The sequence below is a fragment of the Pleurodeles waltl genome, chromosome 1_2 (assembly GCF_031143425.1).
Source record: "Pleurodeles waltl isolate 20211129_DDA chromosome 1_2, aPleWal1.hap1.20221129, whole genome shotgun sequence".
Lineage (NCBI taxonomy): Eukaryota > Metazoa > Chordata > Amphibia > Caudata > Salamandridae > Pleurodeles > Pleurodeles waltl.
The window spans coordinates 64,021,119-65,174,551 of record NC_090437.1 but is presented as its reverse complement, the minus strand read 5'-3'; the positions used below and the strand labels follow the sequence as shown (position 1 = coordinate 65,174,551).

At 45.3% G+C, this 1,153,433-nt stretch overlaps 4 protein-coding genes and 1 non-coding gene across 7 annotated transcripts; 2 read left to right on the top strand and 3 right to left on the bottom strand.

Moving 5' to 3' along the window:
- The first annotated feature begins 274,752 nt into the window (after positions 1 to 274,752).
- On the top strand, positions 274,753 to 281,998 carry TOMM5 (translocase of outer mitochondrial membrane 5). The gene is made up of 2 exons (XM_069236380.1): positions 274,753 to 275,032; positions 281,533 to 281,998. The coding sequence occupies exons 1-2, from the start codon at positions 274,909 to 274,911 to the stop codon at positions 281,565 to 281,567; spliced, it is 159 nt and encodes a 52-aa protein (XP_069092481.1). The 5' UTR covers positions 274,753 to 274,908; the 3' UTR covers positions 281,568 to 281,998.
- Positions 281,999 to 403,080: 121,082 nt separating this feature from the next.
- On the bottom strand, positions 403,081 to 852,956 carry HELQ (helicase, POLQ like). Of its 2 annotated transcripts, XM_069236329.1 has the most exons (18): positions 851,747 to 852,956; positions 823,758 to 824,508; positions 822,644 to 822,822; positions 804,323 to 804,523; positions 792,340 to 792,412; positions 790,277 to 790,374; positions 778,816 to 778,914; positions 739,974 to 740,119; positions 728,651 to 728,890; positions 673,749 to 673,890; positions 638,532 to 638,636; positions 625,518 to 625,737; positions 607,567 to 607,724; positions 555,698 to 555,796; positions 530,916 to 531,089; positions 489,181 to 489,294; positions 428,609 to 428,743; positions 403,081 to 403,283 (listed from the first exon to the last, which is right to left on the bottom strand). In XM_069236329.1, exons 1-18 carry the CDS (start codon positions 851,882 to 851,884, stop codon positions 403,152 to 403,154), a joined length of 3,204 nt encoding a protein of 1,067 aa, XP_069092430.1. In that variant the 5' UTR covers positions 851,885 to 852,956; the 3' UTR covers positions 403,081 to 403,151. The 2 variants fall into 2 exon arrangements, with proteins under 2 accessions (XP_069092430.1, XP_069092439.1); XM_069236338.1 differs by lacking the exon at positions 530,916 to 531,089.
- LOC138257502 (U5 spliceosomal RNA) lies at positions 546,064 to 546,179 on the bottom strand. The gene has a single exon (XR_011198376.1). It is a non-coding gene; the product is annotated as a U5 spliceosomal RNA (small nuclear RNA).
- Positions 852,957 to 853,569: 613 nt separating the features above from the next.
- Positions 853,570 to 937,945, top strand: MRPS18C (mitochondrial ribosomal protein S18C). Its single transcript, XM_069236369.1, has 6 exons — positions 853,570 to 853,781; positions 882,293 to 882,348; positions 883,077 to 883,160; positions 916,824 to 916,881; positions 937,652 to 937,711; positions 937,800 to 937,945. Exons 1-6 carry the CDS (start codon positions 853,694 to 853,696, stop codon positions 937,874 to 937,876), a joined length of 423 nt encoding a protein of 140 aa, XP_069092470.1. The 5' UTR covers positions 853,570 to 853,693; the 3' UTR covers positions 937,877 to 937,945.
- Positions 937,946 to 939,988: 2,043 nt separating this feature from the next.
- Positions 939,989 to 1,062,452, bottom strand: ABRAXAS1 (abraxas 1, BRCA1 A complex subunit). 2 transcript variants are annotated; one of them, XM_069236349.1, is made up of 9 exons: positions 1,062,217 to 1,062,452; positions 1,027,473 to 1,027,563; positions 1,018,961 to 1,018,997; positions 996,026 to 996,092; positions 993,719 to 993,912; positions 988,002 to 988,121; positions 984,217 to 984,301; positions 971,861 to 971,978; positions 939,989 to 940,490 (listed from the first exon to the last, which is right to left on the bottom strand). In XM_069236349.1, exons 1-9 carry the CDS (start codon positions 1,062,304 to 1,062,306, stop codon positions 940,066 to 940,068), a joined length of 1,227 nt encoding a protein of 408 aa, XP_069092450.1. In that variant the 5' UTR covers positions 1,062,307 to 1,062,452; the 3' UTR covers positions 939,989 to 940,065. The 2 variants fall into 2 exon arrangements, with proteins under 2 accessions (XP_069092450.1, XP_069092457.1); XM_069236356.1 differs by having other exon boundaries at positions 939,989 to 940,487.
- Between the last annotated feature and the right edge of the window lie 90,981 nt (positions 1,062,453 to 1,153,433).

Genomic DNA, 1,153,433 nt, shown 5'->3' with positions numbered 1-1,153,433 from the left:
GGTGTTTGAAATGTGATGTGTCCCAAGTAATGGGTTGTCTAGGATGATGTGCTATTAGCATGTGTCCTTTGCATGCCACAAGCTGTAAAGGATTAGCAGCAAAAGGAGTTTCAGTTTTCCATTTTCGTTTCTGCTTAACCAATGTCCAGTCTCCTTTGTCAAAGACTTACTCTTGGGCATGGTGGCGCTGATCTGTGTATATTTTCATTTTTCTTTTCCGAGGTGTGTCGGCATCTCAAACCTTGTCAGTATCCACTGACTGATCCAGAGTCCAGTCTAGAGGAAGTTTGTTCTGATATCGCTCCCAACTAGCACAATTGCTGGACTCTCATCCATTGTGGAGTGAGGCGTTGATCGATAGGCCTGGAAAGCCTAACACATGGCTTGAAAACAGTTGATTCCCTCTACGGACACTTGTTGAATGACTCTCTTGAGGGTGCCCATGGATCGTTCACATGCTATTGGCTTGGGGCCAGAGATGTGTACTCTTTTGGTGTTTGAGGTTGAGACAAACAAGGAATTATTTAAACTTGTTGCTGTTATAAGGTGGATCATTATCAGATTTGAGAATGTCGGGGACATCCCACGCTGCAAAAATGTAATCAAGCCATTCTATGACTTTGTCATGAATTATCAAGGATAGGTCTTCGCTAAAGGAAAAAGTGAATATTCATATATGATTACCATGAGATGGCGTCCAATCCTCAAAGGCCCAAAAAAAGTCAACTGCAACTCTCTTCCAGTCATGGACAGGAAGATCAGACATTATTACTGGATGTTGCATCACTTTAGGTGATCAACATTTGCAAGTGTGGCATGCCTTAAGCTCTTTCTCAACTCGCTCATCTAGCTGAGGGAACCACACTTGGGGGCATATTTATACTCTGTTTGCACCGAATTAGCGTCATTTTTTTTTATTCGGTGCAAAACTAACTCCATATTTATTCTTTGGTGCTAGACCCGTCTAGGACCAAATTTATGAGTTAACGTAATTTTTTTGGAAGTGGAAACCTACCTTGCCTTAATGAGATGCAAGGTAGGCGTTCCCGTGCAAAAAATGACTCTATGGCCTTAACGCCATATTTATACTCCCGTGCAAAAATGGTGCACGGGTGGGAGGAGGGGTAAAAAAATGGTGCAAAGCTTGCTTTGCCCCATTTTTTAACTCCTGGGTCAGGGGCGGCGTTAGGGGACCTGTGGGCCTATTTCCATGTTGGAACACTATGGACTAAGCCTGCAGGTGTCTTCCCCAGGCCCCAGGGGCACCCCCACCCACACCAGAGGAACTGCAGAGGATGGGGTATCCCATCCCAAGTAAGTACAGATAAGTACAGGTAAGTATTGCATTTTATTTTTTAAAGTGCCACGGGGGCACTGCAATTGGCCCCCATACATGGCACAGGGTGCAATGACCATGCCCAGGGGACTCTTATCCCCTGTGCTGGCCATTGGGGGGGTGGCATGACTCCTGCCTTTTCTAAGGCAGGAGTCATATGGCATGGTAGGTTTAGCACCATAAAATGCCGCTAATCTGGTTAGAGTATTTTTTTTGTTTTTACTCTAATCTGCCTAAAGTAATTTTTTGGTGCTAAACCCCCTTCTTCTATACCGCCAGCCCTTTGCTCTACCCTACCCTTTGCACCGGCTTGCACCATTCCATAAATATGGTGCCCGGCTGGTGCACAGAAATGGTGAAAGCCAGTGCTAAACGTTTTGATGCAAAACTGCTTTAGTGCATTTTTGCACCAAAAAGTATAAATAAGGGCCTTGATCTCTTAGTGCTCTTATAGTGTCCACAACATCACGGTGTCCTTCACAGGAAAGCTCAATGACCTGCTGTCTGAGGCTTCCAGGTATGGCAACTGTCGAGCTTCTTAGTATCACACCTTCTCCGGTGACTGCTAAATCGTTGTGTACATTCTTGAACTTTTGGAATTCTACATCTTCTGTCAGGGGCCGGGTCTTTCTCCTCCAGGATTGTGTGGTAATCAGTTCTTTGTTGATGTTCATGTCTTTGTCTGCATTGGTTGCAGATAGTGCCGCTGGTGTGATGGAGTTGAGATATGCTTAAGCTGTCCTGAATGTCAAAATGTGATGATGCAGCAACAGTAATGAAAAATAGTCTGTTGGGTTTTGATCCTTACCCAGTTTGTGTAGAATTTCGTAGTCATATTTTTGGAATCTTAACATCCACCTTAGTAAGCGAGGGGGTATCTCAGCTTTCGGGTTCCCAAAGATTGTAAACAACACCTGGTGGTCCATAATGATGGTGAATCGTTTTCTGTAGGGGAATACTTGAAAGTGTTTGCAGGCCCACACTACAGCTAGACTCTCCTTTTCTGATTGAGAGTAAGCACAGTCTGTATCAGACAAGCTGCAACTGGCATAGGCCACAATATGTCTCGGAGCATCTAGATGACCACTGTGTTGAGCAAGGATTGCCCCTAGTCTTACCACCCTCACATCAACTGTTATTTCAATGTGTAACTTGGGGGTCAAAGTAAGCTATTTCCATTCCATTCTCTATTGCATGTATAATGTCTTTATAACTCTAGTCTCATTTTGGAGACCATTAGAATAGTACATTTCACTTTGTCAAGTCTCTCAACGGGCCACTCACTGTAGCTAAGTTGGGATATATCTTGAGCAGTAACTGGCCATGCCTAGAGAGAATCCCAGCATGGTGAGATTTTGGTGCGGGGGGCAAGTTGATGATAATGCTTGCACCTTGTTTGGATCTGGAGTCATCCTTCCAACAGAGAATACATGCCCGAAAAATTTGAGTTTGATCTTGTAAAAGGCACATTTTGCAGCATTCAGAGTGAGGCCTGCATCTGTGAGTAGCTGACACACTTGGGTCAGGGCTTTGTCATGTTCCTTCGTGTTTGCCCAAAAACCAGTATGTCATCACTGTAATTGAAAGCATACATAACAGGTTGAATTACTTGGTGAATGATATCCTGAAATATTTTAGTAGCTTAAGACACACAAAGATTCAGGGGGGTCATTCCGACTATGGTGTTAACTGAACCTCCACGCCGGCGGAGGTCTTTTGACCATCGCTAGGGTGGCGGTGCAGACCACCATACAACGAGTGTGGCAGTTTGGCCTGTGCCAAACCGCCATTTCCCCGTTCCTACCACCAGGGTGGTTTGACCCACCGGGCCAGAGATGAGCATCTCCGACCCAACTGGCCTCCCAATACCGCCGCCGGTATTCCGAGTCCCCTTTCCGCAAGGGATTCCATGGCAGTAGCACCACCATGAAATCCCTGGAAAGGCTACCGGCAACATGAATTTGCATTCCTGTTGCCGGTAGATGACTCCCCCCACTCCCAGTAATGAACCCCCCCACTCCCAGTATTGACCCCACCCCACCCCCCAATCCCCGTACTGAACCCCACCCACTCTCATACACACACGCACCCACAGACACGCACACCCTGACACACACTCACTCACACTCACAACACCAATACACTCATGCGCACCCACACGCATCACCACAATTACACACAGACGCATGCACACACAAACACTCCCAGCCCTCCCCCATTCATGACACACATACACACACCCATTCACACACCCCACTCCCATCCCCTTGCAGAGCACACTTACCTCGTCCAACGAGATGCTTTTCCCTGAGGGGACGGGACCCGGCTCTCCCACCACCGGCCCCACCCCGCCAACAGGGCACCGCCAGGCCGTATTACTGGTTGTGAACGGCTGCCGCAGTCCTTTTGGCGGGGTGCGGCAGGCGGTTGAACCGCTTCTGCACCGCAGACCGCCTGCACGACTACTGGAGGATTTCTGCCCAAATTGAGGCAGAAATCCATCAGTACTCAGAATATGGCTGCCGGAGGACCGCCAGCACTGGTGGTCCTCTGGCGCCTGCAACTTCGGCAGTAATAGCAAAAGACCGCCAAAGTCAGAATGAGTCCCTCAGTCTCTTATACCTGAAGAAACAAACATGAGTTGAAAAGGTAGTATGTACCTGATATCTTCCTCTAGCTTGAGTTGATGGTATCCTTTAGTTATTACTTCTTTTCCTGCCTGGGCTATGATCGTCCATGGAAACAGTGGTTAGTCCTAATTTGCAGGCAGTTTGGCACTAAACAGTGTTATGCTGCATTCAGATTGCTGCACACTGAAACCAATGAGCCGACTGTCTGTGCTGTAGCCAAGTTTTTACACTGGAACTATGACTTACATGTAATATGATTTACCAGAGCCTTTTAAGTTGTTCTGTAGTGGTATAAAATGGGCTTCTTTGTAGCCTAGATTATCTTGTCTGTTTCCTTTGCTTTTATAAGTTGACCATCTCTGTGTATTAGACAGTTGATTGCATTTTACACTTTGCACTTTATAGCCATCTCTGGCTGTATACGTCCAGGTTTATAAGTGACGATTTGATCTGCAACAATCATTACCTTGTGTAATTTCCTGTTAATTTCATCACAATCCCATTATATAATGTTAACTGATTGTGCCATAGCCACATTTCTACACTGAAACTGGCCTTTAAGGGCCACTCTGGGTCTTAGACTAACTTGTATGGTATTATAACTCTAGCAGGCAATCTTCCAAATATTTTGGACAACTGCAATAATTTCATGGCTCTATGTGATTATTTTTGGCTCTAATGTTCTCAAGTGATGCCATGCTTTCTTAACAAATCGTTATTTATGTGTATTACAGTGATAACTTTATTTTGAGATAAGGTCATTTTGCCTGACCCTGAACTAAATGTTATTGTGTCATCAATATTGTAATGTTTTTTATGTTTGTGTGTATGCTTTTATGGTTTTTACCCAAAATAAAGTTATCATTGATTGGCATCCATTATTCAGCTCTAGGGAGAAAAAGATTTTGGATCTGTGCAATTGCATGATCATGTCGGCTTTGTGTGGACCAGAATGTCTCTCCTTTTCAATTGCTTTGTTTGCCTGGTGCATATCAATGCAAATGCACACCACTCCACCACTGTTATTTTTCTGGTACTACTACTATGGGTAAAGCCCATGGTTTGAGGCCTCTTGAGCATTCAATGATATTGTGTTTTAAAAGGGCTTTCATTTTTTTTCTCTACTGCTTCTTGTAGATGTAAAGCAACTTTGTGGTGTGGCTGAGCAACAGCAGTGAATGGCTTAATTTATGTGAAGCTGTACTTTCATTTTCCTGAGTTTTCCTAGGCCGTGGAACTACAACAGGAATTGGCATGTGATTTCTGATTGGAGACAGAGGTTGTAGTTAAGGGATACCAGTACCAAGTCAGCATCAATGGCAAAGCTGTGCAGGCAAGCACTCAACCTAGTCAGTGAATTGCTCTGCCTCCTGTAGCTCCACTGGCAAGTAGAGCCTTCGTTCCTCTGAACTCCTGGCTTTTGTCATGAGTTTGACGCCCTCCTCCACCCGCAGGCTTCTGCCTGCGGCTCATCCCTGGTGTCTTGTGGGAGAGCTCGGCTTTTCTACTAGGCTGCCCTCTTCCTCTCTTCTCCGTTTTTTCCTACTTTGTCTCTATTTCACTCTTTGTGTGCTTTTCCTTCCGTGTTCTGTCCCTTTTGTGTTCCTTTTGTCTTTTGCTTTCTGCGTTTCACTCTCTCCTCCCCGTTTCTTTTACTCCACTCTCTTTCTCTCACTCTTGCTCTCCCCCTCTCTTTCTTCCCCGCTGCCCCTGTGGCCCGCCCCCCTCTCTCGCGCTGCATTCCCGCCGCTGCTGCCCCCGCGGTCCCACCCCTTTTTTTGTGCCGTTTTCCACCCGCCCCTCACAGCTGTCTTACCCTCCCCCACTCCCTACTTAATGGCAGCCACTGCACGGTAGGACGAGCAATATCACTGACCTAGTCAGTGAACTGCTCTGCCTCCCGTAGCTCCACCGGCAAGTAGAGCCCTCGTTCCTCTGAACTCCTGACCACTGTCAGGAGTTCGAGGCCCTCCTCCAGCTGCAGGCTTATGCCTGCGCCTCATCCCTGCTTCTGCTCTTCTAATAGGCTGCCCTCTGCCCCTCTTCTCCTTTTTTTCCTACATTGCCTCTGTTTCACTCTGTGTGCTTTTCCTTCCGTGTTCTGTCCCTTTTGTGTTCCTTTTGTCTTTCGCTTTCTGCGTTTCACTGTCAGCTCCCCGTTTCTTTTACTCCGCTCTCTCTCTCTTTCTCTCTCTCTCTCACTCTCCCGCTTTCTCTGTCCCCCGCAGCGGCTGCCCCTGCAGCCCCATCCCTTCCTCTCTCTCGCACTGCATTCCCGCTGCTGCGGCCCCTTGGCCCGCCCCCTTTTTCGTGCTGTTTTTCGCGCCCCCGGTCCCGCCTCCCAGCTGTCCTGTCCTCCCCCCTCCCTACTTAATGGCGGCCGCCGTGCAGTAGGACGAGCAATATCACTGACCTTGTCAGTGAACTGCTCTGCCTCCCGTAGCTCCACCAGCAAGTAGAGCCCTCATTCCTCTGAACTCCTGACCTCTGTAGGAGTTTGAGGCCCTCCTCCACCCGCAGGCTTCTGCCTGCACCTCATTCCTGGTGCCTAGTGGGAGAGCTCTGCTCTTCTACCAGGCTGCCCTCTGCCTCTTTTCTCCTTTATTTCCTACTTTGCCTCTGTTTCACTCTTTGTGTGCTTTTTCTTCCGTGTTCTGTCCTTTTTGTGTTCCTTTTGTTTTCTGCATTTCACTCTCTCTTCCCTGTTTCTTTTACTACGCTCTCTCTCACTCTCGCTCTTCACCATCTCTCTCTCCCCCGCCACTGCTGCCCCTGTGGCCCGCCCCCCCTCCTCTCTCTCGTGCTACATTCCTGCTGCTGCGGCTCCTGCAGCCCGTCCCTTTTTCGCACAGTTTTCCACCACCGCTTCCACCTCCCAGCTGTCCTCTCCTCCCCCCTCCCTACTCAACGGCAGCCACTGTGAGGCCGCGCCGCTGGTGCGCCAATGGTGCACCTAAGGCAAGCCTGTCTGCGCCCGTCCATGCCTGGACGGCGCCTGGACCGTGCCCAGCGCCAGAACCCTTGGATCTCACTCCCCCCACCACCGCGACGCACAGCGCCGCTACGATGCCATCACCCTCCACGCGCTTAATGCCGGACCCTCATCCACATGCCACCAGGCCACCCCGTGGCTCACCCGCTGAACCTTTTCCTGTTGGAACTCCACTTTCACCAACCTCCATGCCAGCGACCCGTCTGGCAAGGCAGTACGCAACCATCTCAGATGCATCCTACTCAACACCCGCTCCATCCACAAACATGTAATTGAACTCTGGAACCTATTCAACTCAGCCTCCCCAGATGTCGCCTTCCACACCGAGACCTGGATGAGCACCTCCTCAGTGCCCAACATCGCAGTAGCCATCCCGGACAGCTAAAAGATCACCCATAGGGACCACAGCAACAGACCAGGAGGAGGCATCGCCATCGTCCACAGGAGTACCCCCAGAATCATGACCAGCACTAAAGACACCCTCAGTGCCGCCGAACAACTGCACTTCCAGATCCACACCGATCCAAACACCACCCTCAGAGGGACCCTCATCTACAGACCCCCCGGACCCTGACAGCAGGTCAACGACATGCCGCCACTGCAAGACCTCTGCGACTCCCTAGCCTCCTTCTTCTACCACAAGATTGCAGACATCCATGACAGCTTCAATACCCAGACCCCTGTCAACCACCGACACCGTAGACTCACCGCCCCCCCAGCTACACCAACCTCCTGCTCTCCTGGAGCCACATCAACTACGACGACACCATCAAAATCATAAACACTATCCACTCCGGCTCACCATCCGACCCCTGCCTTCACCACATCTTCAACAATGCGAGCTCCGTCATCGCACCCCAACTCCGGAAGATCATCAACAGCTCATTTGAGACCACCATCTTCCCGGAGAGCTGGAAACACGCCGAGATCAACGCCCTCCTCAAGAAACCCAAGGCGGACCCGAAGGACCTCAAGAAATTCCGGCCCATCTTCCTGCTTCCCTTCCCGGCAAAAGTCATTGAGAAGATTGTCAACAAATAAATGACCTGCTTCCTCGAGGAGAACAACACTCTGGATTCGTCCCGATCCAGATTCCGCAGCAACCATAGCACCGAAACTGCCCTCATCGCCGCCACTGACGACATCAGGACCCTACTTGACAATGGCGAATGCGTTGCCCTCATCCTCCTGGACCTCTCGGCTGCCCTGGACACCGTCTGCCAACACACGCCTCAACGACACAAGGATCTGTGACAGAGCCCTGGACTGGATCACCTCCTTCCTCACCGGCAGAACCCAGAGAGTCCACCTCCCTCCATTCTGCTCTGAAGCCACCAAGATCGTCTGCGGCATACCCCAGGGGTTGTCCCTCAACCCGACCCTCTTTAACATTTACATGGCTCCGCACGTAAACATTGCCCGAACACACAACCTCAACATCGTCTCCTACGCCGATGACACCCAGCTGAGCCTCTCTCTCACCAAGGATTCTACCACCGCCAAAACCAACCACCACGAAGGAATGAAGGCCATTGCTGAATGGATGAAGAACAGCTGCCTGAAACTGAACTCTGACAAGACTGAGGTCCTCATCCTCGGATCCACCCTTTCCACCTGGGGCAACTCCTGGTGGCCTGCCACACTGGGAACCGCACCGACACCCACCGACCACGGAGGCAAGCTGGGGTTCATCCTGGACTCAACACTATCAATGACCTGGCAAGTCAACGCCGTCTCTTCCCCCTGCTTCAACACCCTCCGCATGCTTCGAAAGTTCTACAAATGGATCCCCACTGGAACCAGATGGACGGTCACCCAAGCCCTCATAAGCAGCAGTCTGGACTAAGGCAACGCCCTCTACGCAGGACCCACAGCCAAGCTCCAGAAAAGACTGCATCGCATACAGAATGCCTCTGCATGCCTCATCCTGGACATCCACCGCCACAGCCACATCACAGCCCACCTGAGAGACCTGCACTGGCTCCCTGTCAACAAAAGAATCACGTTCAAGCTCCTCACACACACGCACAAAGCACTGCGACACACCGGACCAGAATATCTCAACAGACGACTTTCCTTCTACACCCTGACCTGCCAGCTTCGCTCCGCTGACCTTGCCCTCGCCACCGTTCCACGCATCCACAGAACGACTGCCGGTGGCAGATCGTTCTCCCACCTCGCCGCCAAGACATGGAACACTCTTCCTATCCACCTGCAACAGACACAAGACCTGCTAACCTTCAGTAGAAACCTCAAGACCTGGCTGTTCCAGCAGTAGCAGCACCCCCCAGCCCCTTGAGACCCTCACGGGTGAGTAGTGCGCTTTACAAATGCTATGATTGATTGATTGACAAAGCTCCTTGTAGAACATGAACGGTGGCTCCCACCAATGTCTTTTTGTATTGCATTATTGCTAACAACAACCCTTGGTTTTGCAATGGTTCAGAAGCAGCCCAAGTGTATACCTTCATGCTTGATGGGTTAAGGCAATGCAGAGGGATAAGCTGGTAAACTTTTCCATTGGCATGATGTTAATCGACGCATCACTGTCTATGATGAATTTTATTGGATGATCCTTCTCGTTCAACTTAGTTTTGGGACAGTGTCTAATTGATAATTGCCATTTTGTTTGGTGAACTTTTTTATAAATTACAATCCTCTTTATAGGTGGCTAACCCACATGTGCACACCATCTTTTGATGGATATCATCAGCACACATTCATCCTCTTTGCTGGTGCTCAATAGTGACGTTGAAGAACCTCTGCACAATGAGCTCGATTGATTATTGATTTTGTCTGTTTTTTATTTGTCATAGCTGATGTTGCTTTTCGATTGTGTGGGTGTTGTGCGAATGCTTCTGGAACTTTCTTGCGGCCCTTTTCTCTTGCCGTAATGAAGCATTCAAGATTTCTTTGGCCCAGCACAGAGCTATGGATTGGTTGTCGCTTACAAAGCCTTTGTAAACCTGTCCCATGGCGGACATTTACCTTCATAGGGAAATGAAAATCCACATCGGAAGTGTAGTTCTGTCTTCTTTAATGACTTCGACCTGCATATGTCTTATTTATGTTTGTGCCTGCTTCTCACAGTTAACACCAATTCATGGTGCGCTGTTCCTGCTTTCATGTCAGCAGCTTAATTATCTGCTTGTTCTATGGCTGTCGCAGCCATCAGCATTTTCTCTAAACTGTGTTTCTCTTGGCATGCATCTTCTAAACAAATCCATTAGGCAGCCTTCAATGACTCTGAGGCTTATGGCTTCTTCATCAGTGAAGTCTCAGAACTTGCAATGTTTGATGAATGCATACAGTCTTTCAGCAAACTCATTCATTCTTTCACCAATCTATTATTGTGCTTGGTTGAAGATATACCTTTCATACTCAACATTCGGCATTGGATCGAACTTGGCCTCTACGGCTTTTTTTACGTTTTGGTATGATTTTGCAGAGCCTGTGAGATTTTCTTTAGCACTTCTTTTACCCTGTTACCTGCAGGGTTTTTTAGATATTTGATGATTTTCTTGTCATATTCATCCTCTAGTGCATCTATGAAGTTGTTGAATGTTTGAATTCATGTGGTCTATCTGGCACCGAAGGTTTGCTTCTAAGAAGCGTCAAAAGGCGGTAGTGGCTTCAGGAACATGGCCACATTATATTTCGCATCCCCTTCTGCTGCCATTGAGAGCATGTGCTGTTTAGACAGCTTTCGACATGCAGGATAGCACTGTCAACTCCTGCAAACAGAGGCTACTTGAGGAGTGTACATCACCGGGTGCTTTAATCACCCTTGACGGTGAGTACATTTTGTCTTTCGTACCTTGCTATTTCAATTGTTATTTCTTGCCTTGTCTAAATAATCGTTCTGTATTTGATGCAGAGGGTAGCGTCTTATCAACCACCTTCTCTGCAGTTTTGGCAGGTATTTTGAAATGTGCTCTTTTGCAGGATCGTTTATTTCTTACATGGCTGTTTATGGACTGGAGCAGAGCCTTGACTCCACATATGCCAGTCGCAGACCTCTCTATATTGATTTCAAGCACATGTGGCACACACAAGACGTTCGCTGTATAGATGCAAGAGCAGTCTTTTCTTCTCGGGACATGTATACCCTACTCGTCACCAGTTGTAGCTTCTCCCCTAACCCTGGAGCATACACATGAACGATGCCACACAGGGGCTGCATTCAAATGTTACCTTATTCTTCAGCATACACGAACGCCCTGTGCATTACATCATACTTTCTGTTAAACACATTTTAACACACCTCATCCATTGCGTACTTCCTCTTCAGAGTCTCCCCAGAACCACAAGGGTTCTAGTGTGCATCCCTTCATGATGCTACATCAGTAACAGCTCAATTGTTTGCAACCAGATAGCAGTTGCAAATCATTACTGACTCACAGTTTGGAAGGAATGCCCAAAACAGACAACAGGGCGAAACCCCATTTTGTGATTCACAAAAAACGTTTTTCAATCATAAAATGAGATTAGTACATTGGAAAAAGAGTTTTTGCAGTAACATACCCTGTGGTTTTGCATATCGCAGATTTGGGACATCTGTACCATGGCACCCACAGCGGAGTTTCATGTCAACTGGATTCTTTCCCTGGCATTTAGGTGAGGCATAGGCTCATAGCAGGCATGTGCCTTTACCCCTCCCCCCCACACCCCTGCTTTTTGCTTTCAGCATGGAACTGCTAATATTATTATATCCTATGGAACTCGTAATACGGCTGGTGGTATATCCATCACTTTACCGTCACTTTTGGGACGGATTAACACCTCCTCCAAAGTTGTAATAACCCCCTTTAACATTGCATGCTTGGTGGCTCAGGTGGGTAGATCATTTTGCAGGGGAATTGCCCTGGCAGTGTCTGAGTGTCTACACCACAGGGTGAGGTTAAGTGAAGCTAAAAATGCAGTTTCAATATGATAGTTCTGGCAGGTGCAGGATGTTTTAATTTCTGTTGGCAAGAGAAACTGTGCCTGGAACAGTGGGAGAGAGATGGATGAGGCACGGATAAATCATAGCCTTTCTGGAATTTTCCCATTGATGATGGCTCTGTTGTTATAGGGTTCAGTGTTGGCAGACAAGAAAGTTAACTTGGAAAGCATGGCGGTGATGGAGATAGTAAACAGGGAGTCAGCCAGAGATGAGAGGGTCTTTACATTACTGTGGGTGTTTATGTTTGGGTCCTTGACCCACAACTCTGATTTTGGGATGAATCATCTGTCGGGTGTTAAAAATGAAATAGTGACTGCACTGTTTCATTTGCAGCAGCAGAGGTTCCAAGGGTTAGTGTTGAAGGCAAAGCAAAGACAAGGATGCCAGCAGAATTGTGGGAGTTAGGCAAGTGAGAGTACAACAGCTGAAATAAAGCTTAATAGCTGGGCATATGAGGTGTCAATCTATGTTTTGTAGAAATACATTTTTCTCTCCACTAATGATCACGGAGACAACATGAACCCTTAATTATTGTGACCATCCAACTACAGCTACTGCTCTGACTATGCAGCAGAAGAAGAAGGATGGCCCCAGGTGAAAGGGGTTGGAAACAACCAACAAAAGCTAAAACTGAGAAAAAGCAACCTGTTGCAAGGTCACCTACAAAAGTAGAAACCAAGATGAAATCACTGACTGCATTTCTCTTACAGGTATCTGGAGAAGCTGAAAGTAGATACCTTACCTACTAGGAGAACTCTCAGGTCATGACTTACAGATATGGTACGTCACTTCAGTATTGCAGGTGCACACCAGATGTTTTCAAACATTCTAGAATGCAAGCAGCTGTCACCAGTACAAATGAGACACTTTTGTACAATTGTCTCTTAATCACCAAGCCTTCCTCCCTAATGTCACTGTCTTAAACCAACATTGGTTGATGGGGAACCTGCTCCAGAAGACCACATGAAAATACAGGTCAGTTCTCTCTTGCACTTTCCAATTTCTGATCTTAACGGCAAATCTGTGTATGCACCTTGTCTTTAATCCAGACACTGTTAAAAGATAAAGTGCACCCAAAACACACTTCAAAAGGAACTTCAGCCTTGCAAACTTGTACAGTCAGCAAGCCTATTGTGACTTTTTATGGCGGGACATTTTCAAAGGGACTCGGTGTCCCAGGAGCCCATGGGAGAAGGGGGTGATGGCAGGAACCTGGTCCAGCAGTACCAACAGCACATAAAAGCGCTTCTGCCTTCCCGCAGCGGGGGACGTTTTCAAAGGGACTCGGTGTCCCATAAGCCCTTGGGAGAAGGGGGCGGTGTCAGGAACCTGCTCCAGCAGCACCAACAGCGCATAAAAGTGCTTCTGCCTTACCGCACGCAGGATGCGTGAGAGCTGTGCCCGGGCAAAGCCTGGGCCAAGGGCGGGCCCGTCCATGCCTGTCCGAGACCACCTAAAGCCGGTCCGGGCCATTCCTATTGGTCTTTATGGTAGGGATTGGTCACTAATTCTTCCAAACACTACTACCTTTTCAAATACAAGTTACATTATGGGGAAGCGTAAGGCAAAAGGGAGTCCTGCAGTGGATGCAAATTTTTACAAAATCCCCAAAATTCACAAAATTCCTCAAAATCTCTCTAATTATGTTAGAAATGAAATTGACTCATTAATTGAAGAAGCAGAGTCTATATTGAAGGGGACAGAGAAACAAACCTCTAAGGGGTTGGAAAGTGGCTCACTCTCACACTTTTTTAAACCTAAATTGCCAAACAAGTGAGATATTGCCTGCAAGAAAGACGTCTTGACAGGTTTGTTGTTAACAGGGGAATCTGGTGAATCTAATGCAGAGGCTTGTAAAAGTAGCCCCCCGCTTAGTAATGCTGATGGCGTCCCTACATGTAGTGCAATTGTCCACAAAATTCCTGGCAAAAATAGTTTTTTGCCACTAGATACTCTTGACCAATTGACAGGATCCAGTAAGCTTGACTCGACTGTGAAAATATTTAGCCACCAGCCTAATGGAGTGTTCACCCAGGAAGAAGTGGTTAATGTTATAAATGGCTTGCAAAAAGGGGTAACAGAGATTAAACAAATGATGATGGAGGTTCTCAATCTCCTCCGACCCATTGCAATGAAAAGGGATATTGAAAGTACTCAAAGAGAAGGCCAATCTCTACATAACATCGTAGAGCAGAGGAATACAACGAGCGAGGGCTCTCCTATGCCAGCTGCTAGGACGAGAGTACCCTTGGCAAGTTCCAAAAACCATCATAGGGCATCTGGTCAAAATAGTTCTTTGACATCGATTTACTTGTGTGGAGTACCCCCCTTACCTCCTAATGTACGGGAAAACAGCTTGTCGCTAAAGAATAAAGTCATGCATTGGATAAAACATGTTAGGCAATGTGGTTCTATTGTAAATTCAGATATAATTTCTGCCAAGCGTTATACAGAGAAATCAGGGTTTAGGGATACTATCAAAATAATGTTTGTTAGTCCCATGTTGGTAAAAGGTTTGATATCCTTGGAGATGCGTAACCCATTAAGAAATGGTTTAAATATTGTTTTCAAAAGTTCTTGGTCTGACTGAGGCACTGGGGGTAGCGGGGTCTCTACTACTATGAGTACAGAGCCATCCCATATGGGAACTGAGGATCCAAATCCATCTGCGGGGGTGTATTCTATGGCTGCTAGGAGGGAGTGTGTAAACTCTAATGGAGAAGATAATTTATTGAGAACAATGCAAGCAGATCATCTCTCAGACATAGACATAGACTGACTGCATTTATCATCCGCCCCTGCAAATAACAACTTACATGTTGATGTAAGTAATCTCCAAATAGAAACTAGGGTGCTCTTGGAATTGACTACTCCTAAGGGATTTGATCAAGCCGAAGAATCAAACAGGGTAGAAATCAACAGGAAAACAAACATAACCCCTAGCTGTGAGTTCCTAAAGAATGATCATGTGGGACATGGGTTCTCTAACCCTGCAGTAATTTCATGTAATATAGCTATTACAAAATAAGATTGATGATGCGGAGTGGGGGCAGTTTGTCGATAGCTTTAACATTTGGGGCCAGATGTATCAAAGGATTTTACCCATTCTGTGTCTATGGGAAAAAGCTTTCGCACATATGGCTCTTGCTTATTTCAGGAAACGAGGGCCACTTCAAATGTTTACAGGCAAGTGTTTACCTCATTTTGCAACAAGGCTACTCCATCTGCAGCTGGGAGAGCAGGTGGGGGCCTTATTACCTGGGTAAAAATCTCCCAGGTGGGTGAAATGAAAGAAATCCATCTTGACTCAGCTGATATATTGGTAGTTTCAATTAAGCTGCATCAGGGTCCCCTGCTTCCGTGTGTCAATATATATAATAGACTAGGTTCTCCAAGCCTAATTACTAATTCTATTCCCTCGCTCCTGGAAAGGTGCAATAATTGTCCCAATTTACAAAAAAGGGGATACGTCAGTCCGAGCAATTATAGACCAATAAGTTTGCTTGACAATTTGCAGAAAGTATTTTCTTACTAGGTTTTGGGTAGGCTTGAGGAATGGATAGAGGAAAATGACGACTTAAGCCACCTACAGGCAGGTTTCAGGTGAAAAACAAGCACAGTAGACCAGGTCTTCCGCTTTCTTACAATTAAATGGAAGACGGCGGACATGGATGCTGGGAGACTCTTTGTTGCCTTTGTGGACCGTAAGTTTGCTTTTTACTTGGCACCCCGACTCAAATTATGGGAGATTTTGGGTAGGGCTGGTGTCCCGGGTCCCTTTCTAAAACTGATCCAGGAATTATATTCTGAGAGTTTTGCTAGAGTAAAGTGGGGACAAAATGGGGAACATACTGGAGTTCCCACTACAGAAAGGGGTAAGACAGGGGTGTGTGTTGGCTCCCATGCTCTTTTTACTTTTTATAAACACTTGTATATACTATTTATATGACTGTGATGATGATGCTCCAAAGCTGGGCAGGGTAAAAACCCTGTGCCTATTGTTTGCAAATGATACTCTATTGTTATCACAAACTGCCTCTGGATTAGCTAGGCTCCTTGATATGTTTTCAGGATTTTGTAGGAAGAACGCCTTATAAATAAATGCTACCAAGACCAAATACATGGTTTTTGGTGATATAAAATATAGAACGAAGAAAACGATGTCCCTAGATTTAAAATTCTAGAAAGAGTCTCTAATTTTGATTATTTGGGAGTTAGGTTGGAGGATTCCCATAAATGGTCAGCCCAACTGTCAAAGTGTACCATGTCCCTGAAGCAAAAGGGTGGGGGGTATTTTAAGATTCGCTGGTAGATCTTCTAGTTTTTCTATTATTCCAGCGATGGAAATATATAAAAGTCAAGCCAGAGGGGGAGCCCTGAATGGTGCAGAGTTATGGGGTCTTGGCAGATTGCAGGATCTAAAGAGAGCGGAAAATGTCTTTTTTTTAAACTTGCTAAAGATCCCCTTGAGTTCTCCAACATTGCCTATTTGAATGGATCTGAATTTATATTCCATTGCAAATACAGCAGCTATGAGGCCATTGCAGTATTGGATTAGATTATGGTGCACAGAAACTTTAGATCTATATAGAGAATGGCTCCACAAATTGAAAACATCCCATGGTGTAGATACGTGAAAAACGCTTGTTTAAAACTTGGGTTGGGTTAGTACTGGTCTGATCCTCTTCACCTCCTAAAGAATGCTATACAGACTTTGAAGGATGTCTATTGGACTAATCTGCAAGTAGCAGAGTTGGCATTGGTTCTGGCTGACAGCATGACAGATAGTTTTTTATCAGCTAAGTCCCATTATGAATTTGAGCACTATTTGGATATAATTACATCTCCCATAGCACGAGCACTTTATATTAGTTTTAGAATTGATCTTTACCATTACGCGCCCTTACTTCTAGATGGAAGCAAACTGAAAGTAAACTATATTAATGCCCGATGGTTTGTAAGACCAAAGAGAACATTGCCCATGTTCTATTCTTCTGTCCAGCGTATAAAAAACAGAGGGCACGTTGGATAAGACCACTCTGCAAAATCCTGTGTATTAGGGATCGATATTCGGCCCTTAGGATTTGCAGATCAAGTACGAATGGGACTGTGGCCTGTGTGCTGCCAAAGTTCTTAGCGGCAATTTGGCATATTAGAAACAAATCTTTGAGTATTAATGTATAACTTTTAAAAGCTTATAACTGTGCCTTGATCATCAGCTTGTTATGTATGTTCAAAAGTCGAACTTTTGTGTTTTACATTTTTTATAATTCTTACTAATCTCATATTTTAGATTTTGTGTATGTTGTATATTATTATTGCGGATGAGTTCCACTTAACTGTCACTGAAGATCTATTACTGTGTATGAAGTGCTTTGTGAAGTTCTTAACTTATATGGGTTTTTTAACAAATTTTTAAAATTGAACATAGTGCATATCGATGATTTAGCTTTGGTTTGAATTTAATGGCTCTTTCAATGATTTCTGACGATTTATTATTGTGTATGTTATGCTTTTATGGTATTTGCCGAAATAAAGCTTGAATGAATGATTGTTTATTAATAGCACTGTCCACACTTGTAACATGCAACAATATTAATATGTAATACGTTTCAGACAAAAGCATGTACATACATTTGTACACAATGGCAAGCTTTGTTATTTTTTTAACATGTTGTCCCAAAGTATGACATACATCGACTTGTCCTTTATAACAAGTTTTTTTTTCTCACTCACATGTAGTCTCAGGATATATAAATACTATTTCAAAATGGTGCCATTAAACCATTATAACAATACAACACAGAAGAGCCGTCTAGTTCAGCATGCAGCTTTAGAGTCTGTAGCTACAGTGCAAAGTACGGGTGGTTGCACTTGATTGTGTGCTCAGTAAATAGCTGTAGGTGAGAGGTGCACAGGAGAAGAAGAAAGGAAAATTACATCAGTGTCACTGCCCCCTCCAGTGATTCTCAATAGGAATCTTCCAGAACCGGGAGGGCACTATTTAAATAGGCAACCAGATGTTAGGGAGGAAATGAAATGTGAAGAAGTTGCATCACAGACTTTAATAGAGAGTGTTACAGAGTTATACGTGGTGAAAGAACAGTATAGGCCTGAGTTCCACAATGATGCATGACAGATTAAGAGTTCACTGGAAAATAGAGTGTATGATCAGCAAGGCCGTAGTAAAAGGAAAACTTGTGTTTACAAGCTTAGAGGAATTATGGTCACAGCACACAAGTACATATTCTTTTTTCTCTATAAAATGAAAACATGACTGAAAGAATGCGAGCAGGAGATAGGGTTAGCCACCACATAGAATCTGATAAGAAGTCTTGGGAGCAGAGAAATAAAACACTTGTGCATACAAAAGAAGCAAATAACTAGTTTGTTAAGCATTTTTAGAATTACACAGAATGGGTAGAGAAAAGGATAGGAGTTCAAAGACACTGGTGATGTGATTTTCTTGTAACAAATATGTCATTGTTGAGTAACCTGTAATTTGACTTTTTGAAAAAAAACATTGTTCATATAACTATATAAAGGGCTGTTTGTGAACAGCCATTTGAGACCAGCTGTTTACCTCTGTGGGGGTAGCTACTCTCCCTGCTGTGACAGTAAACCTGTGTCTTGCCTTGCCAAGGGAAGTTCTTTTTTTATTTATTTCAGTTCCCATACAACACAGACAAGATGGCTGTCTGGACTTCATGCAGCGCCACTTTCCCTGCGCCTCTTAGCGCCCCCCTACCACCACCATGTGTGCACCGTATTTAAAATACAGGGCACCATGGTGCAGGGTAGGCAGCACTAACATCATTTTTCATGACGCTATTAAAAGTGCCATACAAAATGACTCAAAGAAATCTCTTAGATTTCCTTATTGTAGGAAAGTAGCATCTTGCCTGGCATGTTACCTCCATTTTTATTTGTGTGTCAGTTTGTTTTTGCCTGTCTCTCACTGGGATCCTGCTAGCCAGGACCCCAGTGCTCATAGTTTGTGGCCTGAATGTGTTCCCTGTGGGGTGCCTAACTGTGTCACAGAGGCTCTGCTAACCAGAACCTCAGTGCTTATGCTCTCTCTGTCTTTACGAATTGTCACTGCAGGCTAGTGACCATTTTTACCAATTCTAATTGGCACACTGGAACACCCTTATAATGCCCTAGTATATGATACCTAGGTACCCAGGGTATTGGGGTTCCAGGAGATCCATATGGGCTGCAGCATTTCTTTTGCCACCCATAGGGAGCTCAGACCATTCTTACACAGGACTGCCACTGCAGCCTGAGTGAATTAACGTCCACGTTATTTTACAGCCATTTTCCACTGCACTTAAGTAACTTATAAGTCACCTATATGTCTAACCCTCACCTAGTGAAGGTTAGGTGCAAAGTTACTAAGTGTGAGGGCACCCTGGCACGAGCCAAGGTGCTCCCACAGAGTTCAGGGCAATTTCCCCGGACTTTGTGAGTGCGGGGACACCATTACACGTGTGCACTACATATAGGTCAATACCTATATGTAGCTTCACAATGGTAATTCTGAATATGGCCATGTAACATGTCTAAGATCATGTAATTGTCCCCCCCCATGCCAAATCTGGTATTGGGGTGCCAATCCCATGCATCCCCGGGGCTCCAGCATGGTCCCCGGGTACTGCCAAACCAGTTCTCTGGGGTTTTCACTGCAGCTACTGCTGCTGTCAACCCACAGACAGGCTTCTGCCCTCCTGGGGTCGGGGCAGCCCAGTCCCAGGAAGGCAGAACAAAGGATTTCCTCCGAGAGAGGATGTTACACCCTCTCCCTTTGGAATTGGGTGTTAAGGGCCTGAGAGGAGTAGCCTCTCCTGGCCTCTGGAAATGCTTTGAAGGTCACAGATGGTACCCTCCTTGCATAAACCAGTCTACACCGGTTCAGGGATCCCCCAGCTCCTGCTCTGGAGCGAAAATGGACAAAGGAAAGGGGGGGCCCTCCTTTTTAGTGTTGAGACGACCGCCGTGCTCAGTTTTCTTGAACCGGTGTTTAAGTACTTCTGCGGGTGCTGCCTGCTTCTGCATGGGCTCTCTGTGTTGCTGAGAGCCCCCTCTGTCTCCTCCTCCAAGGGGCGACCTCCTAGTCCTTCCTCGGCCCGGGCAGCACCCATTTTCTTCAACCATGACCTTTGCAGCTAGCAAGGCTTTTTTGCAGACTTTCTGCGTGGAAACAACTCGGCATCCTCCAGCACGCCGTGGGACATCTCTTCTGTGCAAAGGAGAAGTTCCTGGCATCTTCCGTTGTTGCAGAATCTTCAGCTTCTTCCACCCAGAGGCAGTTATTTTGCACCTTCATCCGGGGTGTAGTGGGCTCCTGCCCCTCTGGACACTTTTGTGACTCTTGGACTTGGTCCCTTTCCTTTGCAGGTCCTCAGGTCCAGGAATCCATCTTCAGTGCTTTGCATCTGTTGTGGTCTTTGCAGAATCTCCTATCACGACATTAGTGTGATTCTGGGAAAGTAGGGTAACTTTACTCCTCCTTTTCAGGGTCTTGGAGTGGGGTATCTTGGATACCTTTAGTGTTTTCTTACACTCCTAGCGACCCTCTACACACTACACTAGGCCTGGGGTCCCTAAGTGGTTCGCATTCCACTTTCTTAGTATATGGTTTGTGTTGCCCCTAGGCCTTTTGCATCCTATTGTATTCTACAGTGTTTGCACTACTTTTCTAACTGTTTACTTACCAGATTTTGGTTTGTGTGTATATTTTGTGTATTTTACTTACCACCTAAGGGAGTATATCCTCTGAGATATTTTTGGCACATTGTCACTAAAATAAAGTATCTTTATTTTTAGTAACTCTGAGCATTGTGATTCTTATGTTATAGTGCTATATGATATAAGTGGTATAGTAGGGGCTTTGCATGTCTCCTAGTACAGCCTAAGCTGCTCTGCTATAGCTACCTCTATCAGCCTAAGCTGCTAGAACACTACTAATCTACTAATAAGGGATAACTGGACCTGGCACAAGGTGGAAGTACCACAAGGTACCCACTATAAGCCAGGCCAGCCTCCTACACTTGCTCCTTTTTTTCAGCCCCCCTTGCCCCCTACCTCAGGCATAATGTAGCGCAAAGAGTTACAAAGTTGCACAATGCATGCATTGCGCCACTTTGTAAATATGGTGCTAGGATTTGGGCCTTGTTGGGCCACATTAGCATAAAAATAATTACACTAACGTTGCGCAAAGTGGCACTAGGGGATTATAAATATGCCCCATAGTGACACAATTCATACCAACAACGAATAAGCATGCACAAAAAATGTTTCCCCACCTCAAACATCCACTACACTTAACGTGCCATAGGAATGTCCAGGAGGGTGTGGTGGTTGTTAGGACTACTGATTGTTCAAGCTTTCCAGGTCAATTACTGACACTTCACCCTCCCTACCATCTAAGCCCTACAAGAGAGCCTGGTTTATGTATAAATCAGAGATGGAAAATCCCAGGCAATCAGGGGCATAATCCCCAAGCTCCTAAGATCATTTGTGGGGCCCTTAGCATTTCCAGTTTTCAAGATATTGAATCTTTCTCCTATAAATAAAAGAATCAAGAATTGAGGGGGGTGATCGTATAACTCTTTTTAAGTGGTCCATCCAACCAAGTGATACCAGACTGGTGGTATCTCGTTTGCAGTCTTTGTACCTTCCTCTGTCATGTGTCCTGTCTTGAGTCCTCATCGGTTTTGCTCACTGCTGAATCCGATTGACACCTTTGGTCTCAAGAGCAGGGTTCAGTCCTCTTGGATATTCTCCCAGGTGGGAGGAAGATGGAAACTGTGTTAGAATGTGCAACAATTGAAAAAGAGATGCTTGAGCTGGAGGAGAGGGCTAAGACCACCGCCACAGCAGACTGTAGACATAGGCTGCAACTACGGCAGCAAGATTTCAAGGTGCTGGTGGAAAACCAAACACAAACATACTCGCTGGCAACTCAACGCCATTTATATGATGTGGGCGAGAAAGCCAGCAAACTCCTGGCATTGCTTGATAGACGGAATGGGGAACGCTCGTGGGTACTGGTAATACATGATGGATCTGGGACATTGCATATAGCAAATGCAGCTATTGCATAGGCCGTTACCTCTTATTATGAATGCCTATACACTCCAATGACGGTCATGACTGTAGAGGACTGCAACATTCTCCTGAAGGCTACCTTGTTACAGAAGCTTACAGGGGAGGAGCGGGAGACTTTGGAGGTAGACTTGACAGTCGAGGAGCTGGCGCAGGCATTGCGGGAGCTTCAATCCAAATAAGCGCCAGGCCCTCGTGGCCTGCCAGTTGTGCTCTATAAAGAAATAGTGGCCATACCCATGCTTGACATGTTTCAGGAGGCGTGCAGGGTAGGTTGCCTGCCTGAAGATCACAGAACGGCAGTCACTGTGTTGCTTTACAAGTGGGGAAGGCTGCCTGTGGAGTGCGACTTCTATAGGCCTATATCGCTACTAAATGTAGAAGCAAAAGTATTGTCAAAAGCCCAGGTGACCCAATTGTGGAGTCAATGCTTCAGTTGTACACCCAGATCAGTCAGGCATTATGCCCCATTGTAGTACTCTCCTCAATCTCAGATGCCCCTATGGAGTCCTTCATTTAATAGCAATGGAGTCGGCGGAGCCGGCAGCCTTACTGGCTTTAGATGCCAAGATGGCATTTAATTCAATTGAATGGGCCTACTTGTTTGTGGCTTTGGGGCATCTGGGCTTCGCACCACGGTTTTGTGCTTGGATAAGACTACTCAATCACTCCGCCAGAGTGAAGGTATACGGAGTGCTGTCCCATAGCTTCGCCCCACAAAGAGGACCCCGTCAGGATTGTCCTCTCTCCCCCATGAACTTTGCCCTGGCGCTGGAACCGTTAGCTGTAAGGATCCGTTAGGACCCATTGATATGTAATGTTAGGGCACCAGAAGGTTGGGAAGAGAAAATATCTCTCTATGCTGAATAGGTTCTCCTCTACGTCACACAGCCCTCCCTCTCTACTGATAGACTCCTACAGGTCTTTGGTATATTTCGAGATTACTCGGGTTATGAAATCAATTGGGCCAAGTAGGTGGTTTATCCCCTATCAGGAGGGATTCCCCAACTGTTTTGGGGATGTAAGGCGCTGGTGGTCCTTGAGGGCTGTAGATATTTGGGGATGTGTGTCACGTAGGATCCCAGAGAATTCATTCAGAGAAACATCCTACCTTAGGTAGAGAGGCTGAAGGGAGACGCGATCCACTGGAGCACTGTTCCTATTAACTCTGGCGGGATGACCAGCCCTCTATAAAACATAGATTTCTATGCACTATGCAAAATGCACCTTTTAAGATCTCTCAAGAAATATTCAAGAGGATAGACGGAGAGGTCCACAAATTGTTATGGAGTAGGGGGCTCTGGCAATAGCATTATCTAAATTGCAGAGAGAGGTATATGATGGGGGGCTTGCAATTCTGGATATCAGGCTGTACTACTGGGCCTCGTAGCTCCTCGTCGTGAATGAGTGAGTTTTTGCTGACAGGCAGAACTCAGCATATCAGGTTGATAGAGAGGCTATGGTGAGGTGCAGTCACAAAGAGGTCCTCTATAGGGTGGAAAGGTAAAAGGAACTAACCCATCACACTAAAACAGTAGTCCAAGTTTGGAGAGAGGCCACAACGTACTCAGGATGGCAAGGGAGACTTACTCCAATGACCCTGCTCTGGCACAGTACATTGCTTGCTTTTCTCAGTGGGCACAAATAGGCATAGACCACCTGGGCGGTTCAAAGACCTTCACCAACAATTCGCTATGGTGGAGTCAGAGCTCTTCCTCTATTTACAATTGGGATTTGCCCTCAGATGGCATATATGAGAGGGAGAGCAATTACCCGACTCCTCCCCCTTGAAGGACCGAGTTCTGACGGAACAGTTAACTAACAAAGGCATATACACTATTTACAAAAAACGGATTAATATTTCCCCCGACCTCCTGGGGCCTTTGTGGGCAGTCTGGGAGGGAGCTCTTGGCGACTTCGAGGATGAAGACTGGGAGGAGGCCCTACAACGCCTGCGAGAAATTGCTATAAGAGTGTGATTTCGTCTGGTTCAGCTCGAACTACTACATGGACATACTATTCACTGACGATCTTACACAAGATGGACTGGGTGGACATGCCATAATGTAGGCTGTACGCTGGAAGGCACATTCTACCATATCCTATGGGACTGCCTGCATATACAAAGACATTGGTCCAAGATAACAGAAATTATGGCCCGAGTCACATCCATGGAGGTTCCCTTGGATGCCAAATGGCTGATCCTGGGGAACTCTATTAACAATCATCGCCTACATACCAGGAGATCTGGCTGAAATTGGCAGCAGGGTTCGAAAAGCTCAACATAGAATGAAACTAGGGGGTGGCAGGGGCCCATGAGGTCGGGGACTGGGAGTCGGACTTGGATTGGTGCCGGAGGGCATAGCAAGTGGTCTGTATGAGTAGAGGCTGTCCCAAGAAATCGAGAAAAATATGGAGAAATTGGCGAGAATATGGGGAGTTCAATTAAAGAATGGGGGACAGTAATGGGTTTATGGTGAGGTTGCAGAAAAGACTGCAACTGCAAGCTGTGCGAAAATGTAATAAAAGCGTCAACCTAACTATGTTGTCTTGTACGAGCTCTGTAGTGCAATGTGATCCTGTACCATTGGACTGTGCCAAATATATGCATTGTTTTCTTTTCGATGGTACTGTATGGAGATTACTGGTTTAACAAAAAGATTTTTTAAAAGAGTATTCTTCCACTCCTTCTTGCTACATCTTGGCAGGAAAGACACAGCTAGTTCTTCCTCTTCAGCGGCATCAGCATCTAGACTGCTCTTAGGAATGCTCAGGGCCTGAGGTGTGATGGCTCCATCTGGGGAACCGTACTTTGCAATTGTCATTGCAAGTTGAAATGCACACATTATAAGCTCTTAAAGTCACAAGGGGAAAATGGCATAAAAGGGGCTGTACTCCCAACCTTGCAACTTACACAGGAATGCACAATTTATTTTCAACCTCTCCTGTAACTGAAGAGCATTGTATGGCTATCAACTGTCCAGTACAAGCTGTCAATTTCTGACAGCGTATACTCTAACACCCATACATACGAAGACATTTTGCATTTCCTAACAGTGCAATTCACAATTTCAGGCTGTTATGAAATGCAAAATGCCATTTCAGAGTGTACAAAAGGCATTTACGGTGGTGCAAAATGCATGTTCTATGTAGTAGAAATATTATTTTTGAAATCGCTAAATAGGAAATTGCAAATAGGGATTTTCAAATAGTGATTCGAAACACTATTTGGAAAGGATTTACTAATTGCGAATAGTTGCAACATGGCCATTTAGGAAATGCAATTACCATCAATATCAATTAGGTAGTAACTAGGTGCAAACTATAAAAAGGCACCCAATTTCATCAGGCTCTTTCAGAATGGCAGCTCTCTATGTCTTGGCGAGGAGGATAAGGAGTTTGGCTGGCAGGCAGAGAGGGAGGAGACAGGAGAGGATAATTAGGGTGAGAGTCACCCTCTTTGAATAGACTAAGGAGGAAATATATGAGAAGTACAGGCTCAGTAGTGAGGTAATCCTGGAATTAATTGCTGAATTACAACCTCAGCTTCAGACGCCAACACTCAAAAGCAATGCAATCCCACCACATGTGCAGATATTGTGTTGTCTACACCTTTTAGCTTCTGCCAGTTATCAGGGAGTCATAAGGTGCATGGGAAAGTATCAAAGGACCAAGGAGGACACCGGCTGCTCACCATGCGATACTCGGCTTGGTTAAGGGGTGGTCAGAGTGAAGCATCCACCCCTGGAGTTGGGTATCAGGAAGGGGGAAGCAAAGCGCTCTCCATGTAGATGGGAGCTAGGTAGTAGCAAATGACGCGCCCTTCATGAACTGGGATCCTGGAAGAACAAATGAGGGCACACAGGACAAGGCAGGCCAGCACATATGAGCAAGCAGTGGTGGTTCCTCCTGTCTGTCCAATGGTGTCTTAGGGGGATCATAGTCAGGGAGCAGCTGGCAACAGGGCAACAAGCAGAAATGCAATATCCAGATGAGTCCTTTGTGTCATCCAGCAGACACCAGGCAGCAGGGCAACAGTCATTTGTGCAGTCAAACAGTCCTCCAAAGCTTCTAGAAGTTGGGAAAAGCTTCAATCCAGATCTGACCTCCTTCTCTCCCAGCCCAGAAAGATCATCAGTATGTAGATGAATGCAGATTTAACCGTGTCACACCTAACCCTCCTTAATGGAAGCTGTCTAGAGAGTATGCACAAAGTGGAGCTGTCACTCTGCCCCAAACGTGGATTGGAGTCAGGCTGCAAAGCACTAGAGTTATAAGCACAGAAAAATGCCCACTTTCTAAAAGTGGCATTTCTAAAATAGTGATTTAAAATCCACCTACACCAGTAAGCAGGACTTCTCACTACCAATCCAAACATACCAAACATGTCCACACTACTCCTCACAGATCAGAAATTACAGCTTAGACATATGTAAGGGAATTCCCAATGCAAATCTATGAGAGGAGCAGCACTCACAGCAGTGAAAAACGAAATAGGCTGTCACTACTATGACATGTTACACATAAACTTATATGTCCTGCTGAGAGTCCTAAAGCCAAGAAAAAGAGAATCAGAAGAATAGGAGGAGAACGACAAAAGATTTGGGGATTGGTCTGCAGACAGAGCCAATTCCAACACCTTCTGTCTCAGGGTGACTTTGCTCACGGCTTTTTACTTGGTAAGAGAATTGCTGACGCACTGCCTACCGTGGCCAGAACTGTTTGTGTAATGTGACCTAATGGCTTATCCTTCTCATGCTCTTTAAGGAGATAGTGCATATGCCTTGGGTCCTTGGCTACTGATACTATACTTGATTCCAAGAATAGAAGTGAAAGGCAGTACAACAAGGCACATAAGACAACACGGTCCATCATAGAACAGACCTTTGGCATACTGAAGTCCATGTTCTGCTGCCTCCACAAAACTGATGGAGCTCTACTTTACAGGCCTGAGACGTGTTGTAAAATAATTGCCACATGTGCCATTCTATACAATATCGTCATGAGGAAGGGCCTGCACAGCATCACCATAGACCCCAAATCTGACTCAGTTGAGGAAATACCACCACTTCAGATGGAGCAGGATGTGGCACGTGCAGCAAAGGGTCATGCACAATGCACAGAGATCACCAAAAAGCATTTTTAAGATAAGAATGACTACGACATTTAAGAAATATACAACACACAAGATGGTAATGCATGGTGCATAATGAAAGATCACCTTTTATTCAGATTGTGACAATAATGTATCTCTCCTAAATCAACTGTATCCATTGTTTCAACAAAGTATGTAATACCGAACAAGACAAAGTAGACTCATGACAGAGTGTTCAGAGGATTTTCTTTTCCCAGCCTCTGGGGTTGGTTGCTTCCTTAGTAACAATGGCCTGTGGAAGACGAGACATGTCAGATCAGATCCAGAAGTGTTTCAGCATGGACACCTGATACAGCATCTCTCGTCCATAGATGTGGCACTGATGTTAGAGCCATCTTCAATTCTCAGGTGGCGATAGAATGTTGGGGAAAGACCGGCTATGTGTCTGTATGTTTCAAGGGCTGTGGTTACCTGTAATAGCCCACGTGCAGCATCCTGACAGCAGTCCCCTATGTCATTTTGTATGTTGACAGTCCTCCTTTAAAGAGTGGTTGTGGCTACTGCGAATCAATTAATTGAACGAGTGAAGGCATCAAAGCATGTCACGTACTGCCTGTGTCTGCTTCTTTGCAGACATTGCTTCTTCTCCATGGCAGCATTCCAATGGTCTTGTTCTTTCTACAATTGCAGCAGTGACCTTGACATGCTTTGCAGATGCCTAGTAACAGTCTTAATTTGTTTGGTTTTCTGGAGCTGTACTGAGATGATGGATTTATCCAGGCCACCAAACACAGGATAACTCTACCATGTAGTTTGACACATTGTCATTGTGGACTATTGCTGGTTGGAATCTACAGTGTCATTCTGTCCTGCCCACAGATTGTAGTTGTGTTCCTGCTTTGTGATTGTCCCTCATCCCCATCCACAAAGTCTGATAGTGGTGCAACGGTTGCTATCCCATAGTATTTGGAGTTGCGGTAATGGGCATAGGAGCGGCTGTTGTGCTAGCCTTCATTTCCACGTGTCAGTAGCTTCTTCAGTCTCAGTTGTTTCTGACACGTCCTCTGTGTGATCTGTGGAAATGCATGCATATAGTTAGTGTTAATAGATGGTTAATAGTTTTTTCAAAATATTGCTGTAACTGTGCTTCATGTGTTTGTGACATGTTAACAATGTATAAATATGTGTAGTGTAGTCATCAGCACATACTGCAGCATGCAACTTAGTTGTACTCCAACTTCCATGATACATTGGCAAGGTACAACAGGCATCGAAATTGAGTTTTATTTGCTGTGATGTTTTGCTTGAGGAATTACAGACATTATTTTATGTTAAATAAGTAAAGGGGAGTTGACTTACCCTGGCTGTTATCTGCAGGACTTGAGGTGTCAATGTCTGACATTCCCAACACACTCTCTGGTGCCAGGGTCACCTCGATCAGTGATTCCATGGGAGTGGGAGGGGAGTGTTTGGAAGGTCCACCACCTGTGCCACAAGCCTCGCCATTCTGCTGCCCACCTTCTTCTTTGTGCGAGATCCAGGTCATACCAGTGTTTTCTGATCTCTGGTATGGTCCTCTGGTTTACACCAAGGGAATTCACCTTCTCCAGGATGCTGTTCCAAATCTTGGTCTTCCAGCTCTCAGGAACAGGAAATGAAGCCTTACCAAAAAGCTGGTCCATATGTGCCACACATTCTCCGGTTAGAAGCTCAAACTTCTTTTCCGAGAACTTGACCTTGCCTTTCCTGCTCCCAGAATACTTGTCCCCATCTTCCTTGGACATGGTGTGGTTCAAGCACACGTAGTCTACTGTCAGTGGTGAGACAATGACAGTCCTTCCCTTCAACACCTTCCTAGGCTTCTGGGAAGACCTTATATTTTTTAACTTCCTAGTCAGGACATTATCATTCTCCATCTAGAATGCGAGTTTTCCTAATTAGCGATTTCCTATGAGAAAATCACAATTTTGCGTTTTCCTAAATTCCAATTTTCTAATTGAAATTGCAAATTTGTAGAAATCACTATTATTGGAATCCAATGTTACATACATCTCATTTTGAGATTACCTACTAGCGATTTCTACTTATTTGCTATTTGGAAATTGCAAATCCTTAACTTTGTACATTTGGCTCTAAGTGTGTAGGCTTCTTATATCACAAACAACCATCCTGTGGACTTCTGTATGCGTTCTGTGAACATGAAGAGCCTTTCATAAGGTGCTTCTCCTTGTAGTATTGTGACCCAACCCCTTTAAAGGGAAGGGACTGCAATGACAGCATTTTACAAGAGCGAATGTTTAAATGGAGGTATCCTGTCCTTGTTCCTGTTCCTTGCAGAGTCCTCTCCAAACATTATTTTTTACGTACAACAAAGTGCATAGCAGAATCTCCTCCGCATTAATACTAATGAGGTGGAGATGTGAGCCTAATTGTGTGCAGTTTCTTTGCTAGCACCCAAGTAGTACACTCAACGAGAGAGAAAATATCCAGCCTTCATAAGGCGCTGAGCTGCAAATCTGCCATAGCCATGTCAGAAGGCCTTTTCTTACATTTAACCCCAAGTGTTTTATAAATTCTTCCAACAATTGAGCTACGTACGCACGCGGGAAAAGGGTATCAGGAGGTAGCCAAAACAGCTCTCTACAAATGTCGGTTGAGTTCTAATAATTTTGCAGCAATAGCTAGAAATGCTATTAGCATCAGGAGCAGTATTGATTATTCTGATGGCAACAAAGGACCCATATAGTAAATGACAGCAGGGTGGAAGAGTCATCAAAAAGCTTAAATACTGGAGCTCCCTGTTCTCTCGTGAGATTAAGTGCAGTTTACCTTTCTTGCCTTTTAAATTTCAATAATGTCTGCCTGCTTCTAATCTATCGCGTAGATTTCCACGAAAGAGCAGCTTCAGTGATCTAGCGGGCAATCTGTATGTGTGAAGAGGCCTGTATTAAATGAATAAATAAATAATCCCACTTGTTTACACCGAAAGCAGTGCCTCCTTAGCTTCATTTTTTGTATGTAATCCATTCAGAATTAGAAATGAAGTAACAATAAACTGCGATCAAAGGATCCATTCGGTCAACAGGGGGAGCTACTGCTGCAACACAGCACTAGGTGAGTGGTATTTGTATTTGTAGGGGATTTACAGTGCACAGATTACAAAGGTATGGTGGCTTGAGCTGAGGAACACTTTGGAAATCTTACACAAGGTTGCCGTCTAACCGAGGATATGATGTGCACATGATTTACATAGCATTCTCAGTGTGGTGGAGGTGAAGGTCATTCCATCGTACTACCAGTGGGGAGATCCTTGCACAGGAAACTGGGATTCCCCCCTCCCTAACCTCACAGTGCAGAAGATGAATTGGTGTTGTTTCCTCTAAGTCTTCAGTACTGTTACTAATATTTGTGCATACAAAGCAGACACATATACTCAGATTAGCTCTTGATACCTACTTGAGCTCTTTGGATCTCCTAGGGCAAGAACCAGACATTTCTATGCCCACCTTTAAGTCATCTTGAACAACAGGAGAGGTGCAAATGGAAAAGGTGAACCCTTCACTCTCCTTCTGTGCCTCTGAGGAAGTGCGTTGGTGGGGACTGCTGCATCACCACAATCTGTATGCAGGAATGCACTTTTAGAACCCCTCCGCCCCATAAGAATGGCCTCTGCCCACCCGGAGTGCCATAACCAGGGTAGACTTTCAGTTCTCCCATGATGGTTTATTGTGCATCTCCCAGGGCGAAAAATAGGCAGCAGGCCTACTAGGGAAAACTCTATGAGTGGGCAGCTGTGAATCTGCGACTCCAGGTGAGGCTGGGGAGGGTACCTGGCATTTCATGGCACCAAGAAAGACATAATAATATACATCTCATATGATAGCTGGTGGATACCAGGGGGCCTTTTTCTTAGAGGCCTATGCTGCAGTTGTGTCACTTTTAGTGACACAACGGTGGCACAAACCTTTCAGTCATTTCTATGAGGCCTCACAATGCCACTCTGCATGGCTTTTTATGAGCTCATAGATATCGAAAAAGGCAAGGCAGCTCAAATCGCTCGGTTAACTCTACATTAGGGAGGGTGTTTTGGTGGGTGCTCCCACGCAACTCCCATGGATTTTGGCTCAACCCCAGATTTACAAGGCCATGTAAACCTGGGGGGCGGGTGGGTGTCAAAACCTTACACTTCCCCAGGGAAGGCTAAACGAGGAGAAATATTTTTGTGTGCTGCACATCAAGGACTTGTTTTTGTGCAGGGAGGCACCTCTTCCTGCACAAAAACAACCCTGCCTACAACACAGGCACCCTTTCACCATGGTGCAAGGGTGCCCACATTGCCGTTAGGCAGCCAAAACGGCGCCAGCGCAGTGGGAAAGGACAGGAATGCGCCGTATTGCATATATATAGGGTGCATTCCTTCCCTTTCCCTTTGACGCAGGGCAGCACAGCAGGGTGACTTGCTGCGCTAACCAGCATCAAAAAGCCCATAAATATGGGCCCAGATTGTTAAATTATGATAGATGGGGCCTCAGTTCTGATATGAGCTTGAACAGAGCTAACTCCTATAGTAAAAATAGGCTTTTTTTTTTACTAATGATTTTATTGGCGTTTCAAAGAATACACATAAAAAGGAATAAGATTCATACATTGTGATTTGCCATTTCCTTTTTGGGGAAATAATAATCATAAATAACAAATCCCAATCTTACCCTTGGCAGCTTTGCACGTTGTACATGAAGAGCAACACCAAGACAACATTGCAGTTAAAAATAATTTGGATGAAATTCCTAAGACAATGGGCCTGATTTTGACCCTGGCGGACGGCGGAAGCCGTCCGCCAAGGTACCGCCGCTGAATGACCGCACCGCGGTCAAAAGACCGCGGCGGCCATTTAGACATTTCCTCTGGGCCGGCGGGCGCTCTCCAAAAGAGCGCCCGCCGGCCCAGAGGAAATGCCCCTGCAACGAGGACGCCGGCTCAGAATTGAGCCGGCGTAGTTGCAGGGGTGCGACGGGTGCAGTTTGCACCCGTCGCGTATTTCAGTGTCTGCTTAGCAGACACTGAAATACTTTGCGGGGCCCTCTTACGGGGGCCCCTGCCGTGCCCATGCCATTGGCATGGGCACGGCAGGGGCCCCCAGGGGCTCCGCGGCACCCCCTACCGCCATCCTGTTCCTGGCGGGCGAACCGCCAGGAACAGGATGGCGGTAGGGGGTGTCAGAATCCCCCATGGCGGCGCAGCAAGCTGCGCCGCCATGGGGGATTCTAAGGGCAGCGGTAAACCGGCGGGAGACCGCCGGTTTGCCTCTTCTGACCGCGGCTGAACCGCTGCGGTCAGAATGCCCTGCGGGGCACCGCCGGCCTGTCGGCGGTGCTCCCGCCAACCCTGGCCCCAGCGGTCTTGTACCGCCGGGGTCAGAATCACCCCCAATGTATCTAAAGTGAAGAAACAACTGATGAAAACTACACAACATAAAATGAATCTGTCTTAGTGATGAGGCCAAAATAGGAATTTAGATACTTTCAAATCAGAAGTAGTCTTTGGAAGTAATAATATAAACATACCAAATGAGCTGGTTGTGATTCTTAGAAACAGCCCCCGTGGGGACAGCAGTGCATTAGTCTTTGGCACTGAAATAAAGCCGGAAATGGTTTTAAAAGAGAACAGTTTTGGGGGAAATCCTGTCTTGTACGCAGTTCTGTTTACTTGAAGCAACCGCTTTTGTTTTAAGAGTAACTATAAAAGAAATGTCGAGTTCTTCTGAAACATCCAGGCCCATATTTATACTTTTTGACGCAAAACTGCGCTAACGCAGTTTTGCGTCAAAAAAATTAGCGCCGGCTAACGCCATTCTGAAGCGCCATGCGGGCGCCGTATTTATTGAATGACGTTAGCCGGCGTTAGCCGCCGGCGCCGTCTGGTGTGCGTTAAAAAAACGACGTACACCAGGCAGCGCCGGCGTAGGGGGATATGGGGCTTGGGCGTCAAGAAATGGGGCAAGTCAGGTTGAGGCAATTTTTTCGCCTCAACCCGATTTGGGCCATTTTTCTTTCACTCCCAACCCCCATAGAAATTACTCCTGTCTTAGCAAAGACAGGAGTCATGCCCCCTTGCCCAATGGCCATGCCCAGGGGACTTCTGTCCCCTGGGCATGGTCATTGGGCATAGTGGCATGTAGGGGGGCACAAATCAGGCCCCCCTATGCCACAATTTTTTTTTTTTTTAAACTTACCTGAACTTACCTTAATGTCCCTGGGATGGGTCCCTCCAGCCTTGGGTGTCCTCCTGGGGTGGGCAAGGGTGACAGGGGGGGTCCCTGGGGGCATGGGAGGGTACCTCTGGGCTCCTTCAGAGCCCACAGGTCCCTTAACGCCTACCTTTTGCAGGCGCTAAAAAACGGCGCAAAAGCGGCCGTACGTCATTTTTTTTTACCCGCCCACTCCCGGGCGTGAATTTTGCCCGGGAGTATAAATCCAACGCACATGCCTCGGAGTCGATTTTTTAGACGGGAACGCCTACCTTGCATATAATTAACGCAAAGTAGGTGTCCACGCTAAAAAATGACGCAAACTCCATGGACTTTGGCGCTAGACGCGTCTAACGCCAAAGTATAAATATGGAGTTAGTTTTGCGTCGGAATTGCGTCAAAAAAAACAACGCAATTCCGGCGCAAACGGAGTATAAATATGCCCTCCAGCATTTTAGAACAACGCCTGGGGTGCGAAAGGCAAAAGGTCTTGTTTTCTCTTTCAGGCAGATGCAGCTGTGTTTTGCCCTGGATCTTCCTCCCTTCCGCCTCAGGGAAGAAGTTCTACAGCCAACAGGGCTCTCCTAGGAAAATCCTTTATCATTTATCAATTAGTTCAGCAAGATACCAGCTTCCCTGGCCCTCGGATACGCCTTTTAGGTCCATAGTTGCAGGGCAAAGATGGAGTCAATCACACCACCGTTCCTTCAGAAAGCAAATCTTAGTGCAAACAGTTGTCCATCTTCTTTGATCCTAAGCGGTTCTCTGCCTTGAGAACAACTGCTTAGGATGCATACAATCCACCATTTTAGCTCGTTTGCCACTCATGACAGCGATCAACCAAATGCAAATCAATCCTAACCCCAACTCACCGGGGGCAGTCCAGTCATAACAGCTGTATGATGATGGGCCTAGCAATGACAAGTCAGTTTTACAGCTGATGTGGAAATTGTTAAATCTAGCAATTTAATTGTAAAAATGGCTCTATCCTCTACTTTTAAAATCCAGACCTACGTTGGAGGCTTACTGTTGTATAATCCACTTTTGGCTTTAGTTTAGCTCTTGGACTGATGATCTGTTATTTTCCTTTAGAATGTTTTGGTAAAAAGGAATTAATTGTGAACTCAATTGTTGTGAGGCATTCTGGTCTGATAAATAAGATTCAAGTAATTGCCTCTCCACTACCATGCTTTGGAGCAGCAGGAGGTTCTTGTGGTGATACCAAAAATATTGTTGTGCATTACAGGTAAACAACTAGATTTTGGTCTCATCTGTCTATATGATGTTATTCCAGAGGTTTTGTGGTTCATTCAGAGATTTTTTACAAACCTATATCACATAACAATGTTCTTCTTAGAAAGAAGGGGATTTCTCCTAGATGCCTTTCCACAAGATCCTTACTTGTTCATTTGTCTCCTAATGGTTGAATTATGCACTCTAAGGTTTATCATACTGGCAAAGGCCAGTAGACCTTTTAATGTAGCTTTGGAGTTCTTCATGATCTCTAGGAGTATGACACAGCCTGATCTTGGGGTGAATTTGTTAATATGTCCAATTCTTGGTATATTGACATCCGTCTTTAACTTTATCCATTTGTATATAATAATATTTCTGTGTAAAGTTGACCTTCATATTGTTTGGAAATTGCTTCATAATCTTACCCAGAAAGATGAACAACACTTTTTTCTCTGTGACCATCACAGGCATCTTTTCACCTTGGCAAGATGTGTTACCACAAATATGAAAGCTCCAAAACAAACTGACAATTATTCTCATTTGATGGACAGATGGTAGCACTTCCTGATGATCAAGTAATTGTGTACTCTTATTTAGCAGATCCTGGCACTGATTTATACTTTTTGGTGCAAAACTGCACTAATGCAGTTTTGCACCAAAACGTTTAGCACCGGCTTGCACCATTTCTGTGCACCAGCCGGGCACCATATTTATGGAATGGTGCAAGCCGGTGCAAGGGGTAGGCTAGCATAAAAAAAATGATGTTAGTCGGGTGAGGCTGGCGGTATGGAAGAAGGGGATTTTGCACAAAAAAATTACGTTAGGCAGGTTATAGTAAAGAAAATTACTCTAACCTGCCTAGAGTCATTTTCTGACGCAAAATCATCCATACCACATGACTCCTGTCTTAAAAAAGACAGGAGTCATGCCCACAACCCCAATGGCCAGCACAAGGGACCAGGGTCCCTTGGGCATGGCCATTGCACCCAGTGCCATGTAGGGGTGCCCACTTCAGGGCCCCCAATGGCACTTAAAAAAAAACTTACCTGTACTTACCTATACTTACCTGGGATAGAGTCCCCCATCCTCTGCTGTCCCTCTGGTGTGGGTGGGTGTGTCCCTGGGGCCTGGGGAGGGCACCTGTGGGCTTATTCCATGGTGTTCCACCATGGAAATAGGCCCACAGGTCCCCTAACGCCTGCCCTGACCCAGGCGTTAAATAATGGTGCAAAGCAAGCTTTGCACCATTATTTGACCACTCCCCCCCCAGTGCATGATTTTAGCAGGGGAGGATAAATATGGCACTAAGGCCATAGAGTCATTTTTTGCACGGGAACGGCTACTTTGCATTTCATTGACACAAAGTAGAGCCCTGATTTATACTTTTTGGGACAAAACTGCACAAACGCAGTTTTGCACCAAAAAGTTTAGCACCGGCTTGCACCATTTCTGTGCACCAGCTGAGCACCATATTTATGGAATGGTTCAAGCCGGTGCAAAGGATAGGCTAGTGTAAAAAAAAAAATGGCGTTAGTCGGGTGGGGCTGGCGGTATAGAAGAAGGGTGTTTTGCACCAAAAAATGATGTTAAGCAGGTTAGAGTAAAAAACATGACTCTAACCTGTCTAGAGTAATTTTCTGACGCAAAACCACCCATACCACGTGACTCCTGTCTTAGAAAAGACAGGAGTCATGCCCACCAACCCAATGGCCAGCACAGGGGACCAGGATGCCCTGGACATGGCCAATGCACCCAGTGCCATGTATGGGGCCCAATAGAGGAGCCCCCTATGGCACTTTAAAAAATAAAATAAAATACTTAACTGTACTTACCTGTACTTACCTGGGATGGTGTCCCCCATCCTCCACTGTCCCTCTGGTGTCTGTGGGGTTGTTCCTGGGGCCTGGGGAGGGCACCCGTGGGCTTATTCCATGGTGTTCCACCATGGAAATAGGCCCACAGGTCCCCTAACGCCTGCCCTGACCTAGGCGTCAAAAAAATGGGGCAAAGCAAACTTTGCATCATTTTTTGACCCCTCCTCCCTCTCGTGCATCATTTTTGCACAGGAGTATAAATATGGCATTAAGGCCATAGAGTCATTTTTTTCACGGGAATGCCTACCTTGCATCTCATTAAGGCAAGGTAGGTTTCTACGTCTAAAAAATGACTTTAACTCCATAAATTTGGCGCTAGACGGGTCTAGCGCCAAAGTATAAATGTGGAGTTAGTTTTGCACCGAATTAGAGTGAAAGAAAATGACGCTAATTCAGTGCAAACAGAGTATAAATATGCCCCTAGGTTTCTATTTCCCAAAAATAACTTTAAATTTGGTGCTGAAGGGGTCTAGCGCCAAATTATTATAAATATGGAGTTCGTTTTGCACCAAATTTGCGTAAAAAAATGACGCTTATTCGGTGCAAAACAAGTATAAATATAGCCCCCTGTGTCTAATAACCTTCTTAGCTGAGATGTAAGCAGTGGCCCTACACTCAATTTTTCACACAAGGGTTCTGAATGTTGGTTGCTGTTTTTGTTTAATAAAATATGACAAAGTGAAGTGTGTGTGTTTAATTTATCACATAATCTTAGATTTGTCTACTGTTATAACTCAGTGAGGTCAAGGTGAAGACAGATATATGCTGATATTATTTATTAAATGTATTTTTACAGGAATGATCTTTCGTTAAAAGCATAACATTTTAAGAGGGTATAATTCCCATTTAACCTCACTGCACATAGCTGTTCCACAATCCACATAGATGGTTTGTCTCCATCATCTTCTAATCATCTGTCCCAAGCAGCTCTATCTGCTTTGAGAAAGGCTGCAGCAGTTTTTTCTGATAGGAGCAGTCTGGCTCACGGGGGTTACAAGGGGCAGGTAAGCATGCTCGCGGTGTGAAGGGAATTTTAATAATAATTTTAAAAAAAATGTTTTTTACTTTAGAAAGCGCACTTCACCGCCGGTCCTCTGTTTCCTCAACAGGCACAGGCTACCAGCCTTCTCTGCAGCTAACCCTGACGCTGCTCAGAGCAGCGTTAGGATTGACTGGGAGCACCCAGTCAGGGCACTCCCAGGCAGACTGGTAGCCTGTGCCTTCTCTCTCCAGCCCGGCAATACAGTGACGGGCTGGAGAGAGCACAGTGCGCATGTGTTTTTAGCTGGCCAAACACATATGCGCACTGAGGGGAGTGCACAGTGTACCCCCATCGTCCCCGTCATCCCCAATGCCCCACCCCTTTAACAACGAAAGGTAATAAATACAGTTTATTATCCTTTCCTTGTTAAAGGATTTGCAGCGGTTGCTGCTGGTGGGGGGGTGACGCTCATCCGCCATAGCGGAGGAGCAGCCACTGGATATGAGGTGAATCCAACTGTATAACTGGTAGATCTTCCTAACAGAATTAAGTTAGAATTCATGTAAGAAGGGTCACCAATTATTGTTGGGATTGGCTCAAAAATTATCCTGCTCCTGTCCCAGTTAAGAACTTTGGGGGTTATTCTAACTTTGGAGGAGGTGTTAATCCGTCCCAAAAGTGACGGAAAAGTGATGGATTTACCACCAGCCGTATTACGAGTCCATTATATCCTATGGAACTCGTAATACGGCTGGTGGTATATCCGTCACTTTACCGTCACTTTTGGGACGGATTAACACTCCTCCAAAATTAGAATAACCCCCTTTGTGTAAAAAGGAACCAGGGTCACATATGGAATTTGACATTCAGGCAGCATGGGCCATGTGAATGTTTGACAGACATAGGGTGCCCAGAGGTCAAAATGGCAGAAATCAAGTCCCAAAAATTCAAAAAGTTCAGGGGAACACAGCAAAACTAGGGATTTCCTTCCACTGCCAGTAACTGGCATGTGAGGCTTTGCTTGAACATTTGCCTGGCGATATTGTTGATGAGCACGATAATAAGGTATCTTTGTAAATGAAAGATACATTTTCATACTCAAATGAAATCACATTGCTGCTATTCAAGTCTCCCATTGTGAACTCTCTGTGGCCCCCAGCTCAAAGGTATTTGGTCAGACAGGCTCAGCAACCCAAACCTGAGGGCTAATGACTGAAAGGTCACAGGTGGGATAACAATTAGCCGACAGCCAAACATGCACACAGGACAACTTAGATTAAGATCCCACACATATGCACTACACTAGCCATGTTTGATTAAATAACCTGTTTACTGCTCTGTCAGAAACATTTGTCTTTTGTTTTTAAAGGTAACATTTCATTTCAAGCAACACTTTGGTGAGCCAGCCAGGAGAAATTGGCATCTCAGACCCAACTCTGGCCGAAGGAGGAGGACCCCGCCCAGACAGATTCACATTTGCGCAACAAGGAAAGTGAGCGGATGTCGCAATTGATTGAAAGACCTGCTGAATCCACAGGGCGGAGGTCCATCCTGAAACTGCTGACAAAAGGGTAATAGACCACATCTGATCCTCAGTCCTAGTATTTGACGTGTTGCATTTTAGGAAACCATAACCCCCAGAGAGTCAACTTTTCAATAGTCAGCATCAAGAAGCGTTAAAATTGTGTTATAATGTGTTGGTTGCTGACTGCCTGGACTGCTGGGCGTGAAGCAGTGGTACACATAGGCTCTGGGTGTGATATAGAGCTGACATCTATGTTTTAAGAGGTGTCTAATCAGTGGACTGCTGGGCGATACACAGTGGTACGCCTATCCCCTGAGTGTGTTAAACAGGGCCATCGCTTGGACCGCTGGGCGTCATACAGTCAGTACACATAGGCTCTGGGTGTAATATAGGGCCCACAACTCGATCTTAGGCTAAGGTGGTTATCCCAGCACTATTAATTTCTTAATACTGTTAGGCCCATATTTATACTTTTTTACACAAAACAGCGCAAATGTATTTTTGCATCAAAGAGTATAGCGCCGGCTTGTGTCATTCCAGAGCGCCAGCCTGGTGCCAAATTAATTGAATGCCGCAAGCGGGCACAGAGGGGGGGCTAACGTCTGGGGAAATGACCTTAGCCGGGTGGGGGCTGCAGTAAGGGAGAAGGGGGTTTTGCACCAAAAAATGACATTAGGCTGGTTAGAGGCAAAAATAATGCCTCTAACAAGCCTAGCGTCATTCCGCTGCGCAAAACCATCCATACCACATGACTCCTGTCTTGTAAAAGACAGGAGTCATGCCCACCACCCCAATGGTCAGCACAGGTGACAAGGGTCCCCTGGCCTGCCATGGCACCCAGTCCATGCAGGAGAGTCCATTTCAGGCCCCCCAATGGCACTTAAAAAAATGTTTTAAAATACTTACCTATACTTACCCTACTTACCTGGGATGGGGTTCCCCCTTCCTCTTGTGTGGATGGGGGTGTTCCTGGGGCTTGGGGTGGGCACCTGTGGGCTCTTTCCATGGTATTTGACCATGGAAATGGGTCCACAGGTCCCCTAACGCCTGCCCTGACCGAGGCATTAAATAATGGCACTAAGCAGGCTTAGCGCCATTATTTAGGCCCACCTCCCCCTCCCCCGTGCACCATTTTTGCACCGGAGGATAAATAAGGCGCTAAGGCCTTAGAGTCATTTTTTGGATGTGAACGCCTACCTTGCATCTCATTGACGCAAGGTGGTTTGACACATCCAAAAATGACTTTAACTCCAATATTTTGACGCTAGACAGGTCTAGTGTCAAAATATAAATATGGAGTAAAGTTTGCGCTAAATTAATGTAAAAATAATTACGCTAATTCAGCACAAAGGAATTATTTATATGCTCCTAAGTGTCTGAAAGAAGTGAGAGGTGTGTTCGCTTCAGTACCTGTAGACTCTGGGTGATTGAGGGCCCACATCTCAATCTTATTAGGCTAAAGAGGTTATTTCAGCACTATCAGTTTCTTAGCACTGCTGGTGTCTGAAAGAAGTGAGAGGTGTGTTCGCTTGGACTGCTGGGCATTACGCACACGGTACATAGGACCCTTGGGTGTGACATAGGGGGAATTCCGACATTAGGGAACTAGAACAATTGGAATCCCGGAGAGTAGGCATAGCTTATGTTTTTTATAAAGAAAAGGTATATAATCCTAGAAGTAAGTCCCTTCTCTCTCCATGCAAATTGTTATAATCCTTCCCCTCAGCTAGTATCGACTAGATTATCGGGATCCCCTAATTCCCACATAGCGCAGGGCTTCTTTTACTTACAGGGTAATGTGCATTATGAGTGGGCAGGGTGCAAAGCTTAGCAGACGGGCCGTTCCCTTGATTTCTTTTTTATGGGCCTAGTCTGCTAACACCTCTGCCAGTTAGAATAGTGTTTTTTTGCTACATTGTGATGCTGGTAGATCAATGTGACTGTGTTTGTCCTAAATATTGAATATTGTGTTTTATATGTAATGAAGAGAATTGGTAATTCACACAAAATTGTTATTTGATACTAATGCTCACTATTTTGTCAACAAATTTCTAACGTTGCCGTTAGTTAATGATTTAACTTTTTCTAGGGGTGTGAATCTTCATGAGTTGTTTGTTAAATGTTTATTTTGATGCATCTGTGAATAACATTGATAGTATTGAGCTCATTGAATGCCCATGTTGATCTATCCACCCCCACAAGATTAAAGTCTGTAAAACCCCGTGTAAATATTTCCCAATGCCGGAGTAGATCTAGTAATGCCTGTACATATTCCCTCCACAGGAGAAAAATGTATTCATTTTTTTAATTTAAAAAACCTATAGAAATAGAAAAGCCAACTGTTTAGAGAAAGAAATCTTATACACATTGAAAGATAGAACACATGCAACTAGATCCCCTAAAGATGTAAAAGTGAAAGAATAACAGGACACTTAAAGAAAAAGATATCACCCAACTCCCACCATGGAGACCCCTTTAGAACAAATGAAGAGTAAGTTCCCCACTCAGACATAGAAACGTAGTTCTGGCATGAGTTGTATATGCATACCAAGGCACATACGTACATGTGGCCTGAAGAGGGATCTTTCAATAGCAACATAATTGAGCACACTAAAACTTACATATAGACAAAATATACAGGACAGAAAATGATAAACGGGACGCATTATTGGAACTAAAGGCTGTCTTTGAGGAGGCCTAGGCTGATAATCTCAACCTACCTTCAGCAGACAAGGCATCCACACCTCCCCAGCCATATGTAAGCATGGAGGTGCTTTACCCGAATCCTGTGACCCCCAACATTGGGATATGCTAATCCGCCCATCGAGGAAATCAAAGGGGCCCCCACCGGACAAATGAGAGAGCAGTGGGGACAAGAAACAGAACAACCATGGACTAATACAGGGCCTCAGGTCGTCTTCTTCTATAATGTCCTCAAAAGGGGACTGCCCATCGATATACAAAGTGGTTTGGACAGCATAGTAGGGCTGGACACTAAGGCCTGGTGGGAGATACAAGCACACATACTACACTTCCACAAAAGAAGACAGAAAAGAAAAAGGGAAAAATAGGAGCAGGCCCAGAGGGACAGCAATCTGGTCCAACATAAGCTTAGAAAGACCTCAAAGGGGGCTACATTGGTCACAAGCGTACAAATGGCACCAGTCATGAAGGGGGCCCCACCACACAACCCCAGAGAGCTCCAAGGGAGCTACAATGACAGACACCAGGGTGCTTGGGAGGGTCCAAACTCCATATGATGCTATTATTGTAGGAAACTGGGCCACATGGCCAACATGTGTCGCCTAAGAGCACACCACGCACAAAAGTCAATGGGCCGAAGCCAGGCCCCACAAAATCCCCACCCACAAAATCAAGCTCAGGGAAATCTGAGTACACCTTATGTTTAGCTGCATGGAAAACAGCCCACTGCCTCACCACCACAGCAGAGGTCAGGTAGTTGGGCCAGTGCATGGCATCAGCAGCCAGTGATAAGGAACCCAGGCCAACAAAGACTGGGGCCGCATCCGCGACAGGGAGGGGTAGCCTTTTTGGGAGACAACATCTTCATGCAGACACAAATGTGCAGTAAACCTTAGTACTGCCTGATATACGCATGCGCTTCACACACACCTTACAACTCACTGAGGTAAGACTGCAAGAAAGAACAAGACAGTAGTAGGGATCCAAAACCTTCATTTGCAAACGGGTGTCCTCACTATAATTAGCCATTTAGGGTGATGTGTGGCTGTCGATTGCATATCCTTGATGAAGTTCGCCATTTCGGGTGCCCACCAGAGCCCAGGCCCACTCTGCTGTTGATCCCCTGGGGTGGGGCTAACTAACCACACCCCAGGGGGAGGGCAGTGTCATTGGGCAGGCCGGCACTACAGCCACCTAATAAAAGGAGGCACCCAAGGTCCTCGAGCCCACAGGCAAACGGGACGGGACTCATATAGGTCAAAAGGTCCCCATTCCCATACCCCCAGCCGGGACCAAGGGCGTTAACTCCCAAAGAAGCAATAGAGTCTTCGTAAACATCCAAACTAAGCGGGATCCCCATTCTAGTTCTAAAATAATAAACCCTTGAGTGTCGGGAGCCAAGCTTTTCTGTGCACTTGGGGGAGAGAAAAACACATAATGTATGTAGCGCACACATGGGTCCAACAGACATACTGCATATCATCATGTCAGTAGAGTGGGTGGTTTATCAAGCCATCCAGCTGCCCCGGTCCATTCCCATGACCTGGGTGATGTCCGATGAGCTCCCGACCTTTATCCAGACTTTCCATATCAGATCTCTTTCGCCTCATTCTTGACCTCAGGACTTCCCCATGGCAGCCGGAAAACTGTGGGCCCAAAAAAGATATGGTCTGAGGGAAAGGAGGGTGCCAGGGAAGGGAGTCCAAAAACACCCAATACAGACACAAAAAGAGTAGCATCCGGGAGTAAGCCTACCCCTGCGGTAAGTTTAATGATATGGTGATATGGAAGGCCTTGCACGGTTTTCAGGGAACAACAATCCCAAATTTGGACACTATCAAAGCACAGACACAGGGAACCTCGGAGCGCCTCTATGACCCCCTTCCTTGTAACAACAGTAGAGATCGAGAGGTATGGCAAAATGCCCAAGAGCCTAATGAAGGAGCTCAACACTAGCCTGAAGGAAACATTGAGAAATGGGCATAGTCAAAACACCTGGCGTCACTTGGGAGGATCATATGGTATGTCACATGCTGGGACCAGATGGGTGCGCATGTGACCTCAGGGTACATTTGACCACCAATCTACGCTCAGTACAACACGCCTCCCCTTTCACATCCCCCTCACACATGCAGGCCAGAGACACCGCCCCACTTCGATGACATCCCCATGCATACACAAGTGTGCCGAAGGGCTGGTAGTGCCAACAGAACACCAGTTAAGGTTAGAAACTACCCGATCACCCTGTAACCCCTCCAAACGTATATTGGTCAGGCACGGAGAAAAGGGAAAGGAAACCCAACAACATGTAGGAAAAAGAAAAGAAAAAAAGAGAATAACGTGTAAAATAAAATGTCTATTAAAACACTATTTTCCTCCAAAATAAGGTATCTCATTTGAGGCAACTTTCTTGTGCCTCACCAAGAGCACAGGAAATGCAGAAATGCTCACAGATTAATTTGGAAATGTGCAACATGCAATGTTCTCTTCTCTTATAACATATTGTCCAACAGGTTTGCAGTTGAATGGCTAAAAATGCACCACCTCTACAGTGGCCCAACGTCCTCTCAGCGGTCACACCAGCACTGCCAGCAGGATAGAGAAAAAATAATTTTGATCAAGAAAACTCTCACCTTAAGAGCTACAACACACTGCAAGGATTTTCCACATTCACACCTCTAACGGGATCCTGTACAACACCTTGCCCCAAAGACTTACTCAAACTTTCCCCAACCATTTTCACACTAAAAACCAGTTATCTCATCGCAATGAAGATCACGGCTGTCTCTTCATTAGAACCACTTTGAAACCCAAGATGTTTCCTAGGTTATGTACAATTACACATTTTTACTTTCTCTGTGTGATAGAGGTGCTACTGCATCCTTGTATCTCCAAAGAGCAGTCCTGCCTAATGGAGTCTATTCAGAAATTGTCACCATGTTTGCATAAGGACCTCTCACACATTACCTTTAATTACACCTCACCCAACACCACCATACCACACACACTGCACTGTGCACTTTTACACAACGTGTGTTATCAGCACATGAAGAGATATGCATCAACGGGGATATTTATACTTGTTTTGCCTAGAATTTGTGTCAGACCTGTCTAGCGCCAAATTTATGGAGTTAAAGTCATTTTTGGACGTTGCAACCTACTTTGTGTCAATGAGATGCAAAGTAGGCGTTCCCGTTCAAAAATGATTCTAAGGCACAAGCACCTCATTTATCCTCCTGTGCAAAAATCATGCACGAGGGAAGGAGGGGTCAAAAAATGGTGCAAAGCTTGCTTTGCACTATTTTTTAATGCCTGGGTCCAGGGCAGGCGTTAGGGGACCTGTGGGCCTATTTCCATGGTGGAACTCCATTGAATAAGCCCACAGGTGCCCTCCCCAGGCCCCAGGGACACCCACCAACTCCAGAGGGACAGCGGAGGATGGGGAACCCCATCCCAGGTAAGTATAGGAAAGTACAGGTAAGTATCTTTTTAAAGTGCTATTGGGGGCCCTGAAATGCCCCCCCCCCTCCATGGCACTGGGTGCAATGGCCATGCCCCGGGGACCCTGGTCCCCTGTGCTGGCCGTTGGGGTGGTGGGCATGACTCCTGTCTTTTCTAAGACAGGAGTCATGTGGTATGGATGGTTTTTGCATCAGAAAATGACTCTAGGCAGGTTAGAGTCATTTTTTTTACTTTAACCTGCCTAACGTCATTTGTTCCATACCACCAGTCCCACCAGACCAACGTCATTTTTTTTTACGCTTGCCTACCCTTTGCACCAGCTTGCACCATTCCATAAATATGTTGCCCGGCTGGTGCACAGAAGTGGTGCATGCCGGTGCTAAACATTTTGGTGCAAAACTGCATTAGTGCAGTTTTGCACCACAAAGTATACATCAGGGCCTTAGTGTTTGAACTGCACAAAGTGAAACCAGTACAGGTGGGGATCAGCCAAGCTTCTCCACTTGACCAAATTGTGTGATCCTAGACAAAAGTTCATTTCACTTTGTCACCCCTTCCCCCAGAATCACAAATGGTAAACCTTGGAATACAGGACTTCAGGATGTGTGCTGTACATAATCGTTTCCAGTGTCATGTAAAATAGACCATGATGTTGTGCATGTACATTGGGAACACAGGCCTGAAAAAGAATGCACAGCAGAAATGATTGACCTCCCAGTCCACAATGAGCAATGTTGTCCCCGGTTGGGGCAGTGGGGGCCTGGGGGAGGAGGGGTAGAAGGAATGTTACCTAAACCTTGCTTGATATTTGTGTATATCAAACTTGCACTCTGCAATGCACTGACAAAATCTGATGTGCAAAGATGAACCAGCTCTCCATGTTGTGGAAAACTCCTTTAGAAATTTAAAGCTACCACATCATTCTCATGATGCCCCTAAAAATGAAGGTGTGTCCAAAGCTAGGCAGTGTGGGACATCCTAGTTATTTCTATCCTATACCTCCCAGTAACCACCAAAAATATGTTTGCCTGTAAGTGTGATACCTGGTAATATGAGGACTGTGTTGAATTAACAGCTGACCAGCGTTGCTGTTGACCAGGGGGCCACAAGTAAGGGTCAAGAGGCATACTTGTGCCACCCACTTGTAACTTATAGATCACTGGTCCATGCCTATGACATGTAGAATCATCACCATCATCCTTTGCACACAGATATGGACATGAATGTTACATTACAGCTGCTGCCAGGACTACCTCAGTGATCCAGATGACACGATCCAGAGGTTTGAGAGACATCCTGGCTGCAGCAGTCAAACCCACTGCCATCCGTCCGTCAGGTAAGTGTGCCATATAGTGTTGTAGACAATTGATACCCTACCCATGAACAATAACCAAATCCTTGTGAAAGGGCATAAGCAGATATGGTCACTTTAACCTCACATCTGATGTCGGTGTGTAAAATAACCCCAGCATAAACAGTGATGTGTGTGTCAAGTGCGCATATTCACATATAAATCATGCAGAACATTAATTATGGTGTCACTTCTTTCACAGGCTGCTGGATCAAGGACCATACCTTCTGCTACACACTCAAGGAGCCTTGTTCAGCAGCTGACATCAAGGGTGATATCAATACCACACAGAGCTGTGGTTGGAACTGTTGAGTTTGCTTTTGCATTGTACATCTGCATTGAACACCTCAATGCCACAGTGTGACCTGTCACATGTAGGTGTACACAAACCAGGTCATATATATAACTTCTGTTGATGTGAAGATAATTTGACTCAAGTCTTGTGTTGCACAAGATATTGTAACTCAAATACATATCCTGTTGCAACCTCTGTCTTACAGGTGTTGAGGACAATTAGTTGAGTCAAGAGGAAGGACCATCCACCATTGGCAGGTGACAGGCAATTGTTATGCTATTAATTGTGTTTGACCAATGACTTTGTGTTTCACCACTGCGCATATTAGTTGCTCAATGTTCACCACTAGCACATTACATGTGGTATTTGGGTTAGCTGCCTATTGGCTTTAACATGGCATTAGCCATTACATTCTGTATTCAGTTTAGCTGCCTATTGGCTTTAACATGGCATTAGACATTACATTTGGTATTTAGGTTAGCTGCCTATTGGCTTTAACGTGGAGTTAGACATTGCAGTTGAGACATTGCAGATGAGCTGTGTTTTTCCAAGCTGTGTTTTTCCACATGATAGACCAAGCTGTGTTTTTCACATCAAAGTCTAGCTGATAAGAGAGCGTACATTTAATGTTTTCCTTTCTGCTCAGCCTTGGGAAGAGGAGGGTTCTAGGAGATCTGGCCAGTCTCCAAAGTCTTGCCTTCCTTTCCCGAGTCTGAGAGGAGGGGGCACGTTTTGGGAACAATGGCCCTGGGCAACAGCGAGGGGAGAAATATCTTGACTTCAGACAGGAACGGACGTCAGTTACCTATCCCCGTTCGGGTAGAAAATCTCTTTCTCGACGTTGAACTGGAGTCATCAACTTTCAGGCCCCAGAAAGATGAAGCGGAGTGATAGGCCCTACAGTGATGCAATTTTGACTTTTATGCTTTGCTTTGAAGTTATGCTACAATATAATCACATGTGTTTGCTGTGTGCATTGCAACTGAGAAGTACTTTGATATATTTTGCTTTCATTGCTGCGACTACTTTTGAACGTGTGCTTCCAACCTACTAATTTCATCTTTCAGGAACCTCGTGGTGAAGTAATAATAACAATAAATGTCTTCTTTAAACTAAGAAGTGCATTCCAGAGAGGTTTTGTAAGCTCGGTCATAAGATAAGAGAAGGAAAGCAGAACATTTTGGCGTGAATCGGCAGTCTGGGAGTCCGATTTAGAGATTGGAAGTGCACTATTTAAAAGTGTAATTGTTTTTAGTTGTTTAGAGAATTAAAGAAGCACGGCAGACCATGTTTGAAAATACATGTGAAGTTAAATTGCCTTATGGTGGTGTGAGAAACATGTTTTCTTGTTTATCAGGACTGTGTGAGTCTTGGGATGAGTGCTTGGAAGCATATTTAGAAAATGTGCCTTTTGAAAGAAATGATGTTCCTTTTGTTTTTGACAGAAGGTTTTGGATACTTTTGTCTGCTTACAGAAAAATGCAGGAGAGATGTAGGCAGTTAAAACATGAAAATAAGAATTTACGTGAGCAAATTAGCCAGAACACAGTATTGCAAGATAATGCTGAAATCTATAAAACTGCTGTTTTAGAAGAATCTGGCTTTTCCCATTCCAGTAATGAGAAGGTTAAAGAAAATGAGTCTATTGAGCAGAGCGTAGATGTGCAGAACAGCCACACAGTTTTTGGCAGTTGAAGTGCATTCCTTAATAGATAACACTGAGAACAGAGTTAGGAATGTTATTTTCAGACCGCTTTTGCAAAGTACGATGTTTAAAATTTATTCAGACAAGGCAGAAGTACTGTTGCAAAATGTGCAGTTTCTGGGAATTAAGTGGAACCCAGAAAATAGACAGATGTTGTCACAAGTAAAACAAAAGATTTTAGAGTTTCTTACTATTTGCACTAAGCAAGAGTCACGAGTTTCATGAGCTTGTTTGATTTTTGGAAACAGTATAGCCCTTATCTGAGTGAAATCTTAACACTTTGGTACAAAGTAACCAGGAAAAAACATGAGCAGCTGCGCGCTTCTGATTTGGCAAATGAAATAATTCAGACTTGAGGTTTCTGCGCAGTGCAAGATGAAACACTGATTTACATGTAAATCAGGATCAGGGGAGGACAAGAGTGCCCCAGGAACTTTGGAGTAAGCTTTTGACTTGTTATTGGGCTCTAGTGAATACTGAGCAAATGACATTAAATGATAATGTAATTCTGAAACCTGAAATATCAAGCTTGCAGTGGGTGATGAGTTCACCTGAATCCCACAGTATAGGACAGGCACAGGAGGCTAGTATCATACACTGGATCTGGTACATGCAAGACAGGGCTAGAGTCACTGCAGCCCTACATGAACAGGTGTCACAAGCCCCTTTTCAGGATGAGGAGAGGGTGCAGGGAGTACCACATGTAAAAGAGTCACTAGTGAAATTGAGTGCACCATTTGAATTCGTGTCCCCTGAGGATAAAAAGCATGTTTGTTTGACTAATGATTAATTGACTGAAAAGTTGTTGTCTACCACAGGAGAAGGAACAGAGTTGTACAATGTGTGTCAGACTTTAAAGCAAGAGCTGCTTGTGATGTGTCATTTTTACACTGATTCCTGGTTCACTGCCAATGTTTAGCTATTTGGTTTTCCACATGGCTTGCACATAACTGGTTCAATTCCCTTGCAGATGTTAAAGAGAAAAGTACAGAAGTGTCCACCCAGAATTCTGACTTAGTGGGGATGGCTAAGTGGGTGCACCAGAAATGTGGACATCTGGGAGAAAAAGCCACTTACAGGTGGGCAGAGATTAGAGAGATGCACATTCCCCTAGATTTGATAAAAACTGTGATTTTGCAATGTCCTATTTGTCAGCACACACAACAGCAATCTGTCCCACAAACAGTCAAAGATCAGTTGGGGACAGGAAAGTTAGCAGGACAGATATGGCAAATTGATCCGGTTTTAGGGGAAGTGATTGCTGCAGATTACCAAGGAGAAATCAAAATTATGCTGATAACTAGAAGAGAATCTGATTTATTCATACAAATTGGAGACAGAATTGCCCAACTTGTCAAAAGTGCAGTGAATGGAGGTTTGATAAAGAAGGAGTCTGCCCCAGCCCTTCTGACAGTGCAAGAAAAGGGAAGCTGTGGTGCAGCAGATAAAAACCTCTGTGCTAAGGTGTGGGTTGAATCCCCAAATGGCCCTCCAGAACCTGCAGGAATAATAACAAAGGGCCCCAAGATTATAAAACAAGGAAAGGAAGTGGAAGGGCACATTTCAGATGACAAATGTTATTTGCAAGAAAAGTCATACTTTTTTCTTTTGCAGATCCTACCACGACTCGCCACTGACCATGAGTGTGCTGTGTGGTCTCCCTTCGGGTGTTTGCGTGTGGGGTCGGGGGAGGGACCGAACCCCCAATCTGAACCTGATTGATTAAAGTACAAACCCCATGGATCCATTTTGCGCAACTGGCGCCTTCAGTTCAAGTTCTACATGGGATCAATATAAAAGTTTGTCAACTTGTTTGATTACATTCTTCCACTGGAACTAAGCAACCTTACCAGTTAACTATCTGTGTTTTTTTGTGTGGAACTCTGACTTTCGCTTACATTCCAGCAAACCTTTCAGCTGGACCGTGTACCTTTACATGAGTAGAACTCATGCTACATCAAGTTGCTGTTTTAGAGATACTGTTCAGTCAATTATTATCCCAATCAGAGTATATAAGCTTATCATTCAAATCTGATTTTCTTATAATGTTTTTTTGTTGTTGTTGATGCTTTTGTTTTTTGTTTTTGTTGGAAATAAGAGGTATGTAAACAAACATTCATTGGTCATAGGGTGGAGTGTTATGGTATTAATTGTGTTTGACCAATGACTTTGTGTTTCACCACTGCGCATATTAGTTGCTCAATGTTCACCAGTAGCACATTACATGTGGTATTTGGGTTAGCTGCCTATTGGCTTTAACATGGCATTAGCCATTACATTCTGTATTCAGTTTAGCTGCCTATTGGCTTTAACATGGCATTAGACATTACATTTGGTATTTAGGTTAGCTGCCTATTGGCTTTAACCGCTTCTGTGCCTTGGACGAGATGATCTCGTCCAATGCTACAGTTCCCCTGTGCCTTGGACGAGATCATCTCGTCCATGGCACAGGGGAACTTGGGGGCGCGCTAGCGCGCCCCCCGTGCACCCCCCTTACCCCCCCAAGTCGGGGATGGAAGGGGAAGACCTTCCCCTTCCCCCCCCGACCCCCCCCACTCCCCCCCTGTGACGTCAGCGCGCGCGCGCGCGCTGATGTGTCACAGGGGCCTCCCTCGTCGCGCTGGAAGCTCTGCTTCCAGCGCGATTGAAAAAGAAATGCAAAAGCATTTCTTTTTCAATCACTTGGGAGGCCCGGAGGGGCTTCAAAGGGAAGGAAAAGTATTTCCTTCCCTTTGAAGTCCCTCCGAGGGTTTCAAAAGCCGGATTGCTTGCAATCCGGCTTTTGAAACCCCACTAGACACCATGGATTTTTTTTTTTTAAATTGAAATTGACAAAAGGGAGCGACCCCTTGGGCAAGGGTCGCTCCCAGGGGGGGCATTTTTTTGAAAAGGCCTTTTCTGCCCCCAGGGGGGGCAGAAACCTCTAGGCACCAGGGACCATTTTTTTTTTTTTTTTTTTTTGTTGTTTCATTTGTTTTATTGAGGTGGGGAGCGACCCCTTAGGCAAGGGTCGCTCCCCTTGGGGGAAAATTATATTTTGGCCATTTCTGCCCCCCTTGGGGGCAGATTGGCCTATTTTGATGAGGCCAATCTGCCCCCAAGGGGGGTAGAAACCACTAGACACCAGGGATTTTTTTATTTTTTTATTGTTATTGACAAAAGGGAGCGACCCCTTGGGCAAGTGTCGCTCCCAGGGGGGGCATATTTTCGGGAAGGCCTTTTCTGCCCCCCCTGGGGGCAGATCGGCCTACTATTAGGCCGATCTGCCCCCAGGGGGGGGCAGAAACCTCTAGGCACCAGGGACCATTTTTTTTTTTTTTTGTTTCATTTTTTTTTTTTTTGGTGGGGAGCGACCCCTTAGACAAGGGTCGCTCCCCTTGGGGGAAAATTATATTTTGCCCATTTCTGCCCCCCTTGGGGGCAGATTGGCCTATTTTGATGAGGCCAATCTGCCCCCAAGGGGGGTAGAAACCACTAGACACCAGGGAGTTTTTTCTTTGCGTGAATTTCACGCAAAGGGAGCGACCCCTTAGGCAAGGGTCGCTCCCTGGGGGGGAGGGCAATTTATTTTAGGCCATTTCTGCCCCCCCTGGGGGCAGATTGGCCAATTTTAGGTCAATCTGCCCCCAAGGTGGCAGAAACCACTAGGCACCGGGGATTTGTTTTTTGGCGCCAATGTCACGCAGGGGGAGCGACCCCGTAGGCAAGGGTCGCTCCCGGGGGGGGGTGGGGGTTGAGGGGGGGCAAATTTATTTTAGGCCATTTCTGCCCCCCCGGGGGACAGATCGGCCTATTATTAGGCCGAACTGCCCCCGGGGGGGGGCAGAACACTCTAGGCGCCAGGGCAATTTTTTTTTTTTGTTTCTTTTTTTAGAGATGGGGAGCGACCCATCAGGCAAGGGTCGCTCCCCTGGGGGGGCAAATTGTATTTAGACCATTTCTGCCCCCCTGGGGGCAGATTGGCCAATTTTAGGTCAATCTGCCCCCAAGGGGGGAGAAACCACTAGGCACCGGGGATTTGTTTTTTGGCGCCAATGTCACGCAGGGGGAGCGACCCCGTAGGCAAGGGTCGCTCCCGGCGGGGGAGGGTGGGGGTTGGGGGGGCAAATTTATTTTAGGCCATTTCTGCCCCCCCCCCCCCGGGGCCGGCTGAGCTACAGGCCAAACACCACAGGTAGGCACCTTGCAAAAAACACCTCTGTTTTCTCTGAAAAAATATGTTGTGTCCACGTTGTGTTTTGGGCCATTTCCTTTTGTGGGCGCTAGGCCTACCCACAGAAGTGATGTACCATTTTTATCGAGAGGCTTAGGGGAACGCTGGGTGGAAGGAAATTTGTGGCTCCTCTCAGATTCCAGAACTTTCTGTCACCGAAATGAGAGGAAAAAGTGTTTTTTGGGCCAAATTTTGATGTTTGCAAAGGATTCTGGGTAACATAACCTGGTCAGAGCCCCGCAAGTCACCCCATCTTGGATTCCCCTGGGTTTCTAGTTTTCAAAAATGCACTGGTTTGCTAGGTTTCCTCAGGTGTCGGCTGAGCTACAGGCCAAAATCCACAGGTAGGCACTGCTTTTTATAAAAAAATGTGATGTGTCCACGTTGTGTTTTGGGCCCTTTCCTTTCGTGGGCGCTAGTCCTACCCACACAAGTGAGGTATCATTTTTATCGGGAGACTTGGGGGAACGCTGGGTAGAAGGAAATTTGTGGCTCCTCTCAGATTCCAGAACTTTCTGCCACAGAAATGTGAGTAACATGTGTATTTTTAGCCAAATTTTGAGGTTTGCAAAGGATTCTGGGTAACAGAACCTGGTCCGAGCCCCGCAAGTCACCCCTCCTTGGATTCCCCTAGGTCTCTAGTTTTCAGAAATGCACAGGTTTGGTAGGTTTCCCTAGGTGCCGGCTGAGCTAGAGGCCAAAATCTACAGGTGGGCACTTCACAAAAAACACCTCTGTTTTTTTCCAAAATTTAGGATGTGTCCACGTTGCGCTTTGGGGTGTTTCCTGTCGCCGGCGCTAGGCCTACCCACGCAAGTGAGGTATAATTTTTATCGGGAGACTTGGGGGAACGCTGGGTGGAAGGAAATTTGTAGCTCCTCTCAGATTCCAGAACTTTCTGCCACAGAAATGTGAGGGACATGTGTTTTTTTAGCCAAATTTGGAGGTTTGCAAAGGATTCTGGGTAACAGAACCTGGTCCGAGCCCCGCAAGTCACCCCTCCTTGGATTCCCCTAGGTCTCTAGTTTTCAGAAATGCACAGGTTTGGTAGGTTTCCCTAGGTGCCGGCTGAGCTAGAGGCCAAAATCTACAGGTAGGCACTTCGCAAAAAACACCTCTGTTTTTTTCCAAAATTTAGGATGTGTCCACGTTGCGCTTTGGGGTGTTTCCTGTCGCCGGCGCTAGGCCTACCCACGCAAGTGAGGTATCATTTTTATGGGGAGACTTGGGGGAACGCTGGGTGGAAGGAAATTTGTAGCTCCTCTCAGATTCCAGAACTTTCTGCCACAGAAATGTGAGGGACATGTGTTTTTTTAGCCAAATTTTGAGGTTTGCAAAGGATTCTGGGTAACAGAACCTGGTCCGAGCCCCGCAAGTCACCCCTCCTTGGATTCCCCTAGGTCTCTAGTTTTCAGAAATGCACAGGTTTGGTAGGTTTCCCTAGGTGGCGGCTGAGCTAGAGGCCAAAATCTACAGGTAGTCACTTTGCTAAAAACAGCTCTGTTTTCTGTGATATGTCCACGTTGTGTTTTGGGGCATATCCTGTCGCGGGCGCTAGGCCTACCCACACAAGTGAGGTATCATTTTTATCGGGAGACGTGGGGGAACGCTGGGTGGAAGGAAATTTGTGGCTCCTCTCAGATTCCAGAACTTTCTGCCACAGAAATGTGAGGAACATGTGTTTTTTTAGCCAAATTTTGAGGTTTGCAAAGGATTCTGGGTAACAGAACCTGGTCCGAGCCACACAAGTCACCCCTCCTTGGATTCCCCTAGGTCTCTAGTTTTCAGAAATGCATAGGTTTGGTAGGTTTCCCTAGGTGGCGGCTGAGCTAGAGGCCAAAATCTACAGGTAGTCACTTTGCTAAAAACAGCTCTGTTTTCTGTGATATGTCCACGTTGTGTTTTGGGGCATATCCTGTCGCGGGCGCTAGGCCTACCCACACAAGTGAGGTATCATTTTTATCGGGAGACGTGGGGGAACGCTGGGTGGAAGGAAATTTGTGGCTCCTCTCAGATTCCAGAACTTTCTGCCACAGAAATGTGAGGAACATGTGTTTTTTTAGCCAAATTTTGAGGTTTGCAAAGGATTCTGGGTAACAGAACCTGGTCCGAGCCCCGCAAGTCACCCCTCCTTGGATCCCCCTAGGTCTCTAGTTTTCAGAAATGCACAGGTGTGGTAGGTTTCCCTAGGTGGCGGCTGAGCTAGAGGCCAAAATCTACAGGTAGTCACTTTGCTAAAAACAGCTCTGTTTTCTGTGATATGTCCACGTTGTGTTTTGGGGCATATCCTGTCGCGGGCGCTAGGCCTACCCACACAAGTGAGGTATCATTTTTATCGGGAGACGTGGGGGAACGCTAGGTGGAAGGAAATTCGTGGCTCCTCTCAGATTCCAGAACTTTCTGCCACAGAAATGTGAGGAACATGTGTTTTTTTAGCCAAATTTTGAGGTTTGCAAAGGATTCTGGGTAACCGAACCTGGTCCGAGCCACACAAGTCACCCCTCCTTGGATTCCCCTAGGTCTCTAGTTTTCAGAAATGCACAGGTTTGGTAGGTTTCCCTAGGTGGCGGCTGAGCTAGAGGCCAAAATCTACAGGTAGTCACTTTGCTAAAAACAGCTCTGTTTTCTGTGATGTGTCCAGGTTGTGTTTTGGGGCATATCCTGTCGCGGGCGCTAGGCCTACCCACACAAGTGAGGTATCATTTTTATCGGGAGACGTGGGGGAATGCTGGGTGGAAGGAAATTTGTCGCTCCTCTCAGATTCCAGAACTTTCTGCCACAGAAATGTGAGGAACATGTGTTTTTTTAGCCAAATTTTGAGGTTTGCAAAGGATTCTGGGTAACAGAACCTGGTCCGAGCCACACAAGTCACCCCTCCTTGGATTCCCCTAGGTCTCTAGTTTTCAGAAATGCACAGGTTTGGTAGGTTTCCCTAGGTGGCGGCTGAGCTAGAGGCCAAAATCTACAGGTAGTCACTTTGCTAAAAACAGCTCTGTTTTCTGTGATGTGTCCACGTTGTGTTTTGGGGTATATCCTGTCGCGGGCGCTAGGCCTACCCAAACAAGTGAGGTATCATTTTTATCGGGAGACTTGGGGGAACATAGAATAGCAAAACAAGTGTTATTGCCCCTTGTCTTTCTCTACATTTATTCCTTCCAAATATAGGGGTGTGTGTAAAAAAACATCTATTTGAGAAATTCCATGTAATTCATGTGCTACTATGGTCACCCCGGAATTCAGAGATGTGCAAATAACCACTGCTCCTCAACACCTTATCTTGTGCCCTTTTTGGAAATGCAAAGGTTTTCTTGATAGCTATTTTTTACTCCTTATATTTCAGCAAATGAATTACTGTATACCCGGTATAGAATGAAAACGCACTGCAGGGTGCAGCTCATTTATTGGCTCTGGGTTCCTCGGGTTCTTGATGAACCTACAAACCCTATATATCCCCGCAACCAGAGGAGTCCAGCAGACGTAACGGTATATTGCTTTCGATAATCTGACATTGCAGGGAAAAGTTACAGAGTAAAAAGTAGAGAAAAATTGATGTTTTTTTCACCTCAATTTCAATATTTTTCTTTTTCAGCTGTTATTTTCTGTAGGAAACCCTTGTAGGATCTACACAAATGACCCCTTGCTGAATTCAGAATTTTGTCTACTTTTCAGAAATGTTTAGGTTTCTGGGATCCAGCATTGGTTTCATGACCATTCCGGTCACTGACTGGAAGGAGGCTGAAAGCACAAAAAATTGCACAAATGGGGTATGCCCCAGTAAAATGCCCAAATTGTGTTGAAAAATTGGGTTTTCGGATTCAAGTCTGCCTGTTCCTGAAAGCTGGGAAGCTGCTGAGTTTAGCACAGCAAACCCTTTGTTGATGCCATTTTCAGGGGAAAAACCACAAGCCTTCTTCTGCAGCCCCTTTTTCCAATTTTTTTTAAAAAAACGAAATTTTCACTGTATTTTGGCCAATTTCTTGGCCTCCTTCGGGGGAACCCACAAAGTCTGGGTACCTTTAGAATCCCTAGGATGTTGGAAAAAAAGGACGCAAATTTGGCTTGGTTAGCTTATGTGGACAAAAAGTTATGAGGGCCTAAGCGCGAACTGCCCCAAATAGGCAAAAAAAGGCCTGGCACAGGAGGGGGAAAAGGCCTGGCAGCGAAGGGGTTAAGGTGGAGTTAGACATTGCAGTTGAGACATTGCAGATGAGCTGTGTTTTTCCAAGCTGTGTTTTTCCACATGATAGACCAAGCTGTGTTTTTCACATCAAAGTCTAGCTGATAAGAGAGCGTACATTTGGTGTTTTCCTTTCTGCTCAGCCTTGGGAAGAGGAGGGGTCTAGGAGATCTGGCCAGTTTCCAAAGTCTTGCCTTCCGTTCCCGAGTCTGAGAGGAGGGGGCACGTTTTTGGAACGATGGCCCTGGGCAACAGCGAGGGGAGAAATATCTTGACTTCAGACAGGAACGGACGTCAGTTGCCTGTCGCCGTTTGGGTAGAAAATCTCTTTCTCGCAGTTGAACCGGAGTCATCAATTTGCAGGCCCCAGAAAGATGAAGCGAAGTGATAGGCCCTACGGTGATGCAATTTTGACTTTTATGCTTTGCTTTGAAGTTATGCTATAATATAATCACATGTATTTGCTGTGTGCATTGCAACTGAGAAGTACTTTGATATACTTTGCTTTCATGCTGCGACTACTTTTGAACGTGTGCTTCCAACCTACTAATTTCGTCTTTCAGGAACCTCGTGGTGAAGTAATAATAACAATAAATGTCTTCTTTAAACTAAGAAGTGCATTCCAGAGAGGTTTTGTAAGCTCGGTCATAAAATAAGAGAAGGAAAGCAGAACAGCAATCCGACTGCAGATCCCATTCCTCTTCCAAGCTGCCTTGTCAGCTGCCAGATATACACAGGAAGAGGAGGAGGAGGCAAAGGAGGAGGGATATCAGGCCCAGATTTCAATGGATGTAGAGGTCGATTCCCTGCCCACTATTGTTGACCCACGCAGCATAACATCTAAGCCCACATCTACGCTGGTCAGCATAGAGCCTCCTACCACACCCAGAAGGATTACCCATTCCTCACATACCCCAACACAACCATCACCTCCTCACAGCCCTCACATCCAGGTCAGACGTGGTGGTTCCCCTACACACTCCTACACTGTCAGTGTCCCACAGGCCTTCTCTTCAACATCTGATATACATGCCAGCCCTAGTGAGGAGCAGGTAGCCGCTAGGCACAAATCTCCTCCTTACAACCTCCCACCTGCCACCGTCCACCGCCCCCGCTGGTGGATTTGATGGTGGTATCCGAGCCCCTCCCAGGTGGAGAGGGCTGGCAGATGTTCGTGGAGGAGAGTGGGAGGAGGATTTCTTCCAACAGCAGTCAGATGTGAGGCAGGACATTTGTGCCATTGTGGCTACACTGTTTGGCATGTCTGACTCACTACAGGATATGCACCAACTCCCACAGTTGGTGCATAGAATGACCCAGATATTGGAGAGGGTGGGTAAGTCCTGGCTAAATGCCATCATGGCCATACAGAGGGAAGAGAGTGCAAGACACCATGCATTAGCTATGAAGATGATGGAGGGCATACTCAAAATGATACCAAATCAGCCTTCACAGTCAATGCATGGACAGGACCCAACATATCTACATGCACCATGTCACCCCAGCCCCTGGTTAGAAACCTGCACCGGGCCCCCATCAATCTACGACGGCAACATTCCCCTTGTACACACCCCCCCACTGCATAGTCACATCCTCCCCCTGTATATGCACCACCATCCCCTGTCCAGGAAGCACCCCCCATACAAGGACCACCACCCACTGTCCATGAAGCACCCACCGAGTACAGGTACCACCACCCCTTGTCCACAAAGCAACCCTCCCTCTAAAGGGACCATCACCCCCTATCCACTAAGCAACCTACCCTGTACAGGGGCCACCACTCCCTGTTAAGGAATACCCCTCCCTGTACAGGGACCACCACCTCCTGTCTAGAAAGCACCCCCATACAGGGATCACAACCCCCTGTCCAGGAAGCACCCTCCCATAGAGGGACCACCACCCCCTGTCCATGAAGCAATTCCCCTGTACAGGGACCACTGTCCACTGTCCAGGAAGCACCCCCACCACCACTGTACAGAAACCACCACCTCCGGTCCAAGAAGAACCCTTCCCTGTACAGGGACCACCATCCCCTGTCCAGGATGCACCCACCCACCATACACAGGCACCACACCCACCTGCACCTCAGAACCCCAGGAAACGCGCAACATAACAACTGTCCTCACCACCAAAATTGAGAAGACGTAAACAAGATCCCCCATGAGCACTGTAACATATCTTTGCACTTAACTAAGTAAATAAAAGACGAATTCCTCATTTAAATTGAGTTGAGTAATAGTTGATGATGTTCAATTGCTTAATGCGGCTGTAGGCCATATATGTTTTTTATAAATGTGGCTAAGACGTGTTCATTACTTGAGCTATCTGTGCACAAACTTATCATGTTGAAGGCATAGCTAAAACACTCTAGATGTATACTTCCATATTTTGATTAAAATGAACTACAAGACACTGTGGGGGTGATTCTGACATTGACGGGCGGCGGAGGCCGCCCGCCAATGTTCCCCCGTCAAAATACCGCTCCGCGGTCATAAGACCGCTGAGGGTATTTTGAGATTTGCCCTGGGCTGGCAGGCGGCCGCCAAAAGGCCGCCCGCCAGTCCAGGGCAAATCTACCTTCCCACGAGGACGCCGGCTCCGAATGGAGCCGGCGTAGTGGGAAGGTGCGACGGGTGCTGTTGCACCCGTCGCGTATTTCAGTGTCTGCAAAGCAGACACTGAAATACCTTGCGGGGCCCTCCTACGGGGGCCCCTGCGGCACCCTCTACCGCCATCCTGTTCCTGGCGGGAGACCCGCCAGGAACAGGATGGCGGTAGGGGGTGTCAGAATCCCCATGGCGGCGGAGCGCGCTCTGCCGCCATGGAGGATTCCCCCGAGCAGCGGAAAGTCTGCGGGGGACCGCCGACTTTCCGCTTCTGACCGCGGCTGAACCGCCGCGGTCAGAATGCTCGTGGGAGCACCGCCAGCCTGTTGGCGGTGCTCCCGTGGTCGGTGGCCATGGCGGCCACCGGCCGCCAGGGTCAGAATGACCCCCTGTGTTTTCTATTATATATACATAAATATGAAAAGTCCATTGGGAAAGAAGAAACAAAATTGAATAATGCTCTTCATACAGAATAGGCAGGGGAGTTGGAGGGGGTTGGACAAACAAAATAAAATATGCTAGGAAACATCAGGGGAATCAGTCTATATACAAGGGCTAAAACAAATGTCCAATGTCAGTGTTAGACCTGACAGCCTTAGGGTGGTCACACCTAACTTTTTGCCTGCCTCCCTCCACTTTGTAGACACTGTTTTTGCTGGATTTAAGACTTTGCGCACTTTACCACTGCTAACCAGAGCTAAAGTGCATATGCTCTCTCCCTTTAAACATGGTAACATTGGATCATACCCAATTGGACTATTTAATTTACTTATAAGTCCCTAGTAGAGTGCAGTATGTGTGCCCAGGGCCTGTAGATTAAATGCTACTAGTGGGCCTGCAGCACTGATTGTGCCACGCACTTAAGTAGCCCCTTAACCTTGACTCAGGCCTGCCATTGCAAGACCTGTGTGTGCAGTTTCACTGCCAGTTCGACTTGGCATTTAAAAGTACTTGCCAAGCCTAAAACTCCCCTTTTTCTACATAAAAGACACCCCTAAGGTATGCCCTAGGTAACCCATAGGAAAGGGTGCAGTGTAGGCAAAAGGCAGGACATGTACCTATATAGTTTACATGTCCTGGTAGTGTAAAACTCCTACATTCGTTTTTACACTGCTGTAAGTCCTGCTCCTTTCATAGGCTAACATTGGGGCTGCCGTCATACATTTTTTTAGTGTTAGCTGCTGATCTGGAAGGAGTAGGAAGGTCATATTTAGTATGGCCAGAATGGTGATATAAAATCCTGCTGACTGATGAAGTTGGAGTTAATATTACTATTTTAGAAATGCCACTTTTAGAAAGTGAGCATTTCTCTGCACTTAAATCTTCATGTGCTTTACAATCCACATCTGTCTGGGTTTAGTTGACAGCTCCTTGTGCATTCACTCAGACACACCCCAGTCACAGGATACTCAGCCTCACTTGCATACATTTGCATTTTGAATGGGTCTTCTTGGGCTCGGAGGGTGGAGGGCCTGCTCTCATACAAAGGACTGCCACACCCCCTACTGGGACCCTGGCAGACAGGATTGAACTGAAAGGGGACCTGGTGCACTTTTAAGCCTCTCTTTGAAGTCTCCCCCACTTCAAATGTACATTTGGGTATATAAACAGGGCCTCTGCCCCTAACAACTCAGACACTTCCTGGAGAAGAAACTTGTAACCAGAACCTGCATCCTGCTAAGAAGAACTGCCTGGCTGCCCAAAGGACTCACCTGACTGCTTTCTGTGAAGGACTGCTGCCTTGCTGTTGCTCTGCTGCCTTGCTGCTCTCTGGCTGAGGTGAAGAAGTGCTCTCCAAGGTCTTGAATAGAGGTTGCCTCCTGTTCCCTGAAGTCTCAGGACCAAAAAGACTTCATCTCTTCAATAAGGACTCCTTGTGTGGCGAAAGTCGATGCACAGCCTGCCAGAAACAACGCACAGCCTGCACCGCAGTGAAAATTTCACTGCACGCCGAACCAGAACGATGCAGCCCGACTTTGCAATGAGAAGATCGATGCAGAGCCAGGGTATCAACTGGAAATTCAACACACGGCCCACTGGATCGGTGCATAGCCGAGCCGGAACAAAGCAGCCCGACTTCCAGAGAGGAATCGACAAAGCGCCTGCCGTGCGGTAGAAAATTCAACGCAACGCCCACCGGATCGACGCTCCTGTGACTTTGTCTTGCCAGTGCAGGAAATCCATGCACCGTCTCCAGGGTGTCTGAAAACCCCGCAACCCAAAGAGGATCCACGACCGAGCACCGGAAATCGACGCACAGCCGTCCCTGCGTGGAAACTAAACGACGCATCGCCGTGTGCGGTCAGAGAAATCAACGCATACCCCTTTGTTTCCACACTTCTCCTCCTTCGTGGAAATTTTTCACGCCAACCAGGTACTTTGTGCTTGAAAGAGACTTTGGGGGTCATTCTGACCTCGGCGGTAAAAGGCCCTTACCGCCGGTCAGAAGTCCGCCATACTACCGCCGCGGCCGCGGTAGACCGCCACGGTCATTCTGACCACCAACTGTGAAACCGCCAAAAATCCGACATCCAAGGAAGGCCGCCACATCAGCGGGCCGCGGAAAACTGGAGATGACCAAACCTCCACCGTCACGCCAACACAAACACGCCCATGCCATTCTGACCCACGAATCCACGCGGCGGTCTTTCAACCGCGGTATTCCATTGGCGGTACACACCGCCGCGGTCAAAATACACACACAGCACCAAAACACTGCCACATTGGACATTTTGAAATACGCACACCTGAGACACATACAAACAACGCTCCCACATATCCAATCAACTATAAAACACACACCCACATCACCCACATCACCCACAAACCCCCACTAGTTGGAAATCGGAGCGAAGGCGAGAGCGAGAGAGATAGAGATAGCGAGCACAGCATTAGAAAACCCCAACACACACAGGAACACAACTTCATCACCCACACCACATCTACGCACACATCACCACATATCACCACGCACATCACCACAAACACCACCCCACACCTCATCCACACCACCCCATGGCACCCCAAAGACACCCACGGTTTTCGGACCAAGAACTCCGGGTCATGGTGGAGGAAATCATGAGGGTTGAGCCCCAGCTCTTCGGCACACAGGTGCAGCACACCACCATAGCAAGGAAGGCTGAGCTATGGCAAAGGATCGTAGACAGGGTTAACGCTGTGGGACAGCATCCCAGAAATCGGGAAGATATCAGAAAGCGATGGAACGACCTACGGGGGAAGGTGCGCTCGATGATCTCCAGGCACAACATCGCTGTGCAGAAGACTGGCGGCGGACCCCCACCCACCCCACCCCAATTCACAGCATGGGAGCAAGAGGTGGTAAACATCCTGCATCCTGATGGCCTCGCTGGAGTACACGGAGGAATGGACTCTGGTAAGTCGAATCTCAACTACTTCACCCCCCCCCCACCACCAGCATGCCAACCCCCCCCCCAATATCAACCCCCAGCACATAACCTCCCTGCCAATGTCTCACCAGCACAACCCACCCTAAACAACACCAACCCCTGAATGCCAACACAAACCATAGACAGCCACCACCAAAGCATGACCATTGCACATACCCATACACCCCCCCCAAACCCTCACAACACCTCCCACAAGGGAATGCCAGCACTGGGGACAAGGGCACCCAAAATGCACGCCATGGCACACACAGAAACAATAACCATACTCCTTCACCCCTGCAGGGCCCGAACGCCAACACACCGCCACGGAGGGTCCAGAGATGTCCATCCCACCCCCAGAACAGGCCCCCAGCGAGGACAGCAGCTCTGTCGACCTAGAACCTGACGACCAGCCCGGACCATCGGGGACCTCTGGACAGTCGGTTCCCCACACACAGACACAGGCCACAGCAGACCCAAACCCCTCTGGGAACACCAGCACAGCTCCCACCCAGCGGGCCCATGCCTCTGTCCCGCGGACGCGTCAATCAGCGGTGTGTCCGCCACTACAGGGCACCCAGGCTGACCCAACACCCCAACAACAACAGGGACCTGGGGGCAGTGGTAGTGGGCACACCGTCCAGGGGACAGAGGCCCGGGGAAACAGGGCAACTGGGAGGGCTGCTGTGCGACAGGGGGGGGAGGACAGGCCCAGGGAACCGACTCTCCAAGAGGCCCTCACCACCATCATGGGAGCATACCATCACTTCCAGGAGACGATGGCGACGGTACTGGCCAGGTTCACCGAGATCCAGGCACAGCAGGAGGAAAGGTACATGGGGTTCAGCAATGAACTCCGGGACATCGCTACCGCAATGGGGACCATAGTCCAGGCCCTCAACCGGATAGAAACCACATTGCGGGACCATGTGGCACCGCAAAGGGCCCCTGTCACTAGCCAGGAACAGCCTACCACCTCCGCCGGCGCTAGTGGTCAGGAGGCCCCCACAGAACGACGGGCCACCAGAAGCCCACCTCCTGCTGAAGAACAACCACCCCGCAAGAGGAACCTGAGATCTCAAAGGAAGACAGAGTAGGATGCCAAGACCTCCGCCAGTCTAATATCCCCCCGGATGTCATTCCACTGTCCCACAGTGTCACCCTGTCCAACCTTGAACTGCCCCTGCTCCATCCTTCCACAGCCATATGAACAATGCACCTGTGCGATCGAGAACTGGACTCTGCCATGGACATAACTCCACCCTCACCCTTCACCGTTTTAATATCATGTACCAAAATATAGCACTAAAAATAAATCACTCATTGCACATAAATCATTCTGGAGTCAGCCTGTATTATTTACAAATGTATAACACATTACTTATCAATAATGTTCTGTTATTTATGTGTGGACAACATACCGATGTCAATAAGCATTAGTCCATGGGCTAACCAAGCAGAAGTCACGCAGTGGCTCATACAGCACTGAAAAGGGAAGGGAAAAGTAAACTTCAGTTTAAAAGAACTGGGGGGAAATACACAAAGTAAAGATGCAGGGGGCATTCAGTAAATGGTAAATGGCGTGGGTGATTCCTACCTGTGTGCTACTGAAAATACTGATGGATAACTCTGTCCCTGTTGTCTGGGTCGTCCTCTTCGTCTTCCTCCTCTTCACTCTCCGCAGGCTCCACAGCTGCTTCAACACCACCATCTGAACCATGCTCCTGCAGGAAGGGCACCTGACGTCGCAATGCCAGATTGTGAAGCATGCAGCAGGCCACGATGATCTGGCACACCTTCTTTGGTGAGTACATCAGGGATCCCCCTGTCATATGTAGGCACCTAAACCTGGCCTTCAGGAGGCCAAAGGTTCTTTCAATGACCCTCCTAGTTCGCCCATGGGCCTCATTGTACCGTTCCTCTGCCCTGGTCCGGGGATTCCTCACTGGGGTCAATAGCCAAGGCAGGTTGGGGTAACCAGAGTCACCAATTAGCCACACACGTTGTCTCTGTAGCTGTTCCATCACATAAGGGATGCTGCTATTTCGCAACACATACGCGTCATGCACTGACCCAGGGAACATGGCATTCACATGGGAGATGTACTGGTCAGCCAAACAGACCACCTGAACGTTCATCGAATGGTAACTTTTCCTGTTTCTGTACACCTGCTCATCGTCTTTTGGGGGTACTAAAGCCACATGGGTCCCATCAATGGCACCAATTATGTTGGGAATATGTTCAAGGGCATAAAAATCACCCTTCACAGTGGCCAAATCGACCTCCTCAGGGAATACAATGTAGCGCCGCATGTGTTTCGTCAGGGCAGACAACACTCTAGACAAGATCTTTGAAAACATAGGCTGAGACATTCCAGATGACATGGCCACTGTTGTCTGGAATGAGCCACGTGCCAGAAAATGGAGGACTGACAGAACCTGCACTAGAGGGGGAATTCCTGTGGGTTGGCGGATGGGGGACATCAGGGCTGGCTCCAGCTGGGCACACAGTTCATGTATAGTGGCTCGGTCAAGTCGGTATCGTAGTATGATGTGGCGTTCTTCCATTGTCGACAGGTCCACTAGCGGGAGGTACACACGAGGATTCATCCTTCTCCTCGCAAGTCCCAGCGGACGGTGCCTAGGAAGGACAACATGGAGCACAGAGTCAAGCAAGTCACAGGTACGTTCACCACTGCATGCACAGTACACGAAAAGGTATGGATGGCTATGTTTGGATGTGTGGCAATGCAAGGCCTAGGCCTGTGTGACGCAGTTGAAATTAAGCCATGTGGGCCCTTGAAATGGCGGCTGCCTGACCGGTGAAGTGGGACAATGGGATGTGAGGTCAATGCGCTGGCGTGGCACACCGTGGCGGTAGGCGGTCGAAGACCGCTATACGAAGCCGCATTGGTTAACATTGAACCCTATGGGATTCAGGAGCCAATGACGATGTGCGCCGGCGGTCGCGGTACGCACCGCCGCGGTACGCACCGCCGCGGCCGTGACCGCCATTTTCTATCTGCCTAATCACTCGAGACCTGATCATCCACAGGAGAGGACCTATACTGCAAGTGCTGCTGTGACCTCGGTCTGGAAGTGACAATGGCTGCTGCGACTGGGGAAAGGGCCCCTGCCTTCACGTCTGAAGAGTTGCAGAAACTAGTGGATGGGGTCCTCCCCCAGTATGCGCTACTCTACGGTCCTCCAGACCAACAGGTGAGTACACTGAGTGCACATTGAATGGGTTATGCCTGTGTGGAGTGGGGTGGATGTAAGTTGTTGGGGTGGGGAGAAAATGAGGAGTGCAACGCACGACAGATGAGAGAATGGGCCACATGGCAAGGTTGGGGAGGGGGGGGCATGTACTCCAAACATGCCGAAATTTCACGTTTTCTCTTTCCCACCCTGTACATGTCTAACAGGTGAGCGCCCATCAGAAAATCGACATTTGGCGTGCCATCGCCAAGGAAGTCCGGGCCCTGGGGGTCTACACCAGACGGGGCACCCACTGCCGCAAGAGGTGGGAGGACATCCGCCGCGGAACCCGAAAGACCGCCGAGTCACTGCTGGGGATGGCCTCCCGACCTAGGAGGGGTGCCAGTCGTACCCTGACCCCCCTGATGTCCCGGATCCTGGCGGTGGCCTATCCTGATTTGGATGGGCGCTTGAGGACATCACAGCAGACACAAGGGGGTGAGTACCTGCACATTCTGCTATCCTTAAGCGCAGTTGAGGCGTCTGGGTGGGGGAGGAGGGCCGTGGGTGACACTAGGCCAGGGCGCTTTCTGTAGTGTAGTCCCCTCCCTTAGACATGGCCCTGTGCCCCCGCCCCCACCTCTGTAGGGTGCCAAGTACAGCTATCCATGGTCCTGCATCACCCATGTGCGCGTCTGTTGTCCCTAGACCTGTTGGCCTAGTCAGAAGTACTGAGTAGTGTACCCCAATTTCGCGGCCTAGTGCATGAGGCACCTGTGTCTGTCCTCTCCGCCAACGGTATTGACAAGGCATACACTCAACTTTGTTTTATTTCTCCCCCCACCCTTATTCTTTGTCTTCTTGTGCATTAGCATCATCAGGCGGAGGAGAATTGGCGTCGGAGCATGAGGGAGCTGCAAGTCACAAGGCCCCGGTGGGCACTGGAACAGACACCGAGGGCACCAGTGATCCGGAGGGCGAGGGGGGCACCACAACGGGGACCGGTGAAGACACCAGCGACACGGACACGTCCTCGTTTGGGAGCTCCCTATCGGTGGCGGCAACATCCGGGCCCCCCGCCTCCACAGGTACAGCCGCCACCCAGCGCTCCAGCTCCGCCCTCCCAGCAGCCCCTCAGCCTTCGCTCCGTGCCCGCTCGCCCAGGAAGGCGGGCGTCTCCTTCGCCCCAGGCACCTCAGCCCCTGCCCCAGTTACCCCTGCTGCCCTCAGTGCGGAGCTCATTGACCTCGTGAGGACGCTCATTGTTGGGCAGACTACCTTTTTGAATGCCATCCAGGGGGTGGAAAGGGAGGTGCATCGGAGCAATGCCTACCTGGAGGGCATTCATTCGGGTCAGGCTGCCCATCAACGATCGTTCACTGCTCTGGCCTCAGCACTGACGGCAGCCATTGTCCCTGTCTCCAGCCTCCCTCTTCTAACTGCCTCCACCCTTTCTCTGTCTCCTGTTCCTCAGCCTATCCCATCCACACCATCAGACCAGCCTGCACTCACCTCAACACCCAAGGCCAGATCATCCAGACACAAGCACCACAGGACACACAAGCATTCACCCCAGCAACACCCAGATGCAGACATTCCAACAGTCACTACCACCTCTGTGTCCCCCTCCTCCTCGTCTCCCTCCTCCCTCCCTGTGACGTCTACACTCACACCTGCATGCACACCACCATCAGCCAGTGCTTCCATCGCCAGCACACCCTCCACTACAGTCCTCACACGTGCAGTCACCACCCCCACTGCCATCTACACGTCCCCTGTGTCCTCTCCCACTGTGTCTGTCACCCCCTCTTCCAAGACACATAAACGCAGGCAGACACCCAAACAACAGCCAACCACCTCACGACAGCCTACGCCTCAGTCACCTGCACCCAAAGACAGCACACCTGACTCTCCTACAACCACATCCTCTTCCTCCACTTCCATCACCACTACTCCTACCCTTTACCTTGGTCCTAAGAAATATTACCTCTCTAATCTTAACCTCTTTCCCTCCCCTGACCCACCCCCTCCATCGGTTAAGAGTCCCAAGAGCACCTCAGCCACCACCAGCCCAGCTTCGAGTGTCCAAGTGGTGCATGGCTTCTGGAGTCCACCCTTTGGCGGCAGTGACACTTCACTGAGCAGCAAGGGGACATCCAGCCCACCCCCAGGCAAGAGGACACGTAAACTGAAGGGCCGCCGTGAGAGGACTGAGACGGCTGCCCCCAAGGAGCCAACAACGGCCACTTCACCTGCCACAACAGCCAGGGGAGGCAAGGGCCCGAGAGCCCCATCTAAGGAGCGAAAGGGCAGCAGGGCGGAGAGGTCATCCATCAGGAGCGCGGAGCTGGAGGGCCCCGCAAGCCCCATCCCGCCTGCAAGGGACGACAGCAAAGGGCCCAGGACTCCGTCCCCGAAGGGGCCTGCCACTGCACAGTCGGAGGGCGAGTGAGCAGGGTGTCCAGCCCAGGTCTGGCTCCCTAGACTTCCTGGAAGAGCACCGCTGAAGAGGGCCCCGCCGTGAAGACAGGCACCGCTGAACAGGGCCCCGCCGTGCAGAAGAGCACCGCTGAAGAGGGCCCCGCCGTGAAGACAGGCACCGCTGAACAGGGCCCCGCCGTGCAGAAGAGCACCGCTGAACAGGGCCCCACCGTGCAGAAGAGCACCGCTGAAGAGGACCCCGCCGTGAAGACAGGCACCGCTGAACAGGGCCCCGCCATGCAGAAGAGCACCGCTGAAGAGGGCCCCGCCATGAAGACAGGCACCGCTGAACAGGGCCCTGCCGTGCAGAAGAGCACCGCTGAACAGGGCCCCGCCGTGCAGAAGAGCACCGCTGAAGAGGGCCCCGCCGTGAAGACAGGAACCGCTGAACAGGGCCCCGCCGTGCAGAAGAGCACCGCTGAAGAGGGCCCCGCCGTGAAGACAGGCACCGCTGAACAGGGCCCCGCCGTGCAGAAGAGCACCGCTGAAGAGGGCCCCGCCGTGAAGACAGGCACCGCTGAACAGGGCCCCGCCGTGAAGACAGGCACCGCTGAAGAGGGCCCCGCCGTCTCAGGCACCGCTCCGCTGGGCCCTTCCTGTCAAGCACCGCTCCGCTGGGCCCCGCCGTCTCAAGTACCGCTCCGCTGGGCCCTTCCTGTCAAGCACCGCTCCGCTGGGCCCCGCCGTCTCAAGTACCGCTCCGCTGGGCCCGCCGTCTCAAGCACCGCTCCGCTGGGCCCTTCCTGTCAAGCACCGCTCCGCTGGGCCCCGCCGTCTCAAGCACTGCTCTGCTGGGCCCTTCCTGTCAAGCACCGCTCCGCTGGGCCCTTCCTGTCAAGCACCGCTCCGCTGGGCCCTTCCTGTCAAGCACCGCTCCGCTGGGCCCCGCCGTCTCAAGCACCGCTCCGCTGGGCCCTTCCTGTCAAGCACCGCTCCGCTGGGCCCTTCCTGTCAAGCACCGCTCCGCTGGGCCCCCCCGTCTCAAGCACCGCTCCGCTGGGCCCTTCCTGTCAAGCACCGCTCCGCTGGGCCCTTCCTGTCAAGCACCGCTCCGCTGGGCCCCGCCGTCTCAAGCACCGCTCCGCTGGGCCCTTCCTGTCAAGCACCGCTCCGCTGGGCCCTTCCTGTCAAGCACCGCTCCGCTGGGCCCCGCCGTCTCAAGCACCGCTCCACTGGGCCCTTCCTGCAAACACAGTTCACGGTTCACTGTGGCCATCATGCATCCTCCTTGACCCATCCTCCCCAGGATATGGCAGAGGGCATGGTGGCCCCTTCGTGGGTCTGGCGTCGTGGACTCATGTGGCTGAGGTGCCCCCCTTCCCTTCCCCCTGAGGTGCCTGTAGTTTTGTAGTTTTGTCATCAGATGCCCCTGCAGTGTTCTCTCCAAAGGACTCAGGTCTTGTGTGTGGGCTTTGCCCTTGTGTTGCTACACTTTGGCCCACGGACAAATCGTTAATACGTAAAATGTGCAGGACTGATTTCTTCAGTTGTCCACTGCTGTGTATATAGACTTTTTAAATGTAAATATTCTGGCTAGTTGACCAATACTTATCGGAGGCTATTTTGGACATAAATATTTATTGTCAATTTTGAAATGTCATTGCATTTTTTACGGGGGTTTGGTTGGTGTCACTGTGACTTGTTGCTCTGCATTGGTGTGTACATATTGGGGGGGGGGGGTTGCATATGTGTGTGCCCGTAACCTTTCGTCCTCCCCCCTCCCGTGTGTCGTAGGTGCTGTACTCACCGTTGACGTCTGCGCCGGAATTCGTACTCGTGGTAGATGAGCAGGTAGACGAGAGCAGGTATGATGTTCAATTCGGGTTCCATGCTGTCCTCCGTACTCGTGGAGTGCGTAGAGGTGAGCATTTTCACATTCGTAGTCTGTTTCCGCCGTGTTTTTAGCGGCGGGGCTCCCGCCCCGGAAAAGGTGGCGGATTGGTGGGTCGTGATGGTGTGGGCGGTACATTGTCTGCCGCCCGGCTGTTGGCGGTGACCGCCGCGCTGTTTGTTTGTCCCGCCGTGGCGGTCGGAGTGTTAATGTGGCGGGCTGTGTTGGCGGTTCCCGCCAGGGTCAGAATTCCATTTTTTGGACCGCCAGCCTGTTGGCGGGTTGGCCGCCGCTTTATCACCGACCACCAGGGTTAGAATCACCCCCTTTGTTTGGTTTAAAAAGACTTAAGACACTTTGGCCCATATTTATACTTTTTGACGCACAACTGCGCCAACGCAGTTGTGCGTCAAAGATTTTACCGCCGGCTAACGCCATTCCAACGCGCCATGCGGGCGCCTTATTTATGGAATGACGTTAGCCGGCGCTGCGGACTGGTGTGCGTAAAAAAAAATGACTCACACCTGGCAGCGCCGGCGTATGGGAAAATGGGGTTGTGCGTCAAAAAATGGGGCAAGTCAGGTCTGAGGCAAAATTCAGGCCTCAAACTGGATTTGCGCCATTTCTTTTGACGCCCAACCTCCATTGACATGACTCCTGTCTTAGCAAAGACAGGAGTCATGCCCCCTTGCCCAATGGCCATGCCCAGGGGACTTATGTCCCCTGGGCATGGTCATTGAGCATAGTGGCATGTAGGGGGGCCCAAATCTGGCCCCCCTATGACACTTAAAAAAAAGAAACAAAATACTTATCCCAACTTACCTCAACTTCCCTGGGATGGGTCCCTCCATCCTTGGGTGTCCTCCTGGGGTGGGCAAGGGTGTCAGGGGGTGTCCCTGGGGGCAGGGGAGGGCACCTCTGGGCTCCTTCCGAGCCCACAGGTCCCTTAACGCCTGCCCTGACCCAGGCGTTAAAAAACGGCGCCCATCAGGCTGTGTGCCGTTTTTTAAGGCCCACCCCCTCCTGTGCGTCAAAATGACATCAGAGTATAAATATGGGGCACAGGCCTTAAAGTCATTTTTTGGAAGGGAACGCCTACCTTGCATATAATTAACGCAAGGCTGGTTCCCCCTTCCGAAAAATTACGCACATGGTGGAATTTTGACGCCTGCGGGGTCGGACGTCAAAGTATAAATATGGGGCAGGGTTTGCGCCGATTGTGCGTCAAAATTTTTGGCGCACATTCAGCGCAAACAGAGTATAAATATGCCCCTTTATATCACTTTTCAGTGATATCTCTACATTTACTTATTGCATCTTTGATCGTTTTGACCAGCATTTAACCAGACAAATATTATATATTTTTCTAAACACTGTGTGGTGTATTTTTGTGGTGCTATATTGTGTTATTGTATGATTTATTGCACAAATACTTTACAAATTGCCTTCTAAATTAAGTCTTACTGCTCAATACCAAGCTACCAGAGGGTGGGCACAGGATAATTTGGATGGTGTGTGACTTACCCTGACTAGAGTGAGGGTCCTTGCTTGGACAGAGGGTAACCTGACTGCCAACCAAAGACCCCATTTCTAACAGTCAGGATAGAGTCCAGTCACTCGTCATTCTGGTCATCCTCTTTCTGCACCATAATCAGATCCTCTGCTTCAGTGGCCTCTTCCTGGCTGGCCAGTGGAGGACCTGACACCCAACAGGACTGGGACACACCGCTGGTACAAGGGGTACAAAGGGTACAGGGGGAAACAGTGTGGGAGGACAAACAGGGAGACACATGGAGGGTGGTATGGGAGGGACGCTCTGACAGGGCAAATATCATGGCTGCACCCAAGGAAGTGAGGGTGGCATTGAGGGTGGCCATGGCATAAGCATTTTCCTCTCCGGACCTACGCAGTTTCTCAGGGATCTGCAGTAGGATCTGAGAGGACCAACCATGCTCCCCCTCAACTGCCACCATGCCTTATCGGGATGCATCCACAAGGGTTACATAACAGGGAGGGGTTTGGGTTGCACGTGAGGGATGCGGGGTGTCGGGGATAGGGATGCTCCTCGGGTCAATGGGACAAGCAGCACTTGAGGGGGACTGGTGGCAGATGGTGCAGCTGGCTACCCCCATGGACTTGGGGCCTCAAGTGGTAGGGAGAGGTTCAGAGGCAGGCCCAGATGTTGAATCAGCCTGTACTGGAGACATCTCAGGCAGTTCCATATCTTGCATTTCAAGGGAAGAGTTCAATTCCTCCCCCCTTCCCAGAGGTGTCCATTTCAATGCCCCCTACAGTGTCTGCAGCTACCACCCAGTCTGTGGCTCATGTAGTGTCCATCTGTGTGGGTGCACTCCCCCTGCCTGAAGATGGTTTAGGTGCCTCTTTCATTGATGAAAGAGGCTGTGCTTGCCAATGTAGCGAGGACGCCCTTCTCTGTGTTTGGCCCGTTCCCTGCTCTTCCTGGCCAGCAGGGTCCACTGAATTAGAAATGAGAACATTATGTAGCTGGTGTACAATTCAGGGCAAGGCACATGAGTACATGAAGCAAGTGCTGACTTTGTTCTCCTTTGATCTCACTAACCAATTCTAGGTGACTTGAAGCCTAAATGTATGTGTACTATCGTGTGCTGTCCTGACATTACTTACACGTTGACATCTGTCACAATTGTGGGGAGTATACACTTCTATAGTGACGAATCCTCACCTTCACCATTCCTGCAATCATTAGGCCCAATTCACAAAGGTAAACAAAGATATTTGTTGTAAACTTAGACCAAAAGTCTGACTTTACCTTTGTATATTGGTCCCAGTGTTTCCTGTTTTTGCTACCTAGTCATCTTCCAAAGTCAGTCTACATGTGGAGATGGGACACAGCGTGGATGGATCTGGCCACACCTAAGCATGTACCTATGATCATCCTGCAATGTGCAGGCTTGATAGATTTCCACTGACTATTCCATGTCATCTGATATGTAGCATGGTCTGATTCCACACAAATGCTTGAATGGGTGTACATATACAAACCTGGCCTTGGTTATGACCTTTGTTAAGCTGTGAGTCTATGTATTGGAGAATCCCTGACAATTTCAGGCAATCTACATGGCAGGTGCCACATTTGGCATGTCAAGACTGCCTGTTAGTGCTTTACAGTAGTTGGCACATGTGCACAGTTGGTACAGCTAGCTAGACATTACATATGACATACGAGCCACTGTTGTGAAGACGTGTGCATTTGGTTTCCCTTCGAAATGTTGGTACCATTTTGTGTGAGAAGTATCCCAAAGACAGCCTTTATGCCAGGATACATGAAATACTTTACACTGATAAAACACCCAAAAACGTCTTGACCCCCACACTGGACATTGTCTTGCCCATCCCTTTGCTATTGCACTCAGCAGTGATAAGGCCATTGGTTCACCAGTCATGGTGCTAGCAATACATTTCTTCTTTCAAATGCAAGAGTGATGCCCATTTCCCCAGTAGTGACCACAACACTACAAGACCCAGGATGCTTCCTGGTCAGTGCATCCAATGTGCTCCAATGGGGCATTGACCTTATGAGTACTGCAGCAGTTGCTGGGATTACGTGAAAAGAGACATGAGACACACAGAAAACATGTATGATACTGCATCCAACAACCAAAAACATCCAGACCCCACACTGGACATTGTCTGACCAATCCCTTTGCCATTGCACCCTCAGTAATAAGTCCCTTGGTTCACCATTCATGGTGTTGGCATTGCATTTCTTTCTTCGAACGCACAAGTGAGGTCCATTTCCCCAGTAGTGTTCAGAACACTACAAGTCCCAGGATGCACCCTGGTCAGTGCATCCAGTGTGCTCCAATGGGGCATTGGCCTTATGAATACTGCAGCAATTGCTCAGATTGTGTACATGCATATACCAGGTCTCTGGTGTTCCATTTCCTACAGAAGGATAAGGAGGGACAGCCAGGCTGTCGTCAGGACCTTCATATACAGTGGTGTAAGGCGGGGATGATGCTCATTGGGCGGGGAGGACTGGCCCAGTAGTTCCTGGGCCCTCAGTGTGGCCCAGTGTTTCAGGCCCTCTCAGCTCTTGCGGCATGTCCTGGTCCACCGCTGGTATACGCCCACAGCACTGTAGCGATGCTCTCCCTGAGTCAGGCACATGCTGCATTGCTCAGCTGGTCCTTGGGCCCCCCCATAAGGCTGAGGGTAACTGTCTTGCACCACCCAGCTAAAATGTCCAATTCACGTTCACTGAAGGGGGTATCCTCTCATCAAGTTCCTCAGCCATGTTAAGGGCAGTTAGGGTAAACAGAGCAGGAGGATGGCAGAGGATCCCATCTGTAGGCGGGGATGACTTACAATGACAATAAAATGGCTGCCTACAACATCCTGTCATGAACTTCCTGCCTTGCATTTTCTCCATGACATTTCCTGAAGAAATACATTGGGTTCCGGCCTGTCTTCGGATTCTATGCCCCGAGTGTGGATCATCCGCACCTGGAGGGTACGCTCCGCACCCAGGGTGTAGAATCTGCACTCGGGGCATATAATACATACTTGGGGCAGTAAAGATGGTCTCCACATATACAAACATATGTAAGAAAGGCAAGAAGTCAAATGGAGAAAGGGAAGAGTTTAGATACACGCTACACTACATTACTTCCCAGCACAGTTTGGACCTTTGCATTATGGTACATGTGGTCAACATATGGCACTTACATCAAAGTAGACTGTAGTGTTTCACCAAAGTAGGTACAGGTAGTGATGTTTATCCTTGGACGCATACAGCCATATTCACAAAAGGCCAGAGGGCTAGAGCAGGAGTGGGAACCCATAGCAGCACTGGCAAGTATGCCAGATCAGCCCCCACCAGAGACAGGAAAGGCAAGTGTGTGGATCATGCAAGAATGCTGCTTTGTTACTGGGGGCACATATTGCAGGGTCAGTTCAGAACCAACACACTGTAACAAAACCAGCCCCCTGGGGAAACGCTCAATACCCCCCATGGCCAGACTGGTCCTGCAAACAGCCTACGCACTAATGGCAGAGGCCCCGCAGTCATTGCATTTGGGGCAGATTCTTCCCAATGAGACTTCAAGTCCGGAGGCCAATTGTGACTCAAGCTCATGTATGTGTTTTGGGATTTTGTCCAACATCAGTAATGACCAGCACTTCAAACCCCCTTCAATGTATGGATCGGCTGACATCCATTTCATGCTCATTCTGACTCAGCTTCCCCTCCCAGCAGGATCCTCTGCCATCCTGCTGCACTAGTGAACCAACTTCACCCAACACGGTTGAACGACCTGTGGACGAGGCACCCACACATTTAGTGATACTGATATGGACATACACAGTGAGGGGGTGTTAGCTAGGCAGTCCCAGCATTATGTGGGTCCAGTGAAACAGATCTATGCTGCTGTCCACATTGATAAATAGGGCAATATTACACATAGAACACACTTTCTCTGTACCATGACGGAGCTTTGAAAAGATGCAGAGTGGGAAAGTGTGCCCCATTGCATTGAATGCACTGCCACCAGGGCAGCCGCACACTTGTGCTGCCCTGGGAGCAGCGCAGTTAAGTGGAAAAAGGAGCTATCTTAAAGCAGCTACTCCATGTAGCACTGTGCAGACGTCAACTCGCATGCACATTTGAGGGGAACTATAGATGCCCTTGCAGGCAGGTACACTGAGTGACTACAACCACTTTCAAAGGTATGTCTGTAGGGTCTGTAGCACCACCTTTCTTCCCTACAGAGGAATCACATCAGGGGAAGCACTGACAGTGTCCCACCTCTTATGTGGCGCCCTGTAAGTGTACCTCCTGACAGCTTATTTGCCCCTGCACCCACATCTAATCTATGGAGTTGCCGCAGGGGCAAAGGGATTCCATCATTCGCACAGGTCTATGCACCGATGCTAATGAGTGGACACCTGCTGGTACTGGTGCAGGCACTATGGCCCTCATTATGACCCTTGCGGTGTTTTGACTGCCACCATTAAAGTGGCGGTAATACCGTCAACAGGCTGGCGGTAATTACCACCAAATTATGACCATGACGGTGATACCTCCCCTAGACAGCCAATGTACCACACCAACTGCCAGGGCGTTAACACCACCGACCACGGCGGTAGCCACCCACAGCCAGGCGGAAGACAGGGTACTGCCCCCCCCATTATGACATAGCATACTGCAAGGATTTCTGGGGCGTTAGCAATGCCACCAAAAGCCTGTCAGAAACACATAACAGAAAAGGAAAGACTTTCCTCCAGGGACACAGAGGACTCCGCGGCCGCCATGGAACCCGAACTCCAAGTCTTTCCGATGCTCTACCATGCCATGGCCATCCAGGAGCACCAACGCTGATGAAGACGACAACGGCGAGTACAGCCGCCTAGCACACAAGGGAGGGAGGGAGGGAGGAAGGGGAGAGTGACACACCCGCACAACACACACCATACACACACACCCAGAGCCAGCTGCAGAGTTAATCGACAGTAACAGAACCCATGAGGCAAAGAAAGCCAGGACACATACCTGTAGTACAAACACTGTAATTTTGTGGCAACAGCGACCTTAATAAAAAATAACTATATACACATCAATCTACAGAGTGGGCCAATGGCCAGTCCAAAGTAGCAAAGGGTCACAGGGCCATGGCGCATCATCCAAGGCCCAACTTGACTCCTGACATCATCCTGACTCCACTGTTCAGGGGCATCATGTTGGAAACGGCCAGGCACCTCGGGGGGGCACCTGAGCTGGAGGGGGCGTCATGCCCACTGGTTCTGGAGGGGGCTCCTTGCCCACAGTCTCTGGAGGGGGCTCCTTGTCCACAGTCTCTGGAGGGGGCTCCTTGTCCACAGTCTCTGGAGGGGATTCCTTGCTCACTGTCCCAGGAAGGGAGTCTTTGGCCACTGGTTCTGGAGGGGGCTCCTTGCCCACAGTGTCTGGAGGGGAGTGTTTGGCCATTGGTTCTGGAGGGGGCTCCTTGCCCAGAGTCTCTGGAGGGGGGCTCCTTGCCCACAGTCTCTGGAGGGGGCGCCTTGCTCACAGTCTCTGGAGGGGAGTCTTTGGCCACTGGTCCTGGAGGGGGGGCTACATGGCCTCTGGTGGTGGAGGGGGGTCCTTGCCCTCAGTTGGTGGATGGGGATCCTTGCCCTTTGGTGGTTGAGGGGGATCCTTGGCCTTTGGTGCTGGAGGGGCTCCCTTGGCCTTTGTCCTAGGACCTTTGTCCTTGCCTCCAGGTTTAGGAGGTGCCTGCAGTGACCCCGCCCTCTATCTGGGAGGTGCCAGCACCCTAGACCTCCGTTTTTGGGGCAGAGGTGTGTCCTTGGTGGGAGGGACTGTTGTTCCACTCAGGGGCCCTTTAGTACCAGCTGCAGATTTTTTGGGGGGAGCAGTAGCAGACTGTTTGGCTGAGGTACTGGGTGGGTGGGACCTTGCGTTGACAGGCAGGACGTGGGGGAGGAGAGAGGAAGAGTTCAAGATGGGAAAGAAAAAGCTTCTTAGGGGCATGGGGGCAGGATGTGGAGGAGGGATGGCAGTGGAGGTAGAGAGAGTGGTTGTAGGAGGAGTAGGTGTGCTGGACTTGGGTGCAGGTGCATGGACAGTGTGCGTGTGTGTGAGGTGGACGGCTGTTGGAGATCTGAATGTGAGCGTTTGTGTGTCTCTGGAGGGGGACACACAGGATGGAAGAGGGCAAACAGGACATGTGGATAGATGCTGTGGTGGTGTCTGCAAGTGAGGTGGGTGTGCTGCATGAGGTGGTGATGGTGACTGTGTATGTGGTGTGTGGGGTGCATGTCTGCGGGTCTGCTCTTGTGGTGTCTGTGGGCAAGGGTGTACAGGTGGCAGGGTCTGGGACTGTAGATGCGGATGTGATTGTGAGGGAGGAGAAGGAGGGGAAACAGTGGAGGCAGTGGATGTTGTTGTGTCTGCATTAGTCTGTTGTCTGTGTGAGTGCTTGTAGCTTGAGGTGTGGTGCCTGTGTTTGTCTGTGCCACTCTTGTGTGATGTCTTGTGTGCATGCTTGTCTGTATGTGTGCATGGGATGGGTTGGGGTTGAGGAGACTGGGACTGGGAAGTGATAGTTGGAGGGGGGATGGAAGAAACAAGGACACTGCCTGCCATCAGAGAGGAGGCTAGAGCCTCAAACCATCTCTGTAGGGCCGCCAAGCCACCGTGAATGCCCGCCAGGAAGTCATTGCATTGCTGCATCTGGGATGCCAGCCCCTGGATGGCATTCACTCTGATTGACTGCCCTACAGAGATTGATCTCAGGAAGTCAATAGCCTCCTCACTGAGGGCAGCAGGGCTCACTGGGGCAGGGCCTGAGGTGCCTAGGGCGAAGGAGGTGCCCACCCTCCTGGGTGAGCAGGCACAGGCAACTCGGTGGGAGGCTACTGGGAGGGCGATGCTGGTACGGGGTGGCGGTTGTACCTGTAGCTGGGGTGGTTCCAGAGGGGACCGCCACCACCAGGGAGCTTCCATCGGAGGAGGTTTCAGAGTCAGTGGTGTCACCTCCTGTCCCTGCCGTGGTGCTCCCCTCGCCCTCCATCCCACTGGTCCCCTCGACGTCGGTGGACTCGGCCTCCTGGGTCCCGTGGGCTGCAGCTCCCTCACTCGCCGGTGTCCCTGCTCCTTCGCCAGATGATGCTAATGCACACATGGACAGGATGACAGAAGAAAATGGGGGGGAGAATTAAAGGGATCACAGGGTCAATCACAGCACCAACAGCATAGATGGCATACACATCACTATCACACACAGGGACTAAGAATGAGCAGTATGGACCACACTGGCGTACCATTGGCTAGGTACCACAGCAGGTAAGAGCCAAACCCTGCCATCTGCACCTGGGACCAACTAAGCCCTGTCTGATATGGAAAGCCAGCTAGCTAGCTATCCAGATCTTGTAATTCACCCAATTATCCTAAGCTGGACCACGCAGCAATGTCTGAGCTGGCATAAAGGAGCATCCACTGACTAAGACCTTCCACCAAAATCCCATGCCAGGCAACAAAAATGGTTGTCACACACACTAGACTTACCCCTTGTGGCTGATGTGATGCCCTGAAGCGCCCACCAAGATCTGGATAGGCCACCGCCAGTATGCGAGCCATCAGGGGGGTCAGGTTCCGACGGGCACCTCTTCCTCGTTGGGAGGCCGTCCCCAGCTGGGCCTCTGTGGTCTTCCGGGCCCAGCGTCTCGGATCCTCCCACCGGTTCCTGCAGTGGGTGCTCCGTCGGCTATAAACCCCCAGGGTCCGTACGTCCTTGGCGATGGCACGCCACAAACCCTTCTTCTGATGGGCGCTGACCTGCAGGGGAAACACAAACAGAGGGACACCATGAATCCAACTATCCAGCCTGTCACCCATATGGCGTTCAAACATCATTTGTCCCTCAAATGGCACACATATCACAGGTGGCCAGTCTGTTTGTTGCACAGGTCCAGTGTCCAAGGGTCCATAGGAAGGGGAGCAATGGCAGTTGAAAGTGACCCAGTGAAACAAAAGGGGGACATCCTGGAGATGCTCATTTCCTGGCGGTGGTCTTGCCAAGTGTCTCTGTCTGGGTCGCCGGGAACGTTTGCGGGGTGATTCACCTTCTGCAGTGGGAGGGGTGCTGGTGGTCTGTGAGTCGTCTGGCAGGGTCTCCAGTCCGCTAGCTGCAGCTGATGTAGAGGGCTGGGCAGGAGTCTGGCTAGTGGAAGGGGCCTGCTAGTGGTTGGAGGATTCACGCATGACTGTAGCAATGTCTTTGAGCACCCATACAATGGAGGCCATGTTTGCATTTAGGGCCTGTAAGTGCTGCTTAACCTCCTAGTGGTGTGCCTCCTGCAGCCGCTGGTTCGCCTGCATGATGTCGATCCTGTTCTGGGATTGTTGGTAGGCTCCCAGGACGTTTGTGAGTGCCTCCTGGGCAGTCGGTTCTCTGGGCCTATCCTCCTCAGGCACATAGCTGTCCTCCAGATGTCCCTGCCCCCACATGCCTGTGTCCCCTGAATGGTGTGCCCACTCCCACTGACACCAGGACCCTCATTGTCTTGGCTGTGTGATGTCTACTCTGGTCCCTGTACAGCTGGGCACACTAGAGACTGACGTGTCCTGGGGACAGCAGTCTGGGGGTGTTGGCTGGCAGCTGTGGTGTTGGAATCGGAGGGGGGGCTCTGTGGTGGCCTGGCTGTGGGATGGGGTAGCCGACTGACCAGTGTTTCCAGATGGTCCAGGGAGTTGATCCAGAGCTTCAGAGTTGCTGTCATCACTGGGGGCATATTCAGGAGGGGGACTGGGTACATGTAGCACCTCCTCACCTCAGGCATTGGCTGGGGCACCTGTGGGGTTGTAAGTGAAGAATCATGCTACATGTCTGTGACATATTAGGCATTACTGACTTTCCCAATGTGAATGTTGTGGTCCTGCCACCTTAGGCTGTGTGTGGAGATGGATTGTGGGATTGGTAGTTCTCCATGCTGTGCATGCATTGGTGGTGAGTGTGCATACAGGGCTGTAAGGGATGTGCATGCAGAGGGTATGGCATGCAGGGGTTGCCATTTGGATGTGTCAATTGGGGTGGCACAGTGTGTGGGATGGTATGGAATGCTGGGGGTAAGGTTGAAGGGTGGTGGTGGCATGCAAGTATGAGTGGGTGATAAGTAGCAAAAGTTGACTCACCAGTGTCCAGTCCTCTGGTTACTCCAGTGAGGCCCTCAGGATGCAGTATAGCCAAGACCTGCTCTTCCCATGCTGTCAGCTATGGGGGAGGAGGTGAGGGTCCACCTCCAGTCCTGCTGATGGCGACCTGGTGCCTTGCTGCAATGGAACGCACCTTCCCCCGTAGGTTGTTCCACCTCTTTTGGATGATGTCCCTTGTGCGTGGATATTGTCCCATGGCGTTGAACCTGTCGATGATCCTCCTCCATAGCTCCATCTTCCTGGCAATGGATATCTGCTGTACCTGTGCACCAAACAGCTGTGGCTCTACCCTGAGGATTTCCTGCACCATAAACCACAACTCCTCATCGGTGAACCTGGTGTCCCTTTGTGGGGACATGGGTGTTGTGTAAGGTGTGCTGTTCAGAGGGTGATGTGTGAAGTGTTGGGTTGTGTGTGTTGTGTAATGCGTGAGGGATGTGTGGGTTGCTGTACTGTGTATGGGCTATACTGTGATGGATTGGCTTGGCAAAATGCAGCGGTATTGGTGTGTTTGCAAAGGATTGTGGGTGATGTGGGTGTGTGTTTTACTGTGTTGTTGGTGGGTGTGTGTGGTGTGTGTATTTGTGTCAAGTGTGGGTTTTTGGTTTTGGCCAATGTTGTGTTGTTTTGTATTTGGGTGGCCATTTCTGCTGTGGTGGTGTGCAATGCCAATGGTTTACCTCCATTGAATGTCCGCTGTGGTGATTCGTGGGTCGTAATGTGGAGGGTGTTGTTTTGTTGGCGTAACGGTATGGATGTTAGTTCTGACAGTTTATCACTTACCTTTGGTCTAGTGGATTTGTGTTTGTGGCAGTATTCTGTCAGTTTGGTATGTGTGCCATAATCTGGCGGACTGATGTTCTCCTCTGCGGCGGTATGTTGGCAGCCGCCACTACAGCGGTAAGCGGAATTTACTGCCAATGTCATAATGAGGGCCTATATGTCCACCAGCACTATCCGTATTGCAGAAAGGGCAGCATCAGCGTCTGCTGCCCTTTCTGTACTACAGAAGTGCCCTGGGGGTGCACAGAGTGGGTGCACATTCACAGTGCATGTCTAGCGCACTTTGTAGAATGCAGCCAATGGAGTTTATTCACTGCCTGCTGCAGGGTAGTGTGTCTTCTTACCTGTGATAGGCCTAGATGTACCTTTGGAGCAGGGTGTGTGTGTGTTAGAATAACATTACCTGCCTAGATAGTGGCAGCTACCCCATGTCATATGTCTCACAAGGTTCCTATTGAGTTGACAAGAAACAGTGACATGTCATCATAGGGGTACATGAGTCCAGCATGTGTGATGCATTCTCCATTACACACAATACCAAATGACTACACATAAGGAATGTGACCAGTAGGTCTTAGTCTGATTCATGAGCATGAGAAGCTGGCCTGGTTTGTAGTGGGTACCAGAGGTACTTACACCTTATACCAGGTCCAGTGATCCACCTTAGTGAAATGCAGGCAGTGGCTAGCAACTTAGGCTGTCTAGGGGTAGCTGTAGCAGAGCAGCCAAGGCTGAACTAGGAGACATGCAAAACTCTTCCAATACCACTAAAGTCACACAGTTCTTATACACAATATTTAATTTAGCGACACAAGGCCAAAAATATCTTAGAGGCAATGCTCCTACTGGAGGTAAGTATTATACACAATATATACACTAGTAACCAAAATCAGGTAAGTAAACAGTCATAGAATAGGGCAAATAGTGAAAAACACAATAGATTGCTATGGGCCTAGGGGCAACACAAACCATATACTAAAATAGTGGAATGCGAAAATCGGATTCCCCCCTAGGCAAGTGTAGTGTAAAGAGGGGCGCTGGGAGTGTAAGAAAACACCAAAGGTAAGTAAAGTACCTCACACCAGAGCCCAGGAAAACAGGAGTAAAGTACAGCAAGTTTCCTCAGAACAAAGTAGAAGTTATGGTAAGGGATTATGCAAGAACCAAGCAAGACTGCACAAAACCAATGATGGATTCCTGGACCTGAAGACCTGTGGAGACAGGAGACCAAGTCCAGAAGTAGATGAAGAGTCCAGGAAGAACAGGAGCCCCTGCCAACTTGGATCAAGGTGCAAAAGTGGATTCTCAGGTTGAAAGAAAAGTGCAGAAGTGCACCAAAGAAGATCGCTACGGGTTCCTGCTTGGTGCAAGAGATGTCCCATGTAGAGTCGTTGGATGTAGGCTGTTTGCGTTGCTGGATTCCAACAACATGCCTTGGTTCACGCAAGAACACATTTTGTGTGAAAGAGGAGCTCCCGGATCCAGGAGGGACCTGGGGGTCTCAACTCAGACTGAGGAGACAGAGGGGGGCTCGAAGCACTTCAGAGAGCCCTCAGAAGACCAGGCAGCACTCACAGGAGTCCCAGGAGTTGCAAAGTGCAGTCATCGCAGCACTACACAACGGGATCCCACGCCACCGGAGAACAACTCAGGGAGCTGAGCGTCAAAAGATAGATTTCTGGGGATGTGAGCTACGCTGTGCATGAAGAACTTTTGGAAGAAGTGCACCGAAGCCCAAGGAGCTGCAGAAGACTCGATGCACAGGGGTACTGTCTGGCATGGGGAGGCAATCCCTTACCTCCACCAAATTTGGAAAGCTGGACCTTTGGACAGTCAGGATCACTTCGGTCCACCACCTGTGTTCCAGGGATCACACTCGTCGACAGGAGAGAAGTCTCAGAGTACCAGCCGTCATTGCAGAAAGGTGCCCACTGAAGCAGGGAAGTGACTCTGTCACTCCACGGGAGATTCCTTCGGTTCTTCTGGTGCAGGGTGAAGACAGGCAGTCCTCAGAGCGTGCACAACCTGGAAACTGTTGCAGTTGCTAGCTGGAGCTGAAGCTGCAGGTCACAGTATCCTTCCTGCATACTTTGTTGCAGTTACAGCGGTTCCTGGAGCAGTCTTCAGTTGATCCGACGGTCAGAAGCTGAAGCAGAGGATGCAGAGGTGTCCTGGTGGAGTCTTGCAAACCGAATCTGAGGAAATACATAGAGGAGAGACCCTAAATAGCCCTGAGAGGGGGGTTGGCTACCAACCCAGGTATGCACCTATCAGGAGGGGTCTCTGACGTCACCTGCTGGCACTGGCCACTCAGATGCTCCCAGACGGTCCCCACACCTTGGAATCCAGGATGGCTAATGCCAGGGACACTCTGGAGGAGCTCTAGCAGAACTCCAGTGACACAGTCAAGCATACTGACAACACATATAGGCCACACACTATGAGCACTGGGGGCCTGACTAGCAGGATCACAGTGAGACAGTAAAAACACACTGACAAACAGGCAGAAATTGGGAGTAACATGCCAAGAAAGATGGTACTTTCCTACAGTGAGGAAGACTGTTTGCAATCACAGAGCCTGGCCAAATTTCCCTGGTCCATTCATGATGTGTTGATTAAGGCCAGATGATCATGGTGAATTCTGGGCCGTGTAGTCTCTGTCAATCCATGGTGAAACATAAACAAAATTCCCAGTCTCCACTATAATTAACCACAGGCCTGGAGTGGCACATCCCATGACCAGCTGCCAAACATGGCAGCTATGAGCATGGACTATCCATGCCTCTACACTTGCCCACTTGTTCCATGGTGTACATATGTCTGACTTATGGCCACATTGCCACATGATTTTCCACACACACACATATAAAGGGCCTGGTTCACAAAGGGCCTCTGTCCTTGTGGCAGAGGCCACACAGTTGTGGGTGAGTCATCGCACTTCGGTCAGGATCACTACACTGTGAAATCTCATAGCAGCAATTTACCCTTGGGTACAGGAACTCACCCTCTGATGTGGCACCTTCATTCAGCCCAAGGGCAGAGGCCTTTTGTGAAGCAGACCCCTCTTGTGACCCTGCCCAGAGAGGTCTCACACATGCTGACATTTGATCCCCAGAGTCAATAAAGCCCCAAGAGACATTGTCCATGATAATCCCTGACATGTGTACATAACATATTGCATGCCCAATCTTTTGACTTTTGGCAGCAGCTGTTGTTTACAAACATCATGTACAGCTTACAAAGTAGTCTCAGGATGGAATATGTGGAAAGAGTGTCAAAAGTCCACCTACCAACATTGACAACAGACTGCAAACCACATGAAGGCCATGACACAATATGTTCCTCATGTAAAAAAAGGTCAAACCAGCTGGTCAGGCACCTGCATACCCTGCCCTCTGTTTTGTACAATGGCACGGCTGCCCAAATTCAGACCTAGATGAGGGTTCAGAGGTATGTATAAGCCATGATTTAACACCATGCTGTGCAAAACACAAAAGGCTACTATAATCCTGCACACAACTTGAGGGGAGTACAGCAGCAACTCCACCCCCTCTGTACGGTCAAGACATCTGAATCTTGACTTCAGGAGACCAAAACGGCACTCAACGATGGCTCCTGTGCCCTATTGTACCTCTGCTGAGGTACAGTGGTTGCACGCCTGTATGGTGTGAGGAGATAAGGGGCGAGTTCATATGCAGCATCACCTGAGGAAGGAAATGGAGTAATATTTATAAATGTCCCTCTTGCATCTGTATAGTACATGATGTCTGAAATGGTACATAATGTGTCTGTTAGGGGCATGTATGTGGCATGAGGATTAGTGTTGTCTAATGGTTGTGCATATTAAAAAACAATAATACATCTCATACTTCTGTGGTGCTTGGTACTTACCCAGTAGCCACATGTTGTCAAATTCTCCTGCTGCCATTCGCCGCGCAAGAGGTGATCTGCGGAATACACAGCTGTCATGGGTACTGCCTGGGAACACCGTATTCAAATCAATGAAGCTACCACTTGCATCACAGATACTCTGCACGTTGATGGAGTGCCTGTGGTGTCTGTTGCAGAAGATTTGTGAATTGTGGAGAGGTGGCTGAAGAGCCATATGAGTGCAATCAAATGCACCTAGCACATGTGGCGAGGTGGCTGAAGAGCCACATGAGTGCATTCAATTTCACCCAGCACACGTGGGAAGCGGGACATGAGGTAGAAATCCCTAGCTACCCCTTGCCTTCTGACCAGTGTATGGGCGATTTGTATGTGGCCATGGGCTCTTCTATTGATGCAGCTCAGTACTTGATGCAGGCATCGGGACTGGGTTTCCAGGAAGATGCCCAAAAGCTCACCACAGACCCACTGCAACGACTCCATAGCAAAAATATGGAGGGCTGCTAGGTTCTTGACATAGGCTGGGTTGGCGTGGGAGTGGCAGGTCACAGAGTCAAGATCCTGCTCCCACTCATAAACCATCTCCAAGATTATATCAGGGGGAAAACAGTATTTGGCCATGACATCTTGGCTGGACATCCCAAAGAGGTTGATACTTTGTCTGAAGATACTATCTACTCTCCTCCTCCTTCTCCTCAAATCATCCTGTCACATAGCAAGGGCGAAACCAATAAACACATTCAGCAACATGTTGAAAGGTCTGAAAGGGTTTGTTTGTGAGAGCTCTGCTTTTATGTTTGCAGCAAGGCTGCAATTGGGTATGGGCTAAGGAGTTTCAGATGGAGCTGGGGGGTGAGGGATGGTAGGCACTGAAACGGGTGTGTCAGTATGAAAAATGACCTCCTTTGGCCGTAATTCAGATGATCTGCCCCGAGTGCGGATTATCCACCATGAGTGCAGATGATTCACCTTGAGTGCTGATTATCCGCCCTGAGTGAGGATCATCTGCCATGAGTACAGACATAGGATATTACTGGTAACTTAATTTTGTGAATACCAAATAGTCGTAAACTTAGACTTTTGGTCTAAACTGAGACCAAAAGCCTAAGTTTACCTTTTTGAATTGGGCCCAGGATGAGCAGGAGGGAAGCTATACAGGAGGACACTGTTGGACCCCGAGACTTTCACGAGAAGAGATTCTTGGAGGTAGCTATACCACCTAGTCAGGTATTTTCATCAATAACAAATAGACCCCAGATGCGGAGTTTCAGTGCAGGGCCATTCATCTCGATGAAATGAAGGAAAATGGGTCTCACAGGGAAAGGTTACCCAATAGCACAGATACACCATGGCATGAGTTCTGGGACACCGAGATAGACAGGTACACATGGATAGAAGGGAAGGGGCAACCCCTAATTATACAGAACCTCACAATGTATTCCTTATGTTTCAGAAGCAAGGCAACCATCCCGCTGGGTACGAACAAGAATTGTGGCACAATACTGTGCATCCCGAACCTGCAAAGGAGCATCTCAACGCTGATGGACACTTATTGGCAGTGCAGCGAGTTTGCTTACGACCAGCTCTTCCCTGGATGGCGCAGCCTCTGCTCCCTTGTCCCCAACCCTGGTTATCCCTGGAGAAGATCTGTCTGAACTGTATTCACACTCGGGCCTTATTTATACTTTTTGGTGCAAAACTGCACTAAGGCAGTTTTGCCCCAAAAATGTTTGCACCGACTTGCACCATTTTTTAGCACCAGCTGGGCACCATATTTATGGAATGGTGCAAACTGGTGCAAAGGGTAGGCTAGCTTAAAACAAAATGATGTTAGGCAGTTTTGAGTCAAAATAAATGATTCTGACCAGATTAGCATCATTTTTTGACGCTAAGGGGCATATTTATACTCTGTTTGCACTGCATTCATGTAATTTGTTTTTTACTCTAATTCAGTGCAAAACTAACTCCATATTTATACTTTGGTGCTAGACCCGTCTAGCACCACATTTATGGAGTTAAAGTCATTTTTTGGAAGTGGAAACCTACCTTGCCTTAATAAGATGCAAGGTAGGCGTTCCCGTGCAAAAAAATGACTCTATGGCCTTAACACCATGGCCCGTATTTATACTTTTTGACGCTAAACTGCGCTAACGCAGTTTAGCGTCAAAAATCTTTGCGCCGGCTAACGCCATTCTGAAGCGCCATGCGGGCGCCGTATTTATTGAATGGCGTTAGCCGGCGCAAGCAGACCGGCGCTGCCTGGTGTGCGTGGAAAAAAACCACGTACACCAGGCAGCGCCGGCGTAGGGAAAAATGGCGTTAGGGCGTCTTAAAAATGGCACAAGTCAGGTTGACGCTAAAAAATCTTCTTAACCCGATTTGCGCCATTTTTAACGACGCCCAGACGCCATTTACATGACTCCTGTCTTAGTAAAGACAGGAGTCATGCCCCCTTGCCCAATGGCCATGCCCAGGGGACTTCTGTCCCCTGGGCATGGTCATTGGGCATAGTGGCATGTAGGGGGGCACAAATAAGGCCCCCCTATGCCACCCAAAAAAAAAAAAAAAAAATGTATACTTACCTGAATGTCCCTGGGATGGGTCCCTCCATCCTTGGGTGTCCTCCTGGGGTGGGCAAGGGTGGCAGGGGGGGTCCCTGGGGGCATGGGAGGGCACCTGTGGGCTAATTTTGAGCCCACAGGCCCCTTAACGCCTACCCTGACCCAGGCGTTAAAAAGTGGTGCAAATGCGGGGTTTTTTGACCCGACCACTCCCGGGCGTGATTTTTGCCCGGGAGTATAAATACGACGCATTTGCGTCGCCGTCATTTTTTTAGACAGGAACGCCTTCCTTGCATCTCATTAACGCAAGGAAGGCGTTCACGCAAAAAAATGACGCTATTTGCCCATACTTTGGCGCTAGACGCGTCTAACGCCAAAGTATAAATATGGCGTTAGTTTTGCGCCGAATTTGCGTCGAAAAAAACGACGCTAATTCGGCGCAAACGGAGTATAAATATGCCCCCATATTTATACTCCCATGTAAAAATGGTGCAAGGGAGGGAGGAGCGGTCAAAAAATGGGGCAAAGCTTGCTTTGCCCCATTTTTTAAGACCTGGGTCAGGGCAGGCGTTAGGGGACCTGTGGCCCTATTTCCATGGTGGAACACCATGGAATAAGCCCAGAGGTGCCCTCCATAGGCCCTAGGGGCACCCCTACCCACACTAGAGGGACTGCGAGGATGGGGGACCCCATCCCAGGTAAGTACAGGTAAGTGCATTTTATTTTTTAAAGTGCCATAGGGGGCCCTGAAATGGGCCCCCATACATGGCACAGGGTGCAATGGCCATACCCAGGGGACCCCTGTCCTCTGTGCTGGCCACTGGGGTGGTGGGCATGACTCCTGCCTTTTCTAAGGCAGGAGTCATGTGGCATGGTAGGTTTAGCACCATAAAATGACGCTAATCTGGTTAGAGTCATTTTTTTACTCTAACCTGCCTAAAGCCATTTTTTGGTGCTAAACCCTCTTCTTCTATACTGCCAGCCCCACCCGACTAAAGTCATTTTTTAAACTCTAGCCTACCCTTTGCAGCGGCTTGCACCATTCCATAAATATGGTGCCCGGCTGGTGCACAGAAATGGTGCAAGCCGGTGCTAAACTTTTTGGTGCAAAACTGAGTTAGTGCAGTTTTGCAGCAAAAAGTATAAATAAGGGCCAATATTTTGTAAGTTTGCGCCACTTTTGCGTCATAAAATGACATTAATGCAGTGCAAAAAAAGTTTAAATCAGGGCCTTGGTGCTAGATGGGTCTAGCACCAAAGTATAAATATGGAGTTAGTTTTGCACCGAATTAGAGTAAAAAAAAATGACACTAATTCGGTGCAAACAGAGTATAAATATGCCGCAGAGTATAAATATGCCCCTAAATATGGCGTTAAGGCCATAGAGTCATTTTTTGCACGGGAACGCCTACCTTGCATCTCATTAAGGCAAAGTAGGTCTCCACTTCCAAAAAATGACTTTAACTCCATAAATTTGGTGCTAGAGGGGTCTAGCACCAAAGTATAAATATGGAGTTAGTTTTGCACCGAATTAGAGTTTTAAAAAATGACACTAATTCGGTGCAAACAGAGTATAAATATGCCCCCAGTGAGTAAGAAAACAACATTATTGCATCAGGCTCGAAGGAGAAGAGTTGCTGACTAATTTTGCTGCACTCAGTACAAGGACATTACAGAGAATTTCAGACTGTTCACCGATGTCCAAGTATGAGCAGGAGGCTCCTTGCCCTTCTTTACCTTGCAGACAGGAGGTAATGCCCACTGGTTGCAAATAACCCAGTGGGAAATGCTTAAAATACTGGGCTCAGCATTAATGCAATAAAGGAAGAACTTAGAGCCATCCGCCTCATGGAGATGCAATATCTGTACGTCTTGGACTTGATGACCGCAAAGGAGGGTGGGGTGTGCACCAAGATCGGAGCCTCTTGCTGCACTTTTGTGCCCAGCAATGACATGGACAATGGAGCTTTGACACTTGCCACTCAAGCACTGCACTTACTACAGAAGGATAAGCGCAAAGAGGGCAGTGCCCCTGAACAGGAGTGGCTCTCCAACTGGTACTCCTGGCTCCCCTTGAGGGGGGGGTAACCGGTTTGTGCACATCATTGTTGCCCTTTTTCATCATGTTACTGTTTTTATGTTGTTTCCTACACTTGAGGGTCTCCTGCTTAAAAACGCAGTCTCCAAATTGGGTAGAGTACAGGTAGCGAGGGAGGTGGGACAACAGGGAACAGACACTGTGACTGTCATATCAGGAGGATCCAAGAGTGTAGTTGAAGATTCAACTAAAGGGGGGAATGTTGATGTGCACGATAATAACGTATCTTTGTAAATCAACAATACATGTTCATACTCAAATGAAATTGCATCGTCTTTGTTCGATTCCCCCATCTTGAACCCTCCATCGACCTCAGCACAAAGGTATTTGGTCAGTTAGACTCTGCGACCAAGACCTGAAGGTTATTGACTGACAGGTCACAGGTGGGTTAACATTTAGCCGATAGCCAAACATGCACACAGGACAACTTAGATTACACTACAATAGTCGCAGGAAATAGGTTCCAATAAAGCACACATGAACAGAGAGACACAGGCATTCCAAAACACCATAAAGTTAGATGCCGTATGTAGTTAGGTACACCTAGCAAATCAGGACGCAACACCCACAGCACATGAGGTAACCCCACACCCCTCCTGGGCTTGTCTCCACGTATTTGAATATATGACACTGGGCATGGGTGTATGATGTCTGTTCCTGGCACATGATGGCAGCAGCTGTGACCCTCGCACATGAAAGCAGCACATTGTCATGTCTGAATCCTCCTGCCATAGAATGGCTATACCTAGCAATGTAATGCCCTGTCTGGCATACTGAGGCAGTTCCTCACAAGTGAGATTTTAACTGGGAATTTGAGTGTGTTGTTCAGTCCTTTTCTTTCTCATTTAGAGGCACAGCAACTACTGTCACCCCACTCAGGGCAGCTAGTCCTTATAACACATATTAGAAAGAAAAGCATTTTAATTACAAGCTCCAAAATGTATTTCTTAAAGTAGGCAACAGTGCATTTAAAGTTGGAACACACGTTTACTTTCTGATTGAAGTTCAGCTACAATAATGACTGTTCCAATATTATGTTAAAATCTATTTGACAAAGACGGATTTGCACATGGTTGCTCCGCTGTGGAGAGGTGCAGTGGGGAAAAACATTGTACTATACTGCAGCCAGAGTATTTCCCAGTAGCAGAGATGTTACCCTGCAAAGGGTACAACGGCATGTCCCATGTTTGCTGTGCCGTAGAAAGCATGCTTCTCATCTCTGATGAGAAACAATAAGGCCAAACATGGCCTGTGTTTTTGTGTTCCTATCCATATGGGTGGACTGTTTATGAAGGCGCAGAACCACGACTACTTTGTTAATGGCTGCTCTCCTTCTGCAGTGGAGCAGGGGGAGATAAACGGCAATGGACTGGAATGTGGCCCATGAGTGTGAGTGACTGACTTTTTGAAGACGTACACCCATCAACATTTGTTGTTTAATGTGAATCAGTAAGTTCAATGAGTATGCTCATCCCCGTGATTCATGATCTCTGTACCAGAGGATCCAATCTGCACCTCACTGTTAAAGACCAAAAAGGCTGGAAGTAGTCTGGAGTTGCTTGTGTTGCTATTCAGATGGGACATGGCCTGACAGTTTGGGCAGGCCTGTTTACTCGACACTCCCGAAATAATAGTCTCATTCGGATTCTTCAATATCAGTATCTTTATTGCTCACCATCACAGGATCCATTTAGGATACAATAACGTGATAGTTGGAGCTGTCAGAACACAGCTGTGAGGGATAAACCAACTGAGCAGTAAAAAAGGCTATGGACAGAACCAAGGGAAGGAAGGTATAACTACAACACGGATCAAGACTGATTTGCAAATGGCTGCTCCTCTTCTGGAATGGTAAAGTGAGCAAAGGATTGATGGGCTGGATTGCGGTCTGCCTGATTGTCAGTGGCTGAGATTTGTGAACATTCTCCCCATATCATTGTATCGTTTTATAACCACAACAATGAACCCTTTCAGGGCTTCTATCACAAGACCTCTGCATGAGGAATCTATGATGCTGGTATGCTACCGTCCAAATAGTTTGCTGATTAAGAAGTTCAACAAGAAAACAGGCATCAAGCAATGATGTCTCCCAGGACCTCTGGATTTTTTCTGTTTTTCTGAATGACCTACCTGAGGACGGAAAGTTTCTATAAAAGTGTTGTCGCAAACCAAGGGCCAGATTCATGTGAAAATGATGGTGCCCGTCGCTGAGCCAAATTTGGCAGCGTCGCACATTTTCAAAGTGCAGGGATGCGCCATATTTACAATAATACGAAGCACCCTTGTGTTTTCCCCTGCGCCGGCGCAAAATTTGCTGCTGCACACCAACGCAACCACCCTTGCACCATAGTGCAAGGATGGCTGCTTTGAGGGGGAGATTGTTTTTGTGCAGGAAGGGGCATCTTCCTCCACAAAAACAATCTTCAATGGTGATTTGCTGCTTCTATGTGCTTCTATCTGCAAAATATAGCACACATAGAAAGAGCAAAAAAGAAGGAGAAATTAAAGCATTTCTCCTGGTTGTGCCACTCCAATGCCACTCCCAGGGTGGTGTTAAATTTTGGCGCTGCCTCAGGTTAAGAAAACTCATAAATCTGGGGCAGCGTCAAAATGCATAGGGTGTTGCTGTGGCATGCCCACAGCAACACCCATTGCTCGCCCCTTCCACGCAAAGTCCTGCGTGTGAACGGGCCGTATTTACAAGATGGCGTTAAGCCATAAAAAGTGGTTTAACGCCACCTTGTAAATACAGTGCAGTGCATAGCGCAACCGGAACGTCACTAAAAGTCACTAAAAGTGATGCTCCGGTGGCACTAGGAGCTCTTAAATATGCCCCTAAATGTAAGAAAGAGCCACTGTGCTCAATTCAGTTATGCTGTTGGCGTCAAATGGCCTACAGAGTGTAATAAACGGACTAGCCTCTTTTAACTCAGAAAAGAAGATTCAATTGAGCCAAGCGAAATCAAAGGTTATGGGTTAGGACACCAGCACCCAAAGGGGTACAGAGAGCACTCACAATAAGCAGCAAACAATTGAAAGGATAAATATTTCTCAGATTTTCTGTGCAATTTGCATGCGATGTCCAAAGTAACAAAACCACAGCTAAAATAAAAATAGCTAAAAGGAGCAGGCCAGATTCGTAAAATGCAATGGCAGTGCACTAACCAAACACTTTCCTTCCACAGCTATAGAAGGTAAATGTGCACACTGGTGGGGCAACCCGGCAATCGCAGGTGTCTCCTGCACTTGAAGGTGATTCTACCTTGTAACATGGAATTAATTCGGAAATCCTCCATGAAAATTGATAATTGGTTGAATGAACAGAAATGTTTTCAGTACAAGAGTATGATTACAAAAAGAAATAATCAGTTGAGGTAATAAGCAACATGTGATACTTATAGCTGCGCAGTGGGAGAAAGATCATCGTTTGGCCTGTGCTTTGTTGTGCACCAGGGAGTGATGCAACAATTGTGTGGGCCCACCTCAATGGCCTATAGTCGGGGAGGGATGAATTAATACACGGACACAGATAGTTGATGCGTAAATGTCCCTAAAGGCGCCAAACCACCCTGGCCTTTTATTCACTCCAAGTCCCGATATCAGGACTCTACCATTCCAACCTTGTAACCAGGGGTTACCGCTATTGCAGTCATAGCGGCATTTGCCACACCCCTGAGGCATTGGTACTGCCCCGCTCTAAACATAACATTCCTCCTCAACTCAAATTAGAAACATAACATTTTTCTTGACACCTATGAATACAAACATTATTCCGACTGCAACTATTTCACCTGAAATATAGTTCTACCATGAACACTCATAGGCCCTCATTCTGACCTTGGCGGGCGGCGGAGGCCGCCCGCCAAAGTCCCGCCGTCAGGTTACCGTTCCGCGGTCGAAAGACCGCGGCGGTAATTCTGACTTTCCCGCTGGGCTGGCGGGCGGTCTCCTTCAGACCGCCAGCCAGCCCAGCGGTAAAGAGGCTTCCACGATGAAGCCGGCTCGGAATCGAGCCGGCGGAGTGGAAGCTGTGCGACGGGTGCAGTTGCACCCGTCGCGTATTTCACTGTCTGCACAGCAGACAGTGAAATACATGTAGGGGCCCTCTTACGGGGGCCCCTGCAATGCAGGGGCCCCCAGGGGCCCTGCGACCCCCCCTACCGCCATCCGGATCTCGGCGGTCCGACCGCCGGGATCTGGATGGCGGTAGGGGGGGTCAGAATCCCCGCGGCGGTGCAGCAAGCTGCGCCGCCGCGGAGGATTCAATGGGGCCGCGGTACACTGGCGGGACCCCGCCAGTGGTGCCGGTCCGACCGCGGCTTTACCGCCGCGGTCGGAATCCCCATTGGAGCACCGCCGGCTTGTCGGCGGTGCTCCCGCGGTCCTCCGCCCTGGCGGTCAAAGACCGCCAGGGTCAGAATGAGGGCCATAGTCTTTAAGTTTCAGGGGTGCATGTCTACGAGGTCTCAAATTGTATCGGGCCCCACCTCTTGGCAGGGTACCATCCGTCACCACGGCTTCAGGTAGCTTGTCGGACTCTCCTACGCCACCCTCGTGGCTCAACTCACCAGTTCCCACTGTTCCCGTACCTTCGCAATCCTCTGGTCTGCAGCGAGGACCCACTGGGGGACAGATCTCTCCGTGCGAGCCAGGCATCACAATTGTCTCCTGCTCACAAGACCTCTGCAACTCCCTCGCCACCTTCTTCCATCGTAAGATCACCGACCTACACGACAGCTTCGGACACCAGACCCAGCCAACCACCACAGAACCTACAACCCCAACCATCACCCTCAACGCCTGGACTCACATCAACACGGAAGAGACCAAAGCCACCATGAACTCCATCCACTCTGGTGCCCCCTCGGACCCCTGCCCACACTTCATCTTCAACAAAGCCGACGACATCATCGCCCCACACCTCCAGACCATCATCAACAGCTCGTTTTCGTCTGCTACCTTCCCCGAGAGCTGGAAACACGCTGAAGTCAACGCCCTACTGAAAAAAACCTACGGCGGACCAAAGCGACCTGAAGAACTTCCGCCCCATCTCGCTCCTCCCATTCCCCACCAAAGTCATAGAGAAGACCGTCAACAAGCAACTTACCAACTTCCTTGAAGACAACAGCCTACTGGACCCCTCTCAGTCCAGATTCCGAGCCAATCACAGCACAGAAACGGCCCTCATCTCAGTCACAGACGACATCAGAACCCTGATGGACAACGGAGAAACAGTCACCCTCATCCTCCTCGACCTCTCGGCTGCCTTCGACACCGTCTGCCACCGAACCCTAATATCCCGCCTCCGCTCCACCGGGATCCAAGGACAGGCCCTGAACTGGATCACCTCCTTCCTCTCCAACCGCTCTCAAAGAGTCTACCTCCCACCTTTTCGCTCAGACCCCACCGAGATCATCTGCGGCGTCCCACAAGGCTCCTCGCTCAGCCCGACACTCTTCAATGTCTACATGAGCCCCCTCGCCGACATCGTACGCAAACACAGCATCATCATCACCTCCTACGCCGACGACACTCAACTGATACTTTCCCTCACCAAGGACCCCACCAGCGCCAAGACCAACCTGCAAGATGGAATGAAAGACGTCGCAGATTGGATGAAACTCAGCCGTCTGAAACAGAACTCAGACAAAACAGAAGTCCTCATCCTCGGAAACACCCCGACCACCTGGGACGACTCCTGGTGGCCCACGGCCCTTGGCACCGCACCGACCCCCTCAGACCACGCACGCAACCTCGGTTTCATCTTGGACCCACTTCTCACCAAGACCAAACAAGTCAACGCCGTATCATCCTCCTGCTTCCTCACCCTCCGCATGCTCCGAAAGATCTTCTGTTGGATCCCTGCCCACACCAGAAAGACCGTGACCCACGCCCTCGTCACGAGCCGCCTGGACTACGGCAACACCCTATACGCAGGAACCACTGCTAAACTACAGAAACGTCTGCAACGAATTCAAAACGCCTCCGCCCGCCTCATCCTCAACATACCCCGCAACAGCCACATCTCCGCCCACCTGAGACACCTGCACTGGCTTCCCGTCAACAAAAGGATCACCTTCCGACTCCTCACCCACGCACACAAAGCCCTCCACAACAAGGGACCCGAACTCCTCAACCGCCGCCTCAGCTTCTACACTCCTACCCGTCCTCTTCGCTCCGCCAACCTCGCTCTCGCCGCCGTCCCTCGCATCCGCTGCACCACGGCGGGTGGGAGGTCCTTCTCCTACCTGGCGGCCAAGACATGGAACTCCCTCCCCACCATCCTCAGGACCACCCAGGACCACTCCGCTTTCCGGAGACTACTCAAGACCTGGCTCTTCGAGCAGCAGTAACCCCTTCCCCCTAGCGCCTTGAGACCCGCACGGGTGAGTAGCACGCTTTATAAATATTTATGATTTGATTTGATTCACAGGTATCCTCAGTCATGCCCACTACCTTAGGTCCCTCTTCAGCACAGTGATACTGCTTGAACCATGAAATGTTCCGAGTAACGATCTCCTCGTTTCTCTTGACCGTCACGAGAGTCCCTTTCACTCTGACAACTGCCCATGGGTGGGGCTCAAACGGAGTCTTGAACTTCCCTCCAGGATGTCAATTCTTTATCAGCACCAGGTCTCCGACTCGCATGTCCTTCACATGAGCCCGCCTTTTCTTTGACATCCGGTCGTTTTTCTCTTGTCTGTTCCTTAGCTTCCTTTCCACTTGATCATGGATCCTAGTTGGAACCCAGACCTGAGGGATGGTGTCTCTCACGTCTCTTCTCATGCAAACGGCGCTAGGTGCCATTCCAGTCGTGCTGTGTGGTGTCAAACGGTATTCTCTTAGAAATTCAAAGATTGCGCAGTCTAGGCTTCTTCCTTGGGCTACTGCTATTCGTATTACTTTATTGAGAGTTCGCAGAAATCTTTCTGCTTCACCATTGGCCTGCGGTCATCGAGGGGTGATTTTTCGGTGATGGATGGAGTGCGAATCCAGATATCGGGAAAAATCATGGCTTCAAAACGGGGGACCATTATCCGTCCTTAATTCTTGCATGATTACGTAGGTGGCCATTATATTCTCCAGGCACGGTATTACCTTTTCTATGGTCGTAGTTTCCAGTAACTCTACCTCAGGATATTTTGAAAAATCATCAATGACCACCATCATGTGCCGGCCATCCGGTAGACCACCTAAGTCTGCACTTGCCCTCTGCCACGGAGTGGATGGAATTGGTTCTGTAATGATAGGGGAGGGAGGATCCGCAGGCCCCACCATTTGGCATACATGACACCGCTGTATTGTTTGTTCCACTCGAGAGTCCATATCCGGAAACCACACTTTGCTCCGTAGTCTGGCTTTTGTCTTCACCATCCCTTGATGAGCAGCGTGCGCCAGGTCAACTGTTCGTTGTCGCAAACTCTCCGGGATAACAAGGCGACTGCCTCGCAACAGACAGTCTTCGGAGGATACTGCCAACTCGTGTCGAACACGGAATAGCGCCTGCAGTGCCATACCTGCATCAGCTGTCCGAAGTGCCAGGTTTGTTTCAAACAATGCCACTTCCCATCTTGAAGACATGATATGGCTACTTGCAAAACTTCGTCCTTTTGGGTAGCTTCCTGGATCTCTCTCACCGACATCGGGAGTGGTCTCAATCTCTCCACCACTAGCCGCACGTACTCCTCGATGTCCTCTATTTCGTCTCTTTCCTTTTCTGAGACAGGCCGGGAATGGCGTGATAAGTAATCAGCCGGATTCTGGGTGCCTGGCCGATATACCATCAAAAATTGATATCCTTGCAGTTGTAGGATCTATTTCTCTGTTCTTGGGGGAGGCTGTGATGTTGTCTTGTTGAATAATGGTATAAGAGGTTTGTGGTCTGTGTAAACTAGGAATGGATGACCGTAGAGATATAAGTGATAGTGATAACATCCCCAATTTACTGCTAGCGCTTCTTTTTCAATGTGGGAATATCTTTGTTCCGTTATGGTCAATGCTCTACTGGCATATGCCACTGGTGCCCACTCGCCATCCTTCCCTCGTTGTGCCAACACAGCCCCCAGACCCACTGGGCTTGCGTCTACGGACAGCTCCGTTTCTCTTCCGGGGTCAAAGTATACTAGTGTGGTCTCTGAGGAGAGTGCTTGTTTTGTTGTCTGAAATGCTGCCTCCTGTGTTTGACTCCATTCCCAGGGAGTGTTGGCCTTTGTGAGTTCTCTCAGCGGGGCTGTGAGTGATGTGAGATTTGGGATGAATCTCCCGCAGTAAGTTACCATTCCCAGGAAACTTCGAACACCAGTGACTGATGAAGGGGCGGGCGCCGACTGTACGTCTGCCACTTTTTCTGGGTCAGGTCGAACACCCCGTTCTGAAAAGTGGTACCCAAAGAATGCAATGTCCTGTCTTAGAAACTCACACTTTTCTCGGTGTAGAGTTAATCCATTCACGCGTAGTCGTTGGAAGACAGCCCTGAGTCTTTTCAAATGTGTCTCTATCATGGGGGCATGTACCAGAATGTCATCACTTACATTGATCACCCCTACTAGCCCAGCTAGTACTCCTCGTATTGTGTCTTGGAACACTTCTGCCGCACTAGCAATCCCGAAGCTCATTCGTTTGTATCGCCTCAGCCCTACATGGGTGGAGAATGTTGTTATTGCTCTCGATTCCGGGGCTAGCATTAGTTGATGATATCCTGCCCGCAAGTCCATTTTTGAGAACCATTTCGAACCACTGACCTCGGCTTCAATGTCATCCACTGTGGGTGTGAGGTGGCGTTCTCTCCTGATGGCCACATTGGGGAGGCGCATGTCCACGCATATTCGCACCTCTCCGGGCTGTTTTGGTTTTTTTGTAACCACAATGGGTGACACCCACGGTGTGGGCCCTTCCACCTTTTCGATAATGTCAGCTTCCTCTAACTTCCGTAATTCGGCCTCCACCTGTGGTCTGAGGTGAAACACTATCCGTCTGTGTTTAAGGGCCACTGGGTCTATGGACTTGTCGATGTGCAGTCTCACTTGACGGTCTTTCAGACAGCCAATCCCTCTGAACAGATCCGTATATTCTTCCTGCAGGGTGTCTAGTGTCCCTAGGTGTCTGCTGAACGCAAATGTCACCAGCTTTAGCTCTTCCACTGTGCGGCAGCTGAGTAGCATTCCTGTCCCTATTTTGACAACGTATACTTTAGCTTGCACTGTGGCCTCTTCGTGATTGATGTCTGTCGTAAACACTCCTGCCAAGGGGAGTGGCGTGGTTGAACCAAATGCAAATACCTGCACTGATGTGTGGCGAAGTGTGGGAGGTTGTTGCAGTTGATTAAATACTGATTGAGCTAGAATGTTTATTGAGGCTCCCGTGTCTATCAACGCAGTTACTTGGTGGCCTGCTATTTTTACTTTGCATTTGGGGATCTTTTTCCCTGCCTGACTGCCTGGTCCTGTGGCATGTATTACATACACTGTCCCATCCGGTTCATCATCATCATCCATGTCCGGAATTAAGTCCGGTTGTTGGATGGCTTTCGCAGTATGACTCACTCTCTGTCTCTCTGTCTTGGGCCTAGCTGTGGAACGACATACTTTCGCAAAGTGATTTAATTTTTGACAGTTCGTGCATTGTTTCCCTAGGGCAGGACATTTGCCTTGGTGTGGGAAAACCCCTCCGCACATCTAGCATTGTCGGTGATTGCTTGCTGACTTTGACTTGTCCTTTTTGTTTGTTGTGGCCACTGAGCGGATGGCATTTACCGGCTCTGTTTTGATTGCCTGCGTAAGTGCTGACTGCATGTGTGCCGCTCTCACTTTGGATAATTCTTTTGACCTGCCCATTGTTAGCATGTCGGCCATCGCCATCCCTGGGATTTGTTGAATGTGCTCCCTCAGTTTTGTAGAATGGCATCCTTGGATAAATTGAGCTCTTATTTCGTCCTCAGGATCTTGTAGTGTACATGTGCTGGCCAGTTCCCTTAGTCTTGCATAATAAGCATCCACCGATTCCTTGGGTTGTTGTCTTGGCCTGTCGGAGAAGGAAACGTTCGTAATCTGGGTTCGCCATTGGTTCAAAATATGCCGTAATTGCCCTTTTTAGAGTTCGGTAATTGAATGGAGGTCCCTCTTCTGTCACTGTTTTGCTGATCCTGTGTATCATTGCTCCCCCCATGTGTAGGAGCATCGGTCTCTGTCTCTCTGGTTCTAGCGCCATTGCCGCAAAGTAGTTCTCTAGGCGCTCCACCCATGATTTCCACTTCGCTGCTTGAGCTGATGGAGGCCCTTCCATTACAAAAGGTTCTAATGCTGGGAATGTGGCCATGATGCTGTATTTTCTGTTTATTATTTTTATTTCCTTGTACCTTTTGTTTTTTTTCTTTAGTGGCCTCTGTGACTATGGTGTGTTTTCAGATAACGTGGCAAATTCTTCCTTGCATGAGTCCCCTGGGCTTCCTTTTATTGCCAGCCACACCCCTCTGTATTCATTGTCTCGAGCGCGTCACGCTCGTGTTGCCGGTAGCTTCGTCTCTGTTTTTTTTTTCCGGAGTGCAGCCTCCTCCAGTCAGCCCGATGGAGCCGCTGCTGCCGTGTGGTCAGGTCCGCGGGGTCCTCTACGGGGCCGCACCCTCGCACGTGCCGATTTGCTCCTCGGCGGTAATCACGCGCTCATGAAGCACACCCTCACTGTGTCTGTTGTTATAGCGGCGCCACGTCCACAGCTCCGCAGCTCCGCTTTTCCATTCAGAGGCACAGAGAGTATGTTGTGGGTTCTCCGGCCTCGTCGCCAGTTTGTTGTGCACCAGGGAGTGATGCAACAATTGTGTAGGCCCACCTCAATGGCCTCTAGTGGGGGAGGGATGAATTAATACACGGACACAGATAGTTGATGCGTAAATCTCCCTAAAGGCGCCAAACGGCCCAGGCCTTTTATTCACTCTGAGTCCCGACGTCAGGACTCTACCATTCCAACCTTGTAACCAGGGGTTACCGCTATTGCAGTCATAGCGGCATTTGCCACACCCCTGAGGCATTGGTACTGCCCCGCTCTAAACATAACATGCTTCACAGTCCAGCATGTAGAGGTCAGAGGCTGAAGTGACCCTGCCTCGCTTGCACACTTCAGAGAGATTAATTGATGCTTAAATCTTGTGTCTGTTGGGTGTGGGATTAGCCTGTTTCAGTATTCTATGGGCATTCCAGAAAGTTAAGAAATTCTAAACATGGAGATAGACCTGGGGCAGTCCTGGTCATGGAAAACAAAGACGGACAGAACCCTAAACACAATCAATAAAATCTATAGCACAGAGCAGGGCGTGTACCCTGAAAGAGAAGGAGAGGTTACAGAACCATTTAGGCCCTCCTTTCATAGCCTATACAGAGAGGATATTAAGGTGGATTCTCAGCCAATAGAAAACTGGCTGAGAGAGATGCAACGAGATATTACAGATGCAGAAGTAAGTGAGTCAATAAAAGTCAAGCAAAGCAGCAGGAAATAAATAAACTGGTAATAGACCAAACAGCATTAAACGCAGCTCTTTATTTAAAGGTGCATGGGTAATTCGAATGCGTCCTAGGTTACGATCTAAAGCAATTATTGAACTGCAAAGTCAAAGAAAGATCAAACTTAATACAAAAAGAGTCATAGACCTATCTCAATTCTAAACGCAGAGCAAGCGTTTTTTTACAGGAAGTTTAGCTTAAAGGCTAGAGGATGGGGGGAGCGAACAAACTAAGGGCCAGATTTAATTGAAAATGACGGTGTGCGGAGCTGCACCGAATTTGGCAGCATCGCGCACTCCTTCTTAATGTAGGTGTGCGCTGTATTTACCAGAATAGGGTGCACCCCTGCGTTTCCCTCTAAACTGGTGCTAAATTTGCTGCTGTGCGCTAACGCAGCCTTCCTTGCATCATCGCGCACCATAGTGCAAGGATGGCTGCATTGAGGGCGAGATTGTTTTTGTGCAGCAAGGAACACCTTCCTGCACAAAAACAATCTTAAATGCCGTTTTCCTCTTTCTATGTGTGCTGCATAACGCAGCACACATAGAAAAAGCAAAAAACAAGGAGAAATACTTTCTTGCACCATGCTAACGCCACCCCTGCTGTGGTGTTAGATTATGGCGCTGCCTCAGGTTTACAAAAACTCATAAATCTGAGTCTGCGTCAAAATGCAATGGGTGTTGCTGTGGCACGCCTACCACCCCTTCCACGCAAAGTGCTGCACATGAAGGGGCCATATTCACAAGGTGGCATTAAGCCACAAAAAGGGCCTAACGCCATCTTGTATATATGGCACAAGGGCATTGCGCCACCGGATCGTCACAAAAAGTGACGCTCTGGTGGGATTAGGGGCTCTTAAATATGCCCAGTATTTCTTTAACACATGGAAACTTTGAAATTAATAAATCCATTATAGCTCTGCAGTGAGAATCACTTATTAAAAGTGATAGTTTTCAAACATGAACTTAGAACCATTCTGCCCGCCTCTGTAGTAATATTTGTGTTTTGACCACTGACTCCGTGTCGCACTACTGTGCACTTGGCTTAGCTGTCCACCGTCACATTAGTGGTCACCAGTTACAGACTCCATTTTGTAGTCAGCTTAGCCTTAGCTTCACCGCCACTTTAAAAGTGTGGGTATCTTTCTGTACAAAACATGTTATGCCACGTGTTTTCTATTCTACGTGTCTGCTTGTTCTTTTCTCACCAAAGGGCTAGGACATCATGTGGAGGAGTCAGTCAGTCAGCACAATAAGGATGTACTAGAATGATGTTTATGGTACAGCAGGGAACGGCTAAGGCTTGGGAGAGACACCTTGGGAAACTGGCCAGTTCCAACCTGTTTCTTTCAACCCTGACCTAAGATAGCCATCATTTTTTAATACTTCTTGCGGAGCGGGAGTTTTTTTTTCCAGAAATCTCCTTCCTCTTTTGTTTAAGAAATATAAGAGACTGAGGTCGACAGTTGGAGAATCAGAGACCTCAATCAGGATTGAGACGTTGAATGCCTGATATATTTCCCGTGAGGGTAGATCTCTCTCTTTCTTGTTGCAGTCGAACCGGGGTCAACGACTTGCTGGCAGGAGAAAGATGAAGCACCAGACAGGCCCTACGGTGATGCATTTTTATCAATTATTTGCTTTGCATTGTGTATGAATATAAATATATATCAGTATAGATATAGATGTTTGTATCTTTGCATGGATATATTTGCTGTTTATAAATTGAAGATTCTTTGTACATGTTCTTACTTCATTGTTGCACTTTTGGTTTTACTAACCTTCCGTCACAGCCCTTGCAAAAAGATATAATAAATGTCTTCTTCAAATTAAGAAGTGCATTGAATTTTTTCGACTCCTCTCAGTGTGTGTATTTTGGCTCGGTCAGCAGTAAAGCAAAACACCCCCAACCCTGGCGACAGTGCCATTAGTGAACTACGAGAAAGACTGTTGTCACATGAACCCTGTATGTGGAACAGATTCTTGTAGACAGGTCAACATTGTAGTCTATTAAGTCAAACCCAATATGTTTTTGTACATCTGGTATTTAGAACTGAGGCATACGTATATGCTTTCAATTAGGATAGTGAAGAAAAAGGAGAATGGGTAAAATAAAATATTTGCTTATGATCACACAATTTGGTTAAGAAGGAAGCCGCAGTTAAGGCAGAATTTCTGTTTTCACTTTGTACAAATTAGCCACTAACTAGGCAGCTATTTGTCTCTCTTATTTAATTCAAATGGTAATGCTTTGTTTCTACCTTTTTATGCATGAGCGTAGAGAGAAGGTGACAGGCAGAAGCCACATGAAAGCTCAGCTCATTATGGGCTCGAGGTTCCACCAAGAGTTCAAGCTGAGCCAGAGACAGGCTTCAGATACAAGCCTGGCTCAACCTTTCAGCAGCGCATCCACCTCTAGCCAAGGCCAAGCTCAGTGATGCATCAGGACCAAAAGATATTTATCCCACAGAGACGTTTGAGTACTGTGGTACAATTGGTGAAAGTCCCAATTGACATCACTACCACTAACAATACGTTTAGCAATGAGCCTGATTGATGCAGCCAAGGCCTTTGACCAGGTTACTTTAGACTTCCTACAGCATGCGATCCAATAATTTGGCCTTGGTGAAAAGCTCTTGGGCCCTTAAAGTATGTTATGCAAACATGACAGGGAGAGTCATAAGTAACTAAGGCCTTTCTTGATCTTTAAGACGAGAGGGAGGCACAACACAGGTTTGCCTATGATTTTCTCTGCTTTTTTTAAAAACATTTTCGAGCTACTAGCTGCAAATATTCAAGGAAACTTTGTACATAAAGCTTTTCATATATGGGGTAAAAAAAAATTGTTGCTACCAATGTGCCAATATTTACCCCAAGTCCAGAGAACAGGTTGCAAGAGCTGGATCATTTAATATGTGACTAATGTAAGGTCTCAGTATGTAGGACCAACAAACAAAGGATTTGGCTGTAACAAACGTAGCTAAAATAGAGAATATAACATCGGAAAATAATAGCATGCAGAAAAAGGAAGTAGAATCCCCCTCACATTGACTAGTGGAATGAATCCAGTCAAAATGACAATTCTTCTTGAATCATGTTTTTTGCCTGCCCTGAATTGCCTTGCCTTATCTTGACCTGCTGGTGTGGGGCTACCTCCCCCTGCAGGCCATACTGAGATCCAGGAGGAGGGGGCCAGTGATTAAGACTAGAAAAGTGCAACATTGTGACCACGGCGTGGAATGTGCTATTTGAATTGTGTTTTCTGCCTACCCTGATTTGCCTCGCCTTTCCTACCTGCTGGGGTGGGACTACGTCCCTCAGCAGGCCGTGCTATGATCCAGGAGGAGGGGGCAGAGTGAGTCATGCTCAGAAGTGCAACATTGTGACTGCCCAGGCCAAGACCGCAGCCAAACAAGGCAGGGCCCACCCTCTTTGACCCTCTCTATTGCTGGTCCCTGTGGGAGGTTTGCCCCTGCAGGTGAATGGCCTCTTTGTTTACTGTAACCAGGGGCAAAAGTAAAAAACGCAGGTACTGCTGCAGTCACTGCTACTGTCACCACATCCCAGCTCAAAACGACTATTGACAGTATGCTTGAGAGTGCAGTGGAATATTTTCTATCAAAACTGCCCTCGCTGAACGCAAACTCTCTTTGAGTAATGGTCCCTCTCCAGAAGGCATTGTGGATTGTTCCAACTTAACTGCTAGTTGTCCCGAAATCTTGGACACCAATTATAAGGGAGCAGGCAACATACACCTACGCTTCTCAAGCAGTGGGCCTGCTGTTATAACATCTACGAAGACAGGAACAGCACGCCCGAGCCACCCAACTTTTCTTTTATTCAATATTCTGCCCAGTTTTAAGGTGGGCCAGCGCAAAAAGGAAGAAAAACGCTGGTAAAAATCGCCCTTTCCTCAGTAAGAACAAACCATCTGCCAATTTAACCAACAGTCAACCACGCAGAGAATCAAAACCAACTCTGGTCGTGGGTTCGACCAGCAACTCAGGCTTTAACCCAGTCTCAACTAACTCAAACCCAGGACCTTTAACTGTAGGACACTACAGGTTGTGATGATATAGTGGCGCAATTCAGCTCCATTTTGGCAGAGAACCTGCAGCCATTAATCGACTTAGTAGATCATATCGAAAGCTGACTAGCTGGTCTATTAAGCAACCAACATGCCAGTATTGACAGTCGAAGCTCCCCCATAGAAAATCAAAATGCTTATAGCCAGCAAGGCCCCAGCACTAATTTGGTGAATGTTAATGGTGTTGTGGCTCATCCAAGGCAGATGTGCAGTTCCCCATCCTCCACTGACACCTGCTTGGGAGACCCTGCTTAAGGAACGGCTGGGAACTCCTCTGTTTCAACATCGGCTAGTGTAACACAGACAACTAGGCATCCCGCCATGATAAGTGCATCGACGGCAGACAGTAGTATCCCAAGCAAGGATATTTTGAACCTACTGCCAGCAGCCTGTCCATACGTTGTATTTTTGGCTGAAGTCCCCCCACTTAAGGCTGAATAAAGTGAAATTTGGGAACAGCTCCGAAATAAAACTGTGTTCTGGTTAAATAAGAACAAATGTTGTAATTTGAGGGACCATAATGTGGTTATTATAGTGTGAAGGATGAGCTAGGTGGGTCATTCAGAGAAGCTCAGCGAGGGAGATTGTATTGTGGTCAGTTTTTGTAATCCCCTTTTTGTTCATAAAATACTGGGCATGAAGGAACCCAGCTGTTTTTATGACTCAAGAATCTCTGTATTCCCTCTCGGCTACTTCTACAAACCAGCTCCCCCATACCCTCTGCACCCTCGCTCAAACACACTTGTAGGTCAGGCATCTTAGCTTTCCCGTGCCAACAGGTTTGAGCCTTTGAACAATCTAGGGGATGTAAATGACTACCTGGAGAGATTATATCTCAGAAAGGACCAGATCTAACCAACTCAGTCCCAGATTCTAATAGGTGTCATGCAGTGCAACACCCAAAAAAGCTGCTCTGCGCTTCGTGACAAGGAGAGAGCAGGAAAGCACCATATTCACATAGAAATGGCACTCTCCTCCCCTCTCCCAAGCGATGGCGCGATTTCTGTTGCTGTGCGCAACATACACACCTTTGCTCCACAGTGCTAGGGTGTGTGCGTGAGTCTAGCATAGGTTTTGCACAGCAAAGGTATCCTTCTTGTACAAAATACTATGCCTAGACAAGTGCAAATGCTTTTCCCACTTTGTATGTGTTCTGTACAGTGCAGCACACATGCAAAGTCGGAAAAGTAGGTAGAAATTAAAACATTTCTTTGTTTTGTGTCTGCTTTTAAAAGGCATTCATTTTTGTCGCTAAACCCTTTCTTCTGATCTTCCACAACGGGTTTAGTGTCAAATAGCATCGGTGGTAGCACTTGTACGCTTTTGTACCACCCATGTAATGTCCCTTTGATGGAAAGTAATGCAAAGCAGTGTTTCATGCTGCTTTGCGTTACTTTGCCACACAAACAAGCGCAAATACCTATTTGCATTGGTATGGGAATGCCCAAAAAAGTTTAACAGCAGTTGAATGTTAACAAAGCAACGCCAAACTAACGCTAAACCTTTGAGAACCTGGGCCTCAGTGTGTCCTTCCCCCTCAAATGCCTTTTTTAACCCCAACGTTACAAACACTTCTTGGATTCACACATTAGAAAATATTAGGCTGGAACATTTGAGGGCTTCTCTCTAAGCTCAATTTACCCGAATGGCTAATTTGTATTATGGGATATGATGTGATAATGTTCCAAAATCTTGGGATGTATCGCCCTCCCTGGTCAATGGTTTTCAGTGTTTTTCTGTCCCTGCTCCTCCGTCTCGCCCCAGCAGTGCCTCACGGGGTTGACCTGTGTGGTTTAATATATCAAAAGGGGGCTGTGTTTGTGCTCTTGACTCGCCTAGTAGCAACTTCCATACTGTTAAAGACCCATATAAATTTGTAGTTAGTAAATTGATATAACAATGATTTTATCCATGCCTCAAATACCAAATGTTCTGCATAATTTGGTTATATTAACACTCTAATAGAAGGAGTCACCATTTCTGGCCGCTCAACCTACTTATATTTGGCTAGAGATTTCAATGTTAAATGGCCATTCAAGAATAATACATCAAGCACTAGCTTCATGCAGCATGGATCCTAGGAGCCAGGATTTAGTATTTCATTTAGCGTTGTGCAACCTATTTACCATAATGGAAGTATCAGGTACAGCACGTGCTGCCCAATCTACTTATAGGGCAGGGATAATTCCTCTGTGATTGACTATATCTTCATTACACATAGTCATGAAGAAATATTGTTAATTGGCTCAATAATTGAGTCTAATTATGGTGATCATAATCCACTGGAAGTAGCTTTTTCTGTGGCCCCAAGGGAAACTTTTAGCATGGACATAGGAGCAAGGAGCCTCCAGCCCTCAGCAGATAGCCTCAGGGTAGTGTGGCGGCTGAATGAACCTTCCTAGTTCTTCTGTTTAATAATTAGCTCTAACAGAGAACTGGTGAATGTGTGCCTTGTGGGGGAGGACATGGCCCTTCATATCCAAGGCATTTATTGGACTTTGTGGAAACATTAGGGAAGCGCTGCTGAAGCCCTTTTGGCCAACTGTCAACTCCTCAATGTGATTTAATTATGATCGCTCCTTCACCAATTGCCAGCTATGACAGGCCCTTGCAGCCAAACCCAGAGACTGCTGCTGTGAATTTTGCAAGGAAGCATTACAAGGAGGTTACCTCGAAACACTGGAGTGAAGTATGCCCCCAGCATTGGGATTTGCTGGCACATTCAGCCACAGCAAAAGATAGTAAGGCCCAGATTTATACTTTTTGGTGCAAAACTGCACTAACGCAGTTTTACACCTAAAAGTTTAGCACCGGCTGACACCACTTCTGTGCACCAGCCGGGCACCATATTTGTGGAATGGTGCAAGCCGATGCAAAGGGTAGGCTAACATCAAAACAAATGACGTTCGTCGGATAGGCTGGCGGTATGGAAGAAGGGGGTTTTGCACCAAAAAATGACATTAGGCAGGTTAGAGTAAACTAAAAATGACTCTACCCTGCCTAGAGTAATTTTCTGGTGCAAAACCATCCATACCACGACTCCTGTCTTAGAAAAAGCAGGAGTCATGCCCACCACCCCAATGGCCAGCACAGGGGACCAGGGCTCCCTGGGAATGGCCATTGCACCCAGTGCCATGTAGGGTGGGGGGGGGGCATTTCAGGTCCCCCAATGGCACTTAAAAATAAATACTTACCTGTACTTACCTATACTTACCTGGGGTGGGGTCCCCCATCCTCCGCTGTCCCTCTGGTGTGGGTGTCTCTGGGGCCTGGGGAAGGCACCTGTGGGCTTATTCCATGGTGTTCCACCATGGAAGTAGGCCCACAGGTCTCCTAACGCCTGCACTGACCCAGTCGTTAAAAAATGTTGCAAAGCAAGCTTTGCACCATTTTTTGAACCCTCCTCCCTCCCATGCGTGATTTTAGCACGGGAGAGTAAATATGGCGCTAAGGCCATCGAGTCATTTTTTGCACAGGAACGCCCCCTTGCATCTCATTGATGCAAGGTAGGGTTAACATCCAAAAATTTACTTTCATTCCATAACTTTGGCACTAGACCAGTCTAGCTCCAAAGTATATATATATATGGAGTTAGTTTTGCACCAAATTTGCGTCAAAGAAATGATGCAAATTCGGCGCAGAGCAAATATAAATATGCCCCTTCATGCGCTAACCAGCTGTCAAGGGCTGCAAGTACAATGGGAGCATATGAATGTTCCAGCACAAGGGTTCCTGGATGGAACCACTAAGGTTGATGAATATTCTGTTATTTTCAGGGTACTAGATCAGGAGGTTGAAGTAAACAATTTTCAGCAGTGCATGTTTTTCAGTTTAAATTTCTTGGCTAAATCCAGGATCTGTAAATACTGTAAAGAAGCCTCACATCCATCTTATCAGAAATGGTTGGACATTGTATACGGTGGTGCTTTATTGTGTCATGAGCAGGAGTGAAATACTGCCACATCGACATAGTACACTTTTCTGGACTGGTGTACACAAAGCTTTGTATAAAATGTGTGCATTTCTGTGGAGCTCATTATTACCTAAGACTGTATTCTGGTGCTAAGCAGGTGTGATCCCAACCAAATCCAGGACAAAGGAGACTATTCTTAAAGCCTAGTCTTCAGCTTCTTGCGGAATTCAAGAAGTCATTAAGAGGCTCTTATGTGTAGTGGCAGGTCGTTCCACACTTTAGGTGTGATGTAGGAGGAGGCTCAACTGCCAGATCTGGTTTTCCGTATGCGTGAAATGCGTGCAAGAAGGAGTTCAGATGAGTGGAGGTGTCTGGAAGACTTATGAAAGCAGATGTGATTGTTGAGGTATGCTGGATCAGTGTTATCTAGTGCCTTGAAAGTGTGGGTAAGGATGTTGAATTGTGCTCATTTGTGTAAGAGGAGCCAGTGGAGCTCCTTCAGGTGTGGAGTGACATAAGTGCGGCCTAGGAGGTGGAGATTCTGAATGGCCTGCAGTCTTCTGGTGATTTTTTTGTTGATCCCAGCATAGAGGATGTTCCCGTAGTCCACCTTGCTTCTGATGAAAGCATGCATGACGGTTTTCCGGTTGTTGATTGTCAGGAAGGAGCAGATCCACTGGAGTGCATGTCCTTGGACTCTGATTTCGTTTAGGCATTGGATGAGGATGGAGTCGGAGGCAGAGTCAAATGCTGCAGAGAGGACCAGGAGGATGAGGGCTATTGTGTCTCCTTCATTCAGTCATGCAGATATTATCCATGGTGGTAATAAGGGCAGTTTCCATGTTGTGGTTGGCTCTAAAACCAGAGTGAGATAATGAATCTGCTGCGTAGCATTACAGCACCATTGTTGGCACGATATACAAGTCATAGAAAAGAGGGGTGGTACAGATAAGACTCATTAAAGTTCTTGTGAATAACAGGACTAAAATTAAACAAACATTGGAAAAACCAATAGATGCTGCCTACATAAGGTATTTGCTTTGTCAATATTTGAGCCATTATGTACAGCAACATAACAGAAGTGAAGGAGGGTGGGTTGTTGAGAGGTAAGAAGCACCAATAACAACAGAATTGCAGAGAACAAGGGTAGGTGTGTGGGAAGGGGCAACACACGAACAACAAAAGGGAAGGAGAGGGGAGGAAGTAGAAACACTACAAATAATGGAAGGGAAGAAGGGCAGATGGGTGGAAAGGAGGGCAAGTGGGACGGAGGGAGCAACACCATGAACAATAGAATGGATGGGAAGGAGGGTGGGAGGGAGCTACATCACATGAAAAGAAAGGGGAAGAGGGTGGGTGAGTGAGTGTGAGGATTTGACAGAGGGGGAGAACTACACAAGAGAGTCAGTTGACAAAGACGCACTTTAAGTAAAGTGCTTGAACACAAAGAAAAAGTTGTGCCTAAAAACTGACCATTGATGGGACACAAGTAATGCGTCTATGCAAGCAGAAAAGAGTGACAATGAAGCCAACCAAAGTAGGCATTGAGCAGGCTCTACACCCACTAATCGAGAATAATATGGGGCATATTTATACTCTGGGCCGAATTTGCGTCATTTCTTTTATGCAAATTCAGTGCAAACTTAACTCCATATTTATATTTTGGCGCTAGAAACATCTAGTGTCAAATATTGGAGTTTGCACTATTTTTTGGATGCATGAACGCACCTTGCGTCAATGAGATGCAAGGGATGCGTTTCCATCTAAAAAATTGTGCTATCCCAATAGCCCCATATTTATCTCCCCGTGCTAAAATGACGCACGGGTGGGAGTAGGGGCTAAACAAAGGTGCAAAGTTTGCTTTGCACCATTATTTAACGCCAGGGTCAGACCACCAGGCATTAGGGGACCTGTGGACCCATTTCCATGGTTAAACACCATGGATAGGGTCCAGAGGTGCCCTCCCCTAGTCTCAGGAACATCCCCACCCACACCAAAGGGACACAAGAGGATGGGGACCCCATCCCAGATAAGTAGGTAAATATTGGTAAGTATTTTTTAACTTTTATTTAAAGTGCCATCGAGTGCCCTAACTTGGGGCCCCCTGCATGGCACGGGGTGCAATGGCCATGCCCAGGGGACACTTGTCCCCTGTGCTGGCCATTGGGGTGGTGGGCATGACTTCTGTCTTTCCTACGACAGGAGTCATGTTTTTGGTGTTTGTGTGCCAGGTAATGGCGCTGGTCTGATTAGAGGCATTTTTTGCCTCTAACCAGGCTACTGTCATTTTTTGACGCACAACCCCCTCCTTCCCTAATGCAACCCCCACCCGGCCAGTGTCTTTTTTGAAGACGCTAGACCAAGTTAAGCGCCGGCTTGCGCCATTCCTTTAATATGGCGCCCGGCTGGCGCTATGGAGTTTCGCAAGCCAGCACTATACTTATTGCCAGAAAACTGTATAAATCAGGCCCTATGTCTCGTAGGAAACATCACATGTGCTGTCTTAGCCAAGACCTAAAAATGTAAAAGTAAATGCTGCTGTCCTCTACAGCACAAAGGTGTGGGACGTACAACCGAGGATGATTACATTTAAAATAAGTTAGAAACATTGCTGATATAATTTATTACATCTGCCAAGTAGAATGTGAATATACTAGCATAGCTATAGAAATCAATACATTTGTGATAAGATACACACTTCAAAGATATGATTTAGAAACTGAGAACTTTTTAGATGATTGTTAAACCCACATTGTAGAGGACATCATGCCCACGAGGAGTTAAAGTGATCAGAAGTGATGAAGCCATAAATTCAGAATCCGACGCTAAACTCATAAACTCGATAGGGTATATGTTTAAGCCTAAAAAAGAGTCCTTTGTTGCATATGCATGGAAGAGAGAACTAAAATGGACTACAAAGGAGATGCTGGTCAAGCAGGAAGTCTACAAGCATTACAATGGCGAGTGAGACTAGGCAAGCATCTGGAAATGTGAAGCTCTTCAAACCTAAATCAAAGTTAATGAATTTCCAGAAGAACTGGTAATACTAAACTTGAGAGTGAATTGTCTAAAAGGTGCAAAATTTGCAGTGTGAACAGTAAGACGCAGAGGCACTAGACAGTACTTTCAATGAAATGGTAAGGATTATCAAAGTATTTATAATATATATATATAATTATAATTGTTTTCAAACAAAAAAATACAGGCCGTGGTTTAAGAGGGCCTAGCGCCACTTTAGCGCCGCCTTAGCATAATTTTTTTAACACTAAGGCAGCGCTAATGTGGCCTTTTCCCCACGATATATTTACAAAGTGGTGCAACCTTGTAACCCTTTGCCCTACGTTATGCATGCACCATGTATAATGTATGCGAAAGGGGTGTTCCCCGACTAGGAGGGCCGAAAAAGTGGCCGAAGAAATCTAAAAGATACCTTTGCGTCATTTTTTTCAGCACTTTTGACGCCTGCTCAGAGCATGTGTGTGGGATCGGAGTAGATCGTGCGCGTGGAGTAGTTAATGCGCGCGGCGGTGTGGTGACGAGGGAGATGAAACGTGGGTGACGGTTGGAAGTAACGGGAGGTGTGAGGAGCGGTCTTGATCGCGGTTGCTGCCGCATATGAATTGCTTTGTACCTGTTTGCCAAATTAAAGAATTAAATTCTGGAATCCATCACCGCGTAACTTTTTCCACATTGGCGACGAGCGGGAAAAGTTCCTGAAGTTCTTTAAGCGGCAGCAATTGTTTTTTATACAACATTGGAGGGTTTTGTAACGACGCATCTTCTCTACCAGTGGATTGTTTCCTGCTGTGCGATGCATCTCCTCTACCAGTGGATTGTTTCCTGCTGCGCAAGTGAATTTCAATCTCTATGTTATTTTTTTAGATTATTTAAACGTCTAGTATGCAACCTTGATGACGCATGAGAGTGGCATTTTCGGCGGCCATTTTGGAAGTACTTTTAATCTTTTTGCTATTTTGTGAGATTCTTTAAACATCTAGTGCGTAACCCTGATAATGCACAATAGTGCGGTTTTCGGCGGCCATTTTGGAGGTATATGTATATTTTTTTCCTCCTTCAGTTAATGCTGGCAAAATGGGCAGTTATTTTTAAGGACACTGCATGAATTTTTGCGAAGTGTACATTATTGGCAACAGTATTTCTAGACTGTTCATGTTCATACTGCCTCTTTTCATTATTCCTAGTTGTTGAACTGTAATATAATGTCAAGCATCCAACCTCCACCATTTTTTCTTGTGGAGCCTGGTGAGCCTCCTATTCAATGGGAGTTATGGATCGACTTATTTGAAGCCTATGTGGATGTTTTAGAAGATCAAGAATGCACCCCTGACAGACATTTGGCCTTGTTGAAACATAGATTAGGTGCGGTTGGTTTAAGAGAATTTAAGAATTTACCTCCAATAGACAATGTGGGAAATGTGGATGTTTATCAACTTGCAAAGAAGAAACTTCATGAACGATATGGCAGGAAGATTAATGTAGTTCTGGAACGCTACAATTTTTACTCCAGAACACAGCATGATGATGAGACTATAGACCAATTTGTTGCTGCTCTCAGAGGTTTAGCTGTTACTTGCAATTTTGAACAAATTTCTTATGACCAGGTTTTGCGAGATCAAATCCTAATGAAAACAAAATCTCGTAAAATTCAGGAGAAATTATGGTCATGTGGCAGTGAATTGACGTTAAAAGGAGCCATTGATGTAGCACGTACGATGGAAGTGTCTGAAAAATGCATCCGAACTGTGAGGAAAAATACTTCTGACTTGGACTCTGAGGCTATTGCTGTCAGTGCTGTGACGAAAGAATCCAAAGGGATGGAAAACAAAAGTGAATGGAAAAAGAACAATACAAAAAATTGTTACAGTTGTGGGGTTGGAGATCACCTTGCTAATTCCAAAAGTGCCCTGCACTTAATAAGATTTGTAATTTGTGCAAAAAGATTGGCCATTTTGGCAAAGTGTGTAAGAGTGGTATGAATGTGAAGAGTGTGAGTTGTGTTGCAGCTCAAGAGGGTTTTGACGCCACCAATTTTCAGAATTTAGTCTTAAGTGTGTCATCTGAAGACGAGAATATTTTACCACTGCAATCCTCTGGGTTACCGACTTGCAAATTGAGCATTGATGGTATTGAAGTTACTGCAATGGTGGACTCGTGTGCAAGGTTCACCATTATGTGTGTGAGTATGTTTGAGGAATTGTGGCCGGACAGAAACCTATTACCCACAGATGTCAACCCTGGAAGTTATACTGGTCATAGAATTTCTATGGTTGGATATACAAATGTATGCATCAAGTTTGGGGGTAAGCAGTGTAAGGGAAGGTTGTACGTTGCTGAAAAGGATCAGACGATTTTAGGATGATCACATATTAAGGAGCTGGGTATCAAAACTGATTCTATGAAAATGTCTCCTGTGTATGGTGTAATGGATTATGATTTCCAAGGTGCTCTGCAATATGATGAGCTGGACGAGTGCTTCCCGACAGTCTTTTCAAAGACTTTGGGTAAACTGAAGAATTTCAAACATAGGATCATATTAAGAGAAAATGCTAGTCCAGTGAGGCACAAATTACGGAATGTTCCAGTGCATGATAGGTCTAAACTTAAAGATTTGCTGAAGGAATTGTGTCAAAAGAATATCATTGAACCAATTGAAAGCTCGACTGGATTTCTCCGGTGGTCTTGTCCCTTAAGAGCACTGGGGAGCTAAGATTGTGTGTTGATTTGAGATCTCTGAATGATGCTATTTGGGTGGATACTTTTCCCTTACCAAATTTGCAGGAATTAGTATCATCAGTATATCAGGATACTGTTTTTTCTACCATTGATTTATCTAGTGCTTACCACCAAATTGAATTAGATGACGGTTCAAAACATTTTACAGCATTTATAACGTCAGATGGTGCTTTTCAATACAAAAGGATGCCTTTCGGCCTGGCAAGCGCGTCTGCTGTTTTCCAAAGAGAAATGAACAAAATTTTTAGCAAGGTGCAAAATGCTAAAGTTTTTCAGGACGATATTTTGATATATGGGCGTGACAGATCGGAACATGATAGTGTGTTGATGGAGGTTTTGAAGTTACTAAATGAAAATGGATTGACTGTTCGGAAAGATAAATGCAAATTTGGTCAAATGCAAGTGGAGTATTTAGGCCACATTATTTCCCGTGAGGGTATTCGTCCCAAAGTAAGTCATGTGAAGGCTATTGTTGATGCACCTGAGCCGAAATGCAAAGAACAACTAATGTTATTTTTGGGACTTACTGAATTTTATTCGAGATTTATAGAAAACTACACGACTAAAGTTGAGATCTTAAGAAGATTATTGAAGAAGAATGTTCCGTTTATTTGGGGGCGGGAACAAGCCGAATGTTTCGATTCTATCAAGCATGAAATTGTTCAAGCTCCATGCCTTAAACCCTTTGAGACCAATACAGATTGCGTGATTGCAGTAGATGCTAGTAATTACGGGATTGGTGCAGTGTTATCACAAAGTAATAGACACGAGAAATGGATTGTAGCCTATGCTTCACATACACTAACGCAATCTGAGAGAAATTACTCTGTAATTGAAAAGGAATTGTTAGCAGCTTCATGGGCTGTTGAAAGGTTTTTAATGTATGTATGGGGGAAGAAATTCAAACTATGTACAGATCATAAACCCTTGGTCAATATTTTACAACCGGGGGTGGAAAGAATTTATCACCAAGATTAGCAAGGCTCGCTTCTAGGTTGCAAATGTATTTTTTTGAAACAATGTATGTTCCGGGTAGAAACAACAATATTGCTGATGGTTTATCCCGTTTGCCTATTGATCACGAATGTGTTGATATTGAGTGTGATGTTGCATACACATATGAGGATGTTTTGTCAGGTTTGGAATCGTATAATGCATCTGATCAATTTGTGTTATCTGAATGTAAATGGGAAGAGGAAATGATGAAGAATAAAGATTTGCAAATGGTAAGAAAATATATTATCGATGGTTGGCCTTGTGAGCGATTTTTGCGTGGTGAGAATGCATCTTTATGGAAACTAAAAGATGAATTGAGTTTAGAAGGCAATGTAGTTTTAAGGGGGGACAGAATAATTCCTCCGAAGGGTGTGCGTGAGATTATTGTATGTAGAAGTCATGTTGGTCATGGTGGAATGTCAAGAAACAAAAGGCAGGTGAAGGAATTTTTCTGGTGGCTGGGTGTGAATGCTATAGTTGACAGGTATGTGAGAAATTGTTCTATTTGTGCTCGAAGTGACAAGAGTGCGAAGCCGTGCTCTGCTCCCTTGTTACCAGTCGAATTACCTGATAGACCTTGGCGGAAACTAGGTATTGACTTTATGGGGCCATTTTCTACATTACCTATGGAAAAGGCATATGCTATTGTTTTGGTTGACTATTTTTCGAAATGGCCGGAGGTTGAATTTGTGAGCAAGATTACTACTGAAAGTGTGATTGAATTTTTGGAAAATATATTTGTTAGGGAAGGTGTTCCTGAAGCACTTGTGTCGGATAATGGTGTACAGTTTACATCTAAGAGAATGACTGCATTTCTGGAAAGGAAAGGTATTAAACACATCAGAGTAGCTCTATATAATCCTTCTTCTAATGGCCAAGTTGAAAGGTTTAATAGAGTGGTTAAGGAGACTATACAATTGGCTTGTAAATCAGGTATTCCTTGGAAACTGGCTATAGGACGTCGCCACATTCTGTGACTGGAAAGATACCTTTTGAGTTATTGAGAGGAAGGAAGCCGTCCACCGGGTTGGTTCCTTGGTGGTTAATGGAAAGGAATAGAGCGAAATTCGGTGTAGTCTGTGATAATGGGATGAGGGACAAGGTATTAGAGTATCAATTGCGTACCAAATTGGGCCATATTACCAGATCTAGTTCGGATGAATTGGTTGTGGGGCAAAGTGTCCGTGTCAAAACACCGGGAATTGTTGAGAAAGGTAAACCTCAGTGGTCCGAGCCTAGAAAAATTGTTAAGATTTTGAGAAATGCAGTGAAATTGGACGATGGGAAAGTGTGGAATGTAAGACGCATATCGATTTGTAGAGAGGAGAATACTGATGTTAAACATAGTAATTAAAGTTTAGATGAGTGTAGTGGGTATCTGCTTGGGAATGAATGTGCTGCCCCTGTTAAGGCCTTGAGTTCTCGTGAGACGCATGTAAATGTGGAGGAAGTTGTGCGAGAGATAGAAGAGCCCCAATATATCTTAATGACTATGTAACGGATTGAGATAGGTCTATATGTATATTTCTTTTATTTGTTGTGAGTTATTATTGTTAAGATTCTTATGCAGTTAGTTTTTGGTTATGCAAGTCATATGTCCCTGTTTTGCCATATTTTATATTGTTACTGTTTTTTTTTATTGGGGGGAAGGTGTGTGGGATCGGAGTAGATCGTGCGCGTGGAGTAGTTAATGCGCGTGGCGGTGTGGTGACGGGGAGATGGAACGTGGGTGGCGGTTTGGAGTAACGGGAGGTGTGAGGAGCGGTCGTGTTCGTGGTTGCTGCCGCATATGAATTGCTTTGTACCTGTTTGCCAAATTAAAGAATTAAATTCTGGAATCTATCACCGCGTAACTTTTTCCACAATGTGTTAAAAGTGGGCACCCCATTGTTTGCATTGGGCCTCTATGTACTGTTAAGTGTTAGAGCAAACATTTTGGCGCTAACCCCGAACAGTACAACAACAGCGTCAACATTTTTTACGCTATTGTCCCGTACTCTGCGCAGTGGTGCGCCGTATCTTATTTACAGCGCACACATAGTGGCGGTAGGGGGGCGCTAAGGGGCACAAGGAAAGTGAAGCTGCACTGGGTGCAGCACCACTTTCCTTAAATCTGCCCCATAGTATTTATACATGGTGTGTTATTATGAGATAATTGTAAGTCAATTATTTAATTTATATATGCATTTATTGGCTAAATAATTTATTTCTAAAGCACTCGTTCAAGCATAGGTTTCTCTTTCCATATATTGGATAGTTAGGGGGAGATGATTCGCAGCATAGGGCTCAAATATCGTAGTGAGCGGCTTCCCATTTAGACCAGTGTGATCGTGGTACCCACATTAGCAGTTGAAAGCTTATACATCAGGGCCAAGAGGTCTCGCATCAACCAAATATTTCTTTCAGGTAGGATTGTCCACTTCTTTAATAAGTCCTGTGCATAAGACGGGAGGCTTTAATAGCACTCTCATTTTAATCGAGGTGGGGACCATATAGTGATACTCTTGGCGACCTCTATGAGAACAGAATCTGGTTGTGTTCTAAAGAGCTTTGCGGACCCTTGATGTTTATTCTGTTGTAAAGAAAGAATGAAAGGATGACATCTCAGTGTAAGGAAACCAGGCTTTTAGTTGTGCAGGATGTGAGGCTTGCACAAGTTATAGTTCCTCAATCATCCCCTCACTAGGAATAATATTTATACTTTTAGACGCAAAACTGCGCAAATGTAGTCTTGCGTCAAAAAAGTATACCACTGGCTTGCGTCATTCCTGAGCACCAGCCGGGTGCCATATTTATGGAATGAGACAAGCCGGCACAAAGGATTGGCTAGCGGCAATAGAAAAGACGCTAGCCAGGAGGGGGTGGCGGTACGGGAATATGGCGTTGGGGCACCAGAAATTACGCTAGGCTGGTTAGCGCCAATACAAATGGTGTTAACCAGCCTAGCGTCATATCTTGATGCAATTGCACCCAAAATGACCCCTGTCTTTGTAAAGACAGGAGTCATGCCCACCACCCCAGTGGCCATGGCCAGGGGACCTTGGGCATGGCCATTAGACCCAGTGCCATGCAGGGGGGCCCATGTAAGGGGCCCCCAATTTCACAGAAAAATAATTCTAATACTTAACTATACGTACGCAGGATGGAGTCCCCCATCCTTTGTCGTCCCTCTGGTGTGGGTGGGGATGTTCCTGGGGCTTGGGGTGGGCACCTGTGGGCCCATTCCATGGTCAGACACAGGCATTAAATAATGGTGCTAAGTAGGCTTAGCACCATTATTTGGATCTGCCTACACCATGTGTGTCATTTTCATGCCAGAGTATAAATAAGGGGTTAGGGGGTTAGCATGATATTGTTAATGGGAACGCCTACCTTGCATCAAATTAGGGCAAGGTGGTTCACCACATGCACAATATGGCGCTAAGCCCTATATTTTGATGCAAGATGGGTCTAGCGCCAAAATATAAATATGGAGTTAACTTTGCATTGTTTTAGCTTCAAAATAAATGATGCTAAAACTGCGCAAGGCAAGTATAAATATGCCCCTAAGCACCCTATTTGTAGCGCTTGATTCTCTCAGGATAGCAAAGCAGAGCAGTCTAAAGCCTACTCAGGGGAAGTGGTGCGGGCCTAGTAATCACCCTTCAATGGCACACAATAAAAACACTCAATAACTGATTGTCCAGTCTGTGCTTTTTCATTAGAAAAGGAAAATTACATTTATTACACCCACTACTTAATACCACGCAGTTATTTACAAACATGCACAAGGCTAGTGGAAATATCTTTGATGATATTACTTTTGATGCATAAAGGGTCATGACCCCAAAAATCACAGTACACCCTGCGGCACTTACAACTTGCGATAATGCATCACTTGATATTTTGCTTCAGTAACCATAATCAATTTACAATTATTATAATCAAGTATTGAAATCTTACATGTAAATCATTACTGTGAGCACTAACAGCACACATAAAAAAATAATATATAACCAAATTACAAGTGTTAGATTTTCTTCAACTAATTTAGCTTTCAAAACCTGCTACTACAGAACACACCAAAAGAGAGCACTGTACTCACAAACTGTAGAACAAACATTCAAGGCTTGAAAGAGCACAAACACTGGCCAGAAAGCTAGAGGGGTCATAACTTCTTTGACCAGGTAAACTTGGGGTCCGTTTTTAAATTGTCCTAGGAGGAGAGATTCTGCATTCCCACAGCTCCTCCACAACCCTATTAGAACACTGGTGGTGCCCCTGCCATCCTGGTGCCACTACATGCAGTAAATCTTTTGGACTCCTTTAGCCCAGCAGGGCATTATGAGGGCATGAAAGAGCATGCATAAATTATAAGTGGTTCCAGCCGTGGCATTGCTTTGGTGCACAAGTCTCCTGCCCCACGTCTTCTTATGTTTCTTCCCTTTTTCATTTATTTGTTGAGAGTGCTCTGTCCCACCTGGGCACCTTGACTTGCCTTTAGGTAGTGGGCAGCTCGGGGAGGCCACCCCTGGTTGCCCCTGCCAGCTACCCGCCCAGCCTGTGCCCATCTCTGCCAACACAGGAGCTGTCATCTTGCTTCTCCCTTGCTTGCTCCATGTGGACAGGGTGATTTCCTGTGTGGTGGCTGCCCTGCTCCCATAGACACGGGGACAGGGATTGGAGATGAGCCCAAGACAGTTGGGGGCAGTGCAACAGTACTTTCCCAGTTTCTTTGCTTGCTGAGGGCCTAGAGATGGGCTACTGTGCCCCTGTTTTCTGCCTTGGGAGAGGGCTGTCACGCTCCTTCTACTCTACTTTCATTGGGGTTCCAGAGATGGGGTCCCTGGCCCCTTCCCTCTGTTTTGGGGGGCAAGACAGTGCTCCCCCATTTTCCTTTCTTGGCAGAGGCCTAGAGATGGGCGTCCCGGGTTTCCAGTTTCCCAGTGCATGAACCAGCCCAGGAGTTAGGTACCCTGGACCTCAAGAGCTCGGGACAGGTGGAGCAACACTTGCACGTCCCATACTCATAAATCATTGATGTACTTTGCATCAACACCCAAGGTCCTAGCCTATCCTTGGGGTGGGAGCATGGGGGAGGGTTCATCTGAAGTTGCAGCGGAGCTCCATTGTGCTCTGTATGCTTGGCTGGGGATCAAAGGTCAAATCCTTTTTCTGTACATATAACATGCCTCTTTGAGTCTATTTTAGCAACGCTGGTGGCGAGCCCTAGCCACTTGGCCCAGATTCAAGAGGGCCTAGCGCCATTCTAAGGACACATTAGAGTCATTTGTTTTATGCTAATGTGGCAGTAAATGGCCAAAAATGCTGAACCATATTTACAAAGTGGTGCAATGCATGCATTGAGCCACTTTTTAACCCTTTGCACTACATTATGGTGGTCATTACAACCCTGGCGGACGGTGTTAAAGCGGCGGTAAGACCGCAAACAGGCCGGCGGTAAATATTTTGGAATTATGACCGTGGCGGAAACCGCCAACAAAGACAGCCACTTTAACACTCCGACCGCCACGGCGGTACAGACAAGCAGTGCGGCGGTCACCGCCAACAGACAGGCGGGAGACAATGTACCGCCCATAGTATCACAACCCGCCAATCCGCCACCTTTTCCGGGGCGGATTCTCCGTGGATAAAAACACGGCGGAAACAGTTTCTGCAATGGGAAAACGCTCACCTGAACACATCCCACGAGTAAGGAGGAACCCATGGAGCCTGAACTCCAAATCCTACCGGCCCTTCTCTTCCTACTCATCTACGAAGACCAACGCCAGCGCCGGCGACGACAACGGTGAGTACTGCACCTATGACATAGGGGAGGGGGGAGGCAAAAGTTAGGGGGACACACACGCAACACCCCCACCCCCACCCCACCCTCGCATATTACAACACACACACCAAAGCATTCACAAAAATCACATCAACGACCCACAACCCCCCCCGGAAGAAAGCAAAGACAAAACGAAATCAGTCCAAACATTGTAATGTATCAATATACATGTCTCAAAAATATACAGATATATTAACTAACCATACAAAAGTATATACATTCCGAGAAGTAGTGCAGATATGCACATATAAATGTCCGTGCACCACTAGTCCAAAAATGCATGGGCGAGGCCCACAAAAGATACCTGTCCACACACGGAGAGAACACTGCCGGGGCATCAGATATAAATACTACAGGCACCTCAGGGGGAAGGGAAGGGAGGGCACCTCAGCCGGAGGAGTGCAAAGCCAGATCCACGACGGGGCTCCATGCCCACTGTACCATCCTGGGGAGTGCAAAGCCACAGTCTCTCAAGTCTCTACAGTGGGTGGCTTGCCCACTGTACCATCCTGGGGAGTGTAAAGCCACAGTCTCTACAGTGGGTGGGTTGCCCACTGTACCATCCTGGGGAGTGCAAAGCCACAGTCTCTCAAGTCTCTACAGTGGGTGGGTTGCCCACTATTCCATCCTGGGGAGTGCAAAGCCACAGTTTCCAAAGTAGATAACAGCCACCACTGGTTCTGGAGGGGGACTGGTGCCCAGACTGGATTAGTCTCCCCGTGGAAGTTCCTGTACCGTCCCTGTCCCACCCGCACATGGGATAACGATGCTTGATGTGGCGGACATTTCATTCTTCCCCGGTGCATGCCCTGTTCAGCGGTGCTTTGCCATGGCGGTGTCTGGACTGTTCTGCGGTGCCTTGCCATGGCGGTTCTGGACAGTTCAGTGGTGCTTTGCCATGGCGGTGTCTGGACTGTTCTGCGGTGCCTTGCCATGACGGTTCTGGACAGTTCAGCGGTGCTTTGCCATAGCGGTGTCTGGACTGTTCTGCGGTGCCTTGCCATGGCGGTTCTGGACAGTTCAGGGGTGCTTTGCCATGGCAGTGTATGGACTGTTCTGCGGAGCTGTGCCATGGCGGTCTCTGGGCTGGGCATTGGTGTGTGGCATGATGTTCCCTCATTGCCCAGCGGGGCGGTGGCAGCCGGGGCCCGCATGGGCACTGACTTCGGCGGTGGTCTCCTGACCAGTGACGATACTTGGGCCCTCCTGGGGACTGACTCTGGCAGTGGTCTCCTGACCAGTGACGATACTTGGGCCCTCCTGGGCACTGACTCTGGCGGTGGAGGTGGTCTCCTGACCAGTGACGATACTTGGGCCCTCCTGGGCACTGACTCTGGCGGTGGTCTCCTGACCAGTGACGATACTTGGGCCCTCCTGGGCACTGACTTCGGCGGTGGCGATGGTCTCCTGACCAGTGACGATACTTGGGCCCTCCTGGGCACTGACTCTGGTGGTGGTCTCCTGACCAGTGACGATACTTGGGCCCTCCTGGGCACTGACTCTGGCGGTGGCGGTGGTCTCCTGACAAGTGACGATACTTGGGCCCTCCTGGGCACTGACTCTGGCGGTGGTCTCATGACCAGTGACGACGGTGCTGGCGGTGGCGTCCTGACCGCCGGGAAGGATGCCGCCCTTCTCCGCCGTGCTGCTCACACTAGGCTGTGCAGACTTCCTTTGGCCCTTCCCCACCTTTGGAGGAGTCACAGCTGACCCTGCAATCCCCCTGGATCCCCTGTGAGTTGTTTTGCCACCAGGAGTCTTCACAGGGTCCCGTCGGCCACTTTCCAATTTCAGAGCCTTTACAGGGGGTGGGCTGCCAGTGCCTTGGCTCCGGGTCACACTGCCAGTCCTGGTGGCCGGTGCACTCCCCACACCTTTAACATGCCCCACTGGTATTGGAGGCTTTTTGGCTGAGGCACTACGACGGGACTGATGAATTGGAGGGGGGGCAAAAAGGTCAACTTTACACAGGGACAGTTTCTGACGAACACTGGGATGGGTAGTTGGAGGGGGTCTGGGAGTGGAGGAAGAGGAGGTGGTTGTAGGAGGTGTCACTTTAGGTGTTTTGGGTGCAGGTGCAGGTACTGGAGGCTGTCGTGAGGTGGATGGATGTTGGGTGTGTGGGTGCCCGCGTTTGTGCACTTTGGGAGGGGGCGTCACAGACACACTGGGAGAGGACACAGGGGACGTGTAAATGGGAGTGGAGGTGGTGAGTGCAGGTGAGCAGGGTGTGGTGCTGGGTGTTCTGGTGCGAGTCCTGGTGCCTGTAGATGTAGTGCATGCAGGTGTGAGTGTAGACGAGACTGGGAGGGAGGAGGGAGACGACGACGAGGGGGACACAGTGGAGGCAGTGGATGTTGCTGTGTCTACACGTGGGTGATGCTTGCGTGTGTGCCTGTGGGTTGTGTGGTGCCTATGTTTGCCTGAGCTACTTTTGTGTGTAGAGGTGTGTGCATGCTGGTCTGATGGTGTGCTTGGGATAGGCTGGGGTACTGGGGATTGGGTCTGGGTGGAGGCGGTTGGAGGGGGCCGGCTAGACACAGGGACAATGGCTGCCATCAGTGCTGAGGCCAGAGATTGCAGGGTTCGCTGAAGGGCAGCCTGACCAGAATGAATGCCCTCCAGGAATGCAGTACCGTGTTGCAACTCCCTTTCTACACCCTGGATGGCATTCACAATGGTAGACTGCCCAACTGTGAGGGAGCTGAGGAGGTCAATGGCCTCCTCACTGAGGGCAGCAGGGGTGACTGGGGCAGGGCCTGAGGTGCCTGGGGCGAAGGTGATGCCCACCCTCCTGGGTGAGCGGGCACGGGGCGAACGCTGAGGGGCTGCTGGGAGGGCGGTGCCGGTAGGGGAGGTGGTGGCTGTACCTGTAGAAGTGGGGCGCACAGATGGTGCCGCCACCACAAGGGAGCTCCCATCGTCCAACGAGTCCATGTAGCTGGTTGGTGATCCGGTGGCCGACGTGAAGCTCCCCTCGCCCTCCGTCCCACTGGTGCATTCAGAGTCCGTGGTGTGGCCCTCCAATGCCATGTGGGATGCAGCTCCCTCGTGCTCCGGTGCCACTGTACCTCCGCCTGATGATGCTGATGCACAAAAGAACATGGAGAGCACAAAAAGGGGGGGGGAGACAGAAGAAAGACAGGTTGAGTGCATGGCATACCGCGACCGTTGGCGGACACTACAGACAGACACAGCAGCCCCCTGCACTATGCCGTGCTCCTGGCCTCTACAGATGCAATTCCTGGGATCTGGCCTACATGGCTATGGTGGACCTCCGCACACATGGATGACACAGGGGCATCTATACCTGTACTTGGCACTCTACTGCGGCGGGGTAGGGAGCCACATGGCCTGCATTTCGGAGGGGCCTAGTCTACCTATGTCTGCCTGGCCTAGGTACACCCACAGGACTCCTACCCCACCCAGACCCCTCCACTGCGCGCAAAGTCCGCAGAATGATGTTGTACTCACCCCCTTGTGTCTGCTGTGATGCCCTCAAGCGCCCATCCAACTCAGGGTAGGCCACCGCCAGGATCCGGAACATCAGGGGGGTCATGGGGCGACGGGCATCCCTCCCACGTTGGGAGGCCATCCCAAGCTGAGCCTCCGCCGTCTTCTTGCTCCAGTGGCGAATGTCCTCCCATCGTTTACGGCAGTGGGTGCCCCGTCTCTGGTGGACCCCCAGGGTCCGGACGTCCTTGGCGATGGCACGCCAAATGTCCTTCTTCTGGTGGGCGCTGACCTACATGACATGCACAAGGGAAGAAGAGAAGTCATTAACAACCGCACCGTCAATGTGCGTGGCCCCCCTCCCTACCCTAGCCATGTGGCACATTCATTCACATGCATTAATGTTCCCTGAACTCTGCCCCCTTCCCTCTTCCAACCAGCCCTCTCCACCCAGGCCTAGCCCATACAACGTGCTCCCAGTGTACTTACCTGTTGGTCTGGAGGACCGTAGAGTAGCGTGTACTGGGGGAGGACCCCGTCTACCAGTTTCTCCAACTCCTGAGCAGTGAAGGCAGGGGCCCTTTCCCCAGACGCAGCAGCCATCGTCGCTTCCAGACCGAGGTCACAGCAGCACTTGCAGTGTAGGTCCTCTCCTGTCAAAGATCAGGTATCTAGTGATTGAACAGATAGAAAATGGCGGTGACGTCCGCGGCGGTGACGTCCGCGGCGGTGTGTATCATCACCGCCGGCGCACTTCCTCATTGGCTCCTGGGACCCATAGGGTCCAATGTTAACCAACGCAGCATTGCGCCGCGGTCTACGACCGCCTACCACGACGGTGTGCAACGCCAACGCAGTTACCCCACAATCCCATTGTCCCTGTTTAGAGGTCAGGCAGCCGCCATTTCAGGGGCCCACATGGCTCCATTTACTTCTGCGTCACACATAGCTCAGCCTACACTCAACACACATACAGGAAGGGTTTTGTGTTTGGTGTTGTGTTCTGTGTAACTGTGGGTACATACCTAGAAAAAAGTTGACTCGATCCTCGCTGTTGTCCTTCCTAGGCGCCGTCAGCTGGGACAATTGAGAAGATGGCGAAATCCTCCGGTGTACCAACCGCTGGTGGACCTGTTGACAATGGAGGAGCAACATTTAATCGTCACCTACAGGTTTGACCGTGCCACTATTCAGGAACTATGGCCCTCATTACAACTTTGACGGGCGGCGGAGGCCGCCCGCCAAAGTTGCGCCGCAGGAATACCGCACCGCGGTCTGAAGACCGCGGCCGGCATTCTGAGTTTCCCGCTGGGCGGGCGGGCGGCCGCCTTAAGGCCGCCCGCCAGCCCAGCGGGAAACAACCTTCCCACGAGGACGCCGGCTCGGAATCGAGCCGGCGGAGTGGGAAGGTGCGACGGGTGCTACTGCACCCGTCGCGTATTTCACTGTCTGCTATGCAGACAGTGAAATACAAGCGGGGCCCTCTTACGGGGGCCCCTGCAGTGCCCATGCCATTGGCATGGGCACTGCAGGGGCCCCCAGGGGCCCCGCGACACCCCCTACCGCCATCCTGTTCCTGGCGGGCGAACCGCCAGGAACAGGATGGCGGTAGGGGGTGTCAGAATCCCCAAGGCGGCGCAGCAAGCTGCGCCGCGTTGGAGGATTCCAACGGGCAGCAGAAAACCGGCGGGAGACCGCCGGTTTTCCTGCACTGACCGCGGCCAAAGCGCCGCGGTCAGAATGCCCTGCGGGGCACCGCCGGGCTGTCGGCGGTGCTCCCGCCAACCGCGAGCCTGGCGGTCACAGACCGCCAGGCTCGTAATGAGGGCCTATGTACCCAGTTGGAGCCAGACCTGATGTCACCAATCAGCCATCCCACTGGAATCCCCCCTGACGTGCAGGTGCTGTCAGTGCTCCATTTCCTTGCAAGTGGGTCTTTTCAGACAACAGTGGCCATGGCATCAGGGATGTCCCAGCCTATGTTTTCCAACGTGCTGTCCAGAGTGTTGTCTGCCCTGCTGAAACACGTAAGGAGATACATCATATTCCCTGAGGTGGAAGATTTGGCTACAGTGAAAGGTGACTTCTATGCCTTTGGACATATCCCCAACGTCATAGGTGCTATTGATGGGACCCATGTGGCTTTGGTCCCCCCCCACAGGAGTGAACAGGTGTACAGGAACCGGAAGAGTTATCATTCCATGAATGTACAGATGGTCTGTTTGGCAGACCAGTACATCTCGCAGGTAAATGCAATGTTCCCTGGCTCAGTGCATGACGCCTACATCCTGCGGAATAGCAGCATCCCTGATGTGATGGGTCAACTCCAGAGGCACCGTGTGTGGCTATTAGGGGACTCTGGTTACCCCAACCTTTCCTGGCTATTGACCCCAATGAGGAATCCCAGGGCAGAGGAACGCTACAATGAGGCCCATGGGCGGGCTAGGAGGGTGATCGAACGCACCTTCGGCCTCCTGAAGGCCAGGTTCAGGTGCCTCCATATGACAGGTGGTTCCCTATTCTACTCACCGAAGAAGGTGTGCCAGATCATCATCGCCTGCTCAATGCTTCACAATCTTACTTTGCGACGCCAGGTGCCTTTTCTGCAGGAGGATGGCCCAGATGACGGTGTTGTGCCAGCTGTGGAGCCTGTGGAGCCTGTGGACTGTGATGAGGAGGATGCTGAGGAAGAAGACAACGACAACAGGGAGTCAGTCATACAGCAATATTTCCAGTGACACGCAGGTGAGAACATTTTCTTTTTTAACATTACATTCACTGTCACACGTTTTACTCTATCCAGTGTGTAATTTAATGGGATTATTTGGTAACTGAGATGTTCCTTTCCATTACGGTTTCACAGGTGTGGTTACCAACGTGTGTCATCTGCATGCATCCTTCAAGGACTTGTGATGTGTGACATTGGTATGCTGCCTTAACAACTAAAAAAGATTTTTGACACTGTCATTGATCATACATTTTACAAAATCATAGACTGACTCCAGAATGTTTTGCGGTTCAAGGGTGTTTATTTAAGTGCTCAAAAATGGAGGGGGGTTGTAAAATGGTGATGGGTGATGGTGGAGGAATGTCCATGGCAGAGTCCAGTCTTTTAGTCTCACAGGTGCACTGCCCATCTGGGCATAGGAAGTGGAGCTGGGGCAGTTAAAGTATGGACAGGGTAACAAAGTGGGACGGTGGGGGGACAATTAGGGTGGTCTCATTTGCTGGCGGGTGTCTTGCCATCTTGCTCTGTCCTGTTCCTGGATCTCAGGGACCGCTTGCGTGGTGGTTGTCCGTCTGCAGGGAGTGGGGTGCTGGTGTGATGGTCCTGTGGTGGGGCGTCCTGTCCACTAGCGCCGGCGGAGGTGGTGGGCAGTTCATCGTCCTGGCTAGTGTCAGGGGCCCCTTGGAGTGCCACGGTGTCCCTCAAGGTCTGCTGTATGTCCTTCAGTACCCCTACGATGGTGCCCAAGGCGGAGCTGATGGTCCTGAGCTCCTCCCTGAAGCCCAAATACTGTTCCTCCTGCAGGCGCTGGGTCTCCTGAAACTTGACCAGGACCGCCGCCATCATCTCCTGGGAGTGGTGGTACGCTCCAATGATGGAGGATAGGGCCTCGTGGAGAGTGGGTTCCCTTGGCCTGTCCGCCCCCTGTCGCACAGCAGCCCTCCCAGTTCCCCTGTGTTCCTGTGCCTCCGTCCCCTGGACCGTGTGCCCACTACCACTGCCCCCAGGTCCTTGTTGTTTTTGGGGTGGTGGGTTATCCTGGGATCCCTGTAGTGGTGGACACACAGCTGATTGACCTGTCCTGGATACGGAGGTTTGGGCCCGCTGGGTGGGTGCTGTGCTGGTGTTACCAGAGGGTGGAAGGTCAGTGTTGGGCTGTGCCTGTGCAAGGGGAACCGACTGTCCCGAGGCCCACGATGGTCCGGGCTGGTCATCAGGCTCCAGTAGGGCAGAGCTGCTATCATCACTGTGGGCCTCTTCTGTGGGTGGAGTGGAGATGTCTGGACCCTCAGGTGTGGTGACGGTCCTTCGTGATCCTGCAGGGGCATAAGAGCATGATTATTGCATGTGTCTGTGTCATTGTGTGCAATGGGTGGGTGAGCGTGTACCCCAGTGCTAGCATTCCTGTGTGGGGGCTTGTGTGATGATGGTTAGGGGGTTGTTCTGGGTATGTGCAGTGAACATGCTTTGGTGAGGGGTGACCATGCTTAGTTGTGTCATGCAGGGCTTGTTGTTGGGATGTGTGGTTTGTGTTCTTAGTACATTAGTGTGGAGTTGGAGTGATAGGGGAGGGTGTGAGGGTGGGGGGGGTGATAGCATGCAGGTAGGGTGGGGGATCTGATAGTTAAGATTTGACTTACCAGTATCCATTCCTCCACGACTCCTCCGAGGCCCTCTGGATGCATGATGGTCAAGACTTGCTCCTCCCATGTTGTTAGTTGTGGGGTAGGAGGTGGGGGTCCGCCGCCAGTCCGCTGTACCGCGATGTTGTGCCTGGAGACCGCTGAACGCACCTTCCCCCGTAGGTCATTCCACCTCTTCCTGATGTCCTCCCGATTTCTTCGGTGTTGTCCCACTGCATTGACCCTGTCGACTATTCTGCGCCATAGCTCCATCTTCCTGGCTATGGATGTGTGCTGCACCTGTGAGCCAAATAGCTGTGGCTCTACCCATAGGATTTCCTCCACCATGACCCTGAGCTCCTCGTCGGAAAAGCGGGGGTGTCTTTGGCGTGCCATGGGGTGGTGTAGGTGATGTGTGAGGTGGTGTATGTGGTGATGAGTGTAGTGATGTGTAGTGGTGTGTGGTGTTTTGTGCGTGGATGTTGTGTGGTTGATGGTGTTGTGTGCCTCTGTGTGGTGGTATTGTCTATTCTGTGCTCTCTCTCTGGCCTTCTTTCTGTATTTTTGGTCGTAGGGGTTTGTGGATGATGTGGGTGTGTGTTTTATATTGTGTTGGGTGTGTGGGAGTGTTATGTGTATGTGTATCAGGTGTGTGTATTTGGAATTGTCCAATGTGGTGGTGTTTTGGAGATGTGTGTGTATTTTGAGAGCGGCGGTGTGTACCGCCAATGGAATACCGCGGTTGAAAGACCGCCGCGTGGATTCGTGTGTCGTAATAGCATGGGCGTGTTTCTGTTGGCCTGGAGGTGGAGGTTTTGTTTTCGCCAGTTTAACACTGACCTTTGGTGTGGCGGACTTGTGTGGGTGTCTGTATTTCGGCAGATTCCGAGATGTGTGTCATAATTGCTGTGGCGGAATTCCGCGGCCGCGGCGGTGTATTGGCGGTCTTCTGCACGGCGGTAAGCGGCTTTTACCGCCAATGTTGTAATGACCCCCTATGTCTGTGCCAGGCATAATGTATGCAAAGGTGGCATCCCCCATTAGGGGGGATTAAAAAAAAATGGCGCAAAGAAATATATGAGATTTCTTTGTGTCATTTTCTTTGGTACTTTTAACGCCTGCTCTGAGCAGGTGTTAAAAAGAGGCTCCCATTGGTTAAAGTGAGCCTCTGTGTGCTTTGCAGTATTACTGTCAAAATTGTTGACACTAATCCTGCAAAGCGCTGAACTAGTGTCAAAAATTCTAATGTTAGTATGTTAAATATGGAGCACACATGGTGGGATTAGGGGGCGTGCTAGGAGGAAAAAGAAAAGTGGCACTACACTAGGTGCAGCGCCACTTTTCATAAATATGCCCCTTAGAGCCTTCCCCACAGACCTCCTGGTCTTTAAGGTACCACACCTTGCAGGGAGCTGTTCCCACTGGCTACCTACACCAGCTTTTTTTGTTTGTCTTGTCCTCTGGTGCTCCTCTCTTTTTGTCCGGGCACAGAAGTCCAATTCTCCCCCCAACTGGTCCTTAGGGTTTATAAGGAGATCAACGTCCTTGGTCCTGGAGAGGCCCACTGGTCTTGGGGTCAACTGGAGTCCTTAGTCCATTAGAGCATGAAGGGGTTTGTCTTTCCAGTTGTCCATGATGTTGCATCCTCCAGGTTCCATTGTCCAATTCCAACAACTGCGTTTCTTTTTTGTGCAAGAGTTTTTAAATGGGGGTGGAATGTTTTCAAAGTCAGACACCCCTGGCCAATCTAGGGTGCTACATCACCTCACCACCAGTCACACCCATCCTGCAAAGCATGCTAGTACAATTCAAGATGACCCCGTCAAGAAGTTACTGTTCACATCTCTGTGAGCCTCAGCTCCACCCCTGGCTGGCATCACTGCCTGGGCCTTTCCCTCCAAAACTTCAAAGAGATGCCCCCTCCTGTGTTTTGCTCCAGATGGCTGGGTTTCCTAGTTTGTTCAGTGGGCCTGGGTGGCCTGTCCCAACCCTGGTGCAATGTGACAGCTAATCAACGGATGCAGATCTTCCCTACTCCTCAGGAGCTGAGTGAAGCACTGTTAATTGGTCCTTTTGTGTGGGGAAGCCTTTGTTTCCTCTGCTGAGGAGCAATGTAATTACCTTAGTCCAGAAGGGTGAAAAATGACTGAGCTCTGATTCCAAGCTGAGCCAAAGATCTATGAATATTCTGGATGACCCATAAAGGTGTGCATATATCTGCTTCAGCCTGGTGTAAGCAATCTTGGCACACGTTTCACCCCAGTTTGATATCTTGCTGCAATATGAAGGCCAAAGGGAATACACTCTAAGGCAGATTCTCCTCTAAATGCATAAGAAAGTGTCACTGCAGACAAAATAGTAAACCATACTTACTTTACCTATGAGTGCCCATTAATATTATGAGGCCTAACCCAGGTCAGTATTTAACTTTAGAGAGTCCCCTCTGCATCTGGCTACCTGTGAACAGGTACCGGGCTGCACACAATGGTAGTCTCACATGTGCACCCCTCACAAGGGTGCACCTGTGAGAATACTCATGCACACATGTTCACTTGTAACCAGCCAAATGCCCCTTAAACATGCTGCACCACAGTGGCCTTATCTTAAAAGGTGGATACTTAAGGTAAACATGTGCAGTCCATTTATCATGTGATTACTGTGGGTGAGACACCAGTTGTGAGGCACGCCAAAGTATAAAGTCTAAAAACAGGTGATCCAAAAGCGAAAAATCTTGGTGGATTAAATGGGAAGAACCCATTTTGCTACATTCAGCTATGGAAAAAGTCAGTCTGGTCAAAATTATGTCAGCACTATATGATGGTGCCCTCAGGTGACTGCCTCTAGAATCAGAACAGCGAAAGACATAAAGGGGCATTTATGGAAAAAAGGTTTGTGTTTTTGAGTGGATACGTTTTGGAAAGCACCTTTGAATTTATGGCAGGTCATTCATTCATCAAGGGAGCTGGCAACTTGCCCCTCAATGTCCTTGTTGTTTGACATGAATGTTCAATATTTCTTCAGTTTGGTGGACATCCCCAGGAAATGCAGACATGTCCGACTTTTTCAGTGGCGCAGTTCCTGCCAGTTTTTGCACTTCCCCATGATCTGTCATGCAATGTACCATTAGATCCACTATTTTGCATAGATGGCTTCCTGCCTGTCTGGTGGCCGATGATGTCTAGGGCAGTGCTTGATGGCTCTCTCAGACATTGTAGCTTTGTCTACTGAAGCGAATCTGTGGTCCCTGTCTGATCCACCCTGAGCCACTTTGACCCCAGACTAGGAGGCAGGGACAGCAGACATTGTTCAGAGTCCTTACTTGTAATGTGTTAGCCTTGCAATCAGGGTGTATGCTTTTCAGGAAAGATGCCTGTGGGTCAAATAATTTGCACTGTAAAAAATTCCACAGCAGACATTCCTTTTGTCAGTCAAGGAATCAGCCAATACTGGAACTCCAAAGTCAGAAACAGGAAGGATTTTGCATTGTCCAAGGTAGAAGAACCACTAAATCCTTCTACTATCTAAAGTATCAACAGATCAAAAAGCAGCTGACCATATTATAAATACTGTGTGGCATTGCTTGGTATTAGGAAGAATAGGCTGCAGTCTACAGCAGACCCACATTTGCAGCAGCCAGAGAAAGCAGTAGTCTGTCCCACCACTGTGCCCTGGTGGAATCCAGGCAGTAACACTGTCTAGGCTATGGCAACATGTGGCAGCGAATAGAAGTGCAAGGATACGCTTGACAGTAAACACAGCAAAAATTGTTCATTTACCAAAAGGGTGCAGAATTGAGATTGTACCACTCCTGCTGCCCAAACGTCTTCGGTGGGCTTCAGGACTCTTCTAAAATCGATCCAGTTACCCATTTGCCCCTTGAAAGACCTGTGGAGTATACAACTGCATTAATAGTGAGTTCAAGGCCATATAGCCAACATATATACGGGTTTCATGTCTACAGTGTTTTGAAGAGAGCCAGAGCATTCTTTAACCGCTCTGTGGCCTCTCCCAGAGCCTTCTCTTCACCAGAAGGAGCATAAGGTAGAGGCCATCTGCAGTGTGATGTAATGGGCACTTCCACTGGATGATACAGCATCCTTGATTTACCTGGAGCACTCTCCCATGCACATCAGGTAATACCCTCACAGCAAATAGCACACGTGCTGGACTACTTCACTTTTTGTAATCTCATCCCTTGGGCCACGCACGAGTTAGTTTTAGACATTTGCTTCATATCTTTGAAAGCAACCAAAATCATTTCAGCTAAAAACTGCTCGTGCACTTCATTAATAAGTTCCAGCTTTTACTTCATTACATGGACTTGCACCATGATGACAAGGTAAAGGCCAAAGGTTTGCCACTATTTCAAATGTGCAATAAAAATTGAACATTGTTGTTCTGTTAAGAGCTGGTCATTTGTGATTATTAATGTTTATAATTTTTTAGCGGCCGACAATGAAATTTCACTTTTTGCAATTGATATGAAAAACAGTGATTTTAAGTAGTCTGATGTGCCTTTACTTTGTCTGTGTTCTGTTTCTGTAATGAAAACAGGGTCCTCGAGACAGGCTCGTAGGCAGCCACAGCATTGCTTACGTCCCTATCAATGGCATATTTGTAGGCCCCTAGCGCCACGGGAGCGTCACTTTTAGTGACGCTCCGGTGGCGCTAAGCACAGCGCCATATTTACAAGGTGGCATTAAGCCACTTTTTGTGGCTTAACACTACCTTGTAAATACGGCCCCTTCCCACGCAGCACTGTGAGTGGAAGGGGCATGCAATGGGTGTTGCTGTGGGTGTGCAGCACACACAGAAGTGCCAAAGAGTTGTTTTCAAATGATTGTTTATGTGCAGGAAGGGATACCTTCCCATACATAAACAATAATTTCTGGCATTTTGCGTTTTCTATGCGTGCGGCAGAATGCAGCACCCATAGAAAAAGCAAAAAACGAGGAGGAATAAAAGTATTCCTCCTTGTTGCTCCTTGCTAACGCCACCCTTGGGGGTGGTTTTCGATTTTGGCGCTGCCTCAGGTTTACGAGATTTCATAAATCTGAGGCAGCGTCAAAATGCAATGGGTGTTGTTGTGGCACCACAGCAACACCCATTGCATGCCTCTTCTACGCACAGTGCTGTGTGGGAAGGGGCCATATTTACAAGGTGGCGTTAAGCCGCAAAAAGTGGCTTAATGCCACCTTGTAAATATGGCGATGTGCTTAGCGCCACTGGAGTGTCACTAAAAGTGATGCTCGGTGGCGCTAGGGGCCTATAAATACAGCCCCAAAATGCCAGAAATGATTGTTTATGTGCGGGAAGGTGTCCCTTCTTTGGCACTTCTGTGTGCACACACAGAAGGGCCAAAGCGCCTTTAGTGATTATTTGTGGGCTGGAAGCAACACCCTCCCGCACATGAACAATCACACCCCTCAACGTGGACTTTCTTGCATGATGGTGCAAGGATGCCTGCGTTGGCGCTGGCAGCTAAATTTAGCGCTAGCGCAGGGAGAAACACAAGGGTGCTCTGTATTTCCTTAAATACGGCGCCTCCCTGTGTTTCTAAAGTGGCGCAGTGCAGCGCCGCCAATTTTGGTGCAGCACTGCGCTGCGCCACTTTTCTTTAAATCTGGCCCATAGCTACTCGTAGACACACAAGAATAACCAGTTAGCACTAAATGGAAAATATAGCGCTTGGTTTTCACAACACGCTCCCCTGCTGCCTACCGGATTCTCTATAGTCAGGTGAAGTTCTCGGTTCTTTCTCTAGTTTGTCTTTCCTTTATGTACACGAACGATGCACTCTCCTGTAAAATTAATATTCCTGTTAAAATTACAGTCAGCCTTCCTAATGCTTCCTCGTTTTTTGTTTTCTAAGCAGAGAGCACTTTTCCTGCGGCTGGTATTTATCCCTTGGGACTTAGGTTGAGAACATCGCGCGCATGAGAAAATGAATGCAAGGTTGGGCGTGATCAGCCCAAACAACAAACACATTTATTTACAAACCCTTAAGGACAGTTAGTTGCCATTAGTATGAGGCAATTTACTGTCAGTACAAATCTGCTATGGAATCTGGATGTACAATTTTCGTCTCTTGCAAAGGCTCAAGAGAATTGAGAGAATATATTTGAAAAAGAAGGGAGCGTGGCACCATACGGTTCAACAATAATCTTTTAAGTGAACCCCATTGGCCCAAGTCCTACCCCAATTGAGATCACGTGCCAAAGAAAAGAATGGTCTTTGTAAGGAATTGGGTTTTTGATTGAGGGGGGTCAAAACCCCTCTCAAGTAACAACCACAATCCCTGTCAGGGTGAATCACAAAGGTCTCTAAATTAACCTGTGCTTAACCCTCTTGTAGCTTGGCACAAAAGCTTTGAGGCCTAACTTACAGGCACTATGGGGAATATTTAAGAGCTCCTAGCACCACCCTAGCGTCACTTTTCGTGACACTCTGGTGGCGCTATGCCCTGCGCAGTATTTACAAGGTGGTGTTAAGACACTTTTTGTAGCTTAACGCCACCTTGTAAATACGGCCCCTTCACACGCAAACATTTGCGTGGAAGGGGCATGCAATGGGTGTAGCTGTGGGCGTGCACAGCAACACCCATTGCATTTTGACGCTGCCTCGGATTTACGAGTTTTCGTACACCTGAGGCAGCGACAAAGTCTAACACCATCCCAGAGGTGGCGTTAGAGTGGCAAAACGAGGAGAAATGCTTTCATTTCTCCTCGTTTTTTGCTCTTTGTATGTGTGCTGCATTTTGCAGCACACATAGAAAGAGCAAATCGTCATTTAAGATTATTTTTGTGCAGGAAGATTTTCCTTTCTGCACAAAAAACAAACTCCCTCACAACGCAGCCATCCTTGCACTATGGTGCAAGGGTGGCTGCGTTGGCGCACGGCAGTAAATTTAGCGCTGGTGCAGGGAGAAAAAACGTATTCTAGTAAATACTGCGCATCCCTGCGTTTTGAAAATGACGGTGCACAACCCTGCCAAATTTGGCGCAGCGCTGTGAACTGTCATTTTCTATTAAATCTGGCCCTTAGTTAGCTAGTTCTGCAGCACACAAACAATAATGAAGCGAAAACATAACACAAAAGATATCCCACAGCAGTTTAGAAAAGTTGAATAATATGTAATAAATAAAATGAGACCAAAACAGTAAAAATCCAATCATTAGGAACCAGAGAGATACAAATGTAAACGTTTAAGTAAATATAGTGCCAAGATACAGAAAGTGCTGTGGGTATCTAGTCGCAGTATACTGGGATACGTCACACGCTCAGGGTGACCAAAATGGAGTTCAGACCAGATACAGGGACCAGGTTAGCCCTGGTTAAAAGGTTACTTTCTCTAAGTCTGGTGTGCAGAGTTGAAAACTTCAGTATTTCACAGGAGGAGCTCAACTGACACCAGCCAAGGGTCCAGGATCCAGGGAGGCATCTCTTTGGGATTTGGATCTCACTCTAAAAAAGGCCAATAGGGCACAGGCAAGACCAGGCAGGGTCAGTTTCAGCAGGTCAGTTGGGCAGTTGCAGGGAGGTATATTGAGCTTATTGTGTCCCTGTAGCTAAGAACAAGAGGTAGTCAACTGACCCTTGAGTCACTCTGGTAGTCCTGGGATCAAGCAGAAAGGCAGGCCTCAAGCAACAGAGCAGTCCTTTGAGGGCACAAGGCAGGCAATACAGTAAGCAGGAGAAAAACATGGTGGATGCTGGCTCCTGAAAATACTGCAGTTAGCAGTCGGAGTCTAAGTCCATGGGAAATGCTAAGCGCTGGGTAGGATCGTGGCACTCACCAACAAAAGGTTCAAACAAATGAAGGCCTTGCCACAGTAAAAAAAAAAAAAAAAGCTAATCTGCTAATAAAATATTCACTGCTCCACAAAGGAGTGCCCCATAATGCCCTTCGACGGCTGTATTTGCATATGATCTTCATGTTGCGGGGGCTTGTGGTGGTCCCAGGATGGTAGGGACACCACCAAAAACATTTGATGTGTTAATGCGGGGCTGCAGGAGGTGCAACAGCTCCTGAAAAACATTTTAAGAAAAACTGATCATAAGTCTTTTTGGGCCTTGTATCCATGTCCTCAGAAAATACTTTTATTTGTTTCAAGTTTTTTGTTTTTTTTGGTGTGTAGTATGGGCGTTCCTAGTTGTTGATTCTCTAACTACATTTTGTGGTCTGTACCTTGTTAACAAAAAGATTTGGATCCTCATAGTGATTTGAATTAAAATACTTTTTTAACAGTGTAGTGATTGAATAATGATATTGCTTTAACATGTTTTTGGTTATTGATTTAAAAGAAGATGGATGGGTGAACCACATGTGTTCATTGTTATTAATGTGGTGAGACCCAGTCAAACCAAGTAGGTCTGCCTTATATATATTAATGTGGTACTGTCGCCAGTAGGCCTGCTTTATGTGTAAGAATGTAGTTAGCTCTTGACCGAGCCTGTATGTCTGCCTTAATTAAAATGACACCCCCCTTGTAATGTGCGGTTGCATCTGGTATAAATGGGGGCAATGTGATTAGGGGGTTCAGAGTACACTAGGACTGAAATATTATATTGAGGAGTCACCAAATCTAGGGGCATATTGAAGAGACCCTAGCACCTCCTTGCGCCACATTGGCATCATTGTTTTCACACTAATGTGGGCCAACGAGGCTGAAATTGCTGAGCCATATTTACAAAGTGGCACAATGCATGCATTGCGCCACTTTGTAATCCTTTGCACTACATTATGCCTGCACCAGGATAATGTATGCAAAGGGGGCGTTCCCCCGTTACTGGGGCCAAAAAAGTGGCGCAAAGAAATCTAGTAGATTTCTTTGCATCATTTTTTCGGGATTTTTAATGCCTGCTCAGAGCACGCATTAAAAGGAGGCTCCCATTGGCTTCCATGGGCCTCTGGGCGCTTTGCAGGATTAGCGTCAACATTTTTTTACGCTAATCCTGCAAAGCACCAAAGTAGTGTAAAAAATACTGATGCTGGTTCCATAACTACCGCCATGGTGTGCCGTATATTAAATACGGCACACACATGGTGGCGTTAGGGAAGTGTTAAGGGGTGCAAGTAAAGTGGCGCTGCACTATGTGCAGCGCCACTTTTCATAAATATGCCCCTTACTTTCCATCTACCTGATGTATATAGTTGTAATGATCCGTTTACATTTCTATTCTCCTTTTATTGTCACCAAACGCGTTTCAGCTTTCTTCTTCATCAATACTGGCCCAGCAACTTAGGGGCATATTTATACTCCATTTGCGCCACATTTGTGTGATTTTTGTGATGCACAGCTGGAGCAAAACTAACTCCATATTTATATTTTGACTTTAGACCCGTCTAACGTCAAAATATTGGAGTTTGCACCATTTTTTAGATGCATGAACCTACCTTGCGTCAATGAGAGGCAAGGTAGGCGTTCCAATTAAAAAAATGGTGCTAACCCCATAGCCCCATATTTATCCCCGTGCTAAAATGACGTACAGGTGGGAGGAGGGGCTAAATAATAATGCAAAGCTTACTTTGCACCATTATTTAACGCCTCGGTCAGACTAGGCGTTAGGGGAGGGGACCATCCTTTTTTACGACTTTTTTTTTCCGAAAGTCGTGGTTAACGAAAGCGCAACAACACTTTTTTTAACCACAACTCCGGTTTTTTGTGCCTTAACTACGAATGTTCTGAACAACAAACATGCGTGGTTAAGGTACAAAGAAGTGAGTTGGCGAAGGTAAGTGGTGGGTTTAGGTTTTGGGGAGGGGGTGGGGGGGTCAGGGGGTTTTAGGTTTTGGGGTGGGGTTGGGGGGGTGGGGCGTTTTTGGTTTTGGGGAGTGGGTGGGGGGTCAGGGGGTTTTAGGTTTTAGGGTGGGGGGGTGGGGCCTTTTTGGTTTTGGGGAGTGGGTGGGGGGTCAGGGGGTTTTAGGTTTTAGGGTGGGGTTGGGGGGTGGGGCGCTTTTGGTTTTGGGGAGTGGGTGAGGGGTCAGGGGGTTTTAGGTTTTGGGGTGGGGTTGGGGGGGTGGGGCGTTTTTGGTTTTGGGGAGTGGGTGGGGGTCAGGGGGTTTTAGGTTTTAGGGTGGGGTTGGGGGGGTGGGGCGTTTTTGGTTTTGGGGAGTGGGTGGGGGGTCAGAGGGTTTTAGGTTGTGGGGTGAGGGATGTAGGGTGAATGGTGCCTATTGCTAATGATTTTATCAGGAATGCCTTTACAACGAAATATCGTTGTTAAGGCATTCGTGGTAAAATCATTAGTAGTAGCAACGAGGTCGCTGTTCCGACCTCGTTGTTAAGGCAGTAGTTGTTTTTGAAGTCGTTGTTTCGTCGTACAGTCGTTAGGGGACCTGTGGACCCATTTCCATGGTTGAGCACCATTGACTGGGTCCATAGGTGCCCTCCTCAAGCCCCAGGATCACCCCCACCCACACTAGAGGGACACCGGAGGATGGGGGACTCCATCCCAGGTAGGTAGGGTAAGTATAGGTAAGGATTTTTTTTATATTGAAGTGGCATTGGGGCCCAGTTTGGGGCCCCCTGCATGGCACAGGGTGCAATGGCCATGACCAGGGGACACTGGTCCCCTGTGCTGGCCATTAGGATAGTGGGCATGACTCCTGTCTTTTCTAAAACAGGATTCGTGTGGTATGGATGATTTTGCGTCAGAAAATGACGCTAGGCTTGTTAGAGGCATTTTTTTTGCCTCTAACCAGCCTAATGTCATTTTTGGGTGGAAAACCCCCTTCTCCCATACCGCCACCGCCACCCGGCTAATGTCATTTTATTTTACGGTAGCCCACCCTTTGCGGCGGCTTGCGCCATTCCATAAATATGGTGCCCGGATGGCGCTCAGGAATGGCGCAAGTCAGTGCTAAACTTTTTGATGCAAAACTGTGTAAATGTAGTTTTGCATCAAAAAATATAAATATGCCCCATAATCTCACTTATATGTTCTTAAATTCCACAGATGACTATAATGATATTTGATTGGTAATCCCACTCAAAAGAGCACTGCTGCCATCCTTACTGATGTTCAAAATCCCTGGCAGACGTTAATGTAGTTCTTTATCACTGTAATGTCTAATGATTGCAATTGCGCTGTGCCTTTCATGTCCTATACCAGTCAGAATTGACACAATAGCCCATCCCTCCTTATATAAATATACAGCACCACAAAGGCTTTTTTGATGAAAACCATTGGGGCATATTTATACTCTGTTTGCGCTGAAATAGCATCTTTTTTTTTACGCTATTTCAGCGCAAACTTAACTCCATAATTATATTGTGACGCTAGACCCGTCTAGTGGCAAAATATTGGAGTTAAAGTCATTTTTTGCCTGCGGAAAACTACCTTGTGTCAATGAGATGCAAAGTAGGCGTTCCCGGGCAAAAAATGACACTAAGGCGCCTTATTTATCCTTCTGTGCAAAAATGGTGCGCAGGAGGGAGGCAGACCTAAATAATGGCGCTAAGTTTGCTTTGCGTCATTATTTAACACCTGGGTCAGGGCAGGCATTAGGAGACCTGTGGGCCTATTTCCATGGTGGAACACCATGGAATAAGTCCACATGTGGCCTCTCCAGATCCCAAGGACACCCCCACCCACACCAGAGGCACAGCAGAGGATGAGGGACCCCATCCCAGGTAAGTATAGGTAAGTATTTTAGTTTATTTTTTAAGTACCATTGGGGGCCCTGAAACGGGCCCCCATACATGGCACTGGGTGCAGTAACCATGCCCAGGGGACCCTTGTCCCCTGTGCTGGCCATTGGGGTGATGGGCATGACTCCTGTCTTTTCTAAGACAGGAGTCATGTGGTATGGTAGGTTTAGCGTCAAGAAATTACGCTAGGCTGCTTAGAGTCATCTTTTTTTTACTCTAGCCAGCCTAACGTCATTTTTTGGTGCAAAACCCCCTTCTCCCATACTGCCAACCCCGTTCGGCTCACGTCATTCCCCATGACATTAGCACATCCTTTGCGCCAGATTGCGCCATTCCATAAATAAGACGCCCGGCCAACGTCTTGGAATGGCGCTAACCGATGGTATACTTTTTGATGCTAAACCGCGTTAGTGCAGTTTAGCATCAAAAAGTATAAATCAGGGCCTTTGTTTTTAAAGTTCACGCTGTCCTCTTAACACCATTAAAATTATCTCGCCAAACACCTTCCATAAAAACGAATGCTGCTTTCCTCACCTCAGCCGTAATATTCACTTTTCAGGTGCTGCACACGTTGGAGTCGGACCAATGTCCATTTTACCATCAATTTGCATAATTGCCGATTCTATCGACGAGGTTGCAGTTTCCAAAGTTGTACACGGTCGTGCAAGCTCTGTACTTATCCATCCATTTACAAAGTTTCACCAGTAACTGGCCTGCACTCAGGACGGGTGCCTCTGCTGCGTGGTGGTGAGCCCACGATGTATACATTTAAAAAAAAAAACACAGAGCACTCTTGGGATAGCTTTCTATTCCCCTTTCATTGCCAGTAATGATATGCATACTTTTTAATAGTGCCTGTGTAATAAAAGTACTTTTCATTTTAACCAGCTAAAAAACTGACTGGACAATATTTTGAGTGCTGTGTATTTTATTGACTAAGAGAGTCAAATGCTGAAATGGGGTACTAGATTCCCAGTAAAGAGAACATTGCAGATTTATTGTTTGTGAAGGATTTACCGACTTCAAGACTAATAACTCAATTTCTTACACCAGGACATTAACTCTAGGGAGCAGGAAGGATAGTAGGGAGTTATGTAAATTATAATCTGTTGACGGTAGAACCTAGAGACTACTGTTCGAATTCCTATTTGTTAGGTCGGTGTAAGGCAGATATACCAGATCCTGAATAGTCAATTGTGCTCATGAGTTTTGACCCTCTAGAAAACATCGAGGCAGATTTAAGAGCCCATAGCGCCACCGGAGCGTCACTTTTTGTTGCACTCCGGTGGCGCTAACCACTGCTCGATATTTACAAGGAGGTGTAATGCCACCTTTAGTGACGTTATGCCTCCTTGTAAATCTGGGCCCCTCCAATGCAGTTTTCCGCATCAGAGGGGCGTGCAATGGGTGTTGTAGTGGGCGTTCCACAGCAAAACCTATCGCTTTTGAGCTACCCCAGATTTACGAGCAATTGTAAACCTGTGGCAGCACCAAAAACGAATGCCAAATGATGCTCGGGTACTTCTACGTGTACTGAATTTTGCAGCACACATAGAAGTGCCAAATCACCATTATAGATTGTTTATGTGCAGGAAGGCCCACCTTCCTGCACATAAACAATCTATCCCCTCAACGCAGACACCCTTGCACTATGGTGCAAGGATACCTGCGTTGGCGCAGGCAGCATAATTAAACGCAGGGTAAATCGCAGGGGTGCACCGTACTCCTCTAAATACGGCATATCCCTGCGTTTCAAAAGTGGTGCATCGCTGCTATTTTTGGTGCAGCACCTCGCTGTGCCACTTTTGAATAAATCAGGGCAATGAAGTGAACAAGCAGTTGCCAAGCCAGTGGATCCAACTTTTTATTAGTGAAAGTCGGTAGTAACTGGTGGGTGTGTTTGTATGGACAGACGGCCCATACAATGTGGAGGTCAGATGCATATGTGAATGTAGTTGATTGAAAATGGATTAATGATTGAGTGACTAATCTTGTGGATGGATGCTTGGGCAAAGCCTACTGACACCAGCACATCAGTAGCCATCCATGTACTTGCTTATTGCCATAACCAATAATATTTTCATTAATTCATCCAACCAATTCTCCATGTGTTTACTCACCCATTCGCCATTCCATGCATTCAGCCATCTCAGCACCCACCCATCCATGCGTCCACTCTCATACCCATTTGCATATCCATGAACTCACTCATCCATACTTTTATTTCTCCTTTGACTAATTTATCAATAAAATGTCGCTATTGCCCTCTACCCTGCGCCATGGTGCGCCATATCTTAGATATGGCACACACATGGTGGCGGTAGGAGGGCACTAAGGGGTGCAAGGAAAGTGACGCTGCACTAGGTACAGCGCCACTTTTCTTAAATATGCTCCCTGGGGCATTTTTATCAATGTTATTGATGTACTCTGCAGGAGTAGTGCCAAAATATTGGTGCTACTGCTGCAGAGTACATAGGGGCCCATTATAAATAACAGAAGCCCCCTTATAACACCTGCTCTGAGCAGGCATTAAAGGTGTCGTGAAAAATAATGCAAGGAAATCTCTTATATTTCCTTGTGCCATTTTTTCAGTCCCCCTAGCGGGGGAACACCCTCTTTGCATACATTATGCCTGGTGTAGGCATAATGTAGCGCAAAGGGTTACAAAGTGGCGCAATGCATGCATTGCGCCACTTTGTAAATATGGCATGAGGATTTTGGCCTCGTTGGGCCACATTGCCATTAAAAAATGACACTAATGTGGCACAAGGTGGCGCTAGGGGCTTATAAATATACCCCCTAGTGCACCCGGCTGAGAGATCCGCATCATTCACCGAGGTACAGTGGGGAATGTATTAGTAACTGTATGTCATTCCCAAAAGCTAATGGTGTTTTTACCCAAACTCACTAGCTTAGGCTAGGCTGTCATGAGGGCAGAGATTATGATCCAGACTTGCAATTTTCATAGAGAAAGTCCACACTAAAGAACCCCTGAAAGGTCAACTGTACATGGGAATGGCACAAACGACCTGAAGTCAGGCACAGAGGGGCATAGTTATACTTGTTTTTCGACAAATTTGTGTAATTCTTTTTAAAGCTAACTCAGTGCAAAACTAACTCCATGTTTATACTTTGGTGTTAGACCTGTCTAGCGCCAAAATTATGGAGTTAAAGTGATTTTTTTGGACGTGGAAACCTACTTTGTGTCAATGAGATGGAAAGAAGGCATTCCCGTGCAAAAAATGAATCTATGGCCTTAGCGCCACATTTATCCCCTGTGCTAAAATCAGGCACAGGAGGGAGAAGGGGTCAAACATGGTGCAAAGCTTGCTTTGCAGCATTTTCTTTTAATGCCTGGGTCAACAGGGGGCCTGTGGGCCTATTTCCATGGTGGAACACCATGGAATAAGCCCACAGGTGCCCTCCCCAGGCCCCAGGCACACCCCACCCACACCAGAGGAACAGCAGAGGATAGGGGAACCACATCCCAGGTAAGTATAGGTAAGTACAGGTAAGTTTATTTTTTAAAGTGCCATTGGGGGCCCTGAAATGGGCCCCCCTACATGGCACTGGGTACAATGGCTATGCCCAGGGGACCCTGGTCCCCTGTTCTGGTCATGTGGTAGGGATGGTTTTGTGTGAGAAAATGACTCTAGCCAAGTTAGAGTCATTTTTGTTTACTCTAACCTGCCTAACGTCATTTTTTAGTGCAAAACCACCTTCTTCCATACTGCCTGACTAACATCATTTTTTTTTTTTTTTTTTTTTTTTTAACTAGCCTACCCTTTGTAACGGCTTGCACCATTCCTTAAATATGGTGCCCAGCTGGTGCACAGAAATGGTGCAAGCCGGTGATAAACTTTTTGATGCAAAACTGCGTTAGTGCAGTTTTGTACCAAAAAGTATCAATCAGGGCCAAAGTAACATACTTTACAAGAGCTCAACCTCATCCCAGGAGCTCTCTAGAAGTATACACAGAGTCCATGGGAGTAAGATAAGGGGGCTGATATAAAGCTTGAAAGAGAAGTTATTCCACCGCAATGGCTCTGTTGCCAACATACTCCTCTGACGGCCCTAATAGGAGTACGGGCATCTTCCCAATGTAGAGCCATGGTGTTTTTTTGCTGTCCTTTAGAGACAGTAACAATAAACAATTGCAATGCAATAGGTCCTGCATTAGCGAGAGTTAGAACTGTTGTTGTTGTAAATGATAATGACAACCTTGGATTTGAAGCCTTATAAATATTTAGCCATGCAGCACATTAAACATTTGGAAAAAGCATTGTCATGTAACCATATATTCAGACCCTAGAGGGCATATTCACATATAAAAGAATGATAAAGAACATTGCAGTGTGACCATATAATCAGCCCCATGAGGGCATAGTGTATTATACATTTTCAGGCCTAGCAGGCCTTTTAAATATCATTTAATTTTGGAGTCAGTGGCACAAGGGTGAAGTGCCGCAAGTTGTTACTAGATGTCCCTGTAGAGTCAACAGCAAAAGGTGCAGTACCACTGATTGTGCCTAGATGGCCCTGTGGAGTCAATAGCAGAAGTTGCAGTAGCACTGGTGGTGGCTAGATGTCCCTGGGGAGTCAACAGCAGATGGTGCGGTACCACTGATTGCGGCTAGATGTCCCTGTGGAGCCAAAAGTACAGTGTCACAGAACACTGCCAGATCTTCTTCTGACATCAGAAGCTCAGAATGTCCCCCAAACCTGGAAACGGCTGGAGAAGTACCAGGTCCTCAGAGAAATGGCTGAAATATTTAGCCATGCTGTACATTAAACATTTATCAGAAATAAACTGCGTGTGTGCATACATTAAACCCTTATCAGAAATAAACTGTGTTTGTGCATTAGAAGAAGGTGCAATATCACTGGTCATGACTATATTTCCATATGGAGCCAACTGAGTTAGTAGTGCTTTGGGGCAATTATCATCCTGTAGCCCTCAGAGAGCATAGTGCATTACACATTTGCAGGAGCAAGGCTGTCAGGACATTATTATAAACAAGCTCTTTAGACCACCAGCACATCTCAGCTATATACGATAAATAAAATAAAAATATTCCAGCTATAAGAGAGCTTAAATATCCATTGAATGGAGGAAGAGGTTATGATTTTGGGCCCCCTCTAACCTACTGTGATCCTCAAGATGGCATGGACAGAAAAGGAACATCGGTCTGAATGTTTTGCTGGAGGTCCCATTACCCGAGGACAACCACAGGCCGAGTTATGGCCAAAATGTGTTGTAAAAGGAATGCCTCCAAAGCATTATGGGGTGAGTTTCTGTGCATACCTTAAACCTTTATTAGAAATAAACTGTTTGTGCATTAGCAGAAAATGCAATACCACTGGTCACGGCTAGACATCCCTGTGGAGCCTACTGAGTTAATGATGCCTTGGGGCAATTTTCAGCCTCCAGCCCTTGGAGAGCAGACTGCATTACACATTTGCAAGCCAAACAAGAATGCCAAGACACTATTACAAACAAGGACCTTGTAACACAGACTCCTCTCAGCTGTAAAAACAAACATTCCCCCACCCCACAAAAAACAAAATTGCAGTGAATGGTGGAGTGATATTTGTGCCCCTTCTAACCTAGTGTGACCCTCAAGATGGCCTGAACAGAAAGAGAACATTGTTTTGAATGTTTTGGTGGTGGTCCCTTTGCCCTAGGACCACCACAAGCTGTGTTATGGCCTAAAATGTGTTGTAAAAGGAATGCCTTTATCAGACATAAACTGTTTGTGCATTAGCAGAAGGTGCAATACCACTGGTTGTGGCTAGATGCCCCTGTGGAGCCTACAGAGATAATAATCCTTCAACTCTTGGAGAACACAGCGCATTACACCTTTACAGACCAAGCAAGGCTGTCAGAATATTCCTAAAAACAAGGATCTTATAACAAACGCCTCTCACCAACAAAAATCAAAACTTCCAGCTATAAGGGAGTCTAAATATACATTGAATGGTGGAAGAGGTTTTGAATTTTGGGTCCCCTTTAACCTAGTGTGACCCACAAGATGGCCTGGACGGAAATAGCACATTGTTCTGAATGTTTTGGTGGTGGTCCCTTTGCCCTAGGACCACCATAGGCTGAGTTATGGGCAAAAATGTGTTGTAAAAAGAATACCTGCAAAGCATTATGGAGTGAGCTGCCCCGATTGCAGTGAATACTGTAGTATTGGCTCTCCCGCTGTGCAGGAGAGCCACTGCTGAGAATTCATTCCTGACTCGATTTCATGCTATATAAAGCCACAGGAAAAAAGTACAAAACACACGCATGACACAACTACTTGTAATTACTGATTATGTAACGTAAGGACCAAGTGAAGGGCAAACGAAGCGAACCGCACATGGGAACACAAGTGCTTACTAACAAACACAAGAGGCAGGAAACAAGAAAAAATAGTCCGTCCAAGAAACAGAGAAGCATTCCAGGTGTAATTAAACTGTACTTGGTGGGTGCTCCTCAGCCAAGTACAGGAAGTGACGGCTGCCAAACCAGTTAGGAGGCAGCAAAACAAGAGTGACACTGCCTTCAACCTATGGTAAGCGGAAGGTGGGAGCAAAGTCCTATACTCCATCTAACGGGTCTTGCAGACAGCACATGCGTGCTGTCTAGGCTCAACCTAAAAATGACCCTCTTCTCCATGGGAGAGAACTCCCATGATGTGGGTCACTAGTTTTAATTTTTTAGTTTTACTTTTTTCAACTCTTGCATTAGAAGTTGGTTTTTGAAAAAAGTAGAACTATTAAAAGTTTGACAAATGCCATCCTGTTCGAAGGAGCGGTCTGTTAAACTTTTACAACTCTGACAGAAACCGCAGTGACAGAATTTTCTGTTAATGTTAAAAGATGTCAGCGGAGCAGGTGACATGTCAAGATTTGGGAGATGGGAATTCCGTCAGGGTGATGGAATAATTTACTTTGTCTCCCTAATGGACATTAGTTCATCCTCCCTATTCTAAATTAGGCTCAATGTCTAAAATGTAAATCTGTCTTCGGAATGCGAAGGTCATTGCACCTTCTTTATAAAGGTTTCAAGAAAACTAGAAATGTAGTTGTAGTTCTGGTTTAATAGGTAAATGGAGCAGTGCATACCAAACTTTTGCATAGGCACTGCTCAGTGGGGCAACTGCATGACTGAAATATGAACCCTTAGGAAAGACTTTGCTGCAGTATCCTGTAGTAGTTCCTGTATGTCTCAGCTGGTGTTTGGAATGCTAAATGTGGATCATGTAAAAGACTGTTGGTGTGTGGGCCGGAGGGAAAGCTAGGAGAGAGTTACAGCTGGAGGGAGGACTGCTATTTGTTGTCCTTGTGTGTATGTGTGGATATTGAAGAGTTAAACAGGTTGTTATTGGGTGAATGTGTAAGCGGGACATACCGGAGATTAAATTATTGTGAGTGATTGCCCCTGTATTTTTGGAATGCTGGGAGTGAATGATGTACTAGAATGCCGGTGAGTGGTCTGGAGGGGACGCTAGGAGAGAATTACAGCTGGAGGGGGGGTGGAGCCCTGACAGGACCTACCTGATGTTGCTGTAACATAAAAGCTGAACATGGAATAAAAAAGTACCTCCTACCTTAGTGACTGTAGTCACTTGTAAGAAGACCCTGCCCTCCAACTTCAACATCTGCCCATTCCCAAAGATAACTTAAGTTAAGAGAAGATACTAAGAAATTACCTATAAATATAAAAAGAGAGCCACCAGGATGATCCATATGCAGGGAAGTGTGTCCTTGATATGAGTGACTCAATAATCAGTTACAATGATTCCTAGGAGCTAATATGTGCATACGAACTCATGAAGTTCACTGTCATTCAGATGAGAAAATAGATTGCTCTCCTCTTGTGTGTGTGGTTACAGAACCACACACACAAAATATCACCAATTAACCCTTAAAATGCTAATGTTGTGCTGTAACCACCCTCAGCATTTCCTATACAGTGCTAAGGATGCATCTAGTAGGTTCTAGAACCCACACACTTGGGAAGTCTTGGTGCTCCCATAATGTGCTTCTACCTAGAGCCTCGCCGTGGTTGGCAGGGGAATCACTTCCCCTACCAACCAGGACCCTTCCATCGGCAAGGTCAGGATTTCAGCATGCATACACAATGAAAATGAATATAGACAGGCTAGAAGCGATTTTTCGTCCATTGCATCTACAGGCTGTTCAGAGTTCTATTCATCAAGGGAATTAAGTACCAAATGGAGGAGATATAAGCGTTTATCTTCCACTAAGTAACTCTCTAATTTGGATTTGTGCTGGGGATCACAAGCAGGACCCAGCAGGGATGTTTTAGGGATAGCACAGATTATTTTTCTTAGTGCTTTGAGAGACATTGCCATGTTGGCCACAGTTGCCACTCTCCCCAAGGAGGATAGAATTGCCTCAAATTGTGGGCATTATACCACCAAGGGGGAATCCCCCAATAGCCTTCAGAGACTTGTAGAGAACAGTGAGGGAGCAGCCCCCTGTCAGATGGCTGCTTCCCATACTCCTGGTGGAGCATAAGCCTTTTGTTCTAGGTTTCCACCCACTCCGTTTCCCAGGGCATTATTGCTTATTTGTGTGAAGGACCTGCCTCTGGGGCAGGTAGAAATCCCCTACCAGAAAGTTGCAGAGTCAGCTTTGGAGTATGCAGGTGACACCTGGCACCCCGGATGGGGAGAAGGAAATCGCCCAGTTTTCTGGCTGATCTGACCCTGAAGGTAAAAATATCCACTAGAGATCAGAGATGCATTTTGTCAGTGGCAACACCATCTGTATATAATAGCAGCAATGTTTATCAACTGGGGGTGGTTTGCTCCCTGATATAGGTCCAGGTGACATGCAATGCAGTCACCGCCAAGTAATCAAATAGGACAGTGAGGAAGTGGCTTCCTAACTCGCCCTGCTACTGGGAGCCATAAAAATAGCTTCCAGGATTTCCGCAATCCCACTCCTTAAAGGCAGGATCAAGTTATTTAGCTTCCTGTCTATCCAATGGGAGAGTGTAAATTCCCTTAGTTGACACGTATTTGTTTTGATTTGCAGGTTACAATTACTGCGTTTCTACCTCAGCAGAACATGGCTATTTCTCCTTTTGCTCAGCAGCCCCCTAGTTCCCTATTCACCATTAAGCAAAGGGTATTGGATAATATGCTCAAGGGGTATTTTAATGCCTCTACAATGCCCTCCCTCTCTAGTTGTGGTAAGGCCTCACCTTTCTTGTGAGTGATTCGGTGCTAGAAACAAGGATGTTTCAGCAAAATTATGTTTCTAACATTTAAAAACCCATGCAAACAGTTTGGGGAATATTAAGGTAAGTAACCTTATGCTAGTTTAAACAAGTTGAACAAAAACATCTGGCTCACCTCAACCTCCAGTGGATTGTAAACCTGAAAACAATTTAATGAGTTAGAGCAGATGGTGTGAGCAAGTCTCACACCTAATGTCAGGATGTGAGCTACCCACAACTTATCTGTAGTCTCACAGTACTATAGTGTACATCTGTTGGAGTGTGACTTTAAAAATCAATATTAAAATGAAAAGCTTGCAATATAATGTGTAATGAAGCTGCATAGAAGACATGTTAACCTGGAAAATAATGTACACGTTTGAAATGTGCCCACTGGGAGTGGCCACCAATGTATATGATGATTAATGAAACTGGCTAATGATGAATTAATAATGTACTAATGGATGACTTTGTATTAGCATTAAGAATTATGTATTAGGTTTTGCTAAATTAATCACTAGGCCTTAGTTAGCGGAGGTCTGGGCCTAGCTGCCTGGTCTCATTTTAACTGTGTTTTTCTAACGTGCAATGTGCCGCTTTCCTGAAGGACATGAAGCTGTACTTTTCCAGAAGCTAGAGATGTGTGTGTGTAGCCGTAGTAAATTCTTTCTCATGGGACCCGACTTGCTCAAGGAGACATTCTTGCCAAATGCAGCAGTGTAATTTGCAACAGGTGCAAGGTCGCCTGGACTAGGAGAAGACAATGGAACTACTGACTGGAGTGTAAAGTGTAACTTTTCTTACCTCACATTCCACCCGATAAAGAAGTCAATCACAGGAGCCAATCAACGGCATGAGAACTGTGTTAGGTGAAAATTCTAGTAAGGTGTGTGAAGGATTATTGGACAGAGATAATGATGCACCAAATATTGCCCAATGAGAAATTAGAGGCTTGCTAGACAGTTTTGATATAACGGCGTGACCCAAGGAGAAATCAGCAATTCTTCGCCATTCTTCCTCACCACTGCATGTCTTCATGAGCCATTCTTAGCCACCTTTCTTCGCCATTCTTCCTTGCCGATCCTTTGTCATGTTGAGAGACTTTGTCTGAGATTCTGAACCATCCTCATCTAATTCCTTGCCTTATACTTACTTCTCCTCCTTATGATAGAAGAGCCTCATTCTTTAACTATGCCCTACTGAGACTTGCCTGTTCTATCCTGGCTGATGGCGAATCGACTAATGTCCTGAGGACGAAGACTGACGCTGTTTGCTGACTCATTCGAATGGGTAACTATCTGATGATAATTGTAATTGTCTGTTTGCCTTTTCTTTCTAGGTACCAACTGCTCTTTTGATAGAGGCCATAGTTAGATGGTTTTCCAAATTTGTGTTTGCTCAATTGTTTTGCATGAAGCCCAACATGCTGATGCTAATTCGAGGTTAGTTAAGGAGTTCACTAATATCGAATGGAAATAGACAAAGGACTGAATTCTTGCTTTGTTGAATAATATACTAATGATACTCTGCTAAAGTTGATTCATATTAATGTCGTGTTTCATTCCAAATTTTCATGATCTATGCTTTGATTAAGTTTTGCTTGGATTGCCAAGTTATAGTAGTCTTGACGTGTCTGCTGCTATTGAAACTAATAAATATGATTCTAGATTGTAACTAATAGGGAATAAATATCTTAACACTTACTAGATTGGTTGTGGTTATTCATGGCTGAAAATTCATGGGGTGCTCGTGGTATTGATCTATATTAAATGTTATTGATTAACTTTATTGATTAATTATTGTAAATATTGATAGGGTTATTGATTGTGATGCCAAAAGATATCTCGTTCTGGGAAGTCTCCAAACGTGGTCAAAAGGTTCATTGGCCTAGACGTGTCTCTTTCTAAGTTTACTTATCAAGGTTCTGACACGTTATCACATCCGAGACTCTACATTTATCTCAGAACTGGGAGCCTGGACTACCAATCAAACATAAAAGAGGAGGATGAAATCGAGTTCATATGGGAAATACACAGCAACTTACTCAAAGGTTTGTTGCTATGAACTGGATAAATAAGGAAGAGAAGAACAAGGTGAGGCAATTACTAAAATCAGACCAGATGGGTCCACCAAGAGTATCGGACAGGAGTTGTCGCAGCAGAGAGGAGAGAAACAGAAGAGGAGCTGTCAAGTGGTTGAACAAGGAACACCCACCCTCGTTGGCAAACAATTCTTCTAGTGCAATGGCCCGCTGTTTGTGCTTGTGAAGAGTGAGCAGGGGCCAGACCCCTTGCAATGATGTGAAGGCAATTGCCCACTCTGGCATGTCTTAAAATGGTTTTGTAACTGAGCCAAAGCCAAACCAGTGATATGACTTATCCCTAGGTGTCAAAGTACACGTAGAATCTTCAAAATATTTGGGATGTAAATTGCACAAACAAAATGTAAAAACATTTCTTTAACATACAGTAGTGTTATCCTCTTTATATACAATTAGACATCAGATTGAACTGGGAACTAGTTACATTTTGATACCTACAAATTAATATCCCCACAGATCTGCACAATGGAAATCTAGGCCGAGAGACACGGGCCTTCTGAGCCCAGTCTGCTATTTCATCTTCTTTTCCACTTTCAGTAATGGGCCACGTGCCACTGGTTAAGATGGTGTGCTACCCCTATTATTGTGTTATTTTGCAAACCTTCCTGTGTGAATCCCTCATTCCTTCTTCAGACATGCTCCACATCTGATTTGGTTGCTGGGGCACCATCAGGGAGCTCTCTCCACTCTAAAGTTACCCATGACTGTGGGTAGATTAGCCCTTCCAGACTTAGAATGCTATTATTTAGTTGCCTTGCTAGAACTCATAAACTCACCACCACAAAGAAACCCTATGCTACTGCACTCCCTTTGCTAGGCCTTCCCACTCGACCAGGACATCTGCTCTCAGGGCAACTCCATCAGTGGCATGCTGCAGGCATTGTAAAATTGGGGGATTTGGTTGTGGACGGCGATCTACTAGATTTCAAAACCCTTGTGGCAGACTACAATCTTCACCCGGGTCAACTCCTTACTTATGAACACCTTAAACAATCAATAAATGGCATATTTTGTGTCCGCCACCTAGCACTAACCCCACATGAGGTGTGCCAGAAGCCCCACACCATAAGGACTGTCTGTAAATTGATGAGATGGGTGTACAGACCTTTCCTGCAGCATGGAGACCATTCCAGGGCTTCTCTCCATACGACCTGGGAGACTGCCATGGTCAAACCTCTGCAAGATATGGACTGGGCTAAAATACTGGACTATCTCCACAAAGTAAGCTGCAGCTGTCACTTTAAGTACAATGAGAGAGCTTCCCTGGAAATGCATTCTGCCCGTTGCATTCCCTTGCTTTCGATTTGATGGCTTTATTTGTTTTAGGCTGTCCAGCTTGAGTTTGTCCCTTCCCTTGCCCAAACCTTATTTACGTTATCCTTCTGACTACTTTTTCCCTTCTATCCCTTTCTGTAACTAGGCCTGTAAATCTTGTTTGTTTCTCTTCACATTTGCTATGCATTCCAAGAACAATTTCAAGTCTCAGGCTCAGTCTTCGGTGGGAGCTTGGGGTTTACTTTTCTTTCTCTGACTTCAAAGTGAGAGGATTGATGTAACAATCTTGCTGAATACTGGAGGTCGGAAAGAGTTTTTGTTATGTAACATCACAACATTTAAATGAACTGTGCAAGTATTTCAGGATATATTGGGATTAGGAACACACATGAAGCACATTTTTGATCATTCTCAAGTGTGTTGGAAACAAATGCTTTAATATGATTAAAACAAATCATGACACTAGGTGATGCAATTTCCACACATCGTCTGTGCACTGTATAGTTTTATTAGTAAAACTGTATGTCTGTGCAAATGTAATGGTCATTTCAATCAACAACATGTTGTCTGTAATGGCAGTGTGCTACTAGACCATGCACACTCTACTCTACGCCACTCCACTCTACTTTGCACCACTCAATACCACTGCACTCTACTTTGCACCACTCTACTTTACACCAATCAATGCCACTGCACTCCACTCCGAACCATTCCAATCTATGCCACTGCACTCCACGCCACTTCACACTTTGCCTCTCTACAATGCTTTGTATCACACTATGCCAATGCACTGTACGCCAGTCTACTCTACAGCACTGTGCTCTGTGAATCTGCACACTACACCAATCCAATCTAGGCCACACCAATCTACTCTGCACAACTCCACTCTACACCACTCTGCACCACTGCATTGTATGCCACTGCACTCTATGCCAGTCCACTGTATGACACTTTAATCTACTCTGCACCACTGCATTCTATGCCACTGCACTCTACACCACTTTAATCTATGCTATTCCACTCTACGCCACTCTATTCAACTGCACTCTACATTGCAACTCTCCACTCTATGCCACTTCACTCTACTCTGAAACAGTCTACTCTACTTCACTGCACTTTGTGCCACTGCACTCTACAACGCTCTACTCCACTCTGCCCCAATTCACTCTATACCACTACATTCTAAACCACTGCACTCTAAACCTATGTACGCTACAGAAGTGCACTCTATGCCATTGCACTCTACTCTGCACCACTGCTCTCCATGTCACTCTACTCCACTCTACACCACTGCACTCTATGACACACTACTCTGCCACACTGCACGCTCTGGCACTGAACTCTAGACCACTCTGTACTACTGCATTCTATGCCAATACACACAACTCCACTGCACTCTACGCCACTCTACTCTGAGTCACTCCACTCCACTCCATGCCACTTCACTCTACAGTGCTATAGTCTACTCTGCACTGCACCACTCTATGCCACTGCACTCTGTGCCACTTGATTCTACTCTGCATTCTACAGCACTGCACTCTACACCACTTCACACACTGCATACTCTGCCACACTACTCTATGCCACTGCACTCTATGCCACTCTACTCTGCACTACTCGACTCTGCACCACTGCAATCTTCTATGCACCACTCTAATCTATGCTTCTACATTCTATGATGCTGCATTGTATGCTGCTGAATTATATGCCATTGCACTCAATGACACTGCACTCTACACCACTATATTCTGCAACACTCTAAGCCAATGCACTCTATACCAGTCCACTCTACTTTATGCCACTCCATTGTACCCCACTATACGCGACGCCACACGTCGCCACTCCTAATCACAACACTCTTTGCCATTCCACTCTACAACACTCCGCATCACCCTGTTCTATGCCACTAACATTTAGCCATGCTGCATAGCAGCCACTCCAGTGTACGATATGGCTAAAACACATTGGCAAAGCCAATAGCTCTTGCATAGATGCAACCTATTGACTTTGCCAATGACTGTTAGTACTATGAGGTCTCAAGGACACTGAAAGCACTGTGAATGTGTAAGTCATTATGTTAAACATGCATTATGCACCACATAATATGGGCTGCCACAAAATGATTAAAAGTGCTTCTAAAGTATAGATTTCAATAATGTACAGATTATACCTAGTGCAAACAATTGTTATAAATGTCCATTAAAGCACACACTCTACAGCTCAGCTTGGAAAACCCTTACAGGACCTCTCTAAAAGAAAATATATTTGCCATCAGAAAGCTTTAAGTGACTCCATCAATTAAAGCCAATACAGGTTTCCGAGCCCCTTTACTTTGGCAGATTTACCAGCTGCGCACATTTGCATTTCTTTTGGCAAGCAGGCACCCTGTCAAGAAGGCCTGTTTCTTATTGGTCTGTCCCTCTCTCGGGATCAGAGCACAGGAGGCTCCCTGCCTTCCACTCCAGGTGGGAAACTGAATTGTCCTAATTACCTTTTGTCCTTTAGCTGAAATACTAAAATTACAGACAAATGCAGTCCTTTACCTATGCATCACAGAAAACATATGGTAAAGCTAAATTACAAACAATTAGTGAAAATTACGGATAGGCGGACACTCTAGCACCACATTCCACCACCAGTTGGCAAGTAAGACAGCTAGCTCTGTCTTTTAGGGAATATTTTAGAGTCTATTTTGGTTAGTGGGAGCTTAGGGAGACTCCATTTCCGCAGCCAATAACTGGAGTTATCTTAGGCAGTCATGTATAGTTTGAGTGTTGTGTATCGTATAAACAGCAATTGTTAACCTTTTGACTTCTGTGGCCCCTCACATAATCACTACTATAGAAACAAGTATATATCGATCACCTACACAAATTATGAAATATTTTTTTTAACTGACTAACAAAAAATACACTAAAATCAACGTTTTTTTAAATGGAAGGTTGAAGCATTTCGAGATGTAGTTTTATTTCTAAATGATGAAGCAATAAGCTAGGTTCTAGCCTATTGCTTGTTCTTTTTTGCTCCTAATGCATGCTCTCTTTTTGTAAGCACATACAAGTGTTCAATCGTGGCCACTAATCGTCCATACAAACATTTGGCTGATGCACATGTACTGCTTCCAAGATTCAGTCTAAGGATATCAACTTAGTTTTTAGCTTCCAGTTTCAAATTCTTTCACAATTACATGAGTCTTTTTATGAAATATTTTGCATATTATTCTTTACATATACAGTATTAATCTGCTAATATTATTTAATTTTCTAAACAGTAGTAGAACCACCAATAAGGGCTTGTGGTCCCCAACTGGGTTCATGGGCAGCTTTAGAATTGCTGGTATACCTTTTATCCTGCGCACATTTAATTTAATACGTTTTTTTGCCTGTTTTTGGTATATTAAATAAATGTTTGTATGCAGCAGGAAAGGGTACTTACTCCAGATAACACTGTCTGTAGTATAGCCACGTGTTACTGCTGCTCAAGCCATGTATTTTGCTAGCCCTAGTTGTCATCATTCCTTTTTATAGCTTCCTAGAACTGCAACCCACTTGCCCTTTCCTCTCACTTTCAGTCCTACATCTTTCGTAAAGTGGGGATTACTGGTTACCCAAACACCCCTAGAAAAAACTTGTTACATGCAGCTTTACGGCCGCATAAATATATTTGGGACGCACAGTTCTACCGAAGTCAATCATAGTGAGTACCAGTCATAGTAAGAGGCTAAAGTTATCTTCTAGGTGACCCGACAGTGCCAACTATTTCCACATTGTTAATCCCATCTGCACATGCATCCCTGTCTTTCAAATAACACTTGGCAGGGACATTGCACATTTCTCCTTACTAGGACATCTTTGGTCATCTCCCACATTCCATGCTCATGAATACCTTGTTCATTTATTGCCTGAGCATCAATAAGAAGCAATCAGTTGAGAAAACCTGCTACTTTCTGCGATCACCTTGTGCACCTGTGCAACACACATGCCACTTCAGCACAAGCCAGCTGGACCAGCTGAATAAGGCTTGAAGAAGTGAAGGCAATAGGTCAAAAGGTAACACTAGAGATCTTTGTAGCAAGAACCACTATGGCTCTTCACCAAGAGCATGCGCTGTTGTTTGCCTTCATCTGTTACATCTGGAGCATATCCCTCTCCAACTCTCTCTTGCTCTGCCTCAGCCAGTTGACCTTCCAAACCTCCATTTACATTTGTGTCCAGAATTTTCTACGGCCAGAGCCCATTACTAGAGTCAAATCTCTCTATGCAAAGCCTGAAAAGCCAACAGTCTCCAACAAGGCACCTTCCGTCCTGTATGTTTTTGTCACCTGATTCTGCACTTCTCCTTCAATACTTCTACATCTAGCCTCCTCAGGACATCCATATCCAATGCCTACCCGGTATCAGAATCCAAGGACACACACTCCTATGGATCTGCTCCTTCCTGACTGGAAGGGTTCATTCAGTCAGCCTGGCACTGCACACCTTGAAAGCCTGCAATCTCACCTGTGGACTCCCACAAGGACCCTCCCTGAGCCCGAACCTCTTCAACACAAACATGATCTCTCTAGCCAGCATCATCCACTTTCACAACATCAGTGTCCTCTCTACACTGACAACACACAACTCATTCTGTCCCCCATGAACAAGACTCCTAATACACAGATCAAGTTAAATGCCTGCATGACTCAAATCGCCCATTGGATGAAGACCAACTGTCTGAAGCTCAACAGGAATTAAATCATGACCTTCGGGAACAGCACCTCACTGTTAAATGCCACCCGGTAGCCAACAGAACTAGGATTGACACCCACTCCCACCTCACATTCCAAGAACCTCTGGATCATCATTGACAGCAAACTCAACAGGACCACCCAAGTCAACACTGTATTTGCCCCAGGCTTCCATACCCTGAAGATGTGGCACAATAATTTTGAATGGCTCCCATATAGCACCAGAAAACTTTCACGCATGCCCTCATCACAAGCAAGCTGGATGACAGGAACACTGTCTGGGCCAGATCAGCAAAAAGTTCACCTGAAGGCTTCAGACCATTCAGAACATGGCAGCCAGAATCACTCTCAACCTCCCATGCCACACACATCATACTACACCTGAAGTGTACTACTAGCTCTTTATACGCAAATGAGCACAATTCAACCCCCTCACCCACACTTTCAAAGCAGTACATAACAGTGGCCCAGCATACTGCAACAATCACATCTGATTTCACAAACCTTCCAGACACCTTCACTTCCCGGGACTCTTACTTGCACACATCCCACACATATGAAAAACCAGATCCAGTAGTCAAGCCTTCTCCTAGATCACTCCTAAAACGAAACACCACTACACAAAGGAGCCTTCTCCTCACTTCTTGAATTTCCCCAAGAAGCTGAAGACCTAGGGGCATATTTATACTCTGTTTGTGCCGGAATTGCGTCGTTTTTTTTACGCAAATCTGACGCAAAGCTAACTCCATATTTATACTTTGGCGTTAGACCCGTCTAGCGCCAAAGATCTTGGAGTTTGCGTCATTTTTTAGCGTGGACACCTTCCTTGCGTTAATGATATGCAAGGTAGGCGTTCCCGTCTAAAAAATGACTCCAAGGCATGTGCGCCTTATTGAAACTCCCGTGCAAAAATGACGCACGGGAGTGGGCGGGTCAAAAAAAATGACGTCCAGCCGCTTTTGCGTCATTTTTTAACGCCTGGTCAGGGCAGGCGTTAAGGGACCTGTGGGCTCGGAAGGAGCCCAGAGGTGCCCTCCCATGCCCCCAGGGACACCCCCTGCCACCCTTGCCCACCCCAGGATGACGCCCAAGGATGGAGGGACCCATCCCAGGGAACTTAAGGTAAGTTCAGGTAAGTATATTTTTCGGGTTTTTTTTGTGGCATAGGGGGGCCTGATTTGTGCCCCCCTACATGCCACTATGCCCAATGACCATGCCCAGGGGACATAAGTCCCCTGGGCATGGCCATTGGGCAAGGGGGCATGACTCCTGTCTTTGCTAAGACAGGAGTCATGTCAATGGAGGGTGGAAGTCAAAAAAAATGGCGCAAATCAGGTTGAGGCAGATTTTTGTGCCTCAGATCCGACTTGCCCCATTTTCTGACGCCCAAGCTCCATTTTCCGCTACGCCAGCGCTGCCTGGTGTGGGTCATTTTTTTTGACGCACACCAGTCAGCTCCGCCGGCTAACGTCATTCCATAAATAAGGTGCCCGCATGGCGCTTTGGAATGGCGTTAGCCGGCGTTAACATTTTTGACGTACCACTGCGTTGGCGCAGTTGTCGTCATAAAGTATAAATATGGCCCATAGTGTAATATTTTTTGCCATGGGTCTGTTAGAACTTATTAGAGAGAATTGTTTTTAAAATAATTTTTATTGAAGTTTACAAATACAACATAAGCAAACAAGTACAATAAAGTACGATCACAAGATTTACAGTATAATGTGTCCAACAAATGACATCTGACTATAATGAACTGTCACTTACATTACTTGGTGAGGGAGTAAAAGAGAGGAGAGGGAAGAACCACTCAGCAAGGGGAAGCAACGTCAAGACTCTACAGAGGGATCACACAAGTGCACGCTATGATCAACAACAACAGTCAAACCACACCATCTAGAGAGCCTGAACCCCAGCGGCAGGTGGATCCGGTGGGTCAGTCACCCCATGTCCCATGGCAGCTGCAGGTTTGACCTCCCGAGCCCAAGCGCTGAGGTACATTTCTAAAGGGGACCCTATATACTTGGGGCTGGACCTCGCTGGAATCAACTGCCAGTAGGCAGTCAATTGTTCCTGACAGTATGCCGCATCCCTAAGCCATCCAGCTCTTCGTGGCATCAGACGCCAGCCCCAGTACATTGTCTCCTGGTGTTTTGCTAGTAAAAGGAGGAGAGCTATCAAGTTGCGCATGTCTTGGGGGACATCTTTCACATAACCTAAGAGCACTGTAAGAGGTGAGCACTCAGGTGAGTACCCAGTAATTTCTTCAAGCATGTCAAATACAGTGTTCCAGAAGTGCGGCACTCCTAGGCAGTTCCACACGCGATGCATGAAGTCAGCACAAGGCACAGCGCATCGTATGCAGCACGCATCTTCAATCAAACCCATTTTGTGCATCTTTTCCGAGGTACGGTATAATCTATGGAGATATTTGAAATGCACTAAGTGCCATCTACAATTAGGGGAGACCGAGCAGGAGTCAGTGCAGAACTACCTTCACTGGTCATCAGTGAGCAGGGTGGCCAGATCAGCATCCCACACCAGGCGGCTGACAGGAATACCCACCGATGCAGACTCCTGCATCCCAGCATACAGTCTTGTGACCAGCCAGCACGGGGAGGAGTTGTGAACATGTCAGGAAGAGTCACATCCTGTCCCTGCAGAACCCGCTTTGGGGCTACGAAGGTGCCATCCGGGTATAACATGGCCATAGATTATGTAGATTATGCAGTCTCCTACGGGTCCTAGCCTCAAGGCCAGGGTAATAGGAAGGGAGGGGTGTGCAATAAGTGGCAACGAAGGAGCAAACAGGCACTCCAGCCGTGCCCACTGTCGGAGTTTGCTCCATGCCCACACTGGGCAGGCCACAGTATCTATCTGCGCCCTCAGGTGCTTGGGAGCCAAGTACAGAGCCATCCAGAGAGGGCAAGGCGCGGTCACGTTCAGCGTCATTACCTGCCCATGCAAGGGATACAAGCTGCGAGCAAAGCTGTTGGCAGAAGTTCAATGGCAGGGTAAGTGGTAGGTTAATGAACAGATAAAGGAATTTGGGAAGATCACCATCTTAGCAATGGCCAGCGGAAGCTTCTGTCAGCTTTCAACTCGCTCATCCAGCCATGTCATTAAATGTCCATAGTTAGCTTTCCACCGTTCATCTAGGTCCCTGCTGAGCCCAACCCCTAAGTATCTTACTGACTCTCATGGTCACTGCAGCAGAACCTACACAGTCATAGATGTAAAGGGGAATGGGATCGATCTGTCCCAGTTTATAGTGATACCCTATACACCACCAAACCTCTCTAATCAGTGGTCCCAAATTATTTCTAGGGTCTCTAACATACAGGTTGACAATGTCTACATACAGGGAGACCAGAATTCTATGAGGCATGAACAGCAGGCTCGATGCAAATGGTGCTGGACACAGTCAAGCCACAAGCAGCTCCATGGCTATAGCAAATAGAATAGGTGACAGGGGGCACCCCTGTCAGGTACCCCTTGACCTTGGGAAGGACGGAGTAATCATCCCATTAACTCGCATGCGGGCCACAGGCTAAACATATAGTAAACCAATTAGTGTTACAAATTTAGGGCTCACTCCAAAACGTGATAACAGGCAAAGAGGTAGGTCCATTTGAGTAAAGCAAATGCCTTACTGGCATCCAGGAAAACCGCAGCTGCACTAAGGCTAGGATCAATAGTATGGAATGGGGCAAAGAAGGTGCGCAGGTTAAGAGTCGTTGACCTTCTGGGAACAAAGCCTAATTGATCCATGCATACAATAATTAGCAAAATCGGGAGTAGCCGTAAGGCTATAAATTTAGCTAGGAATTTATTGTTCGTGTTAATCTTAGATAAGGTTCGGTATGATTCACAGTGCCGAGAGTTCTTGTCTGTTTCGAGTATTGTCACGATCAGTGCCTCCTGCAGGGAGGGGGGACACTGCCAGCAGCAAGGGACACCTCATACATAGCAAGAAGGTGGGGGCCATGGTGCGGGCGTACTCTTCATAGAAGGCAGCAGGGAAGGCATCCAAACCAGGAGTCTTGTCGCCGGGCATTGCATTAATAACCTGAACAATCTCTTCCACCAAAAAGGGTTTGTCTAAGAATTGCCTATGGCCCTCCTCGAGCCACAGCAACTGCACTGAATCAAAATAGGAGGCAAAGTCCAGAGGTGGTGCGGGCTGCTTGGACAGGTACAGGGTGGAGAAAAAGGTGGTCATCTCTCTGAATGGCCTCAGTACCGACATGTTCATGGAGTTAGTCATCATGTAACTCAAATATGTAATCACTTGCCCAGGGTTTGCACAACAGATTGGCAAATGTTTTAACTGTCTTGTCACCCTCCTGGTAATGAAGAGCACAGGCCTCCTTTCCCAAATACTGAGCTTCCCTGTGTGTTGCATCTTCATAATTCACAAGCTTGCCACAGATAGCCACCAACGTGGACGCGCTGCAGTCTGTAAAGTACTGGAGTTCCAACACTTGGATATCCTCCTCTAAAAACTTAAGTTGAGTGTTTAGCATGTGCAGCACCCCAGCCTGCTTCGCTGTACACGCACCCCTTATCACAACTTTGAAAGCCTCCCATAGGGAAAACCACAACGACACAGAGCACTCATTGTACTCAAAGTATTGCTCAACAGCCAATCTAATCTTCGTCCTTAATCCCTGGTTCCTCAGCACTCCAGTGGGGAGATACCATTTAAATGCATGCACACCACAACCTGGGGGGGGCCATCTCCAGCAACACCAGCTCATGGCCAGATAATGTACACGGCAGGTGTGTGACTTTTAAGGTCCAAGTATAGATGTTGTGCGTTGCCAGTCAATAGTCAATGATAGACCATGTGGCGAATGTAGACTCTATGCATGTACCTTCAGCGCTGTCCAAGTGTCAGGAGCACCAAAGATCTGTGAGGTCTTTCTCATCCATTAGCAACCGTAATTGCACAGACGCTTTTGGATGTAGGCATCAGGAGTCGCTAGATTTATCAGCATCAGGTCTAAAACCATGTTAAAGTCCCCCTTCCCACAAAAGTGCACCAGGCCCTAGCATCCCTGCCAGCCTTCAAACCTCTGCGAAGAAGCGGGGATCAACTACATTTCGGCCATACATGGACAGGAGACTGATCGGGTGGCCCTGTAGTATACCAGATATTGGGACATGACATTGGACTCGGCCCTTGCAGAGTAGTATAGCCACCCCTTTGGCATAGTTGGAGTAATACACTGCATGACGTTTGCCTATGCATCCTGCCCGCAGGCATGCCTGAGTGCTCTCCGTGAGATGTAGCTCTTGCAACATACAAATGTCTACGTTGCGTCTCTGCAGGTATGCAAGAATATGTTGCTGTTTGCACCTGTCAATAGGCTCCATATATTCCAGGTGATGCATTTAATCAGCTACAGTGGGAACAAAAAGGTGGTGCAAATGTTCCTGAGGTGCCTATATCCATCGCCAGCCATGAGAACTTACACCCGAATGCTGAGTGGCAAGAAAAAGGGGAAAACAAAGAACATTTTGCAGCCATGAAGGTGCCACGAACAATATCTCAATACTCCACCCGCCTCCCACTTTGGCCACACCAATCGGGCCAAATTCCACCAACATAAATTCCACCAACCCACCCTTACAGTAAACCCAAACAAGGAACCAGGTTGAAAAGCCAGAGACTCATCCTGAGGTGGCGATCCAGTGCTCCGGCTCTCTGCCAGCCAAAAGTTAGCCAGGTAATCGGAGTAAAACAGAGTTGGGGGAGCCAAGGCCTGACCATGTGGGACAGCAGGTATAGCCTCAAATCCTTCACTGTCACCAGTCTTTCTGCAGGAGCACAAATTTATTGCCCACAGTCCATACATGACCAGCAAAAGGGCACCGCAGCCCACTGACTAATAGTCTCCCACTGACTGCCGCCTGGAGGGGTCCTGCCGTCCAGCTAGGCAACTGCCACTGTCAAAATGCCTTTATTACAATGCCGTGAATCTTGGTGCAGTGAGGAGAACGCGTTAAGACGACCAACAACTATCATATCACACAGTCACAATTGGCACATACAGAGGGTGTAGCGCCCTAATCTTTGTTACTCAGACGTCCTGCTTCACTGTCTCGTGCTGGTGATGGTGATCCCTCCATGATCCCTGGGATATTCTTGATTAATCTGGCAGCCGCCTTTGAATGAGTAAAGTACTGAGCCTTTCCCAAGTAGTGTACACACAGTTTGGCTGGGTAAATCAGAGAGTACTTGACATTTGTGCATTGCTGCAATTGTTTGACTGGCAGAAAGTCTCTTCTAGCTGCCTGCACAGCTACTGTGAAATCTGGGAAGAGGGAGATCTTATTACCCTGGTTATGGAGGGGCCACTGATCTCTAGCCAGTCGCAGGGCCGTACACCAGTCTCTATAGTTCAAGGGCAGGGCTATTTTTTGGGAGGCTGGCGCCCCCGGAAAAGGACGCTTCCCAAGAATACATCCATTATTCCTCCTTGAGCGAGTCTCCAGGTCTTTGTTCTAATTGTGGATAACTTCAAGCACCTTTTCATCCGGAATAGCTACCACCTGCCGTTAGACTTTTCATCCTTGGCGTGGTCTTCCTTAACTTTTTGCCTCTGTTTCCCAGGTTGTTGATGTGTGCTGGACTCTGATTTTGCTGTTTTTGTTACTCTGAGCACTTTACCACTGCTAACCAGTGCTAAAGTGCAAGTGCTCCCATACAAAATGTGTATGTAATTGGCTTATCAATCATTGGAATATTTGATTTACTATTAAGTCCCTAGTAAAGTGCACTAGAGGTGCCCAGGGCCTGTAAATCAAATGCTACTAGTGGGCCGGCAGCACTGGTTGTGACACCCACATACCCACATACGTAGCTCTGTAATCATGCCTCAGACCTGCCACTGCAGTGTCTGTGTGTGCAGTTTTAACTGTAAATTCGACTTGGCAAGTGCCAGGACTAGTGCCAGGCCTAGAACTTCTCTTTTCTTACATGTAAGACACCCCTAAGGTAGGCCCTAGGTAGCTCCAAGGGCAGTGTGCAGTGTATGGTTAAGGTAGGACATACAGTAATGTGTTTTATATGTCCGGACAGTGAAATATTGCTAAATTTGTTTTTCACTGTTGCAAGGCCTGTCCCTCTCATAGGTTAACATGGCGGCTACCTTTAAATATGATTAAAGTGTAGATTCCCTTTGGGAGCAGATAGACATGTGGAGTTTGGGGTCTCTGAGCTCACAATTTAATAATTCATATTTTAGTAAATTTGATTTTAAGATTATGGGGGTCATTCCTACCCTGGTGGTCTATGACCGCCAGGGTAGGTGACGGAGGAAGCACCGCCAGCTTGTTGGCGGTGCTTCCGGGGGCATTCTGACCGCGGCGGTAAAGCCGCGGTCATAAACGGGAAACCGGCGGGCTGCCCCAGGGAATCCTCCACGGCGGCGCTGCTTGCAACGCCGCCATGGGGATTCCGACCCCCTTACCGCCATCCTGTTCCTGGCGGTTTTCACCGCCAGGAACAGGATGGCAGTAACAGGTGTCGTGGGGCCCCCTAACAGGGCCCCATAAAGATTTTCAGTGTCTGCTTTGCAGACACTGTAAATCACGACGGGTGCCACTGCACCCGTCGCACCCCTTCGACTCCGCCGGCTCCATTCGGAGCCGGCGTCCTCGTGGAAGGGGGTTTCCCGCTGGGCGGGCGGGCGGCCTTCTGGCGGTCGGCCGCCAGCCCAGCGGGAAACTCAGAATGACCGCCGCGGTCTTTTGACCGCGGTACGGTCTTCTGGCGGTTCCCGCTTGGCGGGCGGCGACCGCCGCCCGCCAAACTAGGAATCACCCCCTATGTGTTTGAAAATGCCACTTTTAGAAAGTGAGCATTTTCTTGCTTAAACCATTTCTGTGACTCTGCCTTTTTGTGGATTCCCTGTCGGGGTCAGTTTGACAGTTGGGCTGGTTGCACCTCTCACTAGACAGTGACACAGAGGGAGCTGGGATGTAGCCTGCATATCCTGATGATCCATCTGTGCTAGGAGGGAGGGGAGGAGTGGTCACTTACACCTGAAATGGCTGTGCTTGCCCTCACACAGTGCGGTCTCCAACCCCCTGGTGAGTGTCTGGGGCCTGGTCTGGGTACGGCAGGATTTCACAATCAAAAGAGGCTTTGCTTTGAAGTAGGCCTACTTCAAAGGAGTAAGTAGGTATAAGAAGGGCAACCAAAACCACAGACTTTAGAACACTTCTGGAAACCAAGAGGAACCTCTGCCTGGAGAAGAGCTGAGGAGGAAGAGCTGCCCTGCCTGTGACTGCTTTGTGGAGGTATCCTGAAGGACAAAGACTGGACTTTTTTGTTTCCTTCCTTCTTGTGAAGATCTCCGAGGGCTTGATTTAGAGCTTGCCTACTGTTGTTTGAAGTCTCAGGTATAGCAAAGACTTCTCTCTGCCAGCACCTGGAGTCTCTGGAGAGACTCCTACCCTGTCAAGTGGTGCCCATCCAGTTCCTGGGACCCTGAAAGGAGAAGCTGTCAGCCCAAGAGTGAGAAATCCACACACAGACTTCCATGCGGGGAAAAGATCAACTCAACTCTGATCTGCGGCTGAAAAATTGACGTGCCACCGGCTTTGCGGCTGAAAATCAACGCCTGCCTGCAACGCGACCCAAAGACCGGCGCCCGGGGCTGGAGAAACGACGCACAGCATCGCTGGCGGAGACTGGTGAAATCGCAACCTGCGCTGCGTGGTTTTCGGATCATAGTGCGGCTGGATTTCCGACACAAAGACCGCTGGGCTTGTAAAAATGACGCAAGGCCTGCCCAGACCAGAGAGTGCTGACGCATCGCTCTCCTGCAGAGAGAAGAAACAACGCACGCCAACCCAACTAAAGGAGAAACAAAGAAAGGTCTCGCTCGTGAGTGATATTGACGCATCGCAAACCCTTTTTGACGCACACTCCCCCGTGCGGGGTTATTTTTGATGCACCCAAGGTACATTTTCATGCTAACAAGGTTAGTGTGATTTTAAAATTACATGAAGACTCTTTTTTGCATTTTTAGGGATAACTTGACTTGTGTGTTGTGGATTTTTGTCATTTTGGTCTTGTTTTGTTTAGACAAATATTTACTATTTTCCTAAACCTGTGTTGTGTCATTTTGTTGTGTTCTCATTAAGTTACTGTGTGTGTTGGTATAAATACTTTACACCTAGCACTCTGAAGTTAAGCCTACTGCTCATGCCAAGCTACCAAGGGGGTAAGCAGGGGTTAGCTGAGGGTGATTCTCTTTTACCCTGACTAGAGTGAGGGTTCTTGCTTGGACAGGAGGTAACCTGACTGCCAACCAAAGACCCCATTTCTAACACCGGTCAATGCATCCTTCGCGCTTGTCAACTTTTTCCTTCTCTGCTAAGAGGTCTATCTTAGTATCAATAGCGGTCACACTCTGCTTGTAGTCTAGGAAGATAGTATGGATGTCTGAATCCGGAATCAAACTCTCTCCATCGCCCAGACTCAGTTGATGTGCCTTTGGCGGTGAATCCATCATTCACGTCTGTCTCTGATTCTCAGGGGAGAGCTTGGACTGTCCTGAGTCAGTTTCCCCTTCGTGCACCAGGTGTAATGCAATGAATAACAGCATCAGGAGGTAAGTGCATGATGTTGTGTTCTTTGTAGCCAATTACAGCTGGGATCAGGGTCCTGTCTACCCCCCAGAGAGTTACAGTAGGGGGGCGAGAGGAGACCACTGATCTCCCAGTAGGGCAATAATGGAGATCAGGCGCCACCCTAATTACAAACCAGCAAGCACCACTGATAGGGCTATTGTGGACTACCGTGGCAGAGAAAGTCCTCTGCACCAGTCAGGCCTCACCACACCCCGTTTCTCCCACCACATGGGCACGAGCAGGCCAAAACGCAGCAATGGACCACAACAGTACAGCAGTTATAAGGCATACAATGTCAAAGCAGGGTCCAGGGGAACCGTAGCTAGTTTAATCTGCCCTGGCACTGGACCTCAGGGTCCAATCAGGGCCTCACAGCAGCAGTCCCATCACGAACACAAGGCACGCAAACTTGGCACAGCGACAGGCAGTTAGAGATATGGGTCTGGGAAGGGAAGGCCACCACACCCGAGATCAGGTAGAGCACTGCTTCTGCACATTCAGTGGGCCGTACGGTTGTTGGAGTGATTTATCATCATTAATCCATGCGGGCCACAGAGTATCATTGGTCCTCCTGCCTGTTTGTGCCAGCCCGGGAAGTAATACTCTCCTAGCACTGCGCAGCCTTCAGGGGCTCCTTTCACTGCAGCAGCTGTGGAATAAGGAGCAGGGAAGCTGCTGTGGCCCGGGCCAACCGCACCAGCAGAGTCTGCCCAGCCCAGGGATGACAGGCAAAGTGGTTGCAATCTCCCTCACGCCACCCCTCCAACATCAGACCCCATGTTTACCGGCAGAGCTCCAACCAGTTGAGCGTTCCTCTCCCCTGGCACCGGGCCTCAGTCCGTATCAGGCGGCCACCACACCTGTGGCCTCAAGCAAGGCCGGCTTTTGAGAGGTGCGAGCGGTGCGACCTCACCGGGTGCTGACCTCAGGGGGGGCTGTGTTTAGCAATTACTTACGAAACTTGCGATTTAAAAGCAACTGCTAAAAAGTTCCTTGTGCGTTTAGCCTTCAAGAAACAATTAAATTGTCAAGATACCTATTGTGATTAATGTTCCTGCTAAAGTGAAAGATCGGAATTTTGCCTAGTGGCAGCTTTGACTCAACATAAAGTAGCATAGAGGGTTAATATGACTGTTGCAAAGAACAGAACTATGGGCATATTTGAGAAAAGTGGTGCTGCATATAATGCAGCACCACTTTTCTTTCATCCCTTAACACCCCCTAACACCACCATGTGTGCGTCATATTTAAAATACGGCACACCATGGCAGTGGATATGGGACTAGCATCAGAAGTTTTCACTCTAGTCCGGCGCTTTGCAGGATTAGCGTAAAAAATGTTCATGCTAATCTTGTAAAGCACCCAGAGGCCCATTGTAACCAATGGAAACCTTCTTTTAATGCCTGCTGTGGAGTTAGAAGTGCTGGAAAAAAATGACGCAAAGAAACCTGACAGATTTCTTTGCGTCATTTCTTTGGCCCCCCTAACGGGGGGCTGCACTCTTTGCATACATTATGCCTGGCGCAGGCATAATATAGCGTAAAGGGTTACAAAGTGGCACAATGCATGCATTGCGCCTCCTTGTAAATATGGAACAGCGTTTTTGGCCTTCTAATGCCACATTAGTGTAAAAAAATTATAATAATGTGGCGTTAAATATGCCCCTATGGCAGTGCTTAATTTGCGCTTGTTGTTTCTGGTGCAGAGGATCAGAACTATTTTTGAGGGCCTGCGCTTATTTTTCTGCCTCAAGCATTTACTGCGAGAAAAAGACACATACAGGAAAGACGGAGGAAGCGAAAAACTAAAAAGCAGCACAATGGGAGAAAAAGCAGAAATCCCCAAGAGTGAGCTGAAGGGACAGGGAGTGTATGTAAATGGATTGGAGAGGCCCGAGATGGCTTCAGGATTACGCTGCCTCTGTATTAGGTGTTCCCACATTTAATTGCATATTTGAAAAAAGTGGTGCTGCACACAGTGCTCCGCCACTTTTCTTGCCCCCCTTAGCACCCCCCCAACATCACCATATGTGCATCATATTTAAAATACGGCGCACCATGGCGGTAGTTGGAGGACTAGCTTAAGAATTTTATATGCTAGTACGGCGCTTTGCAAGATTAGCATCAAAAATGTTGACGATAATCCTGCAAAGCACCCAGAGGCCCATTGTAACCAATGGAAGCTTAATTTTAATGCCTGCTCTGAGCAGGCATTAAAATTGCTGGCAAAAGATTATGCAAAGAAATCTGTCAGATTTCTTAGCACCATTTTTTGGGCCCCCCTAATGGGGGGATGCCCCCTTTGCATACATTATGCCTGGACAGGCATAATGTAGCGCAAAGGGATACAAAGTGGCACAGCACTTTTGGCCTTATAACGCCACATTAGTGTAAAAAAAATGATGCTCATGTAGCGTTAGAATGGCGCTAGGGGCTCTTAAATATGGCCCTATATTTTATGTGGCTAGCTGAGTGGATTAGTAAAGCCAGTCTTTACAAGTGCTTTAAAACACGTGAATGTATGTAAAAGGGGAGCGATGGAGAGATGAGGGGCACATTTGCCGGTGGTAGTGAGTGAAACCGAGCAGGTGGTCATGGGGTTGGGGGTTCCACAAAAAACTGTTGCACAGGGCGCCATCAGTCTTAAAGCCGGCCCTGGCCTCAAGCACATACCGGTGTCCCAGAACCCACCTGAGGACTCAGGCCTCAATCAGCTCCATCCAAAAGGCGGTCCTCCGCTCACCTCTAGGGCAAGATCCGCAGCAAATCGAGTGCAGCAGGGGTTCAGATGTATAGGTACCACTGGGTGAGTTTCGATGACTCCAAATATGCAGGATAAATGCCGGATTTCCATTTCAGCCGGCAGAGCCTCACAGAGCAGTGACTATCTTGTGGCTGGGCACTTTAGCGCCCTTCATGTAAGAGAATGTTGACAGCTTGGTGTGTGACACGTTCTGAAGAGTTCAGTTGCTGACTGGATGCTGAACTGGGACGACCTGTTGGTGATGCTGTACAGAGCAAATAAAGCGTGAAATTCAAGACACCTGCTTCATGTCGCTCCCCTTGAGAACAACAAAATATAGGCGGTCATTACAACGTTGGCGGTAAAGGCCGCTTACCACCATGCAGAAGACCGCCAACACACCGCTGCGGCCGCGGATTTCCATCACAGCTATTATGACACACATTTCGGAATCCGCCAAAATTCAGACACCCACACAAGTCCGCCACACCAAAGGTCAGTGATAAACTGGCGAAAACAAAACCTCCACCGTCACGCCAACTGAAATACGCCCACACTATCACGACACACGAAGCCACGTGGAGGTCTTTCAACCGTGGTATTCCATTGGCGGTACACACCGCCGCGCTCAAAATACACACACTCTTACAAAACACAGCCACATTGGACAATTCGAAATACACACACCTGACACACATACACACACCACTCCCACGCACCCATTACAATATAAAACACACACCCACATCACCCACAAACCCCCACGACCAAAAATTCCGAAAGAAGGCCAGAGAGAGACAGCACCAGCAAGAACAACAGCATCCACAGGCACACAACACCATCACCCACAGAACTTCCACACACCTCACAAAACACACCACTACATATCAGCACACTTATCACCACACACTCCACCCCACACATCACCTACACCACCCCATGGCACGGCAAAGACACCCCAGGTTCTCGGAGGAGGAGCTCAGGGTCATGGTGGAGGAAATCGTCCGGGTAGAGCCACAGCTATTCGGAGCACAGGTGCAGCACACCTCAACTGCAAGGAAGATGGAGCTGTGGCGAAGAATAGTGGACAGGGTCAACGCAGGCCACCACAGACCTTCCCCCTCTGGAAAGACCAGCACAGCACCCACCCAGCGGGCCCATACCTCCGTCCCCAGGACACGTCAATCAGCAGTGTGTCCACCACTACAGGGAACCCAGGATAACCCACCACCCCAACAACAACAGGGACCTGGGGGCAGTGGTAGTGGGCACACGGTCCAGGGGACTGAGGCCCAGGAACACAGGGGAACTGGGAGGGCTGCTGTGCGACAGGGGGCGGGCAGGTCAAGGGAACCCACTCTCCACGAGGCCCTCTTCTCCATCATGGGAGCCTACCACCACTCCCAAGAGACGATGGCAACGGTACTGGCCAAGTTTCAGGAGACCCAGCGCCTGCAGGAGGAACAGTATATGGGTTTCAGGGAGGAACTCAGAACCATCAGCTCCACCCTGGGCACCATCGTAGGGGTGCTGAAGGAAGTACTCAACACCAGAAGTGACACTGTGGCACTACAAGGGGCCCCTGACACTAGCATGGATGATGAACTGCCCACCACCTCCGCCGGCGCTAGTGGACAGGACGCCCCGCCACAGGACCACCACACCAGCACCCTACTTCCTGCAGAGGGAGAACCACCCCACAAACGGTCACTGAGATCCAGTACAAAGACAGAGCACGATGCCAAGACCGCCACCAAGAAATGAGACCACCCTGATTGTCATCCTGCTGTCCCACTTTGTCACCCTGTCCATCCTTAAACTGCCCCAGCTCCACTTCCTATGCCCATTTGGGCAATGCACCTGTGAGACTAATAGATTGGACTCTGCCATGGACATTCCTCCGCCATCACCCCTCACCATTTCACTACCCACTCCAATATTGAGCACTCAAATAAACACACTTAAAGCACAAAACAATCTGGAGTCTGTCCGTGATTTTGAAATAGTGTATTAGCAATTACAGTGACAAAATGCTCTTTCAATTGTAATGTCAACACACCTATGTCACACAGCTCTAGTCCATGAGGAATCTAAGCAGATGTCACACAGTGGGACCCACATCTGTGAAATCGTAAGGGAAAGTGACAACTCAGTGACCATACACTGGGTGAAAACGACAGACAGTAGAGAGGTGGTAGTGTTAAAGTACATGTAGTAGGCAGGTCTGTACTCTTACCTGTGTCTCACTGGAAATATTGCTGGATCACTGAGTCCCTGTTGTTCATGTCTTCTTCCTCTGCTTCCTCATATTCACTGTCCACAGGCTCCACAGCTGCAACAACACTGCCATCTGGACCATCCTCCTGCAGAAAAGGCACCTGTCGTCGCAATGCCAAGTTATGAAGCATACAGCAGGCCACGATGATCTGGCACACCTTCTTTGGTGAGTAGAATAGGGATCCACCTGTCATATGGAGGCACCGGAATCTGGCCTTCAGGAGGCCGAAGGTCCGCTCGATCACCCTCCTAGTTCACCCATGGGCCTCATTGTAGCGTTCCTCTGCACTTGTCCTGGGATTCCTCACTGGGGTCAGTAGCCATGACAGGTTGGGGTAACCAGAGTCACCTGCTCTGCATGTGTTTCAGAAGGGCAGACAACACTCTGGACAATACGTTGGAAAACATAAGCTGGGACATCCCTGATGCTATAGCCACTGTTGTTTGAAAAGACCCACTTGCAAGGAAATAGAGCACTGACAGCACCTGCACTTGAGGGGGGATTCCTGTGGGATGGCGGATTGCTGACATCAGGTCTGGCTCCAACTGGGTACACAGTTCCTGGATTGTGGCACGGCCAAGCCTGTATGTGCTAATCACATGTCGCTCCTCCATTGTCGACAGGTCCACCAATGGTCGGTACACCGGAGGATGCCACCATCTCCTAACATGTCCCAGCGGAGGGTGCCTATGAAGGACAACAGCGAGCACAGAGTCAAACAACTCAGAGGTACGTACCCACAGTTTACCCAGAACACCAATCATACACAAAAGGTGGCCTGTATGTGTATTGAGTCTAGGCCTAGCTATGTGTGACGCAGTTGGAAATGAAGCCATGTGGGCCCTTGAAATGGCGGCTGCCTGACCTCTAAAGTGGGACAATGGGATGTGAGGTAACTGCGCTGACGTTGTACACTGTCGCGGTCAAAGTCTGCGGCGCAATGCTGCATTGGTTAACATTGGACCTTATGGGTCCCAGGAGCCAATGACGATGTACGCCGGCGGTGACGGTACGCACCGCCGCGGACGTGACTGCCATTTTCTATCTGTTCAATCACTCAATACCTGATCTTTGACAGGAGAGGATCCACACTGCAAGTGCTGCTGTCACCTCGGTCTGGAAGAGACAATGGCTCGAGTGTCTGGGGAAAGGGCCCCTGCCTTCACATCGGAGGAGTTGGAGAAGCTCGTGGAAGGGGTCCTCCCCCAGTACACACTACTCTACGGTCCTCCAGACAAACAGGTAAGTACACAGGGAGCATGTTGTATGGGCTATGCCTGTGTGGAGAGGGCTAGATGTAAGAAGGAAGGGGGTAGAGTGCTGCGTGCATGAAAGACGGTGAATGCATGTGCCACATGGCAAGGGTAAGGATGGGGGCCAATCACTTTGACGGTGCAGTTGGTAATAACTTCTCTTTTTCCCTTGTACATTTCATGTAGGTCAGCGCCCACCAGAAAAAAGATATTTGGCGTGCCATCGCCAAGGACGTCCGGACCCTGGTGGTCTACCACAGACGGAGCACCCACTGACGTAAAAGATGGGAGGACATTCGCCGCTGGAGCAAGAAGACGGCGGAGGCTCAGCGGGGGATGGCCTCCCAACGTGGGAGGGGTGCCCGTCGCACCATGACCCCCCTGATGTTCAGGATCCTGGCGGTGGCCTAACCGGAGTTGGATGGGCGCTTGAGAGCATCACAGCAGCCCCAAGGGGGTGAGTACACTCTCATTCTGCTGACTTTGCGCGCAGTGGAGGGGTCTGGGTGGGGGAGGTGGGGTGTGGGTTTCCCTAGGCCAGGGCGAGTTCTGTAGGCAAGGCCCCTCCATAAGGCAGGCCATGTGGCACCCCAGCCCACCTCTGTAGAGTGCCAAGTACACCTAGTCATGCCCCTGTGTCATCTATGTGTTCAGATGTCGTCCATAGCCTTGTAGGCCATTTCCCAGGAATTGAACAGTGGAGCCCAAGAGCACGGCGTAGTGCAGGGGGCTTCTGTGTCTGTCGTGTCCGCCAACGGTAGCGGTAATGCATGCACTCAGCATGTCTTTCTTCTGTCTTCCCCCCCTTTTTGTAGTCTCCCTGTTCTTGTGTGCATTAGCATCATCAGGCGGAGGAGCAGTGGCACCGGAGCACGAGGGAGCTGCATCCCACATGGCCCTGGAGGACGACACTACGGAGTCTGAATTCACCAGTGGGACGGAGGGCGATGGGAGCTCCACGGATGGGACAGGAGCTGACACGATCGACACGGACTCGTCCTCTGATGGGAGCTCCCTTGTGGTGGCGGCAACATCTGTGCCCCCGCATCTACAGGTACAGCCGCCACCCCACCTACCAGCACCACCCTCCCAGCAGCCCCTCAGCCTTTGCCCCGTGCCCGCTCACCCAGGAGGGTTGGCATCACCTTCGCCCCAGGCACCTCAGGCCCTGCCCCAGTCACCCCTGCTGCCCTCAGTGAGGAGGCCATTAACCTCCTCAGGTCCCTCACTGTTGGGCAGTCTACCATTTTGAATGCCATCCAGGGTGTACAGAGCCAGTTGCAACAAACCAATGCATTCCTGGAGGGCATTCATTCTGGTCAGGCGGCCCTTCAGCGAGCTTTTCAGACTCTGGCCTCAGCACTGATGGCAGCCATTGTCCCCGTCTCTAGCCTCCCCCCTCCAACTTCCTCCACCCCGACCCAATCCCCTGTACCTCAGCCTATCCCAAGCACACCTACAGACCAACATGTACACACGTCAACACCCAAGGGAAGCTCAGGCAAACATAAGCACCACACATCCCACAAGCATTCACGCAAGCATCACACACATGCAGACACACCAACATCCACTGCCTCCACTGTGTCCCCCTCCTCCTCGTCTCCCTCCTCCCTCCCAGTCTCGTCTACACTTAACCTGCATGCACTACCTCTACAGCCACTACGTCCCTCTCCAGCACACCCACCACCACACCCCGCTCACGTGCAGTCACCACCCCCACTGCCATTCACACGTCCCCTGTGTCCTCTCCCAGTGTGTCTGTGACGCCCCCTCCCAAGATACACAAATGCAGGCACACACCCACCCAACAGCCATCCACCTCACGACAGCCTCCAGCGCATGCACCTTCACCCAAAGTCACCAAACGTACACCTCCTACAACCACCACCTCTTCCTCCACTCCCAAACCCCTCCAACTACCCGTCCCAGTGTGTCCAAAAAACTTTTCCTGTCCAACCTTGACCTCTTTCCCACACCTCCCCCACCCAGTCCATTCCATAGGTCCGGAACTAGCACCTCAGCCACAACATCTCCGGGACCAGTGGTGCCTGTAGTCACCGGAATCTGGAGTGCACCGGCCACCAGGGCAGCCAGTGTGGTACGGAGCCACAGCACAGACAGTCCCCCACCTGTGAAGAATCAGAAGTTGTCCAGTGCCCGGGGGGAGAGGGGGAAGACTCCAGCCACCAAAGCCGCTCCCAGGGGTACAGGTGGGAGTGTGGAGTCAGCTGTGACACCTTCCAAGGTGGGGAAGGGCCACAAGAAACCCGGCAAGTCTGGGAAGAGCAGCACGGTGGCGAAGACCGCCATCGTCCCCGATGCCCTGGAGGCCTCTGCCAGCACCAGCCCAGCTGCCCAGGAGGCCACCGCAAGCACCAGCCCAGCTGCCCAGGAGGCCACCGCCAGCACCATCCCAGCTGCCCAGGAGGCCACCGCCAGCACCAGTCCAGCTGCCCAGGAGGCCACCGCCAGCACCAGCCCACCTGGCTAGGAGGCCACTGCCAGCACCATCCCAGCTGCCCAGGAAGCCAACGCCATCACCAGCCCACCTGGCCAGGAGGCCACCGCCAGCACCAGCCCAGCTGCCCAGGGGGGCACCGCCAGCACCAGCCCAGCTGGCCAGGAGGCCACCGCCAGCACTAGCCCCGCTGGGCCATGAAGAACCGCCAGCACTAGTCCCGCTGGGCCATGAAGGACCGCCAGCAAAAGCCCCGCTGGGCCATGAAGGACCGCCAGCAGCTGAGACCCTGCAATGGAGACCGCTATCTCAAGCACCGCTGAACAGGGCACCGACATCTCAAGCACCGCTGAACAGGGCACCGTCATCTCAAGCACCGCTGAACAGGGCACCGCCATCTCAAGCACCGCTGGCCCATGAGCGGCAAGGGCACTGACGCAACTGAGTCCGTCACGGGGTGAATGATGCACTCTGGGCACCATGCCCCCTCCAGAAACAGTGGAGAAAGGCATCCACTCCCTCTGTCCTTAGCAGGATGAAGAACTCTGGGCACAAAGCCCCCTCCAGAACCAGTGGAGAAATACATCCACTACCTCACTCCTTGGCAGGATGAAGCACTCTGGGCACAAAGCCCCCTCCAGAACCAGTGGAGAAAGGCATCCACTCCCTCTGTCCTTAGCAGGATGAAGCACTCTGGGCACAAAGCTCCCTCCAGAACCAGTGGAGACTGTCATCCACTCCCTCTGTCCTTAGCCTTAGCAGGATGAAGCACTCTGGGCACAAAGCCCCCTCCAGAACCAGTGGAGAGATACATCCACTACCTCACTCCTTGGCAGGATGAAGCACTCTGGGCACAAAGCCCCCTCCAGAACCAGTGGAGACTGTCATCCACTACCTCGGTCCTTGGCAGGATGAAGCACTCTGGGCACAAAGCCCCCTCCAGAACCAGTGGAGACTATTATCCACTTGAGAGACTGTGGCTTTGCTCTCTCCAGGATTGAACAGTGGCCAAACCACCCACTGTAAAGACTATAGAGACTGTGGCTTTGCACTCCCCAGGATTGAACAGTGGGCAAACCACCCACTGTAGAGACTTGAGAGACTGTGGCTTTGCACTCCCCGGGATTGAACAGTGGGCAGCCCACCCACTGCAAAGACTTGAGAGACTGTGGCTTTGCACTCCCCAGGATTGAACAGTGGGCAAACCACCCAATGTAGAGACTTGAGAGACTGTGGCTTTGCACTCCCCAGGATTGAACAGTGGGCATGTGGCCCCCTCGTGGATTTGGCGTTGTGCACTCAAGCGGCTGAGGTCCCCCCCTTTCCCTCCCCCTGAGGTGCCTGTTTAGTTGCTGTCTGATGCCCCTGCAGTGTTCTCTCCGTCATGGTCGGGGATCTTGTGTGGGCCTCGCCCATACCGTGTGGCCCCAGTGTTCCACGGACTTTCTTAGAGCACTACCTGGTCTACTATGCTTGGTATATATTATGTACATGGTGTATATATATATATTTCTGCCTACTTGCTTTTAATATATTACAATGGTTACACTCATTTTCTATTGTCTTTGCATTCTTCTGGGGGTCTTGGGGGGTGTAACTGTGATATGCATTAGTGTGTGTGTTGTAGTGGGTGAGGGTGGGGGTGGGGGTGTTGCGTGTATGTGTTCCTGTTTTTTCCCTCCCCTGTGTCGTAGGTGCAGTACTCACTGTGGTCTTCGCCGCAGGCATTCGTGCTCCTGGTAGAGGAGCAGGAAGACTATTGCAGGGAGAATTTGGAGTTCCGGGTCCATGGCGTCCTAGTTCCTCGTGGAGTGTGTAGAGGTGAGCGTTTTCACTTCGGGATTCCTGTTTCTGCCGTGTTTTTATCCGCGGTGAATCCGCCCTGGAAAAGGTGGCAGATTGGCCTGTCATAATAGTGTGGCCTGTCTGTTGGCGGTGACCACCAAGCTGTTTGTTTGTACCGCCGGGGCGGTCGGAGTGTTAAAGTGGCTGTCTTTGTTGGCGGTTTCTGCCGCTTTAACACCGACCGCCAGGGTTGTAATGACCACCATAGTTTTTTTCAAAACAAAATGTTTCCTTAAAAACGTGCATCTTTAAAAAACAAGTCAGTACCTACAATGTATTTAAAACATACTTCCATCCGAAATAGATTTTGGATAGATACATACAATCATTTAAACAGTTCATAAAATACATTAAAACTACAGATTCGGCAACACTGACAAGTTTCCATCTCGAAATTTCCCGTCATAAGCCAAACAGACAGAAGGTACCTTGATATCCAATACACTACAAAGGTGTCCATGTCAGTGCTTGGGATCCTAAAAATCTAGACAGATCAGCTGATATCAACGCGCCTATATAGGTGCACTATTCATTTCTTCCACTGCGCAGTGTACACTCCGCAAAAGAACAGTAGATGCTCAACCGTTTCAGCTCCGTGCTTGTAGGCGAGAAAAATGTACAAGACAGCTGCCACCTTAGACCATTTTTGCAAAAAGATCTAGCGTTCAGGGTTCCATATCTGAATTACAAATAGAGAATATTGGAAAGGGTGGTGGAACAAACTCCCAAAGGCCTCATATCTGGGGGTGGATTTAAAATTCAAAAACTTTTCAGTCAAGCTCCCTCTCTTGCAGTTTCGTGTTATTTCCTCAAGGGCAAATTTCCCAACAGTTTCCTTATAATCTGCCCTCGAAGCAGACACCAGTTTCTGGGAGTGAAACCAAATCTTTCAAGACTCACTTTGAACAAAGTTGACTTTATAAGGCGTAGCCAAGGGACTTTGTAACCACATGGTGACTTTAGGAGGTCCATAATGCCTTTTCTATAGCAGATAGTTCATTTGAAATCCATAAATAACGGCAATATAACAAAGGTCAGCTTCAAATCTTTATTTTAATGTGTCTGAGTATCAGGTCCAGGCATACTACAATCATGGGAGTGATCTGCGGCAAAGCTAAAAATGATCTCAGAAATCTATTTTTAGTCACTTATAGTAAATTGCAGATAGCATACCCCCAAATTTCTACTCTATAAAGTGCTGTTCCTAGGGCTTTTGTGTTATATAACTCAAGGACAGGGAACAGTGTTCTCAAGGCCATACTTTTATACATTTTCAATATATTGGCAAAAAAATCTATATGATTCACTTGGTTTTTCTGTATTTGGGGCAACCAAGACAAACTCTGGAATAATCTTATTCCTAGATTCGAACTTTTGGAGCTGTTCGATCTCTGCATTCCCTACATTCAACCTGGTTTTTGGGACTCTTGCAGCATTAAAAGTCCTGAATGTTGTTTTGGCACTTTGAGCTCCATTCTACTTTTTACAGAAATTTGATAAAAGTAATTTAGCAGCTGCTATAAACTTTAAGGGGTCTTAGATAGCAAGAGCACGTGATCGGCAAACAGTAGGGCTGGGGCCCTCTGCCTTCATATTTAGGGACCATCACATCCATCCCTACCCCGCAAGTGTACTACTCTATTGACATAAGGGGGAAAAAGGGTAGTGACCAGGATGCACCCCTGCATGAGCCCCCTCTGGACATATATGGGCTCTGTTATTTGGGCAGCTTTCCTCTGTTTTACTTGGGAGAAGTTGTGTGATTGAAGTTGGACTATTATGGACCGCAAATTGACCTGACCCACTTCATACAGCCCGGTCCTGATCTAGGTATCGGATCAAAGGCAGAGCACAGATCAACAAAGGCCATGCACAGGCAGCCCTTGCTGTTCAAAATGGTCTTCCAGTATATATTACAAAACAGGAAGCCCATTTATGAGCTTTCCTATTGTTTGTCAGCATAGCTTAATCCAACGGTTTGTTAAGAGGATCGACACATAGTTTTTCAAGTTAAACCCATCAAGGTTAGGGCAAGGGCATTATGGTCACCGTCAATTCGGTCAACTATGATCATATTCACTATTACGGGCAATAGCTCTAGCTTGGCTAGGATATAGTTATGAAGCTGGTTATAAGTCAAGCACCCAACCCTGTCTTTTGCAGGCACAGAGATCCCGATTGAGGGTAAAGGAAAATACTTGGGCAGTCCTTTCAGACCACATAACTGATGGTAAATCCAGAGTGGGTATTGCCCATCTTCTGTCGAGTTCATCAGTTTGATCCCGAGGTGCTATTGACAGTGGCTCAAATGTGATGGTAAAATCGCCCCAATCACTACATGTCCTTTGGTAACACTGTGGGTTAATACACTTTCAAGTTGTTGAAGGGTGGTGATCTCTCTATTTCAATCTGTTACTCGATTAAAGACATTGAAGACCCTTAGTTTTATACCTTTGGCCAAAGTCCGCCGCAGGTGATATTCCAGATTCATTGCGGCCTCTTGTTGTCTCTACGGCTACACTCTTCAATCCAACTTCTCTACAACACTGTTCCTCTTGATTAATTCCTCCCTCTACACGTGGCTCCTCTATACACCCATTATACTCCTATAAGTCTCTCCTGGTAGGTGGGCTATGGCTGACAACTAGAATACCACCCTCTGCATTTCTCTGCCATTCTCTGTCGGCCATGTAGGACTTACGGTCCCCACTATGTGACCCAGTGTCACAATACACCCTTTCCAGGAGTGGATAATCCAACTAATCAGAGGCCAGCTCCCAGGAAAGATTGTCCACGTGGGTTGCAACACTCTTGCCTGATGTTGCGCCTTAAAAGAAAAAGGTTGCAGCACTAAGAACCGCTTTAAGACCCTGGGGTTAGAATCCTTGTATCTGACCGCCAGCCCAAAGGGCATGATCTGTAAGCAGGAGAAAAGTGTGACCCAACAAATAATATTGTAGGGCCTCCATGGTCCACTTGATGTCCAAACATGTCTCCTCAATAATGGCATAATGGAGCTGCCGGGGAAGGTGCTTCCTACTGGTATAAGCCACAGGATGTAAGTGACAATTGAGGTCTGGCTGTGACAAAACCACTCCCTGACCCCTATCGGAAGTGTCTGTTTGTAACACAAAAGTTTTATGGAAATCCAGGCAAGCCAAAACAGGATCCCCACGCAGTGTCTCTTTCAGACTGTTAAAACTCCTCTCTTGGGCTCGAGACCAAGTGGTTATCTTTGCAGGTTGGTTGTTTCTCATCAGGTCTCTGAGTGGGGATGCTAGCTGTGAGAAGTGGGGAATAAAATGCTTATAGTAATTCACCAGCCCTAGAAAGGATCATACAGCTTTTTTAAGAAGGTCTAAGCATGTCTTTAATTGATTTAACCTTATCCACCTGGGATCGTACCACTCCAGTCTGTAGGTAATACCCTAAATGTTGGACTGAATCATTAGCAAGTACACATTTTTTCAGAGCAGAAAAGACAGTGCTCAAATGTTGGAGATGTAAAGTCCAAGTGGAACAAAATACAACAATATCATCTAAATATGGATCCACATATTGGTGATGTGGGCGTAGGATTTTGTCCATGAGACGTAAAATGTTGCTGGGGCTCCATGTGGCCCAAAAGACAAAACTCTAAATGGATACAGTTCTGAGGGGTTAAAAAAGCAGTTCTTTTTCTTTGGCACTCTTACTTAGGGGAATCTGCCAATACCATTTTATAATTAGATCAAGTGTGGAGATATACACAGCTTTTCCTAGCTTTTCTATTAACTCGTCCACTCTGTGCATGGGGTAGGTAACAAATTTATCAATGTTATTGAGTTGTTGGAAGATTATACAAAACCTAAGAGAACCTTTAGGTTTGTGCACCAGTATGATTGGGGAACACCAATCACTGTTTGAGGGTTGTATAATTCCATCTTTCAACATATTGGTTACCTTACTTTCTACAGCATTTAGCTTCAGGTATTTGATAGGGCAGAGGTTGTATTACTTTCTTATTGTCTGTAACAAAGTAATGCTGAATCAAGGTTGTTTTCCCCAGTTTTCCTGAAAACACAGCCCCAAAGTGATGTAAGATCTCCCAGATCTGTTTTTTCTGTTAAGAGTTAATACAATATCCCATCTTTACATCATCTAGTCCCATATTCAGCCCTACAGGGGCAAATGCATTTTCTAGAGATTGTTTATTGGTGATAAAGAATGCTGGAATGACAGAGAGATCCTCTGACTCTGATTCTTCCCACCTCTTTAAGAGGTTAATATGGTATATCTGTCCCTCTCTTGCCTTGTGTGGTACCGCTATTTTATATACATCACCAGAGTTTAACAAAAGGGCCTTGCCACTTGGCCAGCAATTTATTGTTAGACAATGGTAATAATACTAGCACTTTATCCCAAGGGTTAGCTCATGTACTTTAGATTGCTTATCATATTCAGTTTTTTGTTTATTTTGAGTCTTTTTTAGATTTATTCATACTTCCTCCCACAGGGAATGAACACTATTTCTGAGATTGGCTGGAATTCCCAGCAATTCCCAACCCTCATCTTCCTGTTCTTCGCAGTGTTCAGCAGCCATATCCAGTAAGGTTCTGGGCTGTCTGCCAAAAACTATTTTGAATGGGGAGAATCCAGTAGAAATTTGTGCATGGCTAGGGACAACAAACAGAAACAAAGGTACATTTTTAGCCCAGTCACTCCCATTGGCTGACACCAGGTTTCTCAGTATAGTTTTAATAGTACAATTGTACCTCTCAACCAGGCCATTCTGGGGTGATGCACAGAGGTTGGAATTTGGAGTATACCCAATATTCTGCAAATCTGCAACATCAGTTGTGACATAAAAGGTGTGCCTTGGTCAGTTATGAGTTCTCTGGGAAATACCACCCTGGAAAAAACTCTAATATAGCATGTGCCACCAATAGAGCAGTCATGCTGGTCAGAGGTATTGCCTCAGGATATCTGGTTGCATAGTCCACAGAACCAGTATATACTGCTAGCCTTTTGAAGACGGAAGTAAAGGGACAACTAACTCAATCCCTGTTCTGGTAAAGGGGACATCAATGATCAAGAGTGGTATTAGTTGATTTATTTACCTCATTAGGTGGATTAACTAACTGACATTGCTTACAGAAAGCACAGAGCTTCCTGAAATCAGAATAATCTCCTGGCCAGTAAAACCTTCTTAATAAATTCTCTATCTTCTCTCGAGCATAATGCCCTCCTCCTACCGGGCAATGATCCAGATGTAATGCTTGATTTCAGAACCCGAAGGGGAAGAACTTGTTGCTACATATTCTTTCCATCTTTACTCCTACCTCTGTACAAGAGACTTTTCTTTATAAAAAAAGGTCCTACCTGACCCTGGTCATCCTTTACAGCGTGAGCCCAGGCCTGAGCTAAGTTGCTGTCCTCTCTTTTTATGGCCCTGAAACTGCAGTGGTGTTCCTACTTATCATCTGTCGGACAGAATACAGAATGTGGGTTAGCACTGTTCATGATCACAAACAACTTCTTATTTTTACGTTTTTTAGATCTAGATTGTTTTTGTTTGGGCTTACCCTATCTAAGTCTTCTCAGTGGAAGGGAGTATCACTCAACTATTTTTTCACATTATTTAATCTCTTGTTTCTGGTAACATCTGGTGAAACTCCCAATTATCCGACCCTATGATCACCTCTTTTATCAAATAGGGAACAACCCCTACATCTAAAGTTTTCCCATTACCCTGCCATTCTACTTTCACTTAGGCTATGGGTTAGCTCTTACTATCTACATGTACACATGTAATGGATACCTTATCACCAGTCACTATTTGTTGTGCCTCCACTAAGTCTTGTTGAACAACCAAATAATGATGAATCGATTAGAGCCCTTACTTGATATCCATTAAGTAATTCTGACGTTCTCTAGGCTCGTTGGGAACCCCTAATACAAACCACATACCCCTGCACATTGGAAACATTGGAGGTCCTTTTCCCAACTCTTTACTTCCTGCTTAAAGGAGTGAGGTATTTTACAGTAGTGGTCGAATAGTGGGTTTTGACTGAGCTTTTCACAAGGTGGAGACAGGGCTTTGGAGAAGATACTTTAAACTCAGGGGACCAATGATAGGCACACGCTAGTTCAATAGCCAAAGAAACCATTATGTTTGGATGATGTCTAATCAACACTCTTGTAAATCCTGGAAGGGCTTCCAAAAACTGTTCAAGGTGGACCTTTTCTGCTGTTTCTTCTACAGTGGTTGTGTTAAACCTTAGCAACCGATTTCCCAGGTCTTGTATGTGATAGAAAAGAGCCCTGGGATTCCGGTGCGCAAGTAGACCCAAGCTGTGGTGGGGGCTAGTACTTCAAGCCACAGTGGTGGGACTACCAGGTCATGCAATGTGGGTAGAAAAATTCTCAGCGTCAGTATGAGAGCACACATTGCATGTGTTAGCACCTTAAACCCAGACATATTGGCAAACAGCATTTCTGCATGTCTGTAATCTCAAGCATCTGCACATTACAGCCTGATCTATTGGCTTTGCCAATAATGTCCACTCAGACAATAAGCACTGCTGAAGCTGTGAGAGTATTAACCACATCTATAAGGGAGGGTGGATTCTGGATTTGGCTCTAATTATTACCCCATGGAGGAGAAATAATGCAGCGGTATACAGACAGCTGCAGATTGGGTGCTACATTTTGGCTGCCAATAGGTGCTTCTTTGACAATGCCTAGGGGTAATTTAGGAGAAGACCTGGTTACCCAGGTTTATTTTTCAAAAGTGTGCCAAGGGTATCCAATTTTGAGTTACTCTGGAATGGTTTAGTGTCTAACATACTGTTTTATCTAAGGGGGCTCCCCAAGTATGAGGGAGTGGTTGAGCTCACCTTGTTGAGTACTAAGTTGGGGGTCATAGTAGAAATTTGAGGGTACCAAATCACCTTTCCTTGGGGATGGTGCTTGAAGGACCAGCCCAGTGGGTAACAATGATTTCAAGAATTTTATTTTAGACAGAAAATGTTTATGTCTAGCCTTGTATTGATATGGATGTTCAATATACATTATATAAATATATTTTGAAGTGTGCCAATAAAAAAAGAAAACATATTTTTGTGTCTTTAGGACAATAAATATGGAACAAGAGTGTTTAATTCTCAAAACAAGGTGTAGCAGCCTCAGGCTACTTCATGGCTTTAATGGGGAATGGGGTTGGTTTAGTGTATTTGCCTAGATTTAATTCCCACTGAATTTCAGGGAGCCTCTCGCTTCTGTTAATGTGAACTTTTGTCTCTGGAACTCAGCTTGTGTTTTAAACTCCCCTCTTCGGGAGGACATAAAAAAATCAGAGATATCTGTACTGTGTCTCAGCAGAGGACTTGAGAGAGGCAGATTTAAGTTGTATAGGGTAGTAGAAGGCAGAGTGGGTGGGCACCAGCTGCTGCAGCAGAAACATTTGGTGGGCACAGTGCCAGGTGCTGTCCATGCACAGTGCCATGCAGATCCACTTGTCATCTATTACATGTTCAGATAAGAAATACCCAGGGCAAGAGGTGCCCACATCATTCTGTGATGTATACTGTGAAAGGTCAGCACACAGTAGCGTTTGATAAGTCACAGTGGGATACTGTGAATCATGTGTGCCCCCACTGTGGTGTGAATGTCCAGTCCTCCCAATGATGAGCTAGATAGCAATCATGAGGAATTGAAGCACAGTGACGGGCTCCTCTGCTGCCTTTGTACTGAGACTTAGAGTCACTCCGTGACTCTTAAACTAACTGTGTGACATAGCGTTATTTTCAAACCATCACCCTGACGCCAATACTGCATGAAAGGCTTACAGGCAACATCAATGCTTGGGCCATGGCTGGCTTCCTTCCGGGATAGAACAGGAAACCAAGAGACTGCCTGAGGAACCATCTTTTAAAAGTTCCTGCCCCACTAATAAGTGATGGTGCCACCTACCATTAACCACCAAAACATAGTATCTTCTGTCAAGACCCATATTTCCCAATAACCCTATGCATGTTCTGACTTTTTATCGAGTACTTGGAATTTTTAGAAGCAAATACACATGCATCCTTGAATGCAAGATGTTGGTAGTAAAAAAATCTGGCCTGCCTGATGGACACTGAATCGCTGCAATACCATATTAAAAAGAAAAAAATGTTCTCTCTTTTTTTGCCTTTATACAGCGCTTGCTATATAAATTGTATCTCCAAAATGCTTCAGTTTTTCTTCTGATCAGGTCCTGAAAGAAAGAGGGAATGTATGACCTCAGCACCTCATCCCTGACATGCTCACAAGTGCAGGCAAAACAGAAAAATCACAATCATGATAAACATATCAGAGATCCACCAACGTTAGCTCAACATCTTACCTCTCCCAATTGGTGGGCTAATCCGCACCTCCATGTCCTTAATAGAATCTAAAATTCTTGTTGCAATTGCTAGAACATTTTCTATTCTATGGCAGGACCGGAGGTTCCGATTATGCTGCTTCAAAGCTGACAAACCTCAACAGAAAAAGCAAGCACAATAGGCATGTAATAAATAGTTTTAAACACAGAATCAGAGGACCAATAGGCGGCACATCGAATGTCTTCCAATCTTGACCCAAGGACAAATGCTTTGGAGGCCATAGCGCCCAAGCAGAATGAACCCCATAAACAGATGCATCAATACCAGCCTCTGCCATGACCCAATGAACCCAATGGGCCAAGGTTGTCGCAGATACTGGTTTGAAGGGCTTCTGAAGTGCTAACAATAGACGGCCTAAGGCATCAGCCCTACAATTCAAGGTGCGTTCCCCAGATGCATTCAAATACTTGACTACACATAGTTTTGCATTATGAGGAAAAGGCAGGTAATCAATAGCCCTAAACATAGACTTCATCCATTTTTAAACGATGAACGAAACACCGTCAGGTGAAATCAACCTGCCACCTAAGTCAAGGGCCCTGACGTCCGACACCCTTCGACACAAAACCAAACAAGAAGCATGGTCAATTTAGCAGAAATCTGTTTCATGGACAAATCAGGATTATCTGGCCAAAAAACAAACAGGGGGAGAACACTTTTATAATCCCACAATTTGGAAATTGTAGGTTTCAGAAGGCTTTCCAGCACTTTACACACCAAAGGGTGCATACCCACCTGTTTACCATCAATGAGATTGTGTCCATCAGATAAAATTGATCTGAAATCATTTACTAACTATAACATATCTCAGATTCAGCACACTCAGAAAGAAAACTGAGAACATCTTTCAAGTCAGATCCCACAGGATCCACATCCCATTGAAGGCACCAACTTGCCCGTCTCTTCCATGCAGAATAGTATCGCTTGTGGGTGGAAAGAGTCCAAGCTTGTTGTATAAAATCAGCAGCTGCAGTTAAAATGCCTTTGACATGTCCATGTCTACCGATATTTCTAAGCCATGAGAAATAACTGGCTTTGGAGAAGAAGAGAATGGAAAAAGCCCACTGGATCTACGAGAAGATGCAGGAGTGCAGGAAGAAAAACAGGAAGAGACACCGACATCTCCAGAAGAGCAGGAAACCAAACAGGGTTACCAGAACTAATGAAGCCGACTGCCGACGGACTTGAGCTCTGCCCACGGAATTATGGGAAAAGGAGGGAATGCATAACGCATAACTCACCTGCCCCGACCAGTTCAGAAGAAAAACATCTGTGGCAAGATCCATAGGGTCCGGTCTCCAACTGTAAAATGCTTGGGCCGGATCTTACCAGTAGCCTCTGCGCTGGTAACCAAAACCTCAGTGAGGATCTTGCTGGTTGAAGCAGCGGGTGGGACACCTTCTGTCATGGCCAGCCCGGCCAAAAAAGGGGGGTGAATACCTTCTTCAGAGATGATTGGGCCTTGTCAAGAAAGGTGAAGGTGTTTACGTATTTGTCAAGATCTTTGACAAATCGATCCCCAAAAAAATTACCTTCCGTTAAGGGACTGGGTTCAGGGGTGGCCAGTTCCACCAACTGTGGGTCAATTCTCAGAAGCACTGATTTTTGTCATTCAAAGGCCAGGGCACAGTTGGCTTTGCCCATCAGACAAATCACACAATGGGTCCACCCCACCAGCACTTTGGGATTAATGGGGTTGCCTGTTTCTTGAGCGTGGAGGGCCAATCCACAAATATTTGCCAAGGGGCCAGAAATGTCAAGTAATTTATCCTGACAAGCTCTGAGGGCTCTGTCTATCCCCATATTGGGGTCTTAAGCAAATTTCTTTAGAAAGGTAAGCATATTGGAATCAATGTCGGGTGTTTGAGCAGTCATATGGGGAAGATCAGGCCTAGGACATTCCACTTTGAGTTTGGCTCTGACCTGCTTTTCTTAGCTCTTGCGGAGGTGGTGCTGCATATAGTCTGCTACAGCAGCGGCTGGAAGCCATTCCTAGGATCCGGGATGAATGCTGTTGGATGGTTCAAAATTGAAGGGGTTGGAGGGGAGGAAGCTGTGATGGGAAGAGGACAAATGCTTGCATTTCTTGGATAGCTATGGATAGATGGGAGGAAGAGGAAGAGTCAGTATCTGTATCTGTGCCAGAGGAAGCCAAGGTTGTCAGAGATTTTGAGCGTTTCTTGCTACTGTAGGTGTGTTTGCCTAAAACCCCTTTGGATAACTTGTTACAGGTCTCTGAATGCAGCCAAGAGGAAACTGCTGTGGGGTCAGGGGCTTCGTCGGAGCCCGCTAGAGGAGTAGATAAGGTAGCAGCAGAATGCGCGGAGAGTTCTTCAGGCGTTTTTTTAAATGGGTTGAAAAACTGAAGTGAGGGCTCTATCAAAAGAGCTTTGAACTGACTGGTCAATGACCTCCACAAATCCGTCATCATAATAATAATCTTCATCTTCATTAGGCCTATAAACTTCAAGGCCCTGGTCAAAGGGCTCATTATCAGACATGGCCACAAGAGGGGGAAGCCTCTTAATTTCTTTAGTCCCCAGAGGGATTCAAGGGTCAGTACAGTGAAGGAGGGAAAGAAAAAGGGCCCTAATAATAATTATTACAGACCTGGAATACTCAGGTGTACAGGGCGTCTATGAGAGCAATAGCTGGTAGCAGGTCTCAAAGCTATTAAAAAATATCAGTTCCAAAAATTATTGTAAGAGGGAGGAAACTCCTCGAATCAGTAACACCTCAGTATTTTCAATTGCAAATCGCCCCAAAGCCTCTTATCTGACTGCAGAACTTCACCTTGTTATTGCAGCCCAAGCAAGGCGGCATCAGCATGATTTGACTTGTGAAGTTGCAGAGCTGCCACCCAATCGGTGATGGCACAGAAGCGCAAACAGGGATATATTTCTTATTATAGATAGGTGACAATTACCGGGAAGTCTATTGGCGCAACACGCACCAAAAGAGTAAAGGAAAAAGACTGAGCAGCATTTGCACTGAACACAGAGCGAGTGAAGCGCTCTAAGCACCTGTGGAAACAATGCAAGTTTAACAGCAATACGGCGCTGGTAGTGCGGAGTACAAAAGACACATACATCACCAATCACCACATTATAAACCATTACATAAAGTATAAAACAGAGAGGCACTTATCTAGACTGCGGAGCAGCAAATAAAGTGGCAGGCAAGATGGTGCTTCACTGTTTTAAAGGTTATATTTACATACTATTGGTAGACCATGATGGAGGCGAGGTTCAAAGCTTCGTGGGAAATGTGGTTTGTTTATGTGTTTTACTGTTTTTAGATCGAGCTTCAACAGCACGCATTCGTGGTCTGGAAGACATGTAGTTAGGGATATGGGCATTTTTGTCCCACCTGCCGCTGCATGCCACTTCCAATAGGTTGAAGGCAGAGTTGCTCTTCTTGTGCTCCCTTCTAAGTGGTTTGGCAGCCGATACGTCACCTCCTGTACTTGGCCTAGGGGCACCAGCCAAGTATAGTTTACTTACGCTTCACATGTTTTTCTGTTGTTTAGACGGACTATTTTTCTTTGTTTCCTTCCTCTCGTGTTTGTGAGCACTCAAGTTCATGGGCGCAGTTAGTTTTCCGTGTTTGCCTATCACTGGGTCCCTACTTTACACAGTCAGTATAACAAGCAGTGTTGTACCTGTTTTGTACTTTTTTCTTGCTATATAAAACATGAAATCGACCTAGGAATGAATCCTCAAGGTCTCCCAGCACAGCGGGAGAGCCGATACTACAATATTCACAGCACTCGGGAAACCTCGACTCATAATGCTTTGCAAGCATTCGTTTTACAACACATTTGTGCCCATCACAGCGGGAGAGCCGATACTACAATATTCACAGCACTCGGGAAACCTCGACCCATAATGCTTTGCAAGCATTCGTTTTACAACACATTTGTGCCCGTAACTCAGCCTGTGGTGGTTCTATTGCAATGGGACCACCCCCAAAATATTTATAACGATGTGCACTTTCTCTACAAGCAATCTTGTGGGTCACACTAGGAGAGAGTGGGCCTAAATATCATAACCTCTTCCATCATGCAGTGGATATTTAAACATTTTTGTAGTTGAAGCTTTTGTTTCTGTGGCTGTGAGGAGTTTGTGTTATCAGTGGATACTTAGTATTCTGATAATTCTGCCTGATCTGGTCTACAGACATGTAATGCACTGTAATTTAATTAAATAATTGTTTCAAGATAGTGCTAATTTAATTGGTTTGACAGAAACAATTAGCTACCCCCCCCCCCAAGTACTGCACCTTTTGCTAAAGAACACAATTTATTTTCAATAAAGGTTTGATGTACTCATAGTAATATAGCCCACAATGCTTTGCAGGACATCTAGCTACTGCCAGTGGTACTGCACCTTCTGCTAATGAACAAACATACTTTATTTCTGATAAAGGTTTAATGTATTCACAGAAACTCAGCCCATAATGCTTTGCAGGCATTTGGGCCCATATTTATACTTTTTGACGCTAAACTGCGCTAACGCAGTTTAGCGTCAAAAAGTTTTGCGCCGTCTAACGCCATTCTGAAGCGCCATGCGGGCGCCGTATTTATGGAATGGCGTTAGACGGCGCAATCAGACCGGCGCTGCCTGGTTTGCGTGGGAAAAAACCACGTAGACCAGACAGCGCCGGCGTAGGGGGAAAATGGCGTATGGGCGTCTTAAAATGGGGCAAGTCAGGTTACGTCGAAAAAATCGTCTTAACCCGACTTGCGCCATTTATTTTCGACGCCCATCCCCCATAAACATGACTCCTATCATTGTAAAGATAGGAGTCATGCCCCCTTGCCCAATGGCCATGCCCAGGGGACTTCTGTCCCCTGGGCATGGTCATTGGGCATAGTGGCATGTAGGGGGGCACAAATCAGGCCCCCCTATGCCAAAAAAAATTATTAAAAAAAAAATAAAAAAATACTTACCTGAACTTACCTGAATGTCCCTGGGGTGGGTCCCTCCAGCCTTGGGTGTCCTCCTGGGGTGGGCAAGGGTGGCAGGGGGGGTCCCTGGGGGCAGGGGAGGGCACTGTGGGCTCATTTTGAGCCCACTTGTCCCTTAACGCCATGCCTGACCCAGGCGTTAAAAAGCGGCGCAAATGCGCCGTTTTTAGCCACGCCCACTCCCGGGCGTCTCTTTTGCCCGGGAGTATAAATACCACGTAAAGGCCTGGGAGTCATTTTTTAGACGGGAACGCCTCCCTTGCATATCATTAACGCAAGGAAGGGGTTCACGCTAAAAAATGACGCACATTCCGGGAACTTTGGCGCTATTCGCCTCTAACGCCATAGTATAAATATGGCGTTAGTTTGCGTTAGTTTTGCGTCGAAATTGCGTCAAAAAAAACGACGCAATTTCGGCGCAAACGGAGTATAAATATGCCCCTAGGTTTACAACACGTTTGTGCCCTTAACTCAGCCTGTATGGTCCTAGGGCAATGGACCCACCCCCGAAACATTTGGGCCCGTATTTATACTTTTTTTAGCACTGCATTTGCGTCATTTTTTTAAGTAAAAGCGGAGTAAACTTAGAAAGTACAATACAATCGTATTTTGTAAGTTTACACCGTTTTTACATAAAAAAATGACGCAAATGCAGCGCTAAGTAATTATAAATATGGGCCCTGGAATGCTGTGCTCTGTCTGTTCAGGCAATCTTGTTGGTCACACAGGTGAGAGGGGGCCCAAATATCATAACTTCTACTACTCAGTGCATATTTAAATTCTTTCATAGCTGAAACTTTTGTTTCTATGGTTGAGAGAAGTTTGTGTTATAAGGGGTTTGTTGGTATTAGTATTTTGGTAGTCATGTTTGGTTTGTAAATATGTAATGCACTATGGTTTACTCAAAAGGATAATGTATTCCAAGGCATTACTAATTCAGTTTGCTTAAGAGTGACATCTAACCATTACCAGTAGTACCACGCCTTCTGTTTTGATTCTACAGGGACATCTAGCCATGACCAGTAGTACTGCACCTTCTGCTCTTGACTTTGCAGGGACATCTAGTAATGATCTGCGCACGGCACCCTTGTGCCACTGACTCCACAGTTAAATGATATTTAAAAGGCCTGCTAGGCCTGAAAACGTGTAAAACACTATGCCCTCAAGGGGCTGATTATATGATTACACTGCAATAATCTTTATTATTATTGTTTTGTGATTATGCCCTCTAGGGCCTTAATATATGTTTATATGACCATGTTTTCTCAAAATGCTATTTTTACTGTGCTGCTCTGTAGGGGCTGTCCAGAACATTACAGTCTAATGTCAATTGTCTGAAGGAATGCACAAATGCAGTTATTTCTGATAAAGGCTTAATGTGCTGCATGGCTAAATATTTATAAGGTCCAAAATGTGAGGTTGTCATTATCATTTACAACGCCAACAGCTCTAACTCTTGCTAATGCGAGACCTAATGCATTGCAAATGCTTGTTTGATTGGCTGCTATTTTGGAGTAGTAAAGATGGAGAAAGCATAATCGGAGCTTCCGGTCCTGCCACTGGAGCAACCCTCTGTGCACAATACTGAAGTTCATGGACAAACCCACCACAGAAATACCTTGGGGCAGATTTAAGAACCCCTTGCACCATAATATTACCACATTAGCATCATATTTTTACGCTAATGTGGAGACATTAGGGCATAAGCTCAGCGCAAGATTCACAAACTGGTGCAATGCATGCATTGCGCCACTTTGTAACCCCTTGCACCACATTATGCCTGGACCAGGCATATTTTTTGCATGGGGGGGCGTTCTCCCGTTAGCGATTCCGAACAAATTATTTTCGGCACTTTTAACGCCTGCTCAGAGCAGTCCTTAAAAGAGGGCACACCATTGGTTAAATGGGTCCCTATGTACTGTTCAGTGTTAGTGCCAAAATTTGGTGCTAACCCTGTACAGTACATAAATAGCGTCAATAATTCTGACGCTATTGCTGCCTACCCTGCGCCAGGGTGGACTCTATTTGAAATACAGCACACACATGGTGGAGGAAGTGAGGGGCTAAGGGGCACAAGGAAAGTGGTGCTGCACTTTGTGCAGTGCTACTTTTCTTAAATCTGACACCTAGTCTGCCAGGAGGAGTTTGTTTCATACCTCTCTTCTGAAAGACACTACGGATTGTTTAATTTCTGGAAAATAAATTTAGAGTCAGGGCGTAGGCCAATAACAGGAATATATGATCCAAAGTGACAACAGGTATGGGGGCTAATGAAGTCAATGACATTCATTAAACGTTCTCAGAGAGTATTACTATGGGGGGAGATTGATGCTTTAAGAGCACTATTTCAAGAGACCAACGCCGCAAATAATGCTTCATCCACAGCTACAGTAAAGGTGAAATTAAATTGAAGAATAAGAAGTTCCCACTGTTTCCAAAGAAGATGAGAGTACCTTGGATCTGTTCAGCAACATTAGGAAGGTGGCCCAGACTCAGATGGACGCGGATGAGCCCATCCTCAGCTCGTCCTGCGCCACTGGTTTACTTTACAGCTGAAGTTTATGGCAACTCTTTTCCACTGCTCTCTCGCTGGTTGATGCACTGCGGGGGATGAAGTCCCCTACAGCTGTTGGTTTTGACTCCTCCACATTTCAACACTGGCAACGAGTTATGCCTGACTGGGGCACAGGCAGATCACATCGCCAATTCCCGTGGACCTACGAGTTCATTAAATTGGCGCTGTGGTGTTTACCGGCATCAATTTTACAGACTTGAACTGTTTAAAAACTGCCATCAGGTACATGGATTAACTTCTATACCTGTTTGGATGAAACGTAATCTTGATGATTGTCACTGTTTAGATGCAACGGCAGTACCTGTTTTTCCATAAATCCTCATCTGTGAATTCTCTGGAGTACACTGCAACCATCTGCTGACAGGTTCGTGCAGCACTCGACGTTACGGGTGTACACCTGCACTTTTATCTGTGAAAGATGGGACATCACCAACGTGCCACCATTTTGTGTTGGGAATCCACTGTACACTACATCTACATAGTCATTACTTACCTGACGAGTTGTGAGTGGCAGTTGATCCATAGCGAGCGTTTTGCTTGTCATACTGTGGACGTTTCCGACAGTGTTGATGACTCTATGAAGCTAAGACAAAGAATTGGCTAAACAGGAATACTTGTGATCTGAATAAATGTATCTGAGCAGACCGACAACCACTAGCACTAATATATCCGAAACATTCATCATGCTTTCAGGGGCTAACTTATTCAGTATGAGTGACTTACCACCAGCCTATCACCAAATTTTTCTTCATGAGGTTTCAAAGCACCTGTCATCATTTGCAACGTCATTGGGGTTCCTAGGGTCTTGTTCTTCCAAGACAACATCCTTGTGAATAGTATAAATGTTCATGAACATGATGCAATCTTGAGAATGGTGTTGGAAGGATTGTCTGAAAGTGGATTGGTGGTAAAAAGAGAGAAGTGTAAGTTCAAAGTTACATCGGTGATGTACTTGAGTCATGTGATCTCTGGGGAGGGTATCGATCCCAATTTTGAGCTGGCAGACAGCATTGTGAAAACTCCAACACATAGCAACCAAGTTTCCCAGGTCTATGTGTGAGGTGCTGCTCCAGTCCAGGTTTTTTCCTTTGAAATCTGGGACTTGTATTCCTATTTTATAATGCAAGAAATGTATAATGGAATAAATTAAACTGCAAGAATTCAAAGGAAAAACCTGGACTACCAGGGATGCCAATGCCTGTGGATAAAGACCAGGTTGGATCATTCCTGGGACTTACTGTATTCTATTCAAAGTTCATTAAGGGATTTGCCAGTGTGATTGAACCCCTTTAAGTATTATTGGAGAAGGGTGCCTCTTTTTCTTGCTCGATTGAGTGTGAATGGGCGTTCAGGGCACATGAAAGTGGAATTGGCAATATGAACACTCGAGGTCACTTTGAAGTGAAGAGAAAAAACATCTTGACAACAGATGCAAGCTTGAAGTGGTTAGATGCGGTTTTATCCCAAGTTGTGGATGGTGAAGAGAGGGTCTGCATCACATGCACTCCAAAAAGTCGAGGAGCATTACTATGTTTTTGAAAGGGAGCTATTGGCTGTAACTGGGGCAATTCTTTTTAACTTTTATTTGTGGGGTCTTCACTTTTGGGTTAGGACAGATTATCTCCCTTTGGCCCAAATCTTTTCATGCAAAGGCAATGTGAGTTTGACTACCAGATGAAGGTGGAGTAAAGAGTTTGAAGAATTCAATTTCCAAGTACAATATTTAGCATGGCTTAATAAACAAGACACTAGATTGTCTCTCCGGTCTACATATTGAGGATGCTGATACACATGTTGGACTTGATCAATGTAGTGTGAGTTGGGTGAGTGTGCTATTACCAAAGAGAAATCGGAAGAAAGTGTGAGGATGGACAAGCTTTTTTCAGTTGTCAGGGAAAGTGGGGTGCAAGGGTGGCCGGGTCATGGCAGAGCTACAGAAATGGGGTTGAACTCTTTCTGGAATGTGAGAGGTGAATTGACTATATGTGATGATGAGCTGATGAGAGGAATGAGGGCTGTACCCCCTGAATGTGTAAGGATCAAACTGATCAACTTGACTTATGAGGGACTCCTAGGAAGAAATCTCACCAAAGAAATATTGTGAGAGACATATTGGTGGCAGGGTATTGACTACCAGGTTGAAGATTGCTATGAATGTGCCACTAATTACATATCTTTTGTCACTTGTGCTCCTACATCTCCAGTCATTGTTCCAGGGTAGTCCTTGGTGAAACTGGACTGGGACATCATGAGTCCTTTTGAACTGTTGCAATCTACAGAGAGATATGTTTTGAAGCAGGTGGTTTATACATCTAAATGGGTTTCAGCCAGATGTGTGTCCAGAATGAGTACTAGAGTTGTTTGAATTTCCTTAAAGGTGAACTTGCCAGTGAGGGTGTGCAAAAATACCTTGTGATGAATAATGGTGTGCAATTTGTGTCTCAGGAGATGTAGGGTTTCTTAAAGGATTTGAGCATTATTTAACAGAAGACAGCTTTATACTCGCCGCAAGGTAATGGTTTGGATGAGCCAATGAATTGTGTGGTAAAATTGTGTGCACAGAGAGCAGTAGAGTTGAACATCTCTCTCAGCGATATCCTGAGAGAAGCATGGTGAGATCATCCTATAACTCCTGATTTGCATGACTTCTGAATCACCGTTTGAGGTTTTGAAAGGCAGGGTGGCTACTTCAAAACTGAATTCTACTTGGTTGGAACCCAACAAAGGAATGAGTGAAGGAAGTTAGTTTAATATGAAGAGCAGATATAGGTCTCTAAGGAAATACAAAGAAAGGTGTGAAGCTAAGCTTGTCACGGAGTATAGGAAGTGGAATGTTGGCGATTGAGTGTGGATGAAAAAAACTGAGATGGAAAAAAAGGGAGTAGCCTGGCTCCTGGTACCTTTCACTATTGTGTCTATCAGGAAAAATGTTTTTACTGTCAACTCTGACAGCACCTAGTTGGTGAAGTATACAGACTTGGGTGGCGGTGGCGGTGGGTACCCGTGCTTCAGGTACTAGCCAGGGTTTCGTATTTGAACCTGATGTTGACGTCTGGACAGGTAAAGCTCAGGATCTTCCTAGGTCAAGAAGACCAGGCTATGATTATGTCATGTACAATTAAGTTGTGTATGGGTTGTGTGGGATCAGATTTTAAGGTCAGGTTATAGCATATCTCTTGTATTTTTTATATTACAGGTGTTTTCTTGTTATCGTTTTCTCCTACAGATATTGCCTGTTCTGTTTTTTAGCGGTTCTTCATAATTATTTTATATCTATAGAGGGGATGTCTTATGGTTTAACCATGGGTTTGTTAGTCCTTCATCTGTGTTATTACAGAACCTATATGAGAGACTGCTGGCAACTTAGGCCCATATTTATACTTTTTTAGAGCCGCATTTGTGCCGCGTTTTGACGCAAAAGCAACGCAAACTTACAAAATACAATTCCATTTTGCAAGTTTGCTCCGCTTTTGCGTAAAAAAATGAGGCAAATGCGGCGCTAAAAAAGTATAAATATGGGCCTTAGATGCGACAGGTTCTCAAGAGTTGTTTACTGGAGTCTGAACTGGGACAACCTGTTGGTGATGCTGTACTGAGCCAATAAAGCTTGATATACAAGACATCTGTTTTGTGTAGCTCCTTTGCTTTTCAACACCTGAGTTTTTCGAGTAGTCGCACTAGGCGCTAGGGTTGGCTAGAGTCACACCTGCTCAGCACCAGGATACCCTTCCGGGTGATAGTGCGTGCTACAAATCTGCTTAACATAACATACCAGACTTTATATGTCCCTCACTGACCAGGATATTGAGTGCTGAAGCAAATGTGGGCCTCAAAAGCCTCCTTAATGCCGCAGGGTTGCTTGGCCAAGACACCTGCGTAAGAGAACCTCATATATTCGAATTCCAGTTGGTTAATCATTTTCCTCTATTTGTATTCTTCACTGTTTACAGAGTAGTATCTGAGCAATCAATACTCCCCTAAGCATCTCCAGGAGATGGTAGATGGCTGGGAACTAACATAGGCTGACACTATTAAGTGTCCTCAATAAGCTAACTGGGATCATACTTCTCACTGGCTGTGGTAAATTCTGCGTAATTATGAATTTGGTGTACTTGCCACATAATCAACCATCTTCTATATTATTTGTGGATTTCAACAAAGAAATTGTTTCTGTCTCAGACATCTAAAACGTTACTAAAAAATGCGTCATACATGGTGCCACGAGGCGCCAGACTCTTTTCAATAGTTAAATGGTCACATATTAGTTTCCCATTTTCAGGCATTAAACTGGTATTAATGAGGTAAAATCTTTGACCATACAGCATTAATGTGTGTAAAAATGATGTCCAAATAGTGACTTCCACAGAAATTCTCACATGCTGCTGTACAATTTGCTTTTCTTGTGCAGAATTTAATCAACTCAGCTTCGTAATTTGGTTTTCTCTAGCCAATAAATGCAGTCACCCTGGTAATAGCTTTTTAAAAATCAAATAATATTTCATTCGACATAATTCCATTAAACACATTCCAACAGAAAGACAAAATAGCAATAATAAAAAATCTGAAAAAGTCCAAAGGACGAAAAATGTAATTTACAGTTTCTTACATGTTTATGGTTTAAAAGTTTATACTAGGGGGCATATTTATACTCTGCGCCGGAATTGCGTCGTTTTTTTTACGCAAATCCGACGCAAAGCTAACTCCATATTTATACTTTGGCGTTAGACCCGTCTAGCGCCAAAGATCTTGGAGTTTGCGTAATTTTTTTGCGTGGACACCTACCTTGCGTTAATTATATGCAAGGTAGGCGTTCCCATCTAAAAAATTACTCCAAGGCATGTGCGCCTTATTTAAACTCCCGTGCAAAAATGACGCACGGGAGTGGGCGGGTAAAAAAAAATGACGTCCAGCCGCTTTTGTGTCATTTTTTAACGCCTGGTCAGGGCAGGCATTAAGGGACCTGTGGGCTCGGAAGGAGCCCAGAGGTGCCCTACCATGCCCCCAGGGACACCCCCTGCCACCCTTGGCCAACCCAGGAGGACGCCCAAGGATGGAGGTACACATCCCAGGGAACTCAAGGTAAGTTCAGGTAAGTATATTTTGTTAAATTTTTTTGTGGCTTAGGGGGGCCTGATTTGTGCCCCCCTACATGCCACTATGCCCAATGACCATGCCCAGGGGACATAAGTCCCCTGGGCATGGCCATTGGGCAAGGGGGCATGAGTCCTGTCTTTGCTAAGACAGGAGTCATGTCAATGGAGGGTGGGAGTCAAAAAAAATGGCGCAAATCGGGTTGAGGCACATTTTTTGCCTCAGACCGACTTGCCCCATTTTTTGACGCCCAAGCTCCATTTTCCCCTACGCCAGCGCTGCCTGGTGTGGGTCTTTTTTTTGCGTTGGCGCAGTTGTGCGGCAAAAAGTATAAATATGGCCCTAAATGTAATTGTTGCTCTTTAAAGTAAAACAAATTGTTGGGTTGGAATTTACGCGCCAATCTGTGCAAAATCATCATAGTGCGGGTAACTAGTTGTTAAGTATTCTTAACTACTAGTTGTGTACCTTAGACCAATTTTGTTTAAGTAAACTCCGTAGGGAGATATCAACATGCCAATTTTTTATTGCTTCACATTTTGAATCTTTAGGACACACAGACATATACCATTCTAGTTAACCTGGTTTAAATTAGCCTCTAAAGAGTCACAATTTCAAAAGTAGCTTGAAATACAAAACTGTATTTTGAAAATTCCAGTAGTTCTGGGCAACTAGAGTTTGTTTTTGCAATGGATTTTTATCCACCAGTACAACAGATTTCTCTTTCTTGCGCCCTTAAAATGTGCCAAAAGGAGGGTACATTTCCAACATGTCATAATTACCTTGCAGTGAAATAGCGCAACCATTTTTTGGGCTAGCTTCCAATGAGGCAACTCACCCAGACATGGTAGTGGTCAACAATTCTAGATTGAATGATTGAGCCACTGTCATCAATGGCAGGGCTCGGCTTTCCACAGGTCTAACATTCTCTATTCTAAATGGTTTGAATATGACAGCAGTGGCATGGGAGTTAATTCCAAAACTTTCTAGTGGATTTTACGTTAACATCATCAGCTTAATCACAAATAGTAAAGTAGGGCACTTATATTTATAAATAACAAAAAATACAGCTGCAGTACTCACACCATGCGACAGCTCAAACAAAATTTAGGGCCATTATTTTAAAACTAGCCAGTTCCTGTTTATTGTTTTGCAAGAGCACCCACAGGAGTACATGTGCTCACCACCTAGGACTGACCTTTAGAGTCTGGATAAAACCACAACTTCAAATACTTAAATCTATACAACTGTAAGAGCAAATTATTTTTAGGTAGAGCATAGGAGCGCGCAAGCAATGCTCTTCTCGACATGTTGTAATCTATTCTGTGGGCTTTAACCACGCCCATTTCACGCCCATCACTTTCAGTCATTCGTGGGCCTGCCTTTCAAAAATCCCTGAGGTCGTTGGTAAATGCTTTACATTTGTCCCGCCTTGAGGCTGTTTTGTTACAGCCTTGGAGAATGACCCTGTGATATGGATTATTGCACCATGTGTCTTAGTGTGGTGCACTATTTTTTTCTCTTGCCTTGCCGCTTCACGCTCATGGCGGTATGTTGTTTCTTCCTCTTCCTTGTTTTTGGGCATCTTGCTGTTTCTTTGTGTTGTCTGCGGGTTTTTTTAATTTATATATTTTTTGCAGTTTTATGTAGGGCAAACTTGAGACAAGGGTATTGGATAGCATTATTTATTAATTTCTTTTGGCAGTTTTGTATAGCTCGAACTCGATACAAAGGTATGACAGCCCTTTACATAAGCACCAGTTACATTGCACAAGAACACATACATTTTTGGTAACAAGGGGAGATTAAGTGATTTTCCCAGTATCACAGGATGTTGAGCCGGTGCCGAGACTCGTACCATGTTCCATAGCTCCAAAGTCAGCAGCTCTGGGCCTTAAACAACATCCTGTCCCCTACGGTTCTTTGTCTGGTGCGTGTTGGGGCAGTCTGGGTATAACTCGTTTTTTTATATAGCGCTTGGTAATATAGCTTCTGTCATTTCATAGCGCTGAAAAGCAGGTGCAATTCATTAAAAAATCGCTCTACTTCATTTGCATCAACCTTGCAGAGATGAAGTGGTGAAAAAGCTATGTCAGGATTGTAATCTGTAAGATTCTTGTTCTGTCAAGGCCTCTGCAGTGGGTGCATTAACAACTGACATGAGTCGAGCTTAATACTAAGCGATAGCACATGCTCTTGATTACCAGCAACCAAGCACATAGTTTAGTTCTAGGTAAGAAGATGGTGAAAGGTGATGTCTCCAAAATGGTGGAAAAGGAGTTGTGACTCCAGACCCAAGTACTTCATGGCCTCAAGTTTGATAGCAAAAAACATCTAGCCTTTGGTTGTAAATTAAGCCTCTTCAAATAGAGTTTAATTAGTAGAGGCAGCCATTTTCTTAACCCTGTAGTGCAAAGAAGGTAACACAAGGGTGCCACAGTGAGAGGAGCAATGTATCATAGGACACCAAAGTGGATCTAACTCCATCACTTCCTCCTCTCAGAATTTACTGGTATCATGACTTTGCTGACAGTCCCCTCACAGCTTCTGCGACCTTGCAGATGCCACTTCCATAAGTGCTGTCTAAAACAGCACTCAAACAGCACTGCTTCCTGTTTGAAGAGGCCCCACCTCGAATACCCCTCACAGTCGCTGTCACAGGCGCAAAGCGCATCCCCATCACCCTCTGGACTCCTGTGCTTAATCAACCGCGCATCGTCTGTTACAGTCCAGTAATGTTTAACCTGCTCTCCTCTCTTCCAACCCCAGGCTTCATGTAACCACTCCACTAAGAGCCCACGCATCATTTGATGGGAACTCTATGCATTATTTCTGATTGCCGTGGTTACTAAGTACATGGAAAATCAATGTCAAGAAAATATCTTTCTGACCCTATCAAGTGGACCTTTTCTCACTCCTGCTTCTACTGGTGTTCTTCTCAGTGCTTCATCGTGCCTCCCCGTGTCTATAGGAATATAGGTGTGTTTGTTTATATGGGTACACACCCCAAGGTCTGCATCTCAAAGTCAATGCTGGACAGCAACAGTAAAGACTCCCTGGGCAGGAGATGTTTAAAACAGGAGAACTGTTGTTCCACAAACTGTGGCCACCAGGAACAGCCACTGCTTGTACTTATGTAACCCAAATGTGCCATTGTGACTGAAGCCTTTTTTTGGAAAAGACAACAAACAGGCAGGATCAATACCAGGCTTGCAGGGTAACCACTGTGTAAATAAGTTTCATATAAATTATTTTTATGTAATTTGTCTTATGTGGGTATCAAGAAACATTGACATGGTTCTGGACCTAACTTGGATTCCCAAGAAAAATATACATTTGAATCCTTTTCATAGCCTGAAAAAATGCCAATGAACCAGCCCTTAGGAGCCTCTCTGGACACCACTGGTCTAGGTGAAAAAACACTCTATTGTCCAAACCCAGGCTTCCCACTCTACTCTGAGTGGTCCAGATGGGAAGGCCAAGACTTCAAATTTTGAGCAGCCACCCCAACAGAGATAACTCTCACTTCAAAGTCATCAGCCAGTGCACAAATGTGTTCACTGAAAAGGCACTGTCAAGGCTCAGGAGATTCAGATACATATTTCTGTTCTACAGATTTCAGTTCTGAGCCAAGGGCTGTCATGAGACTATTAACCCAAGGCAGTGCTTTAAATGAATTCAGAGCACCAGCCCCTTTTGTATTTCCATTTAAAACACTGACCCAAGGTCACAGATGTCACACCCCTGAAACCTATCATATCAGCCCATCTATCACTGAAGCTCTGTTTCACCAATCTGCACACATTTGAAGCCTTCTGTTCAGTTAAGCTGCCTCTTCGTTTCTCCTTGTCTACAATCAATGTTTTTAAAAGTTAGGCTGGTATTGCCAGTGTAGAAGAATAAATGTTTAACACAGAAATGTATGGCTGCCCCCTTTTATTTGCTCCTAACTCTTTTGACCCCCTCATTATCTGGGTTAAATGCCACACAGGTGTCTCTTTGTGGCTTGTTTGCTGCTATAAAAGCTTAAGTAAACACACTAGAAAAGGTTGCATCGCTAGTGTGTAAGAGGGTGGCCTGGTTTGTAGTGGGTACTTTGGGTACTTACACCTTATAGCAGGTCCAGTTATCCATTATAAGTGAAATGTAGTAGTGTTCTAGCAGCTTAGGCTGATAGAGGTAGCTGTACCAGAGCAGCTTAGGCTGAACTAGGAGACACGCACAGCTCCTGCAATACCACTATAGACACACAGTACTTATACACAAATAAAGACAATACTCAGTGTTACCAAAAATAAAGGTAGTTTATTTGGGTGACACAAGGACAAAAATATCTTGGAGGCAATTCTCCTTCTGGAGGTAAGTATTATACACAATATATATACACTAGACACAACAATAAGGTACGTAATTAGACATAGGATAGTGCAAACAATAGGAAATGCTGTAGAATGCAATAGGAGAAAATAGGTTTAGGGGCAACACAAACCATAATCTAAGAAAGTGGAATGCAAATCACGAATTCCCCCCTAGACAAGTGTAGTGTGTAGAGAATTGCTGGTAGAGTAAGAAAACCACAAAGGTGAGTAAAATACCCCACCCCAGAGCCCAGAAGAGTAGGAGTAAAGTACTGCAAGTTTCCTTAGGACACACTACAAGTCGTGATTAGAGTTATTGCAAGAACCAAGCAAGACTGCACGCAACAAATGGTGGATTCCTGGACCTGAAGACCTGTAAAGAGAGGAGACCAAGTCCAGAAGTCGCAGAATATTCCAAGGAGGACAGGAGCCCCTGCCAACCTAGAAGAGGGTGCAAAAAAAGAGTCTCCAGTTGGACGAAGACGGGAGAAATGCACCAAGGGAAGATGGCTGTGGGTTTCTGCATGATGCAATGGATATTCCCACGTGGAGATTTTGGATGCAGGCGAGTTTCGGCGGTGGATTTGTCCAACAAGCCTTGGTTCAAGCAATGTCATGGATTGCGTCAAAGAGGTGCTGCCTGGACCCAGAAGGGACCTGGGGGCCTCAACTCAGACTGAGGAGGCAGAGGGGGCTCCCAACACTAGAGGGAACCCACAGATGACCAGGCAGCACCCACAGAGGTCCCAGGACACGGGGACAAAGAAGGTGCAAATTGCAGTAATTGCAGCACCACAAAGAAGGTCCCACGCCGCGAGAACAATTCAGCGAGTTGAGCGTCACAGGATAGAGTGCTGGGGACCTGGGCCAGGCTGAGCACGAAGGATTCTTGAAAATATTGCAAAAACGCCTCAGGAGGTGAAGATAACGTGGTGCACAGGGGTACTGTCGCAAACGGGGAAGGCAAGCTCTTACCTCCTCCAAATATGGACAGCAGGACCTTAGGACAGTCTGTGTCGAAGGGGTCCACCACCTGTGTTCCAAGGAGCACTCTTTTCGCCAGGAGAGGAGTCCAAGAGAACCGGTTGTCGTCTTAGAAGGTGCCTGCTGGAGCAAGGAAGTGACTCCGTCCCTTCACAGGAGATTTCTTTGGTCCTTCTGGTGTAGGGTGAAGACAGGAAGTCCCCAGAGCATGCACATCGTGGAAACTGTTGCAGTTGCTGGCTGGAGCTGAAGTTGCAGAAGAAATGTAGCTCTTCTGGATACTTTGTTGAAGTTACAGCGGATCCTGGAGCAGTCTGCGGTCGATCCGAGGTCAGAGGATGAAGTAGTAGTTGCAGAGGATTCCTGCTGGAAACTTGCAAGTAGAATCAGAAGAGAAACCCACAGGAGAGACCCTAAATAGCCATGAGGGGGGGATTGGCTACCATATCAGGTATGGACATATCAGGTGGGGTCTCTGACGTCACCTGCTGGCACTGGACACTCAGAGGCCTCCAGAGTGTCCCCACACCTTGGAAACAAGATGGCTGAAGTATGGGACACACTGGAGGAGCTCTGGGCACCACCCCTGGGGTGGTGATGGACAGGGGAGTGGTCACTCCCCTTTCCTTTGTCCAGTTTCAGGACAGAGCAGGGACTGGGGGGCCCTGAACTGGTGTAGACTGGCTTATGCAAGGAGGGCACCATCTGTGCCTTTCAAAGCATTTCTAGATGCTGGGGGAGGCTACCCCTCCCTAGCCTGTAACACCTATTTCCAAAGGGAGAGGGTGTTACACCCTCCTCCCAAAGGAAATACTTTGTTCTGCCTTCCTGGGACTGAGCTGCTCAGACCCCAGGAGGGCAGAACCCTGTCTGTGAGGTGGCAGCAGCTGTAGCTGCAGTGCAAGCCTCAGAGAGCTGGTTTGGCAGTACTGGGGTTCCATGGTGAAGCCCCCAGGATGCATGGAATTGGCTCCCCAATAACAGATTTGGAAAGTGGGGACAATTCCATGATCTTATATACCTTACATGACCATATTTGGGGTTACCATTGTGAAGCTACACATAGGTATTGACCCATATGTAGTGCATGCGTGTAATGGCGTCCCCACAGTCGCAAAGTCCCGGGAATTGGCTCTGGACTGCGTGGGGGCATGTTTGCTAGTGCAAGGGTGCCCTCCCACTTAGTAACTTTGCACCTAGCCTTCAGTAAACGAAGGTTAGACATATAGGTGAAATATAAGTTACTTAAGTGCAGTGAAAATGGCTGTGAGATAGTGTGTGCACTATTTCACACAGGCTGCAGTGGCAGTCCTGTGAAAGGCTTTGTCTGAGCTCCTTATGGGTGGCAAAAGAAATTCTGCAGCCCATAAGGATCTCCTGGAATACCAATGCCCTGGGTACCTAGGGGGGGTCCAGTGTGCCAATTGAAATTGGCAAATGAAGTTACTAGCCTATAGTGACAAATTTAAAAGCAGAGAGAGCATAAGCACTGAGGTTCTGGTTAGCAGAGCCTCAGTGACACTGTTAAGCACTATCCACAACACACACATTAGGCCACAAACTATGAGCACTGGGGTCCTGACCAGCAGGATCCCAGTGAGACAGGCAAAAACATACTGACATACAGGTAAAAATGGGGGTAACATGCCAAGAAATTGGTACTTTCCTACATAGGGTATCACAGCCAGTATGTAGGAATGAGGTAAAAACACTCCCAAGACAGTGGCCTTGTTGTGTCCTCTTTCCTGCAGCGACAGGCCTGGGAGAGTTGCTGTGGCACCTGGCATATATCCACAGCACTCCAAACCAAAACACATAGGTAAAAGACATTGGGGGTAATTTTGACCCTGGCGGTCTGAGACCGCCAGGGCTAAAATGACAGAAAGCACCGCCAACAGGCTGGCGGTGCTTCCTGGCCTATTGCCGCGGTCGCACCGCCGGGGCCGGCAGTATTCCGCCACTTTTGCCCCGCCATTGATAATCCGCCTGTGCAGCGCTGCTTGCAGCGCTGCCCAGGGGATTACGAGTCCCCGACCGCCAGCCTTTTTCTGGCGGTATGAACTGCCAGGAAAAGGCTGGCGGTACGGGGAGTTGTGGGCCCCCTGGGGGCCCCATGCGGCTTTTCACTCTCTGCTATGCAGAGAGTGAAAAGCGCAACGGGTGCAACTGCACACGTCGCACGGCTGCAACACCGCCAGCTCCATTTGGAGCCGGCTCCCATGTTGCGGCCCACATCCCCGCTGGGCCGGCGGGCGGAAACTTGATCAGCAGGGATGTCCAAATGGGCACCGCGGGAGTGCGGCCACATTGGCGGCCGCCGGGCGGTTCAAAGTTGTAATGACCCCCATTGTCATTTACAACATCAATAGCTCTAACTCTCACAAATGCAAGACCTATTGCATTGCAAATGCTTGTTATAGCTTGTCCAAGATCAGGGCGACATGGTGCAGGCAACACCATACTCTCTTAAATTCTAGGATTAAGGGGGCGTGGTCAAGAGCTTAATGGCATAGATGCATTGCTGCAGAGCTCCAGGGCACACAGCCCTCTCTACCAGGCATCCTGTCAATTGCCCATTATTGCTGATGCAGTGGCAGGGGCATAGCATAGTCAGTTTGATTGGGGGGTTGATTTCAGGACAATCACACCGGTACATGATATTAAAATACATTATACAATAAGCAGAGTGCACAAGAGGTGCTTAAAGGGCAATGGAAAGGGAGAGGAATGTTTAATGGTAGGTGTACTAAGTCAGAGAAAGCGCATTATTTAGTAAAATAACCAAAAAAAAATGTAAGTCTTTCCAAACAGAGAGAGGGAGAGATTGTGTGTGCGTTTTTGTCTGTGTGTGTAAAAATTCCTAGTGAAATCCAACAAACACCTCACCATACCCGACTGGAAGCACCTGCACCCAACTATTTATCACAAAATACATTTATTAAGGGGGTGTAATACCCAACACCCCCACTGAAGCTACATCCCTGTGCAGAGGGGCTAAAGAACTGTGAGATGGGCAGCAGACAGCAAACTCCTGAATCACCATGGGGCACTAAGCCAAGATTGCATTGTAATCTGCCCAGTAAGGCACAGCCGTCTAGCCAAGATGGTAGCAGTGTCAGGCTGACATCATGCAGGGCCCCGAATGGAGAGCTATGCACTATACCTGTGCTTGCAGCTTTGCCACCCTCAATTGCTCGCACGATCAGAAGTTATTCTGTTTCCCCCCTAATGAGTTGAGGCTGTACCAACGGGACCGAGACCTGCTATGGCTTAATGACCACTAGGGAATGGGGAAAGATCTAGTCCTGAGGCCGGGCCCACCATGCTTCCATTATTGGGCACATCAGAAGGTGGGACCTGGTCTCCCCCTCTTTCCTTGAAGACTCATCACACCAAAGAAGACACAAATCTATGGGAGATGAACATGGGAATCCTGCTCTCCCTCTGAAAATATGCGTACTCGCTGGACGAGGTGGACTATATGAGCTGCGTGCCCTAGGCCCCCCAATCCTTGCAGACTCCCAAGGGACAGAACTGTGACAAAGGGAAATCCATGTACCTAGGATTTGAACTAAGAGTCTGCCACCCCCTTGGGAAAGTGCAAAGGCACAGTGGTGCCTCCATTCCCCACAGTTCCAGACCAAGGCATAAAGATGATTGCCCTCCCCTAGGACAGTTGGACAGCTGCTAGCATCTCACTTTAGGCACAGGGCCTACACCTCCCATCTAAGTCCTTATCGCAAACCTGTTTAACTGAACAGTGAAGCTAATATAGTGAGGCCCAAGCAGGGGAAGCTAGGCCTAGCCAAGATGCCAGATACTCCCACCACCCCGCTACTGGCCACAGACAAGATGTCCTTCTAGTAGCTAGAAGCCAAGCTGAACACACCATCCTCTCCATTCACAAAGATCCTACAAGCCATACTGTACACGAAAAGCACCCTAGAAACAAAGATACACACTGTAGCAATCAACATTGTTCTGCTCAGGGTCGGTCCAAGGACTTATAGGGCCCCAGGAAGAAAGGGAATGTGTAAGGACCCATTAATTGAATATTGTTTAGCGACTTTGGAAGAAGCAACTTTCTTGTTGCGGATATCAGTAAAATATGAATATTCATAAAATAAGTACATACATATTAAATTCCAATTAACTGGAAATATATTATGGGGGTCATCATAACCCCGGCGGGTGGCGATAATGTGGCGGTAGTACCGCCAACAGGCTGGCAGTACATACCACCACATTTGGTGGGTTGGCTGCAGCCAACCCGCCAATATACCACTCCAACCGCCATGGCAATAGCAGCCGCTGGGCCGGAGATAACAATGTCCAGCCCAGCGGCTTCTATTGTACTGCCGGCGGCCTTTTGACCCTGCCTACTGCCATGGTTTTCGTGGCATTTGTAACACCATGAAAACCATGGTGGTAGGCCCTACCAGTGAGGTAGGAGGTACACCCACCCCCCCAAACACACCCCAGACACCACCCAGCCCTCTTCCATCCACATTCCCCCCCTTCCAATCCCCCACCCAGTTCCATTCATACACACTGGCAGACACGCTTCACGCATACACACAGGCATACACGCATTCATTCATGCATGCATCCATTCATTCTTGCACACATCCATACACGCATTCAAACTGACACGCAGACACGCATTCACATTTCCATTTACACACGCATTCTCACACATGCATACACACATGCAAACAACACTACACAAATATTTTCATTCACGCACACATTCATGCAGACACACCTCCACCCACACACAGCACCCCCTTCCGCTGTTGGAAATCCCACCTTACCTGCATCCAGGGGGTCTTCTGGCAGGGGACGGGACGGGGCGCTGCTACTGCCAGCAGCGCCCGCCAGCAGAAAACCGCCAGGCCGTATTATTTGTCATAATACGGCTGGCGAGGGTCTACTGGCGTGCCGCTGCTGGTGGTAGCAGAGCCACCTTAACACCATCCACCAGTATGGCCACAGCCAGATTTCCGCCCTTCTTGACACCATCAAACTCACCACCAGCTCCCAAGACACTACTGACAACACAGAACACTTGCACTTCCTAATCCACATTAACAACAACTCCACCCTCAGAGGTACACTAATCTATAGACCACCAGGACCACGCCCGCCTTCTGCGACACCATCGCTGACACCATCAGCTTGCATGCCCTCACCTCCACATACTACATCCTCCTCGGTGATTTCAACTTTCACTTGGAAAACCTACAAGACTACAACTCATCATCCCCCATAGACAACCTCACCAACCTCAAGCTCAAACAACTAGTCACCGCACCCACCCACTCAGCAGGACACACGCTCGACGCAATTTTCACCTCAAGCCAACACATAGCCTACACCCACACCACCAAACTCCTCTGGACCGACCACCACTGCGTCCACTTCTCCTTCGCCAAACCCCCCACACACCACCATCAACACACCACACCCTACCGCATGTGGGACAAGATCCCCCCAGAACGCCTGAACTCCCAACTGGCTCATAATTCCCCCCTCCACAGCAACGACCCCAATGCAGGAGCCCACAACCGCTCAAAATGGATCACCAGCTGCGCAGACACACTAGCCCCCCTCAGAAAACACATCGCCACCCGCAACATCAAGAACGCCCCATGGTTCACCCCCAAACTCCAAGACTCCAAGCGCAAATGCCGCCAAGCAGAGAAAATATGGCGACAAGAACCCTCCACAACCAACTTCTCCACCCTCAAGGCCACCATTCGCACCCATCACCAACTCCTACACACCGCCAAAAGAGACGGTGACACGACACGCCTTGACAACAACTCTCAAAACAGCAAAAACTCTTCACCATCGTTAATGAACTAGCCAAACCCAAAGCCAGCAACATAGACCCTTCACACACACAGCCCCTATGTGATGCCCTCTCCAACCACTTCCACCACAAAATCCTGGACATCCCCCACAGCCTTATACCACACACACCCACCACACACACCCCTCACTCACCCAACTCAACCCCCACTCATGACCCTCCCCACCACACTCACCACCTGGGCCCCCACCACACACGAAGAAACCAAAAAAAGCATGAACTCCATCCGCTCCGGATCCCACTCCCACTCCTGCCCACATCGCATCTACAACAAAGCCAGCCCAACCATCGCCCCCATACTCCGTGACATAATCAGTTCCTCCTTCGACGCCGCCACCTACCCAGACCCCTGGAAGCACGTGGAAATCACTGCTCTCCTAAAAAAAAAAAAAGCCGACCAAGAGATCCTCTCCAACTATCGCCCCATCTCCCTCCTCCCCTTCCCCGCCAAGGTCGCAGAGAAACTAGTCAACACCCGCCTATCCCACTACCTCGAAGAAAACAACACTCTTGACCCCTCACAATACGGGTTCCGCAAGAACCACAGCACGGAAACCACCCTCATCGCATGCACTGACGACATTAGGACCAAAGTCGACAAAGGCGAGACCGTTGCACTCATCCTTCTAGACCTCTCCGCAGCCTTTGACACTGTCTGCCACCACACACTCCGCACACGCCTCCACAACATGGGAATTCGCCACAAAGCCTTTTCTGGCTCACCTCCTTCTTCACTGACTGGACCCAGAGAGTCCGCCTCCCACCTTTCCACTCCACCACCACCAAGATCATCTGTGGAGTCCCCCAAGGGTCCTCTCTCAGCCCCAAACTCTTCAACATTTACATGATCCCCCTAGCCAACATCCTCCGATCACACTGAATCACTATGCTCTCCTACGCAGATGACACCCAACTCATCCTCTTCCTCACCCGCAACCCCACCACTGCCAAAACCAACCTACACGCAGCTCTCCTCGACACCGCCAACTGGATGACAACTAACCACCTAAAGCTTAACTCCAACAAAACCGAGATCATCATCTTTGCGCCAACAAAACCATATGGGACGACTCCTGGTGGCCCACCGACCTAGGACCCGCACCCACCCCCGCAAACAACGCACGCAACCTCGGCATCATCCTGGACCCCTCCCTCTCCACGACACAGCAAATCAATGCTCTTACCTCCTCCTGCTTCCTCACACTCCGCATTCTAAAAAAATCCTTCAAATGGATTCCCCCAGAGACCAGGAAGACAGTCAACCATGCACTCATCAGCAGCAGACTAGACTACGGTAACGCCCTCTATGCCGGCACCACACTCAAACTCACACGCAAACTCCAGAGAATCCAGAACACAGCCGTGCGCCTCATCCTTGGCCTCCCCCGCCACAAAAGAATCTCACCACACCTCAAAACCCTTCACTGGCTCCACATAAACAAGAGAATCACATTCAAGATCCTCATCCACGCACACGAATCCCTCCACAACACCGGCCCAACATACCTTAACAAAAGAGTGAACTTTCACATACCCACCTGCAACCTCCGATCAGCCAACCTCTCCCTAGCCACAGTCCCCCGCCTCCAATGCACCACCACAGGAGGCAGGTCCTTCTCCTACCTCGCCCCCAAAACCTGGAACTCACTCCCCACCTACCTCCGCAAAACCAAAGACCTCCTGCTCTTCAGAAAAAACCTCAAAACATGGCTGTCCGAACAGTGACCCTCCTGCTCCCCCCCCCACCAAGCGCCTTGAGACCCTCACGGGTGAGTAGCGCGCTATATACATTTTTTTGATTGATTGATGCCTCACAACCAAGGTCTAGTGCTTCAAGACCAAATAAAGGGGACCCAGTGTAAGGGGGCCCTCTACAATTGGCCTCACAACAACAGCGTAGCACTGCAACCCAGTGGAAGGGTATTCCCTCCTATTGACCACCCTACCATGTTCGACAGCTGTGAGGCCCATGGGAGTGTTGTCTAATCCTATGGCCTCACAGCTATGATGCAAGGCCCATGGGATGTGGCCCCACTGCCCTCTGCTTCACATCCATTGTCTGGTGCTGCAAGACATAGGGAATGAGAATCCCCCTCCCTTGGCCTCACAGCCACGGTCCCCAGCCATTGCTGCAAGAGCCAAGTAGGGCGGCCAATTTTCCATTATCACTTCACAGGACAATTTATGCCTTTGGAGAAACAATGTATATGAGGAAACACAGTTTGTGTTCAGAGACTCCGGAAGATGTTTATTGGGGAGCAGGGGAGCTAAAGGTCACATAGCAGATTTTGGGGGTTTCATTCTAAATTCCCCTCTAAAACAGGTCATGTGAAAAGATAACCCTCCTGGAAACTGAGTTTATTGAGTGTGATTACTCTTAATACTATATTTGAGTTATTATCATTTTACCACATCATAAGTAAGAATTGACTGCTCGCAATTGCATATTTTGAGCGAGAAATTTAGAAAATAAACTCTTGGTATTCAAAAAGAATTAAATAGTCTTAAACTTGGAACACCAGTGGTAAATATCAGTATCCACCATGCATAATGTCCAGTAAATACCCACTGTCACAGGTCCTGGTCCAACTAGTACATTTTAACCATGGAACTAGGATATCTTACATCTAATCTTAGCTTACTGATGGAAATATTTACCAGGTTCTAAAGCTGAGCAGAAAACAAAGTGGCAGTTCCCTGGGAAGAGAGGACCCATCGCCTTGACATCAGAATCACTGACACCCCAGTTGTGGTCTAGTGGACTCTTTGGAGATATGGAACCAGGAGACAGGTCTTTCAATCCTGGCCTCCCATTTGGACAAATTGTGCGCTCTTGGGCAATCTCTTTTCTGAATTTATTGCCAGGGCCACTTGAATTATGTAATTGTGCGGCTTATGCATTTTTCGCATAATAATAGATTTGCCACATTTGCCACATAATCCATCATCTGCAGCATAATCTGCTGGTTTTAACAATAAAAAAATGTGTTTCTAGCTCAAATGGTTCAAAAATTCCTAATAACACACCATCACATGTTGCAGCACAGCTGAAGATCCTTTACAAACCTACACTGGTTACCTTTCTATTGCTTATTGCTACATTTGGATGTTAAACTGGTGCTAATTAAGTTAAACCAATGCCCACAAGTGCAAAAATGGCAATGTAATGATGTAATACTATCATAAAATGTGCCAAAATATTCTGCAAAATATGCTTTTTCTTGGTGCATAATTTACGCATCCCTTCTGCATGATTTTACCTGCCCCTCCCCCACCACATGATTCCAGTGGCTCCTCTTTTTGCTTTGCTACTCCCTTTTTGGCAAAACTGGGAGCATTTTCATTCAATATAAAATCTGCTAGCCACTGAGATTTTTAAAAATATATGAATGTTCCCTGAGAGAAAGAGGTGTAATAGTCACCAAAATGCAGTACAGTGGTAAATATATAGCCCTTGTAGTGCAGTGCGGGGTCTACTAATTTAACAAACTGTTTGATCCTGGGCAAATAATACTCTCCATGTGCCTTGTCCACTGATCTGACAATACAGCAGCACTTCCAAACAGGCTTAGTTTAAGAAATAGAAACTAAAGGTGTACTCCCTGGCTCTGGCTCAGCTCGAGGAACAGTTTAAACCATAAGTCCATAAAGAGTTGAGCTTTCATGTGTCTTTTGCCTGCCACACTCTGTCTAACCAGGATGTGGCTTTATCGCTAGAGCTGCTGACTTTGTAACTGGGCAGCCCGGTTCCAGTTTTGGTGTCAGCTCAAGATCCTGTGATTCTGGGCAAGTCACTTAGGGCCAGATGTAGCAAAGGTTTTTACCCATTCTGTGTCTATGGGAAAAAGTGTTCGTACATATGGCCCTTAATCTCCCTGTGCCTAGAAAACAGAATGTGTCTGTGTGTAATGCACCCGGTTCTCATGTAAAGCACTCCAATACCTTTGGGTTGAGTTTGTGCTATAGAAAACTGCACAAAATGGGTTTCTTTCCTCATTCAAGGCTGTTTGCAACTAGGGTTGCCACCCAGCTGGTTTTCTGTCCCGTTCTGTGTCATGTCCCGGCCAGTACAAAAATAAGCACAAAAAAAGCAATTCCCCTAAAGCCATTATTTTTAGCCCTTATCTGTACATAATCAAAACAGCAAATATGTAAACAGAAAACACATTTAAGTGTGTTCTAGAGCTGCATTTAATCCCAGTGTAATAGTTATGGTAAACAAAGGCAGAAAGTCTTGTTAGAAATTAATACATAGGTTTTCTTTAAGGTGCTATTTAGTATTGTGTCCCAGCCTTTGCAGATTCCTAAAACAGCAACAAATGGCCTGGATTTTTCTATTGGAAATGTGGCAAACTGGAAACCCCATTTGCATCCCAATGGTTGAAGATGATCCTGAATCTACATGACGCAGGACACCTCCTGTGCAGCAATGCTTCCTCCCAGACACTGACAAGCATCTCTTTAACAGCTCATCAGGGGCTGACAGAATAAGAGTTGCTTGTCGTTCTGAAGTGCCTTGCCCTATTGCTGGCAGCGCTACACATGCCTGCAGATCCCAGGAAGGAAGTGCAGTGCTGGAGCTTAGGTGCCAAGCCCATTTCATGGGCGACACTGGCCATGTTGGTCAGCTGAGCGCGGGGCTACCAATGCTGTCCATGCCTAGTGCCTGTCCTGGTCCTGCTATGAGAAGACCACAAGAAGCTAAAGGTGCAGGTTCAAGGCCAGGAACTGGTAATATGAGAGACCACCCCATTCGTTGAAGCTCTGAAACACACAGATGAGTAGCAGTATCTACACATTCTGAAGCTGCAGGCCTGAGCCGAGGACTCTTAAAGCAGGTCACAACGGAACATCATAAGAATAGTAGGACTGCCGAAGGGATCAGAGGGCCACAGCCCATAATTATATTCAGAGGGCTGGCTGATAAATGAGATGTATGGCAGCCGCCCCACGACACTGCTGTCTGTGGAGCAGGCCACAAAGTTCCAGGAAGAGTACCCCCACCCAGTGCACCACCACATGCGGTGGTGGTGAGGCTGCTAAATTACAGAGACAGAGACTGCATCCTGCAGTGCACACGGAAACATGGCCCGTGCCATACTGGAGGAGGCACAATGCAAATATTCCCAAACTACAAGAGAGATATTCAGAGACAGCGCAGATCTTTCCAATCGGTTAAGTGGAAGTTAAGTCAATTACAGCTCCTGTATGGTCTCCTTTTCCCTGCCAAGCTATGAATAATCCACAACAATGACCCACTTTTAAAAAAACTCCAGGACGTTTGGTGGGGAAGGAGGCCATGGGAGTGAATACCTTGGACACAACCAGGCCAAAACAGCACAGGAAAGACAGACACTGAGAATACTGTGCAAGCCACCAACAAGTGGTAACTAAGCTCACAAAAGAACAGGCTGCCACGGAAAGAGGCTTGATCTATGATCATCTGACCCATAGATGATCCCCCAAACCCTCTTCTGACTCAGACAACACAACCCAAGACAGTGCTGGTGATGAAAGAGGAGAGCATGAATGCAGAGGACTTGTGTGCGGCTGGTGGGTTCCCCAGGTACTGCCGACAAACTCATCTGAGGGGTGATGTATGCAAAAAGCTGTGTAGGCTATTTATATGTTGGGGGATAAGCTACGAGGATTATGATATGGCTTTGCAATGCTAGACAAATTCGTCCTTATACAAGCTAGTGGCCTGGGAATACCTAACTGACACAAAGCTCCCATGCCAATTAGCATAAGCTAAGAGCTGGCTGAGTACACTGTGTGGAAGTGATCTTGGGCAACCTGAGACAACAATGAAAACTTGGAATGGGGCACACTGGGTGAGGGCACAGATGACTCACAATCGCACCACACAGGATGCATGACATCGACATCAACCAAATAGACGGAGATCAAAGTCCCACCTACATGGGCAGGGTTTTGTGGCATTGTTCCTGTTATGGTGGCCAAGACTATTGTTATATCTTGGCCTGGGGAAGGAGTTCATTCAGGCCCACTAGCTTTACCTTATTCCTCACTTGAGGCATCATAACTGGGATGGCATGGGCGATGGTGGGAGGGTCCTGAGAGTACAACAATAAGTCAGGGTGTGGGGGGCAGAGGGGACCACTCTACCTGGCATTGGAGAGATACACCACACATACTACGCAACACACTGATGGCTACTCTCAAGTGTATCACCTGGAATGTAATAGGGCTGGGCTCACCGCGTAAGAGACACCAATACTTCATACTTTAAAAGACTCCAGGTTAAGATACTTCTACTGCATGAAACACATTTGAACTCCCGCAAGCTTGCAAGACTAAAGCAAAAGTGTCATGGACAGTTATATGGCACATACTAGTCCTCATTCTCTAGGGGCTTGGCAGTATGGATAGCACTGGGGTTCCCTATGTTATACTCACTACCCATATAGACCTCCAGGGCCGTGACACATTGTTAGAGGGTACACTGGAGAGCAGAGCACTGATCTTAGCTAGTTTTCATGCTCCAAACGTGCAACAAGTGCAATTCCTGGAGACAATGACCACTCTATGCCTCTGGCATGTTGCAACAGTGCGGTGTTGGCTAGGAGACTTAGGGCCAGATGTACAAACCGTTTTGCACATTCCCATTCTGCAAGTCGGTACCAGCTCGCAAAATGGGAATGCGACTCGCAAATAGGAAGGGGTGTTCCCTTCCTATTTGCGATTCACACCGTGATGCAGAATTGCTTTGTGACCGCAAACGCGGTCGCAAAGCAATTCGCAGTTAGCACCCAAGTCAAGTGGGTGATAACTCATTCGCAAAAGGGAAGGGGTCCCCATGGGACCCTTTCCCCTTTGTAAATGTCACCATAAATATTTTTTCAGAGCAGGCAGTGGTCCAATACACCACTGCCTGCTCTGAAAAAACGAAACCAAATGGTTTCATTTTTTCTTTTGTATTGCAACTCGTTTTTCTTTAAGGAAAACAGGCTGCAATACAAAAAAAACTGCTTTATTAAAAAAGCAGTCACAGATATGGAGGTCTGCTGTTTCCAGCAGGCCACCATCCCTGTGAATGCAGGGAATCGCAAGGGGATCGCAAATTGCGACCCACCTCATTAATATTAATGAGGTGGGTCTTTGCGACCTCCTTGCGATTCGCAGAAGGTGTCTGAGACTCACCGACTCGCAATTTCCGAGTTGCAAAATCAATTCTTCCTATATCTGGCCCTTAAATATGGTACATGCTTTGACAAGGATAGTTCTCACCACCCACCCCCAATGTGTGGGGCCCCAGCTGCTGGAATGGCACATAGGTTCACGTCCTGGGTGTACCAGTGGCAACTCACTGACATTTGGAGGGGTCTCTACCCAAAGGACAGGTAATTTTCCTTTTATTTCCCAGTGTACAAAGTCATCTGGAGGTGTTACTGGGGAGCGAAGGGGCGACAGCAGTGATTCAGAAGGCCCACTGCCTGGCGCAGATGATGTCAGATCACAATCCTCTGCTTATTGTCTTGCAGTGGATACAAGGTTCATCCTGGATTCCGACATGACGCTTGTTGGTGGAGGCGCTCCGCAACAACCCTTAGAAATTGGGCATCAAGTAGCAGAGTTGATGCGTTCCAGGTAGATGGAATGGGATGCGTTGAAGGTGGTACTGCAGGGACATGTGTACAAGTCAGATATGGTATCAAAAAAGGTCTCCAACAGGAACTCGAACAGGTGATACAGAAGCAGGGTTACAGGTTGCTACTGACCTGATGCACTTCCTAACTCTAGCAGCTGTGAGATGAAAATATGATGCAAGCATAACCGGCTTGCACAACGTGCATCACATAACAACACAGTTTGGGCAATAGGGCGGGACACTTATTCGCCTGGCTCCTTAAAACTTAACAAACTAAACAGTGGAACCCTAGGCCATGTGCTAGTTAATGCCCAGCAGTCTCTGGCCTTCTGAAGTGTGCTACCCTTGCCAATGTTAGCACTGTCCTTATTTGGTCTTTTAATTTTAATTACTCAGGGGACGCATTAGAGGTTGGATAGATCTTTTGACTATGCTTAGAGTGGTTCCACCATAAGTCCTTAGTTCAATGCAATTACAACTTCATAATCAATAAACATCATCAAATACTCTTTGGAATCAGTAATCTTCACACATCATGACCCATTTGTCCGCAAATAACCACACCTTTGTAAAAGTAAGAACGTTTATTTCCCTATATTAACAATGCTAATGTCACGTAAATTAGTCTCAAAACCAAATGGTAAACCTACATAAACAACACCAGTTGACCAAAACTTAAAGAATCTCAACCTAACCAAAACATTAACAATTAGGCATTGGAGAGTCACAGTACAAATTCATAGCAAGAATAACTATGGAATTTAAATAGCATACATCTAGACTCAACAGATGAATAGCATAAATTATTTGTTAGTAGCAAGTTAACATTTCAGGACTCCCTAACTAACCTTCTGATTAGAATAGCATATTTGGACTTCATGCAAAACAATTTAGTCAAAGTTAATTTGGAAAAGCATCTAACTATAGCTCTATCAAAATAGCAGATGGTACCTAGAAACAAAGAAAAAAACTATAACATTGGCAATAGCATTTTGTTATACCTCTCCTTGTATGGATCCGCAAGCTGCGATTTCTCTTCGTCAATTTGGCATCTGTTCAGTCAGCTTCAGCAACGGGCAGTGAAAGGGAAATGGTTCAGCCACGGGGACTTCTAACCTATCTGAACCATTTAAGGAACAATATCTAGGGGATCAGCACTCAGCATTAGAACTCATGCAATAAAGTTGAAGATAGAAAATAAAGTCATTAGGAACTGTTCAGCTCCTCAAACAAAGCCACAACGGGGAAAGGAATGAGCGCATCTCTCCTATGTGCCATCCGGCTAAGTTAAAAAGTCCTAAAGAACTCCCCATCTTGTCATTGATCAGAAAATCGTGTGTTTAAATTGAGTCCAATAAGAATAAAAAAAACAAATCTAAGATATAACTAAACTGTCTTTCACATGTCGATGATTGGCTTCTCTTCTCCTGTTCCCATTGTCAGACTCGTCAGGTATCTTTCTTGTTGCCATCCGTGCTTCAGTCAGCATCCATTGTTAGTTCCTGGTAACATCGCTGTCTCACGCTTCAAACCATACAAACTAACTCATGAGAAAGTTAAAGACATCTGCAAAATGTTTGGTCAGCACAATGTGAACATTAGAAACATCAAATCTCAAGTCATACATTTCCCACTATTAGTTTAAATGGTGCAGCCTAATATGAGGTTGGGCAGACTAGGCCCAAACCTCGCTAAGTCAAGGCCTATAAAGTTAAGCAAATACATAGCATATAACCATGACTGTGACATACTACTATAATTTTCTTTACACCTGCACTTCATCTATTAATAATATGCATTAAATAAAAGTATTATGTATTATGGGGGTCACTCAAGTGGGCACATTTTCTAAGTCGCACAATATTTTCTATATTAGTCAAATTCTATGCAACGTTTTAACCCATAATACAAATAAATAATTCGTAATAAATTCAGCTTTCACAACCCCTCCTCTGATGACTAAATATTTCATCACACTTTACATCATCCCATACAAATTTATGTTCACCTACAATTTGCTTTCCCTATAAATGTTGTTTCTTCTGTCCCTTTTCACATTTTCTCTAAAATACCTTTCCATTTTAATTTCTTCTCTCCTCTGATCATTTTTCGATTTCTTCATTTTAATCATATGATACAATTTATAAATTCCCCATGGTCCAATAATACAAATCACAATGATCAATATTACTTGTAACATCTTCAAAATTATCCTTTCCCCTAGGTTGCCCAGTCAATTTCCCACAGAAGTAAAACCTTTCCCTACCTTGTCTCAAACTCCTGGTTCTTCCACCTTTTTCAAATCAACTCTATCATTAGTCAGATTGTTAATAAGGCTTCTAATTTCTTTACTATTGTTAGGTATATATGTGCAACAATGTTGCAAATTCAGCATTTTACAAACTCCACCCTCCTTTGTTAAAAGGATGTCGAACGCAAGGTGGTTCTGAAGAGTCATAGATCTTACTGAAGCCATTTCTGTATCCATTATAATCATGGCTCCTGAATAATTTGTCAGCATGTTATCCACTATAGTAGACAACTTTCACATTTTAAAAGAATTCAGAATAACTCCTATTGAAGGAAGTATTGCTCTAAATACGTCTCCAACTATGTCAGAATATGATTCTCGCTGTTGTCTAACACAATGTAATTCAGTCATTTTAGATATCTTATTCAGGTTCTCAAGCTGATAAATCTTTGGGAAAACTATCCCTAAGTAACATGTGCCAAACCATCTTCTTGGAAGACGGTAATATGCATTTTTTCCACAGATGTAATAAACTCCTGGAATTGCTGGGTCTTGTCCATTTAACATGAACGTCCATTTACTCTGAAACAAAAATACATCTACATTCACATATTTCCACAAACGATGTGCCAGCTCTTGATTTAGGCCCATGTATACACAAAGCTTTCCTACGTGTTGTGCATCTAAAGCAAATTTCCCTTGTGTCTTTATTTCACTAAATGAAAAATCACTTCTAAATGTCCTTTTCTCTAAGCCTTTCCCCCTAATTTCTCCTTTAGTGCTTTCTTCCTGTCATCAGGGATCTGATCAAGGAAACTCTTGTCTATATGTGTAAGCAAGCATGCGAGATTATTTCGGTGTGCGTAAACTGTGCAAAAGGTTAATGTAGGTTCAAAGAAACCTCTCACTAATTCTATGGTATTTTCCTTAGCTACTCTACTCAGGTACTTAATTTTAGGGACAAACGAAAACACTACGTCGTGATTTGAGTAAAAGTACTGAATGTACTCCTGGTTATAGAATCTTGTTAGTAAAAGACTAAGGGCCAGATGAATTAAGATTTTGCTTTGCGAGTCTCAAATAGCGAATTTTAAGAAATCGCTATTTCCGGCACGCAAAATGTGATGTATTAAAATTGCGAGTCGGAAATAGCGATTTCTTAAAATTCGCTAATGCAATTTGCGAGGTCCAAATACCGAATCGCAAATAAAATTGCGATTCGGTATTTGAAAATCGCAGATTGCGAAAACGGCTACCCGGCACAGCCTGATGACATCACAAGCAGGAAGTCAGTCAGCCCATGCTGTTTCCAGGTACCACACCCACAGGAGCAGTCAGAGAGTCACAGACCAGCCCCAGGGAGGCGTTTGTGGGAGCAAGCCAGGACCTAACACCAACATGGCCAATGCTGGCAATGGGAAGGAGTAGGGAGACAGAAAGAGGAAGCTGAAATTCAGTGAGAAAGAATTGGAGGTGCTCACTGAGGAGGTGGTCAGGAGCTATGACTGACTCTTTGGGAAGAGCTCACTCCAGGTACCAGAGAGTGAGAAGCAGAAACTTTCGGCTGACATCCAGACCAAAATCTGCGCAGTGGTGGTTGCGCAGCGCTCGGTGGAAGAGATACCCAAGAAGTGGTACGACCTGCGTTCCCATGCCAAGGAGAGGGTGGCCAGCAGGCTAAAGGAGGCAAGGAGTACCGGAGGCAGACCATCCATCCAGACACCCCCATGGAAGCCCTGGTGGAGTCCACACTGCTCCCTGAAGCTGTCAGTGGGGTCACTGACATTGACACTTCCAGCACACCCAGCACCAGCAAAGGTAAGGCCAATAATGATGTGTATCCCCATATGTGCATGTACAAATGCCCCTTAGGAAATAGCAATTAGTGCAAAGCATTGTGATAAGTAGTCCAGTCCACATCTTACATGCGGCGTAACAATGCCTTATGGGAGTGGTAGTCCACAACCCTGAGCTGAAAATAGCACATAGATAGCAATTACGTCTACAGACACACAGAGGAACAACACACACAACTCACAGTGATACGATGTAAGTGTACATTTATTACCATTGTGCAACATTTGGTGATACATTCATGAATGACATGTTGCACATTGTCGTTGCAGATGTCTCGGGCCCAGCAGCAGCAGAATGTGCCAATGTGGGGGATGTTGAAACACAGCCTCTGTCCGACTCAAACACCAGTGAGTCATTGTGTATAGCACCAATCAGACGCAGGGCAAGGTTGTTACCTCTCCCCCAGTTGAACCTGGACTCCGGAGAAATGCCGGATGAAGGCCACACACCACCCCCAGAAGCTAGATCCACAGGAAGGCAGCTGTCCCTGTCCCAGCGTCACTCAACTCCCTGGAGGAGGCCTCACGAGGCAGGCACACAGCACACAGATGAAGGCGGGGGCCCATCAATATTTGGCGGCCTTGAAGCGTCCATGCTCAAAGTGCAGCGCCTGCAATGCAAACACCTGAGGTCAATGCACAGTCAGTTGGAGTCACACAATGACAATATGCACAAGCAGTTGGAGTCTCTGAATGCAAACATGTGCAATCTGCATGAGGGACAGCAAACAGCAGCAGATAACACAAAGGAGCTGACAAATGGCAGTAAGGAACTCTGTACTGAGATCAGGCATGAGCGTGTGAGCCACCGCAGGCGCCAACGGCAATTCATGGGAATGTTCAATGGCTTCTGCAGATCCGTCAATCAGCTCGCAACTTCAACTGCCCTGATATTACGGCGTGCTGTGGCCACACAAGTGGAGACAGCATATAGCAGTCGGGACGTTGCACAGGGATTGGTGCAAATAACCAACGTTCTGGATGCTATGCAGACAGCATGCAGTGCTACATCCAGCAAACTGGGTGTTGGGGATACTGAGGAATCCTCTAGCCACAGCAGTCTTTGAGTCCCTGTGATGGATCCTAGGCATCGCAGTGCCAGGCACAGTACTGTCTGTGAGCCTGATACTAGGGGTGCCGGCGAGGCCACTGCGCACTCAAGTGGAATGCATGGACGTAAGAAGTGACATTGAGGGCTACAGGGGACTACCTTCACATGTAGCAATACAGTAAAACTATGATGCTAATAGTGTGACACTGTTAATGAATCATGTCTGCCTATTGTGCATAGCTTTGTCCTAGTGACACACATGTTACCTGAAGTCAAGGTAACAAAGGTGCTAACTACAGGAATACATGTCATTGAGGTGGTGTTGTCATTACTTACATCAGAAATGGTTGTGCGTGATGGCAGCACGCCTTTGCCTGCCCTCTGCTGCACTGGTCCTGTCTGCTGGCTGTAGGGGTGGTATGGGATCATCATCCTCATCTGAGTCTGGCTCCGATATTTCCACAGGTATGCCCCTGGTGGTTGCTATATTGTGCAAGATCGCACATGTGGCCACTATTCTACAGGTCGTGTCCGGGCTGTACTGTAGTGCCCCTCCACTTTTGTGGATGCACCAGACGCGACTCTTCAGCAGGCCAAAGGTGTGCTCCACCACATTGCGAGTTGCCCTGTGTGCTGAATTGTATCTCCGCTCTGCTGGTGTTGTAGGATTTAGGTAGGGCGTCATCATGTAGGTGTGCACTGCGTAGGCACTGTCTCCTGGAAGGAACAGAGGGTATAATGAGTAGCTGTGTCATCTGATGTCACACTGACATCAATGCAACATTGTAAAGTTGCAAATTACCTAGTAGATATCCTTCACCAAATTCACCAGCTAGCAGTCTTGTGTGAATCCCGCTGTGGCGAAAGATGTACGAATCATGTGTGCTTCCTGGGTACCTGGCCACGAGATCAGTTATGATGTAGGAGGCATTGCATATCACCTGTATGTTAATTGAATGTTGTTTTTTACGGTTGCAGTACACATACTCTGTGGCCGATGGTGGATAGATTGCAACATGTGTCCCATCTATGGCACCTAGGACATGGGGGAACTGTGCTATCTGGTAGAAATCGATTTTTGTCTGCTGTATTTCCTGTGGGGTGTGGGGGAATCTGATGTACTGGTGTATCCTGCTCAGCATGGCATTGAGAAATGCATAGTAATATCTTGAGAGGGCACTCTGTGATACCCCTCCAGCTGCTGCTATGACCCCTTGATAGCTCCCTGAGGCTAGTAGGTGCAGGGAGCATAATACCTGCACATGTGTGGGTATGCTATTGGTCCTGTGTGTTGTGCGCTGCAGTATGGGTTGGAGCTCAGCTATCAGGTCAAGTATCATGGCTGAGCTCAACCTGTACTTCTCATAAATCTCCTCCTCGGTCTGGTCAAAAAGGGTTATGCGCACTCTGAAAATGCGCTCCTGTCTCCTCCTCCCTCTCCTCAAACCTGCCAAGATCCTCATTCTCCTCACCATCACGTAGAGTGCAACCATTGTGGAAAAGAGGCTGAGTCATTCTGGGCCTCTTCATATAGGTTGCACCTGGTTACCACCTGGTTTCAATTCATGGTAAATTGCATGTGCAAAAGGCCATTCTGCGAATATTCGCAATTTGCGTTTTTTTGATGCATCGCATTGTGACATGGTTTTGCGTGTCGGAATCTGAGTATCGGAATTTGCGACATGAAATACCGAATCTCTATTTGCGAGTCGCTATTCGAGCTTGCAATTTGCGATATGCAATTAGCAATTCGGTATTTCGGTGTCCCAAATTGCGATACACAGATTGTGACACGCAAAACCATGTTGCTTTGCTAAAAATCGCAATTTTTGCGATTCCTTGTTTTTGACCTGCGAATGCCTTTCATACATCGCAAAACACGTGTTTGCATTCGCAAACGGCTGATTTTTGCGATTCGCACAGTTTGCGAATGCAAAAACGCTTGATACATCTGGCCCTAAAACTTATTCCATAAACAAAAGGCAAACTATGATAAGTAGTTCCTTCCTCCACTGATGAAGGAATGTGTGTACAGATATAACATTCTCTCTCATTCATTGTCTCAACATACTCACGCAACAGGCAATAGAAAACATTAGAAGAAAGTTTTCCTTGGGTACTATCCACGTGCAAATACTTCTCATCTATCCTAAACCTGACGATGTCTGTAAGTGTAGTTGTTATCTCTAAAGCACAGGTATGGTTGGCCAAACTCTTGTCAAGAAGAGTCATAACTTCAATCAACACCAAACACAATATCATACACAAGATTGCCAAACCAATACCTATATATTTACAGCATCTATTCTTCCTAACATGTTGGTTGTGGTTACTCATGGTCTGTAAAGAATCAGAAAGTAGAAGAGAAAATTAGAACTATGCAGTCAAATAAAACAAAAATCTTCAATCTTCTTTAGAAGTTATTTACAGCTTTCTGTCTTTCTTCCAGGGCCTTTTGTAAAAAATAAGTAGCATGTCCAAAATCAGAAGTTTGTCAAACTCAGTTTAGCAGCTTGTCAATTCAGGTTATTTAAAAGTTTCTTCCAGTTACTTTCAATTGTCTCTTTTTGCCCTTTCTTTAGTTTCACAGTTTCATAAAGTTCAGTTCATTGATCTCGTCACATGCCAAAGTATTGACCTGGAATTTCTCGATCAAAACAAAAAGGCAAAAATTCACTGCCATTCAATTGTCGCATACGCCCATTCAGGACCTGAATACTTTCTCTTGCAATTCTCTTTCTTTTCAACCTTCGATCTCCATTCAACTCCCCATCGCTCAAATCTTCTCTTGTTGTTGTATCTACTTCCTCTTCGACTGTTGTCACTATAATTACCTCTTTCCTCTTGGATTGTGATTTCACACACTTATCACCTTTCAGTGGACCTTTTGTCAATGCTTTTTTAGTGCTGGACTTGTAACTTTTCATGGCTCTGCAGGATTTTCTCCTGATGTACCTGCAACTGGTTCAGGAAAAGTCAGATCAGCTTGGCTTTGATCCACCTCAACTCCTTCCACCACAAGTCTGTTGTTTGCTCTGTTTGTCTTTCAAGACCGTCTGTGTCTGGGAAAGCCCTCCTCTGACTAGACTCTCCTGCTACTTCAGTCAAGGCCATTTCACTGTCACTCTCCTGTATCTCTTCCACTTTGTCTCTCACAGGAGCGTTTGCACTGGTTGCGGTCTGCTCAGATTCAGTCTCCAGGGTCTGTCCTGAAGTTGTTGGTACTTTCAACAACTCATCATTGTCCAAAGGACAGGGTACTTTTCGAGTATGGCTGGCATGAATCCAGTTCGGAACTCCAGCGCACTTCACAGCTGTAGTAGTAACCAGTACTACCTGGTAGGGGCCTTGCCACCAAGGCTCCAAGTAAGTCTTTCTCATGTGCTTTCTTATCACAACCCAATTTCTCGCTCTAAGGTTGTGACTTTGATCTTGAGACAGTTGCAGTGTGGTGGCTTCCACCTGATGAAAGAGCAAATCACATCTGCCAGATCTTTGCAGTAATCCAACACCATATCACCTGTCATGTACGAAAGAGCATTTGCAGGAACCGCTGGCAACCTTATTGCTCTTCCCATGAGGATTTCATGCAGCGACAGTCCAGTTTTCTGTTGGGGGTGTTTCTCATACTCATCAGAACCAACGGCAATGCATCTGGCCATTTCAGATCCGTAGACACACCCATCTTTCCAAAACGAGGCACCAGTTCCCTGAGCAATAATTTAGCTACTGTAAGGCTGTTATTTCTTTGTTCGGGGTAAGCTTCAATTCAATGACTAAAGATACAATCAATCACCAACACATATCTCAATCCTCCACACACAGGCCTCTCAATGAAATCCATCGGCATTCTGCTAACTGGACCTCCCGCTCTTACAATGTGGCTCATGTTCACCACAGTTCCTTTTCCCACATTCATTTGTTGACTGATGACGCAACAATGGCAAATTGCTTCGACAACCTGTCTAAACTTTGGATTGAATCATGGCATCCCTTCCAGCATGTGCTTGACCATGATATTATCTAGCCATTTGAGTCAACAAACTGTTTGCTAGAACCACATGTCCCTCCCCGGACACCCATATGTCATCCTCATGCTGAACACATTTCAACTTTAGCCAATTTTTCTTTTTATCCTTGTCAACATTATCTTGAATCACTTTCAGTTCCTCCCAAGTGTCAATTACATGTAAAGCATAACTGGTACAATTTCTTCCTCCGTGAACAATTCCCATTTGTCTTTGAATGATATACAGTTCAATGAGCAAAATCTTGCGACTTGATCCGCATATCCATTTCCCTTTAGCACAAAATCTTATGACTTCAGGTGTGCACTGCATCTCACCACAGCAATCTTTTCAGGCATTTGTAAAGCTTGTAACAAATCATTAATTCTGTCACCATTTCTAACTGGTTAACCCAAGGAGGTCAGGAAACCTCTCTGGGACCATAGCTGGCCAAAGTCATGGACTATTCCAAATCCGTACTGGCTGTCTGTTTATATGGTAACTTTAAGCTGTGCAGAGACATGGCATGCTCTAGTAAGGGCTAGAAATTCAGCCACTTGTACAGAATATACTCCTCGGAGCCAGGGCGCTTTGAGGGCGCTTTGAGTATACCAGAAATTGTGCACACAGCATATCCTGCTCTCAGTGTTCATATGTTCTCTCTTAAACAGGAACCATCAACAAAAGTAATTTGGTCATTTTCTACCAATCAAGTATCTCAAATATCACGTCTTAGTTTTGTGCACAAATTAGTAACCTTCAGACAGTTCAAATACTTTCAATTTGTCAACCTCAATATTCTCCTTTGGAAGTAAAGTTGTTGGGTTAAGCACTCTACACCTTTTTAATGATACATTGGGTGAACCCATGATGACAGTCTCATAGCGCATCAACTTGGTCCTGGTAAGTAAAACTTCAATGGAGTGAGGGACCATAAAAGTTAAAGGATGTCCCATCACAATGCTCTCACTCTGAGTGAGGCTCAGTCCAACCACTGCAACTTCACGTAAACAGCCAGGTAAAGCTGCTGCAACTGAGTTCAAAGTAACTGCAAAATATGCTACTGGGCGGTTTACACCACCATGGACTTGTGTCAAAACAGACAATGAACATGCATCACGCTCATGACAAAACAGCATGAAGGGTTTTGTGTAGTCAGGCATACCTAAAGCCGGGGGTTTGCACAGACTCTCTCTCAACTCAGTAAAGGCTTTCCTACAGGCTTGGTCTAACACTAAGGGATCAGTAACTTCTTTGTGAGTCAGCTTCTGCAATGGCTTTGAAATAACTGAAAAGTTGGGAATCCACTGACAACAGTAGCTCACCATTTCTAGAAACATCCTGACAACTCACTGTGTCGCTGGGGGATATATCTGCAATATGGCTGCGACCCTTTCTCTGGAGATTTTCCTAGTTCCCGTCTCAATTAGGTAACCCAAATATTTTACCTCTTTCTGACGGTACTGTAACTTTTATGGGGACACTTTTGGGGTCATTACAACATTGTCGGTAAAAGCCGCTTACCGGCGTGCAGAAGACCGCCAACACACCGATGCGGCCGTGGAATTCCGCCACAGCTATTATGACCCACATCTCGAAATCCGACAAATTTCAGACACCCACACAAGTCCGCCACACCAAAGGTCAGTGGTAAACTGGCGAAAACAAAACCTCCACCGTCAAGCCAACAGAAATACTCCCACACTATCACGACACACGAATCCACGCGGCGGTCTTTCAACCACGATATTCCATTGGCGGTACACACCGCTGCGCTCAAAATACACACACTTCTACAAAACACCGCCACATTGGACAATTCAAAATACACACACCTGATACACATACACACACCACTCCCACACACCCAATACAATATAAAACACACACCCACATCACCCACAAACCCCTATGACCAAAAATCCAGAAAGAAGGCCAGAGAGAGACACCACCATCCACAAACTAGCATCCACAGGCACTCAACATCATCACCCACACAACTTCCACGCACAAAACACCACATAACACTACATATCACCACACTTATCACCACACACACCACCCACACATCACTTACACAACCCCATGCCACGGCAAAGACACCCCAGGTTCTCGGAGGAGGAGCTCAGGGTCATGGTGGAGGAAATCATCCGGGTAGAGCCACAGCTATTTGGAGCACAGGTGCAGCACACCTCCATTGCAAGGAAGATGGAGCTATGGCGAAGAATACTCGACAGGGTCAACGCAGTGGGACAACACCCAAGAAATCGGGACGACATCAGGAAGAGGTGGAACGACCTACGGGGGAAGGTGCGGTCCGTGGTCTCTAGACACCACCTGGTTTTTCAGTGGACTGGCGGCGGACACCCACCTCCTCCACCACAACTCACAACATGGGAGGAGCAGGTCTTGGTGATTCTGCATCCTGAGGGCCTCGCAGGAGTTGGTGGAGGAATGGACTTTGGTAAGCCAAACCTTTAACTACCATATCCCCCACCCTCCCTGCATGCTATCACATACCCCCACCCTTGCCCCCTCCCCTATCACTACAACTTCTCACAAATGTACCAATATCACAAACCACACATCCCAACACCAAGCCCTGCATGCAACACCAACGCATGGACACCCATCACTAAAGCATGCCCACTGCACATACCCATACACACCCCTAAACCATTGTCACACAAGCCCCCCCACAGGAATGCAAGCACTGGGGTACACGGTCACCCACCCATTGCACAGCTCTGTCCAACTGGATCTAGATGACCAGCCCGGACCATCGTGGGCCTCGGGACAGTCAGTTCCCCTCACACAGGTACAGGCCAGCACAGACCTTCCCCCCTCTGGAAACACCAGCACAGCACCCACCCTGCGGGCCCATACCTCCGTCCCCAGGACATGTCAATCAGCTGTGTGTGCACCACAACAGGGAACCCAGGATAAAACACCACCCCAATAACAACAGGGACCTGGGGGCAGTGGTAGTGGGCACACGGTCCAGGGGACGGAGGCCCAGGAACACAGGGGAACTGGGAGGGCTGCTGTGCGACAGGGGGCGGACAGGCCAAGGGAACCCACTCTCCACGAGGCCCTCTCCTCCATCATGGGAGCATACCACCACTCCCAGGAGACGATGGCAACGGTCCTGGCCAAGGTTCAGGAGACCCAGCGCATGCAGGAGGAACAGTATTTGGGGTTTAGGGAGGAACTCAGAACCATCAGCTCCACCCTGGGCACCATCGTAGGGGTGCTGAAGGAAATACTCAACACCAGGAGGGACACTGTGGCACTCCAAGGGGCCCCTGACACTAGCCTGGACGATGAACTGCCCACCACCTCCACCGGCGCTAGTGGACAGGAGGCACCGCCACAGGACCACCACACCAGCACCCCACCCCCAGCAGACGGAGAACCACCCCTCAAGCAGTCCCTGAGATCCAGGAACAAGACTGAGCACGATGCCATGACCCCCGCCAAGAAATGAGACCACCCTGATTGTCATCCCACTGTCCCACTTTGTCACCCTGTCCATACTTAAACTGCCCCAGCTCCACTTCCATACCCATATGGGCAATGCACCTGTGAGACTAATAAACTGGACTTTGCCATGGACATTCCTCCGCCATCACCCCTCACTATTTCACTACCCCCTCCAATATTTTGTACGTAAATAAACACACCTAAAGCACCAAAAGATCTGGAGTCTGTCTGTGATTTCGAAATAGTGTATTTGCTATTACATTGACAAAATTTCCAGGAAATAGTATTGTCAACATACCTATGTCACACAGCTCTAGTCCATGAGGAATCTAAGCATATGACAGACGTTGGAACCCGCACCTGTGAAACCGTAAGGGAAAGTGACAACTCAGTGACCATACACTGGGTGAAATCGACAGACAGGATAGAGGTAGAAGTGTAAAAGTACTTGTAGTAGGCAGGAATGGTTTCTCACCTGTGTTTCACTGGAAATATTGCTGGATGACTGAGTCCCTGTTGTCAATGTCTTCTTCCTCTGCTTCCTCCTCATCACTGTCTACAGGCTCCACAGCTGCCACAACACCGCCTTCTGGACCATCCTCCTGCAGAAAAGGCACCTGTCTCCACAAAGCCAAGTTATGAAGCATACAGCAGGCCACGATGATCTGGCACACCTTCGTTGGTGAGTAGAATAGGGATCCACCTGTCATATGGAGGCACCTAAACCTGGCCTTCAGGAGGCCGAAGGTGCGTTCGATCACCCTCCTAGTCCACCCATGGGCCTCATTGTATCGTTCCTCTGCCCTGGTCCTGGGATTCCTCACTGGGGTCAGTAGCCATGACAGGTTGGGGTAACCAGAGTCACCTAATAGCCACACAAGGTGCCTCTGTAGTTGGCCCATCACATAAGGGATGCTGCTATTCCACATGATGTAGGCGTCATGCACTGAGCCAGGGAACATGGCATTCACATGGGAGATGTACTGGTCTGCCAAACATACCATCTGGTCATTCATCGAATGATAACTCTTCCGGTTCCTGTACACCTGTTCACTCCTGTGGGGGGGGACCAAAGCCACATGGGTCCCATCAATGGCACCTATGATGTTGGGGATATGTCCAAGGGCATAGAAGTCACCTTTCACTGTAGGCAAGTCCTCCACCTGAGGAAAAACGATGTAGCTCCGCATGTGTTTCAGCAGGGCAAACAACACTCTGGTCAATACGTTGGAAAACATAGGCTGGGACATCCCTGATGCCATGGCCACAGTTGTTTGAAAAGACCCACTTGCAAGGAAATGGAGCACTGATAGCACCTGCACTTGAGGGGGGATTCCAGTGGGATGGCGGATTGCTGACATCAGGTCTGGCTCCAACTGGGTAGACAGTTCCTGGATTGTGGCATGGTCAAACCTGTAGGTGATGATCAAATTTCTTTCCTCCATTGTCGACAGGTCCACCAGCGGTCGGGACACCGGAGGATTCCGCCATCTCCTCACATGTCCCAGTGGACGGTGCTTATGAAGGACAACAGCGAGCACAGAGTCAAACAACTCAGAGGTATGTACCCACAGTCTACACAGAACACCAATCATATACAAAAGGTGGCCTGTATGTGTTTTGAGAGTAGGCCTAGGTATGTGTGACGTAGTTGTAATTAGGCCATGTCGGCCCCTGAAATGGCGGCTGCCTGACCTCTAAAGCGGCACAATGGGATGTGAGGTAACAGCGCTGGAGTTGTACACCATCGCAGTAGGCGGTCGAAGACCGCGGCGCAATGCTGCATTGGTTAGCATTGGACCCTATGGGTCCCAGGAGCCAATGACAATGTACGCCGGTGGTGATGGTACGCACTGCCGCAGACGTGACCACCGCGGACCTGACCGCCATTTTCTAGCTGTATAATCACTCGATACCTGATCTTCGACAGGAGAGGACCTACACTGCAAGTGCTGCTGTGACCTCAGTCTGGAAGAGACAATGGCTCGTGCATCTGGGAAAAGGGCCCCTGCCTTCACATCGGAGGAGTTGGAGAAGCTCGTCGTGGTCCTCCCCCAGTACACGCTACTCTACGGTCCTCCAAACCAACAGGTAAGTACACAGGGAGCATGTTGTATGGGCTATGCCTGTGTGGAGAGGGCTGGATGTAAGAAGAAAGGGTGCAGAGTTCTGCGTGCATGAATGACGGTGGGGGTATGTGCCACATGGCAAGGGTAGGGATGGGGCCACTCACTTTGACGGTGCAGTTGGTAATGACTTCTCTTCTACCCCTGTACATTTCATGTAGGTCAGCGCCCACCAGAAAAAGGATATTTGGCATGCCATCGCCAAGGACGTCCGGACCCTGGGGGTCCACCACAGACGGAGCTCCCACTGCCGGAAGAGACGGGAGGACATTCGCCGCTGGAGCACGAAGACGGCGGAGGCTCAGCTGGGGATGGCCTCCCAACGTGGGAGGGGTGCCCGTCGAACCATGACCCCCCTGATGTTCCGGATCCTGGCGGTGGCCTACCCGGAGTTGGATGGGCGCTTGAGAGCATCACAGCAGACACAAGGGGGTGAGTACACTCTCATTCTGCTGACTTTGCGTGCAGTGTAGGTGTATGGGTGGGGGAGGAGGGCTGTGGGTTTCCCTAGGCCAGGGCAACTTCCGTAGGCTAGGCCCCTTCGTAAGGCATGGCTCTGTGGTCCCCCACCCCACCTCTGTAGAGTGCCAAGTACAGCTATTCATGCCCCTGTGTCATCTATGTGTGCAGATGTCGTCCATAGCCTTATAGGCCATTTCCCAGGAATTGCACTGTAGAGCTCAACAGCGCGACGTAGTGCAGGGGGCTGCTGTGTCTGTCTTGTCCGCCAACAGTAGGGGTAAGCCATGCACTCAACCTGTCTTTCTTCTGTTTCCCCCCCCTTTTTTTTCTGGTCTCCCTGTTCTTGTGTGCATTAGCATCATCAGGCGGAGGTGCAGTGGCACCTGAGCACGAGGGAGCTGCATCCCACACGGGCATGGAGGCCCACACTGCGGACTCAGAATACACCAGTGGGACGGAGGGCGAGGGGAGCACCACAGCGGTCACAGGATCTGCAACCAGCGACACAGACTCATCCTCCGATGGGAGATCCCTTGTGGTGGCGGCAACATCTGTGTTCCCCACTTCAACAGGTACAGCCGCCACCCCCCCTACCAGCACCGCCCTCCCAGCAGCCCCTCAGCCTTCGCCCCGTGCCCGCTCACCCAGGAGGGTGGGCATCACCTTCACCCCAGGCACCTCAGCCCCTGCCCCTGTCACCTCTGCTGCCCTCAGTGAGGAGGCCATTGACCTCCTCAGGTTCCTCACTGTTGGGCAGTCTACCATTTTGAATGCCTTCCAGGGTGTAGAGGGAGTTGCAACACACAAATGCATTCCTGGAGGGCATTCATTCTGGTCAGGCTGCCCTTCATCGAACCGTTCAAACTCTGGCCTCAGCACTGATGGCAGCCATTGTCCCTGTGTCTAGCCTCCCCCCTCCAACTTCCTCCACCCAGACCCAATCCCCTGTACCTCTGCCTAACCCAAGCACACCATCAGACCAGCCTGCACAAACCTCACCACACAAGGGAAGCTCAGGCAAACATAAGCACCACACATCCCACAGGCACTCATGCAAGCATCACAAACATACAGACACACCAACATCCACAGCCTCCACTGTGTCCCCCTCCTCCTCGTCTCCCTCCACCCTCCCAGTCTCGTCTACACTCACACCTGCATGCACTACCTCTACAGCCACTACGACCCACCAGCACACCCCGCTCACGTGCGGTCACCACCCCCACTACCATTCACATGTCCCCTGTGTCCTCTCCCAGTGTGTCTGTGACGCCCCCTCCTAAGATACACAAACGCAGGCACACACACACCCAACAGCCATCCACCTCACGACAGCCTCCAGCGCATGCACGTGCACCCAAAACCACAAAACGTACACCTCCTACAACCAGCACCTCTTCCTCCACTCCCAAACCCCCTCCAGCTACCCGTCCCAGTGTCTCCAAACAACTTTTCCTGTCCAACCTTGACCTATTTCCCACCTCCCCCCGTCCAACTCATAGGTCCCGTACTAGCACCTCAGCCACAAAATCTCCGGGACCAGTAGTGCCTGTTTTCACAGGTATGTGGAGTGCACCGGCCACCAGGCCAGCCAGTCTGTCACGGAGCCAGAGCACAGCAATTCCCCCCCCCCCCTGTGAAGCACCAGAAGTTAGCCAGTGCCTGGCGGGAGCGGGGGAAGTCTCCAGCCAGCCAAGCCGCTCACAGGGGTCCCGGGGGGAGTGTGGACTCAGCTGTGACTCCTCCCAAGGTGGGGAAGTGGCAGAAGAAACCTGCAAAGTCTGGGAGGAGCAGCACAGAGAAGAATGCCATCATCCCCGCTGGCCAGGAGGCCCCCGCCAGCCCCATCGTCGCTGCCCAGGAGGCCACCGCCAGCCCCATCGTCGCTGCCCAGGAGGCCCCCGCCAGCCCCATCGTCGGTGCCCAGGAGGCCACCGCCAGCCCCATCGTCACTGCCCAGGAGGCCACCGCCAGCCCCATCGTCGCTGCCCAGGAGGCCACCGCCAGCCCCATTGTCGCTGCTCAGGAGGGCCCCGCAAGCCACAGCCCAGCTGCCCAGGAGGGCCCACAAGCCACAGCCCAGCTGCCCAGGAGGGCCCCGCAAGCCACAGCCCACCTGCCTAGGAAAGCCCCGCAAGCCACAGCCCATCTGACCCATGAAGGCCCCGCCAGCCACAGCCCATCTGACCCATGAAGGACCGCCAGCCACAGCCCATCTGACCTATGAAGGACCGCCAGCCACAGCCCAGCTGGGCAATGACGAACCGCCAACTCAAGCACCGCTGAACAGGGCAAGCACCGTTGAACAGGGCAGAGACCGCCATGGCAAGCACCGCTGAACAGGGCAAGCACCGCTGAACAGGGCAGAGACCGCCAACTCAAGCACTGCTGAACAGGGCAAGCACCGCTGAACAAGGCAGAGACTGCCAACTCAAGCAGCGCTGAACAGGGCAAGCACCGCTGAACAGGGCAGAGACCACCATGGCAAGCACCGCTGAACATGGCAAGCACCACTGAAAAGGGCAAAGACCGCCAAGGCGAGCACCGCTAGCCCATGAGTGGCAGGGGCAGTGACGCAACTGGGACCGTCACGGGGCGAGTCATGCACTCTGGGCACCAGTCCCCCTCCAGAACCAGTGGAGAACAGCATCCACTACCTCTGTCCTTGCCAGGATGAGACACTCTGGGCACCAGTCCCCCTCCAGAACCAGTGGAGAACAGCATCCACTACCTCTGTCCTTGCCAGGATGAAGCACTCTGGGCACCAGTCCCCCTCCAGAACCAGTGGAGACATGCATCCACTTGAGAGACTGTGGCTTTGCACTCCCCAGGATTGAACAGTGGGCAACCCACCCACTGTAGAGACTTGAGAGACTGTGGCTTTGCACTCCCCAGGATTGAACAGTGGGCAACCCACCCACTGTAGAGACTTGAGAGACTGTGGCTTTGCACTCCCCAGGATTGAACAGTGGGCAAACCACCCACTGTAGAGACTTGAGAGACTGTGGCTTTGCACTCCCCTGTATTGAACAGTGGGCAAACCACCCACTGTAGAGACTTGAGAGGCTGTGGCTTTGCACTCCCCAGGATACATCAATGGGCATGGTGCCCCCTCGTGGATCTGGCGTGGTGCACTCATCCGGCTGAGGTGCCCCCCCTTCCCTTCCCCCTGAGGTGCCTGTTGTATTTCTATCTGATGCCCCTGCAGTGTTCTCTCTGTCATGTTCGGATATCTTGAGTGGGCCTCGCCCATGCATTTTGGGCCCAGTGGTCCACGGACTATGAAGGTGCATTACCTGGACTACTAATCGTGGTGTATATTTTGTTTATAGTATATATATATATATATATATATATATATATATATACATACATATATATATATATATATTTTTGCTTACTGATTTTTTATATATTACAATAGTTACACTCATTTCCTTTTATCTTTGCATTCTTCCGGGGGGGTTGGGGGTGTTACTGTAATGTATAGATATGCATTGGTGTGTATGTGTGTTGTAGTGGGTGAGGGTGGGGGTGGGGGTGTTGCGTGTGTGTGTCCCTGCTTTTTGCCTCCCCTTCCCCTATGTCGTAGGTGCAGTAATCACCGTGGTCTTCGCCGCCGGCGCTGGTGCTCCTCGTAGAGGAGCAGGAAGACTATCGCAGGAAGAATATGAAGTTCCGGCTCCATGCTGTCCTCCTTCCTCGTGGAGTGTGTAGAGGTGAGCGTTTTCCCTTCGAAATGCCTGTTTCCGCAGTGTTTTTATCCGCGGTGAATCCGCCCCGGAAAAGGTGGCGGATTGGCCTGTCATAATAGTGTGGGCGGTACATTGTCTCCCGCCTGTCGGTGACTGCCGCGCTCTTTGTCTGTACCGCCGTGGCGGTCTGAGTGTTAAAGTGGCTGTCTTTGTTGGCGGTTTCCGCCACGGTCGTAATTCCAAAATGTTTACCGCCGGCCTGTTGGCGGTCTTACCGCCGCTTTAACACCGTCCGCAGGGTTGTAATGACCACCTTTATGTCCATTTTTTCACAAATGATTAAAAAAAGCAATGGTTTTGTATTTGCATGCTTCTTTGGTTTTTGACACAACCAACAGATCATCAATGTACTGTACCAAAATTGATTGTAAAGGCATTTTCCCATGACTCCAGCTTCTTTTTTAGGATTTGGTTGAAGATGGAAGGTGACTCTGAAAACCCTTGAGGAATTCTACACCAACACTAGACTCGATCTAAAAATTTAAGAAATTGGCTATCCTTATGAACAGGTATAGAGAAGAACACTTGTGACAGGTCCACTATGGGGAACCACTTAGCCTCGCATGGGATCTGAAACAAAATCACTGCTGGATTTGGCACAATGGGACAACATTTAATCACAATATCACTTACTTTCCTCAAATCCTGAACAATTCGAAACTTCCCACATGTCTTTCGCAATCCCATTTTGGTGAATTACATGAGCTGCTCAGCACTTCTCTTTAAACACCTTGGTTTACAAATTCTGTAATTATGGGTACAATCCCTTAAATTGTATCCTATGTCATGTGATATTGGGGAATCCGGGGAAAAATCACATTTGGCTTGACTGGGAACTTGACTGGCTCAACTCATTAATTAGACCAATGTCTTCCTGCACAATCCAACACTTTAATTTAAACTTTCCCCTTTTTCACTGTGTCACAATCTGTTTTGGCAGGCAAGTCATCCTCATCATCACTGTTTGTCTGAATGGCAATTCAATTCCATCATTTGAGCAAGTACTTGAACATCTTGTTTTGCATAGCAAGTCCCTTCCTAGTAAGGATAGCAGGATTGAGTCACAAACTACGAACTTGTTAATCCTTTAAAATTGCCAATTTTAACCTGAACTGGTTCTGTAATTAGGTTTGTCAAATATTGATTTGCAACTCCTACAATCTGTACTGTTTTCCCTGACAGGGGCACGTTTGGAATACCTGCTGTTCTCACTGTAGAGCATGTAGCTCCTGTGTCAACTAAAAATAAAATCTTGTGACCGATCATTTTTCCTTTCACGTAGGGACATTTCTGATCTACTTCTAATGAAGCTGCTAACACGCATTCTTCTTCAACCGAACTCTCACTCAGCCAATCATCGTTTATTTTATCCTCAGTGTGTAACGGGTATTGGTTACTGTTTTGATTAAAGCTTTGACCTGTGACCTCCTGAGGAAGTATCACCGGCTGCTGGTCCATTGGGGCTTGAGGTATTTGAATTTACTGCCTGGGTACCATTTGCACTTGAGGTTGTATTTGCTGTGATTGGGGCACCTGCAAGCATGGCATTTGCACTTGTTGCATGGGCTGTAAATTTTGCATCGGGTTCACATTACTTTGGAAATTTGAATGTTGACCTCTCATTCTCGGTCATCTCATATTTGGGAAACAATTGATTTTGTTTGTCTGCTGAACAACACCTTCCTATACTAACATCGGACACTCCCGTTTCCAATGTCCGAGGACTCCAAAAGAGTGACATGGTAACATTCTTTTCAATCATTGCACATCATTCTGAACAACCACAGTATTCAAATCAGGACCATGATTCACATTTCCAATTCCACCACAGACTCTACCTCTTGCTTGATTCTGAAATAGCACATTTCTCTGCTGTTGCTGTGGAAAACTTCCCTACATTCCTGTTTGAGCTGCTCATTACAGTATTTCGCATACTGAAATACTTCATCAATCGGCTTCGTTTGCCAACAAATCAAAGGACTCTTAATCATCTGGATAATTTCAGGTCTCAGTCCTTCTACAAATCTGAACACAAAATTAATCATGTCTTTCGGCTCATTTGTTTCTGTAATGTTTGAATGACTGCAACAATCTCTCATAGTACACATGTATTGACTCCTTCCCTTCCTGGGCTGTCCTGTCTATTCTCTGCCAATCAATATTCTTGGGCGAAATTCTTGTTTTAAAAAATTCAATCACCTTATAATAAAAGTTCATTACGTTAGGAGACAGTGCGCCTGTTCCTGGATCTCGCTGAGGTTCTTTTGTCGGCCAATCTACGCTTTTCTTGCACTCAACCCATAAGTCTGCTGGTACCACTATTTCTAACAGGGTGTTCAAATCTTCCCACAGACATTTTGCTAGTTTCTGTTTGCTGATACCATTGAACTGGCTTCTCCCTCAACCTAGGATAAAGATTTGTAAAGGACAAAATGTCACTTCTGCTCCAAGGGACATGGACAAAATTCCCTCTGGGAATCTCTCTCCCTGGCAGAATTTTCACTGGATCCTCAACCTGCTGCACATTTGCAGTAAGATTTGCAGAATCCCTTTTCTTCTTGTCTCTTTTCTTCACCCATTTGCCTTCTCACTTATCTAAGGCTCCCCATGTTTGAATGCTCTAAACTAATTCCCTAATGTGAATTTTCATTCCCGGTACTCTCATGTTCTCAAAGTCCTTTGAGTCGAACTCCAACCTGTAACTCCTCTTTAATGTGTTTGGTTTTCTCAATTTCTACGTCATCTTTTCCTGCCAGGTCTGCTCATTTCTGTTGTACTATTCTTGCTTTGTTAGTAATCAGCCTGCACAAATAACGTAACTCATCTTCTCGGAATGTGTCAATTCTGTCTAACCCCGTTGTTCCCTTGATTAGGTCTTCTGCCTCTAGTCTAAGCCTGGTCAAATTCAGTGCACTTCCTCCGCTGGAATCTCCTTGGTGCTACTCAGTTTCTCTAACCATTCAGTTAACTGCTGAGCTGTTATTCCTTGTAATGAAATGTTGCTATTACTCACGCCCTTGCTGTAACGTTAAACTCAGGGTCTTTGGTGTCATTGCAATTGAGTTACAACCTAGTTCCTGCCTTTCCAAATCATTTGGTGGGGTTCTAGATTAACTCAAATCAATTAATGGACATGTTTCATCAAACGTCGGTCTCATGGGAGTCATCATTCCTGCATTCTCAGTAAATCTCTACCTCTCTACGCTTGGATTCAGGATTTTCTGCTCACTGCTCTTATTGTTTCCCTGGGCAAACAAGGATATGACTGGCCCTATGGTAACTGGTACGGACACTGCATCTGGACTTGATCGGACATTTGGATCTCTTGGGTACATTATTCCTGTATTGTGACTTGTCAATGAAGACACCTCTGTCTGTGATCCTGTTATGGGGATGTATCTCGGGATCGTCTGTGTCTGTATCGGGGACATCAAATTTGGGGTAGACTTTGGGGGTCATTCTGACCTCGGCGGTAAAAGGCCCTTACCGCCGGTCAGAAGCCCGCCATAACACCGCCGCGGCCGCGGTTAACCGCCACGGTCATTCTGACCCACAACGGCCAAACCTCCAAAATTCCGTCCTCCACTGCAGGCCGCCACATCAGCGGGCAGCGATAAACTGGAGATGACCAAACCTCCACCGTCACGCCAACAGAAATACGCCCATGCCATTACGACCCACGAATCCACACGGTGGTCATTCAAACGCGGTATTCCATTGGCGGTACACACCGCCGCGGTCAGAATACACACACATCACCAAAACACAGCCACATTGGACAATTTGAAATACACACACCTGATACACATACACACACCACTCCCACACAATCAACCAACTATAAAACACACACCCACATCACCCACAAACCCCTGCGACCAGAATTACTGAGAGAAGGAGAGAGAGACACAGCAGACAATCCAAAGCAAGACACACTGAGGCACACTACACCATCACACACACCACATAGTAGCACAAAGCACCACTCACCAACATACTTATCATCACATACACCACCCCACACCACACCCACACCACCCCATGGCACCCCAAAGGCACCCACGCTTTTCGGACCAAGAACTCCGGGTCATGGTGGAGGAAATCCTAAGAGTGGAACCCCAGCTCTTCGGCTCGCAGGTGCAGCACACCAGTATAGCTAGGAAGGCGGAGCTATGGCAGCGGATCGTGGACAGGGTCAACGCGGTGGGACAGCATCCCAGGAATAGGGAGGACATACGCAAAAGATGGAACGACCTACGGGGGAAGGTCCGATCGATGGTCTCCAGGCACAACATCGCGGTCCAGAAGACTGGCGGCGGACCCCCACCCACCCCTCCCGAATTCACAGCGTGGGAGCAAGACGTCTTGAACATCCTGCATCCTCAGGGCCTCGCAGGAGTAGCCGGAGGAATGGACTCTGGTAAGTCCAATCTCAACTACTATATCCCCCCCACCCCACCAGCATGCCAACCCACACCCCCACCCTCACCCCCAACCCCCCAGCACACATCCTCCCTGACAATGTCTCACCAGCACAACCCACCCATCCCAACACCAACTCCTGCATGCCAACACAAATCATGGGCACCCATCACCTAAGCATGACCACTCCACTAACCCCCCCCCTAACTACCCTCACAACACCTCCCTCAAGGGAATGCCTGCACTGGGGGACAAGGGCACCCATAACACGCACGCTATTGCACACACAGAAACCATAACCAAACTCTCTTACCCCATGCAGGATCCGAACGACAACACACCAGCCAGGAGGGTCCAGAAGTGTCCATCCCACCCTCGGAACAGGCCCACACTGAGGATAGCAGCTCTGTCGACAGTGAACCTGATGACCAGCCCGGACCATCGGGGACCTCTGGGCAGTCGGTTCCCCTCAGGCAGCCACAGGCCACACCAGACCCGACCCCCTCTGCCAACACCAGCACAGCTCCCACCCAGCGGGCCCATGCCTCTGTCTCTAGGACAGCTCAATCAGCGGTGTGTCCGCCACTACAGGGCACCCAGGCTAACCCAACACCCCAACAACAACAGGGACCTGGGGGCAGTGGTAGCGGGCACACCGGCCAGGGGACAGAGGCCGGGAGAAACCGGGCAGCTCGGAGGGCTGCTGTGCGACAGGGGGGGGAGGAGAGGCCCAGGGAACCCACTCTCCAAGAGGCCCTCACCACCATCATGGGGGCATACCACCACTCCCAAGAAACGATGGCGACGGTACTGGCCAGGTTCACTGAGATCCAGGCACAGCAGGAAGAACGCTACATGGGGTTCAAGGAGGAGCTGAGAATCATCGGGACCGCAATGGGGACCATCGTCCTGGCCCTCCACAGGATAGAGGACGCGTTGCGGGACCATGGTGCACCACACAGGGCCCCTGTCACTAGGCCGGACCAGGAACAGCCTACCACCTCCGCCGGCGCTAGTGGACAGGAGGTCCCAACACCTCGACAGCCCTCCAGAACCCCACCTCCTGCTGAAGAACAACCACTCCGTAAGAGGAGCCTGAGACCAAAAAAAAAGACAGAGTAGGATGTCAAGACCCCCGCCAGCAGGACATACCCCCTCAAGTCTTCCCACTGTCCCACATTGCCACCCTGTCCAACCATGAACTGCCTATGCTCCATCCTTCCACAGGCAAAAGAACAATGCACCTGTGAGACTGAGAACTGGACTCTGCCATGGATATTCCTCCACCCCCACCCATCACCCTTAGAATCACATGTACCGATATCTAGCACTGTAAATAAATCACATTTTGCACACAAATCTGTTTTGAGTCATGCTGTATTATTAACAAATGTATTACATATTACTGTTCAATTTCTGTTCTGTCAATTAGTCATGACAACATACCAATGTCAATACGCTGTATTTCATGTGCGAACCAAGCAGAAGTCAGGTACTGAGTCAGACAGCACTGAGAAGGGAAGGGAAAGGCAAAAATTAATGAAAAACATCTGTGGGGAACTACAGAAAGTACAGATGCAGGAGGCTATAAGCAATTGTGAAATGGCGTGGGTGATTCTTACCTGGGTGTTACTGGAAATACTGTTGTATCACTCTGTCCCTATTGTCTGTGTCGTCCTCAGAGTCTTCCTCCTCTTCACTCTCCACAGGCTCCACGGCTTCTACAACACCACCATCTGGACCATCCTCCTGCAGGAAAGGCACCTGGCGTCGCAAAGCCAGGTTGTGGAGCATACAGCACGCCACGATGATATGGCACACCTTCTTTGGTGAGTACATTAGGGATCCACCTGTCATATGCAGGCACCTAAATCTGGCCTTCAGGAGCCCAAAGGTTCGCTCAATCACCCTCCTAGTACGCCCATGGGCCTCATTGTACCGTTCCTCTGCCCTGGTCCTGGGATTCCTCACTGGGGTCAATAGCCACGGCAGGTTGGGGTAACCAGAGTCACCTATTAGCCACACACGCTGTCTCTGTAGCTGGTCCATCACATAGGGGATGCTGCTATTTCGCATCACATACGCGTCATGCACTGACCCAGGGAACTTGGCATTCACATGGGAGATGTACTGGTCAGCCAAACAGACCACCTGGATATTCATTGAATGGTAATTCTTCCTGTTCCTGTACACCTGTTCATCGTCATTTGGGGAGACTAAAGCCACATGGGTCCCATCAATTGCACCAATGATGTTGGGGATGTGTCCAAGGGCATAGAAATCAGCTTTCACTGTAGGCAAATCACCCTCCTCTGGGAAAATGATGTAGCTCCACATGAGTTTCATCAGGGCAGACAACACTCTGGATAAGATCTTGGAAAACATAGGCTGAGACATCCCAGATGACATGGCCACTGTTGTCTGGAATGAGCCAGTTGCAAAGAAATGGAGGACTGACAGAACCTGCACCAGAGGGGGAATTCCTGTGGGTTGGCGGATGGGGGACATCAGGGCTGGCTCCAGCTGGGCACACAGTTCATGGATGGAGGCACGGTCAAGTCGGTATCGTAGTATTATATGGCGTTCTTCCATTGTCGACAGGTCCACCAGCGGCCGGTACACGCGAGGATTCCTCCTTCTCATCGCTAGTCCCAGCGGACGGTGCCTAGGAAGGAGAATATGGAGTACAGAGTCAATCCACTCACAGGTACGTACAACACAGCTTGCACAGTACAGGTAAATGTATGGTTTGATATGTTTGTATGTGTGCCATTGCAAGGCCTAGGCCTGTGTGACGCATTAGAAATTAAGCCATGTGGGCCCTTGAAATGGCCGATGCCTGACCTGTGAAGTGGGACAATGGGATGTGAGGTCACTGCGCTGGCGTGGCACACCGTGGCGGTAGGCGGTCGAAGACCGCTGTGCGAAGACGCATTGGTTAACATTGAAGCCTATGGGTTTCAGGAGCCAATGACGATGTGCGCCGGCGGTCGCGGGACGCACCGCCGCGGTACGCACCGCCGCGGGTGTGACCGCCATTTTCTATCAGCTCAATCATTCGAGACCTGATCATCCACAGGAGAGGACCTATACTGCAAGTGCTGCTGTGAACTCGGTCTGGAAGTGACAATGGCTGCTGCTACTGGTGAAAGGGCCCCCGCCTTCAGTTCAGAAGAGTTGGAGAAGCTCGTGGACGGGGTCCTCCCCCAGTATGCGCAACTCTACGGTCCTCCAGACCAACAGGTGAGTACACTCAGTGCACATTGAATGGGTTATGCCTGTGTGGAGGGGGGGGGATGTAAGTTGGTGGGGTGTGGAGGGAATGGGGAGTGCAACGCACGACAGATGAGAGAATGGGAACCATGACAAGGTTGGGGAGGGGGGGGCATGTACTCCAAACATGCAGATATGTGACGGTTTCTCTTTCCCACCCTGTACATGTCAAACAGGTGAGCGCCCACCAGAAAATCGATATTTGGCGTGCCATCGCCGAGGAAGTCCGGAACTTGGGGGTCCACAACAGACGGGGCACCCACTGCCGCAAGAGGTGGGAGGACATCCGCCGCGGAACGAGGAAGACCGCAGAAACACTGCTGGGGATGGCCTCCCGACCTAGGAGGGGTGCCAGTCGCACCATGACCCCCCTGATGTCCCGGATCCTGGCGGTGGCCTACCCTAATTTGGATGGGCGCTTGAGGACAGCACAGCAGACACAAGGGGGTGAGTATCCGCACATTCTCCCATCTGTATGTGCATTGGAGGCGTCTGGGGGGGGGAGGAGGGCTGTGGGTGACATTAGGCCCGGGCGCTCTCTGTAGTGTAGTCCGCTCCCTTAGGCATGGCCCTGTGCCCCCGCCCCCCACCTCTGTAGGGTGGCAAGTGCAACTACCCATGCTCCAGCATCACCCATGTGCGCGTGTGTTGTCCCTAGACCTGTTTGCCTAGTCAGAAGTACTGAGTAGTGTACCCCAAGTTCGCGACTTAGTGCACGAGGCACCTGTGTCTGTCCTCTCCGCAAAGGGTATTGCTAAGGCATGCACTCAACTTTGTTTAATTTCTCCCCCCACCCTAAATCTTTGTCTTCTTGTGTTTTAGCTTCATCCGGCGGAGGAGATTTGGCGTCGGAGCAGGAGGGAGCTGCAGGTCACCAGGCCCCGGTGGGCACTGACACAGACACCGAGGGCACCAGTGATCCGGAGGGCGAGGGGAGCACCACAACGGGGGCCGGTGGAGGCACCAGCGACACGGACACGTCCTCGTTTGGGAGCTCCCCAGCGGGGGCGGCACCATCTGTGCCCCCCGCAACAACAGGTACAGCCGCCACCCAGCGCACCAGCACCGCCCTCCCAGCAGCCCCTCAGTCTTCGCTCCGTGGCCGCTCGGCCAGGAAGGCGCGCGTCTCCTTCGCCCCAGGCACCTCAGCCCCTGCCTCTGTTACCCCTGCTGCCCTCAGTGCGGAGCTCATTGACCTGGTGAGGACGCTCATTGTTGGGCAGACTACCCTTCTGAATGCCATCCAGGGGGTGGAAAGGGAGGTGCATCGGAGCAATGCCTACCTGGAGGGCATTCATTCGGGTCAGGCTGCCCATCAACGAGCGTTCACTGCTCTGGCCTCAGCACTGACGGCAGCCATTGTCCCTGTCTCCAGTCTCCCTCTTCTATCTGCCTCCACCCTTTCTCTGTCTCCTGTACCTCAACCTATCCCATCCACACCATCAGACCAGCCTGCACACACCTCAACACCCAAGGCCAGCTCATCCAAACATAAGCACCACAGAAAACACAAGCATTCACCCAAGCAACACACAGATGCAGACATATCAACAGTCACTACCACCTCTGTGTCCCCGTCCTCGTCTCCCTCCTCCCTCCCTGTGACGTCTACACTCACACCTGCATGCACCCCAACATCAGCCAGTTCTTCCACCACCAGCAAACCCTCCACTACAGTCCGCACACCTGCAGTCACCACCACCACTGGCATTTACACGTCCCCTGTGTCCTCTCCCACTGTGTCTGTCACCCCCTCTTCCAAGACACATAAACGCAGGCAGACACCCAAACAACAGCCAACCACCTCACCACAGCCTACGTCCCAGTCACCTCCACCCAAGGACAGCACACCTGGCTCTCATACAACCACATCCTCTTCCTCCACTTCTCTCACCACGACTCCTACCCCTTACCTTGGTCCCAAGAAAAATTACCTCTCCAGTTTTGACCTCTTTCCCTCCCCCGACCCCCCCCCCTCCAACTGGGAAAAGTCCCAAGGGCACCTCAGCCACCACCAGCCCAACTTCTACAGTGCAAGTGGTGCATGGCATGTGGAGTCCACCCTTTGTCTGCAGTAACACTTCGGTGAGCAGCAAGGGGACAGCCAGCCCCCCCCCCAGGCAAGAGGACCCGGAAATTGAAGGGCCGCCGTGAGCGGACAGAGACGGCTGCCCCCAAGGAGGTGACTCCGGCAACTTCACCGGCCACAGCAGCCAGGGGAGGCAAGGGCCCGAGAGCCCCATCTAAGGAGCGGAAGGACAGCAGGGCGGAGAGGACAACCACCAGGAGCGCGGAGCAGGAGGGCCCCACAAGCCCCATCCCGGCTGCAAGGGTCGACACCAAAGGGCCCAGGACTCACTCCCCGAAGGGGCCTGACACAGCACGGTCGGAGGGCGACTGAGCAGGGTGTCCAGGCCAGGTATGACTCCCTTGACATACTGCAAGAGCACCGCAGAAGAGGGCCCCGCCGTGAAGACAGGTACCGCTGAAGAGGGCCCCGCCGTGAAGACAGGTACCGCTGAAGAGGGCCCCGCCGTGCAGAAGAGCACCGCTGAAGAGGGCCCCGCCGTGAAGACAGGTACCGCTGAACAGGGCCCCGCCGTGAAGAAAGGTACCGCTGAACAGGGCCCCGCCGTGCAGAAGAGCACCGCTGAAGAGGGCCCCGCCGTGAAGACAGGTACCGCTGAAGAGGGCCCCGCCGTGCAGAAGAGCACCGCTGAAGAGGGCCCCGCCGTGAAGACAGGTACCGCTGAACAGGTCCCCGCCGTGGAGACAGGTACCGCTGAACAGGGCCCCGCCGTCTCAAGCACCGCTCCGCTGGGCCCTTCCTGTCAAGCACCGCTCCGCTGGGCCCTTCCTGTCAAGCACCGCTCCGCTGGGCCCTTCCTGTCAAGCACCGCTCCGCTGGGCCCCGCCGTCTCAAGCACCGCTCCGCTGGACATCGCCGTGTCATGCACCGCTGCGCTGGGTCCCGCCGTCTCAGGCACTGTTTATGGTTCACTGTGCCCACCATGCCTCCTCCTTGACCAGTGGACTCTGTAATCCACCTGAGAGACTGTGGCTTTGCACTCCCCAGGATGGTACAGTGGGCAACCCACCCACTGCAGAGACTTGAGAGACTGTGGCTTTGCACTCCCCAGGATGGTACAGTGGGCAACCCACCCACTGTAGAGACATTGAGAGACTGTGGCTTTGCACTCCCCAGGATGGTCCAGTGGGCAACCCACCCACTGCAGAGACTTGAGAGACTGTGGCTTTGCACTCCCCAGGATGGTACAGTGGGCAACCCACCCACTGCAGAGACTTGAGAGACTGTGGCTTTGCACTCCCCAGGATGGTACAGTGGGCAACCCACCCACTGTAGAGACATTGAGAGACTGTGGCTTTGCACTCCCCAGGATGGTCCAGTAGGCAACCCACCCACTGTAGAGACTTGAGAGACTGTAGCTTTGCACTCCCCAGGATGGTCCAGTGGGCAACCCACCCACTGCAGAGACTTGAGAGACTGTGGCTTTGCACTCCCCAGGATGGTACAGTGGGCAACCCACCCACTGCAGAGACTTGAGAGACTGTGGCTTTGCACTCCCCAGGATGGTACAGTGGGCATGGTGGCTCCTCGTGGATTTGGCGTCGTGGACTCATGTGGCTGTGGTGGCCCCCCCTTCCCTTCCCCCTGAGGTGCCTGTAGTTTTGACATCGGATGCCCCTGCAGTGTTCTCTCCAAAGGACTCAGGTCTCGTGTGTGGGCTTTGCCCTTGTTTCGCAGAACCTTGGCCCACGGACATGTTAGATTCGTAGGATGTGCAGGACTTGTTACTTCAGTGATACACTGATGTGTATATCTTTTTGGTTTTTGTAAATATTTTTCACGGTTGCTCAATTATTTCCAGGTGCTTTTTTTGAACATGAAAATTTATTCCAAATTTGGTTGTGTCATTGTATTTTTAAAGGGTCTTTGTGTGGTGTCACTGTGACTTCCTGCTCTGCATTGGTGTGTACATATTGGGGGTGTGGGGGGTCGCATATGTGTATGCCCGTAACCTTTCTTCCTCCCCCCTTCCGTGTGTCGTAGGTGCAGTACTCACCGTTGACGTCTGCGCCGGAGTTCGTACTCGTGGTAGATGAGCAGGTAGACGAGAGCAGGTATGATGTTCAATTCGGGTTCCATGCTGTCCGGATTCCGCGTGGAGTGTCTCGAGGTGAGCGTTTTCCATTGGAAATGTCTGTTTCCGCCGTGTTTTTATCGGCGGTGCTCCCGCCCCGGAAAAGGTGGCGGATTGGTGGGTCATGATAGGGTGGGCGGTACATTGTCTGCCGCCTGGCTGTTGGCGGTGACCGCCGCGCTGTTTGTTTGTTCCGCCGTGGCAGTCAGAGTGTTAATGCGGCGGGCTGTGTTGGCGGTTCCCGCCAGGGTCAGAATTGCATTTTTTTGACCGCCGGCCTGTTGGCGGGTTGGCCGCCGCTTTATCACCGACCGCCAGGGTCAGAATGACCCCCTTTATCTGTATCAAAGTCGGCTTCTGATAAACTTGTCTCTTGTGGGTGGCTTGTCCTGTCGGCACTACTATGTTGGTTGCAGCATCTATAATAGGTACATCTGGATAAATTCTGCGTATCTCAATCCGCGGCATAGGCCTTTGAATCACAGAGATAGCTGGAACATTATGGCTGATCTGGCTCTGTGTGGGTTCAAGTGGTGTCGCAGCTGTAGGATCTACACTAATACTTGAATTTCTCTCATGTACTGTATATGGCGGAATGATTTCTCAGTAACTGCAAAATAAACTCATCATCATCTGAGTCTTCATCATAAGTTAAAGACTTCCTGGACTCTGTGGACTTCTGCTCTCTGTCATCTGAAGGATAGGAATCCCTCTTAGTATTCTTTTTAGCCCCATTCCCGCTCTTTTGTGTAATTGCTGGGAACAACTTAATTCCCTGTAAAGTCTCAGTTCTCCATAATGTTTGCTCACTATCCCATCTAGCCTCTGCTCTGTTTTCCTCATTCTTCTCTCAAATTTCAGTTGCTGTTGCTGTCTAACCACTAATGCCCAAATAGCTAACGCTTTGAACTGTGCCAGTCTCGGAGGAGGTTTCAAATCATACAATATTCTCCTCAAATTCTCTAAAATCCTCAAATTAAATGGTTCATGGGCAGGGAATGCTAAGCTCCCATCTCTCTCTGTTTTTCTGCACCATTGTTTCAGCCAAAGACATGGCGCAGCCCCTTGTTACTCAAATACGATATAGGTGGGTGTACCTTCTGGCAGGTGTAATTTCTCCCATTCTGGTTGGAAGAAATGTATCTCCCCTTAGAGCACCCTTTATAGCTTTTAAAACATTAATTTATGTAATTTACACTACTTTCAATCAAATCCAGAAATTACTTTTATTCCCAAAATCCTTTTCATCGACCTTCTCAACCAATTACGCTTCACGGTTGTCCACCAATCTGTTTGCGGCTTTTCACGCTAACCGACCTATCCTGGCACTGTTCCAATGATGTCGCACTCACATGTACACTGGCTGACAAAGCCTTTCAGCTTGCCTTCCTAAACTCAGATTCATACGTACTAAATGCAAATATTGCGAGCACTAAATAAAATCAACACCCAACTTGTCTGTTTACTACGGGGAACATCCTTTTTTACGACTTTTTTTTTCCGAAAGTCGTGGTTAACGAAAGCGCAACAACGCTTTTTTTAACCACGACTCCGTTTTTTTGTGCCTTAACCACGTATGTTCTGAACAACGAACATGCGTGGTTAAGGTACAAAGAAGTGAGTTGGCGAAGGTAAGTGGTGGGTTTAGGTTTTGGGGAGGGGGTGGGTGTGGGGGGTCAGGGGGTTTTAGGTTTTGGGGTGGGGTTGGGGGGGTGGGGCGTTTTTGGTTTTGGGGAGTGGGTGGGGGGTCAGGGGGTTTTAGGTTTTAGGGTGGGGTTGGGGGGGTGGGGCGTTTTTGGTTTGGGGGAGTGGGTGGGGGGTCAGAGGGTTTTAGGTTTTGGAGTAGGGTTGGGGGGGGGTGAGGGATGTAGGGTGAATGGTGCCTATTGCTAATGATTTTATCAGGAATGCCTTTACAACGAAATATTGTTGTTAAGGCATTCGTGGTAAAATCATTAGTAGTAGCAACGAGGTCGGTGTTCCGACCTCGTTGTTAAGGCAGTAGTTGTTTTTGAAGTCGTTGTTTCGTCGTACAGTCGTTTACTACAGGTAGGAAACAAAATCGCTTCAGAAACCTTATTGATTTTTCACTGCAGCATCGCTCTGACAGATACTCCTTCTATCTCAGTTTCCCTGGCTCGTAAGCAAAATTCGACGAGCAAATTTCACTCTCAACTGATCATTGGAACTTCCTGGTGCACATAGGACTCACCAAATCTCTGTAGTAAAACTATCACTCACTTTAATACGTACTCTTGAGTTTGTCAACCATGCCCGATTGACCTATTAAACAGACAAATTAAAACATAAAGGGCCTGATTACAACTTTGGAGGAGGTGTTAATCCGTCCCAAAAGTGACGGTAAAGTGACGGATATACCACCAGCAGTATTACGAGTCCATTATATCCTATGGAACTCGTAATACGGCTGGTGGTATATCCGTCACTTTACCGTCACTTTTGGGACGGATTAACACCTCCTCCAAAGTTGTAATCAGGCCCAAAGTGTCTTATACACTTTTCAATACTCCGGAGTCAACCACATGGACAATTTATGAGCACAAAGCGCCACACACATGTGAAGTTCGAGACTTTCCTACTCTCACACTTTGGAGTACGCAAACTCCCAAAACAACTTCATTTGGAATATGCAAACTCCCTAAACACTCCCAAACATCACAATTCACCTGTGATTTGCTTAAGCTGTGCAAGTGCAAAACCTATTTCATTCACACTGTCACCAGAGTGCAGAGAACATGCTCAAACAAGCATTGGCAAGCACAAAGTTTTGGGAAAGTCATGGTGGGTTCTTAGGGAGACAGAGGCCCTCATTTTGAACATGGCGGTAATGACCGCACCGCTGGCGGTGGCGGTCATTACCGCCTACGGCCTGGCAGTGCAGACCGCCATATAAGGATGACAAAGCAGCCAGCTCACTACTACCCACCACCAGGCCTGAATTGACCGCCGTGGCGACGGAAGCCACTTTTGACCCAGCGGTCGAGCCGAGAGCACCGGTGGGATAATGATCCCATTTCCACCAGGGATTTCCTGGCGGGTTATCCCTGGTGGAAAGCATACTGGTGACAGAAATACTCATTCCTGTCACCAGTATCTGACATGTTAGGCCCCCCAGCCACAACCCCCAAATACCCCCCCAAGCCCCTGGAAACCCCCCTAACCCTGGAACCCCAAAAACCTCCACCCTACTATTCCTCCCTCCAATCTCCCTGTAGGCCCTCCCCAACCCCCACCATCCCCCACCCCCCACCTCCGTTTAGGCCCCCCAGCCCCCACCCCCCAAATAGGCACGCACGTATACATAAACATACACACATGCATTCATACACGCACACATCCCCCCTTCACAAACACACATGCACACCCCTATGCACGCACTCACTCAACACAAATCCCCCCTCTTCCCTCTCAGGCAGCACTTACCTGTTCTGTAACGCTGCTCCGGGAGGGAACAGTCTCCCTGGATGCTGCTCCACCAGCAGCGCTTCGTCTCCTTACACCACCACGCCTCTTATTGTATCATAATAGGTGTGGCGGTGTCTGGACTGACATGGCGGTGAGGGTGGAGCAGCATCCACCCCCACCACCGACCATCAGTATGGCTGTCGGCAGAGCATCCTGCCAAATTCAAAATGACCACCATAATCTTTTCACTTTGTATCATCAAATCTGAAAATCTGCACCTTTACCAACTTCTATACCAAGTCTGTGAATTATATTGATCTCTTAAGGAGACTAACCATCCGACTCCTCTAGCACATTCTAAGGAGACAAAAGGAGATTAAGCATGAAACTCTTCTAGCACAAACTGGGAGAAAAAGGACCTTATGATGGCCTCTTAAGGAGACTAACCATCCTACTCTGCCGCCATTTCTGTTAGAGCGTCTGTTCTTATTTGGTCTTTTAATTTTAATTTATAAGGGGACGCGTTAGAGGTTCGAAAGACCTTTTGACTACGCTTAGAGTGGTTCCACCATAAGTCCTCAGTTCAATGCAATTACATCATAATCAATAAACATCATCAAATACTCTTTGGAATCAGTAATCTTCACACAGCATGACCCATTTGTCTGCAAATAACCACACCTTTGTAAAAGTTATAAAGTTCATTTCCCTATATTAACAATGCTAATGTCACATAAATTAGTCTTAAAACCCAATGGTAAAAATACATAAACAACACCGGTTGACCAACTCTTCTAAAGAATCTCAACTTAACCAAAACATTAACAATTAAGCAATCGAGAGTCACAGTACAAATTAAAAGCAAGAATAACTGTGCAATTGAAGTAGCATACATCTAGACTCAATAGATGAATAGTATCAATTCCTTGTTAGTAGCAAGTTATCATTTCATGGCTCCCTAACTAATCTTCTGATTAGAATAGCATATTTGGACTTCATGCAAAACAATTCAGTCGAAGTTAATTTGGAAAAACATCTAACTATGGCTCTATCAAAATTGCGGTTGGTACCTAGAAACAAAGAACAAAACTGTAACATGGGCAATAGCATTTTGTTATACTTCTCCTTGTCTGGATTAGCAAGCTACGATTTCTCTTCGTCAGTTGGGCATCTGTTCGGTCAGCTTCAGCAACAGGCAGTGAAAGGGAAATGGTTCAGCCATGGGGACTTCTAAACTATATGAACCATTTAAAGACCAATATCTAAGGGAAAAGCATTCAGCATTAGAACTTAAGCAATAAAGTTGAAGATAGAAAAAAGTCATAAGGAACTGTTCAGCTCAAGCAGAACCACTACTGGGAAAGTCAAAATAGAATGAGCGCATCTCTCTTCTGTGCCATCGGGCTAAATTAAAATGTCCTAAAGAACTCCCCATATTGTCATTGGTCAGAAAATCATACATTTACAGTTAGTCCAATAGAAAGCTAAATCTAACTAAACTGTCTTTCACATGTCAATGATTGGGTCCTCCTGTTTCCATTGTCAGACTCGTCAGGTATCTTTCTTGTTGCCATCCATGCTCAGTCAGTGCATCCATTGTTAGTTCCTGGGAACATTGCCCTCTCATGCATCAAATTACACAAAGTAATGACTCCGAATACAAGACATTCTAGCAAGCAGTTCTCATGAGAAAGTTAAAGACATCTGCAAAATGTGTGGTCAGCATGGTGTAAACATTAGAAACATCAAGGCCCATATTTATACTTTTTGACGCACAACTGCGCCAACGCTGTTGTGCGTCAAAACATTTAACGCCGGCTAACGCCATTCCTAAGCGCCATGCGGGCGCCTTATTTATTGGATGACGTTAGCCGGTGCTGCGGACTGGTGTGCGTTACAAAAAATGACTCACACCAGGCAGCACCGGCGTAGGGGAAAATGGAGCTTGGGGGTCAAAAAATGGGGCAAGTCAGGCTGAGGCAAAATTTTGGCCTCAACCCGATTTGCGCCATTTATTTTTACGCCCAACCCCCATTGAAATTACTCCTTTCTTAGCAAAGACAGGAGTCATGCCCCCTTGTCCAATGGCCATGCCCAGGGGACGTATGTCCCCTGGGCATGGTCATTGGGCATAGTGGCATGTAGGGGGGCACAAATCAGGCCCCCCTATGCCACAAAAAAAAATCGAAAAAATATACATACCTGTACTTACCTTAACTTCCCTGGGAGGGGTCCCTCCATCCTTGGGTGTCCTCCTGGGGTGGGCAAGGGTGGCAGGGGGTGTCCCTGGGGGCATGGGAGGGCACCTCTGGGCTCCTTCTGAGCCCACAGGTCCCTTAACGCCTGCCCTGACCCAGGCGTTAAAAAACGGCGCCCATCAGGCTGGGCGTCGTTTTTTAAGGCCTGCCCCTTCCTGTGCGTCAAAATGACATCACAGTATAAATATGGGGCACAGGCCTTAAAGTCATTTTTTAGAAGGGAACGCCTACCTTGCATATCATTAACGCAAGGCTGGTTCACCCTTCTAAAAAATGGCACACATGGTGGAACTTTGACGCCCGCTGCGTTGGACGTCAAAGTATAAATATGGGGCAGTGTTTGCGCCGAATGTGCGTCAAAAATTTTGACGCACATTCGGCGCAAACAGTGTATAAATATGCCCCGAAATCTTATGTCATACATTTCCCACTAGTTTATTAAACAATGCAGCTTAATATAAGGTTGTGCCGACTAGGCCCAAACCTTGCTAACTTAAGGCCTACAAAGTTAAGCAAATACATAGCATATAACCACTATTGTGACATACAAATATAATTTTCTTTACGCGTGCACTTCAACTAATAATAGTATGCATTTAATAAATGTATTACGTATTTATGACAGTCACTCAAGTGGGCACGTCTTCTAAGTTGCACACTATTTTCTATATTAGTCAAATTCTATGCAAATTCTTAACCCATAATACATATAAATCATTAGTATTAAATCCAGCTTTCACACCACCAATGGGCAGGATAGCCATAGCCAAGATGTTATTACTTCCTAAGGTCTTGTAGTACTTTGCATCATTGATAATTTTTTTGCAAATAAGATTTTTCCATGCTACGGATGCATTGGTCCACCAGAAATTCCCTTTGAAGTTGGGGTTGATATTTATTCTGCGTTAGAGTTCCCAGCTGGATGTCTGAGTTTGTCCAGTTTTCAACCACTGTTCCAAACAGGTGGTCGATGCAGTTTCCCCAGCCATCTCAGGACATTCATCTCTACATACAACAATTACAAAAAGCATTGATTCAGGAGCAACCTTTTCTATTACTGAGTGCCCATCCCACTGAAGACCACACACTCCTGTCACACCAACATCATCAGAGACAACTGGGCATTCTACTCCCTGAGCACCCCTAATCCTGCTGGCGTCTAGTGGGAAGATTCAGAGGGGATCAACTCCAATTGCCAGCCTTCATACAAAGGTGAGAAAATACTTCTAGTGATGTTGGATTTACCAAAATCTTAGCAAATACTTACAAAAATATATTTTGTCGATGAAGGGGGCCATGGTGGAGATCAGGGCATGCACCCCTCACCAAAACACAAACAGAGGTGGTGCTTTTTTAATGCAGTACCTGCAAAATAGAGGGCAGGAATAGGAGACAGGAGTACAGAGATGAGAGTGTTTTAAGACCGCGGTCGGCACAGTGCCCATTTGGAAAACAAAGTGGAATGCTTGCAAAGCAATGTAAGGGCCACCCACTTTAGAATTATATTGTGGCTTTTAGAAATGGGGTTTCTAGTTGGCAGGGGTATGCACCCTGTCAAAATGGGGACCACCACTTTAGTCAGGGTAAGTCAGATACACACTAAAAGATAAATTGTGCTCTTCTTCTGGCAGCTTGGCACAAAGCAGTCGGGTTTATCTCAAGAGGCCATGTGTAAAGTTCTTGTGCAACACACACAGTAACAGAATACAAACCCCACAAATAAGACTCCACACATGTCTAGAAAAGTAGCCAATAATGTTATAAATAAATCAAGACCACAACGACACAAATCCAATAAGTAGAAGTCTAGTTATGCATTTTTTGAAGAATAAAAGCGTTCTAGCGATTAGAAGCAAATAGCGCATTAGGGGTGACTTGAGCTAACGTTGGACCAGGGAAAAGTCAACAGTTCAAACCGAATGCGATGCAGCGCGGGCCGGGAACAGGAGTCATGCAGGCCCAGGGGACAGAGTACCTTGATCCTGGTCACAAACACGAGATGGGGTGTCAATGCTTCAGTGAATGGGTCGATGTCACTCCAGCAGCCGAGGGAGGTGTTGATTTTTCACACGTGTTGATGGCAATGCAGTGGTTTCAGTGCTGCGTTGATGCTAGTGCGGCGGGTGCTGCTTCCAGCAGGCAGGTGATATGTCAGTCAATGTAGCACTTCCGTAGGTGCTGCTTGGGCCACAAGTCTGATACACCAATTTTACTCCAGTAACAGAGTCGATGCATCGGTGGCCACTTCCAGCAGGCAGAAGAGGTGCCAATTTCACTGGAGTATCTGGGTCCACTTCCAGTGAACCAGGCACAGGAGCAGGGGTAGATACTTTGATATTCCTGTGTCTCTAGCAACAGGAGGAAACCAACACGCCCTTGGAGATTACTTGGGGTGCAAGCGCAGAGTCCAGCTCTTTCTCATCAAGGTCAGAGAGCAGCAGGGCAGCACAGCAGAAAAGTAGCCCTTCAAGGTCAGCAGTCCAGCAGTGACAGTCCTTGATGAAGCACAGCATTTCTTCTGACAGAGTCCAGAATGTCTGATTTGGTGGGGTCAGAGACCCTGTACTTATACCGAAATGTGCCTTTGAAGTGGGGGTGACTTCAAAGAAGGGTCTTTGAAGTACACAAGTATCTTTTCTTCTTCAGCCCTGACTCCAGACTATCAGTAGGGGGTAATCAGCCCTTTGTTTGGGGACAGGCACTGCCTATTTAGGTGTAAGTGTCAACCCCACCTGCCCTTCCTGCCCAGGAAGAGCCACCAGAATGCAGATGAATGCAGATGAGCACTCAGACACACCTAACCTACCTGTGTTTGTGGCTGTCTAAAGGCAATGCACAAAGTTTAGCTGTCACCCACTGCAGACGTGTATTGGAGTCAGGCTGCAGGCACACAGAGCTGTCAGAGCATAGAAATGCCCTCTTTCTAAAAGTGTAATTTCTAAAATAGTGATGTTTAATGTGACTTTACCATTAAAGAGGATGAATCATTACCATTCCAAAAAATATGAAACGTGACACAGCTGCTAATTTCTAATCAGGCACTACAGCTTAAAAGTGTATTAAGGAATTCCCAATGTTAAGCTATAAGAGGAGTAGGTCTCAATGTAGTAAAAAATGACTTTGGCAGTTTTTCCCTACCAGTACATGTAAAATTTAAAAGTACATGGACTACCTTTTACTTATATAGCACCTTGCCCAAAGGGCTAACTAAGCCCTAACTTAGGGGTGATATATGTAATACAATGGGAGTTTCAGGCTTGTCAAGTGGTTTTAAATGCCAAGTCAAAGTGCTAGTCACACTGCACACACAGGCTCTGCAGAGGCAGGCCTGAGACATGTCTAAAGGGCTACTTCAGTGGGAGGCACAATCAGGGCTGCCGGCCCACTAGTAGCATTTAATTCATAGGCCGTGGGTATATTGTATGCCGATTTACAAGGGACTTAAGGGTAAATTCAATATGGCAATTGTGTATACAGCAATGTTAAAAAAAATTAGGGAGAAGCACATGTACTTTAGCACTGGTCAGCAGTGGTAAAGTGCTCAGAGTTCTAAGGCCAGAAACAAAAAAAGATGTCAGAAAAAGAGAAGGAGGAAGGCAAAAAGGTTGGGTAGACCCTTCAGAGAGAGCCATTTTCCAGCAGTGGCACTATCCCCCTACCTCTTCACAATCAAAGAGTTTTTTTTAATACTGAGGCGATATAAAGACAGATTCATGCTCCTAATAGAGACAAAATTGATAGTGACCCTCAAGGCGTACCGAAATGGTCTCAAGTAAAGTTCATAGTAGTGGAGGGGGGAGAAGGTTCAGTGTGATCCTGAAAAAAATCGCAAACAAATAGTGTCTCATCCTCTGACCCTATGAAATTTTACTTCTAGAAGACTGCTTCTTGAGGTTATGAGGTCACACATTGAAGTAATCCCATTGTTTTCTAGGATTCAAAATGTCTGTAGTTTAATCTAAGAACAATATTTTAAAGTTTTGGCCAACACGTGTTCGGATACAGGTTGTCGCTTTTTCAGGGCCTACTAATTATTAACATTGTGATTCTATTTATTGCATGTATGAACATATAATGGACTAACAATTTAGCATCACTTAGACAAAGTGTGTAAAAAGGATAGAAAATGGATGAAAGAAATGTATAGAAAAAAGGCAAAACAACATGCTTATGAGAAAACTACCTCAACATATATAATCAAAGAAAATGTACTTGTTAAAATTATCAATTAACATTGATCGGTTTAACATGGTTTCAGCTTTGCCATCACTGATCCATACAACATGAAAGTTTCAAAAGAAATTTAATGTAACCACAAATGTAATACTCAAGCTAACATGGCATGAAACTATGGCTGACATGGAACTCATCACTGAAAAAGCAAACATAATTTGGATTACAAAGAGTGACTAATTATTTTCTAGGTTTAAAAAGTTCATCACAAATATTGTCTAGAGTCAATTTTTCCACAACCATGATGTGAGAGGAAAAACAAAACAAAACTTTTTGGTCAGGTTCATGTTTACACTTTCAATTTTTGTAACCAAAACATTATACCGCAATGGCAGACAATGTTTCAAAGAACAATATATTTGCTTCTTATTGGAGCTGAAAGTTAAAAAAGAATGCAAGTCACATAGCATCCCATAAAAGTATACGTTTGGGCAGGAGAGGAGTAGCAAGGCTCAAATTGGAAAAGCTAATTAATTAATTACAGTGTACCTATAAACGGCACGATTTGGATTCAGTATGGGCATGGTGGCATATGACTGCCCTAGACACTGAGGCCCTCATTACAACCCTGGCGGTCGGTGTTAAAACGGCGGTAACACCGCCAACAAGCCGGCGGTAAAAAAAATTGAAATTATGACCATGGTGGAAACCACCAACACTAACAGCCACTTTAACACTCTGACCGCCACGGCGGTAGCAACAAACACCGCTGCGGTAACCGCCAACAGCCAGGCGGAAGGCAATGTACCGCCCACTCCATTACAACCTGCCCATCCGCCAGCTTTTTCGGGGCAGTACCAATGCCATCAAAAGCACGGCGGAAACAGTACTCTGAAGGGAAACCACTCACCTCTCGACACTCAAGGAAGAACCAGGACACCATGGAGTCCGAGCTGCAGGTCTTCCCCATGCAGGTCTTCCCCATGCTGGTGTATCTGCTCATATACCAGGAGCACCAACGCCGGCAACGACGACCGCGGTGAGTACTGCACCTAGCACACAAGGGAGGTGGGGAGGAAAAAGAGAGTGACACACACACGCAACACCCCCACCCGCACCCTCAACCCCAACACCATACACACAAACACATACAACAACATAACATATACACCCCGTATAGGAATGGAGTCAAATGAGTGTAATATTACAAATACTTAGAAATACGTTTAGAAAGCAAAAACAGGCTTTACAATATATACAAAAGGCGGGACAATGTCCACACAAAAATTGTCCGTGGCCCACTGGGCCAAAACACATAGGCCAAGCCCACACTTGACTCCTTCCTCAATACAGAGAGAGCACTGCAGGGGCATCAGGTCGAAGACACACAGGCACCTCAGTGGGATAGGGAAGTGGGGGCACCTCAGCCGGAAGATGGGGCAACGCCACTGCTCCTGGAGGGTGCTCCATGCCCACAGCTTGGTCCTGTCACGACTTACGCGCTGCTTTAACCTGGAGTCCGCTGAACGAGTGGCGAGGTTCTTGTTCCTGAATGTTCAGACTTGGCCAAGGTAGGGGTGACTCTTTCTGGTAGCCACGGTGCTGCAGGCGATAGGAACGCCAAGGGCAGGCCGTGTCCTTCAGAATTAGTCAGAGAGGGAAAAAAAACCCTAATAAGGGGAAAAAAACCTCCAAACAGGAAATGTCCTGGAACAGGAGCAAAAGTCAAAAAGTAAATACAAGATCAAAAAAGAACAGGAAAAACACTGGAACTGACGTGAACCAGTATCTGACACAAGGAAGAGGAGCGCAGACACCATCCAAACAGAAAGTGTTGCAGCGCAAGGAGGGAAAGAATCACAGCCTTAAATACCCGAAAACAGGAAGCGACCAACAGGAAGTGCAAGAACACCATATTAGATAGGGAAAAACACATAGAAAGTAATGGAAAAGGAGCCATAGAAAGTAGGGAACCAAAGCATGCTGGGAAGAGAGGGGAATAATCGGAAAGAAGGAAAAACATAAAGGGAGGCACAAATGAGGGCGACAGAAAGAAAAGGACACAATAGCAGATGAGTGGGGGAGGGTTAAACATGCCCGAATGTGTGCAGCGCGATGAAGAAACGATGCCCCATGCCCAATTTGGGGCCTTGTATGTTGCACGAGAGGCTGGGGGCGAGGCGTGTCTCTGTGCCGCGCGCTGTGGCCCGAGCCGAATGTTCGGCTCGTGACGCAAGCCGCGGCGCAACAGGTCCTGGGGAGTGGAAGACCACAGTCTCTCAAGTGGGTGGTTTACCCACTGCTTGGTCCTGGGGAGTGCAAAGCCACAGTATCTCAAGTGGGTGGTTTGCCCACTGCTTGGTCCTGGGGAGTGCAAGGCCACAGTCTCTCAAGTGGGTGGTTTGCCCACTGCTTGGTCCTGGGGAGTGCAAAGCCACAGTCTCTCAAGTGTGTGGTTTGCGCACTGCTTGATCCTGGGGAGTGAAAGGCCACAGTCTCTCAAGTGGGTGGTTTGCCCACTGCTAGGTCCTGGGGAGTGCAAAGACACAGTCTCTCAAGTGGGTGGTTTGCCCACTGCTTGGTCCTGTGGAGTGCAAGGCCACAGTCTCTCAAGTAGGTACTTTGCCCACTGCTTGGTCTTTGTGACTGCAAAGCCACAATCTCTCAAGTGGGTGGTTTGCCACTGCTTGGTTCTGGGGACTGCAAAGCCACAGTCTCTCAAGTGAATGCCTTCTTCCACTGGTTCTGGAGGGGGCTTTGTGCCCAGTGTGCTTCATCCTGCCAAGGATAGGGTGGGTGCCTTCTTCCATTGATTCTGGAGGGGCTTTGTGCCCAATGTGCTTCATCCTGCAAAGGATAGGGTGAGTGGATGCCTTCTTCCACTGGTTCTTGAGGGGTCTTTGTGCCCTGTGATGCAGATCTTGGGGAATGCAAGATCACAGTCACTCACCTGGGTGTCAGACACACACGATTTTCTGTGGGCGGGATGCATGACACTCCATGGAGACAGGACTACAGTCCATCCGCCGGCGGGGACGGCTGTACAGTGGTGGCAGTGGCGGTGCTGATGCTGCCAGTGGTGGGGGGAGGCTCCAGCCCTTCGCCTGCAGCCTCGGATGGCTGCCCGCTGGGGCTGCTACTGCTGGCAGTGGTGCTACTTCCAGCAGTGCAGGTGGCGATGCAGGTGGCGGTGCTTGTGGTGGTGCTGGCCGTGGTGCAGGTGGCGGTGCTGCCAGTGGTGGGGGGAGGCTCCAGCCCTTCCCCTGCAGCCTCAGACGGCTGCCCACTGGGGCTGCTGCTGCTGGCAGTGGTGCTACTTGCGGCAGTGCAGGTGGCGGTACTTGCGGCGGTGCCGGTGGCGGTGCTGGCCGTGATGCAGGTGGCAGTGCTGGCAGTTGTGCTGGTAGCCACCAGGCCTTCACCTGCAGCCTAGGATGGCTGAAGTGCCCTGGCTGGTGTTCTGGGCCCCTTCCTGGCCTTGGCAGATGGTGGTGCCTCCTTGGTTCTGCCAGCTGGAGTCTTTGACTTGGCTTTGCTGAGTGGTTGTGGCTCCTTCTCCAGGCTGGATGCTGTCCCCTTCTTGCCCCTGACAGGTGTTGGTGGCACACTAGCTGGGCTGACAGGTGCCTTCTTAGAGCCTCTGACAGCTGCAGACACCACAGCGGACTTGGTGGCTGAGGTGCTGGGCTGGGTTTTGGCCCCCCGGCCCGAGATAAAGGACAGGGAGGGGTAGGGAAGAGGTCAATGTTGGGTAGGAAAAGATTCTTAGGGACATTGGGGTGGGAACAGGGTGAAGGTTTGGGAGTGGAGGAAGAGGGAGTGGTTGTAGGAGGTGTCAAGGTGTCAGTCTGCTGTGTTTGGGTGCAGGTGCATGAGCTGGATGCTGTTGTGAGGGGGATGGTTGTTGAGTGGGTGTGTGCTTGTGTTTGTGTATGTTGGGAGGAGGGGTCACAGACACAGTGGGAGAGGAAACAGGGGACGTGTCCATGGATGTGGGGGTGGTGACTGCCAGTGAGGGGCATGTGGTGATAGGCATGCTGGTGATGGAGGTAGTGGCTGAGGATGTAGTGCATGCAGGTGTGAGTGGAGACGCAAGTGGGAGGGAGGTGGACGACAAGGAGGAGGGGGACACAGTGGAGGCAGTGGATGTTGGTGTGTCTGAATGGGAATGGTGCTTGTGTGAGTGCCTGTGAGATGAAGTGTGGTGGGTGTGTTTGCCTGAGCCACTTCTGTGTGTTGATTTGGGTGAATGCTGGTCTGAAGGTGTGCTTGGGATAGGTTGAGGTTGAGGGGATTGGGACAGGGTAGAGGAAGTTGGAGGGGGAGGCTGGAGACAGGGACAATGGCTGCCATCAGTGCAGAGGCCAGAGCCTGAAATGCTCTCTGTTGGGCCGCCACGCCAGAGTGAATGCCCTCGAGGTATGCATTTGTTTGTTGCAAATGCCTTTCGACACCCTGGATGGCATTCAGTATGGTTGACTGCCCAACAGTGAGGGATCTCAGGAGGTCAATAGCCTCCTCACTGAGGGCAGCAGGGCTGACTGGGGCAGGGCCTGAGGTGCCTGGGGTGAAAGAGATGCCCACCCTCCTGGGAGAGCGGGCATGGGAAACACGCTGAAGGGCTGCTGGGAGGGCGGTGTTGGTACGGGGGTGGCGGCTGTACCTGTTGTTGGGGTGGGCACAGAGGTGTCTGCCACCCCATCGGAGGAGGAGTCGCTGTCTGTAGTGTCCCCTTCTGTCTCTGTCGTGGAGCTCCCCTCGCCCTCCGTCCCACTGGTGCCCTCACCGTCGGTGGATTCGCCCTCCAGGCCCATGTGGGATGCCGCACCCTCCGTCGCCGGTGCCTCTGCTCCTCCGTCAGATGATGCTAATGCACACAAGGACAGGGTGACAACACAAGAAGGGGTGGAGACAGAGGATACAGTTGGTCAATGCCAGCAACAACACTACCATTGGCGTTCACAACACACGGGGACCAGCCCTATGCACTAGGCCATGCACTACCAGTTACAAAGCTAGTCACCAGCCCATGGGGTACATTGCCTAATGCCATCAGCTGCACACCTGAAACCAACAGGACCGTGCCCAGTAGTAGATGTCCACTAACACCATTGGGGTTGGAGTGCTTCAGATCCTGCCCAACAAGGGACCTACATTGGGTTGTTCGCCCTGGCCTAGTGGCACCCACAGCCCACATCCCCCACCCAGGTAAAACCTTAACGCGCGCAAAGTCATGATTCTGAATCTGTACTTTCCCCTTTGTGGCTGCTGTGATGCCTTCAAGTGTCCATCCAACTACGGATAGGCCACCACCAGGATGCGGAACATCAGGGGGGTCAGGGTACGACGGGCACCCCTTCCTCGTTGGGAGGCCAGCCCCAGCTGGGCCTCTGCCATCTTCCTTGCCCAGCAGTGCAGGTCCTCCCACCGTTTGCGGCAGTGGGTGCTCCCCCTGTCAAAGACCCCGAGGGTCCACACCTCCTTGGCGATGGCACACCAAATACTCTTTTTTTGATGGGCGCTGACCTGCAGGAAAAAAATAGCAGAAATGGGATTAGTCATACCATCCGGACTGTCATACTCATGGCCCACCATATCCCTCCCATCCCCTTATGCACATACATTGACCACCGTACATGCAGCACTCTGCCCAGGACCGCTCAGCCCCTCCCCACATGAGGCTTACACACACAGCACTCCACACATTCATGGCCCACGCATCATGCTCACAGTGTACTCACCTGTTTGTCTGGAGGACCATAGAGTAAAGTGTACTGGGGTAGGAGCCCATCCACCAGTCTCTCCAACTCCTCCGAAGTGAAGGCAGGGGCCCATTCCCCAGACACTTGAGCCATTGTCCCTTCCAGACACAGGTCACAGCAGCAGTTGCAGTGTAGGTCCCCGTCGGTTGAAGGTCAGTTAGCAAGTGGGTGAACAGATAGAAAATGGCAGTCACGTCTGCGGTGGTGCATACCGTCACTGCCGGCGTACATTGCCATTGACTCCTGGTACCCATAGGGCCCAAGGTTAACCAATGCAAAGTTGCGTGGCAGTTATCTTACCGCTGACCGCTACAGCGCACAACGCCAGCAGAATTACCTAATTTCCACTTGTCTCTCCTCAGAGGTCAGGCAGCCACCATTTCAGAGGGGCACAGGCCAAGGCATCTAACTGCATCACAGCATACATTGGCACATCGACTGACTCTCAAATTCACATACTGTTTCTGTAAAGGAAGAAATGCATTTTTATTATAACATATGTGTGAATATGACCCTCTGCTCACCGTTCTTCTCCCTAGATTTCAACTGCTGAGGATGAATAGGAGATGGAGACACCCCCCGTGTACAGACCCCTGGAGGACCTGGCGACAATGGAGGTCAGACACATTATCCAGACCTACTGTTTTGATAGGGACACAATCCAAGAACTTTGTGCCCAATTGGAGCCAGACCTGATTTCAGCTATCCGCCAGCCCACAGGTATCCCCCCTCTTGTGCAGGTCCTGTCAGTGCTCCATTTCCTAGCAAGTGGTTCCTTCCAAGCGACAGTGGCCATGGAATTGTAAGAATTTCTAATTCATGTTTTTAGCGCATTATATGAGCCCCTCCCCCTGTCCCATAGCAGCGACCTGGTCTCCATGTCCACCACCTTAAAGAATTCCTTAGGAACTTTGTATAGTGTATTCTGGAGAAAGTAGAGGAATTTGGGCAGCACAATCATTTTATGCAATAGGGACTTACACATAAGGATATAGGGAGTGTACGCCAGTGGCTCGCGTTCTTTTTATACTCACACAGCACACGGCCCAGATCATTGCTGTGTAAGTCCCCAGGATTCCCATTCACTTGAACACCCAGATACCAAAATCCCTCAGGGGACCATTGTGGCGGCTTATTCAGTCCATCAGAGAACTCCAGTGGGTCAACGGATAGGCTTATGCCAATTAATATGGACCCCTGAGTACCTCCATAAAGTGTCTAGCATCTCAAGGGCTCTGGGAACAGAACGCAATGAGTTAGCTAAATACATCATGCGCGTAGAGAGACAATGGCCTCTCATTCTGGGCCCCACTGCAGTCCCCAGATCAGGGCCTCTAATTGCACTCAACAGGCCAAGGGTTCTAGGGCTAGGATGAACAATAAAGAAGAGAGTGGGCATCCCTGTCTCGTCTCCCTCCCCAGGGCAAACTCCCCAGACACTGGGTCGTACTCTGGTCACAGGATTGGTGTATGACAGGCGGACCCAAGAGATAAACACATTTCCAAACCCCATCTTGTCCAGCACCTCCCACAGATAACTCCATTCATCTGAGTCAAAGTCCTTTTGGGCATCTGAGGCTAATTGTACTGTGGGCTCCCCCAGAACCCATCTCCTTGCCAGACACCCAAAGAACCTCTGAAATTGTGAACGGGAGCTTACATGGCATAAATCCCAGCAGGTTGGGATCAATCACATGATCAAACACCTGGATTAGAAGATTTGCCAGTACTTCAGCCAGGAATTTGACTTTGGTATTTCATAGGGCAATTGGCCTGTATGAGGAACATTGGCCCAAGAGCGTGCCCTCTTTGTAAATGAGGACAATTGTGACAGTCCTAAGGTATTAGGGCAGGCAGCCCTACCTCTTGGCCTCCTAAAGAATATTACATAGTGGCTCACCCACTAGCCTCTCAATGCATCTAAAGAACTCAGGAGTGACCCGCTCTGCCATTGTGACCTTCCTACTCGCAGTTGATATATGGTGTCCTGTATTTCCTCAGTGCTAATTGTAATGTCTAATTGTTGTATTCGGTGCGTGCCTTTCTGATGTAAGGCACATGCATTCCAATTGTGAGGGTAATGGAATGGAGAATGTAGGAGTGGGTTGGTTCTAGTGGCTGGCAGTTACTGTCCCGGTGGATGCCCTGCTGGATATGTTGTATGATGCTTATATAAGTGGCGACGAGCTTTGAACCACCTGGAATTCTTGGATTCCAAAGGGTGCCGTTTTGGCGAAGACAGCGTGGTGCGCGGATTTGTTACGGCATCCGCAGTCCAGGAACATCACCAATTTTTGCCGGTGACGACTCAGCCCAACAATTTCACCCCATTATTTGAGGGGGGAGCGAGGAAGCGCGAGGAAGGGCCATGAAGACGGTTTCACCCCATTATTTGCGGGGGAGCAAGGAAGCGGCACAAAGGCGCGCAAAGGTGTTGCGCGCACAATGTGAGTCTGCGGAATGCGCCCGCCCCTGTTCAGCTATTGGTAGAGGGAGCACGTGTGACGTAAGGAGCCTTTGTTGTGAGGTTTCCTTGATAACGCTTGTGTGCGCGTCTTTATTGTGAATTACGGCTTGCTGCCTTGACGACAAGAGACGCGTTGGGGGCAGCATCCGTCAATTGTTTTCGGTGGCACTCTGTTGTGCATGAATCAGTTTCAGGAGGAACATGTTTTGTGTGTTTGTCGGTGGTTTATACTGGATTTTGGAAATACAACTGTGGGAAACACCCTTTTGTCAGACAGCAACAATTATTTTCCACCTGACTGTTGGGAACTGCTCAAGTTTGACATTTCTGTTGCTAATTTAAATTTCACTCACGTTTTTTTTTAATTCAATAACGATTTCTCAGTGCTAGTCATCTGTGGTTGGTGCATGTGTGTGGAGTGTAGGGTGTGACTCAGTTTGGAGTGTGTGTTTGTTGTATGTGGATGGCAGTGTTACAGTGAAAATCCATTTTGAAAGTTTAATTTACGTGCAATTCAATTTGGTACGATAAAAGAAGAAAAAAAGGGAAAAATATGCACCAAGCAATTCCGCTTTTGGCTTCTCCGGGTTTACCACCTGTGGACTGGGAACAATGGATATAAGGATTCGAGGCATATTTGGATACTATCGATGGGGACATTTCCACACAAAAGAAGAAACATTTTGAAACATTTACCAATTGTGCTTGTTGCAGGGAGGGAGACGAGATTGACGAATATGAGGCGGCTATAAAAGCTTTGGATGCTTGTTTCAAAAAGAAAAAGAATGTTATAATGGAGGGTCATAAATTTTACAGGAGGCAACAGATGCCAAACGAATCCATTGAAAGTTTTGTTGGAGATTTAAGAGTTTTAGCTGCAACGTGTGACTTTAAGACTTTTGAAGATGAAGTAATCCGTGACCAGATAGTAGAAAAGTCTAATAGCACAAAAGTCCAGGAGAAATTGTTGACAATTGAGAATCTTACTTTGGACAAAGCTATAGAGATTGCTAGCAGTATTGAGTCCACGACTAAGTACATGGAGCAAATGAACGTGAAGAGTGATGTGTAAAGTATTCAGATGCAGCACTGCGCCAAACAAAAAGAGAAATTTCAAGTGGGAGGTGGTGATAAAAGGAGGTCTTATGAATGTTATTGCTGTGGGAGTAAAAAGCATTTGGGTAATTCACAATCTTGTCCTGCTGTTGATAAAAGTTGTAACAAATGCAAAAAGAAAGGTCATTTTATGAAAGTGTGTAAAGGGGAGTGGGTGAACGACCCCAGGAGTATGAAATCAGTGAACGTTTGTAGAATCCTACTCAGTGGAAGACAATAATACTGATTCTAGTGAAGAGAATGTTGTACTCTTAGTTGAAGAAGATTCAGCAGTTGTTGAAGACACACAGGTTGTGTCACAAATACAATATAGGAAACCTGTGTGTTTGGTGAAAATTAATGGTAGTGAGTACAAGATGATGGCGGATTCTGGTTTGTTTTTTACTTTGATCAATATAGAAGATTATAACAAATTACAAAATGTCCAATTGAAGCAATCTAATGTTATGCCAGTGGCGTATGGAGGAAACCCCATTGATGTAGTAGGTGAGTTTGGGGCTACATTAGATTTCAAAGGTAACCAAACTCAAACAAAGGTTTATGTAGCACGGACAGGAGGAAATCTGTTGGGGTGGATGGATCAGGAAAAATTGGAGATTGTGTTGGATCCAAACAGTGAAGAACAGGTGATGGTACGCCAGGAAGTGATAAGCTCAATTTCAGAGGAAAACAGTAATTGGGCTAGGGAGTTCCCAGAGGTATTTAGTAACAAATTGGGGAGGATAAAGGGTTTTGTTCATCAGATACAATTGAAGACTGGAGTGGAACCTCTAGTTCACAAACCTAGGCACGTCCCCATTGCTATGAGGGAAGAATTAACTAAAGAATCGGAAAGGTTATGGGTTAATGATGTGATAGAGCCCATTGAGAGTTCCGAATGGCTGCCTCCCATTGTTTTAGCGAAGAAATCCAATGGAGCTCTAAGAATGTGTATTGATTTGAGGGATTTGAATGAGAGGATTTGGGTTGATCAGCATCCGTTACCCAACATCACGGAAATGTTAACCATGATCAAAGGTGCATGCGTGTTTGCAACCTTAGATTTGTCTGCAACTTATCATCAAGTTGTGTTGCACAAGAATTCTCAGCTTTTTACGTCTTTTGTCACCCCAAATGGAGCGTATTGTTTTAAAGGTATGCCGTTTGGTTTGGCATCTGCTTCATCAGTGTTCCAAAGAATAATGGAGGCAATGTTCAACGGTTTGGAGAAAATAAATGTGTTTCTCAGGATGATATTTTGATTTGGGGAGCAGACAGAGAAGATCTGTATGGAAAATTGAGAATGGTGTTGGGAATTTTGAGGGAGAAAGGAGTCACTTTGGAGATAAGTGCAAATTTGGAGTGAGTAGCATGGATTGTTTGGGGCATACCTTGTCTGAGAGGGGTGTTGAACCAAAGGGAAGTTTGGTGAAAGCCATGAGAGAATTCCCGGCACCTGTCGACAGGGACCAACGAAGGACGTTTTTTGGAATGGTGGAGTTTTATTTGCGATTTATTCCAATGTGTGCTGAACGAACTAAGGGAATGCATGAGCTGTTACAAAATAAATCTAAGTTTGAATTGACAGAGGATAAAGATCAGGAATTCAATAAGATTACAGAAAACTTGGCTTCTGTCATACTTTTGAAGCCATTTGACACAGATGATTGCAGCATTGTTGTGATGGATGCCAGCCAGTATGGTTTGAGGGTTGTGTTAATGCAAACCAGGAAGGGTAAGGATGAGGTTGTGGCATTTGGTTCCAGACCGTTGCGAGGAACTGAGTGTACTTGTTCGGTGATTGAGAAGGATGCTTTGGCGTGTTGGTGGGGAGTGAACCATTTCAGGAAGTATTTGTGGGGAACTGAATTCATTGTGAGAACAGATCATAAGCCTTTGGTTAATTTTTCTTCTACAAAAGGGGCATACCCAGGATTGCCAAGTGGCGTTATAGGTTGCAAGAGTTTCAATTTAAGTTGGAATATATTGCTGGTGTCAAAAATGTCTTCGCAGATTGTTTATCCCGTTTCCCGGTGGAGATGGGAGATGATGAGGAGATGAGTGATGATCTTCTGGTGGTAGCATGTACCATGTTGGATGAAAAGGGATGTATTGACGATCAGGAGTGGAAAGATGCTGTGAGACAAGATCAAGTACTACAAAAACTGATTAGGAATTTAGGTATTGGACAAGTTAGGCGTGAAATGAGTGAGGAGGTGAGAATGTATAAGGAGATATTTCAGGAGTTGAGTTATGCAGAGGGAATATTAAGAAGAGGAAATCTGTTGGTAGTGCCTCAAGGCATGCGAGGGAAAGTATTACATTTAGCGCATGAAGGTCATGTAGGAATGAGTGCAATGAAAAGGAGGATCAGGGAAACGTTTTGGTGGCCAGGAGTTGATAGACAAGTTGAACATTGGGTGAGGGAGTGTGTCTCGTGTGCTTTGAGTGAAAAGTCACAAGTAACAACGCCCAGTCCAATTGAAGCTGTGTTGTGTCCGGAGAAACCATGACATAAGTTGGGGATGGACATAATTGGGCCTAAGGATATGTTGGGGGAGAATCACAGATTTGGTATAGTGTTGGTGTATTATTATTCACAGTGGCAGCAAGTCAAGTGGGTTAGGATGCCGAACACTACAGAGGTGACTACGTTTTTGCGGAATTTGCTCATGAGGGAAGGTATTCCTGTGGATATTGTCACTGATAATGGTGTGCAATGTGCATCTAAAGAATTTGATGTATTCATGAAGAATTGAGAGTGAAGCATGTGACGATGTCTTTATATCATCCAAGAAGTAACAGTCTGGTGAGAAGGTGTAATCGAGTTGTAAAAGATTACATACAGTTGTCTTTAGTGAATGGGTTGGAATGGAGGAAAGAGTTGGAAGAATTGTAATGGGCTTTACGGACTACTCCAAATGCTACCACAGAGGTATCACCTTTTGCTTTACTCAAAGTCAGGGAGGCGACAAATAAACTGGTGCGACCATGGATGATTAATAGGGAGTTGTTGAATGAGAAAAAAAACAAGTGACGGAGAAACGAGAAGATGCTCAAAATAAATATGTGGATGAGAGGAAAAGAAGAGAGAGGAATGTTGAAGAAGGGGAGTGGGTCCGCATTAGATTATCGGGGATTATTGTCAAAGGGAGTCCCAAATTTTCGGTGCCTGAAAGGGTGGTGGGGGTGAAAAGGTGTGTGGTTAAATTGGAGGATGGTAAGTGGTGGAATAAGGAAAGGGTAGCTGTTCAAAAAAACGATAGTGGTTTTCCAACACTGGTGGATGGGAAGGAAGTAAAGGAAAAGAGAAATGTGGATGATCCTTTGGGGGTGCGTAGAAACTCCGGAAGGGAAAGAAGGAAACCTATGTGGTTGCAGGAGTATGATGAATAGTGGAATACAGTAGAGTTTGTAAAATTAGTTCAAAGGCATGCAATGATATGTTACGAGTTTTGTTGAACTTTGTTAATTTTGTTTTTTGTTTTACTGTAATCACCTTATGTTTAGCATGTTTCTTTTCCTCTTTCCTTGTTGATATTCTTGTTGTTTCAGTTTTTTATCAAATTTTCTGAAGGGGAAAGATGTGTTGTATTTGGCGTGTGCCTTTCTGATGTAAGGCACGTGCATTCCAATTGAGAGTAATGGAATGGAGAATGTAGGAGTGGGTTGGTTCTAGTGGCTAGCAGTTACTGTCCTGGTGGCTGCCCTGCTGGATGTGTTGTATGATGCTTGGTGAATAAACCGACCCCTGAACATCTTACCTGGTGTGGAGCTTCATTATATCACTAATGCTCTTGAGTGTTCCTTGTCCAGTGCTGGGATGGGTAAAATCTCTCAGAAATCTATGTAGATCACCCCTGTACATTCCTGTCCCAGGGTTATACAGTTATGCAAGGTGAGTTGCAAAAATACCAGAGATTTCCTTTACAGTGTGTACAGCCACTCCTTCTCTGTTCATTACCCGGTGTATCCAGCGCCTCCCTTAAGCAGGCCTCGTCAGGTATTCTAAAAATGTACTTGCGTTGTTCCCTTCCTCATATAGCTTTTGTTGCTTGGACCTAAATTAAGCCTTTACATTGTCCTCTACCAGATGCCAGTTCTGATCCCTGGTAAGGGCAATGCGAGGGAGGAGCTTGGGACAGGGGTCATTGAACATACTCCCCCTTCCATTCCATCAGCCTGGACTCCAGTTCAGCTACCTCTTTTAGGCCCAAATTTGAGGGTGCAGTGCCTCCTTATGCCTTATTAACTTAGTTTTTTATGATGCTAATGTGGCTCAACGAGGCCAAATTTTTATTGCGCCACTTTGAAACCCCTTGCGCCACATTATGCCTGCGCCAGGCATATTAATAATGGGCCCCTATGTACCTTGCAGGATTAGCACCAAATCCTGCAATGTACTACAATAGCATCACAAATGTTGACGCTAGGGCGTTAGGAGCGCACATGAAAAGTGGCGCTGCATATAATGCAGCACCACTTTTCTTCAATTTGGGCCTTATTTCTCCCTCAATTGTTATGTTTAATAAAGGATACCCACCTGGCACTCCACAACACAAAAGGATGATTGCTCACCATGCCACCCCAGTTTGGACCCAGCCACCAGCCATATGCAAATCAGTCTCGACGCTGACAATGCAAACACCCCCAGTCACAGCCATATGCAATTCAGTCTTGACGCCGAACTGCCAAGCCAGGTCCTCCCTGGACCAGAAACAAGCTTTCTGGGACCGGTTTCAGGGTATCACCCTTCTTCAGCCAGGCTAGCTTGATTCCAGGGACCCACGTCTGGGCATACCCTTCCCACTTGGGGCAACTTTAGCAACACAAAAGGATGATGGACGGAGTGCTGACAATGCAAACACTCACCCCCAGTCTGGGTTTAATCCATAGTTCTTTTGCTCACCATGCCACCCCAGTTTGGACCCAGCCATATGCAAATCAGTCTTGACCCTGTTAGGGTTAAAGGATAGCCCACCTGGCGCTCCACAGCAGTGGTATCTTTATGGTGTGCCCCACCTCGTCTGGACATGATGGTAAAGACCATGATGTAGGCGGGGTAGTTAATAAGGGGCCTGGGTAATTATCACCACGCAGCGCCGCACAAGTGTCAATCTGGGTCCACGCCCCACCTCCTAACCCTCCTCCAGGTTGTTGAGAGCTACATCCCGCAGGCGCCGCTAGCTAGTTGGCGTCACCGGAAGCTACGGACGAGTGGCACTCTGGTCCATGTTTCTTCACTCTATTGCATATGCTCTCATTTAGCCAGCCCCTTTGTACCAAGTACACCAATAGTAAGTTCGTCAAGGCTTCTGAACAGAGCGTAGGCTCAGAGCGCCTGTGACGTAAAGAGCGCGACTCTGGGGAAATCGCGCATGCGCGGTATCCAGCGTGACGGCAGGTCATAGAAGCTGTGTGTGCGTGAGGACCCGGACACCTTGAAAAGCTTATTAGTGCCACTTTTTAGTGCTCGCACAGAACCCTAAGGATGATGCGCTTGGAAGGTATGGGTGGCCCAAAGATGGACCCTGAGGAGACGAAGAGAAAAATGCGTGAAGACGTCCTTTCCTCTGTGCGGAATTTCCTGCTCTACGTGGTGGCACTGCGGATCAGTGAGTAAAGAGGGAAGGGATGTGTTGGGGATAGGCAGGCAGCACGTCATGTTCAGTGGTCGCTGTGTTTGGAGACAGCTGTCTTCAATATGAAAAAGTCGTGCCTGTTGATTTTTAATTAGTATTTTCCAAGCGGTGCCATTTTTGCCAGCAGTTTGTGACAAAAAAGGGGATCATTTTGCGAATTTCAGAAACCGTGATCTTAATTAGGACGTTATTGGAAACTGGGAGCACACGACCTTTAGCACGACAGTGTCGTATCAGCAAATGACCTCACATGACATGTAACCTAGCTCAGCTCCTACTCAATTGTTTTGCATGACCTGGGAATTGCCATAAGATAAAGAGCGCACTGTCGGCACTCATGCTTTTACAAACTAGCTTCTTTATTATCTCACCATAATCAAATGGCAGAATAGGGTGCGACTACTTGTATTAAGTGCTTCTAGAGCACCTGTCCTATTTGCAGTGTCGTGGTACGTGCCTCCACTCCTGTGCCGTACTCCCGCACTTTAAAAACAAAAATTATTTATTGTAGCTCTGTCAACTTATAATCGCTTTTCGCCGTGTGAGTGGAGGGTCGGTCTTGAGGGCCTTGTGCCAATCACTGCGTCCCCCGTCCCTCCCTGATCCCCCCCCCCCCCCCCCCCATCAACCAAAACATATGTTTTCAGTCTACCGCTCTTGTCATGGTGTGTTTTCACACTTTATCATTATGAATATCGGTGGTGCAGCGGCTCCACCTACGGTATGGAAGTGTAATAATGTGAATCCACACCAGATGAAGATATGTGGTAGGAGGTATTTATTACAGCCTCAACCAACAGCCAGCATATCAACTGTCATCTAGAGAACCCTGCATCACAGAACCTCAGAACAAGCTGGTTCCATGCCCAGTGTTCTGGCATGGAGCCATGTTACATCATTACACTTCTTCCTCTTTACATTAGAACAGAAGTAACATGAGAACAAAAACACATTTGAACAGAAAGAAAAAGAGAGTAGAAAGAACTACACAAAATCACGCAAATGTAAAGGAAACCTGCGTGTTCTGACACTCCTACGAGTATGATCAGACCTTAAATCAATGTCAGAGGGAAAACGATAAGAAGTATCATCTCTCCTGTCGGCCACACCACACCCCCCAAAATGTGCTACACAACTATGATTCCAGATGCGACCATCATCCGTCTTGACAGCATTTTTAAACAGCTTAATGATAGTTTTTGGAGAGGTATATTTTGACCAATTTTGACACCCAACAGGAGCTTTGACCTTTACTTTATCTCCAACCTCAAAATTTGTAACTTTCGCATTATTCCTTTTATCAACATAAATCTTCCTTTTGCTTTGCAGAGACACTTCTTTGTCTCTCCATTCCCCAATACCATTGTTTTTCAAACCCTTCCCAGCAACCATCCAGCCAGAACACAAACAAGTATTTGGAGACCTTCCCCTGAGCAGTTCCCCGTTGATGCATGAGGGGTGTACCTGTAAGCTGTTATACGACCCTGCAGTTCCTTTCTCCAATCTAAACAGTTTACCTTTGCTAATTGTATACTCTCTTTTAAAGTCCTGTTAAATCTCTCCAAAGCACCATTCGCCTCTGGATGATATAATGCAATTTTTTTATGTACAATTCTACATTTCACAAAATACTCCTCCATCTGAACAGAACTGCGGACCATTGTCAGAAAGAATAGAGTTAGGAAAACTCTCGCGTTTGAACACAGATTCTAAAAAACTGATCACAGACTGAGAAGTGATCTCTCTCACCAAACTCACCTCCACCCATCGTGAATACAAATCCAGCAACACCAACAGGTAAGGAGTCTGATGTTCTCCATGCAATGGCCCCACAATATCGATAGCTAATTCATCCCATGGACTTTTTGGTAAACTTCTAAAAACCATAGGTGAACATCTTGGTTTGAGCACCTTATCACTAGCTTGACAAGGTGTACACTCCCTAACAGTACGTTCCACCATCAAATCTAATCCAGGCCACCAGAAATCCTGACGGATGCGCTCTTTGGTTTTAGAAATGCCCATATGCCCTTCATGAGCCATGTTCAAGATGACTTCTCTCAAACTCAATGGGGGAATCATTCTTGTGCCCCTCATTAGAATACCATCAACAACGGCTAACTCATTCGCAACTAACGACCAAGGTTTAACCAGACTTCGAGACTTATGCTGTTCCAAAAGAGACATCACAGAACACAATTCACTATCCTTTTGCAACTCATCCCTCCATTCATCTTCCTTTACAGCCCCCAGCGTAAAATCACAAACTCTTATGCCACACTCGGCATCACATTGATCATTTTCATACTGAGATTTATCATTCCCTACCACCTCCACCAATCTCGACAGACAGTCTGCCGTTACATTTGTCTTTCCCGGAATGTATTCAAACATGAAGTTATACTCCTGTAAGGAAATGACCCATCTCCTGATCCTCGAGGAAATTGAGTCCAAACCCTTCTTCTCAAAAATTTCTTTCAGGGGTTTATGATCAGACCTGACTACGAAAGAAGATCCCCACACAAATTTTCTGAACTTGTTTATGGCCCAGAAAATTGCCAACGCTTCCTTCTCTATAACAGAATACCCTGTCTCTGCCCCTTTCAAGCATCTTGAAGCACAAGCTATTAGCACCTCTTGGCCCTTCCTGATCTGAAAAAGAAGAGCACCCAGCCCCTTTATACTCGCATCAGTAACAATGAAAGTGGGATTCCCAGGTACAAAAGCTTGTAAGTTTGGTGCATTCCTGAGATCATTTTTTACTTGTTTAAATTCTGTACCACACTCTTCCGTCCAAACAAACTCTGCATTCTTACACATCAACTTCCTTAGATTTACTGTCTTATCTGCAAAATTTCGTATAAATTTGTTATAAAATTCTGCCATACCTAAGAATGAAGAAACCTCATCTTTTGTACACGGTTCTTTTAACATTTCGATAGTGTCCACCAAATCCTTTTTAGGACTCACCCCCTGCCGTGAAATATGATGACCCAAATAGTCTAGTTCAGTGACTCCAAATTTACATTTGCTTCGCCTAAGAGATAACCCAGCATCAAGCATCCTTTTAAGCACAGCATGCAACCTCTCATCATGTTCTCTCACGTCTCTCCCACATATTAATACATCATCCTGGTAGCACTTTACGCCTGAAATGCCTTTAAAAAGATCTTCCATAATCCTCTGGAATACTGAGGCCGCAGAAACCAGCCCAAACGGCATACGCAAAAACTTGAAGGCCCCCATTGGCGTAATAAAAGCCGTTAATTCTTGACACTCTTTACTCAACGGAACCTGAAGGTATGCTGATGCCATATCCAGAGTGGTAAAATAACAAGCACCATCCAACGATGATACTAATTCCTCAATATTGGGAAGTGGGAACTTGTCAACCACCACTTCTTTATTTAAGGCACGAAGATCCACACATAGACGGATTTCATTATTTGGTTTACGTGCCACAACAATGGGAGCTAACCACTCCGTTGCCTCTACAGGCTGTATAACACCAGTGGACAACAATTTATCTATCTCTTTTTGTACAGCGTCTTGGACACAAATGGGAATGCGTCTAACTTTTGCCACAACTGGTACTGCGCCCTGTTTCAACTTAATATGGTGATTGTACCCCTTTAAACACCCCAAGGTGTCACTGAACAATTCCCCAAAAGCTCTCACAAACTTGTTTTCGTCACCCTCAATAGATTGTACCTGAACAGATGGATGTGCATTAGGATTGAGAATGACACCCAAACGTGCTTGATGACTCCAGCTCAACAAATTATCACCCCTCTCAGCAACATAAATCCTAGCATCAGTGAACCTACCATTGTACTCAATGCAGTCATAAAAATAACCTAATAACTTAATTGGCAACCCACCATAACCCGTAGGTTTAATATTAGGTTTGAACAGTTTCTTCCTTCCTTGAAAATTCTTCATAAAAAGATCCTTTGAGAGAAACGTGATGTGAGAGCACGAATCAAATTTCATTTTGACTCTAACATCCCCCACCAAAACCCATTCAGAGGGATGTTCCACCTCACTCTCACTAACTTGAAAACTGACTTCCTTTATTTCTGATCTAGAATTTCTCCTATTCCTCATCCTACAATTTTTCCCAAAATGTCCTCTTTTTCCGCAAACATTACAAGTAATCCTATTAGCAGGACACTCACTTGCATTAGCCATGTGTCCAAATCTTCCACATCTGTAGCAATTTCCTTGAAAAGGTGTTGCAAACCTCCTATTCCCCTGTGTCTTTTCTGCGCTATTTTCAATTACAACACCTTTCTCACGGACACCCTCATACTTTTTTTTCTTCTCATCTTTTTGTATGATTTGACACTCCACTTCTTGTGCTTTTACACTGACCTTGTCTTCTTTATGTGCTTTACTTAGTTCTCCAACACACTTTAACATATGCTCTACCCTTTTTGCAATACTAACAACCTCATCCAAAGGTGGCTCGTCCTTTAGCCAGAGTTCTTCCCTCACTTTATCACTGCAACACCTCAGCACAAACTGATCTCTAATCCTTTCTTCTACCAACGCCCCAAATTTACAACTTGAAGCCAACTTCCGTAACGCCGTAATATATTCTTCAACACTCTCCTCTTTCCCTTGCTCCCGCAAACCAAAATGGTACCTTTCCATAATAGTACTAATCTTTGGCAAGTAATGTAAATCTAGTTGTCTTACACATATTTCATACACATTCAACCCCCTCTGATCAGCTTGCGACAATGGAGGTAGATTTTCCAACACCTCCTGTCCTTCACCCCCTAAACAATGTAACAAAAGTGCCTGCTTCCTTTCACCACTCAAATTCGTACCGCACACCCTGGCATAATTCTCAAAAATCTTTTTCCATTTCTTCCACTTAATAACCGGTTCTCCTGGATCTGACAAGAAAAACGGCGGTGCCGTAACATTCTGCATACTCACAAGAGGTGTAAAACACTTCTTCCCCACAATATATTCCAAACCCTACTAGTTGCTAAAAGTACTTAAAGTCCAAAAGGTTTCCCAGTCACCGTATGTCCCAGCACAATGCCGCTATATCAAACACGGGTCTTCAGGTGTGTTTGTCACCGCAGAGACGACCTTTTCAGTTTACTTCATTTTACAACGCCCAATACTTGTATTCCACAAGTGCAATAAAGTTTCCAAAGAAATGTATATTCCCGTGACCACAAACCAATATAGTGATCCTTATCCAGTCTCCGTCTAAGTTTCAACTTCCAATAGACCGTCGATGTTCTTCTTCGATGTCCTCCAACAATTGCGCTGTAAAAAAAATTCCTTCTTCCTCATCTAAGATGGCCGCCACAAAACATTTAGTCCGTTTTCTTCAGGCAGTTGGGCTTGCTTTCTCTTTGAGCAATCTCTGATCGTTTTCCTCACTCAAAATGGCCGCAACCAAACATCCAGTCTATTTTCTTCAGTCAATCTGGCTTGTTTTTCTCCTTTCACCACACTCAAGATGGCCGCCAACAATTCCCACAGCTTACAGTCCTTTTTCAATTGCTCACTGACCTTCTGACGTCGTGAAGCATCCAGAGACCACTTTGATTCTTAGTAAATGCTCAAACAGCTTTCCACAAAGCCCCTACAACCGCAATTTCACACTTTTCTCCGCTAGAACATGCTGTAAGACGCTCGATCCTCTCCCAGCACGTCTCTGTAAGTTATCTCCGTTTTTCTCTTAAATAATCCAAGCTCTTCCTTCTTTGTTGTTGTTGAGGCTGTCCCTTCCTCTGGGTTCCTTTTTATCCCACCTTCGTCGCCAGTGTAATAATGTGAATCCACACCAGATGAAGATATGTGGTAGGATGTATTTATTACAGCCTCAACCAACAGCCAGCATATCAACTGTCATCTAGAGAACCCTGCATCACAGAACCTCAGAACAAGCTGGTTCCATGCCCAGTGTTCTGGCATGGAGCCATGTTACATCATTACAGGAAACCAATTCTACGCAAGGGTTTCCAGCTCTCTTTTTGATCCACAATGTTATTTTGGCTTACCAGGTGACACTGTCCCATGTAATTTATGTGAATAATGATTTAACTTGTTTAGCTTGAATTTTAAGTATTCAGACATTAACTGGTACTAACAGGATTAACTTTGTCGAGACAGTAATACGTTGTTTCAATGATCAAATGCCGCTACGGTATGTTACATTATGTCACAAAATTTGCCAATGACTTTAGTCACCCCTGCTTAATAAGTTAGTCTACATAAGCACATAACTATTAGGTAGGAATTAATGCCTTGCTTAAACAGTTTTCAGAGGGATTTCATGGTGGATTAATTGGCCATTGAATGGCAGTTGAACTGTCTATACTGTGTATGGTATTCAATAATATTTGTCGCCTTAAAGTTAAAATAGTATCTAACCCATGTTTAGTGTGTCCAAAGTGAACAGCCGTCATAACCCTAACAATGTTACGTTTTTTTCTTTTTAATAGCACCCTTCATTTTAAAGAAGTTGGATAGCATATGAAAAAGAGGGCAGTTGCAGAGACTATGGAATGAAAACGTCTCAACAAAACCAGCCAGGAGGCCTTCTGTGCAACAGACTCTTGCATCTTTTCAAAGACAAATTATTCCTAGGGACTACGTAAATGGCTTCTGTTGAGGTGTTCTGGTACCTTGAAACATGTTTTTGCCATATGCTTTCATTTTACAACTAGAAAATACATTTTTATTTTGCTGTGTGAACTTTCAATAACATTACGGCTTGGATGTTTAAGCCATGCTAATGTAAACTTGGCCGTTTCAACCAAAGGTTATGTTTTATTACATCAGTTTGCAAGAATATGTTTGATGGAAGTTAGATGATGATGATGGTATACTTTTTTCATTAAATGAATATGCCAATTGTCAGGATTGGTGGTGTAATTATGGTAATTAAAAACAAATCTTGAGTTACTATGTTTTTGTTCTAAATATTTTTATTACAACAGGTATTTCTTGGATACAGGGATACGGACATGAGGAGCAAACTGACCTATTGCACAGCATACTATAATTGCATCTCGCCTGAGTTTTCATTGAATGGTAAAACAACCAAAGAGCTGCAGGGAAGGGTCTGTAGTCCCCTGAACTTTTAAACAACAAACACAACGAATCCTACTGTTTCACAATCTAAAAGGGGTTCCTATTTAAATAAATGCTACTCTAAAAAAAAAAAAATGGGCTACGACGTATTGGTATCTGCCCCTGCCCTAATTTACTACCACATCTACTTCAGAGTACAGTTGGGTTCTAAGTGATAAGTCAGCCTTGTTAATGAGTTGAGTAGTGGCTCATGTTGGGAAGAACAGAAAATGTATTTTAAGTAGCTTTTAACCCGAAATACAGGAATTTTAAAAATATCATAGTGCCTCCAAGATCTGATTATTTATTTAAATCGTTAATTCAGCAGTGAGTGCCAACAAGGCAAAACAATTAGGCAACTTTAACCAAAATACCCTCTAGGAGGCATAGGGCCACCAATCTGGAGCCTGGTCGAGGAGGAAACACCTAAAATCATCACTTCAGTTTTTAGGGTCGAGCCCGCAGGCGCTCTGGCCCCTGTTGTAATCTGTCTGTGGGCTTTTAACCATGCCCATGTCACGCCCATCGGTTTCTTTGGTTCGTGGCCATTTAAAATTCACTTGATTTCATTAGTGAAAGGCATGCATACGTCATGCCTTTTCCAGTGTTTAGTCCTCTTCGAGAGCACTGGTAAACTACTGAAAACATACGAGGCTCCATGGCTTTTAACTACTTTCCCTCTTTATTTCCTATGCAGCACAATCTTGCTGGGCAGTAATCGAGTGCTTTGCATGACTACCAGTTTAATGTTAATGTTTATCCTAGCGCTTCTTGGTAAATTCAAGGTTTTACACAGCGCAATTGTTGTTGTTGTGGTTCTCCCCCCCTAAAGGTGAGTTAACTAGCTGATAGTCTGCTGAACTAACACTGGTGGCCATAGAGTGAAATATGCAAGCTGGGTGTGGATCATCAGAGGAGACTGATTTGAGATCATGTAAGATTGTTAAGCCCCTCTACACCCCACGGAGATTTGGGGTGAAATGCAGAGAGGGTCTGTACAGGTACCAGTGTCCCATTTGGGGTGGTGGGGATTCGATATCTTTTACTGGAAAGGAGTAATAAATAGGCTCAATGTTCTCACTATAGAAGGCGGAGAGTGATTTACAAAACTCCGAAAGATGGAGAAACTATTCTGAGCTGAATGAGGTTTAGTACATTCTTTAAGGATTGTGAACATTTCCCTAGGAGCATTATTACTATAGTAGATGGCTAGAATAGAAGTCCTATCGGGCTTATCAAAATTAGTGTCTAGAATTCTTTAGAACAGTCTTGTACTGGCTGCTTTCCTCTGCACACTTTTTTTTTTTCTGTCTGTTTCTTTCAAAGGATTTGCATGCGCACTTCGCATTGCCTAAAACAGAAGAGAACCAAGGTGTAGAAGGTAGGTTGCACTCTTGCTCCAATATATGACCACAGCTTGTGTGGGGGCAGTAGCATCAAGTGCTGACGTTGCTTACACAATAAACCTGTCTGTTTTTCTTAGCCTTGTCCTGAAGACAGTAAGTCACACTCACCCGAGCATTGCCAAGACTAGGAGTATTGATCACTGCTAACTTGTGTTTTGTTAAAGGCATGCAGGAAAGAAAGATGACTTGCAACCAATTTGATCATATTTTTAAAGAGAATAAGTGCTACATGGTCTAACCATGTCACTTGGAGGTTATTAAGATAGGATATAAACTCATGCAATGTAAGCGTGTGACTTTTAGAATGTGTTTACTCGGATTAATTTCTTCAGCCCAAGTTAAGCACATGGCAACAGCAGATTTATGGAGGCCTGAGAGGACAGCACACCAGCCAGAATATTCAAATCTCCCAAAATAGGAAACTCAGAATCATGAGGGATGTGTATAATTGGGAAAGGAGAATACAGAATCAATGGGATTACTCTGTCGCAAATAAACTGAAAAGCCAGATAGTGTAGAAGCATTAGGGAATAAGAAGGCCAGCGTCTTCGCAAGCAGAAACTACCATAGTGAAACAACATAAACATTAAGGACATCTGAGTAAATGATAAATAACAAGCTCACCCGATTCATACCTACGTGGTCAATATTTTAAAATTCTGTACAAAGTAGGTTTAACAAGACAGAACAATGGAAATTAATTTCGATGAATATTATAGCTTGCTTTTTTTTTCCCCACTATCTAATTTACAAAAAATATTTCTTTTATGCAACCGTTTCTGGTTTTCAGGTAAACTATTCAAAGCAAATTTAATTGATACATCAAACTTTTGGCATTGCAACTATATGCTGGGGTCTTTAAATCATATAATCTATGATTATTCTAGTCTTTCATTTTTTGACACCGGTATGGACAATTCTTGAGACGGTTTTTAATTTTAAAATACCTTTGTAAAGCCTATGATCTTATATATACACTTTCATGATGATTGTAAGATTTTTGATTTTTTTCTTAGCTCTACTGCTGTTAAATCTGTTACATCAAATTGGAAAGATGCTAGTTTATCTGTTCATGGTTGGTGTGACTGGATAACTTTTCTCTGACGTGGGTATTCTTCATCGCTATCCTCACATAACAATTCTTTCTATATGGATTTTTCGAGTACATTGAATGTATTCATTACAGTTACAGTACACCTTGTCTGTCCCTAATTTTCTGTTCACCTTATAATTAATAATTATGTTGAACAAAAAAAATAGCAGCTCTTGAATAAGTCACCGTAGACAGAGACAAACATTCTGTATTTCTGGCTAAGTCCAGGGCACTGTGTGCTTTTGGCGCCTTTAGCATGCTTGCTGCCCAGACTCACTGGCAAGCAGTTTAAGTAATCTGCCACTGTCCTGCACGCGATCTAGTCCCGAACAACTAAAGCATCAAGTTCATGCCCTCTGAAGATGGTCAGCACAAGCGGGGGTTGGCCAACCAATAACAAATGTGCAAAACACAACAAATATTCCGACCAAAAAGTATCCTACCATCTTAGTTTATTTAGCATCCAACAAATCCAAGATTTTACCGTAAACGCTTGGAATCTACAGCATTCATTTATGGCAACTTGGTGACTGAAAAGGTTTACAGTGAATAGAGTTAAATCTTTCTTGAATGCACTTTACATATTACAAGAATCCAGCCAATGCTTAGATCACAATATTGGCAATATTTGTTTGGCTTGTTGTGTTAGAAGAGAGAGTAAAGGTGTTACAGGATCCCTGAAAGTAACTTTTAACAGGCAGGAATTAACCAAAATGTCCCTTTCTGGTGTTTGTTCTCTTGATCAAGTTTAAAACTTAGGTTCTGCATGAGACAATGAGGGGTCTTGGACACAGCATAATGCAGTTCAAATTAGAATAAGTTTAAAACATTGTAATTGTATTCATATAGTGCTTCCTACCTCTGATGAGGTGTTAAATTGCTTTTCAGCGGGTAGCACAGTACTCTGGAACTCAAAAGGATTAGTAAAGGGGAAACAAGAGTGTAGTATTGTAGGAGGCTGGCCTGGCTTATAGTGGGTACCCTGTGGTACTCACACCGGGTGCCAGGTCCAGTTATCACTTATTAGTAGAATAGAGGTGTTTCTAGCAGCTTAGGCTGATAGAAGGTAGCTATGGCAAAGCAGCTTAGGCTGAATTAGGAGACATGCAAAGCTCCTACTATACCACTTATATCACAAGAAAACACAATACACAGAGTTACTAAAAATAAAGGTACTTTATTTTTATGACAATATGCCACAAGTATCTGAGGGAGTACCCTCAGTAAGAAGGTAAGTAATATACACGTTATGTGTACACAAACCTAAAACAGGTAAGTAAGAGTCAGAAAAGTAATGCAAACAGTGTAGAATTACAATAGGTTGCACTAGGTGAACATAGGTCTAGGGGCAACACAAACCATATACTCCAAAAGTGGAATGCGAATCACGAATGGAGCCCAGATCTATGGGAGCTTGTAGAAGGTTGCTGGGACTGTAAGAAAACAGTCAGGGTGTCCGAGATACCCCACCCCAAGACCCTGAAAAGTAGGAGTAAAGTACACCTACTACCCCAAAAGAGCACAATAGTCATGATAGGGGGATTCTGCAAGAATAACGAACACCAGCAGTGCACTGAAAACGGATTCCTGGACCTTAGGACCTACAAAGCAAGGGGACCAAGTCCAATAGTCGCGATAGTGTCCGGGGGGGACAGGAGCCCAGGAAACCCCGGATGAAGGTGCAAGGAAGCTGCCTCCGGATGGAAGAAGCTTGGAATTCTGCAAGAACGAAGAGGACTAGGAACTTCTCCTTTGGATGGAAGATGTCCCACGTCGCGATGAAGGTTGCAGAAGTGTTCCCATGCAGAAATACTGCAAACAAGCCTTGCTAGCTGCAAGGGTTGAGGTAGAGGTTTTAGGGTGCTGCTGAGGACCAGGATGTCACCCCTTGGAGGAGGAGACAGAGGGGGCGCTCAGCAACTCAGAGAGCCCTCACAGAAGCAGGCAGCACCCGCAGAAGTACCCGAACAGGCACTTAAAAGATTTGTGAACCGTAGTCCACGCAGAGTTACAAAGGTGGGTCCCACGACGTCGGAGGCCAATTCAAAGGGTTGAGAACTGCATGACGGAGTGCTGGGGACCCAGGCTAGGTTGTGCACGAAGAAAATTCTGGAAGAGTGCACAGGAGCCGGAGCAGCTGCAAATCATGCAGTACACAGGTTTGCAGTCTAGCGTGGGGAGGCAAGGACTTACCTCCACCAAACTTGGACTGAAGGATCACTGGACTGTGGGAGTCACTTGGATAGAGTTCCTGTGTTCCAGGGACCTCACTCGTCAGAATGAGAGGGGACCCAGAGGACCGGTGATGCAGTCTTTTGGTGCCTGCGTTAGGTGGAAGATTCCGTCGACCCACAGGAGATTTTTTCTTGGCTTCTGGTGCAGGGTGAAGGCAGGTGACCCCCAGAGCATGCACCACCAGGAAACAGTCGAGAAAGCCGGCAGGATGAGGCGCTACAATGTTGCTGGTAGTCGTCTTGCTACTTTGTTGTGGTTTTGCAGGCGTCCTGGAGCAGTCAGCGGTCGATCCTTGGTAGAAGTCGAACAGGGAGATGCAGAGGAACTCTGGTGAGCTCTTGCATTCGTTATCTGAAGAATTCCCCAAAGCAGAGACCCTAAATAGCGAGAAAAGGAGGTTTGGCTACTAAGAAAGGTAAGAGCCTATTAGAGGGGGTCTCTGGCGTCACCTGTTGGCACTGGCCACTCAGAGCAGTCCAGTGTGCAACAACACCTCTGTTTCCAAGATGGCAGAGGTCTGGGACACACTGGAGGAGCTCTGGGCACCTCCCCAGGGAGGTACTGGTCAGGGGAGTGGTCACTCCCCTTTCCTTTGTCCAGTTTCGCGCCAGAGCAGGGCTGGGGGATCCCTGAACCGGTGTAGACTGGCTTATGCAGAGATGGGCACCATCTGTGCCCATCAAAGCATTTCCAGAGGCTGGGGGAAGCTACTCCTTCCCAGCCCTTCACACTTATTTCTAAAGGGAGAGGAGGTAACACCCTCTCTCAGAGGAAATCCTTTGTTCTGCCTTCCTGGGCCAGGGCTGCCTAGACGCCAGGAGGGCAGAAACCTGTCTGATGGGTTGGCGGCGGCAGCAGCGGCAGCTGCAGTGGAAACCCCAGAAAGGCAGTTTGGCAGTACCCGGGTTCTGTGCTAGAGACGTGGGGATCATGGAATTGTCCCCCCAATACCAGAATGGTATCGGGGTGACAATTCCATGATCTTAGACATGTTACATGGCCATGTTCGGAGTTACCATTGTGACGCTATACATAGGTAGTGACCTATGTATAGTGCACACATGTAATGGTGTCCCCGCACTTGCAAAGTCTGGGGAATTTGCCCTGAACGTTGTGGGAGCACCTTGGCTAGTGCCAGGGTGCCCACACACTAAGGCCCGTATTTATACTTTTTTTAGCGCCGCATTTGCGCTGCTTTTTGACGCAAAACGGCGCAAACCTACAAAATACAATGGTATTTTGCAAGTTTGCGCCATTTTTGCGTCAAAAAAACGACACAAATGCGGCGCTAAAAAAGTATAAATACGGGCCTAAGTATTTTGGCACCCAACCTTCACCAGGTGAAGGTTAGACATATAGGTGACTTATAAGTTATTTATGTGCAGTGAAAAATGACCATGAAATAACGTGGATGTTACTTCACGCAGGCTGCAGCGGCAGGCCTGTGTAAGAATTGTCTGAGCTCCCTATGGGTGGCAAAAGAAATTCTGCAGCCCATAGGGATCTCCTGGAACCCCAAAACTCTGGGTACCTAAGTACCATATACAAGGGAATTATATGTGTGTACCAGTGTGCCAATGGGAATTGGTAAATTTAGTCAGTAGCCTGCAGTGACAAATTTTAAAAAAACAGAGAGAGCATAAACACTGAGGTTCTGGTTAGCAGAGCCTCAGTGATACAGTTAGGCACCACACAGGGAACACATACAGGGCACATACTATGAGTACTGGGGTCTTGCCTGGCAGGATCCCAGTGACCCCAACAAAGAGAGGGATAGGGAGGCTTAAAGGTCCAATGTACGTTCTCCCAATCAGATTAGTCAACAACAAAAAGTACACTGTTCCTGGAACTAGGGGGACAGTTTAAGTTTCAGGAGCAAGAGCCCTCACACACCCAGATGGGTGTCATGCTTCATCATCGGGAAGCTCCTCGTCAGACAGGCGGTGCAATATCTGACGGGCTCCCCTTTCGGGGGCTCTTTATCGGAGATCTTTTAATATGTCAGGGGTGGCTGCCGTAAAGATCATAAAGGTCAGACACTCCTTATGGCAGGAGAGTGGATATTAAAATTGATTAGGAACTCCTACGTAATCTACTTTTACTGGTTTATCTCAAGGAGTTACGATCAAGATTAAAAACAAACAAAAAGTGGAAAATGAGGATAATGATCAACCACTTTAAAAATGCCTGGAGATCTGGGAAATTGTCACCTGACCCCTAAGGTCTGGTCAACATGTTTCGCGTAGTGTGGTCATGAAAGATCCTTTAACGCTTCATCAGGACCTACAATCAACTGAGCTTCTCCTGACTGTATCGAAAACAAATAGGACACTATCTATTATATATGTGAAAAGAAGTAACAGTCACTTACATTTGTGTGTACTGTCTCGTCAAAAATCCGAATAAAAAAAAGTCGCCCTAAGAAATAAGTACAGTAAAATGTAACATACACGGTTAAATGACCACAACACCCAGAGTGAATCGGTGAGCTTGGTGATGTTGAATACATAAATAAAACATCTGCTTACCATCCCTTATCGTAAGGGGGGCCCCTTGGGGAATAGCACGGTCCAGCCAGTCGCTTCTGATGTGGGTTACACATCATAAAAAAAGTTAATGCAATATATGTTGTAGGTTATACAGTATGTAGTCCCATTTAACATTCCATACTGGTGGAAACAGATTAAAACACAACATTTCACCACTTCCAAAATCCCAACAATGTGCATCATATCATAATTGTATCTAGTAAACTCAGCGTGTATGGATAAACCATAACCAGTCCCATCTAACCTTACACGACTAGTAGACAATAGTAGCCCGATTATCACCTTCAACAGTTGAATGGTATATAGTGTGTCCAAGAAGCTGCCCCAGTAACGATCCCTAGATTTTAAAAATATATATGCTGTCGAGATCGATCCTACCGAGTGGGAAAAGGTCCCCCAGTCTGCATATAGAGGACGTAGTACAGCGCTTCATCACTTACTTGCGCCTCGGCATTTGCTATCGCGGTAACCTACCCGCGGCGTGCTGTCCCCGAAATACTGATACGGGGAAGAACTCGGCGGTATTTAAAACACGGCGCGGAAGCTACGTTCTTCCGCGTCATGTGGTTACAGCGTCGTCGAAATGAAAGACAGACTATGTAAAATGCATCATTTTCTGAATACCTCTTTGCCGCAATTTACGTGGCGGCCATCTTGGAGGGTAGTATTGTGTTGGTTAATATTGGTAAACCGGGATAGGGGGGGGGGGAAAAAGGGGGGCACGTAATGGGCCTAAAACCGGTGGGAAGCAACAATATTATCAACATCAAATAGTATGCTCAGAATGCAAAAGTAAGGTGATTGAGCGGAGAGGCCTAGGAATATACCCATTGATGATCGAATGTCAAATGTAGCTGATCAATATAAGAAAAAGCAAGGAGGAATCGTTGCAACCTCTTCTCAAGACTAAGTTTGACACTCCTTGAAGTATCTGGAATTGCTGAGTCAATAACACAAAAAGTGAAGTAATATTCAGTCATGATAAAAATGAGGGGGGTTGTCATGTAGAGGATTAACGTGACAGAGACACCCAAGGAATGTCATCATTCAAGCCATTGGTGTTGGTGTGAAGTTTAAATACCCATCGTTGTTCAAGTCTGAATAATGATTGTGAGGAATCGTTAATAAAGCTAGGGGACTCCAAAATGACCCAGCGTAAGTCATCAGGTCTATGTGGTATTTCCAAGAAATGGGCACATAATTTCGTGGTTACACGTCCACATCTGATATTACTTCTGTGCTCATTGATCCGTATCTTAACAGGTCTGGAGGTCATTCCGACGTACCGAAGACCACAGGGACATGTTATCATGTAAACACAATTCTTGGTATTGCAATTGGTGTGTTTAGTCAAGTTCCATAGACCGATTGGGGCCAGGTCAAGTGTCTTGGTCTGTCGAGTCAAGCAACACACATTACATTGTCCACAGGGATAATGCCCGGACACCGGAGGGAGATTCCATAGTGTTGGCTGTGTCTGGGTAGTATTTTTAGGGCGTGTGTGTATTAACAAGTCCTTGATGTTCTGCGATCGTTTGAATGCGAATAACGGTCTAGGAATTGTGCCGCCACCGCTGCCAAGTATTGACCATCTCTTCAAGATAAGACTTTTAATCTTGTTAGATAGAGGAGTGAAGGTGGTTACACATGTCAGTAGGTTATTGGTGTCCCTAGTGTTCTGTGCGAGTAGTGATTCACGATTATTATTCCTCGCTCTTTTCCGAGCTCGTTTGACAATGTCATGAGGGTAATTGCGTGCTAGCAATTTTGTTTGGAGCTCATTGGCTTGTGTGTTGTATCCGTGTGTTGAGCTTCAATTTCGTCTCAACCTCAAAAATTGACCAAATGGCAAGTTATCACGTAATGATTTAGGGTGATGGCTATCGTATGTCAAAAGGCTGTTCCGGTCAGTAGGTTTTTGGTATGTGCTAGTGGTTAATTTACCATTCTGAATGGTAATCAACAAATCCAAAAAACTAATCTCCTCGGTTGACACTATGGATGTAAATTTCAAAAAAGGATTGAGAGTATTCACCCAATCTGTGAAAGTTGAAGCAGTTGTGAGGGAACCATGCCATACTACCCAGATGTCGTCGATGTAACGACGCCATAGTTTGATGTTGGCAGAAAACGGGTTCGTGGGTGGTAAGATAAATTGTTTCTCGAAGTTATACATGTATAAACATGCCAAACTGGGGGCAAAAGTACTACCCATGCAAGTCCCCCTTATCTGGTGGTAAAATTGATCTTCGAACTGAAAAAAGTTCCCAGTCATTGCCAAATTAGCACACAGCATAATAAAGGAGACAGGTGACGTCAGGTTTTCACTATTATCTAGGAGTGTAGTCTCCACTACCTGTAGAGTCGCATCTTGTGGTATGTTTGTATATAATGCCTCAACGTCCAGAGTAATCAAACCATGGACGTCGACTGTGTCATTGATTAGTTCAATCAAGTTCAATACATCCTTGGTATCTTGTAAGTAAGTAGAGGATTTCTTAACCAAAGGTTGTAAAAAAATGGTCGCAGAAAACAGACAATGGTTCTAGTAAAGACCCAATGCCTGACACAATCGGCCGTCCCAGAGGTGGCAAGATATCTTTGTGGATCTTGGGGAGACAGTAAAAGTATGGGACTCTAGGATGAGGAGTGTCCAGAAAGGCTGCCTCTTTGGGAGAGATCCAAGCGTTAGTGGTTGCTTCAAGGATCATTGACTTAATTTGAGATTGTAATCTAGGGGTGGGGTCCCTAGTGATCTTCGCGTAGTAAGTGTTATCGCTCAACAACCGTAGACATTCCTGCCGGTAGTCCCCGGTATTCATTATCACTATAGCCCCTCCCTTATCAGCCTGTTTAATGACAATGGAGGTATCTTCATCCAGTGTCCTCAGAGCTTTCCTTTCGATTGTAGGAATATTAACAAAGGGACGTTTCGGATGTATCATTGCCAGGTCAGTTAAGACCGCTTTCTCGAAGGCTAGAACCTCGCATGGGATGGCTGTTGGAGGTGGGGTAAAAATCGATTTTAGTCTTAATCCAGAGTCTGTCTGGGTGCTATCAGATGGTATATCTGAAAAGTAGAATTGTAATCTGATTTTGCGGAAAAATTGTGAGAGTTCGCAATTAAGCCTAAAGAAATCCTCAGTCAGTGTGGGGACGAAACCCAGGCCTCGATTGAGCACCCTGGTTTCAGTCTCAGTAAGTTGTCTAGTAGACAGGTTGACTTCTAAGTTCTCGGAGGTTGATTTCTGCCCTGGCTCCTGGTGATCATCTGGGGTTCTTCCGTAGCCCATTGAACTCGTCTGCCTCTGCCTCTTCTTCTGCCTCTCCCTCTGCCTAAAAAAGGCATGTATGGTATGAAAGGGCGGGGTTGGTAGAAGGGATAGGGTGGCTGCCAGGGCATATGCTGGTTGATGGGAAAGGGGGGATAATTATAGAACGGTGGAGCAGGTGAATTTTCGTCTGTGCTCCATCCATCCAAGGATGAGCTATTGCTAATTTTCCGTGATTTTTTGAAGGAGGATTGAGACTCGTCTGATGAGCGAGACTGACCATCTGTCTCGAAATCTTCTTGAGTGTAGGGATAGACTTTCTCCCGACTAAACCTAGTAATATCTTTTTGAAGTTTTGAGATCTTCTGATTGGTCAGAAAATCCTTCGTTTCGTTTAGTTCTGTATTGATCTCAGCCAGCCGACTTTTGAATGCAGCCAGGGTCACAGTAGTTCTCAAAGTACCCTCTAAGGAGGTGATCTGGAATGGTATAGAGTCTGCCAGGCGTCTGGAAGTGTTGCTAATCAGGACTAGCCAGTCTCTGGTACATTTCCAGGCTATCTGGGCCCAGTCTTTCCTAAACGCTAGGTCTTGGAGGAAAATCCTGGGCATATTGGACACTAGAAGGCCATTGGGAGCGATGTTAGCTCTAAGGTATTCGGTCATTATGGTCCCGTGCATAACGGTTTTGATAAGGTCACGCTTTAAGGTGGACAACTTGTCCCAATCCTCTTTTAGACTGCCTGTTGGGGCTGACCCATCGTTGCTTAGAATTGATGGTGTTTGCAGAATTGCTGCAACCATAAGGTCGTCATAACTCAAACCCTGGAAAGAATCCATGGTGTCAATGACACTGGGCGAGTAGTTAGAAAAAGGAATAATCCCACAGCCAAGGCTGTACAAAGATACCAACAAAGAGAGGGATAGGGAGGCTTAAAGGTCCAGTGTACGTTCTCCCAATCAGATTAGTCAACAACAAAAAGTACACTGTTCCTGGAACTAGGGGGACAGTTTAAGTTTCAGGAGCAAGAGCCCTCACACACCCAGATGGGTGTCATGCTTCATCATCGGGAAGCTCCTCGTCAGACCGGCAGTGCAATATCTGACGGGCTCCCCTTTCGGGGGCTCTTTACCAGAGATCTTTTAATATGTCAGGGGTGGCTGCCGTAAAGATCATAAAGGTCAGACACTCCTTATGGCAGGAGAGTGGATATTAAAATTGATTAGGAACTCCTACGTAATCTACTTTTACTGGTTTATCTCAAGGAGTTACGATCAAGATTAAAAACAAACAAAAAGTGGAAAATGAGGATAATGATCAACCACTTTAAAAATGCCTGGAGATCTGGGAAATTGTCACCTGACCCCTAAGGTCTGGTCAACATGTTCGCGTAGTGTGGTCATGAAAGATCCTTTAACGCTTCATCAGGACCTACAATCAACTGAGCTTCTCCTGACTTTATCGAAAACAAATAGGACACTATCTATTATATATGTGAAAAGAAGTAACAGTCACTTACATTTGTGTGTACTGTCTCGTCAAAAATCCGAATAAAAAAAAGTCGCCCTAAGAAATAAGTACAGTAAAATATAGTATACACGGTTAAATGACCACAACACCCAGAGTGAATCGGTGAGCTTGGTGATGTTGAATACATAAATAAAACATCTGCTTACCATCCCTTATCGTAAGGGGGGCCCCTTGGGGAATAGCACGGTCCAGCCAGTCGCTTCTGATGTGGGTTACACATCATAAAAAAAGTTAATGCAATATATGTTGTAGGGTATACAGTATGTAGTCCCATTTAACATTCCATACTGGTGGAAACAGATTAAAACACAACATTTCACCACTTCCAAAATCCCAACAATGTGCATCATATCGTAATTGTATCTAGTAAACTCAGCGTGTATGGATAAACCATAACCAGTCCCATCTAACCTTACACGACTAGTAGACAATAGTAGCCCGATTATCACCTTCAACAGTTGAATGGTATATAGTGTGTCCAAGAAGCTGCCCCAGTAACGATCCCTAGATTTTTAAAATATATATGCTGTCGAGATCGATCCTACCGAGTGGGAAAAGGTCCCCCAGTCAGCATATAGAGGACGTAGTACAGCCCTTCATCACTTACTTGCGCCTCAGCGTTTGCTATCGCGGTAACCTACCCGCGGCGTGCTGTCCCCGAAATACTGATACGGGGAAGAACTCGGCGGTATTTAAAACACGGCGCGGAAGCTACGTTCTTCCGCGTCATGTGGTTACAGCGTCGTCGAAATGAAAGACAGACTATGTAAAATGCATCATTTTCTGAATACCTCTTTGCCGCAATTTACGTGGCGGCCATCTTGGAGGGTAGTATTGTGTTGGTTAATATTGGTAAACCGGGATAGGGGGGGGGGAAAAAGGGGGGCACGTAATGGGCCTAAAACCGGTGGGAAGCAACAATATTATCAACATCAAATAGTATGCTGAGAATGCAAAAGTAAGGTGATTGAGCGGAGAGGCCTAGGAATATACCCATTGATGATCGAATGTCAAATGTAGCTGATCAATATAAGAAAAAGCAAGTAGGAATCGTTGCAACCTCTTCTCAAGACTAAGTTTGACACTCCTTGAAGTATCTGGAATTGCTGAGTCAATAACACAAAAAGTGAAGTAATATTCAGTCATGATAAAAATGAGGGGGGTTGTCATGTAGAGGATTAACGTGACAGAGACACCCAAGGAATGTCATCATTCAAGCCATTGGTGTTGGTGTGAAGTTTAAATACCCATCGTTGTTCAAGTCTGAATAATGATTGTGAGGAATCGTTAATAAAGCTAGGGGACTCCAAAATGACCCAGCGTAAGTCATCAGGTCTATGTGGTATTTCCAAGAAATGGGCACATAATTTCACAGGTTGGGTGAATACTCTCAATCCTTTTTTGAAATTTACATCCATAGTGTCAACCGAGGAGATTAGTTTTTTTATCATGACTGAATATTACTTCACTTTTTCTGTTATTGACTCAGCAATTCCAGATACTTCAAGGAGTGTCAAACTTAGTCTTGAGAAGAGGTTGCAACGATTCCTCCTTGCTTTTTCTTATATTGATCAGCTACATTTGACATTCGATCATCAATGGGTATATTCCTAGGCCTCTCCGCTCAATCACCTTACTTTTGCATTCTCAGCATACTATTTGATGTTGATAATATTGTTGCTTCCCACCGATTTTAGGCCCATTACGTGCCCCCCTTTTTTCCCCCCCCCATCCCGGTTTACCAATATTAACCAACACAATACTACCCTCCAAGATGGCCGCCACGTAAATTGCGGCAAAGAGGTATTCCGAAAATGATGCATTTTACATAGTCTGTCTTTCATTTCGACAACGTTGTAACCACATGACGCGGAAGAACGTAGCTTCCGCGCCGTGTTTTAAATACCACCGAGTTCTTCCCAGTATCAGTATTTCGGGGACAGCACGCCGCGGGTAGGTTACCGCGATAGCAAACGCCGAGGCGCAAGTAAGTGATGAAGGGCTGTACTACGTCCTCTATATGCTGACTGGGGGACCTTTTCCCACTCGATAGGATCGATCTCGACAGCATATATATTTTTAAAATCTAGGGATCGTTACTGGGGCAGCTTCTTGGACACACTATATACCATTCAACTGTTGAAGGTGATAATCGGGCTACTATTGTCTACTAGTCGTGTAAGGTTAGATGGGACTGGTTATGGTTTATCCATACACGCTGAGTTTACTAGATACAATTATGATATGATGCACATTGTTGGGATTTTGGAAGTGGTGAAATGTTGTGTTTTAATCTGTTTCCACCAGTATGGAATGTTAAATGGGACTACATACTGTATACCCTACAACATATATTGCATTCACTTTTTTTATGATGTGTAACCCACATCAGAAGCGACTGGCTGGACCGTGCTATTCCCCAAGGGGCCCCCCTTACGATAAGGGATGGTAAGCAGATGTTTTATTTATGTATTCAACATCACCAAGCTCACCGATTCACTCTGGGTGTTGTGGTCATTTAACCATGTATATTATATTTTACTGTACTTATTTCTTAGGGTGACTTTTTTTTATTCGGATTTTTGACGAGACAGTACACACAAATGTAAGTGACTGTTACTTCTTTTCACATATATAATAGATAGTGTCCTATTTGTTTTCGATACAGTCAGGAGAAGCTCAGTTGATTGTAGGTCCTGATGAAGCGTTAAAAAATCTTTCATGAACACACTACGCGAAACATGTTGACCAGACCTTAGGGGTCAGGTGACAATTTCCCAGATCTCCAGGCATTTTTAAAGTGGTTGATCATTATCCTCATTTTCCACTTTTTGTTTGTTTTTAATCTTGATCGTAAATCCTTGAGATAAACCAGTAAAAGTAGATTACGTAGGAGTTCCTAATCAATTTTAATATCCACTCTCCTGCCATAAGGAGTGTCTGACCTTTATGATCTTTACGGCAGCCACCCCTGACATATTAAAAGATCTCCGGTAAAGAGCCCCCGAAAGGGGAGCCCGTCAGATATTGCACCGCCGGTCTGACGAGGAGCTTCCCGATGATGAAGCATGACACCCATCTGGGTGTGTGAGGGCTCTTGCTCCTGAAACTTAAACTGTCCCCCTAGTTCCAGGAACAGTGTACTTTTTGTTGTTGACTAATCTGATTGGGAGAACGGACACTGGACCTTTAAGCCTCCCTATCCCTCTCTTTGTTGGTATCTTTGTACAGCCTTGGCTGCGGGATTATTCCTTTTTCTAACTACTCGCCCAGTGTCATTGACACCATGGATTCTTTCCAGGGTTTGAGTTATGACGACGATATGGTTGCAGCAATTCTGCAAAGACCATCAATTCTAAGCAACAATGGGTCAGCCCCAACAGGCAGTCTAAAAGAGGATTGGGACAAGTTGTCCACCTTAAAGCGTGACCTTATCAAAACCGTTATGCACGGGACCATAATGACCGAATACCTTAGAGCTAACCGCTCCCAATGGCCTTCTAGTGTCCAATATGCCCAGGATTTTCCTCCAAGACCTAGCGTTTAGGAAAGACTGGGCCCAGATAGCCTGGAAATGTACCAGAGACTGGCTAGTCCTGATTATCAACACTTCCAGACGCCTGGCAGACTCTATATCCATCCAGATCACCTCCTTAGAGGGTACTTTGAGAACTACTGTGACCCTGGCTGCATTCAAAAGTCGGCTGGCTGAGATCAATACAGAACTAAACGAAACAAAGGATTTTCTGACCAATCAGAAGACCTCAAAACTTCAAAAAGATATTACTAGGTTTAGTCGGGAGAAAGTCTATCCCTACACTCAAGAAGATTTCGAGACAGATGGTCAGTCTCGCTCATCAGACGAGTCTCAATCCTCCTTCCAAAAATCACGGAAAATTAGCAATAGCTCATCCTCGGATGGATGGAGCACAGACGAAAATTCACCTGCTCCACCGTTCTATAATTATCCCCCCTTTCCCGTCAACCAGCATATGCCCTGGCAGCCACCCTATCCCTTCTACCAACCCCGCCCTTTCATACCATACATGCCTTTTTTAGGCAGAGGCGGGGGCAGAGGGAGAGGCAGAAGAAGAGGCAGAGGCAGACGAGTTCAATGGGCTACGGAAGAACCCCAGATGATCACCAGGAGCCAGGGCAGAAATCAACCTCCGAGAACTTAGTAGTCAACCTGTCTACTAGACAACTTACTGAGACTGAAACCAGGGTGCTCAATCGAGGCCTGGGTTTCGCCCCACACCGACTGAGGATTTCTATAGGCTTAATTGCGAACTCTCACAATTTTTCCGCAAAATCAGATTACAATTCTACTTTTCAGATATACCATCTGATAGCACCCAGACAGACTCTGGATTAAGACTAAAATCGATTTTTACCCCACCTCCAACAGCCATCCCATGCGAGGTTCTAGCCTTCAAGAAAGCGGTCTTAACTGACATGGCAATGATACATCCGAAACGTCCCTTTGTTAATATTCCTACAATCGAAAGGAAAGCTCTGAGGACACTGGATGAAGATACCTCCATTGTCATTAAACAGGCAGATAAGGGAGGGGCTATAGTGATAATGAATACCGGGGACTACCGGCAGGAATGTCTACGGTTGTTGAGCGATAACACTTACTACGCGAAGATCACTAGGGACCCCACCCCTAGATTACAATCTCAAATTAAGTCAATGATCCTTGAAGCAACCACTAACGCTTGGATCTCTCCCAAAGAGGCAGCCTTTCTGGACACTCCTCATCCTAGAGTCCCATACTTTTACTGCCTCCCCAAGATCCACAAAGATATCTTGCCACCTCCGGGACGGCCGATTGTGTCAGGCATTGGGTCTTTACTAGAACCATTGTCTGTTTTCTGCGACCATTTTTTACAACCTTTGGTTAAGAAATCCTCTATTTACTTACAAGATACCAAGGATGTATTGAACTTGATTGAACTAATCAATGACACAGTCGACGTCCATGGTTTGATTACTCTGGACGTTGAGGCATTATATACAAACATACCACAAGATGCGACTCTACAGGTAGTGGAGACTACACTCCTAGATAATAGTGAAAACCTGACGTCACCTGTCTCCTTTATTATGCAGTGTGCTAATTTGGCAATGACTGAGAACTTTTTTCAGTTCGAAGATCAATTTTACCACCAGATAAGGGGGACTTGCATGGGTAGTACTTTTGCCCCCAGTTTGGCATGTTTATACATGTATAACTTCGAGAAACAATTTATCTTACCTCCCACGAACCCGTTTTCTGCCAACATCAAACTATGGCGTCGTTACATCGACGACATCTTGGTAGTATGGCATGGTTCCCTCACAACTGCTTCAACTTTCACAGATTGGGTGAATACTCTCAATCTTTTTTTGAAATTTACATCCATAGTGTCAACTGAGGAGATTAGTTTTTTGGATTTGTTGATTACCATTCAGAATGGTAAATTAACCACTAGCACATACCAAAAACCTACTGACCGGAACAGCCTTTTGACATACGATAGCCATCACCCTAAATCATTACGTGATAACTTGCCATTTGGTCAATTTTTGAGGTTGAGACGAAATTGTAGCTCAACACACGGATACAACACACAAGCCAATGAGCTCCAAACAAAATTGCTAGCACGCAATTACCCTCATGACATTGTCAAACGAGCTCGGAAAAGAGCGAGGAATAATAATCGTGAATCATTACTCGCACAGAACACTAGGGACACCAATAACCTACTGACATGTGTAACCACCTTCACTCCTCTATCTAACAAGATTAAAAGTCTTATCTTGAAGAGATGGGCAATACTTGGCAGCGGTGGCGGCACAATTCCTAGACCGTTATTCGCATTCAAACGATCCCAGAACATCAAGGACTTGTTAATACACACACGCCCTAAAAATACTACCCAGACACAGCCAACACTATGGAATCTCCCTCCGGTGTCCGGGCATTATCCCTGTGGACAATGTAATGTGTGTTGCTTGACTCGACAGACCAAGACACTTGACCTGGCCCCAATCGGTCTATGGAACTTGACTAAACACACCAATTGCAATACCAAGAATTGTGTTTACATGATAACATGTCCCTGTGGTCTTCGGTACGTCAGAATGACCTCCAGACCCGTTAAGATACGGATCAATGAGCACAGAAGTAATATCAGATGTGGACGTGTAACCACGAAATTATGTGCCCATTTCTTGGAAATACCACATAGACCTGATGACTTACGCTGGGTCATTTTGGAGTCCCCTAGCTTTATTAACGATTCCTCACAATCATTATTCAGACTTGAACAACGATGGGTATTTAAACTTCACACCAACACCAATGGCTTGAATGATGACATTCCTTGGGTGTCTCTGTCACGTTAATCCTCTACATGACAACCCCCCTCATTTTTATTATGACTGAATATTACTTCACTTTTTGTGTTATTGACTCAGCAATTCCAGATACTTCAAGGAGTGTCAAACTTAGTCTTGAGAAGAGGTTGCAACGATTCCTCCTTGCTTTTTCTTATATTGATCAGCTACATTTGACATTCGATCATCAATGGGTATATTCCGAGGCCTCTCCGCTCAATCACCTTACTTTTGCATTCTCAGCATACTATTTGATGTTGATAATATTGTTGCTTCCCACCGATTTTAGGCCCATTACGTGCCCCCCTTTTTTTCCCCCCCCTATCCCGGTTTACCAATATTAACCAACACAATACTACCCTCCAAGATGGCCGCCACGTAAATTGCGGCAAAGAGGTATTCCGAAAATGATGCATTTTACATAGTCTGTCTTTCATTTCGACGACGCTGTAACCACATGACGCGGAAGAACGTAGCTTCCGTGCTGTGTTTTAAATACCGCCGAGTTCTTCCCCGTATCAGTATTTCGGGGACAGCACGCAGCGGGTAGGTTACCGCGATAGCAAACGCCGAGGCGCAAGTAAGTGATGAAGGGCTGTACTACGTCCTCTATATGCTGACTGGGGGACCTTTTCCCACTCGGTAGGATCGATCTCGACAGCATATATATTTTTAAAATCTAGGGATCGTTACTGGGGCAGCTTCTTGGACACACTATATACCATTCAACTGTTGAAGGTGATAATCGGGCTACTATTGTCTACTAGTCGTGTAAGGTTAGATGGGACTGGTTATGGTTTATCCATACACGCTGAGTTTACTAGATACAATTATGATATGATGCACATTGTTGGGATTTTGGAAGTGGTGAAATGTTGTGTTTTAATCTGTTTCCACCAGTATGGAATGTTAAATGGGACTACATACTGTATACCCTACAACATATATTGCATTAACTTTTTTTATGATGTGTAACCCACATCAGAAGCGACTGGCTGGACCGTGCTATTCCCCAAGGGGCCCCCCTTACGATAAGGGATGGTAAGCAGATGTTTTATTTATGTATTCAACATCACCAAGCTCACCGATTCACTCTGGGTGTTGTGGTCATTTAACCATGTATATTATATTTTACTGTACTTATTTCTTAGGGCGACTTTTTTTTTATTTGGATTTTTGACGAGGCAGTACACACAAATGTAAGTGACTGTTACTTCTTTTCACATATATAATAGATAGTGTCCTATTTGTTTTCGATACAGTCAGGAGAAGCTCAGTTGATTGTAGGTCCTGATGAAGCGTTAAAGGATCTTTCATGACCACACTACGCGAAACATGTTGACCAGACCTTAGGGGTCAGGTGACAATTTCCCAGATCTCCAGGCATTTTTAAAGTGGTTGATCATTATCCTCATTTTCCACTTTTTGTTTGTATTTAATCTTGATCGTAACTCCTTGAGATAAACCAGTAAAAGTAGATTATGTAGGAGTTCCTAATCAATTTTACTATCCACTCTCCTGCCATAAGGAGTGTCTGACCTTTATGATCTTTACGGCAGCCACCCCTGACATATTAAAAGATCTCCGGTAAAGAGCCCCCGAAAGGGGAGCCCGTCAGATATTGCGCCGCCGGTCTGACGAGGAGCTTCCCGATGATGAAGCATGACACCCATCTGGGTGTGTGAGGGCTCTTGCTCCTGAAACTTAAACTGTCCCCCTAGTTCCAGGAACAGTGTACTTTTTGTTGTTGAGGATCTCAGTGACACAAGGGCTAAAACAACATACATACAGTGAAATATGGGGGTAACATGCCAGGCAAGATGGTACTTTCCTACAAGTATTAGTATCAAGAAATATGAGTTCATTTGAGTGGTGGACATGTGAGTCTGTTAGTTGGATTGAATAAAATAATGGAGGGATAGAAGATGGAAGAATCCAGAAGTGTTAGCTGGGAGATCATAGTAGTAAGATGATTTTTGGGATGAGGAAAGGAAAGATGGAGGAGGGAATTAGTGTGTAGAAAAGGATTAGGGAGATCATAAGTAGTAAAATGAGTTTTGGGATGAGGCAAACGGGAGATACATGAGGAGTAATTTAGTAGGGTTGTTTGGGAGATCAAAGTAGTAACCTGAGGTTTGGAGTGAGCTGGTAAGGTGGTGTGGGGGAGAGTCTAGGAGGGGTAGTTTTGGAGTTCACCAGAGTAGAATGAGGTTTGGGATGAGTCAGAGAGAGTGATAGAGGATACATTGATGGAGGTACAGGCTGAGACACAGTAATGCGTTGGAGAGAGAGAGATTGTTTTTAATCTTTTTGTGTTCGTTTGTTTGAGGATTTAATCTTTTTTTGTTTGTTTGTTTGAGGGTTGTTTTTTTCCCAGCAGCACACAAAGAAGGAGAAATATGCCTCCCAGGATGGTTTTGTGCAGGAAGGTGAACCTTCCTGCACATAACAATCCTGCATGCAACACAGTCACCCTTGCACTGTGATAAAGGACTACTGTACATGGGAAAGAACAGGAACGCACTGTTTTAAAATAAATATGTTGCATTCCTGCCCCTTTTCTGTCACACACTGCAACGGAGTAAGGCGACTTGCTGCACTGCGTGACATGGCCATAAATATGGCCCTTGGAGTAGATGGAGGTGCAATGGGTAAAGTAAGTGGCTGACAGAGGTGCAATATCCTTGCTTGGCATCTAAATCCAGAGTATTTTTTATGGACTTAAAATGCATAGAAGCGTTTTGGCCAGGTAACTGTAAGTGTTTATTAGTTTTATGGGACAATTTACAATTATTCAGACGTGTGTTTACTTTTAGCAATGCAGTGGGTGAAGAATAATGCCCCTATCTACTTATAACCCAGTTGCTTGGATGTTGCTCAGACACCCAAATCAGGCATTATCTCAGAAACAATAACAAAGTCGAGAGCTTGATTTGCCATTGATCCAATTTCCTTCTCACTACTGCTGGTCTCGGAATTTCAAGTAAAAGCATTAAAGGGCTTCTAATGAGTTGACACCGTTTTTCTCAGAATACTTCAAAAGTGCAGGCCTTAATCAATTAAGAGGACAAACTGGGTAAAGGTCTCCAACAATATTGCAGGTACATTAGGCAAAGCATTTGTTGGCAAAGAGTTGAAGACGTTAAGAGAATTTACCCTATGTTCACACAGCCAGGCACATTTTCACCTAACCAGGACTACTGGATTGATGCTGTTTTCAGCCTGCTTGGTAACCTGCCAGTTTTGTCCCAGAAAAGGCCAGGCAAATTTGCAACGAAGAAAGTAACATATATTACTATTACTAATGGTTTCATTTTCCCATTTGTGGGATTGATTCATGTGCTCTAGAGAGATATATTTTATATACTGGTTAATGGGCCGGAATGAATTGCATGTAGTTTTAGCAATATCCCTAATTGCAGCGTCATTAGTTTGCCAGACTATAAAACTGTTGTCTTTTTGGTTGATTTCTTTTTGTGTGTGTGTAATTCTCCCTATTTAGTCCAAAACCACACATTTCTTTTTTGCCTGTAAGTATACGTATGCTTACTAGTGCAGCCCCACTAAATGAGCCACCTCCAGCAATCAGAGAGTTCTAGACCATTATCTCCCCAAATGCGTGACTCTTGGTTTTTTTTACGGGACTGCCTAAAAGCTCGAATTTCAGATGACACCATGTATGGCCTTGCGACATAGCAGCAACAGGATAACGTGAAATCTATAATCGGTAACATTTATTCCTACTCCATCACTTTACTTTTGTAAATACAGTACTTACACATTTGTATTATAAATTCCAACTTCCTCTTCTGCCAGTGTTTTTAATGTTTCTTTGAGAAATAAGATCTGATGAATAAGTTACTTATCTCTGGTCAAGCACTTTTTGGTCTATTCTTCTACCTGCAGATTCCTCTCCTGTGGATTCTTCTTAGCATCAGACCGGATCCATAAAGCTCTTGCAACAGCTCCTGTGTGCTAATAGGTGGTGTATTCGGTATCTGTCAACAGTGCTTTAAATGGGCCGGTACTCTCCGGTTCTGAGTACCAGCACTTTTATCTTTTGAGAGGGAAAGTACCTGCACTCCTCCAGAAAAACGTAATACATTTCATTGGAGAGCACTAGCACTTTTCAGAAACAAGCAGGTACTCCCATAGAGAGTACCTGCACTTCTATTTTTCCATGTCAAGCACTGATCATGACAACAAGGATCCACATATATGCAACACAGGAAAGGTGAAAGGAGGCTGCTCACAATAAGTCTAACCGCTGACAGTAGCTTGGGCTAGCACTCCAACCCATTATTATTTTGCTCACCACTCCACCTCAGTTTTGAGCTGACCAATTCTTGACCGTGTTCCTCAAGGGAACAGTCCAGCCTGAGCTACCAAACCAACTCCTCCCTGAACTGGAATACAGGCAACCAGGGACCTGTTTCGTCCTAGTTATGGGCGCATCACCCAGGTACAGCTTGTTTCCATTGACACAGTGAACACGGAACCCACATCCGGGCATTTCCATGCCACTTAGGGCGGAACATGAAACACACAAAAGGTGATGGGAAGCTGCTTGCAATAAGTCTAACCATTAGCAATAGCTCAGGGTGTCATTCCAACTCATTGTTCTTTTGCTCACCATGCCCCGTCATGTTTGACCCAGCCATATGCAAATCGGTCTTGACACTGCTCCTCATGGGAACAGTCTGGCCCGAACTGATAAGCCATGTCCTCCCTGTAGCATAAGAAACACAGATCTGGTTTCTCCCTAGTTATGGGTTCATCAGGCGGGTACAGCTTGCTTTCAGTGACACAGTGAGCACGGGACCCACATCCAGCCATACCTCTGGCACTTAGGGCAGTACATGACAGTCAAAATGTGATGGGAGGCTGCTTGCAATCAGTCTTAAAACTAGCAATAGATTTGGGTAGCAGTTCCAACCCATTATTCTTTGTTTACCACACCACCAGTTTGGACCCAGCCGTATGCAAATAAGTCTTGACCTTGCTTCTCAAAGGAACAGTCCAGACCAAACCCCAAAGAATGAAGAGGCAGGTGGGCTGTGAGGAAACAGCAGGCAGAGTATCAACTAAAGACTATCACCAAAGGTAACTTACTGCTTTGAACTGTACTTCCACCAGCAGAATCCTCAACTGTTGAATTAGCAGCAAAGCAGTGGCGACTCAAAGGGTGGGTAGTCTAAGGAGTAGACTTACACTAGGAAGTCGTGCAGACTGTCAAAATAGCCTTCCCTGCTGAGAATCACAGGAGTAGTGCCTGGTGAAATTATGGACAGACAGAAGCCTATGGTGAGGCTCAGCAGATGTCAAGATGGGAACAGCCACAGATAATGTCTGAGGGCCAGATGTTCCTGAAAAACATTTTGCGATTTCCCAATAGCAAATCCCTAGCGATTCGCTATTAGGAAATTCCAAACTGCCATGTATGACAGTGTGTTTGACACAAAACGCAGTGGGTCTCAAATGGACCTGTCTCACCAATATTCATGAGGCAGGTCGCAAATTGCAACCCATTGTGAATGGCTACAATCACTGGGATGGTGGCCTTCTGGGGATAGCAAACTGCCATGTCTGTGATTGCTTATTGCTTTTAAATAAAGCAATTTTTTTTTTTTTTTAATATAATGCAGCCTATTTTCCTTACAACAGAACGGGATGCGTTACACAAAGAAAAATTAAGTTTTTCTTTTTTAAAAGTAGGCAGTGGTCCGTGCACCCCCATTCCCAAAGGGGAAATACCCCTTCCGGTTTGTGAATGGCTTATCACAGACTAGAAGTTGGTGGTAACTGCAGTTGTTTTGCAAATGCACTCCCGGTCACAAAACAATCATACATAGCCCTACAAGTTGCTATTAGGAAGGAATGCCCTTGGCCTGCCCCTTCCTAATAGTGAGTCACAATCCCTATTTCGCAAATTGGTAACAGATTACCAACTCGCAGGATATGGATGGTACATGGTAAAAAGCCTTTTACCGGTCACAAACGGCCCAAGAGCTTCATATATCTTGCCCTTAGTTGTAGCATTCGTCTTAATGGAATGGGACTTAAGGCGGTTCCTTTTTGGACAAAATGAAACACACTTTAACACACAGAACAATGGAGTGGCATGAGGTTTGCTTCTGGACTGTTGTGGCTTTCTTCGCACCAGCAAACAGATCATCATCAGTTTAGTACTCCTTGGTCCTATCAATATAGAGCACACCATTGGTCAATTCAGTGTAGCCCGTTCTTCTCCACAGATGGATGTGGTGGAGAGAAGAATGTAGAAAATGTGAGGGATTGCCACACATGGAAAGGTGACAACACCTTCAGAAGAAACAGTGCATGCATCCTAAGTAATAGTTGACAGGAAAGAAAGCAGTATATAGAAGTAGAACTGACAAAGTCTGACACTCATCCCCAAAATGTCAGAAGTGATTCCAGTGAGAAACACATTTTTCAGTGTAAGAAGCCTCAAAGTAGAGCTTATGATAAACATGCCTGTCTGTGCGAACACAGGGTAAACCATCTTCAACTCTTGCAAACAGCTGCTTTGCCTATTTTACCTGAATCTTTGTTGGAGCCCTTTAGCCAGTACAGCTACGAAGCAGTTCAGAAGGCACACTGATCAAACATGTCAAAAGCAGATTTAGGTCCCAATGCAGCCTGATAAATGGAGCAGGAGAAAATATATGATATTTTTTTTAAATTTATTTTGTTTTATTTTTTTTATTTTTAGGAAACGTGAGTTTGATAACAAGTGCCTATCGGGCAACTGAACAAAAAAAGAGCTGCTAAGTAACCAATAAGAGTGATCTAAGTCTATCTAAAGGGACATTGTTGTTTACATAAGTACGTAACATATATTATTATACTTGTCCTGTTCCTGCTAATCAGAAGCAAGATGAAGGGCCACAGATCATGGTTAACAACAAGTGTTAGGCGGGGCCTACTAAATACTAACTGATAGATGATTAGGTGTTCAATGACTTCAGAAAACAATTACTAAGGGGCATTGTGCTGTTATTATTCTTTCTGCTATTCTCTAATGAGGATGCTGTGACATGCACAGAAGTATTTCCCTCACGAATATGTAACTTTGCTCTGTGGGATGTCGATTTAGCATTGATTGTTATGGGGTGCAATTTGTGATTTCAGACATGCTATGTGGTGTCATCAGCAATATGTGGAGGAAAACTGAGAACGCAAGACCGCCAGATAACTGCATACCATGGAAGCAGTAGAGTACAACATTTTCTAGTGTAGTGTTAAGAATTTTAGATTCTATTAAGGACCCGGAGGCGAGGATTATGCTTCTCAATTCTTTACTACTCAAAACAGCAGCCAATGAAAAAACAATAAACATTAAAGATGCTTTGAACCCCGCTTCACCTAACCACCAATAGCAGACCAACATAGTCTATAAACATGGGAGGCGCCAACTGACGTCCTCTTTCTTTGAAAAAATCTGAAAAAACAAAAAGTGATCAAGTCCAACAAAAATCTCTGGGACGAAGAACAATCCACCAAATATCCAGTTTGCTAAGAACGACCAAACGATGGCACGTCAAAACTTCCACCTTGTTTGGCATCCATGTCTGAAAGAAAAAATCCATTATAAGACTCGAGAATAATACAATCAAAATTTCCAGGGTGGGAAACAAAAGACTATAATATAAATCATTGAATAATATCATTCAATTCAAATTATATACTGGGTGGGATAATCCTTGCCTCTGTGTCCTTAATAGAATCTAAAATTCTTAACGCTACACTAGAAAACTTTGTATTCTATGTCAGGACGGAGGCTCCGATTATGCTGGTTCAAAGCTGATCCACCACCAAATTAGACACATGTACTATTGGTTTATAATAAAACATTTTAAACATAGAATACTTGACCAATCGGCCGCTCTATCCTCCAATCAGGAACCCAAAAGAAAAGCTTTTGATGCCATGGCCCCCCTGGTAAAATGGGCCCCATATAAAGACATAGTAATACCTGCCTCTGACATCACCCAACGAACCAAGGGTGCCAGAGTAGCTGCTGAAACTGGTTTGAAGAGTTTCAGGGTGGAAATAAGAAGAGGACCCATTGGATCCACTCTGTAACTTGCAATGCATTCTTCATATACCATTTGACTACACACAGATTTGCATTATGAGGGAAAGCTGGGTAATCCACAGAAGAAGACATGCATTTAGGCCCGTATTTATACTTTTTTAGCGACGCATTTGCGTCATGTTTTGACGCAAAAACGGCGCAAACTTGCAAAATACAATTGTATTTTGTAAGTTTGTGCCGTTTTGGCGTCAAAAAGCGGCGCAAACGCAGCGCTAAAAAAGTATAAATATGGGCCTTAGTACATTTAGAAATGATAAAGGAAACCCCCAAAGGAGAAAATAATCTCCCTCCTAAATCTAGGGCTTTCACATCTGCCGCCCTGCGACAAGAAATAAAACAAAGTAACATGGTTAACTTTGCCGTCAATTGTTTCATAGATAACAAATGATTCTCCAGCCAATTAGGCAAAAAAGATAAAACAACATTCACATCCCAAAGCTGTGAATAGTGTGGTCTCAGTGGATTAGCCACTCTGATACCTTTCAGCAATTTACAAACCAAAGGATGTTGCCCAGCCGGTTTATTATTAATCCAAGAATGTCCAGCTGAAATAGCCGATCTAAAATTATTTACCGACCTGTAACATAGACCAGAATCAGCACACTCAGACAGGAAATTTATAATGTCCCTGACTTCGGATCCCACGGGATCCACATCTCCTCGAATGCACTAACCCACCCACTTCTTCCATGCTAGGGAGTATCGTTTGTGGGTGGAAGGAGCCCAAGATTGTCATATAAACGAGGAAGCTGAAGCCGAAAGGCCCTGCACTTGTGAATGTCTCCCGATATCTTCCAGGCCATGAGACACCGTTGACCTGATAGAAGAAGAGGATGCGGGGCACCCACCGGATCCAGAAGGAGCTGCGGAAACACCGGGAGCCGAAGAGGAAGGGCAATCAAGAGTTCCAGAAGGGATGGAAACCAAGGTTGACTCTTCCAAAAAGGGGTTATGAGAACTGCAGACGCTGCTTGCCATCACAAGCACATTGCTACTCAAGGAATCATGGCAAACTGAGGAAACGCATAATTCGTCTGAGATGACCAATCCTGCAGAAACACATCCGCTGCCATGGCCAGAGGGTCTGGCCTCCAGCTGAAAAACTTCGGGATCTGAAAATTGAGGCGAGACGCAAACAGATCCACTTGACAAGGTCCCAACAATTCCATGACCTTCTGAAAGACTGAAGGTAGAAGTTTCCAATCGCTGGAATCCCTCAGGAAATGAGAATTCTAATCTGCCACTAAGTTGTCTTTGCCTGGAAGGAATTCCTCTATCACCATGATCTTCCGACCCAAACAAAGATGGCAGAATTCCCTGGCAATATTCGCCAGACCTCGTTTCCCCCAGACGGTTGATATACCGAACTGCGGACACATTAACCATTTTCGGAAGGATACAACAATTGCTCCTTAGTGGGGACAGAGATCTGATGTCAAAAGAACCCACTAAGAGTTCGAGACAATTGATGTGGAGATGCTATTCCTCTGAGGACCACCTCCCCCCTTTTGAAAAAGGACCGCATCTCGCTCCCCAGCCCCAACGTCTGGCATCCGATTCTATCACCACCTCAGGGATCCCCCCAAAAATAGCCCTGCCATTCCACACCTCCATGTGAGAGAGCCGCCACTGAAGCTCTTCTCGGGTTTCCAGAGAGAGTGGAACCAGGTGTTCATAAGAGAAACCCTGTTGAAGGAAATGGATCTTCAGTCTCTGCAAGGCTCCGTAATGGAGAGGACCTGGAAAAACTGCCAGAATCGAAGAGACCAAAAGGCCCACAATCCGTGCTAGGGACCTCAAAGAAATCATCTGTTTCGATAACGACATCCTCAACTCTCTCTTGATCGATTTCATTTTCTGAGGCAGAAGAAGCAACAGGGCTTGCACCGAATCTACATGAAATCCAAGAAACTCCAAGCGTTGGGATGGAATCATGCAGGATTTCTTGTGATTGATCACAAACCCCAAATCCTGAAGGAGAGAACCCACCCATAGCAGATAGGTCAACATTAGAGACTGATCTTGAGCCATGATAATCATGTCGTTGAGATAGATTATCAATTGAATGCCTCTCTCGCGAAGATTTTCTACTACTGGTTTTAAGAGTTTGGTGTACACCCAAGGAGCTGAAGACAGCCCGAAAGGGAGCGTCAGGTATTCGTATCAACTGTTTCTCCACTGAAATTGGAGGAACCGTTGGTGGGAAGGCGCAATGGGGACTGATAAGTAAGCCTCCTTCAGATTTAGACAAACCATCCAATCTCCCTTCTGGAGAAGATCTCTCAATAGATGGATGTCCTCCATCTTGAAGTGACGGTATACCACAAAAGGGTTGACGTTTCTTAAATTGTGCACCAGTCTCTGACCACATCCCTTCTTTTGCACCAAGAAAACATTGCTGCAGAAACCCCTTGGGTGATGGGAAGTGATAGAAATGGCCTTCTTTGTTAACAATTCCTGAATTTCGCCATCTATAAAGGATTTGTCTTGTTGGGAAAAAAGGATAGGATGAGGTAAGGCGTGCTGTTGTGGGGCTGATACCAGCTCTATGGAATACCCCTGAACAGCATCTAGGACCCATGCGTCTGAGGAAATGGAAGGCCATTTTTGACTGAAAAACTTTAGTCTGCCTCCTATGGGAATAGAAGGAAGAGGAAGATTTATTACCAGTGGGGGTGTTATCGATGGCTCTGTAACCTCTATGTGCACCTCGATTGTTGCGGTTGCGTGATCCTCAATATCTGGAGGGGTAGAAACCTGCTTGGGAAGGGTGCTGGGTGTAACCCCTGCATCTTGGATAAGTACCTCTGACAGGACCTTGCTCAAAGCCCCGACCGGTCAAGCGTCCTCAAAATCAACCAGCCAGTCCAAAAAGTGGGTTAAACATACTTTTAAGGGAAGATTGTGATTTATCCAAAGACGTGAAAGTGTTAACAAATTTTGCAATGTCTTATACAAACTTGGCCCCAAAAAGTTGTCCCTCTGCTAGAGGGCCTGCTTCAGCCGAAGCCAAATCTGCCACCTGGTGGTCAATATGCAGCAAGATGAACTTTCTACATTCTGACCCTAATGCACAATTTGCTTTCCCAAGAAAACATATGGCACGTTGAGTCTACCCAGCCAGCACCTCCAGATGGATGGCTGCCCGGTTTCCTGAGCCTTAAGAGCCAATTCGAGGATTTTTGCGAGGGGACCGGACACATCTAGCAATTTATCTTGACAAGCCTTGAGGGCCCTGTCTATTCCTTTCTCTTGATCCTTGTTTTATTTTTTAAGGAATATCACCATAGTGATGTCAATCTCAGGAGTGAGCGCTGTTTTATGTGGTAAATCTGGATGCGGATACTCCGATCTCAATCTGGATCTGACCTCCTTCTCAAATCCTTTATGAATATGCAGATGCATATAATCTGTTACAGCAGGGGCAGGAGCCCAATCTGATCATTTAGGATGAATAATATCAGATGGCTCGAAAGAAAAAGGAGAGTGAGAAAAAGAAGAGGAAAGTTTATGCTTCTTCGTGCGTTTCTTAGGTGGAGTGGAATCATGAGAAGAAACAGAATCAGAATCAGAAACAGTTGTAGGCAAAGTAATAGGCGTGGAAGGATCTGAAGCATAAGTGTGTTCAGAGGTAGAAGGAAAAGGGATATTGGCCAATTTGCTCTTGTGAGGCCTAAGTTGCTCAGTAGAAGGGACAGACGGAGATGAAGTATCCCCTGAAGGAAGGACGGAGAAGGGCCAGCCAGATCATCAATCTTTTTGGATAAGGGTACAAGGGGCGATGAAATTGCTTTATCCGAAGATTTCTGTATGGAAGAGTCAATAACCTGTTAAAAACAGGAGTCAAAATAGTAATCTTCGTCTTCATAAGGGCCATACATCTCCAGGCCCTGACCATAATACTCTTCATCAGACATGGTATTACCACTGTCAAAACTTCAAAGGTTGAAGGGCTCACAATTGCTTACAAAAAACAAGTTTTCATTTATTCTAACCCCAGCCAGCACAGGTCAGGCGCATCAGAAAATCCAAGGATCAAAATATAAATGAAACTATCCAACTTGTGGTGCACCAGGAGACAAGTGCCTGCACAGAAAAGGCAAAAGCAGCCATTATCAAAGAATAACGAGGCACAGTAATGGTAATATAATTGGAAATCACTGGATCAGGCCGGGGACGGCGTCCGTAGTCCGACGAGAGAGGGAAGTTGACACACGTCACTTCCCTCCCTTGTGGGATTTATTTCGCATGTGAATAGCCCAATTGGGCTATAAACATGTGTCTCTTGGTGTGGAAGGACAACCTCGCTACCCGGAAGTCAGTCAAGCCGTGTCTGACCTTCCGGTTTCTACCAGCTTAATGGTGCGTTTTAAATGAAAGAGCCGCGATGCGGTGAAGTCCTTGTTACCGCCGCAATGCGGCGAAGGACATAAAATCAATAAATAAATCCCAAGGGGCCATCCGCACCGAAACGGCAGCACTCGTGTGAGGCGCGTTCCTTCCGAAAGGCAGGAAAGAAAAAGCCGCCCAAGGAAAACTGCAACGCGCGCGAGTCACCAGAAAAGGCGTTGTCAGCAACGGGAATGAAATACGGGCACAGCACACACCCAAGTGTGCCTAGGAAAGCAGAGCATAAGAGAAATACATTAATAAAAATCACTATTTATATAACCATGACCACATTAGGCACAAATGGGAAAGGCACTTATCTGACTGCGGAGCAGCATAGAAAAAGGACGTCAGTTGGTGCCTTCCATATTTATAGACTATGTTTTTCTGCTATTGGGGGTTAGGGGAGGCGGGGTTCAAAGCCTCTTTAACGTTTATTGTTTTTTCATTGGCTGCTGTTTTGAGTAGTAAAGAATTGAGAATCATAATCGGAGCCTCCATTCCTGACAGAGAATAAAAAAAATTCAAGCTTACGCGTTAAGAATTTTCAATTCTATTAAGGACACGGAGGCGAGGATTATGCTTCTCTTTCTATGCTTTATTTTCCACAGCAGCCAATGAGAGAAGACAATATCAAAAACTACATATCCCATAAGTCAAAGTATACAAAATGACCATAGAGAACATAATATAAAACATCAAGAGGCCATAACACTTCCTCTTTCTTTGCAAGAATACAGTCAGTAAAAGTCACTAATTACAACTTAATCCAATCGAACAACACAATCCAAATCCAACGTAGGATCCCCGGAACTGGCTAGATGTAACCATCCTGCTCTGAACCTCCTTAGAGCGAAGAATTTCAACTCTGATCCACTCCTAAGAGGAAAAAACAGATAAACTAATAATAGTATGTGTTATAGAAACATTGTATACACCATTACAAGCATTCATAAAATTACAGGATGGGCAAACAATGAGACATCAAATAAAAAGAGAGTACTTAACTCGTAAGCAGAAGTCTTATTGTCCTGGGAGGGATAATCCTCGCCTCCGTGTCCTTAATAGAATTGAAAATTCTTAACGTGTAAGCTTGAAATTTTTTTGTTCTATGTCAGGACCGGAGGCTCAGATTATGCTCGTTCAAAGCTGATCTACCACAATCGATGCAATGTCCACAATGGGTTTATGATAGAAGGTCTTAAAAGTAGATTCAGACGACCAGTCTGCCGCCCTCATAATATCCTCCAACCTCATGCCTAAGCTAAAGGATTTTGACGCCATAGCTTCCCGAACTGAATGAGCTCCGAACATGGAGACATCAATTCCCGCTTCAGAAAGAAGCCACCTGATCCATCTGGCTAGAGTAGCGGACGACACTGGTTTAAAAGGTTTTTGAATAGCAATCAACAATTGACCTCCCCAGTCTATACGGAATTTCTCTGTAGCCGCTTCATAGGCTTTCAAACATTGCAACACGCACAATTTGGGGTTATGCGGGAAAGCCGGATAAGAAGCTGAACTGGTACCCGTCTTTGTCCGTTTGGAGATAGAGAAAGTGACTCCCGAAGGAGAAAAAATCCTGCCTTGCAGATCAAGGGAACGAACATCCGAAACTCTCTTGCATGAGATGAGACATAACAAAAGGGTCAATTTGGCTGAGAGTTGCTTACGAGAAAGCAATTCGTTATCTGGCCAAGAGGAAATGAACGTAAGAACCACATTGACGTCCCACAAAGAAGTATACCTGGGACGCGGAGGATTCGACAGACGAATGCCCCTCATGAGTTTGCAGACAATGCTGTGCTCACCAATCGGTTTGCCTTGAACAGGGGAATGTCCGGCGGAAATGGCAGATCTATAATTATTGATAGACCTGAAAGCTAGGCTTGAAGCCGCCAGAGAAGCCAGGAAATTGACGACTAGACTGACATCCGCACTAAAGGGATCGGAACTCCGTTCCGCACACCAATGACTCCATAGTTTCCAAGCCAAGGCATATCGCTTGAGGGTCCCAGGGGACCAGGCTTGGAGGATGAATTTAGCAGCTTGTTCTGAAATGCCTGGCAGGAACCAATGACGCCTGAGATTTTCCAAGCTACCAGACGAAGCTTGCCCTGCGCTATCAACGGATGCGGAGACCCCAGAGGGTCCCGGAGAAGGTCCTGAAGAGGAGGAATTAGGAGAGGGAAATCGCACAGAAGATCGAGCGCCAAAGGAAACCATGCCTGAGCCCTCCAAAGAGGAGCGATCAACACAATCTCTGTTCCCAGCCAACGCACCTGGGCAAGAACTCGAGGAATCATGCTGAACGGAGGGAACGCATATGCTCGATGGGGAGACCAGTCCTGGAGAAAGGCGTCGGTGGCCATCGCTTCCGGATCTGGTCTCCAACTGAAGAATAGAGGAAGCTGACGGTTCAATCTCGAGGCAAAGAGATCTATCGACAGAGGGCCCCATCTGAGGTTGAGAGAGGCAAACACTTTGGGGAGCAGCATCCCGTCGCTGGAATCCCGGAGAAATCTGGAATTCCAATCGGCCACAGTGTTGTGAGTTCCAGGAAGGTACTCAGCAATCACCGATATCCGATGCTGCAGGCAATACTGCCAGAAATCCTTGGCAATGCGGGCTAAGGTCGGAGATCTGGTACCTCCCAGCTTGTTTACATACCTGACCGCGGATATGTTGTCCATCCTCAAGAGAATGCAACAATCCGCTTTCAGAGGAGACACACTGCGTATTGCAAAGGAACCGGCCAGAAGCTCCAGGCAGTTGATGTGGAGGTGGAGTTCCTCCTCCGACCAACGGCCCCCGGTGGTCACATCCCCGCATCGGGCTCCCCAGCCCCATCTGCTGGCATCCGATTCCAGAATGACATCTGGTGCAGAACCGAAGATGGCTCGACCATTCCATGCCTCCATGTGCTCCAACCACCAGGTTATCTCTGAGCGGGCCTCCGGATTCAGGGGGACCAGATCTGTGTAAGACAAACCCTTCTGAAGATGAGAGATCTTGAGCCGTTGAAGGGCTCTGTAATGTAGGGGACCCGGGAAAATAGCCTGGATCGACGATGATAAAAGACCCACCATCCTGGCTAAGCTCCTCAAGGACACCATCTGTCTGGATAGAAGAAGGCGCAACTCCTTCTTGATATTGCGCACTTTCAGAGGAGGAAGGAATAACTGAGCTGACACAGAGTCTATCCTGAACCCGAGAAACTCGATCTGTTGGGATGGATGGAGACAAGATTTGGGTTGATTGATTATGAAACCCAGATCCTGGAGTAACTGGATCATCCAAGATAAGTGGACCTGCAGGCGAAGGGGATCTTGCGCCATAATTATCAGGTCGTCGAGGTATACTATCAGGCGCACACCTCTTGCCCGAAGGGATTCCACTACAGGCCTCATAACATTGGTGAAGCACCAAGGAGCGGAGGAAAGCCCAAAGGGGAGAACCTGAAACTCGAAGCACTGGCCCTGCCACAGAAACTGAAGGAAACGCCGATGAGGGGGAAAAATAGGGATACTTAGGTAAGCGTCCTTTAAATCTAGACGCACTAACCAATCCGCCTCCTGCAGGATGTCCCTGAGAAGATGGATCCCCTCCATCTTGAAGTGTCTGTAAACCAACCATGCGTTGAATTCCTTGAGGTTCAGGACTAAACGCGAACCTCCCCCTTTCTTGTCTACCAAGAAGATGGGACTCAGGAAACCCCTGGGATGGGGGACAGCTCTGCAAATAGCACCTTTTTTGAGGAGAGCTTGAACCTCGGAGTCTATGATGCCGATATCTTGATGGGAAAAACGGGGAAGAGGAGGGGGACTGTCTTGAACAGGGGACTGGTAAAATTCCAATCGGAACCCTTGCACGGTCTGCAACAGCCATGGGTCTCTGGATAACTTTTGCCATTCTGCCAAACAAGATTGAACCCTTCCCCCAAGAACCACCTCTGACGGTTGTATTAGTCTCACCTGAAGTGGCGTGATCCTGAGCGTCTCCCTGTTGAGCTCTGGATAAAGACTTGCGGAAGCGACCTCTACCTCCTCGGGGACGCGTGGGGTAGAAGGTAGAGCTTGCTTGCTGCTCCCTGTAGAAACCGCGCCCTCTGGAGAGGGCCTCGCGACGAGGGCCTTGATAGAAGGAACGGCCAGACGAACGCCCCCGCAGGCGTCCGGCCCTCCGAAAAAGAGTCTCTTTAAACACCTTTTGTAACGACAACTGCGCTTTGTCCATGGTGTTGAAAGTCGCCGCAAATTTGGCCAGATCCTTGATGAAAGGAGCCCCAAACAAAAGTCCCTGGGCCACCGGACCCGCCTCTGAGGATGCGAGCTCCGTAAGTTGAGGGTCAATTCGCATGAGGATGGAACGCCTCCTCTCTGTAGACAAAGCCACATTGGCATTGCCCAAGTGGCAGATGGCCCGTTGCGCCCATCCAACCAGGATGTCCGGATCAATCGGGGACTGTGACTCCTTGGCCACGTAAGCCATGTCCAAACTTTTGGCTAAAGGGCCCGAGAGGTCGAGAAGCTTGTCCTGACAAGCGCGCCAAGCTCGGTCGAGACCCTTTTTTGGATCTTTCGCCCATTTCTTCAAAAAGGTGACCATAGTTGGGTCCACCTCCGGCGTATCCGTAACCTTTCCCTCCAGATCAGGGCGAGGGCACTCCGACCGAAGCCGGGACCTTACCTCCTTGTCAAAACTAGCCCTGATATGTTTCTGGAGATATTCAGCCACCTCGGGCGGAGGAACCCAGCTGGAAGAGCGAGGGTGGACTATCTCTTCTGGGCTGAAGCGCCAAGCTCGGTCGAGACCCTTTTTTGGATCTTTCGCCCATTTCTTCAAAAAGGTGACCATAGTTGGGTCCACCTCCGGCGTATCCGTAACCTTTCCCTCCAGATCAGGGCGAGGGCACTCCGACCGAAGCCGGGACCTTACCTCCTTGTTAAAACTAGCCCTGATATGTTTCTGGAGATATTCAGCCACCTCGGGCGGAGGAACCCAGCTGGAAGAGCGAGGGTGGACTATCTCTTCTGGGCTGAAGGTCAGCACTTTAGGAGCTTTGGAAGGAGGGGCGCTGGAAGACTCCGACTTTTTGCGCTTACCCGCGCTTAACTTGGGACCAAGATCCTGCTCAGAGTCAGATCCTGAAGATTTTGCGGGAGACCGGTCGGAATCCGAACTGAAAGCTTCTTGAGCCTGGGAAAAACTGTACCCATGGTCTTCCTGAATGGACGATGCCAATTTTTTGAAAATATCAGAATGAGGCCAAGATTTTGCCTTCGCCTTACCCTTAGAGGTAGAAGGCTGGTCTGAGAGGGCCTCCTCAGATGAAGCAATAGGGGGCAACCAGCCCTTCTGGCGCGCAAAATTCTCAAAATGTACCGAGAGGGGGCCCAAAGCCCTCTCCAAAGCATTATTTATGGACATCTGGAACGTATTGCCCAAAGCGCCAGCCAGCGTCTCATCAAACAAGGGAAACTGATCCCCAAAATATTCTTCATCTTCATACGAATATGAATGGGCCATCTTTACACTGCCACGCAGGGAACGTGGATTCAGGCAAAATTCAATCACGTAACAAACGCGAAATAGGGGTAGCCAAAGACTACAGTAAGGGGGAGTGCGCACCCCAGCAGGCTGAAAGCAGTAGAAAATTCTCTTAAAAACTGCTGAAATTTAATTTTTTGAGTGTGGAGAGAGCCAGCCTGCAGCACTCTAGGCAGCACCTAATTTAATTGTACAGCCCTGGTCAGGAAGGGATCACAGGGCGTCAGGTAGTAAACATAGGGCGCTCCGGCAGGGCAATGCGGCAATAAAAAGGCAAGAGAAACCTGGAAAAACCAAGCGCAGGCGAGGTCCGACGAAACGAGATCGATCGCGTCTTTCCGTTGCACTGACAGCGCGTCTAAAGAGGACGGTTGTCAGGGCAACGAGAAAAAGCGCGGGCGCCTGAGGGAACGAACGCGCGCAACGGTGGGAGAGCGCGCTAAGCGCCTGCCGTCAAAACACCTCACCGGAGCCCCCAAAAGTCGGGCGAGCCGACACTCCCGCTCCACTAACACGAATAGAATGAGCGGCGCGCGCTGAGAAAAAACAATAAGCCACGAGAGCAAGAACCAAAGAAGAGTACTTAGCTGACTGCGGAAGCAGCAAAGAAAGAGGAAGTGTTATGGCCTCTTGATGTTTTATATTATGTTCTCTATGGTCATTTTGTATACTTTGACTTATGGGATATGTAGTTTTTGATATTGTCTTCTCTCATTGGCTGCTGTGGAAAATAAAGCATAGAAAGAGAAGCATAATCTGAGCCTCCGGTCCTGACATAGAATTACTATTTCCGTCCAGTGCTGCACTGAATGACAAGTAAAGCAATAAACAAATATCTGAAACCGTGTGCTTTACTGGGTAAATGAGCCAGAGAGGCATCCTGGCGCCTCAGAGTGGGTCTGTGATTTACGCTGTTAGATTTTTCACCTCAAGTCAAAGTGCACACATTGTGGGAGGCTCAGTTTGTGGAAAAAATATTTTTTAACCCAGTGATTTGCTTGAATTATCCTTTTTTAAACCTTTCTTTTCCATAGCCGAGGCCCCAGTTTGAAATCAGGAGGTCCGAGTTTGAATCCTCATAACTCTTTTCAGCATGAAGAAAACTCTTGAAAATCCAGCTTTCATTTCACAATTCACATTAGTATTATGCTTCGCTCTGCTATTGTATTTCTTTTTTTATAACAAATGTATTTATTGAATTTTGTGAAACACCAAACGTGCAATGACAATATGTAGGTCAATCCACAATAAGACAACAGGAGTAGGAACTCGGGCATGATGTGAAAAGCCATTTTATGATCGCAAACGTTGCAGTTTACAAAAACGTAAGAACTGCAACTGCAAAAGGGCGTTTTATAATGTCTAAAACCCCTTACCGGGTAGACAAGTCTTTCTGACTCTCTTTTTAAATTAATTGTATTGAATTTTCGAGGATTACGTTCAACATAAACATTCTCACCTTTCCACAATCAGCAAATGATGAAATCGTGTCTGTATACATGTCCCCCTCTCCTTACATCACCTGCATACATCCTTCTACAATTATCCATGCCTATAAAATATGCCGACTCTCCCCCTTCCCCTCAGTGGCCTAACATGTCCTCCCTTTAACAAATGTGCTATAATGTTTTGAATGGGGAAGTGGGTTAGCTCCATCTCAATATCCCTAATTGGTGTCCATACTTCTATCTATTGAGATCTGTGTTCGCTACTTAGTCTATAGACGTCCCTTTGCTGTTGGAGTCCAGGGGAAAGGTTTGAGGCGGGGTTAGTGTCTGATAGAGTCAAGTCATGTAGGTTCAGTGCCATAACCAGTGCTGCCCAGACCTCTGCACCATCTGTTGACTCCTGTCCTCCTTGAGCCTCATGCAGGTTAATAACTCCCCCTCATATCCTGTCCATTTCAGCATCTCTCGCTTCCAGCCCTCCTAAGTGGGTCCCCTGGTGTTCTTCCATAGTCTTGTGATTTCCCTTTTGGCTATGATGTATGCCAAGTCCTGAAACTGGCTCAATATTTTCGTTTTGGTGGTGTGGGGAAATCAGTGAAAAAGGCAATGACCCGGGGCACAGGAGATCTCATGTTCTGTGATCAAGGCCATTGTGTCGGTAATCCTTTCTCAATAATCTACTAGCCGGAGGCAGGTCCAAAACATATGCAGAAATTCCGCCTGTAACTCCGAGGGTATTTTGCCTCCAGGTCCCCAAAGTACCGACTGATTCTACCAGGTGTAAGATAGGCTCTGTGGAGTATATAAAGGTTAATTAACTTAAACGTCTCTGTCTCCTGTACAGACATGTAACCGCTTTGTATTTCCCAGACGCTATGACCAGATACTGGCATACCTCTGATGAGGGCGGTTCTCCTAATCCTTGTTTCTTATGGTGGTGTTTAGTAGATGTCACTGCTCGGTGTAGGAGAAAATGCCCTGGTTTCAAGGAGAAGTTTTCCTGAAAATCTGCAAATGGCAGAATGATGTATCCCACATGCAAAGCCCCCATTGTGGTTGCCCCAGCGGCAAACCCATTAATAAATCTTCCGCCAGTCTCCCTTGTGAGATAATGCCAACAGGAAAGTCATCAGGATGTCAGGAGATTATGGTGTTTTGATCTTGTTTGTACGAAGACACCTATCCCAGCATCTTTGTGCCACTAAAACCTCTTGTGTCTTTCCCTCTACCGGGGCTCCCAGCCAAAGAAGGATACCAGCTAACTCGCTCACGCTGGGGTATTCGCAGAAGCTTCTCTGTGGATAACCGCGCTGCTATCCATTGGGTCAGCCATTACAGTTACCCCGTCAAGTAATATGCTCCAAAATCCAGAATGGCTAGTCCCCCACCCCACCTCTTACCAGCCTTTGGAGTTTGGCGAGTGCAAGCCGTGTACGGTCTGCACCCCACAGGAATTGCATAATCATTGAGTTGAGTAGGGTGAACCAAAAATTGAGAATCCATTTAGGCAGTACCACAAAATAATGAGGTAAGTGTGGCAAAGCCACCATTTTTAAAAGCACCCCTGTACCGAAAGTGGGAGTGTGCCCCAATATTCCAAACTAGTTCAAAAGCCTTGTGTAGTTTTCCCCTAGGTTGCACTCTAACATATCTTCCAGTTGCTGGGCCTCCCATCATAAAGGTCCCAAATTCAGCAGCAGAGCCTGCAGGGATTTTGCGACGAATATGCAATTTTTTTTGCCAGTTTACTCATAAACCTGACAGGTCACCAAAGTGGTCCAAGAGGGAGCGAGCACCCGCGAGAGGTCCCTCTGCATCCCATAGAAAAAGGAGGAGGTCATCTGCATACAGCACAATACCCTGCTCCTGGCCTCCCACCTGTAGGCCACCATACGCCCCATCCTTGCAAGCGTGGCAGGCTAGGGGCTCCATCACATGCGCAAAGAGCAGGGGTGAGAGAGGCCATCCCTGTCTCGTCCCGAGTTTCACTCTATATTCCCTCGAGATTATCCTGCCCGTGCAGACCTATGCCTTTTTATAGAGGAGTCCTGTCCATTCCAGGAACCAGTCTCCCAGCCCGAAATGTCGTAAGATGTTTTGTAGGTATAGCCACTCAGGCTATCGGATGCCTTTTCTATGCTGACAGCCAATATAGCCACTGTTGCTGCATTGTCAGTCTCCGCCTCCACCACTGAGAATAGATGCCTAATATTAGACACCCTGCTCCAGGCCCAGCATGAAACCATTTTGATCTTTATGTATAAGAGCCCTCATATGTTTCATTAGCCCGGTGGCTAAAATTTTGCTATGTACTTCATAGTTTATATTTAACATCGACAAGGGCCATTATGCCGTTACATCTGTACCCTCTCTTCCTGGTTTCAATAGTGGAACAATGAGTGCTTCCCTAGGGGAGTGAGGGAGAGAACACTCATGTCTGGCTGCTTGATATTGCGCAAGAAGCTCAGGGGTGAGTGTTCCATGAAACAGGAGTAAAACGCCACAGGTAGGCTATCACTGCCTGGAGTTTCCCCCTCCACCCCTCTGTGCCACCTGCTTTATCGTGTTTCTGTCCTCTGGAAGAGTTATATCTTCCCCCAGGTCCTCAGGTGCTTGGAGGTGTAACAGTGGATGTCCTGCATCCAAAAAGTATGTTCGTATGGCATTTTTTTCACTAATGTCGGTGTGGCGATGAAACTTCTCATAGTATGCCCTAAACTCCTTGTTGATTTCAGCTTGACTATATAACCTAACCTCAGAAGAAGTCTCGACTCAACAATGAGTGAGCCATGCTTTGCTGGGTTCGCTAGCCATGCCAAGAGTGCCCCCATCCAGTTTCGCTATGCATGCACCCTGGTCATATAATTTTTTATAATAAATGCAGCAGAGGCATTCCACTTCCTCCGCCCACCTTCTCTTTAGCCTCCAAACGACCAGAGCGGAGCTCCAGACAGTTCGGTTGCTATCGTTGTAGGTCCCTAAGGTGTCCCTCTGTGGTCTCTGTCTCAGAGTAGCACCCTCCGCACTCCTGCAATCCCAGAAATGCAGCTGCCTCTTAGCACAGCCTTAAAAGCCTCCTATTCAGTGAGTCGAGATGAGGAGGTACCTGTGTTTTCAGTAAATTAGTAGCCTGTAGCGGTGCATGTGTCTTCCCTGAGCCCCAGGTCCTCAAGTGTTTCTGGGCGCAATCGCCACATTGGTATGGTCTACCCCAGTGTAGCCCCATCAGAAGGGCATTATGGTCTGATACCATCCTCACGAGGTATTCTATGAATGTCACTGTCTCATTAACATCTGGGGTGCACAGGACTGTGTCCAGTCTTACATGTAGGCCATGCAGGGGCAAGTAGTGTGAATAGTCCCTCCCCATTTCCCTTGCCAGGTTAAAAACACTGTGGCACTACCATTGATTGGTGAGTCCAAGTGGGGGTGGGAGCGGTCTCTGGTAGGACATGCCACACAGTTAAAGTCCCCCGCTAGTAAAACAGTGCCAGTCATGTAAGAGAGTGCCGAAAAGAACCTGGGCTGATCTACATTGGGTCCATATATGCTCCCTTTGGTGATATCCCAACCATCTAATTTCCCAGTGACAATTACCTATCTGCCTTGAGGATCTACAATCCGACTAGTACACTGAAATGGTATTCCCACAATGATCCAAATTAAAGCCCCCCAGGCATATGATGAATATGTATTAAAGTTGTACTCACTATCTGCGGCTCAGTGCTATTCCCCCTTTGGCTGTTATATGGGTCTCTTGAAGCAATACAATGTGTGTTCCCCATCTAATCATATGGGAGTATACCTTGTGTCTATTATGCATATAGTGCATACCGTGTATGATTCAGGACAGCACTTGTATCTCAAGGAAGGCACCATTACATGCTGTAGTGGATAGCCTGTTCAGTCCTAAACCTGCAGGATTGGGACCACAGTCCAAAAATAGCACCCCCCCCCAATCTCGATGAGAGTGCCCCAGGTAGCAGTGCATGCATTCCCTATTAATAACAAAATACCAATTGATCCAAGTCCCCCTTCCTGAGGACAAGTAGCCAACGTCCACTCATGTAAACAAACCATCCTGCAACATTCAACAGTGGGTGCGTGTCCCACGCCATCGTTGCACAGTAACATCAAGAGAGCCCCAATGCCAAGGCCATCCCACCCAGATAAGCACAAGTAAGTAAAATGCCTCAGGAGAACATCAGTTGGTTGCTGCCTGAAAGGCAGATTCAGTGTGATGGCCTTGGTCCACCCCCCAAACAGGGGACAAATTACTGCTCCCTTCCCTTCCCCTCCACCCCAACCCCTATTGACATGTGGTAGTTCGGGGTCCGAATCCTCTGTTCCATTATCTTGTGAAGCATTTATGTCATCCTCTGGCAATACAGTTGGCGACGATGGACACTGGTTCTCTCCTGCCCAATGCTGCTGCTTCCTCTACAGCCCTTCGTCGACCTCGCAGTATCTTTTTATCTGTGGGGGCACCAGTTCTGGAGTTACGCTGCTTCTTCCCACACAGGCATTGCCTTGCTCCTTGGATCTCGGCAGCCCAGCTAGGTCTATCCTCTGGATTCGCCTCTAGCCAGTCCCATAATTCATTTGGGAGGTGAAAAATTGCGCTACTTTAGGGGTAATAGCCTTCAGTCGTGCCGGGAAAAGCATCAGAGTTGCTTCTTGGCCTCCAAAAAAGGTGCGCAGCCGCTGCACCTCTCTGGTAAAGTCTGGGAAGAACATGATCATGCTATTATCCAGTTGCAGCGGGCCCTTAGAACTAGCTTGGGCAGGAATATGGTCTCGGCCGCCATAATGCAATAGTCGGGCTAATATTGGTCACGGTTAAGGGCAGTCGAGACGGAATTCTATGAGCTCTCTCCAGCTCAAAGAAACAGGACAACCCATGTCGGTGCAACCTCTACACGGAGCCAGCCTTCTAAGAAAATCACCATATCCTGTACCTCTGCTTTCTGTTGAACTCAACAGGTTATTCTGCCTCAACCTATTTTCTCCATTCTCAGCCCTAGCTTTGAGGGTACGAACTTTGGCCTTGAGCTCTGTGATGCTGGTGTGCATGCCAGTGACAAATTTGGGGAGCTCATCCACTATGCACTCCGTTGCTGTGACTCTCTCGGCGAGGCGCCAATGGTTATCCCTTAGGAGACAGATCTGTTCCAAGAGTATCTATTTTTGTCTCTGACATTATTGGGGTGGATGGTGCATCCTGTTGAGGCGATGTTATCTCCTCTTCCAATCCCCCCAGTGCCACCTCCTCCATCTGGCTGGCACCTGCATCAGTGTCCTTCTTTTTGGTAGCTTTCCTCATCTTGCCAATCAAAGTCTCATCGATGCCTCGACCTTCTGGTATGGAGTGTGTCTCAGCTGTTGCCGGTAAGCTGTACCAAGGGATAGGAGGAGCTCTGCAGGGTGCATTATCGGACTGCTATCAGGGATAATTACCAGTGTGGGTGGGTGGGTATGCCTCTCACCTCTAGTTTAGTTGTCAGGTGTACAGGATGTGGGCGGATGGGAGGACCTCCTGGCCATAGCTCACGGATCCACGACCACTGGCCTCAGCAGCCTGGCCACAACCCTTTCTGACTTATAATGGGAATTTTGTGAACCTTTTTTACAAGACACAAATAACGGGTGTATAAAAGAGGTATCACCAATTATTTTAAAGTTGCAAACTAACAATTGCAGTTGCAAACCATTGATCAGTTACTGAACCAGAGTTAAGGTGGATATTGATTTGTGAAGGGGAAGCTGTTCCTGTAGGACAAGGTTCACATTTGGGAACCTTGCCAGGTGACATTGTTGGGAGCAGAGAGTAGTCATCAGCTCCACTGTCCCCATGTCTTCCCACATGGGAATTATTCTTTTTGTTTGCAAGCAACACCTGTCCTTTTAATTGACCCAAGCTATTTTAAAGATAAAAAGCTTTACATCTGAGGTTCCAAACACAATGATGGGGGTCTGGTGTCCCTGGCAGGCCTCCATTTGCACCCAATCAAAGTGGGGGGGAGGGAGGATTGGGACTTGCCTAACATAATTCATTAAACAGGTTGGTTTGCGACCTCCATGGAAACGTTTGATTTGCAATGCCACCTATTAGTACACCCATTTGCAAACCACTCTTTGTGAAACTTGCACATGGTGGCTTTTAAGTGGGTTTCTTACACCAGGCCTGCAAAATTCCATCTATTACACACAACCTTCAGAGCTGGAAGGTGAGGAAAGAGAGGCCAGTGCCGAACACAGCATATGAAAAAGTAGCTAACTACAACAAAATATTAACTATCTCTACTCTGCAAGCTCATCCTTGAGACAAATATACCATGCATAGCAAATAAAATAACACTTCAGAATCTAAATGGCAGAGCAATTAAGCTGAAACACTCCCTCCTACTCATATAACCTGTCAAAAATGATTTTGTAGCATCTGCCTGACGAGAACATATCTCCTCTTATGATGAATCACTTCTGAACAGGCAGGGACACACAACTGAATCTTGAAGACCCCTTTGCTCAAATCTCTCTTAACCTCCACTCAATGCTTTTCTAGGTCTAACTTTACAATGCAACTGTTGTTTTACCTGATGTGATCAACAGAAAAAGAGCGTTATCAAGGACCACTGAAAGAGAGAGTTTGGCTTCACCTATTTGTTGACCTTCCTCTATAAAGGATATGATTGGGCAAACGGTTCATTCTGGGATTACACAGATTATGCTCCAGGGAGTAGGACAGATTTGGTTATGGTGACATGTCAATGATCGAGGCTGTTGGCCCGATTGGTTTGTTTGGAAAAGTTATGTCACAGGCTACGTTTGGGATACTTGTTATGAAAAGTTATAACAAAGGCAACAGGTCTGGACCATTCATTGTAAAAAGTATATGTTAAACTCAATATGCCTTTATGGGTGAAAAGTATTTTCTAACAGGGAATCCCACAGATTACCATGGTAGGTGCAGTTTCTTACAAACTATGTATTTTAATTTCTTTCGTTTTTAGGCTTGGTTTGGCAGGGTAGTTATCTGCCAGGACTGATGTGATCTCCAGAAAGCACTACTGAGAGAGAGTTTATGGCTACTCCCACATCTCCTCAAACATTTGATTAAAAATAGTTCTCTATATACACTTAAGAAAGCTCTGCTACTCATAACTGATAGGGATATTACTATCCCAGACCCAGGGCAATTACTGTAAGAAAGGGTATTGCATGGTGTTACCCTGCAACCAATACACTAACAAGCATTGGCAAAGCCAATAGGCCTCGCCTATGCAAGAGCTATTGGCTTTGCCAATATGTTTTATCCATGTAGTACACCAGCGTGGCTGTTGTTCAGCATTGCTAAAAGTTAGTGGGATGAAGGAATGTGGAGTTTTGTAAAGTGGAATAGAATGGAATGTGATGGAGTGGCATAGAGTAGAATAGAGTGGTGTAAGGTCGGGTGAAGATGAGTGGTATAGAGTACAGTGATGTAGACTGTTGTGGAGTGTCATGGGGAAAGTAGAATGTCAGAGTGGAAGGGTGTGAAGTAGAGTTGAGTAGTTTAGGGGGTAGTAGAGTGTCAGAATGGAGCAGAGTGGAGTGGCATAGACTGTTGTGGAGTGATATAGAGCATAGTGGAGTAGCGTAGAGGGTGGTGAGTAGAGTGTTGTAGAGTGACAGAGCAGAGTGGAATGGCACAGAAGGGAGTAGCATAGGAGAGTGGAATGTCAGAGTGGTGTACAGTATTGTAGAGTTGAGCAGTGTAGAGCAGACTGGCATAGAGTGCAGAAGTGGAGTGGGTAGAGTGGAGTAATGTGTTGTAGAATAGAGTGGAATATAGTGACATAGAAGGTGTGGAGTGGAGTAGTGTCAGAGTGGAGTAGAGTTTAATGGAGTAGAGCGTCGGAGTGGAGTTTCATGGGGTGTCATAAAGTGGAGTTTCATAGCTTGGACTAGAGTGAAGTGGCATAAAGTACAGTGGTGCAGAGTAGACTACTGTAGAGTGCCTTGGCTTTGAGTAAAGTGGTGTAGAGTGCAGTGGCATAGAGTTCAATGTCAGAGAGTGAACTCTTTCAGAGTAGTGTGTCAGAGTGCATTAGCATAGAGTAGAGTGGTGCAGTTGAAGAGTGGAGAGTTCCATAGTAGAGTAGAGTGGGATGCACTGGCATACAGTAGAGTGGTGTAGAGTAATGAGGCGTAGAGTGGAAATTACGTACAAGCAGAAACCATCAAAGGAACCTCTAATCATCAAAGATTTCACCACACCCATGGCTGCCACCAACACCATCACCCCCTCACAAGAACTCTGCAATGACCTATCTAACTTCTTCCACAGCAAAATCACGAACATCTATAGCAATTTCACGCACCAACCAGATCCCAACGAACACATCACCAATCTGCCTGTCTCCAATCAAGACAACCAATTGACTAGATGGAAGACACTCAGCAGTGAAGAAACGTCAATCATGCAGATCATACACTTTGGAGCCCCATTGGACACTTGCCCTCCTCACATCTTCAACCTTGGAGCATCCCCAATCAGCACAGCACTTACCTACATCCTGAACGACTCCAATACTTCTGCCATTTCCTGGAAGCATACATCAGTACTCAAGAAACCTTCAGCTGATCCAAGCCAACTGGCCAACTACCTGCTTATCTGTCTGCTTCCCTACCTAGCAAAAGTTATTAAAAATGGCAACAATCAGCTCACTGGTCACTTTGAGCTCTACCACCTACTGGACAACAGCCAACCAGAATTCAGAAAGAACCACAGCACAGAAACCACACTCATCCCAGCCATCAATGATATCCGGACCATCCTTGCCAGAGCAGAAAAAGCTGCCTTCATCCCATTCAACCTCTCCATAGCGTTTGACAATCTCCCACAATACACTCATCAGAAGACTCCACGAGCATGGTATCCAAGGACCAGCATACAGCTGGATCTGCTCCTTCCTCACAAGAATCCAAAATGTAAGACTGCCACCTATCACATCCAGCACCAGGAAACTTGTTTGCAACATTCCCTGGGGTTCTTCCCTCAGCCCTACCCTTTTAAAAATCTATATGGCTACGCAAGCCAACATCAGTTCTCAAGCCATGACTATCGTCTCCTATGCAGATGACCCTCAACCTATCCTCTCCCTGATGGACAACACGCCCATCAACAGGTCCAACAGCATGACCTTTGTGGTGGAATAGATGAGAACTAATCACTTGAAACTGAGCTCTGGCAAGAACAAAGTGGTGGTCTTTGGAAACAAGAGCCACCCCACCCCTTCCCACCTCATGGGACACCAACTGGTGGCTGGCAGAAATTGGACCCACCAACCACACCAGAAATCTGGGATCATCCTGGACGACAAGCTTAACATGAAAGCACATTTCAAAGCAATAAGCTACGCTTGCTTCCACTTCTTGCAAGCACTCATCACAAGCCCATTCAACTTCGAATAGTCACTTTATACCAGAATCTCCCATCAACGCCTGAACAGACTTCAGACCATCCAACATGCTGCAGCAAGACTCATACTCTACCTCCCTCACCACACCCACATCTCACCTCACCTCTGGGAGCTTCACTGGCTCCCCAACCCCCAACAGCCAATTGAATTCTCTCATATACACGTACCAAGCCCTACACAACACAGGACCTGCTTACCTTAACTGCCGCATACACTTAACCAACCCATTGAGATATCTACGCTCAGCCTCTCAGTCACTCACACACAACCCCTGCTTTCACAAATACAGAACAGGAGGTTGCTCCTTCTCTTACATAGCACCCAAAACATGGAACAACCTCCCACAACACATGAAAGCCTCCTCCTCGCTACTTGAGTTTCACAAGAAGCTAAAGACATTGGTCTTTGGATAAAGCGATGGAGTCCACGAATCTAATCCCCTACTCAACCCTTGTGGGTGATTATTGGGCTATAGCAATCACTATAACAGCTTTGCATGTTGCAAGGAAGTGGCACGTCTCTACACAAAAACAATCCTTAGAGGCACATTCCTCTACAGCACATTTCTCTACAGCACACATAGAAAGAGGAAGTAACGAGGAGAAATACAAATATTTCTCCACTTTATGCTGTCCTGGACAAACATATCTTTATTGCGCATTCTCAAGTTTACTAGGTTTGATAAATTTGGAAATGTGACAAAAACCATGGGAGTTCTGTGGTGGACACCCACACAATGTCCATGGAATGTCCCCCTGGCACATAGTTGGCAGGAATGCTCCCTTACTACAGCCAATGACAGTTTCAGGTAGTCATCTTCTCTCTTTTGCGCAACTACAAGCGCACTTTGGCCTCCCGGCTGGGCAGTTCCTCACCTGCCGTCAACTCCATAATACTTGTCATAGGCTATGGCTCACCAGGACCAAAGAGCCCACCACTCACACCATACTATAAGTGGTACTCACTATGGGGGAGGGATGCCATCTGATCACATGGCTTTGCAAGGCGATTCGCAGTCACACTGGCACCTCACTGGGCCCACTTGGCACCAGATGGGAGGGCAATATTGGGAGATTGTTGAACGACAAGAAACGGAGTCAGGCACTAGCATTTCCACACAGTGTCTAGAAATGCTAGGTTCAAAAACATACAATTCTACGTTCTACACCAAGCATATCTGACCCCCGCACAACTTAATCAACATGTCCCTACTGCAAATTTACTTTGTCCCCGCTGCAGGTCGGACGACACAGATCTCCGGCGCATGCTATGGTCCTGCCCTACCCTGCATACCTATTGGCAAGATATATGTACCACACTGCACAAGGTCACTGAACTCATTGATCTACACACCTGGGAAGCTTGCGCCCTTGGTATTTTTAAGTGCAGAAAAAGACACATCATCCACATATACTTTGCTACCCTAGCCCTTCTACTGGCCAAGAGAACACTTACACCACAATGGAAGGCCCCTAATACTCCATCCTTGGAGCCATGGCAGGGCACACTGCATAAATGGGGGGCTCTCGAACGTACAGCTATCCGATGTGAGGAGGCGTTCCACACCAACAGATGGCCCATCTCCCCAGAAACCCCTCCGTCAAGGTCGTAATAAGGCCCATAGATTTACCAATAGATGCAGACAGCACTTGTTTTGCAGTTACCTGATTAGTCAGTGTAGGAAAGTACCATCTTGCCTGGCATGTTACCCCCATTTTTCACTGTATATATGTTGTTTTAGTTGTATGTGTCACTGAGACCCTGGTATCCAGGGCCCCAGTGCTCATAAGTGTGCCTGAATGTGTTACCTGTGTAGTGACTAACTGTCTCACTGAGGCTCTGCTAATCAGAACCTCAGTGGTTATGCTCTCTCATTGCTTACAAATTGTCACTAACAGGCTAGTGACCAATTTTACCAATTTACATTGGCTTACTGGAACACCCTTATAATTCCCTAGTATATGGTACTAAGGTACCCAGGGTATTGGGGTTCCAGGAGATCCCTATGGGCTGCAGCAATTCTTTTGCCACCCATAGGGAGCTCTGACAATTCTTACACAGGCCTGCCACTGCAGCCTGAGTGAAATAACGTCCACGTTATTTCACAGCCATTTTACACTGCACTTAAGTAACTTATAAGTCACCTATATGTCTAACCTTTACCTGGTAAAGGTTAGGTGAAAAGTTACTTAGTGTGAGGGCACCCTGGCACTAGCCAAGGTGCCCCCACATTGTTCAGGGCCAATTCCCCGGACTTTGTGAGTGCGGGGACACCATTACACGCGTGCACTACATATAGGTCACAATGGTAACTCCGAATATGGCCATGTAACATGTCTATGATCATGGAATTGCCCCCTCTATGCCATCCTGGCATAGTTGGCACAATCCCATGATCCCAGTGGTCTGTAGCACAGACCCTGGTACTGCCAAACTGCCTTTCCTGGGGTTTCACTGCAGCTGCTGCCAACCCCTCAGACAGGTTTCTGCCCTCCTGGGGTCAAGCCAGGCTTGTCCCAGGATGGCAGAACAAAGGACTTCCTCTGAGAGAGGGTGTTACACCCTCTCCCTTTGGAAAATGATGTGAAGGCAGGGGAGGAGTAGCCTCCCCCAGCCTCTGGAAATGCTTTCTTGGGCACAGATGTGCCCAATTCTGCATAAGCCAGTCTACACTGGTTCAGGGGACCCCTTAGCCCTGCTCTGGCGCGAAACTGGACAAAGGAAAGGGGAGTGACCACTCCCCTGACCTGCACCTCCCCTGGGAGGTGTCCAGAGCTCCTCCAGTGTGCTCCAGACCTCTGCCATCTTGGAAACAGAGGTGCTGCTGGCACACTGGACTGCTCTGAGTGGCCAATGCCACCAGGTGACGTCAGAGACTCCTTCTGATAGGCTCCTTCAGGTGTTGCTAGCCTATCCTCTCTCCTAGGTAGCCAAACCCTCTTTTCTGGCTATTTAGGGTCTCTGTCTCTGGGGAAACTTTAGATAACGAATGCAAGAGCTCATCCGAGTTCCTCTGCATCTCTCTCTTCACCTTATGCCAAGGAATCGACTGCTGACCGCGCTGGAAGCCTGCAAAACTGCAACATAGTAACAAAGACGACTACTGCAACTCTGTAACGCTGATCCTGCCGCCTTCTCGACTGTTTTCCTGGTGGTGCATGCTGTGGGGGTAGTCTGCCTCCTCTCTGCACTAGAAGCTCTGAAGAAATCTCCCGTGGGTCGACAGAATCTTCCCCCTGCAACCGCAGGCACCAAAAAGCTGCATTACCGGTCCCTTGGGTCTCCTCTCAGCACGACAAGCGAGGTCCCTCGAATCCAGCAACTGTGTCCAAGTGACCCCCACAGTCCAGTGACTCTTCAGTCCAAGTTTGGTGGAGGTAAGTCCTTGCCTCCCCACGCCAGACTGCATTGCTAAAAACCGTGACTTTTGCAGCTACTCCGGCCCCTGTGCACTTCCGGCAGAAATCCTTTGTGCACAGCCAAGCCTGGGTCCACGGCACTCTAACCTGCATTGCACGACTTTCTAAGTTGGTCTCCGGCGACGTGGGACTCCTTTGTGTAACTTCGGGTGAGCACTGTTTCATGCATCCTTGTAGTGCCTGTTTCTGGCACTTCTCCGGGTGCTACCTGCTGCTGAGAGGGCTCTTTGTCTTGCTCGACGTCCCCTCTGTCTCCTGACGCAATTTGCGACATCCTGGTCCCTCCTGGGCCACAGCAGCATCCAAAAACGCTTACCGCACAATTTGCAGCTAGCAAGGCTTGTTGGCGGTCTTTCGGCGGGAAAACACTTCTGTACGACTCTCCACGGCGTGAGGGATCCGTCCTCCAAAGGAGAAGTCTCTAGCCCTTGTCGTTCCTGCAGAAACCTAAGCTTCTTCTGTGCAGTAGAAGCTTCTTTGCACCCACAGCTGGCATTTCCTGGGCATCTGCCCATCTCCGACTTGCTTGTGACTTTTGGACTTGGTCCCCTTGTTCCACAGGTACCCTCGACTGGAAATCCATCGTTGTTGCATTGCTGGTTTGTGTCTTTCCTGCAGTATTCCCCTATCACGACTTCTTTGTCCTTTGGGGAACTTCAGTGCACTTTGCACTCACTTTTCAGTGTCTTGGGGTGGGCTATTTTTCTAACCCTCACTATTTTCTAATAGTCCCAGCGACCCTCTACAAGGTCACATAGGTTTGGGGTCCATTCGTGGTTCGCATTCCACTTTTGGAGTATATGGTTTGTGTTGCCCCTATCCCTATGTGTCCCCATTGCATCCTATTGTAACTATACATTGTTTGCACTGTTTTCTAAGACTATACTGCATATTTTTGGTATTGTGTACATATATCTTGTGTATATTTCCTATCCTCTCACTGAGGGTACACTCTGAGATACTTTGGCATATTGTCATAAAAATAAAGTACCTTTATTTTTAGTATAACTGTGTATTGTGTTTTCTTATGATATTGTGCAAGTGACACTTGTGGTACTGTAGGAGCTTCACTCGTCTCCTCGTTCAGCCTGAGCTGCTCTGCTAAGCTACCATTATCTATCAGCCTATGCTGCTAGACACACTATACACTAATAATGGATAACTGGGCCTGGTGCAAAGTGCAAGTACCACTTGGTACTCACTACAAGCCAGTCCAGCCTCCTACATTGGTTGTGCAGCGGTGGGATCAGTGCTTTGAGACTACTTACCACTCTTGTCATTGTACTTTTCATAAGAGAAAAATATACAAAACAAGTTCAGTGTGTGTACACATAGCTAAAAAGTTTTGCATTTCCTCTTTTCACTCTTTTCTAAGTGCTGAAAAGTACTTCTAAACTTTCAAAAAGCTCTTAAAAGTTTAAAACGTTTTTTCTGTCTTTCTAAAAAGCTCTGACAAACTTTTTTCTCTTTTTCTATCACTTTATCTCTCTCTAAAAATGTCTGGCACAGGCCAAAATGTTGATCTGTCCAAAATTGCATATGATCACCTTAGCTGGAAAGGAGCAAGGAGTCTCTGCATAGAGAGAGGTTTGAGTGTAGGGAAGAATCCTTCCTTGGAATTGTTACTTAACATGCTTAGAGAACAAGATAAGGCTAAAAGTGCCCCATCTGTTGAAAAAGTAGCTAATGGTTCCCAATCTGATCCAGGGACTCCCCCAGGAAAAGATTCAGGAAAGAAACTTCTGAGCCTGCCCATTACTAGACAGTCTAGCATAGTTGTTACTGAGGTGGAGTCACATCATACAGATGATGTGCTCTCACATTACACTGTCAACCAAGCTGTTAGGGTGCCCTCTGTAAGGGACAGGTCTCCTTCTGTTCATTCCCATCATACCTCTGTGTCTAGGAATGTCCCTCCCACCAACCCTGATGACAGATTGTTAGAAAGGGAACTCAATAAGTTGAGAGTGGAACAAACCAGACTGAAGCTTAAAAAGCAACAGCTGGATTTGGATAGACAGTCTTTAGAACTAGAGAAGGAAAGACAGAAGTTGGGTTTAGAAACCCATGGTCGCAGCAGCAGTATTCCCCATAGTCATCCTGCAAAAGAGCATGATTCCAGGAATCTGCATAAGATAGTTCCCCCTTATAAGGAGGGGGATGACATTAACAAGTGGTTTGCTGCACTTGAGAGGGCCTGTGTTGTACAGGATGTCCCTCAAAGGCAGTGGGCTGCTATCCTATGGCTATCATTTAGTGGAAAAGGTAGGGATAGGCTCCTTACTGTGAAAGAAAGTGATGCCAATAATTTTACAGTTCTTAAGAATGCACTCCTGGATGGTTATGGCTTAACCACTGAACAATACAGGATAAAGTTCAGAGAGACCAAAAAGGAGTCTTCACAAGACTGGGTTGATTTCATTGACCATTCAGTGAAGGCCTTGGAGGGGTGGTTACATTGCAGTAAAGTTACTGATTTTGAAAGCCTGTATAACTTGATCCTGAGATAGCATATTCTTAATAATTGTGTGTCTGATTTGTTGCACCAGTACTTGGTGGACTCAGATCTGAACTCTCCCCTAGAATTGGGAAAGAAGGCAGACAAATGGGTCAGAACAAGGGTGAACAGAAAAGCTCATACAGGGGGTGACAAAGATGGCAACAAAAAGAAGGATGGTAAGTCTTCTGACAAGGGTGGGGACAAATCTAAAAATGAGTCTTCATCAGGCCCACAAAAACACTCTGGTGGGGATGGTGGGCCCAAATCCTCTTTTAATCAAAACAAAGAAAAGAAACCATGGTGCTATTTATGTAAAGTAAAAGGCCATTGGACAACAGATCCCAGTTGTCCAAAGAAAAGCACCAAGCCTCCTACCTCTACAACCCCTACTGCTACCCCTAGTGTCCCTACTAATAGCAGTGGTGGTGGGAGCAAACCTACTAATAGCCAATCCAAGGGAGTAGCTGGGCTCACTATTGGTAACTTAGTTGGGGTTGGTCTTGTTAGAGAGACCACAGAGGCTGTGTTAGTCTCTGAGGGGGCTATTGATTTAGCCACCTTAGTTGCTTGTCCCCTTAATATGGATAAGTACAAGCAGCTACCCCTAATAAATGGTGTTGAGGTTCAGGCCTACAGGGACACTGGTGCCAGTGTGACTATGGTCATAGAGAAACTGGTCCACCCTGAACAACACCTACTTGGTCACCAGTACCAAGTAACCGATGCTCACAACAACACACTTAGCCACCCCATGGCTGTTGTAAATCTCAACTGGGGGGGGGGGGGTTACTGGTCCAAAGAAAGTTGTGGTAGCCACAGATTTACCTGTAGAATGTCTACTAGGAAATGATTTGGAGACATCAGCTTGGTCAGATGTGGAGTTAAAGGCCCATGCAGCAATGCTGGGCATCCCAGGGCATATTTTTGCTTTAACCAGGGCTCAGGCCAAAAAGCAAAAAGGACAGGGAAGCTTGGATCCTGGAACAATGGACCAAGTGCTCCCTAAAGCTAGGGCTAGTAGAAGCAAACCACTTCCTACTATCCCTCCCTCTACAGTGGATTCTACTTCTGAGGAAGAAGAATTTCCACCTTGTGCAGAACCTACACCAGAGGAGCTGGCAGCAGACACTGCTGAGCTTTTGGGTGAAGGGGGGCCTGCCAGGGAGGAGCTGAGTGTGGCACAGCAAACCTGTCCCACACTAGAGGGTCTAAGACAGCAAGCTGTCAAACAGGCTAATGGGGATGTCAGTGACTCTCACAGAGTTTACTGGGAGAACAACCTCTTGTACACTGAAGCAAGGGATCCTAAACCTGGAACTGCCAGGAGGTTAGTGATTCCTCAGGAGTACAGAAAGTTCCTCCTAACTCTAGCACACGACATTCCCCTAAATGGACATCTGGGACAAATGATAACTTGGGACAGGCTTGTTCCCTTGTTTCATTGGCCTAGAATGTCTGAGGACACATAAGATTTTTGTAAGTCCTGTGAAACCTGTCAAACCTGTCAAGCCAGTGGCAAGACAGGTGGCACCCCAAAGGCACCCCTTATTCCACTGCCTGTGGTTGGGGTTCCCTTTGAAAGGGTAGGGGTTGACATAGTTGGCCCCCTTGACCCTTCTACTGCTTCAGGCAATAGGTTTATCTTGGTGGTAGTGGACCATGCCACAAGATATCCTGAAGCAATTCCTTTAAGGACCACTACAGCACCTGCAGTGGCAAAGGCCCTCCTGGGAATATTTTCCAGGGTGGGCTTCCCAAAGGAAGTAGTATCAGACAGGGGAAGCAATTTCATGTCTGCATACTTAAAGGCCATGTGGAAAGAGTGTGGTGTGACTTACAAGTTCACTACACCCTATCATCCACAAACAAATGGACTGGTGGAGAGATTTAACAAAACTCTCAAAGGCATGATTATGGGTCTCCCTGAAAAACTCCGCAGGAGATGGGATATCCTGTTACCATGCCTCCTTTTTGCCTACAGGGAGGTACCCCAGAAAGGAGTGGGCTTCAGCCCCTTTGAACTCCTCTTTGGTCACCCTGTTAGGGGTCGACTAACACTTGTCAAGGAGGGTTGGGAACAACCTATAAAAGCTCCAAAACAAGATATTGTGGATTATGTACTTGGCCTCAGATCAAGGATGGCTGAGTATATGAAAAAGGCCAGTAAAAACCTTCAGGCCAGCCAAGAGCTCCAAAAGCAATGGCATGACCAGAAGGCTGTTTTGGTTCAGTACAAACCAGGGCAGAAAGTGTGGGTCTTGGAGCCTGTGGCCCCAAGAGCACTCCAAGATAAATGGAGTGGACCCCACACAATTGTTGAGAAAAAGGGTGAAGTCACCTATTTAGTTGACTTAGGCACTGCCAGGAGACCCCTTAGGGTGCTCCATGTCAACCGCCTGAAACCCTACTATGACAGGGCTGATCTCACCCTGCTCATGGCAACTGATGAGGGACAGGAAGAAGACAGTGATCCTCTACCTGATCTCTTCTCTTCCACAGAACAAGATGCTCTTGTGGAAGGTGTAGTTTTGGCTGATTGTCTTACTGCTGAGCAGAAAGACCATTGCATAAATCTCCTGGGTCAGTTTTCTGAAATCTTCTCTACTGTGCCAGGTACCACTTTTTGGTGTGAGCACACTATAGACACTGGAGACAGCTTGCCTGTCAAAAGTAAGATCTATAGGCAGCCTGACCATGTCAGGGACTGCATAAAGCAAGAGGTGCAGAAAATGTTAGAACTGGGAGTGGTTGAGCACTCTGAAAGTCCATGGGCTTCTCCTGTGGTACTTGTACCAAAACCTCATTCCAAGGATGGAAAGAAGGAAATGCGGTTCTGGGTAGACTACAGAGGTCTCAACCAGGTAACCAAGACTGATGCTCACCCTATACACAGGGCAGATAAGCTCATAGATACACTGGCATCTGCCAAGTATCTAAGCACTTTTGATTTGACTGCAGGGTATTGGCAGATCAAATTATCAGAAGATGCTAAACCTAAAACTGCATTTTCAACCATTGGAGGACATTACCAGTTCACTGTAATGCCTTTTGGATTGAAAAATGCACCTGCCACTTTTCAGAGGTTGGTGAACACAGTCCTGCAAGGGCTGGGAGCTTTCAGTGCAGCATATTTGGACGATATAGCTGTCTTTAGCTCCAGCTGGGATGATCACCTGGTCCACCTATGGAAAGTTTTGGAGGCCCTGCAAAAGGCAGGCCTCACTATCAAGGCTTCAAAGTGCCAGATAGGGCAGGGTAAGGTGGTTTATCTGGGACACCTTGTTGGTGGGGAACAGATTGCACCACTACAGGGGAAAATCCAAACAATTATTGATTGGGTTCCCCCTACCACTCAGACTCAGGTGAGAGCCTTCCTAGGCCTCACTGGGTATTACAGGAGGTTCATTAAGAACCATGGCTCCATTGCAGCCCCTCTTAATGACCTCACATCCAAGAAAATGCCTAAAAAGGTATTATGGACAGCAAACTGTCAGAAAGCTTTTGAGGAGCTGAAGCAGGCCATGTGCTCTGCACCTGTCCTGAAAAGCCCTTGTTACTCTAAAAAATTCTATGTCCAAGCTGATGCATCTGAATTAGGAGTAGGGGCAGTTCTATCACAACTTAATTCTGAGGGCCAGGATCAACCTGTTGCTTTTATTAGTAGGAGGTTGACCCCTAGAGAAAAGCGTTGGTCTGCCATTGAGAGGGAGGCCTTTGCTGTGGTCTGGGCACTGAAGAAGTTGAGGCCATACCTGTTTGGCACTCACTTCATTGTTCAGACAGACCACAAACCTCTACTTTGGCTAAAACAAATGAAAGGTGAAAATCCTAAATTATTGAGGTGGTCCATATCCCTACAGGGAATGGACTATACAGTGGAACATAGACCTGGGAGTAGCCACTCCAATGCAGATGGACTCTCCAGATATTTCCACTTAGACAATGAAGTCTCATCAGGTCATGGCTAGTCTTATTGTCCTTCGTTTGGGGGGGGGGGGGGTTGTGTAGGAAAGTACCATCTTGCCTGGCATGTTACCCCCATTTTTCACTGCATATATGTTGTTTTAGTTGTATGTGTCACTGGGACCCTGGTATCCAGGGCCCCAGTGCTCATAAGTGTGCCTGAATGTGTTACCTATGTAGTGACTAACTGTCTCACTGAGGCTCTGCTAATCAGAACCTCAGTGGTTATGTTCTCTCATTGCTTTCAAATTGTCACTAACAGGCTAGTGACCAATTTTACCAATTTACATTGGCTTACTGGAACACCCTTATAATTCCCTAGTATATGGTACTAAGGTACCCAGGGTATTGGGGTTCCAGGAGATCCCTATGGGCTGCAGCAATTCTTTTGCCACCCATAGGGAGCTCTGACAATTCTTATACAGGCCTGCCACTGCAGCCTGAGTGAAATAACGTCCACGTTATTTCACAGCCATTTTACACTGCACTTAAGTAACTTATAAGTCACCTATATGTCTAACCTTTACCTGGTAAAGGTTAGGTGCAAAGTTACTTAGTGTGAGGGCACCCTGGCACTAGCCAAGGTGCCCCCACATTGTTCAGGGCCAATTCCCCAGACTTTGTGAGTGCGGGGACACCATTACACGCGTGCACTACATATAGGTCACTACCTATATGTAGCTTCACAATGATAACTCCGAATATGGCCATGTAACATGTCTATGATCATGGAATTGCCCTCTCTATGCCATCCTGGCATAGTTGGCACAATCCCATTATCCCAGTGGTCTGTAGCACAGACCCTGGTACTGCCAAACTGCCTTTCCTGGGGTTTCACTGCAGCTGCTGCTGCTGCCAACCCCTCAGACAGGTTTCTGCCCTCCTGGGGTCAAGCCAGGCTTGTCCCAGGATGGCAGAACAAAGGACTTCCTCTGAGAGAGGGTGTTACACCCTCTCCCTTTGGAAAATGGTGTGAAGGCAGGGGAGGAGTAGCCTCCCCCAGCCTCTGGAAATGCTTTCTTGGGCACAGATGTGCCCCATTCTGCATAAGCCAGTCTACACCGGTTCAGGGGACCCCTTAGCCCTGCTCTGGCGCGAAACTGGACAAAGGAAAGGGGAGTGACCACTCCCCTGACCTGCACCTCCCCTGGGAGATGTCCAGAGCTCCTCCTGTGAGCTCCAGACCTGACCTCTGTCATCTTGGAAACAGAGGTGCTGCTGGCACACTGGACTGCTCTGAGTGACCAATGCCACCAGGTGACGTCAGAGACTCCTTCTGATAGGCTCCTTCAGGTGTTGCTAACCTATCCTCTCTCCTAGGTAGCCAAACCCTCTTTTCTGGCTATTTAGGGTCTCTGTCTCTGGGGAAACTTTAGATAACGAATGCAAGAGCTCATCCGAGTTCCTCTGTATCTCTCTCTTCACCTTCTGCCAAGGAATCGACTGCTGACCGCGCTGGAAGCCTGCAAAACTGCAACATAGTAGCAAAGACGACTACTGCAACTCTGTAACGCTGATCCTGCCACCTTCTCGACTGTTTTCCTGGTGGTGCATGCTGTGGGGGTAGTCTGCCTCCTCTCTGCACTAGAAGCTCCGAAGAAATCTCCCGTGGGTCGACTGAATCTTCCCCCTGCAACCGCAGGCACCAAAAAGCTGCATTACCGGTCCCTTGGGTCTCCTGTCAGCACGACGAGCGAGGTCCCTCGAATCCAGCAACTGTGTCCAAGTGACCCCCACAGTCCAGTGACTCTTCAGTCCAAGTTTGGTGGAGGTAAGTCCTTGCCTCCCCACGCCAGACTGCATTGCTGGGAACCGTGACTTTTGCAGCTACTCCGGCCCCTGTGCACTTCCGGTGGAAATCCTTTGTGCACAGCCAAGCCTGGGTCCACGGCACTCTAACCTGCATTGCACGACTTTCTAAGTTGGTCTCCGGCGACGTGGGACTCCTTTGTGTAACTTCGGGTGAGCACTGTTTCACGCATCCTCGTAGTGCCTGTTTCTGGCACTTCTCCGGGTGCTACCTGCTGCTGAGAGGGCTCTTTGTCTTGCTCGACGTCCCCTCTGTCTCCTGACGCAATTTGCGACATCCTGGTCCCTCCTGGGCCACAGCAGCATCCAAAAACGCTTACCGCACAATTTGCAGCTAGCAAGGCTTGTTGGCGGTCTTTCGGCGGGAAAACACTTCTGTACGACTCTCCACGGCGTGAGGGATCCGTCCTCCAAAGGAGAAGTCTCTAGCCCTTGTCGTTCCTGCAGAAACCTAAGCTTCTTCTGTGCAGTAGAAGCTTCTTTGCACCCACAGCTGGCATTTCCTGGGCATCTGCCCATCTCCGACTTGCTTGTGACTTTTGGACTTGGTCCCCTTGTTCCACAGGTACCCTCGACTGGAAATCCATCGTTGTTGCATTGCTGGTTTGTGTCTTTCCTGCAGTATTCCCCTATCACGACTTCTTTGTCCTTTGGGGAACTTCAGTGCACTTTGCACTCACTTTTCAGTGTCTTGGGGTGGGCTATTTTTCTAACCCTCACTATTTTCTAATAGTCCCAGCGACCCTCTACAAGGTCACATAGGTTTGGGGTCCATTCGTGGTTCGCATTCCACTTTTGGAGTATATGGTTTGTGTTGCCCCTATCCCTATGTGTCCCCATTGCATCCTATTGTAACTATACATTGTTTGCACTGTTTTCTAAGACTATGCTGCATATTTTTGGTATTGTGTACATATATCTTGTGTATATTTCCTATCCTCTCACTGAGGGTACACTCTGAGATACTTTGGCATATTGTCATAAAAATAAAGTACCTTTATTTTTAGTATAACTGTGTATTGTGTTTTCTTATGATATTGTGCAAGTGACACTTGTGGTACTGTAGGAGCTTCACTCGTCTCCTCGTTCAGCCTGAGCTGCTCTGCTAAGCTACCATTATCTATCAGCCTATGCTGCTAGACACACTATACACTAATAATGGATAACTGGGCCTGGTGCAAAGTGCAAGTACCACTTGGTACTCACTACAAGCCAGTCCAGCCTCCTACATTGGTTGTGCAGCGGTGGGATCAGTGCTTTGAGACTACTTACCACTCTTGTCATTGTACTTTTCATAAGAGAAAAATATACAAAACAAGTTCAGTGTGTGTACACATAGCTAAAAAGTTTTGCATTTCCTCTTTTCACTCTTTTCTAAGTGCTGAAAAGTACTTCTAAACTTTCAAAAAGCTCTTAAAAGTTTAAAACGTTTTTTCTGTCTTTCTAAAAAGCTCTGACAAACTTTTTTCTCTTTTTCTATCACTTTATCTCTCTCTAAAAATGTCTGGCACAGGCCAAAATGTTGATCTGTCCAAAATTGCATATGATCACCTTAGCTGGAAAGGAGCAAGGAGTCTCTGCATAGAGAGAGGTTTGAGTGTAGGGAAGAATCCTTCCTTGGAATTGTTACTTAACATGCTTAGAGAACAAGATAAGGCTAAAAGTGCCCCATCTGTTGAAAAAGTAGCTAATGGTTCCCAATCTGATCCAGGGACTCCCCCAGGAAAAGATTCAGGAAAGAAACTTCTGAGCCTGCCCATTACTAGACAGTCTAGCATAGTTGTTACTGAGGTGGAGTCACATCATACAGATGATGTGCTCTCACATTACACTGTCAACCAAGCTGTTAGGGTGCCCTCTGTAAGGGACAGGTCTCCTTCTGTTCATTCCCATCATACCTCTGTGTCTAGGAATGTCCCTCCCACCAACCCTGATGACAGATTGTTAGAAAGGGAACTCAATAAGTTGAGAGTGGAACAAACCAGACTGAAGCTTAAAAAGCAACAGCTGGATTTGGATAGACAGTCTTTAGAACTAGAGAAGGAAAGACAGAAGTTGGGTTTAGAAACCCATGGTCGCAGCAGCAGTATTCCCCATAGTCATCCTGCAAAAGAGCATGATTCCAGGAATCTGCATAAGATAGTTCCCCCTTATAAGGAGGGGGATGACATTAACAAGTGGTTTGCTGCACTTGAGAGGGCCTGTGTTGTACAGGATGTCCCTCAAAGGCAGTGGGCTGCTATCCTATGGCTATCATTTAGTGGAAAAGGTAGGGATAGGCTCCTTACTGTGAAAGAAAGTGATGCCAATAATTTTACAGTTCTTAAGAATGCACTCCTGGATGGTTATGGCTTAACCACTGAACAATACAGGATAAAGTTCAGAGAGACCAAAAAGGAGTCTTCACAAGACTGGGTTGATTTCATTGACCATTCAGTGAAGGCCTTGGAGGGGTGGTTACATTGCAGTAAAGTTACTGATTTTGAAAGCCTGTATAACTTGATCCTGAGATAGCATATTCTTAATAATTGTGTGTCTGATTTGTTGCACCAGTACTTGGTGGACTCAGATCTGAACTCTCCCCTAGAATTGGGAAAGAAGGCAGACAAATGGGTCAGAACAAGGGTGAACAGAAAAGCTCATACAGGGGGTGACAAAGATGGCAACAAAAAGAAGGATGGTAAGTCTTCTGACAAGGGTGGGGACAAATCTAAAAATGAGTCTTCATCAGGCCCACAAAAACACTCTGGTGGGGATGGTGGGCCCAAATCCTCTTTTAATCAAAACAAAGAAAAGAAACCATGGTGCTATTTATGTAAAGTAAAAGGCCATTGGACAACAGATCCCAGTTGTCCAAAGAAAAGCACCAAGCCTCCTACCTCTACAACCCCTACTGCTACCCCTAGTGTCCCTACTAATAGCAGTGGTGGTGGGAGCAAACCTACTAATAGCCAATCCAAGGGAGTAGCTGGGCTCACTATTGGTAACTTAGTTGGGGTTGGTCTTGTTAGAGAGACCACAGAGGCTGTGTTAGTCTCTGAGGGGGCTATTGATTTAGCCACCTTAGTTGCTTGTCCCCTTAATATGGATAAGTACAAGCAGCTACCCCTAATAAATGGTGTTGAGGTTCAGGCCTACAGGGACACTGGTGCCAGTGTGACTATGGTCATAGAGAAACTGGTCCACCCTGAACAACACCTACTTGGTCACCAGTACCAAGTAACCGATGCTCACAACAACACACTTAGCCACCCCATGGCTGTTGTAAATCTCAACTGGGGGGGGGGGGGTTACTGGTCCAAAGAAAGTTGTGGTAGCCACAGATTTACCTGTAGAATGTCTACTAGGAAATGATTTGGAGACATCAGCTTGGTCAGATGTGGAGTTAAAGGCCCATGCAGCAATGCTGGGCATCCCAGGGCATATTTTTGCTTTAACCAGGGCTCAGGCCAAAAAGCAAAAAGGACAGGGAAGCTTGGATCCTGGAACAATGGACCAAGTGCTCCCTAAAGCTAGGGCTAGTAGAAGCAAACCACTTCCTACTATCCCTCCCTCTACAGTGGATTCTACTTCTGAGGAAGAAGAATTTCCACCTTGTGCAGAACCTACACCAGAGGAGCTGGCAGCAGACACTGCTGAGCTTTTGGGTGAAGGGGGGCCTGCCAGGGAGGAGCTGAGTGTGGCACAGCAAACCTGTCCCACACTAGAGGGTCTAAGACAGCAAGCTGTCAAACAGGCTAATGGGGATGTCAGTGACTCTCACAGAGTTTACTGGGAGAACAACCTCTTGTACACTGAAGCAAGGGATCCTAAACCTGGAACTGCCAGGAGGTTAGTGATTCCTCAGGAGTACAGAAAGTTCCTCCTAACTCTAGCACACGACATTCCCCTAAATGGACATCTGGGACAAATGATAACTTGGGACAGGCTTGTTCCCTTGTTTCATTGGCCTAGAATGTCTGAGGACACATAAGATTTTTGTAAGTCCTGTGAAACCTGTCAAACCTGTCAAGCCAGTGGCAAGACAGGTGGCACCCCAAAGGCATCCCTTATTCCACTGCCTGTGGTTGGGGTTCCCTTTGAAAGGGTAGGGGTTGACATAGTTGGCCCCCTTGACCCTTCTACTGCTTCAGGCAATAGGTTTATCTTGGTGGTAGTGGACCATGCCACAAGATATCCTGAAGCAATTCCTTTAAGGACCACTACAGCACCTGCAGTGGCAAAGGCCCTCCTGGGAATATTTTCCAGGGTGGGCTTCCCAAAGGAAGTAGTATCAGACAGGGGAAGCAATTTCATGTCTGCATACTTAAAGGCCATGTGGAAAGAGTGTGGTGTGACTTACAAGTTCACTACACCCTATCATCCACAAACAAATGGACTGGTGGAGAGATTTAACAAAACTCTCAAAGGCATGATTATGGGTCTCCCTGAAAAACTCCGCAGGAGATGGGATATCCTGTTACCATGCCTCCTTTTTGCCTACAGGGAGGTACCCCAGAAAGGAGTGGGCTTCAGCCCCTTTGAACTCCTCTTTGGTCACCCTGTTAGGGGTCGACTAACACTTGTCAAGGAGGGTTGGGAACAACCTATAAAAGCTCCAAAACAAGATATTGTGGATTATGTACTTGGCCTCAGATCAAGGATGGCTGAGTATATGAAAAAGGCCAGTAAAAACCTTCAGGCCAGCCAAGAGCTCCAAAAGCAATGGCATGACCAGAAGGCTGTTTTGGTTCAGTACAAACCAGGGCAGAAAGTGTGGGTCTTGGAGCCTGTGGCCCCAAGAGCACTCCAAGATAAATGGAGTGGACCCCACACAATTGTTGAGAAAAAGGGTGAAGTCACCTATTTAGTTGACTTAGGCACTGCCAGGAGTCCCCTTAGGGTGCTCCATGTCAACCGCCTGAAACCCTACTATGACAGGGCTGATCTCACCCTGCTCATGGCAACTGATGAGGGACAGGAAGAAGACAGTGATCCTCTACCTGATCTCTTCTCTTCCACAGAACAAGATGCTCTTGTGGAAGGTGTAGTTTTGGCTGATTGTCTTACTGCTGAGCAGAAAGACCATTGCATAAATCTCCTGGGTCAGTTTTCTGAAATCTTCTCTACTGTGCCAGGTACCACTTTTTGGTGTGAGCACACTATAGACACTGGAGACAGCTTGCCTGTCAAAAGTAAGATCTATAGGCAGCCTGACCATGTCAGGGACTGCATAAAGCAAGAGGTGCAGAAAATGTTAGAACTGGGAGTGGTTGAGCACTCTGAAAGTCCATGGGCTTCTCCTGTGGTACTTGTACCAAAACCTCATTCCAAGGATGGAAAGAAGGAAATGCGGTTCTGGGTAGACTACAGAGGTCTCAACCAGGTAACCAAGACTGATGCTCACCCTATACACAGGGCAGATGAGCTCATAGATACACTGGCATCTGCCAAGTATCTAAGCACTTTTGATTTGACTGCAGGGTATTGGCAGATCAAATTATCAGAAGATGCTAAACCTAAAACTGCATTTTCAACCATTGGAGGACATTACCAGTTCACTGTAATGCCTTTTGGATTGAAAAATGCACCTGCCACTTTTCAGAGGTTGGTGAACACAGTCCTGCAAGGGCTGGGAGCTTTCAGTGCAGCATATTTGGACGATATAGCTGTCTTTAGCTCCAGCTGGGATGATCACCTGGTCCACCTATGGAAAGTTTTGGAGGCCCTGCAAAAGGCAGGCCTCACTATCAAGGCTTCAAAGTGCCAGATAGGGCAGGGTAAGGTGGTTTATCTGGGACACCTTGTTGGTGGGGAACAGATTGCACCACTACAGGGGAAAATCCAAACAATTATTGATTGGGTTCCCCCTACCACTCAGACTCAGGTGAGAGCCTTCCTAGGCCTCACTGGGTATTACAGGAGGTTCATTAAGAACCATGGCTCCATTGCAGCCCCTCTTAATGACCTCACATCCAAGAAAATGCCTAAAAAGGTATTATGGACAGCAAACTGTCAGAAAGCTTTTGAGGAGCTGAAGCAGGCCATGTGCTCTGCACCTGTCCTGAAAAGCCCTTGTTACTCTAAAAAATTCTATGTCCAAGCTGATGCATCTGAATTAGGAGTAGGGGCAGTTCTATCACAACTTAATTCTGAGGGCCAGGATCAACCTGTTGCTTTTATTAGTAGGAGGTTGACCCCTAGAGAAAAGCGTTGGTCTGCCATTGAGAGGGAGGCCTTTGCTGTGGTCTGGGCACTGAAGAAGTTGAGGCCATACCTGTTTGGCACTCACTTCATTGTTCAGACAGACCACAAACCTCTACTTTGGCTAAAACAAATGAAAGGTGAAAATCCTAAATTATTGAGGTGGTCCATATCCCTACAGGGAATGGACTATACAGTGGAACATAGACCTGGGAGTAGCCACTCCAATGCAGATGGACTCTCCAGATATTTCCACTTAGACAATGAAGTCTCATCAGGTCATGGCTAGTCTTATTGTCCTTCGTTTGGGGGGGGGGGGGGGGGGGTTGTGTAGGGAAGTACCATCTTGCCTGGCATGTTACCCCCATTTTTCACTGCATATATGTTGTTTTAGTTGTATGTGTCACTGGGACCCTGGTATCCAGGGCCCCAGTGCTCATAAGTGTGCCTGAATGTGTTACCTATGTAGTGACTAACTGTCTCACTGAGGCTCTGCTAATCAGAACCTCAGTGGTTATGTTCTCTCATTGCTTTCAAATTGTCACTAACAGGCTAGTGACCAATTTTACCAATTTACATTGGCTTACTGGAACACCCTTATAATTCCCTAGTATATGGTACTAAGGTACCCAGGGTATTGGGGTTCCAGGAGATCCCTATGGGCTGCAGCAATTCTTTTGCCACCCATAGGGAGCTCTGACAATTCTTATACAGGCCTGCCACTGCAGCCTGAGTGAAATAACGTCCACGTTATTTCACAGCCATTTTACACTGCACTTAAGTAACTTATAAGTCACCTATATGTCTAACCTTTACCTGGTAAAGGTTAGGTGCAAAGTTACTTAGTGTGAGGGCACCCTGGCACTAGCCAAGGTGCCCCCACATTGTTCAGGGCCAATTCCCCAGACTTTGTGAGTGCGGGGACACCATTACACGCGTGCACTACATATAGGTCACTACCTATATGTAGCTTCACAATGATAACTCCGAATATGGCCATGTAACATGTCTATGATCATGGAATTGCCCTCTCTATGCCATCCTGGCATAGTTGGCACAATCCCATTATCCCAGTGGTCTGTAGCACAGACCCTGGTACTGCCAAACTGCCTTTCCTGGGGTTTCACTGCAGCTGCTGCTGCTGCCAACCCCTCAGACAGGTTTCTGCCCTCCTGGGGTCAAGCCAGGCTTGTCCCAGGATGGCAGAACAAAGGACTTCCTCTGAGAGAGGGTGTTACACCCTCTCCCTTTGGAAAATGGTGTGAAGGCAGGGGAGGAGTAGCCTCCCCCAGCCTCTGGAAATGCTTTCTTGGGCACAGATGTGCCCCATTCTGCATAAGCCAGTCTACACCGGTTCAGGGGACCCCTTAGCCCTGCTCTGGCGCGAAACTGGACAAAGGAAAGGGGAGTGACCACTCCCCTGACCTGCACCTCCCCTGGGAGATGTCCAGAGCTCCTCCTGTGAGCTCCAGACCTGACCTCTGTCATCTTGGAAACAGAGGTGCTGCTGGCACACTGGACTGCTCTGAGTGACCAATGCCACCAGGTGACGTCAGAGACTCCTTCTGATAGGCTCCTTCAGGTGTTGCTAACCTATCCTCTCTCCTAGGTAGCCAAACCCTCTTTTCTGGCTATTTAGGGTCTCTGTCTCTGGGGAAACTTTAGATAACGAATGCAAGAGCTCATCCGAGTTCCTCTGTATCTCTCTCTTCACCTTCTGCCAAGGAATCGACTGCTGACCGCGCTGGAAGCCTGCAAAACTGCAACATAGTAGCAAAGACGACTACTGCAACTCTGTAACGCTGATCCTGCCACCTTCTCGACTGTTTTCCTGGTGGTGCATGCTGTGGGGGTAGTCTGCCTCCTCTCTGCACTAGAAGCTCCGAAGAAATCTCCCGTGGGTCGACTGAATCTTCCCCCTGCAACCGCAGGCACCAAAAAGCTGCATTACCGGTCCCTTGGGTCTCCTGTCAGCACGACGAGCGAGGTCCCTCGAATCCAGCAACTGTGTCCAAGTGACCCCCACAGTCCAGTGACTCTTCAGTCCAAGTTTGGTGGAGGTAAGTCCTTGCCTCCCCACGCCAGACTGCATTGCTGGGAACCGTGACTTTTGCAGCTACTCCGGCCCCTGTGCACTTCCGGTGGAAATCCTTTGTGCACAGCCAAGCCTGGGTCCACGGCACTCTAACCTGCATTGCACGACTTTCTAAGTTGGTCTCCGGCGACGTGGGACTCCTTTGTGTAACTTCGGGTGAGCACTGTTTCACGCATCCTCGTAGTGCCTGTTTCTGGCACTTCTCCGGGTGCTACCTGCTGCTGAGAGGGCTCTTTGTCTTGCTCGACGTCCCCTCTGTCTCCTGACGCAATTTGCGACATCCTGGTCCCTCCTGGGCCACAGCAGCATCCAAAAATGCTTACCGCACGATTTGCAGCTAGCAAGGCTTGTTGGCGGTCTTTCGGCGGGAAAATACTTCTGTACAACTCTCCACGGCGTGAGGGACCGTCCTCCAAAGGGAAAGTCTCTAGCCCTTGTTGTTCCTGCAGAAACCTAAGCTTCTTCTGTGCAGTAGAAGCTTCTTTGCACCCACAGCTGGCATTTCTTGGGCATCTGCCCATCTCCGACTTGCTTGTGACTTTTGGACTTGGTCCCCTTGTTCCACAGGTACCCTCAACTGGAAATCCATCGTTGTTGTATTGCTGGTTTGTGTCTTTCCTACAGTATTCCCCTATCACGACTTCTTTGTCCTTTGGGGAACTTCAGTGCACTTTGCACTCACTTTTCAGGGTCTTAGGGTGGGCTATTTTTCTAACCCTCACTATTTTCTAATAGTCCCAGCGACCCTCTACAAGGCCACATAGGTTTGGGGTCCATTCGTGGTTCGCATTCCACTTTTGGAGTATATGGTTTGTGTTGCCCCTATCCCTATGTGTCCCCATTGCATCCTATTGTAACTATACATTGTTTGCACTGTTTTCTAAGACTATACTGCATATTTTTGGCATTGTGTACATATATCTTGTGTATATTTCCTATCCTCTCACTGAGGGTACACTCTGAGATACTTTGGCATATTGTCATAAAAATAAAGTACCTTTATTTTTAGTATAACTGTGTATTGTGTTTTCTTATGATATTGTGCAAGTGACACTTGTGGTACTGTAGGAGCTTCACCCGTCTCCTAGTTCAGCCTAAGCTGCTCTGCTAAGCTACCATTATCTATCAGCCTATGCTGCTAGATACCCTATACACTAATAAGGGATAACTGGGCCTGGTGCAAAGTGCAAGTACCCCTTGGTACTCACTACAAGCCAGTCCAGCCTCCTACAGTCAGGGCTTTAAAATGCTACATTACAATTGCCTTCTACTTTATCAGTGTCATATTGAACATGTCTTTTCTAACCTCAGTTTCAACGTGCGATCCTTTTCTTTACTGTGAAACTAGTGTCTCTATTCTTTAATATAAGAATCCACCTTTATAAGAAAATATCATTGTGTTTATTTCCCTAGAAAAGCACCCAGGTAATTTTTAAATAATCCCTTGGATATCAAAGCATAAATATTACAATTTATCACGGTGGTTTCTTTGAGAAACAAGTGCAAGGATATTTTTGATGAAAAATCGATTCTTAAATTGAAGACTAGAGAAGTTGAATGCAGATACAACAATTGTGGTAGTTCTATGGAGCCATCCTTAAACCTGGATCTCTGCTTGTAGGTCTGTCACTGACTTTCGGCTCACTCTCTGACCCTGCTACTATGACCAAAACGTTTTGTGTTACTGTCCACACTGACCCTAACTTCTTCCCTCATGTTAAAAAGATTGCTGGTACACACTTTTCCCTTTTGAAGAGCTTGAGGAAAATTCTTTATTTCCTCAGAGGTGAAAATAGAAAGTTGATGATCCAGACAGCTGTGTCATCATGTTTGGATTAGAGGAATGCAGTCTTGCTTGGCTTCCCTAAATGTCTTATCAGTCACTTTGAGATTGCACAAAATGCTGATGCCACATCTGTTACTTAGCTTAGCCCACTTCTTGTAAAACCCAGTTTGACTTCCTGCACAGGTTACATCTGAATAAATGGATCTTAAGACCGTTTGCATGGTGCACAAGGCACTTGCTGGCAGTTGTCATGAGTATTTCAGCTCTTGACTTCAACCCTATGGGTTCTCTCAGATTATTCGGTCCTTTTCTCATGAACACTTGGTCCACGCTACTTAGAACCAGAGCAGACTTACATGACCTTCTAGTTCTGTATCCTGTTCCCATTACTCTACAGGTAAAAAAATCAGACCATGTAAGTGCAGGGTTTGGTGACCTTGTGAGAATACAGTGTGCAGCACATTAAATGCCAGCCCTAATGGCATTGCCTGTGTTTGCTCTGGCCAGGGTTTTAGAATTCATGTCAGGAAAGGAAAAGGCTCTGAATGAAGCCTGAAAACGGCAAAATCTGACTCTTAACCCCTGCAACAACTAACACATTTTTGAGGGGAGAACATAGACATAGATGTTTTTGTACCTCTATTGATGCAAAACGTCACACCCAAGGGAAAAATGAACTATTTCCAACTTTCAGGACTATAAAAACATATACCCTATGATAAAACTAAAGATAACACTATTTTTAATTCAGCAGACGGTTGTTTAAGAGCGAAACTTTGGTTATCTGGCAAATTAAAGAAAATCTAAAGACTAACTTAACATCCTTCATAAAAGAGTATTGAGGATGAAGAACTACCTAAGCATCCCACATAAAAGAGTATTCAGGAGAAAGAGGATTTTTTAGGTAAATGGAATTTGAGCCCATACAAACAAAATACGTCCCAGTTGGTTCTTCTTTGACCAAAATGTAACGCATTGAGATTACCTGAAACGTTATTAGTTCTATACGCCTTGCCATTAGTAAGCAAATAAACTAAAAAAAATACCCACACCTACTGAGGAGGCAGACATGGGTTTCATTTGTTGTGCCACACAGCAGCCAATCAAGACTGACCATACATATCTGTAGCTAGACTGGATGGACAGAACCCAAGAATCCATGATGACAGACAATGCACCTTGCAGAATGCCAGGAACAGTCCATTATTCCCTGAAATCCTCCAAGCCATCAACAAAACATGCAACTCTAGCTCATGTGGGACTCCCACTAGATTGAGAAGCAGATGGGGAAAATACAATAACACACTCAGAAAATCTAGAGTGGTAATGACACTGCAGGTACTGCACTTGAGACGTCCAAAATGGAGTTACAAGACTAAACGTTTTTTTGTCCCTGCTGACATGGACAAGCGGTCTGCAGATCAGTGCAGTGGGTGAGTGGAATTCTAAAGAAACACATCTACCGAATCTGTTGTCCAACTGAAGAATATCAGCAAAAAGATCCACTTGAATCAAGCCTCAAAGAGAGCTTAGATTAAATAACATTTAATTCAACATGAAATTAATACTGTTCTGTGGAAAACTGGAACCTCAATCCACAAAAATGTTGTTTACCCCAATAATACTACAATTCACACCCAATAGACCCTCATAGCTCCAAAATGACGTACCAGGTTCGAACAAAAGAGTCAAATAAACCTGTAAAAAATATTTTATTTGTAAGTGCTGATAAAATAGAGCCCATCCTTGTACTCTGAGTAAGTATACACTCATAGAGGTTGATATTTTACTATTGTATGCTTATTTAGTTTGAAACGTTTACCTACAAATCATTTGTATCAGAATGATCATAATTATTATAATAAATAAATAATATGCAAATAAGAGAGAATGTTAGCTAGGCCCCAACCATATTTCTGCTCTTTTCCACACTCAAAGTGCCTAAATATCGGCAGCCATCTAACCTATATTTCTGCATCAGTTTATTAAGCCTAAAATATGCCAAGCCTTGTATAGTTTCCCCACATGCCTTATTCTGTGCTCGGATCAACAGTCAGAATTTAGTCATTCAGTGTCGTCTCACAGCAACCAGTCCTTGTCTAACCCCATCCCTAAATCAGTAACTTATTTATCTTTACCTCCAATGTTGTCTTCTGGAGCGAGTAGTCATCTTATGTATTCAGCTCCTGCTTTGCTACAGAAATGTTTAAGCAATGCCCATTTGCAAAAGGAAGCCAATGCTACTTATGTTCAATTCCTTCCAAGATGGATCGCTAAAAGGTCATCTTCCCTTGCATTCACGGTTAAAATGCATGCATCAGAGAAGTGGAAAGTTTCCCTTTTCCATCCTGTTAATTTGAACAGTAGCAAAATACAAGGTGTTTTTAAATAGAAAATATGACACTCGAGCAGTCATTTGTTAGAATCATCATTCAGTTCGGTGTCCAGCCCCTTAACCTGTTACACACGTTAAATTCAGTCATGTTTGTAAACAACTAGGCCTTGTGTGAGAAAGTAGCCTCTTTCTAGCATGATTACCCTCATTTTTGGCCTGTTTGGCAGAGTGTTTTTACTGTCTCACTGGGATCCTGCTAGCCAGGACCCCAGTGCTCATAGTTTGTGGCCTACATGTCAGTATGTTTTACTGTTTTGTCAGTATGCTTGACTGTGTCACTGGAGTCCTGCTAACCAGAACTCCGGTGCTTATGCTCTCTTTGATTTCAAATTTGTACTTACATACTGGTAACCCACTATTCCACTCCACATTTGCATACCTGAACCCCCTTGTAAGTCCTTAGTATATGGTACCTAGGTACCCAGGGCATTGGGGTTCCAGGAGATCATTAAAGGCTGCAGCATTTCTTTTGCTACCCATAAGGAGCTCATACAAACACTTCTTCAGGACTGCCAATGAAGCCTGAGTGAAATGGTGCAGGCACTATTTCACAGCCATTTTCACTGCACCAGGTAACTTATAAGTCACCTATATGTTTAACCTTCAGTTCCTGAAGGCTAGGTGCAAAGCTACTGTGTTTGAGGGCACCCCTGCACTAGCAGAGGTGCCCCCACGTTGCCCAGAACCAATTTCCCAGACTTCGTGAGTGGGGGGAAACCATTATAAGTGTGCACTACATATATGTGGATGCATATATGTAGCTTCACAATGGTAACTCCGAATATGGCCATGTGAGGTGTCTAAGAATGAGACATTGTACCCCCAATATGATTCTGGTATTGGGGGCCAATTCCATGCACCCTGGGGGCTCTACCATGGATCCCCAGTACTGCCATACTAGCCTTCTGAGGTTTTCACTGCAGCACCAGCTGCTGCCACCTCACAGACAGGCTTCTTCCCTCCTGGGGCTTGAGCAACTCAATCCCAGGAAGGCAGAACAATGCATCCCCTTTAGGAGAGGGGTGTTACAGCATCTCCCTTTGGAAATAGGTGTTACAGGCATGGGGGGGTTTCCTCCCAGAGCCTCTGGAAGTGCTTTGAAGGGCACAGATGGTGCCCTCCTTGCGTAATCCAGTCTACACCGGTTCAGGGACCCCCAGTCCCTGCTCTGGCACGAAACTGGACATAGGAAAGAGAAGTGACCACTCCCCTTTGCTTCACCACCCCAGAGGTGGTGCCCAGAGCTCCTCCAGAGTGTCCCTGGGTTTTGCCATCTTGGATTCCAAGGTGGTGGGGCACACTGGGAGCATCTGAGTGACCAGTGCAAGTAGGTGACGTCAGAGACCCCTCCTGATAGGTTCTTACCTGGTTAGGTGACCAATCCCCCTCTCAGGGCTATTTAGGGCCTCCCCTCTGGGTGTTTCTTCAGATTTGGATTGCAAGACTTCAGCAGGAATCCTCTGCACCTCTACTTCATCTTCTACTCACAGATCAACCGCTAACTGCTCCAGGAACTCTACAAAACTGCAACAAATAAGCTAGGACTACTTCTGCAACATTCTATCTTCAGCTCCTGCCAGCAACTGCAACAGTTTCCAGGTTGTGCATCCTCCGAGGACTGCCTGTCTTCACCCTGCACCAGAAAAACCAAAGGAATCTCCTGTGGAGTGACGGAGTCACTTCCCTGCTTCAGCAGGCACCTCCCTGCAGCAACGCCCTGTGGCTTGAGACCCCTCTCCAGATGACAAGCATGGATCCAGCAACACAGGAGATGGACTAAAGTGACTCCAGCAGTCCCAACGTCCAGCTGTCCAACTTTGGTGGAGGTAAGACCTTGCCTCTCCACGCAAAGACAGTACACCAGTGCATCGCATGACTTGCAGGTGCCAAGGATTGTGTATGATCTTCCAAGATGTTCTTCGTGTACAGCACAGCTTAGGCCCGCAGTACTCCATCCTGTGACGCACAGCTTTCTGAGTGGTTCTCCGGTGGCGTGGGAATCCTTTGTGTCATGCTGTGTGGGCCTCCATTTGCACCTTCTTTGTCCCCGTGTTGTGGGACTCCTGTGTGCACTGCATGGTCTTCTGAGAGCTCTGTGAGTTGCTGAGAGCCCTCTCTGTCTCCCCCTCCCAGGTAGAGGCCACCAGGACCCTCCTGGTCCCGGGCAGTGCCATTTGCTGCTATCCGCAAGCTTTGTGTGTGCCAAGGCTTGTTGGCAGAATCCAGCAACGAAAACCAGACTGCATTTATCCATCTGGCGTGGGACATTTTCTGCACCAATCAGGAACCCACATCTGTCTTCTCTGGTGCAATACTGACTTTGTCTTCTCACCAGTGGTTCTTCTTTTGCACCTTCTTCTGGGTTAGCAGGGGCTCCTGTTCTCCCTGGTCTCTTCAGTGTTTTACTCCTGCTTCCCTGGGCAGGGGTGGGGATTTTACTTACCTTTGGTGTTTTCTTACACTCCCAGTGCCCCTCTACACACTACACTTGCCTAGGTGGGAAACCGACCTTCGCATTCCACTATTTTAGTATATGGTTTGTGTCACCCCAGGCCCATTGCAACCTATTGTGATTTTCACTATTTGCACTATTTTCCTACTGTGTACTTACCTGTTTTTGGTTACTAGTGTATATATTATGTGATTTCCTTACCTCCTAAGGGAGTATAGTCTCCAAAGTATTTTTGGCCTTGTGTCACTAAAATAAAGTATCTTTATTTTTGCAGCACTGAGTATTGTCTTTTGCAAGAGCTTTGCATGTCGCCTAGTTCAGCCTTGGCTGCTCTGCTACAGCTACCCCTAGACAGTCTGGGTTCTACACACTGACTACATTTCACGAATAAGGGATAACTGGACCTGGTATAAGGTGTAAGTACCTTTGGTACCCACTACAAACCAGGCCAGGTGCAGCTGTAAAATGGGGCGCAGCAATTAACTCTTTTATTTCACATTTTTCTTTCAGTCTAGTTGCATACCAAGAGACTCGGGCAGCGAGAAAGCTGTTTTGAATGCCTTTTCTCTGACTGAAGACATTTTAAGAACCAAAACGTGGGCACTGAGCAGATCAGGGCCTATTCCAATCCGCCCCCAACTACCCTTCTGGAAAGTCCGTGTCAGTGTGAGACACGGTGGTACACCCACAGCAGGGTATTTTTTGTTCTCAATCGGGGTTTGAAGTAAGTCTCCAGAGGTACCATGCATTGCTACCCTACAATCACCATAAAACACCATGCAGTGTGGAAAAGATTGCACTGCCTCATATGCACTACGTCAAACCAGAAGAAAAGAAATTCTGCTCCATGCTTTGATCTAGGCTGTGCCACATGCCCAGCTCCCTGAAACAGGCAACACATCAAGCATAGCCATGTCCTGTAAAAATGGTGCAACACAGCATACACACTAAAACATGCCCTGTACACCAAATTGTGGCCAGCTTTGTGGCACATGCCATGCACACCATACAGTACACCGTGTCCTGCATCCTGAACCGTGCCATACGGGTTTCCATGCACCGAGAGCAGGTCCCCCGATTTCCACAGTTTGGTTGACTAAAGTATGCAAGAACTCAGCACGGTTTCTAACAAAGCCTTAGCAGAGCGAGAGTCGCGGCATGCAGGCAGCTGGGCAGACAGCGGTGCATGGCAGGTGGGCAGGGGATGAGGACACGCAGAGCAATGCAGGCCGCTGCTTCACACTATGGGTAGGCGGTCTTTAGCCTATTGCTACCGAATTCTGCTGGGGGCACACTTGTGTAAACTGTAAACATTACCCATAGACTGCGGCAAACCTGAGGCAAAATCTTCCCCGCAACGTCTCAGCAACCAGCCAGGCAGTACCCACCATTACAACTAGCACAGCGAATGGAATAGTCCGCTACGCTGAAAAACTCGGGATTCCAAGGGACTGTTGATTTGTCATGGGATATGTGTGTGTCAGGCACAACCCTCTAGAAAGGCGCCAGATTATGCTATACTCTCTTATAAAAAAAAACAGCCTCACTGCCAGACATCTCTTGATCAGGAAAAAAAAAAATATCTCGACAGTTGTTCTCCCCATTTAGTCCCGGGTGGTTTCACCCGTGCTTGAATTTGGAGCTCTTCTGGGAAAGATGTGCTAGAGCGTTTGTAAGAAAAACAAGTTAAACCTTTAATGCCCTTAATAATTAGAATATTTACCAAATGCACAGCACATTCAATAAGATAAAGGCATGCATGTAGCCACACTGGTGAGGTAAAAAGACAACAACCTGAAGATGGTGTCCCTGAATAATAAAATAAAAGCTGTGCTGCCTCCCAAATCATACAAATAAACAACGTTTGTGCAATTCAATTATGCCACACACGCTGCCTGCTGTTTAAGAGACTACATGAATTACGAGCGGGAAACACAGCGACGGGTGGGAGCTGGTGGACGGATGGCACCGCAAGCTGAGTCAAAACAAAAAAATCAGTGCACCAAACTTAACAATATGGTCAAAAGTGAACTGATCCATATAACAGAGTAAGTCTCCAGTGCGGAAAAAAGAGCCAAAAGAGGGACAAAGACACCAAAGGGACCACAGAAAAGCTTGCCGGTGCCCAAAGCCCTCCTTTTAAGCACACAGCTGCTGCATTTAAATGTGCGAACGCTGAATACTGAGGCAGCGTAATCCTGAGGCCATCTCGGGCCTCTTCAATCCATTTAAAGCCACTCCCTGCCCCCTCTGCACACTCTTGCTGCTTTCTGCTTTCTCCCATTGTGACGCTTTTCATTTCTCACTTCCTCCTTTTTTTCCAAATGTGTCTTTTGTTTGCAGTAAATGCTTGAGGTAGGAAAATAAGTTCTTGCCCTCAAAAATAAGTGCCGGTGCTTCCCACTGGAGATAACATGCACAAATTAAGCACTGGGAGGGGCACTACGAGAAACCAATTAAAAGCAAGAGGTGTGCCCAACGCCTACACAATGAGCACAGCACGTCTCAAAGATAGCGCATGAGTGCAGCCCAGGCTTGACCTAAAAAGGTTTGATTCTAGACTTCTGCCCACCCCCATCACAAATGATTTATTGTATTTTGTTATCGAATCAGGCCTACCCATAACCTCTGCAAATGAGTCCACTATCTTTTGCAGACCTACCGCCAATCTTGTTAAGAGAACAGAATCATTTGCATAAAGTAATGCAGGGAGTGGCGATTTGCCCACCATTGGAAAATTCTGACCATTATCAATAAGGCACTATTCCAAGCTATTAATATACAGAAAAACAGTATCAATATAATCTGCGTACCTCACTCGTAACTCTAAAAGGCGTGGTACATGCCATCTTTATTGTAATGTATCACAGCCGAAATGTTCATCTGCAGATCACACAGAAATATATCTGAAACTTCTCCCATAGATGGGCGCAAATTCCACAGTTTTCTTCTATTAACTTTATGAAATGCTTGAGTCAGGTCAATAAAAACCATGTATACTAAGCCAAATTTAGCTAACAGAAAAAATGCGAATTTTAAGATGTAAATTCAGGCATTGGTCGATAGTGCTAAAGCATGACGTAAACCCATATTGAAGATCTGACAAGATGTGGTTCTCCTCAGCCCATGTTGAAAGCCTATTAAGCAGCACTTGTCTCATGGCCTTAATTACTGTGTCAATTAAAGATATAGGACAGTAGCACGTTGGGTCATCCTTACATTCTTTTCTGAAGACTGGAATGATAACTAAGGTTAATCATAAGGAAGGAAGGCCTAAGTTAATCGCTGCATTAATAGTATAGGTGAATATGGCGGTCTATGTCTCTGGGTCACTGAGATGCGAATCTGCTGGGCTCCTGTCAGGGCCTGAGGCTTTCTTCTTTTTTAGCAGTCCTATAATTCCTATCTTATCTTCAAATACTGAACGTACTTGGAGAGAGTGTGACAGTATATCTCTGAAAAATATCTCACCCACTAGGCAGCTTTAATATGGGAACAAACCTCACCCCTTGAAATGAGGGAACAATGGGTGGAACAGAGGGTGGTTAACAGTCTCCCACAATTGACTACTTTGGCTTAACAACTAGCATCAGCTATTTGTTGAACCCAAGCAACCTCCCTCAAATACTTTTTATGCATTTTAGCTACTAGTAGGTTTACAGGATGTGCAACATGATGCTATCAGTATTGTATCTCTCCGTATGGTAGTAAGGGCGTGCTCTGGAGCATACACTATCAAATCATCCACATTTGTTTCTGCTGGAGGTATAATGTACAGGCTGTGTCTAGAGTTTGCATACCTCTTTAGCTTTTAAATGTCAGCACTTTCTGCTTCAATTGTTAAACACATAGTAAGATCACCTGCTAGACAATATAGCCATAAAATCCAGAGGGATGATTTTGACCCATTTTATTTTCCACTCCTGTTCAGTGTGGACCAACTCTCTGCCTACTGAGCGTTGATTGTGTCTAGTTGGGCAATCCCACCACAGGGATAGTCCTATCGGTTTATGGTCACTGAAGACGGTGTTTAAAACCTTTACGTTGGAAACAGGCCTGAACACAGTAGAGGAGACTAATATAAAATCAAACATGGAGGCACACCCATGTTCCATAATGGTAGGAGGTAAAAAGAAGCCCCTTTATTAAAGAAACACCCCATGGAAAAGACCAAATCAAACTGATGAATTTGAGTATTCAAAACGTCTCCTTACCTAGTATACTCCTTCTGCAAGCTACTAATATTCAGTGGACAGTTGCCCAAATTATTAGAATCACTCAAAACCCCCTAACATAAGTGGAAGTTAAAATCACGCAATAGAAAAAAGGAAAATGGACCCGTTCAACACATGAATCCATAAAGTCCCTTGATAGTTTCAAGTTCCCAATAGTGAATTAGTATTATAATAATAACTCACAATTTTTTGCAATTTTAGGAAAATTGGCCTGCACTACCTAGACGTTAGGTGAGCCTATATCAATCTCCAAAAGCTCAACCACAGATGAAAGTTCGACCAGTGTAATTAGTCCTCCTTTAGCTCGTCCCTTGTGAGATGGTGGGCCAGGACTGTAAAAAGACTTAAAGGCATCTAGGCAGAATGTAAAGCAAGTGTCCCACAGCTCCTGAAAACAGATTATATGAAAATAATTAAAAAGGTCTAGCCAAGTACCAGTGCTCCTCCCCAACAATGAGCCTCAGGAGGATTGTCCAATTTTGTTAACTACAAATTGTCAATCATAGTCAGAGAACTCAGGGTCTCAAACATCTTGCGTAAGGGGTATGTGTCAATCATATCTACCCAACCGGCACAATAACCTTGTTTGCACAGAAGGTGTGAATCAGATGGATAGTAGAACAGGGCTTATTGAAGTAGCTCAAAAGCAACACATTAATTACAGAGCAAAAGTACTTATGGGCCACTGCCTAGGCCAATACGTATGCAGGTACTTCTTGTGTATTACAATTTAGCAACACACAGTCCCCTCAAAGGATTTCGTACCAGGTCTAATCCAGCCCGCCCTCCTTTTCCATTAAGATGTATTGAGCTATCTGCATCCCAGTGTCGAGATGTTTGCTCAGCCAATGGCCCCTTCACTTTTAGCTGGCTAAAACCCTCCTGTGCCCCATGCAATATAAGAGGAACGTTAGACAACACCACAACATATGGGGTAGAACCAGGTGGAAGGTTGATGATCACTTTAGCTGGAGTTTTTATATTAGCATTACCCTTATGGGGTTTGGTTATGCCCTAGAGTGTCGACTAGGATTAGCCATTTAACAAGGGGGCTAACATGAGGATTGCTTTTGGAGAAAGGACCCCCCCAAAGGCTCAACCAAGACCTGTGGAACCCCTCCCCTGTGATTATGCTTGCTAACCCCCTATCAGGTGAACCTGCTGAAAAGGGGCTAGAAAGCATAATCGCAAGGAAGGAGGCTTCCTCAAACCACAGCTGCACTAGAGCGTTTTCTCCGACTATATATATATTTATATATATATATGCTTATGATTATCCAAAGTGCTTCTCCACCTGAGAAAGGACCTCCTGCAGGATTCTCCTGACAGCCCCTATTCTGGCAAAGCAATCGTTGAACGTCTTCTCAATTAAGTGCTCAGCTTTCTTCTAATAAAATGTCCAATGAAGGGTTGAGTGTCCATTGTCAGCCTCTTCTGTCTCCCCTTCAACAACTTCAAATTGCTAGGTAAGGGGTTGACTCCCAAAGTCAAAGGAGGTGCAAGTTATTATTTTTTCTTACTAGATGGAGGTGGAAGACCTAACAAGTGTTCCAGAGAATTCGAAATAAGTTCTGTAGGACTGCGGTGTCAGGTGGAGCTATTTAAGCTCTGCAGCTCCTCCTCCCCCGTCAAACCTGCCTTGGGCCACTTGGCCTCTGGGTCTTTGAGTCCAAGGGAAACAACCGGCAATCCAGCAGTGCAACAATTATTCAACCCATTTAACCTAAAAGAAACAGCTCCCAACACTGACAAACTAACGAAGAACCCCAAAGCCTAACAAAACAAAAGCACTTTAGAGAACCTTCTTGCAGCAGTATTGCTGAGCAGTCTTGTCAGTAGACTCTAATGGACCTGATGAAAAGGGGCTAGCAAGCAAGCAGAACGAACAGTGTTCCAACAGGAGATATTCTTCTCTGCACACATGCACCATTGATATTTGAACTGCGTCAAACTCACATGCAGACGAACCACTGGAAGAGGTATGCCTTTTTACAAGCGAAGCTGCAATATGCCACTCGCAAAGAGGAGCAGATGTAAAACATGAAGAGATGCCACCAATCTCTGAGAGGAATGGCTTACATAGTTGGTTCAGAGGACAGAGAAGCCCCATAGGTGCCACTGCGGTGAATACGAGACCAATATATAACTCTTGTTAGACAATGTGATAAGATCTTAAAATATAAAAATAAACTAACTAAACCAGCCAAAGACTGAGTGTACAATTCAATGAAATGCACACGTATGGGGGGAGGAGCCTGATGCCGTTGGAACTCTGCTGAGTCTCTGAGGGGGAATGCGAGGCCTAACCCTTTCCTCAAATCACCCAGCGTGCTTTGTCGAGCTGCAACATCTGAAGACTTTTCCAGATATTTCATAGAACCTGCACAAGCCTGGGAGCTCACCCACTGTAAAGTCAAGCATTTGCAATGCAACGGGTCTCGCGTTTGCTTGAGCTAGAGCGATTAGCATTGGAAACTCCTAACCAGACTTTTCTTGCCACATAAATTGAAAATGAAAATAAAACAGTTTCACTTAACTAACTGGACTTTTTTTGCCATATAAACTGAAAAGTAAAAGTTTCACATAAGCGAGCTGCCATCTGCCATCAGTGCAAAGCAGACACTCAAAGGGAATTAAAAGTTCACTCGTAGTGAAATTATCGGCAAAAGTGCAATTATCTAAGTAACCGGCAAAATTTCAATTAACTATGTAACAGGGGCGATGTCATGCAAAGCGCTCGACTTCTGTTCAGCGAGATCGCGCTGCGAAAAAAGGGAAAAAGTAGACCAGAAACCGGACAGAAAACGTGGAGTCTCTTATGTTTTCAGTACTTGGTTGCTGCGCTCGATGAGGGCTAAGCACCGGAAAAGGCATGACTTATGCATGCCTTTCACTAATGAAAGCAATCAGATTTTAAAAGGCAAGCTCACAAACCAATGAAAGAAACTGACGTGACATGGGTGTGGTTTGAAGCCCAAAGAGAGATTACAACACAGGACGAGCGCTTTACGCTCGCCCCTAAAAAATGAACATCCGTGTGCGGCATGCCCTGAGAACCGGGGAGAGCGGTGAGGAGAAACCTTGAGTGAGCGTGATCACTGGCAGAGAAGCTTTGAGAAGCATCAGCAGATGGCAGAGGAGCTCCAGGGCGGCATTGATTAAAGTACTGCCGGCGTGTATGGGCATCCTGAACAGAATGGGCCGGGCCTACCAAGGATATCCTCCATAAAGTACTGCCGCACACGCGCCCAACATGGAAGTACAGACGTGCTGAAGGAAGATCGCGCCTCCCCTTTGCTTGGCCCCCCAGGGCCTGACTGAACTCATATTTAATTTATCAAGACAACCCATGTTTTTCTAATGAAGCACTGAATAAGTTTTTGATCATAGCCTATTTTCTTAATTGTACCATTCTCACAAGGCCTGATTCAAACCAGCCCGATTGGAAAACATGGGATAGGCACAATTCTTGATACATATGAGTTCTTATCGTTAGGCCCCTCCTCAATAAACTAAATAAAGTGTGAAAAAGGAAAGGGAAGACGGGGGAGGGGTGGGGAAAGAGAAGAGTGAGGAACAGACAGAGAAAGGAAGGGTCCGAGTAGAAAGAAATATAAAAAACAAAGGAGGAGGAGAGAAAGATGATAAAAAAGAGGAAAAATAAAGGGAGACTAAGGACAGTGTCAAATAAATCTAAGGACTACAGCAGCAGCAGCTCCTCTATTAGAGCAGAGGAACGACGCCCCCCTGCTGCTAGCACCACAAAGGGGAAAAATAAAATACATTTATTACCATTTTATTTTTCCCTTTCCCCAGCCGTGTTTGGGGGCGGGGCCACTGCTGCTGACTGGCAGCAGGGGATTCTATGGCAGGACCAGAGGCTCCGGATTATGCTTCTCTTTCTTTACTGACGTATAAACACAGCAACCAATCACAATATATAAAACTTGAAACTACATATCCCAAGAGCCTAAGACCGTTAACTGTTCAATCACAAGGCGTCTCTGCATCAACATTGTCTTTCCTCTTTGTTTGCTGCTGCAGCCTGAGATAAGTACAATGTAAATTGTTGTTTGCCTAAGTAATGCGTTTCGAGTACAGCGCACTGCGTTCCGCGACTCACACAGTGCTGCTAATGTTATATGCATGTTTACTTTACTCTATTTTCTGTCATTATTTCTTGTGGAGTGGGACCGACTCAGTTCTCTTTCTCTTTTGGTGTTCGCTCATGTGCGTTGCAGCCAGATCAGCAAATCGTTCGAATTTCCGATCGGCTGCAAATGCGCACAAGATACTGACAAAGTCAGGTCACCAGAACGCCAGACGGGTCGCAATAATGTCTGAGGCTTGGCCTAGGGTGAAAGCTGGTGCTCCCTCCACCCCTAAAATAGTACTTTAATAACTTTTGTGTGTAACAGGCATTCCTGCCACACACAGGCTATTTTACTTGCTTGGAGTACACCCTGAACCTCTTTCTCTCCTCATTATACACAGTTATGGCACACTACCCTGATGAGGAGGATCCCCCGCTGGATCTACAAAACAATCAGGAAGAATACCAAATGGAAGAGCATCTTGTGGAAGCACTGGGTTATGACTCTGTAAACTGGGAATTAATCAAGGCCCTTAAGTCCTTTACACAGTCACTGGTAAGATTTTGCATTCGGGAGCTTAAGGGTGGCTCCAGTCAGAATGCTTTTTCCTCTCAAGCACCCTTTCAGACTCTGACTCTAGTTTGAAATCCTCAGCAGGGGGTTCCTCTCTGGCTGATATCCTGGTGCAAATAGCTGCCTCCGTGCTCAGTACAAAGAGATTGAAATCCAAGGCCCTTCGGGCATTAAATCCGTCTCTAGTTCAGAGGACACTTCATTTCAGTTCACACTACAGATTCTGACAAGTCCGAGGATGAACCTCGCAAATAGAAATACAAATCTCATCATTCCTCTATCCAGGTTGCAGAAACTGTTGTGCACAATGTAGATTTTCCTATTAATTTATGACGGAAAGTCTTAATTTTATTAAAGACACGGAGGCGAATATTATGCGTTCTTTTCATGCTTTAATTTTAGCAGCAGCAGTCAAGAAACTACAACTCCCAAGAAGGCTAGGCGTAGACTAACCAATGGGAGCAGAACAATAACTAAAACTAGACCAATAGGAACGGGCCATAAACCATAGAGAGCACCCTTGACTGCAAGCAGCCCTCTTTTCTTGAACGAGCAAGTCAAATAGAGTCATGAAACAAAGGGTAAATAAGACCAATTATTGCAAAAGCTAACGAAATGGAGCAAAAGTCTTGCAGCAAGGTGATGAGCCGAAAGGATGATGGATGAGGAAACTGAACCTGGACCGGTTGCGATGACGCCTCCGGCGGTCTCTTCATGAAGAAGGAACTGATTGAGCTGGCGGAGTTATCCGGAAGCTGGAGGCAACGCTGGAGTTGCTGGGAGGGAAAGAAAAAGTACAATTAATAGAAGTACTGTGGTGGGATAATATTCGCCTCCGTGTCTTTAATAAAATTAAGACTTTCCGTCATAAATTACTAGGAAAATCTACATTTTATGACAAGACCGGAGGCTCTATTATGCGCGTTTAAAGCTTGTCAATAACTAGGGAAGAAGCAGTTCTAACAGGTTTACAATAGAAAGTTTTGAAAACATTATAGTTTGACCAATCTACTGACCTGAGAATGTCCTCTAAACTGGACCCAAGGGCGAAAGCTTTGGATGCCATAGCCCCTCTGGAGGAGTGTGCTCCAAACACAGAAATATCAATCCCAGCCAGGGACATAATCATTTTAATCCAGCGGGCCAGAGTTGCCGAAGTCACTGGACCATGAGGTTTTCGAAAGGAGATCAATAATTGATTGGAAGAGGACTTTCTCAGGGCAGCAGTTCTATTTTCATATTCTTTTAAACAAAGACCCACGCATAACTTTGGTTTATCAGGAAAGAAAGGATAGAAAACGGAATGTAAATTAGTTTTGGTACGTTTGGAAATGTGAAATAGGACCCCAGAAGGTAAGAATTGCCGGGCAGAAACATCTAAGGACCTAACGTCCGAGGTCCTTTTAATAGAAATTAAACAAAGTAACATAGTAAGCTTGGCGGAGAGCATCTTAATAGAAAGACTTGGATTATCTGGCCAGGAAAGGAAAAGATTTAACACGAGGGAGACGTCCCAGATATGAGAGTACTTGGCAGAGGGGGGTTTGGAGAGTTGGACTCCTTTGAGAAGACGACAGATCAGAGGATGGGACCCAACCGGGTTGCCATCAATATTTGAGTGGTTCATGGATATAGCTGATCTGTAAAGGTTGATAGTGCGATAGGACTTACCTAGGCCCGCCTGTGCGGCTAGGAAATTAATAATTAGGTTCAGATCTGCTGAAAAGGGATTGGAACATTTTCCCAGACACTAGCTTGCCCAAACAGCCCAGGCTGATTTATAGGCTCGCCTGGTACCGGGTGCCCATGCGTTATTAATGAATTCTGAAGCTTCTGCCGAAATAGAATGGGTCTGCTGGGCAGACCGGAAATGAGCCAGGCTGAGATAGTTAGAGAATGGTCGAGGATCAGTCTGTGAGGGCGACCGAAAAGATCTTGAATAAGGGACGGAAAAGTCGGGAGTAAGATGGGAAAATCCACTGTGAGCTCGAGAAGGGGAGGGAACCAAACTTGAGATTGCCAAAAGGGGGCCAACAGGACGATGGAAGCCCATAGATTTGGACACCATGGACATAACAGAGTTTTCAATATTTTTTGACATTTTGTCCATAGAAGCCTTCATAGCGTGTTTGACAGAGGACTGGATAAACTTATTAAGATCCTGTGTAAAGGATCCCTCATCCTCCTCAGAGGCAGACCTTGAAGGGGAACTCCCCAAATCCATAATAAGAAAGGAGTTAATGGACAAACACCAAATAAACAAGCCGAAACGAGTGCTGTGAGCAAAAGCCCCAAAGAAAGGGTATTGAAGGGTTAAATGGAGCAACACGCTCCGAGAGCTGAAATATGGCTCCTCCCCTGGGCGGGGACTAGACGCATATGAGGAAACGAAGAGAAACGAAGAGCCGCTGAGGAGCGGTCGCGTGATACACCAAGCGCGTTGCTGGAGACGCGCAAGGGTGTAAGCAGGAGGCTGGCCACTGGTTTACGCGGCCGGAGACAAACCGAGGAGAGCTGCCCCCACCGGGAGTCGGTAAGATTCCCCAAGCGACGCGCGAAGAACGCGCTGAGTAAAAACGAGGAAAGAGTGCGATCAAAAGCTCGTTGCAGCGCGCGGCACCACGACGGTTGAAGCTCAGGGGGGGGCTAGAAAAAAAGGGTAAAGAACGGATAGAACGGCCGAGAAGCGGCAGGCAACTAGACCAATTACTCCCCAAGATGAAAACAACAAAATATATGCACGAGAAAGATAAATAACAACAAAACAATATGTGCAGACCATTAAGTATCGAGAAGACCAAAAGAGAGTACTTATCTTGACTGCGAGCAGCAAGAAAAGAGGACTGCTTGCAGTCAAGGGTGCTCTCTATGGTTTTATGGCCCGTTCCTATTGGTCTAGTTTTAGTTATTGTTCTGCTCCCATTGGTTAGTCTACGCCTAGCCTTCTTGGGAGTTGTAGTTTCTTGACTGCTGCTGTTAAAATTAAAGCATGAAAAGAACGCATAATAGAGCCTCCAGTCTTGTCATAAAATTTATTATTTGAACCAGAAAATATTATCCATCCCAGATCTACTGAGTGGGTTCCTTGTGCAGAAGTCGCTCACTATGTCCAGGAAAAATTGTACAAGAATTTTGAGTACGACGTTCGCAATACTCTGCGCTCGGAGAGCCCTCGATCGCCATTTTTTGGTAAGGTGGCCTACGTGCCAGAACTAGAACCCAATATGTCAATCTTTTTATGCAAATTTTCTAAAGATCCTAAAAAAGGGTTAGATGGTGCCTGGCGCAGGTGTCAGGATAAGTTGTTAGACCTATCCGGTCCCCTGACAAAAATCCTAGAGCTTGCAGTTCAGGCAAAAGAAAATAACACCCATTTGGATCCAGAAGACATCTTGCAATGGGCTCAGCAAGCTATATGCATGCTCGGAAACCCCAAGTGCGCCATTTCAGTAGAGCAGCGTGAATCCTTTGCTATGCACATTGACTCAAAAAAACGATTTAGCAGGGTCTATGGCTAATTGCCTTTTATTTAGTGACAAGTTTGTGAAATAACTCAGCAAGTATGTAACCAACTTTTCAGCCTTAGATAATGATCAAACGTCAATCAAAAAGGTATTCAATAATGCCCTTTTTGCCAGGGCCGGGCATTATAGAGGTCGAATGCCAGGCCGTGGCTTCCAACAGACCTCTAGAGGCGCCTACAGAACCTGAGGTTCTTCATCCTCAAACTTCTACCCCACAAGATACAGAGATGGGCGAGGCAGGTCCCACAGAGGAGGATATTGAGGCGGCTGTAACGCAGCGGATGCCAATTTTACAGTTAACACTGATTCTAGATTCCGAAGTCACTTTGGGGGGGGAGGATTCAACTGTTTGTGGCTTGAATTACACAGGATCCTTGGGTGCTGCAGATGGTTCAGGGCTTTCATCTAGAGTTTTATTCCTCCTGAGGCAGTCGATTCCTCTAGTCGATTCCTCCAAGACCATTCCTTTTTTCCGTAAGTGAAAGCAAGCTAATAACTGACGAAGTGGAGGCCCTGATTCAAAAAGGAACCATAGTAGAGACCGTCCCTTCTCCTCAGTGTTTTATCAGCTCAGTATTCTTGGTACAGAAAAAGGGCGTAGGTTCCCGCCTTGTATTGAATTTGAAAATATTAAATTCTTGGATATTTTTTCTCCATTTCAAGATGAGGGTATCCATTTGCTCAGAGACCTGTTACAAGAAAAGGAATGGATGGTGTGCCTCGACTTAAAATACGCCTACATGTCAGTTCAAATTTTGCCCCCCCATCAACGATTCCTTCAGTTTCAATGGGGTCAAACATATTACAAGATCACAGCCCTTCCTTTTGGTCTGTCCTTGGCTCCTTGGTGTTTCACCAAGTTACTTCGTCCCATTTTCCAGTACCTCAGGAAACGTGGGGGTAAGACTGATTATTTACTTCAATGATATTCCAATTTTGGGACAAAGCATAGACCTTGTCATGCTTCACCTCTCTTGGGCTATTCAATTGCTTCAATAGTTAGGTTTCGTCAACAACCACAAAAAGTAATGTCTGTGCCCCTCTCAAACAATCAAGTTCTTAGGTTTTCAGATAGACTCGATCAATGCACAACTGAGACTCCCGCTTCCCAAAAGAAATTCTATCAAGAAAGAGCTGAGGAGAGTCCTTGCCTCTCCGACTATATCATTAAAGATTTTGGCTGGCCTAGTGGGTCTCCTTGCGTCGTAAATTCAGGACTTTTTTCCAGGACCCCTTCATTATCGGGCACTGCAACGTCTGAAGATTTTACATCTTCAGAAGGGGTTGACATTATTAGAACAGATAATGCTCTCAGGAGAAGCCAGGACGGAGATTTCCTGGTGGCTGGATCACATGGATGCCTGGAATATCAAAGCCATTTTTGCATCACAACCGGAAGTGATCATAGAATTAGATGCCAGCCGTTGGGGAGCTCGGTGTGGTCTAGTGGAGTCGGGAGGTTGCTGGTCTACAGAGGAGCTCTGATATCACATCAATTGTCTAGAGCTATTAGCGGGGGTATTTTTGGCATTTTTGCCTGGATCGTCAGATCTTGGTAGTGGCGGTTTATATTTATGGGAAATTCGAATGTGAAAGCAGACTTGAACTCGAGATTCCTTTGCGACTCCAGCGAGTTAAAGCTGCATCCAAGAATTTTTTGGGCCATCAATCTACGATGGGGCCCATGTATGATAGACCTTTTTGCTTCCAGACTGACGGCTCAACTTCTGACTTTCTTCAGTTGGAGGCCAGATCCTCTGGTGGCGAGTTTGGATGCATTTCCACAATCCTGGTCACCGGAGATCCTTTATGAGTTCCCTCCATTTTGCATGATACCAAGATTCTTAGAACAGATCAGACACCACAAGGTGGAAGTAATTATGATGTTTCTCTGTTGGAAAGCCCAACCTTGGTTTCCGGAGGTGATGGCATTGTAATGCGACCTTCCGGCTCCTGTCCATTCGTTTTTTAACCTACTGTTGGACCCAGTGGGTCGATCTCATCTGATGATATTGCAGGGCCTTATGGTTTGCAGACTTTCAGGAGACGTTGTCAAATGCCTGGAGTTTCGGAAGACACAATCTTGGGCTCCGCAACTCACAGATGGTATGAATCACCCTGGCGCCGCTCGGTTAGTTGGTGCAGTGAGTGGAATGTGGCTCCCTTGGGGGTTGGAATTGAAGTAATTATGAATTTTCTATCAGAATTAGCCAATCCGGGTTTAGCTTATAGGATGGTGAATAATTTTAGATCGGCCATTTCAGCAGGCCATCCTCATTTTGATGGTAAACCTGTTGGCGAACACCTGATTGTAGACTTTTACAGGGTATTAGATTACTACGCCCTCCTCAACCTAAATACTCAGTGTTATCGGATGTTAATGCGATTTTAACTATTCTGAGAAATTGTCCTTCTAATGAAGATCTTTCTCGCAAGCAATTATCAGCAAAATTGACCATCCTGTTATGTTTGATATTCTGCAGATGGGTCTCGGATGTGAGAGCACTGGATATTGCAGGTAGAGTATTTACACCCTCGGGGTGTCTTTTACTATTTCTAAACATACAAAGACTGCTTCACGTTGTTTTTCTTACCCAGCATTTCTTCATAATCACAAATTGTGTGTAGTTAAATGTTTAAAAACATATGAGGATAGGTTCAGCAGATCAATTGCTTGTTTCGTTGCAGAAATCTTTCCGCCCGGACTCCTCTGCAACTTTGGCCCGTTGGGTTAAGTGGTTGCTGGAAGTGACTGGTATAGACATCAGTCTTTTTGGAGCTCAATCTGTATGAGAAGCTAAAGCCTCTAAGTCCCTTTCAGTGGGGACTCGACTGGAAGATATTATGGCCGCGGTGGTTTGGTCTTCTGATTCTACTTTTATTTTTTTTTACCATAAAACAAATTGTAGATGTTGCAACAAGAGTAGTAGAACAACCTTAAACTAGCATAATCTGAAGCCTCTGGTCCTGCCATAGAATAAAAAAAATTCTAGCTATTGCGCCAAGAATTGTAGATTCGATTAAGGACACGGAGGTGAGGATTATGCCACCCATAATTAGTCATATGAATTTCACATGATATGATTGTCTATATAATTGCATCAGTAGGTATAATTCTGAGTTGTAGGTTTTCCACCCTGCTTGCCATTTGTTAGTGGTTTGGTATTATTATTACAATTTCTGTTCCTTAGGTGCTGACAGCAAAGCTGCCTGAACAGGACGCACCTGAAGAGTGAAGTGTGATGTTTCGGTTACGTGGGGTTCTTCCTCCAGAGACATGGTTCATCTGCTGGAGGCCGTTTGAAGTTCTGGATCGTTTGGACTCTGTTCTGGTTGGCTTTATGGGAAAAGAAAGAGAAAAGACCATGGTGGAGCAGGAATACATATGGCAAGGACACCTTGTGATTGGACCGTTAAGGGGGCATAGGTTCTTGGGATATCTAGTTTAAGGCTTTATTTATTGTGATTGGCTGCTGTGTTTTATGTCAGTAAAGAAAGAGAAGCATAATCCTCGCCTCCGTGTCCTTAATAGAATCTAAAATTCTTGACACAATAACTAGAACATTTTTTATGTGATGCACACTCCACAGTTTACACTGCTCAAGTTGTTTTGGCCACGCTTCTTGCAACGACAAGTCTGATGTGTGCAGTGTAAACCTCTCCACCCAGCTGTCTAAGACAGCTAGGTGTAGAGCAGGCACAGGCCCCCAAGTGCCTGTAGGAGCGTTGAGGAAGCCCGCTCCAGCCAATCCTGGCACAGGTCTCATGCTGCTGAACATTATCAGCAGCATGAGAGCAGAGTGGATGGGCGTGGAGAATTCAACTGCAGCAGAGACCAGCACCAAGGGACTGCATTGCCGAAGACCAGAGAAGGAGAACCACGGAGTCAGCACGTGGGTAAGCACATTTTTGTTTTGCTTCTCATGTTTTATATTCCGTTGTGTTGGCTGCTCTTAAAGCACATGCACATTTCGGTTAAACTCCCAAACTTCTTCATTAATAAACACTGCTGATCACACGTTTAGGAAGTTGTGGCAAACATCAAGGGGCATATTTATAGTCTGTCTGCGCCGAATGTGCGTCAAAATTTTTGACACACATTCAGCGCAAACCTTGCCTCATATTTAAACTTTGACGCCCGAGCCAGCGGACCTTAAAATCCCACCATGTGCATCATTTTTTGGATGCGGCAACCCGCCTTGCGTTAATCATATGCAAGGTAGGCGTTCCCGTCCAAAAAATGACTTAAACGGCCGTGCATCGTATTTATGCTTCTGGGCAAAAATACAGCACGGCCGGGAGGCGGAGCCGGAAAATGATGCACAGCCCGATTTGCGTAAAAAATTAACGCCTGGGTCAGGGCAGGCTTTAAAATGGGGCAAACACACCTGTATTTAATCAGAACACACAGAAGCAACAGCAGAGCAGCAAAAGGGAGGTGCTTCTCATCCAGCGTGTACGCAGACGCAGAGCCCAGCAGCAAGAACAGCGGCTACCACAACACCAGCAGAGCCCCTAAAGGCAGCGCAGAAGGCAGGAGAGAATATTCCTCACCAGAACAACCCTTCATGGCCTCAGGGAACATGACATCATCCAGAGGTACAGGTTGAACTGGCAGGCCATTCAGCAGCTGCTGCGAAACATAGAGCCACAGTTGGCATCCACCTTGCTGACACCCCACACCATCCCAACAGAAACCAAGCTGCTAGCTGTACTTCACATGCTGGAAAGTGGCTGTTTTCAAACAACTGGTGCCCTGGTTGCCGGAATATCACAGCCATCATTTTCTGCCTTTTTGCCCAAAGTACTGGATGCCATCATTGGACTCACACCCTGCCACATCTGCTTCCCAAACACACTGCAAAAGCAGCAGGAGACAAAACATGGGTTTTACCTCATAAGTGGCTTCCCACACGTCCTTGGTGCAATCGACTGCACACATGTACACCTTGTGCCACCTGCTGCAACTGAACACCTCTACCGCAACAGGAAGCACACACATTCCATCAATGTGCAGGCCATTGTTGATCACCAAGGATTGATCACCAACATTGTGGCAAAATATCCTGGGAGTGTCCATGACTTATTCATCTTCCGTCACTCTACCATCAATCAGCACTTCCAGGATGGACGGTATGGAAATGGACTTCTTGTTGGTAAGTACAGAAACCTACTTATATACATACTGCACAGCAACCCTCTAGGACACACAAAACATACATCACGACAGCAACATGTGGACAGGAACACACTGAGGTCGTGACATCGCTCGCCATGTTTCATAGGTCTGCATTGAACATGTCACACATCTGAAATTAGTGTACAGTCTAATGTTAAGACGTCAATGATCACAAAGTTTGGAGTGGTTTGCCTAATTGTCACCTTGCAAAATGTAAGTGTCTCACTGAGGTTTAAATTAATCATTTGCATAAGTCTAAAGGTATGGGATGTCCAGGGTACATTGATGTGAACGTGTTAACAACACTGTCAAAATTAATCTGTGTATGGAACTATCATCTCACCCCCAGTGAAGACACCGGGACACCTGTATCACAAGTCACAAAGCTAGGGAGTGCACACTGTACTGCAAATCCCAAACCATACTGCTGACAACCGGTCAGCAGCCAAACACTCATTTAGCGAAGGAAACAACACAATCAGATGTTACATCCTACAAGCCTAGGAAGGAACACTATAATAAAAAAAGAGTCACAGACAACACAAGACAACTACTGCCATGCAAGGTGATTTAAATGGGGCAAGCTACATCATCATGATCCCATTCATTTTCTTTTTCAGCTGATCAGGGGTATGGGATCCAGCCATGGATAATGACACTATTTGGCAACCCAAGCACTGCAGCAGAGCGTGCCTACAATGACGCACATTGGAGAACAAGCAGCATAGTCGAGAGGACCTCCGGCATCCTCAAGTCGAGATTCAGGTGCCTCGACATCACTGGTGGTAGCCTCCTATATTCCCCTAAAATGGTCTGTAAGATCATTCTAACATGTGCCATCCTGCACAACATTTGCATAAGAAGGAACATTCCCCTCTTGGAAGCAGAGCCACACATGCCTGAAGAGGAGGAAGAGGAAGGTGGTGGCCTGCAACATGAGGGGGAACAACAAAACACGGCTGCTGGAGTGCGTAGGCGCCAACATATCGTGAACAATTTATTTTAAAACTAATCACCATCACCACTGTATTAACCAATGTAAATAAACACCGATAATAATCACCGTATCATGGTCTGGCTAATCATTTTTGCTCACCTTTATCTCTAACTATCAGAATAAGAGTGTAGCCTCATGGAGCATTGCTGATATACCGATCAGGACACAGAAAATCCCAGAGCAATTGTGATGCGTATCATACAACAGTCACATACACACACACTGTAGATGACATATATCCTGTACATTTCACCTGTGAAGGGCAATAGCAGAGGACCACACCTATTTCACACATACATGTTGGCAACATGGTTCATCGCAGCATATGGCACACAAGTAAGACACCATCACTCAATAAGGGGAAAACAAGCCTCATACATTAGGCAGTTGATGTGCTATTGCATTGGTAACAGGAATGTATGACCAGACCCTTGACAGCAGTAAGTCCAACTGCACCGATCTTTGCAAGGACTAACTGTGACTAGAGTTCCATATAAGCAGAACATAGACAGCATAAGTGCCACACCTATGACAAGCATTGCACACATGACATTCCATGTACATGTCAGCCCATTTCCTAACTCCTGACATACCCATGCTCCTGGTCACAAGCCACCTGTCTGAGGAGGTCCCTGGAATGGTAATATGTGTACCCCGATATTCCCTCCTCTACACACACAGATAAACAATACTAATCCTGTGTGCTACACCCTTTCCTATGTTATGCCATTGTCATAGTACATCTGACTGCATGGACGTCAGGTCAATTAATACACTGCCTTGTAGTTTCTAAGCCCTATTATCACCTGTAGATTGCTTCCCGTGTGAAAGGTACTGTTGGCCATTTGAATTCAAATCTCACATACAGGACTTGTGAGAAACTGATGCAACACACACCTGTGATCACCTCCATGCACACCACCCATTTGAACATGCACTGCCCCTGCTGATGCCTGGAACAGCATAGAAGTTTCCATTTTGTCAAATACACTGTTATGCATTGCTACTAATTAAGCTGTGTAACACAGCCCTTGGGTTTATGTGTCACCTTCAAATACACAGGACATACACAGTTTTCCATGTCAACTGTCTTGCTCTTCCTCCGACCAGTCTTAGCCAGACCACTGATTATGTACCTTGTTAAATTGCTGGATCCAGATTGACCCTGCATCCTGTCAGCCTGACTGGCACCTGTCTGTGCGTTACCCCAAAGGTTCCTTGTGGCTACATATGTACCACACTTGAGTTAGCAAACCTCTCATTCCTCAGAGGGTATTTTGTCATGTGCTTCATCAATGCATACCCAAATACATTGTATAGCATCATCTGCTTTTTAAACGTACCATATTTGTAAAATTGTCTTTGAATACCAAAATCCTGGCCCATCCCTTGTCTGGGTCTCATGTATGCATGAACGACAAAGTGTGACAGTGTACCAGGGCTGTCTGCAGGGATTGGGTATGGTGCCTCCAGCAGAACCAGCTACCTCTGATAATGTGCATAAAAAGTCCACACATATTAGGACCCTGACAGTTCACACGCTGAATCACGTTGCTCACAACATATTGATGGGCTGTGCATGCTGAATAGCTGCTACATTAATCAACACAGAGGCTATGATGTTCCCAGATGCAGTGGGAACTTCACAGGCCAGCCTGTGTACAAATGTTGTAATGACACCTGTAGGAACATGACTCCGGAGACATTATCTCACTCAGCACACCATGGTTGCCCCGTTGACAGTTTCATTACACGTCTTCAGTGACAGGGTGTGACCATCCCCATGTAGGTTCTCGTGTCCTCATCCACTTTACTCACATTGATCTCCGAAGGTTACTCAGTAGATACAGGAATAGCTGCCACTGACTCATGATGAGACCGGGACGTAACTGTGACAACACACCCCCCTAAAAATATACAGGATCAACACTGGACCACACACATGAACAAGACACCTCTGTGCAATTGATCACTGGAAATATGTGGACACGTGCTGCCTTGTCTGCTGGTCCACCACTGCCAACTGGAGAGTTGTGGCTCAGTCATATGACCACAGCTGTTGCGTCATATTACATTTGTGGTTCACCTATGGCTGCCTGTGCCAATAACATGGTACCCACTTCGTCTATGCATGTGCTTGACTCACTGTGGGTTCACCAACAAGTGCCTAGGAAGCAGTTACCAAAATTCTAGGACATGGGATGGCCAACTTGTGGACCATTGACATGAACAAGCGTCTGCCATCTATCTGGTGCATGCTTTGTCATTTGTGGTGTCTTTGTTACCCAAAATCTTGCAAGTGCACACAACAGATGTTGCTACATATATGACTAGCACATGCCCTCGCTCATTTCCACAATGACTTGCATCTAAGGTTTGGACACATTGACTTCACATTCATACAAGCATATTTGCAATAATGCATCTTGTGATGCACACACACTGGGTCGACAAATACATTTGTAGCCAATGCACAAACATTGAGCCATAGGCATTGAGGTATTGTACTCATGTGCATCACCTTGCTATCCTCTCCTGATGCCAAACATGCCCAAATTGTGCAATACATATATGTAGGCTACACATATGGCCATCTAGTGTGTCAGTTAAGCATGAAAATTCTGTTAAGGAAGTAGCGGGTCATGGTCCGCAGCAGTATGATGTCTCACATGTGAACATACAACATCAACACCAAAGTGGGTGCAATCAGCCTATCTCAGTTGTGTCACAAATGTAACATAACATTAAAATGGAAAAAATACCCAAAACCAATTCATGCCCTAAAATTTTGAAGCATACGGGTCCAAAAATGACGCTTATGCCCAAAAAACGACACATAATGCCCTGAAAATTGTTTAAGTGTTAAGACTATTTACAAATATATGGATGCGGCCTAATTTTTACTCCTGTGCATCAAAAAAAAATGACGCACATACTGTATGTGTGAAAAAATATGAAGCAGAACAAAAGAACGGCGGCCATTTTATGCAGGAAGTGATGTAATAGGATATCCTGTTTACATATTATGTTCAGTGGCTGTACTTTCACTTTCACCTTGCAGTCTGTGTTTCTTCTAGACTGTGTGGCTGTGTTCTGAGTTTTGTCCAGTGAATTTGTGCTTTTGTCTCCTGTGTGTTCCATTACTTGTTAGTTTGTGAAATAAATATTGTTGTTGTATACTGTCCGAGTGTGTTTTGTGTACAATTGTCCTGTATTGTATTGTATTTTGTTGTTTGTGGGAGTATGTTGTGGGTAGTGCTAGTTTGGGGATAGTTGGGCTCTTTTAGTTGTTAAGTTTACTTTTTCGTACTTCTACTTCCCCACTTTTCTCCTTTGTTCTTTTTTATCCCTTATTCCCCTTTTCGGTGCTAAGATGTTGGGTAGGCCACGTCTTGGCAGGATGGGTGAGGAGGAGCTTGGGGGGTTCATATGGCTGGTGTGCCATTTACTCCCACTGATGGTCGAGGCAGGGTGATACAGGGGTATCACACCGAGGCGCGACGAATCCGGTGGGGAAAGGTCCTGCATCACTTGCAGCACGTGTATGGGAGCCAGAGGAATGACCACCAGCTGAAGCACCGCTGGGCTGACCTCATCACCAGGGAGCAAAATCTGATGGACCACCTGGGAATAGTGATTGGTGGCCTTGTTGGTGAGCACAAATCATGTAAATGTGCACAATTAAAAGCTCTGTAGTGACATTAGATGATTTGTACAATATCTGCCGGCTAAGTTGCTGACTGTGTGGAATGCTTCGGAAACATACAGGGTCATTGATGGACTATGTGAAGGACCACAATTGCTAGCTGTCAGAAAGCACGTGCTCTGCAAACTTACAGAATACTTTTGCTTAATGTAATTTGGTGCTGCCTTTGTGTCAGACAGCAACACAAATTAGGAGCCAATCATGACTATATAAGTCACATTTGGCAGTGAAGTATAGATTTTAAAAAATATTGGCAACCTTTGTTGACCCAATAGCTAGACTGACTTCCTAAATACTACATGATGCAGAAATTGAGTGCTGGCTTCACGTCAATTGATGATAGCAATGTGGCCCAGACACATGTCTCATGTGTGTCTGGTGAGTGTGTAAGGAAAGGGTTTTTAGAAATTCTATGAATGTTAGGGATTATTGTGGTCCTTCATCATTTTGGATACATGTCAGATCTGGATTTGGAAACATAGGGAAAAGGTGTAAGGTGCCCTCAGCTAAAATCTTACACTGGTATTTGGTGTTTGGTGTTCCACCTTTCGTTTAGGGATGGCAGGCCAAAGGTATGCACATGGGTTCATAGCTCAATGGTTGGTGCAAATCACCATAGCTGGGCCACATCAAATGAAGAAACTGTAACAACATGAGGGCTTACAAAAGTCCCTGCCTCTCTGTACATTGTACCTATGTGTCCTAAATGTGTCATGGCCACATAGGTTGTTTGACTGGTAATGCAGTCCTCAAGTAACCAGGCTTTAGATGTCTCTCTTGGATGCACATGATGAGACGAATACACGCCATTATTATGTCTGCTCACTAATGACTGAGCATGTTTGCCACCACATGATAGTTAGGGCCACTGCATGTGTGAAGATATGTGTGTAATTGTCACAGGAGACCCATGCTATGTACATGTTAGCCATGCTATATCGGATGTAGTATCATCATGTCTGAGTGGCTTTACTTACTTATGTCATCTTACACATAGTTTTTGTCTTTGGAATTGTTGGTCAGTGCACAGATTTTGAGCACATTTCTTCCTTCCATGCCTTACAGGTGGACCGGCACCCTACACTATGGGCGAGGTGGCTTCATTTGAGGACCCCGACAACTCCAGTAAGTGTTGATATGTCTGTTATGTGTTGTGTTTGCTGGTGATGTGTGATGGACTCCTGTGTGTTGAACACATAGCAAGGTATGATGCGCTGGCCCATCATTTGTCTTGTTCCATGAGTGGGATTTAATTTTCTAAGCATTTTGGAGTTTGCCAATGCTTATCCTATTGTCTTATCTAGGGGTTCTAGGTCATTCCTGTAGGCCCGCAATGTGAACTGGGGTGAGTCATGTGGATAACACTTGTATCAACAAGAGTCGCACTAGAACTAATCTCAGATTTAGTCTGCCTGCCAGACCCACATTCTCCCAGAATGGGGCTGCAAAATGCTTACCCACAGGCTTCTGCTTCCCTATTCACCAAAGTACTTATGAAACTATAGGGTGAACTTCCTAGCAGTATGTAGCTCCACATGTAGTGCTACAAGCATGTGGCACTTGAGTGCAATGGCCTAGGTGTGCATGCAAATCATGGCCATGGGTGTTCTTGCAACTCTGTGTCTGTTGTAAGTCATGCCTTACTGGAAGTATATGATGTGGACAAAGGTCTGCATTTCCAGACATGTGTGGCGCTGGGATTGGTCAAGGGTTTGCTGTCTCCTATTTGTTGATACACCTTACTTGTAGTGTGTGTATAGAGCCAAACACATGTCCAGCTTTCTATAGCTTCCTGGGTGTCCATGTTGTTTGAAATTGTTAGTTGTTTATCCACCCCCCCACCCTCAAACACAGGCATGGGTTTGTGAATAGTGTACCTAGGATTGATGATACAAGTATGTTACAACAGACATGTAAATCAGTGAATGTTTGGTCGGAACCTAGTATACACACTCAGGTATAGCACATGAGTACTATACTATCAAGTCCATTTACAACTTGCAGATCATGTGGCCCTAGATTTCCATCCCATACACTGACATTTGTAGCCCTGGCATTGGTGCAGGATGTGCTGCATGATTGTTAGCTGACAACTGTCAGAACACTGATGCCAAATTAATGCCAGTTGTTACCCATCTTGTAGGGTTTGGATGTGCTATGTGTGATACGACCTTTGTAGGCTGGCCTGCCATGTACTTCCTCAGGGACATTCAATGATCTGTATGATGATAGGAGCTGTTACAAGTACAGTAGATGTACTGTCTGATTTACTTCTTGTGCCATTTCACACAATGCAGTTCCTAATGTAATTTTTTGCCTTTGTCTTCACAGCTGCTAACATGACACCCATCCAGGTCCGTGAGTTCCAAAGGCGGGCAATGCGCTACCAGTATATCCTGCTGGTAGAGTCGGGGTTCAGACGGTTGGCCCGAAGATACAGGAACGAACGGGCCTCCGGAGCATGGAGGGCTTTCCCACAGGGTGGCCCTACTTTGCCCACCACCAGCACAACCACCACTTCCACCCAGGTGGTACCAACCACAGCTGGGACTGATGTCCCAACAACGTCTGCAGTAGCTCCACGCCCTAGCAGTGGAACACCTTCAGGGCAGCCCACAGGCATAGACTATACACGCCCACACACACCCTCAGCTGGTACCCAGACCGCCCCAGCTGCTACAGTTGACCCTGCAGCTTTTCAGGACATGCAATGCAAAATGGACCGTGTCCTACGGAAAATTAGTCACCTGAGCCGGGATGTTTGCCATATGAACAGGCGTGTGCGGTCCATAAAGCGCACCCTCCGGAGGGCCAACCTCTAGACTTTTTAAATGGACATGATTCCCTCCCCTCCCTCCTCTTTCCTTGTTCTTATACTTAGTGGGCTTAGGGGGCTTAGTGTTAGGTTAGTATAGGCTGTTAGTTTAGTTAGTGTTGGGAGGTGGGGGGTCCTGATTATTTCTATTTTTTCTTTTTGAGTGTGTGGGTGGGGGCTATGTTGGGGTTCTTGTGTATTTACAAAAAAATAAATATATATATATATATATAAAAAAAAATACAAAAAAATATCTATATTTGTTTAGTATAGGATAGTATGTGTTTGGGTTAGTATCTGTTGTCCTCCATGTGTCCCGTCTCATAAGGGGGGCGGGGGGGCTGATGTTTAGAACGTTTCGTTACATGTGATAAGTAAGTTTAGCTTAGGTTAGTTAGGGACAGTTGTGGGTAAGGAGTAGTTAGGGTAGATTAGGGTAGGTAAGACTTTTCCCCGAGTTTCCTCTTCTGTTATTTCCTTTTAATAAATATATAGTGAACCCTTTACAGTATGTGTTAAATGCTTGTTGATCAGGGCCTTGGCATAAGTGTACATGAATTTTGTTCTAGTACATGTGTGTCCTATGCTACGAACAAATCCAAACTGAGCTGTAAGATTGGCAGCTACCCCAGAGCTACCTTGCAAAGATTCAACCATTCATTGCAACAACCAATCACAGTTAATATGGATCCCAACGTGTTTTTTTCAATAAGTATGTTTTCAAAGTCACAAACAGTGCTTCCAGATTTGGTATTGGGGGAACTGTTTTAGGTCTGACTGCAGTGTGATATTCAAGGAAACCCTTATAAGGTGAGTGGTCGGAAGCACTCTTGTAGTATCGTCTTCATGACTCACAGACATCATTTGTGACACTGTTAAGCATTATTACTTATTTGGATGGAAACTCAGACACCTTCATTCATGCAGTTTTTTGAGTGTTTGCTTAGATTTGTGGGCACTGTTATATGTGTTAGTATTGCATGGTGACAACATTTTGCTGCCACTATTTGATGACTTAGATATCCCTTGAGGAAGCATTATTCTGTCCAACACAGCATGATGGTGTATGTTTTCTCTTTTCATCAGATATTACCCTCAGGAAGGGCAGAGTATGATGCAATCCAGGCCACCGTGCAACGTTATCTGACTACATAATTTCAGGACCGTTGTATTGACAAGCTACGTTATTTGACAGGAGGCACATTTCAGTTATCTACTGCACAGTTGATGTGTCACATTACACAGAGACAAAGTGGTTGTGTAAGTGCTATTTATTGAAAAGTGCTGTAGTGCTATATGTACATTGTCCATGATTGTGAGTCCATTATAGTGACATCTTCCATTGTGATCCTACACAAGTGTCAAAGGAAAATGCATTTGACATGCTGGGGTGATGTGTCAGACAGTGCAGAGGGACAGGATTTGCCAATGAGTAAGTGAGAGACAATCACTGGTCAGGATGACAAGATAAACAGTGGTTTGCAGAATAGTCATTGAGTACAGTTCTTGTAAGACTGGCATGTTACAAAGCGCTGGACCTTGGTAATAGTTGGCCATGTGGCAGGGACTAGTGCTTCCAGGGAGTTTTCCGTGTGAAGGTGATCTGTTCTATGTCTTCTTCTTCTGATGTGTGTGTTGCCTCCTCTGTTCTTTGTGGTGGTGGTTGTGAAGGGGCAACACACACCTCAGTGTTAGAAGATGTGGAGTCAGACATCCCAGTCGCTGCTACCTGTGAAGGTCTTAAGGGCAGTACTGCTGCAAGGAGGATCTGCCGATTCTTAAGAATAGCAGCCACATCACGATGGTAGGCAGCCAGGTCGGCCTTCAGGGAGTCATGATTGCATTTGTGCGTGCAGTGGAAGGTTTGGAGTGCGAGGTGTTGTGGCAACTCCCTTACTGCAGTGGTGAATTGCTTGACAGTTTGTTGTAGTCCTTGCAGGATGGATGTTAGGGCTTGCATGGCTGCTGCCTGATCTGCAGATGACATAATGCACGAACGCACCCCCTCTAGGCTGGCTGCCATAGTTTGCATCCCCACCCGCACCTCCTTGGCCAGCTCCTGCTGTACTCCGACTACAGTTCTCTCAAAGCTGGTGCCTGTGTCATCCGAGTCCTCAGCTGTATTGGAGCTGGCAGGTCTTACAATTGGTGTTGTGGGTGGGTCCTCTGTGATGGCTGCTTGTTCTGAGCTCCTCCTTGTGACTGAAGGTGGGGTCTGGAGGGTTCCAAGGACATCTTGGATGGTCTGCTGGGTGATGTTTGTCAACTCGTCATCCATGTCATCAGGGTAGTCCTGGACAGGCATATCCGCAGGAGATCCATCATCCTCTGCAATGAAATAGGGTACAATTAGTGTGTCTGTGTTGTGGCATTGGTGATGTGACATGCCTGCCTTGTGATGAATTCACATTGTGATCTTATTTCCTGTTCATTGCTCCAGTCTTTCAGATGGGCATTCTCCCAGGCCTATGGCGCACCTGCATGTCACATGTATTGTATTAAGTTATTAGACTTGTCAGCATCATCTCCTCTAGTGTTGTTTTAGGCCAAATAGTGAATTGCCACCTTCTTGTCCTACTCAAGCCTCCGTCTACAACCATTCTCATGGTGAGGCCTTTCACTGGCTGTGGGTGCTCCAATGGCACTAACAGCACACTTAACAATCTGGACCTGCCCCAGTCTCTGACCTTTCACATCCACTTATATGTAGTTGACATGTAGCATATCCTATGCCTAGCATTGTTACGGCACGATATGGATGTTAGCATTGGTAATGTGTACAGCTGATGTTGGGGAATGTGTGGTGATTGGATTGCCCTGATAGTCATAGCAGTGTCCTATTTCCTCCTCTGACTGTGCAGGTGTGTGTCAGTGACCAGTTACATGTGTCCTCCCCCTCAATGCTGTTGTCTGAGCAGTATGACATTTGGGATGTTGCATTGTGACCCAGGCAGAGGATGGACCCTGGCATATGCAGCATGGGTGTGTCCTTAGTGCTGTGTAGCTCCTACTGTTGATGACATTGGCTGATGTTTGCGGCAACTATGGGCATTCACATTTGACAGGACTGGAGCCTTTGTCTTGTTTCAGGGGATTGTTGAAGTTGTCATCCTCAACCCACTAATTTAGGTGTGTATGATCCATGGGGACGTTACTGCCATTGGCTACTTGACCAGCACACACAGCGGAGGTGGTAGTGGCAACTGTTGTCACTGTTACAGTCCAGTTGTTGGTATGGCTAGAGGTTGTTAATTGGGCCCTAGTTAATGTAGGGGTATGGTGGCTGATATGTGACGGGATGTCAGTTTGGCGTTGTGCCCTTCCCTCCTGGCGTGGCTTTACCTTTGCTCCATCGTTGGAATGGCAGCATGCCCCCATGGGACTGTTGTTGGTGTACTGTAATGGTGTGCCCCAGCTTCTCTCTGTGCAGGCCATGCCCCCATGCCATACTCCTTTACCCATGCCACTCCATGTATATGATGACTTCCATGCATTTTGTGGTTCGTATCCCCACCAGCTTACAGTTGACATTAGTGCATTTTAATTCCCCATGCGACTTACCCTGCATGTGCGTTGTCTCCTGGTAGTCTGCGCTGTCCTGTCCTTGAATCCCTGTGACGATCTTCTCAGGGATGACGGCTGTGACCATCTCCTCCATGTGGTCCAGGGCCTCCTGGTGTGCTGGACTCCCACCTCCAGTCTGCAGTGCTGCCTTCCTGTTCCTGGCCATCTTTTCCTTTGTCCTGCGCTTGCAGTCATGCCAGCGTTTCTTGCACTCAATGACTGTTCTGCGTACTTCTGCCACACTGTTAATCTTGTCAACAATTTGTTGCCATATTGCCTCTCTCCTAATGATTGGCAACTTTGAGGGGACAAACAGTTGGTGCTGGTGTTCCGTCACCTCTTTAACCAGAATTTCCTGTTCCTCTGCACTGAAGCAACACTTTCTTTTCTTCTTAAAACTGTCTTGGGTCTTGTGTGGATCCTCCTGACTGGTTCCTGGTCTTTTGTCATCTTCCTGGGGTCTGTACAGGCATCTGGGATCCATTTTGGCTCTCCTCTGCTGAAATGGCTGTGTTTGTGGAGAATTTTGATGCTATTGCGTCAAAAAAAACGCCGCATATCCGGCGTGCGGTGACGTAAAACGACCCACAGTCATTTCCGCCGCATTAACGTAGTTTTGCTTTACAACGTGACGCTGTGGTGTGCGTAAAAAAAAATGACTTACACCTGTGGTTTGCGCCGCCAGGCGTCAAAGTATAAATTTGACGCCCGCACGGTGCACAGAAATGGCGTTAGCCGGCGGTAATATGTTTGACGCAAAACTTCCACATTTCTTGCGCCCCTTAGCGCCCCCCCCCACACCACCATGTGAGTGTCATATTTAAAATATGGCGCACCATGGCGGTAGTTAGAGGACTAGCTTCAGAATTTATATATGCTAGTAAGGCGCTTTGCAAGATTAGCATCAAAAATGTTGACGCTAATACTGCAATGCACCAAGCGGACCATTGTAACCAATGGAAGCTTCCTTTTAATGCCTGCTCTGAGCAGGCGTTAAAAGTGCCAGAAAAAATGATGCAAAGAAATCAGTCAGATTAATTTGCGCAATTTTTTTGCCCCCCCTCCTGGGGGGGTGCCCCCTTTGCATACATTATGCCTAGCGCAAAGGATTACAAAGTGGCGTAACGCATGCATTGCGCCACTTTGTAAATATGGTGCACCGCTTTTTGGCCTCCAATGTGGCATTAGAATGGCACTAGGGGCTTTTAAATATGCCTCTATGGGGCATATGTGAAAAAAGTGCTGCACCACTTTTCTTATACCCCATAGCGCTCCCCTAACGCCACCATGTGTGCGATGTATTTAAAATACGGTGCAACATGGAGATAGGGGACTAGTGTCCGATTTTTTTACACTAGTCCAGCGCTTTGCAGGATTTTGATAGTCCTGCAAAGCACCCAGAGGCCCATTGTAACTAACAGACGCCTCCTTTTAACACCTGCTCTGAGCAGGCGTTAAAAGTGTCAGAAAAAAATGACACAAAGAAATCTGTCAGATTTCTTTGCACCATTTTATTGGTCCCCCCTAACGGGGGAATGCCACCTTTGCATACATTATGCCTGGTGCAGGCATAATGTAGGGCAAAGGGATAAAAAGTGGCACAATGCATGCATCGCGCCACTTTGTAAAAATGGCACAGCGCTTTTGGCCTTACAACGCCACATTAGAGTAAAAAAATTATGCTCATGTAGCGTTAGAATGGCGCGAGGGGCTCTTAAATATGCTCCTATACTTTATGTGGCTAGCTGAGTGGATTAGTAAAGCCAGTCTTTACAAGTGCTTTAAAATACATGAATGTATGTAAAATGGGAGCGATGGAGAGATGACGAGCACATTTGCCAGTGGTAGTGAAACCGAGGAGGTGGTCATGAGGTTGGGGGCGCCACAAAAAACAGTTGCACAGGGTGCCACCAGTCCTAAAGCCGGCCCTGGCTCCAGCACTGCCACTGCAGCAGTCCTAGTGATTGCAGATTCAGAATTCCTTCTGCAACTTGCAAGCAATAATAGAACACATTCTAAAAATGGAATATGTATTCTATTTTTATAAGGCGCTCTATAATTGCTTACAAGTTGCAGAAGTAATGCTAAATGTGGTCGCAGAATGTTAGCTTAACTGGTGACCTCAGATCACATTTCCTGCCTTGAAGGTGCCCTGCATTCAACTTACATCCCCTGTGCTCAGCAGTACAAAGTGCCCAGACTGCTCAGAACGTTTTCAAAATGTGCTCCTCATTGAAGTGCATGATGCACTTCCTGCATACTGCAGCTGTGACAAAACTGGGACAATGAGAATTACTCTGCAGTGAAATACAATCCTCACACTTATGTGTGCAGCAGGTGAGCAGCTTCCTTTCTGGGCCTGAGGATGCTGTTAAAAAAGTGCAGCATTTAGCATCAGTATCTTCAGGGCCACAGTGGAAGTGCATCGGGTCAAGGTCTGTGGAGCCATACTTACACGTTGCTGTGGTGCTGGAATAATTTCCAGAGTGGGGTACTGCCATCGTTGTTGCAGTACTGAATTCATAGGGCTTGTGGAAAATGCAAAGGTAGCACAAAGCACAAGTGTCACAAATGAGAACATCCGTTCATCAGGAACTTGGTAAGGGTGTAGTATGTAAATGGTGGTGGTACATTTTGTGGTACACTGTCAAAATATATTACTAAAGGATGATGCAGGAGCGCACTGTCATTCATAGACAGCACATTTCCATTGAAATGGCCACCACATTTTCAAATCATGCAGTTCTTCCGAAATTATAAAGCGATGGTTTGCCCAATCTTTTTATTAAAAAAAGGTCCCGCAGATCCTGTCTTATGGTAGTTCGGCTCACTCAGGACTTTTAAGCTCCACCACTTTCAAATGTCACCAGCTGCCTCTGCTGGGCTGGGTTTAACGTAAGGAGGAGGAGCATTTCTATTTCCCAGCTATTTTTACCCACTCCCATGTTGAAATTTAAACACATTAGACATCTGTCATACAGTTAAGCTATAGTGACAAATTCAGCTAATAAAGACCCCTTACCTACTATGGCAAACTCTCAGGATATTCCACTAACAGCAATGGATACTTTACTTAAAGAACTGTTAGACATTAAGAGCTTAATTACCTCAGTAAATAATGCAGTAACTGTGACTACCCTGGAAGTACAGTCTCAAAGAGGAGAAGTTAATAAATTTCAGTCATGCGTGCAAACAATGGATGGTTGACTCACCGAGGTTGAAATAGGACTTGGCAAACTCCCCAATCACAGTCAAGATGTTTGGTACCTCTAACAAAAAACAAAAAACTTGGAAGATCACAGCAGAAGAGACAATATCAGAATTATTTGGCTTCTAGAACAACTGGAAAAGGACAATAGCTTACAATTCCGTACTAATCTAATCCCTACATTGAAAAAACATACTTTTTCTCCTCAAATCTAATTTCAACACGCCCATCAAGTACGATCAAGAAACCATACTCATACTACACAACCTCGCCACATCCTGCCTTGTTGCCTACATCACCAGAAGGTGCGATAAACCATCAAAGAAGCAAGAAACACAGCCCATACACTTAAGACAAAGCACAAACCATAATTACTGCAGATTTTTCTGCTCCCACTAACCTCAAGGAAGGATTTTTTAGCCCCCTCGTCCGAGATTATAGATAAGGTAAATCAAATATAAGCTCCTATAACTGGCAACTATTTTTAATAACATCAAGGAAGAACAAAGGAATACCTCGATCCACGCGATTGGGAAGCTTTTCTAAATTACTTGGATGAAACCAAATCAGAGACAGAACATAATGTTTCTTCTCCATCAGCTACATGTGATCTGAATAGTAATACTACTTCAGACTCAGATGAACGTGGCAGATGGGAAACTGTGACTCACAACTGGACCCATTGCTGCAAACCTAAAGCATAAAAGGGATTGATACCAAGAGATAAATCATGATCGCCATTGAAAAAATGAACATGTATAACTTCTTTGCCCAAGATATCGTGCCTCCCAAAAATTTGTAACGTTATGCTTTATATTTTCGTTCGACTTTTTTTTCTCTTTTCACTACCCCTTGCATCTCATATTTTAATGTTGTTAGACCATACTTTGCAACTATTGTATTTTACACACCTCCCTTTCTCTTTTTGTTTTCACTGAAACAATGTATATGTATATTGCTCACCACTATCTTATTTTTGCAATCATACTTCAAAATTCAGTTTATACATGGAGTATTGTTAGTTGACCTTCATAGGGCTGACAACTTAGTTCACCTCTACCTCACGTGGTCCTATACACCTCCCAGCTGCAAGTTTAAACAGCTTGTACATCGTTGTCTAAACACCTAGTGTTAGACATGCAATTAATCAATATTTATATATCTGTTAATTCCATAGCTACTAGAACATCTATTCTACAATATACCCGTTAGTGAAGTATCTTGGACTTACTGGCTACTCTCACCATCAACAATATACCCTGAACTATAAATGAGTACATTTTATACAGCTTTAAACACAATTAATACATACTATTCTTAATCTTCTTGTTTAATATGTACATACACTTCAACCCTAAAGACTTTAACCTACCTCATGCAGTCAACTTACAGAAGACCATTAAAGATTGTCTCCCTGAATGTACATGGCCTGACACCCTTTATCAAAAGGAAACAAAACACTTGCATTGGTCACAAAAAACACATATTGCATTACTGCAAGAAACCCACCTTAACTCAAAGGGAAATGAAAAATTATACCGACATTGGGTCAGCCAAGTCATGCATGGAAGCATCACTTCCAATAAGACTGCTAACAAATCCACACCACTGCCATTCTCTTTAACAAACATTTGTCCTACAAAATATTACAAAAATAGGAATATATAGAGAGAAGATACATCTTTCTTAAACTTCACATTCACAATACTTTAATAGTGGGATCAATATATGCTACTACCGACTCTACAGTTACATTTTTATCCCATTTTAGCAGATTACTGCCATCCTTTGGGTCCTCCCAAGTATTAATAGGGGTAGTAGATTGGAATGTCCCTATTTATCTATTTATTGACAGATCAGGCAAACCCGACACTCATCATAGTAAAGATAGACAGATGCTTCTGGATTTCATTAAAGATCACACACTACAAAAAGCCTGGAGATTGTTACACCCAAATGAGAGGGACAACACTTTCACTTCATGCCCATTCTCAATACGTACAGGAATCAATTATTTTCTAGTCTCCTCTGTTCTGCAATTGGTAACACACCCATAAACCATTCCCTGTAGAGTATCTGTTCATGATCTCACAGCTATCCACATAGAACTAGGACTATCCCAATTTCCAAAATCCCCGTGGAGGCTCCATCTTTCCTCATATAAGATTCCCCCCCCCCCCCCCAAGAAAAAAGCCAATTATGCCTATACCAGTTTTACAAGGACAACAAACACTTGGTCTCCAACACACATACATTATAGGAGCTGAAAAAACAGTACTGAAATGCTTCATAATCAGAGACACAGCACTTAATTAAAAAAAAAGTGAAAAATACTAGAATTAGTCTCGAAAAGGAAATATCAACTCTTACACCCACCTATTCACAAACACAAGCACCAGACATATTCAAGAAATTTCTCTGCAAAATTCGCCCTTATTAATCTTTATACATCTCATGCGTATTCGTCAGCAACACTATGAGTGTTTGGAAAAGGCTGGGAGACTGCTAGCTTACAACTACATCAGCAAGAATCATCTAGAGTGGTTGCTTTTATTAGAAACGATGAAGGTGAACTACTTACTCATCTTTCAGAGATCCTATCCCAATTTCAGAATTATTGCTAAACCCTCAACACATCCGTAAACTGCTTAGATCTGGCAGAAGATGCCTTTTTTCAAAACTCAATCTCCCTAAATTAACACAGGGGCAGAAAGAAGATTTAGAAGGAGAAATAACAATTGATGAAATAGTTAAAGTGATTGATTGCTTGGCCACTGGTAAAGCACATGGGGAAGACATGTTTGCCATCAAATTTAATAAGAGTACCAAAACCCACGCTATTCAGATTTTAAGATCTGTCTTCAAGAAGGCACTATGATTGGGATATCAGCCATCTGACTTCTTAAGGGCTCGTATCACGTTTATCCCCAAAAACGGTAAAGACCCTTTAAAATGTTCTAGTTATAGACCAATTTCACTAATAAATTGGAATGGTAAAACTCTAGCCAAAGTTTTAGCCATTCGCCATTATCTGGTTATTACCTCTTTAATACATCCATCCCAAGTTGGGTTTGTCCCAGGTTGATCCTCTACTAATCATCACCGTACTATTTCACATCCATTAAGGCTACTGCAAAAAAATATTGAAAAGAAAGTCCCCCTCTCTTTGGATGCGAAAAAAGCATTTGACAGAGTAGAAGGGGACTCTTTGGTCCGTACTATAGAAAGGATGGCATTCAGCAAAGACTTTATCACCTTAACTAGAGGCATATATCAATCACCCATGGCGACCGTTACTTGTGGTGACTTTACATCCCCCTCTTTCAATGTCCATCGTGGTATTAGACAAGGATGTCTACTATTGCCATTATTATTCCTGTTGGCCATAGAACCACTAGCTAATTTCTTCTTTGACCTCATTTTACATTTTCTCTGGCTATAAAATTAATTGAACTAGAGGTGAAGCCCTACCAATGACTCACAATACTACTAAAACTTCTCTTAACGGCCTCCCCTCTAAATGGCTACACTCATAACAAAAATATGTAGGGATATTTATTAATCAAAGTCTGAAAGATATGATTATGGATAACCTAAATCCCGTAGTTGGACCAAAAGAGACTTCCAACGATGGGCACTTCTGAATTTATCACTCTGGGGCAGAGTACAAATCATAAAAATGAATATGATCCCCAAATTCAACTATATTTTTGAAATGATACCACTTTCTGTCCCGCAAACCTTTTTTCAAAGCAATGACTTCCACTATTACTCGGTTCATAAGTGTGGTGATAGACCTCTCTTGAATGGCCCGAAATTGCATTCATCTTTGGTGAAAGGGGGCCTAGGTCATCCTTATTTAGAAAATTATTTGTTTGCACAACAACTAGCTCACTCTATTCATACGTTATCCACTCACAGGAACATTCCACTCTGGCTAAGTTCGAACAGTCATTACTCAAATTTGACAAAGAAGAGGCAATTTATTATACTAAACGTCTGCAATGTATAAATTCTACTAACCCCAAAATGTACTTTTCACAGATAGCGTGGCAAAAGGGACACACTCACAAACATACCAGTTACTTGCCTTCGGTAACAAAATATCTGGTAGAGACATATTCTAGTTGCAGATTCCTTACCTTAGAATTTTCTCCCAGGTGTTAGACTGGATCCTGAGAGTTTTTCTTCGAGCAACACCCTTGGCATTGGTCGACTCCGTGGGCATCGTTGGCGTCGTTGTTGTCATGATGACGTTGGGAGTAGTACATAGATGCCGCCTCAGCGCAGTGACATAAGTTTCATTTAACTACTTTCCACACCAAAGCATGAGATTGGTGCACCAGAGTAAGGACCTAAAGGGGGAATCCCTGTCCCTAGAAATCAATTCGCCAGCGGGGAGGATGGGTGAGTCGGTAAAGAATCAGCAACTAGAATATGTCTCTACCAGATATTTCGTTACTGAAAGTAAGTAACTTGTACATTTGATAGAGACATCTAGTTGCAGATTCCTTACCTTAGAATAGATACCCAAACAATGCCATCCTTGGAGATGGGCTGCGAAATAAGATCATAGTGACGCCTGGGGGAAAATTCTAAGGTAAGGAATCTGCAACTAGAAGTCTCTATCAGATACACATCTTTGCTTCCACTCTCAAGACCCACTATGGAATAATGCAGACATTACGTATAAGGGGGTTGAGCTCAAACCAACAAGTTACTTACTTTCGGTAATCAATTATCTGGCTGCAGATTCCTTACCTTTAGACTTTTCAGGTGTCAGCTTGAAATTTGGAACTTTTACTGAGCAATACCCTTGTTCACGCTGTCGTGTGGCATTTTTTGGATCTGCTTGGCATCATCAGCATCATTGGAGCTGTCTGTGACATCACAGTCGCCTATAAAGGCACCACTCAGGTGCGCACATGTCAGTACTTCTCCACAAACTCCCACGCAGGAAGCGCAGAGCCATGGAAAGAAGCAACAGTTTTGTCTGTACAAAAAACTAGGGCTCTGAAGGGGACAATTCTTAACCCTAGGAAATGAGTCCGTAGAGCAGGGAGGCACGGGTGGGTGTTATGAATCTGCAGCTAAATAGAGTCTCTACTAGATAATGGGTTACTGAAGGTAAGTAACTTGTTCATCTGATACAGACTTCTAGCTGCAGATTCTTCACCTTTAGAATATATACCCAAGCCATAACCTCCTGGTGGTGGGCAGCAGACAACTTGTTCTCAAACTAAAAAGTCCTGCATCCCAAATGGGCAAAGTGCCAGTTTCTGCACTTCGTCTATACTACTGTGTTTGGCAAAGGTGTGCAGGGATGCCCACATCGCAGCCTGACATGTCCAGGAATGGTACACCTCTTGCTAATGAGATGGTAGCAGCCTTGCCCCTGGTGGAATGAGCTTCTTGACCATAGGGTAGCAGATTTTTATGCAGAGAACGACCTAGCGTGGAATGGTTCATTTCTGCACTGCCTGACCTTTCTACGCTCGCACGTACCCCACAAAGAGTTGGTCATCTACCTGCTGCTGCAACTGAAGTTTTTCCCTAAGATCTGAGAATCGATGCTCATTTTCAGAAGTCCGGATACTAGACTCTCCGTGTCCAGTCTAGAGCCACCAGGATTACTTGGGCCCTGTAATTCCTGATCTTGAGAACTCTGGGTGGAAGTGGTATGTGCGGAAAGGCGTAGAGGAGGCCTGATCTCCACTCACGACGAAAAGTGTTGTTGAGCGAGTGCCCTCTTGGAAACTCCAACGCGCAATACTGCAGATATTGCTCTTTCTTTTTCAGAGGTGAACAGATCTAACCAAGGCTCTTCCCACTGCAGAAAGAGTCCTGGTGCCACCTCTGTATGGAGAATCCAGTCGTGATCTGCTAGGCATTGATGGCTGAGTTTGTCTGCCCTGGCGTTCAGAGACCCTGACAGCTGTTGAACCACCAGGGTTATGTCCTGCTCTTCCAGCCATGTCCAGAGGCGCAAGGCCTCTCGACAAAGGGTTGTAGTGCCACATTGCAATGGTGTGATCCGTGAACACCTGCACTATCGTCCCTCTGACAACAGGAAGAAATGTCTTCAATGGTAGCTGGATCACCCGGAGCTCCAATAAGTTGATAAGGAGTCCAGGTTCTGCCGAAATCCAGAGACCTCTGATCTCCACCTCTCCCAGATGACAACCCCATCCCAGAAGTGACAGATCTGTCACTACTGTGAAATCTGGTAGGGGAAGGAAGAGAAGTCTGCCTCTGACCCAATCGTGGTTCATTTACCACCACTGCAGATCTTTTGCAGTTCCGTCAGAGATCTGAAAAGTCAGAGAGATTTCCCTGATGCTGCGCCCACTGGAGCTTCAGGTCCCACTGCAGAGCCCTCATATGCCATCTGGCATGCTTTACTAACAGGATGAAGGAGGCCATGAGGCCCAGTAGCCTCAGTCTGTCTCACCGAAATCTAGGATGGAGGACGAAACATTGGAATCATAACCTGAATATCCTGGACTCGCACCTTGGGAGGATAGGCCCAAAACTGTGTCCAGAACTGTCTGAGAGGGAGTCAGATGTGACTCTGACATGTTTATAGTAAACCCCAGCGCAGGCAGGTAGTTTGCCGAAGTCTGAAGGTGCGTGACGATACAACAGCCTGGTGTGAGGGATCTTTCAATAGCCAGTTGTCAAGGTAGGGGAAGACAAACTCCTAACCGGCACTGATGAGCTGTGACCACCGCCATCACTTTGGTGAACACCTGAGGGGCGCTGGTGAGGCTGAAGGGGGGCACTGTAAACTGAAAGTGCTCGTGGCCCACCCTGAACCGCAGGTAACACCTGTGGGCAGGCAGGATGGGGATATGGAAATACGGATCCTGCAAGTCCAACGCTACCATCCAGTCTCCTTAGACTAGGGCAGACAAGACCTGAGCTAGAATAAACATTTTTTATTTCTTCTTTTTGACGAAGAGATTGAGGTGCTCTAAATCCAAAATAGGGCGAAGTAGCGGGAATAACACTCACTGCCTACTTCTGGTATCAAAACCCTTTCTATGGCTCTCTTGGCCAAGAGAGTCGCAACTTCCTTGAGAAGCAAAACTACGTGATCCTCCATCAGCTCTTCTTTTGAGGTAGCCACTGGGGGATGGGAAGGGGAGAGAATAGCCCGTCTCTATGATCTTCAAGACCCACTTGTCTGATGTTATGGACCGCCAGTGAGGGAGATTAAACTGAATTATCTCTATAACTGGACGTACATGGTTTTGCAGAGTCACACTAGTTGGGCTTAGATGCTGTAGAGGGAAGGTGCTGGGTGGTGGACGACTTCTGGCCAGACCCTCTGGGTCTGAAGGCAACACGACCATGTCCCCACAAATGCTGTTGGCCTGATGCAGGACGGTGGCTGGTTTGTGGATGGCCTGGTGCCACGCCCCTTCTGAAGCCATGACTGTTGGCGAGGGCTCTCCGCAAGGCCCAAGGACTTGGCCGCAGCCCGGGAGCCCTTAAAGCACTCCAGCAGCGAGACTGCCTTTTCACCAAATAGGCGGGACCCATCGAAGGGAGTGTCCACGAGGTTTGCCTGGACGTCCCCCGAAAAGCCAGATGTATGAAGCCAGGTGTGGACCTGAAGGGCCACTGTCAATGAAGTCACTCTACCCAGCACGTCAGTCATGTCCAAACCATACCTAATGGTAAACTTTGCCGCATCTTCCTGTCCTTAATTGCTTGGGAGAGAATGGCCTGTGCATCCTCCGGAACCCGAGGGAGCACCTGTGCCACTGTATCCCACAAAGCGTGGAAAAAACTGGCCAATAGGCATGAGGTGTTTACCGACCTCAATGCCAGGCTGTTGGAAGAAAACATTCTCTTTCCAAGCTGATCCTGCCTTTTGAATTCCCTATCCGGAGGTGCAAAGGGAAAGGTGCCATTGAAAGTAGATGCTTGGACTACCAAGCTCTCTGTGGTAGGGTGTTGTGTGAGGAAACTAGGGTCGACCGTTGCTGGGCGATAGCAGTGGCCAATTGTCCCCTTTACAGGAGCCCCTGTGTTGGGTTTGGACCACCTCCCCAGCAGGACATTAGTGAGGGCTTCCTTGAAGGGCAACATTGGTTCTGATGTGGAAGCCCTTGCCTGAAACACCTCTGGCAGGAGGTTAGACCTTACCGGCACCATTAGCAGTTCAAGGTCAAAGACCTCCGCTGCCCTAAGCACCACCATTGCATATGATGCACACTCCTCCATAGCCACCGTAGAAGGGGAGAGCAAGCCAGTATCTGGAGAGGTGTCCAGTCCACTGGCTTCTCCTAGATCCTCATACTAGTCCAATGGCTCCTTGTGGGTTTATAGAGGGTCCAAAGACCCCTCCCATTCCTCACCAGTGCCTGGCTGTTCAAATAATCTCTCAGACATAGATCTGGCACATGTGGGTGTCACAATCGGCATTATGCAACGCCGTTCCAGTTGTGGATTGTTGGTGACAAGAATGAGGCTTGCAACGTCAGTGGCGTCGACATCAGAAGCGGTGAAAGAGGTCAAATGGGTGAAGCTGGCGCCATTCCAGATCCAGAATTTGATCCACAAGGCCCATCGAAGTAGAGGCCGCCAGCGTAGAACCTGATGGGGCCTCTATCGACCCCATGTAGGTGCTCCGGCAGGGCCGGCCCGATCAAATGCAATGGGCATGGCCTCATAAAACTCCTTCAATTGAGTGTGGGTTGCTCCGGCTTCAAGAAAGGAAGGAAGACGCAGTCTCGGCCCTGGCATTGGTTCCGCAGAACCGTGCCTTGAACATCAACGTTCCTGAATTGCCTCATCAGCCGACAGGCAAGACAAAGTTCACTTGGACTTCTTCTTCTTCTTCTTATGCCTCTTCCCTGAGTTAGGGCTCCTGGAGTGGTCCCAAACCTTCTCCTCGACCGGGACTGTGTTCTCCAAGGAGTCACGCCAGTTGATGTCGACTGCCTGGCCGTCATTAGCTTCAGGGACCACTCCCTCAAAGCTTTCAGAGCCATGGCCTGACAGTCCTAGCATGACTTCACATTGTGGTCACGCTCGAGACACCATGGACATACCTGGTGTGGATCCGTCACTGACACAGTGCAATGCCAGGCACCACATGGTTTGAATCTAGTCTTTCTCAAGGTCATAATTGCACAGATGAAAAAAGTCGAAAATGGCCTGTCAAAAAAAGAGAGGGTAGCCCTGTTCCGGATCTGCACTTAACCAGCGCATGTATCAAACGCTGGGTAGAAGATTTGTTGGAATATCATTTTCATGTTGAATATTTGCCTGGGAAGGAAAACATTCTGGCTGATTTTCTTTCTAGATTACCTTTGGTGGATCACACTGCAGATGATCAGGTTCCGATTTTGTGGGTCAAAGAATCAGCTATTGATAAAGACGAATGGTATTCAGAGTGTGAGAAGGACACTGTTCGCAGGTTGGTTTCGTACTATGTAGTGGAAGGCTGGCCTAGTTTAAGCAATTGTTCAGAAGGTGCCAAGGCATTCTGGAAGGTCAAAGATAAATTATTGTTGAAGGTAATTTGTACAGGTGGGATAGATTGGTTTCGCCAGCTGGATTGTATGAAAGATTGGTCAACTTGGCTCATGAGGGACATTTAGGTAGGAATTTGACTAAAGCTAGTGTCAGAGAATATTACTGGTGGCCTAGTCTAGATAGACAAGTTGAGGCGATTGTAAAAAAAATTGCGTGCAATGTGCAAGCAATGATAAATCCAAATGTGTGAGGACTGCTCCTTTATCTCCTGTTCTGGTTCCTGATGAACCTTGGTGCAAACTAGGATTGGATCTGATGGGACCATTTGAAACCTTACCTTATAATGAAAGGTTTGTAATTGTGCTGGTTGATTATACTTCCAAGTGAGTCACTGCCAGTTGTGTGAGTTCTTTCATCACCAAGGTCGTTATAGAGTTTTTAACTGATGTTTTTGCCTGTGAAGGTATTCCTAAGGTGATAGTCACTGATAATCGTGTACAGTTCACTTCATTAGAGATGAAGAACTTCTTTGACAATTTAGCTATTTCTCATTTTCACACTGCATTATATTCTCCCCAGGCTAATGGCTTGGTTGAAAAAATGAACCAGTTAGTGAGAGCTAGTGTGCAGACTGCTATTGATAATAAACTTCCTTTAAAAACTGTTCTCGGGGAGAAATTGTGGGCCCACAGGAATGCTCCAAATGCTGTTACTGGTATATCTCCTTTTAGAATCTTAAGAGGTAGGTTGGCAGGATCTAAATTAAAATCCATTGTGGCTGTTGCCTGGTGTGGAATGTGGGGAGACGCCAGTTAATGGAGGTTCCATCCGACATAAAATGATTGCGAACCAAGCCAAATATAAGGAAGCATTTGATGACAGACATAGTGCACATCAAAGATTTTGGCATGCAGGTGAAATGGTGTATATAAAGAAACCTAAGGGTGTATACAAATGTATGGGACCGAAGAAGATTGTGCAGGTCAAAAAGAATGTTGTTAGTTTGGAAGGAGGTGATGTGTGGAGTATGTCATATTTGGCTAAGTATGTGGATAAGGGATCGTTGTGTGAGAATATGCAAAAAGCTAAATATTTGTGAGTCTGATCTTGGTGGAAAGATTAGGAGGAGTGTAAGGAAAAAGATATTTCCCAAATATTTGGAGAATAAGGAATCTGTGATAGTAGTATAATGTATAATTGTGAACTAACTATTAACTGTTTTAGCTTTAGAATCTTTAGGATTGCATTAATTCCATTTACATATAGTCAATGTTCTTTACTATTATTCGGTTATGCATTGTTGTTTTTTTTTTCCCCTTTTCTTGTTCCTTCATTTTATCTTGTTCTATGATATCATTGTAACATACGTTAAGCTAAAGTTATATTTGTTATTATCGTAGGAGGGGGAGATGTGTTGTGGTTTGGTTTAGCTCTCTGACATCATTAGACTAATGATGTCAGAGATTAGAAGGTGAGAAGTCAGGGATTCTAAGAGCGGCAGTTAGAGAGAGGGAAGGATCCTGTACACATTGTGGTGGATGCTATATTAATAAAGGTCTCCTGAGTAACCTTAACCAGACTGGTCTCACCTTAACACATTACTTGTTTCTTAAAAAAAAAATAATAATAATTGAGATACAAAAAAAAAAAAGGAAATGCACACTTATTTTTCTGCTAGATCCACAAAGAGGAGAGAGTGTGCAGCGTGAAGGGAGTAGTTAACGGGTGTGCTGCCAAAAGACTGGTAGGCATCATTGAGAGGTCTTAATGGTTGGGGATATAGCCAAAAAAAGTGTCCATATTCTATTGTAAAATTATACACCTATTTGCTGCAAAAGTTTATAAATTGAGCCATAATTGAGCCTTTGATGATGTAATAGAATATTGGTGTTTATCATTTATCTCATGCTCGACTTTACCTTTTTGCTCAGCAAGCTCTCAACTTTGTTTCATCACTTTCACTGCTACTTAAGTCAGAGTGCCACCTTCTCCACGCAGAGCTTTAATTTACCTCAAAGACATCCTTTCCTACTCAACTCTTCTGCTCTACTTCCTCAAGGAGGTCATACTCTGATTCCTTCTGTCTTCAAGAGGATCCCATTTTAAGACCTTGTCCCTCTTCCTTCTATTTATTTCTGTCATATTTGCCATAAAAGGAAGAACCAAGGGGCAATTTCAGACGATAAGAAGCAATCCTCAAGAACTAGTGCCCTTTAATAAATAGGTGATAGAGATAGGGACACCTCAGACAATTTGAACTGTTTTAGGATCCCGTTCACATACATCAATAAGCTCCCTTGTTTGACAAGGTAGAACCCTTGCAGAGACAATAGGTCACTGCATGAGAATTCCATAGTGGGTAAGAGTTATAATAAAACTACTTAGGGGGTTTCTGATATGTGATTTGTGGAGTTCGTACATATGTGACCAAGGGAGGGGGTCCTCGATATGTTAAATTTTCATCCACCCATTCACACCCTACGCTGACCACTGGTGTATAAAGGCATGACAGGGGTTCTGCTGCACTATTTAAAAAAATATTTTTATTGTTTTTTTCCTCAAACAACTCTGAACATACCATCTGTCACTGAGTAAAGATTGATTCACATGTGCATGATCTCCTTCTTGGACTACAGTAACTTTAATTCCCAAAAAGTACTAGGGGGGTTTGTTCCAATGACACAAATCCCTTCAACCCTCACCCCCTACTGAGCCTCGGGAGTCACCACTTTTGCCTCTGAAGTCTCCCCTTTTATCTGGTTGTCCCCTTCTCTCACTAGAGCCCCCGGAAGCCTTGTGCATCCCATTCTAGATTGTAGTATTCTCTCCAATGTCCCCAAACCCTCTGAAAATTCCCTGCATTATAGACTACATTTTCTGCCTCCATACAATGTGCCATGCCAATCACCCATTGTCCCCTGGTCAAGGAGGTGCTGCTCTGCCACCTTCTGGCTATGTCTCGCTTTGCTTAGATAAAGCTCAGTAAGCAGGAGAGGAGTTTTTTCCTTGGTAAGTCCATTTCACTTGGCACCCCTAATACAGGAAACTGCAGAGTGGTCGCGATCTGGGTCCCTAAGATGGCAGCAAGCTCTTGAGATCACCTTCTGCAGTATGCCGGTATTCGCAAGTGTTACCAGATCATATGAAAAAAGGTGCCCACAGCCTACCCAAATTGTAGACAATTGGGAGAATGTGCCCTCCCCATCATGAATAATTAAAGGCTTTTATAATAGACCCTGTGGAAGATTTTGAGTTGTATGAGCCTTGGGCTAGTTTTAATCACCAGTTCCCAGAGGTGCATCAGCACTATATCCCAGGCTATACCTTCCATCAGACCTATGTCAACCTGCCACCAGGACCTGAGGAAGAGGAAAGTGTCTGGTCTGTTGTCGATGGTAGGTTTGTGATACGGCCTTGCATGTCATCTTTTCTGTAAGTATCTTAATATCAATGGACCTACTTTCCTCTAGCTCCTTCAATACTATTCCATCTGCCTTTAGGGCATGTTGCACTTGTAAATATTTAAAAATCAGTGAGTCGATCAACTTATCTTCTTTGTGTAGAGCCTGTAATGACTTCACCCCTTCCAAGATGGCCAAGTGCTGATATCCCAATCAAGTCCCAGAGTCTCATCTCGGTCAGCTTCTGCAGCTCCCTTTGATGCACTATTTTACTTACAGCTATGTTAAATTATGATCATCCATTCATATGTAAATGAGCAGACATATATGCTAAATGCTAATAAGCAGCAACGGCAGTACAGAACTTTTCACATGCATAGTTTCTAGTGAATGCTAAGGCAACACATTCAGGCTAATACCTTAATATGAGAAATAAAAAAAAATTTATTAAATATTAACTTAAATATTATATATAAAATTCCTTTGCCTACAGTCTTATTCAGTAGATCTTTTAGAATGAATAACGTCTTTGTTTGGTGATAATCACTATATTCTAGTATGAGTGTGTGAATATCTAATATGTTTATTAATGATTTTTTATACTAGAATGTGTAATAAATTAACGTGCAAAACAAGTGACTTTTGAAAACGTTCGCTTTTCGGTTCTTAGCTGAGCAAAATTCTAACTAGAAGCTGTGGTTATTTTCCATGATTCAAAAGCTTAGATAAAAGTGTCTTCAAAGTTTGTGTAGATGTTCTCACAACTACCCCTAGTGGGTTTGCTGCGTTAAGTCTTACAATGTCATGTTTTAACCAAGCATTGCATAATTGTTTGAGAATGTTACTAATATCTGGTCTTTCTTCAAGGATGGAAGTGAGTTGAAACAGTAAATGTTTCTTCTTGAGACAAGATATTCGAGAGGCGGTGAAACAATGGAGCTACAGAAGAGGAAAAGTTATTCTTGAAAAAAATGTTATAGTTAGCGTAGATTTGTTGTGTTTTAGGTCATCAATTTTGTTGTTGATTGGCTACAATGAAACCACCCCGTAGATGGACCAATTATAAACTTATTAGGATTTAGTATAACAACTGGGGTAGAATTCTCTAGTGGGGAATTATTATTGTTAGTGATTTGGAGAGCAGACTACAGAAGAGAGCAGACTAGGGTAGATAGGGTTTGACTCTGATGGTTCGAGACTTATTGTCTGAGTGGGTTTAGCTGTCGCTAGGCCCAAAATTTCTGATGACGTAACTGATGGTATCCCCTGGCTGAAGCAAGCTATTTGCTGTTTCTACTTTATTATTGGTAATGTATGTCATTGTTATGTAATATGTGTCTCTTTTGCTTTGTAGGTACCAGCTGCAACTTATGACTTAATTGCTGCATATTAATAATATATATATATATATCTTTAACTGAGATAAAGAGATTTTTCCTAAATTTGTGTTATTAAATTCTTTTCACATGAAGCCCAACTTGTTGATGCTAATTCGCGGTTAGTGAGGGAACTAATTTTGAAATGCTCATGACTTATTTTGAAATCATTTGATGCTGAACTAATGTATACCTTGCTATCATTACCGGTTTTTGTATTATTAGTAAGTGTGATTCTTTTGAAGATAATTTTTTTTATTTGTCTTGATCAAATTGAGATATATAAGACGCTTTAATCAACCGCTATTGATCTTATATGCTTATCAATTGTGTTTGAGAGTTATTTTCTTGACATTAGCATTGTTAATAGAGGGAAATAAATCTATGAATGTTGCTTAATAAACTGGTGTGGTTATTGATTGGAGTTTAATATTCTGATTGTTATTAACCTTTGTTGATCCTCACGTCATTCATTGATGACATCCCCTCAAACCTATGTTGCTTCGATCCATCGTCCTCTAGCGTATTATCCACTATTCACTGTAGATAATACCTAGGATTCTGTGGCGCGTTAGCACTAGAAATGTTTACATCAGTACTTTATGCATTCTATTAATCTGCCCTGAAGAAAGTTCTATTGTGGTTCTGGGGCTTCATAGTTGGGAGCCAATGTAACATTATTAAATATCAAATACATAGACAAACGGGAAGCATGCTACAAGTTGTTTCCATGATTTATTACGATCATAAATTATTTCTGTAGTTATAAAAAAGAAAATCAAGTTTGCTTTAGATGCCCGGAATTTGTTCAGCAACTTTATTTTCCTCAGAAGGGACATTAAAGCCAGGGATATCAGTGGGTAGTTTTAGTAGTTCTTCAACTTCCTCTTGAAGTGCTTCTGCTTTTTCGCTCAGCAACATCTAATGGGAAAAAGAAAAAAAAGATTGTAATATAAACATCAATTATTTTACAGAATAACAATTATTAACATACTTAAGCCCAACTGCCTTTATGAGAACCCTTTAGGCACCAGCTTATGGATTTTAAATGTCCATCAACTCTGGTCTCTGAACTATGCCCTCTACGTACATATTTCAGGCTATTGTCCCCCAGTTTCATGCTTATTTTGATTGAGAAAAAGAAGCACATAGTACTCTCGACAAAGGGCCGCTGACATCAGCTGCCTCAGCAGAAAGTGGGATGGATGGGTAAATGACCATTTGAAGCCAAAAGCCTTTTACTTTGAGCTTTCTAGGTCTCAAGTGACAGCAGGGTTATATTACTGGATAATGGCCTAGTAATATATTCCCAAGTGATTCAGGCAAACATCATTGGTTCACTTGCTAAAAACCTGCCCAGAAGTGGGTATGGTGGAGGTGCATGTTGTTGTGTCCACAATGTTACAAGGGTTTCCTCCACTCATAATCGCAGCCATGCAATTTAGCTGCTAAGGCCAGAAAAGCCGCTAAAAGGCACTGGAACCTAATGAGCACAAAAAGGCAAGCAGTGGTTTACATGGATGAGTAGAATGAGATTCAATATATTCTTAGTTTCCAAAGTACTAACAAACTGGCAAACAATGTCAATACTTCATGCAGCTGTTTGCAGAGCTAATTCTGTCATTAATCAGATAAGAAAGAAACATTTCTGATGGAAAAGGTGATTTGGTTAAAACAAACACATCTATGCATTTTCAATAGAAAGAGTCTCAGGTAATACCGAAACAACACATTACAAAAAGTATCTCATATCTGACTGTTTTTTGTGAGGAAATTAGTATGTCCTCGGTTATCACCCTGCTGTGAAAGAAACCAAATAGTTTTCTTTGTTAGACCTCACCCACTCTACTGGGGGATGCTTCATCATCAGGTCTCAAAGAGGTCCCTAAAAACTAGGATAGATACAACCTTATTAAAGAGAGCACGTTGGATATTAGTTAAACTGGGGTCTTCAAAGAAGAATGAAGGTACCTTAAACAAGCCTTTATTCATGGTTGTTTGGGGATAAGGAAATAACGGCTCTATAACCCTATTAACTGGGTACAGGGCTTTCATGGGATATAAATGCTGCCCAGAGTTCTTCTCTAAAACAAAGCTTTTCTTTAGACAAGACATACAACACACTCAACTAGGGTGTACATTGGAAGAGAATTTCCATCATAATAATGGTAGCACAAGTGATGTTACAAACATATAGTCCATCAACAAGTAACACTCATTTGTGGCCCACTGGCTGCTCCCACTCAGTGCTGAAGCCACACAACTCAGGTGAAGGCATTGCATGCATTCATGCAGTCGAGGTTCACTATAGATAATATGGTAAAAAGATCAAGTGAGCTGTGAGTAGATTTCACTATAGATAACAAGGTAAAAAGACTATGTGCGCCATGAGTGAATGATGTGGTAAATCAATACACTGCTGACATGGGCAGTAAGACTCGTGCCCCATGAGCTGTTCTGCCAATTTACCTATAATAAAGACTTACCCAACTAGGGAATTATATAGTACCACGTGGAAGGGGTTGGGCGGGTCATTGTGGTCACACTAGAGTAATCACATCAAGCTGCGGAAACGCCGAGTTCGCAGGTTTTTCTTTTTTTTTTTTAAACACTGGCATAAAGCAAAATTAGTTACAGCAGTACAGGCTATGTTAGGTTTCATTATAACGAAAGGGCATAGCCCCAAATCAGCTACTTAGTTTGTCAAGGGTAACATGCAACAGCAGACATACTGTGAGTCCCACTCCTCACCAAACTGGTCCTGGCTTATGTATCGCTCACCTCATGTCTTTGAGGCCTGCGCTCATGCGTATTGACATTATAGCTGTGTGCGCTACTAGGGGCTCATGGGTAATGTAGTTCACGACACTCACATTTCCAAGCGTGTACATGATGGGAGCTAGGAATAGTTTTTGTGGTGAATAAAGCATACTGCAGAGAATTTGGTATTTCAAGGTATGCGCCCATGGGTCATGCTTATGGATATTGTAATCAAATTTACTGATAATGTTATCAATAAACCCAGTGCCCCTAGTAATGCCAGTTGTTGTTAAAAGTGGCATTAAAAGACAGGCGTGTCTATGACCATCCTTGCAGTGTGAAGTTAATCTCAAGGCACATAATAGTCTTGTCATGGGTAATGGGGGGAAAATCAAAAAGTGTTTCCCTGTTCTATGATATGATGCAGTACGTGGCCGTAAATAACAGAGCAAATACTAACTTGTAAACATGCTGAGAGCCAGACATCACTCGTGGTCATTCTACCATAAACAAATGGGCTGTAGACGCAGCCCAGAGTCTCCCTTGTGCCAAAAATTACTGAAACACAAGTCAATTCAATTATTTATTTCATGAATCGGAGCTCTGAGGAGATTCACATGCCTAAAAAAACATAATATATCATATGACAATAAAGAAAAGATTCCTCTAAAAGGCTGAATGAAAACATTGGTTATCTATAAAATGTAATACATTGCCAATCCTTCCCACCGAGCATATATTGCATAGTCAGTCTCAAACAATATTTTCAATATATAAAATGGAACGAACCAGAAGAATTAGCTTCTATGTAAAATAGTAATAAAACATAACGCCATAAACTCATTTCACATTGTACTTCCTATTAAGCGCATCTTACAGTACAATGGAAAGGGATCCTAAGAGGAACCAATCTTATTACTTTCCCCAAAGCTTGATAGTATTTCCCTCCATACAGAGCGGAGATGACGCACATATTTAAGATCCATAGTAATAGATGATCTGTAGAGTGCAAAACAACCAGCCCTCTTGCCCATCAACCAAAAATTCAAGCACATTATCTTAGTCTTCTACACTGTAAGGACCCCTCTTACCTATTTCACAATAGGAGTCATATAAAATGCCTCCAAAGTGCAAAAGAAGTTCGCTTAAAATAATTCATCCTACAACCACCAATGCATGGAAAACTCAATATAGGTTTAAAAAAGTCTTTTAAAAAACTTAAAAATCCTAAAACAGAATATTTCATTAGGTGGATTATACAATGATTCCAAGGCCTCTAAATCTGAGTGAATATTAAAATTCAAATAGAGGGGTTTCAGCCATTTTTTCCGCTGTGTAGCTAAAGCTGGACAGACAAATAATACATGTTTAAGATTCTGCACCCCCAGTTGACAAAGGTCACAGGTACTTGGAGGATAGGTCTCTAAGTGGCGTTCTATCTAATCTCAACAGAATGTAAAAGCGCCTCACCCCATGAGGGAGATTCCACGTTAAGTATGGTTGGGGGTGTTTAAAGATCACTGTTTTGTTTAATACGCTGAGTCTCTTTTTTTAAATGCCAGGATGCAAAATCCAGGCCAGGGAAAAAGCTTTATACCATGTTGCCTCTTTGAAAGTATTTTTTTAAATAGTGAATGGTAGCGATAGAACAGATTCAGAATCAAGCTCAAGCAACTGCACCGCAAGGTTATAGTTGCTAAACAATTTAGACTTTTCTCTTAGTATGCTTAAAATTTCTATGGATGCTAGATGTCTTAGGGTGGATTCTCGACTGTGTATTAGTCAGTGGGCCTTCCAGACCACCGCCGCAAGGCCCTGTACAAAGGCATTCTTAATACCAAATTCAAGCCTTAAGGCTGCCACTGATATCGCGTTGTTACAAGAAACCACACATCTTAGAATCTGCAACTTCTGTCTTATCAAGGAAATCCCATTTAGAGATATCTGTACATTCTATAGCATACAGGAGGGTAGCCAGAATCTCTGTTTGGTAAGCAGTGAGTAAGTGAAGGAAGTGACGCCTACCAACTGCATTATAGAAGGCCACTAAACCCTTGAGCCTGGGAAAGAGCCTTATTGACAATATTGCAGATATGATCTTGGTCGCTGAGTGAGCAGAATAAGATTTTCGCCAAAAAAACAATACAATACGTTTTTACCCACTACAACTTATGTTGACCCAGGGACCAAGATTTTTTTTTTTTTCCACTTGGGATTTTGATATATTAATTTTCAAATGGTGCAGCGTAGTACATTGAGATTTAGAGCGGCCAAACGCTGATTTAGGCATTTCGGAGTGAAGTCGATCACCACTATATCACCTGCATACAGACGAGAGGAGATCGAACGCCCTCCAATTTTGTGTGCAAAGCCATCAGTCTGAAGTACTTGTGTGAGAGCAGGGCACAGCCCACTGAAGTACAGGTGGGGCTGTGGACAGCTCCCCTTCCACACCCCATATTGCCTGAAATAACCCATGCAGGAACACCTAGTCCCTCTATTGTGTGATTGTCAAGTAGGAATACACAAAGGCCAACTACACCTAGTCATGTGTCCCAGGAACAGGCTACACGCCCCAGTAGTTAGGACAAGAAAATTCAAAGTTTCTAAAAATTGAATTTTCAGAATTGTGGCTTAAAAACAGACTATCATTAAAGAGGATTATAAATCACTCTTCCTCAGTCACCAAACATTACTTTTCTACTTGCTCTCAACCATAAGTTTGTACATATTAAATGTAATAAGGTGACCTAATGTTATCTTAAGGGAGAGGTGGGCCTCACAGCAGTGAAAAATGATTTTGGGGGGTTTATTATCAAGCCATTTAAAACTTAAAATTACAATGCACCCTGCTCTATGGGCTAGTTAGGGCCTACTTTAGGGTGGCTTATATGTATCATATAGGGAGTTTTAGACCTGGCAATTTGGTTATTTTGTCAGTTTGAATAAATTGCTTAAATTGCATACAGGCTACAAAACTGCGGGCCTGAGACATGTTCAGGGTGTAACTGGGCATAAACTCAAATGGGAAGGACCAACATGAAGGCCCACTGCAGCATATTAAAACGAAGCAGGAAAAAATATATATAAAAGCCCTTCTAGGAAACTGATTTAAAAGAGTGACTGTACAAAGAAAACTGATAACAAACGTAGCCCTACACCCAGAGTACATGAACTCGAGTGATAGACAGCAAGTAGCTACACTCCTATCCACCACTCTGGCAGAAGATGAAAGCCACTCACTTGATTACACTCAATCTTCACACATGGGAGGTGTATATTGTGGAGGTTTGGGTACAGAACTCTGCCCTCTGTTTGGGACAACAGGTCCTCCTCTAAGACGCAGTCTAAGCAGTGGGCAGAATTTCAGATCCGGCAGATCAGAGTACCACTCTCAGAGCTCTTCCTGGCTACCAAGATGAGCTTAGACTGGTCCCTCCAGACCTAGTTCAGGACCTGTGGACTCAGTAGCAGAGGTGAAAGCACATAAAGGAGGCTGGACTCCAACTGAAGGTGGAACATGTTTCCCAGAGAGCCTTGAGAAGTAAATTGCAGGATGCAAACATCCAGACATTGAGTGATCTTGGTGGTAGCCAAGTGATTTACTAAGGACATGACCCAGTGAGCACCTATGTCATGTGCCATGTACAGGAGCAGATGCCACTTTTGTTTGACAAGAAGAGACCTGGTGAGCTTGCCCACCTGACATTAAGGGAGCCAGCCAGATGACTGACTGTGGGGGTCCAGCCACCACGACACCACACTGTCCTGACTGTTGCAATAGCACAAGGCAGTCAGACTATCAGTTAGAATCTGGACAGACCAGCCCCGGACGGGAGGCAGAAAAGCCTTGACAGTCAGACAGATGGTGTGCATCTCTAAAATGCTGATTATAGTGATGCTGCTTCACCATAGAGTTGCGATTTACACCTCACCCGGGTGATCTCTCCACCAAGAGATGATGCGTCTCACTTTTGTGAGCTCTGGTTGGGACAAGCTGTACGGACAGATGCGTGTCACTGTGGCAAAGGTCAACCAGCAGTGAAGGTCCTGGGATGCCTCTTCGGATATGCAAAGTTGTCCGAGAAGCACTCCCCAGTGCTGGCCCTACTGGAATCTAAGTCTCAACTGCAGAGCCAGCATATGCCTATCAGCATGAGGCACCACCAGCACACACAAGACCAGGAGAACTAGAACCCTCAAAATCATCTGTTTCAGAACTGAAAAAAAAAACAAGCCTGAAAAAGACATCACAGCCTGAATGTCCCAGACTTGTTGCGTGAGAGTAATTGCTCTCAAAGTTATAGTGTCCCAGCTGGCCAATGAAGAGAATCCTCTGCACAGGCTGAATATGGGATTTTATGGCTAGTGAATGTAGGAAACAGAGGGTGCACAGCAACAACATTGTAGTTTCAAGTATTCTGAGATCAGATGAGGCAAGACCACCTTTTTCATCAAGTCATCAAGATGTCTGTGACCAAAGACATCACTTATGTGAACACACAGCTGTCAAAAGTACTGCCCAAGGACAGGTTTGTTAACTGGGGGTTCTCTGACCCCACTGCAAACAGAGGAAACACCTCAAGGATCAGCAAACTAAAGTATATATCCTGCAGTCCTACATCCACTTTCTGGGATCCAGGATCTCCAAGACGTCTGCCAATGTCAGTGTTATACCTAAGGAAGGTGTTCAGAAGACTGAGGCAAGCTTGGCTTCAGCACCACTGTTCTTTTTGAGGGTCAAGAAGTTTGAAGAGTAACACACTGTGCCCCTCTTATTGAACCACTTCAATCACACTCTTGGCAAGCAGTGTCTGAGCTTCTTTGGCCAGAATGGTGGTATGATCTGCTGATGTCTGGCCACAGACTGGAGGAACGTGGAGAGAGGTGGACAAACAGGGCAGAGCATAACCAAACTGAACAACCCTGAGGACCCACTGGTCAACAAAAAGTGCAAGCCAGTCGAGTAGGCAAAATGAAAATCTGGTGAATATAATGGTAAAGTAAGACAATGTGAGAAGAAACGAAAGCAACTTGGTGGCGGCTGCAGCTGTTAAGTTGGAGCACTACTGCACCTGCTGTTGGTTATGGCTTCAGCCATCACCTCCCCCTTTAGCCGAGAGCCATGAAAGGGCTAGACAGGCTGTGAGGATTTTTTTAGTCAGCAGAAAAGGCCCCTCAGGTAATACCAGAACTTGTGGCCCAACTGGTGTAACTAGCAGGCAGAGAGAGTAACATCAGGGAGCGAGCCGTAGTCTAGCTATCCTTAAACTGCTCCAGACGTGAATGTACCTTCATACCAAAAATCATGGCTCCATCAAACGTGTATATATTAATGATGCTCGGATATTCTTAGAGAACCCAGTAGCATGCATCAGTCATGCTGTCTGAGAGCACAGCCGTTGCCCATGGCACAACCAACAATGTCTTTAGTGTATACACCAGCCCTCAGAATGTACTTGGTGCATCTAGTCTGTCACGTATGGTCTGGACAAAGGACTACAAATAATCCAGAGAGAGAGAGTGGGCAAGATCTTGGAGAGAGAGAGAGAGAGAGAGAGAGAGAGTGGGCAAGATCTTGGAGAGAGAGAGAGAGAGAGAGAGAGAGAGTGGGCAAGATCTTGGAGAGAGAGAGAGAGAGAGAGAGAGAGAGAGAGAGAGAGAGAGAGAGAGAGAGAGAGAGAGAGAGAGAGAGAGAGAGAGAGAGAGAGAGAGAGAGAGAGAGAGAGAGAGAGAGAGAGAGAGAGAGAGAGAGAGAGAGAGAGAGAGAGAGAGAGAGAGAGAGAAAAAGAGAAAGAGAGAGAGACCGAGAAAGAGAGACCGAGAAAGAGAGGCAGAGAAAGAGACAGTGTGTGTGTGTGTGTGTGTATGTGTATGTAGCATTCCAAGTAGTGAATACAGCATTCATTAAAAGGCCAAGCATTAAGGAAAGCATTAGGATTGACCTTGCTCACCTAAGCTTTTATGACAAGACTCTCCAGTCAGGAATTATGGGCCCCCACATGCATCCCTGTGCTGTGGTGCTCAACAATCAGGTGACGCACAGTAGAAAAAGGTTTAGACCAGACTGCCACAAAAGCCTCAGTTAGTGCTTTGTCAAATGGCAGTAGGCCTCAGCCATCGATGGACAAGGTTGCAAAATTCCAGTGAGGAAATTTGCTTTAGACACCAATCAGGGCAACTGCAAATCTAAGACAATCATAGCCCTGTGTAAACCCACTACAAATGATGCACTCTGTTCAAAGAGGGCTCAAGGAAAATCCAGCTCGGTTTCAAGTGTAGGGTTTGAATCATTCACATTTTGAAGGCCGAGAAAGAGGAGATTATCAGCATAACGAAAGAGTAAATTGCCTGCTTCATTATGGCCATTCTAGATGTGGGGAACCTGTTTGACCTACTGGACCATATCGGAGTTATAATCAAAACTGAATTCCAACCTCAGATAGCACTGGTGTCAAAGCAATTGAACAGAAGGAAAATCCTCCCCAGACAAGCTCAACTTCAGTTATTTCATAGTGTGACATGGGCCAAGATCTGTAATCAGGACAGAGTCCAGATAATGCACCTCTCGGCTGGAGCAGAGCTAAGCATAAAAAGTGGTTCTGCAGCAAAGGTGTTGAGGCACATCCTAGTGCTGGCAAAAAGCAGGCTGAGGCTGAATGGGATCAGTCACCATCAGTGAAGGTCTTACCAGCAGGGGTCAAACTGGCCCACTCAATAGACCCAGGGGGGGCCATGGTTATGCCAGATGGACCAAGAATCTTATGAAATAACTACACTATTGCCTCCTCAATGTCTTAATCTTTTGTGGAGTTGACAATGGCCTCCAAAAAAATACAGGCAACCTCAACTTAAATCTTAGCATAATGAAACTCAGAATTGGGTATGAATCAGACATTACCACCAGATTTAGGTCTTTTTAAGTGCACACTTCTCAGTGGACTGGAGGAGGGGGGACATAGCTCAACCCTGTTTGACCTTCTTGCACTTGTTTCAAGACTTGTCTTTCAACTTCATCTTGGACTTACCTGAAGATAGCAACAGGGACTGGGAATGGCTTCAAGACTGAAGGTGATCAGCCTTGTTTCTTGTGCCTGGCCACGTAAAGCATAGAATAATGCTCTTCAATTGACTTCAGATGCGTCAGGGGCCATCTGTTGCAGAACGCCAAGTTGTGTTTGGAGTCAAGTCACCAAAAATAGACATTGTGTGCCTGATTACAACTTTGGAGGAGGTGTTAATCCGCCCCAAATGTGACGGATATACCACCAGCCGTATTACGAGTTCCATAGGATATAATGGACTCGTAATACGGCTGGTGGTATATCTGTCACTTTACCGTCACTTTTGGGACGGATTAACACCTCCTCCAAAGTTGTAATCAGGCCCAAAGTGTTTCTGTGACCGATACCTCCTTCCTACAGGTGAAGCACGGCTTAAACCTGTGGCCTTAGTGGAACACATCCGTGCACACCGTCATGAAAAAACGTGCATGGTGTGCAAAATAATGATGGATTGGGATGCTACCTGTTTGAAAACCAGTAGCTGAGATGAATTCCAGAATTCTATCCTTCATTTTCTTTTTTTTTATATGTCACCTTAACTGGGACGGGTATGCCCAGATGTGGGTCCTATGTACACTGTCACTTGCACCAAGCTATATCTACCAGATGAGCCCTAACTAGGGCCAAACTGGTACTTGGTTGCTTGTGTTCCGGATCAGGGAGGACCTGGCCAGGCAGTTCAGGCTCGACTGTTCCCACTGGAGCAGGGTCAAAACTGACTTGCATAAGGCTGGGTCCAAACTGAGGTGGTATGGTGTGGAAAGTAACAATGACTGGATTGCGGCCAACAGCGATTACTAGTGGCTGAGATCAATTCCCTCATTCCATCCTGCATTTTTTGTACACTTTAATCAAAAGCATTGGAGCAGAGCTCTAAATTCTTGTTTAAAAGGGTTATAAAATTATGAAAAAAGGAACCAACATTAATCTGCAAGAGTGACGCGTTAATGCTGATCTTTGCATTCACATTTGAGAAAGGATGGAGTCAGCATGAAGTCCGATGCACAGGTGCTATAGAAGAATATTTTCCATATCCAGTCTGGTGCAGAGCAGGAATTGAAATGTGAGTAAACTGCAGGTAGTAACATAGATCAGACATCCCTCCACAGATGGTTTGTTTCCTTACAGCTTTCCCTGTAGAGGGGCAATTGAAAACAATAGAAAAAGACTTATGATGCAAAACTGTACACTACCACATATTTAATGGCAGGGAGGCATTTTCGGGTCATCCTATAGAGCTTCTCTTATTAGAGGGATAAGGAGCTGGAAAGAAAGTGGGTAAAGAAATAATGTCCAAGAAGTAAAATTCAAAAAACAATTTAGGCAAGAAAGATTGCTCTCACTTGCAGTCATGTTATCATTTGGCAACATTGTAAAAGGAGGATAAGCCAAAATGATGTTCACCAGGAACACAGTTTTCCACTTCAGAACCTTAAGAGAACAAATATGTGAAAATTCATATTAAGACTTCCTAAAGAAAGTTAGAGCCCAATTCCGGTCCCCCCAAGCATATCGGGAAGGGAATCCATGAATCCTTATCCTGCAACCCATTGAGGAAATGTTCAACCAGTAGAAGTTTAAAAAATACCCCAGGTCAGAGGAGGAAAACATGAAGTGATATGGCTGTAAGTTATCCCTTGCAGATGCATACATTCAACTCTTTTATTGCCAGGGACACCACAAATTACAGGATGTCTAAAACTGAAATATAAACAGGGCCAAATGATTTTTACACCACCAACTGGTAAACAACTGAGCAGGATTTCTGGTTCCCAACAGGATATAAAGATTTACCTTTCACTATGTTCTAAGCAAGAAGGTGTAATTGTTTTCCATTCTAGTGCAATATTTTGCAAAATCATAGGTGAACATCCAAAAGAAAAATTGCCACCATTTTCTCTCAACTGTAGGTGAACTGAAAATCAAAGACAACTTGCCAGGTCTCATGTGATTAAAATGGCATGTGTCTTGAGGTGTTCTGTCTTCTGAACGACCCACTGATTGAGGTGTATCATTGGGAACACACAGCAAAGGTTAAGCGCCTTGTACAGAATGAACGAGTTTCCCATGGAGCCTGGAGCCTCTCTTTAGGGAGCAATATAGTTGAAATTTAAGCTGTCACAAAATGGTCTATGGATGGCACAGCTGACCTATGAAAGACCAACTCCACTACACGTTGCTGCAGCTCCATTTTGTGCTTAAAGATGTCAGCTCCCATTTTATGACTACCCACCGTATAAACAGTTGCGATCCCAGTTGAGATCTCAATTCCTTCTCTATGCACAAAAAACCAGAGGTGCACTGCTTTATAGCTCTAGACTCTTGCTTGTTCACATTTCACAGCACTGCTGTCTGCAAAAAAACACATTTGGTAACTGTATAGTCTTGGGTATAAGACATTCCTGTCCAACTGTGTGGCTCTCAGCTCAATTATGTTTCTATGCAGCCGTGTTGCTCTGGAGACCACAGGCATTGATCGCCATCTCCTCCACAGAGTAATCCACCCCAGAAGGGCATCCATTGTCACTGTGACTTAGTGCTATGTGGTTAAGAAAGCTTCTACCCCGGAATTACCTGAATCACAGCCGGAGGAAGGTAAGAAGGTGGAGAGTATCTTTTAGGCTGCCTGAGTATTGGTTCTACTGTTGTCCTAAAGCTCAATGAAGACGCTGCTTCCTGAGCCAAGCTTTATTCCCTAGAAAGATGCAACAGGCTACAAGACTCAGCAAACACAGACCTGATCTGGCTAATTGGATTTGGGATCGTGGTCAAATTTGCCACTATCTTTCAAATGTTCTGGAACCTTTCTTGAATCAGAAATGCTTTTGGGGGTCTAAACTAAATAGGAGTCTCCGGGTTGGTGTGGACTTCTCTTGATGGATAGAGAAGTACTACTGCTTCAAAGTCAAAGTCAAATCTTTATTGTTTCAGCTGAACCGGCCATAACAATTAAACAAATTTACATATATAAACGCCACATCGAAATACATAGAAATAACCTCAAGTTAATAATGGATCAATGTTGTCAGTAACCAGTAAAATATAGAATTTCTTTTTGGGCCAAATCATTCAGTTACATTGTTACATGAGGCTCGGATCAAACCATGACAGGTTTAATAATACTAGAATCGTTAGTAGTAATTTCCAGAATAATTATGTACAAGAAGATATGAATATAAAGTGACCTGCAATCTAGAAAGTGCAAAGCTTTAAGTGCACAATGTAATAACACTAAAACTGAGCAAGGGAGATGCAACTACGAAATCTCCTGGGACACTATCAACCTAATGTGCCTACCCCAACCAGTACAAGGTCAACCACAACTATCACTAAGTTGCTTCTTGGCAGGAAGCTCAGATAATGCCTTTACAGCTTTTAGTGATGCTGAAGCTGTTAATAATAATTTCTAGGGTAATTATATGTGGGTCATACCTATATTATAAAATAAACGGGCCTACGATCTAAAAAAAAGTCCAAGAATAAAGGGCATAACATAGTGAATCTTAAAAGGATAAAAAGCCAAAAGCGAAGGAGGAGCCCCAAAATATGCCAAGATGCTACCAATTTACAATCCTAGCACACTTCCCTCAACCGAAGCTAAGCTAGCAATGATTATCATTAGAAAAAGTAAAAATAATCATGATTGTTCCAGAAAATAAATAGTATGTAAATTCAATTAAAAAGCTCTGCCTTAGCAGTAAGAACACAGCAAGCACAATCCAATATACTTTCAGCAGACAAGTTACTAGTCACCCCAAGGAACTATTTAGAGTTACCATTGTCAAATGACAAACATTATGTAACCACAAAACTTGTTTGATGTACTTGTGTTCCTAGTATCCATGCAGCAATCATGTATGCAGAGACAGCCACTACAATGTCTGTCATCAGATCGCATCCCCTCTTTGCATTTTCTGAACCTATGTTTTTGGAAGAGTGGACGTAGATGCTGCTTACAAAGATACAGCATGAAATGGCATAACAGGAGAAAGTGGGATAATGTTTCTAGGCCACTCAGAGGACAAGGTCAGCAATCAGTCACCACCAAAGGTTTTAATGACCAACCTCTTGGTCACTGAGGCCAACAGGGTAATACCCATGCAAATTATTTTATAGAGAGATGTTTTATTAGCTGGATACATGCTATTAATGAAGACGGCTGGGTCATGCTCCTGATTAAAAGACAGAAAACGTAGCAAGGGGCCTGGTTGTTTGTAAATCATCAGATTTTTATGGTTCCTGTGTGCCTTCAAGACCAGATGCGCTGGCTTTTGTGATTTTTTCAGGATGGAGCCAGACTTCTTCCGGGCCAATAGTGACTAAGTTTGACACATGCAGGAACCATGGCAACTTATGATAATTTCATAACTTCATGAAGTCTACTTGTGTTCCTCTGCTTGTGGCCAGTTTCTCCTTTGACCAGTTTCGGAACCAGTATTTTATTGGTGCTACTGCAATGCAATCTTCAAGTTTTCCTACATGCATATCTATTATTATCTCATCCATCAGTGTTCCGTGGCCCAAGTGTAGCAGTTGTCTTATAAAGTTGTTTTCAGTGGTTTGTATTGCTGTTGTCTTCTTAAATACCCAAATCTCAGTGCCATATAGAGTTGCCACCCTTGCTTTCATTTTGCAAGCCAACAGTGCCGATCTCACTGAATGATTAAGCTGGATTTTGCAAATCTTAACATTGCACCATCTTGCTGGGCCAGAGAGGTGTTACTTTTATATAACTATGGAGACCAAGAACGTTTTCTATCCACATGACTGCCCAAATCGTTGAAGGTAGTTACCTGGTCCAAAGGCCTATTATTGACCTTGAAAGTGGCTCGCAGCTTCTGCTGCTAGTTAAGAATCATGAATTTTGTTTTCCCCAACATTGATTGTCAGCTCTCTGGTAGCACAAAAGGACTCAAAACCTTTCAGTAAGCGATGTATCAATAACTCTGTTCTGGCCAATAACACCAAAACATCTGCGAAGAGCAATATTGGTATACTCACAATGGATAGTTTCGGCACATCGAGGTTTAGGTTCTTCAAAATCTGAACAACTTCATTTATATAACAATTAAAGAGGGTTGGTGCAAGGACACAGCCTTGTTTAACACCTTGTTGGATTGGGATCTTCGATGTATATTTGCTCCTAGTGCTAAATCTGACCCTGGTGGTATTGCCAGAATGCAATGAGATTATTAGCTTGAAGATCTTTTCTGGAACTCTCATCTCCATCAGAATTTGACATAGTGCAGAGCGATCAACACTGTTGAAAGCTGTTTTGAGATCAACAAATACCAAATACAGTGGAGAATTTTTTAAGCAAACATATTTGGAACAGATTAAGTTGGTACTGAAAAGTTGATCTACAGTACTCTGGACCTTCCTGAAACCTGTATGGAACGATTACATTAAGTCTCTTTTTTCTATCCACTGATCTAGACACCATAGAATCAATTTACCAACAAATAGGAGCCTTCTGGTACAGAGTTTAGAGTTGTGCCATGGGTTTAAGCCGCTAGCCGTTACACCTTCTTTGACTGGTGAGGCTACTTCCTTTTGTCCTGCTTCTTTAACATTCTCCCTTTCTAATACCTTCAATGCCCCCTTAGCATTGTTGCTGGTGGTTGAAAACAAGGGATAAGTAGGTATCTCCTTATATAGCAAGCTTACGATATGTGCTGCAAGGGGGTATTGAGGATTTCCTCCTCGGCTAAGTGGGACATCCTATCTGATGCTGGAGGTTGTTCAAGCTTGAACTTTAAACGAAAACACCTATTTGGCGTGCCTTCTCTGAACAAATGTACCATCTGTTATGGCAAATCCGCAACAGGTAGCAATTGCAGTCAATATGAGACAGCCCCTGACTGCACACTTATTAGCAAACGGCCTAACGGCCTAGGGGGATCCAGTCACATTTGTGGTGGAAGCCCATGCAGCTTACAGAACAGAACTTTTCTATTCTTGGGTCACATTTACAGCAGTTGATGGGAATACAAACACATTTCACCACTATACACTTGAAAACGTACCTGGGCATTACAGGGCATATGCATACTTAGAAATACCTCTATCTTATAAAGAACATAATAATTTGCTTGATGACGCCCTACCCCACATGATCTTACCAGTTAGGTTAGGTCCTCTAAGTAATGATGGTCCTACCTGGCCTTTATTGGCCACTTATACACCTCACCCTGCAGTAACAAATTTAGCAGTAGCTGAGGGTCGTCGCTTATATACTGAACTGACAGCGATATACAGACGATTAGTACAGTTTGTAATGCAAACATTAAATACAAACCCAGCAAGTGCTGCTCCAGCGCAACCACATACCGGGACGCTACGTATTAACCCCGCGACTACGTTCAATTATGGCTAAAGTACCCGCCGAGAGGAAACTCCATTTTGGTTAGCTCAAAAAATAAATGCACTGAAAGCGGTATTTCCCCATACGGGACCCCAGCATAAACATAGAATTTTAACAATGTGCTTGCCATTTGGGATGGTCTCCACAGTAGATAACTGTAATACCTGGGACACGGTATTTGCCGCGCTCTATACTAATGCACACGGTACACCAACACTTGCCAAGTTACCAGAAGTGCTGAAGCAAATTCAAGATGAATACAGTGCTGCGGTGGCCCTGGACTTGGTGATGCAATTAATGTGCAATTTTGCCACAGTATCCTCAATTATTTTAAGTAATCTTAAAGGGGAAGCAATCGCACTAGCAGTGCGCATGCGGCTCCATGATGTTCCTCAACAGGATCAGGGACGCGAGCTGCCAAAGATTATCACAGAGACCTATTCTAGCATTGGTCGAGATAGTCTAGGGGCCAGACCAGCAAAACCACAATTTCAGGGCAAATCTAATTAAGATTTTCCAAGCAAGCTCCTGAGAGCAAACAAGAAACGCTGGGATAAAAAACAACAAACTCCTGAAAAAGAAAGGGGAGAATATCTGTGTACGGAGACCCCACATAATAGATATAATCTCCGAAATAGAGATAATATAAAAACGCTTGATAGATAGCAACACATACACGCCAATCTCATTCCTTTCAGGACTCATCGGAAAAACGCAGTGAAAGAGGTGGGTGAACAGAGTACGTGAAACGGAAAAAGGAATCACAACGCTCATCAGAGGTTTCTATTAAAAAGGAAGAGAAACCTCTGCAACTAAAACGCCAATTTAAGAAGAAAAAGGTGGCAGCAGTTGCAATACGACATGCCGCTCAAGAAGAGGGTCCTCTTGAAGAACAGGAAGTGGGCACTAGCGCTGCTAGACAGCGCGGCAGAGGTCACAATAGTTCGCCAGAGTCTTCTAGAGCATGTGGAGGTGAAAGCAACTGATGACTTTCTACAAGTAGAAACTGCGGACATGTGGGTCTCCACGCCTGGTAGGGTGTATAAATTAAGGCTACTGTTAGAAGGAAAAATAGAACGCACAATAGACGCAATCTTTTGGGATCGCATGGTAAATATATATGATATCTTGTTGGCCGAACAAGATTGGCCACCTGAATTTGTCCGTACCTGCCCATATGGGAAAGAGGTTATTAAACCTTCTTTCTCGCCCCTTGTTCCGGAGAAACTCGCAGTATCCTACGTCATCGATTGTGCATTGGTGCAGGCACCCTCGTTATATCGCAACCTTGTAGGATGGGATAAAGAATCCCCCTACCACGTAATACCTATTAAAGATTAACCTAAACCTCAAAATCCAATAAAACATGATGCAAAAGCACCCGTGAGAGAAATGCTCACACAGCTAGAGTACCAGGGCGTAATTGAACCCTGTGTCTCCCCAATGAATAATACTTTATTCCCAGTAGCTAAACATACAGAATAGTCTTAGACTACAGACTATTTAAACAGTCATACACGCCCATTTGCTATACAAAACTCACATAGCACAGCACTGATGAACAACAAAGTGCGCAAACAATACAAAACAACACTGGACATTTCCAGTGGTTTCTTATGCCAGAATATAGCGCCTGAGAGTAGAGACTTAAGTTTCAGCGCACTGGGCTCTCAGAAAAAAATCTGTTGTTTACCCCAGGGGTACAAGAACAGTCCAGGACTGTTCGCAACTCGTGTGACTGCAATTTTGCACGACATTGACCCTGAAGCATTGTCCTATGTAGATGATATCTATCTTACGGATAATGATTTGCTACAACATTTAAGATGGGTAGCCCACATTGTTGTGGGATTTGCTGAATTTGGCTACAAATTCAACTAAAATGTTTTTTTTTTAAAATAGCCTTCCTCAGCGTCCTGTTTCTGGGATATGAGCTATCGAGTGAAGGGAAGAGCCTAGCGCGACAATTCTTAGAAAAGTGTGCACAGTTACAACCTCCAAATACGACAAAAAAAACTCCAATCTCTATTGGGTTTCTTAAATTTTGGCAGAACTTACATTCCAGATTATGTGTCACGGATAAAACCCCTATATGACTTAATACGTGCTGACTTTTCAAGTAAATTTTGGACAGTCAAACACACACGCATTCTCAGAGACCTGCAGACAGACATGCTTGCAGCACACCATCTACACACAAGGGACAACAAAACACAGTTGGTCATCAGAGTTATTGCTGTTGCCATTGGTTTCACCTTTGTAACCTTTAATGAGGGTGAGACCGTCCCAATAGCATACAAATCACATTTATACTCAGCAGCATAACAACACTTTGCTCTCACTGAGAAAATTCTCACTGCTGTTCAGATGGCTGTCATTAAAGAACGACCTCTAGCCCAGGGCAAACACATTATCGTTGTTTCTCCAATCCCAGCCCTAGCGGCTGTCACAAAAGCCACATTCCTAACGCAAAAGCATTACATCCACATTGGATCCAATGGGCCACATCTTTGACAGCCACTGATGTAGATTACATTTTTAAACCAAAATTACAAACTCAAGAATTTTTGCAATACGAACTAGAATACCCAGTTCCAGCAAACACACTGCCTATTGAACAATATCATAGAGTCATTTACACCGATGGCTCTGCACAACCTGCAATTGGCACAAAGCACCAATACTCCGCTGCTTGCGCAGTCGTAAGTGGCCACATGGAGGATAATCAATTCTGTCCCCTACATACATTTATGCAAACCATAGGGGATTGCACAGCACAACTAGCAAAGCTGAAAGCTCTGGTGATGGCACTGGCACATACAGATCCTGCACAGCACACGCTGATTGTTTGTGATTCGTACTATTGTGTCCGGTCCTTCAATGAATACCTGCATTATTGGTGCCAAAATGGGTTCAGAGATTCTAAAGGCAAAACCATTAAACACAGATTACTGTTGGGAAAGTAGCGGATCTGAAGGAAACACTACCAAATGTCCATGTAGCACATACACTTGGACACCAGCACGTTGGAATACACATGGCTGGGAATACACTGGCTGATGAAGCCGCAAAGTCAGCAGTTACTACAGCCACTGTTGCTGCAGTAACCCGCTCAGGAGCGAAACCGGACGCAGACAAATGGGCTGCCGTGAAAGCAACAGCTGATGGTATGCCCTATCCAAAAGCATCTCCTGCTAAATATTCCTACCGAATGGGAGGCTGCCTAAACGCTGAAGTTAGCATACCAGGTGTAGGGGTTCAAGAAATTCCCAATAAAGATATAAGACCAGAGTTGATTAAAGCAGCGCATGAGGGGGCAGCACCTGCCCATGCTGGTGTATCGGCTACAATATCATTGCTACAATCCCGTTTTTGGTGGCCAGGCCTATACAAGGAGGCCAAGCAGTATGTCCTTTGTTGTGACATCTGTCAGCAAATCAAAGTTTCCACTACTAAGCGCCCACCGCGACACCCCTCCTAATTTCTAACAAGCCTTTACAATGTGTGTACTTGGACCAATGCGGTCCCCTAACAGAAGACAGTACATACAAAGACATCCTAGTCGCTGTTGACACCTGCTCCAGATTTCTATGGGTGTGGCCACAACGCTCGTCTGACGCTCGAACTGTTATTTGTGAGTCTTTATCGGTACATATGCAGTTGTGGCTTTCCATTCGGACCAGGGCCCTGGTTTCGCCCCAAGGGCTTTCAGGGACGCCATGGCTTCGTTGGGGGTCCAACTCCAGTACTTGTCTCCATTTCATCCCGAGGGAAATAGTGTTGTGGAGCGATTAAACCGTGATTTAAAGCAATCCTTAACAGCCAGAGTCTTAGGTACAGGTCGTAGTTGGCTTAATCACCTATATGGAGTCCAGAGAGCACTTAATCTGCCTAGAAGGTCCCTGGGGGGGTCGTACTTCATATGAGTGCCTGTTCAGAACTCAAATGTATGTTCCAGATGTTGATGGTCCTGCCGTGGAGGCGGCACAAACGTGTCACTGTCTTATAGGAATTACAACAGTTCTGTGACGACAACTCTTCTGCCAGTGCTGCCTCCCTAGGAATTAAGAATGTACCTGTAACTCTTACCAGTTGGATTCCTAGAGTGGGGGGGGATCTAGTACGTGAAAAAGTTGCTGTGAAAAAGGAATTTGGCCCTTTTTATCGTGCACCGGTCCCAGTTTTGGGAATACACGGTACCAGAACTGTAATTCTACCACTGTTGGCAGGTGCCAAAGAAAATAGTTTTGTCTCCATCGACAATGTCAAATTACGGCATGTGGTCGTCCTGCATAGCCGACCAAAAGGAACAGCCAGTAGTTCCCAAGTCCCTCTCACTACTGGTCAAGAAGTTCCTCTACAAGTTGTAAGTAGCAACAATGACACCTCTCCGAGCTTGGACAGGGTAGAAAATGATCTTGCATTGGTTCCACTGACATCACATAATATGGAAATTACTGATCGATTTGACACAACTTTGTCACAGACGGATGGTGCTACTTATTCTGTGCCACCGCGGGAAACACCAACTCCACCAACAAACACGGCTTCAGTTTTTGCAAAAACTGCTTCTGGATACTTTGCTGACATCAACAATGACTTTTCGAACTCATTCGCCTCTTCGACACCTGAACTGTCAAAATAACGTAAGCTGATCAACTGCCTTCAAGTAACTTACTTCATTCTTTCATGGAACTATCTGTGACTTTCCTTGACTGTACTAGCCTTACTGCTTTGGATTGGGTTTGTAATCACATTCTTTTTGTTAATAAATGGTCATTTTCTTGAGGAAAAATGAACAGTTGGACTGGTAGATGAGGTCCTAAAACCAAATGTTTCCTCTCACAAGGTCCGCAGAGACTTGTCTTTTGTGAACATTTCTGCGACAGCAATTCCTGCTGGGATTGTTTGGGGTAAAGTAACATTTGATATATACGGCCCAACGCAACCTAAAGAGAATTATTGTGATATGTTTTGTTATAATTCATATGGGCACCATTTCATCCACAGAGCAAGAAGCCCAAAGACTGTTTTTAATCATACACAATGGGAACATTGTCCGACTCCACCGCAAGGGAGTCCTTAAATTAATTCTGAAAAGTTTACATATTTTTCTGGGCACAATGTTAAAATGCTGAGACGTATTATTTTAACTTGCCACCTACAGAAAACATACTCATACTATTGACAAATATGACATTTATATATTCGGATTCTTTGTTTCCCGGTTGACTATAGAAGGCTATGAATATTGGCTGAAGTAGATTGACTTAAAAAGTGTGTGGGGAACTAGACATTGGCAAATACGGGGGAAGAAATGTTTTTTTAGAGCATGCCCGATACCTGTTCAAATTATATTTTTAAATGAAACTGTACAACAAAGAAGTTGTTTAGGCTTAGCAAAGACTAAGGAATTGAACATGCCCAGTATACCATCCCCTGCAAAATTTTATAAATGGCAAAAATATATAAAAGCAACTGAAGAACAGCTCGATAAATGGGTCCAGAATGGCACATTTAATGTTTCACTGACACGTCCTGGCGGGTGGTTATTGTGGCCAATTGATACCAATGGGTGTCATAAACATTTTATAAATTCCTCAGGGGGTTTTAGAACAAGTAGGCCAGACCCTCACTATATATCGTCCGAACATGCGGGTATAGTAACAACATCCAGTGTAGGGAAACTATGCCTGCAATGGTTAAAGACTTCCTCACTAGAAGCGTTTAGAGAACACCTCAGTCTCCTGTCTAATAACACCGTCTTACAGGATTTCCTGTTAGGCCCCAGAAAACAACGCAGAAACCGCTTCTCATATGAAGTATATAATGAAATTTGGAAGCTTTTTCAACAAGAAGCTGCTGCCTGGTCAAGGCAAATAGACCAGGAAAATTTAAAGAACGCATTAGCTGTTTTAGATAATGGGATTAATACCCTGTCCGACCAGATATACACCTTAAATAACCTTGCCTCTTCTGATATAGACATTATACAAACAGATATGTCTTCCTTATATCATGGACAGAGTCAGCTAAGGTCCATTATGCAGTTGGGTTGGACAGTTCAAACACTGATGGCGGGTCGTATTCCCTGGCAAAATGTCAGTGCTAGGGAAATATTTTCTTCTTTTTATTCAACGCGACAGCGACTAATTGCTAAGAAAGAAGAGACTTTCATCATGCTAAAAATCGAAAAATTAGAAAAGTTGACTTTTACTGTGGCTGAAATACCATCTGCTGAGTGGTTAATACGCAGGGTCATTAATCTGCCTACTTCCACACCACAATTCACATCCTGTTTAAAACACATTCAGTAGGCAGATACGAACAACTGGGAGATAGTTACATCCTTGAGGTGTGGGAGCTACCCTTCGCATGCAAATGTCTCAGTGGCATTAATATTAAAGAAGAATTTCTTAGCGGTAATGAATTCAAGACTTCTGTCAGCCATTCGATGGTTTGTAAACAGCTGTCCTTGCATGGGGCGTGTAACGCGTCTGCAGCGAACTTGGCTTATTATCTGAAGGGAGTTCCAGTCCCCTTGATTAGACCTACGTTCCAAGTGCTTTCAAACGGCAGCTATGTTCTCCCCAGTGGTGAAGACTGTTGTGGGATGCGAGCTGGAATAGTTTATGTTGTTTCGGTCTCTAAGACTGTTACATGCTGCGGGAACGTACTTTTTCCTTCCACTAAAATAAAAGAGGTAGCGGACATTTGGCCTCATATTGCAACTTCTAATGTCAATTTTGACAAGTTAAGCTGACTCAAGGCTTTATTGTTTCAAAAACATGTGGCTCTTACATCTGCACGTGAGACCTACGCACTTCAGGTGGCAAGGACGTCAGCAGAGATACAGTCCCTTTTAAGTACCAACTTTCCGAGACACTTTGGTGAACTCGTGGGACGGATATTTAATGCGTCCAGTACTACTGGAATCGCAAATTGTTTTAAGGCTGTTGGTTCTGGTTTCGTTCACACTTTTTCCTCTGTATTCGGTTTAATACCATCAGCCATCTACTCAATATTCTCCAGTATTTTCGGGGGATTTCCAATAACTTTGGCTAAATAGTTAGCTTTTTGCTGTTGCTATTTTTTATGCGCAATGGCTGTCCTGCCGCAACAAGGAGGAACAAAAGCACTCCCATCAGCACAGCTGTGTAGTCAACGCATGATGCAGTATTTTGGAGCAACACTCCTTGAGCAATTGGAGTGTGACTGGTCCTTGTCATTCAGACCGGTTTTACATTGTGTGCAGCCCGTGTTTCGGTGCCTCTGGTGCTCTTTGGAACATACACTGGAAGTTTGTCTTTCTACTCAGTGCTTGCTTTCTTTGGACGTTGATCTGTTGATGTTCTTGCTCAGAGCTCATTACCATGCGAATTGAGGGTATGTTTGCAATGGGAAGCTACTTATGAGTTGCCCTTCCTGGAGGATGTGGCTCTTCACTCATCATTAGGCGCACCACTGAATGCCACCTTGGCTGAGGCTCAGGCTATGGAACACGACTGCTCCTTGGTCCTTCTCAGCGATGCCTTACCAACTTTAAGTCCTGCCGAAGTGGAAGATTTCCTGTCCTCCATTGTCCCGGAATCGATTGGAAATTCTAAAAATATCTATGACTCTTGAAATATGGTCCCTTTTATGCCACATGTTAACAGTTTTAAATTATCTTTTTATACGCTCATCTGTCCTTTTAAATTGTCATTATTGACATTTTTACATATATATCTTAGGTTGAGCTTAGTAGCTTTTAAGTATATTTAGGCTTTGAACCACCTTCAACCGACAAGAGGAGGGTATTGTGTAGCCATTTTAGTTATAGCTTCATGCACTTTATTTTAACATACTAGGCCTGCCACTGTGCACTTTAACCTAGATATATTTTATTCAGCTTTGCTTTATTATTGTTACAGTAACCATTTTTATGGTCTTGTTTTATTTTCTCTCTATCTGACTGTTTTTGCCTAGTCCAGCACTCTGTTCTCAAACAAGACATTCTTGCTCACTCTGTGCTTCTTCCAAGGCTGCAGTAAGATAGGTTACCGGTGAACGTGGTATATGTTTAGTCTCTGACATTCATAGAAAATACACATCCTTACGTAGGGACATTTTCTCAGAACATCAGCTGTTTTATTATAAAAACACTTCCCTGTCCCTTACACGTTAGAGGGAGATTTCAGCCAGAGAACCATGACTGTATGCTGATTGTCGAATGCTTCACTACAGCTGTTTTGCAGACTTCAGGCTTTTGCTCAGGTAGGGAGGATGATGCCTTCCCAGGGGAACCTGAAGGGCAGAATTAGAGCTTAACACGCTGTGCTCTATCATAGCTTAGGTAGGAATTAGTCTGGTGACAATATGGTAGCATTATTTTTATGTTTTACTCTCCGTGTCACAATTGTAATCTTGTCATGCTGTTTCGTCCTGGTTATTGCAGTCCACGCTTTGCTATCTAAGATCCAGTCGCTTTATTAAAGCATTATTGAAATATATACTGCCTCTGTTTGTCATTGTGTATGTGAGACTAATGTAACTGAGAGAAACAGATGAGACCTGAGTGACCACGGCTTCCCTGAGAAACCAGTTATGTCATGTGCTCGGCTGGCCAATCATCCCTGCCCCTGGGTGGAGATGAGGCACTGCTAGTTAGCCAGAGCAGAACCTGGATTGGAGCAACAGGTGTCACCTGTAGTGGGTTAGACTCAGTCTCCCACACCGCACGCGATTCTGCCATTCGAAATCCAGTAGTCTCATTAGAATAATGAGAGCCTACACGACCGGAGCACGGCGTGACCCCGCTCACCACTGCCCGGGATTTTGCGCTCTCCTTGATACAAGGTAGTAAAATGATCAATCCATAGTTGTGGACTAATGCTCCATTCCAGATTTTTTTAGAGACCTTCACAGCCCCATCTGATAAGTTCCCATAATTTTTTGGGATTTCCAGACAAAATTGCATCTATGAAATTATCCCAAAGATTGTGCGGGTTGAGCTTTTTTTTTTGTACCTGAACAGTCCTTTATATTGCTGTCTGCATTCAGTGAATAGTTGCTCATTAGTGTTACTCAAATGCCTGTTCTTTAGGGACAGTGATAAGGCCTTTTCAACTTTAAATTCCTCGTCGAACCAACCTCAGTCATCAGATTGTAGATTTGTAAGAGAGTTACTAATGATATTGTTTCTGTTTACTGTTGTTTGTTTGAAACTTTTGCAACAGCTGAACCACCTCGTTTCCAGGTAGAGCTAAGGTTCTAGTATATAATGCCATCCAATTTTGACTGGAAGTATAGCTATTTGATTCAGCCATTACGATCCTTTTCCTGTTTGATTTTAATGCAATTTTTGAGCAATTTGTTTTGTTGGGGGAAGTGAATGCCATGGTATTTAGATGGACCATCTCCAATAGGAGTTGATCATGTTCGCTTTCTAACCTGTCGGGACTTTTATGTCTACAATATGATGCCATGCTTTGATGTTTATCACAATGTAATCTATTACGCTTTGCCTACTATAGACTCAAAAAGTTGATTTTAAAGACTTATCTCATTTAGTTCTTGCATTTAAAGTGCACATTCTGCCTTATATTAAGGCTACAAAGATCAGTTCCCCTATCTTTGAAATGTGGCAACATACCATGGGGGGGGGGGTGAAATATTCCAAACGCTATCTTCTTCAGTTATTGAGTCATCCCCCATTATGGGATGCAGTGCAGTATTAAAGCCACCATTTATCAGCAGGGAAGTACTCTACATTAGGAAAAAGATAATACATGTTTCAGGGTTTAAAAGAAAAAAAAAAGAAATCTTGTTGAATAGTTTTCCAGATGAACTTGCTCATGAATCCTAAATTAAGAATCATCCTCAAACGGTCTCCTTTTGTGAGGAACTCAGATAACCTCGTCCTGTCTTCCGGGCGACGAGCTCTCTGAATAGCACCTATCACCTAAGCTTGTCTTGATTTCTTTTTACTCAAAAGAGAAGAGATGGACTATTTTCAGTCAACTTCAGACTGAGAATGTATTTACTGACATTAATCACAGTTAATCACAGATGCTCACCTTGGCTGAGGATACAATTTGTTTGGCCTGACGCCGAGACATATGTTCTATCATCTTCACCATTGTTTCAGGATCTGCATTAGCTAAGTGTGCCAAAGTTTTATATCCAGAATTGTATAGCTGTTTTGCACGAGCCTGTAAAAACAAATCCAGAACAAAAGAAAACATTACCTTGAATGTATTACTTGAGAAAATGATATTTATCTAATATTTCCTTTACATTTTTATTCAAATGTTTGGCAGAAAAACACTGTACATTCATAACAGTCTTTCATTTGTTGAACCGAATCCTGATCCCTAATAAATAAAAGTACATTTGGCAGTAAGTGTTTGGTAAGATTTGGGCCCTCATTACGAGTGTGGCAGAGCCACCACGGTCCGACCGCCAGCACCAGCAGGTTGCAGCCAGTCGACAGCGAGCGGTCTCGTTGGTCGTAATCCGCCAGGGCAGTGCTGCAAGCTGCCCTGGTGGATTACGAGTCCCCTTTCTGTCAGCCTGTGCATGGCAGTCGGACCATGCAAAGGCTGGCGGAAAGGGGGCGTCGGGGGCCCCTGCACTACCCATGCACCTTAGCATGGGCAGTGCAGGGGCTCCCATGGACAGCCCCTTTGCACTTTTCACTGGGTACTGTCACACCCGACGCATCACAACATTGCCACCGGCTCGATTACAAGCTGGCGTCAATGTTGTGGTGAATTTCCCACTGGGCTGGCGGGCAGAAACAGGACCTGCGGGAAACTCGTAATAGGGCCTGTAGAGTGTCGGCCGCACAGGTGGTCATCCAAATGCAAGATTGCCGCCCGTCAAAGTCATTATGAGCCCCTTGGTGTTGATGAACTATAAAATAATAACTATTCTGTAATAGCGTGGGAAAAGTGAGGAAAATAAACGATAAACACAAAGAGGTATGATAATACTTGTTTTTGTCTCTTTAATAAAATTAAAACTTTACATTGTCTATTGCAAGACCAGAGCCTCTTATTATGCTAATTTACAACAGGTCCAAAATATCTGTAGAGATAGGAGTTACAGCTTTTGTAATAGAAAGTTTTAAATGTAGATGCAGTAGACCATTTTGGAGTTTTAAGAATGCTTTCAAGTCTGGACACAGACGAACAGACTTTAGATGCCACAACTGAATGAGCTTCAAAAAAGAAATGTCTATGCCGGCCAAATATATTACAAATTTAACCCATCTAGTCAAAGTAGGAGAATAAACTAAAGCATACGTTTTTTAATAAGAAATCAGTAATTGCAGAGCCATTCTTAAAGCATGCAATCTATTTTCATATTGATTTAAAAAAAAACGCATTGCATCCAGTTTCAGTTGAGAATAGAAACGGGTATTCTACGTACTTATAAATGTTTTATTTCTTCTAGAATTCCGGAAACATGTGGTATGGAATAATGTACTTGCCTGTTATACTGAGGGTGTGACATCAGAACCTCTTTTGAAAGAGATTACATAAAATAGTTACTTTAGAATAGAGAAGCTAAAGAGAAAGTGCACTGTTGTTACCCCCAGTAAGAATAACTACATTTATATCATACCATAAAGAATCATTTGCAGGTCTGGAGAATCTAACAAACTTGCAAAATCTGCAAACAGGGGTATGTTCTCATATACATTTGCAACTGACTAGATCATGGTTAAGAGTACTCACTAATCTGTGAACATTTTTTCTCAGAAATTGTTATGACTATTTTCAGAAAGAGAGGAGACATCAACCATAACAAAGCAATGCTAACAATTACATAATATTATTCATAAGTTTAAAGAAATCTGTGAAATATCAACACACTTAAATAGAAAGGTCTTCCGGCATTGCTTATCTTCATAAATCTAACAAGAAGGAGAACAGGAGAACAAAGAGTGAGGGGAAGGCAAGGGAGGAGGCTGATAAGGCCCTGTGATGACAGGAGTATTAATAGCAGTCTTATTTGTGCAGATAATGAAACTGAGATAAAGGGGTTCAGATCCATGTTTGATTTTGTTGAAAATGTTTATGTGGGTAGCTTTGTGAGTTGAAGCCATCGAGGTATTGTTTAAATTCATGTGCAAAGTTTCAGTCTATGTCATGTTATATTTACAAGATCACGGGGGTTTGATATTTGCATGTGCATTGTAGCTGTCCCCACAGTTTGTGCAAATCATGTGAGTTAAAGTTTTTGACCTTCATTTTAAGTCTGGCGGTCTTCGGACCGCCAGACTCACAGTGGCGGTCTCACCGCCAATTGGCGAGCAGTTTGGACCGCCAAATTGTGGTGTGGCAGTTTGGCCTGTGCCAAAGTGCCACATTCCTGTGCTTACCGCCAGGGCGGTCAGACCGGAGGGCCGGAGATATGCATCTCTGACCCGGAGGTCCACCCAATACTGCCAGCGATATCATGAGTCCCCTTTCCGCCACGGATTTCGTGGCGGTAGCACCACCACAAAATCCCTGGCGGAAGCTGCCGGTGACAGGAATTTGCATTCTTGTCACTGGTAGACGACTCCCCCACCCCATCTACCCAAGAGTTCCCCCACCCCCCTCCCTTACAACATTCCCACCCTCTACCTCCACAAACCCCATAGTAACCCCCCCCACCCCCACTCCCATTAGTGACCCACCCACCTCCTTTATACACATACTGACTCCCCACCCCGATCCCCGTACTTACTCCCCCCGCATACAAGCACGCACCCATAGACAAGCACAGCTTGACACTCACTCACATTCACAGCACCCTTACACTGACGGGCGCACCCACACACGCAAACCCCCCCAAATTAATACATACACGCACAACACCCCCACTCACTACATACACCCCTATTGACACGCATACACTCCATCCCCCACCCCTTCCTTTTCTCATCATACACACACAACCGTCACCCTTCTACATGCATGCACACATGCACCCCCACCCACCATTAACCCACACAAGCATCGCCATCACCACATTTACACACACAGACACACAAACACTCCCCCAATTCATGACACGCATACACACACACACACACACACACACACACACACACACACACACATCCATTCACACACTCCAAACCCAACCCATTCCCCTTGCGGAGGACACATACCTCATCCGAAGAGGTGCTCCTCCCTGAAGGGATGGGACCCGGCGCTCCCACTGCCGGCAGCGCCCCGCCATCAGGACACCGCCAGGCCGTATTACAGGTCATAATACGGCTGGTGGAGTCCTTTTGGCACGGGGGCGGCGGTAGAACCGCCTCTCCGCCTCCAAACGCCAGCATGACTACTGGAGGATTACTGCCCAAACTGTGGCAGAAATCCTTCATTACTCGCACTGGCAGTCTTCTGGCACCCATTGCTTCGGTGGTCTTAGGAAAAGACTACCCAAGTCATAATGAGGGGCTTTGTTACATATAGTACTGTCTGCACTTCTAGGTAAACAGACCCTTGCCCACCGTGTAGGATAATATATTTTTTGGATGAATTTACATTCCCAAAGTGTATTTTTTATTTCTATTGTCAGAAGAAAGTCCATCAGACAAAGGTCACGGTTATTTATATTAGCAGAGGGTGTAGAAGACCATGGGGCCAGGGATACATTGATATAATGTTGAAAAAGGTTTGTGTGAAAGGGTCTTTTGATGGTTTTCGCAATTTCCATCCAGAAAGGTTTTTACCATAGTACAATCGAAGAACACATGGTCAGTAGTTCCAGATGTGGTACTGCAGTTCAAGCATTTATCCGAGCCTGATAGACCAAATTTTGCAAATTTTTCTGGAGTCCAAAATTATCTGTAGCCTGTCCAAATTTTGCATTGAGCTATACTGGGATATATCTTATCTTTTGTAACATAACTCCATATTTCTGACCACACCTTTTCCATAGGTGGTTGAATATTGAGTGAAGAGCAAGATTCACTCCAACTACCTTGTGTTAAAATAATATGTATTTTTATTGCAATTACTGTTAATTAATAATTTGTATATCTTTGAAGCAGTGTGTGGCTGGGAGGAAAGTTTCATTAGTATTAATGCAAAATCCAAATTATGAGTTTTTTTAAACTTTAGTCAATGCTGCTTTGATTTTGAGAAAGCTATAGAAGTCTATGATTTCAAAGCTATGTACATTCTGTAATTTTGAAAATGACTTTGGGGATGGTGGATTTCCTAGGCCTTTAACATATTAGATTACTTTGCCTGCCAAGTTAGGCCATAGCGGGGATCTTCCTTCAATTCAGATTTTAATTTTACTCCAAAGAGCAGCATGGCCAGAGCCTCGAATTTTATTAGGTTTTTTGTCAAGACATTTCAAGGCTAGTATGGACCCATAATGATGTTATGGGGAGCGTTGAACTTTGAGTTTTTCATTGCTAGTAGTGTGAGCAATGAATGTAGTCTCACAAGATTTTCCTCAATTAAAAAAACCTCAGTGGGTTGTCCTGTCTTCTTGTTTGCATTCATCAATTATCAGGGTTTTGTTTACTTTTAATTTTAGGAGGAATAATCATGCTTTTTTATTGTTCCAGACAAAGTCATATATTAATTTGTATCAAGTCTTACAGAAATTGATAGTGAGTTGTAGTGGGAACATGAAAGTAGCTTGGGAGGCTATCATCATTTTGGTGGTTTCAACTCTACTTCACCATGCCATTAATTTGGGGGACCATGCACTAATAAGATTCTTATTTTTTAGGGGTAGTGTTTGTCCAAGATGTTGTTTGGTGTCTGACAGGTTTCTTTTGAATTGTAGACTTAAATACTCAATGTGTCTGGACTGCATGTGAAGTATGGAGTTGTTTCTTGGGGAGCAGGTGTTATTAAGTGATAACGTTTAGTTTTATCCAAGGATGGGTAGTATCCTGATACTTCTGCACAATACATTTTATATAGTATTGCTGTCTGAAGATCAGGACTTCTGCTTAAGTTGCAAATGTTTGTATGTTAGATAAGAATGGGATAACTTCTATATAATTATTAAGTCCTAGGGTGGGTGATAGCAGCTCGATCGCAAGTAAGAAGAGAAGGGGCGATAGTGGGCATCATTGTCTGGTGCCTTGACAGTGAGAAATTTTGTTTGATTTCGATTTTCTTTGATAGATGGCCATTTACTCTTATACGGGCCATGGGTTGGTTGTAAAGGGTAAATAATTATGCATTCAAATATCGTTCCAAGGTTGAATTTCCTTACAACTAATCTTAAGACGGTCTGTGAGAGTTTGGCAGAGGCTTTATCTGTGTCTAAAGCAATGGCTATCCCAGGGGATGACAGGATATTAGCTCTTTCAATCAAATGACAAAAAAGACTAATGTTACCTGAAAGAGGAGTAACCCTAGTCCAGGGAAATTGTTCCACAGAGTGGGGAAGCACAGGAGGGTCTGTAAGGAATCTGCCGCTAGATATTGTCTCGACCAGATAATGTGTTACCAAAGGTAATTAACTCATTCATCTGATAGAGACTTCAAGCTGCAGATTCCTTACTTTTGAACAGATACCCAAGCCATACCATCCTAGCGGTGGGCTGAAGACAAATTTACCTAGACTAAGATGTCCTTCGGTACTGAACGGGCAAAATGCCGGTCTCTGTGGACCGGACTGTCCAGGCAGTAACATTTAGCAAACGTGTGCAGTGACACCCACGTTGCTGCCCAGCAGATGTCCAGGGCTGGAACTCCACAGTGGAATGGGCACTCAAGCCCTCAGGAGGTTGCTTTTTAGCCGCAGCATAGCAGATCTTAATACGGAGAACGACAGCACAACATGTTCTGTTTCTGTACTGCCCAACCTTTCTTAGCTCCTACAGAGCCCACAAAGAGTCGGTCATCCAGCAAGAACTCTTTTGTGCGGCCAAGGTAGAATGACAATAACCTTTTTGGGTCCAGACAGCGGAGTCACTCCACTTCTTTAGGGGAATGTGGAAGAGGGTAAAAGGTGGGCAGGGTGACAGGCTGTCCCAAATAGAATGGGGTCACCACTTTAGGGAGGAAAGAGGCATGGGTGCAAAACATCACTTTGTCAGGAAAAACAGTAAGAAAGGGACGCTTGGATAATAAAGACTGCAGCTCACTCACCGTAGGGGCACAAGTTACTGCCCCTAAGAAGGCTGCCTTGATGATAAGCAACCAGAAGGGACAATTGTATAGTGGCTCGAAAGGAGCACACATGACGTAGATGAGAACCAGGTTCAGATACCACTGAGGCATGATAAAAGGTAGAGGTGGAAACATATGTACAAGCCCTATGAGAAACCTATTTACAATACAATAGGGGGCTTAAATGAAGAGGATTTGTCAGGCAGCTGCAGGAAGGTAGACAGAGCAGAGAGAAAAACCTTAAGAGTGCCTAGAGCAGAGCTCTTCTGGGCAAGGGTAAGAATGAAAAGAAGACTAAAAGAAGGAGGGTCAATAGACTTACCTGTACAATATTTTACACATTTTTAAAAACAGCAGTCGTATACCATTTTGGTAGAAGGCTGCATGACCGCCAAGAAAACTTTACAGATGTAGGGAGAAAGGCCAAAAGCTATTAACTGTCTGTAGGAAAATGCCACTTTTGCCATGGTCACCCCTATTTTCTGCCTATTGTTGATGCCAGCTTTAATTAGAAGTGTGCTGGGACCCTGCTAACCAGGCCCCAGTACCAGTGCTCTTTCCCTAAAACTGTAACTTCCACAATTGGCACAGCCCTGGCACACAGTTAAGTCCCTTGTAAAAGGTATCCCTGGTACCAAGGGCCCTGTGGCCAGGGAAGGTCCCTAAGGGCTGTAAGCATGTATTATGACACCACTCAGTGCATGCACACTGCATTGCAGCTTGTGTATGCTGGTAGGGAGAAAAGACAAAGTCAACATGGCACTCCCCACAGAGTGCCATGCCGACAACCCACTGCCTGTGGCATAGGTAAGTCACCCCTCTTACAGCCCGAAGGAAGGGTGCACTATACCACAGGTGAGGGCATAGTTGCATGAGCACTAGGCCCCTATAGTGTCAAAGTCAATTCTTAGACACTGTAAGGCCAGGGTAGCCATACTGAGTATATGGTCTGGGAGTTTGTCATTACGAACTCCACAGCACCATAATGGCTACACTGAATACTGAGAAGTTTGGTATCAAACTTCTCAGCACAATAAACCCACACTGATGCCAGTGTGGGATTTGAGAAATGCACACAGAGGGCATCTTAGAGATGCCCCCTGTATGTTAGTCCTACTGTTAGTGTGTGACTGACAGGTCTGTGCCAGCCTGCCACTTCCAGACGAGTTTCTGACCACATGGGGTGAGTGCCTTTGTGCACTCTGTGGTCAGAAACAAAGCCTGTCCTGGGTGGAGGTGCTTCACACCTCTCCCTGCAGGAACAGTAACACCTGGCGGTAAGCCTCAAAGGCTCAAGCCTAGTGTTACAATGCCCCAGGGCACTCTAGCTAGTGGAGATGGCTGCCCCCCGGACGCAGCCCCCACTTTTGGCGGCAAGTCAGGGGAAATAATGAGATAAACAAGGAGGAGTCACACCCTCAGAGATGTCCACCCCTAAGGTGACCAGAGCTGAAGTGACCCCCACCTAGGAAAATCCTCCATCTTGTTTGGGAGGATTTAGCCCAATAGGGATAGGGATGTGCTCTCCTCCCCAGAGGGAGGGAGCATAAGGAGGGTGTAGCTACCCTCAAGGACAGTAGCCATTGGCTACTGCCCTGTGACCCTAACACACCCCTAAATTCAGTATTTGGGGGCGACCCTGAACCCAGGTTTTTAGATTCCTGATGACCTACAAAGAAGAAGGACTGCTGACCTGAAAAAACCCTGCAGAGAAGAAGGAAGACACAACTGTTTTGTCCCCAGCCCTACCGGCCTGTCTCAGAGAACCTGCACCACAGCAACGCATCCTGCGGGCCAAGCAACCTATGCCGACTCAGAGGAATGCCCTGCACCCAAGAAGGATCAAGAACTCCCATGGACAGTGGACCTGTCCAACCAAGAAAGAAGAAACCATCTTTAAAGGGACTCCCACCTCACTCCAGAAGCGTGAGGCCCAAACACTCTGCACCTGATGCCCCCGGCCTGTGTCCAGAGAAAGCAACTATCCAGAGAGGACCCCCAGTCGACTCAGACGACGTGTCCACCCTGGGATGACCTCCCTGCACCCCCACAACGACGCCTGCAGAGGGAATCCCGAGGACCCCCTGACCACGACTGCCTGGGACGAAGATATCCAACACCTGGAAGAAGCACTGCACCCGCAGGCCCCAGGCCCGTGAGAAACCGACCAGTGGTGCAGCAACGACCAGCAGGCGGTCCTCACCTTTTCCCAGTAGGTGGCTTGCCTGAGAGGCCCCCCTGTGCCCTGCCTGCAGGGCCTAAGTGACCCCCGGGTCCCTCCATAGAGCTCTATTGAGAACCCGATACCCTGTTGGCACACTGCACCCGGCCGCCCAGTACCACTGAGGGTGTGATTTGTTGTGCCTACTGGGGGCCCCCCCAGTACTCCTCCAAACTCCCTTCGTCTGCCCTCCGAGAACACAGGGACTTACCTGCCAGCAGACTGGAACCGGATTACAACCTATCTCCATAGACTCTATTCAAAGTCTCAACTATTACTATGCAAAGTACCTTTCATTTAATGTACTTACCTGCTAAATGAATCTGTGGTTCTAAAAATAAATTAACAAAAGAATATTTTTTTATATAAAAACCTATTGGCCTGAAGTTAAGTCATTGAGTGTGTGTTTTCACTTATTGCTTGTGTGTGTACAACAAATGCTTAACACTACCCTCCGATAAGCCTAACTGCTCGACTTCACTACCACAAATAGAGCATTAGTATTATCTATTATTGCCTCTGTCAAGCCTCTTGGGGAACCCCCGGACTCTGTGCACACTATATCTCATTTTGATATATTATATACAGAGCCAGCTTTCTACACTGTCACTGCTCAATTTCCATGCAAAGAGGTGCAGAGTGACCGGTTCGGTAGAAACCTCCCTTTCTGCTGTGACAGTAGATCCTCCGGAAGGGGCAGCCTGATTGGAGAATTGATGCTCATTCTCAGAAGCTCAGGATACCAGACTCTGTGCCCAGTCCAGAGCCACCACAAGAATGATGTGGGCCCAGTCGTTGCTGACCTTCTTGAGAACTCTGGGCAGGAGTGGTAGAGCGGGAAAGGTGTACACAAGGCCTGAACTCCACTTGAGACGAAAATTGTCTCAGAGTGATAGCCACTTTGGAAACTCCAATGCGCGAAACTGCTGACTTTGCGGTTTCTCTTCGGAGGTGAACAGATCTAACCAAGGCTCTCTCCATTGCCGAAAGAGTCCTTTATCCACCTCCAAATGGAGACATCACTCGTGACCCACTAGGCATTGAGAGCGAAGTTTGTCTGCCCTGGCACTCAGAGAACCTGCCAGGTGTTGAACCACCAGGGTTATGCCATGCTGTTCCAGCCATGTCCAGAGTCGCAGGTCTCTTGACAAAGGCCCTCACTACAACCCTGGCAGTAAATGCCGCTTACTGCCGTGCAGAAGGCCGCCAACATACCACTGCGGCAGCGGAATTCCTGCTACAGGTATTACGACCCACAGCTCGGAATCCGCCATAATACAGATACCAACACAAGTCCGCCACACCAAAGGTCAGTTATAAACTGGCGATAACAAAACCTCCACCGTCACGCCAACAGGAATACGCCCACACTATCACGACCCACGAATCAACGTGGAGGTCTTTCAACCGCGGTAAACCAGTGGCGGTACACATCGCCGCGCTCAAAATACACACACATTTACAAAACACAACCACATTGGACAAATCGAAATACACACACCTGATACACATACACACACCACACCCACACACCCAATCCAATATAAAGCACACACCCACAAACCCTTACTACCAGAAATTTGAAACCACGCCAGAGAGAGAGACTACCTTAAACAACACCAGAATCCACAGACACACAACACCATCACTTACACAACATCCACACACCTCAAACACCACAAACCAACAACCCCTCACACATCACAACAGACACCACCCCACACATCTCCCACACCACATCATGGCACCTCAACGACACCCCAGGTTCTCTGAGGAGGAGCTCAGGGTCATGGTAGAGGAAATCATCTGGGTAGAGCTACAGCTATTCGGATCACAGGTGCAGCACACCTCTATTGCAAGGAAGATGGAGCTATGGCGCAGAATTGTCGACAGGGTCAACACAGTGGGACAGCATCCAAGAACTAGGGATGACATCAGAAAGAGGTGGAACGACCTACAGGAGAAGGTGTGTTCCGTGGTCTCCAGACACCAGATTGCTGTACAGAGGACTGGCGGTGGACCCCCACCTCCTTCCCCACAACTAACAACATGGGAGGAGCAGGTCTTGGCAATACTGCATCCTGAGGGCCTCGCAGGAGTAGCAGGAGGACTGGACTCTGGTAAGTCAAAGCTTCACTACTATATCCCCCACCATACCTACATGCCAAAATATACCCACACCGTCACCCTATCACTCCAACACCTCACATATGCCCCACTATCACAACCCACCCATCCCAATATCAAGCCCTGCATGGAACACCAAAGCATGGACACCCATCACCAAAGCATGTCCACTACAGATACCCACACAGACCCCAAACCAAATATCACACCAGGACCAAGCCAAGAATGCAAGCACTGGAGTACAGGGTCACTCACCCATTGCACACAATGGTACACACAGATGCAATAATCATGCTGTTACATTCCTGCAGGACCCCTACCCAACGTCACTGGACGGGAGGTACCAGACATATCCAGTCCCCCCACAGAAGAGACCCACAGTGATGACAGCAGCTCTGCACAACTGGATCAAGATGACCAGCCCGGCCCATCAGGGACCTCGGGACAGTTGGTTCCCCTGACACTGGCACAAGCCACCACAAAGCCTCACCCCTCAGGAAACACCACCACAGCACCCATCCAGCGGGCCCATACCTCTGTCCCCAGGACATGTCAATCAGCAGTGTGTCCACCTCTACAGGGAACCCAGGCAACCCCACTAACACAGGACAATCAGGGACCTGGGGGCAGTGGCAGTGGGCACACGGTTCAGGGGACAGAGGCTCAGGAAAACAGGGAAGCTGGGAGGACTGCTGTGCGACAGGGGGAGGATAGGCCCAGGGAACCCACTCTCCACGAGGCACTCTCCAACATCATGGGAGCTTACCACCATTCCCAGGAGACAATGGCAACGGTACTGGCCAAGTTTCAAGATACCCAGCGGCTGCAGAAGGAACACTATCTGAGGATCAAGGAGGACCTGAAGTCCATTAACAACACCCTGGTCACCATTGCAGGGGTGCTGCAAGACCTTGTCAACACCAGGAGGGATACAGTGGCACAACAAGGGGCCCCTGACACTAGCCTGGACAATGAACAGCCCTCCACCCCTGCCAGCGCTAGTGGACAGGAGGCACCGCCACAGGAACACAACACCAGCACCCCACCCCCTGCAGATGGAGAACCACCCTGCTAACGGTCCCTGAGATCCAGGAACAAGACAGAGAACATTGCCAAGACCCCGCCAGGAAATGAGACCCCCCTGAATGTCACCCTTCTGTCCCACTTTGTCACCCTGTCCATCCTTCAACTGCCATTGGTCCACTTCCTATCTCCCTTTGAACAATGCACCTATGAAACAAATAGACTGGACTCCGCCATGGACATTTCTCCACCATCCCCCCAGCCCATTTTACAACCCCCTCCACTTATTTGCACAGAAATAAACACACTTAAATCACAAAACAATCTGGAGTCAGTCTGTGCTTTCACAAACGTGTAATTGCAATAAACATGGAATATAGCAATGTCAATTTACTTGTGCACATACCGATGTAACACAGCTGTAGGCCTGGAGGAATTATAGCAGAGGGCACAAAGTGGGACCCACATCTGTGAAATGGAAAGCCAAAGTGACAAGGCAGGGTCCATACACTGAGTGAAAATGACAGACTAATGCAAGCTCCAATAATAGTATGAGATATGGGAGGCAGTGATATCTTCCTACCTGTGTCTCACTGGAAGTATTGCATGATTATGTTGTTTCTGTTGTCGATATCCTTCTCTTCTGCCTCCTCTTCTTCACTGTCCACAGGCTCCACAGCTGCCACAAGACCACCAGCTGGACCATCCTCCTGCAGAAAAGGCACCTGGCATCGCAAAGCCAGCTTGTGCAGCATACAGCAGGCCACGATGATCTGGCACACCTTCTTCGGTGAGTAGTAGAGAGTAGTAGAGAGAACCTGTCATATGGAGGCACCGGAATCTGGCCTTCAGGAGGCCGAAGGTTCGTTCAATCACCCTCCTAGTTCGCCCATGTGCCTCATTGTAGTGTTCCCTTGTCCTGGGATTCCACACTGGGGTCAGTAGCCGTGACAGGTTGGGGTAACCAGAGTCACCTGCAAATATCAAGGGACAACTGTTAGACACACACTAACCCTTAGGGACAACCCCATACCCAGACACCTATTCACACTGTATAGGGTCCTTGGCCTCACCTATTAGCCACACACAGTGCCTCTGGAGTTGCCCCATCACATAAGGGATGCTGCTATTCCTCAAAATGTAAGCGTCCTGCACTCAGCCAGGAAACTTGGCATTGACATGGGAGATGTACTGGTCTGCCAAACACACCCTCTGCACATTCATCGAATGGTAGCTCTTACGGTTTCTGTACACCTGTTCACTCCTGCGGGGGGAGGAGGTTGCCAATGCCACATGTGTCCCTTCAATGGCACCAATGATGTTGGGGATATGTCCCAGGGCATTGAAGTCACCTTTCACTGTGGGCAAATCCTCCACCTGCGGTGTAGCTGCGCATGAGTTTCAGCAGGACAGACAACACTCTGGCCAACACGTTAGAGAACATTGGCTGGGACATCCCTGATGCCATGGCCACTGTTGTTTGAAAGGAACCACCTGCCAGGAAATGGAGTACTGACAGGACCTGCACTAGATTGGGTATCCCTGGGGGATGGTGGATAGCTGACATCAGGTCTGGCTCCAAGTGGGCACACAGTTCCTGGATTGTTGCACGATCAAGTCTGTATGTGACTATGATGTGTCTCTCTTCCATTGTCTACAGGTCCACCAGCGGTCTGTAAACGGGAGGATGCCGCCATCTCATCACCTGCCCCAGCAGACGTGCCCTATGGAGGAGAACAGCGAGCAGAGAGTCAGCCAACACTGAGGTATCACAAAATGTCATTTGCACACATTTATTAATCCGCAATGTGCCTATAACTGTGTGTATTCCAGGCCTACATTGGTGTGACGCAGTTATTATTAATGCCATGTGGCCTCCTGAAATGGCGGCTACCCGACCTGTAAGGTGGGACAAGGGGATATGAGGTAACTGCGCTGGCGTTCTACACCGTAGCGGTGGGCGGTCGAAGACAGTGGCGCAATTCTGCATTGGTTAACATTGGGCCCTATGGGTCAGAGGAGCCAATGACGATGTACGCTGGTGGTGACGGTACGCCGAAGCGACGATGGCTACAGTGCCTTCACTTCGGAGGAGTTGGAGAAACTAGTGGATGGGGTCCTCCCCCAGTACACACAACTGTACGGTCCTCCAGACAAACAGGTGAGTACACTGTGAGCATGCTGCATGGGCAATGCCTGTTTGGAGTGGTGTGGATGGAAGATACATGGGGGGGCTGAGGCCTGCATGTGCGTCAGGGCAAGGGTGGGAACGGGGGCCAATGAGTATGACGGTCCGACGGGTAAAAAATGTCCTTTCCCCCTGTACTCTTCCTCTAGGTCAGCGCCCACCAGAAGAAGGCTATTTGGGGTGCCATCGCCAAGTACATCCGGACCCTGGGGGTCCGCCACAGACGGAGCACCCACTGCCGTAAAAGATGGGAGGACCCACTCCACTGGAGCAAGAAGATGGCGGAGGCCCAGCTGGGGATGGCCTCCCAACGTGGGAGGGGTGCCTGTTGCACAATGACCCCCCTGATGTTCCGGATCTTGGCGGTGGCGTATCCGGAGTTGAATGGGTGCTTGAGGATATCACAGCAGCCACAAGGGGGTGAGTACACTCTCATTCAGCTGACTGCGCGCATTACGAGGTGTCTGGGTGGGGGAGGTGGGCAGTGGGTTCCCCTAGGCCAGGGCGATCTTGGTAGGCAAGGTCCCTTGTGAGGCAGGCTATGTGGCACCCCAACCCCACTAGTGGTTAGAGCCATCTACACCTAGTCAGGCTCCTGTGACTTCCAGGTGTACAGCAATCGGGCTTAGGCCTTGTACCCCATGGGCATGTGATTAATCTAGGAACTATAAGTGCATGGCGTAGTGCAGAGGGCTGTTGTGTCTATTGCGTCCGCCAATGGTAGTGGTGTTGCATGCAATGAACATGTCTTTCTCCTGTCTTCCCCCCCCCCTTTTGTGGTCTCCCTGTTCTTGTGTGCAATAGCATCATCAGGCGGAGGAGCATTGGCACCGGAGCAGGAGGGAGCTGCATCCCACTTGGCCCTGGAGGGTGAAGCAACGGAGTCTGAAGTCACCACTGGGACGGAGGGCGAGGGGGGCTCCACGGCGGGGACAGGAGCAGAGACCAGCGACAGCGACTCCTCCTCTGATGGGAGCTCCCTTGCGGTGGACTAGCACCGCCCTCCCAGCAGCGCCTCGGCGTGTGTCCAGTGCCTGCTCACTCAGGAGGATGGGCATCTCCTTCGCCCCAGGCACCTCAGGCCCTGCCACAGTCAGCCCTGCTGCCCTCAGTGAGGAGGATATTGACCTCCTAATATCCCTCACTGTTGGGCAGTCTACCATTCTGAATGCCATCCAGGGAGTTGAGAGGCATTTGCAACAAACAAATGCATACCTGGAGGGCATTCATTCTGGCCAGGCAGCCCAACAGAGAGCATTTCAGGCTCTGGCCTCAGCACTGATGGCAGCCATTGTCCCTGTGTCCAGCCTACCCCTCCAACCTCCTCCAACCAGACCTAATCCCCTGTACTTCAGCCTATCCCAAGCACACCATCAGACCACCATGCACACACATCAACACACAAGAGTGCACATGGCAAACATAAGCACCAAACATCCCACAGGCACTCACACAAGCATCATACCCATGTACACACACCAACATCCACTTCCTCCACTGTGGCCCCCTCCTCCACGTCTCCCTCCTCCCACAACTACACGCACTACATCCTCATCCACTACATCCATCACCAGCACGCCCATCACCACGCACCGCTCATGTGCACTCACCACCCCCACTACCATTCACACATCCCAAGTGTTCTCTCCCAGTGTGTCAGTGAGCCCTCCTCCCAAAGTACACAAACACAGGCACACACCCACCCAACAGCCATCCACCTCACAGCAGCCTCCAGCCCATGCACCCTCACCCAAATTCAGCAGACGTACACCTCCTACAACCACTACCTCTTCCTCTACTCCCAAACCCCCTCCATCTACCTGTCCCAATGTGTCTAAAAAACTTTTCCTGTCAAACCTTGACCTCTTCCCTTCACCTCCCCCCCGTCCTTCCCCTAGGGCCAGGCTTTCCAGGTCCCAGCCCAGCACCTCAGCCACCACATCCCCAGGCACAGTGGTGCCAGCAACTGCGGGGTCATGGAGTGCACCAACCATCAGGGCTGCCAGAGTGCCACGGAGCGAGGGCAAGGACATTCCGCCACCTGCCAAGGTTAAAAAGGTGCCCACATTCCGGAGGGAGAAGCCGAAAACACCTGCCACCAAGGGGTCAGCGAAAACGAAAGGGGATAGTGGCAAGACAACTGCGCCACCATCAAAGGTGGGGAAGGGCAAAAAACTGAAGGGCAGGTCAGGAGAGGGCATGGTGGCACCTACTGAGGGACCAGTGTCACACCTTCTGTCCACGTCGATGCTAACCTGTACGGCGGCGAACACCGCCACCGGCACGTCTACAGCTGCTGCGACAGTCCCCAGCCTCTTCCCCGGTGGGCAGCCGTCCGAGGCTGCAGGAGACATCCTGCTTTCTCACTCAGCAGGTGCTGACACAGGCTCCGCTGAAACAGACCCCGCGCCAGAACCGCCGCCGCAGACCACAACGCCAGCACCGCCGCCGCAGACCCCGCAGCCAGCGCCGCCGCCACAGACCCCGCAGCCGCCACAGACCCCGCAGCCAGCGCTGCCGCCACAGACCCCTGCAACCAGCGCCGCCGCCACAGACCCCTGCAACCAGCGCCGCCGCCACAGACCCCTGCAACCAGCGCCGCCGCCACAGACCCCTGCAACCAGCACCGCCACGACTGACACCGCCAGCGGCCCTGCAACGTCCTCAGACAGTGGCACCACCGCAGACATGCCTACCATCCCCAGTGGTCAGTCGTCCGGGGCTGGTGGCGAGATCCAGGACCCTGGAAAGCTTCCATGAAGCATCACTGTCATCACAGTTGTCACCTGCATATGGAATGCGAAGCCGCCGCAGTGTGGGCTATGTCTCTGCCTCAATAGAGTATCATGTTACCTGTACCTCAGCAATCTCGTGGCACACACACCCAGGCGACTGTATTATACCGGCCACACTGCACGTGGAACACTCTTGGCACAAAGCCCCCTCCAGAACCAGTGGACAACTGCATCCACTTCCTCAGTCCTTGGCAGGAGGAAGCACTCTGGGCACAAAGCCCCCTCCAGAACCAGTGGAGAACTGCATCCACTTCCTCAGTCCTTGGCAGGATGAAGCACTCTGGGCACAAAGCCCCCTCCAGAACCAGTGGAGACTGACATCCACTTGAGAGACTGTGGCTGTGCACTCCCCAGCATAAAGCAGCGGGCAAACCACCCACTGGAGAGACTTAAGAGACTGTGGCTTTGCACTCCCCAGGATAAAGCAGTGGGCAAACCACCCACTGGAGAGACTTAAGAGACTGTGGCTTTGCACTCCCCAGGATAAAGCAGTGGGCAAACCACTCACTGGAAAGACTTGAGAGACTGTGGATTTGCACTCCCCAGGATAAAGCAGTGGGAAAACCACCCACTGGATAGACTTGAGAGACTGTGGCTTTGCACTCCCCAGGATACATCAATTGGCATGGAGCCCCCTCGTGCAGCAGTGGCATCGTGTGTTCATCTGGCTGAGGTGCCCCCCTCCCCCTGAGATGCCTGTATATTTTCGGTCTGATGCCCTAGCAGTTTTCTCTCTGTTTGGAGTCAGGTATCATGTGTGGGCTTGGCCCATGCATTTTGGGCCCAGTGGTCCACGGACAATGATTGGTGCACTATCCGGACTTGTGTAGTTGGTGTACATAATTGCGTTTACTGGATTTTGAACTTTGATAATGAGATTCCACATGATTACATTCGTTCAAATCAATTCCTTTTGTGCTCGCGTTCTTCCAGAGGGGGGAGGCGGGGGGAGGGAGGGAGGGTATATGTAATGTTGCTGCATGTATTTGTGTGTATGTTGTTGTGGGTGAGGGTGGGGGTGTTGCGTGTTGCATGTGTGTGTCATTCTCTTTTCCCTCCCCTGTGTTGTAGGTGCAGTACTCACCGTGTTCGTCGCCGCCGTTATTGGAGCTCCTGATAGAAGAGAAGGAAGACCATCATCGGCAGTATCTGCAATTCGGGCTGCATGGCGTTGTGGTTCCTCGTGGGGTGTGGAGAGGTGAGTGTTTTCCCTTCTGTGTACTGTTTCGGCTGTGTTTTTGTTCGCGTTGGTTCCGCCCCGGAAAAGGTGGCGGATAGGCCTGTTGTGATAGGGTGGGTGGTAAATTGTCTTCCGCCTGTCTGTTGGTGGTGTCCGCCGCGCTGTTTGTTTGTACCGCCTTGGTGGTCGGAGTGTTAAAGTGGCTCTCTATGTTGGCGGTTTCCGCCACGGTCGTAATTCCATTTTTTTCTCTGATGGCCTGTTTGCGGTATTACCGCCGCTTTAACACCGACCGCCAGGGTTGTAAGGAGGGCCAAAGTGTACATGACCCCACCCGCCCTGCTTATTGCAGTACCACATGGCGGTGATATTATCCGTGAACACCTGCAATAACTGCCCCTTGAGAGGGAAGAAACACTTTCAATGCTAGCCGTATCGCACGGAGTTCCAGCAAGTTGATGTGGAGTCTGGATTCCACCGGAGACCAGAGTCTTCTGATCTCCAGCTCTTCCAGATGGCTGCCCCATCCCATGAGTGACACATCTATCACTACTGTCAGGTCTGGTTGGGGAAGGGAGAGGAGAGAAGAGGAGTCTGCCTTTGACCCAATCATGGTTCGTAAGCCACCACTGCAGGTCTTTTGCAGTTCCTTCTGAGATCTGGACCATGTTGGAGAGATTCCCCAGATACTGCACCCACTGGAACTTCAGGTCCCAATGCAGAGCCCATATATGCCATCTGGCATGATTCACTAGCAGGATGCAGGAGGTCATGAGGCCCAGCAGTCTCAGAGTAATTCTCACCATAATCCAGGATAAAGGCTGAAACATCGGTTTCATAACCTGAATACCCTCAAATCGTTGCTCGGGAGGATAAGCCCGAAACTGCACTGTGTCCAAAACAGCTCCTTCAACAGGCAATCGTCAAGGTAGGGGAAGACCGAAACCCCGTACCCGTGCAGAAGAGCTGCGACCACTGCCATCAACTTGGTGAACAACCGAGGGGCGCTGATAGGATCAAAGGGGAGCACTGTGAACTGAAAGCGCTTGTAGCCTACCATGAACCGCAGGTAACGCCTGTGGGCAGGCAGGATGGGGATGTGGGAATACACATCTTGCAAGTCCAACGCTAATAGCCTGTCTCCTTGGTTTACGGCAGAAAAACATGAGCCAAAGTGAGCATGTTGAATTTCTACTTTTTGAGGAAGAGACGGTTCGCAGATCTAGAATAGGGTGAAGACCCTTGATCTTTTTGGTAATCAGAAAGTATCAGGAATAACAACTACTACCTACTTCTGATATCAGAAATGTTTCTATAGCCCCCCTTGGCCAAGAGAGCTGTAACTTCCTCTCAGAGCAGAGACGGATGATCCTCTGCCAGCCGTTCTTGTGTTGGCAGTATAGGGGGAGGGAAACATTGAAAAGGGAGGGAGTAGACCCTCCGAATGATCTGCAAGACCAATTTGTCTGATGTAATGGACTGCCAGTGGAGGAGATGATGTTGGATTCTCCCTCAATCTGGGCACCCATGATCTTGCAGAACCACACTGGGAGGGCTTAGAGGCTGCAGCTGACGGGGGTTGGTGGCAGATGACATCTGGCTACCAGGCTCATGGTGTTGGAATGCACTGTGTCCTTGCACAGCTTGGGAAGCCTGCACTGGATGGTGGCTGGCACACTAGCACATCCCTCCTGTAGCCACGGAAGGGGTGAAAGGCAGACTTGGGGCGAGGTGTCACTGAGAGGCCCCATGACTTGGCCGTGGCCCGAAGTCCTTGAAGCACTCCATCACCTAGTCTACCTTTTTTCTGAAGAGACGAGTCCCACTGAAGGGCATGACCATGAGGCTGGCCTGGACATCACCCGAAAAGCCAGATGTTCCCAGCCAGGTGTGGCGCCGTAAGGCCACGGTCGATGAAACTGATCTGCCCTGCAAGTCAGTTGTATCTAAACCACACCTAATGGTGAACTTTGTTTGGGCCTATGGCAGCACTTGCCAACCGTATCCCATAGGGTATGTGAATAACAGCCCAAAGGGCATGCGGTGTTCACCAACCGGATTGCTAAGCTGGCGGAAGAAAACATCTTTGTCCCCAAGTGTGTCCAGCTTTTTGGATTCCCAGTCTGACAACGTGGCAGGGAGCGCGCATGGGAAGTTGAAGCTTGGACTACCAAGCTCTCAGGGGTGGGGTGTGGGCTGACAAAACTAGGATTACCTACGACAGGGCAATGGCGGCAGGCAGTTGTCCTGTTCACAGGAGCCCCTGTGCTGGGTTTGGACCAAGTTCCCAGTAGGACATTAGTCAGTGCTTCATTAGAGGGCAATAGGGTTCGGAGGAGGAAACCCCAGGCTGAAGCACTTCAGTCAAGAGATTAGTCTTGACAGCCACTGAGGGAAGTTCAAGGTCAAGGACCTCCGCTGCCCTCTTCATCACTATTGTGTAAGATGCTACCTCCTCTATAGCCATGGTGGGTGGAGAGAGCAAGCCAGTATCTAGAGCTGTGTCCAATTCACTGGCATCTCCTAGCTCCTCATACCAGTTCAAATTCTCACTAGGGGTGTAGAACTGATCTTCTAAAGGGTCCAATGACCCCTCCCACTCTTCCCCCATATTTAGCTGCTCTACAAAATGCTCAGGCAACAACTTGGAGCCACTGGGCCTTGTTGGCGCCGGAATCGGCACTGACTGACACGGTTCTGAATCCAAGTCGTCAGGAATGAGAATGGGGCTGGCGCCAGGAGCATCGGTGTCAGGATCAGCGCCGGAGATGGTCTCGTTGACACAACCGGTGCTGATCCGGATCAGGGATCGGATCCATGAGACCCCATCGGGGCAGAAACTGATCGGGTCTAATCTGACCCTGGGGGGCGGGCTCGAAGGTGCTCCAGAGGGGTTGGCCAACTTGAATACATGGCACATGGCCTTGTAAAAATCTATGATTTGAGCAGGGGTTGCTTGGGCTCCCAGAAGGACAGGGAGGTGCGGAGTCTGACCTGGCAACGGCTTCGCAGAACCGTGCCTGGACCGCCGACGTTCCCTACTCATGTAGTCTTTGTCCATTTAGACTTCTCCTTCTTTGCCTCGTCACAGTGTCCAGAGGATCTTGAGTGTGATGAAGAGGACTTGGGGCTCCTGGAGCAGTCCTGCCACCTTGTTCTCAATTGTGCCGGAGACCTCCTAGGAGTCTCACTATGGGCATTGAATGCGTGGCAGCAAGCAGCTTTAGGGACCACTCCGTCAAAGCTTTTGGCGACCTGGCCCTACAGTTCAAGCAAGGCTTCGAGTCATGGTCAGGCTCGAGACACCACAAGCACACAAGGTGCAGGTCTGTAACTGAAATGGTGCAGTGACAGGCACCACACGGCCTCCATACCGCTGATCACCAATATCTCTTTCTTTTATTCTCATGGATCTTGGGTCTATTGCAAAGTGTGGTTCTTTTTCAAATGTAGATCTGAACCAAAAAGCCACTATTATGAACTACTAGACGCAGAATGTGGCGGTCATCTGAAGTGTGGGTCATGTGCAAAGGGCATATCAAGGAAAACATGGTGAGCAGAAAAGTGATATCACTGAGGGCAGAAAGTCCCAACCATAACTTACCCATCTCTAAACCCATCGAAGAGTCAATGAGCAGTTAGGGCGTCAAGGAGCTGGGATCTAGTTAACTTGGTAACATACAGAGAGGAACTCGCACAGATTTCTCAAATTTTGTTTAACTTGGGTGACAATGTTAAGCCATAGTCCGTGATATAAAAGTCATGCAGCAACACATAATAATGTGTAAAAGTCTATGACAGCAACAAATACTAGATGATTAGTATAATATTGTTATACGCCAAGCATAGAATATCCAGGTGAACAATAAGATTACTTTGATTTTTGGCTATACAGTTTCGATTTAAAATACAAATACAAGTTTATTTTTTGTGAAACAGTGTATTTCAGCTTGTAGAGTTTTGAAAGCTACTTAAAATTTGGCTAAGATTAAGAAAACATTGAAGATGTGAGGGTAATTTTGTTTAGATGAGTTAGTCCTGTGAAAAGCCATCTTATCTTTTAACTCCGTACAATAAATGCGAATTGCCCTTCCGGATAGCAGTATATTTGGTTCGCACTACTGTCCAATAGACTAGATGATTTTACAAGGTTATACCACTGTATCAGTTTATATTCAATCACCATGTCAGTGTTACGTTTGAACTTGAGTTACATGTTCTTAGTACTTCCAAGAGTGACTTGACATTAAGCTGAGGATGTAAAATCTCGCAGGTTAGTAGAATAATTTAGTCAATCAGGTCGAAACACTATCAGGATATTCAGTTTAATAAGTTGTAACCTACTTGGAGCATTACAAAGACAGAACAGATGTACAAGTTACTTACCTTCGGCAACCAAATATCTGGTAGAAACATATTTCAGCTGTTCATTCCTTACCTTAGAAATTTCCCCCAGGCATCAGGCTGGATCCGGAGATTTTTTTTCTTCGAGCCATACCCTTGCGCGTTAGTAGGTGGTGTTGGTCACCTCCGCGGGCGTCGCAGTCACTGTGCTGAAGTCTGGATTAGTAGATAGACGCCGCCTCAGTGCAGCAATGCCAGATTCTTTTAACGACTTTCCACCCCAAAGCGCAGAGCTGCTAAGAACACTGAGATTGGTGTGTCAGAGCTAAGGACCAGAAGGGGGAATCCCTAACTCTAGAAATCAGTTTACAAGCGGGGAGGATGGGTGGGTTGGTAAGTGTTAGACCTGACAGCCTTAGGGTGGTCACCCCTAACTTTTTGCCTGCCTCCCTCCACTTTTGAGACACTGTTTTTGCTGGTTTTTAGACTATGCGCACTTTCCCACTGCTAACCAGTGCTAAAGTGCATATGCTCTCTCCCTTTAAATATGGTAACATTGATTCACACCCAATTGGGCTATTTAATTTACTTATGAGTCCCTAGTAGAGTGCACTATATGTGCCCAGGGCCTGTAGATTAAAAGCTACTAGTGGGCCTGCAGCACTGTTTGTGCCACCCACTTCAGTAGCCCCTTAACCTTGTCTCAGGCCTGCCATTGCAAGGCCTCTGTGTGCAGTTTCACTGCCAATTCGACTTGGCATTTAAAAGTACTTACCAGCCTAAAACCCCCCTTTTTCTACATATAAGACATCCCTAAGGGGTGCCCTAGGTAACCTCTAGAGCAGGGTGCTGTGTAGGTAAAAGGCAGGACATGTACCTGTGTAGTTTACATGTCCTGGTAGTGTAAAACTCCTAAATTCTTTTTTACACTACTGTGAGGCCTGCTCCCTTCATAGGCTAACATTGGGGCTGCCCTCATACATTGTTTGAGTGGTAGCTGCTAATCTGAAAGGCGTAGGAAGGTCATATTTAGTATGGCCGGAACAGTAATACAAAATCCTGCTGACTAGTGAAGTTGGATTTAATATTACCCCAAACACAGGATACTCAGCCTCACTTGCATACATCTGCATTTTGAATGGGTCTTCCTGGGATGGGAGGGTGGAGGGCCTGCTCTCTCACAAAGGTCTGCCACACCCCCTACTGGGACTCTGGAAGACAGGATTGAACTGAAAGGGGACCTGGTGCACTTCTAAGCCACTCTTTGAAGTCTCCCCCACTTCAAAGGCACATTTGGGTATAAAAACATGGCCTCTGCCCTACCACTACAGACACTTCCTGTAGAAGAAACCTGAACCAGAACCTGTACCCTGACAAGAACTACTGCTGTCTGCCTAAAGGACTCAACTGACTGCTTTCTGAAGAGGACTGCTGCCTTGCTGTTGCCCTGCTGTCTTGCTGCTCTCTTGCCCTGCTGCACAAGTGCTCTCCATGGGCTTGGAGAGAGCTTGCCTCCTGTTCCCTAAAGTCTCAGGACCAAAAAGACTTATCTCCTGCAGCTGGAATCCCAGTGCGGTGAAAATTCAACACACCACCTGCCAAAAACGATGCACAGCATGCTCGCAGTGAAAATTTCACCGCACGCCGAGTCTGGAATGACGCAGCCCGACTTCGCAACAGAAGATCGACGTAGCGCCAGCGACGCGACTGGAACTTCAATGCACAGCCCTACTGGATCGACGCAAGCTGACTCCGAACGACACCGCCCAGCTTCCTGAGAAGAATCTATGCAGCACCTGCCGTGCGGAAGAAAATTCCACACATCGCCTGCCGGAATCAACGCAGCCGCTGTGACTTCGCTCCGCAAGCCCAGGATTCCACGCATTGTCCCCGGGGCGTCTGAAAACCCTGCAACCCAAAGAGGATCCAAGTCTGCGTCCCGGAAATCAACGCAACGTCTTCTACAAGTGGAAAATAACAACGCAAGTCAGTGTGCGAAGGAGCGAAACCGACGCACACTCATCGTTTTCCACGCATCTTCTCCTCTGCGGTCCCTTGCGAGGATTTTTCAACGCAAACCAGGTACTTTGCCATGCAAGAGACACTTGTTGTTTCTAGGAGAACTTAAGGCACGTTTTATTGCTTTTACAGTAATTTTCTAACTCTTAAGACACTAGATACTGCTTTCAGTGATATCCCTACATTTGCTTATTTCATCTTTAATTGTTTTGACCTGCATTCATTCAGATAAATATTATATATTTTTCTAAACACTGTGTGGTGCATTTTTGTGGTGTTGTATTGTGGTATTGTATGATTTATTGCACAAATACTTTGCCTTCTAAGTTAAGCCTGACTGCTCAGTGCCAAGCAACCAGAGGGTGGGCACAGGATAATTTGGATTGTGTGTGACTTACCCTGACTAGAGTAAGGGTCCTTGCTTGGACAGGGGGTAACCTGACTGCCAATCAAAGACCCCATTTCCAAAAGTAAGGATTCTGCAGCTAGAATATGTCTCTACCAGATGTTTTATTATTGAAGGTAAGTAACTTGTACATCCGATAGAGACTTCTAGTTGCAGATTCCCTACCTTAGAATAGATACCTAAGCAATGCCATCCTCGGAGGTAGGCTGCGAACCAAGATCATACTAGAAAGTCCTGCAGGACCGAACGAGCAAAGTAGCCGTCCCAACGGACCTCACTGTCCAGGCAGTAATGTTTAGCAAACGTCTGCAGGGATGCCCACGTAGCTGCCTGGCAGATATCCAGGACAGGAACTTAACGTGCTAACGCAGTGGAAGCAGCAGTTGCTCTTGTGGATGAGCACACAAGCCCTCAGGGGGTTGCTTCTTGGTCAAAGTGTAGCACAGCTTGATGCAAAGAAGTACCCATCGAGAGATGGTACGTTTTTGCACTGCCTTCCCTTTTTTCGCACCCACATACCCAACAAAGAGTTGATGGTCCACCTGGAAATCTTTAGTACGATTAAGATAGAACGCCAACGCTCTTTTTGGGTCCAGACAGTGGAGTATCTCCTCCTCATGGGAAGGATGTGGGGGTTCGTAGAAAGTAGGCAGGGTGATGGACTAGCCTACATGAAAAGGCGTAACCACCTTCGGAAGGAAGGAATCCTTAGTGAGCAACACCACTGTGTCAGGGTGCACAGACAAGTATGGAGGTTTTGACGAAAGGGCCTAAAGCTCACTCACCCTGCGAGGTGACGGCAACAAGAAAGACAGTTTTGAAGGTGAGGAGCCGCAAGGGACAATTGTGCATCAGCTCAAAGGGAGTACACATTAAATAAGTAACGTCAAGATTGAGGTCCCACTGAGACAAACAGGTGAGACCTTTTAGGAATCTACTCACAATAAAAGATTTAAAGAGTGATGGCTGATCAGGTAACCTAAGAAAGACCGAAGTGACAGATAAATACCCTTTAAGGGTGCCCAAAGCAGAGCCCTGCTGGGCCCAAGAAAGACTAAACAAAAGAATCTCAGATAAAGGGGCAGAGAAAGGATCAACAGATTTGTTGGTGCACCATGCTACAAATTTATGCCAACGACAGGCGTATACCGTTTTGGTGGAGGGGCGCCTGGCTGCCAAGATAATATCACAAACTTCGGGTGGAAGATCGAAAGTCGTCAACTGTCGCCGCTCAATCTCTATGCATGATTGCAGAGATTGGACAGGTTCGGGTGGAGAACGGTCCCCTTCTGCTGCGACAGAAGATCTGCCCGAAGAGGCAGTCTGAGTGGAGGATCGATAGCCATACTCAATAGCTCTGGATACCATACTCTCCGTGACCAGTCCAGAGCCACCAAGAGGACTTGGGCCCGTCATTCTTCGTCTTCTTGAGAACTCTGGGCAGAAGTGGTATAGGCGGAAAGGAGGCCGGAGTTCCACTCAAGATAAAAAGTGGCTCAGAGCTAGTGTCGCCTTGGAAACTCCAACGCGCAAAACGGCTGACATTGCGCATTCTCTGCGGAGGTAGAACAGATCTAACCAAGGCTCTCCCCACTGCTGAAAGAGACCTTGCGCCACCTCCGGGTGGAGATGCCATTTGTAATCGACCTGCCAGAAGTTGAACCAAAAGGGTAATGCCCTGATGGTCCAGCCATGCCCAGAGACGTAGTGCCTCTTGACAAAGGGTCCAGGACCCTGCTACGCCCTGTTTGTTGCAGTACCACATGGCAGGAGTATTGTCCGTGAACACCTGCACTACTTTCCCTTTGAGAGAGGGAAGAAATGCTTTCAACGCAAGCCTGATTGCCCGGAGCTCCAGAAGATTGATATGGAGCACAGACTCGACCGGAGGCCTCTGATCTCCGCCTCTCCCATGTGGCCGCCCCAACCCAGAAGTGACGCATCTGTCACTATAGATAGATATAGTTAGGGAAGGGAGAGGGATCTGCTGTGGACTCAATGCGTATTCGAAAGCCACCACTGCAGGTCTTTCGCCGTCCCCTCTGACATCTGGATCATGTCGGAGAGATTCCCCTGATGCTGCGTCCACTGGAACTTCAAGTCCCACTGCAGAGCTGGCATATGCCATCTGGCATATGTCACTAGCAGGATGCAGGAGGTCATGAAGCCCAGCAGCCTCAAAGTCAGTCTCACCGAAACCCAAGAGGCTGAAAGATTGGAATGATCGCTTGAATATCTTGGACTCGCTTTTTGGGAGGATAAGCCAGAAACTGCACTGTGTCCTGAACAGCTCCGATGAATAGACGCATCTGAGAGGGAGTCAGTTAGATTTCGGCACGTTTATAGTGAACCTCAGCGAGTACAAGAGGTTCGCCGTAGTCTGAAGGTGGGAGTCGACTTTCTGGAGCAAGTCCGCCTTCAATAGCCAGTCGTCGAGGTAGGGGAAGACAGACCTCTAACCTGCGCCGATGAGCTGCAACCACCGCCATCACTTTCGTGAACACCCGTGGAGGGCTGGTAAGACAGAAGGGGAGCACGGTAAACTGATAGTGCTTGTGATCTACCACGAATCGTAGGTAACGTTGTGGCCAGGCGAGATGGGGATGTGGAAATAAGTGTCCTGCAAGTCCAACGCTTCCATCCAGCCTCCTGGGTCTAAGGCAGACAGAACCTGAGCCAGGGTAAGCATTTTGAATTTCTCCTTCTTGAGGAAGTAGTTGAGGTCCCGAAGGTCTAGTGTAGGATATAAGCCCATGTCCCTTTTAGGCACCAGAAAGTAGCAGGAATAAAAACCACGACCTACTTCTGGCACAGGGACCTTCTCCATAGCGCCGTTGGCCGCACGACTTCCTGGCGGACAAGTGCCAAATGATCCTCCGGGAGTTGGCTGAGTGATGGAGGCATGGCTGGTGTGGCAGATTCAAAGGGAGGGATTAGCCCTTTCGAACGATCTGCAAAACCCACTTGTCCGCAGTGACGGATTTCCAGTGAGGCAGGTGATGGCAAATCCTGCCGCCAACTGGATGGGAGTGAGGGGACTGACTAGGAGGGTTTGGATGCTGCAGCGGGGGCAGAGGTGGACTGGGCAGACCTCTGGTTCCCTGTCCCACATCCACATGAGATTTTGCATCCTCGGCCACGCAGCGGTGGCTGGGTTGGGGATGAGACAGGGAGCCCCTTCCATGGCCAAGAAAGGGGCGAGAGGCAGACTGATGGGGGTGAGGGGCAGCGGAAAGGCCAAGGGACCGAGCCATGGCCTGGGAGTCCTTGAATCTCTCCAAGGCCAAGTCCACCTTGTCTCCAAAGAGACGGGAGCCATCAAAGGGCATATCCATAAGAGACTGTTGGACATCCCCCGAAAAAACAGAAGTACGCAACCAGGCGTGGCATCTCAAGGCTACTGTCGTAGCAACAATTCTGCCCAGAGAGTCAGTTGTGTCCAGCCCACATCAGATCGTGAACTTCGTTGCATCTCTCCCACCTTGACAGCTTGGGAGGCGATAGTACGTACTTCCTCCAGTATCCGAGGCAGAACTTGCGTGACCGTATCCCACAGAGAGTGGGTATAGCAGCCCAAAAGGCATGTGGTGTTCACAGTCTGCAGCACGAGACTGGGGGAACAAAATATCTTCTTTCCAAATTGTTTCAGCCTTTTTGATTCCCTATCTGGGGGTGCGGAAAGGAATGCGCCTGCGGAAGAGGAAGCCTGGATTACCAGACTCTCAGGCGTGGGGTGTTGGGACAGGAATTTAGGGTCGTTTGGGGTGGGTCCATGGCGGCATGCGATAGTCCTGTTCACAGGAGCCCCTGTGTTGGGTTTGGACCAAGTACCGAAAAGGACATCGGTGATGGCTTCATTGAACGGTAAAAAGGGCTCAGATGTGGAAGCCCCTGGCTGAAAGACCTCAGCAGGAGATTGGACCTGATCTGCACAGTAGGTAGCTCAAAGTCAAGGACCTCGGCCGCCCTACTGACTACCATAAGTTGCTCCCTCCGCTGTAGCCACAGTAGGAGGAGACCGCATGCCAGCATTTGGAGAAGTGTCTAGTCCACTGGTGTCGCCCAATTCCTGTGCCCAGTCTAAAGATGGGTCATCCTAGTATTCATAAGGGTCTAGGTACCCCTCCAATCCTTCCCAAAATTCGCGCCCATAGGAAAAAGGGTCCAAATCCGACCGGAGGTGAATGGGCCCCATCGAAGACAAAGGAGGCGGCGGCCAACGCCGCTCCAACTCAGAGTCGTTGGAGATAAGGATCGGCTCGACGTCGATAGTGGGCACTACCGACATCGGGAGCATTGACAATCGACCCAGCGCAGGGGAAGGTCTCAATTGTGTGACCGACGTTGGTGCGGATCTGTGAGCCGATCCGGAGGGGACCTCGGTGGCCGGAACTGAAGTTGCTGGTGCGGAGCCCAAAGGCCCCTCATCCAAACCCCTTGGGCCCGAAGGTGCCGTATCGGGGTGGGTCCGCCCAAAGATGAGGCGCATGGCCTCATAGAATTCCTTAAGTTGGGCAGGGGTTGCTCCGGCTCCCGGAAACTCGGGGAAGTGCAGAGCAGACCCAGACCCGGGCTCCGAGGACGTAGGCCTTGAGTATCGACACTTCTCCCGTGTCGCGTCAGGTGAGTGATGGGATGAAGTCGATGAGCGATGAGACCGCTACGACTTCTTCTTCTTCTTACCTGCACCCCAGGATTTTGAGAACGACAAGTGGTGATGGATCGGCAAATGGTCTTGAGACCTTTCTCTCGAGCGAGACCGGGACCAATGCAGAGTTGAGTGCCAGGCCACCATGAGCTTGAGAGACCACTCCCTCATGGCCTTCAGGTGCATGGCCCGTCACTCGGAGCATGACTTGGGGTCATGGTCGCACTCGAGACACCACAAACAAACACAATGTGGATCCGTCACCAACATCATGCAGTCATAATCCTCGCACGCCTTGAACCCTGTCTTTGGGGACATCCTCGACGCACCAAAAGCTCACTAGAAAACTCGACAAAACGATAGAAATCAGTCAGAAAGAGACCAGGGTAGCTCTCTCCGGATCAGCGCATGGTGGGGAAAGAAAAGAACTGACGTCACAGCGCCGAGGCGGCATCTATGTACTATTCCCGACGTCATCACAGCGACTACGATGCCAACAACGCCTGCGGAGTTGACCGACGCCACCTACCGACGCGCAAGGGTATTGCTCGAAGAAAAATTCCCAGATCCAGTCTGACACCTGGGGAAATTTTAAGGTAAGGAATCGCCAACTAGAAGTCTCTATCAGATATACAAATTAACATTGGATCTTTCCAATGGTTTCTTTTGCCAAAATATAGCGCCTGAGAGTAGGGACCTAACAAGTTTCAGTGCAATAGGCTCCCAGAAAAAATTCTGTGTACCACAGAGGTACAAGAACAGTCCAGGACTGTTTGCGGCTCGTATAACTTCAATACTGCACGACATTGACCTTGAAGCATTGTCCTATGTAGATGATATCTACCTTACAGACTATGAATTACTGCAACATCTAAGATGGGTAAGCCCACATGGTTGTAGGATTTGCCAAATTTGGCTATAAATTAAACTTTAAAAAAACAAAAATAGCCTTCCTTAGTGTCCTGTTTCTGGGATACAAATTATCAACTGAATGAAAGAGCCTAGCGCCACAATTCTTACAAAAATGTGCAGCTACAACCTCCAAATACCATTAAAAAACTCCAATCGCTATTGGGTTTTCTAAATTTTGGCAGAACACACATTCCAGATTATGTATCACGCATCAAACCCTTATATGACTTGATACGTCTTGACTTTTTAAGTAAATTCTGGACAGTCAAACACACACATCCTCAGAACATTGCAACAAGACATGCTTGCAGCACAACACTTACACACAAAGGACAATAAAAAACATATGGTCATCAGAGTAATTGCTGGTGCCACTGGATTCACCTATGTAACATTCAATGAGGGTGAGACAGTCCCGTCTGCATACAAATCACAATTGTATTCAACAGCAGAACAACGTTTTGTTCCCACTGGGAAAATTCTCACTGCTGTTCAGATGGCTGTCATTAAAGAAAGACCATTAGCTCAGGGGAAACGCATTATTGTCTTATCTCCAACACCAGCCCTTGAGGCTATTAGCAAAGCCAGCGTTCCAAAGGCTAAAGCATTTCATCCACGTTGGATCCAATGGACAACATCTCTGACAGCCACTGATGTTGATTATATTTTTGACCCAAAGTTACAAACTCAAAAATATTTGCAATATGAACTAGAATACCCAGTTTCGACAAATACATTGCCTATTGATCAATATAAGAGTCATGTACACCGATGGCTCAACACAACCTGCTACAGGCAGAAAGCATCAATACTCAGCTGCTTGCGCAGTCATAAGCAGTTATATGGAGGGTAGTAAATTATATCCCCTTCATACCTTTACACAAACCCTAGGGGATTGCACTGCCCAATTAGCAGAGCTAAAGGCTCTGGTGATGTCACTGGAACATACGGATCCTGACCAGCTAACGCTGATGGTCTGATTCGTACTATTGTGTCCAGTCCTTCAACGAATATCTGCATTACTGGTGCCAGAATGGGTTCAGAGATTCCAAAAGTAACACCATCAAACACAGACCTCTGTGGGGGAAAGTAGCGGATCTGAAGGAAACGCTACCAAATGTCCATGTTGTACATACACTTGGACACCAGCGCGTTGGAATACATGTTGCTGGGAATAAACTGGCTGATGAAGCAGCCAAATCAGCAGTAGCTATGGCTTCTGTTGCTGCAGTAACTCGTTCCAAGACGAAACCGGACGATGAAATAAGGGCTGCCGTGACAGCCACGGCTGAGGGCACGCCCTTGCCAAAAGCATATGCTGCTAAATATTCCTACCGGATGGCAGACTTGTTTTCCGCCATAGCTATAATACCAGGTGTGGGTAATTGTGAGATTCCCAACAAAGCTCAAAGACCACAGTTGATCAAAGCAGCACATTGTGTACCTGGACCATTGAAGTCCTTTGACACCTGACAGTGCATACAAATACATTCTAGTTGCTGTTGACTCCTGCTCTAGATTTCTATGGGTGTGGCCACAATGCTCGGCTGACACTCGGACTGTTGTTAAAGATTTGCAAGTCTTCATTGGCACATATGCAGTTGAGGTTTTTCACTCGGACCAGGGCCCTGCTTTCGCCTCAAGGGCATTCAGGGACGCCATGGCTTTGTTAGAGGTCCAACTCCATTACTCGTCTCCATTTCATCCAGAGCGAAATAGTGTAGTGGAGTAATGAAACAGAGTACTAGGTATGGGTAGTAGTTGGCTTAACCACCTGTATGGAGTCCAGAGAGCACTTAATCTGCCTAGAAGGCTCAAAACAAATTACTTTGTTCTCCCATGGAACTATCTGTGGCTTTCCTTAACTATATTAGCTTTCCTACTTTTAATTGCCTTTGTTATTGCTTTCTTTCTTCTGATACATGCCCATTACCTTCCTCAACGACCAACAGTGGAACTGGTGGATGAGGTCCAGAAACCCCATTTATCTACTCACAATGTCCGCAGAGACTTGTCTTACGTGAACATTTTCGCTAAGCCAATTCCTGATGGGATTGTTTGTGATAGTCACATTTGATATATACGGCCCGACGGAGGTCATTCAAATACCACAAGTGTTTAAACTTTCTATGAATAATGCAATAATACTCGGAGTTGTTTCTGATGTGAAAACAGTTGATTCTATGAGGACTGAGTTGCAGTATTTTACTGTATTTGAAAGGGATGTTTTTTATCAATCCAAAGAAAATTATTGAGATATGTTCTAGTATAATTATTATGGACACCATTTCATTCATAGAGCAAGTACCCTAAAGATTATTTTTAATTACACACAATGGGAGCATTACCTGACTCAACCACAAGGGAGTTCTAAAACATATTCTGAAAAATGTGCATGTTTTTCTGGGCACAATGTTAAAAATGAAGAGTCATATTATTTCATTCATTCGGATTACTTTGTTTCCCAGTTGGCTATAGAAGGCTATGAATACAGGGAGTGCAGAATTATTAGGCAAATGAGTATTTTGACCACATCATCCTCTTTATGCATGTTGTCTTACTCCAAGCTGTATAGGCTCGAAAGCCTACTACCAATTAAGCATATTAGGTGATGTGCATCTCTGTAATGAGAAGGGGTGTGGTCTAATTACATCAACACCCTATATCAGGTGTGCATAATTATTAGGCAACTTCCTTTCCTTTGGCAAAATGGGTCAAAAGAAGGACTTGACAGGCTCAGAAAAGTCAAAAATAGTGAGATATCTTGCAGAGGGATGCAGCACTCTTAAAATTGCAAAGCTTCTGAAGCGTGATCATCGAACAATCAAGCGTTTCATTCAAAATAGTCAACAGGGTCGCAAGAAGCGTGTGGAAAAACCAAGGCGCAAAATAACTGCCCATGAACTGAGAAAAGTCAAGCGTGCAGCTGCCACGATGCCACTTGCCACCAGTTTGGCCATATTTCAGAGCTGCAACATCACTGGAGTGCCCAAAAGCACAAGGTGTGCAATACTCAGAGACATGGCCAAGGTAAGAAAGGCTGAAAGACGACCACCACTGAACAAGACACACAAGCTGAAACGTCAAGACTGGGCCAAGAAATATCTCAAGACTGATTTTTCTAAGGTTTTATGGACTGATGAAATGAGAGTGAGTCTTGATGGGCCAGATGGATGGGCCCGTGGCTGGATTGGGAAAGGGCAGAGAGCTCCAGTCCGACTCAGACGCCAGCAAGGTGGAGGTGGAGTACTGGTTTGGGCTGGTATCATCAAAGATGAGCTTGTGGGGCCTTTTCGGGTTGAGGATGGAGTCAAGCTCAACTCCCAGTCCTACTGCCAGTTCCTGGAAGACACCTTCAAGCAGTGGTACAGGAAGAAGTCTGCATCCTTCAAGAAAAACATGATTTTCATGCAGGACAATGCTCCATCACACGCGTCCAAGTACTCCACAGCGTGGCTGGCAAGAAAGGGTATAAAAGAAGGAAATCTAATGACATGGCCTCCTTGTTCACCTGATCTGAACCCCATTGAGAACCTGTGGTCCATCATCAAATGTGAGATTTACAAGGAGGGAAAACAGTACACCTCTCTGAACAGTGTCTGGGAGGCTGTGGTTGCTGCTGCACGCAATGTTGATGGTGAACAGATCAAAACACTGACAGAATCCATGGATGGCAGGCTTTTGAGTGTCCTTGCAAAGAAAGGTGGCTATATTGGTCACTGATTTGTTTTTGTTTTGTTTTTGAATGTCAGAAATGTATATTTGTGAATGTTGAGATGTTATATTGGTTTCACTGGTAATAATAAATAATTGAAATTGGTATATATTTTTTTTTGTTAAGTTGCCTAATAATTATGCACAGTAATAGTCACCTGCACACACAGATATCCCCCTAACATAGCTAAAACTAAAAACAAACTAAAAACTACTTCCAAAAATATTCAGCTTTGATATTAATGAGTTTGTTGGGTTCATTGAGAACATGGTTGTTGTTCAATAATAAAATTAATCCTCAAAAATACAACTTGCCTAATAATTCTGCACTCCCTGTATTGGTTGAAGTCGATTAACTTAAAAATCATATGGGGAACAAAAAAATTGTCAAATAAGGGGAAAGGAAGCTTTATTGAGAGCAGGCCTGATACCTGTTCAGATTATATTTTTGAATGAAATTGTACAACAGACAAGTTGGGATTTGAATGCGGCAGTATTCCTGCCTCTGCAAAATTTTACAAATGGCAAAAGTATATAAATGCAACTGAAGATCAGCTCGATAAATGGGTCCAAAAAGGCACGTTTAATGCTTCACTTTCAAGTCCTGTTGGGTGGTCATTGTGGTCAACAGATACAAATGGGTGTCATAACCATTTTGTAAACTCCATGGGGGTTTTAGAACAAGCAGGGCTGACCCTCGCTATGTGTCATCTGAACACGCACGTATAGTGACAACATACAGTGTAGGGAAACTATGCCAGCAGTGGTTGAAGAGTTCCTCACTAGATTCTGTTAGAGAACACCTCAGTCTCCTGTCTAATGATACGGACTTACAGGATTTCCTGTTAGGGCCCCAGAAAACAACGCATTCTATGCAGTCTATAATGACATTTGGAAGCTCTCTCAACAAGAAGCTGCTGCCCGGATAAGGCAAATAGATCAGGAAAATTTACAGAAGGCATTAGCTGTTGTAGATAATGGGATTAATACCCTGTCCGACCAGATATACACCTTAAACAACATAGGTTCTTCTACAATAGACTTAGTACAAAGCGACATGTCCTCTTTACACCATGGACAGAGTCAACTAAGATCCATTATGCAGCAGGTTGAAACTACAAACACAGAAAGCAGGTCGCATTCCATGGCAACACAACAGCACGAGGGATATATTTTCCACATTTAATTTAACGCGACAACAACTACTAATGGCTAAGAAGGAAGAGACTTATGTCATGTTAAGTATTGAAAAATTAGAAAAGTCGTCTTTCACTGTGGCTGAAATACCATCTGCTGAGTGTTTAATACACGGGCTCATCAATCTGCCTATTTCAACACTTCAATTCACATCCTGCTTAAAACACATTCCAATGGGAAGATATCAAAGGCTAGGAGATAATTACATCCACGGGGTGTGGGAGCTGCCCTTCTCGTACAAATGTTTCAGTGGCATGAAAGAGGTCTTTTTTAGCGATAGTGAATTACAGACTTCTGTCAGCCATTCGATGGTTTGTAAACAGCTGTCCTTGTACGGGGCGTCCAACTCTTCGGCAGCGAGCTTGGATTGTTATCTGAAGGGAGTCCCAGTCCCCTTGATTTGACCGGTTTTCCTGGTGCTCTTGAATGGGCGCTATGTGCTCCTTAATAGTGAGAGCTGTTGTGGATGCGAGCCAGAATAGTTTGTTGTTTCAGTCTGTTACATGCTACAGGAATGTAATTTTTCCTCCTACACGACAGAGGGAAGTAGCTGAGATATGGCCCCAAATCGCTACTTCAAATGTGAATTTTGACAAGATGAGCAGACTCAAAGCTTTATTGTTTCAAAAACATGTGGCGCTTACATCTGCACGCGAGACCTATGAACTTCAGGTTGTGAGGTCATCTGCAGAGATACAGTCCCTTTTATGTACTAACTTTCCGAGACACTTTGGTGAACTCGTGGGACGGATATTTAATGCATCCAGTACTTCTGGAATTACACATTTTTTTTAAGGCTGTTGGTTCTGGTTTTGTTCACACCTTCTCCTCTATATTTGGTTTAATACTTTCAGCCATACATTCAATCTTTTCCAGTATTTTGGGAGGATTTCCGATAACTTTGGTTATAATAGGTGGCATTTTGCTATTGCTACTTTTTCTGCGCAATGGCTGTCATGTTACAACAAGGAGGACTGAACCCGCTTACACCAGCGCAGCAGTGTCGTGAACGCATGATGCAGTACTTTGGAGCACCACTCCTGGTACGATTGAAGTGTGACTGGTCTCTGTCATTCAGACCGGGTTTGCATTGTGTGCAGCCCGTGTTTCGGTGCCTGTGGTGCCCTTTTGAATGTGCACTGAAAGTTTGTCTTGCTACGCAGTGTTTGCTTTCAATGGACGCTGATCTGTTGATGTTCTCGCTGAGGGCTCATTACCAGACATGCGCATTGAGGGTGCGTTTGCTACAGGAAGCTGATTATGAGTTGCCCTTTGTAGATCATGCAGCTCTAAACTCACTGTTGGGCACACCATGGAATGCTGCTGCCTCGGCTGCAGCTCAGGCTTTGGAACACAAATGTTCCTGGGTTTTCCTTGGCAATGAACTTCCTACTTTACCACCTGCCTAAGTGGAAGATTTCTTATCTTCAATTATCCCAGATTCATTTGGCAAATTTAAAATTGACTTCTGAAATTCGATTTCCCGACGCCACAGTTAATGTTTTAAACTGTCCTTTTCATACATGCTTAAGTGTCTTTTAACTTGTCGTCATTGACATACCCATAAATATATGTTTTGAGATTAATTTTAGTAGTTTTTATATATTGAGTTAGGCTTTGCACCACCCTTGAACCGGCAAGGGGAAGGTTTGTGTAGCCATTTTTGGCTATAGTTTTATACATGTTATTTTAGCAAACTAGGCCTGCCGCTGTGCACTTTAATATAGATATATTTTATTCAGCTTTGTTTTGTTATTTTAACATTAGCCACATTTGCGGTCTTGTTTTATTTTCTCTATCTAGCTGTTCTTTGCCTAGGTCAGCACTGCGTTCTTAAACAAGTTCTGTGCTTTCCTCAGGGCTGCAGTAAGACAGGTTGCCGGCAAAAGTGGTACGCTTTGTCTGCAGTATTCAGAGAAACATACACACTCTTATGTGGGGGTCCCTTCTTGCAACATCAAATGTTTTCTTATAAACACACTACTTTGACCCATGTACGTTAGAGGGAGATTCCAGCCAGATTACCACAACTGTATGCTGATTGTTGATCGCTTCGCTACAGCTGCTTATGTAGACTACAGGCCTCTTGCTCAGGTATAAGGGATGATGTCTTCCCAGAGAGAACCGGTCAGGCAGAATTAGAGTTTAACATGCTGTGCTCTAACATAGCTTAGGTAGGAACTATCCCTACAAACCTTAGTGACAGTATGGTAGTGTTATTCTTGTGTTTTACTCTCCTTGTCACAATTTTAATCTTATTGTGCTTCATCGTCCTAGTTATTGCAAAACATGCTTTATCATCTGAGATGCAGTTACTTCAATAAAACCTCATTGAACTTTATTCTGCCTCTGATTGTCCTTGCATACGTGAGACTAATGTAACTGAGAGAAACAGATGAGATATGAGTGACAATGATTCCCCTAACAAGTCATGTATGTCTTGCACCCAGTTGCCCCAATCATCCCTGCTCTTGGGTGGAGATGAGGCACTGCTAGTTAGCCTGAACAAACCCGGATTAGGCCGATAGGCGTCACATGGTGCGGGATCAGACTCTGTCCCGCAGTACAAATGATTCTGCTGCTTGAATCTATTAGTCTCATTAGGATAATGAGAACCTACACGACAATATCATACATTTCAAGATACCTGCCCACCAAGCAACCCCCCAAAAAGCCACCCAAAGCACCATTAAGACACTGGGGCAAAATATCTGAAAATAAATGGACCAAGATTCAGCTGGTACATGAATGACCTCAGGGAGACCTGGAGCCACTGCAAACTTGAGAAAAAATGGAGACTCGACAAAAGCACCACCGCAAAATCCACATACAAGGCCACTCTCAAACTCTACTACCAACACTTATGAGGTGCAACGAAAAAGGCAATAACTCTCAGACTTTAAGTCAGCCCCAACAAGGGAAAAGAACTCTTCACCATCGTCAAGGAGTTTTCCAATCCCGCAGCTGCCAACTATGGCATCATTCGATCCCAAGCACTCTGCAATGACTTATCAAACTTCTTCAAACAGAAGATTGCCAAGATCTACAAGACACATGGGCCTGCGTGCGGATGCGTGCTGTGAGTGCTGTCGTGCTGTCGTGCTCCGGACGCCGGCTTTCTGCATCTTGCATGGGAATGTGTTGAGATTCATGCCTTTTGGGTGGAGGTTCTGCATATAATTGCTGAGATGACAGGATCGGAGATACCCATTTCCCCCAAAGTCGCGCTGCTTGGGTGTGTGAACGAGATCAGTGGGCCTCATAGAAGGTTGGTGGGTCTGCTTTTGTTGCTGGCTAACCACAGAGTTGCTATGTGCTGGGGCAGGGGACGTGCGCCACGTGGGTCTGAATGGTTGCAGGACGCTGCCTTTTGCCAGGATCAGCTGATGATTTTTTGGGAGCTTATGCCTGAAGGCTCTCGACCAAAGGATATTTGGGCTCCTTTGCGTGCTTACCTGGCGACCTTGAACGGGCAGGAAGAATGATACGGCGCTTGCTAGTGTTTTGATGTCCTTTCTCATTCCCCCTGATTGTGCTGTGGTACGTGCATGGCTGATGCTGGCTGGTGCACTTCTGCTTGCGAGCTCTGCCTGCCTTTTGTTTTGTTTATTTTCCTTTGTTACTTTCTTTTTGTTGTTATTCCTGGCCTCGACATCTGGTTAGGACATCCCTCCTGGACTTTATACGGGGACTATACTGATTTTGACGGCTGATGATCTGGGCCCGTGCTGATAATATAGAACTTGCCGCACATTGCGGCGGAACTTTGTGCCTGGTTGAACAGTAGCTACTTTGAGGCAGAGGAGGGCTGTATTCTGTTACAAATTGTTTCTATGAATGCGGGCCATTCTTGTTGCGCTCTGTTCTGTACTTATGCAATAATCAATAAATAAAATATATAAAAAAAAAAAAAAAAAACATAAAAAAAAGATCTACAACACATTCGATCCACAGCATACCAATAGAAACACCCAGCAGGACACCTCCCTCATCACCAAACAGCAGCTATGCAACTGGAAGCCCCTCAAAAATGAAGACACCACTGCCCTGATGAATAGCTTACACTCATGAGTACCCTCAGAACCAAGCCCCCACTTCATCTACAACCTTGGATGAACCATCATACCCCATGCACTCACCATCATTCAACACCTCCATAAACAACGGCATCTTCCCTTCTTGCTGGAAAACTGCAGTCAACTCCCTATTGAATAAACAACCAGCGGACCCCACCACCCTCAGTAACTACAGGCCAACTTGCTCCTCTCTTTTCCAGCTAAAGTCATGGAGAAAGCCATCAATACCCAACTCGCAGACCACCAAGAACTCCATCAACTCCTAGACAGCTCTAAATCTGGCTCTCATTGTGGCCAATGGCATCCGAAGCACGCTCAACTGAGAAACTGCTGCTCTTATACTCCTTGACCTTAGCAGCTTTTAAGGCAGTCTTCCACGACTCACTCATCAGAAAGCTTTGACACTTGGGTACCTGCAGAGCGGCCCTCAAGTGGATATCCTACCTCATGGACAGAACTCAACAAGTCAGATTTTCCCCCTACAACTCAAAACCCAAGAAACTCATCTGCAGAGTACCTCACAGATCGTCGCTCAGCCCAACACTCTTCAATGTCTACAAGATGCCTCTCACAGACATCATCAGAGCCCACGGAATCAACATAGTATCCTATGCTGACGACTCACAGCTCATCCGCTCCCTTACCGACTAAACCAGCACAACCAAAGCAAACTTTACCAATTGCATGAGTAACGTAGCTGCTTGTATGAAAAACAATTGCCTCCAGTTTAACATAGAAAAAACAGAAGTGCTCTTCTTCTGCAACAATCACTCCCTGGGATGCCTCTTGGTGGACCTACGCATATGGCCCCCCCATCCTTGTGCTTGAACCATGCCAAGAGCCTCTGGATCATCTTGGACACCAACTTCTCCCTCAGCAGACAGATCAACGCCATTGCCTCATCGTGCTTCCATAGCCTGCAAATGCTACGTAAAATTCTCAAGTGGATCCCACTTAACGTAAGACAGTCACCCAGGCTCTTGTCAGAAGTAGGCTTGACTACGTAAACACCCTCTACTTCAGAATCCCACCCCATGTTCTATGTTGACCCCAAACCACCCAGAACTCTGCCCTGCCAGACTCATCCTGACCATCCCGAGAAATAACCACATCTCTCAAAACCACAACAATTTCAGCTGGCTCCCAGTCCAGGAAAGATGTAAGTTCTAGTCACTCACCCATGCCTACAAAGTGCTCCACAAGACCAATCCAGGACATCTCAACTTCTACAAGCCCACCAGATACCTTTGATTTGCGTTCCAGGCAAGTGCACTCCTCCCTCATATCAAGAAGGCCAGAAGCGGAAGACTCTCCTCATACCTCGCATTCAAGACCTGTAACAACCTCCAGCAACACCTCAGAACCTTCCCCTCCTCAATAGACTTCCGAAGGAACCTCAAGACATAGCTCTTCCAGATCCAGATGAAACAAGCATGATCTCCTCCTCCCCACCACCCCCCACGAATGCCCTACTAAGCACCTTGATACCCTCATGGGTGATTAGCCCCTCTCTACAAATCCACATAACTTAACATCTTCAGGCACAATAAGTCCCTAAGTTTTGTCACTGTTAGATAACTGACAACTTTTTTTTAAACAGATTTTATTGTGGTTTTAGCATATTATGCAACAATCATACAGTACTTAATAACATTGCCCTTAACTCCCCCACTCCCTCCTCCCCCTCCCGTGCCACTCCCCCAGCTCAACCGCTTATCCTGTTGTGTATGATCTGTGTAAGCATGTGTGTTTATCTAGTCATATTAGACGAGTTCTCCAATGGGCTGGTCCTTACTCTGTTCTAAAAGGTGTCTGTCCCTGGTGGGTGGTAAGTGGTAAGAGCTCTCTATGTTCATTGAGGGATAGCCTGTTTGCATCTTTCAGGGCTTCAACCAGTTGCTCTCATGTTTGCGTTCGTTTCGGTGAACCCCTGCACTGCCTGGTCTCACGTTGTAAAACTAAACTCTCGTATTCCCCCATCACTCCAGTTCTTTCTTCCAACTAGCTAACCTGGGGCCTAATGGATGTTTCCAGTTCCTTGTTATTTCCCTTTCTGACAGTATGTATGCAAGGTCCTGCAACCTACTAGTGGCCTTATTCTTGGAAGTATGAGGGAACCAGTGAAGGAGACAGTGGCCCAGCGTGAAAGGGATATCTCGGTCCAGGACCTCCCCCCTATGAGTCGTTACCCCGCGCCAATATGCGGTTATCCTCGTACAAGCCCACATCATGTGTAAGAGGTCTGCAGCCGTTTCTCCGCAATGTGGACATTTAGCATCTATTACCCGAAGGTGTTTGCGGAGCCGCTTAGGAGTGAGATATGCCCTATGTATCACATAGAAGTGTATTCATTTAAACCAGGCATTTCAAGATACCTTTGCTGCCCTCGCTAATATCTGCCGCCAGGATTTTTTCGGTATTGGAATCTCCAATTCTGTTTCTCATTTTATTTGCAGGTCCTCCGGGTGATGCAATGCTCCAGTACGAATTGCCCCGTATAATCTGGTTATGGCCTTATGTGTACGTTCTGAGGTTATTATATAGTTGCTGACTTCATGGGGTCGTGGTTCTGTGCCTCTTGAGTGCCAATGTTTTTGGAAGGTGTGGGCAACCGCCCTGTGTAACAGAAATTGACCTTGTGGAAGATAAGACTCCTTCCTGAATTCCTCAAAGGGCAGTAGCCTCCCATCCCTGTACAGGTTGCCCAGCCGTGTAGCCCCCACGTCCACCCAGGATGCAATTCCTCCCCAATCTCCCCTGTGGGGCACCCATCCTAGCCAAGTCATTGGAAAGTCAGGTGAGTAAGCTGTGCCCGTGTTAGTTTTTTGGAGACATCTCTTCCAACATTTATGAATGACATGGACCTCTGGGGTATCCGATGGATCAGGCCCAGTGAATTGGAAGAGCATTCCTACCAATTGAGGGAGATGGGGGATCGTTGCGCCCAGTCCGCCCGTTCGGAATCGACAACCCGCAGTCCACTGGTCAGCCATTGTAGTTGGGCCGCCAGGTAGTATGATTCATAGTTCGGAACCACCAAACCCCCCTGCACCTGCAGTCTTTTCAGTGTAGTGAGGGCCACCCACCATCTCCTAGCCCCCCCATATGATCAAAGCTTTAGTGCCCTAAAAACCACTACAGGGATCAAGAGCGGCAAGGCCGCAAAACAGTATGAGATTCTTGGCAGCACCACCATCTTAAGGGGTGCTATTCTCCCACCACTGACAAGGGAAGCGTCTTCCAAAATTCCAGACTCGTTTTCAGTGCCCTAGTGGCGATACCTAGGTTACACTCTAGTAGATCAGCCCTGGTGTGGTAAACCTTGACTCCCAGCTAGGCCATACACAGAAGCTCCCAAGAAACGTGTCCCAACTTCCCCGGCGGGTCGTGGTCTGCTGATAGTGGGTAGAGGTGTGATTTTTGCCAATTCACTCGTTGCCCGGTTATCCTGCCAAATTGTTCTAAGAGAGCCTGGGCTCCCTCAAGATCCGGCCCTGTATCTCGTAGGAACATGAGCAGATCCTCTGCATATAGCGCTATTTGGTGAGAGGTGCCTCGGTGCTGTAGTCCCTGATACCAAAGAGCAGTCCGTGCTTGGGCAGCCAATGATTTCACTGCCAACACAAATAACAAGGGCGAGAGGAGCCCCCCCCCCTGCCTTGTGCCCCTCTCCACCCTATATAATTTGGATATGGTGGACTCTGTTCTAACGTGGGCTCTGGGATCCGTGTATAGCAACTGTGTCCATCTAATGAATCCCTCCCCCACTCCCATACGTTCTAGGACTGCGTATAGGTATTTCCATTCCAGACTCTCAAATGCCTTCTCTATGTCGACGGCAAAGACTTTGCTGGTATATCAGGGTCCAAAACATTAACGCAGCGGATGTTCTGGGCTGTGTTTCGAGTGGAGATAAATCCTGCTTGGCCGTATGGACCAGACGAGTCATAAGTGGGAGCAGTCTCGTCGCAAGGATCCGGCTAGGAATTTTATAGTCCGTATTAAGCATGGATAGGGGCCTATAGGCCCTGCTGTCATGTGCCGGTTTGCCTGGTTTCAGTAGTAGAACTATCAGTGCCTCCCTAGACGTGTCTGGAAGTCAATTCTGCACTCTTGCCGCTTTACATTACTGTGCAAGCTTAGGGGCCAGACATCAACCTACGTGGCATAAAATTCTATGTGGAGCCCGTCTGTGCCTGGGGTTTTCCCTCGTGCTAGGCCCTTGATGGCATCTCTGATTTCCATCTCTTCGATATCCCCTCCTATTGTTTCCTTCACTTCCCCAGTAAGGTGCTGGCATGGAAGAGGTTCCAGGAAAGCCCATATGTTGTCCTCCCTACTCTGCGTGACGCTAGTGTGAAAAAGGTGTATTACTCTAGAAAATGGTGGTTGATCTCTTCCTGTCTGAATAATCTCTGACCTGTGGGGGTAATAATGTCTATAATGGGTGTCCCCCTCTTTGAGGGATTGGCCAGCAACACCAGGAGTGTGCCCTCAGCATGGGCTCTTACCATATAATTTTTATAGTTAAAGCAGTGGAGTCTTTCAGTGTGCTCTGCTACTTTCTCCCTGACCTCGCTCACCGCTCTTTGCAGCTTAGGGTGGCCTGGTCTTTGTTTTTCCTAGTGTGCATAACTCATCCTCCGCTGTCATGACCTCCCTTAGTAGTGTCTCCTGGATTCCCATCGATTCAGCTATGCAATTCCCTCTTATCACTACTTTAAATGCATCCCACAGGATCTGGGAGAAGAAACAGTAGCATCATTTTCCACAAAATACCGTCTGTGTCCCCCCCACCTGTTCCTGAAAGACTGGGTCTTCTAAGGATTCCAGCTTGAGGCGCTAGGTTGGTATTCATGGCTTGGTTCCCTCCTAGGCCAGCTGGAGAAGGACAGGATTGTGGTCAGAGATTGTCCTCCCCAGATACTCCACTTCCCGAACCCGACTATGTACTTTCGGCATGCAGAGAAACGTGTATAGACGGCTACGTAAGTCATCCATATTGGAAAAGAAGGAGTAAGCTCGTGTATTTGGGTAAAGGTGTATCCACAAGTCTAGCAACCTCCACTCGGACTGCCACTCTCAGAACATTTCAACCACTCTACCCACCGGTGATCCCCCCCTCCCCCAAGTGGGGAATGCGATCTGTCCAGCTCAGGATTGGCCACCTAATTGAAATCCTCCCTATCAGTACTGCATGTAGTAGATAATACCCCTGAAAGGTGTTCCAAAAATGCATCCTGTTCAGTGTTTGGTGCCTATATGCTGATGAATGCTATGTCCCTTCCCTCTTGGTGGCTAGTAACCACCACATAGCCACCATTGGTGTCAATAAGTGTCCCTGTTTTTTTGAAAGGGGACTCCCGTCTTAATCCATATGAGAGCTCCCTGAGCATAAGCAGAGCAGGATGTATAGTACACCCGGCCCTCTCCATCTCTTCTGCCACACCACCCCATCTGCCGCAGTCAGGTAAGTTTCCTGCAGCATAGAAATGTGAGTCCCACTTCTTTGTAAATAGGAGAACTCTTCGTATTGCTTAGGTATATTGTACATACACCTAATATTCCAGAATACAATCTTATAGTTTTATGAGTCACCCATTGGGTTCACTTGTTATATAACTGTCACTATGCATTCCTTTTCCATGAACAGTTTGTGTCGGCGTAGTATCCCTCTCCAGGGTTACTCGTCGGGGGTACAGCGGCAGGGTTCCCTTAAAACATCAACCAAATAACTTCCCAACACCCCTACCCCAGGACAAGTGAAAAAACAACCCCCATCCAAACCAGTTTTAGTCAAGAAAACTCTCTTATGAGGTCCGTGTGACCAGGCCCGGAGTGGTGCAGGGCCCATGGCTCCAGATCTCACCCCGTCCCGTCTCATCTGTTCTCGGAGCTGCATGATTGGCCCACCCTTAAGCGCCGTACGGCGGTCTTTTCAGTTTTTGCCTCAGTCTCTCGTAGGGACTTCATATGATATCCTCAGAGGTCCCCGGTGTCACTATCGGTAGTTCCACACTAGGTGCTGTGGAGTCACCACATTCACCATCTGGCTCCGAGTGCTGTACATCTCTCTCTGTCACCGCAGATCAGGGGCTGGGGTCTCCCCCACTCTAGGATGACACGGCTGCAGTAGTACGCATTCTCTCCCTCCTCGCCTCCTCCAACGATGGTGCTGCCTTCCTGCAGTGGGGTCCCTCAGACGGTCTTCCCTGGCTCGAGGGTCGGTTCCTCCAGTGTGTTTGGGTGTTAGCTGCTCCTGATTGACCATCCAAGCCAGCTGATTTTTGAGCTGATTCACCTAAGAGAAAGCAGGTTCATTTAGGGCTTGGTGCCCACGGCTTTCTGATAAAGAAAAGTGGCTGATGAAATTCCTGGATAGATGATTAAGAACTAAAACGTTCCAAGCACGAAACCGGAGAATCATTTTCTGAAGCTGATCTAGTGGATGTGCTAAGAGGAACAGAAAATTGGTTAAAATAATTGGGTAGTCTACTGCAAACTGTGGAAGACCTGGGAGCCATACTGAGACTGCCAAAAGACAGCAATATGTCAGCTTCAGAAATGTAGTTGTCAAATTTAGTTAGGAGGCGTTAACAATTTTCATGAGGCATGACCACATTGGCATTGTCTATGAACCAGATTACCCTCTGTATCCAGCTGAAGAGCACCAGTATCAACATTTTTTACAGTTGGCTACACGGCATCCAAATGTTTATTGTGAGGGGGGCGCCCAGGTCCTTGCCATATTTAGAGAAAAATTGAATAGCATTGGGTCCATGGCAGGGATAGCAAGAACTGAATCTGGAACTGATGCTCTGGGGCACTCGGTTTCAGTTTATTATTAATTGTTTTTTCCAAAGGGCACCTGATATGACAATATGGTTTGATGGACCTCTAATTAGAAGGGGATGTTGCACAAGGTATGGGTCAAAAAAAGAGTTTGGTCAAAGAATTAGAATGTCAACATTAGAAAGAAACCTTTTTTATATAAGCAATGTACCATCTTAATCAGAAATCTATATCGAGCATCAGAGCAAATTTATATAAAGTTAATTTCTCTACCTCAGGATTTGGCACTCTAATAGTAGGCTAGAAGCCAGGATCATTTGGTGGCTTCCTGGCACCAATGAGAGAACCAACAAGGTTGGAAACCCAGAGCAGTAGAACTTGCATTTTCAAATACCTTAACAAGAATGTTTTCTTATAAGGCACTTTTGTTTTTAGAAAATGTCTAAAAATAAATACTTCTGAGAGAATGGGTCACCCCAAAGAGAGAAGATCTGAGTAAAATAAGCTTCTCTTAAAGTTTTTTAAAAACATTTTAGCACTATTTTGTATGGACGGTGACACTGCTCGTTGGACAGAATAACTAACAAAATGATCAATAAAGGTAATGTAGCTCATGTAGGGCGAAGTCTTCATGCCGTCGTAAAAAAATATGCAAAATTCATATGGCTGGGGATGCTTTTAACCATAAAGTGTAATGTAAACAGAACACATTTCAAGAAACTATTAATAAAATAATTCATAATTGAAAATCCTCAGCATAATATACTATGTCCTTGCCTATCTGAAACACTGTTGCAGACCCAGAATCAGCGCTATGTAAAGGATATGACACAATGGAGCTTCTGAAGGCAGGCAGAGCTTCCAAGGGAGAAACAGAATGGCAAGGGAGAAACAAAATGGCCAGGGAGACGGAATGGGCCCTTTAGGCGGCCATCTGGAAGTATGGCATTAAGTGGGACAAGGGAAACCTAAGGGATGCCGTAAGAGTTCAGAGCAGGCTCTTAGAATGAGAGGAGAAAGCCAGAAACCGGTACAGCAAATGTGGAATATAGACAACCAGAGAAGGGATGTGGAAAACATCGATGTATTGGAAAAAGCCAGCCAGGAAAGCGGGAAGAAGGGAATTGAAGCTTAAGGACGAGGGATGAAGGGCAATTCAAGACCTCGAGCAGATTAAGTGCTCTTGAAGGGTATAACACAAAAACGTTAAATGGTAATATTCTAGATTATAACTTTACACTGAATACATTTGTAAGATTAAACAGTACACAGTATTTATCTGGCTAGACAGCAACAAAAAGGACTTGTGCTGTTCGGTTAGGGGTTTACAGGAGAAGTGTGTGCTCTGTTACTGGTTACATTTTGTAGTTTGTTCTTCCGGATATGCTGGGACTAGTGGTTTTCATTCACGTTATCTGAATGCCCAAAAAAAATCACAAGGAGGAACCATAAAAGTAACTCGTAGTTCTGCAATAAAATTCATATTCAAATGTAATATACTTACTGTAATCGCCCCTTTGTGGGGAAACCAGTTTTAGACAGGAATCGTTTACTGAAACAAACAGTGCAATATATCTTCCTGTTGTGACCACATGCTTTAGAATAGAACTAAGTTAACAAGGTAATTCTTGAGAAAACCATTTTCATCTCTTTGACCCCCCCAGACTTCACCTGTGCTCAGTGCAAATCAAAGGTACTAATATCAATGTCCTCTATCTGAGCACCTTATTGGAAATGTTGAAGGAATCTGACAGGATGGACTAATAACCGGTTCAACGCTCATCCTCTATGAGCGTTTATCACGGTCATAAGGTCATGGCAAGGAAAGTAGTCTGTCTTTGGTGGAGGCAGCAGTTTGCTCTCAGTCTCTCTGGCAAATCCTGACTTCCTCCTGGAGGCTGCCGCTGGCGGTATTCTGGACACAGCACAAGGTTGTCCGTCATCATACGTTTTCATGAACCTAATGTTTGACTAAATGGTTTAATACATCCAGCAACCTCATGGGCTGCTGTGTGTAGATGCTAACTTTAACAATACTCAAAATGCACGTGGAATCACGAAATTGGCTGTCATTTAAGAATTCTGTCTATTCCCAGTCAGGTTCGGCTTGCTGGGCCTGTTAGAATCTTTTTGAGAAGGTCCATCGTTTACATCATCTCTGTCGGCAGAGACCATCTTGAACTTGTGAAAGTTCAAATGAAGACTAGCATGGGGTCCCTCAATTTCATGAATTACGGATGATCAAAATACAACATTCTCAACTTCAAAGCTCCGAAATAGTCATATTCTTAACCCTAGAGGCTTTTATTTTATCAGTGCAAGGCAGAGGGGTCTTAGTGGCAAAAGAAACTTGCAAGGCAATATTTTGTGTCAACATGTAGGGAAGGGACAGATACAACCCACAGCTTTGCCTAATGCTCTCTAATGTGGGAATGCTTTTTAGGACTCAACAAATCAGCTGCTAAATATCAAGTGCGGTTGACCTACACTTCTTACATCTAGGAGTTACTTCAATGATGGTCTCCCTTCTGTTCCGCAGCTAAGGGCTACACGAGATGTACACTTTTAGCCTCGGAACAAGACAGGAAATTCAGTCACTCTGCAGCAGTAACGGCCGGGTGTAAGTCCTTCTTAGGTGATACGTTCCTTCTTAATGGAAAAGACAAGTTTCTGCAAGTCCTAACCCCAATGCCCTTAGTTTTCACTGCACTGCTTTCAAACTGGATGCTGTCTAAATCTTAACTGAAGATTAGACAGACAGCAGCAGACAGGTTTTTCCCAAGAAGACATCAGCAGCACTTGAGCAGTGAAATTAATAGAGTTTCTGTCGACTATGTCCTGTAATTTGCTTTGCTCCTGGCTAGGTTTGACATCCATTTTAGGAACTTTGTGACAGTTACTGGAGAGCAGAAAATCTCTGCCAGGGAAACTTTATCCATGCAGCCTTCATGGTGAATTAGCATACTATGGTGCTACCGCATGTGCATTCTTCAGTTAGGAAGCTCATCCACTTTGGGATCTCTATTTCGCGATGGATTTAAACCTATGGTAGCACTGTCATGAACGCCCAAGCTAGCGCAGTGGTAGCAGCTTTGCCCCTGGTAGCATGAGCCTTCAAGCCTCAGGTGGCTGCTTCCTGGACAATGTGTAGCAGATCTTGATGTAGAGAATGACCCAGAGCGAAATGGTTCGCTTCTGCACTTCCTGACACTTCTTTGCTCCAACGTACCCCACAAAGAGTTGGTCATCCACCTTGTACTCTTTTGTGCAGTCAAATGTTTGGGTCCAGTCAGTGGAGTTGCTCTTCTTCCTTAGAGGAATGCAGTGGAGCATAGAAGGAGGGCAGGGTGATGTTCTGACCCAGATGGAATGGGGTCACCACCTTGGGGAGGAAAGAGGCACGAGTTCTACTTGTCTGGATAGTGAGATACTGTGGCTTTGATGACAGAGCTTGCATCTCAATCACCCTCCTGGCAGATCTTATTGCCACTAAGAAGGCTGTCTTGATGGTGAGCAGCCAGAGGGGACAGTTGTGCAAAGGCTCGAAGGGAGCACACATCAGAAATGTGAGGACCAGATTTAAGTCCCAATGGGGCATAACAAAGGGCACAATAATACACAAAACGTTTCCAACGGCAGGCGTATACCGTTTTTAGTGGAGGGACGCCTGGCAGCTACAATAACTTTACAGACTTCAGGAGGAAGGTCAAAAGCCATCACTGCTCAATCTCCACGCTTGAAGGCGCACAGTTGACAGGTTCGGGTGGAGAACCATCCCCCGCTGCTGCGGCAGAACATCCTCCCGAAGGGGCAGCCTGATCGGAGGATTGATGCTCATTTTGAGAAGCTCGGGATACCAGACTCTCCGTGCCCAATCCGGAGCCACTAGGATGACTTGGGCCAGGTAGTTGTTGATCTTCTTGAGAACTCTGGGCAGGAGTAGTACGGGTGGAAAAGCGGACAGGAGGCCTGAGCTCCACTCGCAATGAAGTGTTACTGAGCGATTGCCGCCTTGGAAACTCCAACGTGCAATACTGCTGACCTTGCGCATTCTCTGCGGGGGCAAACAGATCTAACCAAGGTCTCCCCATTGGTGAAAGAGTCCTAGCGCCACCTCTGGATGGAGATACCATTTGTGATCCGCTAGGCATCGATGGCTGAGTTTGTCCGCCCTGGCATTCAGAGAACCTGCCAGGTGTTGAACCACCAGGGATATGCTTTGCTGTTCCAGCCATGTCCAGAGTCCATGACCACACACTGCCCTGCTTGTTGCAGTACCACATCGCAGTGGTGTTGTCCGTGAACACCTGCACTATCTTCCTTTTTACAACAAGAAGAAATGCTTTCAATGTCAGTTGGATCGCCCAAAGCTCCAGCAAGTTGATATGAAGTCTGGATTCCGCCGGAGACCAGAGGCCTCTGACCTCCGCCTCTCCCAGATGGCCGCCCCATCCCAGAAGTGACACATCTGTAACTACTGTGAGATTTGGCTGGGAAGGGAGAGGAGTCTGCCTCTGACACAATCGCAGTTTACTAACCACCACTGTAGGTCTTTTGCAGTTCCTTCCAAGATCTGAACCGTGTCGGTAAGATTTCCCTGATGCTGTGCCCACTGGAACTTCAGGTCCCATTGCAAAGCCCTCATATGCCATCTGGCATATTTGGCTAACAGGATGCAGAAGTCATGAGTCTGTCTCACCGAAACCCAGGAGAGAGACAGAAAGATCAGTATCATAACATGAATATCCTGGATTCGCTGCTCGGAGGGATAAACCCAAAACTGCACTGTGTCCAGAACAGCTCAGATGAAAGGGAGCTTCTGAGAGGGAGTCAGGTGTGACTTTGGCATGTGTATAGTGAACCGTTGCTAATGAAGGAGGTCCCCCATAGTCTGAAGGTGGGTGACAAGAGCCTGGGGTGTAGGAGCCTTCAGCAGCCAGTCGTTGAGGTAGAGGAAGACTGAAATCCCTAACCTGCGCAGATGAGCTGCTACCACCGCCATCCCCTTGGTGAACACCCGATGGGCACTGGTGAGTCCAAAGGGGAGCAGAGTAAACTGAATGGGCCGAGCTCTGGCTAGACCCTTTGGGTCTGAATGTACCACAACCTTGTCCTCGCACTGGATGCTGTGAAGCTGGAAGACGGTGGCTGACCTGCAGGTGGCGTGGTACCCCCCCCCCTCCCGAAGCCTTAAAAGGGGCGAAAGGCAGACTGCTGGTGAGCGGGCACCAAGAGGCTCAAGGATCTGGCCGTAGCTTGAGAGTCCTTGAACCGCTCAAGCGCCGAGTCTGCCTTTTGTCTAAAAAGGCGTGAGACATCAAATGGCATATCCATCTGATTTGCCTGACCATCCCCCGAAAAGCCAGTTGTACGAAGACAGGCGTGGCGAAGAAGGGCCACTGTTGATGAAATCGTCCTGCCCTGCGAAATAAATTGCTCAATGGGCATGAGGAGTTTACGGACCTCAATGCCAGGCTGGAGGAAGAAAACATTTTCTTCCCAAGCTGGTCCAGCCTCTTGGATTCCCTATCCAGGGAAGTGAAAGGGAAGGCACTATGGGAAGTGGAGGCTTGGTTCACCAAGCTCTCCGGGGTGGGGTGTTGGTTAAGGAAACTATGGTCGGTAGGAGCTGGTCGATGGCGACGGACAATTGTCCTATTTACAGGTGCCCCTCTGCTGGGTTTGGACCACATCCCCAGCAGAACATCAGTAAAGGCCTCATTGAAGGATAACATCATCTCCGATGTAGCAACCCCAAACTGAAGCACCTCTGTCAGGATGTTAGTGCTGGCCGGCTCCATAGGCAAGTCTAGGTCCAAGACCTCAGCTGCTCTATGCATCTTCGCTCCACCATGGCATAAGACGCTCCCTCCTCTTCAGCCACAGAAGGAGTAGAGTGCATACCAGCATCTGGAGAAGTATCCAGTCCACTGGCTTCCCCTAGATACTCATACCAGTCCTGCTCCTCTAATCCATACTCTAAAGGGTCCTCAGACCCGACTCATTCCTCACCTGTGCCTGGCTGTTGAAAATAAGCCTCAGGCACTGATCTGGGCCGTGTTGGCGTTGTATGTCATCGTTTCGGCTACAGATCATCCGGAATGAGGATGGGGTTTGCACCACTGGTGGGTGCCGGCAGTGGAGAGAGCATTGACGTTGGGACAAGTACCGGAGGAGACTGACTGTGTGGAACCGCTGCCAGTCCGGATCCGATATCGGATCCCTGGGTACCCAACAGTGTCAAGGCCAAAGCCTCTGGCGTCTGACACGATAGGGCCCCTTCTAACCCCACGTGGTCTGAAGACCCACCCACAGGGGCAGCCTGCTCAAAAACGAGGCACATGGCTTCGTAGAAGTATTTAATTTGAGCGGAGGTCGCTCTGGCTTCCGGGTAAAGGGTGAGACGCGAAGTCGGGCCTGGCAATGGCTCTGTGGAACCGTGCTCGGAACGTCAACGTTCTTGTGATGCCTCGTCTGCCGACGGGCATGGCAAACTCGAAGCCCGATTGGGCTTCTTATTCTTCTTGTGCCTCTTCCCTGAGTGCCCAGAGGACCTTGAGTGTGAAGAAGAGGTCTTGGGGCTCCTGGAGCAGTCTTGCAACCTCCTCCTCGAGTGAAACCGTGACCTGCTAGAAGTCGCGCCATCCAAAGTCTACTTCCAGCCCGCAATGAGCTGTAAAGACTACTCTCTCAAAGCCTTTGGGGCCATGGCCCGGCAGTCAGAGCACGACTTCGAGTTGTGGTCTCTGTCGGGGCACAAGAGACATACCTGGTGGGGTTCGTCACCGATATGGCACGATGGCAGACGCCACACGGCTTAAACCCCTTCTTCCTAGATGACATTCCTCACACAGACACAGAAAAGTCTTTGACAAAACAGTTACTAAAAGCATTGCCAAAAAAGCAAAGGGTAGCTCGATCCCGGACCTGTGCTTAACCGGTGCGGAAGGAAAAGAACTGACTAACACGTGCTGGAGTGGTGCCTTTATAGGCGACCGTGATGTACAGACGGCTCCAACAACGCTGACGAAGCCATGTGAAGCCACCCGACAGCACACGCACGGTATTGCTCAGCAAAATATTCTGGATTCGAAGCTGACACCAGGAAATTCAAAGGTAAGGAACCTGCAGCTAGAAGTCTCTATCAGATCTAGGATTTCTAGGATTAACATGCACATCAACTGAATTTAATAAAATACTTTTTTAACCCTTTACCCCCAGATTTTGTCAGAAGGACAGGATTTAGAGTGGCAGGGTCATTCTTTGCCCATGGTCAATGACATCCCAACATTTAATTTTCCTGTAGGGCTATATGGTTTTGGAATGGCACTGATGTCAGCCAGGAAGCAATAGAGAAATGTACACCCAACTGGGACAAGAATATTAAGTGCTATAATTGGGTAGACAGCACTGTAAAGTCCCCAGACTGTCATAAAACAGACTTTGGTTTCCTTATGTTTCAGGGGAAAGTGTACCATTTACGGACACCAAAATATTGGTTGCAATGTCACAGCCTTCCACGCCGACATGCAGGGGGGCAACCTCCTGCCTTATGGATTTCTTCTGGCAGTGTGGAGAACTGCTGTGTGCACAGTTACTACACAAATAGGGAGGGATCTGTTCCATAGTGGCTTTGCACACTCCAGTTTAGGTGATCCCTGAAATAAACATATCTGCTTTGCACAAACTCCCCATGAGCCATCCCATGATCTTGGTACATGACAGCAGAAGGAAGGGAACTGCAGAGTATTATGGTGCAAGCACCTGCAATGAAGTTTCACAAGGGAATCACCTGTTCAACTATGCTGAACTTTTCTTTGGAAGCATCTTGCCATTGGTCCATGCTAAAGCAACAGCTTGTTGGCTTCAAATCACAAGGTGGGCACTTCTCAAGGTTATTAACACCTCCAATGATGACTTCAATGCCATAAAAGAGGAACTGCATGCCCTAAGAATGATGGTGCTGCAACACAGTTATGTACTGGACTTTATCATGGCCATGCAAGTCAGAGTTTTCAGGAAGACAGGATCTGTGTGCTACACGTTCATCCTAGCAAATGATAAATGTAGGAAGCTGGCCTGGTGTGTGGGAAGCTAGCTGTGGATGAGTAGCCAAGGCTTATCTATGAGACATGCAAAGCTTATGCAATACCACTGGAGTCACGCAGCACTCACAAACATGAAAGAACCACAAAAATAAAGGTACTTTATTATGGTAACACAATTACTAAATTACTGTATAGGCAATTCTCCATTAGTAGGTGAGTAAACACATGATTATATTCACATTAGAAGTCAGAGATCGGCATAGAAAGCAATAGAAAAGAGTGAAATAACAGAAAATAATGGAGACCAAACCATATACTAAGTATGTGGAAGGCAAAAGTCAATCCCCCACCAAAAAGTGCAATCTGTAGAGGGGTGCTGGAGAAACTAGGAACCCCAAAAGTTAAGTACCAGACTGACCCCAGCAACCAGGAGAGATGAGGTAAGTACCTGGTCTTTCCCCAAATCTACAGGTAAACTTTGGAAAAGGACCGTGCAAGACCCAAGCAAGACTGGAAGAAACCAAAGGTGGATCCTGACAAAAGAGGACCTGCAAATGAAGGGGACCAAGTCCAGTTCGAGTTGGAGTGTCCGGTCTGGGCAGGAGCCACTTCCCACCCTTCTTGAGATGCAGGCCCAGGTAGAGGGTGAAGACAAGGAGTAAGCTATGCAGCACAGGAGCAGGAGAAGACTTCCAGAAGTGATGCAGACAATGTCCCACTTCGCAAGAAGAGTTGCAGTCAGTCAGTGGTGTGGAACAACCACCAACAAGCCTTGGCAAAGGCAAGAGTCACAGATGAAGAGTTGCAGAGCTGCTGGAGACAAGGAAGGTCCAGGGGGACTCAACCGAAGGAGAGTCCCCGGTGACCCTCAGCAGTGAGGAGAGTTGGAAAACTAAGATGCAGCAGACACAGACAACTCACAACCTGCAGGCACAGGAGTCGCAGTGAGGCTGACTCAGCACGCCTGAAGAGGAGTCCCGCGTCAGTGGAGCAGCAGACTGGAGACTGTGCTTTGCAAGGAAGAAGGCTGGAGCCCGGGGCTACACAGAGCCTGAAGATCCCTTGGAAGAAGGCCAACAAGCTTTGGTAGCTTCAAGAGTCGGGGTGCACAGGGGCCCTGTCCTGCAGGGAGAGGCACAGGCTTACCATCTCCCAAGTTGGATAGCTGGTAGAGAGGACGACTCCAGACCATCACCTGTGTTGCAGGATCCACACAGTTTTGCAGGAGAAAAGATCCACACAGCCAGACGTTGCTGTAGTTGGTGCCTGCAGATGCAAGAGAATGACTCCTTCACTCCAAGGGAGATTGCTTCTTGCTTCTTGTGCAGACTGAAGACTCGTTACCCTCAGAGGATGCACAGTCAGGGAAATGTTGCAGTTGCTGGAAGAAGCCAGAGAACCAATGTCGCTGGAGTTGAAGACTGTCAGTTCCAGGAGGGTCCAGTTGCAGTCCTGGTGGCCAGAAGATGAAGTAAACAATGCAGAGGAGTCCTGCTGGAATCTTGCACGTCAAATCTGAAGACCCACCGTGAATGGAGACCCTAAATAGCCCAGGAAGGGGGATTGGTCACCTAGCAGGGTGACCACCTATCAGGAGGGGGCTCTGATGTCACCTCCCTGACCTGGCCACTCATTTGCTGCCAGGGACCTCTGCCCACCTTGGATTCAAGATGGCAGAATCAAGCGGCAACCTGGAGGAGCTCTGGGCACCACCCCTGGGGTGGTGATGAACAGGAGGTGGTCACTCCTCATTCCACTGTCCAGTTTCGCTCTAGAGCAGGGACCATGGGTCCCTGGACTGGTGCAAACCAGTTTATGCAAGCAGGGCACCAAATGTGCCCTTCAAGGAATACCAGTAGCTTGGAGAGGCTTCCCCCCTCCCAAGCCATGTTACACCTATTTCCAAAGGGAATGGATGATGCCTCCCTTTCCAAAAGGAAATCATTTGTTCTGCTTTCCTCTGCCTGAGCTAGTCAAGCAACAGGAGGGCAGAAACCCGTCTGTGGGGTGGCAGCAACGCACGCTGCCCGGAAAACCCCAGAAGACTGGTAGGGAGCAATGCTGGGGTTCTTCTAACGAGCCCCCAAAGTGCATGGAATCATACAATACATACTGGCAACAGTATTGGGGTATGATTCCTATATGTTTGATATCAAACATGCCTAGGTTTGGGTAACCATTACATAGCTGGACACAGTTAGTGACCTGTGTCCAGTACTCGGGTAAAATAGCTTCCCTGCACTTACGAATTCCAGGAAAATGGAGCTGGAGTTTGTAGGGGCACCTCTGCTCATGCAGGGGAGCCTTGACACACAGGTACTTGCACCGTGCCCTCTGGGCTAGGAGGGCCTGCCATAGGGGTGACTTACAGTGCCCTGTAATGAAAGGCAAGCCTGCAGACACATTTTACATGGGTTCTCATGGGTGGCATAATTCATGCTGCAGCCCATGGGGATCCCCTGGGTACCTAGGTACCATATACTAGACACTTATATGGAGGCACCAGTATGCGAACTGTGGGGTGTGCTAACTCCTGAGTAACCAAATTGAGAGGGTGAGAGCACACAGTCACTGGGGTCCTGGTTAGCAGGAAACCAGTGAACACAGTCAAAACACACTTACAGCAGGCAAACAGTGGGGGTAACCATGCCAAAAATAGGGTACTTTCCTACAATGCGGAAAATAGAACTTTGTCAGAAGCAGTACAGACTCTGCACGCATAATCTACAAACTAAAATGATAGATGAATAGGATGCCCCAGATAGTTGGGTCAGTGGTTGGTTTGTGTCACTACCATCCTGGATTTCGTGACTATTGGGGGCTTTGTTACCAACAACAGTGATCTTGTTACTGATATACTTTATGATACAAGCAATTTTAGCATGGCTAAGGAGAATAGGTGCTTTAGTTAGTTAGGAAACCAACACAGTTAGTAGATTCCCAGTATTACCTGGTGCCAAGGACAAACCAAGATCTAAATAAAGCAGTTGAAGTATCAACTAGAAGGAGGAATTTTGAAGGAAATATAAAAAAAAAAGAAACATGTAGAAAATATATACCCAAAAAACACAGAAACCACACAGCTGTTCACAGTTAAAACACAGTTTAGGCCCAACTTCCACACTGACATAAACAAGGTAAAAAGTTCACTTAAGAATGTAGAGGAATAGGAAACTTGAAAGGTTTTTTTTAGTTAAAGGCCAACTCATGTCTAACTGACCCAAAACAAGACATCAGCCCACAATTACCCCCGGCAGACACTCCGTGCCTTCAAATAGACTGTGGCCTGATTAAACAATAGATTCATTATCTAATTAGCTCAGAGCACACAGGTGCTTGCCTACACAATGAGAGCAGGGAGGAAACTAGGCCTCAGGCACACAATGCTGCCAGCATACACTCCAAGGAGTTTACATCTACTATGAAACACCCACACATTCTTAGAAGAAAGAATGTCCTGCCATAAAGCATTGTCGAAAGTACAATGAAGAATGTGTAGTGGTTTGATTCAGGAATTCAGGGTTATGGGGTCACATGTCCTAGTGTTTTCCATCTTGAATCTGTACCTTGCAAATGACTTATTATTTACTATGTGTAACAAAGCGCAGTACTGAATTGTATAAAACGGCCTACCTGAGAACAGGCATTGGAGAAAAAGTGCTGAGGTAGCTTGAGCAGGGCTAAAGTGCAGTCCGTATTACTTTTCTCCCCGTCTTTGGATTGCCAAGGAGAGTGTGTGTAGTTGAGTTGGGAGCATTTTGTCTACCCCATAACATAAGAAAGCTACAGCCAGGTTGGCCCGACTAACAATCAGGTTGCTGGAGTTCCCTTTCTATGTCGTTCACATCATAGGAGGCAAAAATGTGAGAGCAGGTTTTTTTTGTCTTGCTTACCTGTGAATGATGGCCCTAGTGAATTTGACATACAGGAAGAAATTAAAGAATGCATTAGAGCCAAGGTTGAAGATATTGTTGTGTGCTCAGACAAGAAGCTATGGTGCAAACAGTTGGAAGAGGATGCTATATTGAGTTAGGTTATGAAATTCGTGCAAATTGGATGGCCAAGAGAAACATTTATGGAGGTGTCTTTACAGAACTTTAGTAAAGTGCAATGAGTTAATTTTGGAAGGAGAGCTACTGGTGAAGGGAGGTAAGTTGGTACCTCCAGAGTGCTTCTGTCAAATAATTTTAGAAATGGCACATGTAAGTCATCTAGGCATAAGTGCCACTAAACATAGGGTTAGGAATGATTTTTGGTGGTATGAAGTTTACGGTGATATGGAAAAATTAGTGGAGGAATGTGTTCAGTGTTGTTGTAGTGACCAACATTTATTTATTGCTGTGTCGGACATGGCTCCAGTAATTTCTACAGAAAAGGTATGGTAAAGATTTTCTGTAGACTTCTTAGAACCATTTCATGTGTTGCCTCAAAATTTGAAGTACTTCATTGTAATGACTGACCATCTTTCTAAATGGGTGGAGGTACATGAGGTGCCAGAACTTAATACAAATCCAGTCATTGGTTTTTTTATGAAGCTTTTGCAAAAGAAGGTAATTCCTGAAGGAATACTCATTGATAATTTACATTGTTAACTATGACAGAACTTTTAGTTAAGTGTGGTGTAAAACATCTACGTGCTCCACTTTATAACCCTCAGAAGAATGGTAAAGTGGAGAGATTCAACAGGGTCTTGCAGTGCATTCAGAGTGCCAACAAATCCAAGATTGATAGTGAAACAGCCATCAGGGATCTAAGGTGGGCCTATAGAGCTCCTCTTCATTCAATAACTGGCAAGGCACCACTGGAACTTAATATGGGTAGGAAAGTAGTTTCTTCATTGTGCCCCTGGATAATGGAAATTAAAGGTCTAGAATGTGATGTAGCTGCATACAGTGGTAAAGCTAAGATGAGTGATGAGTCCAGTTCTGGTCAATGTCAAAGGAAATTTCAACGAGAGAATTAAGTTTGAAGTAGGTCACTGGGTACGTTTCAAAGAACCCATTGCACAGAAGAAAGGCTCTGCAAAGTGTAGAGACCCTGTCAATATCATCAAGGTGAAGGGCAATGCTTTGTTTGTGCCAGATGGTCAATGGTGGGGAGAATAACTAAAGTAAATAAAGAAGATGTTGCAGGTGGAAAGTTAATTTCTGTCAAATACAACAAAGATATATCTATTAAGAACAATCAAATGGCTGTGCTAAGAATGTTCAAAATGCTGTAGTGAGGTACATGGAAGCTCTGTCTGCTGATCTTCAATAAATACTGCAAACACATAGATAGTACCTGTGAACACTACAGCTCTCTTAGTCTTTGCAAAATCCTGTCAATTGTTTTTATTTTCTGATATCAATCTCATCGTTGAAAGGAATATGAACTTGATTGGTGTTAGAAAGGATCAGAGGATTCCTCAGAGGATGATATTTACGCAACCCAGTCACACAATTACCAGGTCAGAAGGTGCTTTTTTAGTTGATCTGGAGACAGCAGGTGTGTTATTTTGTTTAGCAAATGTTTAAGAAGTTTGGTATTGAGCCACTTTGTAATAGATAATATTAGTGATAGGAATTTCTGAACAGAGCCCTCATCATAAGGAGGGAAAAAAGTCATCCACTGTGAATTTTTCAATCACAGGAAGGTTACAATTTTCTTTGGATTTTGGAGAGATGTAGATGTATGCAGTTTTTTATAGGTTCTAAATTAAGATTGCTTAAGAATGAACTAGAAGAGCAAGAGGGTATTTAAACATAGCGTTTTTAGCAGAAAAGCAAGATAAGGGTATGAGGGAATCTAAAAGGGCAAAACAGACTACAATCTTCATTGGATGGCACTTCCACAATCTATTTGCAAGGTTACTATAGCAGGAGGTGCTGTTTTAATTGTTTTAGAGGAAATATGAGAAATTTGCTGATTGAGCCACTTTGTTACATGCAGTATTAGTGATAGGTATGTCCAGATTGAGTCCTGATAAGGAGGGAAATAACCATCCACCATGAATTCATCTATCAGTGGAGGCTTAATTTCTCCTTTGGATTTGAGAGACATGAGAATGTACGCAGTATTTCATGGCTTCAGGGTTATGACTGCTTTCATGAAATCGAAGAGCTAGAGTGTACATAAACATAGCTTTTAGCGGAAAAACAAGATGAGGTATGAGGGAATCAAACAGGGCAAACAAGACTACCAAAGACATTATGAGTGCTAGAGGAGCAAGGGCTAGGATGTCCAAGGAGAAAAGGGTGCAGCAGGAGTGTTAAATCTGGAAATTCAGCTTTCAGTAAGGCACGTTAATTACTTACTTAAGGAAAGGTGAAAACCGGAGAAACAGTAGATTGTTGTGACGTCATCTAGAAATTCTAAAGATCATAACCAGTGAAATAAGGGAAAGCGAACAAGGCTATGATGCAAATTAGGTTGCCAGCACTGTAGCATGAAAAGGATAATGCCACTGAAAAGTGAGATTCAGTAAGGACCAGCACGATATGTAAGGGTAAGTGCATAATGCAAGTCAAATGCAGCCAGTGAGAGATAAATATATCCAACCTCAAGTCTATTGTTGAGTACAACACTGAAAGTGAATGCAACACAAGAGGAAAAGGAGAACACAAGGTGAGCTAAGGAAACATGTCCTTTGACTAGGCTGTAATTCTGTGATTTCGTCAATGTACTAATGAAAAGTGCTGTACAGGACATCAGCAATGTATCTCCATAATTTAATATCTGCAGATTTGCACTAAAATACCTTCAGTGTCTCACTTTGAAACTACTTACCACCTTGTCTACCAAGAGCTGAATGAACTGGTTGCTACTAACCTCCAAAACACCTGCCACCTCCATGAGAGGGATGAGTTCAGCCTTTACACAGTAAGTCAGCTTTTTCGTAACTTCCAATAATAGTGCTTTATAACACCAAAATTCTTCCAATTCCTAGCAAATAAAAAACATTGGATGTTAACACACTAATTACCTTCATTTGCATATGTGCATTACTGAGTGAGGACAACAATTATACAGCAGTGCTCAAATTTGTAAACATGACTAACTTTGTACAAATTCTTAAAACATAACTATTTGAAAATATGTTGCAGAGCAGATGTGCTGGTTGTATGACAATACCACACAATCCCTTTATCATGCATCTCTTTATAATGCAAGGTAAGTTACATCCGTATATATGTATGTATACATGAACAAGTTACTTACCTACGGTAACGCATTATCTGGTAGAGACTATCTACCTGCATATTCCTTACCTTTGAATTCCTTGCAGTCAGCTTTGAATCCGGAATCTTTTGCTGAGCAATACCATGTGTGCGCCGTCGTTCGGATCATCCAGCTCCACGTGGCTTCGCCAGCATCATTGGAGCCGTCTGTGACGTCATGGTCACCTATAAAGACACCACCCTGGCCCACGTACGTCAGTTCTTTTATCCACAAAACCTACATGCCAGAAGCGCAGAATCATGGAAAGAACCAATATTTTGTCTGTGTAGTACTAGGGCCCTGATAAGGGATAAACCCTAACCCTACTAGACATATCCGCAGAGCATGGATGGGTGTAAAGAATCTGCAGCTAGATAGAGTCTCTACCAGATAATGTGTTATCGAAGGTACCTTTGAATAGATACCCAAGCCAAAACCTCCTGGTGGTGCGCTGCTGATACCTCTCCTTACACTAAGAAGTGCTGTACGACTGTCTGTCTCTCCCTACCCGACTGTCCAGGCAGTAATGCTTTGCAAATGTGTGTAAAGATGCCCATGTTGCCGCCTGACAAATCTCCAGGACTGAAACTCCCCGAGCTAGCGCAGTGGTAGCAGTTTTGCCCATGGCAGAATGAGCCCTCAAGAGGCTACTTCCTGGCCAATGCGTAGCGGATCTTGATGCAGAGAACAACCCAGTGTGAAATGGTTCGCTTCTGCACTGCCCGACACTTCTTTGCTCCAATGTACCCCACAAAGAGTTGGTCATCCACCCGGAACTCTTTTGTGCGGTCACGGTAGAATGACAATGCTCTTTTTGGGTGCAGTCTGTGGAGTTGCTCCTCTTCCTTAGAGAGATGTGGTGGAGCAAAAAGGTAGGCAGCGTGATGTTCTGACCCAGATGAAGTGGGGTCACCACCTTGGGGAGGAAAGAGACAAGTTCTGAGTACCATCTTGTCTGGATAGATAGTGAGATTGCTTTCATGACAAAGCTTGCATCTCACTCACCTGCCCGGCAGATGTTATCGCCACTAAGAAGGTTGTCTTGATGGTGAGCAGCTGGAGAGAACAGTTGTGTAAAGGCTCAAAGGGAGCACACATCAGAAATGTGAGAACCAGATTTAAGTCCCATTGGGGCATAACAAAGGGCGTAGGAGGAAACATTTCTACAAGCCCTTTTAGGAATCTATGTACAATGGGGCATATAAACAGAGAAGGCTGATCAGGCAGCCGAAGAAATGTCAAACACAAAAGGGTATGGGGTTCACTAATGATAAGGAGCTATAACCACAGGAGAATATCCAGGGGCTCCTAGACCTCACTGGGTGTAAAAAAACAAAATGGAGTGTGAGTACTGTGGGATGGTGATGGATAGGGGGAGGGGGTATTTCCTTTACGGATTAGGTGGTCTCACACACTATATAGTGTCATGCTTCATCATTTGACCACCTAGCCCCACCCAGGTAGGACAGTGCCACCTGGGCGAACTCAACCTCACCGTTAAAGGAACGGGAGGAAGTGCGTAAATTATTATTTATCTGGAGTTAGTGGGATCCAGCTAAGCTAGGGGAAGATATAAAAACACCTAAGCAGTTACTGGTGTGTAATCTACACTTTTAATAGTGGTGTCTGCTGGTGTATTAAAAACAAGGGTGGGACACCAAAGTGAGAGTGAGGACTCACTGGGTCAACTATCTAAAAAATGGCCGACATGTTTCTGCCCTCTACAATGAGCCAAGGAAGGTCTGGGGGCATTCTTCAGGGCCTAGGATCCCTAAACCTCATTCAATGCACAAACAAACATCCACACTCAATAAGAGAGTGGGAAGGAAATATAACAATTGAAGGGGCCTACCTATTGCAAGGAACTACCTAGCGGAGGACCCAACATCTAAGGCTACTGGCCCCAGATTCCAGGAGGGGAAGTGTCCCCTTATAGTCACACTTACGTCAAAGGAGGCGCTCGCTGTGCGCCTAGCCCGACCCCTCGCTGGACCGCTTGAGACCAAAGAAATGTCGACAAGGCAGAAAGATAGCCCTTGAGAGTCCCCAAGGAAAAACCCTGCTGGGCAAGGGAAAGAATGAAGAGAACAATATCAGAAAGAGGATCAATAGACCTTTCTGTACAATAATATACAAAACATTTCCAACTGCAGGCATATACCATTTTAGTGGAGGGACGTCTGCCTGCCAAAATAACTTTACAGACTTCGGGAAGAAGGTCAAAAGCCATCAACTGCCGCTGCTCAATCTCCACGCATAAAGGAGCGAAGAGTTGACAGGCTTGGGCGGGAAACCCTCACTGCTGCTGTGACAGAAGATCCTCCCGAAGGGGCAGCCTGATCAGAGGACTGATGCTCATTTTGAGAAGCTCGGGATACCAGACTCTTCATGCCTAATCCGGAGCCACTAAGATGTCTTGGGTCCGGTCGTTCTTGATATTCTTGAGAACTCTAGGCAGAAGTGGTATGGGCGGAAAAGCATACAGGAGGCCTGAATTCCACTTGCGGCGAAATGCGTGGCAGAGGGATTGCCACCTTGGAAACTCCAATGTGCAATACTGCTGACATTACGCGTTCTCTTCGGAGACAAACAGATCTAACCAAGACTCTCCCCACTGCTGAAAGGGTGCTTGTGCCACCTCCGGATGGAGGCACCACTCATGATCTTCTAGGCATAAGCGGCAGAGTTCGTCTGTTCTGGTGTTTAGAGAACCTGCCCGGTGTTGAACAACCAGGTGTATGCCCTGCTGTTCCACCCATGTCCACAGACACAAGACCACTTGACAAAGGGTCCACGACCCCACACTGCCCTGTTTCTTGCAGTACCACACTGCGGTAGTGTTGTCCGTGAACACCTGCACCATTTTCCCTTTGACGACAGGAAGAAATTACTTTAATGTCATGTCAGATTGCCCGGAGCTCCAGTAAATTGATTTGGAGTCCAGATTCTGCCAGAGGCCTCGGATCTCTACCTCTCCCAGATAGCTACCCCATCCCAGAAGCAATGCATCTGTCACTACTGTAAAATCTGTTTGGGGAAGGGAGAGGAGTCTGCCTCAGACCCAATCGCGGTTCATTAATCACCACTGCAGATCTTTTGTAGTTCCTTCTGAGATCTGAACTGTGTCGGTAAGATTTCCCTGATGTTGTGCCCACTGGAACTTCCGGTCCCGCTGCAGAGCAGCATGTTTTACTAACTGGATGCAGGAGGCCTTGAGGCCCAGCCACCTCTGAGTCTGTCTCACTGAATTCCAGGATAGAAGTCAAAACATCGCAATCATAACCTGAATATCCTGGACTCGCTGCTTCAGAGAATGGGCTCGAAACTGCACTGTGATCAGAACAGCTCAGATGAAAGGGAGCTTCTAAGAGGGAGTCAGGTGTGACTTTGGCATGTTTGCAGTGAACCCCAGCGAATGCAGGTTTGACGTAGTCTGAAGGTGAGTGACAACAGCCTGGGGCAAAGGAGCCTTCAACAGCCAGTCATCGAGGTAAGGGAAGACAAACACCTAGCCTGCTTAGATAAGCTGCACAACTGCCATCAGCTTGGTGAATACCCGAGGGGCGCTGGTGAGGCCAAAGGGGAGCACAGTAAAATAAAAGTGCTTGTGGCCCACCTTGAACCGCAGTTAATGCCTGTGGGTAGGCAGGATGGAGATATGGAAATGTGCATCCTGAAATTCCAACGCTACCATCCAGTCTCCTTGGTCCAGGGCAGACAGAACCTGAGCCAGAGTGAGCATTTTGAATTTCTCCTTTTTGAGGAAGAGATTGACGTCCTGCAAATCCAGAACAGAGCGAAGACCCTTGTTCTTTTTGGGGATTAGAAAGTAGTGGGAATAAAAACCACTGCCTACTTCTGATATTAGGACCCCTTCTATAGCTCCCTTGGCCAAGAGAGCTGCAACTTCCTCGCGGAGCAAACCAAGTGATCCTCCATCAGACGTTCTTTCGAGGGAGGCACTGGGGGAGGGAAAGACTGGAAAGGTAGGGAATAGTCCTTCTGTATGATCTGCAAGACCCATCCTCCCCTCTTTGACTGCCTTTGAGAGAGTGGACCGCACATCCTCTGGGACCTGAGGCAGCACCTGCACCACCGTATCCTATAAAGTATGTGAAAAACAGCCCAATAGGCATTAGGTGTTTACCAACTTCAATCCCAGGCTGGAGGAAGAAAGCATAGAACTTTGTAGAACCCCATAATAGAGATATTTTAGTCAGGTTTTCGCCCCTTACTAAGAATAAGGTAATTTTTCTGCTATTGCAAACATGTTCGGCTTCACCTGATGACCCGTGTCCACCCAGGGTGCTGCAGAAGGCCCCTGAGGTTGTTGCAGAAGCATGGGAGAGAGTTTATTCTCAGGTGCTTCCCACTGGTATATACCCGCAGTGCTGGAAAGAAACTATCATCATTCCTTTGAAGAAAAACCCTACTGGAGAGGCCAATGATTTGAAATATCTCTGGCCTATTTCACGGTTGCCTGCGCGAGCCAAAATACTGGAAAAACATCTTAATCAAGAACTTTGCTCGCTTCATACATGAAAATGACTGCCTGGACGCCTTCCAACATGGTTTCAGGAGCCATCACAGCACTGAATCTGTGCTGCTCATCACAGAGGATTTTATCCGGCATCAGGTGGACCAAGGTGGGATGGCTATATTGGTGATGTTGGACCTGTTGGCAGACTTCAAAATCCATTTGTCCATCTATTTTGGTGGATAGGCTCCAACAGGTTGGGCTGAGGGATTCTGTGGTTGCTCCCGGTCTTTACTTGGTCTAGAACTTTGATGCCTTCGGGTTTAATATGCACTACAAATCGAAATACAAGTACAAAATGGAGGGTGAGGCAGGCAGCAAGCATGCACAAAATCAGGCTGAGAGCAAGCAGAAAGCAGAGAGAAGGAGGTAGAGGGAGGCAGCAGGCATGCACAAAGCTGGCCTGAGTGCAAGCAGAAAGCAGTGAGAAGGAAGGGGAGGAGGCAGCAGGCACCCACAAAGCCGATCTGAGTGCAAGGTGAAAGCAGTGAGAATGAGGTAAAGGAGGGCAGCAGGCACACACAAAATCAGAATGAAAGCAAGGAGAAAGCACTGAGCAGTAAGGGGAGGCACACAGCAGGCATGCACAAAACCGGGCTCAGCGCAAGGAAAAAAGCAATGAGAAGAAGGGAAAGACAGGCAGCAGGCACAGATAAAACATGACTGAGAGCAAGGAGAAAGCAGTAAGGAGGGAAAGGCAGGCATGGACAAAACCGGACTTACTGCAGGGATGAAGCAATAAGAAGGAGGGGAAGGCAGGCAGCAGACACGGTGACAAATGACAAAGCAGTGAGAAGTAAGAAAAGGAGGACAGAAGGCACGCACAGTACCGGGCTGAGCGCAAGGATAAAGCAGTGAGAAGGAGAGAAAAGAGGACAGCAGGCATGCATAAAACCAGGTTGTGCACAAGCAGAAAGCAGTGAGAAGGAGGGGGAGGCAGAAAGCAGGCACCCACAAAATCGTCAGTGCAAGGAGAAAGCAGTGAGAGGGAGGACAGCACACACAGAACCAGGCAGAGAGCAAGGGTAAAGCAGTGAGAATGAGGGAAGGAGGACAGCAGGCTCGCACAAAAATGGGTTGAGAGCAAGGAAAAAGCAGTGGGAAGGAGGGAGGGGCAGGCAGCAAGCATGGACAAAACCGGGCTGAGAGCAAGGAGGAAGCGGTGATAAGGAAGGAAAAGGAGGACAGCAGGCTGGGACAAAACCAGGCTAAGCATAAGGAAAAAGCAATGAGACGGGTGGAAAGGCAGGCAAGAACAAAACTGGGCTGAGCGCAAGGAGAAAGCAGTGAGGAGGGAAAGGAGAACGGTTGGCATTAACAAAACCTGTTTGAGAGCAAGAATAAAGCAGTGAGGAGGGAGTGGCAGGCAGCAGGCAAGCATAAAACTAAGCTGAGTACAAGCAGAAAGCAGTGAGTAGGAGAAAAAGACAAGCAGAAGTCACACACAAAATGGGGCTGAGAGCATGGAGAAAGCAGTGAGAAGGAGGGAAAGTCAAGAAGGAGCAGGCAAGGAAAAAGCAGCGAGAATGAGCCAAATGCATGCACCAGGCATGCACCCCTGTTTTTTGTGTGCCTTCTCTTTGCTTTTCCCTTGAAGGCTGTGCATGGCGTGTGGTTGACTGCACGCATAAGGGTTGGAAGCATGTGGAGGGTTGGCAACGAGCCTGGCCACAGGCCAGTCCCTGTGGTCAATGCCCTTGCTGCAGTAAAAAGAAAAAAAACTCAGAAATTCACACAAAAAAACAAAGGTTACAGGGAACTTATAGTTAAGAAATAGAATTTAAAAAACAGAAATTCACTGAAAAAAAAAAAACAAAGGTTACAGTGACGTTATATGTAAGTACTGAATTTACTCACACAAAACCATTGAAATTCATCAGTTATAGTTACCAACCCTAAATATAACTTGCACTATACCTCTCATATTATAATCACTCATCACAGTCTGTGACATCAGTGATGACATCATCCAGTCTGTGTCACTGTGTAAAAAAACGTTTACGTGAGTTATAGATACCTACTAAGGTCTTGCATAAGATACATTAGTATTCTTACCGAGCTATTGATCAGTGATAGTATTTTTAATGTAAGTCATCTGACTCGAAATATGTGTGTCTCCATTTGCATGTGAGGGTGGTTGTTGACACGGCCTGTGACAAACCCCTTCACAAGTGGCAAAATTGGCCGTGCAGAGCAGGGGATTACCAACAGGGCCTAATCCTGGGCCAGGCCATGTGGCCAACCCTGGAGCCAGCACCATTACGTCCTACTAATGTGAAAGGGGTGATGCTAAACAGGCAGAATTTTTAGGTGGTTTGCCATATTTGCATACTTGGCAGCAATAAAAGGGAGAACCATGAACTCCGCTCTCAGACAGAGAGATGACAAAAAAGAATCCACTCATCTTGGAGTACAGTAACTACAGAAGATATTGCACTTCAATAAATCAATGATGTATTCACCTCCATCCTGGATTTCAGATCATTTTTCAAAGTGCAATTTTAAAGAAAACACACTGTCCATCAGCCTGGAAAATGGCAGAAAAAATATTGCATACTAACTAGAAGGGGTGGAGCCAAATGGGCAGAGCTTATAGGTGAATTGGTGTATTTGAGTACTCAGCAGCATTTAAAAGGGGGAGCATCATGCCATGGGGACCCCATCCCCCACCAACCTACCTACCCTTGCCTATTATGGTGCCAGTGATCCCATCCCCTCTGGCCTGCATTATTTGAAGGTGGGTGCCCTGGTATATCCACCATGCACAACAATGGGGGCCGCAGAGGGAGCCCCAGCGTCCCTACAGCTCCAGCCAGCTCCCAGAAACCTGTAAGGGGCAGCATTGGTCCTGCCCACAGGAAGCAGCTATTTATGCTGCTCCCTCTGGTTAGGAGCAGTCTGTTGACCTGTTTCCTTGCCCATATCAATGCAGACAGGGAAATAGATCCCATGTCTGCTAGAAGCCGGCGGGACCATTTTTAAAGCTCCTACCGAAAGGGAGCAGACTTAGTGTTTGCACCTGTTTGGCGCATATCAAAAATACTTCCGCCAGGCAAGACCAAACACTGCGCTGGTGCCGGCAGGGAAACTACTGTCTCTCGGGATGGGCTCCGTGGGACAGAGCAAGTGAGCCAGACCCAGCGGATGGAGTCCCTGGAGCCAATATATGCTTCAGGAGGTGGGCAACATGGCCCCTCCTCCATTTTTCAACAAGTAGCAGCCCTGTGGGATAGGGCTCCCAGGGCCAATAATAGCTCAGAGAGGGGGACCATCTCTCCTTTAGAAATACTGTGGGGCCCAGTGGATGGGTTAAATGTGGCTTGGGAGTGAGACTGAGCGCCCCTCCCCTAATTATTTTAATAGGACCCAAGGCGATAGTTCCCCAGGGGCAAAAACATGGCCCCCCACCCTCCCCTTATTAAATAAATTGGGGACCAGGTGATGGAGACCTGCGATGTCGTGGCAAAAATTGCAGTTTTTCGCCAATTTTGGCCACAGTGGAGCTACCTCTTAGTCCCCCATGGGGTCGGTGTGGGAGGAGGGTGTCCTGACCCCTTATATTAATTTTCTTTTTTGTAACCTCAGGACAGAGGACTAAGTCCTCAAGTCCTGTAATGGCTGCAAGCAACATTTTTCACATGTTGCTGGCAGCCAATCAGAGCGCTCGCTTCACTAGGAGTCTGACTCCCGCAGGAGCAGGATGGCCCAAAGGAAAAAAAAAGCTTCCTGGCCCAATCAGAATGGTCTATTTATTAAAACTGAGTTTGAGGGACTCTCATGAGAGGTAGGTAGTTCGAATTAGGACCATATTTTAATAGAAAAAACATTTTTTGACTCATCTGTATCTATGGCACTATTTGAGGAATCTTCACGGAATTTTCCAAAAAAAAGTTGCCCATTGATTCTTGGCGCACATGGAAAGTTTCGGGGAGGCCTGTAAAGCAGATGCTGAAATGAAAAGGGGCTAAAAAAATGCTGCGTTTCGCATGTTAATTCCCATAGGATCTGTCAACACGTCTACAGCCCGAACAGCTGGACAGAAGTACACCAAATTTAGCAGAAAGCTAGCTGTCAGTACACAGATTGTGCTTTTTTTTAATAGGTGTAAATCCATTCAGTAGTTTTGAGATTAGGGAAATTGAAATTTGTAAATCTCGGGTCACTAAGTATTTGCGAACAAAAACAAACTTGTGCAGGGAAATGCACAGCTCTGATTGGCTGCCAACACTTCAAACCAGGAAGTGTTGGCAGTCATCTTTTTTGAAAAAAAAAAAAAAGGGGGCCGGGGTAGAGACACCCTGACCCTGTAGCACTGGTGGGGCAGACAGAGTCCCAGAGGGAACCCCCAGAACAAAAAAAAAAAAATGTAAAATAATTTTTCTGCCGTGAAATGGCACCATTTGCGGCAAAAAAAAAGAACAAGCGTGAATGAAGCATGGCAAAGGCATTGTGTGGTAATGCCCGTGTGGTAAAGGCTGTCTCCCCTATGTGCTAGGTAACCAAATCAATAGCAGCATTAAACAAAAGAAGGATCTAGAGTCTCAACATGAACTGATGCAATTCAGCAGACTGAGTAAGACTGGAGGCCTGAATAGTCAGTAAAGTGATGGAGCAGAATTTGGTATAGCCAACACCCCTGTGCAGCAACATCAGTGTCTTAATCTTACTCTATTCAGGCCTCCAGGAGCTTCAGGTAGGGAAAAAGTAATTTTCTAAAAGTGGCTTTTTCTTAACATTTATAAAAAAAAAAAAGAAAATCGGACTTTACCGTTACATTGGTCTTTTAATAAATATTTTAAAAAATCGTCATTTATTGACTTTTCTAACTAGTTTATGACCTGAAATAGCAGAATTAATGTTTGTCTATGGGCCAGCCAGCCTTCCTACAGTGGAAATAGCTTTTGGGTAACAGTCACTGTAAGGATGTGCTGTTTTTAAATACCGTGCACCTGCCTTGTGCATTCTAAAGCCTACATAGAGGTGAACTAATGCCATTTAAAAGGGAGATTTTCTCCTGTGAAAAAGGGTAATTCGACTGGTTGGGCTGCAGTTTAAAAAAACAAAAAGTGATAGGACTGAATTCAGACTGGCATTGTCACGCTAGTGGATGACACAGTGGTGCTTTAGTCCATAGGTCACATTTAACTTTCCATGCTATTAAATATTAAATATGCCAAACTGGGATTAGCCAATGTCAATGTTTTAGCGTTTGGCACACATACACTGGGCAGCAGAGTATAAAAGCATTTTCTCACAGGGTGGATTTCCAGCCAAGGTGAAAATGTTGGATACCGCCGTCTGACCCTGTGTTTGCAAGAGCAAATCCAAGGGGCTCGGGTGCAGCTGCAACAGGAAAGGAAGAAGTAGATGAATGTGGCCCCTGCTGGTGCCAACAGAGTCAACCACCTCTACGTTCTCTCCCTCAAAAAAGCTGGGACAGCTGCTGGACAGACTGAGCAAGTTGATCTTACCGGTAAACTAGGCCTCTGCCATAATGCCTAAAGTTTCTGTACTTTTGGTGGAATTGGCAGGATGACGCCAACCTAATAGTACCCCTAAATTGCACAAATGATGTTACCCTTTTCTAAAAAGGCTAGATTCTTCAAAGGGCACATCCTTGAGGGCCGTCAGGATGTTCTGAGAAAAACCTGCATCCAAATGTGTTGTTAATCACTATGACAGAGCCTACAGCAATGCCTAAGCAATCAATGGTGTTCAGGACAGCATGAATTACATATTTTGCTGCATCCTGTCCATCTTCAGTAGTCTGGGCAAATGACACCCTGATGTCAGGAAGCAGTTTTAAAAATGGAGCAGCCAGGCTACAGTGGTAGGACTATATTCAGGTTTACTTTATCACAATACTGGATGGCATATAAATGTTTTAGACCATAGGTGACATTTAACTTTCAGTTTATAAAGTCTGCCAATCATGGATTAGTCAATTTCAATATGTTTTAGGAGTCAGAGGACATACGTTGAGTATTGGACAGATCAAGTTGTCTTACTGAGTGTGGGTGTACCTGTCCAGAAGGCACAACTTATTCAAATAACTAAGGCCAGGCTGGCTCCCAAAAACATTTATTTGTATACATCACTACACTGATTCACTATCTGGGAACGGGAGGGGGTAGAGGGGAAAGCATATGGATTCACCTTACTCAACAATATCTCCCTCACAAGGCTTTCAGGCTTAGTGTGGTTTTTTTTAAGAGAATCAGAGTCACCCAGAGCCAGTCTATGACAAGTGGCCAAAGGTTGACTAATCGGAGGAGCTGAGCATGGCTTTGACAAAGCGACAATAAGGATGTCTGAGTGCCTCATATGGCAACAGAAACTCTAAGCACCATGACCCTGGTTGGAGGAGTCCAATCAGCAAATTGACACTGGTTCAACCATACGTAGTTGTAAATCTTACGTATTTGCCGCTCTGTGCACTATTACTAAAAAGAAGTAGTTTTCTTATATTTGTGGACCTCTCAGTTTCAAGGGAGATACCTAGCCTACTTGCATTCTGTAGCTTTAGGTGAAGTCCATCAATTTAATGGTAGGGAAAAACGGAGAAGCAGATTGTCCACATCTTTATTAATAGTGCCATGAGGAGCGTTTTTTATACCCAGGATTGTCTCAGAATTAGTGCCAAAGAAGGCCTCCAGCTACTTGTAATAATGGCACCGTGAAGAAGACTGAGGCTCAGGTTGATCGTTAACTATCCCTTGATAACGTCATAGAGCAACAGAGGCCTGGTGAGGGCAGATGTTGGGTTGGTCACCGGATTATATCAGGTATCTGCAAGGAAGGGATGAGCGTAGACCCTGTAGCTGATCGGTACACGTCAACTGGAGGCCCTTGCAGCACTGTGGGCCCCAAAGGTACACTAGAGGGAGCCAGCAGCATATGAAAGCTCTGCCGCATGGCTTCTTCAAAGGCTGTGATTTACTACTGGGTCGGCGATTGGTCAGGGAATTTGGGATACACCAAGACCAACAATGGCACCGAACTGGAAGATGCTGGAGGTGAGGAGCCATTTTAGTGTTGCTTCTGTGACTTCTCAACTGATTTCAAATGGTAGGATGTAATCAAGTCCTGCTTAGTGTTCTTTTGCTTATGAGGCTTTTTCAACTTTGACTTAACCTGAAATTCGAGTGAGAACTAGACTTTGCATGTGAGTGCAGTGACTAAGAGTGGGGTGAAGACTGATGTTTCAAATACAACCTCTTCTTAAGCTCAGCAATGGAGTTGGCTTCCTGCCCTCTATTTGTTTTCGGCAAATGAGGGTACATTTCGCACAAGACTGAAGCATTATCAAACCCCAGGCACAAATGGAACACACTGTAAGCATCCATAGTTGACATCTGCTCACTGCAATCACGGCACGGTTTGAATTTTGTCATCTTCAGGGAGCACAGTGTCTGAAAATGTTGAACTTTTTTGGAGCTGTCGGAAAGCAGACAAACTTGGGAACAGAGCTCCTGATTATCGCCAAAGGGTGCACAAAGGAACAAACATCAGGAAGCTGGGTGACTCCTCTATGCAGGCCCACTCTATAACATCAAGGGTGGTATGAAATCACCTCAAAGCCATAAAGAGCGAACTTTTGGCAAGCAGGAGTCGTTGCTTGGAGAATTTTTCAAATCCAGTCTGGCGCCTGAGATATTCTCAACAAGAGGAATCTGCGGCTAGAGGTATCCAACTGAAAGAGGGAGACACGGTCTGTATATAAAATTTCTAAAAGGCACAGTAGCAGAAAGGTTTGCTGCTTTCCCATGCGGGGAGACACTCTAGTATGATTGAAACAGTAAGGAAAAGAAAAGTAGTAGTCATTGTTGCAGAAGCAATTAGTGAATGGTAAATTTCAATAAAAGAGTGGATGGCCAACCATAGAACGACAGCTCTAGGAAGCCAAGTTCCATTATTATTTGTGGAGACCATGAACAATTATTTGTGGAGACCATGAACAATTATTTGTGGAATTGGTCAGTTAAAACAGCAGTGATTTTTTTCTTATACCACAATAGGCCATGTTCTAGTTCAGAGGCTGAAGTTGCTAAATCCAAAGGGGTGCAATGGATTAGGAGCAGCTACAAGTGAAACAGCTTGCCCGTGGCTCTGCATGAATTGTGTATTTCTAATTTGTCAATGCCTAACTAAAGGGCTGAGTGGGAGAGCGAGCCCTCACATGAGCTTAAAAACCTTGGATTACTGAGGAAGGCAGCCTACCCAAGTTGATTTATATGACTTGGAGTTTCTGTAGCTATATAATTTCCTCTTCCATGCTGCAACATTCAGATGTTTGATGTGGCATCCACTACAATTTTATATAAGCAGGACATGACATCAAGTCATATTTTCCCCTCAGACATCTTGCAGGTCTTGGAAAAAGCAATGTGAGCCTGAGAGCTCTCCAACAGTGAGTAGGACTGAATGAGCAGTAATATTTCCACCAGCAGTCACACTCCTATCGACTTGGAAGCACAGAGAGCAGAGGCGGATAGGAGAGTGGAAAGGAAAGTAACTTTGTCCATGGGAGAAAGTAAAACAGCTTTGGCCATGAAGTAAAGCAAGGCAGCTTTGGTGCCAGGAAAACAGGAAAGGAGCATACATGTCATGAAAGTTATGAACTGCATGGAGATTGTAGCCCAGAAGGTCCCAGTCCCCGGTGCATTAAGGATTAGCAAATCTGAGAACACCCAAACCCTACATTCCAAATGGAGTCTTATGTAGCTATGCTATTGGCAATGATGTACTTGATTGCACAGGACTTTGAACTGAGTTTTTCAATTAATCTAATAAACGATGATCATTGGGAAGAAGTGGCTTTGAAGAGATGACCTTCTGTGACCCAAAGTGCCGAAATCGCCTTGGAATCTCAACATGGTACCAAGGAAGTTCTGATCAGAAAGTTTAGGTTCACCACTTAAATATACCTGAGGAATTTCAGGAAGAGTCAGACCTACCAGAGTGGGAGGATTACGAATTAAGATCAACGCACACCTGGATTAAAGTAATTTTGCTTCAATCTGATCACAGATCACCTCGTTATTCAAAATTGCACCAGTATTTGCTAGAATCTAAGCTCAGTGATCCTACAAAGCTTGGTAGGGAACCTGACCAGGCAGTTAGCATGCCGGTGTCCAGAAAGATACAAGTATGCTATCATAAAAAAGAAGAATCAAGATACACAGAGTCCTAACAATGTGAAGGGTGGAACAAGGAAAATAAAAGAAAGATTTTTAAAACATTCCCACCATTTGAGTTGGAGTGGGAGGTCCCAAAATACATCACTCCAGGAAAGGAGAACGGCCTCAAGGAAGGAATTATTTGAGGAGCCCCAGCTAAGACAGTAATCAGCAGAGATCCCAAGAGAAGAAACATAACATGCAAAGAAGCCTCCCCCTAGTAAGGAATCCTTTAGAATACCTAGTGTGGGATTGGGAATAAAGAGTGCTACAGTAGGGATCAGCCAGCACTGTTGGATACCTCTAGAAAGTTTGTACTGACAGCAATCCAGTGACTGCATTGAGAGAAACTGGTGCTCTCACAATCACTGTAGACATGCTGGCATTGCTACAACTGCAGACGCAGAATGAGGTTCACCAAATGCCAGAGGTTCACAGTGAGGGCCAATAAGAACATTCTGCAGTGGTACTATGGTGAGGAGGCAGTTGTTAGTGGGTGATTGGGGTGTTAAAGCCCAGAAACAGTGGATGTCAGTCCAGCCCTACCAATAACCTGCGAGGGAATGACCTGCAGAATATTCAGAATGAAAAAGTCAAAAGACAAACAGATGCTCTGCTACTTGTTGATGGACCAGTGCTCTGACAAGTTCTCCCCAACACTTTGACTAACCATCTTGTGTGTTCACTACATTCTGACAGTGGCAGAATGCATGACAAGAAATCATCTAAGGCGTATCCCTATCAGACAAGTGGTGGGCCAGCATCAAGTGTTCAAAATGAAGATCCTGCAAGTAATGGAATTCTCCAGCACTCCTTGGCCCAGTCTGAGGGTTCTGGTTCTAAAGGCAAGCCCCAAAGGGAACATTCAGAGCACAGGTTCTGAATGGTGTATACAATGACTGAACTTAAGTACTGAGAGTGATGAGCCACATACCTGGGCTGCCATGTTTTTTCATAACCTTTCCATTGATGTCTGAACACTGACAGATTATCCTAGCTGAGGGCAAAAGGGAAAGATAAATGGTTAACAATTTTCAGTTTAAGGCGATACTCTGTGGATTGAAAAATGACAAAGCAACCATCCAGAGTCTTGTTACCCAGTTTGCAGCTAGGCTAGCACAACAAAAAGTTTAGTTTTTCTTCTGGACACTGCAGTCTACTGCTCCCGCTCTTTATAAGGGAGAAATCTAAGAAAAACTACAGGTCCTGCGACAGGCCAACATGGCTATCAAGGTGAGTTGTGCGTTCACTGGTCAATAACTGGATGATAGGAAGAGCAAGTTGGTATGATGATTAACCCCAGGAGCATTTTTCTGACACAGTTATGAAGGCCGTGTATAATAAATGACCATGAAGAGATGGATGTAGTGTGTACGAATAGCAGAGACATCTGTGGTGTATATGAGGACAAAAGAAAAAAAAGAAAGAAAAAGAAGAATTGTGCTAAGCAGGGCAAGGTTTGGGGTGTACTCCGGCCATCATGTTGGCAGTGGTTACGTGCACCCTCTCCAAACAAAGAGCCAAGCTATAACAGACTGAAAGAAGCCAAAAAAATTGGTTCGGATGTACACCTTCCTCAGCCACACCCTACTAGTGTACACAATCACATTACATTTCTGAGGGTGTACGGGAGCACTGAAGCATCTTTGACTGAACTTTCATTCCGGAAACAAAGTGTGCTTGTCAACTTACTGTGAAATGTTAGAAGACCTTTGAATTACTCACATATTGTGCTCCACCACAATGCTGAGTGCACAAGACAACAGCAAGGAATTCAAAGTATGAGTTGGCACTTCAGAACATGGCACAGAGGCAGTTCTGTCACAACTAAATGAGGAGGAGCTGTACTAATCTGGGGCATTCCCCAGCAGACATTTGCTACCCAGAGAACAGCATGGGCAATGTGGACCTGAAAGGAAGGTATATAGTTGCGCTGGCAATGAAAAACTGAGCACATACCTAGGAGAATCCCTGTGGCCCTCTTCTTTATAGGGGATAGATTTTATGGCAGACATCCAATCTGATACCCACTACAGCAACGCAGATGGACTACTCAGACTTTTCAGTCTCGCCAGTAACAACTCCTGAGGGGTTGCATGTATCCCACATGGCCATCACTCAAGGACAAGTAAGGGGAGGGAGGGTGACTGAACAGATCTTTCTACACATTTGAGGCGGAATCCTACCGAAGAGGGATACATACATGTGCTCAGTTTAAAGGGAAAGTGTTATATTTACTTGGTTGCCATAACTGTCTTTCTTGCAAGAAAACGGTTTCAGTGGAACTTCTCAGTGCAGCTACCATGAGTACAAATATCAGAGGCAGTACTGCAGGGTGGGTTTGTCACAACTGATCTACGTATATAAAGGTTAGACCTGTATTTACCTGGCACCTCATGTTTCAAGACCTTATTACCTGCTATGCACAATTTAAAGTAAATTTGATTTACAACTTGAAAAATGCACATATGGGTAACATAGGCAAAAAGACCTGGGGTGAAGTTTGATCCAATTATCCTGTATGCGTATAGCTCTTATTAATTAAGAGAAACATTCTACCGAAATCCCACCTGCAGTGCATTTGGGCAGCATATGCACGTCACAATTCAGGATTGATCTAGACCTGAAAGGGACACATCTGTGAGTAAACATATTCAGTGACTTCATTCTCGTTTTACAGGAGAGGTACAGGGAGACATTTCATTACATGATGTAAAGCCAAGACTTAGGCCCTCCTTACAACCCTGGCGGTCGGTGATAAAGTGGCGGTAATACTGCCAACAGGCTGGCGGTAATTACCGCCAAATTATGACCACGGCGGAAACAGCTCAGACAGACAGCCACTTTAACACACCGACCACCAGGGCGGAAACAACAGGCACCATGGAGGTAGCCGCCTACAGCCAGGGTGAAGACAATGTTCCGGCCACTGTATGAAGACATACCAATCAGCCATCTTTTCGGGGGCGGTACCAACGACATCAAAAGCCTGTTAGAAACACTGCACAGAATGGAAACGACTCACCTGTGGAGACTAGGGGAAGAACCACGCCGCCATGGAGCCCAAGTTGCATGTCTTCCCCATGCTCTTCTACGTGCTGCTCCTCTATCAACACCAAGACTACCTCGGTGAGTACAGCCACCTAGCACACAGGGGAGGGGGGAGAAAAAAGAGAGTGATACACGCAACACCCCCAACACCATACACACAAGCAGATGCAGTAACATAACAAATTGACCCTGTACCCTTCAGGAATAATGCAAGGACAACACCAAGAGATTAAAGTGAGTGAAATAAGATAAATATAGTAGGAATACGTGCATCCAAATAAAAAAAGTATATACATATTTACAAATCAAGAGACACTGCCCAGTCCTCAACGTTCGTGGGCCTCAGGGCCACATCACAAAATCCAAGGTCCCACCTCACTCCTGCAACAACATGGAGAGAACACTGCAGGGGCATCAGGTCGAACATAGGCAGGCACCTCAGGGGGATGGGGAACGGGCGGACACCTCAACAGGAATATGGTAGAACGCCATTGGTCCTGGAGGGGGCAACATGCACATTGCTCTGTCCTGGGGAGTGCAAGGCCACAGTCTCTCAAGTGGATGGCTTCTCCACTGGTTCTGGAGGGGGCATTGTGCCCAGTGATACAGATCTTGGGGATGCAAGGTCACAGTCTCTCAGCTGGGTGTCATACCCACAGAATTTGCAGAGGCCAGGCCGCACAATAGCCCATGGACGCAGGACTACACAGTGTCTGCCCGTGGAGACAGCTGTTCAGTGGTGGCAGTGGTGGTGGTGCTGCTGCTGCTGGTGGGGGGAGGCTCCAGGCCATCCCCTGCCGCCTTGGACGGCTGTCCACTGGGACTGCTGGTGGTGGTGCTGGTGGCGATGCTGGTAGCGGTGGTGGGGGGAGGCTCCAGCCCATCCCCTGCAGCCTCGGACGGCTGCCCACTGGGGCTGGTGGTGCTGGTGGTGGTGCTGCTGGTGGTGGTGAGAGGTTCCAGCCCATCTCTTGCAGCCTCAGATGGCTGCACAACCATGGTTGGTCCGACTGAGTCCCAGCACCACACCCCTTGTCCTAATTGGCTGCTGGAGAAGGCCACTGGCCCTTCCTGCCAGCAGCTAGGGGATGGCTCCTTGCCCCTTTTGGAAGCACCTCGGGCTGGCTCCTTGCCCTTCCTTGAAGCACTTGGGGCAGGCACCCTTTCTGTCTTGCTGGCTGGTAGCCGGGATCATTTCCCACCTGAAGATGCTAGGGACACTACTGTGCCCATGGACTGGGTGGCTGAGGTGCTAGCCTGGGTTTTGACCACCCTGACCTGACGTGTGGGCCGGGGGGGAGGGGTAGGGAAGAGGTCAATGGTGGAGAGGAAAAGCTTCTTAAGGACATTGGGGGGGACGAGGAAGATGGTTTGGGAGTGGAGGAAGAGGGAGTGGTTGTAGGAGGTGTCAGTCTGCTGTGTTTGGGTGCAGGTGCATGGGCTGGATGCTGTTGTGAGGTGGATGGCTGTTGGGTGTCTGAGTGTTTGCGTTTGTGTATCTTGGGAGGAGGGGGCACAGACACATTGGGAGAGGACACAAGGGACGTGTGCATGGATGTGGGGGTGGTGACTGCCAGTGAGGGGTGTGTACTGATAGGTGTGCTGGTGGTAATGGATGAGGATGTAGTGCATGCAGGTGTGAGTGGAGACGCTACTGGGAGGGAGGTGGACGACGACGAGGAGGGGGCCACAGTGGAGGCAATGGATGTTCTTATGTGTGAGTGCCTGTGGGATGAAGTGTGGTGCTTGTGTTTGCCATGTCCACTCTTGTGTTTTGCCCTGGGTGCCTACTTGTCTGACCGTGTGCTTGGGATAGGTTGGGGTTGAGGGGAATGGGATTGGGAAGAGGAAGTTGGAGGGTGTAAACAGGGACAATGGCTGTCATCAGGGAGGAGGCCAGAGCCAGGATTGATCTCTGTTAGGCCGCCAAGAAATGCCCTCCAGAAATGCATTGGTCTGTTGCATTTGGACTGCAAGCCCCTGGATGGCATTCACAATAGTTGACTGCCCAACAGAGATGGATCGCAAGAGGTCAATAGCCTCCTCACTCAGGGCAGCAGGGCTAACTGGGGCAGGGCCTGAGGTGCCTGGGGCGAAGGAGATGCCCACCCTCCTGGGTGAGCGGGCACGGGCAACTCACTGAGGGGCTGCTGGGAGGGTGGTGCTGGTACAGGTGTGGCGGCTGTACCTGAAGCTGGGGTGGGCACAGAGGTGTCCGCCACCACCAGGGAGCTTCCATCGGTGGAGGTATCCGTGTCCAAACTGTCTCCTCCAGTCTCCGCCGTGGTGCTCCACTCGCCCTCCATCCCACTAGTGCCCTCACCGTCGGTGGATTTGGCCTCCTGGGTCCTGTGGGATGCAGCTCCCTCCGTCGCCGGTGCCTCTGCTCCTCCGCCAGATGATGCTAATGCACATAAGGGCAGGGTGACAAAACAAAAAGGGGGGGGGGGGGGAAGAGACAAAGGATACACTTGGTCAATGGCAGCACCAACACCACAGTTGGCATACACAACAAACACAGGGAACAGCCCTACGCACTAGGCAATGCACTACCAGTTACAATGCTAGTCACCAGCCCATAGATAGGGACACCAAACGCCAAATGTAGCATCCCTGAGACCCACAGACCCCTGCCAAGTAGTGGATGCCTACTAGCTTGGTTGGAGGACCTTCACATCAGAACCCTGTCCAACATGGGACCTACTCTGCAATGTCAGGCCTGGCCTAGGGGCACCCACAAGGCCCACCCTCCCCCACCCGGATACCACCCCACCAGGCGTAAGCTGTAATGAAGGGCACTGTACTCACCTCTTTGTGGCTGCTGTGAATCCCTCAAGTGTTCATCTTGCGGGCCATCAGGGGAGTCCGGGTTCGACGGGCATCCCTTCCTCATTGGGAGGCCATCCCCAGCTGGGCCTCCGCCGTTTTCTGTGCCCAGCGTCTCAGGTCCTCCCACTGTTTCCGACAGTGGGTGCTCCGCCTGCCGGAGACCCCCAGGATCCACACATCCTTGGCGATGGCACGCCATATACCCTTCTTTTGATGGGCGCTGACCTGCAGGAAAAAAAACACAGGAAAAGGTATTAGTCCAACAGTCCTGGCTGTTACACTTATGGCCCACCATGCCCCTTCCAATCCCCATTAGCACATACATGGCCCAGCATACATGCTGCACGCTGCCCATGGCCCATCCACAAACCTCCCCCACACAGCACTCCATGCAATCATGACCCATGCATCATACTCACGGTGTACTCACCTGTTGGTCTGGAGGTCCTTACAGCAGTCGGTACTGGGGTAGGACCCCAACTCGGCTGAGGTGAAGGCAGGGGCCCTTTCCCCAGTCACACGAGCCATGGTCGGTTCCAGACACAGGTCAAAGCAGCACATGCAGTGTAGGTCCTCTCCTGTTGAATGTCAGGTAGTAAGTGAGTGAACGGATGGAAAATGGCGGTCACGTCCGCGGCGGTGCATACAGTCACCGCCAGCGTACATCACCATTGGCCACTGTACCCCATAGGGCCCAATGACAACCAATGAGGAGTTGCACGACGGTTCTCGACCGCCTCCCGCAACGGCGCACGTCAGTGGAATTACCTCACTTCCACCTGTCCCTCCATACTGGACAGGCAGACGCCATTTCGGGGGGGGGGGAGTGCAGGCCATGGATCTTAACTGTGTCACAGTACGCAAATTCACATTTTGGACCTATCACACCTAATTAATGTAACAATCACAATATGCATAGAACTGTAGTGGTTGCAATGTACAGATAATGACCAGCTGCTCACTGTTTTGCCACATAGATTGCAACCGCTGCGGATGAATGGGAGATGGAGACATCCCCCTGTTTACAGACCCCTGGTGGACTTAGCAACAATGGAGGAAAGGCACATTATCCTCATCTATAGACTTGACAGGGCCATAATCACGGAGCTGTGTGTCCAATTGGAGCCAACTGGAATATCTGCTATCCGTCACCCCACCGTGATCCCCCCTCTTGTGCAAGTGCTATCTGTGCTCCATTTCCTGGCAATTGGTTCTTTCCAAGTGACAGTGGGCTTGGCAGCAGGAATGTCACAGCCAATGTTCTCAATAGTGCTGACCAGAGTGTTGGCTGCCCTTATTAAACACATGTGCAGCTACATCGTTTTCCCCCAGGTAGAGGATTTGGCCACAGTGAAAGCTGACGTCTATGCAATGGGACATATCCCCAACATCATTGGGGCAACTGATGGAACACATATTGCATTTGTCCCTCCTCCCCCACCCCGGGCAGAATGAACAGGTATTCAGAAATCAAGAGAGTTTTCACTCCATGAATGTCAAGATGGTATGCCTGGTGGACCAGTACATCTCCCACATCAGTGAAAAGTATCCTGGGCCTGTGCATGATGCCTTTATCCTGAGGAATAGCAGCATCCCAAATGTGATGGCTTAACTCCAGAGGCACAGATTGTGCCTAATAGGTGAGCCCTGGTTCCCACCCAGTGGATGTTGGTATATGGGTATGTTGTGGGCCCTAAGGGTGAGTGTGTGGCTAACAGTTGTTCCTCGATATTTGCAAGTGATTCTGGTTACCCCAACCTCTCATGGCTACTGACCCCTGTGAGGAATCCCAAGACAAGGGCAATGAGGCACATGGGTGAACAAGAAGGATAATAGAAAGTCATTCAGCCTCCTGAAGGCCAGGTTTTGTTGCCTCCATCTGACTGGTGGATCCTTGTGCTACTCCCCTACGAAGGTCTGACAGATCATCGTGGCAAGCTGTATGTTGCACAACCTTGCCTGCAGGAGGAGGAGGCTGGAGATGGCCGTGTGGCAGCATTGGACCCTGTGGACAGTGAAGATGAGGAGGCAGAGGATGAGGACAATAGAAGTGCAGTCATTCGTCAATACTTCCAATGACACACAGGTAAGACAGTGTTATTTCACATTTCATTTACAGTTTGATGTGTGACATTGTTACTGGCAGGCTGTGAATTCCTACTTCTATGCCCACTCACTGTACCCTTTGGCATCTCTTTGTGCAGATGTTGGTGCCCCACTATTGCTCCTGGTGTGTTCAGTGCAGCTAACTACAGGTCTTTCCTATGTAAACATTACTGAGCAGTTGAATTGCAATGTTTGAACCTATAAATACATTTTGAAATCATTTGACATACACCATGCTTGTATTTTTTCTAAGTGTGTTTATTGCAGTGCTCTGAAGGAGAGGGGGTAGTGCAATGGGCTGGGCTGATGATTTGCGGAAAGTCTAGGGTAGAGTCCAGTCTATTTGTATCACAGGTGCAGTGTCCAAGGTGGCATAGGAAGGGGATCAATGGCAGTTCAAGGTGGACAGGGTGACAAGGTGATAATCAGGAGAGTCTCATTTCCTGGTGGGGGTATTGGCAATAGTCTCTGGCTTCTGCCTGGATCGCAGGGAACGTTTGTGGGGTGGTCCTCCTTCTGCAGGGGGAGGGGTGGCCTGTTGGTCCTGTGGTGGGGCCTCCTGTCCACTAGCAGCAGCGGAGGTGGAGGGCTGTTCAGGAGTCAGGCTAGTGTCAGGGGCCCGGTGGTGTGCCACTGCCTCCCTCATACTGTTGGCCATGTCTGCCAGCACCCCTGCAATGAGACCAGGGTGGTGTTAATGGACGTCAGGTCCTTCCTGATCCACAGGTACTGTCCCTCTTGCAGCCGCATGTTCTCCTTCATCTTGTCCAGAATCTGGCCCAGCGTATCCTGGGAATGTCGGTATGCTTCCAGGATCGCGGTGAGTGCCTCCTGGATGGTCGGTTCCCTGGGCCAGTCCTCCCCCTGACGCACATCAGTCCTCTCAGCTTCCCTGTTGTCCTGTGCCTCTGTCCCCTGAACCGTGTGCCCACTGACCCCAGGTCCCTGGTTGTCCTGGGTTTGTGGTGTGCCCTGGGGTCCCTGCAGTGGTGGACACACTGCTGACTGACGTGTCCTAGGGACAGAGGTATGGGTCTGCTGGGCGGGTTCTGTGCTGGTGTTTCCTGAGGGGGGAGGCTCTGTGGTGGTGTGAGACTGTGCCAGGGTAACCGACTGTCCGGAGGTCCCTGACGGGCCAGGTTGGTCATCCAGATCGAGGCGAGCAGGGCTGCTGTCATCACTGAGGACCTCTTCTGTGGGGGGATCGGATGTTGCTGGCACCTCCTCTCCGGTGACACTGCGGACACTGGCTGGGATACCCCTGTGGGGATGCAAATGCAGTGTTTTTGTTTCTGTGTGTGACATTGTGCGCATGGGTGGGATGCCCTCTATGGTTGTCATTGTCTCTGCCAGCTTTGCCTTGTGTGAGTTGTTATTTGGTGGGCTAGCTGATTCTCTCTGGTGTGCATGCTGTAGTGATAGGTGTTCATGCATTGGTAGTGCATGCAGGGCTTGGCATTGGGATGTGTGGGAGGTGGAGAAGTGATGGGAGTGAAGGTGGGGTGGGGGTATGTGATGGCATGCAGGTAGGGGTGATAGTAGTAAAGAGTTGACTTACCAGAGTTCAGTCCTCCTGCTACTCCTGCCAGGCCCTCAGGATGCATGATTGCCAAGACTTGCTCCTGCAATGTTGTTAGTTGTGGGGAAGGAGGTGGGGGTCCACCGCCACTCCTCTGTACAGCGAGTTGGTGTCTTGCTGCAATGGAACGTACCTCCCCCCCATAGGTCATTCCACCTCTTCCTGATATCATCCCTTGTTGTAGGGTGCTGTCCCACAGCATTGACCCTGTCCACGATTCTCCGCCATAGCTCCATCTTCCTAGCAATCCCATCTGCTGCACCTATGATCCAGACAGCTGTGGCTCTATCCGGATGATTTCCTCCACCATGACCTTTAGCTCCTCCTCAGAGAATCTGGGGTGTCGTTGTGGTGCCATGAGTGTAGTGTGAGTGGTGTGTGTGAGGGTGTGTAGGGTGATGTTGGGGTGTGTGCTGTAAGGTGCGTGGGTGGTGTATAGGTGACGGTGGTGTGTGAGTCTGGCCTTGTCTGTAGTGATGTCAGTCTATTGGCAATGGTTTGTAGTCGTAAAGGTTTGCAGGTAATGTGGGTGTGTGTTTTATAGTGGTGTGGGTGTGGTATGTGTATGGATGTCAGGTGTGTGTAGTTTGAATTGTCCAATGTGGTGCTGTTTTGTTTGTGTGTGTGTATTTTGAGCACGGTGGTATGTACTGCCATTGAATGTCCGCTGTGTTGATTCGTGGGTCATAATGTGACGGTCGTGTTCTGTTGGCGTATCGGTGTGGCTTTTGCTACCGCCAATTTATCACTGACCTTTGGGCTGGCAGATTTGTGTGTGTCTGAACAGTGACGGATTGGTGTGTGTGTGATAATATGATTAGCGGATATTCGCCGCCGACGCGGTATGTTGGTGGCAGTTGGCATGGTGGTAAGTGGAATTTACCACCAATGTCATAATAAGCGTTTGTTAATCTATAGCTGGGGTCTGACGCTGAAGGGGTGGGGTGAATTATGCACAGATTAGACAGGGTTTCAGCATACTGAGTTTTTGGTTAACAGAACTTTGGGATAGATTTGATGCCATCAAGCATATTCTTACAATAAAAAGTGCATCACTTTGCTTAAAATACGGGAGTGGGATGCATGTGAATTGTTATAGATATATTTAGGGAACATCAACCCTAGTAAACTAGTTATCCCATCCACAAGTAGCCTCAAGGGCAGAATTTTTTGGAACTAAAGACCTGAAGACTTTATATGCCTCCCCATTCCTGGTTGCTTATCAGTGAATTGCAGAGAACTCTTGCTGCTCCGAGAGGCTGCTGAAAAAAACGTACAACTTAGAATTACAATTTTGAATCTTCTAGGAGGGGACAGTTTCTATGTCAAGTTTGCATTTCAGTCAAGCCTAACCAATTGATTCCACAGCAGCTAAAAGCTGTCCCTACATCTGAAGAGAGACTTACGCAAAGCGTCATGTGGAAATCAAAGTCTGGAACTCCACCTGCACAAGGGATCAATGCGCCATGACCAGCTGCTGCTCATAGATGAACTCATTGTTACACACCACCTTGCTGCAGTTTCATTGCATTCAAAGGCTCAGCAACCGAAGTCCCCCTTTGTTCACATTCCCTTAAAACGACAACTATTTTCAAATAACAAGCTCAGCCATCTTGAGCTACAGCTGTACTGTAAACTGAACACTGCTTGAATGAGTGAACAATCATACTTATTCGAAGTGTACTTTTGTGAAGCATTCACCCTTCAACCCTTCACCCTTAATCTTATCACCCTTCGCATCTAAATCTTCACTCAAACCATTCAACATTCAACACATCACCAATCACTCCGATCCTTTCACCCTTTCATTAAAACGTTCACACTGTAACCTTTCATATTTAAAGCAGGCACCGTTAACCTTAAAACCCTTGGCCCTTCAACCTGATATCCTGGTATTGATTATTGTATTTTCGTTTTGCAAGTGTTGTTGGGGCAAGTATATTGCATCATAGCCTGTAGTAGGAATATCGGATTACAGTGGTACAGGCTACAATGGTGCAAGTACGTTGAATAGTGAGTCAAGTAGCCAAATAGAGAAAGAGATGGTTAGTGACAATTTGGGTAGGCAAGCAGTGACTAAGGTGTCCGAGGAGTAGGCACCAGTTATTTGGTCAATGATGCATGGCCAGTTTACTAGCTGGTGGGTAGTGGCATCCATAAGACCACACAGGTAGTGGCACTATAAAATGAAGCACATCAGTCAATTATATCACACTTATAAGTACTCTTACAAAGTTTTCCTTTATATTTTTTCTAGCTCTTTTCATGTTTTTCCTTAATGCCTTGAGGACGATTAGCAAATAAGGAGTCATTTCACCACTGAATGAGAAATAAGATATCTATCCGAGAGATAATGACATTCTTTGTGGCATCTAAAGTGAGCTTACTAATAATGATAACATTTGCAACAAATAATGAACCAAAATAAGGATAAAAAAGGAAGTTAAAACGTGTTAAAAAGAAACCTTCATGCATCACAGAAAAACAAACTCTTCAACAATTGCAAAAGAAGGAGGTAAAGGAAAAGTACGAAAGATAAAAGAACTAAAGTTTGAACATAGTGACCAATTTGAAAGGCTAAAGTCTGACAAAACAGAATATATGTTTGAAGATTACAGTATTCATCCTTTGCATACAGGTAATGCTAAGGGTGATGCCTTTGAACTGTACCACACGTAACAAGCGAAGGGTGAACTAATCACCATATTGAAAATAAAGCTTGGAAGCCTGATTTCCTATACTGTATATCCCAGAGGTGAAGGAGGTGACTAAGACACCAATACTCCAACCATCCAATACTTTTTCCATCTTGTGTTTGAAAGCGGGCTGGCCTTTGTGTGCTATGCGGTATCACACATACTTTAAATAGGAGTCATTTGACTGGAAGAGAGTATCTAAGGAAAGTGTTGGCAAAGATGAAATATTAAAAATCGTCAGCAGGAATGTCATGGAAAGCCAACGTGTGAAAAAATAGGATTGCACAGGAAAATTGATCGATCTAGGAAAGGTTTGTAGGCGTTTTACCCAGTGATTTCAGGCCAATCTTCGATTTATTTGCAACAAAAAAAATCCTAAACTTGTTGAAGTTGAAAAATACTCCTCGAAGAAGAAGTGCAAAGCCATATGAGCTCCTAACATTCACGTGCTATTGTCTGTGAAAGGAACACCTTAATTTAGATCAGACTAATCAAACAGCCTTGTTTTTCACTGAACAACATGTGCCTTGAAAATGTTCAAATTAGACTCAGCATGAAACTGTGAGACAAAAAGTAACAGATACACAGTAGTGGAAACTATTGTCACCATAGGTATAGATACAGAGGGAAGTACTACACAAGAGGCAGTCGTAGAGTGTTCCTGCCACTGCCACCAAACCATGCTTCCTTTAAAAGGTTTGAGGCTATACTGAGTATTAAACTCTACAATCCTGTCATTTTATCCAGGTGGAATGCTAACATGGTCATTCTGAATGTATCCTCAATCCCTTGTTTTGTGATTTCCTATATTACAAAGTCTCAGAAAACTGATAGGAACTATGCTTGGCAAGAGATTTCACTAGAGACATCTTGATTTCAGAAACTGTACAGCTTTGGAAGTCAGCATCCACTAGGTGAACCCCACATTGAAACTGAAGCAGTCAAGGTAATTAATAAGACAGAAAATGCTATTTAACAAGTCAAGTGATACCATCGATGTAGGTGCTCGCATAGCTCAACTAAATGAGAGAAACATTATTTTCCAAAACATCACTGAGTCCGTGGATCATGGTAATCTTCATGACACTTGTAAATGTTAACGTACAAGTATCAAGCCTACACTGCTATACATTTGTGGGCAAGCAGGTAGTGGGAGGATTTTTCTCACGTAAGTACACACAGACTGAAAGCATACGAAAAAGAGACTGTAATCTTTCATTTGTTGTTCCTGCACCCACTGGGCTAGATGTTCGCAAAACTCATAACTTTACATTGTTTTATGATGTTGCCAGTGGAACATGGAAACAAATTAAAGTATCACAAATTGGCTGGTCATGCTTCTCAAGGCCTCTGAGTTCTTAAAAAATGAAAGTGATCGTCACTGATGAGATTAGCATGGTCACAAGCCTCAGGCTATCTTTCATTCATCTGAGAAAGTAAGAGATTCTCAGGTCAGATTATGATGTACTTTTGAAGGCAAACATGATAAGGTATTTGGTGTCCACCTCTAGTTAACTGCAATGAAAGTTACACACAAAGAGACTTGTAACTCTTTTGGCAGCATTGGAAATGAGAGCGATTGGTTACATTTATAATATGCTGAACATGCAGAAAACATGATAGGTTGCAAATGTGAATTATGGAGAAATGCTACAAGACATTTGTGTTGGCAGTCTCACAGAAGATGGCAAGAGAGCTCTAAACAGTCACATATTTCTTGATTTGTTTTGTAGATCTTGTACAGATTCAAAGCATAATGGCACAGCAACTGAAAGAGAAAAATGTGTGCCTCATGCCAATACTGGATGGGTGTGCAAAGTTTCAATGAGTAATGTTGCTACTACAGAAACAGGAAATTAGTGAATGACAGATGGAGCATGAAAGATTCAATTTAGCGCTGAGCCAAAATGTTATAAATAAAATGGATGAATCAGAAAAGGCAGTTTCTTGCACTGCTACTTCAGAAAAACTGTATAAATTCGAGAGTCATTTAACAACAAAATGTAAGCGTTTAACATGGTCTTGGGAAGGGTGCACCGGAAAATGGAGTCAAGGTCAATAAATATCTAAGCAGAGAACTTCGAAACCGTTTTGGTTTAACTTCACAAACTTCTGGACCAAATAAACTTCACACAGCAACACTAAATGCAAGATTCATTTTAGTAAAATAGCTTTATGTAAGCAGGAAACCGCTTCCTCCCGTTCTTGCACATGCACTCACCATCCACAATTCTCCAAATCAAGGATGTAGATGAGGCCCTGGTGAATATCTGTGTTACTGTAATTTAATAGTACATGCTCTCTTGAAGTTAACTCCTGCGACGGGGTAGATTCAGCAGAACTCGGACAAGTATATGTGCCAGGATCTGTGTACCTTTGTTAGACCTGTCAGTCTCAGGGTGTTCTTTCCCCAAACGTTTTGTCTGCTTGCCTCATATTTTTGCTGATTCTTGTTTCACTGCCACTTCAACTTGGCATTTAAAACCCTTTGCCAAGCCCTCGCCCTTTATTACACATATGTCACCCCTAATGGATGTCCTAAGTATCCCATAGGGCAGGATGCTGTGGAAGTAAAAGGTAGGGCATGTACTTTTAAGTCTTTCATGTCCTAGTAGTGAAAAACACCCAAATTCATTTTTCACTACTGTGAGGCCTGCTCCTCTCATAGGTTAACATTGAGAATTCCTTTATACACTTTTAAGCTGTAATTTGCAATCAGAAAGGAGTGGCTTTGTCATGTTTCATATCTTTAGAATGGTAATAATAAATCCTCTTTACCGGTAAAGTGAGATTTAACATTACTATCTAAGAAATGCCATTTTTAGTAAGTGGACATTTCTATGCTATTACAGCTCAGTGTGCATGCAGTCTGTCTCCAATACACATCTGGGGTGGGTGACAGTTACAGTGTGTGCATTCCCTCTAGACAGACACAAACACAGGAAGGTTAGGTGTGTGTCTAGGTGCTCCTGCATTCATATGCATTCTGATGGCTCTTCCTGGGCAGGAAAGGTGGGAGGGGCCGACACTTACACCTGAATAGGCACTGCCTGTCCCCACACAAAGGGCTGATTATCCCCTACTGACAGTCACAGGCCTGAGGAAAAAAGGATACCTGTGTACTTCAAAAACCTTTCTTTGAAGTCACCCACACTTCACAGACACAACTAGGTGTTTCTGACCCCACCAAATCATACACTTCTTCTGACAGAGTCCAGCTGTAAGTCCAGAACTGCTGTGCTGCCCTGCTGCTCCCTGACCTTGCTGACTGAGAACTGGACTCTGACCTGCACCCCAGGGAGATCTCCAAGGGTTTGTTCGCTAGCGACTCAGAGACATCAATTTCTATACTTCTGTTCCTGTGCCTGGTTCATTGGAACAGGACCTAGCTACTTGCACCAGCGAAATCGACACATCTCCTGCCTGCTGGAAGCAGCAACAGACGTATCAACCTTGTTGCAGGAGTAAAACTGGCGCATCACACTTGGGACCTGAGCAGCACCTCTGGAACCACCACATCCACCAACGTATCCCTTGCCTGCTGGAAGCGGCACCCCGTGCATCAGCATCCAATCAGCACTGAAACCACTGCATAGCCGCCATCGCTGAAGGAAGACAGACGCATCTCTTCAACAGCATGGAGAAATCTAGTGCATCAGCTTCAAAATCATCGCACTGCACCTTCGATGCATGTCTTCGGAAACCAGAGCATCACCATTAAGGTGTAGGAAAAATTAACGAATCCTTCTACTATGGAAGTGACACTGACTTACTTACCAACACCTCACCCCCGCATCTCATGCTTGCAATGAGGACCAAGGTACTCTGTTCCCCAGGCCACATTGGCTCCTGTCCTGTACCCTGCCCGCACATCATCACGGTCAGCTTTAACTGTTTGTCCCAATCAAGCACGGCCTCAAGTAACCCGTAAAGTGCTATTTACATCTAAGCACTAAAACTCTTATTCTTCTAAAATTGATATCTCGACTTCTACTCATTGGATTGTTCTCATTTTGATCCGGATTTACTTAAATAAATATTGTCCATTTTACTAACCTGGTGTGGAATCCTTTTGTGGTGTTTCCAATGTGCTATGCTGTGTGTGTGTGTGTGTTGCACAAACTCTTTACACATTGCCTCTTTAGATAAGCCTAAATGCTCTGTGCCAAGCTACCAGAGGATGAGCACAGGTTATCCGGTGTGTATCTGACTGACTGACTAGAGTGGGGGTCCCTGCTTGAACTGGGTGCATACCCCTGCCAACTACAGATCCAATTTCTAACAACCTTACACACAAAGTTCCAGAAAAATAGGAATGAACCATGTAGTGAGCTGCATTCTAATCGCAGTACCCCCCTACTAACATTTTGCCTGGTTTTCAGATGAACTTTGACTGAAGTGCACAGGCATGGATACTGAAGAGGGCCCCTCAAAGCTGCAGCACAGCCTATGCCTCTCTGAGGCATGCAGCATCAACCTTATGCAGGCTGGGTGACAAGGTGCTTCCAAAATTGAAATCACAACATGGCACGCAGCCTGTGTGCCATGTTCCCTTAACACTGCACGCAATATATGGAAGTCACCCGTCTAGCAGGCCTTACAGCCCTAAGGCAGGGTGCATTATATTACATGTGAGGGCATATCTCTATGAGCAGATATGCCACTGATAAGTGTTGATTCTCAGACATAGTTAGTGTACAGGGAAGGCCTGTAAATCAGGATAAAGACAACTCAAGTGAGGAGGAAGAAATGGTTCCTCCACCACTTGAAGGAGAGGAATCTGTACCCCAAGTGTCTAGAGCACCTCCCTCTAGTGAGATTGGCTTAGGTTCCTTAATGTTCAGAGATAGCATCTCTGAAGAAGATACTGTCTTAGAGAGACTAGCTAAGAGACCGGACCTGGAAAACAGAAATAGAAATGGGTTTAGCACCCATGAATGGTGGCAGCAATTTAATAACTAGGGACAGGAGCACTGTGACCCTAAAATACCCAAAGCGATGGTCCCCAAATATGAGGAAGGTGGTGATATCACTAATAGGTTCACAGCCTATTAGAGAACCTTTATTTTCCAAAAGACTAGGCAAACAGCACTGGGGAACTCTCCTTTAGGAACTGTTTCCAGGAAAGTGCAGAGATAGACTCCTGACACAGAATGAGGCAGATGATGGGTCCTACGACCGCATGAAGGACACCCTGATTGAGGGCTTTGGACTTACCACTGAAGAATATAGAATCAGGTTCAGGTAGACTCATAAAATGTTGAGTCAATCCTGAGTTGATTTTGTGGACTTTTCAGTGAAAACACTAGGTGGCCGGTTAAAAGGAAGTCAGGTGCAAGATTATGATGGGCTTTATAATTTGATTATAAATAACACCTATTAAGTAACTATATTTCTGAAAAGTTGCATTGATACCTAGTGGACCTGGGACCAGTATCTCCCCAAGAGTTGGAAAGGAAGGCTGGTCATTGGGTTAGCACTAAGGTGTCCAAAACAAGACATGGTGGGGGTGACCAAAAGAATGAGTCAGGAAAACACCCCCCAAGAGAAGAAGGTGGACAACCATAAAAATATAGAAAAGGAGCCCTCTATAGGACCCTAAAAATCTGTTCAGGAGGGTGGGTCTGAAGACACCCCACAAAACAAAAGAGGGTACCAGGGTAATAACTGGGATGCCACTAAGACAGGGCACTGAACAAAGGACACTGCCTGTCCTACAAACAAACCCCAGGGGTTGCCAGTGTAGCCGCAGGGAATGATTCTTTAGACGAGGAGGTTCTCTTAGCCTTTAACTGGAAAGTGGGGTCAAAGGGTGAGTTGGAGACTCCAGAGGGGAGTAAACACTTCCACCATCTACTGGTGAATGGAATCCCAGCAACAGCCCTAAGAGATACCAATGCCAGTCATGCTATTGTACATGACAGGCTGGTACTCTCAAACTAGTATATACCAGGGGGAATTGCTAGGGTGGGGGTTATCCCAGGAGAGGTCACTGTCAAGCCTGTGGCTTTAGTGCCCCTAGAAACTGTGGTGTCCTGTAGCTGGAGAAAGGTGGTATACAGACCTCCCCCTAAAAAAAAAAAAAAAAAAAAAGGACTTTATTAGAAGTCATAGCGAAACGATCAGAAACAAACAAGCAGACCCCACAATTCAGCAGCAATCCCATTACAGATTAAATTCACAGTAACATATGATCAGCCCAACAGCCACATATTACAGTGAGTAGGTTATTCATACAATTATTGAAGCATGGGTGCATGCTTTTCACAGGCATGAGAGCCTCCCCTGAGAGTTGTCACCGGCTGAAACTAAGTTAGTTAACCTTCCCTCCCCTACCCCCCAACTAGGTTTAACCTGCTCTCTGTATTCCAGTGTCGCAATATGTACTGGATTGCGGCGGGGAGGGGACCCCATCGACCCAACCCTGCCCCGCTCCTCTGGACTCAAATTGACATAATGTAGAGGAAAGGAAGAGGTTAGCAAACTGTGTAAGTTGGCATCCCGGCTCAGCCCACCTCAGTCACTCCGTGCACTCCAAAGTTTTCTAGCTTTCATATGTCCCTTGTTGTCAGAGGTGCTCTAACAATATCTCCCATATCCCCAAAGGGTGTTTCCGTAGCCCCCTATATTCTTCCCTAAGTAAGGTGGCACCCTCTGCCTCCCCCCAACGGAGCAGATCCGCCTTCCATGTTAGAACCAATGGAGGAGTCAGAGATTTCCAGCGGATTGTGATTAGTCTCTTGAGAAGTACGAGTGCCAGGTCAACAAATCTAGAAACCACTACAGATTTACTAGGTCTTGGGTCAGGTCCAGTATGCAATGATATGCCAAATCCCAGTATGAGGACTTAGTGATCGCACAAAGTGTGTCACAGATTTTTCCCCAGTAGGGTCTCAGGGACGGACAAGCCCACAACATATGGAGGTGATAGGCCTCCTCCACAATGCATAGGGGGCTTTTGAGGAGTCCAGTAGGCTCTATGAAAGATTGCAAATTGGATGAATATCAATTGTGAATTGCGTGGTTTATGGGATGCGTGTTCCATAACGAATATCCATTCCTTATCATGTAAAGGACGTGCCAGCTCTGTTTCCCATTTTTCCCAAAGTGGGGTTAGTGAAGTGCGGTTGTGCGGGGGCTTTATACAGCCACTTAACTAAGTGCCTCCCTGATCCCAAGTCATAAAGAGCCTGCACCAGTGCGTGCGTTTGGAGCTCTTCCACCATTGGAGTCCACTTCTGGAGTATGTAGTGCAATATATTGTTGTGCATTAGGAATAGAGTACTTGGTAGCTGGGTCTGGGCTATAAACTCACGATGAGGTATAAGGTGACCCTCTTCAAAGAGATCCCCCAGGGTGGATACTCCATTCTCCTCCCAGTGACTTAGCCGGGATGTGAATAAAATGCCAGATGGGGTGGGAATGCCGTATTCGGGGTGCTAGGAGCATATGGTGTTGTGGGCCTGGTTAGTCGGAGTACCATGTGCCAATACCACAACACGTTGTGTAATAACAGAGGTAGCCGATGTGTGTGTGTGTGTGTGCGGGTCTCCCAGGTAGTAACAGCGACTGTAATTCCCCACTTTTCAAGCGCTCCTGTGTGTAATTTATCTCCTGTAGGTGGCTTCCCACGAGTCAATAAGCTAGCCACTGCAGTTGTGCTGCGAGGCAATATATTTGGAAATCAGGGGCCCCCAACCCCCCTCTGTCCATTGTTAACTGTAGTTTTTGGAGACTAATGCAACAACATCCTCTGGCCCATAATAATTCCATTGAGAGGGTATTGAGTGCTTTGAAGATCAACTGCGGTATACAGATTGGAAGGTTTACAAAGTAATAAAGTAATCTGGGGAGCTCAATCAACTTGGCCAATGCCAAGTGTCCGGCTGCCCAGAGGGGTAAAGAGGTCCAGAATTTAATCTGTGCTCATGAGGATGTTACAGCCTTATGTAGATTGCCCTCTAGCAAATCAGTGTGGGTGCAAAATATCTGATACCTAAATGTTTGTTGGGCCACAGGGATCTCGAGTGTGCCTAAGGAGACTGTATTGGTGGAGGTTAATCCTTTTCTAAATGAAAACGCTTGTGATTTTGAGTGGTTTACTTTCAGGCCAGAGATTGCACCAAATTGCCCGAGAGTGTTGCCTATTTGCCCTTGGTCCCTGATCATGTCATGCACTTATAGTAGCATATCGTCCGCGTAAAGGAACACTATGTGCATTCGGCACCCTTCGTGTATACCACAGCCGCTCCCCTCTTGTCTTAGCTTTTGTGTGAGAGGTTCCATTGCCGGGGCAAATAGCAAAGAGGACAGCGGGCAGTCTGGCACGTGCCCGGGATATCGGGTAAGGTGGTGATTTATGTTCACCTGTTTTTGATCTGGCCGTGGGGCAAATGTATGGTACCTTAACCTATCTGATGTAGACAGCAGGTAAGTCAAACTTCCTGAGTACCGTGAAAAGATATTCCCACTCTAATTAATCAAAAGCCTGCTGGAAGTCCAGGGAATAGCATCTTGCTCTCGGATAAGCAGATTGTGCTGCTTACTTCACCTGGTACAGCCAGGGGATGTTCAAAGAAGCACTACTAGGGGGTATAAATTCACATTGATCTACATTTATCAATTGAGGGAGGAGTGGTAATAGCTTCTGTGCAAGAATCTTGCTGAGTATTTTGTAATCTGTGGTTAATATCGACAGTGGTCTGAAAGAGGAAAGCTTGTTTGGTGTGCAACCTGGCTTTAATAAGGAGGTGACTAGGGCTTGGCTTGTTGGTGCGGGGAGCTCCTTACGTTCTAGTGCAGTTTCAGACATTTTCACCAGTTCTGGTGTGAACTGCGTGGCAAATGTTGAGTAAAACTCAGTGGGCAGCCCATCTATCCCCGGAGTCGTATTACCTGCCATTTCTTTTATGGCCAGCCGTACCTCCTCTTCCGATATAGGCGCCACCAGTTGTGCGCAGGCTTCACCATTCAGGCTAGGAAGTCAGAGGTCCCGGAGAAAATCTGTGCAGTGATCATGGAGCAGGATTTGCTCTGTACAGGGACCTGGAGTATTCCTGAAATGCCTGATTCACCTCCAGTTGTGTGGCGCATTGCAGGCTAATGTGCGATAGCACTTGGAGGACCGAAGTTGGGGGCCTAGGAGGCTATATCATGCGCCCCAGCAAAGCACCAGCTCTGTCCCAGTCAGTGTGTGTCTGGTGCGTGTATGTTTTGTAGTCATAGACAAGCAATTGCTCTAGGGGTTCTGCATGTCACTCCTTAATTTCTTGTAATGCCGGTAAACAGTTGTAGTCACTGATCGTCGCCTGCTCTAAGCTGCTCATTTGATCCTCAACTCTGGCCAACTCCTGTAGGATACGACATCTGGCCCCCACAGAGGTTTTAATGGCCACTCCCTCTGACAACCACTTTAAACGCCTCCCATTCCACCAGCCTCGACGAGGCAGTACCCTCACTCATGGCAAAATTATCTTCAACAGCTTTGTTCTTAGAGCCTCAGAATGCTGCATCCTCTAACAGAGCTGGCTGCATGCGCCAAGTGAGGATTGGCACGGGAACGCAACCCCACTGGAGTGTCACTTCCAGTGGGTTGTGGTCTGAAAAGGTCTTCGCCAAATAAGTTGTATCTGTAAATCAACCCTCCGTATGGGTTGGGCAGAGGATGCAATCTAACCAAGTGTGTAAACAGCGCGGTGGGGAAAAGAAGGAATGCTCCCACATCCCCTCATGGTGTGTTCTCCACTCATCCACTAGATCCCAGTGAGTAATCCTAGCTGTGAGGGCCTGCGCTTGCATAACTGAGTTAGCGGTGGACAGAGGGGGGGTACAAGTGGTTCAGTGTGATATCTAACACAGAGTTAAAATCCCCTCCTATTAGCCAGGGTATGTGTGCCCATTCTGCTAGTGTTGTGGACAGGTGCTGCAAAAAAACATCTTGTTCAATGTTGAGAGAATAGACGCGCCCCAAAACTACTTGTACCCCATTTAAGTGTCCCAAGGCAAAGGAATAGAAACCATAGCCTTTCAAGTTTTACAAAGTTCCCGCCAGGTGCCACTGACGTCTTCTGCTGCAGCCGGATTCTTGGGCCTCACCTGGCCGATCAGGGAAGACGCTGCCGTTTTCACCCAGGGCAAGAACTCCCCCACCGCAGACTAGAACTCCTTTGGTTGCCTGAAGGGGAGAAAAAGGAGTCTGATGTCTCCAGTCGCAGCCCAGCTGCTCAGAAAGGCAGCCAGGTGCTGCAACTGTCAGCCGCTGCAGGCCTCTTCTCCTGCTGCGCTGCCCCAGGCTGGGCCAGCACAGATCTTGTTGCAGGAGCCCATCCGTCCAAGCATCCGTTGCCCCACAGGCCCCATGCGCAGCTCCGCAAACCTCAGCCAGCACCTGCCGGCACAAGAGAGTGCCCTCTAGGTGGACCAAGCAGGGCCGCCAGCTAGGCCCAACAGGCCTCGCATTTCTCTACGTCCATCTAATGGCAAGCTGCTGAAGTCTTTTTTTGGGGGGGGGGGGGGGGGGGGCAGTGAGCTAGCGCAGGTCCCCCTGAGTTCCCTTCTTCAATTTTAGGTGTGGCTCAGGGTTTAATCTTTAGGATGCAGCTGGACTCCCGGGCGGGCTACAGGCGCTCTATGTGGTCGTGTCTGGCATTCTTGGTGCCTAGCCAAGCCCACCACCAGACCTTCCACTTGATTGCCTCTTTGGAAATGACCTCCTAGAGATTGGTCAGAGCCCAAAAGAGGAGCTGGTCCGGTGCTAGCCCTTTTCCAAGGATTCTGGAGGTGCTGTCCCTGCAGTGAGTGCAGGTAGGCCCCAGAAGAAAAATAAGAGCAGGAAGTGTAGGAAAGGTGGGCACTTTAGCCAAAGTTCCAGTAAGGCAAGGATATTCTACTCCAGTGAGGAAGAACTCCAAAGTTGGCACTGGTGAAGCCAAGCCTGAACCACAAGAAGTCCTGACTAGTCAGGCGCCTGCTAAGCTTGAGTTGGTGGCTTGCAGCTAATAGAAAAGAGTGTGAAAGAAGGGTGTTTGCTACAGGATGTGGTAACCCCCCACTCTAAAACAGCAAACATGCACTCTGAACCCAAAGAAGCCTGTAACGTAGCCCCTTCACCTGTCAGTGAAGAGCTAAAGGTGTGGTTCTGGGCACTGATAGATATCAGTGGCATCTGCTGGGTCTTAGCCTTTACGGCTGCACTATGCTTGTCATGGTGGTCCAACCCCATATCAAATTTCAAGCTAGGTCCCCTGTTCCTGTTGGTCATGATGAGGTTACTTCATTTGTGGGTAACCAATGGGTAAGCTGGGGGTTGCCCTGGCTAAGATAGGGTTAGCAGAGGTGAACACCTCTCATCCCAAGAAGAGGGAAAAAGCAAATAAAGAGCATTCTAAATGGGGTCCTAAACAATAGGATGTGAGGCAGAGTAGGGCCTGCAACCACGCAGCTCCTTTATTCTTCCTCACATGATTGACTAGGAAGACTCTTCCAGGTTTGGCTGAGTATCCAGGCCTGTTGGCTGGGGTGGGGGGGGTTGTGCAGGCAGCTGGGTTCTGGTTGCAGTAACCACCCCATACAAACTTTTTGCCTGACTTTTAGATTCAACTTTGACTGAAGTGCACTGGGTTCCAGCTAACTAGGTCCTTTGAGGCCCAGAGCCAAAAGCCTGCACTGGGCAAATAATTACCTCCTCTCCTAGGCACGATGGCCTAGCTGCCTTTGTAATGTGATCCAGGTCTCTCCAGATGGTGGAGATGACCAACCTCCCTGTCCTGACCCCACTTTTAGTGGCAGCACAGGCAGGAAAATTAGTTAAACTAGGAGGAGTGCCCACTTCATGTCAGTCCCACCCCTAAGGTGGAACAGCAGAAATGGACACTGCTTTTTAAATTCTTCCATATTGCTTCAAAGGAATTAAGCCACTGGGGTTAGAGGTATGCCCACTTCAGAGAAAGTGGTCATAAAAAGGGTGTAGTCACCCTCAAGATGGTGAATCCATTGCCTACCGTCTGGTACTCCCCGTAACATCCCTAAATTGAGGATTTAGGTGGCACATCTGAACCCTAGAACTCAGATTCCTTATGACCTAAGAAGAGCAGGACACTACAGAGTGTCACCAGCAGATAAGACAGCAGACACCAACTTACTTGGCCCCAGCCCTACAGCCCTGTCTGCAGCCTTCCACAATCCTGCGCAAAAACACGACCTGTCATGCAGCCCATCGACCTCCAAAGCTTTGGGAATACTGCCTGCCTTCGACAAAGATCAAGATCGCCCGAGAACAGCAAACCTGTTCAAGAAGAAACCAACAATAAAAGTAAATAGCTCTGCCAGAGCAACCGCAAAACCGCCTCCGGGCACACCTCTGCACCCAACCCCCATGGCCCCAGTCTAAGTGGCACACCAGTCTTGTGAAGTTCCCGAGCGATTCTGAGTCCGAGTCCACCGTGGGCTAACCTTGCTATACTCTGCCTCAAAGCCTGCAGCCTCAAATCAAAGACTCCCCCCTTACCACAACCTGCCTGGAAGCTGTTTGCGAGGCCAAAAGACACGTCTGCACCTGTAGCCCCTGGGTCTTGGGGAGCTGGACCGCCAGTGTCCCTACGTCCCAAAGCACCAGAACTTACCTGGGCAGCTGTGGGTTTTCTTTGTTCAGCCACCTGACCGGAGCCTGCACCCTCTTTCCAAAACTGATCTCCCCCCAATTACTAACATTGGGTGCCTGACACTGTGTTGGCACTCAGCGGCACAGGAGCGGCTGGGTGCAGAGGGTTTAAGTTTGGTGCTGCCTTGTGTCCCCCACCCCCGTGCATACCTCAAACCCAGCAGACAACCACTCGCACCACTTTGGTCACCTGTGAGATGCACATCTTCAGTAACCCCCAGTCTCCAACGGATAACACTGGGCGCCCAACGCTGTATTGGAATTCTGCACCCGGCCACCCCCGTGCGGCTGAGGGTGTGAGTTTGGTGCTGTATTGTGGCCCCGCTTGTGATTGCCTCAGCCCCAGGAGATCGACACCCGAACCTATCTTCATTCACCCTCAGTCCCCATTGGTTAACATTGGGCACCCGACTCAGATATCAACCCCGGCACATGGTCGCACCTGTAGGGGCACTCTTGGTACTGATTTGAACATTGCCTGGTGTTGACCTAAAATCCCGAAGACTGGATTTATAAGTCATGTACTTAACTGCAAAACTGCAATATTGTTTTCCTCTCATAGGGTAACATTGCTGTACTAAATATTTGCACTAAGTGTTGATTTTGAAACTGTAAAGTATTTATCTTTTAAAAATTGCTTACCTTATAACTAAGTTCTTTGGTTCAAAGCAGATATAAAAGCAAATGTTATTTTTCTAAATTAGTCTTGGATTTATTCACTTGAGTGCGTGTCTCATTTATTGTTTCTGTGAGAACAACTAATGCCTAACACGACTCCTTGATAAGCCTAACTTCTCATCCACACTACCACAAATAAAGCATTAGTCCTGTCTACTTTTGCCTTTGCAATACCAATTGAGGCTTCACTGGATTCTCTGCACAGTGTACTTCACTTTAGTGCACTATATAGAGAGCCAGCTTCCTACAAACCACAATGTTCAAATTGTATTACGGATGCCATAGATTTCTCTATTGGGATAGTCCAGTTCACTATAAATTCACCAGTACTCTTAATAGGTTTTATTGATCATACCAAAACCTTGAGAAAATGAATCTGTTTCCTTTCAACACCTCTTTAAAGCCATTTATAACTGGGAACACGAATGTCAACGGTGAGTTTTTGATCAGTACAGTGATTCTTTCCAAACAATGATAACATACCAGATTCGAAGACTGTCCAATTTTATGAGCTAAGAAAAAAAGGTATTCAGCCACGCAAGATAAAAGCAAATATAAGCTTCTAAAAACTTTTAGTAACAACATGTTGTTCAGTTTAATTAGTGATGTACAAATTATTTATGTGAAAGGTTGATGTTTCATCCATATTTGAAAAGACACTGCTGTTGACGGTAGACATTTACTGCCGTACATTTTTTCAGAGGTTTGCTTTGTATATTGGGGATTTTTACACATGGTGCTAGGAGTGAGAAAGACTTGTCCACCATGCCGGACCAAGCCTTATTTATATTCCTGAATTCTTGGATTCAACATGCATGAATGCTTTACAACAGGGGATCACAAACATTGATGCATGGGTGAAGAAGTAGACATGCAGAACATATCGGTTGCTTAGATGGCCCCCCCCTCATCCCTCCTGATTGACGGCAGTGGCTTAACTATCTTCAACTTAAGCACGAGACGGGCTCTTTCTTCCACTTACTTGTGGATAAGGTTCAAAGGACGTGCATTATGACAGCGAGATCACAATGGGCATCAGTAATGAAATAGAAATATAGCCAGGAATCGGGTAAACAGTTCAGAAAAAGAAAGACCCTGTCCTACACCATCAAGAGTCAGACATTCATGAAGTAAGGACAGAATAAGCTTTGGGGGACATATATGCGAGCCACAGAAAATCTAGAACTGAAATCACATATTGGTGTTTTAAGTTAGCTGTCCGGATGCAGACACCAGGATCTCCTGTACAAAGTAACAAATGTAGTGATGACACAGGATGCAGACTTCTTAAAAGCTGTTCAGCATGTGATGGAACAGCCTTAAATTCAAAGACCAACACAATGTTTGTGCACTGTAAGCGAGATAGCAATCATCTTCTATGCCAGCATTACAATGTTCTTATTACAGGCATGTTCTGAAGGCAGGAGGGCACTGTTAATAACAGAAATACCACTAAGTGTTTGAAATATTTTTTCAAAGCGTGTACTCACATCACAACACATATAAGTATGGGCCAGATGTATCAAAGGGTTTTGCCCATTCTGTGTCTATGGGAAAATGTGTTCGTACATATGGCCCTATGTGTCTGACAGTATGACAGACCCCTTCTGCACCATATCATGGGCTGTGCATAGGAGCCCACCAGCTGCCTCCCAAATCCCAGAGCCAGGGACACTACTGATAATATGCAATCACGTATGCAAACCGGACTACGTTACAAAAATATTTCAAGTGATCTCTGACTTCCATGTCCTTAAAAATACGCTTGGCCTTCAGCCTTGTTCCTCTAGAAGGTCAAGACACCCATATACTCTTCTGTGACTAGCCAAAAGATTGTAATGTATTGTTGGGGAGTGATTAGTCATATGCTGTACAACAAGGCACATTTTATGGTACTAGCAATATATACTCACATTTCTTAACCAAGCTGTATGTAAAATACTTTAAAGATTTTTTTTATCAAAATAACTTAGTACATTCCAGTTTGTGATTCAGTTTTCAAAATACATTCGTGAAAGAAAATCTTAATTACCTCGCAGAAATGAAAAACAGAAGAGGAGAAAGAAGCAGCAGATGCAAGCAGATTTTGTATAAATCCTCGAGGCATGTTAAACTTCTGTGACACGTGCCATATGTTTGTTTCTTTCAGTAGACAATATAGAACAAACGACAAATATAATCTGTTTACGATTTCCATTTCCACGGCCTAGAAACACATCAAAGAACAGTAGGTAACATATTTTGTTTTTTCCCCACACGTTATTAAAAGCAGTACATTGATACTAAGATTCAGGGTTCTGAAGCAAATACCCCAACTTAAAGCATATTGATTCAATTTAGATGGTATTTACAAGAAAAAAAAAATCAAAATCTGCAACAGCTCTCTGGCCAGAGAAGCCTTCCGTAATCACATATTTCATAAAATATTCATGACAAATAAAGAACTGTATAGAACTGTATTTCACTTACAGTTTTCAAGAAACACTCCCAAATTTGAAAGAAAAAAAACTTTTTGCAATCTAACTGCCACAAAAAATTGTAATATAAAAGAATACATAACTTGTAATGTGTGATATGTTCCTACATTTTTATCGCGTGTTTTGTCAGTTACTAGAACCCTTGACTGCAAAAATGTACCATCTAATGGGAAGGTTGACTGATATGGGGAAACCCATTTCTCTCTTACACTGTCCCTCTGTTGGGAAAACCAGGAAAAGTCATAACCTAGGCTACTAAAAACGTTTTAGGACGGACACCAGAAGTCCATCCTACAGAGGGCCTCCACCTAGAGGAGAGAAAGACCAAGCTCTACACCGGCCGCCACTGCATGAATAAAGCCTAAAAACAGAAACAAGGGGAAGCCATCCAGCAAGTGGAAAGCAGACTAAGAGCACCAGCAGATGATGGACTGAAAAAGCCCTGAATAATTGTTAATGAATTTTCTTTGTCATAATTCTTAAGCCTAAATGGTATAGCCAACCCATGCCACAGACTGCATTTAGTCCGACCGAGAAAACCTCTGGTGACAAAACCCCAATAGGCCACCTCAGTAGGAATCACAGAATCCGTCAGGAGAGCAAGCCACAAGGTCCCTGAGAAGCCGCAAGTCTATCATACACAGGAGTCCAGATCTCTTAGAGTAGACATCCTCATCCAATTGTACATACACACTATAACCTGGTGATATGAGCCTGGCTCTCAGTTACTCAATACTCCCCAAGACAAGAAGGGGTAAATGTGGAAGACCCTCACTGCCAGGTGATTCTTCAAGCAAGACTTTTGAGAGCATGTACCCTCCAAAGTTTGAGGGAAGAAAGCAGAAAGAGTTTAGTCATAGTAGATCAGCACGTCTCTGGGGACCAGCTCTGTGGGAGCAGCAGAGGAGGACCTAGGAAGATAACCACAGAAGGGAAAACCAAGAAGGTGATACCATGCGGAGAGGGACTTTGTATGATAATGCATGTTACAGGAAAGAAAGGCCTGACTGTATGTAAATATTACTGCATTTAACCAGATGGATACTATTAACATGACCTCCCAAGTCATGTGAAATCACCCAACATTGGCAATACCTTTGGCAGTGGCACCAGAGGTTTTCCTTCTAAGGACTTCATCTCAGGTTAGAACGAAAAAGATTTCTCTGCGGCATGAAGATTTTTCTTTTTTTTTTTATAAAGATCAGTGCATCATGCTCACCAACGGACATCAACCGTTAAATTGAAAACATATGGAACTTTCAGGTCAGCCTGCTTTCAGTTTGGTGCTTGGGGATCACAACTCTGCCCTGCTCCCTCCTCTCCCCCGTCCTCCCCCCCCACAAGCACGGTTTTAAGTAGGAGAGATACTGTTAGAAAGGGATTATTCTCCCCTTTTCAACAGTGCCTCTCCACAGTCAATTCCTGCTCAGGGATTGGTGCAGGACTGATGTAGGAGGGCGACCTGTGAGCCGGATTCATCCTTACTAGATCACCCGAACAGTTTTCAAGAGAGCAGCACCCCAAACCTCCAGGTATGGTTTAGGCTCCTCTCAAGTCACATACTGTCTTTAAACCCATGAGAGGGCCAATTAGGGTGAACAATATCAGTTGGCCTGACCCAGGCAGGAGAAAGCACACAAGAGGAAAATAAAAAATAAAAAATGGACGGGGTTGATTGGGGGGCAGCTTATCTGGCATTTGGCTATCCACAGACCCACCAGACAGTCTTTGTGCCCTCCCCTCCAGACTGTGGAATCTGCCCACCTCAGTGTAGGCAGACTGTGGAATCTGCCTTTAATCTGCCCACCTGAGTGGATAGAAAGCTCACTAGAACCAGTCAAAAATATAATTCCAAAAAAAGGAATGGGTGGGAGGACAAGCTATCTACTACCAGGCTGCCTCTCGGGGCCCAGACAGTCTTTAAACAGAAAGTGTACTGGGATGTTTATCACCCATCTGTCCACGCAGAAAGACAAAAGGCATCACTAGACACAGATGATTACTTTTTTCTTTTATTATGTATGGGGTAACTGTCTCGCGCATCATCCCATGGGCCCTTACAATATTCCGGCCTCTCCTGGGAAGCCGATGAGTAGTTTATCTGCAATCTGCCAACCCGCAGATTGTTTGTCTTTATAAACCTTTAGTAGTGGGCCAACTGGTCCTGACATTAGGTCACACCCAACAGCCTTGGACCCAAGATTGTCTCCCCACAAAAATGAAAATGGGACTAATAATGCCCACTATACCACCATGGTAAAGGGTGTGAAGCTTGCCTGTTGTGGCATTAGGCTACTCCAACACCTCTAGGATCTACAGACAGTCTTTCTGCTCGTCCAACCCCAGGGAAAGGCAGCATGGGGGACTTACTACTTCTCTGCCAGCTCAGATGTAATATAGCGCCCAAAGTAATCACAATTCACTCTTACATGCCACAGGGATCACTGCAATGGATGGGTTCTGAGCCGGCTGCAACTTAGGGAAGCCTACTAACCTTGCCATTTTTGCTGTTTGCACTTGTAGGGCCTTTTGTGTCCTGGCCAATAGGTCCACCTACGCAAATGGGGTACCAATTTGATCAGAAGACTTGTGGGAATAGTTGGGAGGACTTCCTTGGGTCCCAAGCTGGTTCCACAAATTTCCCACACAGAAATGTGCAGAAATTCAGTGGTGTTGGTGAAAGTCTGAAATGCATTCTGGGTTATAGAAAGTAGTGATATCTATGCAAGCCACACCACCCGGTACTCTCACGTGTCTACTTTTAAAAAATGTCTGTGGTTACCCTGGATGCCTGCCGACTCCACGACAAAATACCACAATTCCAATAATCAGTGTAATTCAAATTTAAAATCCTGACATTGTCATGATATGTTTCATGGCCTTTCCTGTTCTGTGCAATAGGCCCATTCACAGAAGAGGGGTACGGATTTCACTGGAAGCAGCTTGAAAAAGCAGAGTATCAGAAATGTCATTATTATCTATTGAATGCCTCTACACCTATTGGCTTCCAGATGTAAATCAGTGTGCAAAAATCACATTTTGTCAAACACCCTCTGAATCACGATACTATTTGTAACCCAAATTCAGAATGGTATAAATTATCCTTATTCCTAAATTCATATGAATGGTAACATTTAAAAAATAGACTGCTTTAATGCATACTGTTTTTTTCTTTCATTAGTTTCAGCTTGGTGGATGGCTTTGGGTAACGCATATTTTTGGACATCTGGTAAACATTATATACCTCTGCAACTGGAAGAATCTGACTGACATAACTGTACATTACTTTCATAGATCAGTCATCAATGCAAAAAATACAAATGGAAGCTTTGCCACATATTTTGATTTTTTCCTATTTACTTTTATTATATATTGATTTCACAGATTCCTTATTGAGGAATTCCATGAGTGAGCTACACAAATATTCCCTGGCAGAATCCGGATTTTTATAATCCCAAACATGTGGGAACGAGGATGCAAATTTGATATGGATATCGTTTATGGAAAAAACTATTATGACGGTTTAAGCAAGACTTACTTCAAATACCAAAAAAGGGCTAAGCACTGGAGCTGAGGAGGAGATCCCCAGCAGTCACAATACTAGAAAATGCATGTGATAGACAAAGCCTAGAAAGCAGACTGTTAGTATGGTTAACACACGTGTGCTCAATCGCAATGTTTTTGTTTAGAGACTTGTTGTTTCCTAACACTGCTCAAACTAACAAGGTACAGAACAAAATTTTGCACTTCTCTAGTGCAAGTGTTAAAACCTCAACTGCAAGGAAAAACACATTTGTACAAATCTATTGCGGAAGAAAACAGGAAAAACTGGCATTAGCTCTCGAAGCTTCCTTATGTCTCTGTAAAGGGGCATTATTTGCAATTTTTGTAGTAAAGCAGAAGCTGACCGTCTATGTCCTGGTCGTACAAGAGATTACCATGAACTGGAAAGTACAGAGAGGTCCCAGCATCACAAAATGGCACAGGGGATTAGAAAAATGGGCGAGCTATGAAAGGGACTCCTTACTTAGAGAATCTAAAAGAGGCCAGAGACCGCTGGAAAAAGTTAGGGCATGGGAGGCCCTAATAGACCGTCTAGGAGGCTCCGGTAGAGGCTCTCAAGGATCTTCACCAGCACTACCATACATGCATACGCCGTAAAACAAATGTAGAACTGACTGTCCACACACGTCAGATCATGGCTGCATCGAGATTGATTCCCCCAGGTCAAAGAGGACCCCCTGCCCCCACGCCAAATGGAGAACATCCAGAATGCCATTGCCACACCTAATAGAGAAAGCAACTACACCATGATGGGAATTCCATGTAAATACACAGAAATTTACTCAGAAACGAGAAAGGGAGGGATAAAGGTGAAGGAAGGGAATAATGAATGTTGGAATTTCAGGGGTAGATTTGACTTACACCTGTTACAAGTCAATTATGCTAAAGATGCCATTTAATGGTGAACTTGCAACGCAGATTGTAATGAAGATGCAAACTCACTAATAAAATGTTGTTTACAAAAATAAAAAATAAAAGCAGACTTCAACCGTGAGTGACCCCCTCTCCTTGATCCTTAGGACATCATTGAGGATAAAGTTATATCTGGTACTGGTGCTAGGGATGAGTTTTACCTATGGCCCAGTTACAGAGGGGATATTCTGAATGACCGAGATCTAACTGCACAAGACAACAAACTACTTTGGGAAATGATACATGGGCTTAAATAGTTTAAGTTTAGTAAACTAATCCAGCCATATAAATTGGATGATACAATTTTAGACATTTTGGATAGGGAACAGACTAACAGTTAAAGAATGTGAGATAAAAAATCTTTGGGGGTCTATTTAACATTTGCCCTGATTTACATATTATCTGCTGGGTTGTTTGAAATAGCCTAAGTAATTTTCATACTCCTCATTTGTAGGTTAATATTACAAAAAATAGTAATTTGACTTTAAATTGCCAATCACTGTATGTGTGTAGGCATTTGGTGGTACAAGGGCAGGGTTTCATATTATCACCACCCGCAGGACAATGATTCCCTGGCAGGACTGCCTGCCTCCCAGCACAGCATTCCTTGTATAACAGAGCATAACTCGCTAGAAAAGGAGTGCAGGAAACCTACCACTTCTCATTTCTCAGAAAAAGGTACGTATCCTTGTTTGGCTTAGGGGATCTACAGAGTGTGATCTCAAAAATATGACAGTGAGCATCACATGTCGCCCATTTGGCCAGGGCCCTGAGGGCCAGAACCCCCCAACATAGATTGCACTTAAAGGTCTACGATGCACTTGTAGATACTTTTTGAACACCAACAAATGCAAAGGAAGCTATCAAGTATAATTTGGGAAAATGCTTCAGGGAAGAATCTTAGAAACAAACCTTGAAGGCATTGTTGACTTTGGTACTAAGCAGAGATATGAGGCATACATCTCAGATCAGTGTAAATCACTTCTACATGAAGGTTAGTCCCGACAAAGTCTACACCTCCATCACCAAGGTTACCACAGAGCCCCCCCAGAAGGAAGACACAAACCAAGAGAAATTCTATGCTAAGTGCTAAAATGTCCAGTCAATCCTATCATGGAACAATAACGATGGATTAACCTGAGGTCATTCAGGCCTGACACGGCACCATCCAGAGGATGATATAAACACCTACAGTATCGTGATAAATCTTTCTGGAAAAGGGTCCTGAATGGTCACTGAATACTAGGACAATGTCTGCCCTCTTTTGCCTTCAAAGAGCAGCTGGATCTTAGTTTCGCAAGCAGTGGTACATAGGTACTATTCTTTTTCATAGCAAATACTCAGAAAAATGTCATTGTATAAACAAGAAACTCTTTGCGTCATATGCAACGCAGTGGCAATAAAACATATCACAATAATAATCAACAGCATATAAAATGTACTTTAGCTTGCAGTGGAATAAAGGGTTTACAAGCAGCACATACATTGACATTCAGGATTAAAAAAACACAAATCATAGTACTGTGTATAGTGGACAATGACTAGATCACCACTGTACGCACTTTTCTTAGAGAAAGACTGTTTTTTGCCAAATGGAACTGTGCATTCCCAATCAGCTGGGTTATGACTGGTTGAAAGGTTGTTCACATCGTACAGAACTACACTAAGCTATAGTGGTGGGACTGGAGGGTTCTTTCCCTAATTTTGTTGGACTTGATGGAAACAAACATGAAAAGATAACTTTCAAAACAAACCAATCAGTGTATGGTAGAATGTTTAAGAGGAGTCCTGTAAAACTGTTCTTGATAGTGGTAAGAGATATGTCACAACAGAGTTTATGTGGTTGTTTGCAACAATAATGGAGGTGGCAGACTCTCACAGATTGAAGGCTATATGTTTATAGATTATACAAACATTGTGGAGACAAATTCAATTTTTCACATTATAGGGGCTAAGCTAATAAATTCAGGAAAGACAGGTTAAAATGAAAACATGTGTCTGTGTTCTCAGAGAATTTGGAGTGAAAGGTGTCACTGAATGTAGTGCAACAAAGATGCAAAAGATCTGGATGGCAAATCTGTTCTTGTTTAGATTTAATTAGGATAAATGACAAACTGCTACCACAGATTAGCTGATTATGAACATGAGAACATATCTCAATCCAAATGAGAACACTTCGAAACAACAGTTCTTTATATCAACCACACATGACAAGAAGCATGTGTGTGTGCACCTAATTGTAATGTTGAAGTGGATATTTTGCAGCTCTAATTCAGTCACCTGGTTCGATATGTCCGATTTGGTGCTACTAATTGCATAAACTTCTTCACAAACCCTAAAATAGGAGCTTTATACATTCTGTTACAAATGGAATTAGAGTTTCTATGAAAGGACACCCATATAGAGAATCTATGTGTAGACTAAAAGCATCCAGTATGCCTCAAAATGCCCAAACCTTCCACCCAAATAGATAGGAAAAACAAACCTAGCTTGTCACTGGGGTGCTGTCAAGTGACCAGGCGTTATAAGCAGAGTCAACTTAACCTGAGGCTATTTAGAAGCAGAGGGGGTGGCTAATAAGACTATGGACCTGATTTAGACTTTGGCAGAGGAGTAACTCCAGAGTAACAGTGACAGATATCCTGGGTGCCGAAATCTAAATCCCACTGTTTCCTAGGGGGATTCGATTTTGCGAGGCAGGATTTCCGTCACCGTTGTGACAGTTACCTCTCTGTTGTAGGGTTATTTTAGCATTTACACAGGCCCATTATTTAGCTTTTGGCCTGAGGCCTGTGCTCTCTTACCTAGTTACATTTCGCTTTTATTCTTTTTATTATTTTTGCAAAGCTTCATTTTAGTGGAGGTGTTTTTAATTATTTTTATCAGTTGCCCTTCAACACAGAATTTGTTCATTTTTTTATGCAACATTTGTATCCTGTGCTTACCCCAAGGTTGTACATATTTACTGGGTACTGCCGGTCCAAGAGTACATTGTCTACTCTAACAGAAAATATGTGCTGTCAAGGAACAACAGTTATGTTTTTATAAAACATCACAATGCCCACACTATCTTAGAGGGGACATTCCAGCCAGTTTGCCATCTCATGCTGCACTTCGTCGCAGTTTCTGGTGAAACTCTTTGGCTCCTCTTCGTCTACGTGGTAGGACTCCCAGCAGACTAACAAACCTCTTGTTCACCTCTGAACGCAGGTATGAGTCTTCTTTCCCGGGACCAGAAGAGCGGATTAGGGCTACCATTGCCACTGGCTCTCATGTAGAAAATTAGTAGTGTAGGTAGGGAAGTTAGACACACTGTTGTGACAATATGGTGGTACTCTTCTTATGTTTCACTTTACTAGTCACTGCTGTAATAACTCTGTGTTTCATTATCCTAATAATTGCAATTGATGCCTTTTTACATATAACTCAGTTGCTTCAATAAATCCAGTTGAACCAAGATCCTGCTTCTGTTTTGTCTTTCCATGTATGAGACTTGTATCACTGAGAGAAAGGGGTACAATCTGTTCCACCACAACTTCCCGGAGGAGTCTGAGTGTCATGTGATAGGCTGCCAGATATCACTCCTACCTTTGGTATTGGGTGAGGTGCTGCCAGTTAGCCAGAAGGGTTAGGCCGACAACTATCACACTGTGTGGGATCAGACTCAGTATCCCATACTGAGCAGTTCCGCTCCAGGCAAAGTTGTGGAGGGCCTATATAGGCACCACTTCTATGTGCTTACATCAGTTGTTTGAGACTGTCTGCGCCCCCAGACACATGGCCTCAACAACAAAACTATAGGCTTAATACAAATTCCTAGACTTGGGATCTTAATGTATATATTTCAATCACAGAACAGGGAGGACGGGAAGATATGGGAGTGATCTGCGGCTAAACAGTCTTCACCACAAAGGGGGTTAAAGAACTTTATTAACTTATTCTTCCAACAGGTACCGCTAGCTACAGATTGCTCACATTTTCACCAGATACCAAAGCAGTACCTATTTGGAGGTGGGTCTATGAGTAGACTCAAACCAGGAAGTCCTGCAGGAGTAAGGGGGTAATACGGCCTGCCTGGCAAATCTGATTTTCTAGACAGTAGTTTCTCATCAACATATGAAAGGACACTCACATGGCTGCCTGGCATATGTCCAGGACATGGACTCTGCATGCTATATTGCTAGCAGTTTTGGCCCTGGTAAGAATGAGCATCCAGTCCTTCTGGAGGCTGCTTTTTGGCCATTGATGCAGAGCATGAATCAGTGGGGGATTGGTTTCTTTTGCACTGCCTTGGCTTTTTTTGCTCCACAGGATCCTCACAAAGAGCTGATCGTCCACCTGGTGGTCTTAAGTACGATCTATTAGAAGCTCAGCACTCTCTCTGAGTCCAAATGATGGAGTCTCTCCCCCTCAAAGGCAGAGCACAGAACGCCGGCAGAGCGGTGGTTTGACTGATGTGGAAGGATGTCACAAATTTCAGCAGGAAGGATGACCAAGTCAGCAGAACCAGTTTGTATGGGAAGAAGGTAGTGTATGGTAAATTACCACAAAAGCTTAAAGCTCACTCACTCGCTGTGCCAAGGTGATGGCAAAGAGGAACACAGTTTTGACGGTGAGGAGCCGTAAGGGACAGCTGTGAAGCAAGCTGAATGTAGTGTACATCAGATAAGTCATGCTCGACTTGGCATTCTTGGTGACTGTGTGCTGGACTTAGATTTTGCTGTTTTTGGTACTCTGTGCACTTTACCACTGCTGACCAGTGCTAAAGTGGAAGTACTCCTGTGTGAACTGTATGTGTAATTGGCTTTTCCATGATTGCCATATTTGGTTTACTAGTAAGTCGCTCGTAAAGTGCACTAGAGGTGCCCAGGGCCTGTAAACCAAATGCTACCAGTGGACCTGCAGCACTGGTTGTGCCACCCTCATTAGTAGCCCTGTAAGCACGGCTGAGACCTGTCACTGCAGTGTCTGTATGTGCAGTTTTAAACTGCCAATTCGACCTGGCAAGTGCACTCACTCGCGAGGCCCAAACCTTCCCATTTTATACATGCGAGGCAGCCTTAAGGTAGACCCTAGGTAGCCCCACAGGCAGGGTGCAGTGCATGTTAAAGGTGGCACATGTACGGATATGTTTTACATGTCCTAACAGTGAAATACTTCCAAATTCGGTGTTAACTGTTGCCAGGCCTATCTCTCTCATAGATTAACATGGGGGCTGCGTTTAAATAACATTAAAGTGGAGTTTCCCTTTGAGAGCAGACAGAGATTTGGAGTTCGGGGTCTCTCAACTCACATTTAAAAATTTATATTTTGGTAAAGTTGGTCTTTAAATTGTCTGTTTGAAAGTGCCACTTTTAGAAAGTGGGCATTTTCTTCTTTAAACCATTCTGTGACTCTGCCTGCTTGTGTATGCCCCATCAGGGTCAGACTGACGGTTGGGCTGTTTGTGAATCTCCACTAGACAGTGACACAAAGGGAGCTGGGGTGTAGCCGGCATATCCTGATGAGCCATCTGGGCAACAGTGGGGGGGGGGAGGGGGAGGAGAGTGGTCACTTACACCTGAATGGGCTGTGCCTGCCCTCACACAATGCAGTCTCCAATCCCCCTGGTGTGTGTCTGCAGCCAGGTCTGGGAAAGGCAGGATCTTGTGAACAATAGAGACTTTCCTTTGAAGTCTGCCTACTTCAATGGAAAAAGGGGTATAAGTAGAGGATCCAATGCCCCACATTTTTAGATTTACTTCTGGAACCAAGAGGAACCTCTGCCAAGGAGAAGAGCTGAAGAGCTAAGGAGAAGAGCTGAAGAGCTGAGGAGAAGTGCTGACCCTGCCTATGACTGTGCTTTGTTGGGCTCTCCTGCAGTTGCTGCTTCTGCCTGAGGAAAGGGACAAAGACTGGACTTTGTGGTATATTCCTGCTTGTGAAGAATCTCCAAGAGCCTGGACTGAGCTTGCCTCCTGTTTTGAAGTCTCAAGACCATCAAAGACATCCTCTGCCAGCATTTGGACTCTCCACTGAGACTCCTGCCCTACCAATTGGAGCCCTATTCAGTTCCTGGGCTCTTGAAAAGTGAAACTGTTTGAACAAGGACGGAAATCCACGCACAGGGAGCCATGCAGGGAATAATTTGATGCACAACCTGCAACGCGGCTGTAAAAATGACGCGCCACCCGCCTTGCAGCTGATTTCAACGCATTACCTGCATCGCGGCTGGAGAAACAACTCAACACCCACTTGTGGCTGCTGAAAACGAAGCTAAACCCACGAAGTGCATTTGTCCATCATCGTGCGGCCGGATTTCTCAAGCATCGTCGCTGGGCGTCAAAGTCATAATGAACCTGTGCGGATTCGAGGTGCCGTGTGCAGAAATCAATGCACCGCACTCTTGAAGGACAGAAAAATGATGCATCGCCTACCCGACTGGAAAAGAAACGATGTACGGCCTCACTTGGGAGTAAGGGATGGACGCATCACTGACTTTTCTGATGCACGCTTGCCCGTGCAGATTTATTTATTTTAGACACAAACCAGGTACTTTGTGTAAAAACAACGTTTCCATTGTTTCCGATAGAGTAAGTCTCTTATTTTGTAAATTCATAACTTTATTTGTGTACGTTGTATTTTTGTCGGTCTCGTCTTGTTTGCTTTAGATAAATATTGCCTAATTTTCTAAACTGGTGAGGTGCCCATTTTGTAGTGTTTTCACTGTATTACTGGATGCGTTAGTACAGATACTATACATATTGCCTTTGAGATAAGCCTGACTGCTTGTGCCAAGCTACCATGAGGGTGAGCAGGGGTTGTCTTAGGAGCGTAACTCCCATACCCTGACTAGAGCGAGGCTCCCTGCTTGGACAGAGTGCCAACTGACTGCCACTCAGAGACCCCATTTCAAACAAGTCAGGACCAAATTAATGTCCTGTTAGGGCATGACAAAAGGAGAAGGGGGACTCATATGTGGAATACCTTTCTTAAGTTGCATCATAACAGGTGACTTAAACTATGATGGCTGATTGAGGCAAAAGTAAGAGGGTGAAAGATAATTCTTAACTGTGCCCAAAGCCTTGGCAGGCAGGGGACAAAGCAAATAACCGAACACTAGAGAATTTGGCCTGGAGGGGGTCAACCTGGCATGGGCTGCACCATGCCACAAATTTTCCCCAACAACAGGAGTATATAGTTTTCGTTGAGGGACCCCTGACTGCAAAGATTACATCAATCACCTTCGGAGGAAGGTCGAAGATCTTCAACTGTCTGATTGGAGGATGTATGCTCAAGCGCAAGAGTCCTGGATACCATACTTTCCATGCCCAAGCTGGAGTCACTAGGACGACTTGGATGTAGGTCTATCTTGGCCTTCTCGAGACTTCGGGATAGGAGTGGTATCGGTGGCAAGGCATACAGGAGCACCGAGTTCCACTCAAGGGGGAACAAGTCTCTGAGTGAGAGACCTCTTGGAAACACAAATGAGCAGAAGTGCTGACACTGCAATTTCTCGGCAGTGGTGAACAGATCGAGCCAAGGTTCTTCCCAGTGACAGAAGAGACCGCACGCCACCTCCAGGTCTAGCTGCCATTCGTCATCTGCTAGGCATCGACAGCTGAGCTCATCTGCCCTGGCATTCAAAGATTCTGCCAGGTGGTTCTCCGCCAGGAAAATGTCTTGATGGTACAGCCATGTCCAGAGGTGCAAAGCCTCCTGACAGTGTCCCTGATCCCCCCCCCCACAATGTTTGATGGAGTAGCACATGGCAGTGGTGTTGCCCATGAGCACCTGCAACATCCTCCTTTTGATGGATGGCAGTAAGGCTGTTCGCGCCAAGCTAACGGTCATCATCTTCATAAGGTTGATATGAAGCTGGAACCCCACTGGAGACCAGAGGCCTCTGATCTCCAATTCTCCCAGATAGCTACCTGTTAGAAATGGGATCTCTGGTTGGCAGTCAGGTTACCCCCTGTCCAAGCAAGGACCCTCACTCTAGTCAGGGTAAAAGAGAATCACCCTCAGCTAAACCCTACTTACCCCCTTGGTAGCTTAGCATGAGCAGTAGGCTTAACTTCAGAGTGCTAGGTGTAAAGTATTTGTACCAACACACACAGTAACGTAATGAAAACACTACAAAATGACAACACAGGTTTAGAAAAAAAGGGAATATTCATCTAAACAAAACAAGACCAAAACAACATAAATCCCCAGTTCACAAGTCAAGTTATCACTAAAAATGCAAAGAGTCTTCATGTAATTCTTAACACACACTAACACTGTTAGCGTGAAACTGTACCTTGGGTGCGTCAAAAATAACCCCGCACGGGCGAGTGTGCGTCAGAATGGGCTTGCGATGTATTGATTTAATTCACGAATGAGACCTTGCGTCGTTTCTCCTTTTGGCAGGTCGGGCGTGTTGTCTCCTCTCTCCGCAGGACAGCGACGCGTCGATCTGGTCAGCACTCTGGGGTCCTGGCAGGCCTCGCATTATTTTTACACGCCCAGCGGTACTTGCGTCGGAAATCCAGCCACACGAGGATCCGAAAACCACGCAGTGCGGATTGCGATCTCACCAGCCTCTGTCAGCGATGCTGTGCGTCGTTTCTCCAGCCCGGGCAGCAATCTTCGGTTCGCGTGCAGGAGAGCATCGATTTTCAGCCACGAAGCCGGCGGCGCGTCAATTTTCCAGCCGCAGATCGGAGTTGCGCCGATTTTTTCCCTGCACAGCGTTCTGTGCGTGGATTTCTTCCTCTTAGGCTGCCAGCTTCTCCTTTCAGAGTCCCAGGAACTGTATGGGCACCACTTGACAGAGTAGGAGTCTGTACAAAGGCTCCAGGTGCTGGCAGAGAGAAGTCTTTGCTGTCCCTGAGACTTCAAACAACAGAAGGCAAGCTCTAAATCATGCCCTTGGAGATCTTCACAAGATGGAAGGCACACAAAGACCAGTCACTGCCCTCTTACTCTGGCAGAAGCAGCAACTGCAGGATAGCTCCACAAAGCACAGGCAGGGCAGCTCTTCTTCCTCAGCTCTTCTCCAGGCAAAGGGAATCTACACTTTAGTCAGATTTAAAGGTAGCCCCCGTGTTAACCTATGACAGGGACAGGCCTTGCAACAGTGAAAAAAGAATTTAGCAACATTTCATTGTCAGGACATATAAAACACATTACTATAAGTCCTACCTTAGCCATACACTGTGCCCTGCCCTTGGGGCTACTTAGGGGTGCCTTACATGTAAGAAAAGGGAAGGTTTAGGCCTGGCAAGTGGGTACACTTGCCAAGTCGAATTTACAGTTGTAAATTCCAAACTTGACTTTTCTTGCCACATAAATTGAAAATGAAAAGTAAAACAATTGACAAAAGCGAGCCGATTCAAAGTGCCACAGCCACCATGAGCAGGATCCCAAAGGGGAGACAAAAGGAAAAAGAAGTTTGCTCGCATTCGAACGTATCGGCAAACATGCAATTATCCATGTAACAGGGTCGGTGTCCAAGGAAGTAACAAAACAGGAGGGACAAACATAAAGCATTTACCAAAGGCAAGCTCATGCACAGGTGATAGCGATGGGTGTGCGGTGGCCGTGGTAAAAGTCCACAGATAGATTACAACATGTTAAAGCGCTTGTACGCTCGACCTAATGAATAAATTAGACATGTCCAAAGCATTGATAAAGCAAATAGGTCTAACCCATGTGAGATCTATTGGCTTCGTCAATCTTTTATGCCATATTGTACAGCTGCGCTGCTGTTTTGCAACATGGTTCAAAATAAAATAAAGCGCTATAATGGAGCGAGAGCTAACCACACCATAGCACTTTGTTTTTCCCTTTGAGCCCTGTCGCATTGCAGCCACACTGCTGTACATGGCTAAGAAATAGCATAGACAAAGCCAATAGATCTTGCATAAGTAAGACCTATTGGCTTTGCTATTGATTGTGGCTTTAGGCAAGGGTTGATTAAGAAATTTTCCCAGGAGGTTAATTGTGCTGGAGTTGAACCTGGCATGATATAAATATACTTTTTATATGTATATATATATATATATATATATACATATATATATATATATATATATATATATATAAATTTGTAAATGTATACTTTAAAACAACTTGACAATTAAGTCACAGAGGAGATTTTAATAAAATCTCAATAATCAATGACAAAGGAGAAAAATTATGTACTGGTACCTGAGAAACTAGCAAATAATCAATATTTCTACTATATAGTTGCTACACAAGGGTAACCCTGCACTTGGCAGGGCTTTCAAAAATTGAGTGAAGCTCTTAAATGTTCCTCTTCATGGAAATCTTTAGTAAAAGGCGAAAGATTTATTTGGTTTGAAGAGAAGCCAGAGTATACATTTCACTGCCACCTTCTGTGGCGCCAGGTAACACCATTCCAGATTGTCAGGGTGATTTAGTTTACTAAGTTCATCTTAGAAAACCCTTTAAAATATAACTAGTTTATAATAATTGTTGTAATCTGGTGCATTGATAAAACACTTGTTGCCACAAAAAGAAATAACAGGAAGACTCAGAAATGACACGGAATTATGGATAAATAAATAGTGGGTCATGTGCCAAGAAAGGCTGCACCGCAATAGTTTCCCTGCTCAAGTCGTAATGTTGGCTCCTTTAACTCTGCACATTTTTAATGGTGCCTCACACGGGCTTTGTGAGGACCAGTGGCAGTCAAAAAAGAGGATTTTCATATGCCCACATCAAAGCATACTCACTGGCTCGTTGCTATTCTTTCCGAGACAATGAATGAGCCATTGTGTTTTGTACTTGAAGCCTATAAGGCTGCATTAGCTGCTGTAACAAAACAAGTATTGGCAAAGAGGATTGAGTTAGAGCTATTAGAGTTGTAAATTCCTAACTGGACTTTTCTTGCCACATAAATTGAAAAAGAAAAGGAAAACAGTTGACATAAGCGAGCAGATTCAAAGCGACACGGCCACCATGAGCTTATGCAAGAAGTAGAGACACAAAATGAAAAAGAAGTTTGCTCGGCGTCAAACATATCGGCAGAAGTGCAATTTTCCATGTAACAGGATCAATGGCCAAGTCAGTAGCAAAACTGCCCCAAGGAGGGACAAACGTAAAGCATTTACCAATGATTTAAAAAAAAAAAAAAAGGATTTTTGAAAGGCAAGCCCACGAACGAGTAAACGTGGTGGACGTACAGTGGGCATGGTCAAAAGCCCACAGATAAATTACAACAGGCCAGTGCGCGCTCGACTTAATAAAGCGCCATGAGGTGGAACAGGACTAAAATAAAATTAACAAAACCCATAAATCTCCCATATGTGAGAGTTACTGACTTTGCGAATGCTTGCTATTGCACAGCTGCAGAGTTCCTAGCCCTCCACTAAAGCTATAAATAGTTCAGGTTAGTTTTCTATATTAGCGGCTGCCTTCCTCACACCATCACAAAGGGAGAAACGGGCACTAGACAACGAGCTATTAAAAAACAAATGATTTGCATTAATCCATGTTTTGTCATACTTTACATTAAATTAGCAAGTGACAACAGCCTCAGAACGTTCCTGGCAGACTGCCTGCGTACTAGGTACACAAAATCCCAGATTATTCGAAAAGCCTCTATAACATGTCCTTTTGAGTACAGAGAACAACACTCAAAATATGGCCTTTTGGGAAGGCTGCAATTTTCACTCTCGGTGCACACCTTCACAAAGCTCTGATGTATATTGGTTACAGAAATGAAATAAACACGTTTGAAATGTTAAACCAGTGGCACAGATGATATAGGCCTTACAAAAGCCAGGTATTAAATCAAATGGCTGCAGCACGAACAGATGTTTCAAACACGTACATTAATGGCTTGTTGCACAATGGAATAGATAAAACATTAATTTAACAATTGGAGTCAGACGCACAAGGCCAATGGCACAACTTACTAACAGCAGAACATTTCATAGTCTCCGCAGTGTTTATAGCCAAATTAATCAATTCGGGCATGTGATTTTCCTAACCTACACGATGAGGTTTAAAATCTCGACCGTTTCACAGCTTGAACTGGGAGAGGGAATAACCAACAATGGGCAAGCAACAACGTGGGTGGGTGCGGAGTACAAGCAACAGCAGTGCAGTAGAGGGCTGAGGGAAAGTACCTCAAATCCCAGCACCAACAACAGCGGAAGGACACCTATCAAGATCTCAAGCAAGCAGTACCTGGTCCGTACTCCACGGAGGGAACAATCAAACGCAGCGAATCTAAAACCAGCTTTTGCTTACCAATCAGAAGCCAGCAAATAAGAGATGATGAACCCAATCAATTGGTGGGCTGCAAGCCTTTAGTTTTTTCAGTAGCAAAAAAATCTCACAAGTGACAGCGGATGTGCTGTATCAGGCAAGACCTAACAAAGAGATACCTCAGCAGATTAATGAGCCCTCTAAAATGATATGTGTAGCTAAGGTTCATAGGTATGCCTAAAAAATTTGAACAAAAAGCGTCTGTACAGCCACGTTCAAAGAGTTATTTTAATGGTTTTCCTGTTGAGTTTGAAACCAGAAAATGTAGATTTGGAATTTTGGCTTTACTATGTGGAACATGGCAAATCATTGTCTACATGTTCCTCAGTTTTCTAATCTGAATATCTATAAAATCAGGATCTACATGAGGCTACATAAGTCACAATGTACGAAATACAGAAATATTTATTTACAATCGCTGAGTGAAAGACGGCACCAGGTATCTTATATTAAATTAAATAATTACTTCCTTTTCTGCCTTACAGAAGTACAGATATGAAGTACACATTAACAGCTCTGTACTGAAGGGGGCACAACATAAGGCCCCAGATCACCCACAAAAGCAGCAATGGAGACAGCACTATGGCACTTCCCTGCAGAGCTCTTACAAGTCCTTATAATTGCCAAGGCACTTCATCCATTTCTTAAGGAGTTAATTAAAGAAGAGGGAGAGTGGGATGGGAAAGATGTCCAATCCTAAAATGGTTTATGTGGCAATATGTAAAATCAGTGTCAATTCTGGAGTATTCATAATCGAACTGAGGAAATATGATTGCATTTAGAAATTTCCAGTGAACTGAAAAGGAGATAAAGGGGAAAACCAAGATTACCAGAGAGTTTGGAAGGAGGAGGCAAAGTGAAACAACCTATCTCCAAGTCAACTGATGGAATTCACCACCCTTCTTGTTTTTAAGAAGTTGTCAAATAGCTATAAGTTGAGCAGAAAAGATCCTAAATCGAAAGAGCAGGATATCACATTTATTCCTGTGGACTGTGCCTTTTGTCATCCAAGTAAAACGTATTTGTGCAAATATTTTTGTAGAATTCCATATTTATCTAACAAAGGGCCTGACGTATTAAAGACATTTGCACAAAGAATTCACAAAATACAGGGTTTGAGGAAGCAAAGTGTTATGTATAATGTACAAACCTATTGTGAGTCAGAACTGTCCATCTAGCAAAATGGGTTTTGCAATTGATTCCAAAATACATTTAGAAATGGGCATGAAAGGGGCTATGGAATCACAAACCATTGATCAATTGATCAGTTAGTTAGAGACACCTCAAAGGCGGTAGTAACTCATTCACAAAGTGGAAAGTGTCCCCCTAGGACACCTTCTCCTTTGTGAATCTTGATTGGCAACCTGAACCTCAGGATGGAGTGCGGAGGTATGGGGGCGGAGGGGGATAAGTAAGCAGTGGGGTATTCACAAATGGAAAACTGTTGTGTAGCACTTATGTATTTATAGTTCAAAAGAATGTTAGGGAATGGAATGTGTTTAGGGGGAGATCAGGAAGCAGTTGGAGTCGGAGGCGTAAGAGTGAGGCTGTGTGAATTGTGCCCAAAACTCATGGGCTTATATATTAATACTAAATAAACGAAAGATACTGACAACTGCTTCCACATTATGGAGAATTCCGGTGCACTGGCCACTATTTTGTCAGAAGTGACTTTTAAGAATACGTGGGAAAATGCTGTATTTAACATAACGTACATTAATACCAAAACCTTTGGAAAGTTTGACATAGAAGTATTAGGGAATTGAAGATAGGTTAGAATTTCAAAGTTGTTTCGGACTAACAAGAATCTATGTTGCCATTGGCAGCAACAATATATTTGGGTGATATGATTTAGGAAAGATGGGTGTGATGTTGTGTTTTGGTACGGATCTTCCCATTAGATTAAGGGACAGATCATTGAAAACTGTTGAGGTACAATAAGAGGTGATCAACAAGCATGGTGCTGTTTTTACATCAAAAGTTGCCCATGTGAAAGAGTTTGAGCACAAAATCAAACTTAAGGAGGATGCTTCCCCTGTTCAAAATAAGGTGCACATTGTACCACTAGGAATTTGTTGTCAACTAAAAACACACCTAAACAGGTAGCATAAAGAGGGTGTTATTGAACCGACTGACAGTTCAGAATTGATTTCGGCAGTAGTTATAGCTTTAAAAGAAATCCAGAGATTTTTGTCTGTGTGGATTTCAGATCTTTGAACAAAAATAATGAGTTATTTGCAGCGGTCAGCGGAGCCCAATATTTTTCAATTCTGGATCTCAAATCAGCATACCATCAAGTTGCGCTGGCAGAAGGGTCAAGAGACCTTAATAGATTTTTCACTCCTTTTGGTGCCTTTAGATATTTAAGTGTGCCAACTGGTCTGGCCTCTGGAGCAAGCGTCTTTCCAAAGTTAATGGACATATTACGTCCAAGGCATGGGTGGCGTTCAAGCCTTTCAAGAAGAAATTTAGATTTTTGCTAAGACGATCAATGAGCATTATGAATTGTTGGACAAAGTGGTACAAGCTCTGGAGGATAAAGGAATGACTGTGTGCATAAATGAAAGTAAGTTTTTAGTACAAGAAATTGATTATCTGGGGCACAAAATCACAACTGATGGCATCCAACCCAAGACAGACTTGTTGGATGCTATAGCTAAGGCCGCCAAACATTATGAAAAATGTCCCAGAGATCCTTTTTAGGGCTAGGGGAGTATTATGCCAGATTTGTTCAAGGTTAAGCTATTTTGCAGAGCCCTTGGGTAAACTGTTGAAGAAAGGTGAGCAGTTTGTTTGGACTGAACAAGAGGATGAGGTTTTGAGAAGATTAAGGGACTGCTTTAGAATTTGGTGGATGCGGTTATTCAGTCACAAACGTGACGGGTATCCTGTCTGCTATATTACGATCATATTATATCCTATGGGACTCGTGATACAACAGATGGTATATCCGTCACATTTGTGACAGAGTAACCTGTCCGCCACACTTTAAATCAGGCTCTAGGTCTTTAATAATTCAGGCTCCCGCACTCAAACCGTTCAATCCCTCTGATAAAACGGTATGTCACAGTTGATGCTAGTTCACTTGGATTGGGTGCAGTTTTCACTCAAATTCTAGATGGCAAAAAACTCTGTCTTATTTCAGGGCTTTGAGGGGAGCAGAGTTGAAGTATAGTACCACAGAAAGGGAAGCTCTAGCGTGCGTGTGGATCGTGGAAAAATTAAACATGTTTTTTGTGAGGCAAAGGATTTATTCTTTTGGCAGATCATAAACCCCTTATATATATGATGAATGGGAGCAAATCTAATAAGGATCCATCATGATTGGCGAGATTAATTTCCAGACTGCAGCAGTTTAATTTTTAGATAAAGCATATTGCAGGTGGGAAGAATTTGACAGCTGATTGCTTATGTAGGTTACCCCAGAACTCGGTTGTAGGGGATGAAGAGTTAGATCAACATCAGTGTGCTGTTTCAATTGTGGAAGCAGTTGATAACTGTGGTAGTGCCATCTCAGAATCTGAATAGCATAAGTAGAGTGAAGAAGACAATCAAATTCCAGTAATTAAACAATATACTCTAAAAAGGTGGCCTGCAACTAGGGGTTTGGAATCTGAAATATTTGTTCCTCCACTTGGTCTTAGACAGAGGTTGGTTAATTTCGCTCATCAGGGTTTCCCGGGATTAACTTCACAAGGAGTTATAAAATCAACCAGGCTAAAATCGAAACCCTGTTGTTTCACTGCTTACCTGAAATATTGCCTAGAGAGATGCAAGAACATAATTCAGACACTCATCCCATAAGGTATTTATGAATCTTTATAACACATGATTTCTTGGATCTTTATAAACTGAACTTTATGGCCACTCTGAAAAAGGCATACTTCATCTTGACTAACTGTCATAATTTACCATTGTCTATGGTAGGAAGGGTCCTGGTAATCAAAATGTCTATTTTACCTTTATTTAGTTTCATTTTCTCACATATCATGAACGCGGTCAAGCAAATGTGTATTGGTTAGAGTGAGTTGCTGCAGAAAGTGTTGCATCAAGATGTTTTCACCTCCAGAAAATGCTTGCCGAGGTGGGGTCGCAGCTATTAGTATTTTCGAAAATACCGAAGTGACCCAAAAGACCATGAGATACGTTCTACAATGCACATGTTAAAAATGTTCACAAATTCAAGAGGGCTATCAGTTTCCCTTTGAAGGAAGCTAGAAAAATGGGTCAGAGTGGGATATCACAGAATTGAACATTTTGTATTAGCCGATCTAGTTAAAACATGGCGACAGATAGTAACAGACCAAGCTAACATTCCAATTGACCTAGTATTCTCTTACCTTCAGATTTATCAACATCTTCGGGCCTATATAGTGTCATCAAGTGGGGTAAAAGAGCACATTAACAAGGAGCTTTTTGTAAAAAAAAAAAAAAAAAGTACAGATTTGGGAAACTGGTATAGTACATTGTACTTTTATTCACACTATACTATTGCTTGATCAGTGTTTGACTCCATCTCACAATATATTGAGGGGAAGCTTGATTTCACAGACTGGATTAGGTTAAAACGTATGTTTTATAAAGCCCTGCTTGGAGCTACTTTCAAACACATGACGTTCTATTCCAAATAGGCTTTATTTTACACTCTGTATCACCTACAGCAAATGTTTCCACCTAGGTGCTTTAGATGTAATCATCCTCGAGGTGACAGGGCCATTATAGGCCTACTCTGTCCCAGATTGTTTGATTTTTGTAATAAGATCTTCTGCTTTATGAGCGACAAATTACAGGTACATTTTAAACCAGACGTGCGGGTAGCCTTGCTTGGAATCACCCCTATCCATTGTCTAGTGGGTCTGTGAAAACAACAATTTTATTTCATTGGCTCACTAGTAGCGCAGTCTTACAAAAATGGAAATCCTCGAGTCCTCCCATATTTGAGACTTGGATTATTAAAATAGATCAGGTTAGGTGGCTAGAAGATGCATATGCTCAGAGAGTGGGAGGATGGAAAAAAGCGAAAGGTATTTGAAGTCTCAATGGGGAAACTGGTCAGGATAAAGCGGTCAAGTAAGAGGAGGCACTTTATTATTGCGTAATATTTTTTATTTTACATCCACGAATGAATGAAGCTTCAATATCACACTTTTTATCTTTGATATGATGCAAGCTTGAAATATTGCATTTGTATACCTATCTAATAAATGAACAAAAAAAGATAATCAAGTTCCACTCATAAAACAATATATTATAAAGTGACAGCCGGCATGTAGGAGTTTGGAATCTAAATTGCAAAGCCTTTCTCAGGTGTCAGGTGAGCTTAGTGTTGAAAAGGGTATACTGTTGAGGCATGATTTATGTGTTCTCCCACTTGGTCTTAGACAGAGGTTGCTTAATTTAGCTCACCAGGGTCATCCGGGAGTAACTGTCATGAAGAAAACTCTCAATCAACATTACTGGCAGCCAGGAATGAATTCTGTGGCTGAAAAGTTTATTGATTCTCGTGAATTCTGTGTTAGTAAAAATAAACATTGGAAGGTGCCTAGTGAACCTTCCAATCTATCAGAAATTCAAAATATATGCTGGGAAAAGGTTTACCACTGATTTTTCAGGTCCGAAGAATGTACTAGGACAGAGAAAAAGGTTCTTTATTATACTTAGACAATTTTTCAAAATGGATATATCATGCATTTGTTGGTATACCTACCACAGAAGAAGTGATAACTGTCTTGGATGGTGTTTCCCAACTGAGGGATACCCCAAAGTACTGATGTCAGATAATGGTGTGCAATTTGTTTCTGCTGAAATTTCATCATTTTTTTTTTATTACCTGCCATTATTACTGACGGTGCACTGCTTAATTGTCCTAGTGCCAATGGCCAGGTCAAGAGGGCTAATACATTTCTAAAAGAGGGCATTCAATCTGCCTTACCTAACAATGTAAAAGTGGAAGAATTTTTGAAGGCTAAACTCTGGAGTTATCATAATACTCCACATTCCGTTACGGGATTTTCACATATTATTTAATGAGGGAAATGGAAGCTTGTTCTATCATGACTACAGGGATTAGTAAATCTAATGTGTTAAAGACTGAATAGCAAAGTCTTGAAAGAGGCTAAGAGTAACATGCATTCTAAACAGATTAGTAGTAAAGTCTATTTTGACAAAGTGAATAGGACAAATCTGAAACCTGTTAAAGTACGAGATTGGGTACTAATTTCAAAACTTGTTCTTGCTCGTGAGGGTGAATTCAAATTCATGAATCATCTGCAAGTGCTGAAAGTAACTGGCAGTGCTGTGTTAGTGCACAAGAAAGGGTGGTGAAACAAGAGTGCTGTTGTTGGTCCAGAGCAAAGTCAAGAGAGAGTTTGGCAAGATTAGAGAAAGTTGAGGTTATATGGTAACAAGGTGTTTTTTGATGATAGTGCATTGCTTACATTCCGTATAGAACAAGGTCAGGATGAACAGAATCAAGCTGACAAAGGTTGTTAAAAAAAAAAAACACGTCATTCAAACCTCCATCAATGAACACGATGAGGAGGTTGCGGTGCAAGGGGCTTTGTGGGCTCCTGTGTCTAACATGAGTTATACTGTGAGTCCAGTGGAGGAAACTTTGCAATGTGGTTCAAGTCATGATCAAGATTCCAATGAAACTGAAAGATTTTATTTTGTATTGATCTACAATGTTACCATGACAGAAATGTCCACTGTCTATATTTCTTGTGTGCATTGTGTTGTTTTTTGTGTAATTTCATAGACATATATATGGAAACATGTTGAGTAGCACTTGCGTAGTTATAGTTCTGAAGAATGCTGGAGAGTAAAATGGGATGGGGGAGTTCAGGAGGCAGTTGGATCTGGAGGCATAAGAGCGAGGTTGTGCAAATTGTGCTTGAAACTCATTGGCTAAATAAACCAAATACACTGACAACTGCTTTGTGTGAGTGCCATCATCTTTATAACATAAACTTAATCAATAAATACATAAAAAATAAATCAGCATTTGATTCTTTAAAGAACAAACACACAGAAGGTGGTCTGCTGTTCCTGCCAAAGAGCAATCCCTGTTTTTGGAGTGATCGAATGAGGTCACCAATAACAACTTGCCTAATTAATATTTATTAGGCTGAATGTTCTGTGACCACTAGAGACTGAAGCTTTTGGGAAGCGACTTATCAGTACATGAGTGATGCTGTAGACCCAAGGGTCCAGGAGAAATTAAAGATAAAAAAGAGATTTGATTATTGAGTACATTTGTCACAACAAAAGTCCGAAAACATCCTACCTAAATCAACTGCTGACATTCTAAGAGTGCCTACCCCTATCTCCTGTTCAAGGGGAAGGGACAAGACACTACAAGCTTACGTTGCAAAATCCTAGATAGTGACGCCCCTTTTGAAACCTGCCTTTCATCAGGCTCCAAATTACGTATTTTAAAATGTAGCTAAAATAAAGGTTTATTCTAGCACATGTCAGAACAATTAATTTTTCCCACATGCCTTAACAACGTTAAAGGTAATGAACACTTTCAAATTTTAAGCTAAACAAAGCGGAGTCAAACATAACGGATATAGTTTGCAAAGTCGTTGCCCCCTCTTACCTTTTTAACAGGCTGACCTGAAATCTTTCGTGCAAGAAAGCTTTCTGGAACCCCCACAGATGCCGCCATTTTCTGTTCCGTTGCAGTAAGTTGGTTAAACTAAAACAGAAAAAAACTAAATGACCCTCAAAAAAAGAAACAGAACCCATAGAAAACAGTTTCTCCGTTATTCACAGCACAACAACGAATTTGTCCCTTAGCTGTTTCACTCTTTCAAAAAGATAACACCTAATTTCACCTGCCCGTCTGAACACAGCAATAATATTTATTCATCCTTTGCACAGAATTGGACAGTGGACTTCTTCCACAGTCAGACTCTTATCTACCAAAAGAAATCCGAACAAACTCATCTGTTTTAGGTGACCCACAATGGCTACCATTACTAAATGAAAGCCAGAATCAAATTCTGATTGTGCTGCCTTGCGTAATTCACCAAATTAAACCACCCTATCTTGACAATTTTCTCACTATAATATGGGGCCAACAATAAATCAAGAGCAAAGACTTCTTTTACCAGTAAGCACTGAGATTCTAAAACTCAAACACACAAGTTCTGCATCTGCCTTTTGGAACTCTCTAGCCATCAAACTCAGAACTCGAGCCAGTAGCCACATTACTTGTCTTCTGGATAAAAAGTTCAAAACTTATCTTGTCAGCCTCTTTAACTTTAGGTACTGGTGTTTCTGGACTGTTTTTATGCTCTATAAGAGACAATGTGTTTGCTAGTTAAAACGTCATATGCTTATTTGCCACTGTTAAAAAAAAAAAAAGACAACTCCAAGCCAGAAGCAGATTTTTCTGATCTCATGGAGTAGCATCAAATGTTAAATTACAATGACCTGTTTGAAAAATGCATGACCTGTGCTTTTGATCTATTACTTTGTGCACTAGTGCTAACACTCTGTCTGCTGTGCCCTCAGTTCATGTAAGACTGACTGCTACTACTCCAAGATGCTTTGCTTTCTACAAGGTATGCGCATCCCCTCTGTTTCTCCCCCTCTTTCTCCTGTTTGCTGTCTGAAAATCAATAAAATATAATTTTTAAAAAGCGTTTGTAAATAAATTCAGTCAATTTTTTAATTTCACAGATAAGCCTATTAAGCAGAGAGGTATTGTACATTAGAATAATCAGGTTTTCAATAAATACCAATAAAAATGAAAATTCTTGTGAAATAACAGCATATGCATTCTCAACTTGTTGAACTGCCCAGCAGCACCAGGAAAATAGTTCTGTATGTAGGATTGTTAGCTTTAAAAAAATCAACATATAGTTTCTTTAATAGATTTTCAACACTACAGTGCAAAGGGCCAGAGAACACCACAGATCACAATCAAGGAATGTTGTTGTTAACATGCATGATTAACATGCAGGATTATGTTAACATACACGATTCCATAGGAAACACTGGTGGTTTCAAGATATAAAACTACTACTCATCAATACCAACTACTGAGGTTCATGGAACATTTCCTTAGTAGTGCTCTATAAATAAAGAATGGAGTGGCTCAATGAATCCAGAATAAAATGTAAATTGAAAGGACTAAGCAAGACTTTATTATCAAATGCTAGATTTGATAAACAACCTACAGATTAGACCCTTACTACAGTGTATGGCCTAAATGTGCATGGAAAACAATGTAACTGTAGTTAATATCTAATGGATTGGCTCTCCTTAAAGCAAAGTTCTAAAGCCAACATAACATATAATGGTCTCAGACATAATGTCTGTCAGTATCAGTTAGCTAAACCGTAATACAAAGTGATATAAAAATAAAATCAACTATTACTATTATTCTACTGAATCCATTGTGTTTGCCATTCAGATGGTTTAACTAAATGGCATTCAGTCCATGCTTAGCAGTAACCCAAACATAAATCATACGTCTTCCCTTTTCAAAGACAGAAGTACCTTTTGTTTAAAAACAATGAATGGACACTCTTGTGAGGAAACTCTTATTTGATCCACATAGCTTGCCCTGATTTGGATCATACCAAACCTCCATCTCTTTTAAGCAATGTACATAGACCTATGCCTGACAAGAAGAATATATCCAGAGTGTTGAAAACAGTAGTTATGATAATATGATTTGCTGCTTCTGAGATGCAAAACTAATAACTCTAGCCCAAGTGTAATTCACATGTATACTACAATTGATATATTATGAGAATAATTTTTGAAAATTGACTGGAATACTATCCTAAATTCCATTAGAACATACAACTCACTTACATTTAGCAATGCTTCTTCATTTAATTACCACACTACCTTTTAGATGTAGTGGCTAGTTACCTATATGGTGGTCATATTTTGCTATTTAACTGAAAAGCTACCAGAAATGTATGCTTCAAGACTGGGTTTACGTTTGTCAGCTTTAGCCCTTTGGAGAGTTACCTTATGTCTGTGGCACTTACAAGGTGTACACTAGAATATCATGTATAAACGTGTTTTGACTAACAAAATACATATATTATGGCAATATCTTTAATGCTTACAGCTTTGACACGTAGGACCCTTAACACCTTCAATGTGTCTGGCGGCCATTGGCTGTCACCAGGAAGGTCTTGAAAGAATTCTCCAGTGTAAAGCACCAGAGGATTTGTTCCCCTTCTTCCCCCCTTGCGAGAGGAGCTGCAGAATCACTTCCACATCTCTCCCTAGCCCCCTCCAGGTCCTCCCACCAGAGCCGCTTGGAGGAAGCAGGTAAGGTCTGCTCCCGTGTCTGGTGGTTTTAGATGCTTCCATGTTTGTGGGGGGAAATCTCAGGAAAGAGGAGAGTTTCCCCTTTCCAGTAATGCCTTTCATAAACAGATTCCTGACTGTACAGCGATCCACAATCTGGAATCCCGCTAAGCCCCACTAGGCCACCAGGGATGAGACAAGGGAGGTCTGCCCACATAGTAACAGGCTGGCCACCCCCACAATTTTATTTTCCCCTTCCCCCACCCCTGAGTTTACTATATTTAATTGACAAACATGTAATATAAAAAAATTGGAAATTGAAAGGGGTTGGCCCTTCTTAACACGTGCCAAACCCATGTGGGGGCTAACTTTTTTTTTTTTTTTTATAGATGTGTGTTTTCCCTGGGGGTATATATATTACCTACTGGCAGCCGCCATTAGATAGTTATAGTTAGGACCTAGTTGCCAAAGAAAAAGCCATTTTTTACTTGCCTATATCTTTGGCGCTGTTTGAACAATCTTCACAAAATGCTCCAAACAAAGTTTGCCCAAGGGTCTTGTTGTGCACTGTGAGAGTATGGATGATTCATCAAGCAGGGTTGATAAAAAGAGGAGAGGGGAGGGAGGGGCAAAAATAAAAAGTGCTTTTGCCATGTTAATTCCAGTGGATTCTTTAGACACACCTGCAGCCAGAACCGCTGGCCGGAATTAAACCAACTTTGGCAGAAATGTATCTTTTAATCCTTAGAACACCCTTTTTTTTATTTGGTAAAAATCAGTTCCTTAGTTTGAGATATTAAAGGTAATCCAAATTTGCATACTTGGGTGAAGGCTAAGCACAGATCTCATGGTGAGATCTGATTGGCTGTGAGCACTTCAACCAGAAAGTGATGGCAGCCATCTTGAGATCAATATACATGATAGCACCCATTGAAATGCATTGTAGTGAATGGCAGGTTTTGAGGGACACAAAAATGAGAACACCAAGGGTGATAACAGATTATAGGTACAATAAAAATCATTTGCTGCTAAGATGATTTTACCCAGTGAACAAGTCTTCTGCTGAGATTTAATGAATCATGTTTGACAGAAAACCATAGAGGTTATGGAAGGTGCTCTAGAAGCTAAAATGAGAGCATATTTTCTGTAAATTCACAATATCTTTCTCAGCCATACGTGAATGAAGTCCGACATTCTCAGTAAAACATGTACTTCCAACAGGAGTTGCCTGCAGTGTTGCCAGATTTTGATATCCATGCCAAGCCCAAAGCTGTCCAATTAAAATCCCAAGTTCTGCCCAACACATACCAATGTCAGCCCAAATTGATAACTCTCAAATAAGGAAAAAAATAGCCTTAAGGAAACAGTTTAAGCATACTCTAATTACTATTCAGCAGGCATCCAGTGATAGGATATTCAGCGCGCACCTGTGAACCTCGATGATCCATTTTGAAGATCAGTCCTACAGTAACCTTTTAACTGGCACTTCTGTCACAGAAATCCAAACCCAAATCTTGCACTAATAAAGGAACTCTATGAGAGTACATTATAATCCACCTTAATGAAGTCTAACTGCCTGAATGTTAGTGCCCTTTCAGCAGTGTGGCTTCATGAACTTTACATTCAAAATCTTGACTCTTTTTTACTAATTTTGGGGCAACTTATCCCATACTGTGCAGAATATACATTTTTACATTTTGGAAGCCTATTTTACATTGGGTGCAATAACTTTTTTACTCTGATTATTTACATATCCATAGTGCTTTCTGTCGCAGGCTAGGACCTCATATCACTATAAATACATGTCAACCAACCAAGATTCAATTCAATGACCCTCCTGTTGCACACAGAGATAGCTGAATCACGTTAACAAACTAAGCTTTCCTACCAGAACAACACATTACCCTTATATTAATTTAACTTTATATATTTTTTTCAGTTTTTGTGTGTGGATTGTATCTTAAATGCAGGCTAAACTAGGCGAGGGGGCAAAATAATTCACAGTATTTTATTCTTCAACGTGTTTGACCTCACCCACATTCACTGATCCTGTCCCAATTGTACTCTAGATCATAGCTTCTACAATGTTTTATACATTTACTGCAGCAAGGCCACCCACCATTACTCATTAACCTTTCACCCTTGAACTTCCTACAGCCTTGATCTCAACTCACCCATATAGGCATGCAGAACTGACTGTGCACCATGCCTGACTGCACATGTGCAGTGCTGCTTACGTGTTTCGGATGCATGAGAAGAGGCAGGAGAAGTTCCTCAAAGCTACATCCTAATTAAACACAGAGGGAAAGGGAAGGGCTGATCCAAGTTATGGAGTGGTGACCATGGCCCTCACACATGAATTCGGCTTCGTCATAATAGTGAAGGTCATGTTTGTTTCAGAGGGATGGAGCTAAAGTATGCAACCACTCAAAAAACATCCAAGTCAGCTTACCACAAGGTTAGTGAGTGGAGGGAAACTGCAAGGTAAGGTCTACATGCACCATATGGGTACTGCCACGTGGGCTGCTGTAGGTGGGCAAAAGGGTTAAGGGCACAGCATGAGGCAAACAGTATGTTTTCAATATGGGACAAAGAGCAGGGTCACTGCTGAGGGTATTAAGAGCGATGCAGTGTTCGGGAGGAGAAAGACAGTGATCAGTTATTCAGTATCTTAGTGATGGACTGGATTGTCTAGTTCCTGTGACTGTAGAGTCGAAGCAATACCTCAAGTGAGGCTTGACCCTATCATCCACTTTATCTCTGCTGGATTTACACCTGCACCTCTTTGTTCCTCCCATACTGCCACGGTCACCACAAGACCACAAGGAAGGAGGGTGCAAGGGGAAAAAAGAAACGGAGGGTGCAAGGGGAAATAAGAGACAAAGGGGTTGCCTAGGTGAAAGAGCACCAAAGACAATATGGAAAAGCAGACCGAGGTCTGAAAAGGGAGGGGAAATTGACATCCAGAGAACCAAAGAGAAAGTAGTGTTTGTGGCAGAAGTGGCTAATGTGAATAAGGTTGAGTATTGTGCTGGTCTACACATGCCTCGGGCCTGTACCTCTAGAACCTGTTTGCAGGTTCGCAGTCTCCCTCGAAATGCAGCCAATACACCTGCCAGCTCCTGACTGCAAAAGTTCACAAAGTTGCTGAGCTCCTTCGTTAGCTGAACTTCCTGGCATTGGTGGCTGCACAAATGGCTGAAAAACTCCTCGAGTGTCATAGCTCAGAGGCTTACAATACCCCCAATATTTACCAAGTCTCCGTGCCAGATGAAGGAGCACAGGCTGGAGGAAGCAAGGCATGCGGACACAAGGAGGAGAGCAGCGACTGAGCAATGAGACGAGAGAGGTGTACAGAACAAAGCCTTCATGGCAGGAGTATTTTGTGAAGCTGATCATGAGGTTCAGGAGACGAACAGGGACAGGTGGCGTGAGCACAGGCTAAAGGCTGCCAAAAGGGTGCAGCTAGTTAACTATGCAGTGAGCTGTGAAGGGTCCTTGCAGAGACTGGCTCATTACGGGGCCGGTAACAGGTTACAGAACTGACCACGGTTAGAGAAGACGTATGAGCTGCTCTCCTTGCCCTTCTGTGCTCCGTCTAGAGCTCCTTTCCAGAGATCAATGTCTTTCTTAAGGGGCCAAGCATTGCCTACAACTCCAATAACTTTCCATTGGACGCATCCATTGTGCCTATGAAGTACTTTAAGCTGCACTGTCACGGACACAAAAAATGCATTTTCTTTTCCTTCCCACGCTTTCCCATTTGACCATCCATCTGCTAGCTCTGCAAAGAGTTCAAAAAATGAATCAGCACGTTGTTTGAAAACATTTACAGAGACAGCCTTTAGTTTTTGCAGTAAATACTCTACAAGAATGGCATGGTGCATGAAAAACAAAACTACGGAAACATCTAGAGAAACTATAATTGGCACTTAAACATCCATTGCACTGCGTGTGTTCTACAGATGAGGCATTTTGAAAAATGCATGTAGTTTTCAGCCTCAACTTCGACAGTCAATTATGTACCATCACAAAAATCTATCCACTCTGAACTCACCCACTCATTTAGAAGTTTGCTGTAGGTCATACAAGAGTGGCATGTTGCATGAAAAAAAACACAGGAAACCACATCTGGGAAATTAAAATTGGCACTTAAATAACTGTCCCTACAATGAGTTAAGAGTGTGTATCTGAACAGCTACATGACAGTGACAAAGAAACTCGTACTACTTTCAGTTTCAGATTCAAATCTAGAGCTTTTAATCGTGTCCTACAATAAAGTTCTACAAGACTTCCGTGTTGCATGCAAATCAAAGCTACAGCTACATTTGGAGAAATTAAATATTCCTGGGAATTACCAACACATATTTTTGAGGATTTATTTTTTTAAATACAGGGTGAACTAAAAGTTACTTTAAGTGCTTTGCCCAGCATCATAGGATGTTAAGCCAACGCCGTGAACTGGAAGGTGCTCCCCATTAGTTAATAAGTCAGCAGCACCGACCGCGTTAGGCCACATCGCCACCATGTCAAAAATGCTGCATGAAATGAAACATGAAAACAATGTAACAGTCTGCGTAACGATTTTTCCCACAGAGCACAAACCCTTAGCCCAGCCCCTCTAACCCCCTCCCCCCCACCCCTTACATCCCCCCCACCCCCCGACCGCCGTTCACAAACCCAAAAGACAGTCTAGAACGCAGGACAAACCACTGGCATAAACCATTTCGAACCCAATTTAATACAGCAACATTAGTTCCGAACAAGCGTTTTATGGAGGCTCAACTGTGCATCTTGAGGTAATAGTTGCATCAGGCAGGCCTACTGCCTAGGGAGTCTAAGGGTGGGGGCGGGGCCATTTACAGTGGCACACACCGTTTGCTTTGACTGTGGAACTGGACCCGAGTCCCACAAAATTATTGCACGATTTAGTGCACAGCTGACTTAAAGCAGCAAGTCAATATTAGTTTTGTTGGTATAACTGTGCTGGCCAAGCTTTAAAAAAAGCGCACAAGGTGCTAATACAAGTCCAAAAAAAAAGCACAGCGCTAAGTGAGTTTTTCCCTGCACAAATGGGAAAAGTATCACCCATTTGTGTGGGAAATAGCACAAGCTGGCAACACTGGCTGGTTGTCAGTTAAGTCCCTTGTGTTCTACTGAGCCTCCCAGAGTGTTCCAAAGAACAACTAGAGCACTAACAGTCTTACTTATGACAAAAGTGTTGCACACCTGAAGCCATCCTGATTAAATCAAACTGGTAAAACACATTTAATTTATAAAGGGACAAAATGAGGTGTTTCATTTTGTCCTGGAAATTATGGTCTGTGAGGTAGAATGAAAAATTAGGACACATTTTAATTGAGTTCCCAAATATCTTCCTGCTGTACTTCAACAGGAGCAGCCTGTCAGTCAATTCCCTTGCATTCTACTGCAGCCTTTCGGAGTGTTCTAAAGAACAACTGGTGTGCTACAAACAAGTTACTTACCTTTGGTAATGATGTATCTGGTAGAGACAGGATCTAGCTGCAGATTTCTTAACTTAGAATCTTCCCCAAGTGCCAACCTTGATCCGGAATCTTTTTTCCCCTGGGCGTTGGCAGAGAGTGTTGTGTGACTCTGTAATGACGCTGTCCACCGGATGTGACATCAACGGTCTATGTAACTCCCCTGCCGATGCGCTAACCAGAGTTTCTTCTGTGACTGGTTTCCACGCTCAGAACGTGGAGCCACAACAGAAACTGGCAATGGAAACAGTGTGCTTGAAATATGAGACACCTTTATGTTGATTATCATCTAAGTCTTAAGCCCAGGTGTAGATAACCAAAATAAAATCTTTGGAGACCACAGACTAACTCAGCTCACAGAGCGAGGAGGAAGGGAGTGGCTTTAAGGAATCTGCAGCTAGATCCTGTCTCTACCAGATACGTCATTCCCAAAGGTAAGCAACTTGTTCATTTGATAGAGACATCTAGCTGCAGATTCCTTAACTTAGAATCATATATTAAAGCATAGAAAACCTGGGGGGGATGGGCAGAGCTGAGAACCTCGAAAGAGTCCAAGTGTCATTAAACCTGCCGAGAACAGAGTAAAAGAAAGGAGAGGAAATAAAATGAGGGAGAATAAAAACATGTTCTATGACATCTCAACCTGTAGAAGTAACCACAGAAAAAAGCTCATCCACGTTAAAACATAGAATAAACTCATTCATGTTAGCATGACAATCGTGTCAGAAGCGACAACCACAGTGGAAGCCTTTTATCCAGAAGGAAAGCTGCATTTAGTACTGGAGAGAAAGCCTAAGCACTGGAAAAAATTCCTTATGAGGAAGAACGTCCTCATTAGGAAAATAATTGGTGAAAAGACAACTGTAAGAAAAGGGATACAAAAACGGGAAGAACATAGTAAAAACCCACCCATAACCGCACAGTAAAAAGTATGTTCGATACCCTGAAAATTATGTTCTAAGAACAGGAGCAGTTTGGAAAAATGAGAAAAGACCAACCCATGGAAGAAGGTATGTGAGCCTTAATACTGCACTATCAAGGACTCCATAGAGGAACCACTGAATAGGAGTCAGAAACCATGGAATGAAAAAGCTATGTAAACATAAGCAATCAGTGGAAAGGCGAACAGAAGTACTGAAGAGAAGCAACGCTAGCCTTAAAGGGAATGAAACCCCCTTTAGGAACAGTTCAGCAAGACTGAGGAATGATAACAGCATAGATAATATAAACACAAGAAAACATGGATTAGAGAGATTACCCGTGACCGCATGATAGTAGCAGAAAAAGAGTTGAGGATATATATATATATTCATTCCTAGACGCAGACTGTATGTGAAGGTCGAAGCTGTTGCAACACAAGCAGCTTCACCGGCCAAGGAGCAGAGCCAAGCACCATGGAAATGATGACCCAATCAAATGTATATCAAAAGGCAAGATAATAGAGTAGCTCGTGCAGAGAAGACAGACAGTTGCCCCCAATGAAGAGAACAAGACTAATCATTGGCATATGAAACACATAACCTACAGGAGGTAGCAAACATAATGAAGGATCATCAAGATGCGTAAAATACACAGCTACTGACAAAGAAAGGAAGAACCAACTATGTAGTACCAAGTACATATGCATGTACGTAAACATGTGCACACACACACACACACACATATATATATATATATATATACATATATATATATATATATATTGAAAATGTCACTTACCCAGTGTACATCTGTTCGTGGCATGAGACGCTGCAGATTCACATGCTGTGCATTATACTGCCATCTAGTGTTGGGCTCGGATTGTTACAAGTTGTTTTTCTTCGAAGAAGTATTTTCGAGTCACGAGACCAAGGGACTCCTCCCTTTCGGCTCCATTGCGCATGGGCGATGACTCCATCTTAGATGGTTTTCCCCGCTGAGGGTGAGGTAGGAGTTGAGAGTATATTAGATGTGCCCATGCAATGGAGTAGCTGTGTATGTACATAATGTGTATTAAAATAATATTTATTTACAAATTTACAAATCGTATTCAACTAACAACGACTACAGGCTCCTGGGGAGGTGGGAGGGCGCATGTGAATCTGCAGCGTCTCATGCCACGAACAGATGTACACCGGGTAAGTGACATTTTCCGTTCGGTGGCATGTGTAGCTGCAGATACACATGCTGTGCATAGACTACTAAGCAGTAACCTCCCCTAAAAAGCGGTGGCTTAGCCTGTAGGAGTTGAAGTTGTTTGAAATAATGTCCTTAATACAGCCTGTCCTACTGTGGCTTGTTGTGTTGTTAACACATCTACACAGTAATGTTTTGTGAATGTATAAGGCATAGACCAGGTGGCTGCCTTACAAATTTCAGTCATAGATATATTCCCCAGAAAGGCCATTGTGGCGCCTTTTTTCCTAGTGGAATGCGCTTTTGGTATAATAGGTAGATCTCTTTTTGCTTTGATATAACAAGTTTGAATACATTTAACTATCCATCTGGCAATGCCTTGTTTGGATATAGGATTACCGGCATGAGGTTTTTGGAAGGCTACAAACAATTGTTTTGTTTTACGAAAATGTTTTGTCCTGTCAATGTAATACATTAGTGCTCTCTTTATGTCTAATGTATGTAAGGCTCTTTCGGCTACTGAGTCTGGTTGTGGAAAGAAGACTAGGAGTTCCACTGTTTGGTTTAGGTGGAACGGCGATATGACTTTTGGTAAGAATTTGGGATTTGTATGTAGAACCACTTTATATTTATGTATTTGTATAAAGGCTTCTTGTATAGTAAATGCTTGTATCTTACTTACTCTTCTAAGTGATGTGATAACTATTAGATAGGCTACCTTCCAAGTTAAGTATTGCATCTCACAAGAGTGCATGAGTTCGAATGGTGGTCCCATGAGTCGTGTTAATACAACATTAAGGTTCCACAAAGGTACTGGTGGTGTTCTTCGGGGTATGATTCTTTTTAGTCCCTTCATAAATGCTTTGATGACTGGGATTCTAAAAAGTGATGTTGAATGTGTAATCTGCAGATAGGCAGATATTGCAGTGAGATGTATTTTAATTGAAGAGAATGCTAGCTTAGACTTTTGTAAGTGTAATAAGTAGCCTACAATGTCTTTTGCGGAAGCATGCAGTGGTTGAATTTGATGAGTGTGGCAGTAGTAAACCACTCTTTTCCATTTGTTTGCGTAGCAATGTCTTGTAGTGGGTTTTCTAGCTTGTTTGATGAACTCCATACATTCTTGTGTAAGGTCTAAATGTCCAAATTTTAAGATCTCAGGAGCCAGATTGCTAGATTGAGCGATGCTGGATTTGGGTGTCTGATCTGTTGTTTGTGTTGCGTTAACAGATCTGGCCTGTTCGGTAATTTGATGTGAGGTACTACTGATAAATCTAGCAGTGTTGTGTACCACGGTTGGCGAGCCCAGGTTGGTGCTATAAGTATTAGTTTGAGTTTGTTTTGACTTAGTTTGTTTACCAGATAAGGAATGAGTGGGAGAGGGGGAAAAGCGTAAGCAAATATCCCTGACCAACTGATCCATAACGCATTGCCCTTGGACTGAGGGTGTGGGTACCTGGACGCGAAGTTTTGGCATTTTGCGTTTTCTTTTGTTGCGAATAGGTCTATTTTGGAGTTCCCCAGCGTAGAAAGTAATCTTGTAGGATCTGGGGATGAATTTCCCATTCGTGTGTTTGTTGGTGATCTCAACTGAGATTGTCAGCCAACTGGTTCTGAATGCCTGGGTTGTATTGTGCTATTAGGCAAATGTGATTGTGAATTGCCCAATGCCAAATTTTCTGTGCTAAGAGCCACAGTTGTGACGAGTGTGTTCCCCCCCTTGTTTCTTGAGGTAATACATTGTCGTCATGTTGTCGGTTTTGACAAGAATGTGTTTGTGGGCTATCAGTGGTTGAAATGCTTTTAATGCTAGAAACACTACCAACAGTTCTAAATGATTTATGTGCAGTTGTTTTTGTTGATTGTCCCATTGTCCCTGTATGCTGTGCTGGTTGAGGTGTGCTCCCCACCCCATCATGGAAGCATCTGTTGTGATCACGTCTGGAGGCACTGGGTCTTGGAATGGCTGCTCTTGGTTTAAATTTATAGGGTTCCACCATTGAAGCGAGAAGTGTGTCTGGCGGTCTACCAACACTAGATCTTGGAGTTGACCCTGTGCTTGTGCCCATTGTTTTGCTAGGCTCCGTTGTAAGGGCCGCATGTGTAATCTTGCGTTTGGGACAATGGCTATGCATGAAGACATCATGCCTAGAAGTTTCATTACAAACCTCACTTGGTAGTGTTGGTTTGGCTGTATGTTTAATGCTATATTTTGGAACGCTTGTACCCTTTGTGGACTTGGAGTGGCAATCGCTTTTTGTGTGTTGAGTGTTGCTCCAAAGTATTGTTGTATTTGGGATGGCTGCAGATGTGATTTTTGGTAATTTATAGAAAACCCTAGTTTGTGTAGTTTCTATAACGTATTGCGTGTGAAGAAGACACTGTTGTTGAGTGCTGGTTTTTATTAGCCAGTGGTCTAAGTACGGGAATACATGCATCTGCTGTCTCCTTATATGAGCGGCTACTACTGCAAGGCATTTTGTGAATACCCTTGGGGTTGTTGTTATCCTGAACGGTAACACTTTGAATTGATAGTGTACGCCGCGTATTACAAACCTTAAGTATTTTCTGTGGGAAGGATGTATGGGTATGTGAAAGTAGGCATCCTTGAGATCTAATGTTGACACGTAGTCCTCGTTTTGAGTAAGGGAACCACGTCTTGAAGTGTTACCATGTGTAAGTGATCCGATTTGATGAAGAGATTCAGCGTTCTGAGGTCTAATATGGGTCTTAACGTTTTGTCTTTCTTTGGAATTAGGAAATATAGTGAGTAGACACCTTTTTGATTGTTGGGTACTAACTCTAATGCTTGTTTTTGTAACAATGCTTGGACTTCTAGTTGTAACAGGTGTAAGTGTTGTTTGGATATACTGTGTGCTCTTGGGGGCACATCTGGTGGGAAATTTATGAATTCTATGCAATAACCATTTTGGATAATGGCTAGGCCCTATGCGTCCGTAGTTATGTTTGTCCAGTTTTTGTAGTATGCAGTGAGTCTCCCCCCCCCACTGGTGTTAAGTGTTGGGGTTTTGTGACATTGAAGTCACTGTTTGGTTTGACTTGTTTTAGGGGTTTGGAATTTTCCCCTTGCTCTTGGGAATTGTCCACCACTATATGAGCCTCAAAACCCCCCTCTCTGGTATTGTCCCAGATAGGTGGGTCTGGTGTGTGAGGTGGAAGGTTCTGGTGTTTGCATACGAAACCTCCCTCTAAATTGTGGCTTTCTAAATGTGCCTCTGCTTTGTGGGGAGTATTTCACGCCCATGGCTTTGGCCGTGTCTGTGTCCTTTCTTAATTTTTCAATTGCTGTGTCCACCTCCGGCCCAAACAATTGTTCCTGGTTGAAAGGCATGTTTAACACAGCTTGCTGGATTTCTGGCTAGAATCCTGAGCTTCGTAACCATGCATGCCTGCGAATGGTTACCACAGTGTTGACTGTTCGTGCTGCTGTGTCTGCTGAGTCTAATGCGGACCTTATTTGGTTGTTGGATATTGCTTGTCCTTCCTCAACAACCTGTTGGCCACGTTTCTGGTGTTCTTTGGGCAAGTGCTGTATAATGTGTTGCATTTCGTCCCAGTGTGCCCTGTCGTAGCGAGCCAGTAGGGCTTGCGAGTTTGCGATCCACCATTGATTGGCTGCCTGTGCTGCCACCCGCTTGCCCGCTGCATCAAACTTCCTACTCTCCTTGTCAGGCGATGGAGCGTCTCCTAATGATTGAGTTTGCCCTCTTTCTTGCTGCCCCTACAACTACTGAGTCTGGCGTAAGTTGCTGTGTTATAAACACAGGGTCCGTTGGGGGAGGTTTGTATTTTTTCTCCACCCTAGGTGTGATAGCCTTTCCTTTCACTGGCTCCTGGAAGACCTGTTTTGCGTGCTTGAGCATGCCTGGGAGCATTGGCACACTCTGGTAGGAAGTGTGGATGGACGCCAAGGTGTTGAATAGGAAATCATCCTCTATTGGCTCGGAATGCATTGCTATATTGTGGATTGTAGCTGCCCTTGATAGTACCTGCGTATATGCAGTACTGTCCTCTGGAGGGGACGGCCTTATTGGGTAACAATCTGGGCTGTTGTCTGATACCGGAGCATCATATAAGTCCCAAGCATCCGGATCCTCCTGTGTCATCCCTGTATGGGTCGGTGACTGCATTGGGGGTATTGTTACCAGGGACAGCTGTGGTGAATGAAATGGAGAAGGTTGTGGCGAAAACCTTGGTGGTGGTGTTTTGTCTCTTGCCACCTTTGCCTTCGGCTGCATTTCTGACTCATGAAATGCCAGCTTTCTTTTGGTTTTAATTGGAGGAAGAGTTTGTATTTTACCAGTCTCTTTCTGGATATGTAACCTCCATTGGGTATGGTCTGGTTCCCCCATACCTATCTCCTGCTCAAATCTGTGTGTTTGCATTTGGCCGGAAAGTCCTTGCTCTTCCGTGTAAGAGCTTCTTTTCGGCTCCGAAGCCGCTTTTTTCGGTACCGAAGCTTCTGTGAAAGTCTTTTTCGGTTCCGAGGTAACTTTTCTCACCTTGGGTGAGTCGAACTCTCGGTGTCGAGATCGTTCGGAGCCTGAATCTCGACCGGAGTCGGATGTCTTCGGTGGTTCTTTGGCCCTTTTCGGTGCCGATGTTTGGTTACCGTCTTTTCGATGGGTTAAGCCATGGCCTGCTGGCGGTGGCATCCCCTTGGCCTTTACGATCTTTGTGTGAGTCTTGGACGGGGCAGTTTTACTCACTGTTTTCTGCGTTGTCGCGGGTCGCTCACTTTTGGAATCATATGAGTCCGTTCCCAGGATGGAAATTCTTTCCTCCTCTTCAACGTCGAGTTGTTCCCTCGGTGTCGACGCCATTTGTAGTCTTCTGGCTCTTCGATCGCGTAGGGTCTTTTTCGATCGAAATGCCCAACAGGCCTCACAAGTATCCTCCCTGTGTTCTGGTGATAGACACAGATTACAAACCAAGTTTTGGTCTGTATAAGGATACTTCGAGTGGCACTTTGGACAGAAGCGGAAGGGGGTCCGGTCCATTAGTTTCGCCGATGGACGCGACCAGGCCCTGCTGAAGAGCGGAAGCCCCGAAGGGCCGCCGGAGCGCTTCTACTATCGGTGTCGATACGCTAACACTAAACCGGTACCAAGCGCAAACAATACCGTCGAATTTTCGATACTTGGCTAACTTTCCCGATTCAAAATACGGAGCGAAGAGGAACACGTCCGAACCCGATGGCGGAAAGAAAACAATCTAAGATGGAGTCGATGCCCATGCGCAATGAAGCCGAAAGGGAGGAGTCCCTCGGTCTCGTGACTCGAAAAGACTTCTTCGAAGAAAAACAACTTGTAACACTCCGAGCCCAACACTAGATGGCAGGATAATACACAGCACGTGTATCTGCAGCTACACATGCCACCGAACATATATATATATGAGAGAGAGAGAGAGAGAGAGCGAGAGAGGGAGAGAGACCCCTAGTGTACCAAGGGTCATCACTTAAAGTGAGAAAAATGTGTTTTTTTGTTTGTTTTTTAATATAGAAAGACCTAATGGGTTGAAATTATACACTAACTAGAATCATAGGAAATAATCAGTTCAAATCCAAAGAATACATCCATCTCCAAGTGAGTAATTGTATTCATATGAATATCATATAATAGACCTTATTTTCAATTAGACAGAAATAACATCCTCATAGAGAAAAAGCAGTACCCCTGAAAAGGGGGCAAATGTATTCAAAAGGAAGGAAGTATTGCATGCCAATGCAACAAATGTAAAAGAACTCCAAAATAAGAAGTCTATACAGTAGATTAAGCAGAATTGACCAGCGATACATCACTATGAAAATGTATGACCAAGGTAAGGGAAAAAATAAAAATGTGCAAAAAACAGCTCAACACTATAGAAAAGTCAATACCAATTAAAGTTTATCATCCCCGTCGGGGAACTGAAATCTCGTCTCCCGCGTGACAGGCGGGGATACTGACCAGTATACTAATTATGATGAGGTTTAGCAAGTAAGACCAGAACAAGGAAGGTCTCAAAATGCTGAAGAAAAGAGTGATAGCATGTGAAAAAGAGAAATGTACTCATCAAAAGGTACCACCACAGCGAACCTATTTGACAGTACAAGGGGACGTAGTAATCAAGACTCGTAGTGTTAAAGAAAACGAGGAGGTTGTAATGTCTCCAGTTCTCTAAATGGAATACTAGTAACATGCTATACAGGCAATGGTTAGAAAAGCTAAATCTATGCCCTAGTAGAAATGGGAGAAAAAAAAAAAAACACTGAGGGAAAAAAAACACAGGTAGAATTCATCTGAAGCATACCAGAGTAGGACGTGAATACTTCACTTAGAGCAGAATATTTACCAAACGGTTACAACTCTTAAGCATAAGCTTGTCCTCATAGTGAAGCAAATGATACCACCTTATATCAGGTGTGTTATAAATGATAACCTATAATTGAGCAATATTAAACATGAAGCAGAAACATTACTTTACAACAAGTAAAAAGGATAAGAAAAAAGACTTAACATCAGGCATGAAGTGACAGGGAGACCTGGCAGTGAGGAACACCGAACGGTCTCCCAATGTAGTATAACGGTATAACTGAAAACCTCACAGCAATGATGAAAAAGCCAAAGGGGGGGGGGAGGAGAGAGAGAGAGGAGAGAGAGGAGAGAGGAGAGAGGAGAGAGGAGAGAGAGGAGAGAGAGGGAGAGAGAGGGAGAGAGAGGGAGAGAGAGGGAGAGAGAGGGGGAGAGAGGGGGAGAGAGAGAGAGAGAGAGAGAGAGAGAGAGAGAGAGAGAGAGAGAGAGAGAGAGAGAGAGAGAGAGAGAGAGAGAGAGACACACACACACAGACACACGAGGTTAACTCATAACTCCACCCCAACTATCCCAAAAATATCTCAAGGCCGAGTCAGCCTGTGCACCAAACAAATGGGTACCCATCAAATGGCATGTCCAGTAATGTAGATTGTACTGGCAGTGAAAACCCTGAGAAATTTAACCAGGCACAGCAACGGAGAGGAACAGAGGAAGCCATAGCTCGACCCACAGCGTCAGGGGACTCCATGCCACAGCGAATGCTCAATTAGGCTGCATTCTGCCCATCCTGCATTATAGGAGAAAGAATACTCCTAACCTCGTCTGAAAATGAGGGCAAGATGTTCACTATAGAATCCCATAAGAAATGTGGGAAACGTCCAAGAACACAAGACGTGTTCACAGAATGTAGAGCAGAACATGTGGAGTTCAAAAATATGCCTGCAACAGATACCTAGGGATCTAGACTTCCTATCAGGAGGAGCACAGGAAGGGAACTCCATATCAGGAAAATGTAAAGCAGCCTGTGCCACAAAACTGTGAGGAGTGGGATGTCTGATCAAACAAGGTGGGTCACGGGGGGCAGGACGGTGCCTGTGGGATATATCCCGGTCAACCAGAGACCCAGAAGCAAGTTCAGCCCAAGCACCCAAGAAGACTTCATTTAATGCCCGTTAAAGGTAAGCACCGGCTCAACCCTGGTCTGGCCATGGTGGAGTATATCACTTAGAACACCTGAAGCCAACTCCATTAAGGGAAGGGTGAGACCTAGCACCTCTGCAATCCTCTTTAGCATATCCACAAGAAAGGAACTTGTTTGCGTAGCATCTCCAGGAGAGGACAGAAGGCCCGATGCTGGAGAAGAATGCAGGCCACTAGCAGAAGCCAGATCAGATAACCAGCTGCCCTCTCTAAGAGGCCCCAACTCCAAACCTACCATCCCCTGCAGCAGGAGCAGCAAGAATGGAGCCTTGCAGAGAAAGGACTGGCGCTGTTCCCGATGTCGACTGGTGTTGAGAAGGCGAAGCCACGACATCGCCATTGATGTCAGACGGAGAGGGGAAAATCAACTTTGATCGGTGACACCAGCAAAGTCGCTGAAGTTGGCTGGTCCGATGTCGGCACCAATGGTGGGGACCCCGAAGGGCTGTGCACTGGTGCTGCAGTAGGCACGTCAGAGGACATTGCAGGACTAACTGGAACTGAGGGCAAACCCGCTGGCGTGGCCACAGTCAAGACAACGCACTCCTTCTTGGGGCCAACAGGTGCTCCAGAGGAAGGTGGGTGACCAAAGATAGCGTGCAAAGATAGCGTGCAGAGAAGAAGAATATGCACTCATCTGGTCTGGAGTCGCCCCTTCTACCGGAAAGGGAGGAAGGAGCAAGGAAGACCCTGACCTCGTCTCCTCAGCTGAGGAATGACGGGAGATCAAGTGCGGTGAGGTTGATAAATGCCGAGACCTCAGCGTCCACAAGAGCGACCTCTGGAAAGACTCTGGGACAGAACATCAGACCGAGAGGAAGATCTCCTGTGAAGGAAAGGCCTAGACTCCGCCATCCGTAATGCCACAAGCTTCATCCTTCACTCGAGAAGAGCCTTTAGACAAAGTTGCTGACAGGAACCGCAGTACTCATCCATGATGCTCACCCAGGCACCACATGCACACCGAATGGGGATCTGTAGCCAACATTTGCTGTGCAAAGGACCCACAGGGTTTAAATAGCGACAACATAGCACACTGTTTCCAAAGGCAACTAAAACACTGCAGGAGGCCAAAAACTGCCAGAATAACTTTCTCCGAATCCATGGGGCAAGTGCAGAAAAGAAGGACCTGGCATCAGCGCGTCCATTAGATAGACTCTTTTGACGTCACATCCGGTGGACAACGACATTGTGGAGTCACGCAACACCCTCTGCTAACACCCAGACATATTGAGGGAAAAACATTTTCTAGATCCAGGCTGGCACCTGGGTAACATTCTAAGTTAAGGAATCTGCAGTTAGATGTCTTTATCAGATAGTCTTATGGCAAAAGTGTGGCACACCTGAAGCCATCTTGAATGACTCAAACTGGTACAACTTAAAACATTTAATTTAGAAAGCAACAAAATGAGGGGTTTCATGTTGTCATAAAAGGTTATGGTTAGTGCTGTAGAAAGGAAAATTAGGACAGGTTTTAAGTGAGTTCTCAAATATCTTCCGCTTCTATTTCATTAAAACATTCGGATAGGTAGACAGACACATGCACATTCTGAATTTAAGCCAAAAGTGTGGCAAATCTGACCCCCATCTTGATGGAATTGAAGTGGAAAATTAGGAGATTAGGGAGCTTCATAACAAAGGAGTCTCCTGAGATGGCCACCTGCGGGGGAAAAAAAAAAAAAAAGAGTCCAAATGTAGGACAGATCACCAAACTGTAGCCCAAGTATAGCACAGTGACAGAAGTGTGCAAAACACTTATTTTTTTGTTCTTTTGCAGTTTTATATAGTGTAGACTTGACCCAATGGTATTTAAGTGCTTTACATGGGCGTCAGTTACATTACACAAGAACGCATTCCTTTTGGGCTTTAGGCATGGGGAGATTAAGTGATTTGCCCAGAATCACAAGATGTTGGGCTGACACAAACTCAAACCTAGTTCTCTAGTTGAAACGTCTGCAGCTCTGACCATACCACCACAATCTCTCCCTTAAGTGAAACATATAATCAAGTGATCAACTGAAACATCAAGATAACAAATAAATTAAAAGTGCTTTGTCGCTATTTGAGAACTCAGAAAATATGTCCTCATTTTAGTTTTTTAGAGAACTAACCATGGAAATAAGATCCTCTCATTTTTTATAACTTATAAAGGAACTACTTTAGGTATTACAGTTTTTATCACATCAAGATGATGTTGGGCATGTCATCCTTTTGTAATAAACACAGAATGCTAGCAATCTAGTTGTTTCTTATTAGAATACTGTGGAGAGATAGATGTCAGGGGCCCATACTTGGATAATTGAGGGTAGGGAGGAGGGTGCAGTGGTAAAAAGTTGACCATGCTGGGCAGACGGGAGGGGCAGTGGCAGCACAAGGGGCCAAGGAGGGCAAGGAAACAGGGGGTAGGGGAAGCAAGACAGGCAAGAGACGCTGTGGCAATTTAACAAACCATTGAGGGCAGAAGGAAGATGCAGTGTCAGTACAACCATACATGCCAATAGACCCAATTCAGGTAGGAGACGCCTGATGTTTTTAAACCCAAAAGGGCTTTATTTTATTTGTCTCCAGCCTAAAACCTCCTCTTTTTCAATGCAGGTCAATGGGGAAAATCTATTCTCTGGGTGTTTTTATCAAAATCTCCCTCGTACCAAATAAAAAAAGATGGCGAGTATGGTACATTGGATCACCGAGGGCAGCAGGAGGAAGGGGGTAGGGACATGCACTCATAACAGAGGGCAGGAGGGAGATGGGCAGGGGCAAAAAACGGACCATACATGGCAGGTGTCAGGGGTTGCAACAGCACAATACACCACACAGGATAAGCAAGATGACAGTGCACCACATGGAAAGCAACAGGGAGGGGACAAAGCCATGCACATGGACAACAGACAGCAGAGGGGAAGAGGCAAGGACAGGAAGCTGACCATACTGGACAGACCGGAGGGACAGTTGCAGCATAATGGACCATGAAGGGCAGGAGGGAGGGGGGTAGGGACACAACAACAGACAGAGAAGGTCAGAGGGAGGGGACAGGGGCCTGCACATGGAAAACAGAGGGCAGCGGGCAAAGGGGTAGCACTGAAGAATCAAACTGACCATGGAGGGCAGGTGGGATAGGCTCTGGAAGCACAACACACCATGGAGGACAACAGAGAGACTATAATGGCATACACACAGGCAACAGAGGGAAGGTGGGAAGGGCTGTGGCAGCCCAGAAGGCCATGCATAGCAAGCAGGAGGGTTAGTGGCAGCACAACGGCCATGGTGGGCAAGAGGAAGGGGACGGGGCATGCACACAGGACCATGGAGGACAGAAGTGATGTGTATGGGCTGGACATAGGCAAGAGAAGGCAGGGAAGAAGCTTCACAATAGACCACGTAGGGTAGGCAGAAGGAGCAGTTGCAGCACAACACAGCATGGACAGCAGAAAGGAGTAGCAGCAAACTAGACCATGGATGTCACGATGGAGGGGATAAAGGCATGGAACTCAGAGAGGGGCAGGCAGCAGTCATCTGACCATGCAAGGCAGGTGGGAGGGGAAGTGGCAGCTCAACAGAACACTCTAAGTACATAGGAGGGACAGTGGCAGGTCCATGGAACATGGCAAGAAAAAAGGAGGGAGCAAGGGCAAGCACACATACATTAGAAGGCAGGGGGAAGGAGGATGGGGGCAGCAAGCTAAGCAGAGAAGCTGAGCAGGAGGACAATGATGGAGCACAGAAACGGGCAACAAAGGGCAGGAGAAATGGGAAGGGACATTGTTTTGCTATCCTTATCTTATGCTCTAGCTGACAAAACTTCTCTTGAATGCACTTCTAAGTTTAAAGAAGACATTTATTATTATTACTTCACCACGAGGTTCCTGAGAGACGAGATTAGTAGGTTGAAAGCACACGTTTAAAAGTAGTCACAGCAATAAAAGCTAAATATATCCAAGTGATTCTCAATTGCAAGGTACACAGCAAATACAAGTGATTATATTATAGCATAACTTCAAAGCAAAGAATAAAAGTCAAAATTCATCACTGTAGGGCCTATCACTGCTCGTCATCTTTCTCATGCCTGCAAGTTGATGACTCCTGTTCAACTGCGAGAAAGAGATTTTCCACCCAAACGGGAGGTCAGGCAGCTGATGTCCACTCCTGACTGAAGTCCTGGAAAATTCCCCCTTGCTGCTGCCCAGGGACACCGTCTTATAATGAAAAAGCCTGCTAACAGGCCCCTAAGTCAAAACATGTTGGCTACTGTACATCCGAGTGGGTACAGAACAAGAGTTGGAGAGTGGCCAAGTCTCCAAACCTCGCTTGTTCCCAGGGCTGAGTAGAGAGGAGAACAGAAAATATACGCTCTCTTATCACGCTAGTGTTCGGTGTGAACACAATACGAAAAGCACAGCGTGGTCTACCACGTGGAAAAACACAGCTCATCTGCAATGTCTCAACTGCAATGTCTAACCCCACGATAAAGCCCATAGGCAGCTAAACTGAATACAGAATGTAATGTCTAATGCCACGTTAAAGCCAATAGGCAGCTAACCTAAATACCAAATGTTAAAGCCAATAGGCAGCTTACCTGAATACAGAAAGTAATGTCTAATGCCATGTTAAAGCCAATAAGCAGCTAAACTGAATGTGCTACTGATGAACATTGAACATCTAATATGCGCAGTGGTGAAACTCAAAATCATTGGTCAAACACAATTAATTGCATAACATCTCCACCCTATAACCAACGACTTTTGTTTACATTCCTCTTATTTCAAACAAAAACAAAAAAACAAAAACATTATAAGCAAATCAGATTAGAATGATAAAAACAATCACTGTGAAGCAATGGAAGTCGATTAACATTGATCTCAACCTTTCAAATCAGATACACCTACAATGAAAAGACTGAAGCTTAAATACTCTGATTGAGATAATAACTGATTGAATAATGTCTCTAAAATAGCAAATTGATGTAGCATCAGTTCTACTCATGTAAAAGGTACACGGTCCACCTGAAAGGTTTGCTGGAATTTAAGTGAAAGTCAGGTTTCCACACGAAAAACAGACAGTTAACTGGCAATGTTGCTTAGTTCCAGTGGAAGAACGTAAGCAAACAAGTTGACAAACTTTATACTGATCCCATGTAGAACTTGAACTTAAGGTGCCAGTTGCGCAAAATGGTTCCATGGGGTTTGTACTTTAATCAATAAGGTTCAGGTTGGGGGTGCGGTCCCTCCCCCGACGCCACACGCAAACACCCGAAGGGAGACCACACAGCACACTCCTGGTCAGTGGTGAGTTGTAGTAAGATCTGCAAAAGAAAAAAGTATGACTTTTCATGCAAATAACATTTGTCATCTGGAATATGTTCCCATTTTTCCTGTCCTGGTTTTATGATCAACATAACATTGTTGGGACCGTTTGTTATGATTTCTGAAGGTTCTGGAGGTTCATTTGGGGATTCAACCCACACCTTAGCACTGAGGTTTTTATCTGCTGCACCACAGCTTCCCTTTCCTTGCACTGTCAGAAGGGCTGGGGCAGACTCCTTCCTTACCAAACCTCCATTCACTGCACTTATGACAAGTTGAGCAATTCTGTCTCCAAACTGTATGAATGAATCAGATTCTCTTCTAGTTATCAGCATAATTTTGAATTCTCCTTGGTAATCTGCAGCAATCACTCCCCCTAAAACCTGATCAATTTGCCATATCTGTCCTGGTAACTTTCCTCTCCCCAACTGATTTTTGACTGTTTGTGGGACAGATCTCCGTTGTGTGTGCTGACAAATAGGACATTGCAAAATCACAGTTTTTATCAAATCTAAGGGAATGTGCATCTCTCTAATCTCTGCCCACCTGTAAGTGGTTTTTTTCCCAGATGTCCACATTTCTGGTGCACCCACTTAGCCATCCCCACCAAGTCAGAATTCTGGGTTGACACTTCTGTCTTTGCACTTTTCTCTTTAACATCTGCAAGGGAATTGAACCAGTTATGTACAAGCCATGTGGAAAGCCAAACGGCTAATCCATTGGCAGTGAACCAAGACTCAGTGTAAAAATGACACGTCTCGAGCAGCTCTTGCTTTAAAGTCTGACACACATTGTACAACTCTGCATATTGGTTACTTTTTCCTTCTCCTGTGGTAGACAACAACTTTTCAGTAACTGGATTGGCTTTCCATTATCTTTTAGTATTCATGCATTTCAATGAATCATTAGTCAAACAAACACGCTTTCTATCCTCGGGGGACAAGAATTCAAATGGTGCACTCAATTTCACTGGTGACTCTTTTACCTGTGGTATTCCCTGCACCCTCTCCTCATCCTGTAAAGGGGCTTGTGACACCTGTTCATGTAGGGCTGCAGTGACTAGAGCCCTGTTTTGTATGTACCAGATACAGTGTATGATACTAGCCTCCTGTGCCTGTCCTATACTGTGAGATTTAGGTGAACTCATCACCCACTGGATGATTGATATTTCAGGTTTCAGAATTACATTATCATTTAATGTAATTTGCTCAGTATTCACTAGAGCCCAATAACAAGTCAAAAACTGTTTTTCAAAAGGAGTACAGAGCTCCACAAAGTCAGATAGTTTTCTAATCCAAAGTTCCAGGGGCACGCTTGTCCTCCCCTGTTTGTGCCACATACTCCAGGTGGCAAATTGTTCCTGGTTTACATGTAAATCAGTGTTTCCCTCTTGCACTGCGCACAAATCTAAAGTCTGTTGAATTATTTAATTTGCCAAATCAAAAGCACGCAGCTGCTTCTCACTCCATTCAAACTCAGGTTTTTTCCTAGTTACTTTGTACCAAAGTGTTAAGATTTTACTCAGATGAGGGCTATACTGTTTCCAAAAATTAAACAAGCTTGTGAAACTCGGTGTCTCTTGCTTAGTGCAAATAGTAAGAAACTCTAAAATCTTCTGTTTTATCTGTGACAACATCTGTCTATTTTCTGGATTCCACTGAATTCCCAGAAACTGCACATTTTGCGACAGTACCCCTGTCTTGTCTGAATTAATTTTACACATCGTACTTTGCAAAAGCTGTCTGAATATAACATTCTCAACTTCATGCTCAGTGTAATCTTTTAAGGAATGCACTTGAACTACTGCCAAAAACTGTGGGCTGCTCAGCACATGGAGATCTACACTCTGCTCGTGAGGCTCACACAGGCCTCCACCTTTTTTAACCTCCTCATTACTGGAATGGGAAAAGCCAGATTCTGCTGCAACAGCTTTATACATTTCAGTTTTATCTTGCAACAATTTGTTCTGGCTAATTTGCTCACGTAAATTCTTATTTTTATGTTCTAACTGCTTACATCTCTCATCCATTTTTCTGTAAGCAGACAAAAAGTATCCAAACCCTTCTGTCAAGAACAAAAGGGACATCATTTCTTTCAAAAAGCACATTTTCTAAATATGAAAACACTTTTGCTTTATCCAAGCACTCATTCTAAGACTCACAAAGTTCTGATAAACAAGAAAACATGTTTCTCACAGCACCATAAGGCAGTTTAACTTCACATGCATTTTCAAACATGGTCTGCTGTGCTTCTTTAATTCTCTAAACAACAAAAACAATTACACTTTTAAATCGTGCACCTCCAATCTCTAATTCGACTACCAGACTGACGACGCATGCCAAAATGTTTTGCTTTCCTTATCTTATCCTCTAGCTGACAAAACTTCTCTGGAATGCACTTCTTAGTTTAAAGAAGACATTTATTATTATTACTTAACCACAAAGGTTCCTGAGAGACGAGAATAGTAGGTTGGAAGCACACGTTTAAAAGTAGTCACAGCAATGAAAGCAAAATATAACAGAGTAATGCTCAATTGCAAGGTACACAGCAAATACATGTGATTATATTAAAGCATAACTTCAAAGCAAAGAATAAAAGTCAAAATTCATCACTGTAGGGCTATCACTGCTCGTCATCTTTCTCATGCCTGCAAGTTGATGACTCCTGTTCAACTGCGAGAGAGAGATTTTCCACCCAAACGGGAGGTCAGGCAGCTGACGTCTACTCCTGACTGAAGTCCTGGAAAATTCCCCCTTGCTGCTGCCCAGGGACACCGTCTTATAATGAAAAAGCCTGCTAACAGGCCCTTTAGTCAAAACATGCTGGCTACTGTACATCAGAGTGGGAACAGAACAAGAGTTGGAGAGTGGCCAAGTCTCCAAACCTCGCTTGTTCCCAGGGCTGAGTAGAGAGGAAAACAGAAAATATACGCTCTCTTATCACGCTAGGGTTCGGTGTGAACACAATACGAAAAACAGCGTGGTCTACCACGTGGAAAAACACAGCTCATCTGCAGTGTCTCAACTGCAATGTCTAACTCCACGATAAAACCCATAGTCAGCTAAACTGAATACAGAATGTAATGTCTAATGCCACGTTAAAGCCAATAGGCAACTAACCTAAATACCAAATGTTAAAGCCAGTAGGCAGCTTACCTGAATACAGAATGTAATTTCTAATGCCATGTTAAAGCCAATAAGCAGCTAAACTGAATGTGCTACTGATGAACACTGAACAACTAATATGCGCAGGGGTGAAACACAAAGTCATTGGTCAAACACAATTAATGGCATAACAGACATCAAACTAAATGGAGAGTAGCGGCAGCACATCAGACAATGAAGGGCAGGAGGGAGGAGGCTGTTGCATGTACTCGGAGAACAGAGGGTAGGGAGGAGGTGGATTCGGCAAGCAAGGTAACTTAACGGCATGCGGGAAGAATAGTGCGAGAACAACAGTCACACAGGGATATAATGAGGGAGCAGGGTCATGGACTTGGATAATGGTTTTTGGGGGAGGGGGAAGCAGCAAGCTTGGGAGAAGGGCAGGTCTATACCAGGCCAGGCCCTGCATCCAACCCCCCCCCAACATGCATTGTAATAGGCAGTTTACTTAATGTTAAAAAAGACATCGAAATTCACTTAAATAAAATCAAAGGTTACAGGGACGTTATAATTAGACTTACATTTCAAACATACAAAACCATAGAAATTCAGCCGTTATTGAGTTATTTAAAATTACTATAACTTGTGCCCTAAGGTAACTATAATTTGCACCCTTGCCATTCACTAATTATCCCAGTTATAACAGCACTCACATCATCTTTTATAATTTCATTGATATCACTGTAATATTTGCAGTAACATTATTGATGAGAAAACTGTGCATGGTGGGGGCACGAGTTATACTTACTTGAAATAACTAACTAGAACTGCTGAATTTCTATGGTTTCATTCGTCTGAAATGTGAGCCTAACTATAACGTCCCTGTAATCTTTGTTTATTTTTGTGTGAATATATATATACAGGGAGTGCAGAATTATTAGGCAAATGAGTATTTTGACCACATCATCCTCTTTATGCATGTTGTCTTACTCCAAGCTGTATAGGCTCGAAAGCCTACTACCAATTAAGCATATTAGGTGATGTGCATCTCTGTAATGAGAAGGGGTGTGGTCTAATGACATCAACACCCTATATCAGGTGTGCATAATTATTAGGCAACTTCCTTTCCTTTGGCAAAATGGGTCAAAAGAAGGACTTGACAGGCTCAGAAAAGTCAAAAATAGTGAGATATCTTGCAGAGGGATGCAGCACTCTTAAAATTGCAAAGCTTCTGAAGCGTGATCATCGAACAATCAAGCGTTTAATTCAAAATAGTCAACAGGGTCGCAAGAAGCGTGTGGAAAAACCAAGGCGCAAAATAACTGCCCATGAACTGAGAAAAGTCAAGCGTGCAGCTGCCACGATGCCACTTGCCACCAGTTTGGCCATATTTCAGAGCTGCAACATCACTGGAGTGCCCAAAAGCACAAGGTGTGCAATACTCAGAGACATGGCCAAGGTAAGAAAGGCTGAAAGACGACCACCACTGAACAAGACACACAAGCTGAAACGTCAAGACTGGGCCAAGAAATATCTCAAGACTGATTTTTCTAAGGTTTTATGGACTGATGAAATGAGAGTGAGTCTTGATGGGCCAGATGGATGGGCCCGTGGCTGGATTGGTAAAGGGCAGAGAGCTCCAGTCCGACTCAGACGCCAGCAAGGTGGAGGTGGAGTACTGGTTTGGGCTGGTATCATCAAAGATGAGCTTGTGGGGCCTTTTCGGGTTGAGGATGGAGTCAAGCTCAACTCCCAGTCCTACTGCCAGTTCCTGGAAGACACCTTCTTCAAGCAGTGGTACAGGAAGAAGTCTGCATCCTTCAAGAAAAACATGGTTTTCATGCAGGACAATGCTCCATCACACGCGTCCAAGTACTCCACAGCGTGGCTGGCAAGAAAGGGTATAAAAGAAGGAAATCTAATGACATGGCCTCCTTGTTCACCTGATCTGAACCCCATTGAGAACCTGTGGTCCATCATCAAATGTGAGATTTACAAGGAGGGAAAACAGTACACCTCTCTGAACAGTGTCTGGGAGGCTGTGTTTGCTGCTGCACGCAATGTTGATGGTGAACAGATCAAAACACTGACAGAATCCATGGATGGCAGGCTTTTGAGTGTCCTTTCAAAGAAAGGTGGCTATATTGGTCACTGATTTGTTTTTGTTTTGTTTTTGAATGTCAGAAATGTATATTTGTGAATGTTGAGATGTTATATTGGTTTCACTGGTAATAATAAATAATTGAAATGGGTATATTTTTTTTTTAGTTAAGTTGCCTAATAATTATGCACAGTAATAGTCACCTGCACACACAGATATCCCCCTAACATAGCTAAAACTAAAAACAAACTAAAAACTACTTCCAAAAATATTCAGCTTTGATATTAATGAGTTTTTTGGGTTCATTGAGAACATGGTTGTTGTTCAATAATAAAATTAATCCTCAAAAATACAACTTGCCTAATAATTCTGCACTCCCTGTATATATATATACATACATATATATATATATATATATATAGAGAGAGCGAGCGAGCAAGAGAAAAAGATAGAGTCTCTCTCTCAGATAGATAGATCTATATAAAAACATAAATAACTTTCAGGAAACAACAAAAATGTCAAGTTAACTTGTGATTATGTGAGAGAGAGAGAGAGAGAGAGAGAGAGAGAGAGAGATCGGCAATTTGTTTAGTGGCAGTTTTGCATAAAATTGCGCAGTTGATAGGTGGTAGTGCAGAATCCAAAGAGGCGGTCATGGGATTGGCGGGGTCAAAAAAAGGGCTTTCACACTGGGTGCCACCAGTGCTAAAGGCTGTGGCGATGGGATATGTGGCAAAGTGAAGTAAAACTGTGTTTTTTTTATTATTTAAAAAAAAAATGTTTCTTTGGAGAACTTGCTGACGGGAAGAAGACAAGATAAGGAGGACCAGCATTATTCACTGTTACACACACACACACACACACACACACACACACACACACACACACACACACACACACACACACACACACACACACACACACACACACACACACACACACACACACACACACACACACACACACACACACACACACACACACACACACACACACACACACACACACACACACACACACACACACACACACACACACACACACCCCCCCCCCCCCCCCCCCCCCCCCCCCCCCCCCCCCTCAACAGTTTCAGAAAACGTAACTGCCTTTTATGTGGGCTAGTGTTTTAGAAGCAAGGTTTAAACCAGTAGCAGAGATGGCATCTTGTTGGATGACTAACTCGGGTTAATGAGGACATCTCTGAGGCAGGATCAGAGACTGAGACTGCAGACACTGAAACAACATCTGGGGGAGAAGACAATAGTCAGAATCTGGAAGTGATTTTTCAGTCAGCAGAGTCCCATCCGACGACTCTTCAAGCGATTCTCAGGGACACGATGATGACAGTTGTGCTGTCCCTTCATAAGCACAGTCTGTGCAGCAGGACAAGAGTAGCAGGTTAGACCAACCCAGAGAACAGGCATGTGTGATGGCAAGCACAGATGGAGTGCTCTTTCATCAGACAGTTGATGTAACTTCAATACAGCCAACGTTTTGCCAACTAACTATGTCCATCTCTTTTTGGATGTTGAGTTCCTTGAACAAACTGTGCAGCAAACAAATTTGCATGCTGAACAATTTCTAAGGGAGCATAGAGGCATTCTCGGGTCTCTTTTTAGGGCACACCAGTGGACCTCCACTTCACTGGGGCAGTTGAAAATATTTTTGGGCTTTACACTCAAAACTGGGTTAGTGCAGAAAACAACCTTGCAGTCCTACCAATCTACTTGCATGGTCTGGGTAATACCCAACTTTGCACCGTACATGAGCAGAGATTGTTTTTTTGCTATTGTAACGCATGCTGCGTTTCAATGACAACTCTATTGCATTGCCCCAGGGCCACCCAGACCATGACAGGTTGTTCAAAATTTGGCCTGTCGTGGAACATTTGTATGCTAGGTTTCCAGAGATTTATACTCCTGGAAAGGATACAGCCATTAATGAGTCCTTGAACCTGTAACAAAGGGTGGCTGCTTTCCAAGCAAGACATTGCAAGCAAAAGAGCTTGCTATGGCATCCAGCTGTAGATGTTGTATGAGAGCTCTACTGGCCATGTGCTCACAGTCAAGTTCTCGGATAAGCGTAATGTGTACGTGCTCACTACAATTAATGATGAGAACACTTTCCCCATCATGATTTGGGGTCAAATCGCCGAAGTTCACAAGCCCACCTGTATACTTTATTACAACAAGTACATGGGCAGAGTGGACAAGAATGACCAAGATCTTTAGTCATACAATGCAAGTCGTAAAACTTGCACTTGGTACAAGAAACTGCTGACCCACTTGATCCAGATAGCAACATACAATGCACGTAGTTTATAGTCAGACAACCACCGGTAAACTTGCGTCTTTCCTTGACTTTCATTTGTCTGTCACTGCAGTATCCCTGCTACAGAAGCAGCAGCCTCCACTTCATATGTTCTGGAGGATGTGGCAAGGCTGCAGGAGCGACACTTTGCTGATCTCATTAAGAAAAGACCTAAAAAACATCGACCATGTTGTCACTGTAAAGTCTAGTTGAAGCAGGGAAAGACACAGGAGAGTCGCGTTTACTGTTCCAGTGCACATCTCAGTCAGCCATGTTTACCTACTTGCTTTATGTTGTATCATACTAAAGTGAACTACTGGGAAATTGACTGAGGTGGAGCTGCCTTTGGGCAACCCTGACAAGGGCTGTGCATAGATATCTACTGTCCGTGGGCAACTACTTGGCTAGAAAAGCAGCCCAAACCTTTAGTTCTTTTACTTCAGGAAATCATGGACTTTCTTATGGCCTGCTCAACGCCTCTATCCGCTGTCAGAACGTGATAGGTGTTCTGTTGTCAATTGAGAAGTGTATTATAGTTCCCACACTTCATGTACTGGTGGACAGAACATATGCCATGTTGTCACAGAGTACCCTGTGTGGCAAATTGTTTAAGGATTGACTGAATTTTTAAATGCTTGTCTGGGAACATATGCACACTACACAAGGACCACCCAGTTTGCCCACGAGAACCAGAGTAAGTGTAATAAGTCAAAGAAATGTCCCGTGGGACTTACTCACCAACATTTCTACTTGTTTTGAAAGACTGCAAACTCTATCAGTAACTTGTTTCATAACCACTGCTATTGAAAAGGAATACAGGACACTATCTTGTATGATGACTAATTTAATTTTTTTAGTATAAGATGTGAAAACAACAATCATACAAGATATTATGGGCCTGATTACAACTTTGGAGGAAGGTGTTAATCTGTCCCAAATGTGACGGATATACCACCAGCCGTATTACGAGTCCATTATATCCTATGGAACGCGTAACATGGCTGGTGGTATATCCATCACATTTGGGACGGATTAACACCTCCTCCAAAGTTGTAATCAGGCCCTATGTCCTGTGCCATTCTTTAATAACATTTGGTATGATGCAAGCTAGTAACTAAATTTTCACACTGTCAAAGTAAAAGTAGAAGTGTTGGTAAATGAGTACCACAGGACAAATGTTTGACGTATTGCTTTAGGGAACATAGAAAGAATTTCCCAGCATGCTTGCCTTAGTTTCAATGGTAGATATTCTCACTCAGTATGATAAATAAGCCTCAGATGGCATAATCAGACACCCCCAACTTGCATCCACAAACAGGATGGAGTTGTATTTAGCACACTAAGGCCCTCATTACAACCCTGGTGGTAAATCCCGCTTGCCGCCGTGCAGAAGACCGCCAACATACCACTGCGCGTGGAATTCCACTACAGGTATTACGACCCACAGATCGGAATCCGCCACAATACAGACACCCACACAAGTCCGCCACACCAAAGGTCAGTGATAAACTGTCGATACCAAAACCGACACTGTCACGCCAACAAGAATACACCCACACTATCACGACCCACGAATCAACGTGGCGGTCTTTCAACCGCGGTAAACCATTGGCGGTACACACCGCTGCGCTCAAAATACACACACATTTACAAAACACAACCACATTGGACAAATCGAAATACACAAACCTGATACACATACACACACCACACCCACACACCCAATCCAATATAAAACACACACCCACATCACTCACAAACCCTTACAACCAGAATTGTGAAAGAAGGCCAGAGAGAGACACCACCAGAAACAACAGCAGCATCCACAGACACAACACAATCACTTACACAACACCCACACACCTCAAACAACACACACAAACACATCCCCTCACACATCACAACATACACAACGTCACACTTCACCCACACCACATCATGGCACCTCAACGACACCCCAGGTTTTCTGAGAAGATGCTCAGGGTCATGGTGGAGGAAATCGTCTGGGTAGAGCCACAGCTATTCGGATCACAGGTGCAGCACACCTCCATTGCAAGGAAGATGGAGCTATGGCGCCCAATTGTTGACAGGGTCAACGCAGTGGGACAGCATCCAAGAACTAGGGATGACATCAGGAAGAGGTGGAACGACCTACGGGGAAGGTGCGTTCCGTGGTCTCCAGATACCAGATTGCTGTACAGAGGACTGGCGGTGGACCACCACCTCCTCCCCCACAACTAACAACATGGGAGGAGCAAGTCTTGGCAATACTACATCCTGAGGGCCTCGCAGGAGTAGCGGGAGGGCTGGACTCTTGGTAAGGCAAATACTTACTACTTTATCCCCCACCCTACCTGCATGCCATCACATACCCCACTCTTACCCTCACACCCATCACCTCAACAACCGACAGATACCCCACCAACACAACCCACACATCCCAAAAACAAGCCCTGCATGCAACACCAATGCATGGACACCCATCACCAAAGCATGTCCACTACAGATACCAACACAGACCCCAAACCAACTATCACACAAGGACCACGGCAAGAATGCAAGCACTGGAGTAGAGGGTCACTCACCCACTGCACAAGATGGCACACGCAGATGCAATAATTATGCCTTTACACCCCTAAAGGACCCCTACCCAACGTCACCGGACAGGAGGTGCCAGACATATCCAGTCCCCCCCCCCCCCACAGAAGAGGCCCACAGTGATGACAGCAGCTCTGCACAACTGGATCAAGATGACCAGCCCGGCCCATCTTTGACCTCAGGACAGTTGGTTCCCAAGACACTGTCACAAGCCACCACAGAGCCACCCTCCCTCAGGAAACACCAGCACAGCACCAACCCAGCGGGCTCATCCCTCTGTCCCCAGGACACTTCAATCAGCAGTGTGTCCACCACTACAGGGAACCCAGGCAACCCCACTAACACAGGACGATCAGGGACCTGGGGGCAGTGGCAGTGGGCACACGGTTCAGGGGACAGAGGCACAGGATAACAGGGAAGCTGGGAGGACTGCTGTGCGACGGGGGAGGACAGGCCCAGGGGAACCCATTCTCCAACATCATGGGAGCTTACCATAATTCCCAGGAGACAATGGCAACGGTACTGTCCAAGTTTCAGGAGACCCAGCAGCTGCAGGAGGAACACTACCTTAGGATCAGGGAGGATTTGAAGTCCATTAACACCCTGGTCACAATTGCAGGGGTGCTGCAAGAACTTGTCAACACCAGGAGGGTCACAGTGGCACAACAAGGGGCCCCTGACACACTAGCCTGGACAATGAACAGCCCTCCACCTCCGCCAGCGCTAGGGGACAGGAGGCACCGCCACAGGAACATGACACCAGCACCCCACCCCCTGCAGATGGAGAACCACCCCGCAAACGGTCCCTGAGATCCAGGAACAAGACAGAGAACATTGCCAAGACCCCCGCCAGCAAATGAGACCCCCCTGAATGTCACCACTTTGTCACCCTGTGCATCCTTAAACTACCATTGCTCCACTTCCTATGCCCCCTTGGACAATGCACCTGTGAAACAAATAGACTGGACTCTGCCTTGGACATTCCTCCACCATCCCCCAAGCCCATTTTACAACACCCTCCACTTATTAGCACAGAAATAAACACACTTCAATCACAAAACAATCTGGAGTCAGTCTGTGCTTTCACAAATGTGTAATTGCAATAACCATGGAATATAGCAATGTCAATTTACTTGTGCACATACCAATGTAACACAGCTGTAGGCCAGGAGGAAACACAGCAGATGGCACAAAGTGGGACCCACATCTGTGAAATGAAAAGGCAAAGTGACAAGTCAGGTGACCGCTATTTTCTGTCGGTTCCCTCACTTGATACCTGACCTTCAACAGGAGAGGACCTACACTGCAAGTGCTGCTGTGACCTGTGTCTGGAAGCGACGATGGCTACAGTGTCTGGAGAAAGGGCCCCTGCGTTCACTTCAGAGGAGTTGGAGAAACTAGTGGATGGGGTCCTCCCCCAGTACACGCAATTGTACGGTCCTCCAGACAAATAGGTGAGTACACTGTGAGCATGCTGAATAGCAATGTCTGCTTTGAGTGGTATGGCTGGAAGAAACAGGAGTGGGGGGCTGAGGCCTACATGTGCAGATGGTGAGTGTATGTACGTCATGGCATGGGTGGGAACTGGTGGGCAATGCTTATGACGGTCCGGCCGGGTGAGTAATGTCCTTTACCCCTGTACCATTCCTCTAGGTCAGCGCCCAACAGAAGAAGGGCATTTGGCGTTCCATCGCCAAGGACGTCTGGACCCTGGGGGTCTACCACAGACCGAGCACCCACTGCCGTAAAAGATGGAAGGACCTGCGCCGCAGGAGCAACAAGACGGCGGAGGCCCAGCTGGGGATGGCCTCCCAACGTGGAAAGGGTGCCCTTCGCACCATTAACCCCCTGATGTTCCGGATCCTGGCGGTGGCCGATCCGGAGTTGGATGGGTGCTTGAGGGCATCACAGCAGCCACAAGGGGGTGAGTACACTCTCATTCAGCTAACTCTGCGCACATTACAAGGTGTCTGGGTGGGGGGAGGTGGGCAGTGGGTTCCCCTAGGCCAGGGCGATCTTGGTAGGCAAGGCCCCTTGTAAGGCAGGCTATGTGGCACCTCAACTCCACTAGTGGTAAGAGCCATCTACACCTAGTCAGGTTCCTGTGACTTCCAGGTGTACAGCAATTGGTCTTAGGCCTCCTACCCCATGGGCATGTCAAAAATCTAGCAACTATAAGTGCATGGAATAGTACAGAAGGCTGCTCCCTGTGTGTTGTGTCCGTCAACGGTAGTGGTGTTGCATGCACTGAACATGTCTTTCTTCTGTCTTCCCCCCCCCTTTTTGTGGTCTCCCTGTTCTTGTGTGCAATAGCATCATCAGGCGGAGGAGCATTGGCACCGGAGAAGGCGGGAGCTGCAACCCACTCGGCCCTGGAGAGTGAAGCTACGGAGTCTGAAGCCACCAGGGGGACGGAGGGCAAGGGGAGCTCCATGGCGGGGACAGGAGCAAAGGCCAGCGACGCCGACTCCTCCTCTGATGGGTGCTCCCTTGCGGTGGCTGGCCCCTCTGTGCCCACCGCATCAACAGAACAGCCGCCACCCCACCACAAAGCACTGCCCTCCCAGCAGCCCCTCAGCATGTGTCCCGTGCCCGCTCACCCAGGAGGGTGGGCATCTCCTTCGCCCCAGGCACCTCAGGCCCTGCCCCAGTCAGCCCTGCTGCCCTTAGTGAGGAGGCTATTGACCTCCCGAGATCCCTCACTGTTGGGCAGTCTACCATTCGGAATGCCATCCAGGGAGTTGAGAGGCATTTGCAACAAACAAATGCATACCTAGAGGGTATTCATTCTGGCCAGACAGCCCAACAGAGAGCATTTCAGGCTCTGGCCTCAGCACTGATGGCAGCCATTGTCCCTGTGTCCAGCCTCCCCCTCCAACCTCCTCCATCCAGACCCAATCCCCTGTACCTCTGCCTATCCCAAGCACACCATCAGACCAGCATGCACACATGTCAACACACAAGAGTGGCACAGGCAAACATAAGCACCACACGTCCCACAGGCACTCACACAAGCACCATACCCATGCACACATACCAACATCCACTTCCTCCACTGTATCCCCCTCCTCCACGTCTCCCTCCCAGTCTCGTCTCCACTCACACCTGCATGCACTACATCCTCAGCCAGTACGTCCATCACCAGCACGCCCATCACCACACACCGCTCACATGCGCTCACCACCCCCCACTACCATTCACACATCCCCAGTGTCCTCTCCCAGTGTGTCTGTGAGCCCTCCCCCCAAAGTACACAAACGCAGGCACACATCCAGCCAACAGACATCCACCTCACAACAGCCTCCAACCCATGCACCTTTACCCAAATTCAGCAGACGTACATCTCCTACAACCACTACCCCTTCCTCCACTCCCAAACCCCCTCCATCTACCCGTCCCAGTGTGTCTAAAACAACTTTTCCTGGCTAACATTGACCTCTTCCCTACACCTCCCCCCCCATCCTTCCCCTAGGGCCAGGCTTTCCAGGTCCCAGCCCAGCACCTCAGCCACCACATCCCCAGGCACAGTGGTGCCAGCAACTGCGGGGTCATGGAGTGCGCCACCCATCAGGACTGCCAGTGTGCCCGTAACGAGGGCAAGGACATTCCGCCACCTGCCAAGGTGAAAAAGGAGCCCACATCCCGGAGGGAGAAGCGGAAACCACCAGCCACCAAGAGCTCAGCGAAAACGAAAGAGGATAGTGGCAAGACAAATGCGCCACCATCAAAGGTGGGGAAGGGCCAAAAACAGAAGGGCAGGTCAGGAGAGGGCATGGTGGCACCAACTGAGGGACCAGTGTCACACCTTCTGTCCACGTCCACGCCAACCTCTACGGCGGTGAACACCGCCACCTGCACCTCCTCCGGCACGTCTACAGCCGCTGCAGCAGTCCCCAACCTCTTCCCCGGTGAGCAGCCGTCCGAGGCTGCAGGAGACATCCTGCTTTCTCCCTCAGCAGGTGCTGACACAGACCCCACCACCAGCACCGCCACCACAGACACCGCCACCAGCACCGCCGCCACAGACCCCACCGCCAGAACCGCCGCCACAGACACCGCCGCAAGCATCGCCAGCGGTCAGGCGACGTCCTCATGCAGTGGCACCACTGTTGACATGCCTACCATCCCCACTGGTCAGTCGTCTGAGGCTGGAGGAGTGTTCCAGGACCCTGGGCAGCTTCCATGAAGCATTACTGTCATCACTGTTGGCACCTGCAGGTGGAAGGCGAAGCCGCCGCAGCAGTGTGGGGTATGTCGTTGCCTCCATGCTACCTGTACCTCGCCAATGTCGTGCCACGCACACCCAGGTGAGTGAATTGTACCGGCCACACTGCACGTGGAGCACTCTGGGCACAAAGCCCCCTCCAGAACCAGTGGAGAAAAGCATCCACTACCCCAGTCCTTGGCAGGATGAAGCACTCTGGGCACAAAGCCCCTCCAGAATCAGTGGAGATATACATCCACTACCTCTGGCCTTGGCAGGATAAAGCACTCTGGGCACAAAGCCCCGCCAGAACCAGTGGAGACTGTTATCCACTTCAGAGACCGTGGCTTTGCACTCCCCAGGATAACGCAGTGGGCAAACCACTCACTTGAGAGACTGTGGCTTTGCACTCCCCAGGATAAAGCAGTGGGCAAACCACCCACTGGAGAGACTTGAGAGACTGTGGATTTGCACTCCCCAGGATGCAGCAGTGGGCAACCCACCCACGAGAGTCTGTGGCTTTGCACTCCCCAGGATACCTCAATGGGCATGGAGCCCCCTCATGCAGCAGTGGCGTCCTGCGTTCATCAGGCTGAGGTGCCCCCCTCCCCCTGAGATGCCTGTTTAATTTCGATCTGATGCCCCAACAGTGTTCTCTCCGTTTCCAGTCAGGTATTGTGTGGGCCTCGCCCATGCATTTTGGGCCCAGTGGTCCACGGACAATGATTAGTACACTATCCGGACTTGTGTAGTTGGTGTACATATTTCTATTTACTGGATTTTGAACTTTGATAATGAGATTTCACATGATTACATTGCTGCCGTCTTTGGTGCTCCTGATAGAAGAGAAGGAAAACCAGCATCAACAGTATCTGCAATTCGGCCTCCATGGCCTCCTGGTTCCTCGTGGGGTGTTTTGAGGCGAGTGTTTTCCCTTCTGTGTACTGTTTCCGCCGTGCTTTTGATAGCGTTGGTTCAGCCCCGGAAAAGGTGGTGGATTGGTGTGTCATAATAGTGTGGGCGGTACACTGTCTTTCGCCTGTCTGTTGCCGGTTACCGTTGCGGTGTTTGTTTCTCCTCAGGGGCATTCTTAGACATCCCCAACTTACACCCACAAACTGGAAGGAGTTGGATTTAGCACTGTGAGTGTGCTAAAGGTGCATGAAAGACGTTGTGTGGCTGTCATGGGAGCCATTAGCAAATGTTCACTAGGCATGTGTTTGGTAATGTTCAGAAAGGAGGTGGTTACTTGACAGGTGGTAATATGCAGTCAAACGTACTGCGTCCTGTGGTATAAGAATATGATGGGCCCTTCCATTGCAGTGGTAAGTTGATGTAAGTGGAGTGATCGGTTGGACTGGGCCTGTGGCCAGCAGTATGAAAGTCTTGAGTGTGGTGCGTGAATGGACTATAAGGCGGTTGGTGTCTTGACGTGGCTTTACGGCTCACCTTCAAAAGTCTTGGTTTCAATATTCAGATATTCTGATATGTATTTGTGCTTTGAAGCCATCGTTTCTGGAGGTGCTAAAACCAATCATTTTTAAGTGGTGGATTAACTTTAACAAATGAATACCAGATTTATATCTGTGGCAGTAAGATGGCCCTTACTAAGAACTCCTTTTGCAAAAAGTTTGTCATTATGGGCAGCTTTGGATTACAGGCCTTAGCTTGGTCGGGACCTAGGCAAACGTGCACAATAAGCCAAACCTCCCTGGACTCCCCACAGTTTTCAAAGTGTCTGGGTTTGGTAGGTTTCCTTAGATAGCCACTGAGTCCCGGACAAAAAAACACAGGTGCCACGATAGCAAAACCAGGTTGTTTTGTGATAGATACTTTTGATGTCTCCACTATATGTTTTGGGCCATTTCCTGTTGCGGGCACTAGGTCTACTCACACAAGTGAGGTACTATTCTTTTCGGGAGATCTGGGGTAGTGCGGAGTGGAAGGAAGGTTGTGGCTCACTGCGGATTCCAGAACTTTCCATCACCACATTGGAAAAAAAGGTTCAGTTTTCGGTAAGAAAAAGGGAATACCAGGTGAAAGGAAGTTTATGGCACCCCACAGATTGCAGAACTTTCCATCACAGAAATGAGAGGAAAATGTGTTTTTAATGTCAAAGTTTGAGGTTTGCAAAGGATTCTGGATAAAAACACTTGGTGTGAGTCACGCAAGTCAGTCCACCCTGGATACTCCTAGGTGTCTCGTTTTCAAAAATGTACATGTTGACTAGGTTTCCCTACATGCTGACTGAGCTAGGGCCAAAATCTAGAGCTATCAACAGTGGCTTAGTTCTTGGTGAAAAAATGCGATGTCCATTTGGGCAGTTTTCTATCGGGCACTAGGCCTACACACGCAAGTGAGGTACCATTTTTTATCAGGAGACTTGTGGGAGCATAGAATAGTAGAATATTTGTTATTACCCAATGTAATTTGCTGTAATTTTGCCTTTCAAATGTAAGCCATTGTGTAAGAAAGATGACATTTGTTTGAAAAATACCCTCCAAATCATACACTAGTACGGGTACCCTCAAACTCAGATGTGAAAATAACCACTGCTCCTAAACTCTTTATCTTGTGCCCATTTCAGAAATACTAGGTTTTATTGAAAACCATTTTTCACTTTGCCTATTTCGCTATAAGAATTGGTCTATAGTATATACTCAATGAAAAACCATTGTACGGTGCAGCTCAGTTGTTGCCTCTGGGTACACCTTGGTTTCTCGGAGAACCTATAAACCTTATATGTCCTCGCAACCAAAAGGGTCTAACGAATGTAATGGTATATTGCTTTTGTCAAGCGACCACTGTCACAAAAGGTTACAGATGGAAATGTTGGCACAAATGCCTGTTCTTCCTAATCTTTGTCAATATTTCTTTATTTCAACAGTTATTTTCTTTGGGAAAACCTTGTGGGATCTACACATATGACCCCTTACCCAATTTGCAATTTTAGCTACTTTTCAGAAATCTTTTCTGGATCACCCATGGGTTTCACACTTATTTCCACCACAAACTGGAAGTAAGTTGAGAGCACAAGAAATGGGGAAAATAGGCTACTTCTTACAAAAATGGCAAAACTGTGGGACAAAAGTAGGTTTTTGGATTCAGCTCTGCATGTTCCTGAAAGCTGGGAAGATGGTGACTTTAGTACTGCAAACCGTTGGTGGATACCATTTTTAGGGAAAAATCAGACCCTTAACTGGAGCTTTTTTTCCCTATTTTTCAGAAAAATTAAAAAAGTTTTGCTATATTTGTCCTATTTTCATGGTCCCTTCCAGGGGAATCCACAAATCCCGGGGAACCTTTTCAATTACTAGATGCTGGGGGGGGGGGGGAAAGGACGCACATTTGGAGTGGATACTTTGTGGAAAAAATAATGATAGAGCTCTAAGCGCAAACTCCCCCAAATAGCCTAAAAAGCATTGGCAAAGCCAATAGGTCTTGCTTATGGGCAAGCTATTGCCTTTGGCAATTGGGTGATGAACGGGAGGGCGGTGAATGGGAAGGTGGGTTGTTGGTGAATGGGAGGGCTGTAATATCATAAGAGACATTAAAATTAAATAAAAGTGTGTGAGAAGCAATGGAAAGAGGCAAAGGTTTAACAAGTGTTGCTTGTGGAGGGTGTGTAGTAACAGCTAGTACGCCGGACTTTAAAGCTGGGGAACCAGGTCTGAGTCTAGGGCAGATGCACTACATTCTGCTATATAAAATTACAAAAAATAAAAAGGAAAGGAAAGAGAAGTGCTCGCCGGTTTGTGAGGTGTGGGGAGGGAAAAGATGCATTCTGTAGAATGTTTAAATAAAGCATATTTGGATGTGAGGGCGATCTGGCTGAGGTTGACTAGGGGGGGAGAGGCGACACAGGGAGTGAAAATGAAAACATGAGCACTCTGTGGAATGCTCAAAGCAACAAGATTCACAGTCACGTTCCAGTGTAAATCCAGGGAGTAGTTTTACCCCTGTGTAAATCTGGTACTACGTCTGCCCAATTCAATTACTCAAACCTGGGAGTTTGTAGAAAAAGGTTGAAATCTCGATTTAAGGACCTACAAACACTTTTTTGTAAATTTAGTACAAGGACTGTAGTACTTATGGGAAAAAAATTCAATTTATAGTGAAAAAACAAAAATACATGCTTTACATAAACTGTCTACACTACATCACCATCAAATATACAAAATACCAGTAAAGCCATGAGCAGGATCCAGAAATTATGTTAAACCCCCAGCATTCAGAGGTCTTCAGTGCAGAGTAATACAGCAATACATTAAATGCATTAAACATTTGCATTTTTAATGTATAATGTATAGACCGAGGGAAGGCAGGGAGGAAGGTACATCCTTTGGGTCAGAGGGAAGGGCGCACGGAGGGTGCACTCAGAGATACTGAGTGAAGAGAAGAGAGGGGAGACTAAAGAATAGCAGGAAAGATGGAGCACACTGAGTCACAAAGGGGTGGGACAAAAATGGGTGCACTGAGGAGAAGCGAGGGAAAGGAGGGAGGAAGCTACAGTCATAGGCATGTTGCAGGCGTTGCATCGATTTTATAGCGCTGTCAATTTCCTTCCTTAGATGAAGTCTTTGATGGCCTGAGACTTCTTAATAAGAGGCATACTCAGTTCAAGCCCTTGTGGATCATTGGTGGAGGAAAGGCCAAGACCTTTCAGCAGAGTCAGGGGGGCAGCAGACATCAGGGAAACAAGAAGGCGCACAGTCCTTCCAGAAAAGCAGGTCAGATGAGACCTTTGGGCAGCATGGGAGTCCCTCTGACACAGTCCAGTTGTAGGTCCAGAAGTGACTGATTTGAGGGTGGTTACAGACCCAGTATCTATACCCAAATGTGCATTTGAAGTGGGGGAAACTTCAAAGAGTGGTTTTAAAGTACCCCAGTACCCAGGACACTGTGTGATGCCGGAATTAACTAACCAGGCAGCAGGAGACTGGGTAGTGCATACCGTTACAACTTTGATGGAGCAGGCAAGCTAGGACGTGAATCAGTCCATCCCCCACCCGCTATCCTGGTAGCCCAAGGTAAGAGGGCATGTGCCAGGAGTTGTCGTGGCAGTGGGTCTGACCCGGGGCTGTCAGTGATAGTGGTGGGGGTCTAGAGAGAATGAAGAAGCAAAACCATAAACAATCTGCTGCCAGTCAGAGTCTCTCATGGGCAATAAAAGTGAAGCGGAAGCAGGGACACTTGGTAGCAACAATTCATAGAAGAATTGGCCCAGTGGCAGCCAGGATGTACTAGGGAAACCTCTAACATCTAGCCAAAGCATCCATTTCCCTCCCACTGGGCTAGGTATCTTTTCCTCAAGGTCTTCAACCACTGGGACTGCTACAAGTGCCCAAGAAATGCAGACAGTGCAGATAAGCCCACCAAATGGAGTCTAGGATGCCCTAACGAGGTCTGCGCAGGCAGGGGGAGAGTTAGTGATGTGAACACCCCTGGGGTTGACACAGCCAACACTAAAGAGCATTCGCTATTTCAGAGAGTGGTCAGTGGCCTGGGAGATAAGAAGCCAAAGCAGCAGCTTTCACAAATTAAAGAGGTAGTAAAAATGGGTAATGCCATCCATAAAAGACTAAGAGGCAGTTCTGTAGTTGTTGACGCTGTGGATAATGTCTCGCAAACAGCAGCTGATCGAGAAGAATTGGGACTGACCAATCTACCTTCTAAAGATCAGGTACATTTATATCACGGAGTGCTGATAGAAAATAATGGAAGTTCTAATCTGCCCTCGGTACTGCAAGTAGAATCGGTAAAAGTGTTGATTGAGACTATACTTGCGGAGCTCAGTGAGTTAAGACAGTTAAGAGAGCAGCAGGCCCAGGAGATGGAGAGGCTACAAGAAAGGTTGACCTAGACTGAATGGCAGATTGGGGAGGTGCCAAAAAGACCTCAAGACGCCAAGCAATGGATCTCAGATATGGAGGACAAAAGCAGCTCATTGGATAAAGTGATAGTGGTGGAGCAAAAGAAAATTCGAAACTTCGAGGACAAAGTTGAGGAAATGGAAAATCATACAAGACGTTAAAATCTCTGATTTGCAGGAATCCAAGAAGGGATGGCGTCACAGGGCTCGAGCCAGAACAACATTCAGCTGGTAGATTTCCTTATCAAGAAACATATTTTAGTTGATTTACCAGCAGATCTCACAATTATGAAGGCATACCCGAGAATTGCTTCGGTCAACTTTTCCTATTATTGCATTAAGGAGAAGATTTTGAGAGTAGCAATCAGCAACAAGTAATTTGTGCTATCAGATAATGACCATCTGAGGGTGTTCTCTGATTTATCTATTACTACAGCCTGATGGCAAAGAGTTTTTTCAGGTTTGGTCAAAGAATTTAATCTTGCAGGGGCGCAAGCCACGATATTCCAACAATCTAAGCTAAAAGTTCTATTTAGTGGGCAGCTGCATGTCTTTTCAAGTGTTGAGGAAGTGCAAGCTCTATCTAAAATCTATAAGTCCTGAACGTCATGACATTTATTTAACAATTTAAAATCAGTACTTGAGACCTGGATTTTTGCTCCATTTGGTTTTTTTTTGCTTCACGTTTATTTCTTTGGGCGAGTGTACAATGAACGAATGCTAGGTGCAGTATCAGGGCACCAACCATTAAAAGGGATCTTGAGGAGGAAGGTGGGGAATCCCCAGATCCAAGGATGGGGTGGAATGGCATTAGGAAAGCAGGGGGGAGAAATGAAAAAGAGCATGGTAACAAGGTGTTTAGAAATGTCAAAGTTTAAAAAGAAGTCAAAGGCATCTCTGATTGCTGGGGTATGGGCAAGGGTAATTGCATAGGTTTGAACTATGTATGACAAGAGTGTGATGGGACCAAAATGAAGAAAATGGTGTTCTGGGATATGCAAAAATTATTACATGTAATAATAATGGATTAGGAAACAGACACAAATGTGGGGTTCTGATGAAATGGCTTTTTTCATTTAGTCCAGATGTGATATACTTACAGGAGAATGATTTTAAAAGTGACACTCCAATATTACCCTTCCTAGCTAGAGGCACCCAGGCTTACTATGCCTCAGCAGGGGCAGCAGTGAGGAGTGCTGAAGTAGTTTTCACAGGCCCTGTCGAATGGTAAATTAAAGAGGTATTGAGAGACAAAAATGGTAGATGGATTTAGGTCACCGCTCTGGTGAGGGGTCGGATGGTCAATTCTTTTAATTATTATGGGCCAGTGACAGATGACCCGCAGCCACTGCAGAAAATATATGATAAAGCCATTGAAGCAGAGGGTGTATTAGCCATGGGGTAGGAATTTTAATTGTATTCAAGATATTTTAAGGGATATCTCTAACAGGGCAAAATAAACACTCAAAACCCACAACTTCTAGGGTTTTCAAAATAATTAAACAGGACTTGGCTTTAGTGGGTTCCTAGCAGGCAAATTATACACATGGTTCAAAATATACAAGTTATTCAAGTAGATTTAATTCCCCCTCTTTCATTGATTTTTTCCTTGTCACACGTTCATTGAAGAGGGGTAAGGTCAAAATTTGTGCTAATTCATTCTCTGACCATTCAGTAGCCCTTATGCATTTACAATTGAGTCCAATTTCAAAAACATGACTAAGATGGTATTTCAATAGGAAGCTTCTTACAGATACTGGGTGGGTGGAAGATGTGGGGTTTCATAAAGGAATTTTTCGGGCTTAACTACAATATTGCATCCGACTTTAAGGTCTGGGAGGTGTTCAAAGCCACATCTAGGTGCGAGGTAATTGCATAGAAAGTAGGGTGCAAGAAGCTTCGAGACATGAAAATCCAGAAGCTTCAGGCACAGATAGATGCTGCATTGAAAGATTTTCTGGCAATTAAGAGTAAATGAATTGCCATGGGGAAAAAAAGGGTATACTCAAAAAAGCTAAACAAGAGCTGAAGGAAATGTTTATATTAGAGGACATTTCGGGGGAAGGTCTATCTACAAAAGTTATATGAAAAGTCTCAACATATTGGCAAATTTCTGGCATGATCTACCGGGGTAAAGAAAATAGTCAAACGATAAGTAAAATAAAAAAACAAAAAAATACTGCTAGGTAGAAGGTTGAAGAGGCAGCATTTAGAGGTGTTCATACAACATTATAAGTCTATGTATGAGAAGGTGGAGGATGTCCCTTGAGAGAAACTGGAACAGTATTTCAAGATAACTGGGTTGCCCTAACTATTTAATTCACAAATTGCAGCTTTGAATGAAAAGATTCAGTTTAAGGAGGTAGTTAATGCTCTTAAGAAAATGACAAATGTGAAAGCTACAAGGTCAGATGGGATTCCTATAGAAGTATATAAGGTATTTTTAAAAGACCTCCCCCTTTTTTAAATAGATTGTTTAATCAAATTAGTGTAGGAACTCAGATACCTAACTCGTTCAATGAATCTAATATAATCAGCTTCCTCAAAAAAGATAAAACCGGAAAAGATCCTAATTCATATCGCCCAATTAGTTTACTAAATGTAGATTACAAGCTTTTCATGAAAACCTGGGCAGACAGAATTGCGTTAGGTCCCCAAAGGTAATCCACAGAGAACAGAATGGTTTCTTATCTAATAGATCAAATGCGGCAAATAAACACTTGTTAATAAAGGCTATAGATTACTTCTCAGTCAATGATCAGAAAGTGGCAATCTTAATGATGGATGCAGAGAAATTAATTTGACATATGAAACTGGCAGTTTTTTTTTTTTAAATATAACGGAGAAGTTTGTGATTCCATCTCAGGTAGTGGCGATGATGAAGAACCTATATGAGGGGGGCGGAAGCTAAGCTTATTGTCAATGGTAAAGAGGCAGGGAGTATCAAGATTAATCCTGGCACCCGACAGGGGTGCCCTCTATCTCCAATTTTATTTATATTTTTTATTGAACCGTTGCCAATTAAGATCAGGAATAAAGAAAGGATTCTCCCCCTGTTACATGGAATGCCTAAGATAAAATTGTTCGCCAACTATATTATACTTTACCTAAAGGTGGATACTGGGGGCATACAGCGGCTGATCGATGAGATTAAGGGTTTTACCAGTATAGGTGGGTACAAGAAAAATGAGTCCAAAACTGAATGTTTATTTTTTAAAGCATCACAAATGGATCTCCCCTGTATCCTAAGGGTTCAACTGCAGCACCCAATACGTTATTTGGGAATTTTCGTGACTTATAATTGTACCAAACTATTTTAACTAAATTACAGGGTAACTCTTAATTAGAATAAATTGCTATTAGAAAGGTGGACTTTGTTACCCCTTACATTGATAGGGAGGGTTTCTTTAATCAAAATGTCAGTATTGCCACTATTAGTTTTTCTTTTTATAAATCTCCCACTCTGGATCCCCAATACAAGTTTTAATGACCTTGATGGCATTTTTCTGAAATTTATTTGGAACAACAAAAAATCCAGGGTTTAGAAAGCGGTTTTGGAACTGGAGGTTAAGCAGGATGAGCAGGGACTACCACATGTTGGGACTTATTATCAGGCAGCCCTTTTAGATGATTTGATCCGGTTGGCAGAGTAGACTATTGCGAAATAACTCTAGTCAAATAGTGATATAAAATTTTCTACCCAAATTATTTATGGTTCAAATCTCTTTATTTCGTTTCAAACAGAGAAACAAATTACAGCTGTACCATGAGCAAACAGCTCATCCTTTGTAACATAAAGCTAAAGAGGCTAAACTTCCCCAAACCCCTCCCTACCCCCTTGGACCTACAGAGTGTGAGAGTATTGTGTCTCGGTGTAGCTCCTTGTCTCTGGGTTGACCATTTAATCAGTGTCTCTCTGGTTGGCTGTTTCCGAAGCCTCTGTTAAATGAAGGATCCAGAGAAATCTGGGGCATAAGCGTTCTTGAAATTTGTGGAAGGTATCTTTATAAAGTGGCAAAATAGCTCTAAATATGAGGAGCCTGGTGCGGAGAGAGTGAGGGTCAATCTTTCCATACCCAGTATATACCAGAGACTATGCAACCATCCCCCTGGAAGGTAGGGTGCAGTCCTGTGCCACAGTGAGTCAGAATATTTTGCACAGCAGGCCCTAGCACTATAACTATCTGGCATCCTCTGCAGGATTTAAGCAGGAAGGTGATTGCGCCTCGTAACCTCAGGATAGTGTATGCAGGGAAGCAGGAGAGCTGCATGTCTAGGTGGGCATTGATCGTGTCCAGCAGTTGCGTCCAATAGGAAGTGAGTTTTGGGCATTCCCACAACAGGTGGAGCAACGCAGCATGGGAGCCACAGTAAGAGGACTGGAGTATCATGGTAGCCATCTCAATACTGGCTGTGTAACGGGCTGTATGTTGTGCCCTATAGATGTTACCCCATTCTTTCTGGGTTTGAGTGGGACCTACCTCAGACTCTCAGCGTCTCTGACCTCTTGACTTCTCCTGTGCTGGGGCAGGACAAAGGAGGCCATCAAGTTCAGTAAGGAGACATCCGGCTGATGCTTTGGAAATCAGCCATTTATCCAAACCAGTATGAACGAGCCCCCGGGCGGATCGAGAGGTGCAATACCCAGTGCAAGATCTGCAGAGAACGCATCCACTCTGCTTCAGGTTTTGCATAGCTCAATCTGAGTTGCTCGAAAGGGATCGAGCCCTCGTCATTGAACAGATGACCTACAGATGGGCACCCGGAAGTTGGTGGCATTAAGACCGAGGGTAAAGCTCGGATTACTGACTTTGGGAGTCAGTGGGGACGGGAAGTCAAGCCAGCTCCCTCAGCCACCCAGTCCCACATCTCCAAGGTGGCCTAGGTGATGGGGGAGAGGTAAAGGTTATGTGGACAAGCTTCCTTATGTAAAAAGGGTATCCTCCAGGGTTGTTGCCCTGCCACAGCTCTGTCCATGAAAAGCCAGTGCTTTTCTGATTCCTCTCGGGAACACTCGAGGAAGAATCTCAGTTGGGCCGCTTGAGAGTACTGCAGCAAGTTTGGGATGCCCGGTCAAACGTCATGCAGGGGCCTATAGTTTAACTACTTCGGCAAACGCGGATGGCATCCAGCCCACACAAAGCAATTCGAATCCTGTTGTAGGGCCCTGAGTGTTCCAGGGAGGTACCCAGATTATTTAGAGAGACAGGATGTAAGGTTTCTATGGCTGAATGACAGGATATCTGGGAGTTAGGACAAAGCCATTGCGGGCCGCTAATTATAAGAGGATGTTTTTTTCTTTCCAGGTGGCTTGCTTACTTTACGCAGTCTGGACTACATAAAATGTATCAGACCCATCCGAATCAGAGTTTTTGCTGTGATGCAATAGGAAGAGGCAACTGGAGTCACATTTTCTTTACATGTCCTAAGCTACACCAGTTCTGGGTTAAGGTCTTCCACAAAATTTCTATAAGCATACAGAAACATGTGGCCCCTAAACATATTCTGGCCTTATTTTGCTATTTCTCGGCTGTGAGAGGTATTGGTAAGAATTCCCAGAGATATGTTTCAATTGGTATATCAGTTGCACGGTCTTTAATATTGCACAACTGAAGATAAAGTAATGTTCCTATTTTTGAGATTATGGCAGGAGAAAATGCTGAGGAATAAAATCTAGGAGAAAGCCTAAGCTACACGTGTAGGGGCTCTTTCAAGCTTTATGGCAACACAGGGATTAGTTACTAGATACTATCTGTCGTTCTCTTTTCAGCAGGCTATCTAATACAGCAGCAGTATGTGTATGTTGACTTGTTTTCTTTTCATAGATCAAGCTACAAAGGGAACTTTGTTCAAAGCATTTTATTGGCATGTTATTTGTACAGGCACTTTGAATTATGTGATGCTCTAAGTAGATAGGATGCTTTCATATTTAGTTATTGTAAAGAAAGCACCTTTTTTAGTGCTTTATCATCACAGGCCCTTTAGAACTACAAATTTCGATACTTAATTAGGAGTAAAAGAAAACAAAAATATCCACTTTCTTAAGCACTTTATAAGTCAGGGGACTAGTTGAAAATCTTTGGTATATATATTATATTATGTAACTACTTGACTTGACTGCCAGCAGTAGAACACGTCTTCTTTTGCTTATATATCTATCTATATGGAATTTATATGAAATTTTATTTTCGTTGCTGTTTATCCTGCTTAATAAAAAAGAAATACATGCCCTGCCTTTACTTACATATCACCCTGCACTATCGGCTACCTAGGCCTACCTTACGGGTGACTTATATGTAATAAAAGGGAAGTTTAGGGCTTGGTAAGTAGTTTACTAGGGACTCATAGGTAAATTAAATATGCCTCTTGAATCAGAGACAATGTTACCATGTTTAGGGGAGAGAGCACAAGCACTTTAGCACTAGTCAGCAGTGGTATAGTGTGCAGCTTCCTAAAACTAGCAAAAACAAGATCAGAAAAATGGAGGGAGGGAAGCAGGCAAAATGTTGGGGAAGACCACCTTCTAAGACAGTCAGGTCTAACAATAACCCTGTTCACTTCTCAGCTCTTAGGAGAATGCCAGTTTTCTTGACTGTTTGCCAGTTGTGAATTTACACATACTGAAGGAGCTTTGAACAGAGCAATGTGGGGACTGTTTGTCAGCGCACTGCTTGCTGCAGAATACGGGGGTGCAACCCAGAGGACAAAGGGAAAGAAAGGGTTCACAGGAGCGAGAATATGAGAAAGGAAAGGACGGTTTAAGAAAGAAATGAAGCAAGGGAGTGAAAAAAGTAAATGAGAACAAGGGAGATGAAATCGTCAGGATGGAAGAAGAAGGAAAGGAGATGTGACAGGAAGGGGGCATCAAGGTGAAACAGAGGGATGAAAGAGGGATGAATAAAGGAGCACTAGAAGATCAGAGGGGAGGAAGGAACAATGGAGTAAAAGGCACAGCAGGAAGAGTGAGAGCAGGGTGAAAGGAAGGAAGTAAGCAAAGGATGGAGAGAGGAGAAGGGAATGAATGAAAGAGGAAAGGACTTGGATCAAGACAGAAATGCATGAATATTGTAAGAGCCAAAAATAGAAACCCAGCCAGAGCCTGACAATCCAGTGAATAGGTGGGCAGGAGAAGGGGGGGGGGGGGGCTGATGAACGTACAAATGAAATTAATGAATTTCTGAAATGATTTATATTGTGCAGTGAACTAAAAGCAGTCAGGTTCCCAGTAAGACAGCAGAACGTTGTGGTGAAGGAGGCTGTCATGTCACAAAGCTGGAGCACTGAAGTCAGAATTTAAAGGCACAGGCACCAGGCAATTGGAGGAATGGGCCAGGAGGACACCATGAACAGTTAGAGATGGTGAGCTGGGGACGATCAGAAACACAGGCGCTTACAGGGGAGGAGGGAATCAGCACAGGGAGATTAAGTACCTCTGGAGGCACATGGGGAAGTAGGGCGCAGCAGATGCGAGGAGCTAACAAGAATTACAGCCCTGTTTAAATAAATGGAAGTCTGAGCTCAGTGCAATTGAAAACATCCAGCGCTCTGGTCAAATGCTCTTAGAGAAAGGGAAAAGTAGTTCCTAAACAAATGCTACATTGAGACAAGTGGAAGGGTACAAGTACTGGGGTACTGCTCCCTGGATTGAAAAAGAGGGACAAATAAGAACGATTGACCACTAGCAATCAAGGATTTTTAAAGGACACTGAAACAAACCAAAGAAAAGAAGTAAGCCCTCAAAGAAGCATGTCACTTGCATCACATTAGTAATATTTAGAGTATCTTAAATGCTGATGATGCGGAAAAATTAGTTTCAGGGTGTAATTAACTATTTCAAGAATCACAGGGCAACTTTATGTTTAAATGGTACGGTTTCCATAATCATCCATGGGTTTTTATATGACTGACAAACATTCTGAATGCAAAGAGGCAATTCTGGTGCTCAGATGTATTGTTCAAGTTGCAATACAGCAAAGCCTTACTCGAGGCCCAACGGCTCCGAAAGACTTTCACAAAATTGAAGTGCTCAGGGCATTACTAAATGTTCCTCTCAACTCGAATGCAACTGCTTGAAAAGTCCTTCACAAAACTACAGTACCGAAAGGTATTAGTTAATATCCCTCGAGTAAGAAACAAGTCCTTTAAAAGACTTGAAACAGCTGCAGCACTGCAGGATTTTACTTGATGCCCCTTGAGTCAAAGCTTAAAGGCAATTTAATGAAAGTCACATTTAAAAGGTTTAGAGGAAAATTCAAGAATCAGAGGGATATGCAATTAAATTTTTGATATTGTTGAAGTCTGGGATTATTTTGTACACCTATAGTTTAGGACCCAATATAGAGGGAACTATAAAAATGCTGGTGTGCACTGTTCACCAATATGGTCCACTGCACACATTTTACAAACACGCGTCACAGTACTGTGTAGAACTTTAAGCAAATTATAATACATGCAGAACGCGTTTCTACATTAAGATAATCAACAACAAAAAAACACATTACTAGAATAGTTTGATAAACACATCATATCAAAAATGCCACTGTGACTACAAGTCTTGCCATACCTGCCCAAAATATATCATCCAGTTGGGAGTACACTGAGAAATCATGTCGTACGGAGTCACTAGATAGATCAGATGAAGAAAGCTCTCCAGCACCAGCCCTTCCAACCCTTCCTTCAAGTCTCTGTATAAAACGTCACAGTATGACAAATCTACACCCCCTAGAATCAAAAATACAATTTATTTTGAAGCTTTCAGGAGACATAAAGGACATAATGCATCAAAACACGGTAGTAGTGAGATTAGCAGGTACCTATTAAGGTAAGTTCATATGAAAACAGCAAATATACTTTCAACAAAAAGTTTTTAAAAAAAAGATATTTTATCTTTTCAGACGTTTCTAAATAATCCAAGTACATTTTTAGTTGAGCTAAAATGAACGCTGTACATGCCATGGTCTATATATCACAACATTAGATCATAGCTTGACTTGTCTATGGTTATCAAAGGATACACCACTGGTAACAAACAACCCCTTCCAAACGCATCACAACTTTAGAGTGACTTACATAGTACTTTGAAACCATTACTCTATAGACTTTTTCACATTATCAACTTTGGTGAGGACAATTATGATGATTTGGCAGAAATCCAGGACAAATCATTGGAGAGAATAAGCGAGGGAAACTGAGCAACTGCAGTAATCTTGAATGACTTCAGTCATTCATCCGACTGTCGTAAGCAAGAAACAAGGCTTTCTGTTCCCTTTACAGTTTGGGGTCAGCTGGGTTTTAAAAACTAGAATAGAAGCTAGATAAGGGATGGAGAGGTGGCGTCGGTGTGCAACGGCAAATTGCATAAATATGGATAATTAGTAAACGTGTGTAACTGCACATTATGATAAGTGGAGGGGGAAAGGCACAGATATATATGTCTTCTAGAAAAGGATGGCAGTGGTAGAAATGGCAAGGTAGCTTTACATGCTCACCTGTGATGTAAAACGCTCAAATCAGGCTTGGGGTACTGCGTAAAAACATGTTTTAATCCTGTTTGTATGATGTTTATGTACACACAAAGAGAAATGCTGACAATCAAATACATATTCACAAATATATCCACTATTAATCAAATATAACTTTTGACTTCTAATTGTATGAAGCTTTCAATGGCATTACATTAATTGAAAAACTTTCACGGCCTTAGCCATAATACTTCATGTTGCACACTGCACAGTTTCTCCCATTTTTGTGACTATAATGGGGGTTGTATTTGTGTATATGAATATAATCTCCTCTTCAGGGTCGTCAAGCGCTTCTTTGATGGGGAAGACACAGACACCTACACATTACATAAGTGCTCCTTGGAATTAATAAGTTTCTGTCACGTGGTCATGGCACTGTAAATTGTATTGGGAGAAACTGTACATATATGCTAGGTCGATAGTAAATGTTTTTTAGCTCTTGGCTCCATATGACAGTTTTCTAGCGAGAGCCCCAGTCAGCTGAAATTACAATTGTCTTATGATGTTTTGCTTTGCTGGCTGCTATTTTGCATTATACGCTAACTAAACTTTCGGCTGTCAGGTGTGTGTTTAATTTATTTTTTTAACAGATGGCGCATTGTAGCAACAGTAACTGCCTTTACAACAAAAGAAGCAAGTGAGCACTGGATCAGACTTAACAAAAGGACCTCAGGGACCAGAGGGAGAGTAGAAATTTCTCCAGGTAACCTGGGGTGAAAAATGCTCAAGAGACAAATCTGATAATTGGCTGAAATATGAGAGTAGATTGAACGAAAACTGTTGACACATCTTTTTCTCAAGTGGAGGCTTGACACGCCTTTTTTCAAATTGAGGCGTTTTTACCTATGGGTTGGCAGTAATTCTCCCACAAAGGTCAGCGCTTCCAATGTTGTTGCACCCTAAGAGTTCACACAGCCAAGACGAGGAGCTGTGAGTTACGACATTTATTGTGATTAATTGAGAGTCACAGGTAATCTATCTATATTAGGTCCCGACGAAAGCCCTGTACCCATGGATGTCCATTTAAGGCTCAAACATGCTGACCGTATTGTTACATGTGTAGGATCCATCACTTGTCCTCACATCATCACTTTATTAATCTTATCACTATTTATTTTATGTGCCCTAATAAATATTTTGGAGAATAGGAGGTAATTTTAATTCACTTCTTCACTATTGTTCTTACAGACAACCACCCTCTGGGCGGGAGGAGATATTAACTTGGAGAATGAGACACTTGAGTAAATAGGGACCCCGTGATGATACTATGCATGATATCACCCCGCAGTGATAACACACACTGTTGAGGGTTGAATACATGGTTAAGGGTCTTGAGAAATATTTTTAAGGGCCCTTAATAAGCACACATCAGAGGTTCACTTTTTGTTGATAATTCTTGTTTTGCATGTGCTCAGATTGGGCACTGGAAGCAAGATTATCGTAACACAACTGCTAGTGCACCAGGATTTCTGAATCAACCTGGTTACCACCAAACTGTTCAGAACCCCCAATGTGAGATAAATTCCTCAATAACTGTAGATCAAAAGGGACCTTATACAGATTATTAGGTCGCTAATACTAAATGAACCACTTGCTTTATTGACACTGGGAAAAGTCGCTTTGCTCTTGAAACCTCTGAATTCCCTTCTTTGCCTCTCAGGCTTGTCCACAGACACATTCGGCGTTTCCAATCAACAAATTTCCCACCACAATATCGAGGGCGTCTCCATTTCTGTAAGAACTATTAGTGCTAAACATTTTTCTTGATCAGTCCCACTTCTCAGACTAGCCTACTTGGCAGAAATATTCACTGCAAACTTAAATGTATTGTTTTCTGCACTTCAAATAGAGTTTCTGAATATACTTCAGAGGCAAGGGAATAAGTGACTTTCCCTAATATGCAAAAGTTTAAATAGATCAGAGGAAGCGGGCCATCGTTTCATTTTCCTGACTTAACCAAATTGCATTCACCACCATCTTGTGGTTTATAGGGGCCAACGACATAGGGTTAATCTCCTCAATGGAGCCCGTAAAGATGAAAGCTCCCCACAGAAGAGGTTACCCAGAATACCTCAGTACCTGTTAATACCTTTGTCAGCAGGTCCGTGAGGCGCACCTTGCTGACAGTGGGCAGTTCAGACAGTAAATTTAGATTCTTATGAATGGTGAGTGTTTTCCTGGGGGTGGGGGGGTGGGGGGGCTTGGACTACTTTAATCTTATCAACAAAGAATGAATTAAGTGTTTCACAAAAGGGTTAGGAAGGAAGAATCACTGCAGTCACTGTCGGGATTGGCTCGCTCAGACAGGCTTCCAAAGATATCCTTTGACGTGCTGGTTGAATTTATAACTTTTCCAGAGAAAAAGCAGATTTAGCTTGGATAATGTATTTTTTTATATTGTCTAAGCAGAGACACATAGAATTCCATTTTACCAGGTGAATAGTTCCTTCGCCAATTTCCTTCGGTCCATTGAAGTTCAACTTTAGCAAGATTTAAATCTTCAGAAAATCATTTAGGGGGCGACATGGCGCCTAGCCAACCTGACTTTCTGAAAGGGAGCATTATATTACCGGTTTTTGTTAGCCAGGCTGTAAAGTTTTCTTCTTGTTGATTAATAATGACATGTTTATTAGGCAGAGTCATTGCCAATGAATTGCATAAAGAGTTAAAATTGGTGTGGGCCCAGTTTCTAGCTAGTGTCCCTGTACTAAGCCGGGGTTTAGGAACAGCCAAATCAGCAAGGATGAATTTGATTAAAAAGTGATCAGAGGCATGACCATAAGGTTAGCCCCTGAAAGATTGGTAGTCTATACCTGGTCTAATGCATGTGTAGGAGAGGTCACATGCTGTTCAAAATTCAGACTACTTAGCAAATCAGTTAATTCCAAGGATACTTGACCATCCGTTTCCTCAATATCCCAGTAACCGAAAGCCAAAATTACCAGAATTTTTGCATAATCAATTTCTAGGGGAAAGATGTGTTCTGCCAAAGAACGTGGAAAATAAGGCATACGTCCTGCAAGTATATATATTAGCACACAAGTGAAGGGTGTAGATATATTCAAGTTTGATCAAAAGACTGTCAACTGCTGTAATATCGAAGTTAGCCAGACTAGCAAACTTCAAATTGTTATGGATTATAGTTGCCACGCCTCCTTCTATTTTGCCTGTAGAACGACTGGCCGGAAGTAGATGATTTTCTGGGAGGGCAGCAAAGTTGTCACAGGATGATTCAGACAATAACAAAGTTTCAGTCAGCAGTAATGTGTCTGGCTTTTCACAGTCTTGCAACTGGAATATTTCTATTCGGTGTTTAACCATTGATCAAAAGTTCAAATAGATGACAGTGAGTAGATTGGCCAAGCTATCATTTTTCACAGAGGCTCGGACTGGGGGTTAACTGACATACTTAGTTCAGTAGTGGAGCTGTTTTTATTTAATAGCCCCATGTTAGAAAGTTGAGACATGATAATAGGCTTCAAATGATATCCTGCTGAGTATAAATGTTTACGTTCGTAGGGAGTGCAAGTCAAATTCTGGGCATAGTAACTAGCTCCTGCTGCCCACTGTGATGAGCACTCCCTACAGGTGTGGTAGCTCTCCCCACTTTCAGCTAGGGCGGGAGGGAGCACACGTCAGACCTGAAAACCTGAGGGTGGACTTCCCCCAATCTTTTTGCCTGCTTGCATCACATTTTTGTTGAATCTTATTGCTGGTATTAGGGCCCTGAGCACTTTACCACTGTGGCGTATACACAATTAGCATATTTACTTTACTTGCGAATCTCTTGTAAAGTGGTATACAATATACCCAGAGACTGTAAATTAACTGCTACTAATGGGCCTGCAGCACTGATTATGACAGCCACACCAGTAGCCTTTCAAACATGTCTCAGACCTGCCACTGGAGCACCTGTGTGAGCAGTTCACTTCCACTTCAACTTGCCATTTAAAACCTATTGCCAAGCCTTAAAGTCCCCTTTTATTCGATATAAGTCACCCCTAAGGTAGGCCCTAGGTAGCCCATAGGGCAGGGTGCTAGCTATGTAAGTAAAAGGCAGGACATGTAGTGGTAGCAAAAACTCCCAAAGTCGTTTTTCAGTACTGTGAGGCCTACTCCTCTCACAGGCCAGCGTTGGGAATTCCTTAATATACTTTTAAGCTGTAATTGCTGTTCATCAGAAAGGGGTAGCTACATCATGTTTCATATCACGGGAATTGTAATGATAAATCCACTTTACTGATAAAGTCAGCTTTACCATTACTGTTTTAGAAATGCCACTTTTAGAAAGTGGACGTTTCTCTGCTCCTCTGTGTGCCTTGCAGCCTGTCTGTAATACACATTTGGGGTAGATGATAGCTACACTGAGGATTCCTGCTAGAAAGCCATAAACACAGGAAGGGTGGGGGTACGACAAATAACTCATCTACATTCATGTGCATTCTGATCATCCTTCCTGAGCAAGGATCTGACATTTCAATAGGGAAGTGCCTATTCCCACACAAAGGGCCAATTACCCCTTATTGGGTGACTGGAACCAGGGCTAGGAAGAAAGGGTCTCAGTTCACTTCAAAGACCCTTGTTTGAAGTCCTCTCCACTTCAAAGGCACATTTGTGTACAAGTACTTTGTCTCTGACTCTGACACATCACACTAATGTCAATGGAGTTTGATGCCATGGTGGGACCCATCTGCGAGGCTCACAATGATGCAGTGACCTGACTGAGTCGAAAATATTTAAACATCGCCCTTCCATTGGCTCCGCGACGTTGACGCTAGCTCCATCCAAGGTGCTTTTTCAGCAGACACTGCGTGGGTTTGGTAGCTGACCTACCCTCTATCGTGGTCAGCCTGAACTTTGGATTTACACCGGTCCCTGGCTAACTAAAGTAACCTTTTTTTAGATTAATGTTTAAAATGAATAACCGGACTTCTACTGATTGGAATTGTTTTATTTTGGTCTCGGTTTGGAGGAGGAGGAGAAGGAGGAGGTGGTGGTGGTGGTGGTGGTGGCGGCAGTGGCAGTGTATTTTACACATTGCCTCTTTAGATAAGCTTCCCTGCTCTGTGCCAAGCCACCAGAGGGTGAGCACAGGTTATCTCCAAGTGTGTATCTAGAATACTCTGACTACAAGTGGTGGTTCCTGCTTGTACAGAAAATGGTTACATGTTGTTGTTGTTGTTTCCCATTATAAATGGTGTAATCATGGCCTGATATCTTGCATCCAGCATCCTGCTTTCACACCTGTTTACCATTCTACCCTCAATCTGGTCTTGGTTTATATTTCATGCAACTCCCTTTAACAATCATGTTTCTGTAAACTACATAACTTAACACTTTATCAGCATGTAAAACGAAACTTTTTAAGTTCTCATGGACCTGGAAAAACTTAATGCCAGTATAAAATCACTACACAAAGGGCCTGATTACAACTTTGGAGGAGGTGTTAATCCGTCCCAAAAGTGACGGTTAAGTGACGGATTTACCACCAGCCGTATTACGAGTCCATTATATCCTATGGAACTCGTAATACGGCTGGTGGTATATCCGTCACATTTGGGATGGATTAACACCTCCTCCAAAGTTGTAATCAGGCCCAGTGACTGCAGGCCTATTTGCTTCTTTCCTTGATTTATTATTTAATTGCTAATGACATGGTATAAGAGGTACAGAGTAAATTAAAGCATATGCTAACAGAATGTAAAACACTAAAAAACAATGAACGCTTAAAAAAATGAATACAAATTAATTTGTAAACACTTTTGAATTTCTTCTCCATAGGGCCCATCCAACCCACTCACTGAGCTAAAATGATATAATTAAACACCAATACCCTGCGCTTTGTTCACATGTAACCTCGCAAATTCAGTGGACCTGTAGTTTCCACTGCCTGTTAAGCTTGTTTGGGCACGTTGGCCAGAAATAGAACATAGAGACAGGCATCTGGGGTCAAATGACATATTGGGATACTATCAAGCAGACACTCCTTGGAGCTTAGTCATAAGTACCTGACAGTGCTTTTTCTGTCTCAAAATTTCTTATAAGTACTGCCTGGTCACTCTCCACTCTTCTGTGATTAGAATTGTTGTCGGGAGCAGCCTCTATAAGGCTCCCTTTTTATCTACCCATAATTCCAACGTGAGGAGGGAATGGTAGTCAACTGTCACTCCTTTTGCATTCCACAAGCTTGCAATGCCTGCTGTTGATTGACTCCATCATCTCCATGCTGTAATTGTTAACTTACAATGGTAAATGGAAAGCCCAAAATGCTATGCTGGCTGAAGGTGTCCCACCGGCCACTTTCAGTGTTTATACTAATTGCATCATAGGTCCTCCACAGGTTGGGAACCACTGCCCTAGGACACCTCTGCATCCGTCCATCCCGGACCCAGAAGAGGAGAATCAAGGGTGTCCCCACATCTCCCACCTCGTGGGACATGAGCCCACTTGTTGGCTAGCTCGGGCTGGACCCCAGTATACGCCTGCAGAGTGTTTTTGCGGGCCCCCTGCAACAACAAGGAACTCCAGTGCTGGACCCGGCACCAGAAGACATCCGTGCAGCTGGACCCGGCACCAGAAGACATCCCTGCACCTGCTCCCTAAAGCCCGATAAAGAGTGGACTGACGTGTCCCCAAGTGTCAGAGGACCTCTAGGGTAGAGTCCCCTTGTAGGTTCCCCTGGACTGCCCTTCCAGTCCATCCCTGCAGTGACTTTGTGACCGGACCAATCCCCATAGACTTGAATGGGACACCTGACCCCATAACATACCTCTGCACCTGGACACACCTGAGCTCCCCGATTTGACCTGTTTGTGTGGCCTTGGACCTTGCCCCAAAACCTCCATAAGTCCAGGAAATTGGTCCTGTAAGTAGTTGTACTCTACCTGGATTGCCGTTTTTGTTTTCCTCCATAGGAATGCATTGTAGCTGTCTGAAAAATGCACTGTCTACTTTTGAAAACTACAAAAATTCATAACTTGAAAAGTGCTATCCTGATCTGGATGACCTTGGTATGAAAATGTGCATAAAAGTATGTGTCATTTTTATAAATTAGTTTTGGCTTTCTTTATTGAGTGTGTGTCTCACTTACTGCATGAGTGTGTGCCTTACATGCTTAGCACTACCCTCTGATATGCCTTAACTACTCTACCACACTCAGGGCCGTGGAATTTAATAAAATATCTACTTTCCATGACACAGTTTGCTTCATAAATCTACTTGTCCTGTAACAAAATCCCCTTGTCTCTTTGGTGTCATGTAGTTCAGTGACAAATCATGGCAGCAGTCTCATTATATAAGGGCTCCGATAATAGCGCCTCTGATTATGCCATGCTGGGGATCATACTACAGTAGGGTTTGAAAACTAGCAAATCCCTTATTTTGCCACTTTTCCATGTACATACTGAGGCCTATAGGTAGCAGTACGCAATAGTTTCCGGTTCCGAATGCTCTTGAGTCTGTGCAAACATACGAAATTGCATGTTTTAGGAGTGTTTACCAGCTCTTCTCTAATTGTTTTCCATAATGAGAAAACTTAACATTTATTCCTGATAGTTGGGATGGGGTGGGGGGACAAATTGGAGGGAAAGCTAACTTGTAAATGCTCACCAGATTTTGCATGCGCTAATCTAGACAAACATTTTTGCTTGAGCTAAAATGTAGTTCACAAATATATTTTAGAAGTACCATTCCCTAGCCTACGTCTGTAAATTCTTGGTAATTCATGAGTCATAAACCTGCACTAATACAAAGGCATATACACCATGGGTGCACTTTTGTGACTTCCTTTAAGAATTGGGCCCCTAATTAGATCTGGTGTTAACCAACACCTTTTGCTTTTATTACAATTTTGTCTCTCTGTCCATTGGCTGGCTTCACTGTGAGTGACTGCATTGTGCTCTTTCACAAGAAGCATATCAGCACACAAAGTAGTTTTGTTTAATGCCAGGAACTACAGTGGCAATGTGTGCTTTTTGAGACCAAAAAATATTTTTGCTTTTGCCAATGTTTGTTATAATAGTGTAGGCCCAGCAGCGCCCACAACAATAACGTTTTACAAAACCCATGTCAAAACAAGACACGCACTGACAAAACCAAAAGGCTGACAACCAATGTTGAACCTACTGACTTTGACCATGCTTGTTTATTTTCATGTTTCCCATAATCTTATTGAAACTGGTTACACTGATTTTTCCATTATGGATATATTTGTTTTTAGAAATACTAGCATGCATCAACACATTTTGCAGCAGCTTAGCCAAACATTTTTTTCCTCATTGCATTTTTTAATTAACTTTTTGAATTTGAAATCAATGAATTGCTTTCAAGCGTCAGCAGATATCTGAATCTAATCAGAGAGCATTTGGGAGCATTGTACCTAGCCTCATATTGCTCAACTTTGCATACATGAATACACATTTTGATACTAAAACTATCATCAATAGTTCTGTCCGAGCATACAACATTTCCTTAGCTCACCCTAATAATAAAGGATTTACATTAATGAACCATGAGTACAAGTTCAAACTGCAATAACATATTGACACAAATGTTACCTTTACTGTACACAATGTCCTGATCAATTATGTGGTAGGGTAAACTGGCAGCTAAAGGGTTGTGCAGCTGTGGTTGGGCATACTTGTCCCAAGGACAAAAGAACATGAAAACGTGTTGTCATTGACGCCGAAAAATATGTACTGGGCATCGTACTATAGGAATTCAACACCCCTGCACTCTACCCAACAAGAGAGCATTTGCAATGTCATTTCTGCCTCTGAGATACCTGTGGGGATTGCTGGGACTCTTTGCACAGTGTACCTCATTTTGGTCCACTATATAAAGAGCCAGCTTCCTACAGTCTGTGATTTCAAAAGGGAACCAGAAGAATCCTAGTTGCTATTGACCCATGCCTCTTTTAGACTCCATGGTGAAGGTCATAGGCAGGGTTATTCTGGAAAGACTAACCTTATGGGGTTCTGATACTGGCATTCTTTCCAAGGTCCAATATGGATTTAGGGCTGGGCTAAATGGAATAGTGCCTTAGCTTGCATCTTTTGATGACCAAATATTCAGTTGCTAAACAAACTCTACCTAGCCTTTGTGGACCTCCCTTGTGCTTTCGACAGCGTGGTTCGGTAAAAGCTCTGGCCTATATTGGAGTCCATGAGGGTTGAGAAGAGTTTAGTGGTCTTCCTGCATGCCTTACACTATGTACTTACAGCCTTAGTTAGGTTTGGTCTGAATGGAGGATTACCAGAGTAGTTCGGTTTGGTCAAAGGGAATATATTGACCAAGCTCAACCTCTCTGCTAATCCTCCATTCAGACCAAATCTAACTAACTAAATAAAAAAAAAAAAATATATATATATATATATATATATATATATATATATATATATATATATATATATATATATGGAAAATGTCACTTACCCAGTGTACATCTGTTCGTGGCATTAGTCGCTGCAGATTCACATGCTGTGCACATCCCGCCATCTGGTGTTGGGCTCGGAGTGTTACAAGTTGTTTTTCTTCGAAGAAGTCTTTTCGAGTCACGAGACCGAGGGACTCCTCCCATTTCGACTCCATTGCGCATGGGCGTCGACTCCATCTTAGATTGTTTTCCCCGCAGAGGGTGAGGTAGGAGTTGTGTATACTAGTAATAGTGCCCATGCAATGGAGTGAATACGTATGTACATAATGAAGTTTAAAGTAATATATTTACAAATGTTCAAGATCAACTTCTAAACGGCTACAGGCTGCTGGGGAGGCGGGTGGGCGCATGTGAATCTGCAGCGACTAATGCCACGAACAGATGTACACTGGGTAAGTGACATTTTCCGTTCGATGGCATGTGTAGCTGCAGATACACATGCTGTGCATAGACTAGTAAGCAGTTATCTCCCCAAAAGCGGTGGTTCAGCCTGTAGGAGTTGAAGTTGTTTGAAACAATGTTCGTAGTACAGCCACTTGACCTACTGTGGCTTGTTGTGCAGTTAACACATCTACACAGTAGTGTTTGGTAAATGTATGAGGCTTAGACCATGTTGCTGCCTTACATATTTCAGTCATTTAAATATTTCCTAGAAAGGCCATGGTAGCACCTTTCTTTCTGGTTGAGTGTGCCTTTGTTGTAATAGGCAGTTCTCTCTTTGCTTTAAGATAGCAGGTTTGAATACACTTAACTATCCATCTAGCAATGCCTTGTTTAGAAATTGGATTTCCTTTATGAGGTTTTTGGAAAGCAATAAATAATTGTTTTGTTTTTTGAATTAGTTTTGTTCTGTCAATGTAGTACATTAGCGCTCTTTTAATGTCTAATGTATGTAGTGCTCTTTCAGCTACAGAATCTGGCTGTGGGAAGAACACTGGTAATTCTACTGTTTGATTCAAGTGGAACGGTGATATAACCTTTGGTAAAAAATTTGGATTTGTCCGTAGAACTACTTTATGCTTGTGTATTTGAATAAATGGTTCTTGTATGGTAAATGCTTGAATTTCACTCACTCTTCTTAGAGATGTGATGGCAATCAAAAATGCAGCTTTCCATGTTAAGTATTGCATTTCACAAGAGTGCATGGGCTCAAAAGGTGGACCCATGAGTCGTGTTAAGACAATGTTGAGGTTCCATGAAGGAACTGGTGGTGTTCTTGGTGGTATAATTCTCTTTAGGCCTTCCATAAACGCTTTTATGACCGGTATCCTAAATAATGAAGTTGAGTGCGTAATTTGTAGGTAAGCTGAAATTGGGGTAAGATGTACCTTTATGGAAGAGAAAGCTAGCTTTGACTTTTGCAAATGTAGTAAGCATCCTACTATATCTTTGGCAGAAGCGTGCAAGGGTTGAATTTGATTATTATGGCAGTAATAAACAAATCTTTTCCACTTATTTGCATAGCAGTGTCTAGTGGTAGGTTTTCTAGCTTGCCTTATGACCTCCATACATTCTTGTGTGAGGTCTAAGTGTCAGAATTCTAGGATTTCAGGAGCCAAATTGCTAGATTCAGCGATGCTGGATTTGGATGTCTGATCTGTTGTTTGTGTTGCATTAACAGATCTGGTCTGTTTGGTAGTTTGACATGAGGCACTACTGAGAGGTCTAGTAGTGTTGTGTACCAAGGTTGTCTTGCTCATGTTGGTGCTATTAGTATGAGTTTGAGTTTGTTTTGACTCAATTTGTTTACTAGATATGGAAGGAGTGTGAGAGGGGGGAAAAGCGTAAGCAAATATCCCTGACCAGCTCATCCATAACGCATTGCCCTGAGACTGATCTTGTGGGTACCTGGATGCGAAGTATCGGCATTTTGCGTTTTCTTTTGTTGCAAATAGATCTATTTGTGGTGTTCCCCAAATCTGGAAGTAAGAGTTTAGTATTTGGGGGTGAATCTCCCATTCGTGGATCTGTTGGTGATCCCGAGTGAGATTGTCTGCTAACTGGTTCTGAATTCCTGGACTAAATTGTGCTATTAGGCGAATGTGGTTGTGAATCGCCCAATGCCATATTTTCTGTGTCAGGAGACACAACTGTGTTGAGTGTGTCCCTCCTTGTTTGTTTAGGTAATACATTGTTGTCATGTTGTCTGTTTTGACAAAAATGTGTTTGTGGCTTATTATGGGTTGAAATGCTTTTAGCGCTAGAAATACTGCTAACAGTTCTAAGTGATTTATGTGAAACTGTTTTTGCTGTATGTCCCATTGTCCTTGGATGCTGTGTTGATTGAGGTGTGCTCCCCACCCGATCATGGAGGCATCTGTTGTTATCACGTATTGTGGCACTGGGTCTTGGAAAGGCCGCCCTTGGTTTAAATTTATACTGTTCCACCATTGAAGCAAGATGTATGTTTGGCGGTCTATCAACACCAGATCTAGAAGTTGACCCTGTGCTTGTGACCATCGTGATGCTAGGCACTGCTGTAAGGGCCGCATGTGCAACCTTGCGTTTGGGACAATGGCTATGCATGAAGACATCATGCCTAGTAGTTTCATCACCATTTTTACTTGTATCTGTTGTTTTGGATACATGGCCTGTATTACATTGTGAAATGTTTGAACTCTTTGTGGACTTGGAGTGGCAATCCCTTTTTCTGTATTGATTGTCGCCCCTAAGTATTGCTGTGTTTGACACGGCAGAAGGTGTGACTCTGTGTAGTTGATTGAGAAACCTAGTTAATGGAGGATTTCTATGACATATTTTGTGTGTTGTGAACACCGTTTTAGCGTGTTGGTTTTGATTAACCAATCGTCTAGGTACGGGAACACATGTATTTGCTGCCTTCTGATATGTGCAGCTACTACTGCTAGCCATTTTGTAAAAACTCTTGGCGCAGTTGTTATTCCGAATAGCAACACTTTGAATTGGTAATGTTCCCTTTGGAATACAAACCTTAGGTACTTTCTGTGTGAAGGATGTATTGGTATATGGAAATATGCATCCTTTAGGTCTAGTGTTGTCATGTAGTCTTGTTGTTTGAGCAGTGGGATTATGTCTTGTAATGTGACCATGTGAAAGTGATCTGATTTGATGTAGGTATTTAATGTTCTGAGATCTAGTATAGGTCTTAGACTCTTGTCTTTTTTGGGTATCAGAAAGTACAGGGAGTAAACTCCTGTGTTTTTCTGTTGCTTTGGCACTAATTCTATTGCTTCTTTGTGTAGCAATTCCTAAACTTCTAGTCCTAGAAGATCTATATGTTGTTTTGACATATTGTGTGTTTTCGGTGGGACGTTTGGAGGGAATTTGAGAAATTCTATGCAATAACCATGCTGGATAATTGCTAAGACCCAAGTGTCTGTTGTAATTTCTTTCCAATGTTTGTAGAACTTGGTTAGTCTCCCCCCCCCCCCACAGGTGTTATGTGTTGGGGATTTGTGACCTTGAAGTCACTGTTTGTTTGGAGGAGTTTTTGGGACTTTGGAACTTTCCTCTATTCTTTTGGAATTGTCCCCCTCTATACTGTCCCCAAAAACCTCCTCGCTGATACTGGCTCTGGTAAGTGGGCCTTGTTTGTGAGGTTGTGGCTTCTGTGCTTTGCCCTCTAAACCCCCCTCGAAATTGTGTCTTTCGAAATGTGCCTCTGCTCTGTGGGGAGTAGAGTGCGCCCATGGCTTTGGCTGTGTCAGTGTCCTTTTTAAGTTTTTCGATCGCAGTGTCCACCTCCGGCCCAAACAACTGCTGTCCGTTGAATGGCATATTCAGCACAGCTTGCTGTATCTCTGGTTTAAATCCTGATGTACGCAGCCATGCATGCCTCCTTATTGTTACTGCTGTGTTGACAGTTCTAGCAGCTGTGTCTGCAGCATCCATTGCTGACCGTATCTGATTATTGGAGATACTCTGTCCTTCTTCTACTACTTGCTGTGCTCTTTTTTGGAACTCCTTGGGTAAATGTTCAATAAAGTGTTGCATTTCATCCCAATGGGCCCTATCATATCTGGCTAACAAAGCTTGTGAATTTGCGATACGCTCCTGGTTTGCTGCCTGTGCGGCCACCCTTTTGCCTGCAGCATCGAATTTGCGACTTTCTTTATCTGGAGGTGGTGCATCTCCTGAAGTATGCGAGTTGGCTCTTTTGCGCGCTGCTCCTACTACAACAGAGTCTGGTGTTAGCTGTTGTGTAATGTACACTGGCTCTGTTGGTGGCGGTTTATATTTTTTATCTACTCTTGGAGTAATGGCTCTTCCTTTAACAGGCTCCTCAAACACTTGTTTGGAGTGTTTTAGCATTCCGGGTAGCATAGGAAGACTCTGATACTGGCTGTGTGTGGACGACAGTGTATTAAAAAGAAAGTCGTCTTCAATAGGCTCTGCATGAAGGCTGACATTATGAAATGCCGCTGCTCTCGACACCACTTGTGCGTAGCCTGTATTATCCTCTGGTGGCGACGGTCTAGCTGGATAGCACTCAGGACTATTATCTGACACTGGTGCGTCACAAAGGTCCCATGCGTCAGGGTCATCTTGACTCATCCCTGTATGAGTTGGAGATTGCATCATTGGTGGAGTGGCTACTGGTGATGGTTGTGGAGAGTGATGTGGGGATGGTGGCGGTGTTACTTGTTTAGCCACTTTTGCCTGTGGCTGTTTGTCCTTTTCTTGAAAGGCAAGTTTGCGTTTCATTTTGATTGGAGGAAGAGTGCTGATCTTTCCTGTATCTTTTTGAATATGGAGCCGTCTTTGTGTGTAATCTGGCTCCATTGTCTCTAATTCCTGTCCAAATCTCTGTGTCTTCATTTGTGAGGCCAGTCCTTGTTCCTCTGAATAGGAACTTGTTTTAGGTTCCGAGGCCGGATGTTTCGGTACCAAAACCTTTTCGGCTGCTTTTTTCGGTTCCGACGAAACCTTTTTTACTTTCGGCGTCGTTCTTTCTCGGTGCCGACCCATTTCGGTGCTGCTGTCTCAGTGCTGAACCTGCTCGGAGCCACTATCTCGGGCCCGAGATTGCTGTGTGCCGGTATCTCGACCGGAGTCGGATGACTTCGACACCAGCGTGCCCTTTTTCGGTGCCGATGATCGGTCACCTATCTTTCGGGTTAAGCCATGGCCTGTTGGCGGTGGCATCCCCTGGGCTTTAGCGGTCTTCTCGTGAGTTTTTTCTTTTGATTTTTTACTCACGGTTTTCGGCGTTTCCTCGGGCTCGATCTCCTCTGAGTCCGAATCGTGGGTGGAGAATGTTTCTTCATCCTCCTCGAAACGCCCTTGTCCTGTCGGCGCCGACGCCATTTGCAGTCTTCTTGCTCTTCGGTCCCTGAGTGTCTTTCTGGACCGAAACGCTCGACAGGCCTCACAAGTATCTTCCTTGTGTTCTGGCGATAAACACAAGTTACAGACCAGATGTTGATCCGTATATGGATACTTGTTATGGCATTTTAGGCAGAAGCGGAATGGGGTCCGTTCCATCAGCCTTGAAGAGACACGTGGCCGGGCCGACCAGGCCCCGACGGGGGATCCAAAAAAACCCCGAAGGGCCACCGGAGCTCTTCGAAAATCGGTGTCAATCTGTTGTAACTAACCCGATACCGAACGCAAACAATACCGACGATTTTTCAGAGATTCTAACTAACTTTCCGACCCGAAACACGGAGCGAAAAGGAACACGTCCGAACCCGATGGCGGAAAAAAAAAACAATCTAAGATGGAGTCGACGCCCATGCGCAATGGAGTCTAAATGGGAGGAGTCCCTCGGTCTCGTGACTCGAAAAGACTTCTTCGAAGAAAAACAACTTGTAACACTCTGAGCCCAACACCAGATGGCGGGATGTGCAGAGCATGTATATCTGCAGCTACACATGCCATCGAATATATATATATATATATATATATATATATATATATATCCACGCACACACACCCACACAGGACTGAGATGTGCCAGTTATTAAAGAAAGGACTGTCCCCATGTTATTGTATAGGGAGGATGCCATTTCATAGTCCAGAACATCCAACAGGCTTAAAAACCTGATGGAAGTGTTCGTGGAACATATTGAACCTGTAAACAAACCTAGCTAAAACTTTCATCACCTTGTTTGATCATCAAGGGCAAACCAATTGCAAGAAATCATGCATTCTCATATCTTGGAGTTATCTTTGCTTTCCGGGTCAACTGGCCTCCATGCATTGAAAGAAAAAGACATAGCTTTATGAACTCAGTTGGGCTCATCTTTAACTTGGCTTTGACAATTGGTATGACGCTGACTGCTCACCTTCTGGAAATCTACAGAAGAAAATGTATACCAGTTTCAACTTGTGATTCAGGATTTTGGGTGAATAAACAATTCAGTTGTTTACAGTCTGAGGAAAAGAGCTTGCAGGTATCTTTTAGGTCTTTCACCTAGCTGTCTTACTTATGCTATCCATCAAGAGCTTGGACTTGAGTATGTGTGGCATTCAAGATTGACCCGGCTCACTTGTTATCATGGTTTTCAGTCTGGTATAATTTTAATGCCATGCTCAACAGAGATCATTGATGACTGTTTGTCCTGTGATCCAGGCAATTAGATTCAATGGTTTGGTCCCATTAAACAGATATGTAAGATATCAGCCAGACCAACCATATTTTCTAAGGCACAAAAGCTAACTAAAATGGACAAATCTTGGATTAGAAAGTCTTCTATGGATTTTAGCAGAGAAAGGGAGACTGTGGAAATAAATACCAAAACTGTGAATAATGCTTGATCCAAAATTCAGTAGGTCTAGAGTTGTTTCTTGACATGATGACAAAATACATAAGACAGGATGCTCCTGACTAGATACAGACAGGGGACTATTAGATCTCACCTTTGTATCCCTCTGGGACAGTACGGCTGTTCTACTGTCCTCGTTTGTCTATGTGAAGAGAGATCCGCCCAGGGTCCGCTCTATTTTATATTTTTCAGTAAATGTTATTGCCTACTTATAAGAACAGGCTCGGTCTATGAAGGTGTCATAGCGTGGACCCACTTTGTTATATCTTTAACTGCTTAACTCTCCTAAGGTCTGTTTGAGTGTCTGAACCTTGCTTGAATTTGCTCTGAGCCACAGGAAATCGTTGTTTCACCACAGGATGAGAGGCTGAGAGCAAATCTTATTTTAGTAATGTTTTTATCCTTTTTTTAATTCATTGTCATACGATGGAGAACACTTGGTAATACTTTATTTGTAATCATGTTTTATGGATTACATTTGTTGTTCGATTATTATATGATTGAATAAAGCTATTGGGTGACTGAAGTGGATTAACTGCAGTGGCACTGGAAAACGACAGTGAAAGAAAAACATAGCTGAAGCTGAATAATGAACAACCAATCTTAAAGTCAAAGGTATTACAACAGAAAGGTGTACATTCTAACAATGAAAATAATTAGCCAACCCCTCTGAAGATCGTTGACTCAAATGAGATGATCATATTATTGTGAATTTAAGATCAATACTTTTAGAGTACAATTACAGAAAATCAAGACAATGTTTGCAAGGTATAAAACAATAAGAGCAATTTGTTATAAGAAGAACAATATTTACCTTTGTAAGTGGCCTGCCCTAACTTCGAGACCTCTAGAACATGTTGGGGTCGGTCATTATCATGAGCCGGCTTGTTTATTATCAACCCTTTTTTCGTCAAACAATTCAGTGATTCGTGAGTAATATCCCAAATACTTTTTTCGGGAGACAGGAGCTCTTGCTGTACGCTAAACAACGTGCTGCACATGAAACCATATATTTCCTCCGGAGTCCTTGCAATCTGATTTTGAAAACAAATGTATTTTAGTTATGCATAATTATAGGTGGATTTTAGTATAAAAAGCAACATTATTTTTTTTCAAGTATTATGTGCTAGTGGCATGCACTGACCAAATATATACACACAAAGATCATATCTTGCAGGCTGTATGTCTCCTCTCTCATCTCCAAGCTCAAACTATGGCTTGTTATTGCAATAGCATGTGTGAGTAAAATGGTTATTTTTTAATTAGAGAACATACACCAAATGTCCTGTACATCTTGGTTGATGGCACATGTGTACTTAACATAACATCTGCATTCTAAGGTTCAGAAATTATTAGATCAACAAGTTATACAAAGGTGACATTCCCATTAGCCAATCTTTTCTCCTTGTTTACTTCTCAAGACAGTGAATGCTCATGTGGCGGGGGTTAGGGGATGTTTGGCTATAATCTGAGTGGTCCCTTAGAGTAGATCATCTACTTATATTTCGGATATGGGAATACAAGGACTGTGGACACTGTTCCTATGTAATTGAAGGAGCACAGTTCAGTTCACATGAGATCTGAACACAAAGACCACACAGCTTACAGGTTTACATTTATGGCTTGCTATGCTGAGCATTCTAACGGAGGGTCAACACATATTAACTAGTGGCACGTAGCAGGAATCAACTGTTCAGGGGCAACAATGGTTTGCAATGGTGCATGCCCCATTTCTCTGCTCAAATGTTTACAGTCATCATTTCTTTACCCTTGTTTCAAGAATATTTAGCTCCACCTTTGCTGGTTGCTATCTCTCTGGGGGCTCACATGATTTATTTATAACCATCACTGGGGATAAGGCAGACTATGAAATCTGCACTTACGTGGGAACTTCAGTTACCAGGCCAAGACCATCTTTAAAAAAAATCGAGCCACACCAAGTAAAGGGCAGGTGAGCCTGCTGGGGCTTTCCATGCACTGTGGAACATGCACAACAAATATCAAAATAACTTTCTACATCACTAACCAATGTCATGGGTCTTTGGAAAGACCATGAGCTGATCACCTAGAAGCGTCCTTTCAACAGATTTCTATGAAGTACAAAATTGGGTTGATGTCTGAAAGGGTGCAGACACACCCACAATAAAATTAGGCTGGCCAGCATACCTGCTAGGAACAATGCTGGAAAAGTTAATTGACCAATCTTATGGTGAACTGTAGCAATAATACTCTACACCAGTGGTGCAAAACCTACTCAGGTGGTCCGCTACTGCTTAGAAAATGAAAATGATTATTAACAGATTAATAAAGTGTATATAAATAAAGAAACTTAAGGTAAAATTAGAATTCTTAAACTTTCTATAAATGTGGAGTAATTTGAAACTGGATACTAAAAATTAAGTTAGTATCTTCAGACTGATTTGTGGAAGCAGTGCAAGTGCATCAACCAGATTATGGTATGAACAATGAGTGGCCTCAATTGAGTTTAGAAAAGCACCAACTTTCCAATTACAATTGTGTTTTTAAATATTTTGTGTGAATTAAATCAATTATTTCATAATTTGTGATTTTGTTTCTGTATTTTTTGTGTATTATTTTGCTGTTCAGATCAAAAATGCTCAGGACAGGATTCCCGAATTCCTGTAGTGGCCCATGGGGGATCCCGGATTCCATTAATGAATCAGGATAGGGGTGAGGGGGTGGGGGCGCTCCTCCTGTTCCAATAGTAATTAAGTAGAGATACAAGTCAACAATTAACAACAACTATTCTACACTATACCACAGGACTGAAAGTGGCGTACACCAAGACAAGCGAGGGTAGTGATCAAAACCCCAAGGATCTGAGCTTGTACAAATTGCTGAGTGGGTAAATGTAACCTTATGAATATATTCATGTATAGTCTCTATACAGAATATTTCCACATATCTTGATGTAAAGCTCACAGCGCACACCTTTACAATTTGCATTTTCCAGGAATCGTTTTTAGGTGATTGCACAGTTTTGTCCATAGGTAAGCATTTTATCTTTGTTTTTGGTTGTACGTGAATATGTTATGAGGAAGGTGCACTGCACTGGTGACAGCCCGATATGGAAACGCCTATGCTTTCACAACAGAATGTTTAATAACGAGTGCCTGTGTGATGTACATTTTTGTCTGTTAGAACGCAACTGGGAATTGAGCAGCTAGTGCAGGATTTTGTCCTCTCATCAGGTTTTCTGAAAAGACACCAAACAGAAGAATCCAGATTAGTGTTGGTTGAAAACAGGAGCCCTTTTCATGGAACCCATGAGGAAGTCCACAGTCTTCCATATTCATGGCTTAAAGTGGTTGAGCCTGCCTGTGCTATTTGAAGAATGACCTCTGTTAGAATTGGGTTGCTGGTTGACTGTGGTGGTAACCTTAGTCAAGCAGCAACCACAATCCTAGTCAGGGTAAGTGTTAGGCAAACTTTAAACTAACCTTTGCTCACCCTCTGGTTGCTTGACAGAGCAGTCAGGCTTAACTTAAAGATAGTGTGTTAAGTATTTGTGCAACTCTACAAACAGTAAAGCAGTGAAAACATCACACAAAGATTCCACACCAGGTTATAAAAATAAAGAAAATTTAATAAATAAAACAAGACAAAAAAATCCAGTAAGTTGAACTTAAAATAGGCATTTTTAAAGAATAAACTGTAAAAAAGTGCTTAGAAAAAGAAACTCCAAACTGGGATATCTGGTTGCACCGTACTGTGACAAAGTCAAAAGTTCAGGCTGACCGCGATGGAGCACTAGCGGGCTACATGGACCCCGTTGGGCCCAATGAACCAAAGTACCTTAAAATCCTGGTTCAGGAGTGTTGTACTGGTTTTGAACCACGCCGTCAGGGAGATGCATCAATTTCCCCCACGCTGCCGTGGACACGCATCAGTTCCAAGATGCAATGGCTTTTGGGTGTTCATGTCGGCTACATCAAAGTTGAGGTGCTAAGCGGATTCTGAGGAATGCCAAAGAAAATGCTGCAGAGCTGGTTCCAAAGGCCATGCGCTGGTTTTGACAATGCAGCAGTGGAGGTATTCCGGTTCTGTCCATGCAGCGGCATAGATGAGGTGGTTCTGCTGAAGCAAGCACCTTAGGTCATCTCCAAGGGTCCAAGCCTGAAGTGGCACCACTTAGCTAGGCAGACTCACAGGTGGCAGAGTCCAGGTGCAGCAGTAGGTTAGTTGAAGTCTTTTAGGTCCCTGAGACTTGAGATCAGGAGACCAGTTGGCTGGTCCTTGGAGTCACTCTAGAGTTCAGATGACGCAGGTCTAGTCCTTCTCACCCAGGCAGGAGTTCAGCAAAGCAGAAGTCCAGCAGACTGGAAGTCTATCGGCAGCATAGCAGTCCTTCTTCCTGACAGAGTAGTCACAGATTGAGACGTGTAATGAGTTGGTGAGATCAGAGGTCCACTACTTAAACCTAGTTTCGCCTCTGAAGTGGGGGAGATTTCAAAGACGGGCCTTTGAAGTGCATAGAGGTCCTACCCTTCCTGCCTTGGCTCCTGACTCACTACAGGGGTTAAGCAGCACTTAGTGTAGGGACATGAAAGAGCCTATTCAGGTGTAACTGGGAGACTGACTGTCAGGATGGCACATCAAGTCAACCTCCTTCCTGAGCGTTACACTTGCCAACCCAGGTGGCTGCCCACAGGGGCTTCAGCCTCGAGGCATATTTGGAGTCGCACTTGGAGTGTCAATACTTGTAGCTCTCAGTACACTAGGGCACAATCCTCCCCGTCTGCTTATCAAAGAATCCCTTCTTCTTAGACTCAGACTGGGACTTATGACCACTATTACCTTGGGAACTATTTTGGGGGCCTTTGGAGAACTCCTCAAGTTTTTCTCCCCCCTCTTTCTTCAGATGGGAACCCTGGCCACCTTTGTGGGAGTCTGCCCCAGACACATTTCTGGACACTCTGGTACTGGCCAACTTCCTGGGGTCACTAGGCTAGCGGTCAAATAGATGCTGGCACAGGTCTGGAAAACAAATACTAAGCATTTGCTCTGTCATGATAAGATTGTAATCAGTAACTTTGCTGCCCTGCACCCAATCTTTGAATGCCTTCCTGGAGTAATCCCCAAAATCCACCCAGGATTGGTTGGGAAGCTTAAGGCTTAACCTTTGGTGATACATTTCAGGAGTCAGCCCAAACTTAGTAATCCATATGGCCGCCATGGGAGAGCACCTGGTTTGGTCCCCAACCTCTAAAGTGAAGTGTGCCTCTCCTCAGTGTGGACAAGTGTTTCCACAATCCTACAAACCACTGTGTCCCACCCCTATCAGTCCGTAAAACCCACCAGAGTCCGCTTCTGGGATCTTATGACCCCTCAGGGCAACCTCAAAGGCAGAAAACCATTAGTCAATGTCATCTCCCACCTCATAATTTGGCACCAAATTCTTGGTATACATATCTTTTTGTCTCAGTCAGGCAATGTAGAATTGCTGCCACCACAGCTAGAACCTGTTTGTTTTACCCGCAGTTCCAGCTCTTTAAGGCTCCTCTTATGAGCTAACCGTTCCAAAGAAAATCTCTTGAGGGCCAATTCTTTCTCCCTGTTTAATTTGTCGATTTGCAGCTCAAACTCCTTCTCTCCCTTCCTGTCCTCCAGTCCCCCTGGAAATGGCATGCTGCGTCTTGGTATGGCAGGAGGTCCTTTGGGGATGGGAGTGAGGGTGTGGGGGGCAGAGAGGGTTGTGGGGGTGTCCTACTCCCCTGAAGATTGCATTCCAGGACTACTGTCCTAATTTTGATCCTGCTACTCCATATCATCCTCCTCCTTCTCTGTGGATGCCACCAACTGGTGGAACTCTGTCCAGGCCCGCTGAGCTTTCTGAAGATCCAATTTTCTTTCATTTTTAGTCTCCTTTCCTGGCAGAACTGTTTAAACTCAACCACTGTATAACTTTCCAGATGGCCAACTCAAACTCAATTCCTGCAAATATGGTCTCAGGCAGCTCATTAGAAGGAATAAGGCTAGGTTTTGAAAAATGAAAAGGAGCCAATCAAGGAGAATTGATGAAAACAAATTGGTCTTAAATTATTTATGTGCAATGGTACTGTACACCAAATTACTGTATGGCACTACACAAACAAGTTATTATCTCACCGCTGAACAGCAACGTTAGAAAATGGGTTGTTGGTTGAATGGGGTGTTCACCACAGACAAGCAGCAACCATAATCCTAGTCAGGGTTAGTGGCAGGCAAACCCTAAATTACCCTTTGTTCACTCTCTGGTAGCTTGGCATAGAGCAGTCAGGCTTAACTTGGAAGCAGTGTGTTAAGGATTTGTGCAAACTACAACCAGTAAAACAGTGAAAACACCACACAAAAGGATTCCACACCAGGTTAGAAAAATAGAGCATAATTAAATAAATAAAACAAGACCAAAACAACACAAATCTAATAAACATAACTTAAGATATGATTTTTGAAAGGATAAACTGTAAAATAGCGCATAGAAGCATGAAGCGCCAACATGGGCTATCTGGATGCAACGTACCAGGACAAAGTCAATAGTTCAGGCTGACCTCAATAGAGCACGGGCTGGCTAGCAGGTACTCAGTTTGCCCCGGTAAACCAAAGTACCTTAAAACTCTGGTGCAGGAGCGTTGCATTGATTCTGAACCACATCGTTGAGGAGATGCATCTATTTCCCCCCACGCAGTCGGCAGAGATGCATTGAAGTTCACCACACAGCAGTGGTGATGCATCAGTTCCAAGATGCGACAGAGTTTGGGTGTCAGCAACGTCGAAGTCCAGGCGATGCGTTGATTCCAATAAGCGCAGTGGCTGCGATGTGGAGTTTGGCTGTTGTCGATAATGATGCAGGGACCTTGTATCAAAGAAAATACCCCAGTTCTGGTTCCGAAGGCGATGCACCGGTTTTGTTCATGCAGCAGTGGAGGTGCGCTGGTTCTGCCCACACAAAGGCGAGGGTGCAGTGGTTCTTCTGAAGCAAGCACCTCAGGCCTCACTTCCAAGGGTCCTTAGGCGTGATATATTTAAAAAGGGAAGGATTGGATCTGGCAGAAGGGTTATTTTGCTGCCAGGTTGATATGTCAGTGTAATACTGCACAAATAGGCTCTGTAATGGCAGGCCTGAGACCTGGTTAAAGGGCTTAATTCTAAGTGGGTGGCACACACTTAGCATTTAATTTACAGGCCCTGGGCACAAGTAGTGAGCTTCACTTGGGACATACAAATAAATGAAATATGCAAATTGGGTATACGCCTGCATTACTATGTTGTAAGGAGAGAGCAACAGCAAATTAGTGCTGGTTAGCAGTAGTAAACAGCACAGAGACCCAAAGCCAGCAGAAATGAGGCCAGAAAAGGGGAGGAGGTAGGCAAAATGTTGGGGGGGGAAACCAATCTAAGGCTGTCAGGTCTAACAGATTCAGAATCTCAGATAAACCAGCAGAAGTTATCAGCACAGGGAAATTTGAATGGCTTGGATATCTGCGCTCTCTGAACTGTACTATGGTCTGAAAGCAAGACTGCTAGGTTCTCATTCTGAGGGACTTGTAATCCCCAGTTCGGTTAGTGAATGAGTTACTGCCAAATTAGGACTTACAAGAAATGCAGCAATATCAATATTCCCATGTATATTTCTAAAATCAGGCAAAGAGTACAATTGAAAACAGGCTCAGTAAAGGGGAAAAGTGTGCTGAAATAGTGCAGAAACACAGACTCCTTTGATTCCCTATTTAACAAGGGTCAATCCGTAAAGGGCAAGTATTTCAGAATCCTGGAAGCATACATGAATGTATTGATTATTCTGACACATGAATACCATTGCTGGCCTACTGCTTATTGTACTGTGGAGAAGGTTGCCAACAGCTTTCTCAGCAATCTTCCTCAGAACTAGTGGTGCAATGAAAATGTAAAAGAGACGCATCAGTCCTTTGCTGAAGTTTTTTCACTGTAATAGTGAGTTGATAACATCACCTTTGTGGAAGGGGAGTCTCTGGAGATTGTAGGATTCTTGCTAGATTGTCTGTAAACAGAGACCTTAAGGGTGATCCACTTGGGTGTGCTGTGGCATGGTGTGTGTGTGAATATATTGTCGATGTGGTGTCTCATTTGGCCAAGCTCATCTTTGAAGTGGTTACTAATTGGTGCGCACTTATAACAACTGAATTGGAAAATCCAGCTTGAGATTTAGTGTTTTATTTTCACACTTCAGCTGAAAGCCTTGCTTTTGGGAGTCTTGTGGCAGGCAGCCTTGGCCAGTGTGACAAGTTCAACTAGTTCTCTAGCATCTGAGTTCACTGTCTTCTTCTGCTGTCTGATGGTTTGGTTGCTATTAACTCGTTATTTGCTGTCTGAGGAGCAAATGGCTTGGTCTTGACAAAGTAGGGTATGAGTATCTGCTAATTGGAGAGCATTACTGGAGTAATATGGTAAAGTCTAAATTTTGGTGTTAGAGATTGAAGTGGCTGCCAAAGAAGTCAAGCTATTATTAAGTGAGTCATTAATGGTTTTGGCTAGCTAAAATGGGTACAGAGGTGTTTCAGCAGATCAAAGGCAATGGCAACACACTTTGTCCTTCAAACATGCTGCAGTATGTGGAAGGTGAGGATTGTCACAGAGAAGCATACCAAATTAACAAGGTTATCCTTCATGCGGGTCTATAAGCTTGGCGAAGTAGGTGTTGGCCAGCAAATAAATCAGAACATCCTTAATGATCCTGGCTAACGTACCACCAGTTATACTGAAGCCAGAGAAATTGTTGTTTACATAGATGGTTGAAATTACAGTGACATGGGCAGATCTAGCTGAAGTGAAGGCTGGAATAGCTCCAGAATGGTGATGTGGACTGTGATGGCCTGGATGGCTGATGGTGAAAAGTGGCAGGACTGAACCTGGAAGGAGTTGTTGGTTTATTACAGTGTAAGCCTGTATGACCACAATGCTCAAGGGACAGCTGTGATGAACTCTTATTCTATTTTAATACAGACACTGCTTAATTTGTTTTATAACTTTACGAAGTGGATGCAAGTGTTGTCTGGGTCATTCTTTTGCTAACTGCCTAGAGGCCACTGCATCCTGGATGACCATCAATCTTTTAAACCTCAATATCGATAAAAAAGAGCTGTGTATTGTTTGGGATACAGTCTCTCTTGTGGCAGTTGCTATTGCTCTCACCAATGAGAGATCTTCCCTCTTCTACCACCAAAGCGAGAAACATAGGTGTCTTGCTGGACAGAAAGATAATCTTCTCAACCTCAGATTACCAAAGTAGGCTACTCTTGCTTCCTTGCATGTTGAGGCAACGGCTTCCTTCCTTTCCTTCTTTCTGTAAGAAAATGATTGCGTTAGCCTCCTCTAGACTTGACTTTGCAAGGGCAATTTACTTATGTCTTAATCCAAAGCCTTTAGAGTGATAGAAAATCCAGCTGCTCAACTTATGTTAGGGCTGTCCTTCACAGAGTTTTCATGTCATTTTGCTGTCCTCCACTGGCAGTCCATTCACAAAAGCTTCATCTTCAAGGTTCCTTGGGCAACAGAGCAAAACTAGTCACTGGACCAGCTTCCCTACAGTCTCAGCTGATATCTTACTCTCCAGTGTGGGCTATCCATTCTGGTAAACCAACTCCCCCAGTAATAGTACATATCTTTAAAATGAGAACTGGTGCTCTCACATTTTCCTACTTAGCTGCTAAATTGTGAACAGACTTGCCCATCTATTATTGAATACCAGTCTAAAACATAGCTTTTCTCTTTGGTGGTTACGTTTTTCAATGTTTGTTGAGCTCTATAAATATATATTCATTTATTTCTCCAATTTGAGTTGGCCTATCAATGTTCTGCGTATTACGATCTTATTGTAGCAAAATATCAAGACAACAACTTTTTTATAACATGAACCAGGGCCATATGAAACATGGAATGAAGGTTGTTTTTGGTAAGGATGTTGTCCATGTTCACTACATGCAGTCATAATATAATCATCAATCTATTACCAAAAACTACTTCATGGTATTATTTCAGAGGTGCCACTACTACAGAACCAGGACAATAAGGAAAACAGTTGTGTTTTTCAGTTTTTTGTTAATGAAAGTAGTTTTACGTTTGTTTTCAGTATAGTGAAATTTGTGCTGCGCTGCCATGGTTAGCATGACTGAGAACCAACAGTATTCTGACCTCTTGCTTCTAGTAGTTGTGATGCGAAGAGTAAAACCACACAGTATTCTTCATTATCATGCTGCAGAACTACTTTAGTATTTCTCACAGAAAAATTCTGGTGCAGTGCTACAGCTGGCCAGGTGTACACTACACAGTAACTTTGAATTCAATAGATTTAACACCTGGAAGCCAGTATAGGATTCTAAGTCTGGAGTGAAATGTTCTCACCATCTGAACACAAACAGCAGAATTGATGGCAAGTCTTTACAAGCTACTGATCAAATGTATATGAAGCACCAGATAATTACTAGTAGGGTAATACCTGACAAACATACTAGGGTGATAATTTACATTAGTGTTAAAGGGAGTCAAATATACTCGTAATGATTTACACTGAAAGAATCCCTTCAAAAAAACATCCACAATTTGTGGACTCAATGATATATCATTAAAAAGAACTCTTATTCTTGAAATGCTAAATAGGCTTGTGACAGGGAGTAAGTACAGAGGGAAAGAGTATCATAGGTTATGTGTCCAGAGAGGCACCTGCCAACTCTGTTTGCAGATCAATAATTTGCTCAGTATGAAATGCAATGTATGATAAATGAGTATGCTATACGAGGATGTGAGTGGGATAAAACCAATGAAGGTGCATGGTAATCGTGCAAGGTTGTGTTTCTTGCACTGTGATCATTGAAAGAATGCACATAATGTTTGTTGACAAGAGAACAGGTTATGCATGGTCTGCAGTGCAATATAGAGAGGATGGTCTTTACCAGTCCAAGCAAGAGATACCCATTACTCCACCCCTCTTTCAAGGACGTTCGTGAGAGGGGTATCCTGGTAAAGTGATTGGCAAGTAAACATGCTTCTGATTAACTGCCAGTATGAAGGCTAGCAAACCAACAGGCAGATGGGTGTGGATGGCTAGATTGCCTTGACCTACGGAGAACTGTGTGCGACACTGAGTGTCAGACTAGTTTTTCTGCATTGGAAACATATCTTTCAAATCATTCTTTTAGAGGAGAAACATGATAAAAGCTGCCTGACCTCATTCATACTTAACCATTTTTAAATGGTTAGGATATGAAATGCACAACCAAGCCCGACCTGATGCCTATTCTATTTAGCCTTCACAGGGAACTGCTGGGGAATAAAGCTAATGCGACTGGGACCTTCACACCTACTTTTTTGTGCAAGAGTCCCAACAAAGAGAAGCATGGTGTACTTGAAGGTCTGCATTGCAATGTAAAGAAATGGATGTCCAGCCATTTTTCTTTTTTAAAGTTGACCATCAGATCATTGCTTTATACACATCTTGGCAAGAGAAACAGCCCTATAGTAGGTGTACCAAACAAACAAATCTGCAACTCGACTGTACTCACTTCTTAACTCTGTGAGAACACACATGAAAAACACATATTTAAAACCACTAGACGCAAAATCAAACCAATCTATACCTCCAACAATTTGTGGACAGTGGTTCAGTAATCAGTCTTGTTGATGCTACATGTAGGGAATTTTATCTTTCTATATTCCCTAGCCTCTAGTATCACATCCCAAACGTTTGATTCCGAGCAACATGATGAGGTAGAGATTTGACATGAGATGTCACAATCATATTAATTTGCGCCCAGTATCAGCCATTGGATTACCTTATAGACTAGAATTAAGTTTCCTTGTATTGCTCACAGCATAAAATGTTTGCAAGTTCCACTATTTGTAGTGGATACGGTCAAAAATACAACGGAGAGGTCAAGGCACTTACAGACTAAAGACACAAAAACTGATAATGCATCAACTCTACTAGTCATTTCATTGGCTTTGAGCTGCCCATCTGAGGAGCTGAGGGCAACACAATCTTAACATTTAGAAGAAAAAGGCAGTGGTATGTCCGATTAAATGCATGTGTTTAGCAATGAGAGGTTAAGAAAGCATGCAGGTCAGTTGTATTTTAAACTGAATTATATGAATTGTTTTTAATACTAGGTTCCCATTCATGCTAAGTTAAACAAGCAAATGAAGTAATATGCTTAAGTCTTGGGATGCATAGCCTCCATTAAACACAGTTCTGGCTGAGGTTTCAAGGTCTTCAGTCAGGAGCTTCTGCTCTGTTCTTTCCTGGTCTTCACCTTTCATGAATCAATGCTTGTATAGATGCCTATTCTGAGATCTACATATCTTTTAATCTATTCCCATAAAAGACAAATGCAGGCAAACACAAATGTGTAGTCTCACATTGGACAAGACTCCCAAACTGGTATTGCAGCGCACCTTAATATGTATTTGCAAAGAACATGTTAACTTGTTGGTTTTCTTGCCTTGAAAAAACAGATGTTATTGTATCCCAACTTAATGGCACTCATTTTTTCACTTTAGGGTGATGAAACATTCAGCTGACTCATCAGGATTCAAACTTCTGACAATGAGGTCAATCAAAGATTTAAGCAACTGATGGGACAGATCATGGACATCTCACGTCTGTGAATATCGTAAATAGCACTTCAGAAGGCTGACACTTCCCTTACTCAGTTGTGAAATCACTAATTCTCAAACTATTTTCCTTTCCCTACCACAAAAAAGACACCTTTTCTGAGAACTGTGTCTGTTGTCTATGGCTTTTGTGGGAAATTCCTGAAAGGTTTTACAAGGTCCTTTTGTGACCAACTGATTTCTGTAAATAAAAAAAGAATAGGAGGAAATCATCCAGAGTACCACCCCCCGCCAAAGGACAAACTCCACCCACAAAGGTACTGTAGGAAGCAATGATAATTTAGGACCCTGAGCCCAAAACCTTGTTTAGGAAGGTCTAATGACAATTAAGGGCCTGCATTAGGGGCAAAATTTATATGAAACAGGCACCATTGACAAAGATGTATTCTCTAAGAGGGCAACGACCATTCACCCACCCAGAGACAATGTGCTTCATCTCAAGGCCTGTTCTTCACAGGTCAGTGGGCTCCGCAGTCTCAATTTTACTATTGAGGGAGTACTTACAGAGTTGTGGTTTATGGAATGATTATCTTTAACCAATTCCTGTAAGGAGATAGAGGAATGTGGTTTAAAAGCATCTCAAGGTATTCTAATAACTTTATTAGAGCACTATTGTGGTCAGACTAGACCGCATGTTTCGTGACTTTATGGAAGGACCCAATTTAAGTCAGGCACTTTCATCAAGATCAAAAACAATCCCTCTTTCATTCGCCTGAGGGATAATGGCTATCATCCCTCCAATTAACTAATGAAAACCTGCTGGTAATGTGAAAAACGTGATATACAAAGCCAAAAGGTCATTTGTAGTTAGGTGTTTTTCCAATCCTGAATGACCCCATATGCTGAGAGATCTGTTTTCTCCTAGGTAGGAGGAGCGGAAGACAATGAAACCTTAATGAGCCACCAAAATTCAGATCCCCCTCTTGAGAACCTAGTTTGTCTGCTGGCTTGCACTTCTCTTACCATAAGCGTACTCTAATATTTCTTTTGCTGCAAACCTTTAACTGATATCCTTCAATTTCTGTACCTCAAAAGATAGTGGCGCAAAATGTAACCAACTTATCCTATTATAAACATATGTTGCATCGTTTAACAAAAATGAATTCAAATACCCATAAAAATATTAATCACAAAAAATGAACATGCTAAAATTCTCTTGATACAAATAACTATATTTATTTACCTTTAAGCCAATCAGAGAAAGACACAGACTCTGAACTCCCTTGGAAGAATCATTCAAGAGGTTGCTGTAGCAATTCTCCAAAGGACTGCTTACTAGTTCTTGAACCTGCACAATAAAAACAGTAGACTGTGTAAGAAAACATAACTAAATAAAAGTGTATAATCTGTGACTTAGAAGCTTACAGACGGGCATTCCCACAGTTTTGGTGTCAACATTGATATGTTTCTTTATGAATATAAAATTACTAATTCACCAAAAGAGTAATTTTTCTAGATTACCGGGCATGAATTTCAAATCCATTTGAGTTTCTTTTGCTAAAAATTCAAGTCGCAAGCAAATATTTTGAGAACAATGGTTACAAAGATTAATTGACGGTCATAAAAGGAAACATTTAAGCAAAGTTTATCTTTGCTTAAGTATACCAAATTCTGGAGCACCTGGTAAATTGGGACTGCATAACTGGAGAAGCACTGCAAAGGATCTCAATCATTCAGTGTAACATTTGCAAGAACTCCTTTTTGATCTGTGCACTTCATCAACAAAACCGCTAGTGTGGTATACAGGAGGGCTCATTGCTTTCCCCTCTAGTCTAACAAATGCAAGCCCCTGGTCGAGGCGTTCTCCCCCTACACCAGGAGTTCTTAACTTTCTGCAGATCCCACTTAATCGTTAGTGGAATCTGGGGACCCAAACCTAAGACATTGTGATGAATGAAACCACAAAACAATACACAATTACAGAAATGTTTTATTTAATTCACAAACACACATATATATATATATATATAATACCAATTTTAATGGAAAGGTTGGAGCTTTTTCTAAATTCAATTAAGGCAACCTATCGCCCATACTATATTCTGCTTGCTGCACTTGGACTGCCCCACAAATCAATCTGAGGATACCATCTTAATTTGTAGGCCGAATTTCAAATCCCTTCACATTGACATGAACATTTTAAAATTGAAAATTTTACATGTTGTGTCTATTTAATTTTCTAAGCAGTCACAGACCCCTGAATAGGTTTTGCAGATCCCCAGAAGTCTCCGGACCACAGGTTAAGATTTGTTGCTCTACATCATTCATATATAATTCATCTTCAGATCCAAATTGACAAGAACTCAAACTAAGCAATGTACAAAATGCTCAAGACATCTCTGTAGGAAGCTGGCTCTCTATATACTATACCAAAGTAAGGTATAGTGTGCACACAGGCCAGTGGATCCCCAGTTGATTTACAGAGGCTAAAGTAGATAATACGAATGCTCTCTTTTGTGGTAGTGTGGTTGAGCAGTTGGCTTATCAGAGGGTAGTGCTAAGCATTTGTTGTACACACCCAGTCAAATGAGGCACACACTCAATAACTAACTCCAGGCCAATGTTTATGTATTAAAAATATACGTTGTTACTTTATTTCTAGAACCAACATGATCTTTGTTGCAGGTAAGTACATATTTAAAAATGTATCACTTTCCAGTCTCAAATGCACTTTGTTTGAAATTCACAGATAAAACAGTTTTCAGGTAAGTAATACTTTCAAGTTTCAAAAGTAGACAGTGCAATTTTCATAGAAGGCAATGCAGTCCTAGGGGAGGAAAGGTATCAACACAGATTGCAGATAAGTACTCAATTTACGGTTCTAGTGTTCTGGGATTAATGTGTCTGCAGGGCAAAGTTTAGGAAGACACCAGCAACAAGGGGCCGGCCGGATGCAGAGGTTAAAGTTGGTGTTGGGTGCCCAGTGGAATCCTATGGAGACTGGGGGCACTTTGAAAGAAACAGCTTGAAGGTATGTACCCCCAACTTCAGGGCACGGACCTGGGGGGTTTATATCAGCACTGGCGAAGGAGTCACAGGTCAGCACCAAAGATCACGTAACTAAAAAAGCAAGAGAGCAGGGCTCCATGTGCTTTTGATGTATCAAGTTCAGATTTATTATGTGGTTTTGCAAAGTAGGTTAGCCTGATGATTGGTGTTTCCAAGCAGTTGCCAGTAAGCTACAGAGAACAAATATTATATACAGGTGTCTGTTTCTAAGTATGTTTTGATCTGGTGCAGTGGGTTACTCTCTCATACAAATAGGACATCCACTAAGGGAAGACTGGTGCTCGATAGTCCAAATGTTTAAAAGAGCATAGTCACAGCTTGTAGAAGTGATGTTATACCTTTCGTTGAGCTGACTGAAAATCTCTCCCTCTTTTCTGGTGAGAAGATTGAAATGATCTATATAGCTTTCAACATTAGCACAGTATGTCTACCTGATTCTGATCCTTTTCTGCTGATTGGAAGGTGTTTAGGACCCATTTAACTGCCATTGAAAGCATTTCATTTGAGGCTTCAGCTCAGGCCATTTTAGAATGTTGAACCAGGTTGCCACTGGATCTCTGTTCGCCAGGCTCTTTATATTTTAAATCACTCACTGCAATAGGTTTTTGTTCCCAAAGCCAGGAAACTTGGTCAGTTGGCCCAATTATTGAAAAACTGTTGACGTACCTCAGGGTCTTAGCAAATTTTAGTTAATGTTCAGATCAATCAGTATCATGAGGCTAATAATCTTCTGCAAAGTATGCAATCTGATTTCCAGCCTTCTAACAGCACAGAAACAGCTTTGCTTGAAGTCACTGAGTTTATTAGGTCAAACTTAGTCCCGGGCCAAGAAGTGGCAGTGATACTAAGATCTCTCTGCTGCCTTTGACACAGTGTCTTAGCAGATTCTAATAGAACATTTAGCAAGCAGTGGTATACGTGGTTCTTTCTTACTTTGGCTTAAGTCCACCTATCTGACTGCTATTAATCCATCTATTTTCCACCATATATGCCCTCTGCTAAGTTTGTTAAGCAATGTGTCAAGCAAGGTTAAACCCTCATTCCCACTCTGTTTAATGTTTATGTGGCCCCATTGCTAGGCATTATCCAACCTTTTGTCTTAAAGGTGGTGTCATATGCCAATGACACCCAGCTCCTGCTTTTTTTTTGGGGGGGGGGGGGGAGGTTAACAGTGAACTACAGAATTCTTTTCAATCATGCCTGTTGAAAGTAGCCAAATGGATAAAGAGCAGCTGTTTAAAACTCAATTCAGCTAAAACCAAAATGTTGCTCTTCAAATTGTCTCCTTCTATCTGTTTAGGCACCTGGCGGCCATCTGAGTATGGACCCACTTCAGTGAATGAGCTAAAAAACATGGGAGTTTAGTTTGACAAGAATCTTTCCCTTCTTCCCCAGGTGAGGACAGTTACAGTACCTTGTCCAAAAAAGATTCTTATCATAGTTTATGAATTTACTAGGCAAAACATGATACATTCTTTTATCCCCCTCCCGTCCAGTCTCTGCTAATGTTCTATGCTTGGGCCTTTCTGGACTACTTACTTTGTAACCTGCAAATATTACAGATTGCAGCCACGAGGGTTCTACTGAACCTCCCCACACATGAATCCACTTCTCCACACTTGAGCAATCTCCACTGGCTTTCAGTGCATCACCACATTCAGTTTAAACGCCTGCTGATAACTTTTAGGACATTTCATAGTAGAGGTCCAGTGTATCTGAGGGACAGAATAAGTGCATTTTGTCCCTCTAAATATCTATGATAGACTTATAAGCTGTTGCTGCAAGTTTCTATAGTATGTCGCACCTGTCTGGGTGGTCTATCTTTTCCTTACCTGGTCCCCAAACTGTGGAATGCTCTTCCATATAATAGCTAAGCCTCCCCTAACAAATAGACTTTTCAAACACAACTAAAAATGTTATTGTATTCTTTAGCGTCTGGACACATTTTTTGACAGCTGTGCACTATATAAATGTCTTATTCATCTGGTCCTCTGTGGAGATGAAATGCGGTTCCCAGGGAGCTTCCTAGTGGCAATTCCAGCACTCAGTAATCATGACACTGCACATTTTTGAAAACATGTTGAGTCACCTCTGGATGAAGATGCCATTCATGGTCCACCAGCGGACATCTGCTGAGCTTGTCCACTGTGGCATTCAATGAGCCCACCAAATTATTTGCTACTAGGAAGATGGACTCTAGGTTCAGCCATTTCCTGAGGTGTAGTGCTTACTGACACAGGGCCCACAACCCCACACCAACCTGCTTGCAAGTACAACACGGGGGTAGTAACGTCTGTCAAGACCTAAGATATGAACTGGCTCCCTCTTGATAAACGGAAGGAATGCCTTCAGAGCCAACCAGATGTTACAGAGCTTCAGAATATTATTAAAGAATGCATCCATCACTTCTGTGAGTTCTATGTGAGGTAGAACTACCTGCAGCAGAGCAGGCCAGCAGCCACCTGACATCACTGAAGGACCCAGGCTGTCTATTTCGATGTGCAGACACTGTTTGAAATACAATCCGGTGTTGAGTCAACTAAAGGGTGAGGCTTCCCTGAAAGGCTCACATATACCAGCTGGCACACAGGGCCAGGAGGATGTAAAAGGTGAAGAGTCTAAGGAGCTTAAGTGCAGTACGCACCACAACTTATTAAGCCACAAACCTTGTGATCATAATTTCCGTGTCCTAGGCTCGGTATGCAGATGGGAAACCCTTGAAAGCCATTGTGTCTACCATGTCCACCTTGAAATGCATCCTCTGTACAGGCATGGTGTGAGAATCTGGCTCACTGATGGAGAAACCCATGGATAAAAGGTGTCATGCTTCAGAAGTAGTCCATGGTGGACTGCAGCAAGCCCTACTTCAGCAGTCAGTCATTGAGGTATGGGAATGCATGCATTCCTGACCCCTAAACATACAATGATTCAGAGGGGAGACCAAACGGCAGAACAGCAGATTAAAAATGATCATACCCCTTTATGAGCTGGAGGTAGTGCCTGCGGGACTGGCGGTAGAGCAAATTAAATTCAGGGTTCTTTAAGTCCAGGGACACAGTGTAATCCACTGGGATTCACAGAAAAGAGGATCTGGGCAAAAGCCAACATCTTGAATGTGTCCTTGTGCAAGAAGGTATTTAGAGGCCTGAGCCCTTCATCATTTTTATGGACTAAAAAATAATGAATGACATTCCTCATCTTTTCTTATCTTAGGACCCCCGCTATAGCACCTTTGACTGAAAGAGATTTTACCTCCTGCAGAAGGTTCGTAGCATGATCTTCGTAAGTGTGAACGAAAAGAGGTTGAATATGGGGGGGGAGGAAGATTGGAAGGGCAGGACATAACCTTTTTAACACTAAGTAACACTCAGAGATCTGCTCTGATGGTGCTCCAAGCAGGTTGGAAAAAAACAAAAACTATCCTGGCTCCTTTCGGCTGAATAGGACTAGGAGTGCAGAAATCAACACGGCTTAACTGCAGTTGCAGGAGGAGATTTGGAACATTCTTTTCCCTGATGGTGTGCACATCCTTTGCACCAATGTACCCACTTGAGCCATGTTAGCACTGAGTTGGCTGGTGCACAGATTGAGAAGGCTGTCTTTTGCGATAGGCGAGACCTCTGAAGTATCCTCTGGTGCACAGCTGTCTTTGAAACCTTCTAATGTGGAATCAGCCATTTTGCTGAATGCATTGAGACATCAAAAGGCATTCATGTGTGGTGCTGTAGCACCACACTAGTGATCAAGCGCAGGATTGAATACATCTCAGGGCAGGTTACACACACACTGCAGAGTCTTTCTGCAGGAGTTACAAGTTTCTTCAGCCAGAGGGGCTCTAAAGAATGTCTTGGGAGAAATGAGGAGGAATGTCACTCACTATTTCTTGGTCCAAAAATATGATGAAGGGCTCAGGACTCTTGAAGCCTTCTTGCGGAAGGAAAAATATAAGATGCTGACAAAATGCATTATGAGTAGACAGCTCTTGAGATGTATTTGGCTGCATCTTGTTTGTGCTCTGAACAAAGGTGTTTCAAAATGCATCAGGGGTAGTGGCCAGAATGTTTTTTCTGTCAATAAACCAGGGGGCATGTGTGTGCTGTCCTAATAGACAGACAGCATTCAGGGACCCTAAGGCCAAAATGACCAAACAAAAAGACTTTATAAAAAGCACTGATGTGTGCTGATTGCCTATCTAGGGGTCCACTAAGGAATGTGTTGGTATTCATCTTACTAGCAGATGACTGAACTACTGGCCCTGGGTTGAGAAGACCAGACAGCCCACAGTGGGCCTCCCAAGCTACAGGCAGTACTTAATGCGTCTCAGACTAGGTTGGTATTAACATTTCCATCCAAGCCTTGTTGAATGGCAGTGAGGGCTCTCATGTTGCATGCCTAGACTGTGAAATATCATTGATTAAATTTCTCTTTGTTTCCATTTTGGGTAGTTGTAAGTCCAGCACTTCTGCTGCTCAGAAGGCTAATTTGGGAAAGGAGGCACTCTCTTCAGTGCAGGACCCCAGTGAGAAGTCCAGCTGTACCTTAGGAGACGTGACAAATCTACTAGCATTTTGCAGATCTCGGCAAAGTCGACCATTAGTGCAGAGAGGGGGAGCAAGTTATCTGTCTCCTCATTGGCTTAATTATTTGAGATATTATGAAGCCTTTCATTGGTGTCAAAGTCCAATCTGAACAAGTCACAGAGACTTGTTTAGTACTGCGACTGAGGAAGAAAGTTGGTGTTGCATCTGGGTGATCTCAGGATATAGGCTTGGTGCTGGCAGTTGTCTGTGCAGGATTCCAGATGAGTGTTGGGCCGAATCATGTGCAGGCTTTCCTGGAAATGGAGATGACATCAGGTTAATTGACATTGACAAGGCCTCCGGTGTGGAGTAAAGGCCGTCAGCAGAGAGCCAGGCAAAGGCACCACAGGTTGAGTTGGTCCTAGACCAGAAACTAACAGCATTCCAAATGGAGACCACTATGGGCTATCTGGGGCCCGAAGGCACTCCAAGAGGAAATAAGCCATCCTTAACAGTTGTAGCATGGCCTCTCTGAAGACCTATCTGATGCGGGTTTGATGATGTCCCTTGAAACTTGGGCATGCAGGGATCACTTTTGCAACATGATCAGATTTGTACAATGGCACCGGAGTCAGGTCCTTAGAGTTTTAAATGCTTGGTGTGTCCAGAGCGTGGAAAGGGCACGATGGAGACAGCCTCACTTGGACTTCTTGCGCTTGTGGCACGATTTGTCCTCGTACTTAGTCCTACACTTGCCCAAATACAGAGACTTGAAGCATTTTGAACAGGAACATACCGGCAACTTGGAGTGAATCAGACTATTGGATTGAGACCTACGTTGTTTTTTGTGCTTCATAAGAGAAGGATTTGCCTCTCACTTTCTGATGGCTTCCGGCTGCAGTAAAAAGCATGTTCCATGACTTAAAGACATGGCTAGACCCTGGACACCATAGGCAAACCATGTGGCTCCATGACTGATAACTTCTTCCTGCAGACACAGTACATTTTGATGCCTGTCAATTTCAGGAGGAGACATTTTCCCTGGTACACTCTGACTGCAGAAAGGAAATTTTGGCATTAGTAAAGCTAAAAAAAGAGTGGAAGACGCAAAGGGTGTGGAAAGAAAAGAAATGATGTCAGCACATAGGCATTGTGATTATATGCAGCTATGTATCATTACTTTCAGAGGCGGTGGGAGGGCACTGCGGAGTCCAATAACACCACCTGCCAGCATGTGGGATCAACTTTTGTGAAAAATTCCAGATATAAACTGGCGCTTGAGGATATTCAGGAGTTGAGGAATCTAATATGAGAAAAATGTTATCCTTCTATAATTGATATTATGCATACCCCTGAGCTGGATAGCAATAAATATCTGTTTTTCAGCCCTGAGGTAGCCTATGCATTTTAAGTATACTTGTGGTACATGCATCTCACACAGGAAGGTAATCTGCTGAACAGAAAGGGGCACTGCTGAGTAGCCCATCTGTGACCGGTGTGAGGAGCTAGATTTTAAGTTTCCTCCTGAATTCTAGGACTGAGCTTGTGGCCCTAATGGGAAGAACTAGTTTGCTCCAGGCTTTAGGAATCAGGTGTGAGAATGTGCGGCTGCCAACCAATGCTTTTTGGTTGCAAGGGGCATGGGCCTCTAATGTGTGCAGTGCCTTGTATATTTGGGTGAGGAATTTGAAGTGTGCATATTTATGTATATTTAGCCAGGTGAGATTACTGAGGTGGTAGGAGATGTGGATGAGCGAAGGAGGTTGAGAGAGAGTCTTGCTCCTGTATTCTAAATGGTCTGGAACCGCTTGGTGAGATGGGTGGAGTTCCAACATAGAATGTGTTCCTGTAGTCTAATAAACTGGAGATGAGTGCTTGGGCAATTTTTCATATGCTGTTGGGAGGAAGCCAGCTAAGATTGCTTGAGTAGCATGAGGGAATGTAAGCAGGAGAAAGAGGATGAGTTGACTTGGCTTGCCATTTATAGTTTGTTGTCAACTATCATTCTCAGTTTTCTAGCTTGGATTTAAGACTAGGCTAAGTTTGATTGGCCACCAGGCTGAGGATGCAAGCATAATGTCTTATCCAAATAATTAGTATCTCGATCTTGTCAGAGTTGAGTGTGGAGCAGTTGGACGTCATCCAGCAGGCAACTTGACTTGCACTCTGAGAACTTGGTTTGAAAGTAAGCTGTCTCTCTGGAGATTGAGAGGATGGGTTGAGTGTCATCTTTATAATAGATGATGTTGATTCCAAAGGTTTTCACAATGTTAGTGAGTGGTGCCATGTAGATGTTGAAGGGCATGAGGCTGAGTGATGAACTCTGTAGAGCAACTTGGTGAGTTCTGAGGTGTTTTGAGAAAGGCAAACTTTATGTGTATGCCCTGTGAAGAATGAGCTGAACCGCTGGAGGACTGTTTTGCGGATGCATGTAGGGTGGAGGCATTGGATGAGGTTGTGATGAAAGACCATTTTGAATGCTGCATAGAGGCTGATAAAGGCCATTTTGGTACATGATGATCTGAATGTTGTGGCGATGAGGGCTGTTTTGTGTTCTGGTCCTCTCTGAAGCCAGACTGGGATGATATGAGGAGGTGTTTGTCATCCAGGGGGTTAATTAATCAGGCGAGAAGTTTTTCCAGGACATCTGCTGGGTAAGTAAGCAAGGAGATTGGCCTGTAGTTGGCTGGCGAGGATGGGTTTGTTGTAGGTTTTTTCATTAGATGCAGGAATGGTGAATGTTTCAAGGGGTTCGAGAAGGTACCGATGTTAAAGTAGTTGTTGCGAAGCGGGGTCAGTGTGGTGCAAATGGGCTCAAGTCCTCTAGTGAGGCAAGGGTCCAAGAGGTCACCCGAGTGGATCGATTTCATGCCAGTGACCTCGAGGGTGACTGCAGGCCACAATGTCAGGGTAGTTCCTGGGAAGCAGTCATTAATCCTGAAAAGAAGGGGAAATTTTTTTAGATTTTGGTTCCAAGTGGTTGTACATGGCATTGACTTTGTTGTGGAAGAAACGTATGAGCAGGGAGCAGAGTTCTTAAAAGGAAGTGATAGTGATGGATCTAGCTGCTGATGTAGTAAATTCTTTTATGATGGAGAAGCGCTTCTTTGAACTAATGGTGCTGTTATCTTACCGTTCTTTTAGAGCTGTGCCCTTGGTTGCTTTCAGTTGATGTTGGTAATGTTGGAGGGCTGATTTGTAGGTCTGTTTGTCGCAATTGTCATGGGTGAGTCTCCACTGACTGTCAAGCTAATTGCAATGGCACTTGAAGCATTGGAGGTTGTCACTGTCCTGGGATGTGGGCTGGTTCTGGCAAAGGTCTTGGTTTGAACGTGGCCCAAACATTTGAGCAGGTGGCGATCCATTGGTTGTCAACCGAGTAGTTCTGTGTTCCCGGTTTTTTCGAAGTGGTGTTCCAGTGTGGCGGGAGGCATTTGGGGTGGGAGGAGAGAAAGGGGGTGGCAGTTCTTAGCTGGTGAATGAAGAAGTTGAAACACACGAGTAAGTGGCCAGTTTAGGTGAGGGAGGTGAGTTTGACTGAGATGCTACTGAATATTGAAAATATTCAAGACAAGGTCCAGCATATGGGTCAGCAAAGTCAGTGGGGTCTTTTACTCGTTGACAGAGTCAAAGTGTTTGTAGGCTGTTAAGGAGGTTGGGTCTGTTAGGGTTGGTGAGGTCTTCAAGGGTGTAAATTAGGGAAGCTAAGCAGGATGAAAGAGTGCGAGTTGAGTACAAAGGGGGAAATGATTTCTTCCATGGAGTTTCTGGAGAAAAGCATGAAAAAAGGATACATAAGCACTGAAAAGTCACAAGGAAGGTTGCAAGAGAGAGGCAAAAGGCACTGCATGGGAATAATAATTTCAAGGAACTGCTTGTGGTGCAATGACCCACATGGGGACATGCCTCCCATGTTCTAGTATTTCCCCACACTCTCACACTTTCGGAACCGGGTCCTAGGATGCTTGGGTGGGAGTGCTGGACTGGAATGTACCCAGGGATCCCAAACCTATCCTCTTGCACATCATAGATGACCTAGGAAGCAACAAATATCAGAATGAATTGTTGTGGTTGGGACTAATCATCGCTAAAAGAGACGTGGCGAGAGCATGGAAAGAAACTGAAGCTTCCTCGCTCGGGCCTTAGGAGATGGAAATCTGTGACAATGCCTCCCAAGTCTATCTCGTCAAAAGGAGAACAAGGGGTCTTGATCTTTAATCCCTGTCATTTTTGCTTATTTTTGTTTGTACTTGCTCTTGAAGCAACTAAGTACTTTTGTCTAGTGATTCCAGTGAGATTCCAGTAACTTCAAACACTGAGACAGCCATACGTGGTCTGATTAAGGAGGACCACCTTATGATTCATGATTAAACATGATTAGTAAAGGGTGCTGCCGTATTTTTAAGTTGCACCCCTGGATGTTCACCAATTCAAAATTTTATCAAAAAAGAGAAAACGTCCTCTCTCAAAGAGGTCCACAGCTACCATCCAGTCACCAGGATCAAGGGCAGATTGAATCTGGGTCAACATGGGAATCTTGAATTTGTCCATTCTCAAAAAGGCATTCAGAGGGCAAAGATCTTAAATAAGATGAAGGCCTCCGTACTCCATCACACAGAAATAGTAGGAGTAACAGCCAGTCCCCATTTCCGGGGCCGGAACCCTCTGCATGGCTCCTTTGGCCAAAGGAGCCTGCGTCTCTTGGAGCAAGATAGAGAGGTGCTCCCTTGAAAGCCACTCTAATATGGCACAAGATGCAGCAGGTCAATGAGGAATGGTGGGGCATTGCCCCATTGTACAATCTGAAGAACCCATCTGTCTGATGGCCACCGATGGAGGAAATGGCTGATGTTCCTTTCAAAAGGGTGTGCCTCAAAGGCCAAATTAAAGTGGCTTTGAGGCTGGTGCTACAGTGGTGGGGGACTCTGAAGTTGACCATCCTTGATGTCTGCATACTGTTTGCTTGATCCCCGACCCTGAAAGGCCTGGAGTGCCTGTTGCCAGGGCAGTGGGCCTTGAGGTTGCCAGTATGCCAATCCTCTGGAGTAGCTTTGAAAGGGCACAGTTGCTGAAAGTAATGTCTAACAAGAGCAGAAAGGCATATGAAACACACTGTTGCCTAGCTTTCTTTAAAGCATTCGAGTGCTGAATTAACCTTCTTGCCCAACTGGCAATATCCATTCAATGGAATAGCCATCAGTGAGGCGTTTATGTCACAGAAGAAGCCTATTGCTCTTACCAAAGCATGATGCTGAAGCTGCACTCTAGTGACAAGTGCTCTGTTCAAGAAATCTGTAGTGTCCAGTACAGATAATGTATTTTTCCGCATCCTGACCATCCAGGATGGTTTGAGCCAGTTTGGCCCGACATTTATCGGGACTGTCAGCATCATCTCACTTAATCATGTCCCAAAAATCGTGAGAATATCACTTCATCTAACAGCTGACATTGACTGACTAGAGAGCCAGGCTGGCGGATGAAAGAGTGTTTCAAAAAAGCTTCACTTTTCTTGACATTGTGCCTCTGTGTGCATTGAGCTGGGGGTGTGGGGGGTGAGGGGGCAGGGAGTCGCAGAGAATAGGTTGGGGTTTACCCTCCAGGAGAAAGGCTGAACCATCTGACTTTCTTGTATAAAATGCTGTGTCAAGACGTCAGGGTCACTGGGCATCAGCCTGTGGTACCTGGCTAACTGACTGTTCACTGGTGGACAGGAACAAGGCTTAGATCACGTGCACATTAAGGTGTCATTCAGGACTTCACAGAATGGCAGTAAAGTCTGAGGAAGCCTGCCCAGGCTGCAAAATGTCCATTGACACATTAGTCTTAACCTACATAGATGGCAGCTGCAAGTCTAATTGGTCTTGGAGTTGGTCATAATATTCTGACCAATGCATAAACATCTGTTTACCCCTGAGTTGGAATTACGAGTTTGGTTTTATTTAACTCACCCTATAATTATCAGCTGTGTTAAATAACCCAGCATTCGCAAAATTTCTGCAGGTCCAACCTGTTGGAATTTAACAGTGGAAAACATACAGCAATTAACCATATCCTGCAGATTTTGTCATGTTAAACACCAAAATCTGCATATTATTCCCATTGAACTCTTGATAGGTGGTATGAATCACACCCAATGAATAATGACCATGTGGTATCATTATTTATCATGGGCAATGAATAACTCCTTAACTTGCAGTAAGGCCCTCAGACCTGCTCAGCTAAATGACTATTATTTGTCACCAAATAAGGTTTCTTTGAATGCAAGAAATCTATAGCATTACCTTTCCTTAAGAAGATGATCAGGAAATGAATTAATACACTGTAGTGTTCACAACAGAGATGTCTGTACTTTACCCATGCTTATCTTTTCTTTTGTTTTTTTCTAGGAATCAAATTTCATGTGGAAAAGGTTGCATTGCAGCTGCCAAACAGGATCCACAAATGTTGAAGTGAAGGCTTCTTAGATATGGAATCAGGTCAGTGGATGCCTCCAGTCATTGCTCTCTCTCTCTCTCTCTCTCTCTCGCTCTTCCAGGGCTGTAGCCAAGCAACCTCCTAGCTCTCATGTGTGGTTTACATAGTACTGTGTCCCAGACTGGCACAGAGATCATGAGGAACAAGATATGCATGACTCAAAGCAGGATGTTTATTCTAGTGGAAATCTCATGAGAATTTGCTGCCTACCAAACAGTCCAAATTAGGTAGCACCCCAAAGGTTTCCAATCCAAATCTGGGGTACACAGGAGTTAAATGGGGTGCTCTTGCAAAGAAAATACTGGCACTGGATTGGACTGCATCATAGGGAGAGGAAAAATTAGAAAATACGTATGAATGCTACTCTTTCCAAACACGGTGAACACAGAGTTATTTGTGAAATAAAGAAATATAAGTGCTCGTAAGATCTGCATGAATTCACAAATTGGGTGACTGCTCGTGTTTGCGGGGTGCGGCAGCTTGAAACATCAGACTGAGCGTTTGAGTACTCATACACCCTGCAGAGGTTGATGGATTTCTGAGTACTTGTGGAATCCGAGGAACCTGCATATCTAGATGCTCTAACAGTCTTCCTTTCTATTGGTTGTTTAGAGGGAGATCACAACTCAGTGTTGAGGGAACTGTCCAACCCACTAGCCTCCTGTAAAACCACAAAGAGATTGCCATCATTACAGCGTGCGTTGAAATAATCTCCATCATCTTTGTTGTTATCTCTGAAAGTTGGTTGGATCCAAAAACCTGTTGGGCCACTAGGATACTGCTTAGAGGTATCAGCATGGTTCTGTGTGGGTCGGACTGAACTAGGACTGGTTGCATAAGTATGGCTATGTTTTTCAATTTTGGTTGTGGTTAAGATTAATTTAGATTCAGCTTGATGCCCCGAGATAATCTGAAGGTAAGGAATTTGCAGTTAGAAGTATCCATCAGAACCTCGAAGGGATTTTTCAGAGCTTGTGCTGCCATGTTTCTTTATACAGAACATGGTGACCATGAGGACAGTAAAAATGTGCACTACATTTCCATTACCAACGTCAGAAACAACTGATAAATTGGCATTGCTGTCAATTCATAGTATGGTGTCTGTTTGGGGTTTTTCTATTGATTTACTTAAAGTGCTCCCATTGTGAACGGAGGCATTCACTACCACAAGCAGGTGAGATGGTTAAAAAAAGGAGACTAGAAAATATGTTAGTTTTCCTCGTACATCAGTGCACACTGCCAAAAGAGGGGAAGAAAGCGCAGAATAGGTTGCCTTTTGGTGGATATTATATCTCAATGCAGATTCCTCGCCTTTAGAATATTTCTCAGGAGCAAGAATGGATCTGGAAATTTTAACAGCATTGCTACTGTGTTGCTAGCTGATGCCATGTGGCTCGAGGTTGACCTCATTCCACCCCAGAAGTGACAGAGCAAAGATGCATATAAACTCCAACCAAGTGCATCAACATCAGTTTCTTGCTAGACTCCTCCAGTGCCCTTGGATGCAGATCAAAAACAATTGGAGGTACCAGTGTGCAGATCTCTAATTTGAGATCCTTTCAGATGTTAAAAAGATACCACTTCACAGAACATGGAGGGTGGCGAGTGCAGTTAGGAATCTGCGGTCAGGTACACTATCCATCAGAAAGAGTGTCCGCGAAGTTAAATAACTTGATGTTCTGATGGATACTTTAACAGTAGACTATAAGAATACATGTCAAAGCAGTATCCCAAAAGTGGCGGGTCTGAAGAGGCCTCAAATCCTGCAGGGTGAAATGGGCAAAATGTCCTTCCTGTACATTTGTCAAGACAGTAGTGCTTTGTAAACTTGTGTACTGATGTCAAAATCATAGCCTCATAGTTATTAAAAACAGGCACGCTGCATGCCAGGGAAGTGGTAGCAGCCTTGGCTCTGGTGGAATAAGCCTTAAGGTCTTCTGATGCCTGCTTTTTGGCCACAGGGTAGCAAGTCTTATTGTAGAGGTCTATCTACCTTGCCAATGTACTTTTCTGCCCCACCTTACTCTTATTTGCCCCAGAGAACCCCACATAAAGCAGTCTGTCCTCCTGATGGTCTTTAATGTTATTATCTAAAAGCTTAAGGTTCTTCTGGGGTCCAACCAATGGAGCCTCTCCTCCTCTTTCAAGGGATGACGCAGGACTAAGAACGTAGAGAGGATGAGGGATTTTGCAAAGTGAAATGAAGTCATGACAAAAAGGCAGCTGTGGTCTCAACACCAGTTTTTATCAGAAAAAAAAGTGGACCCACTGGGGTATCACAAAGTGTTTGTGAAAGAACCCACCTATCAAACCTTCAATAAAATACATCACAAAAGATGATTTGAACAAGGACGACTTGTGTGGCAAATGCAAAAGAGGTCCAGAGCACAGCCAAAAAAAAACCACAAAAAAAACCTTTAACCGTATCCACTGCAAGACCTTGCTGGACCAAAGACAAAGTAAACAGTAAGGCATCTGAATGTTTGGCTTGTAAAGAGTGTGTGTTCCGAACTTGTCCACAAACTTGTCCCATGGCTAGCAAAAATTGACTTTATAGAGGAACGCTGCGAGGATGACATACACAACCTCAGGTGGCAGAGCAAACGCAGTCAACTGTCACCACTCAATTTCCATGCATGAAGGTAAAGATTACAGATTTTCAGGTGTAGGACCCTGCCCCACTGCAACAGAAGATACTTACCAAGAAGGAACCTGATCAGCAGACAGATGCTCATGCCCAAAAATTCCACGTACCGCACCTTATGGCCAAATCTAAAGCCACTAAGGTGAATTGGGCCTCATAATTCTTGATCATCTCCAGAACCTGAGGCATGAGCGGAAAGGTATACAGGAGTCGTGAGCTCCAGTCTAGCCTGAATGCATCTCCCAGAGAGAGCGTTATTGGGAATTCCACAATACAGAAGTCTGGACACTGTGCATTCACATTGGTGGTGAAGAGATCAATCCAGGTTACCCCCCACTGTCAGAAGATACCCTAGGCAACCGCCATTTATGATCTGCCAGGCATTGCCAGATGAGCGTGTCCATGTTGGCGTTTAAAAACCCAGCAGGCAGCTCTCGATTAGGGAGATGCCCTGATGCTCAAGCTAACCCCAGAGGCATAATGCCTCTTTGCACAGGACTCAGGGCCTCAAGTCTTCCCTACTTGTTGCAGTACCACATGGCAGTGGTGTTGCCAGCAAGAACCTCCACCAGCCTTCCCCAGATGCAGAGCAAGAAAGCCTTCAATGGTAGGCAGATGGCCTGCAACACTAAATGATTTATGTGGAGCTTAGAGTCCCTCTCATCTCCACTTCCCCCCAGATGTCTTCCCCAGCCCAGCATGGAGACATCAGTCACTATCGTCAGCTCTGGATGAAGAAGGGAGAGGTGTCTGCTGCTGCTCAGGTGGAGTCCAGCAGCCCCCCTGCAGATCTTGTGCAGTCTTGCCCAAAATCTGGATTTGACAGTGCGGGGCCAACTGGGACTTCATATGCCACTTCAGAGCCTGCATATGCCATCTGATAAAGTAGACAAGCAGGATACCAAGAAGGCTCAGAGTTACTTTCGCCAAGATGTAGGACTAAGCCTGAAATATCTGGATCATAGTCCAAATAGCCTGGACTTGCTGCGAAAGAGCAAAAGCCCTTAACTGCGCTATGTTCACGACAGCTTCAACAAAAGGAAGCTTCTGGAAAGGAATCAGATGTGACTTTGGCTTGTTGATCGAGAACAGTAACAATGAGGTTCACCGTTGTCTGGAGGGGGTCTATGACTGATTGTGGCTAGCCTGCCTTCAACACCCACTTCTCGAAGTAGGGGAAGACTGGAATGTCATCTCTGGAGATGGACAGTGACTACCACCATCACTTTTGTCAACACCAGAGTGAGGCTGAAGGGGAACATGCCAAACAGAACTTGGGCCAATGTGGCATTGTTAATTTGTCCTTCTGTAGGAAGGCATTCTGAGGGAAAGCATTTAAAATAGGAGTCACAACACGTCCCTACTTCCAACCCTCTTGATGGCCCCTCTAGCCATTAAAGCCTACACCTCTTGCAGAAAGATTGATAGGTGCTTGTTTGAAAGCTGCTCTGATGTAAGGAGGAAGCAGTGGTAGGTCAAAAAGAAATGGAAGGGCATAACCCTGCTGGATGATCTGGAGCAAGTGGACTGCCACTGTAGGAAAGATTTCTGATCCTGCCTCCCCAGTATGGTTGTGCGTCACTAGGGGGAAATAAAACAGCTTGGGGCTTATGACGCAGAGGGAGGGAAGAAGCAGAATGGTTTCCCCAGTAATCTGTGAAATGTCTGCTTGATCCCACGTCATGGAACACCTGGAGTGATTGTTGTGCTAGTGGCAGGCCTGGCATTCTCTATATGCTAACCCACTTCAGTAGGGTTTGGGAATGCCCAGGGAACATGGCATGGCTGTGCTTTTCCTAAAGCATTAAGGGGCAGAATCACCCTCTTTCCCAAATAGGTAGGAGCCACATGTAAAGACATAAAGCACAAGGGATCAGCCTCTTCCCCATATAGGCAGGACCCACATGTAAAGGCATAAAGCACAAGGGATGCCTGCAGATCTCCAGTAAAGCCAGTGATGGCATCCATGCTTGATGATGGAACACCACACTAGTGCCCAAAGCTTGCCCCAAGCAATCAGTAGTATCCACGTGAGCCCTAATTATATATTTAGCATCATGCTGGTGGCCCTTAATGATTTGAGTCAAAGAGGTTTGAAACTCCTCTGAGAGGACTTTATTTTCCTTCAACTGTTTCCTTCAACAGTTTTTTTTTTTTCTTCTTTTTTTTCAAGATATTACTGGCCATATCCCAGAGGGTGGGAGTAAATCAGCCGAATAAGCAGACTGCACTGCTTGACCTAATTGCGAAGCTAAGACGACATTAGCTAACCCAATGACTACATCCTTTTTGAACACCCTATCTGAAGGAGTCATGCTGGATGAATTTGGATTTATTTTGCTGGTGGAATCCTGGACCACCAAACTCTCAGGAGTAGGATGCTGCGTAAGAAAATCTGGGTCGCTAGGCACCAGTCTTTGGCATATGGCCACCGGTCTGTTGATCGGTGGGCAAGAGCAAGGCTTGGACCAAGTGCCCCTAAGGGTAGTAGTCAGGGCTTCACTGAAGGAAGTAAGGCTTTAGATGAGGCTGGGCTAGGCTGCAAAACATTAGTAAGTACATTTGTCTTGACCTCAAAAAAGGCAACTATAGGTCCAGGACCTCAGCTGCATGTCTACTTACTACAGCAAATTAAGCAGTCTCCTCTGCTAGGGGATCCAGGGACAAAATCAGTCATGTATCAGTGAAAGTACCAGGCTTAATGGTCTTGCGCAAGTTCATGTGTGTAATGTTATCATTGTAATGTGGGGTAAACTATCCTGATCATCACCATTATCTGTATTATGTGGTGGCAAACTTTGAGTGTTTTGACTTATTCAGATCATACAGAAGTTCAGAGTGGAGTCAAGGCATGACCTTGGTAGGGGTAAAAAAAGATTCAGTTTGGGGTTGAACACAACAGTCAGCAGGGACTTGACCTCTAGAAAGGGCGGCACTGATGAAGGGACCAGTGCATATCTTGAAGCCAGAATGAAAGTCAGCATCAGAGTTCATGTGAAACCTAAAGTGAGTCCTGGGGCACAGACAGTGCCTAGGATGGATCTGCCAGCAGTAACCCAACTTGAGGTCTCTCTGGATCATTGAAGCCCAAATGGAGAGGGAGCCAGAAGTGTGCCAAAAATACAGTGCATGGCCTACTTAAAGGCCTCTACCTGCTGCAGCATCGCCAATGACCTGAGAAATGTGGGTACAATGGGGCCACTTGTGAATTGGCTCCTGGATTGGGTGTAAATAGAGTGGCACCTTGATGTCTCCACTCCAGACTTCTTTTTTGACAGAGGGGTCAAACCCCCTTCAAATTCTTTTAAAAAAAAAAATATGTCCAAACAAAAATATTCACTGCACTCCAAAGAATCCCAATGTTGCTTTTTTATTAGAAACAATCAGCAACCACCAACGCGTTTCAACTCCACTCGAGAGGAGTTGAAACGCATTGGTGGTTGCTGATTGTTTCTAATAAAAACGGAACATTAAGATTCTTTAGAATGCGGTGAATATTTTTGGTTGGACAACCAAAATTACCACCCTTGAAATGATTCCAAGGGTGGTCTCCTCTGCCACTGGCAGCTGAGTGCGCCGCCGAGACTTTTGTGTGGACCTTTTTATACACATATATATGGAAAATGTCACTTACCCAGTGTACATCTGTTCGTGGCATGACACGCTGCAGATTCACATGCTGTGCACTGTTCCTGCCATCTAGTGTTGGGCTCGGAGTGTTACAAGTTGTTTTTCTTCGAAGAAGTCTTTTCGAGTCACGGGACTGAGTGACTCCTCCTTTTCGGCTCCATTGTGCATGGGCGTCGACTCCATCTTAGATTGTTTTCCCAGCAAAGGGTGAGGTAGGAGTTGGTAAAGAGAGGATACTAGAGGTGCCCATGCAATGGAGTAGGAATGTATGTACATAGTGTGTATTAAAAGAATATATATTTACATATTTACAATTTTCATGCAACTAAAATCGGCTACAGGCTCCCGGGGAGGTGGGAGGGCGCATGTGAATCTGCAGCGTCTCATGCCACAAACAGATGTACACTGGGTAAGTGACATTTTCTGTTCGATGGCATGTGTAGCTGCAGATACACATGCTGTGCAAAGACTATAAAGCAGTAATCTCCACAAAAGCGGTGGTCAGTTTGTAGGAGTTGAAGTTGTCTGAAATAATGTTCTTAATACAGCCTGTCCTACTATGGCTTGTTGTGTTGCTAACACATCTACACAGTAATGCTTAGTAAATGTATGAGGTGTAGACCAGGTGGCTGCCTTACAAATTTCTATCATTGGTATATTCCCAAGAAAAGCCATTGTGGCGCCTTTCTTTCTAGTGGAATGTGCCCTTGGTGTAATGGGTAATTCTCTTTTAGCTTTAAGATAACAGGTCTGAATGCATTTAACTATCCAACTGGCAATGCCTTGTTTGGATATGGGGTTACCTGCATGAGGTTTTTGGAAAGCTACTAACAATTGTTTTGTTTTACGAAATTGTTTTGTTCTGTCATTGTAATACATTAGTGCTCTTTTTATGTCTAATGTATGCAAGGCCCTTTCAGCTACTGAGTTTGGTTGTGGAAAGAAGAGTTCCACGGTTTGGTTTAGATGGAAGGGTGATATGACTTTTGGTAAGAATGTTGGATTTGTACGGATAACCACTTTATGTTTATGTATTTGTATAAAGGGTTCTTGAATAGTAAATGCTTGTATTTCACTCACTCTTCAAAGTGATGTGATGGCTATTAGAAACGCTACTTTCCAAGTTAGAAATTGGATTTGACAAGAATGCATGGGTTTGAATGGTGGGCCCATGACTCGTGTTAATACAGTATTAAGGTTCCACAAAGGTACTGGTGGTGTCCTTGGGGGTATGATTCCTTTTAGTCCTTCCATAAAGGCCTTAACTGTGATTCTAAAAAGCGATGTTTTATGTTTAATCTGCTGATAAGCAGATATTGCAGTGAGATCGATTTCAATGGAAGAGAAAGCCAGATTAGACTTTTGTAAGTGTAGTAAATAACTTACAATGTTTTGTGTGGAGGCTTCTAGTGGCATAATTTGATTAGCCTGACAGTAGCAAACAAATCTTTTCCATTTGTTAGCCTAACAATGTCTTGTTGTGGGTTTTCTCGCTTGTTTAATGACCTCCATACATTCTTGTGAAAGGTTTAAATATCCGAATTCTAAGACTTCAGGAGCCAGATTGCTAGGTTGAGCGATGCTGGATTCGGGTGTCTGATCTGTTGTTTGTGTTGTGTCAACAGATCTGGTCTGTTTGGTAGTTTGATGTGGGGTACTACTGATAAGTCCAACAGTGTTGTGTACCACAGTTGGCGAGCCCACATTTGTGCTATATGTATTAGTTTGAGTTTGGTTTGACTCAGTTTGTTGACCAGATAAGGAATGACCGGGAGAGGGGGAAAAGCGTAAGCAAATATCCCTGACCAGCTGATCCATAGAGCATTGCCCTTGGACTGAGGGTGTGGATACCTGGACGCGTAGTTTTGTAATTTTGCGTTTTCTTTTGTTGCAAATAGATCTATGTTTGGTGTCCCCCAGCGGTAGAAGTGATCCTGTAGGATCTGGGGATGTATTTCCCATTTGTGAGTTTGCTGTTGATCTCGACTGAGATTGTCGGCTAACTGATTTTGAATGCCTGGTATGTATTGTGCTATCAGGCAAATGTTGTTGTGAATTGCCCAATGCCAAATTCTTTGTGCTAAGAGACACAGCTGTGACGAGTGTCCCCCCCGTTTGTTTAGATAATACATTATTGTCATATTGTCCGTCTTGACAAGAATGTATTTGTGGGCTATCAGTGGTTGAAATGCTTTTGATTCTAGAAATACCGCTAGCAGTTCCAAGTGATTTATGTGAAGTATTCTTTGTTGATTGTCCCATTGACCTTGTATGCTGTGATAGTTGAGGTGTGCTCCCCACCCAACCATGGAAGCATCTTTTGTGATAATGGCGTGAGGCACTGGGTCTTGAAAAGGCCACCCTTTGTTTAAATTTATAGGGTTCCACCACTGAAGTGGAGATTGTGTTAGGCAGTCTATCAACACTAGATCTTGTAGTTGACCCTGTGCTTCCGTCCATTGTTTTGCTAGGCACTGTTGTAAGGGCCGCATGTGTAGTCTTGCTGTTGGGACAATAGCTATGCATGAGGACATCATGCCTAGTAGTTTCATTACAAACCTTACCGTGTAGTGTTGGTTTGGTTGTATGCTTGATCTTTCATTTTGGAACGATTGAACTCTTTGTGGGCTTGGAGTGGCAATTGTTCTTTGTGTGTTGAGTGTTGCTCCCAAGTATTGTTGTATTTGGGATGGTTGCAGCTGTGATTTTTGGTAATTTATAGAAAACCCTAGTTTGTGTAGAGTTTCTATGACATATTGCGTGTGAAATTGACATTGTTGTTGAGTGTTGGCTTTTATTAGCCAATCGTCCAAATATGGGAATATGTGCATGTGCTGTCTCCTTATGTGAGCTGCTACTATGGCTAGGCATTTTGCAAATACTCTGGGGGCTGTTGTTATCTCGAACGGTAGCACTTTGAATTGATAATGTTTGCCTTGAATTAAACCTTAGGTATTTCCTGTGAGATGGATGGATGGGTATGTGGAAATACGCATCCTTGATATCCAGTGTTGTCATATATTCCCCCTTTTTTAGTAAGGGAACTACGTCTTGAAGTGTTACCATGTGGAAATGATTTGATTTGATGAAGAGCTTCAGTGTTCTGAGATCTAAGATAGGCCTTAATGTTTTGTCCTTTTTTGGAATAAGGAAATACAGTGAGTAAACGCCTGTTCCTTTTTGGTGATTGGGTACTAGCTCTATTACTTGTTTTTGTAGCAGTGCTTGGACCTCTATATGTAATAGGTCTAAGTGTTGTGGAGACAGTCTGAGCGGTTTTGGTGGCACATCTGGAGGGAATGTTGTGAATTCTATGCAAAAACCATGTTGGAAAATTGATAGGACCCATGTGTCTGTGGTAATATGTGTCCAATTTTGGTAGTATTTGGTTAGCCTCCCCCCCACTGGTGACAAGTGGTGGGGTGTTGTGACATTGAAGTCACTGCTTGCTAGGGCTTGGTTTAGCGGGCTGGAATTTCCCTCTTCCTCTTGGGAACTGACCTCTATAGGAACCACGAAACCCTCCTCTTTGGTATTGTGACTGATAGATGGGTTTTGTTTGGGAGGTGGATGGTTCAGATGTTTGTTGCCGAAACCCCCCTCTAAATTGTGGTTTCCTAAAAGTGCCTCTGAATTGTGGGGAGTAGAGCGCGCCCATGGCTTTGGCCGTGTCTGTGTCTTTTTTCATCTTTTCGATGGCAGTATCGACTTCCGGCCAAAACAACTGTTGTTGGTTAAACGGCATGTTTAGTACCGCTTGTTGTATTTCTGGCTTGAATCCAGAACTCCGCAGCCATGCATGCCTTCGAATCGTTACAGCCGATGCTAATGCAGACCTTATCTGATTGTTTGATATGGCCTGTCCCTCTTCAACTACTTGCTGGGCACATTTTTGGTGTTCCTTGGGCAAGTGCTGGATGATGTCTTGCATCTCGTCCCAGTGTGCCCTGTCGTAGCGTGCAAGTAGTGCTTGCAAATTTGCAATTCGCCATTGATTGGCTGCTTGTGATGCCACTCTCTTGCCCGCCGCGTCAAATTTTCGACTCTCTCTGTCAGGTGGAGGGGCATCCCCTGACGATTGTGAGTTCGCCCTTTTTCTTGCCGCCCCTACAACCACTGAGTCCGGTGTGAGCTGTTGCGTTATAAACACTGGGTCTGTTGGTGGAGGTTTATATTTCTTTTCAACCCTAGGCGTTATAGCTCTTCCCTTTACAGGTTCTTGGAAGACCTGTTGTGGGTGCTTAAGCATGCCCGGTAGCATTGGTAGGCTTTGATATGATGTGTGGGTGGATGCCAGAGTGTTGAAAAGGAAGTCATCCTCCACTGGTTCAGAGTGCATTGTTACATTGGGGAACGTAGCTACCCTGGCTAGTACTTGCGTATATGCTGTACTGTCTTCTGGTGGTGACGGCTTGGTTGGATAACACTCTGGGCTGTTATCCGATATTGGTGGATCATATAATTCACATGCATCAGCATCATCTTGGGTCATCCCAGTATGTGTGGATGACTGCATTAACGGTGTTCCCACTGGTGACAAGTGTGTTGAGTGCAGAGGAGATGGTTGTGGTGAGACCTGTGGTGACTTGTCTCTAACCACTTTGGCTTTTATTTGCATCTCTGATTCTTGAAAAGCTAGTTTTCTTTTAGATTTGAGTGGATGGATGGTCTAACTCTTGCCTGTATCCTTTTGGATTTGTGACCTTTGTTGCCTTTGGTCAGGTTCTTCCATATCCAAATCTTGCTCAAATCTATGCTTTTCTTTGAGTTGCATTGAAAGCCCTTGCTCCTCAGTGTACGAGGGTCGTTTCGGCTCCAAGTCCGGTTTCTTCGATACCGAAATTCCTAGTGTAATAGTCTTTTTCGGTTCCGAGGAGCTTTTTCGAGGCTTGCTTGATTCGACCACTTGATATCGAAATTTTTTGGTGCCGGAATCTCGACCAGAGTCGGAAGTCTTCGGCAACTCTTTGACCTTTTTCGGAGCCGATGTTTGGTCACCTTCCCTTCTGTGGGTTGAGCCATGGCCTACTGGCGGTGGCTTCCCCATGGCCTTGAGTTTCTTGGTGTGACCCTGGGTTTGGGACAGGGCAGGTTTACTCACGGTTTGTTGCACCGTCGAGGGTCGTTCACTTTCGGATTCATCCGAGTCCATTTCTTGGATGGAGATTCTTTCTTCCTCCTTGACGTCGAGCTGTTCTTTCGGCTTCGACGCCATTTGTAGTCTTCTTGCATGTTGATCTCTCAAGGTTTTCTTCGATCGAAACACTCGGCAAGCTTCACAAGTATCCTCTCTGTGTTCGGCCGACAAACACAGGTTACAGACCCGGTGCTGGTCTGTATAAGGATACTTTGCGTGACACTTAGGACAGAAATGGAAGGGGGTCCGGTCCATTAGTCTTGCACGACGGGTGTGGTCAGGCCGACCAGGCCTCGATGAAGAGTGGAAGCCCCGAAGGGCTGCCGAAGTGGTCTTGAGGTCGATGCTGATACACTAACACTAAACCGGTACCGAACGAGAACAATACAGTCGAATTTTCGATACTTAGCTAACTTTCCTGATTCGAAATACGGAGCGAAGAGGAACACGTCCGAACCCGATGGCGAAAAGAAAACAATCTAAGATGGAGTCGACGCCCATGCGCAATGGAGCCGAAAAGGAGGAGTCACTCGGTCCCGTGACTCGAAAAGACTTCTTCAAAGAAAAACAACTTGTAACACTCCGAGCCCAACACTAGATGGCAGGAACAGTGCACAGCATGTGTATCTGCAGCTACACATGCCATTGAACATATATATATGCACACACACACACACACTGCAGTTTTACAACGTACAAGTAAAACAACTCTACTTGTTGTCGATGATTTATTACACACTGATCCATCACAATGATATATTCCCAAATCCATATCATCACACCTTGTACCCCAAACACAATGTTCTATACCTCAGCTCTGTCAAACCCTCCAGACCATGATAGTCCCACCATTTCTTCCCAACTGTATTATATTTATGGGGACAGGCCCTTGCTTCATAACTTGCTTCTCCTAGCTTGCCACACAAGTGCATGCCTCTCATCTATGCCCACTTAAACTTCTCACGCTTCTGCTTCGTTTTGAAATTCAACTTACTGGACAACTTTAACCATGAAGAAGACCTGTCACAAGAATGGCCTGGAAAGCACTTGACTTGGAGCAGGACTTACGTAATGTAAATGATTTCTTTCTGTGTTCACCAACATACAGCTTTGCATCACGGTCCCGGTTACCATGTGGGTGCTGTAGGTTGGTCATTTGTATCTGGCAGTCACAGCACAGTTTTCAGTGGGGACCTTGTTCCCTTGCACACTGTACAAAGAATTTGAAAGAATTTCTCAACTGATGAAAAGGGAGGGGAGCTTTGGATACACATTTGAAGGCACTGTAAGAAAGTAACGGAAGCTCATGTGGAGGGTCGGGCACGTGTTTCCAATCTGTCAAGTGCTGGGTGGAATGAGGCAAAGATGGAGGTTTGGAGGTGCACTGTTATTAAAGTTTATAGATTCGGTCTAGCACCTGGAAAATATTCTAAAGGTGAGAAATTTGCAGCTACAAATATCTGAACTATATATCTTCCCAAACCCCTAACATTTGTTTCTATTGTTTAAAAAGGATATCTTGTGTTGCCTCTATGTGCTGCTTGTGTTTTGGATTTGAATTCTGACAAAGAACACTGTTTGAAAAAAAGAGCCTTGAACGATTGAACTAGTTATTTATTGAAAAAAAGACCCTTGCACTATCGAACAAGATATTTAACTTTAGTAATGCATTATCTAGTTTAGCTGCAGATTCCTTAACTTAGAAGTTCCTATGTGTCAGACTGGATCTGGAAATTTTTGCGTGAGCAGTATCTCTGTGTGCCATCGGGCGGCTTCGTTCGGTTCCATGTGACGTCACAGTCACCTATATAGGCGCCGCACAGGTGCATAGGTGTCAGTTACTGTTCACGAATTTCCACAGCAGAAATGCAAAGCCATGAAGTGAACTGACGAATGTGTGCCAAAACTAGGGCCATGAAAGGGGAACAACCCTAACCCTAGAAATCTGTCCGCAGAGCAGGGAGGCATGGGTGGGTCTGTAAGGAATCTGCGGCTAGGTATTGTCTCTACCAGATAATGTGTTATGGAAGGTAAGTAACTTGTTCATGTGATAGAGACTTCTAGTTGCAGATTCCTTACCTTTGAATAAATACCTAAGCCATATCCTCCCGACGGTGGGCTGTGGACAAATGTTTCTAAACTAGAAAGTCCTGCAGGACCGCATGGGTGTAATGCCCGTCCCTGTGGACCCAACTGTCCAGGCAGTAGTGTTTGGCAAACGTGTGCAGATGTCCAGGACTGGGACTCCACAAGCTAACAACGTGGGTGCAGCTTTATCTCTGGTGGAATGGACCCTCAAGCACTCAGGAGGATGCTTTTAGCTAGGGGGTAGCAGAGAATGACTCAGAGTTAAATGGTTAGTTTCTGTACTGCCCAACCTTTTTTAGCTCCTACATAGCCCACGAAGAGTTGGCCGCCCAGCTGGAACTCTTTTGTATGGTCAAGGTAGAATGACCAAGCTCTTTTTGGGTCGAGACAAGGAGTCTCTCCTCTTCTTCAGAGGGATGTGGAGGAGCATAAAAGGTGGCCAGGGTGACAGACTGTCCCAAATGGAACAGGGTCACCACTTTCAGGAGGAAAGATGCCCGGGTGCCAAGCACCACCTTATCAGGAAACACAGTAAGGTAAGGTGACTTGGATGATAAAGCCTGCAGTTCACTCACCCCCGGGAAGATGTTATTACCACTGAGAAGGCTGTCTGGGTGATAAGTAGCCAGAGAAGACAATAGTGTAGTGGTCGAAAGGAGCATACCTGAAGGACGAGATAATCAGGTTCAGGTCCCACTGAGTTATGATGAAAGGCGAAGTGGGAAACCTATGCACAAGCCATTTCAGAAACATATTTACAGTAGGGGACTTTAATAGAGAGGGGTTGGTCACACAGCCGCAGGAAGGCGGACAAATAACAGAGATAACCCTTAAGAGTGCCCACAGCAGAACCCTGCTGGGTCAGGTTAAGAATAAAGAGAATAGCAGAAAGAGAAGCAGAAAGAGAGTCGACAGACTTTTTTGTGCAATATTTTACAAATCTTTGCCAATGGCAGGCATATATTGTTTTGGTGGAGGGACGCCTGGCTGTCAAAATAACATTACAAACTTTGGGAGGAAGGTCCAAAGCTATCAACTCCCGACGCTCAACCTCCACATAAGGAGGCAGAGAGTTGACAGGTTCAGGTGGAGAACCTTTCACTGCTACTGCAACAAAAGATCCTCCCGGAGGGGCAGCCCGATCGGAGGATAGATGCTAATTTTTAGAAGATCAGGATCCCACACTCTCCGTACTTAGTCCGGAGCCCGGTCATTCCTGAACTTCTTGAGAACTCTGGAAAGAAGTGGTTTGGGCGGAAAGGCATACAGGAGGCCTGAACTTCAATTGAGACAAAAAGCATCTCTGAGCAATAGCTGCCTTGGAAACTCCAACATGCAATACTGCTGAAGTTGAGCGTTCACTGCAGAGGTGAACAGATCTAACCAAGGCTCTATCAACTGCTGAAAGAGTCCTTGTGCTACCTCTGAGGTTAGACACCACTTGTGATCCGCTAGGCGTTGACGGCTGAGTTTATCTGCCCTAGCGTTCAGAGAACCTGGCACGTGTTGCACCACCAGGGTTATGCTCTGCTGTTCCAGCCATGCCCAGGGTCTCTTGACAAAGGGTCCACAAGCCCACCATGACCTGCGTGCTGCAGTACCACATAGCAGTGGTGTTGTCTGTTAACACTAGCATTAACTTCCCATTGAAAGAGGGGAGAAGTGCTTTTAATGCTAGCTGAATTGCCCAGAGTTGCAGCAAGTTTATGTGGAGTCCGGATTCCACCGGAGACCAGGGTCCTCTAATCGCCACCTCTCCCAGATGTCCGACCCATCCCAGTAGTGACACCTCTGTCTCTACTGTCAGATCTAGATGGGGAAGTAAAAGGAGTGTGCCTTTGACCCAATAGCGATTTGTAAGCCACCACTGCAAGTCTTTTGCAGTTCTCTCTGAGATCTCGACCTTGTTGGAAAGAATCCTCCGATACTGCGCCCACTGGAACTTCAGGTCCCACTGCAGAGCCCACATATGCCATTTGGGATGACTCACCAGTAGGATGCAGGAGGCCATGAGGCCCAGCAGACTCAGATTCATTCTCACCAAAGTCTGAGACAGAGGATGAAACATCTGTATCTAAGCCTGAATATCCTGGACTCCCTGCTCCCTCTGCACTATGTCCAGAACAGTTCCAATGAAAGGGAGCATCCGATAAGGAGTTAGATGCGACTTCGGAACGTTTTTGTAGCAAATCCTAGTGAATGCAGGATGTCCTCCTTAGTCTGAAGGTGGGAGACAACAGCCTGGGGTGAGCCCGCCTTCAACAGCCGGTCATTGAGATGGGGGAAGACTAACACCCCTAAGCTCTGTAGATGAGCTGCAACCACCAGCGTCATCTTGGTGAACACCCAAGGGGCACTGGAAAGGCCAAAGGGGACTATGGTGGACTGAAAACGCTGGTGGCATACTATGAACCACAGGTAAAGTGTGTGGGCAGGCAGGATGAGAATGTGAAAATACACATCCTGCAAGTCCAACACTGCCAGCCAGTCTCCTTTGACTAGAGCAGACAAGACCTGAGCCAAAGTGAAGATCTTGAATTTCTCCTTTTTGCAGAATAGATTGATAGTTCACAGGTCTAGAATATGGCGAAAACCCTTGTTCTTTTTGAGAATCAGTATGTAGCGGGAATAACAACCACTGCCTACTTCTGATATAAAAACGCTTTCTATAGCTCTATTGGTCAAGAAAGCCTTCACTTCCTCTCGGAGCAGAGACAGATGATCCTTCGCCAGCCGTGCTTGTGTTGGTGGTACATCGGGAGGGAAAGACTGAAAAAGGAGTAGCTCCTCCGATTGATCTGCAAGACCCATTTGTCAAATGTAATTGACTGCAAGTGGAGGAGATGATGTCAGATTATCCCTCCACCTGGGCACTCATGATTTTGCCGAACAAGACTAGGAAGACTTAGAGGATGCACCTTTTCTTTCTCCAACTTCAAAGTGAGAGGATGTATATGACAATTTTGCTGGCTGCTGGGAGGTAGGAAACTTTTTTCTAGAACCCAGCATTTAAATGATTTGTGTAAGTATTTCAGAAAATATCAGAGTGATGAATGCATAAATTAAGCATATTTCTTGTCATTTCTGAAGTGTGTTCGAAACAAATAATTTAATTTGATCAAAACGAATCACAAAACCAGGTGATGCAATTTCCACACATTTTTGCCTGTGCATTGTATAGTTTTATTAGTAAAACTGTATGTCTGTGCAAATACAATGCTCATTTCAATTGAAAATGTGCTGTCTGCAATGGCAGTGTGCTAAAACACCATGAATACTCCACACCACCGCACTCTACTTTGCACCACTCCACATCACTGCATTCTGCACCACAGCACTCTAGGCCACTTCACACTATGCCTCTCTACTCTACCCTGTACCATGCTACGCTATTTCAATGCACTCTTCGTCACTCTACTCTACACCACACCACTCTTCTCCACTGCACTCTAAGCCACTCCTGTCTAGGCCACTCTATGCCAACACTCAAGGCCAATGCATTTTACTTGAACACTCAACTCTAGGTCCCTGCACTCTACACCAACCTACTGAATGCCACTCTAATCCACTCTGCACCACTGCACTCTAGGCAACTGCACTCTACCCTGCAACACTCCACTTCACTCTACTGTGAAACAATCTACTCTACATCATTGTACTCCACCAGTGCACTCTACACAACTGCACTGTCACTGCACTCTACATCACTGTATCTACTCATCACTGCACTCTACTCTGCACTACTCCATTATACGGTGCTGCGCTCCATGGAACTATACTCGACACCACTTTATGCCACTACATTCTATGGCCAGATGTATCATTAATTCCAATAGCGATTACCTAATTGCAATTTTTTGTGAATCGCAATTAAGTAATCGCTATTGGAATGCATGAAACTCTAGGAGTTTCATATAGCAATTCCCAAGGGCTCACAAATGGACCTACCTCATTAATATTCATGAGGTAGGTAGCAATTTGCGACCCATTGTGAATGGCGACAATCACTGGGCTCAGCAGACCACCATGTCTGTGATTGCTTTTTAAATAAAGCAATCTTTGTTTTTTTTCTTTACATGCAGCCCGTTTCCCTTAAAAGAAAACTGTATGCGTTTAAAAAAGAAAACCATTTCTTTTCATTTTTTAAAAGTAGGCAGTGGTCCTTGGGACCACTGCCTGCTCTTAAAAAAATGTTTTTGCATGTATTCACAAAGGGGAAGGGGTCCCCTTCCCCTGTGTGAATGGTTGCACCAATTTGAAATTGGTGTTAACTGCGATTGTTTTGCAACCGCATTCAGGGTCACAAAACAATCATACATACCTCTGCGATTCGGTATTCGGAAGGGACGCCCTGGACACTCCCCTTCCTAATACCGAATCTGTATGTAGTCGCAAATCCAATTTGCAATTCAGTAACAAGTTACCGAAACGCAAATTGGACCCGATACATCCCAAAATGCATTTTTGTGATCCGAAACAGCCCATGGCGAGCGCAATTTTTTTTTATACACCTGGCCCTATGCCACTTGACGACTCCACTTTGTGCCACTCCACTCTACTATGCAACATTCCACTCTGCACCATTGAACTCTACACCAATGCAATCCATGATGCTGCATTGTACACCACTGAATTCAATGCCACTGCACTCTACATCACTATACTCTGCAACACACTAAGCCAATGCACTCTACGCCACTACGTAATTCCACACTATGCTTCTCCAAGATACACACCCTCTTTGCCACTCCACTCTAACACTCTACTCTTCACCATTCCACTCTATGGCACTCCAAGCCACTCTCCTTTATGCCACCAACTTTTAGCCATGCTTAACAGGAGCCATGCTGGTGAACAACATGGCTATAACACACTCGCAAAGCCAATAGTTCTTGCACAGGCAAGACCTACTGGATTTGCCAATGCTTGTTATACTTTGTTTTCTGTTACATTGGTGCACCACAGACGGTCTTGATTATGTCTGCTTGCACTACATAAAGGGGGCCCAGTGAAACAAGCGTTTGGGGAAATAATTCAGATACTGTGGGAGTTTCTATTTTAGGAATTCGATGCAATCACTTTCATTATATGTCTATTTTCTTCGTCAACCTTTTATCACTTATTGTTTTAAGTAACTTCAAATTTTTACAGACGTTTCACTTGCTCACTTGAAAGGACATATTAATATGTACAGAACACGTGGGTTCATTTCTATTAGACTAATTACATTTTCGTTCCTGTTGGCTCATACAGCAGCATCAAACCGTCTTCTTGTGCTACACAATGTTTATGGATGTGGACACAGAACACATTTTAGTGCACACCTTTAAGTGCGTGTCAAGTATTTACATATTTTTTATGTATCGCTCTTCAACTTCGCTATGTGCTTTAGGAGATTTTACTCTTATAGGAGTTTTTGTTGGTTTCAAACATTGCCAGCACTGATGAAATTTCCTACTTATACTATGCCCTTCAGTTTTCCATGCTCACTTGATACGTGTATATCTGTTTGTGATAACGTTTGTTACTGAAAATGTGCCCATCAGCATAGCAAGGGTGTCATATTGCCTAATGCAAGCAAGAACAATTGTTACCCCATGTCGAAATTAAAAGATAGCCATAACTTTGGAACCCAACACTCCCCCTCACACCTTCCAACCCGTGACCCAGTTGCACTAATAGCAGCTAAACGTTTACCTACGAGTCCTCATTCTATATGGTCTTCTTTCCCAATATTTGGTTCTCTCCCTCACGCATCTCCTTACTCCCAACCCTTTCCACTCTCACGCCTCTCTCACTCATCCTTAATTCCTTCATACCAGTCCTCTTTTCTTTCATCTTTTCCTCTATCTCCCACCTTCTTTATCATCCGATATCTTCTTTATTTTATGTCCTACTCGTCTTAATCTAGTCTCCATATACTTTCTACCCCTTCAACCTTTTCTCTTTCACTTCCATATTGTCTTTGCTTCTCTTTCATACCCTTCCTCAACTTCCTAATTTCTGCTTCTTCTTGTTCAGTTTGCTTGCTCTTATATCCTTTCTCAACATCATTGTTCTGTTATGTGAATATGTACAGCACAGCTAATCACCCGTGATGGTATCACATGCTGAGTAGGGTAGGCCTGAGAGGGGGCCTGCTCATTGACTTCTGTCTGTGAGGAAGGAGGATATCCATTTGAGTGCCAGTCTGCAGATACCAAAGTCCTGAAGCTTTTGGATGAGTGAGCTATGGGAGACTGTAGCGAATACGGCAGAGAGTTCAAGGAGGATGAGTGCGACTGTTTCTTCTCGATCAAGCATGCTTCTGATGCATCAGTGGCTGCAATGAGGGCTGTTTTTGGTGCGGTGGTTGAAACGAAAGTCAGATTGAGAGCTGTCTAGGGATTGATCGAGTTCTAGGTGGTCTAAGAGTTGGGTACTGATGACCTTAGCTGGAAGAGACAGAAGCGAGATGGGTCTGTAGCTGCTCAGGGTGTTGGGGTTCTTTGTTGGTTTCTTTAATATGGCGTTGACTTCTGCATTTTTCAAGCAAGTCAGGAAGATGGTGATGGTTATGGAGGTGTTGTTGATAGTGTCGAGAACGAGGGAGATGATGGTTCTTCCAAAGTTTTATATGAAGTGGGGGCATAGGTCTCGGGGAGGGAGGTTCCTGAGTGGATGGTATTCATTAGAGTAGTGGTGTCCTCATTTGAGAGAGGCTTCCAGTTGCTAAGCTGCTGTTTGGTGATGAGGGGGGTGTCCTGCTGGGTGTTCATATCGGTATGCTGTGGATCAAATGTGTTGTAGATCGTGATAATCTTCTGCTCAAAGATGTTTGAGAGGTCATTGCAAAGTGCTTGGGATGAGATGATATTGTTGGCAGCTTTCGATCTCATTTTGCATTCTTGCTAATTTTAGCACTCTCCTATTTTCCCATTAACTTTCCTTAATTGATCAAAATACATCACCTCCTCTTTTCTTCTTCCTACTTTCCACTTCAGACCTTGTCCTTCATATCCGATTTGTTCTTCAAATTTCACATTTTAAATTCTTTTCGTCCTTCCTAGCTTTTATCCTTCTTCCTTCTGTTCCTTCTTTTAGTTGCCATACTTATCTTCCTTATCCCTTTCTCTCACCCCTTCGTTCACTCTATTATGTATTATCTAAATGCACAAATCACAATCAAAACCTATTATCTCCTAAATCTCTGTACTACATCTATGTACTCCGTACAACTAAAAAACGTATTAGCACTATAAAAATGTAGAAAACATTTTTTCTTATGAAATTATTAAACTACCTTATCCAAAGAATTCAATATAATTTAAACGAAAACACACTGCCTAGGACAATTCTTGTTTGGTTTATCCGCATTACCTTCAAAAGTGTCAGCAATAAGAAGGGTTTAGTGGATGTCATCTCTGAAAATATGGTTGATGACGATATTGAGTAATATTTTATGGTATTTGATGGAGGTCTTGTAGTATACAATTTAATCTCTGTGATTGATGACAAGAGGTTGTAGCATTATGAGTTTTTTTGCCATGAATGAATTGGAGACCACTAACATTGTAGTAGTTTTTGCACATCAAGAGATTCCGAACCACTGCATCTGTGGTGTTTGTAACTTTCCCAAATATACTCTCTGTAATTGCTGTATTTATCAGATTTGTAAATTAAAAACGTTACAAAGATTATAAAGTGTCTCAATTTCAAAATATACAGTATTATAGTACAGTACATTTATAATTTTCAGTATAGGCAAAAATCAAGTAGACAATGTACATTCTACTTGAGCTGAATAAGACCAAACAGCAGTAAATCTCTACCTTCCAGGAGTAACTTATGGTCTTCCTTTGTTCATTTTTGTTTCCCACTCCATATCCACCCGTATTAGCTTAAAATAAGTATTCCATTGCAACATTTTGGTAATTTTCAACACTTTAGTTCAATTACCTGGGCACTCTAGCACCACACCAACTGCAAATTAATGAAGGTAGTGTCCTGTACATTTAGCTCCCTGGGTTAAACCACACTAGAGAAATGCAGAAGACAGGATAAACAATGTTTGGTCAGACACAGGGAGTACTGGGCTGCCAACTTGAAGAAAAAAAAATCAGGTCACAGTAAAAAAAACATCTAGATTGGCTTGTGATTGTTAGCATAATAATTAACAGAAAATGAGGTAACCTAGAGAACCCTTCTGCCTAAACGGGTAAATTTGCATTATTAATTTATCGCTCGCTATTAATGGAATGAATGACAGGCCTAACTGAGAGATTCTTCATATCTTAAGTTGACTGGTATGGCCATGGTCGGACAACTGAAATAAATTTTCCATGGTCAAGGCAGAGAGAAAACAAAACACTGATAAAATAATAATTCATATTTTCACTTTTCAAAAAAAGAGGGATTTTGATTACACACCTATTTGTCCCCCTCACAAACAAAATTAACTAGAATATATATATGCATACAACATACTTGCAAATCAAGGAGACTTTTTTGTGTTAAAGCTAAAGCAGTAAATGGAATTATCACACACACAGTAAAAGAACATTAACAATGAAGATTTGTCCGGTGTGGGCGGATCATCACTGCATCTTGTTCAAGTAACCAACTTCTGAAAAGTCTGTCAAATATAGAGCAGTGGGAAATGAGGCCACTATTTGGCAATCACTCTAATATAAAAGCGAAACGGGCATCTATGTGCCATCGGATGTAAAGTCACTTTCAGGACTGACCTATTTAAACATTATGCTGTAGTAACTGCAATTAGTGCATTTCAACTGGAACAAAATCTATTGACCAGTAGTAGGTTTTCTAACATACATAAACTAGGTCTGTCATCGACAGACTAGACATAAAAATACAGACAGCATGATATTAATGTACGGGTAATTAACTGAGCATTACCAGTTTCTTGTCTTTTTCTTGTATAATAAGGATACTCTCGCCAGACGTGTCAATTCCAGCTCGACCAGCTCTGCCAATCATCTGCTTATACTGGGCTCTCTTCAAGAAATCACGAGCCACATACGGTGCTCGCAAGATAACTCTAATGACAACAGAAATTAACTATCATTATTGATCACAGCACATAGAAAGCAGAAAAAACATACAATAAAAATAATGTTACACTGTAAACATGTTCTCTCACATTAATTTGTAATACAAGTTAAAACCCTCAAACCCGGAGGTATATGTAGCTGTGGTACTTTCACAACCTCCTCTGGTACTTTACATAAACCTCAGCCTTGGGCGAATAGATTAGCTGGAAATATATGGAGCACTTTAGTGTAAGAGAATCCCTTAAGAGCTAAGATGGAGGATAATGGTAAGGCTGAGTCAAAGAGTGTTGACGTGCTACTTTTTCAATATTCCTAGTTACTTCCCCAGTAAGAAATTATTTAATTAAAAACAGTACAGGGCGTGGTAATTCTGTCATGTTCACAGGCCTCATTATGAACATGTCTCCACGACTGGGCTTGTCTAGAAAAGTGAGCCTTCTAGTTGAAGGAATAGAAAAGATTGCATTGCCAACTGATGGTTTAACTTTAAAAAAAAAGAAATTAATGGATTTAGCCTCACAAGGTTCTTCAGCACTGTGCATCATAATTAGTATAAGGCATACAAAACAGTGGTGTCAAAGCAGCTGACTCAATGCCAACAACACAATTTTGAAAGAAAAATTCAACTTGTAAAATATTTGGACAATCCTCAAATGTTTGGTCTTTTAAGTTTTATTTGATAACCTGTGCTTGGGGCATTCCAACTCGTGTCAATTCTTTTAAAGAACACGGAATAAGGGACTAAAGAGTGCCATTTAAAACGTCTTCTGTGAATGAGTGAGAAACATATGCAAGTTTCATGCTTTGTCAATGGGGTTTATGTGTAGCTTTGTAATTATGTGTCCATCAAAAATAAGTGCTGCATTTACAGACAATATTTTGAAGAATGGGGGTGTCCCAATAGCCTGTGTGAATACACATGATTGTGTTGACTTGTAACAAGCCATGAGTGCTAACGTGACTCTGCATCATTCATATTGCCAAGATGTATTGCCTCTGAAAAGTAATGAAATGTAAACACAAGCTAATGAAAATGTTTTATAGTCCACCATAGTAAAATATTTCAAAAGAATGTTTAACAGTTACTTTTTCATCCATTATGGTCAAGTGATAAAACATTTAATTTTTTGTCCAGAAAACTAAACTTGGAAGACATCAGCACAATGCAGTGCAAGTAGGGTTGCAAGATCGATATATGTCGGCAGGGAACCATGCTTTTGGTTCTGAGGTTTCATATTACATATACTACACATTACCATTCAAGGGGCTTTAAATTACAAGTGTTGCTAATATCGAACATAGTGGTATTCAGTTTGCCAACCTCTGAAAGATGGAAGGCTGGATTGGCATTGCAGCAGTTAAAAATCAATATCTGCAGATCTCAAAAGATTTACATTTTAAGCTAAAGAGTGTGATTTCTGCCTAGACCCTTAGCAGGTAAGATCTTGATTGGCACTTTCACGGTCTCCTTCCTAAACTGTGTGGGCAAATTATCTATAGACAACCCTATTTTATTTGCTTCCTCTATAAGCATGGAGCCAATCATATTTTCTGATAGTATTTGTCAAAAAGCCATTTTCCAAGCTGAAGAGTAGGTAAGATTCAACTATTCATAAGCAGCATTTAACTGGGTAGCTTATCCTATTTAACAGCATATATTTAGTAAATAGCTTGGGTCTTAGCATGCTTGAAAACAACATTTGCCCAGTATAGCGGTGATGAAAGGAAATGCATACCAACTCTGCAAAGGGGGCAAGCAAGAAGTCACCAACCTTTTCTTCTTGCAAATACTATTCACAAGCGCAAGACTGAAATAGATGTGAATTAGTATATTGGTTCACCATAAGAAGCTATTTTTTTATTTTAATTACTTGTTGAATTGAAGACTGTAGGAGGCTGGGCTGGCTTGTGGTGAGTACTAAGGGGTACTTACACCTTGCACCAGGCCCAGGTATCCCTTATTAGTGTATAGGGTGTCTAGCAGCTTAGGCTGATAGATAATGGTAGCTTAGCAGAGCAGCTTAGGCTGAACTAGGAGACGAGTGAAGCTCCTACAGTACCACTAGTGTCACTTGCACAATATCTTAAGAAAACACAATACACAGATATACTAAAAATAAAGGTACTTTATTTTTATGACAATATGCCAAAGTATCTCAGTGAGTACCCTCAGTATGAGGATAGCAAATATACACAAGATATATGTACACAATACCAAAATATGCAGTAATAGTATTAGAAAACAGTGCAAACAATGTATAGTTACAATAGGATGGAATGGGGACACATAGGGATAGGGGCAACACAAACCATATACTCCAAAAGTGGAATGCGAACCACGAATGGACCCCAAACCTATGTGACCTTGTAGAGGGTCGCTGGGACTGTAAGAAAACAGTTAGGGTTAGAAAAATAGCCCACCCCAAGACCCTGAAAAGTGAGTGCAAAGTGCACTAAAGTTCCCCAAAGGACATAGAAGTCGTGATAGGGGAATTCTGCAGGAAAGACACAAACCAGCAATGCAACAACAATGGATTTCCAGTCGAGGGTACCTGTGGAACAAGGGGACCAAGTCCAAAAGTCACAAGTAAGTCGGAGATGGGCAGATGCCCAGGAAATGCCAGCTGTGGGTGCAAAGAAGCTGCTACTGGACCGTAGAAGCTGAGGATTCTGCAGGAACGACAAGGGCTAGAGACTTCCCCTTTGGAGGATGGATCCCCCACGCTGTGGAGAGTCGTGCAGAAGTGTTTTCCCGCCAAAAGACCGCCAACAAGCCTTGCTAGCTGCAAATCGTGCGGTTAGGGTTTTTGGATGCTGCTGTGGCCCAGGAGGGACCAGGATGTCGCCAATTGCGTCTGGGGACAGAGGGGGCGTTGAGCAAGACAAGGAGCCCTCTCAGAAGCAGGCAGCACCCGCAGAAGTGCCAGAACAGGCACTACGAAGAGGAGTGAAACGGTGCTCACCCGAAGTTGCACAAAGGAGTCCCACGCTGCCGGAGGACAACTTAGAAAGTCGTGCAATGCTGGTTAGAGTGCCGTGGACCCAGGCTTGGCTGTGCACAAAGGATTGCCGCCGGAAGTGCACAGAGGCCGGAGTAGCTGCAAAAGTCGCGGTTCCCAGCAATGCAGTCTGGCGTGGGGAGCCAAGGACTTACCTCCACCAAACTTGGACTGAAGAGTCACTGGACTGTGGGAGTCACTTGGACAGAGTTGCTGGATTCAAGGGACCTCGCTCGTCGTGCTGAGAGGAGACCCAGGGTACCGGTAATGCAGTTCTTTGGTGCCTGCGGTTGCAGGGGGACGATTCCGTCGGCCCACGGGAGATTTCTTCGGAGCTTCTAGTGCAGAGAGGAGGCAGACTACCCCCACAGCATGCACCACCAGGAAAACAGTCGAGAAGGCGGCAGGATCAGCGTTACAGAGTTGCAGTAGTCGTCTTAGCTACTTTGTTACAGTTTTGCAGGCTTCCAGCGCGGTCAGCAGTCGATTCCTTGGCAGAAGGCGAAGAGAGAGATGCAGAGGAACTCTGATGAGCTCGTGCATTCGTTATCTAAGGAAATCCCCAAAGCAGAGACCCTAAATAGCCAGAAAACAGGGTTTGGCTACTTAAGAGAGAAGATAGGCTAGCAACACCTGAAGGAGCCTATCAGAAGGAGTCTCTGACGTCACCTGCTGGCCCTGGCCACTCAGAGCAGTCCAGTGTGCCAGCAGCACCTCTGTTTCCAAGATGGCAGAGGTCTGGAGCACACTGGAGGAGCTCTGGGCACCTCCCAGGGGAGGTGCAGGTCAGGGGAGTGGTCACCCCCCTTTCCTTTGTCCAGTTTCACGCCAGAGCAGGGCTGAGGGGTCCCTGAACCGGTGTAGACTGGCTTATGCAGAAATGGGCACCATCTGTGCCCATGAAAGCATTTCCAGAGGCTGGGGGAGGCTACTCCTCCCCTGCCTTCACACCATTTTCTAAAGGGAGAGGGTGTAACACCCTCTCTCTGAGGAAGTCCTTTGTTCTGCCATCCTGGGCCAAGCCTGGCTGGACCCCAGGAGGGCAGAAACCTGTCTGAGGGGTTGGCAGCAGCTGTAGTGAAACCCCTGAAAAGGCAGTTTGGCAGTACCAGGGTCTGTGCTACAGACCACTGGGATCATGGGATTGTGCCAACTATGCCAGGATGGCATAGAGGGGGCAATTCCATGATCATAGACATGTTACATGGCCATATTCGGAGTTACCATTGTGAAGCTACACATAGGTAGTGACCTATGTGTAGTGCACGCGTGTAATGGTGTCCCCGCACTCACAAAGTCCGGGGAATTTGCCCTGAACAATGTGGGGGCACCTTGGCTAGTGCCAAGGTGCCCTCACACTAAGTAACTTTGCACCTAAACTTTACCAGGTAAAGGTTAGACATATAGGTGACTTATAAGTTACTTAAGTGCAGTGGTAAATGGCTGTGAAATAACGTGGACGTTATTTCACTCAGGCTGCAGTGGCAGGCTGTGTAAGAATTGTCAGAGCTCCCTATGGGTGGCAAAAGAAATGCTGCAGCCCATAGGGATCTCCTGGAACCCCAATACCCTGGGTACCTTAGTACCATATACTAGGGAATTATAAGGGTGTTCCAGTATGCCAATGTAAATTGGTAAAATTGGTCACTAGCCTGTTAGTGACAATTTGAAAGAAATGAGAGAGCATAACCACTGAGGTTCTGGATAGCAGAGCCTCAGTGAGACAGTTAGTCATAACACAGGTAACACATTCAGGCACACTTATGAGCACTGGGGCCCTGGCTGGCAGGGTCCCAGTGACACATACAACTAAAACAACATATATACAGTGAAAAATGGGGGTAACATGCCAGGGAAGATGGTACTTTCCTACAAAGACTAAATTCAATTTAGTGAGTAACAAGAGGGGTTAAAAGGAGGCAAGTTGTGCCTAATGCTTGTTGAAAGAGAACTGCTTTTATTTAAAAAAAAAAAAAAAAAAAAAAAAAAAAAACTATAAATCAATACATGTCAAAAGCAGGTGAAGAATTTGGTTTATTTCATTGATTTAGTCAGCCCAAAATGTCATTTTCTAAGAAGACAACAGATCTTGGTGCGCACCTGTGTCTTGAAGAATAGCATCCTCAAAAGGGAAGAGGCCCAAAAGGGGATGAGGCAGTACAGTACACAGGTAAGTTTTAAACAAACAATCCACTGTTTCCAGCGGATAATGAGTTTGGGATATCTGTGGAGCAAATAAAGAAATCATAGCTGATTAAAGTACTTCACAAAAGAGCTAAATGTCTCACTTGAGGATTTAGGCAGAGCACCCTGGTATCTGCTTGCTGAAGTGGAGCAGTCCTAGACATAGTCCCACGTGGTGAAAGCGATTCTGAAATGACTGACAATATTGTATCAGAACACCTAGAGGTTCTAGGCGGTTTTACGTGGTTTTCATGTGCCAGCACAGGGATAACCAGGGGTTCTGACGTCTTATAGGTGTCTTAACTTGACTTTCATTTGAATGGCGATTAGGACACTAAGGGGATACCCTTGAATACTGGACAGCGAGGAACATAGAGGTTACTCTGAAAGAAGCTGACAGTAGAGGAAGAGTTCTGAGGAATATATGTAACTACTAGTATACAGCATCTAAAGATGGATCCATTTTGAGTTACTCAACTGAGAAGGAAGGACCTACAAAATATTGGTTAAAGATGAATGGGCTTGGAAGTTCAAGGATCGGTAGAACAAGCAGGAAAGTCAAATGCGTAATGACAATAAGCAAATTATTACATAACTAGTCATCAAAAACAGATTCAATCAATCAAATAATCTTTATTCAGATGATACTGTATCCATAAAAGCACTGTAAAACATTTAAGAAATAAACACACAAAGCGATTCAAATACACTTAATAAATATAATTCTAAACCTCAGATAAAATCCTGAAAAAGACAACCCCCAATATACATTGGTTAAAAAACCCTGAAACAGAGAAGTCAAACTTGGAATCCCTTACTCTCATTACAGAATTAGGAAGCAATACACTTTAAGAAATAATATGGTCATCAGATAACTGAAGAAGTATCAAAGCCGGTTGGACTCGCCTAAAGTTCAGGGACTTCAATAAAAGTATAATAAACGCTTTCCTGGGACCACCAAAGTAACTGCAGAACATCATAAAGTGGAGCATGTCCTGTGGAAACAGACTGTCACAGCCACATGGTCCTAAAGAACCAGGATGGCTTTCAGCCGCTTGGTGTGGCCAGAAGATGATATAACATGTTAAATCAAAATATTGTCAATGACAAAATTTGTCCCTGCCACCCTTCACAATGGTTAATTAAGGCTCCATTGTCCAAAATTAGTTTACCAGCTCATGCCCCGTACCATGGGTTTCAACAGTTCTGTCTGCTCTCTAAGTAATGACTTGCAATCTAAAAATTTGACCCTTACTCATTTTACCTCTGCAGTACTCAAGGAATGATTGAATAGGTCTTCCCTACCCAGGCTACTAAAAGTGCCCTTAACATATGCCATCCATGGGATTTTAGTGGCATGATCCATGGATAAACAGCCCTTAAGGATCAGCCCATTCAGCTGGGATTCCTCTCTTTCCCACACCTTAATCCAACTAGCAGTGGCCTAAAAGCGATCTCACCTATAAACTGAACTCCCAATTCAACATGCAGAGAGTGCCCATGTGCTTTGGGGAACCTGCAACACTTGCCTTAGAAACACATTTTAAGCAGACTTAAATGCTGTCCACATTCATATATCTCCACACCTCATTGCCATGTAGTACCTTGGAGGCACACTTGGCCTGATGAACCTTGGGTAAAGTTCTAGGCAGATGAGATCCCAGTCTCTGGACGAAGCTAAAAACAGCAGTTTTTAACTTGACATGCTCCAATTTCTTGTTTTCAACCAAGGGCTTCCAATTTCTATTACAATCAAACGAAACCAAAAGGTAAGAAATAACAGGGATTTTAGCCAGGGTGTGCGAGTCCACCTTAAATGTTTTAGATATAGTGCATCTTGGGCCCAAGACCATTACATAAGATTTTGTGAAATTAACCCCAAGGTCCAAGCTAGCCATAAGATCATCAATCTTGTCCAGTAACAGTAGGCCCACAGCTGTCCTCCCCATGAGGTCTGCATTTTCAACGTACAGTAAACCAGTAGGGATCTCGACCCTGCCTTTGGGCTGTCAGCCCTCGCAGATAGGAGGGCTTGCTCCAAACCGAGAAAAAAGTGTGCACCCCTAACGCACCCCTCTGCTGGTGCTAAAGAGCTGAGTGCAAGCTGAACCCTGAGAGTATCCAAATTATGCTGTTATATGGACATGTAGATCACTGAACACATGGACAATATTAGGGCAGCCACAAGCATTAATAGCATTTGAAAGAAATAGGTCTGTTTGCTCTTTGTCATTGCTCACATAAGTGCATTCTGATTACGCATGGTGTAAAGAAATGGCTCCCTGTTGCAGTTACCCCCCACTTTTTGCCTGATACTGATGCTGACTTGACTGAGAAGAGTGCTGGGACCCTGCTAACCAGGCCCCAGCACCAGTGTCCCTTCACCTAAAATGTACCATTGTATCCACAATTGGCACACCCTGGCATTCAGATAAGTCCCTTGTAACTGGTACTTCTAGTACCAAGGGCCCTGATGCCAAGGAAGGTCTCTAAGGGCTGCAGCATGTCTTATGCCACCCTAGAGACCCCTCACTCAGCACAGACACACTGCTTACAAGCCTGTGTGTGCTAGTGAGAACAAAATGAGTAAGTCGACATGGCACTCCCCTCAGGGTGCCATGCCAGCCTCTCACTGCCTATGCAGTATAGGTAAGACACCCCTCTAGCATGCCTTACAGCCCTAAGGCAGGGTGCACTATACCATAGGTGAGGGTACCAGTGCATGAGCATGGTACCCCTACAGTGTCTAAACAAAACCTTAGACATTGTAAGTGCAGGGTAGCCATAAGAGTATATGGTCTGGGAGTCTGTCAAACACGAACTCCACAGCACCATAATGGCTACACTGAAAACTGGGAAGTTTGGTATCAAACTTCTCAGCACAATAAATGCACACTGATGCCAGTGTACATTTTATTGTAAAATACACCCCAGAGGGCACCTTAGAGGTGCCCCCTGAAACTTAACCGACTATCTGTGTAGGCTGACTAGTTTTAGCAGCCTGCCACAAACCGAGACATGTTGCTGGCCCCATGGGGAGAGTGCCTTTGTCACTCTGAGGCCAGTAACAAAGCCTGCACTGGGTGGAGATGCTAACACCTCCCCCAGGCAGGAATTGTCACACCTGGCGGTGAGCCTCAAAGGCTCACCTCCTTTGTGCCAACCCAGCAGGACACTCCAGCTAGTGGAGTTGCCCGCCCCCTCCGGCCAGGCCCCACTTTTGGCGGCAAGGCCGGAGAAAATAATGAGAAAAACAAGGAGGAGTCACTGGCCAGTCAGGACAGCCCCTAAGGTGTCCTGAGCTGAGGTGACTGACTTTTAGAAATCCTCCATCTTGCAGATGGAGGATTCCCCCAATAGGGTTAGGATTGTGACCCCCTCCCCTTGGGAGGAGGCACAAAGAGGGTGTACCCACCCTCAGGGCTAGTAGCCATTGGCTACTAACCCCCCAGACCTAAACACGCCCTTAAATTTAGTATTTAAGGGCTACCCTGAACCCTAGAAAATTAGATTCCTACAACTACAAGAAGAAGGACTGCCCAGCTGAAAACCCCTGCAGCGGAAGACCAGAAGACGACAACTGCCTTGGCTCCAGAAACTCACCGGCCTGTCTCCTGCCTTCCAAAGATCCTGCTCCAGCGACGCCTTCCAAAGGGACCAGCGACCTCGACATCCTCTGAGGACTGCCCCTGCTTCGAAAAGACAAGAAACTCCCGAGGACAGCGGACCTGCTCCAAGAAAAGCTGCAACTTTGTTTCCAGCAACTTTAAAGAACCCTGCAAGCTCCCCGCAAGAAGCGTGAGACTTGCAACACTGCACCCGGCGACCCCGACTCGGCTGGTGGCGATCCAACACCTCAGGAGGGACCCCAGGACTACTCTGATACTGTGAGTACCAAAACCTGTCCCCCCTGAGCCCCCACAGCGCCGCCTGCAGAGGGAATCCCGAGGCTTCCCCTGACCGCGACTCTTTGAACCTAAAGTCCCGACGCCTGGGAGAGACCCTGCACCCGCAGCCCCCAGGACCTGAAGGACCGGACTTTCACTGGAGAAGTGACCCCCAGGAGTCCCTCTCCCTTGTCCAAGTGGAGGTTTCCCCGAGGAATCCCCCCCTTGCCTGCCTGCAGCGCTGAAGAGATCCCGAGATCTCTCATAGACTAACATAGCGAACCCGACGCCTGTTCCTACACTGCACCCGGCCGCCCCCGCGCTGCTGAGGGTGAAATTTCTGTGTGGACTTGTGTCCCCCCCGGTGCCCTACAAAACCCCCCTGGTCTGCCCTCCGAAGACGCGGGTACTTACCTGCAAGCAGACCGGAACCGGGGCACCCCCTTCTCTCCATTCTAGCCTATGTGTTTTGGGCACCACTTTGAACTCTGCACCTGACCGGCCCTGAGCTGCTGGTGTGGTGACTTTGGGGTTGCTCTGAACCCCCAACGGTGGGCTACCTTGGACCAAGAACTAAGCCCTGTAAGTGTCTTACTTACCTGGTTAACCTAACAAATACTTACCTCCCCTAGGAACTGTGAAAATTGCACTAAGTGTCCACTTTTAAAACAGCTATTTGCGAATAACTTGAAAAGTATACATGCAATTTTGATGATTTGAAGTTCCTAAAGTACTTACCTGCAATACCTTTCGAATGAGATATTACATGTAGAATTTGAACCTGTGGTTCCTAAAATAAACTAAGAAAATATATTTTTCTATATAAAAACCTATTGGCTGGATTTGTCTCTGAGTGTGTGTACCTCATTTATTGTCTATGTGTATGTACAACAAATGCTTAACACTACTCCTTGGATAAGCCTACTGCTCGACCACACTACCACAAAATAGAGCATTAGTATTATCTCTTTTTGCCACTATCTTACCTCTAAGGGGAACCCTTGGACTCTGTGCATGCTATTCCTTACTTTGAAATAGCACATACAGAGCCAACTTCCTACACATGGTTACCCTGGGTTTCCGGGCCCTGTGGTCTTTGAAGTGCTGCAGGAAAATGCACCACTAAGGGTACTGTGGCATGCACCTCTGAAAGCCCCAGCCCCAATTTTGATTTTGCATGCTGTTAGAGAGGTTCCAACTGTTATAAAAACAGAGTGGCACCAAAACAAAAGCTGTGCGCTCTTTTCTTTTGCTTGCTTGTGTGTGCTTTGTGGTTACAGCCTGCACTGCCACAGACTTGCCGTGTTCTATGTTGTTATGCTGCAGAAGGGTGCATGACAAAGATGGCTATAGTCTACACCTCACAAAGGACCAGCCCAGATTACTACTACTTCTATCAAGGAGGTCTGCCTACTGTAAGCGATATGTTTGCTGCTCGACAGATCAGTGATGACGTGGTGAAAACTGAAAAGTGCACTGCTATTGTGTTGCTTAGCTAGCAATGGGACATGCTGCAAAAATGTAATGCAATTAACATTGTCCCCAAAGAGATGGTGAACAAAGGCCGTAGTTCCTCACAAGGCACTAAGCCCTTGATTATTTTAGTTTCAGACTTAATGAACAAACTCAATGTTTTAGCTATATTATAGGAGAGAGAGAGAGAGAGAGAGAGAGAGAGAGAGAGAGAGAGAGAGAGAGAGAGTAGCAGAATGTATAACATTTTTCAGAGGTCTGTCTAAACACCATCTGTACCTAATCATGCCAGTAATGGCAGACCCATATGTGTAAGCCATGTGCCTACTGTTACTTAGAGTGCAGACTTTAATTTATTGCCAGTTTTTCAAAATCAAAGCTGCCTAAAAGCTCATGCTGAAGTTTATGCTTTAACCTCTTTAAAATCTCCTAGCTTACCTTTTTATACAGCCACAGTGTATGCAGCAGAGCTGAATGGTCATGATTTACCAACCAACACCATTATTAAAAGGTGTGATCCACACTGGTGATTTGATAGGTAATTTTATTTGTACAACTGGATAACTATATTATCCAAAAAAACATTATTACAGCACTCCCTCGAAGTTCATTTAACCACAAGGTTGAGTCCGCCAAGGTGGCATTGTCCCACCTGGGTGGGGATAGGTGGCCAAATTATGAAGCATGACACTATAATGTGTGTGAGACCACCTATTCCATAAGGAGGAAACCCTGAGATAGGTCCCTAATAAACGGGTATCACAATCATGTTTTATTTTGACTGGATCACGGAAAGAGTGGTCCTATCACAGGTTGAACAGATCCTGCAGGTGTGTTTTTCTATCCCCCCCATCCTTTTTGTTTATATGGTCATGATTCCACAAATTTTCAACACTCACCATCCTCAAAGCTCCAACGCTTGTTGACAGCTATGTAAAATGAGCAATTACTGTGTTCTCTTCCCATACAAGAAATCGTTAATGTGCTTAAGTGAGGGAGATAATCAACGGAGCTCGCATTGGTTAATTTTGACCACCCCATATTTTCTCAATTGAAACCAGGTTAAGTGTCCTCCAACGCAGCTGCTCTTGAATACTGGGACAACGCAGATATGGATCTAACCAATGTCTTAGCCACAACAGAAACAGTGATCCTGAATTCAATGCCTCAAGTAATTTCTACTTGGGTGGCGATAAACCTAGAATAAATCACTTACCCTAAAGTGAGCTAAAGAGCTGGAGAGCCTGTCTGGCTACCATGTGCTCTCTGGATGCATTGGAAATGCATGAATCCTGTGACACTTTAGAACTGTGTTTATTGAATTTTGTCATGACAGGAAAACAAACAAAAGCAGTATACTGTATTCTTCAGGAGAGAGATAAAAAAAAACAATGATACAGTCAATGGTAACATTTGCAGTTAGGACAGATAACAGTCTGCGTCTCGCCAAATCAGAACAACAAAGAACAATAGCACTGGGGGGAGAAACAGACGGGCTAGGGAGAAGGGGTGGAGACGGAGGCACATACTTCGGAAAGCTAATAAGTGACGTGTAGGAGGGTGCATAAGGATTGCATTATGCCACAAAGTTGCATGGCAGATATATAATGGATTGAATTTAGACAGCGGGTATGGAGTGTGTGCGTTTCATAAATAAAGAAAAGGAAGGGGTGTAATATCTCCTCAGCTGTGGGAAAGGTGAAATGGTGTGGGGTAGCGTGTACAGCGGGGCGTCAAGCAGAGAGTGTCAGAGTGATAGAGTCTTGGGAGGGCGGGTGGACACCTGAGGTGATGAGATGGACAAACTGCAACATTAAGGTGTACTATTCTGGAGAGATGGGGTGTCGGTGGATGTGAAATGCTCTGCATAACAAAGAGCTTTGCCCTCTGTGGTTCCCCAATTCCTCATTGCGCCCACCTATGCTCCCAAAGGTGGAGCCAGTGCATATTGAGTGTCCTTTTAGTGAATAACCAGCGCAGTCTGGCAAAAAGTGTGTGAACAATGTGATGTGTCCTGCGTTGAAAAACGACAAGGCAGTTGGCCTCCAAAAAAATGAAGTCTGTGAGCTTGGTGACATCCTGCAGGTGTGGTATGTAAGCCCTGCAGTCAGTATGGACAGCCGGGCAAGACCACAACATATATTGGAGGTACCGGATAAATTGCATGGGAGTGAGGTATGCCTGATGTAAGACAAGAAACATTATGCTTTTAAATCTTGTGTTCCGTGAAACTGTGAGCAGGACACACAGTGCTTGCGTCCATTCTCTAGCATTCAAAACCCTCCCAATGTCGTCTTTCCATTCGGTGCGAAGGGGAGACAGTGAAGTACCAGTATGGGATCCGAGAGCCTTATATAACCATGTAACTAGTCGTCATCCCTCCTCCATCGTATCCCTGAACGGAGTAGAGGTTCTTCATCTCTAGTGTGCCACAACTGGAGACAGGTAGTATGAAGCTGGAAACAAGTGAGGATCTGCCGTGCTGGGAGGCCAAATTCTTCCTGGAGCTGCTTGAATGTAAGAAGATGACTGTCAGAGAATAACTATCCAATTGTATTAATAGAGCAATTGTGCCAGATTTGCAAAGCTGAAGTCGAATAACAGCCTGGATACTTTGGAACTCCCACAAAGGGGAACCCTGAGGCGTATGGAAGGACCTGATGCATAAGAGCTCAAGTTCTGTTAAAACATTTGAATGCAACACTGACTTGGAGAAAATGAGGAGGGTCATGTGTCTTCTGCGGGAGTAAGAGATTTCTGACTGTAGTAGGGTTCAGGGGTGGAGAAATCGGGGCAGGTTTTGCCTACATTCCGGTGGGCAGTCCATTTGGTCACCCATTGAAGTTGGGCTGCCACAAAGTACGCATCAAAAGAAGGGGTGCTCAATCCTCCCTACCCCTTGAGTAGTTGAAGTTTCCATAGAGCAACTAGACAGCAGCCGTTTCCCCAAGTAAGTTCAGTAAGTAAGGAATCGAGATCCTGAAAGAAGCTGTGGGGTGGGATCACTGAGATGGTTGCAAAATAATACAAAAGACAGGGCAGGGTGACCATCTTCAACAGTGCAATTCTTCCCGCAGTGGCCAGTGATAATTTTGCCCAAAAAAATACTAATGATCTAAATGATGCCAGCACAGGGGGTAGGTTGCTTTCGAAAATATTGGATGGGGAGTGGTATAGGTGGATTCCTAAGTATCGCACTGCTGTGCACTGCCAAATAAGAGAGACACCATCTATTTTAACATCTAGAGGGGACACATTTTCAGGTAATGGGTAGATGGAGGACTTACCCAGTTGACATTCAAACCAGATATTTTGGCAAATGTTTATAGCACAGTTTGAATAGGGTCTGTCCGAGTGTCAAGAAGATAAAGGAGTGTGTCATCAATGTGGAACGATACTACGCGTTTCATATCTGCAAAGAGAATACCTCAGTGAGCATTGTCCCGGCAGAGCCTAATAGCTAGTGGCTCCATGGCCATTGGAAAAAGCAGGGGGAAGAGTGGGCAGCACTGACGTGTACCGCACTCCACTGGGAAGGATAAAATCACTTTCGTGTACAAGAGTCTAGTGTAGGCCAAAAGAAGGGTGTCAAAGCCCATACGTGTCAGCACGCAGAAGAGATAAATTGAGGCTGGAGTTCAACGTCTTCTCCAGGTCCAACACCAGGAAGGCCATATGTGGATAATGTTCCCATACCTGGTCCTGAACAGAGAAAAGACACTGGAGGTTACGTGAATTGTTGAACCCAGGGACAAACCCATTTTGATCTGTGTGGATGAGTTCTGGCATGATCTGGGCATTGCGAGCATACAGTATCTTACCTAGAATTTTATAATCTATCCCCAGAATTGCAATGGGGGGGTAAGAAGCTGCGTAAGTCGGCTCACAGTGTGGCTTGGGGGTGGCTATTAAGAGATTCTCCTAGAGAAAGTGGTAGCTTGCCTGTCCTCAGGGCTTCATTATACATGTCCGCTAGACAGGGTGCAAGAGTTTCGGCAAAAGTGCAATAATACTCTACAGGAAGACCATCAGGGCTGGGAGTTTTATTCCTGGTTAAATCCTGGATCTCTTGTTTTACATCTGCTGGTGTTATGACTTCGTCTAGGGTGTCCCATGTGGCGGTGTTGATACTTGGTATGGGTAGGCTATCAAGAAAAGGCTCAATATCGCCTCTCCGGTCTGTACAAGGTGCTCTATATATGGTTGAATAATAGTTGCGGAACTCTGCTAGGATATCACTTTGTGTGTGAAGATACATTCCAGAAGAGGAGCGCAATTCAAGAATGGGGGTTCTTCTTTGCTCTTGGCTTATCAGCCAAGTGAGGAGTCAGCTAATTTATTACCCTGCATAAGTGTTCTGGCTTTGTATGCAGTAAAATCGAAGCAGCAAAGGTGTTTAATGAGGGAGGCATGGTTACACCAAGGGTGATGTGAAGCTTCTTGCTCGACCTGGCACTCTAGCAAGGGCAGGCATTGTTCTGCCTCAGTAATTTCCTTGTCTAGTGTGTGGGGCACTCCAACCACTTCCTGAAGGCAGACACTCAGAGTGACAACCTTAAGGTGTTCAATTCGAAGAGCCTGTTAAAGGCAGTGTTGGTGTTCTCAGTGAAGTAGTTGTGGATATGGGCTCATTGGGAGTCTCAGAATAGTGGGGCCTCCATGCAGTCACAAGGTAGACGCCAGGTGGGAATGGGGGGAAGAGGAGTCCCCCCCCGTTTAAGTTCATGATATGAGCATCATAATCCAACATCACTGGGCCTAAATAGCCTGCAGTTTGAAGGGACGGAGCAAGTGTCTGGGCACACATTATGAAGTCTAGGCATACAAGTAAGTTGTGGGATTTGGGATGGAAAGAATCTACTTGGGATGTAGGGTTAAGTGTCCTCCAGGCTTCCAGTAAAGTTCAGTGTTGTGCCCAACTCGTAAAGCGTTCTGTCTGAAGATGGCGGGGGGCATGGGAGCGGAGGATGGGACTGATCTAAGTGTAGGTCTAGGGCACAGTTGTAATTGCCCCCAAGTATCCATGGCAGATGTATCCTGTGTGCTACATGGCTCGGGAGTGTTGCCCAGAAGGAGTCCTGATCACATTGGGGAAGCAGATGCTTCCAGGCAAGAGGGAGAAGTCATTAAGGTGACCCTCGAGCAGGACAAAGTGTCCCTCTTTATCAATTGAAGTAGTATTAGTCTGAAAGGGGATCCCTGGTGTGATCCACATAAATGCACCCTTACAGTATGCTGAAAATCTGGTAGCACATATTGAACCATGCCATCGTTTTTAAAGTCTGGGCAATTCTGGGCTGGTGGTGTGCGTCTCCTGGAGAACTACTATTTGTGGATGATGTTGTTTAAGGTAGAAGTAGATTGAGTATCGCTATTGCACAGTATGCACGCCTTTGACTTCGAGAGTGAGGAATCTAGTGGAGGTCAGAGGTCCCATTAAGTAATAATTGGGAATATTGTATGAATCCTGTGAAACTTGAAGCATTAAATCTGGTTTTGACCTCCCTCATCAGATTGTATGAGATGCAGTAGGTTTACATTAACACGTTAATCGCCACAGACGTAATGGTTACGTCCGTGGCTGTGCCTCTCAGGGGCCACGAACGTAACCATTACGTCCGTGTACCGGCCCTCAGGGGAAGGGCTAGTGCTCCCCGAAGGGCCGCCTCCCCAACCCCTAGGTCAGGGCTGAAAGGGGAATCACTTCCCCTTTCAACCCGACCCCTGCCAGTGACGTCTGATGAGGTCACCTCCCATCCAGCGCGATGCGGAAGAGAAATGCAAAAGCATTTCTCTTACGCTCGAGAGGAGGGGGCCAGCAGAGGCAAGAAAGGAAAGGAAAGTTCTTTCCTTTCATGTCTCTGCAAGCAGAAACGGCCACTAGATACCAGGGAATTTTTATTTTTGGTGAAATGGACATAAGGGGAGCGGGCATTTGGGCAAGGGCCACTCCCCAGGGGGACAAATAATTTATAGGCCATTTCTGCCCCCCACCCTCCCCCCGGGGGCAGAAAACCCCTAGACACCAGGGATCATTTTTTGTGGTTTTCTTTTTCTTTTATGTGTAGGGAGCGGCCCATTTGGCAAGGGTCGCTCCCTGGGGGGCTAAATTGTTGTTAGGCCATTTCTGCCCCCCCCCCCCGGCAGATCAGCCCAATATAATCAGGCTGGTCTGCCCCTGGTGGGGGCCAGATAACCGATAACCCCTAGACACCAGGGATCTTTTTTTTCTTTTATGTGTAGGGAGCGACCCATTCGGCAATGGTCGCTCCCTGGGGGGCCAAATTGTTTGTAGGCCATTTCTGTCCCCGGGGGGGCAGAAACAACTTAACACCAGGAAGTTTTTTTTTTTTTTTTTTCATCCTTACGCATAAGGGAAGCGGCCCTTTGGGCAAGGGCCGCTCCCCGGGTGGGCAAACATATTTTAGGCCTTTTCTGCCACCGCCCCCCGGAGGCAGAACAGCCTAATATAATTAGGGTGATCTGCCTCCAGGGGGGGCAGATGCCTCTAGACACCAGGGATATATATATATATATATATATATATATATATATATATATATATATTTTTTTTTTAATTTACTTTATGTTTTTATGTATGGGGAGCGAACCCCTAGGCAAGGGTCGCTCCCCTGGGGGGGCAAATTGTATTTAGGTCATTTCTGCTCCCCCCTTGGGGGCAGATCAGCCTATTTTTCTTAGGCCAATCTGCCCCCAAGGGGGACAGAAACCACTAGACACCAGGGATTGGTGTGTGTGTGTGTATGTGTCGCTCCCCATGGGGGAACATTACTGTTGGCCATGTCTGCCCCCCTTGGGGGCAGATCGGCCTATTTTTCGAAGGCCCATCTGCAGAAAGCCCACCAGAGACCAGGGAAATGTTTTTTTTTCAAAATAGGAGGGTGGGGTATGGCCATACTCCTACCCCAAATAAATGGGGCCAAAGTTGTTCTGCCCACCAGTGGGCAGACGGGGCAATTACCCCCAATCCACACCGCGAAGGGACAGAAAGTCTACTAGATGGCATGGAATTAAAAACAAAAAAATGGGGTGGTGGCTACCAACAAGTATGGGCCTAGTTATACCCCAACTGAAGGGGTAATAGTCTTTCAGATCTCCCCACACAAACTAAAACATCTTATCCCACAGCAAACAAGAAGACATTTGATTATTTTGAGTTTTGGTTTTACATTTGGGCCATGAGCGCTTGGTAACTCTCAAAATCGTCCCACTTGGAATGGTGAGGGCTGCACTTTTTTGACTTTGGGACGCTGCCATGTAGAAAAATCCACAAGACCCAGACAGATCTGAAAACTAAACATCTGGTTGATTCCAGGGTGGTGTGCTTCACATGCACCCGCACCATTTTCTTATCCACAATGCCCTGCAAACCTCGAACTTTGCTGGAAATCTCATAATTTTCCCACATTTTTGTGATGGAACCTTCCAGAATCTGCAAGGTATCCACAAAATTCCTACCACCCAACATTGTCTCATCTATACCGATAAAAATTCTGCTGCACTTGTCAGCCTAAAAATTTATTTTTTCAAACTGCCCTTTTGGACTCGCTTTGGTTCCCCCTCAATTTCAACATGTTTTTGGCTCTTCCCTTTCACAGGCACTTGGCCCACTTACACAAGTGAGGTATCATTTTTACCGGGAGACTGAGGGGAACATTGGGTGGTAGGAAATTTGTCCCGGTGTGGTGATCCCACACAGAAATGTGGGAAAAAAGTGTTTTTTAAGCTAAATGTGAGGTTTGCTGAGGATTCTGGGTAAGAAATCATTGGGGGATCCAAGCAAGTCACACCTCCCTGGACTCCCTTGGGTGTCTAGTTTTCAGAAATGTCTGGGTTTGGTAGGTTTTCTTAGATGGCTGCTGAGCCCAAGAACAAAAACGCAGGTGACTCCCCTCCCCCCAAAAAAACAGGTAGTTTTGTGTTTGATAATTGTGATGTGTCCAGATAGTGCTTTGGGGCATTTCCTGTTGCGGGTGCTAGGCCTACCCACACAAGTGAGGTACCATTTTTATCGGGAGACTTGGGGAAATGCTGGGTGGAAGGAAATGTATGGCTCCTCTCAGATTCCAGAACTTTCTGTCACCGAAATGAGAGGACAAAGTGTTTTTGGGCCAAATTTTGAGGTTTGCAAAGGATTCTGGGTAACAGAACCTAGTCAGAGCCCCACAAGTCACCCCATCTTGGATTCCTCTATGTGTCTAGTTTTAAAAAATGCGCAGGTTTAGTAGATTTCCCTAGGTGCCAGCTGAGCTAGAGGCCAAAATCCACAGCTAGGCCTTTGCAAAGAACATGTCAGATTTCAATGTAAAAATGTGATGTGTCCATTTTGTGTTTCCTATCGCGAGCAGTGGGCCTAACCACGCAAGTGAGGTACCATTTTTATCGGGAGACTTCGGGGAACACAGAATAGCAAAACAAGTGATATTGCTCCTTGTCTTTCTCTACATTTTCTCCTTCCAAATGTAAAACAGTGTGTAAAAAAGACGTCTATTTGAGAAATTCCCTGTAATTCACATGGTAGCATGGGCACCCCGGAAATCAGAGATGTGCAAATAACCACTGCTTCTCAATACCTTATCTTGTGCACATTTTGGCAATACAAAGGTTTTCTTGATACCTATTTTTCAATTTTTATATTTCAGCAAATTAATTGCTGTGTACCCGGTATAGAATGAAAACCCACTGCAAGGTGCAGCTCATTTATTGGCTATGAGTATCTAGGGTTCTTGATGAATCTACAAGCCCTATATATCCCAGCAACCAGAAGAGTCTAGCAGACGTAACAGTATATTGCTTTTGAAAATGTGACATTGCAGGAAATAGTTACAGAGTAAAACGTGGAATAAAATGGTTGTTTTATTCACCTCCATTTCAATATTTTTTTATTTCAGCTGTTATTTTCTGTAGGAAACCCTTGTAGGATCTACACAAATTACCCCTTACTGAATTCAGAATTGTGTCTACTTTTCAGAAATGTTTCGCCTTCTGGGATCCTGCATTGGTATCATACCCATTTCTGTCACTAAGTGGAAGGAGGCTGAAAGCACAAAAAATACTAAAAACGGGGTATGTCCCAGTAAAATGCCCAAATTGTGTTGAAAAATTGGGTTTTCTGATTCAAGTCTGCCTGTTCCTGAAAGCTGGGAAGATGGTGATTTTAGCACTGCAAACTCTTTGTTGATGCCATTTTCAGGGGAAAAAACACAAGCCTTCTTCTGCAGCCCTTTTTCCCATTTTGTTTTAAAAAAACGATTTTTTCGCTGTATCTTGGCTAATTTCTTGGTCAGGGAAACTCACAAAGTCTGGGTACTTCTACAATCCCTAGGATGTTGGCAAATTTGGTCTGGGTAGCTTATGTGGACAAAACGTTATGAGGGCCTAAGCGCAAACTTCCCCAAATAGCCAAAAAAAGGCTTGGCACCTGAGGGGGAAAAGGCCTGGCAGCGAAGGGGTTAATATACAGGCTTTCATTTAGAGAAACAAAAGCAAAATTGTTTCTATTGAGTTTAATTTATTATTGTCACTGATCTCAATTAACAAATCTATGCTTAAGGAGTGTGAAGGAAAAGTAACAAAGCAAAAAATAATTTTAACTCTAGAGAGATGGTTAGCAACGGAGAAAAATTAAAACAAAATAAAAAATATATTGACCCAGCAAATGACGATTTTACAAAATTTTCTGACAAGGAGCTTCCTCGAAGGGAGGGTGTACAGCTGCAAGAGGTTTGCACTTCTTAAAACACTGAAAAGCAACACAACAGGCTCTATACCCTTTCATAAAGTTAGATCAGAAAAAGAGGAAGTAAAGAGTCCAAGACAGTCACCTGACACCATAAAGAAATTGGATCTCAATTCTTAGGTAACTGTTACTGATTTGGTAATGGCTCTTTTCTTTCTGCTGATAAACACTGGTCTACTGCCAGAGCTGAGTTTTTCAACTATCGCATGCAGTTCCTCAAATTCAAGTTACGGTCTGTGGTGATATTATCAGTCAATTTATTTCAACAAAGCTCAACCAAATTGGAGTCACTAATCAGCAAACAAACAAAATATAATGGTGTCAGCTTCAGCAGAAACTGTTCCTGCACTTATGCTTACAAATTTAAACTCAACAAATAATGTTGTTCCATTGCAAGAGGATAGCTGGTAGAGACTGCGAGCTTGAGTATTAGAATGACTGCCGAGAAGAAATACCGACTGATTGTAAATGCGAACAAATTAGTCCATTATCAGCAATCAACAGATCATAGCTTCCTGAAGCATGTCTGAACAAGGACATCAAGTATATCTAGCGGCAGCAAAGAGTATTTATCACATCTACTCTGAACTACAGCAGCCTAAATTGATGCTTAGGCTCCTAAGTTATCAGACATGATTACAAACATGTAACTGCCTGCTCTTTATGAAACTTGGTTGACTGTAGACAGCTCAATATTTACATATTTTAATCATTAACACTTCAATACTCCTCTAAATTATTGATCTGTTCTCTCCAGCAGTGAAAACTTGTGTTTGCCTTTCCTATCCATGTTTCTCTGTAGTCTGAATGTTATTTCCATGAAGGATATGTTTTTTAAAGGTTTTAAGTAGAAACAGAGCCAAGAAGTACCAAGCGCCAATGATAGTCAATGATCGCTGTAGACTGGAACCTAGGTACAATTTGACTCTGACTGCGATGGAGTGTGGCCCTGATACACCACCAAGGTTCGTCCTGGTGTAAGATTTTGAAATTCTGACTTAGTCCTTTAAGTCTCAATCTACCGCAGGGGTACACTTCTAAAGCCTCCCAGGATCTCAAGGGAGACATTTAGAGACTCACAGGGTGTCAATTGAAGTCCAATTAACACTGGTTAACTGGAGTAAAGAGCAAAAATTTAAATTTTGGAGATAAATCAGAACCTTGGCATTCCTTATCATTTATCATTGTCCTTTCAAACGTTATAGGATTGACACTAGCTTAAACATTTAAGTTACTGCCCAACCTAAAAAAAGGTACATACTGTATTTTCCAGGTACTTCTCATATATTACTTTCACATATACATTAAGCATATATAAATTATACATTAAGAAAATTACACTGAAAAATTACAACATATATATATTCTGTCCTTGTACCTTAATGCATGTTTTGAAGGGTATGTGTGTTTGTTCATTTACACAGTTCATAATCCATTCAGAGACAGTACAGCGCAGCAGGGAGTGATAGCGCGCAAAGGCTGATGAGCGTATCCCCACTGGCTTAGAGCCTGCAGCTGAAAAAGAAAAGAATATTTTGTTTTCTTTTTCAGCTGCTAGTTCAGCTTAGCCATCGTGTGAAGGGAGGGGTGGGGGTTGGACCACAGGAGAGGGGGGAGGGGGAAGGACTGCTGGACACCATCAGAAGAGGGGCCAGCAGCATTGGGACAGGTACATTTATTTATTTATTCCCCCCTGTCCTCCTCCATTCCCCCTTGAGGTTTGTGGCAGCCGACACTGATGAACGCTCTGTTTATTTTCTTGTTCCTTTCGTTCAAGCGTTTATCAATCCATAGTCTATTTTAACCACACAGACACCTTCGATTTACAAAGTTTGCTGAGTTTCGTCCATAATTAATTTAGGCCTCCTCAGGACCAATGAAGGACAAGGTCACCTTTCCCTGTGTTGCTTTAAAAATGCCCTTGTAGATGAGATTGGATTGGTTCTGCCCGAATCCTGGCTCTCAAACTAACCTCTTGCCATTTGTATACAGTTCCAGGGCTACCTGCAATGCCCCATCTACTTCAGAAAGGGTAAACTAACAATTATCTCCTGCCTTTTTTCCTTCTAGTACATGCAGAGTAGATTGAGGTGTGCCCAAGGCTTCACTCACTCAGCCTTTGTATATAATATTCCATACTACAAACTGTGTCCTGTGCCCTCATGGTGTCTACTGTACTGGCCTAGTCTATTCTTTGAAAACTCCTGTCCCCATGGAATCCTCCTAGAGGTGAATCCTCACACGTTATGCACAATGGAACCTCGAGCTTAGCAAGATGCACAACACTTGTATATAAATAGCTCAACTCATGTTTGTTAACCTGATTGGTACCATCCAACAAACATCATAAAACTAATAGAACTGCACAATATGGACTCATCAGTGGTACGGAGAACAAGACTGCATTTATTGTGCTAAATCAGTCTATCCTGCATTTATTTGAATGCAACCTTTCACTGTATGACAGTACTCACAGGAATCTGCAACTAGGAAAGCTAGGACCAGACATACTAATCTACTTTGTAGTTGCAAACACTCAGATTTAAAAAAAATGTAAGGTTTGTAACCTCAAAATACGTTTTTCCTATGTGTTAATCCCATTTTACCTGATGGTAATCTTTTACACATTTCTGAAATGGGATTCTGAATGGTTCCCGAATTGCAATTTGCGTTGGGGGGATTGCGGGCTTCCCCGACCTCTGAGATTCTTTAACACAAGCCAATGGTTTGCAATTGGTTGGTAAACTGAATTCCAGTAGTAAACCATTTGTAGTAGTTACCTATTCTCAAAAGAAAAAAGTTCCCTTTGGATGCTTTCCCCTTTGTGAATGGGGTTGCAAGTTTCAGGGGGTGGGGGGGGTGGGGGGGGCAGGGGGTTAATCAATGGTCCAGGTATCACTGGCAACACTCACTGAAGGTTTAAAAAAAAAAAGAGAACAAAAATCAGCCCTGTTTCCTTTATGGAACTAGGGCTACTTTTTTAAGATTCTTTATTTAAAAGCAATCACAGGCATAGTAGTCTGCTGACCCTTGCATGCCACCATTTCTGTGATTGCGAGCCTAACTAATGAATACTAATTGGATAGCTGGGATTGAAACCCACTCTGATTCAACATTTTGTGAAGTGACATAAATGAAATAGGGCGGTTTACAAATTAAGTTTCTGGTTTCAAACTGCAGCAGCTTTTTGCAACCACAAAAACTGTGCATTCAGCCTTTAGTTACGTGAACTACCAAATTCAATTAAGAATCCAAATTGCTCTCATTACCCTTCTTGGCAGTAGTCTGATACAGACTTCATTTGTCACTTTTTTATTATTTGATAATACACCAAAATGTGCTGAACAAGTTTGATTACATGTGTGAAATGGATTGTTGTTAACAAGACCTGTTTGCTCGTAATAAATACTAAAAACATTACAATATCGGAAAAGAAGAATGCTCCAAAACAAAGCATGAGGAGATATGTGAAGTGTATGATATACCATTACAAATTTGTGTATGTCTATGAATGCAAGTACTCAAGATATTTTAAATTTGGAAGAGAACAAAGACACTCAACAACAACGGTAGGCGGTACCCTTTCTTCAGTGGATAAGCAATAGGGGCAGCCTCACCAATTACCGAAAATATTCCTCAAAGATGGCAGCCCCACTTGATAATCTACCCTGGAGTCTGAATCTAGACAACAATGTCTAGTAAAAGTGTGGCTAGACCTACAGGTCGGAGCTTTACAAATCCCTGAAATTGGGACATTCCTAAGAAGGCTATCATAGCTATTTTACCTTAAGTAAAGTGAGCTTTAGGCCTACCAGGGAAGGGTATCTTTGCCAACAGGTATGCAAAGACTATACAAGAAACTATCCATCATGAAATGGACTGTTTTGTAGAAGGAAAATCTGTTATTGTTGGCCCATAATTTATGAAGAGTCTATCACATTGCCTGTTGCCTCTGGTTTTACATAATAAGAATTTCAGAACTCTTAATACATCAAGGGAATGCAAAGATTTCTCAGATGGAGTACCTGGATTAGGAATAAAAGTACACAAGGCAATTGTTTGATTGACATGAAAGACAGATACTTCCTTAGGAAGGAAACCAGGGTTTTGTGGTAAGTTTAGACAAACATATTGCAGGAATGCAGGTACCAAGTGGTCAAACGCAAGACTAAGGTGCAGAATCTGGCTTCTGAGATTAGAAAGAAGGATCTGCGTGCATGGCTGCCTGTTGTGTGGTCATTCAGAGATGTGAAAAAGATAGTGCTATCAGTACCATTCTGGTCTTGGATTTGTACAGTTTGATCAAGATTGCTGAAGTAAGTGGGATTAGAGAAAAAGTGTACAGAAACATCTTTGACCAAAAGACCATTCCCTTTCCAGGGGTGTGGAATTCTTGTAGCCCGACACCCAGGACATATTATTTGGGGTCAAGGACAAGTTTTCATGTTTATTTTGTCCTTGGGACAAGTAGGTCCAACCCCCTGAAGCGCAAACCCTTTGGCTGCCAGTTTACAGGAAAGGGAACTGTCTGCAGGTGAGGTAATATTTGTGTCCATATGTTAATGCTGAATGATAAGGTCTGCAGCTCACCCACTATGTGGGCAGATGTAACTGCCACAAGAAAGGCTGTTTTAAATGTAAAAAAACCTGAGAGGACAGTTGTGAAGAGGCTCGAAAGGAGCACACATCAAAAAAGTCAGAACCAAATTAAGATCCTACTGTTGCATAATGAACGGGGGATGAAGGAAAGAGATGTGTAAGAAATTTGAGGACCTATCTACAATGAACAAGGAAGGCAACTGCAAAAGAGCAGAAATAACAGTTAAATAGCCTGCAAGTGTGCCCTAAGTAAAGCCCTGCTGGGCAAGAGAAAAACAAACAGTAGGACCTCAGAAAGAGGGGCAGAAAGGGAATCAGACTTGTCTGAGCATCCTTCCCACAAATTTTTCCCACCAACAGAAGTATATCGTTTTAGTGGAGGGACGCCTGGCTGGCAAGATGACGTTACAAAGTTTGGGAGAAAGACCAAAAGCAGTCAAAAGCCAACTGCTCAATCTCCACGCATGAAGGTACAGAGTACATAGGTTCAGGGTAAAGAACTCTCCCCTGCTGCTGCAACAAAATATCCTCACGAAGTGGCAGTGTGATCAGAGGATCGATAGGTGTGCTCAACAACTCAGGATACCAGACTCCCTGTGTCCAGTCCGGAGTCACAAGAATTATTTGGGCCTGGTCACTCCTGATCTTCTTGAGAACTCTGGATAGAAGTGGTATGGGCAGAAATGAGTACAGGAGGCCTAAATTCCACTCAAGATAAAAAGCATCTCCGAGCGATTGCCACCTTGGAAAATCAAGCATGCAAAACTGCTGACTTTGCGCTTTCTCAGCAAAGGCAAACAGATCTAATCAAGGCTCTCCCTACTTCTGGAACCGACCTTGCCCCACGTCCGGATGAAGACACCATTCTGGATCCGCTACACTGAGTTTGTCTTTTCTGACGTTCAGATGTAGAAGAACTACAGATATACCCTGCTGTTCCAATCAGAGCCTCTTAACAAAGGATCCACAGCCTCACCTTGCCCTGCTTATTGCAGTACCTCATGGAGGTGGTGTTGTCCGTGAACATCTGCACTATCTTTTGCTTCATAAAGGGAAGAAAGACTTTCAGTGCCAGTCGGATCGCACAAAGCTCCTTCATGTTGATGTGGAGTCCTGCTTCCGCTGGAGACCAGATTCCTCTGATCTTCACCTTGTCCTGATGGCTGCTCCACCCCAGGAGTGATGCATCTATCAGTACTGTCAGATCTGTTTGGGAAAGGGAGAGGGATCTGCCTCTGGTCCAATCACAGTGCGTTAGCACCACTGCAGATCTTTCTCAGTTCCTTCTGAGATCTAGAAGATGCATGAGAAATTCCACCTGGTGCTGCACTCACTGGAACTTCAGGTCCCACTGCAGAGCCCCCATATGCCATCTGGCATCATTCACAAGCTGGATACAGGCGGCCCATGAGGCCCGGCAGACTCAGGGTCATTCTCACCAAAATCCAGGATAAAAGCTGAAACATATATCTGTATCTTAGCCTGAATATTCTGGACTCACTACTCTGGAAATGAAGCCCAAAACTGCACTGTGTCCAGAATAGCTTTGATGAAAGGGAGCATCGGAGAGGAAGTCAGGTATAACTTAGGCATGTTCATACACTCACTATGTCTCCCTTGGCCAAAAGAATTGCAACCTGCTTGCAGAGAAGGGATAAATGATCCTCCACGATTTGGTCGTACGATGGTGGCATTGACAGAGGGGGTCTCGAAGGGGAGAATAGCCCCTTAGGACTATCTGCAAAACCCACCTGTCTGAAGTAATGTATTGGAAGAGGGCAGGTGATGGGGAATCCTGCTGTCAACTGGATGTCCTTAGTGGTGGAGAGGCAGACTAGGTGGGTTTAGAGGCTGCTGTAGGGGTGTGGGGGGGTTCGGGTGGCAGGGATGACAGACTTACCAGACTGTTGGCCACCTGACCCACAAGGTTGGCGAGGCAGCACCTAGGGCAGCATGCATAGCACATTGGCTGGAAGGGAACTAGCATGGTTGGTAGCCCTTTTTGTCGCCATTGAAGGAGCAAAAAGTAGATTGAGGGGACGAGGGGCCCAAAGACCTGGCCGCAGCACGAGAATCACTGAAGTGCTCAAGAGTCCAATCTGCCTTGTCTCCAAAGAAACAGGCTCCATCAAAGGGCGTGTCCATCAGAGAAGCTTGGACACTCCTGAAAAGCCAGACATCCTCAGCAAGGCATGGCACCTCAGGGCCACTGTCATAGAAACCGCTCTACCTAGCGAGTCAGTCAGGTCCAATCCGCAACAGATCATGAACTGCGCTGCATATCTCCCGTCGGCAACAGCCTGAGAGAGTACAGCCCAGGTCTCCTCCTGGACCTGTGGAAGCACTTGCACAACTGTATAGCCCAGCATGTGGGAATAACTGCCCAAAAGCCATGCAGTGTTCACAAACGGCAATGCAAGGCTGGCAGAAGAAAACCTCATCTTCCCAAATTAATCCAACCTCTTGGATTCCCTATCCGGGGAGCAGTAGGGAACGCGTCACAGGAAGTAGAGGCTTGAACCGTAAAGCTCTCAGGGGTGGGGTGGTGAGTCTGGAAATTTGGGTCCCCAGGTGCAGGGCGATAGAAGTGGGCAATCACCCTATGCACAGGAGCACCTGTGCTGGGTTTGGACCGGGTACCCAGAAGGAAGTCCGTGAGTGCATCATTGATAGGGAGCAGGGGTTCAGAGGTGGAAGCTCCCCATTGCAGCACCTCCGTCTAGAGATTAGTCTTGACGGCCACTGAAGGTAGCTCAAAGTCTGGGTCCACAGCCACTGTCCTCAACACCATTGCATAAAGGGCTCCCTCCTCTGTAGCCACAGTAGGGGGAGAAAGCATATTAATATCTGGAGATGGGTCCAGTCCACTGGCCTCACCCAAGTCCTCAATCCAGTCCATTTCTTCTTCGTATGACTGGTATTCTAAAGTGTCCACTGACCCATCCCACTCTTCCCCAAGGCCTAAACGAGAAAAACAGGGCTCAGGATCCAAACTAGGAGGTAAAGCGCCTGCCGGCTTTGGAGTCGGGTGAACCCCATCAGGCTCTGAGTTAGAGTCGGGGATGACAATGGGGTGGCACCACTGCCACCACTGGGAGCGTTGACATCAGGACCAGTGCCAGGGAAGGTCAAAATGGTACGACTGGCGCCGGTCTGGATTCAGGACTGGATCCCTGAGAGCCCATCGGCTCAAAGCCTGAAGCTGCCAGCATGGAACCCGTTGGGGCCCACTCAGACCCCAAGGGGCTTGAAAGCAGTCCGCCAGGGTCGAACTGCCCAAAAATGAGGCGCATGGCCTCAAAATTCTTTCAGTTGGGCAGGGGTCATTCCAGCTCCTGGAAATTCAGCAAGGCGCAGAGTCAGCCCAAGGGCAGGTTCAGAAGAACGAGGCCTAGAATGACAACGCTCCTTTGTCAATGTCAGATGCCGAACATGGAGAAGTCCAAGAGTACTTTGACTTCTTACTTTTTTTTTTATTGTGCCTCGACTTAACCGATCGCCCGAGAACTTTGAGTGGAACAATGATTCTGGACTCCACGACTGGTCCCGCTACCTTCTACTCGACCGGGATCTCTATCTGCACGAAATCACATGGCCCAGAACTCAGAGCATGACTTTGGGTTGTGGTTGCGCTCTGGACACCATAAGCACACATGGTGTGGATCCATCACGGACATTGCTCAATGACATGAACCGCAGGGCTTGAAATCAGTCTTCCTAGCCAACTTCCTTCGACACACCAGGAGTGATACAAAAAAAAAAACATTGACAAGACCAGTGAAAAAGCGACTGAGGGGTAGCTCTTTTCGGATCATTGCTGGCTGGCATGGAAAGAAAAGAACCAACGTCCGCGCACGCGGCTGGTGCCCATATAGGAACGGCAATGCTATTTCCTACACAGACGGTGCAGAAGACTGATGCTGAGCCTATCAACACCACTCATGAAAAATCTCCACGATCCAGTCAGATGCCTATGGGGGAATTCAAAGGTAAGGAATCTGCAGCTAGAAATCTTATCAGATAAGAATGACAACTCTCCCTGTGACGACTTTTCTCATTGGATGTGCCTCTAGGGCAGTACCTGGAGCAGGAGGAGAGCACCTTGGTGGAAGAATGTCCTTTCCTATGGCCTCTGGTAGGTCCAGCAGCTTTCTCGTGTTGCTTTCCCTGAAGTCTGTGTAGTCTTATCTGCTCTCTGTTCCTTAATGTTCTACTGGAGAGTCTGTGACAGTGTCAGCATGAGTCAGGGGGTTGATTTTCAGGAAGACTGTGAATACAAACCCTATGTGGATCTTTTTGTGCCATCTTCTTACCACAGGAAGGGCACTTCACAAAGTGAAGGCATTCTGACAGAAATAAGAACTACTTTTGCTAGAAAATATGAAGAAAAACTCTAATCCAATATGTATGTCGAGTAAAAGTCTTAAACAAGGTTTTAGGAAAGATTTCTACAGTTTTTAGCTCAAAAGGCTGAGCTCAGTGATCCAGGATCCTATTTCTAGTAGCTGGAAAAATAAATTCATCTAACTGTCGCCTGTGGGGCATGATGGGATTCTGGATGTGCTATGCGATTCTTAAAATCGAGTGCCAGCTTTGTTAGCTAAGCTTTTCCTTCTTGATTACTGGCCAAGTCTGTACTTCATTCCTTTTTCATTTTCTTTTTTTTTTTAAAAAGGTTTGTGAAAGATTTCCTATGGTCATTTTTTTTATAGTGAGATTTTCTAAAATGAAAATAAAATGAAACTGGACCTTCTTCACCTTTTACAGGCTGCAAATATTTACTTATGACCGTAAAAAAATTGGTTTATATGTGTATTATTTACAAACACATACATATATATTCACTATAAAAAACTAAGGTTACAGAGACATTATAGTAAGGTTCAGAATGTACACGCACAAAACCACAGAAATTCAGCAATTATAGTTCTACTTATCTCAAAAATTATAACGTGTGCCCTAGGGGCATGGCTAGGAGCCAACCAAGGTGACCGCACATTGAAACAGCTCTCTAATCACCACTAAACTATCCCAAATATCAGTCTACTTATCCAGCTTTTACCCGCATCAGGTGCCTGTTGGGGACCCTGACCCCACTGGCCGTGTACCAGTGGTGCAGTGGGCTATTTTGCTGCCCTAAAGAGCAAGCATGCAGTGACTCCACCTGTGAGGAGTGGAGGCGAGAACAAGCCGGAAAGCATTCCAAGGACGCAATGATCAAGCGGTGGAACTCGGAGCTGCTCCCTTGGAATAACAAACTGGTGAGAGCGGTGACGGCAGTGGGACGGGCGGGAGAGTGTGCCATTGAGACGCAGTGCGAGGATTCAGTTGCGGGGACTTCTTTGCGGTGACACTGTTCCCAATGCCATGGAAGCATCCAGCCTGTTCCTGGCACGGTGGGCCCCAGTCCAGGCGAGCATATGGACAGGCTGTGACAACAGTGTGCACAGTGCTGGCCCCGGGGGAATATGAGGCAGGAATTCTGCGCACTTTCAGCAGCACACTCTCAAAAGACTGAAGACCTGCTGCGGCCCACCAGTGAAATGTGCTTCTCTCTCCCCCGGCATGAGACACTAAGGAGCCAGGAGCGGAGAAGGGAACAGAAGAAATTGAAGCTGAGGTACTGGGCCGCTTGGTGGTGACTCCCTGGGGGGCCCCACTTCGTGAAGGAAGAAGTGTGGCGAAAACACTCAATTTGACGCTATGCAGCAACCCTAAATGGGGCGGGCACGGGAAGAGCCTGGATACCACTGTGACTCCGACAGCCCTGAGGGAATAACAGCCGGCGACTTGGCACAATACCGCCCGTGAACGCTGTGGTGCAGAACTATACATCATGCCCAATCAAATAATGAGCACATCCTTCAACTAGGGCCTGTCAAGGCCCAAAATTGCAGGCTACAGTAAAACCCTCTTCTCTCCTCCCCCCACGACCATCCCCTCATTGCAAGACGGAACAATAGAAAGAACGAGCTTGTGGGAGAGGCAGAACGAAGGTTGACCTATTGGGCCTTTGTGTTCAGGTCCCCCATTCCCCCGGCTGGTGCTTCATCTGTGATACTGGTGTGCTGGGCCCCGAGGAGACAACTGGCCTGGCCCTACTGCAGCAGCTGTAGTCTGGGCAGATGCAGGGAAAGGCCACAAGACTGACATTGGTGGCCCCGGTTGGGGCTGGAGATTGGGGGGGACTGGACTTAGTGGAACGCCGCGGTATCACTGGCAAATATTTTCTTCACCTGCAAGCTGGCCGCAACCTTTTCAAATATACAGAGACCAAAACTGCCTCCTCTCCTCCCCAGAGTAAATTGGTACCTGCATGTGACAAGCAGCTCTCTGACTCCGAGGCACTGACTGGGAATCTCCTTTTCAGAACATACTGGGGAAGCATGGACTGAAGTTTTCTCCTCCCGAGGCCTTAACCGGGCCCTGGTGAACAACCTGGCGATGTATTCTAGGTGCACTGAATAGCTTGGCTCCTCAAACTCACACTGCTAATTAATACAGATTAGCTAGATAGATAGCTGCCACCCCAGACTCGCTCTTGGAGAAAGCTGCTCTGACAAAAGGCATTCAGGGGCAACAGTGTGCTGGATGTCACTTAGGAGTGTCGACAAGCAATGGATCTAGGGATATGGTCAGAAATCGAGGCCCTAAACCTAGGCAGGCTAATAAACCAGACAAGTACACAGTGATGATGACGACCTCTGGCCAAGTGGCGGGAGAGGTCGTCGCTGGTGACACCAGCCTGGAGACACAACATGCAAACGAACACTCAGTGCATGAAATAATGGCCCACTTTCAAGATCTGAGCGGCACTATTGAGCCTAAGCTGGATACTGTCACAGTGAAAGTGAATCTTGTGAGCTGACTTTAGGAAAATTACAGAAAAGTCATGGTGGCAGAGTCACAAATCCTGCAGTCAGTGACCAAAAGACTCAAGGAGCGGGTACAGAGCTTAATGGAACAAATCGCCACCACTGCAGCTAAGATGGAAGAACAAGAAGGGGGAGCTAGGCTTAATAACATTAGTGTGGTAAGATCCCCCAGGGGGCGGTGGGACCCAGCGCAGATTTCTTCTTACAGGACCTCATACTACACACTCTGCATCCAAACAGACTATCCAAATTCTTCTCCACAGAAAGGGCACACAGAGCGGGTGCCCCTGCTGCAAATGGGTGTCCAGCCATGGACAATTATCGGCAGGGTGTTTAACTACAGGGACCGAGATGCGATCCCAGAGGTGGCTCGTTCCCATGGAGACCTTAAATTTGAAAATGCCACTAACCGTTTTTTTTCCTGGAATGCATGCTGCAGGTCCAAAAGCACAGGCGGAACTTAGAGGAGGTAAAGAAAGACCTTAAATATATGATGCTATACCCAGCCAAACTGTGTGTGGTAGCTGAAGGCAAGTTATGGCATTTTACCTTGCTGGAAGATGCATTGGGCTAGATCGAGGGATGGCAGGTAGCCGGACAGAAAGTAGAAAGAGGCCGTCCGCATGATGACATAGGGACACAGCACTCTACATCCCCAGAAGTGCAGCAGAGAAATTACACCCACACGAACACATGAGCAGCAGACCCATACAAGGTGTGGGTTGGTGAACTATTAAGAGGCTATTTCGGGGCCTGCATTGTATTCCAGGAGTGATGCAGTTGCAAATTGAATGGGTTCCAGTGGGAGCCATCATGACTGGAAAGATGCACTCCTTTTCTCGGAGAGAAGACAATGGGGGGGGTTTTGGGTGAGGAGGATTGTGGGGGAAGGAGTAGAGGGGGAAGAAACTGGGGAGGGAACTGAGCTGGGGCACAAGTACTCTAAACATGCCATGAGGGATATCAGGGTTTGTTCAAGCATTCTGGCATACCTTGGTAAAGAGTTTCTAGCCTACCCACTGTAGTTGATGGTTTATATGAAGGAACAGGGCACTCTGCAGGTTGGGGTGGTGAGCAGTTGCAGGCTTGTAGTGCAGGGTAGCAGCATGCAGTGGGGGGTGAAGTTCATTGAGATGGGACAACTGTTTTCTATTCTTAGAAAGTTGTTTTGTTACCACGATTGCTCACATACACGTGTCCTGAATAGAGTGGAGTGGAAACATAAAAACAAAGGGGTGCAGACAAAGGGACCCTGAGACTACAGGGGCAGATGCAAGCAACACTATCATCCTTATGGAAACACAGTCACCATGAGCCTTAAACATATGGCCCTGGAATGTGAACGGGTTGAGAAGTAGAATTAAACACACAGTTGTGCTTCAGTACCTGTGCCACCAAGCTCCGGATCTAGTGTTGATGCAGGAAATGCACCTTTGGGATAACCACGATAAGACCCTAGTCAGAATTGGCTATATTTTACTGGCACATGCCATTTACACAGCTAACTTCAGAGGAGCGGGCATTCTATTTAAGAAATAAATCAGTGCCATTTATCCTTACCCACATACGGTCGGGAGTGCTTGGCCACTATGTGGCTCTATCAGGGCACTGGGAATGTCTTACATTAAACACTTGTTCATTGTACATACCACCAAAGCTTCATGGGGCAACCTTTCCAGACATTACCATTAGAGCTGCGCCTGAGATCCTTGTACTATGAGGTAATATGACCAATGTAATTGACCTTCGGATGAATAGAATGAGCAGGGCTGTCTAGCAACCTGAGACAGGACCACTATGGTATTTAATAGAAGCAATGGGGCTGATAGACCTGTGGCTCGTACACAACCCACAGCGAAGGCAATATACATATTTTCGGTGGCACAGTGTAGTCACTCCCAGCATGATCACATCTTTACCTACCAAGGAAATGCAGGCCAATTCATAGATGCATTGCATATGGCGCAAGGGATCTCCGATCATTCGCAAGTAGGGGTGGTGCTGCACGGACCGGCCCAGGACTTCACACTGGCCCCTAAACTTGATCCATGGTAACTGTGCAACAGAAACATTAAAGAGAAACTCGGGGAGGGGCAGATATTTACTTCACAGCAAATAAAGGGACTGCATATTCCGCATGTGTCCTGTGGGAAGCATTTAAAACTGTCATTCGTGGCCAGGCTCAGGCCCTGTAGCGGGAAAGAGAAAGAGACTAAATGCAAATACGAAGATATCAAACCGGATATTAAGTCCTTAGAGGCCAGGACATTGAAAGAGAGAACTGGAGACCTTCACCATCAGCTTCAATTCTGACTGTTCGACCTGTGTATACTGGCAGAAGACAGGGTGCAAGCCCATGCACTGGCGAAGCAACGCCGGCTGTATGATATAGGGAACTAAGTCAACAAATTGTTGGCATGGCTGGACAGAAGGGACAAGAGCGCAGCTGGGTGCTTGAAGCCCTCGAGTAGTGGTTCCATAGCCGATGCTTTTTCCACCTATTAAGAAGGTGTATACTCCTCTATGACTACCATGACTGATGCAGACTGTGCTGACTTTCTAAAGAACATTGACCTCCAGATGCTTTCAGATGAGGCTCAAGGGGCCTTGGAAGAAGAGTGACAAAGGCAGAATTGGTGTTAGCATTGCGCTACCTCGAATTGGGACAGGCAATGGGGCCTAACCGTCTCCCAACTGAATTATATAGGGGAATGGCTAACAAAGTTGCAGAACATGTTCTATGTGGCTCAAGAGGAAGGGAGTCTACCTGAAGATCAGAGGATCGCCACAATAGTGGTTTTCCACAAAAAGGGCAAGCCGCCGGATTGTGGATTGTATAGGTCCATGTCTTTACTAAATGCGGAAGCCAAGATACTGGCAAAGGTCTTAGCAACCAGTCTGTACAAGATGATCGCCTCAGTGAGCCACCCTGACCAATCAGGCTTCATGCCCCATATCAGCACAAGTCGCAACCTGCAACACCTCTATGGGGTGGTGCATGTGACTGGGCTGTTGCACCCCAAACTGGCAGCACTCTTGGCCTTAGATGCAAGGATGGCATTTGACAGCATTGAGTGGAACTACATCTTTGCAGCTCTGGCAAAAATGGGCTTTGTGCCAATATTTTGAGGATTGTTAAAGTAAGACTCTCATATCAGGGTCTCCTTGCTAGGGTAAAGGTTGATGGTACATTCATCGGTTAATTTCTCAAATCAGTGGTGTCCCCTATCCACAATGATATTCGCACTGGCGCTCGTGCTGCTGGCAGTGTGGGTCCAGCAAGATCAACCTATACGGGGAATAGGTGACGACGAGGGATTGGCAGAACACATCCCAGCCAACACTCTCTATAGCTAGAATATTGAAAATCTTCAACATGGATATTGGAATAATTGGTCAAAGTTGCTGATCTTTCCCCTGGCGGGAGGTACTCCTAGGCTCCCCTTTCGTACACGCCCTTAGCGATGGATTAGTTCCAGTATCTTGGGATCTACATTACTCATGATCCCAATGAATTCCTGTGTAGGAATCTGTTCCTGCAGCTCGACAGACTCATTAGGGACGTTAAACATTGGAGGGCTCTGCCACTATCATAACTGGGAAGAGCTGTCATATACAAAATACTGATCCTCCCATGCCTCCTGTATGTGCTTCAAAATTCACCCTTTAAGATGCCCTCAGAGTTATTCCGTAAAATTGATCATGAAGCCCGCCTTCTGTTATGGAATGGAAGTGGCCCACAAAGTCTTCTGAGCAAGCTCCAAAGAGGAGTATGACCGTGGCAAGGCAGTCCCAGACGTACTTAAATATTACTGGGCTGCTTAATTGGTGACATCAACGACTGGGTGTTTACTGATCGTAGCGTACCAGTCTACCGAGTAGATCAAGGGGCTATGGTTTGCAGGGGTCATGTTGCCATCCTCAACTTACATAAAAGGGAACAAAACTATCAGTTGCATACCCAGATGTTGGTCTGCGTACGGAGTGAGGCCACCAAATACTTGAGATAGGGAATTCAGCTCACTAATCAAACCCCACTATGGGACAGCGACTTGCTGCAAGAGGTGGGCCACCTAAAACGTTTTTCAAAGTAGGATTCAATTGGGATAGACAGTTTAGGGGATATCTGGAAGGGAAAGGCCCTGACTGGCTTTGAGGTCTCCCAGCAGGACAATGAACTAGCAGAAAGGGAGTGGTATTGATACCCAGAACTTGGGCATGCCGTTAAGAAACATAATGGAAAGGGAACAACTGCCAGAGACTACGCCGCTTGAAGTACGCCTTCTCATGGAGCCTTTAACTGAAAGCCCTATAGTCTACAAAAAGTTGATCAATAATTCCCCCAACCCTATGGTGGCCTAGAGAGCGGTCTGGGTAAAAGACCTGGGTGACCACGACTGGACAGAGGCCCACCAAAGCTCATGAGAGATAACGAAGCGTTCATTTTCGAGAGTACAACTGAGAATCCTACACAGATGATACTACTCTAGATCCCTACTTCAGAAGATAGGAAGGGGAGACTCTGCACCTTGTTTGCAAGGGTGTGGACAAGAAGGTACATTTTACCACATCCATTGGGAATGCCCGATCATACAACTCTTTTGAGGGGAAGTGGTTTGGAGAAAGTTGTGATGAGGAGCCCTGGAGGTTCCCACAGACACAAAATGGCTTCTTTTGACTATAACAGAGGAGGTGGCCTGGCCAAAATATCAAAAGATCTGGCTGGCAGTTGCAGCGGGGATTGCCAAACGTAATAATGTGTGGGCATGGGGTGCAGTGACTCCCCCCTCAGATAGAAGGCTGAGAGTTCAATTTAAACTGGTGTTAGCGTGAGGGGCAAGTACTATCAAAGCAAGAACTGCCCGAAAAAGTGGGAAATAGTGTGGAGTAGTTGGCGCAACTATCCAGGGGATGGAGTATGGGGGGTGGAGCTGGGGAGGTAAGGATGTGCACAGTCACTTGGATGTCTGCTATTCTATGACCTACAAATTTTCATTTACCATAAAGACGCCATTTCAGGTGCATAACCAAGATTTACTTTTATGTGCTGCTTTAACAGAAATGTATAGTGAATGTTTGCTTCCATATCATTTCTGTACTTACTGTATGCTGAGCGATGTTTCAATTAAAAGAATAAAAAAAAAAAAAAAGTAACTTGTGCCCTAACGTAACTATAACTCGCTCCCCAACCATGAACAATCTTAATTTTATTTGAAATGTTGTAGTGATATTATCAATGATGTCATAGAAGATGTCATGACTGATGTAATATGTGGGATAATTAGCAGTGCATGGTGATGGCACGAGTCATAGTTCCCTTAGGACACGAGTTATAGTTTTTTAAAATAAGTATAACTATAACTGCTTAATTTCTATGGTTTTGTGTGTGTAGAATCTGAATTTAATTATAACGTCCCTGTAACCTTTGTTTTTTTCAGTGAAGTTCTTGTTGTTTTAAATTTTTTACATAAAGTAATATGTAGTTAACATATATTATTCCAACCTCCGTCGCGCAGAATCACATGCAGCCAAACCCCAGCATGCAGATGACCCCCATGCTAACGATCTGTGAGTGGGTGGCTGTATGGGTTTGTGACTGGGTGTATGTGGTTGTGGTTGTGTGGGTAAATGGATGTGTGAGTGACTCGGTGAGTGGTTTTGTGGGTCTGAACGTGGGTGTGAGTGACTGTATGGGTGCATGAGTGGGTCTGTGAGCAGGGCAGTCTTCAGCACTGGTGGCGCACTGCGCGGCAGTCTTTTTTGGTCCCCCCGACCCCATGACCACCTCCTCTGATTCACTCACTACCACCCAACAAATGTGCCCCTCATCTCTCCATAGCCCCTCTTCTTCATTTGTTTTAAAGCGCTGGTAAAGGGTGGCTTTACTAATCCACTCAGCTGTCCACATAAAATATAGTTATGTTCTTTACATCAGGCGTATTAACCCTCTGCTCTACTTTATATCGAGTCAAAACTGCCACTGGACAAAACTTTGACCTCTCTCCCTAGCAGGAACATTAATCACAAGAGGTATCTTGACATTTTAATTGTTTCCTGATGGCTGGACGCACAAGGAACTTTTCAGCAGGTGCTTGTAAATTTTAAGTTTCGTAATTCATTACTAAACACAGAGCCCCCCCTCCCCCCGAGGTCAGACCTGCCCAGTCCTGGTCAGCACCCGGTGTGGCCGCACTGTGCTAAAGCCGGCCTTGTCTGCGAGTGTGCAAATGGTTTTGTGGGTCTGTGAGTGGGTGTACGAGTGCTGTACTGATGTGTGTGTGGATGTGAAAGTGGTTGACTACTGAATTTCTATGGTTATGTGTGTGTAAAATCTGAACCTAACGTCCTTGCAACCCCTGCTTTTTTTAGTGTAAATATATATATGTATATATACATATATGAAGCATGTTATAGTTATGTGAATTTCTCAATGACAACGGTAAAAAAATACAGAAATTCAGCCCACGCCATGCACTGCTGATGAACTAACAAACAGAATCATTCATGACATGTTCTGATATCTCAAATGACATCATTGATGACATCGCTGATGACATCACTGATGAAGTCACTGAGTGTGCAAGTTTGTTTTACAGTTTACATAGTGGAGAGTAACTAACATTTTACTTTTTCAGGTAATTTTGTGTAGCTTGGGCGCATATAATCAACGTAAATGTTTACAAAATGCATGAGCTTCTAATGCACAATAGCTGTGTAGAGATATTGAACCTTTTTTATAAATGTCTGCATTCAAAACTAACTGTGTGCAAGCAACAGTTGACTCGTATTCTTTATGCTCTACACAACTTTTTGGTCGTAGGCACTAACTTTTGTAATTAGCCTTGAGTTATTAGAGAGAATTGTGTCAGCGTGATAATTTATACTTAACATGGAAAAATATGTGCACCAGGTACTAACCTATGTACATGTGCTTGTTATCCTTTAGAAGAAGGACTATCTGTAAAGTTTTCACCACAGTATGAAGAGTGTAGATAGCATTACCTTTAGCACCTTAAGATCTTGTTTATCTTTAGCAAATCGTGACTTTATCAACAGCTATGGCATAGAATATACACTGTTTTAAGTAGCTTATTTTGAATACACTTTGGTGTACGTATGAGAGTTCCACTGTTTGCAAACGATGTGGTATCAAATGAACTCTCTTCATAGACTAAACACTGTTTACAGTACTCAGTTCTCTACTGATATCAACTTAGGCACTCATTTTGAACATGGCGGTTCGGCCCTCCATATAATGAACATGGTGACGGCCGCCATCGGCAGCCGTCAACCACTGCCAGGCTCCCGCCGTCAGGCAGCCTGGCGGCGGGATGAAACACCATCTGCCAGGGTAGGAGCGCTACCCTGCGGATAATGTTTCATTTCCCGCCAGCCTTTTCCTGGTGGGATACCCCGCCAGGAAAATGCTGGTGGAGGGGGTGCCCCGGGGCACCCTGCACTGCCCATGCACTTTGCATGGGCAGTGCAGGGGACCCGGTGCAGAGCCCCGTCGCAGAGGTCACTGCTCGATTTTCGGCCAGTGATCTGCGCAACGGGTGCAACTCCACTTGCGGCACAGAGGCATTGACGGCGGCTCCATGTGGAGCCGCCGTCAATGTCCCGGCGGAGCCTTTCTGTGAGCCAGCGGGCGGAAACAATAATTAGAATTAGGCAGAAACCTCTAGGTGGCAGGGCAAATTTGTTTGTATGTTTTAAAAAAAAATTTTTTTAGAGGTGGGGAGCGACCCATTAGGCAAGGGTCGCTCCCCTGGGGGGCGAATTGTATTTAGACCATTTCTGCCCCCCTTTGGCCGATTTTAGGTCAATCTGCCCCCAAGGGGGCAGAAACCACTAGGCACGGAGGATTTGTTTTTTGGCGCCAATGTCACGCAGGGGGAGCAACCCCGTAGGCAAGGGTCGCTCCCGGGGGAGGGGGTGAGGAAAATTTATTTTAGGGCATTTCTGCCCCCCCTGGGGCCGGCTGAGCTAGAGGCCAAAATCCAAAGGTAGGGACTTTGTAAAAAACACCTCTGTTTTCTTAGAAAAAATATGTTGTATCCACGTTGTGTTTTGGGCCATTTCCTTTCGTGGGCGCTAGGCCTACCCACAGAAGTGAGGTACCATTTTTATCAAGAGACTTAGGGGAACGCTGGGTGGAAGGAAATTTGTGGCTCCTCTCAGATTCTAGAACTTTCTGTCACCGAAATGAGAGGGAAAAGTGTTTTTTTGGCCAAATTTTGATGTTTGCAAAGGATTGTGGGTAACATAACCTGGTCAGAGCCCCGCAAGTCACCCCATCTTGGATTCCCCTGGGTTTCTAGTTTTCAAAAATGCGCTGGTTTGCTAGGTTTCCCCAGGTGCCGGCTGAGCTACATGCCACAATCCAAAGGTAGGCACTGTTTTCTATGAAAAAATGTGATGTGTCCACGTTGTGTTTTGGGCCATTTCATTTCGTGGGCGCTAGTCCTACCCACACAAGTGTGGTATCATTTTTATCGGGAGACTTGGGGGAATGCTGGGTGGAAGGAGATTTATGCCTCCTCTCAGATTCCAGAACTTTCTGCCACAGAAATATGAGGAACATGTGTTTTTTTTAGCCAAATTTTAAGGTTTGCAAAGGATTCTGGGTAACAGAACTTGGTCAGAGCCCCACAAGTCACCCCATCTTGGATTCCCCTAAGTCTCTAGTTTTAAAAAATACACAGGTTTGGTAGGTTTCCCTAGCTGCCGGCTGACCTAGAGGCCAAAATCTACAGGTAGGCACTTTGCAAAAAACACCTCTGTTTTCTTTCAAAAAATGGGATGTGTCCACATTGCGTTTTGGGGCATTTCCTGTCGTGGGCGCTAGGCCTACCCACACAAGTGAGGTATCATTGTTATCGGGAGACTTGGGGGAACGCTGGGTGGAAGGAAATTTGTGCCTCCTCTCAGATTCCAGAACTTTCTGCCACAGAAATGTGAGGAACATGTGTTTTTTTAGGCAAATTTTGAGGTTTGCAAAGGATTCTGGGTAACAGAACCTGGTCAGAGCCCCACAAGTCACCCCATCTTGGATTCCCCTAAGTCTCTAGTTTTACAAAATGCACAGGTTTGGTAGGTTTCCCTAGGTGCCGGCTGAGCTAGAGGCCAAAATCTACAGGTAAGCACTTTGCAAAAAACACCTCTGTTTTCTTTAAAATAAAATGGGATGTGTCCACGTTGCGTTTTGGGGCGCTTCCTGTCGCGGGCGCTAGGCCTACCCACACAAGTGAGGTATCATTGTTATCGGGAGACTTGGGGGAACGCTGGGTGGAAGGAAATTTGTGCCTCCTCTCAGATTCCAGAACTTTCTGCCACAGAAATGTGAGGAACATGTGTTTTTTTAGGCAAATTTTGAGGTTTGCAAAGGATTCTGGGTAACAGAACCTGGTCAGAGCCCCACAAGTCACCCCATCTTGGATTCCCCTAAGTCTCTAGTTTTACAAAATGCACAGGTTTGGTAGGTTTCCCTAGGTGCCGGCTGAGCTAGAGGCCAAAATCTACAGGTAAGCACTTTGCAAAAAACACCTCTGTTTTCTTTAAAATAAAATGGGATGTGTCCACGTTGCGTTTTGGGGCGTTTCCTGTCGCGGGCGCTAGGCCTACCCACACAAGTGAGGTATCATTTTTATCAGGAGACTTGGGGGAACATAGATTTGCAAAACCAGTGTTATTGCCCCTTGTCTTTCTCTACATTTTTGGTATGGTCATCCCCGAATTCAGAGATGTGCAAATAACCACTGCTCCTCAACACCTTATCTTGTGCCCTTTTTGGAAATACAAAGGTTTTCTTTATAGCTATTTTTTACTCTTTATATTTCAGCAAATTAATTGCTGTATACCCGGTATAGAATGAAAACGCACTGCAGGGTGCAGCTCATTTATTGGCTCTGGGTACCTAGGGTTCTTGATGAACCTACAAGCCCTATATATCCCCGCAACCAGGAGTCCAGCAGACGTAACGGTATATTGCTTTCGATAATCTGACATTGCAGGAAAAAGTTACAGAGTAAAACGTAGAGAAAAATTGATTTTTTTTCACCTCAATTTCAATATTTATCTTTTTCAGTTGTTATTTTCTGTAGGAAACCCTTGTAGGATCTACACAAATGACCCCTTGCTGAATTCAGAATTGTGTCTACTTTTCAGAAATGTTTAGGTTTCTGGGATCCAGCATTGGTTTCATGCCCATTTCTGTCACTGACTGGAAGGAGGCTGAAAGCACAAAAAAATTGTAAAAATGGGGTATGTCCCAGTAAAATGCCAAATTTGTGTTAAAAAATTGGGTTTTCTGATTCAAGTCTGCCTGTTCCTGAAAGCTGGGAAGCTGGTAAGTTTAGCACTGCAAACCCTTTGTTGATGCCATTTTCAGGGGAAAAAATCACAAGCCTTCTTCTGCAGCCACTTTTTCCCATTTTTTTGAAAAAAACTAAATTTTCACTGTATTTTAGCAAATTTCTTGGCCTCGTTCAGGGGAACCCGCAAAGTCTAGGTACCTATAGAATCCCTAGGATGTTGGAAAAAAAGGACACAAATTTGGCTTGGTTAGCCTATGTGGACAAAACGTTATGAGGGCCTAAGCGCGAACTGCCCCAAATAGGCAAAAAAAACGCCTGGCACAGGAGGGGGAAAAGGCCTGGCAGCGAAGGGGTTAAGTAATACATTGTTGTCATGTTGTCGGTTTTGACAAGAATGTGTTTGTGGGCTATTAGTGGTTGAAATGCTTTCAACGCTAGAAACACTGCTAGTAGTTCTAGTTGATTTATATGAAGTTGTTTCTGCTGAGTGTCCCATTGTCCCTGGATGCTGTGTTGGTTGAGGTGTGCTCCCCACCCTACCATGGAAGCATCTGTTGTGATCCCGTATTGAGGAACTGGGTCCTGGAAAGGCCGCCCTTGGTTTAAATCTACAGGATTCCACCATTGAAGCGAGGTGTGTGTTTGGCGGTCTATCAACACTAGATCTTGAAGTTGACCCTGTGCTTGTGTCCATTGTGTTGCTAGGCACTGGTGTAAGGGCCGCATGTGTAATCTTGCGTTTGGGACAATGGCTATTCATGAGGACATCATGCCTAGTAGCTTCATCACTAATTTTACCTGATACTTTTGGTTTGGGTGCATGCTTTGTATTACGTTTTGGAATGCTTGTACCCTTTGTGGACCTGGAGTGGCAATCCCTTTTTTTGTTTTGATTGTTGCTCCTAAGTATTGTTGTATTTGACACGGCTGTAAGTGTGATTTTTGGTAGTTTAGTGAGAACCCAAGTTTGTGAAGGGTTTCTATGACATATTTTGTGTGTTGAAGACACTGTTCCTGAGTGTTGGTTTTGATTAACCAATCGTCTAGATACGTGAATATGTGTATGTGCTGTCTTCTGATATGTGCAGCTACTACTGCAAGGCACTTTGTGAATACCCTTGGTGCTGTTGTTATCCCGAATGGTAACACTTTGAATTGGTAATGTACTCCTTGGATTACAAACCTTAAGTATTTCCTGTGGGAAGGATGTATAGGTATATGGAAGTAAGCATCCTTGAGGTCTAATGTTGACATGTAGTTTTGTTGTTTGAGCAATGGAATTACTTCTTGAAGTGTCACCATGTGAAAGTGATCTGATTTGATGTAAAGATTTAGTGTTCTGAGATCTAATATGGGCCTCGGAGTTTTGTCCTTTTTTGGTATTAGAAAATACAGGGAGTAGACACCTGTTCCTTTCTGATGTTTGGGTACTAGTTCTATTGCCTCTTTTTGTAATAACGCTTGGACTTCCAGTTGTAATAGATCCAAGTGTTGTTTGGACATGTTGTGTGTCCTTGGAGGCACATTTGGTGGTAATTGTATGAATTCTATGCAATAACCAGGCTGGATAATGGCTAGGACCCACGAGTCTGTTGTTATTTCTTCCCAATTTTTGTAATAATCTGTGAGTCTCCCCCCCCACTGGTGTTATGTGTTGGGGATTTGTGACACTGAAGTCACTGTTTAGTTTGAGGGGTCCTTGGGCTTTGGAACTTTCCTCTGGTTTTAGGGAACTGTCCACCTCTGTATTGTCCCCGAAAGCCTCCTCTTTGATACTGGCCCTGGTATGTGGGTATGGCTTGTGAGGTTGAGGGTTCTGTGCTTTGGGCCCGAAACCCCCCTCTAAATTGTGGCTTCCTAAATGTGCCTCTGCTCTGTGGGGAGTAGAGCGCGCCCATGGCCTTGGCCGTATCAGTGTCCTTCTTAAGCTTCTCTATAGCTGTATCCACCTCCGGCCCAAACAACTGCTGTCCATTAAAAGGCATATTAAGCACAGCCTGTTGGATCTCTGGCTTAAATCCTGAGGTGCGTAGCCATGCGTGTCTACGAATAGTGACCGCTGTATTCACAGTTCTTGCGGCTGTGTCCGCTGCTTCCATTGCCGATCGTATCTGGTTGTTGGAGATACTTTGGCCCTCCTCCACCACATGTTGAGCACGCTTTTGAAACTCCTTGGGAAGATGTTCTATAAAGTGCTGCATTTCATCCCAATGAGCTCTGTCATATCTTGACAATAAAACCTGTGAATTGGCAATGCGCCATTGATTGGCTGCCTGAGCTGCAACTCTTTTCCCCACTGCTTCAAACTTTCGACTTTCTTTGTCGGGTGGTGGTGCGTCTCCAGAGGTGTGTGAATTAGCCCTTTTACGTCCTGCGCCTACTACTACTGAGTCAGGTGTTAGCTGTTGCGTGATGTACACAGGGTCCGTAGGGGGAGGCTTGTACTTTTTCTCCACCCTAGGTGTGATGGCTCTGCCTTTGACGGGCTCTTGAACTACTTGTTTCGCATGTTTCAACATCCCTGGTAACATTGGTAGACTTTGGCAGACTTTGGTACTGACTGTGTGTTGACGACAAAGTATTCAATAAAAAGTCATCCTCAATCGGTTCAGCATGCAGTGCCACATTGTGAAAAGCAGCTGCTCTGGACACCACCTGCATGTAAGTAGTACTGTCTTCAGGTGGTGATGGCCTTGCTGGGTAGCAATCTGGACTATTGTCAGATACTGGTGCATCATATAGATCCCATGCATCTGGGTCATCCTGGCTCATCCCTGTGTGCGTTGGAGATTGAATCATAGGGTGGGTTGCAATTGGTGACAGTTGCGGTGAGTGGTGTGGCGATGGTTGTGGCGAAGAACGAAGTGGAGTTACTTCTTTTGCCACCATTGTTTTTGGTTGTTTTTCTGCGTCTTGGAAAGCAAGTTTCCTTTTCATCTTAATAGGAGGGAGAGTTCTTATTTTCCCTGTTTCTTTTTGAATATGGAGCCTTCTTTGCGTATAATCTGGCTCCCCCATCTCTAACTCTTGTCCAAATTTATGGCCTTGTAGTTGTGCTGAAAGGCCTTGTTCTTCGGAATAAGAGCTTGTTTTCGGCTCCGATGCTGGGTGTTTCGGCATCAAAACTTTTTCCACAGTCTTTTTCAGCTCCGAAGCCACTTTTTTCAGTTTCGGGGTGCCGATCTCTCGGTGCCGACTTTGCTCGGAGCCGGTATCTCGATGTCGAGTTTGGTCTGAGCCAGTTTCTCGGTGTCGAGTATACTCTGTGCCGGTATCTCGACCAGAGTCGGATGACTTCGACACGTGTGTGCCCTTTTTCGGTGCCGATGGTTGGTCACCGATTTTACGGGTTAAGCCATGGCCTGCTGGCAGTGGCGTCCCCTGGGCCTTGATGATTTTGGCATGAGTTTTGGCCGGGGCTGGTTTACTCACGGCTTTCGGGCTCATCCGAGTCGGCAATGGAGAAAGTTTCCTCTTCTTCGACGTCGTGGTGTCCTGACGGCGCCGATGCCATTTGAAGCCTTCGTGCTCTCCGGTCCCGTAGCGTTTTCTTCAACTGAAATGCCTGACAGGCCTCGCAAGTATCCTCTTTGTGTTCGGGGGACAAACACAAATTACAGACCAGATGCTGATCTGTGTAAGGATACTTATTGTGGCATTCGGGGGAGAAGCGGAATGGGGTCCGTTCCATGAGCCTTGAAGACGCACGCGGTCGGGCCGACCAGGCCCCACTGGGGGATAGAAGCCCCGAAGGGCTACCGGAGCTTTTCTTTAATTCAGTGTCGATCTGCGTTAACTAACCCGATACCGAACACAAACAATACCGTAGAATTTTCCGAGATTTAACTAACTTTCCGAACCGAAACACGGAGCGAAGAGGAACACGTCCGAACCCGATGGCGGAAAGAAAACAATCTAAGATGGAGTCGACGCCCATGCGCAATGGAGCCGAAATGGGAGGAGTCCCTCGATCTCGTGACTCGAAAAGACTTCTTAGAAGTAAAACAACTTGGGTCACTCCGAGCCCAACAGCAGTTTGTTTGCCCTTCGGGGAGTGCGTGCCCAACTCGAGCCTATTCGGGCCGACCGCATGGAGAGCCTCATGGATCGGACTCCATTCCGATTCTGCCCTCGGTGCCACGCTAAGTACCCATACACATACCAACATCTGGTTTGCAACCTCTGCCTTTCTCCAGACCATCAGGAGGAAGACTGCAAGGCCTGTTGATCGTTCCGATCGAAAAAGTCTCTGAGGGACCGAAGAGCAAGAAGGCTGGAAATGGTGTCGAAGAGTGGAGAACATTTTGACGTTACAGAAGAGGAACAAATGCAGACAGCAGTCTCTATCCGAGACACAGAGTCGGAGCAGGACTCCGAGGAAGACAGACCCGTCACAGCCGGCCAGCATGTAAGTATATCTGCCCCTGCACCCCCCACATAAGAAACAGAAGGCTTTGGGTATGCCACTGCCGGAAGGCCATGGCTCGGCCTGAAAAAAGACTGTCAGTGACCGCCCCTCGTGTTCAGCACCGAAAAAGGCCATGCCTACGACGACTTTGGAGTCGACAATGACTACTAAAAGCTCAATTTGAGACTCCAGTAGACAACAACAATTTTCGGAGTCGATAATTAGAAAAACTGTTTGGAGCCGAGACCTTCCACATCATTTTCGATCGTGAAAAAACATCACACTTCGGAATTGAAAAAGGCAGGTTACAGAGGAACAAGAACTTTCCAAAAGACTAAGAGAAAGCCATAAAACCTCTGAGGAAGAGACTGAGATTGAACCAAACCTTCAAATTATGGATGAGAGAGACAGTCCAGGTTACACATCCATAAAGAAACAGGGAGAATCATCACAGCACCACCTTTTAAAAAAAAAAAAAAAAAGAGAGAAAGCTGGCATTTCAGAAGGAATTGGACACTGTGCAGCCCCCAGTGCCAAAACAAAAAGAGAAGCCAGCACCTCTTTAGTCTTCTCCTCTTCATTCTCCCCCTCATTCTCCACACCTACCAACCTCTCCTCAGAAAATTCCTACACCAATGCATTCTCCAACGTATTCTTCTGACTCACAACAAGACGCTGTTGATCCATGGGACCTTTACGACCCTGATCCCATCCCAAGCAACGACCCAGACACCTACCCCTCTAAAACATCTCCACCTGAAGATACTACAGTATATAATCAGGTGATAGCCAGGGCTGCAGCCTATCATGGGGTTACAATGGACACGGAACCACTAGACTTTTTGTTCAGTACATTATCCTCAACCCATTCTAGGTACCAATGCCTCCCAATGCTACCAGGCATGGTAAAGCACGCAGACCAAATTTTTAATGAGCCTGTGAAAGCAAGAATAATAACACCTAGAACAGAAAAAAAAAGTATAAACCCGCACCTTCTGACCCTGATTACATCATCCATCAGGTGCCATCTGATTCGGTATTGGTTAGTGCTGCAAGAAAAAGAGCGAATAGTCAATCCTCAGGAGATGCACCCCCTCCTGATAAGGAAAGCAGAAAATCTGATGCTGCAGGAAAGAGTTGCGTCCCAAGCAGCAAACCAATGGAGGATAGCTAATTCCCAGGCATTGCTAGCTCGTTACGATAGAGCCCATTGGGATGAGACTCAGGATATCATACAGCATCTCCAAAAAGGGTGCAACAGGTAGTAGAGGAAGGGCAAGCTATTAGTAATAACCAAATAAGATCTGCCCTTGATGCAGCTGATAGCGCTTCAAGGAGTGTGAACACAGCAGTCACTATTTGTAGACATGCATGGCTGCACTCCTCTGGTTTTAAACCAGTAATACAACAGGCTGGGTTAAACATGCCCTTTGATACGAACCATCTTTTTGGGCCAGAGGTAGGCACAGCAATAAGGTTAAACATGCCCTTTGATAAGAACCATCTTTTTGGGCCAGAGGTAGGCACAGCAATAAGGTTAAACATGCCCTTTGATAAGAACCATCTTTTTGGGCCAGAGGTAGGCACAGCAATATAAAAACTACAAAAAGAGTCAGACACAGCCAAGGCAATGGGTGCACTCAATTTTACACCATATAGAGGGTCATTTTGTAAACCTCAGTTTTGAGGAGGTTTCAGACCACAACCTTCAGAGGCATCAACTTCCCAAACAAAACCAACTTACCAAACCCAGTACCAGCGAGGTGGGTTTAGAGGCACATATAGAGGACAATACTCTAGAAATAGAGGTAAATTCCAAACCTCTAAACAGCCTGCACCACAGCTAAAACAGTGACTTCCCTCACTCCCTTTTACTCTACAAGTCTCCTGTGGGGGGAAGCCTTATTAAGCCAAATTATTTATTTGTAACCACATAAAAGTCACATCTTCTGGATGGTCCCAATATCTTAAAAGTAACTTCCTCGCTTGAAAGCAGCAGTATAGTGCATTTACGTTTCAGATGTAGAATATGCAGTTTTCAAACTTCTTGCGCCAAGTTTAATTTGGGTCAGCAAAAAATCACAGCACTACAAATATACCATTTGAAAGAGTCGAATAGCATGTTGTTCCGGGATGTATCCTAGTAGGTTTGGGGAATAAATCCAGGATTAAGTAATATACGAACTGCACAAATTCTCCATCACAGAACATGCTGCAAACAAAAGTTATTCACCTAATGTTATGAAAATATGAGACATCAGAATTAATCAATATCATTATGTCAAAGAAAAAGGTCACATGTTGACGTAAGTTGAAGAGTGTTTATCGCAAATATTAGTGTTCTGTAAGTCCTAGAAAATAATGACAAGGTGGTCCTCCACATCAGCAATGGAAACAAGCTCCCCAAAGGTAGACAGGATAGAAATACAGTATGAAAAACACAGTTTCTAGTATCAATCAAATAAGGCCAGGTGCCAAGATAAGCTCATAAGATAAATAGCCTCCACAAGTGACAAAAATGTAAAAGGAGGAAGCAGTTTTGTAAATTTCATGCCTCAGGAGTCATGGTGCAAGACGTCTGACCTTCGAGGAGGCACGTCATTTAATCAAAGTTAGCATAAGTAGAAAACATAAAATAGGTTATAATTACGACTGGCAATATCAAGAAATAAATGTTTTAATTTCAGCATCATGTGGTCTGAAATAGACCAAATAGACCAAATACCCATTATGATGCCTAAAAACTGAAAGTCAGTTAAAAGACCCTAAAAGAGTTGAACCCAGAACATTGCATATATTGATAAATATACACCTCCGGTTTAAGGCAAAATTCTCTCTTATCGAGAAGATCTGATGAAACCATGAACTAGATAATTATGATTGCCCGTTTTCAGTTTTTATTTACAAACACAGGCAAAACACCACCAAAAAAATAGTTTCTCCTCACTGCAAATGGATAAACAATTGTGTAGAAATCTGGGTCTGGATGCAGTAGCCCACGGCCCACTTTTTTCCTGGTTTTGAATACAACTGTGACTGACGTGTACAGGGTTCCTGCAAACCAGGTCCTCATTGCCAGTGTTCTTTCTCCAAAAACAGGACCCCCTGGTCACTTGATCCCCTGGTGGTCAAACCTTTACCACCTCCAATATTAGACCTCAGGCCCCTCAATTTTTATATCCTATCAGAACATTTTCACATGGTAACTCTGCAGGATGTTATCCCACTGCTACAAAAATAAGATTCTATGACAGCCTTGGACCTCAAGGATGCGTATTTCCACATACCCATCCATCCAGCTCACAGAAAATACCTCAGATGTCATTCAAGGAAAGCACTACCATTTCAAAGTGTTACCTTTTGGCATAACAACCGCTCCAAGGGTATTCACAAAGTACTTAGCAGTAGTAGCAGCCTACCTAAGAAGACAACATATCCATGTCTTTCCATATCTAGACGATTGGCTAATAAAGCAGTCGTACACAATGCCAAAATCATACATGTTATGTAATAGAAACTCTGCACACCCTAGGATTTTCTTTAAACTACCAAAAGTCACACCGTCAACCAGCACAAGTACAACCGTATTTAGGTGCTATACTAAATACTCAACTAGCTCTAGCATATCCAAACACACAAAAGATACAGGCTTTCCAAAATCTAATTCCACTTATACAACCAAATCAACAATACACTGTACGATTTGTCATGAAAATCCTAGGAATTATGGCATCTTGCACTGCAATAGTTCCACACGCAAGATTAAACATGAGGCCCTTACAACAGTGCCTTGCACAATAATGGTCACAGGCACACGGATCTAGTGTTGATAGACCGCCAAACACATATGTCCCTTCAGTGGTGGAATTGCAACAATTTAATCAAAGGACGTTTCAAGACCCTGTGCCTCAAACCATAATTACAACAGATGCATCAATGATTGCAAGACCCTGTGCCTCAAACCATAATTACAACAGATGCATCAATGATTGTTTAGGTGAGCTCCCCAACCAATCACAATATTCAAGGACGATGGGATGTCAAACAGAAACAGCTACACATAAACCACTTAGAGATATTAGCTGTGTTTCTAGCCCTCAAAGCCTTTCAACCTCTTCTCACACAGAAAAATGTTCTTATAAAGACAGACAACATGACAACCATGTATTATCTCAACAAGCAGGGAGGGACACATTCATCCCAACTGTCCCTTCTAGCCCAAAAAATGTGGATATGGGCAATTCACAATCAAATTAATCTATTAGCGCAGTACATTCCAGGGATACACAATCAGTTGGCAGATATCCTCAGCAGAAATCACCAACAAACACATGAATGGGAGATTCATCCTCAAGTACTTCAAAAGTACTTTCAAAAGTGGGGAGCACCAAACAGATCTATTCGCAACAAGCGAAAACACAAAATGCCAAAACTTTGCACCCAGACACCAACACCCCCTATACTAGGGTAATGCTCTGTGGATCTATTGGTCGGGATATTTGCTTACGCTTTTCCCCCTCTCCCACTCCTTCCATTTCTGGTCAACAAGTTGCATCAAACTTCACTCAACATGATACTCATAGCACCAACATGGGCACGCCAGCCATGGTACGCAGCACTACTAGATCTATCTGTAGTACCACACTCCAAACTCCCATGCAGACCGGATCTGTTAACACAAAACAAAGGTCAAATCAGACATCCAAACCCCAATGTTCTCAATCTAGCAATTTGGCTCATGAAGCCATAGAATTTGGATATTTACAACTCCCATCAGAATGTATGGAAGTTATTAAACAGGCAAAAAAAAACAATACTGGACAGTGTTATGCAAACAAATGGAAAAGATTTGTCTATTGCTGTCAATCTAAAAATATAGATTCCTTTACAGCATCAATACAACATATTGTATGCCATTTACTTCATTTGCAAAAATCAAATTTAGCATTTTCCTCAATAAAAATACACCTTACTGCAATATCTGCATATTTACAAAATATTCAACATACATCTTTATTTAGAGTTCCTGTCATTAAAGCTTTTATGGAAGGCTTAAAACGCATCATTCTACCAAGAACACCACCAGTTCCATCTTGGAATCCAAGTATAGTGCTTACAAGACTTATGGGACCACCTTTTGAACCTATGCACTCATGCCAAATTCAGTTTCTAACATGGAAGGTTGCCTTCCTAGTAGCAATTACTTCTTTAAGAAGAGTAAGTGAAATACAAGCTTTTACTCTTGAGGAACCTTTCTTCCAAGTACACAAACACAAAGTTGTACTAAGAACAAATCCAAAATTTATACCAAAAGTAGTCTCACCATTTCACATCAAACAAACAGTGGAACTAGCAGTCTTCTTCCCACAGCCAGATTCTGTGGCAGAAAGAGCTCTACATACATTACACCTCAAAAGAGCTCTAATGTACTATATAGACAGAACTATTAGAAACAATTTAGAAAGACAAAATTGTTTGTGGCTTTCCAACAACCACATACAGGCAATCCTGTATCAAAACAAGGTTTAGCACGATGGATTGTAAGGTGCATACAAACATGCTATAGCAAAGCAAAAAGACAACTTGTAATCACCCCAAAAGCACATTCTACAAGAAAGAAAGGTGCAACAATGGCTTTTTTTAGGAAATATACCAATGGCTGAAATATGGTAAGCAGCTACATGGTCAACACCTCATACATTTACTAAACACTACTGTGTGGACTTAGTATCACAACAACAAGCCACAGTAGGACAAGCTGTTCTAAGAACATTATTTCAAACAACTTCAACTCCTACAGGCCAGCCACTGCTATTTTGGGAGGTCAAACTGCTTTGTAGTCTATGCATAGCATGTGTATCTACAGCCACACGTGCCATTGAACGGAAAATGTCACTTACCCAGTGTACATCTGTTCGTGGCATGTTCTGCTGCAGATTTGCATGCACCCTCCCTCCTCCCCGGAAGCATGTAGTCATTTAAGTTAACACATTTGTACATATGTATATATATATTTGCATGGACATCTCCTTTTTTCACTTATATACTCTATCACTCCTTTTACCCTCTGCGGGAAAACAATCTAACAATGGAGTTGATGCCCATGTACAATGGAACCAAAGAGGAGGAGTCACTTGATCCCGTGACTCTAAAAGACTTCTTCGAAGAAAAACAACTTGTAACACTCCGAGCCCAACACAATATGTTGGAATCGATACGCATAGCATGTGAATCTGCAGCAGAACAAGGCACTAACAGATGTACACTGAATAAGTGACATTTTCCATATATATTAATGTGTGTGTATATTACCTACTGGTGGTTGGCAGTTGGTGGTTATAGATAGGAACATGTTTGATTAGAAAAAGCGTTTTTTGACTTGGCTATATCTTTGCCAATGTTTGACAAATATTCACAACATTTTGTAAAAAACAAACAAACAAATGGTGCAGTTGATTCTTGTTGCACATGGGAAGTTTTGGGATAATCTGTCAAGCGGGGACTGAGAAAGTGAAGGGGGGGTCAAACATGCTTTTCCCTTGTTAATACCCATATGAGTTTTGAACACAACTACAGATTGAACCGCAGGTGAAATTACACCAAATTTGGGTAATTTAGGTAGCTTTCGGTATGCAGATCACTCTTTATTTGATGTAAATCTGCTCAGTGGTTTTCGAGAAATAAATGTGTATATCTAGGGCCGCAGATCCATCACAACGTTTTCACAGCGTATTCGTAAATGCTCTGGCAACAGGAATGTGTAACATTGCAACGAATTTGTGAATATCAGCAAACAAAATAAACATTAATTCATTCCCTCATAGATGCACTCGGAAACTCATGCGCCCACTAACACACCTACAGAGACACTCATACACCCACTAAAAGATCCACTCAGATACTCACGCACCCACTCAGACACTGACTCACCCACACAGGCGCACTCAGACACTATTCCACACATTCACAGACCCACTCAGACCCTCATGCAACCACTGACAGACCCACTCAGACCCTCACGTACTCTTACCTACTCAGACCCTCACGCACTCACTCAGGCCCTCGCACTCACTGAAAGACACACTAAAACACTCACCCACTAACAGACCTATTCAGACCCTCACACACACCCAAAGACCCACTCAGACCCTCATGCACCCACTCACAAACCCACTCAGACACAGATGCACTCAGAGACACACTCAGATCCTCATGCACCTACTCACAGATCCACTAAGACACTTATGTACCCACTCACAGACTTATTCAGACACTCATGCACCTATTCATAGTCTCACCCATATAGTGATGCGCCCACTCACAGACACTCTCTAACTTTTATAAACGCATTTACAGACGCACTCAGAGATTCATAGAATTGTTTATAGAGTTATTTAGAAAGTGATGTCCATAGCCTGATGTTGAAAATGGCATATATATATAGTTATGAATTTTGAATGGGCTGTTGTCTATTGAATGCCTGCTTTTGTTTTGCGTACTCACGGTTGTCACGAAGATCACAACGTTGTCATGAATACTTTAAAAAAAAATTAAAAAGTTATTCTATAAAAGAAAATGAACAACAATTTGGGGAAATAGGGTGGCCCTGAGAAGAGCCATTGTGTGTATTGTGAGAATGTGACTGCTACATATGAGACCGGATGTAGAGTTTTAGGTTGCTAAGAAACACTCTGTTGCCTTCGTCTGAAGTGCAAACCGTCACTTCTATAGATTACATCCATGTCAAAATGCAGATTGTTGTTATAGCAAGAGCCCATGTTATGGTCTCTGAGAAATGCAGATTCAGTTTTATTAACATGTTTTCTGGCTTTGTCAATCTGTGGACAGAAAGGATTTGACCACTTCCATTTCTGCCTTTGGCATATGTTGGAGTACACGAAGACAGTGTGAGGGAAAAGTGGCATTATTTCTAGAAAGGTATCCTTCATGAGGATTTCTAGCCCTATCTCAATCAGTGTGCCTATGTCATTTCCACCAGAGTGCACAATCATGAGGTCAGGGGGCCGGCAATCCTTATTGCTATGAACCAAAGGTAGCAATTGATCCCACTTTAACCCTCTCTGGCCAGACCATTAAAAAAAAAAACTTAGAAATTCACTGAAAATACCATGACTCTTTAGGGAAGATTGACCAAGAGTGTGCAGACTTCCTTCTAGCCTGAAGTAGCTTCCACTTTACATAAATTAGAATTATTTTAATTCACAGAATATTCATCACAGACTCACCTCCGAGCAGGAAGATTAACTCCAGCAGCTAGAGTGGATGTACAAGCAAGCAAGCAGAGTACACCAGCGGAATAGGCTTCCTCAACAAGCTTCCTTTCATCACTAGTAAGTCCGCTGTGATGGTAGGCAAGCCCAAAGGGTATAGTGTGTTTCAATATGGGGCAAAGGATCCCATCGCCAGTACTCCTCAGGTCTTTAAGAAGAGTTTCTTTTTCATTTTGCTTGTGACTTAAATAGGCCCTGTAGAGCAACAATATGCCTTTGTTAATTAACCATCTCTTTGCCAAATATAGTCAAATAAAACAAAACACATATTCGGAGAGGACATTCTTTCAAATTATGGTATAGCTTCTTCAATGAACACAAAAATACAGGTTTGAGCTTCACCGAAGTCTTAACACCATGGAGGGACGTTGTAGAAAAAACTGTGTATGCGTAGTGTTTTTTTTTACCTGCTCCTTTTACATTTTTCATGCCCTTTATTTTCATAACTGTTTTAGAGTTGTCAAATATAGGTTGTCATTCTGTGACATGCTAGTGTTCTGCTCTTCTGAAGTACTCATTTTATTCTCTCCACATTTGAATCATTGGCTTCGTTATTAAGCCAAAGTATTTATTTGTAACCACGTAAAAGTCACACATCTTCTGGATGGTCCCAATATCTTAAAAGTAACTTCCTAGCTTGAAAGCAGCAGTATAGTGCATTTACGTTTCAGATGTAGAATGTGCAGTTTTCAAACTTCTTGCGCCAAGTTTAATTTGGGTCAGCAAAAAACCACAGCACTACAAATATACCATTTGAAAGAGTCGAATAGCATGTTGTTCCGGGATGTATCCTAGTAGGTTTGGGGAATAAATCCAGGATTAAGTAATATACGAACTGCACAAATTCTCCATCACAGAACATGCTGCGAACAAAAGTTATTCACCTAATTTTATGAAAATATGAGACATCAGAATTAATCAATATCATTATGTCAAAGAAAAAGGTCACATGTTGAGGTAAGTTGAAGAGTGTTTATCGCAAATATTAGTATTCTGTAAGTCCTAGAAAATAATGACAAGGTGGTCCTCCACATCAGCAATGGAGACAAGCTCCCCAAAGGTAGACAGGATAGAAATACAGTATGAAAAACACAGTTTCTAATATCAATCAAATAAGGCCAGGTGCCAAGATAAGCTCATAAGATAAATAGCCTCCACAAGTGACAAAAATGTAAAAGGAGGAAGCAGTTTTGTAAATTTCATGCCTTAGGAGTCAGGGTGCAAGACGTCTGACCTTCGAGGAGGCACGTCATTTAATCAAAGTTAGCATAAGTAGAAAACATGAAATAGGTTATAATTATGACTGGCAATATCAAGAAATAAATGTTTTAATTTCAGCATCATGTGGTCTGAAATAGATCAAATACCCATTATGATGCCTAAAAACTGAAAGTCAGTTAAAAGACCCTAAAAGAGTTGAACCCAGAACATTGCATATATTGATAAATATATACCTCCGGTTTAAGGCAAAATTCTCTCTTATCGAGAAGATCTGATGAAACCATGAACTAGATAATTATGATTGCCCGTTTTCAGTTTTTATTTACAAACACAGGCAAAACACCACCAAAACAATAGTTTCTCCTCACTGCAAATGGATAAACAATTGTGTAGAAATCTGGGTTCTGGATGCAGTAGCCCCACGGCCCACTTTTTTCCTGGTTTTGAATACAACTGTGACTGACGTGTACAGGGTTCCTGCAAACCAGGTCCTCATTGCCAGTGTTCTTTCTCCAAAAACAGGACCCCCTGGTCACTTGATCCCCTGGTGGTCAAACCTTTACCACCTCTGTAAACCCCTAGTAAGTGGTACCCCTGGTACCTAGGGTATAGGTACTAAAGACTGGAGCATAACTTGTGCCAAACTAAGGAACCCAGCACCAAGCTCATGCAGACTGCCATTGCAGGCTACGTGACAAGACGCGTCAAAGTGAAAACACGACAGGACACACACACCATGTGTGCCATTTCCCCTAAGAAAAGCATGTAATATGTGCAAGTCACTCCTACAGCAGGCCTGGCATCCCTAAGGCATGGTGCATTATATTACATGTGGGGACATATCTGCAAGAGCAGATATGCCCCTGTTATATCTGTCAATTTTCAGACATAGCAAGTAAACGGGGATGCCATTTTAGGTACACATGATTGACACTGGTCAAAATGAGTTCCCCAGCTATGTGATGGCTTCACTGAAACCAGAGATGTTTAGTATCAAACATGTCATATTATCAAGTCATCACTGATTCCAGTGGTGGGTTTAATAATACATGCACCCAGGAGGGCACCTTAGAGGTGCTCCCTGAAAACCTACCAACTGCTGGTGTGCTGACTGACTAGTCCTAGCCAGCCTGTCACCAACAAATGGGCTTACGACCTCCAAGGGTGGGAGCCTTTGCTCTCGGGAGGTCAGAAACAAAGCCTGCTCTGGCAGGAATGTTACACACCCCTCCCAACAGGATGACCTGCAAATCTGCATTCCAAGGCAGGAGTCTTCCAAGAAGCCCACTGTCTTTGGTATGCAGATCTGGTTTACCTCAAATGGGAGATGCCGACCCCCCCACCTTCACCCCATTTGTCACCTGGATGGGAGGGAAAATTAGCAATGCAGGAGGCGTGTTGCACTGCTAAGATGGGCACACCTCAAGGGTGACGAACCTGACGTGAACACAACAGTAGGAATTCCACCATCTTGTGTGTGGTAGAATGAGATATCCTGGAGAGAGTGATGCCCACTCGCCGAAAGAAGTTAGCATCTAGAGAGCATAGTGACCCCATGGGTAAGTAGCCTATTGACTACTACCCCTCACTCCCCTTAACGCCCCCAAAATTAAATAGTTAGTGGACCGTCTGATACCAGGAAACTGACGTAGTGACCCCAGGGGTAAGTAACCCATTAGCTACTACCCCTCACTCCCCTTAACACCCCCTAGATTTAGTACAGAGGGGACCCCCTAAGACCAGGGAACTAGATCCTCACTGGACACAAAAGAAGGAGTGGACAAAAAAGCCTGCTGAGAACTAAGAAGCACAACTGACTTGGTGCCAATCCTGCCAGCTGCACCCAACACTTGAGAAGCAACTGACCTGTCCGGCCCCTATACAGTCTGTAAGAAACCGGGAGAGCTGCCAGTTCTTCACAAAATGCCAAGAGCAACTCCCTTAAAACAGAGGAGTTGCTTCCCTAAATCTGCAGGCAACCAAAATAGAACTGTGACGACCCAGAACTGCAAAAACCCGATGACGGACAGCACCATTGTACCTGAATCTCCCAGCCTGCGCTGTAGTGGGCCAACAGTGTCAGCATGGTCCTCAGCCCCTCCAGAGATGAAGTACACCTTGAGTTTGTGCACTGTGGACTTCCCGACCGTGTCTGCAGTTTCTTTTTGCAGACCCCACTTTACAACAACCGCCTTCGGTGACGGAGACCTGATGGTCCACTGCACTTCTGCACCCGGACCGAGGAGAAGATGGACCACTGGTATCCCTACATTTCTGAGACTCGTGAGACCTGAGCCCACATGTTGGTTCAGTCGGACTGGACCTCCAGTCAATGCCTGCAGCCTCGTTCTGCAGGCCCCCTCTACTGTGACCAACACTTGTGACGGAAACCCGAAGGTCCAAGACACCTCTGCACCCACCCCCCCAACCCAGTCTGAGGAGAACAAGACCCCCTGGTGTCCCTATGTCTCTGAGCAACCCAAGACTTGAACTCGCTTGGTAGTTCACCCGGAGTGGACTCTCAGTCAACACCTGCAGCATCTTTATAACCAGACCATTCGCCATTGACTGCACCTGGCCGCCCGGTGCCACCCAAGGTGACCTGTTGGTGTGGCCTAGGACCCTGCCCTGTACTACCCTTAAGTCCAAAAGATTGGTCCTGTAAGGTTCTGTAAAGTACCCGTTTGCCGTGTAAATTTTCTCTCCCATAGAGTAACACTGCAACTACAGAAAAATGCACTGTCAACTTTTGCAAACTTTGAAAATCTATATCACAAGAAGTACTCACCTGATACGGGTCATCGTGGTATCTACATTTATATAAAAGTACCTGTTATTTTTATAAATTGTTGTGAGATTTATTTATTGAGTGGGTGTCTCACTTACTGCCTATATATGTGCATTACATGCTTAGCTCTACCCTCTGATATGCCTAACTATTCACCCGCACTACCAGAAAAGAGCATTTGCAGTGTCATTTGTGCCTCTGTAACTCTTTTTGGGTTTGCCTGGACTCTCTGAACAGTGCACCTCTTTCTGTCTACTATATCAAGAGCCATCTTCCTACAAATGGGAAATGTAAATAATATAGGTATACATATTATGTATATACAGTAACGTAAGCCTGTGCTTGTTGGGAGTCTTAATGGCTCTCTTCTTCTCCAACGAGGATGCACCCTCTTTCTAGAATCTTTCTGAGGATAGCACACACAAATGCATATTTAGTTCCCTCTAGTTCTCGTTCAAACTGCCAGCACCTGCAAAAAAAAAAAAGTGGCCACGTACCACCTTTAGTTCTGTGCTTGTTACTAATGAATCTAAAACTGGGCAATATGGTCCAGGCCGAAGTGAGCCGATTGATTCAAGTTACATGGTGATTGGACTACGTAAATGAGTTATTGCACACCATTTGACCACTAGAAGGGAGTCAACGTACTCTCCAGTGGCGCATAGTATTCATGAGTTCAATATATACTAATGACGGGGTTCCAGGGGCCTAGTGACTAATCATGGATAAGAATAAATACTGGTATGAGTAATGGGAAGAAGGGAGCCATTAAATTGCTCAACAAGCAAAGGATTATGTTACTGTATAAACATAATGTGCATACCTTTAGTATTTGGCCAGTGCACTCGCCTATCCTATGGTTTTACTTAAGGCATCAAAAATTACAAATTTGGAATTAATAACTTCATAACCAACCATCTGTGTATGGGCATGGAAAAAGGGTTAAACCATATCCCATTTTACGATAGTATGGTCTAACGTGATATGATTTGATTGACATATGTATTTTATCCTGGGCTATAAGAGCAATTTTTTTTTTTTAACACCTTCCTATCACTTCTTGATTCTAGGGTTTACCATACATTTTTGGTCCCCAGTGTGTTACTACAGGTGAGGTTTCCTTCATACACTGATGAGGCTCCCCCCTGATGATTGGTGAGTTCTACACAATACAGATTTGCATGACAGGCACAGTGAGTTGGACTGTGTGCTGTTTTTTATGTTTTTTACACGGCATGATTTTTTCAGTGTTTTCTTTTTCCACTACATGCTTTGATGTGTGATTCAGGATGGTCTTTTTCTATTTCCACTAGATATTATGGCCACTCAGTTTTATGCTATTTTTATTATCAAGGTGGACCTAGAAGGACTAGGTGAGAATTAGTCTTGCCTTTATGCATGACATTTTTGACATGTCAGACAGACTTGCCCTGACGAAGGGTGAGAACCCTGTCCCTAGAAGTAAGAAAGACTTTAACTAAAGGCAGGGATTCTTTGGGGAAGGGTCAAAATATGTTGGCATTATAAGTAACGGGTGTAGTGCATCCTTAGAAGTTCCTGACCACCCCCTGAGGTTTGCTTCTGTTTGTGGAGCAAGGATTTTAATTCTACCCCGTGCCCTCCAATAAATAAAGGAGATATCCAGGAGATGCACAGAGACAGTTTTGCTTTGTTAATTACTAGTTCCCTCCACTAGCCATAGCATATCTTATTCTTAACTTCCTTTCCCAATGTTTATTATCGGTTTAAGGTTGAGACCATCGGGTTAATATCATCTTAACCCAACGGGGTAGACTGGCCAAGGATAAAGCATGTCACAATTATGTGGGTGAGGCCTTTCCGTCCAGAAATAAGGGAGAAGGATAGTGATTTGGCAACTAGACTACCTTTATGGAAACGTGAGGCTGCATTTCAGAAGCCCTATTTAGTTTGTCATCAAAACTAAATATGTGTATAAATATCCTTTAGATTCCAGCAGAGATCTGTGGGGAACAGATTAAGTTTGTTCAAGTTAGATGAGGGTCAAGTAATGTTTATTTAAAACAGTTAAAAAAATAACATCGGTTTTGAGCTGAATTAGAAGTGGTATTGGCTAAAAATGGTGAATTACAAATAATTAGCCATTTCATCTGTGGGAACGAGAGTTGAGTATGTGCACACCATTCCGCTTCTCTTTTCTCCTGAAGTTTGAGACCAAGGGAAAAGGAATTTTGGGAGTTATTTACCTAATTTGGAGATGGCCTCTTTTAGTTGTAGGAAACTGCAAAAATCCATGTGCTTGAATCTACATTTGTCCTGTATGTTAGCATGTGACATTGGGGCTTCTCTTGCAACTATGCAGTACATTGAGACAGCACCACATTTTAGGCCATTTGTTCCTAGTAGCTTATTTTACAAGCTATTCTGATATTGTAATATTACATTCCATAGAGAGGCTATATTAAATGTACTCACTTTATTCTCATTTTGTTTGTCCAGTTGGAGGGCTAATCTACATGAACCCAAGACCGCTCCTTTTGAATACCATGCAGATTCAAGGTACTGTGTACATTATCATCAAAGATAGGTCACTTAGGAGGGAGCACTCAATTTTATTCTACTATGAGGTGGCTCTACATATTCTGCCACATGGATCCTGTCTGATGAAGGATGTCTGGTATAGAGAGAGTTTAGCACACATCAAGATTTTTGTGTATTCACAATTTTCATTCTTTTTCCTTTCCATAAGAAATCTGTAAACAATTAGTAAAGCCTATTTAAAAAAAAGTCATCCAAAAGTCTTAAAGTTGATATCATTAAATTGTTTACTAGAGGATTTATCACCTTCATCTTCTTAACTATCCACCCCCATAAGAACAATGTTGGAGACCACTTTTCTGAATGCTTTAGGACTTTAAACATTAACACATTTTGTTTAATCTCAGCAGTTAACCTAAATCAATGTGAAACTAAATGGGCAATTAATTTAGAAATTTCAGTTGCCAAGCTGGACCAGATGGACTCACTATCTTAGAGATGCAAAATATGGTGAGAGGTAAATTGTTTGATTAATCTTAATTTAATGTGCATCTTGAAGCAAGTGCATACTCCTCTACTGTATGCATCAGATCTGGGACTGATATAGTTTGCTAAAGTATCAAATGTCATGAGCATAAGCAGCTGCTCTGCATATTTGTGAAACAAATGGGAAGCACACCATCTTGTCATTACTTTGTATACATTCTAATAATGGTTCAATTGATAGTAAAACTAACAAGGTGGATAGCGGGCAATCCTTCAATGTACCATGGCAAAGAGGGAAAGGCTGCTTTAGTATGCCATAAGTATGATCTTGTGCTCATGAGTTACAATAAAGGGCCAATACTATTTGGATAAGCTAATTACCAAAACACATTTGCTAGTCACAAAACCTTGTCAAATTGTTTCTCTGCATTGAGTTCTGTAACTGCCAAAATACGAAGGAAAGAATCTTTTTCGACATCATGGGCAAAGATTGTACTATTGTCATTAGACTATTTGTTTCTAAAGAATCTTGTCTGCAACGGATGGCTAAGAATCAAAACAAAATTCTAGTCTGCTTGGTTCTATTGTTACATACATTTTGCTATCTAGGTTTATGAGGAATACTGACCCGCAAATGTTCATCAGCAATGGGGCGTATCTTCCTTCTGAAAGACAATTGATCTTTACCTTCTTACCTGTGCAAAATGGTCAATTAGAGATTAGAAAGGAGTCAGCAGAAATTCCTTCTAATATACTCTGGTGTCGTCATCATCATGTCCAGGAGCTCTGACACTTTTGTAAGGAGTGCCTCACTTGTATAATTTCAGTATTCTTTAAACGACTGTCTAACTTTGCCTTGTCAGATTGTGAAAATGAGGGAAGTTGTTCATCAACCAAGTATTTGCCAGATATACCTTATGTGAATGACATTTTAGAAGCATATGAGGCTAAAATCTTCCCTACTTTCTAGGATTCACATAGATTGACTGGCTACCAAGTTTGCAGATTGTAGAGCCTCATCTTTTATATATAACACCTGTTACTTAGTAGCATTGAACTTACAGAAGAATCCTCAAACATTATCTATACTGTAACATCAGCAATCTGTAGACAACATATCTACTTGATGTGGAAACACTGAATGCCACTGAAAACAAACACATCACATGATGGAACAATCTTATGAAATGTAATTTTATTAGTTAAGCTGAGCAGTACAAAACGTGCACGGAGCTACAAAATGAAGCCATGAAGAAACTGATGCATTGTGCATCAGCTATCTGCCTACTTGTTCTCTTCTATTTCGATCTCCGTTTCTAAATTGGCTACCAGGAATTTATCAGAGTCTCCTCAATGTTGGACAATGTGGGTCTTTCCCTTGTGTAGTATTTTAAATCTAGCAGGGCCTGCAAAAGTAAAAGAAAGATTCTTATCCTTGATGCGTGTCTCAATCTCAGGAAACAATTACGGATCTGTGCTTTCCCCTTCAGGCAAATTTTGTGAGATGGTGATCTTGGCAGCTTTCAATTTGATTTAAAATTCTTTAAATTATGATCATGTGAGCACATTGTAGCTCAGATTCTCTTAAAAAGCCTAGATCCAGAGTATGCATTATCCGGTCCTCTAGAAATTCTGAGAAGATTTGCACAGTCTGGTACACTCTTTAACATGCCAAAGAAGCAAAGGTTCTATCTTCAATCAAGTTTCTAATTCCAGTACTTCTGCCTTACTGATTTCAGAAGATTCTGTTTGCTTCCTCATCAGAATCTTCAAGTGTGCTAATTATGCATCTGCTCTGTTTCAATCATGCTGCTCTCTAGTGACTTAGTCTTGACAAATTCTAGACATTTTAAATTGCATTAAATCTGTATTCATCTCCTTGCTCTGGGTCAAGTCATGCACCACTGCTAGCCTTTACTCGTTTTGTTTACTTAAGACCAGGCTCCTACTATTTATCTTTCTCTTCTGCCAATGTATTACCCTAGTAAAACCAGCTGCCCTAGCTCTACTGCACTGCTGGGCGTATTTGTAATGATCTTTCGATCGATTTTCTGCTCACATTACTTCCTTAAAATTAATATATATCCCATAACAAACACCTAATTAATGACGAAGGGATGAAAGTTTAATTTCCGAACCTTTGCAAGGTCATAAGGCCTATCCCGATAAGAAGCTAATGTTAGACAAATTGCTAAGAGAGAACTACATGCTGAAAGATGACTGTGCAACTCTTGAAAAACACTAGCATTATTTTAAACTATTAAAAACTCAAGGGTTGTCAACAAGGGCACAACACACAATTCAATGGGCTGAAAAGTTGGCTATCTGTAACAATGTTTAGTAGTAGATAGATGCCCCTTATAGTTAGTTGCAGTGTCTTATATTATAGTCAGAATGCAGAAGCCCTTTCATTTGCCTTTTTGTCAGTTTCCTTACTGACATCTGCTCTCAGCTGTGGGGACAGAGCAACTCTTTGGTAACAAGCTTGAAGTCACAGATGCCTAAAATCCAGTACACAACTGCTCCGAAGACAACCACAGTTTGAACAATGTTGTGAAGAGACAGTGGGACCCCAGCAAACTGGCATGCTGTGGTCCCTGGCCTTTCATCCCTAACCTCCATTGTTTAATTTTTTGGCAACAATCATCAACAAAGGAAGCCTTATTTCTCTATTAGGAAAACCAATTGAGAACCCCTTTTATTTTTGGAGTGGGCCTGCAGGGAACAATCAAGAGGCATTTTCTGCACATCCACCAATCATCCCAACTGTATTCCTCGGTGGTCTTCCATCATATTACTGATTATGTGACTGTCTTGGGGCAAACTATTTTTGTGGGCAGAATTTCTTTTTATATACCAATGTTCCTTTCTCAGCCATATAGCAAACAGTCTTTCTTCAGAGATACAAGAACCTTTAGACCGGTTTTTGATTTTTTTTTTTTAATTCGTTTTTGGATTAATAAACACAAAGACAAGAATCTTTGTCACATAGTTTAAGTTTCATTGTACTCTATAGTAAAACAGTTTGGCCACACAGGTTAAGCCCTCTTTCAAATATTATTGACCACAGGCTTAATGCATGTGGAGGGACATCATCCGATTATTCTTGTTATAGTTCCATGTTCCACTCTCGGTATATTGACCATGTCCGGTTTAAGAAATAGTGCAACCAGACTTTAAAACATCTAAATATCCATCCTGGTTATCTTCCCATTTTTGGAATGGTGCTTGGTCTATCATTTAGAGGTACAGAGTACAGGCAGGTTGGGGGCCTAAAATAGAAATAGTGGTTCCTCAACTAGACACCTGCTTGAAGCATCCATAGAACCTAAAGCTGCCATAAGTACCCCCCTGACTTGCATAATCATCTTAAGAACACTGCAACAAGCAACTCTTTCAGCAAAAAATTGAGCTTTCAAATCCATTGCAGTGAAGCTTCAGGTAAGAGTTGTAGCACAAGTTAATGACTATGGATGAATGCCCCCAGGAAGCACAATGTTGGTCCTTGCCCTGGATGCCCTTATTCTGCAATATCATACAAAAGCATCTACTGAAGCCAAGGTAAAAAAATAAGATGCACTGAAAAAGGTAGCTACAGTAATTTAACTTGAAAACAAAATACTTACATCTAAAGTTAAACAAACACTTGTACTTTTGTATACATAAGATGATAACATATGCCCACCTGTTTGGAATTACAAAATTGAAAACAAAACATTTAAAACTTTGGAATACAGTAGTAGCATGCAAAAAGTAAGTCAATCTAAAATAATCCAGGAGTATGAGTGAGAAAATACCATGTTTATTACTTTTTACATCCCTCTTTAACCCTCCTAACCCTTCACGGCCCCACCCATCCCACTTGACAGACTGAGGGGTAACTGTACTTTACTTTGTAGTCTTATCAAGTGTGATACTGGAAAGCAGACAAAGACCATCTTTTGTCATCATTTCTACCTATGTATATAGCAGGGGCTTTTGCTAAAACATTCACCTTGAACTACATTTGGTTAACATTGCTGATAGGATCGCAGGTCTCTAACTAATCAACATATTTTCCGGGCTGTGCAATCAAAGACACTAATACGGTTCTTACCACAACACAACTAGTAATGGTTAGTACTTTGTATGGCCTGGAAAAGAAGCGGGTATGAAAATGTCGGCTCATTTAAGTAAAAACACAACTTCAAGCATTACAACTAGGGGAATGAGATATAGTGATTAGGCATAGCAAGCTTAAAAAATAATGATATCAGGGAAACTTACTTGCTTAGGTACTTGCATATCATCTCAGCAACATTCTCACAGTTCTTTTTAGTTGGGCAGAAGACCAGGCAGGAATTATTTGGAATAACCTCTGTCACCAATGCTATCAGATGGTCAGGGTCAATTTTTTGCATATTGTTGGAATACTAAAGAAGCAAACATTGTTTACATTTTAATATATTACCTTTAGTTCAAACAAATAATTATCATCCATTTGGTCATGCTGGTTTGTTTACAGTCTAACCATTTCTCCAAGTATTGCTTAAACCGCCAATATCAATGAAATGAGGAGAAGTGATATCATGTATTTATAGCTGATATGTGGATGATCAATGCAACATGTTATTTATTGATTGGGCACGTCTCCCTCTATGTAAAACATTTGGCTTAGGATCTCCGTTGCAAGCCAAATAAACTGCAGAAGAAAAAATAAAAGATTTTATTTTCAGTGCTGGAGCACTTTGTCCAAAAAGAGGGGAATTTTGGAACTTTAAGTACACAGTGTTAAAAGTGAATAGTGCTAAATATGTGCAAAACAGCATGTGCAGCTGAAAAAAAACAATGCCGGACTTTGCTGCCAATCACAATCAACCTTGCAAATTTGGGACCAATGATTGCTTCTTAATTGGACTACAGGCCACAGAAGATCATAGCAGTATTGCCACTGAAACAAAAAATTTAACAATCGCATCGTTAGAATGAATCATACAAATGTAGAATGGTACTAACAAATTTGAAAAATGTATTTTAGTCCAAAACAGGTAGAGGCTGTGTAAATGAGACAACTTGTAGATTTTTTTTTTGGGGGGAATTGTGCAGTTTCTCAGCAATGTCATAAAAAGAACGGTTTTCCTAAACCTTAGGAGATGCAACAAACATGTAAGCATGTCTACAAGAAACACACTTTACAAAGCAGAGAGTGAAATGATACCTAAAATGTGAAAAGGCTGCTTCTAATATACAAATAACAGGTGGTACTTCAGGGCTGCGGGTATGGCTTGCCTCTGGTAAACTATTTGCATAAAATTAGGCAAAGGAGGATCATGGTTGATACAATATTTGGGGAGATCATTAAATGGAATACTTATGACCTCCAATGTGGAGAATCTGGTTTTAGGTTGGGCCTGGCTTATGTAGACACATTCTTATTGTGGGCATGTGCTGTTAAATGTAGTACAGACGTTCAGTAGAAGTTACTAAAAAAAAGGGTGATACATGATTTGGGTTTGGTCGATATTTGTCTAAAATAAAATGCCATGTCAACACCACCTTGTACTTGTGCTGATTGCAAACATAAATCAAAATGTAAAAATCAATTTTTATCTTCAACCAAGAGGCTAGAATATTGTATACATCCAGACAGAAATACAGGAGGCTATTTGGATGTGTGAGGTATATATGTAAACAATGGATTTAAGCCTTTGAAAAGGTGAGAAAGCTTTACCAAGTGGGACCAGGTCAATTTTCACAATACAGAAGATTGATTAAAGAGATACACAGATAACATATACTCCAAGAGTAGTGATAGTGAATCTCAAGGGGAAATGTAATGACACTCCAGAAGTCACTTAAGGAATATGACCCAGAAAAGAATACTGGTGAAACTCCAATCGGAACAATACTATGGAGAGTAAAGCATGATCAAGGACTGTGAATCACTGAAGAATATCACTAAGATGTGGACTAATATAAGTTTTCACCAAGTGTATTCGGTACAAAATTCTTAGACATGACCTAGTCATGTACTAAGCTGCAGCTGTAGTGGGTAGTGGTTGCGATCAGATTTCATAGAGGAGCGAGAGTCACCAATAACACTGGCTCCTGAGGCATGACTCTGGCATACTCCCCTTTCAAACTAAGGTTAAATGTGTAAATGTGCTGCATAACTTGCATTTATATTAGCTAAGTATTGCTGCAAATTAGATTAGGGTAGATGCCCATCTGGGGGACAACTGGATTAAAGATGTTAAAGGATGGGCAAGACCAGAAGAGATTCAAATTAATTTGTCAAGCACAGATAATAGGATGGGGATCGATCAGATTGTGTAGGTAAATGTAAGATTTGCTGAATACTCCTAATATAAGCCCTTGTGAATTACATTATTTATCTGTAACTCCAGTTCTGTAGCGTTTGTATGTTTCATATAGTCACATGTTTTAAGCATTCTGTACATCACTGTAACCATAAATAGCTTTACTAAAACAGATTGCAGAGGAATGACTGCCCCACTGCTGAACTGACTGCAGTGCTCACATCGAGGCAGGTGAACTTGGTGCACAGAAGATGTCAGGCAAAGGCACACAAGCAGTGAGTGCAGCAGACATCACCATACTCCTGGTGGAATTCTCCTTCATTATGCCCTGAAGTGGACGATTTGCTTTGCAGAAGGTGATGCAGGCTGATGTGCTATTCCCTGTTTAACAGTGATCTATTTTCTTCTCCATGTAAACTTTAATGCACGTGCGCGCGCACACACAGTGAGTGTAAAGATTTTTCTCCTTAAGTTGTGGGATATGGGAAAAACGAATGTAAAGTGACAGGTTAATTCAGATAAAAGTTAGTAGAGGCCCTAACCATGAGTTTGGGAATGGTCATACAACCTTGTCCTGTGGAAATCGAGAAAAGGTTCCTTTACAGTAAATGCTTGCAACTCTCTAAGCCAATGTAATTGGTAGTAGAAGTGCTGTCTTCCAAGAGAACAACTTTAGCTGTACTTTGTGGATTGGTTTAAAAGGCAGCAGCATGAGTTGGCTTTAAACAGTATTCATCTCTTAAGGTACTGTAGTGTGCCATATTCAAGGAAACACCCTACAAAAATCCTTCATGGGCTTTGATGCTCCTGTGTGAAATATTGAGGCGTCTCTCCTTCTCCTAATTTTCGAGATTGCAGCCAGGTGGGCTCTCAGAATACTTAAGGTCACTCTTGGCCAGTTACAGCAAGTATGTAATATTTGATGATGCACAGCACACAATGGATGGAAAACTTGGTCTTCTTAACATACATAGAAACACTTCAGGAGAGGGGCCTAGAACACATCCTCAGTGGCACTGCTGGAAATTTGGAGAGTCTTAGGAGTTAACCTTACCAGTACTGCCATGGCTAAGACAGGGCAATTGGGATCAAGTTACAGTGATTCCCATTCACCTTTTGCATTACCCTGGGGATAAGGGAACACAAAGGAAAGGAATATGCAAAGATGGTCCATCACTTATTTGAAAAGAGACTGTCCTGGGTTCCTGGTTGTCCAAACCTGCTGCAGGTGTATCAGCATTTCTTGTTATCCAATGTGGTGAACAGATCTAGCCATTGCCCTTCCTCATTATGTGGAAGATGTAGTCCACTTGGTCTTGGTGGAGCTCCCACTCGTTGCACTGTGATAGTGCTCAAATGAGTGCAATGGATTGATAGTTTTAGCGCACCGGCAGGTGGTCCACTGCGAAATCCACCTGGTTCTAGTTGGCCCAGTCCCGTAATAGTGGAGCCTCTTCCAACAGAAGCCAGCATCGTGTTACTTATTGTTAGGCAATGTAAAACATCAAAGTTATGTTGTCTCTCTTGATGAGGACCACTTGACCTGTTAATCTCAGGATCAAAAATATTTTAGTACTAGTCTTAGGGCTCCTAGCTCCACGATTTTGTTGTGGGGTTCGACAGCAACCAAGTTATACCTTGCTGAAGATCCCCAAACAGTGTGAAACCGGTCATAGGTTGCTTGTATTCCCATTTGGAAGGACCTGGCCTGGCAGTTTGGGCTGGACTGTTCTCATGAGGAACAGGGCCAAGACTGATTTGCATATGGCTGGGACCAACCTGAGGTTGCATAGTGGGTGAAAATGTTGGATTGGGATGTGGCCCTGTGCAATTGCCAGTGGCTGATATTAATGTAAGTATTCAATACATCATCTTGTTGTTGTTGCTGTTGACAGAGAAGGTCTTTTTCATGGCTCAGACAAAGAAAGAAAGGCATTTCCAAGTTGGGTATCCAGGAATACTCCCAAGACCAGATGTTTGTTGCTGATTCCATTGAGAAATTGTTGTGTTCAGTGTCAAGCCTCATCCGTAAAACAGATGGATGCAGGCAGTCATAGAAGTCTTTGCCTCTCCCATTGATGGAACCTTGATGAGCCAGATGTCCATGGACAGGTATTCTGGGTGATCTGGTCATCCCAGGAACTTCGGCAAAAACAAGGGTGCAAACTTTAGACTGAAGGGGGACACCTTCAATTGATTGTGCAACTTATTGCTGTAAAGTGAAGGTACGTTCTGGAGTTTTGTTGAATGAGGCTTTGAAAATAAGCATCCTGGGAGTCTGATTTCTGAAGCATAACGTCTTTTTGGAGCATTAACATACAACACAACTATTTCTCCATGAACTTGTTAAGTTCTCTGACATCTAGAACAGGCCTCTAACGTCACATTTTCTTTCTTATAAAACAAAAAAAAAATGGAATTGAATCCCTGTTTTCTCTAGAATGTATCAGAGGAGGACAAGAGTTTCCTGTTGTAGCTCCTTCAAGTGAGGATGATGTTCCATGCTTGGGCAGAAATGTGGTTTCTATACAAACTCTCTAGGGTATGTCCAAAACAAAAATTCTCCCCCTGACCTAATGTAGTGCGCTTGAGCTGTGCAGAGTCAGCTCTTTTTTGGTCATCATGGGTGCACGTCTAGTTGGTTCTCTTGCTCTAGTCGCAAGATCTGCCATCTTCGACTTAGGTTCCTCTTGGATATTTAACCTGGTCATAGGCATCTGAAAGTATCTATATACATTTTTAGGGTTTGTCTGGCGTCTTTGTGCTTCCCAAATAAAGTACACACCTAAAAAAGAAAGATCTTGGCTTGTACATTTAGGCAAAAGGCTGCAGACTTTCCACCCATATAACATGGAAGATATGTGTAGGAAGCTGGCTCTCTATATGGTGCACTAAAATGTACACCATGCAGAAAGTCCAGATCCCCAATTGGTTTGCAGAGGCAAAAGTAGATAGTACTAACGCTCTACTTTGTGGTAGTGGGGTGAGCAGTTAGGCTTATAAGAGGGTAGTGCTAAGAGTTTGTTGTACTCACAGAGGAAATAAATGAGACACAGACTCAAACAAAAAATCTGAGACCAATTTAGAGAGATAACACTTCTTTTTATATATACTTTGAAACAAATTAAACACATTTTTAAGCATATAGTTCCCTTGCAAAAATGGACACTGCAATTTTTTGAGTTCTTCAATGTTAACCTAGGGGAGGAAAACAAAGTCAGCAAGCAGATAGAGTACAGCGAATTACAAGACCAATCTCCTGGGTTTAAGGTGAGTAGTGGGCAAGGTCTAAGGCAGCACCCACAGCACACCCTCAGCTGCATGGGGGTGGCCGGGTGCAGGGTGCAACACAGCGTTGGGTGCTCAATGCGCTACTATGGTGATCGGTCCCTGTGAAAGGAGACTTCAGACTTGGGGGTCCTGTTTGGGTGATCACCAAGTGGACTCAGATCTTGCGATGCTTTGGGACGTAGGAACACCAGTGGCCCTCTCCGTGGTCCAGAGGGCATCCGGGTGCAGAGGGTTCTTGGACCATCAGGTGGCGGTCACTGTGGAAGGGGGGGGGGGGGGGGGGAACGGAACACAGAACAAGGCTGAAGACGTGGACTGGTCTACCAGTCTGGGTGTACCAACAAGTGGGCTCAAGTCTCAAGAGCCTGGGGGACATGGAGATACCAGTGGTCTTCTTTGGCTCGGTCCAGGGTGCAGAGGTAGAGTGGCCCATTTTGGTTGCCATCACTGGAGGAGGTCATGGTTGAGGGGGACCTGCATCTTTGGGTACCTGTATGGCTAAGCCTTTGAAGCTTCCCACCCTGAAATGTCCATCTTGCCTTGAAGAGATGTCACCATCCCCCACCCAGTGCAAGGCTTTTGTCTCTGGCCTCCAAGAGCACTGGCTCTCACCTTAGGGGGTCAGACACGTGGCTGTACTGGTAGGGCCAGTCAGTCAACACACTAATAGCTGGTAGGTTTTCAGGGGGCACCTCTAAGGTGCCCTCTTGGTGCATGTGTTGGTACATCCAACACTCGCATCAGTGTGGGTTCACCAATACAAGATGTTTGATACCAAACAACCCTATCTTCAGTGAAGCCATTGTGCAGCTAGCAGCATATGTAATTCCTAGCACTACTACTTAATTTTCACCTGTTTCAGCCCACCTCCCCCACACCCCAAATCAAAAAAGTCTAGTAGGGGATGTGACCTAATTTCCTTGCATGACTACTCCTTGAGAGTAAATATCAGCTGCTCTTTCCATCACAGCATTAGAATCGGGCTATGTTATCCTATAGAGATTCTGGCTGAAAAGGGGATTTGTCTTCTTCCTTGGCTAATATGCCATTCGTCACTGCATTTGAGAGACCTCACCTTCTTCCAAGTCTGAGTACTATTAGAAATCTGACAACTCAAGCTCTTTTAGATGCTGGCAGAACTCACAGCAGGAAAATAGTCCTGGGAGGTGTCTCTACCAGAACTAGAGTCAAAGGAAGTGGAGGTGGGGTGGCCCTCGAGTTGGTAGAGGCATGGATGGAGCAGACAGTGGGGTACTGGCTAGTTGCCCAGATGAATGATGAAGTAAGCTTTGAACATTCTCTACCATATGCTGCTATGATGCATAAATACAACATGCACATTTATGACTTCAGGTTCTATATAGTACTGACGCAGTCCATATGATGGAAAGGGAGCGTTTGCTACAGCGGTCCATGGGTGATAATCATATTCTTTGTAGTCTACTTCTTCAAGCACTTCTTCCTCGAATTCAGGCATGTAATAAACATGTACCTGTACAGGGATGCATGCTGTATTTGAGGCAACATCCTGGTTAGTGACTTCCGCTTTCAGCTCAGATTCCAGACTACAGAATGTGGGTGGGCAAATTTGCTGTCATCTTCATTGGTGTATTGAGATGAGAGCAGAAAATGTTCTTGCTGACAAGGCTATTGTCAATGGGGTCATCAGGATCAGCTCTGGACTGTCGATACTGAAGGGAGACTTACCCTAGATATGATCATTGGCGATGTTCGAAGGAGTGACCTTGGTATGGTTGTCAACTATATGGATGTTCTCAATGTCTGCTCTCTGAGTGCAAAAAAACTCAGCCAGTAAACAATAAAAAAGAGAGAGAGAGAGAGAGAGAGAGAGAGAGAGAGAGAGAGAGAGAGAGAGAGAGAGAGAGAGAGAGAGAGAGAGAGAGAGAGAGAGAGAGAGAGAGAGAGAGAGAGAGAGAGAGAGAGAGAGTGTGTGTGTGTGTGTGTGTGTGAGAGAGAGAGAGAGAGTGTGTGTGTAGGGGGGGTGGGGAGGGGGCACAGGAGGATGGGGGGGGAATAGAGGAAGGGAGAAACCGAGACCCAGCTGGCATCAGGTTACCCTCACACCCAAGACCTAAAGGTCTTTATGCCTCTTTGGGAGACAGATTGTGGAGTGTGCCCCGATTCTTTCCACCCCCCCCACCCCACCCCCAAAAGGGGCAGAAAGCACAACTGAACAAACATAATAAATTTTTTGAAATAATGCAGCAGGTGGGCTTGGGAGGTGCATCCCCTTCTGGCAGCAGGCTGACCATACATCCTCAGGCCGAAGACAGTCTTTCTGTCACCCTACAGAGTAGAATTGAGATTTACTACCTCTATGCCAGCCCGTATGACAATAATATGATAGAAAAAAAACAATTTCAATTTTTTATTTCAATGGGGGATAAATGAAACAACTGAGCTTGGTTTGGTAGACACTCAGACTCCAACCAACACTGACCAATTATAAGGACTAGAGGCCCAGGATAAACCAGTGTGGTGTTGCAGGCACAGATCCTGAAGGTTTTCTTACCCAGAATGCTGTGTGAACATCAGGAATATGGCAAAAAAAATCTCAATTTCCTCTCATCAAGGAAAGCCTACAAACCATAGTCGTTAGAGAGGCAGAGACATTTAGGATGGTGTGGTTACATAGTTCATGTAATTATTTCTAACCCAGAATGCCTTATGAATGTCAAAGCAGTGAACATAAAATGTGTGTGTAGGTATTAGTTGGAGGGCGACCCTTAAAGTCATTAAATGAACCTGAGCTAAACCCCTGGTATTTATCGCATGGAGCAGACAAGCATAACGTAGAGGCAACGCACTAAGTATTTATGTAATTTCAAAACTGTAATAATGCCAAAACACCACATAAGGAAAAACCTCATCCAATTTAGAGTTAATTTTAATAATTAGAATGACAACTATTTAATAAGGGAAACAGGAGTTATGAATTTTTAAAGTTTAAATATAAAAAGAGTGCCAAAAAGAGTGCCAACTAGCATTCATCTGGTTGCACTTGAATGGGCCCTAGGCATAAATTAAGACTGCTGAGATGGAGCATGGGCTAGGCACAAAAAACGGGTTCGGCCCAGTCAGAAACGGGAGTCAATATTACTCAGCTGGACAAGGCACCAGACAGTGGCCAAAGAGGGCTCCACGTCATTAGATAGCTACTGCACAAGGTGATGGTGAAACTGTTGACTTTTGGTGGGAAATCTCCAGATAGAAGAAATTTAATTTTGTGCCCAGGAAAGCTCCCTCACCAGCTGAATTTTGTTTTGCACCTTCGCCCAGTGAAAATTTACACCTTCAGATTTAGACACTTTTTTGGAGCTCTGATTCTTGGAGAGGGCAAGGCTGTAGGCCATAGCCAAAGAAGGTTCTATAAGGCCAGATACCTTCTCTGCGAGGTCCTGCTGAATCAGATTTGCTGCTGTGGAAAAGTTCTGAGTAGAGGCAACCTGAATTATTGGCCCAGCAGCAAAGCACCTTCTATGGATCGGCTTGGGAGGATGGTCCCACTCCTCCAGTGGTCTTTGCAGCCAAAAGGTTCAAGGTTTCAGGATGCTTTAGGAGGAGTACACTTTAACACCAGCTAAGGGTACAGGACCTGGGTGCTAGGGGGCAGCACTTGGGTGTCAAGACTGACTCCAGCAGAGGCCAGTAGCAGGGGAGCCTAGTTGGAACTGCTCAGCAGAGCAGTTGCAGGAGAAAGGCCTCTTGTTGCCTCCCTGGAGATTGAACAGGTCCTACCCTTATAAACTTTGGAGACACCTCTTTGTCCTATTTATTTGCCAGCAAGAGGTAAAGCAGGTTCAATCATCTATGCTCATCTCTCATCACAGATCTGACTCTTGTCCCCTCCGTAACAAGGGTGTGACGATTCCCAGGGCAAACCTTACAAACATTTGCTGCACTTTCTGTGTGCCCTACTACAAGTAATCTTGCAGTAGACCTTTCTCCCTAAAAAAACCTTCTCTGCGGAACCAGTTCTGGGGGAAGCTCCTCGCATATTTGGGATTGATGCCTACCCGGCTAAGGGAACAAAGGAGGGCCCTTCCCAAGTGTCAGCTAACATTTGCCTATGATGAGGTAGGACTCTTGGAACCGAATAAAGTTTCTGGGCACAGCTCAGATGGTCATCCTGTCTGAGGAAGAGACTCCTCCCCAAAACCAGGGCCTTTGTCCTAATACAAGAGCAGTTTTCACACATCAATGGGGTTATTCAACAGCCAGGTGAGAGATGCAACACATAATGGGCGTCCAGAGGCCTTAGGCAGGAAAAAGGTCATTTACTTAAACTACCTATTCTAAAATATTTATTATGAATTCAATTTCAGTTATTTGGGCTTGTAATAAATATTAAAAAAATTCAAAGAATGAACTTTGCAGCTGATCTCAGCCGGAGATAGTAGCCATTAAATGTATTATTCTATTCCAATGCTTTCCAATGAAAGAGTCGACAAAGCTACAGTGAAAATAGCTTTTGGGGCCTTTTCACTAATTTGGGGCCGTTACATTAATTTGTAACATTCAACTTTTACATGACCTACTTTCAAATACCAAGCACACTGCATTACTGGCAGTACTTAGGTGTGACTTATTAATATTTAAAAGGAAGGTTTAGGCCTATCAAAGGGGATTAGTTTGACATGCTGAATTTGGCACACACCAATTGGCATGTAGCCTGGGTGCGCAGTATTAAAACTTCAACTTCAATATGTTGAAAGGGTGGGGCACACAGGCCTTTTACCAGGGATAAAGTGTACCGAACAACAAAAACAGTAAAGGGAAAAGTCTAGTTGGACACCATGCAAAAGATGACCCCAACCTCATCACCCACCAGCTGAAGGTGGGGAGAACCACCTACCCTCATGGAAGTTGACAGTGCTAATGCAGTAAAAACTTACAAAGACCATTAGTATTTGCATGGTCAGTCCAAGGGCAATGTTCCACTGTAAAGTCCATACCCCGTACAAAGATAGCTCACCGCAACAGTTTAGGATTCTCACCACAGAATTTGCATAAGCCATCTGAGAGGTCAGTGGTCTGTCTTAACCCAGAAATGTGTCCCAACCCGCAAGGGTCGAAGGTTCTTCAGTGCCCAGACCACTGAAAATGTTTCCCTCTCAATTGCACTCCTCTTTTGTCCGCTAGGCAGTAGCTGCCGGCTGGTAAAGGCTGCTGGTTAGTCTAGGCCCTACTCATTTAGCTAGAAATTAATTTAGAAGGAATTATTTGCTGTGGTCAAATGTCATAAGTACTAGTTCTTAACACATGGCTTCCTTCAGGGTGCCAAATGCATTCTGGCGCACCTCTACCAGATCACCTTTTTTGCCTGCTTCTTGGAAGTCAGCTCAGGGGGGGCAACAACAGTGCTATCTCCCTTGACAAATATACTGGAATGCCCTCTAAGGTCTAACAAGGCTTTCACCTGGGTCTGGATCTTGGGAGGCTCCCAGGCCATAAAGGTCTGAATCTTCGGAAGGAGAAGTTGTAAATAGCCTCCACCAACTTGGTGGTCCAAGTGAACCACAGGTCTCTGCCCTGTCACTTACTGGCCTTAAAAGTAAGGCCTGCCAGTTGCAGAGCCTGGAGCACTTCCCTGAGGTGGTGCAGGTAGTCACATTAGTAGGCTCCAAAGACAGCAATGTCAATGAGGTGGCTGCACTGAAGTTTTCTAGACCCACTAGGACTTGGTTGACCAAATTCTGGAAGGTGGCAGGGACAGTTTATGTTTAAAAAACCAACTTTTAATGATATAGCAGTTTAGGACAACAAACAGTGCAGTGTAAACAAAAATATGCATTTTGACTGACAGGCAGACAATACAGAACATTCTAATATTTACTCCATCCAATAATATTTCCACCATTCGCCCCAGATCTTATTGTGCTTTTGGGGGCACCTGCAAGCCACATAAATAAGTTCCTCCAGGGAGGGACATTCTTCCCTACAAAGGCCACAACCTTAAACTGAAAGTGCCCTTCCAGGGTAGAGAATGACGACCTCTCCTAGGACCCCTCAATTACGACAATCTTTCAATACACTGACATCAAGTCAAAAGTGCTAAGGAACTTGGCAGTCCCTATCCAGTAAATTATCTCATCATCTCTGGGAATGGGGTTTTCATCAGTTTTGATGACTGAACTGAGTCCTCTATAGTCAACATAGAATTTCAGTTCTGTGGTGGTGCCCTTAGAGCAGCCTTTGGCACCAAACCCACTGAGATACACACCAGCTCCAGCATCTTAGAAACCGCATCTTTGATACTGGCTCTCACATTATCAGACAGCTTATACATTTGGTTATTGACAAGCAAGCTGCCCCTGTATCAATGTCATGGGAACTCCAGTTAGTGAGTCCAGGGGTAATGGAGAAAGCCACTTATTAAGGTCACTCCCTACCATGCAACTAGGCACCAGGTTTTTCGATATATGGACTCAATCACCTCTATTGGGCACTTCACTATCAATCCTCACAGGACTTGGAGGTCCTGCTGGCTTGCAGGTCCAGTTCTTGCAGCCCCCTCAAGTAATTATTAGGGAAAATGTCTTTCACAGCACTTTTTTCCACACTTTTGAAAAAATATAAAAATATGCCACATTATATTCATTTTCGTGTTTTCTTCCAGGGTAAACCACAAACTGGGACACTTCAGTATCCACAACATGTGGGAAATAAGCATGAGCAAAACCATTAGCCAATGTATTTAACATAGGCATTCACATATGCTGTATAGAGCCCGTATGTGCTATTCATCTAATTTATTACATTAAAGTCTGCCCTATTGGCTTTGCCATTGCTGGGAAAACAAGTATCAAAAAGAGACTGTTTTCTTCATAGAATGGATATAGAAATTAAATAACAAGGATGGTCTGCTGATGCTTTGGGGGACTTCAAGACCCACATACCAATTTCCTCAGGAGGGGTCAAAGTAGGGAGTTTCTCCTACCCGACTTGCACTCCTATGAGCCTATGTATGCCTGCAGTGAGCGTTGTGTCTGTCTTTGCCTGTCATCAAAGCATTTCATCTGTCCAGCTATTGGGCCAAACTAAATTGGGTAGCAAAGCAAACCCCAAGGGAGATGGATTTATAAATGTGTTGTTCTGGAATGTTGCAGGCTTACGAAAGAAATCACATGACCCACAATGGCAGTCTTTTATAGGCGACTACCATATGCTTGCTACAGGAAACCTGGCTACCAGAGGCAGTCCACTGATTGGACATTTGACCTTTTTCATTCCAACTGTTTCCTCTAAGGGCAGACAGGAGCCTACCGGACTTCTGAGTAGGGTTAAAACTTCAGTGAACTCTTCGTTAATCTTCATGTTGACTCTTCCAAGCCATAATGGGAACATTGTAAAAGTATACAAATGTATATCCACCTTGTACCTCCAGGTAAAGTGTCCCATACTGCCATTCTTCTGGGGGAGCATCTGTCAAGCCTTTCAGCCGGACCAGCTATAACATGAGGAGGTGATTTTAATACAACATTTGAACCGTTAGATTTTGTACTTCGTGTCAGAGAAGATGAGGATGAGGTTTTGGGTATCCCGTGTACTGACACAGACCGCATTAAAAACTAATCAACGGAAGCTGTACAACTAGCTTCTCTTACCATCTCCTTTGATCTCCATGGCTCTAAAGGTCCATCTAAGTCTGATACAGCCGAAGTGCACATATTTTGAGTGAGGGGAATAAAGGAACAGGATTGAATAATGTTCAATATGGTCAATTGGAACAAAATGGCAGATTTTTTATTTGTTCCAAGATCTGATTAGAATCATAAATGCATCTATTTATGTGACTCTCCATTGTCTGACTCCGAGGGAATTACTAGTCATTTACCAGAGGAATCTCTGGTAACCAATAACCAAAGGGCCATCAAATGGCCCTAAATACTGGGCCATGAAGGGCATTTGTACTTGGTTTTATACTTCTGTCGCTCCCTGTGCTAGTTTTCATAGCAGCGCAACATCCAATTTCTGAACTGCACTCATATTTATTTGGGTAGCTAAAAAATACTTTTTTTCTTGGTCCCCAAAGATGATAATGCTAGTAAACTTAAGAAAGACCTTTAGTATACAAATTTTGGTGACTAGCGAAATCTGAGCTGATTTCATCTATAAATGCCCATCAACCCACTTTCATTCGTCTAGCTAAGTTCCATTATTATTGAACTCCTGGTTTAAGCAACCATGATTGGGATGAGGCAAAGAGACATGATTAGATGTCTCTAGAAAGGATGATTTCACCATCATTCGGCGTATAAATGTACATGGAAGTCGCAATGGCCAAACAGTTACAGATCATTATATTCAACCGCAATTCTAGGTCTACCACTTTACAAATTTGTAATCTTAATTCAATCACGTCATGCGCATGCAGTGCAATGATACCAATGCAGATTTAGTCATACATAACTTGTTAAGCTGCTTGAATACTCCATATTTTGCTCTCAGTCATACCATAAATGCTATTGGGCACTGAAAAGTAGGCAAAGCCCCTGGACCTGATGGAATATCAAGTGATCTATACTGATCTAATGTTCGAGGCTCCCTACATTAAAACTTTGTCTTATGCTATTATGAATGGAGTTCATAATAATTAAATTGTTAAATTTGATAAAGAAACAAGCAAGATGAGGTGGTAGACTTTTTTTATCCAGTCACTTGCTCTCTACAATTGCCAATTCTCCAAACTTCCAAGATTCTAAATCGAGCTCTGCAATTAAGAGTCCATAGGTGAGATGAGGTGAGGGTGGGGGACGTTCCAAAGGGAGGGGCACAAGTGAATAACAAGGTTACACTCTTTCCATTAATATTTAACTATATTCTATAAACAACACATCTACCTCCTTATTTAAAGGGGATCATAAATATACAACTAGAAAGTAAAGGAAAATTAATTGAAGACCAATAAGAGACAAGGATACATCAGTTATTTAGGATAGTGTCTTGGGAGCTCATCTGTACTCCAAATTTGACCACTGCTCAATTTTACTACATTAGGATATATTTCATCTATTTGGTGAGGAGGATAGTATTTGCTTAAATATAGATGTTCCATGTATTCCTCCTTACTTGTACCTATGTACTTTTGCCTGGAGGTTGTCTGGGTAAATGTTGATATATGTTTTCCCCACCTAACCAATTAGGAATCATTTTAGTGCTAGGCTCTCTACATTTAAGTGAGACAAAATGAGAAATTCCTGTAACAAGATTAGGTGAAGTATGGTATGGTATGACCAGAAGGCAAACTTGTAAGGAATCTTCCACATCTTGAACATTTACTATGGCTAGTTGCAATTGACTCCTTTTCATGCGATTTGCCTTTTCTACAAGGCCATTGGCCCTAGGACAGTACAATGCTGTTTTTTCATGTTTAATATCAAGTCTCTTTAGAAAATCCTTCGTTCCTTGGGACACAAAGTGAACTTCATTGTCTGTAATTATTGTTTTTGGTATTCTTTCCTTGCTGAAAGTGTCTTTGAGGACTTCAATTAAACTGGAGGTAGTTATCTGGTGTACTTATTTGCTAAGTATCCAATGTGAAGTATAGTCAGTTAAGATTAGCATAAACTTTCTGTATGCTCCCACCCATTCCATGGGTCTTTTTATGTCAACAGCCAGTTTGTTCCAGGACTCACAAGGTACCTCAGTAGGTGACCGAGGTGCTTTGTGAATGCTTCTGTCACTTTTCGCACAGATAATACAGTCTTTTTACTTTTTGTTCAATTATCAAATCAATCCTCGGAAAACAGAATGTATTCTTTATTTTTTGTAAGGCTTCTGACTAAATGGCCCTCATGAGCCAGGTAACTATAGTTACAATCAATGCCTCAGGAGGTATGATTTTTTAATTCCTGAATGTTTAATTAATGTCTAACCTCCCAGAAGTCCTTTAATTTGTCTTTAAGTTCACTACATCTGATTGGTCTCCATTTAAGAGTAAAATAGTCTTTCTCCACACATTCCTTCCACTCTTCTTCAGACACGGCAAGTAGGGTTATGGTACAAATGGGACTGTTCATGGATTCTTCTTGCACTTGCTGTTCTAAGGAAGATAGTCTATATTTTTATTCTCTTCTCCTGGTGCATATTCTAGTTCAAAACAAACGTTTTCAAGGCCAAATATCCACCTAGGAGTAGTACTGTGTTCAGCCCCTTTTTTTTAAAACATATGTAAGTATGTATAGTAATATTTATGCCCTACAAATAAGAATTAAAATGCTTAACAGCCCAATAGCAGGCTAGGGCTGCTGTCACGATCACGGAATAATTAGTTTCATATTTTGTCAAGCACCTAGAGAAAAAAGCAATTATTTTTCTTCCATTCTTTCCTGTCGAAAGAATTGTTCTCTTCTTGGGATCAAATGTACTCAGAGCTGATGAATTAATTATTTCTTCTCGGATTTTGTCAACTATTTCTTTGTGCTTTTTTTAACACACAATTTTCCTTTAAAAAAAAAAAAAAAAAAAAAAAAAAAAAATAAAGTGCACATAGGTCATCACATTTATCAGAAAAACTGTTTTACGTACTTTGCCATATAGTCAATGAGACCCATGAAGGACTTTAAATCATCTTTGTATCTATCTGAGATAGGGAGCATCATTTAGTGCCTGAAATAAACTGGTTTTTAGTCTAAAACCTTCTTTTGAAATAGCATGGCCCAAGTAATCTACTGAACTAACCTTAATTTGCAATTTTTCTTCACAGTCATACCTGCATTCATTAACCTATTTAAAACTTCATGCAATGTATTATCAGGTTCCTCAATTGTAGAGCCATACATTAAAATGTCATCCTGGAAACATAAGGTGTGCTGAACCCCTTTTAACATTGTGGTAATTACCCATGGTAATTAACATCTCATTTATGTGGGGTAAGGAGTGTCTTTCAACCCAGATGTTTTCATTTAGGCTGCCTAAATTTACACAAAAACAAATTTCATCTCCATTAGCTTTAGATGCAGTTACAGCAGGAGCTAACCACTCTGATGAATCTATAGGTTGTATAACACCTAACTGCCATAGTTTATTAAGTTCCTTTTCTAAAGGATCTCTTATGTTAGGAACAGGATATGGTTCACGTACTACTGGTTTAGCACCACTCTTTATTTTGATTTTGTGTTGATAACCTCGTAATTGGCCAAGTTTATCTGACAATAACTCTGGGAACTCACTACAAATGTCCAGCCCATTTATAGAGCAATCTATGAGAAAACCTTGTACTTTATTTTGGGGTCTAGAGTAATGTCTAGCTCTTTTTGTTGTGTGCCACCCCAACAGATTGGTGCCCTTTTTTACAATATAAATCTTTCTTATTTGGGACTTTAGATACATCTCATGCCTTCTCTCCCTGAATGTTAGCTATTATTTCACTTGGCATTGCCATCTCTTTAATACAATTTGCTATATGTTCTACAGATTGCACAATATCTATTGCTTCTTTTAATGTAGGCTTTTTGCCTCCAACTTCTCTTGGGTAGGAGAATTATTCGTACATCCAACCAATTGGGGGGGTCATTACAACCCTGGCGGACGGTGTTAAAGGTGCGGTAATACCGCAAACAGGCGGGCGGACAAAAAACTGAATTATGACCATGGCGGAAACCGCCAACATAGACAGCCACTTTAACACACCGCCTGCCACGGCAGTACAGAAAAGCAGCGCGGCGGTCACCGCCAACAGATAGGCGGAAGACAATGTATCTCCCACAGTATCACAACCCGCCAATCCGCCACCTTTTCCGGGGCGGATTCACCGTGGATAAAAACACGGAGGAAACAGCTTTTGCAATGGGAAAACGCTCACCTCAACATAATCCACGAGAAAGGAGGACACCATGGAGCCGAAATTACAAATACTCCCTGCCCTTGTCTTCCTGCTCATCTACGAACAACAACAACGGTGAGTACTGCACCTACGCCATAGGGGAGGGGGAGACAAAAGTCAGGGACACACACGCAACACCCCCACCCCCGCACATTACAACACACACACCAATGCATTTCCAAACATCACAGTAACAACCCACAACCCCCCCGGAAGAATGCAAAGACAAAAGGAAATCAGTTCAAACATTGTAATGTATCAAAATACAGTTCCAAATATATATATATACACACATTCAAAATTATATACATTAAGAGAAGTAGTGCAGGTATACACATCAATGTCCGTGCACCACTAGTCCAAAAAGGCATGGGCGAGGCCCACACTAGATACCTGTCCACAGAGAGAACACTGCAGGGGCATCAGATAGAAATACAACAGGCACCTCAGGGGGAAGGGAAGCGGGGGGGGCACCTCAGCCGGATTACAGCACCACGCCAGATCCACAACGGGGATCCATGTCCATTGATGTATCCTGGGGAGTGCAAAGCCACAGTCTCTCAAGTGGATAACAGTCTCCACTGGTTCTGGAGGGGGACTGGTGCCCAGAGTGCTTCATCCTGTTCAGAACCAGTGGAGACATGCATCCACTCCATCTGTCCTTGAGGGGGCAATGGTGCCCAGAGTGCTTCATCCTGTTAAGGACAGACGGAGTGGATGCATGTCTCCACTGGTTCTGGAGGGGGAATGGTGCCCAGACTGCATCAGGATCCCTGTGACGGTTCCTGTTCCGTCACTGTCCCAGCTGCACATGGGATAATGATGCTTGATGTGGCGGTGTTTTCCTTGTTCAGCAGTGCTTTACCCTGTTCAGCGGTGCTTTGCCATGGCGGTCTCTGACCTGTTCAGCGGTGCTTTGCCATGGCGGTCTCTGACCTGTTCAGCGGTGCTTTGCCCTGTTCAGCGGTGCTTTGCCATGGCTGTCTCTGACCAGTCCAGCGGTGCTTTGCCATGGTGGTCTCTGACCTGTCCAGCGGTGCTTTGCCCTGTGCAGCGGTGCTTTGCCATGGTGGTCTCTGACCTGTTCAGCAGTGCTTTGCCATGGCGGTGTTTTCCTTGTGCAGCGGTGCTTTGCCATGGCGGTCTCTGACCTGTGCATTGGTGTGTGGCATGACGGTCCCTCATTGCCCAGCGGGGCTGTCGCTGCCAGGGCCCTCCTGGGCACTGACTCTGGCGGTGGCCTCCTGACCAGTGACGATACTGCTGCCCTCCTGGGCACTGACTCTGGCAGTGGTCTCCTGACCAGTGAGTCTCCTGACCAGTGATGATACTGCTACCCTCCTGGGCACTGACTCTGGCGGTGGTCTCCTGACCAGTGACGATACTGCTGCCCTCCTGGCCGCCGGGGAGGATGACGCCCTTCTCCGCCGTGCTGTTCTTACCAGACTGTGCAGACTTCTTCTGGCCCCTCACCACCTTTGGAGGAGTCACAGCTGAATCTGCAATCCCCCTGGGACCCTTGTGAGCAGTTCTGCCGCCAGGAGTCTTCACCCTGTCCCATCGGCCACTTTCCAACTTCAGGTTCTTTACAGGGGGTGGACTGGCAGTGCTTTGGCTCTGTGTCACACTGGCTGCCCTGGTGGCCGGTGCACTCCACACACCTTGAACACGCACCACAGTTCCTGGAGTTTTTTTGGCTGAGGTGCTACTACGGGACTTATGAATTGGAGGGGTGGGGGCAAAGAGGTCAACGTTGCTGAGGAAGAGTTGCTGATGAAGACTGGGATGGGTAGCTGAAGGGGGTCTGGGAGTGGAGGAAGAGGAGGTGGTTGTAGGAGGTGTAACTTTAGGTGTTTTGGGTGCAGGTGCAGATACTGGAGGCTGTCGTGCGGTGGATGGATTTTGGGTGTGTGGGTGCCCGCGTTTGTGTACTTTGGGAGGGGGTGTCACAGACACACTGGGAGAGGACACAGGGCACGTGTAAATGGTAGTGGGGGTGGTGAGTGCAGGTGAGCGGGGTGTGGTGCTGGGTTTTCTGGTGCGAGTCCTAGTGCCTGTAGATGTAGTGCATGCAGGTGAGAGTGTAGACACCTCTGGGAGGGAGGAGGGAGATGACGAGGAGGGGGGACACAGTGGAGGCAGTGGATGTGGCTGTGTCTGTATGTGGGTGATGCTTGCGTGAGTGCCTGTGGGTTGTGTGGTGCCTATGTTTGCCTGAGCTACTTGTGTGTGTTGAGGTGTATGCATGCTTGTTTGATGGTGTGCTTGGGATAGGCTGGGGTACAGGGGATTGGGTCTGGGTGGAGGAAGTTGGAGGGGGGAAGGCTAGACACAGGGACAATGGCTGCCATCAGTGCTGAGGCCAGAGATTGCAGGGTTCGATGATGGGCAGCCTGACCAGAATGAATGCCCTCCAAGAATGTATTAGTGTGTTGCAACTCCCTTTCTACACCCTGGATGGCATTCACTATGGTAGACTGGCCAACAGTGAGTGACCTCCTCACTGAGGGCAGCAGGCGTGACAGGGGCAGGGGCTGAGGTGTCTGGGGCGAAGGTGATGCCCACCCTCCTGGGTGAGCGGGCGCGGGCGAACGCTGAGGGGCTGCTGGGAGGGCGGTGCTGGTAGGGGAGGTGGCGGCTGTACTTGTAGAAGTGGGGGGCACAGATGGTGCCGCCACCACAAGGGAGCTCCCATTGGCGGACGAGTCTGTGTCGCTGGTTGGTGATCTGGTGACCGACGTGAAGCTCCCCTCGCCCTCCGTCCCACTGGTGTATTCAGAGTCCGTGGTGTGGCCCTCCATGGCCATGTGGGATGCAGCTCCCTCGTGCTCCGGTGCCACTGTACCTCCGCCTGATGATGCTGATGCACAAAAGAACAGGGAGAGCAGAAAAAGGGGGGGGGGGAGGAACGACAGAAGAAAGACAGGTTGAGTGCATGGCTTACCGCTACCATTGGCGGACAATACAGACACAGCAGCCCCCTGCACTACGCCGTGCTCTTGGCCACTACAGATGCAATTCCTGGGATCTGGCCTACATGGCTATGGTGGACATCTGCACACATGGATGCCACAGGGGCATGTATACCTGTACTTGGCCCTCTACTGAGGTGGGGTGGAGTGGCACATGGCCTGCATTACGGAGGGGCCTAGCCTACGTAAGTCGCCCTGGCCTAGGGAAACTCACATCCCTCCTCCCCCACCCAGACCCCTCCGCTGCGTAAAAAGTCACCAGAATGAGAGTGTACTCACCCTCTTGTGTCTGCTGTGATGCCCTCAAGCGCCCATCCAACTCCTGGTAGGCCACCGCCAGGATCCTGAAAATCAGGGGGGTCATGGTGCGACAGGCACCCCTCCCACGTTGGGAGGCCATCCTCAGCTGAGCCTCCGCCGTCTTCTTGCTCCAGCGGCGAATGTCCTCCCATCTTTTCCGGCAGTGGGTGCCCCGTCTCTGGTGGACCCCCAGGGTCCGGACGTCCTTGGCGATGGCATGCCAAATGTCCTTCTTCTGGTGGGCGCTGACCTACATGACATGCACAGGGGAAGAAGTAAAGTCATTACCAACTGCACCGTCGATGTGAGTGGCCCCCATCCCTACCCTTGCCATGTAGCACATGCATTCACAGTCCTTCATGTTCCCTGAACTCTGCCCCCTTCCTTCTTACAACCAGCCCTCTCCACCCAGGCATAGCCCATACAACGTACTCCCTTGGTACTTACCTGTTGGTCTGGAGGACCGTAGAGTAGCGTGTACTGGGGGAATACCCCGTCCACGAGCTTCTCCAACTCCTGAGCAGTGAAGGCAGGGGCCCTTTCCCCAGACGCAGCAGCCATTGTCTCTTCCAGACCGAGGTCACAGCAGCACTTGGTAGGTCCTCTCCTGTCGAAGATCAGGTATCGAGTGATTGAACAGATAAAAAATGTCGGTAACGTCCGCGGCGGTGATGTCCGCGGCGGTGCATATCCTCACCGCCGGCGCACTTCATCATTGGCTCCTGGGACCCATAGGGTCCAAAGTTAACCAATGCAACATTGCGCCGCGGTCTACGACCGCCTACCGCGACAGGGTACAACGCCAGCGCAGATACCTCACATCCCATTGTCCCAGTTTAGAGGTCAGGCAGCTGCCATTTCAGGGGCCCACATGGCTTCGTTTACTACTGCGTCACACATACCTAGGCCTACACTCAACACACATACAGGAAGAGTTGTGTTTGGTGTTGTGTTCTGTGTATCTGTGGGTACATATCTGGAAATTTGTTGACTCTGTGGTCGCTGTTGTCCTTCCTAGGCACCGTCAGCTTGGACATTTAAGAAGATGGCGGAATCCTCCGGTGTACCGACCGCTGGTGGACCTGTTGACAATGGAGGAGCGACATTTAATCATCACCTACAGGTTTGACCGTGCCACTATCCAGGAACTATGTACCCAGTAGGAGCCAGACCGGATGTCACCAATCCGCCATCCCACTGGAATCCCCCCGGACGTGCAGGTGCTGTCAGTGCTCCATTTCCTTGCAAGTGGGTCTGTTCAGACAACAGTGGCCATGGCATCAGGGATGTCAAAGCCTATGTTTTCCAATGTTGTCCAGAGTGTTGTCTGCCCTGCTGAAACACGTAAAGAGCTACATCGTTTTCTCTCAGGTGGAGGATTTGGCTACAGTTAAAGGTGACTTCTATGCCCTTGGACATATCCCCAACATCCTAGGTGCAATTGATGGCACCCATGTAGCTCTGGTTCCCCCCCCCACAGGAGTGAACAGGTGTACAGGAACCAGAAGAGTTATCATTCGATAAATGTACAGATGGTATGTTTGGCAGACCAGTACATCTCCCAGGTAAATGCTATGTTCCCTGGCTCTGTGCAGGACGCCTACATCCTGCGGAATAGCAGTATCCCGTATGTGATGGGTCAACTCCAGAGGCACCGTGTGTGGCTATTAGGGGACTCTGGTTACCCCAACCTGTCCTGGCTATTGACCCCAGTGAGGAATCCCAGGACCAGGGCAGAGGAACGCTACAATGAGGCCCATGGGCAGACTAGGAGGGTGAGCGAACGCACCTTCGGCCTCCTGAAGGCCAGGTTCAGGTGCCTCCATATGACAGGTGGTTCCCTATTCTACTCACTGAAGAAGGTGTGCCAGATCATCATCGCCTGCTCGATGCTTAACAATCTTGCTTTGCGACGACAGGTGCCTTTTCTGCAGGAGGATGGTCCAGATGGCGATGTTGTGGCAGCTGTGGAGCCTGTGGACAGTGATGAGGATGAAGCTGAGGAAGAAGACAGACAACAGGGAGTCAGTCATACAGCAATATTTCCAGTGACACACAGGTGAGAACATTTCTTTTTTACCATTACATTCACTTTCACACTTCTACCTCGATCATGTCTGTCATTCAATAGCACTATTTGGTCACTGAGTTGTACCTTTCCATTACGGTTTCACAGGTGTGGTTACCAACGTGTGTCATCTGCTTGCATCCTTCAAGGACTTGTGATGTGTGACATAGGTATGTTGGCTTTACAATTGAAAACGCATTTTGACACGGTCATTGATAATACAAATTTACCAAATCACAGACTGACTCCAGATTTTGTGGTTCAAGGGTGTTTATTTAAGTGCTAAAAAATGGAGGGTTGTTGTAAAATGGTGATGGGGGACGGTGGAGGAATGTCCATGGCAGAGTCCAGTCTATTGGTCACACAGGTGCACTGCCCATATGGGCATAGGAAGTGGAGCTGGGGCAGTTAAAGTATGGACAGGGTAACAAAGTGGGAGGACAATCAGGGTGGTCTCATTTCCTGGCGGGGGTCTTGCCATCTTGCTCTGTCCTGTTCCTGGATCTCAGGGACCGCTTGCCTGGTGGTTGTCCGTCTTCAGGGGGTGGGGTGCTGGTGTGGTGGTCCTGTGGCGGGGCGTCCTGTCCACTAGCACCGGCGGAGGTGGTGGGCAGTTCATCGTCCATGCTAGTGTCAGGGGCCCCTTGGAGTGCCACGGTGTCCATCATGGTCTTTTGTATGTCCTTCAGCACCCCTACAATGGTGTCCAGGGCGGAGCTGATGGTTCTGAGCTCCTCCCTGAACCCCAAAATACTGCTCCTCCTGCAGGCGCTGGGTCTCCTGAAACTTGGCCAGGACCGTCGCCGTCGTCTCCTGGGAGTGGTGGTATGCTCCGCCCCCTGTCGCACAGCAGCCCTCCCAGTTTCCCTGTGCCTCCGTCCCCTGGACCATGTGCCCACTACCACTGCCCCCAGGTCCCTGTTGTTGTTGGGGTGGTGGGTTATGCTGGGTTCCCTGTAGTGGTGGACACACCGCTAATTGACGTGTCTTGGGTACGGAGGTATGGGCCCGCTGGGTGGGTGCTGTGCTGGTGTTACCAGAGGGTGGAAGGTCAGTGTTGGGCTGTGCCTGTGCAAGGGGAACCGACTGTGCCGAGGCCCACGATGGTCCGGGCTGGTCATCAGGATCCAGTAGGGCAGAGCTGCTGTCGTCACTGTGGGCCTCTTCTGTGGGTGGAGTGGAGATGTCTGGACCCTCAGGTGTGGTGACGTTCCGTAGTGGTCCTGCAGGGATATAAGAGCATGATTATTGCATGTGTGTGTGTAATGGTACCCCAGTGCAAGCATTCCTGTGTGTGGGTTTGTGTGATGATGGTTAGGGGGTTGTTCTGGGTATGTGCAGTGAGCATGCTTTGGTGAGGGGTGACCATGCTTAGTTGTGTCATGCAGGGCTTGGTGTTGGGATGAGTGGTTTGTGTTATTAGTACATTAGTGAGGATTTGGGGTGATAGGGGAGGGGGTGAGGGTGGGGGTGTGTGATAGCATGCAGGTAGGGTGGGGGATATGATAGTTAAGATTTGACTTACCAGTGTCCATTCCTCCACCGACTCCTCCGACGCCCTCTGGATGCATGATGGTCAAGACTTGCTCCTCCCATGTTGTTAGTTGTGGGGGAGGAGGTGGGGGTCCGCCGCCAGTCCGCTGTACCGCGATGTTGTGCCTGGAGACCACAGAACGCACCTTTCCCCGTAGGTCGTTCCACCTCTTCCTGATGTCCTCCCGATTTCTTGGATGCTGTCCCACAGCGTTGACCCTGTCCACGATTCTGCGCTATAGCTCCATATTCCTGGCTATGGAGGTGTGCTGCACCTGTGAGCCAAATAGCTGTGGCTCTACCCGTAGGATTTCCTCCACCATGACCCTGAGCTCCTCCTCGGAAAACCGGGGGTGTCTTTGGTGTGACATGGGGTGGTGTGGGTGATGTGTGGGGTCGTGTAAGTGTTGATGTGTGTGGTGATGTGTAGTGGTGTGTGGTGTTTTGTGCGTGGAATGTTGTATGGGTGATGGTGTTGTGTGCCTCTGTGTGGTGGGGTTCTCAATTGCTGGGTTCTCAATTGCTGGGTTCTCAATTGCTGTGCTCTCTGTCTCTCTGGCCTTCATTCGTGAATTATGGTCATAGGGGGTTGTGGGTGATGTGGGTGTGTGTTTTATATTGAATTGGGTGTGTGGGAGTGGTGTTTGTATGTGTGTCAGGTGTGTGTATTTGGAATTGTCCAATGTGGCGGTCTTTTGGAGATGTGTGTGTATTTTGAGCACGGCGGTGTGTACCGCCAATGGAATACCGCAGTTGAAAGACCGCCGTGTGGATTCGTGGGTCATAATAGCATGGGCGTGTTTCTGTTGGCGTGACAGTGGAGGAATTGTTTTCGCCAGTTTAACACTGACCTTTGGTGTGGCGTAGTTGTGTGGGTGTCTGAATTTCGGCGGATTCCGAGATGTGTGTCATAATAGCTGTGGCGGAATTCCGCGGCCGCGGCAGTGTTTTGGCGGTCTTCTGCACGGCGGTAAGCGGCTTTTACCGCCAACGTTGTAATGACCCCCTTGGTCTCTTATAATAGAGTCAGTCAGATTACCCAACTAGTATAACTTAGTCAACCCTCCTAATGCTGCAACATAATTTGTAATACTTTCCTTTTTCCCTTGTACTCTATTGAAAGTTTTATGTGGCTCCAACACTACATTAATTTTGTCTCCGAAATGAACTCCAAGTTTTCTAAATGTAGTTTGATAGACATCTTAATCTTCATATATACCTTCTCCTTCACCTTTGGGGTCTAGTAACGTTTCATAGCTTTTGCACCCATGGCCACCTATATTATGCAACAGTATGTGTTACTTCCATACTGCACTGAATGTTTCCCCACCAATGGCAATAACATATGAGTCACATAACTTTACCCAATTCTTCCAATGAATTTCTGGTTCTCCAATATCATTTAAAAAGGAAAGTGGTTGATTCATGCTTGCAACAGCCATAAAGCCGGTCTTAGAGTTTAATACAGCAATGAATGATAATAAACAAAAAGGTCAATAGGAAATAAGTATACAAATATGCAGAATCATGCGCAGTGTCAAACAAACCAATAAATATAACTATTCAACACTATGTAACTTTTCTCCAAAGTTCAATATCAATGGCACTAAGATAATGAAAACATTATCCAGAGTTCTGTTGTATTTTTAAGATGTATGTGTCATCAATAATTTTGTAGAGGTATGGGTTCATTACATGGAATCCAAGGGCTTACAACATTAAAGTCTACTTTTCAAATGGTGATATTGGGAAGTGAGACACTGCGTATACAGACGATCCTTTGGAAATGTTTATTTTAAAATTAACACATTTTATCAAAAGCTACTGTACTTTGTCAATTCTTCTGAACGTGCCTTTCTTATGCCCTGTAATAATGCGGACTCAACAGTAGAGATCAGTTAAAAGTGCTGAACAATAATGAAGTTTGCCGGCTCGCAGAGTTTCCAGAGGGCTACTACTGAGTTCTAAATTCCCCAGTAGTAACAGAAGATTTGTCCGGAAACTCCTGTCAGGCTATATATGGGCGAGACACAAAGTAGAGTTGCACCAGCCTTGAAGTTGTTGGTTCATAGAAAGAAGAAGGAACTCCTCCTCTTCTTCCCCACCACACCGGTCCAAAGGTTGCCGGATCATGGTAGCAATGGGAAAATACCACCTATTCTTCCTCGTCAACAATCTTCACAAATCGCTTAAACCCCTCAGGATAGGAGGGATGCTCCATGGCAGTGCAGTGGCTGGTGATTTGTGATATAGGGTTGAGGTGACACCGAAAGAATTCCGTCTAGAGGATTCTTCATCACAACTTAAGAGACGTAAAATGCACTAAATTGTCTGTACTGCGCTATGATTTGGAGAGAGTAGACAAAGGGGTTGAGAATGGAAATACCCCCTACACAGTTGGGCACTCACCTCCAGTGTTAAATTTGATAAAGAAACCAGCAAGGCAAGATGAGCTGGTATAGGCCTTTATTCAGGCACTTGGTCCACACAACTGCCAATTCTCCAATATTCCAAATCGAGCTCCCCAAGGAAGATTCCATTGAAGAGGTAAGGGGGGGAGGAACATTCCAAAGGGAGGAGAACAAGTGAATAAAAAGGCACACTCATTATATTAATATTTAACTATATATAATTACTACACCTACCTACTTCCAAAAAGGGTGAGAGGAGTGGTCCAGGAAATTACAGACCAATAAGCTTTCTGGACAATCGGCAGAAGGTCTTCAGACAAGCTAGAACTGTACATGAATGACAGGCAGGTACTTTCCTCTTTCCAGGCTGGCTTTAAGCCTTGTGTGAATAGATCAAGCATTTAGGATGTCTTTACTTACTTGGAAGTAAATAAATGTAAACAAGGATAACCAGTTACGTTGCCTCCCTGGACTTGAAAGCCGCTTTTGATTTGTACTAAGACAATTTGTGTGAGAATCCCTCAAATTCATGAGCATTCCAGTTGAACTGCTGTCCATTACTGTGAGATTACACAACAACAACTATGCACACGTCCACTGGGGTAGAAGGGCGGAGTGACAAACCACATTCCAGTTCGCAGAAGTGTGCAACAGAACTGCGTGCTAGCACCAACCTTGTTTTCCCTCTACATCAATGAAATTACTCAGGTACTTCTAGACTGCATGTACGACTCATCCAAGCTCGATGGCATGCATATCCTGACTTTTTGCCAATGTCTCGGTGATCCTCTCAAGAACACCTAAAGGGTTGCAGAACCTTTTGGACACAGTTAAGGTGTTTTGTGACACAAAGGGACTTGAAATGAATGATCAAAAAACATATGGCATTCTACCTTCATAGATCACTCAAAGGAAGACTGAGGTTAGGTGACTGGTTGCTCTAAAGGGTTGCTCAATATGACTACTTGGGTATACAAATTGATAATAGGTCATCTTGGATCTGCAATTTGAAAAGAGCAGCACCACTATACTTCATCGTTCTGGAGCAACTCTCAAATTCCATATGGCCTCTATATCTAAATTAGTGTCCCCAACTCTATAAGAGTATATAGGAAAGGTGCAACCCTGTTTCCCTGTAAGGGGCTGAAATCTGGAGTATAGTGATTGTTATGCCAACGACTAAGCTAAAATGCATTTATATGATGTTTAGTTAATTTCCCTCAAAGCAGCTCGATGATGCCTGTACTTTTTGATGTGTTTTGATTATTTAGCAGCATTACGTCCACTGCGTACTTGGAACGAGTGTGAACAACTGCTTAGCTTGACGCTTATCAGGCAGGTTTACAACCAATTTTGTCCATTCATAAAAGCTCTTCTTCGCCATGGCTTTGACATGCAAAAAACTGGTTTAGTGCTATAGACCTCGAAAGTATGTGGCCTAAACCATGATCCCCAAATAGGAAATCAATGAGTTCACTATTATCTGTTTATTGGAGCTACTTCATTTCACAATGTATTCCGAACAACAAAAAAACGGCAGTTACATTTTTGAGTAATAAAACAGTCTCCAGCATCATCTGCTCAAATAAATCAAAAACCTTATGACTTTCAAATTTGGCACGTTCTGCATAAAAATGCCTATACCTCCAAATTGAAAGCTTGTCTCACCAACAAGCTGAGGTGCAATTTGTGCCACTCCCAGATTAGTGAAAACAGGGCATGCTCTGTTTTTTGCAAGGCATACACAAAAGCAAGGAGCAGATAGATCTGCCCTTTATACCAAACATTGGGGTTTAAGAAACTATTTGCCTGATCTACATGTTATACAAACCAAAACCTCATCCCCTAATATTTTTATAAGCACGTTTTTATATAATGTTTAGAGGCAGCTTTCTAAACCTTCAAGATTACTGTAAATAATGTATATAGTGTGGAAAGTTGTGTTTAACTTTTTAATTTTGTATATTTTTATGTTATTATGACGTCAAATAATTCTTGCATATTTAATTTTTTTTCATTTGTTGTATATTTTAATTATTAAGAGTTTTATGGGGCTGGTATTCCGAAATAAGCTGAATAAACTGAACTAAAATAATTAATGTAACAAACAGAGTTATGATTGGGAGTATTCTTCAGAAGCAACTTTGGTCCTTGAGCATTCATATTGAAGCATTTCCTACGATGTGGAATGATACAAGAAACAGCATGAGGTAAAAGAATACTCCCCTGGACGAAGCCAAAGTCCACTATATGTATGTTTTCAGCAATTGGTATTTGCATATGCCACTGCTTTTGAGCCAGACAAAAAAAATAATACAAATGTGACCGGGGTATTTTTTTGGAGAAACGTTATGAAAAGTTAAGCACTATCTGCCTGAAATGTCCAACAAAAGAAGCTTGGTGCAAACAGGGAAGGATCCATCAGTCAAGTAGATAATAATAAATGAAGTATACAAAAATGTACTACTAATGGAGGTTCATAGGTATAAAACACACAAAAGAGAATACACAATCAATGGTAATACACAATTCAGAGACAACAGGTACCTGGGTATAAGCAATGTATACATTTTGCTAAATGATTGCCTACACTGGAACTTCCTGCCAACAAGAATAACTTAGTCTCTGGACAGATTGGATGTTCACGTCAATATTAACAAATATCTACTTCACAAACTCGACACAGAAGAATAGAGAAGTGTAATTCTCTTGCCAACACTGAGCTACGTGGTTTATCATTCACAGTCTTACAGACGCAAAGAAAAACAAAGTGGCAGCCATAATACAGAGAAAGAGTTTACCCGCGAATGGGAAGAAAAGAGTCTCATAGCTCAGGAAGCCCATCTTCTAGTTCAAGGTTGGGTGCGGTCTGCCCTTAAAACAGGGGTATACTGAATTTGAGGATCATACTTAGGGACTCCTTACTCAGAGAAGCCACAGATAAGTGTTGTGTGAGGGATAATCTGGCAGCCCCTTCTACATCAATTATCATTGAGGTCACATGGTGCTGGACCTTTGTACTAAGAGTAAAAGAATAGAGTCAGTGAAGAAAAAAAACCCAATAAAGGCTGGTGAAGGGAAGAGATTTTTTTACTCAACAAACTTACACTAGCTCCCTCTCCTTGCAGCTTTGGCTATTGAGATAGCTCTCTTTATCCCTCATCTAAGTGTGGAAGAGGGCTAAGTGATGTGCTGCCATTTTTGGACATTTTGGACTGACAGGAAGCACTCACAAGGGCAAGTCAACAGCACTGCTAACCAGAAAAGCTTCAGCAGGGTATTTCGAAAATGGACATCATTCAGCTCTGCCATACAAAAGCGCCAATGGCAGGTGGGTCATGCAAGTCTGTGTCCAAGACATTCAGTAGATTTGATGGACGCGTTGGCACCTATTAAAAAAATAATTTTTGTTATGACCTACCCCCTAGTCAGGACATCTTTTACAGACTGAAGGCAACCAGGCTTTGACAGAAATTCCCTGCTCAAACTGGGTTTTGGGAAGCGCTCCCTGGTCCTATTTTAAGAATGTTTTGTAGTAGCCACTGCCAAAAAGCAGCAGGACATGGACAACCTCAAGGGGGCTGCAGTGGCAAGAAACCTTGTGCATTTCCCTTCTGTAAGGCCCTGCTGACAAAAGAACACAGTGGAATCGGAAGTGTAATGTACGGTGGTTTTGCAGAGTGCTGCTTGTCACCTGCAAGGGTATCTAGGTGCTGAGTGGGTGAATGTAGGCGTGTGGTGAGGCTGGGTCTGAATTCAGGATGTCTTGATGGTCCAGCAAGAAGTCTATCTGAATAAAAAGGTTTTGGGATTTTTGCAGAATTCAAGGAGAGGATGAGGCCCAGATGTGTTGGGGGAGGTATTTCCAGGATTTAGCGGCTTGGTAGGAGAATGATTGACTTTCCATTCTACTTCTGTGTGAGTGCGAGTGATCCTGAGCGAAGTTGTCTGGTAGTTTGGTGGAAGAAAAGCTGGTGATTGAGGTATGAGGGTCCCATGTTGTGTAGAGACTTGAATGCATGTGTGAGAAGTGGTCTGTCATCCATTTGGCCACTCTGGTCCTGCACGGTTTGAAGTTTGTCTTGCTGCATGTCATCTGAGAGGGAAATAATGAGATGGGTATTGTCGGCATAGGAGATGGTGTGGATTTTGTGGGATCTGATGATGTTTGCCAGAGGACTCATGTATATGTTGAAAAGTGTGGGGTTGAGTGATGATCCCCATGGTCCTCTAGTTCAGACGTGAATGGCGCGAGATGGATTCGTTGTGTTCTTCCAGAAAGGGAGAAAGCTAACCATTTGAGTGCTGGTCATTGTATTCCTGCTATGTGTAGTCTGGTGGGAGATGGTGTTGAAAGCAGCGGAGGTCAAGGAGGATGAGGGCAGTGGTCTGTGCACAGTCAAGGATGGTACGTATGCAGTCTGTGGCACCGATGAGGGCCGTTTCAGTGCTGTGGTTGTTTCGGAAACCTGATTGCGAATCATCCAGAAGTTTGTGGCATTCTAGGTGGTCAGAGAGTTGTCTGTTGATGGTCTTCTCAATGACTTTAGCTGGGAAGGGGAGCCCCAGCGAGATAGGTCGGTAGTTGCTGTGTACTTTTGGTCGGCTGAGAGTTTTTTTTTTTTTAGTTTTTTTTTTTTTAGAAGGGTGGTGATTTTGTCATGTTTCCATCTATCTGGGAAGGTGGCTGTTTTGAATGATGTGTTGATGATGGAAGTGAGTGCAGAACTGAACATGGCTCTTCCCAGGTTGTACATATGGTGGGGGCAGAGGTCTGTGGGAGCTCCTGAGTGGACTGTCTTCATTACTGCTGCAGTGCCCTCGATGGATAGGGGGTTCCATGCTGTCAGTTGTTAGTCTTTTGTTGATAAGGTTATCAGACTGGGAAGGTCGATTGGTGGTGGGAGTTGCTGGGGTTCGAAGTTGCTGTAGATTTTAGTGATTTTTTTGTGTGGAAGAAATCGCCAAGGTTGTTGCAGAGTCCGTGTATGAGGCGATGATCTGGGTTACGAGGTTGGATTTTGGCAAACGTTCCTTGCAGTTGTTAGAGCTAGATTCGATTCTCAGGGACTTTACTTTTAGTTTCTTTTACTTGATGATGATAGTGTCTAAGTGCAGCCTTGTAGGTATTTCGTACAATGGCTTTTCGGGTGGTTCTCCATTTCCTTTTGAGTTGTTTGCAAACTCTGTTGGATTCTTTGAGGTCAGCGTTGTACCAGCTAACTTGTTTGTTGGATCTTTTGGGTTTGGTGTTTTTTAGGGGCACAAGGGTATTGACGCAGATGGTGATCCAGCTGTTGATGTTGTTTGTGTCACTGAGGTTGTTGATGGGGTACGAGTAGTTTATTTTGAGGGCTTTGAGCCATTCTGTTTCTGTAACTTTCTTCCAACAGCAGTTTTGCATGGTGCAAGACTCCTTAAGGGTGGTTATTGGCCCTGTTATGTAGAAGTGGACGATGGAGTGATCCTCCTGTGTGAGTGAAGGGTATATGGCTGGCTTTAGCCTTGCAACTGGAGGAGACTATGGGGCCCATGGTGTGTCCAGTGCTGTGGCAGAAGCTTGTATGAACTGGGTGACGCCGATGTTCTGTAGGGCTTTCAAGCAAGTCTGTGGAGGGAGTTAGAGTCCACGGGGCAGTCAAAATGAAAGTTGAGACTGCCTAGGAGTATGATGTCTTTGGTGGCCATGGCGAGGTCAAAGTAAAGGTTGCTGAAGTGAGTGGAAGGTCCCGTGGGCCGGTAGGTGAGGGTGCCTTTGATAGTGGTTTTACTGACAGTCTGAAGCTTGCAGTGCATGTGTTCAATAAAGTGGCTTTTGGATCAGTGTAAGAGGTGTCTCTGTGGATGATGGCGAGTCCTCCTCCTGGTTTAAGGGGTCCATCCTGGTGCAATATTTTGTATCCAGTAGGGATGGCTGCAACAATGCCCGGCGCCAATACGGGGTTGAGCCAGATTTCGGTGAGAAAGAGAAGGTCCAGTGTGTTAGAGTCAATGAAGTTCCTAATCTCAGTGGAGTGCTTGCCGAGTGTGCATGTGCTGAGGAACATGCATGCATATACGTGTGGTTGTACAGTGTGTGTGTGTAGTGCTGTGTAAGTGTGGGTCTTGAGTTCTGACTTGGTGAGGGGGTGCGGTGTGTGTGTGTAGTGCTGTGTGAGCGCGGGTCTTGAGGGGTGTGTGTGTAGTGCTGTCTGAACGTGTGTGTGTGTGTATGCATGTGTATGCGTGTATAAACTATAGATGTCCGCAATCTGGTAATGATTACTTTAAGGACAGATATTGATTGTGAACCATCACACCTGACCAATTTAAATGATTTTCGTAAAAACAATTTCCATCATATACATCTTTTAAATATAAAAAATAAAAACACACACAAAAAATAAACATTGAACACCCGATCATCAACCTTCCCTAACCTACCCCAAGCCACTGTACTTGATGCACACGGAAAGATGAAAAGTTATTCCCCCTGGGTCCATCTGTTGCACCCAAAAACCTATAAACCTATAAATGCTGTGCACTGTGATCTAGTAAGGGGCTATAACTATGTGATGACAGAATGAGAACGTCAAGGGGTCTCCAAGTCTTCGGCACCCAAATGATTTTCAAAAAGAGCACTAGATCTGCAGCTTGAGAAGTCCCATTAAGTGTTACCAAAAAGTACAAGGCCAAGGGAACTTGCAAGGGCAAGAGAAGAAACGTACCATGGTACAGAAGCAAAGATGATCGGAGACTTTGTCATCGAAAATTGCACACAAAAAACAAGTTACACTGTGGATAACTTCTAAACAAACCTTTAAGGAGTTCTTTGATCAGCCTATCAGATCACAGTGATTTTTTATTCCTAGAGCGTCTGAATCTTGAAATTGCAGCCAAATGTAAACTATGGCATAGCCCAGATTGAGCAAAAGGCAGTAAGTATGGCGGAACCTACATAGGTTCTGAAGCAACAGTGTGACACTAATTTGAGGCACACCAATTACAAAATCTCATTGGTTTTGCATTGTATGGACTTGTTCGTTGACGTCGCTCTAGCTTTCGCTAAATTGTCTCTGTATTGTTGAGGAACATTCAACCAGTGGAATTCATTGTATACAGGATCCAGGGGGCTAAGCTCATGGATTCCAGGACTGGATGTTCCACCCGCCCAAAATTTCTGTGTACCAATCCTGGGACTGGTTTGAGTGGAATATGTTGCTGTTCTGACATTAGAAGAAGCTCAGTGTACCAGTATTGTCACTGCCACACTGGAGTTATTGGAATAATCCTGCATGGTTCCCACTTCATCTTGTTCAGTGTTTGCGGTATTACAGGTATCCATGGAAAAGCTTAAGCAAATATTTTTATCCAAGACATCTGTGGCACATTTCCCCTATGATCCCATTTGCAGAAATCTGCTCATGTAGTGTCGATATTTCTTGTTTGTTGGGGTAGCGAATAGATCCAGAGACAGTGTTTCCATATCTGTGAAATATTTGGTTGTGTTGATTTTCTCTCTCACTCACACCTGGCAGTCTTTCAAGAACCTCTTTGACTTGGTTACCCAGCTGTTCCTCTTGCCATGTAGGTGTTCTGCTTTTACAGAGATTCTGTGTTGGAGACACCAGTTTAACATGACCTGTGCCTCCTTGGACAGTGGGCGTCATCGTGTTCCTCCTGGTTTGTTTAAGTGGAACATTGTGGGCGTGTTGACTGTTTGGATCAAGACCTCTGACCCTTTTACTCTTGGCAGAAAAGCTCTGAAACCCAATTCTAATGCCTTCAGTTTGAGGAAATTGATTGGTTCTTCTTTTCCTCATTTTAACACTTCACACTTATTTCTAAATCCTGTAGATGGGCCCCCCAGTCTTCCACTGATGCATCCGTTGTCATGACGTAACCTGGTACCTTGACTAGGAATGTTGAACCCACTGCAATGTTGATTTCCTTCATCCACCACTGCATAGAATTCACCATTTCTGCAGTTATGCAGATAACGTCTTTGAATGATTCCTGTGTCCATTGCTTGTTGAATTGTTCCTGCAGTGGTTTAATGTGCAGACAGCGATTGGAGATGAGAGGAATGCAGGATACAAAAAGGATTGGAACTGTGTTACTGAAGTGGACTTTTTTCTTGACATTTTGGACACCATTGTTATTATCTTTCTGACTGTCTTTTAGAAGGTACACCTCACAACTTTTCGTGTTCAGAACGGCCCTCAGAAATGTAATTGTTATGTGAAGAGTTATGTAAGATTTTTCACTGTTTATCTGGCTGGCCATGGGCTTGAAGAGCTGCAAATATGCACATGTAGAATCCATCACGGGCTTGTGGGAATTCACCTTTATTAGCCATCATCAAATTAAGGAAATACCCGATTACTGTTCCTTCTAAGGTCTGCTGCTACTGGTGCCACACATTTGGTAAAGAGTTTTCAGAAGACTTTAGCCCAAAAGGGTAGCACCCTGAATTGGTAGTGACCTCCGGCCATCTTGAATCTAAGCTATCGTCTGTGCTTTATATGAATGGGGATATGGAAAGAGGTATCCAGGAGTTCCAATGACGTCATGTAGTCTCATGAATTGAATGATATAATGCAAATGAATCATTTTGGAAGCTTGTTTTTCGAGGTAATGGTTGAACTGTCTCAAGTGAACACCTTACTGCATTTTTTGTTTTTCTTTTTGAAGAGAAAGAAGTTGGAGTAGAACCTGTGTGTCCGCAACTTTTTGTGACTCCTTCTATTGCTCCCTGCATCCTTTTAACAGCCGAACATCTTGGAATGATCTCCTGACAGGTGGATGATATGAAGGTTTCTGGATAAATTTCAGGGTGTATCCATACAGAATTATGTTGAATACCCATTTGTTGGAAGAGATAGCCTTCCAGTGTTCTTATCCATTGCAATGAGTGTCTCTGAAATTCAAAGTATGTGAAATTGAGGAGGCAACCATTCTCACGAACATGTCAGTTTTTTCCGATAGACTCCTGTCCTTTGCCTGTGGATGCAGCTCTTCTTGTCTACCTGATTGCCTGGAGAAAGCAGTTGTTCTTGCAGGTCTAAATTGTTGAGAGAACTGTTGTTGATATCTCTGTGACTGTTGGATATATGGCTGATATCAATAATGCTGGTATCCCCCCAGTAAAGGAATACTGTTCTCTACTCTTACCACCTTGAAAGGATTGAAACCTTCTCTGCTGCAATACTCCCAAAGACCCTGCTATCTACTTTTCTGTTATGATCAATTGTTTTCCAAACAAAAAGCCTCACTGTAGTAGGGCATGTCCAAAATCCTTGACTGCTCTTCGGGTCTGAATGAAGAGACTTTTAGCCAAACCTGCCTTTAAGATTGCTGCTCCAGTCATTTGTCTGAAGCCAGTGAGGGCTACATCCACTACTGTATCTATTATTTTTACAAATGTCTTTACACCTTCCTGGAGGAAAGCCCTGGCTTACTGTTTTTTTATGTTCTGGAACAGATTTTAGGACTTGATTTAGATCCAACTACATTTGACAATCATTCCTACCAATCATGGGCAGGCCATTGGACACCCTTATGGTGATTGCCGCCATGGCGGAGAAATGCTTTCCTAGGTTGTCCAATGCCCTACCCTCTTTATCCAGTGGAGCTGAACCGGGCGTTGTCGGATTTTTTTGTTCTTCACTGCACTACCTGCATGACAACGGAATCAGGCTTAAGGTGGCCAACCAAACAGGCTATAGAATTCTCAGGGGCATTGCTTATTTTTTTTCTTAATAAGTCTTGGTATTACAGTTGCTACTGTAGCAAGGTTCATCATCACCTCAAGTCCCTTGGCCCAATCATAGTCAATGATTGGTATGGATGTCACAGATTTTATTTATTTGCCTCTTCAATATGGTTTAAGAAACATTCTGTTGGTTGCACCAAAACCACAAGATCAAATGGCTTGGCAGCTCTCTCAAACAGTGCCTCGAATCCCTCTATATCATCCAGCAGGGAACTTGCTGGTGGGGTTTGGTGGAGCAGAAATGGGGACTATATATTATTCCCATTACCAGTAAGAGTCATCTGATCTTGCAGTATCTCACCCACTTCTGTCTCATAGTCATTGTCTCGTTGGCCAACATAGTCATCATGAACAGTGACAGTCTCTGGCTGTTGTGGTTACAAAATGTCTTTTCGCTGCACAGTGTGGCCTGTTGTGACAAACTCTGTACCAGTGGCATCCCAGGTTTAACTTGGTTTGAAGGTGCAGCATCTTTTTCGGGAAATCACTTACAATAGTCCTGCAACAATGTGCGCAGATCTTGTACTTGGGTCAGAGGGACTTGCATCACAGTTTCATGTTCTGATTGTTCAGGTATACTTTCCTTATAAGGTCCCAATTCCATGGATTCTTCATATGTTTTCTCTCTCTGCCGTCTGCCCTTAAATGAAAAGTCACCCTAAAAATATTTAGGGTCCCCTTCGTCCTCGGACTCTTGACATTTGGCATGCAATTGTGATGGATCTGTGGCATCACTGAAAGGTCCTCCATCATCCTCTTCCTCCATTGGTTCTATTTTCAAATGGCAGACTGGTGGTAACGGTGTGACTTTGCTAGGCAAAATAAATTCCGGAGTGGGATTGGCTCAGCAATGCCGGTCAATGGGCCCATCGATTAAGTCATCTTTGAGAATACAATCTGCAGCTTGGAAGATCTGATCTTCATTGCAGTAGTTGGAACCAGTGTAGACAGCGGGGCAGATGAAAAATCCATCGAAAGTGTTGATGCCAGCACAGCAGTGTTCTGTGTCGGCCAGGAGATGGACGTCGACAATCCTGCAGTCAGTGAGGATATTGTCACCACGATATTTGCAGTCAATGAAGCCATAGGCACGTAGATGTAGTTGACACAGCCATAGTCAACGACAACGTAGAAGGTCTCAATGACAGTTTAACAAACAACTTGCCTGATTTCTGTCAGGCAGACTTTCTGGCGTCAGCAGAAGCTAAAGCCCTCTCAAAAGTTGTTGATGGCCCAGACACGGTTTCCTTTATCTTTGTCGATCCTTGGGATGCTTACTAAGCCAGCTTTTACATGTCTGACTTTTTTGTACCAAGTTAATAGAGCCTTTTTAGGTGGTTCACACTTGTCCTTAGCGGATCTTTCCCTCTTCATAGTTTTCTTTAGAAGAGGGTCCCTCATTTCCAGAGAGATCACGTGGCCTGTAATATTTGCACATCATGGGTTTGTGGTATGTGTGTAGACAGTACATGCACTCCTTATGAAGTTCTTCAGAGAAAATACTAATTTTCCCACAAGCTCTGAGTGGGCAAAATTAACCCTTTTTAAGCCCTCTGACATGTTCACAGTACCAAACTGGGCTGCAAGAATAGTAATGAGAAAATAAAATTAATGAGGAGATCACAGTTGAGGCAAGTTCTAATTCTTAAGAGAAAAAACTGAACAGAGATCAGAGAGATTCCTTCTCACACGACTTGTGGTAAGAAATCGGAGTTGTGAAGCTACTGGATAGGAGGAATGGAACACAAGCTTCTATTTGGTTGGTTGAGCTTGTCCTGTGGCCAAAACGATGAGGGTGATTACACAAGAATATGGTATACATGGCTACAGATCAGGTCTATGGAAATCTACTACCAATTGTAATTACTGTGGTGCTCCCACCTCAACAACGAAGAAGATTCAAGCATGGGAATCTATGAAACATTCACTACTGGATAATCTGAATAGCACCAACACATCTTCACATACTCACAGATGTGCGTGCGCACACACACACACACACAAAAAAGCAACTATACGGTCAGGGATTTTTGCAATGTTGTTTTCTGTGCCTTTGTGAGAGAAGCTTGATCTACTGTACCTAATCAGTGGTTGAGAGCAATTGTGGTTTGTTGCTGCCTAGTAAAATGTTTTAGGATACTAGATCATAAAGGGTTTAGAGGCCCATGGTGACTACAAGTCATAGTGGATTGTCCCCAGTGTAGAGATGGCTCATGAAAACCTGGTCTCAAAACAAATGGGGGTGGAAATTTAAGGGTGCTTGTGAGGGTCTAGGTGCGCTTAAGTGTGTCCTTGTCCACTGTCTTAGGAATGTGATTAAGCCCTTCCATGTCTGAGAGACAAGCATGCACTTTTGCAGTACCTGTGATGTACAGTAATGAAACTAGGCTAAAAAAAACAATCGTATAAAAGACTCAACAATTTTCTTTGTCATTGCTTGTTCCATTGAGAGCTTGATTATCAGTCTCAAATTAAAACAGTGACAAAGACTTTGAGGAGTTTTACCATCTAGTACTGCATTTTATCTCTCATGTTGCAGTTAGATACAGACATGTTGACAGTGTAAAAAAAAGGGAAGATTCTTTAACCTAATTCCTTTGCCATGTAAGTGTGTATTACTCATAAATATTACCTTATAACTCAGAAGTCGAGAAAATGTCAAGCCATCCTCTGATTTTTTGTCCACTTCATAGATGCCATCTCGCACTTTCACATATTCCTTTAATTCAACCTAAAAGAGACATTCTTCGTGAATCAAATAATCAAAGATGGCGCAAATCACAATTGCATTGTGGGATTTACAAAATTTTGATGTGGAGTACAATATTAAACAGAAATTGCTAGAGCCACCACTCTACTAGAAATTTTAAACTAGATAGACAAAATGGAAAATGAAAACTAGAGAATCCAAGCTAAAAAATAATTTTTCAATGGCCAACAGCCTACGTATGCCTGAAGTTCAGGCTACATCAATGCAGCAGCACTATAGTATGATAAACACAGTGAAAACAATACAAAGAAGTGGAACAGTAGATTTAACACAGATTTACAATTTGAAGCAATAGATCAAACAAGCAAACTAACCGTTAGAATTATGGGCTTTCCCCCTCACTGACTATGGGTGTGACAGGATAAATGTTCAAATAAGAAGACAATTTTCATCGCTCCTTTACCAAGTGCTCTCTGAGAGTCTTCGCAATATCTGGCTCAATCCACCACCTATCACTGAGCTATAAATACACCAAAAACATACAGTGAGGGAGGAGAGTGCATATGCTACACAAATAGGATTATTCTGTCATCAATACACTAACAGCTCCTCTTGCAGTCAAACATGAAAGGACCTTAGAACAAAGAATGCTCCTGGCACACTGGTTATTGAGGAAGGGCAACATTGTAGCTTCAATAACTTTTTTTAAAAAACCTCAGAATTAATTTCTGTGAATAATGCTTCATGCAGGAGTTGTAACTAATTTTGTTGGCTCACATAGTCACTGGTAAAAAATTGGAGCCAACACTCCATCCTTTGCAGAAATTAAGGAATAAGCATGCACATTGAACAGTCTTATCCGACTGACTGGGTTTAATTCTCCCAGATAGGTGGAATAAGTAGCTAGATTAATTTGAAGACCACCTGCATCCAGTGTTTTCAATAAAGGTCCTCTCTCTTGCACCAAAACTGTTAGAAATGGGGTTACTGGTTGGCTAGGGTACGCACCTAAGCCAGGCAGAACCCACCCAGTCTAGTCAGGGCAAGGGAGTTACGTACCCAAGATAGCCCAAGCTCATCCCCTTGGTGGCTTGGCACAAGCAGTCGAGCCTATCCAAGAGGCAATGTGTAAAGCGTTTGCACAACATACACAACACACGTGTCGCAATATCCCCACCACAAAGGAAACAACACAAAGTTATATAAAAATAAACTGTATTGTACACAACATCATTAGACAAAACACAACATGTCAGTAATAAATACCCTGCTACCCAAGCAGTTGTCAGAACATTATAAAGTACTATTACTCTGCGAAAGTCAGCAGTAGTCTCAAAGAACATATAGGTTACTGGTTATTCTGCAACATAAGCAGTACAGTAGTCAGGTAAACATTCCCAAGATCCACATATCAATGCAAAAGCACATATTACCAGAAAGGAATAAGGTCATAGTAAACGTCACTAAAAATGCACTTGCCCTAGTAAACATACCATAAATGTCCATAACAGGAACATCAGAAAATACATGGCAAGTCATCAAAACAGATCATCATAAATGCACATGGCGGAGTAGACACATCACCAGAGATATCTTTCCCATAAATGCACAGGTCAGACTAACCATACTATCATGGATGCATACGGAACATTATGAATGCACACGAGGGGAAACATCCAGCAACAGACATATGTCAGAAGGAGCATAATATCATAATTGCCAAGACTGGATCATAAAGGCACCTGCACTTACGTCATACGCAGGCCAGTAATCTTCGGTTCATGTGCGGTACACAGGAACTCCTATGCTCCTAGTGCTTGAAGGCACCGACTTGCCCTCTGTTGAGGCCTCCGCCCGTCCGGCAATAGGATGCCCCCAACAATCAAGAGGGACGGGTAAATAAACCAATAAAGCAAGCCTGCACCTCTCTGCTGCAAGGTGTGACCTCTCAGGGTCTCTTCCCACAGTGAGAGCCTCACCAGCAGCTGCCCATTTCCTCACGTGCGACTGCTGACTCCAGGGGCCCTTCCGGTGGGTCATGCGCCGGAAGCCCTCCAGGTCCTCCTACGTTTCCACCTGCCTCTTTGATGGGGTGTCCCGGTCCAGGCAGATCTCCTGCCTCGACACGGGAAGCCGGCTTCCTTCTTCTCTGCGGCTTAGCCGCAGTAAACCCAGGCTCCAGAAGGAAAATGTCACTTACCCAGTGTACATCTGTTCGTGGCATTAGTCGCTGCAGATTCACATGCTGTGCATAGTCTGCCGTCTGGTGTTGGGTCGGAGTGTTACAAGTTGTTTTTCTTCGAAGAAGTCTTTTCGAGTCACGAGACCGAGGGACTCCTCCTACTTTGGTTCCATTGCGCATGGGCGTCGACTCCATGTTAGATTGTTTTCCCCGCAGAGGGTGAGGTAGGAGTTGTGTATGTTAGTAATAGTGCCCATGCAATGGAATGAATAAGTATGTACAAAACGAATGTTAAAGTAATATATTTACAAATGTACAAATGTTGAAGATTACTTCCAAACGGCTACAGGCTCCCGGGGAGGCGGGTGGGCGCATGTGAATCTGCAGCGACTAATGCCACGAACAGATGTACACTGGGTAAGTGACATTTTCCGTTCGGTGGCATGTGTAGCTGCAGATACACATGCTGTGCATCGACTAGTAAGCAGTTATCTCCCCAAAAGCGGTGGTTTAGCCTGTAGGAGTGGAAGTAGTTTGAAATAGAGTTCTTAGTACAGCTTGACCTACTGTGGCTTGTTGTGCAGATAACACGTCTACACAGTAGTGTTTAGTAAATGTGTGAGGCGTAGACCATGTTGCTGCCTTACATATTTTGTTCATTGAAATATTTCCTAGAAAGGCCATGGTAGCACCTTTCTTTCTGGTTGAGTGTGCCTTTGGTGTAATAGGCAGCTCTCTTTTTGCTTTAAGATAGCAGGTTTGGATGCACCTAACTATCCATCTGGCTATACCTTGTTTTGATATTGGATTTCCTGTATGAGGTTTTTGAAATGCAATAAATAGTTGTTTTGTTTTCCTAATTAGTTTTGTTCTGTCAATGTAGTACATTAGTGCTCGTTTGATGTCTAATGTATGTAGTGCTCTTTCAGCTATTGAGTCTGGCTGTGGGAAGAACACTGGTAATTCTACTGTTTGATTTAAGTGGAACGGTGAGATAACCTTTGGTAAGAATTTTGGGTTGGTTCTTAGAACTACCTTATTCTTGTGTATTTGAATAAATGGTTCTTGTATAGTAAACGCCTGAATTTCACTTACTCTTCTTAGAGATGTAATGGCAACGAGAAATGCAACTTTCCACGTTAAGTATTGCATTTCGCAAGAATGCATGGGTTCGAAAGGTGGGCCCATGAGTCTTGTTAAGACAATATTGAGGTTCCATGAAGGAACAGGTGGTGTCCTTGGTGGTATAATTCTCTTTAGTCCTTCCATAAACGCTTTTATGACAGGTATTTTAAATAGGGAAGTTGAATGAGTAATTTGCAGGTATGCAGATATTGCTGCAAGATGTATCTTTATGGAAGAGAAAGCTAGATTTGACTTTTGCAAATGTAGTAAATACCCTACTACATCTTTTGGAGATGCATTCAATGGTTGAACTTGATTATTATGGCAGTACCAAACAAATCTTTTCCATTTACTTGCATAGCAGTGTCTAGTGGGTGGTCTTCTAGCCTGTTTTATGACCTCCATACATTCTTGTGTGAGGTTTAAGTGTCCAAATTCTAGGATTTCAGGAGCCAAATTGCTAGATTCAGCGATGCTGGGTTTGGATGCCTGATTTGTTGCTTGTGTTGTGTTAACAGATCTGGCCTGTTGGGTAGTTTGACATGAGGTACTACTGACAGGTCTAGTAGTGTTGTATACCAAGGTTGTCTTGCCCATGTTGGTGCTATTAGAATGAGTTTGAGTTTGTTTTGACTCAATCTGTTTACTAGATATGGAAGGAGAGGGAGAGGGGGAAAAGCGTATGCAAATATCCCTGACCAATTCATCCATAGAGCATTGCCTTGAGATTGCCGGTGTGGGTACCTGGATGCGAAGTTTTGGCATTTTGCGTTTTCTTTTGGTAAAAATAGATCTATTTGAGGTGTTCCCCAAATTCGGAAGTAAGTGTTCAGGATTTGGGGGTGAATCTCCCATTCGTGGACCTGTTGGTGATCCCGAGAGAGACTGTCTGCTAGCTGGTTCTGGATCCCTGGAATAAACTGTGCTATTAGGCGAATGTGGTTGTGAATTGCCCAATGCCATAATTTTTGTGTTAGTAGACACAACTGTGTTGAGTGTCCCCCCCCCGTTTGTTTGAATAATACATTGTTGTCATGTTGTCTGCTTTGACAAGAATGTATTTGTGAGTTATTATGGGTTGGAATGCTTTCAACGCTAGAAATACTGCTAACAATTCGAGGTGATTTATATGAAACTTTCTTTGATGTACGTCCCATTGTCCTTGTATGCTTCGTTGATTGAGGTGTGCCCCCCACCCTGTCATGGAAGCGTCTGTTATCACGTATTGTGGCACTGGGTCTTGGAAAGGCCGCCCTTTGTTTAAATTTGTACTGTTCCACCATAGAAGCGAGATATATGTTTGGCGGTCTATCAACACCAGATCTAAAAGTTGACCCTGTGCGTGTGACCATTGTGATGCTAGGCACTGTTGTAAGGGCCTCATGTGCAATCTTGCGTTTGGGACAATGGCTATGCATGAGGACATCATGCCTAGGAGTTTTAATACCATCTTTGCATGTACTTTTTGTGTTGGATACATAGCTTGTATCACCTTGTGAAAATTGTGAACCCTTTGTGGACTTGGAGTGGCTATCCCCTTTGTTGTGTTGATTGTCGCTCCTAAGTATTGCTGTGTTTGACACGGCAGAATGTGTGACTTTGCATAGTTGATGGAGAAACCCAGTTTGCAAAGGGTTTGTATAACATAATCTGTGTGGTGTGAACACTTTGTTAGCGAGTTGGTTTTTATTAACCAATCGTCTAGGTACGGGAACACGTGTATTTGCTGCCTTCTGATATGTGCAGCTACTACTGCTAGACATTTCGTAAAGACTCTTGGCGCGGTCGTTATTCCCAATGGCAACACCTTGAATTGGTAGTGTATTCCTTTGAATACGAACCGTAGGTATTTCCTGTGCGAGGGATGTATCGGTATATGGAAATACGCGTCTTTTAGATCTAAGGTTGTCATGTAGTCCTGCTGTTTCAGTAGTGGTATTACGTCTTGTAACGTGACCATGTGAAAGTGTTCTGATTTGATGAAGGTGTTTAATGTTCTGAGATCTAATATTGGTCTCAGAGTTTTGTCCTTTTTTGGTATTAGAAAGTACAGTGAGTAAACTCCTGTGTTCTTTTGTGGACCTGGTACTAATTCTATTGCGTCTTTTTGCAGTAATGCTTGAACTTCTAGTTGTAGAAGGTCTAAATGCTGTTTTGACATATTTTGTGTTTTTGGTGGGACGTTTGGAGGGAGTTGGAGAAATTCTATGCAATAACCATGTTGGATAATTGCTAAGACCCAAGTGTCTGTTGTTATCTCCTCTCAAGATTTGTAGAACTGGCTTAGTCTTCCCCCCACTGGTGTTGTGTGAAGGGGTTGAGTGACTTGTGAGTCACTGCTTGTTTTGAGGGGTTTTGGGCCCTTGAAATTTTCCCCTGTTTCTTGGGAATTGGCCCCCTCTGTATTGGCCCCGAAAGCCTCCCCTTTGATACTGTCCCTGGTAGGTAGACGGTGTTGTTTGTGAGGTGCTGGCTTGTGTGGCTTGACCTCGAAACCCTCCTCTGAAAGTAGTTTTGCGAAATGTGCCAAATGTGCCTCTGCCCTGCGGGGAATAGAGTGCGCCCATGACTTTAGCTGTGTCAGTGTCTTTCTTTAATTTTTCAATTGCAGTGTCCACTTCTGGTCCAAACAATTGTTGTTCATTGAACGGCATATTGAGCACTGCCTGTTGTATCTCAGGTTTGAAGCCGGATGTGCGCAGCCATGCGTGCCTCCTTATCGTTACAGCAGTATTTATAGTTCTTGCAGCTGTATCTGCTGCATCCATAGAAGAACGGATTTGGTTGTTGGATATGTTTTGTCCCTCTTCAACCACTTGTTTTGCCCGTTTTTGGAATTCTTTGGGGAGGTGCTCGATGAGATGCTGCATCTCGTCCCAATAGGCTCTGTCATATCGCGCTAGGAGTGCCTGCGAGTTGGCGATGCGCCACTGATATGCAGCTTGTACTGCAACCCTTTTCCCAGCTGCATCAAACTTTCGGCTCTCCTTGTCTGGAGGTGGTGCTTCGCCTGATGTGTGCGAGTTGGCTCTTTTACGAGCTGCTCCTACGACAACTGAATCTGGTGTCAGTTGTGATGTAATAAAAGCAGGGTCTGTGGGTGGTGCCTTGTATTTCTTCTCCACCCTTGGGGTTATTGCTCTGCTTTTAACTGGCTCCTTAAAGATTTGTTTAGCGTGCCTTAGCATTCCCGGGAGCATAGGAAGGCTTTGATAATTGCTATGGGTGGAGGACAGGGTGTTAAAAAGGAAGTCATCCTCGATAGGCTCTGAATGTAGCGATACGTTATGAAACTCTGCTGCCCTAGCTACCACCTGAGCATATGCTGTACTGTCCTCAGGTGGTGAGGGCTTAGTGGGGTACGACTCCGGACTTTTGTCCGATACTTGGGCGTCATAGAGATCCCATGCGTCCTGGTCATCTTGGCTAATGGTGGTATGAGCTGGTGATTGTGACGGAGTCTGTGCCGGTGATATATGAGTTGCCGGTGGTGGAGTTACCTTCTTTACCACTTTTGCTTGTGGTGTTTTTTCTTGTTGTTGGAAATCTAGTTTCCTTTTTCTTCTGATTGGGGGAAGGGTGCTGATCTTCCCTGTACCACTTTGTATAAAGATCCGCTTTTGCGGGTGATCTACAGCTGTTGTTTGTAATTCCTCCTCAAATCTGTGTTTTTGAAGTTGGGAGGACAGTGATTGTTCCTCTGGGTAGGAACTGGCTTTCGGTTCGGTTGCTGGGCGTTTTGGCACCGAAACCGTGTCTTTTGTTGTTTTCGACTCCGAAGAGATTTTTCTCTTTTTCGGTGTCGTACCTTCTTGGCGTCGACCATCTTCGGTGCCGCTATCTCTGTGCCGAGCAGCTTCAGTGCCGCTGTCTCGGTGTCGACCCTTTTCTGCAGCACTTTCTCGGTCCCGAAATTGCTGCGTGCCTGTGTCTCGACCTGAGTCGGACGACCTCGGCACCAGTTCGCCGTTTATCGGTGCCGATGGACGGTCACCTAATTTATGGGTTGAGCCATGGCCTGTTGGCAGTGGCGTTCCCTGGGCTTTGTCAGTTTTTCCGTGTGATGTTTGTTTCGATGTCTTACTCACGGTTTGTTCGACGTCGAATTCTTCAGAGTCCGATTCACGGATGGAGAAAGTTTCTTCTTCTTCTCCCTCTTCCTCAAACCGTTGTTGTCCTGTCGGCGTGGACGCCATCTGTAACCTTCTGGCTCTTCGGTCTCGGAGCGTTTTTCTCGACCGAAACGCTCGACAGGCCTCACATGTCTCTTCTTTGTGCTCGAGTGACAAGCACAAGTTACAGACCAGATGTTGGTCTGTATAAGATATTTACTGTGGCATTTAGGACAGAATCGGAACGGGGTCCGTTCCATCAGTCTCGATGTTGCACGCGGTCGGGCCGGCCAGGCCCCGACGGGGGATCGAAATTACCCCGAAGGGCTACCGGAGCTCTTCAAGATTCGGTGTCGACTCTAATCTAACCCGATACCGAACGAAACAATACCGACGAATTTTCCGTTGATTCTGACTAACTGTCCGACCCGAAACACGGAGCGAAAAGGAACACGTCTGAACCCGATGGCGGAAAAAAAACAATCTAACATGGAGTCGACGCCCATGCGCAATGGAACCAAAGTAGGAGGAGTCCCTCGGTCTCGTGACTCGAAAAGACTTCTTCGAAGAAAAACAACTTGTAACACTCCGACCCAACACCAGACGGCGGACTATGCACAGCATGTGTATCTGCAGCTACACATGCCACCGAACATGGATGCCTGCTTGCGCCCCACGGTCGCATCTTGAAGGGCTCCCATGCCCCGGGAGTATCAAAAAGGAGTGTGCGGACTCCTGACTCTCCTTTCTCGTGCCCCGTGGTACCAAGAACAGCACGTTCTGAAACGCTTCGATAATGCAGCCTGCCCAGGTCGCGGTGGTGATTATTTCCCGCAGCAGGAACAAGGAAAGCGCACTCCTGGTGCTTTAGTAAATAAAATCAAGGTGCTCTCAAGGCGGTAGGTAAATAAAGAAAAGCGCTCACCAGGCGCTTAGATCCAACACAGGGACTTTAAACACAGAGCTGTCCTTGTGCTAGATAGCCAATGATTGCATAGTGCAGGGGCTACAGTATCCAGCCTCTGGGGACACAAGTGAAGCACAGGGCGGCAGGGCCCAACAACAGGCCAGCACAAGGGGGACAATGTCAGTGGCAGTTCCTCTTAGTGACCCAGCAGGCTACAGGTTGGCACAGCAGCAGCAGTCCAAGGCGCTGCCTGGGGAGTGCCTCAGCACCATTCTGTGTCCATTTCTTCAAGATGTTTCTTGTGTGTCTTGTGGGGAAAATCCTGTATTTATACTCAGTTTTGTATAACACTTTCAAAAGAGGGGAATGGGAGGTTCCAACAAGCTACAACTGGTTCCAAGGGTGTACCCTCTCCTCCAGCACAGGCTCCAGATATCAGTTGGGAGTAAACAAGCCCTTTGTGTAATGCCAGGGCACAGCCTTTACAAATGCACGTGTACCCCGGCTACCCTTCTCTCAGCCCAGGAACACCATTCAATATGCAGATGCACCTTGATGATACCTCCACCCTCCCTGTGTACAGGCTGTCAGGAAAAGTATGCACAAAGCCCAGCTATCACTCTGCCCACACGTGGATTGAAGTCGAGCTGCAAAACACCAGAGTCATAAGCACAGAGAAATGCTCACTTTCTAGAAGTGGCATTATTATAATGGCATTTCTCACTACCATTACAACCATACCAAACATGCCTGCGCTACCCCTCATAAATCAGACAATACCCCCTACACCTAAGGCAAGGCATTTCCAATGCGTTCCTATTAGTAAGGCAGCACTCACAGCAGTGAGAAACAAAATAGGCTGTTTGTCACTACCAGGACAGGCCACGCGACCAGGCACATGCCCTGCCTTCTACATACATAGCTGTCTGCCCATAGGGATAGCTAAGGCCTACCTTAGGGGGGGACTTCCATGAAGTAAAAGGGGAGTTCTGGGCTTGGCAAGTACATTTAGAAGCCAGTTCACTGTGGCAGTAAAATGCGCACACGGGCCCTGCACTAGCAGGCCTGAGATAGGTTTGAAAGGCTACTTCTCTGGGTGGTGCAAGCAGCGCTGCAGGCCCACTAGTAGCATTTAATTTACAGGCCTTGGGTATAGAGTTACCACTGTCCAAGGGACTTGTACAGGTAAATTAAATGTGCCACTTAGGTGTAAGCCAATCATACCAACTTTAGAAAGGAGAGCACCTGCACTTTAGCACTGATCAGCAGTGATAAAGTGCTCAGAGACTTAGAGCTAACAGCAAGAGGTAAACAAAAAAATAGGAGGGAGGCAAAACGTTTTGGAATGACCTTGCAAAAAAAGGCCAGGTCGAACAAAAACCATATGCTAAATTGCCCAAGACAACTAATTAATTTTGCAAGGAACACTATTCAATACCACCTAAATTATGAAGTGGTCAATTTCAACACATGTAGAATTCCAAATAGCACATTCAATGTGAGGGGTTATTTTCTGGAATTGTGGAAAGGATATACTCAAAGGGTTACCGTCATTCCCCCAAATAAATCTGTCACTAAACAGTGTTCCAGATTCCAAATTCAGTTTCACCATCCCAGGTACACCTAGAATTAGGATTAAAAAACTACAAATTTCAGGGCAAAAATGCATATTTAAAACTCTGTTGGAGACTGCGAGCAGCTGAGACAGGAACTATAAGCAGTCTATTCTGGAGTGAAATCGAGGAGCAACAGCGCAGCAATGCTAAAGGCTCATGGGGAAACCATCTAAATAACTCTATAAAGGAACTGGGCTTGCAAAATATCTGGGGCATGAGCTTGAGCAAAGCAGAGTTTTACCGGATGACAAACGCTGCAGACCGGTTACAGTCGCTTACAGCAGACAAAAAACACTTGCCAAAAGATGACATGCCTGGACCATATTATCATCATACGAAACACTTCGAGCACAGGAATATCTATCAGTGTTTTTCACGCAATCGCTGAATCAATTTATGCTCCTGCGCTTTGGTATGATTGAAACTAAAGATATAGCCCCTTCTTGGAAGCAGCAGGTTAGGACTCAATGTGGTTGCTTCTGTGGGTATAAACAAGAGTCACTTGTTCATGTTTTTGTGCATGCCCGGCGTTGGCTGAACAAAGAAAAGCATACTTGAAATACATTCTTATGGCCCTGGGCACACGCTCATGTAGGTCAGCCGTTGTTAGTTGGTTAAGTAGCTCCTCAATTCCTTTGGTCTGCAGGGGGACAAAGTTTATGGTACAGACTTTTTAAAAAAACTGTCGAAAATTACAGAGAAGGTAGCGCAAAGCTAGGATGGATTGGGATGTCGCTGTTACAAATGCATAGGGTCTATGTTGATGGGTAGACATTCGGTATATCATAGGAAACTGGGGGGGTGGTGAAATGTCAAAGTCTAGTAGTGGGGTTAACGGCAACTAATTGGTGTATTTATGTATTTTAGATTGAGGTACCAGGAAATTACGCTCCCAACCATTCTGACATTGTTGGCACTTTAGGATTAGCTAATTAGGTTGTGCTGTCATGGTACATACATGGTTACAAGCGAGGTTTTGGCTTTAAGACCCCACTCTTGGACTATTCTTAAGAAAAGTTTTTAGTGTTATGACTACCAGGCGGGGTCAATTCACCAGAATAATGTTCAATCAATAGGCACATTAATTTACACTACCGGAGACTGTTTTTACTGCTTTTTTAAATGTTTTAAATCACTAACTGGATGGCATGCGAGTGTTTATTAGCTCAACATTGTGATGAGTTTTAAAATTGGCATTGGTTTTAATTAACTATGCTAATAAAAATTTACTTACTTACCGTCACCAAATGCAGTGGAAATTGCCAACAAATTTCTGGAACAGAGTCGTACCGGGGTGACAAATTCAGGGTTTTACAAACACACACAGCAATTTTCCACAGTTTTGACAAACAAATGTAAAAATATACATTTTACATTGAATTACTGTACTATATAAGTAAAATTCCTCATCTAAAAACAGTTAAAGAGGACACAGACGTACAGGTCGAAAATTATTTGTGTAATACTCAGCTTGCATGAACTTCTGCAGATCTCCAACATTGTTTAGCGTTGCACTCATCCCAATTATTTGTGTTGTTTCTGCAAAAAAATTGATAGGGTATGGAAAATTGTAGTAAAACTTACAATGTAAACAAAAAATTCTAAAGGTTAAAAATAATTTCCACTTCACACAGTATATCAAGCATTACCAGCATTCACTTTAAAATGAGCTATGAAGACATATCTGACCTTAGTTTATCTTCACCAACTCCTATCAACAGATAAATCTAACCGCATGCTCCAATATTAAGTAGCCTTGTGCGATAAAGAAAGAGCAGCCTTTGATTCAGTTATGTTTGGAACCCCTGTAAGCAGCAAACTGTTGAATTATACAATTGATGTATAAGTATATCAGTTTATCACATCACAAGGGAAGCAACGTGACCTACTGCTACTTCTAAAACTGCCCAATTTCAATTATGTTTGAGGGTATTCAGGTATGTACACACCTCCATTTAGTTCCCACCAGAGCATCTCAAACAGATTCAGGTCTGGACTTATTCCAGATTCTTAGCTTTTTCACCTTTATATGTACTGCTGTATTTTGGATTATTGTGCTTTGTAAGATCCACCACTTTTGGCTTAGCTTTAGCTGTTTGACAGCCGATCTCACATGATTCCTTAGAATGTCCAGATATAAAGATGTATGCACCTTGATTTCTAAGATTATGAGTTGTGCAGGCCCTACAACTGTAAAGCAGACTCAAATCTTTATTTACCAAGTTAAGCCCTTTGCAGCACCCACGGACCTTATTTGTCATAATTGGTGGTTGATAGCCAGGGTTTTGACCCCACAGGAGTTTCAGTGCTCTGCAACAATCCTTCCAGAGCCAACTCCCACAAGAATAATGGCATCAGCACCCTCACAGTATGCAGTCTTATAAACGTAGTGGCAACACACAAAGAGATGGTGGATGGAGTGCTGAAACTGGGGTGACGTAGCAAGCAAAAGCACAATGGATTAAACCCAGATCTGTGACTGGCGGTGAGTGTTTCAGAAGTTTCAACACTCCGTCCATCATTATATTTTGTGGTAATGCTATGTGTGCCCTAAGGGTATGCCAGAGGTGAGTCCCTTGCCCAATGCAGCACTTGGATTCGAGCTAGCCTGATTGATGAGGGGTGATACCCCGAAACCGGTTCCAGGATGCTTGGTTCCGGTCCAGGGAGTAAACTGGCTTGGCGTTTCGGGATGGACGTTTCCCATGTGGAGCAGAGTGAAGACTGATTATCATATGGCTGAGTCCAAACTGGGGTGATCTGGCGAGCAAAATAACAATGGATTAAACCCAGATGTGTGACTGAGGGTGAGTGTTTCTAAAGTATCAACACTTTGTCCATCATTTTATTCTGTGGTGTTTTTGTCACGAAGACGACCTTTTAGGAAGGATCAGTTTTTCCATGAATGCAGAAGCTATAACAGATACTGCACAGATTCTCAGGGCAGTAACACTGCCTCTAGGAACCGCTTTGGAACTGTACTATCTTTCAAGCTTTGCTATTTCAGTTGCTTCTCCTTGTTGCAGAAGTATCCAACTCATCTTGTACAGCGACACTTCCTGTTTCTCCTGCTTCTCTTCAGCCTTTTGCCTTATGGTCCCTCACTCTACTTCTCTTTCACCTTCAAGGAACTTACGGCTACATTTTCACCTCAAGCTTTATGGTTTTTTTATTTCTGTAAAATAAAAAACTAATAGTTTCTATCATCGCCCCTCACAAGCTATTACTGATGTTCTATTCTGTTATCATATCTGTTTTTGTGATCATGACAAAGTGACATTTGTGAGTAGTATTTGTCACAAGAGATTAATTAATTTGTCCTTAGGACTAAGCGAGGTTTAGAAGTCTTAATATGCAAATCACTAGGATGTTAAGAGGGTGTACTTTCTTTTTCCACATCACTGGATGCATGCAAAGAAGCAATCATAATAGAACAATCACATTTTTGTTAAAAATTAGGAAATAAATAAATAAATAAATAAATAAGAGTGACTCGTCACTTACTACTCATGTAGAGAATTTTAGCTAGTGTCATTTCCAGAATCGCCCCACGAGAACCTTCACCAAGCATATGGAGCTGAAAAAATAATGTAAGAAAAGACAGAAAGCATACATTCTAGTCAAATTCTACAGCACAAAAACAAATTACAGAGAACAGGGATGAATGACTAACAAACTGATTACAGCAAAATTAAATGTTAGTTTTATGAAACACTCTTACCAGTCTGATCATGTGTCAGTCAGATCACTGGTGTAATGTTCAACACTATAAAACTAAATCAGACAAAAAGACACTGCTTTGCCCAGCAGAAGGCCTTGGGTTTTATGATGATTTTGGATACCCTTCTACCACCAATAACTTGCACTCCAAGAAACACGTTCACTTGACAATCACAGATTCTAAATGGATAGACCTTATTACTCTTGGCTACATCAGGAAGTCATTAAGATCTACTTGACATAGTAATCAGGTGAGGCCATAAAAACTATGTTAAGATATACATCCATTGTACAGTCATGTACAAATCAGTTTTACATTCAGCTCCTGCATTTCTAAAAATATTGATTTCGAACTTTTAAAGGATTAATTGAAAAATATTACAGTAAAAACCCACAGTATAAGCTAAAGAATACACACAAACAGCTCACAGTGGATGCTCAGTTGCAGCTTCCTAGCCACACAGCCCGGTCTTCTCCAAGGCTTTACTGCTAATGGCAGAGAAGCCATTGTGATGCAATTGGGGGCCTTCTGGAAGTGGTTACAGATTCAAACAAAACCTAATGCCCAAACAAGATGAGAGCCCGCTCATGGAATCTTCGAATGCTGGTATGGTGGAAGTCTGTTCGGGAACAAGAGATGGGCTTCACCATGAGCAGAAACCGCTGATTGCAGATTAGTCAATTGGGAGTGAAGCACCTTCAGAAGCTATTTGGTTTGTTGGGGAGTATGGAAAGGTATCCACAGCAGAGGAACTGCCCCTCAAGTACAGGGTCATACTAATTTATCAGTCCTATCTCTGGGCAGGGCCTTCACCAGGCAGCTATCGCTGGGCTCTCCTCTGGGTAGTCGTCTGTGCTGCACACCTCAGGAGCTTCTTTCTCAATAGAAAAGTAGGCTCCTCCTCCAAGAGAGGTCATCAGCGCTCCCACAAAAATCCCTAAGCCCCAAGATGGTGTTATCATCTAGCTGTGAAGCTGGCCGTCAAAGACACCATCGCTGGATCACAGAAGTTTCTCTGACAAAGTACTGGGTAGCAGTTAGACAGCAGTCACTGCAATTCTTAAACACTCACTTAGGTTTTAGTCCCCTTCTTATACCATAGATGTAGCCTGTCATGACTACTTACCCTCGTCTTCGTAATGCTGGCAGTCATAGTAGGGGCTACCAGGCTGTGAATCCCGGTTAAAAACTTGTGAGCTCACCTAGACCTCTCTACTCTAAACATTTTGGCTCTACAGCCACATAAGTACCAAAAATGAAGCTTGTGAATTCCACTGGCCATCTCAGACACAGGACAGAGGAAATTCCGCAAGAACTTGCAGCTAAAAGAGAACTACCCTGGATCCCTACAACCTACAGATTTCTCCTGGAAGCTGCAAGATGGGTTTACTATATCTACTGACCTTGAAACTGGAGATGAATGTTTGGAGAAACCCTTGGATTGAGTAGTGTGTGAGCACAGGTGTGTAACTACTGGTAATGTCTGAATGCAAACCTTAGGAAAGCAAGAGTGGCAAGGCTGTTTCTGGGAGGGAGAGAGAAGTTGCTGTTTGGTGACAGTGACAATATTCTGAGAACTTGCACTCTGATTGCAGTACATATGCTCTTCGGTATCAGAAAGTTGCCTGGATATATATTTTTTTTTAACACTTTGCAGCTCCACATTTTAATACTGTGTCACACTTAATTTCAATGTGTGCGTTCATGCCTATGTAGAACAGAGAGGATTTGGCAAAGTGAATGAGCAGATATATTTTGAGTGAACTCAACAAAAGGAAATACATTGCTTCAAGTATGATTGTCTTCTCGTAAATCTGAAGAAGATCATCTTGGGAGTGCTTTCTTGAACACCAAGCGACGGAAGACTTGAGATAGCATCAGTTTGTGAAAGCCTGAATCTCCAAAGAGACTAGTAAACTACAAAGTACAACAAAGTAAGCACACTGTGGGTAATCAGCAGCAAGATGTTTAATGTTAATAAATGCTTGCAGTAACTTACTGAGTAACCTTGTCTTTCTAGAAAATACAGATCTTCCTCCCTAATTCCCCACGTGCCGCACTGGATGATAAGATGAGTTATGAGTTGAGTTATAATTCGGAGTTGCAAAACAGATTCTGCTGAAAGTTAAGAACCACAAAAAAGAGTAGACCGAACTCTCTTCAATTCCATTTTCTTGTTATTGAACGCATGACCATCCAAACATCAGTGGAGTGTACGAACAGCACTGACTAAATTAGTGCTCTTGCCACATTACTTGGAAATATTGTTGGATGTATTTGTTGGGTCCTCATCCACAGGTACCCCCTGTGGCCTACTTCATCATTGGAACCACACCCAACTCACCTTGTGTGTGTGGGTGGGCTCAACGTGTTTTTAAGCAGAGCACTTCGGAAAGGCAAGGGATTTGTGTGGGTAAAGATAAAAATGCCTCATAGATCTTACAGTTATTATTTGATGAGCGAGGTTTTGGGCAAGATTAAAAAAAGTGGGGTGTCATAAGGATAGAATGGTCCCGGATATCAAAAAGGTTGACATTTTCAGCTGTGTCACTGCTCCAAAGGGTTAAACTGCTTTCTTCAGGATCAAAATAATAACTTAAACCCCTGTGTAGTGTGTTTGAGATTATCAATCTACACTAATGCTCACTTAATAGATAGATAGATAGATAGATAGATAGATAGATAGATAGATAGATAGATAGATAGATAGATAGATAGATAGATATAGGAGGCATGCACACAATATACAGACCTTAATAGGGCATTCTTCTCAAAGATTACTGAAAATAGGAGAATATATATCATAATCAAGTGAACTTGGGACACACTATGTTCTCTACCTAAGACACAGTAACCTTAATAAAGTGTGTAGAAAACAGGCAATCACTTGTGAGTCTCTCCTCAAAACATCAACTGTTATCCCTAAAAGTAACAATTATATACATTTATATACACCTAAAAGGCACAATAGACATGAATTAACTTTAAAGCATGTAGGTAGACTATTACTACTATCACTTTGTATGTGCATGTTTTTGCCAAAATATGGGCATAGGTCAACTCTGCACTTCTAGAGGAACCACTTTCTCCTGTAGATCCACACCTTTATGTCTGGCTACTAATAAAGGCTTCAGATTTGTAATGAAGGAGCCCTCCAATAAAAATTGCCTGTCTGCCAGGTTACCTCCACCTTTCATTTCTTCACAGTGAAAATTCAAAATGGACTCAACTGTGCCCACAGTAAGCCATGACTCTCACACTTCTATGATCCTGCCATACTTAACTGGTTGCAGCCAAGGACCAAGTTGTAGAAGAGTGACAGTCACTCTTCTGCAACTTGGTCCTTGACAGATGGCGTGAAAAGTACAGTGGGAAGATCTCTCTGTACAGATCACAGGTAAAAAGGTCTGTTCTGTTAAACCCCTTGCTGTACCACTGGTAGTGCCTTGCATAATATTGCCTAAAAGTGAGATTGCAGTAATCACACATGTCCAAAGAAAGGGTAATTTGGTCTGTTTTACCACACAGCCCGACTTTGGGTCACAAACTGTTTAACAGATGCTATTGGTGTACAGACGTTGGTCATATATGTGGAGGCAAATAAAAAAGGTCAAAAAACATTAAAGAACCACTCTTTTAGCAACACGGGGGACACACTCTCAAAACCATGGTATATTTTGTTTCCAACACTTGGCATAACATGTTAAATTGGAGATCCAGTTGTCAACTAAATAACTAAATTTTCAAACACTTAAAATGTGTTGTTTTTATGATGCTAAAGAAAAATAGAGCTATGTCACATTTCCAATGCTTTAAAGAACGAAAATCTTTCAACCAGGGTTTTCATGTAAAGTATGTTTTAATGTTACCTTAATCTTAGTCTCTCTTCCCATAAAACAGTTCCTAAATAATTTGCAAAACAACTAAATATGTTTTCCCAAAATAAAATTGTAAAGCACTCAACAAAAACAGGTTTGGGTTTCCCTGTCATTTTTCATGCACACATGAAGTCAAAGTTAGCAATTCCCACCTCTTACAATTTAAGTGCATCTGTGTTGATTCCAGCAAAGTGTTAGAATACATTAGAAGTGGAAAATGTCTTTGTATTCTAAAGGCCCTGCTAATTAAATCCCATCTTTTGCCCATCTCAATTTCCATTTTGCAAATCAAATTTTAGAAGAACATGATGTGATTGGTATTCCATCCGTCTTCTTCCAGTTGATTTTCCACCCAAATTACCAAAGTTTCATGAAAGCAAACAATGTATCTCAAGCTTGAAATAATTAATAGATCATCGGCACACCACAGATACTCTATAAGAAATACGTTTGATAATTGGATCTTGTCAAATGGTCATGACAAAAGGTTTTATTACAATAATAAATAACAATGATGAAACAAGCCCTACCTGCATAGTTCCTCGCAATGCCATATGTTCTTCAGCTTTGTTACTATTCATATATACTACCAACATTGCATTATTATACAGTGTTTTGAATAACTTTTACAAACTCTTTCCCAAAACCAATCAACTGCTTTCTCTGCATCTACTCATACAAGTAGAAAATTGTTTCTCTGGACTCGCGCTACTCATCTGTGAGTGTCTCAAGGTGCGGGTGGGGGAAATGGAAGTCAGGGGGGGGCAGGGAGGGTCACTGATCGAACAACCATGTTTTGAGGTTCTTTCTGAAGACCAGGAGGTCTTTGGTTTTGCGAAGGTCGGTGGGGAGGGAGTCCCAGGTTTTGGGGGCGGGGTAGGAGAAAGACCTGCCTTCTGTGGTGGTGCGTTGGATGCGGGGGACTGTGTCTAGGGCGAGATCGGCTAATCGGAGGTTGCGTGTGGAAGTTAACTCTTTCGTTGAGGTAGGTTGGGCCGGTGTTGTGGAGGGATTTGTGTGCGTGGACGAGGATCTTGAACGTGATTCTCTTGTCCATGGGGAGCCAGTGAAGGGATTTGAGGTGTGGTGAGATTCGTTCGTGGCGGGGGAGGCCAAGGACGAGGTGTGCGGCTGTGTTCTGGATTCTCTGGAGTTTGCGTTTGAGTTTGAGTGTGGTGCCGGCGTAGAGGGCATTACCGTAGTCCAGTCTGCTGCTGATGAGTGCGTGGGTGACTCTTTTTCTGGTTTCTGGGGGAATCAATTTGAAGGATTTTTTTTTTAGAGTGCAGAGTGTGTGGAAGCAGGAGGAGGTTAGAGCATTGATTTGCTCTGTCATGGAGAGGGAGGGGTCAAGGATGATGCCGAGGTTGCGTGCGTGGTTTGCGGGGTGGGTGCGGGCCTAGGGTGGTGGGCCACCAGGAGTCGTCCCATGTGGTTTTGTTGGGGCCGAAGAGGATGATCTTGGTTTTGTTTGAGTTGAGCTTGAGGTGGTTAGTGGTCATCCAGTTGGCGGTGTTGAGGAGAGCGGCGTGTAGGTTGGTTTTGGCGGTGGTGGGGTTGCGGGTGAGGGAGAGGATGAGTTGGGTGTCATCTGCATAGGAGAGGATAGTGATTACGTGTGCTCGGAGGATGTTGGCTAGGGGGATCATGTAGATGTTGAAGAGTGTGGGGCTGAGAGAGGACCCTTGGGGGACTCCGCAGGTGATCTTGGTAGTGTTGGAGTGGAAGGCGAACTCTCTGGGTCCGGTCGGTGAGGAAGGAGCTGAGCCACTCAGATGAAGCATTTACCTAGAAGGAAAGGCTGGATAAATGCAGGAAGTTCAGACTATATTTACTGGTTTACACTAGCTTGTTCCATGTGCTTGGCCTTTCCTGTTCTTCCTCCCATCTCTTGTATGTGATACCTACCTAGTGAGCTCTATATTGGGCATCAAGATTCATATCCGCAGGCACAATAGTGAAATACTAAGCTGCTCGCATTTACAACTAGGGGCATGTGGACAAATGTAAGATCTGTCGCCCTACAACCTAGGCAAGAAGAAATTAGTGAAAGATAGTCTTCAAATGCAATTATCCTACAAGCCATTTAAACCACCCGTGTACCCTCTGAAACGAAGATCGGTGAGGTGGGCATGGATGTTGCACTCTTAAAACAGGACCTTCACAATGCTGTGCACTGTGGCAGTGACTCAGCATTTTGAACTAGAGGGCTCATTAAAAGAACTCAAACTGTCAGCTTTGCACTGGTACTTGGGGTTGAGGGTACTGCAGGGGTAGTCTTGCACTGGTACTTGGAGCTTAGGTTACTGTAGGGGTGGGCAGACACAATATCCAGAGGGACAGGCCAAGAGGAACAATTTCCTCTGTGTTGGATATTTCTTTGGTAGGGTTGTGGTGTGGGGGACCCGTCCAGAAAAACTCCTTGAAGAGTGGACAAATGACAGTTGTTGCTGACAGACACATTCTCCCCTTGGATCATCATATAACAGACTCATTGTGCCCTGAGCAGAAGCCTTTACCTCCTCCTGAACTACAGCGTCTGAGACAAAAGTCTCAAGACCACCTGTATTCCACATAAGGTGCTTTGTGATTCTTTTCACAGCCTGACATTTCCTGACTATACCCATCTGGTCCACTGACAAAAAAGCCGGTATTGTATTCAACTCCAAGCCTCCTCCTTTGAAATGCCAAAAGAGGCTGGGATCTGGGTAACAGAAAGTAAAGACCTTACTCAGAGTTCATTTCAGCAGCATCGGAAAGAGATGGGATTAGGCAAAACAGGACCAAGGAGAAGGGGTGATCTGGTAGTGTCCTGGCAAGTACAGAAGAGGAGAGTGACTAATCCAAGAAGCCAGATCTGTGCAGAGAGAATACTCAACTTCATCACTAAGATGATACAGTGGAGGTGTGGAGTTTGAGTAGAGTGACCAGATTATTTTCACATTTCTTGGAGGAATCACTCCTTCCCTGAAATATTCTTCTTACTGAGTGGGATAATGTGGTTGTGTGAGGATTCTAATCACACTTTACCTGATATGTGGTAAGGAAACACAAGCTATCTTTAATGACTTACCTTTGAATATTGTAGGATGACATTCAGGGGTGTGCAATTCCTATAGCCCGATGTCTAGGACATATTGTTTGGGGTCGGGGACAACAAGACTATGTTTATTTTGTCCTTAGAACAAGTAGGCCAACCCCCCTGCAGCATAAACTCTTTGGCTGCCACTTACATAATAATATCACATTATGGAGCAGGGAAGGGAAATGTCCATAGTTGAGGTAATATTTATGTCCATATGGTAATACCGTTCAAGCTTGTATTTATGGTTCATTAATGCAAAGTCTTTATTATTAAGGGTGAGCACTGTAAATACATGTTGTAAGCTTGGACTGCAGCACTGACAGCATGTTCCAGTAAAAGAAAAAAGAAAAAAAAATACGTGTACACACGTTTGCAAAGTTTAACAATATGAGGCTACATGTAATGCTTCCAGAATGCTCTCTGATTAGATGCACTGTGTGACAATTCTTTGCTTTCAAAATAAAATGTTCACAAAAAAATGCAACTAGGAAAAAAATGTTTTGCTAAATTATTGTGAAATGTTAGGTACCATTTCTTTGAAGCATTGTTCAGTCAAATGTTTTGAGGCATGCTAGTCTTTCCAAAAACATTCATAATAGAAATTCAGTGAAACCAATTTCAACAAGATTATGAGAAACATGAAAATAAACAAGCACTGGCAAAGACACCGATGGTCAGTCTTTTGGTTATGTGAATGTGTATCTTATTTTGACCTAGCTTTTGTAAAACGTTATTGTTGTGGGAGGTGCTGAGCCCTCACCATTGTAACAAACATTGGCAAAAAAGCAAAAATATCCTTTGGTCACAAAAAGTACACATTACCTCTGAAGTTTCTGGCACCAAGCAAAACTACTTTGTGTGCCATTACGCTCCTTGTGAAAGAGCAGATTGTCATCACTCACAGTGAAGCCAGCTGATAGATGGAAAGAATAAATTTTAATAAAAACAAACGGTCTTTGTTAACACCAAACCTAATTAAGGGGCCAATTGTTAAGGAAAGTCACAAAAGTGCACCCATGCTATATGTCTTTGCATTAGTGGAGATTTGCATATTCCATGAATTCACATCAATTTACAGAAATAGACCAGAAAATTGAACTCCTAGGAAATATCCGTGAACTGCATTCCAGCACCATCAAAAATGCATGTGTAGATTTGCTCATGGGAAAATATGAGTGCTTACAATTTTACTTGCCCTTTAACCATGTTTCCCAAACCTGGAAGAAGTTTTACTTCTGCCCTTGCTAGGAGTAAATTTCCAACCTTTCCCAGAATGGAAAAAATATTAAGAAAGAGCTTATGAAAAGCCATAAAACAGGCAAGCTAGTAGGATTGCACAGACTTACAAGGGTATTCCAACCCTGGAACGTTTTCTTGCCGCTGCCTCCAGCCCAGTATGTGGATCTGCAGAAAGTTGGCAAATTAAGGAAACTGCTAGTATTCAAGCATTACTATAGTATTAGCCATGGCATAATCAGAGAGGCTATTATCAGAGTTCTTAAATGATGAGATTGCTGCCATAATATGTCACCACTCTACATGGCAACAAAAGGGACAAGTAGATTTTTTTTACAGGACAAGTAGACTTATGAAGGAACATGTCCTATGGATTAGTAGGTATTTTATTAAATTCCACACCCTGTGACATTCTACAGAGTTGGCTGCCTTAACTGTCTTTACTGGACGCAGTTAAAAGCTCCTTGGGTTCTGTTGCTATATAATTGGGACAAGTGGTGCTTCTTGGTGGAAAAACAGGGTTTGGTGGGTGGGCTTTAGATGTTACAATGCAATGCTTATATTCCCTTATATTTATTGGCTTACAGGTCAAAGTGAAACGTGACAATTTTACCCTTGTTAAATCAATCCATGGCATCCCTGATGTCTCCAGGTGATATGGCTGGGTATCGAATTCTATCCTGAAATGTAAATTGGCTCAGTGATAGGATTAAACATATAGCTATGCTTCAGTTTGTTAAGCTACACTCCTCAATGTCCTTCTGCTGCAAGAAAGTAATTATTTGGGAAATAACTGCAGTTTCTAAGGGTGGTAGTGATCCAATAGGGTTTATCATTCTTGGGTCACTAAGGAGTCCGGGCGTTGCAATCTTGCTCAGTAAAAACATCCCAATGGTAGTCACCTAGACAAAGAAAGACCAATGTAGGTGCTCTGTCTCCCTGACTGGTAGTCTGGAGGGCCACTCCTGGTCACTCATTAGTGTGAATGCCCCTACACCCTTGATGTGTTAAATCCGTCATGATCTTAGAGTCCTGGTGGCTCAGTTTCTCCGAGTAATTAGGGCAACTCTAACCTATTTACTGGGAAAGAGAAGGCGTTCTCCTACTCTGCAGTTTCTTCTTGGTCCATAAAGTAGAACAAATGGTCCCCCTTCTAGAGGAAGAAAATACCTTTTGTGCTTGTATTAGAAGGAATTTATTTTTACAAGAAACAAAACCCCTTCACAACACAAGGGAATGGGAGGAAGAGAGGGGGAGAGGGAGAGAGGGAGAGAGAGTGTGTGCGCACAATCAATGTGCTAACATCTCACAATTAAAGCAGAAAGTGGTTGGTGCCATTTCATCAATGGTTAGGGGCATAATGCTGCCCCCTAAGCACTGATCAGTGCAAGAGAGGTAGTTCACCCAAGTGAATCCCTGATTTGGTATCGCTTCAGAAAGTATCCACCCATGAGATACACAGGAATGGTTTGGGGTGGTGGCATAGCAGCCTTGCTGACCATTGGCAAGTGTTGTCTAAAATAAATAAAAATCCAGTTTTTCTACTCATTTGGGTAGAGGTATAAGAGGGTACAAAAACCTATTGTCCCCCCGCTCCTCCCCCACCCCACAAACTCAGAGAGTTCATTTATCTTTTTTAAAAAGGGGAAAAAAGGGAAAGAGATATGACAGGTACTGCCCAGGCAACAGGCAATGTCCCCACCCAAAATTTGAGTTTCGGTCCCCCACCACTGGACAGACTGAAGGACTTCTCCCCAATATACTAACCAGCTTTCCCAAACTTCTCCTGATAAAAATAGTACCTCAATTGTATGGCTGAGACTATTATCACAGGCAGAACTAACCCACGGACACCAATGCAGTACACTGACATCCTACAGGCACAGTTTTCATCTGTTCCCTGTTGCAGGAGATAAACAGTTTCCCAGCATCCAATGCTCCAGACCTGTTCACTGAGTTGAGGTCATACTGGGAGGAGAATCTATGTTCATTAGAGGAAGAGGACTGGAGACATGTTGGATAGCCCCTCTAGAATTGGTCCGCTCGACTAAACAATGCTGATCCAACATAATTACTTACACAGAGACTACTACACACATTACCAACTTTGGAAGATGGGTAAGATCCCTCTCTTTAGTTTAGTAGGTGCCATTCGGAGAAGGGAGACTTTCCACATGATGTGTGGTTGTCATGTAACTCAAGAGTACTGCTGCACTATAATCAAAACACTATCCAAGGCGTTGGGCTTGACCACTGATTCCTAACCCAAACAGACGCTCCTAAATTTAACGGAGGACACAGGAGGTACCCGGGAATAAAGAGCCTTAGCAGAATGGGCACTCTTCAAGTAAAAAAATACATTTCTAACTACTGTGGAGAAAAAGAAACTACAGGGATAGAAGTTTGGTTAAGATACATGAACACATGTTCACAAACAGAGGAGTCGACCCATCATCCAGAGGATGATTTTTACTGATTAACCTCTTTGCATACATATCAGAGACCCCAAAGGGATCTCTTTATTAATGTGCTGGAAAGAATTCTGTTTTTCATTCACTTTTTGGGTACCTGTTGTAAATAATAAATAGCCTGCCACATGTTGAAAATTCAATCAAACAAAAAAAGAAATAGAGTTTAAAATGTCATGTCACAAAACTGTAAACCATACTGAAAGCAGCAAGTGCAAACAAATATTTTCTACTGAAGTGAGTGGTAATATAAACATTAAGGATACTGTCATATTAGAAATCATGTCTGTATCAGCTGCAATGAGCTTGCTTACAGGAACCACATTTAACACTACAAGGGATCCATCTGAAAACTACAGAACCAAAAGATTGGAGCAATCATGTCTGAATTTACTCCACAAGACACATCTAATACACCAAAAATGAACAGACATGCAGAGTCTTTCATATGCTAGTGGAAAGTTTTTTGGCAAATAACTTCTGTGATGGTATACTGTTCTTTTAAAGCAAGTACAAACAAAATGTTAGTGAAAAATGGCTTACAACACCTTTCAATTGTTTGCAAAGGGCATCAGCGGGGCTATCTAAGGTGTTGCTGCTAAATTGGGTGATGGTTCAGACTGACACAAATCAAAGGTAAAAAGGTCCTCCACCTTCTCTGGAAATTAACAGGCCATTGGATCTTTGACAAAGCAATAAACTAGCTGAGAGGTCAACATAAAACTTCTTAGCAGGAGGACATATAATACATCACTGAGCGATCCTGGATGACTCATTCCCATTATCAAAGATTAAATAATGTCAGATGTTGAAAGTTCTAGAATACATAAGGACACTGATATCCCATAGGCAGCCTACTTTCATCCAGTACCTTACCATCATTCATCCTCTTTAACTTTTCTCTTACTATCCACTCACCCCACAAGTGGCGGCTGAGTACTTTTGCGACATGGCCCAGTCAGTGAACTTAAAGATGTGAACTGTTCCACTGTATCCACATAAGTTAAGTTTCTCTTTTAACATGCACCACATAATTCCAAAATAATGGGGTACATCTAATTGTTTTTTAAATTAACAGATTATAAAACAGCGTGCATACCTCATCAATAACAACAAGACCCAAATCACTGATTCGCCCTGCTTCAATCAATGAGTTTGTCAAACTGTGTCCCTTTTCTATTGTAGCAATATACAAAGTATTTTTCGATCTTCGTTTGGTGGGAGGGAATCTTCCTTTACTTCCTGCATATTCTTCAACAAAGAAATCCAGTTCCACTCCAAAACTTGACAGACCCCGAACCTACAAATCAAGAGAAACTGAATTAGGAGAGAATTGCAAACACACCGAGTTGACCTCATGTAACACAAGGGCATTTTATGAATAGATTATGCATGGCAAATCCTAGAATACCAATTTTTTCTATTCACCAATGCGGACTTTCTTGAGATATATTGCCTGGCTATGTCGTGATGTGTAATAAGGAAAAAATAGCCTACTGTAATAAATCTAGTACACTTTGCTCAGAGACCCCTTTAACATTACTACCGAATGGAAAACCTTAAGGCGAACTGGAACCAAACTGTTTGTACAGTTTCAGAAAATCTAATCCAAAGGACTAATGCCTATGCATCCTGCATGACAGCCCAATCTTCACACTCTGGACATGTTCTGCACAGTTCTACTCCAGCTCCACAAATACAATTTGCAGGTCAAAAGAATCAGAGGCAGTAGTCACCACTTACCAACTCAGTTCCAAATTCTTTCATGTTCACAAATTCGAAACATACACTGTATCTTCTGTGTATATAGTACTGGAAACTGTACCAAAGTAATTATGCAGTGATGCTAATGTGAAGGAATATGGATGGGTTATCTTCCCAGCCATCTACAAATGAACCCTTTATAGTTGCTCCACTGATTAAGAATCACTCATTAGCACAAGTATTTCACACAGGATAGCGCTCTGTGTCTGTAACAGAGATACGACGAACAGTGGAGGAGTTACTATATAAGGAGATTTACTTAATTTTACATTTATATCTGGCTCCCTCCATACCCATAGTATGAAAAGAATAAATAACAAGAAACAAAAACATTGCAGTAGACACTACCAGCATGGACTAGACATATTTTCCAGCTCTTTCTGTTCTAACACTTTATGTTAATGAAGAAAGCACTAAAAATACCATTGATGAAACAGTGCTAAAATAAACTGAACAAAGCTACATTAGCCAAAATGCTGATGTATCGTCTTTCGACAAACAGTACCATAATAAAAAGTCAAATCTTTATGCCTTTCAGAGATTATTTATTAGGTACAGACACCTAGAAATACTGCCTGCCTGGGACATTTCCATTACAGGTGGCAAAGAGGGTTGGAGAATTCCTATCGACCTTTGGTCATGATTACCAATAGACTTCTGCTAGTGGTTTGTTGGTTCTGTAAGAGGTAGAAGAAACATATCACCTTATATGGAAGCATAGTACATTGCAAATAATCATAAGCATAGCCCGCAACACGGAGATGTACATGCTGAATAATGCACTACATTACTGAACCAGAAAAAAAATTAAATTCACTTTTCTTGCAAAGATCAAAGTAATCAAGGGTACAGTTTATTTATTAAGGGGTGACCATCATCTGATGTCCTTGGACTGGACAGAGGTTAGCAAACATGGTTAAAAAATTGTCAGTATTTGAACTACCACAAAAGTAATAGCTGCAATGGGTAATCAAAATGGGGCATAGCCACTTGCTTGGACAACATATGACTTCAAACTGACTGATAGAAGGCTCAAATGTAAATGTGCAACTTCTACAGGAATCATCAAGAGACCTGACAAATACATGAATCATTTTCAGTTCCTAATCAGAATAGCATATTGCCAGACCTTGTTTCGATGGGCCAATGAGCAGATCAGGGCTACTATGCCATACCCACAGCAGCTAAGGCTGTTTGCCTCTGGTGTCAAGAAGCCAACCCGTATGATGGCTTTATGCAAACATGACCAAGCACACCTAAGCCAGCACTTCACTTGGGGTAGTGAGAACAAGCTTACATAGGGTTCTCAGGGAGGTAGTGTAGGAGGCAAGAACGCAGAACTCAACAGTCAACTAACAGACACTGTAACATGCTGTCCAGATCAGTGATTTTCTTGTATAAATAAAAGTACTTTATTAACACAGAAAAATGCAATACTACACACATGAATGGGTTTGAGCTGCAAGGTTCTCCAAATGCTATTGGTTACAATTAATCGTAAAGCTTTCACACCCACTAAACCAGGGGTACTAATTTGAATGTTGGGATGGGAATATCCCCGGCCCAGAGTGCTAGACCTTATAGGAAGCAGGAATCCTGATGTTTTTATTAGGCAAGACGTCACACTAATCCAGCATGCATGCAGAGGCAAAGACTTGTCCTTGGTAATGGGAGGCCCAGAACCTGTTCAGTGGCCTAGATGTCTGCAGCAAGCATGGTGGCTGTGGAAGGGAATAGAACTGGACGGCCACTGAAAAAGAATGTTTTGTGATAGTGTGGCACTGAGAAGCTTCCAGTCTCACTTGCCTTGTATGTAGCCCGCGATCCAATTAGATCAAAACCACCAGTGTTTGACAGCAAGAAAGAGTGAGAATACCAAGTTACTACAAGGCCTAGTTTTCACAGTGGAGCACAAAGTCAGAATGACTCATGAGACTGAAGGTGGACTTTCCTGTCAGTTTTACCAATCTGACGACCAGACTCCTCCAAGACTAGAGTGCAGTCATGGGAGTCTGAACAGGGATGAGGTGTTGGGTGTGGGGCAAAAGATCTCCTGTGTGGCAAAGATATGTGTACCCTTGCCCCAAGTGTCTCACTACATGTAAAATGGATATCATGACTTTTTGACAGCCTGGCTGTCACACTAAACTAGCATGGGCGCAGAGGCCCAGGCATCTCCCTGGTAATGATGGGCCCAGTACCTGTTCTGTGACATGGAGGGACACACCAATCAAGCTGCTATAGTGGGCTGTGGGAATACCTTTAAACAGAGGGAAAAACAAAACACAAAAGCGAGTGTCTCAAGAGTCCAGCAATTGTATTACAGAGTATGGTTTCTTTGTTTCTTCTCTCCTCCTTTCACGAAGTACACATAGTTTAATGGTGCCAATATCAATGTACTCTTCACCCATATCACAATAACAAGGGAGCCTTGCTATGAAGTCTCAAAACAATTCTCTTTATTTTCCTTCAATACATCAAAGAAACAGCCCAGGCAGTGTGTTTTGTTCTCCGAAAGGACTTCGTCAGTGTTAATGTATTTCTTTACAGCAATATCACATCAAAGTCCAAGTGTTAAATGGATCAGTTCTACCAGAAATTCTTGAAAAACTCATACTGCTCCTATATTGTTGCAAGAAAATAACAGGGGGCCATACATAAATATCACAGCTTAATATCCAAACCCCACTGAGTTCTGTAAACTCAGACTGAATAATACGATGTGCCATCACTGTCACTGACCTTCATCTCTGAGATATTAAGCTGGCCAAAACGACAACTGCTCACTTCCTTTATATAGCGTGGGGACTCCAGGCCTGTTTGGTCTGCACCACTCTTTAGTGTGCTGTCCTCCGTCTCTCCTCCACCCACAGGTCTAATGCTCTCTCTCCCCCTACGAATAGGGTACTTAATCTCCCCCAGTGGGCAACTGCATCTCACCCATGTGGGCTAGCATGCAGCGGATGGGCACCATTTTAAACACATCCTTATGGGGAACTGCAGGGCCCAGACCTCCTCGCTCGCCAAGGCAGATGTAGTACTTTGTCATACTTATTTGTCGGATGCCTCTCTTCGAGTGTCTGCTCTGCTTATTTTCAGTGAATTATGGGAAGCCTCATCAGAGCTTAAACACAGTGCAGCCATCTTGATCTGCTTTGTGGCCATGTCCTCCTGAGTAAGCTTTAACTGCTTGCAGGCAAAGGCATTGAAAGCGCCATGTAAATTAAATTATAGTACAATGGTGCTTCAACACTTTGCCTGGCTAGTAAGTGCTATATAAATGCAAATACAGTACAATAGCACTCAATGCCTTAGAGATAGTAGGAGCTATATGAACAAGTTACTTACCTTCGGGTAATGGCTTATCTGGTAGAGATTCTATGTAACCGCAGATTCCTTAGCTTAGAATCCCTGCGTGCCGGTAGGCGGCATTTGGCTCCACCTGGTGATGTTGGAGCCAAAAGTGACACATGCGGTGCCTATAAAGGTGCCACTCCAGTGCATCAATATCAGGAGCACTAAGGACAATGACCGCTGGTTTTGAAAAAAAGGGCCCTGAAAGGGAACACTCGTGTTCCTAGAAATCCACTCACAGAGAGGGCAGAATGGGTGAGTCGGTAAGGAATCTGCAGCTAGATAGCCTCGGTACCAGATAAGGTGTTACCAAAGGTAAATAACTAGTTCATTTGGATAGAGACTTCTAGCCACAGGTCCCTTACTTTTGAACAGATACCTAAGCAATACCTCCCCAGAGGAGAGTCTGAGGGCCTATTTCATACAAGAAAACCCTGCCAGACTGATAGGCGAAGTGCCTATCCCAATGGATCGGAGTGTTCAGTCAGTCGTGCTTTGTGAACATGTGCAAAGAGACCCACGCCTCTGACTAGCAGATGTCGAGGACAGGAACTGCGTGTGCTAACGCAATGGTTACAGCTTTATCTCTGGTGGAATGAGAGTGCAAATTCTTAGGAGATTGCTTTTAGCCAATGCGTAGCAGATTTTGATACAGATCACAACCCATCAGGAGATGGTCCGCTTCTGCACAACCCGTCCTTTCTTCATTCCAACATACTCCCTAAAGAGTTGGTCATCCATCTGGAACTATCGTGTATGGTCAAGGTAGAACGTCAACGCTCTTTTTGGGTCCAGATGGTGAAGTTGTTCCTCTTCCTTCGAGGGATGTGGAGAAGGGTAAAAAGAAGGCAGAGTGATGGACTGGCTACATGAAAGGGAGTGACCACTTTTGGCAGGTAAAGAAAGATGTTGTTCAGAGCACCAGTTGTCTGTGTAGATATTCTAGTATGGAGGCTTAGATGACAAAAGCCCACAGCTTACAGATCCTGGCAGATATTGTATTAAGGAGCCTGAAAGGACAACTGTGCAAAGGCTCAAATGGAGCACACATATAAAAGGTGAGGACAAGATTGTGGTCCCACCGAGGCACATTTAAAGGAGAAGGGGGAAACAAATGCTGCAAACTGTTCACAAACCTATTTACAATAGGGGATTTCAAGACTGATGGCTGGTTAGGCAACTGCAGAGATGCTGCAATAGCAGGAAGATAGCCCTTGAGAGTGCCCAGAGAAAGAATGAAGAGAAGAACCTGAGAAAGGGGGACAGAAAAGAGACTGATCTGTCTTTCTGTACACCGTGCCACACATTTCCCCCAACAGCAGACATATACTGTCTTGGTGGAGAGATGCCTGGCTGCCAAGAAAACATTGCAAACTTCACAAGGAAGGTCGAAAGCTGTGAACTGCTGTGGTCAATCTTTACGCAAAATAGCAAAGTGTTGACTTGGTAGGTGGAAGACTTTCCCCTGCTACCTAGACAGAAGATCCTCCCGGAGGAATGATGGCTGTAAGGAAATGCCTCCTTGGCATGGTTACCCCCTAACTTTTTGCCTTTGCTGATGCTAAGTTATGAATTGAAAGAGTAGTGGGACCCTGCTAACCGGGCCCCAGCACCAGTGTTCTTTCCCTAAACTGTACCTTTGTCTCCACAACTGGCACAACCCTGGCACTCAGGTAAGTCCCTTGTAACTGGTACCCCTGGTAACAGAGCCCTGATGTCAGGGTAGGTCTCTAAGGGCTGCAGCATGCCTTATGCCACCCTGGGGACCCCTCACCCAGCACATGCACACTGCCTCACAGCTTGTGTGTGCTGGAGGGGAGAAAAGGACTAAGTCGACATGGCACTCCCCTCAGAGTGCCATGCCAACCTCACACTGCCTGTGGCATAGGCAAGTCACCCCTCTAGCAGGCCTTACAGCCCTAAGTCAGGGTGAACTATACCACAGGTGAGGACATATGTGCATGAGCACTATGCCCCTACAGTGTCTAAGCAAAACCTTAGACATTGTAAGTGCAGGGTAGCCATAAGAGACAATGGTCTCACACAAACACAAACTCCACAGTTCCATAATGGCTACACTGAAAACTGGGAAGTTTGGTATCAAACTTCTCAGCACAATAAATGCACACTGATGCCAGTGTGCAATTTATTGTAACATACACCCAGAGGGCATCTAAGAGATGCCCCCCGAATACCTACCGGACATCTAATGTAGGCTGACCAGTTCCTGCCAGCCTGCCACACACCAGACATGTTGCTGGCCACATGGGGAGAGTGCCTTTGTCACTCTGTGGCCAGAAACAAATCCTGTACTGGGTGGAGGGTCTTCTCACCTCCCCCTGAAGGAACTGTAACACCTGGCGGTGAACCTCAAAGGCTCACCCCTTACAGAGCCCCGGGGCACCTCAGCTAGTGGAGATGCCCGCCCCTCCAGCCACTGTCCCCACTTTCGGCGGCAAGGCTGGAGGAGATAATGAGAAAAACAAGGAGGAGTTATCCACCAGTCAGGACAGCCCCTCAGATGTCCTGAGCTGAGGTGACCCCTGCCTTGAGAAATCCTCCATCTTGAGTTTGGAGGATTCCCCCAATAGGATTAGGGATGTGCCCCCTTCCCCACGGGGAGGAGGCACAAAGAGGGTGTAACCACCCTCAAGGACAGTAACCATTGGCTACTGCCCTCCCAGACCTAAACACACCTCTAAATTCAGTATTTAGGTGCTCCCCAGATCCCGGGAAATCAGATTCCTGCATCCTGAAGAAACAAGAAGGACTGCTGACCTACAAGCCTGCAGAGAAGGAGGAAGACAACTGCTTTGGCGCCAGCCCTACCGGCCTGTCTCCAACTTTGAAAACCTGCTCCAGCGACGCATCTGACAGGGACCAGTGACCTCTGAAGCCTCAGAGGACTGCCCTGGACTAAAGGTCCAAGAAACTCCGGTGAACAGCGGCCCTGTTCAAAACCATCTACTTCTTTGCAACAAAGAAGCAACTTTCAAGGACTGCACGTTTCACGCCAGAAGGATGAGACTTCACACACTGCACCAGACGCCCCCGGCTCCAGATTCAGAAAACCAACACCTCAGAGAGGACTCCCCGGTGACTGCGAGCCCATGAGTAACCAGAGACAACCCCCCTAAGCTCCCACAGCGACGCCTGCAGAGAGAATCCAGAGGTTTCCTTGATCGCGACTGCCTGTAACAAGGGACCCGACCCCTGGAACTAACACTGCACCCACAGCCCCCAGGACCTGAAGGAACTGAACCTCAGTGCAGGAGTGACCCCCAGGGGACCTTCTACCTTGCCCAGGTGGTGGCTGTCCCGAGAAGCCCCCCTGTGCCTGCCTGCAGCGTTAGAGTGACCCCCGAGTCCCTTCATTGCTTTCTAACTAAAACCCGACGCCGGCTTTGCACACTGCACCCGGCCGCCCCGGTGCCGCTGAGGGTGTGTTTTGTGTGCCTACTTGTGTCCCCCCCCACTGCTCTACAAAACCCCTCTGGTCTGCCCCCCCCCCCCCCAGGATGCAGGTACTTACCTGCTGGCAGACTGGAACCAGAGCACCCCTGTTCTCCATAGGCACCTGTAGGAAAGTACCATCTTGCCTGGCATGTTACCCCCATATTTCACTGTATATATGTTGTTTTAGTTGTATGTGTCACTGGGACCCTGCTAGCCAGGGCCCCAGTGCTCATAAGTGTGCCCTGTATGTGTTCCCTGTGTGATGACTAACTGGCTCACTGAGGCTCTGCTAATCAGAACCTCAGTGGTTATGCTCTCTAATTTCTTTCCAAATTGTCACTAACAGGCTAGTGACCAATTTCACCAATTTACATTGGCATACTGGAACACCCTTATAATTCCCTAGTATATGGTACTGAGGTACCCAGGGTATTGGGGTTCCAGGAGATCCCTATGGGCTGCAGCATTTCTTTTGCCACCCATAGGGAGCTCTGACAATTCTTACACAGGCCTGCCACTGCAGCCTGAGTGAAATAACGTCCACGTTATTTCACAGCCATTTACCACTGCACTTAAGTAACTTATAAGTCACCTATATGTCTAACCTTTACCTGGTAAAGGTTGGGTGCTAAGTTACTTAGTGTGTGGGCACCCTGGCACTAGCCAAGTTGCCCCCACATGGTTAAGGGCAAATTCCCCGGACTTTGTGAGTGTGGGGACACCATTACACGCGTGCACTATACATAGGTCACTACCTATGTATAGCTTCACAATGGTAACTCCGAAAATGGCCATGTAACACGTCTAAGATAATGGAATTGCCCCCCCAATGCCATCCTGGCATTGGTGAGACAATCCCATAATCCCACGGGTCTCTAGCACAGACCCGGGTACGGCCAAACTACCTTTCCCAGGCTTTCACTGCAGCTGCTGCCAACCCCTCAGACAGGTTTCTGCCCTCCTGGGGTCCAGCCAGGCTTGGCCCAGGAAGGCAGAACAAAGGACTTCCTCAGAGAGAGGGTGTTACACCCTCTCCCTTTGGAAAAAGGTGTCAGGGCTGGGGAGGAGTAGCCTCCCCCAGCCTCTGGAAATACTTTGATGGGCACAGATGGTGCCCATCTCTGCATAAGCCAGTATACACCGGTTCAGGGATCACCCAGCCCTGCTCTGGCACGAAACTGGACAAAGGAAAGGGAAGTGACCACTCCCCTGACCTGCACCTCCCCTGGGAGGTGCCCAGAGCTCCTCCAGTGTGCTCCAGACCTCTGCCATCTTGGAAACAGAGGTACTGCTGGCACACTGGACTGCTCTGAGTGGCCAGGGCCAGCAGGTGACATCAGAGACTCCTTCTGATAGGCTCTTACCTGTGTTGCTAGCCTATCCTCCTTCCTAAGTAGCCAAACCTCCTTTTCTGGCTATTTAGGGTCTCTGCTTTGGGGAATTCCTTAGATAACGAATGCAAGAGCTCATCAGAGTTCCTCTGCATCTCTCTCTTCACCTTCTGCTAAGGAATCGACTGCTGACCGCGCTGGAAGCCTGCAAAACCACAACAAAGTAGCAAAGACGACTACTGCAACCTTGTATAGCTGATCCTGCCGCCTTCTCGACTGCTTTCCTGGTGGTGCATGCTGTGGGGGTAGTCTGCCTCCTCTGCACTAGAAGCTCCGAAGAAATCTCCCGTGGGTCGATGGAATCTTCCCCCTGCAACCGCAGGCACCAAAAGACTGCATCACCGGTCTTCTGGGTCCCCTCTCAGCACGACGAGCGTGGTCCCTGGAACTCAGCAACTCTGTCCAAGTGACTCCCACAGTCCAGTGACTCTTCAGTCCAAGTTTGGTGGAGTTAAGTCGCTGCCTCCCCACGCTAGACTGCATTGCTGGGTACCGCGTGATTTGCAGCTGCTCCGGCTCCTGTGCACTCTTCCAGGATTTCCTTTGTGCACAGCCAAGCCTGGGTCCCCGACACTCTAACCTGCAGTGCACAACCTCCTGAGTTGTCCTCCAGCGTCATGGGACCTTCCTTTGTGACTTCGGGTGAGCTCCGGTTCACTCTTGTTCGTAGTGCCTGTTCCGGCACTTCTGCAGGTGCTACCTGCTTTTGAGTGGGCTCCTTGTCTTGCTGGGCGCCCCCTCTGTCTCCTCCCGCAATTGGCGACATCCTGGTCCCTCCTGGGCCACAGCAGCATCCAAAAACCCTAACTGCGACCCTTGCAGCTAGCAAGGCTTGTTTGCAGTCTTTCTGCATGGAAACACCTCTGCAAGCTTCTTCACGACGTGGGACATCCATCCTCCAAAGGGGAAGTTCCTAGTCCTCTTCGTACTTGCAGAATCCACAGCTTCTACCATCCGGTGGCAGCTTCTTTGCACCCACAGCTGGCATTTCCTGGGCATCTGCCCACTCCCGACTTGATCGTGACTTTTGGACTTGGTCCCCTTGTTCCACAGGTACTCTCGTCTGGAAATCCATTGTTGTTGCATTGCTGGTGTTGGTCTTCCTTGCACAATTCCCCTATCACGACTTCTGTGCTCTCTGGGGAACTTATGTGCACTTTGCACCCATTTTTCAGGGTCTTGGGGTGGGCTATTTTTCTAACTCTCACTGTTTTCTTACAGTCCCAGCGACCCTCTACAAGGTCACATAGGTTTGGGGTCCATTCGTGATTCACATTCCACTTTTGGAGTATATGGTTTGTGTTGCCCCTATACCTATGTGCTCTCATTGCAATCTATTGTGACTGTACATTGCTTCCATTGCTTTCTATTGCTATTACTGCATATTTTTGGTATTGTGTACATAACTCTTGTGTATATTTGCTATCCTCATACTGAGGGTACTCACTGAGATACTTTTGGCATATTGTCATAAAAATAAAGTACCTTTATTTTTAGTATATCTGTGTATTGTGTTTTCTTATGATATTGTGCATATGACACCAGTGGTATAGTAGGAGCTTCACACGTCTCCTAGTTCAGCCTAAGCTTCTCTGCTAAGCTACCTTTTCTATCAGCCTAAGCTGCTAGACACCCCTCTACACTAATGAGGGATACCTGGACCTGGTGCAAGGTGTAAGTACCCCTTGGTACCCATTACAAGCCAGGCCAGCCTCCTACAGCACCTATGTGTTTTGGGCACCTCTTTGACCTCTGCACCTGACCGGCCCGAGCTGCTGGTGTGATAACTTTGGGGTTGCCTTGAACCCCAAACGGTGGGCTGCCTATGCCCCAGAACTGAGAGTTGTATGTGTTTTAATTACCTCCTAATCTAACCTTCACTTACCTCTCCCAGGAACTGTTGATTTTTGCACTGTGTCCACTTTGAAAATAGCTTATTGCCATTTTTACAAAGACTGTACATGATATTGTTTTCATTCAAAGTTCATAAAGTATCTAAGTGAAGTACCTTACATTTAAAGTGTTTACTGCAAATCTTGAACCTTTGGTTCTTAAAATAAACTAAGAAAATATATTTTTCTATATAAAAACCCACTGGCCTGGAATAAGTCTTTGAGTGTGTGTTCCTCATTTATTGCCTGTGTGTGTACAACAAATGCTTAACACTACCCTCTGATAAGCCTACTGCTCGACCACACTACCACAAAAGAGAGCATTAGAATTATCTAATTTTGCCACTATCTTACCTCTGAGGGGAACCCTTGGACTCTGTGTACACTATTTCTTACTTTGAAATAGTATATACACAGAGCCAACTTCCTACAATGGCCATGCACAACAGCTTGAGATATCAGACCCCCTGTGTCCAGTAAGGAGCCACAAGAATGACTTAGGCCCAGTCATCCCGGATCGTCATGAGAACTCTGGGCAGGAGTGGTATGGGCGGAATAGCGTACAGGCGGCTGAGCTCCACTCAAGAGGAAGTGTCCGCATATTGAAAACTTCAGTGCACAGAAGTGATGGCATTGCGTGTTCTCGTTGGTGGCAAACAGATCTAACCAAGGGTCTCTCCACTGCTGAAAGAGTGGAGATGCCATTTGTGATCCGCTAGGCATTTTCGGCTGAGTTCATCTGCCCTGGCATTCAGAGAGCCTGCCACATGTTGAACCACAAGGGACATGCCTGGAGATGTGGGCCTCTTGACAAAAGGTCCATGACCCCACCCTGCCTGTTTGTTGCAGTACCATATGGCGGTTGTGTTGTCCATTAACACCTGTAGTAGCCTTCCCTTGATGCAAGGTAGAAAGGCTTTCAAAGCCAGCCAGATTGCACAGAGTTCCAACATGTTGATTTGGATCCCAGATTCTGCATTAGACCAGAGTCCTCTGATCTCTACCTCTCCCAGATGGCACCATATCCCAGGAGTGATGCATCTGTCATCACTATCAGATCCTGCTGGGGAAAGGAGCATAAGTCACCACTGCAGGTCCTTTCCAGTTCCCTCCGAGATCTGGGCCATGTTGGAGAGATTCCCCTGATGCTGTGCCCACTGAAATTTTAGGCCCAACTGCAGAGCCTGCATATGACAGATGCAAGAAGCCGTAAGCCCCAGCAGCCTCAGTCAGTCTCACTGAAATTCGTGATGGAGACTGAAAGATCTGAATCATAGCTCGGACATTCTGGATTCATTGCTTGGGAGGATAAGCCTAAAGCTGCATTGTGTCCAGACAACCCTGTTGAAATGTAGCATCTGCGAGGGACACAGGTGTGACCTCAGCAAGTTGTTAGTGAACCCCAGTGAGTGGAGGAGGTCCACCATAGTCTGGAAGTGGGAGACAATAGCCTGGGGTGAACCCGCCTTCAATAGCCAGTCGTCGAGATAAGGGAAGACTGGCACCCCGGATCTTGGCAGTTGAACTGTAACAATCACCATCACCCAGGTGAACACTCGAGGGGGAACTGGTAAGGCCAAAAGGAAGGAATCACAGTGAATTGAAAGTGCTCATGACTTACTGTGAACCACACAATGCCTGTGGGCAGGCAGGACGGGAATGTGATAGTATGCGTCCTGCAAGTCCAACGCTACCATCCAGTCTCCAAGGTCCATGTCAGACAGGACCTGATCCAGCATAAGCATTCTGAATTTCTCCTTCATGAGCAAGAAATGGAGAGGATGCCTGCCTAGAATAGGATGAAGGCCTCCATCCTTTTTTGGCACCAAGAAGTGGCAGGACTAACAACCACAACCTACTTCTGGCATCTGCACCCTCTCTATGGTCTCCTTGGCCAAGAGATCCATCACTTCATAGAGGAAAAGGGATCACTGATACTCTGTCATCCTGCCATAAGGGAGAGGCAGTCAAGAAGTGAAGCCCCCCTCGGAAATCTGCAAAACCCACCAGTCAGGTGATGGAAGATCCTGCTCCCTACTAGGTGCTTATGATTGTAAGAGGGCAGACTATAAGTGTTTGGAGGCTGCGGCTGCAAGGGGTGGGTGGTGGACTCGCCCAGTTTTATTTGCCAGATCCACGGTGTCTGCGAGTACTGCATCCTCGGGCAAACAGAGTCTGGGAAACTTGCAAGCCCTGTGGCTGAGGGAGTACAGGCGCATCTGGAAGCTCCTTAAATGGCTGCAAAAGGCAGATAAGGGATGATGGGGTGGAGGGAAATTGAAAGGCCCAAGAACCTGGCTGAAGCCCTGCTGCCCTTAAGCAGTCCAGTGGGGAATTTACCTCATCTCTGAAGAGACGAGTGCCATCACAGAGCATGTCCATAAGCGATGCTTGGACATCCCCAGAAAAGCCTCAACCAGTTGAGGTGCCGTAAGGCCACAGTCGATGAAACTGTTCTACCCAGTGAGTCAGTGGTGTCCAGTCCCCAGCTTACTGTGAACTGGGCTGCATTGCTCCTGTTGGCAACAGCATGGTAAAGTACAGCCCGGGTCTCCTCCGGAGCCACTGGCAGCAGCTGTGCAACCATATCCTACAGATCATGGGAATAATGGCCCAAAAGGCATGCTGTGTTCACAGACCATAGAGCTAGGCTGATGAAAGAAAACATCTTCTTTCAAAAGTTGTCTTGGATTCCCAATCCGGTGGTGTGGTGGGAATATGCCAGGATTTACGTGGGAGGTGGACTTCCAAGCATTCTAAGGTAGGGAGCGTGCTGTGTGAGGAAGTTGGGGTCCCCTGGGGTGAGGCACTGGCAGCAGGCATTTGTCCTTTGCACAGGAGCCCCCATGTTGGGCTTGGACCAGGTCCCAAGCAGGACATCATTAAAAGCCCCATTAAACGGGAGAAGCTGTTCTGAAGGCGGATTGGGGGGACACTCCCAGTTGAAGCACTTCTGTCAAGACATTCGTCTTGACTGCCAGAGAGAGCAAGGTAAGGTCCAGGACCTCAGCGGTCCTCCTCAACACCACTGCAAACAATGCTCCCTCCACCACAGCCACGGTAAGGGGGAGAAAGCATTCCAGTATCTGGAGAGGCGCCTAGTCTGCTGGCGTCTGCCAAATCCTCACACCAATCCATGTTGGTATCATAAGTCTGGTATTCTTCAGGGTCCCGTGACCCCTCTCAATACTCCCAGAGTCCTAGCCCAAAGGAACAGGGCTTAGGCTTCAGGCGGTGCCTTTGTTGGCGTCAGACAATGCCCCTCTGGCTTGGTTTGGAGCCGGAGAACAGAATGGGGATGGCACCACCGGTGGGCATTGGCATAGGCGCCAGGAAAGGTTGAGGTGACACAACCAGGGCTGGTCTCGATCAATTTGTGGATCCAAGGGGCCCGACTGGTGCCAGAGCCGCCAGCATTGTTCCAAAAGGGGCCCTTCCCAAAGCTGTGTTGCCCAAAGGCACACCAGAGGGAACTGGCCCCCAAATATGAAGTGCTTGGCCTCATAAAATTATTTTAATTGGGCCATGGTCGTTCCAGCACCCAGACACTAGGGGAGGTGCAGAGACGGCCCAGGTGCTGGCTCAACCGTGGAATCAGAATTCGAAAGCCAACACTCCCTTGTCTCATCAGCCGACAGATGAGGTGAAGTCGAAGACCTCTTCAACTTCTTTTTATTGTTGTGGGACTTACCTGAGTGACCCAACGGTTTGGGGCTAGACAATGGTATCGAAATACATGGCCGCTCCCAGGACCTCTCTCTCGCCCGGAACCTTGATTGTCACAACAATGCTCATTGAGCCACCAGAATCTTGAGGGATCACTCCCTCAAGGCCTTCAGGATAATGGTGCGACAATTGGAGCAAGCGTTCGGATTGTGGTCACCAGCAGCATACAAGATGCAGGTCTGACAGTGGTATAGTGGTGACTGGCACCACAGGGCTTGAAGCTGTTATTCCCAGATAACATTCCTACCACACCAAGAGGAAAACCTCAAAAAGACTTAGACAAAACATTGAAGAAAGTTAGTAAAAAATTGACTAAGGTGTAGCTCTTCTCCGGATCTGCACTGACTGGCATGGTAACAAAAGAAATTACATCAGCATACTGGGGTGGCGCCTTTATAGGCACTGTGCATGTTGCTTCCGGCTTGGATGACTCACACAAAGCCAAATAATGCCACCAACCGGCATGCAGGGTTACTGCTCCCGAAATATTTCCGGATCCAGTCTGACACCTGGGGATAATTCTAAGAAAAGGAATCTGCAGCTAGAAGTCTCTATCAGATAAATGCAATTACAATGCTTGCCCACTTTGCAAAGTCATAGTAGGGCAGACCTCAAGACACCAATGACAAACAACTTCAACCACCACGGTTGGGGCCTAGTATCCCATGTTGGTCCTCAGCTTTCCAAAAGTGATTTGACAGCAAACCTGTCCCACATTTTACATCAGGGTTGGTTCAGATGAACCGAACCAAATTGAAGGCAGAACCATTGCTTTAGTACATTTGTGGAGAAACGTCCAAAAATGTTCAATACAAACAAGCGGTAATATGCTGGAAGATGTAAAGAGTAGAAGAATTAAAAAAAGAAAAAGAAAAAAAAAAAAAAAAACACAATCTCATCATTTCTAGAGGGTCCCCTCTGATAAATATATTTCAAACATTTCATAGACTCCAGACGAACTATACACTTCCTTGTGAACTTCATCAGCAACCTGCCATCTACTGTCACTCAAATTCACCCCATTTAAGGCAGTGCAATTAGTGCTTTTGAGATCATAACTACATATAATTGCATCAATATGGAGCGCCAACACCCAGAAAAGCCAGATATGGCTCCTCTTACCAGAGCTGAAGGTCTTTGCCTAACGTAAGTTAGTTACGGATTCACTCTTACTTGCCCTATCACAGGTGTTTGGGCCTAGGAGGTAATTAACTTTGCCATGCAGGCTAAAGAAATTACTAGTCACTCCTCAGATGTGCCTATGTACCAAATACATCGACCTGTCAGAAGTGGAGGTTAAAAGACTAATGCTGTTGAAAGAGAATAACACATTAATATAGATTATTAGGGGGCATGAAGCATTCACTAACAGAATGTGCTTCATCTGGAAAAGACAAACTAAAATTCAGAAGGCTGTGAAATGAAGAATGAGAGTAAAAACGTACCAAAGTGTTCTGAATGCATCAATCTCTCTCCTACAGTGGTAAGAGTGTACTTTTCAGGAGAGCAGATAGAAAACAGTGCACATCAGACTTATCCTGCTCATCCCAGAATCAACACACACTGCAGGACACACAGCAACAAGTGCCAGCATCAAATACAACTCCACCAACCCGCTCATATGGACCTACCATTCCATCATCCACTTCCAAAACAACACACCTTAAGTCAACACTCCTACCAGATTCAGCATTCCAAGCTGCAGCTGGGGCAACATCACAGAAGTAGTCTGGCTTGACTATCTGCTATTTACAGGATGCTCGGGCTCTCCCTCCAATCTTCCTGCAACACTCCCGTAATCATGGCCCAGTCCACCTACTGGCCAACTCAGCAAGTGCCACCCCTACCACTCACGCTGGCACCAGTATTACTGGTGAATACTTGCACCTGATCTCTTCCCATGTTTAGCTGTTTTTCAAACAATTATGATGTTGGCTCCATTGTCATGCTTGCACCATATTTTCATGCCATGCATGGTTGGGATTAGAACTACATAATGTTTGTAATCTTTTTTATATTCTGTTTTTATCTGGAAAATCATAATAAAGCATAAAAAAACAAAGCCCCACAGACAACATCAAGGACATCAGCAACTTCAACAACTGGATCAAGAACTGCGCAGACTCTCTCACCCCATCAAACCCAATAACCATAGTAGATCATACAAGCAGGCCAGTCTGTAGACAGGAAACCGTTGAGACACCAAATGACTCAGTAAACAGAAAAGAAAAAAAAGAGCCAGCCACAACACCAGCTGCAGAATTGCCTACAAGGATGCACTCATACGTTATCACCAACAAGTAAGAGACACTAAGAAAAAAGCACTCGTTCACCGCATCGAAGAAAGCTCACACAGCTGCAAGTAGATCTTCTTGATTGTTAAGGATTTCACCTCACCTTCAGGTAGTGTCACCAACATCGCTGCCTCCCAGCAACTCTGCAACAACTTATCCAACTTCTTCCACTGCAAAATTGCAAACATCTACAGAAACTTTGCATATCAACCCAAGACTAGAGATCGTGTTGCTAACCTACCTAAAACCAAGCAAGAAGGCCCACTGGCTGAAAAAAAAAAAAAAAAAAAAAAAAACCTCACCGAAATGGCACAGCAGCAGTCATGCAGACCATCCACTTAGGGGCCCCAAAGGAATTATGCCCCCACCACATCTACAACCTGGGAACATAACCACTCAGCACCACCCTGACCCACATCATCAACACCTTCATTATGTCTGCCACTTTCCTGGATGAATGTCATTTTGCAGGAATCAGCAGCCTCCTCAAGAAGCCCACAGCCGACCAAAATCAACTAAGCAACTTTGGGTCCATTCCTGCTTCCCTCTCCAGTCAAAGCGATAGAGAATTCCATCACCAAGCAGTTCACAAACCACCATGAAATTCATCTGCTAGCCAACACTCAATCAGGATTCAGAAAGGACCACAGCAGTGAAACAACACTCATCACGGCCACCAATGACTTTTGAATTATCCTGGACTGAGCAGAAACAGCAGGCCTCATCCTGCTTGACCACTCGCCAGCCTTCGGCACAGTCTCTCATCACACCCTCATCAGAAGACTACACGAGATTGGCATACAAGAACTCACTATCAAATTAAACCATTCCTTCCTCACAAGAAGAACTAAAGAGTCAGGCTGCCACCCTTCAGATCAGAGACCAAGAAACTGATATGTGGATTCCCACAAGCATTATCCCTCAGCCCCACCCATTTCAAAATATGATCCTGCTCGCCAACATCATCCTATCACAAGACATCACTGTCATCTCCTACTCCAGTGACACCCAACTCATCCTCTCCCTGATAGACAAAAACAATCACCACCTGTGAAGTGATACAGCTGAAGGACAAGTAAGTGGAGTGCATCAAAGGTCTAGGTAAAGACAACCCCATGAGCTGGTAACATACCAAAAGGACAATCACCAAAACGGTCCTCACTGCAGTAGTATACATTAAAGAGCCTCCCTACATTCTTAGCAGTACAATTTCTAGATTAAAAACCCTGAGAGCAAGAAACACCATAACAGAATTGCAAAAGAGCAGGGCATAAGGGCAGGAAGTGGGACTTATGGGCGCCATCAGGTATATGCTGTGCTATTACTTGAGAACAAAAGGTTGACTGCAAGGGGGGGGGGGGGGGGGGACAGCATGAGGTATGTTTTAACGCTAGAGAATAAAGGTGGTTGCCACTGCATTACACAAGCAGAAATGTGAAACATTCTAGAAAACACATTATTTAAATGTTCAAATTGGCCATTGTTTCATAGTTGACAGCAATGGGGTTTATACAGCAATCACAGCCCAAACCATGTTCCATACCTTTTCCTGGACAATGGCAACATATGGAAGTATCATCAAAACATTTCTCTGCCTACAGAGTAACTCTTGGAGTATTAAAATTTCAGCAACAAGCGTTTTCCCTCCACTGGTTGGCAGAGAATAGATAAGGTTTTTTCTTTGCTGCAGTGATTCCAACGTTAAACAATTATGCTGCCAATCTGAAAATAAGATGAAAAAGATAGTTGTTGACACATAAATCTCTCTTAGTTTAACCACAAAACAAAGTTTTTCAAATTCAAATTGCACAACAGTAATTCAGGCAAAACTTGGGAACTGTGGCAGAATTCACCACGTATCAATCAACATGCTACCCCACCAAACCCCCAAGGAGATGCAAGATGCAGGCTACCACCTAACTCCTTCTCACTATTACTCATTAATACATGTAAGTGTGCTGTCTAAATACCATTGCAAAACTAGTAGGGTCTGAATGTGAACCACTAGAAGCCAAGTATAATCCTGGTGTTATGTATTAAAAAAAAAAAAACAATTTTTTAAAATTAAAAAAAAAAAAAAAAAAAAGAAATCGGTAAACCACCCAAACGAACAGCCAATGAATGCATTCATTTACAAATAAACACAGTATAAATTGCTAAGGATGCTTTATCTCTTAGTAGACTAAATCAGATTTATAACCCCATATGTAGGCATTTTAAATATCTAGTGAGAAGAACAAAAAACTGCAATGCAATACCACTGCCTGTTCCCTATACATAAGGCGTCACTTATGCCTTGAACTGATGTAACTCTTAAAAATGGAACGGCTCAGAGCCGCAATCCTTTATTTGCCCCTTATTACCAATCCAATGAGCTTCTACCAAAAAGGTTGTTTTTGAGCTCAGAAACATGAAAACATTCTGCCACTGAAAACATGAGCAAACCAATGTTTAGACTGCAAAACGAAACATCCCAAATGTATTGCATTTGAGGCAAGCACATTCACGTTTCTTGTTCTGGTATCGATCTGTTTTAAGGCAAGGTAGAGCTGGCAATTAAGAAAAGCTACCATTAAACTGTATTACACTGAAACCCCTAGACCCTACGGAATATATCAGTAATCAACAAAGTAATCCTCATGCAGTTTTTGAATTACCATAAAGTTTCTCTATTCCTCGCTGCTGGGCAATGAGATCTCTTACTTTGCTGGGCAACCCATAAAAGGGACCAAGGTCGACATCAGAGGAATGCTCGATAGTTTTGTTTGCGACGTCAATCTCTTCTGACAATATAGCATCCTTGAGCAGCCTAGCTCTGGAAACCTTTGGCGTCTGCACTTTGGCATTTCCTGCAAGAGTGTTTTTCAGGTGGTCTTTTAAACTCCTTCTTCTGTTGCACCCATCGTCTGTATTTGTTGCTAAAAGATCGCGAGGCTTGTTGGGAGGTGCCACACTTGGAAGACAGGGCTCCAATTCAACTTTTGCATCACGCACCAGCATCTGCAAATTTGCCTCTGTAACATCCACCACTTCTTTACAACCCCTAACAAATGCGCAACTTGTGTCTTCACAGTAAAAAATCTGTGAACCCTGCAATTCGTCTGTAAAGTCACCCCCAACTTCTCTGAAGGCATCCTTCAAGCTGTCTGTGCACTTCTGGAGGTCAGTACTGTCATTTTTCAAAGTACATTGATTTCCTTCCACACCAAGACTGTCCCTACAGTCATCTGTCTTCGGAGGGTCCCCAAACACTAGATTTGCCTGGGCTTTCGACTCCAGGGTGCACATGTGATTGGTAGAGGACTCGATCCATCTATCTTCCATGTCGTCCACCTGTGCCAACAAAGAATCATTGGCAAAGCTGTCATAATCACCAAAAAGGTCCTCATCAGTGCCACTGTCTTCGTTCTACAAAACAAAAGAAATGGAAGAAAAGCTTTGTTACTCTGAATTAACAATTGTAATAGTTTTATTGTATAGTTAACATAACTCTACATATAACTCGTATTTACGCACAAGACATAATTTATCAATAATGCACGCATTCAATATCACCGCTAAAACACGTAAAAAAGCAAGCCTTGCCAAAACCAATAGGTCTCGGATATGCAAGAGCTATTGGCTTTGCTGATGTCTTTTAGACAGCGTGGCTAGAATTTTGTGGCAGAGAGGAGAGTGGTGTGGAGTGTCACAGAGTGGAACGGTGAAGAGTGGAATAGAGTGGCAGAGTGTACCACATTGGAGTGGCATAGTTTGGAGTAGCATAATGTGGCATACACTGGAGTGGCAGAGTAGAGTGGACTGGTGTACAGTGCATTATTTGAAAGAGTGTTACAGAGAATAGTGGCATAGAGTGCAGTACCACTGGCACTGAGTGCAGTGGCATTGAATTAATCAGCGGACAATGCTCCGCAGAATGCAGTGATGTAAATTAGAGTGGCGCATAGTAGACTGGAGTGGTGCAGAGCAGAGTGATGTCATGGGCAGAGGCGCAGAGTAGAGTGAAGTAGCACAGAGCGCAGTGGTGTAGAGTGGCGAGGAGTAGAGCAGCATAGGGTGGTATAGAGCACAGTGTAGTGCCATAGAGTGCAGTGGGGTAGAGTGAGGCAGTGCCAAGTAGAGTTGTGTAAAGTTCAGTGGCAGACAGTGCAGTGTTGCAGAGTAGAATGCAGTGGCTTCAAATGCAGTGGCATACAGTAGATTAGAGGTGTGTACAGTGGATTGGAGTAGAGTGTACTGGCATGGAGTGCAGTGGCATAGAGTGCAGAATGGAGTTGTGCAGAATAGATTGGTGTGGCCTACACTAGAATGGTGTAGAGTGCAGTCACAAAGAGGGCGGTGGTGTACAGTAGAGTGGTGAAGACTGCATTGGAATAGAGTGGAGTGGTACAAGGTAGAGTAGAGAGGTGTAGCGTGAAGTGGCATGTAGTGGAGTGGTGCAGAGTGGAGTGGTGCAGAGTGGAGTGGTGCAGAGCAGAGAGCAGGGGTGTGGAGTGCTGCTGAGTAGAGTGGAGTGGCGTAGAGTAGAGTGGAGTATTTATGGTGTGGTAGCACATTGCCATTACAGACAACACATTTTCAAGTGAAATAACAACTATGTTTGCACACACATACAGTTTTACCAAAATAAAAAACATACAGTGCACAGATGAAAATGTAAGGAATTACATCACAGTTTAATGATTTGTATTGATCATATTAAACTCTTTGTTTCCAACACACATCACAAATATCAAAAAATGTGCTTCATTTGTGCGTTGATAATTCTGATATATTCTGAAATACTTACACAGTTCATTTAAACGTCGCTGTGTGCTAAGAAAAAAAATCCTTTCCTACCTCCAGTAGCCAGCAAGATTGTCACATAAATCCTCTCACTTTGAAGTCAAAGAAAGAAAAGTAAACAAGCGCCCTGGAAAGACAGTGCCTGACATTTGAGTTTTTGAAAACACAGCAAATGTGATGAGATAAGTTGAAAATGTAAAGGTATGTTAACGGAAAGTAAGTTTGTAGAATGATAGAGAAAACATGGTTTAAGTAAATAGACGGATTAACTGATCCTAGAGAGCCTAAAACAAATAAAACAATCAAATGGAAAGCCAGAAAGAGCGAGTTCAAAACCACAAAGCCAATGGTAACCAACGAACGGAACGCATTCCGAGGTCAACTTTCTGAAAGTCCCCGAGAGGTCTTTAGTGACCCAGACACGTGCGCTGTGACCTATTATTTTGTGGATCTGTCAGTTAAAGGGCATTTACACGCATCCATCTGTACATTAGGAATTTGGAACCAAAAAAATGTAAGTATTTCAGTCTCAGTTGAAAACCTAAGGCATGAGATTTGGTTTGAGTTTCATCATTACCACTTACAGATTCTCAGGTAAGGCTTCGACAAAAGAGGACGTTTTACTCAAACATGCTGCCTGCCCTTCACTAAGCACCAGAACATTTCTCAACATGCTGCCAATAAGGTGAAATTAGCACAATGCTGTTATATGGCCTAAAGCAGTTGCATAAAAAGTATTTCACTGAACAAGGAAGCACTATGTATAAATATATTTTAAGGGCTGTTATCGAATCATGAGAATTAGCTGTACAGTGCCTTTTAACTGAAGGCGAGTTTATTTGTATTTGAAATGTACAAAGCACATTGAACCAGAAAGGCAAAGCCCTAGGAGGAAACTACCTCAAGTAAACTAGGGCACCTAAACCTAGATCAGCAAACAGAGTAACTTTGACAACTACTCTAACACAAAAGGCCATGTTTTGACCTTCTTGCGAAACAGCAAGTGTGAACTCAAGCATCTAATATAAATAGGAAGGGAGTTTCATAGCCTAGATGCCGCAACCATAAAGGCCTGTGTGCCCCATCTAGCTTTCCTGCACCATGGCACTACCCCCTTGAACTATCCCGTAGATCTCAACATTTTTATGGGTACGTCCAGTTTAGGGTGGTCCTCAGATAGTGCGATCCCTGACCATAGAGAGCTTTAAAAACCACCCCCTTCTTTACAGACAACCAATGCAAGGATCTTAACCCATCTCTAAGAGAGCAATATCTGGGTAGATCCAGTACCAAGCAGGAGGACATGTTCTGGATGATTTGGAGCTTGTGTAATGAAAGCAGGTTCAAATTAAATTACAGGGCATCGCAGTAATCTAAGAGTGAGGTGATTATGATCACTGCCGCCCTGAGATCTTTAGGAAGAACAAACAATATTTTCTTCAAAATATCAATCAGCCAGAAACATGCACTCGCAGTTCTGTTGACCAGAGTATCAAAAGGCAGGTTGTTAACACACGTTTTTGGCTGCCCTGACCGGGAAAGGTGACGCGCTACAATTATCTGGCCACCAGCGTTATTCTAAATGGAGCTGTCCCCACCGTTTTCTCGTCATTCATTTTCATCATAATCTCCGTCTGCCACCTCCTCCAAGTCATTGGAGAAGGACCCAAAGATCCGGGTATCATTCACTTAGGATGAGACCTAGAAGCCAAACGAGCTCACCAATTTTGTCAAAGGGGCTACATACAAATTGAGTATGCTGGTGCTCAAGGTGGACCCCTGTGGGATCCCACATGGCAGCTGAAAGGGTGTTGCTCTAAAGTGGCAGCAGCTAACTGTAATTGTCCTAGTAATTAAAATGTCTCCAACAGCTTAAGGGCAGTGTCCTTCAGCCCGACTCGCTGTAGTCTTCGCAGCAACAGGGAAGGAGAAATGGTGCTGAAGGTTGCCGACAGGTGTAACAGGACCAGTTTAGCTGCCTCCATCCTCCTTATCAACTTGCCTATAAATAAGATCAGAGGTGGAAATAGGGCAGATTCTGTGCTATGCTGCTTTCAAAATCCATTCTGTGATGGATCCAGAGCATTAGTATCGTAGACAGTTCCTTATTAGTATATTTCTCCAAACTCTTAGCCGACAGTGGCAATAGGGAGATGGGGCGCAGATTATTCAGATCGGGATGATCTGTATCAGGTTTCCTCTTCAAAGGAATGATGAAATTAGGAACCTAAGAATTAGAAGTACTGTGCAGCAGTAAAGAGAGGGAATGTTGTTCAATGAGTTTGGTGGTGAATACTACTCTTCATCAAATCTCCTCCCAACCCTGTAGTCTCTGCTCAAAACATTTGAAACGTGTGAAACCTAGAATCTGACCAGCATACAGCCAACCACATGCAGAACCCCGCCACCCCTCCGAGGATGCTGCAGCATGAATAAGTAAATTTAGCAGCATCAAAAACGGAAGATCTGCACCACACAATTGCTGCATTTTAATGCCATTTTATTTTGTCCTGACTTTCTCCTGCTCCCCAAAAATTTATATTGAGAACTGATGCCTTATACTACAGCGTCTGCAGTTAAAGCACTATATCAACATCCCAGTCTGGAATACCAATTGTAACTGGTGAACCAACAGTATGTGCATGATCAGTGCATGGACCATTTTGTCTAGCCTAAACAGAGCTCAACTGTGTTGGTCTTGTTATGGGGATATAACAAACATTAGAAAGCCCCATTTATTGGAGAAAACTTAGTCAGAGATCATCACTGAGAACTTGGCACAGTGATCTGCATGACATGAGTTTCAGTCCTGGTGAGCCAGCATAAGCTTTTAGCCTTCTGAGGTTGATAAATACCTACTCTTCATTTGCATACACATAACTGCAGATGTGGACGCAACAGTTTCAAAGCACACGACTAGGGTGGTGGGGAGAAATTCATTTTTCAGATATTTCTTGAAATTTTTTAGGTATCCTTTGGTATTCTAGATTTCTGACCTGGGCTTAAATAGTAGGCAGATATGTTGTTAAGAGCCACATTGCAATGACTTTTTAAAATTCTACACTGTGCACTTAGTATGTAGCCTGCCGGGACTGGAGGCTTCAAAGCGTGCAGTCTCCTATCCACTGTTTATTCTCAGCAGCTATAAAACACAAAAACATAACAGTATGTATTCATGCAAAAAGCTGCAATACCCATGAATACAGCAAAACTACAATTCCGAAAGTTTGAAAGTATAATGGCCATTCAGCATTCAGGAGATCATATAAACCATAATGTCCAACAGAAATTTCCCTCTTCTTTGCTGCTCAGTGGTCAGATAAATATTGTTTGTGTTTTTACTTTACTACATTCCTTCTTATATATCCACTTACTGCCTTTTTTTTTTAATATTGTTTTTTAAGGTTGTCTGGACTGCTAGCAATTCCGATCAATTTGTTTTGCCCTTTTTAGTCTGGTTGAATGAGTCCCACAGTCATGAGCGACCGGCACTGTTATAGGTGCGCATTTGTTCCCTGGCGCCCAGATGCAGGTATCCTTCCACAGCTTTTCCTCACCTTACAACTTATAATAATAATAATTTTCCTCACCTCAAAAGCATTTATTCTTCGAGATTCTTCAGCATCTTGTTTGTGGGCAGTGTTTATGTACATCTGCTGCCAATTTTTGTTTCTTCATTCGGCTCCTCCACAGCACCTGAGCATCGACTCTCTTGTCAGCCTCTCCTTCATCTCCTCCCTAAGCCTGCCTACGGCTCTAATCTCCTCTCACTTCATGCCTACCAGGCGTTTTAACCTTTGATCCCTATTTTACTTTAAGTTCACATGACGCCGTAAAACACATGAAAGTTTCAATGTTGTAAAGAGAAATGATGTACAAATTCACGATTAATCATAAAAAACTATGACCTGTATTTTCAACCAAGACCGTTTTATTCTCACATTATTGGAATTTATGGATTTTAGGTGTGGCAGTTGAGATACCCTTTATATTTACAGGGTGTGACTTCATTTCAAGAGGCTTAAATTGAATACTGGCAAATAATAGTATGTATGCATGTATCTTAAAGATGTCAAAAACAAGTCCTATTCCTTGATAAACCCTTTTCAGATTATGTACATAGGTCTATTTCTAAGACTTTAGGTCCAGTGACATGAAATAAAATCTTTGTTGTCCTATGTACAAGACACAGTTAAAGAATTTGTCATTTCTGTTGCTAAATCGAAAAAAAAACCGTTTCAAAATTGGATGCTCAGAAAATATGAAAAAAGACACCAATACTGAAATTTCCAGATACTCCTGCACACGAAAAAGGTTATGATTTTTTTGATATTTTTTTCTTCAGGAGATAATTTTGATGATTATGGTGAGACAGATTTATGGGATGACGTGAATGAACGGTATTGGAGACCTAAAACAAAAATGAGAAAATATGAATAGAATGATGCTGGTGAAGGCACTTCCATTTCTCAATCTTGATATCTTTCTTTGAGATACTTTTGATCCAGAAGACATTATGCATTCTCTTTCATTTGAAAGGACACCAACACTGAAACTGCAACTTATATTAAGAACAGACTTAGAAAACCTTTCCCTAAGAAAGTTTGAAATAAACTTCGATGAATGACCACAGTCATGTTGCTCAAACACCAGATATAGATCCTAAATTGGCAGTATTCTTAAGTTCATTTATTAAAGATCCCCAAAAAAAGATACTGGAAAAGCTGCTAATATAAACTATTAGATTTAGCAGGTCATTTACCAAGAATTCTAGACCTTGCCTTCATGTCCAAAGATCAAGTTGGCTGGACTCAGACAGCTACTTGTCTTCTGGTGCATGCAAAATTGAGCTTTAGCTACTGCAAGGAGATGATCAATATTTCCAAGTATTGACCCCAAATTATGCTATTTAGCATCTAATTAAGTAGGTCCATCAGCTGAAGATCTTTCATTTGCAGAAACATTTGTTAGAAGTCTCCAAATTTGTTAATACTTTACTTCCTTGGGTAAGGCACAATCTGCCGTTTTCTGACCTCACCTTTCGTCAGGACCAGCAGAGGAAGGCGCTGTTCTGCCAGCCGTTACTCACATCAAGTTCCAGACAAAGGATTCCCTCAAAGGAGAGGTTCTTGGAATAAAAACTAGAGAAACATTACCAGAGGAAAAAGTTACAAAGAACAATTTTCACGGGGCTACTACAGTGGAAAAGCACTGCACAATTCCTTTCAACGTAACACACCAAATTCCTTCCCCTCAAAAAATAGGGGGCGGGGGGAACAATTCATTCATTCATTGGACAGAAATAACGAGATGTATGGGTTCTTCATATGTGTTAGGTTATCATTTAGAATTCTATTCCACTCCTAATCACACAAAGCTTCCCGAAAAGATATTCTTCACAGAACTCAACCACAATTTAGTAGACCAGGAAATACAATCTCTTACTCAAAAAGGATCCATCCTCCCAAAGGCTTCCTACACAACATTTTTCTTGCAGACAGAAACAGAAAGAGGATTTTGTTTAGTGATAAACTCCGAGACCTCAATTCTTGGATTTTATCCAGACATTTTAAGTTGAAGGTATCAATATTCCAAGAGATATTTTAAGAGAACAAGACTGTATGGTCAGATTGGATCTCAAAGAGGCATATTTAGCAATTCCTATTCATGGTCCCCTCTGATATTTTCTCCATTTTCAATGGAAAAATCAAGTTCTTAGCCCTTCCATTCGGCACCATGATGCATCACCAAATTAGCTTTTAGATACATTACATCTGGTTTTAACAGAGGACTTCAACTAATTATTTATCGAGACAATATTTTCATAGTGTCTCATGATTCCATCATCTTTCAACAACACCTGAATCTGGCTGTAATCCTTCTTCAGAATCTAGGATTTGTAATAAACAAAACCCATATCTTAATCGCAGAAAAGCAAATGAGTTTTTCTTGGTTTTGCCACAGACTCCATTTCAACTTCTTTATTCTTACCATTTCAGAAGATTCGAGCTATGAAAACTGAGATTCACAAAGTTGTGTCAAAGAATTGGATTGCTCTTTGTTGATCTGCATAATAGTAGCTCTTCTAGCTTCAATCCAGACTATTTTTCCAAGTCCTTTACACTATTAGGCTCTCACAAAAATCTACTTTTAAGAAAGGGACTTTCTCTTTCATGTCAGATTCAGCTCACTTTAGACATTTGCCAAGAGTTACTATGGCGGCAGGATCACATAAATGCATGGAATTTCACAGCCCTTTTTGGCCTCGTTCCAGACATAGTGATAGAGTCAGCTGTTTAGGTTGGGGTGCAGGATGCGGAGATTTAACAACAGGTCAAATGGTCTCTGGAAGAGATCTCTCTTCATAGAAACTGCTTACAACTCACAGGTTATTTTGCAATTTAATCTTTTTCCAACCAAAAACCTCACAGTTGTATTCTTTTAAAAATGGACAATGTATCAGCAGTACAATGAGTCAACCATCTTGGAGGAACAAAATCTCACCTTTTTAGCAGAGATAGCCAAACATCTATTAGCATGCTTGCCTTTCACATAATGTTTCAGTTATAGCAATGGATCTTGCAGGGGAACAAAACAAGCTTGTATATTGGAATTCAAGAGCTCTCAAAGATTCCAGCAAATGGAAAGTGAATCCTTTAATATTTACAAGGTCTTGGAGAAGAGGGGTCCTTGTCAAAGAGATGTCTTTGCCTCCTATCTAACTTATAAACTACCAAAATGTTATAGTTGGAGACCAGATTCATTAGCTCTTGCAACTGATGCATTTCTTCAGGAATTGAAAGAACTGAATTATGCTTTTGCTCAATTCTCCATGGTACTAAGAGTAGGTCTTAAAATTCAGAAACTGATTCCAGAAGTAATGTGTATTAAGCCTCTCTGGCAAACCAGAGTCGCTTTCTAACCCTCTTAGAACTATCTTGCCTAGTTACTACTTTTCTGTCAATTCTTCTGGCCAGGACCCTCTAGGTCAAGTTTATTCTTTAGTCTCCCAAACATTACTTCATCTAGCAGTTTGGAGACATTCAAGAGACGCTGGCAAGTGACAGGACTTTCTAAATAAACTTGTGCTCTCAGTGACAAAATATATTTTTCATCATGTAACAGATGGTCTAGCTGGTGATTAGAATGGGATCTTTCTAGTGAATTTGTTAGCATCTTTGGCTTTTGAAAGCTTTTCCTATAGAACAATAAATTCTTACTGTACAGACATTTATGCAGGTCACTTACTGATAGCTATCATCCGGTCAGTGAACATTCTTTAGTGTCTAAACTTTCAAAAGGTATCAGTTTTTCTGTTGGCTCCTGTCCTAAATATTCAACTTCATGGGATGCTTCCATTTTTTAAAACTTCTTCAACAATAGCCAGAAAATAAACATTTATCTAGAAAGCAATTATCAGCCAAATATCTATTTTGCTTTGCCTAACTTTTTGTAAAAGAGTATCACATGTTTGTGCTTAGGAACTTGCTAACAGGTTTTTTTTATTCTGGAAGAAGTTACTTTTCATATATCCAAAACAACTAAATCTGCCACCAGGCAAATATCTTATTAGACTTTCCTAGGAGATAAGAAATTATGTGTAGTTAATTGCTTAAAACCTTTTCAATGTGTTACTGAAGAATTCAGATCATCTCAGTCTGGACAGTTACTTATGTCTTTCATAAATGTTTATGCTCCCGGTGTGCTCTATGTTAGCTAGATGGATCAAATAGATTTTATCTGAAGCAGGCATCAATATCCCTATAGTTAGAGCTCATTCTGTCACTGGAGCAATGGCCTCAAAATCTTCTGATGCTTGTCTTACAAAATTATCCGTCTGCCAGATTGGACTTCAGCATCAATGTTCAGGGAATTCTATTATAAACCTGTAAGTAATCTGTTTTCTTTGTTTGCTGATAAACTTTAAACTTACATAATCTGACGTCTCTGGTCTGACATAGAAATGAAAACCTTACAGCATTCGTGAAAAATAATTTTAAATTTCTATTAAGGACAAAGAGGCAATAATTATCCCAACCTTTAAATATAATTATTAACTGATATATTTGTTCTTAATACTTTGACTCATTGTTTTCCCTCCCTTATTTTCACTATTTTACCAGTATACATTTCCTTTTTGTTCAGTTCCAGATAAGTCACAAGAATAGACTTTACGGTTACAATATCCTGATGACTTTGGATCCTCGCACCAAGAGGAAGGAGACTTTTACAGGACAATATGGTTTATGTGGTCACCTGAATGCTGATTGTCACCAATGTTCCAGAGTAAAAATGGTGCTGTTGCTTCAGACCAGTTTGTAGTTGGTTCAGGCCAGCCCAATGCAATAGAAGGATATTGTGAAAGATTCATGGCTTTCTATTGCTCATTTAATTAAGTGAGCCTCTACAATAAAGAGGGTAAGGAGGATAATGTAATTTATTCAACATACATAAAAATGTCAATGCTGGTATAACAGGCTACTTAGGGCCAGATGTAGCAAGGCATTAGCGCCTCGCAAACGGCGAAAAACGCCGTTTGCGAGGCGCTAATGCCTGTGCGCGATGCAGAAACACATTTTGCGAGTCGGAACCGACTCGCAAAATGTGTTTCCGACTTGCAAATAGGAAGGGGTGTTCCCTTCCTATTTGCAACTCGCACCGCGATGTAAGTTGATTTGTGACCGCAAAAGCGGTCACAAATCAACTCGCAGTTACCATCCACTTGAAGTGGATGGTAACTCATTCGCAAACGGGAAGGGGTCCCCATGGGACCCCTTCCCCTTTGTGAATGATCACAAAAATAATTTTTCAGAGCAGGCAGTGGTCCAATGGACCACTACCTGCCCTGAAAAATACCGAAACAAAAGGTTTCGGTTTATTTTTCAAAGTGCAGCTCGTTTTCCTTTAAGGAAAACGGGTTGCACTTTGAAAAAAAAAACCTGCTTTATTGAAAAGCAGTCGGAAACATGGAGGTCTGCTGACGACAGCAGGCCTCCATGTTTGCGAGTGCCCATAGTCGGTATGGGGCCGCAATTTGCGACCCACCTCATTAATATTAATGAGGTGGGTCATTGCGACCCCATACCGACTCGCAGAAGGTGTCTGAGACACCTTTCTGCATGTGGTTTTGCGAGTTGCAATTTGCGAGTCTCTATGACTCGCAAATTGCAACTCGCAAAACCATACTTACCTACATCTGGCCCTTAGTCTCTAAAAGCATGGCTTAGTGGAAGCATGGTTGCTTTTGACTCCAGCTACAGATTAATGAGCAGGAGGAGATGACAGATGTTGCTTCAATTCAAAACATGCTTTAAAACTGTACAATGGGTGTTATGGTGCTTGCACTGAATTATGGCTTGATGTGCTGCATCACAAAAGGGTGTGAGATAATGTTACATTAAATGTGATGTACTTTAGAAAATAGATGGGTTTTATTTTTTAATAAAGGCTCGTCCACCAGACTCTATGTTCATTTATTGTCTGAGGTCTGCAGTGCAAAATGTTTAAAATTCTCAATGCTCAATGTAGTAATGGCATTGATTGAGCATCTTTAGGAGCAAACCTTTAGGGCTGTGTATTGATATCACCAAGAGTTTTGGAAATGCATTTCTTCTATAAATGCTGTAGGAAGCTGGCTCTCTATAAGGTGCACTAAAAAGAAATGCACTGTGCAGAACGTCCAGGGGATCTTCAGTTGGTTTGCAGAGGCAAAAGTAGATAGTACCAGCACTCTATTTTTGTGGTAGTGTGGGTGAGCAGTTACTCACAGAGGCAATAAATGAAACACACACTTAAACAAACAATAAATCAGAGAACAATTCAGAAAAATAATACTTATTATATATATTTTGAAACCAAGAACTTTGTTAGAAGGTAAGCACGTTTTAAGCATAAATACTTTTCACTGGAAAAAAATAGACAGTGAAGTTTTTGAGGAAAATCAAATTCTGCCAACCAGGAGAGTACAGCGACTTACAAGACCAATCTCCCGGGGTTAAGGCGAGTAATAGGCAAGGTCCAAGGCAGTACCCACAGTACACCTTTAGCAGTATGGGACGGCCAGATGCAGGGTGAAAAACAGCACTGGGTGCACAATGCATTCCTATGGAGATCGGTCACTGTGAAGGGAGGCTGCAGATCAGGACTGGGTGTCCTGTTTGGGTGACCCGCTGAGTAGGCTCAGGTCTTGAGATGCTCGGTGATATCAGTGGTCCTCTTCTCCTTGGTCTGGGGCGTCTGGGTGCAGAGGGATCTTGGACCGTCAGTTGTTCCTCACAGGTCACGGTGGACAGAGAGCCACAGACCCGGCTGCAGGTGTGGACTGGGAAACCAGCTCACGTGTACCAACAAGTGGGCTTAAGTCTCACAAGGCTGGGGGATGCAGAGATAACTGTGGTCCTCTTCTCCACAGTCCAGGGCGACTGGGTGCAGAGGACCGTCAGGGTTGCCGTCACTGGAGGCGGTCGCCGTTGGGGGAGGTCCTGCACCAAAAGACTGCAGGCACTGGAATGAAGGTCATAGTGGGGAAATCCACAATGGGCTTTGTTTCTGGAGAGGCAGAGGACCAGATTGACACAGTTGGTCCACTTCAACATGGGCTGGGAGGCTCGGGTGCAGTGGCACTGTCCGGCGGTGGTTTTGGCTGTCCAAAGTCCTCTTCAGCGATTCTTGGGTGCCTGCAAGGATGCAGGGGAGCAGCTCTGCTACTCCACGCACGTTTCTTGTGCTGGGGTAAAGGCTGGCAGTCTTACTGGACTTTTGGAAGTTTCAGCAGCTGGAGGACAAGGCATCCTTCTCACAACTGTCGAAGTCCACAGGCAGGCTGGGAGGGTTGGCACGAGTCCATCATTGATCTTAATTTCTTCCTTCTTCAGATCAGCAGGGATCCAAATTCTTGTGTTCAAGGTGCCACCTAAATACTCAATTTAGGGGCATTACAGCTAGTGCCAGGTGGCAGCCAATGGGTTGCAAACCTTGAGGATGTCTACACCATCTTTTTGACCACTTCTGTTGGGGAGTGGGCATAACCCTGGACCTAGTAGTCTAATCCAACCCAAAACAAGATGGGGGTCTCGAGAAAGTAGTGTCCACTTCAGCTCGTCCACCTTAGGGGTGGGACTAGCATGAAGTGGGCACACCACCTAATGTGACAAATTTTCCCACCTGTCCTGACGTCAAGAAAAGGGGTCAGGACAGGGAGGTTTGGTCACCTCAACCATTTCGAGAGACCTGGGTCACATTACAAAGGAAGCTAGGTCTTTGAAGCTTCTCGCTCAACATTGTCCATCCTTCCTGAAGGAGATGTCAACATCCCAGCCCAGTGCAGGCTTTTGTCATCGGAACCACCCCCTCAGAAGTTTTCACAATTATTTGGTTAAGATGGTAATATTTAAATATGTCTAGACTTATTTAGACATTGCAGTGAAGTTCTGTTACCTTTTTAAAAATGCAGTAACATGCTTCTGCTTAAAACAAAGCACTGTTATCTGTATAATGCTTCTTTTGGCCAGAGCCCTTCTTTAGTACCCCAGAACCTATGTATCAGGGGTGACATTTACTAGGGACTTACAGAGGGTGCTAAAGGTTTTGCCAACTGGGAAAACGACTGTGCAGTTTTGGGGAAAGAGATCTGGCACTGGGGACCTGGTTAGCAGGAACCCAGTGCACTTTCAGTCAGAATTACACCAGATACCAGGCACAAGGTCTGGGATGACCATGCCAAAAAGGGTGCTTTCATACAAATACTTGACATTATAAAGGGTAAACGAGAGTACAGCAGCAAGTGGAGCAATCCAAAAGTAGTAAGTAACAAGCCTGGAAAAGTATCATGTAAAACGTTTTCAAAATCCCCCACATTTAATTGCTTTCTACCTTCGCCTCTGCTACAGTCTGAATGGCCTAAAAGAGTATGTTTCTGACATCAGTCAGCTGAATGCAAATCGTGTGACTGTATTTACTCTGCCCTCTTTGTCTCACACCCAAAGAAGGGTAAATTAATAGGCCTAGTAGCATTCTCCTTGTTCTTTCCCGCTGAGATACAACATCAATTTATGTCCTTCACATACCTGTAATTTTAAGACGGTCCTCTACACTGCTGTATTAACCACGTGAACAGATGAGGTTGAGCTGAACGTCAGCAACTGGCATTCACAATGGACCCTTTTCCCTCAAACGAACATGTAAAGTGCAGATAACACTGGCTGCCTCACTGCACTTTTGAATAGCAAAAGGTCAGCGAGCAAATGTCCTAAATAATTAACTTGAAAACACCTCCTTCAAAGGTTGCGCAAAACATTTCTGCCTACTAGATGGCATCTCAAATGCTTTTGTAATAAGATGGGCTGCTGTGGAACATATATATTGGCTTCCGACAAGGTATTTTCGCGAGGACTTTTGTAAAATGCGAGGACATTTATTTTTATTTTATTTTTTATTTTTATTTTTTAAACAAAAGTGGTTATTTTGTGATTTTTTTGTAAAATCGCCAAATCCTAGAGGGTCTGACTGTTGTCGTCGTACTTGACTTTATTAATTTTACAAAACAGTTCTAGCAGAAGTACTTAACCCAGAACCTGACAGGGCAAACTGGACAAGCAGATTCAAAAAGTGTCTTGCAATTCACAACTAGGATCCTTGGAAACAATTCAGTGACATGTGTGCCTGATACAAACACCTTCAAGTGGCCTCCTGAGCTGATCTAGGCTTTCACTGTTAGAACAGTGATAACATGGATACCACTGAAAGGTATAATGTTGTTTTTAAGTGCCAAAATCATTTTATTTTGTGCTAAGTAAATGACTATATTTAAGGCTAGGAAAAACAAACATTCATTATACACAGGGCTTTCTGGTAGCTTTCACAGGCATTTGAGAGGACATAGTATAAATGGGACAAGCACTGGCAAGGCCAATAGTTTTCACTTATATGACATTTATTGGGCTTGTCAATGCTTTTTTTAGACATTTTGCATACCAGTGTGGGCTCCTGTCAACATGACAAAGTGTAGAAAAAGAAAACGCCACTATGATGCGGCCAGTTTTGACTGCATCAAATTTATTTTTTCCTTTAAGGCATGTCGCACAGCAGCCTGCGCTGCTTTGCAACATGTTTAAAAATACATGGACAAACTCAATAGATGTCGCATAGGCAAAACCTATTGGCTTTGCCAATGCTTGACTTTTTTTAAAAACACATTTTATTCATTTTGCAATGTAAGCATAAAACATTGACCAAACAGCCAATACGCATCAGAAAATGACAAAATTACAGAGACAAATTCAAATGCCTGCATGTACATATCCCCCCGCCACAACTCGACATCAATCAATAAAGCATAATGGAAATCCACATGTTATAGTATCTCACGTTCATCCTGGCTGCCTTCAAACACTGTATGGCTGCATTTCATCATTAATCGACTGACACATTGGATGAGAAGGTTCCAATTCTATGCCCCGGTAGTACACCCACACCTGTCAGATCTTGGGGGGCAAACTTTGCTTTACATGCTGCCACATCAAAACCAATACAACAGTCCATACCTTTTTTCCTCACAACCAAGGATGAGGGAGTCACAGCCTTCCACTCCCGTGCTATGTCTCGCTTTGTTAAGATCAGGCCTAAACACAAGAAAGATAATCAGTATCTATTATCACCCAAATCGTTGGTGACATCTAGAAGGGTAAGATTTGGGTCCATTTGGATCGACCAAGTGAAAACTCGGCCCAGACAGGCTGTCACCCCATGCCAAAAACTCTGTAGATTGGGACAGCTCCATACCATATGAATAAATGTGCCTTCCCCAGTGCCATATCAAAGCCAGGCCGGAAAGGCTATCACACCAATGCGCCAGAGTCTTTGTCATGTAAAATACATTCTGTGGAGATACTTAAGCTGGATCAGCCTGAGCCGGGTTGCTACTGCAGCCATATCAGGTGTCTCTACTGCTTCCATCCAATCCTCGTTCTTAAGAACCCCAACATCTGCCTCCCACACAGCCCTGACAGCAGGGCACGAAACATATCAGGGTGACTGAAGATGAGTGTTGACTGGAGAGAGCTGTGCTACTCTGGGATCCCCCAGGGCGCCCATAAGACGTTTGCCCTCAAACTGAATTCAGGGAGGTCAGCCAGGACAGCAAGGTAGCGGGTCAGTGCATGGTGGAGTTGGAGATACCTATGAAACTGGCTAATTTGAAGTTGATGTTCCATTTGTAGAATCTGGATGTACTTTAAGACTGTCCCATGCATGACATCCCCCAGGGTAGAGCTCCAAATGAGGTCCCAGCTATGGAAACCATCCATTGTAGTGAGAGCGGACTACCACTCCATAGAGGAGTCCAGCCCGTCAGTTTTCCCCACCACCCCATCTTTCTCTGTGCCACAGGTGCGGATCTCCATCTGTTGGAGAGAGGTGCGCCATAAATTAAAGACCATCCTTGTTGCAGAGGGAAGACTCCTCCTATCTCCGCCACTATGCAAATAAGAATGAATATGGGTGTCCCTCATCGCTCACCTTTCAGATGCATAAGGGGGTCACCCTAAACATCATACCACCAGTCGTTGATAATCAAAAGATGGGATGCCAATAATATGATTTGATATCTGCCACAGTGATTCGCCCACACTATGTGGGCTAGAAACAATTACTCAGAGCAATACGAGGTGTCCCCTCATCCCAGAGAAAGCAGTCAGGATGAAGTTCAATTTACAGATTCATTGTCGTGGAATGTCATATGGGAAGTTCTGCAGTTGATACAGGAACTGGGGCAAGGACACCATTTTAAGAATGTCAGAGCGGCATGTCAGTGACAGTGGCAAGACAGACCATATCTCAACATCCTCCCGCAGGTAAGCTAGAACCAGCTCCAGATTACTTGACCATGCTAGGGTAACGTCAGGGGATATGACTACGCCAAGATATTTAAACCAGCTAACGGCCACCTGCAGGCCGGAAGCCTAGTTGAGATCTTAGACATGCCCCACCACTGGGAACACCATGCATTTAGATATGTTAACGTGGATGCCCCAGGTTTCCCCAAAGATATGCAGGATCTGCAGCGCATGGGCCCCTCTTCAGGGAGAAGAGGAAGAAAGGGGCATCATCTGAGAATAATGCTATTCTATGCAACAGTCCCTCTCCCCCTTCGATTGCCAATGCTTGTTAAACAGACCAGCAATACCAAAAAAATGCCGAGTGTATGCAAGTAGCCAGAGCCTCTTTCCTATCCGAAAACTGAGCTGGAAAATAAAACGTCTTGGTGTATGAAGGCTTATGCAGACATGCGAGTATTGATGTTACAGCTTGTGCTTAAATACCAAAGTGGTGCAAATCACTTTATTGACGTGAGCAATGGCCTGCCCTGGTTTTCTGGCATTCCCCATCTCTGAGATCTGTAGTGGCTGTGGCTGTAGGGGAGGAGAGAAGAACAAGAGTGCAGTTGGGGGAGGGAGACATTACATCTGAAATTACATGCACATATAATTATGGCAGGCCCATCTCCCAGGTTAGTGGACTGCCTGATCACTGTTGTAGTAAAAGATTGCCTTCCCTTGTGTTTTGAGTAAACACTTCGCATTTACAGCTGCTTAATGGTTACATTCCACAGTTGCAGAAATCCACTTTCCATTTTAATGCCAGGAGTCATGTTGCTTTTAATTTTATGTGCGGTAATACTTTTTTTTTTTTTTAGATACGAACTGCTATTTAGCATTATTAGACATATCATATTACCAAATATTTAGTAGCATACACATTTAAAGCACACGGGACCCAATGTTACATCATGTTCATATCATATTTGCAAGTTTGATTCTTGTGTGCAAGCACTGTGTTGCCCTCATTCTATTCTCAGGCTACATTGGAATAGGTTCCACTCCTGAGGTACCGAGAAAGTAAACTACTATCAATCAACCGGTTACAATCACTTATAGGAAAAATATATAAATAACAGGAGCATAAACTCGTTTTTCACTGAATACAACTAAACATTTCAATAAAAAGTGGTGCTGCATTAGTCAAACGTCTATCCCCGTACACTCATTGCCTGGAATTTCTGATTTTATTTTCAGCAACCAACCACAACTGGCTTATCTTTTTAGGAATGTTTATATGCAATGAAAAATATAGCGGCTTTAAAGTCATGCAGCAGAAAAACTATATTTGTTGTGCCAAAATGAAGACACATTAACATTAGCCCACACTGTGTAAACTGAGAGTCTGATTTAGAGGACATTAAGTTTGTAGCATATGGAAGATCGCCTAAATTAACAAGTGATTTGCTGAAATATCTATATATTTTGGGGACATTCCTTTCTCTCTACAAATGTCTAATTAGAAAAAGTTATATGGTTGTTTTCCCATTACTTTGAGCTCTAACAAATTCATTTTAACTGGCAAAATCTTTGAGCATTCTCAGACCTGACCGATTCACAAGGCTGTGACAAGAGAGGGGTAGGGGGCCTAGCGAGGCTTGAGTTATCACATCTGCCTAGCCAAAAATAAAGAGCACGATTAGAAAAATAAAGTTCTTAATACGGAGTGTAAAATGTACTGTGGTGATAAGAATGTTGGATAGCTACAATGGGAGTAGAATGTGGGGGTGGAATGGTTGGGTAAGGAGAATGTTGTGGGCGGCAGTTGCTGCAGGATGTCGAGTTGGTGTTGCTCCCTTACGACAAACCTTGTTTTTATTAAATTGAGTTGGAAACTAATTAGTCTAAGTGGCACGTTCTATTCTCCATAATAGCGACGAGCGGAAGAGAAGCAACGCTACTTTAAAGTCACATAACTCTGTGTCTACTTTGCGTTTGGATTCTGCCAGCAAACTTCATGAACAAAAACATTTCCTGGAAGGAGAGCAAGGATCGGAGGAGCCGGTTTGCCACGGTAGTAATCATACTTTTTGAAGGAGTACGTTTTGGAAGTGCAGGTACGATAAACTCATGCTTGGGGCTGTGCGAGAGCATTTATTGATGCGTGCCGTGAAGTGCACTTAGCACATGGAGCTGTGCATGAGGCCTTATTGACGCGTACAATGAAGTGCGTGCTGGGTAAAAACAAAGCCTAATGCCTACGGACAAAACTTAAGATTACGTCTTGGCGGCAATCTTTGTTGTTTGGGAGGATTCCTTTTTACAGCTTTAGTTGTATGGCAAAGCGATAAGGATATTCACTCTGAATTTCTCTTCTATCCTGCGCATTCAGTGATGCGCACACCTTTAGTTACTTAAGGACCAGCAATCGTCAGTTTGGTTGTATGGCAATCAGTACAACCATTTACTTTGCCTCTGTGCGTTCGGTGACGCGCACACCCAAAAAAATGGAAGATAATTATTTTATGGGGTGACACGCACTGGCCACACTCACATACTTGGAGCAGTGGAAATTGTGGCTACACGTGGAGTTTTATTTATTTACTTCTTATGGTGAGATAGATATATTTAGAATTTATCCACCACCTACTTTTTAGCTGAGCATGGAGACCCACCTACTCCATGGGAATTGTGGTTGGATTTGTTTGAGGCATATGTGGAAGTATAAGAGGATGGGGAGTGTACACCAGAAAGACATTTGTTCTTAAAAAAGCACAGACTAGGTGCAATAGGTCTTAGAAAAATTTTAAATCTGCAGAGGTTGGACAACGTTGATGAGGAAGATGTGTATAAATGTGCTCTCAAACATGAACAAGAAAAGGTATGGTAGGAACATTAACGTAGTCATGGAAAGATATGAGTTTTACTCAAAAGGGCAAAAAGAAGATGACTCAATTGACCCGTAAATGGCAGTGTTGAGGAGGCTTGCTGTAACTTGTACGTTCGAAAACATGACATATGACCAAGTATTAAGGGACCAGCTATTGATGAGAACTAAATCAAAAACAATTCAAGAGAAACTATGGTCTTCTGGTGAATTATCTTTTAAAAATTCGATAGCAGTGGAAGGAGGTATTGAGATTACTGAGAGATGTATACAGGCAGTGAGGATTGAAAATAAAGACAAAGGTACTGTATGTGCTGTAGGGAGTCAGAAGAGTGGTGAGGAAAAAAAAGAATCTTGTGGTTGGTAAAACTAGAGGGCTACTGTGTTTTTGATGCAAAGCTAATAAACATTTAACTAACTTTAAATTGTGCCCTGCCATTGGAAAGACTTGCAATGTGTGTAAGAAGAGAGGATATTTTTCACGTGTGTGTAAAAGTATGGAAAAAAAAAAGTAAATTGTGTCGTGGAGGATCCTAATGAGGAGGAGCTCGAGTATGGAATGCGTGATGTGGTATTAAGTGTCCAGAGCGAGAACAGCAAAGTGAAGAATGTCCAATTGCCTAAGTGTACATTAAGCATAAATGGAATGCAGGTTGAAGCTATGGTGGACTCTTGTGAATGGTGTGATTGCAGAGGCCCCCTAACTTTTTGCCCCCATTTCCCACTTTCTGCTGGTGTTTTCCTGACTCTGATGGTGCCCTGGGTACTGCTAACCAGTCCCAGGGCCTGTGCAAAATCAATATGCAAATTAGGCTAATTATAACTGGCTAAGTCAACCTACCTATAAGTCCCTAGTATATGGTAGGGCATGTAGGTTTAGGGACCACAGCATAGGTAGTGCACCCATAGGTGCACCGTTGAGGTGCCCAGTGTCGTTTTAAAGGCAGGCCTGCCTTGCTGGCTGCTTTTAAATTAAAGTTATATGCAAAATCGACTTTGGAATTAAAAGTAGTTCCAAAGTCTTAAACTACCTTATTTTTACATTTAAGTCACCCCTAAGGTGTGCCCCATGTGCCCCTAGGGCTAGGTGCCATGTAACTATAAGCAGGGACCTTATAAAAAATAGTTTTATAAGCCCTGGTGAGGTAAAAACAGCCAAATTCGTTTTCCTTCACTGTAGTGAATGGCCTTCATAGGCTAGAATGGGGAGACATTATTTTAATTTTAAAAGTCCCCTTAAGTGAAAGATACAAAGAGTTTGGTATCCAATTAATTGTTATAATAAATCCCACAACTTCCAGTTGTGGGATTTAATATAACTTGTTCAGGTAAAGAGTTTTAAACTTTACCTGAAAAGTTGCCAACTTCAGCCCTGCAGTGTTTTTGCTGCTGTGCTATGATTGGCCAGCCTCTAGCAGCCTGGCCAGGCTGCCTTGATGGGGTGTGAAGTGGCCTGGCTTCCAACAAAGAGATGTGCCTGTGGGAGGGGATCTCCCCTCAGCAGATGGTGAGGCAGGAAGGGGGAGGGCTGCCAAACTGGTCTTCAAAGGCAGAGAAGGACATTTGGAGCAACCCAGCAACAACCCCACATCTTGCAACCCCAGACAACTAGGTGCCCTCTTGATTAGATTAGGAGAGGCGTGTGTTTTTTAGCCACACCAGTGGGTGGGCTCAGCCAGATGTAACCTCCAAAAATCACTTTCAGCCATGATGGATTTTTGAGGAATGTTGCCTCCTGGGATTGATTTTTGCCACACTTCCCAGGAAGTGGTCATCGCAGGAAGAAGGACCCTAAACCTGATTGGAGAATCAGGACCCCTCTGTTTTTCACCCAGGAGCAAGGATAAAACTGGCAGACCTGCACCCACACCTCAGTTCCCTACCAGATCCCTATCAGATTCCAACATGGAAGAACTACATGAGAAGAAGGACTGCCCTGCTGGACCCCTGACCTGCACCTGGACACTGCACTCTGGAGGACTGCACCAGCTGCACACTTGGGCTTCACCACTAAAAGGACTTTACCTGTCTTCTACTGCTTCAAGAAGGGATTCCCCGTTTGCTACAGGTACAAAGTAGCTGCCCAGAGTCCCCTGCATCAAGTCCTGCAAGCAGAGCCCAGCTGACGAGCGTCCAGTGGCCATTTGAGGATTCTGACCAGGTGCATTCTGGGAATTGTAGTCCCAACTCCCAAGGAGCAACTCGGAGCTTCTGGAACCTTGGATCAAGTTGTGGACACTTCAAGGACACAAAAAGGACCTCTGGAAGAAGATCCAGAAGTTTGGAGATGTTTGGAGCAACTCCTTAAGTTGAAGAGGTGCACTGGGGAAGTTGTAGTCCCAGACCCCAAGAGGCACACCAGAGCCTCTGAACCCTTGGCTGGTGCTGTTGACCACTTTCCTGATTAAAACACATCTGAAAGTAAGTGTGACAGTGTTACCTCATGGGTGGCCTGAACTCTGGATTTTGTGCCTTTCCAGTGTGACCGTTTTTAACCCTTTGAGCGCTAGTTGCTTCTATGCGCTAGAAAGCATTAATTCTTTATAAATTCATATCTCCGGTACCCCTTATCCGATTTTATTCATTTTGGTGTCATTTTAAAGATAAAAATATAATCTATTTTATAAATTGATTTTGGAATTTTAGACTGTTTCCTGTGTTTTATTTAATTACTGTTTGTGATATTTGAATGCTTTACGCTTTGTCTCCTAAGTTAAGCCTGGTCGCTCGTTGCCAAGCTACCAAGGGTTGAGCTAGGTTTAATTTACTGAGACCTAACTGGACCTAAGGTGAGGTTAGTGGCCTATTGCTAAGTGTAGGTGCTTGCCTGCCCTTACTAATGACCCATTTTCCAACAAGTGGTAAATGGGGAGAAGGTTGGTTGACAAACTATGGCCTGATAGATTGTTAGAGAATATTAATTCAAGCCCATGTAGTTATTCTGTTCATACCTTTTTTATTGTGGGGTCTGTGCAAGCTGAAAATGGATTTGCCGGAAAAATATGTTTAGGAAATGTGCTGATAGCAGAAATAGGAGCTATGAATTTAGGTTGGCCACACATGACTGAACTCGGAGTGAGAGCTGACCCTAAAGATGAACCACCCGTGTACACAGTGGGTAAGGGTAATATTAAAAATACAAATGATACATATTCTGTCTTAAGGGAGGAATTTCTGAATGTTTTAGCAGCGAGTTAGGAACTATGAAATATTTTAAACATAACATAATCTTAAAAGAGAATGCTATACCTGCGAGGCAAAAGTTAAGAAATGCTCCATTAAATTACAGAGGGAAACTAAAAGACATTTTGCGTGATTTATGTGAAAGAGACATTATAGAACCAATTTAAAGTTCTGTTTGGGTATCTCCAATTGTAATTTCCTTGAAATCCAATGGCGATCTAAGACTTTGTGTGGACTTACATTCTTTAAACAATGCTATTTTATTGGATGCCTTTCCGTTACCAAATTTGCAAGAATTAATGTTGTCCATTGGTGATGCTAAAATGTTCTCGACAATTGATTTAGTTAGCACTTATCAAATTCCGCTGGATCCGACCTCTAAGCAATGCACAGCCTTCATAACACCTGAAGGTTTGTTCAGGTACAAAAGGATGCCATTTGGTTTAGCCAGTGAATCTGCTGTGTTCTAAAGAGAATTATCTAGAGCACTATCAAATATAACTGGTGCAAAAGTTTTTCAGAATGACATATTGATATCTGGGAAGGATAAAAAAGGAACACAATTGCATATTGAGGGACGTTCTACAAGCACTTATGGACAATGGATTAACTGTGAAAGAGGAAAAATGCTAATTTGGGAAACAACTTGTGGAATATTTGGGTCACGTAATTTCAGAGGATGGCATTCGTCTGAGATAAAGCCATTTGCGATGCTCCAGAACTGAAGAGCAAGGAACAGTTGGTATCCTTCTTAAGGTCGACAGAATTTTATGCACGTTTCGTAGAAAAGTACGCATCCAAGGTCAAGAATCTTAGAGCGCTATTAAGGAAAAATGCAACGTTTTGCCTGGGACAGAGACATACTGAAGAATTTGCAGCACTTAAAAAAGAAATTGTGGTTGCATCATACCTAAGATGATTTGATGAAGATGAAAATGTTATCATTTCTGGAGCTGCTAGTGGGTATGGCATTGGCAAAAATGGAATGGGAATGATTGGGTGGTTGCATATGCATCCCGTACTCTAACACAAGCAGAGAGGAACTACTCTGTTATTAAAAGGGAATTACTAGCTGTGACTTGGGCTGTGCAATGTTTTAGGATGTATGTGTGGGGTTGCAAATTTAAGATATGTACAACCACAAACCCTTGGTAAATATCTTGAGTCCTGGAGGTGGGAGAAATATTACCTCCCCCCCCCCCCACAGCAAGAATCGCCTCAAAACTACAAATGTATCATTATGAGAGTATGCATTTGCCATGGAAAGATAATCAGGTGGCGAATGGATTATAATGGTTGCCTTTGACGAATGAGAATTGTGAGGAAGTGGATGATAATAAGTGTAACTCATGAGTGGATTCCTGAGACTCTAGTAATGGATAATGGTGTGCAGCTCACATCTAGTAAAATGAAATTGTTCTTGAAAAATTAGGGTGTGAAATACCTAAAGGTGTCATATCATCCAGGGGGAAATGGTCAAGTCGAAAGGTTCAATAGGGTAGTTAGGGAAGCTATACAGTTGGCTCTGAAATCTGACCTGTCATTGAAGAAGGCTCTTCCGAGTATGTTACTATCTTATAGAATTACGCCCCATTTGGCGACAGGGAAAACCCCATTTGAGTTATTAAGGGGAAGGTTCATGGTGGTTAAAGAATTTTAAAAAGGAGCAGGGGTTGACCAACTGTGCTGATCTAATTAGGGAACATGTGCTAAAACACCAAGGTCATGTGCTGAGTAGAGTCAATGGAAGAAGAACCATGCCTAAACTTGTTGCAGGGCAGTAGATATATGTGAGGATCCCTGAGTTCATAGAAAAAGAGGCAGCCTGTTCGTCAAGTCCTATTAAAATAGTGACGGTATTGGATGGAGCTGTCAAGCTTGAGGATGGTAAGATACGTAATATGTGGCATGTGAGTCTGTGTGAAGGAGTCAACATGCGTAAAAACGATGATGAAATCGAGGGGTATTTGCTGGGAAGTGATTCCGAGTTGCAACTAGTTGTGGGTCCTGATATTCATTTTGATATATGTGCTGACTCCGGTCATAATGCAAACAAGTGTGTTTCGACCACCGATTGTATACCTCCTCGACAAAGTCAAAGAGAAAAGAGATTACCTGGGCATCTCTAATAATTTTCCATGTGACGTTGAGCAATAGTAATGTAATGTGAATATTATTAATCTGGTTAGGTGAAGAAATGTAGCTCCTGCAAAGTGCAAACTGGTATATGTCTATGTAAGGTAACATTAGTAATTTTGTGTTAGAGTTTTTTATTTATTTCTTTTTTGTTTTTGGGGGGGAGGGGAGATTTGTGGTGATTGGAATGTTGAATACCTACAATGGGAGTAGAATGTGGGGATGGAATGATCAGGCAAGGAGAATGTTGTGGGCGGCAGTTGCTGCAGGATGTTGAGTTGGCGTTGCTCCCTTACGACGAATCTTGTTTTTATTAAATTGAGTTGAAAACCAATTCGTCTTGGTGGTACGTTCTTTTCTCCACATGTACTCACTTTCGGATGGACCCTGCTACATTGGAATGTATAAGGCGAATCATTGTGGTAATAAGGACAGGCGCTGAGGTGAGTTGTTCACTATTTACTGCACCCTGCGATTTTGCGACACGTGAGGTAGCCTCTGGTAGATGAATCCATGGTATAGCAGAGGGATTTTCATTTTGTTGAGATTAAAGGCTGTAGTATATGAGAGTATGTATGCACCTGTTTTTGCCTGTATACATGGGGTGAATAACAGTCTGTGCGGATTGAAGAGAGTGTGCCCAGATATGCTATGCAGGTGGCAGTCTTCTCTGTTGATCCTTTGTTAAGAAAGGGCTGAAACCAGAGCTGTTTACACCTTGATTGTAAGTGGTAGACATGTAAAGCACTACAACACCTTCGGGTCAAATATGTGCTATATAAATTAACCCAAAAAAATAACCCAAAACACACAGCTACAAAATAAAATATGTAGTCACCAATGAACTTGATTACAAAGAAAAAACACAAATACTTAAATCAGTTAGCATGGGAAGGAAAACATAATTAAGTTTGCATGCAATGAAACACCAAGGATTTGTTCTGACAACAGCACATCTACAAAAAATACATGCAGTTGCCAAATGAGCCTGATCACAAAAACACAAGTAGTTCCAGTACAAAAAAAAAAAAAGCGAATTACTACTTCAAAAGGAAGGAGTACTTGGTGCAGATGCACAGAAAAGATAAAGACATGAAAATAAACCTGAAACTGACAGGAAATGACATGCTAAAACCAATAACAAAAAGCAAGAAAATCAGAGTGACCAGCAGACCAACAAATGCTAAGTAATGGGCGTACTGGACTGCAAGTCCCTTTTAAGATTTTTGAGGTTGAAACCTAGCAGACAAAAGACATCTTGGAGACATTCAAAAAGCTGACCTTGGAATGTATTCCACCTGTAGCTTACCATTGGTTTTGTGGTTTGTAACTCACATTTTCTAGCTATTCCCTAGCTTTATTTGCTTTAGGCTATTCAGCTTGAGTTTGTCCATTCCATTGCCCAAATTGTCTTTACTGTATTTGTCCACGTACTCACTTTCTGTAAACAGGCCTTTACATTTTGTTCTTATCTTGTCACACTTGTTTTGCATTCAAAGACTGGTACTTTCCTTTCTTGGACTACAAAGTAAGAGAATTTATGTGACAATTCTGCTCAGAATCCATGTAAGAGGAAATGGAGAGTGATGTCTCGGAACGAATCATAATTAGTATAAATGAAGCACTTTTTTGTAATTCTGAAGTGTGGTGAAAACAAATATTTGAGTACAATCAAAACCCATTATATATGAGGTGATAACAATTGCACACACTGTTTGCATGCAGTAAAATCATATCCTGTGCAAATCTAATGGCCAATTCAATTGAAAATATGTTGTCTGTAATGGCAGTGCATACTCCACACTATGCCATGCCACTCCATTCTATGTCCCTCCACTCTAAAATATGCTACGACACACCACTCATCCAATGACAACATGCCACTCAACTCAACACCCCTCTATGTCAACCACTTACCCCACCCCAATCTACATCACTTCAGTCTACCCCACTCTAACCCAAACTACTGCAATTTACCCACCCTTCACTATCCCACTATAACCTAATCTATCCCACGCCACCCTAATCCAATATACCTCAACACACTCCATCCTACCCCACTACAATCTACCCAGTCTACCCCACTCCAATCTACACCATTCCCATCTGCCACGCTAACCTACCCACCTCCCACACTCCAATGTGTCCCTCTCCCCCACTCTACCCCCAATCCATCCCACTTCATTCTACCCCACTCCATGCCAAACTACCTCATTACACTCGACCCCACTCCATACCACTAACTTTTAGCCATGCTGAAAAGCAGCCACACTGGTGTACATAATAGTTAAAACACACTGCCAGAGTCGATGGCTCTCGCAAATGTAAGATGTACTGGCTCTCAATTGTTTTTTTTGTTTTTTTTAATTCCAAGAAATTTCAAAAGCACAAGCACTGTGCAGGCGGAACCTAAAAATGGGGAATGTCATGATTTCTTGAAAACAGAATGCATGAAAGAGTTGGGGGTTACAGATAAAAAAGGAAATATTAAAGGGAAGCACAGAATAGAATCATAAAGATCGCGGAAGGAAGAAAAGCCAGAGACAATATAATTCACACTAGAAAGGTACAACAGAAACTGTGATTCGGAGATACACGAAACATATCAGAATAAAGTCGGATGAGGAGTAGGTAACGATGAAGAAAGAAAAAGTGGGAAGAGCTAGAAGAAATATGAATGAACTTTGTCAAAAATGGAACAAAAGAAGCAGCAGAGTCAGATGAGGTTAATGAAGAGGGCATGACAGAATGAGGTGAGAGGTGTAACAATATGACAGTACACATGAACCACCTCTTAAGCTCCTCCCAGCCTTTATTAACCACTACCCCACTGCCCGTTTACCTGGTCCGGGGAATCATCTTCTGCACGAGGACTTCTCTTCTTATTGTTAGGAGTAAGGTAACTATGACCCGGAGGGAGGCTTCTCTTGCGCACTGACGTCACCCGACGCTGCACTCTTGGGAGACCACCACCATCCATGGACTAAACACAGGTACAACTAGAAGGTGAAGGCTGTCCAAGAGAGGTGAACACTGTGCTTTCGAGTTAACAGCGTTTGCTTCTTGGACAAAGCCTTTTGTCTTCTAGGCAAATTGAGAGGGCAGGATCCAGGGCACAGGTGATCTGCCCCTCTGAAACTACAACCCGAGACATATCAGTAAGCAATTCCTGGGCGCATATTCATGGGAAAGGCAAGCAGCATTCCATAAGCCCTCGGACACCACGATCGAGGATCATGACCAGCACCAACCGCAGCGCACCGACTGCTCAAGCGACATGGGTCAGCTCCGAGGTTCTTCTCTGGCGAGTGGTGAAGCTTTTGAGGGGTGTGATGCACACCCAGGGCTGCTGTTTGCTAAAAGATTGGAAGCTGCTGTTTGATGGGTGAGGTTCTTTTCATTGAGCTGAGGCTGTTTCTTAAAAGCGATGGCTGCTCTGTATTTGCTGGTTAGTGAGAAATGTTTCCCATTTAGAGGCTACGCCTCTCATGAGACCGTTTCCACGTTTAAAGGCTTGAACTGCATCATCGAATTTGACTAGCTGCTTAGGGTGGGTTCACTTGGGTTTGCCCATAAGTTGTGATGCCTTTACTATGGAGGGTTCGGGTTGTTTTTCAAAGGGTTTACCTGTTCCTAAAGTTTCTTTACAGTTTTCTAAACGAGATATACTGTTTAGTACGTCCGTTGATTACCTAGGATGTCGGAGCAGGTATCGGTGCTAAATTCGTAATTGAGTGAGGCGGCTATTACCTAAATTGCCTCAGTATGGCAGTTGGACAAGAGGAGCATTACTGTCGGTGCTTGGCACGCTTAGCCAACTTTCACCACTTCCTATACGCACCCCAAGAAAGCCGACTGCGCCTTCCGTTCGGTTTCAAATGTATTCTATATACTTCAAAGTGAGGAAAGCCATGCTCTGGATGGAGATAATAAGGTACATCCGCTGCCAAGGTCTGCACCCACTGGAGTCTGCGATTGCGAAGCGAAAGTACCAAACAAACTCGCACAGCTGCAAGTGGCAACACACATTTAAATGAAATACAAACCCACACAGGGAAGAGTAACGACACAGAAGACGGACTGCGTGAACGGCTCTTGGAGAACCGGTTGAAATAGTGGCGCCCATCATGGATTATGTGGAATTATTTTCCATTGAGGCAATTCAGTAATGTAATTTCAGATTTCGTGGGCAAAAACAGAGGAAACTCAGGCTTCACTGAAAGATACTAATTGAAATGCTTTGTATGAGGGTCCCAGCACGAAAATTATTCGTATCTAATTGTTGCCATTGAGAGGCGCGTGCAACAAAACAACATATCAATTGCATGACCAAAACTTCAGCCAGAAATTCGGTAACGGAAACTACAATAGGTGCCGACCACGAGTGTCAGGAAAAACTAAAGCAAAGCATTGCCTGATTCTAACATGTCTGTCATTGTACTACCGACCTATGTGCCTATAGTTCGCAATTGACAGCCTGCACTAGCGCCAGCAAGCACAGTGAGAACCTAGGGTGGCGCTATGTGAGGCTGCAACTAGAACAATCTACTCCAATCTACAGTTTTATTAATGTAAGACCAAGGATTACAGAATGCCAATACTTGACGGTCCTTAATATGGCCGCTACAGAGGACACGGCTCCTCCTCGCTGTCAGGCGCACTAGAGGAACTGTGGGTTGGTGTTCAGTGTTCTATCTGCCTTCCTCTTTGGAGGCTGCCAATGCGTGTTGTGGACTAATTGTGAAGGACATCGGTTCTGAGTGTTTCCCTTGCTGGAGAGCGCAGCGGGATGCTGATGATGGCTTCGGTGACCGGACTGAGAAGCCGGCTTGGTTTCTGTGTGAGTAGCATGACCGCTGCTCCCCTGGCCACAGCAGGTATGAAATTTGTTAAAGAGGTGCAGAGCTTTGTTAATGAGCCCGTCTCAGTTCTGCAGAGCAAAAGTGTGGGCGGAGCCCGTGCAATGTATTTATTTCTTCTTTTAGGTCCATTTATAGATAGCTTTAGTTGATTTTGTTTGCCTCATGTTCTGAACTATTCCAAAGTGTAATGAGTAGTAGAGCGAAAGTGGGGTCGAGTCAGCCTACTACTGTTATTAGTTGTAAAGTATTTTTCTTGGTTTGCCATTTTCTGTAAAAAAAAAAAATACAAATAAAAAAAAGCCTACCTGTAATAACTTGGGTTCAGGCAATTCGAGTTGTCATACATTCACTGATAAATAGTATTTGGTATACAATACAGTAAATAACATAGTTCTCAAAGTGGAAGTTTTCTTGATTTAAAAAAAAGAGTTTATGTGTACATTTCATCCAGTGGTGAGTACTGTTAATGTTCCCCTATGCATGTGCTTCCCCTTATCCTGTCCGCACATACTTCGTGAGGGCAGATCTTCTCTCAGCCAGCAAGTGACGTTCGTGTCAGACGGAAATCAATACATTACATCCTCCCTCAACACAAACAAGCCTTTGCAAATCCAGTCTATGCGAGATCTATTGGGTTTGTCAGGGTTTTGTTTTTTCATGTTGCATAGCTGTTGAGGTGCTATACAACATAGCTTAAAGTAAAAAGGCCTGAGTTGGGTAAACAACAGCAGTGGAAGAAATCATTAGAAATGCCAGCATAACTGTGATACCCATTTCAGTGATACAGCTGAGGCAGGAAACGTGGCCTTGCTATATCAGTTTGGAGCCGAAGCGTGAGTGGTTCACATACTTGGGATGCAAATTGCTAGATAGCTTTTGTCAGACCATTTACGCACCGGGACTCTGAAGGGCTTCTGCTTGAGCCATTCCATTAAAACGTCCAGCACTTGAAATAAAAACATATTTACTTCCTAAATTAGTATTAAGAGAGAGACGCCTGACAGCACTGACAGGACAAAAGCAGGCTGTGTAATTTTACTCTCAGCCACCAACTTTCGGCACTAAATTTAAAAACGATTTTATAATGGTGGGCGTTTCAGAAATAACTAAAACTTACTGCTGTTATCAAAACCATGCTCACAACCCCCCTGTATTTAGCGTCCACAAACGTGACAGGTGAGTTTCAACTAAACACTGTCTGCACAGCGGAATCCGCCATGTGCTGTCTACCGCTGCTCTTGTTAATAGAAACACAATTGAGCCAGGCTGAAAGAAACACGCCTTAAAATAAACTTTAGCCATATTATGGGAAACGTGTGAAACAAAGCACGCATGCTAACCGTACTTGTACAAACGGTTCCTTGTCTGCGTCTGCACAGTAGATAATTTTAAGATTGAGAGCCACTGTGCGACTCCTTATAGCTGCAGTGTGAGGATTGCTCTCTGCATTACGTTCTTGGTTGTCTGCTGTTTGCCGTGCACGCAATTTCCCTTTCTGAAAGCATTTCATATATCTGCAAACACTGTGAAAAGACAATGCTGCCACTACGCAATAAGTCTTAATTACCTGGGAACTAGGAATAACTTTCACACAAGGATCGGAGAAACAGCCGAAATCGGTGGATGGTGGGAGGTTAGAAGACCACGGGTGGAGCTTGGTTGGGCAAAACACAAAAGAGTGGACGGAGGGCGGGGGTGCATGCCTAGAAGAAAAAACACAACTCAAGAGTAGGAAGGGGGAGGGAGTGACAATGGAGTGCTCAAGATTATCTTTTGGGGTGGTAGCTGGAGTTAAAAAGAAACACAGAGGATCGGAAAGCTAAACATGTTTGGCTAGCACTTCCAGGCGTTTGGAGTGGGTTCAGCTTTCGGCTAAAAGGTCAGCCTAAACAGGGGGGCCGGTATGTTTCTGTATTACAGGAGGCTGGCGCTCTGCGGTCGACAGTGAAAACATTGCCCAAGCTAAGAGGAGTTTGGTCAGTGTTGCCTTTTTCTTGCAGTAATATTTTACAAAAGATGAATGATAATAAAACATCTCAAGCTGCTGAAACAGGCCTGCGATCTTGTACGTGTTGCCCCAGAAGCAACAACAGGAGGAAAGAGCACTTAGTATCGTGTGTCGTCTTGTGGGAGAGTGAGAGGAGGGCGGGAGTGCAGACGGAGTGCTTGTGTACCTTCACAAAAGTACCTTCACAGTGAAGTAGCCAGTGGAAGAAGACTGTTCATTAGCGAATGGCAGTGACTGGAAGGAGTACCTGGTGTAGAATCCACCCAACAGCATGGACGGCAAAGCAGTAGAAATCAGTAAGTGAAAGCAGATGACGTGCAGTCCAATCAGAAGCACGTAAATTAGAGCAACATTGGACTAAGCCAATGTTAAGTTCAGGTAAGTAAGGGGAGGGTCCTAAGCCCCTTTTAGGATTTTTAAAAAAAAACAATTATTCACAAAGGATTTCGCAAGCACAGCATTCAAGAATGTGCCATGCAGGCAAAACCTAATACAAATTTGTCGAGCCAACAAATTAACAGAGGCGTGGAAGCCAAGCCAAGGGACTGGCTTGGCTCTAGCAGGCTGGACACAAGCCGAGCCTTGAAAATATTCTGCTTGTAAATCAAGCAACACATACTGCGTAAAAATATGATATAGTGTTATGAAATTTTCTTTAAAAAAATGTATTTCCTTAACACACAGACATATTTCACATTAGTACATCAGGTTATGTCACTGCATTGAGTCATTAATGACAATGATAGTTTGTAAACATATATTAGAAACATTCAAGCCCCCCCTCCCCGTGACAACAGTGCTATTAGTGAACTAACAGGCAAGTCAGTTGTCAGGCGTCTCTTTATGTGGCATAGATTCCTTATTATGTCAGAATTAACAGTGTAGTTCAAAATCCATGAGGTGTTAGTACAGTGCACATCCTGAACTGCTATATTTGAAGGTGCTCTCATATGTAACAGTGAAGAAGGAGGAAGCTTGGTGAGATCATATATTTGCCTAGTGTCATACAATGTGGTCAAGCGGGGAAGCTGAGATTGAGCCTAGGTTTACTAATTTTTCGCTTCTTTTTTTACTTCAAATGTCACTGCTTTATTTATAATTCTTCAGGTTCATTAGTGTTAACAGTGCTACCGTTCCTCTAAGAATACTTATCAGCAAACGGTGTCTTGCAGAAGTCATCAGAAATGTGAAGAGTTTTGGGTGATAATATGTGTAGGAAGCTGACTCTGTATATACTATCTCAAAATGAGAAAGAGTCTGCACAGAGTCCAGGGGTTCCCCAAGAGGTTTGACAGAGGCAATAATAGGTAATACTAATGGTCTATTTGTGGTTGAGTAGTTAGGCTTATCAGAAGGTAGTGTTAAGCACTTGTTGTACACACACAAGCAATACGTGAGAACACACACTCAATGCCTTAACTCCAGGCCAATAGGTTTTTACGTAGAAAAATATTATTTTCTTAATTTATTTTAGAACCACAAGATTCAAATTGTCGGTAAGTACATTAAATGTAGGGCACTTTGCATAGGTATAGTTAGGACTTTGAACCAAAAAAGTAATGTACACAGTTTTTCATAAAATGGCAATTAGCTATTTTAAAAGTGGACACTGTGCAAAATTCAACAGTTCCTGGGAGAGGTAAGTACAGTTAGATTAATGTGGTAAGTAAAGAACTTACAGGTTCAGTCTCCGGGGCATAGGTAGCCCACCGTTGGGGGTTCAAGTCAACCCCAAACACCCAGCACCAGCAACACAGGGCCAGTCAGGTGCAGAGGTCAAAGAGGAGCCCAAATAACAAGGGTGCCTATGCTCCGGTTCCGGTCTGCTGGCAGGAAAGAACCTGCATCCTCAGAGAGCAGACCAGTGGGGTTTAGTAGAGCACTGGGGGTCCCAGGTAGGCACTCCCTCAGTGGCACAGGGGCGGCTGGATGCAGAGGGCAAACAGGGCGTCGGGTTTGCAATAGATTTCAATGGAGGGACCCGGGGTCACTCAGACATTGCAGGCAGGGCACAGGGGGGGGCTTCTCGGGCGAGCCACAGACTGGGCAAGGGTGAGGGCCACCTGCTGGTCACTGCTGCACCGGTGGTCGGTTCTTCACAGACCTGGGGGCTGCAGGTGCAGTGCTTCTTCCAGGTGTCGGATTTCTTCGTCCCGGGCAGTCGTGGTCAGGGGGGTCCTCGGGATTCCCTCTGCAGGTGTCGTCGTGGGGGTGCAGAGAGGTCAGCCAAGGGTGGACACATCGTCAGAGTCACCTGGGGATCCTCTCTGGGGTGTTGGTTTCTCTGGACAAGGGCCAGGGGTGTCGGGCACAGAGTTGTGGGGACTTGCGCTTCTGGTGTGAGGTGAGAGTCCCTTTAAAGCCGGTTTCTTCTTGTTTGGTTGGACAGGTCCGCGGTCTTCAGGAGTTCTTGATCCTTTGTAGTTGCAGGGCAGTCCTTTGAGTCAGCAGAGGTTGCTGGGCCCGTAGGATGCATCGCTGGTGCAGGTTCTTTAAAGTTGGAGAAAGACCGGTAGGGCTGGGGCCAAAGCAGTTGTCGCCTTCCTCATTTTCTGCCTTGCTTTTCAGCTAAGCAGTCCTTCTTCTTTGTAGGACGTCAGGAATCTGATATTCTTGGTTCAGGGTCGCCCCTCAATACTAAATTTAGGGGTGTGTTTTATGGCTACTGTCCCTGAGGGTGTCCTCGTGCCCCCTCCCTTTGGGGAGGGGGGCACATCCCTATTCCTATTGGGCTACATACTCCAAAACAAGATGGAGGATTTTCTAAGGAGTGGGGTCACTTCAGCTCTTCAGCTCTGGTCACCTTAGGGGTGGACCTGGCTGAGGGGGTAACTCCTCCTTGTTTTTCTCATTATCTCCCCGGACTTGCTGCCAAAGTGGGGGCTGTGTCCAGGGGGCGGGCATCTCCACTAGCTGGAGTGCCCTGGGGCACTGTAACAGCAGGCTTGAGCCTTTGAGGATCACCACCAGGTGTTACAGTTACTGCAGGGGGAGCTGTGAAGCACCTCCACCCAGGACAGGCTTTGTTCCTGGTCACAAAGTGCACAAAAGCACTCACCCCATGAGGCCAGAAACTTGTCTGGAAGTGGCAGGCTGGCAGAGACCGGTCAGCCTAGCACTAGCATTCGAGCTGGCATGTAGGGGGCATCTCTAAGATGCCCTCTGTGTGCATTTATCCATAAATCCCACACTGGCATCAGTGTGGATTTATTGTGCTGAGACGTTTGATACCAAACTTCCCAGTTTTCAGTGTAGCCATTATGAAACTGTGGAGTTCGTGTTTGACAAACTCCCAGACCATATACTCAGTATGGCTACCCTGCACTTACAATGTCTAAGAATTGACTTAGAAACTGTAGGGGCATGGTGCTCATGCAGCTTTGCCCTCATCTGTAGTATAGTGCACCCTGCCTTAGGGCTGTAAGGCCTGTGAGAGGGGTGACTTACATATGCCACAGGCAGTGGGTTGTGGACATGGCACTCTGAGAGAAGTGCCATGTCAACTTACTCTTTTTCTCCCCACCAGCACACACAAGCTGTGAGATAGTGTGCATGTGCTGAGTGAGGGTCCCCAGGGTGGCATAATACATGCTGTAGCCCTTAGTACCTTTGTACCAGGAGTACCTTTTACAAGGGACTTAACTGTGTGCCAGGGCTGTGCCAATTGTGGAGACAAAGGTACAGTTTAAGGGAAAGAACACTGGTGCTGGGGCCTGGTTAGCAGGGTCCCAGCACACTTTCAATCAAAGCTAGCATCAACAAAAGGCAAAATGTTAGGGGATAACCATGCCAGTAGTGGCAGTTTCCTACAGTATGTCCTTCCTATAATGCAGTGACTACATTGAGTACTTGATATCTGTGATGTATGGTTAAGGATAATAGTTTGGGGTCATCTGTGAGCATTCTAAGTGACCTTACCTATACAAGCTGTCCCTGGTACAGATCAGAAAGGAAAGCTCTTTGTTGCTTGTTGGCGTCACCTTAATCTTCTCTTTGTGCACAATTCCTAAGCTCTCACTTTATGGTGTAGTATCGAAACAGGCTTGGTGGGAGGCTGTGGGGTTCTTGTCTTTTAGTTTTCTCTCAAACATTTCTGCAGCTCACACATCTGTGATGCTATGTGGTTTTCCTTAATCCTGCAAGGTCTGGCAGAGGAAATTGGATATTAACAAACAAGTTGTCTTTGTTACCTGTAGAGCCTTCTTGAGTGTCCTCAAAGCCTAAGTACGCAATACATTCCTTGAATTATCTCCAGCCCAGTCGGGGTCCATTGTCAGACTTGCACAACCAAGGCGATCAACCAAGGGATACCTCCTGTGGTAATCACCTTGTTAAGGGCTAAAAAAACAAATAAGTGATGGTCTGTTGTGGGAAACCGGAGCATTCGTCCATCAATACTAATAAAAGTGGGAGAAATGTTGATTGGGTGCAATCGGTGATGCACTTTGTTCCGACATCTCTTTAATTAAGCCTTTCTTCATCAGAGTGCATAAGACCTTCGGTCAAAAGTGCCTGGTGGTTGCAGTTTGTGGTGAAAACTGTAGCAGGTGTCATTGGAGAAATCAGGTACCTCCTCTTCGCTAGTGTTATGACTTGGATGCAGTCTATTCCAGTTGTCACACCTTCATGGAGTATGAGTATTCAGTACAGTAGATAACTTAGTCCATGTAGTGGTGATTCTCGTTTATAATTATGGCGATTGCATCTCATTGCAGGAAGAATGCTCAACTTAGTATCCTTGTTCCTCCTACTTGCATGCTTTTCGAATGGCTGGTCTTCAGTCACATCGCTAAGTGACACTTGGGACATTTAGAAATCAGGACATAACACTAGGTGTCAATGCTGTATCATTCCATGGATGGTTAGATTGTCCCATTTGTGTTCCCATTAGTCTTCAGTAATGGCACATCAATGTCATTTTGTCAAACTACAGAAGTGTTGCATGTGATTGAGAACCACCGTGCAAGTGTTTACCTTCTTGACACAATAATATCTTAAGTGCTGATTTATGGTTTTGATTATTTTTTGGCCCTTTTCATAAGGACACAGTTCTAGTCAAAACGGCTCTCGCGTGGGAATTTGTTTTATATTGCTGTCATACTAGCATATTTTGGGATTCACAGCTTTATTTGTTCAGGGTAACACAAACTCACGCATAGGCTTTCTTAAGTCTGGAATGTAAATACTGGCCCTTAGTCTCAAAAATCTACTATGCAATATTTCGCTTTATATGCATTTTTAAGTACAGCACTTGCAGTGCAAACTTTAACTTTTGACTCGTTTTCGTAACACTTTTGTTTTAGGGTACATCTTTAGTCTGATAATGCAGTCTGTGTAATAAAAAAAAAAAAAGTGACTTTTTTACTATTAAGGAAAAACGAATTGTAGCAACTAGCATAAATAGTTTACAGCATCCAATCTAATACTCCACTCTTCTGTAAGCAAACCAGTATTGTTTATCATTAACAGTGCATGCTTGTGCTTCTCAACAATGCTTAGATGTGCAAAAAAAGTAAAGTAGAACAATCTTTAACACTGCAAACCTTTAAACATCAAACACCAAATGTTTTTCTATGTCGTGTCCTAATGCTGCACACAGTAAATATTACCACCACTATGGATGTATGTAGGTATATGGTATTTCTATAGCACGAACCCAGACAAAAGGCAATAGATCAGCTTGTTTCTCCATTCGCGGGGAGCAGGACAGGGAGATAATGCAGGGGGAAAGCTGCAAACCTGAGAAACAACCACCAAGTGGGTCGAGACCCACCCTGTTTAACAAGGCATCCTCGTGGTCAGGAACGCTCACTCTCTTAAACCCTTCTCTCTAAATGTGAAGGGCGTGAACTTGCCACATATTGAGCTATCTTCTTATTGGAGACCCCAACATTATATTTTTACAAGAAACCCATCTTCTTAAAAGGTATCAAATATGTATGCAGCACACTCCAGTTTTGGGCTTCAGCCAGGGCACAACTGCTGACTTGGCCATACTGTGCATGGCTCACATATAAACGGGCACCGTGGGACTAAACAGAGAAAAAGAAGGGAGCTAAATCAAAGTTCAGCTACAGTCATTATTACATTCATAAATAACAACGCACCATACACCGTGCAAGACTCTTTCATATGTAAAACACTAAAAGAGCAGCTGTGTGACATTGGGTGGCATAATAAAAGGAGACATTAACCTGGCCTTAGTCCCTGACAAGGAAAGAAGTAAGAATGCTTTTCGAGCACATGAGCGACCTTACCACTCCTGGAAAAAGTGGACTGCAGAGCAGGGATTAGTAGGTGTGTGCTTCTACCTGATCATGATACGAGGCACTAAGCCTTCTTCTCCCAAACACACTGCATATACTGTGTGTTCTTTATACACTCCTTATTACTCTCAATACAGTCTGCACTTATATCACACACATCTATCTTAGACCGCACCCACTTAGAACTCGCACACAGTGAATGTCATAACCATCCTAGGACGACTACAGGCGACGAATGAAACTAGATACTCTTAAGAGAAACAGTGAACAGTTGGCCTATATAAGCTTTGTGGCAGGTAGAACAGATGCAAAATGTGACAGGAGGGCGAGTTCACAAAGAGAGGTTTATTAATAACACCCCAGCCGCAGCACAGGCGAGCCTCCTCCTGGAGCAGCTCACAGAACACCGCTGATCAAATGTCAGATGGGAGCGCTATTATGCTAAGGACAAAAGGGCAGAGTGGTTTGGGGGGCGGTGAACACTGCCGTCATGTAGGATACCCCCCCCCCCCTTTATTCATCAGTCAAAAGTGAAGGTTAAAGGGAAAAGGAGGGTGGGAAGGTGGAGATGGGATGTGCTACATTTACCACAGGAGATAACAGAGCAGGGATAGTTATATGTGGTAGGTCACAGTACTACAAGTGAATACAGAAAATTGCAGTGCAAACTGTTCAGAACAATTTTGAATAGAATAGTTTATATATTACAAAGCAAAAAATGTAAACTAATTTTCAATCCCGTACATAATCTTTGAAGTATTTAGGTAGTCTAGTGGGATGTTTCGTACTCTAGATGGGGAATTTTTAATTAGATATCTGCCTTGAGTTGTATCTAACAATCCATTCCCTGTGCTTGGATGCTTGTCATAGCATTTCTCTTACAGTCAGGTGGTGGCTGGAATCGTACTTGATTTTAGGCTGATTGAGTTTCGCCACTTTTCCCAGATTCCATGTTCTGTTATCTGTCTTTACAGCATTGCGAAACAGTGTTATCACTTTCATGGGTCTTGTAAATTTGGTGTCGTTGTCAGACTGCTTGGAGGCTTCATCTTTACCCAGTCTCAAACATCCGTGCTGGATGTTTTGGTGTGTTTGTCTTGGTCGTAGCTTTCTTGTCTGAATTCTTTCTGTTTTATTTTTCGCTATCTCAATGGTTGTCATGTGTTCACATTTATCCATCCATTTCCCATTTCATTTATGGAGGAAGTATCTGAGAAGTGGGCTTTCTCCGGTTCAACAGCTCAGATGGGGTTTTCAGGCTGCCTCAATGTGGGATGAGAGGAAACCCCCTAGTTCTCTTGAAGATTTCAGTCTTTCAATTAAGGTTATTGACGTTTGCTAATTGTGTTCCTTCTTTCACAGTTTTGTTTAAATGTTCAACAGCACCATTGGTTTCAGGGTGGTACAGTGCCGAACATAGGTGGGTGATGCCATTCTCTTCCAAGAATGTTTGCATTTCTTTAGAGTACAACTGTACCCTGTTTTCAATTAGGATAGTTGAGAGTAGCCCTTCGGGAGAAAAGATGTCCTTCAAAAATCCTATGATACTCTTAGAGCTGAAGTCGGATGTAGATCTGATTTCAGGCTAGCTGGATTACAGATCTAATAAGACTATAATGTATGGTGTTGCATTTTCCCTGGCTAAGGGACCATTTATGGACAATGCCAAAACATTCTATGGGTTCTTAGGAAGTCTGCATATGTGGATGGGGGGTCTCTTTGTGACTAATATTTTGTCACGCTCATTGCATGGTACACAATTTCTTATAGATCTTTCTGTTTGAATGTCCATGTCAGGCCACCAGAAGTCCATTCTGAGTCTTTCTTTGGTCTTGGAGGCCCTAACGTGCCCTTCATGTACACGCACACTCTCAGGGGGAGTTCGTTTGGTGCCCCTAAACAGACATTCATCAAGCTCTGCTAGTTTTTTTGACACACCGGTTTGCTTTAAATACCTCTTTGACAATTGATGAATGGGGCGCCAAATCTAGTAAGCTACTACACTAGCTTACCACGCACCAGTCTGAAACCAGGGTTATACCCTGTATCATGGGGAGCTTGGGGTTGGGTGGAAGACTCTCAAGGGATCACCGCTACATTAGACAAGTACTATAGAGAGCATTACGCTTGCCAGATATGTCTGGATACTGAAACGACGTGCCCCCTTGGTGGGGGGGGAACTCCCCTTGCCCAGATTGTCACCCCTGGAAAGAGGTATCCTGGAAAGCGATATTACCGAAAAAGAAATAGGAGAAGCTCTGGCGGATCTTAATCTGGGTAAAACACCAGGACCCGACGGATACCCCTCAGAGTTCTATTGCAAACTTTGCCCCAACATTGTCCTTCCCCTGCTTAAATTATATATACATTGAAGCAATTGTCAAGGGGTACATTTCCTCTGAAATTGACCAAGCCACAAATGTGGTCCTTCCCAAACCCGGCCACACACAATCAACTCCTGCTCCTTTCCAACCCATATCCCTTTTCAATAGCGAGGTTAAACTTTATGCGAAACTTCTGGTGAACTAACTAATGACAGTCATTCACATACTGGTCAACCTTGACTAGTGTGGGTTTATCCCTTCGGCGTAGCAACCGGCACTGCATCCCCAGAGTACACATAGCTTTGTACCATATTAGAGCTCTAGGAGGCCCAGTGGCCCTCCTGTTAATTGATTTTTAAAAGGCGTTTGACACAGTTGACTGGTCCTATCTTGATGAGGTGCTTAGTTGCATGAGGTTCGGACCTCGGTTCCAGGCATATGTTATGGTCCTTGATGTGGGCACATGGCTACAGGTTAGTGGAGTACTGCCAGACACCTTCCCGGTGAGGAGGGCCACCAGACAGGGGTGCCCACTGTCCCTGCTCCTGTTTGCGCTCGCTATTGAACTGCTGGGGATGTGATTCCGATGAGACGCCCAGGTTTGGGGCTTTGACTGGGGCTTGGCATTTGAGGGCACATAGCGCTATATGCAGATGACATCATCTTATTCATGTCCAGACGAGCTGTCACAGGGCCCAGGCTTCTTTAAATCCTGGGTATTTTTGAGGAGGCTTTGGGTCAACTTGGGCAAATCTCTACTAGTTCCATTGAGGCGAGACTGCCGGGATGAGGCCTGGCAATCCTAGGTTCCGGTGCACCAGGTTAGTTTTCAGTACCTCGGTATGCCTATATCCTAGGAGCCGGACCTGACATGGAGCTTGAACCTTGCTCCCGTGACGAGCGGGGCCAAGGAAGACCTTTAGCTTTGGAGTAACCTTCCCCCTCAATACCATGGGTAGAATCGCATTGTATAAGATGATAATCCTTCCAAAATTATTCTGTCTTACAAAACTACCCTCTACACTTACCACAATCCTGGTTTGACTCCATTCTGGCTCTGGGACGTAAATTTATTTCGGCTGGTGGTACTCCCAAAGAAGCCTTTGGAAAATGCACCTAGCTGGTGTACGACGGGGGTCCTTGACATGGCAGATATGCGCCTATACTAGTGGGCAACACAGTTTCTCCCTGTCAGTGACAGGCTGCATGGAGGGTTGGATGACCCTGCATACAGATGAAAATTAGCCACATTGGGACTGGACTATGTATTCTACATCTTTTGCGGTGACCAAATTCCCTCCAACATCCCAGAGGTAACCCAAGTGCAGTTTAGACCTTGGAGGGCTGCTGTCCAGTGGTTGTGATGAATCCGCAAACTGAAAAAGGAAACCCCGCTGTGGGAGGGCAGGTGGCTGGATCAGGTGTCCACTTTAGAAGGGTTTAAGAAATGAGACTCTGTCTGAATATCGAGACTGGGGGCCGTTTGGGGTGGAAGCCACAATAAATCATTCATTCCAAGAGCATCAGGCAGAATTCCAAATGCCCACCTCCCAATTCTGCCTCTATTTACAACTTCGGCATGCATTACATACATACAAAGACTCGCTACAGAACATTTCTGAGTATAGCTCTTTGAAATCAAGGTTCTTATAGGCCATTTAGGTAAGGGAGGGCCTCTCTTAATCTTCAGCATGTCACTGGTGTAGAGACCATGTGGGGGGCTTCTTGCACGTTGTATAGCAGTGCTCAGTGATACAGGTTTATTGGACTGTCATCCTTGCTGTTCTTTCTGCAGTGGTGGGTGCGACTGTTGACACTGACCCAAGGATTGCTCTGCTTGATATTCTAGATGATATGGGATGACCCACTGGGGATAGGACACTGGTGGATCTGAGCATGTTAATGGCCAAAAGGTACGTAGCCGGCAACTGGACCTCTCTAGTAGCCCCTACAGTCGAGGAGGCTTGGACTCTGGGTACGGACTAATGCGGCAAACTGGAGGATCTGATTTCCAAAGTCAGGAGATGCCCCCGCAAATATGACAAAAACTTGGGGAAAAATGGTGGGACTATAATGGACTGACAGCTTGGATGAAACCCAGGGAGCTACTTGTAACACTGAAAGGGACACTGTGCCAGATTTGCTCCGGCAACATGGGATGACAGTGAAGCAATGTGTATTAATATCCATATTAAGCAAGGCAGTTATTTTGTTGTTAACATATAAAATGGTAATAAAGTGTTACTATAAAAAAAAATCCTCTTTGATTGAGTTCTTGTGCGGCCAACCATTGTTCCCATACTGTCTAACTGTACTCAGAATTTCATCCTCTAGAGGCTTGTTTTCCACTCTGACTCAGTTATCAGGCCATCCGATATTAAACACATCTGATAAGGCTACCTCTTCTTCGTCATTTTGTGTTCTCTCATCATTTTGGCTGTTTGTGTCGGGAGGTAGCCTGGATAGACAATCTTCCTCTTTATTCTTTATCACAGGGATGTATTTGACTGTGAATGTATATTCTTATAGATTGACTGTCCATTTCTAGATACGGCTGGAAACATGAATTCAGTTTTTGATTTGATTAGGGACCTCATGTGGAATGTTCTGTTGGGGAAGTTCTTTATGAACTTATTGCAAAACTCCAGCATGCCCAGGACTGATTAGAGTTCATCTTTGTCGCTTGGAGAGGCCAGGTTTATGATGGAGCCTTTTCTGGGGATCTTGTGTCCCAGGTAAGTTATTTCATCACATGAAAATTAGCATTTGCCAGCTTTCACAGTGAGACCAAAGTCTCAAAACTTCTCTAGTACTTTTTCAACCCTCTCATCATGTTCTGCAATGGTCGGCCCACAAACCGATACATTATCCTCGTAATAGGTCACTTCAGGAATGCCCTTGAGCATAGATGACATGGCTGTCTGGAATACTGAGGCTGCTGATACTATCCCCGAAGGGCATACTTTTGAATCTGTATGCACCGAGGAGTGTGATGAAGGCGGTGAGGTCTTGTGAGTCAGGGTGTAATCTTATTTGGTAATATGCTGAGGCCAGATCGAGAGTTAAAAAAAAAAAAACTTTGGCTACCTTTAAAGCTGTAAACATTTCAGAGATATTGGATAGAGGAAATCTTTTGACCACTACTTCTTTGTTAAGTGCTCTCCGGTCAACACAAAACCTCACCTTGTTGTCAGCTTTGCATGCCACCACAATGGGAGCTAGCCTCTCTGGCTTCAACTGGCTCAATGATATTTTGTTCACACAGTTTCTCCAGTTCAATTTTCACAGCCTTCTGTACACTCAGTTGTAGTCTACGAACGTTGGATACCACAGGGGTTACATTAGAGTTTCATGTTATTTGTGGATGTAGGATTTGAGGCACCCTAATTTACTACTAAAGACTTAAGGAAACTTGTGTACAAAACAGTTTTCTTGGATCGCTTGCACTTGGATTTGTGGTGAATTATTAGGATCAAGAATTACTCCTAAGATTTTCTGGACTGGCCATCCTAATATGTTGTCACCCTTTTCAGACACATACATTTTGGTCAGGGTGGTCTTCCCACCATATTGAATTTTGCCCAGGAAATAGCCCTTCGGGTCGATGAATTGACCCCCTATATCCACCAGTCTGTATGACCATGTTGTTCAGTTGGACTTTGTGTACGAAGTTGTCTCTAAATACCTGAGCAGAAATAATGGTTAGCCTAGAGCATGAAATGAACAATGCGTCCACATTTACTTAATCAATTTTTATGACATCCTTGGAATTACCATCGCCTGAATCATTCTATTTGTAATACTCCCATAGTTCAGATACTTTAGGGCTTTCATATCTTTTCTCATTTTTCTTGTACCTACAATATGCCACAAGGTGCTTTTTCTTGCCACAGTCTTTGCACACCGCCTTCCATTTTGGACATTCCCTCCATTTTGCCATGTTGCCTATCAGACCACACCTGAAACATTGACCTTTGAAACTCTGATAAATTTCTTTCTTCTTGTCTTTCACAACATTTACTTCCCCTTTATTTTCATGAGAATATCTTTTGTTCTCAACCTTCAGTTCTTTCACACAAGACAACACGTGTTCTATATATTTTGAAACTATTTACACTTCCTTTGGGAGGGGGTCATCCTTGTGCCATAGTTCTTCTCGTATTCTGTCTGTGTTACACGTTAATAAGAACTGTTCACGGATACATTCTTCTATTGAAGCACCAAACATACACATCGCTACCAGTCTTCTTAGATCAGACACAAATTCCTCAGTACTCTTTCCGACTCCTCTTGCCAAAGTGGTACCATTCTAAGATGGTGCCTATTCCCTGTTTAAAAATAAATAATAATAATAAAAATATTTCGTAAGCATTTAGATCTCTTGACTCATCATCCGATAAATCTGACAGATGTTCTAGAACGTCCTCCACTTCCGCTCCCAGACAATGTGCTAATTATGCTACTTTTCTTTCACTATTCACGTTCGAACCACACACTATGAGACAATTATTAAAACCCTTTTTTCCACTTGCTCCATAACTTCGAAGGTTCACCTGGCATGTTCTTGAAGAATGGGGGTTGTGTGATGTTTTGCATTGTGAAAGGATATACCAGGGAATAGTTACCTAAAACAATACACCACTGTACTAGTAGCACATTAAATTATTACAGGTTATAATAAGCACACTGTTAATCTACTGTTCTATTTTTTTTTTAAATATATTTTTATTAACATTTTGTTATTGTACATTTGTATTTCTATTCAAAGTAAACACTTGCACTCGTTATACATGATCGTTTAGACTAGCCACACTTGTGGTATACATTACTCGTGCTTCATTGTATATTCCTGCGGCGCACATGTTAGCATTTATACGTTTGTCGAGTCCTGACTCTAGTGCTCCAAACCCATTGACCATCTGTGCAGTGCTCACCATTGATCTCTAGCATTGATTCGTGTCATACTTATGAGTAACAAGTTTAAGAAGAAAAAGCCCGTTCCTATTTACAACTGGGGGAAGAAACCTTAAGTAAAGGAGGAACGAAAATATGGGGAGCAAAAGGAAGAAGAAGGAAGAAAAAGGAAATTAGGGGGGTAGGAAGGGTAAATAAACTAAACAGAAGGTCAACTTTACAGCATTGCGTGGGTTAGATTTGTGGTTAATAATCTTTAAGGAGCTAGGGCACAGTAACATAAATGTAAAGGCCATGCCCGGGGCGCACCAGTGTGTGAATGGGGCAGGAGTCCACTCTTTCCACCCCCCCGGCTTTTGTGGCATTGTGGCTGGTGGCGACTCGAACGTCTCTTTTTCCTGTTTCTCCATGCGGACCGGGTGTCAATACGGGGATCTCAAGGCACCACTTGGGTAATTTCCTGCTCGGGACCAGTCCCTAAGGTATGCTAACCCTCTTCTACTCCTACTTCGGCATTTGTTGTTCTCTTGGATAGCCCATCCCATGTCGTCACCAGGTCTTCCCAGGTCGGGGCGATAAGAACCTGTCAGATGCCCTTGGCCTCCTCGGCCTTCAGGACCTGCAGTTCGGCCCTGGACCATTTCATAACATACCTTTTCCAGTCAGCTAGCAAGGGGTGGACCGAGGCCTTCCAGCCCTTTGAGATCAGCCTTCTATAAAGGGCCAGCGTTAGGTCCAGGAAACGCCCTCTTACTTTCCCCTTTAACTCAGTCGGCTGAGACCCAACAGGCACAGGTCCGGGGTGGGGCGTAGCTCCACTCCAAATAGCTGAGAGAACAGCCAGTGCCTCCTTCCAACCAACTTGAAGCACTGAGCACTCCCACACCATATGGTCAAAATCCGCTTCACCCCCCCGGCATCTTGGGCATGTCCTGGGGGTCCCTCCGTATATTCGGAATAGTCGGTGTGGTGTGAGGTACGTTCTGTGTAGATAATTATATTGGATGTATCTTAATCGCATGTTACGAGAGATCACCCGGGGGTATGCCAGTGTTTTGTTCCATTCTAAGTCAGTCAATTCCCGCCCAATAGTGCCTCCCCAACGCTCCCTCAGGGATTGCAAGGGGTCTGATGCAGCCAGGGCCTGGGTCTGGTAAATTTTGGCTATCAGATGGGGTTCCTCCCCAGATGTCAACAGGAGGTGTAGCACCCCATGGACTGCGGGCTCTGCATTTATTGTGCACCAGTGGAGTTAATCTACTGTTCTAATTTGAAGTTCACTCAGTCACTCATAAAAGTGTGTGAATCCCTTGTCCTTGCTGTATGATCCACTATGCCAGACGAGGGAAGATGCTGTATGAATAAGTGTAATTAGCATTAGTGAAATACTAATTCTGAATAAGTGTAATTAGAATTAGTGAAATACTAATTCTGAAAATTGTTTTTAATATAGTGTGAAGATCCCTGATTTCCTGGTGTATGATCCACTGTATTCCGGGAGAATATAAGCAGTCTGTGGACCACTAAATTAAATGTCTGCAGATTGGGTCGTAATTGCACGGACACAGTAGGTGGCGCTGTTAGGATTTTTAATTGAATCTGAACTCTTAACTCTTTATGATGGGGCTCCAGGGATGACAGGAAGAGTAAATGGTAAGGCAGAGACTGGTTACAGGAGCGTGGTTGGAGCGTCAGGACAATACTTCTCTGAACCCAAGAACCCATTAAAGTGGGGCAAGCTAGTTCAGAATTCCCCAAAAACGGCCCAGACAGTACTTTTCAATGGTGCGAGCGACTCTTGTGTGCAGTTAGTCAGAGCTGACAGGAATAGTAGAGCTCTTACGAACATTCTATTTGCCAACCCCGCCTAGGGGACATAAACCCGAGCACTGAGTCAGTCAGAGCTGATGGGAATAGTAGAGCGCCCACAAACATTCTATTTGCCAGCCCTGCCTAAGAGCTATCAACGTGGAGAGCGCCGAGCGTGGCAACACAGTTCATACGTTTGGACAAGTGAGGTAATTTGAAGCCTACATCCCCACAAGCTCTAAGATGGCGAGCAAACAACATTAGTGGGCATAAGATATGGCGTGTAGAGAACGTTGCAACCTAACAGCCACAGAACATATAGATCAGTTCAGGGTACCTAAAGACTCTGGCAACAGAGCACATGGAGAGGTTTACTATACATAAAGGAGAGGGCAATGATTATGCTGTAAGCCATCAGTACAGTACACGCTTGACAAGACCCATCAAAAACTACTTTAAAAACACACGTACAGCCGCCCGTTGGATAATATGGAAAATACTCAGGTCAAAACGGGGAAAGCAGATCAGACACTTGGAGGTAATTACAGTTGGAGTGACATTTGTATGTCACTATAGAAGAGAAATTCCCGCGTCACCAGGATAGTAGCCTTGAATGGCCTCTTGCCTCCTCCAGGTAACCTTTCAGGGTATGTCAAGGCTGGAACTGGAGACATCAAACACTCGCATAGATGTCTGTACCTGTGAGTTGGGGTGTATAACAGCACCATCCCATCCTCATTGCTAGTTAGTGTGGCAAGTAGAACAGTTGCAAAATGACAGGAGGATGAATTCAGGAAGTGAGGTTTATTAGTAGCACCCCAGCCACAGCACAGGTCAGCCCTCTCCTGAAGCAGCTCCCAGAACACTGCTGATCGAATGTAAAATGGGAACATTCTATTATGCTAAGAACAATGGGAGGGGGGGGGGGGGGCACTGGCAGTGGGGATTAGCCATCATGTAAAATACCACAAGCTTCAATTAGGGAATACTTTACCCTGAGTCACTCCCTGACCTATCTCTGCATACGATTTGAGATTAATTTAAAGCAACAATTTGTGGTATAATCAGATGCAAAGAGTTTGTCCCCACCGGGGAAGCCAGGCTGCTTAACAACAAACTCTTAGCAGTGATTAAGTTCCTTGTGCGACAGGATAAACAAAACCTATCTAGAAAACCCCCAAAACAGCTGGCTACCCATAAGGGGCAGTTGAATGCGCACATGGTTAACTGGGCAGAGAGGAATCTGCTTAAAGCAGGGCATCACTCTTCAACAAATGGGATAATGTGGGATCCCGATTAGCTAGGAAAAGCTGCCTCCAGAGCAAAAACCTATATTGATAAAATTTTAAATAGTGAGTGCTCCTGGTCAGCAATATAACAATAGAAAAAGAGCCCCTCAGGAACTTTTCCAATTATTATATAGCCAGGGAGAAGACCACCTATCAGACATAAATTAGCTACCTACACAGTTGTGCCTGGATAGCCTTCTCCCTGACCAGAGGGAAGCTCTTGAGGCCCATAAATATCACAGAATAAAGGCAAGCACTAAAACCCATGCCACTGGAGTAAATGCCTAGGCCTGGTGGGTTCCCATTGGAGTTTTAAAAGTCACTTCTCACCCTACTGGGCAAACATATACTTACACTATTCCGTTTATTCATGGAAACCACAGGTCTGACTCCCACAATATGCAACACTGAAATCGTGCTAATCCCCAAAGCGGGCAAGGACCCGCTCCATGTGCATCTTGTTGGCACATCACCCTCCTAAATGTGGATGCAAAGCTCAGTATGAAAATCCTGGCAAAACTCCTTGAACCCCTCCTACCCAGACTGATCTACACGACTAAGTTGGGTTTATCCATAGCGGGGAGGAAACGGATAACATAAGTAGACTTCCCATTTAGTGAAAAAGAACATTCCAGCTATTATCCTCTCACTCAGTGCTGAAAAAGAATTTGAGTGTGTCAGCTGGGATTTCCTGTACACCGTGCTGGACAAGCTTTAACTTGGACCAAGGATGAAGGGTTGGTTCCTGGCAGGATATAAAGCCCTACAACATAAGTTAGGATTAACAGCGCGTCCCTGCCCCTTCCCATTATTCAGGGAACCAGGCTGGCCCTGTCAATTTCCTTTCTCCTCTTTGCACTTAATGTTGAACCCCTGCCTATACAGATCAAGGTCTTGCACACAGTATCCCTCTCTTAATATATCTCTACCAGCAACACACACTCTCTCAAACAAAAAGTCTAATTGCATTTGTTTGGGGGGGTAAAAAGCCTTGCATTTTGGCCCACTTTTGATGGGTCTTAGGAGAAGGTGTTTTTGGTGTTCCCTGATCTTGTGCAATATTAAAGGATGGGACGATAGATATCAGAATGGGTGCTGAGGGAAAGTGAAAAGAAATGTGTCCATATGGACCAAGCTGTCATGTGCTGACTGCTCTGGGAATTTCTCTGCCTTGCGCGTCAAGACAGACCCAGAAGCAAATATCTTGCTACCCATGTGAGAACTGTCTTTTGAGATTTGGGACCAAGTGATGTCCACAAGGGAGCTTACAAAGTTCCACTCCTCTTAGGCTCAGTTGGAAATGGCCTTTCTGCAGGATCATCCCAGACTTTTTTTGCTGTTCTACTCCTATTGTTCCGACCCTCTTGTTGGTGGCTTTAGGATTCTGTGCACTTTACCACTGGTAATCAGTGCTAAAATGCATGTACTTTCTCCCCTGGAACTTGTTATGGTTGGCTTACACCTGTTTGACATATTTAATTTATGTATAGGTTCCTTGTAAAGTGTTAATCCATATACCCAGGGTCTGTAAATTGAATGCTACTAGTGGGCCTGCAGCTCTGATTGCTCCACCCACAGAAGTAGCCTTTCAAACTTGTCTTGAGACTGCCACTGCAGCCCTCGTGTGCAATTCACTGCCACATTGACTTGGCAAGTCAAACTACTTGCCAAAGCCTAAACTCCCTTTTTATTACACCTAAGTCACCCCTAAGGTAGGCCCTGGATAGCCCTGTGGGCAGGGTGCTGTGTATGTAAAGGTAGGACATACACTTATGTTTTTCATGACCTTGTAGTGACAAACAGCCTATTTCATTTTCACTGCTGTGAGAGCTGCTCCGCTCGTAGGTTAGCATTGGGAATTCCCTTATATGTATCCTAAGTGGTAATTTCTGATCTGAGAGTAGTAGTGTGGGCATGTTTGGAATGGTAGTGAGAAATCCTGCTTACTGATGTAGATAGATTTTACATTACTCTTTTAGAAATGCCATTTTTAGAAAGTGTGCATTTCTCTGTGCTTATAAATCTGGTGATTTGCAGCCTGACTGCAATCCACATCTAGGGCAGAGTAACAGTTACACTTGGTGCATACTTTACAGACAAGCATAACACAGGACGGGCTGGGTATGACAGAAGAGGTATCTGCATACCGATAGTCATCATGGGCTGATGAGAGGGAGGATCGTTCACACCTTACATGTCAAAAGGCTGTGTCCTGCCATCACACAAGGGAATGATTACCCCCTGCTGATATCTGGAGAGAGGGCTGGGTTGAAAGGGGGCCATGTTTCACTTGAGTGGTTCCTTTGAAGTCACCCCCTGAACAAATACATTTTTGAGTTCTGACCCCATGACTATAGAGCACTTTTGGAACTGGGACCAAACCTCTGTTAGAAGGACTGCTGAGTTGCACAAAGGACTTGTCTGGACTGCTGTTCTGCCCTGCTGCCAGCTGCTCTCTGACTCTGGTTCAACTAGACTCTCCAGGCTGCACAGTTACCAGAGCACTGCTGAGTTTCCAGGAGGAACCGCCATTTGCAGCACTTTCTCTCATGTGCTGGCCTGTGTGGTGCTCTGTGCTCTGTGCCCAGTGTTCTCAAGAGTATGTTGACTCCCTACCCCAATCTCACAATCTCATGGCCACAAAAGATTGCACCACAGCACCTCTGCCATGCAACTCTGGTTCCAGTGAATCCGGCAGCCATGTGCTGAATGAGAAACCATTAAAGGAATCCTGCAGCCATGTGCTGAATGAGAAACCATGAGATCCTCCCTGCACTCCATGTTGCTGTCAAGGGAATTTCCCTGGGAGGCCCTCTTGCAGAGATGTTGCTGCTGATGAGAGGAACCGCCCCGTAGGCCTGGACAGCCATTCTCTCCTCAGTGGCAGCACCTGCCTGTCAAGAAAGAGGTAGGGGCTTGTTTCTGCAGTGCTGCGCGCTCGTTGGCAGCTGCCTCAGATTCCCCTATACCAAGAGACCCAATGAGGTATCCTGCTCAGTCTTACCGTGTGCATGCCCTTCCACCCCCATGGAAGCATACATGGCGGCACTTTCTCTGTGAAACCTTATGGGGGAAACCCTCGATGGAGGTTTCCTGCTCCGGAACGGACCACAAGGGGTATTATTACTGTAACTCCTGGAGTAGGCTCGCAGGTGGTCCTGCAGCCTATAATTTAAGCCTAACTACCGTATAACGGCTAATAGGAGCACAGGTTTGCTGTGCCCTATGGGTTTGTGACGTGGTGCAGGTTTTTATGAGTTACGTCATTACAACTCTAGTATTTTATATACTGATGCCCACAACTGTTGCATTCTCTTGTAGTGCTGGAATGTTGTATAGCTGTTTTTCTTCCCAATATTAGGATCCTGAGTTCCATTGCTATAAGAGTTGCACCTGTACAGTACCTATGATCTATGATGTTTCTGGTCTAGCATAAATATTCATAATAGAATCATATTTTTGTATACTCTTCTACTGCATGATCTGATGCTGTGACGTATGTCGTTTTAGGACATGTCTGTCATTGCGCCATATGCACAGTGTTTATGTTCTATGACGCATTTGGTCTGAGCGCTATATATACAATACAAACCATATTTTTTATATAATTGTGTGAGGAGTCTCTTTCGTGGTGTATTTATTGTATTACTGAACACACACACAACATTCATACACATCTTGTGGTGCTGTCTAGTTATCCATACCTTCCGGATGTAATTCCTGGAGCACATGAAACACACTCTTGGATATCCAATCCCATCCGATCCTGGATTCCTAGTATTGTGACTGAGGCCAGACTCTATAGAGGATATGACCTAAGCAGACTAGGCCCTAATCAGAAATATGGCAGTTGCTGCCAAATAGTGTATTGCATTACACTGGAAAAGGAGAATGCCACCTCCCACTGCCCTTTGTTCAATTGACTGGCATATTCTCGCCATGGAACAAATAACTCACAGTATATCCTACTCGGAAAAGGTGTTCATAGGCAGATGGAAGCCACTGATCGACTACCTCTATAGACTGAAATTCACATGCTTTGCACCTCCTAGACTGCTGGTACAGCATCTATTTGATTAACTACATAATGTTACATATGGTGGCATAAGCAATCCTCCAAGCTGTACAGCTGGCACATCACTGTTCTGGGTCCCTCCACAACCCTTCTCATGGAGTTGGACTGAAGGTATTGACACACACATGGCACCCTTTAAAGCATAGATTACGCCCCCTGCCACCTTCCTCACAATGGTTGGACTTGAGTGGAGTGGTTTATTTCAGGATGGAGAGTGAAGAAATTTTTAAGTATTTGTCACATGAACAGAACAAACCACTCTGACTTTTGTAATGGTGGGTTTCATTGAAGACTTGCGTTTTGTGGTTGCCTGACTATTCAGGATAAAGGAGATTTTTGTCTCACTTTACAGGAAAATCTGGGAGTGAGTTATGATGTTGTAAGAAAACAGTCTCCTTATTTGCAGCATTGACAGATTTGGCTGTTAGCTAATGGGAGTTTGTAGCTTTACCATATACACTTAGTCTCTGGATTAGACCAAAAGAACCTGCCAGCGTTTTTCCATGACTGTTTTGATCACAGGGAACAATATCAAAGTGGATATTGAAGGTGTTCTCTTTTAACAAATTACTCTGGGCATCGGAGTGTAGTGCAAGTTGCCTTTCCAAGCACCATGACTTGCCATGTGGCACTATCAATCAGGCAAGTTCTGACTCAAATACGATGTTGTGACAGTTCAGATCAGACACACTACAGGACAAAGTTACTTCAATGACCGGCTAGACTTGTTATATTGCTTAAAAAGAACCATACTTCAATAAAATGGGAATTATATAAATAGGTGTATACTAAAACAGGAAATAAACATTGATTAGTAGTCCTGCATCAATAAAGCAACAAAATATCACAAAAGAAAAACAGTACCAACACTTGACACCCGTATTGCATACAGTATATAGTATCTGTGATCCGTAGCAGATGAGAATGTCTTGCTGTTCATAATTATTTGAGAACACAGAGGATTACGATCCTACAACAAAATGCTTCCTACAATTTATATTACAATCAGTAGCTGATCATGAGGTGATTTATCCATTACACAAAATATACATGATTTTAGCAAGTAAAGAAAGAAAACAGCATTCTAGCACAATAAACATAATTGTCTGGGTAAGTTCCTCCGTGCTCAACCTAAAGAGTTGTCTACTCAACAAACGTGCCTTTTTTCTTGTGTTTACCTTAAAAGTTGAGCAGTAGCTTAAAAAGTTTGATATGTTACAAGACAAAGGTGCTAGTTAAATTAATTGTTCCATGGGGTGTAAGACCCTGATCCGGGGGATCCTTGGGCCAAATTGGAATTGAGGCCCCTTGCACAAAAGGCATACCCAATCCATAAGATCTGTTTGAGCGTTGCAAAATAGCAGTTGCACAGGCCATTAAGGTGCTGGACTCCCGGTCTACAAGGCAAATTCTTTTTCTGCCTCCCAATCCGTAGAGGTTGGTGATGGGCTTGGGTTCATGCCACTCTGGAGGTAAGATAGTGGGTACTCTGAGAGGACAAGGTAGGCTGGGTTCCACATTGATCAAGCTAACAAAACATTGACAGAGGGAAGGATTAAACACCATGTAAAACTATGCCTTATCTCACCTTTACATAGAGATGGTTCTTGTCAGCCCTCACCTGGGCTCTGGTGAGGATATGGAGGGTTTATTGTCTCTGTGTCTCTGGACTCTTTGGACAGCTGGTAGCATCCACATTGGTAAGGTCAGCAACAGGGCAGGCCAGGAGAGTTTCAGCACGGCATCAGGCTTAAGCATATCCTTGGTATCTGTGCAATACACACAGATCTGGGTTCAAGCAGCACACAAGCAAAGCTCAGGAGATCTGAACTGATGGAGATCTTCCCTTTTAGGAACTCCAGTGTACATGCTCAGTCCATGACAGATGGCACCAGTCCACTGACCATCACATGCATTTAAAATGTTGCAAACTGTAATCATTCTCATCCGGACAGCTATTCATTCCTCGGAGAGGATTACCAGTAGAGCATGCCTTGCCCTGCTTCCAGAATACATTTTGAGAACTGGTATGTGATACAAGACAAACGCAATCTGTGGTGAGGAGGGGTCTACTTTAGCAGGAAACTTTGTGTACTTCCTAAAGCACACCCAAGGGACGAAGGAGGGACAGGGAGGCAGAAGAGGGGTTTGAGATACCCTATTTTTCTTGTTAGGATCATTATTAGAAACATAATCTAAATCATGTTTATGTGTATTGATAGCCATTTAAAAACACAAAAGGTCCCCATTGAGAAGCGGTCAGTGGATTTAATTGACATGGGTAATCAGTAGGTAGTAAGTATCAACAATGGATGCAGCCACTGCACTCCAAAAGAATGCAAAAGCTGCCACCAGCCTGACCTTAGTAACCAGGTTAATGGTAATACCCCTTCAAGACTACGAAGTGGGAGACACATTTAGAAATTCCCTTGTGCTATGGTACACAGAGGATATCCCTACTTGAGACGGTTTGTTTACAGTGTGGAGGCTCTCTGGGAATTAGAAACTCTTCAGGTTGAGCCAGAAAAAAGATGTAGGAGGAGTAAACCGGCTGGAATAGGATACCTAGCACAGGCAGTTGTGGACTTTAGTGCTTAAAATACTGAAGGCATATCAGGGAAACTGTTTAAACTGAGGATATGTGCAATGCATTAAATCAACATGATCATATCCAGGCTATTCTACAAAATGATATATGAAAGGCTTGACTCTTGTGAGTTTTACATGAGAGACCGGTCTGGTGCCAATGTTCACGTTGCAGCAGTTTGACGCAGTGTAGGCTCTAAAACTCTCTGGCATATTCTGTAATATAGAGGATCATATGGAATACAAGCCATTTATTATCTTTTTTAGGAACCTTATATGAGCTTAGAAGGGCGGGCAAAACTCGGCTGTACAAAGCATACAGACTGTGATGAAAGAATTATGTTGTATCAGTGCATTCCAGTCTTGACTTCGTGATCTCCAACAGTCTGTATGGCCCAAGCCTGCACAGGTTTGTAATAGATAAAGGACCAATGTGAGTAACCATGTGTTATTTCAAGTAGTTTGTTTTGCTTGGGTATTAGCCCTCATTAAATGTAATTCCATAATCTTTCATTGAACTGTGATTCCATGTAGGGTACATAGGGTCTCTACTTAGCTCGTCTCACGCAAGAACAGCTGGTTGGGTATGAGATGCTTAGCTGTTATTGTAACAATAAATAGACAGGAAAAATTGCCTATATTGTGGGGTTTTGTTATAGGATCACCAGTTTGGTTAGAAAGGGCTGCAGATGCACTGTGAAATTGCTTGAGGTTGTGGGAGCAAAACCATACCCCACAGTTTAGACAACCCTAAATTTTGTTTCATTTGGTTCTCCCACAGATTACTGGATCGGAGACAAGGTTAACCTCAGTTTATTTAGGCAGTTGTCCCTGCGCTAAGGCATCTCCCCGCACATCAATTTAGCAGGATAAAACCATTAAAAAAATAATGTGGACCACTAGACTAATTTTGTTCTAGATCAATGAAAAGTTATTGGGTTTTCTTACAAATTTCAAAAAAGGCTATAGAGCAGATGCAAAGAAACGACTAAAATGCAGTTATACAGGCTTGTAAAATCAATCCTAAATTAGCAGCAATGTCAGTAAATAGTCTGGCAGCACCGCCAAAGTTCTTGCTCACCCCTAAATCAAGAGTTTTTTTTATACACAATTCTTGAAATAGAATATGATCACGTTTAGCAATTTTTATCATGGTGTGAGCAAAAGTATACGTTCTTTAGCAAATCAGAACACAAGAACAATAAACACATAAGCACCATACCATTTCTGTTAAGTATTATTCAACACCTTCTATGCTAATGTCATCCAGAGATGTTAGAATATGAAAGGTTTAACAGTAAGACATTCTGAATGAATGCCATCAGTGAAGGAATGGATAACATGGATTACTTGCTGCAGTTTTTACATCTGCATTTTTGAAAGATTCAACACTAACCGAATTGCTACAGCAATAGAAATAAACCATTATGTTATCAGCTTGGCTGTGCTCTGCAAAGTCTGTGGGAAGATATGTGCTTTTGTGGGTTGGGGGAGGTGGGTGTTCAAGCAGGAGTTAGTGACAGAGGTGGCAACCATCTAGTTCAAATTTTGCTTTTACACAGACATCTGATCTAACTAACATACATTAATAACTTCACTTCTATACATCTTAAAAATGTGTTTCAATTGTAGTTATGTTAAATCAGTTTGTGTCTAAATATGCAGAATCTCGTGTGAAAATGCTTAGTACGTATTATTATTGATGCACAAAAATATAAGCTCGAAAAACTTTTCTACAAGGTTAAATGTTTTATTGTGTATCCAAGGGAACAACAGATAATTCCTGTATTCAATAAAGAGTTGGATGATTCTGCTACTGTATTCCTTATCTGATGTCAGTAAGATTAGTAGTCCTAACCAATCGAGAAAATATGCACCTGGATCCACATTGCCTGCATATCCTGTATTTGTTAGATGACGATTTGTTAAAGCTGTCTGTGGCAATAAATTCCCAGTATCACAATATAGGAAGTCATCAAAGCATGGATTGGAAATATAAATCCAATCTACTATGGATTTGGAGCTATATATTATCTATAAATGACTGTTTGAGCAAGTAATTTTATTAATGCATTACATATCACGTGAGGAACTTTAAGCAAAGTTCTTTATGCAGAGGCAGAATTTAACATGGCTCATCCCATCAATTAAATTAAAGGAAAATAATATGATACATACAAGTAGATAGGTCCTGCTACATCAGTTCTCGTAATCTTTGATTATGGGCAAATCACTCAATCTCCCTGTGCGTAAAAAAAAAAGAATACAAAGGTGTCCTTGTACACTGCAACTGGAGCTCATGTAAAGCGGTTCAATATCTTCGGATCAAGTTTGCACTTTATCAAATTGAGATCGTAATACGGCAGACGGGACATCCGTAAACCGTCCGCCAAACTCTTAATCAAGCCCTAACTTTATTGTCCTTAACTCTCTTCATAACACCAACGTAAACCACAGGCAGAAGGACTATACGTAGCATGTTTTTCCCAGTGATCACAGTCCTATTTTGGACGCTGTAATTCAACTGCAATGGCTTTTAAATGGTCATTAATTGCACAAAGAAAGGGTCTGAGAGCTGAAACTGTACAAATATTACACATTTAGCGGGAGCAGTGAAGGAAAGCACCCATTAGGTCACAGTATTCAGCAAGTGGAGGTGAACAACATTGGGATCTTGGAAAATTCCAGGAAAATAACATTTTCATCAGGTGCATTTAGAATTTTTTTTATCGATCATTTTATTGACATTTTATAGTGAAGGCTTTAAAGAGAAAACCAAACAATCACCAAGCATAGTGTTTAAGATACAAAGATAACAAACAAGCACATTTGAGGTTTCTACCACACATATTAAAGAAGAAAAATAACCATGATGCAAGGCTCGTCCATAAGGGCTATCGCGCCACTCATTATGTCTTTCCAAGTGAAAGTGATTGTGCCCCAGACCCTCCTTTGTTTCTGAGGACAACCCTATGCTTCACAGACCGTTTTTACAAGAATCATACATTTATTTATTCCTACTAACAGCCCACCTTGCCTCATGGAGCTCAGAATGCTAGAAGCCCTCCATTGTGGGGCAATGTTATGTTGAGCCAACACTGGCCTAAATGCAGAATTGCTTTCATGTAACAGCATGCATTCATTTCCTCCAATATATGGAACAGAGCTAAATTTGACGACGGTGGATTGACCAATCATAATTAATGAGAATTTAATTGATATAACTCTTTTTTTTTTTTTTTCTTTTTTTTCTAGTGGTCACGAAAAAAGATTACAGTGTACACCAGGAAAATGTTTTTTATAAAGATATGGTAAGAGAAATCGTAGCAGCAAAGAATATGGTATGCACTATGGTTGTAGGCATTGGTGGTTAAGAAATGTATCTTTCTACACCTCTTTGTGTGAACCACATGCCACAGCTCACTATTGTAAGCTGAAATATTGTAATTAACAAGTTTTGGACCGAACAGAATTATGTAAAGGGTGAATGTAGAAGTTTGTTTGTCTAAATCATGTTTGTTATGACTTGGCACAACCATTTATGCTGATGTGCAGGATGAAATATGGTATGTAATACCATTGTTGAGGGAGTAGAGAGGCAATATGATACACTCAGGATGTGCTTCTCGCGAGTCATGGACTCTCCGCAGACTTAATGATGGCAATAAGTATTTTATTACACTCTGCAGATCTGCATAGTACTATAATTTATTTGAAAATGTTTTTATCTGTACAACTATATGTTGTTGTGAGTCCTGCCATTGACTGCCTGGGGAATATTCATCCTTATTGTGGGTAGTGTAAACTGCATCCTGGTTCACCTACCAGTGGATCCTACCTCCCACAGAAGATGTAGTGTCTTATTTGTTTGCAGAATTTCCCAGGCACATGCACAGCGAACCCCCAAGATCTAGTGCTCCACAAATGATTCATGTCTTTTATAACTTTGTAAAACTAACACTATGTTAAAAAAATATTTTTTCCAACATACATGCTAGATGATGGCGAATGCTAATGAGTATCTTGCTCATGTTTTCAGCCTATAAACCTGGAAAATCCATACAAGGAACCCCCTAAGAGATGTACCCTATGTCAGATCTCTGTGGACTACAAAAATACACAGGTAAGTGAGACTGTGATTTCTGATCCAAATATGTTTATCTTTGCTGTATATAAAAAAAAAATAACCTTTCTAAGTATCAGTGTGTGCTTGAGGATGAGTGTGAGGGTTTTAAAATTTCTCTAGTATTGAAATAAAAAAATCTTATTACTGTAGAAATCTAGGCCTACGAAACCCTGCTTCATGGCATTAATTAAATGTTTTCTTCAGACTTCACCTAGAAAAGCCATCATTAACAGTTGTTGATAGCCATGTGGTTGTAGTGAATGTTTCTCATCTTTTTGATGTAACTTTGATGTAACTTTGTTACCTTCTAGTTGACGGCCATGGTTAATGCTGTTTTTGCTATTCTGTGCCTTGCAATGGACACACAGATTGAATGAATGTGGAGGGTATTCTTCATTCATTCATTCACTCATTTGCAGTGCTTGCCAAACTGACATTCCCATCTAAGACCTTAAAACCGGCCTTATGATATGGTGACATCTGAATGTTTCATACTTGATATAAAGTCTTTTCCAACATGGGGCTCAGCATTATTATTTGAATCCCTTCTAATGTGTTTGATACCAGTACGCTCCCCCTTAAGTTAACTCCTTATCTGCAAGTATTTATAACCACCCCTGTGCAAAGAGATGCCAGAACTCACTTGAAGACCCGTGAATGACTTCAGCAGCCAGAAGGCTAAAATGTCTTCTAATAAATTAATGACATTAATTTCTCATAGTGATGTGCTCTATAGTTGTTTCTGCCATATCTGGGCTTTTCCATTAGACATTTTAAATGTCTTGAAATATCTCGGCACACTCTGCGATTACTTGTACAATTTTAAAGTGTACCTTAAAACAAAAAGTTTGGATTCTTAACCTTGAAGTGGGATCCTTGCATACAACAGGCCTGACAATAAGCCTCAGATGTTCTTTGATGGCATTGTCATATCTAGAATCTACATATATTTAGTTCTGTAAGGTATGCAATTCCTGGGAGACACTTGTAAGTGGTGTACATATGCTACTATGGGTAAAAGAATACTGCCTTGCCTCTTGGCGAAGAACACATAATATAAAAGCATCTACATTGGGTACTAGTGTGCCAAGACGAGGAAGCAGGGAGAAACTCCTACAGGAAAAAAAGGAAGGACAGGAGACCTAACAAACTGAGGGCACGAGACACAAGTAATCCCAAACTCTTAATCCCTTCTGTTTGTCTGTGTCCTGCATATCCGCTTACACAAGAAAGATGGAAGGTGTAAAGGATCTCATGTCATTTGTCTATGTTAAATCAAATATATGCAGCCTGGATATCCTGTCAGAAGATAAATAAATTCAGTTTGTGAAATGAATTTCAGAAATCTTTCAATAATATCCACAAAAAGTAAAAATGACAAAAATTCGATATCTTAAAAAATACAGCTGTTAATTAAAATACAATTACATAAAATAGTTATAGATTAAAACATTGCAAGTTTATCAACTTTGGACCATCAAATCTTCATATACAATATACGGCAATCTTTCTACAGCACCAGTCTCTCCATATATGATCAGCAGTGCAGTATTACATATACTCCTCCCTTCTTTACAGATGTATAGCCCTTAAGATCTAGGAGCATCTTCTAGAAATGCCTCCTGTTTTTTCCTTAAAGACTGTAAGAATAGCTGTGTAACCTGTGAAATTACACAGCTTTTAACAGCGTTTACTAGTTTGGTCTTTGCATCCTGTGTACTTTTTAAACCAGTTATGACTGACTTGTTTTGACTGCTTTTTCATCGGGGGAGAGGGTTAAAGCTACTTTTTCTGATAGCTATCTCTACATGGCCAGTAAAGTAATAAGAAAGACCATCACAACAGTCCTTGCGCAGGTTTAAGACAATCCAGTTTTCATCAACAACATTTGGATAATTGACTTCTATGTTAGAGTTGTCCCAGAGTATTCTCATTCTATTGTTATTTAATGGAGACCCTTTAAATAATGATAGGGGGGTGCATGTAGAAGATGAAGCTAATTTCTTTCTTTAAAAAAAAAAAAAAACAACAATTGTATCATGATTGCTGTACTCCTTTGTCCTGATTAAGGGACCATGGGGGTTATTTAAGTTTGGGCAGATGGTCTGCTTGCCTGCCATAAACTCTTGTGGAGGACTCTCTGCCCTATTGAGAAATCTCTTTCTGCCACAGGTGTTTCTATGCTGGGAAAAGAGTGCTGTAGGGGCAATGAATGTTTGAAGTGTCTGCTCAATAACAAGGGAGCTGCTACAGTGCACACAGAACCATCAATCAGACCAATTGATATGTTCTTTAGAACTCCAGCAAATCCATGGTGCCTCATAACTTATTCATGGCATGTCCCAATTGGTGTTGATTTAGTTTTAGTTAAAGATTTTTTTGTGCAAATCAAAATGCTCTGGTCTTCTATGCTTGTGTTTTGGGAGACAGCTAGTTTGCATAGATAAACTGACAATGTCTTGAGTGCTTGTCTTATCTTTAGGCTCCATCATCTGCGGTGTGCCTTGCCACATCCTTTCCAGGTGGGCTTCTCATATGCAAGGGAGACGTGCCCTAAGAGTGGCAATAGTTTGAATCCTGCATTATAAACGTTAACTTTTGGCGGCAATCTGCATCTGTGGCTCAGGGTTCCTTTTGCTCATTAAGGGATTTGTAATTGCCCCCACTGGAGCTCTGGGGTGCTGAGGCTTGACTTAATGATTTCAGAGAGAGGCTGCGCAAGTGTGAGAGGGCACCCTCTCCCAGGGGGCACTTGTAACACAGTGGCTAGCAAACTATTAGAGAACTGAAGATGCCCAGGAAGGGAGGGAAAACCGGATCCGCTGTGGCATGCTCTCCCTATAGATTCCCTGGAACAGGTGGAAAATAGCTGCACATCCGGATTTCACATCTGAGGTACAGTGCCTCAGGGGCTCCTACATGAAGGTGAAACAGCCCCTTTGGGAGGTGCAGCTTTACTACGCACTACTGTTCGCTGCAAAACTTAAGGGTATGGACCGAGTCTTCCTACATCTTCGCTACACCTGAGGATGTTTGGACCTGGCTTCATGCAAAAGGCCTAACACGCACAAACAAAAACAGTCAGGTGGAGGGGGGTACTGGGTGATTCTGCGACCTAAACGCAGGAGGGCAGAGTGGCGTGTGCGCAGCCTACTCAGGACCAAGTGACTGCAGAGCAGGCCCAGGCGGTGGGGGTGGTCTCTCTGCACAGCACAAACCCTTTCATGGCCCTGCACTTTGAGCCAGTCTTGGACTTTGGATCAGACACAGGTACCTCTGAGACTTGTACGCCTTTACAGCACACCTGATTCTAAAACCATGCCGAGTATGACCTTCCTTTCAGTACTGAGTCCTTCACCTCCATCCACAGGAGGCGCTATCCAGTTCCCGGCATTGTTGGTATTCATGTTAGCATTTTTGGGTCGGATGCTGGGACCTATGAGACGGGCCCAGGAGACACAGAACAAGTCCCTCAGTTAACCAGACCCCACCAGTGCTCCAAGATGACTTGTTTGTTTTCTTTTTTGCTTTGTTTTTATTTACGGGTTGGGGGAACTTTGTACAGGGACATGCATGTCTGCTGTCTTGGGGGGGATGCAGCCATTTAGGCTCACTGCTGTTCAGGTTCTTGTTGTTTTGTCTGTTACTGGGTCTTTCGATTTCACGTGTGCTCTCAGGGCAAACTGCATGGCTGAGTGTGGCCTTTTCGGTAGTGGATCGCTGTCAACAGGGCAGACTGCAGATCACCATATCCTTCCCTGCACTCCCACTGCCAGTTCACATGATGCGGACAACAGCGTATAGTCACTCCCCACAATACCACATTCTCATGTGGAATGTTTGCAGTATGGCCACTCCTTCTAAATGGTGGTGCATTTAGGCATATCATAAATGCTGTCATGTGCACATTGCCACTCTCCAAGATACTCTTCTCACATTAGGGGAACTGAAAAAAGTCTTCACAAAGTGGAAAGGGCAGGTGTACGGCACATCCATGTCGGCTTACGCCCATGGGGTCCTCATCTGGATTGACCCAAGAGTCCCATTTGTTCTGGACGCTCACAGGGTGAACACAAAAGGGCGCTTTGTGATATTAGAAGCTCACCTTGATGGTGGCCTGCTTACACTGGTGGCACTTTATGCCCCTAACACTAACAAGGCAGGATTTCTGGATATACTTACACCAGCATTTTTTCGGGACCCACTACACCTGGGGCTTTTGGGGGGGGGTGATTATAACTGTGTGCCTGATGTTGGTTTGACTGCTCCACCCCTGTCTTGCATGCTGTCACATGTGCTTGCGCCACAAAAGACTTTCGCAACTGGGTCACACACTGATGCTTACATAATGCATGGTGACTTGGACACCCGCTAGAACCAGAATAGTCCTTTTATTCCCCGGTTCACGAGATGCAGACTATCTTCATCAGTGGCACAACACTGGGATATTCAAGGGCTGGGTGTACATTGTCATTTCGCTGTATGCGAATGATGCCCTGGTTTACCTTTGTGGTGTAGAGGCTGCTCTACCAGGCCTCATGCGCTTGTGGGATGATTTTGGGGACGTATCGGAGCTCCGGGTTAATTAGCCTACATTCCATTTGTTCCCTCTGATGCCGCGCCCTGCTCTGCATAGGACTACTCCATTTGGGACTCGTCTCTAGTGGTGCTATGATACTTTCAAGTATCTGGGTGTTCAGATCTGTGTTATGTTTTGTTCTGTTAAAAGGGCAACATTATAATGTAGGTGGGTTCTAGGGTGGAATGTGGAGGGAGGAGAAGGAGAGATAGCAGGCTGTGAGGACGTGGAGACGTGGTTCTTCTGATGATAGATATTGGCCAGTAATAAACGTTAAACTTACACTCACACCTGAACTCAGATGTTTTGTGGCGTTAATGAAGTTACATTACGTAGTGACCTGGACTGGGGCAGGTTATCCTTCATCACCCCAGAGCATTCCGAGAGTTGTGCAGAACTAAAAGTATGCGCAATATCGCAGACATCGTTAACAGCATAAGTGGTAACAAAAGGCGAGACTTAATTTAAATTATTTGGATCTGTAAAAAGTGAATGGAAACTCGTTGTGAAGTGATATTTACATATGTTACTGTTAAATCGTTGGTTGTTTACGAGCCTGGCATCTTTCACGAGACCGCTGGCATGTATAATCACATACAGCCAGTGATGTGGAAATGCGGCACCAGTATGAGGAGAGGACGCAAGAGCATGCTTGTGCACGCACAGTGTAGAAAAGCTTGGAATGTAGTGCCAACATGACAGCAGAACGTCACGTGCAGCCATTTTGACTCCAAGTCACATTGCTGTGTTTGGCGAAGGGCATGATTGATATCTGTGTCTAGCGATCAAAATAACACGTTAACAGGAATCAGAATTTGTTACAGCTGCTTTCTAACACTCCAGGAGAGGTAGTCTGTAATTTTTTTGAAACCGCTTGCCTGAAGAAAAAGGTAAGACAGAAAGAGAAATTACTGCATGTGGTAAAAAAGGGAAGGTATCCTACAGAAGTCAGAGAAGAAGTATTTTTTCTTAGTTTAAAATGTTAGTTATTTATGTTAATTTATTTTATTTGTTTGAAAATTGATTACAATGTAGGACCAACTAGCCAGGTAGCAGTTAAAACCAAGGAATATTAATCATTCGTCATGACCCACTATTTCACACAACTATGGCTGCAACAGGCATGTCGTGATCTCCGGCCTTCTTATCTGAAGCAGAAGAACCTTAATTGAGCTGGCAAAGAAGGAAAAAAACTGTTGGACTCTTATTTGATTACAAACGGGGGAAACATTCTCTTCTGCCAGGATATGCTTTTTCACAGTTTAGGAATTGAGGAAAGGAACGTTTCTGAGAGCCTTGACGAAATTCTTATAGGTCAAGGAGAATGTTAGCCAGGTAATGTGTATGAGATGTCTGTAATGATACTTGCATAACATTTTGGTGCACAGGTTAATATAGTAATGGAAGGCACAAGTTTTATTCGAGGAATCATGGGAAGATGGTGAAAATATCAAATTTTGTGGCTGCTTGTTCTGCTTTGCTTGAGACCAAGAGGGAGCAAAGTGAAAGGAATGCAAAGAATGCAGCACTCTGAGTAATGAATTTATTAAGGCACTTCCCAAGTTACACGAAGATAATAACATGAGCACTTAATGTGAATGCAGCAACACATGTGCAACTCTTAAAATAAGTACAGCAGTGGAATAATAATAATCAAAGGAAATACAATACATCAACAATGAATAAATTATATATATTTAGTGACTACGTATTTATGCATGCACACAGCAAATCTAGATATAAGAATTAACAATGCATCACCATGGGGCTTGAATCCAACATCATCCTTTGTCTGCCAACTTCAAGTTGTGGAACCTTTGACAACCGAAAAAAAAAAAAAAAAGAGAACAACCCCAATGGGATTACTCTCTGGGCAGTGCGTCCATCCCCAGAGATGAGTTTCTTCTATCCCAATTGTCAAGTTTCCCCACTTTATATATTTTAAACAAAATTAAGAGGAAGGTTCTAGAAACCCACCTCCCTTTGAGTAAGGTGTGCAATTCAAGTGCTGGCCATACCAGGTCAGTGATCCAAAAAACACAATAGAAACTGGTCAGATCTCACAGTGTATTTCTAAGACCGAGCTGTACCCTGCTCTACCATAAACATTCTCAGCCTGGTACATCGTTATCTGTATTCCTCCCCCATATTATGTTCCCTCCCCTAGTGAGAAAAAAACGAAAACACATTAACAAGCTGTGTGCAGGAAAAATACCAGCGCCACCAATGTGATGGTGTTTGAAGCTAAGCACAAAATGGAGTCAGTGGTCAAGATGGAGCAGGTGGTTAAATACAGATAGCATAACACTGCTTTACAGAACCCCGCAAGACCATGTGAGTTTGGGGAGCTTACATATTGTCTGATTAGAGACCAACTGGTACTGGGTACAAACAATCCAAAAGTGCAGGAAATATTGTTGGCTAAGAATCCTAACTTAAAAGAAGCTATTTCCATCATTGAAAGTACTGAGCATACCCCAGGATGGATAAAAGAAATGAGAAACGACAAACTGAAAGAAGCAGAAATAGCCAAAGTGAGTGATAAGTTGTGTGAAGACTCACTGAAAGAAAAGAAGACATGTGGAAGTGCAGAAACAAGCATCTGGAAAATGTAAGTGTTATCGCTGTGGCAGCCTGTGTCATAGTTCTAACAGTCCTAATTGTTATATGAAGATGGCCACTTGTAGGAAATGTGGTACCAAAGGCCACAATGCTTGTGTGTGTAAGAGTCGGGTGATAGTTGAAGCTGGTAGCACAGATACTATCCAACAAGTACAGAAGTTGCAAGAAGGTCTTAATCAGATCATTTTAGGAGTAACATGCTCAAGTTATGGGAACAGAGTGTGATGAAGGGTAATAAAAATGCCAGAATGTCAAGTTACAATTGGAGGGAAAGTAGAGAGTTTAAAGGCAGATTCGGGTTCTCCTTTACATTGATAGGCGTTAAGAACTGGAACACCATCTTTGGGAAGGATGTATCACACTGCTTGAACCAGACATTCATATACAGGTATTCAGTATGTTAGATCCATCATCAGCTTATCATCAGGTATTGCTGCATGAAGACTCAAGACATCTAACTTCTTTTGTTACTATCTTAGGAGCTTTCCGTTTCATATAGATGGCTTTTGGACTGGCGTCAGCCACTGCTTGTTCTGAAACTGAAAGGGTGATGAGGAAAGTGCTTGAAGGAGTAAGACAGATTTTATTTTTCCAGGATGACATTGATTTGCGGCAAGAATAGGATGGATCAAGACAGGATATTGTAGCAAGTGTTGTTGAAGTTGCAAGTTGCTGGAATTGCAGTAGACCGAGAGAGAAATGTCAGTTCAGGGTAGGTATGGTTACATACCTTGGCCATACTATTTTGGGTGAAGGGATACGTCCCAAGCCGGATCTGGTGAAATCCGTGGTCGGATCACTGGTACCTAAAAACAAGGAGCAATTGAGATCATTCCTTGGTCTTGTGGAGTACTGCTCTAAATTTATGGCAAATTTTGCTTCACTGGTAAATCCCTTGAGGGTACATGTCAGAAAAAGGGAAATGTTCAGTTGGAACAAGGAATATATGGCAACTTTTAAAGCGGCGAAACAACAATTATGTAAGATGCCTACATTAGAACATTTTGATGTGTGCAGGAAGACAATCCTGACTGTGAATGTCAGTTTATATGGGCTAGGTGCTGCGCTAACTCGGGTGAGTGAAGTGGTGGCATTTGCCTGTTGAACTCTAAGGGGTCCTGCGAGTCATTATTCTGTAATAGACAAAGAGGCACTGGCATGCACATGGGCAAGTCAACATTTCAAGTTGTACCATTTGTAGTAATGAGTGACCATAAGCCTTTGGTCTATGTGTTTTCCTGTAAGGATAGTGAATGTGTAACCCCCAGAATAAACAGGTGGATGGAAGGACTGGATATGTTTAATTTGTGGGTCAGATACGTTGAAGGAATCAAGAACAACCTTGCTAACTGTCTCTCAAGGCTGCCAATTCAGAGTGAAGATGGAGGAAAAACTTCTAGAGCAGAAATTGGTGTCTTGAGTTGGCCAGGAAGCTATGAAGAAGGGTGAGTGGGGCTTGGTGAGGTAGGATGATGAGCTGTATAGCAAGATTAGTGAGTTTGTGATCAAAAGCTGGCCGGATAAAAACAAAACCTAAGTTATGATGAGAAACGTTTTCAGGTTATCAAGGAAGAGTTGTACTTAGAAGAGAATGTATTATGTTTGTGCAATAAAGAAATCCTCCTGAGGGTCTAAGAGTAAGTTGGTGTGCCTGGCCCATGAGGGTCTTCTCAGTAGAAATTTGATAAAAAGCAAGATTGCGAGAAATATATTGGTGGCCAGGCATGGACAGAATGGCAGAGGATGTTGTAAAAGATTGTATTATGTGTGCGATGTAGGAAAGTACCATCTTGCCTGGCATGTTACCCCCATATTTCACTGTATATATGTTGTTTTAGTGTATGTGTCACTGGGACCCTGCCAGCCAGGGCCCCAGTGCTCATAAATGTGCCCTGTATGTGTTCCCTGTGTGATGACTAACTCTCTCACTGAGGCTCTGCTAACCAGAACCTCAGTGGTTATGCTCTCCCTGCTTTCTAAATTGTCACTAACAGGCTAGTGACCAATTTCACCAATTCACATTGGCATACTGGAACACCCTATAAATCCCTAGTATATGGGACTGAGGTACCCAGGGTATTGGGGTTCCAGGAGATCTCTATGGGCTGCAGCATTTCTTTTGCCACCCATAGGGAGCTCTGACAATTCTTACACAGGCCTGCCACTGCAGCCTGAGTGAAATAACATCCACGTTATTTCACAGCCATTTACCACTGCACTTAAGTAACTTATAAGTCACCTATATGTCTAACCTTTACCTGGTAAAGGTTGGGTGCTAAGTTACTTAGTGTGTGGGCACCCTGGCACTAGCCAAGGTGCCCCCACATCGTTCATGGCAAATTCCCCGGACTTTGTGAGTGCGGGGACACCATTACACGCGTGCACTATACATAGGTCACTACCTATGTATAGCGTCACAATGGTAACTCCGAACATGGCCATGTAACATGTCTAAGATCATGGAATTGTCACCCCAATGCCATTCTGGCATTGGGGAGACAATTCCATGATCCCCCGAGTCTCTAGCACAGACCCGGGTACTGCCAAACTACCTTTCCCGGGGTTTCACTGCAGCTGCTGCTGCTGCCAACCCCTCAGACAGGTTTCTGCCCTCCTGGGGTCCAGCCAGGCTTGGCCCAGGAAGGCAGAACAAAGGACTTCCTCAGAGAGAGGGTGTTACACCCTCTCCCTTTGGAAAAAGGTGTCAGGGCTGGGGAGGAGTAGCCTCCCCCAGCCTCTGGAAATATTTTGATGGGCACACATGGTGCCCATCTCTGCATAAGCCAGTCTACACCGGTTCAGGGATCCCCCAGCCCTGCTCTGGCACGAAACTGGACAAAGGAAAGGGGAGTGACTACTCCCCTGACCTGCACCTCCCAGGGGAGGTGCCCAGAGCTCCTCCAGTGTGCTCCAGACCTCTGCCATCTTGGAAACAGAGGTACTGCTGGCACACTGGACTGCTCTGAGTGGCCAGTGCCAGCAGGTGATGTCAGAGACTCCTCCTGATAGGCTCTTACCTGTGTTGCTAGCCTATCCTCCTTCCTAGGTAGCCAAACCTCCTTTTCTGGCTATTTAGGGTCTCTGCTTTGGGGAATTCTTTAGATAACGAATGCAAGAGCTCATCAGAGTTCCTCTGCATCTCTCTCTTCACCTTCTGCCAAGGGATCGACTGCTGACTGCTCAGGACGCCTGCAAAACCGCAACAAAGTAGCAAAGAAGACTACTGCAACCTTGTATCGCTGATCCTGCCGCCTTCTCGACTGTTTTCCTGGTGGTGCATGCTGTGAGGGTAGTCTGCCTCCTCTCTGCACTAGAAGCCCCGAAGGAATCTCCTGTGGGACGACGGAATCCTCCCCCTGCAACCGCAGGCACCAAAAGAACTGCATCACCGATCCTCTGGGTCCCCTCTCAGCACGACAAGCGTGGTCCCTGGAACTCAGCAACTCTGTCCAAGTGACTCTTCAGTCCAAGTTTGGTGGAGGTAAGTCCTTGCCTCCCCACGCTAGACTGCATTGCTGGGTACCGCGTGATTTGCAGCTGCGCCGGCTCCTGTGCACTCTTCCAGGATTTCTTTTGTGCACAGCCAAGCCTGGGTCCCCAACACTCTAACCTGCAGTGCACAACCTCCTGAGTTGTACTCCGGCGTCGTGGGAACTCCTTTTGTGTCTTCGGGTGAGCTCCGGTTCACTCCTCTTCGTAGTGCCTGTTCCGGCACTTCTGCGGGTGCTGCCTGCTTCTGTGAGGGCTCCCTGTCTTGCTGGGCGCCCCCTCTGTCTCCTCACGCAAGTGGCGACATCCTGGTCCCTCCTGGGCCACAGCAGCATCCAAAAACCCTAACCGCGACCCTTGCAGCTAGCAAGGCTTGTTAGCGGTCTTTCTGCGTGGGAACACCTCTGCAAGCTTCTTCACGACGTGGGACATCCATCCTCCAAAGGGGAAGTTTCTAGCCCTCTTCGTTCTTGCAGAATCCTCAGCTTCTACCATCCGGTGGCAGCTTCTTTGCACCCTCAGCTGGCATTTCCTGGGCATCTGCCCAATCTCGACTGTGTCGCGACTCTTGGACTTGGTCCCCTAGTTCCCCAGGTACTCTCGGCCAGAAATCCACTTTGGTTGCATTGCTGGTGTTGGTCTTCCTTGCAGAATTCCCCTATCACGACTTCAGTGCTCTCTGGGGAATATAGGTGCACTTTACACCTACTTTTCATGGTCTTGGGGTGGGCTATTTTTCTAACCCTCACTGTTTTCTTACAGTTCCAGCGACCCTCTACAAGCTCACATAGGTTTGGGGTCCATTCGTGGTTCGCATTCCACTTTTGGAATGTATGGTTTGTGCTGCCCCTATACCTATGTGCTCCTATTTCAATCTACTGTAACTTTACATTGCTTGCATTACTTCCTTTTGCTATTACTGCATATTTTTGGTATTGTGTACATATATCTTGTGCATATTTGCTATCCTCATACTGAGGGTACTCACTGAGATAATTTTGGCATATTGTCATAAAAATAAAGTACCTTTAATTTTTAGTATATCTGTGTATTGTGTTTTCTTATGATATTGTACATAAGACACCAGTGGTATAGTAGGAGCTTTGCATGTCTCCTAGTTCAGCCGAAGCTGCTCTGCTATAGCTACCTTCTACCAGCCTAAGCTGCTAGAAACACCTCTTCTACACTAATAAGGGATAACTGGACCTGGTACAGAGTGTAAGTACCCCTTGGTACCCACTACAAGCCAGGCCAGACTCCTACATTGGTTGTGCAGCCGTGGGATAAGTACTTGCAACTACTTACCACTTTGTCATTTTGTACTTGTCATCAGAGAAAAATATACAAAACAAGTTCAGTGTATGTACACCTAACCTAAAAGTTTTGCTTTTCTTCTCTTACTCTATTGCTAAGTGCTGAAAAGTACCTCTAAACGTTCAAAAAGTTTTTAAAAAGTTGAAAAAGTTTTTTTTCTGTTTCCTTAAAAAGTCCTGAAACTTTTTCTTTCTTTTATCTGTCCCTAAACCTTTTTCTGTCATGTCTGGTACAAGTCCTACTCTTGATCTGGCCAGCACTGCTTATGATAACCTTAGCTGGAAAGGGTTGAGGAGTCTCTGCATTGGTAGAGGTTTAGGGGTAGGGAAGAATCCCTCTAGAGTATTGTTGAATAACATGCTCATTGAAAATGATAAGGCCTTAGCTGGCACATCTGTTGAGAAGTTAGGAGATGGTTCACACTCTGATTCTGGGGCACCCCCACTAAGAATGTTAGATGGTATCCTTCCCAACTTGCCCCTTAGCAGACCACCTAGCATAACTTGTACTAATATGAGCTCTCATCACAGTAGGGATGTCATTCCTGCAGGCCAAGTTGTTAGAGTGCCAACTGTTAGGGAAAATTCTCCCTCTGTTCATTCACACCATTCTTCTGTGTCAAAGCATGCCTAACCCACCCACCCTGATGACAGAATGTTAGTAAGGGAGCTCAATAGATTGAGCGTGGAAGAGTCCAGACTGAAGCTTAAACAGCAACAGCTGGCTGTAGACAGGGAATCTTTAGACTTAAAAAAAGAAAGACAGAGGTTGGGGTTAGGACCCCATGGTGGCAGCAGCAGTATTCCAGATAGTAATCCTGTGAAAGAGCATGATTCTAGGAATCTGCATAAGATAGTTCCCCCTTACAAGGAGGGGGATGACATTAACAAGTGGTTTGCTGCACTTGAGAGGGCCTGTGTTGTACAGGGGGTCCCTCAAAGGCAGTGGGCTGCTATCCTATGGCTATCTTTCAGTGGAAAGGGTAGGGATAGGCTCCTTACTGTGAAGGAAAGTGATGCCAATAATTTTACAGTTTTGAAGAATGCACTCTTGAATGGATTTGGCTTAACCACTGAACAATACAGGATTAAGTTCAGAGAAACCAGAAAAGAGTCCTCACAAGACTGGGTAGACTTTGTTGACTATTCAGTGAAGGCTTTGGAGGGGTGGTTACATGGCAGTAAAGTTTCTGACTATGAAAGCCTGTATAATCTGATCCTGAGAGACCATATTCTGAATAACTGTGTGTCTGATTTGTTACACCAATATCTAGTGGACTCAGATCTGACCTCTCCCCAAGAATTGGGAAAGAAGGCAGACAAATGGGTCAGAACAAGAGTGAACAGAAAAGTTCATACAGGGGGTGACAAGGATGGCAAGAAGAAGGATGGTAAATCTTCAGACAAAGGTGGGGACAAATTTAAAAATGAGTCTTCATCAGGCCCACAAAAACACTCTGGTGGGGGTGGTGGGTCCAAATCCTCTTCTAATCAAGTAAAGAAACCATGGTGCTATTTATGTAAAGTAAAAGGCCATTGGACAACTGATGCCAGTTGTCCAAAGAAAAGCACCATGCCTCCCACTACCACAACCCCTACTGCTACACCTAGTGCCCCTAGTAATAGCAGTGGTGGTGGGAGCAAACCTACTAATAGCCAATCCAAGGGAGTAGCTGGGCTCACTTTTGGTAATTTAGTTGGGGTTGGTCTTTTTAGGGAGACCACAGAGGCTGTGTTAGTCTCTGAAGGTGCCATTGATTTGGCCACCTTAGTTGCTTGTCCCCTTAATATGGATAAGTACAAGCAACTTCCCCTAATAAATGGTGTTGAGGTTCAGGCCTACAGGGACACAGGTGCCAGTGTTACCATGGTAATAGAGAAACTGGTACGCCCTGAACAACACCTACTTGGTCACCAGTACCAAGTGACTGATGCTCATAACAACACTCTTAGCCACCCCATGGCTGTTGTGAATCTCAACTGGGGGGGGTTACTGGTCCTAAGAAAGTTGTGGTTGATTCAGATTTACCTGTAGACTGTCTACTAGGGAACGATTTAGAGACATCAGCTTGGGCAGAAGTGGAGTTGGAGGCTCATGCAGCAATGCTGGGCATTCCTGGGCATATTTTTGCTTTAACCAGGGCTCAGGCCAAAAAGCAAAAAGGACAGGGTGACTTGGATCCTGGAACAATGGACCAAGTGCTCCCTAAAGCTAGGGTTAGTAAGAGTAAATCCCTACCCACTATCCCTTCCTCTACAGATGATTCAACTTCTGAGGAAGAAGAATTTCCCCCCTGGCAGAACCTTCACCAGAGGAGCTGGAAGCAGACACTGCTGAGCTTTTGGGTGGAGGGGGGCCTGCCAGGGAGGAGCTGAGTGTGGCACAGCAAACCTGTCCCACATTAGAGGGTCTAAGACAGCAAGCTGTCAAACAGCAAAATGGGGATGTCAGTGACTCCCATAGAGTTTACTGGGAGGACAACCTCTTGTATACAGAGGCAAGGGACCCTAAACCTGGGGCAGCCAGGAGATTGGTCATTCCCCTGCAATACAGAGAGTTCCTCCTAACTCTAGCCCACGACATTCCCTTGACTTGACATTTAGGGCAAATTAAAACATGGGAAAGGCTTGTCCCCCTGTTTCATTGGCTTAGAATGTTAGAGGACACAAAAGATTTTTATAAGTCCTGTGTCACCTGTCAAGCCAGTGGCAAAACTGGTGGCACCCCAAAGGCTCCCCTTATTCCACTGCCTGTGGTTGTGGTTCCCTTTGAAAGGGTAGGGGTTGACATAGTTGGCCCCCTTGACCCTCATACTGCTTCAGGCAATAGGTTCATCTTGGTGGTAGTGGACCATGCCACAAGATATCCTGAAGCAATTCCTCTAAAGACCACTACAGCACCTGCAGTGGCAAAAGCCCTCCTGGGAATCTTTTCCAGGGTGGGTTTCCCAAAAGAGGTGGTATCAGACAGGGGTAGCAACTTTATGTCTGCATACTTTGAAGGCCATGTGGAAGGAATGTGGTGTAACATACAAATTCACCACACCTTATCAACCACAAACAAATGGACTGGTAGAGAGATTTAACAAAACTCTCAAAGGAATGATAATGGGACTCCCTGAAAAACTCAAGAGGAGATTGGATGTCCTGTTACCTTGCCTCCTTTTTGCTTACAGGGAGGTACCCCAGAAAGGAGTGGGCTTCAGCCCCCTTGAACTCCTATTTGGGCACGCTGTAAGAGGTCCTCTAACACTTGTAAAGGAGGGTTGGGGACAACCTTTAAAAGCTCCTAAGCAAGACATAGTGGACTATGTACTTGGCCTAAGATCCAGAATGGCTGAGTACATGAAAAAGGCCAATGAAAACCTTCAGGCCAGCCAAGAGCTCCAAAAGCAATGGCATGACCAGAAGGCTGTTCTGATTCAGTACCAACCAGGACAGAAAGTGTGGGTTTTGGAGCCGGTGGCCCCAAGAGCACTCCAAGACAAATGGAGTGGACCCCACATCATTGTTGAAAAGAAGGGAGAAGTCACCTACTTGGTTGACTTGGGCACTGCCAGGAGTCCCCTTAGGGTGCTCCATGTCAATCGCCTAAAACCCTACTATGACAGGGCTGATCTCACCCTGCTCCTGGCAACAGATGAAGGACAGGAAGAAGAGACTGACCCTCTCCCTGATCTCTTCTCTTCCACAGAACAAGATGCTCTAGTGGAAGGTGTAGTTTTGGCAGACTGTCTTACTGCTGAGCAGAAAGACCAATGCATAAATCTCCTGGGTCAGTTTTCTGAACTCTTTTCTACTGTGGCAGGCACCACTTCTTGGTGTGAACACACTATAGATACTGGAGACAGCATGCCTGTCAAAAGTAAGATCTATAGGCAGCCTGACCATGTCAGGGACTGCATAAAACAAGAAGTTCAGAAAATGCTTGAACTGGGAGTGGTTGAACACTCTGAAAGCCCATGGGCCTCTCCTGTGGTGCTTGTACCAAAGCCTCACTCCAAAGATGGGGAAAAAAAATGAGGTTTTGTGTAGATTACAGAGGTCTCAACCAGGTAACTAAAACTGATGCTCACCCTATACCCTGGGCAGATGAGCTAATAGATACACTGGCATCTGCCAAGTATCTAAGCACCTTTGATTTGACTGCAGGGTATTGGCAGATCAAGTTATCAGAGGATGCTAAAGCAAAAACTGCATTTTCGACTATTGGAGGGCACTACCAATTCACAGTAATGCCCTTTGGTCTGAAAAATGCACCTGCCACTTTTCAGAGGTTGGTGAATACAGTCCTGCAAGGGTTGGAGGCTTTTAGTGCAGCATATCTAGATGATATAGCTGTCTTTAGCTCTACCTGGTATGATCACCTGGTCCACCTGTGGAAAGTTTTGGAGGCCCTGCAAAAGGCAGGCCTCACTATCAAGGCTTCAAAGTGCCAGATAGGGCAGGGGAAAGTGGTTTATCTGGGACACCTTGTAGGTAGAGAACAGCTTGCACCACTTCAGGGAAAAATCCAAACTATCATAGATTGGGTTTCCCCTACAACTCAAACCCAGGTGAGAGCCTTCTTAGGCCTCACTGGGTATTACAGGAGATTCATAAAGAACTATGGCTCCATAGCAGCCCCTCTTAATGACCTCACTTCTAAGAAAATGCCTAAAAAGTTATTGTGGACAGCTAGCTGTCGGAAAGCTTTTGAGGAGCTGAAACAGGCCATGTGCACTGCACCTGTCCTAAATAGGCCATGTTACTCCAAGAAATGTATTGTCCAAACTGATGCATCTGAATTAGGGGTAGGGGCAGTCTTATCACAACTCAATTCTGAGGACCAGGATCAACCTGTTGCTTTTATCAGCAGGAGGTTGACCCCTAGAGAAAAGCGTTGGTCTGCCATAGAGAGGGAGGCCTTTGCTGTGGTCTGGGCACTGAAGAAGTTGAGGCCATACCTGTTTGGCACTCACTTCATTGTTCAGACAGACCACAAACCTCTACTTTGGCTAAAACAAATGAAAGGTGAAAACCCTAAATTGTTGAGGTGGTCCATATCTCTACAGGGAATGGACTATACAGTGGAACATAGACCTGGGAGTACCCACTCCAATGCAGATGGACTCTCCAGATATTTCCACTTAGACAATGAAGACTCATCAGGTCATGGCTAGTCTTATTGTCCTTCGTTTGGGGGGTGGGGGTTGTGTAGGAAACTACCATCTTGCCTGGCATGTTACCCCCATATTTCACTGTATATATTGTATTGTAATAGTATTTATATAGCGCTTACTGCCCCTGACGAGGTGTCAAAGCGCTTTTCGGCAAGTAGCACGCTACTCTGGAACCCAACAAGAATTAGCAGTGGATTAGTATAGGGAAATATGAGTACAGTTTTAGTATTATTATGAGTGCATTTGAGCCGTGGATATGAGAGTGTTAGTTAGATTGACTGGAGTAATGGGGGGGTGGAGGAGGAAAGAATTCAGAAGTGTTAATTGGGAGTTTATGGTAAAAGGATTTAGGCTTGGGATGAGTAAAGGTAGGATGGAGGAGGGAAGAGTCTGTGGAATGGGTTAGGGAGATCATAGTAGCAGGGTGAGAATCATGAGGTAGAATATAGTAGGGTTGTTTGGGAGATCATGGTAGTAAAGTGAGGTTTGGTGGGTTAGATGTGGAAGCGGAGGGAATAGCTTAGGCAGAGTTATTTAGGAGATGAAAGTAGTAGAATGGATTTGGGATGAGTCAGAGTGGGAATGGAGGATAGATGGATGGAGACATGACATATGGTGATGGGTAGATAAGTGTGATATAAGATGAGAGCAGGTGATTGAAATTTGTAAGCTTTTCAGTGATCAAGGATTTTGGAAGCCCACAGATCTCAGTACTGGCTTTTAATAGAAATTAGGTAATTTTCAACCCTTGCTGAATGCTCCTTTAGTAGCAATCACTATGTGGGTTCTTATAAGATTTTTTTTAGAACTAAGTTAGAGAACTAGGGGACCAGATGCACAAAACCATTTTGAGGTTGCAAACGCTGCAATTTACAAAAACACAGGGGTAAATGACACAGAATGGCGTATGACCACGTACAAAAGTCCTTTTATGACTTGGAAAACACTTTCTATATCATGGAAGGGCTTTTGAAAGTGTACGTAGCACTGCCTGACCTACATTAACGTGTTGGTGTGCTAGAACACCCACACAGTAATGTTTTGTGAAAGTAAGTTGTGTAGACCATGTAGCCACTTTGTATATGTCAGCTATTGGAATGTTTCCTAGGGAAGCCAAGGACGCTCATTTCTTTCTAGTACAGTGTGCTCTAGGAGCTGCAGGTAAGAGTTAATTTGGCTTCAGCAAAACATGTTTGAATGCACTTAGCTATCCATCTGGCAACACCTGATTTGGATATAGGCTTTCCTTTGAGGTGGTGAAAAAGCAACAAATAGTTGTTTAATGTCTCTAAAAAAAATTGTTTTGTGGAACATAAGGGCTCTTTTGACACCTAATGTGTGGCGAGCACTCTCCACAATCAATTCTGGTTGAGAGAAAAAACTGTAACTCAACTGATTGAGGTGAAAGTCAGAAACAACTTTTGGTAGAAATGTAGGTTTGGTGCATTGGACTACCCTGTCTCATAGGAGATGTAAGAAAGTTTGTTCCAAGGTATATGCCTAAAGCTTGCTAACGCGTTTAAGTGAGGTAATAACAATTAGAAATGACACTTTCCAATAAAGATATTGAAGGAGACTGGTATGCAGGGGCTCGAATGGAGAGCCCATGAGTTGGGTAAAAACAATGATAAGATTCCATGAAGGTGCAGCCGGAACCCGTGGTCAAACTACTCTTAGGCCCCTCCATGAAGGCTTTAATGACTGGTATTTTGAATAGAGACATGTGTTGCTTATTTTGATGATAGACAGCTTATGCAGTGAGATGTACCATATGGAGGTGAATGCTAGCCCAGAGAGTTGTAAATGAAGCAGGTAAAAGGCAGTGTTTTGTACAGTGGCATTAAAAGGATCAATTTCTTTTGAATTACCATAACAAACAAACCTCTTCCATTTAGCTGTGTGGCAGGACTACAAGCTTCCCTGAGAATAGCCATAAATTCAGGTGGTAGATTCAGGTAACCAAATTGTATGACCTCAGGAGTCAAATCGCCAGGTTGAGAGCCTTGGGATTTGGGTGCCTCATTTCTCCATGGTTCTGAGTGCCAAGGTCCGGCCTGTTGGGAATCTCCTTGTGGGGGACTACAGAAAGGTCCAGTAATATTGGGCCCGTCAGCCCTGGTTTACATGTCGGAGCCACTAGTACTAGAGTGAGCAATGTCTGCCTGAGCTTTCGAGCTAGAAATGGAAGAAGAGTGGGAAAAGCATAGGCAAATATTCCTGACAAATTAATCTACACTGTGTTGCACTTAGATGGTGGGTGTGGGAACCTGGCTGCGAAATTTGGGCATTTGGTGTTTTCTACGGTTGCGAAGAGATCTACTCGAGGGAACCCCCCCATTTAAGAAATTATAGAAGGACGACTTAGGGGTGGAGTTCTTACTTGTGGACATGTTGCTGCATCCTGCTGAGGACATCTGCAAAGTCATCTGTTACTGGAAGGTACTGCCCTAACAGGTGAATGATGTGATGCAAAGCACATCTCCAAATTATCTGAGATAAGTGAGATAATTGTAGAGAATGTGTCCACCCTTTTTTTTTGTAGATAATGCATGGTTGTCATTGTTTGTCCGGACTAGGACAACCTTGCCAATTAGGTGAGGTAGGAATGCTTTCAATGCTAGGTGAATAGCTTGAAGCTCTAGATAGCCGATGTGGGGACCCTGGTGTTTGGTGCCCTTGAGACCCTGTAATGTGAGATCCTGCAAGTGTGCACCCCATCCCATGAATGATGCTTCCTTTGTGACAGTGAGGTGGGGAACAGGGCTGAGGAAAAGCTGCCCTCGTAATAAGTTGTTAGTATTCCACCACTGCAGGGAGTTATGTGTGGCGGTCTATCATCACTAGATCTTCTAACTGACCCTGTAGCTGAGACCACTGTCCTACTAGGCTTTGGAGTAACCGATGCAAGGGGTACTATGGCAACACAGGAGGCCATCATCCCTGGGAGATGCATGAGTCTCCTCACTGCGAGTTGTTGATTTGTCTGAAACAACGTTTGGAAACTCTTGATTCTTGCACAATTGGGATAGGCTAATCCTATTTGTCTGTTTAGAAAAGGCCCAAGGTCTGGCTGAAACCGCAGAGGTTGAAGGTGAGATTTTGTGATATTGATGGAGAACCCTAAGCATTGGAACAGATCTATTGTAACCGGAGTGTGTTGTTGAAACTGTTCATGAGTGCTGGCTTTGATAAGCCTGAACATGCACTTTTTGTCTGCGTAGATGGGCTGCTACCACCACTAGGCATTTGGTGAATACCCGAGGTGCAGTAGTTGCCCCGAAAGGTATATGTTGTTTTAGTGTATGTGTCACTGGGACCCTGCCAGCCAGGGCCCCAGTGCTCATAAGTGTGCCCTGTAAGTGTTCCCTGTGTGATGACTAACTGTCTCACTGAGGCACTGCTAACCATAACCTCAGTGGTTATGCTCTCTCTGCTTTCTAAATTGTCACTAACAGGCTAGTGACCAATTTCACCAATTCACATTGGCATACTGGAACACCCTTATAAATCCCTAGTATATGGTACTGAGGTACCCAGGGTATTGGGGTTCCAGGAGATCCCTATGGGCTGCAGCATTTCTTTTGCCACCCATAGGGAGCTCTGACAATTCTTACACAGGCCTGCCACTGCAGCCTGAGTGAAATAACGTCCACGTTATTTCACAGCCATTTACCACTGCACTTAAGTAACTTATAAGTCACCTATATGTCTAACCTTTACCTGGTAAAGGTTGGGTGCTAAGTTACTTAGTGTGTGGGCACCCTGGCACTAGCCAAGGTGCCCCCACATCGTTCAGGGCAAATTCCCCAGACTTTGTGAGTGCGGGGACACCATTACACGCGTGCACTATACATAGGTCACTACCTATGTATAGCGTCACAATGGTAACTCCGAACATGGCCATGTAACATGTCTATGATCATGGAATTGTCACCCCAATGCCATTCTGGCATTGGGGAGACAATTCCACGACCCCCCGATGCCCTAGCACAGACCCGGGTACTGCCAAACTACCTTTCCCGGGGTTTCACTGCAGCTGCTGCTGCTGCCAACCCCTCAGACAGGTTTCTGCCCTCCTGGGGTCCGGCCAGGCTTGGCCCAGGAAGGCAGAACAAAGGACTTCCTCAGAGAGAGGGTGTTACACCCTCTCCCTTTGGAAAAAGGTGTCAGGGCTTGGGAGGAGTAGCCTCCCCCAGCCTCAGGAAATGCTTTGATGGGCACAGATGGTGCCCATCTCTGCATAAGCCAGTCTACACCGGTTCAGGGATCCCCCAGCCCTGCTCTGGCGCGAAACTGGACAAAGAAAAGGGGAATGACCACTCCCCTGACCTGCACCTCCCAGGGGAGGTGCCCAGAGCTCCTCCAGTGTGCTCCAGACCTCTGCCATCTTGGAAACAGAGGTGCTGCTGGCACACTGGACTGCTCTGAGTGGCCAGTACCAGCAGGTGACGTCAGAGACTCCTCCTGATAGGCTCTTACCTGTGTTGCTAGCCTATCCTCCTTCTTAGGTAGCCAAACCTCCTTTTCTGGCTATTTAGGGTCTCTGCTTTGGGGAATTCTTTAGATAACGAATGCAAGAGCTCATCAGAGTTCCTCTGCATCTCTCTCGTCACCTTCTGCCAAGGGATCGACCGCTGACTGCTCAGGACGCCTGCAAAACCGCAACAAAGTAGCAAAGACGACTACTGCAACCTTGTAACGCCGATCCTGCCGCCTTCTCGACTGTTTTCCTGGTGGTGCATGCTGTGGGGGTAGTCTGCCTCCTCTCTGCACTAGAAGCTCCAAAGAAATCTCCTGTGGGATGACGGAATCCTCCCCCTGCAACCGCAGGCACCAAAAGAACTGCATCACCGGTCCTCTGGGTCCCCTCTCAGCACAACAGCGTGGTCCCTGGAACTCAGCAACTCTGTCCAGGTGACTCCCTCAGTCCAGTGACTCTTCAGTCCAAGTTTGGTGGAGGTAAGTCCTTGCCTCCCCACGCTAGACTGCATTGCTGGGTACCACGTGATTTGCAGCTGCTACGGCTCCTGTGCACTCTTCCAGGATTTCCTTTGTGCACAGCCAAGCCTGGGTCCCCGACACTCTAACCTGCAGTGCACAACCTCCTGAGTTCTCCTCCGGCGTCGTGGGATCTCCTTTTGTGACTTCGGGTGAGCTCCGGTTCACTCCTCTTCATAGTGCCTGTTCCGGCACTTCTGCGGGTGCTGCCTGCTTCTGTGAGGGCTCCTTGTCTTGCTGGGCGCCCTTCTCTGTCTCCTCACGCAAGTGGCGACATCCTGGTCCCTCCTGGGCCACAGCAGCATTCAAAAACCCTATCCGCGACCCTTGCAGCTAGCAAGGCTTGTTTGGGGTCTTTCTGCGTGGGAACACCTCTGCAAGCTTCTTCACGATATGGGACATCCATCCTCCAAAGGGGAAGTTTCTAGCCCTCTTCGTTCTTGCAGAATCCACAGCTTCTACCATCTGGTGGCAGCTTCTTTGCACCCTCAGCTGGCATTTCCTGGGCATCTGCCCAATCTCGACTGTGTCACGACTCTTGGACTTGGTCCCCTTGTTCCACAGGTACTCTCGTCCGGAAATCCACTTTGGTTGCATTGCTGGTGTTGGTCTTCCTTGCAGAATTCACCTATCACGACTTCTGTGCTCTCTGGGGCATATAGGTGCACTTTACACCTACTTTTCAGGGTCTTGGGGTGGGCTATTTTTCTAACCCTCACTGTTTTCTTACAGTCCCAGCGACCCTCTACAAGCTCACATAGGTTTGGGGTCCATTCGTGGTTCGCATTCCACTTTTGGAGTATATGGTTTGTGCTGCCCCTATACCTATGTGCTCCTATTGCAATCTACTGTAACTTTACATTGCTTGCATTACTTCCTTTTGCTATTACTGCATATTTTTGGTATTGTGTACATATATCTTGTGTATATTTGCTATCCTCATACTGAGGGTACTCACTGAGATACTTTTGGCATATTGTCATAAAAATAAAGTACCTTTATTTTTAGTATATCTGTGTATTGTGTTTTCTTATGATATTGTGCATATGACACCAGTGGTATAGCAGGAGCTTTGCATGTCTCCTAGTTCAGCCTAAGCTGCTCTGCTATAGCTACCTTCTATCAGCCTAAGCTGCTAGAGTACAGAGTGTAGGTACCCCTTGGTACCCACTACAAGCCAGGCCAGCCTCCTACATGAATAACTGACAAAACTAAAATTATGAGACATTCCCATTAGAACCTGTAAAAGTACCTACTGAGCCATGGGAAAAGCTTGGTATAGATATTGTGAGACCATTGTATTGTTTTGGAGCATTTGAAAGCTTTGTCCTTGTTTTGGTTGATTATACCACTAAATGGATTGTTCCTAAGTGCTGTGGCTCACTTACTTCAAGGGATATTGTTACGTTCTTGAGAGTAGAATTTGCTATGAAAGGGTTACTCAGGTACATGCTGACTGACAACGGAGCTCAGTTTGTGTTGCATGAGTTTGGGTAGTTTCTGAATGCTAGGGGGTGGAACATCAGCATACGGCACTTTATCACCCTCAAGCAAATGGTTTAACTGAAGTCATGAACAAAATGGTAAAGAGCTGTGTGCAGAAGACTTTGCAGAATGGTTCAGCTCTAACAAACACACTCAGAGAAACACTGTGGGCTCACAGAACTACTCCGAATAAGATAACTAGGGTTTCTCCTTTTGAGGGGTTGATAGGAGGGTTGCAAGAACCAAACTCTCTCCTAACATTGGAAGTGCAAAAGTGCATGGAAATAGTGTGATAAGAGAACATTAACTGGAATACAAAACACTGTGATGAATTGCATGGTGCAAAGAAAGGAAGATGGTGTATGGGTGACTGGGTGTGTATCAAGAAAGTTTGGTTTGTGAAGAAAAGGAAATCCAATTTTACGGGTCTCTCAAAATCAGAGGTTAAAAGGAATGTACTAGTTCTAGAATCTGGTAAAGTATGGCAAAAACAGTCGAGATGGTTTGAAGTGCACTTGAAAAGTCCAGTGATAACCTCACTAGTTCTGGAGGTCTTTTCTCTGCTGGGGAAAAAAAGTCCCATAACTAATCTTGGGAGTCATCAGAAAAAGAGACCGGGAAGGAGACAAAGATGGTTAAAGGATTGTTTGAATAACATGATCATTGTTTTATTATTCCCTAAAACCTTATTTTACAGTAAATTTCTTACTGACGTATACATACGTGCTTTACCTATATTGTAGTTATGTTGATTTTGTGAATTTTCACTTGATATTGGTTCATGTCAACATACATTTGGCAATCAATTGGGTTATACTATATTATGGTGTTACATTTTTGTTCTTGTATGCACTATATGTATAAATGTATACTTCTGTTAAAGTTCTTTTCCGTTTTCTTTTAATTGGTAGTAGAGGGGATGTGTTATGTTTGTTCTATGGGTGGGCAACATTATGATGTAGGTAGGTTCTAGGATGGAATGTGGAGAGAGGAGGAGAGATAACAGGACGACATGGAGACGTGGGGTTCCTGATGATGGATATTAACCAGTAATAAACCTTTAACTTTTACTCTCACCTGGGTTTTGAAGTGTTGTGGCATGAATGAAAGTAGATTACTGTATCACTCGGAAAGGGAAATCAAGAAGGACAATGTATTCAAGGCAGTCTGTTCTATCTACCGGTCTTTTCCCTTCTGGCGATCGCTGCCCCTGTCTCTGCTGGGTCGAGTGGTGATCTTGAAGATGCTGGTGCTGCTACTCTTTTGTTTTTCTGCTCTCCGATAGTGCTCCCTAGAAGTTTGTTCGGGGGCTGCATGGCCTATTACTTTAACTGATACAGAGCAATGGTCGTCAGCATGTTGCACTTGCCACTCTACAATGCCCTTTGACTGACTGCGGATTTAGTGTGCCCAACTTTGAGCTATACTATGCAGCGGCACAGCTACTGTGGCCAATGGCCTGGCTGCGCATACCCACATGCCCGAGGTGGCGCCCATCCGTTAGGTCTTAGATAAAGTGAGCATCTACACATGGTTATCGGATCCAACTTTCCGCCCTTGACAGGAGACGTGGCAGATGACGGTAGACTGAACATGCTATTTGTGCATGGACTTCACATCCCATATTCTCTGTCTGTTCTGATTTGGGACTTACCACGACTCACCAAAACAATGATATGACACCGGTCCTTGAAAGAAAGCAAGAGTTGACCAACTGGGGAAGCTCTGCCACAAGTGTGCCCTCGTGTCTTTTCAAGATGTCATGAGCATTTATGGTATAGGTGAGTTTTAAACTTTTCATACCCTAAAACATGGATCACAGGCCAAGTGGAATGCTGGGAAAGGGGAACCTCCCTCTTTTGCCATGTTACACGTGTTCCTGAGTTGCATTAATATGCATCACACTATTACTACCCTCGCCACTTCCTTCAATTCCGCTCCTCTGGATTACGCAACGGGAGCGCGCACCAGATGGGACCGAGTGTTGCCGCAACCACAGTCAGATGGGGCCTCCTCTTGAGCGCAACCCTAGATTGAATTTCACACAATTTAATTATGTGCATCAAGCTTACCTTTCCCCTCACCCCATTAAGAGCATGTTCCAGGCATTGACCCCTGAGTGCCATTGATGTAAACTGCTGGGCGCTGGGTTTTACCACATGGAATGGGATTTCCTGATTCTGTACCTGGTCTGGCAAGCGGTTACTGCCACAGTGGCTGAAGTTGCAGAAAACACTCTTGCACCCACACTTGAATCTTGCTTGTTGGGGCTATGCCCCAAAGAGAAAGGTGACCCACACCTCCACCTGTTTATTGGCCTTGCGTTTGTTTTGTGTAAAAGGCAGGTAGCAATGGCATGGAGGCTATCAGTCCACCCCCCCACCTAAATCTTCAGCGTAGGTTGGCCACACTTCTGACATGGACACGGAGCAGAAGCAAACCTCCTCAAGTTGCTTCGTATGAGGGGGGGGACTCATGGACAGGTGGGGAGTGTTGGGAGACGCATTTAATTAATTTTTAAGCTAAAAACGATGCACACCCACGCTGAGGCACATTATTACACCACCAAGGTAGGTTCGCACGACTGATGGAGCTCACTGCCCCAGGGGAGGGAGGGGTGTGAGAGAGAGTATAAAAGAGACTGGAAGCACCACAATAGAGGACTCCACACCCTGTCAGGGTCACTATTGGGCATGAGCCCTATCATTCTGCAGAACAGCCACTAATTATCCTACATGGGTCCCCTCCCTCCCACTGAGTAGCTGCCCGTTCTGCTGATGCAGCACCCTCATTGAATAGCCCACATTGGAGATTGTTCCTCCCCGGCCACCTTGAATTGTAGGACACAATTCCTACATCATGTAGACTCCACGGTTTCGGTTGTTACAAATAACTGTTAATATCGTTGCTCATAATGTTTTGTTTCATGGTGAATGACAGTAGCTGCACTCAGCCCAGCTGACACCCCGTTTATGACATGCTGGTTTGCATTGCTACGCCTCAATTTGTCAAATCATGCCTAAAAATGTCATAAAACACATTAAAAAACATACTGCTTTGCTTGTTCCATACTTGAAAATCAAATAAAGGCAAACTGGGAAAAAATAAAGGGGAAGTGCAAGGGCAAGCTCGATGCCATGAGGTGAACTGCAACAAATGCTGTCAGTGGAGGAATTTACACAAGCCCCCTCAATCAGGAAGGCCATGGTGAATATAGTTATTGGCACCACACTCCTATCCGACTATGAGTGGGACTCCCACTATTCTGATAAATGTTGGAGAGGCTGTTGGGGGTAATTGGAACCTTGCTAAACTTATTGAGGGACTGCCCAAAACTGCCAAATATCTTGTGAGGGGTTTGACATCATCCACAGCATATTTCACAGACATACCTAGACTACATGATATTAGGGTTCCTGAAGAGATTTATATTGCCATTATGCTCCCTGAGGGGCAGGCAAGTGTCCATGGCCTTGTTGGCTTTAAAGTAGATCTTCCCAGCATTGTGGAGGCAATTCAAGACTACCTAACACAACAGGAGTATCGACCTTGGGATATCCAGAGGATGGAAAATATTGGATGAGTCTAAATCAGGACGCCCTGAAAACTGGCTGTGAGCCACATTCCTAGAATTACTAGATTTCCTTTCTAAAGTGTTTCAGGACTATGGTATTCGTGCATTTTGTGGGAGTTGAGAATAATCCCTGCAGAGTGCTACCACATGGCTACAGCAGAATCCTAGAGGAAGACAGTGCATGACCTGCTATCTTGGTGCACCAGTCTTAGTAGGAGAGCGTGAAGGAGCAGCGTGGTTAGACTTATGAACACCAAAGGCAATGTGAAGAGTGGAGATGAAAATTTGTTTGGAGATTTGCTTCTGTCTGTTTCCTTCTTTTCTCATGCCGGTCTCAGGCTTGCAAGCTTGTGGCTGCAATGTGGATAAACGTAGTCACATGAAGAATAGCTTCTGGTCTTCTCAAAGCACCAGAATTAAAAATGATGAGTGGCATTGGTGTATGCCATGTTATTGAGGTATTATTCAAATTGAGGTAGCCATTCAGGATAGATTAAAGATGGAGCTCCCAGCAGACAGCATGAATGTCTCTTACCTAATAGAACTAGATTAAGGTTTCAATTGCAAGTACCATTGGGTACACACCTTTGCTTACTAAATCTAACCATTGGAAACCTTCCTAATTGAATTGATGTAAGAACTGATCACGTTTCCGTGATCCCATGTTTAATAAACCAATTGCCAAATCACGATGAGCCAATTCAATTCTTTTTATGTCGCCCTTACAATGATGTAGACGCTTAGAGTGGGAAGTAATATAGTAAAATGGTGTGCAGAAACTTAGAGCAGAAAGTAATGCTCTAAAATGATGCATTGTCGTCCCTAATTAATGAGCTAGTCTCGTGCTGCCTGAAACCAGCGAGTGACTATTGAAATGTGTCACCACGTTCTTTAAATCCTACCAATGGATGGAGAAAAAATTCAAGATCTACAACTTTGTCTTGTTCTTCATATATGTGCTCATTCTGCTTCTCCAAGAGGAGAAGTTCCATCTCAGAGAGGTAGACCCACACTGAAAAGCTGGCACTGGCTTAGGATTGCTAAAACAAAAACTGTGGCACCAGCTGGCCATAGAGGTAATATTAATGGAACCAGGTAGGCCAAAACAAATGTTTCATACACTGGCCATCCACACATGTTATGAAACATTAGTCTGGCAGAGGAAACACATTAGTTCAAGGTGCAGGCATGCAATTTGCAACTGCAACTGCACTGTGGTGAAAGTGTAGGTTTCATACTGTTAAGACTCAACTTCTGATCACAATTTATCAATGTGCCTCTCAGGATTGTGCTAATGTTACTTTTAGGATTCACATATTGTCCATTAACATCCCATACCTCCTACAAGAAGAAGCATCTCAACATATCAGTCTGTACTCAGCTCCCATACACTTAACCCTTTCCCAGTAGCATGAATGGACGAAGTAGCCACATTGCAGTAAAAACGATTACAACATCATACTAAATGTTCCACAGAATTATTATTATCAACCATTGCAAAGGCCAATGTTCCAGATATGCCCTCACACATACTTCTCTATTCAGCTTAGAATACATTTGATTTGCTGCCAGTAGGACTCAATTTCTTACAAGTAGCATTAGGCTTCACTGTAGGCTGCAACAGTTGAGATGTCAGGCTTTTTTTCTCTGCATTATTATCCTTGTGAGGGACCAAAAGCATTTTGCATCATTTGACCCAAGAGAAATTCACGTTGCTGATGAGAACTAAGTGTTTGACTTTGTAGCCGTGGAAAGGTTGGAGGGCACCACATGTTTTCCCTAAAAGCAATAAAAAATATTTGTTTTAAACTACAAAACACTCAAAACGGTGAAAGTTAGTCTACCTAGCATGCCAGTACTGTACCCAGCCTGAATTCGACATTAGGCCTTGCCACTAGCTGTAGCACAGTTGGGTCAGTGCGATTATTGTCGGACTCAGGTGGCTTCTTGCAGGAGACATCACCTTCCTCTAAAACCAGCACCTGTATTACTCACGGTATCTGATAAAATGGAAGGCAAGTGGAGAGGAGAAGCCTCTCCGGCACCCTACGGAGCAGACAGACTGGAGCCATGGGCAACATAAAAGGGCAAAAGAAATAAGAATAATCCTCCTAAAATGGTCTAAACCATAGTCAGTAAGGTCCTGAATTTGAAGCAGTCCCCAAACGATTGCAGCAAACTTAGCATAACTTATTCTAACAAGAACATGTGTACTTACCAGAAATGCACAAAGTGGTTAAACCACAGACGTGAGTGACATTGCAAAACGTTCCAAAATAGCTTACCAAGTCACAGACTGCATGCCCTCATACACTGTAAGCCTCGTCCAGAAAAGGTCCCCTATCCCCAGGAAGGTCGCCACTCAACATAACCATGAGTAGCAGTACACAATTCATTTTTGTCTCTTACTCCCCAATAGCACTTAACCTGATTAATTCTTTTATTCTGTTTGCTTTCCTCCCTATACCACTTAGATACTGGTTTTGAGCTGTTGTCATCATATTTTCCTTGTCATTTTGCCCTCTTGGTATCTTTTCAGTTCTCTTTGAGGGGGTCACCCAACCACAGTTGTTGTTCAGTTGTACAGCACGCTGACACTTCGGTTGAACTGAGCTTTAAGATAACGAAATAAAAAGTTAAATGAAAAGTTTGGCTAAACCCCTTTTGTAATCGGTGACAGCTGGCACCTGAACTCCCAAGATTTCTCACCAATAGTGACTGAGAAACTCTTTGCACGTAGGCTTGGGGTACCTGCTGCCAACTCTCCTTACCAGGATTCTGCTCAGAAACATGGAGACTTGGACCAAGATTGTCAGAATAGGCTGCTTGGACCCTTCTTTGAGGGGGAGAGCTGACCGACGTACTCAGGAAGGGCACTGGAGGTGATCTGCAAGAAGGAGGCACTCGTCTCTTCTACCCTCACTGTAAGGCTGAGGGCCTTGATTAGTCTGGGGGTAACTGTAGCCAACTCATACTATCTGGCTGGATTTTGTTAATCTATATCAGGTATACACTATTTATTCTATTTCTGTTGCTTGTTTTTGTTCATGCCATGCACTTTACACTGGCTATACTGTGTAATGGCACTAAAGTATGATATATTGATTGCTGTATCTGATGAACTTTAAGCTTATCTGTTTTCTTATTGCTCTTACTTTATCAGAAATATTCATGCCTGCCCTTTTATGCTGTTCTTTAATGCCTGGATGCTTGGCACCTTCTACATGGCTCTATCCGGATTGCTATCTGTATGTGAGCTGATGGGGTTTCTGCACTTTATATTTTGTTCACTTACTACAGATGTGCTGTGATTTGTAAAATACTTTTTTATCATATTTGATTTGCCTGATTAAATGTATTATGCATTTAGGGACAGAAGTATCAAAGTACCGTTTTACATTTCCTAAATAGCGAATTTTAAGAAATCGCTATTTGACAAAAGCAAAATGGTGTGTAAGAAAATAGCGAATGCCTAATAGCAGTGCTTAATTAGGTCTTGTTGTTTCCGGCGCTTATTCTTCTGCCCCAAGCATTTGCTGTGAGCAAAAGACAGATATGGGAAAGACGGAGGAAGACAAAAACGAAAAAGCGTCCCAATGGGAGAAAGGAGAAAGCTGTAGGAGTTAGCTGCAGGGACAAGGAGTGGCTTTAAATGGATTGAAGAGGCCCGAGATGGCTTTAGGATTACGCTGCCTCAGTATTCCGTGTTCCCACATTTAATTGCAGCAGCCCCGTGTTTAGGAGAAGGACTTAGAGCACCGGCACGTTTTAATTTACAAATTAAGCACTGCCTAAAAGCGATTTCCTAAAATTCACAATCGCTATTAAGGAATGGAACTCCATTCATCCCTATGGGAAGGCCCATAGGTGCGAATGGTTTTGCAGTTCCTAATTTGCGAATTCCTTTTAGGAATTCACAGCTTGGGTAATGCAAATTCAAGGGTGACGTGGCCCTTTGATGCACCCCCTCAAAATAAATTGTACACAAGTAAAGCACACACACCCCCTAGGGGCATGTGTGCACTACATGGCACTTTTAAAAATGCATTAAAAAAATTGCACACGGTTACCACCAACTTGGAGTTGGTGGTAATTGCATTTCCTAAATGCCCAGTTCATATTTAGGAAATGCATGATACATGTGCATAGTTAATCGCAAATAGGTATTTCTTATTTGCGATTTCCTATTTAAGGAATTGCTATTTTAGCAATTCCTTAAAATTTCACTGCAAATGCCTTTCATAAATTGTAAAAGGCTGTTTTTGCATTCCCAAATGGAGGAATTTTGCGCTTCACACCATTTGCAAATGCAAAATAGTTTTGATACATCTGGCCCATATACATATATATACATATATATATATATATGTATGTATGTATATATATATATATATATATATATATATATATATCATCTGAAATTGGCAAAGTTCTGATCATGCATTTGCATTTTCTATGATTTCCACTTTTGTCAGACAATGCAACCCGAATTTTCCTTGATCATCATAGTATTTGTTATTATGGGAAACTGCCCTACAGTCCTGCCTATCGTTGATTCTGCAGTTGACACTTTATGCCATGTTTGAGGTGTAATGATTAGATATTTGGGGGGGTTGAATACTGTAATGTATTTGCTCATATGATTTGTGAATATGCAATGCCTGCTAGAATCAATTAATACAATTTGTTTTAAAGAGGGGCCTAGGCCGGTTGAACTGATTTCTTATGCTGCAACTTGAGGGAACCTGTGCTGCTCTGTAAGCCTTAAGTGCCACGTACAGTGTCAACTGATTTGGGCTCCCTCTGATCAGAGGGAGATGTAAAGCTTAACTGTACATGAGGATTACTGACAAAAGAGAGCACCAAGAAGCATAAGGTCAGGGATACCAACCTGTGGTCTCCCTGCAAGAAGAACCTGATTGTAGGAGGAAATCCTAGATTGATGGAGAGGCGTGTGCCCACTTTTAAGTGTTCACTACTATGGTCAGCAGTAAGCACCTAGATTGTTTAGGTAGTAATTTTTCTGACTTGGCCTGAGAAAGAACCCAGGCTGCAAGACCTTCTGGACCGTGAACACCACAATCTTCAAAGCAGCCTGTCCAACTGTGCGGCGCTGTCTGTTTTCCTGGATCAGTGAGCGCTGGTCCTATAGACACTGATGTCGAAATGAATAATAAGGTACTGTCTAACCAGGGAAGGAAAGGAGAGGTAGTATTCACTAGTGTTAGCCCTGATCAAGATTGCCTTTCCAAGGATACATAGTGACCTGGGAAGAACCCCTGTAGACCGCTTTAAAGTTTTTGCATTAAACATAACACTGAAGGTTGCGCCACGGCATCAGCCTAAGATGCATCCCCTGTAAATAGTGAGTATACATGAATTCCAAGTATTAATTGTTGCCTGCTGATAAGCTAGGTCGCAGGCTAATTTTTTGTTGGGTTGTGGAAATCGGAGCAATAAATAGGGATGCCTTTATACTCTGTGTTTAACTTGTTACATGTGCTCGTGATTCACAGACAGAAGTCAAATGTCACACTATTATTCTTTCAACATAGGAATCGGTGTTTGCATTCCTTTCTCTAACTGCAAACCGAGAAGAGTTTTTAAAGTGAGTTATATGACAATGTAGGATGTTGTTATTGGCAAAACACAACAAAATGTAAATACCTGTATGCATCCAGCAGTAAGGAATGCAAAAATGAAGCACTTTTGTCATTCTGAAGTATGCTTAATAGGGTCAAAACAAATCATGACACTTACTTGGTGAGGCACAAATTCTCATTTGTGTGCTGTATAGTTTTATCAATAAAAATATGTCTGCGCAAATTTAGTGGCCATTTCAGTGGAAAGTGTGCTGACTGTAGATGACAATGCACTACTACATGATGTTTTAGTTATATTGAAACATTTAGCCTTCGTCATGCCCGGTAAAAGTAGGTGAGTTGCCAAAGTTTGTTGCTCGAAAAAGTGAGTTGTGGTTCTAAAATGTTTGGGAACCACTGAAAAGAGTATTGTGTTGTGTGTGAATTAGTAAAGCATTTTCTCTTTTAAAAGACTACACATTGGCTTGAGATTGGATTATTGTCATTTGATGTATTTTTGTGTTCTCAGTCTCCAATCTCATATCAGCACCCTAAGTAAGCCTTGGATTGCTTGATTTTGCTTCCCTGAAGGACAACAGCCTAAGGCGGGCAATTGGTGCTTAGTTTTGGGCTCAGCAGTAAGGTTCAGCCCTAAGATACCAGTAATGAAAAGCTCAGATTGTCACAGTTTTAGCGCAGTAACCAGTCTCTCAGCCTGGTATGTTCAAAAGGTACCCATATCGTTTGCAGGACTTTACTTAAGAAAAGACATACTACTAGCAGCAGTAAACAAGAGAATAGACAGGTAACTTTGATGTCACTCACAACTAATGTTGGTCATGTTTTTCTCCAACAGCTGCTGTCCCAGTTTGTTTCTCCGTACACTGGTCGCATTTATGGCAGGCATATAACAGGTATGTATATAATATATTCCAAAATCAAAAAGGGGGGAGGGACCGGGAGATTACTGGTCCAGTGTATGGTCTCCCAAATGAATCAAAATACAAAGGGTACACTGTTCCAAAAAAGTTTAGGCCAGCCAGAGGACCAGACATTAATAGAGCGTAGAACCCTCATGCATCTCAAATGATGACTGGCTTCATCATCGGGAACACTCTTCGCCAGGCTGGTGCTGCAATGCGATGCCTGGGGGGCTCCCCTAAGGGGGGGGGCTCTTAACCGTAATGCTCTCTAGGTAGCAAGTGGAACCAAATTAGATGGAAGGGTACCTCATTATAGGTCCCAGCGCAAACCGGAGAGAACAGAGATAAAATTGGTTATCCATCTCAAAGGAACATCATAAATTTAATCAGTATAAATGAGGTGGAGACCAAGGTTAAAAACAAGGTGAAAGTAAACCAAATGAGCAACAATGCTCAAGTACTTTCAACAAAAACCTTAAGAACTCCAAGACTCAAGGAGCTCTAGACTTGGGTCAATATAATATACTCCAGACTTGTTTATTTTCCCTCTTACAAGTAGCTTTCCAAAATCCATGGACAACAGTCATCCTTACTCAGGATCCCAACTTAATGTTGGAATGCAGTATTATTTGGCACCTCATCCTAAATACTCTTCATGGGGGTTGTGTGTTATATGCTGCATAGAGTTTTTAGTTGATGTTGAGTGTTCTTGTGGAGTGGATTCCAGGATACTCAGTAGTGTTATATGCTAGGCATTTAGTCTTCTGCTTATACAGTGATGAACTTATTTTAGCTGGAAATGTTGGCATTTATCCAAAAAGCTTGTAGAATTGTGATACAATGTGGGCTGCGCTAGCATATGAGTACCGAAAAAGTACAGAGATACACCTTCGCAGCTGTGTATGCACAACATTTAGCTCAGTTCTTCTAATAGAGCACATGCTGAGCAGGAGTGGGTGGACAGCCATTAACCTTCAACATCAGTAATCTAACTTACGCAACAAAACTTAGAACATCATATGGTAGCTCGCCCTCACAGATTTCAGAAATGCACTTAGAAATGGGGTCTTTGCTTGGCAGTCAGGTTACCCCCTGTCCAAGCACGGACCCTCACTCTAGTCAGGGTAAAGGAGACTCACCCTCAATTAACACCCTCTCACCCCTTTGGTAGCTTGGCACAATCAGGCAGGCTTAACTTCAGAGTCTAGGTGTAAAGTATTTGTACCAACACACACAGTAACTCAGTACAAATGCTACAAAATGACAACGCAGGTTTAGAAAATTGGGAAATATTTATCTTAACAAAACAAGACCAAGGCTACAAAAATCCAACATACACAAATGAAATTATGAATTTTAAAAGCAAAAGAGTCTTAAATCCTTTTATAAACAGTAAAAACACTGTTAGCGTTGAAAAGTACCTGGTAGCGTCAAAATAACACACACGGGCAAGTGAGCGTCGAAAAAAAGGTTAGCGATGTGCGATTTCTCACCCGCAAGTGAGACCGTGCGTCGTTTCTCCTCATCTGGTCGCATCGGCGTGTTCGCCGTTTCATCTCTCCGTAGGAGAAGGATGCATCGATTTTCCTCGCCCAGCGATGTTGCGTTGAAAATCCGGCCGCACGGTATCCGAAAAACCGTGCTGAGTGCGATGTTATCAGCCTCAATTACCGGTCTTGCGTGTTGTTTCTCCAGCCGCGTGCGTTGATCTTCCAGCCGCACTGTAGACGAAGCATTGATTTCAGCTGCAAAGCTGGCGGTGCTTTGTTTTTTCAGCCGCTTCTCAGAGGTTGCATCAAAAATTTCCCCGCATGACGGTCTGTGCATGAATTTTCAGTCTTGGTCTGCCAGCTTCACCTTTCAAGGCCCCAGGAACTTGATAGGGCACCACTTGGCAGGGCAGGAGTTTCAGCAGAGAGTCCAGGTGCTTGCAGCTGAAGTCTTTTATGGTCCTGAGACTTCAACAACGGGAGGCTAGCTCAGGACAAGCCCTCAGAGATTTCTTCACAAGCAGGAATGCACATCAAAGTCCAGTCTTTGTCCCCTTACAATGGCAGCAGCAGCAACTGCAGCATAGCTCCTCAAAGCACAGTCACAGGCAGGGCAGCACTTCTCTACAGCTCTTCTCCAGGCAGAAGTTCCTCTTGATTTCCAGAAGTGATCTAATTTGTAGGGGCTTGGGTGTCCTTCTTATACCCAGTTCTGCCTTTGAAGTAGGCATACTTCAAAAGAAAGTCTCTCTTGTTTGTGAAATCCTGCCTTGCTCAGGCCAGGCCACAGACACACACCAGGGGGCTGGAGACAGCATTGTGTGTACAGACACAGCCCTTTCCAGTGTAAGTGACCACTCCTCCCCTCCCCCCTAGCATAGATGGCTCCTCAGAATATGCAGGCTACCCCCCCAGCTCCCTTTGTGTCAATGTCTACAGAGAGGTGCAAAGCGCCCAACTGTGAAACTGACCCAGACAGGGAATCCACAAACAGGCAGGGTCACAGAAAGGTTTAAGCAAGAAAATGCCCACTTTCTAAAAGTGGCATTTTCAAACAAACAATCTCAAAACCAACTGCACTAAAAGATGTATTTTTAAATTGTGAGTTCAGAGATCCAAAACTCCACATGTCTATCTGCTCCCAAAGGGAATCTACGCTTCAAACATATTTAAAGCCAGCCTCCATGTTAACCTATGAGAGGGGCAGGCCTTGCAACAGTGAAAAACGAATTTGGCAGTGTTTCACTGTCAGGACATATAAAACACATTAGGATATGTCCTACCTTAAACATACACTGCACCCTGTCCATGGGGCTACCTAGGGCCTACCTTAGGGTTGTCTTACAAGTAAGAAAAGGGAAGGTTTACAGTTTAAAACTGCACACACATACACTGCAGTGGCAGGTCTGAGCCATGTTTACAGGGCTAGTAATGTGGGTGGCACAATCAGTGCTGCAGGCCCACTAGTAGCATTTGATTTACAGGCCCTGGGCACCTCTAGTGCACTGTACTAGGGACTTACCAGTAAATCAAATATGCCAATCATGGAAAGCCAATTACATACACATTTTATATAGTAGCACTTGCACTTAAGCACTGGATAGCAGTTGTAAAATGCCCAGAGTAGCAAAAACAGAGTTCAGCACACATCAACAACCTGGGAAACAGAGGCAAAAAGTTAGGGGAGACCACGCCAAGGATGCCCAATCTAACACACTTAAAATTCAAATCCTCTACAGACTGGAAGATGGAAATGCCAGTTATGCCACCTTCCCGAATTTTCCCTACCCAACCCCAAAACCATGCTTTATGTAAGGTCCAAGGTCCTTATAGGAATAATACTTTTATTATAATTTGAACCCCACTCTGATAATGTTTTCTGCATCCCCTTAGATGCTAATATTCATTTAGATAGATCGGCCTTTGCTAGCAGGGAATATACGTAAGTTAAACAGAAATAGGCACATTCTGTGCATCCACATTGTTCCACACATTTTTTGGAAATAAGAACCCCCCTCCCCCCCCCCTTCCTGTGTTGCCCAACCTTTATTTTTGCCACAAATGTACAATATATAGAATTGTAGATTGGTAGTTTTTATGTTCTAAATAGCTTCCCCTAGACTCGTGGTAAGAATGTTGGAGCGAGTCAGGCATTTTTTTAGACTATCTTTTTATTAGTTGTTTTCATGAATAATCCAATGTCCACGTTCACATATAGTAATGAAGCATTACAACTCAAATACAAAACAAAAACAGACAATATAATTGCTCAGTTTTCACTTAACTGCCAATTCAGTCAGCCGTACTGGATTGGATCCTGCACACTCCCCTTTACCTCCCCCCAATTCCACCCCTTTTGCCTCCCCTCCCTGCAAGTACATCACATTTGACAGCATTAGTCCACTGGCATGTATACATCCGGTTCATATATGATTATTTCAAAGTGTTCCAGAGTGTGCACACCGTGGAAACTGTTGCAGTTGCTGACTTGGAGCTGAGGTTGCTGAAGAAAAGTTTCTCTTGTAGACACTTTGTTGCAGTTACAGCGTTTTCTTGGAGCAGGCTGCGGTTGATCCGAGGTCAGAAAAGTTTGAAGTTGTTGCAAAGGATTCCTGAAGGAAACTTGCAAGCAGAATCTGAAGAGAACGCACAGACCCTAAATAGCCCTGAGAGGGGGATTGGCTACCTTATCAGGTATGGACCTATCAGGAGGGGTCTCTGATGTCACCTACTTACACTGGCCACTCAGAGCCCTCCAGAGTGCACACATATCTTGCAAATCAAGATGGCTGAAGTCTGGGACACACTGGAGGAGCTCTGGGCACCACCCCTGGGGTGGTGAGGGACAGGGGAGTGGTCACTCCCCTTTCCTTTGTCCAGTTTCCCGCCAGAGCAGGGGAGAAAGTGTCCCAGAACCTGTGTAGACTGGTTTATGCAAGGAGGGCACCCTCTGTGCCCTTTCAAAGCATTTCCAGAGGCTGGGGGAGGCTACCCCTCTCCAGCCTGTAACACCTATTTCCAAACCAAAGGGAGAGGGTGTAACACCCTGCTCTCAGAGGAAATGCTTTGTTCTGCCTTCCTGGGTCTGGGCTGCCCAGACTCCAGGAGGGCAGAACCCTGTCTGTGAGGTGGCAGCAGCCGTAGCTGCAGTGCAGGCCCCAGAGAGCTGTTTTGGCAGTACTGGGGGTCCATGGTGGAGCCCCCAGGATGCATGGAATTGGCTCCACAATACCAGATTTGTAATGGGGGACAATTCCATTATCTTAGACATGTTACATAGCCATATTCGGAGTTACCATTGTGAAGCTACATATAGGTATTGACCTATATGTAGGGCATGCGTGTAATGGCGTCCCCGCACTCACAAAGTCTGGGGAAATGGCCCTGAACTATGTGGGGGCACCTTTGCTAGTACAGTGGTGCCCTCACACTTAGTACCTTTGCACCTAACCTTCAGCAAGTGAAGGTTAGGCATATAGGTGACTTATATGTTACTTAAGTACAGTGAAAATGGCTTTGGAATAACGTGCGTTATTTCGCGCAGGCTGCAATGGCAGGCCTGTGCAAGGGTTTGTCTGCACTCCCTATGGGTGGTAAAAGAAATGCTGCAGCCCATATGGATCTCCTGGAACCCCAACACCCTGGGAACCTAGTTACCATATACTAGGGACTTCTAAACGGGGTCCAGTGTGCCAATTGAAATTGGTAAATTAAGTCACTGGCCTACAGTGACAAATTTAAAAGCAGAGAGAGCATAAGCACTGAGGTTCTGATTAGCAGAGCCTCAGTGACACAGTTAGGCACTACACAGGCATACACATAAGGCCCCAAACTATGAGCACTGGGGTCCTGACCAGCAGGGTCCCAGTGAGACAGGAAAAACATACTGACACACTCACAAACAGGCCAAAAGTGGGGGTAGCCATGCTAGAAAGAGGCTACTTTCCTACAATGGGCAATCGTCAATATGCCTTCTCCACTGGTTAGTTTGTAAAGTGGCTTACCCCATAGCCGCAGGTATGTTGAAGGAGTAGCTCTGCCCTACAACTCCCCAAAATTATTGAAGGGAGCCCTCTTGGTTCTTACGTGAGTCCACGTGGATGCATCATACAGTGCATCAGGACCAGTTTATTATGCAGGGTAGCAAACAAATGTCTTCAAATGTTCAAGTGCACCTGTCCCTCGTGTTATCTGAGTTACTACAGTGTTCCAGTCCTTCTAGGAAATCTCTGAGTGAGTCTGCCAATTCTCTCATGGGCACTAGTAGAGCACTATGAAAAATCCCTCCGCCATGCTCTGTTTACCTGGCAGTTTCAATGCCCTCATGTTCGCTCCAGCGTTTCTTGGAATCTGGCATCACATTCCTAAACAGGGGCCCCCAGTCATCTCGCAGGTCACGCGTTGTGTGCGTGGGAGCTATGAGCTACCGCTGCCAAAAGCGGTATACAGTGCATCGCGTTCTGGAGCTGCATTTTTCAAAGGGGGTGCCAACGGGCATGCACTAACCTTCCCAGGGGGGACACCGTGCATGCTCCTCTGCTCATGCCGCCTGCAGCACCTCCAGTGTTCCAGCTCAAGTAGTTGGGTCCGCTGCACCGCGCCTCGCTGTACAGCCCAGCTACTCACCTGGACTGACTTAGGGGGCCTGCTGACTTTCACAGCGGGCTGGGCCTTCCTTTTGGAGCCGATGGCGCCCCTTTCTTGTCACCCGCGGACTCCTCCAATCCTCGTAGCACTGACGGGCCGCTCTGATTCAGCGAGCCCCATTTCACTATTGCGGGCTCTGTGGAGGCTCTCCGAGCGCTGTCGGAGTTTCTGCAAATGTAGCGGCTCTTCGTGGTGCAGTTATGGGACCTGACGCCAGTCTTGTAACAGGATATCTGCTGGGCCCAGCGTGGAGCTCTTTAATGACGCGGTCGCCATGTTGGCCAGGCCCCCAATTATGCCTTTTCTGTATGTGTTATATTGGTCCTGGCTATTGTCTACTGGACCCAGAGTTTGTACCAGGCAAGTCACCACCTGCACTTTTCGTTTTTTATCACTATGCACCCTTTGTAAATATTTACCTGAACTGTGACCCTTGTTAACTTGTTATAGTCCAGTACACTCAGACCCCATCTTTTCCCCCCACTAACCGTATAAAGTCAAAAATCTTCCATTGTAACACTTGCAATGCATGACAACTTTATGCCTCTGTGCCTAGAAACAATTATGTTTTATAGTGTGGATCATATAGGCAAACTAAACATATAAGCTCCTATGTGCTAAGTGACATAAAGGCCCACCATACATCCATAATGCCACCCTGTTTTATAGATTTCACATAAAATACTAAAGCAATTTCAGTAATGTCATTTATAGATGTGCATGGTCTCCATAGGACTCATACAAGGTACACCTACCTTCCCTTAAAAGACAACTGTTTTAGAAGTCTGGTGTATTTGCCCACTAAAGGAGGTTTTTTCAATCCTCTACTCCTGTTGTCCTCATTGATTTGGAGTGGACCCTGCTTTACTGTATGTGAACTGCATACTTTTCAAGAAATATATGCCACTCATTAACATCCTAGGTTACTTTGTATGCTTTTTCTTTATGTAGTAAGTGTCAGTGTTTTCTGGTAGTTTGGAAGAGTATATTAGACGCCTGGGCACAGCCATTTTTTGCTTTGGACAGTCTGCAAGTCTTTATAAACTCATGGTCAGTGCCATCAAAGCTGTAGACATTTCAATAGCAGTATCTACTGATTCCACAAGATTATGTCCAGGTTGGTTGCTTTCAGTGGGTGTTCTAGTGGTACCAACAAAGTACAATGACACTTTCTTTTCTTTCTAAAACTATTTTATTGAATTTTTCAACCTTAAGCAATCATGCCCTGCATTGTAACAACAATATGCCCAGTACAGGACAGATACTTTGATGATTCTAGTACATTGATACAGAAATTTGAATACAGTTAAAACCAACATTGGAAGGATGAAAACCAGTCTGGTCGGCAGGAGGTATAAGTTATTAACATGTCCCCTTCTGCAACCTCACGAAGGGGGAATGCGACAGGACATCTCTGCAGGGTATGGCTGAGTATGACCTGTGTGGCCACTGTGGTCTTGAGGGCTCGCTGGACTTGTGTTTTCCAGAGTCAGCAGGTAAGCACACAGTGACTGCCATATGTCTTTCGGACGAGAACTGGGTGGCTGTAAAGAGGCATATATCTTGCTAGTGGTATCACAATATATAAGACTATTAAGCCATGTGTTTGTTGTAGGAAAGGTTTTAGAGCCCCAGTGCATGGCTATTTCATGCTTAGCTAGTAACAGAGCCATTACTGTGAAGCAACCTAGGGGTGTGGCAACATTCCATACCAGTTTTTCTTGCGTAAGTGGGAGCCATGGGTTGTCTTTCAGAGGAAGGGCCAGTGAGTAGTCGCCGCCATGCCCAGTAGGTTGTGGCCAGGGGTTGTATGTTGGTAGTGTCTAGCAGAACGCCGGACGGAAGCAGAGTTGACAGGCAGGTGGGGAACACCAGGTCCCTCTCTGGAATGAGGTATGGCAGGCGGGCATCCGGATGATACCAAAAATATGTGTAATGGCAATGTGTAATTAGATAAGTTGAAAGTGGGGAACCCCAAACCCCCCTGCTCATATGGGAGGGTCAGTATCTCCCAGCGAATGCGGGGGCATCTCCTGGCCCATATCAGTCTTGTCAAGGAGCTTTGGAGAGTAGCGAAGAATGAATTAATAAGGGGATTTGGGATGTTGATGAATAGATTAAAAAAATCATGGAAGTATCTTCATTTTTATCATGGCATTGCTACCAGTAATGGATAGTGGGAAGCAAATCCATTGTTCAGTTTGTGATTTCAGTTTGTCCATTGTGGGACCGTAATTAAGACAGGTTATTTGTTCCCAATCTCTGTGTTTGGGGATGCCCATATATTGAACCTGATCATCACACCAGTTGAATGGGAACTCCCTGTCTCTGACCTCTAGGGATATGAAAAGGCGGTGTGAGTGTACCATTGATATGAAGGCTCGCAATTGGGTTGGAATGTAGCAACATGATTAGAGTAAAACCGCGCTGCACCCCAAATCTGTGAAGAGTAGCTTCCAGAAACGCCATTCCAAGGAATTAAATGCTTTCTCTGCATCCAGTAGTGCTACGACTGCAGGGACCTTGGGGGATACTCTCTGAGGTGTTGTGAATACAGTACGAAGGTTGATGGATGTGGATCTGTGGGACATGAATCCCAAATGGGTCGGTATAATGATCTGGTCCAACAACAAAAGACAATCGTCTGGCCACTAGTTTTGCTAAGATTTTATCATCAATGTTTAATAATGACAGGGGTCTGTATGATCCATACCAAGTGTGTTCTTTGCCAGGTTTCAATAAAAGGGTAATCACTGCTTCCCTGAGTGTGGGGAGTACCCCAAGATCCAGTGCTTCCTGATACATGTTGAGCAAATGAGGAGTAAAGAGACTTTTATAAGTCTTGTAAAAAAACAAAAAAATGCCTGTGAAGTCATCTGAGCAGGGTCTTTAGATCCGTTGATCGCATCAATGGCAAGTCAGATCTCCTCTTCAGTAAGGAGCTTGCTAAGGTACTTTTGTGCGGAACTTAGCCACACCATAGCCACTTCTTCCAGATATTGTAATAGCTAGGAAGAGTCGCCTGCGACCCGGGTGGTATATAGCTGTTTGTAATAGTCAAGGGATTGTGCCTGGACGTCTGAGGTAGTCGAGGACATAGTGCTATCAGATCGCGTCACTTCTGGGCTGTAGGAGGTTGACCGGGGGTGCGGCCTGGCCTCTCGCCTTCTACGTAGCAGCAGGCTTTGGCATATTTGCCCATGAATTTGGTTCCACATTCCGCCAGCTCACAAAATTCATCCATGAAATCTAGTCTGCAGTAGTGCCCTAGGAGTGCATGCGGCACTGTCGCTGTCCAGTTTGGTTAATGCCACCTCTACCCAGGCTATGTCCCTGCAGATGGGATACAAAACACCAGACTGCTTGGATATGATGATGCCCCATATGTTGGCCTCAAAGGCCTCCCAAAGCACCGTCGTAGATGACGCTGTGGATATGTTGGTGTCAAAGTATTTTGTAATAGCTGAGCGGAGCTCAGCGCTAAATGTGTCATCGTGTATGGCCAACGCTGGGAAGCACCATGGCCGCTCCGTATAATCCAGGTAGGGGATATGTTCTTCAAGGCAAGCAGGAGAGTGGTCACAGTGTACTCAGCAGATGGACTGTGCTGTCCTGCCAGAAAAGCACCATAGGTAAGAGGGGCCAACAAATGATCCATGCCCATTATTTTGTGGAGCAGAATAGAAAGTATAGGGCAACGTGCTGCCGGTAGACCGCTGTCAGGAGTCACATAGTGAGTGAGTTATGTATATATCCTGGAGGACATGCAGCGACTGCGGTTTGGTGGAAGGGTGAGAAAATATCGAGCTGAACATCTTGTAGTAGATTAAAGCCACCACCTATTATCAAGTGTTCATCCGGCTCGCTGTATAAATGGGATTGTAGTCTACAAAAGAATTCTGGAGATTTGATGTTTGGGGCATAAACATTTAATAATCACGGCCTGCCAGGATACCCCTCACCTAGAGGAACCTACCGTCTTCGTCCAAGATAGTATGTTGGCAGTAACATGGCAGATATTTATGGATCAGGATGCAGACCTCTGGAGAATAGGGGCTGTAATTTAAATAGTATTGGTGTGGGCCCCATTGTATGGCAAATGAGCAGGTACTGATAAATGGCAGATGAGTCTCTTGTAAGAAGACAATCTGCATGCTGTCTATTCACGTACTGCAAAACCTGTGTCCCTTTACGGGGGTTTTGAGTCCCCTAATGTTCCATGACAAAAGCATTATATTGAGTATCGGCCTAAACGCCGTCTGTGTGTCAGTCGTCTAGTCGGGTAAGGGAGGTGTATGGCGGTCGGGTGTCTACGTAATGATTAACAATATAATAGCAAACAGAAAATGCAGAAACAGAATGTGTATAAGCAGTCCCATACCCCCCTCCCATTCCTGCTGTGAACATGCCAGGTAATACCCAAAACTTAAGTAACCAAAACAATCCCAAGAAATCAAATAACGTGGTGTCAACCAAGGAGGGGTGACCAGGCTGTCATGGATGGACCCCATGGCTCAGATACTTGTAGAAGTGACGTAAGTTTTTTGAGGAGCCCTGATTTAGTTCCGCCTTTTCAAAGTGGCAAGGCGGGCGCCCGGAGGCAGGCGGCCCTGAGGTGTTGTCAATAAGTTTGGGGCCATCTCCCGGCAACATGAGAGGGTGCAAATATCACCAGTTCCATTGGTCTCGCCCATGCTCAGTTTGATGCAAAACTTTCCTGGCTGGTAGCGTTGTGGGGATGCAATGGGGAGGACATCGACTACTGGTGTCTCTGGCGTGGTGACACCCTCAAGAGCTTTCTGCAGCAGTGTAGCACATCTGCAGGTTTGTCAGAAATATGCATCTTCCTCTCCGGGAGATCAACACGAAGCCGGGCTCAGTACAGCATGTCATAACAAATGCCATGTTTCCGAAGGACGACTTTAACTTCCTGAAATTTCCATCTGGCATCCTGTACCGCCACAGTGTAGTCGGGGTGGATAGAGATTGTGGCGCCCTGATGCTGGAGGGGGGCCGGCTCTCGAGCCATGCTTAATATCGTGTTGCAACCCCTGAAGTTAAGAAGGCGGGCAATAATTGGGTGCGGTGGGGCACCATGAGCGATCTGTGGGCTTGTTCCACCACAAATGTAGAAGTGAAGCTGGAGCATTTGAACAGTTCAGTGAGCAAGCGCTCGACAAACATGTCCATACGGCCTGAATTTGTGGTTTCTGCCACCCTTATGATGCGTATGTTAATACATCCGCTTCTTGCCTCAAGATCTTTGTTTTAGATTGTAACTGTGTGCAAGCAGGACGCCAGCACCTCCAGTCTTCTAGTAGCGTTGGCGGCATTGTCCTCTGCCTTGGCTATCCGATCCTCCGCATGCTCTATCACGTGTCCTGTCGGTTGAGAAGTTCGCCCATTCGGTCAAGGCAGCCCGCTATGGTCAAACCGGATGTAAAACGCCTTAAGGCCCACACGGAGCTCCATCATTATCACAGTGGCATTGACAGTCATGTCTGGCCCCTTACTCTGAGATTGTGGGGTGCCTCTTGTTGCAGTGCTATTTAGGGTCTCCTTTTGCCATTGTCTTTTAGGCAGTGATCTATAGGGGAGTATATGGATCGTTCAATCTGCTCAAGCTTGGAAGTCTAGCTATCAGTGCATGCCCCCGTGTGTGCCTTAGGGGTGTGTTTAGTGACTATCAACTGTAAGTCATGGGACTGTTATGTCTTGTCTTACGGGGTGTTGCAGCGTTGTAGTTAATCGATTCCAGGCTACCAAAGATTAGGTCATAGCCTTCTGTTCAACCTCGCACTGTGTAGTTGTGTGCTGGTGATTAAGCAGAGATTATTCTCCCCCTCCCGAGAACAGCATCTGATGTAGGAGAAATGCACCACCAAACACTCTTAGTACGTGGCGTCAGCACAGCTGAAGAATCATGAAGAAGTTGTGTGCATTAGTAGGTACACATTCTCTTGTCCTTTGTCTATACTTGGCAGGATGTGCAGGTTCCACGCCTCGGCTCAGATGTTCATCTGCACCCAGCCTGTCGGTGCAGCTATCTCCACGCCCGGGCCGCATCCGCCTCCAGGAGCACTTCGAGCTTACCCCCACCTCGCCAGTCAAGTGCATCAGTGAAGTGCCATTTTATGGCTCAGGTCACGGGGGGCCTCCGCTCGTTGTGGGTTCCGATCCATCAAAAGCTCTAATGCTTTGCAGCCATCTTGGTCACCGGCATAGGCACGCCCCTTAAGTACAACTATATTTATCCCAGAATACCCTTCTTCCCTCCTTTATTTACACAAACTACTCGTGGGAAACCTGGAATGTATGATCAGTGACCAAACCATCTGTTTTTACCTTGTTTTGCAGGGTGCTTCCCAAATGTACACCATTAGCTTCCCCTTGTGTTGACTGATAACAAACAGACACAGTTCTGTTGGCAATACAATATAGGTTTTATCATTAACAGCCAGGATGTCTGTCCGCCCTGCAGAACTGAAACTAATCTTAAAGTACTGCTTGCAGCAGCTCCTTTTTATACTCAAAAATTAAAATGACTTAATGCATGTTACTTTAAAAAAGAAATAAACAAGACAGAATAAGACAAGTTTTTAATATATTTCCACCTGCATTCTTGAACTCGTGTCCTTCTCTCGGTTCCCCTTGTCTCACATGATAGAACTTTCAAACTAACCGTGCTTGTGAGTGCTCTGTTTTCAGGATTTCGTAACTGACTTCCTACACTGCAGACTAAAACTGCTTTTGACCAAATATTTTCCAAACACCATCTCTGCTAACAGTGGGAGTAGGGGTACATGCTTGTGTGCTGTGACCGTAAATTCTTCAAGGTTTTGTTAGTCATGTGTTCCTGTTTACCTAAACTTGCTGATTTTGTGTTCTGCTTTCCTGTGAACTCTCACCTGCTCTGTGTCCTTGGGAAACCTAGGCTTGTACAGTTCTCAAATGCTTTCTTTTGATGTCTGTGGTGGTGAGATGTCCTCACATTTTATATTTTACTTAACTCTTGATAGCATATCAGGTCTTCATTTCCAGCTTTCTAGCTGGAAAGATGTGGGCTCATGCATGTGTCTGTGTCACAAGCTGGGTTTTTTATTGTTAAAGCCAAGACTTTTGCCCCAACTAAACATGGGATTCAATTCACAGAAGATGTATTCAGTACCAAAAAGCTTGTTATAGAAAGCTCAGTTAAGATGTCATAAAAGTATTACAACCTTCAGTAAATGCAGTGAACTTTTCTCAAATGTTAACAACCAAGCCACAATCAACATCCTACTTTACTCCCAAGTCTGACCATGCCCCAAAGGTCCATAATCCAGAACAACACCAGACAAACACTACACCCTTGTATCAACACAAATCCAACATTTGAGAACTTTGACAGTAATGAAAAAACATCAAGCAAAAAATAAGAACTATAAACTTATTGTAGGAAGTTGGCTCTGTATGTGCTATTTCAAAGTAAGGAATAGCATGCACAGAGTCCAAGGGTTCCCCTTAGAGGTAATATAGTGGCAAAAAGAAATAATACTAATGCTCTATTTTGTGGTAGTGTGGTCAAGCAGTAGGCTTATCAGAGGAGTAGTGTTAAGCATTTGTTGTACATACACACAGGCAATAAATGAGGAACACACACTCCGAGACAAATCCAGCCAATAGGTCTTGTTATAGAAAAATATATTTTCTTAGTTTATTTTAAGAACCACAGGTTCAAATTCTACATGTAATATCTCATTTGAAAGGTATTGCAGGTAAGTACTTTAGGAGCTTTGAATAATTACAGTAGCATATATACTTTTCACATAAAACGCAAATAGCTGTTTTAAAAGTGGACACAGTGCAAATTTCACAGTTCCTGGGGGAGGTAAAGTAATGTTAGTTTTAGCAGGTAAGTAAATCACCTACAGGTCTCAGTTTTGGGTCCAAGGTAGCCCACCGTTGGGGGTTCAGAGCAACCCCAAAGTTACCACACCAGCAGCTCAGGGCCGGTCAGGTGCAGAGGTCAAAGAGGTGCCCAAAACACATAGGCTTCAATGGAGAGAGGGGGGTGCCCCGGTTCCAGTCTGCCAGAAGGTAAGTACCCGCGTCTTCGGAGGGCAGACCAGGGGGGTTTTGTTGGGCACCGGGGGGGACACAAGTCCACACAAAAAGTACACCCTCAGCAGCGCGGGGGTGGCCGGGTGCAGTGTGTAAACTCGCGTCTGGTTTCCAATGGGAGTCAATGGGAGACCAAGGGGTCTCTTCAGCGGTGCAGGCAGGCAAGGGGGGGGGCTCCTCGGGGTAGCCACCACCTGGGCAAGGGAGAGGGCCTCCTGGGGGTCACTCCTGCACTGGAGTTCCGTTCCTTCAGGTGCTGGGGGCTGCGGGTGCAGGGTCTTTTCCAGCCGTCGGGATTTTAGAGTCAGGCAGTCGCGGTCAGGCGGAGCCTCGGGATTCCCTCTTCAGGCGTCGCTGTGGGGACAACTTTGGTTACTCACGGTCTCTGAGTCGCCGGAGGGTCCTCCCTGAGGTGTTGGTTCTCCACCAGTCGAGTCGGGGTCGCCGGGTGCATTGTTGCAAGTCTCACGCTTCTTGCAGGGATTTGCAGGGGTCTTTAAATCTGCTCCTCTGTAACAAAGTTGCAGTCTTTTTGGAGCAGGGCCGCTGTCATCTGGAGTTTCTTGTCTTTCTTGAAGCAGGGCAGTCCTCTGAGGATTCAGAGGTCACTGGTCCTTGGGAAAGCGTCGCTGGAGCAGGTTTCCTTAGAAGGCAGGAGACAGGCCGGTAGGACTGGGGCCAAAGCAGTTGGTGTCTTCTTTTCTTCTTCTGCAGGGGTCTTTCAGCTCAGCAGTCCTCTTCTTCTTGTAGTTGCAGGAATCTCAATTCTTAGGTTCAGGGAAGCCCTTAAATACTAAATTTAAGGGCATGTTTAGGTCTGGGGGGTTAGTAGCCAATGGCTACTAGCCCTGAGGGTGGGTACACCCTCTTTGTGCCTCCTCCCAAGGGGAGGGGGTCACAATCCTATCCCTATTGGGGGAATCCTCCATCTGCAAGATGGAGGATTTCTAAAAGTTAGAGTCACTTCAGCTCAGGACACCTTAGGGGCTGTCCTGACTGGCCAGTGACTCCTCCTTGTTATTCTCATTATTTCCTCCGGCCTTGCCGCCAAAAGTGGGGCCGTGGCCGGAGGGGGCGGGCAACTCCACTAGCTGGAGTGCCCTGTGGTGCTGGAACAAAGGGGGTGAGCCTTTGAGGCTCACCGCCAGGTGTTACAGCTCCTGGCTGGGGGAGGTGTTAGCATCTCCACCCAGTGCAGGCTTTGTTACTGGTCTCAGTGTGACAAAGGCACTCTCCCCATGGGGCCAGCAACATGTCTCGGTTGTGGCAGGCTGCTGGAACCAGTCAGCCTACACAGATAGTCGGTTAAGGTTTCAGGGGGCACCTCTAAGGTGCCCTCTGGGGTGTGTTTCACAATAAAATGTACACTGGCATCAGTGTGCATTTATTGTGCTGAGAAGTTTGATACCAAACTTCCCAGTTTTCAGTGTAGCCATTATGGTGCTGTGGAGTTCGTTTGACAAACTCCCAGACCATATACTCTTATGGCTACCCTGCACTTACAATGTCTAAGGTTTTGCTTAGACACTGTAGGGGCACAGTGTTCATGCACTGTGCCCTCACCTATGGTATAGTGCACCCTGCCTTAGGGCTGTAAGGCCTGCTAGAGGGGTGACTTATCTATACTTGCATAGGCAGTGAGAGGCTGGCATGGCTCCCTGAGGGGAGTGCCATGTCGACTTACTCGTTTTGTTCTCACCAGCACACACAAGCTGGCAAGCAGTGTGTCTGTGCTGAGTGAGGGGTCTCCAGGGTGGCATAAGACATGCTGCAGCCCTTAGAGACCTTCCCTGGCATCAGGGCCCTTGGTACCAGAGGTACCAGTTACAAGGGACTTACCTGGGTGCCAGGGTGTGCCAATTGTGGATACAAAAGTACAGGTTAGGGAAAGAACACTGGTGTTGGGGCCTGGTTAGCAGGCCTCCGCACACTTTCAATTCAAAACATAGCATCAGCAAAGGCAAAAAGTCAGGGGGTAACCATGCCAAGGAGGCATCTCCTTACACTTATATTTTATATAAAGTCATATTGAATTATAGATTGTGGAAAGCTCAAACCTGAAAACGTTCAACATATCTCATAGCGAATTAACCTTGCAGGTCTTTTCTTTATTTCTCTTTCTGTTGATCATCAAAAAATAATAATTCCTTACTTGTAGGTGTAGTTTTGCAGCTTGAAGAATTTTCTGGATTCACCTGCTTTCTCCATTTTCTTGGTCAAGGTTGGCGAGACACTTCTGAATCCAGAACATTCATCACACTCGAAAAAAACTACACCTACAGGTAATAAACTATTTGTTTTGTTGTGTGAATCTTTTCTGGATTCACATGCTGTCATCAATTTTGTAGCGGTTTGTTATTCTTGCAGTGGTTGAGTTGAAGATGGATTAAAAATTTTAAACAGATGTTTTAGCACTTTTTGTTCTACCTGGGCTTCTTTGGTCATGTGAATGTCGATACAGTAGTATTTCATGAACGTGTGCAAAGAAGACCATGTTGCTGCCATACATATATCTTGTAACGGTGTGTTTGCTAGAAAGGCAATAGTTGCTAATTTTTTCCTTGTTGAGTGAGCGTTTGGGGTTGAATTTAGTTTCACCCCCCTCACACCTGTGTGGCCTAGTTGAATGGTTTGTGCGATCCATTAGGCAAAATACCCTTTTGTCACAGCCTTCCCTATGTTATTGTCTGTTAAAGACACAACTAGCTGATTTGGCTTTCTAATGTAGTATATTATCATTCGCTTTTGTCCAGCTCTCTGCTTGATTCGTTGGAACTTGGAAGAAACTTGGTATTTGTATAGTTTGATTTATGTTGAACTGTGACATTATCTTGGGTAGGAACTGTGGATCTGTCCTCATGACTACTCTGTCCTTGTGAATTTGTAAGTATGTTTCTTGGATAATGAGTGCTTGTATTCCTCTCAATCTGCGTTCTTCAGTGTGAGCATCTTTAGTGTGGCTTTTTCCCATGAGGTTCATCCTTTTACTCTCCTTATCTGGAGGCGACCCTGATGTTGAAGGGATGTTGGCTGTTTTATGTGCTGTTGCAGTAATGATGGAATCCGCCGGCACTGAACACTTGATGTAAGCTGGGTCCTTGGTTGAGAACTTATATTTTTTCTCCACCCTTGGAGTCACAGCTGTACAAGAGGCGGGCTCTTTGAATGTTTCTGTACCCTGATCTAGTAGACAAGGAAGCATTGGCAGGAATTTGTTCCTGGCTTGTGATGGTATTAGTGTCTTTAAGAAGAAACAGGATTGGGGTTTTTCCTCCTCTAGTTGGTCCCCATATTTACGGCAGCCTTCTTGATTACCTGGTTATAGATTCCAAAGTCATGGGGAGGTGACTCCCTTGATGGATAGGTGGTGATAGCATCTTCTGGGGGGTCTGTTTGTAGGTTTTGCCGGTGGCACTCAGAATACTCCGACTCTGCTGATCCTCGATGCAAAGTCTCCACTTGTCCATCTTCTTCCTTGTAGAAGGGTTCCTCCTTTTCATCTTGAGGGGTCAAAGGGACCTAGAGCTTTTTGAAGTTTTTTCTCCTTGATGATTCAGCGCTGAGGTCTTGAGCTGGATTTTGAAAAGCCTTTAAGGATTAGTTAAAGTCCTTATGATTCTGGAGTAAGGCAGCCACTTCAGCCTCAAGGCATCTCCTTTTTCTTTCAGTTTCTACTGATTTGTCTTCAGCATTGACACTTAATAGGGTTTTTCTCTTCAATGTCAACGAATCCTTTGACAACGTGTTGGTCAACGAGCTTCTGTGTTCCTCCACCCGAGCCCTCCCCTTTTTTGCAGTTGAAGCATTTTTCCCTCGACCGTCCTTCAAAGACTGGGTTTTTTTTAGGAGTTTTTCCTCCAGCAGTGTCCCTTTCGAGGGATCCATGGGTCTTCTCTCCCTCAGAGCCTGCTTTCAGTCGGCGAGTGTTTTGATGCAAAGGCTCCCTTTGACTGTTTAGAGTCAGATTTTTGTGGCACAGATACTTTGTTTCAGTGTCTCTTACCTTCTGCTTGTTCTTGCTTGCATGGGGGTTGACAATTCTGAAGTCGGCGTCCGATGTGTTTCCCTTTGCACCTTCGGCAACATTTTCCTCATTGCTTGACAATCCCAGGTGTCTCAGGGATGGATTGGTACCTTGGTACCCTCGAGGGAATTCCGCTTCTCGACTTTCTCTGTACTTCTTCTCTGGTGTTCTTAAAATTCGGTAATTTTTTCGGCGAACTGCAACAAACTTCTTGAAAGTTTTCCTTCTTCGTGTTGGAGAACAAACACTACCACCCTAACAAGAAAATGGGTAAGGCCGTTCTTTCCTATTGGAATAAATGAGCAAGTCTACACAAGAAGTGAATCCATAATGCTTTAGCCATATTAAATTAGCACTTGGCCTTGACTAGCTTCATGGACTTTCCATCATATTAAAAGTTGCTTGTGGTATGGTAAGATACACATTGAGCAAAGATTTGTGCAGTTTCTTGGAATGCACGTTCTGGTAAGTTGTGTTTCGCTGCCTCCTGCTCTTGTTTAATGTACAAGATGAAAGTGCTGAGTGGGTATGTTACCTAGTATGGGATTGATGCCAGGTACTAGATATGTATTAAAAACATATTAGTTTCACTCCTTTCATACTGTATTACAAGCATTATTATTTGTACTCCTGTTTTATGTTACAGTGGAAAAATAGTTTTAACAAAAAAACAAGATTAATATCTCTTTGAACTCGGTAACATAAATGACCTCTGCTCTAAGGAACTCTTGTAAACTGACCAAACTGCCACCCTCAATATTCTTCATCCCAAAACCATGTCAATGAGTGGCATGCTTGTAAAGTCGTTTTGGAAATATTTCCAACTATTTATAAGGTTTGCACAGATCGATGCCGTTTGTTACTCGCTAACCAGCTCAACTATTGGGTACAGTGCACCACAAATATATTTTTGAAAGCTGAATTTACAGTTCAGTTGGACCCCACACAGGTATATAGCGATATAAAACAAGTGAAACTGGGCAAAGTACAGTTAATCTGCAACAAACAAGTTTGAAACTGAAAGAATGAAGAGTGACTGAGAAGAGTAGTGATAGTTGTAAAGGTATCCTAAAAGAATGTTTTGAGACACGTCCACATTGTGATCTCAGTAATTTATGATGTACTACACGTTTGTAGGGAAATAAAATCTCAGCTCCTTGATGGGCACATAGAAAACCATAAGGTTCTGGTCGGTGCAGGAGGCAACTTGGCAAAGTGGGAGCAATCGCTGAAAATCCCTAGTGTGACAGACATTTTACATCTGTCTGTTGACGGGCCACTGCCAACTTAGTTTGCCAGCTGCTAACAGATGAACGTTACCTTCCAAAGGTAATTTTTTTAATTCTTCTCCCCAAATAGAGCTTGCAGAGTGTTGCAGTGTTTACTTTTATAAGAATACGTTTTAGCAATAAAATGTTGCAAAGGTAATCATTTTGTACTCTCTTGGTTGGTCTTCTGACATGCTCCTCTAATGAACTTGGCTGCCCAGTACTAGCAAGGAGTGAGGCAGCAGTTGGCTTACCAAGAAGACTCCATCTCACAGTGTTTGTAAAGTGCAGGAAAGCTGGTATTTACCGTGGTCCCATTGGTGACACGAGATCTCTTTCCCAGTCTACTCGTTATCAATTGACCTTACCAGGAACCCAACTCCTTCCGGGAATTGTGTGGGTTTAGACTTCTGGTCACTTCCTTCGCCTTCCTAACCTTGGCACTGTGACGTTGAGAATGTGTGAGAGAAAGAGACTAGCGAGGTTGTACCACTGGGGTAACCCACCACTTCACTCCAAACTATGCCCACCCAGTTTTAATTAATAACTTTAACGTTATTTCCTGGCTTTGTTAAACTTGCAGAAAACGAACGAGTGTAAGACTATCCAGAACAGTGGCAGTAGTTTTGGTTACTTGATGCCATCCATCAAATTGTTATTTTCCTTTGCAAAACTTAAAACTCCATGACTCTGAAAGATCACCAGTCAGACACTCTGTAAACTGCTTCCTCCGCTGAGCCTCTCACAAGCACACCTCTAGAAGCAGAAAATAAACATAGGAGTAAAGCTACATGCCCGTGAGATATTCTCAGGCCAGACGAAAACCATGCCATGCCCTAAAAAGGCCATCATTTGTATAATAAAAAAAATAAATAAAAATCTTGCAGTTGAGGATTATCGGATGTAGTAGATAGGGGGAAGATTACTTTTTTGTAACAATCTTGAAGTTTGTGTGGTAGATTTATGTGCTGTGCATCAAGGGTTTCAGGGAAGGTGTTCACCAATCATTCGACGCTCACCTGAAACAAATTAATAACTTCCTAAAGAAAAAATAAAATCTGTAATGTTCCATATCCAACATTAGATGGCTGGAGAGTGCATTACGTGTGGATTTACTTCATCAGACATTTAGTAAACACGTTAGCCATAATCCAAAATACAATGAATAATGTAAATACACAAATATTTACTGTTAGATGGCCTAATATATACTTATTTTTACCTTATAGGCTTATGTGCAAAGAAACAGAAGGAGATTTCAAAAGCCATTAAAAGAGCTCACATAATGGGTAAGCAACATCATGAAGAGTTTACTGCAACAGGGCAATCATTATCAAATGGTTCATTAAACTAATATAAATCTTCTTCTTCTTGCAGGATTTATGCCAGTTACCTACAAAGACCCAGCGTTTCTCAATGACCCAAAAATATGCGACATCAAGAATCCTGAATAAAGTATGCTTTTAATGTAATGCCTCACTGTGTACAGCAACAATTATGAATAAACGTTTTGTGCAAAAACATATGATCTCTTTGTTTAGCCCAATGTACGTCTTAAACTCCTGTGGACAGATAGACAAAAGAATGGCAAAATGCCGTTAATAAGCTTTCACTGTGCACAAAGCTAAGGGGTAGGCTTGTTTTCTTTCCACAAAGCTGCTGTGTAACCGTGTTTTTTTGAGTTGAGCGATCTCCTCTATGAAAACATTGTAACTCTTGTAGCAAAAGCAACAAGCAGGCAGGTTGTACTAGTACGGAGAGAAGGAAGCTTTAGGAAGGCATACAGGAGGATATACACTGTCCACAATTCTAGTTTGTATCCATTTTAAATTCCTCCTGGCTGCTTGCTGAAGTAGGGAGAAAGGATAGTGGTGTAACAGAAAGATTAACACAGCCTTCTGAAAGCTGTGAATCAACAAACGTTTGCAGGACCTTGATTGTATTTGTTTTCATCTTCGATGATCTAAGATAAGGCCATGATGACGAGGTGACAGTAGGTTACCAGCTGTGCACAGACATTGGAATTCTAAGTGATACAGTAACTACCACATCTCCTGCAATTTTCCTCTAGCAAATTGTGTGTAACAAATTTACCTGGACAAATGTGTGATACATTCTTATACATGCATAATTCGGTAGAGCACACAACAATTTCACCTGTAATTCCTTATTTTCTTTGTAGGAAAATTTGAAACCTGAGACATTTAGCATGCCCCTGGGTGTTAATATTTACTGGGTAGCAAGTACTACACCTTCTACCGCCCCCTTGAAATCCTTGGCCTAAGTAGAGAAAATGCCAGTTAGTACCTGCCATTGTGGTTTTCTTTTGTTTGTTTTAATGACATCACCTTTGAATAAGACACAGTGGGCCAAAAATAAGAAATGTTTCCATCCTGCTGGTTCTCTTCGAATCCTGGTAAAGAAACAAAATTATTAATGGCTTCTTGGGAGAAGGTGACCCAGTATATCCTGCATGTATTCTGTTGTTTTGCATGTGTCTTACACAACAGGAAGTGGCATGCTGCTTTCAATAGGACCAATACGAATTAACCAAAACACGGGGCATATTTATACTCTGTTTGCGCCGGAATTGCGTCGGTTTTTTTGCCGCAAATCCGACGCAAAGCGAACTCCATATTTATACTTTGGCGTTAGACCCGTCTAGCGGCAAAGATCTTGGAGTTTGCGTCATTTTTTAGCGTGGACACCTACCTTGCGTTAATGATATGCAAGGTAGGCGTTCCCTTCTAAAAAATGACTCCGAGGCATGTGCGCCGTATTTACACTCCCGTGCAAAAATGACGCACGGGAGTGGGCGGGTCAAAAAAAAAACGTCCAGCCGCGTTTGCGTCATTTTTCCTGTGGGCTCGGAAGGAGCCCAGAGGTGCCCTCCCATGCCCCCAGGGACACCCCCTGCCACCCTTGCCCACCCCAGGAGGACGCCCAAGGATGGAGGGACCCATCCCAGGGAACTTAAGGTAAGTTCAGGTAAGTATATATATTGTTTTTTTTTGTGGCATAGGGGGGCCTGATTTGTGCCCCCCTACATGCCACTATGCCCAATGACCATGCCCAGGGGACATAAGTCCCCTGGGCATGGCCATTGGGCAAGGGGGCATGACTCCTGTCGGTGCTAAGACAGGAGTCATTTCAATGGAGGGTGGGAGTAAAAAAAAATGGCGCAAATCGGGTTGAGGCAGATTTTTTGCCTCAGACCGACTTGCCCCATTTTTTGACGCCCAAGCTCCATTTTCCCTTACGCCGGCGCTGCCTGGTGTGGGTCATTTTTTTTTTACGCACACCAGTCAGCTCCACCGGCTAACGTCATTCCATAAATATGGCACCCGCATGTCGCTTTGGAATGGCGTTAAAATTTTTGACGCACAACTGCATTGGCGCAGTTGTGCGTCAAAAAGTATAAATATGGCCCACAGTTTTTACTGAGTCATTAAGAAGTTGGAGCCTGAGGTTTGTGTCCTGCTAAACATATCAAGCACTCAATTCCTCTGCAAGAACACAATGATAGTGGATAAAGCCCAAATTGCAGCTGGAATGTTCAAAAGACATGTTATAGTATTATTTATTTCAATTCATGAATTAGCCCTTAAATAGAATCATATAAGAATGTAGGAGATAGACTACATTAGAAAGTAGGCGATTGCGGAAATGCTTGACTGTCTGCAAGTGGTTCTGAAAGATCTTCTTCAGTCTCTGGTCCACTTAATGCCAGTATTTGCTCTTTGTCAGTTTTTCTCTTGGACTTTCTCTGAAGCTGCCAAAGCCTTGACTTCTTGAATGCTTTTCGCTCTTCCTGGATTGCACTGACCTTGCGTTTGCTGCTCTGTCGCACATCAATTTCTGGATAGTCGCTGTCTTCCAACATCAATGTGAGTTTGTCCACTAGATTGTGGTTTTGGTCTGTGCGGTGGCAGTGGTGCGGAATCTGCCTTCCAAATAGTGAGAGAGCACATGTGTGAAGACGTTTGGAGTTTGGGAAAAATGCCCGCAATGCTTGACACAGGAAGACATTCTCCTTTTCCTCCTCTGGGCTAGCTGGCTGGTTCCCTGCTAGAAAAGCACAATTGAAATTAGTAATTTATAGGTTAAAACTGTTCCTATTTATACTATGTTACAGCTATGTATTTGCCCATAATATTCACTTGTAAAACATTACACAACGTTCACATTTCTCTAGGCTTGATGGTTGTGAACACATTTATAAGTTTTGTTCCTTTGTCTCTATACTGTCTGGTTAACATGAGGCATATGTCAGGAGGTGTAAACTGCTTGTTTAAAAAAACCTGTATTCTGTTTTGGGGCTAGTTTTCTCAGGTTGAATCCACCATAATTCTGTGGTCATTTGTTTGCACATGCCAATCGCACACAAACTTTCAGCACAACGCCCCCCATCAGTAAACCATACAAGAGATTATTGTACTGCTTAATCCAAGAGAGTTTATCCTCCACAGCCCTCCACAATTAACACAGTGAAACAACATAAGAGAAATGGGATGAGAGGAAGGGAGGAGGCAGGCCGGGCCTGGCATATGTCTGTTTCAATAGCTGCTCTGGAGATAAATAATTTACTTAATTGTAACTGAGTCTTAGATTTCTGGCATACGCAGGTCACAGTTTAACCCCAACTTCTAAGGTAAGGCTCAAGGATATATTTAATTTCTCTTTATGCTACTCACCAAGTGCAGTGTCTCCTCCTTAACAGTAAATGACCTATCTGATTTTGCTCACCAACAAAGGCAAGAGACAATCTGGTATGTAACAAAGGTTAATTAAAGAGAGGATACAGTGGGCACCAAAGCACTATACCTTCTTATCTGTTCATCATCTTTACCATGAGACTTCTGTAAATTAGCTCCCATTATATTTTGAAGTTGATAAAAACAGCGGACCTGTTTTAGCCAGAGAACCAGTGTCTGTTTCTCGCCCTCCCTGTCTGTATTTCTTTCAGTTCCATGATTTTCTTTTCTTATTTAAAAGGATTTTCGATGTACAGTTCACATTTTCAGTCCAGGATAATCACCAATTACAAAATGAAATAGTGACAAACATAGATATCTAAATATTCTAAACTTAGGTGACAAACTATGATACATGCATAAATACATGTGATTGAACTCATGTATGTAAACTAATCAAAGTTCAAAATGCGCTGATGCACAGCAGACAGGAGATTGCCAGTCTTGTCAGAGTACAGAATTCTTCCTGAAATTGGCCTAGTGAGAAGTGCTGAGTGAAGGCACTATGCAGTGTCTGTTATTATACTGATGCCGTTATCTACTGCCTCACCTGCGCCCTGTAGCTGTAGACTTGTCGAAATGCTGACCATACTCCCCACATCCCTATATGTTGTCATCTTCGGTACTGAAGTACTGTTACACTGAGGTGCACTGAAGCAAGGACAGAAGAGTGAAGGACGACTATTCGTCCTTTTAACACCGGCACAGAACCAAGGATATGTCCTGTGTTGAAGCAGATATGCTAATTAGAAATATTAATAAATGCTTATATGTTATGATTTATAAAAGTTCATAGAGAAATTAATCGTAGAGAAAAATGTATGTGCACGTTTGAAAATGTGACCATGGGATATGTCAGTCACTTATATGAACTTGTACTAAAAGGATTAAAAATTTGTGAAATAATGAAAAATGTATAATAATAATGTAGTAATATGTCATATTAATATGTATAACCTATGTTTTGCATTATATTGTAGAATTAACTTAGCCGAAGTTGTGGCCTAGTTTTGTCAGGCCTCATGCAGAAGCTGAATTATTAGAGCATGCTGGAGAGAAGTTGAGATGCCAAACTGACCTTGAACCACCCGATGTTAGTTTGCTTAGCTAGAATTTTCTGCAATGTACCGACGGACAGGAGATGATGGAATAAAATTTAAACAATTATGTGTAGAGTAGACGAGATGTACTTTCCCAGGACACGAACAACAGAAGCACTGACTGGAGAGGAAGATGCAACATTTTCGATACCTGATGAGCCGGATGATAAGGACATCATACAGCGGACCAATCAACCAATTGGGGATGGGGAAATATTAGAACTCATAGATTGGTAAAATTAATATTATAGGTTAGAGTCACATCTGCCGATTGACTGACCAATTAGGAATTAGGGGGATGGACTGAAAAATTCCAATAAAAACTCATGACAAGGGGCTAAAACTTCAGATGCGAGGAGAGATGCAAGGGGTGAAATACTGATGCTAGAAGACGCGATTCGAGATTCTGTCATTGGGCTCATGCTCTTTAGAGCATGAAGCATTACTGATCGACTGATGACCTGAAGACGGAGACTGACTTAGTTGCTGAACCATTTCGTGGATAGGCAGCTACGACAAAGTGATTGATGAACGTTTGTGCCTTTCTTTCTAGGTACCAACTACTGCACTGTTTAATAGTTATTCTCTTAGATGCTTTTCCAAATTCGTGTTCCTACACTTTTTTCACATGAAGTCCCACATGCTAAATGCTAATTTGGGTTAGGTAGGGTTTTTCCTTTGGGGTGACTCGGACAGTGGCAAATGATTGGCGGACTGATTGCTGAACTCTGCTATTAATGCTGTTATATTCATCTTTGTTGGCTTATGCTGAAGCATTAGAGCATATGTTTTCTCAAGTTCTGATTAGATTATGTTATTGGTGGTCATTAATTAACTAATTCTGAGTTGATTGAATAAAGTTTAATCTAACCTGATGACTTAGTATTGTAACTAGTAGGGAAATAAAATTGATAAAACGTATAATTGAGCTGTGGTTATTCATGAATTGTTGATATATTGTCTCATGCTTAATGATTCTCTTAGTGGTTGTTGATTAATTACACTGATAATTGATGTTCATTGATTACTACATAGCTAGGATACTCCATGTGATCCAAAAGTTTCATTGGCCTATATGCGTCCCCTTATAAGTTTACTTGCTAAGGACCAGGCGCGGTAACACCTGTTTCTTTGAAAAGTGTGTAGCACAATCCAGGACTTCCATAAAGAGCATCTGTTTTTATTTCTCTTTTCTGCTTCACCTGGGCGGTGCTGCACTCAGCTACCACAGGGCGGAGCAAAGGTTATTTAAGTTTCAATTACACTTTAAGAAATTCACCAACTCACCTGACACATATACTGTGGTCAATGAAGATGCTGAATTGAGGAACTCAGACCACGAGAGAACCATTGATGTCAAATCTGCTCTTAGATACGCAAAAAAATCCTCCACATTTAAAAATTGACACACACGGGTCCAAGAAAAAGGGATAACCAGTAATGCTAAGTGACTAATTTCGGATACGTGATCATGATTCCATCAATGAGAAACTGACTGTGGTAAAGGTCCCAATATGCTGTTAAGGCAAAAAAAAAAAGACTCCAGCACAATCGCATTAAAATAACTTTTACATACTCTGAATTCCGTAATCTACAAATAGGGATAGAATGTAGGTGCTGATGGACATTTTTGGCAGATGATTTTCTCTGAGATGGTTTTCATTTCAAGTGCATACTGAGCGTGGGCACAGATGCCTGCTCGTGGGATCCCACTAAAACCTAATATAGCAAAACTCTTGAAGTGTGCAGTCGTGGGCTCTTCAATAAGGTCATCCAGAGGGAAGAGGGAGATGTGTTAGAAGGGTGTGAATGTTTGAGTCTAAACTTATTTCAGTGTTGGTTTAGGAGACAAGAAACGTAATAGCGAATCCCTACCCATATCTGATTTTTGATAATCTTAAAACCAACTTCCTGTATGTAAAGGAAGCTATGTCGCCAATTCAAGCTGCTTGTTGGCAAAGAAAAGTGCATCCGGTTGGTGAGATCAAGAGGCGTCTTCATCCATTAGTGACATAAATAATGGTGCTTTAACCGAGGACCAGAAGTTCCATAGCAATGTGATGTTTCTGTTCTGATATGGTCTTAGACGTGGCAGAGTATTTTAGAAATATCTATATTGTCACTTGTGTGGTTAGAGCTGCCACACCTCTTAAGTAAACAACAATTATGTTGGTGAAAGCCTGGCCCATACTGGTTTTGTCCTCCTAGCCAACTACAGAGTGACTAGTATGGCTAGGTGAGACTTTCTGCCACATTAGGGAGGTGGGCTTCTTCTTTTAACAGATTAGCAATATTGGGATCAATGTTATTATTTCAGATAATATGCTCATGCTGCTTATAACAGTTGCTACTAGTTTGATCTGACAATTCATTATCTGTTGTGAGGGTAGATGTATAAATATACACACCTTTACAGCAGTTCAGCAGGCCTGGCATTGTCAGATAAAGAGTTAATTATTGCATAGTCTCCTATACATCAAATAGGGTGACCTGGGTCTACAGTCTTCGGTAGCCCCAAGTGTGGAACACAGTTGTCTTACTGCTGTATGGAAAAGTAATGAATTAAGTGTTCATAGTATAGCATGTGTGGCAGTAGATACACATACTCTGAATATTCCTGCCATCTAGAGTTGGGCTTAGACATCACAAGTTTTTTTTCTGCAAAGAACCTTTGAGTCACAGGATGTTGTATGACTACTTGTTTCTGACATGTTTAGTCCGAGAATGACACATTTCTTGCCCTGATTTCGGGCCCAGCTACAACTCTTCTTCTCGGGCAATAATCACAGCACCCATTCCTCATAACACTACAAACTTATTTCTACCCTGGACCGTGACCAGATAACTTGTCACCGGTTGGACAGCGCTCTGTCTTTGGTGGCACCAGCCCTCTTCAACTACAGAGGACTTTGCCTCAGAGAATGCTGACAAATGGGACACACCTTTCCAATTCAGCGCACAGTGTAATGCCAAACATCCCTCAGCTGACTACCATGATGAGTTCTACAACCTCTATCTCTCCCTGGATCACAAAGAGTCAGTGTGCCTCGCCTTCTGGTACAAGAAAATGGGGAGATACCAGAGGGGAAGGTACTGGGCATATCTAAAAATACAGAGCAGGTTGTTATCTGACACACGGACATCTTTGGCGAGCAAGACTCACTTGACTTCCAAGAGGAATAGGTGGTCCCCTCTGGAAGCACAACTCATAACCAGCCCCAAAATATTAACTTTGAGCTCCTCTGAAGGAGAAAAGGTAAACCCTTTGTTGTTGGTGATGGCGGGACCATGCAACAAGAAGACCCCAACGGCCCGAGTTTCGGGGCAAAGCCCTGTATAGTCAAATGACCCTACACTGAGGCAGTGCACTGCCCCTGCAGGAGTCTGGCATCAAGCCTACAGGCAGCCAAGTTAAAAGCCTCAGCCTCCTCGCTCCAGCTGCCTTTGGACTCCAGTCAGCATTGTCACAAGAATTCGTAGCTGAACCACCATCTGCCTAAGTGCATTGAGCCATGCCCCTCATTTCCTTGATGCCCTCTTGCCAGAACAGTGCCGGGCTTCTGGCCACAGACTTTAAATCAGCAGCTGGAGCGCCTTCAAATCATAACCCCCAGTCGAAGTCCAGGACCCCTTTGACTTAACCTTTGAGGCTTCAATCCTGGAGAGACTTGCCAAATATCAAGATGCCAGCGAAAACATCTCTTTATTCACCCCCGAAACAGGCAGGATTTGAGCCAAACCACTTCAGCTGAAGCTATCCAGCGCATGGCTTTCGAGTCCAAAGAACGGAGGTTACATTTTGAGATGAGTTTGTCTTCGAGGCCCCTCGACACAGTACTAAAAAAGCACACGTGCCAGGTAACAATTTCTCCTTCACAACCTCCTATACTCGGGCGCACACACCTCCACCACAGTCAGTCTCACCATTGCCTCCACCTAACCACCCAGATGGAACTGTACATTCTTCTTCAGACTCGGGCAGCCTGCCCTCATGACCAAGACTGAAAGTCCTAACCATCACTGCCAGATGATACTACGGTATACAATACAATGCTATCGTTCAAAGAGTGGCTCACCACCATAAAGTCGCCATGCATGTCATTGAGGACAAAGACGACTTTCAGGAGGGGACCCTCTCTAAAACGGAAGTCAGTGTGCAAATCATACCAACCCTCAAGTCTGACTGACAATTCTAAATATCCAGTTAGGGCTAGAGTCATCACACCACGTGTGGAGAAGTAAGGCTTCTTCAATTAATCTTTTTACATCAGAGTTGAGGTTCCCATGGATTCACATACTGCCAGAAAGAAGGCCTCAGCATATGCAACTGGAGGCTGAAATAAAGAAAGTTAACGCCACCGGTAAGCAGGTAGTGGTAGCAAAACCTCCCAGTGGTGCATTGCTAATTCAGTGGGGTTGCTGTTGAGGTACAGTAGGTTTCACTGGAAGGAGATGGAGGCACTTGCACAACACCTTCCTCATGCTTATATGAAAAAGGGTGAATAGCTGGTTGCAGAGGTGAAAATTATCTTCAATGTAACAGCTATTGTAATCCGGATGCAGCAGCATTGGTACCAACAGGTATTTAAGCTGTCTGTAATGGAGTTTGTCCAAAAACAATGGGTATTATAATTGGCAACATCAGGGACGACCATATCAATTGGGCTTCCTTAAAAATAAATGCCAGAATGCTAATATGTACAAATTTAGGAGCACTCTAAGACTTTCTGACTATTTCTAAATTGACCTTCAGCATTTTCTATATTAATGACCAAATAACGCACATGGCACATATACGTACCCTCACTCTAGAGTTCATTGAGTGAAAAAAATCTATTGTGAAGTCGTGTCCTTGCGCATTGTGGACTAAGGAAGGAGTTGCACAAAATCCTGTGACAAGAAGCTTCTTGGAAGAAATACAAACACTAGATGGCAGGAGTATGCAAAGCATGTAAATTGACAGCACTACACACATATACTTTAAAGGGTAATTAACATTTTCCTTTTAAAAAATTGCACTGAATGTTGTAGATTTCAATGTTGTCGGGGCTATGGGCTAATATTCAAAGTTGTTTTTGGACGAGAGGTGGCGTGTTAACTGTGAGCTAGCTGTGCAGTGCCTGGTGATGACAGCAGGGTATGTGATACATAATGGGCTGCTCTATTGGTACCAATGATTAGGGCAAAACGTATTTAGAATGAGGTGGCAGGCATGCACACTGGGCCCAAAAAGGTTCAGCTACTCAGGTGGAATGTTACAGGCCTCAACATAACGTGAAAGAACCTAGTCCCAATCATATATTACCATGAAAGATAGATTCCTGGTAGTGCAGAGATATTTCCTGGATAAGCAGATAACACTGTTTAAATGCCTATCACCTCAAAGTCCACTTCCCCCAAAACTTTATGACTGTTCTCTCCAAATGCCAGGAGATGAATACTTAAGATGGGGGTGTTATTTGAGTAGGGTCCTCAAAAGCATATTAGACCGCTCCTGCCCCCCTGTCAATCCATTGTCTGCATCAGCGATTTTGTAACTGAATTGTGACAAAAGTGCTTTCTGGATAGGACTCAGTGTATGAGTCCATGTTGTGTGTGGTTTAAGGGCGAATATGTGAGGGTCTCTCATAATAGGTTTCCAGAACTCTGATCAATCACTCTCCCTTCACATTACATACGAACATCCCCTTGCAAAGCCCCGTTGTCACCTATGGCGATTACTGGCTTGATCTGGTCTTCCAGACAGAAGGTCTGGACAAGCCATTTCGGAGTTAATTTAATTCAACAAGATCAGTCCCTTAGTTTGGGAGACCTTCAAAGTGTGCATATGTGATATCTGTTAAAGCAAATTAATCTGCATTTAAGACCACTGCATACACAACTTGACAAGCTGACAAGCAAGGCTAGCAGGCCAAGAGAAGGTATATGTGAAATCACGTGAGAAGAGCTACTTGCAGAATTATGTTGGATTGATCGGTTTTAGAGACATGGCAAGAGCTAATAAGTTTCTGTGCATTTATACCAGAGCCTGGAAGGATGGTTGCTGGACTCTAGCCTGACTTGGATAGCAATCCAAAGATCATAGGTGTGCTGTCTTTTGAGGACACCACAGGTTGTTTGCAGTATGACAACTCAAGCTTAATGAAAACATTTTCAGACTTCTGACTTGTATAGCTGAAGACACACTGTGGTGACAACTCCGATTGTGCAGCACCTGGGTATCATAACAGTTGCCTGGATAGACAATACATGTGGTCAACTGACAAGTGTGCTGGAGGCCATAAAATCAGGGGCGGGGGCTGGCTCCAGGACCAACTGAGATGCTGATGAATTTTCCATCAGATATGCAGACCTAGTGGCTCAACAACTGCTGGCTATATGTGCCTATCCTCTTTCAGTGGATGATCCACTGTCACCCTGAATGAGAGAAGTGGTCATAATCACTCTCTCGAAGCCAAGAAAGACAATAACCTATGCTTCTCAAACCTACTGTTATCACATAATAATGGGGACTCCGACACACTTGCTCAGATAATTAGCAGTAGGCTGTATCCCCTTTCAACATGCTGCGTTTAATCTCATCAGGCTGGATGTATTCTATGGAGAGCAATCACAATCTAAGCACTACCTTGGCATTAAGTCAATCAACTTTACCTAGAGATACCAACAGCAACCAGATTTCTGATATAGAAAAGGCCTCCAATGTGCTCTCGAATGAGACTTCCTTTTTTTTTTTTCTTCATAAATCTGTTTATTATTGGTTTTTTTGTTTCACTTACATTTCACATCTTGCCTTGAATGATGATTGTTACATTACAGTTTGTTTTAGCGCATGATGTTCACATTGTTACATAATGTTTAATACAGTGGCGTCACAGTTATACGACATTCGCTATGTTATGTTACTGCAATTGTTCATCACAGTTGCGGTTCTTGTTAAGGTAACATTATTTTGTCACAAGTGTCAGATTGTTATGCTTGGTTGAGAAAAGTAGGGAGAGCAGATAATATGATTTTTATATAGATTAACCTTAAAGTGAAGAAGAGTAAAAAAAAAAAGAGGAACATCTATAACAATAACATTGGCCGAGGTCCACACCTATGTGATTATTTAAAATGTCACTGTTTTCATGCCGGGTTGGGGATCAATTGTGACGAATCAGTTTGCAGGCCGGAGGAGGGGGGGGATGGGAGGGGGGTCTTTTGTGGAAGTTGTTGCGTATGTTCTTCTCGGTTCTCAATGTCGTAGTTTGCTCAATTGTGCTGTGCGTTCTACTTCCCTATGTGATGTGGTCTTCTCATTTGTGGATGTCAGTTCGTTTTAGTCTAGTCCCTCCCCTGTTGGGTGTTCCGTGTTATATAGTTGGAGTAAGAACCCCTCCCAGCCGATGGAGATCGGGAATTGTCATAGCCCTAGGGCTTCTTCACGCTTGAGTCCTCGTTCTCTGCTCCCGCCCATACCCTGAGCGAGCGTCTCCAGGCCTGTATCGGCGGAGGGTCTGGAGACTTCCACCTTTGGGTCACCAGCCGTTTCGCGACAATTAGTCCTAGGTCTGTGAAACACGCCTCTGCTCTGTGTTGCTTGCTTCTTGGGAACAGTCCTAGGATGCATGCCTCCCATGTGAAGGGTATTTGTTGTGTTATGCAAGTAGTTATGTTGTCAATCACCGCCCTCCAATAGGCGCCTAGGCTAGGGCAGGACCACATCATGTGCAGCATGTCCACTCCAATCTCACGGCATCTGGGGCAGGCCGCATCCTGACGGTTAAAGTACTTGTTTACACGTGCAGGTGTAAGGTAGGCTCTGTTCACTATATAATACTGGATTAGTCTAAATCGCGAGTTACGTGGTATGTTGAGGTGGCCTGAGAGGGCAGATCTCCATTTTGTTATTGCGATGGGCTCACCCGCGTCTGTTTCCCATGCCATATGTAATGTGTCATTCTCGGGGGCAGTTTGGATTCTCAGGGCGTCCGCCAGCCAGCTGACCTGGTGTTGGCCGCAGCCCACCACCTGGAGGTACTGGACCAGCAGGTGGGTGGGCGGAGCCATTGTGATGTCTCCCCACATGGAGCTCAAAGGCCTCACCAACGAGCAGTATAGGAGGAATTGGCCAGACAGAAGCCCTATTTCTTGGAGCTTGGCAAACGGTAATAGTCGGTTTTCATCATATATGTCACCAAGTGTGTGCAATTCTAGCTCGTGCCATGAGCGCAGTTCTGTGTCTGATGTGATCCTAGAGCCCCTCGGTGTGCCCATCAGTGCTACAGCGGGTGCAAATGGGATCGTCGGTCCCGTAAGGCGGAGTGATCTATGATAGCATTTATGAGCTGTTTTAAGGAACATTTGTCGTGGGGTTCGCGCGTGTGTGAGAGGGTGAAATAAATGCTGTATTTGTTGGAGCGAGTATGGTCCTGCCTCTCTTGCTGTATCTGCCAGTTGTTTACCAGCCAGCCATCTGTATATCCACTGAAGTTGGGCTGCCAGATAATAGTGCTCCAGGTTGGGAACCGCAAGTCCACCCTTATCGGTCGGTAGGTACAGTTTTTTCAGGGCTGCCCTGCAGCGGCCGCTGTTCCATATAAATTCTTTCAGCCCTATTTCCAGTGCTTTAAAGAAGCTGGGGGAGACATAATGTGGTAGGTTAGAGAAGAAGTATAGGAGTCGCGGAAGTACCACCATTTTTAGGAGTGCTATCCTACCTGCCACCGATAGTGGCAACGTTCTCCAGAAAGCCATTTGGGATCTGACTGAGGATGTTGCTTTTACTAGATTACCCTCAAATATGCCTTCTTCACTATGGTAGACTTGAATGCCCAGGTATCTGAAAGTGCTTGGTTGCCATGGGACTGGACTTTCAGCTAAGGTAAGTCTCGGGTCTGGTAGGTCTTGGTCGAATGGGAAGAGGCCTGACCTAAGTTGACCTTAAGACCGGACACCTGCGCGAAGTGCTGCAAGAGCGAACCAGCCCTTTGCGGAATCTGCGTGATGTCTCTGAAATATAGCAAGAGGTCGTCAGCGTAGAGCAACACTATGTGTAAGTCGCCTCCTAGAGGTATTCCCCAGTTGGGTCCCTCCTTGCGTAGGGCGGCCGCTAGGGGCTCCATTGCGAGTGAGAATAGTAACGGTGAGAGGGGGCAGCCCTGTCTCGTGCCTCTACCTACCCAGATTGGTTCTGATATCTCGGAGCCCAGACCCACCCTTATCGTTGCTCTGGTGTATAGTAGTTTAATTAGGCGAGTGAAAAATGGTCCCATGCCGTATTTTTGCAGCACTTTGAATAAGTAGGGCCATTCCAAAGAATCAAAAGCTTTCTCCAGATCGAGGACAAGGCAGCCCGCCCTCGGCCAGGCCCGTCTAGAATATTCCATAACCCAGAATAGTCTTCTAATATTTTTGGAGGTGTCTCTGGCTGGTACAAATCCATTTTGGTTGGGGTGTATTAATTCTGGCACGCTTGGTGCCAGTCTTGTCGCTAATATCTTGGCTAGTATTTTATAATCAGTGTTTAGCATTGCCAGAGTCCTGTATGAGCCCATATCTATTGGGTCTCTTCCAGGTTTGGGAAGAGAGACCAGTAATGCCTCCCTTTGTGTATCCCATAAGTGGCCCTCCTGTTCGGCTGCCTCGTATACCTGGAGTAGCTTGGGCGCTAGTTGCACCGTGAATGCTTTGTAGAAGTCGACTGGTAGCCCGTCTGGGCCTGGTGTCTTACCGGAATTGAGGTCTTTGATGCTGGTTTTGATCTCCTCGAGGTCAAGAGGTGCCTCAAGAGTTTCAGTCTGGTCATTTTCTAGGTTTGGGAGTTTCACTTTGGTAAGAAATTCCACACTTGGGTCTTCCCCAGGGGTTGTCTTTGAGGTGTAGAGCGTTGTATAGTGTCTTATAAATTCAGTTTGTATCTCTGCGGGTGTGTATACTATCTCCCCTGTTTGTGAGCGAATTTCCATTATCGGTTTCCTCTCAGAATCCCGTCGTATCAGCCAGGCCAGTAATTTACCTGCTTTATCCGCTGATGCATGAGTTCTCGTGGAGTGTGCAGTGTAGTTTAGGCATCTCAGACGCTCTAGTAGTGTCTGGTGTTCTGTGTGTAGTGCTGCTAGTCTCGCCTTTTCAGCTTGGTTATTAGTGATTTCTTCTTCTGACTGCAGTAGGATCCGCTCTATTCGGGCCAAGTCGCACTCAATAGTTTTGCGCATGTTACACTGAGCTCCCAGGCAGTGTCCTCGGATAAAGACTATGAATGCATCCCATTCAATTAGTCCTGAGGTAGCTGTGCCTTCATTTTGTTCAAAATACTCTAGAATTGCAGCGCTTAATGATGCTCTAAAATCAGCATCTTCTAGGAGTTCTGGCCTCAGCTTCCATGTGGGGATAGGTGAGCGGGGAGATCTCCAGCACAACCACGCTATCAAAGGGTTATGATCTGAGTGTGTGCGTCCCATGTATACCGGGTTCTCCACCACTGAGGCAAGGTTCGCAGTGCAAAATATGTGATCTAGGCGTTCATGAAGGGAATGTGGGCGGAGTAGAAAGAGTAGGTTCTGTCCTCTCTATGCCTCTGCCGCCATACATCTATTAGTTGCCATTGCTGAGTCCAGTTTACCAGACCTCGTGAGGCAGCCACCACTGGGGATGTTGGCAGTGGAGGGAAGGAGCGATCTAGTTCTATGTCTTGCACGCTGTTGAAGTCTCCCCCTAGTATCCACTGGAGTGTACTCCAGTGTGCCAGGTGGTGTGATAGGGTGTGTAGAAAGGTAGTTTGGTCTGTGTTTGGGGCATACATGGAGCCCAATATAACTGTGCGCCCTGCCAGTTTCCCTTTGACGAGTACATATCTACCCTGCGGGTATATAATCTGTTCTTCCGCCGCAAAGGGGGTGCCTGGCCTAATCCAGATAAGCGTGCCCCTGGCATAAGCAGAATAGCCTGTCGCATATAATTGTCCTCTCCAGCGCTGGCGCAGTCGGGGGATTTCCTGGTCTATTAGGTGTGTCTCTTGTAGGAAAGCCAGTTGAACTGAGTGTCTTTTAAGGTAGGAGTAGATGGCATATCGCCCCTTGGGGGTATGTATACCTCTTACATTCCAGGTAATTGTTGTGTATGTAGCCATGTCTTGAGTGTTAGGTCTTTTTTCCGCTTCGCCCACCTAGGTCCCCTACGTTGCGCTATTTCGTTAGTTTTCCGTTCCCGGCTGGAATTTAAAAAGATTGTGTGTGGCCATCGGCAAAAATAGGACTTAATTAATACTATCAGAGCAGTTAAACAATGGGTCACCGCCCAAACATTGCAACAAAGACAAGAACATGCAGATGCGTGTCTATACATTTTGTGACTCCACTGATAGGAGTATGGGGGTAGGCCAAATGTGCCGGGAGATGATGTAGTCTTAGGCCTTGTAGTCCGGCTGCGACAGATAACTAAGATGATAGGTGGGAGCGCAGGGGGATCCCCAGTGTATTTGTTCATAAGAAAAAAAAAAACAACAGCAATTTAACAGGGGGGGAGAAGAAGAGGGGCAGATCAACAGGCAGCGCCGGCTCCTGCCCCCGTCTGCGCGCTTATAGCTCCTCATGGATTGGCACAAGTATTTCTTAGTTGTGTTGGCTGCTTGCTCGTCCACTAGAGCGATTCGTGTGGGTGTCTCTAATTGGATGTTTCTTGCGGAGTGGTATGACTTTACATTGTACAAGAGTTTTTTTAGAAGATTTCATCTGCAGTGGCCGGTGTCACAGGGGGTCCTTCGATAGGGCCCGATTCTGATAAGCGGTCCGGTGTAGGGGGCCGGTCGCCGGTCTTTTGTGGGAGTTCAGTGTCTGATCCAGAGCTCGGGAGGATGTGCCCATCGCTGTCACGGCGTGTATCGCCTCCCTTCTCTCCCGAATTAGTTGTTCCAGGTCTGGAGCACATTTGGTTGGCCCTGTATGAGTTGTGTTTCTTTTCCGGTCTCGTTTGTTTCAGCTGCGCTTGGCCCGGGGTGCTCGTTCAGTTCGCTCCGGCGTGTCACCAGTGGAGAGTCCTGTCGATTCAAGGCATTCCCAAGCTGCCTCAGGGGTGGGGAAGAAGTGTGTTTTGTCTTTAGTCACTAGCGAATAGATTAGGCCCAGTGATCGTAGCTTACGTTTCACAGGACGGTAAGAGGCCCGATCTCTTTGCACTGCTAAGGTGTAGTCTGGGAACAATAATATTTGCATGTCATCTATTCTGGGTGGTGGCGCAGCTCTTACCGTTCACAGTATGATGTCTCTATCCGCGTAATGGAGGAGGCGTATTATGAATGGGCGTGGAGCGCTCCCCGGCGGCCTCGCCCGGGCTGGGATCCAGTGAGCACGTTCCACAGAGAAAAAAGGGGTGAGAGTTCCATCTGGTACCAGCCCTCGCAGCCAAGTCTCCGAGTAAGCCGTCGGATCTCGACCCTCCGGTAGGTTTACCACTCGTATATTATTCCTTCTGGATCAGCCCTCCGTGTCCTCTGCCCGTCGCTCCAGTTCTGCCACTCTGGCTTGTATGTCTTCCATTCCTGTTTTCAGCTGGGTGGTCGCAGGCGTTAGCTCCTGTACTGTGGCTTCAATCTCCTTGGTTCTGTCTGATAGTTTGCGGTGGTTGCGTGTAGGAGGGTGAGGTCGCTCGCCACTCTATCTTGGCTTCTAAAGATGTGCAGGCACGCTCCAGCGAGTCCCCAATGCGTTCCACCGCAGCAAGTACCGCATCCAACTTTTGGTTATCTTGAGTGGGGAGGTCTTGTGTTTTCCCAGATCCAGCTCCAGATCGGAGTCGCTCGGTTCCAGCCATGGTTTAATTTGTTGGGAGGTTAGTTTAGTTTCTGGTCATCACTCTGCACTCAGCTTGTTTTCGCACACATTACATACTCTGGAATGTCCATTGGCGAGCTGGTGAGGGGTTATGCTGTGTGTTGCCAGTTCCCGGCTATTTGGTGAAGGGTTTCCCTACTATCAATCTTTCCTGGATCTTCAGCGTGGGTTCCCTATCGTGACTAGTCTTACAAGAAATCACATTTGGCGGAGGCGTCTCAGTAGTGTTTCATTTGTCTTTAGTCTTCAGCGGGTTGCGTGGCTTCAGTGCTGTGTCCCCCCTGTTGAGCTCCTGTGTTTGATCAGGGGAGGGTCGGGCCCGCTTGTCGGGGGTGGGGAGATTGTGTCCCCGCAACAGCATGTGCAGCCCGGTCGGTTAATGCCTCCCTCCGAGTCCTGCGCCACTCACCTCCGCTCCCGCAGCACCCCACGCGCCCCAAAGGGTCCCGGCCGGCCCAGGGGTCCCAGCGTCGCTGTAGGTCTGCTTTAGCGATTTTAGCAGCTTTGATATGTGTCGGGGGGGATCTCTGACTGTGTCTTTCCAGGCGTTTCCCACTTGGCTCCAGTGGCCAGGAGAGGGTCACTCCCTTCTTCCGAACGCTTCCACCAGTGTCGAGGGACGTGATCTCTTGGTCTCCCCCAGCCCGTTCCGGCGTTCGTGCGTGCTGTTCGGATTTACCTCAATGTACGGCACGGGAATTGGTTAGGCCGCACCCGCATTCTGCTTACTCGCCGTCGCCAGTGGGCTTGCTCTCGCCCCAAGGGTTCAGTCACATCTCGGGCAGGAGGGCCACAGTGTAAAGGGAAAGGCGCGCCAGCCCCGGTGTTTAGTCCTGGCTGCAGCAGTCATCTCTGTTCCCGTGATTAGGCCTCTCTGTGAATGGCCAGTAAGTTCAGCTTTCTGGGCCTGATCGCCTCCTCCCCGTTGAGAATGAAGTAAGTGGGGAAGAAAGAGGGTCGGGGTATCCTCTGGTGTCTCACACAGTAGCTCCCCTGTAAGGCCTGTGCACTTTTCCTTTTATTTTATTTCCTTCTCCCTCCTTCTTCCCTTTTTTCCTTTAAAAAAAGTTGGTGGCCAAAGGGGGCTCCCAGTTTCTGTGCGTCGCTCCAGTGGGGCCTCCCCGCCCCCTTCCGCCAGTCAATCCCGGCATCTAGGGCCCCGTGGGCACCTCTAGGGCACAGTCGCAGTGAAGCAGAGGGGGAAGAAAGGGTCACGGGCACCGCCCACAGCTTCGATGCTGCCCCGGTGGGGCGCTTCGCTATTTGTTTTTTTTTGTGCAAGGGGGGGGAAGGAGGTGCCCTTTCTTACCGGTTGTTCAAGACGTCTCCGGTTGGGGGGGGGGGGGGGGGGGCAGTAGCACTCCGACCCCCCCCCCCGCGCAGCTCCGGCCGCGCCCGCCGTCTCTCTCCGCCTGCGTTCTCCGTCCCGCAGCTCCGCCTCACGACGCGGCCCACATGACCGCTGTATCGTCCGAGAGCCAAGGCCACCGAAGGAGCGGCCCCAGCCCAAGGAGCTCCGATGTGCCGTCCGCGTCCAGGCGGTCAGCGCGGAGCGTCGTGCCCCCCCCACGCTCCCACCCAGGTGCTATTTAAGCCGGTTGCGGCACGGAGCTCTAACAGCTCGCGCCCGCCTTGTTTGGAGGCTTAGCCACGCCCCCCCTCGAATGAGACTTCCTTGTAGAGGTGCTGAACCAGTCTGGTGTTATTGACTGTTTGATCTCTCTCATAATTCTGTTATACACCGACCTCATTGCAAAAGTGATAATAAACAGGTTTATGTGTGAGCCACTGAAAGCAGCCGGAGAGATGACCCAACATAGCCGCTGGCAATTGCTTTTTAGCTACTGCAGCAGAGCCACTTAAACGTGCATGCTACACAAACACCAGTCCCGTAGAAGTATTGTGCTGAGAATAAACTAACATCTTTTGACATTCAGCTATTTGTTAGATGGGCAAAGGAAAATCTTGTCTGCATTATTTAGGCTAAAACCTACTTTGGAAGATATTCCCCATATGTTAGCTGAAGAAATCCTAAACTTCTGCGCTTATGCCAGTTGCTAAGACATGAGAATTAGAATACCCATACAATTAAATAAGGTGCTCGAGCATTAAGGTATACAGAAGGGAATCTTACTGCTTTCAGTGGCAGGTACAATTGTCCTAACGAAGATGATTGTGTTCCCTATATTTTTGTATCTTGTTCACAACATCGCCCATCCCACTAAATAAAGCGCTTTTCTCCAGCTTTGCCTCCCTCCTGACCAGACTTTTTTGAGCTGCCAATCACTTACGCGTTTGGACACACTATGGGGCATATTTATAATCTCTTAGCGCCAGATTTGCATCATTTTTTGCATCATTTTTTTAATGCAAATCTGGCGCAAACTGAACTCCATATTTGTATTTTGACGCTAGACATGTCTAGCGCCAAAATATTGGAGTTAAAGTCATTTTTTGCCTGCAGAAAACTACCTTGCGTCAATGAGATGCAGGGTAGGCGTTCCCAGGCAAAAAATGACTCAAATCCCTAGCGCCTTATTTATCCTCCTGTGCAAAAATCACACACGGGAGGAGGAGGGCCTTAAATAATGGCGCTAAGCTTGCTTAGCACCATTATTTAACGCCTGGGTCAGGGCAGGTGTTACGGGACCTGTGGACCTTTTCCCATGGTCAGAGACAGGTGCCCTTCCCTGCCCCCAGGGACACCCCCATCCACTCACACCTGGAGGACACCCAAGGATGGGGGACCCATCCCAGGTAAGTATTTTTATTTTGTTTGCAAAGTGCCATGGGGGGCCTAACTTGGGCCCCCCCTACATGGCACTGTGCCCAGTGGTCATGCCCAGGGGACTAAAGTCTTTACTTAGACAGGAGTCATGTCTATGGTGGTTGTGCATGGAAATAATGATGCTAATCAGGGTAGAGTCATTTTATTTTACTCTAACCTGATACCTCCATTCTTTCACGCACAACCTCCAGTTTTCCCTACGCCTCCCCCACCCAGTTAGCGTCAATAATTTTGATGCTAACTGGACCTTACTGCCAGCTGGCGTCATAGCTTAAATATGACGCCCGGCTGGCATCCGGGAATGGCACTAGCCGGAGGTATACTTTTTTACACAAACGCAGGTTTGAGTCACAAAGTATACATCAGGACCTATATGCGAGAGGGTGTCTGGCAGTGTTTGACCTGGATTGTACTACATTGCTATTCCGGCTTATTTCAAGGGCGGTTTCATCCACATCAACATCTGTCACTTTTACTAGTGCAGTGAGCGGCGTGAGACGATTCTCTCTTCTTCATTTAATAAATACTGTGGCATGTACAACCTGGCTCCCTGCCAACTATGTGAGCTTTCTGGCCAAATGCAACGACACTAAGCTGTATTTCCTTCAAAAGGCAGTACCTGTATTCAGTTAACGATGGAACTTGATAGCCAAGGCTGCTCTGAGTATACTGGGGTCGTATCACCTTGGTGACCTTTAAAAAAGTGGGAGTTTCATGTCTTTCTATTGATATAATGACAGAGGCGGAAGTCTGGAACAGTTTTATCATGAGACATTAGGAACTGGAGATGAAGACATGCACAGATGTGTTGCTCGATTGCTGCCACGCAAGATAGTCCTGTGCAGTTGTAGGGGACTGCAGAACTCTGATATGGACATCAAGCACATGGATGAGTAAAGGAGTTTTTTTTTTTCTGTGCTCAGACAGTACAGACATACAAAAACTGTAGGCCCACGCTAGTGAATTATAAACTCCTACATTTTGTATGTCGGTCTTATCAAGCTGTCTCTTGTTAGTACAGATTGCCACAGATAAAGCCAACTACCAGGGGACTTCATAACATATCACAACATGTAATGTATAATGCGCACATCCGCTCCATTGGGCATTTCAGCACTGGATAACCGATGTTTATACATTCATGCTTAGTACGATAGGGACATAAAAATACTTCCGAATGCAGGTGATTAGACATAGGTGGTCATTACAACCCCCGGCGGTCTTTTAACAAGACCGCCGAGGGACCGCCGTGCGGAAGACCGCCAATAGTGGTGGTTTGCCGCTCGCGTATTATGACCGTTGGCTGCCCTCTGTCGTTTTTCCGACGGAGAGCCGCCAACAGCCATACTTGCGGGCAGCGGGGAAGTGGAGGTTGCTCCACCTCCACGCCAACAGAACACCGCCCAGCTAATCACGTCCTGTGATTCTGCGCGGCGGTGTTCTGTTGGCGGTGTGGTGTCGGCGAAGCTGCCCCCATGGCTCCCGTCCACTCCCGGCGGATCGACGGAACAGGTGAGTCGATCGTCCGTTAGGGGAGGGGGGTGGGGGTGTGTTGTGTGGGTGCATGGGGGTGTGCGTCTGTGTATGTAGGGGGGTGTGTGAGTGCGTGTATGCTTGCGGGGGTGTTGCGTGTTTTGGGAATGAGTGCGTGTATGTCTGTAGGTATGTCTGTGTGGGTGTGTGCGTGAATGTGTGAATGTGGGTGTACATGTCTGAATGTGTGTGTGGATGTTGGCAAGTGTGTCGTGGGTGTGTGCGTGTATGTGTGTTGGTGGTGTCTGCGTGTGTGTCGGGTGTGTGTGTGTAAGGTAATGTCGGGGGTCGGGGTGGGGTCCTGCCACCTTTGGGGGGTGGCAGGGGTGGTGGGGGTGTAGGGGAGGGAGTCGGGGTGGGGGAGACCCCTATCAGTGCCAGGGAAGGAATTCCCTGGCACTGATAGTGCTTACCGCCATGGATTTCATGGCGGTTCTTACCGCTGGAAATCCACGGCGGTAAGCCGGGACAAAATACCGGCAGCGGTATTGTCACGGCCGCCGGGCTGGAGACCCAGGTCTCCAGCCCAGCGGTCATCTCCGCCCCGGCGGGCGGAACGGAGAAGCGGCGGATGACCATGGCGGTAACCGCCATGGTCATAATTCCCAAAATAAGACCGCCAGCCTAACACCGTCCGCCAGGGTTGTAATGACCCCCATGGTATCAAAAATTATAAAGACAAAGAAGAGCCACAAACACCATTAATGATTTTTTTTTTAGAAAAGCCACGAGTATCCAAAGGGCTACCAGGAAAGTGACTGCTGTGCGAACGCTGTGGGGTAAGAGTGGTAGCCATGACTATGATGAGGGTGTGGTTACGTGCGAACGCTTAAGGGTAGGAGTGGTAGCCATGACTTTGATGAGGGTGTGGCTATGTGCAAACGCTTAAGGGTAAGAGTGGTAGCCATGACTTTGATGAGGATGTGGTTACAGAACATGGCCTGTAGAAGTGAGGATCCAGAGAGCTCTACTGATCTGTTGCTCTTCACCCACAAAACAAATGGGAACCTCTCCAGCTTTCCGATAGCTCAAGAAGATGATACATGATTTAGGAGAGCCAGGCACATGAATACGTAGTGGTTAAACACTAGAACCGCTGCAGGTATATGTTAGAACTACGTATGTAGATGTCATTGTGGGAATATACAAATTATGATATGGTATCTGTAGTAGCTACTTTGGGGTGGTGTGATGCATACATGTTATATTTGTAGGACAAGAAACGCTCACACCTTAATTCAGCAGTTGCATGTTTTTGTTTTATTTTAGCGTTTTAATTTGACATGAGTGCATTGTGCTTTATTTTAATTCACTTTTAATTTGGCTGCTGCTTTTAGCAGCAGCTGACTCTGGGCTCCAATTATTTTACTTTGACCTTTCTTATTCTACTTCTTTTATGCCTCCGCGGCTGGGCGCGAGAGTCTTGTCGATAGGACAGGTGCTCTACCAAGTGACACAGCCTTCAAGGGGGCATTAAAAGACAATGTCAGAATGCATAAAGCAAGCCAGTCTACACTCCAGCCGTGTGTTGGATCCTAGCTCTACAGTCCCTGACCTTACTATTGCACTGCCAGATGGCAATACAATCTCCTGGGCCAATCTGAGGTAGAGGCTTGGCTAATGTTGCCAAAAATAATATATTTTATCCTTTCTTAATTTTCCACTTTTTGATCAACAGCTATCATTTTCTTTTTGGCCACATTCTCTGTAGCTTGGCGTCTAATGTATCGTCCTCCTGAATTTGCCACAGACTTTAGCAGTAAATATGCAGACTTCTGTGCACATTAAGCCCTCCAAGTTTAGAAATGCTTGTCATTACTGGTCCTCAGTTTGTGAGCATCCTGCCTAGAAATCTCCTGTTTTCTCAAGGATCCACAACAATAGGACTCGGTCAACTGGTCTTAGAGGCTTCCAGTCAACCTACCCACACACTGTATTTAATTTTTTCTTCATTCACGAGGATCAGGGTGAAGGACAGTAGAACGTCATTCCAGTTCCATTCACTTTACCTAGAACTGCACCCTCAGTTACTGATTCTCAGTCTTCTCTGAAGATCGGCCATGCCTGGGCTTAAGTCACTGTCCCTACACCTTTAGTGTAGTCCTCAAAGGCATGTCTGTTGCATTCTAATATAACGACTAATTTTTACATTACTAGTTCATGAAGCAGTAGTAAAAAAAAACTGGGACAACAATCTTTGTGCTGTAAAAACAAGACTGAAAAAAAGGCAGAATGCGACTAGCGTTCTAAGGCCCATATTTATACTTTTTTAGCGCTGCATCTGCATCGTTTTTGATACAAAATCGGCGCAAACCAACAAAATACAACTGTATTTTGTAAGTTTGTGCTGCTTTTGTGTCACAAAATGGCGCAAATGCGGCACTAAAAAGGTATAAATATGGGCCTAAGTTTTGTGCAACAGCTAAAGGAGCTATATCAAAACACCTAAAAGATTCTTATAAAAACTACTTAAGCACAACTGTTGACTAATAGGTCTGTTCGGGATGTGCTCAACCAATTCTTCCATCCACTCAATTTAAAACTTAGAAAATATATCTATAGACTTCTGTACTCAAGACAACAGTTGTTCAAATTACTTTATTTTCTTCCTGCATGATCTTCTTGTTTTGTCTAACAAGAACTGACCATCAAAAGGCATAATTAGATCTGATGCTTAAAGCAGAAAATGTGTGCCATAACTCTTATTAAAACTGGCCTCACACATTTTTTTTTTGGTAGACGTTTCAGACACATTCAAAGATTTCATACATGTCCTTATTAGCCCCCTGGCTGTGACCTTTAGGGGTACTGCAATTATACAGTACTTATATCACAGTGGCCACAGCTTAGCATAAAATCAGCTGTTCATAGTATAAATGATCTGGCATTGCCCGATGTACTTGTTCCATACTTTCTATGTATGGCTAAGGGTCACTTGTGGCTTTTTTGTGGCTGCAGTATTTTCTTGCTGTAGTTAGAGAGATCAAGTCTGGCTAAGGAACTCCTCTCATAAAGTGACATCTTGTGGTGCAAGTCTGTAATGACAGGCACATCTAGCAGTGAATGACATTGCAGAGATGGGATATATTAAAACACAACTCCTGGATTATCTCCCCAATTCTTCAAGCACAGAAACAAATATGCGAACTGAACATGGTCCCAGTGCTTCTAGTAAAAGATGAAGTAAACCATATTTTTCCCATAAACATCAGATGAGCAATGTATAAGTATGGTAGGTGCTGTTAAATTGCCTGCAGGTCATATTTTCAAGTGATATATATCGCCTTGAAATAGTTATTGCATCAAATTGAGTGCTTGTGGAATCGAGGTTCATCACCAAACGTGTACTCTGTATTTTTCCCCTGTTGTTAATATACAGCCAAGAATATCTTTGTGGATTTTATTACAAAACACAGAGGCTCCTATTATGCTATCTTCTCTTGCTTTAATTTAAACAGCAGCCAAGAATAAACTACAACTCCCAGCATTCCTAGCTGGGAAACTACAGAAAATATGTCACAAAGTACCAACCAATCAGGACATCAGGTAAGTATAAACGTCATGACTGAGAGCAACAAGTCCTCTTTTCTTGCTGCTCGCAGTCAAGATAAGTAATACTGTTGTCATATTCGATGTACATATTTATTCTGCTTGTCTGTCTCATTTATATACATTTCGTTTTATTGTTATATGCTTACTAGCACCAGGGGCTAATTTAAGGTTTCTGCATTCGCTCTCCAACGTTCTATTTCGCGCGCGCATAACGGTCATTTCTAAGACTGTAACGCTCTTACTGGCAGTTATTTTCTTAAACGCCGACCAACGCTTCGTTTTCTCAGCATATTTCCGCCTCCTCCCCTGAGGGAATATCCAGTTTGTCTGCACTTCAAGCCGGAAAGTCTCCGTTTGTTCCAGAGAGCCGGGCCACGCCTCCCTTCCTCTGACTGGCATTTGCTCTATGAAGCTTTACTTCCTGATTCCTCCTCTGAGAAAGTTAACCCCTTCTTGTCAGGTTTAGTGTTTTTTTTCTGTGTGGGTCACTGGAGAGGCTTATTTTATAACCCTAATTAATTATTTTTACCCTTAAATTTTTTTTTCTTCCTGCATATTTTTATTTTTAAGTTATTTATGATGGAAAATTATTCTGAAGATGAAGAGGCTCAAAAATGTTAAGAACAATTTAAATTCCTTTACTAAGAAGTCAGTCCAAAAAGCGGTCTCTAGTTTTATTTCGGATTTTTCTAAGTCCTTTGAGACCTCGGTCAAGAAATTATTGACCTTCGATACTTCTTCTTCAGGTTCCAAAAAGCCCAAAAAACAAAAGGCAGACATTTTGGCCTCTAATACAGACTCTCCTTCAAAAACTTCCTTTTCTGAACCAAGTACGTCCACTAATCTTTCCTTTCCCATTCATATTTCTCACTTGGGAGACATAGATGATGACAAGGGTGACTCAGATATGGATAAGGATGATCCAGACTAATGATCTGGTCAGGGCCTGTGGAGAAGACGCGTAAAACGTCTCTTAACGAACTGGGAGAGTCATCAATAATGCTAATGAATCTATTTTAGATTTCTCAGGTCAACCGATGTTTGATCCTGCACTTATCCGTCACCCAAATGTTGTTACATATGTCTCCAATAAATTACGCCAACCATTGGACAAATTGGTGCGTAATAGGTTAAAATCTGAATGTCCTAGACCTTCCCTTTCCAATAATATTGCAGCCAGTCCAGTAATTGACCCTAACATGTTAATGTTCTTCACTAAATTTGGCAAGGATCCAAAAAAAGGTGTGAACAGGGTTTGGACTAATTGTCAGGACAGATTGTTGGATCTTTCTGGTCCATTAACAAGAATTTTGGATTTGGCGGAAGAAGCCAGAATGGAGGGTACCAAAGTCGACCCGGTTCTCTTATCAAATCGTACCCAAAAGGCAATTTGTCTTCTAGGTAACCCTAACGCTGCCATGGCACAAGAGAGATGTCAGAGTCTCCTGTTAAAAATTGACCCGCAATTGAGTAATCTCACTGCCAAACAAATGGGACAGAAAGCTAATGGTGTGCTTTTTGGGGACTCCTTCATTAAGAAGCTCAGTAAATATGTGGCCACCTTCACGTCCATAGACAAGGCACAATCGTCCATGCAAAAGATTTTCCATTCTCAGATTTTTGGCAGGGCGGGCAAAGGCAGGAGTCGCTTTGCTGGCCGATTTGCCCACAGAGGTGCAGTCAGTCAAACCAGAGGCTCCGCTGCATATCAACAAGAGTTTAAACCACAGTTTTATCCCCAAAGGAATCGCTCATTCAGACGTGGTTACAGATCTAGAGGCTTCCAAAATTCAGGTAAGAGATCAGCCTTCTGGTTCATTGCTGGTGGGAGGACGGACAGGTTTGTTTTCTAACAAATTGGCAGAAGTTAACAGCAGGTCCGTGGGTGTTGCAAACTGTGTCAGGTTATTGCATAGAGCTTTATTCCACTCCGGTCCAACATTGTCGGCCAAAACCATTGTTTTTTCCAAAGATCAAGAAGAACTTCTCTCTCAAGAGATTCACTCCCTTACACTCAAACAAGCTATAGAAGTTTGCTCCCCTCATCCTTTAGGTTTTTGTCAGTACTTTATTTCTAATCCAAAAAAGAACAATATCGACCAGTGATAAATTTGAAACTTTTCAACAGGTTCGTAGTATACCATCATTTCAAGATGGAAACTATTCTCCATCTTCAAGACTTGTTATTGGAAAATGATTGTATGATTCATCTAGATCTCCAAGATGCATATCTTTCCATCCCAATTCATCAATCTTTCAGGAAATGTCTTCAATTTCAATGGAAGGATCAATTCTTCCAATTCAAATGCCTCTCCTTCGGTCTTTCTTCAGCTACATGGTGTTTTACCAAGGTGTTGAAGCCACTGGTGACACACATGAGAGCTCAAGGTGCCAGGCCTATGGTTTTCTCGTTTTACACCAGGACAGGTCCATTCTCACAGAGCAATTAGAGAATTTTGCTTTGCGCCTCCAAAGCCTAGGTTTTCCCATAAACAAAGAGAAGTCCAATCTCATTCCTTCTCGTCAGATGGAGTTTTTAGGTTTTCTTATAGACTCTGTCAAAGCCACCCTTCAGCTTCCAATCCAGAAGATTTCTCACATAAAAAAGGAAATCCTGTTGGTTTTGAACAAAGCACAACTTACAATCAAATGTCTAGCTCGCGTAATCGGTCATCTAGCCTCGTCTATTCAAGCTATATTTCCAGGTCCCCTTCATTACCTTGCGCTCCAAAGGTTACAAATTCTACATCTTCACAAAAGTTTCGGGTACGAGGACTTGGTCTCTCTGGATCACGATTCTCGTGTCGGACTTCAATGGTGGCTTGATCATCTAGACGCCTGGAACGGCAGAGCAATTTTCTCCACAGCACCAGATCTTGTCTTAGAATCCGATGCAAGTCAGACTGGTTGGGGCGCAAGATGTGGTCAGTTCGCGGCTGGAGGTCTATGGTCAAAAGAGGAGTTGTCGTTGCATATAAACTGTTATAAACTGTTTAAAGATTCTTGCAGGTTACTTTGCGATCCAAACGTTTGCCAAAGACAAGGTAAGTTGTTCTATTGTCCTCCGGATCGACGATCTCTCGGCGGTCCGATATATAAATCATCTAGGAGGCACACGGTCAAAACCTCTGGCCGAGTTAGCAAAGAGTCTATGGGACTTTTGTCTCCAGAATCAGATTTCACCTTCAAGCAGAATACCTTCCGGTAAACATGAATACGATCGCAGATTGGTGTTCCAGATATCTCCGGGACTGCAGCGATTGGCATCTTCACCCTTCTGTATTAAGAAATCTTTCTTCCAGATTCGGTCCTTTCTCTGTCGACCTTTTTGCCTCTCGTTTGAATTCTCAGCTCCCTCAGATTTACAGATGCAGACCGGACCCTCAGGCGTTAGCTAATAATGCTTTTCAACAGGACTGGTCCAATCAAACAAATTACGCATTTCCTCCTTTCATTATGATTTCCAGAGTCTTGGTGCACATCTGAAGCCAATCCACGAAGATTTTGTGAATCACTCCTTTTTGGCAGGGTCAACCATGGTTCCCCTCCGCTCTAGAGTTGTTAATAGACTTCCCAATTCCCCTTCCTCATTTTCCCTCCCTCCTATTGAATCCGCTGGGAATGCCTCACAATCTAATAATCAATCATTCTCTTCAACTAGTGGCATGGATGTTTTCGGGTCTTCCTTGAGAACCCAGGAATTTCGTAGGAGGCTGCAAGCTTCATCCGTCAGGCCTGGGCTCCCGGAACAACCAGGGCCTACAAGTCAGCCTGGTCAGCATGGCATAATTGGTGTTTGGTCAGGGGTGCCGATCCCTTTTCAGCGGATGTAGTTCTTATTGTCAATTTTTTTAGCCTCTCTGGCAGCTCAGGGTAGAGCATATACAACTGTTAATATGTATAGGTCTGCAATTTCTGCTGAACATGTTTGAGTTAACAATAAACCGGTCGGAGAACATCCTTTAATATGTAGCCTTTTAAAGGGAGTACAGTTTTCTAAGCCTCCTTTACCTAAGTATAATGCTATGTGGGATGTTAGTTATTTTGCAATTTTCACTTTCACAACAACCTAATTCCCTTTTAACCCTCAAATTTCTTTCTGCTAAGCTTACTATCCTTCTTTGTTTAGTTTCTTTGAAACGTATTTCTGATGTTAGAGCTTTAGATGTGACCTCTGTTCAGTATACTGCTGCAGGTGTTTTCTTTCAGGTACGAAGAAGAACAAAAACTAATTTGATGTCGGTATTTTATCCATATTTTCCAGATCATACAAATTTATGTGTGGGAAGTTGTTTGAGAGTATATTTCATGAACTAATGATTTGAGAAAGTCATCTGAAACTCAACTTCTCATCTCTTTTAGGTCCCCGCATAACCTTGTCTCTTCCACTACTATGGCCTGCTGGGTAAAATGGATCATGAATTTGGCAGGCATTGACATCTCTGTTTTTGGGGCTCATTCCACCAGAGGATCTATGGCATCCTAGGCCTTCTGGACAGGATTGAGTTTAGCTGACATTCTCAAATCAGCCGACTGGTCAAATGTTTCAACTTTCAGAACGTTTTATTGTAAACCGGTCTCTCATGTGGCCAGTTAATTTCTATGCTTTGGACTAGCATAATAGGAGCCTACGTGTTTTGTAATAAAATGGAGATTTTCTTAGCTTTAGTGAAAGAAAGTCTTGATTGTATTAAAGACACAGAGGCGAGTATTATCCCTCCACTTTCTTTAACCCTCCATTTGTTTTATCAGGTACAACTGCCAGTCCTAACCAGACGTCTTAAAAGGCATCTTCCTCTCCAGTTCAACGCTTCGGCTGGTCTGACAGGAAAGGCGCACAAGCTGTCCTTCTTTCAAGGGTTCCAGGATATGATGTTGACTAGGGACCTCGATCAAAAGACTTTCAGTGTTATCTATCATCTAGAAGCTTTTTTCACCATTGTGATAGCTTGTATTTTGATTCTCATTTTCCCATTATTCAGAGTTAATTAACTGCTCTGCAAGAAAAGAGGACTTGTTGCTCTCAGTCAAGATGTTTATACTAACCTGATGTCCTGATTGGTTGGTACTTTGTGGCATATTTTCTGTAGTTTCCCAGCTAGGAATGCTGGGAGTTGTAGTCTTTTGGCTGCTGTTTAAATTAAAGCAAGAGAAGATAGCATAATACTCCCCTCTGTGTCTTTAATAAAATCAAGACTTTCTTTCACTAAAGCTAAGAAAATCTCCATTAACTTATCTTTTTCAGGGACACTCTTCCTTTGTGATAGCACTAACTCAAATATAGGCAGAGAAAGAATGTTTCTTTAAAAAAATAGAAGGGTGTTGGCCCTTTGGGTGCTGAAATAATTTGCCATCAAAATGCTGTGCTTGAAATATTTATGGTGTTAGCAGTGTTCTTTACTTTCGAAGTGTGACCAATGCCAGTTTAGCTGCGCCGGTCAATGACATTGAAGACGTTGGCTTTTTTTGGTAGAAAAATTCCATGGACCATGAAGTTGGGTTACTTTCAGTACTGATTGTATGGTGCAATGTTTTTGACGCTCTAAATAAAGTATTTTCGTAAATGACTGTGTAATTCACAGATTGGGGGTGGGGATTCTGCCTGTAACTAGTGTTCTATTTAAAAGAGCCTTTGGTTCTGTCCTGCTTTTAGGTTCAAAGCTGAAAATATAGCCTTTTCCACCAAGTGTCCATCTTTCACCTCCTATTCAAAGGCTTTTATATTCGAAGTAAGTCTAGCCAACATGCCAAAGTCAAAATGTTTCTTCTTACTTTCAGAGTGCATGCACATGGTCATTGTGTTCCCATTGGAAGCACTTGTTGAATATATTGTTCTTTTGTAATGTGGCCCATTTAGCTACTAATTATCTAAACATGAACCTAAAAAATAAAAGGATTCAAGATGCAAATGTGTAAGAAACTGGATTATTATTAGGTTGGTCCGGTTTCATGGTATTTTTTTTTTTTTTACATTTCCATCTGTATTTATCTATATTATTTGGTGCTTAGTGTAAACAAAATAAAAGCTGCAATTGGTATATTTCCATGTATATTTAATCTGACCAATGTTTACTCATGTTTGAAGGTCTCATGAGTTTAAACCATTTACAGTACAATGCAGTCACCTGAAATCATCTGCATTGCAGAACAGAGTAAACAGCTCTACTGCCGAAGTTATTTAAGCATCTTTAGGAAATCTTTTCTCTGTGTTTTTTTGGTTTAACTACATACCGGTCACTGTGCCTACCTGTTGAACTACTATGATAGATGGTAGTCAGAATCGTCTAAAAAAATACCTTTTTATTTTTTCTTATTTAGAAATAAATACAGAAAGGACAATAGACTGTTTTCTGTCTATTCATCTGTAAAAATCAGTCAAAACAGAACTATGGGAGCCTTAATTTTTAAGTGGTGTGACTGTGAGATCACACCCACCAAATAAAAATGTCACACTCTGCATCAGATCCTGTTGGAATCCATATTAAAATCCTTAGCTCACTTCTGGGCAGCTGTGACACAAGAGCAGTCAGGCTTAATAAAAGGAAGTTATAAATACAACACAATATAAATCCCACCCGATTTATAAAAATATGGTATATTTTTCAATCTTTAAATAGACACAAAAATGGCAGAAATCTGTTGCGAGAAACCATAGATATGATTTCTCTAAGTGGAAGTACAATACTATAGTTCAATCCTTAAAACTCAATAAATCATTGCAAATGGCTTAGAGAGTTCTGAGCTAACTGGCCAGAATGGCCACCAGAATTCTCGTGGATGGGTGACAACAGATGGAGACCCAGTCACAGGGGCCACTTAGATCCACAGAGACAGTTGCCTGTTGTGTCCAGCAATCTGAGTTCTAATTGCATTTGTATTCCTTATGGTGGTCCAGCAAAGAAATGGTCCTGATGCTGGGGATGCAAAATTATGAAAAAACAATGAGTCTTCATGGGGCTACCCTTGGGTCCACAAACTTCCGGGGCTGTCTCCAGCCTCAGGACTAGCTCTCCCACCAGGCACTAGTGGAGCCCAGTGCAGGTCCAGTTACCACTGGTTTCTGGGTTACAGCAGTTACATATACGTAAATCTTTTTTGTCTGAGGCTCAGAGTCTACTCTGACCTCAGTCGCGTGTCTGACAACCTTGGAGGCACATTGTGACAGTCAAGATTCGGTCTCTGAGGTTGCACTGTGGTGTCCTGCAGCAGGCAGGCATTACTAGCCAGCTGGGATCTCAAGCATGCAGGCTTCTTTAGCTACTGTAGTCATGATGCATAGCTGGGGGCTAGCCACCTAGCCATTGGAATCACTTCTTCTGTCCTGGCAGAAGTGGATCTCTTTTTTCACAAGTGGACACAGTTCTCTTTGCGGGTCCCTTGGGTGCAGCAGGTGCAGTCCAGTCTTTGGTGCAGCCTCATCTTCCCAGTCTAGTAGTGATCAGAGGACTAAATGCAAGGGGTGGCACTTTTATGCCACCTTTGTGGGAGGGACAGATGCACTAGTCAGTGGGCCAACGGTTCCCTTGGGCAACCCTTGCCACTTTACATCACTTCCTGGGGGATTGGTCAACACCAATCCAAGAGTACTGTTTTCTACCTGAATACAAGAAGCTCAGGTATTTCCCTGAGCACTGCTCTGTGCGCACCTCAAGGGTACACCCAGCAAAAGTAACCACTCCTCTGTGAAAACTGGTTCTACAATTGGGTTTCTCCTTCTGGTGGAGATGCCATCCTGTCTGCCTGTACAAAGGAGTGAACAGGCGAATGTGTGATTGTCATTTGCTTCACTGAGATAGTAGCCTCCTTGAAGTTGGGCCATTTGTGGCCACCCCCTTGTAGCCATCCAGCTGGAGGAGGTCACACCTCCTCCCATCAACAGTTCCTTTGTTCATTGTACCAAGGGGTGCTTTACACTTCCTAGTGGGGGGCAGCAAGTTGTTTTGGGGACAACAGGGGAGGACAGTCAGGAAGGGCTACCAAAGGTTTTAGGTAACAAAGTGGTGACTTTCTAAAGTCACCTTCCTATTAAAAGTTACCCTAAATCCGATCTCAGCAATGAGTCAGGTATAATTTAGCACTAAGGGCCTGATTACAACTTTGGAGGAGGTGTTAATCTGTCCCAAATGTGACGGATATACCACCAGCCGTATTACAAGTTCCATAGGAGATAATGGACTCGTAATATGACTGGTGGTATATCCGTCACATTTGGGACGGATTAACACCTTCCTCCAAAGTTTTGATCAGGCCCTTAGTCTGATAACCTTGGAGTAATATATTTGGTGGTCCTAAATGGAAGTTAGCACTTAGCGCAGTGGCTTGCAATTCCATGCTAGCAAATTGGAGCCACTGACATTACTACTGTACTGTAAGGTGTCCGGGCACAGGGTGGCGTCATTGTTCACACCACACAGAGTTACATTACAGATTCATCTTGCAAACATATATTTTGTCAATTTAACAGAACAATGGTACGTGCAGTACCACTGTCATCCGAGCAGAGGTGGCATTTTTAACTCAAGCAAACATTAACATTTCCTTGACTTATTAGATTACAATGTGTTTCTTACAATGTGCTTACTAAATTTTAAGAGGGAATATTGTGGAACCTTAATATCGTACACAGAATAGCGAGGAACAAAATTAGAAAGGTATGTATGCATAGATTTTCTATACTTAACATATACGTATCTTGATGAGATTATATAGATATATATATAAAATCAATGCACGTAAATGTTGTAGTAGGAATAGTACATATATACTTCCTCCCTATGCACTTAACTTTTGAAATTTTGCCCATCTATAATTTGTCTACAGTATTAAAATTCTACAACATTCCTTTGTTCGATATTCCCAGGCACATCGATTCTTACTAACAGGGGATGTTTGTTATTACCTGATGCCTGTGATGCTCGCAGTTTTTTCTTCTCAGCTATTTCCAGCTTTAGCCTCGTAATGTCGATGAGCAGGCCTTCCACGGATCTCTCACTTGCCTCCACCTTTATACATGTCTTCTGCAAGAAACACAGGAAGACTCGAATTTTAAAGGGTATCTTTGTTGTCGGATCAAGATGGGCATATGTTTGTGATTGAATAAGAATCCTGGATGTAGCATGTGGTAAGGGGATGCGTTCACCTAGCAATCTCAGCGACCCCAGCACGTAGCATTATTTTCAATAAACAAAAGACCTAAACAAGTTATGAAATGTCAGAAGTTAAGATAGAAGCGGTTGTGTTCCAAATGCTGCTCATTTAAGCCTAACGTGGCTGTTTAGTAAATTATCTTTGTTAGTTCACAGGCAAAAGGGCTGCAGATGTTTCCAGTGATGTTTTCTACTTATTACAGATTCCAGGTCTGCTGCAAACCTAGGTTAAGTGGTTGACCCCATAGTTACAGAACACCATAAGATTATGGAGTTGGGTTTATGATTGGTATCTGCGAGTGATAACATTGGGATGAACACAGCATAAATGTAAATTCTGCCTATATAGCTGCCTATATTAAACACTATTTAATTTTGGTTGGGGTATTTTTACTTACTGGTAACTAAATACATCAATTCATGACTTTTCATTCGCTTTACATTACAGTCTTTAAATGTCCAGCTCATTTGAACGGTGTGAGTGGTTTACTCAGTTTTGAAGCATGGTGCAGGCTAGGAAGGCAGATATAAAGAATAGATAAAACAGGCGTTGGTTTATTTCAGATTGGAAAATGAGTCCAGTTCCTGTGGGAGTTCAGGTGTACAACATCAAGCATTGACACTCTCTCTATATATATATAGCACGGACGTATTAACATACTCTGCAGATTTGAACAATTCTACGAAAGGTGATAATAAACTGTGTTGTAAATGTGAGAAAGTTGTGGGTATTTATAATAGAACAATACTAGATAATTTTCCAGTCCTGGAACTTCACACATGCATATGATGTTTTTAGTACTCCCCGATGTCTAGTTGGGAATCCTCAGATCATTAAATAGCTGTGCTGATTAGGTATGTGGGCAAGTGAAGGAATAATTAATGTCTGCCCAGTGTTGCCAGTTTACATTACTTTCAGCATCATCAGTATAAATATGTTTACTCTTATTAATGAAAACATCTCTACGCTATTTTCAAGAAAGATGTTAAACTTTATAGGGTTTTTTCAGCCTCCTTCTGCTGCTTAAATCCATATTTTATTTTTAGACAACTGTCAACGTTTGCCCATTCTGACATGTCTAAGGCTTGCATCTGCTACTGTGGAGGACACGGCTTCAGACAAGTTCACAAAACACCCGTACAGTATTCAGATCATGCTAGAAATTTGACCAAACATTCATGGGACTGTAGAAAGCACTTAATACTGCCTCCATCCAATTTCGTACTATTTGTACTGACTCTCTTCAAGCACTAGGAAAGACAGGCCTGCAGAGAGCTTTCTTTAACGAAGCAGGTGAGCAGTTAGAGTACTTATTTCTCCTTTTATAAAGAACTGAATTGTTTCGTCATTGAAAGCCCTTTCTCTAGTGACACAAAAGCTCCTCTTATAAACTCTGGTACAAGAGACTATATGCATTTTGGGGTAAGGTGGGCTGGAATTGGACGTATGCAAGCATATAAACTTGCCAGCTGAGAGTAGCAAAAATGCAGTTCTCTACTTTGCCTTTGTTCTGCTGCTTTATCATATCTTAAGAAGACACATTCCTACACTGGTGGGACTGACTGTTTCAGAATTAGAAGGCAAGTGGCAAAGTGGAGGGTAACATGACTATCGACTAATACTTCTTGAGCTTGTCTCTACAAGCAAGACCCTCCATCTTTAAGTGCAGTGGCATGTGCATGTTGTTCCAATGAATTGGATGTTTTACTTTGATTTTACCCCAATGAAAAGAATAAAAATAAATAATACTTAAGTAAGCAGAATGAATGGCTTTTGGCTGCTCTTGAAGTTAATGCAAAGTCATATAGAATGATCGATAATTAACTAGGGATTCACTGGTGCCAATATTTGCATTATTATTATTAAACATGATGATGTTTTTTGTTGGACCTGGGGATAGCGTGATTGCCGAGCTCAAGATTGGATACACGTAGGCGCCGGGTGGTTCACGTCGCGCCGAGTGCAGCGCGGAGCACGAACGCTGCCGAACGCGGCCGCTACTGCCGCTACTGCCACAACCGCTATTGCTGCTTTTGGGGACCCGAGGAGAACTCTTGCCGGTCGGCTCACGCACGGAGCACGGAGTTGCCGCGGCCTTTGGGGGTCAGAGGATCTCTGTGCGCCCCGGCTGTGGGTTGGCATTCTGGCAGGATCAGGCGTAACCTGGGCGCTGGAGGAGCCGGAAAGCCAGAAGCCAGAGTCAAAGGGAGCCAGAAGGAGAAGGAGAAGGAGTCCTGCCGTCCCCCTGTGGACCCCTGTGACCTCCTGCAGCCCCTCCTGGAAAAGACGCTGAGCGGGAGAGCAGACCGGGTGAGGACTGACCGGGACTGACCGGGAGAGACCGGGTAAGCAGACTTCGTGGGGGGGAGGGAGTCCATCCTGGCCATTGAACCCCTCTCCTGCTCCTGCTCCTCCCCTGCTCCTGCCCCTGCCCTCGGCTCCGGCATCGGTACTCAACCGCGCCACGTCGTCTCACCCAGCCTCAACCAGCCGCAGCCACAGCAACAGCTCTAGCCATAGCCCTAGTTGGCCCTAGCTGGCCTTTGGCCTTGGACTTGGACTTGGACTGGGACTTGTCGTTGTTGTTGGTGGTCTCTTCTAAAGACCAAGCAAGGAAGGAACCCGGTAAGGAACCAAGGAGCCAAGGGGAGGGGTGCGGTGAGTGGTGAACGGTGAGCAGTGAACGGTAACCGGAGGATGGTTGGGACAAGAGGAAAAACAAAGAAGGCTAGGGAGGCCAACAAGGCGCTCACTCACCTAGCGGATTCCCAAAGATCAGAGCAGGAGCTCAAAAGTCTACAAAGCCTAGGGTTAGACCAGAACCAGGATCAGGACCAGGACCAGGACCCCAGAACCATCCAGCAATCCCAGGGGGGATTCGCAAACCTAGGTGAGGACACAGCAGACACAGCAGAGGGTGTCCAATTCGGGTCTCCCGCCAACAAAAGCGATTCCGAGCCAGGAGAAGATTCAGGCGGGACATTAGAAGTGGTGACACTGCCTTGCTTGCCAGCCCATACTGACTCTGACGATATAGGGGGTGCCCTACCGAATGCAGGAGAAACTGTAGGCGAAACTGTGGGGGGCCTTCTAATTCCTCTGTGCAGGGGACATAAGTATACACCGACGCACCCGGGCCCGGGTGGATCTACGGGAGTAAGGAAAACTAGACCAAAAACAAACACTATCACTAACTATTACAACCAAGTGAACTTGAACTCAGAACAGCCGCAAACGCAAAGTCCTAAAGCCAGTGGCCTCCGATCACAGCCATCGGGGGAAGTGGGTGGCTACAACATGGGGGGGGGGTGAACTGGAGCTACCAGCGACCGGGCTCCAGGATACTCGCCCACTTCAGCAGCAACAGCAACCGGTTGGTTTATCGCAATTATTCTGCCCAATGAGTAATCCTCTTGGGGATGGTGAAGTGGAGTTAAATAACCCCCCAAAGTGGAGCAACTTTTCGGGAGAGCAAAGAAAAGGCAACGATTCACCTTATCCTGACCCCCAAACGGGACTATTGAACTCCGGGAATTTTTCACTAACATCCTCTCCACAATGTGCCCAAGCAGAATTCACAGCACTCCAAAATGTAATGGGTCCAGAAACAGACTGCTCACCATCTAAACAGACCCATAAAACCCCAGCGCCACAGCTTCACTGCGGAAGACAAATTGTTAAAACTAATTTAATGCTGGGCAGACTCAACAGTAGTTCTTTCAGTCTGGAGCTGTCCTCACTCGACAACTCCGTTATTGGCAACACAGACCCTCAACTAAACAGCATAACATCAGAAGATCTAAACTTCCTGGAAGGTAGTATAATCATAGGCCACAGAGGAAAGGAAGGTAAAAATCCAGAAGGTCAGATAACCAACGAACAAAGTGGAAATGGAGATGACCTCTCACTAGACCAACCAATTCTTAGTATCATGAAAGTTATATGTGCAACACTGGGCTCAATCGCAACAACGATCATGGCCCAGTCTCAAAAATTTGATGATCAACTTGAACTGACCAAACAACTTACATCCTCAATACAGTCTATAGATTACAGGATGGCCCTAGTAGAGGGCGTAATTAGGGAAAACCTGTTGCATCAAGCAGTGGCCGATAAAATGGACAAGTTTGTGGACCACTGCTGGAAAAACTATTGGAAGTCCCAAAAGTAATCAAAGACATAATCGAAGACTGCAAACACAACCTTAAAAGCACACAGGGGTGCATTCACGAGCTAGGAAAAACAGAATCTAGTTTAATTGAAGGGCCAGCAGACAAAGAAAATATAGAAAGGCACTTCGGCCCAGGACGAGAGAACTATCCAGATGCAAAAAATCAGACACCTAAGAGGGAGAGAACAAATGGAAGTCCTGAATTTGGAAGCAAAGTCCCAAACACAGTAGAAAAAAGGCCACCGGGTAAAAGGCCTCAACTAACAGGCAGATGGAAAAACACATGGAAGAAAGCTAGAGGAAAAAAAAAAGCACCAGCAGGAAAGGCCTTAAACATGTTACAACAGATAGGCCTTATAGGAGAGATCAGGAACACAGGTGATGAGAGCGCCCAACGTCAGTATAAAGATAAAAGCATTAAGTCGGAGAGTTTTGAGAAACCCACTGATAAAGTTTTTAACTTTATAAATAAAAATCCCGGATTATTGTGCGACAAAAGTTGCACTCACCATTCCCATATAAACCGCATACCCACTGGCCCCAGGGGACACCAAGCATCTGGGCATGACTTAGACAAAGAAAGGTGGTCCGGAAAAGACCCTGGAACAAATCATGGGATAAACGAGGTAAATGATCCTCCAGCCAACGAACAACCCAAATGGAGCCCAGGAACATCCAAACCTAGCATTTGTATCGATAAGCACCTCCCAGCTACAAAAACTGAACATTTAGTTCAGGTACACTACTCAAACATAGTAGAAGACCACTACGGAAAATGCCAGCAGCCTCCGAACTCCATTAGTGAGGGGGCAGAACAAGATAATAGCAAAGGCGAAAATAGAAGGGCAGAGACCCCAGAGTATATACGAAACGAACAAAGTATAAGAACAACCATGTGCGTGGACAACACAACAGCTCCAGTTCCCGCACCCCGGACAAAGGCAAAATATTGTTCTCAGGGCAGCCCTGGAAATTATAATCTCAGCAACCAGCCTGGGTGGATCACTGATTCGCCTGCACCATCGCGCCCAGCACTGGACCTGGAAACCAATGAAATCAAAGGAAAAAGGGACAATTGGCCTCCAAAAAGGCAACCCTACGAAGAACAAAGGAACAAAGAAGTGCAACTGGGGAGGGAAAAAGGCCAGGTAAATCGAACACCTACTAGTCGTGCAGCTACCACTCAAGACAGACAAAATGAGAACACCCAACTCCAAGGAAGACTGTCGCAGGAAGGTGGCGGGCACACTGTGATCCGGTCTGAAACAACTAAAAAGCCCGAAGCCACGATCTTGTTCATGCCTGAGTACTCCTCAAGAGGAAGTCACGACATCCTGAACAGGTCTAACATCTTATGTCTTGTCAACTCCCTGCCAGCCTTACAGAATGTAACAACTAAAGATCTCCTTTTAGTAAGATTCATACCAAAAAAAGAATTAGAGAACGGGGAATCAACAGAAACAGTCTGGGCCTCACCTTGGATAGCAGAACAGATCTTAAAATGTTCAAACACGATGAAGACCTGGGGAATATCCATTGCTACTCCGCAAAAAGAACTATATCCAACAATACTTCTTGAAAAAGCTACAGACCGAAACATGATGCGTAGGCAAGAGGCAAAAGGCAATTCTGGCTCGATACTTCAGGGAGCAATCAGCTCCAAACAACAACTCCCTGAACGAACAAACTTGAGTAATATGAGGTTCTGCCTGGTAGCTAATTCCCCTAGAAACAGTAGGGGTAATCCCCCACAGTTACAGAATTGCAAAGAGCAATCATTTAAAAGCTCGTAGCAAAAAATGGATAACTCGAACATAAAAAATAAAATCAGTCCCATATTAAAAATTCTAAGCTGGAACATAGCAGGTTTAAAAAACAAAATGGAAGATAAAGACTGGGTTGAATTTATTAAAAAACAAGACATCAGCTGCTTCCAAGAAACTTGGTCTACTCATGCTATTGACCTAGACGGGTTCGCCACCTTCCACTCACCTGCAATTAAGCAAAAAAAAGGAAGACCCTCGGGAGGTCTGAGTATTTGGATTAGAACTTCATTACTGAGGAACTCCGTAGTAACTCACACCGTACAAAGCAAGGGAATCCAGACGCTCGCAGTCAAATACGAGGAATGGTCACTCGAAATAGTAAATGTGTACTTCCCACCTATCAGCCGGGCTCAAGTTATGCCAGGGGTGCGGCTCCTTAAAGAACATATCCTAAACAAAAGAACCATGGATCGTAGGAACCCAGTACCAGGTCACACGAACAATCGCTCTCTCCAACCTTGTAAAACCTTTTTATTGATATGTGGTGACTTCAACACTAAACCTCATTCTATCCTCTGGGACGAACAAGTAGCAGAGGAAGATTATGCTTGGAATATCCCAACGCCTCTTATCCAACGTTGTAATGACTCCAAGAAAGGAGAATTAATCTTTGAAGCATTAATAGAAGGAGGACTTCGCACATTAAATGGGAGAACAAAGTCAGATAAAACCTTTAAATCTACCTTTCGAACTGGAAAAAGGCAAAGCATAATTGACTATATGGCAATAAACATCGAAGCCTGGCATTATGTCATCGATATGGAAATAAGGGACAGAATCGAGAGTGATCACGACCCACTGCTAACGGAGATAGTCCATCCGGACGCGAGCCCAGGGAAGGCGGAGTCTCCATTCAACGGAAATAGCCTAACAATAACTATGAGACCAAACAGGAAAAACATATTAAGGTCAAATGAGGATGAACCTTATATGAGTGTTCCCAGCCAAACCTGGTTGTCATTACTTAGCACGTTCTTAAACCCATCAGATAATGACGCTATACCCCTCCTGCATAACTTTAATAATTTGCTACTGCAAACAAAAAAGGAAAAGATCAAGCATCCTCAAATCAATCCTAAAATGATGGAGGGCTGGTTCGATGAAGAGTGTTTAAAGCTAAAAAAGACCTTATCACAAGCACTGAAGAACCGGCACTTGAATGATTCCAACGAGCAACATTTTCATGGATGTAGGCAACAGTACAAAAAATTATTAAGATACAAAAGGAAGATATTTCCACATAAACTTTGGAAAACTTTACTGCAAGCAATACGGCAGGGAACCCCAAAAAGTTTTGGGAGATAGTCAGGTGGGGATGCGAAGGCCCCCCGAAAAACCTAGAACTGAATATTAACCCTCAACTTTGGGTAAAGCACTTTACTGCCTTGTATCAGGAAGTGGCCAAGACAGAACCAGGGATGACCATTAACCCAAACATCATCACTCAAGGGCTGGGAGGCAGAAATCAAAGATTAAGCAAAGTATTTCCTCTTCAAAAGACCCATGCAACATCTTCAAATTGTCTTTTTAGATCGGTAAACGGAACCCAGAATGCACTAGTCTCTAACGAATTTTCCAGCACAAATTCCACGCAAGTAGCCCACGTTATTCCACGTGCAATGAAGTTAATACCGGAATTCAGTGAAAAAGAGATTAAACAAGTTATCCTCCTTCAAAAGCCGCATAAGGCTGCAGGCCCAGATGGCATCCCTTCAGATGCTTACCGTAACCAGCTAACGTTATGGTTACCTGCTCTAGCCCGTCTATTCAACAGTGTTTGGCATTACGAGGTAATCCCTCCTTCTTGGAAGGAATCAATAATCGTTCCAATTCACAAAAAAGGGCCTCGGGACATGGTGAGCAATTATAGACCTATCTCACTGCTTGATAGTGTTGGAAAGATTTTTGCCAAATTGATTCAGTCGCGTCTAGACCAATGGCTAGAGGACGGAGATTTAATATCAACACACCAAGCTGGTTTTAGGAGAGGCCAAAGTACAACAGACCAACTTTTTAAGCTAAACATGATCTGTGCTAAATACGCCACCCTTAAAAACTGTCCATTATACCTGGTCTTTGTGGATCTCCAAACAGCCTTCGACAGCGTAAATCGCCAAACATTATGGCAGCTATTGTCGGACATGGGCATACAGGGAAAAATCTTAAGGCTGCTAATTCTATTGCATACAGGAAATACTGCCAGGGTCAGATATTCTACGAGAAATGATTATACGGCCAAAATTCCAATTGAGCGAGGTGTAAAACGAGGCTGCGTTTTGGCCCCAACCTTATTCAATTGTTATATAAATAAAGTAAGTCAAGTTTTGAAGGAATTAAATCTGGACGTGCCAAAACTAGCCAATGAAAGTATACCTATCTTGCTCTTTGCTGATGACGCCGTATTACTGGCAAGAACAGAGATAGCAATGCATGGTCTACTTAGGGGCTTCGAATCTTTCTGTACCTCAAGGAGCATGGTAATCAATGAGGGGAAAACAAAGTTTATGATTCTCAACCAAAAACAGACGTTGCAATCGACTTTTAGGGTAAATAATAAGCCTTTGGCCTGAGTGGCCACCTATGATTACCTGGGCTGCAGATTAGATGAAAAACAGACATGGAAACCACAAATCTACAAAAGCAGAATTTCCTTGGCCCAACAAGCCGGAGCAGTACTCAGATTTGCAAAGGCTACAGGCAATCACTCCGTGAGCTCCGCACTGCTTGCATACAAAACAAAAGCAAGAGCCGCAGCACTTTACAGCGCAGAGATCTGGGGATTCAGAAAGATTCCATCAATACAAGTAACCGAGAACAAATTTTTACGCCAATTACTTTGTCTAGGTAATGCTACACCAATGAACGCAATAAGAATTGATCTACAGATGAGAAAGGTTGAGGACTACATCGCTCTGGCTCCAGTAAGATACTGGATCCGTATTTGGACAAAAGAGGCTCTTAAACCATTCAGAGACGTACTTAAGGATATCATGAAGCTGCAAAACCATCGGAAACTGCCCTGGTTCAAACATATCTCAACTATCCTGGCTGCTATCGGCCAGGATGACTTTTGGCTCCATCCAGAAAAAATCGGAAGACCTAGTCTAGCTGTCATAAAAAAGGCATATTGGGAGCGAAAGACAGAGATTATGTGCGAGTCATTTAGCCCTTTATTCAAGCGGTATATTTTGTTTAACCAAGAGCTTAAACCAGCATTATTCATAGACAGTATTTATCCGGAGGAAAAAAGGGCTCTCTACTTTAAATTCCGTATGGGCACACTACCAGTGACAGCGGTGGTCAACAGATGGCAATCCGCTCCTCCGAGTAGTTTAGAATGTTGTCCATGCCTTCATGGTGGTCCGGAAACACTTTCCCACTTCCTTTTACTATGCCACTTTACGCTCAGACTCCGTAAATTGTACCTTCGTCCACTTTTCAGAACTTCCGGAGTTAGGAAGTGCAAGGAGGCGGAAGCGCTATGTATGCGTTCAGATGAGAAATACATTGTGACAAAGGTCTCAACCTATATCTTGGAAGCATGGAAATTACGTCTATCAATGCACCTACAGTTGGCACAGGCACAATAGCCTATGTTATCCCGTACCTATTTAGCTTGGGAAATCGGTGCAAGGTAGTGTAAACTGGGTTAGGCCTCGGGCTTTTATTAAATGGCTGGAAGGCAATGCAAGGCCCCAAATGACTCGTCCCATAATAAGACATTTTAAATATTAGACTCATAATGTTTTTCTAGAATAAGTTAAGTTTTTATGTAAATTATGGTCAAATCAGGTTTTACGATAATGCATGGTAAATCGGATACATTTTGGCACATGTTAAATCAAAAATTCAAGCATAGTTCCTTTTATTGAGATGTTTTATTTAATGTGATTTTTATTGAGTTCGAGGGATTGATATCTATTGTGTGATTATTGTTAAGGCCGGATAAGCTAATAACAATTAAATAAATGGAAATGGAAAAATGGCATTATTATTGTTTACTTTTGAAGCAAACATTTGTAAAACTCACGCCTTACATGACCAAAATATGTATTTTATCTATGTGTTTGGTTACATATAAAAGCATTAGGTATGTATATATGTATTGAACAAGATACATCCAGTGAGTATATGTTCAGATAAGGTGCCAAAACCGATCCTATCAGAACATGGAAGGTGGAGTCCTATAGTGGCCAGACATCTCAGATGCTGTTTTCTATTAAGCCTATATACCATAATTAAAATGTTGTGTATGTGCACTTTCATTAATCTCTCTCGAGCAAGAAACCACATCAACAGTTTTAAAACACAGTAGCTACTCTGAGCGGCCTGGTTCATGCAGCGAAACAGGAGGTCGACAGGCCTCTCAACCTAGAACAGAAAATATCCTAGCTATCTTAAGGGATGCTAAGATCTATTAAGGACCCAGCAGCAAGCATTATACTTATGAGTCGGCAGAGTTTTAACACTGTTAAAGTAATCAACACTACATTTTCCATGAGGCATGTTTAATTTATGAAGTACAAAAAAATAACATTGGCTAAAGTCCATAACGTTTCCTGTGCTATCCATTTTGGCTATTCTATTTTCTTTGCCACTCAGAAGAGAGATAAGTACCATTCTTATTGTTTTCTACTGTTAAAGGTTTCCCATTCATTTACTTTTAATACTCTGGTCTTTCCATTTCCACTATTGTGTCACTACTGCATGGTGGTGCTACAATATGACAGCAGTGGACTATTCCACAGGTATTTGAGGGCACAGTTCATTTAATGTTCAGCAGAGTGGTTGGCTGTGCTTGGCAGCCAGTATCTCCACAGAGTTGTTGGTGTAATCTGCCCAACCACTCGCCTCACAAGACTTAGAGTAGTAATAGGGGAACGCAAAGAATCACAAGCGTCACAGTGAGATCTACTCCGGTCCTCCTTCCTTATCAATGCAGTGCAGCTCCCCCATCTTAGCTGCATGGTGCAGGGGGCTGGCAATCCACTTACCTACTTTCTTCTAGTGGCTGCTTCTGGTCCTGCCTGCATCCGTGAAAGTGTTTTCTTTTTGTTTTGCTTGAATACTAGATTTTCTTCCCTGCTTGGAGCTCAAGTGCTCCTCTAAAAAGGGTAGCGGCGAAGGGGTGCTCAAGCTCATAGTAGAGAACAGGTACATCAATGCTACCTTCTGTTTCCTTGGTAGTAGAAATCTTCCCCAGCACTCTTCCCTATAAAAGAAACCTACAATTCCTAACAAGAATCAAGGCTCCCCACAGTCCTCACTTTCTACCTTTCAGTAACCAGCAAAAACAACTGCTGCAAAACACTGAGAAACAGATCCGTGATACCCTTTACATCAAGAATTCAAAACAACTAGAGTATTAACCATTCTGTCAGATAAACAAGCTGTAAGCCCCTTTGCAGGTCTTTATATTAGTCTGACTGTGTAGGAGAAATGGCGTTCATCTATTATGGAATTAAATGTCAAAGCAGCAGAGGTTCTACGCCCCGGTTATGGGTGGGTTGCCCCCGGCCTAAACCCCTGCTTAGGCAGTGACTGCCTAAATTTCGAAGTGGGTGGTATGCAACACTCCTAGTAATTAATATGTGCGTTAAATGCCTGCTCCCGCTTTACATTTAGGCAGGATTAACTTGCCAGTATTTAACAGGGGAAATAATATGGTGTTTACCATAACATACAGACTTTGGTGCAATCTGAACATTTCACAAATGGCAACTGTTGCCTACGTTAGTGGCATGTGTCACTGAAGCCCTCTTGGTTCACGTGAAAGGGTGTTACAAGTTTTTAGTCCTACTTTTATATCTGACGACGCCTAGTGTTTGTTTACAAAATTCTAGTAATCCTATGAAGGCCCCTGCATCAATACCTGCTCATCACATACCTTGCAGTACGGACACCGCTATCTAGGCAAAGAGAAGGTGCTTTGTTAAATAGTCCCCACTGTCCTCCTTGTTAGAGGATCCTACATTGGTAGCCATAGGTACCTGAAAGCGCACTTAGTGAGAAACAGCATACACTGGAGATGAAACACGGAACACATATGAGCATCACAAGGACATCACCCACATCGGACTCTCGGAAGAACTCGGAGGCTTCCATCTTTACCTTTAGCTCCTCATTCAGTGTGCCATACATATCGTTGATCTTATGAACTTCCTTCAAAGTGTCATCTTCATTAAAAAAATCTGACCTGGGGACAAAAAGCAAACAAATTCTTTACCATGCGTATTCTTGCTTACTTTAATCTTACTAAAAGAAATCACATCAGTTTATTCCAATAAGGCTTACATGCATGATAAAATGGAACACAAAAGGAACACTCTGGAGTTAAAAAAAAAAAACAAGTTAAGAAGGTTGAAAAATGACAAAATAAGGACATAATCTTATGGTGTTAATAGAAAAAATGGAACCCAGATACACATATTACAGTTAAGCCTGACATGAAGATGGCTTATGACAAGACAGGGTACATGAAAGGTATGTTCGGGACTTAGACTGGAATTAAAATCGCAGTTACACAAACAAACAAACAAAACAAAGAAGAGGATGCAGAAGGAGCTTTAAGCTCCAACCTCAGCATTACGTGTCTTGGTAATGCAGTCATAGTACGCAGCAGTGCTGCGCCAGGGAAAGCTTTTGTCACTGTGGCGTCTACAAAAGGCCACCAGTAAACTGGAGCATCAGCAGAATGAACCAGATGAGCAGTCCTGCTTTCTCAGATATGATATGCCTTATGCTCGCTGCCCAAAATCTCCTTTGATGCTCACACTTCCCTGGCAGACTCTGCACCGTTTCTGTCTTCATCCCAAATAATACTTCATTTTTTTGCAGTTATTCATTAACAGCCGACATTTTCTGAATCATTAATGAAAAAATAAAATCATTCATATGAAAATTACTCAGGCACACTACCAAAAAGAGAATGCCCCTAATCCTATAGCGAGCGACCCTTTTAGGCCACTAATCAGGAGCCACCATAGTTGGGAAAACAAATTCCATTATTCAAAGCAGGGGTGACGGCATAACACTGAAAATCTTCAACGGTAATACAAATGTTCATATACAACACACATTATAACATTCTTTTATTTCGGTGCTAATCTCCCCTTTGGAAGGGCAGGCTGGCAGACAGAACGGAAACAGTCTGGCAACATCCTTATTTTAACACCATTTTCCAGACGGAAGTATAGCATCCAATGCACAACTCAAAAGAAGATTGTTAAGGCAGCTTTGCTCCTCACTGCTGATGTCTGTCCTGCTCCAGCATGCTGGCAGCTGTGTACCAGGTAGCTCATCTTAAATGTTACTATATCTGTATCATTAATATAGCTGCTTGATGCCGGCACAACCCAAGGACATAGAGATAATTCTTGTAATAAGTATTCCTGCTGCCACAGAAAAATACACACAACTACCACTACTGCAAGCTCACTGAGATGCGGGGCACCTCCTTGTAAGTAGCTGACTTCCAGGGGGCAGCGAAGTCTAGCAGGCAAGGCTTATGCTTGGTAGGTGGCGTCGGTCATACATCTAGTTTAGGTAGCACGTGTATAATATGCAATAATTATAACCTGAAAGAAGTGTTATTTTTTAGGCAAAGCTATAAGAATAGTAACATAAGGGATATATTTTGGAAGCTTTAATAACTTCTTATGCCAACCTTCTGAAACAGTAGCTCGGTTACTCTGTAACCTTGCTGACCTATGGTTTAAGTGCAATTATCAGAGGTTGTCTCCAGCGGGGTAATCCCATCAAATAATCTAGCAGAAGATACTGCTGTCACCGTTCTTGTTCTTACAACCCAGTTCAACATCTTGTTTCAGTCTCTCTTGGTCATCTCGATACAGCTACATTGGACTCAGGTACAGGGACTGCTCTTCTCAACCTGTCGTGGCAGAAGTGGTCACACAGTCTAGGGCTGCGCATAGGGAAGCACATCCATCTCATGGTGTGGCGGGAGTCAATAAGCAGTAGTAGCAGTCAGCAGCATGTGGCCCGGGACGCTCAGGCCACCACACACCAGAAGGAAAATGTACAGCATGGTCTTGCTTGAGCTCTGCACCACTTGAAGAAAGAGGTGCGTGGCAAATGCAGGGTGCAGGCACACGGGGCACAGAGTCATAGGCAAAATATGAAGAAGCAGATGTTCAGTAAACAGAGGTTGCAGAAACAGATGCTTAAGTCATCGGGGCAACATGGACTCGATTTTTCATAACAGTTGCGGAAGCTTGCTCCGCTCACCAGTGACTCATACTTTGGGCTGTTCAGCAGTTGCTGACCTGGCACCTCTGATCTCCTCGGGGCAAGGTCCAGAGCTCAGGTACTCGGTCTATCGTTGAACAAGGCAGGTCCTCTTCTTGCTAAGCAGGCCACTGGCTGTGTCCTTCAGCAGCAGCACAGACTTCCTTCCTCAGTCCTTAAGGTATGATAGTTACTTTTAGAAGACAGACAACCAAGCTTCCTGTCTCTAATCCTTGCCCTTCATAATAAAGGTTGCAGAGTGAAAAGGTGGACCTTGGATATGCTACAGAGGCCACGCCCGAAGAGTTAGTCTAACAAAAAGTACTTTAATACATACTCAGCAAGTGCTGCTCTTTCCCTTCTGCTCTACACACTTGGAGTTTGACTTCAGCCTTCCGCAGCCTCTCGGCCACTACTTCCTGCTGCTAGCCAACAGCAGCTCTTTTGTTAGTGCCCTGGGCAAGCCCTACTGCCTAGCCCTGGTGCTCTCCTGATCTGTGGAGATACAAGTTCCACAGAAGTACCCTCAGGTCCTCAGCAGCCGAGCATAAGCGGTACCAGCACTATCCAGCCACTCAGGTCAGCAGCCTCTTCCTGGGTATGCGTGTGCAGTGGCAGGAGCCCATAAAGGCCTCTCATTCGAGGGTCACTCCAGCAAAGCTACCTCAGGACACAACAGTGCAACTCCCCACTGCTACGCCGCTATCCCTAGTCAGAGTCCAGTGGAAATCCAGAGCATATACACCTCTAATCCTCCAAAAGTGGTCGATCAGCAAAGCCCTGAACCAGAACACGGCCTTCTTTCTTTCTCCCAAGTGTCTTCTCACTTCAACCCCCCCCTGCCCAGTTGGTCATAAAGAGACACTTTCTGACCAAATCAAAAAACTGCCAAATGATCTATTCACCTATACCTGACACTATGAGGGGTCAACCCACTTAATTTCGTAACCCTAAACTTCATGTTGGTAGAATTTCAAGATGGTAAAAGTCTCCGATATATGGTCAAATCAGCTATACTGAGAGCTCTAGGTTCGACTTAAAATCCTGTTTACTTGAGGGTTTTTTTTTGCGAGTCTATCAGTAACAGAAAGCAAAAACAATAATACTGACACTATTATAATGCCTGGGATGGCAAAGTAGGGGATATTCTGTACCAGAAAAGGGTGATAGGCAGAAAGATGAGGAAATGCTGAGCAGGAGAAGTGATCGCTGAAATTAAGAGGGGAAGCAGACAGGAATGAAGCATGCTGAGCAGCAGAGCCCTTGAGCTAAGGCGTGGAGAGACGTCAAGCACATGCATGAGGGATAACAGACATGGGAGCCTCTCTGTTGATGTGAAATTTAAAGAGTAAATGACACTGCTCATTTTGCACGTGTAAAAAGCCATAATGCATGCACATGCAGCAGAAACGGAATTGTATGAGCATGGATATCAAAACAAATATCAGAAAATGCATTTACATGTCGTGTCTCTTTGCCAAACCCTTAAATCTTTCTTAGCTGCATCCCGCAGCACATTCAGTATGGTGATAACGTACACTTTTTCCCCATTTAAAGAACTGGATGCAGTGATAACATGTAACTGAGAACCTCTGCTTAGCTTGAAATTGCCGATTTAACATTAGCACAAAGGGATTCAGATTTCCTACCTGTGCTTTTTCACTGCTTTGCAAAAGCCAACAGAGAGGCAAGGTCCCAACTCGGTCCTGTAGCCATGCTGTTCTGACATGCCCAAATTGGAAACCAACAAAGAGATTCTCGGACAAACTCTGAAAGCAAAATTGAAATCATGTGAAATGTATGGACAAATCATTTTCATTGTTAAAGTGTTACGGTCAGCCTTCTAGTGCAGCAGCGTGTATTGCACAACCCGAAAAGTGGTGTTAAAGCAGCATTGGTTTGCCCTGCGCTAACGCCGGGCGGTTTGTATGTCCCATGCATTATCTAAAACTAGTATGCATCATGTAAAATGTTAATTTGTTAAAATACAATTTGGATTAGTGGATGTAGTGTTTGATGTAAAGCATTGGCTAGAAAGGTGCGAGTAAAATGCTTTAATGCAGTTTGCCTAATAACGCAGTCGGGAATTTTGCAGATTTGGAAATAACTTAGCCAAAGCTTTTAATCCAGTTATTACAGATATCACCTTTGGCCTTAATCGCCCTCGGTCTGAAATTATAATGGAGATACTTTTAACAACGACTGAGATGTATAATAAGACTAAATCGAAGGCATCATAACAATGCATTTTTTTAGAACAGAAAAAAATAACAGCTCAAGCAAGCATGATTTTTCAGGGGGGTGATGGTATTTAGAGCATAGTTTTCCTGCAAGTTACTGGATTTTAACATCCTTCGTTCTGGTTTGTGATAAACTTTGATTTTATTTTAATGCTTCTGCTTATTGGCATATATGTATAGACAAACCAAAAGTGGCCCACAGTATACATTAGATTTGCAACAGATACGTACAACATTACCAATAGTATAAAGTGGAGCTTCGGGTAAGTAAATAACACAACCAAAAAGTCACAACAACTTTCAGCAGTACAGTTAGTGCAAATAAATCAAAGCACGCTATTTTCCATTATAATGAACAGTGACAATTCAATCTTAATCCCACTACACAGCCTGTCTTCGAATCCTCCTACAGTCAGCATCATTATATTATACAATAATCAACAGCTCCATTCTAGTTGGGGTGATCCCTTTCAATAGCCCCTTTATTCATTCTTCTCCATCCTTGCCGGTGCTAGTGGTTGTGTAAACTTTACCCCAATTCTACCAATGTTCTGGAGCATGGGTGCTCACAAACATTTCCTCAGGGGCCACAAAGAACTCTCTGTGGCTTGCCCGAGGGCCGCACCTAAACCAGCAGGGAAGGGGTTTGGGTGATGAAAGGTGGGAGTAGGGGGATGCGAAGCAGATGCGGACAACAAACCAAGCCTTTGTGTGACTTCTGTCTGCCACCAATGCTCTATTCTCATGCACCAAGATTTAAAGTCAAAACATAAACTTCTCATGTGAAACACAAGAGGAAAAGAGAGACTCATCTGATGGCTGAATTGCAAAATGTGAAACCAGAAAACCTGGTATCTGTCCTGGCTTCCCACTTGACCAAATTGTGTGATCCTAGGCAATTGATTAATTTCACTTTGTCTCATTTTTCTTCATTATCACATGAGAGTCCTTGATATACACAAGTTCCAGATGTGCGCTGTACAATACATTTTCTTGTGGTTTATTTAATAAACTATAATGTTGTTCCAGTTATATAACAACCAGGACTATGCACAAGGTGCACCTGACAAATTACTCTTCTTTGAATAATGCCATTGATTTCCGAATGTGGGCAGCATGATTGTTTCCAAGATCACATTTGAAAAATATCACTGCTAATAAATGTCTCTCAATGCAGTGACATAACCTGATGTACTATGGAAAAACGCTAATGCATGTTAATAAAGCACACTTTTTTAAAGTTTTCAGAGATGTTTATCATGTCTCTACATGTTTAGTGCAAGATGTCTTTAAAACTAAAGGTGTTCCCAAAGATAAGTTGGCTAGGACACCATCTTTGCTTCTTTCCCATTACTTTAGTTGACGTGTAAATAAATGATGTGCATTTCACGGTTTTCTGAATGTTCCTTCTCTGTCATGTGTACAGCAGCCCAGTGCTGCTATTAACCAGGGGGCCACAATTAGATGTCAAGAGGGCCGCATGTGGCCCCCGGGCCGTACTTTGAGTATCCATGTTCTAGTGTTTCAAAAATCAATTTTGCAGTTCTATTGCTTTAGGAGAAAGAAAGTTGTTGTTGTAGAACACTGACAGACATTTTATTATGAACTGGTCTTCAATTCTTTTCTGACATTCACCATGTGGTAAGAAAGGAGCTTGAGACAGGATTTGGTAAAGCCAAATCCAATAGGAGTGCCTCTCAGCCATTGATGACAGTCGATTGACGAGACTGATTATGATTATTACTGTTAAACAAATATCGCCCTCTGTGCATCTACCTGGCAAAGAGAATGTTTATTCTCTGCTGCAGTCACTGGAATGCTTGCAGGCTTTACATTTTAATGGAAAACAAGTGAGGAGCACAGCATGGTAAAACCTTAGAGGGTGCTGTTCATATAGATTTGTCAGATCTCTTTTGCTATTCCCACATAAATGAACTCAATTTCTCATCGTGTGAGCTATGATGATATCAGATAAACTGAGGAACTACACACATTTCAAAAGGTAGTTACTTTCTTGGTCCTCCAGGGGAATGTTCACTATAATCATAAACAACACTTCATGGAGAAATCACAAAGGAACTAACCTCAGTTCTACCATGATCCTTCTTCCCCCTTAAAAAAGACAACTGGCTCAATTGCCACTGGTTAGGAATAATGGGATATTGGTGTAGTGCTATTCTTTAAAGGAGCAGTGTTAATTTACACAGCTTGTTTAAGCTGCAAACTACGGGGCTTCATAGTCCCTATTTTCTCTCACTTTTCCTCTAAAAAAGCTTTGTCTAAGACTTTTCTTGTCAATACATTAATTTTGTTGACCTTTTTTCTATATTTTACAGCTATACTTCTTCTACGGAAGAGCAAGACCGAGAGGTCGAAACGCGTAGGTGGTGTCGTTTGTAGTACACTTTTGGATAAAGTAATAAACTCTCCTGGAGTGCAACGAGTCAATTGCTTTGCAATTGTTTGTTTGTTTTTGGATATATATATATATATATGTCACTTACCCAGTGTACATCTGTTCGTGGCATGAGACGCTGCAGATTCACATGCTGTGCACATCCCGCCATCTAGTGTTGGGCTCGGAGTGTTACAAGTTGTTTTTCTTCAAAGAAGTCTTTTTCGAGTCACAAGATCGAGGGACTCCTCCCCTTTCGGCTCCATTGCGCATGGGCGTCGACTCCATCTTAGATTGTTTTCTTTCCGCCATCGGGTTCGGACGTGTTCCTTTTCGCTCCGCGTTTCGGTTCGGAAAGATAGTTAGAATCTCGGAAAATTCGACTGTATTGCTTGCGTTCGGTATCGGGTTAGTTACAACAGATCAACACCGAATTTTGAAGCGCTCCGGTGGCCCTTCGGGGTTTTAGATTCCCCGGCGGGGCCTGGTCGGCCCAACCACGTGCATCTTCAAGGCTAATGGAACGGACCCCATTCCGCTTCTGCCCCAAATGTCACAACAAGTATCCTTATACAGATCAGCATCTGGTCTGTAATTTGTGTTTGTCTCCAGAACACAAAGAAGATACTTGTGAGGCCTGTCGAGCGTTTCAGTCGAGGAAGACGTTAAGAGACCGAAGAGCAAGAAGACTACAAATGGCGTCGGTGCCGACAGGACAAAAACACTTGGAAGAGGAAGAAGAAGAAACCTTCTCCATCGAGGATTCGGATGAGGTCGATCCCAAACAGACGCCGAAAACCGTGAGAAAGACGTCAATACACAAAACTCACGGAAAAACCAATAAAGCCCAGGGGACTCCACCGCCAGCAGGCCATGGCTTAACCCGAAAAATAGGTGACCGACCATCGGCACCGAAAAAGGGCATGCATGTGTCGAAGGCATCCGACTCCGGTCGAGATGCCGGCACAGAGCAGGCTCGACCCCGAGACAGCTGGTCAGAGCAATCTCGGCACCGAGAGGGCGGCACCGAAACGAGTCGGCACCGAGAGATCAGTACGCCGAAAATCAAAAAAGTGTCATCAGAACCGAAAAAGACTGCCAAAAAGGTTTTCATACCGAAACATCCGGCCTCGGAACCGAAATCAAGTTCCTACACAGAGGAACAGGGCCTGTCCTCACAAAAGCAAGGACACAGATTCAGACAGGAACTAGAGTCAATAGAGCCAGATTGCGCTCAAAGAAGGCTCCACATTCAAAAAGACACAGGGAAGATCAGTACTCTTCCCCCAATTCGAATGAAAAGAAAACTTGCCTTCCAAGAGAAAGACAAGCAGCCACAGGCAAAGGTGGCAAGACAAGTAACCCCGCCACCATCTCCACCACGCTCACCACAACCATCACCGGTAGCCACTCCACCAATGATGCAGTCCCCAACTCATACTGCAATGAGTCAGGATGATCCCGACGCATGGGATCTTTATGATGCGCCGGTATCAGATAACAGCCCAGACTGTTATCTAGCGAGACCGTCACCACCTGAGGACAGTACAGCCTACACACAGGTGGTGTCAAGAGCAGCGGCGTTTCATAATGTCACCCTGCATGCAGAACCTATCTCTGCAGAAAAATTGCCAAACTCTGCATTTGAGCGAGTGGTACATGCTGCCCAATAAATCCAAACATCTACTTCAACACTGCAGAGATAGATCAATTCACCTAAATGGCCAAAGCCCTCTATCAGGCTTAACATCTGAAATCACAATACCCGAGGACTTCAATCTATGGTTTGACTGTCCGGATTCAAAGCTAGCTTCAGATGTTATTTAAAACTTTGCACCAGAGGTTTCAGTCAACTAGTCAAAAGTCCTATGTTTTGTCCGGCCAGGCACTGGATTTAATATTCACACAAAGCATCATTAGCTCAGATCTAACAGTGCAGCCACTAGTCTTCTTCCTTTTCTCTAGTGTGTACTTTTCTCTCTATCCCATGCAAGAAGTTAGAAACCAAGCCTTCGCCAGGAAGGCCCTATAATGTGATGAATAAGAAAGTATATAACAAAACTTACAATAAACTGAGCATAGATCTGATTTTTGTTAGGTATGGTTAAACATGTTTACTATAAGCGCCATGGACTATCATGCTTATAATTTGACAGGTTCTATATATTAATCTATTTTTCTGGACATACGATAATGGGTTGTTTCAACCTGCAAATGCTGATTTAGAAAACACCTGTACAAGGTTAGGACTGTGTCAGAATTACAGGTGTTGATTTAATTTTCTGTCTTGATGAGGACATTGTTATATTTCAGGGTCTTTTTATATATCTTACTGTGTATTCACGATGTGAATGAATATATTTGTCTTGTGTTGACTAGAACATGGAGATACATTGTATATCAAAGGTCACTTTTGTGCATGCCAAAAAACAATAAAACAAATTAAGTGTTCTGAAACAATTTCCAGTGCATCTGTCACTTTATTGGCTGTTTTGTTTCACTGAATGAGGATGCAGTGTGACTGCTTTCTTACAAAAATCCTAACTAGATAGAAGTAATTTACCCTGAAAAACACCTTCACGTTCCATTGTCTCAAATCTCTCTGGTATATTTGTTTGGATACTTTAGTTACCAGCACTCAAAAGGAAAACGGACTTGACACTGAGGCTGTCACCGATTAGTATAAATATTACCCCATAAAATCCCTGTAATCAGGAGGTTCAGTACTCACCCGCACTGAGGTTTGTGTAGGGCATATTCCAGTTTGTGTGTGGAGCTGCTCTCTGTGGTTGTGCTGGAAGTCAATAACAGAAAGACTAGACCCTGGTTTGCCAAGTGTTCTTCCAAGTTCTTGTGAAGAAGCCTCTCCCTGAATGTCATCGTCTGATCAGAGTTTCGTCTGAATTTATACCAACCTATCACATCCTACAAAAAAATGCAGATAAATATGAAGAAAGTAAATCAACAAAGGGTTATAGATGCAATGTTAAGATTTATTGAGAAAGGGCTAAAACAACTATAGCACTTTTTGAATGTAGAAAAATCTCCAGTGGAAAAAGTGTGATACATAAAATATAATTATCTAGTGTCTAGGGCTTCTGGTTTTGAATGGGTCTATGAGCACCGGTTGTAATACACCTGCAATTGTAATTGGATTTATATAGCGCATGCTACCCCTGATGAGATTTTGAAGTGCTTTATGGCGAGTAGCAAAGTGGCACATTGCTCTGGAGCCCAAAGTTAGTGGTTAACCCTGGTGGTTATTGTTGGTCATTGCCATTAGACTTGAGCTCTCAAGAACAAATTGCAAGCATTTACTCCAGTTGCTTTGTGATAGATTATATCTTAATAGGTAGTTGTGATCATTAGTGGGGCTATGTGGATTCCGGTGAGTGGCTGGTGAGATAGGTTGGTGGAGCTTATTTAATTTTAGGTTACAGATATAAGGTTTTGAGGTTGGGATCTATTGAATGAGGTTGTGATCTATTAAATGAGGCATCAACCAATTGTAGAATTGCAGTACGAAAGATTGAGACACACCTGAGACTGAAAGGAGGCTATTGTCTGAAACGTAAGGCATGCAGAAGATAGAAGGTAATCGGAGAATCACTCTGAAGAAAGAAACTAAATCTTTCCTGCAGGTTTTTAGGAGTATAATTGGAGAAGGCTTTCTGAGCTAGAAAGCAATCAAAGAATGTAAAAAACAAAGTTGAAAGTAACAACATTATATCATAGTACTCTACAGCCGGGGCGGACACCATAAAAGCGATTTTGTATGTACAGATCATTTATCAAAATAAACCACGCAAGTGCAGGCAAACTAAACAGGATTTATTTAAAGATAAATAAATAAAAGAGCATTTTGAACTAGCCTTTTCACTGAAGATAACAACTGACAATCTTAATAATTTAACAGAGTAGTTTCGAACTGAGGAGCAAGGGTAATATGACTGTTGCAAATGGATGTCCAAGCAGCAGTAGCTGTGGTAAAAAAAGACACCTTCAGCTTCTTCAAGCATTGCAAAAGCATTTGAAATCCTATAGTACTTTTACAATGTACATAGTTATTGTCTAAACAAGAAAGCATGTGGTACTATCACTGAAAGCCCCTTCAAACCTTTAACATTCCTCGTCCATTCAATATACTGACTGATGTGAAAAATATAATAAAATAGAATACAATGTTTGATTTTTCTTTAATGATACTTCCTCTGTTTTCGCTCTCCTTTCACAATTCTTAGAAGTATTTGCTTGCTTACAATATATAGCATTTTCCATCCTAAAGGTAAGAAAATGATAATGTGTAGCGTTGACTAAGGGGATCAAATTTTTTGAAGACCACTACTTTAATTTCACATTACATATGTTAACGTATCCCAGCATTGTGCTACAATCAAACATTCAGAATGCATCTTGCATGGTGCCATAGCCTGCCTAGGTAAGGGGTTACAAAGTCAATGATCACTCAGTAGGAAACAGTTTGGCTTAACAAAATATGGCAAGGCAGTGTTTTTCTGCAAAACAGCACTAAAAATGTGTTGTGAGTATTGCAAAAGTATTGGACTTTGATACGCATGATACTTGACATTTTTAGCACAAAGTAGTCACAATATCCTTCAGACCATAAGGAAAGTTTATTTTTAAATTACTTTCAGGAAGTGAAATGCAAGTACACCTCCCGCATGCATGCAGTGCTATTAATTACTATGTTCCATGTGGGTCCCTAAATGGAGTTTAAAGTACTAGTGTGTTGTGATTATTTGAAGGTCTTTTACATGTTTTGACATAAGACTGCAGATGATAAATATTAAAAAATGTCCATACTCAAGTGTAAAAGAAAGAAAATGAAAATCAAGTCTCTAAGAGCGCTGCCCTGAAAAAAGCTTTCAAGTGTGAGTATTCTGCAAAAGGAATTGGGAAAAAAATAAATAATTAACTAAGAAAATAAGTTGAGACGTAAAGACATATGCAAGAAAACTAAGTGTACTCTGACAAGCAGAGCTACTCTTGGTAACGTAAAGAAGCATCCAAACTTGACCTTTCTGTGACCAGACAGTATTTTCTTCAGTGCCTTCTCATCAATGTCTCCAGCCGAATTGTAAAAACTGCAAAACAAAATACCGGCTTATTAGAAGTGAAGCACAAAAATGAGTATTGCCAAAGTCATCACCAAATCTAAATAAAAAAAGAAGTCAGCGTGTGTCTGTGAAGTAATAGTACCGTACAAACATGAAGACAACGAATACTGGTAATGACAGTCGTCATGGCTTATAATTGAAGGTTCGTCTTCAGCCACTAACTCATGTCAGTAATTAACCTGTCATATATTAACTTTGTTGATTATTCTTGTGCCCACACACTGACTCACTCTTGCTTTCACCCAACCACAATAAAACACACACAAACATGTAAAATAAATTAAAAACCTAAAGGCAGAACAAAAAAAACGACACATGATCTGGGTAAACGTGGTTAGGAAATGCTTGCAATAAAAATAACTGCAAAATGAAACATACCTGCATTGGGGCATCTTGCAATGGTATAGTGCACAGTGTATCATTGCCTTAAATATCTAACATGGCTGGAAAGTTTAGAAGGATCGAGTCAGCCATTTTGGAATGGTAATACAATGGTATACAATACAATGTCTTGTAAACATTGCACTGGGTGAGTATCTTGGGAGTACTACTGTGCATACTGGATCCAGTATGCACAGTGGATTGTAGCAATCCAAGTTGGCCTTAATGTTACTGCTAGCATGGAGGCTATCTTGGAACAATAATACAATATAATACTCATCACCATTCCAAGATAGACACCTGTTTCAGTCCTGCAGAAGAGATTTAAGACAAGCAAGCTGCCTAGGGGACCCGTTGGACACTTAAAAAAATGGAATTAAAAGTAGAAGGAAAGAAATTAAATGTGACATAAAAACAGAAAACAGTAAATTGAAGGGCTCTCCCATCAGCTTTGGCAATCAGGCCTATCAGACAAATGTGCACATGTGATTAGGTGAAAATACTGTTACTCAATGTGTAATAGGTTCAATCCCTGAAGTGGGCTGACCTAGTGCCTCACACAATATATGTATTCATAGGTGAAAGCAAAATGTGAATGACACAACTTTTTCTCATAAGAGCCTGCAAGACAGTTGAATCGGTCAGGCCAAAATTTAAAACGACTTTAGTATACGCACAGAGCTAGATATTCTGAATGAAATAATAAATATGTACACATTTGCAGATGGAAAAATATGTAACACCTTCAAAGATGGTGCAAATCCTCTAACCCAAGGGTATGTCAGAGGGAGAAACCAACACCAAACCCGTCTACTATGGTAATTTGTGAAATCCCCTATAACAAAATATCTATCAAGAGGCTTTACCACGGTGTAGTGACAAGTCATACTTCTATGCTTTCTTGGTTTAAATTATGCTATCTGCAATAAATAAAGTGCTACTTCATTTATTATAACTTTTTAAATAAGCAGATCAGACCTATGGCATCCAAGATAATTTTTCTAATTCAACCGGTGACCTTTGTTGCCTTTATCATTGACTTATCATCATAACCAACTCAAGCCTACTTTATTGGGCATAGAGCACACTGTCATGATATTACAAATATGCACAAAATTACAGCTGGAAAAAAATGTACAGCCACTGTTAATAAAACCTAATGCGGATTCTCATAGGGTGAACTGTCTACCCCCTGGGTATGTCCAAGTGAGTAACCAACACCAAAACCCTTTCCTACTATGGCAGTCTGTAAGTGTCCTTGCAACAAAATACTGGCCCCTAGGCTTTAACAAAGTATAATAATAATAATCCACTCTTAATGGCCTATTGGTTTTAACCTATGCTTTTCACAAAAATAGGTCAGGCTTACTGCCTCTGCTTTCACTCTTCATAAAAAATAGATCAGACTTAAGGCATCTGACATATCCTTTGCCTTGAAGCTTTCAGGTCTATAGCCTTGATCACTGACTTGTTATCATTATCAGCTCAGGTCTATTGTACTGAGCTAAGGTTTCTAAAAGTCAAAAAGTGCAATACAGCCACTCTTTTTCAATGAACGCACACACCTTCTTACCAATCAAAAGCTTGTACAGAGGTACAACAACATGTGGGCGGAACCTAAGCTCCTCTAATGGACTGCTTATTACAGTTCTTTTTTGGTGATCACTTAAGGAATTGTAAAAGCTGTGCTGTCAAGCCAGGCCTAAGAAAGACTGCAATAACTAATTATTGCTGAAGAAAAGAAATTGGTAAAGGAGAAAGCATGTCAACAGAATGTAAAAAGATAGAACATTAAAAGCAATAAGACCCTAAGGAAGAGAAGATATGGGATTTTCCCTTGACAGGGAGGTCACAGGTTAAAAGGGATGTACCGTTGTATAAAGAACCCTAGTCAAAGAGAGAAACAGCCTTCATACCTAAGTAAATTAAGAATAATAAAATAAGGAATAGGCAAAATATATGGATGTCTTTAAAAGAATTTATGTGAAAGCAAGATGTACAGGATAAATAAAATACTGATGAAAATGGACCTGTGTGGAGTTATCTTGCTGTGTTCATCCCTGTCCTCCCATGCAACTGTCCCAAGCCGCCAGCTCCAGTACAGTATTCCCAGTGCTTCCAGCAGTCCGGTGTTCTTCACTCTATTTGAGCTCTAGATGAAAGAGAGCAATGTCTCTGGGTCTTATTCATGCTCCGGAGAGGGCTGGCAGTTCAGTACTAGGGACAATGCTGTAACTCTTTCCTTAGCAGATGGGCCTCAGGGCTGAATCTGTGCTAGATATGCAACTAGTGTCTTTGGCATCAGTCTGTAGAGAACTAAGCATCTTATGTTTGAAAAAGGCTTGGGACACTGCTCAAAAATAGAGTTGGCTCACAAAGAGATTCTCTCCTTTTAGGAACAAGGTGAAGAGAGGCAATGTGGGTCAAGTTAGGTTTTTTAGTTCCAGTGATTGTTGGTGAAGATTGCAGGATAAAAGGGCCTAAACAATGAGGCAGGATTTATTTGCACTACTGCCTGGTAGGAACAGACTGTGGGATCAGAAACTGCAAATAGACTCTCTGATGCATTACTATTGAAAATCAAATCACTGAAGCAGTTTTAAAGACATTCTAACAACCTCTAAGATGTAGAAATGTCATAAGGGCCTGAAAAACAATCTCAGTTGAAGGCATATCCCCATAGTCTAAACCAGACTATCAACAACAACAGCCATTCACAAACGCCACCATTTGCAAATGTTCCTTCATTGTAGACCCCTACACATTTTTTAGGCAGATAAAGTGGAAGAAAGGTAATCAAAAAAGACTAAGGAGTACAGTGGGAGGAACCACGTCATTAACAAGTGGATAATCCACCACAAACAGGGACGAGAAAGTGGCTAAAGCTATGATTACACCCTCTCTGGCATAAAGCTTAAATTCCTAAACAAAGGCTTAGAGTTTATCCCTAAACCAAGACAGAACATCTTTGAAGGAAATGGAAGAATTTTTCCAGGAAATTAGTCTGAAGGTTTTCTTTAACAACAAACTAAATCAAAGAAAAAGAGACTAACACAGGGTTGAAGAAGAAATCTCACTTTAATGCTCCCAAGAACACTATGCTGCATAAAGTACTGGCATTTGAGCAATCAGAGGCTCACAAAATTGATCAGTTGTGGAACAAAAATGTATAGGCCTATCACAACATTAGGAGAGCAGAACAGCAGGCACTGTCAGAATTATCAAACTTACAAACAATTGTGATAAAGTCCCCTGACAAATGAGAAGTGATTGCAGTGATGCCCTAATTCATTCACAGGTAGGAATAGCTACACGTTTTAGGAGACAGAAGAAATTACAAGGAACTAGAAAGAGACTCAACACAGGATATTATGGAGGGCATTTAGTTGATGATGAACCAGTCTGAGGAAAACAATTGAATCAACAAACAAGAGGGTTAATTCCTCTATGAAACAAAACCAAAAGTGCCATATTTCTGCATCCTGCCAAAAGTGCACGGAGGGACTCCTCCCTCCCCAGGGGACCAATTGTCATTAGGACTATTTCAGTACTTGAATCTGTGTCAAAATTCACTGACCATTTTCTAAGGCCATTAGTGACCACCATACCATGCCTTCAAACATACAGGACACCAAGGATATCCTCAGCATCACAGAAGAGATATCTTACAAATCTCCTACCCAACTTCTAATGACTATGGATATTGAAGCACTTTACACATGAATTCTGGATTGTATACACCACCAAGAATAACTTCAGGTTTGAGATTGATTATTATTTAGAGGTCCATGGCACTTCAATGGGCGGCAACTTTGCCACAGGTGTAGCTTGCTTATAGGGTCACAACTTGCAAGGAACACATATTTTGACACTATCAAACTCTTTCGTGGAGAATATCGCCTTGTGGAAATACTACATTGATGATATATTTATAATCTGGACTGAGGGTGAGGAACAAGCTCATGCATTTAGAGTGGGTCAATGGCAGCAAAGAATATCTACGGTTCACCATGAACGTGAGTAAAAAGGAGATTTCATTTATGGATCTTAAATTCAAAAGTGCTGAGAACACCTTGAAGTGCAATTCATTTTTGTAAACCTACAGACCATAACAATCTCCTGAATTATGGTATTTTCCATCCTAAATCTCTGAGAGATAACCTTCCTGTAGGGCAATTCTTGAGAATAAGAAGGAACAGCATCGATTAATGCAACTTTAAGTACCATGCAAGGTTACTAACAAAGAAACTTGGGGAAAAGGAATAACCTGCAAAAAAACTAACAGAACAAAGAGCTTCAAACAGCCAAAATGACCAATTGCCTTAAACAGTTAACAAAATCAGAGAAAGACTGCTTAAATTGTGTACCCACTTATGGGATCTATTCTAATCTTGTAAAGAATATTGTCAACAAACACTGGAGATTACTTTCCTCAGGCTCTTTTAAAATTTACCTCTAGACACTGCCCCTGGGGGAAACCCTTACCTGCAACATGGGGAAGAATTTTGTGACTCAACATACTGAATCGGACACTTATTGGAGGAGAAAAGTAGCCAAGCTTTCTACTGCGACACAGAACTAAAATAGCGCTCAGCGGAGTGATGATCAGCTGCAGTGGCCATTTGTGATCAGCCTAAAACTGTTAGCGAGTACTGGTCTGTGGTGATCGTAGAAGCCGAGCAGCGCATTGTTTGTGGCCTTCCCCGCCACCCCCCACCTGAAAGGAAATACCTTTAAGTGGGGACCCAGGTCCTCCAGAGACTGCTGCACTGAATTGGCAAGAGCAAGATCCGGCACCCGGTTAAGATTGCGTGGCAGCACCATGGACTACCAGAACATGTAGTAGAAGCGGGGAGATTTTGAGGTAGGTGCACTGTCGGTGACATTTAGGCTCAGAACAGAACAATAGCCTGGCCAATACCAATACGGAGCTCGCCCGGAGCACGGGACTAACTTAAAAATGAATGGCGGTGAGGAGGAAACAGGCTAACATGGCAGTGAACCCTGCAAAATATTTCCTCATTTCCTCCCCTTCCCTCCTCTCCCTAGAGACCGTCACATAATGTCCGCTGAATTCATTCGCCAGCGGGGAGCATGGGGGAAAAGGGCTGCATGTGTGCATCTGTGTCGCTGTGCCACGGAACCCAGGGCAAGCAGGGCGAACTGCATGAGTGTTAGGAGCAGCGCAAGCCGCTGATCTATGGGTTGCAGCCTACAAAGCACAGATACAACACGCCGGGCCCTGGAAGATTATAATGGTGGTACTAGTGATACCATTGTCAGGAAGAGGAGGCAAAAACAAATGCAAACAGTGTTGGGCCCTGTCAGAGAGCCAAAAAACCCTGTGCTCTCATACACGCCTGGGATAATACACTTTGAAGCCATTTTGCTACAAGCTGCCCACATCAAAGCTATTTTTGTTCCCCTTCAGGGACCCTTGAGACTCAAAGACCAGGCGCAGGGCCCGAGTGGAGAGCATGAGACTTGGAGACCACTACCTACTCACATCCAGAAGAGTATTTTGAGCTCAGATGCAACAAAGATGATTTTACAGTGCTAAAAATCAGAAGGTGGAGTGACTACATAACCCAGCGGACAAACTTGGGGTAGGGGAAGACAGAACATCCCATGCCCGGCACATAGGTTGGCACATGAACTTAAGAGCTGGAGTAGAGAACCAGCCTGAAGGATGGTACACCCATGTAATACAAAGGAGGATCCCTCAGACATAGGGAATGGCCACTTAAGAACAGAGAGGTATAGGACAGGCGATGACAGTGCATCCTTGGCCACACATACAGCGACCAGATTACTACAATAGCAATACAGGACACCAAAAAGCAGACCTGGTAAAGAAGTCGGAGGGGCAAATGAGTACTACACTGCCGCAGGTGAAGAATCTCAATAAGGTATATGCCATAATGGAAGAGGAGAAACTATTGATCGACAGACTAGAGGGCAGGAAGGGTAAATCCCGTTGTCATAAGGTTAGAAGTATTGGAGTATAGGACAAATTAGAGGGACCGAATATCTAACTTTTTGTTGAGAAATGGCTGGAAAGGACTGTCCTACAGGGTAAACTGTCCAGTTCTTTTCTGTGGAACAGGTGCATAGAACTCTGTTGTTAGACCTGTTAGTTCTTGGCATGGTTTCCCCTGTCTTTTTTGCTTTTGATCGCAAGTTTTTGATCCTCTACTGAGTTTTGTTTTTGCTGGCTTTAGGACTCTGGGCACTATACCACTGCTAACCAGTGCTCAAGTGCAAGTGCAGCCTGTGGAAATTGTATTGGTGATTCTTTTCTCCATGACTGGCATATATGAATTATTAGTAAGTCCCTAGTACAGTGCACCAGGTGTGCCCGGGCCTGTAAACCAAATGCTACTAGTGGGCCTGCAGCACTGATTGTGCCACCCACATGAGTAGCCCTGCAAACAAGTATCAGGCCTGCCATCACATGTTTGTGTGTACAGTTTTAAACTGCCATTTCGACCTGGCAAGTGCACTCACTTGCCAGGCCCAAACCTTCCCTTTTAGTAAGTGACCCCTAAAGTAAGCCCAAGGCAGCCCCATGGGCAGTGTGCAGTATATTTAAAAAGTAGGTCATGTGCTGGTGTGTTTTATATGTCCCGATAGTGAAATACTGCTAATCTCTGTTTTCACTATTGCAAGGTCTATCTCTCTCATTGGGAAACATGAGGATTGCTTTGAAATATCTTTTAAGGTTAATTTCCCATTGGGAGCAGTCCGAGAATTTGGGGTCTCTGAACTCACAATTAAAAATAAATACATTTTTGTTGGTTTTTGAACTGTGAGTTTGAAAATGCCACTTTCAAAAAGTGGGAATTTTCTTGCTTGACCATTCTGTGCCTCCGCCTGTCTGCTGAATACATGTCTGGGTCAGGATGACAGTTGGGCTGTTTATGCATTTACTTTAGACAGTCACATAAAGGGAACTGAGGTGTGTCCTGCATAGCCTAATGGCCCATCACCAGCCTGATATGTCTTCCTGAGCTACAGTGGTGGGATGAGCTGACACTTGCACCTGAACAGGGCTATGCCTGTCCTCGCACAAAGCAGCCTCCAAACCCCTGCAGTGTGTCTGGGGCCAGGGCAGGGAAAGGCACTACAAAGACTTCTCTATGAAGTTTTCCTACTTCAAAGACAGAAATGGGTACAAGTACTGAACCTCTGACACCACATAGTTAGTGTCCTCTGTACTGAGGAAATTCAGCCAGGAAAAGCTGGATGTTGTAGGAGGGACTGCCACTTTGCCTGTTGCTTTGCTGTGTTGCCCAAATGTATGCCGGTTGTTCAACCAAGCTGAATCTCAGGCAATTACATAATAATTTGGCAGCGGTTCAAAACTCGCCAACTGGCAGGGCAATTACATTCTTGGATACAAATAAAGCTTTTAATTCGATGGAACGGACCTACCTCTTCAAGGTAATGGCCAAGATGAGTTTTGGGCCTAAATACATCCAAGCAGGTCAAACTGCTCTATGAACGACCTACAGCCAGAGTGCAAGTTAACAGGCACACCTCATGGGAGCTCAGGGTGTGGAGAGGCATGCGATAAGTTGCTTGCCCTCGCAATAGAGGTTTTGGAGGCATGGGTGCATGTGGATGCACACATGTGGGGCTGGCCGGAGTTGGAGTGCAGACTAATAGATTTCATTATATGCTGATGATATTTTGCCATATTTGTCTAATGTGGCCCAATCTTTGGGTGGGCTGCCAGACATCTTCCGTATATTTAGAGAACACTCCGATTTTATCATACAATGGGTGAAATCACTACTGTTCCCAATGGGGGAACGCACCTAGGAAGGGACACTCATGCTGCTACTATGGGTAGAGGAGTCAAAGTTTAAATATTTGAGGATCTGGATAGCTAAAGATCCTTACTAGTACTATGGAGCAAACCTGGGAACCCTGCTTAAATGTTTGGAGCAAGATGTGAAACATTTGCAATCACTGCCCATCTCCCTGTTAAGGAAAGCAGTGATGTTTAAAATGTTATCACTCCTGAGGTGCCTATATATTCTCCAGAACAGCCCCTATAAAAAAATCAAAAGCCTTTTTCACAAAGGTGGACTCCGTACTCCGTGGAATACGAAAAGGATACTGCACTGCTGAATGTGCGGAGGTCCTTTTAGGCAGCACAAGGAATGGGACAGTCCAGCATTTAGACATAACAGAGTAGGAATGGGGGCAAAGAGCTATTTGCATGTACTATACAGGAGAAAACTCACACCTATAGTGAATCCGGCACGGGTGACAGTAGTATGGCTGTGGAAGAAACTAAGGCCCTCATTATGACATTGGCGGTAAATCCCACTTACCGCCACGCTGACTGTGGCCAACTTACCGCCGCCACGGCGGATATCCGTTCACCATATTATGACACACACACACACCAATCCGTCAATATTCAGCCACACACAAATCTGCAACACCAAAGGTCAGTGATAAACTGGCGGTTTCAAAACCCACACCGTTCCGCCAACAGAACTACACCCACCACATTATGACCCACGAATCACCACGGCGGACATTCAACAGCGGTAAACCATTGACGGTACGTACCGCTGCGCTCAAAATGGACAAACACGTACAAAACAACACCACATTGGACCATCCAAACAACACACACCTGAGACCCATACACACACCACATTCACAGCACTATAAAACACACACCCACATTACCCACAACCCTTTACCATGCCAATCCATTGCCAGTAGAGAGACATCAAAACCACAGACACAACTAGAGCCACACACTATACACCACTCACGCACTGCACATCACGCACCCCAACACATTACCCAACACACCCTCACCTACACACCTCACACAACACCGATGGCACCACAAAGACACCCCCATTTCACAGAGGAGGAGCTAAGGGTCAGGAGTGGAGGAAATCATCAGGGTAGAGCCACAGCTGTTGGAGCACAGGTGCAGCAGATATCTAAAGCTGGGAAGATGGAGCTATGGTGGAGAATGGTAGACAGGGTCAACGCTATGGGACAGCACTCAAGAACCAGGGATGACATCAGGAAGAGGTGGAACGACCTACATTCCATTGCAGCAAGACACCATCTCGCAGTACAGAGGACTGGCGCTGGACCCCCGCCTCCTCCCCCACAACTAACAGCATGGAAGGAGCAAGTCTTGGCTTGGCAATACTGGATACTGAGGGCCTGGCCGGAGTAGGAGGAGGACTGGACTCTGGTAAGTCAACTCTCTGCTTCTATCACCCCCCTACCTGCATGCCATCACATACCCCCACCCTCACCCTCACTCCCATCTCTCCACTACTTCCCACACACCCCACCTTCACATCTCATAAGCCCTGCATGCTCTACCAATGCAAGGACACCGCTCACAGCCCTGCATGGACACTCATCACTAAAGCATGCACACCACAGAGAACTAATAATCCCCACCATACACTAACATACACAAATGAAAGCTGCCACAGCAAATACAACGAAAGAGGGCAAGCCACGGAAGCACAATATGTCAGAAACCGAAACCATAACACATCATTTACATCCCCACAGGTATCCCAGCCAATGACAGCGGAGAGGAGGTGCCAGCAATATCCAGTCCCCCAAATGAAGAGGCCCACAGTGATGGTCTTCAGGATCTGGATGACCAACCTGGCCCACCAGGGACCACTGGACAGCTGGTTACCCAGGCCCAGTAACACACCACCACAGAGCCTTCCCCATCAGGAAACACCACCACAGCACCCACCCAGCAAACCCACACCTCTGTCCCCAGGACACGTCAATCAGCAGTGTGTCCACCTCTACAGGGACCCCAGGCCACACCTCATACCCAAGACAATCAGGAACCTGGGGTCAGCGACAGTGGGCACACAGTTCAGGGGACAGAGGCACAGGCCAACAGGGAAACTGGGAGGAGTGCTCTGCGCCAGGGGGAGGACAGACCCAGGGAACCGACTCTCCAGGAGGCACTTGCAGAGATCCTGGGAATCAACATTCCCAGAACACGATGGGTCAGATCCTGGACACTGTACAGGAGAACAGGCGGCTGCAAGAGGGACAGTACCAGGGGATCAGGGAGGACTTGCAGGCCATCAACAACACCCTGATCCCCATAGCAGGGGTGCTGGCAGACATGGCCAACATTATGAGGGAGGCAGTCACACAACAGCGGGACCCTGCCACTAGCCAGTCATCTGAACAGCCTTCAACCTCTGCTAGTGCTAGTGGCCAGGAGGCCCCCCACAGGACTCACAGGCCACCAGCACCCCTACCCCTACAGAAAGAGAACCACCCTGCAAACTTTCCCTGTGATCCAGACAGAAGCCAGAGACACTTGCCAAGACCCCACCAGGAAATTAGACTCACCTGATTGTCACCCTTAAGTCCCACTCAGTCACCCTGTCCACCTTGAACTGCCATTGCACCCCTTCCTATGTCCCCTTGGACAGTGCACCTGTGCTACAAACAGACTGGAATACCCTGGAATTTCCTCTGTCATCACCCCCATCCCCTTGCACTTGCTCCTCAATATTTTAGCACTTCAATAAAAACCCTTGGAAAAAAAAGAAGTTTGGAGTATGTCATGTTTTTCAATTATGTATTCATTGAAACAGGTACAAACATTGCAATTGAACTGTACAGAAAATTAGCACAGATTAATGACCTGTAGCTGGCTGCAGTGATCACACCAGGAGTGTATGCGAGGTCACCAACATCTGCAAAATGAATTGCCAGAGGGAACCGTAAGTGGCCCTAGAAGTGGGAAATATCAGCATGCCAGTGCCACAGAAATGCAAACAAATGTAACTGAAATGTGAAGTAACACTGTCCTACCTGTGTGTCATTGTAAGTATTGTCTGATCACTGATGTCATGTTGTCCTCGTCCTCCTCATCCTCACTGTCCACAGGGTCCACTGCTGGCACACGGGCATCTCCAGCTTCCTTCTCCTGCAGGAATGGGACATGGCGTCTGAGGGCCAGGTTATGCCTCATGCAGCATGCCACCACTATCTGGCAGACCTTCTTGGGTGAGTAGCACAGGGATCCACCTGTCAGATGGAGGCACCGGAACCTGGCCTTCAGGAGGCCAAAGGTTCTCTCATTGATCCTTCTGGTTCCTCCCATGTGCCTCATTCTAAAGTTCTACTGCCCTTGTCCTGGCATTCCTCACAGGCCATGATAGGTTTGGGTAACCAGAGTCAAATGCAATTATTGAGGGACAACATTTAGCCACACACTATCCCATATGGCCCACACCATACCCATACACCAACATATACTGAGTGGGGACCAGGGCTCGCCTATTAGCCACACCCTGTGCCTCTGTAGTTGGCCCATCACATTTGGGATACTGCTATTCCTCAGGACAAAGGCATTATGCACCGACCCAGGATACTTATCATTGACGTGGGAGATGTACTGGTCCACCAAGCACACCATCTGTACATTCATAGAGTGGAAACTCTTCCGATTTCTGAACACCTGTTAATTCTGGTGGGGGGAGGACAAATGCAATATGTGTTCCATTGATCGCCCCAATTATGTTGGGCATATGTCCCACTGCATAGAACTCAGCCTTCACTGTGGCCAAATCTTCTACCTAGGGGAAAACAATGTAGCTGCACTTGGGTTTAATCAGGGCAGACAATACTCGTCAGCACTATAGAGAACATTGGCTGTGACATTCCTGCTGCCAAACCCACTGTCACATGGAAATAACCAGTTGCTAGGAAATGGAGCACTGATAGAACTTGCACAAGAGGGGGGATCCCAGTGGGGTGACGGATAGCAGACATCAGGTCAGGCTCCAATTGGGCACACAGCTCTGTGATTGTGGCCCTGTCAAGTCTATAGGTGAGTATTATGTGCCTGTCCTCCAGTGTTGCCAAGTCCACCAGGGGTCTGTACACAGGGGTATGTCTCCATCTCTTATTCATCCGCAGCGGTAGGTATCTATGGGGCAAAAGAGTGAGGAGCCAGTCACAAACTGAACAATGGAGCTACAACAGAACTTTGCATGCTGTTAACTTGTAATGGTTCAGTGTGATTTGTGCAGTCTCTCCTAATTTCACCAGTGATGCAGCTACTTTTCTGGGCGTGCCCCCCCCTTGAAATGGCGTCCGCCTGTCCTGTGTGGAGGGACAGGTGGAAGTGAGGTAATTCCACTGACGTTGTGAGCCGCTGCAGGAGGCTATCGGAAACCGCTGTGCAACTCCTCATTGGTTAACATTGGGCCCTATGGGTTACAGTAGCCAATGGGGATCTACGCCGGTGGTGACGGTATGCACCGCCGCGGCCATGACTGCCATTTTCTATCGGATCCCTCACTTGCTACCTGATCTTCCACAGGAGAGGACCTACACGGCATGTGCTGCTGTGACCTGTGTCTGGAACCTACCATGGCCTGTGTGACTGGGGAAAGGGCCACAGCCTTCACTTCGGAGAAGTTGGAAAGACTGGTGGATGGGGTCCTACCCCAGTACAGACTGCTTTATGGGCCTCCAGACCAACAGGTGGGTACACTGCAGGCACGATGCATGTGGCAGTAATGCGTGGAGTCGTGTGTGTGAAGGCCTCGTGTAAGGGGGTGGGTGGATGTCCTCTGGGCAGCGTATAGGTTGTGTGCTGCGCCATGTGTGTGTAAATGGTGATGTGAAGGGGTATGGTGGGCCATAAGTGTAACAGGCAGGACTGTTTGCCTAATTCAATTTTCCTGTGTGTATTGCCTCTGCAGGTCAGCGCCCATCAAAAGAAGGGTACATGGTGTGCCATCGCCAAGGAAGTGTGGACCCTGGGGGTCTATGGCAGGCAGAGCACCCACTGTCGCAAACAGTGGGAGGACCCGAGACGCTGGGCACGGAAGACGACGGAGGCACAGCTGGGGATGATCTCCCAACGAGGAAGGGGTGCCCGTCGAACCCTGACCCCACTGATGAACCGCATACTGGCGGAGGCCTATCCTCAGCTGGATGGGCGCTTGAGGGAATCACAGCAGCCACAAGGGGGTGAGTACAGTGCCCATCATTACAACATATGCATGATAGGGTGGTATCCGGGTGGGGGATGTGTGTCAGTGGGTGCCCCTAGGCCAGGCCTGACATTACATCGTAGGTCCCCTGGTGACTATGGTTCTGAAGGGATAATCCTGCTACCTAGCTCGTAGGCATCCACTACAGTGAGGCTTGGGTCCCAGGTGTGCTGCATTTGGCGGTGTGTGCCCCTCCCCATGCCTTTGTGGCAAGCTATTTCTCTGCTAGTGCTATGGCATATTAAGTAGGCCTCTTCCCTGTGTTTGAGGGTGCTGTGTATGCCAACGGTGGTGTTGGTGCAGCCATTAACCCAGTGTATCCTTTGTCTCCCCACCCCCTTTTTGTTTTGTCATCCTGTCCTTATGTGCATTAGCATCAACTGGCGGAGGAGCACTGGCACCAGCGACGGAGGAAGCTGCATCCCACAGGACCCAGCAGGCAGAGTCCACCGATGCTCAGGGCACCAGTGGGACATAGGGTGAGGGGAGCACCCCGGCGGAGACTGGAAGGGACAGTTCTGACACAGATACCTCCTCCGATGGAAGCTCCCTGGTAGTGTCTGACACTTCTGTGACCACCCCAGCTACACATACAGCCGCCACCCCCATACCAGCACCACCATCCCATCAGCCCCTCAGCGAGATGCCCGTGCCCGCTCACCCAGGAGGGTGGGCATCTACTTCACCCTAGGTACCTCATGCCTTTCCCCAGTGAGCCCTGCTGCCCTGAGTGAGGGGGCTATTGACCTCCTGAGATCCATCTCTGTAGGGCAGTCAACCATTGTGAAGGCCATCCAGGGGCTGGCAGCCCAGATGCAACAGACTAATGCATTCCTGGAGGGCATTCACACTGGATCGGCGGCCCAATAGAGATCGATCCAGGCTCTGGCCTCCTCTCTGATGGCAGCCATTGTCCCTGTTTCTACCCTCCCCCTCCAACTTCCACTGCCCAGTTCCATTCTCCTCAACCCCAACTCATCCCGAGCACACAGGCAGACGAGCATGCACCAAAGACAACACACAAGAGTGGTACAGGCAAACACAAGCACCACACTTCATCCCACAGACACTCACACAAACACCATCCAGATGCAGACACACCAACATCCACTATTTCCACTGTCTCCCCCTTCCTCCTCCTCCTCCCTACCTGTTCCGTCTACACTCGCACCTGCATGCACTACATCAACATCCACTACCAGCATCATCACCACACCAAGCAGAACACACACCTCACTGGCACACACCCCACATAAGCCATGCACACGTCCCCTGTGTCCTCTCCCACTGTGTCTGTCCCCACTCCCTCCTAAGGTACACAAACGCAAGCACTCAGACACCCAACATTGTACAGCCCATGCACCTGCACCCAAAAGCAGCAGTAAGACACCTCCAACAACCACTCCCTCTTCCTCCACTCCCATTCCTTCTCCCTCTTCCCACCCCAATGTCCCTAAAAAACTGTTCCTATCCACCAATGACCTCTTCCCTCCCCTTCCCCCCATCCTGCACATATGGGCAGGTTTGGAAGAACCCAGCCAAGCACCTGAGCCACCCAGTCCACGGGCCCAGTCGTCACCACACACACTTGTGGTGGAAAAGGATCCAGGCCACATGACCTGAAGGTGAAGAAGCCTGCACCAGGCAGCCTCAAGGGAAAGGAGCCTGTCCCAGCTGCCAGGAAGCCCAAGGAGCCTGCACCAGCAGGCAAGAAGAGAAAGGAACCTGCCCCAGCTGCCAGGAAGACCAAGGAGCCTGCACCAGCAGGCAGGAAGACCAAGGGGCCTAGGGCAGGAACTGTGACGGAGCCCCCACCACCAACCATGGTGTGCAGCCATCCGAGGTTGCAGGGGATGGGCAGGTGCCCCCCCAGCAGCACCACCACTTCCACTGAGCAGCTGTCCGGGGTTGCAGGGGATGGGCAGGAGCCTCCCCCCCCCCCCCCAGCAACACTACCACCTCCACTGAGCAGACGTTTGAGGTTGCAGGAGATGGGCAGGGGCCTCCCTCACCCCGGCAGCCCCACCACCTCCACTGAGCAGCCGTTCAAGGCTGTAGGGGATGGGCAGGAGCCTCCTCACCCAGCAGCACCACCCTTTAGGAAAGTACCATCTTGCCTGGCATGTTACCCCCATATTTCACTGTATATATGTTGTTTTAGTTGTATGTGTCACTGGGACCCTGCCAGCCAGGGCCCCAGTGCTCATAAGTGTGCCCTGTATGTGTTACCTGTGTTATGACTAACTGTCTCACTGAGGCTCTGCTATTCAGAACCTCAGTGGTTATGCTCTCTCATTTCTTTCCAAATTGTCACTAACAGGCTAGTGACCAATTTCACCAATTTACATTGGCATACTGGAACACCCTTATAATTCCCTAGTATATGGTACTGAGGTACCCAGGGTATTGGAGTTCCAGGAGATCCCTATGGGCTGCAGCATTTCTTGTGCCACCCATAGGGAGATCTGGCAATTCTTACACAGGCCTGCCAGTGCAGCCTGAGTGAAATAACGTCCACGTTATTTCACAGCCATTTACCACTGCACTTAAGTAACTTATAAGTCACCTATATGTCTAACCTTTACCTGGTAAAGCTTGGGTGCTAAGTTACTTAGTGTGTGGGCACTCTGGCACTAGCCAATGTGCTCCCACATTGTTCAGGGCCAATTCCCCGGACTTTGTGAGTGCGGGGACACCATTACACGCGTGCACTATACATATGTCACGACATATGTATAGCGTCACAATGGTAACTCCGAACATGGCCATGTAACATGTCTAAGATCATGGAATTGTCACCCCAATGCCATTCTGGCATTGGGGAGACAATTCCATGATCCCCCGAGTCTCTACCTCAGACCCGGGTACTGCCAAACTACCTTTCCCGGGGTTTTACTGCAGCTGCTGCTGCTGCCAACCCCTCAGACAGGTTTCTGCCCTCCTGGGGTCCAGCCAGGCCTTGCCCAGGAAGGCAGAACAAAGGACTTCCTCAGAGAGAAGGTGTTACACCCTCTCCCTTTGGAAAAAGGTGTCAGGGCTGGGGAGGAGTAGCCTCCCCCAGCCTCTGGAAATGCTTTGATGGGCACAGATCGTGCCCATCTCTGCATAAGCCAGTCTGCACCGGTTCAGGGATCCCCCAGCCCTGCTCTGGCGTGAAACTGGACAAAGGAAAGGGGAGTGACCACTCCCCTGACCTGCACCTCCCAGGGGAGGTGCCCAGAGCTCCTCCAGTGTGCTCCAGACCTCTGCCATCTTGGAAACAGAGGTGCTGCTGGCACACTGGACTGCTCTGAGTGGCCAGTGCCAGCAGGTGACGTCAGAGACTCCTGATAGGCTCCTTCAGGTGTTGCTAGCCTATCCTCTCTCCTAGGTAGCCAAACCTCCTTTTCTGGCTATTTAGGGTCTCTGCTTTGGGGAATTCCTTAAATAACGAATGCAAGAGCTCATCAGAGCTCCTCTGCATCTCTCTCTTCACCTTCTGCCAAGGAATCGACTACTGACCGTCTGGAAGCCTGCAAAACTGCAACAAAGTAGCAAAGACGACTACTGCGACCTTGTAACGCTGATCCTGCCGCCTTCTCGACTGTTTTGCTGGTGGTGCATGCTGTGGGGGTAGTCTGCCTCCTCTCTGCACTAGAAGCTCCGAAGAAATCTCCCGTGGGTCGACAGAATCTTCCCCCTGCAACCGCAGGCACCAAAGAACTGCATCACCGGTCCTCTGGGTCTCCTCTCAGCACGACGAGCGAGGTCCCTTGAACTCAGCAACTCTGTCCAAGTGACTCCCACAGTCCAGTGACTCTTCAGTCCAAGTTTGGTGGAGGTAAGTCCTTGCCTCCCCACACTAGACTGCATTGCTGGGAACTGCGTGTTTTGCAGCTACTCCGGCTCCTGTGCACTCTTCCAAGATTTCCTTTGTGCACAGCCAAGCCTGGGTCCCCGGCACTCTAACCTGCAGTGCACGACCTCCTGAGTTGTCCTCTGGCGTCATGGGACCCTCCTTTGTGACTTCGGGTGAGCTCCGGTTCACTCCACTTCGTAGTGCCTGTTCCGGCACTTCTGTGGGTGCTGCTTGCTTCTGAGTGGGCTCTTTGTCTTGCTGGACGCCCCCTCTGTCTCCTCACACAATTGGCGACATCCTGGCCCTCCTGGGCCACAGCAGCATCCAAAAACCCTAACTGCGACCCTTGCAGCTAGCAAGGCTTGTTTGCGGGGTTTTTTTGCACGGAAACACCTCTGCACGACTCTTCACGATGTGGGACATCCATCCTCCAAAGGGGAAGTTTCTAGCCCTTGTTGTTCTTGCAGAATCCACAGCTTCTACCATCCGGTGGCAGCTTCTGTGCACCCACAGCTGGCATTTCCTGGGCATCTGCCCACTCCCGACTTGATCGTGACTCTTGGACTTGGTCCCCTTGTTCCACAGGTACTCTCGTCAGGAAATTCATTGTTGTTGCATTGCTGGTGTTGGTCTTCCTTGCAGAATTCCCCTATCACGACTTCTGTGCTCTTTGGGGAACTTAGGTGCACTTTGCACCCACTTTTCAAGGTCTTGGGGTGGGCTATTTTTCTAACCCTCACTGTTTTCTTACAGTCCCAACGACCCTCTACAAGGTCACATAGGTTTGGGGTCCATTCGTGGTTCGCATTCCACTTTTGGAGTATATGGTTTGTGTTGCCCCTATCCCTATGTGCCCCCATTGCATTCTATTGTGACTATACATTGTTTGCACTGCTTTCTATTGCTATTACTGTATATTTTGGTATTGTGTACATATATCTTGTGTGTATTTGCTTTCCTCATACTGATGGTACTCACTGAGATACTTTGGCATATTGTCATAAAAATAAAGTACCTTTATTTTTAGTATATCTGTGTATTGTGTTTTCTTATGATATTGTGCATATGACACTAGTGGTACTGTAGGAGCTTCACTCGTCTCCTAGTTCAGCCTAAGCTGCTCTGCTAAGCTACCTTTTCTATCAGCCTAAGCTGCTAGACATCCCTCTACACTAATAAGGGATACCTGGGCCTGGTGCAAGGTGTAAGTACCCCTTGGTACCCACTATAAGCCAGTCCGGCCTCCTACACACCCCCTTCACCGAGCAGCCGTCCGAGGTTGCAGGGGATGGGCAGGAACCTCCCCCCACCAGCAGCAGCACCACCACCACCACTGAGCAGCTGTCACCGCTGGCGGACAGTATGTAATCCTGCCTCCATGTACTACTGTGCGGCCTGTCCACTCCAGCACCAGTAGGTATGACACCCACCTGACAGACTGTGACCTTGCACTCCCCAGGACCAAGCACAGGGCATGTTGCCCCCTCCAGAACCAGTGGGCAAGTCACCCACTCCAGAGACTGTGGCCTTGCACTACTCAGGACCAAGCACAGGGGAGGCTGCCCCCTCCGGAACCAGTGGTTAAGACACCCAAATGCCCAACACTCCCCAGGATCAAGAGCACAGGGCACGAGGCCCCCTCCAGAACCAGTGAGTAAGACACTCACATGCCGAACACTCCCCAGGATCAAGACCACAGGGCACGAGGCCCCCTCCAGGACCAGTGAGTAAGACACTCACATGACGAACACTCCACAGGATCAAGACCACAGGGCACGGGGCCCCCTCCAGAACCAGTGGGTGGGACACCCACATGAGAGACTGTGACCTTGCACTCCCCAGGACCAAGCACAGGGCATGATGCCCCCTCCAGAACCAGTGGTCTTGTATCATCTCCCGGCTGAGGTGCCCCGTCCCCCTGAGGTGCCTGCCTATTTACCATCTGATGCACCTGCAGTGTTCTCTCCGTGTTGAAGCAGGTGACATGTGTGGCCTTGGACTTTGGCCTGTGGCCAACGAACATTGTGGACTGGGCTGTGTCCCTTTTTCTGTACATGTATATATATCTATTATCTTCCATCTTATTTTTCAGGCTGTGTTGATCTAATTACATTCACTTTTTCAAAATCGTTTTGTTCTTGCATTACTCATCCGAGTTACGGGGTTAAATTGTTTTTGTAATGCAGCTGATTGTGTGTATGGTGTGGGGTGATGGGGGTGCTTGTGTGTGTGTCACTCTTGTTTTCCTCCCACCCTCCCTTGTGTGCTAGGCGGCTGTACTCACCATCGTCGTCTTTGCCGGCGTTCGTGTTTGTGGTGGAGCAGAACGTAGAACATCATGGGGAAGATATGCAGTTCAGGCTCCATAGCGGCATGGTTGTTCCCTGTGTCTCCAATGGTGAGTTCTTTCCCTTCTGAGGTCTGTTTCCACCAGGCTTTTGATGTTGTTGGTACTGCCCCGGAAAAGGTGGCGGTTTGGCATGTCTTAATATGGTGGGCATAACATTGACTTCCGCCTGGCTGTAGGCGACTACTGCCATGGTGGCTGTTCTGTCCAGCCTGTTGGCGGTATTACCGCCACTTTAACACCAACCGCTAGGGTTGTAATGAGGGCCTGAATAGAGAAATGGAGTGGAGTCGTTGACTGAGTCCTTGAACGCCACTATGGGAAGGCACCAGACTAAGGTCAGTTCCGGAACTGCAGGGGTTTAGGGACAGGGGACACTATTGGCCTGTTCGCACTGGCAGACATGTGGGATGGGAATGAGATGGTCCCCTTCTCCTATCTGCGACAAGAACATTAGATGTCAGAAACACAGTGGTTAAATTATGGTTGGTTATGGAACGCCCTCAGGAAATGTGTGTCCCTGGAGGAAACACAAGAAGATTCCCTGTTAGAAAACAGACTCCTGGGTGGGCAGATAAAAGATAAATTGATCTCACTGACATATAGTACAGTGATAAGACACATACAGGCCCCCCTGCTGATGCTACAAGGCAAATGTGAACAGGATGTGGGAGAGCTGGATGAGGACGAATGGTAAAAACATTAGAGTTCCCTGCAAAGGCAACTGTAAAAGTGAGTTTTAGGCAGATTCCGTTCAAGGTCCTGCACACAGCATTTTACACGTGTACCTAGCTCCACAAGATTGGTGGGGCTGGCGAAGCGAGGTACCTTGGAAGGTGTGGAATGGAGGGTACTTTTTTTTTTTTTTTACACACACACACTAAGTAGCTGCCCCCAGATTTAGACCTCCACAAGGAGTAGGGAAATCACTGGAAGATGCAACACAGGTACAGCTGGAACTGCAGCCTAAGTTGACATTACTGGGGATATAGGACCCTGCGGATCATTCCACATACCAGAATTGTTGGATAATCTAGGATGTTTGGTGGCTAAGCGGGAGATCGCACTAAGATGGGAATCTGGATTTCTCCTAACACATCAACACTGGGAATTGGGTATGGAATTCTGTAGAATACTGGAAAGAGAAGACTATACGGTGAGGCTGTATGAAGGGGATATGAAGGTGAGTTGGGAGATGGAGACATGGCACACGCCCCAGTTATGTGGGTTGAAAGGGTAAAAAATATTTCTACCAGATTCTTGGTATATGCTTGGGGTGTTAGACAAGTCCCTTAAGGGGATGTATGGTACTCATGGATGTGGCTCCTCTAGTGGCGTGTGGGAAGGGTTTCACCATGGAAGAACAGATGGTGTAAGGTGGTTATGAATGTAAGGTTTTTTGCATTTGTTGGAATGAAAATAATAAAAATATTTTTTTTATATTGAAAAACCAATGTTCTCCATCAAACATGGAAAGTCTCTAGAGGATATATTGGTATATTCACGACCTAAGTAATACAGAGCCCAAAATACACTGACAACAACATGGAATCTCCCTCCTAGTTTGCACGAGTGAGCGGAACTCGCAGAATTTAACTCCACGGAATTCTGCAGAGTTACAAAAACACTCAGCGAGATTCCCCGGAGTTCCGCCCACTGACGGAAGTAGGCACGTTGCGCTCCTCACGCTGTGATTTAGCGATAGGAGTGAGTTCCACGCTGAAAAATCAACACAAGTGGCACCACGCAGCATGCCAGGGGGTGCAGATACTCAAGTTGATTTTGCTGCTGCTTAAGTAGATTTTCTACTTGAGCGGCAGCCTTCTGACCATGAACAGATGAGACTGCACGCACTGGAACAATCTCACCTGTCCTTCTAGTGACTGAAAATCATACTACAGGATGCCAAATCTCGCTCAGCCTGCCAGCTTACCATTTTGGCATGCGCAAGAAAAAATTCCACGCTCGGCGATTGGCGGAATCAGGCCGTAACTCTGCATTATAAGAATAACAGAGTTGCCAAAATGCCCCCAATTCTGCCCAGCCCTACTACTTTGGGTCACTTTCCCTATGGTCATTGTAATGTTTGCCCACCTGCTAACAGATCTTAACAACCTGATCAAGCAATGCATACTCCTTGGATGATCAATAATCTACCAATGTCATTTACATGATAGCATGTGGGATGAGATATGAAGGCATTACACACCATAAAGTGAAGATTAAGACCAACAAGCAGAGGCACACCATAAGATATAAGAGGAGGACCACAAAACTAATGAGACACTTTCTGGAAAACAGCTACTGTGATAAAGACCTTGAATGGGTTGTCATAGAGAAACTGCTACACCGAACTAAAAACATGGAAAGAAAACTCTTGTACTTCGAGCAGTGGTGGATCTACCATCTGGAAACTTCCATCTCAGGCCCAATAGATAGGTCCAATGGACACAACTGAGAGTTGAGAATCTGTGTCTTGCAAGAATGGAGTCTCCCAAAATGGACCCCTGAGGTACACAAGATACACCAAGAATCCACAATGACCCCTGAAATGGACCCGTTAGAAGACAGCTGTATATGAGTATTATGGCATACCACTGATATTACCCACACTCCGTGTCTTTTCCTGCCTCTGTGCAAATAGCATTCATTTGTCACTTTGGTTTAAAATACTGCTGTTTTAATGATCTTTCTTTTACAACCTTACTGAGAGCTTGAGGATAAAGTGTTTTTAACCCAGTTGTGAGTGCAAGACCAGCGTGCCCTTTCTTACTAAAATTCACATGAGTACTGACAGTACAGTTATTTGTGCATATAAGTCATGCACTGTGACTATCTTGCTATTATGGTATTAGCACCTTTAGACAATTGTTTTATTCTAAAAAAGAAATAACGCTATATCAGTACAGGCTACCTAAAAATCACAATGAAATAAGCATGGCCCTTTTTGTCTTGCTCTGTTTCTGTTCTTTCTGAAAGCTTGAACTGTATACGTTATGCTGCATTGTTATTAAGGACTGATGCTTCCTTCATGTATGAGGGCAATTAGTTCTGTTGATGTATTATATAACTGTCCTGTTAAACTGACTGATTACAAATAAAGACGTAAAAGAAATGTGTTGTTTAAAGTAATTTGATAACAGGATGTTACAAAGGGACGGCCTGTTTTCCAGACAAAAGATCATTCTTTAGTTTCCGTATTTAAAATGGATTTACTGACCTGAACAGCAGATCGCACGGGTGATGCTTCTGTATATCTGAAAGGAAATAGACTATATTAGTAGAGCTTGAAATTTCTACCATTGCTATGTTCTTTCTTGTTGCCGCAATGCTTAAGACAAAAACAGCATCCAAAAACACATTTCCAAATGCGCATGATTTACACAGTTGAGTGTGCCAGGAAGTCTACTACAGAGATTTCCTGTCCTCTTTGATTTCTTCTGATCACTTTATTAGCTCCAAACGTGTAAATGCTATAAACCAAATTTCCGACTTTTGTTTTCTTTGTGATTAGGTCCTTAGTGAGAAAGACAATCTCTGGTCGTTGGTAAGAGTAAACAAGAGTCTAGGTAGCAGAAAAGACACAGAAATGGACAAAGGAAGTAGATCGGAGATGAAAGGTCATAATTATAGTTTCCTGTTGAAGGTCATGTATATGGTTTCCTGTATTCCTCGTATATTTTTTGTGAATTTCACTGGGGGGTTTTCAACTTGTGAAGATCAGTGGTTACCAGTGTTTAAAAGTTTGCAGCCCCAAAAATCTGCTTTAGAATCCCCAGCCCATCTCCCTGCATTTCCAAACCCCGGCTTGAAACCGAGCATTTACAGACACAGCTTCAGTGCTAGCAAAAAAAGTAGCACGAAAGTGGAATTGGGATGTTTATCATCACTTACTGTTAGCTCAGTGCCAACTGAAAAGACATTAGTGCAGGTGCAGCATCCAAAAAAGATCCAGGTTTAGTTAGATAAGAGACAAACTCTTCCTCGCACTTCTGGTCTTACAGAGGGAACAATTTGACCAGCAGTCTCCCGGTTCGTCGGGCTCTAAGTTGAGCGTGGGGGGGGGGGGGGGGCAGAGATAGGAAGTTGGGGTGGGGCTGGCTGGGCCAGGGAAAAACGGGGGGATACAGCAGTAATTAAAACTGACTTTGAAACGGGTCTGTACCAGGCTCTACATTTACCTCCTTAACTTTAAAGGCAAAAACACTCATCAGTTCATCAACGATTAATGTAAGAGTTCATAATGCACTCAACGTCAGCGATTAAATCCCTGTTTACATTTAACAGATTTTTCTTCATCTTTTATTTCTGAGAGCACTGTCTTTTTTCAAGATGCTTTGTTCCTGTAGTGTTTTTTTTATGAAACATATGATTCTTGTATAGTGCATAATTTTAACTGAGTCGCCTCCAGGTGTCTGAGTGTGTTCATGTTGTGGGTGGATGTTTATGGAGGTGTTCATGAAGACACAAAATTGAAAAATAACTTTGACGTGAGGTACAAGGACTGACATTGCTTGTCAGTAGGGCATAAAGGTATGCAGAATTTGTGCATTATAGAGAGATGGTTTATAATGTACCCCCCCCCCACCCCCCCCCCCCATTTTTTGCCTTTTTTTTATGCAACATCGACTGAAGTCCACTGGGCTCCTGATAACAAGGTCCCCAGTGCCAGTGTTCCTTCCCCGAAACAAGACACCTGGTCACTTGTTCCCCAAGTGACCAGGCTCTTCAGCCCCTTATAAGTCCCTAGTAAATGGTACCCCTTGTACCTAGGGCATGGGTACTGAAGAGGGCCTCCTAGAGCTCTTGTGCCACTCTGAGGGACCCAGCACCAACCTTATGCAGACTGCGTGACAAGGTGCTTTCAAAATTAAAAACATTACATGGCACACATCCTGTGTGCCATGTCCCCTATGTGTGCCATGCCTCCTAAACACTGCATGCAATATATGTAAGTCACCTCTCTAGCAGGCCTTAGAGCTCTAAGGCAGGGTGCATTATATTACACGTGAGGACATGTGCCCCTGCATGTCTTTGTCAATTCTCAGACATAGCAAGTAGACAGTGAAGCCATTTTTAAATGCATGTGCTGGACAATGGTCACTACAAGTTCCCCAGCTACATGACAACTTCTCTGAATCCTGGGGTGTTTGGTATCAAACATTTCAAAATAATAAACCCTCACTGACCCCAGTGATGGATTTATTTAAAAAAACACACAAACGTCACCTTAGAGGTGCCCCCTGAAAACCCATCAGTTACTAGTGTGTTGATTGACTGGTCCTAACCAGTTCAGCCACCACGGATGCATTTCTGGACCCCCACGGTGAGAGCCAGTGCTCTTGAGGCCCAGAAACAAAAGCCTGCTCTGGGCAGAGGTGTTACCTCCTCTCCGAGGCAGGATGGACATTCCAGGGTAAGGCGCTTCAGAGGCATTGCTGCCTTTCTTAATGCGATCCAGGTCTCTCCAGATAGTGGAGATGACCAAACCCCCTGTACTGGCCCCACTTTTGGTGGTAGCACAGGCAGAAAATTAGTTAAATGAGGAGGCGTGCCCGCTTCATGCGAGTCCTACCCCTAAGGTGGACAAGTTGAAGAGGACACTACTTTTTAAATTCCTCCATCATGTTTGGAAGGAATTAGGCCACTAGTGTTAGAGTTATGTCCACTTCACAGCAGAAGAGGTCATAACAAGGCATAACAAGGGTGCAGCCAACCTGAGGGTGGTTTGCCCAATGGCTACCGCCTGGCACTCCCTGTAACACCTCCCTATTGAGTACTAGGTGGCGCTCCTGAGCCCTAGAACTCAGATCCCTGACGACTTAAAAAGAGCCGGACACAACAGCGTCGCACCAGCAGAGAAGACTGCAGACCCCAACTGACTTGGCCTCAGCCCTACCAGCATGTCTGCAGCCCTCAACGATTCTGCCTCAGAAGACAACTCTGTCTTGCAGCCCATTGACCTTCAAAGCCCTGGGAGGAATGCCTGCCTTCAACAAAGACCAAGATCTCCTGTGGACAGTGTATCAGTCCAGAAGACACCAACTGTAAAGAAAAATAACTCTGCCCTGATTTCATTAGTCGAAGGCAAGCATATGTCATGCCTTTCCCGGTGGCTAGCCCTCCTCGAGCGCAGCGACCAAGTACAGAAAACATGCGAGGCTCGCTGTTTCCCATCGGGCTCGTGGACTTCTTTTTCTCTAATTTACGAGCGCGATCTCGCTTGGCAGAAGTCGAGCGCTTTACATAGTTAATTTCACTTTTTCGGGTTGTGTACATAAAATGCACTTTTGCCCGATAGGTGAAAAGTCGGGTTAGGAGTTTACAACGCGATCAGCTCTAAAATGAGCAAACGCGAGACCCGTTGCATTGTAAATGCTTGTTTTTTTTTTGCTTTCAGATTGCGTTTCCGAAATGTTCCCTGCATCACTGCTTATTTTTTTAGTGCTGTTCACTGCTTGCTGCATCCCTCTCCCCACCGCTGCTTGACAGTGGCGTAGCGTGGGGGGTTCAGGGGGGGCCGGCCGCACAGGGCGCAACATCTTGGAAGAGACTCGAGTGCTAAAATCCATGGGTTAGGGGGCGCAAATTACTTGCCTTGCCCCGGGTGCCCACGGGTTAGGGGGCGCAAATTACTTGCCTTGCCCCGGGTGCTGACAACCCACGCTACGCCACTGCTGCTTGAGGCGGTTTCTTAATGCCAATTGGTGTTTTGTTCGTCTTAGTTGCTACTCGGATAGCTATGATCTCAGATTTGAAACACCTCAGTAGAAACGATGAATGCTGTGTTCTCGTTCAGACTGCAATTGTTTTAAACAGTTTTCTGAGATGGGGAAACTGACGATTCACTGTTCAATATGTCTAAGGTAAATGAGCAAAGGGGGGCATCTAAACCAGGACCAACCAGAACTGAAAGGCGTGCAGCTGCCCCACTGTAACACCAACGCTCATATCACCATTACATCGTCTACCTTCATCAGTTCATCTTAATTTCTCTGATGCCTTACCAACGCTTTTCTCTCAACAGCTTTACTGTCTCTTCGCAATCTTTACCCTCTTACCACAACCTATTCCAGTCTTCAGTCGCAGAGTCTAGCTAAAGTTTTCTATAACAGACTTTTGTTCTAGTGATGACGCAGAAAAAGAAGGTCCGACATATATTCATACATATCGCAAAATTAAAATGTATATTGTGGTGTGATTTTAGTAAAGAAAATAATGTACGAGGGAAATTGTGCCCTCGGGGTACTTCGCCATCATTGTAAACGAGCTTTATTAATCATGAAGTATTGAAAATGTAGTAATCCGTCATAATTGCAAATGTATGCCATGATTTCTTGCTTGAAAACTGTTTTGCTTAGCTTAAATTTAGTAAAGGCTTTGGCCTAGTTGCCTGGTCTCAAATTCTAACTGCGTGGCTTTTTCCTTGAACTAATGAAACACATATTCTTGCTTGAAGTTGTATTTTTCCAGCAGAGATGACTAATACACTTATCTCCAAGGTTTCGTACTAGGCCGGTTTCATCCCCTTTGATACAAGGTCAGTCTCTGCAGGTGCGGACAATGAAGGTACAGATACCAAAAATAATTGGCAAACCATGATACAACTTGTGTTCCAAGGCTCCAAGGCTAATGTATGCACAAATAAGTTCTAGTAAAAGACAATTTTTCATTGGACAATTTGAAGCCAACCTATGAACCCTCCAATGGAAGACCCTGCAAGATTTGGAATGTTTCTTACTTAAACCCACCGAACAAAGAGAAGTCAGCCATTTTCCTCGATGTCAGTTTGAAGCCTGATGCCAGACTCCATTTTGGACGACACCCTGATGCCCTTTTCTCTATCCGAGAGAAAGAGACTTTAAGAATTCTCACCCTAGAGACTTTAACTTTGATTTGCCCCGTCTTGCCCATGCAGTAACTTTGCCCCATTCTCCTTGCCGCTGCAAGGAAGTTTGCCCTTAACCTTGCCCCTTTAAAATTTGTCCCATGCTGATCAACCGGTACCTGAAGGACGAAGATTTTTCTTGAATGCTGATTGTATTTGGTAAATATGAAAGGATAAATGTATTATGCATTGTGTTTTTCCTTTTAGGTACCAACTGCTATTTTTATAGGGTCCTAGCTAGAAGTTTTCCAAATTTGTGTTGACTAAATTCGTTTTGCATGAAGTCCCACATGCCGATGCTAATTAGAGGTTAGTCGAGGTATACATCCAATGTACCATGCCAAAATGAAATCTTGTTATGCTGACCGAATGTATGCAATTAGTCAAATACAGTTAGTCATATTGGTGATTTGCATTGCGATAACAGAGTGTATCATTATTCAGATTTTACGTAGATTGCGTTTCTTCTGCCGTTATGGACAGCTAGTAATGTTCATATACATATATCAATTGGTTTTAAGACATATATACATTGTGCTAGCTTTGTTAATATAGGGAAATAATTTCACTAACTTTTAATAAACTGGTGTGGTTATTCATGACTAAAAGGTCATGGTGCGACGAAATACCAACTGTTATTGATTTCTGATGTGGTATATTGATCTATTAATTGAGTATTGATTATCGATTACAATAGTTATTGATTATTGATCTGAATGACTCAGCTATTTTAGGATGAGGAGAGCCCGACTCAGTTAAAAGATCCACCGACCTCCAACGTGTCCAGGTACAGGAAATTTATAAGGGCTGGACGCGTTATCACTAGCCAGTTTTCACATCAAGCTACCTCCTGGGTTGGGAGGGGATCACGGCAGATCTGTTGCACTGCATAAGTGGGCTGGAGACATGAGGCTCCCATCCCTGTCCAAAAACTGCTCCCGTGCTTTTCCTGCTCTTCATGATACACATGTGCACGGTTTGCTGTAACCACCACTCCACTGCAGCAGAGAAGCAACATGCAACATGGTAAAGAAATGCATCCACTCTGTGCCAGCTTCCGGTCTGTGGCACTGCAAGGGTATCCGGCAGATGCAGCACTGTACTGTTCAGCAGCACCAATAAAGGCATCTCTCCACAGTGCATTGTTACTTGTTAGGGTTTATGCCTGATATTGGTTACTTGCAGCAGGTGTTTTTTCTGCAAGTGGAGCGGCAATTCCATTGTAAGCCTTTTGGTTCAGAAATTGTGAAATACCTACAAGAGAAGCTTTGGCAAAGCCACTGTTGGAGATGGCAACCTCAATTTGTTATACTTATTAAAACTTCGGCTTTTTTATATATTAGAACGAGACAAACTGTTTAAGGTTTTTTCAGAGTCAAAACATTGAGGGCCCGAATCTCATAGCTATTTATGCACAAAAAGCATGGCTTACATGTGCAAAATATGGTTTTGAATTGATTAAGAGATTTACTTGCAGTAGGATTTTTGGGTGAACAAATCTACAGGCTGGATTGCCCGATGATTTTGAGCAAACCCACAAACTTAATTGCACACGCTTATTCAACAACTCAACTTAAATCCATGACTATCGTGGAAAACATTGACAATGGCATAAGTAAACATTTTTCAGGGTAGGAAAGGACCAGCACAGCCTACCCCAGGACTCCCCCCCCTCCAAACCCCCCCCCAAAAAAAAATAGGGTGGGGGTATAAAAGAATAGAGCAAATTGTTTTTCCTTGGGAAAAAAACATGTTCAAGTTGGGGAGAAAAGAAAAAGAAGTAAGTGCCTATATGCATTTGCTCACTGAAAATGGAATTCACAAGAATTAGCTGGGAGTATGGTTTCGAGGCCTACTTCTGTAAACTTTTGTGAATTCCTGAAAGTCATATTTCTGCCCCAGTGAAAGGTCTCAGAAGCGCAGGTGCACATTTGTGACTTTCTTTAAGAGCGGGTCCTAATTTAATTGTTTCACATTGATTCTCCATAATTATTTTTGTTACTCTTAACAAGCATCAAAACATGTTTTATTAATCGAAGATTTAGAGAAATGTTATTTAATCCTCTGCTTTAAAATTGCACGATGGTTTGGAAAACCTCCTTGTTACTTTTTTTAAAAATAAAAAATTATTATTTCTGTACATTTCATTTTCACAGCAATCACCAATCAAACTTTCGTTCTGGTGTATGTTTTTGCATATCATCATAAAGCATTCTGGAAGATTTATAAAAATCCAAACTCTGTTACATTTTACAAACATGTGTAAGTGTTTTTATATTGAAATCACTGTCAATTAATCAAGGTGAGCTCACAGCTCAATGTATTCCCAATCCTGATAGTAAAGGCTTTGTGACAATGAGCCTCCTATACAGTTTGGAACATTTTACACACTTGCAAGCATATTGTGTCTTCTAGGAAGACAATCCTCTTTCCCACAACCATGCTAAAAATTGGCAGCTGAAAGGTTTGAGTAGCAGTCCTTTTGGTCATTGTATACAGTGAATAAAATAAACACGGCATCTTGCTGTTCATCTACCTTCCCCTGTAGCTCTCTTCCCTGGTTGCAACCATCCAACTACTCTGTGCAAACTAGTTCCCTGCGTTTCTTTTCTTAATCATCCTTATGTCCACCCTCTTTTTTTAAATGCTCCCCATCAACCTCCTCCACGCCATTCCTCGTCCCCGGCTTCTTCTCTCTCACCTACTTCCACGCTTGAGATCCTTTTCTGTGGCCCAAACTGGCTTCCATCTCGAGTTCCTTCAACAACTTTCCTTCTGTGTGCATGTTTCTTATGCCTCTTCTTTTCTGTCTCTATGTCCCGTTTTCCCTCCTGCCCATCCCCATGTCACGCACTTTTTCCCTGGACACTCTTTTTTGCCCAGGATCAAAGCCTATTATCATCAGTTTTGCTGCCTACAAACAAAACAGCTTTGTCAAGTATCTTAAAAAACATTGATTGTCACACACCTAGGCCAGTGGTTCCCAACCTGTGGTCTGGGGACCCCTGGAGGTCCGCAAAGCCCCCTCAGCGGCTCCGCGACTGCTTAGAAAATGAAATAATATTTGCAGATTAGGTCCCCAGCTTTCAGTAATGACTCAGTGGGGGGTCCCCAGATTCCAATAAATATTCAGTGGAGGTCCCTGGGCTCCAGTAATGATAAAGTGGGGGTCCACAGAAGTCAAAAGGTTGAGAACCACTGATCTAGGCAACTAAAAACAGTGGCTATTGCTGCTACGGAGTTTCACGATCTTGCCTTTTACATAAGTGCTCCCATGCCTTTTTACAATTAAGTCTATTCATTCATCAAACTAATCCGGAGGGGCATCTTCTCATTTGGATCGATACTTTGTGAAGAGCGACCACAGACTAACCACTACTGCTCAAAGCATAAAAAAAACTACATGTCTGAAAAAGTAGACACAAACAGAAGGCCCTTGCAATCTGTGAACTCAACTTGTATGTCAGGAACTAGTCCATGAAGACCCAGTAATGAAAATGCACACAAGAAAAGCTACTGCAAAAACAGAGAATGCAGAAAAATCAAAGCATCATACAAATGCGCGACACAATGCGAGCCCAGAACTGTGTGACATTCTGCACATGCAGAGGGTCTGTAATAATTAAGATGGTTTTGCAGTTTTAAAATAAAGAGAAATGTCGAAAAGCTGAATGTTAGAGTACTTGATCACATACAAACTTTTAATACAGAATGAGAAAATTACATAAGCTTATAACATTTGCACATGAAAAGCTCAGCTTCTGCAGAATAGCGTGAATAAATCATATTTTAGACGTGACCTGATATTAGTAAATATGAACTGTCTATAATATTGGACACTTACCAATTGTGTACACGACTTCAACATCGTCCATCTGAGAGTCGGTGATACTGTTTTTAGCTTCACCTTTCACATCTCCTAAGAGAAATCCTTCCTGTCAAAAGAAAATGAATATATCATTAATACGTCTTCAAAACGTATGGGTGTACCTAAATACAAGTGACCCCACTGGTACTTCTGTCTGGTATCTACTATTCCAATTCTGAAGGGCAACAATTGTACTGAGGGACCTGTTCTTGGCATTGATTCAAACGGGGGTCAATAAAGCTTTTGTTAGTCAAGTGGGAAACAATACTCCAGATTGTTTAATGATTGTGACCTTGTTGAGATCACTGCACCAATTAAGCCATTATTGAAGCTTTGCAGACATTATGTGGATCCCATTTCCGTCGCTTCACAATCATCAAAAAGCACAAAGAAATGTGGTCGTGCACATTATAGCAAACCCAGACTTCAGCAAGGGGATATCAGGGCGCCCCTATTATTAGTTCCTATCTTCAGCACATTAGTTTCATCCTTAGCTAATGAGCTAATGAGATCTCTTCAGACAGTATAGACGTCAGCACAGCAATGCCTTCAGGACAGGACAATAAAAAAGTTAATCAGTAATCATCACGGCATACAGTCTATCCTGAGCACATACACATGTAACTATAACTCCCTGTAAATTGGTATCTTCTGTATGCTCCCTCAACTGGAATGCTTGTATAGGTTCTGGCCACTGGGAACACTTGAAATAATCTAAACTACTGGTAATTAGTCAGACTGTATTCCAAGTCCATTGTATTTTTTCACCACTGTACCACTGTAGAAAGTGACAAGCCGTATAGAAATGGCTCTTCTCCAGTAGAAACAGTCCAGGCCAAACAGCCAAGCCAACTCCACTCCAGACGGGAGCACAAGCAACCCAGACTAGTTTCAGGCTTTGGGGCCTCAGTGAGGGTCAGAATGAGTTGAATGGGAATGTGAGCACAAGACCAATGTCTGGGCATACTCATCGTAACTCAGGCATCTCAATTTGAAAAAAGTGATGGTTAAGTGCTTAAGTTAATCTTCTCCACTGGTAGTTACTCAGCGCACATTCCAGTCCATCCATTTTCGGTCACCGAGCTTCTCCAGCGGAAAGACCAGCTGGTGGTTGGGAATAATTAACAGATGAATTCCACCACTTTTCTTTTTTCCATTCTGAAAGTAGGTATGTCATTAGTTAACTCATTTGATGTTTAGATTGTAGGTCATTCAATATAAGTAGCTGGAATGTCTGTTGGAAAGAAAATAGGCTTTTTTGAAATTGGTAAAAGTTTTATGGTTTTATTTTTCTTGTTCTGAATCTGTATTTAGAGCTTGATGCTTGGGAAGTCTGCAATATACAGGAGTGGCAATCACTCAATGGCACAGGTTGCACAGTGCATTACTGCTTGTGCCTTGTACAGATCTCTAGTTTGTCTCTATTCGAAATAACATCACTGTTTATTCCTCAACCAGCATGGCTGTACCAAATCACAGCTTTTGTACATTTTTTTATTTCACAGGCCTGTGTTGTCAAAAAGACACCAGAGAGAATCCTTGACCGCCTAAGCAAGCTACCACTAGCCGCTAGATAGATGCCAGTAAGTCTGGGAAAGTTTGGACAGCAGACAGAGCAAAACAGGAACTGTGTGCCACTTGACATGCTAAGATTATCAGAGACAGTGCATGGATGGCACCAAAGAAATTAGAAAGACATAGTCCAACCATGACAGTTGATTCCCAATAGGGCCGCATGTTTGATCCCCAAATGGCTGGGGGATAGTGTGTCGACCCCAGAGATCTAGCGTGGCCTGAAGAAAGGAAGTGTGTTCACAGAGGGCTTTTTTTTGGGAAGGCCTACATTTACAGGAAAATTAGTTTTATGCTTTTGAGACTTAAGATGATACAATTCATAGTCCCAAATGAAATAGTTCAAGATATTTTTAACACATGCTTCGGTCTAATTACTGATAGTTGCTTCATAGTTTTCTATCTAAAACCCATTAAAGTAAGTTAGTCATCTTGAGCTTTGTGATGTAGTAAATTATGATTGCGCTCCTTTTGCATAATGTCCAAATCCATCTATCTAGAGCCAGTGAATCAAAGTCTGTTTTTCTGCTTTGGCCTAAAGAAACAAGTGATACTATATGGGATGTTCCTCCTGAAAGAAGTTTCATCCATCAGGGCGTTTTCAAAATGTAATTTTCTTACTTTGATGTAAGATGTTATGTCACGTTTGCTGACTGAGCTGTTTGAGCAAAACTTTTTGTTGTTTTCCTGGTACATGGAGTTTGGGAACTGCGTATAACGGGTATATTTACTGTGGTTGGAGGATAAAGTTTTGAAGGTAAGTTATCGCCTGCGTGGGTCGGGGAGTTGTTCACTTTCAAAGCCACATCTGTTATCTGGTTTTCCTTGCCCCCTTTTCAGGTTGGCCAACGTAAGGAATGCATGTCTGAATTCAACAGGTGTATCTGGCCAGGTTTCGCAATCGTCTGTTAGACACTCGATAAAACATTTGGCGGTGTACCCTCCAGCTTTCACAGGTGAGCATAGGTCCTTGTTGTGGTACCTGTGGTGATTTCTCATTTTTAAGCACACAAGGTTTGTCCATAGTATCGAGAAGGCTTGAGGTTAAGGATATTGTTCCTCTACATATGATTATTTGTTAATATATTGTTTTCCAGCTACAGGTTCCTCCCTTAAGGTCTACAAGTTTGAGTTTCGATCCATATTGAACTATTTTTTTTTGTCTACTGTATCATAAATATCATTAGCGAAATTGCGTGGTTAGATTGCAGTGTTTGATGTGTGGTATTTCGTCTGCATTCAAAAGTTGTGATAGTAATTTGGATTAATGTATATTGGCTATATAGAGGTCCCTATGCGGTTGTGTTTTTTCTTTCCTTTTTTCTCTTTTGGTGTCTCATACGATCTATACCTTGTTATGTTTATCATTTGTATCTATTTGACATTTTGAGGTCTGTACTTTTTCTTCTCACAGCCTCTATGGTGACGGTTGGTGTTCAGCGGCAACAAACGTTGTCTTTTATTGCATAGTGCTGGGTCAATGTTAGAACAGTAACAATTGTCATCTGCGATATGTGATTACAGGGACAGCTAATTGTTGGATGTCCTGAAGAAGGCGCTTTGTCACCAAAACCCGCGACGATTTGATACATGATTGATCTGATAAATGACTGTTGTGATTCCATCAAGAAGACATCAGGGCTGTGTCAACGACTATTAGGTCATCACATAGAGAAAATCATGAGATGTGTAGAAATGATCAATAGATCCTTGGAGATGAGCTATCAAGAGAATTGAAGGAGATAAATATATGTGTATGAGTAATTACAACGTGTGTTATTAACTATGAAAAGAATAATTGACATTGACTTTTTGTAATTATTTTTGTTAGCCTGCTTCTGTGTGATGCGTGAATGAGGATGAGGAAGGAGTATGAATGTAATTCACTGTAGGCAAAAAGCTCTTTATTTTACCTTAGAGCTGTTTTATATGTTTGTATAAGTAGTTTATGATGGATAATAATAAATAATATTTATGATTAAGTAGCACCCTCTGGTGCATTTGTTCCTGCCATTCCTATTAACGGAACTGTAGGACCTATATTTATGTGAATATAGAGTGTCCAAGTTTATTTTCAATTTTAAGTTTGTTCCCCCTGGGTTGAAGCTCCTAATAGTAGCAGGTGTCCCCTTTCTTTACAGTATAATGCCAAGTTTGGCCAACTTCTCTTGAGAAACAGCCTTGTCTACAGACATGGCAATGGCTTCCATTTATTTATACACTATGTGAAATAATTTAGAACGAAAATAAAATAAAAAACATTTGATTCCATGGAGTATATATTTTCACAAACTCATCAGTCAGATTGGCTGGGGCTCTAATATAGCCTTAGAACCCGCCGTAGCGGGCTTTACCGGCTATTAAAGGCCCGCTCCCCGCGTTAAATGCCCGAGCCGAAGGCGAGGGCATTTAACAAGGGAGAGGGACTTTAATAGCCGGTAGAGCCCGCTACGGCGGGTTCTAAGGCTATTAGAACATTCTGCCACACAGGGCAGAATGTTCTATTAAAAAAAAAATGTTCACAGAGCACGAGGGGAATAAAATCCCCTCGGGCTCCGTGAGGCTTTGTTCACAGCTGTTGCTGTGAACAAAGCGAACATTGGAATGTTGGCGCTGCAGGCTTTTACCAGCCAGTAAGAGCCCGCAGCACTCCATTGTTTTCAATGGAGCCTCCAGCATTCCAATGTTCTAATATATGTTTCTAATTGTTTAGACTTGAGAGAGCGTAGTTTAAATATCGTATATTATAGACGTGAAATGTTTACATTAACAAAGCAATATTAATAATTAATAGTTAAAATGTATTAATAAAAGTAAAGATTTACTCATTTATGAACACTAATGTTGAATAATTAATAATCTTTCAAATATACATTATTACGATCATAAATGTATGCATTAGAACTTGTATGTCTTAAGTTAGCATGAGTCGCAAACTAGCTGTGTAACTCTCATTTAAAGCGTATTTTTCTGCTTCTTCTGTGTGCAGACTTGCAAATTACCATGACCCAGCTATTGTTCTTTTTGTATTAGTTCGAAACATGAAGAAATCTTCTCATCCGCATGCTAGCAGCTTTTAGTATAAAGTTATGTGCTTCGAAACATTAATGGACACTCTCATGGACAATGAGACGAGGGGAAGAGAACTTCTGACCTGAGACGTGTGCCAAGATGGTGAAGTAACCCCGGACGTACCACCTACGAAAATGCTGATTATGAAGACCAATTGAAAGACACGCTAATATCAAGAAATGACACATGCATTACTTAATGTATAATTTGATTGGTTACCAATGATGGGGTGTAGTTACTAACCAATAGAATTTTGGGGGAATGTATTACGAAAAGGGGATAAAAACTCATGACACAAGGGACAAGACGCATTAGGTAGGGAATGATACCGATTGCATCCAGAAACTCTGTCACTCTATTTGGTGTTTTGAGACTTAGACAAAATTATCCTAGCCCATAGACTGCCCTATTACACTTTCCTCCTTATGAGGAGAGTGTCCCTTGCTTCTAATTTAGATAGATTGACGGTGAACTATCTGATGTCCTGAAGACGAAGACTGATCCTGTAAACTGACCTAACTCGAGGAGGGTAATTATTAATGCTACAAAATCTATATGCCTTTCTTTCTAGGTACCAACTGCTGTATGTTTATTTAGGTATCTTAGTTAGATGTTTTCCAAATTGATGTTCTAAATTGTTTTGCATGAAGCCCAACATGCTAATGCTAATTTGAGGTTAGATGAGGTATTCATTTGACGGACGGAACCGACGTGACTGACATGTAGCTATGCTGAACTGATATTCTATTGTTTATCATGCACTATGGTCTATTCTCTGCTAACGCATCTATCCTATGATTCTGATCATCGCATTGTTGAAAGTTCATCATAATTGCCACTTTGTGATTATGCTTTTATGCTTCTTGGTTTTGAGATTAATACGTTTATTATTATTAGATTGTAATCAATAGGGAATAAATTCACAAATCTTCCGTCAAGGTGTGGTTATTTGAGTCTAAGAACAACTGAATGCGCCGAAGATTTATTAATGGTTATTGTGAAATATATTTGATGTTTGGTAATCTCGTCTTACAGAGACTCACCACTGGGCCCAAAGGTTCATCAACCTAAAACGAGTCCTGATGTGTATAAATTGACATAGACGGACGCGTTAACAGACTCTTGCTTCTTGGTAACAAGTGGGACAGATGAGTCAAATGCTATAACAATCGTTGCGAGAAACTGCATTATTCCTGACCTAAAAGTAAATACTTCGACTGTGAAACCTCTTCTTTATACTGATTCAGATTCTTGGACAAGAAAGGGGGCTCTGTACCATAAAAATAAGTAAATGATTGTGATCATGTCAATAGAACTATAGACACTAAACTTTAGTCCATGTACTGTGGAGGTTATGTGGAGCCTGTGGGCCCTGAATCTCTACCTCATCAATGTACATGGGGGTGTGGGTGCATTAAATACAGCAATATTAGCACCTCGAGGAAAGATGTTTCATTGCCTCACGGCCCTTGCCTTAACAGCTGTCCACAGCAAATTACTTTTTATGAGGCACGATTGGTAATGATACACGATAAACATAGCATGATAAGATCAGAGATAAGAACTATTGTAAGCAGACTACATAGAACATATGTACATACCACTAACTTGGTATCATCTGTGTAACTGTTGCATTTAGAAGGTAGAGATGAAATTTGTTCCCTGAAAGATTGGTTAGATCATTGCTCCCACACCGTAGGCCTCGAGACTGACTGTGGGAAAGCCAACAATATTTTATCAGCTCACTCCAGCATTAGCAAAATTTAGGGTTTACTGTTTGTGACAGATCGAACAATATACAAATGACGACGAGATATGCGTTTAGTTTATGGTGGGGTTTATTCTAAGATTAAGGTGGAATAAAGACAAAACTTGAAGTATATAACCAAGCGGGCGGGTTTCCTTAGGGTTTTTGGTGCTGTTGTTCAGTTTCCTGTATTGTTGATTTAGTCTCAATTTCTTTTCCCGGGTGACTTCTGGCGGATCCCCTCAGGTGGATTCCCGGATACCGGAAAACAAAGGAAAACAACACCCGGGTAAGTATGGGGTTTTAACCAAGGTTATTTCACTCTTTCTCTGTGTATGGGTAGGAACGATAAGGAGGGGTGGGTGCCTGTGAGGAGTTGGGGAATAAGTGCTCTCAATCTTTAGTTATAGATTCGTGGGGTGCTCATATGTGTTCGTTATCGTGCCCCTTTCGATTTCCCTCCCTTTCCTCCTCTATCTTCCCTTCCCCCCCCCTAGTCTGAGATGGCCTTTGTTTTGGTCCACAAGGACCGTACCTTGGTGAGCCACGATCCTCCTGGGTCGTGGCTGGCGTTGTGGCGTTCCTCTGCTGCGGTTTCTTCTCCTGCGGTCGTTTCTGAGGTCTCCCTCTCCTGGGCTCTCCTCTCCTGCTCCTCCGGTCACCTCTCCTGGGCTCTCCTCTCCTGCTCCTCCGGTCTCCTCTCCTGGGCTCTCCCCTCCTGCTCCTCCGGTCTCCACTCCTGGGCTCTCCTCTCCTGCTCCTCCGGTCTCCACTCCTGGGCTCTCCTCTCCTGCTCCTTCTCCTGGGCTCTCCTTTCCTCCTTCTCCTCCAGGGTTCTCTTCTCTTCCTCCTCCGGTCTCTTCTCCTCGGCTCTCCTCTCCTGCCCCTCCTTCCTCCTTCCGGTGCCGTCTTCCCTTTTGTTTACGCCGTGCCGGGAAACCCATCCGGTTTCCCAGGCAACGGCCTTCCCCCTGCCTTGCTCGTACCGCGTCGCCCCGGCAACGGGGAGACGCGGACATGACGTATCGGCCTGGTCCGATGCGTCATGACGAGCCGCGGTTGCCGGGGACGCCCGGTCACACTGTTCTTGGAACAACCTGCACATTCAGAGCTTGATTCTGGAGAAGTCTTCCATAGTTAGTATTGAGTGCAAGACTAATGCACTGTCAAACAGTTCAGTGTGAACAACGCATAAGTATTGTCTCTTTTGTAATTGGTTTGTCACTATTCACAATTGTCCTAGTGTGCCTTGTTTATTCAGCAGGGGCAAAGATTAGGGGTTAGTGGAGGTACACTGATGTCTATTTTTGTCCTCCTGTTTTTCAATTCAAATACCATCATATCCATATGTGAAAAAAAATCATATCATCCATAGTATCAGTCACTAGCCCCAAGGCGGAAGTCAATAAGTGAACAACTTTCTTGGAAGGAGAAGAAACAGAAAAGCATCCATGTTGGTTTTTTTTTAATGCTAAAAGGCCAAGCAACACGATCAGTAGTAAGCGAAGTTTAAACACAAAAAACTCTAACTGTCTGCCATGTTTTTATGAGAGCCAGAAGTCTTGTGCAGATCATTTGTACAATGGAACATTTGTAAGTCTTCCATAGCAGTGATAAACACAAGTTCAAAACAAAAGGGCTACCACTGGAAATAACAGGCTGATCCTCAGGGGTTCGCAAAATGACATAGATTCTGAGGCAAACTCATGGGAAACATAGATTCAGTGGAGCATTTGGGTTCCAGGCAGTATGCAGACAGGGAGTTCTCAGGGGATTATTGATGTGTGTGTAGGCCTGTGGAATTACAAGAGAAGTCAAGCAAGGCAGGACCCAGCACAAAATGACATACTTGAAAGACTCAAAAGTGTAGGTCCATGTATTTTGATTTTATGGTTAGAAGTGAAAGAATTACAATAAACAATACAATTTTTCATTATCTCAAGAAAAAGACACTTTTTCTTTGAAAAATATTGTTATCTTTAAGGTATTGTTGTAGGTGAACTAAAGATGACTTAACTGAATGGAAGTTAATTTTGAACAAAATGTAAACCCAAGTATGGTCAGTATGTGAATCGAAGGACTTATATAGCTTTGACTCAAAGAAGCAAGGGATATGACATGGTATCTTCCTCTCTGCATGGAATATCGGTCATGTCCAGTGTTAACATACTTTCAGTATCTTAATTCCAGCTATAATGCCACAGTTAAGCATCTTTTGTTCAGAATTTCCTCTTATAAATATGGCAGTGTTTCACTTAATTTACAAATACAGTGAAATATCTTTTACACACATTAAACATACAGAAACATTAAATTAAAGAGTTTAACATCAGTGCTCATGTTGTGTCCATTGGGCAGGTGCAGCAACCAATCATGATTGAAATCTTCAATAAAGATCTCAATAGGATAACAGAAAAGCTTTAATAAAATGGTGGTGAAAAGTGTGGGAGAAGATATGTGAAGTATACGCAAAACACAGCAAGTATACCACAACCATATTTTACTTATTGACATTCTGCATTTTTCAAATGTTGGGAAAGCTGTTTGAATCATACAGTTACACAAGAGGAACATGCTTAAAAAGGTATCAGTAGCATTAACTTACAGCACTGACTTCTTGTCTGTGCAGGTGAGCATGACATATTTCTTGAGAATACAAGAGTTTATAACAAAAACATGAATGCTGAAAATATCATGGATTACTGAGAGATAGATCAACTAATTAATTTTACAATGTGCACAACACAAGGGGCTGGATTAGGAATGGTTGTAACTGCCTTCAAACGTAAAACAGCATTGGTCTTTTCGGCTTGTCTTTCCATGTCACCCATTCCATACGACAATTTTTATGTAGGCAGTGTGGTGTTCCTGGAGGATAGGACCTTTCAATGTAAGTTAACGTGGCATTTCTGATGGAGGGGAGCTCTCCAGTCCTCCATTGGAGAGATGGATGGGATGGCCACAACTGCAAGAAATTAAAACAGACCTGTAGCCCAATTTACAATTAAAACTCCGTCTACCCATTTAACGTTATCCCTTTTGTGCAAGGTGGCCATGTAAGGCATGGCAGTCATGAAAAGAAGAGCCTCCAAATGTTAATGATGTGCTAGGAAAGATTCCAAACAACTTTAGGCAAGTTTATTTTGAGTACTACATATGTAACTCCTATTTGGTTGTATGTTTCAGCACCTATTCTTGTTATTGCTGCTGTACCATGCTAGCACGCTATGATTATCTTTCCTCCACAGCTTTTTCCCCACAATGAGACTAATGCCATCCAGGTAGGTGTATCTGTGTGTCGACATGCCCTCCTATAAATTTAAAGGGATCATATATAATATTGTAATTCCTAGGTCCAGACCACTAGAGGTATCATCCACATTTGAATCCTATAATGTGGTCATCTTCAAAATGCAATTCTAATTCAATCCTGGCCATACCCATCCCACCAAGGGCATTGACAATGTCAATTCAAAGTACTTCCAGATTTTCGATTGCCAATATCACTACCCTTTTACAACTCCTGTTTTCAGACCAGTCATGATATTGTTCCACACTTGAGTACTTAAGCAGTTGACCACCTTGCAAAGTGAGATCTGTTTCCTGATGCACGTGTGAAGGTCTACATTTTGTCACAGGGAAGACCTAGTAATGTTGCAGACTTGAAATTAAAATTAATATGCTTCCATTTAGGTTATGAGGTACAGACTAACTATAATGTCTCACCACATAGCCAACATGCCATTATAGCACTGTCCATTTGACCAGGTTTTGCACTAAGGAGGCCCTCTTGATTTTCTTTTAAATATTTTAATTTAATAAAATGAGGAATAAAAGAGACCAGCCGCTAAAGATAAATATTAGTTATTTATACATTTAAAACAGAACTGGAAATTGCAAACTGACTATTTAAAGAAGTATTTATTTCTTTTAGTGTCTAAACCTAATTAGCCACTACTCAGCATACTGAATCAAATTAGATTTTTACCAGATCACCTATGAAGTTTTATTTCTGATTAGAGCAGGCTCAGTACAGCCATTCTAATTGAGCTTTGCAGGTGCCAATATCGTTCTATGTCAAAATAACTTACCTCCTATATCGTTCATTACAAAAGTGCTGCAGTGTTCTCAGAGAGATCTTATAAAGCAAGCCATAAAAGCCACCACGCAAAACAGATTTAAAACACTCAGATTACATCTCTGATACTTACCTGAATATAGCTCAGGGTTATCTCTCTTGCACTTTAAATCCAGTTTGTAAGGTTAAGTATTTGAGGTTCCGCTTTGTTTATATACCAGTTTCGCAATTTGAAGGAGCATGGAATAAGAAGTGCCACCCACTAAGATTATGGCAAAAAGAACAGATGATGGACAGAATGCTGAACAATGCAAACATTCACCCTCAGTCACAATGCCTGGCACTTCGGGCTGGACCATCAGGACTAGGACTTGCGAAGGTCCTAGGGCAGCTAGGCAGTCCTTCTTCGGTCCTCTCTCCGATTCCAGTGTGATCAGAGGGTGAGGGTGCCAGGGGTGCCATATTTGTCCCAGGAAAGTGCTCTGAAGGTACTTCACAGTCCCTAGCCAACGGACTTGTGGCATCTGGCAATCCCAGAACGCAACTATCTTGCCCCCTTCAAGATGTCACAACCCTTCCTCTGTCATCAGGAGCTTTGTAGCCCACCCCAGAGATGTGGCTACCCGAGTGCTACAAACCCATGGTAAAACTGGTTTGGGGGCAAGTTTCCCCTCCCTGGCCCTGTCTCTATGCCGTCTACAGGAACAAAAGGCATGTTGCTCAGGGGTGTTGGGCCACGTGGCCCATCAAAGGCAGATTCCCCTTTGAAGCTCATCTCTGGGCTACCCACTCCCCAGTGGCCATCCTGACAGAGAAAGTGACATCTTGCTGGTGCAGGACTGCGTTTGCTCCTCTCCCCAGGCAGTCAGAAAGCTGTTTGTGCATTTGGGAGGCTACTGTATGAGCAGAGCACAGAGTGACAACTTTCTAAAAGTTGCCTATCTTTAATGGGGTTTTTAATTTCGACCTGGCCAATTCATTTTATACCTTACATGACCTAGTTTGGTAGTCCCAGTCAAACGTTAGCCTGGTTGGGATGCCACCCAGTAACCCTGTGTTAGCCAGTGGGGCTACCAACTTTACTCACAGTCAGAAGACAATTTGGAGCTGTTGCTCTTAAGACATATCATAAAATATATGGCTTACTTAACAAAATACAGTTTCTTGCCCTAGGACTCCCAAGGCTTCCTTAGGGGAGACTTCTATATATTGTTAAGGGATAAGGTGGATTTGCCATTGGTTTAAATGACAAAGTTGAAATGGCAGTAACACCTTTGATCTTCCAGTCTGCAGTGGCAGGTTGGGAGCCATTCTGTACCTTGTCACAAGAAGGGTGGCACAAACAGTGCTGCAGCCCCGAGTGGACACTCTGTCTTACATGCCCTGGGTACCATTTACTAGAGATTTATAAGTAGGTCAGGCCTTGCCAATTGGGTGTATCCAATTCGATGTGCTTTGTGTGGGGTTAAAGCACTGGCACTGAGGTCTGGTAAGCAGGCCTCAGTGCACTCTCAGAGTCTAAAAACCAGCAGCATCAGTACTATGTGGGGGTGATCATGCAGAAAGAGGCATTTCCTTACAGTGCCCTATTTGTTAGCAACTATGCAAGTTGGGACATGAAGAATGAATGAATGACATTCTGAGCAACGATTTTAAACTAGTTACAAATACTCTACACATACCCTAAACAAATTTAAAAATCATTAGCATTGTTCTTTGCTATTCCTAGAATAATTTCATAACCCTACGCCTTACTGAAGGAGCACAAGAAAATACCCCACGGTGTGTCAAGTCGAGATGCTAGTTCAGAAATATATACACAGCTCAAGACTCTGTGATTTGACTTTCTTCTTTAAAATGCATGTCTTCTTATAAAGACATTATCTATTTCTTCTATTCTTGGCAATTAGGATAAAAACTATTGTACTATATTGAATAATTTATGAAATATAATGTGAGCAATCAATAAGTTGACAAACTGTGAATTTTATATTGAGTTCCTTTCTATGCTCATGTCCTTATTTACTAATGTCTGTGTGCACCTGTTCATGAGAGGTTCTGGAAAGAGATAATGGGTAAAAGGAGATTACAATTATGCATCTGAATCTTGTGTATATCTTCAGACTAACTATGGCAAGGAAAAAGAATATTAGAAATCATCAGGCATCTGTCTGGCATTGACTTATTTGTCCCACTCAAAATGTTTTGAGAACTGCTTTGGATATTTTAACTCCAAGCCTAAAAGACTAATACGAGTAATACATTTATTGCATAGATATAATAAAATATCAATTACAATCATAAAACAATAGAATCAGCGTAAACACTGAAGACGTTGCAACCAGGGATTTAAAAAACATTAACTATCCAAAATAGCAATACGCAAGATCTAAAAACTTCACAAGCTTTCCAAGAAATTGCATATCATTAGCAGAAAAACAATATCTAATTGATTCATGAATTATTCTACAGTTTGCTTCTATAAAAGCAGACTTGGGGTATTTTTTACTCACAGGTAGTAAAAATGGCCATAAACACACAATTTGTTCTAAAGATTCATCCTGATAGCCACAGAGGTGATACAGAGGTGTCACAGTCTTAGTGGGTAAATGCAAAAACAACAGATGAAGGACGGAATGTGGGCAAATCAAACATTCACCCCTAGTCACAGATATGGGTTTAATCCATCATTTTTTTTTGCTCGCCATGCCACTCCTGTTTGAACCCAGTCATTTGCAAATCAGTCTTGACCCTGCTCCTCATTCAACGGTCTAGCCCGAACCGCCAAGCCAGGTCCTCCCTGGAGCAGAAAGAAGCATCCTGGCACTGGTTTCAGGATATCACCCCTCATTAGCCAGACTAGCTTGAATCTAGTGGCATAGTGAGCAAGGGACCCACATCTGGGCATACCCTTCCCACTTAGAGGGACAAATGTAAAAACTATAGATGATGGTCCAGCCCGAAGTGCCAGGCATTGTGACTGGGGAATGTTTGCATTGTTCAGCATTCTGTCCATCATCTGTTCGTTTTGCCATAATCTTAGTGGGTGGCACTTCTTATTCCATGCTCCTTCAAATTGCGAAACTGGTATATAAACAAAGCAGAATCTCAAATACTTAACCTTACAAGCTGGATTTAAGGTGCAAGAGAGTGTCAACACCAGAGCAGTACACGCTGTATTGGCGACAAAAATGCAAAAACCCAGCACTCTCAAAACAAAGTAATTTATGCATTGTGCTGATATGTTGTGGTTTAACTTTTTGCATTGCAGAGTTCAATCCTGAAAACTTATTTTTAATATGCTTACAAATACTGTTCCTTTGCAATGTATTGCTGCAGGTTTTCAGAGTGTGTTAGGGTGTGGCCCCTTTCCAGGGCCTTCCAGAGACTTTCCCTGCAACATGCCTGGGCGTGGTTCTGGGCTGGGCCAAGACTCTATAAAAGAGAGCCAGCCCAACTCCCAGTGCTCACTATTCAGAGGTCCCGTGCAGAGCAGCAGCTTCTTCCTGAGCTCCTGTCCCGGCAGCCTATTTGGAACTTCCAGTCTTCTGCCCTAATCCTTCATTGGTGATCATTGTTCCAGGCGGTAAGACGGTGGTTGGACTGTCTCGACACCGTTATTTAGAATTTTCATATTCTTGGTTTAAATTCTTAAATGAGTAACAGATTACTTGCGCGCTACCATTTCTTGACATTTATATGGTAGTTTACAAATAGGCAAGACGCGCAATTTATTTCATAAAGATTTGACTTTGTTATTCATTGCGCACTACTATTTCTTGACATTTACATGGTGGCTTAAGAATCGGCAAGACGCGCGATTCGTTTTATGGTGTTTAAACATTGTTGTCCATTGCGCGCTACTATTTCTTGACATTTACATGATGTTTTACGAATTGGCAAGACGCATAACTCGTTTCATGAGCATTTAACTTTGTTGTTCATTGCGCGCTACCATTTCTTTACATTTTACATGGTGGCTTAAGAATCGGCAAAAGAAGCGCAATTCGTTTCATTGTACTTTGATCTTGTTATTTATTGTGAGCTGTTATTCCTTGACATTTACATCGTGTTTTACGAATTGGCAAGACGCGCGATTCGATTAATGATGATTTGACTTTGATATTCATTGCGTGCTACCATTTCTTGGTATTTTACATAGTAACACTCGAATTGGCAAGACACACGATTCTCTCTCGAGTTTAATTCATGTTGTTTATTGTATGCTACTATTCTAAGATATTTATTATGTAATATTTGAGTTGACAAGTTATGTGATTTGTTTCCTGAATCCATATTGTGTTATTCATGGTGCACAATCCATTTTAAGAGTACACAGAAGGCCAGAGTTTCTAGATGCAATATTGGATGGTCCTAGTATACATTCTCAAAACAGGGTTTATATGACTGGTTTAAAATTTAGTCAGAATGTTTTTTCTGATTCTCATGTAAAGGAAAGTACTTGAATAAGAAAGTTTTCATTTAATTCATCTTGATTCCCCTACAGGTATCCGGCCATCTTGACACTTAGTCATTTTAAACTTAACTCTTAGATTGTTCAGGTTTTCAGAGTGACTAGGCTTAGAATCATAGTCTAGTATTGATTTCAGGAGATATCATTTTCATATTGTGTGTTCTAACCTTTTTCTTACTACAGGTCTCCTTCCCAGCTGTTCCCTTCCTAATCCCCTCTTCCCCTCTTGAACTCTCTCAGTCTCTGTGATTTATCTAACAGAGTCTTGGGGCTGTTCAGTGGTGGACGTGTTGGGAACGTCCACAGACCCCGAGGATCTGGTGACTCTGACAGAGAGATAACCCTGAGCTATATTCAGGTAAGTATCAGAGATGTAATCTGAGTGTTTTAAATCTATCTTTTGCGAGGTGGCTTTTATGACTTGCTTTATAAGATCTCTCTGAGACAGCTGCAGCACTTTTGTAATGAACGATATAGGAGGTAAGTAAGAATGGCTGAATTAGAATTATTTAATCATTGCAGGTCATTATGTGTATAATGTTTCAATGAGTCTTCCGTTGTGTTAAAATAGTCACATAAATAATTTATAACTGTACCAGTCCATTTTAAGGCTAATGACGTTAGAAAAAACTCTAACCGAATCTTACTGCGAGGGGTTCAAGTGCAAAGGCCAAGTAATAGCTTAATTGTGTTAATGTAAATTTTATCCAACTCAGCAGCAGTTTGTCATTAAAAAAACATGGAAGCAAGCAGAAGAGTCATAATAAGCTTACTATTATTTGCTATAGCTGATGGAGAAATTGCCTGGCCGCTGTCAGTTTGAAAACGCGTAATCAGCTATGCTTTTGTTCGTTTATTGGTTAAGTGATCGGCCAATGTAAGATTCTTGCCAATTGTTATGCCCAGATATTTATAATGTACCACTTCCCCTAAAGCATTACCTGCAAGCGTAAGGCCCGGATAAACTCTTTTGCATCCAAAGACCATTATTTTAGTTTTATAACAGTTAACCTGCAGATCCTTTAACTTATCAAACTCGCATAATCTCAACAGTTGTATTTGGAGTGCTCCTATGGTTAATGAAAAACCATTATGGAAGCAGTCCTTAATTTTTAGCAAATCAGCCCCACTGTAGAACATAATTCTAACTAAACTCAACGCAGCACCTAAAAGATACTTTCAGCATAGACGGCTGGCTACATTTACCCTTCTCATGCACCAAGCAATTAGCTATAAAGTTTGTCTTTGTAAAGTTTTTTCACTGAGTGATACCTTACAATTGTGTGAAAGTTAAAATGATCCACTTCTAAAACTTACCACTGCATCTTTCAGGAAAGTTGAGGTAAATGCTTCGACATCACAATATACTACAGTATTTTCCTTACACTTGTGAAGTTTTTAGAAAATTATATTATTTTAATATGCAGGCTAAAGCCCAATAGAACAGCAAGCGTAATACAAGATTGATAGATGTCAGTAATTATTTTTAGTTTTGTAGATGGGCCTATCAATTCCTCACTTTCATCAGTTTGGCAGTAGTATGACGGCTGAATTGAGAGCTCCCGATCATGTTGGCAAAGAAATCTATCCAAAATTGCTTTCAATAGACTGTGGTTCTTTTTTAAATAAGTGCAGTGCTGCGCAGTACACTATTTTATGGTGGCCTTCTATACAATGTTTTCTTTTTAATAAACCAAACCACACACTGGAGTTTTGCTTCTGACAAATCTTGACCAGGAAATATTTCTGTTCCTGAGAGTGAGTGATTTGTAGGTCACACGTGCAAGCACTTTTTGACCTGCTGTAAGTATTATGTGGGATTTTAACCACGCCCATCACTTTCACTCCTTCGTGGGCTTGCTTTTCAAAAATCCCTTGATCTCATTGGATAAATGCATTATGTCTGTCCCGCCTTGGGGCGGTTTTGTTACTGCCTTGCAGCCTGACCCTGTTACATGGATTATCACACAATTGGCGATACACTTCAGCCTGGGCGAACTATTCTTTTCTTTTGTCTCTCCCCTTCGTGCTCTATGGCACTCACGACGCAGAACAGCACGAACTCCATCAGCGGTATTTAAGCGCTGGTCACCTTGTTCACACTGTTACTTAATCAGGGTAATCTGTTTTGGACCTCGCCTTCACACTCCATAGCTTTCACAAAAACATTTGTAATTGATAAATGCTTTATGTAAAAAACAGAACTCCTCGAAACAGCTCTCCTGACACAGCGGGAGAGCCTATACTAGAATATTCACTGCACACGGGAAACTTGCTCCAAATGTTTTGCTCATAACTCAGCCTGTGGTGGTACTACAACAATGGGACCACCACCAACATGTTCAGGACAACGTGCTCTATCTACATCATCTCTGGTTCCCCACACTAGGTTAGTGGAGATCCCAAAATAATAACCCTTCCCTCCAGTGTGTCTTCTTAAGCTCTCTCATGGCTGGAACATTTGTTTTATAGGTGAGAGTAGTTTGTGTTTTAAGGGCCTTGTTTGTAATTTCATTGCAGTAGGCCTGCTAGCCTTAATGTGTAATGTGCTATGCCCTCTAGGGGCTAAATATATGGGTACAGTGTATTACTTTCTGACATTTTCATTTCATGTGATTATGGCATCTAGGGACTAACTATATGGTTACATGACCATGTTCCTTACAAATGCTATTTTCATTGTGGTGTCCTCCAGAGGCTGTTCTGTGCATTACAGTCTAATGCCAAAGGTTTATTTCTGATAAAGGTCTGTATTGGGTTTACACAATAATTGTATATGTTTTATTAATCTCTTCTTATTGCAGTTATGTCTATGATTCAGGCCAACTTAACACCCTTATTACATTATTTCTGTTTGAACACTCTTGATATGTTTGGGTGACTCTTCTAGTTTATTTCTCTCGTTATTCATTCGTGGCAGTCTTGTGTCTTTTTTTGGGACTGTTACCCAACCGGCAACTCTGATGGTGGGGTGGTGAAAGTGGTATTCTATTGGAATTGGCATGTCAAATTTAAATTAGGATACTAAATGGCAACAGAGGAAGAAGATAAATGGAAGTGCTTTAGTTTTATGCAGGGCTGCTGGAATTATGTGGCAGGAAAAGACCAAATTATGAGGCGGGCTTGACCAATTTAAGTGGCAAGAAAAGTCCAGTTATGAATTTACAACGCCAATAGCTCTAGCTCAAGACCTATTGCTTGGCAAATGCTTGTTCTACTTTTTCCCGCACTGGACTGTAATGTGAGGCAGTCCTGGGTTGATAGAGTCCGAATAAAGTTGTTCCAAGTAAAGTTGCTGCTGTGCATTGCATGAAAGGGAGATTGCAGAACCACACAACAATGTAGATTAGTCATGTTATTGCACAAAGGGAGAAGGATCAGAGCTATTTTCTCCAGCGGTCTAGGATGTGTTCAAGTCAACTCTTATTAGACGTCCCTTTAACCATGAGGTAGGCTCCTATTTAGAGACTCTCATACTTTAAAGGGTTGTGATTCAGAGTATTTCTCTTAATATATAGGCCAGAGCATTTTGTGAAAAAAGCCCCAGCCCAGCTATTAGCAAAGAGGCAGTTAATGCAAGACCTGCTACAGTCATCAGAATGGATGTGACAAACTTCACCCATCAGGGCATAAGTAATTGATTAAGCTATAATCTACAATAACAGTTCTTAACAATAGAATAAGATTCATAAAGCCCCTATGATATTCTAAATAGAGATAGTATTAATATCTAGGTTTAACTACCATAGACTCGGATATGATTAGTTATAAAATCATTGGTTATATTGAATTCTGCTCTGACAAACAGCCTAGGACGTAAGAGGGAATGCATTGAAGTAGTATGGCTGAACCAACATCCAGCACAGAAAGTAAGAGAAAAAAATAAATATTCAAAGACTGTGGAATAAGGACTTAGCTTAAAGGCAACCAAGTATGCAGGCCGTGGACCATTATGATCTTTGAAAAATGTCCCGGACAGCTCCCACTTTGGTCTGTTTTAATAACGTGCAATTAACCACATTATAGGAAAAATGGCGTTTTTTAAAGGGACCTCGGCAGTGACAATATCAAATGCCTCCCACATGGTTATAAAACATCCTTTTGGCCAAATAGGAACAATCCTCACATTCATATTGCTAGTAAAGCCACTCATGGTATTAAATAGGGGTGGGCTGTGAACTCTGCTCCGCTCGTGGATTTTTTCCCCACTCCGCTTAGAGCGTAGAATTCCCAAAAATTCAGTGGAGGTGAGTTTTTTCCATCAAAGTTGGTAAGCGCGAGAGAGGAAAATCTTACTCCAGACCACCGCCCAGTGAGATGTCTCAACTGTGGCGGTCACGGATGGTCGCTACCACTTGCGTTGAGAAACATTCCGTTCGAACTGAGGAAGTAGAACGTCTACTTGAGCGGTAGAAAAGAAGCAGTACCCTCTTGCACTGTGCGTTGTGCTGTTTTTCCAGCGCAGGACAAACACACAACTCAGCAGCACCATACAAAGGTTTTTCACGGAGTATTGATTATAGACCAATACTTACAGCAAAGTAGGCAAAGTGAAAAATGGGTATCAAGGAAACTGATGTACTTCTGAAATGGACACAAGATAGAGTTTAGGAGTAGTGGTTATTTCTACATGTCTGCATCTCTAGGTACAAAATGTATGATTTGGAGGGTATTTTTCAAAATGTCGTCTTTCTTATACATTGACTCACATTTGAAAAACACAAATGCAGTGAAATCCAATTGTTAACAACAAATGTTCTACTATTCTATGCTCCTGATAAAAGCGGCACCTCACTTCTGTGGGTAGGCATAGTGCTCGCAATAGAAAACGGTTCAAAATGTAACATGGACGCAGCTAATTTTTCCAGTGAAAACTGACCCTCCTTTTCCAATGTGAGTAGCTCTAGATTTTGGACCCTAGCTCAGCAGGTACCTAAGGAACCCTAGCCAACCTGTAGATTTTTAAAAACTAGACATCTATGGGTGTCCAGGGAGGACTGAATTACGAACCTCTTACCACATTTCTTTACCCAGAACCCCTTGCAAATCTCAAACTGACTAAAAAACACATTTTCCTCACATTTCTGTGAATGAAAATTCTTGAATCTTCGGGGTTCACAAACTGCCTTCCACCTGACATTCCCCCAAGCCTCCCAACAAAAATGGTACCTCACTTGTGTAGGCAGACCTAGTGCCCGTGACAGGAAATGGCCTAAAACACAACATGGATGCAGCACATTTTTCCATCGAAAACTTACCCTTTTTTTCCAATGTAGGGAACTCTAGATTTTAGACCCTAGATCAGCTGGAACCTAGGGAAACCCAGCCAACCTGTACCTCTTTGAAAACTAGACATGTAGGGGAATCAAGGATGGCCCGACTTGCGTGGATGCCATTAGGTTTTATTTTGTTCCCCACAATGCCCTGCAAACCTCCATATTTGCTTGAAGTCACACATTTTCTCTACATTTCTGTGATGGATACTTCCGGAATGGCAGAAATCCACAAACCTGGCAAAGCTGGAGATTAGAAAATAATGTGAGGTGCATGTAAAGCACACAACCCAGAACTCCCCTTGATGTCTAGTTTTCATAAGTGTTTGAGTCTGGTAGGTTTTTCCAGACGGCAGCCTACCCAGACCCAAAAAGTGCAGCTGGGTCAATATTGGGAGTTAGCCTAGCTCTCCTGGCCCATATGTAAAAATCAACACCCACAAAAATCAAATGTCCTCTTGCTTGCCATTGGGATGAGATGCTTCAGTCCCAAGGGTGAGCAGAAAGACTGTTGACCCCTTCAGCTGGTGTTGGGGGATAACCATCCCCATGATGGGGAGCAGGCCCCACCCCTCTTCTTTAAAAAAAAAAAAATATTCTGTTGTGTCTAGTAGGCTTTCTAACCCCGAGGGGGCAGAAATACTGTGCCTAGTTCTTTTTTTTGGGGGGGGGGGGGGTGCGGGGGGGCATTGCCATACCCAATCAAATCAAGGCAGCCACCACCCCTAGACTTTTCTAAAAAAACAATCCATGGTATCTAGTGGTCTTTCTGCCCCACCGGCGGAGAGGTTTTGGGGTAATAACACCTGTCTGCCTCCCCTCCACCACCAGAGAGGGGATGGAGACTGTGCTCATTTGTTATAATGGGGGGTGGCATTGGCATGCCCATTTTGGGCAGCTCCCACCTCTACATATTCAAAAATATGGTGCTTTGTGCGCTTTCCGCCCCCATCTGCCCCAGAGGCGAGGCAGAAAGACTGAATTGCTTAATTGCCTGAACTAAGTTGAGAGGGGGGGGAGCAAAAGCCGTTGCCCAAGGGGCCGCTCCCCTCTCCCTGGAATCTAGCAGTGAATTCCGCCCTCCTGCAGCGATCCCTTGGAAAGGGTAGATTCTCCTCTTTCAAATGATACCTCTCCCATCTGCATCAGTGCTTTGGGGGCTGAGATAGCCCCGCTGCCTGCTGAGTAAGAAAAATGAGATGAGGCAGGATACAAAAGATGGACAGAGAATGTAAAATAGGGTGAAGTAAAGTAGAGGGAGGTAGAGATTTAGATGGTGGAGAAGGATGTAGGAGTAAGGAACAAAAATAAAGTAAATAGAGAAAGGTGAGTTATCTAGATGAAAAGATAAGGAGAGGTAGAAAGAGAAAGATGTCGGTAGAGAAAGAGTCAGGGAAATAGGTTAGGCTGTGGAGACAGAGAGAGATACATAGAGAAGGAAATATAGAGGGACAAAGAGGAATACAGCACTCCAATGGATGAGGTGGAGAGGGAGCGAGAGAGAGATAATGTTAAAAAAAGATGTGAATTACAGACAGGGAGAAACAGCACGAGGTAGACTTGGACTGAGAGACTTGAGAAAATAAATAAATTCAAGATAAAGAGAGCAAAATGAGAAGAGAACAGGAAAAGAGACTAGTGTGGAAGAGAGAAGAGTATATAGAGGTGTAGAAAATTGAATCTATAGAGCAAACATAGGACGTTGGGAGGCAAGTGAAATAGAAAAACCGAGGTGAGGTTTATACAGAGGTATAAAATAGTGAGACAGAAAAATAGCAAGAGATTGTGAGGTTGAAAGTACTTTACAGAAAGAGGATGAGGTAGATGGTTGAGGTTGGGGGCTGAGTTAAAATGGAAAGGAGGCCCACAGAGAGATGTGAGTTTGTGTGAGAGAGGATAGAGAAAGAGAGAAACAGAGGGAGATTAAGAGAGAGGAGTTGAAGAGAGAGAAGAAGTGGTAGAGGTAGGGATACAGAGATAGCCAGAAAAAAGGAAGATATTTAGAGAGGTGACGAAAAGGGCTGAGGTAAAATGAGAGAACGAGGAGATGGAACGAGGAGGCAGTGAATTTATTATGAGGTAAATTAAAAGATGAAGTAGTGTCAGAGCGAGCAGTATGGTATAGAGAGGAGGGATAGTAAGGGAGATGTGTGTTACAGCGAGACGTGAATGGTAAGTTAAAGAAAAGGGCTGAAAGAGGTAGGAAGCATGAAAGAGGAAACATGGAGAGAGTGAGAGCAGGGAGGTAAAGATAGGGAAAAGGTTGTAAAGTAGGAGGAGAGATAGAGGGTTCAGATGAAGAAAGTACAGTGAGGTACAGAGAGGGATGAGGTAGAGGGAATTGAGGAAGAGAGAGGGGATCAAGGTTGCTAGATATGGGTGGAAAGATAGAGAGAAGGGAAAGATTATGACATTGGGGGTAGGGATGGATTTTGAGGGATGTATATGGAGTATATTGAAGAGAGAGGTGAGGTAAAAATATAAAAAAGTGAGGTAAAGAAAGCTGATCTAGAGAGAGAGAGAGGAAGAAACTGCATATAAAATAGTAACAGAAATGTTAAGAGACAGGGATTAGGTGGAAGATTTGAGTTGATGTAAGAAGGGAGAAATGACAGAGAATGATTATTTTTCATTTTAATTCCTCCAACTGCCTGAGAGTGTGAGGGTTAAGGTTGGACAGGCCAGACAAGCAAACTAAGGGGCAGATTCATTTTTTAGCACTACGTTGTGCAAGACTGAGAAAGCAGCCTAGAACCATATTGCTGACTGCCTTTGTGCTGACGGACATACAAGGGACCCAGTACAATGCACAATCCTTGCGCCATGGTGCATGGGTTATCTAGCATAGTATTTTTAATGAAAGCATACCCTTCCAATACTAAATCCTATGCACAGAGAAACTTAAACATCCCACACATTGTATATGTGCTATATTATGCAGCACAAATACAATATGTGGAATGTTTGCAAAAATGAAAAGATTTGACCATATTAGCACCTGCTTCAATGAGGCGTGTTAACGCATCCCAATCTGTTTAATTTATTCACTCTGGTACTTGTTTTAGGCCAATGAATCTTTTGACCCTGATTGAAGACACCTTAGGACAAGATAACTAATCAACATGTCAATCAACAAGTCAATAACGTTATCAATAAAACTCGGAAACCACCATGACCTTTCAGTCATGAATAACCACACCAGTTTAGTACGATTTTGTGATGTTTATTCCCTATTGATTACAATTCTACTAGTAAGTTTATTAGTCTCAAAACCATGCAACACATCAGCATTATCATAATATGGCAACTCGAATAAGATTTCATCAAAGCAAAGATCACGAACATTAGAACATAACACAACGTCAACATGAATTAACCTTAGCAGAGTATCATTAGTGCATCATTCAACAAAGCCTTGATTCAGTCATTTGTCTATTTGTGTCCGTTTAGTGAACCCCTTAACTAACCTCGAATTAGCATTGGCATGTTTGGCTTCATGCTAAACAATTTGGTAACACAAATTTAGAAAACATCTATCTATGGTCTCTGTCAAAAGAAGCAGTTGGTACCTAGAAAGGAAAGGCAAACATACAATTACAATTTCATCATCATAAAGTTACCCTCCGTAATGGGTCAGCATACAGAGTCAGTCTTTGTCCTGAGGACATAAGTTGATTTGCCATCAGCAAAAGGAATTCAGCAAGACGGGTAAAAAGGGACACTTCCCTCATAAGGAGAAGTATAGAACGGGCAAGATAAGGGCAAAGATGGTTTGAAAAACCAAACAGCAAAGTCTCTATGCAGAGTGACAAAGTGTCTGGGTCATTGCAAAAGTTTGCAGTGCCATCTCCCTAATGGCTCCTCGTGTCAAAGGTTTTTATCCCTTTTCTGTTGTACAGTCCCCTAATTTCTGATTGGGGAGGGTTGGCACCCCACTATCTCCATCCAATGGGTTTCCAGTGGGGCTATCAAATTTGTCACCCCATAACAGTTCTCACGTAGTTTATTGGCTCTTGTGATTGACGTCTCCAGTGGGTAGAATGTCCAGTATGATTTCATACTCTCGTGGTGCTCTCGCATCCTCAGTCAGTAGGTCCACTGTCTGTACCGGCTTAGGCGACCTTGTACCAGTAACTAGTCTACACTGTTGCATTCGGCGAATATGTTTCCTTGAGCAAGTCGAATTTCATGAGAACGGATCTACTACGGTTACATTCATCTTCTAGCTTTGGAAAAATACGAGTACATGTCCTTCAGCAAGTCAGCACATTGCATGTTAGAAAAAACACATTGAAACCGGGCAGCCAGGCCTCGACTCATGCTAACTAAGGCCTGATGATTTATTAGCAAAACTTAACATATAACTCTTAATATTAGTGTAAATTCATACATGAATGTATCATTATTTCATTATTAGTCAGCTACATTAATCATTGTATACATTGGTGGCCACTCCCGGTGGGCACATTTCAAGCGCATGTTTAGCAATAACACATTAATACATTTTCTATGCGGCATTATTATGCATTAGTTCATAAACATATTTCATGTTAATTTTGAGTATAAGAGCTACGCTCCCTCAGGCGTGTATAACAAAAAGGTTGGTCTGGGTGTCTCAGTAAATCAGACTTTACATAGTAACTATGTGTTCTTGCACTAATCTACCCAAGTTACACGCGAGTAACAGTCCATTAATGGAAAGTGGTGCAAAGCAAGGATGAACTTTGCAGCGCAAAATAAATTTTGTGCTCAAATAAATTCGCCCTCGTAAGAGTTTGTGCTGGTTGGTGCCACTCTGCCCAACTTTAACTTGGAGTAATTCCAAGGTAAATGTGGCACTAAATTTCTGTTACGCATGCTCGGCTGGCAAATTAGAAAAACACGCTGTTTTTTACCAGAAACACTGTTATGGCAGATATTTCAACTACCCCGTTAACTTTAACAGGGGGGCTTACAGAAAGTAGGAGCCCTGGGCAATTGTCCCCTTTGCCCATGTATTAAAACACAGTTAGTAAAAGCATGTCTTCTACAGTTGGGCTACCGTCTGTACTTTTGTTTCTTTTACCTAAAATATAGGTACAATTTAAGCTCAAACAATCTAATCTTCCTTTATCAAGTTTTTTCTATAATACTTTCCTCCTACCCGGTCCATACTTCTTACATTCTTGAAAGAACATCTATGACTTCTGAACAGACGTCTCTAGTTGACAATACTTATATTCCTCTGTATATTTACTAATTCATATTTCAGTTTTCTATTTTTTCTCTTTTTATTCTGATGCTTATGTATTACATATTTCCTGCCTAAGCTATCATGTTATAGCAACTATTTACAGCTTTAAGTAGTCTTTTTCCTTGTAAATGTGTTTATATATATATATATTATATAGAAAAATATATTTTATGATAATATATAGTTTATGATTCTTTGATTACTTGGGTTCGGTCTTCTTCCGGTTATGCTGTCTCAGTAACCAACAAGATCAGTAACCGACAAGACAATAGTGCCCGCTCTCATGTATCATGCTTCCTTCAAAAACTTGTATCGAACCCTTGAAAAGCTTTTCTGCTACTTCAAAAATTTCTGCCAAAAACTCTTTAAAAAAGCTTTAAACTACTAGATGCCCCTACCTAACTGCTGAAAATTCTGCAAGTGTCACTAAAAGGCTTTTAACTAGGGGTTTGTGAAATTTGCATAATTTGCTTTTGAGCAAATACGCTATATGACAGTAAACTGCAAATCTGCCATTTCATGCTATATTTTAGAGCAAAATGTGTCTGTTTCTAGAGTGAGGATGCATTTAAACAGCAAGGCGACAGCAGACACTCCCCTTCTGTATTTCCTATGCAGTTGGATGAAATGTGCCACACATAATTATGCAAAGTGGCGTAATTTGGTGAATTTCAAGTAAGAAAGGTAATATGAAATTCCTGAAAATATGGCAATTACATTGGCATAATGTATGTTTCGCCCACGCCTACTTTAGACAGTAGAGAGCGTCTAACCACATTTCAAAGTTCAAAACAAAGACTCACGAACAACTGAGTGCCTCTGAGAGCTTTCATCACAATCGTATCTGACACCTATGCGTGAAATGAAGTGTTCGACCCTGACTTTTTCTCTACTAGCCGGGTGACACTAAAGATTTCTTTCAGTCATTCTCTAGAAACTCAAATCTTTCTCAAAACTAGTAAACAAAAAAACGTGTTTAGACACGTTTGAAACATTTAACAATATGAGGCACCGTATAATGCTCCTAGAATGCTCTCTGATTAGATGCAAGTGTTTGCAGAAGCTTGTAAGCAAGATTTATAATTTTCTGCTTTCAAAATAAAATGTTCAGAAAAAATGCAAGTAGAAAAAAAACATTTTGCTAAGTTACTGAGTAATGTTATGTACTATTTCTTTGAAGTATAATTTAGTAAACTGTGTTGATGCATTCTAATATTTCCCAAAAATATTCATAAAGGAAAAATCAATGTAACCATTTTCCACAAGATTATGGAAAACATGAAAGTAAACATGCACTGGCAAAGACAACCGATCCGACATTGGTGGTCAGTCTTTTGATTTAGTCAATGCATGTCTTGTTTTGACCTGGCTTTTGTAATGCTTTATTGTTGTGGGAGCTACCAGGCCCTCACCATTGTAGCAAACTTTCGCAAAAAAGCAAAAAAGAAAATGCTGGTCTCAAAACCACATATTGTCATAGTAGTTCTGAACAAAACTACTTTGTGTGCAATATGCTCCTTGTGGAAGGGCAGAGTGCTATCACTCACAGTAAAGCCAACCGATAGAGAGAGAGAAACAGAATTTTCTGTAAAACAAAGGCCTTCATTTCAACCTTGGCACTCGGACGATGTGAAAACCCGCCAGCCGCATTTGGACCTCCCCGCTGGGCGGAAACAGAGTTTCCGCCCACCGGCTCAGCGGGGATGTCAGCCTTTAACATTGCAGCTGGCTCCTAATGGAGCCAGCGGCAATGTGGCGGTGCGGCGGGTGCAGGAGCACCCGCCGCGATTTTCACTGTCTGCCACGCAGACTGTAAAAATGACAACGGGGCTGTGCCTGGGGGCCCCTGCACTGCCCAAGCCAAGTGCATGGGCAGTGCAGGGGCCCCCAGTGGCCCCGCGACTCCCCTTACCGCCAGCCTGTCCATGGCGGTGTGTACCGATTAATGAGGCCCAAAATGTCTTGGTTAACGTAGACCTAAATGGGGGCCCAATTCATTAAGAAAGTCACAAAAGTGCACCCGTGGTTTATGTCTGTGCATTACTGGCTTTCATGAATTCACAGAAGTAGACCAGGAAATCGTACTCCTAGATAATATTAGTGAACTGTATTTTCGCTCAAGCAAATGTGCATGTGTAGATTTGCTAATGCGAACATTTGTTGAGCATTTACAAGTTCACTTTCCCTCCAACCACTTTTTTCCCCAACAATGAAAGAATTTCGACTTCTGCCCTTCTCAGGAGTAAATTTACACCTTTCACAGTATGGGAAAAGATTAGAGAAGAGCTGGCAAAAATCCTTAAAACATGCATTTCAGTAGGTTTGCCCAGACTCAAAGGTATTCCAGCCCTGGAAGTATTGCTTACTGCTTCCTCCAGCCCAGGTATGTATATCTGTGGAAAGGTGGCAAACTAAGAAAGTTACTAAAGTAGGGTTTGAAGTTGCTAGCATTCAAGCCCTGTATAGAATTCACCCTGACATAATCAGAGAGGCTAATAGAGCTCTTACATAATGAGATTTCTGAAATAATTTGTCACCACACTACATGGCATCAAAGGGACAAGTAGATTTTTTTTACATGCCAAGTAGATTTATGAAGCAACCTGTCCCATGGACAAGTAGATATTTTATTAAATTCCACACCCCTAACGTTACCTTAATAAAATTTAACAGAATCCATCAATATCAAGATGCCAAAGATTCTGAAGTGCTCAGGTTTATTTTTGTTAAGCATGGGAATCCTTGTTGACAACATGCTAAAGGGGAACAATAAGCCTTTAATCCTTGCCATGGAGAAACTCACATTGGCCTCGCAGCAGCGGAAGGGGGAACTGAGTGAATTATGGATGCCATTTCTGCAGATTCTATCTGCAGAATTTACGGAGTTGACATGCCCAGCTTACCTGAGAGTCCTGAGGCTGACTTGAACCATGACTAGAATGCTTGATTTAGAGACGTCAGAGGGCTGGGATTCGGTGGGAGGAAGGTTGGAATGATGGAGAGACAGGAAGATGATATGGTCAGGGTGGGGGAGCATTGTTAATGTGTTTCGTTCTATGTGTATGTTTGTTTGGTCTTTATTTACGGGACTCGCAGTCTGGATGATTTTTAGATGTGTTCCGCATGCTAATTCTATTACCAAGAAGAGATTAGTACCGAGGCTCCTTTGAGCCAAATTTAGAGTTAGCCTAGAAGATTTTTGGTCAGTGGACTTAGAGCTTCTGCTGCGGAGATATATACCATCTATAGCACTGTGATGTACTGTATTTGCATTTCATATTTTGTATTTATATGTTTCATTGCTTCTAAAAATAATAAACAGATTTGATCCATAAAAAGAGAAAGGACCCAAATAGGTAAGTAGGAAGGGAAAGTCAGGGAGGCTGCCAGGGGCTGCGGCACAACCTGGAGCACAAAATGTGCCTCCTGGGCCACACCGCAGCAAAAAACGCCAAACGAGCACAAAAAAACAAAATGCAGACTGTCGGCTGACTGCGGTCCAAAAAAGGGACCCCACGGTAGTCTGTGGCGTCACAGTAGGCCCCCTCCCCGAGGCCCCAGACTTGTCAGAAAAAAAGAGAGAAAAAAACTGTGAATCAAACAGGGTGCATGAACATTCCCATGAACATTCACTGAGGGATAACCTTTCCAGTGAATCAGGAATTGTAGCTTGTTCCGAAATATGTGTGAATCACAGATCTCCTGTACCTCATATTCAGGATGGCCGTCCACAGAAAGAGGAGGAGGACATGGTAAGGATCAGGAACAAAAGGCTTGAGCTGCAAAACAAGAAAAACTGGATGAACTTTCCAAGTCTGAGGTAAACGTAGTCGAACAGCAACAGGATTCAATAATTGGAGTATTCAAAAAGGACCATAAAAGCGGGGTTTGAATTTGTTTTGAGAAAAACTAAAAGGCAAAAATTTGGAAGAAAGCCATACTTTGTCTCCCGGTTAGTAAGATGGTGCAGCCCGACGTCGGCTATCAGCCCTTCTTTTCATAGTTTGTTTAGAAGCCAAAAGAGTGGTATGGTTCAGGTCCTGAATATGACAGAAACGCCAAGCAAATAATGTAACCACAGGAACAGGAGGCAGCACATGAGGTATAGTGGGAAAGGTCTTGGGATGGAAGCCGTAGGTGCAAAAAAAAAAAAAGGTTTGATCTTGTTGCACTATGCACCGTATTAATATATGAAAACTCTGCTAAAGAAAGGAAATCAGCCCAGTTACTTTGTGTGACATTATAGAAACAACGTAGATACTGTTGGAGTTCCTGATTCAAGCGTTCAGTTTGACCGCTAGTCTGTGGATGAAATCCAGATGAAAGGGAGGCATCAATGTGTAATGAGGTACAAAAAGCCTTCCAAAAACGTGACACATGTTGGGGTCCCCGATGCGAAATGATTACTTGTAGACGAAAGATATGTTGCATGAAAATATGGCTCATTTCTTTGGCTGTAGGCAATTTCTTTAAGGCTGTGAAATGCGCCATCTTGGTAAATGTATCAATGGTTACCATAATGACATGATTCCCTGAAGAAGACGGTAACGAACATATGAAATCTGTAGACAAGGTGTGCCATGGAGCAGAGGGAACAGGCAAGGGCATCAATAATCCAGCTGGCTTGGTCAGAGGTGTCATGGTTTGAGAACATACAGGACATGATGTTACACAGGATTCTGCATCGGGCTTGAGTGTAGGCCACCAAAAAGAACTTAGGAGCAACTCCTGTGTCTTCTTGATTCCACGATGTCCAGCCACAGGAGAATCATGCCACATCTGTAAAGCCTTGGTCTGTACTTTCTTGGTCGGCAAAAACAGATTATTTTGATGATAGAAGCAGTCCTGATTCTTTTCTAATTGAGGACTCAAGATATTCCATTCTTCAAGTGGAAGATATTGGTATTCTGTCTTAACACGATCAAGAAAGGACTGGGCAACCCTGATGATTCGACTGGGTGGTATTATTTTTGGAGAGGAAGTGTTCGCACTTTCTGGATAATGAGGAGATAATGCATCAGCTACTAGGTTCTGAGATCTAGCAATGTAGGTCACTACAAAGTCATATTGACTGAAAAAGAAAGCCCATCTTGCCTGCCGGCTATTTCAACACTGGAAATTTCGGAGACATTGTAGATTACGGTGATCAGTTCTTGCTTTGAACGGTTCTTTGGTACCCATTAGGAAATGTCTCCATTCTTTACAGGCAGACTTGAGAGCAAGTAATTCACGTTCTAACACAGAATAATTGCGTTCGGCTTCTGTCAGTATGTGGGCTAAGTAAAAGACATGATGTTCCAAGCCATTGTCTTCTTGTTTCTGTAGCAAGACTGCACCAATAACTTTCTCTGAGGCGTCAGTGACCACTATAAACTTCTTAGTTGTATCCGGGTGCCATAAGATAGGATCTTGGGTAAAGGCTCATTTCAGATTTTGAAAGGCTATCTCTGCACTTTCAGTCTAAACAAATCTCTTCTTCAGATTTTCTCCTTTGGTGGTCTGAGTGATAAAACTTTGTTGATGGGCAAAGTCTTGTATGAATTGCTGAAAGAAGTTGGAGAGATATAGGAAGCATTAGTTTTCCTTAACAGACGAGGGAGAGGGCCAATCCAAAATGGATTGTACTTTGTCTGGATCCATAGCTATTCCAGTCTGATTGATGCAGAACCCAAGATCCTTACTTCTGTCTTGTTAAATTCAAATTTTTCAGGTTTGCAGTATAGCTGATTATGTCTGAGTCTTTCCAAAACCTGAAGTACATGCTCAGTATGCTGTTCAGGTATACAAGAATATCCTAGGATGTCGTCCAGATATATCACCACACTTTGATTCAATAAATCAGAAAACACGAAGCCCATGAATCGTTGGAATATTGAGGATGCGTTTGTTAAACCAAAATGCATGACTCTGTATTCATAATGGCCAAATGGAGTATGAAAAGCTATTTTCCATTCATCTCCTTCCTTGACACGTAAGAGACGATAGGCACCCCTCAGATCCAATTTGGTAAACCTCTTGGCACCTTGGACTGCGTCAAGTATATCCCTAATAAGAGGTAAGGGGATATCGATCCTTGATGGTTAACTTGTTCAGTCCACGAAAGTCAACACAGGAACGGGTTTGCTAGGCTTCTGAAATACGTCACGGTATTCTTGGTAACAACTTGGTACTCCCTGTATCAGGTTAATAGAGCAGCTTGGATCTTTGGAAGAAAGGATTAAACCTTTAGGGACCACTAAGAGTTTGTGGAGTAACAGTTCTGTTGGCAAAACATTGATGATAAAGATATTGTTCTTGTTTCCCAGTTAATATATGGGTTGTGTCGAGCCAGCCAAGGAATTCCTAATATCGTGGCATGATTTGGAGAGGCTATTAGATCAAAGCTAATGTGTTCCTGATGTCTTCCAAAACCAGACAGAGGGTGGGTGTAGTATCCACCACTGGTCCTGAGATTAGCGGAGAACCATCTGCTGTGTGGACTTGTTCCGGCATCTCTTTAGAAACTTGTGGTATACCTCTTTCTTTAGCCCAAGTCTCATCCAAATATATACCGCTTTCTCCACAATCCAATACAGCAAATACCTGTTCTTCTTGATTCTGGGAACACTGTACGGTAACAGACAATATAAACAGAGCTGTGGTATTCTCTTTGGAGGAACATATTGAAGGTAAGTTTGCTCCTCCTGTCCCCTTCCTCCTCATAGGGAGCCGGAGCTGGTGTTTCCCGTAGGTCTGGAACGACAGACAGGACACATCCGGATCAAGTGACCAGCCTTGCCACAATAAAGACAAAGACCCTTTTGTCGCCTATCTTCTCTTTCTGATTCAGATAAAGGACCACGGATTAGGTCTATCTGCATGGGTTCTTCTTCTGTAAACTTATTCGCCTGAGGATGGACTTCGTCAGAATGACGGGCTGTGGAACGGGTTAATCCAGACTGTTACTGTAATCGAGTCTTTCGCCTTCCCATCTTATTTTCCCGCAACAGATACTCTATGTTCAATGCTTGATCCATCAGTACATTCAGGGATTCTAATTGTGTAGAATGCACCAATTTATCCTTTATTTCTTCTTGAAGTCCTCGGCGAAACAGGGTTACAGAAGTACGTTCCACCCAAGTGGTCTCAGCTGCTAACTGTTTAAATTGGGTTATGTATTGCAATACATCCTGATTGCCTTGCTGTATATCGCATGCTTCTTCAGCAGCAGCCTCCAACCCGGGTTGTTCAAACCACCCCCTCTATTTCACAAACCTCTACTCCCCTCTACGCTACTCTGCTCTATTCCACTCCACACCACTGCACTCGGCGCCACTCTGCACCACTCCACTCTATGCCACTGCACTTTACCCCACTTCACTTTATACCTCTTTATTCTACTCTGCACCACTCTACGCCAAAGCACTCTATGCCACGATTCACTACTCCAGTCTAGGCCACTCCACTCTAATTTGCAGAACTCTACTCAGTCCCACTTGCAAAACTGCACACTATACCAATACACTCTATACCAGTGCACTCTAATCTATACCACTCCACTCTATGCCAATCCACTGTACGCCACTCTAATGTACTCTGCATCACTGCACTCTACACCATTACTCTGTCACTCTACTCTACCCTCATCACTCCACTCAATGCCACTTCACTCTACCCTGCACCACTCCACACCACTGCAGTCTGCGTCACTGCTCTTCATGCCACTGCACTCTATACCAATGCACTTTACATCACTTCACTCCACTGTACTCTACTCTAGAACACTGCACTCCCCACCACTGAACTCCATGCCACTCTATTTTGCACTTCTGCACTCTACGCCACTGCACTCTGCAGTACTCCACTCTGCGCCACTATACTCTTCTCTGCACCCCTCTGTACCACTCTACTCTATGCCACTCTACTGTGTACCGTTCTAATCTACTGCACATTACATCACTATATTCTACACCAATCCACTTTACGCCACTCTACTCTGCACCACTCCACTTTGCACCATGGCACTATACACTACTGCACTCTACTAAGCACCACTCTAATCTATCCCTCTGCATTCTACGATGCTGCATTGTATATAACTGAAATCTATGCCTCTGCACTCTACGCCACTATGCTCTGCAGCACTATACTTCAACGTGCTCTACATCAGTCCACTCTTCGCCACTCCACTGTACATGACACACTCTACACCATTCTACTGTAAGCCTTTGCACTCTGCTCTGTTCCACGCTACTCAGCACCACTGCACACATGTCTAGACTACTCTACGACACTCTACGCCCCTGAAATCTACCCCATTCTACTCTGCACTCTAAGCTAATCCACTCAACATCATTCCACTCTACGCCACTACACTCTAAGTCACTCCAATACACAACATTCTATGCCACTCCACTTTATTATACTCTTCGCCATTCTTCTCTATGATACTCCATACCACTCGCATGTACGCCACTAACTTTTAGCCATGGTGAACAGCAACCACGCTGGTGAACCACATGGCTAAAACACATTGCAAGAACAATATCTCTTTCGTAGGCGAGACCTACTGGCTTTGCCAATGCATGTTCAAACCCTGTATCACAATCTAAAAAAATGTTCTTTCCCTAGTGACTTTAATGCGTTCACACTCTTAAACGCCTGACTTCACTCGCATTTTTAAGTAAGAGGTTGACAGGTATGCCTTATCGGCCTTAAGATCATGTGATGTTGTGACGGCAGCAGCATAGTTTTAAATCCTGAAATATCCTACATGATTTTGGTCACCGAATATAGGTAATTATATCACACTATTAATAGCCACCTAGCAGCCCTTCATCTATTTCAAAGACTCGTGATCCTAACTTTTTGAAGGAAAAAAAATGGTATTCCGAAACTTCCAATCGTATTATAATTTTGGGACCTACGGTGCAACTAAATGAAATGAGCGCCAATAATACAATTATCTACGCCGTGTCTCGGAACAGGACAGTCGCAGGCTTTTATAATGGGATTAGGGTTTTCATAATGGGATAAAAGCCCTATCCTTGCAAGATGGTCGCGTCTTGGCAACGTGTGCCAGTCCCTCTTTTATGTCTCTTAACGAGAGGCTATTACTACATTCGTGCAGTAGCAAAACACGGAAGGGACCGAGGGCATTACACTGTGTGTGTAGTATAAGTGTGAAAGGGTCTCATTCTAGGTGGGGCTGCAAATAATGCGGTTCCATATCGCACCCCCACAGTATTAAGGAGCTTAACCACGAACCCAACAACATAATTGTGTTACTTACTGTGTCGCTTCTGGAGTTGAGATGCTGGAACGCGAAGGCGCCAAACACGAACCCAGAGACCACGGCGCTGGTGGTCTCACCTTCTGTCATTTTCTATCAGCGTCTGTGGAAGACGTGGGAGCGCTGCCTGTTCAGCCTGCTAATGTTTCCCACGTAGGGCTATCTTTCGGGGTCCCTTAGTCGGTTATGGAGGAGGTGTGCTGCCTGGCACTCGCGCCTGTCCTGGTTATGGGCGGGCCAGCTGCAGCAACAGGGCGGTGTTTGAGAGACGGTAGCAGAGAGAGCTCAACGCTTGCAAAGCTGAAGTCTTACCAAATTGTTCATTCATTGGGGGGAGTGCGCTTATTGGCATTAAACATCACGTGCGTGGACTAGAGTAACTATAACTATTGAAGGTAATTTTGCATTTACTTGAAAAGAAGCATTATTTTTAAGTCTAGCTTTGTTTCGTTAATAACTTTAGCACTTGGTCAACTCCATTCCCCCATTTACACACATCATCTCCCCATAATAAGTGATCACACGAGACATACGCACTTATTATGATTATGGGAAAAACTTGGCCACAATTTATTAGGAGTGAAATAAATTATTCATTACCTTTACACGACTGCAAATACCAAGTCTACAGGCCTAGTTATGCTAACAGAAAAAATATAATGCATTAGTATTGTTATTCATAAAGCACACATAATATGAAAACTTATAAGTTCAGCATTAATAATATATCATCAGGATATGCAAAAACATTTCCTTACTAATTGCAATCTTTATTAAAGCATTACATTAAGTATAACAGAAGTGCATTTATTGTTCTGCATGCATAACTTTATACTAATAAATCGCATTAAACATCAATCTAATTTGTTTCACTACTAACAGTTATGCTAACATATAAAGTATACTTCAATATAATTTTAATCTTGTTAGCACATTGTCGACTCTGATGGGTACATTGTCTGCCACAAAATAAAATGTGAGCACTTTTAAAATACGTGTGAGTGCAGTTTTCTCTATGTTAGGCTTTTAAAATGTGAATATGACTGTCACCTAATGCTGAAGTCTGTGTCACTAAAAGCATTACTTAAATTTTTTTTCTCCCACAGTCCCTCGTCTGATGGCAACCAATGCCATCACAAAAAAGACACTCATTTAAATGAGACAACTCAAAGGCTTGTGTTCTGATAACATATTGGCCTTGGCCTACTGAAACTCTGAGTTTTCGTCATGTTCTTGTAACAAGCACTCCTCATTTACTCTATTTCAGTCTCTTCCCTTTTCTGTTTACTCTTAGCGCCTTCCAATAAAGCACACAAAGTCACAATCAACAAAGGTCTCAGAACCATCCTTACTATTCCCTTTCTCAAGTCTCCAAATCATGAGCCAGTGTTTGCAAATTCTTTATCTACTGCCTCCCAGACATTTGTCTCCTGTAAATCTTTCAGATTATTTTTTAGATTTGTCACGTTAGAGATGAACGTCCTTATCTCCTTACTATTATCCGGCATAAACGTGCAACAATGTTGCACCTGGGAAACTTTACAGGCTCTGCCTTCCCTCAACAATATTATGTCTAATGCAAGATAATTTAGCAAAACCATTGATCTCATAGCAACAATCTCTGTATACATTAAAAACATTGCTCCAGCGTAATCAGTAGACATCGTGCTACAATTGTTGACAACTTTCTAATCTTGATATCATTCACGATCACACCAACTCATGGAATAATGGCACTAAATATATCACCTGTAATCTCTGCTGTATTGGGATTTGGTCTTTCCTTCCAGTCTGGATTGTCAAAATAGTCCACATGGTAGATTTTCAGAAAATCTACCCCAAAGTAATACGTACCATACCAGCCTTTTGGCAGTTTGTAATAGGAATTTTATCCACAAATTAAATAAACATCTGGTATGGCAGGGTCTTATCCATTTAACATGAAATCCCAAACACTCTCAAACAAAAACACATGTCTACATTCACTATTCCCTACAAGTTTTGTGTCAGAATTTGACTTAGGCCTATATATCCATAGCTTCCCTACATGTTGGTAATCTAAAGCGAAGCATCCTTGTATCTCACTATCTGCAAGATGGGTAGCATCCTTTTGTTAATTCTGTATAACTACTCCTTTTTCTATTTTGTTTTAATTGCGTTTCTTCTGTATCTTCTTGATTAATGAACTTCTTTTCAGCTTGTGTGAGAATGAGGGTTAAATTGTCATGGGCGTTTGCAGTTCTAAAAGTCAGGGTCGGTTGAAAGAAACCTTCCACAATGTCAGTGTTTTTCGCTTTAGCAGTACTACTCAAATGCTGATTAATATGCCCAAAAGAAGACACAACATCTACATTAGAATAGAAATATTATATATACTCTTGGTTATACGATCAAGTTAGTAATAGACAACACAATATGCCATAAGTTAGTGGTAAGATGTGATATGTGATTCCTTCCTGCACTGATAGAGGGATCTCTGTGCAAACATAACAATCACGCACATCAATTGTTTCAATGTTTCAGTAACCTGTAGCACACACTTGAAGATAAATCTCCTTTTGAGTTGTCAAGATGAAGCAATCTCTCATCTTCATACAGGGGGCCTTGTTTTGTATGCAACTCTTCCAGCACCAGTGTAATTGTGCTCTCAACATTGTCTTTCACAGACACACTCAAACCAGCAATCAATAAAATACTTACAATCACACTATTGCTAATCTTATACACACATACTTATATTGACTCAGTTTGCCTTGAGCTGAACTCTTAGCTTGTTATTGCTACGAGCATATAATGCCTCTGCTTGTCAAGCGGCAATGACATTTCAAAGTTCGTTTCTAAAACAATTTCAAATTCCAAAATATTCAGTTAACTCCAAATTGTCAACACAAAAGGCAATGAACTCCTTCTCCCATTCATTAGCAGCAAAGTAAGCCCATTCAGGTGCTGAGTGCCTGGGACTTGGCACTCTTTTTCTTTTTGATCTCCTTGCTGCACAATTTTCACTATCACTTTGATCAGATTTTTCCATTGCTTACTTCAGCAATAGCTGGAAGCACATCTGCTATTGGGACTGGACGTTTTGCAGGCCACTGGTCTCCCCTCACAGTGCTCGTTTCAGGAACAACTGGGTTTTCAATGTTTACTGAGCTGGCAGGAGACAACTGATTCTGGCTTGACCCTCCTGCACCTTTGATTGCTTTTGACATGCTTATATTTTTACCAGTCTGTGCATGTTCTGCAACAGCCACTTATCCAGTCCTCACAGTTTGGCTAACCTGGACCCCTTCACTCACCAATTCCGACCTTAAAGTAATAGGGACTGTATATTCAAGAGGACTTGGGTCTTTGCAAGTATGGCTCGCATGAACCCAATTTGAAAAACCAGCACACTTCTTAGCCGTTGTAGTCATCAGGATGACCTGAAATGCCCCTTTCCAGCTCGGCCATAAGCATGACTTTCTAAAGTGTTTTTTCAACAGAACCCAATTCCCTGGACTCAAGTCGTGACAATGTTCTTATGTTGGCTGAACAGTTGCTTCTTCAACCTGGCTAGACAAAGAGCGAACCACATCAGCTACTTCTTCGCAATAATCCAGCACTAAGGCATCTGTAATGTTCACAAGTGCATTTGTAGGCACAGCTGGTAACCTCATAGCACATTCCACAAAGATTTCATGTGGGGATAGAACTGTCTGTCTGTCGGGTGTGCTACGCATGCTCATCAGAACAAGTGGCTCAACAGCCATTTCAGTGTTGTAGAGGCACACACTTTAGACAGATGAGACTTTAAAGTTCCATTTAGCTGCTCAGCCAATCCAGAGGCCTCTGGTCTGTAACTGTAGTGCAATCTTTGCTCAATTTGTAATGCCCCACAAAACAATTTTATGATCCCATTATTATAATGAGATCCTCGGTCTGATTCCAAAGAAGTCAGGAATCCAAATCATGGGATTAGTTCCCTTAAAAGCAACTTTGCACTACAGGTTGTGTAAGATTCGACCCAATGTGAGAACACACACCACCACCAAAACATACCTCAATCCATTGCAAACAGGCATCTTAATGAAATCAAGTTGCATTCTGTTGAAAGGAACTCCTGATCTACCTATATGGCTCAGATTAACCACAGTGCATTTCCCTACGTTCATCTGTTCGCATGTTACACATCTGTGACACATGGCTTCTGCAACCAATCAGAATCTGGGGTTGTACCATGCTTTCCTGAAAGTTCTAACCATGGCATCTCTGCCAATGTGTGCCTTACCATTGTAATACCTTGCCATTGACGGTAACAAACTATTCAGCAACACTGTTATTCCTTCAGTGAAATCCAAACATCGTCTTCATCTCCCTGAACACAGCCTGCTATACTCCAACCTCTACATTCTTCTTCAGTCACTTCTTCCTTCAGTCTCTTAACTTCTTCCCAGGTATCAATTGCTGTCATCAAGAAACTTTGTTTTGTCTCACTGGTGCTACTTCCATCGCTCCATTCCTCATTAAAGGATGTGCCATGGAGTGCACAATATTTGTCCACTTGGTCAGCATAGGCATTGCCTAACAAAATGTATTCACTTGACTTTTGAAGTGGAGCTCATTTCACAACTGCAATTTTCATAGGTAATTATTTTGCTTTAAACAATTGGTAAACTCGGTCACCATTTCAGATAGGTGATCCTGAAGAGGTCATAAAACCTCTCTGGGACCATTTCTGTCCAAAGTCATGAACGACACCAAAACCATATTGACTTTCAGGGAAAATGGTCACTTTAAACTGTGCAGAAGATCAGCATGTACTTGTAAGAGCCACCAATTCATCTACTTGGTCGGAAAATACTTCTTGAAGCCATGAGGCTTCTATTAATCCTGAGATTGTGCAAACTGCAGAACTCCATCATTGTCTCTTAAACCGGAGCCATCAACTAACATCATTTTTGTCTAAGGGAGTATCTTGAATATCAGGTCTTGTTTTGGTGCACAATTCAGTCACATCGAGACAGTCATGTTCCATTTCTTCTTCATCATTAACATTTTCAACAATACTGGGCAAAAGCATTTCAGGACTCAACACTGTACAAAGTTTTGATATAGTGACATTTGACAAGACTAGAATGAACTGCTCACATGGGCATAGATTAGGTGCTAAGTTTTAGTTCGAGTCAAAAGGACTTCAACAGAATGGGGCACAAAAACATTCAGGGGGTGGCCTATGACAATGTTTTTGAACTGTTCAATGCTGAAAACAGTGGCTGCAACTGACTGTAAACAGCCAGGCAAAGCAGTAGCTACAGGGTCCAGTGTGGCAAAAAATAAGCCACTGCTCTGTTGACCCCTCGGTGTAACTGCATCAAAACAGAAAGTGCACATCCATCTCTTTCATAACAAAACAATGAAAACATTTGTTATTATCAGGTGTTCACAGAACTGGGGCTCAGTACAGGCTTTCTCTCGGCTCGGAGAAGGGTTTCATGCGTGTCATCAAATGGTACCAGATCAGACACCTCCTTGCGTGTCAATTTTAACAAAAGTTTGGACAACAGTGAAAAATTCAGGATTCTCTGGCCGCTACAGCCGACCATTCCCAGGAACATTCTGACATCTCTTGGTGTTACAGGGGGATTCATTTGCACAATTGCTGAGATTCTCTCATGGGACACCTTTCTTGCACCTTTCTCTATGTGGTGACCCAAATATTTCACCTTTCTTTGACATTGCTGTAGATTGTGGTGGGCACTTTATGGCCATTTTCATCCAGGTGATTCAACAGGGCAAGTGTATCTCTTCTATAGGCTTCATGTGAGTTTGATGCAACCATCAAATCATCAATGTACTGAACTAGGACTGAATGTAATGGCATGATTAGGGACTCTAAATTCTTTTTCAAGATCTGATTGAAAATGGATGCTGACTCCATATACCCTTGAGGCACACAACACCACGAATAAACACAGCTTCCAAATCTAAAGGAATTGGCTATCCTCACAAAATGAAATGGAAAAGAACGCCTGACACAGGTCAGTGACAGAGAACCATTCCACCTCACAAGGAATCTGGAACAAAATCACTGCCGGATTCAGTACCGCTGGACAACATGGAACAACAATCTCGTTCATCTTTCTCAAATCCTGGACTATGGGGTATTTTCCTGTGGGCTTCTACAGTCCCAAAATAGGGGAATTACAGGGACTTCCCATGATTTACTTCAGGACACCTTGTTCAAAAACATTTTCATATTATGGGGCTAATTCCAGCAGTTACTTCTGGAGCCTTATTATAGGGTGGTATCCTTGAAAACACTGCATTTGGCTTTAGTGTGATTCTAACTCTTTTCCTGAAAAATCCCAAACTTTTACTATAACTGTCTCTTGCAACTCCTCAAGCAAGTCCTTAACTGTCTTCATTGGGAACAATTAAATGAAAGGGTACATTTCATCAATTGTGCTGGTCGTTTTATCATCATTATTTGTCTGAAATGCTATTCCCATGGGTATGCAGCTAGTAGAACAGTTTAGCCTGCACAATAGGTCATGTCCTAAAAAGCTCACAGGGCTTGAATCGCAAACCACAAATTGATGCCGGCCCTCAAATAACCATATTTTCACTGGGATTTGTCCTGTAATCAGGTTAGTTAACTGCTGATTTGCTACTCCTACCACATGAACCTTTTTTCCTGACAAGGGCATGTTTGATACTTCTGCAGTTCTGACACCGGAACGCGTTACTCCAATGTCAACCAGGAATAAAACCTCATGCCCCATAACGTTGGCATTTACATAGGGATCACGTTGATCTACCTCTAAAGATGCAGCTGACATGCATTCCTCCTCATCAGAACTGTCAGTGTTATAAGTTTCTGAAACTCCCCTTCCTCATCACTAAAATCAGTTAATGGGTACTCTGCTACCAACCGATTCACATCTGCTCTCTGATTCATGTTTTGCTTAGGAACCATCACTTGCTGCTGTTGGAGCTTGAGGAACCTCCATTTGCAGAGGGACATAAATCTGTTGGGGGACCTGCATTTGTTGTAATCCAGAAGGAACAGTCACATTTTGAATTTGAGGTTTTGGATTCTCTGAATTTGAACTTGACTACTGTCCACTGTCTGCGGAACACCACAATTCTGCACCAAACTGTTCATATTACTGTTTGGATATTCCCACTGCCAGTGGCCAAAATGTCCACACGCATGACATGGATGCAGTATCTTCATTGGCTAAACATCATCCACATTACCACTCTGATCTATCCGAATACCACGTCCTCTATCTCTAAACTGAGGCACACTGTCAACATGCTGTTGCACACCTTGCATCCCACTAGTTTTCACAATTGTTTGGGGAATCTGTGATCCAGCCTGGGCAGATTTAATTTTCATCACCATCATTTTCTCTTTCAACTTTTTCTGGTTCAATTAAATTTCATCACTACTGTACCTAGCGTACTACAGTACTTCATCAATTGGTTTATTGAACCAACCAATCAAATGCTGCTGAATCATGTTGCTAATCTCCGGTTTCAATACTTAAACAAATCTAAACACAAAATGACTCATGTCTTTCAGCTCAATAATTTCAGACCCACTATACTGTTTGAAAGCTTGCAGAAATCTTTTATAACAAGGATGAATTAATTATTTGTTTCCTGTGCTCTCCTATCAATCTTTTGACAATCAACATGTTTTGGGGAAACTTTGATTTTCAGAAATTCATTCACTTTGTAATACCCTTTCATCAGCTCTTCAGATGGCGCACTGGTTACTGGATCTGTTGGCAGTTCATGAGTTGGCCAATCAACACTCCGCTTGCACTCAACCCATAAATCGACTGGGATCACAATGTCAAATAATGTATTCAAATCTTCCCACATGCATTTTCAAAGTTTCACAAACCTTTCTCTATGTTGATATCATTCCACTGATTTCTCTCACAATTTCAGGTAGTCATTTGTGAATGACAGTATGTCACTTGTGCTCCACAGGGCATGTACATAACATCCACCTGGAATCTCCCTCACTGGCAGTACTTTTACACTCTCATCAGCTTGATTTGCTCCAGCCGGAGGCAGATTCTGCTTTGCTTCCGTTTGATCTCTTTTCTTTGTCCATCTTCCTTTCCATTTATCTAATGCTCCCCATGTTCGAATGTTTATAATTAATGATTTAATGTGCATTCTCATGCCGGGTGATCTCATATTTGTAATGTCTTTGGAACTAAATTCTAACCTGTAACTCCTTAAAGGCTTTGATTTTTCTAAACCCACATCATATTTTTCAGCCAATTCTACTAATTTGTCATAAGTGAGTCCTACACGTTGTGTGACATCTTTGCACATGAACGCAATTCATCTTCAGTGTCTGTATCCAATCGTTCCAGCTCAAGTGTTCACTCAATTAATTAATTTAATTCAAATTTTAATCTGAGCGCATTCACTGTCCTGGGGTCTCTTGTTTCTGACATTGCAGTTTTTTGTACCCAATGCTCCTCTCTGTCTCAGACTGTCTAACCACTCATTTAGTCGTCTGTGTCATATTTTGTGGGGTATTGCAATGCATACTGGCAATCTGATCTGGTGTGGGCATGTGTGGAATTGGAGTTCCCTACAGACATATCACATCTATTATTGGTCCTGCTTGATTTAGCAGCTGGTTTGAATTTTCAGTTTTTGTAAGGGTTAAAGTTGGAACAAACAAAGCTAATCTCTTCAATTCTGAATTAGTTGAATACACTGATCTCCTAATATCACATGGTGGCACCCCTTCTGATAAAGGATTGGGAGTCTGGGGGTTACTTCTAGAATTACCTGAAGCATGTAATGGAACAACTAGACCTATCAGGGACCATCAGGGTATCTAGTCCTGACAAATTTGTCTGACTTTGAGGAATCGACATCCCAGCACTTTGACCTGTTAACACTGTACTGAAAGTCGGTCCTGACTGACTTGGGGTAAAATTTTGGGTTGTTTGCACTGGAGTATCATGGGCATAGTCTGGCTCTGATTAAAATTTAGCATGAGCGCTGTCACATTAGGTGTAGATGCCATCTGAACCATTTTTGTACTTGGCACCACCTGATTCACAAATGGGCTTGTACCATGCTGTGCTGTACTAGCAGCAGGAACTGGTGAATAAATTGTAGACACCTGTGTCACCGAACTGACAGGTATACTTGGGACTATCTGAATCAGACTTTGTGAAACTGGACCTGTTTTCACACTTGGGGCTACATTCATGATTACTCTCTCAACTGATTGATATGGTGGGGGATGATTCATTAAATGCTGATTTACAAACTTGCCTTCAGTCACTCTCCTGTGTAACTGTCTTTTTACCCTTATCTGATGCATGCTCTGTCCTTTCTGTCTGCTTCTTATTCATCTTAGGTTTTGTATTCCCATCTGCCTGTCTCTACCTCAGAAAACTTGTGTTGATTATTTGCCCAAAGGGGGAATACGCCCACAATCGTTTTTGGATAGGGGATTTGGCAGTACAAACATCTTTGTGAACCATGTGTGTAAGACACGGCTAACTTGTACACTGGTGATTACAAGTTGCAGATGGAATTAACACTATGAATGATTTGCTGAATGGGAAAGTATCCCCCTATTCACTTTTATTGCTTTCACTTTATGCTCCTAGGTGGAGTAAAATCAAGTGTATCCTCCTGATAAGTGAATCATTTAATAATGTCTCACCTATGTTTGTTTTTACCTTCTGTCCTTCAGTGTGTGACAATAAAGGACATTGTCCTAGCCCCAGAACAGAATCATGTGCCCCTAATGCTTAGGGTAAGGATTTTAAAGCAACAAGTGAGGTTAATTTTTACAGGGCACCCACGTTGTGATGTGACATGTCCCTTTTGGACTTGGATCTAAAAATGTGGGCACGAGCTAGTATGTTTTTGCCCGCAATTATCTAGATGCTGGTGTGTATTAATCAGTAATGTAGAACGCATGTTGTTTTCTTAGCACTAATTAGGCTCCTTGTTTGCAGTGTTTTGCAGTGCTTTCCATTCTGCATGTTCACGTTGTGTGTGCACCTATATTGTACAGGAACTAAGAGTTACGGGATATTATACCCTTAAAAATTATGTCTCTTTACCTTTTACCAATAGGTGCTTAGAAGCTTATTTCCCACCTAGGTAGGACGTGAGTGTGTCTATTTTCCACAGAGTAGGGTAGGTGCTAGTATACCTCTCATAAATAGGGATCCTTAGCCATGAAGAATGCCCCAGACCAGGATAGTCTCAGAGTGAGGGCAGAAACATGTTGGCTTGCTGAAGACGGGTTGACTCATTATACTCACATTTACCGTCAATACGTTTTTACCATATCCCCAGACACCACTAATAAAGGTAATAATATCTGCCAGTAGTCCGTGAGATATTTTTAACTGATCTGGATCCCACTACTATCCAGTAGCTTTTATCTAAAAACTCCCTTCGGTGTACGGTTACTGAGAGGTTCAGTGCGCCCTGGTGGCACTGTCATATCAGGGTAGGAAGGGGTGGTCATAGATGAACCATAACTCGACTAAGTGTGTGAGACCACCTCTTACAATAGGAGTAATCTGCTGCCAACCTAGAGAACACTGCCTTCCCCAGAAGTGAGAATCAGTAATAAGTTGGTTATAATCAAATAGGTAATGACTATTTGTTAAAATACCTAGCCCATACCACACCGTTTGTGTTTATCTTTGTATCCCCATCACCTTCTAATGGGATTGCTGGAAACACTCCCACTTCATCCAATATTTCAGTTCTCCACCTTTTGGGTTGTACATCCCATTTAGCTTCCGTTAGTGTCTTTTCTGCCCTCATCATTCTATTCTCAAATGTTGCCCTTTCTTTTTGTCTAGCAACAAGTTCCCAAATAGCAAGAGCAAATAGCAAGAGCTTAAAATTGTGTGGGTCTTGGAAGAGGCTTTAATTTGCACAATATTTTCCTCAAATTTTCTAAAATTCTCAAATTTAAGGTTCTGTAACATGGAAAAGCCAATGAATCTACTTTCTCTTTGATCTTACACCACTGTTTAACCGAAATGCATGCTGAAACTCATCATGCCTATGCCACTTCATATGCTGGTGTTCCCTCGGGGGCTGTCTTTTCACCCCTCCCTAACTGGAATAAACACATCTTCTCTCAGTGCACTTTTTAAAGCTTTGAAAAAAGTCATTTTTGCACTAATTTTCCATCTCTAATACGAATTTCAACAAAACCAGAAAGTAAATTCAATCCCACAATTCTTTTCGCAAGCTGTTTTCAACCAATGGTAACGCAATATTGTCCACCAATACATACATGACTTTGGGCCAGATGTAGCAACTTTGCAAATTGCGACTTGCAATTTGCGAGTCCGAGCGACTCGCAAATTGCAACTCGCAATTTGCAATGCAGAACGGTGTCTCAGACACCGTCTGCGAGTCACTATGGGGTCGCAAAGACCCAAATCATTAATATTAATGAGGTGGGTCGCAAATTGCGGCCCCATAGCGACTATGGGAACTCACGGATATGGAGGCCTGCTGTAGTCAGCAGACCTCCATGTTCGTGACTGCTTTTAAATAAAGCAGTTTTTTTTTTCAAGTGTAGCCCGTTTTCCTTAAAGGAAAACGAGCTGCACTTAAAAAAAAAAACGAAACCTTTTGTTTTGGAATTTTTTCAGGGCAGGTATTGGTCCCTTGGACCACTACCTGCCCTGAAAAAATAATTTGGGGTCCAGTCACAAAGGGGAAGGGGTCCCATGGGGACCCCTTCCCCGTTTGCGAGTGGGTTACCATCCACTTCAAGTGGATGGTAACTGCGACTCCATTTGCATACCACTCCGACTCGCAAATAGGAAGGGAACACCCCTTCCTATTTGCGACTCTGAAATGCATTTTGCGAGTCGGTCCCGACTCGCAAAATGCATTTCTGCATAGCAAACTCACGTTTGCGACTCGCAAACGGCGAATTTCGCCGTTTGCGACTCGCTAACCGTTTGCTACATCTGGCCCAATCTCACTAACAGACCTATCTCAGTGCGGTACAGCTGGTGTCATGCTCACTTCACTCAGCTGCTGCAATTGCTTCGCAGTTGTCTCTCACACAATTATTCACACATACACTAAATGCAAAATATGACCAGCACTAAAAAGATATATATATATGTTTGCTCACTACGGATAGGAACTCAAACGATTTGAACCTCTATGGACTATGCTTCCCACCGTAGCTTCCACAATTACATGAGTGATACTTGACCAGTAAATCTTACCCTGGTGATATAGATCCTCCACGTGCACTCAGGATTTACCTAATACCAACCAATAACTCATACTTACTCAAGGAAAACTACTGGTACTGTCAATGGCGCCTCATGACCAATACCTCACTGCAAACAATAAATTAAGCAAGTGTCTCTATACACTTGTGCGTTACCCTGGGGTCTTAGGCCTCAGACGACCAATCAACAACAATGGCTGACATTTTTTAGCACAGAGTGCCACAATCATTTCTAGTACAACGACTCCACAAACACCTCACAACATCACACTTTACCACAACATGTAAGATGAAAGCACTGCAAGCGCAAATCCCTAATTATACATACACTTTACACTTGTAACACAATGCAGGAATTTCCTCAAACTTGCCATAGATCACTATAGGTTGTGAACACACTTTTGAAACATAACCACCATTCTACTATCACATTTTGTCAACAATGGTACGGAACAAAAATATGGTTACCCCTGCCCAGGGACATAACCCTTATTCTACTACCAAATTTGTCACCCTTCACGCTAATCAAAATATATGGTTTCCCTCTTCGTGGGACAGAACCGTCACTCTGCTACTAGATTTGTTAACGCATTTTTCTCATCTTTGCAGCACTTGAAAACGCTTCCCAGAGGCTGATGGAATCTTTGGACCCACTGAAGAGTGTGGGTAACCATACACAATAATTTCAAACCCAACAACAAATTAAAACATCATGACCGTGTGTCCACGGAACAAAACTCCAATCAATAAAAGTTTCAAAGCTTTATTTTAATAACCACAAAGCCAAAGTCAAATAGTGCGCAAAATCAAATTGTAAAGCTAAATAAAAACCATGGGTTGACCAAATCTATGAAACAAGTTGAATCTACTCAACATCTACACCATTAGACATTCAAGAAGACTAATGCAATTAATAATGACACAATTTGTGACACAGAAACATTCTTTAAATAAGACTGTGAATACATTAGTCAAACCAAATTACAAAGATTTAAAAATGAGGGTTTTGACATATGTTATGCTTAGTGTTAACCAAATTAAGGCAAGCATATGTGGGAATGGGCTAAAACATGCGGGCAAAAGTCAGAAAGGAAGACAAAAATAATTAGGAAAATCGCAGGCTGAGTTAAACTAACTAGAAAAATAAAATAGGCAGGTGTCAGCATGCTAACTTCTATTAAAGAAATGTAAGTCAGGGGAAAATAACATTTGCATTAGAATATGCCTTTGCTAGGGTCAGCATTCAATTCAGTTTCATCAGCAAAGCATGTAGATCATCAGCAAAGTCCAATAGAAGCACCATCAGGGGAATGTGCAGAACACAGGCTGCACAGGGAAACAGACAGAAAACAGCCAAGGGGCAAGAAACAGAACAAGACTCGAAAGGGGACTGACTGAAACTTACAAAGTCCATTCCTAATTAAAAATATTCCAAACAGTTTGATTGGTCAGTTTGATGAGTCCATATCATGCAAAAGGAGCAATGTCAAATTAGAATTTGAGCACAAATTGAGTTTTACAACATGTCAGAAAATTCTCAGGTTCAGTACAAAGTAATATTTGTTTTCCGTGTGAATCCAATAGACTATAGCAAATTGTACATCACTTGTTGCAATCCACATTCTTCTCATTGTACAATACAATTTCAACAGTTGCAGTGAGAGGAACCAGTTAACATTATCCACTACTTTAGCTTTCAGTCTACAGGTCTAAATGTTCCAGAATCAAGGTAATTGGGAAACAAGTCTTATACACTGTACAGTGGGGCCCTTTACTATTCATGAGAAACAACCTAATGGAAAAATTCATGCTGCGGGAAATAAATGATTCATCACTTTTAAATGGCTGTAAATATGAAGTCTACAGGCCTAGTTATGCTGACGCAAGAAATATAATGTATTTATATTGTTATTAATAAAACATACATAATATGCAAACTTATAAGTTCAGCATTAATATTATATCATATGGATATGCAAAAAAATGTAATTAATAATTGCAATCAAGTAATTATAACAGAGAAATGCATTTATTTTTCTGCAACATTGGTTGTCACAAAATCAAATGTGAGCACTTTTAAAATACGTGTGAGTGCAGTTTTCTCTATGTTAGGCTTTTAAAACGTGAATGTAAATGTCACCTAATGCTGATGTCTGGGTCACTAAAAGCATTACCTTAATATTTACGCTCCATCACATGCACAGTCACAAAACAAAACAATCAGTTCACGCTTCCAAGGGACGGGGCCATAAAGCAGTTATTGTGCCATAAATCATGGATGTGTCATGATAGATGATTTTGGCAAGGTGATAAATCATTTGTGAGTGCCAGGTCATAAAATAACTATAACTGTTGAGAATCATTTTGAATTGACATGAAAACAAGCCTTGTTTTTAAGTCTGGCTTTGTTTCATTAAAAACACTTAATATACATACTGGGAATTTTGGTCAGTGTGCTTTTTTTATTTTTGCAGTTTTATATAAGGCAAACTCCACCCAAAGGTATTGGAGCACTTTACATGAACACCGGTTACATTTCACAAGAACACATTTAGTTTTTGTAGGCAAAGGGAGATTGGGTGATTTGCCCAGAATCACAGGATGTAGAACAGACATTGAGTCCTGTTCCTCAGCATCAAGGTTGGCATTTCTGGCCATTAGGGCACATCCTTTCCCCAATTCATCAACTGGTCTGTCAAATTGTCATGTACATTTTGCATCCCTGATTAGAGCATGGGGCAGTGGGTCATTCCACTTTACCCATTGCCTTTCTTTGCTTATAGTAACTGCACAAAGTTTGTGTACATTGTTGACCACCACCAAAAATTGGTTCCATGTGACTTCTTAATGTATATTTTTTTATATCAACTTTAAATATTGGATAATTGTGTTGCCTCCATTTTGTGCTCCCATTTGTTAGACCTAGCAGCTTTTGGCGTGTCTCCCCTCTGTTTTTGCCATGTGACCTCCTGTTTTTCTGGTATACTGGACTCTGTTTCTGCTGGTTATTGTCACTGCGCACTTTACCACTGCTGATCAGTGCTAAAGTGCAAGTGCTCCCTATGTAAATTGTATTGGTGATTGGTTTATCCATGATTGGCATATTTGATTTACTATTAAGTTCCTAGTAAAGTGCACTAGAGGTTGCAGGGCCTGTAAATAAAATGCTACTAGTGGGCCTGGAGCACTGGTTGTGCCACCCACATGAGTAGCCCTGTGAACGTGTCTCAGACCTGCCACTGCAGTGTCTGTGTGTGCAGTTTAAACTGCCAATTCGACCTGGCAAATGTAACCACTCGCCAGGCCTACACCTTCCCTTTTACATGGGCAGCGTGCAGTATATTTAGAGGGTAGGGCATGTACTGGTGTGTTTGACATGTCCTAACAGTGAAATACTGTTAAATTTAGGTTTTCGGGGGCTTGGCTTCGGGCGTCAAGATGGCGGTCGCACTCTGAGAGTGCTCTGGACCCCTCCGTCATCCGCCCTTAATTAACGCGGTCCGAAGGAGCAAAAAGACACTGACTCAGACTCCCCTGTGACCCTGGGGCCCCACGAGAAGTCGACTGAAAAGAACAAGCGGAGATCCTGCGTCCAGCGCTCGCACGGCGGTCCGGCCGAACCCGGGAAGGGGAGAAAAAGATGGCGGCCGCTGCAAGATGCACCCGGCGGGGCTGAGTTCGGATCGATGGCCCCGCCGGTGACGATCGCTGCAAACCGAGGTAGCAGCAGGAGGCCTTGAGGAGCCTAGGACGTACCCCGGCGGATCCCTGTTGCCGAAGACCCGGCGGGGCCCCGGGCGGGGAGGAAGGCACCAGGTGAGCGGCACTGCCCCGGCGTGCGGAGACGCGGATGCGGCCCGAGAGGCTGAGATCCGCCCAGCCGGCCCACGGGACTGGTCTGAGACGGCTGGGCGAGGAGAGAACAGGAGGACCGCGGCTGGGGCCCCTTCCCCCCGCGGTCCCCTCTGGCAGGGAGCAGGGTCAGGGCAGCGCGGGAGGTCGGGACCCGGCTGAGGGATCGAGTGGTGCCCGGGAGGGCGAGAACACGACTCGGGGACCTTGAAGGGGAGGAGGGGGACGGCGATTGGTGACACACCCCCCCCCCATCTCTACTGCAGCAAGGGGAAACCCAGTGACCCGATGGCCCGGTTCCGGCTCTCCCTCGGGCCTTCGCCCAGACGGAGCTCGAACTAGCCCATGGCAGAAGCTGGGGGCAGACCACGAGCTGAGAAGTGGATGAAAGTACCTTGGGGCAATCTGGAATTCTGAGCTACCGGATCGTGCATGGTTTGTCCTGGTCGGGGCAGCTCTGGGGATCGGGGGCCCAATTGGGACGGAGCAAGACCTGCCGCTGGGGTGCCGGACCCTGAAGGTGGAGAGGCCTGGACCTCGATCTTGGGCGAGTCCCTCCCACCTCGGTGGAGGGAGCGAGGAGGGAAGCTGACAGAGGGGAGCCAACGGCCCGAACCCCCACGGGGCCGACAAACGATGCCGACGCAGGGCCCGGGGGAGAGTAAATGAGACTAGAGGTTGCCCCTGGGACAGTGACCTCCTGCCGTCCTTGCACAGAACAACACAGCAAAACCTTCCTCGGTCCAAGGCACTTGATATCACGCTGAAGTCTCGGACTTGAAAACGCAATAAGGAGGGTGTGACACACCTGACCCCCACCCCAAGTGCCACGATGGAAAAAGATAAAGCGAACAAACAACCTCCGCCCTCCCAACAAAAAATCGATCAGTTCACGACTACGACGGGCCAACGGGGAGGGGGAGACGCGGCTGGCGGGGGCCCGGCCCCGGACGGAGTGAGCGCCATTCTCCAAGCTATTCAATCATCGCAGACGGCCGTAGAGACTAAAATCGGAGAGGTGCGAGTGGACATGGGCCTCATCAGACAAGACCTTAGAAACGCAGTGACCCGAATTACTGAGGTGGAAACCCGAGTTTCTCAGACCGAAAGCGATTTGTCTGACCTTAAAACTAAAGTGGCCCAACTACAATCCCGAACCAGCGAGCTTCACCGCCGTGCAGAAGATGCGGAAAACCGGGAAAGGCGCAATAACTTACGCTTCATAGGTTTCCCGGAGGGCATAGAGGATGACAAGGCCGCCGAATTCCTAGAGAAGTGGATCAAATCTTGGATGCCGGACCAGTCCCTCTCGCCCTTGTTTGCAGTTGAACGAGCCCACAGGGCGCTCGCGCCTCGCCCCCCTCCGGGCGGCCCGAAGCGCCCGATGATCGCACGATTTCTTAACTTCAAAGACAGAGACAATATCCTCAAGGGAGCGAGGCGGCTGGATGATATTCAATGGGAAAACCACAAAATCCAAATTTTTCCGGACTACACCAGAGAGGTCCAAACCCGCCGTAGGTCATACAAACTTGTTAAACAAAAACTTAGGGCAATGCAACTTTCGTACATGCTCCTTTTTCCCGCACGCCTCAAAGTTCTCATGGCTGGGAAAGTTTACTTTTTTGAATCACCAGAGGAGGCTTGGGATTGGCTGACGGAGGAGGGCGTCGGAGCCCGAAGGGGTCCCCCTAAAACCACTGGGAGAATCCCACGTGTCGAACCCTCCTCATCGGAGGGGCCCCGGAGGAGCCGGCAGCGCACCAGATCCCAGAGAGGCAGACAGAAAGATTTGAACACTCCTGCAGATAATGAGACGACCCGGGACCCTAATCCTCATACCGAGATTATCACTGATGCTCTCCTGAAGCCTCGGACATCATCCCAGACTACGGAGGACGGTCGCTTGAGTCAATCTCCGGTACTTGGCTGACAGGATGTGTGTGGCCCCTTTGCTGGACGTAGGGGGAAACTGATCACGCTTGGTCTGCTCGAGCGGCCCCCGGTGGGACTGACGTTGATGGCTCCAGAGACTTCCTAAAGTTTGGTGTTGATTGCTTGATTTGTGACCGTTAATTGCAACTGATCCGAGTGAAAGGAGGGGTCCACCACTCCATCCCAATGACAGCTCTACTGGCTGTCTGGTTCTGGTTGGGTATATGGGCGACAGATGCTTCCGGGGTGGGAGTATGGGGAGGGGGGGGAGTTTGGGGGGGGGGAATTTGAATTAGGTTTGAAGGGCGACAAGTTAGTTAGCCTGGTTTGCAGTTTTAACGTTTCGCTGACACGTTTGAAATGGTCATCCCTGGGCTCGCACCCGCACACTCAAGCTTGCTCAACACCTGCACACCTCACGCTTGGCCCTCAATGACCCAAGTCCTCTCCTGGAATGTAAACGGCCTATTAGATAAGATCAAAAGGTCAGCAGTATTTAACACTCTCCGCAGATACTCCCCCTCAATGGTCCTCCTGCAGGAGACCCACCTCCTTGGGTCCAGGTGCCCTATGCTTGCGCGAGGAGGATACGATAGGGTATACCATGCGGGATTCTCCAGAGGCTCTAGAGGAGTGGCTATCCTGCTCCATCGATCTCTACCCATGGTGATCACAGCAACACAATCCGACCTGCAGGGTAGATTCGTAGTAGTCACAGGGACCCTTCAGGGGCACCCGTTAAACTTGGTGTGCGCCTATGCGCCTCCGGCAGGTCTTGACACCTTCCTACTTTCGCTCCACCAAGTGACCTCAGGACTCCCCCAAGGAGCCACCCTACTGGGAGGCGACTTCAACGCAGTTCTTGACCCAACTCTGGACGTATCCGGGGGGACCACTACTAGTAGAGGCAAGCGGGCTTCAACCCTAAGCAACTGGGCGCAGAGCCTCGGCTTGTGTGAGGTGTGGCGCACCTGGCACCCCAGAGAGCGACAGTACACACATACATCGGCGGCCCACCAGACGCAATCCAGAATAGACCTGGTGTTCATGCCCGCCCTGGACTTCTTAAATGTTGCGGGGCGGAGATTCTCCCTCGGGGGGTCTCAGACCATGCACCAGTACGTATCCGAATGGGTGGATCAGACCCCACCAGAAGGCCTATGTGGCGCCTGAACGCTTGGCACCTACAAGACAAAGATTACACCCAGGATATCAGGAAGCACCTTGGTCAATATTTTGAGTTATATGAAGGCTCGGTTCGGTCCCCAGGAATACTATGGGACGCTTGTAAAGCCACTATTAGAGGGCACGCCAAAAGCATCCTTCGGTCCCGTGAACGAGACCATAATTCCCAAATCTCTGAGCTGGAGAACAAGGCCCTAAGACTGGAACGCCAATACGTAAACTTGGCATCGGCCTCGACTAAGAGGAAACTGACCAGGGTAAGAGAGGATATCAAACATATAATGCTGGAGTCGGCCAAACACATGTGGAGAGCCTCTGCAGCCCGAATCTATGGATGGGGATATAAAAACGGGAAGCTGCTGCATTGGCTGGCCACCCGCCCCGTGGCTAACAGAATTATACCTGAGATCTTAGAGGACTCGGGCTCCCTTGTCAAAACATCTGTGGAAATTGCACATAGTTTCGCCTCCTACTATACTCGTCTATACGCCAGACACCCGCGCCCTGCCATTGAGAGAGAGACCCCCCTACTAAACGATATTACCCTTCATGGGGTGTCCCCGGAGGCGAGGGACAGACTGGAGGAGGCCATTAGCCTCGTAGAGATCTGAAGTGCAATATCTAGCCTGGCATCAGGCAAAACCCCTGGCCCTGACGGCTTTCCAGCGGAATTATATAGTAAATGCAGCGATATTCTGAGTCCCCACCTGCTTAACATGTACGATGAAGCGGAAAACCAAGGCCGCTTCCCCAATGAGATTGACCAAGCGACTATTGTGGTGATCCCCAAAACCCAACCCCCATCACGTCACTGTTCAGCGTACCGGCCTATCTCGCTCCTAAATGTTGAAGTCAAGGTGCTCTCCTCGATCCTTGCCTCCAGACTGAAAGAGGTAATGCCCACGATGGTACACCCTGACCAGTGTGGTTTCATGCCCACCTGTAGCACAAGGCACTGCATCAGACGTTTACACCTAGCCTTGGCGCACCATAAAACGCTATCACACACGCACTTGGCACTACTTTTACTTGATTTCGAAAAGGCCTTTGACACAGTAGATTGGTCTTATCTCGAACAGGTCCTATATAAAAACGGACTTGGACCTAAATTTCGAGGATTAGTGAAACTCCTATACTCTAACCCGACTGCCCGAATCCGGGTGAACGGAGTAATCTCCGACCCAATCCCCATTGGCCGTGGAACTCGACAGGGATGCCCGCTATCCCCCCTGCTCTTTGCACTAGTAATAGAACCACTGGCGATATTACTGAGAAGTGATCCATTGATCGAGGGCTGGCGCTGGCCCTCTGGTTCGGAGGACCGAGTGGAATTGTACGCAGACGATGTCCTCCTATATATCTCTAACCCATCCAAAAGTGGCCCACGCGTCCTAGAGATCCTGAGACTTTTCGCGGAAGCCTCGGGACTGATCCTGAACCCAGCCAAATCCTTATTAATTCCCCTACATCGCTCTCGCGACTGTATAGACTGGCAACGAAACATCCCAGTTCAGAAAAACAGCTTCAAATACCTTGGTATACATATTTCACTCCTGCCCGAGTTAGCGTGGGAACTTAATGTCACACCGCTAACAAAGAAAATCAAGTCCGATCTCCTGCGTTGGAGGGCCCTCCCCCTGAATCTACTTGGCAGAATAGTGCTGTACAAGATGATGATCCTTCCCAGGCTCTTATACCTCCTACAGAACTTTCCACTTCCCATCCCCGTGAGATGGTTCAGGGGGATGGACTCCTTAGCGCGCCAATTCATATGGAGCGGCACCCGCACACCGTTGTCGCTCAAAACATGTCAGAGGGACGTATACGAAGGTGGCTTGGGCATGTCTAAAATCCAATACTATTATCTAGCGATGCATGCACTCGTAATCAATGACTGGGTGGGAGGCGGATGGACAGACCCCGCATACCAACTAGAATTACAGACAATGGGCTACCAGCGGATCTTTGGCACACTATACGGGAGCCCGATCCCACGAGAGACCCCAGACGTGACCAAAGTGGTGCTACAGGGATGGCGAACGGCCCAGAAAGTGACGGGGTGGTGGGGACGTCTCACCCAACAGACCCCGCTATGGCATGGGAGGCAGCTGGTACAGGTGGCAGGTCTGGAGGGCTTTCAGAACTGGGACAACATAGGTATCTCCACACTGGGTGATATGTGGGGAGGGTCCCACATACGGTCTTTTCAAGACCTCCAGATACAATACTCCTTAAACAAGACACAGTTCCACAGATATCTCCAGTTACGCCACACCCTACTAGTTCATCTACAGACAGGGGACACCATACCCGAGCATAGCCCCATGGAAGCCAAGGCATTGATGGGAGACCTGGGCAGGGGAGGGGTTTCCCAGATTTATCGCACACTGATCACCACCGCTGGGGGCCCCCTGAGAGAGCTTCGCCAAAGGTGGGAGAGTTGGGTGGGACCCATGGAGGAAATGGACGGGACAGAAGCACTGATGGCCCCACGCTCTCTTACAATGGCCACACGCCTCCGGTAAATACAATCCTATTTTCTTCATACCGCATACCTCACACCCGCCATATTACATAAAGCGGGCCTCCGCCCCTCGGCGGAATGCCCCCGTTGCAGGAGTCACACAGCTGATTTCTTCCACATGGTATGGGCATGCCCGACCATAGCGGCTTATTGGGAAGCGGTGGTGCAGGAGATCTCTGGGGTCTTACAAGAAGAGGTAAAGAGGTTGCCGTTGCCCCTCCTTCTAGGGGTCATGGGAGATACAGGGCTGCGAAGAGCAGATCGGTCCTTCTTAGGGGTGGCTTGCCTTCTGGCCAAAAGAGATATAGTGGCAGATTGGAAGGCCAGATTTGCACCGACACTGACTAAGTGGAGACGGGGGTGGATTGGTGTGCGCAGCGAGAGAGACTCATATATGAGGCCAGAGGTTGCTTACACAAACATAATAAGATATGGGGGAAGTGGGAGGGCATAGCGGGCTTTTAAGTTTTACACTGTGTGTAATGTTTATTAATAACATGGAGTGGAGACCTAGGGTTCGACCATTATTGTTTGATGCCCGTTGGCATCATGTTGAAGTGTATACATCATTGTTTCATGGAAAATTAATAAATTCTCTTTATCAATTTTTTTTTTTAGGTTTTCACTGTTTAAAGGCCTATCTCTCTCATAGGGTAACATGGGGGCTGCCTTTAAATAACTTTTAAGTGCAGTTTCTCTTTGAGAGTGAATAGGGATGTGGAGTTTGGGGTCTCTGAGCTCAGGGCCTGGGCAAGGCAGGATCTTGTCAACAGCAGCGACTTTCCTTTGAAGTTAGGCAACTTCAAAAGCAGAAAGCAGTGTAAGTAGTGGACCCAAAACTCCAGACTTTTAGAATCTTTCTGGAATCATGAGGAACCTCTGCCAAGGAGAAGAGCTGAAGACCTGGAGGAGAGCACTGTCCCTTTGCTGTTTTACTTTGATGGGTTGGCCTGCAGTTGCTCTTTCTGCCTTAACTTTGCTGTGTATCCTGCTTCAGAAAGCTCTCCAAGGGCTTGGAGTAGAGATTGCCTCCTGTTGGAAGTCTCAGGGATAACAAAAACTTCAGTTTCATCTACCTACAGCACTGGGAACTGTGTGTTTTGTGTTATTCAAGAAGAAAAACCACTGCGATGCCGACAACGACGCCCTTGGCCTGCACCGTGACCTGCCGACCCCACACAGAGTCTCACTGCCACGCTTGCAACGTGATCTTGGTCTCACGATGCCGTCATCTGACACAGCCACCGACCCGCTGCTCGCACTGTGACCTGTAGGCCCCGCACACCAGCGTCACCTTGCTCACACCGCAGCCTGCTGACACGGGCGCCACTGCCTGCCCTGTGGCCTGTGGACACTGCTCATGAGAAACACAAAGCACCGTCCCGTCAAGCACCGCAGCCCCAATCCTCCGACGCCAGCACCATTGACTCCAGTGTTGTCAACTAATGTCCCTGTTTGCACCACGACCCGTGAACGCTGCACGGAGCCCATCCTGCGCCACCGACTTGGGCCTACCAATGACACTGCCGCTGCCTGCACCGTGACCTGGTGACATTGCACATCACTCCACCCAACTTTACACAGCAGCCCTGGTCTCACCAATGCCACTGGACGACTGTCACCAAGCCGCTGCCTGCACTGTGATCTGTGGGCACCGCACGTCACACCATCCTGCTAAGCACCGCAGCCCCGACGTCATCCACATCAGCACTCCTGAATTCATCAGCTTGGAGTTTGATCCACAACACGTGTGACTTCAAGCACCCGACGACCCCCACACCGACTTTGGAACCGACACCACAACGCCAGCGATGCCGTTCTCCAGAGCTCACTGCGAGGATCACAACGCCCTGCAAATCCAAAGGTACTGCTTGCAGGTCTTCCTGACACCGTAGCTGGCCTGCGACGCAGCGGCGGGCCTGAACTTTTGGTTTTGTTGATCACAACACCGTGATAGCCCTGGGTGGAGCTAACCGACTTCAAGAAACTGTATTTTTAAGTTAATTCTTGCAAAATTCATATCTTTATTACTGTATGATGGATTTTTCTCGTTTTGGCCTTGTTTTACATAGATGAATATTGGCTATTTTTCTAAAACTGCTGTGGTGTCCTTTTGTAGTGTTTTCACTGTGTTACTGTGTATTATGTGCAAATGCTTTACACATTGCTTCTGGGATAAGCCCGACTGCTCATGCCAAGCTACCAAGTGGGTGAAAAGGGGTTATCTGAGTGGGTATCTCCCTTATCCTGACTAGAGTGAGGGTTCCTACTTGGACACAGTGCAAACCGACTGCCAACTAGAGACCCCATTTCTAACATTGGTTGTCAGCTGTAAGGATAGCACTTGCATTTGCACTTGACCTACAGTGATTGGGGTACACTACTACCATATCGCAGACCACTACATGCCACATACAGATTTTTTGTTTTGGTTTTTTCCTCTTGACCTACTTTTGATCTCAAGTTCAAGGTGAACTTCAACATCATCATCTCTGAGTCAAATGCATCATCAGTTGCATCCCAGGATTTGATTTTTGAGGAGGGTAGGGTGGAAACCTATACTGTGAAGAAACTAAAGGCAGTTTGCAAAATCCTCAAAGTCCAGGTCAGACGCCTCACCAAGAAGGAGGAACTTCAAAAGGCACAGAGGGCCTGGGTAGCAGCCAGAGCTGCCAATGGGCACCTGAGGAGACAATTGGGAAGGCCGTGGAGCCAAATCCTAGGGAGGATGTGCTGGGGTGCAGGAGCTGCTGGGGGCAGCAGTGGTGGTTCTAAGGGCCTGACTGCAGAGGAGCTGGAGGACAGGAGAGAACCCAGGAGGCACCAGATAGAGTTGGAGAGGTTAAAATTGGAGGATCAAAAGCAGAAGCGAGCCATGGAGGAAAGGAAGATGCTTTTAGACTATGAGCTCAGAATGAAGGAGATGGATCAGAGGAGCAGACCCAGCAATGATAGTGGCAACAATACCTCAGTGCAGTCAGAGAGAATAGTACACATTCCTAAGAATGTAGAGAGAGAGTACAAGAAGGGAGACAACATCCAGAGGTGGTTTCAGGGAAATTAGGCATCCATTCTCATGAACAAGGTCCCTGAGAAGAATTGGAGAGCAGGATTGTGGAACCACTACACAGAGAAGTGGAGGGACATTTTGCTAGCTTTGGGTAAGGTGCACATCCTCACCTACCCCGACATGAGGGAAGCCCTTCTCACCAGGTATGGTTTCACTCCTGACAAGTACAGGGATCAGTTTAGAGGGAGTAAGAAAACTGAGTCCCAGACCTGGTTAGAATGTGTAGATTCATTTTGAAGAGCACTGGATGGTTGGGTGAAGGGCAGTAAAGTGACAGATTTTCAGGAGCTATACAAGTTAATTGCGTGGGAGCACTTGTCTAGTCTGTGTTTTGCAGAGCTGTGCCAGCACTTGACAGATAGTAAGCTGACTGACCCTAGGAATCTTGCTATGGAGGTGACCCGCTTCGTGAGTACCAGGGTCTACAAGAAGGCTAATGGGGGGGACTCTGCCAAAGGTGGGCTGGGTTTGCAGCAGCAGAGTGGGGAGGACTAGGGTAAACAAAAGAAGTTCTCCAAAAGGCCCCAATCTAGTAACTCGGGTAAAAATTCCCACCCCCAGGAGCAGTGGCGTAGCGTGGGTTGTCAGCACCCGGGGCAAGGCAAGTAATTTGCGCCCCCTAACCCGGGGCAAGGCAAGTAATTTGCGCCCCCTAACCCGTGGATTTTAACACTCGAGATGTTGCGCCCGGTGCGGCCGCCCCCCCCTGCACCCCCCACGCTACGCCACTGCCCAGGAGATAAGACACCATGGGCCTCTTCAGGAAAGCCTGCAGAGGCAGGACCCCGTAAGTGTTTTGCTTGTGACCGTTGAGTCACATGAAGGGGGATCCCAAATGTCCCAAGTGGACACAACCACACATTGGTGGGCAGAGCAAGGGGTTGGTCAGTGTAGCGCTTGGGGAGGAGTTAGTCCCAGGTGGGTGGGGGCAGCCCACCCACCAGTGTAGGGTGGCGTAGGTCCCTTTGAATGGGGGGAGGTCTCAGGTTCCCTGAGAGTAGCTGTGAGTACCGCCATGCCTGTTGACTGTCTGTTTGTCAACGACCTAGAGTCTTCCAACTGGAAGGAGGTGGAGGTCAGGTCACACTTGGGAATGGTGGGGTTGCCAGAGTGGGGGCGCGTGTGGCCACTCGGTGCATGGCAGCCAGTCAGGGTGATCAGATTGACCTGGAGCCTGAAACAGTGGCCCAGGTGACTGCAAGAGAAAGGGCAAGGGGTACAGGAAACCTGCCCCAGAAGTTCCCATGGTCCAGGAGGAGGCAGACCTTGAGGGGGAAGCACCGGCACCTAGAGGGGAACAAGTGGCTGAACTGGGTGACCTACCTGAGCTGACGCATTGGCAGCAAGCAGGGCGTCCCACCAGGGAGGAGTTCTGCGCAGAGCAGAAGGTGTGCCCTACTCTCATAGGTCTTAGGCAGCAGGTTGAGGTCCAGGCAGCTGGCGCTGAGCCAAAGGATCACCTGATCTACAGGGAGAATGGTCTTCTGTATAGTGAGCCCAAGGCTGCTGAGCCTGGGGCAGCTCGTGTGCTGGTGGTACCCCAGCGCTTCAGAGCCTTCCTACTGAGTCGGCTCATGATGAGCCTCTTGCAGGACATTTGGGGCAGGGCAAAACCTTTGACAGGCTTGTCACCCACTTCTCTTGGCCCCTAATGAGAAACAATTCAGAGGCGTTCTGTAGAACTTGTCAGACTTGCCAAGCAAGTGGCAAAAGTGGAGGGAAATAAAAAGCCCCCTCAAACCCTTTCCTGTCGTGAGCACCCCTTTTGAACAGGTAGGCATTGACACAGTAGGGCCTCTGGACCCCAAGACAGCCCTAGGCGTCAGGTTCATCCTGGTCTTGGTGGACCATGCCATCCGGTACCCGGAAGCTATCCCTCTGAGGACTGTGACGGTGTCCGCTGTGGCCCTGGCACTGATGGGGATCTTTACCCAAGTGGGTTTCCCAATGAGGTGTTATCTGACAGGGGTACCAACTTTATGTCCGTGTACATAAAGGCCATGTTGAAGGAGTGTGGTGTCAACTACAAGTTCACCACCCCTTACCACCCCCAAAATAACTGGTTGGTTGAGAGAGTCAACAGAACACTGAAAGGCATGATTTGGGGTCTGTCAGACTCCATGAGGCGTAAGTGGGATGTCCTCTTGCCATGCCTTCTGTTTGCCTACCGGGAAGTACCACAGAAGGGGGTTGGCTTTAGCCCCTTTGAGCTGTTGTATGGGCACCTGGTCGAAGGACCTCTGCGTCTGGTGAAAGAGGTCTGTGAGCAAGCTCATAGGAAACCACCCCAGGATGTATTTAGCTACATGCTGGCATTCAGAAACCAGACTGCCCACTTCAGGAAGCTCGCACAAGAGAACCTAGTGGCAAGCCAGGAGGACATGAAATGCTGGTACGACCAGAATACCACTCTGATTGAATTTCAGCCTGGCCAGAAAGTGTCAGTCATGGCCCCAGTAGACCTGTGTGCTCTACAGGACAAATGGACATGGCCATTGAGGTGAAGGAGCACAAGGGTGACACCACATACTTAGTGGACTTGTAAACTCCAACGAACCCCTTGGGGGTCCTACATGTGAACCGTCTCAAGCCTCACTTCGAGAGCTCTGAGTTGACCATGCTTCTGGCTACAGATGATGGGGTGGAAGAGGAGAGTAAACCTTTCCCTGACCTCCTGTCTGCCCAGGAGCAGGATGGGTCAGTAGAAGGTGTGGTCCTCTCCCCTTCTCTGAATCTAGGACAGCAGAATAACTGTCTCCAGTTAATGGGACAGGTTGCAGCTCTGCTCTCACTCAACCCCGGTGTCACCCATCTATGCACACATGATGTGGACACTGGGGACAGCCTGCCTGTGAAACACAGGGTTTACAGTTTAGTTGACAAAGTGAAGACCAGCATCAAGGATGAGGTGTCCAAGAGTTTGGCTTTAGGGGTAATTGAGCACTCCAGCAGCCCTTGGTCCAGCTTTTGGTACCCAAGGCTGCTGTTCCTGGTGCCACACCAGAACTCTGGTTCAGTGTGGACTACCAGGGGCTCAATGAAGTCACCATGACCGACGCCCACCCCATATCCGAGCAGATGAGCTCATTGATTGGTTGGGGGCTGCCAAAATCCTCAGCACATTTGATTTAATGTCTGGGTACTAGCAGATCGCCTTAACTGAGGGGGCCAAGGAGAGGTTGGCGTTCTCAACGCCAGAGGGGCATTTCCAGTTTTGGGTAATGCCCTTCGGATTAAAGAATGCCCCTGCCACCTTCCAGGGTTGGATCAATCAGGTCCTGGCTGGGCTAGAAAACTTCAGTGCCGCCTACCTTGACGACATTGCTGTTTTCAGCTCCAGTTGGAAGGACCACTTGCACCATCTCTGGGAAGTGTTGAAGGCACTGCAAGCCGCAGGCCTCACTAGCAAGACCAGTAATTGCCAGATAGGGCAGGAGTCGATAGTGTACTTGGGACACCACGTAGGGAGCGGCCGGGTGGCGCCCCTACAACCCAAGATCGATGTTATTCGGGCTTGGGCACCCCCCAAGACCCAGACAGAGGTGAAAGCCTTCTTGGGCCTCACCGGGAACTACAGGAAAATTGTCAAGGGATATGACACCATTGTTGCCCCCTTGACAGAGCTGACTTCTAAGAAGCAGCCTAGACAGGTGATCTGAACTTAGGCCCCTGACTTCTCCAAGGAGATTGTGGTACAGGCGGATTCTTCAGAGCATCATGTGGGAGCAGTACTGTCAGAACGAAGAGGGTCTACACCAGCCCGTAGTCTTCCTTAGCAGGAGACTACTCCCCAGGGAACAGAGGTGGAGTATGTTAGAAAGGGAAGCTTTTGCTGTGGTCTGGGTGCTGAAGAAGCTAAGACCCTGCTTGTTTGGGTCTCACTTCCGGGTTCAGACGGCCACAGGCCCCTCAGATGGGTAATGCAGATGAGAGGTGAGAAACCAAAACTGTTGAGGTGGTCCATTTGCCTACAGGGGATGGACTTTATGGTGGAACACCATCCTGGCAAAGAACACGCCAACACTGATGGTCTGTCCAGGTTCTTTCGCCTTAGAGAGGAGAACTCCCCAGGGGTTGGATAGTTCACCATACTCTCAGCTGGAGGGGACATGTGTTAGACCTTGCAGCTTTTGGCATGTCTCCCCTGTCTTTTTTTGCCTTCTTACCGCCTGTTTTTCTGGTATACTGGACTGTTTCTGCTGGTTATTGTCTCTGCGCACTTTACCACTGCTGATCAGTGCTAAAGTGTAAATGTTCCCTGTGTGAATTGTATTGGTGATTGGTTTATCCATGATTGGCACATTTCATTTACTAGTAGGTCCCTAGTAAAGTGCACTAGAGGTGTCCAGGACCTGTAAATCAAATGCTACTAGTGGGCTTGCAGCACTGGTTGTGCCACCCACATGAGTAGCCCTGTGAACATGTCTCAGATCTGCCACTGCAGTGTCTGTGTGTGCAGTTTTAAACTGCCAACTCGACCTGGCAAGTGTAACCACTTGCCAGGCCAAAACCTTCCCTTTTACTACGTCAGGCACCCCTAAGGTAGGCCCTAGGTAGCCCCATGGGCAGCGTGCAGTGTATTTAGAAGGTAGGGCATGTACTGGTGTTTTTGACATGTCCTAACAATAAAATACTGCCAAATTCGGTTCTCACTGTTGCAAGGCCTGTCTCTCACAGAGGTTAACAGGAGGGCTGCCTTCAAATAACTTATAAGTGCAGTTTCCCTTTGAGAGTAGATAAGGATCTGGAGTTTGGGGTCTCTGAACTCACAATTTAAAAAATACATCTTTTAATTAAGTTGGTTTTTAGATTGTGAGTTTGAAAATGCCACTTTTAGAAAGTAGGCATTTTCTTGCTTAAACCATTCTGTGACTCTGCCTGTTTGTGGATTCCCTGTCTGGGCCAGTTTGACAGTTGGGCTGTTTGCACCTCTCCTCTAGACAGTGAGACAAGGGGATCTGGGGTGTAGCCTGCATGTCCTTATGAGCAATCTGAGCTAGAGTGGAGGGAGGAGTGGTCACTTACACCTGAAAGGACTGTGCCTACCCTCACACAATGCAGTCTCCAACCCCCTGGTGTGTGTCTGGGGCCTGGTCTGGGCAAGGCAGGATATTGTCAACAGCAGAGACTTACCTTTGAAGTTGGGCAACTTCAAAGACAGAAAAGGGTATAAGTAGTAGACCCAAAACCCCAGACTTGTAGAATCTTTCTGGAATCAAGAGGAACGCGTGCCAAGAAGAAGAGTTGAAGACCTGGAGGAGGAGTACTGCCTCTTTGCTGTGCTACTTTGCTGGGCTGCAGTTGCTATTTCTACCTTAAAAGAGAGCAAAGGCTGAACTTTGCTGGGTATCCTGCTTCATAAAGTTATCCAAGGGCTTGAAGTAGAGCTTGCCTCCTGTTGGAAGTCTCAGGGATATCAAAGACTTCAGTTTCATCTGCCTACAGCACTGGGAACTGTGTGATTTGTATTGTTCAAGAAGAAAAACCACTGTGACGCCATCAACAACATCTCTGGCCTGCACCATGACGTGCCGACGCAGCACGGAGTCGCACTGCCCGGCTTCGCACTGCGATCCTGGTCTCACCGACACCGTCATCTGATGCTGCCATTGAGTCGCTGCTCGCACCGTGACCTGTGGAGCCCGCACTCCGGCGTTGCCTTGCTGGCACCGCAGCCTGGGCATCCCTGATGCCGCCGCTCCTGCTGACACTGGCGCCGCTGCCTTCCCCGTGGCCTGTGGACACTGCTCGTGAGGAACATGAAGCACAGTCCTATCCCGCACCTCACCCCCGGTCCACCTACGCCAGCACCATTGACTCCAGTGTCATCAAACGACGTCCCTTTCCGCACCACGACCTGTGGATGCTGCACAGAGCCCGTCCCACGCCTCCCGCAGACTTGGGCCTACTGACGACAGCGCTCCAGCAACAACGGCGCCGCTGCCTGCACCCTGTCCTGGTGACACCGCACGACGCACCGCCCAGCATCACACAGCTTTACAATGCAGCCCTGGTCTCACCGATGCCGCTGGATGACCATCATGGAGCCGCTGCCTGCACCGTGACCTGTGGGCACCGCATATCGCACCGTCCCGCTTTGCACCGCAGCCCTGACTCCATCTATGCCAGCGCTCCTGACTTCATCAGCCCGGAGTTTGATCCGCAACACGTGTGACTTCAAGGGCCCGATGACCCCCGCACCGACTCTGAAACCGAAACCGCGACGCCGCAGATGGTCTGAACTGTTGTTTTTTTATCACAGCACTGTGATAGCCCCATATGCCAATTTCATATCTTTATTACTGTATGTTGGATTTCTCTCATTTTGGCCTTGTTTTACATAGATAAATATTGGCTATTTTTCTAAAACTGGTGTGGTGTCCTTTTGTAGTGTTTTCACTGTGTTACTGTGTGTTATGTGCAGATGCTTTACACATTCCTTCTGAGTTAAGCCTGACTACTCGTGCCAAGCTACCAAGGGGATGAGAAGGGGTTATCTGACTGGGTATCTCCCTTATCCTGAATAGAGTGAGGGTCTGTAGTGAAAATAATTATGTTTGACCACTGACTTTGTGTTTCCCCACTGTGCATACTAGTTCTTCAGTGTTCACCAGTAGCACATTACATTTTGTATTCGGTTTAGCTGCCTATTGGCTTTAACGTGGCTTTAGACATAACAGGCCAGATGTAGGTAGCTAAACATTTGCGAGTCGGAAATTCCGACTCGCAAACAGGTATCCAACAAAAAAAAGCGACTTCATTTTGCGACTCGCAAATGAAGTCGCACCGCAGATTGCGAGTCCGCTGTTTGCGAGGTCGGTTTTTGTGACCTCGCTAAAAACGAACACACCAAATTGCGAGTGGGTGTCGCAACTTGCGACTGTGCCGCAAATTGCATGCAGGTGCAGCAGAACAGTCTGGAAAACACTTCCTGGCTCTTGCTGATGACATCACAGGCAGGAAGTTTACAAATACACCTGGGAGGAGGAAGGACCACACCCATTTCCAACTGCTGAGCAACCACCAGGAGGAACAGCAGCAAGAATGGAGGACTCTGGCAGGAAGAGGAAACTTAAGTTTTCAGAGAAGGAACTGGAGGTGCTAACAGATGAATGCTGCCAGCACCATGACCAGCTATTTGGAAGGGCTGAGTGTGCCAGAGACTGACAAAAGGATGATTTGGAATGACATCCAGGAGAAGGTCAACGCAATAGGGGTGAGCCACAGGAGCACTGAAGAGCTCAAAAAGAGATGGTACGACCTGCGCTCCAGGACCAAGGAGAGGGTGGCAGAGCGCCTCCCGGAGATGAGGGGCACAGGAGGATGCCCATCCACTGTCCCACCACCCACACCAATGGAGGAACGTGTGGAACAGACCCTGGAGCCAGAGGCAGTGGCTGGAATTGGAGAGCTGGACACGTCAGCACCAGGAACATCAACAAGTGAGTACCATGAAACATGCATGTACACCCATATCTGCCATACCCCCACCACCCAGTACACAGCAGCATGCACAACCAAATGAGCTCCATTCCAGACTAGCAACCACCAGAATGGTGCATTATGGGCAAAGTAGTCCAGTAGTCAGCTGATAGGCAACGGTTTATTAGGAAGCATACAACAGATGTTAGATACTGACAGTGTGTTCCCTATGTCCCACAGGTCTTCCAGAAGACATCCCCACCAGCCAGTCTGTCCAGGGAGCAGAGGGCAGCCAACAGGCAGCACAGGAGTCAGGAGCAGCCACCACAAGGCCCCGCACCACCCAACCACAGTCCCCTCCAGCTGCACCATTGGACATTGGGGAGAGTGACCCAGCACCCGGTCCCAGCCACAGTGCCATCCAACAGGACCCTGATGCTCCACCGCGTCGCAGATGACGTCTCCATGTCCCTGCAGTGTCCCAATTAGATGTAGGGGACTCTTCCATGTCCGCCGCCGAGGCAGCTCTCATCAGAGATCAGCGCCTGCAAACAAGGCAGATGAGAGTCATATCAGGGGCCGGAATTTCACCACAGGGCTGGCACAGGTGCACACAGACTTCCAAAGCCTGAACAGCCATGTCGGTGACCTTGCACTCTCCATCCGTCAACTAGTAACTGAACCTGTTTCAGAGAGAGAGAGAGTGCAAGGCACCGTGAGTGCCAACTCATACACCGTTTGGACCGCATGGCTGCCTCAATCGTCCGCCTGGCTGTCAATACAACAGGGCTGTCACGCCGGACAGTCAGTTTGCAATTAGACTTGGGCCACTTTGCAGGGGATGTGGCTCGTGGACTGGGATGGATAAGCCACGCTGTGGACATGATGGAGGCAAGACAGGTGGCTAGGGGCACAGCAGACACACCTCAAGATAGTGAGGAGGGCTCCACCGTCAGTAGTGCATCTGCCAAAGACACAAGGGTATTGAGGAGTGGCAGTGCACGTCAGGGATCTGCTGACACTCCAGGCACTAGCCATGCTGGGCGTCCCAGACGGAGGAGTTGAGCTATGCACTTGCGGACAATTGAGGCACATGAGGTGAATGTGTCCTCATTGCAGGTGGACATTTACAGCCCCTGACCAACAGTTCAGTTCTTTAGTTATTAGGTTCACTTAATAAAAGTTCTTGTTTGTTCCACTTCACACCTGGGCTCTTTGTGTGTGATATTCGTGTGTGTGGTGACAGGTAGCACATACCTTCCAAAGTATTGGTTTGCAATGTGGTCCCGTCTCTGTCTGCCTTGATTTGCAATGCTTCTATCCCCATGATGGCGATATGGCAGCTCTTGGTCGTCATCCTCCGAATCTGTGTCTAATGGGGTGAGATGTAGCCCACGTCTGGTGGCAATGTTGTGCAGTATAGCGCATGCGCCAACGATCTTGAATGCTGTTATTGGGGCATACTGGAGCGCACCTCCACTTCTGTGGAGGCATCGGAATCTTGCCTTCAACAGTCCAAAGGTCCTCTCTATAACATTTCGGGTCCTCCTATGTGCACTGTTGTATCGCCTCTCAGTCTCATTGCTGGGTGCTAAGTAAGGGGTAAGTATCCATGGTCGTAGCGCATATGCACTGTCACCTGTTTGGCAAAAATGGACAATGTTAGCAGGGCATGGATGGTTTCCACATTGACCTGTGTGTATATCTTCAGGGTGTATTCAGCAATACCTAAGAGATATCCGTCTCCAAACTCCCCACGTTCTAGGCGTTGGTGTATCCCACTGTGCCTGAAAATATAGGAGTCATGTGTACTCCCTGGAAATTTGGCTACCATGTCAGTGATGACATAATGGGCGTCACATACCACCTGGATGTTCAGTGAGTGGGTACACTTCCGATTGCGGAACAGATATTTCAGATTTGCAGGAGGGCAGATTTGTATATGTGTCCCGTCTAAACACCCTATTACATGAGGGAAGTTGGCAATCCTGTAGAATTCCAACTTGGTGCTGTTGACTTCTGCCTCATTCCTGGGCAGGTATATGTATCTGGACATGTGTGTGAGTGTGGCATCTAAGAAGCATCTGAAAAACCGTGAGAGTGCACTTTGGGATACGCCACCTGCCACAGCAATGACCCCCTGATAGCTACCCGAGGCCAAGAGGTGCAGTGAGCATAGCACTTGCACATGTGTGGGGATGGCGCTGCCGCGCACAGTCTGGTTGGTGTTGAAGCTGCGGATTGAGTAGATCTATTAATTCTAATATTGCTGCACTGCTGAGTCTGTATTTATCATAAATCTCCTCAGTTTGTTGGAAAAGTGTCTGCCTGGTTCTGTATATCCTCTCCTGTCTCTGGCTCCTCCTCCTCCTCTGCTGTGCGGCGTGGACTCTCCTCCTCCTTGCTATCACATATATCTCCGCCAACTTGAGTAACCCAGATGCCTTCTGGGTCTACTTTTATACTTTGGTTCTGGTTACCACCTGCTCTGAGTTAGTGGTAAATTGGGTGTGCACAATGGGCTTTTTGCGACTAGTCGCAATTTGCGAGTGGCTGTTTCATATGGTTTGTGACTCGCAAATTGCGACTTCCTATTTGCGGGTCGCACAATGGGGTCGCAAATTTTGCGATTCGGTAATGGCTCGCGTCGCTATTTGCGATTCGGAAATGGGGTTTTTGCATCCCATTTCCGATTTTGCGGGGTCGCAAATAGCGATTCGGGCCATTTGCGACTCGCAAAATTTTGCTACATCTGGCCCTACATTCTGTATTCAGTTTAGCTGCCTATTGGCTTTAACGTGGCGTTAGACATTGCAGTTGAGACATTGCAGATGAGCTGTGTTTTTCCACATGGTAAACCAAGCTTGTGTTTTTCGTAGATTCTCTCACCGAACGCTAGCATGATAAGGAAGCGCATATTTTGTGTTTTTCTCTAGTGCAGCCTTGGGAAAGACAGCCTTGAAAACCTGGCAAACCTTCGGGGCTTGTTTTCTTCCAACTCCGACCTACAGTAGCCAACATGTTTTGACTACTAGAGGGAAGGGCCTGTCAGCCGGCTTTTTCATTATTTAATCTATAAAAGGTGTCCCTGGACATAGACGAGGGGAATTTTCCGAGACTTCAGTCAGGAGTGGACGTCAGCTGCCTGACCTGTCCCGTAAGGGTGGAAAATCTCTTTCGTGCAGTTGAACAGGAGTCATCAACTTGCGGGCATGAGAAAGATGATGAGCAGTGATAGGCCCTACGGTGATGAATTTTGACTTTTATTCTTTGCTTTGACAGTTATGCTATAATATAATCACATATATTTGCTGTGTACATTGCAACTGAGAATCACTTTGATATATTTTCCATTCATCACTGTGACTATTTTTAAATGTGTGCCTCCAACCTACTAATGTCCTTTCTCAGGAACCTCGTGGTGAAGTAATAATAAATGTCTTCTTTAAACTAAGAAGTGCATTCCAGATATTATTTTCAGCTCGGTCATTAGTGAAAGCAAAACATTTTGGCAGGATTCGAAGGGGAAAATGTTTTTAACAAGTTAAAGGAGTAATTGTTTCACGTTGTGCCCTAAGTTGTCCTGAAGTGCATAGTTCTGTTATTCTGAAGTGTAAAGCAAAACATTTTGTCGAGTTGGCAGTCTGGGAGTGGAATTGGAGATTGGAAGTGCACAATTTAAAAGTGTAATTATTTTTTTGTTGTTTAGAGAATTAAAGGAAGCACGGCAGAGCATGTTTGAAAATGCATGTGAAGTTAAACTGCCTTATGGTGCTGTGAGAAACATGTTTTCTTGTTTATCAGGACTTTCTAAGTCTTGGGATGAGTGCTTAGATAAAGCAAAACAGGGTCCCTACTTGGACAGGGTGCAAACCGACTGCCAACTAGAGACCCCATTTCTAACACCATTTAAATGGTGATTTATTTTCTTTCTCCGTTTTAAAGTGTTTAGATGACATTGGAGCTCCCTGTGGTTTGACTGCTTGGATGAGTATTAATTTCTCCTTGTATTGCTTCCAAATAATACAAATATAATGCTAACAAAAATGCGTTGATATGTACAAAAATGGCTGGTTTAAATGGGCACATCATTTTTTTTAATTTAAATATTTTTAATGCAAGCATCAGATGGCAACATGTTTTTTTTCGTTTTTGTGGCACATCCTTGCAGTAAAAACAGGAATTAACCAACACACCAGCTTACCAAGGCCAGACCAATTGACTCTGAATGCTTGGTGGGGAGGGGAACAGTGTCATAGATGTAATGTTAAGTTCATGACCCCTTTTGCAAGAAAGTGACATTTTTTCAGGATAGTGCTAAAAATGCATTCCAAATGGGTTAATGAATGCTTGTGCACATTAGCAGTCAATATCTATAAATAACTACAAAATTACTGATTCCTTAAATATATGAAACAAAGTAATAAAAGTGCTGTTTAAAAATCGAAAAAAGCATACATTTCTCGTAAAATAATACTACAATTTCATTTCAATTAGAACCGTCTGTACTGTATTATTCAGTAGGGCGCCCCACATCATAGTTCAGTCCCCTGGGGGGTTCTCCATCACACTTTGCCCATACGCACAGCCTTCACGTGTGATAGCGCGTCCAATCCTTATAAATCACTTATACTTGGACACGCTGGAGGTCGGTGAACCTTTTAACCGGGTTGAGTTCTCCTCATCCAAAAATAGTCGGATCCCTCAAATCAATAATTAATAATCCTTTATAATCAATAACCAATACCCAATTAGCAATCAAACAACAAATTAATTAAACAGAAAATCAGTAATTAGACACACCATGACCTTTCAGTCATGAATAACCACACCTGTTTATTAAAAGTTCATGAGTTTATTTCCCTATATTAACAAAGCTAATACAATATAAGTAAGTCTCAAAATCAAATGATATACGTATACGTACATTACTAGCTGTCCATAGCGTCGGAAGAAACGCAATCTACGCAAAATCTGGATTATAATGCACTCAGTTATAGCAATGCAAATCACTAATAAAAGTAACTGAACTTGACTAATTGCATACATCGGTCAGCATAACAAGATCTCAATTCAGCATGGTGCATCAAATGAATACCTCAACTAACCTCTGATTAGCATTGGCATGTGGGGCTTCATGCAAAACGAATTTAGTCAACATAAATTTAGAAAAACTTCTAACTTAGGCTCTGTCAAAATTAAGCAGTTGGTACCTAAGAAGGAAAACACAATGCATAATACATTTTATCCTTTTATAATTACCAATTACAATCAGCATTCAAGGTAAGTCTTCGTCCTTCAGGTACCAGTTCGATCAGCATGGGGCAGACTTCAAAGGGACAAGGTTAAAGGCAAGTTTTCCTTGCAGCAACAGGGAAAATGGGGCAAAAGTTATCGTATGGGCAAGACAGGCTAAAGTTAAAGTCTCTAGGGTGAGAATTCTTAAAGTCTCTTTCTCTCTGGAATAGAGAAAAAGCATCAAAGGGTCATCAAAATGGCTTCTTGAATCTTGCTTCAAAATGGCATCAAAGAAAATGGCTGACTTCTCTTTGTCCGGTGGGTTTAAGTAAGAAACGTTCCAAATTCTTCAGGGTCTTCCATTGGAGGGTCCATAGGGTGGTTTCTCTTTGACCAATGAATAGTGTCTTTCTCTTAGTACTCATTTATGCATAAGGTGTCCTTGGAGTTTTGGAACACAAGTAGCAACAAAGTTTGCCAATTATTTCTGTATCAGTGTCTTTATTGTCTTCACCTGCAGAAACTGACCTTGCTTCCAAGGGGATGAAACTTGCCTAGCACGAAACCTTGAGATAAGTGTATCTGTCATTCTACTGGAAAAATACAGCCCTTAAAGTTCAAACACGCTTTTGTTAATACAAGTGAAAACCACGCAGTTAAATTTGAGACCAGGCAACTAGGCCAAAGCCTCTGCTAAATTTAAGCTAAGCATATAACAGTTTCAACAAGAAAATCATAGAATACATCTGCAATTATGACGGATTACTACATTGTCGATTCTTCATGATTAATTAAGCTCGTCTATAATAGTGGCAAACTACTTCGTGGGCACATTTTCCTTCATACATTATTTTTCTTTGCTAAAATCACATTGTCTTATACGATTTTGTTACATGATATATGAATATTTGTTAGTCTTTCTTTTTCTGCTTCATCACGTGTCAGGCGATCCTGCTTGCATAATAAGTTAGGTACACATTTCTTCACTCGAGGTTCCAACTCAAATAGGTGTGTATGTCATCCTTCAGCGCACAGCAAGTCGTGTGCAATAAGGGACTCTGCAATAGCAATGCGGCTAAGGGGCGGCCCACCAGCTGCTGCTGACTTGATAATGGCTGCTCAAAACTACGGTGCTGAAGCTTCAGCTCCATGTTTTCCCTCCCAGGTGGGTCCTATGCTTTCCCGGTGTTGTAGGTAGGTTAGAGGATCCAGTGACACAAGTCCTGATCCAGGGCGGGAACCATCTGACCAGTACGGCCGTTAAAGTTATCGGCCCAGCCACAAACAACAGTCTCTGTTTTTGCACCTGCCTGCTTTGTAAACACTACCTGCAGAAAGCACCTAGCACCAGTGTTTTTAGTGGGCCGGCACTGTCCTGTACTTAGTACAGGCACTTTTTTATTTTGAGAGGGAGAGTATTTGCACTTCTCAAGAAAAACATAATACTTTTCATTGGCAAGTACCGGCACTTCTCAGAAACAAGCAGGTACTCTGGTACAGAGTACCTGCACTTCTATTTTTCCATTTCAACCACTGCCTAGCACTGCTGCCTGGAGCAAGATTCGTTCTCGTGGCGGAGAGAAAAAAAGAGACTTTATATTCCTTGTGAAGAACTGGTGCAGCCAGAACCCACCACATATACAAAGGTCACCCTAAGGTCCGTTACGAAATGTGGACCCTATGACCATGTGCCAGAGCTGTGCTTTGACTTACTCACACGTGGTGCAGCACAATTTAGGGGTTTATGCATGCCTGCATCATATGTACATGTTATATGATAACAGTGTCAATCTGTGTGCGCCGTATCAATTAAATAACAGTAGGTAGCTCTTATTACCTGTAGTTAGAGTCACACATATAACCGAATTATAATCATTGTATTTTCTTGTGCTAAGGGTATTTGTTGGTTGCCATCTTTTTTCCTCTCGCGGTCAACGTGGCTTTTGCCTAGGCCTCAGTTGCTTGAGCTATTTCTTTGATAAATTCATTGCAAGTTTCATGTTTTTCTTTCCTCTGCAGGTATGTCATTCAGGAGTGCTTGTTAGAATAAAGTCATTGTTTATCTTAGAGAACTGTTAGATATAGCTTGCCTAATTAAACGTTGGCACTGCGCATCCTGTAGGGATAGGAAAGAGTCTCTTTTATCAGGCAGATCGAACTGTTGCTAACTTCAAGGATACACAGCTGCACATCCCTTGTTTGATGATGGGACCCTCGGGAGTCTACCTGCTACCAGAGAATCTCATCTTCGGATTGAACCTGCAGAAGGAGCTGGTTAAACTGAGCTTCCAGAATCTTCTACTGTGTATCAATTGTCAGATCTTGTCCTGACTTTGCTGAGAGAAAACCCTTTTCGACTCTGCTGATTTACCCTGCCCTAGGTGGTAAGCTTCATGATTGAATGCCTGTTCCTCCCCCTAAGAACATTAATCTGGTTCTTATGATGATAACTCCTTCCTCTTTAAATTTCCACTTGCCATTTTCAATGCTTTATTTAGAATGGGGAAATGAATTTATGGAACCAACCTACATTATCTTTTGTGTTCGTTACATTGTTATATTTTGCCTATGTTTTGTTATAATATACAAATTTCGATTGCATAATTACACATATATATATATGTGTATATATATATATATATATATTCATTCTTTTTGTATGAATTGGTTTATTAATGGATGACTTGTAACATAAGAGCAATCAGGTTGGGCTATTCACAGCAAATCTGACAATTTTACTTTGGATTCGCCTACATAGGTTTTGCACTTGGGTTCATTATTTCGTTTGGCTCAAGCAACCCACTTGGGGCAAAATTAAAAAATTGCAGGACCACCATAACCAGCATGCTCTGTACTCACTTGAGAGGCCCACTGGGGCGGACTGGTATTTAAAGAGACTAATCAGGTGCCTGTAATTAGACAAGCTGAAGCCATGCCGGTCATTTCAACAAGAAAGAAATGCCTGGAACACTTCCAGCACTGGCTGCACCTACGAGGGTGAAACACTTCTATATTTTTCTCTGCTGAAGAAAGGATTGACCTAGAAACACGTGTCCAGAGATGATTTTATAACCAAAGGCCTGGAATAATGAAACTGTTTAAAGAAATTCACTGTGAGTTGCTGGCTTTGCTTTTTCTTCCCTTTTATATAACCTGTTGGGAGTGCGCTTTCACATGAGGACAACTTCGTTTTTGATACCTAACCGGCCCGTCCAGTCGGGAAAGCAGCACCACTGCACATCGAAGTAGGTCTGTGTGACTAAAAATGGATTGTCACATAAGAGCAATCAGGTTGGGCTATTCACAGCAAATCTGACAATTTTACTTTGGATTCGCCTACATAGTTTTTGCACTTGGGTTCATTATTTCGTTTGGCTCCAGCAACCCACTTGGGGCAAAATTAAAAAATTGCAGGACCACCATAACCAGCATGCACTGTACTCACTTGAGAGGCAAACTGGGGCAGACTGGTATTTAAAGAGACTAATCAGGTGCCTGCAATTAGACAAGCTGAAGCCATGCCGGTCTTTTCAAGAAGAAAGAAATGCCTGGAACACTTCCAGCACTGGCTGCACCTACGAGGGTGAAACACTTCTATATTTTTCTCTGCTGAAGAAAGGATTGACCTAGAAACACGTGTCCAGAGATGATTTTATAACCAAAGGCCTGGAATAATGAAACTGTTTAAAGAAATTCACTGTGAGTTGCTGGCTTTGCTTTTTCTTCCCGTTTATATAACCTGTTGGGAGTGCGCTTTCACATGAGGACAACTTCGTTTTTGATACCTAACCGGCCCGTCCAGTCGGGAAAGCAGCACCACTGCACATCGAAGCAGGTCTGTGTGACTAAAAATGGATTGTCACATAAGAGCAATCAGGTTGGGCTATTCACAGCAAATCTGACAATTTTACTTTGGATTCGCCTACATAGGTTTTGCACTTGGGTTCATTATTTCGTTTGGCTCCAGCAACCCACTTGGGGCAAAATTAAAAAATTGCAGGACCACCATAACCAGCATGCACTGTACTCACTTGAAAGGCCCACTGGGGCGGACTGGTATTTAAAGAGACTAATCAGGTGCCTGCAATTAGACAAGCTGAAGCCATGCCGGTCTTTTCAACAAGAAAGAAATGCCTGGAACACTTCCAGCACTGGCTGCACCTACGAGGGTGAAACACTTCTATATTTTTCTCTGCTGAAGAAAGGATTGACCTAGAAACACGTGTCCAGAGATGATTTTATAACCAAAGGCCTGGAATAATGAAACTGTTTAAAGAAATTCACTGTGAGTTGCTGGCTTTGCTTTTTCTTCCCGTTTATATAACCTGTTGGGAGTGTGCTTTCACATGAGGACAACTTCGTTTTTGATATATATATATATATATATATATATATATATATATATATATATATATATATATATATATATATATATTCATTCTTTTTGTATGAATTGGTTTATTAATGGATGACTTGTAACCTTTAAATAAATCTGCTAATAAGCCTTCATGGTGTTGCCAACTATCTTCTCAGTTGTTATTGGGAAGGACATTGGTTTCACTATTATTGAAATGTGTAGTAGATACTAGCTCCTTTCATATGCTTTATTTGACTACCAAAGGTCCATACGACCAGTGGAAGCTCATATATAAAAACTACACGAGAACACTGAGATACAAAAAGCTCTTCTTCATCGATTGGTAGCATAAAGAAGATGGTTTGTCACTGAGATGTATGGAGCTAGAAAGTTCCAGGGAAGATCTCAAACTTTCCCCAGTCCAGCCCAAGCCATTGGCCTATTTTAGAGTATTGGTGGTCTTCCAGCAATTCTGAAGGTGGTTGCAGTTTCCAAGTAATGAGTATGAATAGGGTAGCACATTGCACATTGTGTACGACAAGTTTGCAGACTAGTGTCTTTTAGAGGTATGAAAAGGTTGTGAAGCCGGGTGGAATGCCAATGTGCTTCTTTATGTAATCTGCTCACTTGTGTAAATGTATATGCACTTGATTTTGGTCAGTTGACATTGTTATCAGATTTGTCATAGTCTAAGATCCTGTGACAGATAAAGTATTTTGTGGTTTAACCTGTCTGATAAAGTTTGTAGTGCTGGATCCGAGAGGCACTGACGGCCGTTCAATTAAGATAGGGGATTGTAACTTCTTCTTGTGAGATTAGTAATAGCGACTGGCATTAGTAGATCCTGTTGCATAGAGTAGAAGCTGCACTAGTCAAGGATGAATTCCTGCTGGCCAAGAGTTCACTTGTGTGTGTGCTTGTGATAGCGTTGGAAAGGGTTAGTCCCTGTTTAACCTCCTTGAGTGAGTGATAACATTGGATTTTTTAGCAAAGCAAACAAGTTATTTGTTAATCATGTCACTTTAGTAATTTGGTAAAAGTTTTGCTTGCGTGAAAGAATTGTAAACGTGGGAGAGTTCCTGCGAGGTGCTGCAACCTAAATCCCTAGGTGCTGCGCCGGTATTGTTTGGTTGGTATTAGTACCTCGCTGGTATTGGTCATTTTGTCATCAAATGCTACGCAGTGAAATATTTGCATAGAAGATGCAACATCGAGTTTGGATATTGATATTAACATGCATTACATTGTGACTGATTGAGGATCTCTGACTGTTTAAATTGAGACTGTTTTCTCCTGTTTGTTGAGAAATCACTGCAAACATTAAATGTTTTAGGGTATTAAGAGATTTTCTGAGACATGATGTGAGTTCCTATGAAAGAGGTTGAGGAAGCTCCTCTGGAAGGCACACCAGGTTAAAAAAGGCATGGCCATTAATGTTGGGCATTAGACATGCATTTTGCTTAACCAATTGAACAAGATCACTGAAAAAGAAGGGAACTTGCATTTGCTCCGATATTGACCATTTAATCTGAATATATTCGAGAATTTGAGACAAGTGTTAAAAAAACATGAAACCCTAACCTTGACCACTACAGTATGAGGCTTTGAATGCTTAGGAATGAGCTGCTCATGCAAAGAGTAAAAAGAAGAATGAGAATAAAGCTAAAAGGACTATCTGTGGTTCGATGGATGCTGAGCGGGATGCTGAGCAGCAGATGTGGAGGAGAGACTTGATTTAGGTAACTAAATTATATCCAGTTACTGATGAATGAAGAACCCAAGGAAAAAAAGCACAGGGAAAGGAGGATATTGGTGCAGCAAGTCTAGTGTAGATAGTGATTCTAACACTGATTGCTTGAAGGATTTGCTATCCGCCCAGCCACTGCCCTATAATGGTGTCAGGCCACTGGTAGTGGTCCCTTAGATAGTGCCAATGGTGCACCTGCACATGTTGTTCATGTTTAAAATCAAGCTGGAGGACCTACTCAGAAGAGTTGCGGTGTTGCAGGTGACTGATTCAGAGAAGGAAAAGGGACAGTACTGGGAGGGAAGCCTGGGGGATAGCTGTACAGCTTGCCTCAGCACATCAGCCTCAGCACATCCCACATCGCCGAGAAGACAGTCATGTGATATAAATGATAGACGCTCTGCACAAACAGTATAACGGACATTATTTTCTTTATGTCATTGTTTGTTAATGTTTGGTTGGGATTCAGACATGAGTTTTTCACTTACTTGGTGACTGTGAAAAAGGGCACTACTGATTATGCCCAGTCGAGTAAGGTGATACCACATTATCAGTGCGTGACTGAGGTGGGGAGCAAAATCTGAGATTTCAAATGAAATCCCTGATTGAATGGAGATTATATTCGGATCTCGATTGGATTACATTGGGGTTATTCAAACCTGGGTTGTGGCATACACGGTCCTCCCTACCTGAAGATATTCTCACAGGTGAGGTGACGGCCTAAAAATAATGGGGAAAATATAAATCGAATACTTACCGCTCTTTCTTTCCTCGAGGAATCTAGTGGCACCATCCCTGCAGAAACACTTAGAGGGAAGAGGAAAAAACAACATCAGACCCAGTGAAGGAAGGAAAAGATGGACAACCAAAAACAACCCCTCCAAAACTGAGATACCTTTACCATCCTTGCTCTGTGAATCTAATAAAACATCAAAATTCAGAAACCTATGCAGCCTTCCCGTCCTTATAACCACCCAGCCCTCCTACAAATACCTTTTTCAACATTGTGGTTCCCAGTAACTTGTGGGCTGAATATAAGGTGTCAGTATAGTATTCAAATGCTGAGCCACGAGCGTGATTCAGACAGATGCACCCTCTCTTGAGGTGATGGGGAAGTGTGAACAGGTGATTACTGGCAGGCTCCCGTCAGCACGAAGGAACACTGCCAGTCTTACTCTTGTGCAACCCATTCGGAAAGCCACTTTGCTTGCAGTTTATGGGTGGGCACATACTTGGTTATTGCGCCATCTGCCTCACTGAATGTTGCTTTGGACTTCCCATGATTCTCTGCTTTATCTTAGGTGTTCCTATTGTGCATACTAGCAAGCATGCACACTGTTCTGACAGATTCCCTGGCTACATATGGGCAAAAAGCTGTTTGAACTAAAGGACTTCAAGTCCAATGATGTTTTGCTTTATTGTAGGAAGTCAACGTGCAGGCAGCCACGATTTGGAGGGGGAATGATATAAAAGCAGAACCGCCCAGCCGCCTGACACTTGTTATTATTTGTTTGTACCAGCAGGAGAGCTGCAACTTGAGTAAGAGGGAACATACCGACCTGACACTTCTTTGTGTGTGAAAAAGGCAACTTTATTAGAAAACAGGTGCACTCATAATTTAAAACCTTGGTCTTTGCCTTACAAAACTAAATACCTCACTATACAGCCTGTCACCTACCAAAACTCACCCCCCCCAATCCAACCCTCCCTGCCCTATAAACCTGACCTTGCAATCTAGTACTCATTAACTGATCCAACTGTTTACTCCCCATTGAAACTATTCCTATCCTTAAAAGCCTTCTGCTGCAACATAACAAATAAACTTGCAACTAGGATAACTCTTAATGCAACGTTTTACTTTCTGTCTTGTCCTGGCCTGCTGTTGCCCATCCACTTTTTGTTCTCAATGTGTAGTGCCAGGTTCGCTAACCGTACCTATTTGTATGCCATGTGAAACACCCTGCCTCCGCATGCACCTGCTCCAAGCGACAACCTTACAAAACAATTCCCCTATGCACCCGTAACCCAGCAGGACTTGAATTCTTCGGGGGAGGGAGAGGCAAAAGTTTCTTTCCCTACCGCCAACCACTGTGTCACCTTACAAAATGGTGCCCCCACTTTAAAATGGCGCTCATATATACCCTAGGCAGCAGCCCAAACCTGTAGCCCAAAACAGCCCAATGCAGCTCAGACTGCACTACTTCCCCAAAGTTTCCGGGGGTGGGGGGACCTCCCTCCGGTCTGCAGTCCCCCCCAAGACCCCATTGGGTAAGAGGGACATACCAACCCGACACTTATTTGTGTGTGGAAAAAGGCCGCTTGATTGGAAAACAGGTGCACTCACAATTCAAAACCTTGGCCTTTACCTTACAAAACTAAATACCTCACTATACAGCCAGTCACTCACCAAAACTCCCCCCCAAACCTAGCCTCCCCCTCCCCTATAATCTTGACCTTGCGATCTAATACTCGTTTATTGATCCAACTGTTTACTCCCTGTTGAAACTGTTCCTATCCGTAACAGCCTTCTGCTGCAACATAACAAATGCACTTGCAACTAGCATTACTCCTAATGCAATGTTTTACTTCCTGTCTTGTCCTGGCCTGCTGTTGCCCACCCATTTTGTTCTCAATGTGTAGTGCCAGGTTCGCTAAATGTACCTGTTTGTATGCCATGTGAAACACCCTGCCTCTGCCACCAGAAAAAGGTGGCCCTCTCGACTTTTTCTGCCCCCCCCAAGCCTAGTGTACTTTGAACAGCTCTTCCACTACTTCACACATGTGCAACAACTACAGTTCCATGCCCATAAAGGACAGGTGGACCCCATCGCCCTGAAAGAACTCCACATCCTCATATCTCAAATCCATCTGCTCCAAGCAAGTAATCCCTTCATTCCAGCAGAAACCCTTCATCCCTTAAGTGACTTTTCTGCCAGTGCGTTAAATCGCCCCAGCTTCGTAGCTCCTCCAAAACCTCCATGGGACAAATGCCATCCAAATGACATGACACCCCCGCCACAGCCTTTTGATCTCTGTCAAATCCCTCTTCATGGCCTTCACCACATCCAGTCCCGTTTTCACAACTAAATCATTTTCCCCTAAGTGAATCAACAGCAGGTTTGCACAGGATCCCCTGATTACTAACTTCTGTAGCACCAATAGCAATTCCTGCCATCTCATGCCCCCTTTTCCCTCCCAATGAACTTGATAATGCTCTCAATCCAGTCCCAGATTCCTGCCAATGTTGGTTTGTCTCGTCTGGCGCTATGCCCACTTTATGAAAGAATGCACCACTATCCAACTCGAGATGCCACCCGGACCTGGAACAACACCTGCGGAAACAAAACACACAGATGCTACCCTCCGTACTTATTGCCATTCCCCTCCGCACATACCGCTTTAGCAATCAGATTTCCACCACCCCACCCCCATTATCTCTGACCTGCCCCAACCGTGCCTACTGGCCTCCGTAGCCATCCCTACTCTGAACAAGTGTGTGCCAAACAGCGCTGCATCGTGGCCCAAGTCTGTCAAGCCTTTCCTCATAACCACAAGCAATTGGAATGGTGTTAGCCCCCTCCCATCCTTATGTCTGAAGACCTGTCCTGTCCTTATTCTGCTCCTTCAATTGTATGCCTAATAGCAACGGGCATATCTCCCTCACTTGGTACTTCCTCAACAATACCGATGACTGTACTCCTGCCTGATCCGTTTTGGACCTACTCAGGAAGACACTCAACCCCCTTCCCCCTGCATGCAAGTTATAGTCATCAAAACCCCTTTCCCCAAAAGCACTGAGACCCGAAAGGCTCCAAAAAACATCCAAGACATCAGAGTCCCAAAAAGCAGTGCCTCCCCTTCCCCCACACAGATAGTCTGCAGGACCAAGACCAGTTCTTTTAGCAACTGTTGCGTATTTGGCTTTCTGACCCCTCCCTTCTGACCTACCTCCCTGGCCGATCCTTCCAAAATCCTTTCCCCCAGCTAACTGGCCGACGGCTGATATCCTCAAAGTAGTTTACCCACAAACTCAATACCAGCCAATTTTCCCACAATGGTGACCTTCAACTGTCCTATCCCAATCATGTCCAAAATGAACTTTACTACGTCCTCCACCCGCTCCCTTGTAGACTCCCATCTCCTTGCCCCTGATCTCATAAAATCCTGCCAAGCCCACGCACACACATGCCCGCTGTGTGGAAGGCACTAAAGAGTTCACCACCAAGTGAAGCATCCTCTGCTGCCTATGTTCCATAACGCCTTCGGCATCTCCGTCCTGACCAGTCCCTTTTCCGTGACAAGCCCAAGGAACCTCGCCCACTGCGAATGAGACAAGACATCGTCAATGTCATTATTCTCACCTGGCACATGCCATGCCCTGAAGGAAATATTGTGGCACAAGCAGCCCAAGACAAACACCCTCAACAACTGCAGCACTTGTGGATTCCTTGCAGACTGCCTATTCACCACCTGCACTACTGCCAAACTGTCCACCCGGAAAACAACCTTTTTGTGTTCCACATACTGTCCCCACACACACAGCCACCACCAGAGGAAACAATTACAAAAATGCAATGCTCTCCCCCTGTTTCCACTCATCTGGCCACTCTTCCGCAGACCATTTTCCTGGCAAGTAAATGCCAAAACCTGAGACGCCTCCGCATCTGAAAAAATTGTGTGCGTCCCACTCGCATTCCTGTCACGACTACTGAGGGATGCCATTAAAGTCCTCCAGAAAGAAACACCACATACGCAAATCCTCCTTAGGGCCACTGTCAGCCGCACATGGTGGTGCGCCAATGTGTGTCCTGCCATTGCTAACGCCAGTCATCTACTAAACGTCCACCCTGCTCTCCCCACCCTGCAAGCAAAGGTGAGATGCCCTAATAGCACTTGTATGTCACGAACAGGTCACTTTTTGTCTACTCAGCATACCTAATACTGTTGCCAACATAGCAGCCTTTTTTTCCTCCGGCAAGTGGGCCATCATGTCCTCCGTGTCTAACTCAATTCCCAAAAATTATAACCAAGTGGTAGGGCCCATCGTCTTCTCAGGGGCCAGGGGCACACTCAGGTCCCCCAGAAGCATCTTAAATTGACTCAGAATCCTTGCACAATACCCAGAGCGCGCAAAGGCCATGAAAAAGAAATCATCCAGATAGTGGGTCACTGCTGTGTGGCTCGTGGCCCTTGTGAATTTCCACTGTAAAATTGAGCTAAACAACAAGCAAGATATGGAGCAGCCCATTGGCAAGGCCTTATCGACGTACCATTCTCCGTCAAAGTGAATGCCCTAGAGTTTAAAATCCTGTGGATGCACCGGCAACAGTCAGAATGCAGACTTAGGGCCTCATTATGACCCTGGCGGTAGAGAACCGCCAGGGCCAACGGGGGCGGGAGCACCCCCGACAGGCCGGCGGTGCTCCCTTGGGCATTCTGACCGCGGCGCTTTGGCCGCGGTCAGAAAGGGAAAACCGGCGGTCTCCCGACGGTTTTCCACTGCCCCTAAGAATCCTCCAAGGCGGCGCAGCTCGCTGCGCCGCCGAGGGGATTCTGACAATCCTTACCGCCATCCTGTTCCTGGCGGCTCACCCGCCAGGAATAGGATGGCGGTAAGGATTGTCGTGGGGCCCCTGGGGGCCCCTGCAGTGCCCATGCCAATGGCATGGGCACTGCAGGGGCCCCCGTAAGAGGGCCCGCTAGTATTTCACTGTCTGCATAACAGACAGTGAAATACGCGACGGGTGCACTAGCACCCGTCGCACCTTCCCACTCCGCCGGCTCGATTACGAGCCGGCATCCTCGTGGGAAGGGAGTTTTTCCCTGGGCTGGCGGGAGCGTCTTTTGGAGACCGCCCGCCATCCCAGGGAAAAACTCATAATACCCTCCGCGGTCTTCTGACCGCGGAGCGGTATTATGGAGGGCGGCATCCTGGCGGGCGGCCTCCGCCGCCCGCCAGGGTCGTAATGAGGCCCTTAATGTCCGTCTTAGCCATTAGCACGTGGGCCACCAACTCTTCCACCATCCCAACCGCCACGTCCACCGAGGCATATGACACTCTCATCAACTCCTCTGGGATAAATTCATTTACCAACACACCCTCCAGCCATGACAGATGCTGAATGAGCCAAATTCTCCCAGCTCCTTCTTAGGTACCACCCCGATCAGTGAGACAATAAGGTTCTGCATCTACCATTCTGCAAACGGACCCGCCATGCGACCTTTCCGCTACCTCTTTCTGTAGCTTCTGTCTCACCACCTCCTCATGTCCTTTCACCGATTTTAGGTTCTCTGCCCACTGTCGCTCCCGCGGACCTGTGTAACCCAACCAGAACCTGTGACTGAAACCCTCCCTCAGCAACTCTGCCTCCTTCTGATTGTCACAGTGGTCCAACCAAAACTTTAACCTTTCCAGATTAACTAGAGTACAAGCCTTTTCCCGCAATCCCTTGACCCCCTCTTTCCCTGCTCATCGACTGCCATCCTTCTTGCTTCCCCCCTATACTGTGCATCCCCCTGTCCTGCCCCACTGGTAGGTGGGCCGACGTTCCCATAGTAGTGGACCAGAGTGTGTCGTCCTGCACATTTTGAGTACTTGCCTCAATTTGCAGTATTCCCTAGGGCAAACCCTTTATTGAGGTCACAACATGCCCCCACTTGTACTGCACCAGACACAGCTGCTGCCACCTGTCCTCTTCCTGCTGTCCCCACCCCTCCGGGTGGGACGATCCCGAAAGGGGCAATATGTAATAGGGAGCCCACTGGCCGTAAATATGGTTTTCCCAAACTTAGTAGGCTCCATGGTGTGCTGCCATAAGTCTGAGTCAATCTCGCCCCATTGAACTTCAGGGTCTGCAGCCATGCACGCCTGAAGCTCCTTGTCATACTGCGTCCACGCGTATCCCCCATTGTTTAGCTGCGCTTTCCTAATGATATCCAAATATTTAAACAGCGCAACCAATGTTTCCGGGTATCGCTTGCAGTAGACGCTAGCAAATTTAAAGGAATTTCGCCGTCCAGTTCTCAATCGTAACTGGAACTTGTGGGTGCTTGGCTAGCTCATACTCCTCTTCCTTCGACCCTTCCTTTGACCTCACCTCCCTGTGAAGCAGCTTGAGCATCTCCACGTACTCCCCCTTCTAAGTTTTCTCTTTTGTCGTGACCATAAGATGGGCCCCTAAGGGCTTAGCTGTGCCCATATAAGGCAGCTTCTTGCTTTTATCTTTGCTGTCTTTTCCTGTATCATCACCCGGCCAGTTATCCTTGACACCTTTTTGCACCCCGTTGCTGCGTCCTTATCCCCTTTCTCCTCCCCCTCATCCGTAGCCACCCCCACGTCCACCACATATACACCTTTTTTCAAATGGGCCTCCCCACCTCCACCACATTCCTTGGTCTCAATCACCACTGACACCATGGCCTGCACCCCACTTTTACCCTTACCTGGCGTCACGGTCGGAAGCCGCTCCGGTGCCTTTCGCCTAGCTGGTTGGGTCCTCCCTTTTTTTGTCCGCTCCTTCCTGGGCCTTCCCATCTCCACAGGCGGCTGTAACGACTGAATGACAGCGTTATCGTGACCCCCTTGTCTTACCCCTCACCATCCCAGTTCTCAGTCCCCTTCCTCCTCATCCCTGATCTCTCCTTCCTCTCTTCGTCAAGGTCCAACCATGTGCTCTCCCGTTCTTCTACAACATACTCACCTGACGCATGCGCTCCCTGCGCCTCCCCGTGGCAAGTATCTGAGTGCCATTCTACGTCTTCCTGTGGCGTGCGCCGAGGGGCCGCATTGTGCCCTCTATGCCACTCTGTAGGGGTAGGACGCTGTCTCTTTGGTGCCGCGACATCAGCGGGCTCACTGCCCCTACCATCACACGGCCCCGAAAAGACTTCCTTAGCTCGCCCTGCCCAGGTGCCTGCCTTCTTCAATGAAGCCATCTGGCTGGCCGCTCGTGGCCCTGCCTTGCCTTCTCCCCCGGGTTGCGAAGTCATGCTTGGCTCCCCCAGGTCCCGTTGCATCACCGCCATCTGATCCTGCCAATAAGAATAAAGGTCCGATGTGCTGGCGCCATCCCTTTTCCTACCTACCCCCGGCTCTGCCCCCGTGACTCCCCCCTGCCCTTGTCCGCCCTGACCTCCTCCCACCCCCCTCTCATCTGTCCCCCAGTCCTCCCTCTCCCCCACCCGCCCAGTCAGTCCCCTTGCCTCTGCACTGGCCTTCCCATATACCCTTGAAGGGGGGGTCTAACTGTCAGGTGCTCCTGGTGCCCCCGCCTTTGCCCCTCTTGCTTGCCTCTTTCCCCTTCCTCCCCCTCCTTGTTCATCGCTCCACTCGAGCATCGTAGGCCAGGGGAGAGACCCTGGCTTTCCTTTGTCCTCCTTGCTCCCTTCCCCTCCCCCCTCAGCCCCCCAAATACCAGTCCTCGCCTTCCCCCGACCCCCACTGAGCTCCCACTCCTGGTCTTTAACGCACCCTTTGTTGTGTCCAACGGGAAGGTTGTATACCCCACCTCCTTGTGCTTCTACCTTTGCCCACAAAGTGACTCGTGTTGTCCCGCCCCTCCCCATCATCCCCTTCCTTGCCGCGAAGCGCACCCTCTTGATGGCCCCGCCCCGGTGTATGTAAGGCCTCTCTGCCCTCCAACGCAACTTGCGCTGCCGCTGCACCTGCAGCACGAGAAGGGCCTGCCAGCCCCTCCTCCCGCTGCATACGCTGAGCCTTCTTCAATGTGTCCTCCTCCCGCCTCACCAACGATGCGCGCACCTCTTGCTTCCCCCCCCCCCTTGCGGGGGCTGCTCTTCGCACGCCATTATGTCGTGTAACACAGGACATGAATACAGTTAAGGAACGACCCCTGTGAAGTAAAAGGTGAAACATATTTTGGTATGTTTAGAGTTGTTTTTATTAATCTAATATCCTAAGGAATGCAACAGGAAGGTAGTCTCATAAAACTTGATATATGTTTCCTGTTGTAGATCTAAATGATGGTCTGCTCAATCAAGTAGTCTAAGGAATCCAGCACCCATTGTTTATTTTACAGGTATGTCTAGTATAGGGGATACACATGATATTGGGTAGAGGGTATTGTGGAAAGATAGAGGATCTGATTGGCTGAGATAAATACTACGACTCAGGAAGCAAAAGAATCAGTACATACTTAGTGTGAGCGGTTGTTGTAGGTATTTAGAAAATATATCAGTGTTGTGCTGGCAACCCTAAAAAGGGGATATGAGAATTTCATGTGGCAGTTTGTTTGTGGACTGTGTCTGGAGATTAGCTTTCAAATTCAGCAGATCATGATATGTTGCCAAAGTAAAGCTTTGGATGACAAACTTTACTGTGCTGAGTAATGTAGTGATGTGCAGGAGATGAAGCAGAAAAGGCTTGTGCTGGAACAGACTAAGCTTGCGCAGAAAGGATTTCAAAATGGCCCTTTTGTGGGAAATGACATTGGTGGTGGAAAGCAGGGAGTTTGATTTCAAAGCGGAAGACAGATAATGCAAGGTGGAAACAGTGTTCCCAAAGGAAGAGATCATCAGGTTCCTATTAATCCACATACTGGAATAGATGTGGCAATGTTAAAACAGTCTAACCATTGTCATTATTGTAATACGTTAGGGCACTTGAAGAGGGAGTGCTGACTTAATCTCAATAGGATGTCTGGTGATGCTCAAATGGAAAATGTTAACTTTATGCAGATGCAAAATGTATTTATGCAGAGATCTCAAAACTCTAATATGTGGGGAACCTGAGGATTAATGCAAACCATGTTCCAAGAGCTAACTTGAACCCCTTTGAGAATCAAGCCATGTGAGAAATTGGGTTACTGGTTGAGGGGGTGAAACCCTGCTCAGGCAGCCACCACAATCCTTTTAAGGGTGAGGTACAAGCAAACCCCAAATTAAACTGTGCTCAATCACCTGGTAGCTTGGCACAGAACAGTCAGGCTTAACATGGAGGCAATGTGTAAAGTAATTATGCAGTACTTCAAACAGTAATAAAATAAAAACACAACACAAGAAAATTCTGACACCAATTTAGGAAAATAGAGCAAAATGTAATAAATAAACCAGGAGCAAAAATGACAAAAATCCAATCAGTCGAGCCAGATATATACAATTTTAAAGATTTAAGTGAAAATAGTATATAAAAGCCCAAAGCACATTTCGTGAATGTCTGGTCATGTGAGACCCGGAGAAAGTCACAACTTCGGGCTGACCGCAATGGAGTGCAGGTTGACTACATGGACCAGATTATCGCCACTAAAAAATCACCTTCTCAGTCCAGCACAAAGGGTCCCATTTGCGGTGAAGGGGACTGAATGAGCAGAGAAGCGTTATGTGTGGTTATCGATGTAGCTCAAAGAGAACTTCTGGCATTGTGGATGGTTGTTGCTGTAGTGCAAAGATAATCATGTATGGTCCGCCCAGAGATTTGCACTGGCGCTCCCCACGAAAGGTAAATGCTGTATTTTAAAGGCTCAGTTTGATGAAATTTCGCATTGGCGGGCAGTGGGAGCAAGAATGTTTTGGCACCATGGTCGCGAAGAGCCCAAAAACTTCAATTCAGTTCCACTGAGGCCATACCAAGGGACAAAGACCTGAGGGACACCACTTGGGTGTCAGGGGCTTGCTCCAGCTAGATCTGGGTGCTGGTTCAGGTAGTTGAGAGCCTGTTATGTTCTTATGCATCTGAACAGGAGGCCAGATGAGGAGCCCTTTGAGTCACTCTGGGAGTCAGGGTTCAGGTGCATGTCAAATCTAGGGGTGGGTGGAAAATATCACTTTGCTTGTGGAGTTGGCAGAATTCAGGAACATCACACTACGCGTGTAATATCGAATTCCCAATACATTCTGCCATCCGGTGTGTGGCAGAACTTTGGCCCTCATTACAACCTTGGCGTTAAATCCTACTTACTGCCGTGCCGACGGCCGCCAACATACTGTGACCGCAGTGGAAATCCGCTACGGGTATTATGACCCACACTGAGAAATCCGCCACCATACAGACACCCACACAACTCCGCCACACCAAAGGTCAGTGATAAACTGGCGATAGCAAAACCCACACCGTCACGCCAACAGGAATACGCCCACAGTATCACGACCCACGAATCAAGCGCGGTCTTTCAACCGCGGTAAACCATTGGCGGTACACACCGCTGCGCTCAAAACACACACACACTTACAAAACACAACCACATTGGACAAATCAAAATACACACACCTGACACACATACACACACCACACCCACACACTCAGAAGACTATAAAACACACCCACATTACCCCTTACAGTGAACAATTCTGAGGAAGCAGAGAGAGAGAAAAGCAAATCCACACCATCATCCAGAGGCACAGAACACCATCACACATACACCATCCACACACCTCAAAGCACACACCCCCAACCCATCACCTCACACATCACATCACACATCACCTCACACATCACTCACACCACATCATGACACCTCAATGACACCCCAGGTTTTCTGAGGAGGAGCTCAGGGTCATGGTGGAGAAAATGATCCAGGTAGAGCCACAGCTATTCAGATCACAAGTGCAGCAGACCTCCATTGCAAGGAAGATGGAGCTATGGCGGAGAATAGTGGACATGGTCAACGCAGTGGGACAGCATCCAAGAACAAGGGATGACATCAGGAAAAGGTGGAACGACCTACGGGGAAAGGTACATTCCGTGGTATCAAGACACCAGGTAGCCGTACAGAGGACTGGCGGTGGACCCCCACAACTAACAACATGGGAGGAGCAGGTCTTGGCGATCATGCATCCTGAGGGCCTCGCAGGAGTAGCAGGAGGACTGGACTCTGGTAAGGCAAATCTTTACTACTTTCACCCCCCCCCCCTACCTGCATGCCAACACATACTCCTACCCCCACCCCATCACTACACCAACTCACATATACCCGACTAAGAAAACCCATCCAGCCCGATACCCAGCCCTGCATGCACCCCCAATGCATGGGCACCCATCACAGACCTGCATGGACACCCACCACCACAGCATGCCCTATAGAGAGACTCACCCAGCCCACAAAATCCCCACTCACACAAGGCCCAAGGCGATAGTGCAAGCACATTAATACATGGAAACACACCCATTGCACAAGATGGCACACACGGATACAATAACAATCCATTTAGATCCCAACAGGACCCCTACCCAACATCACCGGACAGGAGGTGCCAGCCATATCCAGTCCCTCCACAGAAGAGGCCCACAGTGATGACAGCAGCTCTGCACGCCTGGATCACGATGACCAGCCTGGCCCATCTGGGACCTCTGGACAGTCGGTTACCCTGCCACAGTCACAAACCACCATAGAACCTGCCCCCTCAGGAAACACCAGCACAGAACCCCCCCAGCGGGCCCATGCCACTGTCCCCAGGACACGTCAGTCACCAGTGTGTCCACCACTACAGGGACCCCAGGCCACCCCACAAACACAGGACGATCAGGGACCTGGGGTCAGTGGCAGTGGGCACACGGTTCAGGGGACAGAGGCACAGGACAACAGGGAAACTGGGAGGACTGCTGTGCGACAGGGGGAGGACAGGCCCAAGGAACCGATCCTCCACGAGGCACGGACCAACATCATGGGAGCATACCACCATTCCTAGGAGACCATGGGCACAGTACTGGCCAAGGTTCAGGAGACCCAGCGGCTGCAGGAGGGACACTAGATGGGGATCAGGGAGGACCTCATCAACATATACACCATCCTGGTCACCATAGCAGGGGTGCTGGCTGACATAGGCAAGACCATGAGGGAGGCAGTGGCACAACAAAGGGCCCATGATACTAGCCAAATCGAGAAACAGCATTCCACCTCTGCCGGCACTAGTGGACAGGAGGCCCCCCACAGGACCAACAGACCACCAGCACCCCACCCCTTGCAGAAGGAGACCCACCGAGCAAACGGTCCCTGCAATCCAGGCAGAAGACAGAGAACACTGCCAAGACCCCCGCCAGGAAATAAGACTCTCCTGATTGTCACCCTTCTGTCCCACTAGGTCATCCTGTCCAAATTGAACTGCCATTACTCCCCTTCCTCTGCTCCATTGTACAATGCACCCGTGATACCAATAGACTGGACTCTACTATGGACCTTCCTCCACCATCACCCCAGCCCCTTGCACATACCCCTATACTCATTAGCCCCTAAATAAAGACCCTTTAAGCACAAACCAATCTGGAGTCAGTCTGATCTTTCACAAATGTATAATGACAACATTAGTAACAAATAGCAATGTAAATGTTCATTTACTCATACCAATGTATGACAGTTGTTGGGCATCAGTACATATAGCAGAAGGCAGAATGTGGTACCCAGATCTGAAAAATGGAAATCCAAAGTGAACAGTCAGTGTCCATAGACAGAGGTTAAAAGGCTGACTTGTACGATGTCTTACAGTATTCTGAAATGTGAGGAGGAGTTAAAGTCTCTTACCTGTATGTACTGCATGATGATGTTTGTTCTGTTGTCAATATATTCTTTCTCTGCCTCCTCTTCCTCACTGTCTACAGGCTCCACCGCTGCCACAAGACCATCACCAGGCTCATCCTCCTGCAGAAAAGGCACCTGGCGTCTCAATGCCAGGTTGTGCAACATGCAGCATACCACAATTATCTGGCACACCTTCTTCGGTGAATAGTATAGGGAGCCACCTGTTAGATGGAGGCACCGGAATCTGGCCTTCAGGAGGCTGAACGTCCTCTCAATAATACGCCTAGTTCGCCCATGTGCTTCATTGTAGCGGTCCTCTGCCCTTGTCCTGGCATTCCTCACTGGGGTCAGTAGCCATGAGGGGTTGGGGTAACCAGAGTCACCTGTAAATGTCGAGGGATACCTGTTAGACACACACTAACCCTTAGGGACAACCCCATACCCAGACACCTTCTCATACTGTGTGGTGACCATGGCCTCACCTATTAGCCACACCCGGTGCCTCTGGAGTTGGCCCATCACATAAGGGATACTGCTATTCCTCAAAATGTAGGCGTCATGCACAGAGCCAGGATACTTGGCATTCACATGGGAGATGTACTGGTCCGCCAAACACACCATTTGCACATTCGTCAAATGGTAGCTTTTTCTACTTCTGTACACTTGTTCATTTCTGCTGGGGGTACAAAAGCCACATGTGTACCATCAATGGCACCAATGATGTTGGGGATATGTCCCAGGGCATAAAAGTCAGCCTTCACTGTTGGCAAATCCTCCACCTGGGGGAACACGATGTAGCTGCGCATGTGTTTCAGCACGGCAGACAACACTCTGGTCAACACGTTAGAAAACATTGGCTGAGACATCCTGATGCCATTGCCACTGTTGTTTGAAAGGAGCCACTTGCCAGGAAATGGAGCACTGACAGGACCTGCACTAGAGGGGGGATTCCTGTGGGATGGCGATAGATGACAGCAGGTCTGGCTCCAATTGGGCACACAGGTCTTGGATTGTGGCACGATCAAGTCTGTAGGTAATTATGATGTGTCTGTCTTCCATTGTCGACAGGTCCACCAGGGGTCTGTACACCAGAGGATGCCGCCACCTCATCATCTGCCCCAGCGGTTCTAGCCTATGGAGGAGAACGGTGAGCAGAGGGTCATTTACCACATAGGTTACACAAGTGTGTCTGCAGTAATGTTAGTAAATCCGTGTGTAACGTAGTTAGTCCGTATATGTGCCAAAATGTGCTGTGACGCACTTAGGTGCCATGCCATGTGCCCCCCTGAAATGGTGGCTGCCTGACTTGTGAGGAGGGACAAGGGGAAATGAGGTAACTGCGCTGGCGTTGTGCAGCGTCGCGGTAGGCGGTCGAAGACCACCACTTAACTCAGCATTGGTTATCATTGGGCCCTGTGGGTTCCAGGAGCCAATGGCCATGTACGCCGGTGGTGACGGTAGCACCGCCGCGGACGTGACCGCCATTTTCTATCTGTTGACTCACTTGATACCTGACCTTCAACAGGAGAGGACCTACACTGCAAGTGCTGCTGTGACCTGAGTGTGGAAGCGACAATGGCTCATGTGTCTGGGGAAAGGGCCCCTGCCTTCACTGCAGAGGAGTTGGACAAACTGGTGGATGGGGTCCTCCCACAGTACATGCTACTCTACGGTCCTCCAGACAAACAGATGAGTACACTGTGAGCATGATGCGTGGGCAATGCCTGTTTGGAGTGGTGTGGATGGAAGCCACATGTTTGGGGGGGCTGAGGGCTGCATGTGAGGATGGTCAGTGTATGTGCGTCAGGGCATGGTTGGGAACTGGTGGGCAATGAGTCTGACGGTCTGGACGGGTGAGTAATTTCCTTTCCTCCTGTACCTTCCCTTTAGGTCAGCGCCCACCAGAAGAAGGGTATTTGGCGTGCCATTGCCAAGGAAGTGCAGACCCTGGGGGCTATCATAGACGGAGCACCCACTGCCACAAGAGATGGGAGGAGCTGTGCTGCTGGAGCAAGAAGACGGCGGAGGCCCAGCTGGGGCTGGCCTCCCAACGTGGAAGGGGTGCCTGTCGCACCATTACCCCCCTGATGTTCCGCATCCTGGCGGTGGCCTATCCGGAGTTGAGGGCATCACAGCAGCCACAAGGGGGTGAGTACAGTTAATAAAGCTGACTCTGCACGGTTTAGGAAGTATCTGGATGGGGGATGTGGGCTGTGGGTGGCCCTAGGCCAGGGCGAATTTGGCATTGTAGGTCCCTTGTTGGGCAGGCTCGGAAGCACTCCAACCCCAATTGTGTTAGTGGGCATCTACTACTGGGCAGGGTCTTGTGGGTTTCAGGTGTGCAGCTAATGGTGTTAGGCATTGTACCCCATGGTCTGGTGACTTTCTTAGTAACTGGTAGTGCATGGCCTAGTGCATATGACAGCTCAGTGTGTGTTGTGTCCGCCAACGGTAGTGGTGTTGCTGGCATTGACCATGTGTGTCCTCTATCTTTCTTCTCCCTTCTTGTTTTGTCACCCTGTCCTTGTGTGCATTAGCATCATCTGGCGGAGGAGCAGAGGCACCGGCGATGGAGGGAGCTGCATGCCACATGGCCCAGGAGGGTGAATCCGCACAGGGTGAAGGCACCAGTGGGACCGAGGGCGAGGGGAGCTCCACGACGGGGACAGGAGGGGATACCAGCGACAGCGACTCCTCCTCTGATAGAAGCTCCCTGGCGGTGGCGGACACCTCTGTGCCCACCCCAACAACAGGTACAGCCGCCAAAGCCACTTCCAGCACCGCCCTCCCAGCAGCCCCTCAGCGTGTTTCCCGTGAACGCTCACCCAGGAGGGTGGGCATCTCCTTTGCCCCAGGCACCTCGGGCCCTGCCCAAGTCAGCCCTGCTGCCCTCAGTGAGGAGGCTATTGACCTCCTGAGATCCCTCACTGTTGGGCAGTCAACCATTCTGAATGCCATCCAGGGTGTCAAGAGGCATTTACAGCAAATAAATGCATACCTGGAGGGCATTCATTCTCGTGTGGCGGCCCAACAGAGAGCATTTCAGGCTCTGGCCTCAGCACTGATGGCAGCCATTGTCCCTGTGTCCAGCCTCCCACCTCCAACTTCCACTACCCAGACCCAATCCCCTCTACCTCAGCCTATCCCAAGCACACCATCAGACCAGCATGCACACACATCAACACACAAAAGTGGCCCTGGAAAACATAAGCACCACACATCCCACAGGCACTCACACAAGCACCATACCCATGCACACATACCAACATCCACTTCCTCCACTGTGTCCCACTCCTCCATGTCCTCTACCTCCCACCCAGTGACGTCTCCACTCACACCTGCATGCACAAACATCAGCCACTGCCTCCATCACCAGCACACCCATCACAACACACCGCTCACGTGCAATCACCACCCCCACTACCATTCACATGTCCCCTGTGTCCTCTCCCAGTGTGTCTGTGAGCCCTCCTCCCAAAGTACAAAAACGCAGGCACACACCCACTCAACAGCCATCCACCTCAGAAAAGCCTCCAGCCCATGCACTTTCACCCAAACTCAGCAGACGTACACCTCCTACAACCACTACCTCTTCCTCCACTCCCACACCCTCTTCATCTTCCCATCCCAGTGTGTCTAAAAAACATTTCCTAGCTAACATTAACCTCTTCCCGTCACCTCCCCATCCCCGTCCTTTCCCTAAGGCCAGGATGTCTAGATCCCAGCCCAGCACCTCAGCCACCAAATCTGCATCCGCTGTGGTCCCTGCAAGTCCGGGCGGCTCGAAGGGGGCACCCGTCAGAGCTGCCAGTGTGCCACCTACAGATATGAAGGACCACCCTATTCCGCCACCTGCAAAGGTCAAAAAGGGCCCGGCTTCCAGCAGGGGAAAGTCACACCACCCACCCAGCTATGCCTCGCCCAAACACAGAGAGGACAGTGTCAAGGTCCCTGCAGTGACTGCCAAGGTGGGGAAGGGCCACAAGCCAAAGGGCAAGTCACCTCAGGGCATGATGCCTCCTGGTGAGGGGCTGGTGACCACCATATCATCAGGGATGGCAGTGACCAGCACCACAATCATCACCGACCGCCACCTGCACTGCCACTGCCACAACGTCAGGCTGCAGCATCCTCCCCAAGGATCAGCCATCCGAGGCTGCCGGAGACGGTATGGTGTCTCCCTCCACCACATCAGACACTTGCACCACGGGCAGCACCGGCAGCATCTCCGCCACAGCCACCTGCACCACCATCTGCACGACCATGTGCCCAGCTAATACACCTCTGTCAGACGTCAGCAACATCACCAGTGGGCAGCCGTCCAAGTCTGCAGGTGACATCCTGGACCCTGGACACGCCACTTGAGGCATCACCTCCAGCACTGGCACGACCAGCAATTGGCAGCCTAAGTCGCCGCAGGATGGAGTGTGGCTCTGCCTCCATTGAGTATCATGCTACCTGTTGCAGGTACATTGCGTGGCTCAGACACCCAGGTGAGAGGATGTCAACTGCCACACCCCAGGTGCAGCATCACTGGGCACAAAGCCCCAACTGCATCCACTAACCCAGTCCTTGGCAGGATGAAGCACTCTGGGCACAACGCCCCCTCCAGAACCAGTGGAGAAATGCATCCACTAACCCAGTCCTTGGCAGGATGAAGCACTCTGGGCACAAAGCCCCCTCCAGAACCAGTGGAACATGTCACCCACTTAGTAGACTGTGGCTTTGCACTCCCCAGGACCAAGCAGTGGGCAAGCCACCCACTTGAGAGGCTGTGGCTTTGCACTCCCCAGGACCAGGCAGGGGGCAACCCACCCACTTGAGAGACTGTGGCTTTGCACTCCCCAAGACCAGGCAGTGGGCAAACCACCCACTTGAGAGACTGTGGCTTTGAACTCCCCCAGGACCAGGCAGTGGGCAAACCACCCACTTGAGAGACTATGGCTTTGCACTTCCCAGGAACAAGCAGTGGGCAAACCGCCCACTAGAGAGACTGTGGCTTTGCACTCCCCGGGACCAAGCAGTGGGCAAACCACCCACTTGAGAGACTATGGCTTTGCACTCCCCAGGAACAGGCAGTGGGCAAACCACCCACTTGAGAGACTCTTGCTTTGCACTCCCCAGGACCAGGCAGTGGGCATGGAGCCCCCTCAAGGAGCAGTGGTGTTGTACCATCTTCTGGCTGAGGCAACCCCCTCCCCTTCCCCTTGAGGTACCTGTTTTTTTTCGACCTGATGCCCTTGCAGTGTTCTCTCCGTTTTGAGGCAGGTATCATGTGTGGGCTTCGCCCATGCTTTTTGGGACCACTGGTCCATGGACATTTACAAGGGACAGTGTACAGACTTGTGTACTTGATGTAAATATTTGTGTATAATGATTATTTGCTTTTCTCTTGATATATCTGATTGTTCCAATATAACACTAGTTAAACTTATTTCCTTTTGTCCTGGTGTTCTTCCAGGGGGTGATATGTATGTGTGTATGTTGGATATGTATGTGTGTATGTTGTTGTGGGTGAGGGTGGGGGTGTTGCGTGCCACATGTGTGTGTCACTCTCTTTTCCCCCCTCCCCTCCCCTGTGTGCTAGGTACAGTACTTACCGTCATCGCCACCGCCGCCACTTTCTTTCCACTTTGTGGTGTATCAGTAGATACACCAACATGGGTAGGATCTGCAATTAGGGCTCCATGGCGTCCTGGTTCTTCGTGGAGTGTCGAGAGGTGAGTGGTTCCCCTTCGTTGTTCAGTTTCCACCGTGCTTTTGATGGTGTTGGTACCACCCCGGAAAAGCTGGGGGATTGGTGTCTTGTAATAGTGTTGGCGGTACATTGTCTTCCGCCTGTCTGTTGGCGGTGATCGCCGTGGTGTTTGTTGCTACCGCCCTGGCAGTCAGAGTGTTAAAGTGGCTGACTATGTCGGTTTTAGCCATGGTCGTGATCCCATTTTTTTTTACTGCCGGCCTGTTGCCGGTATTACCGCCACTTTAACACCGACCAGGAGGGTTGTAATGAGGGCATTTGTTTCTATTGGAATGTGCAAGATTTGTTTTACCACACGCTGATGAGCACCAGAATACTTTTTGCCTGCTTGCAAGAGCATGCAAGATCTCACAGCCGCTAGTGCAGCTTCCTGCTGCAACGGCACCTTCTTCTGGCATCTTATAAGTGCTGCTCGCGATTGTGAGTGACTGCGGCAGCATCTCGAGTAGACTCTCTTCGAGAAGCAGCTAAATATACTCCAAAATGCATTTTTGAGTGGATATTCTACTCCAACCGACCGTTCAAGTTGTTTTTTTAGTGCGAGAAGGCTTTTTTTAAATTTTACTATTTTTTTCAACAGGAAGGAAGTGCTCTAGAGACTCCAACTTCCTGTTCCTGTCCAGCAGGCTCCTGCCAGTACCTTGTACATCTCCTAGTCACTTTTCATTTGGATTTCGAGGTGGAAGGATCACTCTCTTTGTCTGCTGCATTTATACCATTGGATTTAAGGATTTTGTTTTTGCAACATTGTAAGTAAGTTAAAAACCTATTGTATAAGTGTGTTTGTTTGTTTGATAGGGGATGCACTAGTATTTCATTGTACTTTTATTTTATTTTTAAATGTGATTGTGGTGGGTGGCCTAGAGTTTCGGTAGGGTCCTGGTTCTTTTGTTTTGCATTTCATTTTTCATCTTTTGCAAACAAAAAATGTTGCACAGTTCAGTACATGTTCTCCATGTTTGTTACATTTGCAGTATTCATTTATTTTACTATGTGGCTTAGTCTGACAACAGGCCATACAGCCGGTGGACCCAGTACTAGTCATCAGTGCATGAAAGAACTGTTTCTGTGGTATATGTTGTTTCTAATTAAAAACAACACCATTTAGGTCGCAGATTACATCGGATTAAATTAAGAATGTGTTTTTTTTTTTGTATTTCATATTTTGTTCTGCAAAAAGTGTATAGGTGGGGTAATATTTGATTCCATTGGAGGATGTGTGTTGTGGTAAAAATGTTATAGCTCAGTTAATTTTCGCTTTTGGCATTGTTGAAAAAATTGTAGTGTTTTCTTCAGTGTTACCATGCCTCCTTTGTCTGGCCAGTATGAGCATGTTTGCCATAGGCCACCTTTTGTCTTTGTTGTCCATGCCATATGGCCAGGGGCCATTTTGTGTTGTCAGGGTCCCTAGGCCTGAATGTGTTCTTTGTTTTCCATGCCTCCTTGCTTGTTGGTTGACCATGTGACTGTTGGCCATTTTGTGTATCCAACCAATGTGCTTTTGCCATAGGCCTGCATGTTTTCTTTGTTGTGGCCACCCCTCCTTGATTGCTGTATTTTGTTGACCTTGTGGCTGGTGACCATTTTGTGTAGTCAGCCAGTGTGTAGTTGACACAAGCTTGAATGTGTTCTTTGTGATATGTGCCTCCTTACTTGCTGTTTTGTTTGACCATGTCGCCAGTGACCATTTGGTGCAACCAGTCAGTGTGCTTATGCTATAGGCTTGCATGTGTTCCTTGTTCTCCATTCCTCCTTGCTTGTTGTTGTTGCTTGACTATATGGCAGGCATCCATTTTGTGTAGCCAGACAGTGTGCTTTGGCATAGGTTTGTATGTTTTCTTTGTTCTCCATGCTTCCTTGCTTGCTGTTGTTGTTGGTTGAGCCTGAGTCCAGCAGCCATTTTTGTACAGCCACCCTTTACTCCAGGTTTCAAAGCTATTTTCTTGGGAGATTGTTTTGTTTTTGTACATTTTTTAACTATACCCTGATCTCAGTTTAATAATATGCTTGAAGATCATTTTAGCCTGTGTATATTATGATTATGATAAACAGTATTTTTATTAGATGCATGGTTTGCCTTTTTAACCTGCACCTCTTTGCCTCCCAATGGTTTCTCATAGTCCAGTAGCACACCGGCAATTATTTTATTTATTTATTCTTTCAGGTATTTTAAATTTTTATATTTTATTTATTTTATTGATTTAATTTATTTTTTATTTCATTTTAATTTTTAATATTTTTAATTTCTTTTTCATTTCTTTTTAAACCATTTTTGCATTTTGACTCTACCCATCCACCCCCTGACTGCCACAGGCACACAGTCACACAATAGCATTCATTTTTAAGCATTATTCAATTTTCCCATGGTGCACAAACACCAGCATCACAATTTTTTTCAGGATTATTCCATTTCCCCTGGGCCCCCTTGCCTCCCATAGGCACACACCAACTGTAATTTTTTTAAGGCCCATTCCATTTTCCCATGCACCTCCTTGACTGCAACAGGTGTCTCCCTTAGAATAGAAGCACATAAAACAAAGTGTTACATCTGTATGTTGTTATCCTGGTTGGAAATTATGTTTTATATTATGGTGGTGTGGTATGACTTTGGAACGGTTGGATATATTTTTGTTAATTATTTAGGATAATAACTTAGGTAACCACCCGCACTAAATTATATTGTCTTTGTCTGTACTAGTTCAAACTGCAGCAATGCCATGTTTCACTAAATGTTGATCTTGCTTGTTTGCTTTTAGGTACACAAGAGACATCACCCACAGTACTGGTAGACCGAAGGTCTGTACACAACGACGTAACCACACAACACGTGACATGAGTTCTCCAGTTTTTTGCACTTGTGCAGGTCAGTGCCACTGTCAACAGGTAGCTTCAAGATGGCCCGAAAGAAAGGTGCTGCCAAAACAAGAAGCAGCTTTCCACCACTGGCGTGCTAACTACAACCTTTTTCTGGAAAGTTAAGTTGTGCCTGTCGAACTGGCACCTGGCGAACAAGCTCTAAGCAGCACTCCTGCATCAATGGCACTGTTAACACTGAATTTTACTAAAGAATATTCATGTATACCGAGTGTTGAATTTGCATGGAAAATAAGTTAACGTAGAGAAATAATGCACGCATTTGAAATTGCACCTACTTGAGCGGCCGCCAATGTTCACAAAGTGTATTTATGAATGGCTTATTAATGTAAAATGTTGAGCTCATGTTTGATTATTGTACTAGTATGCCATATTAAGGGCTATGTATTATGTATTGGCTTGATTAATCATAGGCCTTAATTTAGCGAGATCTTGGGCCTAGTTGCACGGCCTCGTGTCAAGCTGCGTTTCTTTGACCACTTATAAAATGGCTGCTTAGAGAATTAAATTGTGATTTTCCAATGTACTAATCAAATGTTTGTAGCTAAAATTCTTTCTCATGAGAACTGCTTGCTAGAATATACTGTACTAGCTAGGGGTACAATGTATAACTTAGTGTGTGTAAGAATGACCTTCCCAGGAGAAGGCAAAGGGTGCACTGACTGGAGTATAAGCTGATACAATACTGATACCTGACAAGCCCTATGATGGGATCAGGAGAAGAGGAGCCAATCATCAACATGTGAACTGTGTACTAGTAAATTCTTAGATTTGGGGTTCTACTTTCATTGGACTAAATGCAAACATGCGATTCTTTGACCAATGGCAACATGGGAAGTGGTTATAGGAAATCTAACTTAGCCAGACCACATGGAGAGAAGATACGCCGTTAGCTCTGTTCTTTCTAAATGTCCAGGAAGGCCATTCTCACCATTCTTCTTGAGTGTTTAGTTATTATTCATTTCCGAACTGCATGAAGAGACTTTGCTTTTTCTGAACTTTAATGCTGAAATCCAATGCCTTGCTGACCGAACTGATGTCCAATTGATGAAGACTGTCACAGCTTGCTGAACCATACTGAGGCAAGATATAAGGCGATGTTACTGGTTGTTATGTCTATTTGCTTTTGTCCATAGGTACTACCCGCTAATTTTGATAGAGCCACTTTTTCCAAATTTGTGTTGACTAAATTGTTTTGCATAAAGTCCAAACATGCTATTCTAATCAGAAGTATAGTTAGGGTACTCACTGATGATGCTCGATACATGTAATAACAGTTGATGTCTCTTCTTAGCTGAATCTAAATGTATGCCATTTCGTCTGCGCAGTTATTCTTGCTATTGATTTGTGCTGTAACCTTAGAATGTGTAGTGGTCCAAGCTTTGATTAAACTGCAATTCTTTAGGAGATTTGGTCAGCCAGTATTGTTTCTGTATTCTTACCATTTGATTTTGAGACTGAGGTGGTCATTATGACATTGGCGGTGAGTGATAAAGTGGCGGAAATACTGTCAACAGGCTGGCGGAAATTACCACCAAATTAAGACCATGGCGGTGAGAACTCCCATAGACAGCCAATGTACCACACCATCCACCAGCGCATTAACACAACTCACCACAGTGGTAGCCATCAACAGCCAGGCGGAAGACAAGGTACTGCCCACCAAGTCATGACACTGCAATCCACCACGATTTCCGGGGCGGAACCAATGCCATCAAAATCCTGGTGGAAACACTGCACAGAAGACCAAAGACTCACCATCAGAGACACAGAGCAGAACAACGCCGCCATGGAACCGGAACTGCAAGTCTTCCCGATGCTCTTCTATGCTATGCTCCACCTGGAACACCAACACCGACGAAGACGACGACGGTGAGAACAGCCGGCTAGCACAAAAGGGAGGGAGGGAGGAAATGGAGAGTGACACACACACATGCATAACACACACCATTCACACATACACCATACACACAACCAGCTGCAGATGTAAACCAACGGCACACAACACACAGCATAATAATACAAGGACTAGAGTTCAGAAGTACTGAAAATATATTAGCAAGGAAAAAGCCACCACATGAACCAGATATGTACAATTGTCCACAAAGGGCCAAGGCCCAGTCCAATGTACTAAGGGCTCACCGGGCCACAAAGCACAGTCGAAGGCCTAACTCGTTTCTTGACTACATCCTCACAGAACTGTGCAGGGGCATCATTATTGAAGTGGGCAGGCACGTCAGGGGGAAAGGGGGTGGGGGGCACCTCAGCTGAAGTCGGGAACTTGCCCAATGCTTCTGGAGGGGGCACCATGCCCATTTCCCAATACTGGGGAGTGCAAGGTCACAGTCTCTGAGATGGGGGACTTACCCACTGCTTCTGGAGCGGGCTCCATGCCCATTTCCCAATGCTGGGGAGTGCGAGGTCACAGTTTCTCAGGTGGGGGATTTCCCACTGCTTCTGCAGGGGGCTCCATGCCCATTTCCCAATGCTGGGGAGTGCAAAGTCACAGTTTCTCAGGTGAGGAACTTGCCCACTGCTTCTGGAGGGGGCTCCTTGTACAGCAGTCCCTGGACGGTAGCCTACATGCCTGCTGCTGGAGGTAAGGGCTCCATGACAATTCATGTGGTGGTGGTGTTGGTGCCCTGCCAGCCTCTGCTGGAGGTGAGGACTGCTGTGTCTCAGCTGTGGAAGGTGCCTCCTGGGCAGCCTCCGTTGGAGGCGAGGGCTGCAGTGTCTCAGCTGTGGAAGGCGCCTCCTGGGCAGCCTCCATTAAAGGTGAGGGCTGCTGTGTCTCAGCTGTGGAAGGTGCCTCCTGGGCAGCCTCCGTTGGAGGCAAGAGCTGCTGTGTCTCAGCTGGAGGCGATGGCTGCTGTGTCCCAGCTGGAGGTGAGGGCTTCTTCACTTTCATGGCAGGAGGTGAGGGCTTCTTCCCTGTCCTGGCAGGAGATGAGGGTTCCTTCCCCTTCCTGGCTGTTGGAGTGGGATCCTTCCCCTTCTTGGCTGTTGGAGTGGGAACCATCTCTCGCCTGGCTGGTGGAGTGGGATCCTTCCCCTTCCTGGCTGTTGGAGTGGGATCTGTACCCTTCCTGGCTGGTGGAGTGGGATCATTCACTGTCTTGCCTCGACGACTAGGAGGTGCCTCCACTGTCCCCATGGACTATTTGGCTGGGGTAGCTGGGCTAGGTCGTTGGGACCCTGCTCTTACGGGCAGGATGCGGGGGGTGGAGGGTGAAGGAGGAGGTCAAGTTGGGCAAGGAAAAGCTTCTTAGGGACAGTGGGGCGGGATGAGGAAGGAGGGATGGGATTGGAGGTTGAGGGACTGGTTGTTGGAGGAGTAAGTCTGCTGGACTTGGGTGCAGGTGCATGGGGAGTGTGCTGACGTGACGTGGATGGCTGTAGGGTGTCTGAGTGCCTGATTTTGTGTCCTTTGGGGGGGGCAGACAGGGTGGGAGAGGACACAGGGGACGCATGGATGGTTGTTGTGGAGGTGTCTGCAAGAGAGGTGTGTGTGCTGCTTGGAGTGGTGATGCTGGTGGTGGATGTTGAAGCAGTGCATGCAGGTGTGAGTGTGGACGTGACTGTGAGGAAGGTGGAGGAGGAGGGGAGACAGTGGAGGAAGTGGACGTGGTTGTGTGTGCAACTGTCTTGTGTTTTCGTGAGTGCTTGTGGGCTGAAGTGTGGTGCCTGTGTTTGACTGTGCCACTCTTGTGTGTTGTCCTGTGTGCATGCTCATCTGTATGTGTGCATGGGATGAGTTGGGGTTGAGGAGACTGGGACTGGGAAGTGGTAGTTGGAGGGGGGATGGTAGTAACAGGGACAATGGCTGCCATCAGAGAGGAGGCCTGAGCCTAGATAGATCTCTGTTGGGCCGCCAATCCACCATGGATGCCCTCCAGGAATGCATTGCATTGCTGCATCTGGGATGCCAGCCCCTGGATGGCATTCACAATGGTTGACTGCCCTACAGAGATGGATCTCACTCAGGGCAGCAAGGCTCACTGGGGCAGGGCCTGAGGTGCCTGGGGCGAATTAGATTCCCACCCTCCTGGGTGAGTGGGCACGGGCAATTCACTGTGGGGCTACTTGAAGGGCGGTTCTTGTACGGGGGTGGTGGCTGTACCTGCAGTTGGGGTGGTCACAGAGGTGTCCGCCACAACTGGGGAGCTTCCATCGGAGGAGGTATCTGAGTCAGTGTTGTCACCTCCTGTCTCCGCCGTGGTGCTCCCCTCGCCCTCCATCCCACTGGTTCCCTCGGTGTCAGTGGACTCTGCCTCCTGGGTCCTGTGGGATGCAGCTCCCTCTGTCGCCAGTGCCCCTGCTCCTCTGCCATATGATGCTAATGCACACATGGACAGGATGACAGAAGGAGAAAGGGGGGAGGGAGAGAAAGGGAACACTGGGTCAATTACTGCACCAACACCACAGTTGGCATACACAGCACCATCACACACAGGGATCAGGATTGAGCACTATGCATTGCACTGCCATTGATTTGGCTAGATGACACAGCAAGATGAGGGCCAACCACCGCTAACTGCACACCTCCTGGGGCCCACAAAGCCCTTACTGACATGGAATGCAAACGAGCTAGGTTACATGCATTTGCCATACACCCATTACCCTTGAGCTGGATCATGCTGCAATGTCTGGCCTGGCATTAAGGGGCATCCACTAACTCACATGCAGCACCCGGATCCCATGCCAACTACCAATTATTGTAGTAATGCCCACTGTACTCACCCCCTTGTGGCTGCTGTGAGGCCCTCAAGCGCTCATCCAGCTCTGGGTAGGCCACCACCAGTATGCAGGCCATCAGTGGGGTCCGGTTCAGACGGGCACCCGTTCCTCATTGGGAGGACATCCCCAGCTGTGCCTCCGCTGTCTTCTGTGCCCAGCGTCTCGGGTCCTCCCACCGTTTCCTGTAGTGGGTGCTCCGCCTGCTGTAGACCCCCAGGGTCCACACGTCCTTGGTGATGGCATATCACAATCCCTTATTTTGATGGGCGCTGACCGGCAGAGGGAATGCAGACAGGAGGACACCATTACACATAGAACACAGCCTGTCACACATATGGCCCACCAATCACCATTGGCACACACATCGTCCGGTGACCACCATGTACACTACCACCAGACATCCCCCCTGATGACACGATGCTTGCACACACATCTCCATGCATCCTTCCCACATGCATTGTGCCCAGGGAGTACTCACCTGTTCGTCTGGAGGCCTGTACAGAAGTCTATACTGGGGTAGAACCCCATCCACCAGTCAGTCCAACTCCCCCGAAGTGAAGGGAAGGGCCCTTTCCCTGGTCACACAGGCCATGGTAGGTTCCAGACACAGGTAATAGCAGCACACGCAGTGTAGGTGTCATCCTGCGGAAAGTCAGGAAACAAGTGAGAATTTTAATAGAAAATGGCGGTCAAGTCCGCGGCGGTGTACACCATCACCACCGGCGCTGATCCCCATTGGCCACTGTACTCTATAGAGCCCCATATTAGACAATCAGGAACGGCACAGCAGTGCAAGACCACCTTCTGTCACGCCGCCCAACGTCGGCGGAGTTACCTCACTTCCAGCTGTCCCAAGATACAGGACAGGAGGTCGCCATTTCATGGTGGTGAACAACGATCAGATAAAACATAACTGCGTCATTACCTAAAATTTCACATACATTGCCATTCCCACTGTCCCATCACATTGATGCTGTATGTACACAAAGGTGCTGGTTCCATTGTTCAAACTGTGACATCCCTTAGATACCTACCGCTGTGGATGAATAGGAGGAGGAGGAGACCAACCGCAGTGTACAGACCCCTGGTGGACTTGGCTACGCTGGAGGACAGGCACATTATACTCACCTATAGACTGGACAGGGCCACAATCACAATCCGTCATCCCACTGGGATCCCCCCTCTTGTGCAAGTGCTATCAGTGCTTCATTTCCTGGCAACTGGTTCTTTCCAAGTGACAGTGGGCTTAGTAGCAGGAATGTCACAGCCAATGTTTTCAATCGTGCTGGCAAGGGTTTTGTCTGCCCTGGTGAAGCACATGTACAGTTACATTGTTTTCCCCCAGGTGGAAGATTTGGCCACTGTTAAGGCCGGATTCTATGCAATGGGGCATATCCCCAATATTATTGGGGCGACTGACTGTACACATATTGCGTTTGTCCCCCCCCTGACAAAATGAACAGGTGTTCAGGAATCAGAAGAGTTTCCACTCAATGAATGTGCAAATGGTGTGCCTGGCGGACCAGTACATCTCCCATGTCACTGCCAAGTATCCTGGGTCGGTGCATGACGCCTTTGACCTGAGGAATAGTAGCATCCCAAATGTGATGGCCCAACTACAGAGGAACTGGGTGTGACTAATAGGTGAGCCACAGTCAACACCCACTGTATGGCAGTGGATGCCTTCATGTGTTATCCCCATGGCATTGTGTTAGGCTAATGTTTGTCCCTCAATACGTGCAGGTGACTCTGGCTACCCAGACCTATCGTGGCTCCTGACCCCTGTGAGGAATGCCAGGACAGGGGCTGAGAACTGTTATATTGAGGCACATGGGCGAACCAGAACAATAATTGAAAGGACCTTCGGCCTCCAGAAGGCCAGGTTCAGGTGCCTCCATCTGACAGGTGGATCCCTGTGCTACTCACCTGGGAAGGTCTGCCAGATACTAGTGGCATGCTGCATGTTGCACAACCTGGCCCTCAGACGACATGTGCCTTTTCTGCAGGAGGAGGAGACTGAAGATGCCCCTGTGGCAGCAGTGGACCCTGAGGACAGTGAGGATGAGGAGGCAGAGGATGAGGATGTGGACAACAGAACATCAGTTATACGTCAATACTTCCAATGACACACAGTTGAGACAGTGAAACTGATCATTGCTCTGAATATTGATTTCATCTGTGTGACTGTGGCATGATGGCATTCACTTCCTTTGCATCTAAACTTACTGTCACCTATGGCTTGTCATTTTACAGATGTTGGTGATATGACAACAGTGTTCTGATGTGATTACTACAGACAGTTACAGGTCATTAATTTTATGCTATCACAGTGTCCATATCAATTGCACAAGATGTGACTGTTCCCCTAAATTCACATTCTCAACACATAAAATACTATCAGTCAAGTTGTGTTTATTGTAGTGCTATAAAATTGAGGATAAAGTGCAATGGAATGGGGTGATGGTAGTGGAAAGTCCAGGGTATTGTTTCAGTCTATTTGTAGCACAGGTGCAGTGTCCAAGGGCCTATAGGAAGAGGAGCAAAGGCAGTTCAAAGTGGGCAAGGTGACAGGGTGAGACACAAGGGGGACTATCAGGAGAGTCTCATTTCCTGGCGGTGGTCTTGGTCTTGGCAAGTGTCTCTGGCTTCTGTCTGGGTCGCAGGGAACGTTTGTGGGGTGGTTCACCTTCTGCAAGTGGAGGGGTGCTGGTGGCGTGTGGGTCCTGTGGCGGGGCTCCTGGCCACTAGCTGCAGCAGAGGTGGTGGGCTGGTCAATAAACTGGCTAGTGGTAGGGGCCCACTGGTGTGCTGTTGATTCTTTCATGATGTTGGCCATGTCTGCCAGCACCCCTGCTATGGAGATCATGGTGGTGTTGAGAGCCTGCAAGTCCTCCCTGATCTGCAGATAGTGGTCCTCCTGCAGCCGCTTGTTCTCCTGCATGTTGTCAAGGATCTGGCCCATCATGTCCTAGGATTGTTGGTAGGCACCCAGGATCTTGGTGAGTGCCTGCTGGAGAGTCGGTTCCCTGGGCCTGTCCCCCCTCGGCGCACAGCGGTCCTCTCAGTGTCTCTGTTCCCCTATGCCTCTGTCCCCTGAACGGTGTGCCCACTGCCACTGACCCAAGGTCCCTGATTGTCTTGGGTGTGAGGTGTGGCCTGGGGTCCCTGTACAGGTGGGCACACTGCTGATTGACATGTCCTGGGGACAGAGGTGTGGGGACGCTGGTTGGGTGCTGTGGTGTTGGATACTGATGGGGAGGCTCTGTGGTGGGCCGGGGTGACCGACTGTCCATTGGTCCCTGATGGGCCAGGTTGTTGATCCACTGACATTGGCTGGGGCACCTGCAGGGATGTAAGTGATGTATTATGCTTCATGCCTTTGACATATTGTACATCACTAGCTTCCCCTCTATCATTGCTGTTGCACTGCCACCTTGGTTTGTGTATGTTGATGTATTGTGGGTTTGTTATTTCCCCTATGCTGTGCATGCTTTAGTGATGCGTGTCCATGCAGGGCTGTCCATGCACTGATATTACATGCAGGGCTGGGCATTGGGGTTAGTCATATGTGTAGGTGCAGTGTGTGGGATTGAGTGGAATGAGGGTAGGGTGTGAGATGGCAGTGTCCAGTCCTTCGGCAACTCCAGTGAGTCCCTCAGGATGCAGTATTGCATTGCCAGGACTTGCTCATCCCATGCTGTGAGCTGGGGGAAGAGGCAGAGGCCCACCGCCAGCCCTCTGTATGGCGAGCTGGTGCCTTGCTGCTATGGAAGTACCTTCCCCCGTAGGTCGTTCCACCTCTTCCTGATGTCGTCCCTTGTTCTTGGATGCTGTCCCACGGCGTTCACCTTGCTCACAATTCTCCGTCATAGCTCCATCTTCCTTGCAATGGATATTTGCTGTACCTGTGCTCCAAACAGCTGTGGCTCTACCCTGACTATTTCCTCCACCATGACCCTCAACTCCTCATCTGTGAAATGGGGGTGCCTTTTTGGGGACATGGGTGTTGTGTGGTGTGTGAAAGTGTGTTTGTGTTGGGTACTGTGGTTGAGTGTGCGTAGCGGGGTGCGTGAGGGATGTATGGGTGTATTTGGTGTGTGTGTCTAGTTGTCGCAGTGGTCTTGGTGGCAATAATTTATATTCGTAAAGGGTTGTGTCTGATGTGTGTATGTGTTTTATAGTGCTGTGGGTGGGTGTGGTGTGTGGATGAGTGTGAGCTGTGCGTTTTTGGTATTCGCCAATGTTGTGCAGTTTAGTATTTGGGTGTCCATTCTGAGCGCACCGGTGTGTACCGCTGTTGAATGTCCGTGTGGTGATTCGTGGGTCATGATGTAGTGGTCGTTGTTTTCCTGGCATAATAGTATTGGTGTTGGTACCGCCACTTTAGCACTGATCTTTGGGCTGGCGGATTTGTGTATGTGGCAGTATTCTGTCGGATTGGTGTGTGTGTGTCATAATATGGCAAAAGAATATTTGCCACTGCAGCTGTATGTTGGCGGACGTCACTGTGGCTGTAAGAAGGATTTACCACCAATGTCATAATGAGGGCCTAAGTTACATGACATTAGCATTGTTAATATAAGGAAATGAACATTCTAACTTTTACATAAAGATGTGGTTATCTGTGGCCAAGAGGTCATGGTGTGTGGAAACTACTGACTCCTATTGATTATTGATGTCATTGATTGTTACTGCTATTGACTTGTATTGGTATGGGGTTACATAGTGGGAACTACTCGAATCGCAGACAAATGGTCCATCGACCTACAACGCGTCCCCTTATAAATTAACCAAATAAGGTCAGACGCGCTAACAGAGATGGTAGCAGAGATTTGTTGGTTTGTCTCCTTAAGAGCCCATCATAAAGGCCTGGGACATGGTTTGTCTCCTTAAGAGCCCATCATAATGTCCAGAGATAGGTAGTAGAGTATTTGGAACACAGATAGTAAGCGAGGAATAACAGGTGTTCCCAGAGATGGTAGTGGGTAAGGGTTACTATCCTACAAAAAGCAAAGAAATTCCCGGATTTCGTGAAATTGGAAGAAGTTTGGATTTTTCGGATTCAATGATACAAAGTGGAGAGAAAATGTGCCCCTAAGTACTTAGAATGACTTTCCCAGAACCTTGGAGCTTGCCAATTATTGTTTGAGGATGTTCTCGTTGTTCTAGTGACAGTGTGAAGGAAGTAGGTTTTGCTCTTGCACAACTTATGCAAATCGCAGGTGAATTGTGATGTTTGTGAGGGTTTAGGGAGTTTGCGTACTCCAGATGAAGTTGTAGAAGGAGTGTGCGTACTTCAAAGTGTGAGAGTAGGGTAGTCGTCAAACTTCACATGTGTGTGGCGCTTTGTGCTAAAAAATTGTCCATGTGGTTGTTGGTATACAGACCCTGCGTGGTCTAAGATTCCGGAGTATACTGAAAAGTGTATGAGACACTTGGTTTTTGTTGTAATTTGTCTGGTTTAATGGTTCGATTGGATGTGGTCAACAAGTCAGAGAGTGAGTTAAAGTGACTGAAATAAGTTTTCGACTAAGATTTGGGGAGTCCTATGTGCACAGACCCACTGATCAGTTGAGAGTGAAATTTGCGGGTCGAATTTTGCTTGCAAATCAGGGGAACTGAGAAAGAAGGAGTAGCTGCTAGAGCGAAACACCGTCAGTGAAAAATCGTAACGTTTCTGAAGCGATTGTGTTAACCTACCTGTATTAAACTGACAAAGTGCGTTTTGATTTTGTTAAGTGCTCGCAATAATTTTGCATTAGTCTAGTGTGAATCTGAGTTTGGGAGGTCAAGCCACAAGACTTTGTCAGCCATTGTACGTGTGAGTGTGACATCATTGGAGCCGCGCTGGGATAGGCTGGTTAACGACAAGGGTCGTGCACGGATTGGCGGACAACTGTGAAGCACAATTGGTTGAGAAGGTTGGTGAAGAGGATTCTGGGATTAAAAGCCACTTCCTGATTTGATTTAGAATAACTTAAAGGTCGCAAAAATGAAAATTTGCAAGGCTTTAAAGAGTGCTTTAAGGGGAGATACGTACATTACAACGGGTATAGGGGATATTGCACCGCCAGAAGGTACACCAGCTTACACTGAAATCGGAGAAAAGGGCGCTACACCATGTCTTTGGCTGAAACAATAGTGCAAAGTGACAGAGAAAGATGGCAGTTTAGTGTTTCCTGCCCATGGAATGTTTGATTTGAGGAGCTTAGAGAATCTGAGGAGGGTGCTGTATGACCTGAAAAATCCTCTGAGACCAGCACAGTTCGAGGCATTAGCAATCTGGGAATTAGTAGCTAAACAGCAACAGACATTTGAGAGGAGAATGAGAAAGCCAGAGAAAACACCAGCGGAGGCTAGATGGGACAGTGAGCAAACATTTTGTTTGGAGAACCACGACTTTGCAGGGGATTAAGCTGTTTCCTGCAATTACACAGGACAGCAAGAGAGAAGGAAGGAAAGCCACTAGAAAGACAAATAGAAGCCCTTCCAAGAGTAGGGAGCGGAGATCAAAGGAGTCTAGGAGATCTTTTACACTTGAAAAAGAGTCATACGATGATGAGTTTATTTTACAGTTATTAAGAAATCGTCCCCCACCATATGCAGCACAAGAGAGCGGTCCAAATACTAGTATAAACCCTTCAGCCCCGACACAAGTTAACATGACAACTAATCCAGTGCAGATTAATCCTAGCAGGACACAGAGCCCAATGCAAAGCAGTCTTAATCTACCTATTACTCAGTTACCACAAAATCAGGTGCCACAGTCGAATATCCAAAGGATTCACCTGATGTACCTATTGTGGAAACTGCCTCAAACGTAATTATGCCTACAGGACAGGTTTTCCCGAAACCGACATTGGTTCAGACAGAGCCAACTCCACTTTTACTGCCTCAAGTGCAGTCACAAGCAATGCCAAAGCACACTCCTATAACAAGGACACAGACAGATATGTCTGTACCGATGAGCCAGAATATGGGAATAACGCACCCACAGAACCTGACTGTTAGACCAAGCCCAGATGCTATATCTGTACCTATCACCATCGGTCCAGTTGTACCTTTGTTTGCACAAGAAAATAACAGTGCAAATGGACAGGGAGTCCTGAGAATGCAATGAGGGAAGGACTTAATGAGAATACTCGAATAGTCTCTCCAATTGGACAGACTTTTGACGGAACAAGATAATTGCTAGACCTTAGTCCATTGAGGGTTTCTCCGGATACTGTAATAGGGTCGAACGTTACTCATAGCCTGAAACTACTGACATTGCAGTCTCCAAATGTGGTTGTGCAACCATTGCCAAATACCCAGCATTTTGTTGCAAGGTCCGACAGCCCAACAATTGACTGAATTGTTAGGCAAGCTGAATACCCTGCAGAGTGCTCCTAGGGGAGAGGAGTACTTAAACTATTAAAGACTAGGGATGGAAGCGGGTGAGCTCATTGAAGGAACTAAGGGTGTGAGCAGACTCAAATCCTCCACTGAAGCTGAATTGAGATAACCATGCCCAAAAATTATGAGGGAAGTGAGCAATGTACATCAAAGGCTAGCAGACTTGGCAGAGAAGTACAGCATAGAAATAGAGAAAACAAAACATTTGAAAAGGAGTTACAGGTTAGATTTTGACACAAAAGATTTTGAACACATGAGATATGCAGGAATGAAGGCACACCTTAGGGAGTTACTCCAAAGTGTCCAGACATGAGGAGCATTATAGAAGTGAGAAGGCAGATGGGTAAAGAAGAGAGATAATAGGAAAAAGGATTCTGCTGATCTTACTGCAAATGTGCAGCAGGGTAAGGATCCGGTAAAAAGGTTACCAATGAGAGAGATTCCAGGAGGGAATTTTGTTCACGTCTCTTGGAGCAGCAGTGACATTCTATCCTTTACCAATGGCTTTCCCAGGAAGAGAGAGAAACCAGTAGAATGGTACCAGCAGACAGACAGGTTTGTGAAACTTTCAAAATGCATGTGGGAGGACTTGAACACTCGATTAGAGATAGTAGTTCCAGCTGATTTATGGATGGAGTCCAAGAGGAGTATAGATTGGCCGACAAAAGAACCAGAGAGAGATCTGACTACAGGTGCACCATCTCCTGAGGTAATTAAACATTATTATAAAGTGATTTAATTTTTGAAAACGAGAATTTCGCCCAAAAACATTGACTGGCAGAGAATAGACAGGACAGCTCAGGATGCTAAGGTGTTAATACATGTGTTTTATGAGAGATTGTTGTAGGCATTTAAGCATTACAGTAGTACAGAGACAATGGAGCCAAAAGATATGATTCATTTTGTGTTTAGATTCATGGAAGGGCTGAGACCTGAAATTAGCCAGATGATAAGAGTCATTTGATTTGCTGGCCAATCCGATTGATGAGGTATTGCAATATGCAAAGTACTGTAGTGACGAGATTGAGTTGAAGCAGAGGAAGCTGAAAAAGAAGGCAATGGTGATGCAGATTAAAGCAGCACAAACAAGCATGCAGGGAAATTTCCCACAGCAGCAACAACAGTAATAGCAGGGAAATGTGGTATTTCAAAATCAGATGAGAGGTAGAGGTCGTGGAGGAATTGGAAATGTAAATCATAGTCCCAATTTGGGTACTGTAGTGGTTCAGAATGATGTGCAGGTAATGAAGAAACTGTTGCCTTGTCACGCTTGCAGAGCGGTCGGACATCGGAAGTGGGAGTGTCCGATGATGGTACAGGAAACTGTTGTTAAGCAAACAAGTGACATCGATTCGTTTAAAAACATGAGAGGACCAAGAATGAGAGGTCATAATCCAAATTTTCATTAAAATGTTAATTAAATGGAAAATTTTCAACCCATGCAGGAGGTGCAAATGCCACATGTACAGATGACACAGTTGTAGCCAATGCAACAGCAGGTTCAAATGGTACCTAGACAGCAAATTCAAATACCTCATGCCCCAATAGAACAACAGCAGGTGATGTTTCCTCAACAGGTCACAGGTCAGAAGTTTAACCAGAGTAATAATACAGTACACCAATACCCTTTACAGAGTGAGAATGGATTAAATGATGATTGGGTGAGTGAGAGTTCGGATGAAGAGGATTATGTGCTTGCAGCTTCTTTAGAAGTAGATCAGAAAGGCCTATATGTGAAGGGAAGAGTAATGGGTCACAAGGTTTCATTCTTGGTAGACACAGGAGCTAGGCGCTCTACAGTGAGAACTGCAGAAGTTCAAAACTTGCCCGTTTCAGGAAAGACAGTCCAGATCGTAGGAGTAGCGAATCAGTATTTGACCACTCCAATTACAGAACCAGTGCAGGTTAAAATTGGCAACTTTAAAGGATTACATAAATTTGTAGTGTGTGATCCAAGTCCAGTATCCCTATTGGGAAGAGACTTGCTATGTAAAACCAGGTGCTAGATTACTTGCTCAGATGATGGAATCGAGATACCGACGAGCAGTGATGATGAGGATGACCCAGCTCTGGATACAGAGTGTGAGATAAATGAGGAGTGCCCCCTGATTAGTTTCTTTCCAGTATTCACAGCGAAGGAGCTTCCTCCTGATTTACAAGGAACGGTTAAAGAGAGAGTGTGGGATTTGACAGGGAAAGAGATTGGCCTGATAAAGGGAGTTGAGTCAGTTAAAGTTTCTGTAAAGCCGAACGCAATCTTTCCCCAGATTCCCTAGTATCACATTCCACAGGACATCCTTGTGAAGGTTGCTCACATAATTGCCTAACTTGTAAACCTAGGGGTCTTGAAAGAAGTGTTGAGCTGCCCATGTAATTCACCAATTATGGGATTGAAAAATCCCTGTGGGAAGGTTCGAATTGTCCAGGATTTGAGGAAAATAAACAACATTGTGATCAAATGTTGCCCCGTAGTACCAAATCCAGCCGTGATTTTGTTTTAGATTCCATGTGATACTAAATGGTTGACCGTCATAGTCTTGTCACGAGCCTTCTTTTCTGTGCCTCTTCATGAGGATAGTCAATTTCTCTTTTATTTCACATTTTTAGATCAAGTTTATTATTGGTGTAGAAATCCTCAAGGGTTTTTGGATTCACCTTCCATATTCAACCAGATCTTGAAAAAGAACCTGGAGTCATTGGGATTGTCTTTCTAACTGACATTGGTACAGTACATTGATGACTTCTTGATTGCATCCAAAACGAGGGAAGAGTGCAAATATGACATGATTGCCTTACTGAACCATTTGGGAAAGAATGGTCATAAAGTGTCCCCACTTAAATTACAGTACTGTCTGAAAGAAGTGAAATATTTGGGTCACCAGATTAAGAAGGGAATAAGAAAAATATCCAGAGAAAGGGTCACAGCCATATTGCAGATGAATACCCCAGCCACACAGAGAGATGTCAGGATATTTTTAGGGATGGTAGGCTACTGTCGCCAATAGATTCCCTATGTTTCAGTCATTTCCAAACCATTGCAGAAGCCTACTCATAAAGAGGTCACTGATGCCCTAGTGTTAGACCAGGCTTGTATGAAAGCATTTTCAGATTTGAGAGAAAGTCTGTGCAAAGACCCGGATTTAGGAATGCCTGACTACACAAAGTCCTTCACATTGTTTTGTCATGAGTGTGATGCATTGCCTGTCTTGACTCAGGTCCATTGAGGTGTAAGCTGCCCAGTAGCATATTTTTCAGCTACTTTGGACCCAGTTGCAGCAGCTTTACCAGGCTGTTTGCGTGCAGTTGCAGCTGTTGGACAGAACCTTGCACAGTGTGAAGGCATTGTGATGGGACATCCCCTGACTATTGACAGGACCAAAACGCAGTACTTGACAGGTGCCAGGTTGACTCACCACAAGACGAGCATCTTAGGGTCACCTAATGTGTCATTGAAGAGATGTACAGTGCTTAACCCAGCAACCTTATTTCCAAATGAAAATGTTGAAATTGAAAAATTGGAAGACATTGAGCATGATTGTCTTGAATTAACTGATCTATGCACAAACTGAGACCTCATATTAGAGATATCCGATTTGAAGAAAATGACCAAATTGTCTTTGTTGATGGATCCTGTCAAAGGGACAATACGGGAGTACTGAGAGCAGGACATGCTGTATACACAATTTCTGGTATACTTGAAGCGTCATGGCTTCGAGGAGTATATTCTGCATAGGTGGAGGAACTGGTAGCCCTTACAAGAGCATGCCATGTTTCTGCTCAGCTTAAAGTTACCATCTATATGGATAGCCAGTATGGATTTGGCATAGTCCATGATTTTGGCCAGTTTTGTCACAGAGAGGTTTCCTGAACTCTTCTGGTTCACCAGTAAGAAATGGTGAGAGAATTCAAGAACTGTTGCAAGCTATCCAAATGCCTGAAAAGATAGCAGTGGTGAAATGCAGTGTACATCTGAAATCGCAAGATTTTGCGTCAATGGGGAATGGATATGCGGATAAAGTCACAGGGTTTTGCGCATTGAACTGTGCATCATTTAAGGATAAGTGGGAACTGTTATCTGAAGAAGATGAAACATGTCCAAGTTATGCTTTGCATGTAATAGAGACACTGGAAGAATTGAGAACACTGCAGAATAATGTTGACAGAGAGGAAAAACGATCATGAAGCAAAATGTAATGTGTACCGCGACAGGACAAAGGGCCAGATGTAGCAAAGTTTTGCGAGTTGCAAATGGCTCGCATCGCTATTTGCGACCCCGCAAAATCCGAAATGAGATGCAAAAATCCCATTTCCGATCACCAAATAGCGATGCGACCCAGCACCGACTCGCAGGAAGTCGCAAATTGCGAGTCGCAAACCATATGCAAAAGACAGTCGCAAATTGCGACTAGTCGCAAAAAATCTGTTTTGCACACCCAGATTACCACTGATTCAGAGCAGGTGGCAACCAGAACCAAAGTATAAAAGGAGACCCAGAAGGCATCTGGGCTACTCAAAATGGCTGAACTGTACGTGATTGCATGGAGGAGGAGAGTCCAGGCTGCCCAGCAGAGGAGGAGGAGGCAGAGACAGGAGAGGATATATCGAACCAGGCAGACACTATTATAACAAACTGAGGAGGAGATTTATGACAAATATCGACTGAGCAGTGCTGTTATCTTAGATTATTGAACTGCTGAAACCTCAGCTTTAACGACAGACAATGCGTGGCAGCGCCATCCCCACACATGTGCAAGTGCTATGCTCACTGCATCTCTTGGCCTCGGGTAGCTATCAGGGGATGAATGCAGTGGCAGGTGGGGTATCCCAAAGTGCCCTCTCACGATTCTTCAGACATTTCCTAGATGCCATACTGGCACACATGTCCATATATATATACCTTCCCAGGAATGAGGCAGAAATGAACAGCACCACGTTAGACTTCTACAGAATTGCCAACTTCCCCCATGTAATAGGGTGTGTGGACGGGACAAACATACAAATTTGCCCACCTGCAAATCTGGAATATGTGTTCCGCAATAGGAAATGTACCCACTCACTGAACATCCAGGTGGTATGTGACGCCCATAATGTAATTACTGACATTGTAGCCAAATATCCACGGATACACATGACTCATACATATTCAGCCACAGTGGGATACACCAACGCCTAGCACGTGGGGAGTTTGGAGAAGGATATTTATTAGGTATTGGTGACTACACTCTGAAGCCTTACATACTGTGTAACCCTATGATGCCCTGCTAAATTTGCCTCTTTTGTCAAACAGTTGACAGTGCATATGCCCTGAGACCATGGATACTCACCCCATACCTAACACCTGGCAATCAGAACGAGAGGCGATACAAAATTGCACATCGGCGGATCAGAACTGAAGGCGAGAGGACCTTTGGCTTGTTAAAGGCAAGATTCTGATGCCTCCACAAAAGTGGAGGAGCACTCCAGTATGCCCCAAAAACAGCATGCAAGATAGTTGCCACCTGTGCCATCCTACACAACATTGCCACCAGATGTGGGCTACATCTTACCCCTTAGGACACAGACACGGAGGATGAGGAGCAAGAGCTACCACACCCACAGCCTGGGGATAGAAGCATCGCAAATGAGGGCAGACAGAGACGTAACCACATTGCAACCCAATACTTTGGCAGGTACGTGACAACCGTGACCACACTCACCAATGTCAGACACACATAGCCCAGTTGTGTAGTCAAACAAACAAAATCTTTTTATTGCTAAACTATAATGTTGATATAAATGTGCAGTATGCAACAGTCTGGTATGGAAACAGTCAAATCAGACACATTATTTTCATGTGCCTCAGTACCAGTACATGTTAGTGGCTCACAGCCTCCTACAACTGCGGCCACCATGGCTCACTCCAGCTTGGTCCCCTGAGCCCTGCAATGCACTGCTACTCCACAGCACACGTGCATCAGTGGCAGACACACTGCTGATTGTTGAGCCCTCCTCACTGTCCTGTGGGGTATCCCCTGTGCCACATCTACAGCAAAATGCCCCAGTTCTATCTGCAGGCTGAGAGTGCGCCTTGACAGGCAGGTTGTGTTCGTTGCCAGGCGCCCTATGGATGGCGCAAGTCTGTCTAACCGGGCTGCAGTGTTGCACTCCCTGCGCCGTGCCTGTGCCCTGTCAGGCACCAGTTCCCTGACCAAAAAGTCAGTGGATTGTGTCAGGTTCCCCAGATGCGTGTTCATTGTTTGGAACTGATTGTCCACATTAGCCAGACCATGGGTCACAGTGGTATGCAGTCTTGTGAGGTTCCGGTTAATTGACCTCAACTGTCTATTTTGCAGGTGCTGACCCTGTACTAAGGATGCCTCAAGTCCCGCAAACTCGACATCTGCGACATCCTCACTGTGCACAGACTGCAATCTGCGGCGGAGCCTACGCACTGCGCCTGATGATGGCTGTGTGTGCCTTTCCGTAGGCATTGGCCCTGGTGTTACCACTGCTGCCTCCATATCCAGTGCAGGATCATCCATGGACACCGGTGCCATTTCCATGGGTGGTGTTGTCCTGCACTCCCCTGCTGTGTCAGTGCCAGCCTCCTCCTGTGGGTTTGTGCCGTGTTCTTCTCCATGCAAGTTGGCGCTGATGGGGTGGCCTTGTTGGAGAACTGTGGGACATAGGGGATACACTGTTAGTGTCGCACATATGTTTTTTGCCTCACAATAAACATTTCCCTCTATTTGGACTACTGTACTACAATGCCCATAATGCACTATTCTAGAGGTTGCTAGACTGGAATGGAGCTAGTCTGGAGGTGCCTGCTGCTGTGTACTGGGATTGTGTGTATAGTGCATTTGTGGGTGTGAAAGCATATATTTTGGTACTTACATTTTGATGTTCCAGGTGCCGAACTGTCCACATCTCCTATGCCCAGTACAGCCTCCGGCTCCAGTGTTGTCTCCACCATGGTTTCAATTGCTGTAGGTGGTGGAACAGTGGATGGGCCTCCTCCAGTGCCCTGCATCTCCCTCATGCGCTCGGCAACCCTCTCCTTGGTCCTGGAGCAAAGGTCATACCACCTTTTCCTTATTTCATCCAGGGTGCAGTGGCTTACCCCAATGGCATTTATTTTGTCCTGGATGTCTTGCCCAATTTTATTTTTTGGGGTGTCAGGGACATTCATTGCTGCCTTGCCAAAGAGTTGTTCATGGTGCAGGCAGCACTCCTCAGTTAGTACCTCCAACTCCTTGTCAGAGAACTTGATTTTTCTCTTCCGGCCATCACTGGGTGTCTCCTTCTCCATTGTTGCTGCAGCTCCTCTCACCTGGGTGTGGCTCTGCAGTTTGGGCTGGGTGAGCTCCTCCCTCCTCCCAGTTCTATTTGGTTACTTCCTGGTTCTGATGTCATCACAGAGAGCCAGGAAGTGGGTATTCCAACTGTTTTGTTCCACCTGCAGGCAATTTGCGATTCAGTCGCAATTTGCGACACCAGACCACACCCTTTGCGCAATTTGCGACCTCGCTTTTCGCGAGGTCGCAAGTTGCGACCTCGCAAAAAACAGAGGTCGTAAAATGCGGTGCGACACCTCTGCGACTCGCTATTTGGAATGGCGAGTCTTGCTGGCATTTGGTTTTGCGAGTCGGAAATAGCGATTCACATGGAGTCGCTATTTCCGAGTCGCAATTTTTTTCCTACCTACATCTGGCCCAAACTGTGTGTTTCAGAAGAGGGTCAATTGGTTTTGCTGAACAGTTTGTTGACTCAAATGGCTAGGTATTATCATGGTCAAGCACATGTTGGGAGGGATGCCATGATTCAACCGTTTAAACAACATTGGTTCAATCCAAAATTTAGGCAAGTTGCTGAAGCAGTTTGCCATCATTGCATCATTTGTCAACAGATGAACGAGGGAAAAGGTACAGTGGTCAATTTGAGCCACATTGGAAGAGCAGGAGGTCCATTCAGCAGAATACAAATGGATTTTATTGAGATGCCTGTGTGTGGAGGTTTGAGATATGTGTTGGTGATTGTCTGCGTCTTTAGTCCTTGGATTGAAGCGAACCCTAGATGAAGAAATGACAGCCTCACAGTAGCAAAACTACTGCTTAGGGAACTGATACCATGTTTTGGGGTTCTGATCTCTTTAGAATAAGATAGAGGAAGTCACTTCAATAACGAAGTAGTCAAATTACTATGTGCAGCCTTAAATATTGAGCAGAAGTTGCATTATAGTTACCGCCCTGAAGCATCAGGACTTGTGGAACAGATGAATGGTACCTTGAAATCAAGAATGGCGAAAATGTGTGCGTCCACAAATCTGAAATGGCCCGACTCCCTACAGTTAGTTCTGATAACAATGAGAAACACACCCGACAGGAAGACAGGATTGTCACCGTACGAGATCCTCTTAGGCACAGCAATGAGGTTCCTGCAAATGCTCTTGTGAACATAAGGGATGATATGGTGTTGGGCTACTGCAAAGGTCTGGCTGAAGTGGTTCCCTCTTTCTCTCATCAGGTGGAAGATACCATACTGCAAATGTCTTAAGATCAAGTACACAATTTGAGAGGTGGTGACTGGGTTGTGATCCGAAAACACATGAGGAAGACGTGTTTGGAACCTTTGTGGAAAGGCCCATCCCAGGTAGTTTTGATCACTACTACAGCTGTAAAGTGTGCTGGAGTTCTGAACTGGATCCATGCAAGCCACACGAGAAATGTAGCATGTTGTCTGGACAATGAGGAGGAGTTGTTGAGAGCACTGACGACGATCAGACCAACTTCACAGCCTGAAAGAGAAGAAAGAGGAACTGAAACTGAATCTCAGCATGTTGAGAATGGTTCAGTCACTCCTGTGAGAGACAAAGGAGAATACCTCCAGGAGAGTGACATTGAGCCAAACTCAATTGAGGCAGCAGGAAAGTCTAGTCAGAGGACGGCTCTCCCAGAAGTAGACGATTTTGAGAGACAAACAGAGCAAACGCCAGACCCCGAGAGGTGAGGAGTTGAGGCAGATCAAAGCCAATGTGGTCTGCAGGTCAGTCAAGAGAAAATCCTGCAGAGCAAGAAGAAGCCTCAAGTTCATCAATGAAAAGAACATTGACCAATGGTCCACTGAAAGGAGATAAGTGGCCGGAGTCACCAGCAAAATGAAAGGAAGCGATTGTTGTGACAACAATCGAGGAAGAAGTAGATACAATAAGAGAAGACCTGTGTGAAGGAGAAATAAATGGAGATCGAAAGTTGAAAAAGAAAGAGACTAGGTCGAGGGTACGCTGGTCCTGAATGGATGTATGCAACAACAAGTGAATGGCAAAGAGAATTTTTGTCTTTTTGTTTCGTTCGAGATATTCTAGGTCAATATTTTGGCACTTGAAGGAAGTCCATGAACTGAACTGTTGAAATTACAAGCTCAGAAAAGTACAAAGAAGAAAAAAAGACTGTTGAAAGTAACTGGAAAAGACGTTTGAAAACCTGATTTGACAAGCTGCTAAACCGATTTTTGACAAAGGATCCGGGAAGTGAGACTGAGAGCTGTAAAGAACCGCTGAAAGAAGATTGAAAATTTTGTTTTTGATTTTTGCTGCATAGCTACTGTTTTTATCTTCTACTTTCTGATTCTCTACTGCTCATGAGTGATATTGTGCTTGATAGTGATTGTGGGTATTACTGTTTTTGACAAGAGTAAAGCCAACCATACTTCAGCTTTAGAGACAACTACTGCACTAACAGAAATAGAGAAGTTTAGGTTAGATGAAAAATATCTGCATGTAGACAATACACAAGAGTAACTTTCTTCTAAAGTCTTCTATCGCTTATTGAGTGAATATGTTGAGACAATGGGTGCAAGGAATTGTTATGTAAGCACGCGGATTCCTTCATCAGTCGAAGAAGGAGTTACTTATCATAGTATGCCCCTCACTTATAGGTTAAGTTTTAGTCTGTTACTAACAAGATTCTATAATCAGGAGTACATTCAGTACTTCTATTCAAATCATGATGTCATGTTTTCATTTGTCCCCATAATTAAGTACCTGAGTAGAGTAGCTAAACAGAATAATATAGAATTAGTAAGAGGATTCTTTGAGCCTACATTAACTTTTGGCATGGCATATGCGCACAAGAATAACCTGACATGCTTGCTTACACCATTAGAAAAGAACTTCTTAGATCAGACATATGACAGGAGAAAGGCATCAAAGGAAAAGTTAGAAAAAGGTTTTGAGAAAAGGACTTTTAGAAAGGATTCCGCTTTTAGTGAACTAAAAACACAAGGTAAATTAGCTTTATATTCGCAACACATAGGAAAGCTTTGTATATATAGGCCTAAACCTAGTACTGACACTTTGTTTGTAGGAATGAGTGAATGTAGACATGTGTTTTCGTTTCAGAGTAAATGGACATTTATGTTGAGTGGACAGGATCCAGCAATTCCTGGTATATATTACATCTGTGGACCAAACGCTTACTACCGTCTTACAAGAGGATGGTATGGCACATGTTACTTGGGGATAGTTTTCCCAAAGATATTCCAACTTGATGACTTAAAACGATTACCACAAATAGCTGAATTACATCACACCAAACAAAAGAGACAGTCTCCTTCTGGTATAGTGGGTCATATATTTGGAGCAATGATTCCTTCAGTAGGAGTTGTTCTGAATTCTATAAAAATTTTTAAGTTGTCTAGTATTGCGGATTACATGTTGACAAATTTTTCAGGAGCCATGATCCTAATGGATACAGAAATAGCTGCGGTAAGATCTAGGACTCTTCAGAACCGCCTTGCGTTAAACAGTCTTTTATCAAAAGATGGCGGAGTTTGCAAAATGCTTAATTGAAAGCATTCCTGCTCGTATATTCCTGATAATAACAAAGAAATTAGAAGCTTACATACTAATCTGACTAATGAAAGTGCTGATTTGAAAGGGTTGAAAGAACCAGGTGTTTGGGAGAAAGTTGGTAAAGGATTTGTTTCAGTAGGAAATTGGCTCAGCAACATTGGGAAAGGGATGATATTGAAAATAATACAAGGGATATTGATTATTGTGATTTGCATAATTGGATCATGGGGAATATATAAATTATATAGGATGATTCAATTAAAGAAAATGAAAAATTACCAGAAAGGGAAGAAATGAAAGGGGAACATTTGTTTAGGGAAAATTTGAAAAGGGAACAAGGATTAGGGGGGATAGAGATGACAAAATTTTAGCTGAAGCAGAAACTTTGTGTGGCAATATTTAAGCGTGATGACAAACGCTGACTTTTACTAATGAATATTCATGAGTACCGAGTGTTCAATTTGCATAGAAAATGAGTTAACATAGAGAAAATTGCACGCAATTGAAATTGTGCCTACTTGAGCGGCCGCCAAGGTTCACAAAGTGTATTTATTAATGGCTTAGTAATGTAAAATGTTGAACTCATGTTTGAATAATGAAGTAGTATGTCTTATTAAGGGTTATGTATTATGTATTGGCTTTATTAATCATATGCCTTAATTTATCGAGGTTTTGGGCCTAGTTGCACGGCCTCAGGTCAAGCTGCGATTCTTAGGCAATATAAAATGGTTGCTTAGAGAATGAAATTGTGAATTTCCACTGTACTGACCAAATGCTCGTAGTTGAAATTCTTTCTCATGAGAACTGCTTGCTAGAATATGCTGTACTAGCTAGGAATACAATGTATAACATAGTGTGTGTGTAAGAATGTCCTTCCCAGGAGAAGACAATGGATGCACTGACTGGAGTATAAGCTGATACAATATTGATACAAGACTAACCCAACGACGGGAACAGGAGAAGAGGAGCCAATCATTCACATGTGAACCGTGTACTAGTAAATTCTTAGATTTGGGGTTCTACTTTCATTGGACTAAATGCAAACATGCGATTCTTTGACCAATGGCAACATAGGTAGTAGTTTTATGAAATGCAACTTAGGCAGACTGCACATAGAGAAGATACACCATTAGCTCTATTCTTTCGAACTGTCCAGGGAGGTAATTCTTCAAATTCTTCTCAAGTGTTTCGTTATTATTCATTTCTCAATTGCATGAAGAGGCTTTGGGGGTGATTCTAACTCTGGCGGGCGGCGGAGGCCGCCCGCCAGAGTTCCCCCTCCAGAATACCGCTCCGCAGTCGGAAGACCGCTGCGGTGATTCTGGGTTTTACACTGGGCTGGCGGGCGACCGCCAAAAGGCCGCCCGCCAGCCCAGTGTAAAACAACCTTCCCACGAGGACGCCGGCTCCGAATGGAGCCGGCGGAGTGGGAAGGTGCGACGGGTGCAGTGGCACCCGTCGCGAATTTCACTGTCTGCAATGCAGACAGTAAAATTCTTTGTGGGGCCCTCTTACGGGGGCCCCTGCAGTGCCCATGCCATTGGCATGGGCACTGCAGGGGCCCCCCGGGGCCCCACGACACCCCATACCGCCATCCTGTTCCTGGCGGGTGAACCGCCAGGAACAGGATGGCGGTATGGGGTGTGTGAATCCCCATGGCGGCGCAGCGAGCTGCGCCGCCATGGAGGATTCAAAAGGGCAGCGGAAAACCGGCGGGAGACCGCCGGTTTTCCACTTCTGACCGTGGCCGAACCGCCGCGGTCAGAATGCCCTGCGGGGTGCCGCCGTCATTTTAGCCCTGGCGGTCGACGACCGCCAGGGTTAGAATGACCCCCTTTGCTTTTTCTGAACTTTAATGCTGAAATCTGATGCCTTGCTGACCGAACTGATGTCCAATTGACGAAGACTGTCACAGCTTGCTGAACCATACTGAGGCAAGGTATAAGTCGATGTTACTGATAGTTATGTCTATTTCTTTTGTCCCTAGGTACCAACCGCTAATTTTGATAGAGCCATAGTTAGATGTGTTTCCAGATTTGTGTTGACTAAATTGTTTTGCATGAAGCCCAAACATGCTATTCTAGTCAGAATTTTTAAAAAAAAAATTTAATGTATTTATTTTTATTGAGCATTTATAATAGACATAACCATCATCTCCCAGTAGGGAGGCAGAAACTTATTCTAACAGCCATATTAACAGGCAGGCAAAAGTCAATGCATTCAACAACCAGTTAATAACAATGCAGTGTAACAAGTGCCCACCCAAAACATCTCAACAAATCGATATTCTATAGCCTCCCGCCCACTCCACTGAGAGATGCAAGAATACAAAATAAACCCCTAGAAGCAGAGTAGATTATATAGCAAAAGAACAAACACCACAGGTGGGAAGAGGAAAAAGAGACCACGAGAAGAGAAAGACACAAAAAGCCACTGCTGCCATCCATCCACCAGTATACCCACCAAGGGTGGTATAAGTCATTGACTGGATGCCATCCATCTGTACTCATGGGGAAATGCGACTAACCAACCGCTGTCCTCAAAGCCTCGGACTCCAG

Bases quoted from the DNA above. Each gene is read 5' to 3' on its own strand.
- TOMM5 (XM_069236380.1), top strand. From the start codon at position 274,909: ATGATGCGCTTGGAAGGTATGGGTGGCCCAAAGATGGACCCTGAGGAG. The intron at 275,033-281,532 runs GTGAGTAAAGAG...TCTTTTTAATAG, and splicing joins CGTGGTGGCACTGCGGATCA to CACCCTTCATTTTAAAGAAG.
- HELQ (XM_069236329.1), bottom strand. From the start codon at position 851,884: ATGGATGGTGGTGGTCTCCCAAGAGTGCAGCGTCGGGTGACGTCAGTG. The intron at 673,891-728,650 runs GTGAGTCTGTGA...TGTTGTCATTAG, and splicing joins GTTAATCTTCCTGCTCGGAG to AGTTATCTTGCGAGCACCGT. The intron at 428,744-489,180 runs GTTAGTAGCAAC...TTGTTTTTACAG, and splicing joins AGGTGGCAGGTGTTTTGGAG to GCTCGTGCAAAACAGCTATA.
- ABRAXAS1 (XM_069236349.1), bottom strand. From the start codon at position 1,062,306: ATGACAGAAGGTGAGACCACCAGCGCCGTGGTCTCTGGGTTCGTGTTT. The intron at 1,027,564-1,062,216 runs GTAAGTAACACA...TTCTTTTGACAG, and splicing joins TCAACTCCAGAAGCGACACA to GAAGGATTTCTCTTAGGAGA. The intron at 984,302-988,001 runs GTAGGAAATCTG...TTTTGTCCCCAG, and splicing joins AAAGCAGTGAAAAAGCACAG to GTCAGATTTTTTTAATGAAG.
- MRPS18C (XM_069236369.1), top strand. From the start codon at position 853,694: ATGCTGATGATGGCTTCGGTGACCGGACTGAGAAGCCGGCTTGGTTTC. The intron at 883,161-916,823 runs GTAAGTGAGACT...TTTCTCCAACAG, and splicing joins TGGACTACAAAAATACACAG to CTGCTGTCCCAGTTTGTTTC. The intron at 916,882-937,651 runs GTATGTATATAA...TTTACCTTATAG, and splicing joins TTATGGCAGGCATATAACAG to GCTTATGTGCAAAGAAACAG.